Raw genomic sequence first — 1,027,500 nt, forward strand, 5'->3', positions numbered from 1 at the left:
CATTTTCAGCTAAACACGATTATTTTGTTTATTAACAAACTGCTGGATAACGAATGTTTTCTTATCGGAGAAAACCAAATTCGGCAGTTTCGGCTTTAGCGGCCTAGCGTAGCAATTCTTTAGCTCTTAAGTTCTTGCACTTTTTGGAATTTCAATTACCCCGAGCTCATTTTTTCAATATTTTCCGAATGGAATATTGCGATATGTTCAGCTTACGAGCCCTTTTTCGGCCTCTGCGACGCGGGTTTCGATCAATTCGCTTCTTTACTTCTCGATCTCGAACCATTTCTGCTGATGTTGCTTTTTTCTTCTACGCTACCAGTATCAGGGTAACGAGCGTTGGTACGAGACACAAAAGATTTATTCACATTTAAATGCTGGAGTGCTCTAACGATAGCCACTTGTGGCCTTCCAGCCAAATATAAAGAAATCTCACTATCACGCTTGAATCACGAATATTTTTATTTTTTTTTTTTTTTTTGTTTGGAAAATTCTCACCAAAATGTTTTTGTACGCTTGTAGACAATATAATGAGCTGGCACTGGAAATATTTTAACAGCTGTCCGACGAGTGGCTTAGAAATGACAGCAGTCTGAAGTTGGTTGCAGGTTTTTCATCCCACCCTGTAGTCGGCCCTGCCCGACTTTTGACCTTTCCTTACTGGTTTTTTTACAATGTTGCCGAAGAATTTCGTAGTTTTTCCATGGAAAATTCACAGGCAAAGGCGAATCTTTATTTGTTAAGGTATATTTATACTGTGGTCATTAAATAGCCTGACGAATTGATATCAAGAAAAATAAGAAATAATTTTGAATGAAATGATGCCCTGTAAAGAGTAGCATTTGGAAGTAGGGGACCGAGTTGAATGTGATTGCATAGAATCACATTCTGAGTCGATTTATGCATATCCGTCCGTCTGTCCGTCTGTCCATGTATTTTTGTAAACAAAGTATAGTTCGCATTTATTGCTCTATCCAGATGAAATTTTGCACAAATCATTTGTTTGGTCCAAGGACAAACCCCATTGAAATTGGAGATAATCGGTCAAAATTTAGATATAGCTCCCATATATATCTTCGTCCGATTTGCTTTTTATTGTGCACCAAACGTGTAATATCAGCCCGAATAGTATGGAATTTTGCACATACAACCAAATTAGGCCTCAAAATAAGTATGCCAAAATTGATCGAAATCGGTTCAGATATAGCTATAGCTCCCATATATATTGTTCATCCGATTTGTTATTTGTGTCCTCCGCAGCCGTAATATGCACTCTGTAACATTAATATTTGGGGAAATATATCAAATATAGCTCAGAAATATATTTGCTAAATTTTATCATGATCGGTTCAGATTTGAATATAGCTTCCATACATAACTTCGTCCGATTTACCTTTTATTGTAAACCAAATGGGATAAAATTTGGCACTTACGACCGAATTGGCCAAATTTGGTAAAGATCGGTTCAGATATAGCTATAGCTCCCATATATACTGTTTATCTGATTTGTTATATTTGTTATCCACAACCGTAATATGCACTCCGTAACAACGATATTCAGGGAAATATATCAAATACACCTCAGAAATATCTTTGCCAAATTTTATCGAGATCGGTTCCGATTTGGATATAGCTCCCATATATATCTTTATCCGATTTCAAATTAATTGTGCACCAAATGGGCAATACAAGTCCGAATTTAAAAGATACAAATGCTTCCGCATATTTAGTCCTTTGAACTCTAAATTATAATTATAATCATAGCGTGAATGATGGAATTCTCCCATAAAAACTTTTAATTGTTATGCGGAGCTCTACTAAATTAGCAAAGTGGTGTAGGGTATCATAAAGTCGGCCCCGCCCGACTTCAACACTTTCTTTATTGGTTTTAAATTAAATCCTTGTACCTTAAACAATATATCTCAACACTTGGCAGATACTTGACCGAATACAGCAGCAAGAGGAGAAGGAAATAATTCCTGATATTGATATTTCCTAACTCCTCAAAGCAGGAAGAATACAAAATTATGCTATCGTATTTATATATTTAATAATCATATAGATTTCCAATTCATAAGCCAAAACATTCGACCTCCCCGAAAACATGAACCAAGAAACGTTCTATTAAAAATTCGTAAATAAATATTGATCCTTTAAAGCAGATGTTAAATAAACATTGCAAAAAAAATATCTACATGTAATAAAATCAAATTATTATTTTTGTTTTGTTGCTACTCCAACAGCATTACATTTGTCAAGTAATTTCGAATTTTTAAATACACACATACTCGCACGAACATATGTGTGTATATGAGACGACTTTATGGCTGCATTGGTACGACGACACACACCCACCAAGTGTTGTGCGTTTGTATGTTTTCAACAGCGCAAAGCAACACTTAAAACTTTTGTGAAATTCTTCTTTTTTTTACAACCAACACTTTAATTACAATTTCATTGTTTTGTTGAAGCCATTAATGCTGCTCATACCAACCATCCAACCAACCAACCAAACAACCATCCAACATATTGTAACGAACATCTTCCCAGATCATACTACGATAAATGTTGGATTGTTTCCCCTCATCAAACACCATGTAAGTTGCATGATGCTGTGGTATATGCGCATGTCCTTGAATGACTTGTTCCATTGTAACATGTGCGGTCACCACACCCGCAATACTAATCTCTTCTAAATGAGGGCAGAAATTTAAATCTCTTCTACAAAAACACGACGAGGTGAGTTTGTTTCGTGTATGAAACCCTCGTTTATTTATGGGATTCCATTGCAGATTTACACTGTGAAGAAAAAAAGATTTGCAGGTCAAATTAGATTCTTATAAGCAATCAAATATTTATATTGGAAATTTATGTGAAGTAGATCACACCAACTATGAATCTTTTTATACCCTCAGCCTCATGACTACGCTCTGTAGCCTCTGATAGGGCTAAAATATATGCCTTATCGAAATAACGGTTTTAGACCCTAGGTCTATTCGGGTCATATCCGTTTCAGGGCATTTGAAGTCAATCTAGGGATGTCCACCCGTCTGTCTGTCTGACTGGCGCGCACGATAACACTCGAAGAGAGTATTCGAGTATGTCCAAAGTTGGCATATTGTAATATTATTATCAAACTTTTCAGGGAAAAACAAGTAAAAAAGCTGTAAGTTCGGCCGGGCCCAACTTTGAATACCCTCCATCATTTGGAACAAATTTTGTAATTTTAAAAAAAAATTAAATCCGTTTAAAAAATGTTAAAAATACTGAATGAAGTCATATGTTAGGGTCTATATACATTGGCAAATTTTGCCACAAGCTATTACAATATTCAAATGCGAAACTTGAAAAAAAAAATTCTGTTTATAATGTAGCTAAAATCATCAAAATACCGAATATAGGGAGGTACCATGAGAGTTATAAAACGTGGACCTGCATAGACAATCTTCTGTCATAAGATATAGTATCCGTTTCGAACTTCAAATACCAAATTTGAAACAATTCCGGTGAATAATGTCGCTAAAATCATCAAAATACCGAATATGGGGAGGTACCGTTATATGGGGGCTATACGAAGACGTGGACCTGCACGGACAATTTCCTGTCATAAGCTGTGGTATCCATTACGAACTTCAAATACCTAATTTGAAACAATTCCGGTGAATAATGTCGCTAGAAGTATTAAAATACCGAATATCGGGAGGTACCGTTATATGGGGGCTATACGAAGACGTGGAGCTGCACAGACACTTTTCTGTCTTTGGCTGTAGTATCTATTACGAATTTGAAACAATTCCGGTGAATAATGTCGCTAAAATCATCAAAATAGAGAATATGGGGGCTATACCAAAACTTGGACCTACATGGCCCATTTTCAGTACCAAAAGTCCAGATGTAATATATATTTGAGTAAAATTTAACAACCTACTTCATTTCGTTTGGAAGCTTGAGTGATTTCCACAGACGGATAAATGGACAGACGGACGGACATCGCTAAATCGACATAGAATTGTATGCTGATCAAAAATATATATATACTTTTTTGTGGGCTCTAAAATGTTTATTTTGAGATTTTACAAACGGACTGACAAACTTTATATGCATCCCATACTACGGTGAAGGGTATAAAAATACCTCATAGCTAAATACCAATATTTTTGTCATTAATAGGTCAAGTGCGAAAATGGACAATATCGGCTCACTCCATCAAGTACTCCCCCCACAAAAGGGTCAAATTTTGAACATAAAAGTCCGATTGTCTTCCAATTTCACACATTTCTATAGTTTTATTAACTCAAGACATGGTGTGAACCTGGTATATATCGACCCATTACTTGTGGTACCTCCACCACAAACGGTCAACATTTTGAATAGCCATGAAGCTCTTAAAACGCAAAATAAGCATCCGATTCCATTCAAACTCGGCACATCTCAATATTTCTATTAGCACAAGATCTGATGTGATCCTTCTGATACCTCCCCCACAAACGGTTAAAATTTTGAATAACTAACACGACCAAACAATGCGAAGTGAACTTCCCATTCTCTTAAAATTTCACACATACAAATATTTCTACTAAAACAATATCTGGTGTGAAGATGGAATATATAGGACCAATCCTTCTGGTACGTCCTCCACGGCGGGTAAACATTTGGAGTAATGCAAACTCTTATAAAATGCGAGATAAGCTTCTGAATTATTCAAAACTTTACACATTCCAATATTTCTACTAGCACACGATCTGGTGTGAAAATAGAATATGTCGGCTAACTCTCTCTCGTACCTTCCTCACAAAGGGTCACAATTTTGCAAACTTATGTATCTCATATCCTGCGAAACATGTCAACGATTCTTTTCAAACTTGGTTTATCTAAATATTTCAATTAACCAGAGATCAAGTGTGTCAGAGCAGCATTGATCCCATGTCAAGAGGACATTGACCACATGACTCGAGATCATTGACCTCATGTCAAGAGGTCATTGATCCCATGATACGAAGTCATTGATTCCATGACACGAGGTCATTGACCTCATGTCAGGAGTTCATTGATCCCATACGAAGGAGTCATTGACCCTATGTGAAGAGGTCATTGAGGTCATGTCAACTGTCAAAAGTCATTGACCCTATGTCAAAAGGTCATTGACCCTATGTCAAAAGGTCATTGACCCCATGTCAAGAGGTCATTGACCACATAACAAGAGGTCATTGATCCCATGTCAAAGGGTCATTGATTCTATGTCAAAACGTCATTGACACCATGTCAAAGGGTCATTGACTTCATGTCAAAAGGTCATTGACCACATGACAAGAGGTCATTGACCACATAACAAGAGGTCATTGATCCCATGTCAAGGGGTCATTGACCGCATATCATTGATATGACTTCTTGTCATGTCCTCAATGACTACGACCAAAAGATGCCTTATAAAAATAACGTTAAGACTTTAGGTCACTTTGGACCAATTCCGATTCAGGACATTTGTAGTCGATCTAGCGATGTCCGTCCACCCGTCTGTCATTCCGTCCGTCTATCCATCTGTTTGGCTGGCTGGTGAGCACAATAGATCTCGAGTGTCTGATTTGCTCCAAATTTGATACATCGTAATATTATTATCAAACTTATATCGAGGTCGGAGATGGACAATATAGGCGTACTCTTTCTTGCACAATACCTTTACTACCTTTACTAACCCAAGGTCTGGCGTGAAGATGGAATACATCGGTCCACTCAACATTTTGAATATCTATGAAGCTCATAAGACGCGAAGTTAACATCCAAGCCCATACAGACTTGGCACAGCTCAGTACATCTATCTAGATAAAGATAGGGTCAAAGTTTTGAATAACTAAAACGATTATAAAATAAAAAAATAAACCTATCAAATCTCAATATTTTTATCCTCACAAGATCTGTTATAGATATGGTAGAAATCGCATAATTTCTTCTGGTATCTCCCCCATACAGACTTGGCACAGCTCAGTACTTCTATCAACACAAGATCTGTTATAAAGATTCGAAATAAGCATCCGGTTCTCTTAAAATTTTACACTGCCATTATTTTTACTATCAAAAGATCTGCTGAGAAAACGGGATGTATCGGCGCACTATTTCCGGTTTCTGCCAACTCATTCTGTACTTCAACCACAAATGTAAAAATTATGGCGTTTGACTTTTTTGCAGTTTTTTTATCTCATCTATCCTGTATTTACAGAATACATGCAGAGGTAAATCCAAAATGTATTGCTACCATGTATTGCTGTTTTTGTCACTGGTTATGTGGACTCTGTTATTATCGGCCCACCTACATCCCTTCTCTTCTTAGATTAAAAATTGTTCATCTATACATACCTTCTTAGTTCAGATCCACATCCCTGCTCAAAAGAAAATAATCGATTGTCCAGAGGTATGATATTTTTCTTCTGTATTTTTTGTTATATTTTTATTATTTATTAATATAATAAATGTTGAAGTATAAATCATTACTTAATTAAGTAAAAGCTTTAGCACATTTTCAAAAGTTGTCAATTGGTTTTGTCTCCGTTTTTTATTCAAAGTTATTCGTATCAATTTTTTTATTTGGACTATAATAACAACAATAGGTCATACGATTTTATTACTTTGGTAACCTAAGCTAGTTTTTTTTTGTTTAATGGTTCGGCATTTGGTTAGAGTGTTAAAGTGTCGAAACGAAAATTTGGTAACAATTACAAAAATGTGAGTGGGGAAAAATAATACTTTTTGGAGAAAAAATAGGAGGAAATAAATATTAAAATATAAATATATATCCTCCATACTATGGTGGAGGGTATAAAAAGGTCCGAAAAGGTCCTCCAGCGAAAACAGCACACCATACAGTGATTTTGAGCTGGTGTAATGGCTCTTTGCATGGCTCTTTACAGGCAGATTTTCAGTGCCCCAGAAGCGTAAATTTAGCTTATTTACGTACCGGCTAAGATGGAAATGGGCCTCATCACTCATCATAATGTTTGATGAAAAATCATCTTTATCGAGGTAGTGATTAAGGATGGCTTGAGCGTATGTTAGATGCGATTGACGGTCACAGCTAACAGCTGATGGACCATCTGGACTTTCTACACAAACCTCTTTAAATCTTGTACCAAAATTAGCTGTAATTACTGTCGACGGATACCCATTTGCGTGGCATGTCGTCTGATCGATGTCGACGGCGCTTAAATGACATCCTCGGCTACAGCAGCAATATTATCTGCAGAACGGATACTCCGGGATCTGTCACGCCTGGCAGAATCTTTTGTATTTTTTTTTTTTTTTTGAGCGGCTAAACGTCGCAGTGTTTTTCACCAGTAGGCCAGGAAATCTGCAACGAAATTCACGTTGTGCCAAAGTCACCGATCGATTATTGGTCAAATAAATAGTCACCAATATTCCGAGTTCTGAAGCAGTGCAGCGTAACTTTGTTTATTAAGGTATATTTCGCATGAGTTTACGATCTTTATATCATTTTCTGTTAGGAGAATTACTTATGCGCCACCTTGTAGTTCTAAGAACTCAAGAACCAAAAAAATTGTCTACAATCTTTTTGGGATGTGAATCTTTTTAAACAGAAGCATCACTGTAACTGAACATACCCCACATTAACACTGTTCCTTTGTTGGGTCAGTCTCTTTCAAGCGAGCGGCTAAACGTCGTAGTGTTTCACCAGTAGACGTTGGACGGCCTGCTACGAAACTAATGTGCCAAATTGACTGACCGATTATTGGTCAAATAAAAAGACATCAATATTCCGCGTACTGGAGCAGTGTAGTGTAACTTAGCCTATTAACGTATATTTCGCATGTGTTTAGGAGATTCATATCATTTTCTGATAGGAGGATTACTTTTGCGCCACCTTGTAATTAAATTTTATATAGCTCCAAGAACTCAAGAACCAACAAAAATTTTGTCTTATTGGGATGTTAATCTTTTTAACATAGTGAAAAACGCTACAGAAGCATCACTGTAACTGAACATACCCCACATAAACACTGTTCCTTGTTATTCTCTACCACTTGTAAGTCTCTTTCTCTTGTCATGCATATCGTTGATAAACCGGTATTTGTGAGCAACACCATGAATAGAGCAAGAATAGCAACAATCACACAGCAGAGAGAGAGAGAGAGAGAGTTGTTAGATATATAAGAAATTGAATTTGAGAGTACACAAAGCATCAGTGCAAGAAAAAAGGTAATGTTTGCATAGAAGAACTTAATTGTAAATTTATGCAACAAAAGAGAAATGTTCATTGGAACATTAATAAATACATTTTAAAGTTAAAAGAGAAAAAAATCTTTCTTTTCGAATAACATATTTGTGAAACGCAAGTAAAATAAAGATAATTGGATTATTACTCGGGGAGAAGGTGCGAATAATTACTGGAAGCAGATTTATATGTGGCGATAATATTTCTCGTAGAGCAAGTATTAATAAAGAAAAATATCAATGACCCAAAACATTAGTGAAATGCAGTGTTGGTTGGTGCATCACTGATGAGAAGTTTTAGTTGTTTATTAACAACAGAGAAAGAAGTCTGCAGTAGCCAAAGACGGCAAGATGAAATTGTTGCGAAGGAAGTTCTTTGATGGCAGAGGAGTTGACCAGGGATTGTGCATCCGTGGTGGTCAATCTTAGTAAAGTTGGGAAATGGCCCCAACACATAGAAAAGACATTAATCCTTGGACCAGAGAATTAAACTTTGATGAATGCTTACAAAAATCTGAGTGTACAAAATACTTTGTACATACTTTTGAGTGCGGGTGAGGCTCTGGGAAAATCTAATAACTAAAAATACATATTTGAATATGATCAGTCTCCCAGCTGCGATAAAACATCACATGTGTAGAATTCAGTGATCTTGTGCGCTGTCGCATACGATAATGTGTAAGATAATAAAGGTCATAACCCACACGCACAGATATCGCCTGCAATGTTCTCCATTCAATATTAGAATAGATAAGAATAATTGTGTGGCTGCAATTAGGTTAAGTTAGAATAGTTTTTGTAGGACTTAAAATTATTTCAAAAGAATTTTTCAAAAAATTCCGGACTAAGGAATCCAAATCGCGTAAATTGTATCATAGAGGGATTAAACTTGATTTGTATGGAGTTGGGCTTTCCCCAATACAGGGTGAGACGAAAATACAGCAACCAACTTCAGACTGCTGTCATTTCTACATTTCCATTCGTCCGACAGCTGTTAAAATTATTCCAGTGACAGCTCATTATATTGTTTACAAGCTTAAAAGTCATTTTGGTGGGAATTTTCCAGAAAAAAATTATTCGTGATGGAATTCAAGAGTGAAAGTATGATTTCGTTATATTTGGCTGGAAAATCACAAGTGGCCATCGTTAGAGCACTCCAGCATTTAAATGTGAATGAATATTTTGTGTCTCGTACCACGCGCGTTACCGTGATACTGGTAGCATAGCCCGACGTCAAGGAAGTGGACGGAAGAAAACACCAACATCAGCAAAAATGGTTCGAAAAGTAAAGAAGCGGCTGGATCGAAACCTGCGTCGCAGTGGCCGAAAAATGGCTCGTGAGCTAGACATATCGCAATATTCAATTCGGCAAGTATTAAAAAATGAGCTCGGGGTAAAGCCATTGAAATTCCAAAAAGTGCAAGAACTTACACCGCAACAGAAAGAAAATAGACTCAAAAGAGCTAAAGATTTGCTTCGCTTGGCCGAATGTGGTGAACTGCCGAATTTGGTTTTCTCCGTCTCCGATGAGAAAACATTCGTTGTCCACCAGTTTGTAAACAAATAAAATGATCGTGTTTACTTGCCAAAGAGGTCAGCTGAAAATGTGCATCTTCGGTTGGCCACCATAACTCAAACGCCGGCCATGATGATGGTGTGGGCCGCCATAACAGCCGATGATCGCTCTGCGCTCGCATTAATCGGCCGTGTCATCAGAATAAATGAAATAAATCGCGAAAATATTCTGGAGGGTGTATTAAAGCCTTGGGCACGCAAATGTTTTGGCCGCAGACCTTGGACATTCCAACAGGACTCAGCACAATCGCACTCAGCACGCGCCACACAAGAATGGTTACAAAATTAGGTTCCTCGCTTCATTTCCAGCGCACAATGGCAACCAAAATCTACGGATACCAATCCGTTGGACTATTGTGTCTGGAGTATTTTGGAAAGCAAGGTTGGCGCTAAAAAAATATCAAAATGTCGATCACCTCAAGCAAGCGCTTCGCCGGGAATGGACCAAAATACCGCAGAGCAACATTCGGGCAGCTTGTGACGGTTTTATTGGCCGTTTGAAGGACATAATTCGTGCCAAAGTTGACCAATTCGAACAAATCTAAACTTATTCTAAAATTTGATGCAATTTCCGAAATTTTTTGCTTTCATTGAATAAAATTTCAAAAAAAAATTAATAATTATGGCATTTGACTTTGTTGCAGTTTTCTTTTATCTCACCCTGTGAAATAAAAAAATATAAACATAAAGCAAATGTTGAACATAAATCAAAGCAAATATAAAAAAATATCCAAAAAATCCTTCTATTAAGGCCTCGAAAAAATCAACACTTTAAACACTCCAATTTTCAAAATAATGCTATTAATTAGTTATTATTTGTTTAAAAAATAAAGCAGTACGTTTCTCATATGCTGAGTACATCATTATATTATTATAATTATTATTTTTTTTTTTTTTTGTTTGGTTTTCTTGTATGTTGTTTTGTTGTAATTGCATAAATATTTTTTGATCGATTTCAACTAATCTTTAAGAGGTACTGAGGTGATGATGATGGTGTCACGTTTATTAAAAATGTTGAAATTTTAACTATTTCATATTAAATGCAATTTTGTTTTGTTAATTACTCCATTTTTCGGTTTCTCTTTGGTTTTAATTTAAAAAAATAAATAAACATAAAAACTTAGGTTTGTAATTGTTCTAAAAAAGGTACATATTGTTGTTGTTGTTTATTATTATTTTATATTTTTATCGTATAAATACTAGACTTCTTGATGTGGGGTGGAAAATCATTGTGGCTCATTATGATATGAACATGCCAAAGGCTTTGGGAAGGAACAAGTTTTAAATGGATTTATGAGATTTGGAAATTAATATTTTGAATTTTTCACCAACCAAATTGATGTTTAACAGTAAGGCATTTTCAAAAATGTTTAACGGTGAGACTATACGGCTCTAAGGAGCAGAACACTGCGAAGAAAAAAACAAGTAAAGACGCCAACATGGTGAGGGTACAAAAAAGACAAGGGATCGTAAGTTCAAAAATGTATGCTGACCACAAATACTACCTAAAAACGAAGAAATATTGATATTGAAGTAGTGCGGGATGAGAATCAGGAGCTAGATCAGAAATGGCGCCCAATTACACTTTTTATAGAAATATCAATATTTTTTAAGCCATAACTCTCCCCAAGCATTAGAGAATGCTATTCACATAATACCAGCAAACATGGACACAAAACGAATTCCATTCAGCACATCTTCATTTTTTTTTTTTTTTTTTTAATTCAAAAATTGCAATTCTTCAATTTTTTTTTTCAAACAATAAACTTTTTTAAAATCTCTGTCATGTTTTCGAATTTTAAGAACAACACGGCACTATTGGCCACAAAGCTAGCACAGTTCATCACAACTTTTCTTTTTTTCGAAATTTGCAATCCCAACAGACACCACATGTTTTATTTGCGGTCGATAACGAATCGGCTTCGAAAACAGGCCACCGACTTCTATCGGCTTCTAAAACGGGCCACCGTGACAGTTCTTAGTTTAGATTGTAATAGTCGTTTTTATACTCTCCACCATAGTATGAAGGGTATATTAAGTTTGTCATTCCGTTTGTAACTCCTCGAAATATACATTTTAGTCCCCTATGTCGATTCTATGTCGATTTAGCGATGTCCGTCCGTCTGTGGAAATCACTCAAACTTCCGAAAGAAATGAAGTAAGTTCATAAAAATTTACTCAAATGTATACTATGTCTGCAGGACTTTTGGTATTGAAAATGGACCATGTAGGTCCACGTCTTCGTATAGCCCCCATATAAAGGTACCTCCCGATATTCGGTATTTTGATGATTTTAGCGACATTATTTTACCCGAATTGTTTCAAATTTGGTATTTGAAGTTCGTAATGGATACTACAATCTGTGACATAAAATTGTCCATGCAGGTTCACGTCTTCGCATAGCCCACATATAACGGTACTCCTCGATATTCTGCATTGTGATGACTTTAGCAACAGTGTTCACCGGAATTGTTTCAAATTTCGTAATAATAGTTCGTAATAGGTACAGAAATTGTCTATGCAGGGCCAGGTCTTCGTATAGCCCCCAAATATCGGTACCTCCCGATATTCGATATTGTGATAATTTAAGCGACATTATTCAACGAAATTGTTTCAAATATTGTGTTTGAAGTTCTTAATGGGTACTAAAGCCTGCATATGGTGGAGGGTATTTAAAGTTCGCCCCGGCCGAACTTGCTTGGGCGCCACTTGTAAGTTGGCTTCAGAAACAAGAAGTGGAAAAGACGTACAGTATAATAGAAAGTACCCCAGGTTGGGGATGATATATCCAGAAAATACAAGCGGTTAACCCAGGTTGCCCATTTCGACAGACCATTTATTACGACCAGTAAATAAATAATCGTTTCTCTCCTAGGCAGCACTTTGGAAACTTTCAAAAGTTTTATATTTTTCAATACAAAAACAAATAAAAAACCTTTAGGCCGAACTTTAATACTCTCCATCATTGGGCAAAGAAAACATTTTCACATAAAAATATCTGAATTCAAACTACAAATACCAGTATGAGCTTTTAGATAATGCCGTTAAACTTTTCAAAAAAAACTATAAAGTGGGTGGGAACCTCTATAGACAATTATATGCTTCAAGGATTGTCATCTACCAAATCTTCTTAAATACCAAATTTGAAACAATTTCGTGGGTGACTAGGATTATCAAAATACCGAATATCGGTGGGCATCGTTATGTGTGTGCCATACGAAAACGTAGAGCTATAGTTACTTTATTCTGCCACCGAAGCTAGAACACATTACGAACTACAAATACTAATTTTTAGACAAATCCAAATTTGGCGAAAAATATCAAAACACCGAATATTGGGAGGTCTCATTATATAAGGGCTATACCAAAACGTATACTAAGTTCCGCCACCGGAGCTAGAACCCATTACGAACTGGAAATACCAATTTTTCGGGAATATCGGGAGGTAGCGTTATATGGGGGCTATACCAAAACGTATACCTAGATATATATATACTAAGTTCCGCCACCGGAGCTAGAACCCATTACGAACTGCAAATACCAATTTTTAGACAAGTTCGTGGAAAATTGTGGCGAAAATCATCAATGCACCGAATATCGGGGGGTATCGTTATATGTGGCTATACAAAAACGTGGACCTATACTTACAATGTTTCACCACCGAAGCTAGAATCTATTATGACCTACTAATGCCGATTTTTAATCAAATCTGTGGAAATATGTGGCGAAAATCATCAAAATACTGAATATCGGGAGGTACCTTTATATGGCAACTATACCAAAACGTGGAGCGATATATCTCATTTTCAATACCAACCATGCTAGACACAATCAAACTTGGTTTGCCAAATTTTAAAGCTTTACGTCAAATAATGTATCGTGATTTCAACAGACGAACATCGTTAAATCGATTTCGGGATGTTATAAAGAAATGACAAATTTAATATACCCTCCTTATCACGTGGGGGGTATAAACATTTGTAATTTGTCAAATATCAAATTTTTATATAAAAACTCTATTAAATGTTTATCATACCGGCCGACAATGATTTCCGTATGATTGTTTTTTTTTTCTCTCTTTATTTAGATTACACAATTAAATCTAAAAAAATTTAAGCTAAATCCATTTTATGTTTTTTTTTTTTTTTTTTGGTTTCTTAATTTTCATTTCATTTTAATATAATTTACAAAATGTTTGTCTTTGGTTTTTTTAATTTTAATTAAATGTTTTAGTTGTTTTTGTTTTCTATAAATATTCTTGTTTTGTTTTTTAAAGTTTTACGTTTAAGGTCCTTTGAGATTTCAGTTAGCTACACTATAAATTATTCAAAATAATGTTTAAACGATCTTTTTTTTTTGGTAAATTACAAAATGTACAATGCTTACATGTCATACACAAGTATTTTGGTTTGATTAAGAACTTCAACAAAAAAATATTGATTAGTTAACAAAAAACAATGGATTTCTTTTAAGGTTTTGCTTTGGTTTATCTTAGGTTTCTAATGCATTAATAAAGCTATGTTAGAGTAACGACCGGAACATAGGGCTATAATGAATAGGAAAATATTTATAAAAATACTAGAAGCACTGCCGCATAATTCAATATTGCTTTCCTGTAATGGGGGGAGGGAGGTAAATTTCGTTATTAATAGAATGTAAAAAATGATATTATTTTTTATTTAATATTTATTTTACACAAAAGGGATTTCCATGGATCAGAGTTTGCTCACGCCATCAAATACACACACATTTATTTTTAATTTAAGATTTATATAGGACTTACCTCTTTCAAGGGAAAAGAAATGTTAAAAATTGTTATAAATGCTCATGATTATAGATTATTATAAAATACATTGCTTAAGCTAATACAATTAGTTATAATTATTAAAAAATAAAGCATTTTAAATTAGCAGATATACATATATACAGCAATGAGGCTATTGTGAGTGGTCTGGTATGAAAATGTGTGTGAAATACATAATACATGGATACTTGGTGAGATGGCATCAGTAGCAATCAAAGAGAGAGAATGAACAAAACCACATATGTGTGTACAAAAGAGTTTTAGTAATGATACTCATACCTTCTCATTACTAATACTCTTTTGCACACAGTTGTTGCAGTTGTGAAATTTAGATAATTTCATTGAGCACTCAGTCTAGTTCAGCTCTTTTGTCTGAATTAGTTCATGCATAGACAAATAAGGTATAGACTAAAAAGTTGTCTCATCTGTAATCTTCGAAAAGAGAGCTTCAATAGATGTCGTTTATGCTGTGAGAGAGCATAGGTCTATTCACTCAATTCTCTCAAAATATAATATATTGGATATTTTATGATTTATTATTATTTATCAATTGAGAACGAAACAGTGACTTTGTTTAGATTGACATTTCCCACCTATGTGGTAAAATATAAAAATATATAACTTAAATAGCAGAAAAATTTGATGCTATTTCCGACATTTTTTGCTTTCATTCAATTAAATTAAAAAAAAAATGTAGAAATTATGGCTTTGGTTTTTATCTTACCCTGTATATCATCTTCACAACAGATCCTGCTTCAAAAAAAATATTTGGATGCTTGCCTCGTTACAATTTGCATCTGACCTAAGACTGATATAAATATCACAACGAGCCAAATCTGGACTATATCGACTACTTCCTATACTTTATGTGAGATATGTGTAAATAGTTGGAAAATGTGGAAATATACATGAGGTAAGAGATATTAATTTGAAGAAAATCGAATTTATATTCAATTTTATACGAAATCATAAATTTCGATATATTACATATTCATATCAGATTACGGGTTAAGAGAAATATTTAGAAGTTATAAAGAATCGCCGACCTAAATACAACTATTGGAAATTGTGACCTTTTGTGCGTGAGGTACCAGAAGGGTTTGGCAGATATACAGGTTGAGACGAAAAAACTGATACCAATTTCAGCCGGATGTCATTTCTAAGCCACTCGTCCGACAGCTGTTAAAATTATTCCAGTGACAGCTAATTATATTGTTTACAAGCGTACTAAAGCATTTTGGTGAGAATTTTCCAGAAAAAAAATTATTTGTAATGGAATTCAAGCATGATAGTGTGATTTCTTTACGTTTCGCTGGAAAACCACTAGTGGCTTTCGTTAGAGCACTCCAGCATTAAAATGTGAATAAATCCTTTGTGTCTCGTACCATCGCTCGTTGCCGTGATACTGGTAGCGTAGCCCCCCGACGTCAAGGAAGTGGACGGAAGAAAACAGCAACAGCAGAATGGTTTAAAAAGTAAAGCAGCGACTTGATCGAAACCCTCGTCGCAGTGGCCGAAAATGGCTCGTGAGCTGAACAAATCGCAATATTCCATTCGGCAATTATTGAAAATTTAAGCTAGGGGTAAAGCCATTGAAATTCCAAAAAGTGCAAGAACTTACACCGCAACCGAAAGAAAATAGACCCAAAAGAGTTAAAAAGTTGCTTCGCTTGGCCGAAAGTGGTGAACTGCCGAATGTGGTCTTCTCCGATGGGAAAACATTCGTTGTCCAGCAGCAGTTTGTAAACAAACAAAATGATCGTGTTTACTTGCCAAAGAGGTCAGCTGAAAATCTGCACCTACGGGTGGCCAGCAGAACTCAAGCACCGGTCGTGGTGATGGTGTGGGCCGCCATAACAGCCGATGGTCGCTCTCCGCTCATATTAAACGACCGTGGTATCAGAATAAATGTCGAATATTATCGGGAAAATATTCTGGAGGGTGTATGAAAAACTTGGGCACCCAAAACATTTTGACCGCATACCTTGGAATTTCCAACAGGACTCAGCACCATCGCACTCAGCAAGCGCCACACAAGAATGGTTACAAAATTATGTTCCTCACTTCATTTCCAGCGCACAATTCGTGGCCAATTCGAACATATCTATACATATTCTTAAATTTGATGCTATTTCCGACATTTTGTCGGATGTTAATTTCGTGTTTTATGAGCTTCATAGAGGTACCAGAAGGAGTGGACCGATATATTCTATCTTCACAGCAGACCTTGGGTTAATAAAAATATTGTGATATGCGTAATTTGATGAGAACCGGATGTTTTATTCGGATTTCATGTTCGTTTTTTGTTATTCAAAACTTTGGCCCTTTGTGGGGGAGGTACCAAAAGGAGTGTTCCGATCTCTACCATATTTATTAGAGATCTGGTGTTGATGGAAGCATTGAAATTATGCCAAGTCTGAATGGAATTGGATGTTAATTTCACGTCTTATGAGCTTCATGGAAAAAAATTTGACCCTTTGTGGGGGAGGTACCAGAAGGAGTGGACCGATATATTCCATATTCACAGCAGACATTTGGTTAATAAAAATCTTGTGATTTGTGATTCGAATTTTATGATCGTTCTGGTTATTCATAACTTTGACCCTTTGTGGGAGAGGTACCAGAAGAAATTATCCGATCTGTACCATTCTTACAACAGATTTTGTGTTGCTGGAAATATTGAGATGCGCCGCGTCTGAATGGAATCGGATGTTAATTTCGTGTTTTATGAGATTCACAAATTTTCAAAAGGTGGGGGAAGTACTAGAAGCAGTGGATCGATATATCCTACCTTTACACCAGACCTTGGGATAGTAAAAATATTGTTATGTGTGTAAATTGAAGACAATCGGACACTTACATCAATGTTGGAGTGGACCGATATTGTCCATTTTCTCACCTGACCTAGCACTCATGGAAATATTAGAATTTGCGAAGTTGGAGCAAAATCGGATTATCCTTTATCTTTCGGTGCAGTAAAATATTTTTTTAAAATTTTTTGTTTTGTGGGGTAGGTACCGGAGGTAGAGGACCGATATTGCCCATCTCCGAACTCAATCTAAGTTTAATAAAAATATTACGATATATCAAGCTTGGACCAAATCGGTTACTCCCTTCGAGAGTTATTGTGCGCACCAGCCAGCCAGCCAGACAGACGGACGGACATCGCAAGATCGACTCCAAATGTCCTGAAACGGATTTGGTCCAAAGAGATGTAGGGCCAAAAATAGTTATTTCGGTGAGGCACGTTTTGGTCATACCAAAAATGATATATACCCTATCTAGCCATATGACTGAGCGAATAACTAGCCATATAGGTGAGTGTATAAAAATGATATATCATTCAAAATTCTGGTCATATTGCTAAAGGCTTTTACTCTTCATATATAAAACGAATGTTTATTAAAAAATATGAATATAAATTACTGAAAATATTTAAATATATTACAAAATTGGTGCTGAGAATGTAAGGTGATCTACAAAGCGTTATAGAGTGATGTAATGCAAATGAACGATATAGGGATATGTAAAATGTTTGTTTTATATACACATATATTAAATATTATTTTCAAAAATATTACCAGCTCTATGAAAGCATTAACACAGATATATATTAATACACAATTAATATACATATATATATATACAGCATGTTTTTGTGTTATATCTGAAGTCAGAAAAACAGCATACCTTTCTTTATATACATAAGTATATATATTGGATGTATGGACATTAAATATTCATTATCTGACTTCAAGATATAACTGCGCGTATTGTTAAATACATGAGCTGAAAACTTGACAGATCATACTTATGAAAAAAACCCGTTTAACTTACGAAACGTTACGACGACGACGATGTTGTTGTTAGTTCTTCGTTTCGAGTAGACGTTAAAAGTTAAGTTAAGATGTGTAAAGTAAGAGATACGTGTATGCATGCATTTATGTTGTAGTATATAGTCAAGGCCCACACAGAATACACATTTAAAAGCGGACATTAAGCTATATTTATATTAGTTATCTTCACCTAATTCAATAATTGTTTTATTTTTATTTATTTCTACTTCCTCCATCTTCCCTGGAAGGTCTCTTCTCTATGTAAGATCTCCTAAAGGTATTATATACTTTAAGGTCTTTATTGCAAAGAAGTTCAACTGAATGTCTTCTAAGCACAGAAAAACTCCCGAGAAGGAGGCCTTCTACTATGGAAGACCTCAGGAAATTTTCTAGACATATCTATGGAAGATCTAAGGAAGGTCTTTTGTGTAATGAGGACCTCGCCAAGGTATTACTTGTATAAAGAAAGACCAGTTCATTTTCAGTGTAGAAATGACCGCCCTATTGGTCTTTTATTTATAAAATATCTCCTGAAGATTCTATATTTAAACAATCTCCAAAATGTCTTTCATGTTTAGTAGACTAGAAGGTCAGAAGTGTATCGAAGTTATCCTGAGATTTTTCTGAGAGAAAACACCCTTTGAAGGTCTTAGGACTTCTTTAAGGCTTTTCGTGTATAGAATACCATGTCTTCTATGTCTAAGGTAGGTTTTGAAGCTCTTCTATGTAAATATGATAACTTAAAGGGACCTGATAATCTTTCATGCATAAAGAAAATACTGAAGGCCATCCCTGCACTACCAACCACTTTTAAGGATGATTTCTTTATTTTGTAATAAGGTTCAAATCGCTATACAAAAACTAAAAGTTCGATATTTAAATATAAAATTTGGGGTATCCTACCGTTAAGTTTTGGATCCTATGATATACATTTTAATATTTCATTCCTAGTAATTGAATGGAGATTTAACCTTATCAAAAAAAATACAAAATCATTTAGCAAAAGTTAATAATCTGTCAGGAATCATCCAAAAACACTGTGCGACAAAATTCAAATTTTTTTCGATAATTAAAAGGGAAAATTCAGCAGATTATGAAAGTTCTATAAATAGAGGGACCAAGTTCCTCGCTCTTTCACATTTTTTTTTTAATTTTTCCCAAAATATATTTTTCCAAAGAAAACCCGAAAATATTTCCTTTTTTAATTGATCAAAACCTCGGACTTTTTTCGGGTTTGAGTCCAGAAAGTAACATTAAATCTCGTTATATGCAGAAGGTGTCAAAGGAAGAAATATTCTATCTCAGAATAAACTATATACCCAGATGCAATAGGTTTAAAAACGAAATACATTCAAAATTTCTGTAGCAAAAGTGCAAATTATGTCTTTACTTTGTTTACTGTTAAATTAACACTTTTCCAATCCAAGTCAAGTCGGATTCCAAGGAATCTTAATCCGAAAGTTTCCGAAAAATGTGGAATAGGGGGAATTTCCCCCTCTGCTTAGGTTACATTGCGAGAACAACTTTGAAAACGCCGATATAGGTGTTTTTTTATTTTTAGCTCTACTTTCATAATTTGCTGAATTTTAGCTGTAATTATTTTTTCTGTTGCACAGTGTAATCGATCATATGTTAGGGTTACTGACTAAAGTTTCAATTAGACGTGCCATAAACATAACCATGATTACTTGTGACATACCATAACGACATAGCCATAACTCTTGCCGTAGATATAAATCAATTGTTTTCTTTTTGCCGTTTCCATAAGAAAACCAGTAAAGAAAGTCTTAAAGTCGGGCGGGGCCGACTTTATGATACCCTACACCACTTTGCTAATTTAGTAGAGCTCCACATAACAATTGAAAGTTTGTATGGGAGAGTTCAATCATACACGCTATGATTATAATTATAATTTAAAGTTCAAAGGACTAAATATGCCGAAGCATTTGTATCTTTCGGACTTTTGTATTGCCCATTTGGTGCACAATTAATTTGAAATCCGATAAAGATATATATTGGAGCTATATCCAAATCGGAACCGATCTCGATAAAATTTGTCAAAGATATTTCTGAGCTGTATTTGATATATTTCCCTGAATATCGTTGTTACGGAGTTCATATTACGGTTGTGGGTAACAAATATAACAAATCGGATGAATAATATATATGGAAGCTATAGCTATATCTGAACCGATCTTCACCAAATTTGACATACTAGCTTCTAGACTCAATTCGGCCGTAAGTGTCAAATTCCATCCCATTTGGACAAATATTAGACATTTGTTGCACAACAAAAGGAAATCGGATGAAATTATATATGGGAGCTATATCCAAATCTGAGCTGTATTTGATATATTTCCCCAAATATTGTTGTTGCAGAGTGCATATTACGGCGGCGGTGGACAAAAATAAGAAGTCGGATGAACAATATATATGGGAGCTATACAATTCGGGCTGATATTACACGTTTGGTGCACAATAAAAGGTAAATCGGACGAAGATATATATGGGAGCTATATCTAAATTTTGACCGATTATCTCCAATTTCAATAGAGTTCGTCCTTGGGCCAAACAAATTATCTGGATCGGGAAATATATGCGACCTGTACATGGACAGACGGACGGATGGACATGCATAAATCGACTCAGAATGTGATTCTATGCAGATCATCAAAAGGAACTATGGGTCTATCTCGTTTCCTTTTGCCTGTTACAAACAAATGCACAAAGACATAATACCCTGACCACCTTGTGGTGTAGGGTATAAACAGTAAAGAAAATTTAAAAGTCGGGCGACGCCGACTTTAGTAGAGCTTCATATAATTAAAAAAAAATAGCCAATGTTCGATTATTTTAAAATATTTTGACTTCTGTTATGAATTTTCAAATTCTCGAATTTCGTATCTGACCTAAATAAATATGACATAAAATCGCTGAGTTGTTTTGCAATTTATGACATATAAAAGTATTCCAAAATTTTGTCACTTTGTAGGTGAGGTACCAGAAGGGGTTCGCAGATATATATCATCTTTACAACAGATCTTGTGTTAGCAAAAATGTTTGTCTGTGTAAAATTTGAAGAGAGTTGGATGCATATTTCGCTTTCTTTGACCGTTATGTTTTTTAAAGTTTTGAACCCTATGTGGGGCAGGTAGCAAAAGAAATGGTCCGATCTCAAAATGTTGACCATTTGTGGGGGAGTTTCTTGTTGGAGTGGAGCAATATTGTCCATTTTCATATCTGACCTAGCACTGAGGGAAATATTAGGATATGCAAAATTAGAGCAAAATTAGATTATTGCTTCCCTTCTGTGAAAAAAACATATTTTTGAAAATTTCGAACTTTTGTGGGGGAGGTACCAAAAGGAGTGGACCGATATTGTCCATCTTAACACCAGACCCTGGGATAATATAAATATTGGGATGTGTGAAATTTGAAGACAATCAGACTCTTACATAACATTTTTGGAGAGTGGTAATTATTCAAAATTTTGGCTATTTGTGGGGGAGGTACTTAATGGAGTAGACCGATATTGTCCACTTTTAACACCTGACCTAGCACTGACGCAAATATTAGGATAGGCAAAGTTAGAGCAAAATCGGATTATGCTTTCTCTTTTTGTGCAAAAAAAATATATTTTTTAAAAATTTCGACCTTTTGTGTGGGATGTACCAGAAGGAGTGGACCGATATTGTCCACCTTAACACCAGACCCTGGGTTAATATAAATATTGGGATGTGTGAAATTTGAAGACAATCAGACTCTTACATAACTTTTTATGAGAGTTGTAATTATTCAAAATTTTGACCATTTGTGGGGGAGGTACTTAATGGAGTAGACCGATATCGTCCATTTTCACACTTGACCTAGCACTGATGCAAATATTAGGATTTGCAAAGTTAGAGCAAAATCGGATTATTCTTTCTCTTTTTGTGCAAAAAAAATATATTTTTTTAAAATTTCGACCTTTTGTGTGGGAGGTACCAGAAGGAGTGGACCGATATTGTCCACCTTAACACCAGACCCTGGGTTAATATAAATATTGGGATGTGTGAAATTTGAAGACAATCAGACTCTTACATAACTTTTTATGAGAGTTGTAATTATTCAAAATGTTGACCATTTGTGGGGGAGGTACTTAATGGAGTAGACCGATATTGTCCATTTTCACACTTGACCTAGCACTGATGCAATTATTAGGATTTGCAAAGTTGGAGCAAAATCGGATTATCCTTTCTCTTTCTGTGCAAAAAAAATATTTCTTGAACATTTAGACCCCTTGTGGGGGAGGCACCAAAGTGGACCGATATTGTCCATCTCCGAACTCGATCTAAGTTTGACAAAAATATTACGATGTACCCAGTTTGGACCAAATCTTCGAGAGTTATCGTGCGCACCAGTCAGCCAGACAGACGGACGGACATCGCTAGATCGACTCCAAATGTTCTGAAACTGATTTGGTTTAAAGAGACCTAGGGTCTAAAACCGGTATTTCGACTAGGCACATTTTGACCGTATCAAATTGTATGTTTTGACCGTATCAAATTGTATATATACCCTCTGTAGCCATATGGCTGAGGGTATACATTTATATGGGAGCTATGGCTATATCTGAACCGATTTTCGCCAAATTTGCCATACTATGTTTCTATGCTTAATTTGGTTGTAAGTACCAAATTCCATCACATTTGAGTTAATATTAAACGTTTGGTGCTTCAGAGGACAAAAATATCAAATCGGATGAACAATATGTATGGAAGCTATAGCTATATCTGAACCGATTTTCACCAAATTTGACGTACTTATTTCTAGGCACAATTTGGTCGTAAGTGCAAAATTCCATACTATTCGGGCTGATATTACACGTTTGGTGCACAATAAAAGGCAAATCGGACGAAGATATATATGGGAGCTATATCTAAATTTTGACCGATTATCTCCAATTTCAATAGAGTTCGTCCTTGGGTTAAACATATGACTTGTGCCATATTTCATCTGGATCGGTCAATAAATGCGACCTGTACTTAATGTACATTTATTTAAATATATAACAGATGTATATAGTTATGGCACTGCTAATCGAAAATATTAAAATAAAAATATTATTGGCTAGTTTATGGCTATGTCACGTCTAATTGAACCTTAACGCCTTGCATTTCTTATTAACACTAATTAGAATAAATAATTAAAATTAAAAAAAAAATATATTTTTAGATAAAAGTCAATTTTATAAAAATTAGAGCCTAATTTAATAAAACAGGAAAAATCGCCTGATGCCGTTACATAGAGGACAACCAAAACGTGAAACCATGCCGATGTATGCCCAATTCAAAAGATATGTTTATTTAAAAAAAAAAAAAAAATTAAATGCAATAATTTAAATAAAATTAATATTTTTTTTACTTAAAGTCTTCTTTAGTTATTGAATGAGGCAAACCTAGTGCATTTACTCTGTTAATTTGTTAATTAATTGTTTATTACATTTTACAATGTGAAATGTAGTCTCCCTACGAAGTTTATTCTAAATTGTAAAACAGCTGGTTAATAATTTCAAACATAAAATACCAATCATACATAATTACAAAAATTACATAAACAAATATTGAAAGCATTTAAAAATAAATTCCCACATTTATTTTTACTCTCATCATTCTTGTTTTTTTTTTTTTCATTTCCATGGAAAAATCCCTTAATTTTTTTTTAAATAATTATTTTTCTTTGCTTTTATAGATTTCATTCGCATGCATTCTTTTCGTTTGACTATCGAGACAATCGACGTTCTACTTACATTTATATGCTTGTTTATGCAACTTGTCGGACGCACCCTCGAGAATTCATGATCCTTTTTAAAACATGCCAATGTTTGATTCTCATCCAACGGATAGTTAATATCCATCGGATTAACGGTGAGCACGTGCGCAGCATCGCGCGGACATATCTGATCGATGACCAGCAATATCAGATTGCTGGCCGGTATGGGCAGAACGACAAATGGTCTCTCGCAGCCGTGCGCCGTCATGTTGTAGGCAACATTGCCGGTCGCATTGAACAACGTGTAGAGGTCACGTTGCATGTCACACTGTTTCAGTCTGGTCCTCTGTAGCGTGACCAGACGTACCCATTCATTGTTTTTAACATTAACCATATAATCTGTCATATTTTCATCCACATAATGTTCGAAGAAGTCGGCGGCGACCCTACTAATTTCTAATAAGAATAGCACTAGTGTGGATAATAACCATCTAAAGGCTCTGAATACATGGACTAGAGGCTATAAAAATGGATAAATAAATTTAATGAAAAAACAAAGAAAAACAGATAACAGGGGAATCCCGCAAACGGGTGATGATAATGACAAAGAAAAAGAAAAAAAAAAATAAAACACACACACACAAGTACGGGTACATGTGAGAGGGAAATGATAAGTGTTGTTGTTGTTGTTATTGTTGTAAATTGTTAAATAAAATTAGAAAATAATGTGTTATATTGTGTTGACACTTGATCGGAGCATAAAATATTTTAATCGAAGTTCTCAGGTTTGAAGGTATCAGACACTTTGCTGACAGATATCTAGCATCATCCTATGATATCTATACATAATACAGGGTGAGATGAAACTGCAACCAATATCAGAATGCTGTCATTTCTAAGCCACTCGTCCGACAGCTGTTAAAATTCTTCTAGTGGCAGCTCATTATATTGTTTACAAGCGTACAAAAGTATTTTCGTGAGAATTTTCTAGAAAAAAAGTTATTCGTAATGGAATTCAAGCATGCTAGTGTGATTTCTTTATATTTGGCTGGAAAACCACAAGTGGCTATCGCTAGAGCACTCCAGCATTTAAATTCGAATAAATCTTTTGTGTCTCGTACCATCGTTACAGTGATACTGATAGCTTAGCCCAATGGCTAGGAAGTGGACGGAAGAAAACAGCAACATCAGCAGAAATGGTTCGAAAAGTAAAGAGCGACTTGATCGAAACCCGCGTCGCAGTGGCCGAAAATGGCTCGTGAGCTAGACATATCGCAATATTCAATTCGGCAAATATTAAAAAATGAGATCGGGGTAATGCCATTGAAATTCCATAAAGTGCAAGGACTTACACCGCTGCAGAAAGAAAATAGACTCAAAAGAGCTAAAGAGTTGCCTCGCTTGGCCGAAAGTGGTAAACTGTCGAATTTGGTTTTCTCCGTCTCCGAAGAGAAAATATTCCAGCAACATGACCAGCAGTTTGTAAATAAACAAAATGATCGTATTTACCTGCCAAAGAGGTCAGCTGAAAATGTGCACCTTCGGTTGGCCACCAGAACTCAAGCGCCGGCCATGGTGATGGTGTAGGCCGAGCGCTCTGCGTTTGTATTAATCGACCGTGGCATCAGAATAAATGCCGAAAATATTCTGGAGAGTGTATTATAGCCTTGGGTACGCAAATATTTTGGCCGCACACCTTAGACATGCCAACAAGACTCAGCAGCATCACATTCAACACGCGCCACCTAAGGATGGTTACAAAATGAGGTTCCTTGCTTCATTTCCAGCGCATAATGGCCACCAAAATCTCCGGATAACAATCCGTTGGATTATTGTGTCTGGAGTATTTTGGAAAGCAAGGTTGGCACTACAAAATACCAAAGAGTCGATCATCTCAAGCAAGCGATTCGCCGGGAATGGACCAAAATACCGCAGAGCAACATTCGGTCAGCGTGTGATGGTTTCATTGGCCGTTTGAAGGCCATAATTCGTGCCAAAAGTGACCAATTCGAACAAATTTAAACTTATTCTAAAATTTAATGTTATTTCCGACATATTTGGCTTTCATTCAAAAAAAAATTTTTAAAAAAATGTAAAAATTATGGCGTTTGACTTTGTTGTAGTTTTTTATGTCACCCTGTAGTGTTGAAAAATTTGGTATGAATTAACAACATTTCGACCATTTATAGGAAAAGTACCGGAAGGAAGAAGCCGATGATATCCGTTTTGGAATCAGATCAAAAAGCCGATACACGTGTCTTTTTATTTTGTGCTCTACTTTCATAATCTCTTGGCTTTTTTCTGCAATTATTGAAGAACAAAATCGAATTTCTAAGAGAGAGAGAGAGAAAGAGAGCGAGCCTCTCTCCTTCTATCTCTCTCTGCCCGTCTACGACTCTCTCCCCGTCTATATTTCTCCCCCTCTATCTTATCTCCCTCTCTCTTTCCCTCTCGCCTTTCTTCTCTCTCTTTCTCTCTCTCATTCCCTCTTTTTTTCCCTCTCTCTCTGATGTCATAGAGTCATTGACCCCATGCCAGGGGTCATTGACCAGATTTCAATTAACTTTTGACATGTAGTTGATAAAGTATTAACCAGGGGCAATGGCCTGTTTTAAAATGGGTGAGAATTGATCTTCTTATGACCACGTAAAATAATTCACTAATCAAATGGTGGTTGATGGGGCTATTTCACGTTGGCCAGTTTTGTGTTTTCCTCATCGTACACCAAGTTATACCAAAATGTCTAACCCTGCAACATTTAATCTGGCGTAAATCGAGACCAAAATTTAATTTTATGTCTCGTACAGTCATTATTTTATAGGTGGCTGACGTCATTTTTTTTTTCTAACATTGGGGGGTCAATAGGTCAATGGCCGCTTGACATGAATGAAACATGTCAAGGAACCATTGATCCCATGTCAATAAGTCATTGACCCCATTTCAAGAGGTCATTGACCTATTAACCCCATGTCAAGGGGTCAATGAGAGGGAGAGGGAAAATACACGTACATACAAATTCAACAACGGTATGACAAAAATTAGAAGAATACTCAGCAAGAGTAGAATCTGCTCATTTTGGAGAGAATTTCAGTTTTTTTTTTTTCTCTTCCCAAAATAGAGTTCGACTCTTCGATTCTAAGCGAGTTTTTCGGGGTTTTTTCGACTTTTGGCAGGGAAGTAATCGACATTCAGCTGACTGGTCTGATAGGTCAAGTTTTTTATTGAAAGGCAAACCTTAAAGAGTATAAATTAACAAATCTAAAATCCTATCCGATTATAGTGAACTTTAGGTTCAGAAGGATAATTAATAAAAGGTTATTAGATCGGTAGGATCAAAAAGGCAATTTTTTTTATTAAAAACAAATATTCAAATCCTTTTTTAATTTTAAAAGCCGACATTTCCTCCGGATCACGTATCTGGTCAAAATTAAGCGACTGCTTAAACTTGACCAACATAATATCGCGTTTGTGCTATTGAAGGTTAAAGCGCTAAATCGAATGGACTAACTTTGTATGTACGAATCTAGTCCATATTAACGCGCTAAAATACTAAATAGATTCCTTCCTCTAATCTAAACAAGTCATTTAAAATATCTCCAATCAAGTGTTAACAATTTTTAATGAAAAGAAAAAGAAAAACATCAAAAACAAATCAAAACTCAAATCCGACATTGACATATTTACCGCTAACATATTCGGCGATGAATTCATATCGCCATCCGGTACAAAACAAATGGCCTGATAATCATAGACCGTAACTTTTTTATAAACATTCTCTTCGACCAAACGATGCATGATGGCACCGTTTATTTCGCCAAAGAAACGACCGGTTTCGTGGCGATTCAAAGATACGATAATAAAGCCATTATTATCTAAGACATAGCAGGCCTTGTCGTCGGCGGCACAGGCCTAGAAAAAATGAACAGAATTTTAATTAAACGATTTGAAGAGAGAATTTGGCGGTTACTTACATTTCCCGTAATGTTGCGGAAAAGTTTATGCAAAGCACTGTACTGAAACTGGAAGCCAACAACGGCAGCGGGCGCTGACTTGCCACCTTCGGTGTGAAAGATCGCATGACTCGCCGTAACAATCGGGTCCACTGTCGTCTCGCCCGCATCAAAAGGCACCGAATAGACGAAACTCTCCTCACGCACAAAATGTTGATCGACGGCTCGTTTATACCAGATCTCATCGATGGCCTTGTTGTTGGTTTCACTGAAGGTTTCCCTAAAGGGATTTTGAAAAGAAAATTAATTAAATCAATAATATTTTGTAAATGGGAAATAAAAACCTCATAAATTAAAAAAAAATATGTCAAATTAAAAAAAATACAAAAGCTTTCTTCCAGAAGCTGCAAGAGTCTACTACACCTTTTTCAATGGAATTCGAATTATTTTATATTTAATTCGTAAAATTTCATTTGCAATTCGAGTATTGCGCTTCTTATTCGAATTATTTCAGTTGTATGTAATTCGAGAATTGCAATTCGATTTATCCGTTTGTATTTTGAATTATTCCATTTGTAATTCAAATCATTCCAATTGTAAAGCGAAGCAAATTAAAGTTATTCGAATTACCATTGAAATAGATCGAATGTCAAATAGGATAATTTGAATATAGTAATAATAATAATTCGGCCGGGCCGAAATTTGAATATCCTCCACCATTTGGAACGAATTTGGAAATTTAAAGAAATAAATAAAATCCGTTAAAAATTCTATTGGATTCTTAAAAATAGCGAATATAGCCGTTATATTAGGGTCTATACGACGTGGACCTACATAGGCATTGTTTGCCATAAGCCGTTACCATATTCAAATTCGAAACTTGAAATAAAAGGTGAATAATGTAGATAAAATCATCAAAATACCCTATATGGGGAGGTACCATTATATCGGAACTATACGAAGACCTGGACCTGCATAGACAATTTTCTGTCACAGACTCGAGCATCCATTACGAACTTCAAATACGACATCTCAAACAATTTCGGTGAGTATTGTACCTAAAATCGTCAAAATACCGAATATAGAAAGGTACAGTTATATGGGGGCTATACGAAGCCGTGGACCTGCACAGACAATTTTCTGTCACAGGCTGTAGTATCTATTACGAACTTCAAATGCGAAATTTGAAACACTTCCGGTAAATAATGTCGCTAAAATCAATAAAATACCGAATATCGGGGGGTACCTTTATATGGAGGCTATACAAAGACGTAAATCTGCACAGATAATTTTCTGGCATAGGCTGTAGTATCCATTACGAACTTCAAGTATAAAATTTGAAATAATTCCGGTGAATAATGCCGCTAAAATCATCAAAATACCGAATATCGGGAGGTACCGTTGTGTGGGGGGCTTTACGAAGACGTGGACCTGCATACACAATTTTCTGCCTTAGGCTGTAGTATCTATTACAAACTTCAAATATTAAATTTGAAACAATTCCGGTGAATAATGTCGCTAAAATCATAAAAATACCGAATACCGGGAGGTACCGTTAAATGGGGTTTATATGAAGACCTGGACCTGCATACACAATTTTCTGTGTTAGGCTGTAGTATCCATTACGAACTTCAAATACCAAATTTAGTTCCGGTAAATAATGTCTCTAAAATCATCAAAATACCGAATATCGGGAGGTACCGTTGTGTGGGGGGCTGTACGAAGACGTGGACCTGCATACACAATTTTCTGCCTTAGGCTGTAGTATCTATTACAAACTTCAAATATTAAATTTGAAACAATTCCGGTGAATAATGTCGCTAAAATCATCAAAATACTGAATATCGGGAGGTACAGTTATATGGGGGCCATATGAAAACGTGGACCTACATGCCCATGACCCAATTCCAAAAGTCCTGCAGCCATAATAGACATTTGAGTAAAATTTTATTAACCTACTTCATTTCGTTCGGAAGCTAGAGTGATTTCCATTGATTTTATGCTGATCAAGAATATATATACTTTGTGGGGCCTAAAATGTATATTTCGAGATGTTACACAACGGAATGACAAACTTAATATACCCCCCATACTAAGGTGGAGGGTATAAAAAGCCGTCTTCCAGAACCTGCAAGAGTCTTCTACACCTTTTCCAATTGAAATTCGAATAATTTTTTTTTTTTAATTCGTTACATTTCATTTGTAGTTCGAGTATTCCCTTTGTAATTCGAATTATTTCATTTGTAATTCGAGAATTTAATTCGAATTTTTTCATTTATATTTTAAATTAATATTATTGTAATTCAAATTATTCCAATTGTAAAGCGAATTATACCAATTATAATTAGATTGATTCCAATTGTAATTCGAATTACAATTGGACTAATTCGAATTACATCTAGAATAATTCGAATTACAACTGAAATAATTCGAATGTCAAATAGCATAATTCGAATTACAATTGGAATTCTCAAATGCGAATGCGAATTACAAATAAAAAGGCTCGAATTACTTCTGGTATAATTCGAATTACAATTGGAACTATTCGAATTTCAACTGATATAATTCGAATTACAATTGGAATTTTCGAATTATAATTGGAATTTCCGAATTACAATTGAAATAATTCCAATGATAAATAGAACAACGCGAATTACCATTGGAATTCTCGAATTACAACTGAAATAGTTCTCAAATTACATTTAAAATATTTCGAATTACATATGAAAAGGGTACTACACCATTTTGGATTTTATGGAAAATCGGTTATCGTGGTTTATTTTTTTACAGTTTTGAAATAGAGCAAAATAAAATATTTTCCATTCAAATTTTTTTTCAGAACAAGATTTCAATTTAATGTTTCCAACTTACCCAGCTCCCACTTCTTCAGCCATATTCGAATGAAATTCTTGCCATCTCGTTAGGCCACTGTGGGTGGCCAAAAATGCCACATTGATGCCAAAACGTTGTTTAAACTCATTTCTATTAAAATTGAGATAATAAAAAAATACATATTAATTTTTTTCCAAATTAAATAAATTTTAATTAGTTTTTTCTTTGAAAAAAATATTATTTTTAAACATTTTTGTTACCTTGGCAACAAACCCATCAAAACAGAAATGGGATTTGATGCACTTGATCTATGCAATTCCGAAAAAAAAAAAACAAATGAATATTGGACAACACAAATGTTGTTGGTGTTGTGTGTTTTTCAAAAGAGTTACGGAAATAGTTTTTACACAGATTGTCATTATGATTTTAAAATTATAACAAAAAAATCCAGCAAGAGAGACAAAAGACAAAATAAATGCAGAAAAGTAAAAACAAATGCAGGTGCGAAAGGGATATTCATGTTTTAGGTTATTTTGTGGTTTTTTTTATTGTTATAATGTTTATAAAATATGTTATTATATGTTTAATATACATATTTTTGTGCATAAAAAAATATTTAAATTATCATAAAATAAACATAAGTAATAATATAAAAAAAAATTAGCCGAAAGGCCGGTCTTAAGATTTACAAGTTTTGTTGGGTTTTCAAAACATCTTAAATCTGAGGAGAACTTAATGAGGACGATATCACAGATTATAATCGAAAATGATCTTCCATACAACATTTTAACAAAATATGTCAGAATCTCATGGCCACTATTATGGCAAGCAAGAAAAAAAGCTGTAAGTTCGGCCGGTCCGAACTTTGAATAACTTCCACCGTTATGGAACGAATTTGGCAAATCTCAAAAACAATAATATCCGTTAAAAAAATCTGTTAAAATCTTAAAAATACCGAATGTAGCTGTTACGAAGACGTGAACTTGCACAGACAATTTTCTGTCTTAGTCTGTAGTACCCTTTATGAACTTCAAATACCTATACCAAAACGTTGACCCACATGGCCCATTTTCAATACCAAAAGTCCTGCAGACATAATATACATTTGAGTAAAATTTTATTAATCTACTTCAATTCGTTCGGAAACTAGAGTGATTTCCACAGACGGACGGACTAAATCGATATAGAAATTTATGCTGATCAAGAATATATATACTTTGTGGGGTCTAAAATGTATATTTCGAGGTTTTACAAACGGAATGACAAACTTAATATACCCTCCATACTATGGTGGAGGGTATAAAAACATCGGAAGTCTACTTTTGCGCCACCTTGTACATGCATATCTACTTGACAGACAATCCGATATTTTTTATACCCTTCGATTTTGCTTCAACTTTGCAAATCCTAATATGTGCGACAGTTCTAGGCCAGGTGCAAAAATGGATAATATCAGTCCACTCCATGAAGTACCTGTCCCACAAAGGCCACAAATTTTTAATAATTATAATTCTTATAAAATGTGATGTACGAGCCCGATTGTCTTCAAATATCACATATCACAATATTTTTATAAACCCAAGGTCTTGTTTTAAGATGGAATATATCGGTCCATTCCTTTTGGTACCTCACCCACAAAGGGTCAAAATTTTGAATATCTATGAAGCTCCTAAAATGCGAAATTAACATTGCATTTCATTCGGACTTGGCAAATCTCAATATCTACATCAACACAAGATTTGTAATAAAGATGGTAGAGATCGGCCTATTCCTTCTGGTACCTCCCTCACAAGGGTTAAAGTCTCAAATAACCAAAACGATTATAGAATGGGATATGTTGGTCTACTCCTTCTGCTACCTTCCCCACAAAGGATCAAAATTTTGAATATCTATGAAGCTACTAAAATGCGAAATTAACATTGGATTTCATTCGAACTTGGCAAATCTCAATATTTCTATCAGCACAAGATCTGTTATAAAGATGGTAGAAATCGGTCTATTCCTTCTGGTACCTCCCCCACAATGGTCAATGTTTTGAATAACCCAAAGGATTATAGAATCCGAAATAAACACCCGGTTCTTATTTTATATTTCACACATCCTAGTATTTCTATTAAAACAAGATCTGCTGTAAAGATGGGATATGTTGGTGTACTCCTTCTGGTACATCCCCCCCCCAAAGGGTCAAAATTTTGAATATCCCCTAAGCTCCTAAAATGCGAAATTAACATTCGATTTCATTCAGACTTGGCACATCTCAATATTTCTTTTAGCACAAAATCTGTTATAAAGATGGTAGAGATCGGTCTATTCCTTTTGGTACCTCCTCCACAATGGTCAATGTTTTGAATAACCCAAAGGATTATAGTATCCGAAATAAACACCCAGTTCTTATTTCATATTTCACACATCCCAGTATTTCTACTAAAACAAGATCTGCTGTAAAGATGGGATATGTTAGTCTACTCCTTCTGGTACATCCCCCACAAAGGGTTAAAATTTTGAATATCCATGAAGCTCCTAAAATGCGAAATTAACATTCGATTTCATTCAGACTTGGCAAATCACAATATTTTTATCAACACAAGATCTGTTATTCCCTCCCCCACAAAGGATCAAAATTTCGAATAATCAAAACGATCATAAAAACGGTTCTCTTATCCGGTCTCTTTATATTTCACATATCCCATTATCTCTACTAACAAAACATCTTCTGTGAAGATGCGATATATCGGTCCACTCCCTCTAGTACCTCCCCCACAAAGGGTCAAAATTTTGAATATCCATGAAGCTAATAAAACGCGAAATTCCGAAATCGTTTTGGTACAATTCAATATTTCCATCAACACAAGTTCTGTTATAAAGTTGGAGTTATGGCTACGGCAACGTCGTATGTCACGTCTAATAGAACCTTTAGCACCAAGCTACTATAGAAACATCCAAACAAACAATAAAAAAATCCACCCACCTAACAACAGTTATTTGATTTAAACGTCAAATTTTCCTAAAATTATTTTTGTTTTGTGTTATCAAACAATTCTGAAAGAGATTTGAAAAAGTTTTTTTCATCACAATCATACCAAATTGCTAAGTATCAACCATCGTCAATTCCCCGCACCACCAATAGCCAATGGGTTCTCGACAATTGTACAATTGCGATTTTGAGGTATTCGGTAAGGTGCAGGGCGTATTCTTTCGTAAATACACCCAAAAGAAGGCCAAAGAATTGGGTATCCATGGCTGGATTATGAACACGCCGGAGGGAACGGTCAAAGGACAAATGGAAGGAACCCAAACGGAGCTAAACGAAATGAAAACATGGCTAACGCACAAGGGCAGTCCCAAGTCACAAATTGACAAGGCATTTTTCGGTGATATGAGACCCATGGAAATGTATTCACACAAATCGTTTGCAATAAATAAATAAAAGAGATGTGAAAAAATATTTATGCACATATTTTGGATTTCTGTGGAATTTGATGTCGATGGAGGTAAATCTGGAGTTATTATTACATGGGCGATTGTGAAACATTCAAAAAAAAATCGAAATTTAGGAGTTGCCGTTGTGAGGCGTCTGCATTAAAGGGTTGGCCGATGTTGAACGTTTATTTTTGCAATATTGCCGTTGAAATCATCAAATTACGAAAAGTCTGAAAGGTTAGATTCCTAACAGATTCTAAATTTAGTTTCGAATTGCTTAGCCTTAGTTTTGAAAAATAAAGGAAATTAAGAGGTTATTTCGTCTGGGTTAGCTTTTTCAATATTATGGACCTCTATTGAAAATTTTCTGCAGTAAGGTATATATATCACTTGAGAATCTGAATCAGCATTTGAAATCGGTTATATACTCAAAATTAATAATTTATTTGCCAAAAGCGTTGTGAACCTGAAATATCAAATATCAGCTTATGCCTCTGGATATTGTTACTTTATAACAGATTTTGTGGTGATGAAAATATTGAGATATACCAAGTTTGAATGAAATCGGATGTTAATTTTGTGTTTTATGAACTTCATGATGATTCAAAATGTTGATCCTTTGTGGGGGACATACCAGAAGGAGTGAACCGATATATTCCATTTTCACACCAGACCTTGGATTAATAAAAATATTGTGATGTGTGAAATTGGAAAAGAACCGGATGTTTTTTTTTTCGGATTTTATAAACGTTTTGGTTATTTAAAATTTTGCCCCGTGGTGGAGGAGGTACCAGAAGGAATGATGCGATCTCTACCGTTATATAAAAGATCCTGTGTTGATAGAAATATTCAGATGTGCCAAGTCTAAATGGAATCGGATGTTAATTTCGCGTTTTATGAGCTTTACGATTATTCAAAGTTTTGACCCTTTGTGGGGGACGTACCAGATGGAGTGGACCGATATTGTCCATTTTCCCACCTCATCTTCAAATGACGCAAATATTAGGTTTTGCAAAGTTTGAGCAAAATCGGATTATCCTTTCTCTTTCTGTGCAAAAAATATTTCTTTGAAAGTTTCGATATTTTGTGAGGTAGGTACCCGAAGAAGTGGACCAATATATTCCATATTAACACCAGACCTTGGGTTGATAACCGATATTGTCCATTTTCAATCCTGACCTAGCACTGATGCAAATATTAGGATTTCCAAAGTTGGAGGAAAATCGAATTATCCTTTCTCTTCCTGTGCAGTAAATTATTTTCTTTGAAAATGTTAACATTTTGTGAGGGAGGTACCAGAAGGAGTAGACCGATTTTGCCCATCTCCGAACTCTATCTAAATTTGACGATAATATTACGTTGTACCAAGTTTGGACCAAATCGTTTATTCACTTCGAGAGTTACCGTGCGCACCAGCCAACCACACAGACAGACGGACATCGCTAGATCGACTCCAAATCTCTTGAAATGGATTTGTTCCAAAGAGACCTAGGTTCTAAAACCGTTATTTCGATGAGGCACGTTTTGGCCGTATCAAATGATATATACCCTCCCTACCCATATGGCTACGGGTATAAAAAACTCATAAATGTTGCCTTTAAAAATACTTTTTTTGCTTTCGAAAAATTCAGCACTTTTTTCGAATTCGCTTCAAATTTTCTTAAAACTTCAGTATCCTACCTCAGCTGTAGAAGTAGCTTTTGATAGTACTCGTTTTATGACCAAAACCGCAAAAGAGTTTCGCGTTCCTATGCCAGATGTGAATGCTTTTATGTAGCCTTAACCATATATAATGGGACGAAAATATTTTGGGATATAATGTAAGCGAAAAATGTCGGAAGTAGCATTAAATTTTAGAATAAGTTTAGATTTGTTCGAATTGGTCACCTTTGGCACGAATTATGATCTTCAAACGGCTAATGAAACCGTCACACGCTACCTGAATGTTGCTCTGCGGTATTTTGGCCCATTCCCGGCGAAGCGCTTGCTTGAGGTTATCGACACTTTGGTATTTTTTAGTGCCAACCTTCTGTTCCAAAATTCTCCAGACACAATAGTCCAACGGATTGGTATCCGGAGATTTGGTGGCCATTGTGCGCTTGAAATGAAGAGAGCAACCTCGTTTTGTAACCATTCTTGGGTGGTGCGTGCTGAGTGCGATGGTGCTGAGACCTGTTGGAATGTCCAAGGTCTGCGGCCAAAGTACACCATCCCAAGGCTTTAATACACCCTCCAGAATATTTTCGCAATAATATTCGGCATTTATTCTGATGCCTCGGTCGATTAATACGAGCGGAGAGCAACCATTGGCTGTTATGACGGCCCACACCATCACCATAGCTGGCGCTTGAGTTCTGGTGGCCAACCGAAGATGCACATTTTCAGCTGACCTCTTTGGCAAGTAAACACGATCATTTTGTTTGACTACAAACAGCTGGACATCGATTGTTTTGTCATCGGAGACGGAGAAAACCAAATTCGGTAGATCACCACTTTCGACCAAGCAAAGCAACTCTTTAGCTCTTTTGAGTCTATTTTCTTTCTATTGCGGTGTAAGTTCTTACACTTTTTGGAATTTCAAAATTTGCTGAATGGAATATTGCGATATGTTTAGCTCACGAGCTATTTTTCGGCCACTGCGACGCGGGTTTCGATCAAATCGCTTCTTTACTTTGCGAACCATTTCTGCTGATGTTGTTGTTTTCCTCCGTCCACTTCCTTGACATTGGGCTACGCTACCAGTATCACGGTAATGATGGTACGAGATACCAAAGATTTATTCACATTGAAATGCTGGAGTGCTCTAGCGATAGCCACTTGTGGTTTTTCAGCCAAATATAAAGAAATCACACTATCACGGCTGAATTCCTTTACGAATAACTTTTTTCTGGAAAATTCTCACTAAAATGCTTTTGTGCGCTTGTAAACAATATAATCAGCTCTCACTGGAATAATTTTAACAGCTGTCGGAAAAGTGGCTTAGAAATGACAGCAGTCTGAAGTTGGTTGCAGTTTATTCACCTCACCCTGGCCGTTTGAAGGCCATAAATCGTGTCAAAGGTGACCAACTCAAACAAATCCAAACTTATTCTAAAATTTTATGCTATTTCCGACATTTTTTGCTTTCATTCAATATGATTTTGAAAAAAAAAATTATGGCGTTTGGCTTTGTTGCAGTTTTTTTATATTACCCTTTATTTTATGCATTTCGATGAGTTTAACTACATTTCAAGCCATAATAAATGTTATTTTATATCTTGATATGCTATTTTCTGTAAAAAAACTACCTCCAAACAGGAGGTCTGCATCAATATTGTAAATTTTCGAGTACTCCTCTAAGGCAGTTTATTTTTTCCACTTTGAATATTTGTGTAGCTCAACTGAAATTCATATTACATGTTGGAATATTGGGATGGAATTTAAAGAAAATCGGTCGATTTTTTCATATTTTTATGATTATTCCAAAATTTGACTCATTTGTGGGGGTGGTACCAAACGGAGTGGGCTTTATATGAAATTGGAATTTTACGATATTTTAATTTTTTTTTTTGCTAGGCCACCCCTGAAATAGATTCGAAAGATATTTCTGACAACGTAGATGTCTGTGGCGATAAGGGTATAATAATTATTTCGAAGGTCGTAGGCAAAGTTTCGAAATGTATGCGCTTTAATTTTTTATTTCGAGGACCGTAGGCAATGTTTCGAACTGTATGCGCTTTAATATGGCATTTCCTGCTCGTTAGTTGAAAATCTCAGTGAAAAAGTATTTCATACTGGTGCATGTTTTAGCACCAGTCACTTTATGGTCATTTTTAAAAAAGGCCTTTCCCGAATTCAAATTTACTTCAATTTATAAAAGTGCTTCCCCCCAAAAAATTTAAAAATGCTTTAATGCTAATTTATTTATATTCAAAATTTGTTCTCCCCAAAGCCGCTCTCTCATACCACTAACCAACTGTTGGTAATTTACGAGTCTGCAATCCATTAACTTACCCCTTGTCATCCTTTGAATTAAAGCTGGTATTTTTCGAAAACCATTCCGTAACTCGGGCATCAAACACCAACGACTGCATCAGCTGCCGATCACCTAAAAAAATGCAATTATCAAAATTTTTCGATTATTTACACGAATTTCCGATTATTTACAGGATATAAATAAATTAAAAAATACATTCAATTATCAAAGAAAAAAGTTCAAATGGAAGTGCCGATAAGTGTGAGAAATAAGAAATGCATTCGTATGCCAGTGTCGGCGATCGGTGATCGATCTATTTTGGCATGCAAGAGTGTAACACGTTCTTTGGTAGTTGGGTGGGGGCGAGGTTTATATATTTGTCGGAAAGTTGGGTGGAATTTAAAAAAAAAAACAATTAATTGTGCAATTCCTCAGCTAACAGTGCATTTGTTGTTATTTGTTATTGATTGCTATTATTATTATTATTTTGGTTATTCTAAGCTGTTTGGTGAGTATTTTTATATTTGCGTTTATTGATTACGTGATGAAATACATACAATTACAATTATCAAAAAAAAAAAAAAAAAAAAAAAAAAAACAACTAAAGCAATTAAGAAAATAGGTAATTTCTCACCCAACACCAGGGTAAAAAAAAATCGCTTCAAAATATTTCGAAAAAAAATTCCAAAAAACGATGTAGTAACCCAACAAAAAATTGGAGGCCGTTTGAGGCGTATAACTTATTACAAGAAAATTTAAACAACATATCTTTGTGGATTAACAGTTGTTTGTAAAAAATGAGTTATAAAAAATATGAACTCAAATTTTCCCATTGCCACCGAATGATTAACGGGCATCCGTCTGCGATGCTTCTTTTTCGTTTTTATTTTTTGAAGTTACCGACTTAGAACCCCTAAAGTCAAATGTTAGGAGCTTCTAAATATTATTAATAAGAAAAACAAAAAAATCCTACGTTGGGCGCCATTTACAAAAATTTTACTAATTTTAATTAAATTGCATATTTAGGTAAAAATTGGAGAAACTCAGTGAAATTTGGGAAATTCTGCGATTTTTCGCAACAACATCATATCCATGATATCAAAAATATAGCTTTAACTTGGGCGCCAAAAGTAAAATTTAAGGAATTTCTGTTAAAAAAAATAAATAAATAAGTGGCACAACTTCACCTCAAATGGAGGCATCATTCTTCTGGAACGTACTAAAGAAAAAATACAACTAAAGAAAAAATACAATTTGAGGAAAAATTCGTTAAAATAAGCCAAATTTTCGAATAAATATCATTAATAAGAAAAACAACCTACGTTGGGTGCCATTTACGAAAAATATACAAAATAAATTAAATCGCATATTTTGTTTAAAATTAGAGAAACTAAATGAAATTTTGGGAAATTGTGCGATTTTTCGCAACTAATTCCAATTTTAAAAAATTTGCCTATGTGAATAAAATTTGAGAAAAAATGCGATATTTTGATCAAAGTTTTTAAAACAGCCCATATCTTTGAATAAATATCATTAATAAAAAAAAACAAAAAAACCATATGTTGGGCGCCATTTACAAAACACGTACCAGCATTAATTAAATCGCATATTTAGTTCAAAACAAAATGAAATTTGGGAAATTCTGCGATTTTTCGCAAATACAGGGTGGGAAAAATAAATGCAACAAAGTCAAATGCCGTCATTTTTACATTTTTTTTTATTTTATTGAATGAAAGCAAAAAATCAAGTTTAGATTTGCAGTATGAATTTGGTTCCAGTTTTTCAGGAATATCCCAATGTTCCATTCGGCAAATATTAAAAAATGATCTCGGGGAAAAGCCATTGACATTCCAAAAAGTGCAAGAACTTACACCGCCACAGAAAGAAAACAGACTAAGAATAGCTAAAGAGTTGCTTCGTGTGGCCGAAAGTGGTGAACTGCCGAATTTGGTTTTCTCCGAACCACGTGTTATCTTTTATCATTCAAATTAATAAATCAACCAAATCAAATTAATAATCATTCAAATTAATAATAATTTTGAAAATGCTAGAAATGTATTAAAGCTACAAGAAAACGTAGATTTATTTCGACAAAATTTCATCCAAGCGATTCTTCTTATTTTTTAGAACTTAGAACCCTTAAAGTTTAATTTTAGGCACTTCTGTTGAAAAAAAAATAAAATGCTTCAAATCTCTGGGGGTATCAGACTGAAGAAAAACGACAACTTCCTATTTCAATACCTTTGGATGCGAAAATGTGAAAACCCCCATTATGTGAATAAAAGCTGAGAAAAATATGAGATATTTAAATCGAACTTGTTAAAATAACCCATATCTTTGAATAAATATCATTTATAAGAAAATTCCACGTTGGGCGCCATTTACAAAAAATGTTGTAAAATAATTAAATTTATGAAAAACCCCATTATGTGGCAAAGGTAAATTTATTTACAACGGTTCCCAGTATCCATTTATGTTATTTTTTTAAAATTGGAAAATATTTGGGGTAGGGGAGATTTTTCAAAAAAGAAAAAAAATGCTTCAAAAAATAAATGGTTTTGCAATTTTTTCGATACCATAAAGGGAAGATCGGTTACCGAAGATCTGTTAAAAAAATAAACATAAAATGCTTCAAACCTCTGGGGGTATCAATCTGAAGAAAAACGACAACTTCCTATTTCAATACCTTTGGATGCGAAAATGTGCAAACCCCCATTATGTGAATTAAAGCTGAGAACAAAATTAGATATTTAAATCGAACTTGTTAAAATAACCCATTTCTTCGAATAAATATCATTAATAAGAAAAATAGAAAAAAAAAACTCCTTCGTTGGGCGCCATTTACAAAAAATGTACTAAAATAATTAAATTTATCAGAGACCCCATTATGTGGCAATGGTAAATTTATTAACAACAGTTCCCAGTATCCATTTATGTTTTTTTTTTAATTGAAAAATATTTAGGGTAGGGGAGATTATTCAAAATAGAAAAAAATGCTTCGAAAAAAATTGCTCTATTCCAAAAATCTGCAAGAATCTACAGGTTTTGGATTTTTTCGATATCATAAAGGGAAGATCGATTACCGAAGATCTGTTGAAAAAAAAAACATAAAATGATTCTAACCTCTGGAGGTATCAGACTGTAGAAAAACGACAACTTCCTATTCCAATACCTTTGGATGCGAAAATGTGAAAAACTCCATTATGTGAGTAAAACTTGAAAAAACATGACATATTTAAATCGAACTTGTTAAATAACCCATATCTTCGAATAAATATCGTTAATAAGAAAAACAAAAAAAAACCCACGTTGGGCGCCATTTACAAAAAATGTACTAAAGTAATTAAATTTATGAAAAACCCCATTATTTGGCTGAGTTAAATTTATTTACAACGGTTCCCAGTATTCATTTATTTTATTTTATAAAATTGAAAAATATTTAGGGTAGGGGAGATTATTCAAAAAAAAGAAAAAAAATGGCTTCGGAAAATAATTGCTCTGTTCCAAAATCTGCAAGAATCTACTGGTTTTACAATTTTTTTTTTTTTTTTGATATCATAAACGGAAAATTGGTTATGGTGGCATAGATTTTTACATTCTTGCAGTTCTGGAACAGACCAGATGTTAGTAACATTGATGTAACTATATTGTGCTTTTTAATAAATAAAATTATAAATGATAAAATAAAAAAAAATAAATAAAATTATTTCATATTGATATATGTCTATTGTATGTATAATACATATGTATGCATGTATTTAATTGCATGTGAATAATTTTGCTATTTTTTTTTAAAAAAAATTGTTCTTACAGTGCAGTTAACACGAAATCGAATTTGAAAAAAAATGTTTTGAACAAATATATGTAAATAAATATGAAAATGATTTCATTTCCAATTATTTTTGTTTGAGAACTAAGACACAATGACATTATTACTCACAATAGTAATTTTCGAATGATGGAATGCGTCCAGCAGATGTGTTAGCTGTGGATTTGCAGGTCATTTAATTTCATGAATGATAACGTAACGATTTGAGATATATATAAAAAAAACAAACTAATTGGAGAACACATTAAGACGATAACAGTAGGATGTGCGTGAACTTGTTGTTTTTTGTTGTAATTTAAATTTTTTTTAAGAAACAAAAAACCAACAAGCCTCACCCTTTTGAAGACACAGTATATATGATTGTTTGTAAGTGTAGGCAAATATGTTTGTATGTGGTGTTAAGAGATTTAAATATTTACACTATGCAATATTTTGGTAGCAGGTTGTTGTTGGCTAATATCGAAAAATTGCGGAACAGTTTAGCGGATTTTAATTACCAATTTAAATGCAGATACCTCAAACAAAGCCTCATAAGGGGGAAATCTCCGGCTAAACTCTAGTTTAGTAAAACTGTCGAATTTTTGGCATTTTTTAATATTTTTCCTGAGATAGGTTTTTGTAACCCGATTCCGGGAAAGTATTTGTTTCTTGACGAACGGAACCGGATGCTCGGATATTTGCCCTGGAAACCTGGGATTCTCTAAGTCGGATCTACTAAACCGATATGGACAATATAGGTATCAAGCTAATGAAAATACATATCCAACAAGTGGACACAGGATAAGGTTGGGGAGACGTATCAATATTATAGATTTTGTAGACCCTGATCCCCCAATAGACCATAAGGGCACCATTTTGAGAACCACAAAATATATGCAAAATTATAATTGAAAACATAACCTTTCCAAAATGCTACAATATGTACCAATGGCCGGCCACCTAAAACAATATCAAATTTTGAAGAAAAAACTTGGTTCGCCTAGACTGTGTTCAACATATCCAGAGGAGAAAATCTCAAGCCCCAAAAGAAGGCCTGCTTACTAAAATAGTATTAAATTTAGATAGACTACGGTTTGCGTAGCCGATGGTGGATATCTCAAGCCCCCAGCCGAGGACCGAGTACCTAAAAGAAGTAATAAATTTAGGAAAATTTTGGTTCGATGTACTGACCAAAATCAGGTTGTCTCGAAAAGATCTCACGTTGTAGGATTTAAGAAAAGCTGCAGTGTAAACTTCCATTTGGCCTACAATTTAAGGGCTCCCATTTTGAGCCCTTTCTCGACTTTTTGGGGGTTCTATCTCGCCGAGCTGAGCCGTCCGTCTGTCCATGTTAATTTGTAATGTAAAATGGAGGTGGGGTTGTGGTTAGAATAGAACTCTATTGTTTTTGGAGATGATTGCACAATATTTAAACCGCGAATATTTTTGATCCCAGTCAACCCACAAAAAGGTCTCTCCTGACCATATAAGTGATGCTGAAGAAATCGGATATATAGCAAAATAGGTACAATAAATATGTAAAAGAATAGATATTATTTATTCTGCTTATAAGTCAAGAACCGCTGGGCCGATTTTCACAATTCCCATCAATTTGGAATGGAAAATTCGCGGAAAGATATAGCAATAAAAAAGTGAACATCTTTTGTTCCATTTTTTTTTTCATTTTTTTCATATTTTTTATCGCTTTCAATTTTTTCAATTTGACTTACAATTTTGAATTGTAAATTTTTACACCCCTTTTGAGGGTATTATATGCATGTCGCAATTATCGTCCGATCCTAACGAAATTTTATATGTCGGTAGGGTTAGGGTCAGAATTAAAGCCTATTGTTCTTAAGATGTACATTCAAGGGTTCTAATGGACTAAAAATTAAACATTTTCTAATTTTGTAGTCGCGTTATAGACCACAATTGAAAACTAATCGACACGGAATTTAGCATCAGAAGAGAGTTAAGGACAGGGGCATGGCTTTTACTCAAGCTAAAATTGGCATTAAAATTTATTTCGATCGAAATTTTTTCGATATCAAATGAGAGAATTTGGCCCTACAGACATGACGGAATTGAAAATCTCACATCCGTCCGATTTCCGCATAAATGGAACCAACAAAATGTTGCATAGTGTAATATAGTAATATGTGTGTTTATGTACATTTGAATGTATGTATGAGTTTCTTAATGATGTCATATTGTTGTTAAATAACTATTAATGTTTAATTATAATAACTATTAATGTTTAATTTACAGTTTATGTTGATATTCTAATAAAATTTTAAAAGAATCTTATCTTTGGTTTTGTAAACCAAATTAACTATTTCTTTCTTAAAGACTAGACCCGTTTCTTCTTTTTCCGATTTTTTTCGGGAAGTTGACATTTATATCCTGATTAAGAGAAAATATTTATCGTAGGGTACAAAGCCGGGTACCCGTATATTTGGCCTAAAAGTCCGACTACAAAACCTTTCGTAAATGGGCCATATCGGTCCACGTTTTCGTATATCCCCCCATATAACGGTACCTCCCAATATTCGATATTTTAATGATTTTAGCGATATTATTTACCGGAACTATTTCAAATTTAGTATTTGAAGTTTGTAATGAATACTACAGCCTATGACAGAAAATAGTCTGTGCAGGTCCACATCTTCGTATAGCCCCCATATAACGGTACCTCCCGATATTCGGTACTTTGTTGATTTTAGCGACATTATTAACCGGAATTGTTTCAGATTAGGTATTTGATTTTCCTAATGGATACTACAGCCTAAGGCAAAAAATTGTCCGTGCAGGTCCACGTGTTCGCATAACCTTCATATAACGGTACCTCCTGATATTCGGTACTTAGTTAATTTTAGCGACATTATTTACCGGAATTGTTTCAAATTTGGTATTTGAAGTTCGTAATAGATATTACAACCTATGAGAGAAAGTTGTCAGTGCAGGTCCACGTATTCGTATAGCCCTCATACAACGGTACCTCCCGATATTCGGTATTTTGATGATTGTAGCGTCATTATTCACCGGAGTAGTTTCAAATTACGTATTTAGAGTTCGTAATGGGAACTACAGGTTGTGACAGAAAATTGTCTATGCAGGTCCAGGTCTTCGCATAGGCCCCATATATCAGTACCCCCCTATATTCGGTATTTTGACGAGTTTAGGTTCATTACTCACAGAAATTGTTTGAGATTTCGTATTTGAAGTTCGTAATGGATGCTACAGACTGTGACAGAAAATTGTTGATGCAGGTCCAGGTCTTCGTATAGCTCCGATATAACGATACCTCCCGATATTCGGTATTTTGATGATATTAGCTACATTATTACCGATTTTTTTTAAGTTTCGCATTTGAATATTGTAATGGCTTATGACAAAAGTTACCTGTGCAGGTCCATGTCGTCTTATAAACCCTAATATAACAGCTACATTCGGTATTTTTATTTTAAAATTCTAACAGAATATTTTATCTGATTTTTTTTTTTTTTTTTTTTTTTTTTTTGAATATTTTCAACTTCATTCCAAATGGTAGAGGGTAATCAAAGTTCGGCCCGGCCGAACTTACTGAATTTTAACTTGTTTCACATTACAACACTATGTTTTGGAAGTATTATATTCAAGTCGCAATTATCGTCGGATATTCCATAAATTTTGTATATCTACCAACTCGACATAGAACAACAAATGGCATTACTTCAAACAATCGACTAAAATGTGTTTGGACATAAGGAGGTTTTCCAATATATATATAATAGTGTTGTATGTTATCACATGGTCGGCTCCGCACGACTATAGCCTCTGCTTAATGGTTTTTAAATAAAATTTTTGGATATTTTTATTTACAACTTAGCTGATTGCTTGCAGGTTTTAATAGGGATGCTGCTTGTTTACTTTACAATTTTCTGAGAAAGGAGTCTCTAAGAATGAAGTTGCCGAACAACTCTCGCAGGAAAAGTAACCAGCACAGTCTTATTAATCACTTCTCGTAGGCTGAAAAGTTTATTTTAAAGGCTTGGCATCTTATTTGGACGTTTTTAGTAGCTTTACATTCCCGCACTTTCTAATCAAAATAGCTCTCTCAATGTATTCTCTTCTATTTCTCTCTCCCTCCCTATCTGTTACGTATTTTCCCATCAAACAAGTACCCGAACACAGCAAATAATATAATTTAATCTATAATTATATAAAAAAAAATTAATACTTACAAAACATGGCTGCTGTATGCTCTGGAGGCAGTGAACTACGCGTTGATGGCCATTTCCATCCTGGCTGTGACATTTTACCCAAAAACCATAAAAGTTCTTCTTCGGGTGAGTCGAATGTCATGTTGCTGTGTTTGCAATAAAGCCTAAAAAAAAACACCAAATTACAATATGTCAAAATCATATCGGGCAGAATTGTTATGCCTACCATTTGGGATGGATTTTCCAACGTTTGCCATTGAAAAAGCTCAGCGTGTTACTGCCTTTAATGTTCATACGATGTATTTCGTCTTCGGTGCGTATTTGAAGACGATTGACACCGTACAGCTCGGGATAGGTTATCACCAAAGTGAAGGGTGTATTTTTAATAGCTGTCCAATAATATTGGCGCTTAACCCGAGCCACCCTTTTCTGGAGAGAGAGAGAGAATACATTGTTAATAATGTATTAAAAAACTATTACATTATATATTTACCATTTCATCGAAATGATTTTTGACCAACATCCATTTGCTACCGGTCGATTGATTTATAATCGAATCGCGTATCTGAAATTATAAATAATTTATAATAATATATATTAGTACTAAAAATAATAATAATAATAATAATAATTATAATAATAATAAAAATAATAATAATAATTAATAATAATATTAATTGAATATTTAACGGATAGTTTTCTGCTTACCGTCAGTAGCACTGGATTAAAATCTCTTGGCGGTCGATCATCATCCAATAGTTCAACTTCTATCATATCCACACTATTATAGGCCGGCTTCAGTATATACCCTTGAAACTAAATCCGAAAGAATGTTATTGTTGTTGCCATGACAATTCTACGTTTCTATATCAAATACTTACAATTGGACGAAAATCTGGATGGAACAATATGTAGCCATTGTTGGTGACAATGAAGGCATAACCGTTTACACCAAGCTTGATTTGAAGAAAAGTGAAGAACAATTATTTGGTTAAAGTTATCAGTTGTGTTTTAAGCTAAGCCTATTTTTATCTCAACTATTACAAAATTTTCAACATGTCTCGTATGATAATGCATCGAGTAACATCGAAAAACACTCAGTGTAAACACAGTAAAGTGTTAAATTTTCATAAAGCACATCGGCATCATGCATTCATTGAAACTTGGCAGCATTGTTAAAATAATGAGACCACTCCACCAATAGACACAAACACGATAGACGCATCGACACAGCTGCTGGGACAATAAACTGTCAAATCAATTTTGGAATTGAAAATGTTAAATGAAAAAATATTTAAATTTGTAAAAATTTAAAAAAACGCATATTATAATAACCTCCGAATGACGTCGTATAAGAAAACATATAAAAATCTCCTTATATTTGAAAAAAAAACATTTAAATTTTTTTGACATATCAATGTTTCCAAACGCTGATGCATGGTAGAAGAATACAGGTAGTCGCATCGACACAGCTGCTAGGACAATGAACTGTCAAACCGATTTTAGAATTGAAAATGTTGAATAAAAATTATTAAAATTTGTAAAAAAAAATCTTGGAAAATTCAATTATAACAACTTTTGATTTGCGTCGTATAAAAAACATTGAAAATCCATTTATTTTTCATAAAACATTTTAAAAATTTTGACATATCAATGTTCCCAAGCGGTGATGCATCTACCTATATTCTTCTACCATGCGCTGATGCATCTACCTGTATTCTTTTACCATGGACACAAGGTAGATCTACTAGGTAGTCGCATCATCCCAGCTGACGGCACCTTTAAATGTCAAAACAAGTTGTTGTAATTTTGAATTCGCCCTAAATAAATGCAACACAAAAACTAAGTTTGTTTATGTCTTTTTCACAAAAAGTATTTTTTCTTGATATGTCAAAATTTAAGAGCAAATTTAGAGTGAATTACTAGTAAAAAATTAAAAAGTGTTCTATTTGCAATAAGAAATACCGTGAGTCACGAGATCTATGACTCAGTTGGTCTTATCCAAACTTCTACTAGCCCCAGCCCTCTGAGGTATGTGAAAACTCTTTGTATGGTTCGGGGAATTTGCATCGGCTCTGCTACCAAGAGAGCTTTTACTGGTGGCGATATTGGTGATATGTTCTTTCTTTAAAACCATTTGATCGGCAACACTTGTTTTAGTTGTGCCATGTGCTGGAGTCGGTGTAACCTCCGGTTTCCAACATTGGCTGGAATATTAGTGGTATTTGTCGATTACAGTTTTGGGGTTGTATAAACATTTCGGGTCTAACTATCAACTTGGGGCTGTTACAATGGTCCTCGAGAGTCGTATTATTACTTGGCTTTATTTCCACACACAACATAAAATGTAAACAAAAGCCCGGTTTCTGATTGGTTGAAACAAATTTGCCGCAAACTTTAAATGTCATGGCGATTGTATGTTTTTCGCCTTAGATGCCAATTTTGACATGTGAGGGTACCACAAAAGTTGTAGCAATTCGCCGTTGCGATTACCTGTTAAATCTACCTTGAATAGACATATAAAGGCCATAGAAAAATGAACATGTCGAACCATTTTACACGTTATATAATATCGATAAGCTCAGGAGATCAGTAATGCGATTCTCTAACTCATTTCTTTGAGTTTCCGACAAAAATCGTTAACTTTGAAACCCAAAATTTTAATATAAAAAATAAGTTAAGGTTGAAAACACTGGTATCTATCGGTAGGTCTTAGCGACTACTTTGTTTTTGTCGCTAACTTACCGATAAATTTCGTTATTTACCGAAATTATAAGCATTTTAACTTTCCACTACAGTAGTGCGATTCTCTAACTCATTTTTTGAGTTACCGAAAAAAATCGTTAACTTTCAAATGCAAAATTTTGATATACAAAAGAAAAAATAGTTGAGTGCATTGGTATCTATCGGTAGACCCATTGTAGAAGAATATAGGTAAATCAACGCTTGGGAACATTGATATATCAAAAATATGTCGGTTTTTATATGTTATTTATACGACGCAAATCGGAGGTTGTAATGATATGTATTTTTCAACAATTTTTACAAATTTCAATAATTTTTCATTTACGATTTTCAATATCAAAATCGGTTTGACAGTTCATTGTACCAGCAGCTGTGTCGATGCGACCTGTATTCTTCTACCATGGGTAGGCCTTAGCGACTAATTTAATCTCGTCGCTAACTTACCGACAAATATCGTTAGTTACCGAAATTATAATGTAACGCCGAAAGTCGGCTCCACATCCCGATGCTGTGCATCGACATAATTAATTATTATTATTAAGATTTTATTATTGTTGGCGAGAATTACTGCCACAACAGTTATCAGCAGGCAAAATTGTCAACAACTTGTTTACGTCTATGATCCAAATGTCTCGCTTAGTAAAAACAAGTACTAACAACATGCATGCGTAAGGCATTCTCCAGCGATGTGAAGGAGTAAACAACTTGTTTATGCAAGTGATCGCGAGAAAAACAAGTATCAACAACAGGCGTAGGTGTAGCCCTTTGAAGCACCGTTAAGGTGTAAACAACTTGTTTATACGAAGGAACCGCGAGTAAAAGGGTAGCAACAACATACGTCGATAGGGCACCTTTAAGCACACGAAGATGTAAACAACTTGTTTACACCAAGAAGGTAACAGCGACCTATAGCAACAACAAAGCGAAGGTATGTGAAAGCACACCGATCCCTATAAAAGTAGTGGCTCGCTGTGAGTGGGGATCAATCAAGTCAAAACCGGTAACACGAGTGCGGGAGTTTCCCTAAGCCACTCCGAGAAAGGGTTACAATTCCTAGAAGCCCCAGGATGCTCCGCAGAAGAGTGAGTTGAAAAAACCCACTCTTGAAAGGACGAACGACACTAGAGAAAGCTATTCCCGCAAGTTGGACAGCCACGGGAAATCGCCATGGTCCCAGAACCTAACATAGGAGCCCACTAACATAGGAACATAGAAATTGAGCCAGCGAATTTTCCAAGCCGCTGGAAGCCAGAACCCCGAGATGCAGTCTCCCATCAGGACCATTCCAGGACACGTCGCCGGACGATTGTCGAGTTTGTCATATAAGTAAACCAGCCTAAATTTACGAATAAAATAAGTGGAATAAAGCGAGGTATCTCTCCCAAGACAATATATGAAAACATTCTCCTTACTCAAGTCGCTGAAATAAACAAATTTCTGTGACGCATCTTGGCCACCGTGACCTTATCCCAGCACCGGCGGAAATCGTGTCGTTACAATAAGAATTTTAATTTTACCGATTTTTGTCGGTAACTCGAAAAAATGAGTTAAAGTGAGTCAAGCCAGCTTGTTGGTTTGACAGAAATGAGATACCTATATACAGGCGGATCAAAGATGGAAAAAGGCACGGGAGCCGGTGTCTTCGGTGAGCAACTAGGAATGGCCTACTCCTTCAAATTGAGTTGAAAGTGCAGTGTTTTCTGGCAGAGATACATGCGATCGTGAAAACGGCGATATTGATTAAAACTATGGAGAGAAAGATAGCTGAACCGTTGAGTATTTATGTGGATATTTAAAAAGGGTTTGTAGACGTCGATTAGTAAAGTAAAGCTGTGTAATAAGTATAAATAAGTTGTGTCTGAACTGTGTAACCCTAGCATTATTTAGTACAAATTGCATCGGAGAATAAAACGGAATTTTCACGAGTTTAGGTTAAACCCGAATTCCGTAACATGTGTGGTTTTATGCCATATTTATGTTAGAGCTTTTTGGTTTGGTTAACCTATTTTAAGAAGATTTTTTGAAGTATATGTAATGGATATGACAATTTTAATCCAAATCCAGTGGGTTAACCTCGTACTGTAAGATTGGTTATTCTTCTTATATCGAACAAAATTATTTGATTATGTTAATGTTTTTAAATATTCTGTAAAATATATATTTCTTGACTTACCATAAATGGTGATAGCAATCTTTTGATATCCCTAATTGGCACGTCGGTACCGGCGACTCCCAGTAAATTGGCAACTTTGGTCTAGATGTAAATACAAGACATTAATTTTAATAATATTCAAAATAAAAATTGATGTGGCTAAAGTTATTTTGAGATATTCTAAAACCAATTGGAATTAATAAATATTTTGTAAAATAAAATTGTACGAAAGCAACAACTATAGACAAATTAGAATCAGAAATACATAAAATTTAAATATTTTATAAACCTAAAACGATATATGTTGGATAAAAGCTCTAAAAAAATAAAGTAAGCCATCTATGGAATACAAAATATAGGCATAAAAGTACGTTTACACACAATATTTTATGCGGATGAAGCCCTGATAATTCACCAATCACAATAAAAATACGTTTACATACACAATCTCTAGCAGGATGAACCCTGATAATTGACCAATCACAATAAATTTGACCATAGAAAACATACAAGGTGGCGCAAAAGTAAACTTCCGATGTTTGTGGCTGTAATTTAAAATAAAAACGTTGATTCTTCTCTTTTGGTCCTTTAGGGGTTTTTTCATCAAGTCGGGAACGTGATATCCTGTAAATGGCCGCCGCCACAGTTTATTGTCATTTGAGCCCTTTTTATGGTATATTCCCTCACTTTGGTCCAAACTTCCGGCGATAGGTCTTAAAATTCTTAACGGATATTGTATTTAAGAGCTGAAAGAATATAAAGCTTGTTGACATTAGACCGCGACTTCAAAAAGCCCCACAAAAAGAAGTCTGGAGCGGTCAAACCAGGCGATTTTGCTGGCCAGTGCAAATCTCCAAAACGGGAGATTAGGCGCCCGGGAAATGCATCTTTCAGCATATTGATTGTGGCGCGTCTAGTGTGTGCCATTGCACCGTCCTGTTGGGACCATATGTTTTCCAATCCCAAATCATAAAGTTCCGACAAAAATAAGTCGTTGATTATGGTAAGTATTGGATTTGGAGAACCCTATTTCTTTTACAACACACAACATACATTTCTAACCAACAGCGATTAGTTCGCACACACAAGTACCAATATGTAAATATTAGCATTAAGTTTTTCTTTGTTAGCGTCTAAGTTGTAATTTGATCACTCAGAATAAAGAACTTGAACTGAACACAACTGTCTTTCAATTGGAACATCGGCAGCAGCACGCATAAACTATTCAACATTGATCATTGCTTTGAAGCGCTCACCATTCACAGTAACATTTTGGCCCGCGACGTCTTCGAAGGAAAAAAGTCCGATGACTGCTCCAGGGAAAACAGCAAACCATACATTGACTTTGAGCGGGTGTAATGGCTCTTCAGAGCCCCGAAGCGTAAATTTTGCTTATTTACGTACCCCCTAAGACGAAAATGGACCTCATCACTTATGATTATTTTGGATGAAAAATCTTCTTCTTCTAGGTGGTGATTTAGGATGGCTTGAGCGTATATTAGACGCGATTGGCGGTCAGCACCTAACAGCTGATGCGTCATTTGGACTTTGTGGGGAAACATCTTCAAATCTTCCACCAAATTTCGCTATAAAGATCACCGAATGATACCAATTTGCGTGGCACGTGGCCTGGTCGATGTTGACGCCGCTTCCATGACATTCTCGGCTACAGCAGCAATATTCTCTGCAAAACGGATACTCAGGGGTCTGCCACGCCTGGCAGCATCTCTTGTTGTGCCAATCTCTTCGAGGCCAGCTGTTATACATCGCAGTGTTTCACCAGTAAGATGGCCAGAAAATCTGAGACGAAATTCACATTGTGCCGAAGTCACCGACCGATTATTGGTCAAATACAGGGTGAGATGAAAAAACTGCAACCCATTTCAGGCTGCTCTCATTTCTAAGCCACTTGTCCGCGAGCTGTTAAAATTATTCCAGTGATAGCTCAATATGTTGTTTACAAGCGTCCAAAAGCATTTTGGTGAGAATTTTCCAGAAAAAAGTTATTCGTTATTCGGCAAATATTGAAAAATGAGCTCGGGGTAAAGCCATTGAAATTCGAAAAAGTGCAAGAACTTACACCGCAAAAGAAAGAAAATAGACTCAAAAGAGCTAAAGAGTTGCTGCGCTTGGCCGAAAGTGGTGAACTGCCGAATTTGGTTTTATCCGATGAGAAAACATTCGTTGTCCAGCAGTTGGTAAACAAACAAAATTATCGTGTTTACTTGCCAAAGAGGTCAGCTGAAAATGTGAACCTTCGGTTGGCCACCAGAACTCAAGCGCCGGCCATGGTGATGGTGTGGGCCGCCATAACAGCCGATGGTCGCTCTCCGCTCGTATTAATCGACCATGACATCGGAATAAATGCCGAATATTATCGCGAAAATATTCAGGAGGGTGTAGTAAAGCCTTTGGCCGCAGACTTTGGACATTCCAACAGGACTCAGCACCATCGATCTCAGCACGCGTCACCCAAGAATGGTTACAAAATGAGGTTCCTCGCTTCATTGTCAGCGCAAAATGGCCACGAAAATCTCCGGATACCAATCCGTTGGACTATTGCGTCTGGATTATTTTAAAAAACATGGTTGGCACTTAAAATACCAAAGTGTTGATCACCTCAAGCAAGCGCTTCGCCGGGAATCGGCCAAAATACCGCAGAACAACATTCGGGCACGGTTTCATTGACCGTTTGAAGGCTATAATTCGTGCCAAAGATGACCAATTCGAACCAATCTAAAATTTGATGCTATTTCCGACATTTTTACGCTTTCATTCAATAAAATTTAAAAATTATGGCGTTTGACTTTGTTGCAGTTTTTATACCCTCCACCAAAGTATGGAGAGTATATTGTTTGTCATCTAAAATGTATATTTCAAGGTGTTACAAACGGATTGACAAACGTAATATACAAACTTAGACCCCACAAAGTATATTAATTCGTGATCAGCATAAAATTCTATGGCGATTTAGCAATGTCCGTTCGTCTATCACTCTGTCCGTCTGTGGAAATCACGCTAGCTTCCGAACGAAATGAAGTAAGTTGATAAAAAATTACTCAAATGTGTATTATGTCTGCAGGAAAATTGTCCACGTAGGTCCACATATTCGTATAGCCCCCATATAACTGTACCCCCCGATATTCGGTATTTTGATGATTTAAGCGATATTATTTACCGGAATTGTTTTAAATTTGGTATTTGAAGTTCGTAATGAATACTACAGCCTATGTTAGAAAATTGTCTGTGCAGGTCCACGTCTTCGTATAGCCCCTATATAACGGTACCACCCGATATTCGGTATTTTGATGATTTTAGCGTCATTATTCGTCAGAATTGTTTCAAATTACGTTTTTAGAGTTCGTAATGGGAACTACAGTCTCTGACGGAAAATTATCTATGCAGGTTCAGGTCTTCGTATAGGCCCCATATATCAGTACCTCCCTATGTTCGGTATTTTGACGAGTTTAGGTACAATACCCACCAAAATTATTTGAGCTGTCGTATTTGAAATTCGTAATGGATGCTTCAGCCTATGACAGAATATTGTCTATGCTGATCCAGTATTTTCTGATAGCAGGATTACTTTTGTGCCACCTTGTACATTCGAATGATAGTGATTGGTAAATTATCAGCTCTAACCCGGGTGGAGACATTGTATGTAAACGTACTAGAAATTTGGCTATAGTAAGCATATGTATGTAAACACACCATAAGTAGATTTTTAAACCTGGTAATTTGCATAGTACAATAAGAAGGTAGAACAGCTTCGTAAAACTACAGAAATACATCCCTGAGGCTATGTCCGCTTCCTGCCAGAATTATTTAAAATTATATGTATAAGTAAAGCGAAGAATGAATGAAGTGCCTGGATTTTCGTTCAAAAAGATTATCCAGGGTCAAATCTTTCAATTCATGGCAAATCTGTTTAATATCTTCAAACGTTTCTTCCAATCATTGATTTTGAAAATGTTTTGTTTTTATTTTTCAAAACAATAAATACATACACAAAATTGGCAGAAGTCGTGCACACCCAGAAAAAAATTGTAATCAGCTGGTAGCTCTACCATACCTTTTTATTGTACCATGGTAATTGGTCGTCAATTTAAAAACACCTAAACATGTAAAACTACATAAAAAAAATTTTATTTTAATTATTTAACACAACTCTAAATACTCCAATTGCAAATATGTAATCAAAAGTATTTTCTTTTATTTCTAGCTAAGTCAATATCGTCTTATGGTGTCCAGGACTTTACGTTTGTTCTCTTACCAGGTTTAAATGCATTTGGAAAACTATAATGATTAGTAGTAACATAAAAAATAGCAACTAAAATATTATTTATTTTTTCAAAATTTCCAAAAAAGCTTTGTATGTGTATTGTTGTATACTGTGGACTATATATGTATATTGATACTATATAATTTATAACTAATAAAATGTAAACACAATTATTCAATGAACATGAGATACATCGGATTGTAATTTCTTTTAATTATTTCTGTAGGTTATTTGAACATAATGTATGGTTAGGTTTTTTTAATAATTTAGATCTAATTTTATTTTGAAAAATTATTTCAATACTATGATTACATTTAAAACATTTATGTAATGAGGAAAAACAACACTTATAACATTTTTTTTTAATAATAGCATATAAGGCGACTTATTTCACAAGCAAGCTTTTGTTGAAATTTTGCATTGCTTTGGCATAGCTGAATTCCATCATCATCATCCACATTTTTCGATTTATTTTTGAAGACATATGTATGTATGTATTTATGTATTGGATATATGTATGTATGGGATTCTTACAGTATTACAGTTGGGCCACACAACTTCTTCGGGTTTACGCTTTAATCCATAATCCGGACTAACTTCAATACACTGTGGTAATTAAACGTTGGGAAAGGTTTCGGATTTTATAAAAACGACTTATTTTCGAGAGAAACACAAGAGGCAATTTAAGCAAATAAATTAAGATCAAATTTTACTGGGCCACACCAAAAAATTTTTCAGTCCTCTTTAAAAATCCATTGTTATGGTTCTAGTAGTCCTTACAAAAATATTATATAACAAGTTAAAAAGTATGAGTCGTTTTGTCCGCCGATGCTCTGCTATCGATGTATTTAAAGTAGCAGTGAAGTAACTGACTGACTGACTGACTGACTTAGAATCAACGCCCCGACGAAACGGCTGAAGCTAGAATATTAAAGTTTTGTACGAGAGCCAGTTTTGATGAGTAGGCGTGTAAAAAGGCTGGTTTTTTGGAAATTCATACTAAAAGGGTACGAATTGTACTAAAAATTGAATACTTTTTATTGGTAAAGCGGAGTGAGCTGGAATTCTGAATTCTTAAAAAGAGAACCACTAATGGAGTGCAGAATAGATACACCAAAGAATTTTTGGAAATTCGTGGTTGGTAAATGCGTCCTGTTCGGTATTGGGTTAAGAAATAGAATTGGAATCCTCAAAGTTGATATTGAGGTCTCGGTTTGTCTGATTGGAGATATGGACTAAATAGCACTAAATTTGCTATTAAATGAAGGAAAAGAGTTGAAGTTCTGAAATTGATATTGAAGTCACTATTTGTGTCTGTGGTTGAGAGAAGGAGCTGGTTTTGGATATGCGTACTATAATTGTACCAAATGATACAAAATTTGATAAAGAGCAAAATTAAAGAGCGGAAATATGAAATCCTAAAATTGGATATTAAGATCACTCCTGGTATCTGAGGTTGATATATGGAAGTTATTGTGAAAATTAGTACTATAATTGTTCAAAAAGTACTATATCTGGTTTTGGGTGAAGGAATAGAGCTAAAATCCGGAATTTTGATATATATTGTTTGAGATTTGGCGGTTATTTGAAACTGTGTACTATAGTTATTCAAAAAGTACTGAAAGGTACTTAATTTGGTGTTGGGTGAAGGGCTTAGCCATATGGCTTAGGTTATAAAAAAAATCTACTATTACAGCTCTAGAAAATTTTTTATTTTTAAAAATTCAAAGATTTTAGCTCTGAGAACCCTTGAAAAAATCTACTTTAAAAATCCATGATTATAGCTTTAAAAGACGTCACCAAATTATTCTTTTTCCACAATTCTAGCACTGATAGTACCAGGGTAAATATTTTTTTTTAAATCCATGATTATGGCTCTGATAATCCTTGAAAAAAAAAACATTTTTAAGAATCTACGATTTTAGCTCTGAGATTCCTTAAAGACACATTCTTTAAAAATCCACGATTATTGCTGTGATAGTCCTTAAAAAGATATTCTTTAGAATTCCACAATTGTAGCTCTGAAAAAATCTTGTTTAGAAATCCACGATTATAGCTCTTTTAGACCTTACAAAAACATTCTTCGGAATTCCACGATTTTAGCTCTGAAAGTCCTTGAAGAAATAATCTTTAAAAACCCACGATTAAAAATCTGATAGTCGTTGAAAAAATCTTCTTTAAAAATCCGCGATAATTGCTCTGATGTTCCTTGATATAATATTCTTTAAAAATTTGCAATGATAGCTCTGATAGACTTTGAAAATTTCTTCTTTAAAAAGCCATGATTTTAGTTCTGATAGATCTTGAAAAAATATTCTTCGAAAAGCCATGATTTTAGCTCTGATCTTCTTTGAAAAAATATTCATTACAAATCCACGATTACAGCTCTGATAGTCCTTTTAAAAATATTCTTTAAAAATCCGCGATTAAAACTCTAATGATCCTATAAAAATTGATGATTATAGATCTGATAGCTCTTGAAGAAATCTTTTTAAAAAATCCACGATTACAGCTCCGGCAATCCTTACAAAAATATTTTTTTTAAAAATTTACGATTATAGCTCTGAGAGTGCTTGGAAAAGTTTTTTTTTTTAATCCACGATTATAACTCTGAAAGTCCTTATAAATGTAATCCTTATATTTCACAGCTATCTTTGGATATGGTCCTTGAAAAATATTTCGTAAAAATCCAAGCTTGTAGCTGGATTTATATTTATTTAAAATCTACGAATATAGCTACGATAGTCCTTAAAAATCTTCTTTAAAATCCAAGCTTTCGACACAGATAGTCCTTGATATTAAATATTCTTCAAATATACACTTTTATGATCTGATATTCTTTGAAAAACTATGCACAATTATGGGTCCGAAAGCCTGGCAAATATCCTTTAAAATATACCAATATAGCCCTGATAGTCCTTAAAAATCGTATTTAAAAATCTTTGCTTTTAGCTCTGATGATGTTAAAAATAATGTTGAAATCCACGATTACAGGTCTGATAGTCATAGAGAATATCTTCTTTAATATCAGCGAATAAAGTTCTCATGGTCCTTGAGCAAGTATTCTCTAAAAAATCACGAATATAAGTCAAATAATTTTTGAGAAATGCCTTTTAAAAATTTGCGATTATGATTTTTGAAAATTTTGTGTATTTCGAATGTATTACTCACACTAGAGGACAAAATTGTTACAACTTTTAGTATATAGATAAATATTGACTTGGGACAAATAAAATCGAAATTGGTTAGTAATTTTCTTCAATTCTACATTTTTAAATGATATGCCATTCACTCTTAAATGGTTTGGGTATTTGGGGAAATTATTCAATTCTTAAAACTAGCTAATCGACAAAAAAATACAAATACACAGATATATATCCTGCAACAATATATAATGACTCTATATTTTTGGACTAAATACACTCTAATTAATACAATATGATATTTTCTAAATATTTTATTTCAAATGTGTAAAATCGACCAGCTAGGGTTTTCCAAAATGTCTAAAAAAATGGAATATTCATTTATGATTCGTTACTCTAGGCTCTGTTTTGGATTTCGTTTATATTCCAAAATGTACGATATACGTTTATGTTTTACGAGTTTCTCTTCGGATTATTTTACTGGAACAATTCTAGAACAACTGGTTTACGCTAAATATATTGTTTATTTTTTACGAATTTCTATTTAAAAAAAAAAGTTGATCGATTATAGCTGACAAACTTTTGGTATTTGTTTGAGATTTTTTTTTTTTTGATCTATGGAATACCTCTCGAGTTTGTAATTCCCAAAGGGCTTCGTTTATTAAAACCAGTTCGGTGATATTCTGTTCGAAATATTGTTGTTGTAGTTTTTAGTTTTTTTAATATTAGTATTGAAAAAGAAAATTGAAGTTAATAATGCTTATATTAAATAGTGTATTTTCATGGTGTTAGTGTTTAGTATTTGAAAAATAAATTAAAAAAAACAATTATTGAAATATTAATTTCTGTTACTTTGTCAGTAGTGGCTGTTTGAGTGTCGGTGCATTAGTATTGGTTTTTTTTTTGGCGTGTCTTAAGGCTTAAATATTTCGGAATTATAAACATGTTTTAATTCCAAAAAAAAAGAAAATTAAAAATATTTTTCTTATTTTTTCATGGCAACAAAGCGTGTTTTGTTACAAAAAAGATCAATACTTACAGCATTCTCGCGACGATCATAGACAGGCATTGAAACGGTGGTCATAAACTTATAAATATCGGAGTCGGTTGGTTGGTCCCAGGCCTAAAGGGAATAAAATTATATTGTTCATTTACATATAAAAAAATTCGAATTGGATTTAATTGATTCAATTTGAAATATTTGACTCAATTTGAAATGTACAGGTTGAGATAAAAAAACTGCAACAAAGTCAAACATCATAATTTTTATATTTTTTTTTATACCCTCTACCATACCTCTGCTATATAGTATGAAGGGTATATTAAGTTCGTCATTCCGTTTGTAACTCATCGAAAAAATAATTTTAAACCCAAAAGCGTAAAATTCTAAGACGATTTATAGATAGCGATAGCCACTTGTGGTTTTCCAGCCACTATCACGCTTCAATTCCATCGAATAACTAATAACTTTTTTCTGGAAAATGCTCACCAAAATGCTTTTGTACGCTTGCAAACAATACAATGAGCTGTCACTGGAATAATTTTAACAGCTGTCGGACGAGTGGCTTAGAAATGACAGCCGGCTGAAGTGGGTTGCAGTTTTTTCACCCTCTCCCTGTATATTTTTTTCAACTTACCTTTCTCATTCTGCGATATTCACGACGTCGCACCTCATCCGGATCCAGCATGCGAAAGCTAACACGTCGGTATTCCAGAATATTTTCTTTTTGATCGTTATTTTGTTCATTTTGCCACAGATAATCGGACATTTCTGTGTCCTACAATTGCAATGAAATCCCCAAAAAAGAAAAAAATATTAATAAAATTGAAATGAATTAGAAGGGTGTTGTTTTCAGTTTTTATACCAAAACAGTATTTTTCTGAAAAAGAGAAAATATTGTCGAATGAAATCCAGAGTCATAAGGATTTTTTATTTCAATACTAGATTTAAATATTAAAACATCGCAGAACATATTCTTTAAATGGCAGGGATAAAATAATAATCGTGCTTGTTTCTTAAGTCTTTTGTTTTCAATGAGAAAAAGTATTCCTTTGAAAAACTACATTTTCTGTCGAAATTCCCTTAAATGGACCATAATGTGTTGAAAAATATTCTTTAAAAATTGTCAACATTTCATTCTTAAAAAATCCATGTCTAGAGCTCTGATGGTGTTGATAAAAGTATTCGTAAAACAAATTTCATATATGAGGGACTTAAACACCAAATCGGATGAAACATATATATATGAGATATAGCTATATCTGAACTGATTTTCACCACACTTGGTGTACTTGCTTCTAGGCTGAATTCGGTCGGATTCGCCAAAATTCAGGTCATTTGGACTTATATTTGGTGCACAATTAACCCGAAATCAGATAAATATATATATATGGGAGCTATATCCAAATTTGAACCGATATTGATAAAATTTGGCTGAGGTATTTCTGGGATATATCAGACATTTGGTACCAAATATCAATATTGAGGAGTGCATATTACGCATTTGAGGACTTAAAACCCCTAATCGGATGAAACATATATATGGGAGCTATAGCTATATATGAACCGATTTTCCCCAAATTCGATTTTCTTGCTTCTAGACTGAATTCGGTCGGATGTGCCAAAATACAAGTCATTAGGATTCATATTGGCCATTTGGTGCACAATTAACCGAAATCGGTTTAAAATATATATGACAGCTTTATCTGAATCTGATCCGATTATCACCAATTTCAATAGGGGTCGTCCTTGGGCCAAACCAATATTGTTCGTTAAAAAATTGAAAAAAAATATTCGTTAAAAAAATTGAAAACAATTTTCGTTAAAAATTTAAAAATTTTATTCTTAAAAAACCCTCGCCTATAGCTCTGATGGTGTTGAAAAAAAATATTCTTTGAAAAAATTGAAAAAAATATTCATTAAAAAATTGAAAAAAATGTTCGTTAAAAAATTGAAAAAAAATATTCGTTAAAAATTTCATTCTTAAAAAATCCACGCCTACAGCTCTGATGGTATTGTTAAAAATATTCGTTAACAAATTTCAAAATTTTATTCTTTAAAAATCCAGGCCTATAGCTCTGATGGTATTGTTAAAAATATTCGTTAACAAATTTCAAAATTTTATTCTTAAAAAATCCACGCCTATAGCTCTGATGGTGTTGAAAAAAATATTCGTTAAAAAATTGAATAAAATTTCGTTAAAAATTTCATTCTTAAACAATCCACGCCTATTGCTCTGATGGTTTTGTTAAAAATATTTGTTAAAAAATGTCAAAATTTCATTCTTTAAAAAATCTACGCCTATAGCTCTGATGGTATTGTTAAAAATATTCGTTAAAAATTTTCAAAATTTCATTCTTTAAAAAATCTGCGCCTATAGCTCTGATGGTATTGTTAAAAAGTAATCTTTAAAAATCCACGCCTACAGCTCTGATGCAGTTGTTAAAAATATTCTTATAAATCCACACCTACTTCTCCTTCCTTTTACCCCTTCAAATATATTTTCAAATCCAATCCTGAATCCTGCCATTCTACAGATTTTCTCTATATTTTATTTTAAGAGGAACAATATATCTCAATTTTTAAGCCAGGTTAAAAATTACACACTTGTTACTCACAACGCTCACGTTCACACATTTGAATTTCCCCTCCCCCCACCCTCCCTTTTTCACTTACCTCCACATCAGCATACACCTGTGTCCATATTACCGGATGATCGTGTCGACCCAAAACCAACGGTCGCGCCATTACCGGTATATAATTCAAGACCATTTCACGAACTTCCGCCGTATCGGCCAGATGCACGTAGTAGCCCTGATTGGCGCACGCCATCCACTTGATGTCCTTGACGTCGGCCACTTCTTTGCCAATTAAATAGGTGAAGACCCTCACCGGTTTGTAGGGTAGACTTTGCCAATTGTAAAGTTCAAAAATTTCTTCATAGCTAAACGGTGCCCCATCACTAACAATCATGATTGCCTGATTGCATTGAGCCCCGTGATTTTCGGTCCTAAATTGTTCCAAAACCTCAAAGGCTTTTGTCAATGCAGCGGTGAAGTTGGCGATCGACACGGTTTTAACTGTCTCAATTCCCTCTTTGAGCTCTCGAATGTTGCCAAGATTTGCCTTATACATCGTCGGTGTATGCACACGAATACGTATACGCACATAGATATGTGTTTCATTGTTTGAGGGTGTACATATGTATGCATGTGTATGTGTATATCGTTTGTACAGATATATATGTATGCGATGATACATATATAGGTATGGAAATATATCATTGTGGTGCCAATGTATTTGTTGAGTGTGTGTTGGTTTGTTGGTTTGTATAAGGCCATAACACAGTACAATTGCAAATTAAATAAAGAAGTGATTTTGTTGTTGTTGTTGTTGGTATTGTTGAGATGCAGGAAGTTGTTTTTTGGTAATATGGCGTTGGAGCATAAGAAAAGTTCCAAATCAAAAATTAAAAATAAAAAACGTTGTAAAAAAATGAAGTGAGATTAAATAGGCGGCATACATCATGGTTGGGCATTAAACAATAAATTGATAAATATATAATAGATAAACAAATAAATAGTTTAGTAATAATAACAATAACAAACACAAACATAATAATAGTAAATAACACAATCCATCGTCATAGTTGAAATTCAAATACATCCAATTGTGACATCATTTGTTTACATTTCGTTACAACCTTGTTTCTGTTTTATAACTCCTCAGTTTGGATGCTTTTCGTTGTTGTAGAGTTTGTCTATCTTGATGAGATCCTTTGGCGAGATGGAGCTTGAATCATCCTAGCTTCAGCATTTTTTATTCAGACTGCTGCTTTTGCTGGTATATATCTCAATAATCCTGTCGAAAAACAACACAGCAACGAATATCTATGGTTTGCCGACAGAGATTTATCAGGGCGGAAGCAATATGCTGCGAAAGCACATGTATTAAATTGCCACTTGTCGTGTCTGGTATTCTAGAGTGGTTGTTTTTTTTTTTTTTTTTTTTTTTTTTTTTTTTTTTATTAAAAAAATGGCAACATACACATACTTAAATATTGCCGTTGGGCCATTTGGCACGTATTATTGCCCGACAGTTACCAAGTTTCTTTCAATCCATCCAACAAATATACAAAAATAAGCCGTTAAGGTGCTGTTTACTCGAGCGAACCTACTGGGTGCATTGCTGTTTTTAATTTTTTCTAGAAACTGTTTTTTTCCTAATTTTTAAAGCTTTCAAAACATAATTATGTTTCACTTTAGCTGTAAAATATATACAAATTATAAAATACGGTGCAGATATATACACATACATTTATATCATATGGGTGGTGCAAGTGCGTGCTAGCCAAATATACATACATACATTGTATTTATGTAAGGAGCTAAAGGTACGTTTACATACAAGCCTAGCTAACATTTTTGTTATTTAATGTTGGGCAGTCTCCATGATAGAAGAATACAGGTAGATGCAACAACGTTTGGAAACATTGATATGTCAAACAATTTTAAATGTCTTTTCAAATATAAGTAGATTCTTATATGTTATCTTATACGGCGCCATTCGGGGGCGTTTTCCAACAATTTTTACTAATTTAAATAATTTTTTATTCAACATTTTCAATTCCAAAATTAGTTTGACAGTTCATTGTCCCAGCAGCTGTGTCGATGCGTCTACCTATATTCTTCTACCATGACAGTCTCTCTTTCTTTCCCATACTCTTGCTCAAATGGAAAATTCCTTTTTTCCCTTCAGTGCAGTTGCTAATGTGACTGGCATAATGTAAACATTGTATAAGATCACATAATGGTTATCGAGTGATTCAATTACTATCGATAAGAAGTTATATATTGATTGTATTCCCGCACTTGTTTTTTTATGGTAAACGATAAACTAAATTTTGTATAGGTACAAAAAAGCTCTCTCTTCTGCTATCAACGGGAAAATTCAATGTCGCTCATGCCGCCCATAGGGAACTAAAAACATTAGTATTATAAATAATATTGATATTATAAATAAGTAACTGGTATTCCCAGCATTTTTCACAGTAACATCTACATTTCAGTTAAAAAGTAAACAAAACAAGTTAAAACATATCAGTCGACAGATGTATGTACAGGGTTGCCCATATTCGACGGACCTTTGGGCCCATTCCAATCGACGAGGCTTGTCCGCAGGCAACATTCTTTGCGTCAATTGAATTTTGTACGGGAACAAATGCAAATCAATGCGAATAATCCGTTGTAAAGTGGACCGAGCTAAGAACGGCGTTTTTGGGATGTTCTTGGGGACCTCTCAACACTGGCTCGTACGACAGCGATATTCTCGGCCGATCGCCTTGGTCGACTTTTATATGGCCTCTTCGGATTAGAAAGAGCCTTACCAGTCGAAAATTTTTCGTATAAACGCTTAATGGTGTTCTTAGAAGGCACACTTCTCACATTTTTTAATGTTTTAAAAGCACGTTGAGTTTTCACAATTGACTTCTTCTGTTGAATGTAAATTTCAACTATTTCAGAGCGCGTGTATTGGTTCATGGTAAAAATCTGCTTGGACTGACGCTTCAAACGCGGTATGTCATTAAGCGATGTGACATCCCTGTCAAAAGTTATGGCGTTGCCAGTTGGGCCCGTCGAATATGGGCAACCCTGTATACCCTTAGCCAATGATCGACTATTTAAATATATTTTGACATCAGTTATGACTATATTGATCCTCTATAGAGTCGGTTTCGAAGAAATGGCCCATTATTGTTCATTTCGTATCGGACCTAAATAAATATGATATATAAATTTTGCGACGTGTCTGGTTTGGACTATAGTACCTCTATCTATACCTCCTTCAATTTATATGAGATAAGTGAAAATTTTTAGAAAATGTTAAAATGTGCGTGAGGTTCCACATATAGTCGACCATCATCATACTTCATCTAATACAGATACAAATGTTGTATGTGTGAAATTTAAAAAGAGTTGGATGCTTATTTCGCTTTCTTTGAGCGTTTTGTTTCTCAAAACCTTGAACCCTATGTAGGGGGAGGTACCCGAAGAAATATTTCCATCTCTACCATCTTTAGATCTTGTGTTGAGTAAATATTAAATATTAATATGTGCCAAGTCTGAATGGAATTGGATGTTAATTTCGAGTTTTATTAGCTTCATGGGTACTCAAGATTTTGACCCTTTGTGGGGTAGGTATGAGAAAGAGTGAACCGATATATTCCATCTTCACACCAGACCTTGGGTTAATAAAAATATTTTGATGTGTGTAATTTGAAGATAATCGGACGCTTTTATCACATTTTGTAAGAGTTATAATTATTCAAAATTTTCAACATGTTTTCCAAATTTGTAAAAAATTGCATTGTTATTTTTTTACTTAACTTAACGGAAAGAAACGCCTGTTAAGAAAGGCCATTAACAAATGGGTGTTGTAATTTGCGGATTCTGTCAGGGTTCTATTATCCAATATTCTTTTTTTTTATGGTTTCATATGGAAAGGAAAGAATATACGTGTTATGTCGTCATTGTATAATAGGTGGTTCATACTAGCAGCTTCAAGGATTTAAACTGTCATTATTTACAAGGAACAATAAAGATCCTGAAACAGATTTTAAAAATGTCTCAAATCTTCAATTGACCTACATGTTTTACCAGATTTATGGTACGTGAAAGGGTTTTAGGAGAAAATTGTTCGAATGGTAAAACTAATAAATTCTTCACGTTCTGGTTCTGAGAACTGCTTTAAGGTACGACATCAAATTGACATAACATTTTTAATTTAGAGTGCAAATAAGCGCATTTAGTTTTTATAAACCGTGGTACAATAAGTATTAGAATAACATTTCTATAAGGTTTTAACCAAGAGCTCTGAACGTTAGCAATCTTTTGACATCATCTCATAATAGATATACAACAACAAACGAGTAAATATCCTGAGAACTGTCAAAAATCTACACCTTTTAGACGGATTTCTGACAGTTTTGTCATTTAATACATTTCATGAAATTAGTTGTGTATGGAAGCCGATTAATATTACATACATGGCCTATAGAGTAAGTGGGCCTAAGTTCGGCATGTCCCAGTAGTCGACAGTTTTGAAATTTAAACTTAAATAATAAATAAATAAATTATCAAATAATGAAATAATTTATTATAAGAGAATAACAGTACTTGTTTGTAAAGAAACAAGTAAAATAGCATCAGTCGGTTTTGCCGACAGATGTATACCCCCAGATGTATGTTTCGCAAGTTATGACAGTTATAAGTTGGCAGATGTTTATTATCTTCACAACAGATCTTGTGTTACAAATAATGTCGGTATGTGGGAAATTTGAGGAGATGGATGGATGTATTTGGATGCTATTTTCGAATTCCTTGAGCGCTTTGTTTTTTAAAATCTTGAACCCTATGTGAGGAGGTACCAGAAAAAATGGTCCGATCTCTACCATTTTTATAACAGATCTTGTATTGATGAAAATATTGAGAAGCTCCAAGTCTGAATGAGCTTCATGAATACTCAAAATTTTGCCATTTTGTGGGGGAGGTACCAAAAGGAGTGGACCGATATATCCCATCTTCACACCAGATCTTGAGTTATTAGAAATAATGGGACGTGTGTAATATGAAGAGAACCGGATGTTTATTTCGGATTCTTTGCTCGTTTTCATTATTCAAAACTTAGGTCCATTGTGAGGGAGGTACCAGAACGAATGGTCTGATCTCTACCATGTTTATAAAAGATCTTGCGTTTATGAAAATATTGAGATGTGCCAAGTCTGAATGGAATCGGATGATAATTTAGTGTTTTAAGAGCTTGATGGACATTCAAAATTTCGACCTTTTGTGGGAAGGTACTTGATTGAGTGGACCGATATTATCCATTTTTGTACCTGACCTAGAACTGACGTAAATATCAGGATTTGCAAAGTTGGAACCAAATCGGATTATCGATTCTCTTTCTGTGCAGAAAAAATATATTTTTTGAAAATCTCGATCATTTGTGTGGGAGGTATCAGAAGGAGTGGACCGATGTATTCCATTTTAACACCAGATCTTGGGTTAATATAAATATTGGGATTTGTGAAATTTGAAGACAATCGGACTCTTACATCACATTTTATGAGAGTTGTTATTATTTAAAATTTTTACCCTTTGTGAGGGAGGTACCAGAAGGAGTGGACCGATATTGTCCATTTTCACACTTGACCTAGTACTTACGCAAATATTAAGATTCGCAAAGTTTGAGCAAAATCGGATTATCGTTTCTCTTTCTGCGCAAAAAATATTTTTTTTTTTTTGAAAATTTCGACCTTTTGAGAGGAAGTTGCCAGAAGGTGTGGACCGATATATTCCATCTTAACACCAGACCTCGGGTTAATATAAATATTGGCATGTGTGAAATTTGAAGACAATCGGACTCTTATATCACATTTTATAAGAGTTGTAATTATTCAAAATTTTGACCTTTTGTGGGGAAGGTACTTGAGGGAGTGGACCGATATTGTCCATTTTCACACTTGACCTAGCACTGACGCAAATATTAAGATTCGCAACGTTAGAGCAAAATCGGGTTATCGTTTCTCTTTCTGTGCAAAAAATATATTTTTTTTGAAAATTTCAACCTTTTGTGGGGGAGGTGCCAGAAGGAGTGGACCGATATTACCCATCTCCGAACTCGATCTAAGTTTGACAAAAATATTACAGTGTACCAAGTTTGGACCAAATCGGATACTCCCTTCGAGAGTTATCGTGCCCACCAGCAAGACAGACAGACGGACGGACCTCGCTAGATCGACTCCAAATGTTCTGAAACGGATTTGGTCCAAAGAGACATAGAGTCAAAAAACCGTTATTTCGACTAGGCACGTTTTGACCGTATATGATATATACTTTCTGCAGCCATATGGCTGAGGGTATAATTAATACGTTTATTTTCAAAAGTAGTATTTTTGGCCGAGCTTATATAGGCCTTGATTACATATGTACATAATGTCAAAAGATTTATTGTACCACGATTTTAAAATAAGTTCGGCAAACTAAAGATGTGTGTATTGGCATTGTGGTTTCTTTTTTGTTTTTTTATATATAAAATACAATAAATATAGCAATACTTTACTTCGCTTCGCATTACATTTCAACTACAACGATGATTTTTCTTTTTTTTAGAATAGGATAGAGATGGGTTAGTTACTTAGATTGGATCTGAATACCAATGGGAATCTTATTTACTTAGTATGTTAAGTTTTTTGGTTTTTTTTTCGTACTAAACGCGTGTGTGTACAAATTAAAAAAATAAAACAAACAAAAAATCATTGAAAATACAAAAATAAAATCAAAATCATAAATAAGTAAATACTAATATATAAGGATTGAAATAAGAAAGAAAATTGATATATACTTGAACGAGTGTATCCTCGAAACATCCAACAACAGGCTTGACTTTATCGCTAAAGGTGAAGATGTTCACAAAGTCATTTGTACCTAATGTATCAAGTATTGTATATACAACATGCTTTGCGATATCTAGCCTCTGCCCCATCATAGAGCCTGAACTGTCCAACAGGATGATGACATCCTTTGGACTGGTCGCCGCTTCCATATACCATGGTCTTAAACGGCAATCGTACAAATCGACCGGTTCCATTTTCCATTTCGATGCCGGGAATTGACGCATAAAGCCGGTCGAACTACCAAAAAATTGCCACGACAGCGTCGGATCGTTTTTGTAATTATCACGAAATATTTGATCCAAATTTTCAGACCATTCAATGGCTTTTATGGTGTCCGATGCTATAATATTTATATATAAAAAATATGGATGATAAGAAAATAAACAAAAAAAAAGAGATGGCCAATTAATTTTTGAGAATTTTCCTTTTTTAAATTCAGTTTCGTTTCATTTGATTTGCTTTTTTAGTTTTTTTGATTGATGGATGTCTTTGATAATACATACAATAATAACAACAACAAAAAATATATTTCAATTCCAAATTAATACATTTTTTTAATTTTACAAATTTACAGAAAAATCAAAATAAATTTTTTAAATCTTAAAAATGTCCATAGAAGTGGTGTGCGTTAATGTAAAGACAATTGTCCATTAGAAGTATATGCGTCCTCTTGTTGAAATTCAAGCTGATACATTTTTTTGGCCCATAATCAACGGAATCTAAATTACTTGTTTTATAAAAATTCCAAAAGATTTACAAATTCGATAACCCAGCTCTTCAGTAAATGAGAGCGAATGAAGATAATAATTCCAAAACCAGTCTCATCTTTTGGGAAATAAGAGAGAGTTTCTACTCTTGCGAAAATTAAACTCAGTAAGGAAAAGTCAAAAGACGGGAGGGGCCGACTATATGATACCCTATACCACTGTGCATATTTAGTAGAGTTCCCGTAACAAAATAACTAATTTGAAGTAGATCATACCACCTATCAACATTTGGCTTAAGAGCAGTTATAGTTTGGTTTCGGAAGGAACAAATGTATGGGAGACCATCTAATATTAGGGGGTCATCCAATTCTTAATCGATTTCAACTAGAGTTTCACAAAATGGAAACGTGCGTCCCAAAATTCACTCCATTTGGGCTGATATTAGCCATTACTTGCACAATAAACCTAAAATCGGATTAAGGTTATATGTGGGAGCTATCCTAGCAAAGGTATTTCCGAGCTCTATAAGATAGCTGGTACCAAATACCATTGTTGTCGAATGCATATTACGAATGGGACTTAAACACCAAATGGGATGAAACATATATATCTCCCATATATCTCTATAGCTATATCTGTACCTAGACTGAATTCGGTCGGATGTACCAAAATTCAGGAATTTTGGACTAATATTGGCCATTTGGTGCACAATTAACCCGAAGATATATTTTGAAGATATATATGGGAGCTATATTCAAATCTGAACCGATCTTGACAAAATTTGGCAGAGGTATTTGTGGGCTGTATCGAATGCATATTACGAATGTGAGGGACTTAAACATATATATGGAAGCTATAGCTATATCTGAACCGATTTTCACCAAATTTGACGTACTCGCTTCTAGACTGAAATCGGTCGGACTTTTGGACTGATATTCTCCATTTCTCAATAAAATTTTGCAAAGGTATTTCCGTGATCTATAAGATAGCTGGTACCGAATATCATTGTTGCCGAATGCATATTACGAATGTGAGTGACTTAAACACCAAATCGGATGAGACCTATATATGGAAGCTATGGCTATATCATCGAATTTGATGAACTTGCTTCTGGACTGAATTCGGTCGGAAATACCAAAATTTAGCCCTTTATGGAGGAGGTTCGGAAGCAGTTGGCCGATATTGACCAATTCGTATCTGACCTAAGACTGATACAGGGTTGTACAGGGAGATGTCACATCGCTTGATGACATACCACGTTTGAAGCGTCAGTCCAAGCAGATTTTTACCATGAACCAATACACTCCACGCGAGCGCTCTGAAATAGTTGAAATTTACATTCAACAGAAGAAGTCAATTGTGAAAACTCAACGTGTTTTTAAAACATTAAAAAATGTGAGAAGTGCGCCTTCTAAGAACACCATTAAGCGTTTATACGAAAAATTTTCGACTGGTAAGGCTCTTTCTAATCCGAAGAGGCCATATAAAAGTCGACCAAGGCGATCGGCCGAGAATATCGCTGCCGTACGAGCCAGTGTTGAGAGGTCCCCAAGAACATCCCAAAAACGCCGTTCTCAGCAGTTGGGCATGACTCGGTCCACTTTACAACGGATTGTTCGCATTGATTTGCATTTGTTCCCGTACAAAATTCAATTGACGCAAAGAATGTTGCCTGCGGACAAGCCTCGTCGATTGGAATGGGCCCAAAGGGCAACCCTGTACTTGCTTCTGGACTAAATTCGGTCGGATGTACCAAAATTTAGGACTTCTGGACTGATATTGGCCATTTGGTCTATAATTAACCCGAATTCGGTTAAAGATATATATAGGAGCTATATTCAAATCTGAACCGATTTCGATAAAATTTAGCAAAAGTATTTCTGGGCTGAATTTGATCCCAAATATCGTTGTTACAGAGTGCATATTACGGCTGCGGAGGACAAAAACAACAAATCGGATGAACAGTCTATATGGGAGCAATAGCTGTATCTGAACCAATTTCGATCAAATTTGGCATACTTATTTTGAGGCCTTATTTGGTCGTATGTTCAAAATTCCATAATATTTGGGCTGCTTTTATACGTTTGGTGCACAATAAAAGTCAAATCGGAAGAAGATATACACATATGGGGTCTATATCTAAATTTTGATCGATTATCTCCAATTTCGATAGGGTTCGTATTTTATTTACAAAAATACATGGACCGACGGACGGAATTTGATTCTATGCAGATCATCAAAAGGAACTATTGGTCTATTTTTTTCCTTTTCCTACCTAGTGTGGAAGAGAGATTTCTGTTAAACGGGGATTTTTTTAATACTGTCCACATTAAATAGAATAAGATATTGTGGTGAAAAGTCATTCGAGTCATTAGAAGTAAATAATATAGAATTTTCCGATCCCACATGTAGTATATTTACGAGATATAATCTAGACTTCAAACCGATAAGAATGTGTAGGCATCTTTCTTGCCACATATAATATAACTATGTCTGTTTATGACCTCTCCATAAGTTTTATGGTGGTGTGGTGCATTGGCATGTGTACTTTAGCTCTGTCTCTCTCTCTCTTTATTTTACACATTATACCAAGATAGGTTAAGAGTTTATGAAGTATATGGAGTAGAATGGTGAGAACTCGGTTTTAAAAAAAGAACGATTTTATGACTGCTAAAACCAGTCAGCAAAAACTAAAATGAAAGAAATAGCCTTAATATGGACTTGCGAATAATTCTCAAGCGGAATGAGTATAAAAAATATATAGATAAAATAAATATAACAATCATTTCAAAATACAAGGACGCATATTCTGCGCTGAATGACGCTCACCCTATGGACCTTTGACTTTACATGTCTGCATTGATGTTTGTCTTATTTTAGTTTTGAATAAAATGCACAGTGTCGAAAAGAAGCGTTTTCTTAAAAGCCATTCAATATGAATTTCCATTAAAATAATTTCCACAATCGTAACCATGATATTGCATATGTATGCGCAAGTGTGTGTGTGTGGGTGTGTCAAATGTGAACGATATTAGGTACATTCCGGTCATAGGTTACGTTTGCGGAATAATTTCCAATGGAAATTCTCTTTTATCGGATATGAATCAGTTGTAGTTAATTAATAGGTGCTTTTCGAAAAAAAATCAAAAAAAAATGTAACTGCCAAAAGCGGTGCATATTTTGAAAAGAAAATAGGAAATAAAAAACAAATTTTGTGTATGTATGTTAGTATGTAACTTTTTGTTTTTTTTTTTTTTCAATATATAAGTACACTAGTTTATATTAAGTTGAAGACTAATGTCTACTACAATGGAGAACTAACTAATATATAGCATACAAAAATTATTGCTTGAAAGAGAAGACATTTAGTTATCTCTGGGATTTGGGAATTTCAGGGGAGGTATTTTATCATAATTTAAGTCTTAAGAAAAAAAATAAAAAAATTCGTCTAGTCCTGAAAAATTATTTTTTTTAATTCGCTATATCTGCTGTAATGTACCTTACATAATATTCCTCCCTTAGATATATAAAAACATTCATAGAAATGCACGATTACTTGGAAATCCTAGAATACTTGAAAATCCCTGCACAAAAATTACTTAAAAGTCCTGTCCAAGTCATAAGCCAGTAAGGAAAGGTCAAAAGTCGGGCGAGACCGACTATATGATACCCTACACCACTATGCTTATTTAGTTAGAGCTCTCAACAACTCTAAACCAAATAATATTGCTATATAGAGTATATATATTGCTATAAATATATATATATATATATATATATATATATATATATATATATATATATATATATATATATCTGAAAAATTCAGGTCATTTTGGATTGATATTAGCCATATGGTGCACAAAAAACCTGAAATCGGATAAAGATATATATGGGAGCTATAACCAAATCTGAACCGATCTTGACAAAATTTGAAACACTTATTTCTGAGCTATATCTGATTTCTTGTACCGAAGATTATTGTTGTGCAGTGCATATTGCGAATGTGAGGGACTTAAAACCCCAAATCGGATGAATATATATATGGGAGCTATATCTATATCTGAACCGATTTTCTCCAAATTTGATGTACTTGCTTCTACAATGAATTCGATCGGATGTAGCAAAATTCAGGTCATTTGGACTGATATTTGGCATTTAGTGTACAATTAACCCGAAATCGGTTGAGCATATATATGGGAGCTATATTCAAATGTGAACCGATCTTGATAAAATTTCACAGATGCATTTCTGGGCTGTATCTGATATCTGGTACCAAATACCTTTTTTTGGGTGCATATTGCAAATGTGAGGGACTTAAAACCCCAAATCGGATGAAACATATATATGGGAGCTATAGCTATATCTGAACCTATTTTCACCAAATTCGAAGTATATGCTTTTAGGCTGAATTCGGCAAGAAGTGCCAAAATTCAGTCCATTTTGGCTGATATTAGCCATTTGGTGCACAAAAAACCTGAAATCGTATAAAGATTTATATGGGAGCTATAACTAAATCTGAACCGATCTTGATATAATTTGAAACGCTTATTTCTGAGTTGTATCCGATATTTTGTACGGAAGATTATTGTTGTGGGTTGATATTGCGAATGTGGCGGATTTAAAACCCCAAATCGGATGAAACATACATATGTGGGAGCTATAGCTATATCTGAACCGATTTTCTCCAAGTTTGATATACTTGCTTCTAGACAGAATTCGGATGGATGTGCCAAAATTCAGATCATTTGGACTGATATTGGCCATTTAATGTACAATGGCTTTCTCTTCGTAAGTTGTAATTTTTCAAAATTTTGACCCTGTGTGCGAGAGGTACCTGATGGAGTGGACCTATGTTAAAAATTATTGCACCTGACCTAGTATTGACGAAAATATTAGGATTCGCAAAGACGGAGCAAATTCGGATTATCCTTTCTCTTTCTGTGCAATAAATTGTTTTCTTTGAAAATTTCGACATTTTGTGTGGGAGGTACCAGAAGGAGTGGACCGATAGTGCCCATCTCCGAACTCGATCTTAGTTTGACAATAATATTACGATGTACCAACTTCGGATCAAATCGGATACTTATCGTGCGCACCAGCCAGCCAGACAGACAGACGGATGGACGGGCAGACATCACTAGATCAACTCCAAATGTTGAAACGGATTTTGTCCAAAGAGACGTAGGGTATAAAACCGTTATTTCGACTAGACACATTTAGGCCGTATCATATTATATATATCCTCTGTAGTCATATGGCTGAGGGTATAAAAAAGCGACCGCGTGCTCAAAATTGAAGCATAAAAATGGAAGGATATCAATGTTCGCCCCATAACTATATGGCATTTGTATAAAATGCAAAGTAGGCGTTGAGAAATTAAAAAATCCCCGATTTAAAGTTTGAAAGATATTCATAAAAAATCTCGATCAAAGTCTTTCAAATTATCTTCCTAAGTGGCCCAGAATTTAAAATTGGGAAGTCTTTAAAAATAATTTGAAAACGTACGTATCTTAAGACTTGAAAACTAAGGCTTCAATGTTCGTAAAACAACTACCTGTAAGTCCACGATTAAAAATCTTGGAAGAGCTTAAAAACATTATTTAAAGCTGTAAGGCTCAAGGCTTATTAGATTCTTAAATAATCCCTAAAGTCTCTACAATTTAATGCATGAAAGTCCTCAAAAGTATTTTTGAAAAATTCATCATTGCAAGCCCTTGAAAAATATATGAAAATTGTCGACTATTAAAGGATTGGAAGTCCTCGAAGTCAAAGTCTAGATGTTTGGATCTCCCCCAAAATCTTTAAGAAGTCCATACCTAAGAAGTTGGATGTAATTGAAAAATATTCTATAGAGGTCATAGATTAAAGGCTTAAGAGTCTTAAAAAAGGTCCACAACTAAAGGATGAAAAATGACTCAAAAATATTCGTAAAACTCCTTTGTTAGAGTTTTGGAAGTCTATATAAAATATATATTTATTTAAAGAATATATTTCAAAATTAAATAATTTCGGAATTCATTAAAAAATATCCAGATAATTTTCACGATAAATGACTTGCATGTCCTTGAACAAATATTCTTAAAAATTCGGTAGGAAAAACTTTGAAAGTCCATGAAAAATAGTCTTAAAAATTCAAAAGAGTCAATAATAAAATTCTACAATGTAATTGAAGGAATATTATTATGAAGGGCAAGTTTAAAAGCTTCAAAGTCCCTATAAACAATTAAAAAAAACATTCCATACAAAACAAAAAACTTATTAAAAACGTTCCTAAGAATCTACGATTATGGGCCTAATTTTTTACAAAAATTAATTTTTTTTTTCTCTTTTCCCCAAAAACTAGTGTACTTTTGTTTTTCAAAATAGTTTTCATCTAATTTTTAACGTGTTAGTAGTAACTCTCGGTGACGACAATCGAAACACAAAAAAAACGAAAAATAAAACAACAAATAACTCGAACCTCTATCGTAAACATTCGTCGGCACATGCACTGAGCTGACACTCATATTAACGGGTGTATTAAAGAATTCCTCTTTCGGTGTTAGAACAATCGTTTTAGGTGTTATGAAAATTTTTGGCCCGCCCGCATCTTCCAGATCGCGGGGCGGTTCCGTGGGTACCGGTTCGTGTGGCTCAATCATTTCTTTCGAATTATAATATGAAAAATATTTGTTGGGTTTTTCCATTTGATATGTTAAGGCAGTATTTTCGGCGGTATCCATAATGCGCTGAATGAATTCAAGAAAAGTTTCAAAACATTATTAATTTTGGCGATTATTAATTATGAGCATAAATAATAAAATATATTCTTAATGGTATTGAATGCCATTGTTGCCATCAATGCCATCAGTTCTCGAAAACATTCCGACTTACGCGAACGGCACTTATTTTTAATTCCATCATTGTTTTCACTTCACTGGCCATGTTTTCAACAATTTTCGATCCAGATCTGGAAACAACTTGGGCCTGTTTGAAACTCTGTAAAGAGAAAAATAAAACAATAATTAGAATAAAATGGATTTTTAAACCCTCCACCATACATAATATGGAGGATATATTAAGTTCGTCATTCCGTTTGTAACTCATCGAAATAATAATATTAGACCCAACAAAGTATATATATTCTTGATCAGCGCAAAATTCTAAGACGATTTAGCCCTGTAAAGATAGGAAGGTAAAATTTTGCACCAATCTGTCTTCTGTCTGCAGGCAGATCAAGTTGCATCAAAATTTGTATTTGAAGTTCGTAATGGGTACTACAACTTATGACGGAATATTGTCTGTGCACGTCCACGTCTTAGTATAGCCCCTCCATACAACGGTACCTCCCTTGATTCGATATTTTGATGATATTAGCGACATTATTCACTGGAATTGTTTCGAGTTTCGTATTTGAAGTTCGTAATGGATACAACAGCCTGAGACAGAAAATTGTCTGTGCCGGTCCACGTCTTCGTATAGCCCCATATAACGGTACCTCCCGATATTCGGTATTTTGATGATTTTAGATACATTGTTACCGATTTTTTTCGCTTTTGAATATTGTAATAGCTTATGACAAATGTTACCTATGCAGGTCCATGTCGTCGTATAGACCCTAATATAACAGCTACATTCGGTATTTTTAAGATTTTTACAGAATTTTTAACGGATTTTATTGTTTTTGAGAATTGCCAAATTCATTCCAAAAGTTCGGCCCGGCCGAACTTACAGCTTTTTTATTTGTGTTTTTTTTTTTAATTTTATTGAATGAAAGTAAAAAATGTCGGAAATGGCATCAAATTTTAGAATAAGTTTAGATTTGTTCGAATTGGTCACCTTTGGCATGAATTATCGCCTTCAAACGGCCAATGAAACCATCACACGCTGTCCGAATGTTGCTCTACGGTATTTTGGCCCATTCCCGGCAAAGCGCTTGCTTGAGGTGATCGACACAACGAATTTTTTTTTTTTTGGTGCCAACCTTGCTTTCTAAAATACTCCAGACACAATAGTCCAACGTATTGGTATCCGGAGATTTTGGTGGCCATTGTACGCTGGAAATGAAACGAGGAACATCATTGTGTAATTATTCTTGGGTGGCGCGTGCTGAGTGCGATGGTGCTGAGTCCTGTTGGAATGCCCGAGGTCTGCGGCAAAAATGTTTGCGTGCCCAACGCTTTAATACACCCTTCAGAATATTTTCGCTATAATATTCGGCATTTATTCTGATACCACGGACGATTGTTACGAGCCGAGAGCGACCATCGGCTGTTATGGCGACTCACATCATCACCATGAACGGAGCTTGAATTCTGGTGGCCAACCGAAGGTTCACATTTTCAGCTGACCTCTTTGGCAAGTAAACACGATAATTTTATTTGTTTATAAACTGCAGGACAACGAATCTTTTCTCATCGGAGAAAACCAAATTCGGCAGATCACCACTTTCGCAAAGCGAAAGCTCTTTTGATTCTATTTTCTTTCTGTTGCGGTGTAAGTTCTTGCACTTTTTGGAATTTCAATGGTTTTACCCCTAACTCATTTTTCAATATTTGGCGAATGGAATATTACGATATTTTCACCTCACGAGCCATTTTTCGGAAACTGCGACGCGGGTTTCGACCAAGTCGCTTCTTTACTTTTCGATTTCGAAATATTGGGATGTTCTAAATTTGAAAATAATCGGATGCTTATTTCGAATTTTATGACCATCATAGTTATACAAAATTTTGACCCATTGTGGAGGAGGTACCAGAAGAAGTGGTCTGATATAATTCATCTTCACATCAGATTATGTTTTGATAGAAATATTATGATGTGTGAAATTTGAAGAGAATCGGATGCATATTTCGCAAATTATAAGAGACATAATTATTAAAAATTTTGACCCTTTGTGGGGGAGGTACCAGAAGGAATGGACCGATATATTTCATTTTCACACCACATATTTTGTTAGTAGAAATATTGTGATGTGCGAAAATTAAAGAGAATCGGAGGCTTATTGCTCATTTTATAAGAGTTATAATTATTCCAAATTGTCACCCTTTGTGTGGAAGGTACATGTTGGTGTGGACCGATATTGCCCATTTTCGCACCTAACGTAGAACTGATATCGATATTGGGTTTTGCAAAGTTTGTACAAAGTTGGATGTTGCCCACCTCCGAGCTCGATCTAGATCGACTCCAAATATCCTTAAACGGATTTGGTCCAAAGAGACCTTGGGTCTAAAACCGTTATTTTGACGAGGCACCTTTTGTCCGTATCAAATGATATATCCTCTGTGTACAAAATACTTTGTACATACTTTTGAGTGCGGTTGAGGCGCTGGGAAAATCTAGCAATAAACAATAAATAGTCTAAAATTATCTTGTACGCTGACGCATACGATAATGTGTGAGATAATAAAGGCTATGACCCACACGCACAGATATCAATGCGCTCAGCAGATGCACAAGACCACTTGAATGAAATGACAAGCAGCCCTGCAATGTTCTCCATTCAGTATTAGAATAGATAAGAATGATTGTGTGGCTGCGATTAGGTTAAGATAGATTAGTTTCAGAAGTACTTAAGGAATATACTTTTAAATAAAAATCAGAATTGAATCTACAGCCAAACCAGTCGGTTGGGTTTCTTTTCTCATTCACTCTGTATCCATATATCAATATACCCTAAAAATATCTGAAATTTGGAAGAACCGTTATCTTTACAAAATTGTGCATTGAGTCATTCTAAAATTGTGGTCGAAACTTTAAAAGTACTGAAAATTAGAAGGTACAGTAATATGAGGCCAAAATCAAATAGTGAAGTAATCTTATAAATTTTTAGCAAGGAGAGATTATATCTACTTAGAACCCTAAATGTCGAATTACACATGGTTTGGTTAAAAATTGTGATAAAAACATTCACAATACCAAAAGTCAGGAAATAACGCTATATGAGAACCATACCGAAACGTGAACCGATATATCCCATTTTTAATACCAAACATGCTAGGGGTCTGTGTAAAATTTCAAAGCTATAAAATGCTACCCTGAATTAACCTTCGTTTTAAACATCTCACCCCACTGTGCGTCGCACATAGTTATATTTATATAAAAAAAAAAAAAAAAAACAATATCGGGGGCACCTTATATGGGGGCTATACGATATCGTCGACCTGTATAGGGTGAGATGAAAAAACTGCAACCAACTTCAGACTGCTGGCATTTCTAAGCCACTCGTTCGACAGCTGTTATAATTATTCCAGTGATAGCTTATTATATTGTTTACGAGTGAACAAAAGCATTTTGGTGAGAATTTTCCAGAAAAAAATCATTCGTGATGGAATTCAAACGTGATTTCTTTATATTTCGCTGGAAAAACACAGGTGGCTATCGTTAGAGCACACCAGCATTTAAATGTGAATAAATCTTTTGTGGCTCGTACCCCCAAAAAAAAAACGCAAAAAAAAACAGCAACCTCAGCAGAAATGGTTCGAAGAGTAAAGAAGCGACTTGATCGAAACCCGCGTCGCAGTGGCCCAAAAATGGCTCGTCAGCTGAACATATCACAATATTCCATTCGGCAAATATTTAAAAATGAGCTGATTGAAATTCCAAAAAGTGCAAGAACTTACACCGCAACTAAAAGAAAATAAACTCAAAAGAGCTAAAGAGTTGCTTCGCTTGGCCGAAAGTGGTGAACTGTCGAATTTGGTTTTCTCCGATGAAAAAACATTCGTCGTCCAGCAGTTTGTAAACAAACAAAGTGATCGTGTTTACTTGCCAAAGAGGTCAGCTGAAAATGTGCACCTTCGGTTGGCCACCAGAACTCAAGCGCCGCCCATGGTGATGGTGTGGTGTGGGTCGCCATAACAGCCGATGTTCGCTCTCCGTTCGTATTAATCGACCGTGGCATCAGAATAAATGCCGAATATTATCGCGAAATTATTCTGGAGGGTGTATTACAGCCTTGGCCACGCAAACCTTTGGGCCGCAGACCAACAGCATCATCGCACTCAGCACGCGCCACCCAAGAATGGTTACAAAATGAGGTTCCTCGCTTCATTTCCAGCGCACAATGGCCACCAAAATCTCCGGATATCAATCCGTTGGCCTATTGTGTATGGAGTATTTTAGAAAACAAGGTTGGCACTAAAAAATACCAAATTATCGATCACCTCAAGCAAGAGCTTCGCCGGGAATGGACCAAAATACCACAGAGCAAAATTCGGGCAGCCATAATTCGTGCCAAAGGTGACCAATACAAACAAATCTAAACTTATTCTAAAATTTGATTCTATTTCCGATCTTTTTTTTTTTTTTGCATTCATACGATAAAATTAAAAAAAAAAAACAGTAAAGAAAGTCTTAAAGTCGGGCGGGCCCGACTTTATGATACCCTACACCACTTTACTAATTTAGTAGAGCTCCGCATAAAAAGTTTTTATGGGAGAATTCAATCATACACGCTGTGATTATAATTATAATTTAAATTTCAAAGGACTAAATATGCCGAAGCATTTGTATCTTTTAAATTCGGACTGGTATTGCCCATTTGGTGCACAATTAATTTGAAATCGGATAAAAATAATTGTGGGAGCTATATCCAAATCGGAACCGATCTCGATAAAATTTGGCAAAGATATTTCTGAACTGTATTTGATATATTTCCCTGAATATCGTTGTTACAGAGTGCATACTACGGCTGTGGGTAACAAATATAACAAATCGTATGAACAGTATATATGGGAGCTATAGCTATATCTGAAACGATCTTCACCAAATTTGACATACTAACTTCTAGACTCAATTCGGTCGTAAGTGCCAAATTTCATCCAATTTGTGCAAATATTACACATTTGGTGCGCAATAAAAGGTAAATCGGACGAAGTTATATATGGGAGCTATATCCAAATCTGAACCGATCTCGATAAAATTTAGGAAATGTGTTTCTGAGCTGTATTTGATATATTTCCCCAAATACTGTTGTTACAGAGTGCATATTACGGCTGCGGAGGACAAAAATAACAAATCGGATGAAAAATATATATGGGAGCTATAGCCATATCTGAACCGATTTCGATCAAATTTGGCATACTTATTTTCAGGTCCAATCTGATCGTACTTGCAAAATTCCATACTATTCGGACTGATATTACACGTTTGGTGCACAATAAAAGACAAATCGGGAGCTATATCTAAATGTTGACCGATTATCTCCAATTTCAATAAGTTTCGTCCTTGAGCCAAACAAATGATTTGTGCAAAATTTCATCTGGATAGGGCAATAAATGCGAACTGTACTTTGTTTACAAAAATACATGGACAGACGGACGGACGGATGGACAGACGGATATGCATAAATCGACTCAGAATGTGATTCTATGCAGATTATCAAAAGGAACTATGTGTCTATCTCGTTTCCTTTTGCCTGTTACAAACAAATGCACAAAGACATAATACCCTGACCACCTTGTGGTGTTGGGTGTAATAAAAGTTATGGCGTTTGACTTTGTTGCAGTTTTTATACCGTCCACCATAGTATGGAATGTATATTAAATTTGTAATTCCGTTTGCAACGCCTCGAAATATACATTTTAGACCCCATAAGGACATCTATTCGTGATCAGAATAAAATTCTATGTCGATTTATCTCTGTCAGTCCGTCTGTCCGGCTATCCGTCTCTCCGTCTGTCGAAGTCACTCTAGCTTCCGAACGAAATGAAGTAGATTGAAAAAATTCTACTCAAATTTATATTATGTCTATAGGAATTTTGGTATTGAAAATTGGCCATATAGGTCTATTTTTGGTATAGCCCCCATAAAGCGGTACATCCCGATATTCGATATTTTGATGATTTTAGCGACATTTTTCACCGGAATTGTTTCAAATTTGGTACTTGAAGTTCGTAATGGACTACAGCCTATGACAGAAAATTGTCTGTGCAGGTCCACGTCTTCGTATAGCCTCCATATAACGGTACCTCCCGATATTCGGTATTTTGATGATTTTAGCGACATTTTTCACCGGAATTGTTTCAAATTACGTATTTAGAGATCGTATTGGGACTACAGTCTGTGACAGAAAATTGTCTATGTAGATCCACGTCTTCGTATAGGACCCATATATCAGTACCTCCCGATATTCGGTATTTTAACGATATTAGGTGCAATACCCACCGAAATTGTTTGAGATGTCGTATTTGAAGTTCGTAATGGATGCTACAGCCTGTCTAAGCAGGTCCAAGTCTTCGCACAGCTCCGATATAACTGTACCTCCCTATATGCGGTATTTTGATGATTTTAGCGACATTATTAACCGTAATTGTTTCAAATTTGGCATTTGAAGTTCGTAATGGATACTACACCCTAAGACAGAAAATTGTTTGTGCAGGTCCACGACTTCGAATAGCCCCCATATAACGGTACCTCCCTATATACGATATTTTAATGATTTTAGCTACATTATTCACCGTTTATTTCAAGGCTTATGACAAGCAATGCCTATATTCGGTATTTCTAAAATTTTAACATAATTTTTTAAGGAGTTTATTTTTTGAAATTTTCCAACTTCATTCCAAATGGTGGGGAGTATTCAAAGTTCGGCCCGGCCGAACTTACTGCTTTTTAGCTTGCTGATTTTTTCAAACTTCACACATTTCTTTCACATTTTTGCCCATATAAGATGTGGTGTCAAAATGGAATATACGGTTAACAGCCAACTACTTTTTAAATATTTTTGTTTTATTTTTTTCTATTTCTGACATTGCACATTCAAATGCATGCAAGCCATATGATTGTGGCACACATACACATATGTGCTTCACTATGTATAAACATATGCAAAAACACTTTTAACGGGCAATAATCCGCATTTTCTCTAACATTCCGTTTATTTTTAAATGCACATTTAGCCTAGATTTCATTTCTATTTTCCATATTCACAGACGCGCTTGCATTGACATTCATTTTATTTCTGGCAAAAAAAAAAATCAATAAATTTATGTTCCAAGTGGTCGAATGAACAACCGACTGGCTGACTGACTGGCTGTCTCAGAAGCAATACCGCATTGTGTTCCCCCTGCATTCCCATACACATACACATGACACACTTTTCTGTGTGGATTAGACGAGTGTGTGTGTGTTTGTGTGAGTGTTTGCCCACATACAGTTCCTGGTCTACTTACCTCTTGGACCTCTTTGCGGCGTGTAATGAAATCACCCAAATGGAATAATTCCATGCCCAATTTATCGGCCCACGAATGAGCTCTGGAAATAGAATGGGAAATAAATTTCGATTAAATATTTGGAAAGTAATTGAGACCGTAATTCCGTAATCCTTACACATTATAATTGATTTTTTCAGCAGACGCCACTAGGTTGACACCATTTTTGGGCCAGAGCACAAACATAGAAAAGCAAAGAATTTTCCACAGAAATGTGAAATGGAATTTTCTTAGCAACATTTTGCTAAGAATATTTATTTTTTCTTTTTTTCTAAATAGAAGAGATTCTTTTATTAAATAACACTGCACAAATTTATTCGAGAAGATGACATGGATTCAATTTAGAAAACAAAATTCGACGATACCGATTTTCCGTTTTTCTTTTGCAATTTTGGTTTTTCCAACTTTCATTCGAGTATTTTCATTGTGAATTTTCAATATTCGGCCCGATTAGTTTTCCAACAAATCTAATTCACTGTGTATTTTATCAAAATATTGAACATATTTTTCCTCCGTTTGCTGGAATTTTCTTTTTCCCGTTTCTGTTTCGAGTTAAAATTTTCTTTCTGCTGCCACTGAAAATGGACTTTTCTTGTATCTATACTGGAGTTTTTTGACAATTCAGTCAAAATTACAACGCAACGATGAGTTCATCGTTTGTCTTACATGCATCCAACAGAGACCTCCAGTGCGACATGGAGAACTCAATTGCTGAACTCTTCTGGCGGTGCTGTGCGCAGAAGCCATCCTTAGCCAACGCATGCCAGATGGAATTGTTTATGTTTACATTTGTCCAGGCGACACATGTAGCGGCATTTGATGTTGGCCAACAGGTGGTTGTTTTGCTTCGTTTGATGGTGGTGCGGGTGGGCTATGGCATAAATATAAACACAAGTTGGCGTCTGCTCAGTTGCATTGTTTATGTCTGATTTCATTGACGAAATTCTGCCGCTATATTCGTTGTTGTTGTTCTTGGCGTTTTGTAATGCTCGAGCATGAATGGCGGCGCTCGCGACCGTTGACTTCGTGCAATATTCAACAGTTTGCTCTCCGGTTAATGGCACAAAGCATGTTGCTGTTGTTGTATTTGTATTTGTTGCCGTCGTTGTTTATGCTGAACTTGAAAATGTGACATTCATACATTGCCGCTAGAAGATTTCCTGCCAAAAAGTAGGTCACCGGCATTGTATTGTACAATTGTAAATGTATGTGGGTACATACGTATGTAGGTTTAGATTTTTATGCGAGTGTGTTTGTGCAATTGCTAGTGGTCATGTGCAACGTAAAAGTAATTCCGCATTTTTTTATACACACAGTTGACAAAGTATGAAGTACGATTTTCTTTTTACCGTTAGTTATGTGGGCCTATAAGGAAAGGTCGAACATGCTGGGATTAAAATGACGTCTTATGTCTTTTTATTACAGTTCTAAATAAAATTACATTTTAAGTCGATTTATGGATGTCCGTCGGTCTTTTGTACTTAAACATGGTACAATAGGTGCGTCTGGTTACCCTAAAGTTTGTAACAATTGTTACAAATTTTTACTGGAAGTCGTCTGTTAACCCAAAAGTTTTGCAAAAGAGAGCGGTTGGAGAGAGAAATTTTGACAGTTCTTTCAGTGAGAGTTTGCAAATTCTTGCTGGACAAATTTCTTCTTGCAATCACTTGCAACTCTTCTTCTTCTCATTCATCGACATTCAATCAGATGTTTTCTATTGTTTGTTTATTTATTTTTGTGCTTTCAATTTGAAAATATTTTTTTGGAATTAGCAAGACTAATAGTTTTTGGAGAAAAACTTTACAAAATGTGAAAAACGTAAATGTTAATATGTAGTATGAAAATAAAAGACTATTTCCAACATTTTTATTTAAAAAACTTGTAAAATTAGTATTGTCTCTTTTGCTGTAATTCTCCTTATGGGGGACAAATTGGTTTGTTTTGACAAATCAGCTGATTAGTTGCAAGCTTCTGCAGGAATACCGTCTGTTTACTTTTCGCATTTTCCTTGCAAAAGAGAATAAAACTATCTTTTCTCTCAGAAAGAAGTTGCTGGACAATTCCTGCTGGAAAAGTAACCAGACACACCTAATGTTATCAAGGTAATCTAATTTCAAATAATAATATGCAGCTCTACATTTTTCCCTTTATGATATCAAACCAGTAAAAAGGCTGTAAGTTCGGCCGGGCCGAACTTTGAATACCCTCCACCATTTGGAACGAATTTGGCAATTCTCAAAAAGAATAAAATCCGTTAAAAATTCTGTTAAAATCTTAAAAATACCGAATGTACGAACGACATGGACCTGCATAGGTAACTTTTGTCATAAGCCAATACAATATCCAAATGCGAAACTCGGAAAAAAATCTGTGAATAATTTCGCTATAATCAAAAATACCATTATATGGGGGCTATACGAAGACGTGAACCTGCACAGACAATTTTCTGTCATAGGCTGTAGTATCCACTCCGAACATCAAATACAAAATTTGAAACTATTCCGGTGAAAAATGTCGATAAAATCATCGAAATACCGAATAACGGGAGGTACCGTTATATGGGGGCTATACCAAAACGTGGAGCTTCATGGCTCATTGTCAATACCAAAAGTCTCGCAGACATAACATTCATTTGAGCAAAATTTTATCAATCTACTTCAATTCGTTCGGAAGCTAGAGCGATTTCCACAGACGTATAGACGGACGGACATCGACATAGAATTTTATGCTGATCAAGAATATATATGGTGGAGGGTATAAAAACTGCAAAAAAGTCAAACGCCATAATGAATTATGCCGAATTATGGCCTTCAAACGGCCAATGAAACCATCACACGCTGCCCGAATGTTGATCTGCATTATTTTGGCCCATTCCCGGCGAAGCGCTTGCTTGAGGTGATCGACACTTTGGTTTTTTTTTTAGTGCCAACCTTGCTTTCCAAAATACTCCAGACACAATAGTCCAACGGATTGGTATCCGGAGATTTTGGTGGCCATTGTGCGCTGGAAATGAAGCGAGGAACCTCATTTTGCAACCATTCTTGGGTGGCGCGTGCTGAGTCCTGTTGCAATGTCCAAGGCCTGCGGCCAAAATACGAGGCTTTAATACAACCTCCAGAATATTTTCGCGATAATATTCGGCATTTATTCTGATGCCAAGGTCGAATAATACAAGCGGAGAGTGACCATCGATTGTTATGGCGACCCACACCATCACCATGTCTGGCGCTTGTTGGCACTAAAAAATACCAAAGTGTCGATCACCTCAAGCAAACACTTCGCCGGGAATGGGCCAAAATACCGCTGAGCAACATTCGGGCAGCATGTGACGGTTTCATTCACCATTTGAAGGCCATAATTCGTGCCAAAGGTGACCAATTCGAACAAATCTAAACTTATTCTTAAATTTAATGCTATTTCTGACATTTTTCATTCAATAAAATTTAAAACAAAATGTAAAGATTATGGCGTTTGACTTTGTTGCAGTTTTTTATCCTACCCTGTATAGATGAAATCTGTCTTCTGGCCGACTTTCTAGCAGTGTTAAACAGAATCAACAAGTTAAACGTTAATTAGTTCTGAAATTGAAACTACCCACCCTGGACAATTTCTTGTTTTATTTTACAGATCTTTGAGATTAAATTGTTAGGTTTTAAATCGGTAACAGTATTTGCAAGGCCATTTGCTAATCCACATTATGTCCTCCAACATTATTCGTTACACTCAAAAGGCCAGTTAACGATCCAACTAAAATTTTCTCCGATATACTCAATAAACAATGAATAACAAATGTCAATGGCTGTAACACAATAATAACAACTTAAGTTTATATTTATTTAACACGAAATGCTTACAAACTTACCGTTAATAATAGCAACAACAAAAACACAAGTCTTTGTGCAATAACAATAAAAATTGAAAATCCTGTCAATATGCCCAACAGCGTAACAAGTGTCAACACTTCAACAAGGCGCACAGCGACCGGCATTCTTTCTCTAACTTTCATTTAATTTTATGTAAGACAAAAAAAAAACGTTGAATTTCGTATTTGTAAAATTTTGGTAAGGAAATTTTATTTACAATGCAAAAATTTAGACATTTCCAATGTACACTGAACAAATTTACAAAAATATATATATATACATCAATATAATTTAAAAAAAAAATACATTATAAAAACATAATTTTAGGTACTTATTAATGGCATAAAAGAATAGGAAGCATATGTCTTTTTGGCTCCAACTCATTTGTGCAGTTCGGATAGTAGTTTGAAATTAAATCCATTCATTCAAAGAATTTTAAAATCACTTCTAACGTCTTCGCCATGGCCGTTACCTAGAAAAAAAAAATTACACATAATTTAAATATGTATTTAATAATAAGAAAAAATATCCCAACAAACACTTTGAATCCCACCGATGTAATTCAATCTCTCGTGCAAGTGCCCTTGGTATGCATTTTTTTTCATTAATTGTTTTTATACCCTCAGCCATATGGCTACAGAAGGTATATATCACTTGATACGCCCAAAACGTGCGTCATCGAAATAACGGTTTTAGACCCTAGGTCTCTTTGGACCAAATCCATTTTAGGATATTTGGAGTCGATCTAGCCATGCCCATCCGTCCGTCTGTCTGGCTGGCTGGTGCGCACGATAACTCTCGAAGAGAGTGTCCAATTTGAACCAAACTTGGTACATCGTAATATTATTGTCAAACTTAGATCGAGTTCGGAGATGGGCAATATCGGTCCATTCCTTCTGCTACCTCCTCCACAGGATAATAATCCAATTTTACTCCTACTTTGAATTTCCTAATATCTGTGTCAGTGCTACGTCAGGTGCGAAAATAGGCAATAATCAGTCCACTCAATCAACTATTTCCTCCACAAATGGTCAAAATTTTCAATAATTACAACTCTTATAAAATGTGATGTTAGAGTCCGATTGTCTTCAAATTTCACACATCCCATTTGTTTTATTAACCCAAGGTCTACGCCTTCTGGTACCACACCCACAAAAGGTCGAAATTTTCAAAAAAAAAAAAAAATTGCACAGAAAGAGAAAGGATAATCCGATTTTGCTCCCACGTTGCAAATCCTAATATTTTCGTCAGTGCTACGTCAGGTGCGAAAATGGACAATATCGATCCACTCCATAAAGCAGCTCCCCCACAAAGGGTAAATAATTACAACTCTTATAAAATAATTGTATTAATAATAATTTATTAACCCAAGGTCTGGGACAAAAATGGAATACATCGGTCCACTTCTTTTGGTACCTCTCCCACAAAAGGTCGAAATGTTGAATATCCATTAAGCTCATAAAGCGCGATATTACCATCCAATTCCATTTAGACTTGGCACATCTGAATATTTCCATCAACACAAGATGTGTTATAATGATGGTAGAGATCGGAATACTTCTTCTGGTACCTCCCCCACAAAGGGTGAAAGTTTGAATAAACAAAACGAACATAAAATCCTAAAGAAGCATCCAGTTCTCTTCTCAAATTAGACATATCACAATATTTTTATTAGCCCAAGGTCTGGTGGGAAGATAATATATATATGGTCTACTCCTTCTGGTACCTCCCCACAACGGGTCAAAATTTTTAATATCCATGAAGATCATAAAACGCGAAACGCGATTCCATTCAGTCTTGGTATATTGCAATATTTCCATCAACATCTATTATAAAGATGATATAGATCATACGATTTCTTCTGGTACCTCCACCACATGGGGTTCAATATTTTTAAAATTTTACACATACAAACATTTTTGTTAACAAAAGATCCTTCTGGTGCCTCACCCAAAATTTAGCACAGTTGTCAATACTTTTATCTTTACAACCTGTTATTTCTAAATATTGCTTTCAACCAGAAACCTAATATAAATACGGAATTTATGAATTCACATAAAATGTGATATAAAGATTCGATTTACTTGTATTCTTTCACTCTGATATATTTATCTGTATTATATGAAGTATGAAAATGGAATGCTTCGGTCGACTATACTTGGTACCTCACGCACATTTTTACTTTTATAAAAATTATCACATATTCTCATATAAAGTAAAGGAAGTTACCAAATAAAGTTCAAACCTGCCACGTCGAAATATTTATATCATATATGTTTAAGTCTGATACGAAATGTACAATATTGACCCATTACTTCAGATCCTGCATAGAAGGTCAACAATATAATCGTATAATCGAACATTGCAATATTTCCATCTATACATCTGTCGGGTAAACCTAGAGATACTTTTTAACTTGTTTTTGATCGCCTTGGCTATGTTACCGAATGTTTTCGAGAAGTTGGCAAGGTTTTCTCTCATTTTCTTTTCATTTCATTACATGCTGTTTTGGCCTAAGTAAGGACTGGGCCCAATGGGTCTTTCAGAAGAAACTCAACCGAATAATATTTCCATGTTTTTTCATCTCTATCTAAAAGTGTAAATTTTGAACTTCAATAAATTAGAACAAAAGGCTTACAAATGTATCCGCAGCGTAGGCACACGAATGCTTTATTAGATCTATCAGTTCATCTAAATCATAGTATTGCAGCACTCGAAATACAACCTGTAACATAAGACAAACATAAATAAACATTCGAAAATAAGGCGACAGCAATGTTACACTTACAATAGCTGTGGTAATTAGGAATAGTGGCCATATAATACTAATAACAAATCTTGTCGTCCATACTATTGTGTACCAGAGAATTATAAACATGGCAATATAAGCGATAAATTTGCTTAGGTCCGACGGAATTGCAACATTCTTGTTAAGCCACTCAAAAAGTACCGTGTGAAGAGGTAGGTCCTTAATAGGAAGACAAATACAAACATAATGGCTTCCATAAGAATTAAATGCTAAACGAGCTTACCGTCCAATCTTCGGTGGTTATTTTTTGAATTTTTGACATTTTACTGGGGGAATTTTTGTGTAGGGCTGCAAATGAATGTTAAATATTATTGAATGAGATGTTCACTATATTTCAAGACATCGGATTATACTGGATAATCGGCTAAGTAATTTATTTAACCAGGGTATTCCCAAAAAAATTTAGAACACAATAAAGCCCAAAGAGCAGTGTCGTCCCAGAATGAGCTAGTTCAAGGCAAATATTCACTAAAAAGGAACAATGGGAAACAGTAACAAGTAATTTTGTTGCTTTAGAGAATTGCTTAATATCACGTTTATACGATTAAAAGTAAACTCACTTGTATTTCTAAAAATACTCCTTGATGGAAATAAATGCCGCTCTGCTAATGTTTATCTATGTATTGTAAACAGGTACCAAAAATAAATGATGACAAAATGAAAAGAAATCGAGGAGAATCGGTCCAAATTTTAGATTTAGCTCCCATATATATCTTCGTCCGATTTCAATTTTATTGTGCACCATATGTATAACATTTTTCTAAATAGGAAGCAAGTACTTCAAATTTAGTGTAAATCGGTTCAGATATAGCTATAGCCCCCATATACAGGGTGAGATGAAAAAACTGCAACCAACTCCAGACTGCTGTCATATCTAAGCCACTCTAGAGCACTCCAACATTTAAATTTGAATAAATCTTTTGTGTCTCGTACCATCGCTCGTTACAGTGATACTGGTAGTAACATCAGCAAAAATGGAAAAAGTAAAGAAGCGACTTGATCGAAACCCGCGTCGCAGTGTCCGAAAAATAGCTCGTGAGCTGAACATATCGCCATATTGCATTCGTCAAATATTAAAAAATGAGCTCGGGGTAAAGGCATTGAAATTCCAAAAAGTGCAAGAACTTCCACCGCAACAGAAAGAAAATAAAAGGAAAGGAGCTAAAGAGTTGCTTTGCTTGGCCGAAAGTGGTGAACTGCCGAATTTGAGTTTCTCCAATGAGGAAACATTCGTTGTCGTGTTTATTTGCCAAAGAGGTCAGCTGAAAATGTGCACCTTCGTTTGGCCACCAGAACTTTAGCACCGGCCTGGTGATGGTGTGGGACGCCATAACAGCCGATGGTGGCTCTCCGCTCGTATTAATCGACCGTAGCATCAGCATAAATTACGAATACTATCACGAAAATATTCTGGAGGGTGTATTAAAGCCTCGGGCACACAAACATTTTGGCCACAGACCTTGGACATTTCAGCAGGACTCAGCACCATCGCAATCTGCACGCTTCATTTCCAGCGCACCATGGCCACCAAAATCTCCGGATTCCAATACTTTGGACTATTGTATCTAGAGTATTTTGGAAAGCAAAGTTGGCACTAAAAAATACCAAAGCGTCGATCACCTCGAGCAAGCGCTTCGCCGGGAATGGGCCAAAGTACCGCAGAGCAACATTCGGGCAGCATGTGACAGTTTCATTGGCCGTTGAAGCCCTATATTTCGTGCCAAAGCACAGTGGTCGAAGTCGTATTGGAACAGCGGTCAAAGATACTTTCAGTGCAGATATCAATATGAATCTTTGGTTATGGTACCATGATGGGATAAAAATAAAAAATGTGACAAAATTTGGAACGGTCCGCCTTCAGGTAAAATGAAGCCATGATTATTATGTTTTCTAAAAAGCTTAAACCCTTAAAAGTTCATGTGTACAGATAATTCGAACAAATCTAAACTTATTCTAAAATTTGATGCTATTTCCGACATTTTTGCTTTCATTCAATAGAATTAAAAATTCTTTTAATTTATATTCCTAACTTTTGAAGCAAACTAATCTGTTCATCTTTATAAATTCCTAAATTTTTTCAAGGTAATTCAATCAGTAACAATCTCCGTTAAAATATTACAGAAACGCCCTCCGATTCTTGACACTAGCTACAACATTTTCAATAAAACACAGCTTCATTTATGATTATAATAATGGCAAATGCCTTTATTTTCACACTCATAGATTGAATTGGATTTCACGTTTGTTATATTTTATAGAAATATCTGTTTGTTCATTTAAGTATTTTTTTTTTGTTTTTAATTATAGACACACATACATATTTAAAGATTTTATTTTAATATATATAAATTTCTCTTTAATGAGAAATCGTCTAAAACATATTAACGTCGATCGATAAACATAATGCTTTCGGGAGGTTTTGATGTCTTGTAACCACATCATATAAATTATATAATATAATTATGTAACTCGTCGAAATAGTTTGTGGGAAAGTTGAAGATATGGTTGCAAGAATCCAATTGTCGAAATGTTTTACATACAATGTAGATATTTCAAACTAATATTCATGTACATATGAATGCATTATGAATGTGTGTTTCTGTTATTGACGAATACAGGATGTATGTATGTATGCATTTTCTTCATATATATATATATATATATATATTACATAAATACATAAGCATTATGTTAAGTATTTATGAACTACAAAACTGAACATAAGAATAAAACGTTAAGTGGTTTCCACAAATAGATAGATACATGATGATTGTTTAGTTACAGTTATATTCAATTCAAATGAAAATTGTATTATCCGTCTGATAATCATAGTTTTAATCATTTCATAGATCTTTCATTTTATGTATGTGTATACTGCCAATTTGTTTTAACATTTTGGTTTTGGATTTTTAAGAATAGTTTTTTTTCCATTTTATTAATTTGGTTAAATTGAAACATAAACAAGTTTTTTTTATAATTTACATACCACCTATTGGGAATCTATTACATAACAATCATATAAAGGAAAACTCAATAGATATTTCTTTCTTGGTGTAGGATCGATTTGATTGTTTCTGGTATAGAACAAATGTCACTTAAAAACTAAAAAAAATGTATATATATATATATATATATATATATATATATATATATATATATATATATATATATATATATATATATATATATATATATATATATATATATATATGTATTAAAATAATCTTAAGAATTCAAATTACATCGTCTGAAAGGAAAAAGAACGAATAGAGATGTAGTCAAGTATTCTTTTCTTCTTTAAACAAAACTCCGATTTCTTTGTCCAATTGTGGTAGTTGCTATAACTATTTTCATCCAGACGACATATTATACGGCAGCCAAATTAGGAAACAAAAACAATCTGAAAGAAAAAAATTGACGTTAATTATTAAATGATAAATCGTTTATCCGAAACAATGAAAATAATTTAGTGGTATATTACTGAGCTAAAACCCTTTTGCAAGAACTACAAAACACAACACTGAGGATGTGTCCACCTTTCAGATTAAAAATGGCTGTTCCAGAACCTGCAAGTTTTTCATTTTTTTTCGATATCATGAAGGGAAAATCGAAAATGTGCACCTTCAGTTGGCCACCAGAACGCAAGCGCCGGCCATAGTGATGGTGTGGGCCGCTATAACCGCCGATGGTCGCTCTCCGCTCGTATGAATAGGCATCAGAATATTATCTCGAAAATATTCTGGGGGTATTAAAGCATTGGGCACGCAAACATTTTGGTCTCAGACCTTGGACATTCCAACAGGACTCAGCACCATCGCATTCAGCAAGCGCCGCCCAAAATGAGGTTAATCGGTTCATTTCCAGCGCACAATGGGCACCAAAATCTGCTGATGCCAATCCGTTGGACTATTGTGTCTGGAGTATTTTGGAAAGCAAGGTTGGCACTTAAAAATACCAAAGTGTCGATCACCTCAAGCAAGTGCTTAGCCGGAAATGGGACAAAATACCGCAGAATAACATTCGGGCAGCGTGTGATGGTTTCATTGGCCGTTTGAAGGCCATAATTAGTGGCAAAGGTGACCAATTCGAACAAATCTAAACTTATTCTAAAATTTTATGCTATTTCCTAAATTTGATTTCATTCAATAAAATTAAAAAAATGTATAAATTATGTCGTTTGACTTTGTTGCAGTATTTTTATCTCACACTGTATAAGACCTTCCCGACTTCCATAAATAGTCGCACTCTTCTTCTATAAGAAGGCCTTTTCGTCGCCTATGAGAATGAGAAGGCTATTACGTAATCTATGAAAAGACCTTCTCCTCTTTTAAGAGAAAACCTTCTCCTCTTCTAGACGAAGACCTTCTAGTCTTCTATGAGAAGAACTTCCGGACTTCCATGAAATGTCCGACTCGTCTTCTATAAGAATACCTTTTCGGTGCGTATGGACAGACTTTCTCGTCGTCTATGAAAATACCTTCTCGTAGCTTATTAGAATAGCTGATCGTCAGGAGCTAGAACCCATTATGACCTACAAATACCAATTTTTAAACAAATCCGTGGAAAAAAATGACCAATATCATCAAAATACCGAATATCGGGAGGTACGTTTACATGGGGGTTATACCAAAACTTATACCTATATATCTTATTCTCATTTCCAACCATCCTAGACACAATACAAATAGTTCTGTCAAATTTTGAAGCTCTACGTCCAATAATGTGGGCTGTATCGTGATTTCAACAGACAGACGGACATCGTTAAATCGACACAGAATTTTATGCTGATCAGAATACATATGGGGTCTACGACGAATATTTAGGTATAAAAATCAAAAGCAACGATTGGGTTAAACGCGGCACATTACCTATAAATCTGACCTTATTATTTAAAAACCAGTAAAGAAAGTCTTAAAGTCGGGCGGGGCCGACTTTATGATACCCTACACCACTTTGCTAATTTAGTAGAGCTCCACATAACAATTAAAAGTTTTTATGGAATAATTCAATCATACACGCTATGATTATAATTATAATTTAAAGTTCATATATAGCTATATCTAAATTTTGACCGAATATCTCCAATTTCAATAGGGTTCGTCCTTGGGCCAAACAAATGATCTGTGCAGAATTTCATCTGGATCGGGCAATAAATGCGACCTGTACTTTGTTTACAAAAATACATGGACAGACGGACGGACGGACATGCATAAATCGACTCAGAATGTGATTCTATGCAGATCATCAAAAGGAACTATGGGTCTATCTCTTTTCCTTTTGCCTGTTACAAACAAATGCACAAAGACATAATACCCTGACCCCCTTTTGGTGTAGGGTATAAAAAATTCTTTGGCCTGTGGTTAGCTGTGCAACGCCAGTGTGGTTTGCGAATTCTAGTACTGCGAAATACGAGTTATTAGCTATTTACAATAAAATTACAACCACCCAGCACAACCAAAAATAGCCTCGGATATGTAACAATATTTTTGCACTTTGTTGATACTTACAATTACGACAATTTGCGAGTATAATTTATCGGCATCTTTAATTCCATTCATTCTGTATAATTCTACTCCAATGTCTACTCCAAACCAGCTAATTTTTACCCGCAAATCATATATCCTTCTTTTCTTAACAAATTACTCTTTATTTGTTTATTGACAGACTTTCAATGCTGGCCAACAGCTCATCGGCCGTCTGAGAAACCACCTGCTCCTGATCGTCGCGGGTGCTCAGATCTTGCAGACGTTTCTCCAGATTTGAGAGATCTTCTAATTCACGTTGCTGCTTTGCCATATATCTTAAGATGAGTGCCGTCAACATACACATATCTTCGAGAATTTTACTGGTTTCCGGTGTGGGATTCTCATAGCGTGTACGCAGCAATCGTAGTTTTGCCTCGGCCAATTCTAAGGGAGTCTTGCCACTGCGGTCGTACATATGCACGCTGGCGCCACCCTGCAGTAGCACACGTACGACTACGTTGAAGTTATTTGAACTTGCAGATATTACAGCCAAATGGAGCGGTGTGTTGCCCAGCGAATCGACCACATTGGGATTTGCTCCAAATTTCAACAATTGTTGGACTATTTGTATGTAACCACGGCAGGCGGCCAAATGCAACGGACTACGTTTGTATTCGTCCGCAGCATTGGGCAGGGCGCCTGCCTCCAGGACCTTTGTCAGCAGTTCTATGTTGTTGGTACAGGCAGCGTAACGTAATTTCCGTCCGGCGGACTCAGCGAAGATATTATTATAACTGAATCGCAATTTGCTCTTGATACAAGTGCGGGGACGCATTTTGAAATTGTGACTGCTGGAGGGCAGGGTGCTGGGATGGATGATGCTGGACATAAAGTCCGAAGACTGCGATGAAGATGAGTTCAACGGCAGTGGTGGCAAGGTAGGAAACGCAAAATGCTCTTCCGAATTTAGATGGAATGCATTAGGATTGATTGTGGGCCACTCATGTGTATTTGGCGACGATGTTGGTGTGGGCGGCATTATTGGCGGTGGCGGTGTTATCATAATACTCGCACTAGCTGTAACTCCATCGTTGCTATCATTACTTGTGTCAACACCTGAGTCAGCCATGCCGTTGCCGTGGTCGGCCTCGTCAATAGATTGTGCTGGATTGCGGTATTGCTTAATTTTGAGGTTTTTTTATTGTGTCCTGCGGCTAGGCAATTTATTGTTTATTTCTCGTGCGGATAAAGAAAAAATATCAAAAAACTTTGCAGCCCTCGATAAAAGAAAATTGGATTTGTTTTGTGTATTTTGTGTTTTCTTCTCTTTTTCGCTTCCTTGTTTTTTCTATTTATTCATTTTGTTTTTTTCATCATTCGCACTCGAACAATCGATAAATCGACTAAATGTGGACAAAATCGATTATTTATACCGTACACCCGTACGCAGTGATTAAAGCAACGTTTACATCGTTAGCATTTGGATTAAAAACATTAGTGGTATTCACGAATAAATCTCTTTTATTGCTCTGTTCCAATCATGATAGAAGAATATAAGTAGACTCATCGACACAGCTGTTGGAAAAATGAACTGTCAAACCAATTTTGGAATTGAAAATGTTGAATGAAAAATTATTTAAATTGGTAAAAATTGTTGAAAAACTCGTATTATAATAACATACGAATGATTTCGTAAAAGAAAACATATAAAAATCCACTTATATTTGAAAATACATTTAAAATTTTTTGACATATCAATGTTCCCAAGCCTTAATGCATCTACCTGTATTCTTCTACCATTCTTCTATAAGAAAGGAAAAATCGTTCATGGTAGTAAAGTAGTACCGAACTCGCCTCTCAATAAGTTCCGTTATGCGTGATGTGCGGCAGGTGGTACCGCCGTTGACACCGCATGACAAGTGCAGCTCTTGTATGAGGGCTTCTCTAAAAACAAAAATTCGGCTTATTAACTGACCCATTGAGCAAAAAATGAGCAGAACTGGTATTTTGATAATAAAATTTGGCAAAGGTATTTCTGAGATGTATTTGATATATTTCCCTAAATATCGTTCTTACGGAGTGCATAATACGGCTGTAGGGAACCAATATAACAAATCGGATGTTCGATATATATTGAAGCTGTAGCTATATCTGAAGCCATCTTCATCCAATTTGACATACTAATCCATGGTAGAAGAATATACGTAGACGCATCGTCACAGCTGCTAGGGCAGTGAACTGTCAAACCAAATTTGGAATTGAAAATGTTGAATGAAAAATTATTTAAATTTGTAAAAATTGTTGAAAAACGAGTATTATAATATCCTCCGAATGACGACGTATAAGAAAACATATAAAAATCTACTTATATTTGAAAATAAATTTAAAATTTTTTGACATATCAATGCTCTCAAGCGTTGATGCATCTACCTGTATTTTTCTACCATGTACTAATCACTCAACTTAATTTGGTCGTAAGTGCCAAATTCCATGCCATTTGTGCACAATAAAGGGCAAATCGGACGAAGTTGTATGTTGGAGCTATATCCAAATCTGAGCAGATCTCGATAAAATTTTGAAAACTTATTTTGGGAGCTGTATTTGATGTATATTTTTTTCCCCAAATATCGTTGTTAAAGAGTGTATATTACGGCTGTGAAATCGATGAACATTATATATGGGAGCTATAGCTACATTTGAACCGATTTCGATCAAATTTGGCATACTTATTTCCAGGGCAAATTTGGTTGTATGTGCAAAAATTCCATTTATTTGGGCTGATTTTACATGTTTGGTGCACGATGAAAGGCAAATCGGATGAAGATATGTGTGGGAGCTTTGTCCAAATTTTGACCGATTATCTCCATTTTCAATAGGGCTCGTCCTTGAGCCAAACAAATGATGACGGATAAAATTATTCTATTCTAAAATCCTCAAAAAATTCTAAATATCCTCAAAAGAAACTATGGGTCTATCTCGCTTCCTTTTCCATGTTACAAACAAATGCTCAAAGACATAATACCCTTACCACCATGGGTCAATAAGAAAGATTGCTCAACGTCCAAGAATCTAGAAAAATGCAGCTCTGTGCTGGAGTCTATAGTGTCAAATAGACTTTTAAATATGCAACAGTTGGTTTTGTTTATTTTTCATTTTTTAACAGAATTCTTATATTGGGGAAAACACTCGAAACAAGAATGGAATTTTGGGGATAATCTACATGATTTAATCTAAAATAGTAGGACAATACAGTCGAAAATATGATTTTATTTTGCAACCGAATTTGAAATTATTGTATTTTTTATTCAAAACAAAACATACACAAAATGTGTATATGTTTTGACAGAATAAAGGCTCCAAAAAAAAAATTGTATATAGGGGGTAACTTTGTTCTATTTTCTGTAATTGTGCCATGCTTACCACTATGTTGTGTAGGGTATAAATATTACCATGTAAGAATATAAGCATTGCCATATCGAAATATTGTTTCGGGGCAACCATTCACAATGATTGCCTCTAGCACCGAAAAAACATTCACAGTAAATGCCACCAACCTCGACATAAAGGAAATTAAAATCCTGCCAAATCGTTTGAATGACATCATAGTATGTGCTACGTTCCGGTAGATGGCGTGTACAATGTGTTTAAGCTGCTTGTATAGATGCTGAGAAGAGAATTGAAGTCGCCATTTAATTCAAGCATTTTCCAAATTCCAACACTTATTACCTGTTTTTTTTAGCAAATTATAAAAAAATGGCCATATTTTAAATCTCCGAGACTTTTTTCAATATGAGGAAAAGTTTGGTTTGAGAACATGTAAATAACAAGACTTTTAGTTATTCCACTCAGGAACTTCACGGTCCATTCCGATTGTTATAAGAATATTTTATAAAATAATCTAGAAGCTACAAAGACTGAAAAAGATATTGATGCTGTAGTTATAAAAAAGACGGTGAATATTGTAGTAGCGTTGTTTTAAGCATAAAAAGTATTGTATTTTAGCAAAATGAAAGGTAATTACTGGTTTATGTTGGATAATGGCGAGTATGTGACGGTGACATAAAGACCGCCCAGTATATTCCCAAGAACTATAGTCCCAAAATTAATTTCCTTTTAACCAGTCCTTGGGCATTATTATACTTTTTATATAGCCATATTCTCGATATTCAAACTAACTGAAAGGAGTATGATTCTTCGGATTTTTCGTCGCCAGGTTGCATTTTAGCATGACGTTAAGAACTACTAGATTTCTACGCTTCTGTGACGAGAATTGATTCTGCTCGGCAGGCACTTGGGGATTTTGTCCTGTTCACTTTGTATTTTTTTTTTCATGGCCACTATTTAATTTCAATTGTCTGAATCTGATTTTAGAGTTTTAAAAATAAAATTATAAAGTGTTTACTCATAGAGAGTCTTTATTGCGTCTATTTGTTTTTAACAATACATTTTTCTTCAATTTTAACATGGTTTCATTTTTTTCGGTATCTGTATATGTATTTAGACACTAATTTATACGAGTTTTTTTTTTTGTTGTGGTAGGGATGTGTTACTGCACTCGATTTTCTAATACATTTTATGCGTTTGGAAAATGGGGGATATTTATATGTGGGGATATTATTTCCATTCTGTTCTGTCATGTCTAAGTGTGAAGACATTCATGTTGTTTGATACTAGAGTATATATCAGTTTATTGTAATAATACATTAAAAAAAATATTGTAAATAATCTAAAAAAACTTGTTGCTAAAATTAGTTTGTCTATATTTTAATTGGTTGTTTCATGATGTTTTTTTGTTTTCTGTGAATATGTCGAAAAAAGGCAATATATGTTTTGTATTTTTTTTATTGTTATATATTTATATGTATGTAAAAAAATAAAGGGTTTTATTTTTAAGTTTTATTAAACACACAGCTGTAATTTATGTTTTTTATGCAAGAAATTTCTTGTTTTGTTTTGTTTTCTTCAATAAACACATAATAAATATTTATTGTATTTATAAATATACATCCTATATAAATCACAAAGTACTTGGATTTTCGAAATTATAAAAAAAAAACAAGTGAGAAATAGTAAAAAAAAAAACAAAAATTCTTTGGAGATTTGAAAACTAAATATGTTTGTTTTTCGCTTGTTGTGGAAACATATCGAAGGCAAATCAATAGAAAAATGAGTTTTACGTGAAATGGAATTCTGTTGGTGATGGCAAGTAATGGAAATTGTTAGGATTTGTTAAAATTTCCATGATAATGTCATCATTGTGTGTAAATATAACTTATAACTTTTTTGCAATACGAAAAATATAAGTCATATATATATATGTGTATGAAAATATTTGAAATTAGATATACGGACCCATTTTGGCAGGTAAATTGCCTAAAAGAAATGTTGTAAGTTTCCTTCATGTAATCCATTTGGATTTTCTATATGCAATATACCGCCACATCTTTTTGTTGTTGTCTTCAATATATAAATAAATGATTTATTTTCATTTTTGTGTTTGTATATAATTATGTAATAACAATGAGTATGTGTTGGGTTGTGTATCTACTACGTCAAAATAAATAAAATATTTATCATCATCACAGGATCGAAAAAATAAATCATGTAATTTTGTTTTGTTTGTTTGTGTTTGTTATTTAAATTGTTGTTAATGGTGCTATTGTTGCAGTTGAGGCAATTAAGTTGTTAGTTGCCTGCTGCAATATGTTGTCTCCACCAGATTCAATTTCATCATTGTCATCTATTTCTGCGGCCGTGAATGAATATTGGGTTGCTGCACTGCAACTAAATGTTTGTCATTGTCGTGGTTGTATTGTTGGTCCTTGCTCTCGGTAGGTCTTCAATTTTGTTTCGATTGCCTGTAAATAAATTAATGCAGCAAATGTAATTTGTATTGTATAACAATATGTATTATACGTAGCTAGTCATACATAGAAATTTGTTTTCAGATCTTAACCTTCTAGAATATATTTTTATGTAGTAAATTAAAATATTCCTTATATGTAACAAAGCTAAATAATTTTAACTCAATATTATGGTGTGCATCGGGGTAATGATTTAAAGGAAATCAAATGTGAATTTTCAGCTGGGCAAATCCTTCAGGCTAAATGTTAACTTTGAGCTTGTTTAATTGGGCATAACCTCCCATTACCTTAATGATTGATTTGATTGAATTATGAATAAGTCGTGAAACATCCGATATTTTCTTCAACATTTCAACTGATTCCTCGAATGCCAAACACTCGTTCAAGAACATTCCTTTTGGGTTGTTAGAAAACAAAATATCCAGTATCCCGGCACATGTTTTCAACTACCATATCAAAAAAGGGTGATTTTTGAGCTATTTTTTTTTGAAACACTAGTTAAAACAGCTCACGTATTTTTCATTGTTGTTGTTGTAGCAGTGTTTGCTTTTGCTAATCTGGTTTAAACTTCAGGCTACTTTAATGGGCTGTAGTCAGATATCTTCTGGAGTGAGTTTGGTAGGTTTGGCTGTGCAATTAAAGAGGTGCAGCGTATTGTGCGGGTCAGTATCACACGCCGGGCAGACGTCAAGCACATCTTCGTCAATTCGTGCCCAATACGAATTGAGACGACTTCACTATCCTGAATGTAATTGCGTCAAAAAAACCCTGGTTTGTCTAGGCAGCTGGCGTTGTTCAGCTGCAATGGATTGGGGGTGGACTCCGAGGACGGGATTCATCTTATAACTGCTAATAGCATCCGCGATTGCGTCGGTATGAATGCCACTCAGGCCTGCCTGATAGGCTCTTTGATCCAGAGGTTCTTTTTATAGCGTTGGACCTCTCTCTCCAGATCGTGTAAGTCCTTCCTGTCACGCCTGGGTGGTGGAGTTGTATTCACCATATGATGGTTGGGATGACTCTCTCGGTAACACCCAAGCAGGTACTGCAACGAAAGCATATTATTGTGCTGACGTAAGGGAAGGACTTTAACCTCATGTAGATGGTCTACATGAGAAGGCACCCTTTCGCAGTTCTCAGGGCAGCATTCTGGCAGGTGTGGATGTGCTTACACTAGTATTCGCAGACCACTCTGGAGCCGCATAGCTGACCACAGACCGACCTATCGCTTTATAAGAGGTCAACAAGGTTTCCTTGTCCGCACTCCAAGTGTTGCCGGCTAGCGCCTTGAGGATCTTGTTCCTAATTTTCATATTGTCGCAGATAGTTGAGGCTTGCGCGGATGACATGAACATGCTGTCGAAAATGATACTTAGAAATTTGAGGTAATTTGTGGTCGGAATTAACTCTGAAAAAAGAGTGTGGCCGTTGATTTAGTGGCGGATATTTTCATATTTCTCGCATAGAAATAAGCGGCAAGCTCCGCGAGATAGGTATTGAACCTTACACATACGTCATGTCATCAACATCGTGACCCGACGCTAATCATACGCATATGTTATGATGATAGGTGAGGAATGCCGGAAAGGTGGAGATTAAACAGTTTCGGGATTATGACCACACCTTGGGGAACTCCCTGTTTCATTCTACGCTGTTTAGACTTCTTGTTCCAGAGTTGATAATCCAACGTTTAAAACATTACCGGAGGGTAGTTCTCTCTACATCCTCATACATTGTGGCGTGGTTGACTGTATCAAATGCCTTTGCCTACGTCAAGGGCTACCGACACTGTTCTATGACACGCCTTATTCTGGATTGATCCTCGACTAAAATGTGTGAATATAGCCTTTAGTACCATTGTGGTGCTATGTTGTGAACGGAATCCGTGTTGATGTTCTCCAACTGAATAGCTTAATCTGATGCTGGGGAGGAGTAAAATCTCTAAATTCTTCGCTACTGTCGACATAAGCAGGCGACTTATTCAGTTGTTTCAACATTGCCATCGAGATTCCATCTGGGCCCAACGCTTTAGATGACTTAGAGTTTCGAATGTCATTTGCAGCATCAACCATCGTAAACTGTGGTGGTGCCTCCTCGGCGGGAAGAGATGTGATACGACGCAGTACTCTATGCTTCTCCCGATCGAACGCGGAATGCTCGAAGTGCTCAAATTATCGGTTAAAATATCTAGCGCACCTCTTTGGATAAATTACCTTACGTCGTTTAACGTGACTGAGATCCTATCATAATTTTTCCCATAGCTTACGAATATCGGTTCGAATTTTGAAACACTTTAGATGGTCTAGCCCCTTTTTCATCTTGTATATTAACCGGTTGACTTCCACTATCAATTCACTGAATCTGGAATTAATAGGTTTGGAACGATGGAGATCATCAAGTTCGTTGGCTAGTTCCGCTACCTCTGTTGGGAAATTTCGGGCACTATGGAGACCATTATCGGGAGATGGTCCGACCCAAGACGAAATTACGGGTTGCCAAGTCACGTTGAGTTGAGTCTGGCGAACTGTGACACTTTACTCTCAGTGACGAAGATAATTTTCGGCTCAATGAATACGCTAATAATGATATTTTGAGCTTAATATCAGCCAGAAGCAATTTTTGGGCTGCGTAAAGTAACTGTGAATAGTGAACGCTACCGTGAGATGATATCCAAATTTTTTTGCCCAAAATGCTAGGGCCGACGTGCGGTTTCAAGAATGCGATATTGAGAGACGAGTTCGGTGAACATTATATTTCACGAACGGGACCGGTCAATTAACCACCTAGATCGTGCAATTAACCACCTCTAGACCATTTTTTGTTGGGTTATGTTAAAGCTCATGTCTATATAGGCTTGCAAGTCGAATCTCAAATCCTGATTCCTATCAAAGACGAATGAAATGATATCAATTCGACTCAAGCCGGTGTCTATATATACAAACGAATCCTTCCAGGCCACCTACCAATGTATAACAATTTATTTGCTAGCTGTGATAATTATTGGCCAAATGGCTTTTTAATTGTGACGTATAATAAAATATATGAAATGAATTTCATACAAGACAAGGGTCCGAAAATGTCACCAAAGAAAGGATTCATCCAGAATATTTTTTCATATCTTGGAATTGCATATCTCATCTCGTATATTCTGAGAGGAGAATATATTACCCACATAAATTATAGCACAAAGTGGGCATTTTTTGGGAAAAAGAATTTCCTATTTTTGACGCAGGGGTGTAAACGTTTCTCAATTGATTTATGTCAGAAACAATAGCAAACACAAAACACTAAACACAATAACAAAAGGAAGAAAAATATACAAAAAATAAATACATAAATTTATTAAAATAGCACAAGTTATACATATTATTTTATGTAATTTGAAGCAAAATTAATTAAACTTAAAAAGTAAAATTAAAAAATAAACTAAACACAAACGTCTACATCTACCTAAGACTATATCCTCGGTTTGTTTACACAACATGTGTTACAACATGTATTAGCATCAGTCCTTTTGTATGTAATTGAAACATTTTACAATTATCGTGGATCGCTTTGAATATCGTTAATCGATGATGATGACGATTTCAAAGTTGTGGTGAAAAAATTATTATTGGCACTCATGCGTTCGGCGAAACGTTTAAAAATATTTGTGCCAAAATTCAAACTTGTATTACTGCGACTGGCCGAACGTCTCAGTAGGACGTTATTGTTGTCCGTCGTAGAATCTTCTGTCGCATTTTGCACAGTCGTATTATAATTTATGTTATCGATGGATGACTTCCGGCTAATATTATGGTCAGACAGTGTTACGTTTGTTGCCACATCACTGGACATTCGTTCACATACACAACGAAATCTCTCACATTGATGACACAAAAGTGCTTTATCCAACTGAAATATAGTTTATAATGTATTTTTTATTGACATAAACAACTTTAATTAACAACTTTAATATCTTTTAACTAGGGTTTGTCATGGGTTAATAGTTAGTCCTCGATGAGAATGCATTTAAATGTGGTTTGAGAAAAAAAAAAAGAGAAAATGGTTATTGTGTAGCTTATTCTCTAATTAAATATGCGATTTTCGATTGCAAAATGCATATGATTTTCATTTGATTTTAAAAATGATGTATTTGAGACTTATTTCATGATCATCGCAGAAGTGAATTTGTTTTTGGATTAAAAAGTAAAATAGTGTATACCCCCAGCCTTGAGTTATGATTACTCAAATTGTTGACTCTTAATGGGGGAGGTTCCGAAGCAGTTGGACCAATCCATATCTGACGTAAGACTGATATAATTATTAAAACGTGCCAGATTTGGACTATATCGATTACTTCATATGCTTTATATGAGATATGCGCAAATTTTTGGAAAATGTGGAAACATGAGTGAGGTAACAGATACAGGGTGAGATGAAAAAAATGCAACCAACTTCAGACTGTTGTCATTTCTAAGCCACTCGTCCAAAAGCATTTTGGTGAGAATTTTCAAAAAAAAAGAAGTTATTCGTGATGGAATTCAAGCGAGATAGCGTGATTTCTTTATATTTGGCTTGAAAACCGCAAGTGGCTATCGTTAGAGCACTCCAGCATTTAAATGTCAATAAATCTTTTGTGTCTCGTACCATTGCTCGTTATCGTGATGCTGGTAGCATAGCCCGACGTCAAAGAAGTGGACGGAAGAAAACAGCAACATCAGCTGAAATAGTTCGAAAAGTAAAGGAGCACCTTGATCGAAACCCGCGTCGCAATGGCCGAAAAATGGCTCGTGAGCTGAACATATCGCAATATTCTATTAGGCAAATATTTAAAAATGAGCTCGGGGTAAAGCCATTAAAATTCCAAAAAGTGCAAAAACGTACACCGCAATAGAAAGAAAATAGATTCAAAGAGCTAAAAAGTTGTTTCGCTTGGCCGAAAGTGGTGAACTGCCGAATTTGGTTTTTTCCGATGAGAAAACATTCGTTGTCCAGCAGTTTGCAAACAAAATGATCGTGTTTACTTGCCAAAGAGGTGAGCAGAAAATGTGCACCTTCGGTTGACCACCAGAACTCAAGCGCCGGCCAATGGTCGCACTCCGCTCGTATTAATCGACCGTAGTATCAGAATAGATGCCGAATATTATCATCTTGGACATTCCAGCACTACTTAGCACCAGCACGCGCCACCCAAGAATGGTTACAAAATTAGGTTCTTCGTTTCATTTCCAGCGCACAATGGCCACCAAAATCTCCCGATACCAATCCTTTGGACTATTGTGTCTGGAGTATTTTGGAAAGCAAGGTTGGCACTGAAAAATACCAAAGTTTCAATCACCACAAGCAAGCGCTTCGCCGGGAATGGGCCTAAATACCGCAGAGCAACATTCGGACAGGTTTTAATGGCCGTTTAAAGGCCATAATTGGAACAAATCTTAACTTACTCTAAAAGTTGATGTTATTTTCGACATTTTTTGATTTCATTCAATAAAATTTAAAAAAATGTAAAAATTATAGAGTTTGACTTTGTTGCAGTTTTTTTATCTCACACTGTATATATTAACTTTGTCATTCCGTTTGTATAATCCCTAAGTATTCACCGTAGCCCCATAAATTGTATATATTTATAATCAGCATAAAATTCTAATTCGATTTAGCGATGGCCGTTTGTCTCTTGAAATCACGATACAGTCCACATTATTTGACGTAGAGCGTCAAAATTTACCAGAACAATTTGTATTGTGTCTAGGATGGTTGGAATTGAAAATGAGATATATCGGTGCACGTTTCACTATAGTTCCCAAATAAGGGTAACTCTCGATATTGGGTATTTTGATGATTTTTGCAACATTTTTCCACGGATTGGTCTAAAAATTGGTATATGTTGGTAATAATGGGAACAAGCTCCGGTGGCGAAACATTGTATGTATAGGTCCATGTTTTAGCATAGCCCCCATATAACGGTATAGCCCCCGATCCTCGGTAATACTTGTCAATTTATAGTCAATTTATAGAACTATAAGATTTGTATAAAATATTTCATTTGACACACCTTTCAATATACAAACATTTCCCTTGTATTTAATTGAAATGGCAAAATTTCAATTTTTTTACAAAAAATTACATCTTCAATAGATTTTTTTTTTTTTTTTTAAATTGGATAAAACACTTTTGGGTTAGCACAATAATTTTACATACACAAGACATGCAAAATCAATTAAAAAAATAAATTAAATTAAATATCTATGGAAAACACACACCAATACGCAAACACAAGTAGAAACTAAATTAACTAAAAAGATAGACAGAACACGGTATTTTCATCTACTTACATTGATTTTTCTGAGCATATCGGCGACAATATTTAATGCAGTTGTACGTGAAGAAGCGGTCATTGCTGCATTGCCATTAAGTAAATTATCCGGATCGACAAATGGTTTTCCTAAACAAAAGAATATAAAACAAAAAACACACATAATTACCAATTAAGAAATTTTCAGGGCAAACGGGTAAAAACGAACGAATACAAAATTAAGCTAGAAGCTATTGAGTTAGATTAATATTGATTTTGGGTGAATAAATATGATAAGCAAAAAGTAGGAATAAGAAGTTTTACAAAAATCAAATCAAAGGACACACACACAACAACAACACATTACAATTTTATATGGGATTACTCTAATAATATAATCTATGATAACAGATGAAACTCTTTTGCTTTTGAAATTGATGTATTTTGCTTTTAAAAATTTATTAGCTGAAGATGAGACTTGAGTATTTTTACAATTTAAAACTATACAAAAATAAATAAAACATAATATTTCATAAACTTAAAACGAAACATAAATAGCTCTTGTTAAACAAATAAAAAAGATGAATTCCTCTTCAAAATGATTCGAGTTTAAATTATTGGCAATTAAAGAATACGGAAATGATGCTTAACATTACCAATTGCCAAACTCTATTCTAAATGGAAACATATTATAAAACAATATTATTGTCTATGTACTAAAAAATAATAAGTGAAGCATAACTAAAAATAAAGTAACTGATAAATGTACACAAGAACAAAAAATGAAAAATAAACAAAATTATGTGACAAATCTTTTTAACATTTAAATGACTTTGTTTTCTATTGATGGACGCAGATGTAAAACAAAATGATTTTAGAACCATGAAGCATTAAAGCTTATAAATTTATGGAAGCGTAAATTAATGTTATAAATAAAATGTGCTTGATTTTATGATGTATGACAGCAATGTTTCAAGTGTGTAAAAAAAGAAATACATACAAAAAAACCAAATGATTGCCATGAATAAATAAATGTACATATAATAATAAACAGCATATAAATTAAAAAAAAACTTATGTTTATGGAACCAATGTATATCTTATTATTTTAAAGCCAAAATAATTGCGTAACTATTTTCTAATGTGGATATAATACAATGTTTTCAGTGGTGTTGTTGTGCAGGTCCCTAATGACTTTTGTGTTGTTCATAAATACATAATACATAAAAAAAAAATGTAGCACGAATTCAATCAATCACGATTTCTATATTTTTTTGTTAATTTTAATACGCCTTGTGTTTTCTTTAACGAACGACAAATCTTACTTTTTAATGAACGCTGCTGTAACTGATAATCATTTATGTTTGCTGTCTGTGGATTTGTGTTATTGGTATTGTTTAGTATAACATTATTGGCTGATGTAGCTGTGGCCGTCTCAGCATGTGACATTATATCACCATTAATACCGTTCGGTGTATTCAGTTCCGAACCCGGACTGAGGCCATTCTGTTGTGTGCCATTGGGTGTGGTATAACGGGTTTTCACATTAAGTTCCTGTTTCAGATCTAAAATACAAATCAAATCAAACAATGTTTTATTTGCTTTTGAGTCAAACTTTTTGTCGTATACCTACCTCTTGTTTCATCCATTAGACGTTGTAGTTTTTCCTGTAAAACTTCTTTCTCATCTACCTCCATTTCGAGTAGGGCATTCTTTTCATAAGCTTTGTCCAGCATTCGTTCAAAATCAACAATGCTTTCATTCAGAATGCGATGTGCTCTTTCTAGGTCGTCGTTTTTCTGTTCCAATTGTCGCAGGTAATCTTTCATTGAGTCTCGTTCTAGCTTTACATTTTCCAATTGTTTTTCAACATTGGCAAATTCTATGTTATGTGATTCGAGTTTGCGCTATTAAATAAATCAAAAGGAAATGTTAGTACCGTAATTCGAAAGTTAATCCTAAATCCAAAGCAGAACTTTTAAAACATGTTTTTTTTTTTAGATAATTTTGAGTCCTAATATATTTCCTTGGTATGATTAGTACGATCCCAAATAGATTTTTTTTGCGCTTACAATTGAAGTTTATCGTGGATATGTTTCCCGCAAATGAATAATTGACAAGTTTGACAGATCTTTATTCTTTTTCCAGAAATAATTCCAATTGTTATGGTATTGAGAATCAAAAGGAAATATACAGGGCGTGCCCAAAAAGTGCAAGAACTTACGGAAAGAAAATAGATTCAAAAGGGCTAAAGAGTTGCTTCGCTTTGCCGAAAGTGGTTGTTGTTGTTGTAGCAGTAGTACATGTGTGTGTTTGTGTTCTGCTAATCTGGTTCCAGCTCCAGGTTTAGAAATTCGGCTACTTTAACGGGCTGTAGCCAGAGATCCTCTGGAGTGAGTTGGGTAGGTTTGGCTGAGCAATTAAAAAGGTGTAGCGTATTGTGCGGGCCTGTATCACACGCCGGGCAGGCGTCACGCACATCTTCATCAATTCGTGCCCAATACGAATTGAGGCGACTACACCATCCTGAACGTAATTGCGCCAAAACTACCCTGGTTTGTCTGGGCAGCTGACGTTCTTCGGCTGCAATGGATGGGGGGTGGACTCCGAGGACGGCATTCACTTTATAACTGCTAATAGCATCCGCGACTGCATCGGTGTGAATGCCACTCAGACCTGCCTGATAGGCTTCTTGATCTAGAGGCTCTCTCTTGTAGCGCTGGACCTCCCTCTCTAGATCATGTATGTCCTTCCTGACACGCCTGGGTGGGGGAGAGTTATCCACCATATGATGGTTGGGATGGCTCTCACGGTAACACCCAAGCAGGTACTGCAACGAAAGCATATGATTATGCTGACGTAAGGGAAGGACTTTCGCCTCCTCATGTAGATGGTCCACTGGTGTCATGAGGAGGCACCCTGTCGCAGTTCTCAGGGCAGCGTTCTGGCAGGTCTGGATATTCTTCCACTGCGTAGCACTAGTATTCGCAGACCACACTGGAGCCGCATAGTTGACCACAGACCGACCTATCGCGTTATAAGAGGTCAACAAGATTTCTTTGTCCGCACCCCAAGAGCTGCCGGCTAGCGCCTTGAGGACCTTGTTCCTACTTTTCATCTTGTCGCAGATAGCTGTGGCTTGCGCGGACGACTTGAACATGCTGTCGAACGTTACCCCAAGAATCTTGGGGTAGTTCGTGGTCGGTATTAAATTCCCCTCGACCTGAACATTCAGCTGTGTTCTCATCTCCGCAGACCATGTGGTAAAGAGTGTGGCCGTTGATTTCGTGGCGGATATTTTCATATTCCTCGCGTGGAAGTATGCGGCAAGCTCCGCGAGATAGGGGTTCAACCTTTCGCATATGTCATCGACCACTGGACCCGACGCCATGATCGTACAATCATCCGCATACGTTACGATCTCAATGCCGTCTGGAGGGCGAGGAATTCCGGAAAGGTAGAGGTTAAACAGTTCCGGAGATATCACCCCACCTTGGGGAACTCCCTGTTTCACTCTACGGGCTTTGGACTTCTTGTTCCGGAATTCCACGTACGACTGGCGTCCACACATATAGTTGATTATCCAACGTTTCAAACTTGGCCGGAGGGTAGTTCTCTGTACGTCCTCAAACAGTGTGGCATGATTGACCGTATCAAATGCCTTTGATAGGTCAAGGGCTACCAACACTGTTCTGTCACACGGCCTGTTCTGGTTTAGTCCTCTACTAATATGTGTGGAAATGGCGTGTAATGCTGTTGTGGTACTATGTTGTGGACGGAATCCATGCTGGTGGTTGGCAACTGCATAGCTTCCTCTAATGCTGGGGAGGAGTAAAGCCTCAAGAGTCTTTGCTACTGGCGACAAAAGCGAAATCGGCCTGTACGATTCGCCTTTACTGGCATCCTTGCCTGGCTTCAGTAGCGGGACCACCCGGCCCATTTTCCAGGTTTCAGGGACTATGTGGGTGGCTAGCGACAAATTGAGAACTTTTGTTAAGTACTCGACTCCCGGCGTATCCAGCTGCTTCAACATTACCATTGAGATTCCGTCCGGGCCCAACGCTTTGGATGACTTAGCGTTACGGATGACATTTGCAACATCACCCATCGTAAACTGTGGTGGTTCCTCCTCGGCGGGAAGAGATCTGATACGACGTAGTACTCTTCGCTTCGCCCTATCACTCTCGGGGTGCTCGACAAATTGTCGGTTAAAATATTCCGCGCACCTCTTCGGATCAGTCACCGTTACGTCGTTAAAAGTGACTGAGGTCCTATCATCCTTTTTTCCAGGGTTCGAGAGCGACTTAACCGTTACCCACAGCTTACTCATATCGGTTCCAATGTTGCAGCACTTCAGATGGTCTAGCCACTTTTTCCTCTTATGCTCCTGTACCAACCGGTTGACTTCCACTGTCAAATCACTGATTCTAGGATCAGTAGGGTTGGTACGACGGAGATCATCACGCTCGTTTGCTAATCCCGCTGCCTCTGCTGGGAAGTTTGGTCTTATCTCGGGTATTCGACCAGCAGGTATATAGCGAGCGGCTGCAGCTCTGATGATGTTTCGGAAAATCCTTTCTGCTACCCGAACATCAGAAGGGTTGGGCAGTTCTCTGAAGCGGCGGTTGGTGAATTCTCTGAACTCTGGCCAGTGAGCTTTCCCATGGTTAAGGAAAGTGCGGCGTTCAGAGGTTATAAAATCGGGCGACCTGCTTATGGAGACGATTATCGGGAGATGGTCTGAGCCAAGAGAAATGACGGGTTGCCAAGTCACGTCATTTATCAGACCGGGTGACACTATGGTTAAATCTGGCGAACTGTGACACTCTCCTCTTATTCGGGTGGGGCATCCTCGTTAACCGTGCAGAATGTGGAGCAGTCAATCTGCTCTGCCAGCGCTGATCCCCTCTGGTCATTACCTAGGACGGAATGCCACAACTCATGGTGGGCATTAAAATCCCCTAGTACCAGGCGGTTATTGCCTACCAATAATGGGCTAATATCAGGCAAATAACGTGGTTCACAGCTATTAATCGGCGGGATATACACATTAAGCACCTCTACCTCGGCAGTTCCACACTTGACTGCTACCCCCATACATTCCATGTATGGGTCACTAGAGACTAGCTCAAGCGAGATAGGTCTGTACTGAACAGAATGGTGTAACAGGAACGCTAATCCCCCACCTCCACTTCTGGTGCGATCCTTCCTTAGTACGTTGTAACCATAACAACGTTGTAGGCTGCAATTTTCATTCAGCTTGGTTTCCTGCACCGCTGCGATCTTAATATTCCTCCGACTCATAAATTCCACTATCTCATCTATTTTGCCTCGAAGTCCGTTGCAATTGAATTGCAAGAATGATGCACAATCCGGAGTTGGAACAGCAACATGTGGCGTTAGGTGCTGCGGTGTTGGTTGCTGTTCTGGAGACTGCGGTGGAGTGCCATACTCCGACGACGTCTCTGACGAGGACGACGAAAAAGAGGACTCGCTGGGGACTACGTTACTGCAGCAAGTCGCAACATAGTCCCTTTCGCTGTAGTCTCGCAAACGCCTTAATCCGGAACAGTTCTTGAAGTGCACCCACTCTCTGCATCCATTACATCGCACCGAGACAGATCTGTGGTGGATGACGTTCTGACAAACCGAGCAGAACCAAGGTCCGGGGTTTTCCTCAATCCCGGCACGGACCAATAAAATCCGGAGCAAGCATTCCGGGATATGCTGCTCCCAATGCAGAAAAATAAACAAACACAAACATGTACATACTGGGTTGGCAGCCGCTGGCCGAAACTGGAATCTTGTTGTTTCGGGTCAATCCGGTATCGTAGAACCCGCTGCCGTGGGATTGTTGCCGAAAGTGGTGGTTTTCTCCGATGAGAAAACATTCGTTGTCCAGCAGTTTGTAAACAAACTAAATGATCGTGTTTACTTGCCAAAGAGGTCAGCTGAAAATGTGAACCTTCGTTTGGCCACCAGAACTTAAGCGCCGGCCATAGTGATGGTGTGGGTCGCCATAACAGGCGATGTTGCTCTCCGCTCTATTAATCGACCGTGGCATTAGAATAAATGCCGAATATTATTGCGAAAATATTCTGGAGGGTGTATTAAAGTCTTGAGCACGCAAACATTTTTGGCCGCAGACCTTGGACATTCCAACAGGACTCAGCACCATCGCACTCAACACGCGCCACCCAAGAATGGTTACCAAATGAGGTTCCTCGCTTCATTTCTTGCGCATAATGGCCACCAAAATCTCCCGATACCAATGCGTTGGACTATTGTGTCTGGAGTACTTTGGAAAACAAGGTAGGCACTAAAAAATACCAAAGTTTCGATCACCTCAAGCAAGCGCTTCGCCGGGAACGGGCCAAAATACCGCAGAGCAACATTCGAGCAGTGTGTGACGGTTTCATATGCCATAATTGGTGCCAAAGATGACCAATTCGAACGAATCAAAACTTATTCTAAAATTTTATGCTATTTCCGACATTTTTGCTTTCATTCAATAAAATTTAAAAAAAAATGTAAAACTTATGGCTTTGGTTTTTGTTGCAGCTTTTCTATCTCACCCTGTAAGTATGACACTTCAAAATTAACTTTACAAACAAAAAACAAAAGCAAGATATTTTTATTTACCTAATTTTAAATCGTTTGTCCTATAAGAAAATCCTAAAAGAGGCGACTTGGAGCATACAAGTATAAACACATAAGAAGCATATCTTGGAAGCTTTTCCAGTTAAAAAATGATGGACAAGTCAGACTGGTCTTTACTTGTTTACCAAAACTAATTTAATGCCGCCTTGTCAGGTCATAACATTTTCGTCTTATTTCACCCATTAACTTTTAATAATGCATATTTTATGGCACCTAAAAATGTCCTATACTTACTTTAAGTGATTCATTTTCTTTTTCCAATGAGGTTAATTTAAACCTGAGATCTTTTATTGTTGCTGTTTTTTGATCAATTGTAGCATCCATTTCGGCTTCCATTTCCCGAGATTGTTCTACATATTCGTCATACTCTTGCTTAACATCTGTCCACCTGCAAATTCAAGTCAGATTAGTCAAGAACCAAAGAAATGAACTTTCAAATATTAAAATAATACTTACTCTTTGTGGTAAAGTTTAGCTCGTTCCTTCCAGTAACGACACTCATCTTCAACACTATTGAAAAGGGGAGGGGACTCCATCATTGTTGCACTGTTGCAGGTATATCTCTGTATTTATTTTTTTTATTTATGTAGAGTTGGTATCAATCGGTGGTGGTTGTGCTTGTGTGGTCGGTCGTTCGATCGTTCGAAGGATACAGTAAACTCTTACAAAAGAGTTCAGTGAGCAAAAGTTTCGTTTAAAAAATTTTTGTTTTTTATTATCCACGATAGTTTCTAGTATTAGAGGGAGTTGGGGTCGGTTCTATCTTTAATAGTCAATTTTTTAAGATTCGCAGAATTTTACCGGAAAAATTGCTTAAAGATACCTTAGTTTTTGTAATGTTTATAGTTTTTCTGTGTCTTTTCCTTTTCCCTGTATACTTTCTTTAATAGTTGTTACTAACGTAGTCGTCGTTCGTTTCGCTCTTGCGTCTTTTCTGTTTTCTATGAGAAAAAAAAAAACAAAAACAAAAGAAATCTTAAATTATCACTTTTATTGTTGCTGCCCGTTGTTGTCGGAGAGAAGTTGTCATTTATCTGTCGCACTTTGTTTTGTGTGAAAAATCAATTCAAACGTTTTGTTGTTGGGAAGAAAATTGGAAAATCCCACACAACCACATTTTCTCTTTTTCTTTCAAAGCAGGGAATTAAGTGATCCCTTTTTATTGGATCTTTAATTCTATACGCGTTTCTAATCTCTTTATCTGTTGCTCTTCTTCAACAAATTTAGTTGTTCACTATAAGATTAATGCTCGTTTATTTCCTATTGTTTGTCCATAGACAAAACGTCAATAGAAAAAAACTTGTCTACAGACAGAAATCAGCAGCTAGCTTCTTCTTCCTCAAGGCAAAATGAAATCATCGTTTGGTTAAAATATTTCGGATGAATTTGATACAATAAACCACTTGTCGCGTAATTTGTTCCACACCTTCGGTTATTTCTATTGCACAACTTACTTTTTCTAATAGCTTTTACGTTTCTTTTTATAAATTGTAAAAATCTGTTAAATAAAAAATTAGAACGAAACTATTATTGTGTTTGGTATGGAGAAAACGCAGTTGTATAATTGTGTAGTACATTTTAATAATGCTTGCAGAGATGTAAAAATTGAGTTCCACGTATGGTATTGATCAGAGGCAAACCACAATGACGGCGTGTAATGCTAAGTTCACATGGCACGTGATTTGCTCTCTATTCCTTGTTCGATATTAATTAATAGCATGTTTCCATTGGAAACCGAACAACGTCGTTCGCTCCATGGTACAATGAAGAGAAGGTAGGTCAACTTTGAAAAAATTGCAAGTATAGAGGTCTACCTGTTTGGCTTGTAATGTCAGAATTAGTATCAAAACAATAAAAAATCAAACAACTTGTTGCATTTATTTTGAATAAATAATTGAAAACCGCGATAACTGAATGAAAGGTCAACACTTCTTTTCAAAATCATGTACTATATATCTCTAAAGGATTATTTCGCTACAAAAACTCTAGATTTTGTCGATGCATACGTTGAAAAAAACATTTTGAAAACACCCGAATTTGAAGTTTTCTGAACAATTTTTTTGTTTTTGAAAAGAAAACACATACATAAACAAATAAAGATGACATATTAAGCCAAGAAAATAAAAAAAAATTAAAATCATATGGTATCATAGCCCTACCTTGATATCATTGTACCATGGTTCGCTCTCAGAATTAGGTACACGAATTAACCCGTTGTTCAAATCAAATCATTCTCAGAACAACGAAAAAATATGTCCCATGAAATTAAAAATAGAAAAATACAAAAATATGTTCAAAATGTCAACATTTACACAAAAAGTTGAAAACATGAATGAAAATTGTAATTTTTTTTATTTTTATTTATTTATTCAATTTCCATTCCATAATACCAAAATATTCCTGAGAAAACTTAAAACTAATAACATTATCCATAACAAAATCTCATATATATTAATGATATAATAATAATAATTAATGATATAATAAATCTTTGGAAGAAAAACAATTATTTCTTCTATTCGTATTATAGAGAATTTCACTTATTTTCGTATAAATTTCCATTAAAATCAACAATGTTTTTGAAAAAGGGAATTTTTTACTATGAATTACGAATCGTGCCGTATGAATGGGTCAATTCGTGTACCTAATTCTGAGAGCGAACAGCATGATTGAAAGTGAGAATGAGAACATAGCATAATAGTATTTTTCCAAGCATGACGTTTTTCAACAATTTTTACAGATTTAAATAATTTTTTCATTCAACATTGTCAATTCCAAACTTGGTTTGACAGTTCATTGTTCCAGCAGCTGTGTCGATGCGTCTATCTATATTCTTCTACCATAGTTTCCAAGGCTTTCAAAAACGTTGTTCGCTACCACAATTACGTATACCACGTAACATGGTAGAAGAGCCATTGATTACATTTTGTATTTGAATAAAGAACTTAAAATTGTATTTGTTCATTATAAATCATGCGAAAATGCAGCAATGTATAAACACTTTTTTCGAAAATTCCCAATCTGGTAACATTTCCTGCAGGAATTGTTCTACAAGTTTTTCATAAGAGACTGAGGTAGTTTTATGCTCTATTGCAAGAATACTGTGAAAAAGTATATAGAATGTTACGACAAAAATAAGTAGATTTTTACATTTTTTCTTATACGACACAAATCGTGGGTGTTATGATATACATTTTTCTTTAAAAAAAATTAAATAATTTTTCATTCAACATTTTCAATTCCATAACTAGTTTGAAAGTTCTTTGTCCCAACAGCTTAACATTCTGGTTCTGGTTAACATTCTATATTGTAGACGTGCGATCAATTGGCTGGAAAACATGATCGACAGTGTATACACTACTTTTGAATATTTGACAGTACTACTACGTACTAATATAAGTACTACATATGAAGACTACTACTACTATCTGCAACTGTTCAACAATGAAAAATGACATTCTGTGCAAATCGTCCTTCATTCGGAGAATCAATTTGTAGAATTTGCAGTGCTGAATTTGTGCAGAAAAAAAAAATTAAATTGCAATAATTATAACGAAACGGGAAAACGTTATATTATATACGATCAAGGTAAACAAAAATTTTCTGAAGTTGGTGGAAACAATAAAATCTAAAAACCAATTTCGGTAAAGTGCTCCTTTTGGCCGAAAATGCAAATCCTCCTCTCTTGACAAAGCCCATCCGCAAACGCCGTTCAATTTGTTGTTGTTGAAAGTAAATGGACGCCTTTGTTCAACGGCCGCAGTCGGCCTTTATTTAATTCGCCAAAATATTCCAAAATCAATTTGGCATTTCCCTAAACTTAATGTGTTTGTATAGCCTTCCATTCAATAGTTTTTTTTTGCATCATTTTCCTACATCTAAATATGTAGTAGAGTCTAGTTAAATAATAACAGCACTTGTGAATCGCCCATAGTTTTAATTTTCTGCCGCCGTCATTTTTACGCAGCTGCGGTCTTTGGAGGCAATAGTCAGCGATAAATGAAAAATAGAGAAACAGATTTATTGAAGAAGTAATGCATATTATTCATATTAATTGAGTTGAGTTTGAAGTGGGTATGCAACGAATCGAAGTTCAAACTTGTAATATTGTGAAAATATGCAAATCGAACATGAAAAATTGTGAATAAAGTTGCTGAATAAAAAAACTCCCATAGAAAGAGGAAACAAAGGAACTGCAATTTTATTTGTGAAGTGCAAGTGAATTATATGAGATGATGGACACCATCATCTAAGTTTTGCTGTTTTCAATTTGTCACATTCTCTTTCTTATAGGCATTCTTCTCCAATCAAACAAAAACACAATTAAAATACATAATATTAGATAAAACGCAAAAAAAAACAATAGAAAGAACAAAGTGGAATAAACCCAAACTGTGACGTGTATACAATAACAACAAAGCCAAAGAAGAACAAATAAACCAAAAAAGGAAGAAAAACTACAAAATTACAAAAGAAATTTTGATTGGTTTTTATATTATTCCTTGCAAGCAAAGAAGAGCAGAACAGCAAAATGGGTGATTCCGAAAGACAAAGTCTATTGAAGAACGAGGAAAACACTTCGATGTACACCTCTGCAGCGGGTGCCGGTCCCCAAACCCAGGCTAGCGGCGATGCGGGTGTAGCACCTTCCCAGCAACAACCGCAGCAGACAGATGGTAAGTAGAGGTTCAATAACCGTATATGGTTGTTGGTGTAAAAATTACAGTTTATTACCTATTTTTCCTGTTTTTTTTTCTTATTTTTTTCAATCATTGAATGTGGTTGAAACCACAAAAGTGCATCGATTGTAGTAGTTATATTCATTCATCTGTCAACCAAGACACATTTTTTCATTCAATCTCGTCAAGTTACACCCAGCTGACTAGATAAAATTACTGCTATCACCGCTTACTTGCCATTGCTTTTAACTATTCTCTCTGCATAGGATTTGTTATTCATTTTATTTTGAAAACTGTTATTTTATCAGTTTAATTTTTAGGAAACTGTTATTTTATCAGTTTAAATTTTTGAAAATTGTCATTTTATCAGTTAAAATTTGTTTACATTTGCCTAATCTTTGTTGGACAAGTTGTTTCCATGCGATAACAGCATTAAAAGACAAACAATATGTGTTCCATGTTCTGTAGTAAAATATTGCAAATGAGCTTGTAGGTGATTTCAAACAATAGTAGTACACTTAAAAAATCATCTATCTTGTCAAGGACTGATTTTAACACCTTCTATTGCAGGGGAGTTGTTTTTTCTATTATTATAATTTTAATGCAAGTAATGTGAATGTTTGTGTACCTCCAATATGTACCCAGTACAATGTTACAAATTGATTTCGAACCTCATTCTTTCGCAAGCAAGGGCGTTGTACTGTTTGGGTGTAGTGCATCTTCACTATACCCTTATTTTTATAATATGAAATTATATGTGTCGTAAAATTCAAGATTCGATTTGTGATAAATCGCCAAAAAATGTCATTATCTCACAATTTAATCATATAAGTTATGGCTTAAGTTGAGATTAGGAGATGTACTCGGATTGGCCTGGAATTTTTTATCATAGGTAGTTTTTTTTTTACCCTGATTCGTTGGGAGATACCCGGTAATTCTACACCAAAGTTCAGATACATGATCCGGATAGGGGCAATATAATTTTATAAAAATATTATTATATAAATTATAAAAAAAAATCCGAATATCCAGTTCTATTGTTATAGAAGAAAATTATTTTTTTACTGGAAGCCACCAGAATTCGAATATCTGGCCATTTTGCGGTAATAAGTTATATAGGGTGAGATGAAAAAACTGAAACCAACTTCAGACTGCTGTCATTTCTTAGCCACTCGTCCGACAGCTATTAAAATTATTCCACTGATTATATTGTTTACAAGCGTACAAGAGCATTTTGGTGAAATTTTCCAGAAAAAAAGTTATTCGTGATGGAATTCAAGCTTGATAGTGTGATTTCTTTATATTTGGCTGGAAAACCACAAGTGGCTGTCGTTAGAGCACTCCAGCATTTAAATGTGAATAAATCTTTTGTGTCTCGTACCATCGCTCGTTACCATGATACTGGTAGCGTAGCCCGACGTCAAGGAAGTGGACGGAAGAAAACGCGCCACCCATGAATGGCTACAAAATGAGGTTCCTCGCTTCATTTCCAGCGCACAATGGCCACCACAATCTCCGGATACCAATCCGTTGGACTATTGTGTCTGGAGTACTTTGGAAAACAAGGTTGGCACAGAAAACTACTTAAGTGTCGACCACTCCAAGCAAGCGCTTCGCCGGGTATGGGCCGAAATAACGCAGACCAACATTCGGGAAGCGTGTGATGGTTTCATTGGCCGTTTGAAGGCCATTATTCTTGCCAAAGGTGAACAATTCGAACAAATCTAAACTTATTCTAAAATTAGTGCTATTTCCGAAATTTTTTGCTTTCATTCAATAACATTTTTAAAAAAATGTAAAAATTATGGCGTTTGACTTTGTTGCAGTTTTTTTTATCTCACCCTGTAGATACCAAATTATAGTCCACACTTGCCTCTGTAAATTAATGCATAAAATGTTGTTAGCTCTTGTAGTTCTTAAAGTATTGCTTATAGAAATCATGATATTCATATTAAAATTGCTCCCAATTTTGATTCTTCAAATTGATTCTAATAGGCTTCCATCACAAATCTGATAAATAAAGTACATTGCACCGTTTTTGGAATTCAATCCCATTTTCTTGCCCAAAAACTTCTGTGATTTTACACTTCCTCTTCTTCGTGGTTAAAAACTGTCACTCCAAAACATTTCATGTATATCCCTTATAAAATGGTATTCCCCAAACTACATGTTTTTAATATCGTACTTGCATATACCGACCTTCCGAACCGGCTTTGCATTTTCATTGCTGATTTTTAGGTTGCCAAAAAGGTTTATTTAAATTTATTAATTGATTAGCAAATTAAACCAATCATATTTGAATACCTACACGCACTTACGCATATTAATTGCTATTGCATTTAACCGTTCGAGAAACAACTCTTATTTTTCTTTACCTACATAAAACACTCTGCATTCTGCCGCATATCACAACAATAACATTGTAACAATTGTTGTTTTTGTGAGTGATACAACACCAACATGCACACATTTATGTGTATAAATAACACAGTGCTTGCACTTATGACTCATTCATTGAGTTATCACGTTTCGAAGCTGTTATGGGCCAAACAACAGACACTCGAATTCATTTTTTTCTTTTTTGTTTATAATCATGTGTGTACCAATATACTCACACTGGGCCCTATCAGTCAGGCCAAATAATCAACTCTTTAATAAAACCCTTTGTTCGTTGAATATTATTTGGAGTAAAAATGATGACAAGGAGCACGTATAATATAAAATGGGACTCTCCATATATAAATATATCGAAATATCTAAATAGTTTGATTTATATATAAGTTGCATAGCATAAAACAATAGATCTCTGCTCAAGATTTTATTTAACTGTTCAAGTGACGTTTATTCCTCTACCAGTTTCTTGCAAGTCATTCAATCAAGCCTTGCTGTCTATGCTATTTATTTGTTGTTATAAATTCCATAATGAAAACCGTTATTCAACTTAGCACAAGATTTACACATACAACATAGCCGGTTATTTCATTAATAAAATATTTATGCCATTTAGAATATTTGTAAGAATATAATGCAAATATTTGTTATTTATATGAAGGCATCAATTGTTTTATGTAAACAATTTTTTTCCAGATATGCTGCTAAATTATGAAAAGTAAAAAAATAAAAGAAAATCAGTAAAAAAATCTTAAAGTCGGGCGGGGCCGACTTTGTGATACCCTACACCACTTTGCTAATTTAGTAGAGCTCCGCATAACAATTAAAAGTTTTTATGGGAGAATTCAATCACACAAGTTATGATTATAATTATAATTTAAAGATCAAAGGACTAAATATGCCGAAGCATATATATCTTTTAAATTCGGACATGTGTTGCCCATTTGGTGCACAAATAATTTAAAATCGGATAAAAATATTTATGGGAGCAATATCCAAATCTGAACCGATCTCGATATAATTTGGCAAAGATATTTCTTAGCCGTATTTGATTTATTTCCTTGAATATCGTTGTTACGGAGTGCATATTACGGTTGTGGGTAACAAATTTAACAAATCGGATGAACAATATATATGGAAGCTATAGCTATATCTGAACCAATCTTCACCAAATTTGACACACTAGTTTCTAGACTTAATTCGGTTGTAAGTGCCAAATTCCATCCCATTTAGACAAATATTAGACGTTTGGTGCACAATAAAAGGTAAATCGGACGAAGTTATATATGGGAGCTATATCCAAATCTGAACCGATCTCGATAAAATTTCACAAAGATATTTCTGAGCTGTATTTGATATATTTCCCCAAATATTGTTGTTGGAGAGTGCATATTACGGCTGCGGTGGAAAAAAATAACAAATCGGATGAACAATATATATGGAAGCTATAGCTATATCTGAACCGATTTCGATCAAATTTAGCATACTTATTTTGGCCTAATTTGGGTGTATATGCAAAATTCCATACTATTCCGGCTGATATTACACATTTGGTGCACAATAAAAGGTAAATCGGACGAAGATATATATGGGAGCTATATCTAAATTTTGACCGATTATAAAAATGTCAGTCCGTCTGTCCACATATTCTTGTGAACAAAATGCAGGTCGCATTTATTATCCGATTGAGATGTAATTTTCCAAATTGCCGTAATTGAAATTGGCTAGAATCGCTTAAAATTTTGATATAGCTCCCCGATTTCGAGTTAATTGTGCACCAAATAGCCTATATAAGTCCAAATGATCTGGATTTTGGCACACCCAACCGAATTCAGTCCAGAAGCAAGCACAGGGTGAGATAAAGATCTGAAACAACGTTAAACGCTTTAATTTTTATTTTTTTTTTAATTTTATTGAATAAAAGCAAAAAATGTCGGAAAAAGCATCAACTTTTAGAATAAGTTTAGATTTGCTCGAATTGGTCACCTTTGGCACGAATTATGGCCTTCAAATGGCCAATGAAACCGTCACACGCTGCCCGAATGATGCTCTGCGGTATTTTGGCCCATTCCCGGCGATGCGCTTGCTTGGTATTTTTTAGTGTCAACCTTGCTTTCCAAAATACTCCAGACACAATAGTCCAGCGGATAGGTATCCGGAGATTTTGGTGGTCATCGTGCGCTGGAAATGAAGCGAGGAACCTCATTTTGTAGCCATTCTTGGATGGCGCGTGCTGAGTGCGATGGTGCAGTCCTGTTGGAATGTCCAAGGTCTGCGGCCAAAATGTTTGCGTGCCCAAGTCTTTAATACGCCTTCCAGAATATTTTCGTAATAATATTCGGCATTTATTCTGATAACATGGTCGATTAATACGAGCGTAGAGCGACCATTGGCTGTTATGACGGTCCACACCATCGCCATGGCCGGCGCTTGAGTTCTGTTGGCCAACCGAAGGTGCACATTTTCATCTGACCACTTTGGCAAGTAAACACGATCATTTTGTTTGTTTACAACGACGGTTTTCTCATCGGAGAAAACCAAATTCGACAGTTCACCACTATCGGCCAAGCGAATTAACTCTTTAGCTCTTTTGAGTCTATTTTCTGACTGTTGTGGTGTAAGTTCTTGGATTTTTTGGAATACAATGGCCTTACCCCGCGGACGAGTGGGTAATGGCTTAACAGTTGTCGGACGAGTGGCTTAGAAATGACAGCAGTCTGAAGTTGGTTGCAGTTTTTTTATCTCAACCTGTAGATAACATTTTGTGGAAATCGGTTCAGGTATAGCTATAGCTCCTATATATATGTTTCAATCGATTTGGTGTTTATGTCCCTAACATTCGTAATATGCATTCGACAACATTGATATTTGGTACCAGATATTTTATAGAGCCTTTGCCAAATTTTATCGAGATCGAATAAGATGTCGATATAGCTCCCACCTACTTCCACGTGAGGAATATGAAAATATGCGCCACCTATGCAGAGATGAGAGCAGAGCTGAATGTGCCGGTCGAGGGGCACATATATCCGACCACAAGATCTTAGGGGTCACATTCGACAGCATGTTCACATCATCCGCTAGGCCACAGCTGTCTGCGACAAAATAAATTGGAGAAACCAGGATACATTGTTGGCCTCTTATAACGCAATATGTCCGTGGTCAGCTATGCGGCCTCAGTGTGGTCTACTAATATAAGTGCTACGCAGTGGAAAAATATCCAGACCTGCCAGAATTCTGTCCTGAGAACTGCGACAGGGTGCCTCCTCTTGCCACCAGTGTGCCATCTGCATGAAGTGGGGATGGTCCTTCTCGTACCTCAGCATAACCATATGCTTTTGTTGCAGTACATGCTTGGGTGTTATCGTCGGAGTCACTCAAACAAGATAAGCAACCGATTCTCTTCAAATCTCACATATCCCAATATTTTTACAAACATAAGATCTGTTTCGAAGATGTTAGATATTGGTCCACTAATTCTGTTACCTCCACCACAAAGGTTCACTGTTTTCTCTAAGAATATGCGAAATAAGTCAGCGATTCGTTTCAAACTTGGTTTTTCAAAATATTTCTCTCAACAGGGTCTCTGATGTAAATATGAAATTTTTCGGTCCACTGCTTCTGTTACCTCCACCACAAAGGTTCACTGTTTTCTCTTAGAACATGCGAAATAAGTCTGTGATTCGTTTCAAACTTGGCTTATCAAAATATTTCTCTCAACAGGGTCTCCGATGTAAATATGAAATTTTTCGGTCCACTGCTTCTGTTACCTCCTCCTCAAGGGGTCAAAATTTAGATTAAGCTTCTTAAATATGGGATATGTTGGTTGACTCTTGATTAAAAATTGACTAATAAAATTAAAAATGAATCCAAATAACGCAAGCCGTTTTCTAGAAATGATCATAAGTGAAGAAAATATAATTCAAATCTCATGTAAAATAAGTTTTCAGCTTTGTTTTTCAGTATAAGGTCATTTACCAGCTTCCTATATTACATATTCGAAAATAATAACATAATTGTTTTTCTAGGAGTTCCACAGTCGAATGTGCCTTTCATTGGCCCCGATGAAGTGCCACCACCATACCAACAGGGTACCGCTGGTGGTGTACCTATGGTCACCTGTCGTGTTTGCCAAAGTATGATTGATATAACATCAAAACGTGATCAACATGTTGTCAAGTGTCTTCAGTGTAACGAAGCTACAGTAAGAGAAAAAGTACTTTTCAATCCAAACCAAAAGATTAATAATTATTTATATTTTACAGCCAATACGTAATGCACCACCTGGTAAAAAATATGTACGTTGCCCATGTAATTGTTTGCTTATTTGCAAGAGTTCATCTCAACGCATTGCATGTCCACGTCCCAATTGTAAGCGCATAATCAATTTGGCACCCAGTCCAGTAACACCACCCGTACCCACAATGCCGGGTATGTGTCGTGTAACTTGTGGACATTGCTCTGATACATTTTTGGTAAGTTGCTCTACATGCCAGTTAGTAGTTGAAATGGTTCTCATTCGATATTTTTGTATTGTTATTTCCAGTTTAACACATTTCACAATTCGTTGGCCCGCTGTCCACACTGCAGAAAAGTGTCATCGGTGGGCTCACGTTTCGCCTTTGGTCGTGGCATTATTTTCATTATTATAGGTTTAATTGTTTTGATTACTGCTATTGGTATTACCGTTGGTACCCACAGATATGCTCAAGTAAGTATAAAGAAGTATATTTAATAGAATTGCATGCAAAAGTTCAGATAGTTGATACAAAAACTAAAAAAAGGGCAGTTACCAAAGAATATTTAAAAAATTATATTTTTATACCCTACACCACATATTATGTATTTGTGCACTTGTTTGTAACATGGAGAAGGAAGCAAGATAGTCTTATAGTTACTTCTGAGGATCTTGAAAGAATCACTTTCTGGGTCGTTTAATGCATGTCAGTCCGTCCGTTCGTCTGTCCATGTATTCTTGTGAACAAAATGCAAATTATCCGATTGAGCTGAAATTTTCCAAAAAAATATTTGTTTGGCCAAAGGACGAACCCTATTGAAACCGGTGATAATCGGATTAGATTTAGAAAAAATCTTCCATATATCTTGAACCGATGTCGGGTTAATTGTGCACCAAATGATCAATATAAGTCGAGATGTCCTGAATTTTGGTACATCCCACCGAATTCAGTCTAGAAGCAAGTACATCAAATTTGGAAAAAAAAATCAGTTCATCAGATACTGCTCGGATGTACCTCTGTCAAATTTTATCAAGATCGGTTCAGATTAGGATATAGCTCCCATATATATCTTTATACAATATCAGGTTTATTGTGCACCAAATGGCTAATATCAGCTCGAATGGAGTGAATTTCGGGACGTACGTTTCCATTTTGTGGAACTCGGCTCCGATATATATTTTTTAATATAATTCTTCTCGAAGTGATATCACACAAACTCTATAGCAATGTTATTTGGTATAAAAGATTAAAATGTCCCCGTCAAATTTAGTGAAAATCGATTCAGAAATGGATTTGCCTCCCATACCCATAGACTGCTGTCATTTCTAAGCAACTCGTCCGGCAGCTGTTAAAATTATTCCAGTGACAGCTCATTATATTGTTTACAAGCGTTCAAAAGCATTTTGGTGAGAATTTTCCAGAAAAGAAGTTATTCGTAATGGAATTCAAGCGTGATAGTGTGATTTCTTTATATTTGGCTGGAAACCCACAAGTGGCTGTCGTTAGAGCACTCCAGCATTTAAATGTGAATAAATCTTTTGTGCCCGGTACCATCGCTCGTTACCGCGATACTGTTAGCCTAGCTCGTCGTCAAGAAAGTGGACGGAAGAAAACAGCAACGTCAGCAGAAATGGTCGAAAAGTAAAGAAGCGACATGATTGAAACCCGCGTCGCAGTGGCCGAAAAATGTCTCTTAAGCTGAGCATATCGCAATATTCCATTCAGCAAATATTGAAAAATGAGCTCGGGGTGGTATATCAATTGAAATTCCAAAAAGTGCAAGAACTTACACCGCAACAGAAAGAAAATAGACTAAAAAGAGCTAAAGAGTTGATTCGCTTGGTCGAAAGTGGTGAACTGCCGAATTTGGTTTTCTCCAATGAGAAAACATTCGTTGTCCAGCAATTTGTAAACGAACAAAATGATCGTGTTTACTTGCCAAAGAAATCAGCTGAAAATGTGCACCTTCGGTTGGCCACCAGAACTGAAGCGCCGACCATAGTGATGGTGTGGGCCGCCATAACAGCCGATGGTCGACCATCATATCATCAGAATATATGCCGAATATTATCACGAAAATATTCTGGAGGGCGTATTAAAGCCTTGGGTACGCAAACATTTTGACCGCAGACCTTGGACATTCCAACAGGACTAGCACGCCCAACCCGAGAATAGTTTAAAAATTGAGGTTCCTCGCTTCATTTCCAGCGCACAATGGCCCTTAAAATCTCCGGATACCAATCCGTTTGACTATTGTGTTTGGATTATTTTGGAAAGCAAGGTTGGTACTAAAAAATACCAAAGTTTCGATCACCTCGAGCAAGCGCTTCGCCGGGATTGGGTCAACATACCGCAGAGCAACATTCGAGCAGCGTGTGACGGTTTCATTGGCCGCTTGAAGGCCACAATTCGTGCCACAGTTGACCAATTCGTACAAATCTAAACATATTCGAAATTTTGATGCTATTTCCGACATTTTCTTGCTTCCATTCAATAAAATTAAAAAAAAAATGTAAAAATTATGGCATTTGACTTTTTGCGGATTTTTTTCTCATCCTGTATATTATTTGCCTCTGAAACGAGACTGTAACTTCTCTAAAGCCAAATGTTGATAGGTGGTATGATCTACTTCAAAATAAATGCTCTTGTTACGGAGCTCTACTAAATATGCATAGTGGTGTAGGGTATCACATAGTCGGCCCCGCCCGACTTTTGACTTTTCCTTAGTGGTTTTCGAATAAATGTTTATATTTTACTTTAACATTTTTCCATAATTACAGGATCATGCGGGCATTTATGTAGCATATATTGGAATATTTTTAATTGGCGCCTTCTTATGCGGCCGCTCGCTTTATTACTTCCGCTTGAAAGTAAGCCATGTCGATGGACCTATGTAAGAACGTATTCAACCAGCTTTTTGTAGCAGCATTCCTTTTGATATTATATTGAAAAGTAAAAAAAAAAAAAACAACCAAAACACATAAAATTTACATGTTTTCTACACTTAAAATATGAGAAAAAACAGCAACAACATCAGCAACCACAAATGCAATTGTGTAATTACAAAAGAACAAACAAAATGTTATGTAAAACAGAAGAAGAATATACAGTACGGAATACATACAAAGAAAGATCCGCGCATAAACATCATACACCCCATATTCTTATATACATTAAAAATTTAATTTAATTGAAGCAAATAAACAAAAAAAAGTATTTAATATACTCTGTTATAAAAATAGAAGTCGAAGCAACTAATTAATGAGTAGCAACAGCTGCAGCATTATTGAATACAACATCTAGATGATGCTGGTGATAGTAGCATAAATAAATAAAATGGTATGACACAATAAAAGCAGTGATCATCTATCATTCTCGATTAAAACAAAAATGCCATATGTGTGTATTATGTACGTTATCTTGCAAAACAAAAAAAAAAAGTGAGGAATCTCTAACTCTATCCCTTCCTTTCTTCCTTAAAACAAAACATCAGCCACTCTTTAACACACATAAATACACAGACAATTAAAAAAATTAGTATATTTCCAATTTTCAATAAAAAAATCTAAATTGAAATTACCCTGGTTATTTTCTATTTTACATTGTAATGGAACAATATTCAAATACCAATTCATAAAAGTGACCATGTTCATTTCGGCCTATTTAATTCAAGTATACACTTTCTATATTCTTTCAGCTTTTAAGCGACTAGCAATTACATTAAAGTTTCGCGTATAGTTTCAATCTTGCTTGCAATACTTGTTCAAAACATCTTCATTTAGACATGTTTTTCCTCCCTAATTCCGTTTGGCTTTTATTTATTTAAGTTCTTCTTCCCCAAAAAACAAACCTCAATTTTGGCGTCCAATCGTTTATTTAAAAGTTTTTTTGTTTGTTACATTTAAAAATAAAATCAAAATTTATAGAAATAAATACAATCATCTCCCTCCCCCCGTTCTCTCGTAAAGGTTTATTTTAGCATTTTATATATACACCTAAAAAATACATTTATCAATATTTATAAATACATTATTATATCTTTGTACTTTCTTTTTATATGCGCATATATTAAAACGTTATATTTTTCTTTGGCTCTCAACAGTTGAAGAAGGAAGCATCAAACATGTAATTTATCTCAATTTACGATTTTATTTTTCTTTTCTTTCTTTTTTTTTTTTTTGCTATAAACAAAACAAACAGAAAAATAATTTCGATAACAACATTTAATATTAAACGAAAATTATAATTATATATAAATTGATTCTTATAATTACGATACCATTTATTGTAAATAAAACGTAAAATAAATAAGTTTAAACCCTCTATTAATGTTTGTGTATTGTTATTTTTTTTTTCGACGCCTACGCGGAATGGAAGGTTATGACTTGTGGTTTATTGTACATAATAGGTGTGTCTGGTTACTTTTCCTGCAGGAAATGTCCAGCAACTACTTTCTGAGAGAGTAAGGTAGCTTTATTCTCTTTTACAAGGAAAATGTGAAAAGTAAACAGACTGTATTCCTGCAACTAATCGGCTGATTTGTCAAAACAAACCAATTTACAAGAAAGAAAGCACCACCAATTGTAAAAGTTTTATGAATAAAAAGGAAATTAGCAATATAATAAAAATGTGAGCAATAAAAGAAAGATTGATTTGATGTGTTCCCCGGAATCCTTTAAACGTGTTGCTAATGACGCTTGTCTAAAAATGTTATTAAACTCTCTGTGAATAAACTGTCAAAATTGTTCTCTCAAATCGCTCTCGTTTGCAAATCTTTGGTATTAACAGACGAGATTCATTTACAATTTGCAACAATTGTTACCAATTTTAGTCAAATTTTATTGAGGTCGGTTTCAGATTTTTGACATTTCTTTGCTGGATTTATTTTGCCAAACGCAAAATGGCAGAATTCTGACACATACTATACCTTTACATTATACTTGTCTCCAATTCTCATTATGCGAGTTTATAGGAGAGAAAGGTAAAGGGCCCCGTACACGATCAAAATAAATAACATCAAAACGTGTACATAAATCTTTCAGCACACATGGTTCATGCAACCATTAAAAAAAAAGAGAATGAAAACAATAAGAGAAATAAAAGCATCTGGATAAAAAAGTGGTACAACAATGAAAATGAATTCACGTATGAAAATTTATTAGTTGAATTAAGTGTCATTGACAAACGTTTTTAAATAGTTCCACTTACGAGAAATTACTAAGCCTTGTTGAGCCTTTAACTAAAAAAGAGATACCAACATACGTGAAGTTATTCCCTCAAGTCTTTGATTATCAACTAAACTGCGATATACTGTCACAGGATGTCATTTTATATTGAGATATAAAATTTTCAAGTGCTTTATCCGCCCGTTCTGTTTTAAACTTTTGCTGTGTTTCAGTAACTGCAAGAATCCAATAGTTCTGCAATTTTTTCCATATCATAAAGGGAAACTCGGTTATCGTAGTAAAATTTTTAACATACTTGCAGTTGTGGAACATGCAAGCTATTATTACATATTTAAAGGAATATATAAGGTAAGATTTGTTTGTATATTATTTATTTACATCTTTATTTATTTATGATTACAAACTATCTTCTTCCTCGTAACTTTTGATTGGAGGAGTTGAAGAACGGCTTTCGTCCGAAAAGGCAATTGTATTGGTTAACCCAGTATTAAAATTTAGAAGACCCAACTCGCCATGGAAAATAACGTCGTTTATTAATTTTTCGGCAAAAATTCGCTGAATGTGGTCAATTTTCGAAAGCTTCTCTGCCCATACACTCGCAATGCTATGATTGGAAACTTCTGCTTTTTTCAAACGTTTTGTTGCAAGGATAACTAGCTCGTTGGTGGCAGAAGTCTTCTTTTTCTTTGGTACAGATCCTTTGCCAGGCTAAATTAGAAATACAAAAAATGATTAGAGACAATGAAGTAAATATTTTATAATTACCGATCCCAGAGACTCAAGAATAATGGTGAAATGTGGAATTTTTACCATTTTCTAGGCGCCGTGTACTGTAAACATTTCGCCATAACAAAGCCATAAAGATCTGATTCATTTTATTATAACTATAAAAAGTTCTTCAGCGTTTGCTGCTGTAAATGCCAACTATAGTTGGCATAATGGTAGAATTTCTGATGGAGATGCCTTTCTTCTTACTTCTATTATAAAGATTTTTTTTGAAAATCGAGATGCAAGTCCTGAATTAGCTCTTTGTGCCTTCCATACGTCATTGTTGGGGACGATGCATTCCAACTAACTGACAACTTCATAAAACCATTTGCTCAGATTGCGGAAGAGCAGAAAATATGTAATTACTGCCTGAGCTGGACACGTCGAGTTGTCGAAAATGCTAAAAGAGTTGCTTCGCTTGGCCGAAAGTGGCGAACTGCCAAATTTGGTTTTCTTCGATGAGAAAACATTCGTTGCCCACCAGTTTGTAAACAAACAAAATGATCGTGTTTACTTGCCAAAGAGGTGAGCTAAAAATGCGCACCTTCGGTTGGCCACCAGAACTCAAGCGCCGGCTATGGTGATGGTGTGGGCCGCCATAACAGCCAATGGTCGCTCTCCGCTCGTATTAATCGACCGTGGCATTATAATAAATACCGAATATGATCACGAAAATATTCTGGAGGGTGTATTAAAGCCTTGGGCACGCAAACATTTTGGCCGCAGACCTTCGAAATTTCAACAGGACTCAGCACCATCGCACTCAGCACGCGCCACCCAAGAATGAGGATCCTCGCTTCATTTCCAGCGCACAATGGCCACCAAAATCTCCGGATACCAATCCGTTTAGAAAGCAGGGTTGGCGCTAAAAATACCAAAGTGCCGATCACCTCAAGCATGCACTTCACCGGGAATGGGCCAAAATACCGCAGAACATCATTCTGGCAGCGAGTGGCGGTTTCATTGGCCGTTTGAAGGACATAATTCGTGCCAAAGGTGACCAAGTCAAACAAATCTAAACTTATGCTAAAAATATTCGAAATTTTTTGCTCTCATTCAATACAATTTAAAAAAATGTAAAAATTAAGGCGTTTGACTTTGTTGCAGTTTTTATCTCACCCTGTATGTAATAACATTTCTCATAATAATACGTGTACTTACTCGAAATGATCGGGGTTTACTAAATTTCCTTGGGGTTTCAATTTCATCAATTTCATCTAAAAATCTCAATGCATCGAAGTAGTAGAGAGAAGTTTTAAATGCTCCACCTGTTCCACTTTTCTCCAAATCCTTTTTTCGCTTTAATTCGCGTCTATAATTAGTACGCAACGTATTTATTTTTCTTGTCAAGTCTTTCTTCTCGGCATTTGGGTATTGTTCACGGTATTTCGACATCAAAACTTCATATTGATTTTCTTTAATAGCCCGCTTGCTATATTCTTCAGATTTAACATCCCAAAGTGCTGGCAACGACCGGTAAACTTCCAATAACTCAATAATATGTTTTTTCTCCGTATCCGACATCTCTATACACCCAAGCGTCACAAATGAGAAAGAATATGCATGATCTCTCAACCGCACACACGTCAAAGTAAGTTGAACGTCAAGCACGAGAAAAATAAAAACAAATGGTGATTTTGCTTCAAGCATCGTAGGTGTGACGCATACAAATTTTTCACTAACACCACAAAATGCATGTCATGCATTTTGACAGACTTAGGCAATCCATAAAAAATACGTTCCAAGATAGTGGTAATACGCAATAAGACAACAAAATTATCATCAAAAACAATTTAAAATAATTGTTATAGTCTAAACATTAATTATTTTTTAATTTTTGAGAAAAATTTCGAAGGTTGACACACTCCCAGTTGGACAAAATACACAGGTTTTAAGAAGAATAGAGTATAGTCTCTTTGCATAGTCCTTCAACCGTTCAAATTGTAAATCGTATTCAATTCCAATTTTACATGTTTTCGTAAATATTAGAAATAAAATATTGTAATTCTTGTCATTATTTTCAACATCGTCTCTAAATTGTTCGTCCAATTAAAATTATGGCAGATGACGATGATAAACCTAAGAAACATACATTGGAATCCCTATTTCATCTGTATGCCAACAATATTGTTGTAACCATGGACCTGGACAATGAAGATTACGATTGCATTTTGTTGTCACAAATTGATTATTGGTTGGAACAGGCAAAATTATTGCGAACAACATTTACTGTAACAGAAACGGGTTTGGTATACATGGAATTTAGGTGAATTGTTTTAATAAAATCGTATTGGGAGTATTATTAAAATTATTAATTTTTTTAGAAAATGGCGTTTAGATTATGAAGAGTTTTTAGATTTTCTAGAAAAAATCTGTGAGGGGAAAAATGTCACTGTCGAAGAAGTTAAGACATTTCTCTTGGAGGCTGGAGTGCCTGGTACGGGTTCCAGTGACGTTGTGGTCGTGAAATAAATTGACGATTACAAACAAAATACCAAAACAGATTAAAAGAAAATTAAAACAATTTTGGATGGATTTTAACTTTAACATGCGATATTTAGACATTTTCATCGAATTTTTTTGTAAACAAGTTAAAATCGACAATATTTCGATGTCGAATGCGGGAATTTAGCCAATGATCTAAAACTGACATTCCCCATTACCCAAAATTAATAAAATAAATTAGGTAATTTCCTAAGTCCAAATGATGCAATAGTTTTTTTTAGAAATTTTAAATAAAAATTGCACAAAATTTCTTTAAGTGTGGAAATATTTAAATTTATTGAAATCCAAATGGTTGATAATACAAATGTTCAATCTCTAGTAATCATCAGAACGGAAAATTATAGACATTTTATTTGGATTTTCATTGATAGAGAATTTAGAATGAGCCTCCGCGAAGACGAAGTACAAGATGTAGGGTCGATTCCTTTTGAATATTGTAATCGGACAAGGTGCGGCCATCTTCTAATTGTTTGCCAGCGAAAATCAAACGCTGTTGGTCTGGGGGAATACCTTCCTTATCCTGGATTTTGGCCTTGACATTTTCTATGGTATCTGATGGCTCAACTTCCAAGGTAATAGTTTTACCTGTCAAAGTCTTGACGAAAATTTGCATTCCACCACGGAGACGCAGGACCAAATGCAAAGTTGACTCCTTCTGAATGTTGTAATCAGATAAGGTACGACCATCTTCTAGCTGTTTGCCAGCGAAAATCAAACGCTGCTGGTCTGGGGGAATTCCTTCCTTATCTTGGATTTTGGCCTTAACATTTTCAATGGTATCTGAAGGCTCCACTTCCAAAGTGATCGTCTTTCCTGTCAATGTCTTAACGAATATTTGCATTCCACCACGAAGACGTAGGACCAAATGCAAAGTTGACTCCTTCTGAATGTTGTAATCAGATAAGGTACGACCATCTTCTAGCTGTTTGCCAGCGAAAATCAAACGCTGCTGGTCTGGGGGAATTCCTTCCTTATCTTGGATTTTGGCCTTAACATTTTCAATGGTATCTGAAGGCTCCACTTCCAAAGTGATGGTTTTTCCTGTCAAAGTCTTAACGAAAATTTGCATTCCACCACGAAGACGTAGGACCAAATGCAAAGTTGACTCCTTCTGAATGTTGTAATCAGATAAGGTACGACCATCTTCTAGCTGTTTGCCAGCGAAAATCAAACGCTGCTGGTCTGGGGGAATTCCTTCCTTATCTTGGATTTTGGCCTTAACATTTTCAATGGTATCTGAAGGCTCCACTTCCAAAGTGATCGTCTTTCCTGTCAATGTCTTAACGAATATTTGCATTCCACCACGAAGACGTAGGACCAAATGCAAAGTTGACTCCTTCTGAATGTTGTAATCAGATAAGGTACGACCATCTTCTAGCTGTTTGCCAGCGAAAATCAAACGCTGCTGGTCTGGGGGAATTCCTTCCTTATCCTGGATTTTGGCCTTGACATTTTCAATTGTATCCGAAGGCTCCACTTCCAAAGTGATGGTCTTTCCAGTCAAAGTCTTGACGAAAATTTGCATTCCTCCACGAAGACGTAGGACCAAATGCAAAGTTGACTCCTTTTGGATATTATAATCCGACAACGTACGACCATCTTCTAGCTGTTTGCCAGCGAAAATCAAACGCTGCTGGTCAGGGGGAATACCTTCCTTATCTTGGATCTTGGCCTTAACATTTTCTATGGTATCTGAGGGCTCCACTTCCAAAGTGATGGTCTTTCCAGTCAAAGTCTTGACGAAAATTTGCATTCCTCCACGGAGACGTAGAACCAAATGCAAAGTTGACTCCTTTTGAATATTGTAATCGGATAAGGTGCGGCCATCTTCTAATTGTTTGCCAGCGAAAATCAAACGCTGCTGGTCTGGGGGAATACCTTCCTTATCTTGGATTTTGGCCTTGACATTTTCAATGGTATCTGAAGGCTCTACTTCCAAGGTAATAGTTTTACCTGTCAAAGTCTTAACGAAAATTTGCATTCCACCACGAAGACGTAGGACCAAATGCAGAGTTGATTCCTTCTGAATATTGTAATCGGATAAGGTGCGGCCATCTTCTAATTGTTTTCCAGCGAAAATCAAACGCTGCTGGTCTGGGGGAATACCTTCCTTATCTTGGATTTTGGCCTTGACATTTTCTATGGTATCTGATGGCTCCACTTCCAAAGTGATGGTCTTTCCAGTCAATGTTTTAACGAAAATTTGCATTCCACCACGAAGACGTAGAACCAAATGCAAAGTTGACTCCTTTTGAATATTGTAATCGGATAAGGTACGACCATCTTCTAGCTGTTTGCCAGCGAAAATCAAACGCTGCTGGTCTGGGGGAATTCCTTCTTTATCCTGGATTTTGGCCTTGACATTTTCTATGGTATCTGATGGCTCCACTTCCAAAGTGATGGTCTTTCCAGTCAAAGTCTTGACGAAAATTTGCATTCCACCACGAAGACGGAGAACCAAATGCAAAGTTGACTCCTTTTGAATATTGTAATCAGATAAGGTGCGGCCATCTTCTAATTGTTTGCCAGCGAAAATCAAACGCTGCTGGTCTGGGGGAATACCTTCCTTATCTTGGATTTTTGCCTTGACATTTTCTATGGTATCTGATGGCTCTACTTCCAAGGTAATAGTTTTACCTGTCAAAGTCTTGACGAAAATTTGCATTCCACCACGGAGACGCAGGACCAAATGCAAAGTTGACTCCTTTTGAATGTTGTAATCAGATAAGGTACGACCATCTTCCAATTGTTTTCCGGCGAAAATTAAACGCTGTTGGTCTGGAGGAATGCCTTCCTTGTCCTGAATTTTAGCTTTTACATTTTCAATTGTATCCGAAGGTTCCACCTCCAATGTAATTGTCTTGCCGGTCAAGGTCTTCACGAAGATCTGCATTTTCTAGCTGCATAAATCAGATATAAATCGGAATTAGTTTGATTTTTTAAAAATCAATTTTAATAAAATTAAAAAAGAATAGCTTACTCACAGATATTTCAATATTAATAATTTCAGTTGTAAAGAACGTCTTGTAATAACGCCAACTTGTGAAATTGTGTATACTGGTGAAAAAATGCTGACTCATTGTATAAATGTTCACCGAGCCGTTGTAAAATTGATAACGGCGACACTTTTTGTTGAGATGTAATCATGGAAAGTCACTTTACAGTAGGCAAGTTTACTTGCGGCAAGTCCCAGTGTGTTCTCAGAGGGGAAATGGTGAATTTAAACTAATGAAGATTAACCTTTGGGTTTATTTACACCCTAAAGAGATAATATAAATGCCGCTAAGTTGATGTTTGTTTAATGTATACATACATACACAACTCAAACATGATGTAACAAAAAACCTCATATAAACACCATAAGTGTTGAAAAATAACTGTTTATTCGCCTTGGTGACATTCTGCTAGAAAAACATTATCCCAATGCGAAATATAAAAGTACCTTCCGCAATATATTTATGTTACAATATTTATGTCTGTCTTTTGGTTATTTTAACACTCAACAAAGATATTTGGTAGTGAAGTGCAAGTGCAAGAATGTACAAGTTTTAACTACGATAACCGATGTTTCCTTTATGATATCTCAAAATCTCAAAAGTAGTACATTCTTGCAGTTCTGGTACATACCAAATATATTTGTTGAATGTTAAAAGAGTGGTCAAGAGAACAAAGTTAGCTTGTGAGACAAAATCTAAAAGCCAACTGCTAAGGGTTTTTTCAGACGGGATGTTCTTTTACATATGTGCTGTCAATTTTGTGTAAGGTTTGAAGCATGGTAGAAGAATACAGGTAGTCGTATCGACACAGCTGCTGGGACAATGAACTGTAAAACCGATTTTGGAATTAAAAATGTTGAATGAAAAATTATTGAAATTAGTAAAAATTGTTGAAAATAGCATATCATAACAACCTCCGGTTTGCGTCGTGTAATAAAATATATAAAAATCTACTTGTTTTTGACAAAACATTTTAAAAATTTTGACGCGTCAATGTTCATTAGCATTGATGACTGCATTTTTCTACCATGGTTTGAAGATAAAATTGCAATACCCAAGGATTTGATTCCATTATCTAATGTCGGAAAGAAATGTGCACTTGGGAATGAGATAATTAAAAATATGGCAACTCGAATTATGGATCTCAGTTCTTGTAGCAAAGAAAGAAGAAGCTTACCATTTGTTTTGTTTTGGTGGTGACGCCGACATAAAATCGTCTCGCTTCGTTGTCTGGATATGTTGTGTACATTGATGGTTTTCCTGGATTAGTTCGGAATCACAGGACACACAATGGAACCAGAACTTGATCTCAAAGTTAAGGAGCAACCGGCGAGACCATTTAAATTATAAGTATTTCCTACTGCAGTCTGAAGAAAAGTTAATTTTCAATGAGATTTCTTTTCGTTTCAGCACGGCTCACCAAATTGTTAGTTTAACCGGAATTAGTTTCGAAAGAAAAAGTATAATTGTAAGTGATCAAAGTAAAGAGATTTGCCTTATACGTTATTTGCACATATTAATACTTCCAGGGAGCTGTGGAATTAACAATTGTTCCCACAAAGGAAAATTTAAGAATCATACGTTTGAATGCCAAACAGTGCCGTGTGTACCGGGTGTTGCTGAACGATGTCTGTGAAGCAGATTTTGTTTATTTCGATCCATTTTTGGATATATGCCAGGGAGATGCCAAAACGTATGTTCATATAAGTAACATGCAGAATAGGAGCATAATATTTATACATTTCTTTTCAACAGCCGTTCATTGGAGACTTTTTCCAAGTTCCATTTAACAGCGGCACAGAAAACAGATCCCGATGCAAATTGTGGAGAATTGCTGATCCAGGTGCCACCCGAAGGCTACCATATGATACAAGAGGGACGTGGGCTACGAATTGGCATTGAATTCTCTTTGGAGAATCCTCAGGGCGGCATACATTTTGTCATACCGCCCACGAATGACGACGATCCCCAACCCAACAGTGCCCATATGTACACACATTCCTATGAGAACTCGTCACGTTTGTGGTTTCCATGCGTTGATAGTTTTGCAGATCCGTGTACATGGAAATTGGAGTTTACTGTGGACAAGCATTTAACTGCTGTTTCTTGTGGCGAACTAATGGAAGTGGTGATGACGCCCGACTTGCGTAGGAAAACTTTTCACTATTCCCTAAATGTGCCAGTGTGTGCTCCAAATATTGCATTAGCCGTGGGACCCTTTGAAATCTATGTCGATCCACATATGCATGAAGTAACACACTTTTGTTTGCCACAGCTGTTGCCGTTGCTCAAGAACACTGTGCGCTACTTGCACGAAGCTTTTGAGTTTTTCGAAGAGACCTTATCTACCCGCTATCCGTTCTCATGCTACAAACAGGTATTTGTAGATCACGCAGATGCAGATATAAGTGCCTATGCCACAATGAGCATAGCTTCGGTACATCTTTTGCATAGCATAGCTATAATTGATCAAACTTATGTTTCGCGAACTCTCATGTCTAGAGCTGTGGCGGAACAGTTTTTTGGATGTTTTATAACGTCACATCATTGGTCAGATACTTGGCTGGCCAAGGGCATTGCGGAGTACTTATGTGGCCTCTATTCACGCAAATGTTTTGGCAACAATGAGTACCGCGAATGGATACAAAAAGAGCTGGACAGGGTGGTGAAGTATGAGGAGCAGTATGGCGGTATTATTTTGGATTGTAGCCAGCCTCCTGCACCGCTGCCTGTGAGTAGCACTAATCCGGCGGCTTCCTCAGCCAAACATCAGGAAATTATTCACTATTTCCCCATAAAAAGTTTACACACGGTTTCTCCAAAATATGTGGACGCCATGAGGAGGAAAGCCCATTTGGTTATACGAATGGTGGAGAATCGTATAGGCCAAGAATTGCTAATACAGGTTGAAAATAGGAAAAAAGTTGGCCAATAATTTGCATATTTTAATTGTTTTGCTTTTTAAGGTATTCAACAAACAACTGGCCTTGGCAACAAATGCGGCTGGGACAAAAATCGGTTCGGGACTTTGGCATCATTTGCTCATATCCACAAATATTTTTATAAAAGCTATTTTCACGGTTACCGGCAAAGATATGTCGGTATTTATGGATCAATGGGTACGCACTGGTGGCCATGCGAAATTCTCGCTTACATCCGTTTTCAATCGCAAACGTAATACAATTGAGCTGGAAATTCGTCAAGATTTTGTTAATCAACGGGGTGTACGAAAATATAATGGGCCACTTTTGGTTCAACTACAAGAGTTGGATGGTACTTTCAAGCATATGCTCCAAATCGAAAATGTTGTGGTCAAGGCGGACATAACATGTCACTCGAAGAGCCGGCGAAACAAGAAAAAGAAAATTCCATTATGTACGGGAGAGGAAGTCGATATGGATCTATCGCCCATGGAGTAAGTTTTTTATACCCTGCACCATAGTATGGAGGGTATATTAAGTTTGTCATTCCGTTTATTATTCCTCGAAATATACATTTTAGATCCCACAAAGTATATATATATATATATATATATATATATATATATATATATATATATATATATATATATATATATATATATATATATATATATATATATATATATATATATTCTTGATCCGTCCGTCCGTCTGACCGTCTGTGGAAATCACTCTAGCTTCCGAACGATATGAAGTAGATTAAAAAAATTTTACTCAAATGTGTATAATGTCTGCAGGACTTTTGGTATTGAAAATGGGTGATGTAGGTCCAGGTTTTGGTATAGCCCCAGGATTTGGTATAGCCCCCATATAATGGTACCTCCCTTTTTTCGGCATTTTGGTGATTTAAGCGACATTTTTCACCGGAAATGTTTGAAATTTGGTATTTGAAGTTCGTAATGGATACTACAGCCTAAGACAGAAAATTGTCTGTGCAAGTCCACGTCTTCGTATAGCCCCCATATAACGGTACCCCCGATATTCGGTATTTTGATGAGTTTAGTGACATTATTCACCGGAATTGTTTCAAATTTGGAGTTTGAAGCTCCTAATGGATACTTAAGACTATGCATGTCCACGTCTTCGTATAGACCCTAATATAACGGCTACATTCGGTATTTTTATGATTTTAACAGAATTTTTAACGGATTTTATTATTTTTATTTGAAAATTGCCAAAATCGTTCCGAATGGTGAAGGGTATTCAAAGATCGGCCCGGCAGCTTATTTACTTGTTTTTAGTTAAATCACTAGAGGTCGAGAAATCCTTTACTTGAAATTGTCTTGCAAATGTTTCCTGGACATAATTCTTTTCCAAGCTAACAATAATTCCTAATTCGGTCCGAATCTCTGTTGAAAATTTTGAAAACAATATAGTTTTGTATAATTATTTTTAATTTCTACTTTTTACTAATGATAGTGACTCACCTGTACTGTGGATACGATTAGATCCGGAGATGATTTTGATAAGAGATTTAAATATCGAGCAACCCGATTTCCAGTGGCAATTTCAACTGAGGCATGAACGTGATGTCACCGCTCAATTTGAGGCTATCAAAGCCTTGGAGAAATATCCCACGAATGCAACCCGATCAGCTTTGACTGATGCCATTGAAAATGAGCAGTTTTTCTATAAAGTTCGTTGCGAGGCAGCAAATTGTTTAACAAAGGTAGGTGGCGTACGATACAATCATATTTTCAATGGCGTTATTTAATACTTTCCTATTTAGGTGGCCAATCAAATGGTTACTCAGTGGAGTGGTCCACCTGCTATGTTGAATATATTCCGGAAATTCTTTGGTTCATTTAGTGCACCGCACATTATAAAACAAAATAATTTCTCGAATTTTCAATTGTATTTTTTGCAAAAAGTTATACCCGTCGCAATGGCTGGTAGGTTTTCCGTTTGTTTTACGTAAAAGTTGAATAATCAATTGCTTGATTCTTTCAGGTCTTCGCACATCTCATGGTATCTGTCCACCGGAAGTCTTGCGTTTTCTATTCGATCTATTCAAATACAATGACAATACACGTAATCATTACAGTGATGTCTACTATAGGTCTGCTTTGGTAAATGCTTTAGGTCATTCAATTACACCAGTTGTATCAGTGGTTTTGAGAGGCACACCCATCACTTCGGATAGTCTTTCAGCAGATGCAAAGTAAGTAGCTGACGTAGATTGTTTATTTTTAATTCATATTGATAATTTAATGACCACTCCAAAAGGCTTGTTCTGGAAGAGGTTACACGTCTATTGAATTTGGAAAAACATTTACCTTCATACAAGTACATGGTATCGGTGTCGTGTTTAAAAGTCATAAGAAAGCTCCAGAAATGTGGCCATTTGCCCTCATTACCCAATATTTATCGCTGCTATGCCGCTTATGGCCAGTATCTGGATCTAAGAGTTGCTGCCATGGAATGTTTGGTAGATTTTGTTAAAGTCGATGGTCGTTGGGAAGATTTGGATCATTTAATAACTCTGCTGGAGACAGATCCGGATCCGGCAGCTCGCCATGCATTGGCTCAGCTATTAATTGATAATCCTCCCTTTACCAGAGAGTCAAAGAGCCGTTTGGACCGTCCCGAGTTGGTGGAGAGGCTTTGGAGCAATATGAAGTAATGCTAAAACTACCGGAATTATTCAGCATACCTTAACATTTCTTTTGCTCTCATTTTAGTAACAAGTTGGCATTTGATACAAAGCTACGCTGTGACATGGTCGATCTTTATTATGCCTTATATGGTACGAGACGCCCACTTTGCTTACAATCGGCCGAAATGAATAGTATGTATAAGGATTTCATACGCGAAGGAACATCAAAGAAAACTTCCAGTGCGGCATCATCCTCCATACCCAAAGTCCTGCCGGAAGTTAAAACAGAGATACGACGTGATGAACCGGATATATTAGAAAGCAAGTCCAATGTTATGACAGCTATAAAACGTACAGCAAGCGAAGCATTTGAAGATACCGATGTTGGAAGTATCAAAATGGAAACTCACGAAGAAATCGCCGTTGTTAATGAAATAATAAAAGATGAAATTTACGAAGATGGCGTTAAAAAATTGGAAGTTTCCCATGTTGAAAGTGAAACATATGTTTCGGAGACGAAAAAACTTAAAAGCGAAGCATTCGATGAAGATGATAATTCAGTTACAATTATTGATATATCTGAGACTACAATTACACGAATGGACAGTAGTTTTGATTCCTCTAGGGCAGACGGAGACCTGAGACAGAAAATGGATGCCTCTTCAAAGGTTTGTGGATGTCAAGGGGTTTTAGATGAAATTTATTATTTTTTATTTCAATTTTGCAGAAGAAAAAGAAAAAGGACAAAAAGAAGCACAAACACAAGCATAAGCATAAGCACAATCGTGAAAAGGACAAAGATCGTGAACGCCGTGAAAAGCGAGATCCCAATATTTCACGTCTACAGACTAAGGAGGCGGCCACTCCAGAAACCTTAAGTTCGGCTGACAGCAGCAACAGCAATAGCAATCCCCCATTTAATTTTCATACATAGCATCGGCTTTTGAATCACTCCATTAAGTTTGAATCATTTCTGATGAAGAGATAGATAAATAATTGCAAATTTAGAGATAAGGATTTTATATACATATTGAGGTTAACTGTAAGTTATACACCGTATCAATGATAATTGAAATCAGACTTATAGTCTGTCCATGTACAAAATCAAATCAAATAAATAGACATTTCAGATTTATTTTTTCCAATATGAAGGAATTTTCAATTTAAAGAGGTTATATGTTAACCTATACATTGTGACATGAAAAAACTGCAACCAACTTCAGACTGCTGTCATTTCTAAGCAACTCGTCTGAAAGCTGTTAAAATTATTCCAGTGACAGCTCATTATATTGTTTACAAGCGTACAAAAGCATTTTGGTGAGAATTTTCCAGAAAAAAAGTTATTCGTGATGGAATTCAAGCGTGATAGTGTGATTTATTTATATTTTTCTGGAAAACCAGAAGTGGCTATCGTTAGAGCACTCCACCATTAAAATGTGAATAAATCTTTTGTGTCTCTCTCTGGTAGCGTAGCCAAATTCCAAAAAGTGCAAGAACTTACACCGCAACAGAAAGAAAATAGACTCAGAAGAGCTAAAGAGTTGCTTCGCTAGGCCGAAAGTGTTGAACTGCCGAAATTGGTTTTCTCCGATGAGGATACATTCGTTGTCCAGCTGTTTGTAAACAAACAAAATGATCGTGTTTACTTGACAAAGAGGTCAGCTGAAAATGTGCACCTTCGGTTGGCCACCAGAACTCAAGCGCCGGCATGGTGATGGTATGGGCCGCAATAACAGTCGATGGTCACTCTCCGCTCGTATTACTCGACCGTGGCATCAGAATAAATGCCGAATATATTATCGCGAAAATATTCTGGAGCGTGTATTAAAGCCTTAGGCACGCAAACATTTTGGTCGCAGACCTTGGACATTCCAACAGCACTCAGCACGCGCCACCCAAGAATGGTTACAAAATGAGGTTCTTCACTTCATTTCCAGCGCACAATGGCCACCAAAATCCCCGGATACCATTCCGTTGGACTATTGTGTCTGGAATATTTGGGAAATCAAGATTGGCACTAAAAAATACCAAAGTGTCGATCACCTCAACCAAGCGGTTCGCCGGGAATGGACCAAAATAGCACTGACCAACATTTGGGCAGCGTGTGACGGATTGAATTCGTTTGAAGGCCATAATTCGTGCCAAAGGTGACCAATTCGAACAAATCTAAACTTATTCTAAAAGTTGATGGTATTTCCGAAATTTTTTGCTTTCATGCAAAAAAAAAAATGTAAAAATTATGGCGTTTGACTTTGTTGCAGTTTTTTATCTCACCCAGTATTTGTTTGGCATTTGTAATAGAATTGTTTCAACAGAGAAGCGATTATTATGGTCCAATACCATGGTGGAAGAATATAGGTAGACACATCGACACAGCTGCTGGGACAATGAACTGTTAAACCAATTTCGGAATTGAAAATGTTGAATGAAAAATCATTTAAATTTGTAAAAATTAACCTCCGAATGACGTCGTATAAGAAAACATATAAACATCTACTTATATTTTTTGACAGATCAATGTTCCCAAGTGAAGATGCATCTACCTGTATTCTTCTACTATGTCCATTTCCAACAATAATACTTCTATTAAATAAAAGTCCAAACTACAATTTAGTGTTATAAAATAATAATTAATTTTTTTTCGCTATGTACTTGTATTTTGTACAAAAAATAATAACATTATTGGAGCTTCCGTAAACAAAATATAAAATAACTATAATTTAATGAAAAAGGAAAAGAACAAACACAAAATACAATTCTTAACTACGTTGGTTGTTTAATACTTTAGGAATTAAATAAGTTTTAAAGAATATAGAATATGTTTTTTTTTATTTAAATACAATTCAACATTATGTCGTTTTTTTGTTGTTCTACTTTTAACTAGTTGGTTTTCTCCGCTACTGTATCGTCTTCTACAGGGTGTTTTTCTGTGTCCTCCTTGGCTCCCAAGACTTTAGTGTTGCTCTCATCTCGAGGACGTCGTTTTGAGTTTTCAGGAATTGCTCTTAGATAGGTTACACTTCCACCACCAATAGCCGATACTGTTTCTCCTTGTGGTTCTGATGGAGATGATATAATTTTGACAGATGGCTCTGATGGCCGGGCCAATAATGATCGTGGATGGGCCCGTTGTGCACTTATATACTGGGGATGGGGAACTTGATGTTGTTGTAGCTGGGCGAAACGCATTAGTTGTTCATAGTTGACAGGGAGGGCTGGGGGTTGTGGAGGAGGTTGATTACGATATTCGGGATGATCCTTAACATATTGTTCATAGGGTACCGGAACTGGAACGGGTACTGCGGTTACAGGATAGCCTGCATCGACCAAGGCCTGGAATTCGGCTTGTGTCAATGGCTTACCGCCGGGTGGGGGCAAATGTAATTGTTTTAAATCTTCTATCGTTTTTTGTTTAACTGGGCGAGAGGGTGTGGCAATACCTGTTCCTTGGGAGACATAAATGCTAGACTGAGATGGTGATGAGGCGGGAAGGGGCAATTGCCGCAAATCAGATGGAGTTTGATGTGAATACTTGGTTGTAACAGCTGGGGTGGGAGGCGCTGTGGGTGGTGAGGCTATGTTTCGATGAGGATCTGGTGGACTGGGATAGAAATGTGTGGGTTCGGCCGGTGCTGTTGATGGAGTAGGCCTCTCGGGCTCATACAGTATTGGCTGAGCATACTTGCTTGGAGCAGGATAATTTACTTCGTTTTGGTGAGTTTTCACTGGAGTGGGTGTCGTAGAAAATTTGGTACCGTATTTGTGGCGAACCGCCTTGGGCCGGGGTGAGGGCAAAGCCTCTTGATAATAAAATTGCGACGCTTGTACAGGTGGTTGGGCAGATGGCGGATAAACCACCGGTCCCAGCTTTTTGGCATCAATAACATGTTGCGGTATTGGATAATTACCAACAGGTTGGGGGTAGTTACCAAGTCGAAATAGCGAGGGAATAAATGGTTGACTGTTGGCATCGGTTAGGCTGTTGGGTGCAGACGTGCTGGGTACATAGGCTTTCGGCCGTGGTGCATGTGTTTGTGCAGTTGGTGCCGGTGCTGGAGGTGGGGGCGCAGCCGTATGTCGGTGCTGGGGATGATTAATGAGCACGGATGGCTCGTTCGAGTTGTCCACTATCTGAACCGGGGACACATGGGCTTTGTTCGAGGCAAAAAGATTTTCGATCTCCTTTTCCAGTGAAGATTTTGCCAGCGGATGATTGGCCAGTGTTTTGTAATTAATTTGGGGTCGATAGTAGGCAATTTGAGGGGGTAGAGATGGCGGTGCAGGAGGTTGTGGTGATGCAGCAGCCTCCTGTTCGAGCAATAGTTGCTGATGTCGTTGTTCCTGTAAAGGATTTTGGGGAAGTGGCAGATATTTTGGGCCACCTCGTGATCGTGGTATTTGATATTGTACGTATTCGGGGGGTAGTTGTTGCTCATCCTCAGACGCTTCCACACGTTGACGATAATGACCAAGGCCTTGGGATTGTTGAGGGGCTTTTTGTTGAGCATGGGCTTGAGCTTGTGACTGAGCTTGGGCTTGTGCCTGTGCATGTTGTTGTTGCTGCTGGCGTCTAACTTGATCTTCATGATATGCCCGCGCTTGAAGTTCTTCTTCTAAAAGTTTTAAAAATTGCTCTTCGGGTATAATTTGATATGGTTGATTGGCCGCCCCATTATTCCCTTGTTGTTGTTGCTGTTGTTGCAATGCAACGTTGTAGGGAATTTGTGGTCTATAGACTTGTCCTCGTGGATGCAAATGAGCTGGTACCGGTTGCTCCACTGCCACCGAGTAACGTTGTTCGGCTTCTTCTACCTGGCTATTTGCAGCCGATTCGGATTGATGATTACGCGCCGATGATTTTTTATTGTGGGCAGCTCGAGATTTACCATGGTTTTGTGACTTATGCTGCTGCTGTTGTTGTTGTTGCTGTCGATTTAAGTCTTGAAGATAGGCATAATGTTGGATCTGTAAATATGGAAAGGGAATTTTAAATGTCAGTAGGGGTTATAGTAAATAATCAACTAGTAAATATTCCAGTGAAAATAATATTCACTGCGACAATTGTCAGTTTTTAGGCGCGAGAGGTTGTTGATAAGAGAGAAGTCTCAATTTTCCTTACCACTCTCACCCACAAAATGACGATTGAGACAATTATAATTGCCTAGTGTTTACACATCAGAAGTAAGGTAAATAAAGAGTTTTCGTCATTCCTCATCCCACGTCATTTCATGAATAGCCCTGCATAGTTTGTACAGTTTTTTTTTACGAAGAAATGTTTGATAAATCAAATTTCTTGGTATAAGGAACTAAATTGTTGCAGCCATGCGGTATTGTGGAAGCAATGTAGAAAGATTATTTTTTTAGTTCTTAAAATAATAAACGTTTATATAACGGTATATTAAATTAACTGTCGGTGTAGCCATATTTACTTAAAATTTGACAACAAATTACGTCAAGTTCGTTTCCCGAGTCTTTCGTTCTATTTCCTTTTTGAAAAATTTAAAAAAAGAAATTATTACGAAGAAATTCTCACAGAAATATTGTTTTACAAATAACTTATAATTAACTCATTTCCCACTAGATAATCTAATTGTTGCTTCTATTACATTCAACGCAATTTGTCGAAATCCGTGCAATTTTATGACAAGACAACAGCAAAACATTGCAAGCAAAAAAAAAATAAATCTTATACATTTTTAAAGACAACATTAGTTCAATTAACCAAGTAAGGCTAATAAGCCCAGTGTAATTTGTATAAACCTTGACCGGATTATGAATGAAAATGAAATTTTCTTAGTGAGACGACAAATAAGACACAAACTTTATAAATTATGCAATTAATTGTGGGCTGCAAAGAATAAAATAAACAAAATAATTAGTAAATAAAAAAAGACAAACACAAACAGTTAAATGATGATTTGTGTGATTTGCTTAAAATAATCCATGCGATAATTTAATTATGGTATTTACACACAAACACACATTCGTACCCCTTTAACCTGTGGCCCTTTGCTGGTCTTTGTTTTAACAAAGACTTGCAATTATAAAGGAAAACTCGCGTGGGAAGAAAGTCAATGTTGCTTAATTTTTTGGTATTTCCAATGTGTGTGTGTGTGTGGTTTTCCATTGTTTGCAGTTGCCCTCAAGCAATTTTGAGGCCCTTTTGTCTTTATGCTATTCTCAAAAGGTGTGTTGAATTTAGTGTGTGAATCTGTTCGTTTAGTTAAAAAACAAGTTGTTTAGCATCTTAAACTTGGGTTATACCCTACACTTCTATTGTAAATATGTTAATTTACAATAGAGATGTTTTAAAAGGTCAGTCTAGGGTTGTATGGGTCTGGTTACTCTATTTTCACAGTCTGTAAAATTGGGACAATTATAAAAGGTCTGCCTGGTTACTTTTCTTGCGGGAATTGTCGAGAGAAAAGTAATTTTTTTTTGTTCTATTTTAAAAATGGAATCCCTGAAAAAAACTTGCATGCAATCAAAAGTATTGTCAAAACATAATATTTTCCCCACCATAAAAAGAAAGTAATGGTCTGTTCCAGAACTGCAAGAATCTTAAGTTTTTTATTGCGATAACCGATTTTGCCTTTATGATATCGAAGAAAATTGTAAAAGTAGTAGATTCTTGCAGGTTCTGGAACAGACCAAAAGCAATCGATGTTTTTTTGTATTTTTTACAAAAAAAAAAAAAAAAAAAAAAAATAGAAAATGAATAAAAACAAAGAATTTTAGATTTTGCGACTTTGTTTTCCAAAAAAAAAAAAATAAAAATGCTTTCAAATTGCTTGCACAAAAACCAATTATTGGATACTAAAAAAAGGAAGTAAGATGAAGAATACGATTTGCAGGAAGCTATTTATCAGGCAAGAATTTGCAAACTCTCAGCAAAGAACTGTTAAAATGTCTATAACGAATCGCTCTCCTCCGGAGAACTGTTAGGTTTACAGATGACTTCCAGTACCACTTTTTATACCCTCCACCATACGTAGTGGGGAGGGTATTTTAAGTTTGTCATTCCATTTGTAACTCATCGAAATAATAATTTTAGGCCTAACAAAGTATACACAGGGTGAGATAAACAATACAACAAAGTCAAAGGCCATAATGTTTACTTTTTTTTAATTATATTGAATGAAAGTAAACAACGTCGGAAATAGCAACAAATTTTAGAATACGTTTAGATTTGTTCGAATTAGTCACCTTTGGCACGAATTATGCCCTTCGCACGGCCAATGAAACCGTCACACGCTGATCGAATGTTACTTTGCGGTATTTTGGCCCATTCCCGGCGAAGCGCTTGCTTGAGGTGATCGACAGTTTGGTATTTTTAGTTCTAACCTTACTTTCCAAAATACTCCAGACACAATAGTCCAACAGATTGGTATCCGGAGATTTTGGTGGCCATTGTGCGCTGGAAATGAGGCGAGGAACCTCATTTTATAACCATTCTTGGATGGCGCGTGTAGAGTGCGATTGTGCTGAGTCCTGTTGGAATGTCCAAGGCCTGTGGCCAAAATGTTTGCTTGCCCAAGGCTTTAAACACCACCACCACACCAAGGCTTAAACACCATCGCGAATATTTTTGCGATAAAATTCGGCATTAATTCTGATGCCACGGTCGATTAATAGGAGCTGAGAGCGACCATCGGCTGTTATGGCGGCCCACACCATCACAAAGGCCGGCTCTTGAGTTCTGGTGGCCAACCGAAGGTGCACATTTTCAACTGACCACTTTGGCAAGTAAACACGATCATTTTGTTTGTTTACAAATTGCTGGACAACTAATGTTTTCTCCTCGGAGAAATCCAAATTCGGCAGTTTACCACTTTCGGCCAAGCGAAGCATCTCTTTAGCTCTTTTGAGTCTATTTTCTTTCTTTTGCGGTGTAAGTTCTTGCACTTTTTTGAATTTCAATGGCTTTACCCCGAGCTCATTTTTCAATATTTGCCGAATCGAATATTGCGATATGTTCAGATCACGAGCCATTTTTCGGCCGCTGCGACGCGGGTTTCGATCAAGACGTTTCTTTACTTTTCGATTTCGAACCATTCCTGCTGATGTTGCTGTTTTCTTCCGTCCACTTCCTTGACGTCGGGCTACACTACCAGTATCACGGTATCGAGCGATAGTACGAGACACAAAAGATTTATTCAAATTTAAATGCTGAAGTGCTCTAACGATAGCTACTTGTGGTTTTCCAGCCAAATATAAAAAAATCTTTTTTTCTGGAAAATTCTCACCAAAATGCTTTTGTACGCCTGTAAACAATATCATGAGCTGTCACTGGAATAATTTTAACAGCTGTCGAACGAGTAGCTTAGAAATAAGTGATCAAATGCTAAGGATATATATCAGTCGAATTCAAATTGAACTTTCACACTAGTTTTTTATTTAGGTTAGATTGAAACACCGTCAATTCCTTTCGTCATATTCCATTTGCCACTACTGTACTGGGATCATTATTCTTTATCAACAACAAACAACTTCTTCGATTCATAATTCTTTACTATTGCTCTCTGGGATACTTACTGCTATATTTCCGCTCTCTCTCTCTCTCTCTCTCTCTCTCTCTCTCTTGCTATTATTTTAACGTATTCTCCAACTCCCCATTTACTCCCATATTATTATAATAACTCATTTAATAATATTCTAATTTTCATTTGCTTCCTTTTTCTAATTTTTTCTTTTATAAAATAATGTATTTTGTTTAAAGAGCTAACTCTTAAATAGATCTCAAGCAGAGAGCTGTTAAAAATATGTATGGGTTAAATAAAAAGTCTTTAACCCAAATATGAATTTTGAATCAATTTTAAAATAAAATTTAATGTGTTTAATTGAAAAATCATAAAACATAACTCTTTGTGTATACGTAATTTAAGTAATTTTTACTTGAAAAGTTATCGTACAAATGTATTTCTTCTTTTTTGTTGTTACAGAAAATCATTAAAAAAATACCAAAACATTTAAGCGTTTAACATGTGATTAACATTTGATTTCAATGCAACTAGTTTGAGAATGGTGGTCCGTAGCTCAAAGATGCCACACAATTCTCATGAACTGTTTAGTTGGTAGTTAAATTTCAAACACTTCAAATCACACACACATTCTCACACTGAAAAGGCGTTAAAGGGTGCAGTTGCAAACGATGATGAGTTTCAGCTGACTTTGGCAACACAATTAACCGTCTTTATCTACAGAAAGGTGTTTTTCTCTGTGTGTGTACGTGTTTGTTTACATGTGGGTCTTGAGAGTGCCGTTTAATGGGGTCTTTACTTGGGTTTCACATAAATTGTTGCAACTGTTCGTCGTCGTCTTTTATGTTCGCTGGGACGATTATTTATTGTTGTTAGTTGATTGTTCCGTTTTATAATTTGTGGTTTTTGTGGTGGTTGTAAGTATTCACTTTGATGTCAGCAGAAGTCATGTCTGTCAGACAGGTAGCAATTGCAAGTATTCACAACACATGGGTTACACAAAAAAAAAGTAAAAACAATTATTTTTGTGTATGTGTGCGCATAAATACTTTTATGACAGATATACACAGTGGGCGAAAATAATTTTCTGTAATGTAGAAATTTAGATATATACAGATATATACCCTCAGCCAATGTTCGATTATTTACATATATTTTGACTTGTGGTATGATTATTCAAATTGTTGACCCTCTATGGAAATGGATTTTATTTTTTTTTATTAATTTATTAGCGAAATGGATATTCCGGATGTTTTTTTTTCGGATTTTATGATCGCTTCGGTTATTCAAAACTCTAAACCTTTGTGGGGTAGGTACCAGAAGGAATGGTCCGATCTCAACCATTTTTATAATAGATCTTGTGTTGATGGAAATATTGAGATGTACCAAGTCTGAATTGAATGGGATATAAATTTCGCGTTATATGAGCTTCATGGATATTCAAAATTTGACCCTTTGTAGGAAAGGCACCAAAAGGAGTTGACTGATCTCTACCATCTTCACAGCAGATGTAGTGTCAGTAAAAATAATTGGATGTATGAAATGCGATGAAAACCGGATGCTTATTTCGGATCTTATAATCGTTTTGGTTATTCAAAACTTTGACCCTTATGTTGATGGAAATATTGAGATATGCCAAATTTGAATCGAAACGGATGTTAATTTCGTGTTTTATGAGCTTAATGGATGTTCAAAATTTTGACCCTTTGTGGGAGGTGGAGGTACCAGAAGGAGTGGACCGGTATCCTTCATTTTCACACCAGACCTTGGGTTAATAAAATATTGTGATGTTTGTAATTTGAAGATAATTGGACACTTAAGGTGGCAGTACATAAAACGATTATTTGGCTGGCTTCTTCGGAAATGAACAAAAGAACCTAGGGCCAAAATCGAACTATGTCAACCTAAAACTCCTTTGTTCCTCTACGAAGAAGCCTGCCGATGACTTAAGCCCGCCAAATAAGCGCTTTATGTATTCCCTCCTTTGCAATATATTTTATAGGAGTTATAATTATTCAAAATTGTGACCCTTGTGGGAATGATACTTGATGGAGTGGATCAATATTGTTCATATTCCCACCTGACCTAACACTGAGCAAAATCAGATTATCCTTTCTCTTTGTGTGCAGTAAAATATATATTTTTTTGAAAATTCGACCATTGTGGGGAAGGTGCCAGAAGGAGTGGAGCGATGTTGCCTATATTCGAACTCGATCTAAGTTTGGTAATAATATTACGATGTATCAAATTAGTACTAAATCGGATACAACCTTCGAGAGACAGGCAGACGGACAACGCTACATCGACTCCAAATGTCCTGAAACTGATTTGGTCCAAAGAGACCTACGGTCTAAAACTGTTATTTCCATGAGACACGTTATGGTCGTATCTGTAGCCATATGGCCGAGGTTATAAAAATCTTATCTGCAATTCTCATTTCTTTCCAGTAACATTTACGAAAATGATAAAAATAGTAGATTCTAGAACGTTCTGGAACGTTCATTTAGGCAATGTTATATCGAACACATCAAAAATATTTTAATAACATAAATTATTTAATTAATTAAGTTCTTTATTTAAATTTGATACATGTCAAAAAAAAAAACTTTTTTCCCTTAAAATCTTTCCCTTGGGCGCCACTGTGACCAAAGTTTTTCTTCACTATTTTTCTTTTATCAAGATTACAAGGTAGATTGTGGTTTATTGCACACACACATGTGTTTACAAAAACTTACACGGATTCGAAAAAAATGGAATCAAGAGCATATTTGTTTATTTGCAATGGTAAGTAGGGTGTGAAAACAATTTTCAGCAATTTAAAATAAGTTTAAATTAGAAATAAATGCTACGGAAATTTGTGGGAGTTAAGTAGTAAATTTGTTTTGTCACATCTTAAGTGAAATTGCAAAACAAATGAATTGTGTGTGTGTGTGTTTTTAATGGAGTAAATAAAATTAAGCTAAGCGTGATTGCATTTAGACTTTTTCCTAAATTGCTATGAAGTCTTTGCTTTTGTTATATAATATATTCTGATGTATTAAAAATTGAATTATAAAGTGGTAGAAATGTTTAAAAATAAGGGATACGTTAGCCTATATAGTATTCTATGGAGGGTATATTGAAATACTCATGGTAGACCCTACAAAGTATATATAATCTGGATCAGCGTAAAATTCCACGACGATTTAGCGATCTCTGTCTGTCTGCCTGTATGTGTGTATGTCTGCATCTCCGTCTGTTAACACCGCTATCTTTCGAACAAATTTTGCATACATGTGTATTTTCCCAGTATGCAGGTTAAATTTATAAATGGGCCATGTCGGTCCACGTTTTCGTATAGCCCCCATATAACTGTGTCTCCCGATTTTCGGTATATTCATGTACTCATACTATACGTCTTTGTATAGCCTCTATATAATGGTACCCCCGGATATTCGGTATTTTTATGATCTTAGCGACATTATCTACCGGAATTGTTTCAAATTTCATATTTGAAGTTCGTAATGGGTACTACAGCCTATGACAAAAAATTTCGTATGCTGGCCTACGTCCTCATATAGTCCCCATATAAAGGTTTTCATTAAAGTGGTATTTTCCGAATTTTTATACCCTCAGCCATATGGCTAGGGAGGGTATATGATCATTTGATACGGTCTTTTTGGACCAAATCCGTTTTAGGGCATTTGGAGTCAATCTGGCGATGTCCGTCAATCTGTCTGTCTGGCTGGTGCGCACGATAACTCTCAAAGGGAGTATCCGATTTGGTCCAAACTTGGTACATCCTAATATTTTTGTCAAACATAAATCGAGTTCATGGATGGACAATATCGGTCTACTCCTTGTCTTACCCGCCCCACAAAAGTTCGAAATTTTCAAAAAATATATTTTCTACACAAAAAGATACTCGATAATCCGATTTTGCTCCAACTTTGTAAATTTTAATATTTGCATCAGTCCTACATCGGGTGCGAAAATGGGCAATATCGGTCAACTTCATCAAATACCTCCCCCTCGAAATTTTGAATAAGTACAACTCTTATAAAATGTGATGTAAGAGTCCGATTGTCTTCAAATTTCACATATACCAATATTTTAATCAACCCAAGGTCTGGTGTTAAGATGGCATGTATCGGTCCGCTCCTTCTGGTACCTCCCACACAAAGGGTCGAAATTTTCAAAAAATATTTCTTGTACAGAAAGAGAAATCAGATTATCATCCGTAATATTTTGAAATCGTAATATTTGTATCAGTGCTAGGTCAGGTGCGAAAATGGACAATATCGATCCACTCCATCAAGTACTTCTCACATAAAGGGTCAACATTTTGAATAATTACAACTTTTATAAAATGTGATGTAAGAGTCCGATTGCCTTTAAATTTCACACATCCCAATAATTTTATTTACCCAAGGTCTGTTGCCAATATGGAATACATAGGTCCACTCCTTCTGGTACCTCCCTCACAAAAAGTCGAAATTTTCAAAAAATATTTTTTTGCACACAAAGAGAAACGATAATCCGATTTTGCTTCAACTTTTCAAATCGTAATATTTGTGTTAGTGCTAGGTCAGGTGCCAAAATGGACAATATAGGTCCACTCCATCAAGTACCTCCCCTACACAGGATCAAGATTTTGAAAAATTACAACTCTTATAAAATGTGATGTAAGTGTCCGATTGTCTACAAATTTCACACCTCCCAATAATTTTATTAACCCAAGGTCTGTTGCCAATATAGAATACATCGGTCCGCTCCTTGTGGTACCTCAACCACAAAAAGTCTAAATTTTCAAAAAAAAATGTTTTTTTTTCCACAGAAAGAGAAACGATAACCCGATTTTGCTCAAACTTTGCAAATTCGGGTCACATCTAGGTCAAGTGCAAAAATGGATAATATCGGTCCACCACATCCGGTGCCTCCCCCACAAAGGTTAACAAATTTGAATTATTATAACTCTCATGAAATGCGATGTGATACCAATAATTTTATCTGCATAGGCGAAGTAAAAAAAAAGAAATACTTCGGTCCGCTATATGTGGTACCTCATATAAAGTATAGGAAGTGGCCGATACAGTCCAAATCTGGCACGTTGTAATTTTTATACCAGTCTTAGGTCAGATACGAGAAGGCCAACTGCTTCGGAATCTCACCCATAAAGGGTCAACTGTTTAAATAATCATAACTCAAGGCTGGGGGTTTACATCTGTCGGCAAAACCGACTGATACTATTTTACTTTTTTTTTTTGAAAAATTTCAAGTTCCTTCCAAATAGTGGAGAGTAGTAGAAGCTCGTTCCGGTCGAACTTTGACAAACATTAATTAAGTTTTTAATTGAGTCAAAATTACAATTTTTGCTGTGAAAAAAATATATTTTAAGGTCTAGTACAATGTTGATTGCTTTTATCTGAAAAATGATTAAAATAATTAAATTTTTGCCTGAAATTTGTAAACATTTCTGTACCGGCCACACTGCAGTTGGCTTTCAATCAGCTGATGTTACTGGACACATTTTACTAAGCAAATGTTTGCAAACTCTCAGTAAATAAACTATCGAAATTTCTCTTTTTACTTGCTCTCATTTATTAGAGTTTTGAGTTATCAGACAACATTTTGTATAAAATATCACAAAATATTAGATTATCAGACCTACCCATTTGTAAATTTATTTTTATACTGATTTTTGTATAGAAAAAATAACAATCCTCAAAAACACAATTTTCTATGGACAAACAAGTTACATTCGAAACAAAAAACAAAAAAAAAAAAAACAAGCAATGACCAAGAAGAAGCCTTCAGCTATTCAAATGTTACCAAATTCTTCTACATAGAATCGTGCATGAGAAACAAGTCACGACTGAGACCTCATGAACAAATTACCTACAACATTTCATCTATTGTCTGATTCCTTTCTCTGGTACTACCTTGGGATGTTATAACATAACAACAAAAAAAAAACAAAACAACAACAGTAACAGTAACAATAACCATCATAACATAATGAAGCCAGACATAATGGATAGCGGAATTGGATATTTGTTCAATATATATGTATATATATTTTTTTGGCAACTGGAGTTGCACCTAACGAACTATGAACCCAACTGCCGTGCAGTTTACAAATGGGAGGTTTGTAGTCATTGTAGCTAATATGTCAAATGTTAAACGGCGAAAACAATGAAGTTAATTCAATGAAGTTAATTCAGTTTTGTGAAGTACAAATATGAACACAGAACAAAGGGGGTTCACTTTATCGGCAGCAAAATATAACAATGTACATAATTATAAATGATAAAAAGTTACAGAATACATACAAGCTACTATAAGCTACAAACATTTTATACTGATGTTAAGCTTTGATTCTGATAGGTAAAGTAGTTTAGATATAAAACCCCTCTTACACAAAACTGTCAATTCCATTGCGTATACGTCAAATGAAATCAACTGGATTCAAGATTTGACGTATACGTAATGACATTGATAGTTTAAATACATAGGATTTATTATGTCTGCTACGGAAGTCTAAAACTCCGCACAGACGAATTTGAATTTGTGTGAAATTTTAAGAGACTTGAATACTTATTTCGCTTTCTTTGAGCGTTTTATTTTTTTGTTTTTTTTTTTTTTTTAATCTTGAACCCTATGTGGGGGAGGTACCAGAGGAAATGGTCCGATCTTTACCATCTTTATAACAGATTTTGTGTTGATGGAAGTATTGAGATGTGTCATGTCTAATCGAAAGTTAATTCAGCGTTTTATAAGCTTCATGGATATTTAAAACTTTGACCCTTTGTGGGGGAGGTACCAGAAGAAATTGTCCGATCTCCAATATCTTTATAACGGATCTTGTGTTGATAGAAATATTGAGATGTGCGTATGTTAATTTCGTGTTTTATAAACTTTATGGTTATTCAAAATGTTGACCCTTTGTGGGGGAGGTACCAAAAGGAGTGGACCGATATATTCCATTTCCACACCTCAGATTAATAAAAATATTGTTATGTGTGTAATTTGAAGACAATCGGACTCTTACATTACATTTTATGAGAATTATAATTATTCAAAATTTCGACCTTTTGTGGGTGAGGTACTTGATGGAGTGGTTCAATATTGTCCATTTCCACACCTGACCTAACACTGATGCAAATATTAGGATTTGCAAAGTTGGAGCAAAATCGGGGTAAAGCCATTTAAATTTCAAAAAGAGCAAGAGCTTACACCGCAACAGAAAGAAAATAGACTCAAAAGAGCTAAAGAGTTGCTTCGCTTGACCGAAAGTGGTGAACTGCCGAATTTGTTTTTCTCCGATAAGAAAACATTCGCTGTCCAGCAGTTTGTAAACAAACAAAATGATCGTGTTTACTTGCCAAAGTGGTCAGCTGAAAATGTGCACCTTCGGTTGGCCACCAGGACTTAAGCGCCGGCCATGGTGATGGTGTGCGCCGCCATAACAGCAGGTGTTCCTCTCCGCTCGTATTAATCGACCGTGGCATCAAAATAAATACCGAATTTTATCGCGAAAATATTCTGGAGGGTGTATTAAAGCCTTGGGCACGCAAACATGGGCATGCAGACCTTGAACATTCCAACAGGACTCAGCACCAATGCACTCAGCGCGCGCTACCCAAGAATGGTTACAAAATGAGGTTACTCGCTTCATTTCCAGCGCACAATGGCCAACAAAATCTCCGGATACCAATCCGATGGACTATTGTGTCTGAAGTATTTTGAAAAAGCAAGGTAGGCACTAAAAAATACCAAAGTGTCGATCGCCTCAGGCAAGCGCTTCGCCGGGAATGGACCAAAATACTGCAGAGTAACATTCGGGTAGCGTGTGATGGTTTCATCGGCCGTTTGAAGGCCATAATTCCAAAGGTGACCAATTCGAACAAATCTAAACTTATAAAATTTGAAGTCATTTCCGACATTTTTTGTTTTCATTCAATTAAAATTAAAAAAAACAAATGTAAACATTATGACGTTTGACTTTGTTGCAGTTTTTTATTTCAACCTCTAGCCACATGACTAGGGTATAAACAGATGCATTCTTGTTGTTGACAAGATTTTCTCGAACATTTTTCTGTGACTGCAATTTTTGACAGTTTACTGTTTTGCTACCTCTACCACTAAAAAAGTACAAAATACGCCTATGTACACCATTAGGTGCATTAAAATCTACTGCACACTATGAAGAGCATTAATTTATCTCTTATTACCCTATACAAAATAAAAAAATCCTCCACAGATCTATGGGATTGTTTTATCCGTTATTATTTACAAAAATCTACAAGAATACTGATTTGTTTAGCATCTCGTATAAAATTTTGACATGTTTACTTTATAAGCATGATGCTGCTTATTCAGATATCAAATAGCATTTTCCATCAATTTTGGTATAAAAACCTACTGTTTATGTTTTTTTATACCACAATTAACTCATTAACCTTTCGATATTTTAACTTAAATGTCCATAGGCAGGTTTGCCTGTTTTTCTATGATCGCTCAATCGATTAAACGATCAAGAGTGGTTTTAACAATTCATAGCACGACTTGGATAGCCAGCCCAACTATCCCACAAAATGTGGTCTTCTGCTTTGTTTCGTTTTGTTTTTGTGATTCTCTACTCACCTCTTGACTTTGTTCCAGTAGCTGTGAACTATGTGGCCGTATGGTTACCGGGTAATTTCTCAATTGATGTCGTGGCTGATGCTGTTGATGCTGCTGCTGCTCCTGTTGTTGCTCCTCGTCGCTCTGCAGCTGTTGTTGTTGTTGTTGCTGGTGCTGTGACTGTGGTCGTATTAAAAATTGTCTACCATCTGTACCATAAATGGTCTCTTGTGGATCTTCTGGATCATCGGAATTTGTACTGGAGCGACTGTTGCTGCTACTGCCACCACTACCACCGCTGCTTGTAATGCCATCCGTTCGGTGATTTGCATAGCCATCTTTAGTGTCTTTTGTTTGTCTCTTATCTTTGGTAGATTCATTTGTTGCCGATTCTTTGGCAACAGTTGCTGGTGCAGCAACGTCTGCTGTTGTGTCATCGGTAATTTGTTTTGTTGTCGTTATTTTACTGGCTTTATTTGTCGTTTCTATGGCGTAGACATTTAACATGCCTGCAGTGAGAGAGAGAAAGAGGGAGAGAGAAACGTATAATAAAAATGCTAAATTGGGAGATTTGTTCATTGTTTAAAACCAAAATAAATTATTTTGGGGATTATTGCTCGAAATCCTCTATTTAATTGGATGATAGCCTATTTGGACACTTGTAATAATCATGTAATTTAAGTTGTTTTTGTAATTATATTTTGAGTTATATTTACACATTTGTTAGCCTATGCAAATGTACAAATATTTTTCCACACGGCAAGTTATACACCACTGCAAATGTATTTATGTGCGATGAAATGTGTGTTGGATAGTCCTATATAAAATACTATCTTTTTAATACCCTCCACCATACATAGTATGGAGGGTATAGTAAGTTCTCCATTAAGTACCATTTAGTACTTTTCGTACACATATAGTACATATTTGAAACACCACCTCCATATTTCAATTTCAGATATGACAAAGACGTCAAATTTAAGGACTCCAGCAATATACTTTGACCCAATACCAAATTTTTTAAAATTCAGTAATTTTCGTACAATTATAGTACACATTTCCAATCCTCCGCCTTAACTCAATTCCCCATACCAACAGAGGCCTCAGTATCAAATTTGGAGATTCCAGCTCTGTCCTTTTACCTATTACCCAATTTAATACTTTTCGAACAATCATTGTTGCAGTCCCAAATCCATCCCCTTCTCTCAAAATGATATACCTTATCAAATTTCAGAGTTCCTGCCTTTTTCTAAGACTCAATCCTTAATTTATTATTATACTTTTCGTACGTACAATTATAGTACATATTTCCGAAACAACCTCCATATGTCCGGGCTACATATGAACAGCGATCGTAGCATTAAATTCCTGATTTCAAAAACTATCTGTCCGTCCAATACCAAATTGTACCAAATATAGTATATTTAGTATTTTTGGTGCACATGTAGGACACATTTCCAAAGCCACATCCTAACACAAACCTTCTACCAACAGGGACCCCAATACAAAATTTCAAAATCATAGCTTCATCATTTCACCCTAAACCAAATTTACATACCATTTAGTACAGTTCGCACACTTTGTACACCTTTTTAAAACCTTCTTCATATATCAAGCTTACTTTCCAACTTGATTCTTGCACGAAATTTCAAAATTTTTAGCTCTGTCCGTTCACATAATTCGAAATGTTACCAATTTAGAACTTTCCGCAACATTAAAGTTAGAATTTCTATCCTGCACTCTATCTGTGAATCTCATTCCACATTTTAGAATTCTAGCTCATTTCGATCAGTCGGTTAGCTATTTCACTATTCTTTTATAAATTAGAATATTTCGCGTTGCTATCAGGTGGTTTAAAGTTATTTTTAGACCAGATTTTTTTAAAAAAGGGGAAAAATCCATTGGTGACTCGCTTAGGGGTTACAAACCCAGAATTCCTGCGAATCCCTTCTGGTTCCTCACCCCTAAAGGCTCACAATTTCCAATACATTTATCTGTCATAACTTGCGAAACAAGTCAGTGATTCTTTACAACTTGCTTTATCTAAATATTTCTATTAACCAGAAACCTGAGATGAATATGGAATCGCATAAAATTGAATATAAATATTCGATTTTCTTGCAATTTTGTCCATACCAATATTTTTATCTGTATTATATGCAGTATGAAAATGAAATACTACGATCGACTACATCTGGCACCTCACGCACATTTTAACCGTTTTCTAAAAATTATCATCTATCTCAAATAAAGTAAAAGAAGTAGTCGATATAGTCCAATCCTGGCACGTCGCAATATTTATATCATATTTATTTAGGTCCGATACGAAATGGACAATATTGGCCCATTCGGAGTCTACTCCGTAGAGGTTCAACAATTTGAATAATCATAATAGAAGTTAAAATATATTTAAATAATAGAACATTGGCTGGGGGTATGCATCTGTCGTCAAAACCGACTGATACATTTTAACTTGTTTTCATTAAATTTAAAAAACTTAATATTTTGAGTTCCTATTTAGCAAAAACTTAAAAAAATTGATCAACAATGAAAATTTTCGCGTTTTTTTTGGCAAAATAATAATGGTTTTAGACCCTAATTCACTTTGGTCCAAATTCGTTTCAGGACATTTGAAGTCGATCTAGGAATGTCCGTCCGTTCGTCTGTCTGGCTGTCTGGTGCGCACGATAACTTTTGAATAGAGCATCCGATTTGGTTCAAACTTGGTACATTGTAATATTATTGTCAAAATTAGATCTAGTTCGGACATGGGTAACATCGGTCCAATCCTTCTGGTACCTCCCACACAAAATGTGAAACAGTAAATAATTCGCCGTATAGAAAAAGAAAAGATCATCCGATTTCGTGCAAACATTGCAAATCATAATATTTTTATCAGGTCCAGGTATAGTGCGGATATGAACAATGTCGGTAGACTCCTTCTGGTACCTTCCCCACGACATATGGAATAATTATAACTGTTATAAAATGTGAAATAACTGTTCGATTCTCTTCTCTTAATATTTATACAAACACAAGATCTGGTATGAAGATGGAATATATATCGGTTCACTCTTTCTGCTACCTCCCCCACAACGAGTCATGAAACGAGAAATGAGCATCCGATTGTGCCGAGTTTGAGAGGAATCTTGTTTCTGTTTTTATAAAAAGATTTTACACCCATCCTTTTTAACATTTAATATACCCTCCATTTTATGGTGAAGGGTATAATAACACAAATCCCATACAAGTCGAAAGCAGTGTCCAAATTCTCTTTTTATACCCTCCACCATACATTGTATGGAGGGTATATTAAGTTCGTCATTCCGTTTGTAACTCAACGAAATAATCATTTTAGACCCAACAAAGTATATATATTCTTGATCAGCGTAAAATTCTAAGACGATTTAGCCATGTCCGTCCGTCTGCCCGTCTGTTCGTCTGTTGTAATCACGCTACAGTCTAAACAAATTAAGATATGAAGCTAAAATTTTGCACAGATCCCTCTTTTGTCTGCAGGCAGGTCAAGTTCGAAGATGGGCTATATCGGTCCACAATATCGTATAGCCCCCATATAACGGTACCCTCCGATATTCGGTATTTTGATGATTTTAGCCACATTTTTCAATGGAATTGTCTGATAATCCACACAAGGAGTTCCTTGTGGGTACTTTATCCCTTGAAATAGAATTGTCTATATAGGTCCACGATATCGTATAGCCCCCATATAACGGTACCCCCTGATATTTGGTATATTGATGCTTTCAGCCACATTTTTCAACGGAATTGTCTGAAATTCCACACGAGGAGTTCATTGTGAGTACTTTATCCCTTGGAAGAGAATTATCTATATAGGTCTACGATATCGTTAGACCCCCATATAACGGTACCCCCGATATTCGGTATTTTGATAATTTTAGCAATATTTTCCTATGGTATTGTCTGAAAATCCACACAAGGAGTTGTTTGTGAGCACTTTAACCCCGGAAAGGTAATTGTCTATATAGGTCCACAATATCGTATATCCCCCCATATATCGGCACCTTCCGATATTAGATATTTTAAAGATTTTAACAGAATTTTTAATGGATTTTATTTTTTGAAAATTTTCTAATTCGTTTCAATGGGGGAGGGTATTCAAAGTTCGGCCCGGCCGAACTTACTGATTTTTTACTTGTTTCCTCTTCTTTAATCGTAAAAATGTTGTACAATTTAACGGGCACAAATCATATGTTTGATGCCTCCCTTAAAATTTGAGAACAATGGTACATAATTATTATTTTTAGTCCAGTAAGATTTGTAATAGAATACTCCGAATGGCCGTTTTTAATTCAAGACTCTACTTATGTAAACGGCCAGAGGCTGATACCTTACAAATTGTTAACATAACATTTTTAAAATTTTTTGTCATTGTCTAAATTTCGATTCGTAGGTTAAATCTGAGTGGGTTTTATGCTTTAGAATAATATAAGTCTTGGGTAATTATTGTTGATAAAATGCATAGCCGTCATAGTTTTCCGTTGCTATAATCATTCACATCATCTCACATTAAATCGCCCAAAATCATCAATTTTCCTACACTTTCAAAACGTTTCACACATTTATTGTAACATAATTAAGAGGAAAATCTCTTTTAAATTAACACTCCATTCATTAAATGTTAACGCCATAGAATTACATCAAAATTTCATTCAGGTATTAAATAAAAGTTGCATTTACAAAGCGATTACAAATACTCAAGACATCCAAAAAGGGGCTTTGTTTTTTTTTCGAATTTATGGTCCACTGAATTCACTTACCACACACAAAACAAATTAAAATTAATATTTTCATTTTGTTAATGTTATTGTCGCCAAAAAAATAGTTTTTTTTTTTCAAAATTTTGCTGCCTTGCAATTGTCGGAAGACTAGTTTTGCGACACTTTGCGACTGGTGTTGCGTCAAGTGTTTTTCCGCTTTTCTTTCTTCAGTGGAATATTTTGATTTTTGAAATTTCACATAACATTTTCGTTTTCGATTTTGTTTCTAATCCCGTTTGAGTTTTCGTTCGCTTCACTTTTTTATTTTTCTATAAAACCATACTTTTAATCCTGGCAAAGTATGTTTTATATCGTATTTGAGTTTGTTCGTTTTTTTTTTTTTTTTTCGATGTTTGAATTTAACGGATTCACAACGAGATTATCCACCAGATGCGGAGATGCAGAGAGAGAGACACAAGTTGCTGGTACCACATTCGAATATCGACTTGTTTCAATTGTTTCACGACACTGGCATTTATAAGTTGTTGTGAACCTTTGGTGAAGAAAAAAATTCAAGAAAGACAAAAAAACCAACCGACACGAACATTTTCCACAACAATCATCTACAAAAATGCTTCGCTCAAAATAAAACACATCTTGGCACAAAACAGTGCCACCAAATCGTCGCATACTACAGCCACTGCCGTGTATAAGATGATGATTATGCTGAGACCTTTTTGTCTTATATTGTGTTTCGTTGAATGTTAGCAACCGAACGACCAACCGACCGACCATTGAGCCAACCAAATCGTTGGTGAGAAGAGCTGCAGCCATGGCTGCTGTAACTTCATCGCCAACTGCTTACTAATCCCAAATACTTGCACACTGATCCGATCTTGAACCATATTTGTAACAGATCTTGTGTTTATGGAAATATTGAAATGTGCCAAATCTGAATGGTATCGGAATGTTAAGTTCGTATTTTATGATCTTAATGAATATTCAAAATGTTGACCCTTCGTAGGGGAGGTTCCAGAAGGAGTGGACTGTTATATTTGATCTTCACACCAGACCTTCGGTTAATAAAAATATTGTGATGTGTGTAATTTGAAGATAATCGGACACTTACATCAGATTTTATAAGAGTTACAATTATTCAAAATGTTGACCCTTTATGGGGGAGGTACTTGATGGAGTGGACGGATATTGTAAACTTTCGCAATATAAGGGTTCGCAACGTTGGAGCAAAATTGTAGTATCCTTCCTCTTTCTGTGCAGTAAATTATTTTCTTTCAAAGTTTTGACATTTTGTGTGGGAGGTACCAGAAGTGGACCGATATTGCTCATATCCATAGTCGATCTAAGTTTAACAACAATATTACGATGTACCAAGTTTAGATCAAATCGGATACTCCTTTCGAGAGTTATCGTGCGAACCAGCCAGACAGACTGACTGACTGATGTTCTGAAACGGATTTGTTCCAAAGAGACCCAGGGTCTAAAACCGTTATTTCAATGAGGCACGTTTTGGCCGTATCAAATGATATATATCCTCTCTCTAACTATACGGCTGAGGGTATAAAAAGTAAACAAGTAAAAAAGCAGTAAGTTCGGCCGGGCCGAACTTTGAATACCCTCCACCATTTGGAACGAATCAGAATATTTTCAAAAAAATAAAATCCAATAAAAATTATTTTAAAATCTTTAAAATATCTAATATAGGAAGGTGCCGATATATGGGGGGATATACGATATTGTGGATCTATAAAGACAAATCTATGTCTGCGTTTAAAGTACTCACAAGGAACTCCATGTATGGATTTTCAGATAATTCCATTGGAAAAAGTGGCCAAAATCATCAAAATACCGAATATAGGGGAGTACCGTTATATGGGGGATATACGATATTGTGGAGCTATATAGACAATTCCGTTTCAGGGGTAAAGTGCTCACAAAGAACTCCGTGTGTGGATTTTCAGACAATACGATTGGAAAATGTGGGTCAAATCATAAAATACCGAATATCGGGAGGTACCGTTATATGGGGGATATACGATATCGTAGACCTGTATAGACAATTCTCTCTCAGGGGGTGAAGTACTCACAAGGAACTACTTGTGTTGAATTTAAGCCAATTCCATTGAAAAGCGTGGCTGACATCATCAAAATACCGAATATCGGGGGTTACAGTTATATGGGGGATATACGATATCGTGGACCTATATAGACAATTCTTTTTGAGGAGGTAAAATGCCCACAAGGGACTCCTTTTGTGGAATTTCAGACAATTCCATTGAAAAATGTGGATACAATAATCAAAATACCGAATATCGGGAGGTACCGTTATATGGGGGCTATACGATATTGTGGACCTATATAAATAATTCTCTGCCGAGGTATAAAGTACCCACAAGGAACTCTTTGTGTGGATTTTCAGACAATTCCGTTAAAAAATGTGGGTAAAATCATCAAAATACCGAATATCGGGGGGTACCGTTACATGGGGGCTATACGATATCGTGGACCTGTATGGACAATTCTCTGCCGAGGTATTAAGTACCCACAAGGAACTCCCTGTGTGGATTTTCAAACAATTCCGTTGAAAAATGTGGGTAAAATCATCAAAATACCGAATATCGGGAGGTACCGTTATATGGGGGATGTACGATATCGTGGACCTGTATAGACAATTCTCTCTCAGGGGGTAAATTACTCGCAAGGAACCACTTGTGTGGATTTTAAGACAATTCCATTAAAAAATCACCAAAATACCGAATATCGGGGGTACCGTTATATGGGGGCTATACAATATCGTGGACCGATATAGCCCATCTTCGAAGTTGCCCTGCCTGCAGACAAAAGAGAGATCTGTGCAAAATTTTAGCTTCCTATCTTAATTCGTTTAGACTGTAGCGTGATTACAACAGACGGACAGACGGACGGACAGGGCTAAATCGTCTTAGAATTTTACACTGATCAAGAATATATATACTTTGTTGGGTCTAAAATGATTATTTCGATGAGTTACAAACGGAATGACGAACTTATTATACTCTCCATACCTTTTTTGGTGGAGGGTATAAAAATGAGTGATTGAATGACTGATTCATAAACCCCCGGGCGAAACAGCTAAAGTTAGAATCTTGAAATTTTGCATGTAAGTCAATGTAGGTGAGAAAGGTTGATTTTTGAAAATTCGGACTAGAAGCACTAAATTAAATAAATTTCGTTTCGTACGGTATTTGGTGAAGTAATTTGATATATGAAAGAAAATGTATAACAACTGTCTCTGCTAGTGGGTAGGTTTAGGATAGAGTCAGCAAGCGTACCAAAAATACTAAATGTCACTGAATTTGGTGTTGCTTGAACGGATCCTGCTTAAAATCTGAAATTTCTGTAGGGCTGAGATTTGGATTTGGTTTTGGAAATACGTCCTAAAAAGTACTAAATTTGATATTTGGGTAAGGGATTGGGTTGGAGAACTAAAATTTGGCATTAGGATCATATTTTGTACGGTTTGATTGATACAAGGCGGATAATTCGGAAATATGTACTAAAAATTACTTTAGAGCTGGAAATTTGAAATTTGGAGTGAGAGTCTTCGATGTTGTGAGGGATAGACAAACTAAAGGGTTTTTCGAAATTCTAACAAAATGTGTACCAAAAGTATTAAAATGCACTAAAATTGGTACAATTTGGAATTACGTGAATGGATAGCGGTACTTTGTTGAAATTTGGTTTCCGAATCAACTTTTGGAAATGGACTTGATATAAGGAGGTGGTGTTTGGAAATGTGTAATAAGTGTACTAACTGTACTAAATTTGGTGCAATTCCGTTTTGGATGAACAGATAAGCTGGTAATTTGAAATTTTGGTATTGGGGTCCCTGTCGGCGTTTGGTTTATGATAAAGAGGTGGTTTTGAAAATGTGTGCTGCAAGTGCACGAAAAGTACCAAATAGCACTACATGTTGTACAATTAGGTACTGGTTGAACATGTAGCGTTTGATATCTTAAATTTTGTAAAAGGGTAGCTGCTCATGTGTAGTACTACATGGTACTATATTTGGTATGGAGAGAATAGGGATAGAGATACGATTCTGAAATTTGATATTTAGATTGCTGATGGTATCTTTGTTTGAGATTTGGCGGTGTTTTGGGAATGCTTCCTATATTTGTACGAAAAGTACTTAACGGTACTAAATATGGTATTGGGTGAAGGGGTAGAGAAGAAATATTGAAACTTCATATTGTGGCCTCTGTTGGGGGTGGTTTTGGAAATGTGTGCTATAATTGTACGAAAAGTATCGCATGGTACGAAATGTTGGTATTGGGTGAAAAATAGAGCTGAAATCCTGCAATTTGATAAAGATGCCACTGTTAGTGTCTGTGGTTATGATATGGAGGAGGTTTTGAAAATGTGTACTATAATTGTACGAAAAGTACTAAATGGGGGTATTGGTTGAAGTGATAGAGCTGGGATCCTCAAATATGATATTAAGGCTTCTGTTGGTATCTAAAATTAAGATATGATTGATTGAAAATTAAAGCTGGAATCCCAAATATTGATAGGATAAAGCTGGAATCCCAAATATTGTTAGTGGAATCTCCGTAGGTATCTAGGATTGAGATATGGTGGTGCTTTGAAAATTTGTCCTGTATTGTACATACCAAAAGTACTAAGTGGTACTAAATTTGGTATTGGGTGAAGGGATAAGATAGAATTCCTCAAATTTGATATTAAGGTCTCTGTTGGTATGTGAAATTGAGATGTGGTAGAAGTTTTGGAAGTATGTATTAAAATTGTACAATAAGTACTGAATAGTACTAAATTTGGTATTGAGTGAAGGGATACAGCTGGAATCTCGAAATTTGATATTGAAGTATCAGTTGGTATCTGAAATTGAGATAGTTTTGGAAGTCTGTAACATAATTGCACGAAAAGTACCAAACGGTACTAAATTTGGTATTGGGCGAAGGGTTAGTGCTGGAGTCCTCAAATTTGATATTGACATCTTTGTTGATATCTAGAATTGAAATATGGAGGTGGTGTTTTAAATATGTACTATATGTTTAAGAAAAGTACTATGTACCATATGTTTACGAAATAGTACTAAATTTAGTATTGGGTTAAGGGGTAGGCTGGAATCCTTAAATGTGATATAAAGGTCACTGTTGACATCTGGAACTGAAATTTGGAGGTGGGTTGGGAAATGGGTACTATAGTTGTTTAAAAAGTTGTCAATTGTACTAAATTTGCCGTTGAATGAAGGGTTAGAGATTTAGTTTTGAAATTTGATATTGAGGTCACTGTTGGTTTCTAGGATTTAGATATGACGTTGATATAGTTTTAAACAGAAAAACTGGATTTGCGACCATTGTGCAATGGTTTCCCTTTTTCCCTTATATCCTTATATCGTAAAGTTCAAAACGGAAGATTTTGAAGACTCTTTTGAATAGAAGGCAAACATTTTCCTCTTATTTTTTTCTGAAAAAGGAAAACTTTGAATCTATATCTATAAAAGAGGAAAATGTTTGTACGTTTGACTGTTTGTTTTCTGCTAAACAAATTCTCCTGATAATTTCCATATATACTACAGCATTGCCTAAAAATAACATAGGATATATAAATTTTTAAAATTCCACTTGGAGCATCAGAATCAGATCTAACTCCAGAAATTTTTGATTTTGAATTGATCTGTTGATCGGTTATAGATACAGACTCCAAATTTAGAATGTGCAGTGGAAATCGATACAAAAATAAATTTGCCAAATTATATTGAAATCGGTTCAGATTCCTTACGTATTTTCGGCCGATTTCTTGTATTTGAAGCACCAATTTGGAATGCATTACGGAATTTGGTACAAAAGTAAATTTGCCAAATTATATTGAAATCAGTTGAGGTTTGGTTATAGCTTCCCTATACATTTTCCGCCGATTTCGTATATTAGATGCACCAAACACGCGATGTATGTTCGATTTCAATGAAATATGGAATGTGTGACGATATTTGATCAGAAAATAGATTAGTCAAATTATATTGATATCGTTTCAGATTTGGATATAGTTCCTATATATTTTTTTCGGTCGATTTGGTTTGGAATTAATCAAAAATCTTAAAGAGGACATTTTGCTGACGAATTAGGGGCACTTTCGAGTATTCCACAAATATCTAGAAATAAGGAATGAGTAATGTTATCTTGAATTTTGAATCGTGCCGTATGAATGGATTTCATTCACAATATTTAACTCTTTCATCCCATTGTGCATTGGTGGGGAGTAGAAGTGTAGTTTTTTTCGCTCCACAACTAGACAATGCGGGAAAATTCGACGCAGATGTTGTTTAAGCCATGTGATGATAGTGTCTCATTTTCCGCTTATGCGATTTTTCTGTTTTGGTTCAAGCCAACACACAACACATCAGATAGACGCAAGCGTAGACGGAACTGTGCCGGTGTTGGCGGTGACGTCGTCGCCGCTTATGATTTAACTTGGTGTTTAACATTTTCAGTCGGCTAATCAACGGCAGCTATGATTTTAACACATTAACTCTGCCATGAATGAAAAAAGTTCCCAAATTACTAAAGAGAAATGGGAGAATTCATAGCAGGAACTTCTTCTTCTCATTCTTATATTGTTTATTTTTTATTAATTAAGTTTTGGGAGAAGATTTGAAATTAAGTTATCTATTTTGCTTAAAAATATATAAATTTGGAGAACTATCTGCAAATTTCAAAAGTGTAACTTCTCCTATTATAATGTCGCCTTATGGGTTTAATTTATTTGCACTTCTTAGTGTATTGAATATCATTCCTCTTCATGTTCTATGTTTCCAAAAAAATGGAATCCACCAACATTTCCCAACAAATTGCACAGGCAAAGGTCCGATGAAGTACAATTGTTAAATTTTGAAAACAAATTTTATTCCCAGTTCAGACAATAGTCAACTCTTTTGTTAAAGCTGTGTTGCCATGAAAAAGAGAAAGGCCATCAAAAACAATCTTGTCCAACTCAAGGAGGGCTAATATTTGGCTGCATTCAGTTTGTGACCGGATGATGGTTGGCTGTTATAATGTCTTAAGGTTACTGCTCCCCCAGAGATTTTTTTTATTTTTGTGACTTTGTCGACTGGGTTCGTGTTTCTTTTTTTTTTATTTTGGGGAACGCCTTGTTTGTGGGAAATAATGACATTAATAACTGCAAATGATAATTAAACAAAGTAAATTGTGGATTAATTTCTTGGTACGTTTTAAACAGTAGACCAAATAATAATTTTATAACCTTCATCATGGAATGGCATGAGTTGTCCAATCCTTGAAATAATCACAGCAAACCGTTTAGAGATCTATGATTGTTTCACAGCAATAGATAATTGAAAACGGGTTTTCCATCGATGTGGGATGATAACCTCCAGGGAAAGAAAACATTTTTACAATCAGTTCTGCAAATTATTTGTCAAATTGGGGTGGTTCCGTTCCGGGGTCTCACACTAACTTTGAAACATGGTTCGATATTTGAACCGGCTGGAACCGTGGTTTTAGTTCGTGTTATGTGTAAATACAGTGTGAAATGAAAAAACTGCAACCAACTTCAAACTGCTGTCATTTCCAAGCCACTCCTCCGACAGCGGCTAAAATTATTCCAGTGACAGCTCATTATATTGTTTACAAGCGTACAAAAGCGTTTTGGTGAAATTTTTCCAGAAAAAAGTTATTCGTGATTTCATTATATCTAGCATTTAGAGCACTCCAGCATTTAAATGTAAATAAATCTTTTGTGTCTCGTACCATCGCTCATTACCGTGACACTCGTATCGTAGCCCGACGTCAAGGAAGTGGACGGAAGAAAACAGAAATATCAGCAGAAATATTTCGAAAAGTAAAGAAGCGACTTGATCGAAACCCGCGCCACAGTGGCCGACCCGCGCCGCAGTGCCTCGTGAGCTGAACATATCGCAATATTCCGTTCGCCATTGAAATTACAAAAAGTGGAAGAACTTACACCGCAACAGAAAGAAAATAGACTCAAAAAGGCTAAAGGTTGCTTCGCTTAGCCGAAAGTGGTGAACTGTCGAATTTGGTTTTCTCCGTCTCCGATGAGAAAATATTCGTTGTCCAGCAATTTGCAAACAAACAAAATTATCGTGTTTACTTGCCAAAGAGGTCAGCTGAAAATGTGCACCTTCGATTGGCCACCAGAACTCAAGCGCCGGTCATGGTAATGGTGTATGCCGCCATAACAGCCGATGGTCGCTCTCCGCTCGTAATCGACCGTGGCATCAGAATAAATGCCGAATATTGTCACGAAAATATTTTCGAGGGTGTATTAAAGCCTTGGGCACGCAAACATTTTGGCCGCAGACCTTGGACATTCCAACAGGACTCAGCACGCGCCACCCAAGAATGGTTACAAAATGAGGTTCCTCGCTTTATTTCCACAACACAATGGATTCCGGATACGAATCCGTTGGAGTATTGTGTCTGGAGTTGTTTTGGAAAGCAATGTTGCCACTAAAAACTACCAAAGTGTCGATCACCTCAAGCAAGCGCTTCGCCGGGAATGGGCCAAAATACCGCAGAGTAAAATTCGGGCAGCGTGAGACGGTTTCATTGGCCGTTTAAAGACCATAATTCGTACCAAAGGTGACCAATTCGAACAAATCTAAACTTATCTTAAAATTCGATGCTATTTCCGACATTTTTGGCTTTCATTCAATAAAATTAAAAAAAAAAAAATGTAAAAATCTTGGCCTTTGACTTTGTTGCAGTTTTTTATCTCACTCGTATTTCTTAGGTTTTACCTACAAAAATCGATTATTCCACATTTACTTGTATAATTGGCGTACAAGTCGTATTATATTAGCCAATGAAACCTCCTATTAAAATTGCTGGGAATTAGTTAAAATGTAAATTATGTAATTTGGATATAAATTTGAAACATACATACACTCCAATTTATGTAAATTTATGAAATTAACGTAGCCCAAAGTGGAAAATGCCTGGCAAAAATTGATTTAGGTGTGATTTAAGAGGTTATTTTTAAAATAAAGACCTACATATGTATGCCTGTGCTGCACTTAGTCAGTCATATGCAACTAATTCATTCTTTGTTTTAGAAACCGATGTAATAACAGCAACAAAATCAATTCAACTGATATCCGGAATACATTTTTTTCTTTTTATCCAAAATCTCTTTATAATCGGACAATGTAAATCACTTGGGGTTTATCTCGTTCTATTTTTGTCGTGATTTTTTTCTTTCGTTCGTTGTGTTTGCATTTCAACCATTTGCAGTATTAATTGTTTGGGATTTTTACGAGATTTTCTAAATGTATTTTTTGCTATTAAATGTTGGTACATTTGCGGATATGTCAATTTAATGTTTAAATGACTTGGCTGCAACTGAAGTTAAAAAAAAAAAGAAAATCCAAAATTAGTTCAGCGAGTTTTTTTTTGTGTGGCGTTTAGAGTCATAGCTCCTTTTTGTGAATGAAAAGTGTCGGGTTGCTGTCTTAAGTCTTTTGTTTCTGTGAAATGCACGATTGTCAGCCAGCCAGTCAGCCAGCTTAACGAAGTTATGAAAATGTTTTGTTGTTGTCGTCGTTGGGTTTTTTTTGCATTACAATCGTTATTGATGATTTAATGTGTTGTTGTTGGTGTTTTTATTGGCAATACCGGCTGCCAATATACTTCGACCAAAAGACCCAGTGACATTATAATTTATATTTTATGTTTTTTTTTTATTTTTGTATTTTTCGAATAGATTTTTTTTATATTTTCATGAACCTGAATAGCGATGACATTTTCATTTATCCATCCAGTCAACTGAAATCGTCTCGTGGGCATGCAATAAATTGTAGATCATCTGGTGTTAAAGTCGCATAAATTATTAAATGTTTATGTTTTGCATTGAACTGCTGTAATTGTGGTAGTTGAAATTCATTAACAACATTATAATTTGAATTAATTTTACATCATAAACATTTGGACAATAAAACATACACATATACAGGGAGAGATAGAAAAACTGCAACAAAATCAAACGCCATAATTTTTACATTTTTTTTAAATTTTATTGAATGAAAGCAAAAATGTGGGAAATAACATCAAATTTTAAAATAAGTTTAGATTTGTCCGAATTGCTCACCTTTGGCACGAATTATGGCCTTCAAACGGCCAATGAAACCGTCCTTCAACTAATACCAAAATTTGTACTACTTAGTATTTTTCGTACAATTATAGTACACATTTCCAAACCATCTCCATATCTCAATTCCAGATACCAACAGAGACCTCGATATCAAATTTGAGGATTCCTTCACCCAATACCAAATTTAGTACCATTTAGTACACATACGTAGAAATTTTCAAAGCTACAACTCTACACTCCCACAGTAACCCCAATTCTAAATTTCAGCATTCCAGACCTATCGGTTCACCCAAATCCTAATTGTTTCAAATTTAGTACCCTTTAGTATCCTCTATACCCTTATACTACACTCCCGCAGTAATTCCAAAACAAAAGTTCAACTTTTTGCGTCCGCCTAAATACAAATTGTACCAAATTTAGTATCACATAGTACAGATAAGTAAGAATTTTCAAAACTTCATGCATAACCAATCTTACACTCCAACAGTCATATTAATTTCAAATTTCAAGATTTTATCTCTATCGGTTCACCTAAATCCAAGTTGTACCAAAATTCAGTACATTTCAATGCATATAAGTACAAATTCTTACATATCCCAATCCTATACTCCGATAGTAATCTTATTTCCAATTTCCAGGTACCAGCTCTATTGATTCACCAAAATCCAAATTGTACTAACTTTAGTACCATTTAGTACCGTTCCTACACATAAGTACAAATTTTGCAAACTACCCTCTTACCCCAGTACCATTTTGTACACTTAAGTACAAATTTTCATAACTTTATACATCAGAAATACCATAGAAATCTTATTTCCAAACTTCAGGATTCCAACTCGACCGGTTCTCCCAAAATATATATTGTACTAAATTTAGTACCATTTGGTGCACATAAGTTCAGATTTTCAAAACTACCTAATTACCGCAGTCCTATCTTATTCCAAACTTCCAAACTTTAGGATTCCAACCCGATCGGTTCTCTCAAAATATAAATTGTACCAAATTTAGTACCATTTGGTGCAAATAAGTACAACTTTTCAAAATTGCCTAAATACTCCAGTCCTACAATGCAATAGCAATCTTCTTTCCAAGTTTCAGAATTCCGACTATATCGGTTAACCCAAAATTTAAATTGTACCAAGTTTGGTACAATCCGTTGGACTATTGTGTCTGGAATATTTTGGAAAGCAAGGTTGGCAGTAAAGAATACTAAAATGTCGATCACCTCAAGCAAGCGCTTCGCCGGGAATGGACCAAAATATCACAGAACAACATTCGGGCAGCTTGTGAGGGTTTCATTGGCCGTTTGAAGGCCATAATTCCTGCCAAAGGTGACCATCGAACAAATCTAAACTTATTCTAAAATTTGATGATATTTCCGATAGTTTTTACTTTCATTCAAAAAAAATTTAAAAAAAATTTAAAAATTATGGCGTTTGAATTTGTTGCAGTTTTTTATCTCACTCGGTATACCTAAAATTTAAGGATTCCAAGAAATCTTAATCTGAAAATTCAAAAAATTTGGTAGAATGGAGAACCTTGGTTCCTCTCTATTTATGTTACAATGCAATGTAAACTTTCAAAACGCCGTTACACGTGTCTTCCATTATTGGCTACTACACTACTTTCATAATCTTCTGGATTTCCCTCTCAGTTTTTCTGGTGCATATAATAGGCCTAAACAGTATCTGCGCAAAACGTTTTAATTAGATAATATTTTTCAAAAACAATTTTCAAGATTAGGCACATAATAATATTTGAAATCGGCAATTAAACTACATGATTGTTATGGCATATTTACCCATATATTTGTTAATTAATAACTCAATTTTAATAATTTCCGAAGAAAAAAAAAAACGTTTTCATGATCAACGGCAATGTTGCCTCATAGATTTTATTGCCGCATTAATTGAGACTAAAACTATAATTATGCCGATTTTTTTGGAATTTGGCAACTGAAGTATAAATATTTTAATTATACTCTTAATTAACAGTAATGCATGTATGTATGTACGTGTGTAGCCACCAACATTACCATGAGACAACGTTTTCGATGAGAAGCAAGTTTCACCAACGAAAAGCCAAACAGCAAAAAAGAAAAAAACGATACAATTAAACTAGCGCTCGATAGTGAGATCTGAACTAGATCGTTATGTGAAAACGATAAACAGCGGAAACCTTTAAATTAAGCATTTTTTCCAAATAAATTTGGACACATACAGGTTGAATGCATGCCCATGTGTATGTATCTTAGATATTGAATTGCTAAGAAAAGATCTCAGTTCATAGAAGATCTATGGCAAACACTCGATCAGTTCATGTCCAGATAAATGTTAAGGTTAGAGCTTTTTTGGTTTATCCTCGCAAGATTTTTTTGTTGTTGCGTTTTAATATGCCAAAAAGATTTACAAACATGGCTTACATTCTGCTTTGTACGAAGAAGAGGTGTAAGAGGAAAAATCCACCTTCAAGCGGATTGAAATATTTGAAGGCTTCTTTTTTTCTGCAATGGCAGCTCGTATTAAATTTGGTTCATATGAAAGTCATAAAATTTTTAACAAATGCCAATAAATTAACGCTTATGCTTTTATGATCTAGGGGGGTCTTTTTGGAACTTCGAAGGAATATTTTTTGCAATATAGATTCTGGGTAGATAAAAAAATAACAAAAACTTAAAGTCTCTTTTTTAGCACCTTTTCCGAAATCGCTGCCAATTTTTCTTCAAATTAACCCAAATCAGGAGTACCTTTATATGAGGGCTACACAAAAAGGTGGACCTATATTGATAAATTTGTACAAGGAATATTTCTACTTACTAAGAATTAAAAACGCCGACATGGCCATAATTTGGAATTGGTAATCATCTAGATACCATCAGTAATCTAAATATCAAATTTCACAATTTTATCTCTATCCCTTCTACCAATACCAAATATAGTACCATTCAGTACTTTTCAAAAAATTATAGTACACATTTCTAAAACCACATATCTCAATTCCAGATACCAACAGTGGCATCTTTATAAAATTACATGATTTCGGCTCTATTCCTTTATCCAATTCCTAATTTAGTACTTTTTAGTACTTTTAGTACTTTTCGTACAACTTTAGTACACATTTCCAAAACCACCTCATATCCTAATTCCAGATGCCAACAGAGACCTTAATATCAAATTTGAGGAATCCTGCCATATCTATATCTATAAAAGAGGAAAATGTTCGTATGTTTGTTTGTAATTTATGGACTTGAAAACCGCTGAATAGATTTTCCTGAAAATTTCCATATATACTGCAACATCGCCTGAAAGTAACATAGGCTATATACATTTTTGAATTTCCACTTGGAACTGGAGATATAGCATCAGAATCGGAGGTACCTCCCAAAAATTTAGATTTTATATGCACATATCTATTGATTGGTTGAAGATACAGTCTCCAAATTTGGAATACGTAACGGAATTTGGAACAAAAATAAATTTGCCAAATTATATTGTAATCGGTTCAGATTTGGATATAGCTCCCATATATATTTTCGACCGATTTCGTTCATTTGATGCCTCAAACACAATATGAATGTTCGATTCCAATGAAATTTGGAATGTGTGACGGGATTTAATCCGAAAATAAATTTGTCAAATTATATTGAAATCGGTTCAGATTTGGATATAGCTCCCATATATATTTTCGGCCGATTTCAAGCATTTGATGCACCAAACACGCTATGTATCCCCAATTTCAATGAAATTTGAAACGTGTGATAGATTTTATCTAAAAAATTGATTTCCCAAATTATATTGAAATCGGTTCAGATTTGGATATAGCTCCCATATACATTTTCGGCCGATTTCATGTATTTTGTGGACCAAACACGACATGTATTTCCAATTGTAATGAAATTTAAAATAAGTAACGGAATTGGGAGCCAAAATGAATTTGTCAAATTAAATTGAAATCGGTTCAGATTTGGGTATAGCTCCCATATATATTTTCGACCGATTTCATGTATTTGATGTACCAAACACGCTATGTATCTCTAATTTCAATGAAATTTGGAATTTGTAGCGAAAATTAAAACAAATATACATTTGTCAAATTATATTAAAATCGGTTCAGATTTGGATATAGCTCTCATACATATTTTCGACCGATTTCATGTATTTTATGCACCTTACACGATATGTATGTTCGATTCCAAAGAAATTTGGAATATGTAACGGAATTTTGATTAGAAAATAAATTAGTCAAATTATATTAAAATCGGTTCAGATTTGGATATAGCTCCCATATATAGTTTCCGCCGATTTCACATATTTGATGCACAAAACACGATACGTATTTCCGATTCCAACGAAATTCGGCATGAGTGGCTAAATTTGGTACAAAAATAAATTTGACAAATTATATTCAAATACGCTCAGATGTGATTATAGCTCCCAAATATATACTCAGCCGATTTCACATATTTGATGCACCCAAAGCGAGAGAGACAAAATCTGGCACCAGCAAAAATTACCAAATTATATTGAAATCAGTTGAGGTTTGGATATAGCTAACATATATATTTCGGCCGATTTCATACATATTATGCACCAAACACGATATATATGACCGATTCCAATGAAATTCAGAATGTGTGGCGGAATTTGGTTACAATAATAAATGTGACAAATTAATTGGAAATTAGTTAAGATTTGGATACAGCTCCCATGTATATATTCTCGGCCGATTTCACATATTTGACGCACCAATTTCAATGAAATACGGAGTTTGGTGTAAAAGTAATTTTTTTATAATTATATTTAAATCGGATCAGATTGGGATATGATTTTAATAAGAACCATTGCCCCACAACGCCTTAGGCTAACACTAAAAAACAACACAACAATTTATTTGAAATACGCTTATTACGGCGAAGTATGTTGCTATCTCGAATTCACTAATTGCAATAGAAATGCCACTCTACTTAAAAAAATTGCAGTTTCCCGCACGCTTGGTATTTGCTATGAAATAAATAAATCCAAAGGACAAACCCTTCGTGTATGCATGTCATGTTACTACTTTTGTAATGGTTTTGTTTAAAGGTTGGCATTAAAGTAGCGCAATATTTTTTTTTTTAATTTTTAAATTTGTTTTTCTTTATCCAACATATATTCGTTAATAAAATTTTGAATGCATATAAAATCAAAAGGGGTAGCGAAGCGCACCGGGTTCAGCTAGTACCTTCATAAAATATTAAAATTAGTACCAATCTGTATTTTTCATACAATTATAATAAACATTTCAAAAACACTTAACCCCAGACACCAACAGAGACCTCAATATCAAATTTGAGAAATTTCACCCAGTACCATTTAGTACTTTTCGTACAAATATGGAACACATTTCCAAATCAACGTGAATGAGAAGAGAAAACCAACCGAACGGTTTGGCTGTTGATTCAATTCTGATTTTATTTAAGAAATATGTTCCTTACGTACTACTGAAACTAATCTAACTTAACCTAGTCGCAGCCACACAATTGTTCTTATCTATTCTAATATTGAATGGAGAACATTGCAGGGCTGCTTGTAATTTCATTCAAGTGGTCTTGTGCATCTACTGAGCGCATCGATATCTGTGCCTGTGGGTCATAACCTTTATTATCTCACACATTATCGTATGCGTCAGCGCACAAGATCACTGAATTCTTCATATGTGATATTTTATGGCGGCTGGGAAATATTTAATTTTAGAACATTTATTTTTTATTGCTACATTTTCCCAGCGCCTCAATCGCACTCAAAAGTATGTACAAAGTATTTTGTACACAACGCCAAATCTCAAATGTAAATATCAAATTTCATATTTTTTTCTTCATCCCCTCACCCAATACCAAATTGTATAGTACTATTCATTACTTTTTTAACAATTATGGTAAACATTTCCAAAAACCACCGCCATATCTCAATTTCTGATACCAACAGTGACATCTTTATCAAATTTCATAATTTCTGCTCTATTCTTCTCCCAATACCAAATATAGTACCATACAGTACGAATCGTACAATTAAAGTACTCATTTCCGGAAACACCTCCATATGTCCAGGATACACATGAACTGCGTTCCTTATACCAAATTTCGGATTTCAAGCACTATCTGTTAACTCCATGCCAAATTGTACCAAATATAATACTATTTAGTACTTTTCGTTCACTTGTAGTACACCTTTCGATAACCATCTTTATATCTTAATTCCAGATACCAAGAGAGAACTCAATCTCAGATTTGACGATGCTAACCCGACGGCTTCACCAAATACCACATTTATAACCATTTAGTACTTTTTGTACATATATAAGATGCATTTACAAATCTCAAACACATATACAATTATAGCACACATTTCTAAAACAACCGCCATATCTCAATACCAGATACCCATAGAGACCTTAATATCAAATTTGAGGATTCCAGCCATATACCTTCAACCCATACCAAATTAAGTACCATTTAGTATTTATCATACAAAAATAGAACACATTTCCAAACTATAGTGGTCCGAAACAACCAGGCTACACATGAACAGCGACCCTTATAACAACTTTCAGACTTCAAGCACTATTTAGTACCATTTAGTAATTTTCGTACACTTGTAGTACACACTTCCAAAACCATCTCTTTATCACAAATCTACCACCAATAGGGACCCGAATACAAATTTCCAGCTTCTCCGTTCAGCCTGTTTCCAACCTTGAATCTCATTCCAATTTTCAAGTTTCTACCCTTTTCCGTTTACATAATACCAAATGGTACGATTTTAGAAGGTCTGTACTATTTTAGAACTTTTCGTAGCCTTAAAGTTAGAATTTATCCATCTTTGGTACATTTATCCAGCACTCCATCAGTGACCCTCCTTCCAAATTTTAGAATTTTAGCTCATTCAAATACAAAGCATTCTTTATACCCTCAGTCATATGGCTAGAGAGAGTATATATCATTTGATACGGTCAAAACGTGCCAAGTCGAAATAACGGTTTTAGACCCTAGGTCTCTTTGGACCAAATCCGTTTCAGGACATGAGGGGTCGATCTAATGATGTCTGCCCGCCCGTCCGTCTGTCTATCTGGCTGATGCGCACGATAACTCTCGAAGAGAGTATCCGATTTAATCCAAACTTGGTACATCGTAATATTTTTGTCAAACTTAGATCGAGTTCGGAGATGGGCAATATCGGTCCACTCCTTCTGGTACTTCCCCCACAAAATCTCGAAATTATCAAAAATATATATTCTCTGCACAGTAAGAGAAACTATAAACCGATTTTGCTCCAACTTTGCAAATTTTAATATTTGCACCAGTGCTACGTTAGGTGGGAAAATGGACAATATCGGTCCACTCCATCAAGTACCTCCCACACAAATGGTCAACATTTCGAATAATTATAACTCTTATAAAATGTGATGTAAGTGTCCGATTGTCTTCAAATTACTCACACCACAATATTTTATTAACCAAAGATCTGGTGTGAAGATGAAATATATCGTTCCACTCCTTCGCGTACCTCTCCCACAAAAGGTCAAAATTTTGAATTTTGGAAAATTGGATATAAATGTTCGATTTCCTTTAAATTTTGCATATTCCAATATTTATACCCTACAACACTATGTGTTGGGAATATTATAAGTTTGATTGGGCCAAAAATTATGTAACACCACGAAATAGTGGTTTCCCACATAGGAAAGTATATATATATATATATATCTTCTTCCCGGCGAAATCTCAAATAGACGAAAAGGTCAATTCTGACCGTTACGTTGATGCCGATAGTAAATATATCTGATATATAATATATCGGGAAATATATACAATGTATGTATACAATAGAAGGGGATGTTAGCTAGAATGCATATATCTTAAGAATGGCTGGACCGATTTTGACAAATTTTGTCAATTCAGAATGTCCTCTTGTCATAAGAGAATAAAATCTAAAAAAATCGCATAAAAATGTACCAATATTGGTGTTATTATAGATTTTGTAGTATTTTGTGACATATTTTTATTTTTTCATATTTTTTATCGCATGCGATTTTTTCAATTTGACTTATAATATTGAACAACACTGGTTGGCTTTATTATATACAGATTGCTATTATCGTCCGATCTTCAATTTTCACAAGGGTAGAGTTAGGCTCAAAAAAGCAATTGTTTTCAAATATGACCGCAATATATTTTGGGGTTAAAATGGACCAACCACTAAAAATGTTCCTGATTTTGCAGCCGTTATAAGGTCGCAAATAGAAACAAAAGGGCATGAAATCTCGCATTTAGTTAAAGTTTAGGACAGTGGCTAGAATGGACCACTACTTTTGTGTGCAAAAAATGCCAATATTACTTTCAAGCGATATCCGAAATACACAAAAGGCGAACTTCTGGCTTTTTATACCCTACACCACAAGGTGGTCAGGGTTTTATGTCTTTGTGCATTTGTTTGTAACAGGCAGAAGGAAACGAGATAGACCCATAGTTCCTTTTGATGATCTGCATAGAATCACATTCTGAGTCGATTTATGCATGTCCGTCTGTCCATGTATTTTTGTAAACAAAGTACAGGTCGCATTTATTGCCCGATCCAGATGAAATTTTGCAAAGAATTTTTGTTTGACCCAAGGACGAACCCTATTGAAATTGGAGATAATCGGTCAAAATTTAGATATAGCTCCCATATATATCTTCGTCCGATTTGCCTTTTATTGTGCACCAAACGTGTAATATAAGCCCGAATTGTATGGAATTTTGCACATACACCTAAATTAGGCCTGAAAATATGTATGCCAATCGAAATCGGTTCAGATATAGATATAGCTCCCATATATATTGTTCATCCGATTTGTTGTATTTGTTACCTACAGCCGTAATATGCACTCCGTAACAACGATATTCAGGGAAATATATCAAATACAGCTCAGAAATATCTTTGCCAAATTTTATCGAGATCGGTTCAGATTTGGATATAGTTCCCATATATATCTTTATCTGATTTCAAATTAATTTTGCACCAAATGGGCAATACAAGTCCGAATTTAAAATATGCAAATGCTTCGGCACATTTAGTCCTTTGAATTTTAAATTATAATTATAATCATAGCGTGTATGATTGAATTCTCCCATAAAAAAAACTTTTAATTATTAAGTCGAGCTCATCTAAATTAGCAAAGTGGTGTAGGGTATCATAAAATCGGCCCCGCCCGACTTTATGACTTTCTTTACTGGTTTATGATGATTTCGTTGATGAATATAACCAAATATCGTAGTCAAGCAAATAATATATATGGGTTTAAATTTGTAGATGCAGAACGTCTTCTTGCTTTTGGAGATGATCGCAAAGTATTAAGGGGCTCAAATGAACCAAAAACAGAAAAAAGTTCCTGATCACATAATTGAAGCCAATCGACATGCCTGAGAAGAGAGTTAAGGATAGGTAAGAATTCTTGCTTTATGGATGACCATTGGATTATATTTAACTCTAAAATGGACCACAACAACTAACAGCACGACGGAGTGCGCAAATGTCTCTGGTCAAAATGCTAAGGGCAATATCTGGGCAGTGCTCCATGACAAAATTTCAAAAGCGAAATCTTCATAAATGGACTTGGACATAAGGGTGCTTCTAACATATTGTAGTGTTGTAGGGTATCACATGGTCGGCCCCGCACGACTATAGCCTTTGCTTACTTGTTTTATATGTATTAGATGAGTATTGAAAGTCCGCTATATCTAGTACCTCATGCATGTCCAAATCTGGAATGTTATAATACTTATATAAATCTTAGGTCAGATAAAAATTAGTCAATATTGGCCAACTGCTTCGAACCTCTCCCACAAAGGGTCAACAGTTTAAATAAACATAACTTAAGGCTGGATGTATACACTTTTTTAATTCTACAAAATATTCTTTTAATGTTCCTCCGATTTTCGATAAATTAAAACAATTTAATTTAAATTTTAAAGTTTTCATTGTTCCAATTTCTATAATCTGGTGGAGGTTATAATAAATTTAATAAAAGTCAGAAACACCGTAATATATACCAACAATATTGAAAAGCCTTTGCAACTCATCACATTATCCATTGTCGAAACCCCATAATAGGTTAATAAACATTTATAGTTTCTTTGTTGGAAAAAAAATAAACATTTGCTTCCAAAAGATTTACGAGTTGTCATATGACATCGGAATTAGATGAAGACAACGTCAATGTATTAACATTTTCAATGGAATATTGGCCACTGGGGTTAACTGAAATCAATAACACTAGTCCGTGTGTGTGTGTGTGTGTCTCTGTGTCTCCAAAATTGGTTTGTAATACTGATCCAAAAAAACCGGATAATTGCCTTTTCAAAAAAATAGACAAAAAAACACAATGCCCACAACATGAACTGAATGCGAACAATGAAATAAATAAATGAAGATCACTTGCACACATCGCCAGCAGCATTGTGCTGCATGCAACAGCCAACCAACAGAAGCAGCATCACAACGGCATCACAGCGTCAAGAAACTGCCAAACAACTGCAGGGAAATAATTTTATGCAGGTACATATCTAACTATACAATGGGTACTCAAATGGGGTATGTGGTAAGGAATTTTAAAGACAACCCTTGTTGAAATGAAAAATTATTTTGGAAAAAGTGAGAAATCGTTCATATATTTCAATATCCTGGTACCACTACGGACCTTTAAGAAGATATTCTATAACAATAGGTAATAGATGACAACACAATAAACTCTCTAAATTGTATATATTCTTGATTAGAGTGAAATTCTAAAACGATTTAGCCCTGTCCGACAGTATTTCTGTCCGACTTTTGTAATCACGCTAGAGTCAAAACGAATTAAGATAGGATGCTAAAATTTTGCACAGGTCAGTGTTTTGCCTGCAGTCAGTTGGGCTATATCAATCGACTATATCATATACTAGTAGTTCCCATATAATGGTACCCCCCGATTTTCGGTATTTTGATGATTTTAGTCACATTTTTTCTTCTGAGTATTTTACCCTCTGGAAGAGAATTGACTATATAGGTCCACGACATCGTATAGCCCCCATATAACGGTACCCCCGATGTTCGCTATTTGGATGATTTTAGCGACATTTTTACCGGAATTGTTTTAAATTTCGTATTTAAAGTTCGTAATGGGTAATGCAGCCTATGACCAAAAATTGTCGACGGAATTTTTTGGAAATTTTTCAAATTCCTTCAAAATGGGGGAGGGTATTAAAAGTTCGGCACAGTCTAACTTAGCTGCTTTTTTCTTGGTTTTATTTATTTATTATACCCTCCACCATTCTATAGAGGTATATTGAATTTTTCATTTCATTTGTAACTCCTCGAAATACTCTATTAGACCTTAGAAAGCATATATATATTCTGGATCAGCGTAAAATTCTCTCTCCGTTGTAATCAAGATATCTTTGGAACGAATTGAGATAGAGGGCTAAAATTTTGCTCACGTTTGTATTTTTTTCAGTAGACAGGTTAATTATTTGTATTTGTCAATGGGCCATGTCGGTCCACGTCTTCGTATAGTCCATATATAACGATACCTCCCGATATTCTGTATTTCAATGACTTTAGCGACATTATTACCAGGAATTGTTTAAAATTTCTTATTTGAAGGTCTTAATGCTTCCACAGCCTATGGCAAAAAAATGCGTATGCAGGTCCAAGTCTTCGAATGGCCACCGTTTTTTTTTTCGATATTTTAATGATATTAGCGACATTATTCACCGGAATTGCTTCAAAATTCGTATTTGATATTCGGTATCGGTACAACAGGCTGTGTCAGAAAATTATTTATGCATGTCAAATTTCGTATTTTTTAAGTTCGGAATCGGCTGTGGCATTGAAGCGGCATTTGCGACGGATTTTTTTTTTTGAACTTTTTGAAGTTCCTACCAAATGGTGGGGGGTATTAAAAGTTAGGCCCGGCCGAACGTTGCTGATTTTTTACTTGTTTTTATCAGCCATACAGAGGGATTGGACCAAAACGTGCCTCATCGAAATAACGGTTTTAGACCCCAGGTCTCCTTGAACCAAATCCGTTTCAGGGCATTTGGAATCGATCCGTCCGTTTGTCTGTCTCGTGCGAACGATAACTCTTGAACAAAATATCCGATTTGATCCCAACTTGGTATATCGTAATATCATTGTCAAACTTAGATCGATTTCGAAGATCAAAAAAAAATTCAAAATTTTCAAAGAAAATAATTTACCAAGAATAATTTAACAAGAAGGCATAATTCGATTTTCTGCAAACTTTGCAAGTAATTTTTTTTTCAGGTGCGAAAATGAACTATATCGGCCAACTCCTTCAAAAAATTTTGAATAACTATAACCCTCATAAAGTGTGAAATAAAATTCCGATTTTCTTCAAATTACACACATCACAATATTTTCATTCTGATGTGAAGATGGACTATATCGACCTACTCCTTCTGGTACCTCCCCCACAAAGGGTCAAAATTTTGAATGTCCGTGAAGCTCATAAAACGCGAAATTAACATCCCATTCCATTTAGACTTGGTATATCTGAAATCTTCTAACAATTCCAAATCTGTTTTAAAGATGGTAGAGATCGGACCATTCCTTCAGGTACCTCCCCCATAAATGGTCAACATTGTGAATATCCGTGAAGCTCATAAAACATGAACTAAACATTCGATTCCATTTAGACTTGACAAATCTCAATATTTCTATCAACACAAGATCTCTTATAAAGATGGTAGTGATCGGTCCATTGGACCCTCACATAGGGTTCAAGATTTTGAACAACAAAAGGCTCACAAAAAGAGAAATAAGCATCCAACTCTCGTGAAATTTCACATGATGTGAAGATGATATATATCTGCGAACCCCATCGGGTACCTCACCCACAAAGGGTCATAATTTCCAATACTTTTATCTCTCATAACAAGCGAAATAAGTCGACGATTTTTCTAAAAATGATAACGTATCTTATATAAAGTGAAGGAAGTAACTAATATTATATCATATTTATTTAGGTCCGACACCTAAAGGCCTATTCCTTCGGAACCTACTCCATAGTGGATCAACAATTTGAATAATCATAACAGAAGTCAAAATATATTTGAGCAACCAAACATTGACTGAGGGTATACATCTGTCGGCAAAACCGACTGATACTTTTTAACTTGTTTTTTTTTTTATTTTTTTAACCTTCCACCATAGTATGGAGGGTATATAAAGTTTGTGATTCCGTTTGTAACACCTTGAAATATACATTTTAGACCCCACAATGTATATATTCTTGATCAGCATAAAATTCTATGTCGATTTATCAATGTCCGTCCGTCTATCCGTCTCTGGAAATCACTCTAGCTTCCAAACGAAATAAAGTAGGTTGATAAAATTTTACTCAAATGTGTACTATGTCCGCAGGATTTTTGGTATTGAAAATGGGCCATGTAGGTCCACGTCTTCGTATAGTCCTCATATAACGGTACCTCCCGATATTCGGTATTTTGATGATTTTAGCGACATTATTTAACGGAATTATTTCAAATTTTGTATTTGAAGTTCGTAATGGATGCTACATCCTAAGACAGAAAATGAGCCATGTTGGTCCACGTCTTCGTGTAGCCCCATATAACGGTACCCCGGGTATTCGGTATTTTGATGATTTTAGCCACATTATTTACCGGAATTGTTTTAAATTTGGTGTTTAAAGTTCGTAATGAATACTACAGCCTAAGGCAGAAAATTGTCTATTTAGATCCACGTCTTCGTATAGCCCCCATATAACGGTACCTCCCGATATTCGGTATTTTGATGATTTAAGAGCGATACTATTACCGGAATTGTTTCAACTTTGGTATTTGAAGTTCGTAATGGATGCTACATTCTAAGACAGAAAATGAGTCATGTAGGTCTATGTCTTCGTATAGCCCCCATATAACGGTAGCTCCCAATATTGGGTATTTTGATGGTTTAAGAGATATTATTCACCGGAACTATTTCAAATTTAGAATTTGAAGTTTGTAATGAATACTACAGCCTATGACAGAAAATTTTTGGGTAGATCCACGTTTTCGTATAGCCCCCATATAACGGTACCCCCCAATATTACTTCAAATTTTGTATTTGAAATTCGTAATAGATACTACAGCCTATGACAGAAAATTGTCTGTGCAGGTCCATGTTTTATAACCCCCATGGTACTTCCCTCTATTCGGTAATTTGAAGATTTTAGCTACATTATAAACAGATTTTTTTCAAGTTTCGCATTTGAATATTGTAATAGCTTGTGACAAAAGTTGCCTATGCAGGTCAACGTCGTCGTATAGACCCTAATATACGGCTACATTTGGTATTTTTAAGATTTAAACAGAATTTTTAACGGATTTTATTTTTGTTTTTTCAATTGTTAAATTTGAACCAAATGGTGGAGGGTACTCAAAGTTCGGCCCGGCCGAACTAACAGCTTTTTTACTTGTTTCAAGTGCTGTCAATCCTGCTGTACGGCGTGTAGGACGCTCAAAAGGAAAAGCAGCCGGTATCGGGTTATGGAATTGTCCTCCATTCGACATTATTAATTAATTAAACAAATAACATCACCCACTGTATGTTTATTTATTTACCTACAAAACAGTTTTTTTGTTATTGCTGTTGTTGCCAAAGTTATTCAAAAGATTCAAATGATGAGATACTTTGTCTATAGCCATGTGGACTGATGTACTATGGCCTGCATTGGAGCTGCTCCATGCCAGGCCATTGTGTTTGTGTAATGTTCGAAATTCCCTCAACTCAATATTCATGATGATGATGGTAAGTTTCTGTTGTTGTTGTTGTTGTTGCTATTGCCATCGAATGGAATGCAAGTATTGCACAATTTTGTTACACTCATTGTTGCACCGGCAATGTGATGCTGCCACCACTGTTGCTGGATGCTGCAGCTACTGTTGATGATGGCGATGACAACAAACCATTGACAATAATAATTTCTTTGATAGAGCCCAACAAACAACTGGGATCTGGAGGCACTATTGATGGGAATGAATGCAGCTAAAGATGATGATGACACGATTACATCATGTGGCGTGTTGGCCAATTGTGAGTAAGTGCGTCTGTTGTAAATTGGCGGGATGCAGAGACAGCAAGCCATCTGTCAGCGGTATCCTCAGAAATAAATTTGTTATAAATCAGTTAGAAAAGAGGATGAACAGTATTGTCAAAGAAATAGGGTTTGGATAATAAATACTACATTATTAGTTGGCATGCTCCCACTTATATTTTGCAACCAATGATGAGCTGCTTTTGCAAGGACCTTTTTTGCAAGGAAACTCATAATTTTAAAATCCGAGGAGTTTATTTTACAAATGTTAATAAATACAAAAATCCCAAATGTCGCAAAAATCCCGCTATTAATTAGCACCTATTACTGAGATTTCAGTGTTTAAAAAACAGAATAAAATCATGAAATCAATTTCCAGAATATCCGCACAGATGTGAACTGTGCGAAATTCGTGCAACAGTGTTTGTGTGTGGTTAATGTCGGGTGCATGTCTTTCCTCATTTACACAATATTATTCATAAATTTATATACCCAAGTCAATTTTTATAAGCTTAGCAGAACTTCTTTTATTTATCCGATACAATAGCTATTGCATGTCAAAGTGACCATGATTTCAAAGTTTCACAGTTTTCTTTGATTTCAAGCAATCGTTTTGGTCATTCATTCATTCATCCGTCCACAATGGTGGTGCCATGATATTGTGCCCCAATAACAGTATGAGGTATGAGTTTCAATTCATGGCACATTAAACACGACTCCATTGATCTGTCGAAATTACTACCTGTTTTCTGAGTGCTGTCGGTATCTGCAGCCAATAAAGCATGAAATACATACAGATATATTTACACGCATGCGGTTGGCTACAATTTAAGCTCCCTAATGAAAACTGACTGAATGACATATGGTTATCTCATTCAAAGTTCGGGGTGCTGTAAACGTCTGAGTCTATTTCTTCTTGGTGAAAACTGTCGGTGGTGTTAACAGATGTTAAAAGATTAATGTATGGAATATACGTATGTAGGTCTTCTCAGAAAGAATCAGAAGGTCTTCGCAGTGAAGGCCAGAAGGTCTTCTCATAGAAGACGGGAAGGTCTTCTCAGGTAAGGCTAAAAGGTCTTCTCAGAGAAGGCTGGAGTGTCTTCTCATGGAGGACAAGAAGGTCTTCTCATGGAAGAAGGTCCCTTCATAGAAGACCCGAAGGTCTTCTCATAGAAGACGATAAGGTTTTCTCATAGAAGACGAGAAGGTCTTCTCCTAAACGGCCAGAAGGTCTTCCCACAAAAAACCAAAAGGTCTTCTCATAGAAGAGCAAAAAGTCTTCTCATAGAAAACCAAAAATTCTCCTCATTGAAGTCCAAAAAGTCTTCTCAGAGAAGGACAAGAGGTCTTCCCAGAGAAGGTCAGAAAGTCTTCTTAAAGAAAGCCAGAAGAACTTCTAATAGGATGCCAGAAGGACTTGCCGCAGAAGATCTTCTCAGACTTGTCAAAGAAGATCTCATAGAAGACCCGAATGTCTTCTCATAGAAGACGCGAAGGTCTTCTAATAGAAGACGAGAAGGCCTTCTCAGAGAAGGCCAGAAGGTCTTCTCAAAGTAGGACAGAAGGCCTTCTCAGAGAAGGAAAGGTGGTCTTTTCAGAGAAGGCCAGAAGATCTTCTCAGAGAAGGAAAGGTAGTCTTTTCAGAGAAGGCCAGAAGGTCTTCTCTAAGTAGGACACAAGGCCTTCTCATAGAAGACCAGAAGGCCTTCTCAGAGAAGGAAAGATGGTCTTTTCAGAGAAGGCCAGAAGATCTTCTCAGAGAAGGCCAGAAGATCTTCTCAGAGAAGGCCAGAAGGTCTTCTCAGAGAAGGCCAGAAGGTCTTCTCAGAGAAGGCCAGAAGGTCTTCTCACAGAAGGCCAGAAGGTCTTCGCACAGAAGACCAGAAGGTCTTCGCACAGAAGACCAGAAGGTCTTCGCACAGAAGACCAGAAGGTCTTCGCACAGAAGACCAGAAGGTCTTCGCACAGAAGACCAGAAGGTCTTCTCACAGAAGACCAGAAGGTCTTCGCACAGAAGACCAGAAGGTCTTCTCAGAGAAGGCCAGAAGGTCTTCGCACAGAAGACCAGAAGGTCTTCTCACAGAAGACCAGAAGGTCTTCGCACAGAAGACCAGAAGGTCTTCTCAGAGAAGGCCAGAATGTCTTCTCTTAGAAGACCAGAAGGTCTTCTCACAGAAGGCCAGAAGATCTTCTCAGAGAAGGCCAGAATGTCTTCTCTTAGAAGACCAGAAGGTCTTCTCACAGAAGGCCAGAAGATCTTCTCAGAGAAGGCCAGAATGTCTTCTTTTAGAAGACCAGAAGGTCTTCTCACAGAAGGCCAGAAGATCTTCTCAGAGAAGGCCAGAATGTCTTCTTTTAGAAGTCCAGAAGTTTTTTTCTTATTAGGCCAGAAGGTTTTCTCTTAGGAGGCCAAAATATCTTCTCAGAGAAGGCCAGAAGATCTTCTCTTAGGAGATCAGAAGGTTTTCTCTTAGAGGCTAGAAGGTCTTCTAAGAGAAAGACAGAATGTCTTCTCAGAGAACGACAGAATGTCTTCTCACAGTCAAAAGTCAAATGGACTTCTCATAGAATTTTGCTTTATCTTTTTCCTAGGATCTCTCTAATCTCTCTCTTAAAATAATGACCTTACATAATAGAAATTATGTAAGTTAGCCGCTTATAGGGTCAAGCAAGTTTTCCCAAAACAAGCAAACAAACAATCATGGAAAAGAGTTGCACAAAACAGTGTCAAACGTTGTCATTAGATGGGTGTATTGACCTCATATTTTATGCGGCGCCCAACAATTTATGTGAATTTCTCTCCAGCATTTGAGGATTGACAGCGCAGAAATATAATGGCATGCATGATTCTCAGTTAATTATTTATTACAAGAGAATTACAATGGATATAATTATATGCAATTTTTCATTTTTAGCCGAAGAGAAGAAGAAAAACAAAGCATAGCAGCAGTAATTAGTAGTAATTCATGGCCAAATTTGGAATGAAAAGATTTTTCATTTTTTTTTTTTGGGAGATTCTCATTACCTTCAAGTCATCAGCAGATGAACCATAGGCACAAGTTTTGAGAATATTACTAAATTGGTTTTCATAAAATCTTCCAATCTTGCCTTAAAAATAGAAAACATCCACCTGCTTCACATAATAAATAAATGCGATATAGCTCTTTGCGATTATCTTTGTTGTTTTCTTAAAAAAGACATCATAAAATTCCATCGACTTTATTAATGACTTATATGGGTGTTTGACAATTGCAGCTTAATTTATTGGCTCAATGCACTTCATTTCAACCGTTAATTGATGTTATTTGCTCGCAGCATTTTCGAATTTTCTATGACTCACAGCATGACTCAAATTGTATGTGCTAATCCGAACGTTTGCAGATTGTGAGAAAATTATTTCATTTATTAATAGGTATTTGAAAGCAATACCGTCAAAATCCAATTGGATTGCAGGACACAGGAAAACATGTATACAGGGTGAGATGAAAAAACTGCAACCAACTTCAGACTGCTTTCAACTCACAGCCATTCGTCGGACTGCTGTTAAAATTATTCCAGTGAGAGCTCATTATATTGTTTACCAACGTACAAAAGCATTTTGGTGAGAATTTTTCAGGAAAAAAGTTATTCGTGATGGAACCCAAGCGTGATAGTGTGATATCTTTATATTTGGCTGGAAAACCACAAGTGGCTATTGTTAGACCACTCCTGCATTTAAATGTGAATAAATCTTTTGTGTCTCGTACTCGTTACCGTGATACTGGTAGCGTAGCCCGTCGTCAAGGAACTGGACGGAAGAAAACTGTAACATCATCAGAAATGGTTCGAAAAGAAAAAAGAAGCGACTTGATCGAATCACGCGTCGCAGTGACCGAAAATGGCTCGTGAGCTGAAGATATCGCAATATTCCATTTGGCAAATATTGAAAAATGAAGTCGGGGTAATGCCATTGAAATTCCAGAAAGTGCAAGAACTTACCCCACAACAGAAAGAAAATAGACTTAAAAGAGCTAAAGAGCTGGCTTCGCTTGGCCGAAAGTGGTGAACAGCCGAATTTGGTTTTCTCCGATGAGAAAACATTCGTTGTCCAGCATTTTGTGGAAAAACAAAATGATCGTGTTTACTTGCCAAAGAGATCAGCTGAAAATGTGCACTTTCGGGTGGCCACCAGAACTAAAGCGCCGGCCATGATGATGGTGTGGGCCGGCATAACAGCCGATGGTCGTCGCTCTCCGCTCGTATTAATCGACTGTGGCATCAGAATAAATACCGAATATTATCGCGAAAATATTGGGGAGTGTGCATTAAAGCCTTGGGCTTGCAAACATTTTGGCCGCAGACCTTGGACATGCCAACAGGACTCAGCAGGTGCCACCCAAGAATGGTTACAAAATGAGGTTCCTCGCTTCATTTCCAGCGAACAATGGCCACCAAAATCTCTCGGATACTAATCCGTTGGACTATTCTGTCTGGAGTATTTTGGAAAGCAAAGTTGGCACTAAAAAATTCCAAAGTGTCGATCACATCCAGCAAGCGCTTCGCTGGGAATGGGCCAAAATACCGCAGAGCAACATTCTCTCGGCATTCAGAATAAATGCCGAATATTATCGCGAAAATAATCTGGAGGGTGTATTAAAGCCTTGGGCACTCAAACATTTTGGCCGTAGACCTTGGACATTCCAACAGGACTCAGCACCATCGCATCCAGCACGCGCCACCCAAGAATGGTTGCATAATGAGGTTCCTCGCTTCATTACCAGCGAACAATGACCACCAAAATCTCCGGATATCAATCCGTTGGACTATTGTGTCTGGAGTATTTTGGAAAGGAAGATTGGCACTAAAAAATACCAAAGTGTCGATCACCTCAAGCAAGCCCTTCACCGGGAATCGGCCAAAATACCGCAGAGCAACATTAGACATTCAGAATAAATGCCGAATATTATAGCGAAAATATTCTGGAGGCACTCAGTACGCGCCACCCTAGAATGTTTACAAAATGAGGTTCCTCGCTTCATTACCAGCGAACAATGGCCACCAAAATCTCCCGGATATCAATCCGTTGGACTATTGTGTCTGGAGTATTTTGGAAAGGAAGGTTGTCACTAAAAAATACCAAAGTGTCGATCTCCTCAAGCAAGCGCTTCGCCGTGAATCGGCCAAAATACCGTAGAGCAACATTCGGACAGCGTGTGACGGTTTCATTGGCCGTTTGAAGGCCTTAATTCGTACCAAAGGTGACCAATTCGAACAAATCTAAACTTATTCTAAAATGTGTTGCTATTTCTGACATTTTTTGCTTTCATTCAAAAAAAAAAAAAAATTTAAAAAAATGTAAAAATTATGGCGTTTGACTTTGATGTAGTTTTTTTTATTTCACCCTGTACATATCCTTTGTTATGTCTAAAATTATTATTTCGATGAGTTACAAACGGAATGACGAACTTAATATACTATCCACAATATGTATAGTGGAGGGTATAAAAGGGCCTGACACGAACTTCTAAAACAAACCTGAAATTTTAGGGTGTTCTTTTAGTTGACGAAGCTTTAAATATTCCGCTCTATTCTACCTCTCATTTACTGGACTTTTGGGCTATCGAACAACATTTTGTACAAGTTACTACTATTTATTGGGTTCTCAGGCATACAAATTGCCTAGCTGTTCTTCTCAAAGACCCAATAGCTTCTGAGCCATATTATTACGATATCTATGAATACTAGTATTCGGCGAAATCGTCTTAAAAATACACATTGTCATATCCTGAATCTTTGAAGGATTAACTGTTTATTTTTGTTATTTTGACAATTCGCTTCATTTTTTTCTTGGGCAACATTAATTTGTCATATTAACAATATTCATCTGTGATTGCAACCAGTATTATTAATTTTTTTTTCCTGTTTATTGTTTATCCGGAGCCCATCACGTTCACTGGCACCGCTATAAAAAAATATTATCGTAAATTATGCGGCTTATGACATTCATTGTCGATGGCTGGATGGTTTTATGATGGAAATGTGGATGGATATGAACGGGGGTTCTCCAGTGGCAAAAGAAACATAATGCCACAGCATGGTAAGGGGAGGGGTGCCCACCGCCCGTCTATCCATGTCTGTGGATCAACTTGACATTGCAAAACGTGCAAAGCTGAAACATCCATCGCTTCCACGCTTAAATCTACATAATCAACGCTCTCAAATGTGATGGCCTGCTTAAAATTGCTACTGGAAGTAAAAGTCATGACACGATGCACCAACACCATCATCCTCGCCACCGAGGTGGAAATGCTATATTTGACTGGATTTGGTTTTTTTGTGTGCTTGTGTGTGTGTGTGTGTTTTTGTTTTGTTTTCCTTGTAAAGCTGGAAGTGGATGATATGTTTGGTGTGCCAGCCAGCACATACGACGATGGTCATGGCATTGCAAAGATTATGCAATAATTAAACAAAACAGAGACTGCCATTTCAATGACAATGCATTTCTTGGAGAAGACAAAAACAAAAAAAAAACTGAAAAGAAATGGAAGAAAAGAAAAAGAAGGCAACAGGTCCAGTGTTGTTGGTTTTTTTGTAGTTTAAATATAACAATGCAAATGTTGTTATGTAATTCCTAAATCTATGCCAGACGAAATGGACAATTTGATTGGCTAGACCAGTTATAGAAAATGTCAGTACGACCTAAGCTAACCTTCAATATTACTACGGAACAGAAACAATGAATATGAGCCAGGTGGAAAGGCATCCCACCAACATACATGTTCGACTCGTATGCAATGCCATGCCATAAAGTGAAAGTTCAAGTGTCGGAAGTTTCCTTTTATTTTTAACAGTTCAAAGGGAAGTTTAAATCAAAAATTGTTTCGGTAATTGTTTCCCAAAAGTAAATTGGCAAGGTGCTATTTCATAAACAAGTGAAAAGGGCCATTGTTTTCAGAGCCAGGCAAGTGATACGCTATAGCATTGTAAATATAATTATACCCCCAGTCATATGGCTAAAGAGGGTATATATCATTTGATATGGCCAAAATGTGACTCATGGAAATAACAATTTTCGACCTTCGGTTTCTTTGGACCAAATCCGGTTTGAGGACATTTGTAGCCGAACTAAGGGTAACTGTCACTCGAATAGAGTATTCGATTTGATCCAAACTTGGTACATCGTAATAATATTGTCAAACTTATATCGAGTTCAGAGATGGAAAATATAGGTCCACTCCTTCTGGTACCTTCCCCACAAAATGTCAAAATGTTCAAAGTAAATAATTTTCCTTATAGAACAAGAAAGGATCATCCAATGGGTAAGGTGAGCAAAGGAGCAATATCGAGCACCTCCCCCACAAAGGGTCAAAATTACTCTTATAAAATGCGAAGTGAGCATCCGATTCCTTTCAAACTCGGCACATGCCAATATTTCTATCAACACATGATCTGGTGTTTCAATCAACACATGATCTGGTGTTAAGATGAAATGAAATACGAAATGATACTAACACAAGATCTGGTGTGAAGATGGAATATATCGGCTCACTCCTTCTGGTACTTTCCCCACAAAGGGGCCAACATTTTGAATACGCTCATAAAATCCCAACATAAAATCCGAAATAAGTTTCCGATTTCTTTCAAACTCGACAGATCCTAATATTTCTGCTAACACAAAATCTGGTGTGAAGATGAGCTATATCGGTTCACTCCTTCTGGTACCTCCCCAACAAAGGAGGTTAAAATTTTGAGTAACAAAACTTGTATAAAATGCGAAATAAGTTTCCGATTCCTTTCAAGCTCGGTACATCCTAATGCTTCTATCAACACATGATCTGGTGTGACTATGAACTATATGGACTAACTCATTCTGGTACCTCCCCTACAAAGGTGTCAAAATTTTGAATAAAATGCGAAATAAGTCTTCGAATCCTAATATATCGGTTGAATCCTTCTAGAACCTCCCCTACAAAGGCTCAAAATTTGGAATATTTGAAACTCTCTTAAAATCCGAACCAATCAGCCGATTCCTTTCAAACTCGGCACATCATAATACTCTTATCAACACATGATCTGGTGTGAAGATGTGATATATCGGATCACTGAAAATTTTTAATATCTATGAAGATCATAAAACGCGAAATGAACATCCGATTCCATTCAGACTTGGTATATCGCAACATTTCCATCAACACAAGACCTATTATATAGATGGTAGAGATCGGATTATCCTTTCTCTTTTTGTGCAAAAAATATTATTTAAAAATTTCGACCTTTTGTGGGGGATGTACCAGAAGGAGCAGACCGATTAACACAAGACCTTGGGTTGACAAAAATATTGGGATGTGTGAAATTTGAATACAAACGGACTCAGACATCACATCTAATAAGAGTTGTAATTATTCAAAGGTTTGACCGTTTGTGGGGTGTACTTGATGGATTGGACCGATATTGTCCAGTTTCTCACCCGACCTCGTATTGATGCAAATATTAGGATATGCAAAGTTGGAGCAAAATCGAGTTATCCTTTCTCTTTCTGTGCAGTAAATTATGTTCTTTGACATTTTGTAGGGCAGGTACAAAGAGGGAATGGATCGATATTACCTATCTCCGAACTCAATCTAAGTTTGACAATAATATTACGATGTACCAAGTTTGGATAAAATCGGATACTTCCTTCGAGAGTAATCGTGCACACTAGCCAGCCAGACGGACGGACGGACGGACATCGCTAGATCGACTCCAAATGTCCTGAAACGGATTTGGTCCAAAGAGACCTAGGGTCTAAAACCGTTATTTCGATGAGGCACGTTTTGGTCGTATCAAATGATATATACCCTCTGTAGCCATATGGCTGAGGGTATAAAAAGAAGCTAAGTTCGGCAGGGCTGAACTTTTTTAATACCCTCAACCAATTGGAAGGAACTTGAAAAATGTCAACAAATCCCGAAAAATTCCATTTAAATGATGAACTTTATAGCGGGCTATACGAAGATGCGGACCTGCATAAGTATTTTTTTTTTGTCGTAGGCTGTAGTAACCATTAATATGTTGAAATACAAAATTTGAATAATTCTGGCGAATAATGTCGCTAAAATCATCAAAATACCGAATATCTGGAGGACCGTTATATGCGTGCTTTATGAAGATTGTAGGCATAGGCTGTAGTACCCTTTACAATCTACTAATACGAAATTTTAAACAATTCGGGCGAATGATCTCGTAAAAATCATCAAAATACCGAATATCTAAAGCTACTGCTATATGGGGGCTATACGAAAACGTGGACCGACATGGCCCATTTACGAACTTAACTGCCAACTGGCAAATACACATGTGTGCAAAATGTTAGCCTTCTACCTCAATTCGTTCGAAAGATAGCGTGATTATAACAGACAGACGGACAGACAGACCGACGGACATCGCTAAATCGTCATCGAATTTTACGCTGATCCGGAATATTTATACACCCAGAGAAAAAATGACAACATCCGTGTATGAAATGACCACATCCGTGTATGATAGTGTATCAACCACGTTTGGTGTCAAAATGAGCACGCTGTTGTCATTTTGACACCGAGATTTTGGCAACGATTTCAACAACAGATGTGCATGAAATGAGCACATACGTGGTCATTTCGAGCACGCCCCGTTGTCAGATTGTCAACGCTTCGTTGTCAGATCGTCAACGCTTCGTTGTCAGATTGTCAACGCTCCGTTGTCGGATTGTCAACGCCCGTTGTCAGATTGAAATCAATGGTGGTCATTTTTTGATATCCGTTCCTTTTCCATTTTATACCCTTAGTAGAAGAAACGACATTTTTTGAAAAGTATTTTATTGAACGAAACCAATTACATAAATTCAATATAAATACATATTTGATTTAACAAAACAATTCGAATTACATATATTCAATGTATAGAAACAAATTAAATTAACTTAAATCTGAAATAAACTTTTCCATTATTCATAGGATATAAGTGAAATGGGTAAGTAATAAAATCTAAAATTGGTATTAAAAAAATTGTATCCTCATTCAGAGAACCAACTTCATACGATTGTAAATGGTAATCAAAGTTTTTAACTTTTACTTGGTTACATAAAATGTAAACATTTTCATTTTCAATTATTAAATGTTTAATTTTGAAAAGTTCAATTGCGGCATTATTTGTTGCTAAATAATAGTTTTTTTTATACCTAGTTCCCTTAAAAAAAATGTCATCAGACACTTTGCAATTTTGGTAATTTAAAACTGGCTTACTTTTTTTGTAACAATATTCCTCTTTTGCCAAATCTTCGATGGTATGCGTATTAATGATAACATTTGGTTCTAAGTTATCTTCGTGTTTTAATAAAAAATTGGAAAATTTCAATCCAGACTTAATAGATAATGAACGACAGGGATTTACTCTTGATGTAGTATTTCCTAAATAGGCTTTTGCTTCCTTGTGTTTAGCTTCGAATCTCATGCTCCAGAGATATTTAAGGGGACCACATTTTCGGATAGCTGTGGGATAGTGGACAAGAAAGTGGTGTTTCGGTTTTAACGAACCGTATAATGTTATATAAAGTGAATGGTGATCTCTAATTAATTCTTCCAATTTTATTAAATCGTCTTCTATATAACTTGGTCTTAAAAGTAAATCGATTATTTGTAATAATATTATAAAAACTTTCCAGTGATCGTTGGAGAAAGGAATTAAATCGCCTACCATTAAAGGTAAAAAATTAGTAAAACACATAGTTTCACTAGCTGTCATTTTTAAGTTATAGTTTTTCAATCTACATAAATCTAGTGGTCCAGATTTATTTCCCACTTCAATTTCTCCAAATTGGAATAAAGATTTTCTGCTGTTAATACAATCTAACGTAACAATATTTTCTTGAATCAGCCCGAGAATTACATTAGACATATCGTAGACACATATGCCCTCGAAAATGTCATGCATAATATCAAAACAAAAATTTTCAGTGACGTTAAAATTTGGTAAAGATTCGAAGATACACTTGTTTTTAATACCTGTTTCTTGAAAATTATTTTCCAATACATTTGAGTTGTAATTCTCTTGGTTTCTTAAACTATCTAAATGCTGAATTGCGTCGAATTGCATTTGGGACTTTTTTCTTCTACATACCCGGCAAAATCTTTTAGAGTTAAATGATTGCACGTAGCCTAAAATACTATTAACTGCTAAATTATCTCCAATAATTACACCTAAAATAAAATGCACCTTCTGAACACTTTGTTGAACACAAATTTCAACCCCTTCTTCTAGAATTTTTAACTCTTCTACAAGATTGTGAAATGAAACTTCATTTCCACGTTCTTTTAAATCCTTTGATGGTATAAACGCAGCAGTTAATATATAATCAAGTTTTGACAACAAGTGCTGTGGCATTGAAGGAAAGCTAATATAACAACCACATATGGAAAATGTATGGGTTCCAAGAGGATTATTAATTTGAAAATCATCCATGTAAAGGACATAGGGAATAACTAAATTGTACTGATATTTTAATAATTTAGTTTTATATAACTCACCGTTTGAAAAATTTTGTAAAACAGGTGAATTTAGGAATTTTTTGGAGTTTTCTAATGTCAAATCTAAGAGATTTGGAATTTTAAAAAGGGCACTTATCATGAATTTCAGTGGCATTATATAAATATTGGATAACTTTGGACCTAAACTGGGATTTCCGCTGATAACAATTTCCGAGACTTGATTGCTAATTACATAAACCTTTGGATCATCATAAAAGTTTAGTTCTTTTAAAATTTTTAAAAGTCTATATTCCGTTCTAGTTTCTTCGAAAGGATTTTTACAAAAGTTTAGTAAGTACCTTAAGTCTTCATAATTTGGATGATCAGTTATATATTTTTCAATTGTACATGAAATGGATGAAAGCAGAATTGAAACAGAATGTTGTATTTCTATAACATGATTTCTAGGCATATAGCTTTGACCATGTAATTGTAAAGACAGATATAAGGTTTTCTTTTTCAAAACATTTAAATCCTTTTCTATTGTATTGTTGTTAATAACAGTTTCACTGTTTGTATAATCATTTTCTTTTGATGATGACATTTCAACTGGCACATTAATGGCTTTAACCATTGGTGGAGCTTTTGTGTGATTCTTGTGAAGTTTTTCTAAATGAATTCTGAATGACGTAAATTTTGTAAATGTTTGCTTACAGTTGTCCTGAACGCATTGTACTTTTAAAAATTTAGTGGACATTAAATGGTCTGTTTTCAAATGAGCTATTAAAAGATTTGCCTTATCAAAATGCTTACGGCAACGAAAGCAAATATACATTTTGAATTGTACTTTAATTATTGTTGCAGAAATTAATAAGTGAAGTCAAATTAACTGATTTTATATCATATACAGTATTAATTTCATAAAAATATTTTTGGATAAAAATCCATGGAATTTGGCAGGCATTTGGATATTTTAAAGAAAGTGCATGAAAAATTTTAAAACATGTATCTAAACATTCGAGGAACGATTGAAATTTTAACAAATTGTGGTTAAAAAAAACATAAAAACCTTTTATATTGAAATCGGACAAACCCTCCACAATTATAAATGGCTGTATAGTTAATCCAGCATTGTAATACTTTTCAGTGACTGTATCAATTTGCCTTTTATAATCGTTAATTGTCGGTAGTCGCAGTACGAAACTTTCCTGCGAATCAGCTATTGTTACTTTTTTTCGTAATTTACCGTTTCCACATTTAAACCTAGCAGGTGATGGTAAAACTGAATTCAACAGTATTGCGTATATATAATCTTGAGCATCTGCAACCGAAATATAAAATAAATATTACTTTTAATGTTTATGATAAATCAGGAATTAAAATTTACCTATGCTGCTTGCCGTCAAAACATTTGCGAAGAGTTGTTTGCAATGTTCGTTATGAATATTTTTCCCATAATAATTGTAAATTTTTTTCTTAAATTGGTCCCATTTAGAAAGTAGAAGATTGCCTTTCTGTGGATACATAATATCGAAATCAATGTTGACCTAAAACGAAACATTAGTATCCATATACAAATAAATAGCTCATGGCTACTTACCAATTCTGAAGCTCTTGCATCGGACAACTTCGTCCATTCAAGGAGAAATGTATGGCTACTTAAATTTTTATATCTCTTTGCCGTATGTTAAAAGATCTTTTCCATTTTTCGCAGATCGATCCCCAATCATTACATTCTCTTAGTAAGGAAGCTTTCAATGAATTTTCAACTGATTCATCAATTTCGGGAACATCTTTGTTACAAAAATTAGGAGATGTGTGAGTTGCTGCTTTGCTTGTGCTAGGCTCGGAAATCAAAAGCTTTATTCTTTTGGACTTCTTGTTTCTATACTTGGCATAAAGTTTTCCGCTTGCGTTGTTCTTTCCTTTTCTTGAAATGTAATAATAATCCTAAAAATAAAGACATATTATAAGTTAAGAAACTACATAATCAGATACGTTGTTTATATTGTTAATCTTACCCTCATTTCGTTTTCAAGAGGAAAAACGGAACAAATTTCATCCAATATGCGCATATAGTCTTGAGTGTAAAGAGTAACATTGTTGGTTAAAATATCTTCAATAATTATATTAATTATATCATCTCTTTGCTCGTCACTTAATTTCTTATTAACGCTACTACATTCAAGCGCTAGTTTCCCCTTCGAGGTATGTGTTAACAATTCCGTTAGATCCTATATTAAATAAAAAAACTACATTAACTATGCTTACACAAATATTACTCTTACCTTACCTCTGACAAAATTCCTTTGGCTTTTGAGCAGTTCGAACCTGTAGTGTCGGGAGTACCAGGAGTACTTGCAGGTGTCTCGTTGCGTTTCCACCATTCACCTATTTTAGATGGAACTGACATAGTTTCGTCATCAATCCCGAGCTATTGTTATGACAATATTAATACTGAGTTCAACTCTGTAAAACAAATAATACGTACCTTTCGTTTTTTCCAAGCAAAGAGCTTTTCTCTGAATTCAACACGCAGTCCCAATGGTGGCACTGCTTCCTTTAAATCTTCTTTTTTCAAGTACTGCAAGCTGCGAAATGTTACATGTGATGCTAAAAGAACAAAAAAGAAAATTCTTTGTTAATTACACTGATTAACTGAAAAATTCATTTTTATTTACTTACCTTTTAATTGTTCAAAAAGCGACTCCATATTTATTCCTTTTAAGAACTCCCTTAACATATAATCGTCCTCATTGTTTTCCGCATCTTGACTGCTGCAATGGTTTGTATCGCGAACCACAACAATATTGCCATCGATTTCTAACAACTCACCAATGATATTTTGAGGATCTTGCGAATTATTATTCATTTTCAATAAATTTTTTGCACAATGCGTCCTTTCTCTTTCAATAACACGGAAAAAATGGTAAATATGCAGCCGATTGCACACGAGTAAAAAAAATGACAACGGTGGTGCATGATTCATACACGGTAGTTGCTAAAATGGCAACGATCGTGTACGATTCATGCACGTCGGTGTACAAAGTAACAACGGTGGTGCATCATTATGCAGGTGGTGGTGCATAATTCATACACGACCGGTGTCATATTGACAACGACCGTGTGTGAATCATGCACCACCGTTGTCATTTTTTACTCGTGTGTAATCGGCTGCAATTACCAATATTACAAATGGACAAATTAAGCACGGCTGTTGTTGGTACCGAAAGTTGACCACGTCTCGGTGTCAATTTGAGCACGTTCGTGCACAATTCACCAACAGCCGTTGTTGAAAAATATAACAACGGGTCGTTGCGAAAATGACAACATACGTGCTTGATTTCGCAACGGGATTTTTCCCTCAGTGTACTTGTAGGGTCTATCATGAATATTTCGAGGAGTTACAATCGAAATGTCAAAGTTAATATATCCTCCATAGAAACAAGCATCCGATACTCTTAGAATTTCACAAATCTAAATATTTTTAGGTATATCTAAATATTTCTCTCAACTAGATATTTTATGTGAATATTGTATCTATCAGTCCACTATTTCTCATACCTCTCTCAAAAAAGGTTAAAATTTTGGATTTAAGTTTATTGGCATAAAATGTGGAATACTTTGGTGCACCTCACGCAGACTTTATTGTTTTCTGCGACGATATTGTTTTTTTAAGAAAAAAAATACGTAACTTAATAAAAACCCCCCTAAGTTTGTACATTGCTGCCTTACTATAATTCCCATAAAAAAAAAACAAAATATTTTACATAATTGAATTCAATTTTTTCTTTTCAATGAAAAAAAAACAACAACAAAACCTCTAACAGATGGATGCCTCTGTAACCGCATCAAATAGACGTTTATGTTTTTTTTCGCTTAGAAAAGATTTATTTCGGTATTGTTCTGGTCGTCTCCTCCAGCTGGATTAGAAAACTTAACAATCCGGTTTGGTTTATCTATTTTGTTGTACCAGCACTCTGAAAACATTGATATTTTTTCTAAAAAGTGCATCATTATTATTTTCCGATAGAGTGTTTGATGCGATTTTGAGCAAAAACAAAAAAAATGCAATAGAACATCAATTGTTGTTACTCGTTAATATTTAAAGATATCGAGAGATAGATGAATGGTTAGATGGATGGATGGTTGCATCGATGGATGACTGGAGCAAATTCGTTGACAATTGTCCATTTTTGAAACTTGTTTATGTCACTCGTTTCGCTGCTGATGATGATGGTGGTAATGCCTTCCTTGTTCCATATACATACGTTTGTTTTATGAGTTTTTTTTTTTTTTGTTGTCGCGGTTAATTGGTCTTTGGCCAAATGTCAAGGTGTTTTGCATTTGTATGCGATGTTAGAAATTAAATTCTTCTGCTCTGCAATAAAATGCCAAACAAACCGGGCTCTAAGGAGACCACAATTCGAATGAACAACTAATGAACTGGAAATGCATAAATTTATATTTAAGTATTGAATATGGGGTTATTGGAGAGGAAATTTCAAGAATTGTGATTTGTTTTTTGGCTCCTGTCATAGATAGTATCGTGGAAATTCCATGAAAGTGTTTAATATATTCATTTTAATTTTTTATTTGAAAAAGAAGAAAGAAAAACCAGTAAAGAAAGTCTTAAAAACGACTTTATGATACCCTACACCACTTTGCATATTTAGAAGAGCTTCACATAACAAATAAAAGTTTTAATGGGAAATTTGTGAGAATTAAATCATACCAACCATGATTAAAGTAATAATTAAAAGTCCAAAGGAACTAATATATGGGAGGAATATCCTCTTCTGAATCGATTTCTACTAAATTTGTCGAGGCATTAGCGCCTTTCCAATTCGGGCTTGTATTATCCATTTGGTGCACAATTAACTTGAAATCGGATCGATATGTATGAGAGCTATATGTAAATCTGAACCGATCTCGATAAAATTTGGCAAAGCTGTATTTGATATATTACCCCGAATATCATTGTTACGGAGTCCATATTACGGCTATGCAGGGCAAATTCAACAAATCGGATGAAAAATATGTATAGGAGCTATAGCTATATCTAATCCGATATCCACCAAATTTAACATACTGGTTTCTAGACTCAATTTGGTCGTAAGTACCAAATTCCTTTCCATTTGGGCTAATATTACACGTTTGGTGCACAATAAAAGGCAAATCGGACGAAGATTTATGTGGGAGCTATATCCAAATATTAACCGATCTCGATAAAATTTAGCAAGGGTATTTCTGAGTTATATTTGATATATTTCCCCAAATGTCGTTGTTACAGAGTGCATATTACGGCTTGCGGAGGACAAAAATAACAAATCGGTTGAACAATATATATGGGAGCTATAGCTATATCTGAACCAATTTCGATCAAATTTGGCATACTTATATTCAGGCCTAATTTGGTCGTACGTGCAAAGTTCCATACTATTTGGGCTAATATTACAAGTTTGGTGCACAATATAAGGCAAATTGGACGAAAATATATATGGGAGCTATACCTAAATTTTGACCGATTATCTCCAATTTCAATAGGGTTCGTCCTTGGGTCTAACAAATTATTTGTACAAAATTTCATCTGAATCGGACAATAAATGTGGCCTGTACTTTGTTTACAAAAATACATGGATAGACGGACGATCCGACATGCATAAATCAACTCAGAATTTGATTCTATGGAGATCATTAAAAGGAACTATGGGTCTATATCGCTTCCTTTTGCCTGTTACACACAAATGCACAAAGACATAATACCCTGACCACCTTATGGTGTAGGGTATAAAAGTACAATCGGAAAGATAGTCACCATCAGAAATATAATAGAACATTGTTTTCAGGAAAACTTTCTACCCATGATTTGTGTATGTAATTGAAATATGCAAAACATTTTTATAGTCGATACATATTGACGATTTTTTAGAGAAAAAAAGAGCCTTTATTTTGGGAAACGATAATGGGTGCTGCAATTATATATACGAAGAGCAAATGCCCACTACTTTGTATTCGGAAAAAGAAATTCAAATTAAATGGATTTGTGTGTGATTCTTTGCCTCTTGTAGACTGTATTAAATAAAAGACCACTATTTCTTGTTTTCAAGTTATAAATTGAACAACTTTTTTCGAAAATAGTTATATTTTTTGGAAAATAGGTTCAAAATTATACGCAGATCTCTTTTCCTATACTACTTACCAAAATTTAGTACAACTTAGTACGTTTCGTACAATATGCCAATTCCTGATACCCACAATGACCTCGCTACCAAATTTAAGAATTCCATTCCTATCTCTTCACCCAATACCGAATTAAGTACCACTTAGTACTTTTCGAATAATTATGGTACACATTTCACAAACCACCTCAATATCTTAACCACAGACACCAACAGTGACATCTATATAAAATTATAGTACCATTTAGTACTTTTCGTACAATTACAGTACACATTTTCAGAATCACCGCGGTATCTCAATTCCAGATACCAACAGAGACCTCAATATCAAATTAGAGGATTCCAGACCTATCCCTTTATCGAGTACCAAATTTAGTACCATTTAGTAGTTTTCTTACAGATATAAGACACATTTACAAACCACTGTCAAATCTCAAACATAGATACCATCAGTAATCTAAATGTTATTATTCCTTCATCCAATACCAAATTTCGTACCATTCAGTACTTTTCGAACAATTACAGTACGAATTTACAAAACCACCTCTATATCTTAATCACAGACACGGACAGTGGCATCTATTTCAAATTTCAATTCTATTCCGTTACCTAGTACCAAATTTAGTACTTTTCGTACGATTATAGTACACATTTCCAAATCCACCTCCATATCTCACTTCCAGATAGCCACAAAGACCTCAACATTAAATTAGAGAATTTGAGCCCTATCCATTCACCCAACATCAAATTTTGTACTCTTCTTACAAATATAGGACACATTTCAAAACCAGCGCCAAATCTCAAACACAGCTATCATCAGTAATCTGAATATCAAACTCATCTTATTCCTTCACATAATACTAAATATAGTACTGTTCAGTACTTTTCGTACGCTTATAGTAAACATCTCAAAACCATCTCCATATCTCAATCCCAGATACCAACAGAAACATCAATATCAAATTTAAAGATTCCAGCCCATTCCATCACCCAGTACCAAATTTAGTACTATTTGGTACTTTTCGTACAAATATAGGACACATTTCAAAACCACCGCCAGATCTTAAACACTGCTATCATCAGTGATCTAAATATCAAATTTCGTCTTATTCCTTCACCCAATACTAAATGTGGTACCATTCAGTACTTTTCGTACGCTTATAGAACTTATCTCAAAACCATCTCCATATCTTAATCCCAGATACCAACAGAAACATCAATATCAAATTTGAGGATTCCAGCGCTATTCCATTACCCAGTACCAACTTTAGTACTATTTGGTACTTCTCGCACAAATATAAGACGCATTTCCAAAACAGCGGCAAATCTCAAACACAGATACCATCAGTGAACTAAATAAAAATTTATCTCTATTTCTTCACCCAATACCGAAGTTAATACCAATTAGTACTTTCGCAAAATTATAGTACAAATTTCCAATATTATCACCTACTACCAACAGGACACCAATAAAAAAATTTCAAAATTCTAGCCTCATCCGTTTACCTTAAACTAAACTGTTCCAAATTTAGTACCATTTAGTACAGTTTGCACACATAGTACACATTTTTAAACCCGTCTTCATATATCAAACCTACTTTCCAACCATGATTCTCATACCAAATTTAAAGTATTTAGCTCTATCGGTTCACGTAATACCAAATGCTATCATTTTAGAAGTTTAGTACAATTTTAGAACTTTTCGTAAACTTTAAGTTCGAATTTCCAAAAACCCTTTTGTACATCTAACCAACACTCCATCAGTGACTCGCATAGCAAATTTTAGAATTCAAACTCATTCCGTTTCACTACTCTTTGGTATATATAGATTTTTCAGAAAGAAGTGATGACCCACTTTACCTGCTAAAAAAATACCCTAAATCGTCTCAGCTCGCCGAAAATTGATGATCGTGTACTAAATAAGCTGAAAGTATTTTTCGGTCCATCATGGCGTATGATTGTTATCATAATGTATACGACACACAACCCCGACAATATGTGGTCATTTTAATATCTTTTATATATGTAGTATAGGAGGGCAATGGTTCCCAAAGATATAGAAAAGTTGTGACTCATCTATGGATAATACCAGTTTGCAATAATGGAAAAAGTTTACATTTATAATTTATTTAATTTAACCATTAAAAAAGGGTACAAACGATTCATTTCTATGGGAAGAATACATTTGTTTTCTATTTTTGACATTATAGATTCAGTCGCATTTTATTTCGGTATTTAGGTTTCATATTGACCATAACCGAAAATTCGGCCTCACATAAGTATAAAGTGGTAAAGGGGGGAAGGACTTTGGTACTTCATCAAATGGCCAAGGATATTTCCCAACAACCGAGTGCCAGAATTTCGTTAATTGTTTGCGATGGAAAGTATTTTTTCAGTCATATATCTTCCGGGAATTCAAGGAGCCGCCATATAACGGTACTCCCCGATATTCGGTATATTGATGATTTTAACCACATTTTTCAATGGAATTGTCTGAAATTTCACACAAGGAGTTCCTTGTGAGTACTTTACCCCCTGGAAAAGAATTGTCTATATAGGTCCACGATATCGTATATCCCCTATATAACGGTACCTCCCGATATTCGGTATTTTGATGATTTTAACCACATTTTTCAACGGAATTGTCTGAAATTTCACACAAGTAGTTCCTTGTGAGTACTTTATCCCTTGGAAGATAATTATCTATATAGGTCCACGATATAATAAAGCCCCCATATAACGGTACCACCCGATATTCGGTATTTGGATGATTTTAGCCACATTTTTTAATGGAATTTTCTGAAATTCCACATAAGGAGTTCCTAATGTGAACTTTACCCCCTGAATAAGAATTGTCTATTTAGGTCCATGATATCGTATAACCCCTATATATTTTGATGGTTTTAGCCACATTTTTTAACGGAACTGTCTGAAATTCTACACAAGGAGTTCTTTGTGAGTAATTTACACCCGACATAGATTTGTCTATATAGGTCCACAATATCGTATCGGCACCTTCCGATATTAGATATTTGACAGATTTTATCAGGATTTTTAATGGATTTTATGGATTTGAAAATTTCCTAATTCGTTCCAAATGGTGGAGGGTATTCAAAGTTCGGCCCGGCCGAAATTACTGCTTTCTTACTTGTTTGTAATAGGCTGGCATGAGTGTCTCGAGGAATTACAATCGGAATGACAAAGTTGTCATACTCTCCATATTTGTTCGTAATCTAGTGTAGTAGCTCAATACCATTGACAATTTTTATTTCAATGTATGTATGTACTTACATGTGTTCAGATAAAAGCATCTTCGATACAAACGTTCGGTTGCTTTATTGGCGACACAAGATTTAATTAGTTGTATGAAATCCATGTAAGATTGAAAAGAGATTCAACAGAAGATTCACTTCAAAAACATTATCTAATTGAGATAGAGACATATGCATTGACAGCAACATGACGTTGGAATGTCGAACATGTTTGATCGTTACCTGATGTTCGAGAACTAAAGTTAAGTATAATGTATGAATGACGAGGTATTGAAACTGAGATTTTTATAAATTATCTATTACTGTCCAAATGTCATGGTTCAGAAATTTAGTTTAATATTGATATAATTTGGACCTAAAAAGTATTAACTGACTGTAGTAATGTTCGAAAGTGGGTTTAAGTAACATTATGAAAAAGCATGGACGCTTGCCTTTCGACCCAACTTGTGGGGCTTGTTAAGTATGTTGATAAAAAAGTGAATGCAAATTAGCCAAATAGAGATCTTTTCACAACGCCAAATGGTTCGTTTCCAAAAAATCAAGAGTCAGATAGACAGACAGACAGACGGACGGACCGACACACCTAGATCGACTCCAATTATCCTGAAGGGGTTCGACTCCAAAGAGACTTAGGTCCAAACCCCGTGTTTCGATGAGGAACGTTTTGGCCGTACAAATGATATACACCCTCTTTAGCCATATGGTCGAGGGTACAATGATCCAGTCTCTTTAACAAATCAGAGGGTTATTTGCCTCACCTTAAATTTTGACTGGTGATCCATGATAATGAGGGAAGGACACGGTAATGAAAATTTTTTAAACTTTAGTTGCATATTTTTATTCCCTGCACCTTAAAAAGGAGGGAATATTAACTTTGTCATTCCGTTTGTAACATTCATAAATATTTGTCGTAGGCCATATAAAATATACATATATATTTATGATCAGCATAAAATTGAAAATTGAATTGTCTGTTGAAATCAAGATACAGCCCACATTATTTGACGTAGAACTTCAAAATTTGGCAGAACGATTTGTATTATGTCTAGGATGGTTGGTATTGAAAATGAGATATATCGGTGCACGTTTGGTATAGCCGCCATATAACGGTACCTCCTGATATTCGGTATTTTCATGATTTTAGCGACAGTATTTACCGCAATTATTTCAAATTTCATATTTAAAGTTCGTAACGGGTATTACAGCCTGTGACAACAATTTTTTTATGCAGGTCCACGTCTTCGTATAGCCCCCATATAACGGTATCTCCCGATACCGATATTTCAAATTTCATATTTAAAGTTCGTAACGGGTATTACAGCCTGTGACAAAAATTTTTTTATGCAGGTCCACGTCTTCGTATAGCCCCCATATAACGGTATCTCCCGATATTCGGTATTTGATGATTTCAGCAACATTATTCACCGAAATCGTTTCAAATTTCTTACTAAGAGATCTTAATGGTTGCTACAACCTCTGGCAAAACATTTCGTATGCAGGTCCACGTCTTCGTATAGCCCCCATATAACGGTACCTCCCGATATTCGGTATTTGATGATTTTAGCGCTACTTTTGACTGGAATTATTTAAATGTTCGTATTTAAAGTTTGTAATATGTACTACAGCCCATGGTAAAAATTTGCGATACAGGTCCACGTCTTCGTATAGGCCCCATATGACGATACCTCCCGATACTCGGTATTTTTGTGATTTGTGCAACATTATTCACCGGAATTGTAACAAATTTCGTATTTAAAGTTCGTAAGGGGTACTACAGCCTATGACAAAAAATTCGTATGTAGGTTCACGTATTTTTATAACCCCCATATAACGATACCTCCCCATATTCGATATTTTGATGATTTTAGCGACATTACTCACTGGAATTGTTTCAAAATTGGTATTTGAAGTTCGTAATGAGTACTGAAACCCATGACAAAAGATTTCGTGAGCAGGTCCACGTCTTCGTATAGTCTCCATATAACAGCTTTCATTTAAGTGGAAGTTTCCGGAAGTTTTCTGACAATTTTCAAGTTGCTTCCAAATGATGGAGGGCATTAAAAGTTTGGCCCGGTCGAACTTAGCTGCTTTTTTACTTGCTGTTATTTGTATCTAAAGCATTACCATTTGCTCGACGTGGGAAATGGGGAAAATTCTATCCCCTCAACGTTATCTGCCGTCTGACTGATTGGACGTTGATATTCTATCTTGGATGAGTTTCAAAAAGAATCCTCCCCAAATTTCAAAATTCCGAATGTAACTGTCACAACTGGTCGTCAACTGTTTCTGCCTCGTCACATACTGTTTTTCTCAAATTTCTGTACAACATAAAAATTACCCGAATGGCATCACGCAAATCATCATCATTCCATACATTTCCATGGGACTTTTTTTCACACAGCTGTTTTACAAGCAAAACAAATTTACATAAAATAAATTCACATAAAAACTGTTTGCGATCAAAGAAAAACCAAAACAAGAAAAAAACAAAATTGTTAACTTCTTGTGGAGTATTTCATCGCCATTGATTCACACATTAGCCAGCGGTGTGATACATTTTAACAAATGAATGCACGGGCGGATGAAGACAATAACTGTCAAATCCAATAAAACAAATGGCCACTGGGACAACGAGGGGGGAATCCAACACAAATATATGTAAATGAATGGGAGCAACGAAATTATGTCATTATATAATATGTAATAAAAAAATATTAGAAGGGGGAAATGCAAACAATATCATTTTTAAGTATTTTGAAATGTGGCCTATTTCTCTAAAAAGTAAAAGTAAATGTTTATAAAATTCGTGGGCAGTGTCATAATAAATTTTATTATAATATTACATAACTCTTAGAAAAATTGGAAAACAAAGCTAGAAATTTGTGAATAAATTCACGATTATGGTCGCAGGTTGCACGAAATTTCCAATTAAGGTTTATCCAAACTTTTGGTTTCCGGAAAACTTTCCTGTGTCTGAATTCAGAAACAGTTGCAATCAAACATTAAAATAAAACCTCCATAGACAATTTTATACTTCAAGGATTGCAATCTACCAAATCTTCTTAAATACCAAATTTGAAACAATTTCGTGAGTAAATATGACTAGGATTATCAAAAAACCGAATAACGGTGGGTATCGCTATATGAAAGCTATAGGAAAACGTGGACCTAAATATTCAATGTTCTACCAGTAAAACTAAAACCCATAATGACCTACATATACCAATTTTAAGACAAATCCGTAGAAAATGTGGCAAAAATCATCAAAATACCGAATATCACCACCGGAGCTAGAACCCATTACGAACTACAAATACCAGTTTTTAGACAAATCCATGAAAAAATGTGGCGAAAATCATCAAAATACCGAATATCGGAAGGTACCGTTATATGGGGGCTATACCAAAACGTGGAACGACATTCATCATTTTCAATACCAACCATCCAAAACACAATACAAATTGTTCTATCAAATTTTGAAGCTCTGCGTCAAATAATGTGAGCTGTATTGTGATTTCAACAGAGAGACAGAGAGGCGGACATCATTAAATAGACATAGAATTTTATCTTGATCATGAATATAAATACTTTATGGGGTCTACGACGAATATTTAGGGATGTTACAAACGAAATGACAAAATTAATATGCCCTCCTTTTCAAGGTGGAGGGTATACAAACAATTAAAATTTCGACGGTGTTCCAAATACCGATTTTTCCTTTTTGCTACCGAAACAAGTAAAAAAGCTGTAAGTTCCGCTCGGACGAACTTTGAATACCCTCCAACATTTCGAACGAAATTGGCAATAAAATCCGTTACAAAATCTGTTAAAATCTTAAAAATAACGAATGTGGCCGTTATATTATAGTCTATACGAGGACGTGGACATAGGCAACTTCTGTCATAAGCCATTACAATATTCAAATGCGAAACTAGAAAAAAAGTTCGGTGAAAAATGTAGCTAATATCATCAAAATACCGAATATCGGGAGGTACTGTTACATGGGGGATATACAAAGACCTGACCTGCGCAGACAATTTTCTGCCTTAGGCTGTAGTATCCATGACGAACTCCAAATACCAAATTTGAAACATTTCCGGTGAATAATGTCGCTTTAATCACCAAGATATCGAAAATAGGGTGGTACAATTGTATGGGGGCTATACGAAAGCGTGGACCTGCACAGACATTTTTCTGTCATACGCTGTAGTATCCATTAGGAACTTCAAATATCCTCTCAATCGGGTTCTAAGTTCTAAATCCAGTCTCAAAAAGGACAAAACCTGTACGGGTTTGTCCACAACTGGAGTTAGTTGTGTATGTTTAACTGGGCAGCGAAATAGGTGCAGCGTTTCATATGGGCCTGTGCCACAAGCTGGGCAGATGTTCTGCACATCGTTGTCAATCCGGGCCAATAGGAATTGAGGCGGCAGCACCATCCGGATCTTAACTGAGCCAAAACTACTCGGGTTTTTCGGGGCAGCTCTCGCTCTTCAGCGACGATGGGAGGGGAAGATCTTCTAGTACAGTATTCACTCGATATCCTTCTATGACTTCTGAGACAGCATTTAAGTGAATACTATTCATTCCCGCTTGATAGTCCTGTTGATATAGAGGCTCCCTCTCTTACAGGTTGAGATGAAAAAACTGCATCTTACAGGTTGAGATGAAAAAACTGCATCCAACCTCAAACTGCTATCATTTCTAAGCCACTCGTCCGACAGCTGTTAAAATTGTACCAGTGACGGCTCATCATATTGTTTACAAGCGTACAAAAGAATTTTGGTGAGAATTTTCCAGAAAAAAGTTATTCCTGATGGAATTCAAGCGTGATAGTGTGATTTCTTTATATTTGGCTGAAAAACCACAAGTGGCTATCGTTAGAGCACTCCAGTATTTAAATGTGAATAAATCTTTTGTGTCTCGTACCATCGCTCGTTACCGTGATACTGGTAGCGTAGCCCGACGTCAAGGAAGTGGACGGAAGAAAACAGCAGAAATGGTTCGAAAAGTAAAGAAGTGACTTGATCGAAACCCGAGTCGCAGTGGCCTCGTGAGCTGAACATCTCGTAATATTCCATTCGGCAAATATTGAAAAATGAGCTCGGGGTAAAGTCATTACAATTCCAAAAAGTGCAAGAGCTTACACCGCAAGAGAAAGAAAATAGACTCAAAAGAGCTAAAGAGTTGCTTCGCTTGGCCGAATGTGTTGAACTGCCGAATGTAGTTTTCTCCGATGAGAAAACATTCGTTGCCCAGCAGTTTGTGAACAAACTAATTGATCGTATTTACTTGCAAAAGAGGTCAGCTGAAAATGTGAAACTTCGGTTGGCCACCAGAACTCAAGCGCCAGCCATGGTGATGGTATGGTCGTTCTCCGCTCGTATTAATCGACCGTGGCATTAGAATAAATGCCGAATTTTATCGCGAAATGGGACTCAGCACCATCGCACTCAGCAAGCACCACCCAAGAATGTTTACAAAATGAGGTTCCTCGCTTAATTTCCAGCGCAAGCAATGTTTCTTGGAAAATTCTTCCAAGGTTGTCTTTTCAGTCGTAGCATATTGTTCGCATAACTCACAATAGTATGCGGATACTTCTTTTACAAATTCCTTTCCAACCGGTGTACGTTCCTTGTCTTCGCTTTCTTCTTCTGAATCTTCGTTGGCTTCATTCAATAGTGCTTCAACATCTGCATCCATTTCATCGTCAATTTCTCCAACCCAATGGCCACCAAAATCTCCGGATACCCCGTTGAAAGCAAGGTTGGCACTAAAAAATACCAAAGTGTCGATCACCTCAAGCAAGCGCTTCGCCAGGAATGGGCAAAAATACCGCAGAGCATCATTCGGGCAGCGTGTGACGGTTTCATTGGCCGTTTGAAGGCCATAATTCGTGCCAAAGGTGACCAATACGAACAAATCTAAATTTATTCTAAAATTTGATGCTATTTTCGACATTTTTTGCTTTTATTCAATAAAATTAAAAAAAATGTAAAAATTATGCCGTCTGACTTTGTTGCAGTTTTTTTACCTCACTCTGTAGATAGATAGATACATTCATGGTACAATGAAGAGAAGGTAGGTCAACTTTGAAAAAATTGCAAGTATAGAGGTCTACCTGTTTGGCTTGTAATGTCAGAATTACTATCAAAACTATAAAAAAGCAAACAACTTGTTGCATTGATTTTGAATAAATAATTTAAAACCGCGAAAACTGAATGAATGGTCAAAGTTTCTTTTCAATATCATGTTCTATATATCTCTTATGGTTTATTTCGCGACAAAAACTGTAGATTTTGTCGATGCTTTCGTTGCAATAAGCATTTGGAAAACACCCGAATTTGAATATTTTCTGAACAATTTTTTAATATTGAAAAGAAGACACACACATAAGCAAATGAAGTTGACATATTAAGCCAGAAAAATAAAAAAATTTAAATCATATGGTAGTTCTGCCCTACCTTGAATTCATTGTACCATGGTTGTACTTGTAGCTGACAACAGACAAAAATGAAAAGTGTTGTATTTTATTTAAGATATCCCTTCTAGATAGAAGATCTTAAATAGGTATATGGATGGAATACCTAAAAAGGAGTTCTACATATATAGAAGGTTTTCATTTGGCCTTTTGTCCATCAAAAGGTCTTCTGTAGAGAGAAGGCAAAAATATTTTTTTTATAAATTACCTATCTTATACGATATCATATTTTACATTACCTCATAAGTATGCCAATGTTTAGTTGTCTCTCCCCATGATCATTTGGCAAAATGTTCATTCCTTTTTCAAAGTAACTCCTGATACATCACCCACTGGTCACCTAGCGGCATTGATGTATATTCCTTTCTAATTGCCATTTTATTAAAGCTACCGTCATTTTAATCAGATTACTTGTTTCCGTTCGCTTATTTAAATTTACTGAAAGGAATAAATGTCAATTAAATCTGTACATATATCCACCCTTTCAAATCCTAACAAAATTAAGTCAACCTTTTTATGGACTTTGTAGTTACTTGCTGAGTCATACATGTGCACATGTTTAGTAGTTGACTGCTATATGCAATATCCTCATTACACATATTCCTTTTTCGATTTATTTTCTGGCTCGGTCAACACTTGGTGCTTTTTAAAAAAATCCCCATGTTAACCTAATTAACTGGCCCTCTTCCGCTTGTGTAATAATAAAAAGGAGAAAAAGTATTACAATTTGTGTAAATGCCATAAAAACTGCAGTTGATGCCATTAAGGAGGACTGTGGAAGAAACAAAGCAAAATATTTACACAACTACATTAAATGCAATGGCCAACCTTCCAGAGAGAAAAGTGAATGTTAGAGGTTCAACACCATCGCCACCAAATAGCCATGTGTAGAATGTATGTGTTTTGTTGTTTTAAGGCAATTATTATTAAATCCAAATATGAAATTGGTTTGAACTTTTTAGTGGTGGAGTTTATTATTAAATAAGACTGCAAAGAATAATAACGGAAGTAAACTGCAGTGGAGTGAATTGGCGACCACGTTTGCCACTATGCATGAAAAGCCAAACTCTTATTTGGAAGCCATAAAGTGGTAGATTTAATGACCCACACCAAACCAAAATAATGTAACAGCAAACTCCACTTAGGTCTGTTTCAAATAAAGAAATCCTTTCTTATATTAGAGCAGGAAAACACCATAATTTGTTTATTGTTTAAAATGTATATACTCATTATTCTTTTATTTGTTTCTCCGTTTCTTTAGAGATTAAATCTGTTATGTATGTTGGTATGGTGATAGAGTAAACTAGAACTAGAATAATTGAAAAATAAAATAAAATTTAAATAGGTAAGAATATACCTAGAAATTAAAAACATTTTTTCCGAAAAAAAAAGAATCAACAAAAAATTAAGAAACATACGATGATAGTGAATGGATTATATAGTTAAAAACTAGGGATTCCATACGTTTCGCTTCTAACATTTAAGGACTCCGACGACGAATACTCAAAGAGTAATTTCTAATTAAATCTCATTTTTTCACTCATATTGTCCATGGTCTCCATTTACTCTTTGGTTTCCTCCTCAATAGCAGCCTCTTTGGCAGCGGCCGTCTTTGCAGCGTTAGCAGCTGCTTTTGTTGTTCGTTGTGGTTTGCCTTTAGCGGGAGTTGATGTTGAAACCTTTTCGGTGGTGGATGAAACATCGGTATTTTCTTCCTTGACGTTTGTCTTCTTTGTCGATTCTTCTTTTTCTTCAGATTCCTCTTCTTTCTTTCCATTTACTTCCTTGTTTTTGTGTTTTTCACTAAAAAAAGAAACAAACCAATTATAAATTATTTAAAAATTGTCGAAAAAAGTGTTTCGTAACAATAACCGTTTTAGATAACTTAGTCATTTATATTTATAAATTTGTATATGTTGATGCATAATTCGATATGTGTTTAGTTACATTTTCTTGTTCTGCTGATTAAACCATACCTTTCTATATCAATATTTAGCACAGAATCATTTTCCTCGTCTTCGTCACGTTCCTCGGGTTCAACGTGTCTCAGCAAATCACCCAAATCTTTGTCTACATCTTCCCAAAGCTTTTCATCGGCTTGAGCTTCATCGTCGACTTCCTGTTCTTCATCATTTTCTTGAGCGTCAGCCTTCTCGGCATCTTCATTTCCCTCAGTTGCTTCTTCATTGTCCTCTTTGTGTTCTTCTTCTTCTGCATCTCCTTCGTCCTTATTTTCACTTTCTGAATTATTCTTTTCCTTTGCCTCTTTACGTTTCTGTGCATTCTTTTCTTCCTCCTTGTGACGCAAGTATGCCTTTAGGTGGGATCTTTGCAAGCAATGTTTCTTGGAAAATTCTTCCAAGGTTGTCTTTTCAGTCGTAGCATATTGTTCGCATAACTCACAATAGTATGCCGATACTTCTTTTACAAATTCCTTTCCAACCGGTGTACGTTCTTTGTCTTCGCTTTCTTCTTCCGAATCTTCGTTGGCTTCATTCAATAGTGCTTCAACATCTGCATCCATTTCATCGTCAATTTCACCAACCGAATCAACAGTCATAAATTTATTCAAATCGATTTCCCGCATTTCTTCATCTCCACTGTTGTCTGAATCGGAATCTTGTTTGCGGGCCTTATTCTGTAAAGGAAAAATATATATTTACATTACATTTTTTCTACGCCAAATTTTTCGAAGACTTACTTTTATGTGTTCCAATGAACAGCGATGGGTTTCATACAATATGGGGCTCTTGAATGCTAAATGGCAAGTTGAACAGTATGGCATTAGGAACTTTTTCATAATTTTATGATGTTCCGAGAGCTGATGCTTGGCCTTAGGCTGTCTATAGTGGAGACGGCAAAGATGACAGAATTTTGACTCATAAGTCTCCTTAGATTTTTCTTCAATTTCCTTTTGTGCAGCACGTTGTCGTGCTCTCAAACGCAAGAGGTGAGCCCTTTGGCGAACAGCGATTTGACGCAAAGCTGATTTATGGACTCGCGAAGACAAATGATACAGATAATCCTAAAAAAAAAAAAAATTAATTAGTTTCATTTCATTTCAGTTGTTGCTTAAAATGCTTACCGTAAATGTAACACATTTCATGTGGCAATGAATGCAAGTCAGTTTAATGAAACGGGATGTTCCACCACCCCTACGTGAAGGACTTTCGCCACGGCGCGAAGAACGAGCCTTACGTTCTTTATCATCGTCGTCATTTCGAGATGACTTCTTGGACTTTCTATCCTTGTCATCCTTGGATTTGTCATCCTTCTTAGAAGATGATGAGCTGGACTTCTTGGTGGTCGTCGATGATTTTTCCTTCTTTGCAGAACTCTCCTTAGTTTTCTTACCTTCTTTCTTGTCCCCCTTCTCACCATCAGCATCTTTTGATGTCTTTTCCGCACCCTCTGCTGGTTCATCTTCTTCATTCTTTTCTGCTGATTCATCTTCACCCTCTACATGCTCCTTGTCATCGGCATTCGATTTTTTGTCTTCGTCGTCTTCGATTTCTTCCTCATCTTCGTCGTTATCACCCTCACCTTTAGATCTGTTTGCGTTGTTGTCTCCATCGACATCATCTTCTTCCTCATCCTCTTCGTCGTCTTCTTCGGCATTTGACTTTTCCGACTTTGAACGCTTTGACTTGCCACGCTTTGATTCTTTCTTATCATCGCTGCCCTCTTTATTATCCTCATCATTGTTCTCATCCTCGTCATCGCTGCCCTTTTGCTTGGATTTTTCCTTGTCTTCATCTTCATCACTGGATCCAGATGCTGACTTTTTACCACTCCTCGACGAACGACGTGGACTCTTCGATGATCGTCGTTCAAAACGACGTCGCCGCAGTGAGCTAAAATTGGTTTGGTTTGATTTGTGTATGTTTTAGACGATGGCGAAATGTAATCAACATATGGGAGGAAAAATACGTTTAGTTCAATTGTTTCAGGTTAGAGATGAAAAGAAATAGAATGTCAAGAAATCATAAAAATTATGTTCGAGATCAATTGCTGTCATCACAAAACGGAACGGCCGTCATTGGGGCGAGCCACTCATTCAATTGAACAAAGCAAATTTGTTCAGAATTCAATTTTGAGAATTTTCTTTCACTTCTTTTGCACTGGGCAGGGGAACTTCATCAAACATATACCTAATATCTCTCGAAGAATCGGTTCTCAGGGGAATTAGGCGTTTGTTCGCTAAAAGACCCTCTCAATATCTATTAAATTATCGATCGGCGGCAATTGTCTCAAAGTTTTCTCCCCAGTTTCTTATGATTTGATTGTGGTTTGTGTCAGTAATTGAGCTTTAAATCGTTAAGTTTCTTTGTTTTGTATGTTCAAGTATTTACCTCGTTAGGCGTGCAATTTTCAAAAGTCGTGCACGATCTTTCTGTTGAGCGTACATGAGTTTACGTCTCATTATTCTCAGATCGTTGGATTCACGGCGTACAATACGGCCAGAACCGCCGCCGCGGCCTGTTCGGACTCCGACACGATTACTAGAGCCACGTATGCGTGAGGTGAAACTGCTGCGTACCGGTGGTCTTTTACTGGGTGGTCCCATATCTGAGCGATGTCTGGACTTGGAATCATCACGATCGCTGTGTCTTGAGGAATTTCCACCTCTGTAGCCCGACGATGAACTATTCGATGTTACCACTGGTGGTGGCGGTGGTGGAGGCGTACGATTGCCCCTTCCAGTTGATGATGAAGTGCGTCTATAATCCTATATTGACGATGATGAGAACAGATTTGTAGAGGAGAATTTATATCTATTGCAATGTTTGTTTGTATAGTTTTGTAAGTTATTTGTCTTTCAACTTTTGCAGGAATTGACTAGAGTGCTGCATTTTCAACCAAACAACAACAGTATTCAGTACAATTTTCTACGCGATTCTGATTCTGATTTTTTGTGGGTTTGTTTTTGTCTTTACAAACACATTACAAGACATGAGGATGTTTCTGTTTTATAAATTGATTGGGATTTTGCTTGTTGGGAGAGAAGAGATTGTTTTATAAAGCAGCCTTGTTTGTTTATGTTTTTACATCTGCAGTAGAGAGTGAATATGAGTGAAGAATGGTGTTCAGTTTAATCTTTCGAATATATTGAATCTTATTAAAACACCATGTAGAAGAATTTTCATTTTAACATTTTAAGCTGTTTGCATATTCCTTGCCAAAGCCCAAGGTGTCAAGTCTGTCTACACATAAAAATATACAATGGTTGAGATAAGGTAAGGTTATGAGGAGGTTCATTCAATCACAAATGTTTTCTTCATCTATATATATACTCTATATACGGGTAGGTAGGATTGCCTCTCTTGTTCAATAAGCCGCATTCGTTTTTATAATACGCATATTGCTTGATCGTATGTTTTTCATTTTCTGAGCTGATCCTTTATGGAATGCCTGACTGATTTGAGTTTTCTCTAGACAATGCTCTTTATAAGTCTTTCCTTACCAAGCCACACTACTGCAGTTTAAGATAGAATTAGGTAATTCATAGAGCATTTTCGCAGACACTTTCCTATAGACTTGAGTAGTAGTCATTGATATCATGTACATTAGTAGTAGGCTAGTACTATTATATCCACATGCAGTAGAGTAGAGTTGTGAGTTTCTCAGAATATTTCTTTTGCATTGACTGTTTTCGATTTGAAACTCAACGGCATTTGACTTCCTAAATATAACTCTATGGGTTTTCGTTACAACAAAAACATGTAAAATAGTTAAATAGTTATATGGAAATGTAGTTAAATATTGACATGTATACAAACAAATATATATTTATATATGTAAAAGTACCAATACATATAGCTGTTAAGCTATATGCCTATGGTTAAATGATTTTAATAATTATATCTTCAAAGGAATAAGCCAGAACAAATATGTGTGATAATTGTCGATGTTTTACTTACGTCTTGGCGGGATCTTTTGTGATCTGAGGAACGATCGCGTGATGAGTCCTAGAAGAGGAGAATAAAAACAGGATTTAATTAAACCATCCAAATATTTAATTCTTTTTCTAAATCACACGAAAGACTGAAGTCTAGTTTATGTGATCAATCCGTAGCAATGTCGAATTCTTAACACATCTGATTTTTGAGATTTGATAACATAAATTTATGTACTTCCATATTTACAGATCAGGATTTTGAGTAGTTACGCACGATGGAGGGTAGTCAGAAATAAAAATAATATCTGTATAAATTTGAATGTACTTCTGTTTTCAGCGGACTAGCTCCGTTTTTTGTAAATTTAATATAATCTAATTTAATATCTCATCTTTGTACAAATCTTCATAGCCCTATACAATTTGTACTGATTGTCCATCCCACATGAATTCCGGACAACAAATATAGATCATGAAACCAAGTTGTTACAAAATTTTAATTACTCACCCTATAACTGCGTTTGTGTCCGGAATCGTGACGACTGGAACCGGAATTATTGAAACGATCTCTACGTGAATCATAGCGACCGTCACTATTGCTGTTGGAATTGTAACGACCAGAACGATCTGAAGTACGGCCACCGGACGATTGCATGCGGCTGTTACTATAATTTGATGAACGATACGATGAGCCACGATTATTGGAACCGCCACGGCTTCCACCGTAGCCCCTATTAAAACCACGAGCCATATCTGTTTAAATAGTAAAAATTAGTTCGATTTCATTTATTTTTTCAAAAATATGTTAATTTTTAAAACGCTTAAAATGCAACCTCCAATTATCACATTGTGTATGTATCTAAGATAGCAGACCGGCGTCTATTGGGGTGCCGGAGAAAAAATGAATTTCTTTTGCATGGCTCCCAGAGCCAATACACACGTAATATGTCCAACTTTTGGAAAGCTCATTTATTACCTCTTATTCGGGATAATTCCTTGTTTATGTTTTCTTTTATATTCTTGTGATATTAAATCCACTATCTTCAACTTCTTTTTGAAAATATACAACTTTTTTACACTTGGAAAACACGCGAAGAAAATTTTCACAAGCTTCTTTCAGATTATAATTTAATTTGATGTTCGTTGGCAACTCGCACGTATGGTTATGGAAGAAGGCGAACGTTGCCAATTCAATGGAGTTGCCAAACACATTATTAGGGTTTAACTGATTATAAACCAAGACGTAAAAGGGTTTAGAGTAACACTGCCTTTACACGGTGACATTTTTTAACCATGCCATTTTTCTTTGTTGGTAAAAGGTGTAGAGGGACAAGGATAGAAGAAAAAATGGCACGATAAGCCACCGCACAGGGTTACATGCCATTTTCTTTGCACTTCTCTTTTTGCTTCTTCTGAATTTTTTATGATTTTGACCTTTCATATCGTTTCTTTATTGTAATTTTAGATGCGTTTCTTTTATTGCGATGTGATGTTTTTAGTGATTGAATTGTATAGTGAATTATATGAAAATTAATTGGAAGTATTAAAATGTAAAAAAAGAAAGTTAAAATAAAAGTTAATAATGCTATATTTAACACCTCAATAACTTTTTCCATCATTTCTTCTTTAGATTCACACATTTAATTTTAAATCACTTCTTTATAAATATCTGTTACAAACAATTAGCTCTATACGAAATACTGAATAAAATAAAATATCAGAAAAAATGCCAAGCACTATTATCGTAAAATGCCACCGTGTAAAGGCTCGAAGATTTACGCAGAAATTTTAAAAGAGAATTGATAAAAATGCCAGCTAAAAATTGCACCGTGTAAAGGCAGTGTAAAACAGAGTCAATATTTGGGCCGTTGCTACATAGTTTTTCGTCGTCGAATATATTGGAAGTTCATGCCGGAAAACACATCAACGCCCAGCGTTGCTGTAATTTTTTCTCTGTTGTTGTTGTATTTAGCTTACTCACAACACAAAACAAATATCAAACTTTGGCCTGTTAAAAGCCTTTTTATGCCAAAACGCGTTTGAAGCGTAAGTCCAAGCAGATTTTTACCATGAACCAATACACGCCACGCGAGCGCTCTGAAATAGTTGAAATTTACATTCAACAGAAGAAGTCAATTGTGAAAACTCAACGAACAAAATTATTATGTCCAATGAAGCCCGTTTCACATTGAATGGGAAAATAAGCAAAATTGCCGTTTTTACGCCACTGAAAATCCTCAGGAGATTCAAGAAGTGCCTCTTCATGACGAAAAAGTCACAGTTTGGTGCGGCGTTAGTGCGAAAACGGCAATTGGGCCGTTTTTCTTCCAAAATGAAAGTGGCCATGCTGTTACCATCAATCAGGAGCGTTATCGCGACATGATGACCAATTTTGTGATGCCAATTATTCGTCGAAAGCGTATGAGGCAGTTCTGGTTTCAACAAGACGGCGCTCCACCGCACACAAGTCGCATAACAATCGATGGGTCCGTCGAATATGGGCAACCCTGTACTTCTTCAACTTCAAATGCGAAGTTAGACACAATTCCGGTAAAAATGTCGCTAAAACCATTAAAATCAAATCAAAATACCGAATATAGTAGGCACCGTTATATGGGGGCTATACTAAGACTTGAACCTGCATAAACAATTTTCTGTCACAGGCTGTAGTACCCATTAGGAACTCCATATGCGAAATTTGAAACAATTCCGGTGAATAATGTCGCTAAAATCATAAAAATACGGAATATTTGGAAGTACCGTTATATGGGGGCTATATGATATCGTGGGCCGATACAGCTTATCTTCGAACTTCAACATTTTGAAAACACCGAATTTTAATATTTTCTGAACAATTTTTTTGTTATTGACAAGAAAACACATACATAGACAAATAAAATTGACAAACTAAGCCAAGAAAATAAAAAAATTAAAATCATATGTTATCATAGCCCTATCTTGATTTTATTGTACCATGCTTCCTCATATGACCCTTCATATAACATATAAACATGATAAGAGGCATATGTGTAAACTAGACCACAGAGGCAGATAAGTGCCCGTCACTGTTAAAGGTACCCCCCTTACGGCATTGCCAGGTTAAAATAATATTTATGTTTTTATTTGCCTTCACCTGACGTTTGCCAAAAGAAAAAAAATATTGTAGATTGATTAGTAAGAAGGAAAATAGTGGAAATACATTGAATTCGATTGCAAAAAATCGTGTAATTTGTTAATTCTCAGCACAAAAAATTAAAAAACAACATTTGAACGTTTATAAAATAATCTTCGAAATCGAAGTTTTCCCTCGGCATTTGTGTTTTTGCAACAATTTTCACGGAACAAAGAGAAAACAAGTTGGGCCAAACTAATACGAGTAGACTGGCTGTCAAAAAATAAGAAGAAAAAAAAAAAAACAGCAAACGAAAAGAATTGTAATAACAAATAAGAAATAGAGAATAAATAAAATATAGCCCATTTTTTCTTTTGTAGAAATTCAAGGCAACAAAATACTAGCTACGAAATTCATTTGATATTGTGCCAATACAAATTATCCAATTGGAAATAAAAAGGAATTGTCCTTTATTTTCTTTACGGTGGAGTGGTAATAAGATACCCTCCCAATTAAGTGTATCCAATAGACTGATATTCTTCGTTCGGAGTCATTGAGATAGTTTTATTGCATCTTTCGTCTCCGGCAAAAAAAAAAAATAAAAGAAAGAAAGGCGAAAGTGTTGCGTGAGTGTGTGCGTTCTATTGCATTTTACTCTTTTGGTGTATCTACTACGTTTCATCCATCACATCCACCACAAGGCTTACACTACGAGACGAACGAACATGGCCAATACTCTGGAGGAACAACAAAGTCTACGAGAATGTGAAAACTACATACAATCTCATGGCATACAACGCGTGCTCAAGGATTGCATTGTGCAGCTGTGTGTCAGCCGCCCCGAAAATCCAATACAATTTTTAAGACAGTATTTTCAGAAATTAGAAAAGGTAAGCGAACCCTGTGTGTTTCTTGTTTGTGTCCTTGTTTTGTATATTCTCAAAAGAAAGTAAATGAAAGAAGGGTTTAGATGTGGATGACTTGATTGATGCTGATCAGAAATACATTTTGAGTAGGATATAAGATTCAGTCCAGGCTTACTGATGTAAGATATATTTAATAAGCTTAAGAATAAGTTTCAAAATATTTTTTTCATGATCAATATTTAGATTTTAATATTTGAAGTAATTGGTACACATTGTGGAAATTCTTGGGAGGATCTTAAAAACTACTAAAATCGGACGAAACACGTATATTTTGTTCTATCCGATTTGTACATCGGTAACATACCCGAGAAATATTGAAAACTTCACCCTTTAAGAGCAAATGTTGTAGCGTAGGCGGATTGATTAGCAAACTTCCAAACGAATCCCTACCACCCTCCAGAAATTCGCATTTGAAAAAAGACATTTTTCACTTGGTACGATACGGCACTGTAACGAAAGCATATGGTTATGCTGACATACGGGCACCTGTAGACCATGTCATGAAGAGGCACGCCGTCCTAGTTCTCAGGGCGGCATTCTATCAGGTCTGAATACTTTTCCATTCCACAAATCGACTTATTGCTTTTTGGGCTTCTTGTTTTAGAATTCCACGTACGACTGACGTTCACGCGTTGGCGTTGATTATCTACCGTTTTAAACTTGGCCGGAGGGTAGTTTTCCCTACATCCTCATCCTCAAACAGTGTGACGTGTTTGCAGGACTGTTCTATGGCACAGCTTGTTGTGGTTTAATCCTCGACTGATATGTGTGGACGATTTGCTATGTTGTGGACGGAATTCGGGTGGATGGTTGCCGAATGGATAGCTTCATCTGATGCTGGGGAGGAGTAAAGCTTCAATAGCCTTTGCTACTATAGACAAATGCAAAATTGGCCTTTGCTGGTATCTTTACTTGGCTTCATTGGCCGGATACCCCACGGCCCCTTTTCCAGATTTCAGAAACGATTTAGATGGCTAGCGCCAGGTTAAGAACTTTTGTGAGCTACTCAACCCCCGGCGTATCCAGTTGTTTCAACGTTACCATTGAGATTCCGTCTAAGCCCCATGTTTTGGACGACTTAGCGTTTCGGGTGACATTTGCAACATAACCCATCGTAGACTGTGGCAGTATCTCCTTGGCGAAAAGAGATCTGATACGATGTAGTACTCTTTGTTTCGCCCTATCGATCTAGCGGTACTCGACAAATTGTTGGTTAAAATATACAGCGCACCTCTTTAGATCAGTCACCGCTAAGTGACTGAGGTCCTATCATCATTTTCTCAGAGTTCGAGAGCGATTTAGCCGTTACCCACAGCTTGCTCACATCGGTTCAAATATTGCAACACTTCAGATGGTCTAGCCAATTTATCGTCTTATGCTCCTCTACTCACCGGCTAACGTCCACTGTCCATTCACTGTTTGTGGGATCAGTAGTGTTGGAAAAAAGCAGATCATCACGCTCATTTGCTGGTCCTGCTGGGAACTTTGGTCTTATTTCGGGTATTCCATCAGCAGCTTTGTTGATGTCCCGGAAAATCTTTTCTGCTACCCGAACATCAGGTTGGGCAGTTCTTTGAAGCGAAGGTTACTGAAGTCTCTAAATTCTGGCCAGTGAGCTTTCGCATGTTTAAGTAAATTGCGGTATCCAGAGGTTATGAAATCCGGCGATCTGCTTATATAGACGGTTATCGGGAGATGGTCTGACCCAAAAGAAATAACGTCATTTATCAGACCAGGTGGCATCATGGTTAAGTCTGGTGAACTATTACACTCTCCTAGCGAACTATGACACTTTCGGATGGGGTACCCTCGTTTACCGTACAGAATGTGGAGAAGTCATTCTGTTCCGACAGTGCTAATCCCCTCTGGTCATTATTAAGGATTGTTCACCCATTATAGGGGAGTTACCAGATGAAGTAGGCTGATCTTGCCCCTAGTCGCACTTGATCTAAGCCTTATACAAATACTATAATGAACAAAGTTTAAACCAAATCGATTCGCTCTTCGATTTTTGAGGGAAGAAGTTGTCGAATTGCTCATATTTGTGTCCGGTTTCAGTTTAGTAGGAATATTACGACGCTAAAAATTAACAGTTGTAAATGACGTCTTAAATAAAATGTATTGTTATCTTTTGCATTGTTTTTGGTTTAGCAATTGTAACTATGCGATATAAATATTGACGCTTCTCAATCCCATTTTTTTGTTCCTCCGTTTGCACGTGACACTGGACATTGCAAAATATTCAACTAAAAGTTTCGATCATTGATTAGAAGGGATAATCTTTTATCACTAAATTCTTTTATTACCTCTTTCAATTAAAGCCTACAATTATAGCTGTTGCATTGGAATTTGGAGAGTTTATTTGTTTTACATTCTTTGCTTCACAGACGAAGAGACCGCCAGAGACATTATTCATCCATTAAGGTATGCATCGACGAGCAGACGAATTACATTGAATGTCACCAAATATTTACAAACAGCTTAACAAGTAGGCAGAATAACACAATAAAGGGCTGTACGAAAGCATAACAAAAAAGTAAAAACAAAAAAGTGAAACACCTTGTCCACATGTACAGGACAATACGCAAGCACTTAGTTGTGAAATAATGGGATGACCATGTCTGATGTAAATTGGAAATGTGTAAAAAAGATGCAGCTTGTCTATACAAAAAAATCTGTGGGGAAATTAGGAAGATTTATTCTAGGAAAGTTTCGAAATTTTTCGAAAAATTATGAATTTTTGATAGATTCAATTTATTCAATAATTACGGAAAAAATCCTGTAGATTTTTAAAGTAGAGCTAAAATTGAAGGCACGTGTATTGGCGTTTTGAAAATTCCAATCGGAAAGTAACCTAAAAAGAGTTAAACAATTTCCTTCAATTTTCTTTTTTAAAATACAAATTAGGATTTCTTGGAATTTGCGCATTTTAGATACGAGGCGAGTCATCGAATTGGTTTTTTTTTTTTTTTCAAAATATAATTTAAAATTAGCAAGCAAAAATATTCAACAAAGCTATTTGACATATGTATATACAGGGTGAGACGAAAAAACTGCAACAAAGTCAAACGCCATAATTTTTATTTTCTATTGAATGAAAGCAAAAACTGTCGGAAATAGCATCAAATTTTAGAATTTGTCACCTTTAGCACGAATTATGGCCTTCAAATGGCCAATGAAACCGTCACGCGCTGCCCGAATGTTGCTGTGCGGTATTTTGGCCCAATCCCGGCGAAACGCTTGCTTAAGGTGATCGACACTTTGGTATTTCTTAGTGCTAATCTTGCTTTCGAAAATACCTTTGACACAATGGTCAAACGGATTGGTATCCGGTGGCCATACGGGGTTTAAATTCCAGAGATTCGTAATGTGCACTTCACAACAGTTACATTTAGTGTCAGATATCAGATACAACTCAGAAATATCTCTGCCAAATTTTATCGATATCGGTTCAGATTTTAATATAGCTCCCATTATATCTTTATCCGATTTGACGTTTATTGCGCACTAAATGTTTAATATCAGGCTGAATAAAATGAATATCGGCACATATGACCCAATTCAGCAAAGAAGAAAATCTATCAAATTTGATGAAAATCGGTTGGGATACAGCTATAGCTCCCATATATACAAGGTGAGATGAAAAAACTGCAACCAACATCAGACTGCTGTCATTTCTAAGCCACTCGTCCTGTTAAAATTATTCCAGTGACAGCTCATTATATTATTTACAAGCGTACAAAAGCATTTTGGTGAGAATTCCAGAAAAAAAGTTATTCGTAATGGAGTTTAAGCTTGATAGTGTGATTTCTTTTTATTTGGCTGGAAAGCCACAGGTGGCTATCGTTAGAGCACTCCAGCATTTAAATGTGAATAAATCTTTTGTGTATCGTACCATCGCTCGTTACCGTGATACCGGTAGCGTAACCCGACGTCAAGGAAGAAATCAGCAACATCAGCAGGAATTGTTCGAAAAGTAAATAAGCGACTCGATCGAAATCCACGTCGAAATGGCTCGTGGGCTGCACATAACGCAATATTCCATTCGGCAAATATTGAAAACTGAGCTCGGGGTAAAGCCATTGAATTCCAAAAGGTGCAAGAACTTATACCGCAACTGGAAGAAAATAGACTCCAAAGAGCTAAAGAGTTGCTTCCCTTGGTCGAAAGTGGTAAACTGCCGAATTTGGTTTTCTCTGATGAGAAAAAATTCGTTGTCCGTTGTCTTGCCAAAGAGGTCAGTTGAAAATGTGCACCTTCGGTAGGACACCAGAACTCAAGCGCCGATCATGGTGATGGTGTGGGCCACCATAACAGCCGATGGTCGTTCTCCGCTCGTATTAATCGACCGTGGCATCAGAATAAATGCCGATTATTATGACGAAAATATTCTGGAGGGTGTATTACAGCCTTGGGCACGCAAACATTTTAACCGCAGATCTTGGACATTCCAACCACCAAAATCTTCGGATACCAATCCGTTGGACTATTGTGCCTGGAGTATTTTGGAAAGCAAGATTGGCCCTAAAAAATACCAAAGTGTCGATCATCTCAAGCAAGCGCTTCGCCGGGAATGGGCCAAAATACCGAAGACCACCATTCGGGCAGCGTGTGACGGTTTCATTGGCCGTTTGATGGCCATAATTCGTGCCAAAGGAGGTCACCTTACTCAAATATATATTATGTCTGCAGGACTTTTGGTATTGAAAATGGACCATGTAGGTTCACGTTCTGGTATAGCCCCCACATAATAATACCTCCCTATTTTCGGTATTTTGGCGATTTAAGTGATATTATTCACCGGAATTGTTTTAAATTTGGTATTTGAAGTTCGTAATGAATACTACAGGCTATGACAGAAAATTGTGTCTGCACGTCCACGTCTTCGTATAGCCCTCATATAACGGTACCTCCCGATATTCGGTACTTTGATGATTTTAAAGACATTATTCAACGGAATTGTTTCAAAATTGATATTTGAAGTTGGTAATGGATATTACAGCCTATGAGAGAAAATTGTCCGTACAGACCCACGCCTTCGTATAGCCTCCATATAACGGCACCTCCCGATATTCAGTATTTTAATGATTTTAGCGACATTATTCAACGGAATTGTTTCAAATTTTGTATTTAAAGTTCGTAATGGATACTGCAGCCCATGACAGAAAATTGTTTGTGCGGGTCCATGCTTTGGTATAGCCCCCATTTAATAGTACCTTCCCATATTCGATATTTTGATGATTTTAACTACATTATTCACCGGATTTTTTTCAAGTTTCGCATTTGAATATTTTAATGGCTTATGACAAAAGTTGCCTATGCAAATCCACGTCGTCGTATAGACTAAATTCGGTATTATTAAGATTTTAACAGAATTTTTAATGGATTTATTTTTTTTGAAAATTGCCAAATTCGTTCCAAATGGTGGAGGGCATTCCAAGTTCGGCCCTGCCACACAGATACAGTTTTTTTTACTTCTTTTTTTGGTTTCACCTATTCCAAATATTTTGTTTCATACAAGTGTGTTTGGCATTAATGAAATTCACTCAAAATTTATTCGAATGGAAATTGTTTGAATGGCCGGCCACCTTAATGTATGCAACGATTTTGTAAATAAAATCATATTTATGCATGTGCTAGCTGCTTGTATGTATTCATATAGATAGATGGATGTGTGTATATGTGGGTGTGTTTGTGCTTTCGTAGTATTTCAACCCTTTTAATTTTGTCGTCCGAAGAGGAGTTATTGTAAAGACAACACATCGGTGTTGTGGCCATATTCATCCGTGTTCCTGTTCGGTTTAAAGTGAATATAAACACAGTGGCACACACACACACATATGCACACCCACATACACACCGACATGGTCGTCGATATGCATACACTCATTCTGCTCATTCACATAGACTTTTGCCTATGAACACGATGATAATGTCGTTATTGTTGCCGATGTTAATGATGATGGTGATGATGCTGCCTGTCTGCCTTCCTGCCGCCTGGTGCTATGGACTCAGCAGCCTGTTGAATGTATGCAAGCAGGCAAGCTGTTTCGGACATGCAAATTCATCTGGAGTTTCAGTTTTCTTTTCATCGTAACCGTGAGCGGAAGTCTATACTTTGTTTCGATCTATCCAAAACTTGACAAACGAAAAGAATTTTGATTTATTGTTGATTGATTCGTTAGTTCTCGGTGTTGGACGGTGTGTTAAACCCCAGTGTCGTGACCCATTAAGTGGTGGCCTCTTTTCATGTGTTTTCCCTATTTGCGGTGAACCGCAGTGTTTTCCTTTTTTTTTTTGGTTGCACCACCTGACTAGAAAAAATATTTGGCAAAATTTCGGCCGTCAATTATGGGCAACAACATAACTGTGGGCAGTATTCAGGATGCGGTGATGGAACGTTTTCGTGCCATCTCCGTGACCCATGACAATGGAGCAATGCGTTTTCGTTCGTTTTCGGATGGCGGTCAATTGGATCCAAGGGTGGGCCATTTGCATACACATTTCGAGGAGCATCGTTACAGTTTGGATAACATGACACGTGTCCGATATATGCGTACGTCGTGTGCAACAATACCGGAAGAGGATATTGTAAGTTGGTTTGGTTGTTTGCATTTTTTTGGCGGGATTTGAATGTTGTTTTACATTGAGGGGAGTAGGAATATTAAACATGTGTTATACATGAAATGAGGGCAATGGCGACTTGGTAATATCCTAAAACATTAAATGTGGATTTTGCCAAGCCATAAAATTTAGTATGCCCTTGAAGATAAATAAAGAAGTAAAATAATATCAGTCGGTTTTGCCGACAGATGTATACCCCAGCCCTAAATTATGATTATTCAAATTGTTGACCCAATTCTTATCCGACCTAAGACTGATATAAATATTATAACGTGCCAGATTTGGACAATATCGAATACTTTCTATACTTTATATGACATAGCAAGTTGTAAGGAATCGCTGACTTGATTCGCAAGTTATGACAGATAAAAGTATTGAAAATTGTAATTCTTTGTGGATTAGGTATCAAAAAGGGTTCGCAGATATACAGGATGAGATGAAAAAACTACAACCATCATCCGGCAGCTGTTAAAATTATTCCAGTGACAGCGTGAGCTGAACATATCGCAATATTCCATTCGGAAATTATTGAAAAATAAAATTCCAAAAAGTGCAAGAACTTACACCGCAACTGAAAGAAAATAGACTCAAAAAACTAAAGAGTTGTGTCGCTTGGCCGAAAGTGGTGAACTGTCGAATTTGGTTTTCTCCGATGAGAAAACATTCGTTGTCCAGCAGTTTGTAAACAAACAAAATTATCATGTATACTTGCCAAAGAGGTCAGCTGAAAATGTGCACCTTCGGTTCGGTTGGCCACCAGAACTCTTGCGCTGACCATGATGATGGTGTGGGCCGCCATAACATCCGATGTTCACTCTACGTTTGTATTAATCGACCGTGGCATCAGAATAAATGACGAATATTATCGCAAAAATAATCTGGAAGGTGTATTAAAGCCTTGGGCATGCAAACATTCCAACAGGACTCAGCACATCGCACTTAGCACACGCCACCCAAGAATGGCTACAAAATGAGGTTTCTGGCTTCATTTCCAGCGCACAATGGCCACCAAAATCTCCGGATACCAATCCGTTGGACTATTGTGTCTAGAGTATTTTAGAAAGCACGGTTGGCACTAAAAAATACCAAAGTGTCGATCACTTCAAGCAAGCGCTTCGCCGGGAATCTAAATCTAAACTTATACTAAAATTTGATGCAAATTAAAAAAAAAAAAAATTAAAAATTATGATTTTTTACTTTGTTGCAGTTTTTTATTTCACCCTGTATATCATCTTAACAACAGATCCTGCATTAGCAAAAATATTTGGTTGTGTGGAATTTTAAGAAAGTTGGAAGCTTTTTTCGCTTTTCTTTGAGCGTTTTGTTTTTCAAAATTTTGAACCCTATGTGGGGGTGGGAACAGAAGATATGGTCCGATATTTACCATCTTTAAAACAGATCTTGTGTTGATGAAAAATATTAAAATGTACCAAGTCTGAATGGAATTGGATGTTAATTTCCCGTTTTATGAGCTTTATGGATATTCAAAATTTTGTCCCTTTGTGGGAGAGGTACCAGAAAGGGGTAGACCGATATATTCCATCTTCACACCAGACCTTGGGTTAATAAAAATATTGTTATGTGTTTAATTTGAAGAAAACTGATGCTTATTTCGGTTTGTAGGATCGTTTTTGTTATTTAAAACTTTGACCTTTTGTGGGGGGTGGGGTGGGTGGGTGTTCCAGAAGGTATGGTCCGATCTCTACCACATTTATAACAGATCTTGTGTTTATAGAAATATTGAGATGTGTCATGTCTAAATGGAATCGGATGCCAATTTCGTGTTTTATGAGCTATATGAATATTCAAAACGTTGCCCCTTTGTGGGGGAGGTACCAGAAGGAATGGACCGATATATTCCATCTTCACAGAAGATCTTGTTTTAGTATAAATAATTGGATGTGTGTAATTTGAAGAGAACTGGATGCTTATTTCGGATTTTATAAGAAATATAATTTTCCAAAATTTTTAGCCGTTTTGGGGATGTTTCAGAATGAGAGGTCCGACATATTTTATCTTCACGCCAGACCTTGTGTTGATAGAAATATTTTTTTGATGTACCAATTTTGACAATAATCGGATGCTTATTTCGAATTTTATGAACGTTTTGCTATTCAAAATAATTACCCCTTCGTGGGGAAGTACCAGAAAGAGTTGGTGATGTATTCCATCTTTACACCCGATCTTGTGTTGGTAAAAATATTATGATGTGCGAACTTTTAACAGAATCGGACGCTTATTTCGCATTTTAAGTGAGATATAATTTTTCAAAATTGTGACCCGTTGTGGGGTAGGTTCCAGAAGGAGTGGTCCGACATATATTATCTTCACACCAGACCTTGTGTTGATAGAAATATTGGGATGTGCCAATTTTAACAATAATCGGATGCTCATTTCGCATTTTATGAGCGTTTTGCTATTCAAAATGTTTACCCCTTTGTGGGGGAGGTACCAGAAGGAGTGTGTAGATATGTATCATCTCCACATGGAATGTGTGAAATTTCACGAGAATCGGATGTTTGTTTCGTATTAAATGAGAGTTTATGAGTATTTCGCATCTGACATAGCACATTGACACAAATATTGAGAAGTACAAAGTTTGCACAAAAGTTAGACGATCCATAGGGTCTATACCCGTTATTTCGATGAGGCATGTTTTGACCGTATGAAATGATATACGCCCTCTGTAGCCATATGACTGAGGGTATAATAAAAATTAGAAAATATCTAATCTGAAGAAGAGTATACTTATACCTTCTCAAACATGAAAAGGAGGATATATTAGATCACTCCGTTTATAACACCGCCTGTCTGTCTCTTGATATCAAGATACAGCTCACAATGGTTGACATAGAGATTTGAAGTTCGACAAAATAGTTTGGGTTGTGTCTTGCATAATTAGTATTGGAAATGGGATCTATCGGACCACGTTTCGTATAGCCCTCATATAACGGTGCCTCCCGACTTTCGGTATTTTGAGTATTTAGGCCACATTTTCAAATGGAATTGTTTCAAACTTAATATTTAGAGTCAAATTTAATTGAAATCGGTTCAGATTAAGTTAAATCTCTCATAAATTAGTCCCATCCGACTTGAAATTTAAACCGTTCTAAATCTGTAATACTCATTCAATAGTAGTTGACCATAGTTGGTATGATTTCATAGAAATTCCCAATATAAAAGTATATATATTTTTTTATAGAGAACAATGCGAAATATACACAGTGGTCTAGGGCATTACAAAGTCGGTTCTGCCCCAATTTTGTAATTTTTCTCTACGTATTCCACTTGATATACACTGGTGGCCAAAACTAAAGGAACTTAAATCGCAAAGACAATAAATGTCCTGTAACTTTTACAAAAATAAACAAATCGTAATTATTTTTCCAGTTTTAAATGAGGGGTTAATTCACTTTTAAGAAACTAAAAATAAAAATACAAAAATAATTTTGAACGAAAAATAATATGTGGAAAACTAAAATGACCCAATTTTTGCTTGGTCAAAACTAAAGCAACTTTTGATTTTTTATTTTAAAATAAATTAATTTTGGCTAGTAGTCGATAGCATAACCATTATTTTTGATAGCAGCTGCACACCTACGAGGCATTGAATCTATAACGCGCTCAAGTTGATCCTTGAGTGTGCTTTCCCAGGCACCCCGAATTCTTTAGAAAATGTTGTGCTTATTTATTTCCGAATCTCTCTTGATCTTCCTATCTACGATACTCCAAAGGTTTTCTAAGGAGTTTAGGTCAGGTGATTGTGCCGGCCATAACAAAACATGAATTTTTGACTCCCGCAACCAATATTTGACAAGTTTTGATACAAGTTTGGGATCATTGTCATGCTGAAACACCCAAATCAGCCGAATATTTTACTCAGCGTAAGGGAACAACGCGATGTTCAACACATCTTTGTAAACAAACCGATCCACAACTTCCTTTATTAATTTTTTTCATTTCCTTTCCTTCATTTTTTGGTCTTCTCACCGTAAAAATTTTCACGTCTGAGCCTTTAATATTAAACATAGACTCATCCCAGAAATAATGTTTTTTCCATTGAGCTTGATTCCACTTAATATTATCGTTTCCGAAAGCCTTTTTGATTTTTTCAGATATAAATGGTTTTTTGATGTCTTACGGGCATGCAGACCAGCTGCCACTACTCGTCTACGCACTGATCTCGAGCTTATATCCAATGATTGCTCTCTCACCAATCCAGTTGAACTCTTAAATAGTTGTTTTTAATTTCTCTCACAATTTGTAGATCAGTACGGGCTGAAGTTTTTCACGGCCTTCATCCGTTATAGACTGTTACTACTGATCCAGTTTCAAAAAACCGACTTAGTATACAGAAATAATTATGAAATCACATAAATATTTATGAAATCATTTTCTGTGATATGTTGTTTTGATAGTCACTGATAATTTGCTGTTTTATTCAGGTCCAGTATTTGCTTTTAGCCATTTTTACAATTTTTTTGGGCAGTACTTAAAAAACGAAAAGTAAAACTCATACTGTTGTGAAAAACATCTCAAAAATGATTTATGACAAGCGAAATTGTCGAATTAAGCAAAAAGCGATAAATATCACAATAAAAACAACTGAAATTACAGCGGTTATATGAATGTACAACAGAGTTGCTTTTGTTTTGTCCAAGCCAAAATCGGGTTAATTGACTTTACCAAAAATTATTTTTTATATAAAAATGAATTTCGGTTTTATGTTTTAGGTTTTTAAAAAGTGAATAAAGTACCTAATTTAAAACAAGAAAAACTTTCTCATTTTCTTAATTTTTGAAAAAGTTACAGGGCATTCATTCTCCTTGTAATTGCAGTTGCTTTAGTTTTGGCCACCAGTGTATGTCTGGCCTTACATATTAATTAATGTCATCCCTAATAATTTCGATGATCATGCGTGCGTATGGACAATATTTCCAACTATTCACATTACTTATACGACATGCACACACGCACACATCTTTGCCAATGACGACTGCCCCCTTTAAAAAAAACCTACCCCAAGGAAAAATGTATCCTTACAATAATGCTATTATTGGAATCTTCATTTTGCGGTATTCAGTTCTGTTCTTTTTTTCAATCCATCCGTCAACCGCACATCATCAACATGGCCGGTCTACATCATCGTCATGGCCTGGCATAATCATCGAAGTAAAGGCAGAAGGAGAGAAAAAATGATAATCCCTAATAAAGTTATTGATAATTCGTTGCTTTTATGTGTCAACTCTGACACATCAGTCACGCACACTCACACACACACGCACACATGGAGAACACATGTCAATGTATTTATGTGGTAATTACTTCATTTTTTGTGTTGTCAGGATTGCCGCAAGGACATCAACCCCAGTGCGGAGGTGGAGGTGGCGGGGGGTGAAAACATTTATAACAATTTTTGTGTCGTTGCCTTTTTGATGATGTGTTGTAGTTGTTGTTGTTGTTTTTGGTTTCGACTGGACACTGACTTTTATATTGGTCTTCACTCTTTTTGCAATTGATAATTAAGTTGTTTGTTTTTTTTTTTCTCTAAGAAAATCATCAAAAGATTGAATTGTCCTAGAATTTAAGTTTTCCTTATCTTTCGGGGAAAAATGGGAAATTTTAAACAAAAATAAAGAAAACAAGTTAAAAAAGTATCAGTCGGTTTTGATGACAGATGTATACCCTCAGCCAATGTTCGATAACTTAAATATATTTTGTCTTCTGTTGTGATTATTCAAACTGCTGATCCTCTATGGAGTACTTTCCGAAGTAATGGACTAATATTTTCCATTTCGTATCGGACCTATATTGGTTACTTGGACTATATTGGTTACTTCCTTTACTTTGTATGAGATAAGTGATAATTTGTAGAAAATTTTGAAATGTGCCGAGGTACCAGATATAGTGGGCCGAAGTATTCAATTTTCACACTTCATCTAATACAGACAAAAATACTGGTTTGGGCAAAATTCAAGAAAATAGAACATTTATATCCAGTTTTATGCGGAATCATAAATTCCATATTCATCTCAGGTTTCTGGTTGGGAGAAATATTTAGATATAAAGAGTGATTTGTTAAGAGCTTGATAACTTTTTTTTTTTAAAGAAACGCATAAAATTTGCAAAATCTCATCGGTTCTTTATTTGAAACGTTAGATTGGTCCATGACATTTACTTTTTGAAGATAATTTCATTTAACTGTTGACCGCGGCTGCGTCTTAGGTGGTCAATCCGGAAAGTCCAATTTTGGGCAACTTTTTCGAGCATTTCGGCCGGAATAGCCCGAATTTCTTCGGAAATGTTGTCTTCCAAAGCTGGAATAGTTGCTGGCTTATTTTTTTAGACTTTAGACTTGACGTAGCCCCCCAAAAATAGTCTAAAGGCGTCAAATCGCATGATCTTGGTGGCCAACTTACCGGTCCATTTCTTGAGATGAATTGTTCTCCAAAGTTTTCCCTCAAAATGGCCATAGAATAGCGAGCTGTGTGGCATGTAGCGCCATCTTGTTGAAACCACATGTCAACCAAGTTCAGTTCTTCCATTTTTGGCAACAAAAAGTTTGTTAGCATCGAACGATAAGGATCGCCATTCACCGTAACGTTGCGTCCAACAGCATCTTTGAAAAAATACGGTCCAATGATTCCACCAGCGTACAAACCACACCAAACAGTGCATTTTTCGGGATGCATGGGCAGTTCTTGAACGGCTTCTGGTTGCTCTTCACTCCAAATGCGGCAATTTTGCTTATTTACGTACCTATTCAACCAGAAATGAGCCTCATCGCTGAACAAAATTTGTCGATAAAAAAGCGGATTTTCTGCCAACTTTTCTAGGGCCCATTCACTGAAAATTCGACGTTGTGGCAGATCGCAGTCTATTCATGATGAAATGTCAAAGCATACTGAGCATCTTTCTCTTTGACACCATGTCTGAAATCCCACGTGATCTGTCAAATACTAATGCATGAAAATCCTAATCTCAAAAAAATCACCCTTTATAAGGTGTAAAGAATCGCTGACTTGTTTCGCAAGTTATGACAAATGAAAGTGTTGAAAATTGTCACCCTTTTTGGGTGAGTTGCCAGAATGGGTTCGCAGACATATATCATCTTCACAAAAGATTTTGTGTTAGCAAAAATGTTTGGATGTGGGAGATTTAAAGAGAGTTGGGCGCTTATTTCGCTCTCTTTGAGCGTTTTGTTTTTCGAAATTTTGAATCCTATGTGGGGGAGGTACCAGAAGAAATGGTCCGAACAGATCTTGTGTTGATAGAAACATTGAGATGTATCAATTCTGAATGGAATCGGATGTAACCCTTTGTGGGGGAGGTACCAGGAGGAGTGGACCGATTTATACTATCTTCACAGCAGATCTTGTGTTAGTAGAAATAATGGAATGTTTGAAATATGAAGAGAACCGGATGCTTTTGCGGATTTTATAATAATTTTTGGTTATTCAAAACTTTAAGCCCTTATGGGGGACGTACCAGAAGAAATGGTCAGAATTCTACCATTTTTATAACAGATTTTGTGTTGATGGAAATATAGAGTTGTGCCAAGTCTGAATGACACCGGGTGTTAATTTCGCATTTTATGAACTACATGGATGAACTTCAAAATTTCGACCCTTTGTGGGGGAGGTACTAGAAGGAACGGACCGATTTATCCCATCTTCACAACAGATCTTGTTTTAGTAGAAATAATGGGAAGTGTGAAATATGAAGAGAGCCGTATGCTTTTTGCAGATTTTATAATAGTTGTTGGTTACTCAAAACTTTGAGCCTTTGTGGGGGAGGTACCAGAAGGAATGGTCCAATCTCTGCCATCTTTATAACAGTTCTTGTGTTGATAGAAATATTGAGATGTGCCAAGTTTGAATGGAATCGGATGTTAATTTCGAATTTTATAATAATTTTGGTTATTCAAAACTTTGACCCTTTTGTGGGGGAGGTACCAGATGGAATAGTCCGATCTCTACCATCTTTATAACAGATATTGTTTTGATAGAAACATTGAGATGTGTTAAGTCTGAATGGAATCGGATGTTAATTTCGCGTTTTATGAGCTTCATGGATATTCAAAATTTCGACCCTTTGTGGGGGAGGTACCAGATGGAGCTGACCTATATGTCCTTGTGTTAGTGGAAATAAATGGATGTGTTAAATCTGAAGCGAACCGGATGCTTATTTCGGTTATTATAATAGTTTTGTTTATTCAAAATTTTGACCCTCGGAATGGTTCGATCTCCACCATCTTTATAATATCGCGTTTTATGAGCTTCTTGAATTTTCAAATTTTTTAGCCTTTGTGGGGGAGGTACCAGAAGGAGTTGACCCATGTATTCGATCTTCACACCAGACCTTGGATAATAAAAATATTGTGATGTGTGTGATTTGAAGGCAATCGGACTCTTACACCACATTTTAAACGAGTTATAATTATTCAAAATTTCGAACCTTTGTGGGGGAGGTACTTGATGGAGTGAAGCAAATATTTGCAAAGCTGCAGCAAAATCGGATTATATTTTCTCTCTCTGTGCAGTAAAATATTTTCTTTAAAAATGTGGACATTTTGTGGAGGAGGTACCAGAAGAAGTGGACCGATATTGTCCATCTACGAACTAGATCTAAGTTTGATAATAATATTATGATGTACCATGTTTGGACTAAATTCGGAAACTCCCAGACGGACGGACGGACCTCTAGATCGACTCCAAATGTTCTGAAGCGAATTTTTGTCCAAGAGACCTAGGGTCTAAAACCGTTATTTCGATGAGGCACATTTTGGCTGTATCAAATGATATATACCCTCCCTAGCCATAGGTCAGAGAAAATAATATAATAATAATAACAAATATAAATATTTAACAACCACCACAGTAGTCCGGCATGTACTCCTGTTCACGAATTCCACCATTCCATCTGCCACTTTTCGTTTTGGGTGTTCTACATACATACAAACATTTTATTAATTATAATATTTAATAAAAATCTAATTAGCCACATAAGTGCTGTGTACAATTTTAATTTATCAATGCTAAGCTCTGAACTTATTAATTACCGGCAGATAATTGATTTAACCTTGCCTTCCATCCATCACTCCATCAATTTTGGATACTCAAATAATAATTATTTTATGCTGCATTTCCTGGCGGAATATATTTTGCTCGGCAAGTGTGTGGATGAACAGGAAATTTTGTTGCAACTAATAATTAAGTGCCGCATAAAGTTACAAAATATATTGGATTAGAAAAAAATCAGTGGCAAGGAAGTGAGATATGGCAACCACTTGGGTTTCCTTTAAATTTAATTTCCGTTCTCTTGAATGTTCTTTTGATTTTTCTTTTCTTTGAAGTATCACATTTACGTAGATAATAAATTATCTCGTTAATTAAATAAAGGATTACCTGAGTGAAAAATTTTGAATAGCAACAAAATATAAAAAAAAATATATATAAAATATTGAATGAATATAAAATGCCAATTGAGGATATAAGGACTTATACATAGATATCCTGAAAATTTTGGGAGCCGAAAAAATTATTAGAAGTTTCACACACAAATAAACACTTCCATATCCAGTAGGTTGACAAGTAATTGGTTATTTCTTAAACATTTATGAAATAACTTATTTAACTAATCACCCTGGAGCAGAGCGTGCATGCCCGATTACAAATCCGATTGTTGAGACTTCGATACTTAGCGACGACAAACAAACATAAAATAGGAACAATAGAGTTCAGTTGATGTAGGTGTATAGCTACATATTTTCGGTGTATAATGTAAGAGATGAGTAGCCTGACTTTTTAGGTAGTGGCGACCGTGAAAATGTTGTTAGGAACCCCGATATTTGACAACGTGTAATTTAACCATTTTAATTACATTTCAAATGAAAAATTTTACATTATGATCAACCGAAGGGAGAGGTATAAAAAGAAGCTAAGGATAACTTTTTATACCCTCCGCTAATTTGAAGGAATTTGAAAATAATCCGTCGAAAAATACCGCTCAAATGAAAACCATTATATAAGGGGCTATACGTTGTTCTGCGTACGTAATTTTTTGTCATAGGCTGTAGTATCGTTTCCGAATTTTAAATATGAAATTTGAAACATGAATATTCATTATGAATTTTCAATATAAGTTATCAAAAAGGGGAGGATTCTGTATTTCCATTATATACAGGGTGAGATAAAAAAAAACTGCAACCAACTTCAGACTTCTGTCATTTCTAAGCCACTCGTCCGAAAGAGGTGAACTGCCGAATTTGGTTTTCTCCGATAAGAAAACATTCGTTGTCCAACAGTTTGTAAACAAACAAATTTATCGTGCTTACTTGCCAAAGGGGTCAGCTTAAAAATGTGCACCTTCGGTTCGGTTGACCACGAGAACTCAAGCGCCGGTCATGGAGATTGTATAGGCCGCCATAACAGCCGATGGTCGCTCTCCGTTCGTATTAATCAACCGTGGCATCAGAATAAATGCCGAATATTATCGCGAAAATATTCTGGAGGTGTATTAAAGCCTTGGGCACGCAAACATTTTAGCAGCAGACCTTGGACATTCCAACAGGACTCAGAACCATTGCACTCAGCATGCGCCACCCAAGAATGGTTACAAAATGAGGTTCCTCGCAGCACACAATGGCCACCAAAATCTCCGGAAATTGACTTTGTTGCAGATTTTTGATTTCACCCTGTAGTTCAAATCTGGCACGTTGCAATATTTATATCAGTCTTAGGTCAGATTCAAATTGGTCAATATTGGTGTACAAAATACTTTGTACATCCTTTTGTGTGCGTTTGAGGTGCTGGGAAAATCTAACAATTAAAAATAAATATTTCAACATTATCAGTTTCCCAGCAGTCATAAAATATCACATGTGTACAATTCAGTGATCTTGTGCGCTGTCGCATATGGTAATGTGTAAATAATAAAGTCCATGACACACACACAAATATCGATGCGCCAGTAGGTAGCTAAGATCACTTGAATGAAGGGAGAAGCAGCCATGTTATTTTCCCGTTTTAAATCTAAAAATAGATAAGAACAATTGTGTGGCTGCGAGTAGGTCAAGTTAGATTAGTTTTTGTAGCAGTTAAGAACAAAATTTTTTTCAAAATAAAATCAGATTTAAATCAGCAACCCAAACGAGCGGTTGTGTTTTATTTCGCAGGAGTGAGATTTGGAACTGATCTCAACACAGAGTGGTTGGTTTCCCTTCTCACTTGTACAATTGGCTAACTGCTTCGGAACCTCCTCCATAAAGGGTCAACAGTTTAAATTATCATAATTCAAGGCTGGGGTATATATCTGTCGGCAAACCAGATTGATATTATTTTACTTGTATTAAATTCTTCGTATTGACATCAGTGTAATATTGCCTAAAAAGGCAAGGAATACAAGCTGCAATGTAAACAATCAAAACACTGATATACGTGTTTTTGTTTTTTAACTTTACTTTCATAATCTACACTGTGTTTTTCCTTTACTTATTTAAGCTATAAAATTATTTCACTTTTTATGACTCTCCGCAAAAATATGTAACGGTATTTAATTGGGTGTTTATTTGTCAACGAATTCACTTTCAGCAACTTTTAAGCATTAAAAAATCTTGGTCAGAACCTCTTTTATTCAGACAATATATTTTAAAAATAATCACAAATTATCTGAATGCCAAGCATACCTTATTTAATATACATTGAATTGTATAAGCTAATTTCCCGCCGTTTATTTACATTCATTCTGCAAATTTTCACCACTGGGTTATTGAAAGCTCTCCATGTAATCCAAAGAAAATAGCCAAAAGAATTACAAAAATAGGGTTGCCAACTATTTTTTATAAAATGCATTTTATTTATTTCAATAACTAATTCGTTTTTTTCTCCCTTTCTTTTAGGTAAGTCTTTGTCCTTGTTATAAATTATGTTTTGTGTGAAGCGGTAAGTTGGATATGATTTCTAAATCACAACATGCCGTACAAAATATAATCAACTGGTTAAGCTGGACAACGCCATAACATGGATTCAATAATAATGAAATTGGGCTCATATTGGGCATAAAACTAGGGTGAGGTAAAAAAAAAACTACAACAAAGTCAAAAGCCAAATTCTTTCATATTTTTTTAGATTTTATTGAAAGAAAGCAAAAATATCAAATTTTAGAATAAGTTTAGATTTGTTGGAATTGGTCACCTTTGGTACGAATTATGGCCTTCAAACGGCCAATGAAACCGTCACACTCTGCCCGAATGTTGCTCTGCGCTATTTTGCCCCATACCCGGCGAAGCGCTTGCTTGAGATGATCGACATTTTGGTATTTTTTAGTGCCAAACTTGTTTCCAAAAATACTCTAGACACAATAGTCCAACGGATTGGTATCTGGAGATTTTGGTAGCCATTGTGCGCTGGAAATGAAGCGAGGAACCTCATTTTGTAACCGTTCTTGGGTGGCTCGTGCTGAGTGCGATTGTGCTGAGTCTTGTTGGATTGTCCAAGGTCTGGGCCAAAATGTTTGCATGCCCAAGGCTTTAATACACCCTCCAGGATATTTTCGCGATAATATTCAACATTTATTCTGATGACCATCGGCTGTTATGGTGACCCATACCATCACCATGGCCGGCGTTTGAGTTGTGGTGACCAACCGAAGGTGCACATTTTCAGCTGACCTCTTTGGCAAGTAAACACGATCATTTTGTTTGTTTGCAAATTGCTGGACAACGAATGTTTTCTCATTGGAGAAAACCAAATTCGGCAGTTGACCACTTTCGGCAAAGCGAAGCCACTTTTTAGCTCTTTTGAGTCTATTTTCTTTTAGTTACGGTGTAACTTCTTGCACTTTTTGGAATTACAATGGCTTTATCCCGAGTTTATTTTTTCAATATTTGCCGAATGGACTATCGCGATGTCTTCAGCTCACGATCGAGTCGCTTCTTTACTTTTCGAACCATATCTGCTGATGTTGCTGTTTTCTTCCGTCCACTTCCTTGACGTCGGGCTACGCTACCAGTATCACTAACGATAGTAGCGATGGTACGAGACACAAAAGATTTATTCACATTTACATGCTGGAATGCTCTAACGATAGCCACTCGTAGTTTTCCAGCCAAATATAAAGAAATCACACTATCACGTTTGAATTCCATCGCGAATAACTTTTTTTCTGGAAAATTCTCAACAAAAAGGCTATTGTACGCTTGTAAACAATATAATGAGCTATCACTGGTATAATTTTAACAGCTGTCGGACGAGTGGTTTAGAAATGACAACAGTCTGAAGTTGGTTGCAGTTTTTTCATATCAACCTCTATATTCCAACAAGGCCGAAACGTCCCTCATCGAAGTAAGAGTTGTAGAGCGTAGGTATCTTTGCACGAAATCCATTTTAGGGCATTTGGAGTGGATCTATAGGTGTCCCAAATCTGGTGTAAAAAAAAGAATATATCGGTCCACTCCTCCTGATACTTCCACACAAGCATCCGATTCTTATCAATTTTAAACACATATCAAGTTCAGTACACCAGTTCATAAACGTATGAGTGATTTCATGTAGGTCATATCACTCATTCGCAGTGTTTTCATACAAACGACCGGAGTCCACGGAAGTGGCCTTGTAAAATACAACATGAGCATCATATTTTATACCCTCCACCTTGAAAAGAAGGTTGTATTAACTTTGTCATTCCGTTTGCAACATCCCTAAATATTCGTAATAGACCCCATCAAGTATATATATATTCATAATAAGCATAAAATTCTAAGTCGATTTAACGATGTCCGTATGTCTGTTCGTCTGCCTGTCTGTTGAAATCACGATACAGCCAACATTATTTGACGTAGAGCGACAAAATTTAGCAGAACAATTTGTATTGTGTGTAGAATGGTTGTTATTGAAAATGAGATATATCGGTCCACGTATTGGTATAGTCCCCATATAACGGTACCTCCCGATATTTGGTATTTCGACGATTTTTGCCAGATTTTTTCACGGATTTGTCTGAAAATTGGTATTTGTAGCTCATAATGAGTCATACTTCGTGTGGCGAAATATTGTATGTATGGGTCCACGCTTTGGTATAGCTCCCATATAACGGTACCTCTCGATATTCGGTATTTTGTTAGTTTTTGTCACAATTTTTTAAAGGATTTGTCTGAAAATTGGTATTTGTAGGTCATAATGGGCCCTAGTTCGTGTGGCGGAACATTGCATGTATTGGTCCACGTTTTGGTATAGCCCCCATATAAAGGTACCTCCCGATTTTTGGTATTTTGATGATTTTGGCACATTTTCCCACAGATTTGTCTAAAAAATGGTATTTGTAGGTCATATTGGGTTCTAGCTTCGGTGGCGAAACATTGAAAGTATAGGTCCACGTTTTGGTATAGCCCCCATATAACGGCACCTCCCGATATTAGGTATTTTGATGGTTTTGTCACATTTTTTCACGGATTTGTCTAAATATTGGTATTTGTAGGTCGTAATGGGCTCTAGTTCGTGTGGCGCAACATTGCATATATAGGACCACGCTTTGGTATAGCCCCCATATAACGGTACGTCTCGATTTTCGGTATTTTGATAATGGGTTCCAATGTTTCCTTTACCCTAAGGTGGAGGGTATTAAAAGTTCGGCACGGCCGAATTTATTTTTTTTTACTTGTTTCAACTAAGCTCATCCCAATATTTCTACCAACATAAAATCTAATGTGAATATGGGATTTATTGACCCATTCCTTTTATACATTCCTACAAGGTCAAAATTTTGAATTATTATAAGTTTGCGAGAAAAGTAATCGGTTTCCTTGAAAACTAGTGTATCTCAATATTTCTATCAACCACAGATCCAGTCTAAATATGGTATATTTCGGTTCAGTCTTTGTGGTACTTCCCCCCACAAAAGTTCAAAATTTCCCCAAAAAATATAAACAAGAAGCTGTTGCGATTTGTATGGAAGGCAAAAAGCTAAGGTTTTCAAATCGGCCCACCCTAATATACGCAGATCTCATAGAATGTGGAGCAAGTATAATGGGTTATTCAGTATTTATTTTTTAATATTTGGCAACCCTAAGAAAAGCTTTTGGTCGTACAACACTACATATGTTGTTCTGTACACTTTCTCCATTCGCTTTTGTTCCATATTCTATAAATATTTTCATACTTTTTCTGTTATTCTCTCACATACTTTTAAGCGCGCGCTTTCTCTCTCTCGCACTCACTCTCTTTTTCTCTTCCATTTCTATCTCTGCTGGTAATCACAGGCTTATAGTGATTTTTTTGCTTTGCAGAATTGTATAGTATAAACAAATTGTGTGTTAGTGTCTGTGTGATGGTATGCCATGGTTGTGTGTGTGTGTGCTACAAATGATGGTGAAGGTCATTGTGTCGTCACAAATATTGTGTTTTTATTTTTCTTTTCTAAATTTGTTTCTTATTTGGTTGGTGGCATTGTCAGTTAGCAGCCATCACAACAAACACACGCACACCAACAAGAGCTGTGATATTTTTTGCCTTTCTTTGGCAAAAGCCAGTGAACAAAAAAACGGTGGAGGTGTTTTTCCAGTTCAAAGCATTTGTTACAAAGTGTCTGTGAATGTTTTGGTGGTAAAATCGCGTAGCCTTAACTTTGTAGGGAGGGTTGGCCATTTGTGTCTTTTTTTCTGCTTTGCTTTTCGCCTGGCGGCAGCAGTGGCAATGACGAAAAGTGTCGCCTACCCTACCTAATTCTTGTTGACTTGAGAGGGTTTGGAAGTGGGGTTGGTAGGTGTTCTCAGGCTGTCGACGGCAGCATTTTGGCATCATTTGGCTGCCACCACTAGTCTGAGTGATACTGGTAACTAAGTCAACACCATCATCGACGGTTTAGTTGCCAATCAAAGTCCGACGAAACAAGACTTGGGTTTTTGTGTTTTGTGCTTGCTGCTACTGCTATTGAAGTCATCAACATTGTTGGGTTCCAGCCGTGCGGTTGCCAGTGTTGTTGGTCTCGGAAACTACTTTGCGCAACATACCTCAGTACATAGATTGCATTCGTCGTGAATTTATTTGCCCGGCTGGCTGTCGGTTCCGCACAAAACAGAAAGAATAAAATATCATTAGTCCGTCCTTTGCAAATTGTGTGTGTGCGCGTTCGTGAGTGCGTGTGTGTGTTTTTCAAATGCAAGTGAGTGTTCTCTCCACTGACCCACTGTGCTTGTTGCCAGCCAATGTACCCAGCATAAATGCATAACAAAAATATGCAACAGAAACGAGAGTGAAACTTGAAATCGGTTACCAATATTCGTGCAGTACCGCCGATTGCCAATAATCATTTTCAGTTTTGTTTTCCATTTTATTTTCTCGCTTTACAATGGTGTAAAATATAACAACAAAAACAATGTGTTCTTGGAAAAAAATCTATTGTGTTTGAATTCTTTTACTGCCATTGTTTTATGCTCTCTCTCTCTCTAGTAGCTCATTGTTTCAACACTACTCAAGTGCAATATTTTAATTTGTTGTCATTCATTGATTAATTGTTTACATTTATTGCAAGAATAATAAACAACAAATAAGAATGTGAAATAATAAGTTTGGTATTTGTACACAAATATATATATATATGTATGTAAATACCCTTAATTGTAGAGAAAAAAAATAGAAAATATGCACATTATTATTCTTTCCGAAAGAAAGAGTAGAATATTATAACTCAGAAAATCAAGCCGTTTTAATTATAATAAAAAAAAAAAAAGAAAAATAAAAAAAAAATTAAAAAATCTGTAAGTTCGGCCAAGCCGAACTTTGAATGCCCTCCATCATTTGGAACGAATTTAGCAATTTTCAAACAAATAGATTCCGTTAAAAATTCAGTGAAAATCTTAAAAATACCGAAAAAAATCGATGAATAATGTTGCTAAAATCATCAAAAAAATCAAATATCGGGAGGTACCGTTATATGGGGGCAATACGAAGACGTGGATCTGCACAGACAATTTTCTGTCATAGGCTGTAGAATCCACTACGAACTTCAAATACCAAATTTGAAACAATTCAGGAGAATACTGTCGCTAAAATCATTAAAATAGCGAATATCGGGAGGTACCGTTATATGGGGGCTACACGAAGGCGTGGACGTGCACAGACAATTTTCTGGCATAGGCTGTAGTATCCATTACGAACTTCAAATACCAAATTTGAAACAATTCCGGTGAATAATGTCGCTAAAATTAATAAAATAGTGAATATCGGGAGGTACCGTTATATGGGGGCTATACGAAGGCGTGGACCAGCACATAAAATTTTCTGTCTTAGACTGTAGTATCTATTAAGAATATCAAATACCTAATTTGAAACAATTCCGGTGAATAATGTCGCTAAAATCATCAAAATACCGAATACCGAATAGGTACCGTTATATGGGGGCTATTCGAAGACCTAAACTTACATGGTCCATTTTCAATAGCAAAATTCCGGCAGACATAATATATATTTGAGTAAAATTTTATCAACCTACTTCATTTCGTTACAAAGTAGAAACTAGAGTGATTTCCACAGACGGACACATGGGCGCACATCCGTAAATCGACATAGAATTTTATGCGGATGAAGAATATTTATACTTTGTGGGGTCTAAAATGTGTATTTCGAGGTGTTACAAACGGAAAGACAAACTTAATATACCCTCCATATTATGGTGGAGGGTATAAAAAATAACCCAAATAGCGTAACCCATATTACCATCTATATTTGTTGTAATTTTTGGCCAAGACCTTTAAACTACCGAAAATCGGAATTTTTGGGGGCTATATTAAATTGTGGACCTGAATCGAACATTTTTTGCAAGGAGAGAACTTACCTACCGAAAACCCCAACTGTCAAGTTTCAGTTAATTTGGTAGAAAACTGTGGCAGAAGTCTCAAAATAATGACAATCGGGAGGAACAGTTATGTGGGGGCTATTCCGAAACGTAGACTCATATTGCCTATTTTCAATACCAATCAGCCGGCATATAATATAAACCTTTGTGTCGAATAGCGTGAACTTTATCGTGATTTAAACAAACGGACAGACGGGCATCGCTATATCGACTTTTATCTATATTTTTTGGGGTCTTCGGCGAATGTTTCGAGGTGTTGCAAAGGAATGACAAATTTAATTACCGAATATCCGAGTTTTCGTTACATACAGGGTGAAATAAAAAAACTGCTACAAAGTCAAACGCCATAATTTTTACATTTTTTTACATTTTATTGAATGAAAGCAAAAATGTCGGAAATAGCATCAAATTTTAGAATAAGTTTAGATTGGTTCGAATTGGTCACCTTTGGCACAAATTATGGCCTTCAAATGGCCAATAAAACCGTCACACGCTGCCCGAATGTTGCTCTGCGGTATTTCGTCCCATTCCTGGCGAAGCGCTTGCTTGAGGTAATCGACACTTTGGTATTTTTTAGTGCCAACCTTACTTTCCAAAATACTCCAGACACAATTGTCCATGCAATTGGTATCCGGAGATTTTGGTAACTATTGTGTATTGGAAATGAAGCGAGGAACCTCATTTTGTAACCACTCTTGGGTGGCGTGAGCTGATAACGTGCGATGGTGCTGAGTCTTGTTGGAATGTCCAAGGTCTGCGGCCAAAATGTTTGCGTGCCCAAGGCTTTAATACACCCTCCAGAATATTTTCACGATAATATTCGGCATTTATTCCGATCACGGGCTGGCGGCCCACACCATGGCCGGCGCTTGAGTTCTGGTGGTCAACCAAAGGTGCACATTTTCAGCTCACTTCTTTGGCAAGTAAACGCGATCATTTTGTTTGTTTACAAACTGCCGGGCAACGAATGTTTTCTCATCGGAGAAACCCAAATTCGGCAATTCACCACTTTCGGCCAAGCAACTCTTTGTCTCTTTTGAGTCTATTTTCTTTCTGTTGCGGTATAAGTTCTTGCACTTTTTGGAATTTCAATGGCTTTATCCCGAGCTCATTTTTCAATATTTGACGAATGGAATATTGCAATATGTTCAGCTCACGAGCCATTTTTCGGCCACTGCAACGCGGGTTTCGATCAAGTCGCTTCTTTACTTTTCGAACCATTTCCGATGATGTTGCTGTTTTCTAATAATTTTAACAGCTGTCGGACAAGTGGCTTAGAAATGAGAGCAGTCTGAAGTTAGTTGCAGTTTTTTCATCTCACCCGGTATACCCTTCCTGTCCATATGGCTGGGGGTATAAGAAATATTTGTTGGACCCTTTTGTCCGCTGCTGGATTCGCAAGGAACATACAAGTCATCGTTTTTTTATGTTTTTGTTAGTTTGACAACGACGAGTCTCGGACTCCTCCTAAACTTGTTTTCTTTTTAGTTTTCAGTCTGGCGCCCAACGTTACTCATTACTTGATGATGAGAACACTTTGTATTTTTTTAGAACTATCCCATTATATTCAAACTGCGTGTAATGTAGAAGGTTAACTGTTTTCATTACTTGTGAATGTCCTACAACTACCACCCGTCTCCTACAACTACCAAATGTTTGCTGGGCTCTGGCCAAATTTCAGGTTTAAAACTCAATTCTCTTATCAAATACCTATAGTACAATATAAAGTAAATTTTAATAATTTTTACAGCAAAAATGCCAAATTCCGAAATTTCTGAAAATATTTATATCTTTTCAAAAATTTCAGACTGCAACAAACTCCTTTTTGCTTTGGAAAAGGTCACTTATTCTCCAAGAATTGATTAATTAAAAATTCGTTTCATTACACTACTTTTTCCCCGTTTTTATCTATTTGTTGCGAAGGACTTCACTTTCAATTTCGAAAGTCTCAATAGTTTCGAAATTATCTTCCACTTAGACATTAGAAACAATGAACATTTCCCTTTCATTGTTATGGCACTTGGATTTAACTCCTCATCCGATGCTCGTTAGGCCAACAATAATCATAATCCCTAATTCGTGTGATAACAACAAAGATAGGGACGAGCATAAGTCCTTGCCAACATCATCTAGGCTATAAGTTCTGAAAAACAAGCTGTACAACTTTTACAACTTGTTTGCAGCACACAAACACACTCTCATACTGACAGACACACACACACATACAGAAAAGAGTTGTTATGATAAAGCATCCATCTAGCTATCCCTCCTTTTCGGGACGGGGCCGCCCAAAGTAAGCCGTTCATCATGGCTAGTCCTATGGCGACAGCTAAAGTGTCTGGGCTGGCAATTGAGTTAATTAATTACATGGCCATTGGACCAGAATAACCAAACAACTTATCTCCTTTGTGACACACTTGCAGAGAGAGAGAGAGAGAGAGAGAGCAGTGTGGTAGTGGTGGTGGCGATGGTACAATGCCTGCCTCAAACAGTTAAATAAAAATCATATTTTCACTTTCACACTTTCAAAAAACGAAAATGAAAGGAAGAGCAGCAGCCGCAATGCCCGTGTGATGATGCTTTAGTCCTTCTGGCCATATTCCCTTTTTTATTTATAGCCACCGATGAGGAGTAATCACAACAGGGATATTTTTAGTTCTTCGGGTGTTGATGGGGCAATTCAATTGAGTGTAGGGCCCAAAATAGATGGAGTAAACATAGGTGTGGATGGAATTTGATAAAGAGGTCTCATATTTCCATTGAAGCCTTGGAGCAATAAAATTGCAGATAAGCAATGATGTCTCTGTAGAATGCCCATTCACACAAATTTTAAGGACGATTGTGTTAAAAAAAATTGAAACAGCTTTATGTTAAATGTGTGGCTCAACCCAAAGGGGAAATACAGATTAGCAGGGAAATATTGATACAGTCAAGATAGGATTTCAGACCTAGGAGTTTTTCTAATTTTCTGAAACACAAGCTAAAAAGTATCAGTCGGATTTGCCGAAAGATATATACCTTCAGCCAATGTTCGATTATTTAAATGTATTTTGCTTTCTGTTATGATTATTCAAATTATTGACCCTCTATGGAGTATGTTCCAAAGAAATGGGCCACTATTGTCCATTTCGTATCGGGCCTGAATAAATATGATAAAAAATATTGAAAATAGTGACCCTTTGTGGGGTGAGGTACCAGATATATATCATCTTTACAACATATCTTGTGTTAGCAAAAACGGCCAAAATGTGCCTCATTGAAATTACGGTTTAGATCCTAGGTCTCTTTTGACCAAATCCGTTTTAGGACATTTGGAGTCGATCTAGCGATGTCCGTCCGTCCCTCCGTCTGTCTGTCTGGTGCACACGATAACTCTCGAGGGGGGTATCCGATTTGATCCAAAGTTGGTACATCGTAATATTATTATCAAACTAAGATCGAGTTCGGATATGGGCAATATCGGCCTGCTCCTTGAGGTACCTCCCTGACAAATTGTTAACATTCTATAAGAAAATAATTTACTGCACGGAAAGAGAAAGGATAATGCGATTTTGCTTCAACTTTGTGAATCCTAATATTTGCATTAGTGCTGGGTCAGGTGCGGACAATATCGGTCCACTCCATCAAGTACCTCCCCCACAAAGGGGCAAAATTTTTAATAATTATAATTCTTTTAAAGTGTGATGTAAGAGTCCGATTGTCTTCAAATTACACACATCACAATATCTTTATTAAATCAAGGTCTGGTGGGATATATCGGTCCAATCCTTCTGGTACCTCCCCCCATAAAGGGTCAACATTTTGAATATCCATGAAGCTCATAAATCGCGAAATTCACATCCGTTTCCATTCAGACTTGGTACACCTCAACATTTCCATCAACACAAAATCTGTTATAAAGATGATAGAACCGAATAACCGAAACGATAATTAAATCCGAAATAAGCATCCGGTTCTTTCAATATTTCACACATCCCATTATTTCTACTAATACAAGATATACTGCGAAAAAAGGATATATCAGTGCACTCCTTCTGGTACCTCAACCGCAATGGGTCAAAATATCTAATGAATATCTATGAAGTTCATAAAACGCGAAATAAGCATCCAAGCCAACTCTCTTCAAATTTCACGCATCCAAACATTTTTGCTAACGCAAAATCTGCTGTGAAGATGATAGATATCTACCAACCACTTCTGGTACCTCAACCACAAAGGGTCACAATTTCTAATACTTATATATGTCATAACATGGGAAATAAGCCGGTGATTCAATACAACTCGCTATATCCAAATATTTCTCTCAACCAGAGACCTGAGGCGAATATGAAATTTATTATTTCGTTTAAAATTTTCAACATTTTCTAAAAATTATCATATATCTCATATAAAGTGAAAAAAGTAACCAATATAGTCCAAATCTGGAACGTCGCAATATTTATATCAAATTTATGTAGGTCAGATACGAAATGTACAATATTGGTCCATTCCTCATTGGGAACCTCCCCCAGACCGAGAGTTAATTTGATTGAAAAATTATATCCTGGACATTTGCCGCCAATATTGTCAAAGAGACTATATACCTAAAATTCATGGATTTCAAGGAATCTTGATTCGAATCTTTTAAAATATGTAAACAATGGGAAAAACTTCAACGCCTTATTTTGGTTTGTTTAAGTTGGCCTTCAACTTCCCGAGTCCGGTCAATCAGGGATGCTGATTGACACAACGGACATTTCCTCGGCAACTTCCCTCGGCGGAGACCGTAGAGCGCAGATGCCACTGGGCGTTGGTTGTTGTTGGTTAGCTCAATTTGATACATACGAGACTCTGCTCTCATTGGAAACAATTGTAGATGTAGTAGTAGAAATCGACAAAGATCTTCGGCGATCGCCGCGATCCTCTGTGATTGCATGAATCTCAGCGTTCACTTGTCGATGAGTAGTTGAAAAGTACACACTAAGGTCTCTGCGCCATCCCGTCGCACAGAGTTATAGTTCCGACAATTATTGGTTTTATTAAGAAACCTAACAACTCATCACACAATCCTACCTTTCGGTATACTTATTATTTTATAAACCTAATATTCGGCAGGGAATACGTCAATACGTCATCTGCATTATGCTGTAAAACATTTCACATGTCACTCCTAAAAGTATGCAATAGACATTTGGTATTAACTTATCAATTTCAAAATAAATAACTTGGCATTTGTACAAAGATGTCATTATTTTTTCTCCTCAAATTAATTACCGAGTTAAGCTTTAAAGAGCAGATAATTAATATTATAATTGAAACTTAATTACTTTTTAATTGAGATTAATTATTATTTTGAGAATATAATTGTATTTATGTATTGCATATATGAATGTATGTATGTGCTCACAAGTGAAGGACATTCGTGATGTCCATAAATATTCAATATTCTCCACCTTGTTTACAAGTTGTTTGTCTTAGTTGTTGGACAAATAAAAATAACTCGGTTGTAATATCCGTTTCGAACACAGGTTGTTGGTGTTGTTTTTGTTGTTCATAAGTTTTATTGAACTTTGATTAAAAAATAATTTCCTGTCATAAATTATAAATAAAATTATAAATAAAAAAAAAATAAAATAAAAAAAAAATAAAAATAAAAAAAAATAAAAAAAATAAAAAAAATAAAAAATAAAAATAAAAAAAAAATAAAAAAAATAAATAAAATAAATAAATAAAATAAATAAATAAATAAAAAAAATAAATAAAAAAATAAAAAAATATAAATAAAAAATAAAAAAAAAATTAAAAAAAATAAAAAAAATAAAAATAAAAAAAATAATAAAATTATAAATAAAAATAAAATTCCTGTCATAAACTTTGATTAAAAAATAATTTCCTTAATTACTTTTTAATTGAGATTAATTAATTTCTTTGAGAAAATAATTGTGTTTATGTATTGCATATGTGAATGTATGTATGTGCTCACAAGTGAAGGACATTCTCGATGTCCATAAATATTCAATATTCTCCACCTTGTTTACAAGTTGTTTGTCTTAGTTGTTGGACAAATAAAAATAACTCGGTTGGTAATATCCGTTTCGAACATAAGTTGTTGTTGTTTTTGTTGTTTATTACTTTTATTGAACTTTGATTAAAAAATAATTTCCTGTCATATTTGCTTTTTTTTTGTTGTAGTCGCTCTAAGCTCTAAGGAACATGCAAACTTTATCGTCTCTCAGAGGTAATATCCTTTGCAAATGCAGCGGAAAACGATACAAAAACAAAGTCGATAAAGAAATCGAAAAAAGGTTAAAGTTTGAGGGATTCGATTAACTTGTAGGGGACTTAATACCTACATTTATCCCCTACACCACGTAGCGGTAAGAGTATTATGTCTTTGTGCATTTATTTGTAAGAGAGAGTGAGAGGGAAGCGAGATAGACCCATTGTTACTTTCGAGGATCTTCATAGAATCACCAATCAAGTCCGACCGTCGGGCCGTCTTCCCTTTTATTCTTGTGAACAAAATCCAGGTAGCATTTATTATCCGATTGAGATGACATTTTCCAAACAATATTTGTCTGGCCCACGGACGGACCATATTGAAATTGGTGATAATCGATTTGAGGTTGATTGTGCACCAAATGGCCAATATAAGTCCAAATGACCTGAATTTTGACACATCCAACCGAATTCAGTCTTGAAGCAAGAACATCAAATTTAGTGAAAATTGATTCGGATATAGCTATAGCTCCCATATATATGTTTCATCCGATTGGGTGTTTAAATCCCTCACATGCGTAATAAGCACTTCACAACATTTATATTTGATATCAGATATCACATGCAGCCCAGAGATACCTCTGCCAAATTGTATCAAGATCGGTTCAGATTTGGATATAGCTGCTATACATTTTCAAACGATTTCGGTTTAATTATGCACCAAATCTTCAGCAAGTACATTAAATTTTGTGAAATTCGGTTCAGATATAGCTTTTATATATAGGTTTCATTCGATTTGCTGTTTAAGTCTCCCACATTCGGAATATGCACCCCACAAGAATGCTGTTTGGTATCAGATACAGCTCGGAAATACCTCTGCTAAATTTTATCAAGGTCGGTTCAGATTTGAATGTAGCTTCTATATATATCTTCAACCGATTTCGGGTTAATAGAGCACCAAATGGCCAATATCAATCCAAAAGTCCTGAATTTTGTTACATCCGACCGTATTCAGTCTAGAAGTAAGTATATCGAATTCGGAGTAAGTATATCGGTTCAGATATAGCTATAGCTCCCATATATAGGTTGCATCCGATTTTGGTGTTTAAATCTCCCACATTCGTAATATGCACCCCACAAAAATGATATTTGGTATCAGATATCAGATGCAGCCCAGAAATACCTCTGCCTTGGATCAAGATCGGTTCAGATTTATAGCTCCCATACATATCTTCAACCGATTTCGGTCCATATGACCACAATTTTGGCACATCCAACTGAATGCAGCCGAGAAGCAAGTACATCAAATTTGATGAAAATCGCTTCAAATATAGCTATAGCACCCATATATAACGATATGGTGTTTAATGTCCATTCGACAACAATGATATTTGGTACCAGATATCTTACAGAGCTCGGAAATAGCTCTGCCAAATTATATAGAGATCGGCTAAGATTTGAATACAGCTCCTGAATATCCTAAATCCGATTTCAGGTTTATTGTTCAAATAATGGCTTATATCAGCCCACATAGAATGAATTTCGGGACGTTCCTTCCTTCTCATGCACTCTATTGCAATGCCATTTGGTATAAAATATTAAAATGTCTTCGTAAAATTTAGTGAAAATCGATTCCGAATTGGATATGCCTCCCATATATTAGTTCCCTCTGAAACCAAACTATAACTGCTCTAAAGGCAAATGTTTATTGGTGTTATGATCTGCTTCAAATAAATTCTTCTAGGGTCGGCCCCGCCTGTCCTTACTGTTTTTTTTGCTTTAATGAAGAAAATGTTATTTAAAATAAAAAAAAATGAAGGCAATGGGGAGTATTGAGTTAAGCTGTAAATTGGGCAATTAATGTGATATCCTTTTTTTTAAGTATTACATACATTAAAATATTCAATACATAGCAGAGGTTTAAAAAATGTGTTAAAATGCTAATGAAATTATCTGTCACTAAACGTCAACCATTGTGTCATTGGCAAAGTCCGAAATTGCCTGACAACCAGCCAGTCCGCACCCCTGTTCAAAATTAGATTTAAAAATGACAACTTTACACGAAGCTTAAACTCGTTAATAATATGCCTGTTCATTGTTGATTACATACATATCTTCTGCAGGATAAAAGTGTTTTTGGTATATACTGAGTGCTCGCTCACCTGCCTGTGAGTGGGTGGGTGTATGTGTGTGTGCTTTTTTAATTATTATAGCCCAACTAAAAGGATTTTGTTTTTTCATTCGCTTGCTGTTCTGCCGAAATGAATATGAAAATGTTCGCATAAAAGCTGGCCGCTTTTCACTGAGTTAATGCGATTTACTAGCATTGATTTAATTTAAATGGAGTGTCAAGTACAGAGAACCATGAGAACCATGCCATGCCATGTCCTTGGATGCGAATGACAAGGCTTTTACAAAATTGGCATTGTGAACGTGACTAATTGAGTTCACTGGATGTTTTTGTTATTGTACAACACTGATAGATATAAGACCAAGGTATTATGCATTCAAACAATAGTGTAATTGGTGAAATTCCGAAATTTAGTACTAATTAGTACTTTTCCTACAATTATAGTACACATTTCCAAAACCACCTCCATAACTCAATTCCAAATACCAACTGAGATCTCAATATCCAATTGGACGATTCCAGCCCAATTCCAAATATAGTACCACTTTGTACTTTTCGTACAGTTAAAGTACACATTTCCAAAATCACGTCCATATCTTAACCACAGACTTCAACAGGGACATCAATATCAAATTGGAAAATTCGATCCCTATTCCTTCACCTAATACTTTAGTACTATTTAGTACTTTTTGAACAGTTGTAGTACATTCCAGCCTTATCCCTTTACACAATACCCAAAATAGTACCAGTTTGTACTTTTCGAACAACTATAGTACACATTTTCAAGATCACCTTCATATCTTGATCACAGACACCAACAGTGAAATCTACATCACATTTCATAATTTCAGCTCTATTCCCTCGCCAAATACCAAATTTAGTACTTCTTAGTATTTTTCGTACAATTATAGTACACATTTCCGAAACCATATCCATATCTTAATTCAAGATACCAACAGAGACCTTAATATCAATTTAAAAAAAAAATGCAGACCTATCCCTTCGCCCAACACAAAATTTAGTACTACTTAGTACTTTTTGAACAATTATAGTACACCTTTTCAAAATCACCTCTATATCTTAACCACAGACATCTACAGTGACCTCTATATAAAATTTGAGGAATCCAGCCTTATCCCCTCGCCCAAAACCAAACTATTTAGTACATATCGTACAAATATCGGACGCATTTTAAAACCATCGCCAAATCTCTAAGGCAGATGCCATCGATAATTTAAAAATTATATTTCAGAATTTCAGCTCTATCCTTACACTCAATGCAAAATATTATACCATTCAGTACTTTTCGTACAATTATAGTACACATTTTCGAAACCACCTACATATGTCAAGGCTACACATGAACAGCCATCATTATTCAGATTACAAGCGCTATCTGTTCACCCAATACCAAATATAGTACTATTTAGTACTTTTCGTTCATTTGTAGTACATATTTCCAAAATTACCTCTTTATCACAAACCTAGCACCAATAGGGACCCCAATACAAAATTTTAACATTCCCACTTCATTTGTTCACCCAAAAACAAACCGTTCGAAATTAAGTACCATTTAGCACAGTTCGCACACTCAGTACAATTTTCCAAAACTACCTTCATATATCAAACTTATTTTCCAACCTTGATTCTCATATCGAATTTCAAGTTTTTAGCTCTATCTCTTCACATAACACCAATTGGTAAGATTTTAGAGGTTTAGTTCCATTTTTCGAACTTTTCGTTATCTTAAAATTCGAATTTCCAAAAATCCATTGGTACATATGTCCTGCACTTCATCAGTGATTCTCATCCCAAATAACAGAATTTTAGCTCATTCCGTTTGTTCAATACAGAGTTTTCAATTTTTAGTACATGTCATATCCTTTTAATACAAATTTCCAAAAACCCAGCCTACGCTCCAAGACTACAAAAAATTCCAAGATTCTAGTTTCAGCCTTTGCTATAACTTTGAAAATCCCCATTTTTCTATCAGTGCTACTTCGGGCGCGAATTTGGACAAAATCGGGTCACTCCATCAAGTACTTCCCCCCAAAGGGTCAAAATTTTGAATAATTATAGCTCTTATAAAATGTGATGTAAGAGTCCGATTGTCTTCAAATTACACACATCCCAATAATTTTATTAACCCAAGATCTGGTGTTAAGATGGAATATATCGGACCACTCCTTCTGGTACCTCCCCCAAAAAAGGTCAAAATTTTGAATTTCCATGAAGCTCATAAAACGCGCAATTAACATCCAATTCCAATCAGACTTGGCCCATCTCAATATTTCAATATGTTATAAAGATGGTAGAGATCGGAACATTCCTTCTGGTACCTTACCCAAAGACATGTATAAAGATGGGACAAGACAGAGTCAAAATATGGCAACCCTGTGAAAAATACCTCTGTTGTTATGATATCGTAACAACATAGTTGCCAATGTTAAGCAATTTAAACCGCCAAGGCAGTATGCAATTATTTGGGAAAGCATATGGAATAGAATTTTGAAACCAATATTTTGGATTATCCAAACTTTTATATTTCATTCTTTCCTATAATTGTGTTTTTTTATATTAACATTCCTCTGTCAGAATCAAGTGGAAGTGGATATTTATATATATATATATATATATATATATATATATATATATATATATATATATATGTATATATATATATATATATTTATATATATATATATATATATATATATATATATATATATATATATATATATATATATATATATATATATTTTTTTTTTTTTTTTTTTTTTTTTGAAAATTTCGACCTTTTATGGGGAGGTACCAGAGAGAGAGTGGACCGCTAATATCTAGGGTTAATAAAATTATTGGGCTATGCGAAATTTAAAGATGATAGGACTCTTACGTCGCATTTTTTAAAAGTTGTAATTATTCAACATTTTGACCCTTTGTGGGGGAGGTACCTGATGGAGTGAACCGATATTGTCAATTTTCGCACCTGACATAGCTGATGAAAATATTACGATTCGCAAAGTTGGATCAAAATCGGATTATCCCTTCTCTTTCTGTGCAAAAAAATATTTTTTGAAAATTTCGAGAAGGAGTGAACCGATAAGACAATCGGACTCTTACGTCACATTTCATAATAGTTATAACTATTCAAAATTTTTACCATTTGTGGTGGGGGGGGGGGGGGGGGGGGGGTATACCTGTTGGAGTGGACCGATATTGTCCATCTCCGAACTCGATCTACGTTTGAAAATAATATTATGATGTACCAACTTTGGATGAAATCGGATGCTCCCTTCGAGTGTTATCGTGCGCACCAGCCAGCCAGACAGACAGACGGACGGACATCGCTAGATCGACACCAAATGTCCTGAAACTGATTTGGCCCAAGGAGACGTAGTGTCTAAAACCGTTATTTCGACCCTCTGTAGCCATGTGGCTGAGGGTATAAAAATATTTTCTTTTCCAACAATAGGTGGTGCGTATAGTGATCACAGCCCAGTGCAAATTGTTGTGATTAGTATTAATGTGTTAATAGTACGAAATCAATCCATTGTTATTGTTAATATTTTGTTTATTTGTGGCATCTTTTATTGAAATTTTTTCTCCTATTTTTCTTGTTTCTCTCTCCCTCTCCAACAGAAGCTAACCACCAACCAAAGTGGCAATAAATTAAGTCGTTAAATATAATGAATGGAATACTTTTTATTTCTTAATTTCATATAAAATTTAAGAAAACAACAAAGCTATGAAATATGCTACGCAATTTATAATCAAAAGTGAGAAATTTTTGCGATATAGACATGCCTAAATAAACAAATAATTACGGCGAAATTTATATTTGCAAGCGGATAATGATGATGATGATGGTGTGGTATATAAAGTTTGCATAGAAAAATAACACTCGATGCTTTATGATTATTTTTTTTGAGGGAAAAATTCGGTTATAAATAGCAAACATTTTGTGATAAATCCATCAATAAAAATCTATGGCATGGAAAAATTCGCTTTTGCATATTTTCAAAATTACCTGATTAATTAATCGAGTGTTAATCGAATTGAGATTGTCATTCCTATGATGTCCCATTTCGTTGTGATGTGAGAGCCTAGCACACACACACATACATTCATAGGCATGGGCAACAAAGAGGCAGTTTGTATTAATAGTCCTCCATCATCAATTTAGTTTTCTCCATTCACCATTGGAGGTTTATTTGTTTTCATAAACATATAGGTATTTGGTTATATTCTATAGCCGTACTACAGTGATTCAAAGACAAAAGCAGAATTCATTTGGAATGATTGGTGAACCAAGTCCTACCCAACATACCAAAAATACAATACAGCTTGAGAACAATTTTATAAAAATATAATTTTTCAACAATGCTTGAGAAACACTTATGTTCCACAAACTTTTCTCAAATCTGTCCTTTGTTGACAAATTAGTTTTAATTTTTTGTGAATTTTTAATTACTTAATTATTATTATTTAATTTCAAATTATTTTCTTTGGTAAAAAGTAAAATCACGCGAATTTAGGATGAGGTAATTTAAGGTATGGATGAATAATAAATACGGAAATCTTTCACATAAATTATTCCAATCCCATTTCAGATTGGAAGCATCAAAAAAGTTCCAGGAATTCAATAGATGTGTAGTCTTAGTGGAAGAGATGCAGAAGCTCAAATAAGGGAGAAGAAAGCGTCAGGGTATCAAGGCCACATGAGGCAGTGACTACTGGGATGTCCATCAAGAAAAAATGTGAAAAATGATTAAAAATTTAAAAAAAAAAAAAATATTTTATACCATTACAAAAATAAGCTTAATATAATATTATTTTCGTAATCTTATTCTACAATTTCAAGTATAAGCTTATAAATAAGGGTTCCGTTTCGATTATTCTATACTTGTTACACAAACATTTTTCAATGTTTTCTCAAGATTTTCTCAAGCTTAAGGCTTGTGTTCATAAGCTTATTGTAATATTATTCTCAAGCCATTTTGGTATGTTGGGTAGCCACCTAGTCAGTCATCATGTTGATTTTAATATAACTGTCTCTCCCATTCTCAACTCGAATCTATTGCTCTCAATTGCTCCCTCTCAAATGGAAATTAGGCGTTAAACAAGGTAAAGAGTATCAGTGGGTTTTGTCGACACATGCATACCCTCAGCCTATGACAGTTTATAGAATAAGTTTTGAAAGATGTAATTTTTTTTTTACCCGCTGTGGAGGATGTATAGGAAGGAGTGATCTTGTGTTGATCGAAATTTTGACCCTTTTGTGCGGGAGATAGCAGAATGAGTGGACCGATATACAGGGTGAGATAAAAAAACTGCAAAATATTTCAGACTTCTGTCATTTCTAAGCCACTCGTCCGACAGCTGTTAAAATTATTCCAGTGACACCTCATTATATTGTTTACAAGCGTACAAAAGCATTTTGCTGAGAATTTTCCAGAAAAAATATTATTTGTGATGGAAGTGAAGCGTGATAGTGTGATTTCTTTATATTTGGCTGGAAAACCACAAGTGGCTATCGTTAGAGAACTCCAGCATTTAAATGTGAATAAATCTTTTGTGTCCCGTACCATCGCTCGTTGGAAGTGGACGAAAGAAAACAGCAACATCACCAGAAACAGTTCGAAAAGTAAAGAAGCCGAAAATGGCTCGTGAGCTGAACATATCGCAATATTCCATTCGGCAAATATTGAAAAATGTGCTCGGGGTAAAGCCATTGAAACTCCAAGAAGTGCAAGAACTTACACCGCAACCAAAAGAAAATAGACAAAAGACCTACGAAGAGTTGTTTCGCTAGGCCGAACGTGGTGAACTGCCGAATTTGGTTTTCTCCGATGAGAAAATATTCCTTGTCCAGCATTTTGTAAACAAACAAAATGGCCATGTTTACTTGCCGAAGAGGTCAGCTGAAAATATGTACCTTCGGTTGGCCACCAGAACTCAAGCGCCGGCCATGGTGATGGTGTGGGCCCTGATAACAGCCGATGGTCGCTCTCCGCTCGTATTAATCGACCGTGATATCAGAATAAATCTTGAATATTATCGCGAAAATATTCTGGAGGGTGTATTAAAGCATGAGGCACGCAAACATTTTGGCCGCAGACCTTGAACATTCGAACAGGACTCAGCACCAATACACTTAGCACGTGCCACCCAAGAATGGTTACAAAATAAGGTTCCTCGCTTCATTTCCAGCGCACAATGGCCACCAAAATGTCCGTATACCAATCCGTTGGACTATTGTGTCTGGAGTATTTTGGAAGGCAAGGTTGGCACTAAAAAATACCAAAGTGTCGTTAACTTCAAGCAGGCGCTTCGCCGCAAATGGACCAAAATACCGCAGAGCAACATTCGGGCAGCTTGTGACGGTTTCATTGGCCATTTGAAGGCCATAATTCGTGCCAAAGGTGACCAATTCGAACAAATCTAAACATATTCTAAAATGTTAGGCTATTTCCGACATTTTTTGATTTTATTCAATTAAATTTAAAAAAAATGTAAAAATTATGGTCTTTGACTTTGTTGTAGTTTTTTATCTCACCCTGTACATATCATCTCCTTGTGTTAACAAAAATCTTTGTGTGTATGAAATTTGAAGAGAATTGGATGTTGGGTGGAAGGTACAAGAAGATGAATGGCCCGATCTCTACCATCTTTATCACAGATCTTGTTTTGATGTAAATATTGAGATGTATTAAGTATGAATGGAATCGGGTGTTCATTTCGCGTTTTATAAGCTTCATGGAGATTCAAAATGTTGACCCTTTGTTGGGGAGGTACCAGAAGCAGTGGAACTATGTATCCCATCTTCACAGCATACCTTGTATTAGTAGAAATAATGGGATGTGTGAAATATGAAGAGTACCGGATGCTCATTTCGCATTTAATAATCTTTTCGATTATTTGAAATGTTGCCCCCTTTATTGGGGAGGTACCAGAAAAAATGGTCCGATCTCTACCATCTTTGTAACAGATTTTGTGTTGGTAAAATTATTTAAATTTGCTAATTCTGAATGAAATCGGGTTTTACTTTCGCGTCTTATCAGCTTCATGGATATGGGAAATGTTCACCCTTTTGTGGGGGAGGCACCACAAGTCCCATCTTCACACCAGACCTCTGGTTAATAAAAATATTGTGATGTTTGCATTTTGAAGACAATCGGACTCTTACATCAAATTTTATAAGAGTTATAATTATTCAATATTTTGACCCTTTTGGGGGGGAAGTACTTGATGGAGTGGACCGATATTGTCCATTTTCGCACATGACATAGCACTGATGGAAATATTAGGATTTGCAACGTTGGAGCAAAATCGGATCATCCTTTCTTTTTCTGTGAAAATTTCGACCTTTTGTGGGAATACCAGAAGGAGTGGACCGATATTGCCCACCTCCGAACCAAGTTTGCACCAAATCGAATAGTCCCTTCGAGAGCTTTCGTGTGCACCAGTCAGCCAGACGAACATACATCGCTAGATCGACTCAAAATGTCCTGAAACGGATTTGGTCCAAAGAGACCTAACGTCTAAAGTCGTTATTTCGATGAGACACCTTTTGGCCGTGTCAAGTTATGTATATCCTCTCTAGCCATATGATAGAGGGTATAATAAAGGGTTGTTATTATCAGATACCGCATTATTTTTTTTTTGTTTCCGATTTGACACCTATGTGAAAAATCTTGAAAGTTCAACTTGTTTTTGTTTTTTTTTTGGCATTTTACAACACTGTGTTTTTGTATTTGCACCTACTCTCACATCTCTCTGCCCACAAGGCATATTATAAGCACGCTGTTGTTGTTATTATTATTTGTGTGTGTGTGTGTGTCTGTGATTGTGGTTACTTTGCTACTTTGTGCTATATGAAATTATTGTTGTATTTATTGTATTATTCTATTGTTATGATTATTGCTTGCCTTCAATATTTCAATGTTTTTATTGCTGGAATGACCAATGGATGGATGATGGTGGGCCGGTTAGTTGGTTGGTTGGCTGGCTGTCTAGCTAGCTACTGTTGGTGTGCCAGAGGCACAACGTATGGAATTAATGATGCTTACGTTGTGAACGACTAATACTTGGGATGAATATGCTGCTGTTGTTGTTTTTGTTGTTGCTGTCGTTCGTTCACTCCTACACCCCTTTCGAACAAAGTCGCTCGTCGTCGTCGTCGTAGTCGTAACCTCACAAATGAACATTATTTGTTTTGAGTGAATTGAGTGTGGATGACGACGACAGCGACAACAACAACAACAACCACCACAACCACCTCAACAACAACGGACGACGCTATTTTCTTCCAAGTAAACGCTTTTATTTTATGTGATTTTCTTTGGCCGTCGTTGAGCATTACTGCCGCTGCTGCTACTCATCACCGTTTATTTTGTCTTGTCCGCCGTTGTGAGAGTATCTAAAGAGATTTTTTTCAAATATATATAAATATTTTTTTACTACAATATTGTTTTTTAGAAAGAAAAAAGAAAGCAGAAATATTAAAATATTTTATTTTCTCCGTTCTTTTTTCGGGTTTTCGCGTTATTCTGCGAGTGTTCAATATTTTGATTTTTTTTTGCCCTCCCTTCACAAATGAAAATCTAGTGCTGTGTGGCGGTGTGGTGTTCTTTTTTATAACGCTCTGAGCACATGTGTTTTTAAAAGAAAATTAAAATTCAAAGAATTTGAAAAAATATATATAGAAAATTCAAAATAATATTGAGAAGAAATATACCTAAAAAAATATCCTCCTTGTGTTTTTATTGTGAATACCAGTTGTAATCAAACTTTTTTTTTTGGAAAATCATCCTCCCACCTATCCTGCATTAAATATACCAAAACCAAATTACGAAAAAAATGTCCAATTCGCTGTCCCTGAAATTGGTAAGTTCAAAATACTTGAAAATCAGAAAAAAAAAAAAAATAAAATAAAAAATATAAAACCCCAATGGTGTGAAAATGAAATGTTTACAAACAAAAATGTTGTTGAATTTGTTAATAACGAAATCTTAACAAATAAAAAATCAAAATTTTGGAAAGAAGCTGTAAAGCAAGATTAAAAAAAAAAAAAATCAAAAGGTTCTTAAATTTCTAAAATATGTCTTATTTTGAGCATATAACATATTCTAGAGCAATAATAAACTATATTGAAATACAAGTATTGAATAGTTATTTTTCCTAATAATTTTTATACCCTCAGCCATATGGCTACGGAGGGTATATATCATTTGATACGGTCAAAACGTGCCTAGTCGAAATAACGGTTTTGAATCCTAGGTCTCTTTGGACCAAATCCGTTTCAGAACATTTGCATTCGATCTAGCGATGTCCGTCCTGTATGTCTGTCTCGAAGGGAGTATTCGATTTGGTCCAAACTTGGTACAACGTAATATTTTTGTCAAACTTAGATCAAGTTCGGAGATGGGCAATATCGGTTCAAATAATATATTTTTTGCACAGAAAGGATAATCCGATTTTGCTCCAACTTTGCAAATCCTAATATTTGCGTTAGTGCTAAGTCTGGTGCGAAAATGGACAATGTCGGTCTACTCCTTCTGGTACCTCCCCCACAAATGATCGAAATTTTCAAAAAAAACATATTTTTTGCACAGAAAGAGAAACGATAATCCGATTTGGTGCGAAAATGGACAATATCGGTCCACTCCATCTGGTACCTACCCCGCAAACGCAAAAAATTTTTAATATCCATGAAGCTCATAAAAAGCGAAATCAACGTCCGATTCCATTCCAGACATGGTACATCACAATATTTCCATCAACACAAGATCTGTTATAAAGATGGTGAGATCGGACCATTTCATTTGCTACCTGCTCCACATAGGGTTCAGGATTTTGAAAGACAAAACGCTCAAAGAAGGCGAAATAAGCATCCAACTCTCTTCAAATTTCACATATACAAACATTTTTGCTAACACAGGACCTGTTGTGAAGATGCTATATATCTGCGAACCCCTTCTGGTACCTCGTCCTCAAAGGGCACAATTTTCAATACTTTTATCTTTCATAAATTACGAAACAACTATGGAATTTAAGATTTTCCATAAATTTTTCCCATAAACTGCTACAAGTTAAGAACTTTAAGGCCGACAAAGAAAACATAAAAAATAACAAGTAAGCAAAGGTCGTGCGGGGCCGACCATGTTATACCCTACAACACTACACTATGTGGAAAACCCCGTTGTGTCAAAATCGAATTTGGAAGATTTCGCTTTTGAAATAATGACATAGAGCCCTGCCGAAATGTTACCCTATGCTTTTTGACCGGAGGCATTTCCAAAATATTTACGCACTCCGCCATTTTGTTAGGTACTCGAAACAATTTCACATGAAAGTTGTGGTCCATTTTACAGCTAAATATAATCAAATGGTCATCGACAAATGCTAGACCTCTTCCCTGTCCTTAACTCTCTTCTTCTACAAAATTCCGTATCGATTGGTTTTTAATTGTCACCTGCAGAGCGAATGCAAAATCAGGAAAATTTAATTTTTTTGTTCATCCATTTGAACCCCTAAGTACATCTTCATAAATAATAGGCAATAATTTTGACCCCCATGCTAAATTTCGTGACGATCGTACAATAATTGCCACCTGCATATATATTACCATCAACACAAAGTATTGGCGGGGTGTAGAAAACCTTTAGAATATAAACAATTCAAAATTGTAAGTCAAATTGAAAAAATTGCTTGCGATACAAAAAATATGACAAAAATTAAAAAAAAAATAAACAACAAATATTCACTTTTTTATTGGTATATTTTTACGAGGGGCAGGGATTAAAAATATTCGCGGTTTAGTGTAAATATTCGCATTTTTTACATAAAAGTATACATTATTTTACCCGCTAAATATTGTCCTATGACCGCACAAATTGATATGCTTCTTCCAGCCCTAAATTCTAACTTCATGCAAAATTCCACGTCGATTGGTTTATAATTTTGGCCTGTAGAGTAACGCCAAATCAGGGAATTTTTCTGTTTTTGATCCATTTCAAGCCATTGATATTTTGCGATATTCTCCAAAAACAATAGGTTTCAATTCTGATTCCCACTCCCACATCCTTCTTCAATTTCGTCAAGTTCGGGCCAAAATTGTGACGGATGCACATACATAGCTAGATGGACTCAGCTCGGCGAGATAGGAAGATACAGAGTGAGATGAAAAAACTGCAATCAACTTCAGACTGTTGTAATTTCTAAGCCACTAGTCCGACTGCTGTTAAAATTTTTCCAGTGACAGCTCATTATATTGTTTACAAGCGTACGAAAGCATTTTGTTGAGAAATTTCCAGAAAAAAAGTTATTCGTGATAGAATTCAAACGTGATAGTGTGATTTTTTATATTTGGCTGGAAAACCACAATTGGCTATCGTTAGAGCACGCCAGCATTTAAATGTGAATAAATCGTCTGTGTCTCTACCATCGCTCCTTACCGTGATATGGGTAGCGTAGCCCAATGTCAAGGAAGTGGACGGAAGAAAACAGCAACGTCTGCAGAAATGGTTCGAAATCGAAAAGTAAAGAAGCTACTTGATCGAAGCCCGCGTGGCAGTGGCCGAAAAATGGCTCGTGAGCTGAACATATCGCAATATTCCATTCGGCAAATATTGAAAAATGAGCCACTGAAATTCCAAAAAGTGCAAGAACCGCAACATAAAGAAAATAGAGCTATAGAGTTACTTCTCTTGGCCAAAAGTGGTGAACTGCCGAATTTGGTTTTCCTCGAAGAGAAAACATTCGTTGTCCAGCAGTTTGTAAACAAACATAATGATCGTGTTTGCTTGCCAAAGAGATCAACTGAAAATGTGCACCTTCCGTTGGCCACCAGAACTCAAGCGCCGGCCATGGTGATTGTGTGGGCTGCTCTCCGCTCTTATTAATCGACTGTGGCATCAGAATAAATGCCGAATATTATCGTGAAAATATTCTGGAGGGTGTATTAAGGCTTTGGGCACGCAAACATTTTGGCTGCAGATGTTGGACATTTCAACAGAACTCAGCACCATCGCACTCAGCACGCGCGTCTCAAGAATGGTTACAAAATGAGGTTCATCGCTCCATTTCCGCTCACAATGAGCACCAAAATCTCCGGATACAAATCCGTTGGACTATTGTGTCTGGAGTATTTTGGAAAGCAGGGTTGACACTAAAAAATACCAAAGTATCGATCACCTCAAGCAAGCGCTTCGCCGGGAATGGGCCAAAATACCGCGGAGCAACATTCGGGCAGAGTGTGACGGTTTAATTGGCCGTTTGAAGGCCATAATTCGTGCCAAAGGTGACCAATTCGAACAAATCTAAACTTATTTTAAAAGTTGATGCTATTTCCGACATTTTTTGCTTTCATTCAATGAAATTAAAAAAATGTACATATTAAGGCATTTGACTTAGTTGAAGTTTATTTTTATCTCACCCTGTATGCTTTCCAAATTTGTGCTGGGAAAGCTTTGTCGGAGATCTTTTTCGTTATTTATCGTACTCATTAAAAATTCCTCACTTTGTACGTATTAATAATATGAGGCGTTTTTGATCCGCCTCTGAAAGTGTTAAATTGCTTTATATTCACACACACACACACACACATATATATGTATACATTTATTTTAATTAAAAATTAACATCTTAACATGTTAATTAAAAATTAACATCTATTCACTTGATTGTTAATTACAAATGTCTCATTTTTTTTTTTTTGTGAAACACTTTCATTAAGACAAACAGACAGACACCTTTATTGTTTTTATCAGATTCCAGACATATTTTTAATACCAGACTTGTTACATTTTCAGGAGACATTTTTCTTAACACAATATTCTTTGATTTTTGCGATATGGTAATACATTTAGTATTGTTCGGAAATTAATTCCGAATTAATCTTAAATTCCAATTCAATTATGGGTGCAGTAGTCATCGATAGCTATTTAATGTTCTGAAGTTCTATGGGGTCTCCGAATATACTCATTATGGTGGATATGGAAAAAGTAGCCGCGTTTTAAAATGTTTTGATTCCTATCAAAGGGAATAGTGAAACCCTATTATTATTGTACATTCTGCATAAATTGAGAAGAATTTATGTTCATATGCAAATTAATTTGTGCATATGCAATTTTTTCCATTTTGCATATTTTCAATTATTATACCCTCAGCCATTTGGTTAGCTATACCCTCAGACATATCGCTAGAGAGGGTATATATCATTTGATACGGCCAAAACGTGCCTCATCGAAATAACGGCTTTAGACCCTAGGTCTCTTTGGACCAAATCCGTTTCAGGACATTTGTTCGTCCGTCCGTCTGTCTGGCTGGTTGGTGCGAACGTTAATAAAATGGAGTATCCGATTTGATACAAAACTTGGTACATTGTAATATTATTGTCAAACATAGATCGACTTTAGAGATGGGCAATATCGGTTCATTCCTTCTGGTACCTCCCATACAAAATGCCAAAATTTTCAAAGATAATCATTTGCTGCACAGAAAGAGAAAGGATAATCGGATTTTGCTCCATATATTTTCATCAGTGCTAGGTCTGGTGCGAAAATTTATAAAATGTGATGTAAGTGTCCAATTGTCTTCAAATTACACATATCACAATAATTTTATTAGTTCAAGGTCTGGTGTAAAGATGGAGTATATAGGTCCATTTCTTTTGGTAAATGCTCCACAAAGGATCAATGTTGGGAGTAGCCATGAAGCTCATAAAACTAGAAATTAACATCCGGTTGCATTCAGACTTGGCACATCTCAGTATTTTGATCAAAACAATATCTTTTATAAAGATGGTAGTGATCGGACCATTCCTTATGGTACCTCCCCTGCAAAGGGTCAAAGTTTTGAATAACTAAAACGATAATAAAACCCGAAATAAGCATCCGGCTCTCTTAAAATTACACACATCATAATAATTTTATTAACCCAATGGCTGGTGTAAAGATGGGATATATCGGTCCTCTCCTTCTAGTATCTACCCCATAAAAGGTCGAAATTTTCAAAGAAAATATTTTACTGCACAAAAAGCGAAACGATGATCCGATTGTGCTCCAACTTTGCAAATCTTAATATTTGAATTAGTGCTATGTCAGATTAGAAAATGGACTATATCGGTCCACTTCATCAAGTACCTCCCCCACAGAGGGCCAACATTTTCAATATCCATGAAGCGCATAAATTCCATTCAGACTTGGCACATCTTAATATGTCTATCAACACAAGATTTGTTATAAATATGGTAAAGATCGAACCAATCCTTAAGGTACATCCCCCACAAAGGGTCAAAGTTATGAAAAACCAAAACGATCGTAAAATCCGAAATAAACATCCGGTCCTCTTAATATTGCAAACATCCCATTATATCTACCAACAGAAGATCAACTGTGAAGATGGCAGAGATCGGTCCACTCCTTATGGTACCGCCCCCACAAAGTGTCAAAATTTTGAATATTCGTGAGGCTCATACAGGGTGAGATAAAAAAATGGCAACCAAGTCAAACGGCATAATATTTATATTTTTTTAAATTTTATTGAATGAAAGCAAAAAGAGTCGGAAATAGCATCAAATTTTAGAATAAGTTTAGATTTTTTTCGAATTGGTCACCTTTGGTACGAATTGTGGCCTTCAAAGGCCAATGAAAGCGTCACACGATGCCCGAATGTTGCTCTGCGGTATTTTGGCCCATTCCCGGCGAAGCGCTTGCTTGAGGTGATCGAAACTTCGATATTTAGGAAAGCAAGGTTTCCAAAATACCCCAGACACAATAGGCCAACGGATTGGTATCCGGAGGAACCTCCTTTTGTAACAATTCTTGGGTGGCGCGTGCTGAGTGCAATGGTGCTGAGTCCTGTTGGAATGTCCAAGGTCTGCGACCAAACTGTTTGCATGTCCAAGGATTTTAATACATACCTCCAGAATATTTTCGCGATAATTGGCATTTATTCTGATGCCACGGTCGATTAAAACGAGCGGAGAACGGCCATCGGCTGTTATGGCGGCCCCCCAACATCACCATGGCCGGCGCTTGAGTTGTGGTGACCAACCGAAGGTTCACATTTTCAGCTGACCTCTTTGGGAAGTAAATGCGGTCATGTTGTTTGTTTACATCTGTCAACCCCTTTTATCGACCTCATCCAGAAAGGGTCAGAATTTCCAACACTTATATCTTTCATAGCTTGCGAAACAAGTCGGCGATTCTTTACAACTTGCTATATCTAAATATTTCTCTTGACAAGAAATCTGATATGAAAATGTAATTTATCGGAATTCATGATTTCGCAAAGAATTGGATATAAATGTTCGATTTCTTTCAATATATACTAATATTTGTATCTGTATTAGATGAAGTATGAATATATAATACTTCGATCCGCTATATCTGTTACCTCACGCATATTTCCACATTTTCCAAAAATTTGCACATATCTCATATAAAGTATAGGAAGTAGTAGATATGGTCCAAATCTGGCAAGTTGTGATATTTTTAGCAGTCTTATGTCAGATACGAATTGGTCAATATTGGCCAACTGCTTCGGAACCTCTCCCATAAAGAGTCAACAGATTAAATAAATATAACTCGAGGCTGCGGGGTATACATCTGTCGGCAAAACCGACTCTATTTCTGCAAAAGGTTTAGATACCTGTTATAATTTTGCATATCTTCTAAAAAAGTCAATAACATTAACCCAATTTTTAATTTCCGATTGTTAACAAAAAAACAAGTATTTCTGCCAAACATGCAATTCATGTTCGATTGCAAACAAATTCAATACTTTACATACATACACACACACACACAATTTACATTTATGACAAGGTCGACATTTGAGATCATAAGTCAAGATTTATTTGGAGGTGGCATTTCATGCCAGACACTTGACGATAACTAAACGGCGCTAAAACAAAGATATAAGTGTTCGGTTTTATTTTTCAAACAAACGAGGTAGATATGATAATTTTGGTTAAGCAGGAGTATATTTAATTTTTTTCTAACTAAAATGCGTTTCAAATATTCATAAACTGCATATTTGCCTTTAGTTGCTCTCATTTAAATTAAACAAATGTTAAATGTTTGTCTCTTAGTTTATATGTATGTTGAACGTTCTGCTACGAAAAATATTCCGTAAAAAATAATTGAAGTGCTTTATAACCACATTTATTTGCCATTTTGAAAAAAAAAAAAAAAAAAAAAACAAAAAAACAAATTCGTATCGTGCTAAAGTTGTCATGCTCATAAATGAATTGAATTGATTTGTATTTGTATTTGCCTTATTTCCTCACATTTTGTTTGTGTATATCAACCCTCCCTCGTCCATCAAATGGAATAGATAAGTGTTGAGGCTGTAAATGGTAAAGTTTTGACTGTAGGCATTTCGATTTAGATGTCTCACATTAATGCAACAACACGAACATTAAAAAAAAAAAAACAAAAAAAAAATTGTATGGATTGAGGCACAGTGGAGCAAAACATGGAAAAGTGGTCAGGGAACTATGGATTTTAATGTTAGTGGATTTGAGGTCTTGGGTATAGGTATGCCAAAAAAGCAATCATATATAGTTTCGGTAAAATCAAGCTTAGAGCGCTGATTAATCAAATCGTTTCGACGCTTTCAAAACCTGCCACTTTCGGTCATATGTATTTTCAGTGAAGGAACCAGCAGGTCAACATTTGTTAGCATGAAACGTTAAATAAAATCAGTAAGGAAAAGTCAAAAGTCGGGCGGAACCGGCTATACTATTCCCTACACCAATATGATACCTTACTTCCGTAACAAAAGAATTTATTTGAAGTAGATCATATCACCTATCAGCATTTGGCTTTAGAGCAGTTATAGTTTGGTTTCAGAGGGAACTAATACAGAACGCCATAACATAAACGTCAAACGCCATAATTTGTACTTTTTTTTTTAAATTTTATTGAATGAAAGCAAAAAATGTCGGAAATATTATCAAATTTTTGAATAAGTTTAGATTTCCTCGAATTGGTCAAATTTGGCACGAATTATGGCCTTCAAACAGCCAATGAAACCTTCACACGCTGCCCAAATGTTGCTCTGCGGTATTTTGGCCCATTCCCGGCGAAGCGCTTGCTTGAGGTGATCGACACTTTGGTATTATACCCTTCATCATAGTATGAAGGGTTTATTAAGTTTGTCATTCCGTTTGCAAAACCTCGAAATATACATTTTAGGCCCCACAAGGTCTTGATCAGTATAAAATTCTATATCGATTTAGCGATGTCCGTCCGTCTGTCCGCCTGTGAAAATCACTCTAGCTTACGAACGAAATGAAGTAGATTGATAAAATTCTACTCAAATGTATACTATGTCTGCAGGACTTTTGATATTGAAAATGGGCCATGTAGGTCCACGTTTTGGTATAGTCCCCATATAAGAGTACCTTCCCATAGTCGGTATTTTGATGATTTTAGCGACACTATTTACCGGAATTGCTTCAAATTTTGTACTTGAAGTTCGTAATGGATACTACAGCCTATGCAAGAAAATTGTCTGTGCAGGTCCACTTCATCGTATAGCCATCGGAATTGTTTTAAATTTGGTATTTGAAGTTCGTAATGGATATGGCAGCCTAAGGCAGAAAATTGCCTGTGCATGTCCACATTTTGGTATATCCCACATATAATAGTACCTCCCTATATTGATGATTTTAGCTACATTATTCGCCGTTTATTTCAAGTTTCCGATTTGAATATGGTAATGGCTTATGAGAAATAATGCTTATGTATGTCCACTCGTATAAACCCCCATATAGAGGCTATATTCTGTATTTTTTAAATTTTACCAGAATTTTTTAAGGATTTTATTTTTTTGAAAATTTCCAAATTTGTTCCAAACGGTGGAGAGTATTCAAAGTTCGGCCCGGCCGAACTTATCACTTTTTAACTTGTTTCCCTTTTTTTAAATTTATAGAATGAAAGCAAAAAATGTCGGAAATAGCATCAAATTTTAAGATAGGTTTAGATTTTTTCGAATTGGTGACCTATTGCACAATGAAACCGTCACACGCTGCCAGAATGTTGCTATGCGGGATTTTGGCCCATTCCCGGCGAAGCGCTTGCTTGAGGCGATCGACGCATTAGTATTTTTTAGGGCCAAACTTGCTTTCCAAAATACTCCAGACACAATAGCCCTACGGATTGATATCCGAAAATTTTGGTGGCCATTGTGCGCTAGAAATGAAGCGAGGAATCTCATTTTATAATCATTCTTGGGTGGCTCGTGCTGAGTGTGGTCGATTGATACGAGCGGAGAGGGACCATCGGCTGGTATGCCGGCCCACACCATCACCATGGCCGGCGCTTGAGTCCTGGTGGCCAACCGAAGATCACATTTTGAGCTGGCCTCATTGGCAAGTAAACACGATAATTTTGTTTGTTTTCAAACTACTGGACAACCAATGTTATCTCATCGGAGAAAATCAAATTCGGCAGTTCACCACTTTCAGCCAAGCGAAGCTACTCTTTAGCTCTTTTGAGTCTATTTTCTTTGCTGTTGCGGTGTAAGTTCTTGCACTTTTTGGAATTTCAATGGCTTTACCCCGATCTCATTTTTCAATATTTGCTGAATGAAATATTGCGATATGTTCAGCTCACGAGCCATTTTTCGGCCACTGCGACGCGGGTTGCGATCAAGTCGCTTCTTTACTTTTCGAACGATTTCTGCTGATATTGCTGTTTTCTTCCGTCCACTTCCTTGACATCGGGTAGCTACGCTACCAGTTTTACGGTAACGGGCGATGGTACGAGACACAAAAGATTTATTCACATTTAAATGCTGGAGTGCTCTAACGATAGCCACTTGTGGTTTTCCAGCCAAATATAAAGAAATCACGCTATCACGCTTGAATTCCATCCCGAATAAGTTTTTTTTTTCTGGAAAATTCTCACCAAAATGCTTTTGTACGCTTGTAAACAATATAATGAGCTGTCACTGGAATAATTTTAACAGCTGTCGGACGAGTGGCTTAGAAATGACAGCAGTCTGATGTTGGTTGCAGTTTTTCATCTCACCCGGTAAAACCTTGAAATTCTGAACATTTTGTACGATTTATGAAAACTTGATTAAAAATGTTGTCTAACTGAACTAATTATGCATTTTGAGTACTAAAAAGGCCTAAAAGGACTGTTGTAACGAATCTAAAATTTTTGGAAGTAAGAAAGTAGCGGGTCCTTGCTTGTCTCCAATAAACTTGCAATTAATAACAAATCTTAAAAAAAGTATCTCCCCTAACGTAAAAACTACTGTAACATCGATTTCGATTTTTTTTACAAATCTTAACATTGAGATGGCACATGATGAATCACATACATTCATGCCATATGTATTTCTGTCTGACCTCCGCAAATATTAAGTGACTGTTGTTGCGACTACTTGTTTCAACTTTATTGCTATTGTTGTATGATGGATGGATGGATGGATGGATGGATGGATGGATGTGTGTGAGCAGCTGTATGGATGGATGAATGAATGAATGAAATTGATTTGAACTGTATCATCGATCGATTTCAAATGCATTTGTTTTTTTTTTCTGCTTCGCCATCCATCCTCACAACGGAATGTGATATCGAATTGAATTGATTTGGAAGAATAACAACAACAACAACACAAGTTCTCACATACAAACAATGGTGGATAAATACACCATGAACACACACACACACATACAATACATACATATGTATGTAGGTACCCAGTAAACAATTTTTGCCGAATTCGGTCCGATTTCTGTCAGAATCTCTGAAAAAATGTCCGATTCTGATTCCGAATTCCTTCCGATTTCGGTACGAAAGTTGTATGGACGTGGTCACCGAATTCGGAAAGATTTTCTGAAAAAAATCTGAAAAAATATTAGATTTTCTGGACGAATTCGGTCCGAATTCGGTGAAAATTCTTGAAAAAATAGGAGAAAAAATTAGATTTTCGGAAAAGATTCGGAGGACAACTCCGAATTTCTGAAAGAAATCGGGCAGAATTCGTCTGGAAATTCGGCGGAATATTCAGATTTTCTGAAAGAAATCGGTCAGAATTCGAAAGAAAATTCGGAATAAAATTCAGATTTTCTGAAAAAAAAACGCTCAGAATTCGGGAGAATGTTCCGATTTTCTGAAAGAAATCGTTCAGAATCCGGAAGAAATATCGAAAAAATCGTCACACCACTTAAAAATGAAAAAAAAAACACATATTTATTTAAAAAACAAACAATTTATTTCGGGTTTCGTAAAAATGTAGTTTAAATATTACATCTATAATACATTTACATTATAAATATTATTTTTATTAGGAACATAACATACAGTAGAACGTTTCTGTTTCAACTGCTAAACAAGAACTAAAAATAAAAAGCAGTGCACACAGAAAACCGGTATGTAGTTGTTTTTGCAATTTTTTTCCATCATATTTTTTTGGGAACGAAAGAGAAAGAGGCTGATTCACAACAACAACAAAACGCACATTTTTACAACGGAAAATCTAACAGTTCACAATAACAATAACAAATAGCATTTTTGCTTTGCGCTTTGTTGTTGTTGAGATCTTGAAATGAATGATCACAACAACAACTACTATGGGAGAGAATGTGTCAAACCACCACCATCCGTTTACATGTGGGAGAGAATATGCCAGAGCAATAGACAATCTACTCTCTCCGTTTGTACATTTTTCGAGTTTTTTTCGCTTAAAAACACAGGAAAATGTGCAGAAATTCTAAAAAAAACGTTTAGAAAATCGGACCAATTTCTATCAGAAATTTCTGAAAAAAACGTCAGAAATTTCGGAAAAAAATCTAAAATCAGAGCAGTCGGAAAAAATTGTTTACTGGGTATATCTATGCGAATAAAAAGAAAACATATTGCGTCAAACATTGCAATGTTATTCTCTGATATCAGTTTTATCTATAATTTGTTTTTTTTTTGTTATTAATGTAGAAGCCACATACATACATACATATGCATGTATGTGTATGTAGGTAAATAGTTATAGGTATGTTGGAATTCAAATGTCTATTAATGTTGCTCTGGTTCTTTAACCATGTCAACGTCGTTTTAATTATGTAGGTACATATATTTATGCACACATCTCTCTATGCCAATATGACAAGCAAACGGCCAATATGTTGGACGTATTTAAAAATATTTAATAGTGGAAGAGGTTAATCGATGTGTGTATTTGGGAAAAGATAGATTTTTCTTATACTAAAATCGCCAATTAATATCATAGCCTAATTTGAATTTTCTACCGACACACCTAGCAAAATTTTGGGAGTTATTTGAGCCAAATAACATACCTTATGATATTTCCCGAAGGACAATAAAAAATTACAATAATGAATCCATTACCAGTAAACTACCCAGTTTGATAAGGCTGTTTTTTAGGGGAAATTTGTACTTAAAATGTACAAAAAGTACTAAAAATTTAATACTTTGTATTGGACAAGCGGAATGAGCTAGAGATTAGGTTGAGAGTCACTGATGGAGTGCAAAATGGATGCACCTAAGATTTTTTTTTTTTTTGGAAATTCGTACTAAAAGTGTTCGAAGAATAAAGTACTAAAAATTGAATACTTTGTATTGGATAAACCGACTGACCTAGAATCTTGAAATTTGGAAAGAAAGTCAATAATAGAGTGCTGGATAGATGTAGCAAAGTGTTTTTGGAAATACCAACTTTAAGATTATAAAAAGTTCTCAAGTGGTACTAAACTTCTAAAATGGTACCATTTGGTATTATGAGAACGGATAGAGCTAAAAACTAGGAATCTCGGTATGAGAATCAAGGTTAGGAAGTAAGTTTGATGATATGAAGGTGGTTTTGGAACAGTGAACTAAATGTTTAGGGTGAACAGATGAAGCTGGAATTTAGAATATTTTTTATTCGATTTCATGTTGGTGGTAGATTTTTTGGATATGTGTACTAGAGGTGTACACAGAAGTACTAAATAGTAATATATTTTGTATAAATTGGTGTTCGGTAAACAGATAGTGCTTAGCATCAGGGTTGCTGTTCCTGTGTTGCCTGGACATACGGAGGTGGTTTCGAAAATGTGTGCTATAATTGTACAATAAGTACTGAATGATACTATATATGGGTAAAGGGATAGAATGAGATTTGACAGTGGTTTGGGAAGGCTTCCTATACCGGGTTAAATGAAAAAACTACAATCAACTTCAGACTGCTGTCATTTCTAGGTCACTCGTCCGATGTCTGTTAAAATTATTCCAGTGACAGGTCATTATATTGTTTACAAGCGTACAAAAGCATTTTGGTGATAATTTTGCAGAAAACAAAAGGTAATTCGTGATGGAATTCAAACGTGATAGTGTGATTTATTTATATTTGGCTGGAAAACCAGAAGTGGCTATTGTTAAAGCACTCCACCATTAAAATGTGAATAAATCTTTTGTGTCTCGTACTATTGCTCGTTACCGTGATTCTGGTAGCGTAGCCTGACGTCAAAGAAGTGGTCGGCAGAAAATAGCAACATGAGCAGAAACGGTTCGAAAAATAAAGAAGCGTCTTGATCGAAACCCACGTCGAAGTGGCCAAAAATGTCTTGTGAGATGAACATATCGCAATATTCCATTCGGCAAATATTGGAAATGAGCTCGGGGTAAAAAATAGACTCAAAAGATCTAAAGAGTTGCTTTGCTTGGCCGAAAGTGGTGAACTGCCGAATTTGGTTTTCTCCGATGAGAAAACATTCGTTGTCCAGCTAGTTTTGTAAACAAACAAAATGATCGAGTTTACTTGCCAAAGAGGTCAGCTGAAAATGTGCACCTTCGGATGGCCACCAGAACTCAAGCGCCAGCCATGGTGATGGTATGGGCCGCCATAATAGCCGATGGTCGCTCTCCGCTCGTATTAATCGACCGTGGCAGAATAAATACCGAATATTATCGCGAAAATATTCTGGAGGGTGTATTAAAGCCCATGGGCACGCAAACATTTTGGTCGCAGACCTTGGAAGCAGACCTTGGAAGCAGACCTTGGAAGCAGACCTTGGACGCAGACCTTGGGCATTCCAACAGGACTCAGCACCATCGCACTCAGCACCCGACACCCAAGAATGGTTACAAAATGAAGTTCATCGCTTCATTTGCATTGCACAATGGCCACCAAAATCTCCGAATATCAATCTGTTGGACTATTGTGTCTGGAGTATTTTCAAAAGGAAGGTTGGCACTAAAAAATACCAAAGTGTCGATCACCTCAAGCAAGCGATTCGCCGGCAAAGGGCCAAAATACCGCAGAGCAACATTCGGGCAGCGTGTGACGGTTTCATTGGCCGTTTAGGCAATAATTCGTGCCAAAGATGAAAAATTCGAACAAATCTAAACTTATTCTAAAATTTGATACTATTTCCGACATTTTTTGCTTTCATTCAATAAAATTAAAACAAGTGTAAAAATCACGGCGTTTGACTTTGTTGCAGTTTTTTATCTCACCCTGTATTTGAACGAAAAGTACTACATGGTACTTAATTTGGTATTGGGCAAAGGGATAGGGTTGAAATTGGATGTAGATCTCACTGTTGTTGTCTGTGGTTGAAAAAATCAGCGGATTGGGAAATGTGTACTTTAATTGTACGAAAAGTGCTAAGTGGTACTAAATTTGGCTTTGGGTGAAGAAATAGAGCTGGAATCTCGAAATTTGATATTGAGGTATCTGTTGGTATTTGAAATTGAGATATGGAGGTGATTTTGGAAATGTGTACTAAGTGTACCAACTGTACCAAATGGTACCAAATTTGGGACAGTTTGCTTTAGATAAAAGGATAAAGCTAAAATTTTGAAATTTCATATTGGTGTCCCTTGTTAGTGGTTGGTCTGTGATAAAAAGATGGATTTGGATATATGTACTACAAGTGCAAGAAAAGTACTAAATAGTACTGTATTTGGTACAAATTGTTTTTAGGTAAAGGGATAAGATTGAAATTTTTAAATTTGAAATCTAGATTGCTGATTTCATCTGTGTTAAAGATTTGGCGAAAAGTACTAAATGGTACTTAATTTGGTGTTGGGTGAATGGATAGGGATGGGCTCAAATTTGATATAGAGGTCTCTCTGTTGATATCTTAAATTGCGATATGGAGAAGTTTTTGGAAATGTGTACTTTAAATGTGCGAAAAGTACTATGTGATACTAAATTCGGTATTGGGTGAAGGAATATAGCTGAAATCCTGATATGGTGTCTGTAGTTAAGATATGGGGGTTGTTGCGGAAGTGTGTACTATAAATGTTCGAATAGTACAAAGTGGTACTAAATTGGGTGAAGGAATTGAACTGAAATCCTGAAATTTTATATGGATGTCATTGTCGATGTCTGTAGTTGAGGGAAGGATGCGGTTTTGAAAATGTGTACTGTAATTGTACTAAATTGTACTGAATTTGGTATTGGGTGAAGGATAAGTTCTGAAATTCTAAAATTCGATTTAGATGTCACTGTTGGTGTCTGTGGTTAAGATGTGGAGATGCTTTTAGAGATATGTACTACAGTCATACAAAAAGTACTAAATGGTACTAATTTTGGATCACTTTTGGTGTTAACGATGAAGAGATGTAGATTCCCTTGATTATGCGTACTAAATGTTACTAAATTTGGTATTGAAAAAGAGCTGAAATTTGATGGTTTTACTAATATCCTCCTCGGTCAACTCGAAAATAAATGATTTTTAAGTCTTGTCGGTGCAAGAAGTAAACCGTTTCCTATTATTTTTCTTTCCAAAGAGGAAAAAACTTGAATTATTTATAAAACCTTGAATGTCTGAAAATTTAGTACGATATGTGAAGTTTTGATTGAAAATGTTTGTCAAACTGAACAAATTGTGCATTTTGAGAACTAACAAGTAAAAAAGCTGTAAGTTTGGCAGGGGCGATCTTTGAATACCCTCCACCATATGGAACAATTTTGGCAATTTTCAAAAAAATAAAATCCGTTTAAAATTCTGTTACAATCTTAAAAATATCGAATGTAGCCATTATATTAAGGTCTATACGAAGACGTGGAGCTGCATAGGCAACTTTTGAAATTTGAAACAATTCTGGTAAATAATATCATTAAAATCATCAAAGTACCGAATATCGGGAGATGCCGTTATATTGGGGGCTATACGAAGACGTGGACCTGCACAGACAATTTTCTGTCATAGGCTGTAGTACCCATTACGAACTTCAAATACCAAATTTGAAACAATTCCGGAGAATAATGTCGCTTAAATCACCAAAGTACCGAATTTCGGGAGATGCCATTTTATGGGGGCTATACGAAGACGTGGACCTGCACAGACAATTTTCTGTCTTAGGCTGTAGTATACATTACGAACTTCAAATACCAAATTTGAAACAATTCCGGAGAAAAATGTCGCTAAAATCATCAAAATACAGAATATCGGGTGGTACCGTTATATGGGGACTATAACAAAACGCAAACTGCAGACATAATACACATTTGAGTAAAATTTTATCAACCTACTTCATTTCGTTCAGAAGCTAGAGCGATTTCCACAGACGGAGGGACATCGCTAAATCGACATAGAATTTTACGCTGATCAAGAATATATATACTTTGTGGGATCTAAAATGTATATTTCGAGGTGTTACAAACGGAATGACAAACTTAATATACCCTCCAAACTATGGTGGGGGGTATAGAAAGGCTTAATACAAACCGTTGGAAGAAATCTAAATTTGCAAGATGGACTTTTCGCTAATGAAGTCGCAGGCACTTGCTAGTATTACTATGTACTGAATAAATGTGGCACAGAGTATAGATGATCGAGTACACACCCCTTTTTCCCATATCGCCTAAGAATACACACTTGGCTATCTGACCTCCGTGTTTTATTTTGACATAACAAACCCCACGCTACAACGGATGATTTAATCATTCTGTTAATATTTTATCAGCAATTTATTAGTTTCGGTTACTACTACTTGTTCGCATTCATCGTTTATATTCATTTCCTTTAGAAAATCTATTTAGTTTTCTCACCTAACTGACACATCTCTCACTCTCTTTCTCACTCTCTCTCACTCTCACATGACATCAATAAACTGTAATTATCACAAAATAAATAAAAAATTTGCCCTACCCTGTGGTAACCCTAGACACCGTCACAACATTGGCTAAGTACCTCAGTTCCTATCTTTATTTGTTTTCACTCGCATGAACACTCGCGTGTGTCTGTGTGTGTGTGTGTGTGTATGTTTGTTTGACGAATAATTGTACAAACAACATTAATAATACTTAGTTTACCAGTAGTGTGTTACTGATTACATCGCACACAGACACACACACACACACACATGGATGTTCATTTCAATTTATCTTTCCGTTCATTAGCTGTTGCACTACTACTTACATACCCAGTGGTGAAAAATCACATATAACACTGTGCAACAGAAAAAAAAAGAAAATTAAGTAGATTTTAGCAGAAAAGCTAAAAATAGAAGACATTTGAATTGGCGTTTTAGAAGTTTGCATCGCAAAGTTACCAAACAAGAGTGCGCAAGGGACGAACCCCCTTCCGCACTTTTGGAAACTTTTGGATTATGATTCCTCGGAATCCTTGCATTTTAGGTACATAGTGTCTTCGGCAAAATTGCAAATAAAAATGAGCGGAATACTTTGCTTGAAAATGTTAACTCTCAAGCGAGTCCATAAAGGGGTCGTTTTAGTCCTTTTTTATACCCTCAGCCAGAGGGTATACAAATATCATTTGATACGGTCAAAACGTTGAAATAACGGGTTTAGACACTAGGTGTCTTTGGGCTAAATCCTAAATAAATGTCCGTCCGTCTGTCGGCTGGTGCGCACGATAACACTCGAAGGGTGTATCCGATTTGGTCCAAACTTGATACATAATAATATTAATTAATTAATATTTTTATCAAACATAGATTGAGTTCAGAGATGGGCAATATCGGTCCACTCCTTCTGGTACCTCCCCCACAAAAGGTTGAAATTTTCAAAAAATAGATTTTCTGCACAGAAAGAGAACGGATAATCCGATTTTGCTCCAACTTTGCAAATCAAATGGACAATGTTGGTCCATTCCCTGACGTACCTCCCCCACAAAGGGTCAGAATTTCGAATAATTATAACTCTTATAAAATGTGATGTAAGTTTCCATGAAACGATAATCCGATTATGCTCCAACTTTGCAAATACAAATATTTGCATCAGTGCTCGGTCAGGTGCCAAAATTGACAATATCGGTCCACTCTTTTAAGTACCTCCCCCACAAAGGGTAAACATTTTTAATGATTACAACTCTTATAAAATGTGATTGTCTTAAAATTTCATACATCCCAATAATTTTATTAACCCAAGGTCTGGTGTTAAGATGGAGTATATCGGTCCACTCTTTCTGGTACCTTCCCCACAAAAGGTCTGGTACCTTCCCACAAAATTTTGAATATTTATTAAGGTCATACGACGCGAAATTAACAACCGATTCTATTCAGACTTGGCGCATCTCAATATTTCTATTAACACAGGATCTGCTATAAAGATGGTAGAGATCGGACCATTTCTTCTGGTACCTCCCCCACAAAGTGAAAGAGATTACAACATCCGACTAACACAAGATCTGCTGTGAAGATGGGAGACATCGGTTCACTCCTTTTGGTACCTCCTCAACAAAGGGTTCAAAATTTTTAATATAGCCATGAGGCTCATAAAACGAAAATTACAGGGTGAGATAAAAGAAAACTGCAACAAAGTCAAACCCCATAATTTTTAACTCTTTTTTAGTTTTATTGAATGAAAGCAAAAAATGTCGGAAATAGCATCAAATTTTAGAATTAGTTTAGATTTGTTCGAATTGGTCATCTTTGGCATGAATTATTGCCTTCAAACGGCCAATAAAACAGTCACACGCTGCCCGAATTTTGCTCTGCGGTATATTGGCCCATTCCCGGCGAAGCGCTTGCTTGAGGTGATCGACACTATGGTATTTTTAAGTGCCCACCTTGCTTTCCAAAATACTTCAGACACTTGCTAAAATACTCCAGTCCAACGGATTGGCATTTAGTGGACATTGTGCGCTGGAAATGAAGCAAGGAACCTCACTTTGTGAACATTCTTGGGTGGCGCGTGCTGAGTGCGATGGTGCTGAGTCCTGTTGGAATGTTCAAGGTCTGCGGACGAAATGTTTGTGTGCCCATGGCTTTAATACACCCTCGAGAATATTTTCGTGATAATATTCGGCATTTATTCTGCCACGGTCGATTAATATGAGCGAAGAGCTACCATCGGCCACACCATCACCATGGCCGGCGCTTGAGTTCTGGTGGCCAACCGAAGGTGTATATTTTCAGCTGACCTCTTTGGTAAGTAAACACGATCATTTCGTTTGTTTACAAACTGCTGGACAACGATAACCAAATTCGGCAGTTCTCCACTTTCGGCCAAGCAACTCAACGAAGCAACTCTTTAGCTCTTTTGAGTCTATTTTTTTCTGTTGCAAGTTGTTGCACTTTTTGGAATTTCAATGGTTTTACTCCGCCGACCTCATTTTTCAATATTTGCCGAATGGAATATTGCGATATGTTCAGCTCACGAGCCATTTTTCGGCCACTGCGAAGCGGTTTTCGATCAAGTCGGTTCGTTACTTTTCGAACCATTTCTGCTGATGCTGCTGTTTTCTCTCGTCCACATCCTTGACGTCGGACTACGCTACCAGTATCACAGTAACGAGCGATGTTACGAGACACAAAACAGATTTATTCATATTTAAATGCTGGAGTGCTCTAACGATAGCCACTTTTGGTTTTCCCGCCAAATATAAAGAAATCACACTATCACGCTTGAATTCCATCACGAATACCTTTTTTTCTGGAAAATTCTCACCAAAATGCTTTTGTACGACGCTTGTAAACAATATAATGAGCTGGCGCTGGAATAATTTTAACAGCTGTCGGGCGAGTGGCTTAGAAATGACAGCAGTCTGAAGTTGGTTACAGTTTTTTCATTTCACCCTGTACTATTGGGAAATTATCAAGTGGTTTCAATATTATCTGCAAATCGCAGCAAAGTTTTCACCACTGGTACACTTTAAAAATTCGACAACAATAGTTATTCTTGCAAACATCCCCTCACACACACATACACACAAACATACATGCGTAACTGACTACAGATTATGGCAATAGCAGTTTGTTTGTTGGTAGGTTGGTTTGATAGTTTGTCGGAGTATGAAGTATGCCTGACCCACCGTACGAAGTGAACACATTAGTGGTAATTAAAAGTTGCAACTATCAACAACAACGTATTGAGTACAACGCGTTCTTTACTTTACGTTCCATAATTTAAGCATTGCATCGTTGCCAAAGTTACGAACGTAACGACGTTTTTCAGTCACAACAGCCCAACAGCCAGCCAGCCAGCTAGGCTGCTACGTCAACAGCGATGACGACGGAAGTGTTTTATAAATTAATCTATTGTCAGCGAAGTAAAACTAATTTTCATTTTTCCAAACCTCTTTGGAAATTCTTATTCTTGAAGACATTTTATTTTCACACACAGAAATGAGAACAAAAGTGCATTAATAGACAATGGCAAAGAGAGAATGTGTTGCTGTGGGCATGTGTGTGTGTGTGGAATAGTGGAGGACGACAGGAGAGGAGATTAGACTGCAGCAGCTACTGTAATTTAGTAATTTCTACAATTTTTTATTAGTTTTTAAATGTGTTCTTCGTCCACAAATGGCATTTTTATTGTGTGCTGTAAATTTAAGACAATGTAAATTTAATGACAAAAATGTTGCAAAAAAATTGTTAGGGAGAGGGAGAGAGATAAGTGACAGAGGGAGGGAGAGAAGATTTGATGCAAAAAATCCGTAAATGTTCGTAAAAGGTTCTTAAAAAAACATTCAGATCAAGGATATGTGCTTTAAAAAAATTAAATTTATTGCGGCAAAACAAAAAAGTCAAAACGAGTAAAGAAAGTCTTAAAATCGGGCAGGGCCGACTTTATGATACCCTACACCACTTTGCTAATTTAGTAGAGCTGCGCATAACAATTAAAAGTTTTTATGGGAGAATTCAATCATACACGCTATGATTATAATTATAATTTAAAGTTCAAAGGACTAAATATGCCGAAGCATTTGTATCTTTTAAATTCGGACTTGTATTGCCCATTTGGTGCACAATTAATTTGAAATCGGATAAAAATATATATGCGAGCTATATCCAAATCGTAACCGATCTCGATAAAATTTGGCAAATGTATTTTTGAACTGTATTTGATATATTTCCCTGAATATCGTTGTTACTGAGTGCATATTACGGCTGTGGGTAACAAGTATGACAAATCAGATGAACAATATATATAGGAGCTATAACTATATCTGAACCGATCTTCACCAAATTTGACATACTAGCTTCTAGACTCAATTCGGTCGTATGTGCCAAATTTCATCCAATTTGGGCAAATATTAGAAGTTTGGTGCACAATCAAAGGTAAATCGGACGAAGTTATATATGGGAGGTATATCCAAATCTGAACCGATCTCGATAAAATTTAGCAAATGTATTTCTGAGCTGTATTTGATATATTTCCCCAAATATTGTTGTTACAGAGTGCATATTACGGCTGCGGAGGACAAAAATAACAAATCGGATGAACAATATATATGGGAGTTATAGCTATATCTGAACCGATTTCGATCAAATTTGGCATACTTATTTTGAGCTCCAATCTGATCGTACTTGCAAAATTCCATACTATTCGGACTAATATTACACGTTTGGTGCACAATAAAATACAAATCGGACGAAGATATATATGGGAGCTATATCTACATTTTGACCGATTATCTCCAATTTCAATAGGGTTCGTCCTTGGGCCAAACAAATGATTTGTGCAAAATTTCATCTGGATAGGGCAATAAATCCGAACTGTACTTTGTTTACAAAAATACATGGACAGACGGACGGACGGACGGACATGCATAAATCGATCCAGAAAATGATTCTATGCAGGTCATCAAAAGGAATTATGTGTCTATCTCGTTTCCTTTTGTCTGTTACAAACAAATGCACAAAGACATAATACTTTGACCACTTTGTGGTGTAGGGTATAAAAAAGAATCAGTCGGTTTTGCCGACAGATGTATAACATTAGTCAATGTTCGATTATTTAAATATATTTTGAATTCTGTTGTGATTATTCAAATTGTTGACCCTCTATGGAATAGGTTCCAAAGAAACGGACCAATATGAGATATGTGATAATTTTTTAGTTGACCCAAGTATTCCATTTTCATACTTCATCTAATACGGATAAAAATATTGGTATGGGAAAAATTACAAGAAAATCGAACATTTATATCCAATTTTATGCGGAATCATAAATTCCGATAAATTCATCTCAGGTTTCTGATTGAGAGAAATATTTTAATATAGCAAGTTGTATAGAATCGCTGACTTGTTTCGCATGTTATGACAGATATAAGTATTGGGAATTGTGACCCTTTCTGGGGAAGGTACCAGAAGCGGTTCGCAGATATATATCACTTTCAGAACTGACCTTGTGTTAGCAAAAATGTTTGTATGTGTGTGAAATTTGAAGAGAGTTGGATGCTTATATCGCTTTCTTTGAGCATTTTGTTTTTCAAAATCTTGAACCCTATGTGGGGCGGTACCAGAAGAAATGACCATCTCTACCATCTTTATAACATATCTTGTTTTGATAGAAACATTGATCTTGTGTTAGTAGAAATAATGGGATGCGTGAAATATGAAGACAATCTGATGCTTATTTCGGATTTTATTGTCGTTTTGCCTATTGGAGAAGGTACTTGATGTAGTGGACCGATAATGTCCATGTTCGCACCTGATCCAGCACTGATGCAAATACAGATGAGATAAAAAAAAAAACTGCAACAAAGTCAAACGCCATAATTTTTACATTTTTTTATTGATTGAAAGCAAAAAATGTCGGAAATATCATCAAATTTTTAAAATAAGTTTAGATTTTTTCGAATTGGTCATCTTTCGCACGAATTATGGCCTTGAAACCGTCACACGCTGCCCGAATGTTGCTCTGCGGTATTTTGACCCATTCCCGGCGAAGCGCTTGCTTGAGGTGATCCACACTTGGGTATTTTTTAGTGACAACCTAGTTTTCCACAAATGCTCCAGACACAATAGTCCAACGGATTGTTATCGGGAGATTTTGGTGGCCATTGTGAGCTGGAAATGAAGCGAGGAATCTCATTTTATAATCATTCTTGGGTGCTGAGTGCGGCGATGGTGCTGAGTCTTGTCGGAATGTCCAAAGTCTGGGGCCAAAATGTTTGCGTTCCTAAGGCTTTGATACACCCTCCAGAATAGTTTCGCGATAATATTCGGCATTTATTCTGATGCCACGGTCGATTGATACGAGCGGAGAGCGACCATTGACTGTTATGGCAGCCCACACCATCACCATGGCCGGCGCTTTAGTTCTGATGGCCAACCGAAGGTGTACATTTTCAGCTGACCTCTTTGGCAAGTAAACACGATCATTTTGTTTGTTTACATACTGCTGGACAACGAATGATTTCTCTGATCGGAGAAAACCAAATTCGACAGTTCACCACTTTCGACCAAGCGAAGTAACTCTTTAGCTCTTTTGAGTCTATTTTCTTTCTGTTGCGGGGTAAGTTCTTGCATTTGTTAGAAATTCAATGGCTCTTCTCCGAGCTCATTTTTTAATATTTGCCCAATGGAATATTGCGATATGTTCAGCTCACGAGCCATTTTTTGGTCACTCCGACGCGGGTTTCGATCAAGTCGCTTCTTTACTTTTCGAACCATTCCCGCTCAAGTTTCTGTTTTCTTCCGTCCACTTACTTGACATCGGGCTACGCTACTAGTATCACGGTAACGAGCGATGGTACGAGACACAAATAAATACATTTACATTTAAATGCTGGAGTGCTCTAACCATAGCCACTTTTGGTTTTCCAGCCAAATATAAAGACATCATACTATCACGCTTGAATTCCATCACGAATAGATTTTTTTCTGGAAAATTCTCACCAAAATGCTTTTGTACGACGCTTGTAAACAATATAATAAACTGTCGCTGGAATAATTTTAACAGATGTCGGACGAGTGGCTTAGAAATGGCAACAGTCTGAAGTTGGTTGCAGTTTTTACATCTCACCCTGTATCTAGGTGTAATAGTTGTTTAAAAAATTACGTTCGATAATTATGTATTGCTAGTTCAAATGAAGTACTGACGTTTTTTCTGCTATTTTAAGAAGTCTCCATTCTAAGTCAACATCTTCTTTAATACCTAATTTTTTGGGGAGAGTGCCAAGGGAGGAAATATTCTACATCAAATTTCATTGTGAGTTTCTGAACGAAAGAAACTTGTATGCCTAATATATATCCTTAAAAAAAATCATCAATTTTGGTTTATAAAAAAAAAAAAACTTTTTTATTTGCGACAAATCAAGCACTCATGTGTTTTTTTTTTGGCAATTTAATGTTGTATCCATTCGAAGTCAAAATCTCCCTTAACCCTCCATTTTTTTGAAAAAGTGTCAAAGGAGGAAACAATCTTCATCAAATTTCATTGTGGGTCACTGAACAAAAGAAACTTGTATGCTTAATTTTTATCCCTAAAAAAATATCATCAATTTTGATGTATAAAAAAACCTTTTATAATTTTCGACAAATTTAGCACCTTTTCTAATTCTCTCTAAATTTTCTTATAATTTAACTGTTAAGTAGACAATCTGGGTTGTGGAAAATCACAAATGGTTTTGATAATACTCCTTTTGAAGATCAAAACCGCAAAAAAGTTTCAAGTTCTTAGGTGAAACTCAATTTAGGCTACTTTGTAATATAAGTATTCAACCGTTTTTCCATTTTTAGCTCAACTTTCATAATCATTCATTCAAATTTAACATTATTTTATTTTCAAAATTCAACTCTATGGACAATTTCAATAAATTCAACATACTCTATTAATATTTACAAATATTATTTAAGAGTTTAACGCTTTATCGCCATATAAGATCTTAATATAAAAATTATACTGTGGTCGGTGGTCAATTAATATCGATGCTCTTGTTGCTATTATTGTTTTCATTCTATTTGTGGGCTTTTTTGAATTTTTCTTTCCAATCGTAAATATTTAGCACAATTTATTTTTAATAATTCATATGCGAATTTCTTCTTTACGATGTTTTTCGTAGTTGTTTTTTTTTTCTTTCTCAAAAAATTTCCTTACAAACAAACAGATATACCAGCGTACATTTATTTGTTTGGTTGTTCACAGCCTTAGATAGATATATTTTGTATACATTTATAGAGAGCTATATAGACATTGAGGTGGAACGGAACATTTTTTCCACTTGCTTTGGGGATTTTAATAAACATAGATATACAGGGTGAGATGAAAAAACTGCAAACAGCTTCAGATTGCTGTCATTTCTAAGCCACTCGTCCGACAGCTGTTAAAATTATTCCAGTGACAGCTCATTATATTGTTTACAAGCGTACTAAAGCATTTTGGTGAGCATATTCCATAAAAATAATTATTCGTGATGGAATTCAAGCGTGATAGTGTGATTTCTTTATATTTGGCTGGAAAACCACAAGTGGCTATCGTTAGAGCACTCCAGCATTTAAATGTGAACAAATCCATTGTGTTTCGTACCATCGCTCGTTACCGTAATACTCTGGTAGCGTAGCCCGACGTCAAGGAAGTGGACGGAAGAAAACAGCAACATCAGCAAAAATGGTTCGATAAGTAAAGAAGCAGCGACCGCGTAGCAGTGGCCAAAAAATGGCCCGTGAGCTGAACATATCGCAATATTACATTCGGCAAATGTTGAAAAATGAGCTCGGGGTAAAGCCATTGAAATTCTAAAAAGTGCAAGAACTTACACCGCAACGGAAAGAAAAGAGACTCAAAAGAGCTAAAAAGTTGCTTCGCTTGGCCGAAAGTGGTGAACTGCCGAATTTGGTTTTCTCCGATGAAAAAACATTCATTGTCCAGTAGTTTGTAAACAAACAAAATGATCGTGTTTACCTGCCAAAGAGGTGAGCTGAAAATGTGATCCTTGGGTTGGCCACCAGAACTCAAGCGCCGGCCATGGTGATGGTATAGGCCTTCATAACAGCCCATGGTCGCTCTCCGCTCGTATTAAACGACCATGACATCAGAATAAATGCCGAATATTATCGCGAAAATATTCTGGAGGGTGTATTAAAGCCTTGGGCATGCAAACATTTTGACCGCAGACCTTAGACATTTCAACAGGACTCAGCACCATCGCCGCACTCAGCACGCACGACCCAAGAATGGTTACAAAATGAGGTTCCTCGCTTCATTTCCAGCGCACAATGACCACCAAAATCTCCGCATACCAATCCGTTGGACTATTGTGTCTGGAGAATTTTTGGAAAGCAAAGTTGGCACAAAAAAAAAAAAAAAAATACCAAAGTGTCGATCACCTCATGCAAGCGCTTCGCCGGGAATGGGCCAAAATACCGCAGAGCAACATTCGGGCAGCGTGTGACTGTGTGGTTTCATTGGCCGTTTGAAGGCCATAATTCGTGCCAAAGGTGACGAATTCAAACCAATCCAAACTTATTCTAAAATTTGATGCTATTTCCGACATTTTTTGCTTTCATTCAATAAAATTTAAAAAAAATACAATGTAAATATTATGTCGTTTGACTTTGTTGCCGTTTTTTTATCTCATCCTTTATGTCATATAATGTGGAGAAAGTGGTCGAAATAGTCCAAACTTGGTACGTAGCAATATTTATATCATGCTTATTTAGATCCGAAACGAAATGCACAATATTAGCCTATCCTTCGTAACCTACTCTATAGAGGGTCAAAAGTTCGAATAATCTTAACCGAAGTCAAATTATATTTAAATAATCGAACATTGGGTATACATCTGTTGGAAAACCCGACTGATTCTTTTTAACTTGTTTTTGTTACAATTTACTTTGAAAAGTTGTTTTTTTGCTAGTTGGGCGCCACCCCAAAATGTTTTCGAAGTATATTACCAGGTACGTCACTGCTAAGAATGTACCTTTTGACAACGTCCCTTTTTATTTATTTTATTTTTTTTTTTACTCTTTACTTTCTTGGGTTCCCCCCTAATACACAAATATATAGGTTTTTATTTAATTTTGTAAAAAAATCGCCTATATTTTTCTCGATGCCTAATAAATATAAAAATGTTCAAATTGTTATTTTTCTATTTGTGTGGCTGTTGCTGTTGCTGCTGCCGCTGCGACTCCTGCTCGTTCTTCTTCGTGTTAACAATTTTCATAGATATATTTTATTTTTTTGTGTGTGACATTGGTTTTGTCATTGGTCGCTGTGTGTTAAACAAGATTTTTTTTCTTAGATTCGATAAAGTGGCCGGTCAGTTGTTTGTCGGTGACGCGTTCGCAAAACATAACGCACGACGCATAGATAATTAGGTGGAAAATTTAACATAATCCGTAAAATATTAAAGATTAAAAAGGGAAAACAATATATTTAAACTGCAAAAATCGAAGGTGAAGAAAGTCAGTCGCCAGTTGGTAAAAATAAGCAACAAAAAAAAAATAATATTTAGAAAAGTGAAAAAAATTCAAAAAATATTACTTGCAAAGAAAAATTACAAAATTTTGTGTAAAATTTTCACAAAAATTATAAAATAAAAGTAATATATATTTCCATTGGATATCACTAATTTTGGAATAGCGATCGACAGCAATGTCAGAGGTTTGTATTTCTATAATTTTTACGAAAATAAAATTTAAAATAAATTTTAAAAATATATATGAGTATTTATGTATGGGAGTATAAATCATCATGCTTATGTGGCGCGATTAAAAATTTATTGATTCTATATCGAGGAACAGCTGTGAATACATATCGACCCAATTTGACTTTGCTTAGATCTATAAAAATATTTTAATGAGTATAAGAGACCGGTATTTTTATACCCACAGCCATATAGCCACAGAGGGTATATATCATTTGATATAGCCAAAACGTACCTAGTTTAAATAATGGTCTTGGACCCCAGGTCTATTTGGATCAAATCCGTTCCGGGACATTTGGAGTCGATCTGGAGATGATCGTCCGTCTATCTGGCTGGTGCGAACGATACCTCTCGAAGGGAGTATCCGATTTGGCCCAAACTTAGTACATCGTATTATTATTATCAAACATAGATCGAGTTCGGGGATGGGCTGTATCGGTAAACTTCTGGTACCTCCCCTACAAAAAATCGAAATTTTCAAAAAATATATTTTCTGCACAGAAAGAGAAACGATAATCCAATGTTACTTCAACTTTGCAAATCCTAATATTTATCTCAGTTCTAGGTCAGGTGCGAAAGCGGACATTATTGGTCCACTCTATCGAGTACCTCCCCCACAAGGGGTCAAAGTTTTGAATAATTATAACTCTTATAAAAAGTGATGTGTGAGTCCGATTGTCATCAAATTTCACACATTTCAATATTTTTATTAACCACAAAAGGTCGAAATTTAAAAAAAAAAAAAGCACAGAAAGGGCAGGAATTATCCGATTTTGCTCGATCTTTTCAAATCCTAATATTTGCATCAGTTCTCGGTCAGGTGTAAAAATGGATAATATCGCTCCCCTCCATCAAGTGCCTCCCCACAAAGAGTCAAAATTTTGAATTATTATAACTCTTATAAAATGTGAAGTAAGAATCCGATTGTCTTAAAATTTCGCACATCCCAATATTTTTATAATCTCAAGATCTGGTGTTAAGATGGGATATATAGGTCCACTCCTTCTGGTATCTCCCCCACAAACGCTCAAAATTTTGAATATTCATAAAAAGCGAAATCAACATCCGATTCCATTCCAGATTTTCAAAAACAAAACGCTCAAAGAAAGCGAAATAAGCATCCAACTCTCTTCAAATTTCACATACACACAAACATTTTAGCTAATGCACCATCTGTTGAGCAAATGATATATATCTGTGAACCCCTTCTGTGGTACCTCACCCACAAAGGGCCACAATTTTCAATGCTGTCATAACTTGCGAAACAAGTCAGCGATTTTTTACAACGTGCTATATCTAAATCTCTGAATATGAAATTTGTCGGAATTTATGATTTCGCATAAAATTGGATATAACTGCTTGATTTTCTTGTAACTTTGCCCGTACCAGTATTTTTATCGGTATTGGATGAAGTGAACCTCACGCATATTTCAACAGTTTCTATAAATTATCACATACCTCATGTAAAGGGAAGAAACTTGTCCAAACCTGGCACGTCGCAATATTTATATCAAATTTATTTAGGTCCGACATGAAATGGACAATACTGGCCCATTCCTTCGGAACCTACTCCAAAGAGGGTCAATCGTTAGAATAATCTTAACAGAAGTTGAAATATATTTAATTAATCGAACATTGTCTGAGGGTATGCATCTGTCGGCAAAATCGGCTGATACTTCTTAACTTGTTTTTTTCCAAAGAAAGCTATATATGCTCACTGTTTTAAGTTTAAATTCCCTACCCCTACCCTCATCAAAGAGAATTGAAAAAATATTTTGTAATGCTAAAGGTAGTTTATTGACATTATTTTGTAATGAGTTATTCGCTTCACGTAGTTAAGATATATTTTTGTGTGACAGTTACAAGCCGTTAAATCAAAATTAATCTCCCCAATGTTCATGACAGTGACACTATATATGGCGTGACAAACGCCCATTCATAAGATCGCATGTTAAACCCCGTTATAGGGAAATACAAAAACAGAGGTGTAGTCAAATTTAATTATAGAAGAAATGTTATATTGTCTAATTACACTGTGCGAAAAAAATTCAAAAAATTTTAATAATTGCAGGAAAAACTCAAGCAGATTATGAAAGTAGAGCTAAAAATGTAAGGCACGTGTATCTGCGTTTCGAAAGAATACATCACAAATTAACCTGAATAGTCCCCCTCTCTTTCACACTTTTGGAAATTTTCTGATTAAGCTTACTTAGAAACCTTACATACTAGGTATATAGTGTCTTCTGCAGTCTTTATATACAAAAAAGTTAAAAAGTATCAGTCGGTTTTGCCGACAGGTGTATAACCCCAGCCAATGTTCCATTATTTAAATATAATTTGACTTCTCTTATGATTATTCAAATTGTTGACCCTTTATGGAATAGGTTCCGAAGGAATAAGCGAATATTGCCCATTTCGTACCGCACCTAAATATATAGGGTGAGATAAAAAAAAAACTGCAACAAAATCAAACGCCATAATGTCGGAAATAGCTTCAAATTTTAGAATAAGAACAGTGTTGGCTTGTTTGTTCGGGATATCATAGTATTTTTTTGTTGCAAAATGGTCAGGCTTAACCCCTTTATTGTTGTTTTTATAAAAACAACGTTTGCTTATTAGTGGAGAACGATGGTAATGTTTACCAGGGGGTAAGGCCATTTTGAGCATTTTGCAACAACTTAATATTAAAATAAGTTTAGATTTTTTCGAATTGGTCACCTTTGGAATGAATTATGGCCTTCAAACGACCAATGAAAACGTCTCGCGACGCCCGTATGTTGCTCTGCGGCATTTTGGCCCCTTCCCGGTGAAGCGCTTGCTTGAGGTGATCGACCATTTTGTATTTTTTAATGCCAACCTTGCTTTCCAAAATACTCCAGAGACACAATAGTCCAACGGATTGGTGTCCGGAGATTTTGGTGGCCATTGTGCGCTAGAAACTAAGCGAGGAACCATATGCTGGACAATGAATTTTTTCTCATTGGACAAAACTAAATTCGGAAATTCATTACTTTCGGCCAAACGAAGCAACTCTTTAGCTCTTTTGAGTCTATTTTCTTTCTCAGCTCATTTTTCAATATTTGCCGAATGGAATATTGCGATATGTTCAGCTCACGAGCCATTTTTCGGCCACTGTGACGCGGGTTTCGATCAAGTCGCTTCTTTACTTTTCGCAGCATTTCTGCTGATGTTGCTGTTTTCTTCAGTCCCCTTCCTTGGCGTCGGGCTACGCTACCAGTATCACGGTAACGAGTACGAGACACAAAAAAATGTATACACATTTAAATGTTTGAGTGTTCTAACGATAGCTACTTGTGGTTTTCCAGCCAAATATAAAGAAATCACACTATCTCGCTTGAATTCCATCACGAATAAAATTGCTTTTCTGGAAAATTCTCACCAAAATGCTTTTGTTCGCTTGTAAACAATATAATGAGCTGTCGAACGAGTGGCTTTGAAATGACAGCAGTCTGAAGTTGATTGCAGTTTTTTTCATCTCAACCTGTATGATTATGGAATTAGATATTTACATTACCGATGGTATATGTATTTGAGATTTGGTTTGGTCCTACATTTGTACAAAAAGTACTAAGTGGTACTAAATTTGGTACTGAGTGAAGGGATAAGGCTGGAATTCCCGAATTTGATATTAAGGCCTGCGATATTATCTGGAATTGTGATATAAACATGTTTTTCGAAATGTGTACTATAATTGTACGAAAAGTACTAAGTGGTACTAAATTTGGAATTGAGTGTATGTGTAGAGCTGGAATTCCAAAATAAAATAGGGTGGTCTCTGTTCGTATCTGGTATTGAGTTCTGGAGATGGTTTCGTAATTGCGTACCGTAATTGTTCAAACACTACTAAATAGTACTACATTAGGAATTGGGGAAAGGGATAAGGATAAAATTTGATATTAAAATTACTGATGGTACCTGTGTTAGAGATTTGGCAGTGGTTTGGAAATGCGTCCTGTATTTGTACGAAAAGTACTAAATGGTACTAAATTTGGTATTGAGTGAAGGGATAGGGCTGGAATCCCCGAAATTGATATTTAGATCTCTGATGTTACCTGGAATTGAGATATATACATGTTTTTATGTATGGGGGAAGGTATGAAAAATAAAATTTTAAAGTAAACTTTTCGCCAAAGAAGTAGCGTGGATTTACCATTCATATATAAAGCTATGAGAATCCATAATTTAGTTAAAATTTCAGGAAATTGAAAAAAAAAAAACGATCGATTGAAATTATCGGTATACAAATTTAAACCACCAACATGATTCAATTTCTCTTATCTTCATTTTAATTTATGTTCATCGATAAATTACATGCAAAAAAAGGAAACATAAAAAACCAAAACATTTATCAATTCCCCGAACTATTAATCAATTTTGTGAAAAAGGCCACAAAGTGATGATAGGATGAGAGCAATGGCAGACCCTAAAGCGCAACGACACACTCACTCTCACCAAAACACAGAAAAAAACTGCAGCCACTCTAATCTGGCTGTGGCAAATATTTTAACAATTTTCCACTAGACTGGGTGTTGTTGACACAAAAAACCCCCTTCCCCCACAGCCTCAAATAGCCTCAATTTCAGTAAATATTTATAACGTAATTCATACTACGTCATAGATGACAAACAAGAATTTTTTTGCCCACAACACAAATGCTTGTAAATATGTACATGTGTACATGAATAAACAAGTATGTGTGGAATGAGAGTAGAAGCGAAAAATATAACTAAAATAAAAGAGAAAGAGAAATGTGAAAAGCCTAAAAAATCTACGGCACTGCCATTTTCAAAATGACCTTAAAAATATGAAAAGCTCATAAACACAGACATACATACATACATACTCACTTACCTACTCTTATGGCACACTGTTTGTTTTATACTATAATGTCTGTGTGTTTAATATTAGCAAAATATTTTACACATTATTGCTCTTCAGAGTTTTACGTCACTTGAAAAGGCAGAACAAGAAAAAAAAAATACAACAACCACCCCTAATTCATATAGAAATAATAAGCATAAAAACGGTTTTATTTTCAACTTGACAAACATTACTCACACAGATATATTGACATGTACAGGGTGAGATGAAAAAACTGCAACCAAATTCAGACTGCTGTCATTTCTAAGCCACTCGTCCGACAGATGTTAAAATTATTCCCTTGACAATTCATTATATTGTTTACAAGCGTCGTACAAAAGCATTTTGATGAGAATTTTCCAGAAAAAAAGTTATTCGTGATGGAATTCAAGCGTGATGGTGTGATTTCTTTATATTTGGTTGATAAACCACAAGTGGCTATCGTTAGAGCAGTCCAACATTTAAATGTGAATAAATCTTTTGTGTCTCGTACCATCGCTGGTAGCGTAGCCCGACGTCAAGAAGGTGGACAGAAGAAAACAACAACATCAGCAGAAATGGCTCGAAAAAAGTTAAGAAGCGACTTGATCGAAACCCGCGTCGCAGTGGCCGAAAAATGGCTTGTGAGCCAAACATATCGCAATATTCCATTCGGCAAATATTGAAAAATGAGCTCGGGGTAAAGCCATTGAAATTCCAAAAAGTGCAAGAACTTACACCGCAACAGAAAGAAAATAGACCCAAAATAGCCAAAGAGTTGCTACGCATGGCCGAAAGTGGTGAACTGCCAAATTTGGTTTTCTCCGATGATAAAACATTCTTTGTCCAGCAGTTTGTAAACAAACAAATTGATCGTGTTTACTTGCCAAAGAGGTCAGATGAAAATGCGAACCTTCGGGTGACCACCAGAACTCAAGCGCCGGCCATGGTGATGGTGTAGGCCGCCATAACAGCCGATGGTCGCTGTAAAAGGGCGAGAAAAGAATACGACCGAATGGTTTGGCTGTAGATTCAATTCTAGTTTTATTTCAAAAATATTTCCCTTACATACTACTGAAACTAATCTAACTTAACCTAGTCGCAGCCACACAATTGTTCTTCTCTATTCTAATATTGAATTTAGAACATTGCAGGGCTGCTTATCATTTCATTGTAGTGGTCTTGTGCATCTACTGAGCGCATCGACATCTGTGCGTGTGGGTCATAACCTTTATTATCTGACACATTATCGTATGCGTCAGCGCACAAGATCACCGAATTGTTCACATGTGGTATTTTATGGCGGCTAGGAAATATGTAATTTTTGAATATTGATTGTTTATTGCTAGTTTTTCCCAGCGCCTCAACCGCACTCAAAAGTATGTACAAAATATTTTGTACAGTCGCTCTCCGCTCGTATTAATCGACCGTGGCATCAGAATAAATGTCGAATATTATCGCGAAAATATTCTGAAGGGTGTATTAAAGCCTTGAATAATTACAAAATGAGGTTCCTCCCTTCATTTCCAGCGCACAATGGCCACCAAATCTCCGGATATCAATCCGATGGACTATTGTGTTTGGAGTATTTTGGAAAGCAAGGTTGTCGATCACCTCAAGCAAGCGCTTCGCTGGGAATGGGCCAAAATAACGCGGAGCAGCATTCGGGCAGCGTGTGATGGTTTCATTGGCCGTTTGAAGGCCATAATTCGTGCCAAAGGTGACCAATTCGAACAAATCTAAATTTATTCTAAAATTTGAAGCTATTTCCGACATTTTTTTGCCTTCATTCAATAAAATTAGAAAAAGAGTTAAAAATTATGGCATTTGACTTTGTTGCTGTTTTTTATCTCACCCTGTATATACATCCGTCACAGTACAGGTTTAAGAACAACTCCCATTGACAAAATTTCATTGAAATTTAAGGTTTAAACCCCACATGAAACTAAATTGGCAAAGTTCTTTCAATCAATGATTAAAAACATTTGAATATCGTAAAAAGTGCTAAATGTGTCGAAAATAAAAGAAGGTCTTTTGGAAACCAAAATTGGTGACAGTTTTTTACGATACATATTAACAATACGCATTTCTTTTGCTCAGAGACTAACAATGAGATTTAGTCTAGAACATTTCTTCCATTAAGACTTTCCTCAAAAAATGTAAGATTAAGGCAGATTTTGATTTAAAATGGGAACGTGTTGAATTGACAGTAAAATGCGTAGACATAATTTCCACATGCAAAAATATAAATTTCGAATGCAATTTTCTTAAAAAGTCTTAGACCTAGATACCTGGTTTATTCTGAAATTTATTTCGTTATTTTGTTTAGAATATTTGTTATTTTGACACTTTTTGGGAAAAATGAATTTTTATGCTACTTTCAGGCATGTACTCGATAAAAGTCCCAGAAAAATTGACCCAAAAAAAAAAAAAAAACTTTTTTTGTCAACATTAATCTACTTTTTATACCCTCAGACAAATGGCTACAGAGGATATATATCATTTGATAGGCCAAAACGTGCCTTATCGAAATAACGGTTTAGACTCTAAGTCTCTTTGGACCAAATCCGTTTCAGAACATTTGGAGTGGTTCTAGTAATGTACGTCCATCCGCCTGCTAGTCTGGCTGGCTGGTGCGCACGATAACTCTCGTGCCTGGGAGTATTCGATTTGATACAAAAATTGGTACATCGTAATATTATTGTCAAACTTAGATCGAGTTTAGAGATGGGCAATATCGATTCACTTCTTCTGATACCTCCCCCACAAAAGGTCGACATTTTCAAAGAAAATATAAAGCTGCACGGAAAGAGAAAGGATGATCCGATTTTGCTCCAACTTTGCAAATCCTAATATTTGTATCAGTGCTAGGTCAGGAGTGAAAATGAACAATATAGGTTTACTCCTTCTGGAACCTTCCCCACAAAGTGTCAAAATTTTGAATAATTATAACTCTTATAAAATGTGATGTAAGGGTCCAATTGTCTTCAAATTCCACACATCACAATTTTTTTATAAACCCAGGGTCTGGTGTGAAGATGAAACATATCGGTTTACTCCATCTGGAACTTCCCCCACAAAGGGTCAAAATTTTTAATATTCAAGAAGCTTATAAAACAAGAAAATTAACATCCGACATTAACATTATAAAAAACGGTGGAGATCAGACCATTCCTTTTGTTACATCCCCTACAATGATTCAAAATTTTGAATATCCGTGAGGGTTATAAAACGCGAAATAAATATCAGGCTCTTTTTATGTTTCACAAATACCTTCATTTCTACTAACACAAGATCTGTTGTGAAGATGGGACATATCGGTCCACTCCTTCTGGTACCTCCCCCAGGTTCAAAATTTTGAATACCCATGAAGCTCATAAACGCGTACTTAACATTCGATTCCATTCAGACTTGCCAGCTCTCAATATTTCTATCAACACAAGATCTGTTATAAAGATGGTAGAGATCGGATCATTCCTTCTGGTACCTTCCCCACAAAGAGCCAAAGTTTTTAATAATCAAAAACGATTATAAAATCCGAAATAAGTATCCGGTTCTCTTCATATTTCACACATCCCATTATTTCTACTAACACAAGACCTACGATGAAAATGGCAGAGATCGGTCCACTCCCTCTGGTAGCCCTCTGGTGAATAGTCATGAAGCTGATAAAACGCGAAAACAGCAGTCAAAATAACTGTAAATAATCGAACATTTGCTGTGGGCAATACCGCCCGATACTCTTTTACCTGTTTTATATGCATTTGAGTTATCTCAATGTTTTTTCGGTGGTATAACAAATCTATTTCTTCTTACTCAGCCATTGCGTAGCCACAGCTTGCTTCCATGTTTTTCCATTAAGTGTAAACGATACTTCCATCCAATTAATTAATGAATTTGATATGCCGACCGGCAACAATATTTCCATTCAATTACCAAAACAATGTCCCTGAATAGGCAAAGAGGCATTGATTGAATGACGAACGGATGAGGGGGACGATTCAATAAACGAGGCGACCTATAAACATTTTTCTCTCTGTGTGTGTGTATCTCAAATACAAATTCAAGTGATTAAGAGATCTGCTGCTGTAATATGTATATATTTTATGGATAAAAATATTGTGGGTTCGGTGATATGGACAATTAAATGAAATATTTGTTTATTAATTTTGTTGTTGTTGTTGTTGGTTAACCACGTGCTTGGCGTAAATTAATTGCAATGTGAAACGATTTCATTACAATTGTCAGAGAGTGGGACATACATACATTTTGGGCGTTGGATGTACAGGGTGAGATAAAAAAACCTTAAACCTCAAAGGCCATAATTTTTACATTTTTTTCTTTAAATTTTATTGAATAAAAGCAAAAAATGTCGGAAATAGCATCAAATTTTAGAAGTTGTTCGAATTGATCACCTTTGGCACGAATTATGGCCTTCAAACGGCCAATGAAACCGTCACACGCTGCCCGAATGTTGCTCTGCGGTATTTTGGCCCATTCCCGGCGAAGAGCTTACTTGAGGTGATCGACACTTTGGTATTTTTTAGTGGCAACCTTGCTTTCCAAAATAATCCAGACACAATAGTCCAACGGATTGGTATCCGGAGATTTTGGTGGCCATTGTGTGCTGGAAACATAACGAGGGACCTAATTTTGTAACCATTCTTGGGTGGCGCGTGCTGAGTGCGGCGATGGTGCAGAGTCCTGTTGGGATGTCCAACGTCTGCGGCCAAAATGTTTGCGTGGCCAAGGCTTTATACACCCTCCAGAATATTTTCGCGATAATATTCGGCATTTATTCTGATGCAACGATCGAGTAATACGAGCGGAGAGCTACCATCGGCTGTTATGGCGGCCCACACCATCACCACGGCCGGCGCTTAAGTTCTGGTGGCCAACCGAAGGTGTACATTTTGAGCTGGCCTCTTTGGCAAGTAAACACGATAATTTTGTTTGTTTGCAAATTGCTGGACAACCAATGTTATCTCATCGGAGAAAATCAAATTCGACAGTTCACCACTTTCGGCCAAGCGAAGCTACTCTTTAGTTCTTTTGAGTCTATTTTCTTCCCATTGCGGTGTAAGTTGTTGCACTTTTTGGAATTTCAATGGCTTTACCCCGAGCTCATTTTTCAATATTTGCCGAACGGAATATTGCAATATGTTCAGCTTATGAGCCATTTTTCGGCCACTGCGACGCGGGTTTCTATCAAGTCGTTTCTTTACTTTTCGAACCATTTCTGCTGATGTTGCTGTTTTCTTCCGTCCACTTCCTTAGCATCGGGCTACTGGTAGCGTAGCCCACGGTAACGAGCGATGATACGAAACAAAAAAGATTTATTCAGATTTGAATGATGGAGTGCTCTAACAATGGCCACTTGTGGTTTTCCAGCCAAATATAGAGAAATCGCCCTATCACGCTTAAATTCCATTGCGAATAACTTTTTTTTCTGGAAAATTCTCACCAAAATGCTTTAGTACGCTTGTTAACAATATAATGAGCTGTTGCTGGAATAATTCTAACAGCTGTCGGACGAGTGGCTTAGAAATGACAGCATTCTGAAGTTGGTTTTTCATCTCATCCTGTATATTTTGGACCCTACAACTCTGTCTGTCCGTCTGTGGAAATCACTCTAGCTTCTGAACGAATTAAACTAGTCTGATATATTTTTACTCAAATATTTATTTGGTCTGTAGGACTATTGAAAATAAGCTGTATAGGTCCACTTATAGCCCCCATGTAACAGTACCACCCTGTATTTGATATTTTGATGATTTTAGCAACATTATGCACCGGAATTGTTTCAAATTTCGTATTTGCACTACGTACTATAGCCTGTGGCTGAAAATTGCGTATGCAGGTCCATATCTTCATATAGCCCTCATATTACGGTACCTCCCTGTATTCGGTATTCTGATTATTTTACCGACATTATTCATCGGAATTCTCTCAAATTTCGTATTGTATGTTCCTAATAGGTACTACAACCTGTGACTGAAAATTGAATATGCAGCTCAGCGTTGTCGTATGGTCCTCATATTACGGAACCTCCCTATATTCGGTATTTTGATAATTTTAGCGACAACATTCACCTGAATTGTTTGAAATTTTGTGTTTAAAGTTCGTAATGCGTACTACAGCCTATGACACAAAATTAAATATGCAGGCCCACGACTTCGCATAGCGCCCACACAACGGTACCTCCCTAAATTCAGTATTTTTTTATGATTTTAGAGACATTATTCACCCGAATTGTTTCAAATGTCGTATTGAAAGATCGTAATGGGTACTACAGCTTATGACAAAAAATCGCATATGTAGGTTCACATTTTCGTATAGCCCCCATACAACGGTACCTCCCAAAATTCAGTATTTTCATGATTTTAGAGACATTATTCACCGGAACTGTTTCAAATGTCGTATTAAAAAATCGTAAGGGGTACATTATTCACCGGAACTGTTGCAAATGTCGTATTAAAAAATCGTAATGGGTAGCTTATGACAAAAAATTGCCTATGCAGGTCCACGTTTTGGTATAGACCCCATATAATAGTACCTCCATATATTCGGTATTTTGATGATTTTAGCATTCACCCGAATTGTTTCAAATTTCGTGTTTGAAGTTCGTAATGGGTATTACAGTATATGACGTCAAAAAATTCATATGCAGGTCCACATCATCGTATAGCCCTATATAAAGGCTTTCGTTTAATTAATTTACGATTTTTTTAGAAATTTTTCAAGTTCCTTCGAAATTTAGCTTTTTTTTAATTTTCATCTTTAAGTACTTTCCTCCTAAAATAAGTTTTATTTTAGGTCATATTAGAACACAGACTTTGAGTGACACATGACCGACCCCTGCCTACCATAACCTACTCTTCATTCTAAAAAACCCGCACAAAAGAAGCAATCAATCAAAATCATGCTCTAAATCGTCGAGCATTTAATAGACCTTTTAAACACCCACACCACACCAAGCCATACTACAACACCTGTTGATTACTTTTTTTATTTCTCTTTTTCAATGGAATTTAGAAAAAAATCACCTTAAAAATCATACGTTTGTCATCATGGTATTTTATAAAAGACACACACATATCAAAAGTTCTACAAACACTTCAACATCATTGAGGCAACCAACAAGAACAACATCAACAACAAAAACCTATCAACAAGCCATCAATCTAACCAAACCAACATCCATTTTTAGACGTTGTGAGCGAGATAAACACTTGAACTGCCATCAATTTTTTTAACCACGTTCTCGGCAGAGGGTGCAAAACAATTTCATGGTAATCTCGAAAGCAAAAAGTGACGACGATCATATCATTTTTCAAGATTGGAGCAAAAACAATACCCCCACAGTCCTCGGCAACTCGATGACACGCCGAATATGACAAACAGCCAGCCAGACGACAACCTGCCATCCAAACAGCCACTTAGCCAGTCTTTGATTCCATTCAGTTAAATTCGAAAGCATTCTTTTAAAATTATTCTCACATGACGGACGACCAACCTTCGTCATCAATGTGTACTAAACGCTTAGTTGTTGATAAACTCATAATCTAGCCCATATACGCATTTTAAACACGAGGTGTTTATGTTTGTTAGAACTTCTAAATTACACTGTGCAATAAAAAAAATAATTACAAAAAAAAAACAAGTAGATTACGGAAAGTAGAGGTATAAATGGAAGGCACTTATATCGGCGTTTTGAAAACTTACATCGCAAAGTAACCTAAATAGAAGGGGTATTTTTCACACTTTTGAAAATTTTCGAATTAAGATTTCTCGAAATCCGTGCATTTTAGATATACAGGGTGAGATAAAAGAAAAACTGCAACAAAGTCAAACGCCATAATTTTTACATTTTTTTTTTAATTTTATCGAATAAAAGCAAATAGGAATAGCATTAAATTTAAAAATAAATTTAGATTTGTTCGAATTGGTCACCTTTAGCACGAATTATGACCTTCAAACGGCCAATGAAATTGTCACACTTTACCCGAATGTTGCTCTGCGTTATTTTGGCCCATTCCCGACGAAGCGCTTGCTTCATGTGATCGACACTTTGGTATTATACCCTTCACAATAGTATGGAGGGTATATTAGGTTTGTCATTCTATGTCGATTTAGCGCCGTCCGTCCGTCCCTTTGTCCGTCTATCCGTCTGTGAAAATCACTCTAGCTTACGAACGAAATGAAGTAGATTGATAAAATTATACTCAAATGTATACTATGTCTGCAGGACTTTTGGTATTGGAAAAGGGCCATGTAGGTCCACGTTTTGGTATAGCCCCCATATAACAGTACCTCTCGACTTTCGGTATTTTGATGATTTTAGCGACATTTTTCACCGCAATTGCTTAAAATTTGTTATTTGAAGTTCGAAATGGATGCTACAGCCTAAGACAGAAAATTGTGTGTGCAGGTTAAAGTATAACAGTGCCTCCCAACATTTTCACCGGAATTGTTTCAAATTTTTGTATTTGAAGTTCGTAATGGATAATGCAGCCTAAGGCAGAAAATTGCCTTTGCATGTTCACATTTTGGTATATCCCCCATGTAATAGTACCTCCCTATTATTTAAACTTAGTGCCAACCTTGCTTTCAAAAATACTCCAGACACAATAGTCCAACGGATTGGTATTCGGAGATTTTGGTGGCCATTGTGCGCTGGAGATGAAGCGAGGAACCTCATTTTGTAACCATTCTTGGGTGGTGCGTGCTGGGTGCGGCGATGGTGCTGAGTCCTGTTAGAATGTCCAAGGCCTGCGACGAAAATGATTGCATGCCGAAGGCTTTAAAACGCCCTCCAGGATATTTTCGCGATAATATTCGTCATTTATTCTCATGCCACGGTCGATTAATACAAACGGAGAGCGACCATCGGCTGTTATGGCGGCCCATACCGTCACCATGGCCGACGTTTGAGTCCTAGTGGCCAACCGAAGGTGCAGCTGACCTCTTTGGCAAGTAAACACGATCATTTTGTTTGTTTACAAACTGCTGGACAACGAATGTTTTCTCATCGGAGAAAACCAAATTCGGCAGTTCACCACTTTCGGCCAAGCGCATCAACTCTTTAGCTTTTTTGAGTAAATTTTTTTTTCTCTTGTGATGTAAGTTCTTGCACTTTTTGGAATTTCAATGGCTTTACCCCGAGCTCATTTTTCAATATTTGCGAAATGGAATATTGCGATATGTTAAGCTCACGAGTCATTTTTCGGCCACTGCGACGCGGTTTTCTATCAAGTCCTTTCTTTACTTTTCGAACCATTTCTGCTGATTTTGCTGTCTTCCGTCCAATTCTTTGACTTCGGACTACGCTACCAGTATCGCTGTAACGAGCGATGGTACGAGACTCAAAAGATTTATTCATATTTAAATGCTGGAGTGGTCTAACGATAGCCACTTGTTTTTTCCAGCCAAATGTAAAGAAATCACACCATCACGCTTGAATTCCATCACGAATAACATTTTTTCTGGAAAATTCTCACCAAAATGCTTTTGTACGCTTGTAGACAATATAATGAGCTGTCACTGGAATAATTTTAACAACTGTCGGACGAGTGGCTTAGAGATGACAGCAGTCTGAAGTTGGTTGCTGTTTTTTCTCTTCACCCTGTAGAGACATTTGGAGTCGATCTAACGATGTTCGTCCGTCCGTCTGGCTGGTTGTTGCGATTTTGCTCCAAGTTTGCAAAACCCAATATTTGGATCAGTGCTAGGTCATGTGAGAAAATGGTCAATATCGGTCAACTCCATCGAGTACCTCTCCCATAAAGGGTTAACATTTTGAATAATCATAACTATAAAATGTGATGTAAGAATCCGATTGTCTTCAAATTACATACTACAATATTTTTATTAACCCAACGTCCTGTGTGAAAATGTCGGTCCACTCCTTCTGTTACCTCCCCCACAAAGGGTCAAAATTTTAAATATCCATGAAATTCATAAAATGCGAAATTAACATCCAATTCCATTGAGACTTGGTACATCTGAACAGTATTATCAACACATGATCTGTTATAAAGATGGTAGAGATCGGTCGATTCCTTCTCCCACAAAACGGTCAAAGATAGCGAAATAAACATCCTGTTCTCTTAATTTTTCATACATGCCATGATTTCTACTGACAAAAGATCAGCTGTGAAGATGGAATGTATCGGTAATCTCCTTCTGATAAATAAAAGATGATAGATATCTGCCAACCCCTTCTGGTACCTCACCCACAAAGGGTCACAATTTCCCATACTTATATCTGTCATAATTTGTCTGTATTATATGAAATATGAAAATGGAATATTTCGGTCCACTATATCTGTTACCTCACGCATATTTCCACATTTTCCAAAAAATTGCATATATCTCATATAAAGTATAAGAAGGAGTCGATATAGTCCAAATTTGGCTCGTTGTAATATTTATATCAGTTCGAGGTCAGATACAAATTGGTCAATATTGGCCAATTGCTACAACAGAACCCAACCCATAAAGGGTCTCTACAATTTGAATAATCATAAGTCAATGTTGGGGGTATATATCTGTCGGCAAAACCGACTGATACTATTTTAACTTATTAAGAACATGTTTCCATCTCTCATTTGTGTAAAATGGTTTTGTAAATATACATTTTGTCAAAGGTGTAATTTTGAATAAATTCATATGTTTCTTAATTTTACCCTATGTGTTCTAGTAAAAATATCACCCCTCATTTTAATTTACATTGCATTTTGCACTTTAAAACTTACAAACACCCAACATAAATGGGCTTGAGAATGTAAAAGTAAGTTAATCCGCGATTATGTATTCCATAGCATAATCGAATATGTTGCACACCAAATACTCTGTCTGAACGGTAGCAAGGTTCATTGCTTGTCAAAGGTGAGAAAGAGACGTATTGACATATTGCACTGCTAACGGCTAGTTTACATATCTCTGTGTGTATTTAGTGACATTCAAACACTTCCAGCCTGTTCCACGATCTCGAAAGAAAATTTGTGCGAACGAAGGCTACTCACTCACTTTCGCATAAGAATGCGTTCCACTAACTTTCGTTCTTTCTTTCGCATAGCCTTACGTGATTCAGTGTTGCAAAATATTTTTTGGCAAAATTAATCGCGAAATAAGGCAAAAAAAAGCGCCAAATGTCTAATATAAACGCGACTGATTTTGACATTTGTGTTCGCATGCGTACGAAAGAAAAAAGATAGTGGAACGCAAAATTACACTGAAACGCTTACGTTTTCGTTCGCTTTGATTTTCGTGCAAATTTTCGTTCTGATGGATTTTAGTGGAACGGAAATCAGCTGTTTGTCGTGTAAAAGTTGTGCGAACGTGTTCTTTCGACATCGTGGAACAGGCTGTTCATTTTTCATTCATTTAATTTTTTTCTTATTTTCTGGCCAACTCGAATAGCGGGATATAATAAAGTAACAACAACAAAAACAACGAAACCAAATCAAAATTGTTTTGCAAATGTAACAGCCTGTTCCACGATCTCGAAAGAAAATTTGTGCGAACGAAGGCTACTCACTCACTTTCGTATAAGAATGCGTTCCACTAACTTTCGTTCTTTCTTTCGCATAGCCTTACGTGGTTCAGTGTTGCTAAATATTTTTTTGGAAAAATTAATCGCGAAATAAGGCAAAAAAAGCGCCAAATGTCTAATTTAAACGCGAAAAAGCAGCAGTGGCTCTGTCTCAACTGACATTTCAGTTGTAAACAAACAAATTGTAAATAAACAAACAAAATAAAAACTCTATTGATTGTGTTCAAACTATTTGTGCTCTTAGAAAATAAAAAAAGAATATTTCCGTAGCCCTATTTTTTATGGATGATGTGGAGGAGGTTCAAAATGTGCCACGGAGGCATTTAAGAGATGCTTCGAATTTATTTGAAGTACCTAACAACCAGTAAGTATGATTGTATTTTTACATTTTTGAAATAATAAAAAATAATAATAATAATTTTTTCAAGGTTTGTGGCCAATTTTCGTGTGTCGAAGGAAGTTTTCGGGCTCTTTTGGATATGATGGAAGAGAAGTGGGTGCCCGGTTGCAGAACTATCCAAATCCGCCCCGATTTAAAACTTCTTCTGCTGCTTCCAAAAATTGGCACTCCTCTGGTGAACATAGGATTCTCCTCCATATACTAGTGCCCGCAGCTGTGTAGTTGATGATTTTTTCGTGCTGGAATTGAGAAAATAAAAAAATATATATTTGTTGTTCACATATTAAATTGCATTTATTATTTTTACTTACATTTTTGTTTCCATTTTCAATCAAGCAATGTTAATGTTAAAACAATTTTCCTTAATTGTTATTATTCGATAGCAAACACACAAGTGACTGATTTTGACATTTGTGTTCGCATGCGTACGGAAGAAAAAAGATAGTGGAACGCAAAATTACACTGAAATGCTTACGTTTTCGTTCGCTTTGATTTTCGTGCAAATTTTCGTTCTGATGGATTTTAGTGGAACGGAAATCAGCTGTTTGTCGTGTAAAAGTTATGCGAACGTGTTCTTTCGATATCGTGGAACTGGCTGTAAAATACTCTATTTTTTGCAACAACAAAAATTGACAATTGAAAAAAAGAAAACTTGTTTCTTTGGTGGTCTCTTCTGTCTCTGTGCATGATAAATGAGTGGCGTCCAATGTGGCGGCGGCGACAACCGGTGGGTTGCGTCACAAACCTTGACGTAGCATTTGATTTGATTAACATGTCTTTTGAATTTCTATCAATCGAAATAAGGAAAAAGGTCATGAATTGTAAATTTCGAATTGTTTTGAGTCAGGAGGAAAAAAAACCTTAATGATATTCATTGACAAATTCTTTCAAAAAGATTTCTTTTCTTTTTTTGTTTTGTTTGATTTAGCGAAAGAAAATAAATAAATGTATGCATATGCCGTGTATAAAAATAAACCTCTGGAATAATTTTACAAAAATTTAATGAAAATTCAACTAGTGGGTCGATGAATTACTGGCAGTTAGAAAAACAGGGAATATTGAATCAAGTGAAGAATTTGATTTTTGGATTATTTATAGAGAACGGATGGTTGTACGAGACTGGAGTTTTAATTCACGTGTGACATTAATTTGCTCTGTTCCAGAACCTGAAAGAATGTACTATTTTTTTTCCAATATCATAAAAGGAAAATCGGTTATCGTAGTTAAAACTTTTTAATTCTTGCAGTTCTGAACAGAGCAATTGTACCAATATTAATATAACCTTAGCCACATGGCTGGAGAGGGTATACATTATTTAATACGGCCGAAACGTGCCTCATTTAACTTACAAGTTTTAGACCCTGGATGGTGCTCACGACAACTCTCGAAAGGAGCATCCGATTTGGTCCAAACTTGGTACATCGTAATATTATTATGAAACTTAGATCGAGTTCGAAGATGGGCAATATTGGTCCACTCCTTCTGGTACCTCCCACACAAAAGGTCGAAATTATCAAAAAAAAAAAAAAATAAATAAATAATAATAATATTTTACAGCACAGAAAGAGAAAGGATAGTCCAATTACGCTACAACTTCTCAAATCCTAATATTTCTATCAGTGCAATGCTGGGTACGAAAATCAACAATTGCCTGAGGGTCGGCAAAACCAACTGATATTTCCTAACTTGTTATACCCTCAGCCATATGGCTACTATATATCATTTGATACGGTCAAAACGTGCCTAGTCGAAATAATGGTTTTAGACCCTAGGTCTCTTTGGACCAAATCCATTTCAGAATATTTGGAGCCGATCTAGCGATGTCCGTCCGTCTGTCTGTCTGGCTGGTGCGCACGATGACTCTCGAAGGGAGTATCCGATTTGGTCCAAACTTGGTACGTCGTAATATTTTTGTCAAAGTTATATCGAATTCGAAGATGGGCAATATCGGTCCACTCCTTCTGGTACCTTCCCCACAAAATGTTGAAATTTTCTAAAAATTTATTTTCTGCACAGAAAGAGAAAGGAGAAATCGATTTTGCTGCAACTTTGCAATTCCTAATGTTTGCGTCACTGCTAGGTCAGGTGCAAAAATGGACAATATCGGTCCACTCCATCAAGTACCTCCCCCACAAGGGGCCAAAATTTTGAATAATTACAACTCCTAGAAAATGTGATGTATGAGTCCGATTGTCTTGAAATTTCACACATCCCAATATTAGTACTAACCCAAGGTCTGGTGTTAAAATGGAATATATGGGTCCACTCCTACTGGTACCTCCCCCACAAAATGTCGAAATTTTCAAAAAAAAATATTTTTTGCACAGAAAGAGAAGCAATAATCCGATCTTGCTTCAACTTTGCAAATCCTAATATTTGTGTCAGTGTGAAAATGGACAATATCGGTCCACTCCATCAAGTGCCAACTTGACAACTCTTATAAAATCTGATGTATTAGACCGATTGTCTTCAAATTTCATACATACCAATATTTTTATTAACCCTAGGTCTGATGTTAAGATAGGATATATCGGCCCACTCCTTCTGGTACCTCCCCCACAAAGGGTCAAAATTTTGAATATCCATTAAGCTCATAAAACGCGAAATTAACATCCGATTCAATTCAGACTTGGCACTTCTGAATATTTCTATCAGTACAGGATCTGTAAAAAAACGGTAGAGATGGGACCATTCCTTCTGGTACCTCCCCTATATAGGATTCAAGCTTTTAAAAAACAAAACGCTCACCGAAAGCGAAATAAGCACCAACTCTCTTCAAATTTTACACACACACAGAAAAATGTTGTTAAGGCAGGATCTATTGTGAAGATGATATCTATCTGCGAACCCCTTCTGGTACCTCACCCACAAAGGGTCACAATTTTCAATGCTTTTATCTGTGATAATTTATTTAGGTCTGATACGAATTGGACAATATTCTGTCCATAGCAATTTAAATACTCATAACTCAAATCTAAATATATTGAAAATAATCGAACATTGGCTGAGGGTCGGCAAAACCGACTGATACTTATCTTTTTTTTAATATAATTGAGGAGCCAAACAACTATTCAAACTTTTGATGTCTCTTCGATTGAGAGAGAACATAACCTCAAAATGTCCCTATTCAGTTTCTATCTTGCACTTTTTTATGGCAGTGCAGAAAACTATGTAGCTTGGCAATTCACATTACAATTGTTAACTAGTCATGGCAATGATGTTGTTGTAAATACCACAATTTTCTGCCAACAAGGATAACGACCATTCTAAGTACGACGCAGTATCCACACAAAGGAAGAGCATTTGAAATATTCACGTAAATGATTTTCCTTCCACATTGCCGTTGCTTTACAGACTGTCAATTAATTTGCCATCTTCTTCATGGCCCCTTATAGATGTGAATGGGCCACAAGGACATACATATGTCTGGGTTGAAAATATTCCATAAATGATTTTACAGCGCACAAAAAGGAATCGTGACAGTGAATATGGTTGGATTGTAGTGTAAAGAAGTATAGACTTCGGAACAGTGGCCGTGGGTGAATATCAAATGGGTTTGGCATTCCAACAATGTTCAATGCAAATTCTGTAACAGAACGTGTTTCTGCAAAATTTTGTTCTGATGATTATCACATTGTGGAGCTTTGTTTACAGTTTCTTTATTTTGACGGCATTCCCACTTGCCCAGAAGATAATTGATAGTTGCGGAAACTGAATTTTTCAGATTTTTCTAAGAAAAACATAAATCTACTAACTAATCTCTGCAACATGTACCTTTGCCGTTTCTCTTGAATGTAAATTTTATTTATTTTCCCCTCACTTTAACATCTCCTAACCCTAGTTTTGTTTTTTCTATTTTTTTTCAGGAACAAGTCAAACTTGATTCCACCAAACAGGTAACCAGCCCTGACGATTGTGAAGATCTCAGTCCAATGCCACAAACAGCCGCCCCACCAGTACGCCGACGTGGCGGTATTTCCGCCGAACCCGTTAGTGAAGAAGACGCCACCAGCTATGTGAAAAAGGTCGTACCCAAAGACTACAAAACAATGGCTGCCCTGTCCAAGGCCATTGCCAAAAATGTGCTCTTCTCACATTTGGACGAAAACGAACGTTCGGATATTTTCGATGCCATGTTTCCCGTTACACATTTAATGGGCGAGAATATCATACAGCAGGGCGATGAGGGTGACAATTTCTATGTGATCGATCAGGGTGAAGTGGAGGTATGTAGTCATTTGTTTGAATATTTGAATACAATTTTTAGTAACATTTTTATTTTTTTTCGCAAAGGTTTTCGTCAATTCGGAAATGGTTACCACAATTGGTGAAGGCGGCAGTTTTGGTGAATTGGCCTTGATCTATGGTACACCAAGAGCAGCTACTGTACGTGCCAAAACTGATGTCAAGCTGTGGGGCATTGATCGTGATTCGTATCGTCGAATTTTGATGGGTTCCACCATACGCAAACGTAAAATGTACGAAGAATTCCTATCGCGTGTTTCGATTTTGGGTAAGTTTGAACTGAAATAAGTAAGAAAGCAAAAAAGCTAACTTTTTGGAAGGAACTTTAAAATTTAAAAAAAAAATCCCTCGAAAAAATACCGCCTAGGTGATAGTTATATATGGCCTGTACGAAGACGTGGATCTACATAAGAAGGTTTTTGTCATAGGCTGCACCGATTCGGAACTTCAAATCTCAAATTTGAAACAATGGGTGCTATACGAAGATGTGGACCTGCTTAAGCAATTCTTTTTTGTCATAGGCTGTAGTACCGATTTCAAACTTCAAATACCAAATTTGAAACGATAACGGTGAGAAATGTCGCTGAAATCATCAAAATACCTAATAAAGCGAGGTATCGTTATATGGGGCCTATACGAAGACGTGGACCTGCATACTCAATTTTTTTTCATCAAAATACCGAATAAAGGGAGGTTTCGTCATATGGGAGCTATACGAAGATGTGGATCTGCATACGCAATTTTTTTTCATAGGCTGTAGTACCCATTGCGAATTGTAAATACGAAATTAGAAACAGTTCCGTCAAATAATGTCGCTAAAATCATTTAAATACCGAATAAAGGAAGGTATCGTTATATGGGGGATACCTGAAAACGTGGACCTGCATAGACAATTTTCTCTCATAGCTTGTAGAATCCATAACGAATTTCAAATACAAAATTTGAAACGATCCCGGTGAGAAATATCGCTAATATCATCAAAGTACCTAATATCGGGAGATATCGTTATATGGCGGCTATACGAACATGTGGACCTGTATACGCAATTTTCTCTCATAGGTTGTAGTACCTATTACGAACTTAAATACGAAATTTTAAAAAAATCCGGTGAGAAATGTCTCTAAATTCATCAAAATACCGAATAAAGCGAGGGACCTATACGAGCATGTGGACCTGTATACGCAGTTTTCTTTCATAGCTTGTAGTACCCATTACGAACTTCAAATACAAAATTTGAAACAGTTCCGTTGAGAAATGTCGCTAAAATAATAAAGAAAAATATCGGGAGGTATCGTTATATGGGGGCTATACGAAAACGTGGACCTGCATTGACAGTTTTCTGTCATAGGTTGAAATACCCATTAACATCTTCCGTTACAACATTTGCACCCATTTCGGACTATAATGTCTTTAAAATCATAAAAAATCTCGAATATTAGAAGGTATCGTTATATGAGGACTATACAAAAACCTGGACCGACATGGCCCATTTACGAACTTAATCTGCCTACCCGCAAAATACACATGTCTGTAAAATTTTATCCTTCTATCTCAATGCGTTTCAAACGTAGCGTTGTTACAGCAGACAGATGGACATACCTAAATCGACTAAGACTTTTACGCTGATCAAGAATATATACTTCGTAGGGTCTGTCATGAATATTTCGAGGAGTTACAAACGGAATGACAAAGTTAATATACCTTCCATAGAATGATGGAGGGTATAAAATATATTAAGTATTAGTAAGGACATAAGAAATAATCCGCCGACCTCTGTCATAAATCGCAGCTTGAATCTCACTTGCTAATAATAAGCGAGGGCAGATCACTAAGCCTATGACTTTTCCGAAACTGCTTCCATATTACACCTTTCGTTAAAATATGGGCAGTAGCATTCCAAAAACACAGTTTTTTCCAAGCAAATATAAAGAGTGTTTCTTTTTCGGAGTTATAGGAAAGTTTTTCAAAAAATCGTAAAATTCTGAAAAGTTTATAAAATTTTTATTTGTTTGCTAGTACGGTCCATATAATTTAATGTTTCAAGATTGCTTCATGCAAATGTTGACCGCGATTACACCTCAAATGGTCATTCCGCTTAGTTCAATTTTGTAATATTCTTTCCATCATTTCGTCCGTGATCTTACGAATAAATAATTCAATTTATCTTCCAATGCATCAATTGAATCAGGGTCATCTGCAAAGATATAAGCTTTAACATAGCCCCACAAAAAAAAAAAAAAATTGTCTAAGATATTTAAATCGCCCATTTTAGGCGGCCATTTAACTAGTCCTGAACGTCAAATAAAATGTTCAACGAACTCACCTCTCAATAAGTCCATTGTTACGCGTGCTGTGTGGCATGCGGCACCGTCTTGTCGTGCAGTCAAGCTCTTGCATTTTGGGTTCAAAGAAGTTGGATATCATCTCACGGTGACGCTTACTATCCACAGTTACGATTAACAGAATATTTGAAAATTCACGGTGCCACCAGCCCAGAAACCGTGACTTTGCCGGATGAATTTGTGACTTTTGCAATGCTTCACCAAAATTGACAATTCGGCTCAGTTACGTCTCCTTTAAGACAAAAATAAGCTTCATCGCTGAACAATGGAAATACTTAACAAATCACTCGTTTTCATAATGGAATCTGATTCAACGTTTATTGAACTTTCTGAATTCAACCGAATGAGTTTTCTAATTGTCAAGATGTTCAGAGGTTATATAATCGGGCGGTGTACTGGTGGGTAGGTTAGTTTGAGATTATTTAATCTGATCTTGACTGATCCCTCATTTACCTCACAAATCGAAGGAATTTACTCTTCCAACGCTGATTTGTTTGTATGAAGTTCCGACGACGTAGTACAAAGTAAGGTGTAGAAATTGATGTTGCGGTGGAGTTTAAACCGAAGACCCATTGTGGAATTACAATATTGAACACAATCCATTCGGTTGCATTCACGAAACCCGGAATCGATTTTCTTGAAACGTACCAACCCATGTGTTTTGCAAATTTTGAAAATGGATTTAGTTTATGCGCCATGTTTTACAACTTTTCTCTAAAGGGGGCGGACAATTTATGTTCTTTAATTACTTGTTTCTACCAAAAATCCTTATTAAAATGTTGATTTTATTTTTCTTTTTCACAACAGAGAGTTTGGATAAATGGGAACGTTTGACGGTGGCCGATGCCTTGGAAACGGTTACATTCGATGATGGTGAAACGATTGTTAAACAGGGTGAAGCTGGTGATGATTTTTATATTATTGTGGAAGGCTGTGCTGTTGTATTACAAATACGTGCTGAGGTAAATTTTAATCACTTTAAATTGTTTTTTTATTGAATTGAAATAATAATCTGTAACATCACGCAGCAAGGAGACGAACCCGCTGAAGTTGGACGTTTGGGTCCAAGTGACTATTTTGGCGAAATTGCTTTGTTATTGGATAGACCACGTGCTGCTACCGTTGTTGCTAGAGGACCCTTGAAATGTGTTAAATTAGATAGAGCGAGGTGAGTTTGATTATTAGCAAATAATAATGGTTATTATTGTTGTTTTAATTATTTTAATTACACTATGTAACACGAAAAATAATTAGAGGAAAAATCCCGCAAATTTAAAGCTAAAATTGAAAGACACGTGCATAGCCGTTTTGAAAGTTTATTTCGCAAATTTAATTCAAATTTCAAAGCCCTATCCTAAGTGTTGCTAAATATATCTCACAGTATAGGGATTATAAAGGGTCACAACTGTATAAAGCCTTTAAAATTTTTTGGCCTAAGAACCTGAAACTTCTTTGGGGTTTTGATCTAAAAAAGAGGACTATCAAGTCCATTTGCCATTTTCCACAATCCTGACAGGCTGGTGAAATTATAGGAAATTGAAAAAATGCTAATATTTTAAAAATAAACAATATTGATTTTTTATACCCCCAGCCATATGGCTAGAGAGGGTAGGGTAGGGTATATGTAATTTGATACGGCCAAAACGTGGTCTCTTTGGACGAAATCCGTTTCAGGGCATTTGGAACCGATCTAGTCTAAACTTTGGTCTAAACTTGATACATTGTAATATTATTACCAAACTTAGATTGAGTTCGGAGGAATACTTAGAGATATTATGAAACACGAAATAACCATCAAATTCCTTCTGGTACCTACACCACAAAGGGTCAACATTTGGAAAAATTATAACTGTTATAAAATGTGAAATATGGGTTCGATGGTCTTCATATTTCGCACATCCTAATATTTTCACTAACACAACATCTGGTATAATGAACAAATATAGCGGACCACTACTTCTGGTAAATCCCCCAATCCGCGAAATAAGCATCCGATTTTTTTTTAAACTCGGCACATCGCAATATTTCTATCAACGCAAGATCTGATGTGGAGATGAGATATATCGGACTAATTCTGGTACGTCTCCTACAACTGGTCAACATTGTGAATAATAACTCTTATAACGTGTGAAATAAGCACCCGATTCTCTTTGGATTTCACACAACCCAATATTTTTACTAACGCAAGATCTGGTGTGAAGATGGCAGGTATCGGCCCACCCCTCCCGGTACCTTCCACACAAAAGGGTGACAATATTTAATATAAACAGGGAAAGATAAAAAAACTGCAACAAAGTCAAACGCCATAATTCTTACATTTTTTTATTTTATTGAATGAAAGCAAACTATGTCAGAAATAGCATCAAATGTTAGAATAAGTTTAGATTTGTTCGAATCGGTCACCTTTAGTACGAATTATGGCCTTCAAACGGCCAATGAAACCGTCGCATGCCGCCGGAATGTTGCTCTGCGGTATTTTGGCCCACTCCCGGCGAAGCGCTTGGTGATCGACACTTTGGTATTTTTTAGTGCCAACCTTGCTTTCCAAAATACTCCAGACACAATAGTCCAACGGATTAGTATCTGGAGATTTTGGTGGCCATTGTGCCCTGGAAATGAAGCGAGGAACCTCATTTTGTAACCATTCTTGTGTGGCTCGTGCTGAGTGTGATGGTGCTGAGCCCTGTTGCAATGTCCAAGGTCTGTTTGCGTGCCCAAGGCTTTAATACACCCTCCAGAATATTTTCGCCATAATATTCGCCATTTATTCTGATGCCACGGTCGATTAATACGAGCGTAGAGCGACCATCGTCTGTTATGGCCCACGGTGGCCCACACCATCACCATGACCTGCGCTTGAGTTCTGGTGGCCAACCGAAGATGCACATTTTCAGCTGACCCCTTTTGACAACTAAACACGATAATTTTGTTTGTTTACAAACTGCTGGACAACGAATGTTTCTCATCGGAGAAAACCAAATTTGGCAGTCCACCACTTTCGGCGAAGCGAAGCAACCCTTTAGCCCTTTTGAGTCTATTTTCTTTCTATTGCGGTGTAAGTTCTTGCTCTTTTTGGAATTTCAATGTCTTTACCCCGAGCTCATTTTTCAATATTTGCCGAATGGAATATTGCGATATGTTAAGCTCACGAGCCATTTTTCGGCCACTGCGACGCGGGTTTCGATTAAGTCGCTTCTTTACTTTTCGAGCCATTTCTGCTGATGTTACTGTTTTCTTCCGTCCACTTCCTTGACGTCGGGCTACGCTACCAGTATCACGATAACGAGCGATGGTACGAGACACAAAAGATTTATTCACATTTAAATGCTGGAATGCTCTAACGATAGTCACTTTTGGTTTTCCAGCCAAATATAAAGAAATCAGACTATCACGCTTGAATTCCATCACGAATATCTTTTTTCTGGAAACTTATCACCAAAATGCTTTTGTACGCTTGTAAACAATATAATGAGCTGTCAATGGAATAATTTTTTCAGCTGACGGACGAGTGGCTTAGAAATGACAGCAGTCTGAATTTGGTTGCAGTTTTTTTAATCTCATTTTTCATACCCTCTCTAGCCATATGGCTAAGGGTATAAAAATACTGTGTAATGTACATCATGAATAAAATATATATTTCTCAATATTATATAAATTTATATGCTGATCCTAATCTTATTTATATACTAACCATTTATTTTTTTCTCCTTAATTGCAGATTTGAACGTGTATTGGGACCCTGTGCAGATATTTTGAAACGCAACATTACCCAATACAACAGCTTCGTTTCATTGTCCGTTTAAATTTTTTGCAAAATACGGAAATTACACAACAAACAAAAATTAAATAATATTTTGGATATGTGTGAAAACAACAACAACAAACAAAAACATAATTTATTAAAACAAAAACAACAAAATATATATTAAAAAAAACAAATCAAACATCTTTTTAAATGTTTAAAACAAAAAATAAATAAAATACTGAAATATTTATAAAAGAAATAAAACAAACAAACAAAAAGAGAACAACACACTTTGTAAAATACACTACTAATCAACGTAAAACAAAAACCAACATCAACATCAAAAGGGGAAGGTATAATACATGGAGAAACCAAAAAAAAGAAGGAAGAATATTGAAACCAAAATTGCAGCCAAGAATAAATGTTTTGAAGAAAAAACAACAATGTATTTATGTAATGCAAGCTACTTCAAACTCATGCAGCTCATTTACAAAACAAACCAACAACCCACACCACCTCAGTTGAAAAGTTATAGATTTTGCATATAGGACCCCCCCAATGAGAAAAGAAACATAATCCTCTACCATGTCGATGCGCTCTCATTTGATGTTTTACTTGTTAAGCTATTTTTCATTTCAATGTAAAATTAAAATCCTTAAAAAAAAAAACATTCAAATTGCTAATGTTTTTAAGAAGAGAATACTGTGGTTCAAAAGTTTGCGACAACTAATATCTATCGAGCATGATATGCCACCTCATAATTAACAAAAAAAAAACAGAAGTATATTTGAAGAACACAATGTAATACAAAGGAACTGAACAATCTTAATTCTATTAAGATAAAAAACTCTTTATACCCAAAAATAAAACCTACATTACTTTCCGAAATAAAACATATAAGAAATGTAGTTGACATTTTGGCAAATTTTAAACATTTAAAACATGACAAAAAACCAACAAAACCAAATCGCAGAAAAACGAACTGGTTGATTTAAAAAATGTTACAGATGTCAAAGGCTGTAGACTTTTAAGAGCAAATTACAAAGTTGACAAGACACAGATTCCTGAAATGGAATGAAACATTTAGAAAGTTAAAACCTACTTATTTTTAAAATATCTCACAGCTCTTGTTATCTTCTTAAGGTTCTGTTAAATCAGTACTCTTCAAAATCGGCATTTCATAATGAAATATTTTAGCCTGAAAGAATTTTAATAGCCTGTTCACAGAACTTTTTTAAGGCAGACAAGCAGTTGCCACCCAGACAATCAAGTTTTTATTTCAGTTCATTTATTTTTTTCGTCTGGGAGTAAAAGCTGCTGTCAAAAATTTCTTTATGTTTCCAAAAAGAAAATTTGTTAATTTTTTTTTAATGATTGCATCCATAATCCTCGCGGACATAAACCCCATTGCAATTATGGGGATTTTGCCCGGTTTTGCGCCTAATTTTGCGTGGGGTTAGAATTTAGAACAGCGAAAAAGCGCACCTGTTGAGATTGACACAGCACAGCGGATGAAATGGACCATACCTTTTGTGTGAAATATCAATTTTCAAACACAATATTTTACTTTGTTTAAATTTTGTAAATGAACGATTGATATTTTTTGATTGTCGTCTTTGGCAATACTTTTTTTGTGTTGGAATTAGTTGACCCAAAATTTGCCTATAGAAAAAAGCTATTTTTGTTTTCTTACGTACGAAAACAAAAAATTCTATTTGTCTGTAATTTGCCTTGCAATTGGAAGAAAAATAATTTTGGTGAACAGGCTGTAAATATTCAATTTGTTTGTTGCATATATGAAACTAAAGTATAGTACTCTGTTTTAAAATGTGCTAAATTGTAATTACATTTCACATCAATAAATAAATAGATGATATTGAAAAAAAAGTTCTGGAGAAATGTATGGTTTTAAAAATGTATTTATATTTTTCTTCTTTTTTTTAAGAAATCATAAAACAGAAACCCTTAAACAAAAATCCTTATAAATGTATTTGCTGGATTTCCAAAACAATATGATATCTGTTTTATGAAAAAAAAAGAAATTAATTGAAATTTAAAATAGCAATTGAAAATAATGGTATTTTCAAACAAACAAGAATATTTATCATTAAAACCTAAAAAAAACTGTATTTTTTGAAATGTTTCCATTTCTGTAAAACTTTTCATTATTTTCTTTTATATTTTGTTAGCAGCCGTATAATTTTGTTTTGGTTTTATTTTATTATTTTATACACATTTTTGTTTTAAATCATCATTATTATTATTATTATATTAGCATCTATTAGTTTACTATTATAATATATTAAAAAAAAAAAAACAAACAAATTAATAAATAAATCAATGAAAATAGTCAGCATTGGTCTGACAATTTCTATAGAAATGAAAAGCGATCGGGAAATTAAAGTACATTCATAGCACTAAAAGGAAAACAGTGTCAGATAAAAACAAATGAGGAGCTCTACAAAGAAATTTTGAACATTTTTAAATATATCGAAGCCCAAATAGCCCGTAGTCAAATCAAATCAATGAAAAGAGTCAACATTGGTCTGATAATTTCTATAGAAATTAAAAGCTAAACAGTGTCAGATAAAAACAGATGAACAGATGCTCCATAGATATAGCATTCAATTTATTTGCAAAAGATAAGAGATCTACATATAAAAAAGTACGTTATTTTTTCAGAACCTGCAAGAATCTCCTTTTTTTTCCAATTTTTTGTCAAATAAAAAGCGATAAACAACTCAATTTAAAAAAAAAATGAAATGTATCACAGCCCAATTAACCTTTTGTTTCACACTTTCCGTACTCCAGTCAGTATTAATTTAGCAGACAAAAATAGTTGCTTGTCTATTTTTGGAGCCTCGCGTACATGGTGCACCCTTTATTAGACATATATTAGACAAATACAAATATAAGGCAAAAAAAAAATCATGCGATTCAGACATCTGATGACCCAGATAGAATTTTTTAAACAATGTTTTTTTTTTCTTTTTTTTTTGGAAAATTCTCCAAAGGTTGTTTATTTTTTGTAGCCTTTTATTGTATTCGTGCATCCGTCTGTCCATGTATTCTTGTGAACAAAATGCAGGTCGCACTTATTATCCGATTGAGATGCAAATTTCCAAACAAGGACGAACCCTATTCAAATCGGTGATAATCGGAGCAGATTTAGGTATAGCTCCCATATATCTTCAGCCGATTTCGTGTTAATTGTGCACCACTATAAGTCCAAATGACCTGAATTTTGGTACATCCCATCGAATTCAATCTAGATGCAAGTTCATTAAATTTGGAGAAAATCTGTTCAATTATAGCTATAGGTCCCATATATATGTTTTATCCGATTTGGGGTTTAAAGTCCCTCACAAGCGTAATACGCACTCCACAATAATGATATTTGATACCGGACATCGGATACTGCTCGAAAATACCTCTGTCAAATTTTATCGAGATTTTCTTAATATAATCCTGATGATAATTTGGTGGGTGGATATGTCCGCATTTACATTTGGCAAATTTACACGCGGCAAGTCTCTATTTGTAGGGAGTGAGAGAGAGAGAGAGAGAGAGAGAGGGGAATGGAAATGAAACAAATTGCTAATGTCACGTCCAGAAGAGAGCGCTAAAAATTGCCGCAAGTAAACTGACCTAATCTAAATCAGGACTGGCAATACAATGGACTGGAATGAGCAAAACTCATTACATAAATACAAAAAAATAATTATCTGACACTGAAGTCTGTGATTTTCTAAAACAAAAAACATTTAATTAAAGATTTTTTAAATTGTTTTGCCATTTTTTTAATACTTTGAAGAAGGGAAATAGAAAACATAATGGGGTTTCCCTGTTCTATATATTTCAAACTTGATTCTATATGAGGTCGGTCGGTATGCCCATCTGACAACTAAATTTGCTGTCAAAAAATATATTTAAATCATAAATATCATAAATCATAAATATATTCATAAATAAATTCAAAGAGACTAAAAGTACGTTTATATATATGAGGGTTAAACCACTGGATTTTGATTTAAATAGTCATATCCATTACTTTTACTTCAAATAAATCCTCTCAAAGTAGGTTAACCCTACAAAAAATTCTAACGTTAACATGGCATAAAATCGCTAATCTTTGAATATCAAATCACAATAATGTCTTAGTTGCCGCATGGGCTCACAGGCCTATTTTACAGGGGGCTTGATTTCAATTAAAAAAACGGATTTCCTTATACATTTGTTATAACTATTCACAATACTAAATTTGATTTGAATATATTTTGAATTACTTGAATTATTACAAAACTACAGACCCTTTTCCTTTGGCAACATTGAACCATACAAATGTTAATAGAAATTAATTTTGTTAAATAGTGCTGGCGCCTCTACAAATAAAAAAAAACTAACAAACAATAATAATAACAACAACAAAAACAATATAAAAATCAACTACTCTTGTGTCGTGGAAACAAGAACACAAGAAATTCACGAACATACATACACACCACTGTCAACTCACAATACTGTATGTAAATTTATGAGTATGTTTTTTTTTTTTTTGTTCTCTACTACCCGCCGGCGGGTTCCCCTCTTTCACATGCAACATTTTATTGGAATGAAAATTTGAAAAACAAAAAGAAAAGCAAAAATCTATAGCAATTAAAATGTAAAAGAAAAGTAAACCACCCTAGACTTGTGAAAATCAAATTCAATTTTAGTTTAATTCAATGTAAATTGAGTTTCATCTTCTACGTTATTTTTTGTTCGAAATTCCAATTCACCCCTCCGGAGAAATAACATTACAATACTACAATTTATACATTTAACAAGTAAGTTTATTTTAAAATCCAAGTCCAAGACCCCTGCTCCCATCAGTCTGATTGAACTCTTTTTAACTATAACCTACCTACTTATTAATAATAAACAAACAAACAAAAAAAAAAACAAATATTTTTATTTAAAAACTTTAAATTAAATCTGTGTTTTATTTCTTAAGGTCATGCAGGGAAATATATAAAAAGTTGTTTTATAACCCAAAAGCCACTAAATGAGAGCTAGTAAAGAGAGTAATTTTTACAGTTGACTTATTGAGAGTTTGCAAAATCTTACTGGAAAAACTTACTCACTAAGAATTATCCAGTAAGATCAGTTGATTGAAAACATGGTGTTATGTGGTCGATGTAAGTGTTTGCAAAATTTTAATAAATACAGGGTGAGGTAAAAATAGTCAAACGCCATAATTTTTACATTTTTATACCCTCCACCATAGTATGGAAGGTATATTAAGTTTGTCATTCCATTTGTAACACCTCGAAATATACATTTTAGACCCCACAAAGTTTATATATCCTTGATCATCATAAAATTCTATGTCCATTTAGCGATGTCCGTCCGTCTGTCTGTCTGTGGAAATCACCCTAGCTTCCGAACAAAATGAAGTAGGTTAATAAAATTTAACCCAAATGTGTATTATGCCTGCAGGACTTTTAGTATTGAAAATGGGTGATATAAGCCCACGTTTTGGTATAGCCCCCATATAAGCGACATTATTCACCTAAAATGTTTCAAATTTGGTATTTGAAGTTCGTAATCGATACTACAGCCTGTGACAGAAATTTGTCTGCGCAGGTCTACGTCTTCGTTTAGCCCCCATATAACGGCACTTCACGATATTCGATATTTTGATGATTTTAGCGACATTATTCACCGGAATTCTTTCAAATTTGGTATTTGAAGTTCGTAATGGGTACTACAGCCTATGGCAGAAAATTGTCCGCGCAGGTCCACGTATTCGTATAGCCCCACATACTGTTATCTTCCAATATTCTGTATTTTGATGATTTTAGCGACATTATTCACGGGAATTGTTTCAAATTTGATATTTGAAGTTCATATTGAATAGTACAGCTTAAGACAGAAAATTATCTGTGCAGGTCCACGTCTTCGTATAGCCCCAATATAATGGTACCTCCCTATATTTGGAATTTTGATGATTTTAGCTACATTATTCACCGAATTTTTTACTCGCATTTCAATATTGTAATGGTTTATGACAAAAGTTGCCTATGCAGGTCCACATCGTCGTATATACCCTAATATAACGGCTACATTCATTCGGTATTTTTAAGATTTTAACAGAATTTTTAACGAATTTTATTTTTTTTATTTATTCAAAGATCGGCCCGGCCGAACTTACAGTTTTTTACTTGTTTTTATTTTTTAAATGTTGTTGAACGAAAGCAAAAAATGTCGAAAATAGCATCAAATTTTAGAATAAGTTCGAATTTGTTCGAATTGATCACCTTTGGCACGAATTTGGCTTCAAACGGCAAATGAAACCGTCACACCCTGCCCGAATGTTGCTCTGCGGTATGTTGACCCATTCCGGGCGAAGCGCTTGCTTGAGGTGATCGACACGTTGACATTTTTTAGTGCCAACCTAGCTTTCCAAAATACTCCAGACACAATAGTCCAACGGATTGGTATCCGCAGATTTTGGTGGCCATTGTGCGCTGGAAATGAAGCGAGGAACCTCATTTTGTATCCATTCTTGGGTGCGCGTACTGAGTGCGATGGTGCTGAGTCCTATTGGAATGTCCAAGGTCTGCGGCCAAAATACACCCTCCAGAATATTTTCACGATAATATTGGGCATTTATTCTGATGCCACGGTCGATTAATACTAGCGGAGAGCGACCATCGGCTGTTATGGCGGCCCACACCATCACCATGGCCTGCGCTTGAGTTCTTGTGGCCAAACGAAGGTGCACATTTTCAGCTGGCCTCATTGGCAAGTAAACACGATAATTATGTTTGTTTACAAACTACTGGACAACGAATGTTTTCTCATTGGAGAAAACCAAATTCGACAGTTCACCACTTTCGGCCAAGCGAAGCAATTCTTTAGCTCTTTTCAGTCTATTTTCTTTCAGTTGCGGTGTAAGTTCTTGCCACTGCGACGCGGGTTTCGATCGAATCGCTTCTTTACTCTTCGGACCATTTCTGCTGATGTTACTGTTTTCGTCCGACCACTTCCTTGACGTCGGGATACGGCAACGAGCGATGGTACGAGACACAAAAGATTTATTTACAGTTAAATGATGGAGTGCTCTAACGATAGCAACTTGTGGTTTTCCAGCCAAATATAAAGAAATCACACTATCACGCTTGAATTCCATCATGAATAACTTTCTGGAAAATTCCCACCCAAAATGCTTTCGTACGCTTGTAAACAATATAATGAGGTGTCACTGGACGAGTGCCTTTGAAATGACAGCCGTCTGAAGTTGGTTGCAGTTTTTTCATTTCATCCTGACGAAGTAGCGGGCACTTGCTAGTACCTTATATAACGAAGGACATTAAGTCTGTTTGTCTTAATTTGAGAGAACCAGCTAAATTTGGTTAAAATAAAGGAATACATTGGTTAGACTCTGCCATAACTGGAAAAAGCAGGGGCTTGTCTTACAAAAATTTTGCTTATGCTGCAGATTTTCATAATGCTATCTATCTATCATCAATTAACTCAATAAGAACTGTATGCTGCTAGAATCAAGTCTCACGTTATAAAAGTTTTCTTGTACGTCAATTTTTTGGCAAATAATCTTATGTTTGATTTCCGTATTTTTTCTAATTCTCAAACCAATAGACTTATATGCAAACATTGTGGGAACTAATAAAGTGGGGAGGGAGAGTTGTAATGGTATCTTTGTTGTTTTCAAAATGCCCCAACTCGTGCTAATATCAAAAGGTGTTAAAGTTTCGCAAATTATCACATTCAAATTAATTAAATAAATGTCTGGCATTAGAATGGTATGTTGGTTGGCGCACAAAAATACCACTTTTTGTTGGCGATTCACGATATTTTATCTATGCCTAATCCAGAATAGAGAATATATTTTCAATTAGCTAACTGACGCAACCAAGTTGTCATACGATGTGCGATAAAAATAAGCAGTGAACCCAAACAAATTGTTTGCAATAAAATTAACCCACTCGTGACTCATGAATTTTTGGGAAACGGAAAACTGAGCTGAAAACGGTATTTTTTATTGCAGCCGAAGATTGGAAATAAATGAGTCACAGTGGGGAAATTTCGAACAACTAATAACTAACTAAAAAATATAAGGAAAAAAGTTAAGTTCAGCCAGTTCGAAATTTGTATATCCTCCATCATTCTCTACTTGATTTATAAAAATTTAGTTGTTCTAAAAATATCTTTAACATGGGAAATATTTTCTGAATTAAGATTCTGCATGTGGTATGAACCCAAATTGTAAGCCATTGAATAAACTTGGGGTACATAAAATTTTGTGAAAATCGGTTCGGATATAGCTATAGCTCCCATATATATGTTTCATCCGATTTGGGGTTTTAAGTCCCTAGCATGCGTAATATGCACTCCACAACAAAGATATTTGGTACCAGATATCTTATATAGCTCAAAAATACATTTACGAGATCGGCTCAGATTCGGATATAGCTCCCAAATACATCCTTAATCCGATTTCAGGTTTATTGTGCAAATAATGACTAATATCAACCCAAATGAAGTGAATTTCGGGACGTACGTTTCCATTTGGAACTCGGCTCCCATAGATATATATTTTTATACCCTCCACCTTGGAAAGGAGGGTATATTAACTTTGTCATTCCGTTTGTTACATCCTTAAATATTCGTCTTAGACCCCATAAAGTATATATATTCATAATCAGCATAAAATTCTAAGTCGATTTAACGATGTCCGTCTGTTGAAATCACGATACAGCCCACATTATCTGACGTAGAGCGCCAAAATTTAGCAGAGCTATTTGCATTGTGTCTAGGATGGTTGGTATTGAAAATGAGATATATAGGTCCACGTTCTGGTATAGTCCCCATATAACGGTACCTCCCGATATTCGGTATTTTGATGATTTCTGCCACATTTTTCACGGATTTGTCTGGAAATTGGTATTTGTAGATCATAACGGGTCCCTGAGCGTGTGGCAAAACATTGCATGTATAGGTCCTCGTTGTGGTATAGCCCCCATATAAAGGTACCTCCCGATATTCGGTATTTTAGTTTTTTTGCCATATTTATTCACGGATTTGTCTAAAAATTGGTATTTGTGGGTCATAATGGTTTCCAGCTCCGGTGGCGAAACATTGCATGTATGGGTCCATGATTTGTTATAGCCCCCATATAACGGTACCTCCCGATATTCGGTATTTTGATAGTTTTTGCCACATTTTTTCACTGATTTGTCTAAAAATTGGTATTTGTGGGTCATAATGGGTCCTAGTTCGTGTGGCGGAACATTGTAATTATAGCTCCACGTTTTGATGTAGCCCCCATATAACGGTACCTCCCGATATTCGGCATTTTAATGGTTTTTGCCACATTTCTTCTAATGTTTCTTTTACCCTAAGGTGGAGGGTATTAAAAGTTTGGCCCGGCCGAACTTAATGTTTTTTTACTTGTTTTAATATAATCCTCTTTGAAGTGACATCATGCACTTTATGGCAATGTTATTTGGTATAAAAGATAAAAATGTCTTCGTCATGCCTGCCATATATTAGTTCCCCCTGAAACCAAACTATAACTGCTCTAAAGCCAACCGTTGATAGTTGGTATGATCTACTTCAAATAAATTCTTTTGATACGGGAGCTCTACTAAATATGCATGGTGATGTAGGGTATCATATAGTCGGCCCCTTCCGAATTGGTTTACTTTTTTGAAAGTAACCAGTGACAGCAAATTACATTGTTAACAAGCGTACAAAAGCATTTTGGTGAAAATTTTCCAGAAAAAATCGTGATGGAATTCAAGCGTGATAGTGTGATTTCTTTATATTTGGTTGGAAAACCACAAATGGCTATCGTTAGAGCACTCCAACATTTAAATATGAATAAATATTTTGCGTCTCATACCACGCTCGTTACCGTGCTACTGGTAGCATAGCCCGACGTCAAGCAAGTGGACGGAAGAAAACAGTAACATCAGCAGAAATGGTTCGAAAAGTAAGGAAGCGACTTGATCGAAACCCGCGACGCAGTGGCCGAAAAATGACGTGTGAGCTAAACATATCACAATATTCCATTCGGCAAATATTGAAAAATCAGCTCGGGATAAAGCCATTGAAATTCGAAAAAGTGCAAGAACTTACACCGCAACAGAAAGAAAATAGACTCAAAAGAGCTAAAGAGTTGCTTCGCTTGGCCGAAAGTGGTGAACTGCCGAATTTGGTTTTCTCCGATGAGAACAAATTCGTTGTCCAGATGTTTGTAAATAAACAAATGATCGTATTTTCTTGCCAAAGAGGTCAGCTGAAAACGTGCACCTTCGGTTGGCCACCAGAACTCAAGCACCGGCCATGGTAATGTTTTGGGCCGCCATAACAGCCGATGGTCGCACTCCGCTCGTATTAATCGGCCGTGGCATCAGAATAAATATTATCGCGAAAATATTCTGGAGGGTTTATTAAACCCTTGGGCACGCTAACATATTGGCCGTAGACCTTGGGCATTTTAACAGGATTCAGCACCACCGCACTCAACACGCGCCACCCAAGAATGGTTACAAAATGAGGTTCAGCGCTTCATTTCCAGCGCACAATGGCCACCAAAATCTCCGGATACCAATCCGTTGGACTATTGTGTCTCTGTAGTATTTTGGAATGGAAGGTATACACTAAAAAATACCAAAGTGTCCATTACCTCAAGCAAGCGCTTCGCCGGAAATGGCCCAAAATACCGCAGAGCAACATTTGGGCAGCGTGTGACGGTTTCATTGACCGTTTGAAGGCCATAATTCGTGCCAAAGGTGACCAATTCGAACAAATCTAAACTTATTCTAAAATTTGATGCTATTTCCGACATTTTTTGCTTTCCTTCAATAAAATTTAAAGAAAAATGTAAAAAAATATGGCTTTTGACTTTGTTGCAGTTTTTTATCTAACCCTGTATGTTCCTTTCTCCAAAAAGGTAAAATTTTTAAACGATTTCAAATGGAAAAGACGTAAGACTCCGTACTTCAATGTGATGAAGGTTATTCTGGATTTGAGAGAATTATATTTATTGTAAAACAAATTACATAAAGATATACCCCTAAAGCCCCCATCCCTTATATTGCATATAGGTATATCTACACATATACGTACAATGGCAAAAATACCATAGATACTAGACTGGTATCTCTGTATGTTTATTATTATTATTGTTGCTTTCGGCTTTTATCATTTATTCTGTTGTAGATTGCAACAAAACAAGATGGACCTGGAAGTGCATGACTGTCACATATATTGTCCAACAGATATATACGACGCGCTACAAGCGAACAAGTGTATATGTAGGTAGGCAGATATGTTAAAAATGTTCATTTATTAATTCATTCAATAATCGTAAATTAAAACAACAACATCACAAACAATTGAATGAAAATATTGAAAAAAAAAATATTTCAAAATATTTACAAACCCACACACGAACAAACACAAATAAAATTTCATTTACCTCTGGAGATAAAAAGCGAACGAGATAACACGAGTGCATTCAATAAAAAAACATGAGTACAATGAGAATTCCTTGCAGAATTCTGACGCCAAAAGAAAAATGTTTGTCATTGTTGATATGAAAGAAACCACACCAAATAAGAAGAAACAAGTAAAAAAGCAGCTTAGTTCGGTCAGATCCAACATTTTATACACTCCACCATTTGAAAGGAACTTGAAAAATTTTTTAAAAATAAATCAAAAAATAAAAAAACTTTAAGTTCGGCCGGGCCGAACTTTGAATACCCTCCACCAATAGAAACAAATTTGACAATTTTCAAAAAAAAACAAAAAACAAAAATCTGTTAAAATCTTAAAAATAACAAATGTTGACGTCATATTAGGGTCTAACCGACGACGTGGACCTCCCTAGGTAACATTTGTCATAAGCCATTAAAACATTCAAATGCGAAACTTGAATAATGTAACTAAAATCATCAATATAGGAAGGTACTATTATATAGGGGCTATAAGAAGACCTGGACCTACACAGCCAATCCCCTGTCATATACTGTAGTATCAATTCAGAAAGTTTGACCTGCACAGACAATTTTCTGTCATAGGCTGTAGTATTCATTACGAACCTCAAATACCAAATTTGATACAATTCCGGTGAATAATGTCGCTAAAATCATCAAAATTTCGAATATCGCGAGGTGCCGTTATATGGGGGCCATACGAAGACATGAACCTGCACAGACAATTTTCCGTCTTAGGCTGTAGTAACCATTACGAACATCAAATACCAAATTTGAAAGAATTCCGGTGAATAATGGGGCTAAAATCATCGGGAGGTACCGTTATACGGGGGCTATACGAAGACGTGGACCTGCACAGACAATTTTATGTTAACTTGAAATACCAAATTTGAACGAACTTCAATTATCAAATTTGAAGTAATTCCGGTGAATAATGTCGCTAAAATCATCAAAATACCGAATGTCGGGAGGTACCGTTATATGGGGGCTATACGAAGGTGTGGACCTGCACAGAAAATTTTCTGTCGTAGGCAGTAGTATCCATTACGAACTTCAAATATCAAATTTTGAAACAATTTCGGTGAATAATGTCGCTAAAATCATCAAATTATCGAATATCGGGAGGTACCGTTATATGGGGGCTATACGAAGACGTGGACCTGCACAGACAATTTTATGTCAACTTCAAATACCAAATTTGAACGAACTTCAAATACCAAAGTTGAAACAATTCCGGTGAATAATGTCGCTAAAATCATCAAAATACCGAATGTCGGGAGGTACCGTTATATGGGGGCTATACGAAGGTGTGGACCTGCACAGAAAATTTTCTGTCGTAGGCAGTAGTATCCATTACGAACTTCAAATATCAAATTTTGAAACAATTTCGGTGAATAATGTCGCTAAAATCATCAAATTATCGAATATCGGTAAGTACCGTTTTATGGGGGCTATAACAAAACGTGGACCTACATGACCCATTTTCAATGCCAAAATTGCAGCAGATATAATATACATATATATTTTATCAACCTACTTTATTTCGTTCGGAAGCTAGAGTGATTTTCACAGACGGACTGACATCGATAAATTGACATAGAATTTTATGTTGATCAAGAATATATACACTTTGTGGGATCTAAAATATATATTTCGAGGTGTTACAAACTCCATTTTGGTGGAGGCATGGTACAATGAAGACAAGGTACGCTAACTTTGAAAAAATTGCAAGTATAGAGATCTACCTGTTTGGTTTGTAATGTCAAAATTACTATCAAAACAATGAAAAAACCAAAAAAAATTATTACATTGATTTTGAATAAATAATTGAAAACCGCGAAATCTGAATAAAACGTCAAAATTTCAAAATTATGTTCTATATATCTCTAAAGGGTTTTTTCGATACAAAAACTATGGATTTTGTAGAAAAATACGTTACAAAAATCATTTGAAAACACCGAATTTGAATATTATCTGAACAATTTTCTATTTTGAAAAGAATACACATACATAAACAAATAAAGTTGACATATTAAGCCAAGAAAATAAAAATAATTATTGTACCATGGGTGGAGGCTATAAAAATATGCAATAGCCGCATTAAAAAACATTTTTCTTTGGCTGTACCCTAGACGCCACTGATAACAAACCAAGAGAACTCCAAAGAGAGAGAGAGAGCGTGGAACAAAACGCATTTCATTCGAGCGAGCTAGATAAACGACAAACGTCAGCAACAAAAACAGCAAAGCAAAGCAGCACCGGTGCCTTACTTTTATTTTCAGTTGTATCCCCAAAGTTACTGTCTGCTAGTCGAGTCGAGTGGTACAAAAAACGCTATTCTTAATTAAAATTAATCGGAGCTGAACGACAAAGCAAAACACAAACGAAACAACAAAAATTTAGTTCAACTTTCGATCAAAGTGAATAAAATTATAAAATTCTTGCTTGCATACCCATTTTGACAAATAGTTAAATTTAAATACATATTGGAAACGAAGTGAAAACCCAGCCAAAATAAAAAGAAGAAATTCTGAATTAACAGTCAAAAACAGAGGAGAGAATTGCTACAAATTGCTGTGAAAATGTTTTTGGTTTATATTCCAACGATATTGGCCTACACCTTCATATCACTGTTGGTGGTGATACTGGGCTTTATTGTGATCTATGTCAGTCATAAAATCTACGTGACCATATATGATAATTTGCCGGTGGCCCAGTTGTCTTCAGCGTCGTCATCAACATCGAAAATATCGCAGGGCATCAAAAAGATGGCCAAATCTAGTTCATTAGTCACTGGACCAATTGCAAGAAAATCCAAAACAGGTTAATTCATGTAGTCTAGGCGAAGGCAATTATTGTAAATTGTATTTCTAAAGGGATCAAATTACAGGGATCTTTTAGCGTTTTGCTTAAGAAGTTATTAAGTCACGAAAAAGACATCATCAAACATAAATGTATAACTATATTGTTTATAGCTTTAAGAATTATTGTTACATTGGAACCCTGCTATTTGGCCTATGCTGTGTACAAACTACGAAATGCAACAGCAGCAGCAGCATCACATACCTCAGTTGGAGCAATGACATCGGGTCATAGTTGTTTTGGTTTTACGCAGGAGGTGGGGCCCATTCAAGATTTGTGTTCATCAAATAACTACCAAGGCAAATTTGTGGTCCAGTATTATGATAATTTATCTGCCATACCTACAAGACGTCGGCTGCACCTACATTGTAGCAATGCCTGTGATATGGAGGCGTACTAATGACAGACAGACAGACAGTGTTCTGCTTCGAAGTAAAACTATGCCAAACAAAAATAGAAGCCTAACATAGCTACGCCTAAAAAAAAAACAAAATTTGTAAATATCAAAAATACTAGTTTACACATGTTTAGATTTAAGTAGCTCTTGTGTTCAGACACCAATATCAGAAGAGAGAGGCGAGGAAGGCACATCTAAAAAAACCAAATTTATATAAAAATAGTACCTATGCAAATTCTATATTTAGTAAATGTTAATGGCCACACTTTCAAAAGTAATTAAACGACCCAACAACGTCAATGAACTCATAGATTATTTCATCCACAAACAACCAGTAAATGTGTTTGTTGAAAATTTGAATTGCACTGAAAATATTTACTTTTTACGTATTTTGGCATCTGACGTTTTACACACAAAGACTGAATATCATTGTATTTAAAATTAAAATTGACAATTAAAATAAAAATGTATAGAAACGATGTATTAGGTGTGTCTGATTACCTTTCCTGCAAGAATTGTCCAGCAAAGAAGTTGCTAAGAGAGTAAAGTAGTTTTATTCTCTTTGGCAAGAAAACTGTCAAACCAATTTTGGAATTGAAAATGTTGAATGAAAAATTATTTAAATTTGTAAAAATTGTCTGTCTTTAGCAGAACTTTTGTGTTAACAGATTTCAGTAAAAATTGGCAACAATTGTTACAAATTTCCGATGAATAATGTCGCTAAAATCATTTAAATATCGGATATCGGGAGGTGCCGTCATATGGGGGCTATACGAAAACGTGGACCTACATGACCAATTTTCTATACCAAAAATCCTGTAGACATAATATACATTTGCGTTAAATTTTATAAACCTACTTCATTTCGTTCGGAAGCTAGAGTGATTTCCACAGACGGACGGACATCGCTACATGTCTTTAGCAGAACTTTTGTGTTAACAGATTTCGGAAAAAATTGGCAACAATTGTTACAAATTTTAGGATAATCAGACACACCTATTAGTAGTTCCGCCTTACGGCATAAATTTTATTACCAAAAAAAGATGGTTCCAAAGCGATACATTTTTGTTGTTGTAAAAATACATTATTTTTATTATTTTCCTGATTTGAGATAAACAAAGAAACGAAGACACATCGCCATTCACACAATGGAATTTTTTCTATTATTGAATTAATTTGCACCTTTGTCATCATATCTGCCGGAATTCTGCTCTAGATAAAAAAATCATATTATAAAGTTATGTAGCAAAACAAATACACTTTTTTAATAAATACCCTCAATCTCTCGTTCTCTTCTGTACATATTTTGGGCTGAACACAACGCGATAAATTGTTTGTTTTAAATTCGAGATTTTTCTCAAAGAATAAACGTTGTAATTTAATATTATATTTATATTCGCATGTTTGTATGTATCTTTTATTATTAATTGTTGTCATTATATCAACCGAACAGAAAAAAGACGCTGTTGTTTTGTTTTAAAAATAACAATAATAAAATTTTATTAAAAATATTGTTGTATACTAAATTTAACGAATACCTTTCATTATTGTTTTTTTTTTTCTCTTTTGGAAGAGAATGAATCCGTTGTTATAGAGGGCAAGGTTTAATTAAATAAACATGCAAATTTGTTTTATTAAGCTGCAGATTTGTGTATGCAAACACACTCACACATATATATGTTATTTGAAATATTCATGATGTTTTGGAGGTGGTATTGAAATCGCATTAATATTATTAAGTACCATATCAAATTACAGAAAGTGGCTGAGATATTTTAAAGATTTCATCCAACATCGAAGATTGTAATGTGGGTATACAGGGTGAGATAAAAAAAAACTGCAACGAAGTCAAATGCCATAATTTTTACTTGTTTTTAATTTTATTGAATGAAAGCAAAAAATGTCGGAAATAGCATCAAATTTCTTGGGTGGCGCGTGCTGAGTGCGATGGTGCTGAGTCCCGTTGGAATGTCCAAGGTCTACAGCCAAAATGTTTGCGTGCCCAAAGCAACATTTTTCACAAGTATAACTTAAGCTTTTTCTTCTCCTCTTTTCAAAATCAAAATCATTAGAAAGTGCTGCAATTATCGGGGCACACTATAAAATTGCACCATGGAAAATCCGAAGAATCGTACATAACATGTACATAGATATGTATGTATGTATATGCGCAGGTTATATAATCAATGCCAAAGAAATTTTATTCAAAATGAATACGTAATTGAAAACATATAATATTATATATTCATGCAGTCCACATACAATTCCTACAGAATTTTGCATTAAATATCCATTTGAATGCAGCTAAATATAGAACTTATATCTGCAGGAATATGGATGGATAAAAAACAAAACAAAGAAATACTGTACGCTTTCCAACTTTTAATTATCGGATATAAATGCTCACAAGCGTACATACATACATACATGTATGTAAATAATAATTTAAGAACAAATAAAAAAAGCCGGACCGGGACGAAGTTTTTATACCCTCCACTATTTGGTATGAACTTACTGCTTAAATGAATATTACTATATGAGGGCTATATGACGCGGCCCTGCATAAGCAATTTTCAGTCAGAGGCTGTAGTTGCTGTAACGAACTTCAAATAGAAAATTTGAAACAATTCCGTTGAATAATGTCAATAATATCATCAAAATACAGAATATAGGGATATAACGTTATATGGAGGCTATACGAAGATGTGGGCCTGCATAGACAATTTTTTGCAGTAGGCTGTAGTACCCATTTCGAACTTCAAATACGAAATTTAAAACAATTCCGTTGAATAATGTCGCTAATATTATCAAATTACCGAATGATGTGGGCTTGCATAAATAATTTTCGGTCAAAGGTTGTAGTACCGATTTTGAATTTCAAATATGAAATTTGAAACAATTCCAATCTATAATATCTCTGAAATCATCAAAATACCGAATATGTGTGCAAAAGATAGCGTGATTTTAGCGATATTATTCACCGGAATTGTTTCAAATTTGGTATTTGAAGTTCTTAACGGATGCTACAGCCTATGACAGAAAATTGTCTGTAAAAGTCCACGTCTTCATATAACGATACCTCCCTAGTTTCGGTATTTTGGTGATTTAAGCGACATTATTCATTGGAAATGTTTCAAATTTAGTATTTGAGGTTCGTAATGGATACCACAGCCTATTACAGAAAATTGTCTGCGCAGGTCCAAGTTTTGGTATAGCCCCTATGGTACCTCCTTATATTCGGTATTTTTGATGATTTTAGCGACATTTATTTTAATGCCTTATGACAGAAATTGCCTATACAGGTCCACGTCGTCGTAAAGTCCCTAATATTACGGCTATATTCCATATTTTTAAGACTTTAACAAAATTTACAGTTTATTTTTACTTATTTATTTATTTATTATTTTTTTTTTTTTTTTTGGATGAACTTCAGTTTTTTCAAGCAAAGCCTGAAGTCGACCTAGTAAAAATTATTTCAAAATATTAATTAAAAAGTCTTACCCAACATCCAGTAACAATTTACACAAATGATCGCAAATAACCAAACGTGCTGATAATTGTTGCTTTTTCATGTAATAGTTATAACTTCATTACTAAGGTACACACGTGGGGGATAAAAATTACATCAATTAAATTTACGTACAAATATTTTGGTTTTCATTAAAAATCAAAAAAAAAAGTCATTTGCTTATTCCAACCGGTTTTTGTGGCGCAAGAAAAAATATTGCGAAAAAAAACAAAAATTAATGGTTTATTCATTAATGATTTTATCGAACTGCATCTACCAGTTTACAAAATGGTCTTGAATTTTAAAATTTAAAACAACAATTTTTTTTTAATTTTAAATGAAAATCATAATATAATGGGTCTGTCTGCTTACGTTTCATGTAGGAATTGTCCAGCAGCTTCATTCTGAGTAAGTTAGTTTTATACTCTTTTGCGAGAATACAGGCGAAATTGTATGTTGGCCATACTATGATGTCATGGGCCGATATAGCCCTCAGGTATCTGGTTGAGAAAAATATTTAGATATAGCAAGTTGTAAAGAATCGCTGACTTGTTTCGCAAGTTATGACAGATAAAAGTATTGAAAATTGTGAAACTTTGTGGGTGAGGTACCAGAAGGGGTTGGCCGGTATATTTCATCATAACACCAGACCTTTGGTTAATGAAAATATTGGGATGTGTGAAATTTGAAGACAATCTTATATCACACTTTATAAGAGTTATAATTATTCAAAATGTTGACCCCTATTGTAGGGGAGGTACTTGACCTGACTGACGCACTGACGCAAATATTAGGATTATCGTTTCTCTTTCTGTGCACGAAATAAATATTTGTTTTGTCCAAAATTTCAAACTTTTGTGGGGGAGGTACCAGAATGAGTGGACCGATGTATTTCATCTTAACACCAGACCTTGGGTTAATGAAAAAATTGTAATGTGTGAAATTTGAAGACAATCGGATTCTTATATCACACTTTATAAGAGTTTTATTCAAATTTTTGTCCAAATTCAATTTTTTTTGTATTCAAAAATTTGTCCCTTTGTGGGGGGGTACTTGATGGAGTGGACCGATATTGTCCATTTTCGCACCTGACTTAGGACTGACGCAAATATTAGGATTTGCAATGTTACTGTGCAGAAAATTATTTTTCTATGAAAATATTGACATTTTGTGGGGGAGGTACCAAAAGGAATGGTCCGATTTCTACCGTTTTTTAAAACAGAACCTGTGTTGATGGAAATATTCAGATATTCCAAGTCTGAATGGAATCGGATGTTAATTTTGCGTTTAATTAGCTTAATGGATATTCAAAATTTCGACCTATATTTCGACTAAGCACGTTTTGACCGTATCAAATAATATATACCCTCTCTAGTCATATGGCTGAGCGTATAATAAAGACCGTTACTAATCGAAAACAAATTCCTTCATTTTACGAACCAAACCCTTTACAAAAGCCTAATTCACCGCAAATAGTTTTCATTTTTTATTTGGTGGCAAACCTAATTCGTTGGAAACCATGTCTATTGCCACAATGAAAATATTATCTATCCTATTCCTCATACTCCCAATTAACTAGCTAACTATGTTCCATTGATATTATCTCCGTTGGTGTAGATCTTATCGATGTTAAATCAAATTTCACAAACATTTTATAATCTGTAGAACAGATATGACGAGTAATCAATCAATCAAAAGTAAAATCTTTTAGCACTTTACTATGATTATTTTGCAAAACTATAGATTAGTACCACAAATTCCAATACATTCGCATTTGTTTGCTGTGGACTGCATGAATATCAAAAGCAATATGTATTTAAAGTGTTAGGTATTATTTTTTTTTTTTTTTAATTACATCAAATAAAATTTGTAACTTTTTTACCGCATGGTAACTGCATGTTGTTTATTTACTTCACTAATTTATTTACTTCGCTGTCACAAAAATATGATGGTAAAATTAAACCATTGCAAGAGTTAATAACAAATCGCTTGATTAATATTTCTTATCACCTTAAAGTGCATAACGAATGGCGTGATATTGACTTGGGTAAGTATGGTGGTCCCCCAGGTTTGTGTGTGGTTAAAGCCATATGATTAGGCCAACCATTTCCGATAAAAAGAATTTTTTGTTGATTGTGAAAAGGTGGTATGATTTTAATTGAATCTCTTTGATAAAATCAATATATTAATAATAAAAAAAACAATTGTTTTATTTTTGGCAAGGCGAGAATTTGATTATGAAAAAAAGTTAAGAACGCCATGCATACCAATTGAACCACTTAATTCAGTTATCAAATATATTCGGTAGAAAAATTACGTTTTAGCCAAAAAATAAAATGGGAAAACAGAAATGAAGACGGACAAACATTTTCTTGCACACGTTGCTTACCATCACTTAACAAAATATACATAAACAATACAGGGTGAGATGAAAAAACTGCAACCAACTGCTGTCATTTCTAAGCCTCTCGTCCGATAGCTGTTCAAATTTTTCCAGTAACAGCACATTATATTGTTTACAAGCGTAAAAAAGCATTTTGGTTAGAATTTTCCAGAAAAAAGTTATTGATGATGGAATTCAAGCGTGATAGTGTGATTTCTTTATATTTGGCTGGAAAACCACAAGTGGCTATCGTTAGAACACTCCAGCATTTAAATGTGAATAAATCTTTTGTGTCACGTACCATCGCTCGTTGCCTTGATACTGATAGCGTAGCCCGACGTCAAGGACGTGGACGGAAGAAAACAGCAACATCAGCAGACCAAAAATCAGATTGACCAAAAAATGGCTCGTGACCTGAACATATCGCAATATTCCATTCGGCAAATATTGAAAAATGAGCTCGGGGAAAACACATTGAAATCCCAAACCCATTGAAATTCCGAAACAGAAAGAAAATACACTCAAAAGAGCTTGGCCGAAAGTGGTGAGCTGCCGAATTTGGTTTTTTCCGATGAGATTAGAAAACATTCCTTGCCCAGCAGTTTGTAAACAAACAAAATGATCGTGTTTATTTGCCGAAGGGGTCAGCTGAAAATGTGCACCTTCGGTTGGCCACCAGAACTCAAGCGCCGGTCATGGTGATTGTGTGAGCCGCCATAAAATCCGATAGTCATTCTAAAAGTTGATGCAATTTCAGACATATTTTTCTTTCATTCGATAAAATAAAAAAAAATGTAAAAATTATGCCTTTTGACTTTGTTGCAGTTTTTTTATCTCACCCTGTGATGTCGCCTTAATGCATTATTTTACGTTCATCAAGAATATACGTATACCACACATATATGGTTTGTTTTAATCCCCTCCATTTATGCAGCATTACAATAGAGAATCTTAGTATTTCTGCGTTTATGTTTATTTATTTTCTTTTTTCTTTTAAAAACAATTATTCATAATAATGTTCAGTAGGCAAAGTAGTTGTTTAGTTGTGATTAATTTTGCCACAGTGGTTCGGTGCTGTTTATTGATTTTACTATAGCGATGAAATTTGTATTTTCGAATGTTCTTATCCTTAAACAATGAGGAAGAAACTCATTCGAGCATTTTGTTGAAGATGACAAATGAACTGCACAGTACGCTTTTGATGTGAGAGCATATCAAAGCTATTGAATAGTTTGAAATATTTTTCTATGTGATATCATCAATCAATTGGATCACTGCCAAAAAAAAGTAAATTTATTAATGTATTCAACAAATTAAACAAACATAACGCATACCCAGCAAAGGACTTTGCATTTTGAGACGCCAAATCGTCATCTGCATTTCCAACAGCTTTTTTTATGTACTGTAAATACAAAAATGGCATTTAATAGAAATATTTTTCACGGAGTAAAATCAGTGCTTACAATCGGATTCAATATGATGTCCTCCTCCATTTTATTAATTTGTTTAACCAGTCCCATTACATGTTCCATGTCTTCTTGAATATTAAGAAACATTTTATTTGAGTTATATTTTTCAGGATCATCTTTAAAGACAACCATGCCATCCCTTTGATTGATGGTAGCATAAATTTCACCAGATTTTATCTAAATGCACAGAAACTCATAAGAATGCAAACAATATATGTGTATTTAAAATTATGTATACCATGTTGAAAATATACTTTTCAGCAACAGCTGCTGATGGCAATTGGACACGACTAGCAACATCAGTCAGGGATAATGTCAAAAATGTCTTTGTAAGTCTCTGTATGTTTTTCTTATACAACGAAGTGGCAACCTGTTAGATAAAAATGTATCAATCAAATTGAGTGTAAGCAAAAAACTCGCATGACCTTACCTGTTTGGCTAGGCCCATATTGTTATCACGTACAAATGTTTCGCTATATTTGCTGATGCAGTTTCTTACTTCTTCACTGGATGTGGTGGCATATGCTACAGCTAAATTATGATACACCTGAGCAATTGGTTTCATAAAGCGTGAAATAACTTGAGATGCATATTTTGGTATAGGTTGAATCTGTAATTTATTTAAAATATATAAATGTCGCATTACATTCTGATTATAATTACGTACCTTTCCGTGCAATATCAATGATACCAATATGAATTTTTTGTATGCCTCCAACATAATGTAGGACATAGCCATGGCAGGTGTTGATATACAGACTTCGAAGAAATACAATGCCCTCTCATAATTTTTCATAGCAGTGTAAATCATGCCACCATAGTAGTAGTAAAGTAAGAAGTATTTGGCGTCATTGTTGGTCGTATCCTATATTAATACAAAAATACAAAATACAAAATTTGTTTGTTTGGTATGTGAATATTAGTTTAATATAATGAATTATTGTTTTACTTTTACCGTTTGGTTTTGTCCTCTGGTTTCAGCACCTGTTGATATAGTTGTTATATCAACATCTAAGTATTTCAAAGCTACACGAAAACACTTCGATTTAAGACTTAGTTGACAAAGGTCAGCATGTATGGGGGTAAGTTGAGTATCGGATGTGCGAATTTTATCAATGGCAGCGGACAGTGTTGTAAGACCTAGAATGCAGCGAGGCTGACCTACCATTACATTTGTGAACTGATGACAGAGTTCGTAATCTAAAATATAAGAAGAATAGTAAGAAATTAAAAATTGACATAGGTACTCACAGAAAATTTTTCATATTTCTGAAACAAATGCAGGTGTGGATCAGGTCAATGCAAATTGCCAAACTGCCACAATTCTTGAGATGTAAGTTTCCTATCTTTTTATACCCTCCACCATAGTATGGAGGGTATATTAAGTTTGTCATTCCGTTTGTAACACCTCGAAATATATTTTTTAGACCTCACAAAGTATATATATTCTCGATCAGCATAAAATTCTATGTCGTTCGTCCATCCGTCTGTGGAAATCACTCTAGCTTCCGAACGAAATAAAGTAGGTTGATACAATTTTACTCAAATGTATATTATGTCTGCAGGACTTTAGGTATTGAAAATGGTTCATGTAGGTCAACGTTTTGGTATAGCCCCCATATAATCCTACCTCCCTATTTTCGGTATTTTAGTGATTGTAGCAACATTATTCACCGGAAACGTTTCAAATTTGGTATTTGAAGTTCGTAATGGATACAACAGCATATAATAGAAAATTGTCCGCGGAGGTCCACGGTTTCGTATAACCTCCATATAACGGCACCTCTCGATATCCGGTATACTGATGATTGTAGCGACATTATTCACCGAAATTGTTTCAAATTTGGTATTTGAAGTTCGTCATGGATATTCCACGGGTCCACATCATCGTATATCCCTCACATAACGGTATCTCCTGATATTCTGTATTATGATTTTAGCGGCATACTCATTCACCGATTTTTTTTCAAGTTTCGCATTTGAATATTGTAATGGCTAATGGTAAAACTTGCCTATGCAGGTCCACGTCGTTGTATAGACCGTAATAAAACGGCTACTTTCGGTATTTTTAAGATTAACACAATTTTTAACGAAAACAACTTAATTTGGAAGAGCCAAAAAATGTAGTTTCAAAGCCATTTGTTTGCACAAATTTGTTGGGAACACTCTAGGGGTGGTGTCTATCTCGATCTAAAGCCTGTCACTTGGAAATGCAAGACTTATGATTAATTTATTTCTACTATATGATGATAGTAATATGTCTGGCACAGCCCAACCTTTCACATCAGCATCTTGAATCATTTACGTCTTAGTGAAAATCACAAAATTTTATATACTCACATGCATGTGCCGCCAAACGCACTTGATAGGTATTGCATTGTTGTATAAAGTCTTTGACAGATTTCAGCAAAACTTGAATATCGGCATTTGAGCTCTGTAATGAAACAAATAACCATACATTTTTCTTAAAATTTTAAATATTTAGAACGCACCTGCAAACTATTAAATTTCGCCAACAACACATACAGAACACCCAATGAATGCTGTTGCACATCCAACGTCTCCAGGACATTGTCGAGAATATTCCAGTTTTTAGATAAAATTTCAGTGGAATCTAGCAGTTGAGTTGCCAAGTCTTCAAAGGCACCTATTAGAACAGAACGACAGTAAATTGGAACTTCCTTTATCACATACACCAAAAATGGTGGTGCAGAGATTAGCATAACTTACCTGACGAACTCAGACTCCTCACACTATTAACGAAGTTTTCCAAAGCGCTTGCCATTTCTTGTAGTTCTCAATATTCTTTTCAATTCGATTTGAACTTGATTCGACGAAAAAATCACCCAAATATTAAGTAGTATGTTTTAACCATTAACCATACTTTTCCTTGTGGCTTGTGGATGTTTAAAATAATTTGCAAATTTTAAAGGAAGGTGAGAGGGAGGCAATTTGCACAGAATGCAATGTATGCCGACTCTGCAATGAGACTGATATTGCAGCTTTAGGGAGCCTGGTGTTATTAAAATTATTCTACACAAATCTCACAATTAGTCCTGCTTAATAATGTACAATCATTTAATTAAATTACTTAATAATTTATATTAAATATTTGTTTTCGATCTATAACAAAAGACAAAAGGCGAAAACAGAGCAGACAAGGCAGAGTTGGTTTTATCCGATTTACGCCGTCTAAAATTGACAGATATAACAACTCTTACGACGGCGTTAAATTTGTGCTGTTCAATCGCCCATCTTTGGAATTTAAACACACCATGGTACAAGGAATAGTACATTTAGACTGTAGATTAACCACTGGGTTTAACAGATTCGGCGGGTCAACCCATGGCATAATTACAGAAGGAAAAACAAAGCTACACCCCAAATACAATTCTTTTCTTTTGGTGCCCTTATTCTGTCAACACATATACACATTTAGTGTATGTATTGTTTTAAATAAAATATACAATAATTTGAAATTATTTCAAATTCGGTTGGAAAATAAATGCATATTTTCGACGTTTTTGGGCAACGCATTGTACAATTTTGGGATAAAACTGTATTTTCCTTCTATTATATATTCAATCTTGTGAAATAACTCCAAAATTCCATTCTTATTTCGGGTGATTTTCCCCAATATAAGAATTTTGTAAAAAAAACCAAACCAAACTGTTGCATATTTAAGTCTATTTGACACTATAGGACTCCAGCACAGAGTTGCATTTTTGTAGTTTCTTTAAAGTTGAGTAACCTTTCTTATTGAATCATGATAATAACCTTTCCTTAAGAATTTGAAATAAAAACCAACTAAGCGTTGAGTACATTTACATTTTATATAAAAATTTCATTTTTCATTTATGGACATTCAAGAATTTTTAATTCCATAAATAATTTTCAGTTTCATGATTGTCGTTCTCGGCATAATTTGTTCTTTGGCATTATTCTTTGTGGACTCCTTTGAAGCTTAATTAGTCAATGGATTTTCCATGCTTTGTAAGTATTATTCACACAGTTCATTTCTGATGCATCGTCCGGTGATCTTCAAGACACACTTGCAATTCTTTCTTAAATGTAAAAAGCCATCGGCGTCCGGGATAAGCCACATCATGAACATCAGAAGGATTAACAATTTAAGCAATGTATGATTGATGTTTTTTTCGTGCCTCTGAGGACGGAAATATCTAAATTGTAAAGAGAAAAAATAAAATATACATAAATTTAATTAAACAACTTAAACACAATGAATAAATTGAAATAAATTTATAATATCGGAGTATCCCAAGACATATTGACTAGGTAGTAGCTGTTAACATATTTTATAAAAAAAAACTTTTTTTCTGCATAATTTTATTAAAAATATTTTTAGGTCATACGTCGTATATTCTCGGCTTTAACTCATGGTTTCAAAGACTTTTTTGGTATTGGAAGAAAAAATATTTTCAGCAATACCCATGGTAAAATTAGGAAAGTAAAGTCAACTTAAATAAATATTCCCATCCTTGCATTTTCTGTAATTGAGATTGTCAAATTTCACTGCATCGAAAGCAGGTTCCCATCTCTGATTTGTGTATGAATCATGGTAGAAGAATGTAAGTAGACGCATCGACACACCTGCTGGGACAATGAACTGTCAAACCGATTTTGAAATTGAAAATGTTGAATAAAAACTTATTAAAATTTGTAACAATTGTTGAAAAATTCATATAAGAAAAGATATAAAAATCTACTCAATTTGGACAAAACATTTTAAAATTTTTGACACATCAATGTTCTCAGGCGTTGATGCATCTACCTATATTCTTCTACCATGATGCCTAGCCATGACTTCAAGCTTCTTATGTACTTACACTTAAGTCATCAGTTGTACATACCTGACAAACACAGTTTTCAGATACTTCGTCATACCTCCACACACGGCCTTTACCAACTCTCTAGTTATACCGGCTATCCCTGGAGACATCATGCCAATATTGTTGTCAATACTCTCTGTCAAATTCGAGTTGTCCGGAGTAGAGGAGTCACTAAATATTCCATCATGGAATGAAAAAAGAACCGTTTCCTCTTCGCGGAAAAAAGCATCTTTCTGAGATGCTTGGATCTCCGCTTCAACTCCACGTAAATGTTCATTATTGCAATGATATTTATGTTCGCGTTTTTCTAATTTTGCATTTGCCATGATATATCCTTTCTTCAAATTTATTATTATTATTTTTTTGATAGGTGATAATTTTAAAATTATGTTATAAGCACTTTACTTTTTAATTGAATGTATTTGGTAAGCGAACTGTAGGCAGACTAACCCAATTCAAAGCTCAGATATTATTTTATAATCAGCTTTTTATACCCTCCACCTTGGAAAGAAGGGTATATTAACTTTGTCATTCCGTTTGTAACATCCTTAAATATTCGTCGTAGACCCCATAAAGTATATATTCATAATCAGCATAAAATTCTAAGTCGATTTAATGATGTCCGTCTGTCTGACTGTCTGTTGAAATCACGATATAGCCCACATTATTTGAAGTAGAGCGCCAAAATTTAGCAGAGCAATTTGTATTGTGTCTAGGATGGTTGGTATTGTGATATCGGTCCACGTTTTGGTAAAGACCCCATATAAAGGTAACTCCCGATATTCGGTATTTTGATGATTTTTGCCACAATTTTTTACGGATTTTTCTGAAAATTTGTATTTGTAGGTTATAATGGGTTCTAGCTCCTTTGGCGAAACATTACATGTGTTGATCCACGATTTGGTATAGCCCCCATATAATGGTACCTCCCGATATTCGACATTTTAATGATTTTTGCCACATTTCTTTTAATGTTTCCTTTACCCTAAGGTGGAGGGTATTAAAAGTTTGGCCCGGCCGAACAATAAGTTTTTTTACTTGTTTATTTTTCTATCAATTTCATAAGATTTAATTGTGAGTACGAGTATGGCTACTTAAATATGACGTACCCCATAACACAAAAAAATGTTTTTATACCCTCCACCATACATAGTATGGAGGGTATATTAAGTTCGTCATTCCGTGTGTAATTCATCGAAATAATAATTTTAGACTCAACAAAGTATATATATTCTTGATCAGCGTAAAATTCTAAGACGATTTAGCGCTATGCGTCTGTTTTAATCACGCTAGATTCAAAAACGAATTAAAATAGGAACCTACAATTTTGCACAGATCAGTCTTTTGTCTGCATCCAGGTCAAGTTTGAAGATGGGCTATATCGGTGCACGTATCGTGCCTCACCCCCTATATTCGGTATTTTGATGATTTTAGCCACATTTTTCAAGGGAAGCTTTTACACAAGGAGTTATTTGTGAGTACTCTACCCCCTGGAAGAGAATTGTCTACATAGGTTAACGTGTTAGTATAGCACCTATATAAGGGTACCCCTAGATATACGGTATTTTAATGATTTTAGCGACAATATTCACCGGAATTGTTTAAAATTTCGTATTTGAAGTTCGGAATCGGTACTACATCCTATGACAGGACCATGACTTCGAATAGGCCCCATATTACAATTTTTAGTTTAGCGTTATTTTTCGACGATTTTTTTTTTTCAATTATTTTAATCCCTTCAAGATGGTGTAGAGTATAAAGCGTTCGGCTTACCTATTTGTTTATTTTTAAGAACGACGGCGCTCAACTGAATGTTATGTTCACTTCGGCAAAAATTTGCATTTTTTTACACAGCACAATTACTATCAATGGGATTATAGCTGAACAAATACTCTAATCGCTTATCATTGAATTTGTTCGGAACAACAGATGTCATCTATACCGTATTAGGGGTATGAGTGAAATATTTAAGTTGCGCCATTCTAAAATGTTAAAAGTGTCATGAACCCTAGGATAATTATCATCTGCAACAAAATAAAGACGCACTGAAGCAAAATACGACCATTTCAAATTCAAGTCTCTCATTACTTAGAAGACTAATATTTAAGCTTTAGTAGAACATAATCTACCTTGATTGAAGGTATAAAAAAGTGCAAGAACTTACACCGCAACAGAAAGAAAATAGACTCAAAAGAGCTAAAGAGTTGCTTCGCTTGGCCGAATAGGGGGAACTGCCGAATTTGGTTTTCTCCGATGAGAAAACATTCGCTGTCCAGCAGTTTGTAAACAAGCAAGATGATCGTGTTTACTTGCCAAAGAGATCAGCTGAAAATGTACACCTTCGGTTGGCCACCAGAACTCAAGCGCCGGCCATGGTGATGGTGTGGACCGCTATAACAGCCAATGGTCGCTCTCCGCTCGTATTAATCGACCCTGGCATTAGAATAAATACCGAATATTATCGCGAAAATATTCTGGAGAGTGTAATAAAACCTTTGGGCACGCAAACATTTTGGCCGCAGACCTTGGACATTCCAACAGGACTCAGCACGCGCCACTCATGAATGGTTACAAAAAGAGATTCCTCGCGTCATTTCTAGCGCACAAAGGCCATCAAAATCTCCGGATACCAATCCGTTGGACTATTGTGTCTGGAGTATTTTGGAAAGCAAGGTTGGCACTAAAAAATACCAAAGTGTCGATCGCCTCTAGCAAGCGCTTCGCCGGGAATGGGCCAAAATACCGCAGAGCAACATTCGGGCAGCGTGTTTCATTGGCCGTTTGGAGACCATAATTCGTGCCAAAGGTGACCAATTCGAACAAATCTAAACTTATTTTAAAATTTGATGCTATTTCCGACATTTTTTGCTCTCATACAATAAATTTTAAAAAATGTAAAAAATGTGGCTTTTTACTTTGTTGCAGTTTTTTTATCTTACCCTGTATATGTATGTATTGTTTTCAATTAAAAAAATAATTTCAAATTATTTTAAATTTAGATCCAACTAATTACTTTAGCCCTGCAAGAGTATTGTCTACATACAACCATTTTTTTTAAATATCATGGTACAATTATTTTAAAGTAGTCTCCATGGTAGAATAAAATTGTAAAAATCTTTGAAAAATTCATTTTATAACAACCTCTGATTGGCTCGTATAAAAAACATTTAAAAATCCAGTTATCTTTCATAAAAAAATTTTAAAAATTTTGACATATCAATGTTCCCAAGCGTCGATGCATCTACCTATATTCTTCTACCATGGTAGTCTCTTACTAAGGTAGTCTCATTTCTGTAATTCAGCTTGTCAAATATATCTGCAATGGGAGTTCCTGAAAATTATTAATATACGATTGCGCAGGGTTACATTCTTAATTCTACTATGATATCAAAAATCAGAAGAGCAGAATAACCAAACGAATAAAGGAGCGACAAATGAACGAAATATAAATTATTAATTGAATTTAAATGTAAAACTGCTTAATTTTTACTACGGAGGTTAAAAAAGCAAAACTTACAAAACTATAAAAGAAACACAAAATTGTCAGACTTTTTCAAAAAATATTTTAGTTTGTCTTTGAACACAATTTTTTATTTCGGGCAGGACTTCCATTAAATTATGTTTAAATCTACGAAATTCGGAAAATAGAAACTTTAAATAAAAATAGCTTATACTTCATACAAGGGCATTGGAATTTAAAAAAATCCTTAATTAAAAAAATAAAATTATTAATACATGGCAGAATTAAGAAGGTAAATTCATTTCAATTAAGTATTTCCATCTTTGCATTTTCTGTTATATACCTTGTCAAAATTTAGTCGATATAAATGAGGTTCCCATCTCTCATTTCTGTGTATACAATGGATTTATAAATATAAATTTTGACAACGAGATGTTGTCAAATGAATAATATTAAAAAGAAATTGTTAAGATAAGATTGCATGACTTAACCTTTTTAATTTCACCATTGATTAATATTTTAATTCGAAAATAAAAAACGATTCGTTGTAAGCATTGCTTTAATTCTTTAAAAGTATCCGTTGTTTGTTCTAAATCATTGCATGGTTACTTGATGTCATTAATAAGTGTGGCAACTCTATTAAGTATGCATCAGCTGTTTGTTTATATTGGATTGTTTACTTCTCCGTGTCGTCGCTATTAACAAGTGTTTAATTATGGAATAACAACAAGTTTATGGGTTATCTTCTGTGCATGTAATTTCACTATAACTTACTGGAGGGGTATGTGTGGTGAATTTTAACTAATATTACTGGAAATTTACAAGTTATCAAATCTAGACAATGTTTAAAGGGGAATATCAAAGGGTGACATGTGTATTTGTATTTTATGGCATACAGGGTGTTTCAGTTATATTTCAATCTTGAACTATTTGTATATGTGTATGTTTTGTACAGTACTTTTTAATTTGGTTTATAACGAACTTTAATGTTTATTTTAGTAAACGATGGCCGACGATACAGAACTTATGGAAGATTTGGATGCATTAATTGAATACTGCCCCGAATCACCAGATATAAAAGGGCAAACTTGTAATGATTGTGACCAGAATACACAAGAACCTGAACCACCACCTCGTATTATATTTGTTTGCTCGCTGTGTCTCCGTCAGTATGATTTAAAAGAAGATTTAAGAGGCCACATGATCGAATATCATAAATGCGTACCCATAGACCGAGTAACTAAAGCTGACACTACATTGAAATTGGAGAACAATGAAGACTGTAAGGAAGAAAAACCAGCCATGACAATGGCCGAAGCGAATTTAGAAACCCGGATATGTCCTGAAATCAAGCCATTGCCGTTTAAAGATTTTCGCTTGATTTTGCGGCAAAGAATGAATCTCAAATGTACAGCCGCAGCGACTTGCGTTTACAAATTTGTTGATGAAGAACGACGGGAAAATCATGTTAAATGTCATGTTCAGGGAAAGTGTACATTTAAATGTTATATTTGCGCCATGTCCATAAACAACTGGAGACGATGTACTGCACACCTTTGGAAATCCCATCAAATTGATGTGGACCTGCTCCAGTGTCCCGTGTGCGAATTTAAGTCATATGCTTCTGGTAGCTTATTACTTAATTTCTAAGGCAATTTCTTTGACAATTGATGCGTTTGAATTCCTTTTTCAGCCTTAGTTTGGCGTCACATGAGAGTCCATAAAAAATGGCGTCCCAGAGTCATGCGATCCTTGAAAGCTGTTAAGCGTAAACGTTTGCAACAAGCACAAATTGCCGCTACTAATGCTGTGGAAACGGAGAAACCTAAACCCGTTGTGCGACAAAATAAATACTATTCAGAGAAAACATGTGAAATATGTGAACGTAAATTTGTAAATGGAAAAACCTTGTCAAAGCATATCAAAACCGTTCACAATAAAATAAAACCCTTTATATGCAATGTATGCGGCAAGAAAATGTCACGGAAGGCAAGCTTAATAGTAAGTTCTAGTTTTTAAGTTTTAGTCTTTGATAAACATAGTTTTAACTGCCCTACGGATATGTTTTTAATGTTTGCAGATACATATGCGCCAACATACGGGTGAAAAACCTTTGCATTGCAAAACATGCAAATTTTCAACACGCGACCCCAGTGTCTTGCACAAACATCAAATGCGTCACAATAGGGAATCGGCCAAGTTGAAATGTTCCCTGTGTGACTTTTCGTGCATACAATCCAATGCTTTCAAGCACCATATGCGTTTAAATCATGCCGAGAATTACAAGAAAATTGCTTGCGATCTATGCAGTTATGTTACGGTTAATGAAGAAAAACTAAAAATCCACAAAGAAGATCATCGCAAAGGCTTGATACGCATGAATGAGGATTCCCAAGGTGCCAGAAAACCACATAAAAACAATGAGGTAAGAGAAAAGCGAAAAGACGCTTTGCCCCAACTCATCACGGAACCCATCAAAAATAAACTTAACGACAATACAGCTTGAGAATAATATTATAAAAATAATTTGTCATAACAAATTTTTATCTATGCTTGAAAAACACTTGTGGTTTGCAATTTGTCTACAAATTTCCGCCCTTTGTCTACTAATATCTTTTGATTTTTTGTAAAAATTGTTCTCTTTTGATAAAAAGCTACTTTAATTTAGGGCACATTTCCGGACCGAATAATTAAGGTAATGACAAATTTTTTAGGGAATTAATTTTTCATTCGTACTTCAGACCGGAAAGGAAAAATATTTGTACGAATTCAACGGAAGTGTAATTAATATAAATAAATAAAAGAAAGCGATTACGTACCAGAGTCACAGTAGGCAGTTGACAAGACCAATGAACATGTATACAGGATGAGATGAAAAAACTGCAACCTACTTCAGACTGCTATCATTTCTAAGCCACTCGTCCGACAGCTGTTAAAATTATTCCAGTGACAGCTCATTATATTGTTTTCAAGCGTACAAAAGCATTTTGGAGAGAATTTTCCAGAAAAATGTTATTCGTGGTGGAATTCAAGCGTGATATTTGATATTGATATGATTTCTTTATATTTGGCTGGAAAAACACAAGGGGCTATTGTTAGAGCACTCCAGCATTTAAATGTGAATAAAAATTTTGTGTCTCGTACCATCGCTCGTTACGGTGATACTGGTAGCGTAGCCCCACGTCAAGGAATTGGACGGAAGAAAACAGCAACATCAGCAGAAATGGTTCGAAAAGTAAAGTAACGACTTGATCGAAACCCGCGTCGCAGTGGCCGAAAAATGGCTCGTGAGCTGAACATATCGCAATTTTCCATTCGGAAAATATTGAAAAATGAGCTCGGGGTAAAGCCACGCGAAAAGAAAATAGACTCAAAAGAGCTAAAGAGTTGATTCGCTTGGCCGATAGTGGTGAACTGCCGAATTTTGTTTTCTCCGATGAGCAGTTTGTAAACAAACGAAATGATCGTGTTTACTTGCCAAAGAGGTCAGCTGAAAATGTGCACCTTCGGTTGGCCACCACAACTCAAGCAATGGTGATGGTGTGGACCGCCATAACAGCCGATGTTTGCTCTCCGCTCGTATTAATCGACCGTGGCATCAGAATAAATGCCGAATATTATCGCGACGTCAAGGACTCAGCACCATCGCATTCAGCACGCTCCACGCAAGAATGTTTACAAAATGAGGTTTCTCGCTTCATTTCCAGCGCACAATGGCCACCAAAATCTCCGGATACCAATCCGTTGGACTATTGTGTCTGGAGTATTTTGGAAAGCAAGGTTGGTACTAAAATATACCAAAGTGTCGATCATCTCAAGCAAGCGATTCGCCAGGAATGGGCCAAAATACCGCAGAGCAACCTTCGGGCAGCGGGAGACGATTTCAGTGAACGAATCGAACAAATCCAAACATATTCTAAAATTTGATGCTATTTCCGACATTTTGTGCTTTCATTCAATAAAATTAAAAAAAAAAAAAAAATGTAGAAATTATGGCGTTTGACTTTGTTGCAGTTTTTCCTCTCACCCTGTATATACCCTCTCGAGCCATATGCCTGAGGGTATAATAAACTTTTTATTCTATTGCAATAGAAACCTAATATTTAAACGCAGACATTTTTCAATATTTTCTGCAGCTTAAGGCTAGTGTGCTTAAGTTAATTAAATTAGTATTATTCTCCAGCCATTTTGGTTTGTTGAACTGTTTAATTTAATTTTTTAAACAGATTTTCATATTTAATTATTTTTGTTTTAATTTATTTACAGGCTTCTGCCGATTGTTTTTTGCCGTTGGAAAGCATCGATTCATTGCCGCATGAACCAGCCGTTGATACGGGCGGTGTTACCATACCAGCTCCCTCCGAAGATTCTCAGTTTCCCACCTATTTTCATTCGAATTAAAATTAAAAATGCAAATTGTTAATGTTTTCTATTTTTTTCGTTTGTTTATTAATGTTTTATTCAATTTTTATGATATGATTTGCAACACAATTTTTTATTAGTCATTATTTTGTTGTTGTTTTTGTTGGTTTTTTTTGTATCTGTTTTGTATTATTTTATATTTTTAATTTCATAAATTTTCTTTATCCTCGAGGGTAGTTTTTATTGGATTATTTTGTTTTTTTGTAGGTTTTAACATTTTGTTGTTTTCCTTTTCTTTTCATATGAGAGTTATATAATTGTAAGACAATTTTCTTCAAATGTAATTAATACACACTTTTCGTTTACAGTTTAAAAAGGGATAACTTTTTTTTGTTTTTGTATTTTTGTCATGTTTTTTTATGAAAATTTTTAATTTCTTTTTTGTTTAATATTTTTTTTACTTAGTTTTGTAATTTCATATAAAAACGACGCTAAATGTTAACGTACGTCAAAATAAGTTATTCTATAATTTTATTTTTTGCCTTTTTAATTTGTTTCCTTTTAGTTTCATCGTTTTTTTTATGAACAATTTTAATGTTTTGATTTGTTTAGTTTTAGTTCGAATTTAAAATGAAATGATGAATGTTGTATTATGTATGTCTAAACGAACAATTAGTTTTCGGTTTCCTAGAAATTTAAATTCATTTGATTCTTCAATTTTTAATTAATTTTGTAAAAATCCAATTGATGTAGTTTCTTGTTTTGTAAGGTTGTTTTTTTATTCATTATTTTTTTGTTTGTTTAAATTGGCCAAACATCAAAATAAATTTTTCATTAATTAGTATAACACTATGTAACGATTTATATAAAATATAATAGTTTAAAGTTTTTAGTGGCCAAAATTCTAAAAAAAAATTGTCCAAATGAATCGTCCGTTTTTGGTTATCGCAGTGAGGGAGAAAAGAGAAAATATAAAGATCGCAATTGCAAAATTAATGTTTTCCTAATAAGGAATCACCTCAGGACAGTACAGGGAAAAATGAAGAACACAGCTGGAATAATAATTGCCTCCCTAGTGGGGAAACTTCTCATGGAAGTACTATTTCTTAAAGGATGGTGTCCGATGAGATCGAACTGATTATCGATTAAAATCCATTACAGCAAGTTTAAAAGTATCAGTCTGTTTTTCCGACAGATTTATATCCTCAGCTAACATTCAATTATTTAAATTTAATGGAGTAGGTTCCGAAAGAATTGGCTCATTTCGTATCGGTCCTAAAAAAATATAACAGAAAGAGTGGTACAATCGGACTCCTACATCCCATTTTTTAAGAGTTATAATTATTCAATTTTTTTAGTGGGATGTGTGGAATATGAAGAGAATCGTATGTTAGTTTCGGACTTTATGATCGTTTTTGTTATTCAAAACTTTGACCCTTTATGTGGCAGGTACCCGAAGGAATGCTCTCCACCATCTTTATAACATATCTTGTGTTGAAGGAAATATTGAGATATTGGAAATCTGAGTGGAATCGGAAGTTAACATCCCGTTGTATGAGCTTCATAGTTCTTCAAAATTTTGGACCTATTGTAGGGGAGGTACCTGTGGGGTGATACATCCCATCTTCACATCGGAGTATTTTTTTTTATAGAAATATTAGGATGTGTAAAATTTGAAGAGAATCGGATGATAACTTCGTATCGTTTTGGTTATTTAAAAATTTGACCCTTTGTGGGGGAGGTACCCGAAGGAATGGTCCGATCTCTACCATATTTATAACAGATTTTGTGTTGAAATAAATATTTAGATGCATCAAGTCTGAATGGAATTGGATGTTAATTTCGCGTTTTATGAGGGGGAGGTACCAAAAGAAGTGGTCCGATCTTGTGTTAGTAGAAATAATGGAATGCGTGAAATATAATGAGGACCTGATGCTTACAAAATGAGGTCCCTCGCTTCATTTCCAGCGCACAATGGCCACAAAAATCTCCAGATACCAATCCGTTGGACTATTGTGTCACTGGAGTATTTTGGAAAGCAAGGCTGGCACTAAAGAAATACCAAAGTGTCGAACACCTCAAGCCGAGAATGGCCCAAAATACCGCAGAGCAACATACGGGCAGCATGTGACGGTTTCATTGGTCGTTTGAAGGCCATAATTCGTGCCAAAGGTGACCGATTCGAAGAAATCTAAACATATTCCAAAATTTGATGCTATATCCCAAATTTTTTGCTTTAATTCAATAAAATTCAAAAAAAGAAAAAAAGTAAAAATTATGGCGTTTGACTTTGTTGCAGTTTTTTTTTGTTATCTCATCCTTATTAAGATTTGCAAAGTTGGAGAAAAATCGGATTATCCTAGAAAATATTTTTTTGAAAATGTCGACCTTTTCTGGGGGAGCTACCATCTCCGAACTCGATCTAAATTTTTGATAAAATTATTACGATGTATCGAGTTTGGATTAAATTGTATACTCCCTTCGACAGACAGACGGACGAACATCGCTAAATCGACTCCAAATGTCCTGAAACGGATTTGATATATAGCCTCTCTACCCATATGGCTGAGGGTACAATTATATAACCAAGGCTTTGTTACATAGTGTTGTTGTATAGCCAAACGTAGATGATTTTTAATTTTTCTATTACCTTCGCATTGTTGTTGTTGTTGACGATTTTTAATTAACTTATTAGTAAATATGCATATATATGTATTTTTATATATATAGTATATTTATCTTGTATAATAAGAATTAAATAATTTAATCTATTGCTTATATTGAGCGTTTATAGTTTAATTAGAATACATAAAATACAGTTACCATTCACATTTCAGTTAAATTTAGCAATTCAAAAATAAATTTCGCCTTAGTTCTCTTCTTTTCCTTGTTTTTCTTTTTTGCTTAGTTTATGTTTTTTTCTTTTGTTTTTTTGCTAAAATTATAACAAAAAATATTTGTAGTTCTCTGTTTTCTTATTGTCAGTGTATTTGATTTGGAAATATAGAGATGATATACACATTTATATTAATTTTGTATGTTTTGCTTAGTTTTGATTTCTAAAAATAAGAAATTATTAAAATTTAACTAAAATTTATTTTGATTTTGAAACCGAAAAAGCATTAAAATTGACTAAAATTTAATAATGTTTTTTTAAGAGTTAAAAAAATTTGAAATTATATTTTTTTTGGTAGTATTATGAGGGCAGTGTTTTAATGATTTCTGTTTCACTAACATGTTTTGTTGCTTTTTGTTTTTGTTTTGGTTTTCTTTTTTCATTTCTTTTAAAACGCAATATTTTTTTTTTCAAAAAAAGAATATAGGGTGGGCTTTTTCTTTGTAAAACTTATTTGTTATTTAATATTTGATTAACATTAAAAATTATAACATTTAAATTTAGTTTTCTTTTCCACTTAAAATTTAACAAATGCATTGATAATGTTTTCCTTGTTCTAAATTAAAAACTATTTTCAATTTTGGATTTTATTTTTCTTTGTTTAAAACAAATATTTTCTAGATTTTTAGGTGTAACAAGAGATTTTGATTAAAGTTGCATAAATGAAACTCAGAAAAATATTTAAATAATTTAAATTTGATTTAACAGTTTTTATTTCCACAATAATTTAATCCAATTGAAATTTGCTAGATTTGAAAGGTTTGGATGTTATAGAACTTACATAGTCCTTGCAGTAACAGAAATGTAAGTATGGGTTAAAATCTTCTTTTTTCTAGGTCTTACCAGCAGATATTTATTTCGCCGTCTGGTGACAATTTTTCAAGGAAAAATTCAAATCTTTTAATGATATTTCAGATACAAAACTTTTTTATATAACACTGTGCAACACAAAAAATAATTACGGGAAAAAACCCAGCAGATCATGAAAGTACATCCTTTGGCCAATATCTGACCTAAAACGTATCTGACTTAAGACGGACATAAATATTACAACTTGCCTGGTTTGGACTATACCGAATACTGCAAATTTTGGGAAAATATGGAAATATGCGTGAGGTAACCGATTTAGCGAACAGAAGTATTCAATTTTCACACTTCGTCTAATACAGATAAAAATATTGGTATGGGCAAAATTTTAAGGAAATCGAACATTTATATTCAATTTCGTTCGAAATCAGAACAACATACCAGACATTGGATTTAAAAAAATATTGTGATGTGAGTAATTTGAAGAGAAGTGAATGTTTATTTCGGTTTTTATGATCGTTTTAGTTATTCAAAACTTTGACCCATAATATTATGGAGGGTATATTATGTTTATCGTTCGGTTTGTAACACCTCGAAATATAATTTTTTATATATATTCTTGACCAGCATAAAATTCTATGTCTTTTGCGCGATGTCCGTCCGTCTGTGCGTCTGCCCGTCTATCCGTCTGTGGAAATCACTCTAGCTTCCGAACGAATAGAGGTAGGTTGATAAAATTTTATTCAAATCTATATTATGTCCGCATGACTTTTGGTATTGAAAATGGGCCATGTAGGTCCACGTTTTCGTATAGCCCCCATATAAAGGAACCTCCCTTTTTTCGGTATTTTGGCGATTTAAGCGATATTATTCATCGGTAATGTTTCAAATTTGCTATTTGAAGTTCGTAATAGATACTACAGCCTATGGCAGAAAATTGTCTGTGCAAGTCCACGCCTTCGTATAACCTCCATATAACGGCACCTCCCGATATTTAGTGTTTTGATGATTTTAGTGGCATTATTCGCCGGAAATGTTTCAAATTTGGTATTTGAAGTTCGTAATGGATATTACAGCCTAAGACAGAAAATTGTCTGTGCAGGTTCACGTCTTCGTATAGCTCCCATATAACGGAACCTCCCGATATTCGGAATTTTTATGATTTTAGCGACATTATTCACCGGAATTGTTTCAAATTTGGTATTTGAAGTCTGTAATGGATATTACAGTCTAAGACAAAAAATTCTCTGTGCAGGTCCACGTTTTCGTATAGTCCCCATGTAACGGCACCTCCCGATATTCGGTATTTTGATGATTTTAGCGAAGTTATTTACCGGAATGGTTTGAAATTTGGTATTTAAATTTCGTAATGAATACTACAGCCTATGACAGAAAATTGTCTGTGCAGGTCCACGCCTTCGTATAGTCCCCATGTAACGGCTCCTCCCGATATTCGGTATTTTGATGATTTTAGCTGCATTATTCAGCGAATTTTTTTTCAAGTTTCGCATTTGAATAATATAATGGCTTATGACAAATAACAGGTCCATGTCGTCGTATAGACCCTAACGTAACAGCAACATTTGGTATTTTTAAAATTTCAACAGAATTTTTAATGGATTTTAAGGTTTTGAAAATAGCCAAATTCGCTACAAATGGTGGAGGGTATTCAAAGTTCGGCCCGGCCGAATTTACAGTTTTTTTATTTGTTTAGCTCTACTTTTTAGTAATCTGCTGGATTATTTCGGATCCGTAGTTATTTTTTATGTTGTTGAAGTAAAATAGCAGAACTGAATTGAAAGCTGTAAACTCACAATCAACCTTTCTTTAAATTTCAATTGGATATCTATTTCTTTTTTTTTTAACCAAATAAATTTAACATTTAACTATCCATCCAACCATGTATTGAGCCTTGTTCAACTGATTTTCCAAAGGAAGAAAAATTCAATTTAAAATTTGTTTTGAAACATCTCTAATTAAAATAATTAGTTATACATAATTGTTTATAAAACTATGATTTAATGATTTAATTACTTATAGATCCACCACAATGTTTGCCCCGCACACCGCATCACATCAATGTATTCCATTCTATTTTTTAATCTACTTTTTTTTTGTTTTTATAATTCTTATAACTAGGCATCTTGATTTTTTTTCTTTTCTCTTCAAAATGTTGTGCGTCGCATAATAAATGCTCTGGAAAAAGGATAATCTAGAAAATAAATCGTTGAAAAAAAAAAAAAAAAACCAAATGAGACTAGTAGTAAATTTATATATTTAAGTATTTAGTTTTAAATTGAAGATACATTTTACAGATACTCCTATAGCTAGACTTGACGATTGTACGAATTTGCAAATATAACACGGTGCAAGATAAAAAGTACTGGGAAAATCCAGCTGAAAATTGAACCCACGTGTATTAGTGTTTTGAAAGTTTACATGGCTAACTAACCTAAATATTCGGGCCATTTTTCCCTCTCCTCCTTATTTTTTGAAATACTCACACTAAGACCTATCGGAGTCCATTGATTTTAGGTACTGATATTTAGGTATTCGGCAATGTTGCAGATAACAATACAAGGATAATTTTGGTGGAAAATTTTAAACCGCAATCGAGTCAACAAAGGGGTCTTTTAGGTTCTTTTTTAAAATTATGCTTTAAAACTCCCTTTTAACGCAATCGTAGCAAATATTCAACAAAATTATTTGCCATAAAATTCTACTATGGGTCCCAATATACATCAAGTCCAAGTTCAAGTTTTACCTAAACACCAGGAATTCAAAAAAATATTAAAACCGAATTTTAGAGTTAAAGCAATACTTTTTGTGAGTGGGCCGATATCTATCATCTTCACATTAGATCTTGTGTTGATGAAAATATTGGGGTGTGCCGAGTTTGAAATGAATTGGTTGTTCATTTCGCGTTTTATGAGCTTCATGGTTATTAAATATTTTGACCCCTTGTGTGGTAGGTACCAGAAGGAGTGGTCCGATATATTCTTCGGTATATAGGAATATCGAAGGCAATCAGACTCTATTTTTTGGCGAGATACTCGATGGAGTGGGCCTATATTGCCCTGATAAAAATATTGGGATTTGCAAAGATTGCAAAAAATCGAATAATCCTTTCTCTTTCTGCGCAATAAATTATTTTTTTCTTAACAAATTGGCCAAACAATTTGAATCGTTTCTAGGATGGTTGGGCATTGAAAATGAGATACATCGGTCCACGTTTTGGAATAGCCGCAATATAACGAAACCTTTCGATATTCGGTATTTCGATGATTTTTGCCAAATTTTTCCACAGATTTGTCTAAAAATTTGTATTTGTAGGCCATAATGGGTTTTAGCTCCATTTCATGTATAGGTCCACGATTTTGTATAGTCCCCATATAACGGTACCTCCCGATATTCGGTATATTGATGATTTTTGCCACATTTTTTCACGGATTTGTCTAAAAATTGGTATTTGTATTTCGAAATGTGTTCTAACTCCGGTTGCGAAACATTGTATGTATAGGTCCACGATTTTTTATAGCCTCCACATAACGGTACCTCCCGATATTCGGTAATTTGACCTCCGAATTAATCTTTAGTGTCTCGTACCATCGCTCGTTATTGTGATATTGGTAGCGTAGCACGACGTCAAGGAAGTGGACGGAAGAAAACGACAGCATCAGCAGAAATGGTTCGAAAAGTAAAGAAGCGACTTGATCGAAACCCGTATTGCAGTAGCCCAAAAATTGCTGGTGAGCTGAACATGCAGATTCAGCAAATATTGAAAACTGAGCTCGGGGTAAAGCCATTGAAATTCCAAAAAGTGCAAGAACTTACGCCGATACAAAAAGAAAATAGACTCAAAAATGCTAAAGAGTTGCTTCGCTGGGCCGAAAGTGGTGAACTCCCGAATGTGGTTTTTCCGATAAGAAAACGTTCGTTGTCCAGCAGTTTGTAAACAAACAAAATTATCGTGTTTACTTGCCAAAGAGGTCAGCTGAAAATGTGCAGCTTCGGTTGGCCATCAGAACTCAAGCGTCGGCCATGGTGAAGGTGTGGGCCGCCATAACAGCCGATGGTCGCTCTCCGCTTGTATTAACCAACCAACCAATAAATGTCGAATATTATAGCGAAAATATTCTGGAGGGCCATGGACATTCCAACAGGACTCACAACCATCGCACTCAGCACGCGCCACCCAAGAATGATTAAAAAATGAGGTTCCACCAAAATCTTCAATCCGTTGGACTATTGTGTCTGGAGTATTTTGGAAAGCAAGGTTGGCACTAAAAAAATCAAGCAAGCCCTTCGCCGGGAATGGGCCAAAATACCTCAGAGCAACATTCGGGTGTGACGGTTTCATTGGCAGTTTGAAGGCCATTATTCGTGCCAAAGGTGACCAATTCGAACAAATCTAAACTTATTCTAAAATTTGATGCTATTTCCGACATTTTTTGCTTTCATTCTGTGGAAATCACTCTAGATTCGGAACGAACTGAAGTACGTTGACAAAACTTTACTTAAATGTGTATTATGTCTGAAGGACTTTAGGTATTGAAAATGGGTGATGTAGGTCCACGTTTTGGTATAGCCCCCATATAACGGTACCTCCCGATATTCGGTATTTTGTTGATTTTAGCGACCTCATTCACTGGAATTGTTTCAGATTTTGTTATTTGAAGTTCGTAATGTATACTACAGCCTAAGGCAGAAAATTGTCTGCGCAGATCCACCTATTCGTATAGCCACCATATAATTGTACCTCCCTATATTCGATATTTCAATGAGTTTAGCGACATTTTTCACCGGAATTGTTTCAAATTTGGTATTTGAAGTTGGTAATAGATACTGCAGTCTAAGACAGAAAATTGTTGTAATGGATACCGCAGCCTAAGGCAGAAAATTGTCTGTGCAGATCCACGTCTTTGTATAGCCCCCAAATAATCGTACCTCCCGATATTCGGTATTTTGATGATGTTAGCGACATTATTCACCGGAATTGTTTCAAATTTGGTATTTGAATTTCGTAATTAATACTACAGCCTTTGACAGAAAATTGTTTGTGCAGATCCACGTCTTCGTATAGCCCCCATATAATGGTACCTCCCGATATTCGAGATTTTAATGATTTTAGCGACATTTTTCACCGTAATTGTTTCAAATTTGATATTTGGAGTTCGTAATGGATACTACAGCCTAAGGCAGAAAATTGTATGTGATAGTACCATATAATAGTACCTCCCTATATTGATGATTTTAGGTACATTATTCACCGATTTTTTTTTCAAATTTCGCATATGAATATTGTAATGTCTTAGGACAATAGTTGCCTATGTAGGTCTACGTCGTCGTTTAGACACTAATATGACGGCCACATTTGGCATTTTAAGAGATTTTTTTAAGATTTTAACAGAATTTTAACGGATTTTATTTGTTTGAAAATTTCCAAATTCTTTTCAAATGGTGGAGGATATACAGCTTTTTTACATGTGAAATATTGTCAAATGAGTAATTTTGAAAAAAAAATTGAAAACATATGATTGCATGATTATACCATCTTAATTCTACCATGGGTATAGTTCTTATCTTAAATTGTGCCATGCTCGCGTAAGTTTGCGTAATATTTGCAAATTCGTACATATGCATGTATGTAACTAGATTAAATACATCAGTCCATTTCATTTCTGATTTTGTTCGATTTTGAGACAAATCTTATTTATTTTTTGCAGCCAATAGCATTTGTTGCTATTGGAGTTTTCTCTCTGTATTTGAGTTTTTCATTACCTTAGGTTCCGTTAATTCAAGGATTGTTTTTTTTGGTTATAGTTTTTCTTCTTCTTTTCTTGTTCTCTGGTAATACTAATTAAAAACCTTTAGAAGGAGTAATTTAATGTTTTTGTTTTACTTCTTAACTATTCACAAAATTAATATGTATGAAATTTGTTGACCGTAGAAAATATGTGTGTGTGTGTGAGTTTTAACAAAGTGTATCTTCGGCAGAAGATCTATTGGTTATTGAATATTTTCAACGTTGTCAACATATGTCAGTTGTTTTACTTATTTTGTTTTTATTTTTTTTTTGGAAAACTTAAATTTAGTTCCTAAAAATTTGCCTTAAAAACAAGTGTTCGAGAATAGAGTACATGCTTCGAAATTAGAGTTGGTTTTCTTTTTTTCATTCCGTGTGACTTCATCGTCATCATCACTCACATTAACATATCAATTACTTATTGTTGTTTCGGATTTTTTTTTAATTTAGTTTTACAATTTAGTTTAAATGTAAGTATATAGTCATAGTTGTTGTTGGTTGTTTGCTTGATTCCGATTTATAACAGTCTACTGAAAATAGGGACACAATTCTGTGCGATATTTGTGATTAAAGCGGCCATAGAATGTGGTCAGACTGTAGTGACCCGATCTATTTCCACATATCGCACAGAATTGTCGCTTTGTCAGCAAATCACCTCCTTTTCATCCAGAACAGCCGTATCCATGGAACTGAGCGATTTGAGTCGTGTCTGCAATACCGAAGATCCTCGGAATTTTCTTTTGATTTTTCTGCAAAGGAAGAAAAAAAGCGGATGAGTGTTTTGTATTATTCTATTTTTATATATGTATATGAAGTTCGTCATTCCGTTTGTAAGACCTCGAAATATACATTTTAGACCCCGCAACGTATATATATTCTTGATCAGCATAAAGTTCTATGTCGATTTAGCGATGTCCGTCCCTATGTCCGTCTGTGGAAATCACTCAAGCTTCCGAACGAAATGAAGTAGGTTGATAAAATTTTACTCAAATGTATATTGTGTATGCAGGACTTTTGGTATTGAAAATGGGGCATGTAGGTCCACGTCTACGTATAGCCCCCATATAGCAGCACCTCCCGGCATTCGGTATTTTGATGATTTTAGCGACATTATTCACCAGAATTATTTCAAATTGGATACTTGAAGTTCGTAATAGGTACTTCAAACTTAGACAGAATATTGTCTGTGCAGGTCCATATCTTCGTATAGCCCCCATATAATGCTACCTCCCGATAATACGGTATTTTGATGATTTTAGCGACATTATTCACCGGAATTATTTCAAATTTGTTATTTGAAGTTCGTAACGGTTACTACAGCCTATGACAGAAAATTGTCTATGCAGGTCCACGCCTTCGTATAGCCCTCATATAGCAGTACCTCCCGATATTCGGTTTTTGGATGATGTTAGCCACATTATTAGCCAGAATTGTTTCAAATTTGGTATTTGAAGTTCGTAATGGATACTGCAGTCTAAGACAGAAAATTGTCTGTGCAGGACCACGTCTTAGTATAGTCCCCATATAATGGTACCTCCCTATATTCGGCATTTTGGTGATTTTAGCGACATTATTCACTGGAATTGTTTCAAACTTGGTATTTGAAATTCGTACTGGATACTACAGCATACGACAGAAAATTGTCTGTGCAGGTCTACGTCATCGTATAGCCTCCATATAAAGGTACCTCCCTATATTCGGTATTTCGGCGATTTAAGCCGTATTTTTCACCGGAATTGTTTCAAATTTGGCATTTGAATTTCGTAATAGATTCTACAGCCTATCACAGAAAATTGTCCGCGCAGGTCCACGCCTTCGTATAGCTCCCATATAATGGTACCTCTCGATATTCGGTATTTTGATTATTTTAGCGACATTAGCGACACCGGAATTTTTTAAAATTTGGTATTTGAAGTTCGAAATGAATACTACAGCCTTAGACGGAAAATTGTGTGTGCAGGACCTCGTCTTTGTATAGTCCCCATATAATGGTACCTCCCTATATTCGGTTTTTTGGTGATTTGAGCGACATTATTCACCGGAATTGTTTCAAATTTGATATTTGAAGTTCCTAATGGTTACTACAGCCTGTGACAGGAGACTGTCTGTGCATTCTGTATTTTGATGATTTTAGTGGCCTTATTCACCGATTTTTTCAAGTTTCGCATTTTGTATTGTAATGGCTTATGGCAAAAGTTGCCTATGAAGGTCCACGTTGTCGTATAGACCCTAATATGACGGATACATACTGTATTTTTAATATTTTAGCAGATTTTTTTATTATTTTTTTTTTTAATTGCCAAATTCGTTCCAAATGGTGGAGGGTATCTAGTCGCTTGTACTTGAAAGAATTTGAACCGGTTATTGGAAATGACGTTGATGAGAGTCGATTTCCGAAAACTTAGATCAAATTATCGAATAAATGTAACATTGAATTTCGTTTTCTGTAGATCAAAATCGGTCTGTAGATTCAAATCCTAAATAAGGTTTCGGCTTTGTTTGAATACTGCCAACAGATGTACAAAATGTAATTAAAAAGTGTAAATACGTAACTTATTTTCCCTCCCCAATCGAAAATCGGCATCTTCATCTTTTTTTACCATCCAATTTGTTTTAGAGGCTAAAAACAGATTTCGTAAATTTTTATTTGTTCACTTACTTGTAGGCAAACGCTGCGAATGCACAACAGAAGAGCACAATAATCAGACACAATGTGGCCAATATTTCTGTGGGTAGCTTCATAATGGCCGAACACTGAAGGAATGTTTCGTCGTCACCCGAAGGACAATGTTGGATGCCATCACACCAGACACTGGCATTCACACAGGCATTCAGTTCACTGCACTTGTATTGGCATTCTTCTGCTCGTAAAAAACGAAGAAACAGAACACAAAGAAGGCATTAAAAATTTGCAACTAGGAAGCCCCCTCCCCCGCACACACTTACCTGCAATGCTTAACGTTGGTCCAGGTATCAATTCCATCCAATTAAATGAAAAATCACCATTCTCTGGTCTTAGGAACTCTACACTGATGGCTTTCGAACGATTTGCAATGGCAAAATTGGGACGTTCATTCCAGCCTGCACTGAATATTTCCACAAATTCGTAGGCCTTGGAGTCGGGTGACAGGGGGCAGGCGGTAATGGCCAAACCTGAAAACCAGAAAAGCATAGAGAACATCATGTAAATGAAATTATTGCTGTGATTGGTGATAGTCTGTGAATAAATAGGTTTAGGCGAGAGCTTGTTGTTGAGGTCCTTTTTCTGGAGCTCTTTTTATACCCTACACCACAAGGTGGTCAGGGTATTATGTCTTTGTGCATTTGTTTGTAACAGGCAGAAGGAAACGAGATAGACCCATAGTTCCTTTTGATGATCTGCATAGAATCACATTCTGAGTCGATTTATGCATGTCCGTCCGTCTGTCTGTCCATGTATTTTTGTAAACAAAGTACAGGTCGCATTTATTGCCCGATCCAGATGAAATTTTGCAACGATGTTTTGTTTGGCCCAAGGACGAACCCTATTGATATTGGAGATAATCGGTCAAAATTTAGATATAGCTCCCATATATATCTTCGTCAGATTTGCTTTTTATTGTGCACCAAACGTGTAATATCAGCCCGAATTGTATGGAATTTTCCATATATAGCCAAATTAGGCCTGAAAATATGTATGCCAAATTTGATCGAAATCGGTTCAGATATAGCTATAGCTCCCATATATATTGTTCATCCGATTTGTTGTATTTGTTACCCACAGCCGTAATATGCACTCCGTAACAACGATATTCAGGGAAATATATCAAATACAGCTCAGAAATATCTTTGCCAAATTTTATCAAGATCGGTTCCGATTTGGATATAACTGCCATATATATCTTTATCCGATTTAAAATCAATTGTGCACAAAATGGGCAATACAATTCCGAATTTAAAATATACAAATGCTTCGGCATATTTAGTCCTTGAACTTTATATTATAATTATAATTGTTATGTGGAGCTCTACTAAATTAGCAAAGTGATGTAGTGTATCATAAAGTCGGCCCCGCCTGACTTTAAGACTTTCTTTACTGGTTTGTGTGTGTATATGTGTTGTAGTACAAGCATATTTTCTCAAATTAACTCCTGTAAGAGGATAAATGCCAAACTACTTGTAGTTGATTCCATAAAAAGAAAGGCTTGATTAGAAATTATAGAGTCTATTGGAAGACTGAAAAAAAATATACAGAACCATTTTAATTGTAAAGCCTTGACAAAAGGCAATACAACTGATTTGCAGATGGAGATTCTAAATTCAAATTAATTATGGTGCAATATGTTTGTTCTCCTTGTTTAACAAATGGAGAATATTAAAGTCACATTGCAAACACTGAGAAATTACGAAATGAGAAAAGTTTTAATGGTGAAATTGTGTGTGTTAAGGCCGAATTGGAATGAAACCATTTTTATTCCCTCGGTCATATGGCTAGAGAGGGTAAATATCATTTGATAAGGCCAAAACGTGCCGCATCGAAATAACGACTTTATACCCTAGGTCTCTTTGGAGCAAATCCGTTTCAGTAAATTTTGGAGTAGATCTAGCTATGTCGTCCGTCCGTTTGGTTAGCTGCCTGGCTGGTGCGCACGATGACTCTCGAAAGGAGTTTTTGATTTGGCCCAAACTTGGAGCATCGTAGTATTATTATCAAACTTAGATCGAGTTCGAAAATGGGCAATATCGATCCACTCCTTTTGGTACCTCCCGCACAAAAGTTAGGAAATTTAAAAAAAAAAAAAACAAAAACAAATAAGAAAGCTGTAAGTTCAGCAGGGCCGAACTCTAAATACCCTACACCATTTGAAACGAATTTAGCCAATTAAAAAAAATGGTTAAAAAGTCTGTTAAAATCTAAAAAAATACCGAACGTAGACATTATATTAGGGTCTATACGACTACGTGGACCTGCATCATCAAAATCATCAAAATACCGAATATACGAAGGTACTATTATATGGGGGTTATACCAAAACATGGACCTGCACAGACAACTTTTTGTCTTGGGCTGAGGTTTCCATTTCGAACTTCAAATACCAATTTTGAAACAATTCCGGTTAATAATGTCGCTAAAATCATTAAAATACCGAATATCGAGAGGTACTATTATATGGGGGCTATTCCAAAACGTGAACCTGCACAGACAATTTTCTGTCACAGGCTTTAGTATCCATTGCGAACATCAAGTACCAAATTTTAAAAAATTCCGGTTAATAATGTCGCTAAAATCATCAAAATACCGATTCTCGGGAGGTACCGCTTTATGGGGGCTATACGAAGACATGGACCTGCATATGTAAATTTTTGCCACAGGTTGTATTACCCATTACGAACTTTAAATACCGAATTTGAAACAAGACCGGTAAAGAATGTCGCAAAAATCCTTAAAATACCGAATATCGGGAGGTACTATTATATGGGGCCTATACTAAGACGTGGACCTGCACAAACAATTTTCTGTCTTGGGCTGAGGTTTCCATTTCGAACCTCAAATACCAAATTTGAAATAATTCTGGTAAATAAATTCGCTAAAATCACCAAAATACCGAATATCCGGAGCTACCGTTATATGGGGTTACACGAAGATGTGAACCCGCACAGACAATTTTCTGTCTTAGGTTTGTAGTATTCATTAAGATCTTTCAATACGAAATTTGAAACACTTCCGGTTAATAATGTCGCTAAAATCACAAAAATACCGAATATCGGGAAGTACCGTTATATGAGGGCTATACCATAACATGGACCTGCACAGACAATTTTCTGTCACAGGCTGTAGTATCCATTGCGAACATCAAATACCAAATTTTAAACAATTCCGATTAATAGTGTCGCTAAAATCATTAAAATACCGAATATCGGGAGGTACCTTTATATGGGGGGACTATACGAAAACGTGGTCCATCGATATGGTCCATTTACTTGTGAACTATGCATGTATGCAAAATATTAGCTTTCTATCTCAATTCGTTCGAAAGATAGCGTAATTACAACAGACAGTCGGACGGACAGACAGACAGGCATACGGACATCGCTTGGAATTTCACGCTGATCCAGAATATATATACTCTGTAGGGTCTGTTATGAATATTTCGAGGAGTTACAGACGCAATGACAAAGCTAATATACCCTCCATTGAATGGTGTAGGGCATAAAAATCACAAAATCTCAACGGACAAAAACAAATACTTCTTCAAATTTAATCCACATACCTTCTGACGTTGTCAGGACAACTCTTGAATTCGTCTCACATCGATACGAACTTGTGACCAACAGACTTGTGTTCGCTGCTCTCTTCGGATTATATTTGCGCAAAAATATCGCCTTCAGTCGCACATAAAGAAATTTATTACCATTCGATGGTTCAATAAGCCATGGCCGGGTGCGACACTCCATCTGTGAAGAACATAAAACAAGCGGAAAACACCAATAAATTAATGGCATAAATAAAAAAAATCAATGTTAATACATTTTGAGGGAACTTTCAATACAGATTTGTGGTTGATCGCAATACAGGCGATTAAGGCCACTTTCGACACTGGTACCAACAGGCCATTGTTAAAAAAAACAGACGTGTGTGCACACACGTTTATCATACTCACATCACCGAATGTCATATCAATTGTGCCGCTGGGACCGAATTTGCGACGACCATCCTTGCAATTGGTGGGTCCTTTTACAAACTCAAACATACCCTCGAAATTTAAAGCATCCGGATCATCGAGAGTGGACATGTTGTAGGCTGTGAAATGGACTTCCACATCACGGCTGGTCGATGTATATTCCACCGGCAGATGCGAGGAATTGGATGAGTTACAAAGGCAACCGCGAGGTAATAAAATTGTGTCATGATATGGCCTCTCGAATATCTGCAAGCGGCAAAACAAAAAGAACAACAACCATTACATGGGTAATAATCACTTGAAAGCGCTGGGTAAATGTTTTCGGACGATGGGGGGTGCGGATAATATGGCGATGGATCCACGTGACCACCTATCAATCAATTTTGTTATTAAATAACAAAAGCATCCAACCGGTCACACTGTTGCGGCTATTTTGCATAGCAATTCATGCGTGCATGAATGAGTGCAGCCATCATTACAATCTACTACCCCGCCCCCCATCCACCCGCCATCCATTTACACCACCATGTATGCATGCATGGAAAGTATGTTTGAATGGGTGACAACTCCATCTGTCAGTTTCGCGTTGCGCTTCTTTTTTGTTTGCCTCGCACTCACCTCCACTTTAACACTGGTATCACCATAACAGAATGACCTATTTATGTCTTCATCCACACGTGACATACACTGACGATTCATTGTGGTCACTTTGCGTAATTTAATGCGAACCCTCTCACCGCGCATCCCCTCAAATTTGTAAATGCACTTGAGATTGCGTGTGCCGCCACGTCCAAACAGAAATATATTACGTACACTGCGAAAAATGGCCGGATCCTTGCGGTCCATTAAGCTGCTGACAAATTTACGATTGCAATCCAGCTCACCACCGCCCATCGGCAGGCCATCCTGATGGAGATCTATGAATTCGTATTTTAGTTTAAATTCCAGGGGTCTAGATGGAAATCGAGAGAGAGGGAGAGAGAGAGAGTTTGTGATGAAATAGGATTAAAATAAATTGTGAAGAGATTTTGTTATACCCTCCACCATTAATAATATGGAGGGTATATTAAGTTCGTCATTCCATTTGTAACTCAACAAAGTATATATATTTTTGATCAGTGTAAAATTCTAAGACGATTTAGTCCTGTCCGTTCGTCCGGCTGTTGTAATCACGCTAGAGTCAAAACGAATAAAGATAGGAAGCTAAAACTTTGTCTGTCTTTTGTCTGCAGGCAGGTGAAGTTCGAAGATGGGCTGTATCAGTCCACGATATCGTATAGACTCCATATAACAGTCTCCGCCATATTCGGTATTTTGATAATTTTAACCACATTTTCATATTTTACACAAAGAGTTCTCTGTCAGTACTTTAGCCTCTGAAGGAGAATTATCTACATAGGTCCACGATACAATACTCCCATACAATGGAGCCCCCCTATTGGGTATTTTGATGACTTCAACCACATTTTTAAATGGAATTGGCTTAAAATCCACACAAGAGGTTACTTCTGAGTACTTAACCCCCTGAAAAAGAATTGTCTATATAGGTCCACCATATCGTATATATCCTATATAGCGATACACCCCTTATTCGGTATATTGATGATTTTAGTCACATTTTTCAATGGCATTGTCTGAAATTCTACACGTGAAGTTCTCTGTGAGTAATTTCCCCCTGAAAGAGAATTTTCTATAGTCCACGATATCGTATAGCCCCCATTAATGGGGGTATTAGGTATTTTGATGATTTTAGTCACATTTATGAATGGCATTGACTGATACTCTACACAAGGAGTTCCCTCTGAGTACTTTATCCCCTGGAAGAAAATTGTGAATATAGGTCTACGTTTTAGTATAGCACCCATATTACGATACCCCGAGATAATAGGTCCAGGATTTTTGCAACATTATTCATCGGAATTGCGTCAAATGTCATATTTGAGGTACGTAATGGGTACTACAACCTGTGACGGAAAACTGTCTACGCAGGTTCACAATATCGTACAGCCCCCCGCCCACCACAACGGTACATCCCAATATTCGGAATTTTGATGATTTTAGCAACATTATTCACCGGAAATGTTTCAAATTTTCAATTTTGAGTTCGTAATGGGAACTACAGTCTATGACAGAAAATTGTCTAACTGGTCTTCGTATATGCCCCATAAATCAGTACCTTCCCATATTCGGTATTTTGATGATTTTAGCGACATTATTCACCGGAGTTGTTTTAAATTTAGAGTTCGTAATGGCAGTCTATGACATAAAATTCTCTTTGTAGTTCCAGATTTCCGTATGGGCCCCATATATCAGTACCTCCCTATATTCGGCATTTTGATAATTTTAGCTACAACATTCACCGGATTTTTTTTTTAGTTTCGTGTTTGAATATTTTAATGGCTTATGACAAAAATTGTCTGTGCAGGTCCAAGTCTTTGTATAGATACCCTCTCTAGTCATATGGCTGTGGGTATAAAAATTACAAGGTCGAGTTCGTCAGGAAAGGGTTGCCATATTCAATTTGGCGAATGAGTCTACCCCAATTGTTAGCCATGCTAATGACCATGGCTTTGATTGGCCTAGTTCCCTAGTTCTTTTCAGTGAATAGCTTAATTGAAGTAGGTCATTATTGAAGTACGTAATAATAGTTTAATTAATTAGCTGTGTCTTTTACTTCATTTTTTTAACCATGTTGCTTTATTTTGTTTCGACTTACCTTAGAACAGTCGCTTCGGTGTTCTTCAATTCCAGGGTAATTGAATCACCACTGGAAACATAACTCTCTGAGACAGTACAGGGGCGAGCATAGGTTTCATTGATGTTGGCACGATCACACGTCCGGGGTACGGTGCCACGACAATAACGGGCAATAACATTTGTGGTATTGTGGGAGTATTGCTGCAGCGAGGGATGGACCAAATTGGTTTCGGTTATGCTAAAAATAAAAAGGCTTTCAAAAACAAAAATTTTAGACTAAATTCAAGCGAACTTACCAATTTAAATCTTTGCACACCGGTGGTTCTCTCATCGAACCATCCCAAATACGCAACATGCCGCTACAATCCTCCTGCGTCTGTAGAACGCCAATGGCACCAACCGACGTCTCATCGATTTGTCCAAATTCCGGATCCAAATTGAATTTCAACATTGAAATCCATACCTTGAAACGTGATGGTGGAGCATGGGCGCCCTGGGCATTGGTACGTCTGGAGAGGCTTAAATGATCGAATGTCTTGAAAATACCAACACCCTGTAGATGATACAGGCAAGTGGTGTTGGGCGCCAGCGAATGTTTGGGATTTTCTAGAACGCCTCTGCCGGCACCTCTTATCCAGAATTCACAGGGTTTTTTGTTTTTCGAATAGGTGGGTGACTGCACATCGACAAAAATAACTTCAACCTATGGAAACAGACACACACACACATACATTTGCATACATATATAACAAGTCACGCACTCATGTGCCCTGTTGCTGTCAACATACCTCCAATTGAAAGCCATAAAGTGGCAAGACTTGTGATGAACTCCCCGTAAATGTGCCATAGGGTGAAGTGGTAAACTCCACTAATAACTCTGGTCCACTGGAGACAGCTGCCGGCACGGCTTGGCCACCACCGCAGAATTTCAGCATAATTGGATCACGCGTAGTATAGCCATCATATATGGTCACGTAGTCCTGGAATCATTAAAATACACATAAACATCAGCATGAAGTGTTTGTTGTGTGTCATTTTCAGCTCAGAGTGTCGTTGTGTCACTCCCCCGAAACACGACATGTGCGGGGAACTGGGGCCAGTACAAGAAGAAGAAGAAGTAGAGTAGAGTGAAAAAATAGAATAAAGAACAAACACCAACAGAAACAATAACAACCATAAACTCCTACAAAAGGTGACACATTTAAGGACGTGTTGGGTTAGAACGAAAGAAAGAAAGATGGACCAGCAGCACAAGTAGTGGATGGAGGGTCACATACTCACACACATACACCTACACACACACACATACACCACAGTATGCAAAGTGAATACGTGTCCTGGTGACATGACGTTCTTGCAAGGATAGGTAAAGAAAATAAATGGAATGGAAGATAACGTAACACAGAGGAAGCGAGAGGGGTGAGAGAGAGAGCGAGAGAAGGTGGGGGATTTTGTGCTGACAAAAAAATGTGACAATCATTTAACATTATTACGATGGTTTACTAGGGTGGCTGAAACATCCACAAACGGATTTGCATTCCGAATTCATGGTGATGTTAAACAAATTTGTGGAGGTTTTTCCTTATCACTCTCTGTGTCATTTTGAAGTAATGCTCGAAAATTGCTTGGTTTCATTTTGCATTTTTGTGTGGAGGGAGGGAGAGTTACGAGGTTTGGATAATGTAAACAAATAAGGTTGTGAGGTCAAAAAAAGAAGAAGAAGTACTAAGTAAAGAGAAAATAACTAATAGATATTCTTAAAAATAACTACAAATTAATCGTTGATATTGTGCCATTATTAGTGTAAAACAAATAAAAAGAGCTAAGATAAAACTGTACCGAGTATGTGGTGCCTTACACCAGTAATGGAGGATGCTAAGAAAAGTACCCAAATCCAGCTCTGACTTCGAGGTGCATTAGGATAAGAAATTTGCGGTGTAATTTGCCAGCGATTAAGCACTAAGAGAAACGGAATATTCTTAAGGACTCTACAAGAATACCAAAAGATTTAAATGTTGTGATCAACACACACACACACACAAATACGGATATCATAGGGCTCAGAAGCTCACTTGAATGAAGGAACCAATCTAATAATATGTAAGAACAATTGCGTGGCTGCGATTGGGTTAAGTTTGATTAGTTTTAGTAGCACTTAAGAAATATATTTTTAAATAAAAAACAAGTAAACAAACATTAAGTTCGGCCGGGCCAACCTTTTAATATCCTCCACCTTAGGGTAAAGGAAACATTAGAAGAAATGTGGCAAAAACCATTAAAATGCTGAATATCGGGAGGTACCGTTATATGGGGGCTATACCAAATTGTTGACCTACACGTGCAAGGTTCGGCCAAAGGAGCCAGAACCCATTATGACCTACAAATACCAATTTTCAGACAAATATGTGAACAAATGTGGCAAAAATCATCAAATTACCGAATATCGGGAGGTACCGTTATATGGTGCTTTACCAAAACGTAGACCTATAATTACAATGAATCGCCACACGAACTGGGACCCATTATGATCTACAACTACCAAATTTTCAGTGAAATTCGTGAAAAAATGTGTCAAAAATCATCAAAATACCGAATATTGGGAGGTACCGTTATATGGGGACTATACCAAAACGTGGACCTATTCATTCAATGTTTCGCCACACAAACTAGGACCCATTATGACTCACAAACAAATTTTAGAGAAATCAGTGAAAAAATGTGGCAAAAACCATCAAAATACCGAATATCGGGAGGTACCGTTATATGGGGGCTATACCAAATCATGGACTCATACATGCAATGTTTCGCCACCGGAGCTGAAACCCATTATGACCAACAAATACCAATTTTTAGACAAATCCGTTGAAAAAAATGTGGCAAAAATAATCAAAATATCGAATATCGGGAGGTACCATTATATGGGGGCTATACCAAAACGTGGACCTATACATGCAATGTTTTGCCACACGTACAGGGACCCGTTATGACCTACAAATACCAATTTTCAGACAAATTCGTGAAAAAATGTGGCAAAAATAATCAAAATACCGAATATCGGGAGGTACCGTTATATGGGGACTATACCAGAACGTGGACCGATAATTGCTCTGCTAAATTTTGGCGCTCTACGTCAAATAATGTGCTCTGTATCGTGATTTCAACAGACAGACGGACATACAGACATCGTTAGAATTTTTATATTTATGAATAAAGAATTTTATGCTGATTATGAATATATATGTACTTTATGGGGTCTACGACGAATATTTAAGGATGTTACAAACGGAATGACAAAGTTAATATACCCTCCTTTCCAAGGTGGAGGGTATAACTAGAATTGAATTGATAATCGAAGATCAAGGTTGGATTCTCTTCTCATTTTAATATTCGATCAGTCGAGTCTTAACTTTGTTAAACTTAAAAGAAAAGTAGCTTTCCCCCGCTAGTGCTAAGAGGTTCACTACAAGCAAAAGCAGCTGTGCTTAAAAAAATCAGCTAAGTTCGGCCGAAATTTTTTTACGAAATTTAAAACGATTCCGGTGAATAATGTTACTGAAATCATCAAAATACCGAATATCGGGAGTTACTGTTATATGGGAGCTATACGAAGATGGTGACCAGCATGCACAAATTTTTGTCATAGGCTGTAGTACCCATTACGAACTTTAAATATAAACGTTGAAATAATTCCGGTAAATACTTCTATCTCAATTCGTTCGAAAGATTGCCTGATTATAACAGAGAGAGGATATATTTTGAAATTTCTTTGGTTCCGGTTCTTGAAGGGTATTAACAGACAGAAACCACTATCGAAGCACCAATTGTCGTGAGAACTGAAGACAACAATCCGGAGCTTAAGATAAAGCTATTGAAAAACATTCCCTACGTGGATGATAACGGTATGTAACGATGGACCACAAATTCGGTATTATGGATAAAGAAGCCGGCATATACCGGGTGAGATAAAAAGCTGTAACAAAGTCAAACGCCAAAATTTTTACTTTTTTTTTAATTTTATTGAACGAAAACAAAACATTGTCGGAAATAGCGAATTGGTCACCTTTGGCACGAATTATGGCCTTCAAACGGCCAATGAAACCGTCACCGTATCAAATTATATACAGGGTGAGATGGAAAAACTGCAACCAACTTCAGACTACTGTCATTTCTAAGCCACTCGTCCAACAGCTGTTAAAATCATTCCAGTGGCAGCTCATTATATTGTTTACAAGCGTACAAAAGCTTTTTGGTGAGAATTTTCCAGAAAAAAAAGTTATTCGTGATGGAATTCAAGCGTGATAGTGTGATTTCTTTATATTTGGCAGGAAAACCACAAGTGGCTATCGTTAGAGCACTCCAGCATTTAAATGTAAATAAATCTTTTGTGTCTCGTACCATCGCTCGTTACCGTAATACTCTGGTAGCGTAGCCCGACGTCAAGGAAGTGGTCGGAAGAAAACAGCAACATCAGCAGAAATGGTTCGAAATCGAAAAGTAAAGAAGCGACTTGATCGAAACCCTCGTCGCAGTGGCCGAAAAATGGCTCGTGAGCTGAACATATCGCAATATTCCATTCGGAAAATATTGAAAAATGAGCTCGGGGTAAAGCCATTGCAATTCTAAAAAGTGCAAGAACTTACACCGCAACAGAAAGAAAATAGACCCAAAGAATTATAAAGTTGTTTCGCTCGGCCGAAATTGGTGAACTGCTGAATTTGGTTTTTTTCGACATTCGTTATCCAGCAGTTTGTAAACAAACGAAATTATCGTGTTTACTTGCCGAAGAGGTCAGCTGAAAATGTGCATGCTTGTTTGGCACAAGGACGAAACCTATTGAAATTGGAGATAATCGGTCAAAATTTAGATATAGCTACCATATATATCTTTGTCCGATTTGCCTTTTATTGTGATCCAAACGTGTAATATCAGCCCGAATTGTATGGAATTTTGCATATACACCCAAATTAGGCCTGAAAATATGTATGCCAAACTTATATATATATATATATATATATATATATATATATATATATATATATATATATATATATATATATATATATGTATATATTTATATTTATATATGTATATATATATAGTATATATGTATATATATATATACCTAGTTTGGACAAAATCGTATACTCCCTTCGAGAGCTATCGTGCGCACCAGCTAGCAGGCAGACAGACAGACGGACGAACATCACTAGATCGACTCCAAATATCTTGAAACGGATTTGGTCCAAAGAGACCTAGGCCGTATCAAATGATATATACCCTCGATAGCCACATTACTTAGGACATAAAAGCAGTCTAAAGGCGTTAAACCCCATGGCGACCTAATATTTTCTTGGGTCATTTTTATACCCTCCACCTTGGAAAGGAGGGTATATTAACTTTGTCATTCCGTTTGCAACTTACTTAAATATTCGTCCTAGACCCCATAAAGTATATATATTCATAATCAGCATAACATTCTAAGTCGATTTAACGATGTCCGTCTGTCTGTCTGTCTGTTGAAATCACGATACAGCCCACTTTATTTGACGTAGAGCGCCAAAATTTAGCAGAGCAATTTGTATTGTGTCTATGGTGGTTGGTATTGAAAATATTTGTAGGTCATAATGGGTCCTAGTTCGTGTGCCGAAACATTGTATGGGTAGGTACACGTTTTGGTATAGTCCCCATATAACGGTACCTCCCGATATTCGGTATTTTTTCACGGATTTGTCTAAAAATTGATATTTGTAGGTCATAAAGGGTTTAGCTCTTTTGGCAAAACATTGCATGTTTAGTTCCACGATTTGGTATAGCCCACATATAACGGTACCTCCCGATATTCGGTATTTTGATGATTTTTCACATTTTCCCGTGAATATGTTTAAAAATTGGTATATGTGGGTCATAATGGGCTCATATTTCTTTTACCCTACGGTGGGGGTATTAAAAGTTTGGCCCGGGCGAACTTAATGTTTTTTTTACTTGTTCCTAGATGATTTTAAAAGCTTCCTCGAGGAGACATGAGTTGCAAAATGATTTTTTTTTTCAATATCCAAATCCTCAATTTAATATAAATCTCATTTCATTTTTATGCCTGCTTACCATATTCCAAGTTTTATTTGGCCATTTTGAGAGGAACAGCTGACATTGTGACATTAATCATTAGTTGAGCAGGATTAAGGATGGTTTCCAAACCACAAACTGATTAATTTATGGCTTAGTAGCGAATATACACACACAGAGCAACAGAATAGAACAGGAGGAGAGAAATATGACTTCGTATGGAAATTAAACTGAAGTGGTCGAAGGCAAGTAAAACAAGAAGAAAAACTTTACTCAAATAAATGCTTCCAAAAACAATTTATGGGAATTTTTTAAGAATATTATGCCAGAGCGTCTACTCTCTCTCTCTCTCCCTGATACTCTAATATATAATCTGAAGAAATTACTCAAAATTTAAACTTTGAACTTCAGAGATGTTTTTTGTTTAAAAGATTGTGCTTGGGCACTTCAGACATTTCCTGTCTTCTGTGTACATACATACATACATAGCAAAATCCTCGTCCTTTATATATACCAACATATATTCAAATGAAGAAATAACTGTAATTTATCACACAAAAATCCCACAAGACGTAATGTACAAATTAATTGTGTGTCATTACAATAATGCATAGCCATTCATTCGTCTATCCATCCATCCAACCGTCCATCCATTCATTCATCCATCTAAGCCCAAACACACACACACACACATTATCCATTGAATGTCATTGTCCATGGCAATGACACCAGATCCCCGCTGTGTCAAAATACCAACATAAATTCCCATTGAAAACCCAAAAATCAATTTTATCAACGAAAAATAATCAATTTTTACAAACAAAACTCTTGTTGGGATGGCGCTCGCAAGGGATCTGATGAAAGGATGGATAGATGGATGGATGGGTGAATGGATTTATCACAACAAAATGTCAAGAAACTATTTGAAATAGGATAAGAATAAATCGAATTTAATTCTAATGCCACTCTCCGGAACAAGTTATGTTATGTCTTTGTGCATTTATTCGTAACATGGAGACGGAAGCGAGATAGACCCATAGTTACTTTTGAGGATCTTCACAGATCCACTTTCTGTGTCGATTTATGCATGTCAGTCTGTCTGTCCGTCCCTCTATCCATGAATTTTTGTGAAAAAATGCAGGACGCAGGACATCCCAACGAATTTAGTCTTGAAGATATAGCTATAGCTTTCCGATATAGGTATAGCTCCCGTATATATGTTTCATCGAATATCATTCCTCTAGAGTGCATATTTGGTACCGGACATCAGATACTGCTCGAAAATACCTCTGTCAAATTTGATCGAGATCGGTTCAGATTTGGATATAGGTCTCATATATATCTTCTACCGATTTCGGGTTAATTGTGCACCAAATGGCCAATATCAGTCCAAAAGTACTGAATTTTGGTACATTCGACCGAATTCAGTCTAGAAGCAAATACATGCATTCGGAGTCCCTCGAATTTGTAATATACATTCGACAACAATGATATTTTGTACCAGATATCTTATAGAGCTTAGAAATACATTTGCTAAATTTAATCGAAATCGGCTAAGATTTGGATATAGCTCCCATATATATCCTTAATCCGATTTCAGGTTTATTGTACAAATAATAACTAATATCAACCCGAATGGAGAAAATTTCGGGACGTACGTTTCCATTTGGTGGAACTAGGCTTCTTGTAGAATTAGGGTGAGATGAAAAAAACTGAAACAAAGTCAAACGCCATAATTTTTACATTTTTATACCCTGCACCACAAGGTGGTCAGGGTATTATGTATTTCTGCATTTGTTTGTAACAGGCAAAAGGAAACAAAATAGACCCATAGTTCCTTTTGATGATCTGCATAGAATCACATTCTGAGTCGATTTATGCATGTCCGTCCGACCGTCTGTCCGTCCGTCCGTCTGTCATTGTATTTTTGTAAACAAAGTACATATCGCATTTATTGTCCTATCCAGATGAAATTTGGCACAAATTATTTGTTTGGCCCAAGGACGAACCCTATTGAAATTGGAGATAATCGGTCAAAATTTGGATATAGTTCCCATATATATATTCGTCCGATCTGCCTTTTATTATGCACCAAAAGTGTAATATCTGCCCGAATTGTATGGAATTTTGCACATACAACCAAATTAAGCCTGAAAATAAGTATGCCAAATTTGATCGAAATCGGTTCAGATATAACTATAGCTCCCATATATATTTTTCATCCGATTTGCTATTTTTGTCGTTCGCAGCCGTAATATGCACTCTGTAACCACAATATTTGGGGAACTATATCAAATACAGCTCGGAAATACATTTGCTAAATTTTATCGAGATCGGTTCAGATTTGGATATAGCTCCCATACATAACTTCGTCCGATTTACCTTTGATTGTGCGCCAAACATTGATGATGATTGCGACCGAATTGAGTCTAGAAGCTAGTATGTCAAATTTGGTGAAGATCGGTTCAGATATAGCTATAGCTCCCATATATACTGTTCATCCGATTTGTCATATTTGTTACCCACAGCCGTAAAATGCACTCCGTAACAACGATATTCAGGGAAATATATCAAATACAGCTCAGAAATATCTTTGCCAAATTCTATCGAGATCGGTTTCGATTTGGATATAGCTCCCATATATAGTTTTATCCGATTTCAAATTAATTGTGCACCAATTGGGTAAAACAAGTCCGAATTTAATAGATACAAATGCTACGGCGTATTTAGTCCTTTGAACTTTAAATTATAATTATAATCATAGCGTGTATGATTGAATTCTCCTATAAAAACTTTTAATTGTTATGCGGAGCTCTAATAAATCAGCAAAGTGGTGTAGGGTATCATATAGTCGGCCCCGCCTGATTTTAAGACTTTCTTAACTGTTTTTTTTTTTTTAATTTTATTGAATGAAAGCAAAAAATGTCGGAAATAGCATCAAATTTTAGAATAAGTTCACACTTGTTCGAATTGGTAACCTTTGGCACGAATTATGGCCTTCAAACGGATAATGAAACCGCCACACACTGCCCGAATGTTTCTCTGCGGTATTTTGGCCCATTCCCGGCGAAGCGCTTGCTTGAGGTGATCGACACTTTGGTATTTTTTAATGTCAACCTTTCTTTCCAAAATACTCCAGACACAATAGTCCAACGGATTGGTATCCGGAGATTTTGGTGGCCATTGTGCACTGGAAATGAAGCAAGGAATCTTATTTTGTAACCATTCTTGGGTGGCGCGTGCTGAGTGCGATAGTGTTGAGTCCTGTTGAAATGGCCAAGGTCTGCGGTCAAAATGTTTGCCTGCCCGAGACTTTAATACATCCTCCAGAATATTTTCGCTGTAATATTCGGCATTTATTCTGACGCCACGGTCGATTAATACGAGCGGAGAGCGTCCATCGACTGTTATGGCGGCCCACACCATCACCATGCCCGGCGCTTCAGCTCTGGTGGCCAACCGAAGGTGCACATTTTCAGCTGACCTCTTTGGCAAGTAAACACGATCATTTTGTTTGTTTATAAAACTGCTGGACAGCGGATGTTTTCTCACCGGAGAAAACCAAATTCGGCAGTTCACCACTTTTGGCCAAGTGGTGGGTTCTATCAAATCGCTTCCGTACTTTTCGAACCATTTCTTGACGTCGGGTTACGGTACCAGTATCTCGATAGCGAGCGATGGTACGAGACACAAAATATTTATTCTCATATGTATATTATGTCTGCAGGACTTTTGGTATTGAAAATACGCCATGTAGGTCCACGTTTTGGTATAGCCCCCATATAATGGTACCTCCCTATTTTCGGTATTTTGGTGATTTTAGCGACTTTATTCACCGGAAGTGTTTCAAATTTGGTATTTGGAGTTCGTAATGTGTATTACAGCTCATAGCAAAAATTTGCAGGTCCACGTCTTCGTATAGCACCCATATAACGACACCTCCCAATATTCGGTATTTTAATGATTGTAGCGACATTATTCACCGGAATTGTTTCAAATTTGGTAGTTGAAGTTCGTAATGGATACTACAGCCGAAGACAGAAAATTTCTGTGCAGGTCCACGTTTTCGTATAGCCCCCAAATAACGACATCTCCCGATATTTGGTATTTTGACGATTTTTTTTTTCAAGTTTCGCATTTGAATATTTTAATGGCTTATGACAGAACTTGCCTATGCAGGTCCACGTCCGTCGTATAGACCCTAAAATAACGGCTACATTCGGTATTTTTAAGATTTTAACGGAATTTTTAACTGATTTTATTTTTTTTATTTTTTTTTGAAAATTTGCCAAATTAGTTCCTAATGGTGGAGGATATTCAAATTTCGTCTCGGCCGAACTTACAGCTTTTTTACTTGTTTCGATTATGTATGTGTTATTAATAATTCTTTTCTTCTTGGTGTTTTGGAAGCTGGAACCGATTAATGGCATTTCAATTGATTGCACGGGGGAAAATTGCTTTGAGATACGAGCTCGTATTTCAAGGTACCACTGTATTTTAAAAGTTTACTACCATTTTAGAAGTTTTCGTTAACCTTAAAGTTTGAATTTCTAAAAGCCCTTTGGTACATCTAACTTCATCAGTGACTCTCATTCCGAATTTCAGAGTTCAAACTCGTGCAAAATGTAAAGATTCTAGTTTCAGCCGTTTCGTCGTGGCGTTGAATCTCGTAAGTATGTTATTAAACTACTCTCTCATATACAAAGATACATTTCGACAATTCTCTACCATTTCTCAATGTTTCTCTTGCAATTCACATATATCTCAAATTGTCCTGAAGTGATGTACGAATAAATTTCCAAATTTTGAATAGTTTATATTAAATAATTTCCTCAGTGTCTCCTTGCCTCATGATGTTATGTGGTGGTCCCCTAACCACCTCATAAATGATATCCATTTGCCAAGATACCCGAGTATGCATCGGAAATGCATTACGGTAATCTTTCATTGACAAATGTTGTCGGTTTCAGATGAAAGCAACGAATACCAGCATCGGCATTGTAGTTTCCTTTTCAGTGACCACTTGAGCGGCAATGGGTGGCAATTTCTCATTTTGCCTCTAAGAACGTTCGATAAATGATGAATGGAGCATGGCTGGTTGGCAGACAGGTTGGCTAGTTCTTCGTATTGCTGACAATTCAAAAGAATCTGCAAGTGTTATTATTCACACGTGCCACACCATCACTGATGACTTGCAACGCCCACAAGAATATTGCTAAACGTTGCATGATACCGATGATACATTTAACACGGACCTGGTTGTCTTGCCCTAGACATTGTTGATTTGGATGGCTATTAGTGGCAGTGCAACACGGTGTTATGGTAATGGATATGGTACTTTTTGGAATCTCCATACCCTGTATGGCAAAGGTTCGAGAAGCATACAGGACCTAGGAGTAGCTTGGTAAAATTCACCCGAAATCGAGAAGTTTCTACAAGTATTTTTCAACGGTATAGGAGAAGGCCGTTGTGTAAGTCCTACTCGGCATCTGTTTCCAGAAAAGGCCTGTCTCGTCACGGTTAAAGACTTGCTGGGGATGTACCCTTTGGCTTCTATCAGTCCCTTTAATTCCTTTATGAGTTTGTGACCTGGCATCGCCTTTTCTTCTGCCATTGTGTAAGTCCTACTCGCCATCTTTTTCCAGAAAAGTCCTGTTTCGTCGAAGTCACAGACTAGCTGGGGGCTGTATCCATTGGCTTCTATCAGTTCGGAAAATGTTTTGATGTAAGCCTCAGTTGCATTCACATTCGAACTTGCTGCCTAACCATACCTGACGACACAGTGAATGCCGGTCCTTTTCTTAAAGTTGTCAAATCAGCCCGGGCTGGCTTTAAACGATTCTTCCGATTCCTCGTTTGTGGAACTGTGCGCTAGTTGCTTCAGCAAATCACAATAAATCACTCCTGTCTTCACGCATATGATGCGTTGTGTTAAGGTTTCTGCTTGAAGCTGCTTCTCTTTCACCCACCCCATTAGTGGGTCTTCCAACTTTTCATGGAGAGAGGTCCGGAGCATAAAAACTATTGTAACGACCTTAGCTGGCCTTAGAATATACATACTTTGTTAAGTCTAGAATTATTATTTCGATGAGCTACGAGCGGAATGACGAACTTAATATACTCTCCATACTATGTATGGTGGAGGGTATAAACAAAGGAGACACGTTTTCGGCGTCTTCCATAAATATTTGGTAGAACTTCAATTCAATAAGTTTTCCCTCTTTCATTTCTTTTTATACGCTCAGCCATATGGCTAGAGAGGGTGCCTTATCGAAATAATGTTTTTTTTGGACTCTAGGCCCCTTTTGTCCTTTTCAGGACATTTGGAATCAATCTAACAATTTCTGTCTGTCCGTCCGTCCGTTTGTCTGCCTGGCTGCACTAGCACTATGACTCTCGAAGGTAGTATCGAATTGGATTCAAACTTGGAACATCATAAGATTATTGTCAAACTTAGATTGAGTTCGGAGATGGACATTATCGGCCCAGTCCTTATGGTACCTCCCCCACAAAAGGTCGAAATTTTCAAAGAAAATATTTCACTGCACCGAAAGACAAAGGACAATCCGAATTTGCTCCAACTTCGCAAATCCTAATATTTGCACTAGGTATGTGGTCATGGACAATATCGGTTCACTCCATCAAGTACCTCCCCCACAAAGGGTCGACACTTTGAATAATTATAACTCTTATGAAATTTGATGTAAGTGTCCGATTGGCTTCAGATTACACACATTACAATATTTTTATTTACCCAAGGTCTGGTGTGAAGATGGAATATATCGGTCCACTTTTTCTGATACCTATCCCACCAAGGGTCAAAATTTTGAATAATCACAAAACTCATAAAACACGAAGTTAACATTCGATTCCATTCAGACTTGGCATATCTCAATACTTCCGTCGACACAAGATCTGTTAAAAAGATGGTAGAGATCGGACCATTACTTCTGGTACCTCCCCCACAAAAGGTCAAAATTTTGAATAACCAAAGCGATCATAAAATCCGAAATAAGCATCTGGTTCTGTTCACACTTACACACTCCAGGTCTGGTCTGAAGATGAATATATCTGTCCACTCCTTTTGGTACCTCCCCCACTAAAGGTCAATATTTTCAATACCCATGAAGCTCAAAAAAACACGAAATAAACATCCGATTCTTTTCAGACTTGGCACATCTCAATATTTCCACCAACACAAGATCTGTTATAAAGATGGTAGAGATCGGACCATTTCTTCTGTTAACTCCCCCACAAAGGGTCAAAATTTTGAATAACCAAAACGATCATAAAATTCGAAATAAGCATCCGGTACTCTTCATATTACACACGTCCCATTATTTCCACTAACTTAAGGTCTGGTATGAAGATGGAATATATCAGTCCACTCCTTCTGGTACTTCCCCACAAGGAGTTAAAATTTTGAACACCCATGAAGAAGCGAAATTAACATCCATCCGATTCATTTCAGACTTGGCACTTCTCAATATTTTCATTATCACAAGATCTGTTATAAAGATGCTGGAGATCAGACCATTTCTTCTGGCACCGCCCCTTGTAACTGGTAACTGATCTGATCTGATACTATTTAACTTGTTGCCTTTAATTTTCTTCAATTTCAAAACACTGTGTGCCTTATCCGCTTTCTTTGCCCGGTCTCTCTTTCTCGCTTTTTCGGTCAAGTGCGAGTATTTAAGAACACACACGAAACACCGTTCGCCTATTATGACACTCCGATAAATGTGCGGCAAATGAATGTGTCTGAGTAGCAGACAAAATCCCTTTGAACAGATTTTTCTCTCATCCGGTCTGTGATTGGTGGGCTGTATATGTGTGTGCGTTAAACGGCAATGCCGGCGTCTGGTCGAGTGATGTATCTCCGACAAATAATGGCAACGGCAAAGAAGGATTCACTAACAATCCTTCCTATTTAGTTGTCGTTCTTCATGTTGTTCGAAGATAATTGCGTTGCATTTGCAGGCATTTTTCGGGGTACATTTAAGCGTATCCTTTTTTTCGCATTGGAATAAGCACTTTTCGGAGGATGTTCCGATTTCCAAAAAAAGCTTCTATTTAACAAAGCCGCCTTGGCATAAGAAAATACGCTATGGTGGGGACCTTTTATGTGTGTAAATGGTTGAGGGAAAGGTAGGAGAAGTGAGGAAAATCCTTTTTTAATGTCCTTGTTGTTACAACTAATGGTTGCAGGACCTTGTGATTTTTTTGCTACGGTTTTTGTAACAGGTTTTTGCTAATGGCCCTCCCAAAAAAAGAGGCAAACGATAAACTACAAATGGTCAAATAAATGCTTTGCAAAAAATCCTAGATAACGAATTGTCGACTCCCAGGAATGCCAAGGTTTATTTGTTCTCGGTTGGAACAATAATTGCAAATGATGAGGATACAAAAAAAAAAACGTTTCCTCCTAATGGAATTTTAACAATGTTGGTCAAAGAGTTTATTTTGTTTATCCTTTGATTTGTATACCCATTGGTGGTTAGGACTGGACAAAGGTTGCAAATAAATGTCAATTTTTGAGATATTTTGCTCAGTTTTTTGAAGAGAACCAAATAACAGCATAACAACCAGTTCACACATTATGTTAGAGTCATATGTTAAACGGCATTCTTACGTTTATATGCAGCATTTTTAAAGCATACTTTTAGGAGAAGATTTTATCCTATTCATGGAAAAATTAACATACTATTGTAATAAATAGAATAAGCGGGGGCTACCTTGAGTAGACGATATAGAATTTTGTTAAACTGGGAACTGTCTAAATAGAGTCCACTGCAATTAAGATAAAAACATGTTGGTGAGCACATATTCAAGGTCGTAGGAATAGAATATGATGAGAACAAGATTTGGGATACGAGGAATCGCTCACTACACAGTTACATACGACTGACAATTATGAAAGAACAAAGAGGGATTTCCCAAAAAAGTCGTTTCAAACTAGCCAGGGGCAACATTAAGAAAAGGACCGGCATTCATTCTGTCGTCAGGCATGGTGAGAAAGCAAGTTCGGATTTGAATGCCGCTGAGGCTTACATCAAAACATTTTCCGAAATGATAGAAGCCAAAGGATACATCCCCCAGCAAGTCTTTAACTGTGACGAAACAGGACTTTTCTGGAAACGGATGCCGAGTAGGACTTACACAACGGCAGAGGAGAAGGCGATGCCAGGTCACAAACCCATGAAGGAACTGATAGAAGCCAAGGGACACATCCCCCAGCAAGTCTGTGACTGCGACGAGACGGGGCTTTTCTGGAAACAGATGCGGATTAGGACTTACACAACGGCAGAGGAGAAGGCGATACCAGGTCACAAATCCGTGAAGGAATTGAAGGAACTGATAGAAGCCAAAGTCTGTGTCATCGATGAGACAGGGCTTTTCTGGAAACAGATTCCGAATAGGACTTACACAACAGCAGAGGTCTTGTGGGGGAGGTACCAGAAGGAATGGTCCGATCTCTGCCATATTCACAACATATCTTCTGTTAGTAGAAATAATGGGATGTGTGAAATATGAAGAGAACCGGGTGCTTATTTCGAATTTAATAATCGTTTTGGGTATTCGAAGGTTTGACCCTTTGTGGGGGAGGTACCAGAAGGAGTGGTCCGATCTTTATGATAGATCTTGTATTGATGAAAATATTGAGATGTACCAAGGCTGTATGGAATCGAATGTTAACTTCGCGTTTTATGAGCTTCATGGTTATTCAAAATGTTGACCCTTTTTGGGGGAGGTACCAAAAGTAGTGGACCGATATATCCCAACTTTACACCTGAACTTGGGTTAATAAAAATATTGGGATGTGTGAATTTTAAAGACAGTCGGACTCTTACATCACATTTTATAAGAGTTGTAATTATTCAAAATGTTGGCCCTTTGTGGGGGAGATACTTGATGGAGTGGACCGATATTATCCATTTATGCACTTGACCTAGAACTGACGCAAATATTAGGATTTGCAAAGTTTGATCCAAATCGGATTATCGTTTCTCTTTCTGCGCAGAAAATATATATTTTAAAAATTCCGACCCTTTGTGGGGGAGGTACCTGAAGGAGTGGACCGATATATTCTATCTTAACACCAGACCTTGGGTTAATGAAAATATTGGGATGTGTGAAATTTGAAGACAATCGAACTCTTACATTACATTTTATAAGAGTTGTAATTATTCAAAATTTTGACCCTTTGTGGGGTCCTGACCTAGCACTGACGCGAATATTAGCAAAATCGGATTATCGTTTCTTTTTCGGTGCAGAAAATATCTTTTTTGAAAATTTCAACTTTTGGTGGGGGAGGTACCAGAAGGAGCTCGATCTAAGTTTGACAAGAATATTGCGATGTACCAAGTTTGTGCCAAATCGGATACTCCCTTCAAGAGTTATCGTGCGCACCAGCCAGACAGACAGACGGGCGGACATCGCTAGATCGACCCCAAATGTCCTGAAACGATTTTGTTTCAAAGAGACCTAGGGCCTAAAAAATATATATATACCCTCTCTAGCCATATGGCTGAGGGTATTAATACAGATAGAGAAAACTGGATGGTAAAAAAATTGGTCTATTGGAAAACCAATTTCTTAATTTTTCAATTTTCTCTATAAGTTTTTTTTTCCAATTTTATTTTGGTAAAAATATGTATTTTATTAATTCCACTTCGGTTTGGTATGGACCCCCTAAGAATAAATTGACTTCACAAAATTAATCTTTAACAAATACACACACACACCTATGTATATAAAGACACTCACACACATTTAAAAAAAACCAACACATACATTTGATCATAGATATATATTTTTTTTTAAATTTGTGATTTTTTTTGTGAACGAAGAAAATTTGATGAAAATCTAAGTTAAGTGCTCTCATCTAAATTCTAAGTTAAGAAGTTTTGTGTGCCAATGTGTGTGTTTGTGTGACCTGTGTGTGGGTGAGCTATGTTTGTGTGTGTGTGCTGGCTGGTTGTAGTTGTGGTCTTACACAAATGTGAACAATTAATCAATCAATCAATGGATTCTTTAATAATTACCGTAGATTTTCCTTTGTAATTCGATGATATTTCCTATGGAAACCAGAAACACACAACAACAATACAATGAGCGAATTGCAATAATACAATAATACAGACACATACATGGACATACGTACATGGACATACGTATGTGTATCGATTACACCTAAGGATGAGCTGTGAGAAGGCAACAAAGTTAGGTGCGTGGGTGTGGTTGTGTATGTGTGTTTACATGGTTTGTGTGGGGAGGAAGATGTACTATCCTCAATAACCTATTGAAATTTTAGGAAATATGGAAGACATTTGAAATGAAATTCCGTTCTATTGATGGAGAGAGTGGTATGTCGTGTTGTGTGTTTGGCTTTTAATTTGTACGTTGTCAGAGTTCAGGAAATGAATTCTATTCTAATTAAATTTATAATTCACTTCTATGGTTTAATTATTGAGACTTTTTTTGAGATAGTTCAAGCTCTAATTGTATCAAGTTATATATTTCTAGATATACTGGCAAATAATTTAATATTAAAAAAACTAGCAAGCGCATGCTTTCGCTTCGTCATCAAAAAGTCCACCTTAAAATTTTGTATTCGTTCCAAAAGTTCATGTTAGTCTTTTTGGTACCCAAAATTCATATTCTGTTTAGTTTGACAAATGTTTTTAATCAAAACTTTATATATTGTACTAAATCTTCAGATTTTTAAGGCTTTATATAATATTCAAGTTTTTGCTTTTTCGGGAAGAATAATAGGAAAATGTTTATCTTTTACACCCAAAAGTCTTCAAAATTTTTCATTTTGAGGTTTATCGCGAAATCATTAGATAAATGGATCTGCAACCGATTTTTGTGTCCAAAATTATTTCAACATCTCCATATGTAAATCCCAGAAATCGACAGTGACCTCAATATCGAATTTCTCTATCCCTTCAGCCAATACCAAATTTAGTAACCTTTAGTTCGCATATCCAACCGTGATCCAAATTTAGTACCACTTAGTACTTCTGGAACAATAATAGTACACATTTCGACAACCACCTCCATATCCTAACCCCAGACACCAAAAGTGATACCTACGTCAAATTTCAGGATTTCAGCTCTATAATTTCCCACATAACCAAATTTAGTACAATTATAGTATGCATGTTCAAAACCAACTCCTTCTCTCAACCGCAGACACCAACTAGGACATTCAGATCAAATTTAGGGATTCCAGTTGAATCCCTTCACCCAATACCCAATTTAATACCACTTAGTACCTTTTAAACAATTATAGTACACATTTCCGAAATCACCTCCATATCTCGATCCCAGATCAAATTTTGAAATCACCCGATATCTTATTTTGTTCCGCTTAGCAACATTCGTATAATTTTAGTACTCATATGCAAAACGGTTCCATATCTAAATTCCAGATACCAAGAGTCCTTAATATCAAATTTCAGAACTTCAGGTCTATTCCTTTACCCATTACTAAATTTCGTATCATTTGGCACCGTTTCCAAATCACCAGTAGATCTCAATACCAAATACCAATAGAGACCTCAGTATCACACTTCAGAATTCCAGATCTATTCCTTTACCCGATACAATATTTTAGTACCATTTAGTACTTTTCGTTCAGTTATAATACACATTTCCAAAACCACCTTGTAACGACAGGATTTCTCCCCTTGGGCTGGAATAGCTCGTCGGGGTCCAGGGGTTCGTACAGATAATTTATTTTTGAGACAGGAAGAGAAAGACAGTGGTTTACGTTTTGATATTATGTTTTTATTTAAAAAGGTGGTTCTTCCACTCGAGACCTGGATAAGTACTCGAGAACGGGACAAGGATACAGGATCAGGGTGTTCAGGATTCGGGATGGATTCCGTGCGAGAGACCTGGATAAGTACTCAAGCAGGCTACTGGATATTCAAGGATACGCTATAGGGATCTAGACTAAGGTTGCCAGAGACCATAAAAAGTACTCAGGCACTACAAGGATCTAGGATACGTTTGCAAGAGACCTTAATAAGTACTCAGGCACTACAAGGATCTAGGATACGTTTGCAAGAGACCTTAATAAGTACTCAAGTACTACAGGATGTTCAAGGATACGGTTGCGAGAGACCTTAATAAGTACTCAGGCACTACAAGGATCTAGGATACGTTTGCAAGAGACCTTAATAAGTACTCAAGCACTACAGGATGTTCAAGGATACGGTTGCGAGAGACCTTAATAAGAACTCAGGCACTACAAGGATCTAGGATACGTTTGCAAGAGACCTTAATAAGTACTCAAGCACTACAGGATGTTCAAGGATACGGTTGCGAGAGACCTTAATAAGTACTCAGGCACTACAAGGATCTAGGATACGTTTGCAAGAGACCTTAATAAGTACTCAAGCACTACAGGATGTTCAAGGATACGTTTGCGAGAGACCTTAATAAGTACTCAGGCACTACAAGGATCTAGGATACGTTTGCAAGAGACCTTAATAAGTACTCAAGTACTACAGGATGTTCAAGGATACGTTTGCAAGAGACCTTAATAAGTACTCAAGCACTACAAGGATCTAGGATACGTTTGCAAGAGACCTTAATAAGTACTCAAGCACTACAGGATATTCAAGGATATGATTGCAAGAGACCTTAATAAGTACTCAAGCATTACAAGGATCTAGGATACGATTGCAAGAGACCTTAATAAGTACTCAAGCACTACAGGATATTCAAGGATATGATTGCAAGAGACCTTCATAAGTACTCAAGCACTACAAGGATCTAGGATACGTTTGCAAGAGACCTTAATAAGCACTCAAGCACTACAGGATATTCAAGGATATGATTGCAAGAGACCTTAATAAGCACTCAAACACTACAAGGATATTCAAGGATACGGTAAATGATACTCAGGAAGGATGTCACTTACCGAAGCTGGTGTTGTCACGTTCACGGTCTGGCACTGACTGTCCGATTCTGCCATTGCCCGCCCTTTTATACCCGGCTCCACCACGTGTTCGCAATGGAGTAACGGGAACTTGTTTACGAAAAATTTGGTTATCACAACATCACATGTGCTCATCACCGCCAATGGTAGTGATGAGTGATGCTGTGTGTTGTTGCGATAACGGTTTACCTCTCTTTAGTGTGGTTGCTCGTAAGAATTTTGCTAGGCAATTGGAATTTAAGATAGCGTTTTGTGTGGGCAAAAATGACGAAGGATTTTCGCCGTCACAACCTTCATATCTCAATTCCAGATCCGAACAGAGACACCAATATCAAATGAGAGTATTCAAGCCCTATCTCTTTAACCAATACTAAATTTAGTACCATTCAGTACTTTTCGTACAAATATGGGATGCGTTTCCAAATCCAACTACAAATTTCAAACACAAATTTAATCTTAAAATCAAATTTTAGAATTGTATCCATTCAGTACTTTTTGTACAATTATAGTACACATTTTTCCAAAATCACCTCCATACTCCCTGGCTACACATAACCTGCGAACCTAATACCAAAATTCAGATTTCAAGCACTATTTGTTCACCCAATACCAAACTGTACCGAATGTAGTAGAATTTAGTACTTTTCGTACAATTAAAGTACACATTTATAAAAACCACATCCATATCTAGATCCCAACATAGCCTTCAATATCAAATTTGAGTAGCCCTACCCCTTCACAAAATACAACATTTTTGTACCTTTTACAACTTTTTGTACAAATATCGTACACATTTCCAAATCCACAGCCATGTTCTAATTCCAGATCTCAACAGGGACTTCGATATCAAATGTGAGTATTCTAGTCCTATACCCTTCACCCAATATTTTCCAAACCAACTCCAAATCTCATACACAGATACTATCAGTAACCTAAGTATCGAATTTCTGAATTGTATTTCTATCCCTTCATCCAATACCAAATATAGTACCCTTCAGTACATTTTGTACAATTATAGCACACATATTTTCCAAAATCACCTCCATATTCCCTGGCTACACATAACCTGCGACCCTAATACCAAAATTCAAATTTCAAGCACTATTTGTTCACCCAATACCAAACTGTACCGAATGTAGTACAATTTAGTACTTTTCGTACAATTAAAGTACACATTTATAAAAACCACATCCGTATCTAGATCCCAACATAGCCTTCAATATCAAATTTGAGTATTCCAGCCCTACCCCTTCACAAAATACAAACTCTTTGTACCATTTAGTACCTTTTGTACAAATATAGTACACATTTTCAAATCTACAGTCATATTCTAATTCCAGATCTCAACAGGGACTTCGATATCAAATGCGAGTATTCTAGTCCTATACCCTTCACTCAATTACAAATTTAGTACCATTTAGTATTTTTCGTAAAAATATATTTTCCAAACCACCTCCAAATCTCATACACAGATACTATCAGTAACCTAAGTATCAAATTTCAGAATTGTATTTCTATCCCTTCATCCAATACCAAATATAGTACTCTTCAGACCTTTTTGTACAATTATAGTACACATATCCGAAACTACCTCCATATGTCCAGGCTACACATGCATAGCGACCCCAATCGTACACTTACAGTAAACATTTCCAAAATCGCGTCTTTAACACAAGCTTGCCATGGACAGGGATCTAAATAAGAAACATTTATATCTCAGCTTCATCCGTTCACCCTAAATCAAACTTTTCCAATTTTAGTACCATTTGGTACAGTTCGCACACTTAGTACACATTTCCAAACCACCACTTTTATATATCAAATTTTCTTTCCAACCTTGATTCTCATACCAAATTTCACGGTTTTAGCTCTATCCGTTCACATAATACCAAATGGTACCATTTTCGAAGTTTAGTACCATTTTGGAACTTTTCGTTACCCTAAAGTTCGAATTGCGAAAAAACTCTATAGTTCATCTATACTGCACTCCATCAGTGACTTTTTTTTCCGAAAAATTACATATTTAGCACAATTTAGTACTTCTCGTACACCTTTAGTATGAACCCGGCCTTATCATACGTCTACACAACAAGACTGGCCCTAGTGCAGAATTTCAAGCCGTTTCAACTGAGAGTTTACTCTCATTTAGCCAGTCACTTAGTTCACTATTCTTTTGGTTAATGGTTAGTTTTTGGACATTTTTGGTACGGTTTATGAGGAATATTTATTTTGCGGCATAGACTGTGTTCCTCATGAAACAATTTTCAAAGATTGATCAATAGATGACATTGATGTACCTTTTTAGTACTTAGTTTTATCTTTTTACCATCTTGAAGAATTTCCTATCGCTCAATAACAAATCCTTACCATAGGTACTTTTTTTACCGGAAAGTACGACTTTTTCGAAATGCCTCCAAACTTTTTCCTTGGGCGAAATTTTCTTTCATTTCGTACCTAGTAGTACTTTTTTAGTACTTTTCGTACTAAATATATATAAATCTCCCCTGAATCTACCATTTCCTACTATCTGTACCATTAAAGTACGACTTATCAAAGATCTTCCTAATTTTACTCCTCGACATAGACGATTCAGAGTTCTATCACAAATCGATATTAACCCCTCCGCGAAAATGGGAACCCTCATGGCGAACCTGTTCACTTCCCTCTTAGAAAGAATAAATTGTGCCGTGATCAGCTCTTAATACAAAACTCGCTCCAAACTCTCTCTTTCTCTCTCTTACACATACGCTGGCGCTATGCAGTAGTAAAAATATAATTTGTACACGTTATAAATAAAATACGAATTTAAGGATATAGAGTCACCACATATACCCTGAGGGTGACCACTCTGCACACCATCTCAATTATATATAAGCTTTCATATATTATATACTTAAGCAACAATAATTGTTTAGTAAGGCCAATTGCATTTCCTTATTTGCTCTCGTCTGCCATAAAATATGGAAATTCATCTACAATTGTTTAAAGAGGTATATTCTTCCACTGCTGGTATTTGCTTTTCATTTGCTTCATATATAATTCAGTTGCTTTTGGATACAGCTACTTAGTAGTTATAGCCCAGTGGAATTGTCTAGGTCAACAACCAATGGATGGCCAGCTGGGAGGGTAAGTAGGTGGGTGGATGGGCGGTCGGCTGGTTGCTTGGCCATTTGGCAAAGAAATGATAAAAGGAAGTGTTTGCCACGCTGTTAAGATTCAAAAGAACTCTGCCCTGATAATGGCCAGAGTAAAAACTCAGCAGACCAACGATAAACAAGTGGTTAATTAAAATTATGCGGCGTTGGCAGGAGATGGGGTTAGTGCCAACAGCTTTAAAGTGGAGTGAAGTGGTTAGGATTGTAATGTTGTGTGGGGGGGATTTATGGCATTGAGGTAGGAAAGGACAATGCCTTCAGAGTGGTTACTGGCATTAATAACAAAATATTTTTCTTTTTGCGGATTGAAGTTGGTGTAAGGAATATACATTAACTACCAGAGGGATAGATTCTATCGTAATGATTTTTATATTTCCTCGATCTCGAGGAAACCCCAAATTCTTCCTCGAATTTCCATAAGTTATAAGAATAAGTCATTTTTTCCTAAGTTAACTAAGTATATCAATAATATCAATTTATTTAGATTTAAATTTTATAATTTATTGAGGAATGTGAAGAATACCGACGACTTCTGAGAAAAGAAACCAACAGTTCCATTCGGATGTATTTAGATCCATGTGGCTAGAAGTACTACTGTATGAGAGGAGACATCAACCAATTCGTTCGGGTTTAGTTTAAAAACTAATTATACCCTTAACCACATGGCAACATAGGGTAATAAAACGTGCCTCATAGAAAAAACGGTTTTAGACCATAGGTCTTTTTGGACCAATTGCGATCTAGAGGTGGCCGCTGATCTGTTTTCCCACCATAACTCTCGAAGGGAGTTTCCGATTTGGGCCAAACTTGGTACATCGTAATATTATTGTCAAACTTAAATCAAGTTCGGAGACGGGCAATATCGGTCCACTCCTTCTGGTACCTCACTCACAAAAGATCGAAATTTTCAAAAAAAAGTATTTTCTTGCCCAAAAAAAGAAAGAATTATCCGATTTGTTTCAACTTTGCAAATCCTAATATTTGCATCAGTGCTAGGTCAGGTAAAAAATAGACAATATTGGTCCACTCCATCAAGTACCTCCCACACAAAGGTTCAAAATTTTGAATAATTATAATTCTTATAAAATGTGATGTGAGAGTCTGATCGTATTCAAGTCTCACACATCACAATACTTTTATTAACTCAAGGTCTGGTGTGAAGATGGAATATATCGTTCCACTCCTTCTGTTACCCCACAAAGGGTCAAAATTTTGAATATCCATGAAACTCATAAATCGCCAAATTACCCCCCGATTCTCTCTAGACTTGACACATCTCAATATTTCCATAAACACAAGATTTGTTAAAAATATGGTAGAAATCGGACTTCTACTTCTGGAACATTCCCCATAAATGGGCCAAAATGTTGAATAAACATGAAGCTCATAAAACGCGAAACAAGCATCCGATTATTTTTAAGCTCAGCACATCCCAATATTTCTATTAACACAAAATCTGGTGTAAAGATGGAATATCTCGGACCACTTCTTTTGGGTCAATATTTTGAATAATTATATATCTCACTAACAAGTGTCCGCTACTTCGTCAGCGAAAAGTCGCTCAAACTTTGATTCTTTCCAAGAGTTCGAGAGTTCTCAAAATGCATAAACAATCCTCAACTCTTCATCCACGACTCTAACAGTGACAACAACAAAATTTAGTACCATTAATAATTTTCCAAAAATTATGGTACACAGTTCAAAAGTACCCCCATATCTCAACACCAGATACCAAGACAGACCTCGATGTCATATTCCAGCTCTATACATTCACTAAAAACCAAATAACATATAGTAACCTTTCGGATAATTTTAGATCACATTTCCAAAACCATCTCTGTATGACGATCCCTCTCAGGCATAGACACCAATAATGACATCCATTTCAAATTTCAGAATTTCGGCTTTTTTACTTCGCCCAATACCCAATTTAATACTTTTCGTAAAATTGTAGTATTTATTTCCAAAACCACCATCATATCTCAAACCCAGATACCAACACAGACCTCAATATCAAAATTTCGAGATTCCAGGTCAGAGAACGGATTTCCAGAACTACCTACATTCCTTATTCCTAGAATGCAATAGTAATCCTATTTCTAAATTTTAAAATTCCAGCTTTATTGGTTCACCCAAATCGAAATTGTACCAAATTTAGTACCATTTGGTACTTTTCGTGCACATAAGTACAAATTTCGAAAACTTCCTCTATATCTCAAAGCCTACAACCCGCCAGTAATGTTAATTTTCCAGCTCCATCCCTTCCTCCAAATTCAAACTTACTAAATTTGGTACCCTCAAGTACTTTTTGTATACGTGCATACAAACTTCCATTAAAAACGTCCTTCCAAATCATCCAAAGTATCGACTCTACTCCTCAATCTTGATTCCCATTCCAAATTTCAAGTTGTTTGCTCTAACCGTTCCCCTGATACGGAATGGTACCAAATTTAGTACATTTTTGTACTTTTCGAAAACTTATAGTGCGAATTTTCAAAAACTCTTTGGTACATTTATCATTCACTTTGATTCCTTAAATAGTACCTTTTTATACTTTTCGTACCGTTCTAGAACGAATTTCCTTCGGACCAAGAGTGACTGTCACTCAAAAATTCAGGATTCTAGCTTCAGCCAATTTCAGTCAATTTGTTTTCTTTTTATACCCTACACCACATAGTGGTAAGGGTATTATGTCTTTGTGCATTTCTTTGCAACATGGATAAGGAAGCGAGATAGACTCATAGTTACTTCTGAGGATCTTCATAGAATCACTTTTTGAGTCGATTTATATATGTAAGCCCGTCTCTCCGTCTGTCCCTGTATTCTTGTGAACAAAAAGCAGGTCGCATTTATTATCCGATTGAGATGAAATTTTCCAAACAATATTTGTTTGGCCCATGAACGAACCTTATGAAAATTGGTGATAATGGGATCGGATTTAGATATAGCTCCCATAATTATCTTTAACCGATTTCGGGTTAATTGTACAACAAATGGCCAATATCAATCCAATAGTCTTGAATTTTGGTGCATTCCACCGAATTCAGTGTAGAAATAAGTACATCAAATTTAGTGAAAATCGGTTCAGATATAACTATAGCTCCCATATATATGCTTCATCCGATTTGGGGTTTTAAGTCCCTCACATGTGTAATATGCACCCACAAGAATGATATTTGGTACCAGATATTTTATAGAGCTCGGGAATATCTTTGCCAAATTTTATTGAGATCTGCTAAGATTTGGATATAGTTCCCATATACACACTTAATCCGATTTCAGGTTTATTGTGCAAACAATGACTAATATCAGCCCGAATGGAGAAAATTTCGGGACTTACGTTTCTATTTTGTGGAACTCGCCTCCGATATATATTTTGTTAATATAAACCTTCTAGAAGTGATATCATGCACTCTATAGCAATGTTATCTAGTATAAAAGCCTCCGTCAAAAGTATAAAAGCCTCCTATAAATAAGTTCCCTCTGAAACCTAATTATAACTGCTCCAAAGTCAAATGTTGATATGTGGTATGATCTACTTCAAATAAATTCTTTTGTTACGGGAGCTCTACAAAATATACATAGTGGTGTAGGGTATCAAATAGTCGGCCCTGCCCGACTTTTGTTTTTACTATAGATGAAATGCGACATAAGCATCAGATTCTCTACAAATTTCATGTATCTCAAATTTTTTGCTAACGCATGTTCCGATTTAATATTTTTTTCGATTAATATTATAAATTCCCCAGCAACAAATGTAGAACTGGCCTCCGCTACGCTCCCATATTTGTTTCCGTTTATAAGTATCACTTAGAACATATATACCTCTTTATTTTCCTCACAATGTAACACTAAACGAAATTCATTAGGCTTTGAATAATTGATGGCAATTACATGTTCTGGTTAAGGTGTAATAATTACATATTACGACTTATTGAACATTGACCATTACTGATACGTCTTGGTTAACTATAATTGTAGTTGCCCTCCGTTACGAATATGCTTAACACTGCTTCTATGCATGTCGATAATTGTGGTCTATATGACTTCAAATATCAACAAAGTTCCAACGAAAAGCCACAACGAATAATTGAATTCCTAACTGTGGCAGGTGCAGTTGTGTGTGTTATATTCTAATTGAGAATTGATTGCAACACCACAGTATTCAAGGACATGGAAATGTGCTAACAGAGATGACTGGCGAATTGTGGTTATCCATGAAAGTAATTTTAAATAACTTTGATTTCTTCAGAAAATCTTCGGATGTTTAAATTAAAAACTCCCAAAAAGATGTCTGATTTTTGGTCGTTTCTCAAGAATCTCCGAGTAATCTGCACAAAATCGACGACCTTCTTCTAATCTTTTAAGAGAAGGAGACCTTCTTCTGGTCTTTTAGGAGAAGGAGACCTTCTTCTGGTCTTCTATGAGAAGAAGACCTTCTGGGTTTCTATGAAAAGAAGACCTTCTGGGTTTCTATGAAAAGAAGACCTTCTGGTCTTCTATGAGAAGATCTTATTATGGTCTTCTATGAGAAGACCTCATTCTGGTCTTCTATGAGAAGCCCTGAAGGTCTTCTATGAGAAGTCCTGAAGGTCTTCTATGAGAAGTCCTGAAGGTCTTCTATGAGAAGCCCTGAATGTCTTCTATGTGAAGGCCTTCTGGGCTTCTATGAGAAGTAGACATTCTGGTCTTCTGACCTTATTCTGGTCGTCTAAGAGAAGACATTCTTCTGGTCCTCTAGGTGAAGGCCTTATGCTGGATTTCTATAAGAAGACCTTTTTCTGGTCATCTATGAGAAGACATTCTGGTCTTCTATGAGAAAACATTCTGGTCTTCTATGGAAAGACCTTCTTGTCTTCTATGAGAATACCTTCTGGTCTTCTAAGAGAAGACCTTCCAATCTTCTAAGAGAAAACCTTCCAATCTTCTAAGAGAAGACCTTCCGGTCTTTTAAGAGAAGACCTTCTGGTCTTCTATGAGAAGACCTTATTATGGTCTTCTGTGAAAAAACTTCAGATCTTCTATGAGAGGACATTCTGATCTTCTATGAGAAGATCTTCTGGTCTTCTTTGAGAAGACCTTCTGGTCTTCTATGAGAAGACCTTCTGGTCTTCTATGAGAAGACCTTCTGGTCTTCGATGAGAAGACCTTCTGGTCTTCGATGAGAAGTCCTTCTGGTTTTCGATGAGAAGTCCTTCTGGTCTTCGATGAGAAGACCTTCTGGTCTTCTATGATAATAACTTCTGGTCTTCGATGAGAAGACCTTCTGGTCTTCTATGAGAAGACCTTCTGGTCTTCTATGAGAAGACCTTCTGGTCTTCTATGAGAAGACCTTCTGGTCTTCTATGAGAAGACCTTCTGGTCTTCTATGAGAAGACCTTCTGGTCTTCTATGAGCAGACCTTCCGGTCTTCTATGAGCAGATCTTCCGGTCTTCAATGAGAATAAGTCCATCTAGTCTTCTATGAGAAGAAAACCTTCTGGTCTTCTGACCTTATTCTGGTCCTCTAGGGGAAGACCTTCTTCTGGTCCTCTAGGAGAAGGTCTTATTCTGGTCTTCTATGAGAAGGCCTTATTCTGGTATTCTATGAGAAGGCCTTTTTTTGTCTTCTGTGAGAAGACCTTCTGGTCTTCTATGAGAAGACCTCATTCTGGTTTTATATGAGAAGAAGGTCTGGGAAGGCCTACTGGTCTTCTATGACAAACCCTTCATGTCTTTTATGAGAAGACCTTCTCGTCTTCTAGGAGAATATTGGTCCCATATATTTTATATATCATTTTTTTCTGTTCATTGCCAATATTTGCTATATATAACTTGATACAGATGCAAGAACTCTACTACTGCAACCAAATGATGTGTATCACAATAGGCTCAATCTTATGTAATTTTCCTATAGATGTCTGTATATATTACCTCATTGATATATCTCTGTATATTTATGAATATCATGTATCACAGCTATGTTAATATGTTTAATGTTGTGGTTGTTTTTGCATTTAATTACCTGTATTTTGTCACAATCCGACCATGTCTTTAGTCGTGGCTCAAATTTCTTATCCTTCTCATTTGTACTGGGTGAAATTTTGGTTGTACTGCTGGTATCCTGTGTTGAGATCCAAACTAAATTGCCTTTTGGTTGTTTAACTAGGATCAGCGCATGTTTGCCATGGGGTACATCGTGCTGGGGTAGATGGACACATAATTTATGGTGCGTTGGCAGGCGATGTGAAGAAAAATAACATGAAAAAATAAGAAAGAAATCGCATGAGAATAAATTCGAACAATTTTAATGTTAAGTAGGTAGTTTTATTTTTAAGAAATTCAATTTCAAATTTTTAATATTGGAAAATTATTTTTTTACGAAAATTTATTTAATTTTTTTTTTAATTTTTTTCTCGCGAAAAAATATTATTTTAACCAGTTTTTCTTCTTTATTTCCTACGCTGTTAAAGTTTTACAACAATGCTATAATAGCTCTACACTCATCTAGATGTTCTACAAATTTGTTTATGCCCTAAGGTATCAAAGTGTTCTCTTTTTTCTGTGGCATTTGCCTGGTGTTGTTGTAACATTTTGTAGTTTTGCATTAGTTTTGAATTATGTTATTCGATTCAGCCAGACGTTGCCATTTCTCTTGGCTCTTCGTATTTCCACATCCGTTATATTAATTTAATTAAAAACTTGAGGTAGGTTTCTTTTGATAACCATGAAGTTTCTAATTAGTTTTCTCAAAGGTTGTGATACGATTAAAACATAAATGGAAATGTAAATAACAGAAAATAGATTAGGCCTTGGAAAAGTTTAGATAAACTATTTAAAAAGCCATGGCTTTGGGTCTTGTCAGAGACAAAGAAAGTTTGCAATTCATTTGAAAGATTCCGAACTTTGAATACCCTCCAATTCCCAAAGCTATAAAATCAGTTAAAAATTCTGTTAGAATCTTAAAAATATTGAATGTAGCTGTTATATTATGATCCATACGACGACATGGACCTGCATATATAAATTTTGTCATAATTCATTACAATAATCAAATGCGAAACTTAAAAAATCGGTGAATAATGTAGCTGAAATCATCAAAATACCGAATACCTGGAGGTACCATTACGAACACCTAATACCCAATTTGGAACAATTCCGGTAAATAGTGTCAGCAAAATCATCTAAATACGGAATATCGGGAGGTATATGGGGGCTATATGAAGAAGTGGACCCACATGGCCCATTTTCTAAATCGACATAGAATTATATGCTGATCAAGAATATATATATACTTTGCGGGGTCTAAAATGTTTATTTTGAGGTGTTGCAAACGGAATGACAAACTTAACTTACTCTCTACGCTATGGTATAAAAAACTGTAGAAAAAACCTTTCAAAGTGACCTATTATATGGGGGCTATATGTAGTCGTCCTCCTCAATAAGTATTTTTTGTCATAGACTTTAGTACCCATTATAAACTTTTACTACGAATATCAATTTATTGTTTACAAGCGTACAAAGGCATTTTGGTGAGTATTTTCCAGAAAAAAAGTTATTCGTGATGGAATTCAAGCGTGATAGTGTGAGATCTTTATACTTGGCTGGAAAACCACAAGTGGCTATCGTTAGAGCACTCCAGCATTTGCTCGTGAGCTCAACATAACGCAATATTCCATTCGGCAAATATTGAAAAATGAGCTCGGGTTAAAGCCATTAAAATTCCAAAAGTGCAAGAACTTACACCGCAACCGGAAGAAAATAGACTCAAAAGAGCTAAAGTGTTGCTTCGCTTGGCCGAAAGTGGTGAACTGCCGAATTTGGTTTTCTCCGATGAGAAAACATTCATTGTCCAGCAGTTTGTAAACAAACAAAATCTTCGTGTTTACTTGCCAAAGAGGTCAGCTGAAAATATGCACCTTCGGTTGGCCACCAGAACTCAAGCGCCGGCCATGGTGATGGTGTGGGCCGCCATAACAGCCGATGGGCGCTCTCCGCTCGTATTAATCGCCACGGTCGATCAGAATAAATGTCGAATATAATCGCGAAAATATTCTGGCTGTAGGGTGTATTAAAGCCTTGGGCTCGCAAACATTTTGACCGCAGACCTTCGACATTTCAACAGGACTCATCAAGCGCCACTCAAGAATGGTTACAAAATTAGATCCCTCGCTTCATTTCCAGCGCAGAATGGCCACCAAAATCTTCGGATAACAATCCGTTAGAGTATTGTGTCTGGAGTATCTTGAAAAGCAAGGCTGTCACTAAAAAAATACCAAAGTGTCGATCACCTCAAGCAAGCGCTTTGCCGGGAATCGGTCGTTTGAAGGCCATAATTCGTGCCAAAGGTGACCAATTTGAACCAATCTAAACTTATTCTTAAATTTAATGCTATTTCCGAAAATTTTTACTTTCATTCATAAATTAAAAAAAAAAAAACATGTAAAAATTATGGCGTTTGACTTTGTTGCAGTTTTTTCATCTCACCCTGTATGAAGACCCTAGAAACGAACAGTGAACTTAATATTAAATATCAGAATTTTAGCTCTATCCTTTAACCCAATACCAAATTATGTAACATTTAGTACGCATATAAAACATAATATACTTCTCTCCATCCTAGATATCAAAAGTGCTCTTAAATTAGTTCCATATAATACTTTTCCGTAAAATTACACCACCTCTATATTTCAATCCCAGATACCAAAAGAGACATCAATATCAGCTTTATCCCTTCATTCGATACCAAGTTAAGTATCATTTAGTACTTTTCCACAAACTCTTCCAGATCTCAATTCCAGACACCAAAATATACCTCAATATCAAATTTCAGAATTGTATCTCAACTCCTTCAATTAAGAAAAAATTTAGTACTATTTAGTAATCTTGGTACAAATATAGGATGCATTTTAAAGTCAGTAATATAAATCAACTCCAAATATCAAGTTTCAAAATTGTATTTCTATTTATTCTATTTTACCCAATATCAACGTTAGTACCATTTTAGAAACCAACACCATATCTCACTTCCAGATACCAACAGAGATTTCAATGTCAAATTTGAGGATTTCAGCCCTTTCAATTTGTCCAATGCCGAATTTAGTACTGCTTAGTATATTTCGTACAATTATAGTACATATTTACAAAACCGCGTCCAATCTCAATTCCATATACAAGCCGTGACATTTTAATCAAAGTTTGTGGATTCCAGCCCTATCCTTGCACCTAATACCAAACTTAGTATCACTTAGCACTTATCGAGCAAATATCCAAAACCACCTCTATATATCAACTTCAGATTCAAACAGTAACATTTATTTCAAATTTTAAGTTTTCTGCACAATTCCTTCACTAAATATCAAATTTGGTATCACTTAGTACTTTTCGTACAACTATGGGATGTATTTCCAAACCACCGCCAAATTTTAAACACAGATACCACCAGTAATCTAAATATCAAATTTCAGGTTTTCAGCTCTTACCTTTAACCCAATACTAAATATGGTACATTCAGTACTTCTCATACAATTATATTTCCAAAATCATCTCCATATTTCCAGGCTACAAATGAACAGTGAGCCTAATACAAAATTTAAGATTTCAAGCACCATCTGCTCACTCAATACCAAATTGTATTACTTTTTAGTACTTTTCGTACAATTGTTGAACACATTTCCATAATCATTTCTTTATCAAAAACTTACCACCAACAGCGATCCCAATACCAACTTTTCAAATTACCAGCCTTTTCCGTTAACACAAAATGGAATTGTATCAAATTTAGTAGCAATTAGTGCAGTTTTTACCACCTCCCTACATCAACTAAATTTCCAAGAATCGAGTTTCATACCTAAGATCAAAATGATACAAACTTTAGTGCATCTGAGTACTTTTGGTACACGAATTGTTAGAATTTGAAAAAATCCTTTAGTTTGTCTATCCTATTTTTAGGACGTATTTCCAAATTCCCCGCCCTATATTAACCAAACCGCATAAAATGTGATCCTAATGCAAATTTTAGACTTAAACTCAATCCCTTGGCCCAACAGCAAATTTAGTGCGATTTGGTACATTTTTAGTGCGTATTCCCAAAACCACCTCCAAATCTCAACCATACACACACAAACAGTGATCCTAAAGCCAAATTTCAGATTTGAAGCATTATCAGTTCACCAAATATCAAATTGTACCACATCTAGTACTATTTAGTACTATTTGTGCACTTGTAGTACACTTTTCCAACACCACATCTTTAGCACAAACCTATCGCATACAGGGACCCCAATTACAACATTTTAAATTACCAGCTTCTTCCGCTTACCCAAAATGGAATTTTAGCAAAATTAGTACTATTTAGTACTTTTCGTATACTTATAGTACATATTTCCAAAGCGATCGCCACATCTCCGCACAGCCTTCAGTATCAAGTTTGGGGATCCCATTACCCAATATGAAATTTAGTACCATTCAGTACTTTTTATACCCTACACCACAAGGTGGTCAGGGTATTATGTCTTTGTGCATTTGTTTGTAACAGGCAAAAGGAAACGAGATAGACCCATAGTTCCTTTTGATGATCTGCATAGAATCACATTTTGAGTCGATTTATGCATGTCCGTCCGTCCGTCCGTCTGTCCATGTATTTTTGTAAACAAAATACAGGTCGCATTTATTGCCCGATCCAGATGAAATTTTGCAGGGATCATTTGTTTGGCTCAAGGACGAACCCTATTGAAATTGGAGATAATCGGTCAAAAATTAGATATAGCTCCCATATATATCTTCTTCCGATTTGCCTTTTATTGTGCACCAAACGTGTAATATCAGCCCGAATTGTGTGGAATTTTGCATATAAACCCAAATTAGGCCTGAGAAAAAGTATGCCAAATTTGATAGAAATCGGTTCAGATATAGCTATAGCTCCCACATATATTGTTCATCCGATTTGTTATTTTTGTCCTCCGCAGCCGTAATATGCACTCTGCAACAAAAAATATTTGGGGAAATATATCAAATACAGCTCAGAAATACATTTGCCAAATTTTATCGAGATCGGTTCAGATTTGGATATAGCTCCCATATATAACTTCGTCCGATTTACCTTTTATTGTGCACCAAACGTCTGATATTTGGCCAAATTGGATGAAATTTGGCACTTACGACCGAATTGAGTCTAGAAGCTAGTATGTCAAATTTGATGAAGATCGGTTCTGATATAGCTATAGCTCCCATATATACTGTTCATCCGTCATATTTGTTACCCACAGCCGTAATATGCACTCCAACGAGTGCATACCCACGATATTCAGGGAAATATATCAAATACAGCTCAGAAATACATTTGCTAAATTGTATCGAGCTCGGTTCAGATTTGGATATAGCTCCCATATAAAACTTCGACCGATTTACGTTTTATTGTGCACCAAACGTCTAATATTTGTCCAAATGGAATGGAATTTGGCACTTACGACCGAATAGATCGAATAGAAGCCATTATGGTGAAGATCGGTTCAAATATAGCTATAGCTCCCATATATACTGTTCATCCGATTTGTTATATTTGCTACCCACAGCCGTAATATGCACTCCGTAACAACGATATTCAGGGAAATATATCAAATACAGCTCAGAAATAACTTTGTCAAATTTTATTGAAATCGGTTCCGATTTGGATATAGCTCTCATATATATCTTTATCTGATTTCAAATTAATTTTGCACCAAATGGGCAATGCAAGTCCGAATTTAAAAGGTCCAAATGCTTCGGCATATTTGGTCCTTTGAACTTTAATCATAGCGTGTATGTTAGAATTCTCCCATAAAAACTTTTAATTGTTATGTGGAGCTCTACTAAATTAGCAAAGTGGTGTAGGGTATCATAAAGTCGGCTCCGCCCGACTTTAGAACTTTCTTTACTGTTTTTTCATTTATATTACATATATGTCCAGGCTACACATGAACCTCGACCTTATTATTAAATTTCAGATTTCAAGCACTAGCTGTTCCCCCAATACCAAATTGTACCAAATATAGTACTAGTGCTTAGTACTTTTCGTGAACTTGTAGTACGCATTTCCGAATCTCAAATACAAAAATTTCAAAATTCCACCTCCATTCGTTGCCCTAAACCAAATTTTTCCAATTTTAGTATACATTTCCATGCCACCAACTTCATATCTCAAACCTTCTTTCCGACGTTGACTCTCATACCTCACTTTCAAGTTTTTAACTCAATCACATAACACCAAATGGTACCACTGTTGGAAGTTCAGTACCATTTAAGAACTTTTCCTTAAAGCAGGAATTTCCAAAAACGCTTTCGTTCATCTATCTTTCCCTCCGTCAGTCACTCTCATGAACAAATTTCAGACTCCTTCGAGTATATATGTAGTTGTTTTTTCTAACATTTAGAAAATAAGGTTCCAACATGTCCTGCGACTTCAACTTGTCCAACGACGTAATTGCAAAACATAACAAATAATTACTCGGCTGTGTTTCCTTCGTTCATTCCAGTTCCTTTCACTTAGCCTGACACGAAGCTTATTACCAATATTTTCTTCATTAGTATTGAACGGAATGCTGCTGCTCTTCCGGTTCCTATTCGCCCGCCATGCAGTGGCATTGTTCAATGAAGTCAATGATGTTTTTTCTTTTGTCATTTCCCCCTTTTGTGCTTGTAGGATTATTGAGTGACATTGTTGTTGTTGTTTTTTTTTTTTTGCTTGTTCCTTTTGTCAATATCTCTTTGTTGCGCTAGTTTCGTTGTCTGTATTTGTGTCGTAGTTTTTATTTTTGTTTTCATCCATTTTTTTCTTTCGTCATCATCAGTAATGCGACACAAATCAAACTTTAAATTAGCTGAAGTTTTACAATCATGTCGTGTGACTGTTGTTCGCTTCCTTTTGGTTGCAGTTGGTCTGTTATACAATTTCAGATTTTGTTGTTGAACGAGAACAGAAAAATAATAACTTCAAATAACATGCCATTCGGGCAAGCTTTGGACGCCTCCTTAACGTTCCATTTCGTTCGTCTCATTATAAAATGTGGTGTAGGAATCACAGGAGGATCAGTTGGATCATGTCCTAAGGACTTTATTGGGGGGTATTTGCGAGGCAACCAAAACATGAAGTTGCAGAATATACAGGGTGAGATAAAAGAAAAAACTGCAACAAAGTCAAACGCCATAATTTTTAATTTTTTTTAATTTTATTGAATGAAAGCAAAAAATTTGGGAAATAGCATCAAATTTTAGAATAAGTTTAGATTTGTTCGAATTGGTCAGCTTTGGCACAAATTATGGCCTTCAAACGGCCAATGAAACCGTCACACGCTGCCCGAATGTTGCTCTGCGGTATTTTGGCCCAGAGCAACATTCGAAGCGATTGCTTGAGGTGATCGAAACTTTGGCATTTTTTAGTGCCAACCTTGCATTCCAAAATACTCCAGACACAATAGTTCGACGGTTTGGTATCCGGAGATTTTGGTGGCCATTGTGCGCTGTGAGAAATGAAGCGAGGAACCTCATTTTGTAGCCATTCTTGGGTGGCGCGTGCTGAGTGTGGCCATGGTGCTGAGTCCTGTTGGAATGTCCAAAGTCTGCGGCCAAAATGTTTGCATGCCCAAGTCTTTAATACACCCTCCAGAATATTTTCCTGATCATATTCGGCATTTATTCTGATGCCACGGTCGATTAATACGAGCGGAGAGCGACCATCGGCTGTTGTGGCGGCCCACTCCATCAGCGCTTGAGTTCTGGTGGCCAACCGGAGATGCAAATTTTCAGCTGGCCTCTTTGACAAGTAAACACGGACATTTTGTTTGTTTAAAAACTGATGGATAACGAATGTTTTCTCATCGGAAATAACCAAATTCAGCAGTTTACCACTTTCGGCCAAGCGAAGCAACTCTTTAGCTCTTTTGAGTCTATTTTCTTTCTGTTGCGGTGTAAGTTCTTGCACTTTTTGGATATTCAATGGCTTTACCCCGAACTCGTTTTTATACCCTACACCACAAGGTGGTCAGGGTATTATGTCTTTGTGCATTTGTTTGTAACAGGCAAATGGAAAAAAGATAGACCCATAGTTCCTTTTGATGATCTGCATAGAATCACATTCTGAGTCGATTTATGCATGTCCGTCCGTCTGTCCATGTATTTTTGTAAACAAAGTACAGTTCGTATTTATTGACCTATCCAGATGAAATTTTGCATAAATCATTTGTTTGGCCCAAGGACGAACCCTATTGAAATTGGAGATAATCGGTCAAAATTTAGATATAGCTCCCATACATATCTTCGTCCGATTTGCCTTTTGTTATGCACAAAACGTGTAATATCAGTCCGAATAGTATGGATACGATCAGATTGGACCTGAAAATAAGTATGCCAATTTTGAATTCTCCCATAAGACTTGTAATTGTTATGCGGAGCTCTACTAAATTAGCAAAGTGGTGTAGGGTATCATAAAGTCGGCCCCGACCGACTTTAAGACTTTCTTTACTGGTTTAATATTTGCCAAATGAAATATTGAAATATAGTTCAGCTCACAAGCCATTTTTCGGCCACCGCGACTGCGACGCCAGTTTCGATCAAGTCACTTCTTTACTTTTCGAACCATTTCTGCTGATGTTGCTTTTTTCTTCCTTCCACTTCCTTGACGTCGGGCTACGCTACCAGTAACGCCACGATAACAAGCGATGGTATGAGACACAAAAGATTTATTCACATTTAAATGCTGGAGTGCTCTAACGACAGCCACTTGTTGTTTTCCCGACAAATATAAAGAAATCACACTATCACGCTTGAAATCCATCAGGAATAACTTTTTTTCTTGAAAATTCTCACCAAAATGCTCTTGCACGCTTGTAAACAATATAATGAGCTGTCACTGGAATAATTTTAACATCTGTCGGACGAGTGGCTAAAGCGTGGCAGCAGTCTGAAGTTGGTTGCAGTTTTTTTCCGCTCACCCTATAGTACTAAGTTTGGAAGACTCTTGCTATTGCTAATACGATGAAATGTAGCTTTTTTTGGATATGCGTACTAAATGCTCCTAAATTTGATATTGGGTGAAGTTATAGATTTGAAATTCTGAAATTTTATATTGAGGTCACTCGTGGATTCTAGCATTTTCATATGAAGACATTGAAATAGTTTTGGGTAGAAAAATTGAGTGTGGGTGCAATGGTGATGTTTGCCCAAAACTCATACAAAGTACGACTTTCACCCTCATTTTTTTTAATATTTTCAAATTTCTGGGATTTAAGTAAGATTTATACTTTTGACGTCTTCTAGGACCCATAGTAGAATTTTATGACAAATACTTTTGTGGAATATTTTCAATTGCTACGATCCCATTTAAAGGGAGTTTTTAGCCATATTTTTTAAAAAAAGGCCAAAAATACCCTTTTGTTTGACGTGCTTATGGGTTAAAATTGTCAACCAAAATGTACCCAATATCTGCATTTTTGCTGAAGACTCTATACACCTAAAATGCCTGGTTTCCGCGGAAACTTAGTTCGAAAATTTCCAAAAGTATGGAGGGGGAGGGGGGGGTGTAACTTTTTCCCTTCTTTTTAAGTTATCTCACGTTGCAAAACTTTCAAAAAGCCGAAACATGTGTCTTCTTTTTGTACCCTCCATCATAGTATGGAGGGTATATTAAGTTTGTCATTCCGTTTGCAAAACCTCGAAATATACATTTTAGACACCACCGTCCGTCAGTCCGTCTATACGTCTGTGGAAATCACTCTAGCTTCCGAACGAATTGAAGTAGATTGTTAAAATTTTGCTCTAATGTATGTTATGTCTGCAGGACTTTTGGTATTGAAAATGGGCCATGTAGGTCCACGTTTTGGTATAGCCCCCATAAAACGATACCTCCCGATATTCGGTATTTTAATGATTTTAAGGACATTTTATCACCAGATTTTTTTCAAATTCTGTATTTGAAGTTCGTAATGGATACTACAGCCTAAGACAAAAAATTGTCTGTGCAGGTCCACGTCTTCGTATAGCAACCATATAAGGGTACGTCCCGATATTCGGTATTTTGATGATTTTAGCGTCATTTTTTACCGGAATTCTTTCAAATTTGATATTTCAAGTTCGTAATGGATACTACAGCCTAAGACAGAAAATTGTCTGTGCAGGTCCACGTCTTCGTAGAGTCCCCATATAACGGTACCTCCCGATATTCGGAATTTTGATGATTTCATGGACATTTTTTCACCAGAATTGTTTCATATTCGGTATTTGAAGTTCGTAATGGATACTACAGCCTATGACAGATCCACGTCTTCGTATAGCCCCCATATAACTGTACCTCCCGATATTCGGCATTTTAATGATTTTATGGACATTTTTTCACCAGAATTCTTTCGAATTTGATATTTGAAGTTCGTAATGGATACTGAAGCCAACGACAGAAAATTTTCTGTGCAGGTCCACGTCTTCGTAGAGTCCCCATATAACGGTTTCTCCCGATATTCGGTATTTTGATGATTTTGGCGATATTATTCACCGGAATTCTTTCAAATTTATTATTTGAAGTTCGTGAATGATACTGCAGGCTACGACAGGTCCACGTCTTCGTATAGCCCCCATATAACGGTACCTCCCGATATTCGGTATTTTGATTTTATCGACATTATGACGGATTTTTTTTTAATTTTCGCATTTGAATATTGTAATGGTTTATGACAAATGTTACCTACGCAGTTTCATGTTGTCGTATAGACCCTAATATATTTTTTAACGGATTTTTTTGTTTTTGAGAATTGCCAAATTCGTTCCAAATGGTGCAGGGTATTCAAAGTTCGGCCCGGCCGAACTTATAGCTTTTTTACTTGTTTAGCTCTACTTTCATAATATGATTTATGTGTCCTGCTATCATTTGTTTGTGTTGTTGCACAGTCTAAGTTTTTGATAAAAAAAATGTCCACAGTTGACTACATACTTTGTTTCATTTCCCCCGAAAATTGTCGACTTCATTTACTCGGAAATTTATTACAATATTCTCAATCACGGTAAGCCAGTCATTCATCAAGCTACTTATTAAATTTAATGTCCTTTCCAAATGTCCTGTCCTGTGTTGTTTCGAGTCTATTGAGCTTTCCCTCCTTCCACAGGACACTATTGAATGGAGTCAGGCAGTCAGTGCATGCGACAACTATGGTGGGGGTACTTTAAAAGCCAAACAAATTGAAATTTGTCCCGAGTACCTAATTTTGTTGTTCTCCTTTGTTTGCCAAGTCTTACTTCCAAAGAAACTGGGGGAAAAAAGTAATAAACTTTACAGTTAATGTTTACCTTTGAAAAACTTGGAAAAAAGATGGACTACTTTTTTTTTGGAGTAGAAACACAAATTCATAACAAAATTGAAGATAATATTGAAGAGAACCCCAAAGTAAAGTTAAAAACAAAAGAGGAAATAAAAAACTCAGTTAAGGATTTTGTTTAATGAAGTTATTCTTTCATAGAAACAAAACTGAGAAGTGGTTGGGGGGAATGTCCTTTGTAGTTCTTCTTTTGTTGTGGTGAGCTGGGTCAAGCTATGAATACAGATGGTACCTGGCGTAGAAACGAAAAAAACAGAAATTTGCCACAAAAAACACTTTCTTGAGTAACTTTGCCAAACCGAAGAAGATGAATAACTTGCCGGCCCCTATGCTTGTTGGGTTTTGCATTTCTTCTTGGTGACCACATTTAAAAACCCATTGTTACCCCGTAAAGCACTCGTCCCCCACTCCCTCCCTTCACTCAATCAGATTAAGAATATTTTGTTTCTCTTTTGTCCGGTAATCAGTTTCAGATGTCACAAATACCATAATGATGGTTAAGTCCTTTCTGCAGTTAAATGAATAAAAAAGAGGTGAATAGCGGAGAGAGAGAATGGAAAAACTGGATTTTTTCACGAGAGGATTACGGGAGTTTGAAGAACTCCTAATTCGGGTTTGCGGGAAATTAATTTACCTTTGCAGATTCTGTGGAAATAAATAAAAAATGGGTGTGCAAAGATAAATTAAATATAAGTTTTATAAAATTCGAAAAATTTGGTTTCGTAGCTTCGCCGAGAATTAAAGTTGCCCGCCTTAGCGTAGATGGAAAATGTTTATAGATGTCTAAACATGTTTGATGTTAGTTTTCAATCTGTTAACATCTACTTTTATTACAAAGTCCTGAAAAGGCATGAATTTTAAATATGTAAATATGTCCAGGAAGTCAGCCATATAAGTAAGGGTATATGAAGGTTGTCATTCCGTTAGCATCGATAATGGACCCTACATGTCCTCGTTTGAGGTACTGTAGATATAAAGGATGAATTTGGTATTGGTGTTAAAAGTGTACAAAAATCCTATACAGACGGATTTTTTTATAAAGAGTGATTTCTTAAAAGCTAGGGTAAATTAAAAAAAAAAACAAGTAAAAAAAAACAAATTTGGCAATTTAAAAAAAAAAAAAAAATAAATAAATTAAATCCGTTAAAAATTCTGTTCAAATCTTAAAAATACCGAATGTAGCCGTTATATTAGGGTCTATACAATGACGTGGACCTGCATAGGTGACTTTTGTAATAAGCCATTAGAATATTCAAATGCAAAACATTAAAAAAATTCGGTGAGTAATGCAGCTAAAATCATCAAAATACCGAAGGACCTGCACAGACAATTTTCTGTCTTGGGCTGTAGTATCTATTCCGAAAATCAAATATCAAATTTGAAAGAATTTCGGTAAATAATGTCGCTAAAATCAAAAAAAAAAACCGAATATCGGGAGGTACTGTTATATGGAGGCTATACGAAGGCGTGGACCTGCACAGACAATTTTTTGTTATAAGCTGTAGTATCTATTTCGAAATTCAAAGACCAAATTTGAAACAATTCCGGTGAATAATGTCGCTAAAATCATCAAAATATTGAATCTCGGTGTGTACCTTTATATGGGGGTTATACAAGACGATCCACAAACAATCTTCTGTCATAGGCTGTAGTATTCATTACGAACTTTAAATACCAAATTTGAAACATTTCGTGTGAATAATGTGGCTAAAATCACCAAAATACCGAATATCGGGAGGAACCGTTATATGGGGGCTATACCAAAGCGTGGACCTACATGACCCATTTTCGATACATAATACACATTTGAGTAAAATTTTATATACCTACTTCATTTCGTTTGAAAGCTAGAGTGATATACACATATGGACGGACTTCGCTAAATCGGCATAGAATTTTATGCTGATCAAGAAAATATATACTTGTGGGGTCTAAAATGTATATTTCGAGGTGTTACAAAGGGAATGACAAACTTAATATACTCTCCATACTATGGTGGAGGGTACAAAAACAAGATTAAAATTCTGGAAATTTCAGAATCCAAGCTTATCCATTCACTCAGCTGCAAATTAAGTATAATTTTCTGCCTTTCGAACAATTATAGTGCGCATTTCCATATCCACATCCTTCTCATAAAACTATACACCAACAATGGCCTCCATATCAAATTTCATAATTCCGGCTCTATCCTTAGACCTAATCACAAATTTATTACAACATTCTCGCACACTTATACTACGCTTGTCCAAAACCACTTCCTTATCTCAACCACAGACAGCAGGACTGACATCCATATCTAATTTAATGATTTTGTACTATTTAGTACTTTTCGAACAGTTATGACACACATTCCCAAAACTACCTACATATCTCAAGCCCAGATACCAACAGAGAGAGGATTCCAGCTCTCTTCCTTTTGCCCAGTACCAAATTTAGTTCAATTTAGAACTTTTTGTGCAATAAAGGTTCACATGCCCAAAACCAACCACTGACACTAACAGTCACATCCATATCAAATTTCATGATTTCAACTCTATTCCTTCACTCAATACCAAAGTTAGTATTATTTAGTATTTTTTGTACGATTATGGTACACATTTCCAAAACCAGCAACTCAATTTAACATTTCGGGATTCCAGTACTATTCTTTCACTTAATGCTATATATAGTACCATTTAGTACTTTTGTACAACTATGGGTCGCATTTCAAATTCACCATCCAAATCTCAAACACAGGTGCCGTCAGTAATCTAAATATCAAATTTCAGTATTTCAGTTCTATTCCTTCACCCAATACCAAATATAGTACCATTCAATACTGTTCGTACAATTATAGTACACATTTCGGAAACCATATTCTTATGCCCAGGCTACAGATATCAGATTTTAAGCACTATTTGTTCACCACCTACCTACACCTAAATTTCAAATTACCACCTTCTTTCGTTCTAAATTTACGAAATTTAATACCATTTAGTACAGTTTTTACACTTAGTAACATATTTGAAATCATCACCTTACATCACCTCTCAATCCAATTTACAATAACTTCATCAAAGACATTCACGTCAAATTTCAGATTTTCCGTTCCACCCCAAATAAAAAGGTTAATATTATTTAGTACTTTTCATACTTTTTAGTACGTATTTACGAATCCCGGTCCATGGTCAACCAAACCGCACAAAATGTGATCCACATGCCAACTATTAGACTTCCAACTCAATCCCTTACCCAAATACCAAATTTAGTGCCATTTAATACTTTTTAGTACGTATTAACAAAACCATTTCCAAATCTCAACCCTGTACATTAACAGTGATGCTAATATCAAATTTCAGATTTCACAGATAGTACGTTCACCCAAAACCAAATTGTACCAAATCTAGTACTATTTAGTACTTTTCATGCACTTGTCGTACATATTTCCAAAACCGTCTTTTACCACAAATCTAGTACTAACTGGGACCCCAATACGAACATTTCAAATTACCAGCCATTTCCGTTCACCCCAAACGGAATTGTACCGAACTTAGTACTATTTCGTATTTTTGTACAATTATACTACATATTTTCGAAACCAGGCCCACATTTCAATTTCAGATATAAATCGAGACCTCAATATCGAATTTTGGGGTTTTGCTGTCCTGTCACATCACCCATTATCATATTTAGTACCATTCAGTACTTTTTGTACAATTATTGTATACATGTGTCCAGGCCACACATGAACAGCGACCCTAGTACCAAATTTCACATTTCAAGCAATATATGTTCACCCAATTCATACTATTTCAGTGACCTTAATGGCAAATTTCAGATTTTGAAACACTATCTGTTCCACCAATACCAAATTGTACCAAGTATAGTACTATTTAGGATTTTTAGTGCGTTTGTAGTACATACTTCCTAAACCACCTTTTTATCACAAACCAATCACCAACATTGACTCAAATACAAATTTTTAAAATTCCAGCTCCATCCGTTCAGGTTGAACCAAACTGTTCTAAATTTAGTACCATTCAGTACAGTTCAAGCACTAAGTACAAATTTCCAACCAACTACCTTCATATTTCAATCTTACTCTCCTGCCTTGATTCTTATACCAAATTGCAAGTTTGTAGCTCTGTATCAGTTCACATAGTACCAAATGGTACCATTTTAGAAGTTAAGTACCATGCTTGAACTTTTCGTTATTTTAAAATTCGAATTTTTAAATACCCATTTAGTATGTCTATCCTGTTCTCCATCAGTGACTCCCATTCCAAATTTCAGAATTCTAGCTCATTCCGTTTGCCCAATGGAAAAGTATTCAGTATTTGGTACATTTTAGTACTTTTCGTATCCTTACGAAAATAGGTATTTACAAAAAAAAAAAAATGAAATAATAATAAAAAAATCAAGTCGCCTGCAAGAAGCCTCTAAGGTTTTCTTATGGCTTTCATTCCACAATCCTTTGGAAAAAAAGGATCCCCCCACAACTATCATTTCAAAGAGACAAAATTACAAGGGTACCCCTCTCACAAATGCTTGGAAAATAAACAATACGAGTGTGGACTAGCCTAAAAAAACCAAAATAGCCCAGCGATCAACCAACCGACCGACCGACCAACCCACCCGTCCACTTGAAACCATAAAATCTAAATGAATTTATTTTGTAAATGAAAGAAAACAAACTCCTGGCCTGGACTTTGCCACCACCTTTTCAAAGGCAATCCTCTTAGCCAACATAAGTAGCGTTTGTTGAGATTTAAAAGGGTTTCTTTACAAATGGATGCCATTATCCCCACAAGGAGGAAGAAATGGCTAAACAGGAACACAAATACAATGCCAGCTTTAAGCCAACGGGAGTTGGTTAAGAATAGTTTACATAGGTCAGAACAAAGTGCAAAGCCAGGGGAAAATGCCTGAAAAGTAGGTATTTGTATGTATGTATGTAACTAGGTATGGGTGTGTGCATGTGTGTGTGAGCGGCATTTGTTTATATTGAAAAACCACAAGGGTATGTTAAATACCAACCGAAAAACTTGTCCTGCCACCACATAATATAAAAACGCCAACACCAACGTCATCAACCAACCAACCACGCAGCCACCCACCTGCCAATGAACAATGCCTGCAAAGCTGAAAGAATGCCATGACTGGGTGTGGAAAGTATGTAACCTGGCCTACCTACCAGGTTCCAGGAAACGCAAACAAGGAAACATTTTAAACTCTAAACCACAAATGGCAAAATATTTGCAAAACTATGCATGTTATTTATGTTGGCCTTTCTGCGAACTGGCTCACATTGCAAGCGGATATCTTGCCAACGTCATCATCATTCGGAGAACAGCAGCCGGCAGCAGCAGCTGCGGCTGTTGCTTTGGCTGATGGGAATGAACTCGGCAAGAGGACACCTGGGATGTAGTTGTTTTTGTTTTATTTTTAAAGAGGCTAAATTTAATGTTGAGTATTTTGAATTTGATTTTTTGAAAATTAAAAATATATATTTTTTACAATCCACTGTCCCGAAATGGATGTTGAAATTTTGGATACGATTTCCAATAATTTGAAAAAAAACAAGATTTGTAGAAAATTTCATCTCAACGAGGACAATAAATGTGACCGGATTTTCATAAACCGTTTCAAAATGCTAGAATCTGGAAATTTTTCAGGAGTCTCATCCTTGGTGATTGGCCTGCGATAAGGCTGGGTATTCGTAAATTTGTACTAAATGTTCATACCCCTTTAGTACGAATTTACGAATACGAAAAATATTAAAATGTACTAAAAATTTAGTACTATGTATTGGGAATAGGGAATTAGTTAGAATTCTGAAATTTGAAATTAAAGTCGCTGGTGGAGACTAGGAAAGATGCACTAAACTGTTTTTGGAAATTCGAACTTCAAGGTAACGACAAGTTCTAAAATGGGGCCAAATCTCAAAAATAGTACCATACCATACCATAGTATTATGTTAACGCAAAGAGCTAAAAACTTGAAATTTGGTAAGAGAATCAAGTTTAGAAAGTAAGTTTGATATACAGGGTAAGATAAAAAAACTGCAACAAAGTCAAACGTCATACTTTTTAATTTTTTTTAAATTAATTAAATGAAAGCTAAAAAATGTCGGAAATAGCATCAAATTATAGAATAAGTTTAGATTTGTTCGAATTGGTCACCTTTGACGAATTATGGCCTTCAAACGGCCAATGAAACCGTCACACGCTGCCCGAATATTACTCTGCGGTATTTTGGCCCATTCCCGGCGAAACGCTTGCTTGAGGTGATCGAAACTTTGGTATTTTTTAGTGACAACCTTGCATTCCAAAATACTCCAGGTACAATAGTTCAAAGGATTGGTATCTGGAGATTTTGGTGGCCATTGTGCGCTGGAAATGAAGCGAGGAACCTCATTTTGTAACCATTTTTGGTTGGCGAGTGCTGAGTCCTGTTGGAATGTTCAAGGTCTGCGGTCAAAATGTTTGCGTGCCAAAGGCTTTAATACACCCTCCAGAATATTTTTGCTGTAATATTCGGCATTTATTCTGATGCCGCGGTCGATTAATACGAGCGGAGAGCGACCATCGGCTGTTATGGCGGCCCACACCATCACCATGGCCGGCGCGTGAGTTCTGGTGGCCAACCGATGATGCACATTTTCAGCTGACCTCTTTGGCAAGTAAACACGATAATTTTCTTTGTTTACAAACTGCTGGACAAAGAATGTTTTCTCATCGGAGAAAACCAAATTCGGCAGTTCGCCACTTTCGGCCAAGCAAAGCTACTCTTTAGCTCTTTTGAATCAATTTTTTTCCAGTTGCGGTGTATGTTCTTGCACTTTTTGAAATTTCAATGCCTTTACCTCGAGTTCATTTTTCAATATTTGCCGAATTGAATATTGCGATATGTTAAGCTCACGAGCCATTTTTCGGGAACCGCGGGTTTCGATCAAGCCGGTTCTTTAATTCTCGAACCATTTCTGCTGATGTTGCTGTTCTCTACCGACCACTTGGTTGACGTCGGGCTATGCTATCAGTATCACGGTAACGAGCGATGTTACGAGACACAAACGATTTATTCACATTTAAATGCTGGAGTGCTCTAACGATAGCCACTTGTGGTTTTCTAGGCAAATATAAAGAAATCGCACTATCACGCTTCTCACCAAAATGCTTTTGTACGCTTGTAAACAATATAATGAGCTGCCACTGGAATAATTTTAACTGCTGTTGGACGAGTGACTTAGAAATGACAGCGGTCTGAAGATGGTTGCAGATTTTTATCTCACCCTGTATACTAAATGTTACTAAATTTGGTATTGGGTACAGGAATTAAATCGAAGTTTAGACATTTGATATTAATGTCACTTGGTTGGTTTCCAGGGTCTACATATGGAGACTTTGAAATACTTTTGAACAGGAAAAATGGTTGTGGGTCCATTGTGCAATTGTTTTTGTTTTTAATATCCTCCTCGGTAAACTTCAAACGAAAAATTTTGAATATTTTTTGGTGTACAAGATAAACATTATCCAATTATTCTTTCCGAAAAGGTAAAAGTGTTCCGATACATCCTATCACCACACCAGATCTTGCGTTGGTAGAAATCTTACGATGTGCCGAATTTAAAAACAATCGGATGCTAGTTTCGCGTTTTATGAACTTCAGGGTTATTCAACAATTTGGCCTGTTGTGAGGGCATTACCAAAGGTAGTGGTCCGTTCTATTGGTTTTTTATACCAAAATATTGAGATGCACGACTTTTTAAGACAATTGGACTCAAATTTCACGTTATATAACAGATATAATTATTCGAAATGTTGACTCTTTGTGGGGGACGTACTTGATAGAGTGGGCCAATATTGTCTATTTTCAGACGTGATTTAGCGCTTATAAAAATATTCGGATTTGAAAAATTTGCACAAAATTGAATGATCCGGTCTTGTACTGTAAAGTGAATTATTTTCCTTGAAAATCTTGACATTTTGTGGGGAAGGTACCAGAAGGAGGGGACCGATATAGCCCAACTCCGAACTCGCTCTAAGTTTCACAATAATACTACAATGTACCAAGTTTGGAAGAAAATCGGTTTCTCCTTTCGGGAGTTATCGTGTGCACTAGCCAGATAGACGGACCCACGGATGGACACCCCTAGATCGAAATATCCTGAAACAGATTTGGTGCAAATAGACCTAGGATCTAAAATCGATATTCCGATGAGTCACATTTTGGCCGTACCAAACGATATATATCCTCTCTTGCCAAATGGCTGAGGGTATAATAAATAGCTTTACTTTTTCCCATAGTTCCCCCCATTTTCTTTTTATACCCTACACCACAAGGTGGTCAGGGTATTATGTCTTTGTACATTTGTTTGTAACAGGGAGAAGGAAACGAGATAGAACCATAGTTTCTTTTGATGATCGGCATAGAAACACATTCTAAGTCGATTTATGCATGTCCGTCCGTCCATCCGTCCGTCTGTCTGTCCGTTCGTCTGTTCATGTATTTTTGTAAACAAAATACAGGTCGCATTTACTGCCCGATCCAGATGAAATTTTGCACAAATCATTTGTTTGGCCTAAGGACGAACCCTATTGAAATTGGAAATAATCGTCAAAAATTTGGATATAGCTCCCATATATAACTTCGTCCGATTTGCCTTTTATTGTGCACCAAACGTGTAATATCAGCCCGAATAGTATGGAATTTTGCATATTCAACCAATTTAGGCCTGAAAATAAGTATGCCAAATTTGATCGAAATCGGTTCAAATATAGCTATAGCTCTCATATATATTGTTCATCCGATTTGTGATATTTTGTCCTTCGCAGCTGTAAATACAATATTGCACTCTGTAACAACAATATTTGGGGAAATATATCAAATATAGCTCAGAAATACATTTCCTAAATTTTATCGAGATTGGTTCAGATTTGGATATAGCTCCATATATAACTTCGTCCGATTTACCTTTGATTGTGCAATGAACGTCTAATTTTTGCCAAATTTGATGAAATTTGCCACATATGACCGAATTGAGTCTAGAAGCTAGTATGTCAAATTTGGTGAAGATCGGTTCAGATATAGCTATAGCTTCCATATATACTGTTCATCCGATTTGTTATATTTGTTACCCACAGCCGTAATATGCGCTCCGTAACAACGATATTCAGGGAAATATATCAAAAACAATATATTAGCCAAATTTTATCGAGATCGGTTCCGATTTGGATATAGCTCCCATATATATTTTTATCCGATTTCAAATCAATTGTGCACCAAATGGGCAATACAAGTCCGAATTTAAAAGATAAAAATGCTTCGGCATTTTTAGTCCTTTGAACTTTAAATTATAATTATAATCATAGCGTGCATGATTGAATTCTCCCATAAAAACTGTTAATTGTTATGCGCAACTCTACTAAATTAGCAAAGTGGTGTAGGGTATCATAAAGTCGGCCCCGCCCGCCTGCCCGACTTTCTTTACTGGTTTTTTAATAAAATCCTTCTCGAAGTGATATCATGCACTCAATAACAATGTTATCTATATCTATAAAAGAGGAAAATGTTTGTATGTTTGTTTGTTTGTTTGTAATTTATGGACTCGAAAACCGCTGAATAGATTTTCCTGAAAATTTCCATATATACTGCAACATCACCTGAAAGTAACATAGGCTAAATACATTTTTGAATTTTCACTTGGAACTGGAGATATAGCATCAGAATCGGAGGTACCTCCCAAAAATTTAGATTTTATATGCACATATCTATTGATTGGTTGAAGATACAGTCTCCAAATTTGGAATACGTAACGGAATTTGGAACAAAAATAAGTTTGCCAAATTATATTGTAATCGGTTCAGATTTGGATATAGCTCCCATATATATTTTCGACCGATTTCGTTCATTTGATGCCTCAAACACAATATGAATGTTCTATTCCAATGAAATTTGGAATGTGTGACGGGATTTGATCCGAAAATAAATTTGTCAAATTATATTGAAATCAGTTCAGATTTGGATATAGCTCCCATATATATTTTCGGCCGATTTCAAACATTTGATGCAGCAAACACGCTCTGTATCCCCAATTTCAATGAAATTTGAAACGTGTGATAGATTTTATCCAAAAAATTGATTTCCCAAATTATATTGAAATCGGTTCAGATTTGGATATAGCTCCCATATACATTTTCGGCCGATTTCATGTGTTTGGTGGACCAAACACGATATGTATTTCCAATTGTAATGAAATTTAAAATAAGTAACGGAATAGGGAGCCAAAATGATTTTGTCAAATTAAACTGAAATCGGTTCAGATTTGGATATAGCTCCCATATATATTTTCGGCAGATTTCAAGCATTTGATGCAGCAAACACGCTCTGTATCCCCAATTTCAATGAAATTTGAAACGTGTGATAGATTTTATCTAAAAAATTGATTTCCCAAATTATATTGAAATCGGTTCAGATTTGGATATAGCTCCCATATATATATTCGACCGATTTCATGTATTTGATACACCAAACACGCTATGTATCTCTAATTTTAATGAAATTTTGAATGTGTAGCGGAAATTAAAACAAATATACATTTGTCAAATTATATTAAAATCGGTTCTGATTTGGATATACCTCTATTATATATTTTCGACCGATTTCATGTATTTTATGCACCATACACGATCGATTCCAAAGAAATTTGGAATATGTAACGGGATTTTGATTAGAAAATAAATTAGTCAAATTATATTAAAATCGGTTCAGATTTGGATATAGCTCCCATATATATTTTCCGCCGATTTCACATATTTGATGCACAAAACACGATACGTATTTCCGATTCCAATGAAATTCGGCATGAGTGGCTAAATTTGGTACAAAAATAAATTTGACAAATTATATTCAAATACGCTCAGATGTGATTATAGCTCCCATATATATACTCAGCCGATTTCACATATTTGATGCACCCAAAGCGAGAGAGACAAAATCTGGCACCAGAAAAAACTGCCAAATTATATTGAAATCAGTTGAGATGTGGATATAGCTAACATATATATTTCGGCCGATTTCATACATGTTATGCACCAAACATGATATATATGACCGATACCAATCAAATTCAGAATGTGTGGCGAAATTTGGTTACAATAATAAATGTGGCAAATTAATTGGAAATTAGTTAAGATTTGGATATAGCTCCCATATATATATTATCGGCCGATTTCACATATTTGACGCACCAATTTCAATTTCAAAGTAATTTTTTTAAAATTATATTTAAATCGGATCAGATTGGGATATGATTTTAATAAGAACCATTGACCCACAACGCCTTAGGCTAACACTAAAAAACAACACAACGATTAATATGAAATACGCTTATTACGGCGAAGTATGTTGCTATCTCGAATTCACTAATTGCAATAGAAATGCCACTCAACTTCAAAAGATTGCAGTTTACTGCACGCTTGGTATTTGCTATGAAATAAATAAATCCGAAGGACAAACCCTTCGCGTATGCATGTCATGTTACTGCTTTTCTAATGGTTTTGGTTATTTACGCATTAAAGTAGTGCAATAATTTTTGTTTTTTTTTTAACCATCATATTCGTAAATAAAATTTTGAATGCATATAAAATCAAAAGGGGTAGCGAAGCGCACCGGGTTCAGCTAGTTTGCTATAAAATATTAAAATGTCCCCCTCACATTTAGTGAAAATCGATTCAGAATTGGATATGCCTTCCAAATATTAGTTCCCTCTGAAACCAAACTATAACTGCTCTAAAGCCAAATGTTGATAGGTGGTATGATCTGCTTCAAATAAATTATTTTGTTATGGGAGCTATACTAAATATCCAAAGTGGTGTAGGGTATCATAAATTCGGCCCGCCCGTCTTTAAGACCTTCTTTATTGGTTTTTAAATAGAATATATATTTTTTCAGATAAAAATCACACATTTCACTTACCTGTCGTACTGCAAAATAACACGTTAAATTTCGTGGATAAATGCCGGGATAGTTGGGCGATTGCAGGCGACAAGCCTTTTTGTCGCAATCGCTGAAGATGCGCGAACAGTAAGTGCCGGGTATTAAATCACCTTCAAGTGGCGCATGGAAATGAAAGCAACAAAGAGAACCAGAATAGCAACCAATTGTTGGGTAAATATTAATATTCGTTTGCTTTTGCATGAATAAATTTCAGATTTTGTGTTGTCGTTTATTTTTTTGTTTTTGCGGCAGTCTCAGAAGAGGGGGGAAAGCTACCTCTTTTCCCCCTCCCCGCCACTCAACAATATTTACGTATTTATATGGCTTACCTAAATAATATTTGGGTTCGGTGTAATTCTGCTCGTCTCTCACCATTTGATTACTCAGCGAATTCATAAATGTTTTATTATTTGCATAAGCGCTGAACAAACTGAAATCCTGACCATAACGATCCGAATGGGCGCCACTTGAATTGGTAAAGTCCTCGACACTGTTCTGCTGTTGTTGTTGCAGGAAGCTGCTGCGATTGTGCCATTGCTGGAGGTCTGGAGCGGCCGACAGACAAACAGACAAAAAAAATGAGAGAAGTTGAAGAAAAAAGATGTTAAAGGAAAATAGATAAAAAAAAACGAATAACTGGCTAACCAAATGTTTGGGAAAGTAGGTGGCAACAAAGAGGAACACATTCAATACAATTGAATTGGTCGGGTTCAATAACCGTTATATGTGTTTAGAAAATTAAACTAAATAGCGTCTGAGGAGCGTTTTGAATTTTTAAGAATAATTTGTATCACAATTTTTTATGGCAATATGATGCTAAGCTGTATGACTTGGAAGATAATGCACAGAATTATTTAAAGAAATTTGGGAATTTGTTAAAGGGAAAACGGTCCAATATTCCGAAAACTACCACTTAAATGAAAATCGTTTTATAGGGACTATACGAAAACGTGGACCTCCAAATGAAAATTTTTGACATAGGCTGTAATACCCATTACGAACTTCAAATACGAAATTTGAAATAATTTCGGTAAACAATGTCGCAAAAATCATGAAAATGCCGAGTATCGGGAGATACAGTCATATGGGTGCTATACGAAAACGTGGACCTCCAAACGAATTTTTTTGACATAGGTTGTAGTGCTCATTAACATCTTCCAATACACAAATAATTCCGGTAAATAATGTAGCTAAAATCATGAAAATACCGAATATAGGGAGCTACGGTTATATGGGGGCTATACAAAGCCGTGGACCTGCATACAAAAAATATTGTCATAGGCTCTAGTACCCACTACGAACTTAAAATACGAAATTTGAAACGATTCCGGTAAATAATGTGGCTAAAATCTTTGAAATACCGAATATTGAGAGATACCGTTATAAGGGGGCTATACGAAAACGTGGACCGACATGGCCCATTTACGATCTTAACCATGAGAGCAAAAATGTGGAATTAGCATCAAATTTTAGAATAAATTTAGATTTGTTCGAATTGGTCACCTTTGGCACGAATTATGCCATTCAAACGGCCAATGAAACCGCCACAAGCTGCCCGAATATTTCTCTGCTATATTTTGGCCGATTCCCGGCGAAGCGCTTAAGCAAGTGACCGACACTTTGGTATTTTTTAGTGCCAACCTTGCTATTCGAAACATTCCATACACAATAGTCCAACGGATTGGTATCCGGAGATTTTGGTGGCCATTGTGCGCTGCTAATGAAGCGAGGAACCTCATTTTGTAAACATTCTTGGGTGGCGCGTGCTGAGTCCTGTTGGAATGTGCAAGGTCTGCGGACCCAAGGTTTTAGTACACCCTCCAGAATATTTTCCCGATAATATTTGGCATTTAGTCTGATGCCACGGTTGATTAATACGAGCGGAGAGCAACCATCGGCTCTCCGCTCTGTTATGGCGGCCCACACCATCACTATGGCCGGTGCTTGAGTTCTGGTGGCCAACCGAAGGTGCATATTTTTAGCTGATCTCTTTGGCAGATAAACTGCTGGACAGCGAATGTTTTATCTGAAGTTGTCTGAAGTTGGTTGCAGTTTTTGTCATCTCGCCCTGTATTTCGTATTGGGTAAAGGGGATAGGGCTGGAATCTACAAATTTGATATTGAGGTCTCTGATGGGGAAGAGGTATTTCAGTTTTTGGTCTCTAGTTAGCAGTTGACTCCCAAGAAAGTCGCGTTGTATAGTCCCAGTGGCAGCAATATTAGTTCGTCGGTAAACACCGATAAGCCCACACTCTTAAGACGGGAAGCAATGGAGTTAGTAGGAGGACAGAGCGGCATCTCCATTGATAAAATAGAAATGCCGCTAAGCTCTCCCGATTGCAAGAGCGCCAAATCCAAGGAGATGAGGAATAAAAACTGTAGTCGATAAGTCGCTGGGGTCCATCAAAGCTTACATATAAGAAGCTGTAGTTTATTAAGACTATCCCGAAGTTCGAGAGAACATAGCCTAACGCATTACCAAGAAACTCCCTATATGCAGGATTTTCACATGCAGATTCACCACTTCTCTGCATGCAAAATCCAGTCGAGGCCTCAAAAAAGGGCGACGACTGGACTTATGGTATCAAAGGAGACTAGACTAAAGAACCCTTCACAAAAGGCCTCTGATGTACTGAAGCCGGTTTCCGGTGAGGATTTTCGGGCTGAACTGCAAGAAATATACAGGTTTTTCCTCCACAACTGGAGACAAGATAAGGACCTGTATAGTTGCGAAAATTCTTCTTTCTAGTTTCAGTAAAGAAGACATCACAACCGTAAAGCTGGATAGAGGTAGTAGTAGTAGTGGTACACCACTACTAATATCCTCATTATACATGCTCTACGAAGACCCGACCCCACAACTGAAAGTTGTTCTGGACCTGTCAAAGGAAATGGGTAGTTCATGCGACATCATCCTTGGATTTGGTGCAATTGAAAGATATGTGAAAAGTGCCTCTTTTCAGGCTACAAGATGATATTCCTTTAGGTAGCAAAATGCGGTGACAGGTAAAGATCTTATAGGGACCCATGAAGGACAAACTGGGGTACATTCAAATCCCTTAATAATTGAGGTCTGAAATCATCCAATGATGCGGAACAAACAGCGAATGTTGTCACGTGTGTCTTCCTCTCGAGCTATGACAGATCTTGTCCAATAATATAACCTGGAAGGAAATCCCAGCCAGCATGGTCGACTAAGGAACCAGTCCGTTCTTCGGTACATAACAAAGAGGTCTTGTAACAGGATAAGCAGAACTAAGCTTAACACTAATTGGCAGACTTTAATAAGTACAAACGTGAGTTAAAGAAGGGAAAACGTAGATCTTGGATCAGCCATGAAACTATAGAGGGGGTATTTCGTAAAATGTTGTCTGAGGAATCCAAGTCCATCAGTAATGGACTAACTCTGGTCTAGTTTTGGTGTATTTTGAGACCAACAGTAGTATTTTGTGACGAAAAATTGTGTAGAATATTTCGATCCGATACAATCGCTTTTAACGGAGTTTTCGAAAGTTTTTAAAGAAAACTATCTAAAAGCGCTCTTAATGACTCGATATAGGGATATTTTATCTCAATAACATTGCCAAAGACACTGCATTCGCGCAAAATGCAAGGATTTCAAGGAATCCTTATTTTTTCGAAATAGTTAAAAGTGGGCAAAAATTTTCTGCCCTATTTGGGTTACCAAAATTTTTTTTTACCTAAAATTTTTGATTTTACTTTCATACTCCATAGTATTGCTAACTTTGGCATTCCGTTTGTAACTCCTCGAAATACTCATGCCAGACCCTACAAAGTATATATATTCCTGATCAGCGTAAAATTCTAAGTCGATTAAGCGATGTCCGTCTGTCTGTCCGTCTGTCTGGTGTAATCACGCTATCTTTCGAATGAATTGAGATAGATGGCTAAAATTTTGCACACATGTTAATTTTTCCAGTAAGGGCCATGTAGGTCCACGTTTTCATATAGCCCTCATATAACTGTACCTCCCGATATTCGGTATTTTTTTATGATTTTAGCGACATTATTCACCGGAATTGTTTCAAATTTAATATTTGATGTTCGAAATGGATTCTACACCCTAAGACAGAAAATTGTTTGTGCAGGTCCACGTCTTCTTATAGCCCCCATATAATGGTATGATTATTTTAGCGTCATTATTCACCAGAATTATTTCAAATTACGTATTTGGAGTTCGTTATGAGAACTACAGTCTGTGACAGAAAATTGACTAGTCCAGGTCCAGGTCTTCGTATAGGCCCCATATATCAGTACCTCCCTACATTCCGTATTTTGACGATTTTAGGTACAATACCCATCGAAATTGTTTGAGATGGGGTATTTGAAGTTCGTAATGGATGCTACAGCCTGTGACAGAAAATTGTCTATGCAGGTGCACAGCTCCGATATATGCAGGTGCACAGCTCCTATATACGATATTTTGATGAATTTAGCTACATTATTCACCGTTTATTTCAAGTTTCGAATTTGAATATGGTAATGGCTTATGAAAACGATGCATATGTAGGTCCACGTCGTATTGACCCCAATATGATGGCTATATTTGGTATTTTTAAAATTTTAACAGAATTTTTAAAAAAAAATATTTTTTGAAAATTTCCAAATTCGTTCCAAATGGTGGAGGGTATCCAAAGATCGGCCCGGCCGAACTTACTGTTTTTTAACTTGTTATACCCTCCACCATACATAGTATGGAGGGTATATTAAGTTCGTCATTCTGTTTGTAACTCATCGAAATAATAATTTGTAGACCCAACAAAGTATATATATTCTTGATCAGCGTAAAATTCTAAGACGATTTAGTCCTCTCCATCTGTCCGTATGTTGTAATCACGCTACAGTCTAAACGAATTAAGATAAGAAGCTAAATTTTTGCACAGATATATAGTCCACGATATCGAATATCCCCCATATAATGGTACTCCCCGATATTCGGTATTTTGATGATTTTACCCACATTTTTCTAATGAAATTGTCTGAGGAGTTCCTTGTGGGTACTTCATACCTCGGCAGAGAATTATCTATATAGGTCCACGATATCATATAGCCGGAATGGTCCGAAACTGTACACAAGGAGTTCTTTGTGAGCACTTTACCCACCGACAGAGAATTTTGTACATAGGTTAACGATATCGTATATCACCCATATAACGGTATCCCGTTTTGATGATTTTACCCACATTTTTCAACGGAATTAATTGAAAATCCACACAAGGAGTTCCTTGTGAGTATTTAAACACCCAGGCATTGATTTGTCTTAAAAGATCCACAATATCATATATCCCCCCATATATCGGGGGGATAGATATTTTAAAGATATATTAGATATTTTTAAGATAAATTAGATATTCCAAATGGTGGAGGGTATTCAAAGTTCGGCCCGGCCGAACTTACTGCTTTTTTACTTATTTATTATTATTATCGGATTACTGTCACGTTGTTTTCTTTTTTTTTTTGTTGTGCGAAAAAAAGGTCTCTTCTGGTGATCTTCTGTAGATAGCAAGCTTTCTATTTGCCTTATGTAGAAAAAATGGCTATTTATCGATATATAAATGCAGTACCTTCATCATTTTAGATTTTTATACCATCAGGATAAAGAAAAAACTCCCAACGGTGACCAATGTTAATTCAAATTGTTCCATCTTCCTTTTGCCATTGCTTGTCTATATATTTTTGCCAAACAACTTTTTGTCCCACCATCTCCCCCCTTACCATTTGGTTTTACCAACTTATTTTAGTACGTGCATTATGACTACAAGTTTGAACTGAACTAAAACAAAGCAACTTCAATATTCAGCAAGCTATATGATCTGAGAGTTGCCTTTGTTTTGTTCGTTTTTCGCTCTTGGCACATACCTTCAACTTTTATTCCACCATAACGTGTAACGGAACTGTCACGGGATAGCATTTTGTAACGTATACGAAAGTCGAAATTATAACCACTTTGATCACGTGCTAATCTGAAAATTGTTCGAAAAACGAGAAAAAAATTAAAAACGAAACGAAAAAGTTATGAGACAACATTACACAGAGAAAAAAATTTTCATTAAAAGTTCAGCTGTTGAAAACAAAAGCAATGGAGAAAAAAAAAAACAAAACAAAAATAACATCACAAGGTGATGTTTTGTATAAAGTTGTTGGGGGTGGTCTAAAGGGATGAGAGAGTATGTGTATTCTACGGGGATGTTATGTGTTGGAGAGTTACAGTTAAAATGGGAGTTTATTAGGATTCAGCCGAACTGAAAACCAGCAAATAATTTGTTAGACCTTTAACAAATCTTCTACAGATAGCGGATCTTTAACGGGTCTTCTGTAGATAGAAGACATTCTTAGAGTCTTCTATGGATAGTTCTTCCTTCAGTTCTTATACAGATAGACCGCCTTTTACAGGTCTTAGACAAAGAAAGGGAATTTTCTCTTCTTTTGAAGATAGATTCTGCAGATGGAAGACAATTTAGAGGTCTTCCACAGATGGAAGACCTTTTACAGGTCTTCAATGGAAAAAACTTCATTCAGGTCTTAAACAGATAGAAGACCTTCTACGGAGCAAAAGCTTATTAAAGGTGTTCTGCAGACAGAAGATCTCTTACAGGTCTTCTGCAGACAGAAGACCTCTAACAGGTCTTCTACAGAGAGAAGAGCTGTTAAAGGTCCTCTACAGAGGGAAACGCTCTTAAATGTCTTCTACAGAGAGAAGACCTCTTAAAGGTTTTCTACAGAGAAAAGACCTCTTACGGGTCTTCTATAGATAGAAGCTCTCTTATAGGTCTTCTATAGATATATAGAAAACCTCTTGCATTTATTCTACAGAGAGAAGGCCTCTTGCAGGTATTCTATAGTTAGAAGACCTGTTAATGATCTTCTATAGAGAGAAGACCTTTTACAGATCTTCTATAGAGAGAAGACCTCTTACAGATAGAAGACCTCTTAAAGGTCTTTTACAGAGAGAAGACCTCTTACAGGTCTTCTGTAGAGAGAAGACCTCTTCACTTCAAAATTCTTCTACATTTGTTTGCTGGGTTTCACGTGCAACTTTTCCCTTTTCACAATTTGAAAACAATAACAGGAACAAAAAAAAAAAAAAAAAAACGAACATTTTTTCAACTCCCTCCAAAATAGCTTTTGTCCATGGAGAATGTTAATAACAACAACAGCTGAACAAAAAAAAAAAAAAAAAACAAAGGAACAAAAAAATCCAAAAATAGTTAATACTCACTTATTTAGTTTGATTGTGAAAATCAACGAACGAGATTCACTATAGAATAGAACTGGTCCCCACGAGGTGCCGCACCACATGCCACCGATGGGTGTGCGGGCAGATTCGGCTATTTGCATATAGCCATCCGGGCAGCCATCCTGGGTGTATGAAGTGAAGCGTCCAATTGTAAAGCTATCCAAAGTAACCTGGCAAAGCAAAAGGAGAGGAAGAGAAAAAAATTGAATGTCAGTTTTGTAGGAAAATAGAAAAAAAGAAAGGAAAGAATGGAAAACTGCTGGTATGGTATGTCGGCAATAGATAACAAAAATTAAACGAAAAATCATCAATGAAAAACTAAATATTATTTTTGTGTCGGTTTTTTTATGGCAACCCCTCTCCACCCCTCAGTAACATACATTCTACTGTGAATTGCTTGCAGGCAATTTAGATGGCAAGGTTTCCCATGGTAGGAAAAAAAAACAGAGATGGAAGCACAAAAATCAACCGAGATTTTGACTAGGCAAAAGTTTCCAATAAAACTGCTGACGAACTGGAAAGAGAACGACAAAAACACAAACACGTTTGAAATGTTCAATGTGCCGTCAACAAATAAAGAAGGGGGTAGGGGGCGCACCAGTAACTGCAAAACATACTCCATTGTTGGTCAGCGGATATCCTGTCCACACGTTTCCTGGTTACAAAATAGCTTTATGTCATTCTCATCCCACTTGTTTTTAAACACACACACACCCAGCCACATCAGATATTTTGGGAAACTGTGTCGCTTGAGATCCTGTTAGCCGAATTAGTTTTCATTTGTCCAAGTGTATGTGTGTATGTGTGGCCTTTGGTTGCAAGCAAATTCCGAATACTTTGTTACCAGCCAAAGTGAAATGGTGCTTAGCTTCCGAATTATATTTGGTCAGTTGGGATTAGACTAAAGAACTCCAAATGCCAGTCATTATTAGATTAGATTAGCTGAGAAAGCTGTCAGCAATGTGCAGTTAGTTGTGGCAAATGCATGTGAGTGTGTGTGTGTAGGTAGGGTTGTGAGTGACCAACAATTGGTTTGGGGGGGGGACATGTTTGAACATAAACTTGGCATTTGGATATTTTATTCCGAAAGGGGGGATTGCTTATTAAATGGGATTTCATCGGTGTCGAAAAAACCTTTATCCGTTTTATAAAAGAATCCAAATGAAATGGCATCAAAGCAATGTGTGATATTAGTTCGATTTATTTTTTGTGAACAATTTTATTGAAGTCGATGTGTGAGTTGGGAAAAAATAGCTCTGAGAAAAAAGTTTTACTAAAAAGTACAAACAGTGTCAAATGGCTTACTCATAGCCATACAATATCAAGGACCATCCAAAAGTAGATTTTTAAAAAAATATTTTTTCAAGGACCAATAAACGTGGATTTTTAATGAATATATTTTCAAGGTCCAATACACTTGAATATTTATAGAGTATTTTTTAAGGACCACTGCAAAAATAAACGTGGATTTTTAAAGAATATTTTCAAGGACCACCCCACCACCACCGATTTTTTTAAGAATATTTGTCAAGGATATTTGTCGAGGACCACCGCTGCAATAAACGTGGATTTTTAAAAGAATATTTGTCAAGGACCACCGCTGCAATAAACGTGAATTTTTCAAGAATATTTTTCAAGGACCACCGCTGCAATAAACGTGAATTTTTAAAGAATATTTTTCAAAGACCACCGCACCAATGAAAGTGGATTTTTTAAATAATATTTTTTCAGGCACCATCCCAACAATGCAGGTGAGATAAAAAACCTTCAACCAGCATTTATATGTGAATAAATCTTTTGTGTCTCGTACCATCGCTCGTTACCGATTACGTGATACTGGTAGCGTAGCCCGACGTCAATGAAATGGAGGGAAGAAAACAGCAACATCAGCAGAAATGGTTCGAAAAGTAAAGAAGCGACTTGATCGAAACCCGAGTCGCAGTTGAGCTGAACATATCACAATATTCCATTCGGCAAATATTGAAAAACGAGCTCCGGGTTAAGTCATTGAAATTCCAAAAAGTGCAAGAACTTACACCGCAACAGAAAGAAAATAGATTTAAAAGAGCTAAGGAGTTGCTTCCCTTGCCGAAAGTGGTGAACTGCCGATTTTGGGTTTTCTCCGATGAAAAAACATTCGTTGTCCAGCAGTTTGTAAACAAACTTGCCAAAGAGGTCAGCTGAAAATGTGCACCTTCGGTTGGCCAACAGAAATCAAGCGCCGGCCATGGTGATGGAGTGGGCCGCCATAACAGCCGATGGACGCCCTCCGCTCGTATTAATCGTTCGTGGCATCAAAATAAATTCCGAATATTATCGCGAAAATATTCTGGAGGGTGTATTAAAGCCTTGGGAACAACAGGACTCAGCACCATCTCACTCAGCACGCGCCACCCAAGAATGGTTACAAAATAAGGTTCCTCGCTTCATTTCCAGCGCACAATGGCCATCTCCGGATATCAATCCATTGGCCTATTGTTTCTGGAGTAATTTGGGAAGCAGGGTTGGCACTAAAGAATACCAAAGTGACCTCAAGCAAGCGCTTTGCCGGGAATGGGCCAAACTACTACAGAGCAACATTCGGGCAGCGTGTGATGTTTCATTGGCCGTTTGAAGGTCATAATTCGTGCCAAAGGTGACCAATTCGAACAAATCTAAACTTATTCTAAAATTTGGTGCTATATCTGACATTTTTTGCTTTCATTCAATGAAATTTAATACACCCTCCAGAATTTTCGGCATTTATTCTGATGTCACGGTCGATTTATACGAGCGTGGAGCGACCATCGGCTGGTCGGCGCTTGAGTTCTGGTGGCCAACCGAAGGAGCACATTTTCAGCTGTCCTCTTTGGCAAGTAAACACGATAATTTTGTTTGTTTACAAACAGCTGGACAACGAATGTTTTGTCATTGGAGACCAAATTCGACAGTTCACCACTTTCGGCCAAGCGAAGCAACTCTTTAGCTCTATTGCGTCTATTTTCTTTCCGTTGCAAAGTAAGTTCTTGCACTTTTTGGAATTTCAATGACTTTACCCCGAGCTCATTTTTCAATATTTGCCGAATGGAATATTGCGATATGTTCAGCTCACGAGTCATTTTTCGGTCACTGCGAAGCGGGTTTCCATCAAGTCGCTACTTTACTTTTCGAACCATTTCTGTTGATGTTGCTGTTTTCTTCCGTCCACTTCCTTGACGTCGGGCTACGCTGCCAGTATCACGGTAACCAGCGATGGTACGAGACACAAAAGATTTATTCACATTTAAATGCTGGAGTGCTCTAACGATAGCCACTTGTGGTTTTCCAGCCAAATATAAAGAAATAACACTATCACGCTTGAATTCCATCACGAATAGTTTGTAATGACTTCTAGCTCGTTTGGAGAAACATTGAATTTATGGGTTCATGTTCTGGTATAGCCCTCATATAACGGTATTCGTTTGGCGAAACATTGAATTTATGGGTTCATGTTCTGGTATAGCCCTTATATAACGGTATACGGTACCTAATATTCGATACATTGATGGTTTTTGCAACATTTTGCCACGGATTTGTCTAAAAATTGCTGTTTGTGGTTTATAATAAGTTCTAGCTCGGTGGCGGAACATTGAATATTTAGTTCCACGTTTTCCTATAGCGCACATATAACGATACCCACCGATATTTGGTCACATTTACGCACATAATTGTTTAAAAGTTTAGAAGATTTGATAGATGACACTCCTTGAAGTAGAAAATTGCCTATAGAGGTTCCCATTTTGGTAATGCCCCATATAACGGCCTTATTCACTTTATGGTTTTTTGATAAGTTTAACTGCATTATCCAAACGTTCTTACTGGAGTATGAAGTTTGTAGTGAAACATACTTGAAATCAGGTACTTTTATATACAAATGTTTCTTTTATCCTATGGGGGAGGATATTAAAAGTTCGGCCCAGCAGAACTTTATGTTTGTTTTTTTAATGTTTTCTTTAAAGTATATTTTTTTCAAGGCCCAAGAGTCATTTAAACATGGATTTTAAAGAATATTTTTTCAAGGACCATCGCAACAATAAACCTGGATTTTTAAATTATTTTACATTTATCCCTTTTCCACTTGGTAACATTTATCCCATTTAGTACGCATAAGCAATCTACATCTCACCATCCTAGACACCAACAGTGATCCAAAATTGGTATCATTTAGTACTTTTCGTCAAATATTTTACACTTTTCCGAAACCACCTCCATACCTTAATTTCAGATATCAAGAGAAACCTCTATATTACATTTGTGAATCCCAACTCTGAATAACCAATTTTGTAACATGTAGTACTTTTGGCATAACTTTGGGAAAATCGTTCCATAACTCAATCCTAGAGAAATTTTCATGGTTTCAGAACTACTCCAATTTTCAAACAGTTATAATGCACATTTCCAAAAACACCACCATATTTCAACACCAGATACGAACAGAGACCTCAATATCAAATTTCGGGATATCAGCTCTATACATTCACTCAGTACCAAATTTTAGTAACATTTAGTACTTTTCGTATAATTGTAATACTCATTTGCAAAACCGTTCCATATCTCAATACTAGACACCAACAATTGTCACGGTATAAAATGTCATGATTTCAGCTCTATACCTTCACCCAATGTAGTACTACTTAGTACTTTTCGTACAATTACAGTAAATATTTCCAAACCACCGCCATATCTCTAACTCTCACCCAATACAAAATTTAGTACCATTTAGTACTTTTTGTACAAATAAAGGACGCATTTCCAAATCGCCGCCAAATCTCAAATTTCAAACACAGACACTATCAGTATTCTAATTATTAAATTTGGGGATTTCAGCTCTGTGCATTCACCCACTACCCAATTTAGTATCATTTAGTACTTTTCGAGCAATTATAGTACACATTTCGGAAACCACCTCCATATGTCCATTCTACACATGAACAGCGAACATTATACCAAATTTCAGATTTCAAGCACCAAATTGCACCAAATATAGTACTATTTAGAACTTTTCGTACAATTATGTTATACATTTCCAGAACAACCTTTATATAGCAAATCCAGGTAACAACAGACATCCCAATATTAAATTTGAGTATTCCAGCCCTATTTCTTCACCTAAATTTAGTACCATTTAGGAATTTTCGTACACCATCTCCATATGTCCAGGTTACACATGAACAGCGTTCGTAGTAAAAGATTTCAAGCACTATTTGTTCATCCAAAACAAAATTGTACCTAATTTAGTAATATTTAGTAGTAATTAGTTTCGTGCACTTGTAATACACATTTCATAAACCACCTCTTTTTCACAAAACTAAGTCAGTCCCGCTCATGAGTATATTTCACTCGCGAGTAGAAACATGCAAAACTGAGCTCACTTTTTTACAAACTAATTTGGGTGGCAACTACTTTCAAAACTACCAACTATCTTTCAAAATATCAACCACAAAATAAAAGATTTTGAGGATTTTCTCTCAAAATCACAAAATCAGTGTGCTCTCCAGTTGATGATAGAGGCTCTAAAAATGGCTTGAGTGCCTGTAAATTATAGTCCCAATTAAAAAGCCCTATTTCATTTCGTCACTCCAATTTCGTGCCAACAATATCCCGAATATTGATTATTACCTAGCGTGTCCCTTGTTGGCCTAATGACGCTGCACTTCATTTTCGAATTAAGTTTTGTGACCTGTCATATCCAACAATTCACTCTCGTCAGACCAAAATAAATAATGACATTATGTCGTGCTGGGATAACATTTGATCACGTTACTCTTCAACCGCGCCGGTACCCCACCTGCCACCCATTCTACCCTTATTGTTTTTGTTGTTGTACTTTTGAAAACAACATTAAAAGACGTCATTAATTTTTATCAGCTGTGTGGTTAAGGCGGTAATTTACTCCGACACTTTTATCCACTCCTTGAAATCATGAGCTCTATTATGTCGTTGCCGTGCTGGCATTGTTTTTGCCAAGATTTTACCATGGCTGGTGCACAGCCACTGCCAACAACAACAATACTTTAGCATTACCATCGTCTTCGCTGGAATACAAGAATGGATAGAAAATTGAGTTAAAACAGCGATACAGCCAACAATCCAGGGTAAGTTTAAGTTGAGAACAAAGCGAGGAGGACAACCCGGACCCACTTGGCCGCAGTTGTTGTCTTTGCTGTTATTACAATTCAATTTCTTCGTTATTCCTGGAACACTATATATGTTGGTGTGAAAGATGTTTTTTCTGTCATTTTCTTTCCCCACCTTCTTGTTACCTTTTCCCACTCCTCCTCCTCCTATGGCAACTATAAAAGAAGGTGAATATAAATTCTGAGATTTATACATACATATTTAATATGACAACTACAACACCCTCTCGAATGGCGGTAATAGCATTGAAAAGTGTTATCGATTTACAATCAGCAAACGTCCACACCACACCACAAATGACATTCAGTTCTTTTTTTTTCTGTTTTTATTTTCACTTTTTATGTCACTTTCCAGGCAAATTCAACTCAACACGAACATTGTGGCGGTTGTCTGAAGTTATTCAATTTTAATGTCTATTTGCTTAGCAATCACAAGTTTAACAAAGAATTATTGCTATTTAATTCTGGGTAAAGTTGTTGTTTTCCCTTGGCGGCAGTGGCAGAGACTTAAAGTTAAGATCGGAATTAATGAAGAAATAAATGAATTATAAGTAAAAAAGTAGTAATTTCGGTCGGGCCGAACTTTGAATCCCTCCACCATTTGGAACGAAATATAAAAAAAAAACAAAATCCATTAAAAATTTTTTTCTGAATCTTTAAAATACCTAATTTCGGAAGGTGCCGATATTGTGGACCACAAAAAATGCACAAAAAACTCCTTATGTAAAATTTCAAACAATGCCGTCGGCAAATGTGGCTAAAATCATCAAAATACCGAATATCGGGGGGTACCGTTATATGGGGGCTATACGATATCGTGGACCGATAGAGCCCTAGCCTCTGTCCATTTTAATGTTCGACTAATTCCTTAAATATGGCATTGCTTCCACATAAAAAAAAAAACAGTAAAGAAAGCCTTAAAGTCGGGCGGGCCGACACCACTATATTAAATTAAAAGTTTTTATGGGAGAATTGAATCATACACGCTAATTTAAAGTTCAAAGGACTAAATATGCCGAGGCATTTGTATCTTTTAAATTTGGACTTGTATTGCCCATTTGGTGCATAATTAATTTGAAATCGGATAAAAATATATATGGGAGCTATATCCAAATCGGAACCGATCTCCATACAATTTCGCAAAAATATTTCTGAGCTGTATTTGATATATTTCCCTGGATATCGTTGTTACGAAGTGCATATTACGGCTGTGGGTAACAAATACAACAAATCGGATGAACAATATATATGGGAGCTATAGCTATATCTGAACCGATCTTGACCAAATTTGGCATACTACCTTCTAGACTACCTTCGGTCGCATGTGCCAAATTCCATCCCATTAGACGTTTGGTGCACAATATAAGGTAAATCGGACGAAGTTATATATGGGAGCTATATCCAAATCTGAACCGATCTCGACAAAATTTGGCACATGTATTTCTGGCCTGTATTTGATATATTTCCCCAAATATTGTTGTTACAGAGTGCATATTACGGCTGCAGAGGACAAAAATAACAAATCGGATGAACAATATATATGGAAGCTATAGCTATATCTTAACCGATTTCGATCAAATTTGGCGTACTTGTTTTCAGGCCTAATTTGGTTGTATGTGCAAAATTTCATACTATTCGGGCTGATATTACACGTTTGGTACACAATAAAAGGCAAATCGGACGAAGATATATATGGGAGCTATATCTAAATTTTGACCGATTATCTCCAATTTCAATAAGGTTCGTCCTTGGGCCAAACAAATGATTTGTGCAAAATTTCATCTGGGTCGGGCAATAATTGCGAACTGTTCTTTGTTTACAAAAATACATGGACAGACGGACGGACGGACATGCATAAATCGACTCAGAATGTGATTATATGCAGATCATCAAAGGGAGCTATGGGTCTATCTCGTTTCCTTTTGCCTGTTACAAATGCACAAAGACATAATACCCTGACCACCTTGTGGTGTAGGGTATAAAAACAGGGGATATCTCTTTGAAAGGGCTGCACCAAAGATTAAACATATATTGATAAAGTGGACCAATATGACACATTTTTTGTATCAATAATTCTGTATGTAATCCAAAGATCTCTCTCTCATATTTCATAGCTCTATCCTAAATATTGCTAAATACAGAGTGAGATGGAAAAACTTCAACCAATTTCAGACTGCTGTCATTTCAAGGCCACTCGTCCGACAGCTGTTAAAATTATTCCAGGGACAGCTCATTATATTGTTTACAAGCGTACAAAAGCATTTTGATGAGAATTTTCTAGAAAAAAAGTTATTCGTAATGGAATTCAAGCGTGATAGTGTGGTTTTTTTTATTTGGGTTTCCAGCCAAATATAAAAATCACACTAAGTGGCTATCGTTAGAGCACTCCAGCATTTAAATTTGAATAAATCTTTTTTGTCTCGTACCATCGTTCGTATCCGTGATACTGGTAGCGAAGTGAACGGGATTAAACAGCTACATCAGCAGAAATGGTTCGACAAGTAAAGAAGTGACTTGATCGAAACCCGCTTCGCAGTGGCCGACAACAAATGGCTTGTGAGCTGAACATATCGCAATATTCCATTCGGCAAAAATTGAAAAAAGAGCTCGGGGTAAAGCCATTAAAAAAAAGCTAAGGAGTCGCTTCACTTGGCCAAAAGTGGTGAACTACCGAATTTGGGTTTCTCCGATGAGAAAACATTCGTTGTCCAACTGTTTGTAAACAAACAAAATGATCGCCAAAGAAGTCAGCTGAAAGTGTACACCTTCGGTTGGTCACCAGAACTCAAGTGCCGCTATGGTGATGGTGGGGGCCGCCATAACAGCCGAAGGTTGCTCTCTGCTCATATTCATCGACCGTGGCATCAGAATAAATGCCGAATATTATCTCGAAAATATTCTAGAGGGTATATTAAAGCCTTGAGCACGCAAACATTTTGGCCACAGACCTTGGACATTCCAACAAGACTCAGTACCATCGCACTCAGCACCATCGCATTCAGCACGCGCCACCCAAGAACGGTTACAAAATGAAGTTCCTCGCTTCATTTCCAGCGCACAATGGCCACCAAAATCTCCGGATAGCAATCCGTTGGACTATTGCGTCTCTGGAGTATTTTGGAAAGCAAGGTTGGCACTAAAAAACACGAAAGTGTCGATCACCTCAAGCAAGCGCTTTGATCGCGAATGGACCAAAATACCGCAGAGCTACATTCAGGCAGCATGTGACGGTTTCATTGGCCGTTTGAAGGTCATAATTCGTGCCAAAGGTGACCAATTCGAACAAATGTAAACTTATTCTAAAATTTGATGCTATTTCCGACATTTCTTGTTGTTATTCAATGAAATTAAAAAAATGTAAAAATTATGGCGTTTGAATTTGTTGTAGTTTTTTATCTCACCCTGTATACATACAATTCATGGATTCCGAGGAGTTTTAGACCCTAGGTCTCTTTGGACCAAATCCGTTTCAGAATATTTGGATTCGATCTAGCGATGTCAGTTCATTCGTCTGTCTGGCTGGCTGGTGCGCACGATAACTCTCGAAGGGAGTATCCGATTTGGTCCAAACTTGGTACATCGTAATATTTTTGTCAAACTTAGATCGAGTTCAGAGATGGGAAATATTGATCCACTCCTGCTGGTACCTCCCCTCACAAAAGGTAGAAATTTTCAAAAAACCTATTTTTTTGCACAATAAGAGAAAGGATAATCCGATTTTGCTTCAACTTTGCAAATCCTAATAGTTTCATCAGTGCTAGGTTTGGTGCGAAAATGGACAATATCGGTCCACTCCATCTGGTACCATCCCTACAAAGGATCAAATTTTTGAATAATTACAACTCTCATAAAATGTGATGTAAGAGTCCGATTGTCTTCAAATTATTTAGATTTACCCAAGGTCTGGTGATAAGACGGGCAAGATCGGTCCACTCCTTCTGGTTCCTCCTCCACAAAAGCTCGTAATTTTCAAAATAAAACATATTTTTTTTTGTACAAAAAGAAGAAGGATAATTCGATTTTGCTCCAAATCATAATATTTGCGTCAGTGCAATGTCAGGTGTGAAAATGGACAATATCGGTCTACTCCATCAAGTACCTACCCCACAGAGGGTCAACATTTTGAATAATTATAACTCTTAAAAAATATGATGTAAAAGTGCGATTGTCTTCAAATTTCACACATCCTACCCAAGATCTGGAAGTAAGACGGAATATATCGGTACCTCCCCCACAAACGCTCAACATTTTGAATATCCATAAAATTCTTAAACCCGAAATCAACATCCAATTCCATTCCAGTCATGGCACATCTAAATATTTCCATTAACACAAGATCTGTTATAAAGATGGTAGAGATCGGATCATTTAAACATTTTGATAAACATAACGCTCCAAGATAGCGAAATAAGCATCCAACTCTTTTCAAAATTTCACACACACAAACATTTCTACTAACACAAGATCTGTTGTGAAGATGCTATATATCTGCGAACTCCTTCTAGTACGTCACCCACAAAGGGACAAAATTTTCAAAATTTTTATCTGTCATAAATTGCAAAACAACTCAGTGAATCTTTACAACTTGCTATATCTAAATATATGTCTCTCATTCAGAATCCTGAGATGAATATGGAATTTATGATCTCCCATAAATTGGATATAATGTTCGATCTTCTTTTATATTTATAATAATATGTATATCATATTTATTAAGGTCCGATACGAAATGGACAATAATGACCCATTCTTTCACAACCCACTCCAAAGAGGGTCAAGAGGTCTGAGGGTATACATCTGTCGGTAAAATACTTTTTACTTGTTAAAATCATTTTCTGTCCTCCGACTAACAGAAACCGATTGCTAGGAATATCTTTATTTTTTTTTTTTTGGCTGGCTCTTACTGACTTTGGTGGCTGGTAATACATACGAATGTGGGCTCACTGTACAATAGGAGTTTCGCTTTTTCACTGTCTCAACCAAAATCTAGAGTAGTAATGCCTAACCTCCGAACACCTGGGACCTGGGGAGTGGTCGATTACCTATCTCCTAACTTGGTCTATGATTGAAAAAAATATCACGATGTGCCAAGTTTGAACGTAATCGGATACTCTCCTTATAGAGTTATCGTGCGCACTTGCCAGACAGAGAGACGGACGGACGGACACCTGGAAACAGGATTTGGTCCAACAAGAACTAGGGTCTGGAACCGTTCTTTCGATGAAGCAGGTTTTGGCTGTATCGAATGGCGATGAAAATACATCATTTTGCATTCATTTAACAACTAATAACTGATTTAACCTCAATTAAAAAAATATGTTATCTAACTACCCCTTGTTCTTCAACCTTAAATGGCTCACAATTAAATGTTTGCTTTAAAACAAATTAATTTTAATGGGTGCTTAAAAGAGTTCGCTTTTTTCTATTATTTTATAACACACACACACGCACACATATTCCCCTTCTCCTCATTATTTACCTGTACAACATCACCATGTTGGCCACCAGCTGCTGTGAACGTCAGCTGGCAAATGTACGGCAGACGATCCTGTTTGGGTCGATGCAATTCCAGGGAATAAGTTTGCCCAGTATCACCGTAGTAGGTCCGATTGCAACCTAAAAATAAATCGAATAGAAGAGGAGAAATTAATTCAATTTGTTTTTATTGTTCGAACACACACTCGCACACAATTATTCTAATCCAATTGAAATTTAGCTTTTGTAGAATTTAATAAAAAAGGAGAAGTAAATAAAAAAAAATTATTCAAGTGTAACAAACAGACAAACAATGAATGAACGAGTGGCTGAATGAGCGACTGAATAGCCAGTAATTCACTTAAAACTAATTAAAATTATTCCATTGTTTGTTGCCTTTAATATTCATTAGTGTTTAGTAAACAGACGACGATGCCGTCAGACGATTAAATGGCACTTGAAAAAAAAATATATATTTAAATTCGGATTCGGCTGCAAATTATTTATACCGGAAACCACAATTCGATGTGGACTCTTTTTTGGTATATATTTTTGAATACATTTTAAGCAGATTTGTAAATAGTTCGGTGTTCTAATTAGTTTCGGTTTTTTTTTTAAATTATTTTTACGATTTAGTTCAGCTGTAAAGTGGCCAAGGAAGGGTAATTTATCGTTTTTCATGTAAACAAGTAAAAAATCTGTAAATTCGGCCTGGCCGAACTTTGAATACCCTACATCATTTGGAACAAATATGGCAATTTTCAAAAAGAAAAAAATAAATAAATAAATAAATAAAATAAAAATAAATAAATAAATAAATGAATAAAATAAAATCCATTTAGCTAAAATCACAAAAATTCCGAACAAAAGGAGATACCGTTATACAGAAAATTTTCTGTCATAGGCTGCAGTATCCATTACGAACATCGAAGACCAAATTTGAAACAATTTCGGTGAATAACGTAGCTAATATCATCAAAATACCGAATATCAGGCACCACCGTTATATGGGGACTATACGAAGACGTATGCCTGTACAGACAATTTTCTGTCTTAGGCTGTAGTATTCAATACGAACTTAATATACTAAATTTGAAAGAGTTCTGGTAAACAATGTCGCTAAAATCATCAAAATACCAAATATTGGGAGATACCGTTATATGGAGGCTATACGAGGACGTGGACCGGCACAGAAAATTTTCTTTCATAGGCTGTAGTTTTCAATACGAACTTCAAATACCAAATTTGAAACAATTCCGTTGAATAATGCAGCTAAAATTACCAAAATACCGAATTTCGGGAGGTACCGTTATATGAGGGCTATACGAAGGCGTTGACATGCACAGAAAATTTTCTTTCATAGGATGTAGTTTTCAATACGAACTTAAAATACCAAATTTGAAACAATTCCGGTGAATAATGTCGCTAAAATCATCAAAATACCGAATATCGGGAGGTACCGTTATATAGGGGCTATACGAAGACGTGGACCAGCACAGAAAATTTTCTTTTATAGGCTGCGGTATCTATTACGAACTTCAAATACCAAATTTCAAACAATTTCGGTGAATAATGTAGCGTAAATCATCAAAATACCGAATATCGGGGGTACGGGTATATGGGGGTTATACGAACACGTGGACCAGCATAGAAAATTTTCTGTCTTAGGCTGTAGTATTCAATACGAATTTCAAATACCAAATTTGAAACAATTCCAGTGAATAATGTCCCTAGAATCACTTAAATACCGAATATCGGCAAAACGAAAACGTGAACCTGCACAAACAATTTTCTGTCATAGGCTGCAGTATCCATTACGAACTTCAAATACCAAGTTTGAAAAAATTCAGGTCAATAATGTAGCGTAAATCATCAAAATACCGAATATCGGGAGGTACCGTTATATGAGGGCTATACGAAGGCGTTGACCTGCACAGACAATATTATGTCTTAGGCTTTAGTATCCATTTCGAACTTCAAATACTAAATTTAAAACAATTCTGGTGAATAATATAGCTTAAATCACCTAAATACCGAAAATAGGGAGGTACTGCTATATGGGGGCTATATCAAAACGTGGACCCGCACACACAATTTTTTGTCATACGCTGCAGTATCCATTACGAACTTCAAATACCCAAGCTGAAACAATTTCGGTGAATAATGTCGCTAGAATCGCCAAAATACCGAATATAGGGAGGTACCATTATAAGGGGGCTATACCAAATCGTGCACCTACATGGGCCATATTCAAAACCTAAAGCCCTGCAGACATAATATACATTTGAGTAAAATGCTATCAACCTACTTCATTGTGTTCGGAAGCTAGAGTGATTTCCACAGGCGGCCAGACGGACGGACATCGCTAAATTGTTATAGAATTTTATGCTGATCAAGGATATATATACTTTGTGGGGTCTAAAATGTGTGTTTCTAGGAATGACAAACTTAATATACCCTCTATAGTATGGTGGAGGGCATAAGAATGAACCATAGTACAAGAGAATATTTAAATATGGAGTTTTTAAAATAAAATTTATTAAAAATTTCTGCTCTGACCCAGGGTATTTATGGTACAAAAACCGCATTTAAACATTTTAAAATCCTTGAAAAATGTCAAACTCTCACATTTTAGGGGTTTTGTCCACATAAGCAATACGATGGACCGGAGACAATTTTGCGTACTGTGACGACGTGTTTTCACTTTGAAGCTGGGGTAGGTTCAGCGGGGGCCAGAGTCGTCACAAAAATTTATTTGTTAGGACATAAAGAGAGAGAGAGCGAAGCAAAAATATTTTCTTAAAACGTTATAAATTTATTTCCTTAAATAACACTAAACACTACACTAAACACAATAAAATCACGTTCAGAACTTTTTACGAAGAACACTAAATCACAAAGTTCAGTCGAAATGTTAATAAACGGGTAGCAGTGGTGGCAGCTTGGCACAGCGGCGGCCCGATGAATAGGCGAGCGACGAATAGAGTGGCGGCAGCTTGGCACAGCGGCGGCCCGATGAATAGGCGAGCGACGAATAGGGTGGCGGCGGCTTTGGCACAGCGGCGGCCCGATGAATACGTCAGCGGCGAGTAGTAGTGGCGGCAGCTTGGCACAGCGGCGGCCCGATGAATAGGCGAGCGACGAATAGGGTGGCGGCGGCTGTGGCACAGCGGCGGCCCGATGAATACGTCAGCGGCGAGTAGTAGTGGCGGCAGCTTGGCACAGCGGCGGCCCGATGAATAGGCGAGCGACGAATAGGGTGGCGGCGGCTTTGGCACAGTGGCGGCCCGATGAATACGTCAGCGGCGAGTAGTAGTGGCGGCAGCTTGGCACAGCGGCGGCCCGATGAATAGGCGAGCGACGAATAGGGTGGCGGCGGCTTTGGCACAGCGGCGGCCCGATGAATAGGCGAGCGGCGAATAGGGTGGCGGCGGCTTTGGCACAGCGGCGGCCCGATGAATACGTCAGCGGCGAGTAGTAGTGGCGGCAGCTTGGCACAGCGGCGGCCCGATGAATAGGCGAGCGACGAATAGGGTGGCGGCGGCTTTGGCACAGCGGCGGCCCGATGAATAGGCGAGCGGCGAATAGGGTGGCGGCGGCTTTGGCACAGCGGCGGCCCGATGAATACGTCAGCGGCGAGTAGTAGTGGCGGCAGCTTGGCACAGCGGCGGCCCGATGAATACGCGCACGACGAATCGGGTGGCGGCAGCTTTGGCACAGCAGCAGCCCGATGAGTACGTCAGTCGCCGTCAACGCAGCCCGAAGAATAGGGAGTATTGCTACAACCCTCACTTGACCCTGCGTTCAGTCGCCGTCAACGCAGCCCGAAGAATAGGGAGTATTGCTACAACCCTCACTTGACCCTGCGTTCAGTCGCCGTCAACGCAGCCCGAAGAATAGGGAGTATTGCTACAACCCTCACTTGACCCTGCGTTCAGTCGCCGTCAACGCAGCCCGAAGAATAGGGAGTATTGCTACAACCCTCACTTGACCCTGCGTTCAGTCGCCGTCAACGCAGCCCGAAGAATAGGGAGTATTGCTACAACCCTCACTTGACCCTGCGTTCAGTCGCCGTCAACGCAGCCCGAAGAATAGGGAGTATTGCTACAACCCTCACTTGACCCTGCGTTCAGTCGCCGTCAACGCAGCCCGAAGAATAGGGAGTATTGCTACAACCCTCACTTGACCCTGCGTTCAGTCGCCGTCAACGCAGCCCGAAGAATAGGGAGTATTGCTACAACCCTCACTTGACCCTGCGTTCAGTCCAGTCCAGTCACCACAAATAGTCAAGGCTTATTGTTTGGCTTACTAAGACTCAATTCAACCGAGGTTGCGCGCCTTTTCTTCCTCCCAATCACACTTGACTTACCAGCCATCAACAGAAGACTGATCTCGATTGGGTGAAATGCGTCTCCTTTTATACCTTTTTGGCTGGACAACGATTGTTGTTTTCTCATGACAGCAGCTGATCCCAATCTGACAGTTTTGCGTAGTTCCGCCATTTGCCACCAGGGGTTCCAATGTTGTATTTTAAGTATACTTCTTTCTACTAGGGGACAATAATAATGTACCCCAAAAACGAAAGCATGACTTTTGGGCGTTACATGGCATCTCTTCCTCCCTCTGATTTTTGATTCCTTGATTTGCTTTCTCTATTGCTATTGGGTTTCAATAGCCAGGAAGCCCTAGGGTGTTATGTAACCTTTTATTTCTCCGACATGGGCACTTTGGTTCGACTATATCTCGGTCGAATAGGAAGGTATGTTAGAGACCAATTGCAGAAGTTCGGAGAGATACCTTCACTACCCCGTCTGCTGATATTATTATGCGGTACTGCTTGCCATCTTGTTTAACAATTCGCTTCAGTTTGTGTCCCTTTTTCCAATTGTTTTTAAACTTCTCGATACGGATTTGTAGGTTTTCGGGATAATTTGGCAGTTCGAGAAATGTGTTATCGTTCACGGGATTGTCTGTCGAGGACGATGGCGTTGACTCAGTTGGGATTTCAGTGACTGGCAATTTGATTGTACTTGGTGTACTATTATTCTCCTTACTGGGTATAAACACTTCATCGATGGAAGGTTGACTGCTACACAATGTTGGCTGATGAGGTGTCATCGTTTGGCTTGTGGATGATGATGAAGACGACGAGGCTGATGAGGATGAGGATGACGATAAAGACGACGAGGCTGATGAGGATGAGGATGACGATCGGGAAGATATCGATGGTCTTTGAAGTATGGGCTTATATTAGGACACTGATTAGTTTGGGTATTGTCAATTTAATGTCTAAAAATAAAATAAGAAATTATAATGAAATGGCATCACATAAACGTAAGTGGAACTACAATCAACATTCTACTTCTATGTCTACAATTTAATTTTGTTCTTCATAAAAAGGCTTAATTTCACTTAAGTGCGCGACACGGGTGATGTTGTCTTTTCCTTGGACTACAACGATTACTGGAGATTGGAATTTTTGTACGACAAACGGCCCTCCGTATTTGGGCGCTAGTTTGGCGGCGAAATTTTCGACGGCCTTCGACTGAGGATGTAGACGAACTAGAACTTGCTCCCCAATCTTTGGTTTCCAAACTCGTCGTCTAAGGTTGTACTGTCTCCGCTGGTTTTGAGATGCTTTTGCCAAGTTTCGACGCACTATCTTAAATATTTCTTTCAACTCCTGGGCACGGTCTTCTGGTAAGACTATTCTAGCACCAGTTCCTGTTGTGAGCTGATCATATAATGCCTGGGGCAGTCGCGGTTCTCTTCCTTGTGTCAGGTATGCCGGCGAATATCCAGTGGATTCTGATGCACTAGTGTTTATGGCTAACATTATTTCGGGCAGCATATCGTCCCATGTATTATGTTGTTTCGAAACTTGTGCTATCATTGTTTTCACTGTCCGATTTGTCCTTTCAGTAGGGTTCTCTTGCGGGGTGTAAGGAGCCGTAAGTTGATGCTTTATACCCATTTCTGCTAGGAATTTTTCGAATTGGTTGCTAGTGAATTGGGTTCCGTTATCGGTTATCAATATTTTTGGAACCCCATATCTAGAAATAATTCTTTCTCTGCATGCCTTTATTAATCCCTCTGTCGTAGCCTTCCGCAATGGAACCAACTCCGTCCATTTTGAGAATCTATCCATAATAACGAGTAGCATTGAGTTACCGTGCTTAGATCGCGGTAGGGGTCCTACGAAGTCCGCACAAATAGTGGCCCATGGTTCCTCCGGGATTCTTATCAACATTTCCCCTGCTGGTTTCTGTTGGCTGACTTTATATTTTTGGCAACATTCGCACTGCTGGACATAACGTTTGATGTCCTGGAACATACCAGGCCAAAAATATCGGTTCGCCACCTTGTTGCTAGTCTTTCGCACTCCCAAATGACCTCCGGTGACACTGTCATGATTTTCTCTAAGGACCTGAATCCTTGATCCGGTGGGCACACACAGCTTCCATGGTGTGCAATCTTCATCGTTTATTTGCTTGGGAAAATGTCGATAAACATTTCCCTCAATGATTGTATAGTCTGGATACTTCTTCGGATTCTTGGTTATGGTTTCCTTCAACTTTTCTAGCCATGGGCACGGACTGGTGTCATATTTTACTGTGGCTAGGTCTAACGTTTCCAAAGGTGTTCTCGAAAGCGCATCCGCCACAACGTTCTGTTTTCCTCTACGGTATCTGATCAAAAAATTATATTGCTGTAGCTCGAGAGCCCAACGTGCGAGTCGACCTGTAGGGCTTTCAATAGAATTTAACCATTTTAGGGCCAAATGATCGGTAATAACTATAAACTGGTAACCCTCTAAATAGGGTCTCATGTGTCTGATGCCCCACAGTATGGCTAGACATTCCTTTTCAGTCGCTGAGTAGTTCTTTTCAGCCTGTTTTAAATGTCTGCTGGCGTAGGCTATGACACGTTCCACGTTATCTAACTCCTGTGTTAGAACTGCTCCAAGGCCATAGTTGCTGGCATCAGTTTGCAATATGAACGTCTTTGTGAAATCCGGACAAGCCAGAACGGGGGCTTCAGTTAACTTTGCTTTTAGGTCGGAGAATGCTTCTTGTTGTTCGGGACCCCATTTCCAATGTTTTCCCTTTTTAAGAAGACTAGTCAATGGTTGTGAAATTGTTGCAAACTGTGGGACAAATCTTCGGTACCAAGATGCTACTCCAAGAAATCTTCGTACCTCCTTTACCGATGTTGGAGGTTTCATTTCCACTATTGCGGCAACTTTATCTGGATCCGTCTTTATTCCCTCGCTACTCACAACATGGCCTAAATACTTCGTTTCTTTTCTGAAAAATTCGCATTTCTCAATGTTTATTCTCAGGTTAGCTGCTCGCAATCTTCTGAACACTTCTCTCAAGTTCCGCAAGTGTTCCTCAAACGTTTTTCCAATGACGATGATATCGTCAAGGTATGCAAAAGCGTGGGGGTCCATTTCAGGCCCAATCACACTATCTAATGCCCGTTGGAAGGTTGCCGGTGCTGAATGCAAACCGAAAGGCATCACTTTCCACTGATATAGACCTTTACCAGCTACCGCAAAGGCCGTGTATTTTCTGCTCTCCTTCGCCATAGGTATTTGCCAATATCCGTCTTTAAGGTCCAGGCTACTCACGTATTTGGCATCCCGTAGTCGATTCAGTATTGTGTCGATGCGGGGTAAAGGGTAGGCATCTGGAACAGAACGTTTATTCAATTGGCGAAAATCCATACAAGTTCTCCAATTCCCATTTTTCTTTCTGACTAATGTGATGGGGAAACAGTATGGGCTTGTAGACGGCTCTATACATCCTCGTTCTTCGAGCTTTCTCACTTCGGCATTAATCACGGCTTGCATTGCAGGATTTCGCGGAGCATATCTTAATTTAATGGGTCGATCGTCGGTCATTACAATCTTATGTTCAGCTATTGACGATAGGCCATTTAATTGTTGGAACTTAGGGAGTTCCTGTGCCAGAAAATTTTCAACGATCTCACATTGCGTTTTACTCAATTCATCGTTTAAGAATTTAGGTCTGGGGGATACATTATTCGTAGCTGTCATTGTATCTATTACCTCTTTTGATGGGGTTTCCTCTCCTATAGCCACGGTACAATGCTCCGTTGATGTGGTTGGCTTACTTAATTTGACACTTATACCGGCGCAGTGAATGGTCGTGTGGAACTGTTTTAGAAATTCCAATCCCAATATGATGTTTTCCTTGAATTGCGGCATGATGAGAAATGTAACATCTGAGCTTTGGTTCCCAAATGTAACAGGTAACACTGTTGATCTTGTGATGTTCACCGGGGTGCCGTCTGCGAGGATAACATTTGCCTCATGCCGTGAATAAGTAAACCTTTTCTTGATTTTTTTCGCAAATTCTCTTTTTATAAAACAGCTAGTGGCACCCGTGTCGACAGTTGCTTTAATAGCTTTCCCCTCTATTAAGACAGTTGCAGTAAGGCGATATTCTTCACATTGCAATGAGGTAATATTCTGGTTACTCTTCTTTGCCGGGGGTTCATCCTGCTGCGTTTCTGGATTGGATGAGCTTTCGTTTAGCACTTGGTCACCTTGATTGGTGCAATACAGGTTATTTCTAGAGTTGTCCGCACGTCGATTATAGTTTTGTTGATTTCGAGGCTGTTCTGACCGAGAATTATTTGGTATGCTTTCGAGTTCGTCTGCCAAGGAGATCAATTCCGAAAGTGTGGTAAAGTCTTTACGGCGAATGTACCATTGATAATCCGAATGCGCGTTTCTAAAAATTCGTTCCAATTTTTGTTCTTCGGTCATATTGGTGTGTTGCATAAGATGCTGTATAGAGAGTACATATTCCTTAAACGGCTCCTTATTACGCTGTATCCTTCTCCTAATTTCATCCTCCAATTTCTCAAAGTATCTCGGTGGCAAAAAGAATTTCAGAAAATCACTCTTAAATTCGTTCCAGGTAGTCCAGTGTCGGTTGTTGTTCCTTAGCCAGATTAAAGCTTTACCTCGTAACAACTCTGGCATTACTTTACTTATTTGATTCAATTCCACGATGTACATTTCAGCCATTTCTTCTACACGTTCTACGAATCCAATAGGGTCCATTCCATTTTCAAAAGTAACATTCCATTTTCGGATTTGGTCGAGAATTACGAGTAACGACGAATTATTGGATGGCTTGGGCGGAGAATCTTTTTGAAATCCATATTCGGGGTTTGTTGGCGACATCTTCTGTACTTTTTGATCGTTTGTTACCCCTGTGCTTGACTCTCCAGGTGGCCTTTCCGCGGAAATGTGGGGAAGGGCGTACTCTGTTTTTATTGGGGATAATACTATTGCTTCTGCTCCACACGGTGTTACGGTTATAAGGGGTTGTTTTGTGACGGCTCGCAATGTCGGCGATTTGGTCGGACTGGTACTTTCATGTTTGTTCTGCAACTCTATAAGCCGTCTGTATACATCGGCTTCATGGTCGTTGTGGAGAAATTTAGCCCATCTTTTTCGGAGATCGTCCACTTTTCCAACTGGATCAAGATTGAATTCAGTAAGATATGTTACCAAGTCTTCGTGCTTTAGCATATAGGCCCAGGAGACCTTCAACATTGTCTTTTCGTTTGACATTTTTTTTTTTTTTTTTTTTTTTATTATTTTTACTTGTTTCAGTTTTTTTTTTTTTTTAACTGTTTTTTTTTTCACTGGGTTTTCATCTGTGCTTGTCTAATTATTGTTCACTCATTTATTTATTCTTTCTCTCTTTTATAGTCCCTGCTCGGGCGCCATTGTGACGACGTGTTTTCACTTTGAAGCTGGGGTAGGTTCAGCGGGGGCCAGAGTCGTCACAAAAATTTATTTGTTAGGACATAAAGAGAGAGAGAGCGAAGCAAAAATATTTTCTTAAAACGTTATAAATTTATTTCCTTAAATAACACTAAACACTACACTAAACACAATAAAATCACGTTCAGAACTTTTTACGAAGAACACTAAATCACAAAGTTCAGTCGAAATGTTAATAAACGGGTAGCAGTGGTGGCAGCTTGGCACAGCGGCGGCCCGATGAATAGGCGAGCGACGAATAGAGTGGCGGCAGCTTGGCACAGCGGCGGCCCGATGAATAGGCGAGCGACGAATAGGGTGGCGGCGGCTTTGGCACAGCGGCGGCCCGATGAATACGTCAGCGGCGAGTAGTAGTGGCGGCAGCTTGGCACAGCGGCGGCCCGATGAATAGGCGAGCGACGAATAGGGTGGCGGCGGCTGTGGCACAGCGGCGGCCCGATGAATACGTCAGCGGCGAGTAGTAGTGGCGGCAGCTTGGCACAGCGGCGGCCCGATGAATAGGCGAGCGACGAATAGGGTGGCGGCGGCTTTGGCACAGTGGCGGCCCGATGAATACGTCAGCGGCGAGTAGTAGTGGCGGCAGCTTGGCACAGCGGCGGCCCGATGAATAGGCGAGCGACGAATAGGGTGGCGGCGGCTTTGGCACAGCGGCGGCCCGATGAATAGGCGAGCGGCGAATAGGGTGGCGGCGGCTTTGGCACAGCGGCGGCCCGATGAATACGTCAGCGGCGAGTAGTAGTGGCGGCAGCTTGGCACAGCGGCGGCCCGATGAATAGGCGAGCGACGAATAGGGTGGCGGCGGCTTTGGCACAGCGGCGGCCCGATGAATAGGCGAGCGGCGAATAGGGTGGCGGCGGCTTTGGCACAGCGGCGGCCCGATGAATACGTCAGCGGCGAGTAGTAGTGGCGGCAGCTTGGCACAGCGGCGGCCCGATGAATACGCGCACGACGAATCGGGTGGCGGCAGCTTTGGCACAGCAGCAGCCCGATGAGTACGTCAGTCGCCGTCAACGCAGCCCGAAGAATAGGGAGTATTGCTACAACCCTCACTTGACCCTGCGTTCAGTCGCCGTCAACGCAGCCCGAAGAATAGGGAGTATTGCTACAACCCTCACTTGACCCTGCGTTCAGTCGCCGTCAACGCAGCCCGAAGAATAGGGAGTATTGCTACAACCCTCACTTGACCCTGCGTTCAGTCGCCGTCAACGCAGCCCGAAGAATAGGGAGTATTGCTACAACCCTCACTTGACCCTGCGTTCAGTCGCCGTCAACGCAGCCCGAAGAATAGGGAGTATTGCTACAACCCTCACTTGACCCTGCGTTCAGTCGCCGTCAACGCAGCCCGAAGAATAGGGAGTATTGCTACAACCCTCACTTGACCCTGCGTTCAGTCGCCGTCAACGCAGCCCGAAGAATAGGGAGTATTGCTACAACCCTCACTTGACCCTGCGTTCAGTCGCCGTCAACGCAGCCCGAAGAATAGGGAGTATTGCTACAACCCTCACTTGACCCTGCGTTCAGTCCAGTCCAGTCACCACAAATAGTCAAGGCTTATTGTTTGGCTTACTAAGACTCAATTCAACCGAGGTTGCGCGCCTTTTCTTCCTCCCAATCACACTTGACTTACCAGCCATCAACAGAAGACTGATCTCGATTGGGTGAAATGCGTCTCCTTTTATACCTTTTTGGCTGGACAACGATTGTTGTTTTCTCATGACAGCAGCTGATCCCAATCTGACAGTTTTGCGTAGTTCCGCCATTTGCCACCAGGGGTTCCAATGTTGTATTTTAAGTATACTTCTTTCTACTAGGGGACAATAATAATGTACCCCAAAAACGAAAGCATGACTTTTGGGCGTTACAGTACTCTGTGCCTTCATATCGCAGATAATGAAACATTGGTGCGTATGATTATTGTGATATTGAGAGGTAATAAAGCATACGCACCCCCTGACCCACATTGCTAAACACAATTATAGGTGTGTGTGGATACTTTTCCTGCAGGAATTGTCCAGCAACATCTTTCTGACAGAGTAAGGTAGTTTTATTCTCTTTTGCTAGGATAATGAGAAAAGTAAACAGACGGTATTCCTGCAGAAACTTGCAACTAATCAGCTGATTTGTCAAAACAAACCAATTTGTCCCCAATTAAAAGAATTAAAAGAAATGAAGAATCACAAATTTTACAAGTGTTATAAATAAAAAGAAATTAGCAATAACATAAAAATATGAGCAATAAAAGAAAAATGGATTGGATGTGTTCCCTGGAATCCTTTAAACGTGTTGCTAATGGCGTTTGTCTAAAACTATTGGAAATAGTCTTTTATTTTACTATTACATATTAATATTTACGATTTTCATAGTTTGTAAAGTTGATCTCCAAAAACAATTAGTCTTGCTCATTCAAAAAAAAAAAAAAAAAAATAATAATAATAATAATTTTCAGATTGAAAGCACATAAAAAAAAATAAATAAACAATAAAAACATCCGATTCCACGTCGATGGATGAGAAGACGAAGAAGAGTTGCAAGTGATTGCAAGAAGAAATTTGTCCAGCAAGAATTTGCAAACTCTCACTAAAAGAACTGTCAAAATTTCTCTCTCTGAGCGCTCTCTTTCGCCGAACTTTCGGGTTAAAAGACGACTTCCAGTAACAATTGTTACAAATTTTAGGGTAACCAGACACACCTTATATTAACCCGGGGGTCGGCAACCCATACATATGCAATGTCTTTCGCACTTACATAATGACGATTTTGAGAGTAACTGTCGTTCTCTCCATGATCGTCGTGTGTAAAATCATTGCATCATCAACAGCTCAACAGAGACTGAAGTGGTGGTTGTGGTTTTGTACTCCCTTTGCTTTCTCACGAACAGCTCGCCGCCTGGTTCCGTATTAGACAAAAATGTAAGCAAAGGTACGGACGGACGGGCCGACCATGCGATAGTCTACAGCACGATTTTTATGGTAAAGTACGAGTGCAGATCTGAAACCCAATAAACAGGGTATTGGGATACATAATTGGACTACCTAAAATATGACAATCTTCAGGTTTGGTTCTTAGGGAGTTACAAATAACGTAATTAATTCCCTTTTTAAGGTCAATGTTGTCATAATACATTACTCCCTTCGACCATGACCAGAGACACAAGCCAATGCCAAATTCCGTGGAAATTCCCTATATTTACGCCCTCTGTCGGGCTTGGGGGAATTCGAAACAACATTTGGAAATTTAGATTTATGTATACAGAGTGAGATAAAAAAACCGCAATTGGTGACCTTTGTCGAGAATATTGGCCTTCAAACGGCCAATGAAACCGTCACACGCTGCCCGAATGTTGCTCTACGATATTTTGGCCCATTCCCGTCGAAGCGCTTGCTTGAGGTGATCGACACTTTGGCATTTTTTAGATGCCAACCTTTCTTTCCAAAATACTCCAGACACAATAGCCCAACGGATTGGTATCCGAAGATTTTGGTGGCTATTGTGCGCTGGAAATGAAGCGAGGAACCTTATTTCGTAGCTATTCTTGGGTGGGGCGTCCAAGGTCTGCGGCCAAAATGTTTGCGTGCCCAAGGCTTTAATACACCCTCTAGAATATTTTCGCGATAATATTCGGCATTTATTCTGATGCCACAGTGGATTAATACGAGCGGAGAGCGACCATCTGTCTGGCTGTTATGGCGGCCTACACCATCACCATGGCCGGCGCTTTTCAATATTTGCCGAATGGAATATTGCGATATGTTCAGCTCATGAGACATTTATCGGCCACAGCGACGCGGGTTTCGATTGAGTCGCTTCTTTACTTGTCGATTCATTTCTGCTGATGTTGCTGTTTTCTTCCGTCCACTTCGCTATCACGGTAACGAGCGATGGTACGAAATGGTACAAAAGATTTATTCACATTGAAATGCTGGAGTGCTCTAACGATAGCCATTTGTCGTTTTCCAGCCAAAAATAAGGAAATCACACTATCACGATTGAATTCCATGACGAATAACTTCTTTTCTGGAAAATTCTCACCAAAATGCTTTTGTACGATGCTTGTAAACAACATAATGAGCTGTCACTGGAATAATTTTTACAGCTGTCGTACGAGTGGCTTAGAAATGACAGCAGTCTGAAGTTGGTTGCAGTTCTTTCATCTCACCCTGAATATCTGCGAACCCCTTTTGGTACCTCATCAATAAAGGGTCACGATTTTCAATAGTAACTTAGGAAACAAGTCTGCGATTCTTTACAATTTGCTTTAACTAAATATTTCTCTAACCAGAATCTGTGATAAATAAGGAATTTATGATTTCGCATAAAATTGGATACAAATGTTCGATTTTCTTGTAATTTTGCCCATACCAATACTTTTGTCTGTATTAGTTGGTGTTTGAAAATTGAATACTTCGGTCCATTATATCGATTAAATATTATCACATATCTCATATAAAGTAAAGGAAGCTGTCGATATTGTCCAAATCTGGCAAGTTGCAATATTGATGTCACATTTATTTATGTCCGATACGAAATGGACAATTTTGGACCATTCCATGGGAACCTAGTCATTAGAGGGTCAAGAATTTGAATAATCGTAAGAGAAGTCAAAATATATTTAAATAATCGAACATTGGCTGAGAGTATATATCTGTCGGCAAAACCGACTGATACTTTTTAACTTGTTATATATTTGTATACCCTACAACACTATGTGTTGGGGGTATTATAAGTTTGATTGGGCCAAAAATTATGTAACACCACGAAGTATTGGTTTCCCACATAGGAAAGTATATATGGATCTTCCTATCTCGCCGAGCTGAGTCGATCTAGCTATGTATGTCCGTCCGTCCGTCTGTCCGTCTGTCCATGTTAATTTGTAATCACTCTACAGGTCGCAATTATGGCCCGATCTTCACGAAATTTAGAATGGAGGTGGGGCTAGGGTCAGAATAGAACCGTTTTTCCTTTGGAGATGATCGCATAATACTTAGGGGTTGAAATGGACCAAAAACTGAAAAAATTCCTGATTTGGCAGTTGCTCTACAGGTCGCAATTATAGACCAATCAAAGCGGAAGTTAGCATGAGGCTAGAGCTTAGGGCTGGGCAGAAGCCTTCCGATTTTGATGGTCCTCGGGTAATATTTAGTGGGTGAAATAGGCCACAACATTTGTGTTAAATAAAAATCAAATTTTCCATTAAACCGCGAATATTTTTATCCCGGCGAAATCACAAATAGACGAACAGGTCAATTCTGACCGTTACGTAGATGTCGATAGTAAATATATCGGTTATATATAGCGAAATATATACAATGTGATATACAAAGGAAGGGGATGCTAGTTAGAATGCTTATATCTCAAGAATGGTTGGATCGATTTTGACAAATTTTGTCAATTCAGAATGCCTTCTTGACAAAAAAAGTATAAAATCTAAAAAAATCACAAGTGGAGGGTTGGGCTCAAAATGGCTAGGCCTATTGTTTTCAAAGATGTCCGCAATATATTAGGTAGTTGAAATGGACCAACTACTAAAAATTTTCCTGATTTTTTAGCCGTTATAGAGGTCACAAATAGAAACCAAAGGTAACGAAATCTCGCATGAAGTTAAAATTTAGGACAGCGGGTAGAATGGACCACTACTTTTGTGTGAAAAAAAAATACCAGCATTACTTACAGGCGATATCCGAAATACACAAAAGGCGAACTTCTGGCTTTTTTATGCTGATTTCGTAGACCAATATAGCCAAATATCGTAGACAAGCAAATCATATAGATGAGTCTAAATTTGGAGATACAGGCGGGCTTCTTGCTTTTGGAGATGATTGCAAAATATTTAGGGGTTCAAACTAACCAAAAACAGAAATCCGATTGAAGCCAATCGACACGCCTGCGAAGAGAGTTAAGGACAGGGAAGAATTCTAGCATTTTGGATAACCATTGGATTATATTTAGCTGTAAAATGGACCACAACAACTAACAGCCCGACGGAGTGCATAAATATTGGGCAAATGTCCCTAGTCAAAATCCTGATTTCAAAAGCGAAATCTTCCAATATGGATTTGGAAATAAGGGGGCTTCTAACATATTGTAGTGTTGTAGGGTATAACATAGTCGGCCCCGCACGACTATAACATTTTCTTACTTGTTTATATATGGAAAGGGTAATATGTGAACAAATTTCTCAAAAACTAGAAGTATATGTTAATCGGAACACCTTGTATAATTTATATCCCATTGGCTTCATCATTAACATATACTTCCTTTTATTTGACAATACATTCTCTTCTCCGCTTATTTAAATACAAAAAAATGCACATTAGCACATCCGTCCATTTGTTTAATTTTGGGGTTTCTCACACTAAACACTTACTGTAACCGTATTTTGAGCTCTCTCATCTCCATTGACTATAGCAATGTAATTCCGTAGTTCATCCACAACCGAAAAGTACATGACATAATTATTTCCAAATGAAATGCTTTCGAATGAGTAATAATAGTTCATTCATTTTAATATCCTTTAACACTTCATGACATCCTGGGCGTATTAAATGTTTCCTTTCCATTTATTGGTTGTCAGTTGGGTGAGAGTGCGATGCAAGGAGGCAAACAATTGCCCTGCCAGCAAGTTTTAATGTCATTTTCCCCAAAAGGTTCGTTGTTTGGTCGGTTTGGATGGAATACTCCAATGTGTGTTTGCCTTAAAATTTCAATCTTCAATAGAGACAGACAGATAGATCCTTTTGGGGAGCAGAGACTGGCGATGTACAATTGTCACAATAAACAGTTACAACAATAGAATTATGAAATGAATATAAATGTTGCCAGAGTCTGACTGGCTCTGGCCAGAAATCTAACTAAAGTTGTTAACGACAACACAACACAACTACCAGCATATTGACAATTATGTTTATGTGTGTGTGTGTTCTTAAATGTAAGTATTTTTCTGTGAAACATACAATGACAAGGCACAACAACAGCAACATTCAAATCCATGACAATATGACAACAAAAACATCATCATCAACGACAAAAGCGACGAGGACGTCGAGAATGACAACGACAACGACGACAATATTGCAACATGATGTTAAATAAAAATTCATTCTCAAAGTTGCATCTTCAAGTTGTACACCACAATATGTAGGTCTGATGTTGTTGTTGTTATTCTTGGTGTATTCGTGTCTGTGTCAAAGAGAGGGAGCGAGAGAGACGAAGAGTGTTACATTTGTAAAGTTTGCCAGCTGTAGTTGCAAACAGAGAACATTTGGGCTAACGATATTACAATGCCAAATGTAATCCAATGTTACAAACTATGTTTGTATGTATGTGTGTATTTTTGTTGGTATGTGCTTGTGCATGCATTGCTCTATTTCATTTTTATTTCTTTACAAATGTAAGACTGACTGTTCGCTTGTTTCTATTTATTTAGAAGTTCTTGGTCTCAATGTGTTTGAAAAACAGTGGGTTTGTACTACGAAGGTGATTTTAAAAAGGTATATTTAAAAAAATTCACTCTATTTTTTATTTGTCCAGATCACTTCGGGAAAAATAACTCTACACGGTGAGATGGAAAAACTGCAACCAACTTCAGGCTGCTGTAAGTTCTAAACCATTCGTCCCACAGCTGATAAAATTATTTCAGTGACAACTCATTATATTTTTTACAAGCGTACAAAAGCATTTTGTTGAGATTTTTAAAGAAAAAAAGTTATTCGTGGTGGAAAACCACAAGAGGCTATCGTTAGAGCACTCCAGCATTTAAATGTGAATAAATCGTTTGTTTGTGTCTCGTACCATCGCTCGTTACCTGGTTACCTGATACCGGTAGAGTAGCCCGACGTCAAGGAAGCGGACGGAAGAAAACAGCAACATCAGCGTAAATGGTTCGAAAAGTAAAGAAGCGACTTGATCGAATCACGCGTTGCAGTGACCGAAAATGGCTCGTGAGCTGAACATATCGCAATATTCCATTGGGCAAATATTGAAAAATTGAGCTCGGGGTAAAGCCATTGAAATTCCAACAAGTAAAAAAGCAGTGAGCATTCGGAACGAATTAGGAAATTAAAAAAAAAAAAAATAAAACTTATAAAAATTTCGTAAAATCTTAAAAATACCGAATATCGGGGGTACCGTTATATTGGGCTACACGATATCGTGGGCCTATATAGACAATTATGTTGCAGGGGGTAAAATACCCACAAGGAACTCCTTGTGTAGAATTTCCGACAATTTCCTTAAAAAAATGTGGCTCTAATCATCAAAATACCGAATATCGGGGGTACCATTTTTTTGGGGCTATACGATATCGTGGACCCATAAAGACTATTCTCTTTTAGGGGGTAAAGTGCTCACAAAAAACTCGTTGTGTAGATTTTCAGACAATTTCCTTACAAAATGTGGCTACAATCATCAAAATACCGAATATCGTGGAGTACCGTTATATGGGTGCTATACGATATCGTGAACCTATATAGCCCATCTTCGAACTTGACCTGCCTGCAGACAAAAGACAGACTTGTGCAAAATTTTAGCTTCCTATCTTAATTTGTTTTGACTGTAGCGTGATTACAACAGACGGAAAGACAGACAGGGCTAATTCGTCTTAGAATTTTACGCTGATCAAGAATATATATACTTTGGTGGGACTTAAATTATTATTTCGATTAGTTTCAAACAGAATGACGAACTTAATATACTAATATAGACTCAAAAGAGCTAAAGAGTTTCTTCGCTTGGCCGAAATTGGAGTACTGCCGAATTTGGTTTTAGCCAAAGAGAAAACATTCGTTGTCCAGCAGTTTGTAAACAAACAAAAATGATCATGTTTACCTGCGGTCAGCTTAAAATGTGCACCTTCGGTTGGCCACCAGAACTCAAGCACCGGCCATAACGATGGTGTGGGCCGCCATAATAGTCGATGGTCGCTCTCCGCTCGTATTAATCGACTGTGGCATCAAAATAAATGCCGAATATTATCACGGATCTTGGACATTCCAACAGGACTCAGCTACATCGCACTAAGCACGCTCCACCCAAGAATGGTTACAAAATGAGGTTCCTCGCTTCATATCCAGCGCACAATGGCCTCCAAAATCTCCTGATACAAATACGTTAGACTATTGTGTCTGGAGTATTTTGGAAAGCAAGGTTGCCACTAAAAAATACCAAATTGTCGATTTCCTCAAGCAAGCGCTTCGCTGGGGATGGGCCAACCTACCGCAGAACAACATTCCGGCAGCGTGTGAGGGTTTCAATGGCCGTTTGAAGGCCATAATTCGGGCCAAAGATGACCAATTCCAACAAACCTAAACTTATTCTAAAATTTGATACTATTTCCTACATTGTTTGCTTTCATTCAATAAAATTTAAAAACAAAAAAAGTGTAAAAATTATGGCGTTTGACTTTGTTGCAGTTTTTTTATCTCACCCCTTTATACCCTCTTTAGGTCCATATGTCTGAGGGTATAAAAATTAATTTTTTTGTCATGTGTCCTCATTCCAAAATCCACTTCCTTTTCTCAAAACCATATACCAACTGTGGCCTACGTATTAAATTTCAGAATTCCAGCTCTATTCTATGACCCGATTCAAAATTTATATTCAAAAGCACCACCTACTCTCCATCGTATGCAATAGTATAATTCCATCTCCATTCCAACACCCAACGGCACATTTTTTACTTTTCGTAAGTACGAATTTCAAAAACCAAATCCTTCTCTCAACTGCGAACACCAAGAGTGCCATCCATATTAAATTTGAGGATTCCAACTCTATCTCTTCACCCAGTACCCAATTTAGTATCACTTAGTACTTTTCAAACAATGACAGTACACATTTCAAAAACCAGTAAAGAAAGTCTTAAAGTCGGACGGGGCCGACTTTATGATACCCTACACCACTTTTAAAACTATTTAGTTATTTTCGTACAATTATAGTACACATTTCCACAGCCACCTCAATATGTCCAGACCACACATGAACAGCGATCCTTATACAAAATTTCAGATTTCAAGCACTATCTGTTCACCCAATACCAAATTGTACCAAATATAGTACTATTTAGTACTTTGTGTGCACTTGTAGTTCACATTTCCAAAACCGCATCTATGTCTCAATTCCAGATACCAACAGAGACTCCAATAGCAAATTTGAGGATTCCAGCTCTATCCCTTCACCTAATACTAAATTTAGTACCATTTAGTACTTTTCGTACAAATATAGCACGCATTTCCAAATCACGGTCAAATCTCAAACACAGATATTGTCAGTAATCTAGATATTAAGTTTCGGAATTTTATCTTTATCCCTTCAACCAAGACCAAATGAAGTACCTTTTAATATTTTTGTAGTACCTTTTCACATTTCCGAGGCCACCTCCATAGGTTCAGGCCACACATGAACAGCGACCCTAATACCAAATTTCAGTATATGTTCACCCAATACCCAATTGTAGCAAATGTAGTACTATTTATCCATTTTCCTATCACCAACAGGAATCCTAACCAAACCAATCTGTTCCAAATTTAGTATCATTTAGTACAGTTCGCACACTTAGCTCAAATTTCCAAAAATACGTCATTGCATCAACGCCATTTCCGAGAATTGACCCCGCTACCAAATTTCAAGTATTTAGCTCTATCCGTTCACATCATACCGTTCACCTCATTTAAGAAGTTTAGTACCTCTGTAGAACATTTCGAAGCTTTAAGGTTCGAGTTTCCTTTGGTACATCTATTCTGCACTCTATCAGTGACTTTTATTCAAAATGTCAGGATTCCAGCACATTCCGTTTGTCCAATGTAAGGTATTAAATTTTTAGTACATTTTAGTACTTTTCGTACAAATTTCCAAAAATTCAGTACCAAGAATAACCTAGCTTCAGCCGTTTCAAGACCTTTTGTGGGGAAGGTACGAGAAGCAGTAGGCCCCTATTTTCCATATCCGAACTCGACTGAAGTTTGATAATAATATTACGATGTACCAAGTATGGGTACCAAATATGGGCCAAATCGGATACTCCATTCGAGAGTTATTGTTTCAACCAGCCAGCCAGAAAGACAGACGATCATCCTTATATCGAGTCCAAATGTCCTGCAACGAATTTGGTCTAAAGGGACCTAGAGTCTAAAACCGTTATTTCGATGAGGCACATTTTGACCGTATCAAATATATATATGCCCTCTGTAGCCATATGGCTGAGGGTTCACTTCCTATGCTTCAAAGATTTGCAATTTAGGTATAGCTCTCAATATAATGATGCTGATTTTGAGGATAATCGATTTGGCTATAAGTCTTATTTTTTCCCAAAATTTTCCGAAAAATCGAACATTACCTCAAACTACTGTTCCACATGTTCGACATGTGTGCAACTGCCATTGTTTGCCATGGCAGACAGCTTCCTTAGGCTTCAACAAAATATCTTGTTTTTGTTTGATGTTGCATTTGAAAATGCTTGTACTTGATGTTGTTGTAGTAGTACTTGGTGTTGTTGTTGTTGTCGCTGTTGCCTTGTCACATAATTTGTTAAATTACTTTTAAGTTTTATATGAATAGCTAGTGAAGTTTTGCTTTTATCTAAATTCGTACATCCCCACAACGGAGATGGCAACTGAAATTGCTGTCGTTCTCTAGAGTCTCCTGAGAGTGGAGAGAGAGAGAGATTTCTATGGCTTGTGTGAGCATACAGAGAATGAATGCTGTTAGTTTGAAGCCAGGAAATGAATTCCGTCTTTGTTGGGTTTGTTTAGGCAGCCGCCCCCAAACCGGTCCTATCCCCTGGCGGGCTGTTCACCAGCAGCACTCTTGCCGCTATCAATTCTTTGTGTTCGACACACACATCCACATTTAGATGATGGTCACATTTAGAAATGTTACAAACAAAGTTGTCTCTCTCTCTCTCTCAGACTCTCCATCCATCCTTCCGACCCAATTCCAAAGCGGCGGGTCCTTTGTTCTCTCCCCAGCCGGCCGAATGAAATGTTTCTTAATTGAATTGTATTAAATGTACACTTTGTAACACTTTGTGGCCAAGACTTGTGGTTATTTGATGTGTTTGTCTTCTAAATGTCCAAAACGTTTTTATATTTGACAATTAAAGTAAATAGATTGTACATAGAGAGAGAGAGGGGGACGGGGGGACAAGTTTCATGTGGGACTCATATGAAATGTGGACATGTCAATGTTGTTTGAGAGTAATGTTTGAATGCAGGGGAAATGTAAAAACTTTCATCCGGGAAAAAAAATTGAAGGAAGTTGGAAAGACATATTGAAATGTCAAAATTAAATTCATTCCCTGTTGTCCCTCTTCGGATATTTTAGGGAGATGCTGAGGAAAATTGGGACGAGATGTTCTAAAAGAGTAAAAAATGAGTGACTGACATAATCACCAACGACCAGGCGAAACGGCTGAAGTTAGAATCTTGAAATCTTGCATGTGGGTCAATGTTGGTGGTTAGGGGTGAGATGAGGATGGTTTTTTGGAAACTCGGACTAAGGCACAATCATAGTTCGTATTTTCAAACGGAGAGTTAGAATTCTGTAACTTGTAAGCAAAGCCGCTGATTGTGTAGGGTCCCAAAGGGTTTTTTTTTAATTCCACCTATAGGAGTACTAAAAGTGCTAAAAAGTACTAAATTTCGTACCTATTCGTATTTTGTGGACAGATGTATCTACTATTTTGACATTTGGTATAAAAATTATATTTGGGAATTTTTGCTGATAAGTAGGTGTTTTTTGAAATGTGTACTGTAAAGTGTAACAACTGTACTTAATGGTACACAATTCGGTACAATTGGGTTTTGGTTGAACGGATAGATCTGGAAATTTAAAGTGTTGGTATTGGTGTCTCTGCTGGTGGATACGGTTAAGATAAAGAGTTAGGTTTGGAAATGCGTTCAGCAAGCGAATGAAAAGTTCTAAATGGGACTAAATTTGGTACAATTTCGATTTGGGTGAACCGATAGAGCTAGAACCCTGAGATGCGTAAGTAAGATTGTTATTAAATTATAGAATTGGGGTATGAAGAAAGTTTTGCAAATCCGTACTTATGTGTACTTAATGATACTAAATTTGGTACAATTTAAATTTTGGGAGAACCGGTAAAGCTGGAATCCTGAAATTTAGAAACAATATTACCAATGTATTGTAGGATTGGGATATGGATATGGTTTCCAAATTTGAACATAGGTACTCGAAGGTTCTGAATGGCATTCAATTAGGTATTGTGTGAAAGGATACAGCTTGGAATTTAGTATTAGAATCATTGCTAGTGTGTAGAGTTGAGATTTGGAAGGTGTTTTTCAAAATACGTACTAAAAAGTACTAAGTGGTACTAAATTTGGAATATGGCTAAGGGATTTAGTTGGAACTCGTAATACGAACTCAAAAGTACGAAAAGTACTAATTATTATTTACATACTTTGGTGTTTTGCGGTAAGGAATAGAGCTGAAAATCTGAAATTTGGAGTGAGAGTCTATGATGTTGTGTAGAATATAGAAACTAAAGGATTTTTCGAAATTCTTACAATAAGTGTACCAAAAGTACTAAACTGCTCTAAATTTGGTACCATTTGGGATTATATGTACGGATAGTGGTAAAATATTGAAATTTGGTATAATAATCAATTATTGGAAATGTGGTTGATGTAAGAAGGTGGTTTTGGAAAATTGTACTAAGTATGCGAACTGTACTAAATGGTACTAAATTTGGTACAATTCTGTTTTGGGTGAACGCAAGATGCTGCTAATTTGAAATGTTAGTATTGGCTATGGTTTTGAAAATGTATACTATAATTGTTCGTATTGTACTAAATAGTACTATATTTGGTACAATTTCGAATTGGGTGAACAGATAGTGCTTGAAAGCTGAGTTTTGAAATGAGTGTCGAAATTCATGTGCAGCCTGGATATATGAAGGTGGTTTCGGACATGTATAATATAATTTGGCGAAAAGTACTGAATGGTACTATATTTGGTATTGGGTGAAGTAATAGAGAAAAAGTTCTGAAATTTGATATTTAGATTACTGATAGCATCTGTATTTTTTTTGAGATTTTGCGGTGGTTATGGTATATTTCCTCCAATTGTACAAAATGTACTAAATGGTACAGAAGTTGGTATTGGGTGCAGGAATTGAGCTAGAATCCTCAAATTTGTTATTGAGGCCTCTGTTGGTGTCTGGAATTGAGATTGGGCGTGGTTTTGGAAATGTGTACTATAAATGTACGAAAAATACTTAACGATGGCAGATTTGGCTGTGTTTTGGAAATGCGGAAATGGAAAAAGTACTAAATGGTACTAAAATTGGTATTGGGTGAAGGGATAGGTTTGGAATACCCAAATTTGGTATTGGGTCTCTGCTGGTAGAGATATGGAGGTGGTGTTGGAAATATGTACTATATATGCACGAAAAGTACTAAGTTGTATTAAATTTGGTATTGCGTGAAGGAATAGAGCTGGAATCCTCAAATTTAATATTGAGGTCTCTGTGGTACCTGGAATTGAGATTGAACGTAGTTTTGGAAATGTGTACTATAATTGTTCGAGTAAAGAGATAGAGTTGGAATCCCAAAATTTGATATTGAGATCTCTGTTGGTATCTGTGATTGAGATGAAAAACCTGCAACCAACTTTAGACTGCTGCCATTTCTAAGCCACTCGTCCGACAGCTGGTAAAATTATTCTAGTGACAGCTCTTTATATTGTTTATAAGCGTACAGAAGCATTTTGGTGGGAATTTTCTAGAAAAAAAGTTATTCGTGATGGAATTGAAGCGTGATTGTGTAATTTCTTTATATTTGGCTGGAAAACCACAAGTGGCTATCGTTAGAGCACTCCATCATTTAAATGTGAATAAATATTTTGTGCCTCGTACCATCGCTCGTTACCGTGATACTGGTAGCGTAGCCCGACGTCAAGGAAGTGGATGGAAGAAAACAGCAACATCAGCAGAAATGGTTCGAAAAGTAAAGAAGCGACTTGATGGAAATCCGCGTGGCAGTGACCAAAAATGGTTCGTGCGCTGAACATATCGCAATATTCCATTCGGCAAATATTGAAAAATGAGCTAGGGGTAAAGCCATTGAAATTCCAAAAAGTGCACCGCAACAGAAAGAAAATAGACTCAAAAGAGCTAAAGAGTTGCTTCGCTTGGCCGAAAGTGGTGAACTGCCGAAATTGGTTTTCTCCGTCTTCAATGAGAAAACATTCGTTGTTTACCAGTTTGTAAACAAACTAAATTATCGTGTTTATTTGCCAAAGAGGTCATCTGAAAATGTGCACCTTCGGTTGACCACCAGGACCCAAGCGGAGGCCATGGGGATGGTGTGGACCGCCATAACAGCCGATGGTCGCTTTCCGCTCGTATAAATCGACGGTGGCATCAGAATAAACTCAGCACGCGCCACCCAAGTATGGTTACAAAATGAGGTTTCTCGCCCCATTTCCAGCGCAAAATGGCCACCAATATTTTCGGATACCGTCCCCGGATACAGTTGGGCTATTGTATCTGGATTATTTTGGAAAGCAAGGTTGTCACTAAAAAATACCAAAGTGTCGATCACCTCTAGCAAGCGCTTGGCCGGGAATGGAGCAAAACACCCCAGAGCAACATTCGGTCAGCGTGTGACGGTTTCATTGGCCGTTTGAATGCCATAATTCGTGCCAAAGCTGACCAATTCGAACAAATCCAAACTTATTCTAAAATTTTATGAGCAATTCGAACAAATCTAAACTTATTCTAAAATTTGAAGCTATTTTCGATATTTTTTTGCTTTCATTCAATAAAATTAAAAAAAGATGTAAAAATTATGCCGTTTGACTTTGTTGCAGTTTTTTATCTTACCCTGTAATTTTAAGATGGACTTTTCGCAGACGAAGCAGCGGATACCAGTTAGTCTATTTATAGTTTTTATTGATTGAGTTTTATGTGACTGATTGCCTCACGAAATCCCTAATGAAACGGCTAGGGCTCTAATCTTGAAAAAAGAAAGACTGAACAAAAAAGTCTACAATTTTCCCAAAAACTTCACTGATCGCATGTCGGTCAGTTGTGTTTTGATACGAAACATAAGATATGTGTTTTTTTGGTAAAAAGATGAGTTTTTAGGACTGTAAATCATTTCAGAGATGGATTTTTGAAATTTCAGATTTCAAAGAATTTTATTTTGAAAGGTTTACATTTTGTGGAAAAGAGGTTAGGGAAACGTACCGTTTTACTTATATTTGTGACGCAAATATTCAAAACGGCGCTCCATGTATATTCTATTTTTTTTGCTCTATTTTCATATCTTATTGAATTTAATCACAATTATCGAAAAAACGTAAATTTGGTCGCTCAGTGTAATTAATGAGTACGCTGATGGTAACATAATATTGATTTTGAAAATACGTGACACATGTCGCTTTTACCTGTATGACAAAAACAATACTTGAACCTGTGACATGATGTGAACATCAGACCGGATTATAACTAGAAATGTAAAATGCTCCTGTTCAATTATCCACTACAGGAAATACACAAAATAAGCCACGTTAAAATTAAAAAAAAACAAACAACATGACAAAGAATATTTAAATTCAATTATGCCAGCAACATGTCCAGTGGATCAGCCAACAAAGGAACAATGGCAACAACAAAAAAAATATTACAACAAATAACAAATAAAATTCCTGTTCGCAGTTTTTACAAAATATTGTTTTTGTTACTACTTAAAATCCATTAATTAAATGTCAGCAGCAAAATCTAGTTATGTTGCTCTAAACTAATTTTAAAAAAATATATTTTTCGTTCAGGATGTTTTAGGGGAAAAATTAATTTATACTTCAATAGCCATGCTCATGAGAAAGGGTTAGCATTTTTAAGTTGTTTGGTTTTGTCACAGCATTTTAATTTCAATCCAATTCATGTTGCTTTAGGTCCTATATCAATGGAGTACTAATTAAATATTATTTGTATCCTAAAGGTACTGTCTCATAAGGGCTTAATATTATTGCATACTTAAGATATTGAATCGACGCCATGGCCACAAGTCATATCAATTATACGATTACCTTAATACCTTCAATCGAAAATAAATCAATACTGCCTTACATTTTCCTCATGATTGCACACACATACATACAAATTTAATGAATTGTAATATTTTAAGGAGAATCAGAACTTCATGGTGTGGATGAATTGATTGTAATTTTCTAAGAGGACTTCTTCGAAATTGTCACTGGGGAAATTTTCTTAAAAATAATATCTCTGGAAGACAATAAAAAATGCATCTGACGTCCTTTAAAAAATTCGAGATAAAATCTCTGATAGTCCTTGAAAAAATGTCATTTCAATCCACGATTATTACTATGCGAAACTCCTCGGAAATTATTTTTAAAGAACTCACAATTGCTGTTCTAAAAATCCTTTTTAAAAATAAACCTTTGAAAATATTTTTTTTTTTCTAAATCAACATTTAAAGATCTGATAACCCTTGAAAATTTGTCTTAAGAAATTCATGGATGTAACTCTAAGGGTACTTGAAATATATATTTAAAAATCTAACTGCTGGAAAAAAACATTCTTCGGAAGAATTATGACCATTGCTCTGGAAATCCTTAGCAAATACTATTAACAATACATTATTCCTGGGGAGGATTCTTTACTGATAGTACCTCAAATCCAAAAATCCTTTGGAAACATTCTTTAACATCCAGGAGAATATCTTTAGTTCCATTGGACATATTCTTTAAAAATCCACGTCAATAGCTCGAGTTTGTAATTTAGTATTCATTTTCAGAGTTTATTGATCTGAAAATATTTAAAAAGCCCTCACAACATATACCTAAAAAAACCCAACAATCATAGCTCTCACACCCTTCATGGATATAGCTCTAACAGTCCTATATGCCCAGGAACTCGGACAATCTATCGCTATAGTCCTTAGAAAACAACTCTGGGAGTTCTTGGAGAGATTTTTTTTAACAAATCATAGTTTTTGCTCTGAAGCCCTAACTTTAGATACCAATAGAGATCTCAATATCAAATTTTAAGGATTCCAGCCCTATTACTACACTCAATACCAAATTTGGTACCATTTAGTATTTTTCGTACAATTACAGTACACATTATAAAAACTGCCATATCTCAATCCCATCTCGTACCATCGCTCGTTACCGTGATACAGGTAGCGTACCCCTGCGTCAAGAAAGTGGACGAACGAAAACAGCAACATCAGAAGCCATTGAAATTCCAAAAAGTGCAAGAACTTACACCGCAATGGAAAGAAAATAGACTCTAAAGAGTTGCTTCGCTAGGCCGAAAGTGGTTTTCTGCGATGAAAAAGCAGTCGTTGTCCAGCAGTTTGCAAACAAACAAAATGATCGTGTTTACTTGCTAAAGAGGTCAGCTGAAAAAGTGCAACTTCGGTTGGCCACCAGAACTCAAGCACCGTCCATGGTGATGGTGTGGGTCGCCATTACAGCTGATGGCCGCTCTCCGCTCGTATTAATCGACCGTGGCATCAGAATAAATGCTGAATATTATCGCGAAAATATTCTGGAGGGTGTATTAAAGCAGACATTTTGGCCGCAGACCTTGGACATTCCACACAAGAATGGTTACAAAATGAGGTTCCTCGCTAATTTCCAGCACACAATGGCCACCAAAATCTCCGAATACATTGTGCATTAACAGCGACCCGAATACAAAATTTCAGATTTAAAGCACTATCTGTTCACCCAATACCAAATTGTACCAAACAGTTGTACTATTTAGTACTTTCTGGGCACTTCTAGTCCACATTTTCAAAACCTACTCTTTATCACAAACGTACTACCGACAGGGATCCTAATACAAAATTCCACAATTTTAGCTTTATCCGTTCACCCTAAACCAAACTGCTCCAAACTTAGAACAATTTAGTATAGTTCGCGCAATTTGTACACATTTCCAAAACTGCCTTCAAATATAAAACCTTGATGCCAACCTTGAGTCTTATACCAAATTCCAAGTTTTTGGCTCTATCCGTTCATATAATTCCAAAGTGTTACAATTTTAGAAGTTTGGTACCATTTCGGAACTTTTCGTAAACCTTTGCTACATCTATCCTGCACTCCTTCAATTACTCTCATTCCATGTTTCAGCATTCTAGCTCATTCCGTTTGTCCAATACAAAGCATTACATTTTAGTACGTTTTAGTACTTTTAGTACGAATTACACACCTTCGCAGCAAGACTGACCCTTTTGCAAAATTTCAAAATTTTAGCTTCAGCTGTTTCATCTGGGCGTTGATTCTCAATCAGTCAGTTATTTCATTAATCTTTTGTTATACCCTCGACCATAGTATGGAGGGTATATTAAGTTTGTCATTACGTTTGTAACACCTAACATTTTAGACCCCACAAAGTATATATATTCTTGATCATAATGAAATTTTATATCGATGTCGGTCCGTCTATCAGTCTGTCCGTCTGCAGCTCTGTGGAAATCACTCTAGCTTCTGAACGAAATGAAGTAGGTTGATAAAATTTTACTGAAATACATATTATGTCTGCAGGACTTTTGGCATTGAAAATGGGCCATGTAGGTCCGCGTTTTGGTATAACCCCCATATAACGGTACCTCCCAATATTCGGTATTTTCATGATTTTAGCGCCATATATTCACCGGAATTGTTTCAAATTTGGTATTTAAAGTTCGTAATAGATTAGGTTAGGTTAGGTTGAAGGATGTGTGGTTGCGTAAAAACAACCACTCCACTCGGAGACCTAGTGGCCCATTGTGATCATCCTAATTAAGAAAAAAGAAATGAATGTGAAAAAAGTTAGGAGGTTAGAGTAGAATAGATAGGAAATAAAAGATTTAGTGGGTTTGCATCCACGGTGTAGTCAGCGTGTCGTCCTTAGCCATTTTAGTCTTCTGGCTAACTGAAGAATAACTACTGGCTCGGTTTCGGAGAGGCATGGCAAATCCGGCAGAATTTGCTTATCTAGAAGCCTATGTCTTACTCCGATCAGGGTAGGACAGTGACAGAGTAAGTGTTCCACCGTTTCTGTTTCTTCCTCATCTTGGCAAAGCCTGCAGTATTCAGTGTCGTCAGCCCCCATTTTGAAGTCATGGCCTTTATGTTGCAATGACCTGTAATTAGACCCACCACAAGCTTCAGGTCCAACTTCGTCATGTATGTGTGTGACCGTGATCTCTTTTCTGAGTTCACTGGCCAAATCTTTTTGGAGATGTTACATCCCCTTCCAGATAGCCAGTTTTGTTGAAATCTCCCAAGATAGTTATTATGAAATACTTTAAAGAAGTGGCATAAAGGTGGCTTCACTGAGGTCTCAATTTCTAGATCTACTGACTCAGATCCGCGTCTGGCCAATTCATCGGCAGATTCATTGCCAGAAATGTTGCAGTGTCCAGGAACCCAACAGAGCTTGACAAACGACTTTACCTTTTCCAGGGCAATCTTGCACTCCAGAACAGCCATAGATTTGATTATAAAAGAATTTAGAGCTTTTAGGGCCGCTTGACTATCGACATATATAGTCACCGGTCCATCCCGTTAATTGATTCTGTTTTCCAACAGCTCTATGGCCATTCTGACAGCAAAAATCTCTGCCTGAGAGTTCGTTCGTAATAGATACTACAGCATATGACAGAAAATTGTCTGCGCAGGTCCACGTTTTCGTATAGCCTCCAATGGTACCTCCCTATTTTCGGCATTTTGGTGATTTAAGCGACATTATTCACCGAAATTGTTTCACATTTAATATTTGAAGTTCGTCATGAATATTATAGCCTATGACAGAAAATTGTCTGAGCAGGTCCACATCATCGGATAGCCCTCACATAACGGTATCTCCTGATATTCGGTATTATGATTTTAGCGACATATTCATTCACCGAATTTTTTTTCAAGTTTCGCATTTGAATATTGAAATGACAGAAAATTGTCTGTGCAGGTCCACGTATCCGTATAGCGGTACCTCCAGATATTCGGTATTTTTTTATGATATTAGCTACATTATTCACGGGAATTGTTTCAAATTTGGCATTGGAATTTCGAAGTTACAGCCTAAGATAGAAAATTGTCTGTACAGGTCCATGTCTTCGTATAGCCCCCATAATAACGTTACCTTCCAATATTCGGTAGTTTGATGATTCTAGCGGCATTATTCACTGGAATTGTTTCGAATTGGTATTTTAAGTTTGTAATGGATTCTGCAGCTTATGACAGAGAATTGTCTGTGCAGGTCCACGTTTTGGTGTAGCCCCCATATGAAAGTACCTCCCTATATTTGGTATTCACCGATTTTTTTCAAGTTTCGCAATTGTATATTGTAATGGCTTATGACAAAGGTTGCCTATGCAAGTCCACGTCATCGCATAGACCCTAATATAATGGCTACATTCGGTATTTTTAAGATTTTTACAGAATTTTTTAACGGATTTTGAAAATTGCCAAATTCGTTCCATATGGTCGAGGGTATTAAAAGTTCGAACTTACAGCTATTTTTGCTTGTTTATATTGATGACAAGCTCATGTGGCCTCTTCCAAAAGTTTTCAAGGTCCTTAGGGAACTATTTTAATATCGCTTACTTTAAAACAAAAACAAATATAACATCAGTTTCGACTCAATATTACTTACGTGAACAAAATCGCGGCTCATCACTGCCATCGCCGCAGTCGTTGGCATTGTTGCAATACTTGCTGAGAGGAACACATCGACCATTCGAACAGCTAAATTCGGAGAGGGTACACTGGGGGATGGTGGAGGCAAGCATTGGCAAAGACTTGGCCGATTGCTGGGAATCGTGGGCCAGTGAGGAACCGGATGTTAAAGACGATGACGATGAAGAGGAGCCGCCAGATAAAACTGCAGCCATTATGGGTTCTTCTGCCGTGGTTGAGGAGGAGGTATTGCTAATATTGCTCACAGAAGATGACATCACTGGAATGGTTGATGCTGTGGATGAAGACGATGATGTTGATGATGTGGCATTAGAGGAAATTGTGGTTGAAGCTGCGGCTGATGCTGCTATGGCAGATGTTAATAAACATATTAAAGCGAGAACAATTGCTGTTGGCAGTTGATGACTTTTGTGGGATGCCCTTCTGGAGTTGCGGGGCGTTGCCATGGCCTCTCCCCTGGCAAATGTTGTTAGATTGATGGCAGCATCCAAGTGAGTTAATATCGTGTCAATAATCGTTGTAATTGTTGCAGTTGTTGCTGTTGTTGTTGGCATTAATGTTGCTGTTTTATTTGTTGGTCCATTGGTTTGCCCACATTGTTGCCAGATTTGCTCGTTGGCTGTGTGTTTGTTGGGGCCTTTGTCACAGCAAGCGATGTGTTGCTGCCGTTGTTGTTGCTGTTGCATGTTTGTTAAGTGGCGCCATTTTATGGCCACTTCCCATTCTCCATTAAGCGTTTTCGTGGCTCTACATTGTCTTGATGCAAAGTTCGGTTGCAGCTGTTCTCTCCGTTGCTCCAACGCATCCTGTGGCACTGAACTTTGAACGGCACATGTGTTCGAATGCTCGATGTCGTCGCTCGTATATTTGTCAATGTGCTGGCGTACGTGTCGTCGTTTTTGTTGTTGTTGCTGTTGTTTGTCGTTGGCATTACCCGCTCGACTATTCGTTTCAGACAACATCGTGGTATTATTGCATGCCCTGGCAGAGCATCTAAAATTGCTGCTATTGTTGACGTGCTGGCCTGGCTGAAGATTGTGGCTTAAAGCTTTGATTGTTGTTACTGGAATGGAGTTGTTGTTGTTGTTTTCATGGTGCAATGATGATGATGATGACGTTGTTGTTGATGTCAGTGTCAATTTCCCCCGTATAGTATCCGGTTGGAGGTGGTGGAATTGTTCCTCATAGTACTGCTGCTGCTGCTGTTGTTGTGTTTCTGGTAGTTGTGGCAATGTTGGTGGTGGCGTTAGTGGCAGTTGCATGTTTTTTCGATTTTTATACTTCTGACGCCATTTTATCGTCATTTTCATCCGTGCTACAAAGAAAGAAATTCAGAAAACACAACTCGTAAGAAACTAAACTAACAAACAAATGTGATTTAGTAACAATAGCAAAGTCTTGTTTTTCGCCCGCCAACAACTGGGGGAAAAAAAGAAAAGAGAAAAGAAAAAAGGAGAAGTGCAACAAAACAACATCTCTGCTTTGTTGTTTTTCCAAATTCCTGCTTCTGTGTTTTACGTTCATTAGTGTGCAGGTGTGTGTGTGTGTATGTGTGCTAGTGTTTTGCACACAAAGGAAAGTTTGTATGGCTGTTGTCGTATTGCAAAGAATTGGAGTGCAAAATATTTATTACTTTTGTTAACATAAACAATGGGTATGAGTGTGTGTGTGCGTGCGTGTGTTTTAGTGTCAACATTGCTAAGCGCTCTAGCAGAAAAATAATCGAGCATTTTTTCAATGTGGCATTTTTGCACGAATACGAATTTGAACAACATTTTTGAAAATTAATGAAAATTGCACGGGAACGACCACAACAGTTGACACTTGCTTAAGCATAAATAAATGGAAAGGATTCAATTACATTTTTATTCCCTCAGCCATATGGCTAGAGAGGGTATATACAGGGAGAGGTGAAAAAACTGCAACCAACTTCAGACTGCTGTCATTTCTCGTCCGACAGCTGTTAAAATTATTCCAGTGACATCTCATTATATTATTTAAAAGCGTACAAAAGCATTTTGGTGAGAATTTTCCAGAAAAAAAGTTATCCGTGAAGGAATTCAAGCGTGATAGTGTGATTTGATTTTGATGATTGGCTGGAAAACCACAAGTGGCTATCGTTAGAGCACTCCAGCGTTTAAATGTGAATAAATCTTTTGTGCCTTGTACCATCGCTCGTTACCGTGATACTGGCAGCGTAGCCCGACGTCGAGAAAGTGGACGGAAGAAAACAGCAACATCAGCAGAAATTTTTCGAAAAGTAAAGAAGCGACATGATCGAAGTATTTTGCAAAGCAAGGTTGGCACTAAAAAATACGAGAGTGTCGATCACCTTAAGCAAGCGCTTCGCCGGGAATGAGCCAAAATACCGCAGAGCAACATTCGGGCAGCGTCTGACGGTTTCATTGGTCGTTTGAAGGCCATAATTCATGCCAAAGGTGACCAATTCGAACAAATATAAACGTATTCTAAAATTTGATGCTATTTCCGACATTTTGTGCTTTCAATCAATAAAATTAAAAAAAAAAAAAAATAGAAATTATGGCCTTTTTCTTTGTTGCAGTTTTTTATCTCACCCTATGTCATTTGATACGGCTAAAATGACCCTAGGTCTCTTTGGAACAAATCCATTTCAGGGCAGTTGGAGTCGATCTAAGGGTGTCCGTCCATACGCCCGTCTATCTGTTTACCTGGCTGGTTTTTCGCACGATACTTGGTATATCATAAAATTGTTGTCAAACTTAGATCGAGTTAGGAGAAAATCTTTTGGTACCTCCCCCACAAAAGGTCGAAGATAAAAATAAATACTGCACAGATAGTGAATGGAAATTCTCGTGTGAAAATGGCATGCATCGGTCCACTCCTTCTGGTACCTGCCCCAAAAAGGGTCAACATAAACGTGAAATTAATATCCGATTCCATTCAGACTTGGCACATCTCAATATTTCTATCAACACAAGATCTGTTATAAAGAGATTGGACAACACCTTCCGGTACCTCCCCCACAATGGTTCAGAATTTTTAATAATTGTAACTTTAATAAAATCCAAAAGAAACATCCGATTCTCTAAAGATTTCACACATACCAATATTTCTATTAACACAATATCTGGTATGAAGATGAGATATATCGATCCTCTCTTTCTGGTACCTCCCCCACAGAGGGATACATTTTTTAATAACAAAATTCTCTAAAAACTCGAAATAAGCGTACGATTTCTTTTCAAATTTCACACATCCCGATATTTTTATTAACACAAGTCCTCATTTTTTTATCAGTGCTAGGTCAGTTAGGAAAATAGACAATATCGGTTTACTCCATTAAGTACCTCCCCCACGAAGGGTCATCATATTGTAAAATTATAACTCCAATAAAATCCCATTGTCTTCAAATTACACGCATCACAACATTTTTGTAAACTCATTTTCTGGTGAGAAAATGGAATACATCGGTCCACTCCTTCCGGCACCTCCCCTAAAAAGGGTTAATATTTTGAATATCCATGAAGCTCATAAAAAAATTTTAACATTCGATTCCATTCAGACTTGGCACATCTCAATATTTCTATCAACACAAGATCTGTTATAAAGATGGTAGAGATCGGACCGTTCCTTCTTATACCTCCCTCAAAAGTTTTGAATAACCAAAACAATTATAAAATCCGAAATAAGCATCCGGTTCTCTTCATATTTCACACATTCCATTATTTCCACTAACTCAAGATCTGTTCTGAAGATGGAATATATCGGTTCATTCTTTCTGGTACCTTTCCCACAAAGGGTCAAGATTTTTTAAGGAATACCTGGCAGAAACCATTGATTTTTTGAAAATATTCACTGCATATTTTTTTTAGTATAAATATACGTATATGATTGATCCTAGGTTTCATTCGATGTGATTGAAAAGGTTTATTTGATGTGAAAAATTAAATATTTCATTTGCTATGTCATAATTTTTGGTTTTTAGGGATTTCTTTAAATGTGGATTTTCTCCGCTTTTTTCAAAACATTTAGAAATATTACCATTAATATTGAAGCCAGTAACTGCGATATTGAAAAATATAAAAATTGATCTTTCGGTGCATTTCCCTTTGCGAAAATGTCAATATTGTTAAATTTATCACCCGGCTGCTGGCTGACGAAAACAAACACATAACTCACCGCCATGCCACTTGGTTGGCAGGCGAACAAACAAACGAATGAAAATAAAACAAATATTTTTTGAGCAAGTGGCTCCACTCCCCCAACTACCCCCCTCCCCACCATAATTCTGTTTACCTCCTTAGCAATAAAGCTTCCCCCCAACCTTTGCAGATGAGAAATTGATTAATGTCTTGTGTCAGCGGGCGCGCAAATCGCAAGGCATGCAAGTGGAAAACGGAAAAGGAAGACATAAAAATGAAAAAGAAATTTATTGATGAAATAGCTGAAGAAAAACCTCACACTTAGTCTGTCAGGAAATGAAAATATTGTCACTCACAAGAAAAGCAAAAAAGCAACAATGACACACACCCACCCACATGAAAACACTTCATTTTTCAATGCTAACCACAATTTAAGGAAAAATACTGGGGACCTGCCTGGCAGCATGGCATGGGAATGGAATTTCATTTTATTATTTTGTCTCGAAACCCGGCATTAGTTGGAGGTTTTCGTCCTTAATCCTTGGGGCAATTTATAAAGCAAACACATATACACACATGAACACACACTGTTACTTCGAATAGTTACAATATCACTCCTCTATCACTACCATATCTTATTTTTTCCCATGATGCACTCACACACACACACTCATACTCTCTTCTCTCTCTCTCTCTCTCTCTCTCTCTCCTTCTCCTGGGCTGTGATTGATATCCATGATTTTTTCTCTTTACTTTATTGTGTTTCATTTTTCGACTTGGCGTCTTTGCCAAACGCTTGTTATATTCTTCCCCAGTTGCTGTTGGTGACAACATCTGGATTTTGTTATTGATGGAGTTGTTGCTGCATCAGGTTGCAAGGTTTCAAGTTTTTCTCTCCTTCAAAAGAACTCCTGACGTTTTATAGAAAAAAAAAAAAAAAAAAACGAGAAAAAAGGGGAAAATAAACTCCAGCATCGTTTGATGGTGGCATCGCCTCTAATGATATCAGACATTAATATCTGCCGCATGGAATATGCCAAAGCAAAGCAATAGAAACAAATTAGGGAGCCCAGCTCTTCACGGTGAAATAGAAAATCTCGTTGTAATAAATTGCAAACGTTTTCCGACTCGACATAGAGGGAGAGAGAGAAAAACTAACATCAGCGAATAACAATAAAAGAAACATTCGATTGAAAGGAAACTAATAGAGACAAAAAAGAAAAATGCTGGAAAAACAATTTTCCATTACTAATAAGAATGGGTAAATTGATGAAGATAGGCAATTAATTTGTTTTGTGGATATTGAATATAAAAAAATAATACTTATTTAAAATTAACAAATTAAAAAGCAGTAAGTTCGGCTGGGCCGAACTTTGAATACCCTCCACCATTTGGAATGAATTTGAAAATTTTCAAAATATGAAATCCGTTAAAAATTCTCCGTTAAATTCTCTTAAAATTTTAAAAATACCGAATATAGCCGTTATATTGGGGTCTATACGACGTGGACCTACATAGGCATTGTTTGTTATAAGCCATTACCATATTCAAATGCGAAACTTGAAATAAACGGTGAATAACATAGCTAAAATTATTAATCATACCGTATATAGGGAGGTACCGTTATATCGGAGCTATACGAAGACCTGAACCTGCATAGACAATTTTGTGTCATAGGCTGTAGCATCCATTACGAAATTCAAATATGATATCTCAAACAATTTCTGTGAGTATTGTACCTAAAATCGTCAAAATACCGAATATAGGGAGGTACTGATATATGTGGCTTATACAAAGACCTGAACCTGCATAGACAATATTGCGTCACAGACTGTAGTTCCCATTACGAACTCAAAATACGTAATTTGAAACTACTCCGGTCAATAATGACGCTAAAATCATCAAAATATCGAATATTGGGAGGTACCGTTATAGGGTAGCTATACGAAGACGCGGACCTGCACAGACAATATTCTGTATCCATTACGAACTTCAAATACCAAATTTGAAACAATTCCGGTTAATAATGTCACTTACATCAGCAAAATACCGAATATCGGGAGGTACCGTTATATGGGGGCTGTATGAAAACGTAAACCTAATAAACGTGTGTGCAAAATTTCAGCCTTCGGAAGTCGGAAGGGGCCGACTATATGATACCCTACACCACTATGCGTATTTAGTAGAGCATCCGTAACAAAAGAATTTATTTGAAGTAAATCTAGTTTGGTTGCACTAAATTTGACGGAGCCATTTTAAGATATCTGGCACAAAATTTCATTGTTGTCAATTGCATATTACGAATGTGGGGGACTTAAACATCAAACAGGATGAAACATATATATGAAAGCTATAGCTACATCTGAACCGATTTTCACCAAATTTGATGTGTTGCTTCTAGACTGAATTTTGAGGGATGTACAAAAATGCAGGTAATTTGGATTCATATTGGCCATTTGGTGCACAATTCACTCGAAATCGGTAGAAGATGGGAGCTATATCCAAATCTGAACCGATCTTGATAAAAATTGGCGAATGTATTTCTGGACTGTATCCTATATTAAAATCTTATTCGTTTATAATAAATGCGACCGGCATTTTGTTCACAAAAATACATGGACGAATGGACGGACGGACTGGCATAAATCGACTCAGAAAGTGATTATATGAGGGTCCTCAAAAGTACCTCGCTTTCTTCTCTATGTTACAAGCAAATGCACAAAGACCCTTACGACTATGTGGTATAGAGTTTAAAAACGGCGTAAAGTTCGGTCGAACTTTTTTTGGAGCAAGTTATCGCACAGTTGTCGCAATATAAAATAGCACAGTTTCAGCTCTATACCTTAAGTCAATACAAAATTTAGATCAATTTAGTACTTTTCGCACAATTATAGTACGGATTTCCAAGCTCACCTCCAATTTCAACCACAGATACCAACAGTTAGCGATATATCAAATTTCAGAATTTCACATCTATCTCTTCTACAATTATAGTACAGAATTCAAAGCCCCCTTCATATCTTAGGAACATGCATCAATAGTGGCATATATCAAATTTCAAGACTTCAGCTATATTCCGTCCCTCAATACTAAAATTAGTACTTTTATGATTTAAGTGTTTGTTTTCTCTTTCGAGACGAGCTTAATGATCTGAAATTTGCAGTGAAAAGGAAAGCCAGATAGACACTATCACACACTCACCACTATGCGACGCGTTTCGCCGTTGGTTAAGCGGCTCATCAGGCATATTTGATGTGGATGATGGCTTACAAGGGCCGTTCTCTGGAAAGTAGTATATATTTCGAACTTATTGCAAATTAGCATATGCGAATTATACACTAGAAACTCTCCAGGTTCGACTCAAGTTCTATTGGCAGATCTTTTTCACAGCAACGTTTTGTTTTTGTAGTGATGGATTTTTTGTCCACAACAACTACATTGCTTCCAATGCATACACTTGTTTTAGTGCTGCTTTAGGAAGACGGGTTAATGGCTCTGAACGTAGAGACGGCAACTTCTAGTTGGCTGCACACAGAGGTCCGCGGTTCAAATCCCACAGCCAGGCTCGGCTGAATTTTTGAGTTTTGCCTTGTTAAGGCGAAGATCATATGTTTTTATGATTTAAGTGTTTGTTTTCTCTTTCGAGACGAGCTTAATGATCTGAAATTTGCAGTGAAAAGGAAAGCCAGATAGACACTATCACACACTCACCACTATGCGACGCGTTTCGCCGTTGGTTAAGCGGCTCATCAGGCATATTTGATGTGGATGATGGCTTACAAGGGCCTTTTAGTTTTTTTCGTACACTTATAGTAAATATTTCCGAAACCAACTTCGTATCTCAATTCCAAACTCCAGCATTGACCTCAATATCAAATTTGAAGATTCCCGTCCTGTTTCTTCAGACAATACCAAATTTAGTGCCATTTTGTACTTTTCGTACATATATAGGACCATATACAGAACCACCGCAAAATATCAATCTGATATATGAACAAAAAATATAAAATATCAAAATAGCAAATTTCTGAAATATATCTCTATCCCATCAACAAAGACCAAATTTAGTACCATTTAATACTTTTCGTACAATTATACTACACATTTTCAAAACCACCTCCATATCTTAATCATAGAAAACAACAGTCAAATTTTCTGATTTCAGCTCTATTCCTTGACCTTAACATTTAGGAACATTTAGTACTTTTCGTACAATTAAAGTGTACATTTCCAAAACCACCTCCAAATGTTTACCTCAGATATCAACAGCTACCTAGATATCACCCATTTAGTACTTTTTGTACCTTTCGCCAAATCTCAAACAAAAATACCATCAGTAATGTTTATCTCTATCTCTTTATCCAATACCAAATGCAGTAGCATTAAGAATTTTTCGTACAATTAAAGTACACATTTAAGAAACATCTCTACATTTTAATTTCAGATGCCAATATTGACGTCTATATCAAATTTCAGGATTTCAGCTCTATTCCTTCAGCCAATACCAAATTTAGTACTTTTCGTAAAATTCTAGTAAACATTTCCAAAACTATCTTCATATCTGGATTTCAGATACCAACAGAGACCTCAATATCTCATTTGAGGATTCCAGATCTTACCCTTCACTAAATACCAAATTTAGTACCACATTAACATATTTTTAAAACCACCTCCATATCTTCACCACAGAAACAAACAGTGACATCTATATTAAATTGCAGTTCTACCGTTCTATTCTTTCAGCCCATACTAAATTTAGTACCATTTAGTATTTTTCGTACAATTATAAAACACATTTCCGAGACCACTTACATATGTTCAGGCAACACATGAACAGTGGCCTTAAAACTAATTTTCAGATTTCAAGTACTATTTGTCCACCCAATACCAAATTGTATCAAATATTGTACTATTTAGTACTTTTCGAGCACTTGCAGCACCCATTTCCAAAGCCACCATTGTATTACAAACCTTCAACGGAGACCTCAATACAAAATTTCAAAATTCCAGCTGCACCCGTTCACTCTATATCAAGCTGTTCCAAATTTAGTACCATTAAGTACACTTCGCACACTTAGTACATATTTCCCAAATCGCCTATCAAACTTACTTTGCAACCTTGATTGTCATACCGAATTTCAAGTTTTTAGTCTTATACCAAACGGTGCCATTTTAGAAATTTAGTACCATTTGAGAAGTTTTCGTAACTAAAAATGGCAAAACCCCCTTGGTACATTTATCACGCACTTCATCAGTGACTCTCATTTCAAGTTGCAGACTTCCAGCTCATTCCGTTTGTCCAATTTTTGTACTCCTCGTACTCTTTTAGTACGAATTTCCAAAAACCAGCCTTTTCACATGCCTAAACAGCAGGACTGACACTCGTACAAAAATTTCCAGATTCTAGATTCCATCTTTAGCCGTTTCTTCTTGACACTCAGTCGGTTAGTTATTTTAATACTATTTTATATTAACTAAAATTATAGATTTAATTAATTTAATTCTTAAAACTTAACTTTGTTTGAATTATTCCCCTCCCTCTCGAATGCTTATCAATAAACGATCTATTCATTGCTATCTCATTTGAATTTTTAATTGACAATTTAATTTTTTGTCCAACAAAAACAGGACAAAACTCAAAACAACATCTGGTCCAAATATCTGTTATTTCGACGTGTCATTTCATGTTTTCCAGGCAAACACTCCCCTCACATTCGCAAAAAAATCATCTGGTTTTTATGGAATATGTCATTGTCGATGATTTATTACATGTAACAGTGGATGACCAGACCCGACCTCCCACCCGCCACCGAACATCAAAGAGGGCATCAACTGACATAGAATTCGCCAACAATTGGCATAAAAACAAAACAGAACAACAGATATTGGCTGGCATAATACAACAAGTTTCATCGAACACAGAACAGATATCAGCGACAATATGCGGTAGCAAACAAAAACCAACAACAACAACATCAGCAACATCGGCAAAAAAAGAAAACGCTGCATGCAAACGATTCGCTAATCAAATGCAGGCGCTGGAACCCCGTTAACCAGACAATGCGGAAAAGCGAACGGAACTAAAGGCTCTGCAATTGCTAACCAATCGAAGAGAGCTTTATGACCTCTCTCCCCCTCCTCTCAATCTTCCCTCCCACTATTCATTTATTCAAACATTGTGCAACAACTAACGACACATAGACGATGACAACAACAAGACCACTAACCGCCGACAATACAATACTGGAAATAAAATTGAATCTTGTTTAAGCTACACAAAAAGTGAATGAACGACAGAACAAAATAAACACAAACACATAGACACACACACACACAAAAATCAACAATTTGTTGTGGTTATTGGTGTTGTTGCTTTTATTGTTTGTGCGAATATTGTCCATGTTGTTGTGACAACAGAGTAGCAATAGCAGCAGCAGCACCACATTTATCATTGTTGTCGATAGTAACCAACCAACCAACCCACATCCAGGCGTCCATTCATCCATCCATCCATCCGTCCATGTTTCGTCGTCGTCGTCGGTTTCATCTATTGTTATTTAATCGCCAGTATTTATGTGCAACAACAAGTACATATACTCTCGCTCCAGCCACAACCATTGGCATATTACATAGGGGTTATTTACATTTGATATCACTTCTTCGTTCGGCACTCACCTAAACCTAAAAGTAGCCATCCGATTGCCCTGTGTGCCAGCCAAACACAAACCTCCCCCCAATAGAGATTAACCCAAACAACCTAATTCCATGCGGGGCTTTTATCAGATTTATACAATACAGCCGACCACAGCGAAGGCACAGTGTAAAAGTTGGCACTTGGCGGGGATATGGTTACAACAAAACGTAACTAGGTATTTTGGGGGTAGAAAATATTTATAGGAAGTAAAAGCGTCTTACTATAGGGTGATTTTTTAGCTATTGTCTTTTTGGCAACTCTAGTTTAAACAGCTCCCATGTTTCACGCTTCCTGTTTGCTTTCACTGTCAAAACATCTTCAGTTTGGTCTAATCATGAATCGCCTTACAAACGAACAACACATGGTACCTTGGGGGGTGGGTCTACTCAATATACAGGGAGAGATAAAAAAACTGCAACAAAGTCAAACGCCATAATTTGTAAATTTTTCTCTGCTCTGCGGTATTTTGACCCATTCTCGGCGAAGCGCCTGCTTGAGGTGATCGACACTTTGGTATTTTTTAGTGCCAATCTTGCTTTCTAAAATACTTCAGACACAATACTCCAACGGGTTGGTATACCGAGATTTGGTGGTCATTGTGCGCTAGAAATGAATCGAGGAACCCCATTTTATAACCATTCTTGGGTCGGCTTTAATACACACTCCAAAATATATTTTCGATAATGTTCGGCATTTATTCTGATGCCGAGGTCGAATTATACGAGCGCAGAGCGACCATCGGCTGTTATGGCTGCCCACACCATCACCATGCCGGCGCTTGAGTTCTGGTGGCCAACCGAAGGTGAACATTTTCAGCTGACCTCTTTGGAAAGTAATCACGATTATTTTGTTTGTTTACAAACTGCTGGACAACGAATGTTTTCTCATCGGAGACAGAGAAAACCAAATTCGGCAGTTCACCACTTTCGGCCAAGCGAGACAACGCTTTAGCTCTTTTGAGTTTATTTTCTTTCTGTTGCGGTTACCCCGATATGATTTTTCAATATGGAATATTACGATATGTTCAGCTCACGATCGGCCATTGCGATGCGGGTTTCGATCAAGTCGCTTCTTTACTTTTCGAACCATTTCTGCTGATGTTGCTGTGTTCTTCCGTCCACTTCCTTAAAGTTGGTCTACGCTACCAGTAGACGAGACAAAAGATTTATTCACATTTAAATGCTGGAGTGCTCTAATGATAGCCACTTGTGGTTTTCCAACCAAATATAAAGAAATCACACTATCACGCTTGAATTCCATCACGATTGCCTTTTTTCTGGAAAATTCTCAACAAAATTTCAAACCTACACACTAACGTGATCTAAATGCCAAATTTAAGATTTAAATCGCCCCCCATTCACGTAATACCAAATTTAGTACCATTCAGTACCTTTTGTGCACATACGTACAACTTTCCAAAACTACCTACATATTCAATCCTACACGCCGGCAGTAATATTATTTCGAATTTTCAGGATATCAGCTCTATTGCAATATTTGCAGATTACTTACTTCAAAATTTCAGAATTCCAGTTCTATGCTTTCATCCAAATCGAAATTGTACCAAATTTAGTACCATTTAGTAGTATTCCTGCACATAAGTACAAATTTCGAAAAATACATCCATATTCCAATCCTATACTCCGCCAGTAATGTTAATTTCAAATTACAGGATTCCAGCTCCATCCGTTCCTCCAAATTCAAATTGTACTGAAATTAGTACTGTTTAGTAGTTTGCGTAAACATGAGTACACACTTCAAAAATTACCTCCATACATCGACACTACTCTTCAACATTGGTTCCCAATCCAAATTTCAAGTGTTTAGCTTCAAAATGCAGTACATTTTAGTACTTTTCGTATACTTATAGTGTGAATTTCCAAAAACCCTTTGGTACATCTATCATACACTCCATCAGTAACCCTTCCCAAATTGAAGAGTTCCAGCTCTACTGCTACTTCCTCAAATACAAACGGTACCATATTTAGTACATTTAAATACTTTTCGTGGGGTTCTGGTACAATTTTCCAAAACCCCATTCGATCTCCACGCCAGATCTAATGTTAGTAAAAATAGTGTGATGTATGAAATTTGAAGACAATCGGACTCTTATATCACGTTTTATATAAGTTTAAATTATTCAAAATTCTGATCCTTTGTGGCGGAGGAGTGGACCGATATTGTGCATTTTCGCACCTGACCTAGCACTAATGCAAATATTGGAATTAGCAAAGCTGGAGCAAAATCGAGTTATCCCTTTTCATATCCTGTGCAGTAATTTGTTTTTTTTTTTTTGAAAATTTCGAACTTTTTTGGAGGACGTACCAGAAGTAGTTGAACAATACTGCCCATCTCCAAACGTGATATAAGTTTCATAATAACATAATGATTTACCAAGTTTGGACCAAATCGAATACTCCCTTCGAGAGTTATATTGCGCACCAGCCAACGGATTTATTTCAAAGAGATCTAGGGTCAAAAACCATTATTTCGATGAGGCACATCTTGGTCACATCAAATGATATATACCCTCTCTAGACATATGGCTGAGGGTATGAAAACATGAAATTCGGTATGAGAATTAAGGTGTGATATTGAAGAGGTTTTTGAAAATGCGCACAAAGTGTGCGAACTGTACTAAATGATACTAAATTTGAAACAGTTAGTTTTAGGGTGAAAACTGTAATTTTGTATTGTGGTGCCTGTGGGTGGTGATAAAGAGGTAGTTTTGTTAATGTGTACTACAAGTGCACGAAAAGTACTATATAGTACTGTATTTGGTACAATTTGGTATTGGGTCAGCAGATAGTGGTTGAAATCTGAAATTTGGTATTGGGGACGCTGTTCATTTGCAGGCAAGACGTATGAAGGTGTTTTCAGAAATGTGCATTATAATTGTATGAAAAGTACTGAATGGTATTAAATTTGGTATCTAGATAACTGTTGATATCGGATGTTAAGATTTGGAGGTGTGCTTGGAAATGTGTCATATATTTGTACGGAAAGTATTAAATGGTACTAAATATTTGATATCCAGGCGCCTGTTGGTATTTGCAATTGAGATATGGAGGTTGTTTCGGAATGTGTACGAAAATTACTAAAGGGTACAACATTTGGTATTGGGTGAAGGAATAGTGCTGATATCCTGAAATTTGACATAAAGGCGGTATGGTAAATGGTTACTATAATTGTTCATAAGGTACAAAATAGTACTAAGCTTGGTACAATTTGGTTTTGGGCGAGCAAATAGTGCTTGAAGTCTGAATTTTGGTATGAGAATCACTCTTCATGCGTAGCCAGAACATATGGAAGTGATTGGAAATGTGTGCTATTATAATACGAAGAGTACTGAATGGTACTAAATTTAGTATTAGGTGATGATATAGAGCTGGAATCCCGATATTTGATATTATCTGGTATCTGGAGTTGAGATTTGGAGGTGGTTTCGGAAATGTGCACTATAAATGTCTAAAAAGTACTAAGTAGTACCAAATTCGTTATTAGGTAAAGAAATGGATTTGAAATAGTTAAATCTGTTATTAAGATACCTCTTGGTATCTGATTTCAATTTGATAAATTTCGTATTGGGTGAAAGAGTAGGGCTGATGCGAAGCGAAGTGGGATATCGAAGTGGTCCGAAAAGTACTAAATTGAACTAAATTTGTAATTGGGTGCAGCTGAGAACCGAACCGTGATATTTTATGTTGTGATAACTCCTTTTGTCTGGGATTGAGATATTGAACCCTTAGGTTAATGAATACAAAATTATATGAAAAGTTGTTACTCAATTTGCCGTTGAGTGAATGTATACAGCTTTATATTTGGAAATTTGATAATGAGGTCTCTATTGGTGTCTTGTATTGAGATCTGGTTGTGGCTGGGAAATGTGTGCGAAAATTATATGAAAAATACTAAATGGTACTAAATTTGGAATTGGGTACGGTGATAGAGCTGCAGTCTGGAACTGAGATCTGTTTGTGGTTTTGTAAATGTGTATTATAATTGTTCGATAAGTATTAAATCCGAGGTTGCGATCTGAGCAGATTGTTTTGAAAATGCGTACTGTAACTGTAAAAAAGAACTAAATGTTCTGAATATTATTTCTAAGTCTTAAGCTATATTTTCAACCGATTTTGGCATAAGTTGAATTTTCCTCACAGTGTAGTGTATAAAAAGTTCGCACTCAACGCATTTACCTGTATTTGTATGACCTCCACCATAGTATGGAGGGTACATTAAGTTTGTCATTCCGTTTGTAACATCTCGAAATAGACATTTTAGATCCCACAACGTATAATATGTTCTTAATCAGCGTAAAATTCTATATCTTCGTATAGCTCCCATATAACGGTACCTCGCCATATTCGGTATTTTTATGATTTTAGCGACGTTATTTACCGGAATTGTTTCAAATTTGGTATTTGAAGTTCGTAATGAATACTACAGCCTAAGAGCGAAAATGGGTCATGTGGGTCCATGCCTTCGTATAGCCCCCATATAGCGGTACTCCCGATATCCGTTATTTTAATGATTTTAGCGACACTATTTACCGAAATTGTTTAAAATTTCACATTTGAAGTTCGTAATGGATACTAAATCGTATGACAGAAAATTGTCTGTGCAGGTCCACGTCTTCGTATAGCCCGCATATAACGGTACCCCCCGATATTCGGTATTTTGATGATTTTAGCGACATTATTCATCGGAATCGTTTCAAATTTGGTATTTGAAGTTGGTAATGGATACTACAGCCTATGACAGCAAATTCTCTGTGCAGGTCGACGTTTTATAACTCCCATGATACCTCCCTATATTTGGTATTTTGATGATTTTAGCTACATTATAAACAGATTTTTTTTCTTGAAGTTTCGTATTTGAATATTGTAATAGCTTATGAAAAATGTTGCATATGCAGGTCCACGTCCTCGTGTAGACCCTATAAACGGCTACATTCAGTATTTTCAAGATTTTAACAGAATTTTTAACGGATTTTTTTTTTTTTTTTTTTGAAAATTACCAAATTTGTTTCAAATGGGGGAGGGTATTCAAAGTTCGGACCGGCCGAACCTACAGCTTTTTTACTTGTTAACTGTCAAATATTTCACTCTTCATTTGTAGCACTCCACAATAATGCCATAAGTTGCGATGAATTTAATTACACTCTTCAGGTTCGCTATCATCTGTAACCTTTGTCTGGCCTATCTTATTTCCATCTCAGATTTACTCCCATTTAATAGACATTAAATTTATGTGGCATTTTAAATATATTTCCCTCCTATTTTTACCACTGTTCCTATTTTGTTATGAGTGTGGCACAATCAACCCTCCGTTATAACAGCTAACTCGCGACGGTGCAACAGACAGTTATGTTGGCAAGTTTTTAATTGATTTTGATTCGTGCTGACATCAAAATCTAATTCGTTTACCACGCGCGTCTGACATTCTAATAAATTTAATTTCTCCACCGGTTGATGGATTAAAAAAAAAAAATGAAAATATCAGTGAACAAATAATGAATGCTGTTATGTTTTTATTTTTTAGATATTCACAGCTGTTTTAACGATAATTTAATTAGATTAATAAAAATTGAAATTTTTACAGATACTGTTAATTAAAATATCAATTACATTTTCACTTGTTAATGTATATTTTTTTTATTGAAACAAGTGGGGAAAGGGATACGGTTTCGATGATGATATCCCACAGAAAGGTCGGAATACAAACCATTATCAACAATGTTAGAATGAATCCGTAAGTTTACCAACATATTTAGTGATTATTTAAAATTTGAACCAAAAGGAGTGGGCGATATTGTTAATTTTCACACCTAATCTGAGTCAGATAAAAATATTATGCTGTGCGAAGTTCCATATAAATAGGATATTATTATACCCTCTACCTTGGAAAGGAGGGTATATTAACTTTGTCATTCCGTTTGTAACATCCTTAAATATTCGTCTTAGACCCCATAAAGTATATATATTCATAATCAGCATAAAATTCTAAGTCGATTTAACGATGTCCGTCTGTCTGTCTGTTGAAATCACGATACAGCCCACATTATTTGACGTAGAGCGCCAAACTTTAGCAGAGCTATTTGCATTGTGTCTAGGATGGTTGGTATTGAATATCGGTCCACGTTGTGGTATAGCCCCCATATAAAGGTACCTCCCGATATTCGGTATTTTAGTTTTTTTTTGCCACATTTTTTCACGGATTTGTCTAAAAATTGGTATTTGTGGGTCATAATGGTTTCCACCTCCCGTGGCGAAACATTGCATGTATGGGTCCATGATTTGGTATAGTCCCATATAACGGTACCTCCCGATATTCGGTAATTTGATGATTTTTGCCACATTTTTTCACGGATTTGTCTGAAAATTGGTATTTGTTGGTCATATTGGGTCCTAGTTTGTGTAGCGAAACATTGTAATTATAGGTCCACGTTTTGGTGTAATCCCCACATAACGGTACCTTCCGATATTCGGCATTTTAATGGTTTTTGCCACATTTCTTCTAATGTTTCTTTTAGCCTAAGGTGGAGGGTATTAAAAGTTTGGCCCTGCCGAACTTAATGATTTTTTAATTGTTTTTTGAAAATATTGTCCGTTTTTGGGTAAAGAGAGACCGTTGTTTCTGAGGGGAGCCAAAATCAGAGACCAATAGGTTATTAAAAATTCCACAAAGTTCTAACAGGAAGTTCTAATTTCAAAGCTTTGTGAAAATCATACACGATTTCTGATTTTGGAAAAAAATTGTTTTTCGGGGTTGATGACAAACATAGGTACCTACGACTTTCACTGCGAAATATTGACTCAATTTTGATAAACTCATTTCAGGGTTTTTCCAAAGACTATATCGATTTTTTAAATTTTTTTCGAAGGAGAAGATCGATTTTTAAAATGTTTACTGATAATTTCAATTTGTATAGCAGTAATGTTAAGGGTAATAAATATAAGTAAGACTATGTTAAATCTACACTTGGGTACGCATTCTTCTCGGAACAGAAATCTCAATGGAGGTGTTACCTAAAGTAAGAGACGCTAATTACTCTGTGCAACAAAATTCTTTTTTTTTTCAATAATTACAAAGAATGAAAGTAAAGCTAAAACCAATAAAGAAAGTCTTATAGTCGGGCGGGGCCGACTTTATGATACCCTACACCACTTTGCTAATTTAGTAGAGCTCCACATAACAATTAAAAGTTTTTATGGGAGAATTCAATCATACAAGCTATGATTATAATTAAAAATAAAGTTCAAAGGACTAAATATGCGGAAGCATTTGTTTCTTTTAAATTCGGACTTGTGTTGCCCATTTGGTGCACAATTAATTTGAAATCGGATAATGATATATATGGGAGCTATATCCAAATCGGAACCGATCTCGATAAAATTTGGCAAAGATATTTCTGAGCTGTATTTGATATATTTCCCTGAATATCGTTGCTACGGAGTGCATATTACGGTTGTGGGTAACAAATCGGATGAACAATATATATGGAAGATATAGCTATATCTGAACCGATCTTCACCAAATTTGACATACTAGCTTCTAGACTCAATTTGGTCGTGTGTGCCAAATTCCATCCCATTTGGGCACATAGTAGACGTTTGGTGCACAATAAAAGGTAAGTCGGACGAAGTTATATATGCGAGCTATATCCAAATCTGAACCGATCTCGATAAAATTTAGCAAATGTATTTCTGAGCTGCATTTGATATCTGTCCCAAAATACTGTTTTTACAGAGTGCATATTACGGCTGCGGAGGACAAAAATAACAAATCGTGTGATCAATATATATGGGGGCTATAGCTATATCTGAACCGATTTCTACAAATTCGGCATACTTATTTTCAGGCCTAATTTGGTTGTATCTGCAAAATTCCATACAATTCGGGTTGATATTACACGTTTGGTGCACAATAAAAAGCAAATCGGACGAGGTTATATATGGGAGCTATATCTAAATTTTGACCGATTATCTCCAATTTTAATAGGATTCATCCTTGGGCCAAACAAATGATCTGTGCAAAATTTTATCTGGATCGGGCAATAAATGCGACCTGTACTTTGTATACAAAAATACATGGACAGCCGGACAGACGGACGGACGGGCGGACATGCATAAATCAGAATGTGATTCTATGTAGATCATCAAAAGGAACTATGGATCTATCTCGTTTCCTTTTGCCTTTTGACATAATACCCTGACCACCTTGTGTTGTAGGGTATAAATAGAAGACACGGGTATTGGCGTTTGCAAAATTTACTTCGCATAATAACCGAACTAAAGAGATCTATTTCCTTATACTTTCTAAAATTTTCGGATTAACATTTTTTGAAATCCTTACATTTGGGGTAAAAAGTGTCTTAGACAATGTTACTGACAACTATATGAGGATTATGTTGGTCGAAAATCTTTAAGCGAGTCTCCAAAGGGGTAATTTTGTCTCTATTTTTGTACCCTACACCACATAGTGGTAAGGGTATTGTCATTTGTTTGTAACATGGAGAAGGAAATCGGCACAGATATAGCTTTAGCTCCCTTATATAGGTTTCATCCGCTTTGGTGTTTAAGTCCCCAACATTCGTAATATGTACCTCACAAGAATGTTGTTTGGTAACAGATATCACAGATATAGCCCAGAAATACCTCTGCCAAATTGTATCAAGATCGGTTCAGATTTGGATGTAGCTCCCATATATATCTTCAACCGATTTCAGGTTAATTGTGCACCAAGTAGCCAATATCAGTTCACAAGATCTGCAAGTACATCGAATATGGAGAAAATCGGTTCAGATATAGCTAAAGCTCCCATATATAGGCTTCATCCAAATTGGGGTTTAAGTCCCTCACATTCGTAATATGCATTTGACAACAATGAAATTTGGTACCGGATATCTTATAGAGCTCGGAAATATATTTGTTAAATTTTATCTAGATCGACTTAGATTTGAATATAGCTTCCATATATATCCCTTATTAAAGATTTTTAATGTCTCCGTCTATTTTAGTGAAAATCTATTCAGAATATGATATGCCTCCCATATGTTCGTTCCCTCTGAACCAAATTATAAGTGCTCCAAAAGCCAAAGGTTGATAGGAGGTATGATTTACTTCAAATAATCTAAAGCTCTAATAAATGTGCATAGTGGAGTAGAGTATTATATAGTGATAGTGATTTTTCCTTACTAATTTCAAAATATGGTTGAATTATCCCTTGGAAAAATTCTAATAAATATTTTTTTATAAATTCTACCATAAATTTCTGAATAAATCAATAGCAATTCATAAATATTCATACACACATCATAGACTTAAAGCCATACTTCATGTGAGTTTCTCCTATAAAATGTCATTTTAGTAGGATCTAAGGAGTCCACGAGGACAAGCAGAAGTGGTTCTGGGAAACTAAAGAAAGACGCTAAAACCGTTCAATAGAAAAGTTCTGGAACTTCTTTTGAGGGCGGGTGATCCAAAAGGAATTATAAATCTCCTTCTAGCCAAAGGTGGAGATTCTCACTACCTAGCAGCAGCTAGGGTTGTTCGAACGAACTAGTTCCTTACCTTGTTCCAGGGCCTCCTGCCGTTTGCATAAATAAAAACTCTACGTATGAGTGATATGTGAAATTTATGAAATCACTCATACGTTTAAGAAGTGTTGTACTGCATTATGAACTAGATGGACACAGCTGTAGCAGTAGGACACCTACTTGAGAGGGCGTCAAATTAAAGTCTTAAAATATGTCGAAGAAACTGCTTCAAGAAACAAATAGACTGCCCCAAAAAACTATTTAGTACTTTTCGAACAATCATAGCAAAATTCAGGATTGCAGCTATATCCCTTCACCCAATACCAAATTTAGTAACATTTACATATCTTTTTCGTACAGTTAAAGCACGTACTTTCATAACAATTCCCAAATATCTACCACAAATGCCAACAGCGACCTTAATGTCAAATACAAATTTTTATCATTTACAACATTTACGGTACGCATATCCAAAACCAGCTACTTCTCTCAACCATCAGCACCAAAAGTGACATTCATATCAAATTTCAGGATTTCAACTCTATTCCTTCACCCAATACCAAATTTAGTACTTTTCGTACAATTCTTGTGCATATTTCCAAAACAACCTATATATTTCAATCTCAGATGAGAACAGAGAACTCAATATCAAATTTCGGAATTCTAGTTCGATTCCTTCACTCAATACCAAATTTTAATACCATTTAGTTCTATTCGTACAATTATGGTACACATTTCCGAAACCAAATCCATGTGTCCAGGCTCTACATGGACAGTAACTTTAATACCAAATTTCCGATTTGAAGCAATATCTGTTCACCCAATTCAAAATTTTACCGAATATAGTACTATTTGGTACACATAAGTACGCATTTCCAAAATTTCCTACATACCACAATCCAAATTTCCGAAACTACTGTCATACCTCAAACATACAATGCCATGGAAATTTTATTTCAAATTTTCAGAATTCCAGCTTTTTCGGTTCATCATAAGTGCAATTTGTACCAATTTTAGTACCATTTAATATTACACACAGTAATCCCAAGTCCAAATTTCAGGATTCCACACCTATCGGTTCGCTGAAAATAAAAATTGTAACAAATTAAGTACCCATAGGTAAGAATCTCCCAAAATTTACTACATATCCAAGTCAGCATTCCAATCCCATATGTTTCTTCAAATTGTCCAAAATTAGTACGGTTTAGTACTTTACGTATACATGAGTACACACTTCCAAAACTACGTCCTTACATCTACTCTACTCATCATCCTCGATTCTCATTCCAAATTTCTAGTTTTTAGCTGTGATCACAAAACGTAACACATTATACGTAGTAGTACATTTTAGTACTTTTCGTACACTTATAGTGCGATTTTCCAAAAACCCTATGGTACATCCGTCATACACACCATCAGTCACATTCATTCTAAATTTAAGGGTTCTAGCCCTGCTTCTTCTTCAAATACAAAGGGACCATATTTAGTACCTTTTGAATAATTTTCATGCAGTTCTCAGAAGAACAGCAGTGACCTTCACCTAACATTTCAAGATTCCAGCTTCGGCACGCTATGGCATGCAATTGCTCAATTGCAATTTTACTTAAAAGTTTAAATTCATTGCAAATCCTCCTCAGCACATTATATGTTAATGAAATTTTTATAAATTCGAATCGACATTTAATTAATTAATTAATTTAAAAATAATTAATAAAAATGTATCATTACTATTTCTACATAAATTATCTTATCACAAATTTTCTTCTTTATTTAAAATTGTATTTCTTGTAAAATGTTTTAATTTGCTTTCTGCCCCCGCACACTTGACAGTTATCAATTAGGGAAATGTCAGAAACGTATTCGCACTGCGACAGATGCATTCGAATATTACAAAATTCGTTTAGACAATGTCAAGTGTAATTAAGAAAGGTCTCTTGGGAGAATGACTGATTAACTATGAACTATCATCCGCTGGGAAAAAGAAGAAAACTACAAAACCCCCAACTTAGCTTGGTCTGTCTTATGCCTGCCTACATGTGTATATGTATTTATGTGTGATGCCATTAACCTCCACATTTGCAATGTTATACAACTACATTTGCATTGTTGCGTTTAGAGAGAGAGCGAGGCCATTGAAGAAGGTCAGATGTTAAAGTTTATTTTCAACTGCCTTCGGTAATCTGATGATGGATAGCGGAAGGATGTTATGAATTATTTTGCACACGGCCGAGGCAGGGACAGGTTCATCAGTGTCGGACGACAGCAAATGGAAACTATGAAGCCATGAGAGTTGAAGTATCCGCTGTCTGGGGGTCTATGTGTGTTGACGAAACTTGAAGGTATTTAAAAAGAGATTCAAACGTGTATATTTACTTACAGGTGTAGACAGTCATATGAGGAAATGTAGACATACACAAATATATATATAAATTTAGCCAGATATATGGTTGTGTCTTTCCTTTCATGTATTAGAATTTTTTTATGTATAATCCCCATGTAAAGGTTAGTCCAAGTTCAAGTATTTCTTAATGTTTTGGTCATGTTATCCATTTAATCTCACCAAATTTGGCAATTTTGAGTTCTAGGCTATTTTCAAAAAAAAAAAAAAAAAAAAAAAAATAATATGTTAATTGAAGAAATATATTAAGACACTTGATTGCTTCAGAGCTAAAAATTTCCACCAAGGATATACTTGTGTTTTTATTTGCAATAATATAATACCGAAGATTTTGATAGTCCTTGAAAAAATATTTTTAAATGTGTTACAAATCCACGATTTTGGTTCTGAGAGTCCTTGGAAAAATATTCATTGCAAATTTATGATTATGGCCCTTGGAAAATATTATTAAGAAATCCACGATTTCGGCCCTGATAGTCCTTGAAAAAATAGTCTTTAAAAATCCATCATAGTTCTTGAAAAAATATTTTTTAGAAAAAATATTCTTTAGAAATCCACGAATATGTCCCTGATAGTCCTTGAAGAAATATTCTTTAGAAATCCACGAATATGGCACTGATAGTCCTTGAAAAAATATTCTTTAGAAATCCACGAGTATGGCCCTCTTAGTCCTTGAAAAAATATTCTTTAGAAATCCACGTGTATGGCCCTGATAGTCTTTGAAAAAACATTATTAAGAAATCCACGATTTTGGCCCTGATAGTCTTTGAAAAAACATTATTAAGAAATCCACGATTTTGGCCCTGTTAGTCCTTGAAAAAATATTTTTTAGAAATCCACGAGTATGGTCCTGATAGTCCTTCTTGAAAAAATATTCTTTAGAAATCCACGAGTATGGCCCTAATAGTCCTTGAAAAAATATTTTTTAGAAATCCACGGGTATGGTCCTGATAGTCCTTGAAAAAATATTCTTTAGAAATCCACGACTATGGCCCTGATAGTTCTTGAAAAAATATTCTTTAGAAATCCACGAGTATGGCCCTGATAGTCCTTGAAAAAATATTCTTTAGAAATCCACGAGTATGACCCTGATAGTCCTCGAAAAAAATATTCTTTAGAAATCCACGAGTATGGTCCTGATAGTCCTTCTTGAAAAAATATTCTCAAGAAATTCAGGATTATCAAGAAATCCAGGATTATAGTCCTTGAAAAAATATTCTTTAGAAATCCACGAGTATGGCCCTGATAGTCCTTGAAAAAATATTCTTTAGAAATCCACGAGTATGGCCCTGATAGTCCTTGAAAAAATATTCTTTAGAAATCCACGAGTATGACCCTGATAGTCCTCGAAAAAAATATTCTTTAGAAATCCACGAGCATGGCCCTGATAGTCCTTGAAAAAATATTCTTTAGAAATCCACGAGTATGGCCCTGATAGTCCTTAAAAAAATATTCTTTAGAAATCCACGAGTATGGCCCTGATAGTCCTTGAAAAAATATTCTTTAGAAATCCACGAGTATGGCCCTGATAGTCCTTGAAAAAATATTCTTTAGAAATCCACGAGTATGGCCCTGATAGTCCTTGAAAATATATTCTCAAAAAATCCAGGATTATTGCTTTAATAGTCCTTGGAAAAATGGACCACATCGGTTTACTCCTTCTCATATCTGCCCGCGAAAAGATCAAAATTTCCATAGAAAATAATTTACCACATAGAAAGAGAAAGGATCATCCAATTTTGAACAAAACTTTGCAAATTCCAATACTTGCATTAGTGCTAGGTCAAGTGCGAAAATGGATGATCGGCCCACTGAATCAAGTATCACCCCCACAAAGGGCAAGATGTTTTCGTATAAAATATGAAATAAGAGTCCGATTATCTTTAAATTTGGCACATCTCAATACTTCCGTCAATTATCGGTACACATCTTCAGATACCTCCCCCATAACGGGTCAACATTTTGAATAGCCAAGAAGCTCCTAAATCTCAAAGTTAACATTCGATTCCACGCAGACTTGGTACATCTCAATATTTTCATCAACACAAGTTCTGTTGTAAATATCGTAGAGATCGGACCATTCCTTCTGGTACCTCCCCCACAAACGCTTAACGTTTAAAATGACCAAAAATTTTGCTAACAAAAGATCTGTTATGAAGATGATACGTATCTGCTAATCCCTTCCCACAAAGGATCTTGTACCTTTGTGGGGGAGGTACCAGAAGAAGTGGACTGAAATATCCCATCTTCACACCAGATCTTGTGTTAGTAGAAAAAAATGTGTGTACTTTTAAGACATTCGGACTCTTACATCACATTTTTCATAATTGTGACCCTTTGTAGGGGAGGGTTTTGATGGAGTAGACCGATATTGTCCCTTTTCGCACCTAACCCAGCACTGGCACAAATATTAGGATTCTCAAAGTTGGAGCTAAATCGAATCATCCTTTCTCTTTCTGTGCAATAAAATTTGTTTTTTTTTTTTTTTTTTTGAAAATTTCGTCCTTTTGTGGATGAAGGAGTGGACCGATATTGACTATCCCCGAACTCCATCTAAGTGTCATAATAATATTACTATGTACCAAGTTTGGACCAAATCGGATACTTTCTTCAAAAATTATCGTGTGCGCCAGCCAGCAGACAGACAGACGAACGGACATCGCTAGAACGACTTCAAATGTCCTGAAACGGATTTATTACAAAGAGACCTATTTTTTAAAACCTTTATTTCAATTAGAAATTTGACGATCATATCAAATTCTATATATACCTCTCTAGCCACCTCTCATGGCTGAGGTTATTAATATGAACAAGTAAAAAAGCTGTAAGTTCGGCCGGGTCGAATTTAAATACGCTCAACCATTTGGAACGAATGCGGAAATTATCAAAAAAAGATCCCTTAAAAATTCTGTTAAAATCTTAAAAATACCGAATGTAGCCGTTATATTAGGGTCTGTATGACGACGTGGACCTGTAACTCAACTCAGCAAAATTCCGACCATAGGGAGGTACCGTTATATGGGAGTTATACGAAGACGTGATCCTGCACAGACAATTTTTTCTCGTAGGCTGTAGTATCCACTACGAACGTCAAACATCAAATTCGCAACAATTTCGGTGAATAATGTTACTAAAATCATCAAAATACCGAATATCTGGAGGTGTCGTCATAGGGGGACATACGAAGACGTGAACCTGCGCAAAAAATTTTCTGTCACAGGCTATAGTATCCATTACGAACTTCAAATACCAAGGTTGAAACAATTCCATTGATAGCTTATTATTTTGCTTACAAAACCACTTTAGTGAGAATTTTCCAGAAAAAAAAATTATTCGTGATGTGATTTCTTTATATTTGGCTGGAAAACCACAACTGGCCATCGTTAGAGCTCTCTAGCATTTAAATATGAATAAATCTTTGGTGTCTCGTACCATCGCTAGTTGCCGTGATACTGGTAACGTGCCCAACGTCAAGGAAGTGGACGGGAGAAAACATCAACATCAGCAGAAGTGGTTGAGTTCGAGAAAAGAAGCGACTTGATCGAAACCCGCGTCGCAGTGGTCGAAAAATGGCTTGTGAGCTGAACATATCGCAATATTCCATTCGGCAAATACTGGAAAATGAGCTCGGAGAAAAGCCGTAGAAATTCCAAAAATGCAAGAACTTACACCGCAACAGAAAGAAAATAGACTCAAAAGAGCTAAAGAATTGCTTCGCCGAAAGTGTTGGACTTCCGAAGTTGGTTTTCTGCGATGAGAAGACAGGAGTTTGTAAAGAAAAAAAATGATCGTATTTATTTTTCAAAGAAGTCAGCTGAAAATGTGCACCTTCGGTTGACCACCAGAACTGAAGCGCCGGCCATGGTGATGGTGTGGGCAGCCAAAACAGTCGATGGTCGCTCTCCGCTCTTATTAATCGACCGTGGCATCAGAATAAATACCGAATATTATCGCGAAAATATTCTGGAAATATTCACGCAAACATTTTGGTCGCAGACCTTGGACATTCCATCGCACTCAGCACGCGCAACCCAAGAATGGTTATAAAAAGAGGTTCCTCGCTTCATTTCCAGCGCACAATGGCCACCAAAATCTCCGTATACCAATCCGTTGGACTATTGTGTCTGGAGTATTTTGGAAAGCAAAATTGGCACTAAAAAGTACCAAAGTGTCGATCACCTCAAGCAAACACTTTCCCGGGAATGGGCTAAAATACCACGTGTGACGGTTTGATTGGCCGTTTTAAGGCCATAATTCTTATTCAAAAATGTGATGCTTTTTCCGACATTTTTGCTTTCATTTAATAAAATTAAAAAAAATGTAAAAATTATGGCGTTTGACTTTGTTGCAGTTTTTTTATCTCACCCTGTATATATACTTTGAGGGTCTAAAATTTATATTTCGAGGTGTTACAAACGGAATGGCAGACTTAATATACCCTCCAACTATGATGGAGGGTATAAAAATTGATAGATTTGACTTAGATTTGAATATAGCTTCCATATATATCCCTTATTAAAGATTTTTAATGTCTCCGTCTATTTTAGTGAAAATCTATTCAGAATATGATATGCCTCCCATATGTTCGTTCCCTCTGAACCAAATTATAAGTGCTCCAAAAGCCAAAGGTTGATAGGAGGTATGATTTACTTCAAATAATCTAAAGCTCTAATAAATGTGCATAGTGGAGTAGAGTATTATATAGTGATAGTGATTTTTCCTTACTAATTTCAAAATATGGTTGAATTATCCCTTGGAAAAATTCTAATAAATATTTTTTTATAAATTCTACCATAAATTTCTGAATAAATCAATAGCAATTCATAAATATTCATACACACATCATAGACTTAAAGCCATACTTCATGTGAGTTTCTCCTATAAAATGTCATTTTAGTAGGATCTAAGGAGTCCACGAGGACAAGCAGAAGTGGTTCTGGGAAACTAAAGAAAGACGCTAAAACCGTTCAATAGAAAAGTTCTGGAACTTCTTTTGAGGGCGGGTGATCCAAAAGGAATTATAAATCTCCTTCTAGCCAAAGGTGGAGATTCTCACTACCTAGCAGCAGCTAGGGTTGTTCGAACGAACTAGTTCCTTACCTTGTTCCAGGGCCTCCTGCCGTTTGCATAAATAAAAACTCTACGTATGAGTGATATGTGAAATTTATGAAATCACTCATACGTTTAAGAAGTGTTGTACTGCATTATGAACTAGATGGACACAGCTGTAGCAGTAGGACACCTACTTGAGAGGGCGTCAAATTAAAGTCTTAAAATATGTCGAAGAAACTGCTTCAAGAAACAAATAGACTGCCCCAAAAAACTATTTAGTACTTTTCGAACAATCATAGCAAAATTCAGGATTGCAGCTATATCCCTTCACCCAATACCAAATTTAGTAACATTTACATATCTTTTTCGTACAGTTAAAGCACGTACTTTCATAACAATTCCCAAATATCTACCACAAATGCCAACAGCGACCTTAATGTCAAATACAAATTTTTTATCATTTACAACATTTACGGTACGCATATCCAAAACCAGCTACTTCTCTCAACCATCAGCACCAAAAGTGACATTCATATCAAATTTCAGGATTTCAACTCTATTCCTTCACCCAATACCAAATTTAGTACTTTTCGTACAATTCTTGTGCATATTTCCAAAACAACCTATATATTTCAATCTCAGATGAGAACAGAGAACTCAATATCAAATTTCGGAATTCTAGTTCGATTCCTTCACTCAATACCAAATTTTAATACCATTTAGTTCTATTCGTACAATTATGGTACACATTTCCGAAACCAAATCCATGTGTCCAGGCTCTACATGGACAGTAACTTTAATACCAAATTTCCGATTTGAAGCAATATCTGTTCACCCAATTCAAAATTTTACCGAATATAGTACTATTTGGTACACATAAGTACGCATTTCCAAAATTTCCTACATACCACAATCCAAATTTCCGAAACTACTGTCATACCTCAAACATACAATGCCATGGAAATTTTATTTCAAATTTTCAGAATTCCAGCTTTTTCGGTTCATCATAAGTGCAATTTGTACCAATTTTAGTACCATTTAATATTACACACAGTAATCCCAAGTCCAAATTTCAGGATTCCACACCTATCGGTTCGCTGAAAATAAAAATTGTAACAAATTAAGTACCATCCTGTACACATAGGTAAGAATCTCCCAAAATTTACTACATATCCAAGTCAGCATTCCAATCCCATATGTTTCTTCAAATTGTCCAAAATTAGTACGGTTTAGTACTTTACGTATACATGAGTACACACTTCCAAAACTACGTCCTTACATCTACTCTACTCATCATCCTCGATTCTCATTCCAAATTTCTAGTTTTTAGCTGTGATCACAAAACGTAACACATTATACGTAGTAGTACATTTTAGTACTTTTCGTACACTTATAGTGCGATTTTCCAAAAACCCTATGGTACATCCGTCATACACACCATCAGTCACATTCATTCTAAATTTAAGGGTTCTAGCCCTGCTTCTTCTTCAAATACAAAGGGACCATATTTAGTACCTTTTGAATAATTTTCATGCAGTTCTCAGAAGAACAGCAGTGACCTTCACCTAACATTTCAAGATTCCAGCTTCGGCACGCTATGGCATGCAATTGCTCAATTGCAATTTTACTTAAAAGTTTAAATTCATTGCAAATCCTCCTCAGCACATTATATGTTAATGAAATTTTTATAAATTCGAATCGACATTTAATTAATTAATTAATTTAAAAATAATTAATAAAAATGTATCATTACTATTTCTACATAAATTATCTTATCACAAATTTTCTTCTTTATTTAAAATTGTATTTCTTGTAAAATGTTTTAATTTGCTTTCTGCCCCCGCACACTTGACAGTTATCAATTAGGGAAATGTCAGAAACGTATTCGCACTGCGACAGATGCATTCGAATATTACAAAATTCGTTTAGACAATGTCAAGTGTAATTAAGAAAGGTCTCTTGGGAGAATGACTGATTAACTATGAACTATCATCCGCTGGGAAAAAGAAGAAAACTACAAAACCCCCAACTTAGCTTGGTCTGTCTTATGCCTGCCTACATGTGTATATGTATTTATGTGTGATGCCATTAACCTCCACATTTGCAATGTTATACAACTACATTTGCATTGTTGCGTTTAGAGAGAGAGCGAGGCCATTGAAGAAGGTCAGATGTTAAAGTTTATTTTCAACTGCCTTCGGTAATCTGATGATGGATAGCGGAAGGATGTTATGAATTATTTTGCACACGGCCGAGGCAGGGACAGGTTCATCAGTGTCGGACGACAGCAAATGGAAACTATGAAGCCATGAGAGTTGAAGTATCCGCTGTCTGGGGGTCTATGTGTGTTGACGAAACTTGAAGGTATTTAAAAAGAGATTCAAACGTGTATATTTACTTACAGGTGTAGACAGTCATATGAGGAAATGTAGACATACACAAATATATATATAAATTTAGCCAGATATATGGTTGTGTCTTTCCTTTCATGTATTAGAATTTTTTTATGTATAATCCCCATGTAAAGGTTAGTCCAAGTTCAAGTATTTCTTAATGTTTTGGTCATGTTATCCATTTAATCTCACCAAATTTGGCAATTTTGAGTTCTAGGCTATTTTCAAAAAAAAAAAAAAAAAAAAAAAATAATATGTTAATTGAAGAAATATATTAAGACACTTGATTGCTTCAGAGCTAAAAATTTCCACCAAGGATATACTTGTGTTTTTATTTGCAATAATATAATACCGAAGATTTTGATAGTCCTTGAAAAAATATTTTTAAATGTGTTACAAATCCACGATTTTGGTTCTGAGAGTCCTTGGAAAAATATTCATTGCAAATTTATGATTATGGCCCTTGGAAAATATTATTAAGAAATCCACGATTTCGGCCCTGATAGTCCTTGAAAAAATAGTCTTTAAAAATCCATCATAGTTCTTGAAAAAATATTTTTTAGAAAAAATATTCTTTAGAAATCCACGAATATGTCCCTGATAGTCCTTGAAGAAATATTCTTTAGAAATCCACGAATATGGCACTGATAGTCCTTGAAAAAATATTCTTTAGAAATCCACGAGTATGGCCCTCTTAGTCCTTGAAAAAATATTCTTTAGAAATCCACGTGTATGGCCCTGATAGTCTTTGAAAAAACATTATTAAGAAATCCACGATTTTGGCCCTGATAGTCTTTGAAGAAATATTCTTTAGAAATCCACGATTTTGGCCCTGTTAGTCCTTGAAAAAATATTTTTTAGAAATCCACGAGTATGGTCCTGATAGTCCTTCTTGAAAAAATATTCTTTAGAAATCCACGAGTATGGCCCTAATAGTCCTTGAAAAAATATTTTTTAGAAATCCACGGGTATGGTCCTGATAGTCCTTGAAAAAATATTCTTTAGAAATCCACGACTATGGCCCTGATAGTTCTTGAAAAAATATTCTTTAGAAATCCACGAGTATGGCCCTGATAGTCCTTGAAAAAATATTCTTTAGAAATCCACGAGTATGACCCTGATAGTCCTCGAAAAAAATATTCTTTAGAAATCCACGAGTATGGTCCTGATAGTCCTTCTTGAAAAAATATTCTCAAGAAATTCAGGATTATCAAGAAATCCAGGATTATAGTCCTTGAAAAAATATTCTTTAGAAATCCACGAGTATGGCCCTGATAGTCCTTGAAAAAATATTCTTTAGAAATCCACGAGTATGGCCCTGATAGTCCTTGAAAAAATATTCTTTAGAAATCCACGAGTATGGCCCTGATAGTCCTTGAAAAAATATTCTTTAGAAATCCACGAGTATGGCCCTGATAGTCCTTGAAAAAATATTCTTTAGAAATCCACGAGTATGACCCTGATAGTCCTCGAAAAAAATATTCTTTAGAAATCCACGAGCATGGCCCTGATAGTCCTTGAAAAAATATTCTTTAGAAATCCACGAGTATGGCCCTGATAGTCCTTAAAAAAATATTCTTAGAAATCCACGAGTATGGCCCTGATAGTCCTTGAAAAAATATTCTTTAGAAATCCACGAGTATGGCCCTGATAGTCCTTGAAAAAATATTCTTTAGAAATCCACGAGTATGGCCCTGATAGTCCTTGAAAATATATTCTCAAAAAATCCAGGATTATTGCTTTAATAGTCCTTGGAAAAATGGACCACATCGGTTTACTCCTTCTCATATCTTCCCGCGAAAAGATCAAAATTTCCATAGAAAATAATTTACCACATAGAAAGAGAAAGGATCATCCAATTTTGAACAAAACTTTGCAAATTCCAATACTTGCATTAGTGCTAGGTCAAGTGCGAAAATGGATGATCGGCCCACTGAATCAAGTATCACCCCCACAAAGGGCAAGATGTTTTCGTATAAAATATGAAATAAGAGTCCGATTATCTTTAAATTTGGCACATCTCAATACTTCCGTCAATTATCGGTACACATCTTCAGATACCTCCCCCATAACGGGTCAACATTTTGAATAGCCAAGAAGCTCCTAAATCTCAAAGTTAACATTCGATTCCACGCAGACTTGGTACATCTCAATATTTTCATCAACACAAGTTCTGTTGTAAATATCGTAGAGATCGGACCATTCCTTCTGGTACCTCCCCCACAAACGCTTAACGTTTAAAATGACCAAAAATTTTGCTAACAAAAGATCTGTTATGAAGATGATACGTATCTGCTAATCCCTTCCCACAAAGGATCTTGTACCTTTGTGGGGGAGGTACCAGAAGAAGTGGACTGAAATATCCCATCTTCACACCAGATCTTGTGTTAGTAGAAAAAAATGTGTGTACTTTTAAGACATTCGGACTCTTACATCACATTTTTCATAATTGTGACCCTTTGTAGGGGAGGGTTTTGATGGAGTAGACCGATATTGTCCCTTTTCGCACCTAACCCAGCACTGGCACAAATATTAGGATTCTCAAAGTTGGAGCTAAATCGAATCATCCTTTCTCTTTCTGTGCAATAAAATTTGTTTTTTTTTTTTTTTTTTGAAAATTTCGTCCTTTTGTGGATGAAGGAGTGGACCGATATTGACTATCCCCGAACTCCATCTAAGTGTCATAATAATATTACTATGTACCAAGTTTGGACCAAATCGGATACTTTCTTCAAAAATTATCGTGTGCGCCAGCCAGCAGACAGACAGACGAACGGACATCGCTAGAACGACTTCAAATGTCCTGAAACGGATTTATTACAAAGAGACCTATTTTTTAAAACCTTTATTTCAATTAGAAATTTGACGATCATATCAAATTCTATATATACCTCTCTAGCCACCTCTCATGGCTGAGGTTATTAATATGAACAAGTAAAAAAGCTGTAAGTTCGGCCGGGTCGAATTTAAATACGCTCAACCATTTGGAACGAATGCGGAAATTATCAAAAAAAGATCCCTTAAAAATTCTGTTAAAATCTTAAAAATACCGAATGTAGCCGTTATATTAGGGTCTGTATGACGACGTGGACCTGTAACTCAACTCAGCAAAATTCCGACCATAGGGAGGTACCGTTATATGGGAGTTATACGAAGACGTGATCCTGCACAGACAATTTTTTCTCGTAGGCTGTAGTATCCACTACGAACGTCAAACATCAAATTCGCAACAATTTCGGTGAATAATGTTACTAAAATCATCAAAATACCGAATATCTGGAGGTGTCGTCATAGGGGGACATACGAAGACGTGAACCTGCGCAAAAAATTTTCTGTCACAGGCTATAGTATCCATTACGAACTTCAAATACCAAGGTTGAAACAATTCCATTGATAGCTTATTATTTTGCTTACAAAACCACTTTAGTGAGAATTTTCCAGAAAAAAAAATTATTCGTGATGTGATTTCTTTATATTTGGCTGGAAAACCACAACTGGCCATCGTTAGAGCTCTCTAGCATTTAAATATGAATAAATCTTTGGTGTCTCGTACCATCGCTAGTTGCCGTGATACTGGTAACGTGCCCAACGTCAAGGAAGTGGACGGGAGAAAACATCAACATCAGCAGAAGTGGTTGAGTTCGAGAAAAGAAGCGACTTGATCGAAACCCGCGTCGCAGTGGTCGAAAAATGGCTTGTGAGCTGAACATATCGCAATATTCCATTCGGCAAATACTGGAAAATGAGCTCGGAGAAAAGCCGTAGAAATTCCAAAAATGCAAGAACTTACACCGCAACAGAAAGAAAATAGACTCAAAAGAGCTAAAGAATTGCTTCGCCGAAAGTGTTGGACTTCCGAAGTTGGTTTTCTGCGATGAGAAGACAGGAGTTTGTAAAGAAAAAAAATGATCGTATTTATTTTTCAAAGAAGTCAGCTGAAAATGTGCACCTTCGGTTGACCACCAGAACTGAAGCGCCGGCCATGGTGATGGTGTGGGCAGCCAAAACAGTCGATGGTCGCTCTCCGCTCTTATTAATCGACCGTGGCATCAGAATAAATACCGAATATTATCGCGAAAATATTCTGGAAATATTCACGCAAACATTTTGGTCGCAGACCTTGGACATTCCATCGCACTCAGCACGCGCAACCCAAGAATGGTTATAAAAAGAGGTTCCTCGCTTCATTTCCAGCGCACAATGGCCACCAAAATCTCCGTATACCAATCCGTTGGACTATTGTGTCTGGAGTATTTTGGAAAGCAAAATTGGCACTAAAAAGTACCAAAGTGTCGATCACCTCAAGCAAACACTTTCCCGGGAATGGGCTAAAATACCACGTGTGACGGTTTGATTGGCCGTTTTAAGGCCATAATTCTTATTCAAAAATGTGATGCTTTTTCCGACATTTTTGCTTTCATTCAATAAAATTAAAAAAAATGTAAAAATTATGGCGTTTGACTTTGTTGCAGTTTTTTTATCTCACCCTGTATATATACTTTGAGGGTCTAAAATTTATATTTCGAGGTGTTACAAACGGAATGGCAGACTTAATATACCCTCCAACTATGATGGAGGGTATAAAAATTGGGTGTTATCGTTATATGAAGCCTTTGAAAAAATCTGGCTCGATACATTCGCTTTTCAATCCCATAAATATTGCCGACATATAATTTCATAATAATTTTAGTCATATGTGGCGATACCTTCAAAAGGAACAGCGATTTCCACAGACGGTCATGTGTAAATTGTATTTGAAATTAATTGAATATTTGAATTTGAATTGAATGCAACCGCAATATTTTTCACATATTAAATTTCTGATGAATTTATTATGTTTTTAATATTTTGAAATTCCATATTTCCATAAAATCCACTCAGTTTGAAAATTTTGAGATTTTATTTAAAATGAAATTGTATCTTATGTTAACTAAAATATTATTCTCAACGAGAATTCTTTTATTCGCCATGTCTCTGTGTACATAATAAACAAACATCCATACATACATACATATGTGTATTTAATTCATCATCAGTGTGTGTGGGTGTATGTGGATGTGTAAGTAAACACTCAAAAGGCAAAAGAACGAAGTACCGAACTTAGTGCTGCACGCCTACATATGTTCTTCATGAAGTGACTTCCCTTTCCGTTCACTGTTTGACAATTTAGACGACTTAGGATATGGGCACAGAGGTTGGAGATGAGGATAAAGAGGGAGAAAATATTTTATAAAAAATACCGGGGGGAGTCGAAGTTAGAGCGAGAAATGAAAACTAAAGTCAAGTTGTCTTCCGGGTCGTCGTTTTGTGTAACGTCTGGCAATGGATCTTCTTTTCCATTTTCAGCCATGATTTTTCACTGTCCTTAGCTGGTTTTTTTTTATTTTTTTCTGCTACCTTCCGGTCTGATTCGTTTATGATACTTCTATCTTCATAAGTTTAAAGTTGTTGGCAGTTTTGTTGTTGCTGCCGTTGTTGCTCAACTGTCATAGCCACATCGCCACGTTGTTGACACATCAGGACGAGATTTTTAGCTGGAATTCTGCTGTTTATGAAAGTCTTTGGTGTATCCATGTCATACAAGTATTCGTTCGGTACTTTTGATGTGATGAGAATTTCCGTCGCTTTTATTTGGCCAGAATACAAACAAGTCGGCGAGTTGGGCTAAAAGCATACAAAGTTACGTTCACAGCCTTCGATGTCTTGAAAGCTCAGTGTGAGTGTGTTTGTTTGTGGCGGTGAAGTAATAAACAAATGGTAACTTATTTTGAAAGTTTGCTGGGAAAAATAAAAGATTTCTAGTTTTAAGTTTTGAAGTTTTTTCTTTTGTTTGGGAAATCCTGGAAAATAATAATTCAATTTTTCGAAACTCATCCGAAAGTTGAAGGAATAGAAACAAAAGGTGAAATCGTTGAAAGTCATTTTGAAACATGCACTACAAGTTAAAAGTATATTTGATACATATATATTTTTTTCTGAGATCCGTTGACCTCTGCGTGTTTGGACATTCGTACTGAAACGTTGTATAAAGTACTAAATATTGCACCAATGGCTCCACATCCATATTTTTTCTTCCGAAATTGAGTGGATAAGAGAATTATAGTCTTTTTTTCGGTCGTAACTCCCATTATGGAATTGGGATTATGTCCAAAAAAAAAAAAAATCGGTTATAATCTCCATATGGTAGCCTACATAATCCCCATTATTATGGATGTTGTGGACATAAACCCGATTATGCGTTACATATTTTTAACCTTAGTACGGCAGAGTAATTTTTTCTTAGAGGAAAATACCGAAATTTCCCCAACTGTTTCGCGATCCATAGGTTTTTCTAAATTTTATAAGGTATTTTTATACCCTCCACCATACTATGGAGGGTATATTAACTTTGTCATTCCGTTTGTAACTCCTCGAAATACTCATGTCAGACCCAACAAAGTATATAAATTCTTGATTAGCGTAAAATTCTAAGTCGACTTAGCCATGTCCGTCCGTCTGTCTGTCCGTCTGTCTGTCCTTCTGTCCGTCTGTCTGTTGTAATCACGCTATCTTTCGAACGAATTGAGATAGAAGGCTAATATTTTGCACATGTGTGTATTTTGGCAGTAGGCAGTTCGTAAATTGCCTATGTCGCTCCACGTTTTCGTATAGCCTCTATATAACGGTATTTCCCCATAATCGGTATTTTGATGATTTTAGCGATATTATTTACACGAATCTTTCCAAAATTCGTATTCGAACTTTGTAATGGGTACTACAGCTTATGACAAAAAATTTCGTATGCAGGTCCACGTCTTCGTATAGCCCCCATATAACGGCACCTACCAAGATTCGTTATTTTGATGATTTTAGAGACATTATAGACCGAAATTGTTTTGAATTTCGTATTTGAAGTCGGTAATGCATACTACAGCCTATGGGAAAAAATTATCTATGCAGGTCCACGTCGTCGTATATCCCCCATATAACGGTACATCCTCATATTCCTTATTTAGATGATTTTTCAATTTCTGTATTAGAAGTTTGTAGTGGATACTACAGCCACGTTTTCGTATAGCTCCCATATAACGGTAACTTCCGATATTCGGTATTTTGATGATTTTAGTGGATACTGCAGCCACCGGAATTGTTTTAAATTTCGTATTTGAAAATCTTATTGGGTACCACAGCCTATGACAAACAATTACATAGGCAGGTGTACGTCTTCGTATAGCCTTCGTATTAAGGTCATCATTTAAATGGAATTTTTCGGAATTTGTTGAAAATGTTCAAGTTCCTTCCAATTGGTGTAGGGCCGGACGAAATTAGCTGTTTGTTTTTAATTTTTTTTATACGTTACACCACGAGATAGACCCATAGTTACTTTTGAGGATCTTCATAGAATCACTTTCTGAGTCGATTTATAAATGTCAGTCCGTCGTTCGCCCATGTATACTTGGGAACAAAATGCAGGTCACATTTATTATCCGACTGAGAAGAAATTTTCCTAACAATATTTGCTTGGCCCAGGGACGAACCCTATTGAAATCGGCCAAAATCAGTTCAAATTTAGATATAGCTCACATATATATAGCTTCAACCGATTTCTGGTTAAGTGTGCACAAAATAACCTAGAAACAAGTACATCAAATTTCGAGAAAATCTGTTCAGATATAGCTATAGCTCCCATATATATGTTTCATCCGATTTGGTGTTTTAAGTCCCTCAAATGCGTAATATATATTCCGCAACAATGATGTTTGGTAGAAGATATCAGATACAGCCCAGCAATCCCTCTGCCAAATTTGATTAAGGTCGGTTCAGATTTGTATATAGCTCCATATATATCTTCAACCAATTTCGGGTTTATTGTACACCGAATAGCCAATATCAGTCCAAATCACCTGAATTTTTGCAAATACTACCGAATTCAGTCTAGAAGCAAGTACTTTAAATTTGGTAAAAATCGATTTAGATATAGCTGTAGCAACCATATAAATATTTTGTCCGATTTCAGGTTTATTGTGCCATTATTTAGGTAATGCACTCAGTCCAAATGGAGTGCATTTCGGAACGTATGTATCCATTTTGTGGAAGTCGGCTCCGATGTATATTTTTTTATTATATTATATTCTTTCTCGAAGTCATATCAAGCACTATATAGCAATGTTATTTGGCATAAAAGATTAAAATGTTTCCTGGAATATACCATAAAAAACAATAAGATATTCTCGATCTTCTAGAAGAGACTAAAGTCTTCTTATGGAAGACCACAAGGCCACTAAAGTACCAAGTGGTACTAAATTTGGTGCAAGTAGCTAGGTATAAGAGTAGCAAATTAACTGACTGATGGAATTTTGAAATTTTTTATTGGGGACCCAGTGCGGGTGGTAGGTTTGTGATAAAGAGGTGGTTTTGGAAATGTGTACCACAAGTGCACGAAAAGTAGTAAATAGTACTATATTCGGTACAATTTGGTGTTGGTTGAAAAGATACTGCTTGAAATCTGAATTGTGTTATTAGGGTCGCTGTTCGTGTGTAGCCTGGACATATGGAGGTGATTTCGAAAATGTATACTATATTTGTATGAAAAGTACGAAATGGTACTAATTTTGGTATTGGGTGAAGGAACGAAGCTGAAATACTTAAATTTGATATTAGGATTACTGAGTTTGAGATTTAGTGGTGGTTTGGAATTGCGACCTGAGTATTTGTACAAAAAGTACTAAATGGTACTAAATTTCGTAAAGGGATAGATGTGAAACCGTGAAATTTTATATTGCGATAGGTGTTAGTGTCTAGAATTGAGATATGGAATAATTTTGCAAATTAGTACTAAAACTATACGAAAAGTACTAAATGTTTATTAAATTTGGTATTTAGGGAATGTATGGAGCTGGAATCCCCACAGTCGATATTTAGGTCTCTTTTGGTATCTGCTGTATAAATCTGGTTGTGGTTTTGCAAATGCATACTATAATTGTTGGAAAAGTAGTAAATGGTACTAAAGTTGGTTTTGGGAGAAGGAATAGAACTGAAATTCTGAAATTTAATATCTTCTCAATGCTTCTTTCCTCACCTATGCCGAAGGGAAAGTTTTTTTTGTTTATTTATCCAACAACTTGCAAAGTTATTAGCAAACTTTGACAGTTAAGTTATTCCACGCCCATTTAATTGGAAAAGGCACATACATGTAATATTTAAAAACCATCCCTTTTTCCAATCAACATTTCAATAAAACTTGAAGTTTGTTTTTCCCTTTTTTCCAAAGGGTTGGATATGAAAAGGAGAAAAAAGAAAACAATAACACTAATGTCAAAACATTTAATTTCAATATTGAAAATTAATGTTGTTGTTTGTTTTGTTTTGTTTTTGTTGCGAACTTTTCATCACTGAGTCAGGCATAGAAAGGCTGTGATGATAAATAAGCTAGGCATACTTTCACATACACATACATACATACAGATTTTTCATTATAATTTGGAATTTATGCCATGCCAATGAGCAAAATTTCAAGTATGCTGTTATTAATGTTTTTCCCAAATAAAAATAATGTTTTTTTTTTTGTTTTGAAATTCCACATAAAATGTTTTTCGTTGGCTACATATTTCAGTAATTTATTAAATTTTCAATAGCTTCGTAAACATTGAAATCCTTGACATTTTTTAGGAAATTAACTGAACAGTTATAAAAGGGGAATTTTTAAAAAAGACTGAAAAAAGGACGAAGGGAGGAGACTTTTGTGTCCTTCAACAAAAAAATTACAGTCAATACCTTTTTAAAAATTACAGTTATTTATTCAAAGTAACAATATATCTATCTCGTCACTTTTATACCCTTAGTCATACGCCTACAGAGGTATATATCATGCAATACGGCCTCATCGAAACAACGGCTTTGGACTCATGGCCTCTTTGGACCAAACCTTTTCAGGATATTTGGAGCTGACCTAGGGGTATATGTCTGTCTGCCTGGCTTGTACGCACGATAGCTCTCGAACGGAGTGTTCGATTTGGTCAAAACTTGTAAAAAATCGTAACATTTTTATCAAATTTTGAACGAATTCGAATAAGGACAATCTAACCAATCTAACCACTCATTCTGGAACCTCCCAACAATAGGTCAACTTTTCGAAATAATTTCTAATTTACTTCATCCAATTTTATGCAAACTCTGAAAATCCTAATATTTTTAGACAAAATAATTTACTGTATAGAATAAGAAAGGATACTTTGAACAATTTTACAAATCCCAATATTTTTATCAGTGCTAGGTCTGGTGCGAAAATGGACAATATCGGCCCACTTCATCAAGTAATAATTGTAATTTTTTTTTAGAACGGACCTCTCCATTTGGTACCTCCCCCACAACTGGTCAACATTTTGAATAGCCATGAAGCTCGTAAAGCTCGAAATTAATATCCAATGCCTGTAAAACCTTATCAATATTTCTATCAATGCAATATCTGATGTAAGGATGGTGGTACCTCCCCCACAAAGGGTCAATAATTATAAATCTTATAAAATATGAAGTAAGAGTCCGATTATCTTCAAATTTCATATATCCTAATATTTTAGTCACACAAGAACTGAGGTGAAAATCGAATGTATCGGTCCACTCCTTGTGGTACTTTCCCCACAACAGGTCAAATTTTTGAATAAAAACTCATAATACGCGAAATGAGCATATGATTCGTTTCATACTCTTTACACCTCATTATTTCTATCAAAACAAGATCTGTTGCGAAGATGACAGATATCGGTCCACTCCTTCTGGCCCCTCCCCCTCAGTGGATTAAAATTTGGCATGTTTATGTCTTTCATAAAATGCGAAATGATCATCCGATTATGTTGAAATTTCAACATTTTTGATAACACCAAGTCGGGTGTGAAGATGCAATATATCGATCTGCACTTTCTGGTACCTCTCCCACAAGGGGTCAACATTTGGAAAAACAATAAGTCTTATTAAATGTGAAATAAGAGTCCGACTATCTTTAAATTTGACTCTCTCCAATATTTTCATTAACACAAGTTCTGCTGTGAAGATGGGATATATCGGTCTACTCATTCTGGTACCTCCCCCACAAGTGGTCAATATTTGGAATAGCCATGAAGCTCATAAACACGAAATAAACATCCAATTTCCTTCAAATTTCACACATCCCAATTTTTTTTTATCAGCACATGATCAGGTGTGAAGATAAGTTATATAAATCTCTCCTTCTGGTGCCTCCCCCACAACGGTTCAAAGTTTTCAATAATCTCTCATAATTTGCGAAATAAGCACTCGATTCTATTCAAATTTCACACATCACAATATTTCTAGTAATAAAAAATCTGGTGTGAAGATGGATGGAATGGTCGGACCACTCCTTCTGATACCTCCCACACAAGGGGTCAAAGTTTGGAATAATTATAAGTCTTGTAAAAAGAGAAATAAGAGTCCGATTGTCGTCTAATTTTTTATAATATGAAGATTGGATGTATCGGTCCAGTCCTTCTGGTACCTCCCCCACAAAGGGTTTAAATAACCGAAACGTTCATAAAATGCGAAATCCGAACCTTGGAAAACCAGCACATCACAATATTTCTATTAAACACAAGATCTGCTGTGAAGATGGATTATGTCGGACCACTCCTTCTGGTCCCCACAACAGGTCAAAATTTTGAATAATTTTATATCTCTTAACATGCGAAGCAAGTCAGCGATATCTAATATAAATATTTCTCCTAACCAGGGGTCGGATATGAATATGGAATTTATTACACGAGTCCTTGTGGTACCTCTCTTACAAGTGGTCAACGTTTTGAATAATTATAATCGTTAGAATATTCGAAAGTAAAATCAGGGATTTTCATCAAACTTCGTGTATCTGAATATTTCTGTTAACCAAAGATTCACTAGATATTTCGGTTCATTTCTCTGGTTAAAATCTTAACTAATAACTGTTTCTATAGGATTGTAAATAAGTGTTCGATTTTCTTCAGATTTGACACAGTATTAAATGAAGTGGAATACTTCGGTCCACTGTTCGAACATTGGAACATTTTTCAAAAATTATCACATAGTAGTTGGGAGTTGTCGATATAGGCCAAATCTGGCACCTAATATTCATATCTTAGGTCAGATACGAAGTGGACAATATTGGCTGACCAATTCGAAACCTCCGCCAAAAAGGGTCAAAAGTTTGAAAAATCATAACACAAGTCAAAATATTTTTAAATTAGCGGACATTGGCTGAGGGTATACATGTGCCGACAAGACCGACTAATACTTTTAAATTGTTTTCTTTATAATCACTTCCTTTTCTGTTATCTTTACAACACACACAGCTATCAGACTCACCTTGACTGTCGAAAGATTCACTCCCTATTACTAATTTTAATTTACATAAGTAAATATTATCCGACTTACACTCCCTTTGGCTCAGGTAACCATTTAAGGCATACGCGAATACAAACATCTTTAAATATTCCGACAAATTAGCTCTTTGTGTAACGAGAAATTCTATTAGAGCTAAAACTAAATAAATAATTAATTAACGCAAAAGAGTATTGTATAATTATATTAGTTTCATAATCACTGAGCAGTAGCGAGGAGCAACATTACTCCCTAAGTAATTAGCTAGGGTCTAACGACAGAAGGGGTGCCTTCATCATGGAACAGGTCCTTTGAAACTCTTCGTGTTTTTTTTTCTCTTCTTGAACTCAAAAGTCACATTCATAAGTTGACGGTGTATCAGTCAGCCATGTAGCCAACCAACCAACTCCAACCAGTTGTAAACAATCAACCATACATTAACTTGTCTGCTCCTGAATTCTTCTTCGGTTGGCTAAAGTTACAAGAAGTTTGAACGTTTTTTTTTTCTAAAACAACTCCAACGAAGCCAAAGGGAAACTTACATTTGGCTGCTCTCTATGAGCGTAACAGCAACTCCTAGTCAACGGTGAAACGGCATTGCTGCTGCCACCCCAACCATCAACGTAGACAAAACATTTGCCATGTCTCACTCTCGCTCTCTCCCTCCCCCGTCCGACTAATTGTGGGTTAATGTGAAATGCTGTTAACATTATAATTTATTAATGATATTATCCGCATTAACTCGTACAATGTACATACATACGTACCAACAACAATTGTGTACACCTTTAGGTACTGACATTAAATTTATGTAAATATAATAAGCTTAACACGGGAAATGTTCCCATCATTACCCAAACCACATTGCTGCTGCCACCCCATATATACATTTCTACGTGCTTACTTGTTTGGTTGGGCGTTTTCAAATTCTAAATATTTATTCGGAGAATTTACAGCCAGGGATAAAGTGGAAATTTTCGTTAATTTATGAAAATGTTGGTGTTTTTGGTATGTCATCCCCAAGATGAAAGGCTAAAGCCTTTCAAAAACAAGTTAAAAAGTATCAGTCGGTTTTGCCAACAGAGGTATACCCTCAGCCAATATTCGATTCTTTAAATATATTTTGAATTCTGTTATGGTTACTCAAGTGTTTGACCCTCTATGAAAATTGGAAATTCCGAAAAAATTGGCCAATATTGTCCACATCGTGTCGGACCTAAATAAATATGATAGAAATATTGCGACGTGCCAGGTTTGGACTATATCGACTACTTCCTTCACTTTATATGAAAAAGGTGATAATTTTTAAAAAATTTTGAAAGGTGTGTGAGGTTCCAAATATAGTCCACCGGAGTATTACATTTTTATACCCTCCACCATACTGTGGAGGGTATATTCATTTTGTCATTCCGTTTGTAACTTATCGAAATAATGATCTTAGACCCAACAAAGTATATATATTCTTGATCAGCGTAAAATTCTAAGACGATTTAGCCATGTCCGTCTGTCCGACTATCTGACTGTTGTAATCACGATATCTTTCGAACGAATTGAGATAGAAGGCTAAAATTTTGCACACAAGTTTATTTTGCCAATAGGCAGGTTAAGTTCGTAAATGGGCCATGTAGGTCCACCTTTTCATATAGCCCCCATATAACGGTACCTCCCGATATTCGGTGTTTTGATGATTTTAGCGACATTATTCACCAGAATTGTTTCAAATTTGGCATTTGAAGTTCGAAATGGATTCTACAGCCTGAGGCAGAAAATTGTTTGTGCAAGTCCACGTCTTCGTATAGCCCCCATATAACGGTACCTCCCTATATTCGGTATTTTGATGATTTTAGCGACATTATTCACCGGAATTGTTTCAAACTTGGTGTTTGAAGTTCGAAATGGATACTACAGTCTGTGACAGAAAATTCCCTATGCAGGTCCAGGTCTTCGTATAGGCCCTATATAACGGCTATATTCGGTATTTTCTAGGATGGTTGGTATTGAAAATGAGATATATCGGTTTAAGTTTTGGCATAGTCCCCACATAACGGTACCTCCCGATATTCGGTATTTTGATGATTTATGCCACATTTTTTCACGTATTTGTCTAAAAAGTGGTATTTGTAGGTCATGACGGGTCCCAGTTCGTGTGGCGAAAGATTGTATGTATAGGTCCACGTTTTGGTATAGTCCCCATATAAAGGTATCTCCCGATATTCGGTATTTTGATTGTTTTTGCCACATTTTTTCACGGACTTGTCTGAAAATTGGCATTTGTAGGTCATAATGGGTTCTAGCTCCTTTGGCGAAATATTGCATGTAAAGGTCCACGATTTGGTATAGTCCCCATATAACGGTACCTCCCGATATTCGGCATTTTAATGGTTTTTGCCACATTTTTCACGGATTTGTCTAGAAATTGGTATTTGTTGGTCTTAATGGGTTCTAGCTCTTTTGACGAAACACTGTATGTATAGGTCGACGTTTTTGAATAGCCCCATATAGCCGTCTTTCCCGATATTCGGAATTTTGATGATTTTTGGCACATTTTCCCATGAATATGTCTAAAAATTGGTATATGTGGGTCATAATGGGCTCTAATGTTGCCTTTACTCTAAGGTGGAGGGTATTGAAAGTTTGGCCCGGCCGAACTTAATGTTTTTTTACTTGTTATACTTCATCTAATACAGATAAAAATTTTGGTTTGAGCTAAATTACAATAAAATCGAACTCTTATATCCAATTTTATGCGAAATAATAAATTCCATATTCATCTCAGTTTTCTGGTTGAGAGAGATGTTTTAGCAATCTGTAAAGAATCGTTGATTTATTTCGCAAGTTTTGACAGATAAAAGTATTGAAAATTATGATCCTTTGTGGGTAGGCACCAGAATGGGGTTTGCAGATGTATATCCTCCTCACAACAGATCTTGAGTTAGGAAAAATGTTTGTATCTGTATAAGTTGAAGAGAATTGGAGGCTTATTTCGCTTTCTCTGAGCGCTTTAGTTTTCAAAATCTTGAACTCTATGTGGGGGAGGTACCAAAAGAAATGATCCGAATTCTACCATCTTTATAACAGATCTTGTGTTGATGGAAATATTGAGATATACCAAGTCTGAATTGAATGGATATTCATGGATATTCAACATTTTGAGCCGGTGTGGGACGTACCAGAAAAATGGATCTGATGTTAGTAGAATTAATGGGAAGTGTGAAATATGAAGAGAACCGGAAGCTTACTTCGGATATCATGGTCGTTTTGGTTATTCAAAACTTTGACCCTTTGTTTTGGAGGTACTAGAAGGAATGATCCGATCTCTACCATCTTTATAGCAGATCTTGTGTTGATAGAAATATTGAGATGTGAATGGTATCGGATGTTAATTTCCCTTTTTATTGGTTGTTCCAAATTTCATTTATATTTAAAATGTTGACCCTTTGTGGGGGTCAAAATATCAGAAACGAAGTGGTCCGACCTCTACCATCTTTATAACAGATCTTGTGCTGATGGAAATATTGAGATGTATCAAATCAGAATGAAATCAGATGTTAATTTCCTGTTTTTTGAGCTTCATGGATATTCAAAATTTTGAACCTTTGTGGGAGAGGTACAAGAAGGAGTAGGCCGATATATCTTATCTTCACACCAGATCATGGGTTAATAAAAATATTGTGATGTGTGTTATTTGAAGGCAACCGGATTCTTGCATCACATTTTATAAGAGTCATAATTATTCAAAATTTTGACCCTTTGTGGAAGAGGTACTAGAAGGAGTGGACCGATATATTCCACCTTCACAGCAGATTTTGTGTTGATGGAAATACTGAGATGTACCAAATCTGAATGGAATCGGATGTTAATTTCACGTTTTATGAGCTTCATGGATGTTCATGGAAACCTTGTAGACACCTTACAATGCGATAGGTCGGTCTGTGGCAAACAACGCAGTGACTGTGTGGTCCGCCAACCTTAGTGTTATGCAGTAGAAAAATATTCAGTGCTGCCAGAACGCTGCTCTCGGAATAGCAAAAGGGTGAGGCAAAAGGATGGTCGACATTGAAATGAGGAACATAAGTTCCTACCAGTTCGATAACATAATAAAAAGCTCTCAGTGCTATAACTGCTTGGGTGGATAGGCAACCTCCTCCCAAGCACGTAAGTAAAGACCTGCATGATCTAGAGATAGGTACAGAGGTATAAGAGAGAGATTCTAGATCAATAGGTCTATCAGCAGGTATTCTCTCGAACGAGGTCACTGAACTCATGAAGGAATATAGAGAGAATATCGAACTCTGAGACTGTTCCCCTGCTTAGCACAGCTGAAAATCGAGAGCTGTTCTGACAAAACAGACAAGGTTTCGGTACAATTAAGATGCGGATATGGCACATTTTCACGCTCGTATTAATCGACCGTGGCATCAGAATAAATACCAAATATTATCGCGAAAATATTCTGGAGAATGTATTAAAGCCTTGTGCACGCAAACATTTTGGCCGCAGACCTTGGACATTCCAACAGGACTCAGCAGCATCGCACTCAGCACGCGCCACCCAAGAATGGTTACAAAATGAGGTTCCTCGCTTCATTTCCAGCGCACAATGGCCACCAAAATCTCCGGATACCAATCCGTTTGACTATTGTGTCTGGAAAAAAAAAATACCAAGGTGTCGGTCACCTCAAGCAAGCGCTTCGCCGGGAAATTGGCCAAAATACCGCAGAGCAACATTCAGGCATCGGGTGACGGTTTGAAGGCCATAATTGGCCGTTTGAAGGCCATAATTCGTGCCAAAAGTGACCAATTCGAACAAATCTAAACTTATTCTAAAATTTGATGCAATTTCCGACATTTTTGCTTTCATTCAATAAAATTTAGAAATAAACAAGTGAAAAAGCTGTAAGTTCGGCCGGGCCGAACTTTAAATACATTCCACCATTTAATACAAATTTGTCAATTTCCAAAAAAAAAAAAATAATAATAAAATACGTTAAAAATTCTGTTAAAATATTAAAAATACCGAATGCCTATACGACGACGTGGACCTGCATAGGCAACTTTTGTCATAAGTTATCACAATATTTAAATGCGAAACTTGAAGAAAAATCTGTTTATAATGTATGTTAAAAACGGTAAAAGGGCTGAATTCAATGTTACAAATGTAACTAAAAGCATCAAAATACCGAATATAGGGGGTACCTTTATATGGGTGCTATACGAAGACGTGGACTTGCACAGACAATTTTCTGGCATGGGCTGAAGTATCCATTACGAACTTCAAATGCCAAATTTCAAGCAATTCCGTTAAATAATGTGGCTAAAATCATCAAAATATGATAACTTGGACCTACATGGTCCATTTACAAACTTAAAATATACACGTCTGCAGAAATTTAGCCTTCTATCTCAATTTGTTCGAAAGATAGCGTGATTACAACAGACAGACAGAGACAGACAGACGGACATGGCTAAATCGTCTTAGAATTTTACGCTGATCAAGAATATATATACTTTGTTGGGTCTGACATGAGTATTTCGAGGAGTTACAAACTGAATGACAAAATTAATATACCCTCCATAGTATGGTGGAGGGTATAAAAATATTAAAAATTATGGCGTTTGGCTTTGTTGTAGTTTTTTAAATCACCCTGCATGTATGTATTTATTCTTTTTCACTTGGTTTTTTTGTCAAAATCAATTTTATGAAAGAATTTTAATATTAACCTTTGTGGTACACTACGTTACACATAACCAGTTACATTGTGAATATTATTGATATTGCCCCGTCCTGGTGGTTGGTTGATGGATGGTTTGCCTTTGGTCTGGGTGAATACGACAAAAAAACCAAAATGTAATAACACCAACAGTTGGTGCGCACAAAGTGCACTGCCAACGAGAATAAATCCAATTTTCACCGTTATTTTGTTGAGATTGAAAAATTCATAGGATTAATTGAAATTCTGTTTAACTACCGTCGAACGATATTGTTGTATGGATATGAATATTACAATATTTTTATACCCTACACCACATAGTGGTAAGGGTATTATGTCTTTGTGCATTTGTTTGTAACATGGAGAAGGAAACGAGATAGACCCATAGTTACTTTTGAGAACCTTCATAGAATCACTTTCTGAGTCGATTTATGCATGTCAGTCCGTCTGTCCGTCCGTCCGTCTGTCCATGTATTCTTGTGAACAAAATGCAGGTCGCATTTATTATCCGATTGAGATGAAATTTTCCAAACAATATTTTTTTGGCCCAAGGACGAACCCTATTGAAATTGGTGAGAATCGGATCAAATTTAGATATAGCTCCCATATATATCTTCATCCGATTTCGGGTTAAATGTGCACCAAATATCCACTATCAGTCCAAATTACCTGAATTTTGGTACACCCAACCGAGTTCGGCCTAGAAGCAAGTATATCAAATTTGGAGAAAATCGGTTCAGATATAGCTATAGCTCCCATATATATCTTTCATCCGATTTGATCTTTAAGTCCCTCACATTCCTACTATGCACTCCACAACCGTGATATTTGGTACCAGGTATTAGATGGAGCACAGAAATAGCTGTTTGAAATTTTATCGAAATCGGTTCAGATTTGGATATAGCTCCCATATATATCTTCATCCGATTTCGGGTTAATTGACCACCAAATGGCCAATATCAGCCCAAATGGCCCGAATTTTGGCACTTGTGACCGAGATTAGCCTTAAAGCTAATACAACAAATTTGGAGAAAATCGGTTCAGAAACAGCTATAGCTCCCATATATATCTTCATCCGATTTCGGGTTAAATGTGCACCAAATGTCCACTATCAGTCCAAATTACCTGAATTTTGGCACACCCAACCGAGTTCGGCCTAGAAGCAAGTGTATCAAATTTGGAGAAAATCGGTTCAGATATAGCTATAGCTCCCATATATATCTTTCATCCGATTTGGTGTTTAAGCCTCTCACATTCGTAATATGCACTCCACAAGAATGATATTTGGTACCAGATATAAGATACAGCCCAGAAATAGCTGTTTGTAATTTTATCGAAATCGGTTCAGATTTGGATATAGCTCCCATATATATCTTCATCCGATTTCGGGTTAATTGTGCACCAAATGGCCGATATAAGTCCAAATGTACTGAATTTTAGTACATCGGACCAAATTCAGCCTAGAAGCATGTATATCAAATTTAGTGAAAATCGGTTCAGATATAGATATATCAACCATATATATGTTTCATCCGATTTAGAGTTTTAGTCCCATACATTCGTAATATTCACTCCACAACCGTGATATTTGGTACCAGGTATTAAATGGAGCACAGGAATAGCTGTTTTAAATTTTATTGGTTCAGATTTGGATATAGCTCTCATATATATCTTCATCCGATTTCAGGTTAAATGTGCACTAAATGGTCAATATCAGACCATATCACCAGTCTAGAAGCTAATACGTAAAATTTGGAGAAACCCGGTTCAGAGATAGCTATAGTTCGTAAAATGCACGATAGAATTAGATAGATTTTGATTTTGTACCAAATATCTCATAGAGCTCTGAAATGCCCTGTATAAACCTTTTTACGAGAGCTCTACTAAATATGCATAGTGGTGTAGGGTATCATATAGTCGGCCCCGCCCGACTTTTGAGCTTTCCTTACTGGTTTAATATTATTTTTTCTTTGTTGTTGTGGTATTTATCGCCGATTAAAAACGGCATTCATACAAAGCGTTCAAGCGGAGGTTAGCAGGAGCAAATAATTCAGAAATATATTATAAGTTACATATAAATTTTGAAACTTTTGAACATAAGTGTGAAAACCAAGAACCCTTACTACAGATCTTTGGGTTACATATAGAAACATTTCTACAAAATATAGGTAATGCCGATCCACATTTTGGTATTTCCTCCACATACGGGTATACCCCGATTCAAATTATTTTTTACATTTTAGATATATATTTGTGCTCTCCACCTTTAAAGGGGGGGGGGGGGGGTATATTAACTTTGTCATTCAGTTTGTAACATCCCTAAATGTTCGTCGTAGACCCCATAACGATGTCGTCTATCCGTCTGTCTGTTGAAATCACGATATAGCCCACATTATTTGACGTAGAGCTTCAAAATAACGCCAAACAATCTGTATTGTGTCTAGGATGGTTGGTATTGAACATGAGGTATATCGGTCCCAATATTCGGTACTTTCATGATTTTTGCCACATTTTCCCACGGATTTTTCAACAAATTGGTGTTTGTAGATCATAATGGATTCTAGCTTTAGCCGGTGGCGAAACATTGCATATATAGGTTCACGTTTTTATATGCTCCATCATAGTATGGAGGGTATATTAAGTTGGTCATTCCGTTTGTAACACCTCGAAATATATATTTTACACCCCACAGAGCATATATATTGTTGATCAGTCCGTCTGTGAAAATCACTCTAGCTTCCGGACGAATTGAAGTAGTTTGATAAAATTTTACTCAAATGTATAAAATGTCTGCAGGTATTGGGTATTGAAAATGGGCCATGTAGGTCCACGTTTCGGTATAGCCCCAATATAACGGTACCTCCCGATATTCGTTATTTTGATGATTTTTGTGACAATATTCATCGGAATTGTTTCAAATTTGGTATTTGAAGTTCGAAATGGATACACCAGCCTATAACAGAAAATTGTCTGTGCAGGTCCACGTCTTCGTATCGGATATTCGGTTCTTTGTTGATTTAAGCGACATTATTCACCGGAATTGTTTAAATTTGGTATTTGAATTTCGTAATGGATACTACAGCCTAAGACAGAAAATTGTCTGTGTAGGGCCACGTCTTCATATAGCCCCCATATAACGGTACCTTTAGATATTCTGTATTTTGATGATTTTTGCTACATTATTCACCGATTTTTTTCTAAGTTTCGCATTTGAATATTGTAATGGCTTATGACAAAAGTTATCTATGCAGCTTCTTGTTGTCGTGTAGACCCGAATATAACAGCCACAATTGGTATTTTTAAGATTTTAATAGAATTTTTAACGGTTTTTATTGTTTTTAAGAATTGCCAAATTCGTTCCCAATGGAGGAGGGTATTCAAAGTTTGGCTCGGCCAAACTTACAACTTTTTTACTTGTTTATAGCTCCCGTACACCGGTACCAACCGATATTCGGTATCTTGTTGATTTCCGCAACATTTTTCCACGAATTTGTCTAAAAATTGGTAATTGTAGTTCATATAGCGCACATATATCGGTACCCACCGATATTCGGTATTTTAATAATCCTAGTCACATTTACCCACGAAATTGTTTCAAATGTGGTACTTAAGAAGATTTGATAGATGACAAGCCTTGATGCATAAAATTGCCTATATAGGTTTCCATTTTGGTATGGCCCCGATAAAACGGCTTCACCCACTTTAGGGTTTTTTTTTTTTAATTTGACAACATTATCCAAACGGTCTTACTGGTATTTGTTGTTTAAAGTGGACCACGTTTGAATTCAAATAATTTTATATAAAAAAAAATTTCTTTACCCAATGGTGGTATTTAATGTTCGACCAGGTCGAACTTAATGTTTTTTTACTTGTTCATACTAATTTGAACAAATTTTAATCAGTTGAATTCTCTGTAAGAATAAACCATCCTTGCAAAAATTTATCAATATAGGTCCATGGTTTGGTACAACCTTCATATGAAGGTATCCCCTTTGAGCTTTCTAAGTTTTCTTTGCAACATTTTTCAAATGATTTTTCCCATATTTTAGGGGTTTGACCATATTTTTCAAACAACTTTGGGGTAGAGAACCATTTTACAAAAAAAAAAAAAAACTTGCAAAGTACCTGTATATTATGGTGTAGTCCCCATATAACGGTACCTCTCGGGCCCACTTCACCAAATAACGTAGTCTGGGGGTTGACGAAGCTACCATTGTATAGGGTCTATACGAAACAATTTATCTGTGCAGGAAACTTTCTGTCATAGGGGATATTACCTATTACGAACTTAAAATTCTAAATTTAATATAATAATGGCGTTAAAAATGTGGCTAAAGGCGTGAAAATACCGAATATCTGGAGGTAAAGTTCTATAGGGGCTAAGTTTCTGTCGTAGGCGATAGTAAATATCAGGAACTTCACATACCAAATTTGAATCAATTCCGGTGAAAAGTGTGGCACGTATCATATATATGGGGACTATACCAAAACTTTGTCCCATATAGACATTTCCATGCAAGGATGATGCCCATGTACTGGGAACACAAACTGTTAATCTACAGCGGTCTTGGGTTAAAATTGTAATTAAAACTAGTAAAAAAGCAGTAAGTTCAGACGTACCGAACTTTTAATGCCCTCCACCATTTGGAACAAATTTGGCAATTCTCAAAAACAATAAAATCCTTTAAAAATTCTGTTAAAATCTTACAAATGCCGAATGTAGCTATTATATTAGGGTCTATACGACGGCATGAACCTGCGTAGGTAACATTTGTCATAACCCATTGCAATATTCAAATGCGAAACTTAAAAATAAAATCAATGAACAATGTAGCTAAAGTCATCAAAATGCCGAATATCGGGATGTATCGTTATATGGGGACTATACGAAGACGTGGACTTGCACAGACAATTTTCTGTCTTAGGCTGTAGTATCCATTACGAAATTCAAATACCAAATTCGAAACAAATCCGGTAAATAATGTCGCTAAAATCATCACGATACCGAATATCGGGAGTTACCGTTATAAGCGGGCTATGCGAAGACGTGGACCGGCACAGACAATCTCCTGTCATAGGCTGTAGAGTCCATTACGAACATCAATTACCAAACTTGAAACAATTCCGGTAAATAATGTCGCTAAAATCATCAAAATACCGAATATCGGGAGGTACCGTTATATGAGTGCTATACCAAAACGTGGACCTACATGGACCATTTTCAATACCAAAAGTGTCTACAAAATACATAGACTGATGGCGATGCTTAAATGGTCTCAAAACATGCCTGTGCAGATCCTTTGGCATGTTACAAACCAAGGTTTGAAAGTTTTTATTATAAAATAAATTTAAAATCTTTAAATTTAATTGTTATTCAGCACCTCTTCTGTAGATATTTATTCATGCCCATGTTAACTACAACAATATATCACATTATACCATGTGCATGTATATTTCTTGAATGCTCAATTTAACGAATATTGCATGATGAACATTACAATGAGTGTGTGTGTGAGAGTACGAAAATTGTTCTTAAAAAATAGAAATTAAAAAAATTCCATGCTGTTTAGAATTTATTTTTCACAGAAAAAAATATCACTGCAAATTTAATCTCGTTTTAAGGAAGAATTCTTGGAAGAAATTTCTTTGTTACATGCAAATTATGTATCCCTATGCATTCCAGGGTATCGAGAACATGCAACGGGCTTATTCGGGTTCTTGGTATATTGAATTCTTTAAAGTAGGTAAATATTATTCACAATAATTTCGTTTATGATGGTAAATAATGTTAATTGGATTTTATTACGTTTGTTAGAATAGAAGAGGGTTTTATCCATAAGTAAATTATAAAATTGATTAAAATTTAAGTAACAACAAGTAAAAAAGCTGTAATTTCGACCGGTCTGATGTTTGAATTCCCCCCAACATTTGGAACGAATTTGGAAATTTTCAAAAACAAAACAAAAAAAAAAAAAAAAAAAAATCCGTTAAAAATAGTTAAAATCTTAAAAATACTAAATATTGGAAGTCTCCGTTATATATGGGCCAATACGAAGACGTGGATTTATAGGCAACTTTTACACAGGACATTATAATATTCAAATACGGAAATTTAAAAAAAGTACGTTGAATAATGTAGCTAAAATCATCAAAATACCGAATATAGGGAGGTCCCGTTATATGGGGCTATACGTAGAATTGTACCTGCATAAACAATTTCATTATCTGTTACAGGCTGAAGTACCTATAAGGAACTTAAAATTTAAAAGTGATGCAATTCCGGTGAATAATATCGCAAAAATCATAAAAAACCGAACATAAGGAGGTACAGATATATGGAGGCTATTCGAAGACCTGGCACTGTATAGACAATTTTCTGTCATAGATTGCAGTATCTATTAGGAACTTCAAATATGAAATTAGAAACAATTTCGGTAAATAATGCAGCTAAAATCATAAAAATATCAAATATCGGGAGGTACCGTTATATGGGGGCGATACGAAGACATGGACCTACATGAACAATTTTCTGTCATAGGCTGTAATATCCATTACGAACTTTAAATAATAAATTTGAAACATTTCCGGTGAATAATATCGCTTAAATTACCAAAATACCGAAAATAGGGAGGTATCATTATATGGGAGCAGTACAAAACGTGGACCTGAATTTCGCAGACGGACAGATGGACGAACAAAGCTAAATTGAAATAGAATTTTATGCTGATCAAGAATATAAATACTTTGTGGGGTCTAAAATGTATATTTCGAGGAGTTACAAACGGAAACTTAATATACAAACTTAATATACCCTCCATACTACGGTGGATGGTACAAAAAAGGTCGAAGCAATAAAAAAACTTATATAATTTGGAACCAACCTTTTAAATTATTTCCTACTTAATTTGCAGTCGAGGTGGGTGCATTTTGGTACTGCGAAATTTTTTAGGACATTTGGTGTCGATCGAGCTATATCTGTCCGTCTATCTGGCCGGTGCGCACGATATCTCCCGAGGGGAGTATCCGATTTTGTCCAAACTTGGTTCATCGTAATTTTATTATCAAGCTTAGAGCGAGATCGGAAATGGGCAATATCGGCGATTTTGATTTTTTTTTTGAAAGGATAATCTAATTTTGTCCAACTTTGCAAATCCTAGTGTTTGCATCAGTGCAAGGTTAGGTGTGAAGATGTACAAAATCGGTCTTCTCCATCAAGTGCCTCTTCCACAAAGGGTCATCATTTTGAATCATCATAACTCTTATAAAATGTGATGTAAGAGTCTGATTGTCTTAAAATTACACACATCAATATATTTTTATTATTTCAAGGTCTGGTTTGATGATGGAATATTTCTGTCCACTCCTTCTGATATCTTCCCCACAAAGGTTTAAAATTTTGAATATCCATTTAGCTCAAAAAACTGGAAATTAACATTCGATTCCATTCAAACTTGGCACATCTTAATATTTCCATCAACAGAAGATCTCTTAAAACCATGATAGAGTTTGGACCATTTCTTCTGGTAACTCCCCCACTTAGGGTCAAAGAATAACCAAAACAATCATAAAATACGAAATAAGCATCCGGTTCTCTTCATATTTCACACATCCTATTGTTATACCCTACACCACAGTGGTAAGGGTATTATGTCTTTGTGCATTTGTTTGTAACATGGAGAAGGAAACGAGATAGACCCATAGTTACTTTTGAGAACCTTCATAGAATCACTTTCTGAGTCGATTTATGCATGTCAGTCCGTCTGTCCGTCCGTCCGTCCGTCCGTCCGTCTGTCCATGTATTCCTGTGAACAAAATGCAGGTCGCATTTATTATCCGATTGAGATGAAATTTTTCAAACAATATTTTTTTGGCCCAAGGACGAACCCTATTGAAATTGGTGAGAATCGGATCAAATTTAGATATAGCTCCCATATATATCTTCATCCGATTTCGGGTTAAATGTGCACCAAATGGCCAATATCAGCCCAAATGGCCCGAATTTTGGCACATGTGACCGAGATTAGCTTTAAAGCAAATACAACAAATTTGGAGAAAATCGGTTCAGAAACAGCTATAGCTCCCATATATATATATTCATCCGATTTCGGGTTAAATGTGCACCAAATGTCCACTATCAGTCCAAATTACCTGAATTTTGGCACACCCAACCGAGTTCGGCCTAGAAGCAAGTATATCAAATTTGGAGCAAATCGGTTCAGATATAGCTATAGCTCCCATATATATCTTTCATCCGATTTGGTGTTTAAGCCTCTCACATTCGTAATATGCACTCCACAAGAATGATATTTGGTACCAGATATAAGATACAGCCCAGAAATAGCTGTTTTAAATTTTATCGAAATCGGTTCAGATTTGGATATAGCTCCCATATATATCTTCATCCGATTTCGGGTTAATTGACCACCAAATGGCCAATATCAGCCCAAATGGCCCGAATTTTGGCACATGTGACCGAGATTAGCTTTAAAGCAAATACAACAAATTTGGAGAAAATCGGTTCAGAAACAGCTATAGCTCCCATATATATATTCATCCGATTTCGGGTTAAATGTGCACCAAATATCCACTATCAGTCCAAATTACTTGAATTTTGGCACACCCAACCGAGTTCGGCCTAGAAGCAAGTATATCAAATTTGGAGAAAATCGGTTCAGATATAGCTATAGCTCCCATATATATCTTTTATCCGATTTGATCTTTAAGTCCCTAACATTCCTACTATGCACTCCACAACCGTGATATTTGGTACCAGGTATTAGATGGAGCACAGAAATAGCTGTTTTAAATTTTATCGAAATCGGTTCAGATTTGGATATAGCTCCCATATATCTTCATCCGATTTCGGGTTAATTGTGCACCAAATGGCCGATATAAGTCCAAATGGACTGAATTTTAGTACATCGGACCAAATTCAGCCTAGAAGCAAGTATATCAAATTTAGTGAAAATCGGTTCAGATATAGATATAGCAACCATATATATGTTTCATCCGATTTAGAGTTTTAGTCCCATACATTCGTAATATTCACTCCACAACCGTGATATTTGGTACTAGGTATTAGATGGAGCACAGGAATAGCTGTTTTAAATTTTATCGAAATCGGTTCAGATTTGGATATAGCTCTCATATATATCTTCATCCGATTTCGGGTTAAATGTGCACTAAATGGTCAATATCAGCCCAAATCACCAGTCTAGAAGATAATACGTAAAATTTGGAGAAACCCGGTTCAGAGATAGCTATAGTTCGTAAAATGCACGATAGAATTAGATAGATTTTGATTTTGTACCAAATATCTCATAGAGCTCTGAAATGCCCTGCATAAACCTTTTTACGAGAGCTCTACTAAATATGCATAGTGGTGTAGGGTATCATATAGTCGGCCCCGCCCGACTTTTGAGCTTTCCTTACTGGTTTTAACTAACAAACGATCTGCCCTGAATATGAAATGTATCGGTCTACTCCTTCTGGTACCTTCCTCACAGAGGGTCAACATTTTGAATACCAATGAAGCTCACAAACCACGAAATTATCATCCGATTCCATTCAGACTTCGCACATCTTATCATCCGTTCTGTTACCTCTCTCACAAAGGCTCAAAATTTTGAGTATCCATGAAGCTCATAAAACGCGAAATTATCATCCGATTTCATTCAGACTTCATATATCTCAATATATCCATCAACAAAAGATCTGTTATAAAGATGGTAGGGATCGGATAATTTTTCTCGTATCTCCCCCACAGAGTGATTATTCACAAATTTCACACATACCATTTTTTTAGTAACACAAGATCTGCTGTGAAAATGGGATATATCGGTGCACGCCTTCTGGTACTTCTCCCACAAAGGGTTCAAAATTTAGAAAAATAAAAGGTGTAATAAGCCTGCAGCTCTCTTCAAATTTCACACATCCAAACATTTTTGCTAATGTGGGATCTGTTGTGAAGATGATAGATATGTGGTACCTCACCCACATAGGATCACAATTTCCAATACTTATATCAGCCATAACTTGTGAAACATGTCGGCGATTCTATACAACTGGCTATATCTGAATATTTCTCCTAACCAGAAGTCTGATATGAATATGTAATTTATCGGAATTTATGATTTCGCATAAAAGTTGATATAAATGTTCGATTTCCTTTAAACTCCTCCATAGTTTGGAGGGTATATTAAGTTTGTCATTCCGTTGTAACACCTCGAAATATACATTTTAGACCCTAAAGGTATGTATATTTTTGATCAGCATAAAATTCTATATCGATTTAGCGATGTCCGTCCGTCTGTCCGTCTGTGGAAATCACTCTAGCTTCCGAACAAATTGAAGTAGATTCATAGATTTTGCTCAAATGTATATTATGTCTGTAAGACTTTTGGTATAGAAAATGGACCATGTAGGTCTGCGATTTGGTATAGCCCCCCTATATCGGTACCTCCAGATATTCGGTATTTTGATGATTTTAGCGACGTTATTCACCGGAATTGTCTCAAATTTGATATTTGAAATTCCAAAGGGATAGTACAGCCTAAGACAGAAAATTGTCTGTGTAGGTTCACGTCTTCGTATAGCCCCCATATAACGGTACCTCCCGATATTCGGTATTTTGATGATTTTAGCCGACATTATTCACCGATTTTTTAGTTTCGTATTTGAATATTGATGATTATGATAAAATTTACCTATACAGGTCCATGTCGTCGTATAGACCCTAATATAACAGCTACATTCGGTATTTTTAAGATTTTAACAATTTAACAATATTTTTTACAGATTTTATTGTTTTTGATAAGTGCCAAATTCGTTCCAAATGGTGGAGGGTATTCAAAGTTCGGCCCGTCCGAACTTACAGCTTTTTTAATTGTTTTTATCTGTATTAGATGAAGTGGAATATTTCGCTCCGCTGTACCTCACGCATATTTCCACATATTCCAAAAATTTGCATAGGTAGAGATATGTCACGTACTTTATATCAGATTTAGGTCAGATACGAAGTTGAAAATGTTGGTCAACTGTTTCGCAACCTCCTCTATAAAGGGCCAACAGTTAGAGTTATCATAACTCAGGGCTGGAGGTGTACATCTGTTGGCAAAACCGACTGATACTATTTAACTTGTTTCTCGTCCGAATTGAATATAATTTAGGTTCCTTCTCGGTTGAATCTACCGTCAATTATACCTACAATTTGCAACATACTAATTGTTTCTTAAAATGTATGCCTCATTTCCCTCTCTTGGAAATATTGACGTTTTTTTCCCTCTCCTTAAAAAAGTTTTGTTATACCTTCAAAGAGAAAGGTAACGATAGTGTCGCCCAAACACTTAGGAGAACTTAATAGCTCCATAATGTTAAGTTAATGAACACACATTTAGAAAAATTGTTGTGAATACTTAAATACTTTTCCCGCCATGAATATTTTGGCAAGGACTCATGGCCAGATGCTCAAAGAGCAGACAAAATAAAGAAAGGGCCACCTTGGCTAAAACAGCCGGCCAAAGAAGTTTACTTGGGAAATAGGCACAATGTTCCTTACTCTGACTCTTAGACATAGGCCACACATACCCAACCTTACGTCTCTCGCGCCTCCATGACATGTACTTGAAAATCGTTTTGAAACCAAGGAAAAAAAGAAAACAAACGAGCTCCTGCGAAAGTGAGAAAAATATAGCCACCTAACCAACTTATGATTGCCATAGTGACCGTGGGCACAAGTTCACGGCTAACCGGACATTAAACGAGGCAGCAACATTGATTGCAAAAGCAAAGCAGAACAAGAAAAAAAAAACATAAAACGGATGGAAACGGAAACACGGGGCAATTGGAGTCCATTATATATTTATGTACTTTATCTTAAGTACGCGCTCCGCCTTTCTTCCTTTTCCATTTCGCAGGACTTGCATAGATACTAGGTATCGCCGTATCTCATGCTCGTTGTCATTGCAAGGACTTAACTGTTATAGATGGCAATTAATTATTTTTTAAAGGTTCATTATGTTTCTGGTTTGTTAGACATTTTTCTATTGGCGAAACGGAGACGAGAAGTTGGTCGTTCAACAAAATAATTACAATCTCAATATGAGAATTGCAGAATAGCGAGATGATGAAAATAAAGTTTATTATGAACTTTTAATATCCTCAACCATTAGGAAGGAACTTGAAAAAAAAATCCTTCCATATTTGTAGTGAAATATCTGAATGACTGACCAAAATTCAAAGCCCAGAAGAAAAGGCTGCAGCTAGAATCATAAAATTTGCACGAGGGTCAGTCTTGGTGCGTATCTGTGCGATGGGGCTGGGTTTTTGGGAAACGAAAAACGGCCGGGCCGAACTTTGAATACCCTCCACCATTTGGAGCGAATTTGGCAATTCTCAAAAACAATAAAATCCGTTAAAAATTCTGTTAAAATCTTAAAAATACCGATTGTAGCTGTAGCTCTATACGACGACATGGACCTGCATAGGTAATTTTTGTCATTAGCCATTACAATATTCAGATGGGAAACTTAAAAAAATTGGTGAATAATGTAGCTAAAATGATTATAATACCGAATATCGGGGGTACCGTTATATGGGGACTATAGGAATAAGTGGACCTGCACAGACAATTTTCTGTCTTAGGCTGTAGTATCCATTACGAACTTCAAATACCAAATTTGAAACAATTCCGGTAAATAATGTCGCTAAAATCATCAAAATACCGAATGTCGGGAGGTACCGCTATATGGGGGCTATAGGAAGACGTGGACCTGCACAGACAATCTCCTGTCATAGACTGTAGTATCTATTTCGAACTTCAAATACCAAATTTTAAACAATTCCGGTGATTAATGTCGCTAAAATCATCAAAATACCGAGTATCGGGATGTACCGTTATATAGGGGCTATACCAAAACATGGATTTACATGGCCCATTTTCAATACCAAAAGTCCTGCGGACATAATATATGTTTAAGTAATATTTTATCAATCTACTTTAATTCGTTCGGAAGCTGGAGTTATTTCCACAGGCGGACGGACATCGCTAAATCGACATAGAATTTTATGCTGATCAAGAGTACATATACTTGGTGGGGTCTAAAATGCATATTTCGAGGTGTTACAAACGAAATGACAAAGGGTATATTACCCTCCATACTATGGTGGAGGCCATAAAAATGTACTAAAAATTTAATATTTCGTATTGGACATTGGGGAATGAGCTAGAATTCTGAAAGTTGGAATAAGAGTCACTGATGAAGTGCAGAATAGATGTAACAAAGGGTTTTTGAAAATTCGAATTTTAAAGTTACGAAAACCTCCAAACTAAAACGGTACAAATGAGATAATTTGAATGGATAGAGCTATAAACTTAAAATTTGGTATGAGAATCAGGGTTGGAAAGTAAGTTTCACATATGAAGGTGATGTGTGGGAAATGTGTACTCAGTGTGCGATCTGTACCAAGTGGTACTAAATTTCGGAACAGTTTGATTTAGGGTAAAGGGATGAAGCTGGAATTTGAAAATTTTGTATTGCTGTGCCTCTTGGTGGAAGGTTTGTGATAAAGCGGTGGTTTTGAAAATGTGTACAAAAAGTGGACGAATAATGCTAAATAGTACTATATTTTATACAATTCGGTATATGGTTAACAGATAGTGCTTCAAATCTGAAATGTGTTCTTAAGGTCGCTGTTCATGCGAAATGTAAACAAATGCGCCCTATATTTGTACGAAAAGTACTAATTGGTACTAAATTTGGTAATGGGGGAAGGGAAAGGACTGAAATACTCAAATATGTTATTGAAGTTGGTTTTAGAAATGTGTACTAAAATTGTACGAAAAGTACTAAATAGTACTATATGCGGTAATATTCGGTATTGGGTGAACAAATAGTGCTTTAATTCTGAATTTTGGTTTTAGGGGCGCTGTTTATGTGTAGCCTTGACATATGCAGGTTGTGTCGGAAATGTGTACTAAACTATACGAATAGTACTGAATAGTATTGGGTGTCCTACATTTGTAAGAAAAGTACTAAATGATACTAAATTTAGTATTGGGTGAAGGAACAGAGCTGGAATCCCTAAATTTGATATTGAGATCTCTGGATATCAGGGATTAAGTTTTGTAGGTGGTTTTGAAAATGTGTACTATAATTGTACAAAAAGTACCAAATAGTACTAAATTTGCTCTTGGTTAAAGGTAGAGAAATACAATTGTAAAATTTGATATTTACATTACTGATGGTATCTGTGTTTGAGATTTAGCAGTGGTTCGAAAACGCGTTCTATATTTGTACGAAAGGTACTAAATTTTGTATTGGTACTAAATTTTGAGATAGGGCTGGAATCGTTAAATTTGATATGTTGGTACATGGAATTGAGATGTGGAGATGGTTTTGGAAATGCGAACTATGATTGTACGAAAAGTACTAAATTTGGTATTAGATTAAGAGATAGCGCTTAAATTCTGAAGTTTTCGAAAATGTGTACTTAAATTGTTTGAAAAGTACTAAGTGGTACCAAATTTAAATGTAACATGGTTGTCACTGTTGGAATCTGCAGTTGGGAGAAGGGGGTGTTTTTGGAAATGTGTACAAAATGTGTTTTACTAATACCCTCCTCGGTAAGTTTCAAAATTAGAAATTTTTAGATACTTTTTGTCGTAAGACGTAAACATTTTCCCATTATTCCTTTCGAAAAAGGAACAACTTGATTAATATATGAAATCTTGAATGTCTGAACAAAATTGTTTCCCAAACTGAACAAATTTTTGCGTTTTTGGTGTAGCTATCACTTGCTGGTTAAAATATATTTTGACTTATGTAATGATTATTTATAATTCTGACCCTCTATGGAAGAGGAACTGAAAGAGAAATGTCTTGGGTGAAATATATTGGAAATAAAGAGACCCTCTACAGGGTGAGATAAAAAACTGCAACAAAGTCAAATGCCATAATTTATATATATATATATATATATATATATATATATATATATATATATATATATATATATACATATATATATATATATATATATATATATATATACATATATATATATATACATATATATATATATATATATATATATATATATATATATATATATATATATATATATATATTTTTTTTTTTTTTTTTTTAATTTTATTGAATGAAAGCAAAAAATGTCGGAAATAACATCAAATTTTAGTTAAATTAAGATTTGTTCGAATAGGTCACCTTTGGCACGAATTATGGCCTTCAAACGGCCAATGAAACCGTCTCACGCTGCCCGAATGTTGCTCTGTGATATTTTGGCCCATTAGTATTTCCAAAATACTCCGGATACAATCGTCCAACGGATTGAGATTTTGGTGATCAACCGAAGGTGCACATTTTCAGCTAACCTCTTTGGCAAGTAAACACGATCATTTTGCAACTCTTTAGCTCTTTTGAGTCTATTTTCTTTATGTTGCGGTGTAAGTTCTTGCACTTTTTGGAATTTCAATCGATTTACCCCGAGCTCATTTTTCAATATTTGCCGCATGGAATATTGCGATATGTTCAGCTCACGAGCCATTTTTCGGCCATTGCAACGCGGGGTTTGATCAAGTCGCTTTTTTACTTTTCGAACCACTTCTGCTGATGTTAGTGTTTTCTTCCGTCCACTTCCTTGACGTCGGTCTACGCTATCAGTATCACGGTAACGTACGATGGTACGAGACACAAAATATTTATTCACATTTAAATGCTGGAGTGCTCTAACCATAGCCACTTGTGGTTTTTCAGCCAAATATAAGGAAATCACACTATCACACTTGAATTCCATCACGAATAACTTTTTTTCTGGAAAATTTTCACCAAACTGTTTTTGGACGCATGTAAACAATATAATCACCTATCACTGAAATAATTTTAAAAGCTGTCGGACAAGTGGCTTAGAAATGACAGCAGTCTAAACTTGGTTGCAGTTTTTTCACCTCACCCTGTATAACCATGTGGCCGTAGGTATAAGTGAAACTCCAATTTGGACAATTTTTTGGCAAACGGTCACGGTTCCTCTTTTCTAAATATTAGAATCTTTAAAAATGAACATATCAAGACTGTGGAGATCAAAAAATATTGGAGATCTGTTCTATTTGCCTACATTTGGAATATTTGAAACAGTACTAATAACAACACTAGTCTCAAATTCCGCGAGCGTAAGATTGTCGTTCCTTAGTCCACATTCAACCTCATATTTTTTTCTTTCTGAGTGTTTGATGTTTTCTTTACCCGAAGCATGCCTTTTCCTGTTGCTCCTTGTGATGGGGGGAAATTTGAAAATTTTATAATTTTTTTTGTTATGTAATTTGTTTTATTTTAGCAAAATTTCTTTATTGCCTTTCTACATTACTGCAAACGCGTAAATAAACTGTTGACGTAGGTTTGAAAATATTTGCTTTTCAATTTAATTACTTTTTTCTGCGTGTCTGAGCATATGAGGTCTCCTCGAAGGTAAACCATTCCTTGTATGGGCAAAAAGAAATTAATTTTTTAAAACAATTTACTCTGTCCTCAGTTGTGTTTTTTTTTTTTTGGGTGCCACCTAGCCTCAGTTCCCTGTAAATGTTTGACATGACCAAATTTTTGTTTTACATGTGGGCATTTGTAAATAACACAAATGTTTGGATTAGAACATTAGGAGGGGGTCGAAAAAAGTTTCAAGGAAAATATCAATATTTTTTTACTTTATAGGGTGTTCAAAAAATAATATCCATGTGGTTAAACCACTAAATAGTATAAACATAGACCGAACCATCTTCGTTGAACAACTTTGTAATATTTTAAGTTTTTTATTTTTTTTTTTAAATTCGTGCCAAGAAAATTCTGTTTCAGTTTCACATTGCGACCCCTTCTAATATAAAATGTTCCCATTCTCTATTCCTGTGTTTTTTTTTTGTTACCCTACCAAAATGAAGAAAAAGGACATGCTAAGCACAAAACTAAAACAGAAAATGTAAACAAATGACTGGGCGGACGACGTTGGTAGACCAAGGCACTGAAGATGGCCGTGCGGACACGAAACAAAAAGTGCCAAATAAACAAAAAATTAAAATGATAAAATTAGCACGTACTCTACTTTGTCCGGACACATGGGAGCAAAAAAAGCTGAAAAAAAAACGCCCAAGTGGACAGAAAACAAATGTGTTTAAGTGTGGTTACTTTGTTGAGTAACCGTCACGTCTCGCCTCATTCCTCGAACGTAGGGAGCAGACATTTTGCTTCCACACTCAACAGTTGAAATGAATATCATTTTCAAAGTTGTGTGGAAAAAAGAGTTTGTGTAAGTTGGGATTTTTTTCTCAACTATATTTCGTGAAACAACAACAAAAAGTTTTGCCAACAACAAAAAAAGTTTATTCTGCTGATGAGTTTGTATATTTTTTCTTAAGTGTAATTAGAAGATGAATTAGGCAGTGATTAATGTGTTGTCGATCGTTTGTTATCCCACTTCTATTAAGAGAAGTAAATGTAAAGTGAAAATTAATTTTTAAGCCCTCAGACATATGGCTATAAAGGGTATATATAATTTGATACGGCCAAAACGTGCCTTTTAGACCCGTTTCGGGACATTTGGAGCCAATCGAGCGATGTCCGTCCGTCCGGCTGTCTGTCCGTCTGTCTGCTGGCTGATACGCACGATAACTCTACAAGGGAAAATTCGATTTGGCCCAAACTTGGTACACCGTAATATTATTATCAAATTAAGATCGAGTTCGGAGATGGACAATATCGACGCACTCTTTCTGTTAAACCCCCTTCCCACAAGTCAAAATGTTGAAAAAAAAATTACTGCACAGAAAGAGAAAGGATAATTCGATGTTGCTCCAACTTTGAAAATCCTAATATTTCAATCAGTGATAGGTTAGTATCTAAGTACTTAAGTACCTCCCCATCAAGGGTCGAAATTTTGAATAATTATAACACTTATAGAATGTGATGTAAGAGTTTAAGCCATGGCCTGGTATGAAGATATAATACATCGGTCCACTCTTTCTGGTACCTCCCCCACTAAGGGTCAAAATTTTTAATATCCATGAAAGAAATTAGTACGCATACCATTCAGACTTGGTACTCAATATTTTCATCAATACAAGATCTGTTATAAAGATTGTAGATACCTGACCATTCCTTTTGTTTTGGTTAAAGTTTTGAATAACTAAAACCATCATAAAATATGAAATAAACATCCAGTTCTCTTCACATTTTACACATCCAATTATTTGTAACGAAAACACAAAATCTGATGTAAATATGGGATATATCGGCCTACTCCTTCCCTACAAAGAGTTACAATTTTGAATATCTATGAAGCTCATGTAACGCGAAATTAACATTCGATTCCATTCAGACATTGTACATCTCAATATTTCCATCAACACAAGATCTGCTATAAAGATAATAGAGATCGGACCATTTCTTCTGGTACCTCCCCTACCTACTTAGGGTTCAAGATTTTGAAAAAAAAAAAATACGCTCAAAGAAATTTTAGAATAAATTTAGATTTGTTCGAATTTGTCACCTTTGGCACGAATTATGGACTTCAAACGGCCAATGAAACCGTCACATGCTGCCCGAATATTTCTCTGCGGTATTTTGGCCTATTCCCAGTGAAACGCTTGCTTGAGGTGATCGACACTTTGGTATTTTTTGGTGCCAACCTTGCTTTCCAAAATACTCTAGACACAACAGTCCAACGGATTGGTATCCGAAGGGTGGCCATTATGCGTTGGAAATTAAGCAAATTTGGCAGTTCACTACTTTCGGCCAAGCGAAGCAACTCTTTAGTCCTTTTAAGTCTATTTTCTTACTGTTGCGGTGTAAGTTCTTGCACTTTTTGGAATTTCAATGGCTTTACCCCGAGCTCATTTTTTAATATTTGCCGAATGGAATATTGCGATCTGTTCAGTTCACGAGCTATTTTTCGGCCACTGTGACGCGGGTTTCGATCAAATCGCTTCTTTACTTTTCGAACCATTTCTGCTGATGTTTGCGTTGCTCTTTTTTCCCGTCCACTTCCTTGACGTCGGGCTACACTACCAGTATGATGGTAACGAGCGATGGTACGAGACACAATAGAGTTATTCACATTTAAATGCTGGAGTACTCTAACGATAGCCACCTGTGATTTTCCAGTCAAATATAAAGAAATCACACCATCACGCTTGAATTCCATCACGAATACCTTTTTTTCTGGAAAATTCTCACCAAAATGCTTTTGTATACTTGTAAAGAATATAATGAGCTTTCACGGGAATAATTTTAACAGCTGTCGTACGAGTGGCTTAGAAATGACAGCAGTCTGAAGTTGGTTGCAGTTTTTTCATCTCACCCTGTAGATTTAAAAAATTACCCTACGCAAAGGGTGGAATTTTTTATAATTAGAAGTCATATGTGAAGTAAGAGTTGCATTGCCTTCAAAGTTCGTACACATCAATATTTTCATGTACACACGATGAAGGTGGAATATATCGTACCTGTCCGTCTGGTGCCTCCCCAACAAGGAGCAAATTTAGAATAATTATATCTCTTATAAAATACGAAATAAATAATCGATTCCCTTCAAGGTTCATAACTTTCAAGATGTATTGGGGAACTTTTCTTTTTTAAGACACGTGTGTTTAATATTTTTTTTCTTATAATGCAAAAGCATTTCTTCTCTAACCAATCTTCCCACTTGAACTTCCAACAATCGCCATATTCCAGCATGATTATTTCGCCTTTAACAGAAGCAGAAAGAGATGAGAAAAACGATAGTGTCTGATGTAAATTAAGCTTATGCAAATGTTATTTCCGAACAAACAAAGAAATTTGTCCGAAGATAAGGAATTAATTATTTTCCAAGCAACAAAAAATAGCTGCTTCACTTCAAATGCCAGTCAGAGCTGGGGACAAATGTTAAAACCCTTTTCCATTCACTTTAAGTTTAATATGAATAAAACAAACATCAAATTAATTAAAACATAAAAAACAACAACAACCAGAACTAGAACCAGAATTAAATGTGGAATTTTTTATCTATGATTTAATTTTTTCATGCTGAGCATAATTTTGCCATTTAATATTCATAGTTTATGTTGGGTGAGAGAGAGAGAGTATTCAAATGAAATTCCATGGAATAATCACAGTGCAGTTTTTGTTTTAATGTTAGAAGAGTGGAAGAGAGAGAGAGAGAGGGGTAGAATGAAATGCCTGTGTGTGTTTTTCCGTTTGATATTGCATTTAATATTCATATTTGACTAAAAGAAATATTAAGTTGTCTTCCATGAATTCCGCTCACCTGTATTAAGAGTTCACGGCAATAAATCTGAAATGGAAAATAAATTAAAAATTGAATTAATTAAAAAATCTGGTTACTTAGGCTAAGATAATGGGAATTTTAAAATAATCTCTAGTTGCTATTAGGGAAGAGTAATTTAGCCCAATTTCAATAAAATTGCTTTTATAGTGTAACGATTCTAGACATGTAGTGATTAGAGAAATAATTGGAATACCTTTTGCAGGCATTTGTAGATTGAAGATTTTCGACATGTTTTTGATCGGCTTTCCTAAAGATGACAGATTTTCTATATTGCATATAATTTATAGTAAAACAAGTTAAAAATATCAGTCGGTCTTGCAAGCAGATGTATAGCCTCAGCCAATGTCTTTTTATTAAAATAATTATTTTGACTTGCGTTAGGAATTTTCAAATTGTTGACCCCTTCCGCAGGAGTGAATCTAAGTTTGATACAAATATGACAACGTGCCTAATTTGGAATATATTGAATAGTACTTTTATTGTATATACCTTAACATTTTTGATTCGTTGCATCATATCAGTTTAGTACTCAAAATGTCAAATTTGTTCATTACTACTTGGATACAATTTCCAAACAAAACTTCAAAACAATGGTTCCACAACCAATTTTTCTGGTCAAAACTATTTCAACGTAATTTTATAGCAAAAATTGACCACGATCATATCTAAATATTAGAAACCAAGAATGACCTCAATATCAAATTTTAGGATTCGAGCTCAAGCCATTCACTCAACCCTAAATAGACACCCATATCAAATTTCAGGATTTTAGCTCTATTTTTTAGCCCATTACTAAATTAAATCCACTGAGTACTTTTCGTTCAATTATAATAGTATGTATTTCCAAAATCACCACCATATCTCAAACCCAAATACTAACTATGCGGGTTCCAGCCCTTATCCCTTAACCCAATACCAAATTTAGTACCATTTAATACTTTTCAAATAATAATAGTACGCATTCCCAAATCCACCCCCTTCTATCTATCCCAACACCCAGCGGCACATTTTACATTCGCATTTCCACAAACACCTCCTTCTTTCAACTATAGACACCAACAGTGGCATTAAGATCAAATTTCGGGATTTTATCTCTATTTCTTTACCCAATACCAAACTTAGTACTATTTGATATTTTTCGTACAATTATAGTACACATAAACAGAGAGACCTCAATATCAAATTTCTCGATTCCAGCTCCATACCTTGGCTCAATACACCATTTAGTATTTTTCGAACAATAATAGTACCAATTTCCAAAACCGCCTCCAAATCTCAATTCCAAATACCAACAGACACCCCAGTATTAAATTTGAGCCCTATGACTTTATCCAATACCAAATTAAGTACCATTTAGTACTTTTCGAACACTTATAGCACACATTTCCAAAACCACCTCCACATCGCAATTCCAGATACAAATAGAGACCTAAATATCAAATTTCGGGATTTCTACCCTGTCCCTTCACCCAATAACATATTTAGTACAATTTAGTACTTTCCGTACATTTCATAAATAATCATATCTCAACATCAGATAACAACAGAGGCCTCTGTATCAAATTTTGTACTTTTCGTGCAAATATAGAACGTATTTCCGAAGCACCGCCAAATCTCAAACACATTGTAAACAAATTTTAGTACGCATTACCGAAACCATATATCTCAATATCAAATTTTGAGGATTCCAGTTCTATGCGGCTGCGGAGGACAAAAATTACCATTCAGATGAACAATATATATGGGAGCTATAGCTTTATCTGAACCGATTTCGATCAAATTTGGCATACTTATTTTCAGGCCTAATTTGGTTGTATGTGCAAAATTCCACACTATTCGGGCTGATATTACACGTTTGGTGCACAATAAAAGGCAAATCGGACGAAGATATATATGGGAACTATATCTAAATTTTTACCGATTATCTCCAATTTCAATAGGGTTCGTCCTTGGGCCAAACAAACGATTTGTGCAAAATTTCATCTGGATAGGACAATAAATGTAAACTGTACTTTGTTTACAAAAATACATGGACAGACGGACAGACAGACGGACGGACGGACGGACATGCATAAATCGACTCAGAATGTGATTCTATGCAGATAATCAAAAGGAACTATGGGTCTATCTCGTTTCCTTTTGCCTGTTACAAACAAATGCACAAAGACATAATACCCTGACCACCTTGTGGTGTAGGGTATAAAAATATGCTTTTAGTACGAATTTCCAAACACCAGATCTATTTTTAGCATTTTATGAGCGTTTTACTTTTTTCCCCTTTGTGGGGAGGTACAAGAAGGAGTGGTCCCAAATATTTCATCTTCACACCAGAACTTGTGTTGGTAAAAAATTTTGGATAAAAAAAATAAGAGAATTGGTTGCTTATTTTGCATTTCATGAGCGTTTTGATTACCCAAATTTTTGACCCATTGTGGGGGAGGTACAAGAAAAAGTGGTCCGATATTGTCGATTCTTGCACCTGGTCTTGCACTGACACAAATATTACGATTTGCAAAGATGGAAAAAATGGATGATTCGTTCTCTTTTTGCAAGGTAATTGTTTTCTGTTGTTGTTCTAAAATAGATAGGCTTAATCCCGTTTATTTATTAACAGAGAAAGATGGTAATATTTAACAGGGGGCAAGGCAGAGAATACCTAGGTTTCGAAAGGCCCACCAATACTCATCAGTTCCCTAGCTTTTTGTCTGGGATATTCTCCCCAGGAGTTTTCTTAATGACTTCTATGACCGTAAGCTCCTTAAAATATGTGTGTGCGAGGTACCAGAAGAGGTGGGCCGTTATTGGTCATTTCTGTACTTGATCTAAGTTTGATAATATTAATATTACAATGTACTAAATCCCTTCTAGCGTTATCTTGAGCTCCATCCAGATAGAACGGCAGACGGACGGTTAACCCTGTATCGGCTCCAAATGGCCTGAAACGGATTTTGTCCAAAGAGACCCGTTGTGGCCTTAACAAATAATATGCACACCCTTCTACCAATGTCTGATGGTATATTGAAATACCATGTTGGTAGGAGGTTTGTGATAAAGAGGTGGTTTCGGAAATGTGTACCACAAAGTCACGAAGAGTAGTAAATAGTACTATATTTGGTACAATTTCGTATTAGGTGAACATATAGTGCATGAAATCAGAAATTTGGTATTAGGTTCGCTGTTCATGTTTAGCCTGAACACATGAAGATGGTTTCAGAAATGTCCACTACAAATGTGCGAAAAGTTCTAAATGGTACCTAAGTAGTAGTAGTTGGTTGGTATTGGCTTAAGGGATAGAGGTAAAATTTCAGAAATTTTATATTTAGATTACTGATGGCATCTGTGTTTGAGATGTGGCGGTGGTTTCAAAAATGTTTAAATTGGTTTAAATGGTACCATCTTTGGTTTTGTGTGAAGGGATACAGATAAAATTCTGAAATTTAATATCTAGATTACTGATGTGTATCGGTGTTTGAGATTTGGTCGTGGTTTGAAAATGCGTGCTATATTTTTTTACGAAAAGTACTAAATTTAAGGACCCCTCCATTCCTGTACTTCTTTTATTCACTTCATTTAGAAAATCTGTATAACAGATTAAGCGGCACGAACATGAGAACATTTTCTTACAAAAAAATTACAATTCAAGTTTATTTATATTAAGTGCGAAGAGACGTGATGAGATTTTTAAGGAAAAGTTTATTTCTAAAATACGACCACAATGAAAAGAAATCCATGGCACACCTACCTAGCAATCTACCAAGCCGTCACATCACTCGCCGGGATATGGCCATCAAGCATCGACATGTACTTGTAATCTTTCTCGCATCGAGATACCCGAAACCCTATGTAATTATAACTGCTATGTATGTAGGAGGTGGGAAAACCCGACTGAAATGGAAGAAATGGATAATGTGTGTAGGTGTCTGCCGTCGAGTAAAAATGGTAGTCCCACGCATCTATTCAACAACTTCCTTTTTGCTTGAGTTTATTTTTACACCCACACAGATTCAAAATAAAACACAAAGAGAGAGGTGTATATGTGTGTGTGTATCTTTATAAATATACATTTATACACTTACATACATTAAAAGTAGATTTTCCATAAATTTTTACAACTATTTGTGGGTTGTTTAATGGGCTTCGTGTTGCCCCTGTAAGTTCTGAGATAAGGTGTAGGCAGATCTGGGCTCGCAAAAATGAACACCTTAAGAGTAATGCTATGTCGCTGATCCCTGGAATCGCTTTAAAAATGAATTATTTGTAATTGAAATTTTCGAAATGTGTTGAGCTGCTCTACGTGGAAGTGGCGGTGAACATGTGAGCCATTGCAGTCAACCGCAAAAACCGCTTGCACCTGTTCGTATCAAGAAAAGCACTTAAGTTGCCATCGTTTGGTTTGATAAGAGTATCTTCGACGAAGATTTGCTATTCATACGTGCGCCTGTTTGAAATTGCTTCAAAGGACATATTATGGGATATGTTTAAAAGTCCATGGAATTGATTTATTTATTTTGGGGAAAATAAAATGAAGGAGGGTGTGCAAGTATGTTGTCCCATATGTGAATGACTGATTATAGAATCAGTGATAAAATAATGCGTTTGTACCTATCATTTGTATAACTCACTTCATTCAAGCATATGCAGGACAAATTCAATTCAATCATTTCTTATTGTGAACATTATCAAAACCATCTCCATACCTTGACACCAATAGTAAAATCTATATCGAACTTCATATTTACATATTTAGTACCATTTAGTACAATTCAAGAACGCAACAAACAATGAGCAGTATCAAAACAATGTCAGTATGTTAAATTCTGATATAAAGGCCTTAATATCAAATTTCGGGAATCCTGCTCTATACCTTCACTCAATACCCAATTTAGTATAAGGTATTCATATGTCAATGCTACACCTGTACAGCGTCCCTAATACAACCTACCAGCAACAGGTACCCGAAACTTCAAAATGACAGCTTCATCCGTTCCTCCTTAACCAAACTTTTCCAAATGTAGTACCATTTAGTGCAGTTAGAGAACTTAGTACACATTTCCAAAACCACCTTCATATATCAAACTTATTTTCCAACCTATTTTCCAAGGTAGAACTTTTCGTAACCTTTAAGTACGAATTTCCATCCTGCTCCACAAAAGTGACTGTCATTCCAAATTTCAGAATTTTAGCTCATTCCGTTTGTCCAATACAAAGTATTCAATTTTTAGTACATTTAAGTACTTTTCGTATCCTTTTCGTACGAATTTTCAATAACCCAGCCTTATCGCACGCCTACGCACCAAGACTGAACTTCGCGCAAATTTTAAAGATTGTAACCTCAGTCGTTTCAGGACATTAGAAGTCAATCGAGCGATGTCCGTCCGTCCGTCTGGCTGGTGTGCACGATAACTCTCGAAGGCAGTATTCGATTTGGTCCAAACTTGGCACATAGTCAATATCGGTCCACTCAATCAATTATCAGTTATAAATATGATGGAGATCGGACCATTCCTTCTGGTACCTCCAACACAATGGGTCAAAGTTTTGAATAACCAAAAAGATTATAAAATCTGAAATAAGCATCGGGTTCTTTTGATATTTCACACATCCCATTATTTCAACTAACACAAGATCTGAGTGAAGATGGAAGCTCATAAAACGTGAAGTTGACATTCGATTCCGTTCAGACTTAGCACATCTCAATACATCCGTCAACACAATATCTCTTATAAAGATGGTAGAGATCGATCAATTCCTTCGGGTACCTCTCTCACATAGGGTGCAAGGTTTTGAAAAGGAAAACGAAATAAGAAACCAATTCTTTTCAAATTACACATACACACAAACATTTTTGCTAACACCAGATCTATTTGTGAAAATGATATATATCTAGGAACCCCTTCTGGTACCTCACACTCCAAGGGTCACAATTTTCAATACTTATATCTGTCATAATTTGCGAAACAAGTCAGCTATTCTTTACAACTTGCTATATCTAAATATTTCCCTACGCCAGAAATCTGATATGAATATGTAATTAATCGGAATTAATAATTTCATTTAAAACTGCATATAAATGTTCGATTTTCTTTAAATTTTTTGGACGTACCAATATTTTTATCTGTATTAGAAGAAGTGGAATATTTCGGTCCGCTATATCTGGCAACTTATGCATATTTCAAAATTTTCCACAAATTTGCACATATCTCATATAAAGTATAGGAAGTAGACGATATGGTCCAGATATGCCACGTTGTAATATTTATATCAGACTTAGGTCAGATACGAATTGGACCATATTGGTCAACTGCTTCGGAACCTCCCCCATAAAGTATCAACAACTAGAATAATCATAACTCAAGGCATGTGTCGGCAAAACTGACTGATACTATTTGACTTGTTTAAATATTTTTATACCCTCCACCATTCTATGGAGGGTATATAAACTTTGTCATTCCGTCTGTAATTCCTCGAAATATTTAAAATAGACCCTATAAAGTATATTTATTCTGGATCAGCTTAAAATTCAAAGAAGAACTATTGATGTCCGTATGTCTGTCCGTCTGTCCCTCTGTAAGTTGTAATCACGCTATCTTTCCAGAGATTTGAGGTAGAAGGCTAAAATTTTAAATAAATGCATAGTTTACCATTAGCAGGTTAAGTTCCGATATTCGATATTTTCATGATCTCAGCGACATTATTTACAGGAATTATTTCAAATTTCTATTCACCGGAATTGTTTCAAATTTGTTTTTTGAAGTACGTAATGGGTACTGCAGCCTATTACAAAAAATTTCGTAAGCAGACCCACGTCTTCGTGTAGTCTCCATATAGTAGTTGTCATTTTCAAAAAATTCGGCCCGGCTGAACTTAGCGGTTTTTTATACCCTCCACCATAGTATGGAGGGTATATTAAGTTTGTCATTCCGTTTGTAACACCTCGAAATATACTTTTTAGACCCCACAAAGTGTATATATTCTTGATCAGCATAAAATTCTATGTCGATTTAGTCTGTTCGTCTGTGGAGATCACTCTAGGAGATGAAGTAAGTTGATAAAAATTTGCTCAAATATGTATTATGTCTGCAGGATTTTGGTATTGAAAATGGGCCCCCATATAACGGTACCTCCCGATATGCGGTATTTTGATGATTTAAGTGACATTATTTACCGGAATTGTTTCAAATTTGGTATTTGAATAATATAAGTAACGAATACTACAGCCTATGACAGAAAATTGTCTGTGCAGGTCCACGTTTTATAACCCCCATGGTACCTGCCTATATTCGGTATTTTGATGATTTTAGCCACATTGTAAACAGATTTTTTTTCAAGTTTCGTATTTGAATATTGCAATAGCTTGTGACAAAAGTTGCCTATGCATGTCCACGTCGTCGTATAGACCGAATATATGGCTACATTCGGTATTTTTAAGATTTTAACAGAATTTTTAACGGATTTTATTTTATTTTTTTTTTTTTTTTGAAAATTGCCAAATTTGTACTAAATGGTGGAGGGTATTCAAAGTTCGGCCCGGCCGAACTTACAGCTTTTTTACTTGTTTAGTTGTTGGATATGTCCCGTATATATGAAAAATATTATTTAAGATTGTCGTGGATTTTTGGATTTTCAAAAATTTTCCAAAATTGTGGTTTAAAAAAATATTTTTCGTTGCCTCTTTCTTAGATATTTTCAGAGATCAGTTTGTTTAAAAATTATTTCCGAAGACTACCCAGAACTGTAAATTTTCAAAAAAAAAAAAAAAAAAAAAAAATTGTTTAAATGCTTTCCAGTTCCGAGGATTTTTCTTTGATTAAGTATGTGATGTGTGTAATCGCAAAACTTTGGTATTAGCTATCCCAAACCCTTAAATATCCGAAATTGTACAGATTCACCCACGTAATTTTTTTTATTTTATTTATTTATTTATTTTTTTTTTTTTTGAAGTGTCCTGTAGTTTATAAAAGTGATAAATTTAATTTGCATTTACCAAGTTTACACATGTCAAATTTAAGAATAAAAGTAAACAATTTTCTTAATTTGCTGACATTTAGACATTTTATTACATTTTGATTGCGATACATACAAACACTTGACATTTCCTTGGTAGATTTGCAAACAATATTTGAAATTAAATTAGAGACATTTAATTTACTTAACTTAATTGAATAGGAAATTTATGACTTATTTATGATTAAATTAGTCCAATATACTCATATACATATGTATATATATGTACGCATATAAATACAAGGAGGACATTGAGTAAACAGCCCTCCACCAAAACAACAAATATGGAAATGAGAAGAAACAACCAAACCCCATTTGTGAATTTCATTTAACAAACAATAATACAATAAATTAAATGTACTTAGGGGCGGATATGGCTGTCTGAAGTATAAAAGCCCCTAAAAGAAATGTTGCAAAAGTTAAAAACAACAACAACTGCGACATTCAAGACCAAGGCCTTCTATTGGTTTGTCTTTGTTGCCTTGGGAGTTTTTTTTTCGGATTTCCTAAAACCTACAGATTTTTATGGTTTCTTATTAGGTTTCTTCACTTTTTTTTTGTAACTTCTTCCTTTCATTCATCCATTCTAATAGCCTTCCCCAAACAATTTCTCTTCCATTTGAGCCAAAGCTGAGTTATTCGTCCATGCCGCCATAAATACAAATTTGTGAAATGGCCAAAATGAAAATGAATGTTTTTTTTGACAAATGAAATTAAATTACTTTCCAAACTTAAGTTATTTTCAAAAAGAGAGAGAGAGAGAACTAAAATGCCTGGATGAATGCAAATACAAACAGCAGAAGGCCCACCAGATGACAAACATTTGCAGAAACAACAAATTTTGATGTTTTTTTCTGTTTTTCGATTCCATTTTGTTTACTTAAAATTCAATTAAAAATAAATTGATTAGGAGAATAAATTAAAATTGGAAGAGATCCATTTAAATGTCGTAAGGATTTTTGATGTTCGTGTGTTTGCATTATTGTCATTAAATTTATAATACGAATTGGTTTTTTCAAATGTTATTTTTAGATAAAAAATGAAAAAAAAAATAGACAAGAAGGTACCGAAATATGGAAACGATTTTCTAAACGGAAAAATTAGTAGTTAAGGTGGAGATAGTAAATCTTGTTCAATATCTCAATTGCTCTGTAAAACATAAACAATTAATACAAAAAATGCAATAAATTATGTAAGAGGCGTATATCGGAGGTTTGGAAGTTTACATCGCAAAGTAACGTAGGGTTACATTTTAGGGTTAAGGCCGAAGAATAAAAATATTCCTCATTAAATGTTACTATAAGTAAACCAGTAAAGAAAGTCTTAATGTCGGGCGGGGCCGACACCACTTTGCTAATTAAGTAGAGCTCCACATAACAATTAAAAGTTTTTATGGCAGAATTCAATTATACACGCTATGATTATAATTATAATTTAAAGTTCAAAGGACTAAATATGCCGAAGCATTTGTATCTTTTAAATTCGGACTTGTATTGCCCATTTGGTGCACAATTAATTTTAAATCGGATAAAGATATATATGGGAGCTATCTCCAAATCTGAACCGATCTCGATAAAATTTGGCAAAGATATTTCTGAGCATATTACGGTTGTGGGTAACAAATATAACAAATCGGATGAATAATATATATGGAAGCTATAGCTATATCTGAACCGATCTTCACCAAATTTGACATACTAGCTTCTAGACTCAATTCGGTCGTAAGTGCCAAATTCCATCCCATTTGGACAAATATTAGACGTTTGGTGCACAATGAAAGGTAAATCGGACGAAGTTATATATGGGAGCTATATCCAAATCTGAACCGATCTCGATAAAATTTAGCAAATGTATTTCTGAGCTGTATTTGATATATTTCCCCAAATATTGTTGTTGCATAGTGCCTATTACGGCGGCGGTGGACAAAAATAACAAATCGGATGAACAATATATATGGGAGCTATAGCTATATCTGAACCGATTTCGATCAAATTTGGCATACATATTTTCAGGCCTAATTTGGGTGTATATGCAAAATTCCATACAATTCGGGCTGATATTCCACGTTTGGTGCACAATAAAAGGTAAATCGGACGAAGATATATTTGGGAGCTATATCTAAATTTTGACCGATTATCTCCAATTTCAATAGGGTTCGTCCTTGGGCCAAACAAAAGATCTTTGCAAAATTTCATCTGGATCGGGCAATAAATGCGACATGTACTTTGTTTACAAAAATACATGGACAGACGGACAGACGGACAGACGGACGGACGGACATGCATAAATCGACTCAGAATGTGATTCTATGCATATCATCAAAAGGAACTATGAGTCTATCTCGTTTCCTTTTGCCTGTCACAAACAAATGCACAAAGACATAATACCCTGACCACCTTGTGGTGTAGGGTATAAAAATAAAATCTCTATTTTTTTATACATATATGAAGATAATATTTTTACAATGATGCAAAAAACAGTAAGGAAAAGTCGGACAGTGCCGATTATATTATACCCGTAACAAAAGAATTTATTTAAAGTAGATCATACCACCTATCAACATTTGGCTTTAGAACAGTTAAAGTTTGCTATAGAGTGCATGATATTACTTGGAGAAGGATTATATTAAAAAATATATATCGGAGCCGAGTTGCACAAAATGGAAACGTACGTCCCGAAATCAACTCCATTTAGGCTGATATTAGCCATTATTTGCACAATAAACTTGAAATTGGATTAAGGATATACAGGGTGAGATAAGAAAAACTGCAACAAAGTCTAACGCCATTATTTTAACATTTTTTTAAATTTTATTGTTTAAACGAAAAAATGTCAGAAATAGCATCAAATTTTAGAATAAGTTTAGATTTGTTCGAATTGGTCACCTTTGGCACGAATTATGGTCTTCAAACGGCCAATGAATCCATCACACGCTGCCCAAATGTTACTCTGCGGTATTTTGACCCATTCCCGGCGAAGCACTTGCTTGAGGTGATCGACACTTTGGTATTTTTTTTAGTGCCAACCTTTCTTTCCAAATTACTCCAGACACAATAGTTCGACGGATTGGTAGCCGGAGATTTTGGTGGCCATTGTGCGCTGTAAATGAAGCGAGGAACCTCATTTTGTAACCATTCTTTCGTGGCGCGTGCTGAATGCGATGGTGCTGGGGCCTGTTGGAATGTCCAAGGTCTGCGGCCAAAATGTTTGCCTTGGGCAAGGCTTTCTTATACCCTCCAGAATATTTTCGCGATAATATTCGTCATTTATTTTAATACCACGGTCGATTAGCGGAGAGCTACTGTCGGCTGTTATGGCGACCCTCACCATCACCATGGCCGGCGCTTAAGTTCTGGTGGCCAACAGAAAGTGAACATTTTTAGCTGACCTCTTTGGCAAGTAATCACGATAATTTTGTTTGTTTGCAAACTGCTGGACAACGAATGTTTTCTCATCGGAGACGGAGAAAACCAAATTCGGCAGTTCACCACTTTCGGCGAAGCGAAGCAACTCTTTAGCACTTTTGTGTCTATTTTCTTTCTGTTGCGGTGTAAGTCCTTGCACGTTTCAATTTCAATGGCTTTACCATGAGTTCATTTTTCAATATTTGCCGAATGGAATATTGCGATATGTTCAGCTCACGAGCCATTTTTCGACGACTGCGACGCGGTTTTCGATCAAGTCGCTTCTTTATTTTTCGAACCATTTCTGCTGATGGTGCTTTTTTCTTTCGTCCATTTCCTTGACGTCGGACTACGCTACCAGTATCACGGTAATGATCGATGGTACGAGACACAAAAGATTTATTGACATTTCAATGCTGGAGTGCTCTAACGATAGCCACCTGTGGTTTTCCAGCCAAATATAAAGAAATCACACTATCACGCTTGAATTCCATCACGAATAACTTTTGTTTCTGGAAAATTCTCACCAAAATGATTTTGTACGCTTGTTAACAATATAATGAGCTGTCACTGGAATAAATGTAAAAGCTGTCGGACGAGGGTGTTAGAAATGAAAGCAATCGGAAGTTGGTTGCAATTTTTTCATCTCACCCTGTAGTATCCATTACGAACTTGAAGATATTCCGGTGAATAATGTCGCTAAAATCATCAAAATACCGAATATCGATGGGTACCGTTATATGGGGGCTATACGAAGACGTGGACCTGCACAGACAATTTTCTGTCTTAGGCTGTAATATCCATTACGAACTTCAAATACCAATTTTCAAACAATTCTATTGAATAATGTCGCTAAAATCATAAATATACCGAATATCGGGATGAACCATTATGTGAGGGCTATACCAAAACGTGAACCTACGCAACCCATTTTCAGTACAAAAAGTCCTGCAGATATAATACACATTTGAGTAAAATTGTATCAGCCTATTTCCTTTCGTTCGGAAGCTAGAGTAATTTCCACAGACGGGCGAACAGACAGACCGAGGGACGGTAATCGTTAAATCGACAAAGAATATTTTGCTGATCAAAAATGTATATACTTTGTGGGGTCTAAAATGTATATTTCGAAAGGACAAAGGACAAACTTAATATATACCCTCCATACTATGGTGGAGGGTATAATAATTGTCGAAGATTTCGAAGATAGAAAAGCTTTACCTATCGGAAAAAATTGTGAAAATATGTTTTTAAGTTTAAAATTTATAGCCTTTTGGTGAGAACAAATCCCTTTCGAAATCTCACCACCAATAAATCTTGATTCTACCCAAAATTGCTTTACTATATTCCACAGTCAATATTTGATATGTGGCCTGCAATTTTTATGCCCTCCACCAAAGTATTAAGGGAATATGATGATTGACATTCCGTTTTTAAATGTTAGACCTTAAAGTATATAAATTCTTGATCAGCATAAAATTCTATGTCGGTTTAAGGATGATCGGACGGTCCGTTGGTCTGTCTGTCTGTCTGTCCATCTCTTCGTCCGATTGTCCGTTCGTCTGTGGAAAACACTCTAGCCTTCAAACGAATGAAAGTAGGTTGATAAAATTTTACTCCTATATCTTACTTTTGGTATTGAAAATGCAGGACTTTTGGTATTGAAAATGGGCTATAAAGGTCCACGTTTCGGTGTAGGCCCCCCATATAAGTGTACCTCCAGATATTCAGTACTTTGATGATTTATGTCACACATTTTACCAGAAATGTCTCAAATTTAGAATTTGAAGTTCAAAATAGGTACTATATCCCATGACATACAGGTCCGCGTCTTTGTATCGCAGATCTGCGGAAGTTTTGGTATTTAAAATAGGCTATATAGGTCCACGTTTAATTATAGCTCCCATAAAGCTGTACCTCCCAATATTAGGTATATTAATGATTTTAGTGACATTGTTCACCGGAATTGTTTCAAATTTCGTAGTTGATATTCGTAATGAGAACTACAGCCCGTGACAGAAAATTGCCTATGCAAGTCCACGTATACGTATAGCCCCATACAACGGTGATTCCCTATATTCGGTAGTTTTAAGATTTTAACAAAGTTTTTAACGGATTCAATTTTTTATTTATTTTTTTTTCTTTTAATTTCCAATTTACTTCCAAATGGCTATTCAAAGTTCGACCCTGCCGAACTTACTGTTTCCTAACTTGTTAATTTTTAAAACTTTTACAGATCTATGATCTACTATATATAATAATCTATGAATAAAATTGAAAGACTGGTCGACCTTGTCAGTATAATTAGGGGTAAGAGTTCCATTAAAATTAAAAAAAAAAAAAAAAAAAAAACAGTAAAGAAAGTCTTAATGTCGGGCGGGCTGACTTTATGATACCCTGCACCACTTTACTAATTAAGTAGAGCTCCACATAACAATTAAAAGTTTTTATGGGAGAATTCAATCATACACACTATGATTATAATTATAACTTAAAGTTCGAAGGACTAAATATGAAATCGGATAAAGATATGTATGGGAGCTATATCCAAATCTGAAGCGATCTCGATAAAATTTGGCAAAGATATTTCTGAGCTGTATTTGATATATTTCCCTGAATATCGTTGTTACGGAGTGCATATTACGGTTGTGGGTAACAAATATAACAAATCGGATGAATAATATATATGGACGCTATAGCTATATCTGTACCGATCTTCACCAAATTTGACATACTAGCTTCTAGACTCAATTCGGTCGTGCGTGCCAAATTCCATCCCATTTGGACAAATATTAGACGTTAGGTGCACAAAAAAAGGTAAATCGGACGAAGTTATATATGGGAGCTATATCCAAATCTGAACCGATCTCGATAAAATTTAGCAACTGCATTTCTGAGCTGTATTTGATATATTTCCCCAAATATTGTTGTTGCATAGTGCATATTACGGCGGCGGTGGACAAAAATAACAAATCGGATGAACAATATATATGGGAGCTATAGCTATATCTGAACCGATTTCGATCAAATTTGACATACATATTTTCAGGCCTAATTTGGGTGTATATGCAAAATTCCACACAATTCGGGCTGATATTACACGTTTGGTGCACAATAAAAGGCAAATCAGACGAAGATATATATGGGAGCTATATCTAAATTTTGACCGATTATCTCCAATTTCAATAGGGTTCGTCCTTGGGCCAAACAAAAGATCTTTGCAAAATTTCATCTGGATCGGGAAATAAATGCGACCTGTACTTTGTTTACAGAAATACATAGACAGACGGACGGACAGACGGACGGACAGACGGACAGACGGACAGACGGACATGCATAAATCGACTCAGAATGCGATTCTATGCAGATCATCAAAAGGAACTATGGGTCTATCTCGTTTCCTTCTGCCTGTTGCAAACAAATGCACAATGACATAATACCCTGACCACCTTGTGGTGTAGGGTATAAAAACGTTGGATACAAGATAACCGCGATTATACAAGATAAAATTTATTATACTTTTCGATCCAAACTTATATATGTTGCAGACTCCACCAACAGTCTTTCCAAAATATAAGATGCCCCATTTTAGCTGGTATTAAAAGTAATCTGATATATTCGGAAGCTGACAATAATGTGAGGTTAATTTTATGGAAATTAATTCATTCCACTTTAGTGTCAGGCAGTTATGTCTGAGACTGTTATCGCAGAGGACAAAACATGAAATGTGATTCCAAGTAATTGTGCTAATAAGTACACTTACATACATATGTACTCATATATACTCATATCCTCATTTCAATTCCATCTTATGTGTCTGCTCGCTACTGATAATGAGATGTGGTTGGACAATGCCAATGTTAGACGTTTCAATGTAATCTGGCAAATGACAGTCATGCAAGTTTGACGACATCCTCAACGTCAACGACATTCTCATCATCTCCTGCTCCAAAGAAACCGCATCGTCATCACAATGTAGTTCTCTGGTCCGTTCATGCCATAATATTAAATGTCAAATCTTTTGACCAGTTCTCTTGTAATGGGATGTCTTTTCTTTATTTTTTTGGTTATCTGTTGACTCTAGTCCATTTACTTTTTTTGAGGAGTAATTGTGTCTCCTTAGCAACTAGTGATGGTTAGAGGATAACATTTTTATACTTTTTCCGGTGGTTTTATCAAAATGTCATTGACATTTTAATTTTGTAGTGCAGGAATTGAAATCAAACCATTTGGAAAATATTTAACACATTTTATGTAAACTTATGTGTATAGTAGCAAGTGCTCGCTACTAAGTCAGCGAAATATCCACTTTAATACGATTAGTTCCGACAGTTCGATATCACGATACAGCCCACATTTTTTGACGTAGAGCGCCAATTTGACGTACAGAGCAATTTGTATTGTGTCTAGGATGGTTGGTATTGAAAATGAGATATATCGGTGCACGTTCTGGTATAGTCCCCATATAACGGTACCTTCCGATATTCGGTATTTTGATGATTTATGTGACATTTTTTCACGGATTTGTCTGAAAATTGGTATTTGTAGGTCACAACGGGTCCGTGTACGTGTGGCAAAACATTGCATGTATAGGTCCACGTTTTGGTATAGCCTCCATATAATGATACCTCCCGATATTCGATATTTTGATTATTTTTGCCACATTTTTTTTTAACGGATTTGTCTAAAAATTGGTATTTGTTGGTCATAATGGATTCCAGCTCCGGTGGCGAAATATTGCATGTATGGGTCCATGATTTGGTATAGCCCCCATATAACGGAACTTCCCGATATTCGGCATTTTAATGGTTTTTGCCACATTTCTTTTAATGTTTCCTTTACCCTAAGGTGGAGGGTATTAAAAGTTTGGCCCGGCCGAACTTAATGTTTTTTACTGGTTACCCTTCAACATGGAGTGTATATTAAGTTTGTTATTCAGTTTGTAACACCTCGAAATATACATTTTAGACCTCACAAAGTGTATATATTCTGGATCAGCATAAAATTCTCAGTTGATTTAGCGATGCCCATCCGTCATTGTGTCCGTTTGTGGAAATCACTCTAGCTTTCGAATGAAATGAAGTAGTAGTGCTAGGTTTGCGAGACTTTTGGTATTGAAAATAAGTTACATAGGTCCACGTTTTGCTATAACCACATGTAGCTGTACCGACAGATTTAAGTGTTTTTATTTGGGTGTTTTAGTCACAATTTTAACCCGAATTCGCTGTAAATTAGCATTATGTGTTCCCATAATGTAGGGAGCATCTCTGCAAAGAACTCTCGATATAAGTCTAAGTTTTGATATAGTTCTCTTATAATTGTACCTCCAGATATTCGGTATTTTAATGATTTTTGTCACACTTTTCACCCGAAATGTTTCAAATGTGGAATTTGAAGCTCCTAATGTGTACTACATCCTATGACAGAAAATTGTTCATACAGATCCAGGCCTTCGTATAGGCCCCAATATAACGGAAACCCCCTATTTTCGGTATTTTTCTAATTTTAGTGACATTATTTATAGGATTTTTTTCAAAAGGATATACCGTCTGTGATAGAAAACTTCCAATGCAAGTCCTTGTCTTCGTATAGCCCCCATATAACGGTACCTTCTAAAAATCGGTATTTTAATGATTTTAACGACATTATTCACAGGAATTGTTTAAAGTTTTCTTATTTAAATATCGTAATGGCCTATTACATAAATTATATAGGTCCATGTCTTCCCCATTTAACGGTAACTCCCTACAGGGCGAGATAAAAACTGCAACAAAGTCAAACGCCATAATTGTTACATTTTTTAAAATTTTATTGAATGAAAGCAAAAATGTCGGAAATAGCATTAATTTTGGAATAATTTTAGATTTGCTCGAATTGGTCACCTTTGGCCCCAATTATGGCCTTCAAACGGCCAATGAAATCGTCACACGCTGTCCGAATGTTGATCTGCGGTATTTTGGCCCATTCGCGGAGATGCGATTGCTTGAGATGATCGACACTTTGGTTTTTTAGTGGCAACCTTGTTTTCCAAAATACTCCAGACACAATAGCCCAACGGTTTCGTATCCGGAGATTTTGGTGGCCATTATGCGCTGTAAATGAAGCGAGGAACCACATTTTGTAACCATTCGTGGGTGGCGCTTGCTGAGTGCGATGGTGCTGGGTCCTGTTGCAATGTCTAAAGTCTGCGGCCAAAATGTGTGTGTGCCCAAGCCTTTAATACACCCTCCAGAATATTTTCACGATAATATTCGGCATTAATTCTGATGTCAGGGTCGATTAGAACGAGCGGAGAGCGACCATCGGCAGTTTAACGTCTCCATAAGTAAACCGTAGAAACCCACATTGGACTCAGAACAAAATTTCAAGATTTCAGCTCTTCAATAACACCCATTACCAAAATTAGTACCATAACATAGTAGCTTTCGACCAATTATAGTACAAAGTAGCAATGCATATCTTAATCCCAGATACCAACAGAGATTTTAATATCATGTGTCGGGATTCCAGCTTTATCCCTTCACCCAGTATGCAATTTGGTATTATTTTGTACTTTTCGAACAATAATAGTACATATTTCAAAAAACTACCTCCATATCTCACTTCCAGAAACCATTGAGACACCAATATCAAATTTGAGGATTTCAGCCTTAATCATTCAAATTTAGGTGCATTTAGTGCTTTTCGTACAAGTATCTACACTTTTGGTGCATTTGTAGTACACATTTGCAAAACAACCTCTATATCACAAACCCATCACCAACAGAGTCCCCAATACAAAATTTCGGTTTCATCCGTTCACACTAAACCGAATTGTTCCAAATTTAGTACCATTTAGTACAGTTCGCTCATCTAGTACCCAATTCTAAACCAGGTATCAACAATTACAGGTACCAACAGAGACCTCATATTAAATGTAAGAATTCCAAATACCAATTTTAGTACCATTTAGTACTTTTTGTACAAATATACGACGCATTGCCAAACCACCACCAAATCTCAAACACAAATTCCATCTATATTCTAAATATCAAATTTTAGAATTTTATCCTATCCGTTTACCCAATACCAAATATAGTGCCATTCAATACCTTGCATACAATTATAGCCCACATTTCCGAAACCACCTCTATATGTCCAGTCTACACATGAACAGCGACCTTGATACAAAATTTCAGATTTTAAACACTATTTGTTCACTCAATACCAAATTGTACCAAATACTGTACCATTTAGTACTTTTTGTGCTCTTATGGTACCCATTTCCAAAACGACCACAATGTCTTTAGTTTTTTTCGTACAAGCATAATATTCACTACTAAAACCACCTCTATATGTCCAGGCCACACACAAAGAGCGACTTTGATACCAAGTTTAAGATTTCAAGCACAATCTGTTCACCCAATGCAAATATAGTACTATTTAGTACGTAACATGTACTTGTAGTACCGATTTTCAAAACCACCTCTTAACACAAACCTATCACCATCACGGATTCCAATTAAAAATTTCAAAATTTCAGCTTCATCCGTTCTTTTTAAAGCATACTATTCCAAATGTAGTACCATTTTTGTACTATTTACACAATTGCTGCACAATTCCAAAACTACCTTCAATATCCAACTTACCTCGATTCTTCATACAATGGTAGCTTTTTTGGAAGTTTAGTACAATTTTCGAACTTTTTATAATCGTAAAGTTCGAGTTTCCAAAAAACCCTTTGGTATTGGTATTGGCTATTCTTCTCTCCATTCGTCAGTCTCTTTCCAAATTGCATACAAAACGCTAAATATTTAGTACTATTAGAACTTTTCGTAACATTTCAGTTGTACGCACCAAGACTGACCATCGTAAAAAATAAGATATAATCTAGAATTAATTATTTAAATTTAATAATATTCTTAGAAACCCAAAATACAACAGTGTGCGGGTCTTAAAATAATTCCTAAAAAATGTCCTAAAAATGATGGGATATCCTCTACCTTGCCAGTAATATAAAAATTTTATCCTTAAAAATTTCAGAAGATACAATTTTCTATTATTTTTATACCCTCCACCATAGTATGGAGGGTATATTAAGTTTGTCATTCCGTTTGTAATACCTCGAAATATTCTTTTTAGACGACACAAGGTATATATACTCTTGATCAGCATAAAATTCTATGTCGATTTAGCGATGTCCGTCCGTCTGTGGAGATCACTCTAGGAGATGAAGTAAATTGATAAAAATTTACTCAAATATGTATTATGTCTGCAGGACTTTTGGTATTGAAAATGGGCCCCCATATAACGGTACCTCCTGATATGCGGTACTTTGATGATTTTAGCGACATTATTTACCGGAATTGTTTCAAATTTGGTATTTGAAGTTCGTAATGGATACTACAGCCTGTGACAGAAAATTGTTCGTGCAGGTTAAAGTCTTCGTATATACCCCACATAATGGTACCTCCCGATATTCGTTATTTTCATGATTTCAGCAACATTATTCACCGGAATCGTTCCAAATTTCGTACTGGAAGATCCTGATGGGTACTACAACCTATGACAAAAAAATTTTGTACCCAGTCCAGATCTGCGTATAGCTCTCATATAATAGTACCTCCCGATATTCGGTATTTTCATGATTTTAGCGACATTATTTATCGGAATTATTTCGAATTTCGTATTTGAAGTTTGTAATGGGTACTACAGCCTATGACAAAAATTTTTATATGCTGGTCCACGTCTTCGTATCGTCTCCATATAACGGTACCTCTCGATATTCGCTATTTTGATGATTTTAGCAACATTATTCACTGGAATCGTTTCAAATTTCGTATTGAAAGATTTTAAATGGGAACGACAACTTATGGCAAAAAAAAAAATTCATATGCGATCCACGTCTTCGTATATGACGCTACCTCCTGATATTCCGTATTTTCATGATTTTGGCGATTTTAGCCCCAAAATGACGGTACCTTCCGATACTCCGTATTTTCATGAATTTTGCGACATTATTCACCGTAATTGTAACAAATTTCGTATTTGAAGTTCGTAATGGGCACTACAGCCTATGACAAAAAAATTTCGTATGCACGTCCACCTTCGTATAGTCCCCATACAACGGTTTTCATTTAAATGGTAGTTTTCGGAAATTTTTTTAAAATTTTTTAAATTCCTTCGAAATGGTGGAGGTTATTAAAAGTTCAGCCCGACCGAACTTTGCGGATTTTTTAATTGTTAAAATTTTAACAGAATTTTTAATGGATTTTATTTATTTATTATTATTATTATTATTATTTTTTTTTAGAATTGCCAAATTCGTTCCAAATGGTGGAGGGTATTCAAAGTTCGGCCCGGCTAAACTTACAGCTTTTTTACTTGTTTATCTTACTAAGTAGTGAGTAAAAGTTCTGAAATTAAAGTCAAAATAAACAATTGTTATTTAATTTCTATGACATGCCCATGTTAAAATAAACCGATATGATAATAAACCCCTTATTTTGTTAGCAGATAGTTTTGAAAACGAAATATTTGACACATACAAAATAATTTGTTCAAAGTGTTCTCTCAAGCTTTGAACAAGGACCTGGTAGTGGCATCACATAAAAATGCCATCCAACTCAAATGTTTTGAAATCAAAACAAGTTAAATTAAATTGGTTTGGTCCTAATTTTTGTGTCCAGTGCCAATAGGACAAAATGGACACACTTATACACATAGAAACAGGTGGGTGTATTTTCCCTTCTGCTAGGGTCATCATTGTTGTATATATGTGTTTGTATGGCATTACACACGATTGCATTAAAGTCCAAACTTTGTAAGGACCATTATGTCTGAGTGTATTCCGTAGCTATATTTACAGAAATGTTTAGATGTATATGGCTCTTTTTTCTCTGTGAAGTTCAGGCATGTGTTGAAGTGGTACTTGATTATAATTTGTGGTCAGGTCATCAGAAAATTGTAAAATGAGCATTATTTTGGTGATGTAAAGATGATGATGATATGTTTGGTTTGACAAATGTGAATTCTTCACACCGCAGTTGTCATAAAGTGGATACGGACACTTTTATTTAAATTTTTTTATTTTTTGATAGGCTTATATTTGATTTTAAATGAATCGGAGAGTTGTGGTGAATCCTAGGCAATTGAATTGTTTTTCTCATACTAAATTGGTATTTTTATACCCTCCACGAAATTATGAAGGGTATATTAAGTTTGTCATTCCGTTTGTAACACCTCGAAATACTCATGTCAGACCCAACAAAGAATATATATTCTTGATCAGCATAAAATTCTATGCCGATTAAGCAGTGTCCGTCTGTCTGTCTATTGTAATTCCGCTATCTTTCGAACGAATAGAGGTAGAAGGCTAAAATTTTGCATATATGTTTATTTTGCCAGTATGCAGGTTAAGTTCGTAAATGGGCCATGTTGGTTCACGTTTTCATATAGCCCACAAATAACGGTAGCCCCTCCTCTATATATGCGGTATTTTGACGATTTTAGCGACATTATTCACCGGAATCTTTTGGTATTTGAAGTTCGAAATGGATACAACAGCCCAAGACAGAAAATTGTCTGTGCATGTCCACGTCTTCGTATAGCCCCCATATAATGCTACATCCCGTTATTCGGCATTTTAATAATTTTAACGACATTATTTACCGGAATTGTTTCAAATTTTATATTTAAAGTTCGTAATGGATACTACAGCCTATGACAGAAAATTGTCTGTACAGGTCCCCGTCTTCGTATTACCCCCATATAATGCTTCCTCCCGATATTCGGTATTTTAATGATTTTACTACATTATTCACCGGAATTGTTTCAAATTTGCTGTTTGAAGTTTGAAACGGATACTACAGCCTAAGAATAAAAATTGTCTGTGCAGGTTGACGTCTTCGTATAGCCCCCATATAAGATGAGAAAGACCTCATACTAAATTGGTATTTTTATACCCTACACCACACAGTGGTAGGGGTATTATGGCTTTGTGCATTTGTTTGTAACAGGGAGAAGGAAGCGAGATAGACCCATAGTTACTTTCGAGGATCTTCATAGAATCACTTTCTGAGTCAATTTATGCAGTCCAACCGTCCGTCCTTCCATGTATTCTTGTAAAAAAAATGCAGGTGGCATTTATTATCCAATTGAGATGAAATTTTGCAAACAATTTTTTTTTGGCCAAAGGACGAACCCTAATAAAACTGGTGATAATCGGATCAGATTTTGGTATAGATCCTATATATCTTCAAGCGATTTCGGGTTAATTGTGCAGAAAATGGCTAATATGAGTCCAAATGACCTGTATTTTGGTACATCCCACCGAATTCAGTCTAGAAGTAAGTACATCAAACTTGGAGAAAATCGGTTCAGATTTAACTAGAGCTCTCATACATATTTTTTATCCGATTTGGTGTTTAAGTCCCTCGCATTCGAAATATGTACTTCACAAGAATGATATTAGATACCGGACATCAGATACTGCTCGAAAATACCTCAGTCAAATTTTATCGAGATCGGTACAGATTAGGTTATAGCTCCGATATATATCTTTATCTGATATCAACTTTATTGGGCACCAAATGGCTAATATCAGCCCAAATGGACTGAATTTTAGCAATTACGACTGAATTCATCCTATAAATCAACACTTCAAATTTGTGAAAATGGGTTCAGATATAGCTATAGCTCCCATATATTAGTTTCACCTGATTTGGCGTTTAAGCCCCTCAAATTTGTAATATGCATTCGACAATAATGATATTTGGTATTAGAAACCTTATAGAGCTCGAAAGTACTTCTGTCATATTTTATGAAGATCGGCTCAGATTTGGATATAGGTTCCATATATATCTTCAATCGATTTCGGCTTAATTATACACCCAATGGCCAATATCTGTCAAAAAGTCCAGATTTTTGATACATCCGACCGAATTCAGTCTAGAAGTTAGTACATCAAATTTGGAGGAAGTTGGTTCAGTTATAGCTAAAGCTCCTATATATATATGTTCCATCCAATTTCACATTACTCTATATGCATTCGTCTGTCCGTCTGTGGAAATCACTCTAGCTTCCGAACGAAATGAAGTAGATTGATAACATTTTACTAAAATGTATATTATGTCTGCGGGACTTTTGGTATTGAAAATGGGTCATGCAGGTCCACGTATTCGTGTAGCCCCCATATAACGGTACCTCCCGATATTCGGTATTTTGATGATTTTAGCGACAATATTTACCGGAATTGTTTCAAATTTGGTATTTGAAGTTCGTAATGAATATTACAGCCTAAGAATGAAAATTGTCTGTGCAGGTCCACGTCTTCGTATAGCCCCCCCTCTCGATATTGGGAATTTTGATGATTTTAGCGACATTATTCACCGAAGTAGTTTCAAATTACGTATTTAGAGTTCGTAATGGGAACTACAGTCTGTGACAGAAATTGTCTATTCGGTGTTTTTAAGATTTTAAAAGAATTTTTAACAGATTTTATTTTTTAAAATTTCCAAAATCGTTCCAAATGGTGGAGGGTATTGAAAGTTCGGCCCGGCCGAACTTACTGCTTTTTAACTTGTTTCTATTGAAATCAGGGCAATGATTTGGTGTTTTATGTTGTATGAATACAAGTGAAAATAATGTCATGTGTATTTTTTTTTGTTTATTTCAACAAAATATTTTTAAAGGGAAATGCACAAAATCTTTCCGATACTCATTTTGTCACAAGGTAAACGTGTATTGTGGCAAAGAGGTGGGCAAAAATTCCCTCCCATGGTATTTATTACCACAAACTCAAAAGGGTAAAACAGTCACTTTGTTGTTAAAGAATTTGTAGGTTATTTTTTGCAGCGTTTTTTTTTTGTTACGTTGTTGTTATTCATGTCGTTCTTGGTGTAGACTGAAAATATTTTTCCATATAACAACTACCTTAACAATGGAGAATTTTTATTGTTTAAATAGTTCAGAGAAAGATAAGTTTTGTAACAGGAAATTCTTTGTGGGTTTTCATGAAATAAACTTCAAAAAATGATATAATGCAGGTGACATGATGTGATGGCATGTGTAGAAAATGGTAATAGGTTTTAGAAAGAAAAACTAAATACCTAATGAGTAGTTATGTTTGAAAAATGTATACAACTTAAAAATTTTTGTGGAAAATGGAATCTAGAGTGATTATAAAAAATCAAATTTCTTTTGTTTTTTTAATTGTGTTATTTTCTTAGGAATCATTTATTGTTAGCGGCTAGAGAAGAACATAAACATATCAATGTCACTGTGTGTGTGAACTGCTGCCGCGTCACAGTTCCCACCCAAAAAAAAAAAAAAAAAAACAAAAAACAAAAAAAAAAAAAAACCATAAAAAAGCAAAGTTCGGCCGGTTCGAACTTTTAATTTCCTCTTTTTGAAACAAATTGAAAAATTTCAAAAAAAAAAATCCGAAAACTACCACTTAAATGAAAATCGTTGTATGGGGACTATACGACCTGGACCTGCATACGAAATTTTTAGTCAAAGGCTGTAGTGCCCATCACGTACTTCAAATACGAAATTTGTTACAATTACGGTGAATAATGTCGCAAAAATAATGAAAATACAGAGTATCGGGAGGTATCATCGTATGGAGGCTATACGAAGACGTGGACCTGCACACGATTTTTTGCCATAAGTTGTAGTACCCATTAGGATTTTTCAATACGAAATTTGAGACGATTCCGGTGAATAATGTTGCTGAAATCATAAAAATATCGACTATCGGGAGGTACCGTTTTATGGGGGCTATACGAAGACTTGGACATGAATACAAAAATGTTTTAAATGGGCTGTAGTACCCATAACGAACTTCAAATACCAAATTTGAATCAATTCCGGTGAATAATGTCGCTAAAATTGTCAACATATCGCATATCGGGAGGTATCATTATATTAGGGCTATACGAAGATACATACAAATTTTTTTGTCATAGGCTCTAGTATCCACTACGAACTTCAAATACCAAATTTGAAACAATTCCGGAAAATTATGTCGCTAAAATCATCAAAATACCGAATATCGGGGGTACTGTTATATGGGGGTTATAGGAAGACGTGGACCTGCATAGACAATCTCTTGTCATAGGCTGTAGTGTCCATTACGAACTTCAAATACCAAAATGAAATAGTTCCGGTAAATAATGTCGCTAAAATCATCAAAATACCGAATATCGGGACGTACTGTTATATGGGGGCTATACGAAGACGTGGACCGTCACAGACAATTTGCAGTCCTAGACTGTAGTATCCATTACGAACATTAGATACTAAATTTCGAACAATTCCGGTAAGTAATGTCGCTAAAATCATCAAAATACCGCATATCGGGAGGTACAGTTATATGGGAAGATGTGGACCTACATGGAAAAATACCGAATATCAGGAGATACATTTATATGGGGCTATACGAAGACGTGGACCTACATGGCCCATTTTCTGTTTTACGAACTTCCCCCATACTATGGTGGAGGGTATAAAAAGTCCAAGCGCCGGCCATGGTGATGGTGGTGTCGTCATAACAGCCGATGGTCGTTCTCCGCTCGTATTATTCGACCGTGGCATCAGAATAAATGCCGAATATTATCGCGAAAATATTCTGGAGGGTGTATAAAGCCTTGGGCACGTCAACATTTTGGCCGCAGACCTTGGACATTCCAACAGGACTCAGCACCATCGCATTCATCACGCGCTAGCGAAGAATGGTTACAAAATGAGGTTCCTAGCTTCATTTCCAGCGCACAATGGCCACTAAAATCTCCGGATACCAATCCGTTTGACTATTGTGTCTGGAGTATTTTGGAAAGCAAGGTTGGCACTAAAAAATACCAAAGTGTCGATCACCTCAAGCAAGTGCTTCGCCGAGAATGGGTCTAAATACCGCAGAGCATTATTCGGGCAGCGTGTGACGGTTTCATTGGCCGTTTGAAGGCCAAAAGCCGTACCAAAGGTGACCATTTAGAACAAATTTTAAACTTATTCTAAAATTTCTGACATAAAAAAAATTAAAAATTATGGCGTTTGACTGTGTTGCAGTTTTTTTATCTCACCCTGTAATGACCGTCTTGGAAATCTCTTTCAGTACCTTTTTGACATTCCAAACTTCCCGTTTCTTCAATCGAAAAAGTAGATTTATTTTACAACATTTATTAGCCAAAAATTGCATCTAAAAAATCTGCCAGCAGTGATTTGATGTAAAATAGATTGAACAAAATGGAAGGTCATAAATATCCATTTTAGTTTTAAGCATTCACACACAAACACACAGAACGTTGATGGAACGAAACATCTTAATATCCCGCTGCATGCCGCAGAAGAAAAGTCTACAACAATAATGACAAAAACAACAAACCATAATGTTATTTCATTAGGTTTATTGAACCATTATCGTCATGCCTCATTGCCAAAGTCATGTCAATAGCAGTAGTCGGCGGTGGCTGCCGAGCTGGCAGGCTGGCTGCCTAGTTGGCTGTGGTGGTGGTGTCGATGGCATAGCTGCTATTTTTATTGGCACCGTTGCCGTTGCCATAGCCAACGATGCTGTTGGCGTTTCCCATTACGTGCCGTAACCCGTATGTTTCTCATAAAAATGTAATTTTCAGCGGAAGGCCGAACTAATATTAGCCTCAACATTGCCCTCATTCCCTTTGCCTTCTGCCGCCTGCCACTGTTCGCCGGCAAACTATTACCGATGTCTGCTGCGATAGAAAGAACATCTCTCAAAAAAAATTCCCATTCCCCAAAGTAGTAAAGAGTTTCACTTCCGCCTTTAAGAACATTCAACATGATTTCAGGGAAGCAGAATGCGATATGGTAAGAAGATGTATCTGTGTGTGTTGGAGTGTGCCAGTGGTGTGGAGGTGGGGGTGGCAGCAAAGGGAATGTTTTTAACACCCATGACAATAGTTAAGTTTTCTTTAATTTGCAAAGAGTGTTCTGCTGTTTTTCACATGCATCTTTATCGCTCTCCACCACGAGTGGTGTATTGAGATTGAGGGTGTATGTATGTGTGAGTGTGCCTGTGTGTGCACATCTGGGAGTTAGTGTTGATCTCCTTGCTGTTTTAGTTTCTTAGACATAGAAGAAGTATGTGTCTGTATACCCGCGTGTGTTTCTTTATTGTTTCCTGTAGGTGTGATGGTGTGTTTCCTCTCGTCGATAAAATCAGATGTATGTATGTATGCATGTCTGTACTTTAATGAAAATTGCTAGCTAAAGTTACAAAAGATAAAAAAAAACGGCGAGCATACAATGAAATCGTTAAAGAAATCTTAGAACAATGTTTGCCGGAAGAGAATTTAGTTTGTTTACACTTCGAGATTGGACACAGTGGCTAAGAAGCTGAAGTGTGCGACGGTGAGACGGTGAGAGGATGCTTGAATTTGAATTGGATTGGTAGGTAATGCCAAGTGGGATTAATAGAATATAGCCTTGGAAAGAAAAATTTGAACCACAAGCTTGTATCGAAAGAGACGTAAACCATGATAAGCAACAAATATCTTCAATTCAGGGAAGCAATCAGAGAAGATGAAGACTCGATAGAAGGCCGTTTTGAGATATGCAAATATTGAATTACTAGGAAGTGCCTGTTACGTCGTGTGCGAAAATCTTAGATTTTTTTAAATTTTATTGAATGAAAGCAAAAATGTCGAAAATAGCATCAATTTTTAGAATAAGTTAGGATTTGTTCGAATTGGCCACCTTTGGCACGAATTATGGCCTTCAAACGGCCAATGAAACCCTCACACGCTGCCCGGATTGTGCTCTGCGGTATTTTGACCCATTCCCGGCGAAGCGCTTGCTCGAGGTGATCGACACTTTGGTATTTTTTAATGCCAACCTTGCTTTCCAAAATACTCCAGACACAATAGTCCAACGGATTGGTATCCGGAGATTTTGGTGACTATTGTGCGCTGGAAATGAAGCGAGTGCGATGGTTCTGAGTTCTTTTGAAATGTCCAAGGTCTGGGGCCAAAATGTTGGGTTTTAATATAACCTTCAGAATATTTTCGCGATAATATTCGGCATTTATTCTGATGCCACGGTCGATTTATACGAGCGGAGAGCGACCATCGGCTGTTATGGCGGCCCACACCATCACCATGGCCGGCGCTTGAGTTCTGGTGGGCAACCGAAGCTGACCTCTTTGGCAAATAAACATGATCATTTTGTTTGCCTACAAACTGCTGGACAACGAATGTTTTCTCATTGAAGAAAACCAAATTCGGCAGTTCAACACTTTCGCCCAAGCGAAGCAACTCTTTAGCTGTTTTGAGTCTATTTTCTTTCTGTTGCAGTGTAAGTTTTTGCACTTTTTGCAATTTCAATGGATTTACCCCGATCTCATTTTTAAATATTTCCCGAATGGAATATTGCGACATATTCAGCTCACGAGCCATGCTTCTGCCACTGCGACGTGGGTCTCGATCAAGTCGTTTCTTTACTTTTCGAACCATTTCTGCTGATGTTGATATTTTCTTCCGTCCACTTCCTTGACACCGGGCTACGCTACCAGTATCACGGTAACGAGCGATGGTACGAGACACAAAAGATTTATTCACATTTAAATGCTGGAGTGCTCTAACGATAGTCACTTGTGGTTTCCCAGCCAAATATAAAGAAAACACACTATCACGCTTGAGTTCCATCACGAACTTTTTTTCGGAACATTCTCACCAAAATGCTTTTGTACGCTTGTAAACAATAAGATGAGCTGTCACTGGAATAATTTTAACAACTGTCGGACGAGTGGCTTAGAAATGACAGCAGTCTGAATTTGGTTGCTGTTTTTTTATCTCACCCAGTATATAGATTCAAGTTTTTCCTTTTTCGAAAAGAATAATAAGAAACTGTTTAATTTTACACCAAAAAGTGTTCAAAATCTTGATTGTGAAGTTTGCAGAGTAGAACCATAGCACAGTGGACCCACATCGCTTTTTTGTACAGAATGTGTCCATTTGTAGACCCTACAAACCAAAAATTACCTCAATATCAGAATTCAGAACTTCAGCTCTTCAGCTCTTTCCCTTCATCTATTACCTAATTGAGTACCATTAAGCACAGTTATAGTTGGAGTTCCTTCTCTCAACTATATTTCCATATCTTAATTCCAGATACCAACATAGACCTCAATATCAGATTTCAGGATTCCAGCTCCATATAGTCGCTCAATAACAAATTTTCTAACATTTAATAGTTGTTTTAAATATTTATTTGCAAAGCCGTTGTTTTTTCAATCCTAGACACCAAAAGTAATGGGAATAAAGCTTATCACGGTTCTTGCTCATTCCCTTCACCTAATACCAAATTTAGTACCACTTAGTACTTTTTGTACAAATATAGGAAATATTTTCAAGCCACTTCCAAATCTCAATCCCAGACACCGACAGTTATCTAAATACCATACATTCAGAATTATACATCTATCCCTTCAACCAAGAAAAAATTAATACCATTTTGTACTTTTCGTACAGTTATAGTACACATTTCTAAAACCACCTTCAATCTCCACCCTAGATACCAACAGTGGACTAAATATCAAATTTCGGGACTCCATCTCAATTTTCGTATTCCAGCTATATCCCTTCAACCAATACTATATAAAGTTCCATTAAGTACTTTTCGTACAATTATAGTATACATTTCCGAAACCACCTCCATACGTCCAGCCCACTCATAACCAGCGATCGTAATATCAAATTTCACATTTCAAGTATTATTTGTTCATCCAATTCCAAACCATACCAAATATAATACTTATCGAACATTTATAGTACGTATTTCCAAAACCAACTCCATATCTCAATTGTAGATACTGACAGAGACCCCAATATCAAATTTTAAAATTTCAGTTCTATTCCTTCCCACAATACACAATTCGTACAACTGTAGTACACATTTCGACAAAACACCACCATATCTAAACCTTAGACACCAACATAAACATACATACAATTATAGTACATATTTCCGAAATCACCTTCATGTGTCCGGGCTACATATGAAATTTTAGGATTTAAGCTCTATTATTATACTCAATACCAAATAAAGTAAATTTTAGTACTATTCCTACAATTATAGTACAGATTTTCAAAACTACCTGCAAATCTTAATTCCAGATACCAAAAGATACCTTAATGTCAAATTTGAGGACTCCAGCCCTATACCTTCGTCCAATACCAAATTTAGTATCATTTAGTACAATTACAGTAAATATTTCCAAATCCACATTTCGAAACCACCTCCATATGACCAGTCTACACATGAAAAGCCACCCTAGTACCAAAATTCAGATTTCAGGTACTATCTGTTCACCCAATACCAAATTGTACCAAATACGGTACTATTTAGTACTGTTGGACCATTTTAAAAACGATCTCAATATCATAATAACAGACAGAAACGATGACATCTGTGTCAAATTTCAGGATTTCAGATTTATTCCTTTACCCAATACCAAAGTTTGTACTACTTAGTACTTTTCGTACAAATACAGGCCATATATCCAAATCACCTCCAAATTTCAATCCCAGATATTAATAGAGACGTCAATATGGAATTTCGGGATTTCACTCCTATTGCTTCGCCCAATACCATATATAGGACAATTCGGTATTTTTCGTACAAATATGGGAAGATTTTCAAAACCACCCCAAATCTCAAACACAGATACCATTAGTGCTCTTACTGTCAAATTTCAGAATTTTATCTGCATCCTTTCACTTAATGCCAAATATAGTACCATTCAGTACATTTCGTACAGTTATGGTACACATTTCGGAAACATTCTCCATATGTCCACTGTGCACATGAACATCGACCCTAATACCAAATTTCAAGCACTATTTGTTCATCTAATAACAAATTACTAAAAATAGTACTATTTAGTACCTTCCGTGCATTTGTGGTACACAATTGCAAAACTTCCTCTTTATCACAAACCTAACAACCCAAATACAAAATTTCAAAATTCCTTCTTCATCCGTTCACCGCAAACCACTTCCAAATGCAGCACTATTTGTTACAATTCCCACAAGTAGTACACATATCCAAAACCACCTTCATATATCAAACTAAATTCCAAACCTTTATTTCCATAACCAGATGTCAGGTTTTTAACTTTATCCGTTTACATAATAAGAAATGGTACCATTTTAGATTTTTAGTGCAATTTTAGAACTTTTCGTAACTTCAAAGTTCGAATTTGAAAAAAAACTCTTTGGCATATCGATCCTGCACTCCATCAGGGACTCTCATTCCAAATTCTAGAAAGCTAGCCCAATACGTTTGTCCAATACAAAATATTCCGTTCCGTTCATATAATATCTAATTGTAAAATTTTAGAACTTTTCGCAGCTTTAAAGTACGAATTTCCAAAAACCCTTTGGTAGATCGATCCTCCACTCCATCAGTGACTCGCACTCCAAATTCTAGAAATCTAGCCCAATCCGTGTGTCCAATACAAAATCAATTGTTATAAAATTTTTGTACTTTTCGTACCATTTTAGTACAAATGTCCAATCCTCAGCCTCACGACTACCACAATTAGAATATTGAAATACTTAGTGCTCCCATTGTCAGTATCAAATTTACTACCTTGATTGTACCAAAGACCGTTTAGCTACTCCATCTCCCTTATTATAGTCTAAACCCTAGATTATTCACATCCAACCCAGTGTCTTTCCCTTCCCCTTCTCCCTCTCTAATTAGTCCGTTATCTGGGAATGCCGAAAAAGGGTTCGATTAGTTTTTGATTGTTTAGTTACATCAACCAGAGAGTTGTGAAGAAACTCATTTCCTTTAACTACTTTTGTTTTGTACCTCTCTCCCTATCCTCAGATGTAACTCCACTTCTTTTCATTGCCAGGAATTTATTTCTGAGACCGATGGACTATTGCTCGTCATTTGCTTTGTTTTTTTTTTCTTGGAGGAAATGTTGTATTTCCCAAGGACCAACAGAGTCGTTTGTAGTTTTCCTGTGTGCCAAAAGTAAAGCAAAAGAAAAATGGACGGCAGATGTTGGTTCGCTCTTCCACTAAATGTGTAAGTGATACTTCTTTGAAGTGTTGCCAAATATATATACTTAAGGCCATAAAATTTTATTAAAAGCTTTTCAACGTGTTCGGCAAGATAATTACAAATTTCGGCAAACACCTCAAGTGAAATTTAACCCTGAGAGGTTTTGATGGAAATGTTGGCTATAAGTGAAAGCAAGTATTGCGTTACAGATGTTTCGAAAAAAAATTTAATTGATTTGTGGGTTAATTTTGTTTGGAATTTGCAAATGAGGTAGAAATTAATACTTGTTGTTCATAATTACCATAATGTATTGAAATATAAAACAGATGGAAAGATGTTTCAAAAAATGTTAACTGCGGATAAACATTAGTGGTCCACATGTGAGTATACTTGTTAATAACTTCGTCTGTTATAAATCATACGCTCCCAGTGCCACACAAAATGTAAGTCCCCGCAATAATCATCGTTAAAAATATGCCAATTGGTTCAACCTAAAACGCAATTTGTATGTAATAAGATATCAGATATAAGGTATCACGATTTTTATACCTTCCACCATACTATGGAGGGTATGTTAACTTAGTCATTCCGCTGTCCGATGTCCGACTGTCTGTCTTTCTGTCTGTTGTAATCACGCTATCTTTCAAATGAATTGAGATAGATGGCTAAAATTTTGTACACATGTTTAATTTTCCAGTAGGCAGGTTAAGTTCGTGAATGGGCCACGTAGATCCACGTTTTCATATAGTCCCCATATAACGGTACCTCCCGAAATTCGGTATTTTGATGATTTTAGCGACATTATTCACCGGAATTGTTTGAATGGATACTAAAGCCTGAGACAGAAAATTGTCTGTGCAATTCCATGTCTTCGTATAGCCCCCATATAACGGTACCTCCCTATATTCAGTGTTTTGATGATTTTAGCGACATTATTCACTGGAATTGTTTCAAATTTGGTGTTTGAAGTTCGAAATGAATACTACAGCCTAAGGTAGAAAATTGTCTATGCAGGTCCACGTCTTCGTATAGTCCCCATATAACGGTACCTATCAATATTCAGTATTTTGATGATTTTAGCGTCATTATTCACCGTAGTAGTTCCAAATTACGTATTTAGAGTTCTTAATGGGAACTACAGTCCGTGACAAAAAATTCCTATGCAGGTCCAGGTCTTCGTATAGCCCCCATATAACTGTACCCCCTATATATTCGGTATTTTGATGATTTTAGCGACATTGTTCACTGTTTCAAAATAAGGTATTTAGAGTCCGTGATAGGAACTACAGTCTGTGTCAGAAAATTGCCTATGCTGGTCCAGGTCTTCGTATAGTCCTCATATATCAGTACATCCCTATATTCGGTATTTTGACGATTTTAGGTACAATACCCACCGAAATTGTTTGAGATGTGGTATTTGCAGTTCGTAATGGATGCTACAGCCTGTGACAGAAAATTGTCTATGCTGGTCTAGGTCTTCGCACAGCTCCGATATAATGGTACCTCCCTATATACGATATTTTGATGATTTTAGCTACATTATTCACCGTTTATTTCAAGTTTCAAGTTTGAATATGGTAATGGCTTATGACAAACAATGCCTATGCCCACGTCGTACACACCTCAATATAACGGCTATATTTGGTATTTTTAAAATTTTAACGATTTTATTTTCTGAAAATTTCCAAATTCGTTCCAAATGGTGGAGGGTATTCTAAGTTTGGCCCGGCCGAACTTACAACTTTTTAATTTGTTTAATGAACATTTTGCATAAATGTTGCGTTATTAATGTAGGTCCAATTTCCCCTTTTAAAGCTGAGTCGTCATCGGCCTTTAAAAAAAACCAAAGAAAATAGGTATTAAAACGTACGATCTAACCAGCCAATTCTAGTTTTTCAAACGCGAAATAACTTATGTTGCCATCTTGTTGAAACCACATGCCCTCCACGTCCATTTATTCAATTCTAGGAAAGAAAAAACTGGTGGGCATTATACGATACCGAATTCCGGTTTCACGATTGCACCCCTACCCTAGACGGAAAGAACTTCCTGCAGAAGGAGCAGCCAACTGAAGAAGAGACTGACATTTATTTGTTATACCCTCAGCCATAAGGCTGCAGAGAGTATATATAATTTGGTATGAACAACATGTACCTCATTTGGACAATGGATGCTTTTGGACATAATATTATTATCAAAAACAAATAGAGTTCTGCGATCCACTCTTTCTGGTAGCTCCCCCACAACTAGTCTAAATTTTCACAGAAACAGAATTTACCTCATGGAAACGGAAAGTATCAACCGACTTGTACCAAACTTTGTAAATCGTAATCTTTATGTCTGTGCTAGATCTGATATAGTAACTTTCCAATAAAAGGTTAACATTTTGAATAATCTTATGGAAACAGTTCGATTTTCTTCAGAGTTCGCACATATCAAATTTATTTCTGGTATGGATGGAATAGAAGAGGTCAAGACGCTTATAAAATTTGTAAAAACCATTCAATTTTTCTCAAATTTAGTAAGTCGCAATATTTCTACCCACACAACATCGAGTGAGAACGACCACTGCTACTGGTACCATTTCTATAAAACCTCAAAATTTTGTATAATTATTACCCTTGTAACCAAGAAAGCGATTGTCTTGAAACTTCGTATATCTCTTAATGTTAACCACTCATAGATATAACATTAATATGCGCCCCATGGTTTTAATTTAAACAGTATATGTCGACAAATTTTACTATACCCACCACCATACTATGGAGGGTATATTAATTTTGTCACTCTGTGTGTAACTCATCGAAATAATGATCTTAGACCCAACAACATTCTTGATCAGCGTAAAATTCTAAGGCCATTTAGCCATGTCCGTCTGTCCGTCTGTCCGTCTGTCCGTCTGTCTGTTGTAATCACGCTATCTTTCGAACGAATTGAGATAGAAGGTTATAATTTTGCACACATGTTTATTTTTCCAGTAGGCAGGTTAAGTTCGTAAATGGGCCATGTAGGTCCACGTTTTCATATAGCCTCCATATAACAGTACCTCCCAATATTCGGTATTTTGATGATTTTAGCGACATTATTCACCGGAATTGTTTCAAATTTGGTATTTGAAGTTCGAAATTGATACTACCGCCTAAGACAGAAAATTGTCTGTGCAGGTCCACGTCTTCGTATAGCCCCCATATAATGGTACCTCCTGATATTAGGTATTTTGCTGATTTTAGCGACATTATTCGTCGGAATTGTTTCAAATTTCGTATTTGAAATTCGTAATGGATACTACTGCCTATGACAGAAATGTGTCTGTTCAGGTCCACGGCTTCGTATAGCCCCATATAACGGCACCTCCCAATATTCGGTATTTTGATGATTTTAGCGTCATTATTTACCCGAATTGTTTCAAATTACGTATATAGAGTTCGTGATAGGAACTACAATCTGTGTAAGAAAATTGTCTATGCAGGTAGGTCTTCGTATAGGTCCCATATATCAGTACTTCCCTATATTCGGTATTTTTCGATTTTAGATACAATACCCACCGAAATTGTTGGAGATATTGTATTTGAAGTTCGTAATTGATGATATAGCCTGTGACAGAAAATTGTCTATGCAGGCCAGATCTTCGCACAGCTCCGATATAACGGTAGCCCCCTATATACGATATTTTAATGATTTTAGCTACATTATTCAAGGCAATGGCTTATGGCAATGGCTTATGACAAACAATGCCTATGCAGGTCCCCGTCGTATAGAAAATTGGAATTTCCAACTTCGTTTCAAATGGTGGAGGGTATTCGAACTTACTGCTTTTTAACTTGTTTTTCTAGTGCCTTCCAAATTATAACAATTTATAAAAAAACAAGTAAAAAAGTATCGGTCGGTTTTGCCGACAGATGTATACCCTCAGCCAATGTTCGATTATTGTAAAATAAATATATATATATATACATATATATAGAGTCCGTGGGGAATCATGAGACACATATATTTAGATATAACAAGTTGTATCGCAATTTATGACAGATAAAAGTATTGAAAATTGTGACCCCTTGTAACATCTTCACAACGATATTGTGTTAGCAGAAGAGAAGTGGATGCTTATTTCGCCTTCTTTAAGAGTTTTCTTTTCCAAAACCTTGAACCCTCTGTGTGGCAAATAGCAAAAGAAATGGTCCGATCTCTATTATCTTTATAACAGATCTTGTGTTGATGAAAGTATTGAGATGTACCAAGTCTGGAAAGGAATCGGATGTTGAATTCGTTTTTTATGAGATTCATGGATATTCAAAATGTTGAGCTTTTGTGGGGAGGTCCATCTGGTACCGAGGACCGATATATCTCATCTTCACAACAGACCTTGGGTTACCAAAAATCGATACCCATATGACTTAGGTTATGAGAAGCAAACACGTAATTTTCACGTATAGTAAAAATATATCGAATATGATTTTCTTGAAAACAATTCAACCTAGTTTATTTCAGATTTGTAGTGAAATTTCGTGTAAAATATGGCTTCTTTTGACAGCTTCTGAATAAAACGAAATTTTTGTTGTGTCAACTCCGAAAAAAGGCCAAGGAAGAATTGATAAAAAAAATTAAAAAATATTTTCGATTTTTTGGCAACATTGATTTATATATATTTACTTGATATATGTATAATCGAAATAGAGATTTGAAGACATGTATTTTGTTAACTGTAGTATTATTTTATGAAAATAAATTTTAAGCATATTTTGATTTTCTACGTTCCTCTGTGTTATTCATTTTTTGAAAAAAGGACCAAAACACATCTTTAGTGACCCTCTTAAAGATTATTTTTTACTTTTGCTATCGTATTGCTATCGGTCACTGGTTTAAATAGCTCACGACGTTATTTGTTTTGTTTCACTGTAAAACATCTTCAGTTTGGTCCATAATTTAACCTTACAAACGGTCAAAAGCGTAAAAATCATAGGATTTTAGTATCACAACGTGTGTTAATCGCCAGTTTCTTTGTGTTCAGCAAGAAACTAATTATACCCTCAGCCATATGGCTACAGAGGGTATATATCATTTGATACGGCCAAAATGTGCCTAGTCGAAATAACGGTTTTAGACCCTAGGTCTCTTTGGACCAAATCCGTTTCAGAACATTTGGAGTCGATCTAGCGATGTCCGTCCGTCCGTCCGTCCGTCCGTCTGTCTGTCTGTCTGTCTGTCTGGCTGGCTGGTGCGCACGATAACTCTCGAAGGGAGTATCCAATTTGGTCCAAACTGGGTACATCGTAATATTTTTATCAAACTTAGATCGAGTTCGGAGATGGGCAATATCGGTCCACTCCTTCTGGTACCTCCCCCACAAAAGTTCGAAATTTTCAAAAAATTTAATTTTTGCACAGAAAGAGAAATTATAGTCCGATTTTGCTCCAACTTTGCAAATCTTAGTATTTGCGTCAGTGTGAGGTCGGGTGTGAAAATGGAAAATATCGGCCCACTCTATCAAGTACCTCCCCCACAAATGGTAAAAATTTTGAATAATTACAACTCTCATAAAATGTGATGTAAGTGTCCGATTGTCTTAAAATTTTACACATCCCAATATTTATATTAACCCAAGGTCTGGTGTTAAGATGGAATATATCGGTCCACTCCTTCTGGTACCTCCCCCACAAAAGGTCGAAATTTTCAAAAAAAAAATATTTTTTTTTGCACAGAAAGAGAAAGAATAATTCGATTATTCTGCTACTTTGTAAATCCTAATATTTGCATCATTGCTAGGTCTGGTGCGAAAATGGAGAATATCGGTCCACTCCTTCTGGTACCTCCCCCACAAAGGGTCAAAACTTTAAATAATCACAACTCTCATAAAATGTGATGTAAGAGTCTGATTGTTTTGAAATTTCACACATCCCAATATTTATATTAACCCAAGATCTGATGTTAAGATGGAATATATCGGTCCACTCCTTCTGGTACCTCCCCCACAAAAGGTCGAAATTTGCAAAAAATATATTTTTTGCACAAAAAGAGAAAGGATAATCCGATTTTGCTCTCACTTTGCAAATCCTAATATTTGCATCAGTTCTACGTTAGGTGTAAACATGGACAATATCGGTTCACTCCTTCAAGTACCTCCCCCACAAATGGTCAAATTTTGAATAATTACAACTCTCATAAAATGTGATGTATGAGTCCAATTGTCTTCGAATGGCGCACATCCCAATATTTATATTAACCCAAGCTCTGGTGTTAAGATGAAGTATATCGGTCCACATCTTTTGGTACCTCCCCCACAAATGGTCGAAAATTTGAGATTTATATTTTCTGCACAGAAAGGAAGCAATAATCTAATTTTGAAAAACATAACGCTCAAAGAAAGCGAAATTAGGATTCAACTCTTTTCAAATTATTTTTGCTAACACCAGATCTGTTTTGAAGATGATCCTATATATCTGCGAACACCTTCTGGTACCTCACCCACAAAGAGACACATTATTCAATATTTTTATCTGTCATAAATTGCGAAACAACTCAGTGATTCTTTACAATTGCTATATCCGTCTGCTATAATAATATTTATATCATATTTATGTAGGTCCGATACGAAATTGACAATATTGACCCATTCTTTAAAAACCCACTCCATAGAGGGTGAAGAGGGCTGAGGGTATACATCTGTCGGCAAAGCCGACCGATACTTTTTTACTTGTTTTTGGCTCAATGAGTACGAAAATAGTCAGCATTGGTTGATTTTCGAGTGAAGATCACCCAGCAGCATTGCAAAAGCTACCAATGAAAAAATTCGCAGTTTGGTGTGGTTTATGGGCTGGTGGCAACATTGGGACATATCGTTTAGATATGCTGCGAATCGTAACGTAATATTGAATAGTGAGCACTACCATAAGATGCAACTTTCGCATAAATGCAAGAGAGTGATATGGGTGTTATGTGATTTCAAGAAGACGGTGTCACATGCCTTGCACCATGCTTAACAATGTATTGTCCTATTGGTCGCCTAGATTGTACGATTTAACGCCTATAGACTATTATATTTAAAGTTCATGTCTATGAAACAATTTGAGGCACAGTTGCGGTCGACATTTGCATGAAATAATCTTAAAATATTCAATTTTATACATCACATATCAATTCGAATAAAAATTTTATAAATTTTTCCGAATTTTAATTTTTTTGTTTAAATTTCTATTGCTCTTAAATAATCTTTTTTTTTTTTAAATAGCGACAACCTGACGTTCTATTTACTTATTTTCCTATTCACAATAAAACCTTTAAATCCATGACAGTGACATTTGCCCATCACCTCGTCCCCTAACACCAGAAACTAACTCCCCTCTGTTAAGCGTTAAATATTTCTGCATCATAAATCACCCGACATTATGATGTCGACCGCAAATTTTAGTAGCATCGCTAACAACGTTTGCGGTTTACCTTAAGTAGAGTATTTATTTCCTGGCTATTTTGAATTAAATAAACCACAATTTCAGAATGAAAACAGCAACACCATACTAATCCAACAGATCGGATTGTCATTTGGTGTCTTCTTTTATTTTCCACATCACGTCCCAATTGCGAAAAATAAATCAAAGGTCTGTAAATAACTCGGTTGATATTAAACAAATGCTCAAAAACCGGTAATCTGTTTTGTGCTGCAAAACCACAAATGCCACATAAGTGAGCGCAAATTTGAAGCGCATCAAAGCGGGCTAACGTAACTTAGATAAATTAAACCGCAATGTAGATTTTTTTTTTGATAATTCAAACTACCATTTATGATACAGAAGTGCTTTGGAGTACAGGAGTGCGTATGAGTGGTGCTGTTATGTTTTTTTTTTTCAATAACAATCATACGCCCAAGTGGAACAATAGAACAGATGTTCAACTGTAGAAAGAAACTGTATTTTTAGACATTTATAAATACACTGTGCAAAATAAAAAATAATTACAGGGAAAAATTCTGCAGATTATTCAGGTAGAACTAAAATCAGAAGATCCGTGTATCGGGGTTTAAAGAGTTTACTTAAATAGATTTTAGATTTCTTGAAATCCATTGGCACACAAAGTCAAACGCCATAATTTTTACATTTTTTGTTGTAGATTTTATTGAATAAAAGCAAAAATGTCGGAAATAGCATCAAAATTTAGAATAAGTTTAAATTTGTTCAAATTGGTCACCTTTGACAAGAATTATGGCCTTCAAACGGCCAATGAAACAGTCACACGCTGCCCGAATATTGCTCTGCGGTATTTTGGCCCATTTCCCGCAGAAGCGCTTGCTTGAGGTGATCGACACTTTGGCATTTTTTAGTGCCAACCTTGCTTTCCAAAATACTCCAGACTCAATAGTCTAACGAATTGGTATCCGTTGATTTTGGTGGCCATTGGGCGCTGGTAGAGATGCGAGGAACCTCATTTTGTAACCATTCTTGGGTGCGGCGTGCTGAGTGCGATGGTGCTGAGTCGTGTTGCAATGTCCAAGGTCTGCGGCCAAAATATTTGCATGCCCAAAGCTTTAATGCACCCTCCAGAATATTTTCGCAATAATATTCAGTATTTATTCTGATGTCACTGTCGATTAATACGAGCGAAGAGCGACCATCGGCAGTTATGGCGGCTCACACCATTACCATGGCCTGCGCTTGAGTTCTGGTGGCCAACCGAAGTTGCACATTTTCTGCTGACCTCTTTGGGAAGTAAACACGATCGTTTTTTTTCTTTACAAATTGCTGGACAACGAATGTTTTCTCATCGGAGACGAAGAAAACCAAATTCGGCAGTTCACCACTTTCGGCCAAGCGAAGCAACTCTTTAGCTCTTTTCAGTCTATTTTCTTTCTATTGCGGTGCAAGTTTCTGCACTCTTGGGAATTTCAATGGCTTTACCCCCAGCTCATTTTTCAACATTTGCCGAATGGAATATTGTGATATATTCAGCTCACGATTCATTTTTAGGCCACTGCGAGGCGGGTTTCGATCAAGTCGCTTCTTTACCTTTCGAACCATTTCTTTGCTGTTTTTTCCGTCCACTTCCATGACGTCGGGCTACGCTACCAGTATCGCGGTAACGAGCGATGGTACGAACACAAAATATTTATTCACTTAATAAATGCCGGAGTGCTCTAACCATAACAGCTTATGGGTTTCAAGCCAAAAATAAAGAAAACACACTATCACGCTTGAATTCCGTCAGGAATTTCTTTCTTTTTTCTGGAAAATTCTCACCAAAATGCTTTTGTACGCTTGTGGACAATGTAATGAGGTGTTACTGGAAAAATTTTAAGAGCTGTCGGACAAGTGGCTTAGAAATGACAGCAGTCTGAAAATTAGTTGCAGTTTTTTCATCTCATCCTGTATATTCATAATCAGCATACAATTCTGAGTCGATTTAACGATGTCCGTCCGTCTGTCCGTTGAAATCACAATACAGCCAACATTATTTGACGTAGAGCTTAACAATTTGCAGAACAATTTGTAATTGGTCCAGGATGGTTGGTATTGAAAATGAGATATATCGTTTAACGTTTTGGAATAGCCCCCACATAAGGGTACTTCCTGATATTCCGTATTTTGATGATTGTGGCTAAAATCATTTTTCACGGATTTGTCTAAAAATTGGCATTTGAAGGTTATAATGATTTTTAGCTCGGGTGGCGAGACATTGTATGTATAGGTCCACATTTTCGTATAGCCTCCATATAACGGTACCTGCCGATATTCGCTATTTTGTAGATTTTTGCCACATTTTTTCAGGGATTTGTCTAAAAATTGGTATTCGCAGTTTGAGTTGTGTTCTAGCTCCGGTGGCGAAACATGGTATAATATATGTGCACGTTCGCTATTGGTTTGGTGCTAGTTTCTGTGACGGAACATAGTATATATGGGTCGATATTTAAGAAGATTTAGCAGATGACTATGGAGGTCCTCCTTTTTAGTATGGCCCCTATGTGAAGGCCTCACCCACTTTACGGTTTTTTGAAAAGTTTAACAGCATTATCCAAACGATCTTACTGTGATACGTTTATATAAAAATGTTTTCTTTACCCAATGATGGAAGGTATTAAAATTTCGGTCCGGCCGAATTAAATGTTTATACCCTACACCACAAGCTGGTCAGGGTATTATGTCTTTGTGCATTTGTTTGTAACAGGCAAAAGGAAACGAGATCTGCATAGAATCACATTCTGAGTCGATTTATGCATGTTCGTCTGTCCGTCTTTCCATGTATTTTTGTAAACAAAGTACAGTTCGCATTTATTGCCCTATCCAGATGAAATTTGGCACAAATCATTTGTTTGGCTCAAGGGCGAACCCTATTGAATTTGGAGATAATCGGTCAAAATTTAGATATAGCTCCCATATGTATCTTCGACCGATTTGCCTTTTATTGTGCACCAAACGTTTAATATCATGGTATGGAATTTTGTGCATACAACCAGATTAGGCCTGAAAATAAGTATGCCAAATTTTATCGAAATCAGTTCAGATATAGCTATAGCTCCCATATATGTGCTTCATCCGATTTGTAATTTTTGACCTCCGCAGCCGTAATATGCACTATGTAACAACAATATTTGGGTAAATATATCAAAAACATCTCAGAAATACCTTTGATAAATTTTATCGAGATCGGTTCAGATTTGGATATAGCTCTCATATATAACATTGTCCGATTTACATTTTTTTGTGCACCAAACGTTTAATATTTGTCCAAATTGTATGAAATTTGGCTCTTACGACCGAATTGAGTCTAGAAGCTAGTATGTCAAATTTGGTGAAGATCGGTTCAGATATAGCTATAGCTCCCATATATACTCTTCATCCGATTTGTTATATGTTGGTATTTGTTACCCACAGCTGTAATATGCACTCCGTAACGGCGATTTTCAGGGAAATATATGAAATACAGCTCAGAAATATCTTTGCCAAATTTCATCGACATCGGTTCCGATTTGGATATAGCTCCCATATATATCTTTATCCGATTTTAATTTATTTGTGCACCAAATGGGTTACACAAGTACGAATTTAAAAGATACAAATGCTTCGATATATTCAGTCCTTTGAACTTTAAATTATAATTATAATCATAGCGTGTATGGTTGAAATCTCCCATAAAAACGTTTAATTGTTATGTGGAGTTCTACTAAATTAGCAAAGTGGTGTAGGGTATCATAAGGTCGGCCCCGCTTTGGGACTTTCTTTAATGGTTTTTACTTGGTTTTATTTTTTCGTGAGACTCTAATTGGATAAAAATTTCAATGTAGTTCGACCTTTTTGTAGAGCGCCTGTATAAATATACCCATTTGCAGTTACTTATTGCTACGGTCGCAGCCATTTTTTGACCAATCCATAAAACTAAATTTGTCGCACAATGATATGAAGAACTCCAGTATATGTATAGGAAAGAGTATTGTGTGTCCATTAAGCAGATATTTCCATGTTCTAATACTTAACACCTTTTAGTTCCATAACAGAAATCGCAGACATAAACTTGAATTATTTTCCTAAAAATAATATGCTTACATCCTTTGTGCAATCTACTGCAAATATGTATCTTCAAATATCGGCCATACCTGTAAATATACAAACAAAGATAAAATTTTATTAAAATTCCAATATTGTTGAGTAAAATTTTATGCATCTTAGTTTTTTTTTTAATACATTTTTATCCTTAAAGCCACAACAAGAGATTTTTTTCATCTTCAGCAAAATATGTTGCTTTGACTTGGATTTCTTTGGTTTTGGCTGGAATAGAATTTCGTCATTTGAGTCAGAGTAAATAAACGGAGATTACAAGGACACTTTCATCCCTTTAGAGAGCTTCTAAGCAACATCCAGACGAGAGAATGGCAAGAAACTAAGTACTTTTTTTCCCTATTAACTTGAATGTTTTTTTTTTCAGTTGAATACTTCAGTTGTTTTTCGAATAACTTCAACGCATTGCTGAGTGGGACAGAGAGTAGGAGCAACAATGATGGTGGTGGTGGTGGCAGTAGGAACTTCTACAATGTCGCTCAAACACTTGTTTGGTGTTGTTTTTTTTATATTCTCTCCAACAAGTACTAGGGAAAACCATTCTGCATTTCCCTCCTTTCTCCCCTGTCCTAAACCCTCCCACAATCCAGAATAAACACTTTAGATTGTATGACAAATATTCAAAGAACTTCTTTTATCTTTGTTCGCCAATCTTTTTTTTTACCAAGTCTTCGTTGACGAAGTAGAAGAAGAAGACATTCGAGGGAAATAAACATTTAAGAGAAATGATAAAAAAAACGCAAAATGGAAGTGAAACAACAAAACTTACCAAAGCAATATACAAATTTAAAAGTGCATAAAAACGAATCAGGAAGTTTATGATGTAAAGTGGCTTCTGTTGGCAACTTTCTGCCTGCTGTGTGACTAAATAACAACAACAACAGGAGCAGCAGCATTTTAGCAGCTATGAACAAAATCAAGAGAAAGGAAAAAACGCATTCCTATTCATTGGATTCCCAAGCCGGTTTACGCTGAAATCATAATGACGATCTCAAAGTGACACAGTGGGCTGATGTTAAGAGATTAAAACATTTTAATAGATTTCAGCCAAACTATTTTGTGATCATTTTAACAGTTTAGGACGCTATTGAAAGAGTAATTTTCTTGCCTATATCAATATATCACTGTACGACAAAAATTCAATTTTTCTCCATAATTATGGAGAAAATCTAGCAGATTATGAAAAAAGAGGTAAACAATTAAAAAAGTAGCTAAATTTGGCAGGCAAAACTTTTAATGCACTCCACCGTTTGTAAGGAATTTCAAAATTTTCAAAAAAGTGCGGAAAAGTCCGCTTATATAAAAATACCGTAATATGGAGGCTATACGAATACGGGCCCGCTTATGTAATTTTTTACCCTCCACCAATATATGGTGGGTATATTAAGTTTGTCATTCCGTTTGTAACACATCGAAATATACATTTTAGATCCACAAAGTATATATATATATATATATATATATATATATATATATATATATATATATATATATATGTATATATATATATATATATATATATATATATATATATATATATATATATATATATATATTCTTGATCAGCATAAAATTCTATGTCGATTTAGCGACGTCCGTCCGTCTGTCCGTCCATGGAAATCACTCTAGCTTCCGAACGAAATGAAGTAGGTTGATAAATTTTTACTCAAATGTGTATCATGTATGCAGAAATTTTGGTATTGAAAATGGACGTTTTGCTATAGCCCCCATATAACGGCCCCTCCATTTTTTTCGGTATTTTGGTTATTCAAGCGACACTATTCACCGGAAATGTTTTAAATTTGGTATTTGAAGTTTGAAATGAATACTACAGCCTATACGTCTACGTATAGCCCCCATATAACGGTACCTCCCGATATTCGTATGTTGATGATTTTAGCGACATTATTCACCGCAATTGTTTCAAACTTGGTAGTTGAAGTTAGTAACGGATGCTACAGTCTATGACAGAAAATTGTCTGTGCAGATTCACGTCTTCGTATAGCCCCAATATAACGGTACCTCCCTATATGCGGAATTTTGATAATTTTAACTACATTTTTCACAGAATTTTTTTTATTCAAGTTTCACATTTGCATATTGTAATGGTTTATGGTAAAAGTTGCCTATACAGGTCTACGTCGTCGTATAGACCCTAATATAACGGCTACATTCGGTATTTTTAAGATTTGAACATGATTTTTAAGAGATTTTATTTATTTGAAAATTGCAAATGGTGAAGGGTATTCAAAGATCGACTCGTCCAAACTTACTGCTTTTTTACTTGTTTGTCATAGGCTGTAGTACTCATTAAGATCTTCAAATATGAAATTTGAAACAATTCCGGTGAATAATATCGCCAAAATCATCAAAATACGGAATGTAATTGTGGAGGGTATCGAAAAGAAAACACATGTTTCGGCATTTTGAAAGTTTACTTCAAAAAGTAACCCCCTCTTCCAGACTTTTGAACATTTTCGAACTAATATTCCTCGAAATCTCTGAATTTTCGGTGTATAGAGTCTTCGGAAATATTGCAGAAAAAAATTGAGGAATATTTTTGTTGAAAACGTATTTGGTTGAAAAAAGTACTTCAAATTGTAGTTATACTTATAAGGATGTAATTTAAAGATCTCTAATAAATTTCAAAGCTCTATCCTAAATATTGAGAAATATATCTCAAACTATAAGAGTCACCTTGTATATGATTAAAACTATGTAAGAGTCTTGGCCGAAGAACCCAGAACAACTTTGTGGTTTTGATCTATAAGCGACCAGATTGGCTTTTGTACAGGGAAGTTATAAAAAAGTACAAACATATTAAATTCAGCCGAATATCGACAGCAGTCCGAAGTTGGTTGCAGGGTTTTCATCTCACGCTGTAGGTTTTAGGCTCATTTAAAAAATTATTAAAATTTTCAACCAAAATATTCTTCAAATTATGGATTTTGTGTCGTATAGAGTTATCTAGACAAAAGTAATATTGCCAAGCTAAAACGAGTGAGCTGAATGAACCGAATAATCCATTGAAAGTGTAAAATACCGCTGAGTGTGTAGATGCAGTGCTGTAACACAGTGTCGGCCCGAGCGACTATAGCCCTGGAAATAAATCAAAATATTACTATACCACTGTGCAACAAAACTTTTTGTAATCGTAAAATGATGTTGCATTTATATCCTTACATCTCGGATGATTGTTTGAATAGTGATTTTTTTCATTCATGTATTTCAATTTGTGATGGATGTTCAAAATTTTGTGCAAGAGTAACAAAATGGGTGAATATATAAAACTATTTCATATATGTACAAAACCGAAAACTAAGGATTTACCAATAAATAGCTATATATTGCCGGCAATTTTCCGAAACATTTTATTCTGCTCACAAATAGATTTCACCGAGTTTCTTAGTGATGAGTGCTCATGCAGATTTAATTTGTCATTTCTCGAAAAGCAACATAGATGAATTTTGGTTTAAGGATTTCAACATGTATATCTGTCAATTTTGCGAATTTGTCCCTTTTTCTTTTCAATCTTAGATCGAGTTCGTAGATGGGCAATATCTTATACCTCCCCCACAAAAGGTCAAAGTTTTCATAGAGAATAATTTACCTCAAAAAACTAGAAAGAATCATTTAATTTTGTTAACATTTTGCACCTTCTGATATTTGTATAAATGCTAGGGCGGGTCCATTAATGCACAATATCGGTCCACTCCATCGAGTACCTCCACTACAAAGGGTAAACATTTTGAATAATCATAAAAATTGTAAAATGTGAAATAAGAGTTTGATTCTCCTAAAATTTCGCACATCCCAATATTTCTATCAACACAAGATCTGGTGTAAAGATGGAATATACCGGACTACTCGTTCTGGTTCCCCCTCCACAACGAACCAAATTTTTGAGTAATTATAATTATTCAATTTTTATAATAAGATAAAATTATTAATCTTTTATAAAATGCGAAATAAGCGTCAGATATTCTACAAATTTCACGTATTCCAATATTTTTACTAACGCAAGTTCTTTTTTTGGAAATGATAGATATCGGCTTACCCCTTCTGGTACCTCTCACACAAAGGTTCACAACTAACAATACTTATACCTCTTATATTTTGTGAAAAAAAAGTCAGCGATTATTTTCATACTTGGTATAACTTAATATTTTTCTCAATGAAAAATCTGATGTAAATTTATCGACTCACTCCTTCTCGTACCTCTCATGCAAAAGTTTAAAACTATCCAAAAAATTATTGCCAAAAAAATGATTTTAATCAAATTTTGCAAATCTAAATATTTTTATCAGCATTAGATGAAGTGGAATGCTATGGTCCTATATGTCTTGATCCTCAAGCATATTTCAACATTTTCCAAAAAATTATCATTTATCTTACCTAAAGAGAAGGAAGTAGTCGTTATATTCCAAATCGGGCGCGCAATGGTATATATTAGAGTTAGTTCAGATGAGAAGCGGATAATGTAGGTTCACTCCTTCGATATCTCCTTCATAAATGGTCAAAATTTTCAACTATCATAATGTAAGCCAAATGAGTAAAAAAGCAGCTATGTTCGGCCGGGTTGTACTTTTAATACCCTCCACCATTTTAAAGGATCTTTAAATATTTCAGAAAAAAAGTCCGTCGAAATATACCACTCAAATGAAAACCCTTATATGGGGTCTATACGAAGACGTGGACCTGCATAAGAATTTTTTGTCATAGGCTGTAGTTGCGATTCCGAATTTCCAATACAAAATATTGAAACAATTCCTTTGAATAATGTCACAAATGTTATTAAATTTGAAACAATCCCGGTGAATAATGTAGCTACTATCATTAAAATACCGAATAAATGTACGTACCGTTATATGTGGACTATACGAAGACAATTCTCCTCCAAGGTGTAAAGTACTCAGGAGGACCTTTTAGTGTGGATTTTCAGACAATTTAATTAAAAAATTGGGCTAAAATCATCAACATATCGAATATAGGAGTTACCGTTATTTCGTTATTACAACAGATGGACGGACGGACAGGGCTAGATCGTTTTAGAATTTTACGCTGATCAAGAACACTTAATATACTTTCACTTTAATACACTGTCATAGGCTGCGGGTACACAGCTGTCGGCTGTTAGAAACCTTAGCAGCACAAATTATCTCAAAATATTAATTTACAATTTTACCTTCCCGATTTTTGGGCTTTTTTAGGATGTTAGTCACCATTTTCAACGGAATTAGTTTTTATGCCATGCATATCAAGGTTCTCAGTAGATCGCATGAAAGGTTCTATAATATAGAATCACCATTTGGTATAGCACCCAGATTAATGATTCTCAGAGAACATACAATTTTCCTGCAGAAACCCTTCCATTTGGTATAATCCCAGTTTAACAGTTGCTCTTCCTTTTCGACATTTTAAGAGTTTAACAAAAAAAAAGTGGGGAGAGGTTAAAAGTCGTGGGTCGAATGTATGATACCCTACACCAAAACAAAAAAAGTTTATATTGTAAATTTATATGAAGTAGATAATGCCAACTATGAACCTTATTTAAATGCATAGTCACAATTTGGGAACCATATTCAACTCTGAATCGATTTTGCACCTCTAGTACCAAATAACATTGCTCTATAGTGCATGAAATTACTTCGATAAGGGTTATATTAAAAGAATATTATTGAAGCAATAGATATTTCGGACCGAGTTTCACCAAAGGAAAAAGTCGGTTTAATATGAAAAATCTATACAATTTGGGCTCATATTACATATATGTTGTTCAATAATCATAAAATCGGATGAAGTTGTATATTGAAGGTATATAAAAATCTGAACCGATCTCGATAAAATTTGGCAGAGGTATTTTCGAACTGTATCTGGTGTTCGGTATCAAATATCATTGTTGTGGAGTGCATATTACGCATTTGAGTGACCTAAAACCCCAAATCGGATGAAACATGTATATGGGGGCTATTGCTATATCTGAACTGATTTTCAACAAATTTGATGTCCTTGCTTCTAGACTGAATTCGGTAAGATGTGTCAAAATGCAGGTCATTTGGACTGATATTGGCCATTTGGTGCACAAAACAACCTGAAATGGGATAATGGGAGCAATATACAAATCTGAACCGATTTTCTCCAAAATTTGATGTACTTGCTTCTAGACTGCATTCAGTCGGATGTGTCAAAATTCAGGTCATTTGGACTGATATTGGCCATTTGGAGCACAATTAACCCGAAATCGGTTAAAGAAGTTTTTATGGGAAAATTCAATCATACACACTATGATTATAATTATAATTTAAAGGACTAAATATGCCGAAGCATTTGTATCTTTAAAATTCGGACTTGTATTGCCCATTTGGTGCAAAATTAATTTCAAATCAGATAAAGATATATATTGGAGCTATATCCAAATCTGAACCGATCTCGATAAAATTTGGCAAAGATATTTCTGAGCTGAATTTGATATATTTCCCTGAATATCGTTGTTACGGAGTGCATATTACGGCTGTGGGTAGCAAATACTACAAATCGGATGAACAATATATATGGGAGCTATAATTATATCTGAACCGATCTTCATCAAATTTGACAGCTTCTAGACTCAATTCGGTCGTAAGTGCCAAATTTCCATTTGGGCAAATATTAGGCGTTTGGTGCACAATAAAAGGTAAATCGGACGAAGTTATATATTGGAGATATATCCAAATCTGAACCGATCTCGATAAAATTTAGCAAATTTATTTCTGAGCTGCATTTGATATATTTGCCCAAATTTTGTTGTTACAGAGTGCATATTACGGCTGCGGAGGACAAAAATAACAAATCGGATGAACAATATATATGGGAGCTATAGCTATATCTGAACCGATTTCGATAAAATTTCGCATACTTATTTTTAGACCTAAGTTGGTTGTATGTGCAAAATTCCATACTATTCCGGCTGATATTACACGTTTGGTGCACAATAAAAGGCAAATCGGACGAACATGTTTGGAAAATTTCATCTCAATCGGATAATAAATGCGACCTGCATTTTGACGGACTGACATGCACAAATCGACTCAGAAAGTGATTCTATGAAAATCGTCAAAAGTAACTATGGGTCTATCTTGCTTCCTTCTCCATGTCAAAAACAAATGCACGAAGACATAATACCTGTACCACTATTTTGTGTAGGGTATAACAATCCAACCGAGTTGACTGAAATTTAACATTTCTGTGTCTTCTGTGGTCCCTTTTGAACTTTGACCCTTTTTGACTTTTTTCTAACCAATTTTTGTTGCATAGTGAGTAGGCAACTTCTTGACTGAGATAGGCGAACATGAAGACTTATTATTATACTACGAACGGAATTATAAAACTCAAAATATTTCGCCAGATTTTTTTTTAAATAATGTCTACATATGTGTAGGGTTTTTCTTATTGTTTGATGTTCAACAAAACTTATTAGCTGTCATTCTCTGGTCTCTAGCAAGATTATGTATCCCCTTTTTGAAAGAGTTTATTAACTCCCTTCTAAAATTTTTATATTTCCAACAACACCCCATTAAATATATTGCACATAAATTTAATCCAACCATTGCTCCTCAAATTTCTGCATCAGGGAGATAAACAATCTCCCTCTCCTTCTATCGCTAATGACATGTAACCAGTGAAAGCGACAAAACTGAAATACTCTGGCATAATATTAACACTAATTAAAATTCTGCAGAAAAATAACAAAACATTTTTAAGGGCATCACGTATGAGCATGTGTGTGTGTGTGTGTGTTTCTAACATCAAACGGTGAAGGACACTTGGTTTATATTTGCACTCCTCTTGGCTAAATGGAAGAGCCAACAGAACAACAGCAACAAAAAATAAGCTAAAACCAAGTTTTTATTTTCTTTCCTGCAAGCTCATTACATATAACATACATGTACATATATGTGTACTCGTATATGTTCTAAATACATATATTTATCTATTGGGGTCTTTGGTTAGTCGCGTACGTCTGCTGCTCCCCATTTGGTGTGTGTTATGCAAATTTCTTCACATTAACATTGCTGCTTTCCACATTTACAGAACTCTCCATAGTAAATTATGCGTACTTCGTATATGAAATTTATGAGCACTCAATGATTTTGAAATGCTTCCAAGCTGTAGCACCACCACCGCTACCACCATCGCCATAGAAAACCCCAAGGAAGAGAGAAATAAAATCCCCATCATCCAAGGGGAAAGGGAGCAGGGAAAGTAGTGGCATAAATCCAAGAGTAATAGCCGTGCTAAATATGAATTGTGGGAAATGGAGGGTGGTTTGTAATAACCGTAAACAGTAAATTATGAAAACAAGACCGAACGACAAGTTTATTCATGTTGGCAAGCGTTTGGCGAATGAAACTAACATCGATGAACTTTGATTTTTGCGACTTGGAGAAGTTCTATTTAAGGTTGGTTTAAAGAGAAGACATAACATGGCTATTTTCTAGGATTGAGTTGAGATTGAGGGAAGAAACAAAATGAAATGCTTATTAAAGTATCCAACGTTATTTAAATGGTGTATTGACCTGACATGGGGTATTGATGGGGTTTTCAGTAGTAGGATTAACAATTCATTTGATTATAATTATTAAAATGTCAGACCCTTTGCTGGGAGTTACTTGATAAAGTGGACCGATAGTAAATTTCAGGAAGAAATGGACCGATATTGCTTATCTCCGAACTTGATCTAATTGTGACAATACTGTGCAACGCAACCAATATTATGGCGAAACATACATACACTGCATACACTCAGCCAATATTCGGTTACTTAAATATATTGCTACTTGAGTTATGATTCATTGCAGATGTTCGGAATGAGTGGACCTATATTGTCCATTTCGTATATGATATATATATTAAAACGTGTTAGATTTGTGAGATATTTGAAAGTTTTCGAAAAGTTTGAAATGTGCCTGAGGTACCAAACACACAGGGTGAGATAAAAAACTGCAACAAAGCCAACCGCCATAATTTTTACCTTTTTTTTAATTTTTTTGAATAAAAACAAAAAATTTCGGAAATAGCATCACATTTAAGAATAAGTTTAGATTTGTTCGAATTGGTCACCTTTGGCACTAATAATGGCCTTCAAACGTCCAATGAAAACGAAACACACTGCCCGAATGTTGCTCTGCGGTATTTTGGCCCATTCCCGGCGAAGCCCTTGCTTGAGGTGATCGACACTTTGGTATTTTTTAGTGCCAACCTTGCCTTCCAAAATACTCCAGACACAATAGTCCAACGGATTGGTATCCGGAGATTTTGGTGGCAAATGAGAAACCGCATTTTGTAACCATTCTTGGGTGGCGCGTGCTGAGTGCGATGGTGCTCAGTTCTGTTGGAAAGTGCAAGGTCTGCATGCCAAAGAATATTTCCGCGATAATATTCGGCATTTATTCTGATGCCACGGTCGATTAATGCGAGCGGAGAGCGAACATCGGCTGTTATGGCGGCCCACACCATCAGCATGACCGGCGCTTGAGTTCTGAAGTTGGTTGCAGTTTTTTCATATTATCCTGTATAAGTATTGGGGATTGTGACCCTTTGTGGGTGAGGTACCAAAAGGGGTTGACAGATATATATCATCTTCACTTATGGTCTTGTGTTAGCAAACATGTTTGCGTGTATGAAATTTGAAGAGAGTTTTGAACCAGAAGAAGTCGTCCGATCTCAACCATCTTTATAACAGATCTTTCGTTGATAGAAATATGGAGATGTGCCAAGTCATAATGGACCCTTTGTTGCGGAGGTACTTGATGGAGTTGTCCAATATTGTCCATTTCTTGCACCTGATCTAGCACTGATGCAAATGTTAGGATTTGCAAAGTTGAAGCAAAATCGGATAATCCTTTCACTTTCTCTGCAGTAAATTATTTTCTATAAAAATTTGACATTTTGCTTTGGATGTACCAGAGTGGACCGATATTGTCCATTTCCGAACTTGATCTAAGTTTGATAATAATATTATGATGTACCAAGTTTGGGTCAAATCGGATACTACCTTCGAGAATTATCATGTGCACCAGCCAGCCAGACAAATGTACGGATATACTTGGATCTACTCCAAATGTTCTGAAGCGGATTTGATTCAAAGAGACCTAAGGTCTAAAACCGTTATTTCCATGAGGCACGTTTTGACTGTATTGTATGATATGTACAGGGTTGTCCATATTCGACGGACCCATGTTTGGGGCTTGTCTTTATGGCTTGTCCGCAGGCAACATTCTTTGCGTCAATTGAATTTTGTACGGGAACAAATGCAAATCAATGCGAATAATCCGTTGTAAAGTGGACAGAGCCATGCCCAACTGTTGAGAACGGCGTTTTTGGGATGTTCTTGGGGACGTCTTAACACTGGCTCGTACGGCAGCTATATTCTCGGCCGATCGCCTTGGTCGACTTTTATTTGGCCTCTTCGGATTAGAAAGAGCTTTACCAGTTGAGAATTTTTCGTATAAACGCTTAACGGTATTCCTAGAAGGCGCACTTCTCACATTTTTTAATGTTGTAAAAGCACGTTGAGTTTTAATGTAAAGCGAAGCGATGTGACATCTCTGTCAAAAGTTATGGCGTTGCCAGATGGGTCCGTCGAATATGGGCAACCCTGTACTCTCTATAGCAATATGGCTATAGAGATGTGTACAGCATCAACAAAATTGGATACCCTAATAGCTTTCTATAAAATATATTTTTTCTTTGGAAATGTTGGTCATTTGTGGGTGAGGTACACGAATGAGTGTGACCGTGTGTGTATCAAACTTGCACAAAAAATTTCAAGTGATATATATCCTCTAATTATGGCCATTGGGGTATAAAGATATATATCCTAATTTACATACTTAAATACCTCAAGTCTTAGTGCAACAGGCTTTTGATAGTTTTTCGTTAGCTGAAGACTAACCGATAAATCATTGGACGGATAGCACGTAAACTGATTCTAGTTTATGTTCTACGAATGGTAGTACTTTTAACCAGAACCAGAACCAGATGGTTTCATCACAGCCATGTTGCTCATACCTTTCCTGATGGAAACTTTAAAGCGATGTTGCTATAAATTGCATATTATATTATCGAGTTACACACCCTCGAAGTACTACAGACCGATAAGAAAATCTTCCTTTTCATTTAAAATGTTAAAATGTTGGTAGATTTTGGCTTGCGTATTTCCTACACCGATCTCCATCCGAGTTGAAAAATATCAGTTCCTTGAAATAACTCTTTGTTGCTTTCAACAAACCTAATCTGGATTCTGAATTTTGATAAACCATTTCGAAACACATGCAGAGAAATGTGAGGAAACTGCGACACGTATCGAAGTCGTCAAATTCTTCCATACAGAGGGTGACATCCTCAAAACCGGATATTAATAATGTCGTTCTGAAATTATGCTCAAACACTGATATCACTCCTTGGATGTTTGGTATTGAAAATGGGGCATATCGGTTCATATTTAGGTATGATCCTCTATATAGCGGTATTTCCTGATTTTTGGTATTCTGAAGGCTTTGATCACAATTTCATATCAAATCATGTGAAATTTTACATTTTTGGTTTTAAACAGATAAAATATCTGATTTACTATTTGGTATAATGCTACATCCTAAATTTCGGTATTTTTATGGTTTCGGCAATAATTTCAAACCAAATCATAACTGATTTAAATCAAAACTTTATTAATAAATTTATATAAAGAAGGAAATCTTTTAAAAAACATCTTCATAATTTTCCGCTAAAACACTAACATTATCATTGATTGCCTTTTTTATTCAATATTAATGAATTAATAGAAACAAAAAAAAATAAATACAAAACAAAACAGAAAACTACTACCAAAATTAAAAATACATTCACCTCAAAACTAGTTGTTGTTAATAATATCTATTTTCAATATTTCTTAAATAGAGAGATTATGATTATGAAAGTTAACATTCATCACTAAAATAAAATGTTCGTACCTTCTCGAGCTGATGTTTTTAATCAATATACATTTCAAATATGGCGGAAAAACTCTAAAAAAACTGGTAACAACCTGTAGTCGATAATTCCCTATTAAAATTACCACCTTTGATAAGAATAAACTTGAATGCATCTTAAAAAATAATAAAAATGTTTTTGATAAAGAATTTAATATAAAAATCTTTTAAAAGTTAAATAAAAGTTACTGAGCTGCAATTTGTGGAAGCCTTTTTCAAATTTCACAATATCTCAAATTTTTTTTTATTTCTTCCTATTTTGAATTTTGAGAAGTAAAAGTTCCTTTTCTCTTTCGTAAAGAAATTATACAAAAAAATAGTTTTACTTCATTAACTTTCCCATCAAACCAAACACAAGAGAATGAAAACAATTGCATTTTGTTATTCTTCTTTTTCGATTACTTTCTTTTCGAATTTTTTGTGTAGTTTTTTCTTTTCTTTGTTTCTTTTTGGTATTGTTTTACGAACATTGAAATTATTATCCGTAACATTTGTTCTAGTTTTCTTTCTTTATCTACTTCAGATTTATTGTTATTTTTTTGTTTTGTTTTGTTTTTATTCCCTGGGTATTGTTGTGTGTCTGGAATAACAGCGACTGTTGGCTGTAATTAAAAGTTTTTAACCGAATGCTTTGTTTCACGAGCGAAGCAAATGATTTGAATAAGTGAAAACATTTGGATTTTGTTACAATTATGAAGGGTGTAATGAAATTTGTTTATCCTCTTGTAACGCTTTGAAATGTCTTAAAATATTCTTTTGAAGTTCATACGTGTATATATAAATTTTTGCATATATGGGGGTTGAGAATCCAGTGCGACAAAATTATTAAAATTATTATTTTTTTATAATTGCAGGGAAGACTCAGCATTTTATGAAAGTTGCGCTAAAAATAGAAAACACGTACATTGCTGTTTTGAAAGTCAGTTACATAGAAGAGGCAAATTCATCTCACTACCAACATTTTTGAAATTCTCAGATTAAAATTCCTTGATATCCTTATATTTTAGGTTTATAGTCTTCGACAACCATTTTAACCCACAAACGAGTCACCAAAGTGTAAAGTAAAAATATTCTACAAAATTAGTTGCATAAATTTGCACCCGAAAAAAAAACACTAAAATACAAATCTTCAGCCATATCAATAGGAAAATATGACCAAAGCCCTCGCAATCTGTCTACATATCTTCTATCTAAATACATATTATAGTAGTGAAGTAATTGACTGACTCAGAATCAACGCCCAGATAAAATAACTGAATCTGGAACCTTACACAAGGGTCAGTATTGGAGCATAGACGTGTGATAAGGCTGGGTTTTTAGAAATTCGCACAAAAAGGGTACGAAAAGTAATACTAAGGAACGAGAGAGAGAGAGTGTGGAGTGCAGGTATCGCAGCAAAATAAATTTATCAGGGTGAGATGAATAAACTGCAACTAACTTCAGACTGGTGTCATTTCTAAGCCACTCGTTCGACAGCTGTTAAAATTATTCCAGTGACAGCTCATTCTATTGTTTACAAGCCTACAAAAGCATTTTGGTGAGAATTTTCCAGGGAAAAAGTTATTCGTGGTGGAATTCAAGCGTGATTTCTTTATATTTGGATGGAAAACCACAAGTGGCTATCGTTAGAGCATTGCAGCATTTAAATGTGAATAATTCGTTTGTGTCTCGTACCATCGCTCTTTACCGTGATACTGGTCGCGTATCCCGACGTCAAGGAAGTGGACGGAAGAAAACAGCAACATCAACAGAAATGGTTCGAAAAATAAAGAAGCGACTTGATCGAAACCCGCGTCGCAGTGGCCGAAAAATGGCTCGTGAGCATTGGCAAAAATTGCAAAATTGGCACTAAAAAGTACCAAAGTGTCAATCACTTCAAAAAAAAATTAAGAATTATGGCGTTTGATTTTCTCGCAGTTTTTTCATCTCACCCTGTATTAACCATTTGATGCACAATAACCGAGAAATCGGATGAAGATATATAGTGAAGCTATATCCAAATCTCGGTCTAGATAAAATTCGTTTTTCTGAGCTGTATGAGATGTCGGGTACCAAACATGATTATTTTGGAGATTATATAGCGAATGAAGGGTAATAAAACGCCAAATCGATTGAAGCTATAGCTATATCTAAATCGATTTCAACTAAATTTGAAATGTTTGCTTCTTGACTGAATTCGGTCAAATGTGCCGAAAGACATTATATTTACACATAGAACCCAATTAAATTGAAATCGGGCGAAGATATATGCTATATTTAAATTTGGACCGGATCGTCCTTGTTTTCCTTATTTTTTTTATCTCAATCGGACAATTAATGGGACCTCTGCTTTGTTTATAAAAATGCATTGACAGACAGACGGACGAAAATTCATATTTTCGTGATCATTTAATGCAGTTATTACGTTATGCATTGTCTGGAAAAATGTGTGATTTAGGACCGTGTATGGTGAAGGTACCACAAAAATTGAACCGATATATCCGATTTTCATACTATATCGGACATTGGAAGCACCTTTCAAATGTCTGAAGTTTATGGAAATTTGGACACTGATTGTACAATTGGGTACATAGTATAATTCAAAAGTTCTGCTTTTTGTAAGACAGGTACGATAGGAGTAGGACGTAGGATCCAATGATTTTCTATTGTATTTTGTGAGGTATAATGGGACCCTGAAAGCTTTTAAGTACTTAATTGTACCTATTTAGGTAAGGATTCCCTGTAACACCAAATTGTTTTTTTTTCACATTTTCTGCTGTTCAAAGTAGTCCCAAATAATTAAGGGAGTTATATTCTTTGGATTTTTGTCTATCAAGCCTATTCATTTTTTTGCATCTTTTTTCTCACAAACTTAAACCTACTAGCACAGCAAAATATTTCACCATCAATTTAAAAGCCAAGAAAATCCCTTTAATTTGCAAATAAAAATTGCTTCGATTCGAACTCACACACCACCAACCCTCTTCCCCGCACGCCACAGATGACATGTAATTATAATAAAATTGGAAATAGGGCGCATTACATTACACAAAGCTACATTCATGCATTCAGTCATTCATTCTTTCATTCGCTCATTCATTCATTCGTTTGCTTTTTTGCTATCAGTGATGGCAAAACCGCAGTACAATGATCGCATTCACACCACTACACAAACACAAACACAGGCACTGTAAACAATAACTCCCTCGAACACACATACACTCACACACGCATAGGCTAAAGTGAGAATTTGTGAATGGAAATGCTAGAGGACGTAAAACAATGCCAAAGAGGGATGTGAACCTTGGTCGGATGGAGTGAGAATGCAATGAAAGCTGTCATTACTAACAACGATGTTCCCGTTCGTTCGTTCCCGTTCAAAGACTTGTTTTTGTTACTTTTTCCAATGCTTTGCATTAGAAAAGTGAAGAATAAAACAACAACAACAGCAGCAGAAGCAGTAAAAGAATGCAGCAAATGCTGCAGCATGCAATAATGTGACATTCATTTCATTTTTGAAATACCTAAGGCGTGACAAAAACGTAAATGTGGCACAGTTGTTTATACCCTACACCACATAGTGGTAAGGGTATTATGTCTTTGTGCATTTGTTTGTAACATGGAGAAGGAAACGAGATAGACCCATAGTTACTTTTGAGAACCTTCATAGAATCACTTTCTGAGTCGATTTATGCATGTAAGTCCGTCTGTCCGTCCGTCCGTCCGTCTGTCCATGTATTCTTGTGAACAAAATGCAGGTCGCATTTATTATCCGATTGAGATGAAATTTTCCAAACAATATTTTTTTGGCCCAATGACGAACCCTATTGAAATTGGTGAGAATCGGATCAAATTTAGATATAGCTCCCATATATATCTTAATCCGATTTCGGGTTAAATGTGCACCAAATATCCACTATCAGTCCAAATTACCTGAATTTTGGCACAACCAACCGAGTTCGGCCTAGAAGCAAGTATATCAAATTTGGAGAAAATCGGTTCAGATATAGCTATAGCTCCCATATATATCTTTCATCCGATTTGATCTTTAAGTCCCTCACATTCCTACTATGCACTCCACAACCGTGATATTTGGTACCAGGTATTAGATGGAGCACAGAAATAGCTGTTTTAAATTTTATCGAAATCGGTTCAGATTTGGATATAGCTCCCATATATATCTTCATCCGATTTCGGGTTAATTGACCACCAAATGGCCAATATCAGCCCAAATGGCCCGAATTTTGGCACATGTGACCGAGATTAGCCTTAAAGCAAATACAACAAATTTGGAGAAAATCGGTTCAGAAACAGCTATAGCTCCCATATATATCTTCATCCGATTTCGGGTTAAATGTGCACCAAATGTCCACTATCAGTCCAAATTACCTGAATTTTGGCACAACCAACCGAGTTCGGCCTAGAAGCAAGTATATCAAATTTGGAGAAAATCGGTTCAGATATAGCTATAGCTCCCATATATATCTTTCATCCGATTTGGTGTTTAAGCCTCTCACATTCGTAATATGCACTCCACAAGAATGATATTTGGTACCAGATATAAGATACAGCCCAGAAATAGCTGTTTGTAATTTTATCGAAATCGGTTCAGATTTGGATATAGCTCCCATATATATCTTCATCCGATTTCGGGTTAATTGTGCACCAAATGGCCAATATAAGTCCAAATGGACTGAATTTTAGTACATCGGACCAAATTCAGCCTAGAAGCAAGTATATAAAATTTAGTGAAAATCGGTTCAGATATAGATATAGCAACCATATATATGTTTCATCCGATTTAGAGTTTTAGTCCCATACATTCGTAATATTCACTCTACAACCGTGATATTTGGTACCAGGTATTAGATGGAGCACAGGAATAGCTGTTTTAAATTTTATCGAAATCGGGTCAGATTTGGATATAGATTTCATATATATCTTAATCCGATTTCGGGTTAAATGTGCACTAAATGGTCAATATCAGCCCAAATCTAGAAGCTAATACGTAAAATTTGGAGAAACCCGGTTCAGAGATAGCTATAGTTCGTAAAATGCACGATAGAATTAGATAGATTTTGATTTTGTACCAAATATCTCATAGAGCTCTGAAATGCCCTGTATAAACCTTTTTACGAGAGCTCTACTAAATATGCATAGTGGTGTAGGGTATCATATAGTCGGCCCCGCCCGACTTTTGAGCTTTCCTTACTGGTTTTCAAACGCATTTTTCCAGAATATTACAGGACAACATTTTTCCTACAAGAATAATGTTAGGATTGTGACTCTATGTGTAATTTACTATTGATGGAAAAGCAAAACAAATGCACATATTAGACCTTCCAAGGATCCTGTTGGCTACGGACTTACAGAAGATACAAGGTTTTTCAAACCCGATTCGTAATCCTCCAAATTTTATGATGTTTTATGTTTTTTCCCAATTAAATTAAAGAAGAAGGAAGAATATTTTTTCCCTTGATACTTTTCCCAAAAATTTAGTATTAGAGCAGATTCTGACTTTGAATGGAATCGTGTTAAATTAGCATTTAAAACTTAATACATTATTTTTATTCGTTAAATGCAAGTTCCGAATGTAATTTCCTTAAAAACTATTAAACCTAAATATGTAATTTATTCTGAGACTTTTAGTGAAATTTTGTGTAGAATACTTCTTGTGACACCTTCCCCCTAATACGAATTTTAATGTTACTTTCAAAAAAGTAAAAAAAAATGATCAACAAAATTAGGAAATATTTTTACGTTTTTGACGACACTGCTGTAATTTTTTTCTAATTGTATATTTCATTTCTGTGGCGACTTAAAGTAAAATTTAATTGAGAATAAATTTGTTTTTCACGTCATCCTTCTAAAATTATGCTTCGTTGGAGAATTTCGCTTCAACTCACATGAAGTGCGAAGATAACCTTAAAATGTGTATTCCTGCCATTCAGGTAAGATTTAGACTTTTACAAATGTTTATGACAAATTAAAAAGTATCAGTCGGATTTGCTGACAGATGTATACCTTCAGACAATGTTCGACAATTTTGGCTTCTGCTATGATTATTTAAATTATTTACCCTCCATGGAGTAGGTTCCGATGGAATCGGCCAATATTGCCCATTTCGTATCGGACCTAAATAAGTATGATATAAATATTGCGGCGTGCCAAGTTTGAACTATATTGGTTACTTCCTTGAGAGATGTGTGATCCTTTTTAGAAAATATTGAAATGCGCGTGAGGTTCCAGATATAGTCGATCGAAGTGTTAGATTTTCATACTCATGTAATATAGATAAAAATATTGGTATGAGCAAAATTACAAAAAAATCGAACATTTATACCCAATTTTATGCGAAATCATAAATTGCATATTAATTTCAGGTCTCTGGTCGAGAGAAATATTTAGATATAGCAAGTTGTAAAGAATCGCTTACTTTCGCAAGTTATGACAGATAAAAGTGTTAAAAATTGTGACCCTTTATGGGTGAGGTACCAGAAGGGGTTAGCAGATATAAATCATATTCACAACAGATCTTGTGTTAGCAAAAATGTTTGTGTGTGTGAAATTTGAAGAGAGTTGGATCCTTATTTCGCCTTCTTTGATCGGTTGGTTTTTTAAAATCTTTAACTCTGTGTGGGAATGGTCCGATTTCTACCATCTTTATAACAAATCTTGTATTGATAGAAATATTCAGATGTATCAAGTCTGAATGGAATTGGATGTTAGTTTCGCGTTTTATGAGCTTCATGGCTATTTCAAATTTGGACCCTTTGTTGGGGAGGTACTAGGAAGAGTGGGCCGAAATATTCCATCTTCACAACAGATCTTGTGTTAGCAGAAATAATGGTATGTGTGAAATATGAAGAGAACTGGATGCATATTTCGGATTTTATGATTGTTTTGGTTATTCAAAACTTTGACCCTTTGTGGGGGAGAGTCCAGAAGGAATGGTCCGATCTCTACCATCTTTATAACAGAATTTTGTTGATAGAAATTTTGAGATGTGCCAAGTTTGAATGAATGTTAATTTCGCATTTTATGAGCTTCATCGATATTCAAAATCAAATATCTGTCCTTTGTCGGAGAAGTAGAAGAAGGAGTGAAGCTATATGTCTCATCTTCACACCAGATCTTGGGATAATAAAAATATTGTGATATATGTAATATGAAGACAATCTGGCTCTTACAACAAATTTTGTAAGAGTTATAGTTCTTCAAAATTTTTACCTTTTGTGAGAGAGGTATTTGATGGAGTGGACCGATATTGTCAATTTTCGCACTTGACCTAGCCCTGCAAATGCAAATATTAGGATGTACCAAGTAAAAAAAAATCGGATTAACCTTTCTCTTTTTGTACAATAAAACATTTTTTTGACTAATTTTTTCGATAATATTTCTATGAACTAAGCTTGGACCAAATCGGATACTCCCTTGTAGAATTATCGTGTGCACTAGACAGACAGATGGACGGTCGGACGGACATCGGATTCAAAGAGACCTATTTCGATGGGACACGTTTTGGCCGTATCATATAAGCCATGTGGCTGAGGGTATACGAAATAATTCTCGTATTGTTATCAGTATTATTGCCAAAGACGGAATAGACAGAATAAAATGCTAGGATTCCAAAAAGGTTGTGCTAAGGTATACCACATTTCTACATTTTTAAATTATTTCCCCGATTTGTTGACTTAAAACAATATAAGCTTCCGAATTCGTGAATTTTTTTAAAAAAAAAATATGTTTCATAGACTCTCCGTATTTGTGGATTTCTTTAAGTATTTTTCATATGGCTCCAGGAATGTTGGACTCTTAAAAAATTAATTTTTTACAGACTTCCCTTCGTGTTTAGTTTAGAAAATATTTTTCAAGGACATCTCTGCTATCTTTATTTCTTAGATTTTTTTTAATATTTCCTTGAAAAAATTGAATAAACAAAATATGGAGCATTTATAGCTTCAGCCTAATGTCTAGAGAGGTCATGTATCACTTGATACTGCCAAAATGCGCCTCGTCGAAATTTCATAAAAAATTGACCAAAAATGTAGACCAAATTACACAATTTTTCGTCAGATGGATATGTGCATATTAGGAACTTAACACACCGGATTTCAGTCAAATCCATTGACGGACAACGTTAAATCGTCGATCAAGTATATATACTTGGATCTAAAATCATTATTTCGGTGATTTACAAACGAAATGACAAACTTAATATGCCCTCCATACTGTGTATGTGAAGGGGATGAAAATATATAAATGATAAATTAATATTTAAAGTTCTTGCGGATTACCCCAATTGCTGCTTCTAGTATCCTATGTAGAAATCCCATTTTGTACACTGTTGCGAGTGTAAGTACTAAGCAAACAGAGAAATTCAGAGCTCTATTCCTACTCGACGTCTCAATACGTCTCAATTTAAGAACCCTTTTAGTACAAATGTTCTGCAAACAAGTTTAGTACATAATTCTATCATAGACTAATAAAGATACAAATATTTTGAATTCCAGCTATTTCTGCTTATTTCAGAAGTTGGAACAGTAATATTTTATTTTTTATACATTCTATTCCAAGGATTTCTTTGTATTTAGAACTATTTTGATCCCTTTTAGTAGGATTTTTAAAATCCAGGTTTTTTCAGACTAACGTTGCAAACAAGGAAAAAAAATTCAACAGTTTTCCGCCCTAGTATTCTGAAAGTATTACATTTTGACTCATTCACTATAATTTATATATGAACGAACCACTGTCGAAGAGTGGTAATCATGCTGTAATGTTCATTTTTACACTTCCTTTTGATATGTAGATGATGTTGTTCTGTTGTTTTCACAGTTAAAAGAGAATTACAAAAGGAAGAAAAAAAACACAAAAAATACGGAAGAACATAAAAGACAAACAACGCAAGAAAACATCATCAAGGATTAGAAACTCGTAAGACTTCCAACGTATAATTCCAACTCTAAATCAACGTGATTTTCCATTAACCAAAGAGAAACGGCAGCAGCAACAACAACGACAAAAAGGAGAATAATAAAAAACGAAGACATGCAAACAAACAAGGCTATGGCGAGCGTTGTTGAATGCTGTATGGAAAACAGCATTCAGATCAAGGGAAAAGTAACATAAATTACAGGCGACTCATAAAAACCGAAGACCGAAACTATTTTGTGCCGCCACAAGACGAATAATGTGTTTTACGTTTGGCTTTTTGAGGTGGCCTTCCTTTCCAAAGCTTGGCTGGTCGTTTACTGAGATCTAGCCATTTCTTTACATACATTTCAGGATTGTTGTCGTTCGACCGTTGATGTTGCTGCCATATTCCTGTAAACATTGTGCGCCAAGGCATTTACCTAGTGGTCGCCATTGTAACAATGAATCAAAAGAATTTCAGGAAAACCAAAAACAAAAAAGAAAAACGAAAAGAAACCTCTGCCGCCACAGGCAAATGCATACATTTCGAACAGTTGCCGTATAGTTGTGGTGGAGCAAGCAGTTGATTCTGCGGTTTTGTTGACGCTGATAATGGGGATATTGCCAGCGGGCTTTAAAATGTTTTACGGAACAAATGATTCGTATTTGTAAAAAATACATTACTTGGGACATACATTCATATTCATTCGAAAACAAAATAACATCTCGCACCTGTGAAACAATGGAATTGGAGAAGAAAAAGAAGGAGAAAACGAGAAACAGGTCAAGCAGAATAATCCATATTTAATTCAATTTTAAGACTTTTTTCTTAAGGATCTCATGATAGATATATGGAATTTACAAAAAATACGAAAGTACTAAATAGTGCTAAGTTTGGTATTGGGCAAAGGAATAGAGCTGAAATTTGATATGGATGTAACTTTTAGTGTCTATGGTTGAGTGAAGAGGCTGGTTTTGGATTAGAGTACTATAATTGTAATTAATTTGTGTAATTGGGGACATTGAAGAGCTGAACTCCTGAAATCTGATATTAATGTCATTGTTGGTATCTACGGTTAAGATTTGGAGGTGAGTTTGGAAATGAGTACTATAGTTGTTCGAAAAGTACCAAATGGAACTCAATTTTAAATCGGAAGAAGTGGTAGGGCTGGAGTCCCGAAATATGATATTAAGGTCTCTGCTGATGTCTGGTATTGAAATATAGAGGTGGTGTTATAAATGTGTACTATACAGGGTGAGATGAAAAAACTGCAACAAACTTCAGACAGCTGTCATTTCCAAGCCACTAGTCCGACAGCTGTTAAAATTATTCCAGTGACAGCTCATTATATTGTTTACAAGCGTGCAAAAGCATTTTGGTGAGAATTTTCCAGAAAATAAAGTTTTTCGTGATGGAATACAAGCGTGATAGTGTGATTTCTTTATATGTGTCCGAAAAATGGTTCGTGAGCTGAACATGTCGCAATATTCCATTCGGCAAATATTGAAAAATGAGCTCGGGGTAAAGACATTGAAATTCCAAAAAAGTGTAAGAACTTACTCCGCAACAGAAAGAAAACCGTATCAAAAGAGCTAAAGAGTTGGCTCTTTCGCTTGGCCGAATTTGGTTTTTTTTCTATGAGAAAACATTCATTGTCTAGCAGTTTGCAATCAAACAAAATGATCGTGTTTACTTGCCAAAGAGGTCAGCTGAAAATGTGCACCTTAGGTTGGCCACCAGAACTCAAGCGCCGGCCATGGTGATGGTGTGGGCCGCCATAACAGCCGAAGGTCGCTCTCCGCTCGTATTAATCGACCGTAGCATCAGAATAAATGCCGAATATAATTGCGAAAATATTCTGGAAGATGTATTAAAGCCTTGGGCATGCAAACATTTCGGCCGCAGACCTTGGACATTCCAACAGGACTCAGCACCATCGCACTCAGCATGCGCCACCCAAGAATGGTTACAAAATGAGGTTCTCTTCTTCACTTGCAGCGCACAATGGCTATCAAAATCTCCGGATACCAATTCATTGGACTATTGTGTCTGGGGTATTTTGGAAAGCAAGTTTGGCACTAAAAAATACCAAAGTGTCGATCACATCAAGCAAGCGCTTCGCCGAGAATGGGCCAAAATACCCCTGAGCAACATTCGGGCAGCGTGTGACGGTTTCATTGGCCGTTGTTTGCTTTGTTTTTTATACCCTACACCACAAGGTGGTCAGGGTATTATGTCTTTCCGCATTTGTTTGTAACAGGCAAAAGAAAACGAGATAGACCCATAGTTCCTTTTGATGATCTGCATAGAATTCTGAGTCGATTTATTCATGTCCGTCCGTCCGTCTGTCCATGTATTTTTGTAAACAAAGTACAGTTCGCATTTATTGTCCTATCCAGATGAAATTTGGCACAAATCATTTGTTTGGCACAAGAACGAACCCTATTGAAATTGGAGATAATCGGTCAAAATTTAGATATAGCTCCCATATATATCTTCGTCCGATTTCCCTTTCATTGTGCACCAAACGTGTAATATCAGTCCGAATGGTATGGAATTTTGCACATACAATCAAATTAGGCCTGAAAATACGTATGCCAAATTTTATCGAAATCGGTTCAGATATAGCTATAGCTCCCATATATATTGTTCATCCGATTTGTTATTTTTGTCCTCCGCAGCCGTAAAATGCACTCTGTAACAACAATATGTTGGGAAATATATCAAACACAACTCAGAAATACATCTGCTAAATTTTATCGAGATCGGTTCAGATTTGGATATAGCTCCCTTACTTCTCCCTTACGTCTAATATTTGTCCAATAGGTATGGCACTTACGACCGAATTGAGTCTAGAAGCTAGTATGTCAAATTTGGTGAAGATCGGTTCAGATATAGCTATAGCTCCCATATATACTCTTCATCCGATTTGTTATATTTGTTACCAACAGCTGTAATATGGACTCTGTAACGACGATATTTAGGGAAATATATCAAATACAGCTCAGAAATATATTTTTCCAAATTTTATCGAGATCGGTTCAGATTTGGATATAGCTCCCATATATATCTTTATTCGATTTCAAGTTAATTGTGCACCAAATGGGTTATACAAGTCCGAATTTAAAAGATACAAATGCTTCGGCATATTTAGTTCTTTGAACTTTAAATTATAATCAAAGCGTGTATGAAATTTTAATTGTTATGCGGGGCTCTACTAAATTAGCGTAGTGGTGTAAGACATCATAAAGTCGACCCCGCCCGACTTTAAGACTTTCTTTATTGGTTTTTATCTAAATAATGTTAAAATGATCAAAACCATTGGTAGAGTATGCCTATAAGAAAAACCGAAACACGCCAAACCCTTGACTTCACAGATGCACACATTTTGGAGAAAAATCCGAAAAACTAGAAATTGTTTTATCTAACTCCGAATAACTGTTTAGGAGAAATGGGATTCATTGGGATTTTGAACTCCCTGCCAAAACTCAACTCTGTGAGAATATTTATAATTTCACTCCTTTTTATACCCTCAGCCATATGGCTACAGAGGGTATATATCATTTGACACGGCCAAAACGTACCTCCAAATCCGTTTAAGGACATTTGGAGTAGATCTAGGGATGTTCGTCAGTCCGTCTGTCTGGCTGGCTGATGCGCACGACAACTCTCGAAGGGTGATACTACTAGCTATGACACAAAATTATCTGTGTAGGCCCACGACTTCGTATAGTCCCCATATAACGGTACCTCGCGCTATTCGGTATTTTGATGATTTTAGCGACATTACTCACCGGAATTATTTGAAATTTGGTATTTGAAGTTCGTAAAGACTACTAGAGCCTATGACAGAAAATTTCCCGTGCAGGTCCACGTCTTCGTACAGTCCTGATATAACGGTACCTCTCTATATTCGGTATGTTTATGAGTTTAGCTACAAAATTAACCGGAATTGTGTGAAATTTGGTATTTGAAGTTCGTAATGGATGCTACAGCCTATGACAGAAAATTTCCCGTGCAGTTCCACGTCTTCGTATAGCCCCCATATAACGGTACCTTCCGATATTCGATATGTTAATGATTTTAACGACTTTATGCACCGATATTTTTTTTTCAAGTTTCGTTCATATGACACCTACATTCCGTATTTTTAAGATTTTAACAGAATTTTTAACGGATTTTATTTTTTTGAAAATTTCTAAAATACTTTAAAAATATTTTTGTCAAACACAATGTTTCAATCAGTAAGGTCGTTCCGTACAATACTAATTTCTGAGAACGGAAACGATTTTTTAGAAAACATGTTTGTCGTAGTCGGTGATTGTGGTCACAAGGTGTTCCTCGGATCAAATACAAACTAAATTTGTGATATCCTAACATTTGTGGCAACTGACAAGCAGAATAAATACATTTGCCCCGCATCGCCACTTAAGATATGTATTACTCTATGCTACCTTTTTTTATCATCCAAGTTCACTACACAGTTAAAAGTTTCACCGTTTGCATCAGATAACCGGCAAACTTTCTGAAACTTTCTCTCCATTTCTCTACAAATGAAGCCATTTTGTCTCGCTGCACTTGATTAAATCCCGAAGAATGCAATTCCATACAAAGCAACATTTAAATGGACAGAAGTAGTTTAACTTCATCTTAATGGGGGCCCATGTGAATGTTGAAAATTAGTTTAGCCGATGTAAATGTAGTTTATAACCTACAAAGGTGCGTATGGGGGGTGAGGGTTCAAGGAACCCCAAAAATTTACCATAACAGGTAGCAACTACAGTGCTAGACATAAATCCAAAATTAAACAATGGTTTTAGAATTTATGCAAAAAAAAAAAAAAAAACGAGAGAAAAAGGTAGGCACTCATTCGAAGTCAACAGCTGCTGCTTTTGCTGGTTGTTGGTGGTGCGGCTGCGACAACGACCGACAGACTATGAAGAGGAACCCGGATGTTTCCATTGTTTCATTTGAAAATAATGTGGAACATGTGTGGCATGTCTTTGGCTATGTCCTTGCATACGGAGAGTACTTTTACACTATAAACTGCAACAACAATAACACAACATTTGGGCTAGAACAAAACACATTGGACACAAACAACAATGAGCTGCAACGACATCATACATGCCTACATTTGTATGCTATACCATTTCCTGTTCCACTCGACAAGTCTGCCAGGCTGAAAGGAAGGAGACATACCAGCAGCCAGGACAACAATTGTTTTGCATGGGTGTGTGTGAGCGTGTGTGTGTGCGAGTACAAAATGTAGATCGGAAGTGAGCCAGGAGTAGTAAAGTTACCAGCACAACCAACATTATTTGCGGTTATCGTTCCAAAAGAAAAAAAAAGAACACACAAAAAATAGTTATGTAAAAATACGAAATACACATTTTTAAATTAAACTGATAAAATTGAAATTGGTTGGGTATGCAAAGAAAAAAAAACTGGAAACAACAATGCTAAAGGCTTTTAATTTCAACAATAAATCTGGATAAAAATGAATACCGAAATGAATCCATTGTTTGCGAAATGAGCCATCTATAAATGTTGTTTTAATTATATGGGAAATTTCGAGAGATTTGTTGTAATGAGAAAATGAAATTTACTAATACACCGGAAAGTATATGGAAATCTCGTTATATGCAATTAGATACTGAAACGGAGGCAAAGGTGTGCTGGCGTAAGTTGAGATTTTTTAAAATTGTAATAATTGGAACGATAAGGATAGAACCCTGCAGCTATCGGAAAACATATATTGGTTTACATTGCGAATTTGTAAATTTGTAAATCAGCTATTACAGCTTTATAATATATGGAATGTATATCTTAATGCGAATCAACAAATTTAACGGATTACTGATTAAAAATTGGGCTATCAAAACCCTACATATAAAAAGGGGACACCGCCAAATTTCTTTTTAGAGTTGGAGATTTTCCACTATTTTTTGGAACTTTTTTTATTAATAAGTTTTAGAACTTAGTACTGTGTTCTGAACATTCATGACAGTAGATCTATTTGTGAACTCAGAGATGTTGTTTTCAAGGACGAGATCGTGTTCTTTGTTAATTTTTATTATTTTTGGAACAAAATCGTTGAATTTTTCCAAGGAGTAAATTGTGGATATTAATTTTTTTTAAAGGACGAAATCATGGATTTTTAAAATATTTTTTAAAGTACTAAATCGTGTATTTTTAAAAAATACTTTCCTTAAACGCGATGCTTAATTAACAATAACATTTTTGGAAAAATCTTGGGATTTTTATACCCTCCACCTTGAATAGACCCCATAAGGTATACACAGGGTGAGATAAAAAAAATAGCTGCAACAAAGTTAAACGCCATAATTTTTACATTTTTTAAAATTTTACTGAATGAAAGAAAAAAATGTCGGAAATAGCATCAAATTTTAGAATAAATTTAGATTTCTTTAGGTCACCTTTGGCACGAATTATGGCCTTCAAACAGCCAATGAAACCGTCACATGCTGCCCGAAAGTTGCTCTGCGGTATTTTGGCTCATTCCCGGTGAAGCGCTTGCTTGAGGTGATCGACACTTTGGTATTTTTTAGTGCCAACCTTGCTTTCCAAAATACTCCAGACACAAAAGTCCGACGGATTGGTATCCGGAGATTTTGGTGGCCATTGTGCGCTGGAAATGAAGCGACGAATCTCATTTTGTAACCATTCTGTAGGAATGTCCAAGGTCTACGGCCAAAATGTTTGCGTGCCCAAGGCTTTAATACACCCTCCAGAATATTTTCGCGATAATATACGAAATTAATTATGATGCCACGGTCGATTAATACATGCGATTAAAACGAGCGATCATCGGCTGTTATGGCGGCCCACACCATCACCATGGCCGGTGCTTGAGTTCTGGTGCCCAACTGAAAGTGCACATTTCCAGGTGAAATCTCTGGCAAGTTAACACGATCATTTTGTTTGTTTACAAACAGCTGGACAACGAATGTTTTCTCATCGGAGAAAACCAAATTAGGCAGTTCACCACTTTCGGCCAAGCGAAGCACTTCTTCAGCTCTTTTGAGTCTATTTTCTTTCTGTTGCGGTGTAAGTTCTACACTTTTTGGAATTTCAATGGATTTGCCCCGATTTGTTCAGCTCACGAGCCATTTTTCGGCCACTGCGACGGGTGGTTTCGATCAAGTCGTTTCTTTACTTTTCGAAACATTTTTGCTGATGTTGCCGTTTTAACTTCCTTGACTTCGGGCTACGCTACCAGTAGCACGTAATCGGTAACGAGCGATGGTACGAGATACAAAAGATTTATTCACATTTAAATTCTGGAGTGCTCTAACGATTCCAGCCAAATATAGAGAAATCACACTATCACGAGAGAATTCCATCACGAATAACTTTTTTTCTGGAAAATTCTCATTAAATTGCTCTTGTACGAAATCAAGGATTTTTAAAATATTTTTTATTTAATGTTTTATTTTATTAAATCGTTTATTTTCAAGAAATATTTTCGTTAAACACGATGCTTTATTATTAAGGACCTTTATTATTAAGGACCTCCTTTGCTTTCGCAAGGACTAAATCTTAAAAGGACTAATAAATAAAAAAAATTGTATTTTTAACATTTTTTCAAGAGTTAAACTTTGGATATTTTGAAAAAAAAAACAAGTGAAAAAGCCGCTAAGTTCGGCCGGGCCTCAACCATTTGGAAGAAACATGAAAAAAAAACATAAAAAAACTTGCGGAAACTACAACTAAATTAGAAACTAGTATATGGAGACTGTACGAAGACGTGGACCTGCTTACGAAATTTTTTGTCATAGGCTCTAGTACCCATTACGAACTTTAAATACGAAATTTGTTACAATTCGAACAAATCATAAAAATACCGAGTATTGGAAGGTACCGTCATATGGGGGCTATTCGAAGACATGGACCTGCATACCAAATTTTTTTCTATAGGTCGTCGTAACCATTAGGATCTCCCAATACGAAATTTGATTCCAGTGAATAATGTCGCTAAATTCATCAAAATACCTAATATCGGGAGGTGCCGTTATATGGGGGCTATATGAAGGCGTGGACCTGCACGGACAATTTTCTGTCATCGGCTGTAGTATCCATTACGAACTTCAAATAGCAAATTTGAAACAATTCTGGTGAATAATGTTGCTAAAGTCACCAAAATACCGATGGTACCTCCCTAGTACCATTATATGGGGGCTATACAAAGACGTGAATTTTGAATTTAGTGGACTGAATAATGTTTTTTTCAAACCCTATTTTTCGTAGAAAAATATAGTGGATTTTTTAATTTTTTTCGAGGAGTAAATTGCGGATGTTTAAAAAATAAGGAAGAAATTATGATTGTTTTTTAAATATTTTTTGAGAAAGGCAATGATACCTCCTTTTGACAAAAATCTAGGATCTTTAAGAAAATTGGATTGTAGTAGTGAAGTTTTTAAAAACATTTCTTAAAACTAAAATAGTGGATTTAAAAAAAGTCTCTGTGGTTATTTTAAATTGTGAATTTAAAAGTGTTTTAAGGACGAAATCGTCCTGATACCTCTTTAGGCAGAACATACATATATAGTTTTACATTTTTCTGTAGCCCTCTATGTTTGTATTTTCTCGATTTTCGCTGTTGTTATGATTTTAGCCACATTTTTAGTGGAATCAGTTGAAATTCGGTATGTAGAGTTGCATTGGATTCTGTATTCTGTGGCAGAAGACTGCTGGAATAGGCTCATTATTTATTTAATCACTGATAAGGCGGTACCATGGAAAACTTGGTATTTATCAACAGATTTTTTAATTTTGAAGTTTAAAGTTCGCATCTCCACAGATTTTACGGCATTTAAATGATTTTTTATAAACCGATTTCACTGAAAAAAATGAAAGTGATCCCAATATTCAATCGATTTTTTCAATTTTTTTTAAAGGGGTTTTAATTCCACATTGGCGAATTTAATATTTTTGTAAAGACGCGACGCTTCTTACTGATACTTCCCCCACAACGGGTCAAAATTTTGAATAACCATAAAGCCCATAAAACGCGAAATGAGCATTCGATTACTTTCAAACTTGGTACATCGTAATACTTCAATCATAGATATCCACCAACCTCCATAAAGAGATCAAAATTTTTAAGAACCAAAATGCTCATAAAATGCGAAATAAGCATCAGATTTCACACATTCCTATATTCCTTCGAACACAAAATTTGGTACCTTCCCTACAAAGGGGTAACAATATTCAACATGAAAAAAGTAGACAATATGGTCCAAATCGGGCGCGTTGTAATATTTATAACAGTCTTAAGTCAGAAACAAAATGGGTAATAATGACCCAATCCTTCCAAAACCACCCCCCAGTTTGAATAATAATAACGCAAGACAAAATATTTTTTAGTAAAGGAATATTAAGGATATACATCTGTCGGTAAAACCGGATATCTGTCGGTAAAACGTCAATGGACGTTTATTTTATGAATTTGTATTATGTTTTTATAGGTTGGCGCCCAAATGTTTCCTGGGTAGGATTCTCAACTTTCGTTTGTGACTTGAGTTCTCAGCAAAATCTTGGGAGCAGTTTGAGACAAATAACTCGTTAAAGTGGAATTTGAACAAATTACCTTCCTCAGTAGCAACAGATTAAAAACAGTGAAAATAATAAAAATTTTCTGATTTTTAGTTATTTTATTCGACCTTTATTTTAAATTATTTCAAATTTAAGTTTACTAAAATTGAGCTCGAGGTCTTAAAACCTTAAATTTTAAATAAAATAATAAAAATTCTTTAAAACATATTAAAAAAACATCGACAATATTTTTTTTTTTTTTTTTTTTGGATTACCTCTACAAAGCAAGCATCTTTAAAAATTGCCATAGAATTTGTGACTCACCTGAAATGAAAGAAAAATGTATGATAAGTTTTAAATGATACGCAATTGCTAAAAATACACATATAATACATAATAATGAGATTTTTTAGATTTCAACACAAATACAAATCGTTAAATAACAATTAATGTTCGTAATAGTGGTTGAGTTCATAGTTTGTCAACGAAATTTTAATACCCTCCTCCATTGGGTAAAGAAAACATTTTTATATAGAAGTATCTCAATTCAAACGTGTTCCACTTTAAACTACAAATACCAGTAAGACAGTTTGGATTATGCAGTTTATTTTTATAGAAACCTTTCAAAAAAAAAGTGGAAGAGTCTGTTATTTAGGGACCATACCAATATTGTACCCATTAAGACAACTTTATTATACAAGGATTGTTATCTATTGCAAGTGACAAGGGTTATCGAAATACCAAATATCAGTGGGTATGATCATATGGCGGCTATAGGAAACATGGACTATATATTCAATGTTCTGCCACTGGAGCGAAAACCCATTAAGAACTACAAACACCAATTTTTAGAAGAATCTGAGGATAATGTGACAAAAATCATCAACACAGCGAATATCGGGAGGTATCCCTATATGGGAGATGTACGAAAACTTGGGCCTATACATACAATGTTCTGCGACCGGAGCTAGAACATATTATGACCTGCAAAAACAAATTTATAGACAAATCCATGGAAAATTGTGGCAAAAATCATGAAAATACCCAATATCGGGAGGTACCGTTATATGGGGGCTATACAGAAATATTAACCTATACATACAATGTTCCGTCACTGGAACTAGAACCCATTATTACCTACATATACCATTTTTTTGACAAATCCGTGGAAAATGTGGCAAAAATCATCAAAATTCCGAATATAGGGAGGTATCGTCATATGGGGACTATACCAAAACCGGGGCCGATATATCTCATTTTAAATATTAACCATCCTAGATATAATGCAAATTGTTCTGCTAAATTTTGACGCTCTACGTCAAATAATGTGGCTGTATCGTGATTTTAACAGACAGACGGACATCGTTAAATCGACTTAGAATTTTATACCGACTAGGAATATATATACTTGATGACGAATATTTAGGGATGGAATGACATAGTTTATATACTCTCCTTTCCATAAAATTTGTGGATTTTTAAAAATTTTTCAAGAAGTAAATTTTAATTTAAAAAAAAAAAAATAGGACCATGATTTGGGGTACCCTACAGCATAATGTGGTCAGAGTATTATGTCTTTGTGCATTCGTTTGTAAAATAGAGTAGGAAGCGGGTTAGAGCCATAGTTCCTTTTGATGATCTGTAGCGAATGACATTCTGGGCCGACCGTCCTCCGTAAAACAAAGTTCAGGCCGTATTTATTACTCGATTGAGATGATATTTTCCACAAATCGTTCGTTTGGTCCAAGGAGGTACCCTATTGTAATTGCAGACAATCGTTTAAAATTTATATATAGCTTCCAAATATATCGTCGTCCTATCTGCCTTTTATTGTGCACCATAACTGAAATATTAGGCCAAATAGGATGGAATTTGACACATAAAACCAAATTGAGCCTAGGAATGAGTGGGTCAAATTTCATGGAAATCGGTTGAGATATAGCTATAGCTCCCATATACTCGTATATTCTTCTTCCGATTTGTTAAATTTCTCCTCCAGAGCCGTAATATGAAATCCGTAACAATGATACTCGGAGAAATATATATCAAATATATCTCAGAAATATTTTTGCCAAATTTTATCGAGATCGGTTCAGATTTGGATGTAGCTCCCACAAATATTTTTACTCGACCATAGTATTTTGTTGTGGCAAAATGGTTATTGTCATAGATGTTTTTTTTTAAAAAAATTCTGGGGAGAATATCCCAGACAAAAAACAAGGGAACTGATGAGGATTGGTGGCTTTTTTCCGAAACCTAGGTATTCCCTGCCTTACCCCCAGGTAAATATTACCATCGTTCTCCACTAATAAACAAACGTTGTTTTTATAAAAACATCAATAAAGGAAATAAACCTGACCATTGTGCAAAAAAAAAAAAAAAAAAAAAAACTACTATGGTATCCCGAACAAACAAGCCAACACTGTTCTGTATACCAAATAGTTAATATAAACCCAAAGGGAATGGATTTTGGCGAAAATCGGTTAATATATAGCTGTAGGCCCCATAAATGTGCCTCATCCGATTTTGTATTTTACTCCCTCAAACCAGTAAAATACTATCCACAACAACGATATTTAGTGCCAACTATCAGATACAGCATAGAAATACCTCTGCTAAATTTTATAGAAATCGGTTCAGATTTTGATATAGCTTCCTTACATATCATCAGTCAAAAACGATCATATTTGGTGTATTTTAAAACTCATAAATTCGCCATTAAAGCGTTTATTTGTTATATGTAGCTTTGCTTTATATGCTGAGTGATGTAGGGTATCATAAAGTCGGCCCAGCTCGACTTTGGCCTTTCTTTTCTAGTTATACATTTTCTTTTTTAATTTTGCCATGTCCAAGTGTATATCCCATAGCTTTTCAAATATATATTTCAAATTAGTAAAGCAAACCAAAAGCACCTATTGTCATTGGGACCTCCTTTCTGTTCATTTGCAGGACATTTATATCGGAAATCCACAACATACATTCTCTTCCTTTCCCTTTCCATTTAATATTTTGGCCATTTGGCCATCCCGACAAATTCACATTCCCCAACAAATCCTCCACAAAATGACCTTTTTATGCTAAACACAAATATCCAAGTAACCCCTAATCAATATTGAAGGGAAGAGAAGGAGAAAAAGAAAAAAAAAAAAAAAACAACAACAAACAACTACACATTAAAATACAAAAATTTGAATTGGAATTTATGAATTTATACGAATCGATATAGGCATGTTACGTAAATGTTATTATTCTATTCCGATAAATTTGTTCATTTACATTTACAGCTATCATATGTAGATAGATAGGAATTTCCATTTACATACAAACATATAGATATGTGTTTGCATAAACACATTTGCATTTATGAGTAACGGGGCCATACTATATTACCCAGATTGTTGACGCAAATTTCAATACGCACTAACTGTAAGTAGAATATCCCTAGTAGTTGGTAGTCAATATTTACATTTTTGTGCCATTTTGAAGCGGGTATGAGGAGAAATGTAGATATAGGCTTTTATGTTTGTAATGTTGTTTAAATTTTTATTCCGAATAGGTTTTTTGCATTTCGACATACGACAGAATAATAATTTTATCACTCAATTTCCAATATATTTATCTAAACATATAAATTCATATAGAATCCAGGAAATTTATCATCCTTTGATTCCGAAGTAAATATATTTTCAAAATAACATTGGGCGACAAAAGTCAACTTTTTGAATAATTATTGGAAAAAATCAGAAAATTGTGAAATTAAAACCAGTAAAGAAAGCCGAAAAAATGAACATGTCATATATTATATCATATTCAACTAAATTTGACTAAGGCATTTTTGTCTGAACCGATATTCATCAAAATCCATCGTATTTGAGCTGATATTACACTATTTAGACACAATATACGTGATATCGGATGAAGACATATATGGGAGCTATATCCAAATCTGAACCCATTTTCATACAATTTAGCAGAGGTATTTCTATGCTGTATCTGATAGTTGGCACCATATATCGTTCTTGTGAAGAGTATTTCACGGGTATGAGGGAGTAAAATACATAATCAGATGAAATATATATGGGACCCAGAGGTATATCTTAATCGAATTTCTGCAACCAACTTCAGACTGCTGTGATTTCTAAGCCACTCGTCCGATAGATGTTTAAATTATGCCAGTGACAGCTCATTATATTCTTTACAAGCCTACAAAAGCATTTTGGTGAGAGTTTTCCAGAAAAAAAGTTATTCGTGATTGGATTCAAGCGTGATAATGTGATTTCTTAAGATTTGTCTGGAAAACCACAAGTGGCTATCGTCGGAGCACTCCAGCATTTAAAAGAGAATAAACCATTTGTGTCTCGTTCCATCGACATGTATGGGAGCTATATTTAAATATGAGCCGATATCGATAAAATTTGGCAAAGGTATTTCTGAGCTGTATTAGACACATATTTCTGCGAATACATGGTTGCCCATATTCGACGGACCTTTGGGTCCATTCCAATCGACGAGGCTTGCCCGCAGGCAACATTCTTTGCGTCAATTGAATTTTGGACGGGAACAAATGCAAATCAATGCGAATAATCCGTTGTAAAGTGGACCGAGCCATGCCCAACTGCTGATCGTTGTCTCATCGAAGAAAACCAAATTCACCACTTTCGGCCAAGCGTAGCAACTCTTTAGCTCTTTTGATTTTTTTTTCATTCTGTTGCGGTGTGAGTTCTTGCACTTTTTCGAATTTCAATGGCTTTACCCCGAGCTCATTTTTCAATATTTGCCGAATGGAATATTGCGATATGTTCAGCTCACGAGTCATTTTTCGGCCACTTCGATGCGGATTTCGATCAAGTCGCTGCTTTACTTTTCGAACCATTTCTGCCGATGTTGCTGTTTTCTGTCGCCCACTTCCTTGACGTCGGGCTACGCTACAAGTATCACGGAAACGAGCGATGGTACGATCCACAAAAAATTTATTCACATTTAAATGCTGGAGTGCTCTAACGATAGCCACTTGTGGTTTTCCAGCCAAATATAACGAAATCACACTATGACGCTTGAATTCCATCTCGAATAACTTTTTTTCTGGAAAATTCTAACCAAAATGCTTTTGTACGCTTGTAAACAATATAATGGGCTGTAACTGGAATAATTTAAACACCTGTCGGACGAGTGGCTTAGAAATGACAGTAGTCTGAAGTTGGTTGCAGTTTCTTCATCTCACCCTGTAGAGTCAAATTGTAGGATACTACAAACTGTTAATTTCTTGAATGGGTGACACCAAAAACTCGTTCGAAACTCGATAACTATGCAATTTCACTTATACGGGGATAACTGTAAAAGTGTTGCACTAAAATTAAATAAAATTTATGGATATAATTTCTGTACTTCAAAGAGCAGAGACAAAGTATTCAACAGCAACTTCGTTGCCTATTTAATTCGTCCGTACAAACAAGACAATCCTTCCTCACAAACACAAATATTTTATTTGTATTCATGGACATAATTCCAGTGATGTTTCTTTTTTTGCTTTCATTCAATTAAATTAAAACAAACATTTAACACAGAGTACACACAAACAGACATTTATACTATTTAAAGAGCAAAGAATACAACAAACAATACGTGTGAACACAATTGTTGTTTGTTTTGATAAATCGATTTAAAATAAAATGGTTATGGTTGGTTGCAACCACAATGCAGAACATACAACATGTTTTGTGGATGGATAGATATATGTATGAAGATACATAATGCATTGTTATTGCAAAAAAAAAAGAAAAGAAAACATCAAAGGCCAAAGGCAAAGAGCTTTAGATAATTTACCTAAAAATTAGAGTTATTTTATTTGCAAAAATATAAAAGGTTATGAAGTTCTATAAACCTTGCAGAATATTAAAATGTATAAGCAAAGGGTAAATATAAGATATTGGAATTTAATTCATTATTATTATTATTATTATTATTATTATTATTATTATTATTATTATTATTATTATTATTATTATTATTATTATTATTATTATTATTATTTTATTATTATTATTATTATTATTATTATTATTATTATTATTATTATTATTATTATTATTATTATTATTATTATTATTATTATTATTATTATTATTATTATTATTATTATTATTATTATTATTATTATTATTATTATTATTATTATTATTATTATTATTATTATTATTATTATTATTATTTTTATTATTATTATTATTATTATTATTATTATTATTATTATTATTATTATTATTATTATTATTATTATTATTATTATTATTATTATTATTATTATTATTATTATTAGAACAGTGTTTGGCTTGCTTGTTTGGGATAACATAGTATTTTGTTGTTGCAAAATCGTCAGGCAAAATCCCATTATTGTTGTTTTTATAAAAACAACGTTTGTTTATGAGTGGAGAACGATGGTAATGTTTACCAGGGGGTAAGGCAGGGAATACCTAGGTTTCGGAAAGAGCCACCAATCCTCATCAGTTCCCTTGTTTCTTGTCTGGGATATTCTCCCCAGAAGTTATTTTAAAAAATAACTTCTATGACAAAAAACATTTTTTACCCAAGTGACGAGATCGTAAGCTCAATAGAAGAGGAACAAAAGAATTACATAAAACTAAAATTATTTTGGAAAATCTTCTAAATCTTACAACCTCACTTATAAACATTTACATCTTTCTCCACTTGTTATGCTTTCGTTCAATCTGAACGAAGTAACATAACCATGTAAGTTCGTTTTGTGTGTTACAACAAAAACCCCTTCGTCGACCGTGCCTGTGTCTATTAATAGAACAGTGTTTGGCTTGTTGTAACACACAAAACGAACTTACATAATAATAATAGTAATAATAATAATAATAATAATAATAATAATAATAATAATAATAATAATAATAATAATAATAATAATAATAATAATAATAATAATAATAATAATAATAATAATAATAATAATAATAATAATAATAATAATAATAATAATAATAATAATAATAATAATAATAATAATAATAATAATAATAATAATAATAATAATAATAATAATAATAATAATAATAATAATAATAATAATAATAATAATAATAATAATAATAATAATAATAATAATAATAATAATAATAATAATAATAATAATAATAATAATAATAATAATAATAATAATAATAATAATAATAATAATAATAATAATAATAATAATAATAATAATAATAATAATAATAATAATAATAATAATAATAATAATAATAATAATAATAATAATAATAATAATAATAATAATAATAATAATAATAATAATAATAATAATAATAATAATAATAATAATAATAATAATAATAATAATAATAATAATAATAATAATAATAATAATAATATAATAATAATAATAATAATAATAATAACGCGCCCGACAGCTATTAAAATTATTCCAGTGATAGCTCATTATATTTTTTACAAGCGTACAAAAGCATTATGATTAGAATTTCGCAGCAAAAAGTTTTTCGTGATGGAATTCAAGCGTGATGGAACTCAATTTGGCTGGAAAACCACAAGTGGCTATCGTTAAAGCACTCCAGCATTTAAATGTAAATAAATCTTTTGTGTCTCGTACCATCGTCGTCGACGTCAAGGAAATCGACGGAAGAAAACAGCAACATCAGCAGAAATGGTTCGAAAAGTGAAGAAGCGACTTTATCGGAACCCGCGTCGCAGTGGCAGAAAAATGGCTCTTGAGCTGAACATATCGCAATATTCCATTCGGCAAATATTGAAAAATGAGCTCGGGGTAAAGCCATTGATAGTCCAAAAAGTGGAAGAACTTACACTGCAACAGAAAGGTAATGGACTCAAAAGCGCTAAAGAGCTGCTTCGCTCGGCCGAAAGTGGTGAACTGGCGAATTTGGTTTTCTCCGATGAGAAAACATTCGTTGTCCAGCTGTTTGTAAACAAACAAAATGATCGTGTTAACTTGCCAAGAGGTCAGCTGAAAATTCGTATCTTCGGCTGGCCACCAGAACTCAAGCGCCGGCCATGGTGATGGTGTGGGCCGCCATAACAGCCGATGGTCGCTCTCCACTCGTATTAATATTAAACGATCGTGGCAGCAGAATAAAACCCGAATATTATCGCGAAAATATTCTGGAGGGTGTATTAAAGCCTTGAGCAGGCAAACATTTTGGTCGCAGACCTTGGACATTCCAACAGGACTCAGCACCATCGCACTCATCACCCACCCCCAGAATGGTTACAAAATGAGGTTCCTCGCCTCATTTTCAGCGCACAATTGCCACCAAAATCTCCGGATACCAATCCGTTGGACTAATGTGTCTGGAGTTGTTTGGAAAGCAAGGTTGGCACTAAAAAATACCAAAGTGTCGATCACCTCAAGCAAGCGCTTCGTGGTGAAATAACTGACTGAGAGGATCAATGCCCAGGCTGGAGCTACAATCTTGAAGGCTGGGCCGTGAGATAGCGCTGGATTTTGGAAATTTTTATTAAAATCGTACCAAAAATATTAAAATGAACTAAAAATTAAATATTTTATATTGGACAAAATGAATGAGAGTCACTGATAAGGTGCAGAATAGATGTACCCATGGGTTTTTGGAAATTCTAACTTTAAGTATACAAAAAATTCTAAAATGGTACTAAACTTCTAAAGAGGTACCATTTGGCATTATGCGAACTTATAGAACTAAGAACTTTAAATTTGGCATGAGAATTAAATTTGGAAAGTAAGTTTAATGCATGAAGGTGAAATTTTGAAATTTTGTAGTGGAGTCCCTGTTGGTGGTAGGTTTCTGATAAAGATGTGGTGTTGAAAATGTGTACCATAATTGTACGAAAAGTATTGAATGGTAGAACTTAGTATTGGGTGACAAATAGTGCTTTAAATCTGAAACTTGGTATTAGGGTCACTGTTCATGTGTAGCCTGGACATATGAATGATGTTTCAGAAAAGTGTGCTATAATTGTACGAAAAGTACTAAATGATATTCAATTTGGTATAGGGTAAAGGAATAGATTTGAAATCCTAAAATTTGATATTTTCATCACTCATGGTATTGGGTTTGAAATTTGGTAGTGGTTTGGAAAGGCATCATGTATTTGTACAAATAGTACTAAGTGGCACTAAATTGGGTATTGGTTGAAGGAATAGGGCTGGAATCCTGCCATTGTTGATGTGTGTGTTTGAGAGAAGGAGCTAGTTTTGGATATGTGACCTATAATTGATCACTATATTACCAAAATTGGTATCGGGTGAGGGGATAGGACAGGGATTCCCAAATTTAATATTGAGTTCTCTATTGGTATCTGGGATTTATCGAGGTGATTTTGGAAATATGTAACACAATTGTACGATAAGTACTAAAACTGGTATTGGGAAAAGAGATAGAACTGAACTTCTCAGTTCTAATCTTAGATATGAAGGATATATTGGGAATGTGTACCGAAATTATATGAAAAGTACTAAATGTTACTATATATGGTATTATCTGAAATCCTTAAATTTGATATTGAGGTCTTTTTTTATGTCACTGTTGGTGTCGGGGATTGAGATATGGAGAAGGATTTGGAAATGTGTTCTGTAATTGTACGAAAAGTGCTAGAGATGAAATCCAGAAATGTGATATGGATGTCACTGTTAATGTTTATGGTTGGGAGAAGCTGCTTTTAAATATACATACTATGATTCTTCGAAAAATACTAAATGGTACCAAATTTGTCGTGGAGTTAATGAATAAAGGTTGAATCCTAAAATTTGATATTGAGGACACTTTTAATTTCTAGAACTTTTTCTTTTTATAAAAAGACGTTGAAGTAGTTTTGGTCAGAAAAATTTCAAGTGGAATTACATATTTTGCAAAGTTTTAACTAATATGATCTTTGGTAAACTTCAGAGCGAAAGATTTTGAAGATTTTTTGTGCAAAGAGCGATCATTTTTCGATTCTCTTTTTCGATAGAGAAAAAACTTGAATGTGGTGCACCTGAAAACCTATTACCAAGTATTAAATGTTGCCTAATAAATAATGAACAAATTGTCCATTTTGAATACTAAAATGAACTGTTGAAACGAGTATAAAATGTTAAGATGGACTTTTCGCTGACGAAGTAGCGGGGCTGGTATTTAATATAGAACATTGGAAATTAATAGAGAACTTTCGATAACTTCAAGAACCATTGATTTAAAAAATTGGTCATTTCTGACCATTTTTTACATAAGGTCCAAATAATTTTACGATTTCGTCGCTTTTTTCATTTTTTTTTACAAAATTTTGAAACTTTGAGTTATTATTATGTAGAAATCCTACATGCAAAAAATAATCAATATAGGTCCATATTATATAAAGATACCCCCTGATTTGAATTATTTCGTAGGTTCTGAAAATATTTTCTCACAGTGTTTGAAATGTTTTGCCTATGTTGGTATTATAAACGCATCGGCCGGCCAGTGGCAATTAATTTCTTCAATAGTTAATTAGTTGTGGTAGTAATTGCCTGCATTCGCAAGCCATGCGACGACCATTCCTGCAATTTCTTTCAGACCTTGTCACATTCACGGTCGGAGCAGTCAAACAACGTCGGCAACATGAATTTAGAAGACTCACGCAACGCCAACAAATTGCATCGTCCATCGAATCGCTTACGAAAAATTGTTCGAATAACCCGAATTTGTAGCTACATTTGCGGTGCAGATGTCTTTGATCCGAATTATTGTGTAAATATCCGAACCTATTTTGTACTGGCCGTCATCAATTTTAGTATCTTGCTCTTGAGCTATACCATGTACAGTGGATGGGTCGAGGAGGGAGACTGGGCAATTGTTTTGCAAGTTCTAACCATTGGCGGGGGAACTCTTTTGCAGGTTGGTTATAGCTCGAGGAATATTATAAATAAAATTATATAATTAAATATTATCCATGTCTTTTGCAGGGTTACTGCAAACTAATTAACAGCATCCGGCAAAAGGACAAATTTCGTTTTCTACTGACCGAAGTGTATTCGATATTCGAGGAATACGAATTGAAATCCTGCGACTATGCTCGGCATTTGAAAAAAGGTTGTCATCTGCTGTCGTATTTTATGAAACTTTGTGCTGTCATAAATGTAATGATGATTTGTGGCCTAATTTTGGTGGCAGCTGCAATTAATGTGATTTTCCAGAAACGCGATCTCATAGTCTATGGCGATGTAATCGGCATTGATCCTTCGACAACTAGTGGTTTCTATGTGACATTCATGGTTCAAGCCTGTTTTCTGTTGGTTGGTGGTTTTGGTCTGTACGCTGGGGATATGGCTTTCTTTACGCCCATATCTCAAGTTCCAACTTTAAAAGAAATTTTACGTTGCAAATTTAAGGACATCAATGAGGCCATGGAAGGAGATGAATTGCAAGATTCCCGTCATGTCTCAGAGCTGTTGAAAGATGCAGTGCAGTTTCATCAGAAATATTTAAGGTAGGCGTGTCTCAAAATTCAGTTGAAATTTAGATACATCTCCCATATATGTCATCAACCGATTTCGGGTTATTTGTGCACCAAATGACCAATATTAGTCCAAATGACCTGAATTTTGCACTTGCTACCGAATTTAGATTAGAAGCATGTACGTCAAAATCGCTATAAAGCTATAGCTCCCATATATGTGTTTCATCCGATTTGGGATTTTAACTCTCTCAAATGCGTAGTATGTACTCCACAAGAATTATATTTGGTTGCCGATAACTTATGGAGCTCAAAAATACCTAAGTCAAATTTTATCGAGATCGGATCAGATAAGGATATAGCTCCCATATATACCCTTATCAGATTTCAGTTCTTTTGTGCACCAAGTGCCTAGTATCAGCCCAAATGGACGGAATTTTGGCACTTCCACCTGAGTTCATCCAGAACTAAAGTACTTGTTTGGTGAAAATCGGCTCAGATATAGCTATAGCTTCCATATATATCATTATCCGATTTCAGGTTTTTCTGTGCACCAAATGGTTAATATCGTCCAAATGGACTGAATTTTGGCACTTGCGGCGGAATTCGTCCCAGAAGCAAGTAGATCAAATGTTAGTGAACATTGGTTCAGACATAGCTATAGCTTCATTATATATGTTTCATCCGATTTCGTGTTGAAGTCCCTCACATGCGTTATTTGCACACCACAACAAGGATTACTGATACCGGACATCAGACACTGCTCGAAAATACATCCAAATTGCCAATATTAGTCCAAATGACCTGAATTTTGACACATCCTACCGAATTCAGTCTAGAAAGATGTACGTCAAAATCGTTTCAGATATGGCCATAGCTCCGATGTATATGTTTCATCCGATTTGGGGTAATATGTACTCACATATACCTCTGTCAAATTTTATCGAGATAGGGTCCGATATCAAGTTTATTGAGAACCAAATGGCTAATATCAGCCCAAATGGACTGAATTTTGGCAATTCCGACTGAATTCATCCTTGAAACATATATATCAAATTTGGTAAAAATCGGTTCAGATACAGCTATAGCTCCTATATAGCTTCATCCGATTTCAGGGGTTTTATACGCCAAATGACAAATATCAGCTCAAATATACTGAATTTTGGAACTTCCAACCTTAATTCCGAGAGGGATCGGTTCTGATTTCTATATATTAAGCTTCGATCTACATCTTCATCCGATTTTATGATTATTCCTCACCATCGATGAGGGTCCACAGAAGGGGTTCGCAGAAATATTTGGATGTGTAAAATTTGGAGAGAGTTGGATGTTTATTATTATTTTTTTTGACGTTTTGTTTTTCAAAATCTTGAACCCAATGTAGGGTAGGTAGCAAAAGAAATGGTCCGATCATATATTGTGTTGATGGAAATATTGAGATGTACCAAGTCTAGAATGGAATCGAATGTTAATTGTATTTTAATGTACTTCACGGATATTCAAAATTTTGATCCTTTATGAAGGAGGTACCAGAAGGACTGGACCGATATATCCCATCTGCACGACTGATTTTGTGGTAGTAGAAATAATGATTTATGTGAAATATAAAGAGAAACTGATGCTTATTTCGGATTTTATAAACGTTTTGGTTATTCAAAACATTGACCCTTTGTGTGGGAGGTACCAGAAGGAATGGTCAGATCCTGTGTTGACTTATAGTAGAATTTGACGAAAAATATTTGTGTCCTTGAAGTCATCTCTCTGAAATGATGCCTTGTGGGAGATTTTTGCATAAATTCACAATAAGTACTGTTTTAACCCTAAAATAAGTTTATAACATTCCTGGTATTTTAAGTTTAAGACTTTTCACGTCTTCTAGAATCCATAACAGAATTCTGTGGCCAATAATTTTGTAGAATATTTTGACCTGCTAAAGGGAGTTTTTCTCCATATATTAAAAAAGAGGACCAAAAAGACCACTTTCCTTGACTTGCTTGTGGGTTATAATTTTCGGTCAAAATAATCCCTTGACAACAAACAATGGATTCCAAGGAATTTTGATCCCAAAATTTTAAAAAATTCTTTAAAGAGAATTGGCCTTCTAATATTTCTATTTTTTGGTTTAAATTCATTATCTGTTGGATTTTCTACATAATTAATTTGTGTGTTGTACAATTATACTTCGTCTCATGTGTTGAATTATTCACCGAACTATTCTCAAAATTTCTTCTTTGTAGGTTTCTCAATACCACTCAGGATACATATTATTGGGTCATTTTGACTCAGATAAGCACCTATTCGGTGGGTATAGTATGCTCGATGTTTTGCATTTTCTTGGGAACTTGGCCCGGCGGTTACATTTATTTGCTATACTGTTTTGTTATGATGTTCGTGTATTGTGGCGTAGGAACAATGGTTGATATTGCAGTAAGTATACGTATTATTATATAAAAAATCTGTTGGAAAATCTGATAACTTCAACTTTTTTTAGTTGAATGTTTTTAAAATTGAAAAATATTTATTTTAGTTACATAATAGTATTTCTGTTTAAAAGTCTTATATTCATAACATTTTTCACATTTGGGCGCCAGTTTTGGGTAACAAGCAAATTTAGAGAAGGGTCTGTCTTTTTATGTTTATATGTTATTTTTATACCCTACACCACATAGTGGTAAGGGTATTATGTCTTTGTGCATTTGTTTGTAACAGGCAAAAGGAAACGAGATAGACCCATAATTACTTTTGAGGATCTCCATAGAATCACATTCTGAGTTGATTTCTGCATGTCAGTCCGTCTGTCCATGTATTCTTGTGAACAAAATGCAGGTCGCAGGTTATTATCCGATTGAGATTAACATTTCCAAACAACAATTGTATGGCCCATATTGTGCACTATTGAAATTGGAGTTAATCGGTACAAATTAGATATAGCTCCCATGTATATCTTCGTCCGATTTGGTTTTTATTGTGCACCAAACATGTAATATCTGCCCGAATAGTATTAAATTTCGCACATACAACCAAATTAGGCCTGGAAATAAGTGTGCCAAATTTGATCGCAATCGGTTCAGATATAGCTATAGCTCCCATATATATAGTTCATCCGATTTGTAGTATTTGTTACCCACAGCCGTAATATGCACTCCGTAACAACGATATTCAGGGAAATATATCAAATACAGCTCAGAAATATCTTTGCCAAATTTTATCGAGATCGGTTCAGATTTGGATATAGATCCCATATATATCTTTATTTGATTTCAAATTAATTTTGTACCAAATGGACAATACAAATCCGAATTTAAAAGACATAAATGCTTCGGCATATTTAGTCCTTTGAACTTTAAATTATATTTATAATAGCGTGAAAGATTAATTTCTCCCATAAAATCGTTTAATTGTTATGTGGAGCTCTACTAATTTAGCAAAGTGGTGTAGGGTATCATAAAGTCGGCCCCGCCCGACTTTAGGACTTTCTTTACTGGTTTGAAAATCGACTGGTGTTTCGGGTTTGTGGCAATTTTGTTAGTTTTTGTGAAAAAAGTTTATTCAGTATAGGCCGATAACGTAACGCATACTCCTTGCTCATTTTCGAAGAAACAAGACCTAAATTTGCGTCTGGACCAAAATCCGCATCAAACAATGGATCTTTTATCTTTTGATGCGTACGGGATTTCTGTGCCCAAAATGTCACAATTTCCCTGAGCTGAAAGCGCTTCTATGGAGCTGAAGGCGCTTTTGTGGAGCTGAAGGTGCTTCTATGGAGTTGAAGGCGCTTCTCTTTTTTTCAAAATCAGCGGAACGATAAAACTAATTATTTTTCAAATCGGACATGAGCTAAGTGTTATCATTCACGAAATAAACACTAAACGATCCAAACGGATCCTTTAGGTCTTCACCACCGAAATTTCTATAATTACCGTCTGATGATGTCTGTTCTTCAAAGGAGAAGGATTCAAGTACATTTTATTTTTTTCAAATTATTTTTTTTTTTTATTTTAAATATTTTTTTTTTCATTTAAAAGCCCTTTAAAAGATATATAACCAAAGTATTTCTTTTTTTCGATCCGCCTGTATCTTAATTTCATTCTAGAACGAAGGTTTCATTGATGCCTGTTATAATGATATACTTTGGTACAAACTCACCGCATCGGATCGAAAATCCCTACTAAACATGTTGATTTTGTGTCAAAATACTGATGGCATAACCATCGGATCGGTGTTACCCCTATCCATGAATACCGGATTAAGAGTTACCAAAACTATATACTCGATTGCAATGATGTTAATTAATTTCTTTATGGACTAAAATATAATCTTTATACAACATAAACGTTAAACACATCAATATTGCGTTTTCTAAATCGGATTTTGCTTTGGAGAAAAAGGCCTAAATTACTAGATAGCAGGAGCCTGAAATACTTAGACAAGGCATGTCGAACTTAAATTATAATATAAAATTTAAGATTATCACTTAATATATATTTATTTGAACTATGCATATAATTTATTTAGTTTCATTTAAAAAATAGATGAATTAGTTTTATTTATCAATAAAATATATATTCTTATTAACAACAAAAAAGTAAATAGAGGAAAACTATTTTAAATACAATTTAAACTTCTAGATTTATAATATTTTGAAACTTTTTTTCAACTTTTGATTTTTCGATTTTGTATTTTTTTCAAACTAACGTCGAATAAAATCGTTTGTTTATTCTCTTTCGAGACAAGCTTATTTTTTTAAATTTTATTGAATTAAAGCAAAAAAGTCGGAAATAGTATCACATTTTAGAATAAGTTTAGATCTGTTTGAATTGGTCACCTTTGGCACGAATTATGGCCTTCAAACGACACAAGCTGCCCGAATGTTGCTCTGTGGCATTTCGGCCCATTCCCGCTTGAGGTGATCGAGTCCTTGGTATTTTAAGTGTCAACCTTGCCTTCCACAATACTCCAGATACTATAGTCCAACGGGTTGGTATCCGGAGATTTTAGTGACCACTGTGCGCTGGAAATGAAGCGAGGAACCTCATTTTGTAACCGTTCTTGAATGGCGGGAGCTGAGAATTATCCAGAAAACAATTTTTTCGTGATGGAATTCAAGCGTGATTTCTTCATATTTGGCTGGAAAACCACAAGTAGTTATCGTTAGAGCACTTCAGCAAAATCTTTAAATCATTTGTGTCTGTACCATCGTTCGTTACAGTGATACTGGTAGCGTAGCCCGACGTCAAGGAAGTGGACAGAAAAAAACAGCAACATCAGCAGAAATTGTTCGAAAAAGAAAGAAGTGACTTGATCGAAACCTGCGTCGCAGTGGCCGAAAACTGGCTCGTGAGCTGAACATATCGCAATATTCCATTCGGCAAATATTGAAAAAGAAAATAGACTCAAAGGAGCTACAGAGTTACTTCGCTTGGCGGAAAGTGATGAACTGGCGAATTTGATTTTACCGATGAGAAACATTCGTTGTCCAACAGTTTGTAAACAAACAAAATTATCGTTGATCGTGTTTATTTGCCAAAGAGGTCAGCCGAAAATGGGCACCTTCGGTTGGCCACTAGAACTCAAGCGCCGCCATGGTGATGATGTGGGCCGCCATAACAGCCGATGGTCGCTCTCCGCTCGTATTAATCGACCGTGGCATCAGAATTAATGCCGAATATTACTGCGAAAATATTCTGGAGGGTATTATAAAGTCTTGGGTACGCAAGGCAGGACTCAACAGGACTCAGCACGCGCCACCCAAGAACGGTTACAAAATGAGGTTCCTCGCTTTATTTCCAGCGCACAATGGCCACCAAAATCTCCGGATACCAATCCGTTGGACTATTGTGTCTGGAGTATTTTGGAAAGCAAGGTTGGCACTAAAAAATACCAAAGTGTCGATCACCTCAAGCAAGCGCTTCGGTGGGAATGGGCCAAAATACCGCAGAGCAACATTCGGGCAGTGTGTGACGGTTTCATTGGCCGTTTGAAGGCCATAATTCGTGCCAAAGATAACTAATTCAAACAAATCTAGACATATTCTAACATTTGATGCTATTTCCGACATTTTTTTTTTTTTTTTTTTTTTTTTTTTTTTTTTTTGGACGGTGAGTGAGTGGTCATCCAACCTACATGGGATCCACCTTATTGTTTCATTCAGTTTGCCTACCAAAATCGTGGAATATCTTTGGAATATTTGCAAACAGAAAACCACGCATAAGGAAAATGACAATAATTAAAGAAAATACATATAATTGCGTTATAATTAAATGCCAATTTAAGTGGAATTTATTTTTAATTGATGACACCGATGGCATTTATTTATAATCACCAAGTCATTTTTTTTTGACATAACAACAATCGCCGTAAATCGTTTCATGTCAGCTGTAAATGTCGGAAAATATCATGTGACATTTGCAATGTAAAGTAAATCTAGTATAGTATATGTAAATGTGATCAAAAGAACAACTAGTACGGAAAGTACGATAGAACGTACCAAGAGCTAAAATAGTTTTTTACACCAATGATTCTTGAGGTAATCTAGAGCTCTCTATTAATTTCTAAAATCTATATTAAATGTTGCGAAATCTGTTTTAAAATATTGGGTTTATCTATAAACCACGTACTATCAAATCCCCCTGGAATTTTTAACAATCAATCCTGGCTAATTCAAAAAAGTAAAAAAAACAAACAAATAAAAAAAACCGCTAAGATTGGCGTGATTACAACAAACAGACGGACGGACATACAGACATCGCTAGATCGTCTTAGAATTTAACGCTGATCCAGAGTATATGTACTTTGTAGAGACTATTATGAATATTTCGAGGAGTTAGAAACGGAATGACAAGGGATATAATAATAAAAAAATCAAAACAATTTTTTTTTTTGATTTAGAAAACCGTTTCTTGATCTCTTTTCTGTGGTGACTTATATGGGGTTATTGTAAATTTTAATCAAGCTCCAATGAAGTTTGGGAAAAATTCCGGATTTGGACTAAATTGAAATCGAGCAAGTAAAAAAGCAGTAAGTTCGGTCTGGCCTAAATAAAAAATTCTATCGGAAGGAAGGACCTATATAGATAATTCTCTTTCAATGGATAAAGTACTCACAAGAAACTCCTTGTGCGGATTTTTAGGGCATTTCATTGAAAAATGTGGCTAAAACCGTGAAAATACCGAATATCGGAAAGCAATTTTCTTTCAGTACAAAGAATTCCCTGTGTAGAATTCCGTTAAAAATGTGGCTAAAATCATCAAAATACCGAATATCGGGGATACAGTTATATGGGGGCTATATGATATCGTGGACCTATATAGATAATTGTCTTTTAACGTATTAACGTATAATTGTCCTTTTAACGGACGTTTAAGGGTTGGGTCTAAAATGATTATTTCGATGAGTTACAAACGGAATGATGAACTTAATATACCCTCCATACTATGTATGGTGGAGGGTATAAAAATATCGCCTTGAAGTGTCCTAGAAGGAATTCTGTCCAAACCATTATTTCGATGAGGCAAATTTTGGCCATATCAAATGATATGCGGGGTATATATCGTTTGATATGGACGGGATTTTTCTCCACCATTATGCTTATGCATTTGTCGGGTCCCCAGTAATTTGAGACTGTATTGTATAATGCTCCTACCTTTTATGTCATTACGAATTTTAATTTTGTATCAGAGTCAACATTTTAGAACTTTTAACAAACTTCGGTTTCAAAGCAAAAATCGTCATGGTCAAATTTCTTTTTGGTCTTTTTCGGATGTCGGTTTACAGATATCAAATAAAATTTCACAACACATCATATTACGACCCAACATGTCTTTCAAAATTAACGAAGATATTCCATTTATTACATATTCAAGGAATGAAAACATTTTATATTTGTATGTATTGAATATATGTGAATATATTTGCTTTCCATTTATCATTTTGAAACTTTGAACAATGAAATATAAAAAAAAACACCGAAAAAGGGTTCATTGTAACAAAATTGTTTGCTACATCCCCCGGATGTTTTCGCACAAGATTGGCAACAAAAAACAAAACGAAAAAAAAATGAAGAAGGCGATGAAGGAATAAAAACTTTAGCATAGCAAAACCATAAATCTTAAGAGCTTTGGCAAAAATTGTTGTTTACACAACGAAACACTCATGCCTGGGTCCACATGAAAAAATATTGATACACAAAACCATTTATATTTAAATGTTGGCATCTCGTTTTGGATATCACCTGAAAGGTTGTTGACATGTTATTGTTTGGGTAATAAAGTGGGTAGATAAAATGACAATTATTTTAGACAGCATTATTTTCGAGTGGTCTGTATATTTTTTTCCGAGAAAAAGTAAATAATGTTTTAGTATCTAAAAGAATTTTTTCTGAGAGAATTTTTTTATATTCATAAAATCATATTCTGTTGTTGCAAAATGGTCAGGCTTTATCCCTTTGTTGTTGTTTTTATAAAAACAACGTTTGTTTATTAGTATATGAAATCATTTTGGCTCCCAACGTGAAATTAGTATAAAAATTATTCCATAAATACCAATCAACAAGAGTGTGGCGCCCAACGTAAGTGAATCTGTAGGAATGTTTTTGCACCACCACAAGTAAGTGTTTTGTTTATTTTTCCGAGGTAGTATAAAACTTTTAATTATATAATCGATATTTTTTTCAAAAAATGCATAAAAACATATCTACAATCATTTTGGCCCCCAACGTGAAGTATGTGCAAAATTATTCCATAATTAATAATCACATACCATTTGGTGCCCGATGTAAAAATTTCTCGGAATAATACAACCACTCAATTGCGGGGTAAGTAAACAACGTATGAGTAATTAAAAGAATTGACAGATTTTTTTTCAAATATACATAAAAAATGTATAAAATCATTTTGGCGCCCAACGTGCAGTAAGAGCAAAAATTATTCCATAAAAATCGATCAAACACAGGTGGCACCCAACGTAAGACAATTCTTGTTTTCACAAATGTATAAAAACTTATATAAAATCATTTAGGCGTTCACGAAGAAGTTAGCAAAAAGATTATTCCATATATACTAATTCCATATACTAAGAAAAACAGTCGATTTATGCATGTCAGTCCGTTTGTCCATGTATTTTTGTGAACAAAATTCAGGTCGCATTCATTATCGTATTGAGATTAAATTTTCCAAACAATAATTTTTTGGCCTGAGGACGTGCCGTATTGATATTGGCGAGAATCGGTTCAAATTTAGATATAGCATCCAATTTAGATATAGCATCTACAACCAATTACGTGTTAATTTTGCACCAAATGACCAATATCAGCCCAAATGGAGTGAATTGTGGGACTTCAGACCAAAATCGGTTCAGATATGTTTCAACCGAATTGAGGTTTTAAGTCCCTCATATGCGAAATATGGACTCCACAACAATGATCCTTGGTACCAGATTAATTATGGAGCTCAAAAATACCTCTGTCAAATTATTTCCAGATCGGTCCAGATTTTTAAACGTCTCCGATATACACCTTCATCCGATTTTACGGTTATTTTATATCAATACAAATTGAATTTTTTCATAATCAACTGATTTTTTCCATTTGGTGAAACTTGGTCCGGTATATTTATTGCCGCAATAAATATATTTTTTTAAACTCTCCACCATAGTATGGAGGGTATATTAAGTTTGTCATTCCGTTTGTAACACCTCGAAATATACATTTTAGTCCCCACAAAGTATATATACTCGTTAATCAGGATTAAAGTCTAAGCCGATTTAGCCATGTCCGTCTGTCTGTGAAAATTACTCTAGCTTCCGAACGAAATAAAGTAGATTAATAAAATTTGACTTGAATGTATATGATATCTGCAGGACTTTTGGTATTAAAAATGGGCTATATAGGTTCACGTTTTTGTATAGTCCCCTTATAACGGTATCTCCCGTTATTCGATATTCTGATGACTTTAGCGACATTATTCACCGGAATTGTTTCAAATTTGGTATTTGAAGTTCGTAATGGATACTACAGCCTATGACAGAAAATTGTTTGTGCAAGTCTACGTCTTCGTGTAGCCCACATATAACGGTACCTCCCAATATTCAGTATTTTGATGATTTTAGCGTCATTATTCACCAGAATTGTACCAAATTACGTATTTAGAGTTTGTTATGGGAACTACAGTCTGTGACAGAAAATTGTCGGCGCAGGTTCAGGTCTTCGTATAGGCCCCATATACCAGTACCTCCCTATATTCGGTATTTTGACGAGTTAAGGAACAATACCCACCGAAATTGTTGAGATGTCGTATTTGAAGTTCGTAATGGATGCTACAGCCTATGACAGAATATTGCCTATGCTGGTACAGGTCTTCGCACAGCTCCGATATAACAGTACCTCCCTATACACGATATTTTTATGATTTTAACGACATTATTCACCGTTTATTTCAAGTTTCGAATTTGAATATGGTAATGACTTATGACAAGCAATACCTATGTAGGTCCACGTCGTATAGACCTCAATATAACGGCAATATTTTTTTTTAAATGTTAACAGAATTTTTAAGGATTTCATTCTTTAGAAATTTCTAAATTCGTTCCAAATGGCGGAGGATATTCAAAGTTCGAACCTACTGATTTTTAACTTGTTTTTTTCTTTTAAATTATTATTGAATGAAAGCAAATACTTTCGGAAATAGCATCAAATTTTAGAATATGTTTAAATTTGTTCGAATTGGTCACCTTTGGCACGAATTATGGCCTTCAAACGGCCAATGAAATCGTCACACGCTGCCCGAATGTTGCTCTGCGGTATTTGGCCCATTCCCGGCGAAGTGCTTGCTTGAGGTGATCGGAAGCTTTGCTTTCCAAAATACTCCAGACACAACAGTCCAGCGGATTGGTATCCAGAGATTTTGATGGCCATTGTGCGCTGGAAATGAAGCGAAAAACCTCATTTTGTAACCATTTTTGGGTAGCGCGTGTTGAGTGCGAGGGTGCTGAGTCCTGTTGGACTGTCCAAGATTTGCGGTAAAAATGTTTGCATGTCCAAGGCTGTAATACACCCCCCAGAATATTTTAGCGATAATATTCGGCATTTATTCTTATGCCACGGTCGATTAATACGAGCGGAGGACGACCATCGGCTGTTATGGCGGCCCACACGATCCCCATGGCCCGCGCTTGCGTTCTGGTAGCCAACCGAAGGTGCACATTTCGAGCTGATCTCTTTGGCAAATATACACGATAATTTTGTTTGTTTAAAAACTGCTGGACATGGAGTATTTTCTCATCGGAGACGGAGGAAACCAAATCCGGCAGTTTTCCACTTTCGGGCAAAGTCCTTGAACTTTTTGGAATTTCAATGGCATTACCCCGAGCTCATTTTTAAATATTTGCACAATGGAATATTGCGATATGTTCAGCTCACGAGCCATTTTTGGGCCACTGCAACGCGGGTTTCGGTCAAGTCGCTTCTTTAATTTTCGAACCATTTCTTCTGAAGATGCTGTTTTCTTCCGTCCACTTCCTTGACGTCGAGCTACGCTACCAGTATCACGGTAACGAGCAATGGAACGAGACACAAAAGATTTATTCATATTTTAATGTAGGAGTGTCCCAACGATAGCCACTTGTGGTTTTCCCGCCAAATATATAGAAGTAACACTATCACGCTTGAATTCCATCACGAATAACTTTTTTTCTGGAAAATTCTCACCAAAATGCTTTTGAACGCTTGTAAACAATATAATGAGCTGTCACTGGAATAATTCTAACAGCTGTCGGACGAGTGGTTTAGAAATGACAGCAGTCTGAAGTGGGTTGCAGTTTTTTCATCTCACCCTCTGAATATTTCTTAAATTAATCACAGTCGTTCTGGCGCCCAACGTGAAGCTGATATGAGAGCCAGGACTTCAATTTTGCAACCAATGAGGATAAACATTGTGACTGGTATCAAAACTATTGTGGCGGCAAACTTCATTGCTCCTATGGCCATAAGACCTCGAGAAGGCTTCTAAAATTATCAATTATATGGGCATTCAAAATTTTGGTATTTTTCAAAAATATAAAGGCCAATCCATTTGGTATTAAGAAAATTGGGTTCTAAGTGAATTAAAGAGGAGAGGTAATAAAAAAAACGTATTTGGCTCAAAATCGATGGAGTTCTGTTGTGCATCTAAACAAAAACCTTAAACGATTTATATTGACTATTTTTTTCACTTCAAATTTATTTCAGAATCAAATATTGTATTCCCTTATCTTTACATATTCATACATCATAATAATATAACGCTTTACAATCTAAAATCGTATAATAAATCAGCTTAAATTCCCCTTAAATAATTGCAAATGTTTATCACCATTGACAACCTTTTAAATATTCACAATTTTTGGAAACACATTTCACCTGCGACAAATTGTCATTTTCCAAACAACCCAAAAACATTGCTGTAGTCACTTCATCGCATCGTGTGAACCTTTATAAATTATTTCGTGTTAATTGTTGTCCCGCAATCGAATCAATTCATTAAAAATTCAATTTTATATGGGGGGAACCTCTAAACGATAGTTGAACTAAATCTCTTGCCTTAGACCTAACCTGGCCGGGATTGATGGAGCCTGTGTGTGTGGGTGTCGTTTTTGTCTGTCCATCAATGATAAAATGTTTTTCATTTGGGAATAATAAAATAATGGCAAGCCCATCCACAAAAACACATACAGACACACACACACACACATACAGGCTCTCTCACACAATTTATCAACCACATAAGCGGATAAATTCGATTCAATGCCAGTGGCGGCAATGGTGATGATGTCCGAATGCAATTACCGAAATTGAATTTGCAGCTATCAAATTTAATTGATTGTTTGATTGTCTATCAGCCAGAAACTACTTGCCGAGAATGATGATGGGTGAATGTGTTTCTCTGGTTGCAACAATTCGAACGAACCGGGAATTTCGAACATAATAAATTAAGGGTTTAAGGTAAATGAAAATGTCTGGGTATTTTAAATATGTGAAAATGAATTTGGTAGAATTTTGATATGTTGAAGAAAATAGTTTTGGTTTATTATTTAGAAGTGATATGACGAGACTAAGAGGTAGAATTTTATTAACGTAAAATTGGAATGCAAGAAAATTATTCATTTTTGAAAATCTTGAAATATTGTAGAGGAAACTGTATAACATATTTTTGAAACCGATCAAAGTTAAATAAAATATTTGGAAGTACATATTTCAAAAAAAAAAAAAATAAATAAATAAAAAATAAATGAATAATTTAATTAAATAAATAAATAAATAATATAAATATATATAAATAATTAAAAAAAAAATATAATAAATAATTTAAAAAAATAAATGAATAAAAAAATTCAAGCAAAATGTATGTCCATAGCAAAATGTGTGTCCCTGGGTTCACCCTTAGGAAATGCCTTGTCTTCATAGTTGTGCATCTTATGATTTGGGTCTGCCTACAATACCCAATATAGACACATGTATGTTTATTATATCCACCGCCATATGCTTAGAGCCACTTTTAGACCCAGGTCTCTTTGGACCTAATCCGTTTCAGGACATTTGGAGTCGATCTAGCGATGTCCGTCCGCCTGGCTGGTGCGCACGACAACTCTCGAAGGGAGCAACCGATTTCATCCAAACTTGGTACATCGTAATATTAATGTCAAATCAGTCCATTCCTTCTGGTTCCTCCCCCACAAAAGATCGAAATTTTCAAATTTTCTATACAAAAAGAGAAACGATAGTCCGATTTTGCTCCAACTTTGTAATGCCTTCGATGAGGCACGTCTTGGGCGTATCAAATGATATATACCCTCCGTAGCCGTATGGTCAGTTCTAGTTCAGCTGTGAAAATGGACAATATCGGTCCACTCCATCAAGTATGGTCAAAATTTTGAATAATAACAACTCTTATAAAATGTGACATAAGAGTCCGATTATCTTCAAATTTCACACATCGCAATGATTTTATTAACCCAAGTGGACAGAAGAAAACAGCAACATCAACAGAAATGGTTCGAAAAGTAAAGAAGCGACTTGAACGAAAACCGCGTCGCAGTGGCCGAAAAACGGCTCGTGAGCTGAACATATCGCAATATTCCATTCGGAACATATTGAAAAATGAGCTCGGGGTAAAGCCATTGAAATTCCAAACAGTGCAAGAACTTAAACCGCAACAGAAAGAAAATAGACTCAAAAGAGCTAAAGAGTTGCTTCGCTTGGCCGAAAGGGCTGAACTGCCGAATTTGGTTTTCTCCGATGAGAAAACATTCGTTGTCCAGCAGTTTGTAAACAAACAAAATGATCGTGTTTACTTGCCAGAGAGGTCAGCTGAAAATGTGCACCTTCGGTTGGCCACCAGAACTTAAGCGCCGGCCATGGTGATGGTGTGGGCCGCCACAACAGCTGATGGTCGGTCTCCGCTCGTATTAATCCACCATGGCATCAGAATAAATGCCGAATATTATCGCGAAAATAAAACGCCCTGTATTAAAGCCTTGGGCACACAAACATTTTGACCGCAGACCTTGGACATTCCAACAAGACTCAGCATCATCGCACTCAGCACGCGCCACCCAAGAATGGTTACAAAATGAGGTTCCTCGATTTATTCATATTCAGGGCACAAGGGCCACCAAAATCTCCGGATACCAATCCGTTGGACTATTGTGTCAGTAGTATTTTGCAAGGTTGGCGCTAAAAAATACAAAAGTGTCGATCACCTCAAGCAAGCGCTTCGCGTGTGACGGTTTCATTGGCCGTTTGAGGGCCATAATTTGTGCCAAACGTGACCTATTCGAACAAATCTAAACCTATTCTAAAATTTGATGCTATTTCCAACATTTTTTGCTTTCATTCAATAAATTTAAAAAAAAAATGTAAAAATTATGTTTTTTGACTTTATTGCAGTTACTTTTTATGTGACCCTGTACAATAACTAATACTTAGCCACCAACGAGCAAGTTTTATGACATCCTATACAAATTAATATTTTTTTGTGCACACAGTTCAAGGTATTTTAATTTAAAAATATATGACAGTAATAACTGATTGAAAGTTCTTTGACCAGTCTAGTGCACGACAAAAAAAAAAAAAAAAAAAAAAAAAACACGCGTTTTTATAGTAGCCAACGTTGGGACGTTGGCAAACACAGATATCAATTTTCGTGCATATTTTATTGGCTACAAATATATTTATTTGCCAACTCAAATAAAATACAAATTTCTCTGATATTGAAATTATGCCGTACATTCATTCAACGTGAACACGATTTTAATTAAAATTTTATAAAACAATTTTTTCTAATTTATGCTCTCTACCACCCAAAATAAGCAATCGATTTACTTTGAATCACAAATAAATGTAATATTGAATTCCATTTACAATTCTAAAATCAATTATTGCAAATGTTTGTACAAAGGATACATATATTAGTAATATTACGTGCCAAGCAATAATTTTTAACAATTGACCTACACCCTATCTAATGAGTTGGAATTTTCATGGATATCATTTTTGTTTTTGGGTAAGTAATTGGAAATTAATTGAAAGCAATCTTCTGGAAAAGAAATTTCGAAAAATTAATTTTCTAATAAAAATGTAATCGAAATCGGTGATGATTTACTTAAATTCGAAAAATGCAAGTTGGGAAGTTTTTACAAAATGTATATTGTATGGCCGATAGATGTATACCCTCAGCATACGTTTGATAATAAAATATATTTTGACTTGATTATTCAAAATGCTTAGCTTACCCTTTATTGGGATGGTACCGAGGAGTGGGCCAATATATTCTATTTTGCATATGACCTAAGACTAATGCAATTATTGCGACATACCAGATTTGGACTTCCGCCCCTTTGTTTGAGATAGTTATACAACTTTTTAGAAAATGTTGAACCTTTGTGGAGGAGAAGGGAGAAAGAGTAGATGTATTAAACATATAATACTGATGCTGGTAAAAATAAGTTTCCAGTTTTGTAGTTATCACCATTTCTTGTATTTTGTTGGGGAGGTACTAGACGGAGTGGGCTGATAATTACCATCGTCCCGCTAGAATTTGTGTAAGTGGAAACATGTGAATGTGGGATGTTTAAAATGAATCAGCTGCTTATTTCGTAGAAATATTGGAGTGTGCGAAATCGGACTCTTATTTTATAGTTTTCGCACCCAACCTAGCACAAATACAAATATTGGGATTTGCAAAATTTAAAAAAAAATGGATGATCTTTTCTTGTTCTATGCAGTTCTATTATTAAATGTTAATAAATAAAATCAGAGTACTTTTGCAAAAACGGGCTGTATCAAAACGTAGATCTATATTAATAATTTTTGCTAGTAACTTAAAAACAGTAAAGAAAGGTCAAATGTCGGACCGTCCTGTCATTCCGTTTGTAACACCTCGAAATATACATGTTAGACCCCACAAAGTATATATATTCTTGATCAGCATAAAATTCTATGTCGATTTAGTGATGTCCGTCCGTCTATTCGTCTGTCCGTCTGTGGAAATCACTCTAACTTCCGAACGAAATGAAGTAGGTAGAACATTTTGCTCAAATGTTCATTATGTCTGCAGGACTTTTAGTATTAAAAACGGGTCACGTAGGTCCACGTTTTGGTATGGCCCCCATACAGTAGTACCTCCCTATTGTCGGTTTTTTTGTGATTTAAGCGACATTATTCATCGGAAATGTTTCACATTTGGTACATGAGGTTCATAATGGATACTACAGACTATGACAGAAAATTGTCTGTGCAGGTCCACGCCTTCGTATAGCCCCCATACCCTATATTGGATATTTTGATGATTTAAATTATTCACCGATTTTTTTTGAAGTTTCGCATTTGAATATTGAAATGGCTTATGCCAAAAGATGCCTATGCAGGTCCACATCGTCGTATAGACCCAAGAGTATTTTTACGGGTGTGAGGAATATATATATATATATATATATATATATATATATATATATATATATATATATATATATATATATATATATATATGTATACATTATATTGTTTACAAGCGTACAAATACATTTTGGTGAACATTTTTGAGAAAAATTTATTCTTGGTGGAATTCAAGCGTGATAGTGTGATTTCCTTATATTTGGCTGGAAAACCACAAGTGGCTGTAATTAGAGCACTCCAGCATTTAAATGAGAATAAATCTTTTGTGTCTCGTATCATCGCTAGTTACCGTGATACCGGTAGCGTAGCCCGATGTCAAGGAAGTGAACGGAAGAAAACAGCAAGAAAAGTAAAGAAGCGACTTGATCGAAACCCGCGTTGCAGTGACCGAAAAATGGCTCGTGACCTGAACATATCGCAACATTCCATTCGCAAATATTAAAAAATGAGCTAGGGGTTAAGCCATTGAAATTCCAAAAATTGCAGGTACTTACACCGCAACAGAAAGAAAATAGACTGGTTTTCGCCGATGAGCAAACATTCGTTGTCCAGCAGTTTGTAAACAAACAAAATGCTCGTGTTTGCTTGCCAAGGAGGTCAGCTGAAAATATGCACCTTCGGTTGGCCACTAGAACTCAAGCGCCGGCCATGGTGATGGTGTGGGCCGCCATAACAGCCGATGGTCGCTCTCAGCTCGTATTAATTGATCGTGGCATCGGAATAAATGCCGAATATTATCGCGAAAATATTCTGGAAAGTGTATTAAAGCTTGGACACGCAAATATTTTGGCCGCAGACCTTGGACATTCCAACAGGACTCAGCACCGTTGCTCTCAGCACGCGCCACCCAAGAATGGTTACAAAATGAGGTTCCTCACTTTTTTTTCCAGCGCAAAATGACCACCAAAATCTTCGGATACCAATCCATTGGACTACTGTGTCTGGAGTATTTTGGAAAGCAAGATTGGCACTGAAGAATCACAAAGTGTCGATCACCTCTAGCAAGCGCTCCAACATTCGGGCAGCGTGTGACGGTTTCATTGACCGTTTGAAGGCCATAATTCGTGCCAAAGGTGACCAATTCGAAAAAACCTTAACTTATTCTGATTTTCTAAAATTTGATGCTATTTCCAACATTTTTTGCTTTAATTCAATAAAATTAAAAAAAGTAAAAATTATGGCGTTTGGCTTTGTTGCAGTTTTTGTTATCTCACCCTGTGTGTCTGAGAGTAAAAAAAAATATTTAAGTTAAAAATGACGTACAGAGCTAATGAAATCCCGCTTATGAACCCAATGTTGATCTGAACGTAAGTAAATTAAGTTCTGCCAGTTTTGACATGCGAAATCGATGCAGAACTTGTCTTAGCTATCTAAAAGTCTTTGTGAGAGAGAGTGGTATTTTTTATATTTCTTAAAAAATTTTGAAGAACACGGGAAAATTCAATATTGTATTGAGGGCTTGGTCTAGTCTGTGCTGCCTTGATTCGAACTTCATTCTACCTAATCTTACAGGTGAATAGACGAGGAAAATCTTAATTCTTGCCCTAATAGACTACCGAACAACATTAAAATGTTCCATATAATATTTAATCAAATCATTTGTTATTTTTTTACTCTCTGTCTTAGACGATTATATAATTACAAAATTTCAATAAATATTTTGTAATTATCACGACAGAAATTAATTATTAAATTCCTAATTACAATATGCCTTAATCACCTACAAATTTTAATTAAAAAATAACAACAATTATAAATGAAATTAAAATTGTAGAAATAATGAATGACAAAAATCTTTATGGCTTAAGAATTTCTCAAGAAGGAGGGCGGGCGGGTCGACGTGGTAGGCAGGCAGTCAGGCCCATCATTTAAGAACCACTAGCCTTGTAGCTGGCATTAAACTAATCGCATTAAATCTATTCATTGCATTTAAGTTAAGCACCAATTTTATCCTGTGGCTGTTGCCGGAGTTTCGGTTGGATTATCCTTTGCCTAATGGTCATGCTGTGCAATTCTTTTGTTGTTTTTATTGCTGACATTTTTTTGCATTAGCTGGCGTTCCGGGAAGAGTTTCTTTCTTCACTGCAATGCACTGCTGCTGCTGCTGTTGCTACGGACTGGCAACGACAGCTGGTTTAAATCGATTATGCATATTTTGTAGCTCACTTCCTCCTCTTGTGTGTGTTTGGTTTTTTTCTCATTCTCTCTGGGTCCTCTAAATGGTACCATGCCTTTCAGTACGGTTTTGGTGTTGGCGTGGCATCCAGGAGTGTGGCATTGTTGTGAGTTGTTGCTTTTCTTTCCATCGTTTGTTAGTTCGTGCCTGAGTGAAAGAACGTTTTGTGCTTTTCAAAAAAAACTTTTTTTTGGAAATTTATAACATTGGCCATTTCGTGCAGTTGTTGTCCTTGAAGCTGAAGTGCTGCAATTGTTTTGTTCGACACTAGATTTTTTTCTTTGGAAAAACTTCAACGAAACGAAATCCGCATTGCAAAGAAAGTGAATTCGTTAAAAGCCAGCCACTAAGAAGAAATGTTCCGGGATTATGAGAAAAAATAGCTAATTTACTTGAGGAAATGCTCGTAAGATGCGGATTCAAGGCATGTGAAAGTGTGCGTGTATGTGTGTTTCTGCATTGCCACTTAGTTTTGCTTCCTCTTACTAACAATGGAATGAAGAAAATTGAAATCCTGTTGAAATTATCACCATGGAGAAAGAAACACTTGCCGTTTTTAATTATGCATTTGGAATGTAGCTGGAATTGTTGGGGTTTTAATTTTGTGAAAATTAATGAAGGATTTTTTATGTTTGGTGTTGATTTTTTCGAATTCCTACTCTGCAATATGGTATGTGTACAATGTATAAACGTTAATAGATGCTCGCGTAATTATTTAGGTGGATGCAATTGTCAGAGGCTTTTCAAATTTATAAAAAGTTATTAAAATCCTAGACTACATTTTCATGGTATAAGAAGCCCTATAATACCAAATTTAAAATTGGAATTAGAATTTGAGGGGAGATTTAATTACCTAAAAATAGTTCAACCTTACGACAGAAGATTGTCAATTATCAATTAAAAGTTTTTACTTTTTAACCTATTAATTTCGGCAGGGCTAAACTTTTGAAAGTATGTTTAAAAGATCTGGCATTTTTAAAATAATTTATTTTTCACAAGAAAAGAGGAAACCAGTGAGAAAACGTCCAAAATCAGGCTGGGCCGACTATATAATACCCTACACCACCATGCATATTTAGTAGAGCACCCGTAATTTAATTTACTTTAAGTAGATCATAGCACCTATCAACATTTGCCTTTAGAGCAGTTATAGTTTGGTTTCAGAGGAAACGCATATCCAATTCTCAATCGATTTTTACTAAATTTGACGGAGACATTTTAATCTTTCATACCAAATAACACTGCTATAGAGTGCATGATATCACTTCGAGAAGGATTATATTAAAAAACCAGTAAAGAAAGTCCTAAAGTCGGGCGGGGCCGATTTTATGATACACTACACCACTTTGCTAATTTAGTTGAGCTCCACATAACGATTAACAGTTTTTATGGGAGAATTCAATCATACAGGCTTTGATTATAATTATAATTTATAATTCAAAGGACTAAATATGCCGAAGCATTTGTTTCATTTAAATTCGCACTTGTATTGCCCATTTGGTGCGAAATAAATTTGAAATCGGATAAAAATATATATGGGAACTATATCCAAATCTTAACCGATCTCGATAAAATTTGGCAAAGATATTTCTGAGCTGTATTTGCTATATTTCCCTGAATATCGTTGTTACGGGGTGCATATTACGGCTGTGGGTAACAAATACAATAAATCGGATGAACAATATATATGGGAGCTATAACTATATCTGAACCGATCTTCACCAAATTTGGCATACTACCTTCTAGACTAAATTCGGTCGTATGTGCCAAATTCTATCCCATTTGGACAAATAGTAGACGTTTGGTGCACAATAAATGGTAAATCGGACGAAGTTATATATGGGAGCTATATCCAAATCTGAACCGATCTCGATAAAATTTAGCAAAGGTATTTCTGAGCTGCATTTGATATATTTCCCCAAATATTATTGTTACAGAGTGCATATTACGGCTGCGGAGGACAAAAATAACATATCGGATGAACAATATATATGGGAGCTATAGCTATATCTGAACCGATTTCGATGAAATTTGGCATACTTGTTTTAAGGCCTAATTTGGTTGCATGTGCAAAATTCCATACTATTCGGGCTGATATTACACGTTTGGTGCACAATAAAAGGCAAATCGGACGAAGATATATATGGGAGCTATATCTAAATTTTTACCGATTATCTCCAATTTCAATAGGGTTCGTCCTTGGGCCAAACAAATGTTGTTTGCAAAATTTCATCTCAATCGGATAATAAATGCGACCTGCATTTTGTTCACAAGAATACATGGACAGACGGACGGACGAACGGACAGACGGACTGACATGAATAAATCAACTCAGAAAGTGATTCTATGCAGATCATCAAAAGGAACTATGGGTCTATCTCGTTCCTTTTGCCTGTTACAAACAAATGCACAAAGACATAATACCCTGACCACCTTGTGGTGTAGGGTATAAAAATATTTATATCGGAGCCAAGTTCCGCAAAATGGAAACGTGCGTCCCAAAATTCGCTCCATTTCGGCTGATATTAGCCACAATTTGCATAATAAACCTGAAATTGGATTAAAGATATTTAGGGGCTATATCCAAATCTTAGCCGATCTCGATAAATGTTGGCAAAGGTATTTCCGAGCTCTATAAGATATCTGGTACCAAATATCATTGTTTTCGAATGGATATTACGTTTGTGAGGGACTTAAACACCAAATTGGATGAAACATATATATGGGAGTTATAGCTATCACTGAACCGATTTGCACCAAATTTGATGTACATGCTTCTGGATTGATTTCGGTTGAATGTGTCAAAATTCAGGACTCTTGGGTTGATATTGTCCATTTGGTGCACAATTAACCCGAAATCGGTTATATATGGTAGCTATATCCAAATCTGAACCGATCTTAATAAAATTTGGCAGAGCAGTATCTAATGTCATGTACCAAATATCATTGTTGTCGAATGCATATTACGAATGTGAGGGACACCAAATCGAATGAAATATATTTATGGGAGCTATAGCTATATCTGAAACTATTTACCAAATTTGAAGTACTTGCTTCTAGATTGAATTCGGTTGGGTGTGCCAAAATTCAGGTTATTTGGACTTATATTGGTCATTTGGTAAATGACCAGATATAGATATATATGGGAGCTATATCCAAATCTCAACTGATCTTGAGGTATTGCTGGGCTGTGTCTGATATCATTCTTGTGGAGCGCATATTACGCATGTGAGGGACTTAAAACCACATATGGGATGAAATATATGTATGGGAACTATAGCTATATCTGAACCGATTTTCTCCAAAATTGATGTACTTGATTCTAGATTGAATTCGGTCGGATGTGCCAAAATAATTTGGATTGACATTGGTAAATTTATGCACAATTAACCCGAAATCGGTTATAGAGATATATGGAAGCTATATCTAAATTTCAACGGATTCTCACCAATTTCAATAGGGTTAGTCCTTGAGCCAAAAAAATATTGTTTGGAAGATTTCATCTCAATCGAATAACAAATGCGACCTGCATTTTGTTTGCAAAAAATATGGGCAGTCGGACGGACTGACATGCATAAGTCGTATCGGAGAGTGATTCTATGAACATCCTCAAAAGTAACTATGGGTCTATCTCGATTCTTTCTTCATGTTACAAACAAATGCACAAAGATATAAAACCCTTACAACTGTGTGGTGTAAGGTATAAAAACCTATTATATTCAACATCGATTTAGATATAGGAATAGCTCCCACATATATGTTTCCATCGATTTTATATGTAAGTCACCTAAATCCGTATTATATACTTCATAACAAGGATTTCCGGTTCAGGATATTAGGTACATCTTAAAGATACCTTTACCAAGTTTTGTCGAGATCGGTTCAGATTTGGATATATCTCCCATAAATATTAACCTCTAATTTGAAATATATATAATATAAAGAACGCAATATTAGTCCAAAATAAAGCTGTTTAATCCGATTTTATTTTTTAGTATTCTGAAAATCATAACATGCTCTACATGGCAACGATATTTGATTGGAGAGGTCACATACAACATAAATAAATTTACTTCAGTAAAATTTTGTGGAAATGGATTGAGATATAGCTTTTATAGGTTATTTCAAACCTACTTCAAATCTAAACCGCTCTAATATCTTAATTCGCAATTAATACCTAAATTGAAAATATAAACGTTTAATTGCTACACATGACTCTACTAAATATTGTAGGTATTGTATTTTATTTATTATTTTTTTTATTTATTGTATAAATTGTATTTTTATTATTATTATTTTTTTTAATATTTTTTTATTTTTTCTTTATTTTTATTTTTTTTTATTTTATTATTATTTTTTTGTATAAATTGTATTTTTATTTATTGTATAAATATTGTAGGTATTGTATTGTACATTGTAGGTATTGTAAATATTGTAGGTGTAGGGTATAATAAAGATTATATAAAATCAAGATTACTTTAAATTACTTTAAATCTAGATTACATTACTTTGTTTTTTTTTTTTTTTTTTTTTTTTTTGAATCAAACAAACCAGACGGAACGTGTAACAGCTTTACATCGTTAACATAAAATTATTGCTATCAGTCGCCCAACATGGCCTTGGGAAGTTGAATGCCCCCAATTGTTTGCAACTCAAACAATAAATACAGTCCGTACTTATTGTTGTTTAACAATTTTTTTTTCATTGTCCAATGCTGAAGTTCAGTTTTTTGTTTGTCATTAATTTTGCTACAAATTTCCATCTACGCTGGCTGGCAATTGTTCCATTTCAATGGTCGGCAATTAGGTATTAGCAGCATTCAGTTAGCAATTTTGTTGAATTTGAAGTTAAATTAAAACTTTCTGTTAAAAAAAAAAAAAAACAATAAATCATTTAATAAGATCCAAATGTTCAAAAAAAAAGTTATATTCTAGAATTCGAAGAACAGTAGATTGATTTGCTAAATGCCTCATAAAAACTCTCGATTTAGGGATGTCCGTCCGACAGTCTGTCCGTTGTAATCACGTTATCTTTCGAATGAATTGAGGTAAAAGCTAAAATTTTACGTGCCTCCCAATTTCGGTATTTTTAAGATTTTAACGAATTTTTTTACCGGAATGGTTCCAAATTGGTACTACAGCCTACGGCGAAAAATTGCGTATACAGGCCCACGTGTTTGTAACGGTTTTCATTTAAGCTGTATTTTTCGGATTTTTTAATTAATCTTCCTTATAGCTGCTTTTTGTACCCTATACCACATTATGTCTTTGTGCATTTTTTTGTAACATGACGAAGGAAGCGAGATAGACCCATAAGTACCTTTGAGGATCTTCATAGAACAACTTTCTGAGTCGATTAATGCATGTCAGTCCGTCTCCTGGCCATGCATTTTCTGTGAACAAAATACATTTTTTGTGAACAAAAAATTGAGACGAAATTTTCCAAACAATATTTGTTTGGCCCAAGGACGAACCCTATTGAAATTGGTTATTTTCAACCGATTTCGGGTTAATTGTGCACAAAAATTTCAATATCATTCAATGACCTGAATTTTGGCGCATCTGACCGAATTCAGTCTAGAAGCAAGTGCGCCAAATTTGGAGAAAATCGGTTCATATATAGCTTTAGCTCCCATACTATTGTTTCATCGGATTTAGGGTTTTAAGTCCCTCATATGCTTAATATGCACTCCACAACAAAGATCTGTGGTACCAGATCTCAAATACAGCCCAGAAATACTATACTATAATTTTATAGAGATCGGATCAGATTAGAATATAGCTCCCAAATATACATTTGGGCTGATATAAGTGATTTGGTGCATAATAAACCTGATATTGGAACCAAACGCCTAATATCAGCCAAAACGGACTGAATTTCGGTAGTTTCGTATGAATTGTCCTAGAAAAAAGTACATCAAGTTGATCAGGATCGGAGCAGATAAAGCTATAGCTCCCATATACAGGGTGATATGAAGAAACTGCAACCAGCTTCAGACTGCTGTCATTTCCAAGCCACTCGTCCGGCAGCTGTTAAAATTATTCCAGTGACAGTTCATTATATTGTTTAGAAGCGTACAAAAGTATTTTGGTTAGAATTTTCCGGAAAAAAGTTATTCGTGATGGAATTCAAGCGCGATGGTGTGATTTCTTTATATTTGGCTGGAAAACTACAAGTGGCTATCGCAGCATTTAACTGTGAAAAAATCTTTTGTGTCTCGCACCATCGCTCGTTACCGATTACATGATAATGGTAGCGTAGCCCGAAGTCAAGGAAGTGAACGCAGGAAAACAGCAACATCCGCAGAAATGGTTCGAAAAGTAAAGAAGCGACTTGATCGAAACCAGTGTCGCAGTGGCCGAAAAATGGCTCTCTAACAGAACATATCGCAATATTCCATTCGGCAAATGTTGAAAAATGAGCTCAGGGTAAACCCATTGAAATTCCAAAAAGTGCAAGAACTTGCACCGCAACAGAAAGAAAATAGGCTTAAAAGAGCTAAAGAGTTTCTTCGCTTGGCCGAAAGTTGTTGACTACCGAATTTGATTTTCTCCGATGAGAAAACATTCGTTGCCCAGCAGTTTGTAAACAAACAAAATGATCGCGTTTACTTGCCAAAGAGCTCAGCTAAAAATGTGCACCTTCGGTTGGCCACCAGAACTCAAGCGACGGTCATGGTGATGGTGTGGGCCGTCATAGCAGCCGATGGTCGCTCTCCTCTCGTATTAATCCAACGAGGCATTGGAATAAATGCCGAATATTATCCCGAAAATATTCTGGAGGGTGTATTATAGCCTTGGGCACGCAAACATTTTGGCCGCAGACCTTTGACATTCCAACAGGACATCGCACTCAGCACGCGTCACCCAAGAATGTTTACAAAATGAGGTTCCTCGCTTCATTTCCAGCGCACAAATGCCACCAAAATCCCCGAATACCAATTCGTGGGACTCTTGTGTCTGGAGTATTTTGGAAAGGAAGGTTGGCACTAAAAAATACCAAAGTGTCGATCACCTCAAGCAAGCGCTTCGCCGGGAATGGGCTAAAATACCACAGAGCAACATTCGGACAGCGTGTGACTGTGTGGTTTTATTGGCCGTTTGAAGGCCATAATTCGTGTCAAAGGTGACTAATTTGAACAAATCTAAACTTATTCTAAAATTTGATGTTATTTCTGACATTTTTTGCTTAGATTCAATAAAATTTAGAAAAAAAATGTAAAAATTATGGCTTTTGACTTTTTTGCAGTTTTTTATCTCACTCTGTACGACATCGTGGACCTAGGGGATTAAGTACTGACAAGGAACTGGTATGGATTTTCGGACAATACCATTGAAAAAGATGGCGAATGTCATCAAAATACCGAATGTCGGGGGACCCGTTATATGGGGGAATTACAAAAACGTCGACCGATATAGCCCATCTTCGAACATGATCTACCTGAAGACGAAAGACAGATATGTATAAAATTTTAGCTTCCCATCTTAATTTGTTTTGACTCTAGCGTGATTACATCAGACGGACAGGGCTAAATCGGGCTTTGTAAAGGTCTAAAATTATTATTTCGATGAATTATGAACGGAATGACGAACTTAATATACCTTCTATACTATATATGGTGGAGGATATAAAGAAATGGTTGTATCCTATAATTCTCAAGAGAAGGATAGTAAATTTCACACCATAAGACAGGATTCTTAGTCCGTAACAAAAAACATTACATTGCTATAATAAATTCCTTTATTAAAGACCATTCTCAATATTTTTTCAATATTTAAATTTAATCATTTAAAATATTTTAATTGAACGAGAATTTATGAGGAATTCATTTTTACTTATCTACAGTTATTCTAAGATTTATTTATTTTTAAACATGATACAAATAAAACATGTTCTTTGCTTGCATCACACCTAGACGACACATCCGACATACATGCCGAGCTGACCATATGGTCTTGCAGAGATAACAAAATGTTGCAATGAAGAAAATCCCAAGAAAACTCATTTTCAATGTCAATGTAAACAATTTCGACAAGGTTTGCAAACAGCTGTTGAAGTTGGTAAAGAAAAACTTTAAGCGTCCTCTCTTGGCAAGTTGTTGGGTAAACAGTAAAAATTCTTGTTTAATTCAGAACTATACTTCTACTACCTTTAACATGCTATCGCCACATCCGTTAGATACAGAGGCTTTTGCACACAACCAGACACGTGTACATGGTATATATTGGCCCAAAAGCCATACAACAACAAATACTGTTGTTGTTATTCTCCATGGGCCATTCTCTCCCCACCTCTCTTCCGAAATGTCCCTGGCTTGGGTATGAACAAGGATACGGACTTAAACAAACAATACAATTCAATGTAATGTGTCAATGCTCTGTGAAGTATGGGCCTAAGTGCACGTACATGCACACGCCGCAACATATACACACACACACAAAGATACATTCGTTTATAGTAGCTTATGTACGCAGTTTCTATTTTAGTGCACACACATACATACATATGTACATACAAATGAGTGTATATAGTTTTTTTTGAGGGGCCCCAAGTCTGATGATTCTTTACCATTCATTGTGTTAACGCATACTTTTCCATGAGCATTTTTTTATATTCGGATTTTAAAGCGTGTTTCGGTTCTGTTCTTTGCCATGCACGATGTTTGCTTCTTTGCCGGTCTAGTTTGCACAGGCAGGAGGACGGGGAACGAGGATTTTTTTCAATTTACATCTTTTTTTGCAATCGGCTCCTGAAACGTTAGAAAGGCCTACATGTGCCTACATGTGAGTGTGAGTGTGTGTGTTTGGAGTTTGTGAGTGTATTTTATGGTTCTGTTATTGATACCGCCGCCGAAAACAATGTTTTCGTTATCTGTTACAACTATAAGAGACACGCCTATGTCGAGGCTTAAATTTACACATTTCCTTTTTGCATAAATTTATGTTTAACGTAAAAAATATCCTTCTTGTTTTTTGGAATCGCATAAAAGAGGTGAGGGTGGTATGGGAATTGAGGTTTATTTATAACTTAGGAAGTGGAATTTTGGCGAAATTGGTAAATTAGATCTCTACATATACATCCATGTTTTGAGAGGGGCCAATTAGATCACAAATAAATTTCCATACTTTGATAAGCAGACGTTAAGCCGGAAAAATGTTCTGCTTAAGAAGGAACGTACAACAAAAAAAAAAAAAAAAAAAAAAAAAAAATTATAATTAGAGGAAAAATGCAATAGATTCTGAAAGTAGAGCTAAGAAATTAAAAAGTATCAACCGGTTTTGCCGACAGATGTATACCCTGAGCCAATGTTCGATTATTTAAATATATTATGACTTCTATTACGATTATTCAAATTGTTGACCCTCTATGGAGAAGGTTCCAAAGGAATGGACCAATATTGTCCATTTCGTTTCGCACCTAAATAACTAAGATATAAATATTGCGATGTGCCAGAAATATGTGATACTTTTTAAAAAATAATAATAGTCGACCGAAGTATTCAATTTTCATACTCCATCTAATTCAGATTAAAATATTGGAATGGGCAAAATTACAAGAAAATCGAAAGGTTTATTTATATCCAATTTTATGCGAAATCATACATTCCATAGATATCTCAGGTTTCTGCTTCAGGGAAATATTTAGATATAGGAAGTTGTAAAAAATCTCCGACTTATTTCGCAATTTCTGACAGATAAAAGTATAGGAAATTGTGAGCCTTTGTGCCTAAGGCTAAGGGGTTGGCAATTATATATCATCTTCACAACAGATCTTGTGTTAGCAAACATTTTTGCATGTGTGAAATTTGAAGAGAGTTCAATGCTTATTTCGCTTCTTTTGAGCGTTTTGTTTTTTTCAAAATCTCGAACACTACGTGAGATCTTTTGATGATAGAAATATTGCAAATGTGCCAAGTATCGTGAATGGTATCGGATGTTAATTTCGTGTTTTATTATTCAAAATTTTGACCCTTTGTGGGGAAATTACCTGAAGGAGTGGACCAATATACCCCATCTTCGTAGCAGGTCTTATTAGAAATGATGGGATGTGTGAAATATAAAGAGAACCATATTTCGTTTTGGTTATTCAAAAATTTCTCCCTTTGTGGGGAAGATACCCGAAGGTATGGTCCGATCTCTACTATCTTTATAACAGATATTGCGCTGATAGAAATACTGCGACGTGCCAAGTCTGTATTGTATCGGATATTAATTTCGTGTTTTATGAACTTTATGGATATTCAAAATTTTGACCCTTTGTGGGGCAGTTACCAGATGAAATGGTCCGATCTCTACTATCTTTATAACAGATCTTGTGTTAATAGAAGTATTGGTATTTCGTATTTCGACCCCTTGTGGGGGACTTACAAGAAGGAGTGAACCGATATATGCTATCTTCACAGCAGATCTTGTTTTAGTAGAAATAATGTTTGAAATACGAAGAGAACAAGAGATTATTTTGGATTTTATAATCGTTTTCGTTGCGTTGATAGCAATGTGAGGATGTGCCAGGTCTGAATGGTATCGGATATTAATTTCGCTTTTTATGAGCTTCATGGTACCAGATCCAATCTTCACTCCAGACCTGGAGTTAGTAGAAATAATGGGACATGTGTAATATTAAGATAATCTGATGCTTATTTCGGATTTTATGATTGTTTTTGTTATTCTGAACGTTAACCCTTTGTGGAGGATGTACAAGAAGGAATGGTCCGATCTCGACCACCTTTATAACAGAAATTGCGTTATTGGAAATATTATGGAATCAGATGTTATTTTCGTATTTTATGAGCTCCATAAAAGGGCCAATTGAATGCCCTTTTGTGGGGGAGGTACCAGAAGGAGTGGACCGATAAATTCTATCTTCACACCAGGCCATGTATTAAGAAAAATGTTTGTGATATGCGTACTTTGAAGACAATCATCACATTTTATAAGAGTTATAATTATTCCAAATTTGGAGAGTGTATGGGTGAGGTACTTGATGGAGTGGACCGATATTGTCCATTTTTTTGCAACTGACCTAGCAGTGATGCAAATTTTAGGATTTGCAAATTTGGAGCAAAATCGGATTAAACTCTCTCTCTTTCTTTGTAGTAAATTATTTTCCTTTGAAAATGTCGACCTTTTGTGGGGGAGGTACCAGAAGGAGTGGACGGATATTGCCCATCTCCGAATTCGATCTAAGTTTGACAATAATATTACGATATACCAAGTTTGCGTCAAATCGGATACTCCCTTCGAGTGTTATCGTGGGCATCAGCCAAACAGATGGACGGACGGACGTCGCTAGACGGATTTGGTCCAAAGAGACCTAAGGTCTAAAACCCTTATTTCGATGAGGCACATTTTGGCAGCATCAAATGATGTACATATACCCTCTGTAGCCATATGTCTAAGGGTATAAAAATAGAAGACCTGTGCATCGATAGAGAAAGTTCTCAACTCATCAATACTTGTTTATGCCTTCCGCCATACATAGTATGGTGGCATATTAACCTGGTCATTCTGTTTGTCCCTTTGTACGTCTGTTGTAATAACGCTAGCGTGATAACGAATTAAGATAGGAAACTAAAATTTTGCACACATCAGCCTATTGTCTGCAAGCTGGTCGCGGTCGCAGACCTCTATATAACGATACCCCCCGATATTCGGAATTTTGATGTGTTTAGCCACATTTTCAATGGATTGGTCTTAAAATCCACAAAAGAAGTTCCCTGCGAGTACATTACCCCTGGGAGAGAGTTGTCTATATAGGTACTAGATATACCCTATATAAAGCGCTACCTCCGGATATTGGGTATTAACCACATTTTTCAATGGAATTGTCTCAAAATCCACACAAGGAGTTCCTGGTGAGTACTTTATCTATATAGGTTCAAAGTTCGTAATGGGTACTTCAACCTATGGGGGAAATTGTCTATGCAGATTCACTTCTTCGTATAGCCTCCATGTAATGATACCTCCCTTTATTCGGTATTTTGATGACATTAGTGACACTATTCACCGGAATTGTTTCAAAGTTCGTATTCCTGCCCGGAAATTAGCTGCTTTTTTACTTGTTATACCCTTAGTAATATGGGTCACATTTGATATGGCCAAAGCGTGCCTCATCGTAATAACGATTTAAAATGCAAGGTCTCATTGGACCAAATCCGTTTCAGGACATTTGGAGGCGAAAATTCCCGAAGGGAATATCATATTTGGGCCAAACTTGGTACACCGTAATATTATTATCAAACTTAGTTCGAATTCGAAGATGGGCTATATCGGTCCACTCATTCTGTGTCAGGTGCAAAAATGGACAATATTTTTGTAACTCCTCCACAAAGGGTCGAAGTATTTAATAATTATAATCTCATAAAACGATTCCTTTTAAACTGGGCATATTCTAATACTTCTATCATTACAAGATATGCTGTGAAGATGGAATTTATAGGATCACTCCTGCTGGTACATCCCCCATAACGGATCAGAATTTGTAATAACTATACTTCTACTAAAATGCGAAATAAGCATCTGATCCTTTAAAATTTTGACATATCCGGCACAATATTTCCTAATATTTTTATTAATAGAAGATCTGCTGTGAAGATCTCCACTCCTTCTGGTACCTCTCCCGCAAAGGAGTCAACAGTTTGAATAACAATCGAGGCTCATCCCGATATTTTTATTAACACAAGATCAAATGTAGAGAAAAATCATTCCGATGCCTCCGTCACAAAGGTTAAAATTAGTTTTTGAAATATTTATTATTATTTGATTTTTTTTTTTTAATATTTGAATATTTAGGGCATACGAAAAATTTCATTAAATAAATTCCCAACCTTTTTGTGTCACCTCTTTATTTTTTGTTGTCTGGCTTCAACGACTCTGTTTTCCAAAATAAAAATGATACCAACGTACAATATATACACATATACTTAAATACGTATACTGTGGCACGGAATAACATATTTCAATATTTTAATAGCCTAACTAAGCTCACATTTAATCTGTAACTCTATAAATGGTTATTTTACGGTTTCTTTATTACGATATAGTTGTTGACAAATATATTTATTTTGAGGTTTCTTGAAACACAGACAATTTTGTATTCATATTATAAAATGTAAATATGAACAAAACCAGCTAAGAATTTTTTTTTGAAATACTTACGCCAAAAATTATTAAGAATTAACGTACCTGAAAGAAAATAAGAAAATTTTTAATTACAGTAAATATTTAAAATTATTATAAAGCTTTAAATAAGAAGTAAAAAAACTAAATCAAATCGTGCTGTCCCATTACGTTATTTTAGATGTATGATATTTATTACTATCTTTATTCTTATGTCCAGCTCTAGCTGTGCCAATATAGTTCATAGTTAAGTACACCAGTTCCCAAAGGTATGAATTATTTCATATATTTCATATCACTCATACGCACACCAGTACATATAATTCATTTGACACGGCAAAAATGTGCCAATTCGGAGTAGCGATTTTAGAGTCTACCTCTTTATGTCTAGATTATACTATTAACTCTTTTAGAGTTAGTACCAACAAATCATCAAAATACTAAGTATCTGGAAGTATAGTTATATAGGGGTCTTTAGTGAAGCTTCAACTTTTATGTACAGTACTCTATTTCCAATTTATAGCAAATTCGGCTTAAAATTGTGACTAAGACACCCAAAACGCCTTTAACAAAACGTGGATCTATATAACCCATATTCAATACCAAAATCTTGCAGACCTAAAACACATCTGAGTAAAATTTTATGAAAAAATCTGCACGATGTACCCACATCCAATCTTTTTGTGCAGATTTATTTCAACGTCTCCATATGTAAACAATAGAAACCAACAGAGGCCTCAATATCAAATGTCGAGATTCCAGCTCCATCCTTTCCCAATTTTTAATCACTTTACTTTTTATACAATTATACATGGTGGGATAAAACAACTGTAACAAAGTCAAACGCCATAATTTTCACATTTTTTTTTAATTTATTGAATGAAAGCAAAAAATGTCGGAAATAGCATTAAATTTTAGAATAAGTTTAGATATATTCGAATTGGTCACCTTTGGCACGATTTATGGCTCTTCGATGTTTTGGCCTTTCCCGTCGAAGCGCTTGCTTGAGGTGATCGACACTTTGGTATTTTTTAGTGCCAATAGTCCAACGCATTGGTATCCGGAGATTTTGGTGGCCATTCTTAAGTGGCAGTGCGATGGTGCTGAGTCCTGTTGGAATGTCCAAAGTCTGCGGCCAAATTGTTTGCATGCTCAAGGCTTTAATACACCCTCCAGAGTATTTTAGCCAAAATATTCGGTCGATCTGACGCCTTGGTCGATTATTACGAACGGAGAGCGACCATCGGCTGTTATGGCGGCACCACACCATCACCATGGCCGGCTCTTGAGTTCTGGCGGCCCCCCGAAGGTGTACATTTTCAGCTGACCTCTTTAGCAAGTAAACATGATCATTTTGTTTGTTTACAAACTGCTGGACCACGAATGTTTTCTCATCGAAGAAAACCAAATTCGGCAGTTCACCAATTTCGGCCAAGCGAAGCAACTCCTTAGCTCTTCTGAGTCTATTTTCTTTTTTGCTTCTGTTGCGGTGTAAGTTCTTGCACTTTTTGGAACTTCAATGGCTTTACCCCGAGTTTTTTTTTTCAATATTTGCCGAATGTAGTATTACGATATGTTCAGCTCACGAGCCATTTTTCTGCCACTGCTACGCGTGTTTCGACCAAGTCACTTCTTTTCATTCCATCACGAAAAATTTTTCTCTGGAAAATTATCACCAAAATGCTTTTGTTCGCTTGTAAACAATATAATGAGCTGTCACTGGAATAATCTTAACAGCTGTCGGACGAGTTGCTTAGAAATGACAGCAGTCTGAAAATGGTTGCAGTTTTTTCATCTTACCCTGTATATTTTTCATCCGATTTGGTGTTGAAGTCCCTCACATGCGTAATGTGAGAATGATATTTGGTACCAGATATCAGATACAGCTCGGAGATAACTGTTTACAATATCAGACCAAATGGACTGAATTTTGGCAATTCCGACTGAATTCGGCTACAGTCAAAACGAATTAAGATAGAAAGCTAAAATTTTGCACAGATCTCTCTTTTGTCTGCAGGCAGGTCAAATTCGAAGATGGGCTATATCGGTCCACGATATCGTATATCCCCCATATAACAGTACCCCCCAATATTCGGTATTTTGATGATTTTATCAAGATTTTTCAATGGATTTGTCTGAAATTCCACACAAAGAGTTCCTTGTGACTATTTACCCCGGAAGGAGAATTGTCTACATAGGTCCACGATATCGTATATCCCCCATATAACAGTACCCCCCAATATTCGGTATTTTGATGATTTTGGCCATATTTTTCAATGGAATTGTCTGAAAATCCACACAAGGAGTTCCTTGTGAGTACTTTATCCCTTGGATGAGAATTATCTATATAGGTTGACGATATCGTATAGCCCCCATATAACGGTACTTCCCGATATTCGGTATTTTGATGATTTTAGCAACATTTTTTAACGGAATTGTCTCAAACTCTACATAAGGAGTTCTTTGTAAACACTTTACCACTTAAAAGAGAATTGTCTATTCAGGCCCACGATATCGTTTAGCCTCTATATAACGGTAGCCCCCATATTCGGTATTTTGATAGTTTTAGCCAAATTTTTCAATGGAATTGTCTGAAATTCTACACGAGGAGTTCTTTGTGAGTACTTTACCCATATATCGGCACCTTCCGATATTAGATATTTTAAAGATTTTAACAGAATATTTAATGGATTGTATTTTCTTAAAAATTTTCTAATTCGTTCCAAATGGTGAAGGGTATCAAAAGTCCGGCCCGGCCGAACTTACAGCTTTTTTACTTGTTTTACTTTAATTTATGCACAGCAAACCTTTATTTCCAAAGTAAGCAAAATTCATATCAAATGACTATTTTGAATTTTAAATCAATTACTTTGTCATTCAGTCACGTAGCATTCACTCGCCTCCTGTGAAATGTCTTTGCCATGGCTGAGAGATACTTTTACAGAGCAAGGGAATTGAATTAGTACCGAAAATGTGATTTAGTACCGAATTAAAAAAAAAGTAGTACAACTATTAATATATAAAATCAAATGAGAATATGAACTTATGTACACAAATTAAAAATTTTAATCGACTCTATACAAATGTCGTTGAAATCATTTGAATGCCGCTATATGGAGGATCTACGAAGTCTACCAATTATAGAGTATTTATACAATTTTTATTTTATTTTACCATAAAATACGACGAAATCGATTTTCTCAGAAATGTTAAGAAATTAACAAAATTTTCTAAAATTTTAAATTTCCTACAATATATTAAAACTTTCTTTTCATAACATTTTCCATTTCATTTTCCTTGTGCTGTGTTTGTATTGACATTTCACCATGTCCTAGAACAGTCAAAGGATATAGAAACGTCAACATAAATTTCCATTTCCAATATGATAACGATTATAGATTTTGCATGAGTTGCGGATATGCATAAACACATGCTGACGGTGTGACGTTGATGGCAAGCAACAACAAAAAAAGGATTTTTTATAAAACAAGAAAAACAACAACTACAATACAACAGTCAGTCAGACAGATATACAGTTAGTCGTATTGAATAAATCAGACATCAGTGAATATGCATAAATACATACAATTGAATGTGAGAATATGTATGTATGTTGCGAACACACACACAAACACACACCAATATGGATTTTCCGTGTCGATGTGAGTAAGCAATAAACATCCTATCGCATTGTGTAAAAATAAAATCAACAATAAATTCATATTCATAATTTCCTCTTCCCCGAGGACAGATTGTATGTGGGTGCGAGTGGGTGATTTGAAAAGAAAATTTAATTCTTTCACATGTGTGATGAAAAGAAGACATACACATATTCACACACACACACACACATATATATATATATATATATATATACATATGCGTTGGAATATATATGCCATGTTGTGACGTAAGATTTCATTTTGAATCTGATGAGGAAATGTCTAGGTAATTGTTAACTTTATGAGTCGTGCCATTGTGCTACCTTTCTATATACCCCGCTTCAGCATGACTTCTTATCTCCTGAGTAAATTGAAATAAGGATGCTAATTGATAGCATTTTGTAGGGATTATATTTTTGTTATATTTGTTGCTGCCATTAAATTGTGGGATATTGGTTAAAAGCTAGAATCAATGTTTGTTTAGGCTTTTTAACAATATCGGGAAATGTTTTAGGTGTCTGTGCAAGAAGAATCTAACATTGAAACCATACTGAAGTAGTCCTACAATTAGAATGTGAGACAAAATTCAAAGAATATGAAAGAAGAGCATAAAATGGCAGACATGTGTATGGGCTTTTTAAAAGTCAACATCGAAAAGTAACCTAAATAGAGATGTCAAATTCGCCAAATTTCGGATTAATATTATTCGCAAACTTTTCACTTTAGAAAAGACGCTCAGACGAAATGGCATGAAGGTAGAATTTTGGGTGAGGTCTGAACGTGTCAGATAAGGCTGGGTTTTTGAAAATTCGTACTAGAACGATACGAAAAGTAGATTCATCAACGCCCTGACGAAACGGCATGAATGTAGAATTTTCGGTAAGGCTCACTCTTGGTCTGAACGTGTCAGATAAGGCTGGGTTTTTGAAAATGCGTACTAGAACGGTACGAAAAGTAGTAAATATGTTACCCTTTGTATAGAGCTAGAACTCTTAAATTTGCATTAAGGTCACTAATGTATGTAGCAAAGGAATTTTGGTATTTGTTTTTCGGAAATTTGCATTATAAGTGTACAAAGAGTATTAGTACTTTAGTACCATGTGAGCTGTTAGAGCTAAAAATTTGGAGTGGGAATCCAGATTGAGGAGAAAGTTTGATGTAAGGAGTTAGTTTTGAAAGTGTGTGCTCATGTATACGAGAAGTATTAAACGGAACAAAATTTGGTACAATTTCAATTTAATGTAACGGATTGGGATATGGAGGTAGTATTTAAAATTCGTACTTATGAAATGGTAGTAAATTGGGTACAATTAAATGGTACTAAATTGGGTACAATTTTGGACCGATAAAGCTGGAATGCTGAAATTTGGAAATAAGATTACTATTGCATTGTGTACACTAAGGTATTTATTGTACTACATGGTACTAACTTTGTTACAATTTGAATTTTGAGAGGAACGGTAATGTTGGAATCCTGAAATATGGAAATGAGATTTCTATTGTATTGTATGGTGTAGGTAGTTATGGAAATGTGTACTTATGTCTACTGAATGGTACTAAATTTGGTACACTTTTAATTTGGGTGAACGAATAGAGATGGTATCCTGAATTGTGGAAATAAAATTAGTATCGGTGCGTAAGATTAGGATATGAAGATAATTTTGGAGATTTGTACTTTTTTGAAAAAAAAAAAAATTTACTAAATTTGGTACAATTTGAATTTGAGTGAACCAAAAGGGGTTGAAATTTAAACTAAAGTTTCTATGGTATTGTATGATTGACAGGTATGAAGGTAGATATGAAAATTTGGAGTGTAGAATTAGGGTATGTAGGAAGTTACCAAATTTCAGAATTAAAGCTCTATCCCAAAGTACAACGGCACATTTAACGGCATTTTGCACTTTTCGTGCGTACATAGTACCCATTTCCAAAACCACCTCCATCAAAATGATGGTTTTTACTTGCCAAAGAGGTCAGCTGAAAATGGGCACCTTCGGTTGCCCACCAGAACTCAAGCGCCGACCATGGTGATAGTGTGGGCCGCCATAACTATCGATATTCGCTCTCTGCTCGTATTAATCGACCGTGGCATCAGAATAAATGCCGAATATTATCCCAAAAATATTCTGGAGGGTGTATTAAAGCCTTGGGCTTGCAAACATTTTGGCCGCAGACCTTGAACATTCCAACAGGATTCAGTACCATCGCACTCAGCACGCGCCACCCATGAATGGTTACAAAATGAGGTTCCTCACTTCTTCCTTCTTCCTCACCCAAATCTCCGGATGCCAATCCATTGGACTGTTGTGTCTGGATTATTTTGGAAAGCAAGGTTGGCACTAAAAAATACCAAAGTTTCGATCTCCTTAAGGAAGCGCTGCGCCGGAAATGGGCAAAAATATCGCAGAGCAACCTTCGGGCAACGTGTGATGGTTTCATTGGCCGTTTAAAGGCCATTATTCGTGCCAAAGTTGACCAATTCGAACAAATCTAAACTTTTTCTAAAATTTGATGCTATTTCCCACATTTTTTGCTTTTATTCAATACAATTAAAAAAAAAATGTAAAAATTAAGGCGTTTGACTTTGGTTGCAGTTTTTTTTATCTCACCCTGTATATGGGAGCTATGGCTATATCAGAACCGATTTTCACCAAATTAAAATACTTGTTTCTAGGCTGCACATTTGGTGCACAAAAATCCTTGAAATCGGATAATAATATATATTTATGACAGCAATAGCTATAACTGAACCGATTCTCACCAAATTTGAAGTACTTGCTTCCAGGTTGAATTCGGTCGTATGAGTTGAAATCCATCCCATTTAAACGAATACTGGACCGATTATCACCAAATTCAATTTCGTCCTTAAGTCAGACAAGTGATTTTTGGAAATGCACAAAGAAGTAATACCCTGTCCCTCAATGGGTATAATGATTCGCCATACTAAGCTAAACCACTGTCTAAAATTGATCTACAAAACTTGGTTTATATTCGATACCGGGCATTTCGTTCGACTCACAAAAACCATTCGGTATCGAACACATTTCATCCGAAACGAAATGTTAATTTTAACTTGATTCAATTGAAAATTTCTATCAACATTTTCAATAATTATGGAGTCGTGTACACAAATTCATTTCGATCGAAATTTAGTTGATATCCAATGCTAGAATTTAGCCCCAGTCTTACATAAGAATGGAATGAACTGATTACTTAAACAAAATCTTGCTCATGTCCTCATTACCCATTCTCCAACTGTCTATTATTTGTAAATGAATTCAGCCAATTTCTGAGCCAAAAGAAGATCCGCTTTCATAACGAAGGGGCAAACGAAAAAAAAAATCCCCCAAAAGGGAAACAATCAAAACTCGATGATGCACAAAGGAAATATGATGATTATGTGGCCCACAGAAATACTGCATTTTTGCAATTTTCTCCACGCCACACATTTGACCTTTTTGGAATGGTGGTTGGTCATAATCAACCACCACCATCACCACCACAACGTTATGCATTTCTCAGTCTATGATTCGATTTGAAATCCAATTTCTGCAATTCACTTTCAATGGTGACGAACGCCTTGTCTGCTACTGTCTGTTTCGCAATTTCAGCTTCATTTCCGGCCGGCACCATTTTCCACCAGGCTCAGCAAAACATCTATGACTGGACAGAGCGTCGTCGTTAAAGGAGAACGGAATAAATTTCGATTTTCAAGACCTGATTTTTTTCAGTTTTTTTTTTTGTTTTTTTGCCCCCTTTTCCTATGAAAGTAAAATTAAAATGTCAGCAGTTCAACGGCGAACAGACAAAGTGGCGTTTGGATCTGGCGTCATTTCAGTTTCCTTTGCAGGGATTGTGTTTTTTATTCTCACTCGTTGGCTTTAATCTCTGTGTATTTCTTTTGAATGGTCTTGACCCCATAAAGTGGTATGTGTGTAAATGTGAGTTTTTTGTATGTGTGTGTGAGTACATAATTCGGCGTATTTGGGTCACAATGTCATTCGTTTTTTTTTTCTCAGTTGACCGCAGTTGCAAGTGTGCAATGCTGAACTTTGCTGTCAATTTACTAGCAATTTGGAAAACCTTTTTTTTTAAAATGGGTGAACTTGTAAATGGTTGTTTTCTTGAAAACCGCAAACCCCATAAATTCAAAGATGGCATCTTTTTTTCAAGAGATTAGGCGGAACTTCAACCTGAAAATGACTCTGAGAAAAGTAATCCTATTCCAATTCAAAAACCTAATTAAATCTACATCAATAAAAGAGTAAAGTAAAGACGAAACGGCTGAGGCTAGAATCTTGAAATTTTGGATGAGAGTCCCTCTTGGTCCAAAGGGGTCAGATAAGGCTGGGTTTTTTGGAATTGCTACTAGAACGGTAAGAAAGCATTAAAAGTTACAATATTTGGAATGAGGATCACTGATGGAGTGTACGATAAATGTTCCAAAGCGTTTTTGGAAATTCGCACTGTAAGTGTACGAAAAGTACGAAAAAGTACTACATTTGGTACAGTTTCCTATCTTGAGATGGTTAGAGCTCAAAACTTGAAAATTGGAATAGTAATCAAGATTGAAAAGTAGAGTCGATATACCAAAAGTACAAAATTGTACTATACAGGGTGGGATAAAAAAACTGCAAGAAAGTCAAACGCCATAATTTAATTTTTTTTTTAATTTTATTAAATGAAAGAAGAAATGTCGGAAATAGCATAAAATTTTGGAATAATATTAGATTTGTTCGAATTGGTCACCTTTGGCACGAATTATGGCCTTTAAACGGCCAATGAAACCGTCACATTCTGCCCGAATGTTGCTCTGCGGTATTTTGGTCCATTCCCGGCCAAGCGCATGATTGAGGTAATCGACACTTTAGTATTTTTAGTGTCAACCTTGCTTTCCAAAATACTCAATAGTTCAACGGATTGGTATCCGAAGATTTCGGTGGCCATTGTGCGCTGGAAATGAAGCGAGGAACCTTATTTTGTAACCATTCTTGAGTGGTGCGTGCTGAGAGCAATGTTGCTGAGTCCTGTTGAAATGTCTAAGGTCTGCGACTAAAATGTTTGCGTGCCAAAGGCTTTAATACACCCTCCAGAATATTTTCGCGATAATATTCGGCATTTATTCTGATGCCATGGTCGATTAATAGGAGCGGAGAGCGACCATCGGCTCTTATGACCCGCGATGGCCCACACCACCACCATGGCCGGCGCTTGACTTCTGGTTGCCAACCGAAGGTGTACATTTTCAGCTGACCTCTTTAGCAAGTAAACACTATCATTTTGTTTGTTTTCTCTTCGAAGAAAACCAAATTCAACAGATCACCACTTTCGGCCAAGCGAAGCAAATCTTTAGCTCTTTTGAGTCTATTCTCTTTCTGTAGCGGTGTAAGTTCTTGCACTTTTCGGAATTTCAATGGCTTTGCCCTCGAGCTCATTTTTCAGTATTTGCCGAATCGAATATTGCGATATGTTCAGCTCACGAGCCACTTTTCGGCCACTGCGACGCGTGCTCCGATCAAGTCGCTTCTTTACTTTTCGAACCATGTATGCTGATGTTGCTGTTTTCTTCCGTCCACTTCCTTGACGTCGGGAATATTAATATTAACAGCCATCGGACGAGTGGCTTAGAAATGACAGCAGTCTGAATTTGGTTGCAGTTTTTTCTTCTCACCCTGGAAGTAATATAATTTGCACTTGCAGGAACTGTACTGAACCGATACCGATACAGGAATACTGAAATTTGTAAATGTCATTACTATTACATTGTAGAATTGGGGTCTGTAGTAATTTTTGGACAATTATTAGTTATGTGTACTAAATGGTACTTAATTAATATTTTTTTGGCGAACCGATGGGGCTGGAATCCTGAAATTTGGATTTTGACATCACTGTGGGAGTGTAGGACTAATGTATATAGGAAGCTTTGGAAAATCGTAATTATGTGTATTAAATGGTACTGAATTTGTTACAAATTGAACTGGAGTTCTGAAATTTGGAAACTAGCCCTAGGTGGTACTAAATTGGGTATAGGGTAAAGGGATATAATTGGAATCTCGAAATTTCATATTGAGACCTCTGTTGGGATCTGGAATTGGAACAAGGAGGTGTTTTGGAAATGTGTACTATAATTGTACGAAACGTACTGAATTGTACATTGTTAGGTATTGGGTGACGGGATTGCACTGAAATCTTCAAATTTGATATTGAAGTCTGTGTAGGTATCTGGAATAGAGATATGGAGGTGGTTTTGTAAATGTGTACTATAAATGTACCCAAAGTACTAAATAGTACTAAGTTTGGTATCTGGTGAAATAATAGAGCTGAAATCCTGAATTTTGATATGAATGTCACTGTTGGTGGCGGTGCTTAAGATATGTAGGAGGATTTAAAAATGCGTACGAAAAGTACAAAGTGGTACTAAATTGGGTAAAGGGATAGAGCTGGAATCTTGAAATTTCATATTGAGCTCTCTGTTGGTATCTGGAATTGAGATAGGGAGGTGGTTTTGGAAATGTGTACTATAATTGTACAACAAGTACTAAATAGTACCAAATTTGGTATTGGATAGAAGGTATAGAATTGAATTTCGAAATTTTGGTATTGGTATTTCGGTTTTTGGTAGGTTTGTGAGTTAAAGATGGTTTTGGAAATTCTTACTAAAGTGTCCTATATTGGTATTGGGTGAACAAATAGAGCTTGAAATCTGAAATTTGTTATCAGAGTCGCTGTTCATGTGGAGCCTGGACATATGAAGGTGGTTTCGGAAATTTGTACTGTATTTGTACGAAAAGCACTGAATAGTATTATATTTGGTATTGGGTGACGGGATTCAGCTGGATTCCTCAAATTTGAAATTGAGGTCTGCGTTGGTATCTGTAATTGAGATATGGAGATTGTTTTGGAAATTTTGTACAAAAAGTACTAAATGGTACTAAATATTAGGTTAAGGAATGGAGTCGAAATACAGAAATTTGGAAAATATGTAACTGCTGGTATCTAGGATTGAGATATGGAACGGTTTTGCAACAGAGTACTAAATTATACGAAAGGTACTAAATGTTATTGAATTTGGTATTGGGTGAAGGGAAAGAGCGTGAATCCTTTGATATTAATGCTTCTGATGGTATCGGGAAGTGACATATTGAGGTGGTTTTGGAAATTTGTACTATAAAAAAGCTTAAATCCTGAAATTTGATTGAATGCCACTTTTGTTGTCAGTGATTGAGAGAAGCAGCTAGTTTTTTAATATGTGTACTATAATTGGACAAAATGGCACTAAATTTGGTAACAGGGGAAATTAAAGAGCTCTAATTCTGAATTTTGATATTAAGATCACTGTTGGTATCTGTGGTAGATACATGGGGATTGTTATGAAAATGCTTACTTTAATTGTACGAAAAGAACTAAATGCTAACAAATTTGGAATTGGGTGAAGACTTAGAGCTGAAATCCTAAAACTTGATGTGGAAGCCACTATTAGTAATAATTTTGAGAGACGGAGGTGGATCTGGCAGTGCACACTATGATTGTTCGAAAAGTACTTAATGGTATTAGCTTCGCCCTTGCGTGAGTAGATGAAGCTTGAATCCTGAAATTTTATATATAGGTCACTGTTGGTTTCTAGGATTTACATATGGAGACATTAAAATATTTTTGGGCAGGGAAATTATATGTGGGTCAATTACGCAATGGTTTTACTACTCTCTTCCTCGGTAAACTTCAAAATTTAAGATTTTGCAAACTCTTTGCTATAAATTGTAAACACGTTTCTTTTATTCTTACCGAAAAAAGGAAAAACTTGAACAATATATAAAGCCTTGGAAGTCTTAAAATTTAGTAGGATGTTTGAAGTTTTGATTAACATTTTTTGTCAATCTAAATCAAATCGTGCATTCTGAGCACTAAAAAGGCCTAATTCGAAAAAAATGTTAAGGTTAACTTTTCACAGATGAAGTAGCAGGCACTTGCTAGTAATGTTATTAAATTTTTAAAATGTGATTGGTGCCCTGGATGAAAGGCGCCCAACGTGGAATATTAGATTTTTAAATCGGGTGTAGGTTCCATATTTTTTAAGTCCCCCATAAAGCTGTTATCGATATACCGACCAAAACTTTCTATATCGTTGAGGTATATGTTTTTGGATAACGAAGAATTTTCGGGGATCAGATATACCAAAAAATCTCCAAGCTACATAATGCCTGTTTATCATAGTTTCAACTATTTTATATCAAATTGTTTCACTTCTTTTTTCTTTCCTTGCCGAAAATTTGTTCTAATATTTCTTTTTATCTTTTTGCCACACTTGACTTAAATTCCCATTTCTAAAACTTTCTAAAATTGCACTAAAATAATCTCTCAATTTCAACATCTTTATACATGCCCAAAATATATGATATTAAATGCCCCGAAAGAAAATGTTGTCCTCCTTTTTTTTGTTCGCTCGGTTTCTAAAATTATTATTTCTGCTTGATTCCAATTTAGTTCTCTTTTTTGTGTGTCACATATGGCATTTTCCTTTTCTGCTTCGGAGAAATATCCGCCACACATATATTAAACCAACAAAACAACAACAAGAAGAAAAAATTCTATTTCAGGGTTCGTTATATTTTCGTAGAAGTTAAATAAGCAAAGGATTGTTCTTTCCTGATATCTGGGTGAGGAGTCCTTTGGCTTTCTCGTTTGCCAACGTCACGGCATTATTTAGCATTTGCCTCGGCTGTTACACTTTCACAATGAGTGTCATGTGTATGTGAGAATGTTAGTATGTGTGTATGTTTTATAATGTGGTTGTTGCTATTGCTGGTATTTACATTATTGTTGTTCTTGCTGCTTTTGTTGTTGTTGTCTACCATATTTTGAAACTCAAAAAGGCTTCAGGCTAAACTTGTCACTTCCTTGTGCTTTCGCTTGGCTCCGCCGAGCTCTTTGTTGTCTTCTCCACCTTCCGTTTTTTTTTTCCAGTTTTTACACTTCACACTTGAACACTAAAGTCACCCATTGCTCCAACAAGCTGAGCCATTGTAAGGCTGGTGGTAAATTTAGCACAGTTGGACAAAGTTAAAAATATAAGAAATATAATAACCTTTCAAAGAGGACAATGAGCGAAAATGTTGTTCTAATTTTATGGATAAAATAATTATGGACATCTAGAAATCGAAGTAGAATTAATGCTAGTAGGTCAATAGGTCAAAATCCCAATTGGGACTCTCTACAGGGTGAGAAGAAAAAACTGCAACCAGCTTCAGACTGCTGTCGTTTCTAAGCTACTCATCCGACAGGTTTTAAAGTTATTCCAGTGACAGCTCATTATATTGTTTACAAGCGTATAAGAGCATATTGGTGAGAATTTTCCAGAAAAAAAAAGTTATTCGTGATGGAATTCAAGCGTGATAGTGTGATTTCTTTATATTTTGCTGGAAAACCACAAGTGGCTATCGTTAGAGCACTCCAGCATTTAAATGCATTGTGTCCCATCGCTCGTTAACGTGATACTGGAGGCGTAGCTCGACGTCAAGGGAATGGACGGAAGATAACAGCAACAACAGCAGAAATGGTTCGAAAAGTAAAGAAGCGACTTGATCGAAATCCGAGTCGCAGTGACCGAAAAATGGCTCGTGAGCTGAACATATTGCAATATTCCAAGTCGCAAATATTGCAAAATGAGTTTGGGGTAACCCCCTCAACAGAAAGAAAATAGACTATAAAGAGCTAAAGAGTTGCTTCGCCTGGCTGAAAGTGGTGAACTGCCGAATTTGGTTTTCCCCGATGATAAAACATTCGTTGTCCAGCAGTTCGTAAACAAACAAAATGATCATGTCAACTGAAAATGTGCACCTTCGGTTGGGCACCAGATCTTAAGCGCCGGCCATGGTGATTTTGTGGGCCGCCATAACAGCCGATGGTCGCTCTCCGCTCGTATTAATCGAACGTGTCATTTGAATAAATGCTGAATATTATCGCGAAAATATTCTGGAGGGTGTATTAAAGCCTTGGGCACGCAAACATTTTGGCCGCTGACCTTGGACATTCCAACAGGACTCAGCACCATCGCACTCAGCTCGCGCCACCGAAGAATGGTTACAAAATGGTGTTCCTCGCTTCATTTCCAGCGCAAAATGGCCAACAACACTCCGGATACCAATCCGTTGAACTATTGTGTCTGGAGTATTTTGGAAAGCAAGGTTCGCACTAAAAGATACCAAAGTGTCGATCACCTCAAGCAAGCGCTTCGCCGGGAATGGGCCAAAATACCGCATACCGTGAGATGGATTCATTGGCCGTTTGAAGGCCATAATTCGTGCCAAAAGTGAACAATTCGAAAAAATCTAAATATATTCTAATGTTTGATGCTATTTCCGACATTTTTGCTTTCATTCAATGAAATTTAAAGAAAAAAATGTAAAAATTATGGAGTTTAATTTTGTTGCTGCTTTTTTTTATCTCACCCTGTATATATGAGCTATATTAATATTTTGACAGAATATATCGGCCGACACCTTCTGGTACCTCCCCCACAATGGGTTAAAACTTGGAATATTCATGAAGCTCATAAAACGTGAAATTAACATCCGATTCCATTCAGACTTTGGTACATCTCTATATTTCCATCAGCACAAGATGTGTTATAAAGATGGTAGAAATCGTACCATTCCTTCTTGTATCTCCCCCACAAAGGGTCAAGGTTTATAATTACAAAAACGATTACAAAATCCGAAATAAGCATTCGGTTCTCTTTAAACTACACACATCACAATATTTTTCTTAACTCAATGTCTGGTGTGAAGGGGTGATATATCGGTCCACTCCTTCTGGTACCTCTCACACAAAGGTCAAAATTTTAAGTGTCCATGAAGCTCATAAAACAGGAAATTAATATCCGATTCTATTAAGACTTGGTACATCTCAATATTTCCATAAACATAAGATCTGTATAAAGATGGTAGAGATCGAACCATTTATTTTGCTACCTGGCCCACATAGGGTTCAAGATTTTGAAAAACAAAACGCTCAAAGTAAGCGAAATAAGCATCCAACTCTCTTCAGATTTGACGCATGCAAACATTTTTGCTAACATAAGGTCTGTTTTGAAGATGCTATTATCTACGAACCCCTTTTGGTACCTCACACACAAAGGATCTCAACTTTCAATAATTTTATATGTCATAAATTGCGAAACAATTCAGCGATTCTTTACAATTTGAAGAGAGTTGGATACTTATTTCACTTTCTTTGAGCGTAATGTTTTTCAAAATTTTGAACCCTATTTGGGGCAGGTAGCAACAGAAATGGTCCGATCACTACAATCTTTATAACAGATCTTGTGTTTATGGAAATATTGATTTGTACCATGTCTGGAATGGAATCGGATGTTGATTTCGCTTTTTATGAACTTCATGGATATTCAGAACTTTGAGAGTTTGAGGTACCAGATGGAGTGGATAGATATATTCCGTCTTACTACCAGATCTTGGTTTCAAAAAAATAGTAGGATGTGTGAAATTTGAAGACAATAGGACTCTTACATCACATTTTATAAGAGTTATAATTATTAAAAATGTTGACCCTTTGTGGGAGAGGCACTTGATGGAGTGGACCAATATTATCCCTTTTGGCACGAGACCTAGAACTGACGCAAATATTAGAAGTTGCAAAATTAAATCAAAATTAGAATATTATTAGAATATCAGAAAATATTTTTTTTTACAAATTTTGACCATTTGTGGGGGAGGTATCAGAAGGAGTGAACCAATTTTGCCTATCTTTTGAAAATTTTTACCAGAATGAGTGGACCGATATTGTCCATCTTAACAGCAGACCTTGAGTTAATATAAAAATTGGGATGTGTGAAATTTGAAGACAGTTGGACTCTGACATCACATTTTATGAAAGTTGTAATTATTCAAAATTTTCACCATTTGTGCGGGAGGAACTTGATGGAGTGGACCGATATTGGACCACTGGACCATTTTCACACCTGACCTAGCACTGACGCAAATATTAGGATATTCAAAGTAAGAGAAAAATCGGATTATCCTTTCTCTTTTTATGCAAAAATTATTTTTTTGAGAATTTCGACCTTTTGTGGGGGAGGAACCAAAAGGAGTAGACCGATATTGTCCATCTTAACACCAGACCTTGGGTTAATATAAATATTGGGATGTGTGAAATTTGAAGACAATCGGACTCTTGCATCACATATTACGAGAGTTGGAAATTTTCAAAATGTTGACCATTTTTGGGGGAGATACTTGATGGAGTGGACCGATATTGTCCATTTTCATACCTGACCTAGCACTGATGCAAATATTAGGATATTCAAAGTTGGAACAAAATCGGGTTATCCTTTCTCTTTCTGTGCAAAAAATATATTTTTTTGAAGTACCTCTTGTGGGGAAGTACCAGAATAAATGGACCAATATTGTCCATTTTAACACCAGACCTTGGATTAATATAAATATTGGGATGTGTGAAATTTGAAGACAATCGGACTTTTACATCACATTTTATGAGAGTTGTAATTATTCAAAATTTTGACCATTTGTGGGGGAGGTTGGAGTGGACCGATATTGTCCATTTTCATACCTGACCTAGCACTAAATCAAAATCGCATTATCATTTTTCTTTCTGTGCAAAAAAATATATTTTTTGAAAATTTCGACCTTTTGTGTGGGAGGTACCAGAAGAAATGGACCGATTTTGCCCTTTTTAACACCAGACCTTGGGTTAATATAAATATTAGGCTGTGTGAAATTTAAAGACAATCGGACTCTTGCATCACATATTACGAGAGCTGGAAATTTTCAAAATTTTGACCATTTTTGGGGGAAGATACTTGATGGAGTGGACCGATATTGTCCATTTTCATACCTGACCTAGCACTGACGCAAATATTAGGATATGCAAAGTTGGAGCAAAATCGGCTTATCCTTTCTCTTTCTGTGCAAAAAATATTTTTTGAAAATTTCGACCTTTTGTGGGGGAGGTACCAGAAGGTGTGGACCGATATTGCCCATCTCCGAACTCGATCTAAGTTGGATGAAAATATTACGATTTACCCAGTTTGGACCAAATCGGATACTCCCTTCGAGAGTTATTGTGCGCACCAGCCAGCCAGACAGACGGACGGACATCGCTAGATCGACTCCAAATGTTCTGAAAATAATTTGGTCCAAAGGGACCTAAGGGTTTAAAACCGTTATTTCGACCTATCATATTGCCATATGGTTGAGGGTATAATTATCGGATATCTCATGTAAAGTAAAGGAAGTAACAAATATAGTCCAAACGGAGCACCCCGCAATATTTATTTCATATTTATTTAGTTCCGAAACGAAATGGATAATATTCAGCCATTTTTTCAAAACCCACTCCATAAAGGGTCAAGAAGACCAAATGTTTTTAAATAATCGAACATTGGCTGAGGGTATACATCTGACGGCAAAACTGACCAATACTTTTTTACTTTTTTTTTCGCAAAATTTGGATATATTTGAAACGTTTAGGTACATTGACCCACATTGTCACAAATTGAACACAAGGTTCGAATTTCGTCAACTTATTTCTAGACCGAATTCAGTCGAATAAAAAAAACTAGATTATAAGGACTGATTTGAAATCGAACGAAAGTATATATGTATCCAAATTTGAAGCGATTATACCCAATCTCAATAGGGGTACGTATTTCACCTGCACAAAAATGGAGGCTATGGAATATAACAGAATATCTTATAACTGGGACATTTGATTGAATCGCTTCATATACATTTAATTTTGAAATAGTCCTAAAATTATTGAGGCAAATTAAAGGCTTTCAAATTAAATTTAAACATTGTAGGTCCAAGTGTTTTTTGAACCTCCATACTTGTAATTTTATCGTATTGCATATTCTACAGAAATTTTCATATTTCCATAGAAGTTCGAAAAAATGTCCTTATAAAAATTTCCCACGAAATTTACTTAATATTTTCGAAATTCTAAATAAAAACGAACAAACATTGTACAAATTTCTCTCGAAAAAATGTCATTCTGAAATTTGATACAACGTCACCGTGCGCTTCTCATTATTGTTAGCATCAGCAATTTTTTACATGCATATATATATGTAAATATGTATGTACATGTGTATGTTTTTCCCGGGTGTTTGTTTGCCGGTATTATAAGCAACAGCTTTCTTTCGTTCCATCATCGTCATCCTCATCATCATCAGCATTTGTATTTGTGGCATCAGATTTATTTTTGTTGTTTCACTCCATTTTCTTTTTTTATTTTACTCTGCCATCATTTTCCATTCTCTTATTATAACTTTTGGTGTCTTTTTTAACCATTTTCTAAATGACTCGTATCTTAGGCTATACATCTGTCTGGGTATGTGTGTGGCGGTGTGGTTGTATGGATGTGGCGGTGTCTGTGTGCGCGCATGTAATGTAAGTCAACACATTTGGCCCACATTTGAGGGCATTTTTTTTTAAACGTATTCTCTTCTCCTTTTCTTCTTCTGTCGCTATTTTAATCGACCTAAAATATATAAACAAGCAGCGGCAGAATCGTCGTCAGCGTTGTCGCTATTTTTGCAGCTTTGGCAACCTGATGATGAATTGGATTGCAATGAATGGCGAAAGAGCAGAGAGCGAGCGAGCGGCACAAATAGCAGAAAGGCAGCAGTAGCCCGGCACAGAGATACAATGTAACAACTTACTTGAAAGGAAACGGGAATGGGGTGAAATAAGGGGGGGGGGGGGGGCAAATACCAATGACTGTGGCAAACAACAACAACCACAACAGTATCGCCAACACGAAAGACATGCAACACAACGGCAACAACAACAAAAACTGGGCTATTGTTTGTTAAAGGGGTTTAAGAGATTAAAATGCACTAATGAAAAAATAGCAAGTGCCAGCAATGGAATGAGGAACGACATGGAATGACTGGCTGGCTGGCTGCTTAGTTGGCTGGCTGACTGAGTGACTCCGTTTGTTGGCTGCACTACCATTGCCCACTCACATTCCAACTGCCGTTTGTATCCACTTGAACGAAAGTTATTTATTTTCCTTTCATCTTCCAATAGTTCGCCCTCCTCCTGCCCCATTAGTTGAACAGTGGTTGCCAAAATTTATGGGTTTGTAGGTCCTGTTATATATTATTGAATTTCGAAGCAACAGAATTTGGTATTTAGGGGAAAACACTCCGATATTCGGGAATAATTAGAATGTTCACACTCTTTAGGGGAACTATCGCAAGGTATAGGGTCGATAATGTAATGTTTTTAAAATTATATTCTTGGTCGGGAAGCCAAAGAAAGTAATTAGTTTACCACTAGGGTAGTTCTCCAAATAATATTATGTTAATAATATTATATTAATTTGTACAATGCTTGTTTCCAATCACTGTAAAATTCCCCTGAATAGTAGCATTGTCCTCCTTCACTCTTTCTATAACTGAAAAGTTATTCAATATTGAGTATCGCCATTCTTTGTTGGGTTGTTTGTTCCAATTTATTTGTTTCTCTTCTCGATTAGTTTGCCTTCAGTTTCCACACTGAGCAGGACCTCCACCATCCACCCGGCCGTGATCAACATTGTTTGCTTTACTTTTCTTAAATTAACTTTCCACTTGGCAGCTGTGCAGCCTGAGACCTACGGTGTTCCCATTCGTTTGTTTCGTAATACAACAATAAAAATAAAAAGAATGTAACAAAGGATTTATTGACAGTGGTCTCCTTTTTTTAAACATCTATGGTGAGGGGTCAGTATCTCTGCTATTCAAAGAAGAGATTAAAATAACATTTTCTATCGGGTCGTTGAATTTGACCTACATTTTGTAGTTTTGCAAATGCAGACAATTTTGCTTTACAATAAAAATTGATTTGGGGATAATGATGGTGAAGCTAATCACCGAACATGCGGTATGAATGAAGGCCACTCTACAATAATGGCCTCTATGGTCAGATGACCAGATATTTGACAGCAGGGATCTCTAGGTACTCGGTAATAAATGCAGATGCTCGACAGTAGATACCTCTGAGGCCAGCAGTACAACAGTAGTGCCCTTTGAGGCCAGCTTCTTGACAGAAGAGACCGCTGTTGTCAGCTTCTTGGCGGTAGAGGCCTCTGCGGTCAGATTCTATACAGTAGAGGCCTCTGAGGGCAGATACTCGACAGCAGTGGTCTTTGGAGGTAGTTTCTTGACAATGGAGGCCTCTGTGGTCAGCTAATTAACAGCAGAGGCCTCTGAGGTTAGTTACTCGACATTAGTGGACTTTATACCAGCTACCTGACAGTTGACGCCTCTGAGGCCAGTCACTCGACAGAATTGGCCTTAGAGACCAGTTACCTTTGTGGTCAGTTACTCGACAGTAGAGGCTTCTGTGGTCATCTACTCCTCAGCAAGGTCCTCTGAGGCCAGATACTCAACAGTAGAGGCCTTTGAGGCCAGAACCCGACAAAACACAACTCCGAGACAGCTTTCGACAGCAGAGGCCTATGAGGCCAGCCACTGAAATGTGAGGCTTCTGACTTTGAAACCAGCTACTCGAGCTACTTGATTCTGTGGTCAGGTACTCCACAGAGAGGCCATTGACAGAAGAGGCCTCTGAGGCCAGCTACTGGACAGTAGTGGTCTTAGAGGACAGCCTCTGTGAGCAGCTACACGACGGTAGAGACTTCTGAGGTCGTTAATTGGCAGTAGAGGCCTCTGAGATCACCTAATCGATACTAGAGGCCTTTGGGGACAACTTCTTAACAGTGGTCAGCTGCTCCACAGTAGATGCCTCAGTGGTCAGCTGCTTCACAGTAGAGACCTCTGAGGTCAGCTACTCCACATTACTGTACTCTATGCCAGCCAGCCGACAGTAGACGCCTCCGAGGTCAGCAACCCGATAGTAGAGCACTTTGCGGTCAGCTACTCGAGAGTAGAGGACTCGGAGACCAGCAACTCGATGGTAGTGTTCTTTGAGGCCAGCTCCTTGACTCTAGATGCCTCTGTGGTCAGGTACTCCACAGTAGAGGACACTGAAGCCAGTTAGTCTGAGGTCATCTACCCGACATTAGGGGACTCTATACCAGCTTCTCGACAATTGACGGCTGTGTGGTCAGCTATGTAACTGTAAAGGTCTCTGAGGTCGTTTACTCGGTAGGTGAGGCGTTAGAGATCACCTAGTCCACACTAGAGGCCTTTGGCGACAACTTATTGGCAGTAGAGGTCTCTGAGGCCAGCCACTTGACAGTAGTGGGCTCAGAGTCCAGCTACTCGACAGTAGTGGTCTTTGAGGACAGCCTCTTTGGGCAGCTACTCGACAATAGGGACCTCTCAGGTCGTTTACTCGGCAGTAGAGGCCTCTGAAATCACATTATCGACACTAGAGTCCTTTGGGGACATTTTCTTGACAGTAGAGATCTCTGAGGCCAGATACTCGACAGTAGAGGCCTCTGTGGCCAGCTGCTCCACAGTAGAGGTCTCTGTGGTCAGCTGCTCCACAGTAAAAACCTCTGACGTCAGTTTATTCACATTATTGTACTTTATGCCAGCCAGTCGACAGTATACGCCTCCGAGGCCAGCAACCCGACTAGTGGCCTCTGAGGACAGCCTTTTGACAGTAGAGGACTCTGCGGTCCGCTACTCGATAGTAGAGCACTCGAAGACCAGCAACTCGACAGTAGTGTTCTTTGAGGCCAGCTTCTTGACTGTAGATGCCTCTGTGGTCAGGTCAGCCAATTAGTCTGAGGTCAGCTACCCGACATTAGTGGACTCTATACCAGCTACTCGACAATTAACGGCTCTGTGGTCAGCTATGTGATAGCAAAGGCCTCTGTGGGCAGTTATTCGACAGTAATTGCCTTTGAGGACAGCTTCTTGATATTAGAGGCCACTAAGGCCAGCTACCCGACAAGAGTAGAATCTGAGGCCAGCTTCTTGACAGGTGAGGTCCGTAAAGGCCAATTACTCTACATTAATGGCATTTTAAGTTAACTACTCGGTAGTTGAGGCCTCTGATGTCAGGTAAGGCATCCTAAGGCCACTACAAAACAGTAGAGGCTTTTGAAGCCAGCTATTTGACAGTTGGGGACTCTAAGGTCAAGAACTCTACGATAATGTCATTTGAGGTGAAATATTCGACTGTATTGACATCGAAGCTCCTTAGAGGCTTCTCTCTAAGTAAGATATATTAGCCTTAAAAAAAACTGTGGAAAAGTCAAAAGCCAGTGCACAATTTTGTTTAAATTATTCCCCATATTCGTATTTCACTATCAGTGCCTTTGGGTTCGATCCGTACAAACAAATAATTAAACCTGAGTTTGTGCCCCATGGTGAACAAAGCAAGTTGTGCCCATGTACAGTATATTGAATTTTTTTTGTTCTGCCAATACATGACATTTATTGAGTTTTGAAAAAAAAGAAATAAATACCTAACACAGCTAAGGACCATTTATCGAAAGTACAATAATAATAGACCTAAATTAAATTTCATTTGAAATTTGATTTTAAAAACAATTCAAGTTGTTTGGGTGTTCTCAGGGAATCAATGATACGAGTTTCAATAAACGTTGGTCATACCTCTTCGGCATTGTTGGATTGATATAACTCAATTGGGATCATTGGATGTGCTTAAAAGGAACTTGATTTGAAAATAAATTGGAATTTATGGGGGATTCAATCAAGTGTACGTCAAATATGTGTTGTGTCGTTGCTTAGGATAAAGAGAAGCAACAACTACAGCTGTGATTGAATAAAAATATAATACCAGAATGAATGAATGGAAAATGTTGTTGACAACATGTGTGCATCATGTGGATAAATGTCAATTGTGTATATCAAAAGTGAAGTGAGATTTTTTTTAGCCCTCTTCGAGGCAATGGGGGGGGGGGGGGATTGGGACACATTTTTCTGTGTCCTTTGAATATGAATATTCTTGTGAGTCTTCAATGTTTGAATGTATTATTTTGTTACCTAGGCTGAAATCAATGTATATTTAATAATTCGCACAGGTGGTGAATTCAGGCTTTCTTAGGGAAAAGTAGCTGTTTCGAGAAATCCATTCGAATTGAGTAAATCAATCAAATGCCGTTAATAATTTTCAAGCTTATGATGAATTGAAATATATTTTTCTTTTATTAAATTTTAATGGATTTCTCGCAAGACAAAACTTGTAACAAGAAAAGTCTTAGATTTGAATTGTCATTATGTTGTACAAAGTACAAAAATCTAGGCTCTATTATTGGAATTTGTGACAAACACTCAGCCACTCCCTTTCGAATCTGTTCCTATTTTGATGTGAAAGAAAATTGATGGCTTTCAAAGACTTGGTGTGAAAATTGTTTTTGCGATTGAGAGAAAATACTTAGTTAGTATTTTAAAAACCCTAATCACTTTATGTACATTAGTAGATTCAAAGGTTAGCTGCCGTACATAACTGACTTTTAAGGCCAGCTACTCGACAATAGATACCTCTGAGGCCAGCCCCTCGAGAGTAGATGCTTCTGAGTTCACCCACTCCACAGTCGAGGTCTCTGTGACCATCAACTCGACAGTAGTGGCCTCTGAGGCCAGCTACTCGGCAGCAGACACCTCAGAGATCAGCCACTCATCAGTAGAAGCCTCTGTGACCTTTGAGGTCATCTACTCGATAGTTGTTGCTTCTGAGACAGCTACTTGACAGTTATGTCCTCTAGCACTAGATATTGGACTACAGTGGCCTTTGATGGCAACTACACAACGTAAATGGTCTCTGAGGTCAGCAACTCGGCAGTTGAACTACTGAACAGTAGTGGCCTCAGAGGCCATCTACTCGTCATTAGTGGCCTCAGAGGTCATCTACTCGTCAGTAGTGACCTCAGAGGTCATCTACTCGTCAGTAGTGGCCTCAGAGGTCATCTATCTACTCGTCAGTAGGGGCCTCAGAGGTCATCTACTCGTCAGTAGTGGCCTCAGAGGCCATATACTTGCCAGTAGTGGCCTCAGAGGTCATCTACTCGTCAGTAGTGGCAACGGCCTCTGAGGCCGTTTAGTGGCATTTGATACTATCAACTCGCAGTAGTGGCCTATGAAGCCAGTTACTGGACAGTAGACGCCTCTGGGGCCAGCTCCTCGAAATTAGAGGCCTCTAAGGACAGCTTCTCGACAGTGGTGGCATTTGAGGCCATCTACTCGAAGTGGTAGCCTATGAGGCTATCTACTCGGTAGAAGTGGTCTCTGGGGCCATTTACTCGACAGTTTTTTTTGACAATAGTGGTCTCTGAGGCCAGCTACTCGACAGTATTGACCTGTGAGGACAGTTATTGGACGATTGAGCTACTCGACAGTAGTCCTCTAGGGGCAGCTATTCGATCGCAGTGGCGTTTAATGTCAACTACTTAACAGAAGTGAAATATGAGGCCAGCTTCTCGGCAATAGTGGCCTCTGAGACCAGCTACTCGACAGTATTGCCCTATTTAGTTTATTTAGTGCTCGGGGGTGGTGACCTCTGAGGCCAAATACTCGACAGTAGACAACTTTAAAGTCAGTAACTTGAAAGAAGTGGCCGTTGAGGCCAGCTTCATAAGAGTAGAAGCCTCTGTGGACAGCTACTCCATAGTAGAGACATCTGGGGCCAGCTAGCCGGCTGTGGTAGCTTGTGGTGAAGGCAGCTACTATACAGTAATGACCTCTGCTACCTAGTCGACAGTTGTGCCCCTAATAACAGTTTTTTCCAGCCATTTAGCAGGAGGTACATCTGAAGCCCGCTACTCGATAGTAATGGGATATGAGACCAGTCGAGCAAGTCGACAATAGTGGCCCCTAAGGCCATTCACTCGACAGTAGTTGCTTCTGAAACCAACTGCTCGACAGTAGTGGTCTCTGTGGCCAACAACTCTGTGTCCTCTACTATGATATCCTATTCCTCTATGAATTTTTAGCAGTTTTACCCATAGGATTTTTACCCATATAGATTTTTCCCACAACTACAGGAAATATTTTAAAATATCTATATTTAGCCAGCCTCTATATTTCGTTCGGTTTTTCATTTATAAATTTTTTTCATAGCAAAAAAAAAAAAACACTTCTCTGAAAATCTCCATAGGTTTTGTATTTTTTGTTATTTGTCGTCTCTTTTTTTTTTTTGGTATACATTTCCCAAGTGGAACCTTAAACTTTTACAAGATGTTCATGTCTTCTTTTTAGTTCAATGAAATTAAGAACTTATAAGCCTTGAAAATAGCAGCAAAATAGCATTTGAATGTGGCACACCAAGAAGATGTGAAAAGTTTTTGCTCGATACTTAAATGTAATATTTTTGTGAAGACATTGAGTGGCAGCAAAAGGCTCTTTTCTTCGTCATTGCGGTTGTGAATAGAGAGTAGTTTAATGTAGTTTTGTTGCCATGAAAAGAGTGTGCTTGTAGGTGCATCAGAATTGCCAATATATATTTATTTTACAAAAAATAAATGCTAAGAGTTGTTCTATGATAACTAATAAGAGACTATGGTGGGCCGAAGCGACAGGGTGGTACTCTACTCCATCTAATTTTAATTTGAGTTAATAACTGACAACAAAGGCCTAGTTTACGGTATAGTAAGATGAGGTCACCCTTTTATTATACAGTGTGAGATAAAAATAATAGCTGCAACTAAGTCAAACGCCATAATTTTTACATTTTTTTTTAAATTTTATTGAACGAAAGCGAAAAACGTCGGAAATAGCATCAAATTTTAGAATAAGTTTAGATTTGTTCGAATTGGTCACCATTGGCACGAATTATGGCCTTCAAACGGCCAATGAAACCGTCACACGCTGCCCGAATGTTGCTCTGCGGTATTTTGGTCCATTCTCGGCGAAGCGCTTGCTTGAGGTGATCGACACTTTGGTATTTTTTAGTGCCAACCTTGCTTTCCAAAATACTCCAGACACAATAGTCCAACGGTTTGGCATCCGGAGATTTTGATGGCCATTGTGCGCTGGAAATGAGCGAGGGACTTCATTTTGTAACCATTCTTGGGAGGCGGGTGCTGAGTCCTGTTGGAATGTCCAAGGTCTGCGGTCAAAATGTTTAGGTGCCCGAGGCTTTCACGCACCCTCCAGGATATTTACGCGATACAATTCGGTATTTATTTTGACGCCACGGTCGATTAATACGAGCGGAGAGCGACCATCGGCTGTTATGGCGGCCCACATCATCACAATGGCCGGCGGTTGGCCAACCGAAGGTGCACACTAATGGCCAACCGAAGGTGCACATTGTCAGCTGGCCTTTTTGGCAAGTAAATACGATTATTTTGTTTGTTTACAAACTGCTGGGCAACGAATGTTTTCTCATCGGAGAAAAACAAATTCTGCAGTTCACCACTTTCGGCCAAGCGAAGTAACTCTTTAGCTCTTTTGAGTCTATTTTCTCTCTGTTGCGGTGTAAGTTCTTGTACTTGTTGGAATTTCAATGGCTTTACCTCGAGCTCATCTTGCAATATTTGCCGAATGGAATATTGCGATATGTTCAGCTCACGAGCCATTTTTTGGCCACTGCGACGCGAGTTCCGATCAAGTCACTTCTTTACTTTTCGCACCATTTCTGCTGATGTTGATGTTTTCTTCCGTCCACTTCCTTCACGTCGGGCTACGCTACCAGTATCACGGTAACGACCGATGGTACGAGACACAAAATATTTATTCACATTTAAATGCTGGAGTGTTCTAATGTTAGCCTCTTGTGGTTTTCCAGCCAATGAAATCACACTATCACGCTTGAATTCCATCACGAATAACATCTTTTCCTGGAAAATTCTCACCAAAATGCTTTTGTACGCATGTAAACAATATAATGAGCTGTCACTGGAATAATTTTAACAGCTGTCGGACGAGTGGCTTAGAAATGATAGAAGTCTGAAGTTGGTTGCAGTTTTTTCATTTCACCCTGTATTATTGGTGAAATTAAATTTTTGGAAACTATAATATTTGTATTTAGTGCAGTTGAATTAAGGTGAACAAAAATGCTCAATATATGTTTTCAGGATAAAATGCATTCAATGTAGCGTGAAAACTTATGCCTACTACTTCGACCCTTCCCACATACAATGTAATGTTATGAAAACCTGAAATATTTCAATATTGCTTCAACAACTTCATATTTCGCTCGTATTGTGGAGCTCTTTGTGAAAAGAAATAAGAAAGTTCTCTTTTTTAAATATTTAAAGTACTTTTATAAGGAATGCCCTTACGAACTCAATACTTCAGGCGAATATGCAATAAAAAGGATTTTGTTTTCATTGAATGAGAGTTCATAGTTGCCAGAAAAAAAATTTGTTTTGCTTGATATCCTTTCGGTATTGGTTTAATTTGTAAATATATGTATGTAACGATTCAATGGAAATCGTTCAATGCTATCGAAGAAAGAACAGAAGTGAAACGATTTACTTACACAAAGGACATACTAAAACCATCATGAATTCCTTTCAAAAAGAATTTTCACAGGCACTTACCTAGAAGAGAAAAAGAAGAGAGAAGAAAATAAATTTATGTATTTTTGTATATATTTAAACACTTATGTAATAAAAGTTATAAAATATTTTAGAATTTGTGGGTAAGTAGGAAAATAGTAAGCTGTAATAAAAAGGTTACTGTTGGAAAGAATCGACACCATTAAACCATACTTTGAAGAAGTAAATTACATTACAATTTATTCACAAATATATAAATAAAGAACCACAATTAACCTTAAGTCTATAACATTATAAAAATTCATATTGAAAAAAAATGGTAGAGGAAAATAGAGATTACAAAGGAAAATACTACCAATCAGAAATTTTTGGATATACAGGGTGAGATGAAAAAAGTGCAACCAACTACAGACTGCTGTAATTTCCAAGCCACTCGTCCGACAGCTGTTAAACTCTTTCCAGTGACAGCTCATTATATTGTTTACAAGCGTACAAAAAATTTTGGTGAGAATTTTCCAGAAAAAAAGTTATTCGTGATGGAATTCGAGAGTGATAGTGTGATTTCTTTATAGCACTCCAACATTTAAATGTGAACAAATCTCTTGTGTCTCGTACCATTACTCGTTACCGTGATACTGTAGCGTAGCCAAACGTAAAGGAAGTGGACGGAAGAAAACAACAATAGCAACGTCAGCAGAAATGGTTCGAAAAATAAAGAAGCGACTTGATCGACACCCGCGTCGCATTGGCCGAAAAATGGCTCGTGAGCTGAACATACTCAAAAGAGCTAAAGAGTTGCTTCGCTTGGCTGAAAGTGGTGAACTGCCGAAAGTGTTGAACTCCGATGGGAAAGCATTCGTTGTCCAGCAGTTTGTAAACAAACAAAATGGCCGTGTTCACTTGCCAAAGAGGTCAGCTGAAAATGTGCATCTTCGGTTGGCCACCAGAACTCAAGCTCCGGCCATGGTGATGGTGTGGACCGCAATAACAGCCGATGGTCGCTCACCGCTCGTATTAATCGACCGTGGCATCAGAATAAATGCCGAATATTATCGCGAAAATATTATGGAGAATGTATAAAAGCCTTGGGAACGCAAACATTTTGGCCACAGACCTTGGACATTCCACCAAGACTCAGCACACGCCACCCAAGAATGGTTACAAAATGAAGTTCTTCGCTTCATTTCCAGAGCATACTGGGCACCAAAATCACCAGATACCAATCCGTTGGACTATTGTGTCTGGAGTATTTTGGAAAGCAAGGTTGGTACTAAAAAATACCAAAGTGTCGATCACCTCAAGCAAGCGCTTCGCCGGGAATGGGCCAAAATACCGCAGAGTAACATTCGGGCAGCGTATGACGGTTTTGTTGGCCGTTTGAAGGCCATAATTCGTACCAAAGGTGAGCAATTCGAACAAATGTAATCTTATTCTAAAATTTGATGCTATTTCCGACATTAAATATAAAAATTATGCAGTTTGATTTCAGATTTAGGTTAGATGCAAAATAGATAATATTGGCTATCTCATTCGGAACCTTCTCCATGAAGAAGCAACAGTTTGAGCAACGGTAACTAAAGGCTGAGGGTATTCATCTATCTATAATTTCGATGTCCAATAGCCGGTCCGGATTGCGGATAATTTCAAATGGACTGTATAGTACTCGGTTCATGGTGAGATCAAAAACTCAAGAGAGTTTCAGGTTCTAAGGCCTATACAGGGTTGCCCATATTCGACGGACCCATGACTTTTTGGGCCCATTCCAATCGACGGGGCTTGTCCGCAGGCAACATTCTTTGCGTCAATTGAATTTTGTACGGGAACAAATGCAAATCAATGCGAATAATCCGTTGTAAAGTGGACCGAGCCATGCCCAACTGCTGAGAACGGCGTTTTTGGGATGTTCTTGGGGACCTCTCAACACTGGCTCTCGGCCGATCGCCATGGTCGACTTTTATATGGCCTCTTCGGATTAGAAAGAGCCTTACCAGTCGAAAATTTTTCGTATAAACGCTTAATGGTGTTCTTAGAAGGCGCATTTCTCACATTTTTTAATTTCTTAAAAGCACGTTGAGTTTTCACAATTGACTGTTGAATGAAATTTCAACTATTTCAGAGCGCTCGCGTGGCGTGTATTGGTTCATGGTAAAAATCTGCTTGGGCTGACGCTTCAAACGCGGCATGTCATTAAGCGATGTGACATCTCTGTCAAAAGTTATGGCGTTCCGAGATGGGTCGTCGAATATGGACAACCCTGTATATTGGAAAAAGAAAAAAAAATATTTTCAGATGTATTTCGCAATATTGACAAGTGAAAAAGCTGTAAGATCGGCCGAGCCGAGCTTTGAATATCCTCCACCATTGCAACGAATTTGGCAATTTTCAAAAAATCAGTTATGAATTCTGTTCAAATCTTTAAAATACCGAATTTAGCCGTTATATTATCGTCCATACGACGACGTGGATCTGCATCATCAAAATCATCAAAATACCGAATGTAGGGAGATACTATTATATGGGGGCTATACCTGCACAGACAATTTTCTGTCATAGGTTGTAGTATCCTTTACGAACTTCAAATACCAAATTTGAAGCAATTCCGGTGAATAATGTCGCTAAAATCATCAAAATACCAAATATCGGGAGGTACCATCATATGGGGGGTAAACGAAGACGTGGAGCTACACAGGCACTTTTCTGTCATAGGCTGTAGTATTTATTACGAATTTCAAATACGAAATTTAAAACAATTCCGTTGAATAATATCGCTAAAATCATAAAAGTACCGAATATCGGGAGGTACCGTTATATGAGGGTTATACCAAAATGTGGACTTACATGGCCCATTTTCAATACCAAAATTTCTGCAGACATAATATATATTTGAGTAAAATGTTATCAACTTACTTCAATTCGATCGAAAGCTACAGTGATTTCCACAGATGGACAGACGGACAACGCTAAATCGGCATAGAATTTTATGCTGATCAAGAACATATTTGTGGGGTCTAAAATGTATATTTTGAGGTGTTACAAACGGAATGACAAACTTAATAACCCTACATACTATGGTGGAGGGTATAAAATTGAGGCTTCCAATTTTACTAGGCTCTGGATTACCTTAAGAACCATTGGCCTACAGAATGGGTCATTATATCGTCTCAATATAGTCCACAAGGGTAAACCCCGGTTTTGTCATATTTCCCATTTAATATCATTTAATTTGGAATGCTAAGTTCTTATTATATAGAATTGATATTAGTAAAAAATTATCGGTATGGGTCCAGATTTTGGTACATTCCTTGTATAAAGATTCTCCCTAATTTTGCTGATTGAGAGGTTGGCCGTATTTTCCAACTGATTTGGCTGAAATTTTTTATTTTGGTTGCTTCCAAGGTAGAAAACTTTGCGTTAAATAGTTTTAAGATGGAAGCCAATATCGATCAACAGCTGCTAAAATACAAAATTTAGCGATTCTAACCCCAGGCATATTTTATGGATATTGAAGGGACATTTACCATTTTATGAATTTTTCGTAGAGGTTTTCAAAAAAAAAAAAAAAAATTTTGAGAAAAAAATCGGTATGTTCTTTCAAAAGCCACAATTCTTCAAAACACATAGAATATTTCGGAATAAACTGAACCTTAAAACAGGACGTAAATTGTACCGAGTTCATTTTCCAAAAGCTGGCGAATTTTCTTTTATGTATTGGTGTTAATCTGTCTTTTTTCAAGGAAAACATGTCATTAAGTGCCGATATTCGGTACCTATAAATCATGTCATTAAGTTCCAAAAACATTCAACTATTTTTCAAGGTACTGCAAATGCTAACGACTGACTCTTCACAGCATGCTGCTGTTAGTGTAATTGCAAATTCAATACTTGGAAATGGGGGGGTTGGGAGAAGAAATGTAATCAAATAATATTAACAGAAAATCAACAATTTATTATTCCTTCGAAATGGATTCAATCAAATCCTCCATCATAATACCAGGAAGCGTCGTATCAATATCTCATTTCACACATACCCACGCACACACCCACACATACGAATACGTGGCGAAGTGTGCGATAGTATCACGTTCGACATGAATGTTAATAAAAATCCTTATTAAGGACATGTTTTTTTTATGTTAGGATTCAAGACATCATTGGCGGAGGTATTATCGTAGATTGAATGCCGACATCCATGAGACAGATGTTTAAATATACATATACCTACTTTTTGAGACTATGTCATGTGGGTGTCGGATGTTTTGTTATTAACAACATAGGGAATCGCAAGTTTTATTATTACTTTTGGATTATGAACAAATTTTACGATTTGGAATATAAAAGGGAATTATTTACACGGTTTTTTTTTCGTAGGTAAAATTAATTGAATGTATGGCAAAAATTTTAAAGTTTATTCAAGACCTTTGATAAAAATAAATTTTCTTAACAATAAATTCAATATAGTACGAAATTAGAGCTACAAATACAAAGTGAGATAAAAACAAGTAAGCAAAGGCTATAGACGTGCGGGGCCGACCATGTGATACCCTACAACACAACAACGAAGTCCCCTTATGTCCAAATCCATTTTTCGAAGATTTCGTTTTTGAAATAATGGCAAAAATAATGCCCCTGTTCTTTACTCTCTTCTGATGCGAAATTCCGTGTCGATTAGTTTTTCATTGTGGTCTATAGAGCGAACACAAAATTGGAAAATTTTTACTTTTTTAGTCCGTTTGAACCACTACCTCTTAAAAACAATAAGCTTTAATTCTGACCCTAAACCTACCGCCAAAATTTCGTGAGGATCAGACGATAATTGCGACATGCATATAATACCCTCAAAACGTATTGTTGCGGAGTGTAAAAATTTAGAAATTTTTCAATTCAAAATTGTTTGCGATAAAAAATAAGAAAAAATTAAAAAAAATTGAACAAAATATATATACTCATTTAATTGTATATTTTTCCGCGATTTTCTTAGATTTTATCCCTTTCTGACCAGAGACCATTCCAAATTGATGGAAATTGTGAAAATCGGTCCATCTGTTCTATACTTATAAGCAGAATAAATAAGATATATTTCTTTTACATGTATATTGTACCTATTTTGCTCTATATCCGATTTCGTGGCTACCAGCATCACTTTAATGATCAGGAGTGACCTTATAATGTATTTTAAATTTAGCTAGGGTTAAAAATATTCGCGGTTTAGTGGATTTTTTTTTTTATTTTAATTACATAAAAGTTAGGATATACTTTGCCCGCTAAATATTGTCCGATGGCCGCCCAAACTAGTGAGTTTCAGACCAGTCCTAAATTCTAACTCCATGTCAATTTCTGCGTCGATTGGTTCATAATTGTGGCCTATAGAGCAACTGCAAAATCAGGAAAATGTTCCATTTCAACCCCTAAATATTTTGCAATCATCTCGACAAATAATAGGGTTCTATTCTGACCCTAACCCCACCTCCATATTCAATTTCGTGATGATCGGGACATAATTGCGACCTGTATCTTGATTACAAATTAACATGGACGGACGGACGGACATACATAGCTAAATTGATTCAGCTCGGGGAGATAGGAAGATCCATATATACTTTCCTATGTGGGAAACCAATATTTCGAGGTGTTACATAATTTTTGGCCCAATCAAACTTTTAATACCCTTACAGATAGTGTTGTAGGGTATAAAACAACTGCAACAAAGTCAAACCCCATAATTTTTACTTTTTTTAAATTTTATTGAATGTAAACAGATTATGGCGGAAATAGCATCAAATTTTAGAATAAGTTTAGATTTGTTCGAATTAGTCAACTTTGGCACGAATCATGGCCTTCAAACTGCCAATAAAACCGCCACACTCTGTCCGAATGTTGCTCTGCGGTATTTTGGCTCATTCCCGGCGAAGCGCTTGCTTGAGGTGTTCGACACTTGTCCACGATACCACACAAGAAGTTTTTTCTGAGTACTTTACCCTCTGGAAAAAAATTGTTTATATGGGTCCAGGATGTCGTATAGCCCCCAACAACTGTACCCCACGATATTCGATATTTTGATAATTGTAGCAAAATTTTCCAATGGAATTGCCTGAAAATCCGCAGAAAGATTTTCTTCTGAGTACTTTTCCTCCTGGAATATTATTGTCTACCAAGGTCCACGATATCGTATATTCCCCATATAATGGTACATAATGGTTGATGATTTTTGCTACATTTTTCAATGGAATTGTCTTAAAATCCATACTGGAAGTTCTTTTCAATCACTTTACTTCCTGGAAGAGAAATGTCTAGATAGGTCCACGATATCGTATAGCCCACATACAACGGTACCCCCTGATATACAATATTTTGACAATTTTAGGGACATTTTCACCAGAGTTGTTTCAGATTTCGCATTTAGAGTTCGTAATGAGAACTACAGTCCATGACAGAAAATTGTCTGTGGAGGTCCAGGCCTTCGTATAGGCCTCATATATCAGTACCTTTTTTATTCGGTATTTTGGCGATTTTAACTACATTATTCACGGATTTTTTTTTTCAAGTTTCATATTTGAATGTTATAATGGCTTATGAAAAAAGTGGCTTATGGAGGTCCACGTATTCGTATAGATCTCAATATAACGGCTATATTCGTTATTTTTAAGATTTTAATTTTTAGTGGATGTTTTTTTTTTTTTTTTTTTTTTTTTTGAAAATTTTCAAATTTGTTACAATTGGTGGAGGTTATTCAAAGTTCGGCACGGCTTTTTAACTTTTTTTTTTTTTGGTTCCCAAAAATTGAATTTTGGCGCACTATTACCTATTACAAGATTCCAAATCCATTGGTACCCTTTAAAATATCCATATTGTGGCTCAATACATTCCGCAACGAACAAACTTTCCTCTATTACAAATACCATTTAAGTTTTTATAGTCCCTCTTTTAGTAGTTGTCCCCCACCCCCTTCCACATGGCGTTTTGAATGTTCCGCAAGACGAAAACTTTCACTGTTGATATTTTGACGGTTAATGGTGCGCGATAGACACTAGTGGCCTTGCGAAAACAAAAGTTAAGTGTAACGACTGACTAACACTAATGACTTTCTAATGTCCTTCGTCGTCCCATCGAGTAGTAGTGTAAGGCGACGAGAAGCTGTCAGGAGAACGCAAATGGATTTCCCAGCAAAACGTATAAATCAGTGAGATTCAAGGTTCATGCGATGGGACCACCATAGATATGTGCAACATCATCTTCAACTACTGAGGATGGGGAGAAGGATGGGATGGATGGCTGTATCGAGGATGCTTCTTTTAAAAGTTTGAGATCAAATTGCTGTTTCTCATTTCCATCAAAGTTCCTTCTGCGTAAGAGTGCTATTGTTGTTGTTGTTCTTGTTGTCTGTATTTATTTTTTTTTTGGTAATTGTTTGTTCGAGATAGCTGCCATTTAGTTAAGTGTAATTGTCTTAAAAGCTTTGTAATCATTAAACGATGCCAAAGATGTTTTATTACAGCTTCTGAATGGAAAACTTTTCCGAGCAATTAACTGACTGAAGTCTTTGCCTTATTTCAATTTTCAAATTGTATTATACAGGCATTTGTTATTGTTGTTGTTGTTATTGTCGCAGTATTACGCATGCCATTCACACAGAATATGAGTGTTTCGGCGGAACTGTTGTCATAGCATCTTCTCACCCAAAACAGAGGATGATGTTTAAATGTAATTTAATTCGACAGCAATTTCCGTTTCGATTTATATTTGTTCGTACTTTGAGATCGACGATGTGTGGTGTTGCATAGCAACAAAATCTGTTAAATATTTATATATACGTTCTATCTAGGTGGGTGTAAAAAAAAATATAAAATTCTTAGAAGTAATGTGCGCTGACAGGGAAAATCCATCAATTCATTACAGCGTGGGATTAACTAAATGTTAAAGTCCTCGAAACTAGAGATTGGTCGGCGAACGCATAAGTTGATTCAACGAACGAAAAAATTTGGTGTTAAGCTCGCTTTTAAACTAATCTGTGAATCCTCTTAAGTTTCCAATTGAGCAGTAGCAAAGTCTTTTGAGACAAAAAAAATATATATTTAAAAATTTCCAATTTGATTCAGAGATTTGAGCGTCCAATAAACAATCCATTCGAAGAAGCACGAAATGTAAAACTAAAATAGGGCAGTCATGAAGTGTATTTTAATCCACATAAAATTTTGTAATTTTGTATAGAAAATTGTACCGTTATATGGGACGTGGACCTGCACAGACAATTTTATGTCATAGGCTATAGTATTCATTACGAACTTCAAATACCAAAATTGAAACAGTTTCGGTAAATAATGTCGCTAAAATCATCAAAACACCGAATATCGGGGGTACCGTTATAAGGGGCTATACGAAGACGTGGCCTGCACAGACAATTTTCTCTCATAGGCTGCAGTATCCATTACGAATTTCAAATACCAAATTTGAAAAATTTCCGATGATTCTTGTCGCTTAAATCAAAGTTCCGAATATCGGGAGGTACCATTATATGGGGACTATACCCAAGCGTGGACCTACATGGCCCATTTTCAATACCAAAAGTCCTGCAGACCAAAAGAATTTGAGCAAAATGTTATCAACCTACTTCTTTTCGTTTGGAAGCTTCAGTGATTTCTATAGAGAGACGGACATCGCTAAATCAACATAGAATTTTATGCTGATCAAAAATATATCTAAAATATATGTTTCGAGGTATTACAAACAGAATGGCAAACTTAACCTCCATACTATGGTGCAGGGTATAATAAATAATGTATTATATTCGGCGAATTTATTACTTTTTGTTGGTTTGGGCTTGTAGTTCCTTCCTATACTTAATGTATGTGGTATGTGTGAAATTCGAAGACAGTCGGACTCTTATTTCACATTTTAAACGACATATTATTAATAAAAATTTTGAAACTTTGGGGGGAGGGGTCGTACTTTAAGGAATGAATCGATATTGTCCATTTTATCCCCTGAACAAGCCTTGACAAATATATTAGAATTTGCAAAGTCTGCTCCAAATTCAATAATCCTGTTTCTTTTTATGAGGTAAATTATTTTCCTTGACAATATTGATATTTTGGGGGGGGGGGGGGGGGGAGGTACAAGGAACTAGTGAATCGATATTGTGCATCTCCGAACTCGATCTAAGATTGACAAATATAACAGCTGTTAGAATTATTCCAGTGACAGCTCATTATATTTTTTACAAGGATACAAAAGCATTTTGATGAGAATTTTCCAGAAAAAAAGTTATTAGTGATGGAATTCAAGCGTGATAGTGTGATTTCTTTATATTTGACTGGAAAACCACAAGTGGCTATCGTTAAAGCACTCCAGCATTTAAATGTGAATAAATCTTTTGTGTCTCGTACCATCGCTCGTTACCGATTACTTGATAATGGTAGCGTAGCCCGACGTCAAGGAAGTGCACGGAAAAAAACAGCAACATCAGCAGGAATGGTTCGAAAAATAAAGAAGCGATGTGATCGAAACCCGCGTCGCAGTGGCCGAAAAATGGCTCGTGAGTTGAACATATCGCAATATTCCATTCACAAATATTGAAAAATGAGCTCGGTGGGGTAAAGCCATTGAAATTCCGAAAAGTGCAAGAACTTACACCTCAACAGAAAGAAAGTAGAATCGAAAGAGCTAAAGAGTCGCTTCGCTTGGTCGAAAGTGGTGAACTGCCGAATTTGGTTTTTTCTGTCTCCGATGAGAAAACATTCGTTGTCCAGCAGTTTGTAAACAAACAAAATGATCGTGTTTACTTGCTAAAGAGGTCAGCTGAAAATGTGCACCTTCGGTTGGCCAGCAGAACTCAAGCGCCGGCCATGGTGATGGTGTGGACCGTCACCGATGGTCACTCTCTGCTCGTATTAAACGGCCATAGCATCAGATTAAATGCCGAATATTTTCGAGAAAATATACTGGAGAGTGTATTAAAGCCTTGGGCACGCAAACATTTTGGCCGCAGACCTTGGACATTCCAACAGGACTCAGCATAATCGCACTCAGCTCGCGCCACCCAGTAATGTTTAAAAAATGAGATTCCTCGCTTCATTTCCAGCGCACAATGGACACCAAAATCTCCGAAAACCAATCCGCTGGACTATTGTGTCTGGAGTATTTTTGAAAGCAAGGTTGGCTCTAAAAACCACCAAAGTGTCGATCACCTCAACTGCGCTTCGACAGGGAATGGGCCAAAATACCGCAGAACAACATTCGGACAGCGGTAACGAGTACGCCGTTTTCACTAGAGTTTGAAGCGAAAAAATCTTTACTTTTTTAGGGAAAAAGCTATCAGTTGTAGAGACGGTTGGATTGTTTTTCTGGTATATAAAAAAAAAAACAAGTTAAAAAGTATCAGCCGCTTTTGCCAATGTTCAATTATTAAAATTTATTTTTGGCTCTTATTATTATTAGTTTATTTTTGACCCTCCATGGAATAGGTTCCAAGAGAATGTGCCAGTATTGCTCATTTCGTGTCGAACCTAATTAAGTGTGATATAAATATTGCGACGAGCCAAGTTTGCACTATGGGTAAAATTGCATGAGAATTTATATTCAATTTTATGCGGAAGCATAAATTCCAGATTCATCTCAAGGTTTCTGGTTGCGAGAAATGTTTAGATATAGCAAGTTATATGGCAAGAATAGCTGATTTGTTTCGTAAGTTATGGCGGATTGTGACCTTTTGTGGGTGAGGTACCAGGAGGGGTTCGCAGATATATTTCATCCCCACAACAAACCTTGTGTTAGAAAAAATGTTTATATGTGAGATATGCAGAGAGTGGACAGCGGTTGCGCTTTTCAAAATATTGAAATGGAGGAACCAGAAGAAATAGTCCGATTTCTTCAATCTTTATAAGATATCTTGTGTTGATGGGAATATTGAGATATACCAAGTCTGAATGGAATCGGAAGGTACTTTCGTATTTTCTGAGTTTCATGGATTTTCAAAATTTTGAACCTTTGCTGGGAGACACCAGAAGGAGTGGACCGATATTGTCAATATCCGAACTCGATCTAAGTTTGACAAGAGTTATCGTGCGCAGCAGCCCGCCATATAGACGGACGGACACCTCTAGAATGACTCCAAATGGCCTGAAACGGATTTGGTCCAAAGAGACCTGGGGTCTCAGACCGTTATTTTGATGAGGCAAATGGCTGTATCAAATGCTATATACCCTCTCAAATGACATATACTCATATGGCTGAGGGTATAAAAACATATGAAATAAGATCTTGGTTATTTATTTGAGGAAGAGTACAACATAACATGGATTACCCGAGTTGTGTGGTTCTAAAAAGTTTACTCAATGCAATAACTAAAACTAAAATGGAATTATATGCATTGTGTAACCTTAAAAATAAAGATATTTTACATCATTCTGTTTGCGGCAATTTTGTACATATATCAAATACGTTTTAATTATTTTGCTATTCATAAAGAATCAACAACAATTTCGTTTAGATTTCATACGCTAAATTTATCCCATAAAATTGAATTTGCGACACGGATTTATATTTAAATTCTTCTGTATGGCAAACACAATGACAATAGCTGTTTAAAATGTTATATGAAATCTTGATATGTGTGTCATATTTGTATTGTTTTAACAAGACTTTTATAAGAATCTTTGAAAGTTGCCTACAAAGAAAATATACACCCTCAAAATCTTATAGCTCGCTAAGTTCACAGTCAAGTTGCGCTCGTGAGTTTTCTTTCATATTTCTTATTATATTATAATACTCTGTCATCATTTTACTTTCTTAGAATTCATTTGTCTTTGTATGCCGTTTTGTATTATAGCGCTAATGTTGGAAGCTAAACTGAATGTTCGGCTCTTTGTTCTTCTTCATTTCTATTAAATTGTTGCTTTGTTAAGAATTCCCTGACTTTTGTGTATTTGTTTTTTACTTTTGTTTAAGTGAAACTTGTTGTGTAATTAGATGTAGATGTGTATTTAAAGAAATTCGTCATTGGGGCGTATAATGAATGGAATGGATCAAGATTTCAATAGAATGTTAGGTATACGACAGGGAGGAAAGCAGAAATTAAAAGTTAAGTGATGTTTAAATTATATTTATTTATTTATTTTATTTGCATATTATTATTGATTTATTTATTTATATGTACTGTTTATATTATTTACAAAAGTCATTTAATATTGTTTAAAAATCCACATTCTTTATAGTATGTTAATTAAAAAGAGATATTAAATAAAAAAACACGGCTTTTTCACATCGAAAGTTCTTCAACTAAAGCAGAGTCAAAAGTTATTGTCAGGGAATCCCAAAAATTGTTCATTCCAAACACCCAATTTTTGGTCGTGAAATCATATCTCATTTGAAAAAAAAAAAATATATTTTTTTCACAAGTAAGTATTTCTAAAATCCATTTTTATACCCTACAACACTATATGTTGGGGGTATTATAAGTTTGATTGGGCCAAAAATTATGTAACACCACGAAATATTCGTTTCCCACATAGGAAAGTATTTATGGATCTTCCTATCTCGCCGAGCTGAGTCAATCTAGCTATTTATGTCTGTCCGTCCGTCTGTCCATGTTAATTTGTAATCACTCTACAGGTCGCAATTATGGCCCGATCTTCATGAAATTTAGAATGGAGGTAGGGCTAGGGTCAGAATAGAACCCAATTTCTTTTGGAGATGATCGCATAATATTTAGGTGTTGAAATGGACCGAAAACTGAAAAATTTAAAGATTTTGCAGTTGCTCTACAGGTCGCAATTATAGACCAATCAAAGCGGAAGTTAGCATGAGGCTAGAGCTTAGGGCTGGGCAGAAGCCTTCCAATTTTGATGGTAATCGGGTAATATTTGGGTGAAATAGGCCACAACATTTGTGATATATAATTTAACTATTACACCGCGAATATTTTTAATCACGCCGAAATCACAAATAGACGAACAGGTCAATTCTGACCATTACGTAGATGTCCATAGTAAATATATCGGTTATATATAACGAAAAATATACAATGTGTATATACAAAGGAAGGGGATGTTAGTTAGAATGCTTATATCTCAAGAATGGCTGGACCGATTTTGACAAATTTTGTCAATTCAGAATCCCCTCTTGACATAAAAGTATAAAATCTAAAAAAATCGCATAAAAATATGCCAACAAAGATGTTAATATAGATTTTGTAGTATTTTGTGACATTTTTATATTTTTTCATATTTTTTATCGCATGCGATTTTTTCAATTTGACTTATAATATTGAAGTATACATTTTGTTATATTATTCCACCTTACAACACAGGTTGGGGATATTATATAAGTATTGCAAATATCGTCCGATCCTCACGAAAATTTTCACAAGGGTAGGGTTGGGCTCAGACCTAGCCCTATTGTTTTCGAAGATGTCCGCAATATATTAGGGGTTGCAATAGACCAACAACTAAAAATTTTCCTAATTTTGAATTTCAAAAGTGAAATCTTCCAATATGGATTTGGACATAAGGGGGCTTCTAACATATTGTAGTGTTGTAGGGTATAACATAGTCGGCCCCGCACGAATATAGCCGTTTCGTACTTGTTGTGTTTTAAAAAGTTAAATGGAATGAGTCGGTATTGCCAACAGCCAATGTTCGTTTTTTTTTTTAATAATTTGCAATTTGCGTTACGATTGTTCAAATTGGTGGCCTTTCGTATGAGCGGTTCCGAAGGAGGGGGCCAATATTTACCATTTCGTATCTGACCTAAGTCAGACATAAATACTAAAAATTGACAGATATGGACCATATCGACTCGGTTATGCATATTCCAATATTTTTATCAGTACATAAAGAGAATCGAAAAAATGCGTTAATTAAAATGTTAACCTTATGTGCGGTAAGAACAGAGGGATTGCCGATATATTTCATATTCACATCAGATATGTGGTTGAGAAAAATATGAGAAATATAAATATTAACAATTAAAAAAGCAGTAAGTTCGGCCTGGCCGAACTTTAAATACCCTCAACCATTTGGGAGAAATTAGGAAATTTTCAAAAAAAAAAAAAAAAAATAAATAAATAAATAAAATAAAGTAAAATCCATTAAAAATTTTGTTAAATTATTATTATTATTCAAAATGTTGACCCTTTGTGGGGGAGGTTCCAGAATCTTCACACCAGGACTTTTGTTAGCAGAAGTTTTGGAATTTGTGAGTCTTAAAAGAGATTGGATGCTTACATCGCATTTATAAGAATTTTGGTTAGAAAAAAATTTCAATATTTATGGGGGAGGTTCAAACAGGAGTGGCGATACATGCCATCTTTATACCAGGTCTTGTGTTAGGGAAATAGTGGGATGTGTGAAATTTAAAGGGAATCGGATATTAATATCGAGTTTCACGAGCTTCATGGCCATTTAAAATTTTGATCCGTCGTGGAAGGAAGATACCAAAAGGTGTGGACCGATATGGTCCATCTTCATACCAGATCTTGTGCTAGTAAAATATTGGTATTTGTGAAATTTGAAGACAATCGGATTGTTATTTCAAATTTTATAAGAGTTGTAATTATTCCAAATTTTAACCCTTCGTGGGGGACGGACATGATGGAGTGGGTAGGTATTGTCCATTTTTGCAACGTACCTAACACTGATTCAAATATTTGAATTGGCTAATTTTGAACAAAATCGAATGATCGTTTCTATTTCTATGAGGTAAATTATTTTCTTTCAAGTTATTGAAATTTTGTTTGGGAGATACTAGAAGGAGTGGACCGACGTTCGCATCTCCGAACTAGATCTTAGTTTGATAATAATATTAGAATGTACCAAGTTTTGACCACATTGAATACTCCCTTCAAGAGTTGTCGTGCGATTCAGCCAGACAGATAGACGGACGGACGGACATGCCTAGATGGACTCCAAATGTGCTGATTTGGCCTAAAGAGTCCTAGGCTCTAAAACTGTATTTCGATGAGGCACGTTTTGGTCGTATCAAATGATATATACCGTCTGTAGCCATATGGCTGAGGGTATAAAATTATTTTCCAAAGCAGTACTTTTAAAATGTACTTTTTTACAATATCTAAAGCATATGCCGCCATTGCAGCTGAAGAGTTTGGACTTCTTAGATAAATGACAGTGATTCTTATACCACATTTGCCAAATTTGGTACCATTTTTGGTATAATTGTATTTCGCATTTACAAAACCACCTAGTTATTTCAACCCAACCCACCAGAGGCTACCTTCTTTTTTTATCCCTAATTTCTAAATTTAATACTTAGCTACAAAAAATCAGTTCACATCATTCCTAATTGTACCAAACTTTTAGTACACTTATATATCAAATAACCAAAAAAAAAAACATCTCTCCAACCCCCCATCAAGGACCCTCATTTGAAATTTCAGAATTCCAGCTCGGCAATTGATTTAAATGTATGCTCCTTTTAGTACTTTTATCACACTTGTAGTTAGAATTTCCAAAAACTAGCCCTAAACACCAAAATTGACTCATGTACACAGTTCCAAGATTCTAAGTTCAGCTGTGAACCGATGTTGCCCATGAACACAGTCGGCCTAGTTTGTACGATTTATAATAATTCAAAATTTGAATTTTTATAGGAGACTTCAAAAAGTTAATCAATTGTTCACCTGACCTAAGGCTTATATTAAGTTGTGTAAATTTTGATTAAAAGTATGACTACATGGATCCCAAAAGTCCCAAAATGCATTCTGTGCAAAGAGACTAGAGTTGAAAACTGTTTTTCCGATGAGGACTGAAGACTGAGGACACTAGGTATAAATATTAGTGGATGCAGGAATGGCTATTTTAACCTGTTTGAAATTTAACCAATGATAATATGTATAAAATGCCGAGAAGTAAAACTTTTGATTATTCCTTACGTGTTTCAACTTCTTTTTCAGTATTTTAAATTTACCTGAAAAGGTCATCGGAATTCTCATCAAAATACCTGTGTTATTTTTGCAGCGCAGAATATTCTTTCATTACGTAATTTAAACCCCATATTCCCAGAAATTCCACTCTCATTGTGGATACTCCTCCAGTCAAAATAACATTTTGTTTTCTTCTTCACTCAAATTATTGTCAATAATATGAAAATGTAATTTTAACTTGTCATCTCAATACTCCACTGAAGTGTTCATTGATATTAAATATTTTTTTTCCTACAGCAAACGATCCCTGCAGACTTATACGTAAACGTAAAAAATATGCCAATCAACATTGGCTCTTGCCAAACGGAAATTATCTTCCGTGCAAACATTTCATTCAATTCGCATCTCCTGGCAATTGGTTGCCAGCCAACAGCCTACATCATCGGTGTTACACAAACTATTGCGCTGGATATAAATGTGGTGGATTGAAATGGAACGGCAGAGCAATGATGCAAATGGAATTTACGTCTTCGTAGACGTTAAGCCACACACACAGCCACCTACCCACACTCAGACTCACTCACAGAAATGCTGGCAATTCCAACAACTTTTCAATTCATTAACTTTTGATTTAAATGAAATTATGCAAATTTCATTTTTAATGATATTACATTATTGCAGCCCTGCTGGAGGGTGATGGAGGAAAAAAAACGGAGCTGCAACAAATCAATGTAGCCATTATTTATTTGATATCTTTTTATATTTACGAAATTAATGTAAGAATGGAAATGCAATGCATCACATGCAGGGTATACAGTCCTTTGGATACGATTTAAATATTATACACCAATGATTAATGCACATTAATAAAAGATATAAAAATTATTCTCTGGTTTCATTCTCCATCGGACTGTGTGAAAAGAAATGCGTAAAGATTTTGGGACATAAGGAAAGTTGGAAAATAATAACGTAAATGAATGAGAGATAAACTAGTGAGTATAAATAGTATGAAAAATATACGACACACCGTGAAAGGATGATTAAATAAATAGGTATTTCGTCCTCATTATTTTCATTTAGTTAATATTTTAATTAAAAAAAATTTAAGTGAGGTAGATTTAAAACGAATAATAATTAATAGCGTAAAGTTTGTTTAAACCCATCATTTAGTACCGTTATTTTATGTGTAAATGGGAAATGAAAATGGGACATACACTGTGGGATAAAATGCACATGAGCAATACCGCAATATGAAAATTAAAATTTATTTTTCTTTAAAAAATTATTGATATTTAATTAAAAAAAAAACGAATCCTCATTTTTAAATCTAAATCTAGACTGCTGTCATTTCTAAGCCACTCGTCCGACAGCGGTTAAAACTATTCCAGGGACAGCTCATTATATTGTTTACAAGCGTACAAAATAATATTGGTGAGAATTTTCCAGAAAAAAAAGTTATTCGTGATGGTATTGAAGCGTGATAGTGTGATTTTTCCTTACATTTGGCAAGAAAGTGGCTATCGCTAGAGCAATCCAGCATTTAAATGCCCGTTACCGTGATACTGGTAGCGTAGCCCGAAGTCAAGAAAGTGGACGGCAGAAAACACCAAAATCAGCGGAAATGGTTCGAAAAGTAAAGAAGCGACTTGATCGAAACCCGCGTCCCAGTGGCCGAAAAATGGCTCGTGAGCTGAACATATCGCAATATTTCATTCGGCAAATATTAAAAAATAAGCTCGGGGTAAAGCCATTGAAATTCTAAAAAGTGCAAGAACTTACACCGCAACAGAAAGAAAATAGAATAGATATATGTATTTCTGTCTGCCAGTAGAAATCAATAAACATTACAATTTTTTTTCTCTAAGATATATGAAATGAATATGGGTACCTCTCGATTGTTGGAATTCTCTCCCGAAATTTCGAACTAAATCAGCTGTAATTCGCTAATTCGGCCTCTGACTACATATTTTAACATCCAGAAAAATATATTCAACAGGTTAACTTTTTGGTATACCCCCTAATCCTAATTGCAAAATTTGTGGAAATATATGCAGTTATTTCTAATTTGAAAGAAATGTTATTAAAAACAACTAAAAAAGCAGTAAGTTCGACCAGTCTGATCTTTGAATACCCTCCACCAATTAGAACGATTTTAGCAATTTTCAAAAAAAAAAAAAAAAAAAAAAAAAACAAAAAATAAATAAATAAATAAAATAAATAAATAAAATAAAATAGAATAGAATCCGTTAAAAATTCTGTTAAAATCATAAAAATACCAAATGTAGCCATTATATTAGAGTCTATATGATGACGTGGAACTGCATGCGAAAAAATGCGAAACTTGAATGAAAAAATTCGGTGAATAATGTAGCTAAAATCAACAAAGTACCAAATATCGGAAGGAACCGTTATATGGGGGCTATATGAAAACGTGGACTTGCACCGACAATTTTCTGCCATAGGCTGTAGCATCCGTTACGAACTTCAAATACAAAATGTGAAATAATTCCGGTAAATAATGTCGCTAAAATCATTAAAATACCGAATATCGGGTGATAGCGTTATATGGGGGCTATTTTAAGACGTGGACTTGCTCAGACAATTTTCTGTCTTAGCCTGTAGTATCCATTATGTACTTCAAATACCAAATTTGAAACAATTCCGGTGAATGATGTCGTTAAAATCATCAAAGTACCGAATATCGGAAGGTACCGTTATATGGGGACTATATGAAAACGTGGACTTGCACAGACAATTTTCTGCCATAGGCTGTAGCGACCGTTACGAACATTAAATACAAAATTTGAGATAATTATGGTGAATAATGTCGCTAAAATCATGAAAATACCGAATATCGGGGCGTTACATTATATGGGGGCTATACTAAGACGTGGACTTGCACAGACAATTTTCTGTCATAAGCTGTAGTATTCGTTACGAACTTCATATACAAAATTTGGAACAATTCCGATGATCAATGTTGCTTAAATCACCAAAATACCGAAAAAGGGAGGAAGCATTATATGGGGCTATACCAAAACGTGGACCTACATCACCCATTTTCAATACCAAAAGATCTGCAGTCATAATACATATTTGAGTAAAATTGTATCAACATAGTACATTTCGTTCGGAAGCTAGAGTGATTTTCACAGACGCACAGACGGAAGGGCATCTCTAAATCGACATAGAATTTTATGCTGATCAAGAATATATACTTTGTGGAGTCTAAAATGTATACTTCGAGGTGTTACATACAGCGGAGGGTATAAAATGAGTGTTGAAAACTACGTTTTATACGAGCCCAATGTTATATAGGGTTGGCCCATGATAATACCTCTTGATTTACCCGATTACAGAAAATATATGTCGTAAATTCATGCAAATGAACCCCCCCTACTAATATCCATTGTTCGACAAAACTATGTGGCTATGTATGCGAATATTAAAACCACTCCTTGTTGTTATTGTAGAATGTTAACGTTTACCTTCTCCCATATTTGCGTTAACTTATAATTCTCATTGGAGTTATGGTATTTGTTGTTGTTGTTTACTTATTTATTTACTTAACAGTTTTATGCTCACACATACGGAATGAATTTAAAAATTGTTGTGCGAAAGCTTGTGAATATTTAATTTCAAAGGAAGGCATTGGTAGCTGCATAATGTAGGTCTGTTTTTTACTCTGACTCACAAACACACACGCACACACAACGACAATTAAATAAACAAAAACAGCAACACCAGCAGCAGCAGCAGTCAACAGCAGTAAAACAACAAGGACAAAGAACAGCATCTGTCGCCAGCACCTGTGATTTTTATTTTTATTTATGTTATAACAATAAAGTGTTGTAATTAAATATACGTTTGTTTTAATTATTCGAAACTTTTTCACATTTCACAGTTCCATTGTTGTCGGTATAATTAAATGACACTTTAAACATAAACAACAACAATGGCAGCAGAATAACATTTAAAGGTTACACAACGTAACGAAATTCAATGGCTCAAATGTATGATTTTTTTCAAGGCTGCTAACACCTCGATTTGGTGAAGGAGAATTTTAACTTCTAAGGAAATTTTGGAATATGGAATAATTTTGCACAAAGTAAAGGCAATAGAAAAACTAAGGCCGTAGCCTATATCAAGCCCTATTTAGTAAAGGTGTTGTAATCCTACATAGAATTTTATTAAGAAGGTGGGAATTTATAGGGGTGGTAGCGGAAGGTATAGGAGGATATTTATGATTTTGAATCTGATTAAAGTTTGATAGCAATATTGCCATGCTTGAAGTTTTAATTACAACTTATGATGGGGAGATAACAGAAAGAATATATCTTCCCGCATATAATAATATTGATATCAATTGTGAGATGTGCAAATTTCACATTACATTAGACCCTTGGTCGAGGGGGATACAGGAGCACATTTTCTCACCAGAAAATATTGGCAATTTTCGTAATTGACCTATGCTTGCGGTATGCCATTCCCCTTTCAAAGCAAACACATTTCAAAGTTTATTTTCGAATGAAACAGACTGCAAATGGCATTTACAAACATATCTTTTCTAAATATATACAAGATAAGAGTGATGACTGACTGACTGATTCATCAACGCCCCAGAGGCAAAAGAGCTGAAGAATCCCGAAATTCTGCATTGTGCCGTGTTTGTGTGTAGGGGTGAGCTTTTTCTTTTGAAATTCGAACTATATGTGTACTAAAAAAATTAAAACCACTGCAATGGTCAAATTGGATTGAACTAGATTTGTAAACTTTTGAAAGAAAATCCCTGTACACAAGGTGGTCAGGGTATTATGTCTTTGTGCATTTGTTTGTAACAGGCAAAAGGAAACGAGATAGACCCATAGTTCCTTTTGATGATCTGCATAGAATCACTTTCTGAGTTGATTTATGCATGTCAGTCCGTCTGTCCGTCCGTCTGTCCGTCCGTCCGTCTGTCCATGTATTTTTGTAAACAAAATGCAGGTCGCATTTATTATCCAATTGAGATGAAATTTTGCAAACAACATTTGTTTGGCCCAAGGACGAACCCTATTGAAATTGGAGATAATCGGTCAAAATTTAGATATAGCTTCCATATATATCTTCGTCCGATTTGCCTTTTTTGTGCACCAAACGTGTAACATCAGCCTGAATTGTATGGAATTTTGCTCATACAACTAAATTAGGCCTGAAAATAAGTATGCCAAATTTGATCAAAATCGGTTCAGATATAGCTATAGCTCCCATATATATTGTTTATCCGATTTGTTATTTTTGTCATCCGCAGCCGTAATATACGCTCTGTAACAACAATATTTGGGAAAATATATCAGATGCAGCACAGAAATACTTTTGCTAAATTTTATCCAGATTGGTTCAGATTTGAATATAGCTCCCATATATACCTTCGTCCGATTTACCTTTTTTTTGTGCACCAAACGTCTAATATTTGCCCAAATGGGAGGGAATTTGACACATACGACCGAATTGAGTCTAGAAGGTAGTATGCCAAATTTGGTGAAGATCGGTTCAGCTATAGCTATAGCTCCCATATATATTGTTCATCCGATTTGTTATATTTGTTGCCCACAGCCGTAATACGCACTCCATAACAACGATATTCAGGGAAATATATCAAATACAGCTCAGAAATATCTTTGCCAAATTTTATCGAGATCGGTTCCGATTTGGATATAGCTCCCATATATATCTTTATCTGATTTCAAATTAATTGTGCACCATATGGGCAATACAAGTCCGAATTAAAAAGACACAAATGCTTCGGCATATTTTGTCCTTTGAACTTTAAATTATAATTACAATCATGGCGTGTATGATTGAATTCTCCCATTAAAACGTTTAATTGTTATGCGGAGCTCTACTAAATTAGCAAAGTGGTCGTTGTGTAATTTTACTGGTTGTTGTGTAATTTTAATTCATTGTGTTAGATTTTATCCTTTTTTGCCAACAGGGCATTCTGAATTGGTGAAAATTGTAAAAATCAGTTCGACCGTTCTTGAGTTATAAACGTACTAACTAGCATCTATTTTTTAATATATTTTGTACATATGTTGCTATATGTCCGATTTCTTGGCTGTCAGCATCAAAGTAACGGCCAAATGTGACCGTTTCGTGTATTTGTGACTTCGTCGAAATTATAAATATTCGTAATTTAATGGACAAATTGGCAATTTTTAACTCTTTTGTGTTGTCTATATAGACGGACGTAAATAGTGCGATCCATATAAAATATCGGAGGACCACTATTTCGAGTTGCTGGAATCTTTTTGGCCCAATCAAACTTAAAATACCCCCAAATACATAGTGTTGTAGAGGATAACAAGTAAAAAAGTATCGGTCTATTTAACCGACAGAAGTATACCCTCAGCCAATGTTCGATTATTTAAAAATATTAGGACTTATGTTATAATTATTCAAACTCTTGAACCCTATGTGGGGCAAGTAGCATAAGAAATGGTCCGATCTCTACCATCTTTATAACAGATCTTGTGTTGATGGAAATATTGAGATGCACCAAGTCTGGAATAGAGTCGGATGTTGATTCCACATTTTATTTTTGCATCTAAACTAGAACTGACACAAATATTAGGAGTTGCAAAGTTAGAGCAAAATTGGATTGTGGTTTCCCTTTCTGTGCAGAAAATATTTTGTTTTCTTTTTGAAAATTGTGAGATTTTATGGGTGAGGACTAGAAGGAGTGGACCGATATGCTCCATCTTAATACCAGACTTTGGGTTAATATAATAATGTGTGAAATTTGAAGAAAATCGGACTCTTACATCACATTTTATAAAAGTTGTAATTATTCAAAATGTTGACCATTTGTGGGGGAAGTACTGGATGGAGTGGACCGATATTGTCCATTTTCTCACCTGACCTAACACTGATGAAAATATTAGGATTTGCAAAGTTGGAGCAAAATCGGATTATTTTTTCTTTCTGTGCAGAAAATATATATATTTTTGAAAATTTCGTCCAAGTGTGGGGGAGGTACCAGAAAGAGTGGACCGGCATATTCCATCTTAACACCAGACCTTGGGTTAATAAAAATATTGGGATGTGTGAAATTTGAAGACAACCGGACTCTTACATCACATCTTATAAGAGTTGTAATTATTCAACATTTTGACCGTTTGTGGGGGAGGTACCAGAAGGAGTGGATCGATATTGTCCATTTTCGCACCAGACCTGGCACTGACGCAAATAGTAGAATTTGCAAAGTTTGAGCAAATTCGGGTTATCGTTTCTCTTTCTGTGCAAAAAAAAAATACATTTTTTGAAAAATTCGACCATGGAGATGTGCCAGAAGGTGTGGACCGATACATTGCATCTTAACACCAGACCTTGGACTCTTACATCACATTTTATGAGAGTTGTAATTATTCAAAATTTCGTGAGGGAGGTACCAGAAGGAGTGGACTGATGTTGCCCATCTCCGAACTCGATCTAATTTTGACAAAAATTTTACGATGTACCAAGTTTAGACCAAATCGGATACTCCCTTCGAGAGTTATCATGCGCACCAGCCAGACAGGCAGACGGACGGACATCGCTAGATCGACTCCAAATGTTCTGAATCGGATATGGTCCAAAGAGACCCAAGGCACGTTTTGACCGTATCAAATGATATATACCCTCCGTAGCCATATGGCTTAGGATATAAAAACATAGCTGTACATTAATTTTAAATTCTGTGATCATTTAACTTCCGGAAAATTAGAATTAAAAGCTTACCTTTTTTAGAACTGCAGACAGACAATCTGGTGTCCTTTTCGATTTACTGCTTTAAAATTCAATTGTTTCACTTGATTAGACGCCAACAATGCTCATAATTTGTTTCGTATTTTTTAATTATGCAAACATTACTTTTTTAATCACTTTTGTATATTTTCGCACATTAATACACAATTATGTTTACTCTTTTTTTGTGGAGGATTTTTTGTTTTGTTATTATTTCTTTTTTTATGTTGCTTTCGTTTTTTTTTTTTCTTTCTTTCTCTCTAATTACAAGTATTTAATAAATTGTTGCTCGTTAGCATGGCAGATGTGTTGAAATGTTGTTGTCGTCGTCCACGGGGCGGGTTGGCGGTAGGCAGTATTTTGGTGTTTGTTGTTGTTGTTGTTTTATTAATTGTTTTTAATTAACGTTGTAACGCATTCAGAGTGTTGCTCTTTTCGTTTCGTTTCTTTCATTAGTTGTTACATGACCAAGGTAATTTATTTTGTTTGTTGCAAAAAACGCGAGAGAGAAACGGACGAACAATAACATTCAGCCGACGATAATTATTAAACGAATAAATTGTTAACTTGTTTATGTATATTTGTATGTGTGTGTGCGTTGTGCTTTATTCGCCGATTTATTTATGACTTTTGTTTATTTTAGCCAGTTTAATGGGAATTAACTGTCTTTTAATTTACAAAGGACACACAAATAATTTATTTAATAATTGAACCATATGACCGAAATTCTGCACGTTTTCATTTTTCGGTCATTTTAACAATCTGAATCTGAAATAAAAATAAAATGTAATTAATAGATTGCAATAATTAATATGAACATTTAATTGTTTTTAATTATGTAATAAAATCATAAATAAAGAAAAATTCATTTGGTAATAATTATCGGCTACAATGGTAAGTAGCGGCTATTAATTTTCAAATCCTTTTTTGTTGGTAGCATATTAAACCGTTAAACATTGGACAATGTAAATACATATTTAAAACTTTAATCCGATTATTGTTAACCTATAGCTCATTTGACATAACCCACGCAAGGAGGGCAAAATTAAATATAATGGATTAAATGCAATTTAAATTTATTTATTTTATTTAATTTTGTCTATACCAAAGACTTGGTGAAATGGGTAAATCTGCGTTACAAAAAGACTATAATTTCAACACAATATAAAACAAGTAAGCAAAGGCTATAGTCGTGCGGGGCCGACCATATGATACCCTACAACACTACAATATGTTAGAAGCCCCTTTATGTCCAAATACATGTTGGAAGGTTTCGCTTTTTAAAATTATGTCACGGAGCACTGCCCAGATATAAGCCTTTGCAGTTTGACCAGATACATTTACCCAATATTTACGCACACCGTCGTGCTGTTAGTTGTTGTGGTCCATTCTACAGCTAAATATAATAGTATGGTCATCCAAAATGCTAAAATTCTTCCCTGTCCTTAACTCTCTCAGGCGTGTCGATTGGCATTAATCGAGATTTCGTGTCCTTTGTGAGCTTTATGACGTCTGCAAAATCAGGAATATTTTTAGTTCTTGGTCCATTTTAACCCCTAAATACACTACTGACATCTTTGAAAAAATCGCATCCGATAAAAAATATGAAAAAATAAAAAAATGTCACAAAATACAACAAAATCTATATTAACATCATTATTGGCATCTTTTTATGCGATTTTTTAGATTTTATTCTTTTATGCCAAGAGGGCATTCTGAATTGACAAAAGTTGTCACAATCGGTCCAGCCATTCTTGAGATATAAGCATTCTAGCTAACATCCCCTCCTTTTGTGTATACACATTGTATATATTTCGCTATATATATCCGATATTTTTACTATCGGCATCTACGTAACGGTCAGAATTGACCTGTTCGCCTATTTGTGATTTCGCCGTGAATAAAAACATTCGCGGTTTAATAGAAAATTTGGCTTTTTTAACATAAATGTTATGGTCTATTTCACCCACTAAATATTATCCGATGACAACCAAAATTTGAAGGCTTCTACCCAGCCAGAAGCTCTAGCCCCGATCCGCTTCAATTGGTCCATAATTGCGTCCTGTACAGCAACTGCAAAATCAGGATTTTTTCAGTTTTTGGTCCATTTCAACCCCTAAATATTATGCGATCATCTCAAAAACAAATAGGGTTCTATCCTGGCTCTAGCCCGACTTCCATTTCAAATTTCGTGAAGATCAGATCATAATTGCGACCTGTAGAGTGAATACATACATGGTGTGATTAAGTGATTAATAGGAAGATCCATATATACTTTCCTATGTGGGAAATCAATATTTCGAGGTGTTACATAATTTTTGGCCCTATCAAACTTATAATACCCCCAACACATAGTATAATCTGACCAATAGACAGTGGTCCCACTTGTATGAGAAGGAGTGACCAAAATGTTTTTGACTATTTAGATTAAACAGATGAATGGTGGAGGTACATTTGGAAAGAATTTGAAAATTTAAAAAAAAAACAGAAGAAATTTGCAAATTTTCAAACAAAACAAGCAAAAAATCTGTAAGTTCGGATGGACCGATCTTTGAATATCCTCCTTGTATAAAAATTTTGGCAATTTTCAAAAAAATAAAATCCGTTAAAAAGTCTGTTAAAATTTTAAAAATACCGATTGTAGGCATTACATAAGGGTCTATACGACGACGTGGACCAGCACAGACAATTTTCCGTCTTAGGCTGTAGTATCCATTACGAACTTCAAATACCAATTTTGAAACAATTCCGGAGAATAATGTCGCTTAAGTCACCAAAATGCCGAAAAAAGGGAGGTACCATTATATGCGGGCTATACCAATACGAAAACCATTTTCAATACGAAAAGTCCAGTAGACATAATAGACATTTGAGTAAAATTTTATGAACCTACTTCATTTTGTTCGGAGGCTAGAGTGATTTCCACAGACGGACGGACTTTGCTAAATCGACATAGGATTTTATTTATACTTTGTGGGGTCTAACACACGTATATATATATATATATATATATATATATATATATATATATATATATAAACTTAATACTCCATACTATGGTGGAGGTGATAAAGACGTTAAAATATGCTACTAAATTCATACAAAAATATCGAAGGTAGTCAGTTACAGTAATATTGCGGCCTATGAAGATGTAGACCTGCATAGGCAACTTTCTCTCACAGACGGTAGTAAGGATTAGGAACTTCAAATACGACATTTGAAACAATTCTACCGAATAATGTCGCTTAAATCCCCAAAATACCGAATAAAAGTATATGAGGGCTATACCAAAACCTTGACTCGCATATGCAATTTTCTGTCATAGGCTGTAGCACCCACTAGGAACTACAAGATTTTTTTACTAAATTAAAATGAAATTTTAAAATTTATAATATATTTTGGACCTTGATGAATTCTGAGATCTAAAGTGCATTTTTAGGCAATTCACTTTGCAGAATATTCTGACTTGCTACGATATCGTTAAAATTCACACATTTGGGCAGGGTGTGACGGTTTCATTGGCCGTTTGAAGGTCATAATTCGTGCCAAAGGTGACCAATTCGAACAAATTTAAACTTATTCTAAAATTTGATGCAATTTCCGACATTTTTTGCTTTCATTCAATAAAATTTAAAAAAAAAGTGAAAATTATAACGTTTGACTCTATGCAAATCCTAATATTTGCATCGGTTCTAGATCAGGTGCGAAAATAGACAATATCGGTTTACTCCATCAAGTACCTACTCCACAAAGGGTCAAAATTTTGAATTATTATAACTCTTATAAAATGTGATGTAAGAGTTCTATTGTCTTCAAGTTACACACAGCTGAATATTTCTATCAACACAAGATCCGTTATAAAGATGATATAAATGTTCGATATTTTTTAAATTTGGTACATACTAATTTTTTAACTGTATTAGTTGAAGTGAAATATTTCGGTCCTCTATATATGGTATCTCACCAACATTTCTAAATTTTCCAAAAATTTACATATATAATAAAGTATAGAAGGTAGTCGATATTGTCCAAATATGGCACGTTGTTAAATTTATAGCAGACTTAGGTCAGATACAAAATAGACAATATTGGCCAACTACTTAGAAACCTCTTCCACAAAGGGTCAACATTTAGAATAATCATAACTCATGGCTGGGGGTATGCATCTGTCGGCAAAACCGATTGATACATTTTAACTTCTTTTCATACATTTCAATTTGTTTGTCAACTACAAATTATTCTCCGAATTCTGTCATTCTCACACCGCAATGTTGATGACACGCTTATTTCACAGTCTCTGTGAATCAAAGAAGTATTGCAAAATAACTACCGCAACTGTTGTGTTGTGTGACACGTTATTTAATATTCATCAATAATTGCTGTGGTCGACAAAGAAATGTCAATGCAATCGAAAATGTTATTATAGCGCAATTCGGCAATGTTTATTGTACAGTTATTATGAAAAAATATATACATATACTTTGTGAAATATAATAATTAAACTGCCGCATTCGAGTGCAACCCAACACGTACATACATACACAGACACATCAATGTATGTAATGGTATGTGCATTCGTTCCGTTTTAATACTGGGTTAAGGTTACTAAACGTACAAACGGGTGGAGAAGGCAAAATGTGAATTAAAAAAATGTCAAATGTAACAAATGAAATAAAGTAGAGAATACGAAAGTAAAAACGAAACAAACAAAGAGACAGACAAACCCTGTCAACGATATGCACACAGTAGCCAGTTAATAACCCCCTTGGCCACCAATACATCAACATCATCATTTTACCTGTCAGGTAGGTGTCAAAGGAAGCAAAGGTAACAAAAAATGAGTGAAAAAACACACACCACCGACGATGATAGCAAAAAGTCGACACAAGGTAATGTCAAGCAAATAATAAATACCAACAACAACTACAAATACATTCGGAGCCACAGAGTTCAGCTGCAAATCCCCTAACCGCCAACCAATGTTGTTCTGTGGCATAAATTATGAAGGCAGTAAATGAACTTTTGATGACCTCAAATGGCAAGTTTTTACAAAAACAAAAAAAAATCGAAAGAGTGAAAAAAAAACAAGTAAAACAGGCGTTAAGTTCGGCCGGGCCGAACTTTGTATACCCTCCACCACAATTAGTGTTTGAAGTAAAACTAAATATTTGTTTTCTTTTCTTTCAAACGGATGTAAACATTTTTTTTGAAACACCTTTCCTTTCTCATAACTTTCACAGAAAAAATTGTACACATAAGAAAATTGTACACATTAGAAATAAACACGTTTTAGAAACATGTTTGAAACGCCAAATCTGAAAAGAACCCTCATCTGTACATCAAATTCTTATTCTAACACAAAACATAAAAAATGGTTATTTTGTTTTTTATCTGTATGTTTTTTATTACCTAAAATTCATTGTCTAAATACAATCTAATTATTGCTATCTTAATTAACGTTATCTTATTTTACATTTTATTCTTAATATGGATTTCAATATAATTAAATATATAGAAGTCATACATGAATCGAATTCGTCATTCATTGCATTAATATTATGTTTATGATCAAACATAAATCTATATATTAATACAGATTACAGAGTAAACAATAAAATATTTTACAAAACTCTATAAAAACTAAATCTATTAAAAAATGTGTTTACATTCTATATTATAAGTATAACATTCTAATTATATATTACTATTCCATCATGGTGGCTGTGAACTGTGGCGTAAGTGCTACAATTAATATTTAAATTTTCTTTACTAAATACCCAATCGATGTGCGTACCGTGATTCGTTGTTGGTATATTTCTCTCCAACTTTGATAATAAGCCCATTGAACGAAGAGCAGTTTCAATTGTACTAGTTCGACTACTTCTACAGATATTGAAATCCCCGACAATTACAATATTTGAATTATCGCCGAAACGTTCTCTAATATCACATATAGCTTCAAGTAAAATACGTTTGAAGTTGCATTCGGGATATGAAGAATTCCTGTAAAGTACTATAAGATACAAATCTCTGAATTGGATGAGGGAATACTGAAATGATTTTCTGCCTCTGCTTAGATCTTTTTGACAAATAATATTTGCCTCAGAAAACTTTTCGTTCTTAATATAAATTGCGATACCCCTCTTATCTCTTACTCTTCCTTCAGTATGATTGCAATCTATTCGTGACAATATTGAGAAATTGTCAAAGAAAAGTTCTTCTTCCGGGTATGTCCACGTTTCCACAAAACACAATAGGTCACAATGCATTAGAGTGACATCACTAGAAATATCAGAATGATGAGCACTCAGACTTTGTATGTTTTGATAAAATATTGTGAAAGCGTTATTCGATGTGTTAAACTTACTATGCTGCAAGTGTATGGCTTTATGCAATCTAAGCCGTTCCAATTCTATTTTGACAACATCAGAGCTGCAGAAAGGTTTTGGTGGAGTAAATGTTCCAATAATGTATAGCCCACTTGCTTTAGTGGCTCTACTACAAGCGACATAGAGAGAAGCCCTACTCATACCTTTCCGAACATGAACAGCAACTTTTTCATAGGTTGCGCCTTGACTTTTGTGTATGGTTATACCTTCTGCAACTACCAATGGAAACTGTAAGCGTTCTATAGTTATTTGTTCATTCCGTTTGTACTGGAACGTTCGGCGGCACTTTTCAATGGGAGTCCACAGTAATTCTGTGGGATGTGGTTTTTTTCTTCTCGCCATTCTTCCAACACTTTCATCAGAAAATAAGATCCAAAGCGTTATTGGTTTTGTTGAGTTTCTACCAAAATCAATATGCTTCAGTATGCCAGTGGCTCCATTGACTAGGCCATCGTTGGTATCAATATTGATCGTCATCATATATTTTGCACTCAATTTTAATTTTAGTTCACTACAAAGTCCTTGCGTTTCTGAGGTCTTTAAATTGAGAACCGAACTTAAAATTTGATTCCGTTGACCGATAGCTAATGAATCTGACTTCAAAATATCGGATGCCTTGGAAACAAATTGTTCAGATGTGATTTGTTCCAATCTAAGGGAATTATAATTATCGGTTTCTTCGTTTGACAGGAATAAATGAATTGCTTCATTTGGTATCTCCGATGTTGGTATGACCCTTGACTTTATGAGCGAAACATCTTCTTCAGTCATTTCTCCAGTTGACATTCGGTTCAGTGCAAACGCGAAATCTTGGTCCTCCCTTTGTCGCATTATCTCTGTTAGCTCATTAAAGGAAAACAGATCCCACAAGCCACCCCCTGCGAGGATGTGGTATGGATTAGCAGTATTGGTACTAAATATCCATTTATCCCCAACTGGAGGCAGTTGTTTTAGATCTCCGAACAAAACTATAGAGATTCCTCCAAAGGCTTCAGTGGTTTTAAAAATCTGCCTCAGGCGTGCGTCAAGGAAACCTAACATTCTACATCCAACCATGGAGACCTCGTCTATTATGATCAATTTCAGATCTGTAAATTTAACCAAGAGCTTATTAACAAGATCACTGCTTAGTGGACGTAGCTCTCCTCGGAACTGGTTTACTGGAAGGGAAAAAAGTGAATGTAATGTCGCACCTCCAATTCCAAAAGCAGCTTTTCCGGTAGGAGCACTTAATAATACTTTTGGCAAATCCGGATTAGCGCCAGGTATAGAATTATATCTAAAAGTAACTGCCTGATAAATAGTTTTTATAAGGCGACTTTTTCCTACGCCAGCTCCTCCCGCAACATACTCATAAAATCGAACTTTCTGAACTATATTTTGTAAAAGATGTTGAAAATAAGACCGCTGTTTATTGTTCAGCGTTCTGATTAAATGCTGAAGTTCTTCGAAATTTACTAATGGTGGGAGTCTTACTAAGTGTACATTGGCTTCTGATTCCAGGTCATCTTCATGGTGGTTGTCAATGTCGAAGACATTTATATTTTCCTCTAATTCTGGAACAACCAAGGCTCTAAACTCCTCGTCTAAAAGTTGGTCACTTGTAATGTTATCGTTACTCGCATGGTCTTCACCACCATCACTGTCTTCACGAATACTTTGCAATATATCATGTAATTCACCATCCTTGAACATTTCAAACTGCTGTCGGTTCCTTTCAATTACATCCATGTAGATAGAGCAGGTATCTTCGTTGTTTCTTCCTATAATGTCTTCGTCTTCGTTACGCCATGGAAAGTATAACATAACCAATGTGCGAAAATAGTCGTCCCTGTTTAAGTCGGCCCTAAATGAGGGAAAACGAATTATAGCCGGACTTCTTCTTTTATATACGTAACCCGAATTATTTTTTAAGCGAAACAAAGCCCCGACATCATCAGGATGTTCCTCGTCATCTTCAAGAATATCTTCATCCTCCTCATCATGTTGACGATTCCTTTTGCGCAATGTCTTAGAGTATGTATAATGTGCAGCGAAATAAGCCAAACATACATCGCCTAGATTATCCGGTCTTTGAATATAATGCTCAAGTAAATTCGATACATAAATATCGGTTGAATCAGGAGAAAGATTTTGAAGCTCTTGCCTCGGTTTTAGTATGCGAACACGTTTTTCTGGCAAGAGAGTATTGACATAAACATCACTGCTGCTACACTGAGACAAATGCATTCCCAAGATATTGTAAGCTGCTTCTTGGGCTGAGACTTCGGATGCTGATATGAATTTATTACCTATATGCTGCAACTTTTGTTTTACAGAATAATTTCCTTCACGTATCTCGTTCATTGTTTCTTGCAACAAACGTGAAACACCCCGATTCGACTTGTTTATATAGTTAACTATATATGACACGCATGCATAAGCATCCAGAACAAATTGAATATCCATGTTTGCTTTGTGCATTTTTAAAATCCGCGAATTAAAAGCATTTATTGATCTGTCTTTGAAGGATCTTTTAAGAAAAATTTTAGGTTTTCTTAGAGAAGATCTGATCGCCGCAAGATATTCATCTTTGTCCATATTAATCCGTGGGTCTGCCAAAAACTGATCAAAATTATTTAATCGTTCACATTCTATATCTGTTAACTTTGCGTTAAGTAAATTATAAATTTTGTCATAGTTGCACTTATGAGCTGATAATTGTTGCTCATCTACATCATCCGAAAACGGCAAAAGAAGTTCCGTATTAGACATTGGCGGATATGGTATATGAAATCTACAGAATTTTTGACCTCTTATTTCACGTTGGCATGCTCTTCCGTGGTTGTGTTGCTGGTAGTGGACTATGTCTTGGATTTCGCTATTAGACGAATCTGTAGAAACAAATTTATCTACAAAATCCGTAACACGTTGGAAGCTATTTCGATCTGATATATCAAACAAAGGGGCATTGTTTAGCCAATATATGCCGTGGACATGAGGAGACCCTCGCTGTTGAAATTCTATTCTCCAGTAGAATTTGATTACATTAAACTCGTCGAATATTCCACCATTAACCGTGAAACTTTTGAAGAGGTGTCTTATTCTGTGGTCAAAATACCTGGAACATGTAATTGGATCTGACCTAATTAGTTCGTACCGTTTTTGGGTGCTAAATGACATTGCCTCTTCTTCGGTAATATTCCTTCCTTCTGCAATTTTTACCAATATAACGATCAATTCTGGCCATTGTGATTCAGCAGCAGAAAGAGTTATAAAGAACGTTGGAATGCCAAATTGCCTGATCATAGCCAAGACCTTCTTTTTCTCTGCCTCCCAATGTGCTGGAGAAGACCGCACGCCTTTCAAAATGTGATACCCTTCGTCGTGCTGCACTATATTTTGTATGAACCGGTCATTAAGAGCATCCGTTGCAGTATAATTGCGAGTACCAATTTTCTTCCTCAAACAAGTAGAAATACTGTTCTTGATTTTAGAAAACTCTAATTTTTTATACGAGTATAAGACTTTGTCTACCCGCGCACATCTTCTATCATAACGCCGGGCTTCAGATTTTATCAATTTTGCTATTGTCGCTGTAGATTTTCTTTTAATACCACAGTATATAGTGGGAAATGATAGCTCTTCAGAGTCCTCATCTAATAGCAAATCCATGGGTCTATGGCCTTCACCAGGAGCTATTTCAATATTTTGAATTTGAACATTTTCGACTGGAATATAATCTAAGAGGGTTTCTTGGGGGTTATGTTCTTCAATGTGATCTTCATCTAAGTTAAAATCAATGACGCTCGATAATAGACTTCGATCTTCGGAATTTGCTATAAACGGCACTTGATCAGCAGGACCCATATTGGCCAACCATTCAGATGAAATACAAATTTCATGTTTCCTGTACAATTCGGTTTCAATAAGGTATCTTGCTGCTTCGAAAATTTTGCCGGGCCGAATCGTTTCAGACATAAAATAGTGTGTGTAAGATATTCTTCGCTTCAAATGAACCTGGATAACTTCAGTTTGATCGGCCGTTCTTGGAAGGATGTTGACGGTGGAATCGAGTGAAATGGGGACATTTACTACTGCACCCCTTACAGCACACTGTCGATTATAACCCAATGAAACTATTCTCATAAAGGGAATTCGTGGCGCAACAAACCTTTCTTCCAGCGACGTCAAGCCCTGAAGTTCACTCGGAATAGCTGGAAAATGTAGACCTTCTGAGAGACACATAGAAGGAACCTTCCCCGCATTGATTATTTTGTGGCATGTGTTGCAGAATTTATATATATCGTTATCAGATGGAAACTGGTCTGAAAGGAAAAAAACTGTACTTAAATTTGGGTATTTTTGTAGAACAAATGTTTTGCGGAGAGTCTTAATTTGAGTAACAAACCAAAGACCTCCACAACAAATACAAACTTCTGTGGGTCCGCTCTTGATAATATTGCAAAAATTGGAAATTATCCTAGCTCTGCACCTCAAAGTATCTTGAATTTGTTGTTGTGACCTCGAATCCGGCGACAAATTTCTTCTCCTTGCTGAACTTCTCAGAGCTTGTCTCATGTTTATATTTTCTCTGTTTGTAGGATTCATACGATGAATAAGGACGCGGCAACTTCTCATCCTGTTTTCTGCTTCTTGCATTTGCATAGCAACTTGTCTGGTGACACGACGAGCTGAAGTGTTCCGCTCTTGTTCCATAATACGGAAAACTGGATTTCTTCGACGTACTCGGTGCATTGCTGTGTCTCTCTCTCTTTCGACTTGGCGGTATTCTTCATTTTGTCGCCGAATAGATCTTGCCAAAGAGTCCCTTTCTCGTTCCTCTCCACGATACGCCGGATCCATTCTTCGAATAGAATGGACCAAAGTGTCCCTCTGTTGTTCCTCCTCCCGGTAAGTTGGATCCATTCTCCTAATAGAGTGGGCCAAAGTGTCCCTCTGTTGTTCCTCCTCCCGGTAACTTGGATCCATTCTCCGAATAGAGTGGGACAAAGTGTCCCTCTGTTGTTCCTCCTCCCTGTAAGTTGGATCCATTCTCCTAATAGAGTGGGCCAAAGTGTCCCTCTGTTGTTCCTCCTCCCGGTATGTTGGATCCATTCTCCGAACAGATCGAGCCACAGTATCCCTCTCTTGTTCTCCTTCCCGAAATGTCGCATTCATCCGATGGATAGAGTGTGCAAGTGTATTCCTCTCTTGCTCTTCTTCGCGATACGTCGGATCCCTTCTTCGCATTGAGTGGGCTACCGTGTCCCTTTGTTGTTCCTCCTCCCTGTACGTCGGATCCATCCTTCGAACTGAATGGGCCAATGTGTCCCTCTGTTGTTCTTCTTCCCTATACGTTGGATCCATTCTTCGATTAGCGTGAGCCAAAGCATCGCGCGCCTGTTCAGTTGCTCGATAACTGGAATTCATTCGGAGAATAGAGTGTGCCAAAATATCCCGTTCTTGTTCCGCAGATCTATAGTTTACTGCTTGGCGCCGAGTTGAATGTGCTGCTCTATCCCTTTCTCGCTCATTTTCTCTATATTCAGGATCCTGTCTCCTTGTTGCTAACTGTTGAGAGTTTCTGAGCCGATCGTCATTTAAATTCCGTTCACGGTAACTGTGAAGATGTTGCCTCATAATTCGTTGACGTTGTAGTGCCGATTGTTTACGTAGTTTAGGCATAATTATTGATTGTCGAATTGGAACAGTTTTAAATCTGTATAGAAAACTTTTCAGTTATTTTCGTTGGTATTAGGTTATGTTTTGTTTAACGATTCGTTGTGAACTGATTTGTTAAAGTTGAGTTGGTTTATTATATACACAAATACTTACTGCCCAGGTAAGATGTTTTGTAAAAATCTGCGTAGAGTACCAGGTATATGAACCAAGTTGACGAGTGGGAGGGTTTTATTACCGCCAGGTATATTACATTAGTTTTATTATTATGGTTAACCTTTGTTTACTGGTAATTTAAGAGAGTTTTGATTATATAACCCACAGGTACATTTAATTATTATGTTATTGTTACCAAAATGCACTCTGTACTACCTGTAGAAACAGTACAAAAACAGGATCAAGCAAACAGAGGCAATAAAAATCACAACCATACTACCTGTGGCGATAAACTAAAATCTATTACCCTAAATTTGTGGCACAAACAATAACAACTTTTATAAACCATCATATAGGCGCTATACATACTCAAATAAAGTTGTTGCTACCGTAGACCTATAAATACAATGTCATACCCCATTGCAAACCCCAAATACTAAACGGAATATTATATAATGCTTAGCCACTGGATTAAGAACTTGTTACAAATTTCAAATAACAAATTTGGGCCAATTCCGTTTAAAATTGCGACTTACATTATCAAAATACCAAAAATCGGGAGGTACCGTTATATGGAGTCTAAAGTAAACGGGGACCTATACAGCGAATGTTTTGTCACCCGCTACAAACTTTTAATATCAATATCTTCATATCATCGGAACGATTCCGTGGAAATATGTGGCAACAAATCATCAAAATACTGGATACCAGGAGGTACCGTTATATGGGGGCTATATGAAAACGTTGACCTATACATATAATGTTACCCCCACTGGAGCTAGAATCCATTATGACTTACAAAGGCCAATTTTTAGACAAATCCGTGGAAAAATGTGGCAAAAATAATCAAAATACCGAATATCGGGAGGTACCGTTATATGGGGGCTTTATGAAAACGTTGACATATACATATAATGTTACCCCACTGGAGCCAGAATCCATTATGACTTACAAAGACCAATTTTTAGACAAATCCGTGGAAAAAGGTGGTAAAAATCACCAAAATACCGAATAACGGGAGGTACCGTTATATGGGGGCTGTATGAAAACGTTGACCTATACATATAATGTTTCCCCAATAGAGCTAGAAGTCATTATGACTTACAAAGGCCAATTTTTAGACAAATCCGTGGAAAAATGTGTCAATAATCATCAAATTATCGAATATCGGGAGGTACCGTTATATGGGGCTACATGAAAACGTGGACCTATACATAAAATGTTACCCCACTGGAGCCAGCATCCATTATGACTTACAAAGGTCAATTTTTAGACAAATCCGTGGAAAAATGTGGTAAAAATCACCAAAATACCGAATAACGGGAGGTACCGTTATATGGGGGCTACATGAAAACGTGGACCCATACATATAATGTTACCCCACTGGAGCTAGAATCCATTACGACTTACAAAGGTCAATTTTTAGACAAATCCGTGGAAAAATGTGGCAAAAATAATCAAAATACCGAATATCGGGAGGTACCGTTATATGGGGGCTATACCAAAACGTGGACCGATATATCCCATTTCCAATACCAACCATCCTAGGGACAATACACACACTTGTGCCAAATTTCAAAGGTCTACGTCAAATAATGTGGGCTCTATCGTGATTTCAACAGACAGACAGACAGACAGACGGACAGACAGACAGACAGACAGACAGACAGACGGACATCGCTAAATCGTCTTAGAATTTTATGCTGATTATGAATATATATACTTTATGAGGTCTACGACGAATATTTAGAGGTGTTACAAACGGAATGACAAAGTTAATATACCCTCCTACCCATGGTGGAGGGTATAATAAGCCTAAGGAAAACCTTGAACTGTTTGTGGCAACTGTCAACATATTTTGCTAGTCATAGATAGCAGAGCCCATCATTCTCACGAGGAAATGGTAAACTTTGTTGAGGGCACGAGCGTTCTGATGGATATTCCTATTTTTTTTAAGATTAAATTAATTTTTTTTAAGATTAAACTACAGGGTTGCCCATATTCGACGGACCCATCTGGCAACGCCATAACTTTTGACAGAGATGTCACATCGCTTAATCGCATACCGCGTATTAGTTTTTCAGTTAAAAATGTTTAATTACGAAAGAATATGTAAGGATAGAAATGAAGGACAAATAAATATATACATACATAAATAAAGAAATATGTAAGTAATACTTTAATAAAAAAACAAGTAAAAAAGCTGTAATTTCGGCCGGGCCGAACTTTGAATACCCTCTACCATTTGGAGCAAATTTGGTAATTTTCAAAAAAAAAATAAATAAATAAAAAAAATCTGTTAAAATCTTAAAAATTCTGAATGTAGCCGTATATAAGGGGCTATACGAGGACGTGGACCTGCATCGGCAACTTTTGTCATTAGCTATTACAATATTCAAAAGCGAAACTTAAAAAAAATCTGTTCATATTATAGCTAAAATCATCAAAATACCGAATATAGGGAAGTACCATGGGAATTATAAAACCTGGACCTGCGCAGACAATTTTCTGTCATACGCTGTCCATTAAGAACTTCAAATACCAAATTTCAAAGAATTCCGGTGAATAATGTCGCTAAAATCAACAAAGAACCGAATTTCGGGAGGTACAGTTATATGGGGGCTATACGAAGACGTGGACCTACATGGTCCATTTTCTGTCTCAGGCTGTAGTATCAATTACGAACTTGAAACAATTCCGGTGAGTATTGTCGCTAAAATCATCAAAATACCGAATATCGGGAGGTACCGTTATATGGGGGCTACACGAAAACGTGGACCTACCTGCATGGCCCATTTTCAATACCAAAAGTCTTGCAGACATAACATACATTTGAGCAAAATTTTGTCAATCTACTTCAATTCATTCGGATAAATCGACATAGAATTTTATGCTGATCAAAAATATATATACTTCATAGGATCTAAAATGTATATTTCGAGGTGTTACAAACGGAATGACAAACTTAATATACCCTCCATACTATGGTGGAGGGTATAACTAGTAAGGAAAAGTCAAAAGTCGGCCGGGGCCGACTAAATGATACCCTACACCACTATGCATCTTTAGTATAGCTCCAGTTACCAGCGAATTTATTTGCTTTAGAGCAGTTATTGTTTTGTTTCAGAGGGAACTAATATATGGGTGGCATATTCAATTTGACGTTGGAGAATTTTCGAGAAGGATTAAATTAAAATCAATATGTATCGGAGCCGAGTTATACAAAACGGAAACGTTTTGGGCAGATATTAGCCATTATTTGTACGATAAACTTGAAATCGGATTAATCTAAACCGATCTCGATTAAATTTGGTAGAGGTATTTTCGAGCTGTATCTGATATCCGGTATCAAATATCGTTGTCGTGGAGTGCATATTACGTATGTGATGGACTTTAATACCCCATCGGATGAAACATATATATAGGAGCTATAGGTATATATGAACCGATTTTCACCAAAATTTGAAGTTCTTGCTTCTAGACAGAATTCCGTCGGATGTGACAAAATTCAGTCAATTTGGGCTAATTTTAGCCATTTGGTGCACAATAAACATAAAATCGGATAGAGATATATATGGTAGCTATATCCCAATCTGATCCGATCTCGATAAAATTTGATATATATATATATATTTTTGAACTTCATAAGTTATGTGGTACCAAATATCATTCTTGTGGAGTGCATATTACGTGTGTGAGGGAATTAAAACCCCAAATAGGATTGAACATTTATATGGTAGCTATATCTGAACCGATTTTCTTTAAATCTAATGTTTTTGCTTCTAGACTGAATTCGGTCGTATGTACACATGAAGATAGTCAAAAGTAACTATGGATCTATCTCGCTTCCTTCTCCATTTTACAAACAAATGCACAAAGACAAAATACCCTTATCATAATATAGGGCCATACCAAAGCATGAAACTTTAAAGACAAAAACATTGAAAAAATGGGGCTGAATCATCAAAAAACCGAATATCGGTGGTGGCAGTTATATGGAGAATGTGCATCAAATACCAAATTTTAAGCAAATCCTACCTAAAATCCTGAATCGTAAAAATACAAAATATTTGGAGATACCGTCATATGAGCGCAATAGGAAAACTTGGACCTTTATATAAAATGTTCTGCAGTCGTAGGACGAACCCTTTACAAACTCTAAAATAAAGGATAAAAAGTATAAATCATTTTTGTCAACAGATGTATACCCTCAACCCATTTATTTCAATATTATGTGCCAATATTGTACATTGCGTATCTGACCCAAAGCTGATATAAGTAAATAATGTGCCAGATTTGGACCATATCGACTACTTCCTTCCCTTTATATGAGATGAGTGATAATTGTTTTGAAAATGTTGAAATATGCGTGAGTTATCAGATATAGTTGAACGAAGTGTTCCACTTCGTCTAAACTAAAAAAAATTGGCATGATCATCTAACATTTATTTAGAGATATCAGAAAGAGTGAACTGATATATTTCATCTTCACAACAGGTCTTGTGTTAGTAGAAATATTGGGATGTGTCTAGTTTGACAATACTCGGATGCCCATTTCGTGTTTAATGAGTTTCACAGTTTTTGGAAATGCTGACCCCTTTGTGAGGGAGGTACCAGAAGAATTAGACCGATATATCCATTTTCGTATCTGATTATGTATAGATAGAAATATTAGAATGTGTGAAATTTGAAAACAATTGGTTGCTTATTTCGCATATTATAAGAGATATAATTATTCAAAATTTTGACTCCCTTGTGGGAGAGGTACCAGAAGAAGTGCACCGGTGTACCCCATCTACACACCATATCTTGTGTTAAAAGATATATTGAAATGTTTAAAATTGGATGAGAATCGGATGCTTATTTCGCAATTTATCAGAGTTATAACTATTATTCAAAATTTTGACTCCCTTCTGGGAGAGGTACCAGAAGAAGTGCACCGGTATACCCCATCTACACACCATATCTTGTGTTAAAAGATATATTGAGATGTTTAAAATTGGATGAGAATCGGATGCTTATTTCGCAATTTATCAGAGTTATAACTATTAAAAATGTTGAACCTTTTTGGGGGGTAGGTACTTGATGGAGTGAGCCGATATAATACATTTTCTCACGAGATAGACAAACAATTCCTCTTTATGATCTCCATAGAATCATATTCTGAGTCGATTTAAACATGGACATCTGTCTATCCATAAAATTTTCCACATATCGTTTTTGTTTTTGAAATTTGTGGGAATTGGTCTAAATTTAGACCAATTCTTCGTCCGATATCAATTATATTGTGTGCCATATGAGTAATATTCAGTCTAGAATCAAGTTTGTCAAATTTGATGAAAAGCTGTTCAGATGTTGCTATAGCTCCCATATATAAGTTTCATACGATTTGGAATTTTAATCCTTCACAATGGTTTCATACACTCCACAACTATAATATTTGGTACCAGATATCAGGTACAAGTCGGCAAAGAGTGGACTGGCATATCCCATATTTATATTAGATCTAAGATACACGAAGTTTGAAGCTGATTGCTGATTTATTATTATTATTATTATTATTATTATTATTATTATTATTATTATTATTATTATTATTATTATTATTATTATTATTATTATTATTATTATTATTATTATTATTGTTATTATTATTATTATTATTGTTATTATTGTTATTATTATTATTATTATTATTATTATTATTATTATTATTATTATTATTATTATTATTATTATTATTATTATTATTATTATTATTATTATTATTACTATTATTATTATTATTATTATTATTATTATTATTATTATTATTATTATTATTATTATTATTATTATTATTATTATTATTATTATTATTATTATTATTATTATTATTTTATTATTATTATTATTATTATTATTATTATTATTCTTATTATTATTATTATTATTATTATTATTATTATTATTATTATATTATTATTATTATTATATTATTATTATTATTATTATTATTATTATTATTATTATTATTATTATTTTATTATTATTATTATTATTATTATTATTATTATTATTATTATTATTATTATTATTATTATTATTATTATTATATTATTATTATTATTATTATTATTATTATTATTATTATTATTATTATTATTATTATTATTATTATTATTATTATTATTATTATTATTATTATTATTATATTATTATTATTATTATTATTATTTTTATTATTTTATTATTATTATTATTTTATTATTATTTTTATTATTATTATTAATATTATTATTATTATTATTATTATTATTATTATTATTATTATTATTTTATTATTATTATTAATATTATTATTAATATTATTATTATTATTATTATTATTATTATTATTATTATTATTATTATTATTATTATTATTATTATTATTATTATTATTATTATTATTATCCAAAATTTCGTCCCCTTGGGCAGATTTATCATATTCACATCAGATCTTGTGCTGGAAAAAATATTGGGATGTGCAAAATTTCAGAGTAATTATATATCCTCATTTTAAAATTAAAGTGGGTTATAGGAATTCAAACATTTTACCTGCTGTGGACGAGGTACCAGAAGAAGTGGTCCGAACTGTACCATCTTCATTTGTTTGTAGAAATAATGGGATGCGCCGAGTTTCGAAAAAACGCAATGTTCATTTTGCATTTTAAAAGGTTATAGGCATTCAAAATTTTCACCCTTTGTTGGGGAGAGATCAGAAGGAGTAGTCCAATCTATACCATCCAAAAACCAGACCCTAGAGCTGGTAGAATTATTGAGATGTGCCAAATTTAAAGACAATCAGGCCATTATTTCATATTTTATCAGAGCTGTGATTATTCAAAATTGTAATCCTTTGTGAGAGAGGTACCAGAAGTAGTAGGCGGATATTGCCCATTTTCACACCTGACCTAGTAATGGTACCGTTCCCACATAGTGTCAACATTTTTAAAAATCATAATTTTCATAAAACTTGAAATTATTCCCCAGCTATTTTCAAACTTCTCACATCGTCATATATGCACTAACATTTGATCTAGTGCAAAAGTAGGAAATCTAGTCTCTATCCCAAAAAGTTATTCATAAATAAATGATAAAAACTGTGAGAATACCGACTTTATACATATACTTCTTTGTAGCAAATTTTAAAAAATTCGCAAACTTAACTCTCAAAAATCGAAAAATGTAGCGAATTTTTCCACAATTGTACTTTTTATACCCTTCTACTTTGAATTTCCAAGAATCGCGCCTTATCAACCTCTGATCGTTGATAAATTACTCATCATTTTACAATTTTCAATAGAAAAGATTTCATATGAATTTGTTTTTTTTAAAATACCTGAAAATTTCAAAAAAAAAAACTTAAAAAATCTTGAAATTGAATCTCAATTGTGGCGCCCAAGTTGTACCCACAGTCAGAAGAATGTATCATATTCGCCCCTACTTTAAAGTTTAAAAAAAAATCTCTGCAAAAATGTTGGTATTTTTATCATGACGTTAACTATGACGACAACAAACTGCATTTTTCCAATTTCGCAGAACGAAAGAGAACGAAATAACCATGACAGAGGGAGAGAAAATGCATTGCATTGAAAAGGTGAAATAAAAAAAAAAAGTTCATTTTGTTTTCTCAAGGTCAGATATTTGCATGCCTGTCTCTGAGAGAATGTGTGTGTGTATATATGTGTGTGTGTGATGTTCTGTGGAATTTCAAAAACACACACACACACACCCACGAAGTAATAACAGTTTGAATATCATGAATCATGTGCAGGTGGCATGTATGCATGTACATCACATGTATGTATGTATTGGTGTGCCTTAATGTATCTGCCACGCTCAGATATGAAGGGTATAATTAAGCTTATTATGTCACATCATAATGCGATGCTGATGATTTGTTATTGTCTTTAGATAACATTAGGCTTGTCTGTCCTCTGTTGAGATGAGAGGCGGAGAATGTTTAATGGCGAGCATTTATGAATTTCTACTTATCAACGTCAACGTGGTTGTTGCTGGTGTTGCTGCTGCCATGGAGTGCGTGTTATTTTATGACGTAGCAGCGGCAAGGTTAAATGGAATTCGCTTCACATTTTCATATTTTCTATGTTCCATTGGCATTCCGGACAGGAGGAGATACCAACCAACTCACTCACTCACAGTATACACACAAACACACTTTGTTGTTATAATAACCCAAACGTCCTTAGCCTTATTTTCCTTTCGCACACAAACGAACGAACGAACGCACGCACACCAACAGACGGCGGCACAAACCCACACTCACACCAACGTATTTCCATACAGTACACAGTTAGACACATTCTCATTCACAATTGTACCACTGGGGGATTTTGTTTTTGCTCTTTAAACGGCAAGCACATTATGCAACCAAATTGCTTGCTTTAATATCCTGCACAGCCTTATTTTTGGGGCCAACAACAACTTTAGGCAGCAAATTTGGACTTACATTTACTTTTTTTTGGTTGTTCCTTGTTTAGACTTTGACATTTCCATTTGATTTTCATAGAGGTTTTTGTTTTCACTTTCAGCTTTGAGGAAATTCTGCCACTTTTCCATTCAGGGATTTTTCTTTTCTTTTGTGGTTTTTCCAGCTTTTCACTTTCACTTTTATTGATTTTCAAGCCACTTGTTTTCCTTTTTTTGTGCTTCTTTGCTCTTTGGCCTTTCGTTTGCAGGGAATTTCACTTTTTTCGCAGAAAGATATGGCAAAACAGAATTGGCAAAATTTTATTTATTTCTGTTATTTTGAAAATATCTGATTTAAATTTCAAAGCAAGTATTTTTTTGAAAATATTTATTTTTCCTTTTTGTGATTCTCACAACAATAATCTCTTCACTGTTTTATTTTTGTTTTTTCTTCTACACTTTCATTTTTTCTCTCCAATTAATTCCACTTAAAACGTAAACGCGCTCATGCCAGACACCGTTCTGTTGACACGTTAACCATCGAAACTCAACTGATTCTGTAATGTGTGTTAAGTGCCTTCCGGAACATCTGAAAAATCTTTCGATTCATGTTACAGTGGTTTTTCATCTCGGCCAGCTATTGCAAAAAAAAAAAGAAACTGTGTGGAAAATACTGGGAAATTTTGCAGCGAAATTAAACTTGCGCTTTACACCGGCAATTGAGAGACAGAGAATGACAATGACAACTACGTGTAATAATTGAGAGCCAACCTCTCTCTCGCTCTGTAGTTGTCATTGCCCACATTTAACCATTCACTAGTTTTGTTTACAGATTTTCGCACAATATTTTCCATTGTTTATCATTTAACGTCTTGTAGTTTTTTTTTTTGGCAGGCCTGTTGTTTGTTGGCGGAGGGGAGGCTTCCATAAATTCTAAACAAAGTTTGCAACCCTTACTGTCATTGGTTGCACAGTGTAGCGTTGGCGTAAGAAATTTCGGGAAAAAATAAAATAAACGAAGAATAATCTATATCAAGGGAAATAATACTAGATTCCGAAAGGAATGAAGTTTGATGGTAAAACTCAGATGTATTGAAGGTACAAATAATTTTTGGGATTGACAATTTACATTTGCTCCAAGTATATTAATTCAGACATCTTGGTATTGATAATATACAAAAACAAGTAAAAAAGCTGTAAGTTCAAAAAAATAAACTCCGTTAAAAATTCTGTTAAAATCTTAAAAATACCGAATGTACCCGTATATTAGGGTCTATACGACGACGTGAACATGCAAAGGCAACTTTTGTCATAAGCTATTACAATATTCAAATGCGAAACTTGAAAAAAATTTGTTTATAATGTAGCTGAAATCAGCAAAATACCGAAGATAGGGAGGTACCATGGAGGTTATAAAACGTGGACCTACACAGACAATTTTCTGTCATAGGCCGTAGTATCCATTAAGACTTTCAAATACAAAATTTGAAATAGTTCCGGTGAATAATGTCGCTAAAATAATCAAAATATCGAATATCGGGAGGTACCGTCATATGGGGGCTATACGAAGACGTGGACCTGCACAGACAATTTTCTGTCATAGGCAATAGTATTCATTACAAACTTCAAATACAAAATTGGAAATAATTCCGGTAAATAATGTCGCTAAAATCATCAAAATACTGAATATCTGGAGGTACCGTCTATACCAAAACGTGGATCTACATAGACCATTTCCAATACCAAAAGTCCTGCAGACATAATACACATTTGAGTAAAATTTTAGATCCACGTTTTGGTATAGACCCCATATTCGGTATAACAAGTTGTTAAGAATCGCTGACTTGTTTAGAAAGTTATGACTGATAAAATTATTGAGAATTGTGGCCCTTTGTGGGTGAGGTACCAGAAGGGGTTCGCAGATATATATCATCTTCACAACAGATCTTGTTTTAGCAAAAATGTTTTGGATGTTTAAATTTAAAGATAATTGGATACTTATTTCGCTTTCTTTGAACGTTGAATGTGGGGCAGGTAGCAAAAGAAATGGCCCGATCTCTACCGTCTTTATAACAGAACTTGCGTTGATGGAAATATTGAGATGTACCAAGTCTTGAATGGAATCGGATCTTAATTTCGCTTTTTATGAACTTCGTGGTTATTCAACATTTTGAGCCTTTGTGGGGGAGGTACCAGAGGGAGTGGACATATATATCCCATCTTTACAACAGATCTTTTGTTAGTGGAAATAATAGGATGTATGAAATATAAAGATAACCTGATATTTATTTCGAATTTTATAAACGTTTTGGTCATTCAAAACTTTGACCATTTGTGGGGGAGGTACCAGAAGGAATGGACCGATCTCTACCGTTTTTATTACAGATCTTGTGTTGATAGAAATATTCAGTTGTGCCAGGTCTAAATGGAATCGGATGTTTATTTCGCGTATTATGAGCTCCATGGATATTAAAAATTTCGACCTGTTGTTGGGGACGTACTTGATGGAGTTGACCGATATTATCCACTTTTGCACCTGACAGGGAACTGACGCAAATATTTGGATTTGCAAATTTAGAGCTAAATCGGATTATCCTTTCTCTTTCTGTTCAAAAAAATTTATTTGAAAATTTCGTTGTAATTATTCAAAATGTTGACCTTGTGTGGGGGAGGTACTTGATGGAGTGGATTGATAGTGTCCATTTTCGCACCTGACATAGCTCTGACGCAAATATTAGGATTTGCAGAGTTGGAGCAAAATCGGATTATCCTGTCTTTTTCTGTGCAAAAAAAAAAAATACTTCTTTGAAAATTGTGACCTTCTGTGTGAGAGGTACCAGAAAGAGTGGACCGATATTGCCCATCTTCGAACTCGATATAAGTTTGATAATAATATTACGATGTACCAAGTTTGGATCAAATCTGATACTCCCTTCGATAGTTATCGTGCGCACCAGCCAGGCAGGCAAACAGACGGACGCACTTCGGTAGATCGACTTCAAATGTCCTGAAACGGATTTGGTCCAAAGAGACCTAGGGTCGATGAGGCACGTTTTGGCCGTATTAAATGATATACACCCTCTGTAGCCATATGGCTGAGGGTATAAAAATGGGTTTTTATAGAATATATTTCAAGGACTAGTAGACAATCCGAAGTGGATTTTTTAAGAATACTTATTTAAGGATCGACCCTTAATTTTTAAGGACCAAAGCCAAAATCATGGATTTTTTTAGAATATTTTTTGAGCGAATATCAACTTCACAAACATGGATTCATTTGGAATATTTTCCTCAGTGGCTACCAGAGCCGTAAACGTGGAATTTTTCAAGAGTATTCTACTGAATGACTACCGGAGCCGTAAACATATTTTTCTTTTAAGAATATTTACCTGAATGACTACCGGAGCCGTAAATTTGAATTTTTTTAAGAATATTTTCCTGAACGATTACCTGAGCCTTAAACTTGGATTTTTTAAAGAATATTTTTCTCAACGAAAACCGGTCCACCAAAATTGGAATTCTTAAAGAATATATTTTTTCAAGGATCAAGAGAGTCAGTGAGTGATTGAGAAAAACGTATTTTTTGGGAATATTTTTTTAATGAACCCAAGCAAAAAATTAATATTTTGAGAATATTTTTCAAGAAATATATGAGCGTAGAATGTGGTTTTATTGAAGCTATTTTTAAGGGCTATCTGGAAGTTTACAAATGTTTATTGAGACCCATCCGAGACAGAGAGGTTCCCATTTCTTATTCTGCTTTTTTTAAATGGCGCGAAAATTAAAAATAAGGAATCCTGTATCGTTCTGATTTTCACGTATCTTCATTTGATTATATTTCATTAAAAAAGTCAATTTCATCAAAAATATCACTTTTAATATAAAAATTATCAACAACCTTATACCAAAGTTCGTTGTTCATATTGACCCCAAAATATGTCTAATAATCCACGATTTTAACTCTGGTAGACCAAGGCCAAACAGTCTGCACATTTCTAGTCTGTTTCACTTTCAACCCACGACACTGTGCCACATGTCCAACTAAAGTAATTTATTACAGCAATGTACGCCAATTGTCTGTTCTGTCCTTTATTTTTGCAATTAGCATTTCCTTATCACAGTTTCGAAGTTGATGGCATTCAAATAATCATTACTTGTGCCTGAGTTTAATGGCAGTTCATAGTTTCAGATATTATCCCAGCTGCTGCTCATCCTAATAAGGCGGTGGGTAATAAAAGTTTGCGACCTTCTCAAAAAGTACTTTAAGAAAAAGTTTTGTGGTGCCTCACACATTTAATTCGTATTCAGCAAGAAAATATTAGTGTTATAAAAAGACAAAAAGAAACACTTTCAAACAAACATTAAAATAACTTTAATCCGCAGGAATATTTATTGAATTGTTGGTGGGGAGCATGTTTTGTTACTTTTGAGGGGTTGAGTTGCTAAAGCTTCTTTTGTGTCCAATGTTTATACTGGGTGTTGTTTCAGTTTTCAAGGCACTTGTTGATATATTCTTTATGAGTAAAGAATAAGAATCTACACAAAGAAGAACAAATAAATGGAAAAACTATTTCAAATAGAAATTATATGAACAATATATGTTGTTTGTAATGTAGTTTAAAGTTATACGAATGTACATGCATATCAATATGTACAATTGTGTCAATCAATGTTTTCCAAAAAAAAAAAAAAAAAATATGGTAAAATCACCAAGAACTGTAATATTTCGAATTGGTGGGGAGAAGTAGCCCTCAATATCCAAATTTATCGTTACAAGTGGTAAACGAGTGCTCTTTAATATATTGTAAATTATTGGTAGGCAAAACTATTTTTAAGAAATTAAATGTATATTAATATATTTTTGGAAATTCGAATACGAAAATTATTTAAATGTATTCAATATTGTACCCCATTCGTATTTGAGGAAATAGTAGAGCAAGAACTATTAAATTTGGAATTAGGGTTACTGAAATAGGTACGACGAATATTCCAGTGGATTTCTGGAAATTCGTACTATAAGTGTACGAAAAGTACTAAAATGAACTACATTTGGTACCTTTTCGTATCGGGTGAACGGTTTGGGCTAAAAACTTGAAATTTGGAATGGGAATCTAGGTTGAGGAGTAGAGTCGATGTAAGGAGGTAGTTTACTCATGTATATGAAAAGTACTAAACGGTACTAAATTTAGAACAATTTGAATTTCGGGGAACGGATGGAGATGAAATCCTGAAATTTGAAATTAACATTATCGACGGAGTGTAGGATTGGGATATGGAGGAAGTTTCCGAAATTGGTACTTATGTGCACGAAAAATACTAAATGGTATTAAGTTTGGTACAATTTAGATTTAGGTGAACAAATAGAGCTGGAATTCTGGAATTTAAAAATAAAATTACTATTGCTTTGTAGAAGTGAGGAATATATCTATATTGAATATTTTCTAACTAAATTTTCAGACTCTCAAGGTTTTATATAGCAGTATAATGGACCCCACATCCAATTTTTATACCCTCAGCCATATGGCTACAGAGGGTATATATCATTTGATACGGTCAAAACGTGCCTAGTCGAAATAACAGTTTTAGACCCTAGGTCTCTTTGGACCAAATCCGTTTCAGAACATTTGGAGTCGATCTAGCGATGTCCGTCCGTCTGTCTGTCTGGCTGGTGCGCACGATAACTCTCGAAGGGAGTATCCGATTTGGTCAAAATTGGTTACATCGTAATATTTTTGCCAAACTTAGATCGAGTTCGGAGATGGGCAATATCGGTCCACTCCTTCTGGTACCTCCCCCACAAAAGGTCGAAATTTTCAAAAATATATATATTTTGCACAGAATGAGAAAGGATAACCCGAATTTGCTCCAACTTTGCAAATCTTAATATTTGCGTCAGTGCTAGGTCAGGTTGGAAAATGGACAATATCGGTCCACTCCATCAAGTACCTCCCCCACAAATGGTCAAAATTTTGAATAATTACAACTCTCATAAAATGTGATGTAAGAGTCCGATTGTCTTCAAATTTCACACATCCCAATATTTATATAAACCCAAGGTCTGGTGTTAAGATGGAATATATCGGTCCACTCCTTCTGGTACCTGCCCCACAAAAGGCCGAAATGTTCAAAAATATATTTTTTGCACAAAAAGTGAATGGATAATCCGATTCTGCTCCAACTTTGCATATCTTAAAATTTGCGTCAGTACTAGGTCAGGTGTGAAAATGGACAATATCGGTCTACTCCATCAAGTACCTCTCCCACAAATGGTCAAAATTTTGAATAATTACTATCTCATTAAATATGATGTAAAAGTCCGATTGTCTTCAAATTTCACACATCCCAATATTTGTATTAACCCATGGTCTGGTGTGAAGGGTGAATACATCGGTCCACTCCTTCTGGTGCCTCCCCCACAAAATATTGAAATTTTGAGTACCCATGAAGCTCATAAAAGGCCAAATTAACATCCGATTCCATTTACACTTGGCACATCTGTCGCAATATTTCTATCATATTTTTGGGTCCGATAGGAAATGGGCAATATTGGCCCATTCCTTCAGGACCTGCTCCATAGAGGGTTAAACGTTTGAATAATCTTAACACTAGTCAAAATATATTTAAATAATCGAACATATGCTAAGGGTATATATCTGGCGGCAATACCGACTGATACTTTTAACTTGTTCTGCCCAAAAATACTTCAACGTCTCCATTTTTAAGCCCTAGAAACAAGTAGTGATTTCAAAATCAAGTTTCAGAGTTTAAGCTCTATTTCTTCACCCAGTACCAAATTTATTACCAATTAGTACTTTTCGTACAATTTCCAAAACCACCCTCGTAACTCAATCCCAGATATCAACAGAGACCTCAATATCAAATTTCAGTGGTCCATATTTCTTTTTATCCATTATCCAATTTGGTAGCATTTAGTACTTTTCGACCAATTATAGTACACATTTCTAAACCCACCTCCAAATCTCAACCCCTGATACCAACAATTACCTGAATATCAGATTTCATAATTGTACCCTATTCTTCAACCAATACCAAATTTGTACCATTTAGTAACTTTCGTACAATTATAGTACAAAACTATCTCCATATACCAACAGAGAACTCAAATGTAGGACACATTCCCAAAACACCATCGAATACCAATCACCGGTAATCTAAATATCAAATTTCAGAATTTAATCTCCAAATATATTAACATTCTGTGCTTTTCGCACAATTAATACACACATTTCCTAAACCACCTTCATATGACCAGACTACACATGAACTACGATCCTAATTCCAATTTTCAGATTTCAATTATTACCAGTTCACCCAGTACCAAATATAGAACTATTTAGTACGGTATTATTATTGGCAGGTTAAGTTCATAAATGGGCCATACCTCCCGACATTCGGTAATTTGATTATTTTAGCGACACTATTCACCGGAATTACCAAGTTTCGTGTTTGAAGTTCGTAATGTGTACTACAGCCTATAACGAAAAATTATTTATAGCCCACATATAGCGGTTTTCATTTGAACGGAATTTTCCAACTGTTTATTTTTGAAATTCTTCAATTTCCTTCCGAATGGTGGAGGGTATCAAAAGTTCTGGCCGGCTTATGAAGGTCCACGTCCTTTTATAGCCCAATATCACGATTTTAAATTAAACGGTATTTTTCAACTGTTTTTTTTTTTGGAAATTCTTCAATTTCCTTCCGAATGGTGGAGGGTATTAAAAGTTCGGGCCGGCCGGTATTTACTGATTTTTGTACTTGTTTCGTTTTTTATTGGTGCAACATTTAGAAGAATACTTCATATTTTTATATATTTTTAAATTGCCTGCCTCGATTTCCAAAGAAATTGGCCATGATTTAGAGTTGTTTACGGTCATCATTGAATAAAATTCTCCAAAGTTGTAATCCATTATGAGCCGATTTATGCATGCCCGTCCGTTAGTCCGTTCATTTTCGTAAACAAAGTACAGATTTGGTTAGAATCGGTTCAGTTATAGCTAGAACTCCCATATATTAACCATCCGATTTGTTATACGTATACCCTACACCACATAGTGGTAAGGGTATTATGTCTCTGTGCATTTGTTTGTAACATGGAGAAGGAAGGGAGATAGACCCATAGTTATTTTTTAGGATCTTCATAGAATCACTTTTTGAGTCGATTTATTCATGTCAGCCCGTCTGTCCATATATTTTTGAACAAAATGCAGGTCGCATACATTATCCGATTGAGAGGAAATTTTACAGAAATTGGTGAGAAGCGGTTCAAATTTAAATATAGCTCTCATACACATCTTGAACCGATATCGGCCAATACCACCAAATGCTCAATATCAGTCCAAATGACCTGAATTTTGTCACCGAATTCAGTCTAGAAGCAAGTACTTCATGTTTGGAGAAAATCGGTTCAGATACAGCTATAGCTCTCATATATATGTTTTATCCGATCTGGGGTTTCAAGTCTCTCACATCCGATTTGGGGTTTCAAGTCCCTCACCAGGCACCATAGTCTGCTCGAAAATACGTATGCCAAATTTTATCGAGATCGGCTATAGCTCCCATATATATATGTTAACATCCGATTTGGGAATTAAAGTCCCTCACAAGCGTAATATGCACTCCACAGGAATGGTATATGGTACTAGATAACAAATGGATATCGAAATAGCTCCCATATATATCTTTATCCTTCACCAGGTGGATGGACTGAATTTTGGGCAATTCCGATTGAAACAAGTACTTCAAATCGGTTCAGTTATAGCTATAGCTCCCATATACATGTTTTATCCGATTTTGTGTTAAAGTCCCTCACATGCGAAATATATACTTTACAGAAATGATATTTGATACCGGGCATCAGATACAGCTCGAAAATAACTCTGCCAAATTTTATAGATATCGACTCAGATTTTTATATACCTCGATATACATCTTCATCCGAATTTGCGGTTATTGTCCACCATATATGTAATATCTACCCATATTGGATAGTGTGGTGTAGGGTATCATATAGTCGGTCCCGCCCGACTTTAGACCTTTCCTTATTGGTTTTTATTTGTTATATGAAGCTAAATATGCAAAGGCGTGTAGGGTATCATAAATTCGGCCCCGCCCGACTTTTAGACTTTCCTTTCTGGTTATCTTTGTTTATTAGCTTATTTGAACCTAGACTTATAATTAATACTTTGTCTTAATATCCCATATTGAAACCCAAATATTCAAAACTTTTATTATACCCTACAACACTATGTGTTGGGGGTATTATAAGTTTGATTGGGCCAGAATTTATGTAACACCTCGAAATATTGGTTTCCCATATAGGAAAGTATATATGGATCTTCCTAGCGCGCCGAGCTGAGTCGATCTAGCTATGTCTGTCCGTCCGTCCGTCCGTCTGTCCATGTTAATTTGTAATCACGCTACAGGTCGCAATTATGGCCCGATCCTTACGAAATTTTGCACGAAGGTGGGGTTAGGGTCAGAATAGAAGCCTATTTCTTTTGGAGATGATCGCCAAATGTTTAGGGGTTGAAATGGACCAAAAACTGCAAAATTGTCAGCAGGTCGTAATTATCGCCAGATCCTCAGGCACATTTGAATGGGGGTTACCGGACATTGCAAAAGCCAAGCAATTTTGGATGGCCATCCAAAAATATTCAATGTGTGAAATAGTTTGTCAACTTTTGTCGACAAAATACGAAAATGTCCATTACGGTGACTTCTTGGAGAATTCACAAATACAGGAAAGACGCACTTCTGACTATTTCGTTAACGCTGATTTAGTTTGAAGAATATAGTCAAATGGCTGTATCTCATATAGATGCGTTTCAGTCAAAAACCAATAATAAATGTTAATCTTTTGCCACTTCTGAAAGATTATAGGTCTTTGGGAAATATTGGTTCCAGATCTAGGAAGACCATTTACGTGCAACATCTACCAATAAATTGGAAATGAGCTAATTAGTTTAAGTTGCTATTATTCGAAAATTAGAGAACGAAACCTGATGGTTTTCTTTTATTATTTGTCACAATATCTTGTGGAATTCTTTCGAGTATATCGCCTATATAAACTGTATCGTTTATTATAGTGTTGTAGGGTATTCAACGGTCGGCCCCGCTCGACTGTAGCCTTTGCTTACTTGTTATTAAATAGTTAACAAATATATATAGGCAATTAATAAAACCGACTTATTTCTTTCATTCCAGCTGGCTCGTTAACTTTTGACATGTTTGTTTGCAACCATCATAACCGCCCCCCAGCAGGTCATCTATGGAACAAGAACAGCACACTTTTCTGTTTACCATCGATGTTCGACGTAGTAGTAATTCTGAACGTGAACATGAAACGTAAACATAAACAAATCATGGCTCTGCCACAAACAGAGAACTCGTCGCGATTCTGCGCAATGCAGCCACCATTGAGATTCAAATATCCCAATATTTTTACTCACCATTGTTGGAGTGGATGTGCAAATCCCATGTGGGTTCAAACACAAACACACGCATACACACACACATTCTTTATTCCAGACAACTGTTAACGCCAACGCAATGTTGTTCGCTTTACATGAGCGAACCCATCCATGGAAATAAGCCCAACAAAAATGTTCTATGCTCGTGTTTGGAGCCTAATTCGTGGCGTAATTTTGGCAACTTAATGCCATGCAAAGGCAACATTTTCTTATACGCTTCGGCCATTCGGGGGAGCGTCTCGCTCCCTTTGCCAGTCTTTTTTTTTTGGATTATGACAGCTGTTGTATTTAGTATTTATCTTTGCAACCCTTCATCGGTTTGACACCATTGTGGTGTTTGAACATGTGATGCTCGGCGATTATCTCGGTGTTTTTGTAGGTCTCTGTGTCAGTTGGAGCCAATGATGAAGAAGATATTGTTGTTGTTGGTTGGCTTGACTTGGTCAGCTAAACTCTGTACGTCACAATTGGAAACTCAACTCAGTTCGTTGTTCCCATCATCGTCGTACGGCAGATGAACTAATTCATGTCCTTGTTGATATGTTCTTGGTGTGTGTATGATTGGGTTGGCCTGTAGATGTGTGTTTACAGACTTCAGACCAACACAAATATAAGCAGACATTACTGCAAATGTACACCCAAATATATATACACACACACGTACACAAATATTCTGGGAAAATCAACCACACCACTATCCGTTATGACCTTGAAACAGGCTGATGCTATTTGGGTAACAACAACAGCAACTGCCTTTCTTCAGTGCCATAGAAAACAGGCCTAACAATATTATCGCAGCAGAACGTGTTGTGCTCTATGTCTTTTTTTGGGATAAGCCAATATTTTGCCGTTGCTTCGGAGTGGAGCTGTTGTGGTGGCAGTCTGAAAGAGTCCATTGCCATTGGACGTTAAATATTAAATTCCAGACGATAGATTGTACGGCAAATGTGTCTATGGGATATTTTAAAATGTACAACAATTAGATTTTCTTGATGGGGCCACTTGCTGTGCGATTAGGTGTGAAAGATGGTATCTAGTCAACTCGTTTTGGATAAAAACGAAATGCATATCGCAAACATTGAAGATGAAATGAAAAGTTTAATTCAATTAATTCGGAGTTCCTTTACATGTAGTCTAAACACATGCGGACAATGTGTTGTGTATTTTGGAGGAGACTGAGACTTACCTACATATGATAATAACACTGTGCGACAGCTATACAACTATATATATAAACGAGTAGACAAATAAATGACTGACAGAGAATCAACGCCCAGAAGAACCAGCTGAAGCTAGAAGTTTGAAATTTTGTCAGTCTTGGTGCGTAGGCGTGTAAAAGGGCTGGATTTTTTAAAATACGTAATAAAAGGGTACTAATAGTACTAAAAATCGAATACTCTGTATTAGACCATTAGATTGAGTTAGAGGAAAATTTAAAATGGAAGTCGCTGATGGAGTGCAGGATATATGTACCAAAAGGTTTTTGGAAATTCGATGTTTAAGGCTACAAAAATCTCAAAAATTGTACTAAACTTTTAAAGTGTTACCAAATTCCTCAAATGGTACCATTTTGTAGTATGTGAACGGTTAGATCTAAAAACTAGAAATTTGGTGTGAGAATCAAGGTTGAAAAATAAATTTGATATATGAAGGTGTTTTTGGAAGTGTGCACTAAGGGTGCGAACTGTACTAAATAGTACAATATTGAGAAGAGTTTGGTTTAAGGTGAACGGATGAAGCTGAAATTTGGAAATTTTATTTATACATAAATACATATAGTGCTTGAAATCCGAAATTTGGTAATAAGTTCATGGGTTGCCTGGACATATGGAGGTAGGTTTGAAAATGTGTACTATAATTGTACGAAAAGTGAAGAATGGTACCATATTCGGTAAGGGTAGAGATAAATTTCTAAAATTTAGAGATTTGGTAGTGGTTTGGAAATGCGTCCTATATTTGTACGCAAAGTACTGAAAGGTACTAAATTTGGTATTTTACTCGTGAATAGTATTGAAATCCTGAAATTTGATATAGATATCACTGTAGGTGTCTATGGTTAAGATATGAAGGGGGATTTTGGAAATACGTTCTATATTTGTACGAAAAATACTAAATGGTACTGAATTTGGTATTAAGATAGGGCTGGGATTCTTAAAAATGGATAGGACTGGAATTCTCAAATTTGATGTGGATGTTTTTCTTAGTATCTGAATTTGAAATAATGGGGGGACTTAGAAATGTGTACTGCACGTAAAGTACTAAATAGTACTAAATTTGGTATGCGGTAAATGTCGAAAATTTGTCAAGTTTGGAAATACGTACTAAAACGTATGAAAAATATTCAATAGTTTTAGCTGTGGAATTTGGGAAGAATAGGGCTGGAATCCTTAAATTTGATATTGAGGTTTCTGTTGGTATCTAGATTTGTACGAAAAGTATTAAAAGTTACAAAATTCGGTATTGGGTGAAGGGATAGGGATAGATGGGGAACTCTGAAAATTTTAAATTAACATTACTGGGCCTCAATTCTTGTTTTGTGAAAATGTGAAATGAAAATTTTTATAAAGGAAAGAAATGTCAAATGAAAAATTTTATAAAGGACATATTTTTCATTTCATATTTTCATAGAACAAGAATCCAGCCCCTGGTGAATTGTGGGATAGGGATATGGAGGAAGTTTTCGAAATGTATGCTTATATGCACGAAAAAGTACTAAATTGTACTAAATTTTATTTAATTTCGATTTGGATGAACATATATAGCTGAAATATGGAAATAAGATTATTATGACTGATATATGTAGGAAATTCGTACTTATGTGTACTAAATGGTGCTAAATTTTGTACAATTTTCTTTTGGGTGAACTAATATAGGAGTAATTCGGACATAAGGATTGGGATATGGAAGCAGTTTTGGAAATTTGTACTTATGTGTACTACATGGTACTTAGTTTGGTACAACTTAGATTTGCATAAACCAAATAAATATGATTACTATTGGACAGGGATTTGGAGGTAGTTATCGAAATTTGTACTTATGTGCACTAAAAGTACTAAATTATACAAAGTTTGGTATAATTAGATTTGAGTGCACCGATAGGGCTGTAATGTTGAAATTTGTAAAGAAGATTACTAGCATTGTAGGGCTGAGGTGTGTAGGGAGATTTGGAAATTCGTACTTATGTGTACTAAATGGTACTTCATTTGGTACAATTTAAACTTTGAGAAAACCTGTATAATTGGAATATTGAAATTTGGAAATAAGGTTTCTATTGGATAGTATGATGTCATGGAAATTTGTACTTATGTGTACTAAATTTGGTACAATTTAGTTGAACCAATGGAGCTGGTATACTAAATTTTTGGAAATAATATTGCCGTAAGAGTGTAGAATTGGGTTAAATAGGAAGTTTTGGAAACTCGTACATATATGTACTACATGGTACTAAGTCTGGTACAATTTGCATTTGGGTGAATCGAAATCCTGAAATTTGGAATTGGGATTACTCTGGGAGTGTAGGATTGGGGTACGTGGGAAACTTTAAAATATACTATTTATGTGTACTAAATTGTACTAAATTTGGTACAAATTAAAATTGTGGTAAAGCGATAGAGTTGGAATCCAGAAATTGGGAAATAAAATTTCTATTGGGTTGTCTGATGGAGGTTGTTACGGAAATTCGTTTGGAACCCATAGAGATGAAAAATAATATTTGTAGCAGATTGCATGATTGAGGTATGGCGGTAGTTTTGGAAATTTAGAGTTTAGGATGGGAGTATGTAGGAAGTTTTGGAAATTCATTCTTAAGTCTACTAAATTTGGTCTAATGTGGACTTGGCTGAACCGATAACGCAGGAATTCCGAAAATGGGAAAAAGGAGTTCTGTTGGATTGATGATGTAGGTTGTTATTGAAAATTGACCATTTAGTACACATAAGCACAAGTTGGATCTGGGTGAATCGATAGAGCTGGAATTGAGAAATTTATTAATAAGGTTTCTATGGAATTGTATGATTAAGGTATGGAGATAGTTTTGAATATTTGAAGTGTAGGATAAACGTATGTAAGAAATTTTGGAAATTCGTACTTATGATATTTGATACTGGGGTATCTATAATTAAGATATGGAGGTGGTTTGGTAAATGTGTACTATACTTCTTTGAAAATTACTAAGTGGTACTAAATTGGGTATTGCGAGAAGGCATAGAGCTTAAAACCCGAAACTTGAATTTGACTCGCTAAAAGGTTTCAAATTTCTATCAACCATCAACGTATGGAAAGTTGAACGGGTTTCAAGGAACCTTAATCCGAAAATTTTAAACAGTGGAAGAAGAAGGGGGTTGGGGGGGGGGGGGGTGGGTGTGTTGCCTCCTTTATTTGCGATGTAAACACTTAAATTTGTAGCTCTACTTTCACATTTTGTTGATATTTCCTGCAAATAATTTTTGTGTTGCACAGTGTAATTATAGAAAAAATATTTATTTTTTTACTCACTGTATTTAGATGAAGTGACATACAAAATAGTCATTCCGATCAACCTAGGTCCTTTTGACTTATTTTATGTTAAACAAGTTACAAAGAATCAATTGGCTTATCCGGCAGAATTGTACCCTCAGCCAATGTTCGATTATTTAAACATATTTTGACTCCTGTTATGATCATTCAAATAGAGTAGGTTCCGAAGGAATGGGTCAAAATTTTCCATTTCCTATCGGACCTAAATAAATATTATGTAAATATTGCGAACATTTTGACCCTTTGTGGGGGAGTGGAACGATATTGTAAATTTTCGCCGACCGATATTGTCTCCCTTCGAGAGTTATCGTGCGCACCAGCCAGGCAGACCGAAGGACGGACGGACGAGCGAACATCGAATCGACTCCAAATGTTCTGAAACGGATTTGGTCCAAAGAGACTTAGGGTCGAAACCCGTTATTTCGACTACGCACGTTTTGACCGTATCATATGGCTAAGGATATAAAAAATCATGATATGGGTTTATGTTTTAGTAATTTCCTATTATTTCGAAAATAAAATCATAAAATGATATTTTTAATATGTTTAAAAATAATCTGAAATCTGCTACGTCATTTAAAGAAATTATCCATGTTTCCATCACACTTTGCTGCTTTTCGATGGCTTCCTAATAATATTCATTAAGGTACCCAATTGTTTATGATACCATCAAAAATAATGTTCATATCTTCTAACATCGGTCTAATCGATGATCCGATAACACCTAACGAATGGCAAATCATTTCCAATCAAATACCTCTACTTTTTTATACAACAATCCTTTTTCTTTAAACTTTTTCATAAATTCTTAGAAATAAATCAATTTCAATATATTTATTGAAATATACATTCGAGTATTGGAAGTGTAACCTTTTTGACCATGAGGGTAACATCTGGCCAGAGCATAAAACAAATCACTCATGGGTATTGTAGATATTGCCCTTTCTTTCATTCGTTGCTTTTACACAAAGTCCTTTTGCGTACAAGAGCAACCAAGCCAAAAAAATAAAGAAAGAAATATAATTTATCTCTAAATAACAAAAGTTTATCCAAGTGAAAATATTACAAAGGAAGTCGGTGTAGCCTTGAACGGACAAACAAAAGGGGAGAACCTTCAAATGTTTGGCCCGAATGCAAGCAACCAAGTGACAATAGTGTAACAACCTTGGACCACCTACAATTCATATGACCTTTGGTGCACAACATTTGCTTACGCCATGCCTTTGCATTGTGTCCAGTTGGGCAACCCCGACCACGATGCTAGGGAAACAAACATTTTTCAAACATTATATATTTTCAAATACCACCTCCCATTTGAACGCAAACAGAAAGACAAATAAATCCTTTTAGTTTTGATATTGATTTTCATTTATATGTCCGTATTTTATGGGGCCATTCAAAACATACACACACACAATAGAGGTCAGAGGCGGAGAAAGGTGGCCTGTGTGGAATTATGAAAAATTGTAACTCGTAAAGTGTGTGAACTACACACAATGGGGATTTTATATTGTTTAAGCAAATAAAAATTGTTTGAAATACCTTATATCTGAATGTTCGATAGTATGTATGGCTACGTACGCCTTCGTTTGCATTAAAGAAATTGTGGACAGTAGTGAAAAAACGGAATGCCAGACAGATCAAGAATCAACGCCCAGACGAAACGGCTGAAGCTAGATTTTTGAAATATTCCACGAATAACAAACTTAATGCATAGGCGTGCGATAAGTCTGGGTTCGGGTTGGAAAGTCCTTTCTGAAAGGATATTAAAATGTACTAAAATTTTAATACTTTATATTTGAAAACGGAATGAGCTAGAATTCTGACATTTGGAACAAGTGTCAATAATGGAGTGCAGGATGGATGCACCAGACGATTTTTGGACATTCGAACTTAAAGGTTACGAAAAGTTCTAAAATATTACAAAGCTTCTAAAATTGTACCATTTGGTAATATTACTAAACTTAAATATGAAGGCGATTTTAAAAATGTATACTAAATGTGCGAACTGTACTAAATGGTACTAAATTTGAAACAGTTTGGTTTGGGGTGAACGGATGAAGCTGAAATGTTTAAATATAGTACTTTTGTGTACTAAATGTATAGGAAAGGTACTAAATAGGCTATATTTGAATGCTATATTATATTTATACGAAAAGTACTATATGGTTCTAAATTTGGTATTGCGTGAAGCGATTGGGCTGGATTCCTTAAATTTGATATTGAGGCTCTGCTTGTATCTGTAAATATATCAATTTAGGTGATTGTAGGTGAAAGTATTAAGTGAAAGTACTAAATAGTACTAAACTCGGTATTGAGTTAAGGAATAGAGAAAAAAGTCTGAAAATTGATATTTAAATTACTGATGGTGTCAGTGTTTGAAATTTGACGGTGGTTTGGAAATGCGTCCTATATATGTACGAAAAGTACTAAAAGGTACTAAATTTGGTTTTGGATGAAGCGATAGGGCTGGAATCCCCAAATTTTATATTGAGGTATTTGGAATCGAGATGTGGAGGAAGTTTTGGAAATCTGTACTATTACTGTACGAAAAGTACAAAATTATAAAAAATTGATTCTGTAGTTGGGATTTGACGGTGGCTTGGAAAAGCGTCTTAAATTAGTACGAAAAATACTAAATGGTACTTAACTTGGTATTGGGTGAAGTGATAGGGCTGGAATCCCCTCCCTCTTGGTATTTGGAATTGAGGTATGGAGGTGTTTTTGGAAATGTGTTCTATAATTGTACGAGAAGTACTAAATTTGGTATTGGGAATAGAGATAAAATTCTGTTAACTGATATTTCGATTACTGATGCCATCTATGTTTGGGATCAAAAAGTGATTTGGAGATGCGTCCCATATTTGTGCGAAAAGTACTAAATGGTACTAAATTTGGTATTAGGTAAGTATCCATCCCGCAATTTGATATTTGGGTATCTGTTGGTATCTAAGGTTGTGATATGGAAGAGGTTTTTAAAATGTGTACTATAAATGTGTACTATATAAATATTACTAAATTTAGAGATTAGAGATTAAATTTGATATGGATATCACTATTGGTGTCTGTGGTTAAGATATGGAGGTGGTTTTGAAAAAGTATAATATGGTTGTTTGGAAAGTACTCAGTGGTACTAAATATGATTTTGAGTCAAGCGATGTGGCTGGCATCCTTAAATTTGATATAAGGGCTCTGTTCGTATTTTCAATTGAGGTAATTTTAGGAATGTTTACCTTAACTGTATGGAAGGTACTAAATAGGAGTTGAAATCCTGATATTTGATATGTATATCAGTTTTAATGTCTGTGTTTAAGATATGGATGTTGTTTTAATAATACGTACTATAATTGTTCGAAAAGTACTAAGTAGTATTAATTTGTTACACGGTGAGGAGATAGAGCCGAAATTTGATATTGGAGTCTGAGATATAGAGGGGATTTTGGAAATGTGCTAAATCGTAAAAAAAATGATATTGGGTAAAAACATATTGCTAAATTCATGAAATTTGATATTGGGGTCTCTGTTGGTATCTTAGATTGATATATGCAGGTGGTTTTGGAAATGTGTACTACAATTGTACGAAATGTAGTAAATTTGGTATTGTTCGAAGGGATAGCGCTCAAACCGTTACTATTTGGCAAATTCATACTAAAATTATTCGAAAAGCACTAACTGTTACTACAATTTTGGTACTGAGTGAATTTATAGAATTACGAAGTTTGATATTGAGGTCTCTGTTGGTACCTGGAAGTGGATTTGCAAATGCTTACTATGACAGTTCGAAAAGTACTAAATGGTACTAATTTTGGATCACTGTTGATGTCAAAGATGGGGAGATGTAGAATGTTTTAGATTTGCGTACTAAATGTTCCTAACTTTTATATTGAATGAAAGGATATAGCGGAAATTCAGAATTTTGATATTGATATCTCTATTGGTCTCTAGGGTCTACATATGGAGATGTTGAAATGGTTTTGGACAGAAAAATTTGGATGTGGGTCCATTGTGCAATGGTTCTGTGTGACGGGACTGCCATCAATACAGTATCGTTGAGACGAAAAATACCTTATTTTGACCCCGTACAAAGTCCAATTGTTTCAGGAGTTGAAGCCAACTGACCATTCAGAAGATGTCGATTTGCCCAAAAAAATTATATTTTCAAATCATTAAAGTTCATATTGGTCCTAGTGGATATGTTAACAAAGTAATTTGTAGCTTTCACTCAAGACGTGTCACTTTGGTGCAGATTTTTGCAATGAGACATAAGTAGACAAATTTCTTCGAAAATGGGCAATGGTAGCCGTTACAGTGAATGGCGACCATTACCGGGTCATTTTGAACGAATTGAATTATTCACAAAAATTGAAATGGAGATATTGTGAACATTTAGTCACAACACGACGGCGCCTAATGACGGCTTTTGAAGATAAGTACTTTTCGAACAATTACAGTACGCATATTCACGAAAAAATTAACGAAATACAGCTGCATTGATAATGTGCTTAAAATTCGGACCGATCGTGTAGGCTACTGCACTGCCACCCATGGCAAATCAGTCCTTCGGGGTACTTAATATACTCAATAAGTCTTACATTTGCCAAAGGAATTTTCCATGCAACTTAAATTAAGTGTTTGATCAACTAAATTACGCAATTTTATCGATTTTATTTATATTTGTAACCCTATATTTCAAAATTGCCCATTAGTGGAAAGATAAACATCAACACTTTTTCATTTCCCAATCATATTAAATTAGCCGCTGAAATCCATTTAAAAGTTTTTCTCTTTTTCTCAAACCACTTGCAACAGTTTACTCTGCACTTTGTCAAAAGTTTACAGACTTTTGACTTTTTGTCACTCTAAAGTAGCAAAGAAAAAAGTTTTAATCTCCCTCATATAGATCTGCATGTGTAATATAAATGTGTGTATGTGTGTAAGACTTATTAATGTCAGACTGTCAAAATAAAAGAGAGCTTGTGATTCAGGATATAATATAATGTGACTTAAAAGGAAGTCGGGAATTTAAGATGACATTGTCTGAAAGTTTTAGAAAAAACTCAGTTATGACAGGTAATGTAGAATTTTTGTTAAACGATGTAATTACTCGTTGAATTGGAAAAGACATTACCTGTCGTATTTATGATGTTGTGTTTCACGACAGTGAATACGAGTGGATGCAAAACACTGTTAGGCTTTAATTCGGATGACAGAATTGGAGCTAATTTTTTACATTGGCATTAACGCAACTTCCTGTTTCTGGCTGGGATGCAAAGTTCTGTTCTCCAAGCTCCCATAACAAATATTCTTTGAAGATCCCATATAACATATTTTTTAGTGATTAAAATAATTTGACTTGCTACGATCCCACTTAAAGGGAGTTTTTAACCATATTTTGAAGATGGAACATTCACATCTAAACCCTGGATATATTCTAGAAGCCAACAGTGACCTAAATATCCAACTTCAAGATTCAAGCTATATCCATTCACTCAAATTTAGTACCATTAAGCTCATTTCGAACAATCATTCCCACATCCACCTCCTTCTCTTACAACTATATACCAACAAAAATATTTAGAATTCTTGCTCTTGCATCCAATATCAAATTTAGTAGCATTTAGTAATTTTCGAACAATTATAGTATGTATTTTCAAAAAAAAAAAATCTATATATCAAATTTCAGAATTTCAGGTCTATTCCTTCTCCCAATATCCAATTTATTACTTTTTAGTACTTTTCGTACAATTGTTGTACACATTTCCACACCCAAACCCACATCCATATCTCAAGATCATCCTCAATATCTAAATTCAGGATTCAAAAATTATCTCGTACCTTTCGTACAAATATAAGACGCATATCCAAACCAATGTCAATTTTCGGCATTTTATCTCCATCCCTTCACACATTGCCAAATTAAGTACTCTATAGTACTTTTCGTACAATTATAGTACACATTTCTAAAATCACCACCAAATCTCAAACACAGATACCTTTAGAAATTGAAATAACAATTTTTGACTTGTATCTCTATCCCTTCACCCTATAACAAATTCAGTACCACTTTGTACTTTTCGTACAAATATAGGACACATTTCCAAAACCAACTCCATATCTGAACCACAGACACCAACAATGACATCTATAAAATTTCAGGATTTCAGCTCTACTCCTGAACCAAATACCAAAACTTAGTACTTCCCGTACGATTATAGTAAAAATTTCCAAAACCACCTCCATACCCAATTTCAGATACCAACAGAATCCTCAATATCAATTTGGAGGATAGCATCAAATTTTAGAATAAGTTTAGATTTGTTTGAGTTGGTCACCTTTGGCAAGAATTAGGGCCTTCAAATGGCCAATGAAACCGTCACACGCTGCCCGAATGTTGCTCTGCGGTATTTTCTCCCATTCCCGGCGAAGCGCTTGCTGATGATCGATACTTTGGTATTTTTTAGTGCCCACCTTGCTTTCTTAAATACTCCAGACACAATAGTCCAACGGATTGGTAACCGGAGATTTCATTGGATTGTGCACTGGAAATGAAACGAGGAACCTCATTTTGTAACCATTCTTGGGTGGCGGGTGCTGAGTCCTGTTGGAATGTCCAAGGTGGACCAAAATGTTCGCGTGCCCAAAGTTTTAATACACCCTCCAGAATATTTTTGCAATAATATTCGGGCATTTATTCTGATGCCACGGTCGATTAATACGAGCGGAGAGCGACCATCGGTTGTTATGACGGCCCACACTATCACCATGGCCGGCGCTTTAATTTTGGTGGCCAACCGAAAGTGCACATTTTCAGCTGACCTCTTTGGCAAGTAAACACGATCATTTTGGACAACGAATGTTTTCTCATAGGAGAAAACTAAATTCGGCAGTTCACCATTTTCGGCGAAGCGAAGCAACTCTTTAGCTCTTGTGAGTCTATTTTCCTTCTGTTGCGGTGTAAGTTCTAGCACTTTTTGGAATTTCAATGGCTTTGCCCCGAGCTCATTTTTCAATAGTTCCTGAATGGAATATTGCGATATGTTCATCTCACTAGCTATTTTTCGGCCACTGGGACCTGGATTTTGGATCAAGTCGCTTCTTTTTTTCAAGTAGCTTCTTTTTTTTCGAACCATTTCTGCTGATGTTGCTGTTTTCTTCCGTCCACTTCCTTGACGTCTGGCTACGATCATGATTTTAACCTGTAAACCTGCTAATATCAATTTGTATTAAAAATTTTCAACATTCGCTGAACACTGCAATAACCAACATTAAATACTTCATAGTCCTTTCATAAATATTTTCCGATTGAGTGAATTTCGAATAATAGTATAAACATTAATAATGCTCACGATAATTTGCCATCGCGTAGGAGAAGAACAACTCCAGTTCGAATTCCAATATTGTTTATTCACAAATCGAATTATTTGTAATTTACCAGTTGAATATTTTTAATTAAATATTTATTAAATACACTTGAGTTAATTCGCATCAGACGTTATTGAATGTCGATTATTCTGCTGTTGTTGTTTTTATTGTTGCTGTAAATGGGAAATTAATTTATATTCATGAGCTGAACGGCACACAGGAAACTACTCAAACGAATGCAAATCAATTACAGCTTCAATTAAATGTGTTCAAAGTGTGCGTATGTATGTACGTATGTATGTATCTGTGAAGAAAGTATGTGCCATTAGTTCACCCTTTTGGCGATAAGCTGCACACGGGTAAATTTATATAATTTTATCATTGCATGAAAGTAAGGAGTTTTAAACTTTAAAATTGGCATTTTTGGAATTACATATTTTGATAAAATGTATATAACGCGAAGTAGGTTCCGTAACACTGTACGACGAAACCAAATGTTTCGGTAATTACAGAAAAAATCCAACAGAATATGAAAATAGAGCTAAAACAAGTTAAATAGCATTAGTTTGTTTTGCCGGCAGGTGTATACTCTCAGCCAATTTTCAATTTATGATTATTCTGTTGACCCTTTATGGGGGAGGTTCCGAAGCAGTTTCCCAATATTATCCAATACGTATCTGACCTAATTCGGATATAAATATAACAACATGTCATGAGATATGTGAAAATTTTGGAAAATGTGGAAATATACGTGAGGTACCATATATAGTGGACCGTGTTCAAAATTTAAAGGAAATCGAACATTTATATCCAATTTTACACGAAATTATAAATTCTGATTAAAATATAATATATTCATATCAGATTTATGGCTCAGGAAAATATTTAGATATAGCAAGTTGAATAATACGCCGAATTGTTTCGAGCGTTTTGTTTTTCAATATTTCGAATCCTTTGTGGGGGAAGTATCAAAAAGTAAACGCCAATACATCCCATTTTCACAGCAGATTTTGTGTTAGTAAAAATAATGGCATGTGTGAAATTTGAAGAGAACCTGAAGCTTATTTTGGATTTTATGATCGTTTTGGTTATTTACAATTTTGACCCTTTACCAGAAGAAATGGTCTGAATGGCGTTTAATTGCGTTTAATGAGTTTTATGGATATAAAAAAATTGTGGGGGAGATACCAGAAGGAGTGGGCCGATCCCATTTTCACAGCAGATCATTTGTTAGTAGAGATAATGAGATGTGTGAAATATGAAGAGAAGGGGATGTATATTTCGGATTTTATGATCGTTTTAGTTATTCGAAACTTTGACCCTTCGTGGCGGAGGAACCAGTAGAAAAGGTCCGATCTCGACCATTTTTACAAAAGATCTTTGGTTGGTAGGAATATTGAAATGTGCCAAGTCTGAATGGAATCGGATGTTAATTTTGCGTCTTATGAGCTTAGTAGATATTCTAAATTTTGAACCTTTATGGGGGAGATAGCAAAAGGAGTGTACGGATATATCCCATCTTCATACCAGACCTTGGTTTAATACTAATATAGTGATGTGTGTAATTTGAAGACAATAGGACACTCGCATCACATTTTATAAAAGTTACAATTATTCAAAATTTTGATCTTTTTGGGGGAGGTACTTGATAGAGTGGACCTATATTGGCTATTTTCGCACCTTACCTAGCACTGATGCCAATATTATGATTTTTAAAGTAGGAGAAAAATTGGATTACCATCTCTCTATCTGAGCAGTAAAATAGTTTTGTTTTTTTTTTTTTTTTGAAAATTTCAATCTTTTGCGGTGGAGGTACCAAGGAGTAGACCGATATTTCCCATCTCGAAACTCGATCCAAAAGTAATGATAATATCGCGGTGTATCGAATTTGGACGTATTCGGACACTTCCTTCGAGAATTATCGTGCGCATCAACCAGACAGACAGACGGATGGATATCGCTAGATCGACTCAAAATATCCTGAAACGGATTTGGTCCAAAGAGACCTAGGGACTAAGACCTTTATTTCGGGGTAGCACATTTTGACGTTTCAAATGATATATACCCCTCTAGCTGAGGGTATATGTATTAAAATATTGGCCTACCTTTGTATATGGTCAAGGCTACGTAATATGCTTAAAAAAAATCAACAGAGAACCCGATATAAGAACCGAATAGTGTCAAATCCATCTCCAATTTTCAAAAACCAGAATGACATTTTGACACTGACATTATACAAAAAAAGTGAATTTTAAAAAAGTGCCAAAATTCTCAAGAAAGAAATGTAGAAAAGCTGTCGAATCGAACTTTGAATACCCTCCACCATTTGGAACGAATTTGGAAATTTTCAATTTTAAATATACCTAATATATCCGTTATATTGGGGTCTACACGACGTGGATCTACATAGACATTGTTTGTCAAAAGCCATTACCATATTCAAGTTCGAAACTTGAAATAAACGGTGAATAATGTAGCTAAAATCATCAAAATATCGTATATAGGGAGGTACCGTTATAGACAATTTTCTGTCACAGGCTGTAGCATACATTACGAACTTCAAATACGACATCTCAAACAATTTCAATGGGTATTGTACCTAAACTCGCCAAAGTACCGAATATAGGGAGGTACTGATATATGGGGCCTATACGAAGACCTGGACCTGCATAGACAATTTTCTGTCACAGACTGTAGTTCCCATTACGAACTCTAAGTACGTAATTTGAAACAATTCCGGTGAATAATGTCGCTAAAATCATCAAAATACCGAATATAGGGAGGTACCATTATATGAGGGCTATACGAAGACGTGGACCTGCACAGATAATTTTCTGTCTGTAGTACCCATTTCGAACTTCAAATACTAAATTTGAAACAATGCAGTTTGAAATAAATCAAAACCGTTAAAGATTCTGTTAAAATTTTAAAAATACCGAATATGGGGAGTTACCGTTGTATTGGGGTCTATACGAAGATGTGAACAATTTTAAGAAGACGTGAGCAGAAGGAAGCTTTAAATAAATCCGGTGAATAATGTCGCAAAAACATCACAATACCGAATACATAGAGGTACCGTCCATACTATGGTTGAGGGGTATAAAAATTATGTATTTTTTTTTATTTTTATACCCTATACCACTATGCTAATTTTGATTGGGATAAAAATTTTGTAACACCTCGAAATATTGGTTTCCCACATAGGAAAGTACATATGGATCTTCCTATCTCGCCGAGCTTAGTCGATCTAGCTATGTATGTCCGTTTGTCACGTTACTGGTCGCAATTTTGGACCGATTTTCACGAAATTGAAAATGGAGGTGGGGTTATGGTCAGAATAAAAGCCTAATGCTTTGAATATGATCGCATAATATTTAGGGGTTGAAATGGACCAAAAACATAAAAATTTCATGAATTTAACCTTCCTTTATGTATGGTCATGGGGTAATATTTAGTGGGTGAAATAGACCATAAATAACATTTGTATTAAATAAAACTCAATATTTTTATTAAACCGCGAATATTTTTAATCCCAGCGAAATCGCAAATAGATGAAAAGGACAATTCTGACCGTAACGTAGATGGCGAGAGTAAGTATATAAATATATACAACGTGTGTATATACGAAGGAAGGGGATGTTAGCCAGAATGCTTATATCTCAAGAATGGCTGGACCTATTTTGACAAATTTTGTTGGTTCAGAATGCCCTCTTGGCATAAAAGAATAAAACATATAATAACATATTGTAGTGTTGTAGGGTTTCACATGGTCGGCCCGCACGACTATAGCCTTTGCTTACTTGTTTACCTATTAATTTAACACGTTTCCCTTTATACTTAATTTTTTTGGGAAGGTGTCAAAGTAAAAATTATTCTAGATCAAATTTCATTGCGGGTCTCTGAAAAAAAGATACATTTCTATTTCAATCTGGAAAAGACCCCTAAGATTAAAAAAATGTAAATTTGCAGTCAATTCGTGTGAAAGATATAGACATGACACTTAAAATGCCTAAAATCTGCTCTTACAGCAATAAAAAGCTTATATGATAATTTGAACAAGTATGAAGAAATATGGTAGTAAAGCTCCCTTGTATAATTTAAACAAGTAAAAAAATTGTGGGTTCGGCTGGGCCGAACTTTGAATACCCTCCACCATTTGGAACGAATTTGGCACTTTTCAAAAAAAAAAAAAACCGTTAAAAATTCTGTTAAAGTGTTAAAAATACCGAATGTAGCCGTTATATTATTACGAAGACGGGGACATGCATAGGCAACTTTTGCCATAAGTCATTACAATATTCAATTGTGAAACTTGAAAAAAAAATTGTGAATATTGTAGCTAATGTCATCAAAATAACGAATATAGCGAGGTACCATTATATGGGGACTATACCAAAACGTGGACCTGTACAGAAAATTTTGTATCAGAGGCTGTATTATTCATTACGAACTTCAAATACTTAAATTGAAACAATTCCGGCGAATAATGTCGCTAAAATCATCAAATCGGATAGACGGTAAAGGGTAAAAAACAAGTAAAAAAGCTGTAAGTTCGGCCGGGCTGAACTTTGAATACCCTCCACCATTTGGTACAAATTTGGCAATTTTCAAAAAAAAAAAAAATTAAATCCGTTAAAATTCTGTTAAAATCTTAAAAATGCCGAATGTAGCCGTATATTAGGGTCCATACGACGACGTGGACCTGCATAAGCAACTTTTGTCACATACTATTACAATATTCAAATGCAAAACTTAAAAAAAATATGTTTATAATGTATCTAAAATCATCAAAATACCGAATATAGGGAGGTACCATGGGGGTTATAAAACCTGGACCTGCACAGACAATTGTGTGGCATTGGCTGTAGTATCCAATACGAACTTCAAATACAAAATGTGAAATAATTCCGGAAAATAATGTCGCTAAAATCATCAAAATACCGCATATCGAAGGTACCGTTATATGGGGGCTATACAAAACGTGGACCTACATGGCCTATTTTCAATAAAAAAAAGTCCTGCAGACAGTAAATTTTATCAACCTACTTCATTTCGTTTGGAAGATAGAGTGATTTCCACAGACGGACGGACATCGCTAAATCGACATAGAATTTTATGCTGATCAAGAATATATATACATTGTGGGGTCTAAAATGTATATTTCGAGGTGTTACAAACGGAATGACAAACTTAATATACACTCCATACTATGGTGGAGGGTATAAAAATATTCCGTTTATATAAGAATTGGGCTATAATCGAAATTAGAAAGAGTGACGGTTTACAAATCACCCAGATCTAAAATCCATTAATTTTTTTTATTCCACATACGAAAAATTTACAGAGCTTTTGGATATGGATTTTCCTTTATCGTTTTCCTGCCGATGATATTCTTTCAATGATTTTCGCACTCCATCCTCACTAACTGAAAACGTTGTTGTTGTTTTTGGCTTTTTTGATTTTAATTTTGAAATTTTCAATTGTTGTGATGTTCTCTGGAAGTCGGATAATGAGATTAGTGACTTTACGGGATCAAATGACCTCAGGCGCCGCATTGTTTTGAAACGATTATTTGTAGCGACGGTTATCAAAGGATCCAAATCGAATGAGTCTTGGAAACGATATTTGTTATAGCTGGTATATCGATGCACATAGTGTCCGGCATCGTGCAACTCTTGTGTGATTGTGTGCGCTGTTGTTTCATCGTAGGACAACAATGAGGATGTCACGGGGACAGCTAAGGGAAGACAAAAAGGAATTACAATTTGGAATACTGGAACTTTGGAACTTTACCAATTAATTTATATGTCTTAACCTGAATTTTATCCATTTTCTCCAAAAGTGTTGGCTCCGTATGACCTATTGCACATTTGCACTTTTTCTCATTAGGGAATTTTAAATTAAGTTTTGGTTTTAATTTGCGATCGCTATAAGGGCTACATGAAATACAAATATTCTCCTTCTTTACATCAATCGCCTGCGCTGGCGCTGAGCAATTGTTTGGCAACTGCCTCAACATGGCAATATGTTGATCCACCGCTGCAAAACGTTTTTCCAAATCTTTTTTCATTGTCGGCAAAATCATACGATCCAATTTGCAATTCAACATTTCTTGCACCTCCTGCATTGCCTCGCGTGTTGAGTGCCATTGTTGCTGGACTTCATGGCGTTTCGATTCAATGTCACCGATCAATGCCTCAACCAACTTCAATTTAGGCTCTGCCCTATCCGCAACATCATTGATTTTTCTCAATTTGTCTCTCATCACTTCCAGCCTCGAGTCGATATTGGAAATACGCTGCAACACCGGTCGTGTCATACGCCTGCGTATTTCAACATTGAATGTTGGATGTTGAGCCATGGTACAAAACTCTTTGTTATAGTCACTGTACAGCGTACACAAATCCTCTGTCGGGGAGGCATAGAAATCCCAACACCTTGAACTGTACTCATTTGTCGCACAACGTTTTCGTATTTCCGAAAAATGCTGCTCCAATTTGTCTTGCATAGATTTGGTTTGCATCTCCAGTTGCTCCAACAAATCATAATATTTTTGATAAATTTCGACATTTTGTATTCGCAGTTTAAATGGGTTTTTATTATCGTTTGAGTTTTCCAGAATCGTCCTACAACAAGGTCCATCGAATCCTGTTATCCGAACTGTTTCATTTTCACAATTTAATTTCTTCAAGAGAATCATGAATAGGTTTTGCAAGATGTGCAAATGTTCGGAGGTTATTGAGTTGCCTCCCAAGGCTGCCCTAGACAGTTCGCTTAGCGAAAATTGTAGACTTTCTTGTGATGTCATCGAAAATTTCTCTCAATAATAATTAATTTTTAAAACTAAAAAAATAATTTATAAATAGTCATGGAATAATTATCAAGGCAATCATGTGCATATTTTTTATTTCAAAATCATACCCTTGACAAGTTAAAAAGTATCTGTCGGTTTTGCCGACCCTCGGCCAATGTTAGATTATTTAAATATATTTTGACTTCGAAATGATTACTCAAATTGATGACCCTTTATGGAGTAGGTTCCAAAGGAATGTGCCAATACAATCCATATCGCATCGGCCCAAAATAAATATGATATAAATATTGCGACGTGCCACGTTTGGTACCAGATATAGTCGACCTAAGTAGTCCCCGTACGGGGCCGACATTGTGATACCCTACAACACTACATTATGTTAAAAGCCCCCTTATGTCCAAATATTTTTTGGAAGATTTCGCTTTTGAAATTATGTCATAGATTACTGTCCAGCTATTACCCTTAGCTTTTTGACCAGGGACACTTGCCAATATTTACACAATCCGCCGTGCTATTAGTTACAGCTAAATATAATCCAATGGTCATGCAAAACGCTAGACTCCTTTCCTGATCTTAACTCTCTTCTCTTTCAATTGTGTGATCAGGAAAATGTTTCTGTTGTTGGTTCATTCCCTATCCCTTCTGAGCTCCATCCTACCCTTGTGAAAATTTTCGTGAAGATCGTACGGTAATAGCAATCTGTGTATAATAACCACAATATGTGTTGTAAGGTTAAAAACTGTTACAACATATACAATTCAATATTATAAGTTAAATTAAAACAAGTAAGCAAAGGCTATAGTCGTGCGGGGCCGACTATGTGATACCCTACAACACTACAATGTGTGAGAAGCAGCCTCATGTCCAAATCAATCATTTGGACGATTTCGCTTTTGAAATTATGTCACGGAGCACTGCCCGATATTAACCTTAGTATTATGACCAGGGACATTTTCCCAATATTTATGCACTCCGTAGTGCTGTAAGTTTTTGTGGTCCATTTTACGGCTAAATATATTCCAATGGTCATCCAAAATGCCAGAATTCTTCCCTGTACTTAACTATCTTCTCAGGCGTGTCGATTGGTTTCAATTTTGTGATCAGGATTTTTTTTCTGTTTTTGGTCCAAAACCAGAGAGGCCCCTCTGTGTCTCCAAATGTAGACTCATCTATTTGATTTGCTTGTCTACGATATTTGGCTATATTCGTCAACGGAATCAGCATAAAAAGCCAGAAGTTCGCCTATTGTGTATTTCGGATATCGCCTTGTAAGTAATGTTAGTATTTTTTTACTCAAAAGTCCATTCTGGTCCATTCTACCCATTGTCCTAAACTCTAAGTTCATGCAAGATTTCGTGTCCTTTGGTTTCTATTTGTGACCTTTATAACGGATGCAAAATCAGGAACATTTTGAGTTGCTGGTCCATTTCAAACCCTAAATATATGGCGGACATCTTTGAAAACAATAGTCTTAGCCCTTCTGAGCCTAACCCTACCTTTGTCAAAAAATTCGTGAGGATCGAACGATAATTGCAATCTGTATATAAATAATAACCCCAACCTGTGTGGCAAAGTGCAAAAATATTACAAAATATACACTTCAATATTATAAGTCAAATTGAAAAAATCGCATGCGATAAAAAATATGAAAAAATAAAAATATGTCACAAAATACTACAAAATCTATATTAACATAGTTATTGGTATCTTTTTATGCGATTTTTTTAGATTTTATACTTTTATGCCAAGAGGGCATTCTGAATTGACAAAATTTCTCAAAATCGCTCCAGCCATTCTGGAGGTATAAGCATTCCAGCTAACATCCCCTTCCTTTGTATATACACATTGTATATATTTCGCTATATATATCCGATATATTTATTATCGGCATCTAGGTAATGGTCAGAATTGACCCGTTCGTCTATTTGTGATTTCGTCGGGATTAAAAATATTCGCGGTTTAATGGAAAATTCGACTTTTATTTAACACAAATGCTATGGTCTGTTTCAACCACTAAATATTACCCGATGACCAAAATTGGTAGGCTTCTGCCAAGCCCAAAGCTCTAGCTCCATGCTGACTTTCGCTTCGATTGGTATATAATTGTGAGCTGTAGAGCAACTGTAAAATTAGGAAAACTTTCAGTTTTTGGTCCATTTCAACCCCTAAATATTATGCGATCATCTCCAAAAGAAATAGGGTTCTATTCTGGCCTTAACCCCACCTACATTCTAAATTTCGTGAAGATCGGGCCATAATTGCGACCTGTATAGTGACTACAAATTAACATGGACAGACGGACGGACGGACATACATACATAGCTAGATCGACTCAGCTCGGCGAGATATGTGGGAAACCAATATTTCGAGGTGTTACATAATTTTTGGCCCAATGAAACGTATAATACCCCCAACACAAAGTGTTGTAGGGTAGGTATGGGCAATATTACAAGAATATCGAACATTTACAGGGTGAGATAAAAAAACTGCAACAAAGTCAAACGCTATCATTTTTAAATTTATTAAATAAAAGCAAACAATGTCGGAAATAGTATCAAATTTTAGAATAAGTTTAGATTTGTTCGAATTGGTCACCTCTGGCACGAATTATAACCTTCAAACTGCCAATGAAACCACACACACTCTGCCCGAATATTGCTCTGCGGTATTTTGACCCATTCCCGGAGAAGCGCTTGCTTGAGGCGATCAACAATTTGGTATTTTTTAGTGCCAAACTTGCTTTCCAAAATACTCCAGACACAATAGTCCAACGGATTGGTATCCGGAGATTTTGGTGACGATTCTGCGCTGGAAATGTAGCGAGGAACCTCATTTTGTAACTATTCTTGGGTGGCACGTGCCGAGTGCGATGGTGCTGAGTCCTGTTGGAATGTTCAAGGTGTGCGACTAAAATGTTTGCGTGCCCAAGGCTTTAATACACCCTCCAGAATATTTTCGCCATAATATTCGTCATTTATTCTGATGCCACGGTCGATTAATACGAGCAGAGAGCGATCATCGGCTATTATGGCTGCCCACACCATCACCATGACCGGCGCTTGAGTTCTGGTGGCCCACCTAAGGTGCACATTTTCAGCTAACATCTTTGACAAGTAAACACGATCATTTTGTTTGTTTACAAACTGCTGGAAAACGAATGTTTTCCAAATTCAGCAGTTCACCACTTTCGGCCAAGCGAAGCAACTCTTTAGCTCTTTTAAGTCTATTTTCTTTCTATTGCTGTGTAAGTTCTTGCACTTTTTGGAATTTCAATGGCTTTACCCCGAGCTCATTTTTCAATGTTTGCCGAATAAAATATTTCCATATGGTCAGCTCACGAGACATTTTTCGGCCACTGAGACGCGGGTTTTGATCAAGTCGCTTCTTTACTTTTCGATTTTGAACCATTTCTGCTGATGTTGCTGTTTTCTTCCGTACACTTCCTTGATGTCGGACTACGCTACCAGTATCACGGTTACGAGCGATGGTACGGGACACAAACGATTCACATTTAAATACTGGAGTGCTTTAACGATAGCCACTTGTGGTTTTTCAGCCAATTATAACAAAATCACACTATGACGCTTGAATTCCATCACGAATAATTTTTTTCTGGAAAATTCTCACCAAAATGATTTTGTACGACGCTTGTAAATGAGCTGTAACTGGAATAAATTTAAGAGCTGTCGGACGGGTGGCCTATAAATGACAGTAGTCTGAAGTTGATGGCAGTGTTTTCATCTCACCATGGAAGGAGGGATTCTTTGTTACCAAGGGACTGGTATGGTTCGAATAATATAAAGAGCTGTCACTGGAATAATTTTAACAGCTCTCGGACGACTGGCTTAGAAATGACAGTAGTCTGAAGTTGGTGGCAGTTTTTTTATCTCACCCTGTATTTAAGTACAATTTCATTACATTTGGGAGCTAGAAAAAAAAACAAGTGATTGACAGACATAACATTTTATGCTGATCACGAATATGTCTTTTGGGGTCTGAATCCGGTTTGTAGAAAATTGACCTGCATATAATTATTTATTTTTTAATTCAATATAGCCTTAACAATGCAAACGGAAATACAATTATGTAAGACTGATTAAAATGTTGTTTGCGACGAATTTCGATTTAATTGTTTTCTGAAGATTAATTATGTGAATCAAAAAAAAAAAGCGAAAACGAAAACGAAAACTATTTGTTGTAAACAAGTTTTTATTGTTTCGCGCAATCTTGTACTCGTTTCTCTAATGCTTCGTTACGACATTAAGAGCGCTTTAAAGCAATGCATTAACGTTTCTAGGTCAATATCCATTGAAGTCCACACAGAAGAGCGACCAAACCGCTTGTTTCCATCACCAGCTGCCAACATCGTGCTGTGCAGCAAACTAGGTTATCCTCTCGGTTGTTGTACTTCTCGATACAAATGCTCCTTGGAGATGCACAAGGTGGGTTGACTTTGTTGTTTTTCATTTTCTCTCTGGGCGTTTTTTCTTTCTTTCTTTCTTTCGTTCCATTGTCTCTAAATTCTTAGACAGCGAAAGTTATATTCCGTTTCCTTCATCTTTAAATTTATCCTCTTGCGAGAAATGTAAGCCATATTACAATTGCCGAACAATGGCAAAGGAGTGTAAGATGGGAAAAAAATCTCGGCCATGATGATGAGCACGATGATCATGATATACTTGCTGTCACGGAGAATTTTACCAGCTCGAATGAAAAACAACTGCATAACTCAAAGGCTGAAAAGGGAAAATATCCTTTCTTTTTTCATTCTTTTTTTGTGTTTAGCTCGAGTGAGTGACTTCTATTCCGATTGCAAAATGTCAAGGACGTGTAACCTAAATTTGTTTTTTTTTTTTTTTTTTTTTTTTGTACAGTTTTTGACTCTTTTGGAACAGAGTTAAGGGCAAAAATATTTTATGATGTCCTTTGTTGTGCACCAAAGCAGAAAATGTTCCATTTGAAATTGTCCGAGTTTTTTTTTTCGCAATTTGCCACTAAACTGCAATATAGTTTACATTTATTATTTCAAATATATATTTCAATATGGCTGGCAATTTGTGATTGTCATTTACAAAATGAGTAAATTGTTACTTGGAAGGAGAGATGCTTTATTACCAAGGGGTGGTATGCTTCCAATGAATAAATATCAAATAATTCCAAAAGCAAATTCCTAAAATTACCTCCATTATTGGCAAATTAGCCTCCGAAACAAGGCAACGCACAATTTTCATGCATGACCTGAGGCAATTACACACAATATTAATTAAAATCGCCATCCTATATTCCTATAATGAATTAAGAGGATTACTAAAAGGTGGTGTTTACAATAGATAAGCGATTATAGAATCGGGACAATCAAGTTTGCACACATTTTCCAAATTCTTTGTGATAGAGGGTCCTTTTGTCGTAATTTCCGAGAAATGGTTTATTGCATATTCAATTTAATCATCCATTATGTTTTCCAATTCAATGGATTTCTATTTATAGGATTAATATACACTCGATTAACAAAACCTCGAAATTCGCAGTAACCCTACTCTTATTCCCAGATGATATAAAATAAAAATTTGTTAATTATATTCACAGCTTTATGGCTATTAAAGGTACCTATCATTTATGACTTGAATGTGCCACAAAGAAATAACGGTAACCTAGGGTCCAAGGTGTATATGGACGAGTTCATTTCAAAACTAAATTTGTTACATCCTAACATTTTTTTTTAAAAATCAGATCGAGATGGAAGAGGTTCAATTTGAGTCCACTATCTTCTACCACTCTCTTCAAAATACAAATTAAAACCAGTAAGGAATAGTCAAAAGTCGGGCGGGGCCGACTATATGATACTCTACATCACTATGCATATTAGAGTAGAGCTCCCGTAAAAAGGGAATTTATTTGAAGTAGATCACACTACCTATCAATATTTGGCTTAAGAGCAGTTATAATTTGGTTTCAGAGGAAACTAATATATTGGAGGCATATACGATTCCGAATCGATTTTTACCATGTTTATAGGAGACATTTTAATCTTTTATACCAAATAACATTGCTATAGAGTGTATAATATCACTTCGGGAAGGATTATATTGAAACAAGTAAAAAAGTTGTAATTTCGCCCGGGGCGAACTTTGAATACCCTCCACCATTTAGTACAATTTTCAAAAAAAAAAATAAAATCCGTTTAAAATTCTGTTAAAATCTTAAAAATACCGAATGTAGGCGATATATTAGGGTCTATCCAACGACGTGGATCTGCAGAGGCAATTTTTGTCACAAGCTATTACAATATTCAAATGCGAAACTTGAAAAAAATCTCTTTATAATGTAGCTAAAATCATCAAAATCCCGAATATGCATTATACGGGGGCTATACGAAGACGTGGACCTGCACAGACAATTTTCCGTCTTAGGCTGTAGTATCCATTACGAACTTCAAATACCAAATTTGAAACGATTCCGGTTAATAATGTCGCTTAAATCATCAAAATACCAAATATCATTTACGAACTTAACTTGTCTACTGAAAAAATAAACATGTGTGCAAAATTGTAGCCTTCTATCTCAATTAGTTCGAAAGATAGCATAATTACAAAAGGCAGACGGACATCGCTAAATCGACTTAGAATTTTATGCTGTTCAAGAATATATATACTTTCTTGGGCCTGACATGAGTATTTCGATGCGTTACAAATGGAATGACAAAGTTAATATACCCTCCATAGTATGGTGGAGGGTATAAAACTGTAACAAAGTCAAACCATAATTTTTACATTCTTTTAATTTTTTGTTATAAAAAAAAAATGTCGGAAATAGCATAAAATTTTAGAATAAGTTTAGATTTGTTCGAATTGGTCACCTTTGACACGAATTATGGCCTTCAAACGGCTAATGAAACCGTCACACGCTGCCCGAATGTTGCTCTGCAGTATTTTGACTCATTCGCTGTGAAGCGCTTGCTTACTCGACACTTTAGTATTTCTTTGTGCCAACCTTGCTTTCCAAAATACTCGAGACACAATAGTCCAACGGATTGGTATCCGGAGATTTTGGTGGCCATTGTGCGCTGGAAATGATGCGAGGAACCTCATTTTGTAACCATTCTTGGGTGGCGCGTGCTAAGAGCGATGGTGCTGAGTCCTGTTGAAATGTCCAAGGTCTGCGGCCAAAATATTTGCGAGCCCAAGGCTTTAATACACCCTGCAGAATATTTTCGTGATAATATTCGATATTTATTCTGATTATGATATTAATCGACTGTGACGATTAATACGAGCGGAGAGCAAAAATCGACTGTTATGATGGCCCACACCATCACCATGACCGGCGCTTGAGTTCTGGTGGCCAACCGAAGGTGCACTGACCTGCAGATGACCTCTTTGGCAAGTAGACACGATAAGTTTTGTTTGTTTAGAAACTGCTAGACAGACAGAGAAAACCAAATTCGGCAGTTCACCACTTTCGGCCAAGCGAAGCAATTCTTTAGATCTTTTGAGTCTATTTTCTTGATGTTGCCGTGTAAGTTCTTACACTTTTTGGAATTTCAATGGCATTACCCCGAGGTCATTTTTCAATATTTGCCGAATTGAATATTGCGATATGTTCAGCTCACGAGCCATTTTTCGGGGTTTCGAAAATTCTCAGCAAAATGCTTTTGTACGCCTGTAAAAAATATAATGAGCTGTCATTGGAATAATTTTAACAGCTGTCGGACGAGTGGCTTAGAAATGACAGCAGACGGAATTTGGTTGCTTTTTTTCCATCTCACACTGTAATTTGAAAGGGATTAATAGTGCCGTAAAGCAATTACGGTTAAAGACCCCAGGTATATATGGACGAAACGAAATTTCAGATTTATTTTAGTAAATTTACAAAGAGTTCGAAAGGGTCAATTTAAGTAGATTCTTTTCTACCACTCCCTTCAAAGGCAAACATTAGAAAGAAGTAAAACAATATCGGGAGGTACCGTTATATGGGGGCTATACCAAAACGTGGACCTATACATACAATGTTTCGCCTGTGAAACTAGAACCCATTGTGACCGAAAAATGCCAATTTTTAGACAGATTCGTGGGAAAATGTGGCAAAAATCATCAAAATACCGAATATCGGTGGGTAAAGTTACATGGGTGCTATATGAAAACCTATACCTAGACCTATGCAGAAAATGTTCCCCCATCGGAGCTAGAGCCCATTATGACCAATAACTACCAATTTTTAGACAAATCCGTGAAAAAGTATGACAAAAAATATAAAATAATGTGGGCTGTATCGTGATTTCAACAGACATGAATATAAATACATTATGGGGTCAACGACGACTATTTAGGAATGGTACAAACGGAATGACAAAGTTAATATACCCTCCTTTCCAAGGTGGAGGGTATAAAAATTTGTTAAAATGTATCAGTCAGTTTTGCCGGCAGATATATACCCTCAGCCAATCTTTGATTATTTAAATATATTTTGACTTGTGTTATGATTATTCAAACTGTTGACCATCTATGAAATAGGTTCCGAAGGAATGAGCCAATATCGTACATTTCGTATCGGATCTAAAAAATATGACATCACTTTATGATCACTTTATATAAGATATGTGATAATTTTTAGAAAATGTTAAAATAAGGGCGTGGTACCAGATGTAGTCGACCGAACTATTCCATTTTTACACTTCATCTAATACAGATAAAAATATTGGTATGGGCAAAATCACAAAAAAATCAGACATTTATATCCAATGTTATGCGAAATCATAAATTCCATATTAATGTCAGGCTTCTGATTGAAAAAAAAAAACAAGTAAAAAAACATTAAGTTCGGCCGGGCCAAACTTTTAATACCCTCCACCTTAGGGTAAAGGAAACATTAGAAGAAATGTGGCAAAAACCATTAAAATGCCGAATATCGGGAGGTACCGTTATATGGGGGCTCTACCAAATCGTGGACCTACACATGCAAGGTTCCGCCAACGGAGCTAGAACCCATTATGACCTACAAATACCAATTTTCAGACAAATACGTGAAAAAAATGTGGCAAAAATCATCAAATTACCGAATATCGGGAGGTACCGTTATATGGGGGCTATACCAAAACGTGAACCTATAATTAGAATGACTCGCCACACGAACTGGGACCCATTATGATCTACAACTACCAAATTTTCAGTGAAATTCGTGAAAAAATCAGTCAAAAATCATCAAAATACGGAATATTGGGAGCTACCGTTATATGGGGACTATACCAAAACGTGGACCGATATATCTCATTTTCAATACCAACCATCCTAGACACAATACCAATTGCTAAATTTTGGCGCTCTACGTCAAATAATGTGGGCTGTATCGTGATTTCAACAGACAGACGGACAGACAGACAGACGGACAGACAGACGGACAGACAGACAGACGGACATCGTTAAATCGACTTAGAATTTTATGCTGATTATGAATATATATACTTTATGGGGTCTACGACGAATATTTAAGGATGTTACAAACGGAATGACAAAGTTAATATACCCTCCTTTCCAAGGTGGAGGGTATAAAAATATTTAGACATAGCAAGTTGTAAAGAATCGCCGAATGATTTCGCAAGTTATGCCAGATAAATTGAAATTGTTTCCCTTTGTGGGTGCGGTACCAGAGGGGGAGGTATCAAATGGAATGGTCCGATCTCCACCATCTTCATAACAGATCTTGTGTTAATGGAAATACTGAAATTTGCCAAATCTGAATGGAATGTTAATTTCGCGTGTTATGAGCTTCATGGTTATTCAAAAATCTTGACCTTTGTGAGGGAGGTACAAGAAGGATAGAAGGATCTCTACCATCTAGTGTTGATAGAAATATTGAGATGATGTGATTCTGAATGGAATCGGATGTTAATTTCGGATGTTAATATGACATCATGAATATTCAAAATTTTTACTCTTTGTGGGGGAGGTTCTAGAGGGAGTGGACCGATACATTCCATCTTCACACCAGACCTTGGGTTAAAAAAATCATTGTGATGTGTGTGACTTGAAGACAATCAGTTTTTCATATTTCATATTTTATAAGAGTTATAATTATTCAAAATGTAGACACTTTGTGGGGAGGTACTTGATGGAGTGGACCATTGTTGTCTGTTTTCGCACCTGGCCTAGCACTGATTAGAATTTGCAAAGTTGGAGCAAAATCGGATTATGCTTCCTCATTCTGTGCAATAAATTATTTTCTTTGAAAATGTTGACACTTTGTTTGGGAGGTACCAGAAAAAGTGGACCGATATTACCCATCTCCAAACTCGATCTAAGTTTGACAATATTATTACGATGTACCAACTTTGGATCAAATCGGATACTCCCTTCGAGAGTTACCGTGCGCACCAGCCAGACAGATAGACGGAAGGACGGACATCGGTAGATCGACTCCAAATATCCTGAAACGGATTTGGTCCAAAGAGACCTAGGGTCTAAAACCGTTATTTCGACACGGCACTCTAGCCATATGGCTGAGGGTATAAAAATCAGTTATCTTTCATTTCTAGGAGCCTTGCTTTTACTCCTTTTTTTGGTTCAATTAGCCCAATCAAAAATTACTAAGTGATATCGCATCACATATTTGATTATAGCTGTTGATTACAAAAAAAAAAAAAAAAAAAAATATTGTGCCGTGTGATTTTTCGTTCTTTCAGCGATATAGTAAATTAATAATAAAATTTCTCATACACAAATCCGCGTTCATAGCAGAACACAAGTTCATTACCCCGTGCGCACATTGCAGACATGTAATGAGGAAGAAGGACTTTGAACTCTTTTTATTTAATCATTGTTATCCCTATTCTATTGTTATTCTAAACGCTTCGATGCATCTTAACGCATGTCTGGCAATTTGTTCGACCTCGTCGACCAGATGTTTGAACAGACAACTCATGTCAGTCGGTGGTACATGTGAATATAATGCTAATTACTATTATGTGGATAAATGACGACAATTGTCGCAGTTGATATGCCGTATGGAAATGTACATAACATTCGGAGTAGGAGATTATTTGTTCTTTTAAATAATTTGCATAATAAATCGGCACAGTGATTCTTTAAACTAAAGTAAGATTTAATGGCTGTTTTGTGACGGCAAAAATCCTACGTCATTTTGTGCCAGACCTTGAACTGCTCAACACCAAACCGGTAAGTACTTATTTAGAAATTTATCCTGGACATCCTTCCCTAAAGTACTTATACAGGTCTCTAGTCCTTGAATCTCGGTGGTATTCTTTGCATATCCTTGAACATCCTGTAGTGCTTGAGTACTTGTTGAGGTCTCTCGCAACCGTATCCTAGAATATCCTGTAGTGCTTGAGTACTTATTAAAGTCTCTTGCAACCGTATTTTTGATCCTTGTAGTGCTAGAATACTTATTAAGGTATCTTGCAACCGTATCCCAGATCCTTGTAGTGCTTGAGTACTTATTAAGGTCTCTCGCAACCGTATCCTGAATATCCTACAGTGCTTGAGTATTTTTTTAAGGTCTTCTGCAACCGTATCCTTGATCCTTGTAGTGCTTGAGTACTTATTAAGGTCTCTTGCAACCGTATCCTTGACCCTTGTAGTGCTTGTGTACTTATTAAGGTCTCTCGCAATCGTATTCTTGAATATCCCGTAGTGCTTGAATACCTATTAAGGTCTCTTGCAACCATATCCCAGTTCCTTGTAGCGCTTGAGTACTTATTAAGGTCTCTCGTAACTGTATCCTTGAATATCCTGTAGTGCTTGAGTACTTATTAAGGTCTCTTGCAACCGTATCCTTGATCTTTGTAGTGCTTAAGTACTTATTATGGTCTCTCGCAACCGTATCCTTGAATATCCTGTAGTTCCTGAGTACTTGCAGCCGCATTCTAGATCCTTGTAGCGTCAGATCTCTTGCAGCCGTATCCTTGAATATCCTGTAGCCTGCTTGAGTACTTATCCAGGTCTCTCGCACTGAATCCATCCTGAATCCTAAACACCCTGATCCTGTATCCTTGTCCCGTTCCTTGAGTACTTATCCAGGTCTCCAGTGGAAGAACCACCAATCCCGGACCGAAGACGAGTAGGATAGTTGTTATAATATATAGTTTAAGTTCCACTATAAATAAAAAACGTAATATCTAAAGGTAAACCACTGTCTTTCTCTTTCTGTCTCAATAAAAAACCAGTAAAGAAAGTCTTAAAGTCGGTCGGGGCCGACTTTATGATACCCTACACCACTTTGCTACTGCGCATAACAATTAAAAGTTTTTATGGGAGAATTCAATCATACACGCTATGATTATAATTATAATGTAAAGTTCAAAGGGCTAAATATGCCGAAGCATTTGTGTCTTTTAAATTCGGACTTGTATTATCCATTTGGTGCACAATTAATTTGAAATCGGATAAAGATATATAGCTAGGAGCTATATCCAAATCGGAACCGATCTCGATAAAATTTAGCAAAGATATTTCTGAGCTATATTTGATATATTTCCTTGGATATCGTTGTTACAGAGTGCATATTACGGCTTTGGGTAACAAATATGACAGATCGGATGAACAGTATATATAGGAGCTGAACCGATCTGAACCGATCTTCACCAAATTTGACATACTAGCTTCTAGACTCAATTCGGTCGTAAGTGCCAAATTTTATCCAATTTGGGAAAATATTAGAAGTTTGGTGTACAATAAAAGGTAAATCGGACGAAGTTATATATGGGACCTATATTCAAATCTGAACCGATCTCGATAAAATTTAGCAAATGTATTTCTGAGCTGTATTTGATATATTTCCCCAAATATTGTTGTTACAGAGTGCATATTACGGCTGCGGAGGACAAAAATAACAAATCGGATGAAAAATATATATGGGAGCTATAGCTATATCTGAACCGATTTCGATCAAATTTGGCATACTTATTTTCAGGTCCAATCTGATTGTACGTGCAAAATTCCATACTATTCGGACTAATATTACACATTTGGTGCACAATAAAAGGCAAATCGGACGAAGATATATATAGGAGCTATATCTAAATTTTGACCGATTATCTCCAATTTCAATAGGGTTCGTCCTTGGGCCAAACAAATGATTTGTGCAAAATTTCACCTGGATAGGGCAATAAATGCGACCTGTACTTTGTTTACAAAAATACATGGACAGACGGACGGACGGACAAGCATAAATCGACTCAGAATGTGATTCTATGCAGATCATCAAAAGGAACTATGGGTCTATCCCGTTTCCTTTTGCCTGTTACAAACAAATGCACAAAGACATAATACCCTGACCACCTTGTGGTGTAGGGTATAAAAATATCTGTACGAACCCTTGGACCCCGACGAGCTATCGCTCCAGCTTACTGAATCTGCAGAAACCAATTCATTATAGGCTATAAATTAATTATTTCGAATACATTAGAAAAATTCTGGGAACACATGTCTCAAGTCTGGATCTAATTATGGAAAATATTTTATTATCGTGATAGGTGTTTACTTTCATATATTCATATGTACGAATCACAAAAATTGTTCAATTTTTGAATAAAAATTCTCCTTAATCTGAAAATGAAAAGAGTGATCTTAATTTCCTTTTTTCCATTTCCTTTCGTATTTCCATATGGTTTGAGGATATATTTTCAATTTCTCTAACAACACACTTGCACACTGATGGTAGTGCAACCCCAAAATCCCCTCGACTGACCGACAAAATGACTATGTCGACGCCAACTTTACTGAAGTGGAATGGAATGGATAATGATTAAGATAATAGCAACAACTTTCTCCACAGATGTACGTATGTATGTGTGTACCACCTCCAATCATACAGCCAGCCAGCCAGCCCAGCAACCTACCAAAAAACAAAAAAAAAAAAAAAAAACACGACTGGCATAACACGGCTACGGCTAAACGAACAATCACAGAAATTACAAAAAAGTCACGTGGTTTACTTTCAATTCAACATTCATTCCAATTTGTGTTGAGCAAAAAGTTAGCTGACCGACTTTCCGGGCACAATGAAAACATCGAAAAACAATCTTTTTACGGTTGGATTTTGAACATTACCAGCGCCGTAAAAAGGCTCAACGGTGACTGGGTATATGAATCTGTGTCAGAAGAGTACCAAGGAAGAAGGAGAAGAAATGGAGGAGGACGAGGAATGAAAATGAGAAACTCATTTGAAGTTGACTGAGGTAAGTTGCCACATAAAGTGGTACATTTACAGATTGATGCAAATTGTATACACAAGAATAGAAAATATATATATGTGTGTGTATGTACATGGGTGTATGTGTGCATCATTATTTGTGGAATCACTTTCGGCAGAGATACACCCATAAGTCTGAATTGAAGAATGTCTGTTTCGTGTGTCCCTAAATAGAATAGATTTGAATTTTAAAACAAACCTAAGACAAGGATTGACTTTTTCATTAAAACATGTTATTTGTTAAAATTTATATCGCAATAATTAAACTGTAATTAACTAGTAATTGGCCGTATGCTCTAGTATCTTAAATACTCTCTACCCAAGGGAAGTTAAATTTTGGAAACCAACTCGACTGGTAAATTTAGGATTACCATTATTTGAGCTATATCGAAAATGTATAAAAATACTGAATTCCGGTAAAAAAAAATTAAACCTAAATAACGAAATACCATTTCGTCCAATTCATCTCAGCATATTAGTAATTATTTTCCTGTCCAAAATTATTTCAACGTCTTTACACAATAAAAATTGGCCACGACCATCCTGACGATTTTAAGAAATCCTGATCCGGAATATTCTAAAAATGTGGAGGAGGTGTATATTTGCCTCGCCCCATATTGCGAAGTAAACATTTGAATAGCCAATTCAAGTATCTTCTATTTTTGACAACTGAGGTTTTCCTGCAAGAATTAATTTTGCCACACAATGTAATTTGGAGAATAATAAGTTTTAAGATTTATTTTTTTTACGTCAATTCCACTTCTATTGAGTCTACTATTTGGTATAAATGTCATATGCAGGGTGAGATGAAAAAAACTGCAACCAAGTTCAGACTGCTGTCATTTCTAAACCAATCGTCCGACAGCTGTTAAAATTATTCCAGTGACAGCTCATTATATTGTTTACAAGTGTACAAAAGCATTTTGGTGAGAATTTTCCAGAAAAAAGGTTATTTCCGATGGAATTCAAGCGTGATATCTTTATATTTGGTTGGAAAACAACAAGTGGCTATCGTTAGAGCACTCTAGTATTTAAATGTGAATAAATCTTTTGTGTCTTGTAGCATCGCTCGTTACCGTGATGCTTATAGCGTAGCGCCGACGTCAAGGAAGTGGACGGAATGAAACAGCAACATCAGCAGAAATGGTTCGAAAAGTAAAGAAGCGACTTGATCCAAACCCGCGTGCAGTCGCATTGGCGAAAAATGGCTCGTGAGCTGAACATATCGCTATATTTCATTCCTCAAATATTGAAAAATGAGTTCGGGGTAAAGCCATTGAAATTCCAAAAAGTGCAACAACTTACACCGCAACAGAAAGAAAATAGACTCCAAAGAACTAAAGAGTTGCTTCGCTTGGCCGAAAGTGATAAACTGCTAAATTTGGTTTTCCTCGATGACAAAACATTCTTTGTCCAGCAGTTTGTAAACCAACAAAATGTTCGTGTATTCATGCCAAAGAGGTCAGCTGAAAATATGCACCTTCGGTTGGCCACCAGAACTCAAAGGCCGGCCATGGTGACGGGGTGGGCCACCATAACAGCAGACGTTGGCTCTCCGCTCGTATTGGTCGACCGTGGCATTAGAATAAATGCCGAATATTATCGCGAAAGTATTCTGCAGGGTGTATTAAAGCCTTGGGCACTCAAACATTTTGGCCGCAGACCTTGGACATTCCAACAGGACTCACCACCATCGCACTCAGCACGCACCACCAAAGAATGGTTACAAAATGAGGTTTCTCGCTTCATTTTCAGCGCAAAATCATGGCCTCCAAAATCTCCGGATACCAATCCGTTGGACTACTATGTCTGGAGTATTTTGGAAAGCAAGGTTGGTACTAAAAAATACCAAAGTGTCGATCACCTCAGGCAAGCGCTTCGACGGGAATGGGTCAAAATACCGCAGAGAAACATTTGGGCGCGTGTGACGGTTTCATTGGCCGTTTGAAGACCATAATTCGTGCCAAGGGTGACCATTTCGAACAAACCTAAACTTTTTCTAAAATTTGACGCTATTTCCGACATTGTTTGCTTTCATTCAATAAAATTGAAAAAAAATATGTAAAAATCATGGCGTTTGACTTTGTTGCAGTTTTTATCTCACCCTGTACTTGGAAATTTTCAGGTAAATCTGTTCAGCGTTTTTCGAGTCCATTAATTACAAACAAGCAAACATACCAACATTTTCTTCTTTTATAGATATAGAGATAGCAAGTATCTGCTACACCTCATCGAAAAGTTGACCTTAAAATTGTAGATTAGTTTCACCAGTTCATTTTAATAATAAAAATGCATATCTTGTTCTTTATTTCTTGGACAATATTTTCAAACAAAACTTCAACATCGTACTAACGTTTCAGCTGCACCAGTTCCTATTCAAGATTTCCTTTATCGAAATGAATAACCGAATCATTATTACTTTTTGCACCAACAAATCTTTAAAATATTTTGTTTGACATTTATTGAAGTGCATTCTAGTTAAATCCTTGTACAATGGTTCCACATCCAATTTTCTGGCTAATATTATTTCTACGTGTTTTCGTAATAAAAATTGGCCACCACCATATCTAAATTCAGGAAACCTGCAGTGACCTTAATATAAAATTTCAGGATTCAAGCTCTATCCATTCCCTCAACGGTAATTTAGTACTATTTTGTATTTTTGAAACAATCATAGTACACATTCCCAAATCCACCTCTTTCTCACAAAACTATATAGCACCAGTGGCCTTCATATCAACTTTCAGAATTCCGCCATAATTCCAGACATTACCATACTTTTTCTACAAATTTTTAGGATTTCATCTCCATTCCAGCACTCAATATCACTTTTTGTGGTATTTAGCACTTTTCGTACGTTTATAATGCAAATTTCCAAAACCACCTCTTTTTTCAGCTACAGACATCAACAGGGACGACCTCCATAACAAATTTCAGGATTTCAGCTCTTTTCATTTCCGAAACCACGTCCATATGTCCAGGCTATACATGAACTGCGGCCTTAATACTGAATTTCAGATTTCAATCACTATCTGATTACCTAACACCAAATTTTAGCAAATACATACAACCGTGTACATGTAGTAGCCATTTCCAAACCAAATCTTTCTCACAAACCTACCACCAAACTGAAAATCAATTTAAAATTTCAAAATTCCAGCTATATCCTTTCACCCTAAACCAAAGAGTTCCAAATTTAGAACCACTTAGTACAGCTCGCGCACTTAGTACAAAACCGCCGTCATATATCAAACTTACTTTCTAACTTTGATTTTCATAACAAAATTCAAGTTTGTAGCTATATCAGTTCAGATAATACCAAATAGTACGAGTTTAGCCCCCGATTCATTATTTAAGTTTGAATTTTCAACAACCCTTTGGTACATCTCTCCTGCACAAATGCTAGCTTATTCCTTTTGATCAATACATAGAATTCAATTTTCAGAACATTTTAGTACGATTTTAGCTTCAAACTTAAATTATATATTACATATACCCTCAGTCATATGGCCAGAGGGGGTTAGTATCAGTTGATACAGCCAAAACGTACCTCATCGAAATAACGGTTTTAGACCCTAGGTCTCCTTGGACCAAATCCGTTTCAGGAAATTTGGATTCGATCTAGCAATCTCCGTCCGTCCGTCTGTATGGCTGATGCCCACGATAACTCTGGAAGGAAGTATCCGATTTGGTACAAACTTAGTACAACCCAATATTATTGTCAAACTTACATCGAGTTCAGAGTACCTCCCCCACAAAATGTCAACATCTTCAAGAAAATAATTTGCTGCAGAGAAAGAGAAAGGATGCAGATCCTAATGTTTGCACGAGTGCTAGATCATGTGGAAAATGGAAAACGGCAATATCGGTTCGCTCAATCAATTACCTCCCACACAAAGGGTCAAAATTTCGAATAATTATAACTCTTATGAAATGTGATGTAGGTGCCCGATTGTCTTAAAATTATACATCAAAATATTTACATTAACCCAAGGTCCGGTGTGAAGATGGAATAAATCGGTCCACTTCTTCTGGTACCTTCCCCACAAAGGATCAAATTTTTGAATATCCATGGAGCTCATAAAACGCCATTCAGATTGCGCACATATCAATGTTTCTATCAACACAAAATCTGTTATAAAGATGGTAGAGATCGGACCATAACTTCTGGTACCTCCCAGATAAAGGGTAAAGGGTTTGAATAACCTAAACGTTTATAAAATCCGAAATAAGCATCCTGTTCTCTTCATATTTCACACATCCCTTTATATCCATCCCTACTAACAAAAGATCTGCTGGGAAGATGAAATGTATCGGTTCACTCCTTCTGGTACATACCCCACAAAGGTTCAAAATTTTGCACAATTCTATGATGGTAGAGATCGAACCATTGGTATCTCCCAAACAAAGGGTCAAAGATTTGACTAACCGAAAGGATTATAAAATCCCAAATATGCATCTGGTTCTCTTCTAATTTTTGCTAACACAATTTTTGCTAACACAAAATCTGTTGTGAAGATGATATATATATCCGCGAACTCCTTTTGGAACCTCACCCACAAAGGATCACAATTTTTATCCATAACTCACGAAACAAGTCGGCGATTCCTTACAATTTGCTTTATCTAAATATTTCACTCAACCATAAATTTGATATGAATATGAAATTTATCATTTCGCATAAAATTGGATAACAATTTTCGATTTTTGTGTAATTTTGCACATACCAATATTTTAGATATTAGATTATTAGATGAAGTGCGAAAATTGAATATTTCGGTCCACTATATCTTGTATCTCACACATACTTCAACATTTTCTAAAAATTATCACGTATCTCATGTAAAGTGAAGGAAGTAACCAACATAGTCCAAACCTGGCATCTGGTACATTGGCTTAGGGTATTCATCTTTCGGAAAAGCCGACTGATACTTTTTAACTTTTTTTTTACATTTTCCATTTTTTTCCAAATGGCTCGGTATGATACAAGAATATTTGGTGGCCTTTCCATCCCTAGGACCTATATAAACTTTGTCAGCTTCTAGTAAGAAATGACATAAAAAATATGTTGTAAAGAAAATTCCGCTGTGCAATATTAAATAAATTGGTTTTACTCCACTGCCTAAAGCAGAGGGGCAAGATAGAAAGCGATATTCCAATATGTGTGCTTTTATGCCCCAAAGATGATGAATAAAAAAAAAACGTAAGTTGGTTTATATCCTACATTGTGATCCAATTTCGTCTGCACCATTAGCACACTGCTCAATTTTCAAATATGTGCAGTTTTGTAAAAACGAATTCCCCACACAAATGAGGTGTTCCACATGTTTTGTAAATGGAATTTGCGAAACATGGATACCTATGCAATTGCTCTACCATATGATCTGTGTGTAGACCAGTGTGTATGTGTCGGTGAAAGGAAACCCACTGCCTTGTTGTGCCGTCACAATCACACATGCACACACACACACACATCCTCATCACCTATAATATGGGCCAACTGTGTTGTGAGATGTGAACAATTATTATTCGCAGTGATAATAATATCGTGTGTGATAGATGAGCGCGCAAAAAAAAAAGAAAACGCAAAGAAAATGAGAACGAAAAATGGCGAGGAAACCAACCGTTAACATTTTTGATGATGTGTTTTTATATGTGCGGCTGGCTATGAGATTTTAATGAAAAATTTTCAATGAAAAGAAAAGTATTGATAATCATAGCTTTCACCATGAAACATTTTATGATGGAAATGGAATTCTTTTTTTTTTCCATTTGTTAGCCAAGAGGAGCACTTTCGTTTGTAATGACACAAATGAAAGCAATGTATTTTTTTCGACAATTGACCAATATCCGTGCCAGATACTAAGTGGGAAATTGAAAATTTAAATCTGAATTTGTTTTTAAAATCTGTGTAGCATAGATTAATAAATATACCCTCAGTCATATGGCTACGGCCAAAAAGTGACTCATCGAAATAACAGTTTTAGACCCTAGGTCTCTTTGAACTAAATTCATTTCAGGACATTTGGAGTCGATATAGGGATATCCGCCGATTACTCTCGAATGGGGTGTCCGATTTGGTTCAAACTTGCTACATCGCATACATATTATTATCAAACTTAGATCGAGTTCGGAGATGGGTAACATCGTTCACTCCCCACTAGAAATCAAATTTTTCAAAAAAAAAAAAAAATAATAATAATAATTTAACTCATAGAAAAAGAAAGAATCTTTCGATTTTGTGCAAATTTTGCAAATCACATTTATCAGTCCCAGATAAGGTGCGAAAATGGACAATATACATCCACTCCATCAAATACCTCACCCCACAAAGGGAAAAATTTTGAATAATTGGGATAGAAGGGTCCCTTCGATTGTCTTTAAATTTCACAAATCCCAATTTTTTTTATAAACCTAAGACCTGGTGTGAGACGAATCGGTCCACTCCTTCTGGTACCTCCCCCACAATGGGTCAACATTTTGAATAACCATGAAGCTCTTAAAAATCAAAGTGGTCGTCCGACCCGGCACTTCTGAATACTTCTAGCAACGCAAGATCTGTTGTGAAGGTGGTAGATATCGGTCCAATGTTCTGGTACCTCCACCACAAAGGGGGAATAACCAAAACTATCATAAAAAGCGACTTGAGCATCCGATTCTCTTAAAATTTCACACATTCAAATATTTCTACTAAGCCAAGATCTGTTGTGAAGATGATATATATAGGAACCCTCCATCTGGCAACTCCTCTGCAAACGGCCAAAATGTGGAACAGTTATATTTCCAAACAAGTAAAAAACTGTAAGTTCGGCCGGGCCGAACTTTGAATACCCTCTACTAATTTAACAATTTTCAAAAAATAAAATCCCTTAAAAATTCTGTTAATATCTTGAAAATACCTAATGTAGCTGTATATTAGAGTCTATACGACGACGTGGACCTGCATAGGCAACTTTTGTCACAAGCTATTACAATATTCAAATGCGAAATTTGAAAGAAAAAAATATGTTTATAATGTAGCTAAAATCATCAAAATTCCGAATATAGGGAGGTACCATGGTGGTTATAAAACGTGGATCTGCACAGACAATTTTCTGTCATAGGCTGCAATATCTATTACGAACTTTAAATGCGAAATTTGAAATAATTCCTGTAAATGATGTCGCTACAATCATGAAAATACCGAATATCGGGGAGTACCGTTATATGGGGGCTATACGAAGGCTTGGACCTGCACAGACAATTTTATGTCATAGGCTGTAGCATTCACTACGAACTTCAAAAACAAAATTTGAAACACTTCCGGTAAATAATGTCGCTAAAATCATCAAAATACCGAATATTAGGAAGTACCATTATATGGGGGCTATACGAAAACGTGGACCTGCACAGACAATTTTCTGTCAAAGACTATAGCACTCATTACGAACTTCAAATACAAGATTTGAAATAGTTCCGGTAAATAATGTCGCTAAAATCATCAAAATACCGAATATCGGGACCGTTATATGGGGGCTATACGAAGACGTGGTCCTACATGGCCAATTTTCAATACCAAAAGTCCTACAGAAATAGTACACATTTGAGTAAAATTTTATCAACCTACTTCATTTCGTTCGGAAGCTAGAGTGATTTTCACAGACGGATAGACGGACAGACGGAATCGAAATAGAATTTTATGCTGAACAAGAATAAATGTACTTTGTGTGGTCTAAAATAGGTATTTCGAGGTGTTACAAACGGAATGACAAACTTAATATACCCTCCATACTATGGTGGAGGGTATAAAAAAGCGAAATAAAAGACCGGTTTCCTCCAAATTTCAAGCATTTCAATATTTCTATTAACACAAAATCTGGTGTGGAGATGGGATGTAACGGTCGATTCCTCCCCCACAATGGGTCAACATTTTAAATAACCCTGAAACGTGTAATGAGCATCCGATTCTATTCAAACTCGTCACACCGCAAATTTTTTATTAACACAGCATCTGTGGTGAATATGTTAGAAATCGGTCGGCCTTTTCTAGTACCTTCCTCACAAATGGTAAAGACTTTGAATAACCAAAACAATCAAAAATACGAAATAAGCATCTTAAATAAGCAGATTCATTTTAAGCTTCACATATTCCCACAGACACAAGATTTAATGTGAAGATGCAATATATCGGCTCACTCCTTCTAGCACCTTCCCCCATAAAGGGTCAACATTTTGAACAAGCCATACTTTTCAAACTTGGTTTATGTAAATATTTCTCTCAACCGGTGATCTCATGTGGATATGGAATTTATCGGTCCACTCCTTCTCCCTCAGATTGCTCCCCACAAGAACCTTTTCTCCATGAATTAGCTTCCTAATTTATTTAGTTGCTTATTCTTCCCTTTATTTTCCCACAACTAGTTAGTATCGCTAGATACGACATAAAACTCTTATCGTAAACACTTGTCAATGAGATCTGTAATCATCACAAAGCAAACTTCCTCCACCAGATACCATCTGGAATTTTGATAATCGAACTTTCAATTTGAGGGGATTTTTATCATTCAATCACAAAAATTTGAAATTAATGAACTCTTAAAACGGCTGTCCCGAACTTCATTAAAATCAGCCATAAATATTTTTAATGATGACGTGAAGAAGGCAGAGCGACATAAATTCCTTTAAATGAAATGAAACACTACCAACACTAACTTAGAACCACACACACGCACGCATTGCACAGGTATTGTCATAATAAAATGGGTGCTCAAGTATAAACAAAAAAACAACAACAATAGGGAAATGTTTTGTTTCACAAATAAATGAAATTCTTCTTCTCTAGATTTGTCATTAATCAAATCCGTTTTCAAAGGGTATCAATAATACAGTGTTGCCACACCAATGGACAATTTTATACCTGGCGGAATTTTTAAACGGATTCCTGCTATTATTTTGTGCGACAATTTTCCAATCATGGTCTTGGGTTGGGAAATTCCAAATGGAGGTTAGGGTATTGATTTAGCAGATCCCAAAGGGTTTTGAGTTCAGAGGCCAAATTTTTTTAGCCCAACATATATAGCCTTGAAAGGCCTCTAAATTCGCAAAATTTAAGATACAGCCATTAAATTTGATACAGGTTTATGGGTTGTACAAAATATAAGTCATACCAGTCCACGTATTATTATAGCCCCCGAACTTGAGAATTTTTACATTTTACTTATATTTTTATATCATACACCACTTTGTACATTTGTTTGTAACTTAGAGAAGGACGCGAGATGGATCCATTGTTCCTTTTGATGATTTGTATAGAATCCCATTCTGAGTCGATTTATACATACCCGTCCGTCCGTTTGTCCATATTTTTTTTTTTTTGTTTGTTAATGGCATTTTACACAAATTATTTTTTCAGCTAAGGGCGAACCCTATTGAAAATTGAGATAATCACTTCATATTTAGATATAGATCCAATATAAACAGAGTGAGATGAAAAACTACAACCAACTTCAGACTGCTGTCATTTCTAAGCTGTTAAAATCATTCCAGTGAAAGCTCATTATATTGTTTACAAGCGTACAAAAGCATTTTAGTGAGAATTTTCCAGAAAACAAATTATTTGTGATGGAATTCAAGCGTGATAGTGTGATTTCTTTATATTTGGCTGGAAAGCCACGTGTGTTTATCGTTAGAGCAAGTGTTTATCGTTCCTTTGTTTGGCCGAAAGTCGTGAACTACCGAATTTGTTTTCTCCGATGAGAAAACAATCGTTGTCCAGCAGTTTGTAAAAAAATTAAATGCTCGTGTTTACTTGCCAAAGAGGTCAGCTTAAAATGTGGACCTTCGGTTGGCCACCAGATCTCAAGAGCCGGCCATGGTGATGGCGTGGGCCGACATAACAGCTGATGGTGGCTCTCCGCTCGTATGAATCGACCGTGGCAGAATAAATTCCGAATATTATCGGGAAAATATTTTGGAGGGTGCATTAAAGCCTTGGGCACACAAACATTTTGCTCACAAACCTTGGATATTCCAACAGGACTCAGCACGCGAGTTACCTACAGCCACCAATAAACAACATTATTATTAAGTTCATTATTTTCAACCACAACCTCATTTATTAATAACATCATTATTATTAACACCATTATTATTAACATCATTATTATTAACATCATTATTATTAATATCATTATTATTAACATCATTATTAGTTACAACATTGTCATAAGCACCAAAGAGCTAACACCAATATTGTTGACATTATTTCGTCAGCAATAATTCTCCACTTCAACATCACAATAACAACACTAGTAATAAAACTATGACGGAAATAACCCAAAAAGAAATGTTTACTTTTACTGTACCCAATACAAATTTTTAGCTTAAGTATTTTTCTTGATAGCTCTAGATTTTATGTTTCTTTGTTCTTTGTTAACTCTAAGAAAAATCAATAATTGTAAAATCACTTAAATATAAGAATTTTTTGAATAAAGCATCAGTTGTATTTGGCATCTAAAACAGAATAATTCTTGTTTTCTTATTTTTCGGCGGTACGGAAGTTAACTCGCGCCACCCAAGAATTTTTAAAAAATGATCATTTCCAGCACACAATGGCCACAAAAATCTCCGGATACCAATCCGTTGGACTATTGTGTCTGGAGCATTTTGTAAAGCAAGGTTGGCACTAAAAACATTTCGCCGAGAATAGATTAAAATACCGCAGATCAATATTCGGGCAGCGTGTGACGATTTCATTGGCCGTTTGAAGGCCATAATTCGTGCCAAAGGTGACCAATTCGTACAAATCTAAACTTATTCTAAAATATGATGCTATTTCCGACGTTTTTTGCTTTCATTCAATAAAATTAAAAAAAGTAAAATTATTGCTTTTGGATTTTTGCAGTTTTTTATCTCACCCCATATATGACGGAATCTTTTATTTGTATACCTTACACCACAAGGTGGTCAGGGTATGATGTCTTTGTGCATTTGTTTGTAACAGACAAAAGGAAACGAGATAGACCCCATAGTTCCTTTTGATGATCTGCATAGAATCACATTCTGAGTCGATTTATGCATGTCCGTCCGTCCGTCTATCCGTCTGTCCATGTATTTTTGTAAACAAAGTACAGTTCGCATTTATTGCCCAATCCAGATGAAATTTTGCACAAATCATTTGTTTGGCTCAAGGACGAACCCTATTGAAATTGGAGATAATCGGTAAAAATTTAGATATAGCTCCCATATATATCTTCGTCCGATTTGCCTTTTATTGTGCACCAAACGTGTAATATCAGTCCGAATAGTATGGAATTTTGCATGTACGGACCTGAAAATAAGTATGCCAAATTTGATCAAAATCGGTTCAGATATAACTCTAGCTCCCATATATATTGTTCATCCGATTTGTTAATTTTGTCCTCCGCAGCCGTAATATGCACTCTGTAACAACAATATTTGGGGAAATATATCAAATATAGCTCAGAAATAAATTTGCTAAATTTAATCGAGATCGGTTCAGATTTGGATATAGCTCCCATATATAACTTCGTCCGATTTACCTTTGACTGTGCACCAAACGTCTAATATTTGCCCAAATGGGACGAAATTTGGCACTTACGACCGAATTGAGTCTAGAAGCTTGTATGTCAAATTTGGTGTAGATCGGTTCAGATATAGCTATAGCTTCCATATATATTGTTCATCCGATTAGTTATATTTGTTACCCACAGCCGTAATATGCACTCCTTAACAATGATATTCAGGAAAATATAACAAACGCAGCTCAGAAATATCTTTGCCAAATTTTAGCGTGTATGATTGAATTCTCCCATTAAAACTTTTAATTGTTATGTGGAGCTCAACCAAAGTGGTGTATCATAAAGTCGGCCCGCCCGACTTTAAGACTTTCTTTACTGCTTTTGTTATGTTAAAATTCATTTCGTTTTGGTAATTTTTCTATGTGTATCGGAAACCTTCTATGTTGGGGATTATTGAAAGGATTCCAATAAATTTCATGTGAAAATCCATAGACATATGTATCGCATAGTCCATATACCTACATAAGCATATGTATGTATATTGTGCTATTTGGAGAAGCGTTTGTAGCAGAAAATCCCCAAAGTATCCATTCAACCATCCATCCATTCAGCCATCCATCCCATGACGGCTATGTTGATTAGCATCGCACCTGGTGCCGGGGATTACTGCGACAATGCGTGTGTTGTGTTCACGGACTCATGTTTGTTCGTTTGTTAATTTTAAGGCTGTATGGAAATCCCCTGTGGGAGCCGCTGCCAATATTGGTGGCGCTGTTTTCGTTGTTGTTGTTGTTGCCTTTAGGGTTGGTATTTAATGGAGAGATTCTTTGCTGTTTACTTTGCTTTACGTTTGTTTGTTTGTGTGGAGGTTGTTTTTTGTTCTCAAACATTAATTTCGACGATTATGGCGTTGTTTTCTTTTACTTCTGCCTACTTCTCCGTTTTGGGTTTTTTTTGTTGGTGTTGGGTTCGTTGCGGCAGCATTAAATACATCTAATTGACTGGACCTAAATCTGACATCAATCAATTCGGCTGTGTTTTGTTGTTATTGTTGTGTGTGTGTCTCTCTCCCTCGACTGAGGTAAAATAGAGTTCAAGTGGCACTTTTACTTCTTTACTTTTGTTGTTGGCTGTATTTACGTTTTCCCTAATGGGACCCGACGAACAGAACACTTAATGTTCTGTTTGATGATGTTTAATGTAAATTTAATAGACTTCCAATCAACAAACAATGAAGCTAATAAAATATTTCTTTGGAAATATTCACCTGATTGTTGATAAAACCCCCAACTAAATAATAAACAATCATTAACTGGTGTGGTCGTCCATTCGGGCGCATGGTATTCGAATTGAAATATTTTTATGTTAAGGGGTCTATAATGAACAATGCCTAAGTTTTGGAACGTAAAAGTATATAATGTGTTAAAATATGTGTATATCTATATATACAATAAATTTTGATGATATGTGGCAGATCATCAAGGCCCAGACTAATCGGATTTTACATTATTGTAATTTAGTGCAAAGCTGCGGAAAAAATACTTTTAAAAAAAAAATGCTAACTCTAAATTTCTTTTGCTACTTCAAGTCTGCCGGTTCTTCTGTCTAATGAAATACAGAGAGGAGCCGCATTATTTTGATATTTAAAAAAAACACTTTTGAATGTAGAGGATTTGATAAGTATTTTTATAAAAAAACAAGTAAAAAAGAAGTAAGTTCGGCCGAGCCGAACTTTGAATCCCCCCCCCCCCCCACCATTTGGAACGAATTAGAAAATTTTCAAAAAATAATAGCCATTAAAAATTCTTTTAAAATCTTCAAAATATCTAATATAGGAAGGTGCCGATATATAGGGGGGATATACGATATAGTGGACCTATAAAGACAAATCTATGTCTGCGTGTAAAGTACTCACAAGGAACTCCTTGTGCGGATTTTCAGATAATTCCATTGGAAAAAGTGGCTAAAATAATCAAAATACCGAATATAGGGGAGTACCGTTATTTGGGGGATATACGATATTGTGGACCTATATAGACATTTATTTTTGAGGGGGTAAAATGCCCACAAGGGACTCCTTTTGTGGAATTTCAGACAATTCCATTGAAAAATGTGGATAAAATTATCAAAATACCAAATATCGGGGGTACCGTTATATGGGGGATATACGATATTGTGGAACCTATATAGATAATTCTCTGCCGAGGTATAAAGTACCCACAAGGAACTCCTTGTGTGGATTTTCAGACAATTCCGTTAAAAAAGGTGGGTAAAATCATCAAAATACCGAATATCGGGGGGTACCGTTATATGGGGGATATACGATATCGTGGACCGGTATAGACAATTCTCTCTCAGGGGGTAAAGTACTCGCAAGGAACTACTTGTGTGGATTTTAAGACAATTCCATTGCAAAATGTGTCTAGCATCATGAAAATACCGAATATCGGTGGGTACAGTTATATGGGGGATATACGATATCGTGGACCGACATAGCCCATCTTCGAACTTGACCTGCCTGCAGACAAAAGAGAGATCTGGGCAAAATTTTAGCTTCCTATCTTAATTCGTTTTGACTGTAGTGTGATTACAACAGACGGACAGACGGACGAACAGGGCGAAATCGTCTTAGAATTTTACGCTGATCAAGAATATATATACTTTGTTGGGGCTAAAATGATTATTTCGATGAGTTACAAACGGAATGACGAACTTAATATACCCTCCATACTTTTTTGGTGGAGGGTATAAAAAACAAATTAGAAAGTTTCAATAGGGAATCCTCTGCATTTGACCATTTATTTGTGTCAACCATCGTAACGTTTTTATACCCTCCACCATACTATGTAGGGTATATTAACTTTGTCATTCCGTTTGTAACTCCTCGAAATACTCATGTCAGACCCAACAAAGTATATATATTCTTGATTAGCGTAAAATTCTAAGTAGATTTAGCGATGTCCGTCTGTCTGTCTGTTGTAATCACGCTATCTTTCGAATGAATTGAGATAGATGCTAGAATTTTGCACACATGCTTATTTTTCCAGTAGGCAGGTTAAGTTCGTAAATGGGCCATGTAGGTCCACGTTTTCATATAGCCCCCATATAACGGTACCTCCCGATATTCGCTATTTTGATGATTTTAGCGTCATTATTCACCGGAATTGTTTCAAATTTGGTATTTGAAGTTCGTAATGAATACTACAGCCTATGACAGAAAATTGTCTGTGCAAGTCCACAAACGTCTTCGTATAGCCCCCATATAATGGTACTTCCCAATATTGGGTATTTTGATGATATTAGTGTTAATTTTCACCGGAAATGTTTCAAATTACATATTACGAGTTCGTAATGGATACTATAGTCTGTGACAGAAAATTGTCTATGCTGGTCCAGGTCTTCGCACCGATCCGATATAACGGTACCTCCCTATATACGATATTTTGATGATTTTAGCTACATTATTCACCGTTTATTTCAAGTTTCGAATTTGAATATGGTAATGGCTTCTGACAAACAAAGTCTATGTAGGTTCACGGTATTTTTAAAAATTTAAAGAATTTTTTAATGTTTTTATTTTTTAAAATTTTTCAAATTCGTTCCAAATAGGGGAAGGTATTCAACGTTTGGCCCGGCCGAACTTACTGCTTTTTTACTTGTTTTTCGCATTACCTTTGCAGTTCCATGTCGTCGTATAGACCCTAATATAACAGCTATATTCGGTATTTCTAAGGTTTTAACAGAATTTTTAACGGATTTTATTGTTTTTGAGAATTGCCAATTTCGTTTCAAATGGTGGAGGTTATTCCAAGTTCGGCACGGCCGAGCTAACAGCTTTTTTACTTGTTTTATTTCACACTGTACATTTGAATTATACATTGAATAGTTTCTAAAGGATTTACATGGAAAATAGAATTAAAAATAAGAAATTGGGATTATAATTGAAATTTCAAAGGAAATTCTCGAAATGTTTCGAATTGTAAGTGGAATTTTCGAATTACAAATTAAGTTTTACGAATTACAGCTAGGTGTTGTCGTAATAAAATAACAGTCCTATAATATTTAGAAGAGTATTGAAAACATGTCATCAATATTCAAAATGAACTGGTTCGAATTTCTCGAAAAAGTATAAAACAAATTTTCTTCAATTACTTTTACAAACTTTAAATTAATTTATTTCTTTTATTTTTTCAATTTCTATACATATTACATTAATTATCGCTATATCAATTCCATTCATACATATTAAAATTAACAACTTATAGATTATATTAAAAATTAATATTTATATAATAAATTAACGGGAAGCACAATTTATTACAATTTGATTTTTTTCGTTTTTCTTTGCGGCATTAATAAACTAAATCACAGATTTTTTTTAACAAAAAGTTACCTTCTTCAACAAATAACATACAAAAAAAGTTTCAATTCAATTCACACCTGCTCTAAATAGTACACAATTTTTTTTTTCTTATTCTAAAGATCCAATCATCTGTGGGGACAATAACTGAAGTAGGGAAACAGTTTACAGTGCAGCGAATAGAAACGACGCGGATCGGTTTTGGTATCGAAACCATCGACTTTCACGACATTCCATTGATTTTTCATTAGGGCATAGCTAAAGGATACTTGATCCTGATAGGTATCGGGTCGTATAAATTCCATGGGTTCCAAATGTGAATGGAAATTGTCCACCACTGTAAGGGGCACCTTGAGTAAATGTTCTGTGTAAGGGAAGAAGAAGAAGGAAGACAACAAATTAAAATCTCTACAATAACAAATACAAACACACACACACACACACTTACCGATAATAAAACCCATGGTAACATCATCAGGAAATCGTATTTTATCTCCAATACTTATGAACTTGCCACCACCTGCTATGGGCAACATTTTCAATGTTAAGGCTCGACTCAAACAGAAACCAGCACCACCTGTTGCAAACCAAAATGTAATCTTTTTATTCAACGTCGTGTTTTTCTGTAAGGATACACAAGATGGAAGGAAACAACAAGTTATTATTAAAAAAAAACTGAAACTTGAGAGCAAAAGAGAATGAAATTATGGGGGGAAGAAGAAGGGGATGAAGGAAAAGAAGCAGACAAACAAGAAATGTAATTTGTACAAGGATTTATTTGCCTTGTTTTTTGCAGTATCTTCCCTTTTGATTAGCTCATCTCAGTTTAACAGCAGTTTTATTAAAAAAAAATTTTTGAAATGTTTAAATGACAATTATAATTTATTCTTGCCACAGTTCTGCAGTAATGTGATACAATATTTGGAAGTATAAAAATATGGAAGTAGAAACTTCTGTTGGAAATGTGGCAAATATTATAACATTCAAGTGGTCAGAAATTTTTAGTGCAGTTACCCAGGAAAAAATCGTCATACCACGTAATAGGTTTAGTAATATTTTTTTTCTTACTAACCTAGAAAATTGGCCACTAAAATTAAGAAAAATGTAGAAAACTTCATCTTTCGAAGGCATTGTTTTAGATTTTTGACAAAGGACAATTTAAAAAAAAAATTTTTTGGAAGGACTATATCACATCTTGGAATTTTAAAAAAAGTTTGAAAGACTTATTTTAAACGTGAACAGTATTGAATTTTTTTTTTATACGGACTATCTCACGGATCGGATTTTTTTCATACCCTCCACAATACATAGTAAGTATTAGGTTCGTCATTCCGTTTATAACTCATTGAAATAATCATTTTCGACCCAACAAAGTATATATATTCTTTATCTGCGTGAAATTCTAGCCCTGTCCCCACATTTGCCCGTTAGTTGTAGCGACGCTAGAGTCAACAAGGACCACGATAGGAAGCTAAAATTTTTCACAGTTCAGTCTTTTTCTGCAGGCAGGTCACGTATAGATATCCACGATATCGTATAGCCCCCTTTTAACGGTACCTCTCGATATTCGGTATTTTGATGATTGTAGCCATATTTCTAAATAAATTTTTCTAAAAATCCACATAAAGAGTTCCTTATGAGGAAGAACCCCTGGAAGGGAATTATATATATAGGGCCATGATATCGTAAAGTCCCCAATTTAAATTTAAAATAAAAATGTCATTCCAAGGCCTGTATATACCGTCTGAACTTTCAAGGAATAGTTTGTGAAGTCTATTTGAAGGTATAATTTTTAAAAATAATTTTCCATAGTCTACTTTTTATAACTTCCACCATTCTATGGAGGGTCATTTGTCATTCCGTTTGTAAGTCCTCGAAATATTTATAGTAGATCCTACAAAGTATTTATATTCTAGATCAGCGTAAAATTCCAAGACTATCTAGCGATGTCCATCTGTCTCTCCGTCTGTTGTTATCACGCTATCTTTCGAACGAATTGAGATAGAAGGCTAAAATTTTGCATACATACATAGTTTACCAGTAGGCAGGTTGAGTTCGTAAATGGGCCATGTCAGTTCACGTTTTCGCATAGCCCCAAAATAACGGAACCTCCCGATATTCGTAATTTTCATGATTTCAGCAACATTATTTTACGGGAATTATTTTGAATTTCGTATTTGAAGTTCGTAGTAGGTACTACAGCCTATGCCAAACATTTTTGTATGCAGATTCACGTCTTCGTAAAGCCCCCTTATAAAGGTACGTCCCTATTTTCGGTATTTTCATGATTTATTTTTTTTATTTTATTATTTATTTTAGTGACATTATTTTATTTGGCATTTGAAGTTCGTAATGGATAATACAGCAAATGACAGAAAATTGTCTGTGCAGGTCCATGTCTTTGTATAGCCCCCCTATATCGGTACCTCCCTGTATTCGGTATGAGCTACATTTTTCACCAGTTCTTTTTTCAAGTTTCGTATTTGAATATTCCAATGACTCATAACAAAAGTTGCGGATTTTTTTTGAAAATTGTCAAATTTTTTCCAAATGGTGGAGAGTATTCAAAGCTCGGCCCGGTCGAAATTGCAGCTTTTTTATTTGTCTTTATTTAAATGTTGTTTTTTATTAATTTACCAAAGCCTTTCGTATGTTGTAATCTTTTTATAATTTTCTTAGGTGCTGGAAATTAATATTCCTAGGCCTATATCAGGACAAAATAAAAAAATTCAAGGCCTGGTACCTTGTTTCTTATTCTTTTTTTATACCACCTCAGTCAAAAGCTAGAGAGGGTATATATCATCTGATACGGCCAAAACGTGTCTCATTGAAATAACGATTTGAGACCCTAGGTCTCCACGACATTTGGAGTCGATCAAACGATACCCGTCCGTCCGTCTGGCTGGCTGGTGAATACTATAAATCCCGAAGGGAGTATCAGATTTGGTACAAGCTTGTTACATCGTATTATTATTATCAAACTTAGATCGAAGGTACCTTTTGGTAACTCGATATTTTCAAAAAATATATTTTTACTGCTTCCTGCAAAGCCAATATTTGCATCAATGCTATGTCAGATGTTAAAATGGAAAATATAGTTCCACTCCACCTCGTACCTCTAAAAATGTTTGTCAAAATTTTGAATAATTACAACTCTTCTAAAATGTGATGGAAAAGTCCGATTGTCTTCAAATAACACACATATATCGGTTCACTCCTTCTGGTACCTCCCCTACAAAGTGTCAAAATTTTTAATGGATAAGGTCATAAAATGCGAAATTAACATCCAATTCCTATCAGACGTGGCACATCTCAAAACTAGATGTTCGTACCTTTTTTGCACCATTCTAGTTCGACTTTCCCAAATACCGGTCTTATCAAACCCTACTTTCAGGAATAAGTAGTAGTCGTCAATATTTTTAAGATTTTAGCCTAAGTCGTTTTCATCACTTGCAAAAAGGAGTGAGTGCGCACCTCTTTCCAAAAGATCACTTCAATCGATCCCATCGCTGCTTTTCCTACATACATATTAACATATTAATTTTATTGTATTTCATTTAACCCATCAAGGTAACTTGTAACGTGATATCTTTACTTCCTTTAATTGACCACAAAATTGCCAAATAAACGGCAACTTCTTAAATTACCAGGACCATGGGTAAAGCAATGTCTCTGTGTCCAGTACATTATGACCACATCGGCAAAATAAATTAAGCATAAAATACGTTTACATTTAGTTGAAGCGTAAATCATAAATTTACCCCGCACAACAGCTTATTGATTTAGGGTATTTCGAACAATTAAAATTGTATGAGAGGATACGAGATGAGAGGAGGAAGGTGGCGTTGCAAATAATGCGAATAAAATTTGTCATTTATTATACTCACACTATCCAGATGTATCTCCAAGGGCGATGAAATACTTGGCTTGCCCAAATACCAATCAACAGTGGGACTGTATTCATCCAGCAGTTTGACCAAACGGGGAATATTTACATAGTTGTCATCGTCAAAGTGACAGAACCATCTGAAAGAGAGGGGGAGAAAGCGAGAAAAAATTTTATTTAAGATAAAAAAAACTTGTAATGATATTGTATATGTACCAAGTAAAAAAAAAACTGTAAGTTAGGCCAGGCCGAACTTTGAATAACCTCCACCATTTTGAATGAATTTGTCAATTCTCAAAATCAATAGAATCCGTTAAAAATTCTGCTAAAATCTTAGAAATACCGAAAGTAGCTGTTATATTAGGGTCAATACGACGACATGGACCTGCATAGGTAACTTTTGTCATAAGCCATTACAATATTCAAATGCGAAACTTAGAAAAAAATCGGTGAATAATGTAGCTAAAGTCTTCAAAATAACGAATATCGGGAGGTACCTTTATATGGGGGCTATACGAAGACGTGGACCTGCATAGACAATTTTCTGTCTTAGGCTGTAGTATCCATTACGAACTTCAAATACCAAATTTGAAACAATTTCGGTGAATAATGTCGCTAAAATTATCAAAATACCGAATATCGGGAGGTACCGTTCTATAGGAGCTATACAAAAACGTGGACCTACATGACCCATTTTCAATAGCAAAAGTCCTGCAGGCATAATATACATTTGAGTAAAATTTTATCAATCTACTTCAATTCGTTCGGAAGCTAGAGTGATTTTCACAGACGGATAGACGGACGGACATCGCTAAATCGACATAGAATTTTTTGCTGATCAAGAATATATATTCTTTGTGGGGTCTAAAATGAATATTTCGATGTGTTACAAACGGAATGACAAACTTAATATACCCTCCATACTATGGTATAAAATATATATATGTATAAAAATACACCCACACATATTTAAGATAATTTAATATAGAGCTTAAATGCAGCCTCAATTTTTGGGATTCTTTTCACATACCTAGTACACATACATTTACATCTATATATATATAAATTCCAAAGTGAATTTTGTATTTATTTAAGGTCCCCTTGTATGTGGTTAAGTAAGTTGGTGTTTGTCCTGTTTTATGCCTGATTTAGTCTCCCTGTGCCTTGTTATGTTTTTTTTTTTGTTGCTGTTGCTTTGTTAAACTGTCAAATCCTTTCAATTTCTTCCTTTTTTATGGATATTCGATATTATTTTTTCTCTACTCAAGCGGATTCTGGGTATCTTTTTTCTTTTGGCAAAATGGCATCTTCAAGTTTCGGTTATGTTTTAAGAAAAAGCTTAACATTTTATGTTTTCTTAAGAGCATCCTTAATTTGGTTGGGCGAAATATGAGATTTTTTTAGTCTTCAAAAAAGAACAAAAAAAAGGTTACTGTCCTTATGTTCGACTATTGAATGGATGAATGTATCTGTGTTCATTGGTAAGGAAAAAATATTATATTGCAAATTGAAATGTTTGCCAGGGATTTATAGATGAGCACAAAAATTTTGCCAAGGCAAAAATATATGTGTGTATGTATGTAATGAAATGGAGGAAAAATAATTTGGTCCATAATGTATGCATATCCCTTTCAATGAAATGGTGATATTTCATAAAAAAATGTAAAAAAGGCATTTACATTTTTGCACTTTAAAAATGAAGACCTAATGTTTAATAACACTGAGCGACATAATTCAATTTTTTTAATATTTAATTTTTCAAAGTAAAATTAAAAATAGAAATCGCATGTATCGGCGTTTAAACATTTTTCAACTCAATTGGATGGGGTTCATTTTTTTATTTAATTATTTTTTATTTTCGGATTAATCTTCCTAGTATTCTAAGGTATACGGTGTCTTCGAAAATATTATTGATAGCAGAAGGAGGATTTTCTTCGATCCTCTAACGATCGTCACCAAAGGGACCTTTTTGATTAATATTTCAAAATATATTTAAAACTTCCCCTTAAACGGGATCTTAGCAAAATTATTCGACATAAAAATCAACTATAGTCACCGAGCATAGATCACATCCACTTCGAATTTTTTAAGGAGAATGAATTTAAAATAAAATTTGAGCATATTCGGAAAAAATTCTAAATTTGTAGGAAGTTTAAAAAAAAAAATTATTTTAAACGTCAATTTAATTAATTTTTTTTTTGTAGTATACAGGGTACGATGTAAAAGCTGCAACCAACTTCAGACTGCTGTAATTTTTAAGCCACTCGTCCGACAGCTGTTAAAATTATTCCAGTGACAGCACATTATATGTTTACAAGCATACAAAAGCACTTTGGTCAGAATTTTCCAGAATGAAAGTTATTCGTATTGGAATTCAAGCGTGATAGTATGATTTCTTTACATTTGGCCGGAAAACCGCTATCGTTAGAACACTCCAGCATCTAAATGTGAATGAATCTTTATTTCTCGTACAATCGCTCGTTACCGTGATATGGGTAGCGTAGCCCGATGTCAAGGAAGTGGAAGGAAGAAAACATAAACAGAACTGGTTCGAAATAGAAATGTGATCGAAACCCGCGTCGCAGTGGCCGAAAAATGGCTCGTGAGATGAACAAATATTGAAAAATGAGCTCGGGGTGAAGCCCTTGAAATTCCAAAAAGTGCAAGAACTTAAACCGCAACAGAAAGAAAATAGTCTCAAAAGAGCTAAAGAGTTGGATCGCTTAGCCGAAAGTGGTGAAATGCCGAATTGGGGTTTCTCCGATGAGAAAACGTTCGTTGTCCACCAATTTTTAAACAAACAAAAGAGGCAAGAGGTTACTTGCCAAAGAGGTCAGCTGAAAATGTGCACCTTCGGTTGGTCACCACAACTCAAGCGCCGGTCATGGTGATGGTGTGGACCGCCATAACAGCCGATAATCGCTCTTCGCTCGTTATTATCGACCTTGGAATGGAATAAATGCGGAATATTATCGCGAAAATATTCTGGAGGGTGTACTGAAGCCTTGGGTACGCAAACATTTTGGCAGCAGACTTTGGACATTCCAACAGGACTCAGCATCTTTGCACTCATCTCGCGCCACCCAAAAATGGTTACAAAATGAGGTTCCTCTCTTCATTTCCATCGCAAAATGACCACCAAATCTCCGGATACCAATCCGTTGGACTATTGTGTCAAGAGTATTTTGAAAAGCAAGATTGACACTAAAAAATACCAAAGTGTAGATCACCTTAAGCAAGCGCTTCGCCGGGAATGGGCCAAAATACCGCAGAGCAACATTCGGGCAGCGTGTGACGGTTTCATTGGCCGTTTGAAGGCCATAATTCGTGCCAAAGATGACGACTTCAAACAAATCTAAACTTATTCTAAAATTTGTTGCAATTTCCAAAATGTTTTGCTTTCATGCGATAAAATTATAAAAAAATGTAAAAATTATGGAGTTTTACTTTAATGCAGTTTTTTTATATCACCCTGTATATGGCAGCTATATCCAAATCTGAACAAATCTGAATTTTGGCAATATTAGAGTGAGAGACTTAAACACCAAATCGGATTGAACATATATATATATAGGAGCTATAGCTATTTCCGAACCGATTTTCACAAAATATGAAGTACTTGTACGTGGGCTGAATTCGGTGGTATGTGCAAAATCCACTTTATTTGGGCTGATATAAGCCATTTGGTGCACACTAAACCTAACATCGGATAAATATATATATATATATATATATATATATATATATATATATATATATATATATATATATATATATATATATATATATATATATATATATATATATATAGCAATTATTTCCAAATCTGAACCGATTTTGATGGAGTTCAATAGAAGTCTTTCCAAGCTGTATTTGATATCATTTCCGAATAACGTTGCTATGGAGTTCATATTATGGCTGTTGGGGACTGGTGTAACAAATTTGGATGAACATTCTAAATAAGAGCTATAAGAAAAATAACATCTATATAAAAGCTATATCCAAATCTGATCCGATAATATCAAATTAAGCTGTAAGAAAGTTTTTTAAGAAAAACCATCTAGAATAAATAAAATACAAAAGAAAGTCACTCTGCCATTCTCAAAAGGTAGTCAACATTAAACGTCAAGGAAACGTCAAACGTCACGCTACCCATATCCTGTAACATACCAAGTATTGTTGGATCCATATGCCTCGTTGTAGTTCAGACATTATTGGATCCATATGCCTTGTTGTAGTTTAGACATTGTGAACTACAACGAGGCATATGGATCCAACAATAATTGGTATGTTACAGGATTCCTGTCTTGATGTTTCCAACCATGATCCACCATTGCACCGGGGTCACAATACGCCCCTTTGTAATTACCCATAGTTCTTACCCAAAGTTCTAGATCTATTTCACACGTACCAATTTAAAGATCAGCTATATGGGCTTCACTTCCCTCTGAATTAGAGTTTTGAGGACCATCTTATAACTCTGCTGCTCTATGGGTCACAGCGACCGTTTGAGAATGTAACTTCACATCGAGTCGAAGCCTACTCGCGATTTAAGTATAACCACCGTGTTGTACCCAAAATAGGGGAATCTAGAGGCTCATGACATTCGCGGCACCAAAAGAATTTCCCGTCGGACTTCGTAGTCGAAACGGCTAACAGTTTTTGTTCCATACAACACGGGACTTGTCACCCAAAATACGAAAGGCACGAAGACAACGAGTGCAAAACAAAGTATCACACCGATGGAGCAGCCTAATCACTACGTTTAAATGGACGTAGCTTTCTTAGTGTGAGACATATTCACCTCTTCCGGTCTGACGCCAGCGAACGGCAAGCTATTTAGTTTAAAAGATCCCCCGATAAAGATCGTGAAGATCTGCGTTCAGATTAACTGGGCTTCTCAAACACTTCCAATACCGAAAAAGACCTCTGATCAGATCTTGTAGTCGAGTTATTTCCAGTTTCAGTCCAATATGACCTGCGACTGGTATAGGGGGTAAAAAAGTGGTAAAGTTGTCTTGGCGTATAACCTCACACCAATCATTTATAAATATTATAAATCTATCTGATATAATACCCTTCAAGCCATTGCAGTTTAGCAAAACGTGCCACTTCAATATTATTTTCCAAAAAAAATAAAATTTGAATAAACCCCCAAATGAGAAACAACATTTCGCCACACATGCCCGCAAAATGTAATGCCATGTGTGTTCGATCATTTAGCATTTTGTTTGTTTCAAACTGCGACAACTTAAACTTTAAATGTTCAACACCAAATGCAAACATGTTTTTTTGTTTTGTTTTATTTTTCATAGAATTTCCAATGAAATTTTATAATTTGTTTTTTTATATTCGTTTCTCTAAAATTATGTTTTTGGCATATAACCCAAATGTTTGTTATGTTCACGTATGTAACAAACTACAACAACAGAAACAGGGACAACTTTTGTGTACAACACTTGTTTTAGATGGGCGACAATGTTGGCCGAAAAAGAAGAAGAACAAGAAAAAAAAAAAGAAACAACCCAAAAAGTATAAAACAACTTCCATTAAAATGTATATGTTTTAGACGAGGTTGTAAACGTAAGTGTCATTAAAAACAAACGACGAGAATAGGAGAAAATATGGCAAAATAAAATGTATTTTTAGGTCTTAAAGAAGCACATATAAGTCACACATGGATGGGTATGAGCATACACACACACACACCAAATTCTACTCAAACTAATCCGGTTACCCTTAAGAAAATAAAGTTTACGAAGGTCAGTAGGTAGCCGTCCCAGTTGTCATTGAAATTTTGAGTGTGTACCAGAAAGGGTGTTGTTGCGAGGAGTGAAAGAAAATATTTAAAAGGAAATGAAAAACTGATGTAAATCGTTTGCATGGCAGATAAAGGGTGATATTTTGGCTATTATCATTTTAGCAACACCGGTCAATTGTCCGCTGGGTTTCGTACTATAAGGTTACAAAAGTGTCAAAATGTACTTTAAATTGAAAACTTTGTATTGGACAAACACAATGAGTTAGAATTCTGAAATTAGGAGTGAGATTCACTGATGGAGTGCAGGATAGATGTACCAAAGGGTTTTTCAAAATTCGAACTCTAGGGTTAGAACAAATTCTAAAATGGTACTAAACGTCCAAAATGGTACCATTTGATATTTGATGTGGGCAGATAGCGCTAAAAACTTGAAATTTGGTATGAGTATCAAAGTTCGAAAGTAAGTTTGATATATGAAAGGGGTTTTGGAAATGTGTACTAAGTGTACGAATTGTACTAAATAAAAAAATATACTAAATTTGGAACAGTTTGATTTAGGGTGATTATTGCCGGAAGCTGGAATTTTTTAAACTTTGTGCTTCTTATTGGTGGTGAGTTTGTGATAAGTATGTGGTTTAGGAAATGTGTACTACAAGTGAACAAAATGTACTAAACAGTACTATATTAGGTACAAATTGGTATACGGTGAACATACAGTGCTTGAAATCTCAAATTTTGTGTTATGGTGGCTATTTTATAAATGTGTACCATAATTGTACGAAAAGTACTTAATGGTACTAAATCTGGTATTGGGTGAAGGGATAGAAATAAAATTCTGAAATTTTATATTTGGATAACTGTCGGTAGCTAGAACCCTCAAATTTGATATTAAGGTTTCTGTTGGAATCTGGAATTAAGATATCTATATGGTTATGGAAATGTGTTCCATAATGGTGCGAAAAGTACTAAATGGTACAAAATTTGGAATTGGGTGAAGGGATAGGGCTGGTATCATCGAATTTGATTTGAGGTCGTTATTAGTATTTGGAATAGCGATATGGAGGTTGTTATGGAAATTTGTTCTATAATTGTACGAAAAGTACTAAATGGTCTAAATTTGTTATTGGGTAAAGAAGGAGAGATGAAGTCCTCAACTTTGATATTGAGGTCTCAGTTCGTATCTGTAATTGTGATATGGAAGTGATTTCAGAAATATGTACTTTAATTGTACAAAAAGTACAAAATGGTACTGAATTTGGTATTGGGTGAAGATATATAAATAAAATTCTAAAATTTTATATTTTGATTACTGTTGGTATCTGTGTTTGAAATTTGACAGTGGTTTGGAAATGCATCCTCTATTTGTACGAAAAGTACTAAATTGTACTAAATTTGGTACTGGGTGAAGGGATAGGGCTGGAATCAAATTTGATATTCAGGTATATGCTGGTATCTGGATTTAAGATATGGAGTTGGTTATGCACATGTGTACTATAATTGTACGAAAAGTACTAAATGGTACTAAATTTGGTGTTGGGTGAAGTGATAGAGATAAAATTCTGAAATTTGATATTTTGATTACTAATGGTGTCTGCGTTTGAAATTTAGCGTTGTTATTAAAATGCCTCGCATATTTGTACGAAAAGTACTTTGGTATTGGGTTGAACGGATAGGGCTGGAATCCTCAAATTTGACATTAAGGCTTCTTTTGGCATCTGGAATTGAGATATGAAGATTGTTATGGAAATGTGTACTATAATGGCACGAAAAGTACTAAATGGTACTAAATTTTGCATTGAATGTAGAGATGGGGTTGGAATCCTCTAATTTGATATTGTATATCTGTTGGTATTAGAAATAGAGATATTGTGTCGAATTCGGAATTGTGTGAAGAGATAGGGCTGGATTTCTCAAATGTGCCTAAAGTCGGTAAAATATCGAATTTCGGAAGGTATATAAGAAGGTGTGGATCTGTGTTGGATTTTTTTCTCATAGAAGAGACACCCTTTACGAAGATACTCCAAATTTTGAGTATGAACTTCGAATGTCAAAATTACAAGAATTTCCCTAGAAAGTGTAACACAAATCATCAGAACGTCGAATATCAGGAGGTAGAGTTATATGGGATCTTTACCAAAATGTGAACCTATAAGGACAGTTCTCTGCAAGGGTGTTTCTTACATGCTGGCATCAAAACCGGAAATATTACATCAAATTTGGTTTTCGGTTGTGATTGAAACCAAATGGCCGGTTTTGTTGCCAGAATGTAAGAAATATCCTTGTAGAGAACTATCCTTAAACGTTCAAATTTTGGTAAAGCTGGTATAGTTACATGGTGGCTTCACCAAAAACTTGGACCTTTATGGCTGATTTTCAATATCAAAAATCCTGCGCACCTCAAATACATTTTCATTTCTTTAGGAGGCTGGATTGGCGCTAAATCTACATAGAATTGTATGCTGATCAAAACCGGTTTGCTTTTACACACACATACACAAATCGGCAAACAAACTATTTTTCCGCACTTGATTTCACTCTAAGAGAAAGCTCTTACTCCATTTCGAGTAAATCTGCTCCCACTCTAAATTTTCAAACAGGAGCAATTTTCACTCCCGAGCCATTTTCACTCCCGAGTGAAAACGAGCCAATATGTGCTCTGCATGTTATAATCTCCATACTATAGTAGAGGATGTACAAAATATAAAATGTTAAACAAAATTTGATTCAAATCCTATCATTCCAAAAATCTCATCAAAGTTCCCAAATTGTTTTCACATGAAACCCCAGGGTCCCCCCAAAAATATTATCGCACATAATTAAATTGTACTTACTTTTTGCCACTTTCCAGGAAAACATCCAGCTCGGCAGACATTTTGCAACACAGAGCTTTGCGGAAATGACCCTGAGAACATTTGGTGTTTATTAAATGACCATCTGCAAAGAAACGAAAAAAAAAAAAACAAATAAATTAAATTAAATTTACTTAAGACCTACAGACAATGAGCAAATTTGTAAAATATATTCCACCAAAAAAAAAAAAATAATTATAGAGACATTTAAATGTTCATTAAAATTCACAAACATTTATTTCTTTCACTAATTGTAAGCGTCGCAAACAAAAAAAACGATAATTGTTACGTTGTGAGTGATTACTTTGATCATTTTTATGTGGCTGTTTGTCTGTCTGACCTTCCGCATTTTTTCTTCACTCCAACCATCCAATTCTTTTTTTCTTCTCAGCTAGAGTTTGAGAAGAAGTGTTTCTTTTGCTCCCTAATGAGACAAAAATTATTGAAATATTTCACATTTTTTATCGCTTTATCAACTTTAAAAAGCGTTGTTAGCCACAAAAGACACGAAAAAAAAACTTAAGCAGAGGGCACTCAGCACTCATGGGCTGAGGGAGATAGAGAGAGAGAGAGAAAGACACTTGGTAAATCCCCAAATGTATCCATCCATTTGCCGCCACACAATACTAATAATAATAAGGGCTACCTAAACATAACAAAAACCAACAACAACAATAAATTGCTTTTATGATGATGGTATTACCGACAGACCAGCCGATCGACCATACGACAATGTTGTGAACAAATGGTGGGATGGCTGGACAAACCCATTCATTGGTGGCAATGAAAGGTAAGCTGAAGAAGAAAAAAGGTTCTTTGCTTTTAACGGTTTTGGAATTTGGTCCTAATCAAAATTCCAGTAGTCATGTTATGTGTTCGATGATGCTTCTAAAGAATGCGACAAATGGATATTTTTTGTGTGAGCGATTTTTTTCATCTTCTTCTTTTTTGTTGCTCTGGCAACTTAGGAGTATTGAGTGCGTGTATTCCATGGCCAGGTATTACCTTGCTATGTGTGCGTGTGGTTCTTCGATTATAGATTGTTTATGGCCTATCTCTGCGCTATCTCTCAGATCAAATAATTTCGAAAAAATAAGTTACTGTCCAGCCTGTGACATTCATCACAAGATAAATGACAGTCTTCCCAATTGGGGAATACATGAAATTATTGCCATTGAAGTAACCATATCTTCAGAATATTGGAAATATTTTAACGACAGCCAAATGAAATTAAAATATGGAACTTAATTTGTTATGAGCTTTGATGGCTAATAATGGGGGGAGGGGGCGAAGGCAAAAAAGTGAGAATTTTTTCCATTTATTTCTCAAAAAAAAAGTCAATACCGTGCCATAATTTGATACATGGAGGTAGTATCAAAAAGTGGGACCTACCGATTTTAAATATCCTAAAAATGTAGGTGATGACTAATAATGGAAGGTGAAGGCAAACAAGGGGGGACTTTGCCATGTATGGAAAAATTACTAATACTGCGGCATTATTTGATAGATGGAGGCAGTATCAAATAGTGGGACCTACCGATATTAAATATCCTAAGGATTTAGGTGATTATTATAACTGAATTCCTACCTTAATTCGCCCTGCAGGAAAAAAATTGTCAATGTCGATTTTTAATAGGTCGCGAGAAATTGCATTAATTCTGACATATTACATCGGAACACCATTATGATTTTACTACTTCGCACGTTGGGCGCCACCAGTTTCAAGGTAAAACTTATAGCACAAGGTGAGATAAAAAAACTGCAACAAAGTCAAACGCCATAATTGTTACATTTTTTATACCCTCCCCCTTGGAGGAGGGTATATTAACTTTGTCATTCCGTTTGTAACATCCCTAAATATTCGCCGTAGAACCCATAAAGAATATATATTCATCATAAAATTCTAAGTCGATTTAACGATGTCCGTCTGTCTGTTGAAATCACGATACACCCCACATTAAAATTTAGCAGAACAATTTGTACTGTGTCTAAGATGGTTGATATTGAAAATGAGATATATCGGTCCACGTTTTGGTATAGTCCCCGTATAACGGTACCTCCAGATATTCGGTATTTTGATGATGTTTGCCACATATCTTCGCGGATTTGTCTAAAAGTTGGTATTTGTATGTCCTAATGGGTTCTAGCTCCGTTGGCGAAATATTGAATGTATAGGTCAACGTTTTTGTATAGCCCGGTACCTCCCGATATTCGGTATTTTGATGTTTTTTGCCACATTTTTTCACGGATTTGTCTGAAGATTGGTATTTGTAGATCATAATGTTTTCTAGTTCATGTGACGAAACATTGTATGTATGGGCCCAGGCTTTGGTATAGCCCAAATATAACGGTACTCCCCGATATTCGACATTTTGATGATTTTTGCTACATTTTTTCACGGACCTATCTAAAAATTGGTATTTGTGTGTCCTAATGGGTTCTAGCTCCGTTGGCGAAACAATGTATGTATAGGTCAACGTATAGCCCCATATAGTGGTACCTCCCGATATTCGAAATTTAATAATTCTTGCCACGTTTCCCACGAATATATCTAAAAATTGGTATGTGTGGGTCATAATGGGTTCTAATGGTTCCTTTACCTTAAAGTGGAGGGTATTAAAAGTCCCGAACTTAATACTTTTTTATTTTTTATTTATTTATTATTATTTTTTTTAATGAATTTTATTAAAGCAAAAAATGTCGGAAATATCATCAAATTTTAGAATAAGCTTCGATTTGTTCGAATTGGTCACCTTTGGCACGAATTATGGCCTTCAAATAGCCAATGAAACCGTCACACGCTGCCCGAATGTTGCTCTGAGGCTTTTTGGCCCATTCCCAGCGAAGCGCTTGCTTGAGGTGACGAAACTTTAGTATTTTTTAGTGCCAACTTTGCTTTCCAAAATAATCCAGACACAATAGTCCAACGGAATGGTATCCGGAGATTTTGGCGGCCATTGTGCGCTGGAAATGAAGCGAGGAACCTCATTTTGTAATCATTCTTGGTTGGCGCGTGCGGAGTGCGATGGTGCTGAGTCCTGTTGGAATGTCCAATGTCTGCGGCCGAAATGTTTGCGTGCCCAAGGCTTTAATACACCCCCCAGAATATTTTCGCGATAATATTTGGCATTTATTCTGATGCCACGGTAGAATAATACGAGCGAAGAGCGACCAACGGCTGTTATGGCGGGCCACAAAATCACCATGGCCTGCGCTTGAGTTCTGGTGGTCACCCGAATTTGCACATTTTCGGCTGACCTCTTTGGCACGTAAACACGATCATTTTGTTTGTTTACAAACTGCTGGACAACGAATATTTCCTCATCGGAGAAAACCAAATTAGGCAGTTCACCACTCGCGGCCAAGCGAAGCAACACTTTAGCTCTTTTGAGTCTATTTTCTTTCGTTTGCGGTGTAAGTTCTTACACTTTTTGGAATTTCAATGGCTTTACCTCGAGCTCAGCTTTCAATATTTGCCAAATAGAATATTGCGATATGTTCAGCTCACGAGCCATTTTTCGGCCACTGCGACGGGGGTTTAGATCAAGTCGCTTCGTTACTTTTCGAACCATTTCTGCTGATGTTGCTGTTTTCTTCCGTCCACTTCCTTGATGTTGGGCTACGCTACTAGTATCACGGTAACGAGCCATGGTACGAGACAAAAAAGATTTATTCACATTTAAATGCTGGAATGCTCTAACGATAGCCACTTATGGTTTTCCAGCCAAATATGGAGAAATCACACTATCATGCTTGAACTCCATCACGGATAACATTTTTGCTGGAAAATTCTCACCAAAATGATTTTGTACACTTGTAGACAATACAATGAGCTGTCACTGGAATAATTTTAACAGTTGTCGGACTAGTGGCTTAGAAATGACAGCGGTCTGAAGTTGGTTGCAGTTTATTCATTTCAGACTGTATATTTGGTGCCCAAACATGTAGAAGTCCACTAAATTTTAAAACCCCTGGACTTTCAATGTCTGCTTCCTTACGCTTGGATCGGTAAACTTGGACCGTCTTGGCAGTCTGAAGCTGGTATCAGTTTTTTCATCTCACCCTGTATATATGGTGTGGTTTCGACAAATTATGCGAGGGTGTTATGAAAGAAATAGTTTTTTATATTCCCTATTTTGTATTGCAATCAACTACGTAAATCTTTCTCTACCAAATAAAGGGATTTCTAATCGATTTATTTTGGCAATTGTAACTCTCTGCCTATGTTACCCTTTACTTGGTGATGTGAAAAGTAATTTCTTTTGCTTTGTATTTTGAAGGAATAACCAATGTTTTTTGACCTCTTGATAATGCAGGAGATAGTTTGGTGACATTACCTCTTTTGTGTTATTCGGCTCATACAACATCGATGTTTCTGCTGAGTAGATTCGAAGTATCTTATCTTTCACCTTACCGGCAAAAACTCCAAATTTCTATATTCGCGTGTTCCCGGTTTCTGCTGGATTTTAGCCATAATCCCCTCAAATTTGTTTTTTTACAAATGCCATTCATTGTTTCCATAATTAATTAATTTTACGCACTTCCAGTAATCCTTTCCTCAAACAGGGGTTTTTATTTCCTACATATTCAAAATTAATTGGATTTTAAAAAAATGTCCATTAAACGAAAAAAACCGCATTTAATTGCCAACAAATTGAACGATTTAAAACAATAGCCCGACAACATTGTAATCGCCATCATAATCAAATGAATTACGCCGGAGGCTCATCATTGGCAGGTATTCAAGTTTATTGTGCATAGCAATAATAATACAACAACAACAATTAGTTCACAAATTTCTAATTAAAAAACTAATTTAAATTTTTTACTTTCAACGCAAGCGGCAGCCCATTTCTCATTGATCGCGAAAAGAAAGGAACGAAAAAAATAAAAAAAAACGGCGATACAAAACTAAAAACGCCAAACTCAAAACTCATTTTGCAATTCAATTAAAAATGCGGGCGAAACGTTATTCAGCAGATATTGTTTTTTTTTTTCTGGGTTCCTACATCTCTCCTGACAGCCAACAGAGGAATGTCGACAAAAAATAACCGAAACAACAGAATACAATTTAGTATTTTGCCCCGTCCTTAGCCCACGTTGCTGCAGATGCGTGCCTTTCGATGAGCTGACGTTGAAGAGAATCGTGTTTTTTTAATAACTTTTTTCACCTCTGTTCAGCGATTATTAATGGATATGGGTGAGGAGATAACCTTAAGCTAGATGATGGTGCTGATGCTGATGACGACGACGATGATGAAAAAATTAAAAACTAAATGAAGTGAAAACATTATAGAGAGTGAATCTTAGCCAAACAAAAACAGCAGCTATCCTTGCATAAATATTTTACAAAAAAGAAAAAAAAAATGGCAACAAAAAAAACTGTATTGATTGGATGGCATTGGATGGTTGTTGTGCTGTGCAAAAGCCGTCTACATTATTGTCTGGGAATATTTGAAATTATTGAAATGGGATTCTACAACAGTAGCTTCATTGGGGATTAAGTGGTAGTAGGAGTAGGGGTAAATGAATTTATTTCATTTGATTTCAAGTTTTTTGTTCATTTAGGTTTACAAAAATGAATTGATATTTTTTTATAAAATGTTAACCCTATGACACCCGAGCACCCAATAAACATTTGCATATGTTGTTGCTAATCCGAATTTAGTCAAAATTTCCCAGCATATGTAGTCTGACCAGTATATAATCGTGAGAAGTTTCAGCGATACAAAACTGACGATCTAAGAGTTCAGAAGTTGACATTGGAAACCCATAGCTTAGCCTAGGTCTGGACTAAGCAATCTAAAGGGTTTGAAACTTTAGTCGATTAGTGTCTAATCCAGAGCAGTTTTTGCGGATCAAGTTTACCGATCCAAGCGTAAGGAAGTAGACATTGAAAGACCAGGGGTTTTAAAATTTAGTCGTCTTCTACATGTTTGGGCGCCACATATACGGGGCGAAATGAAAAAAAAAATGCAACCAACTTCTGACTGCTATAATTTCCAAACCACTCGTCCGACAGCTGTTAAAATTAATCCAGTGACAGTTCATTATATTGTTTACAAGCGTACAAAAGCATTTTGGTGAGAATTTTCCAGAAAAAAGTTATTCGTGATGGAATTCAAGCGGGATAGTGTGATTTCCTTATATTTGGCTGGAAAACCAAAAGTGGCGATGACGATAGAGCACTTCAGCATTCAAATGTGCATAAATCTTTTGTGTCCCGTAGCATCCCTCGTTACCGTGATACTGGTAGCGTAGACCAACATCAAAGAAGTGGACGGAAGAAAACAGCAACATCAGCAGAAATGGATCGAAAAGTAAAGAAGCGACTTAATAGAAACCCGCGTCGCAGTGGCCAAAAAATGGCTCGTGAACTGAATATGTCGCAATATTCCTTTCGGCAAATATTGAAAAATGAGCTCGGAATTCCGCTTACACCGGCTTCGCTTAGCCGAAAGTGGTGAACTGCCGAATTTGTTTTTTTTTTTCGATGAGAAAACATTCGTTGTCCAGCAGTTTGTAAACAAACAAAATGATCGTGTTTACTTGCCAAAGAGGTCAGCTGAGAATATGCACCTTCTGTTGGCCACCAGAACTAAAGCTCCGGCCATGGTGTGGGCCGCCATAACAACCGATGGTCACTCTCCGCTCGTATTTATCCAATAAATGGCGAATATTATAGCGAAAATATTCTAGAGGGTGTATTAAAGCCTTGGGCACGCATACATTTTGCCCGCAGACCTTGGACATTCCAGCAGGACTCAACACCATCGCACTCAGCATGCGCCACTCAAGAATGGTTACAAGCAAGCGCTTCGCCGGGAATGGTCCAAAATACCGCAGAGTAACATTCGGGCAGCGTGTGACGGTTTCATTGGCCGTTTGAAGGCCATAATTCGTTCCAAAGGTGACCAATTCGATCAAATCTAAAGTTATTCTAAAATTTGATGCTATTTTCGGCATTTTTTGCTTTCATTCAGAAATTAAAAAAAAAAAGTAAAAAATATGGCGTTTGATTTTGTTGCTGCTTTTTTATTTCACCCTGTATGTATTTGTATCTAATAACAGTTCAATATAAGTCCCAGTGGTTGTTATTGTTTCAATGTTCTCAAATTCCATATTGATCGTATAAAAATTTAACCACTTTACTTGTATATTGAAATCACCCCTTCGATACTCCTTAAAAAAACTGCTGACCTTTATTGAAAATTTACCGTTTTCTTAATTTTGGTTTTTTTTAATTTTTAATATTTATTGTGGCATCATCGCCCTCAATCAACAGCAACGCCACAATAGGCTAACGCCTGTACTACCACATTTCCCAGCCCAGCATTGAGTTCTTTAAAATCATCAGCCTTATCGTTCGTCGTTGTATCCATCAAGTGGTTGGTTGGCTGGTTGGGCTCAGTTGGGTATTAGCACATAGCGCAACAGTGGCCACAATAAGGCGGTCAAGTAGGCGGAGCGGTTTGATGTGAGACTAAATTGGAATTTTTTTTCGTTCGTTCGTTCATCCCACTAAACAGAGGATGTAAACGCTGTTGTCGAGTAAATTTATATATATGTGGACTGCTGGCGAACGCGGAGTCCCCATAAAAAACGGAGTTGAAAATAAGGCTACAACATAAAAAATTACCAACTTTTAGAAAGCAATTAGCGTCTTTTGATGATTTTTTCAAGCAAAAGTAAGTCGAGGGCAACCGACGAAGAATGAAATGAAAATCGAAAACAAAAATAATAACACAAAACATTTACGAAAAAATAATAAAAAAAAAACTCATCAGTTATTTCTTTTTGGCCTCATATAACAGAGGAACATTATCAAAGCCAATCCTTTTTTGAGATGGATTGAGAGAGAGCGAAAAAAAAATATTTTTTTTTTTTGAAGAGTCATATAAATGGCTTGCATGAAGGTGGGGGTGAAGTAATGCAAAACAAAAACACGAACACTCACACATAACCTCTGCATCAAGAACAATCAACGGCAGCCAGCCGACAACATCGAGCTGCCAAAACGTTTTTTGATCTTTAAGTTTTGTTTGCTTCTTTGCCGTTTTGTTTTTGTTTGGGCCACACTCACTAAACACTTAAGCTCAGACGCACGCAATATTTTTTTCTTGGAGATTTTTTCTTTATTTTTGCTTTATGATTTGTTGATGGTTTTTTTTTTTTTTTTTTTTTTTGGTGAAGTTTTCAATTTGTCTTCTTCGTTTTGGCTGTTTGCATAAAATTCACACATACTACCTACAAACATTTCAAATGAATACCAATTTAAAAACTTGACGTTTTCTTGTGTGTCGGGATTTCTGTGTGCGTATTCCATCATCATTCCTGAAAATATGATTTCGTTTGCATTCAGAAGTTGTGTATTCAACAGGATATTGAAAATTTATTAAGATTTATGCATGATTTTTTAAAAGCCATTAAACAGTGCCCTTCATATGTTAACAACTTGGAAGTGAATGGCAATGGAAAATATTTACACAAAGGTATACAAGTTTTGCAGGTATATCCTTTGAAACGTTTGACATTTCAAAACAAAATTTATAATTGATAGAGTTAACGGAGGGAGTAAATAGAAATGTTGTTCGGGTATTCACAAGTCGATTTTCTTAGCCAAAACCGATTTTTGTCATCACAGATTTCACAGATTTAAATTTTATTAACCATGGAGGGTATATTAATTCTATCGTATCGTTTGTAACTCCTCGAAATACTCATGTTAAACCCAACAAATACTTATGTTAGACCCAAAATCATTATAGCGATTTCTGTATGTCTGTTACAATAAAGCCTTCTTTCGAACAAATTGAGATAGAAAGGGTAAAATTTTGCACACATGTGGATTTTGTCAGTTGGCAAGTTAGGTTTGAAAATATGCTATGTCGGCCCACGTTTTCGTACAGAGCCCATTGAACTCAATCTCACAATATTCGGTATTTTGACAATTTATATCACATTTTCTAACTTTATTGTTTAAAATTCGGTATAAATATTTATATAACTCCTGAGATGGGGCTTTGTCTATATACAGGGTGAGATGAAAAAACTGCAACCAAATTCAGACTAGCGTCATTTCTAAGCCAGAGATGAAAAAACTGCAACCAATTTCAAACTGCAGTCATTTTTAAGCCACTTGTCCGACAGCTGTTAAAATTATTCCAGTGACAGCTCATTATATTGTTTACAACTCTACAAAAGCATATTAGTGAGAATTTTCCAGAAACAAAGTTATTCGTAATGGAATTCAAGCGTGATCTTTATATTTTGCTGGTAAACCATAAGTGGCAATCGTCAGGGCACTCCAGCATATAAATGTGAATGAATCTTTTGTGTCTTGTACCATCGCTCGTTACGGTGATACTGGTAGCGTAGCCCGGCGTCAAGGATGTGGACGGAAGAAAACAGCAACATCCACAGAAATGGGTAGAAAAGTAAAGAATCTCTTCTTTGATCGCAACCCGCGTTGCAGTGGCCGAAAAATGGCTCATGAGCTAAACATATCGCAATATTCAATTCGGCAAATATTGAAAAATGAGCTCGGGGTAAAGCCATTGAAATTCCAAAAAGTGCAAGAGCTTACACCGCAACAGAAAGAAAATAGACTCAGAAGAGCTAAAGAGTTTCTTTGGTTAGTCGAAAGTGGTGAACTGCCGAATTTGGTTTTTTCTGATGAGAAAACGTTCGCTGTCCAGCAGTTGTAAACAAACAAAATTATGGTTTTTACTTGCCAAAGAGGTCAGCTAAAAATGTGCACCTTCGGTTGGCCACCAGAACTCAAGCGACGGCCCTGGTGATGGTATGGGCCGCCATAACATCCAATTATCGCTCTCCGCTCGTATTAACCGACCGTGGCATCAGAGCCTTGGGCACGCAAACATTTTGGCCGCAGACCTTGGACATTCCAACAGAACTCAGCACGCGCCACCCGAGAATGGTTACAAAATGAGGTTCCTCGCTTCATTTCCAGCGCAAAATGGCCACAAAAATCTCCGGATACCAATCCGTAAGACTATTGTGCACTAAAAAATGCCGAAGTGTCGATCACCTCAAGCAAGCGTTTCGCCGGGAATGGGCCAAAATGCCCCAGAGCAACATTAAAGCAGAGTGTGACGGTTTCATTGGTCGTTTGAAGGCCATAATTCGTGCCAAAGGTGACCGATTCGAACAAATCTAAACTTATTCTAAAATTTGATGCTATTTCCGACATTTTTTGCTTTCATTCAATAAAAAGTAAAAATTATGGCGTTTGACATTGTTTCAGTTTTTTTTTATCTCACCCTGTATATACTTTGTTGGGTCTAAAATTATTATTTCGATCAGTTACAAAGGGAATGGCTAACTTAATATATCCTCCCCTACTATAAGTGGTGAAAGGTATAAAAACCGAAGCAAGCATACAATTCTCGTTATTGGCGGCATTGTCTAAATATATTCCCATAGAGTTTAAATTTAAGTTTTCATAAACCATTTTTAAGATTTAAGGGCGGAATTTACTTACTTGTCTTTTCCTGATAGTACGGATCATCGGTGTCTGTAAAGAACCACGTCTGAAATGGAAAACAAAAAAAAACACCGAAGTTAATATCACATATCAAGTAATTTCAATATTTTTTTATGGATATTACAATGGACTAAGATTCAATTAACATTAAAGCTGACATCATTTGCTTTCTTGCAAAGCATTGCAGAAAAAGCTGCTGCAGCTACTAAACTCAATCGATTAAACTCCAGAGCAAAATAGCAAAACAAAACGACAATTTTTTATTGCCCGCCAGCAATCACAGCAGGCAAAGAATGAACAATCCAACTAATCTATACCCGCTCGACCACTTCAATTACATTATATATCCATATACATATGTATATTGAGATATATACATATATATTTAGAGTTGTAAAAATCATATTCTGTGCGCCATATAAACTGGGTCATTTTAATTGCAAACATTAAGTGCAAGACTGACAAACGGAACGGAAAAACGTTAATTAATCATAAACGAGTTTAATGGCTTTATTTCTTGATGTCGTTGTTGTTGCTGTTGTCATTGTATCGACGTGTTGGTTTTGAGCGACAAAAAAAAACGCTGAATGTTCAATTTTAAGATTGAGAACAAAAAAAAAAAGACCAGCATTGCATAGATAGATAGTTCACCATGACTAGATGGATAGGAATCTGAATGTATAACACAATGAAATATAAAGGTGTGTATATGGTGCACAAACACACTCACATACACAGAGAGAGGTGCAGGCAACTGGTGAAACTGGATAGTGAAACAACTTTTTCTATTTGCAATTTTTCAATTTTTGCATTATTGCCATTGCTACCATTTATTATACCCTACAACACTATGTGTTGGGGTATTATAAGTTTGATTGGGCCAAAAATTATGTAACACCTCGAAATATTGGTTTCCCACATAGGAAAGTATATATGGATCATCCTAGCTCGCCGAGCTGAGTCGATCTAGCTATGTATGTCCGTCCGTCCGTCCGTCCGTCTGTCCGTCTGTCCATGTTAATTTGTAATCACTCTACAGGTCGCAATTATGGCCCGATCTTCACGAAATTTGGAATGGAGGTCGGGGTTGGGCCAGAATAGAACCCTATTTCTTTTTGAGATGATCGCCAAATGTTTAGGGGTTGAAATGGACCAAATACTGAAAAAATGTCGGATTTTGCAGTAGCTATACTGGTCGCAATTATGGACCAATCGACGCGGAATTTCGCATGTATCTAGAGTTTAGGACGGGGAAGAAGCCTACCAATTTGGGTGGTCATCGGATAATATTTAGCGGGTAAAATAGGCCATATATTTTGGGTTGAAAAAATTCAACATTTTTCATTAAACTGCGAATATTTTAAATCCCGGCGAAATCACAAAGCCACGACAAGGTTACTTCTGACCTTTACATTGATGTTAACATCCAACAAATCGGATATATAGCAAAATATGTTCGATATATATGTCTATCAAAGAAGATATGATTGAAAGATCCCATATATGTCGAGAACGGCTGAACTGATTTCGACAGTTCTCATTAATTCAGAATGGCCTCTTGGCAGGAAAGAAAAAACGTCTAAAAAAATCGCATAAAAATATCTCTCTAAAGATGAAAATATTGATTTTGTAAAATTTTCTCATATTTTTTCAATTTTGTCATATTTTTGGCATATTTTCATTTTGAATTAAACATTTGGTAATATTTCTACAGCTAACAAAACTAAGTAGTTAGGATATCAGGATATCATATACAGATCGCATTTATGGCCCGATCTTACGAAATTTTGCATGGGGATAAGATACGGGTCAGAATAGAAGCCTACTCTTTTTGGAGATGATCGCCATATATTTAGGGGTTGAAATGGACCAAAAAACTGCAAAATTGTCGGCAGGTCGTAATTATCGCCCGATCATCACGCACATTTGAAAGGGGGGCATTGCAAAAGCCAAGCAATTTTGGATGGCCATCCAAAAATATTCAATGTGTGAAATAGTTTGCCAACTTTTGTAGACAAAATACGAAAATGTCCATTCCAGAGACTTTTTCGGGAATTCACAAATACAGGAAAGACGCACTTCTGGCTATTTCGTTAAGGCTGATTTCGTTGAAGAATATAGTCAAATGTGTGTATCTCATATAGATGCGTTTCAGTAAAAAAGCAATAAGAAATGTTAATCTTTTGCCATTTCTGAGAGATTATAGGTCTTTGGGAAATATTGGTTCCAGATCTAGGAAGACCATTTACGTGCAACATCTTCCAATAAAAACTGGAAATGAGCAAATTAGTTTAAGTTGCTATTATTCGGAAATTAGAGAACGAAACCTGATGGTTTTCTTTTATAATTTGTCACAATATCTTGTTGAATTCTTTCGAGTATCTCGCCTATATAAACTGCATCGTTTATTATAGTGTTGTAGGGTATTCAACGGTCGGCACCGCTCGACTGTAGCCTTTGCTTACTTGTTATAAGATATTGTTTTGTTTTCATATTATTTTTCAAGGCGTGTTGCTAAGTTGTTACTTCAATTTTGTCTTTAATGTTGTCAGAATAAGTTTTTTTTTTTTTTTTTTGAAGTGCAAGTCATAATATCATTTAAATAATGGAAAACCAGGGCTGCGGAGACGGGGCTATGGCAAATAGGTGGCGTGTCATGATCCCCACGAATATAATCCCCATTACAATTATATTATATTATTTATTTATTTAATCTTATTTTGTCATAACCTCCGTATTGGAATGGGGATTATGTCTAAAAAAATCGGTTATAATCTCCAGGAACTCAAGGATATAAACCCCCTAATCATGGGGATTACGCCTAAAACGATTGCGGACATAAACCCGATTATGGGATCTGTATTTTTTACTTGATTACGACAAAGTGAATTTCTCTTGGGGGAATACCTTTTTACCCGGTTTTTCGATCCGAAAGTACGGATACAAAAACCGGCTTTTAACCGGTTCCACAAAACTGATGTACAAAATGGGCATCATTTGAAAGAATATGGAAATACCTAAAAACAGCGTAAAATTCTCAGACGATTTATCTGTAGATAGTCCGTCCGTCTGTTGTAATCACGCTAGAGTTGTAACGAACTAAGATAGGAAGCTAAAATTTTGCATATATCAGCCTTTTATCTGCAAGTTCGAGGATGGACAATATCGGTCTACGATATAATATAGCCCCCATATTCTGTATTCTGAAGATTGTAGCCAAATTTTTAAATTGACTTCTCTGAAAATCCACATAAGAAGTTCCTTTTAAGTACTTGACCCCCTGGAAAAGTATTACCTATATAAGTATCGGCACCACCGAATATTCGAAATTTTGATGATTTTAGCTGCATTATTCAACGAAATGAATCTAAATTTCGTGCTTAGAGTTCCCAATGGGTATGCAAAAAAATGCGTATGCAGGGACACGTCTTCGTATTGACCCCATATAACGGTACCATCCAATTTTCGGTATTTTGATGATTTTAGCGACATTATTCACCGGAATTTCATATTTAGGAATTGTAATGCGTACTACAGTTTATGAAAAAAATTGGGTATGCAGGCCTATGTTTTCGAATGGCCCCATATAACGATACCTCCCAATATTCGGAATTTTGATGATTTTAGGGACATTATTCACCGGAATTGTTTCAAATTTCGTATTTAGAGTTCCTATTGGGCCCGTGACATAAAATTATCTATGAAGGTCCAGGTCTTCATATAGCCCATATATAACGGTAACTCCCTATATTAGGTATTTCGATGATTTTGGCTACACTATTCACTGGATTTTTTTTTCAAGTTTCGTATTTGAATATTGTAGTGGCCTACGACAAAAGTTGTATGTGCAAGCTCACGTCTTCGTATATAACGGAGACTTCCTATATTGGTATTTTTAAAACCTTAAAAGGATTTTTAACAGATTTTATTTTTTTTAAATTTCCAATTCCAAATGGTGGAGGGCATTCAAAGCATATCCAAATTAATCTACATCTCTCCATCCTAGAGAACAGTTATAGGTCGCATTTGAAAAACCACCACCAGATCTCAACATCAGATACCTCAATATCTTGGGCATTCCAGCTCTATTCCTTAACCCAATACAAAAGTTTGTATCACTTAGGACTTTACAACTATAGTACACATTTCCAAGACCACCACTAGACCTAAAAGTCTGATACTAAAAAATCCTCAATATAAAAATTTTCGAATTCTAACTCTATCTCTTCACCGAATACCCAATATATTACCACCAAGGATTTTTCGAACATATAAAATAAATGTATAAATGTGTACTAATATTTCGGAATTCCAGCTATGTGGATTCTCATAAATGCAAATCGTACAAAAAGTAAGTACGACTTCACAAGGCTTCCGACATACCCCAATACTATGCCCAAATGTCCAAAACTACTTTCGTACCTCAATCATAAAATCATAAAGAAATCTCGTTAAGCAATTTCAGGACTCCAACTCTATCGGTTCTCCCAAAATATAAATTATACGAAATTTAGTACCATTTACTACACATAAGTACGAATTTCCAAAACTACCTACTTTTCTCAGTCATAGAATGCAATAGTAACGTTCTTTCTAAATTTCAAAATTCCAACTCTTTTTGTACACATAAGTGCAAACATCCAAAACTTCCTCCATATCCCAATCCTACACTCCGCCAGTAATGTTAATATCAAGTTTTCTCCAACTTCAAATTGTACTAAATTTAGTACCGTTAGTACTTTTCGTATACATGATATACATGACTTCCATAACTACCTCCTTGCATTGACTCTACTCCTCAACCGTGATGGCCATTCCAAAAATCAAGTTTTTAGCTTTAACCGTTCACATGCTACGAGATGGTGCCAAATGTAGTACATTTCAGTACTTTTAGTACACTTTTAGTGAGAATTTCAAGTAAACCTTTGGTACAACTATTATACACTTCGTCAGTGATTCTTATTCCAAATTTAAGAGTTATAGCTCTACTGCTTCCTCAAGTACAAGGGGTACCATATTCAGTACCTGTTAATACTTTTCATACTGTTCTATTGCGAAATTCCAAAAACCCAGCCTTATCTGACCTCTTCGAACCAAGAATAACCCTCACCCAAAATTTCAAAATTCAGTCATAATAATAATTGCAATGGGGAGTATGCCCGGACAACTAGCAAATACTGGAGATTTGCAGGCTCTCCTTTCGCGAAGAGCAACTCCATGATATCACATTGCAAAAAACAACCTTTCAAAATAAAAAAGTGGCTCCAGGGACAGAAGAAAGCCTCTGCGAATGTCCCCTATTCCATTCTATGTTAAAGAGGGAAAAATAGGACCATTGTTGAAATGCAGTTATTATTCGTTATTCTACAGATGTTTTGCTACGACTTCTCCATTTCTGTGAATACAGACTCGATTTTCGGCCTATGATGTTGAATTTCTTATTTAATGTCCTTGTTCTGCTAAGACCCATTCATAAGCTGCCTGGTGGTGTAAAGTGTAATAACTTGTCACCTTTTTTCGATAACGTAGAACATTTCCTCATCAGCATTCCTGCCATGTTAAAAAATGAGCTCTAAACTCAATTTACCAACTTTACATAAAATCATTGAAAAACTGCAATTTTCTCTCGAGTATATCAATGGGATTCAACAAACCAAAGAAGTTAGTAAAAGAAAAAAAATACCAATATCAGAACTTTCTACAATATTCTTTGTCTTCTTCTTCTTCTTTTGTTTAGTTCTGTTTTCAAGAAACAGTCACCACCAACCATTCAAAATTGTATTTTGTTTTGTCCTGTTTGGCTTTGTTACTGCCATACAAAAATGGTCACATTTGTTGTCGCCGTCATTGTCATGCATGACTGGAACGTGCTCAGAAAATAGTTTCGGTTGTTTTCGTTTTATTTTTTCTAATTTTCTGTTTTTTTTTTTTCTTTCATTTTGCAAGCCTGTAGACAGGCGATTTGTAGTGTTCCCTTTTTTCGGTATTTGGTTTTGGAGGAACCCTACAGTGGGGACATTACATTTTTTAAAAATATCGGAAAGGATGGCAAAATGAAGAGTGATTTTTCTCCTTTATCTTTTTGGCAACAAGCACATTTCGGGTTTTGTTTCACTGTCAAAGGTCTTCTGTTTGGTGTATAATTTAAGAATGGGTCGTCTTACAAACGAACAACGCATGCAAAACAGAGAATTTTATTATCAAAATGCTTGCTCTTTTAATGAAGTTCATCGAGCGCTTCTTCCTTTTTAATAGCCTCCACCATATATAGTTTGGAGGTAATGTCAAATTCGTCTTTCCGTTTGTAAATAATCGAAATAATAATTTACATATAATCTTGATCAGCGTAAAATTCTAAAACACTTTAGCCCATTCCGTCCGTCTGTTATAATCCCGCTAGAGTCAAAATAAATTAAGATAGGAAACTAAAATTTTACATAGATCAGTTTTTTCGTGTGCAGGCAGGTCAAGTTCGAATATGGGCAACATCGGTCCACGATATCGTACAGGCTGAGATGAAAAAATTGCAACCAACTTCAGACTGCTGTCATTTCGATGCCACTCGTCTGACAGCTGTTAATTATTCCAGTGACAGCTCATTTTATTATTTACAAGCGTACAAAAGCATTTTGGTGAGAATTTTCCAGAAAAAAAGTTGTTCGTGATGGAATTCAAGCGTGATAGTGCGACTCCTTTATATTTGGCTGGAAAACCACAAGTGGCTATCGTTAGAGCACTCCAGCATTGAAATGTGAAAAAAAAAATTTTGTCACGTACCATCGCTAGTTACCATGACACTGGTAGCGTAACCCGACGTCAAGGAAGTGGATGAAAGAACACAACAACATCAGCAGAAATGGTTCGAAAAGTAAAGAGGAGACTTGATCGAAACCCGCGACGCAGTGTCCGAAAAATGGCTTGTGAGCTGAACATATCGCAATATTCCATTCGGTAAATATTGGAAAATGACGTCGGGGTAAAGCCATTGAAAATCCAGAAAGTTTAAGAAGTTACACCGCATCAGAAAGAAAATAGAGCTGAAGAGTTGCTTCGCTTGGCCGAAAGTGGTGAACTGCCGAATTTGGGTTTCTCCGTCTCCGATGAGAAACATTCGTTGTTCAGCAGTTGTAAACAAACAAAATGATCGTGTTTACTTGCCAAAGAGGTCAGCTGAAAATGTGCACCTTCGGTTGGCCACCAGAACTCAAGCGCCGAACATGGTGGTGGGTCGCTCGTATTATTCGACCGTGGCATTAGAATAAATGCCGGATATAATAGCGAAAATATTCTGGAGGGTGTATTAAAGCCTTGGGCACACAAACATTTTGTCCGCAAACCTTGGACATTCCAACAGGACTCAGCAGCATCACACTCAGCACGGGCCACCCAAGAAAGGTTACAAAATGATGCTCCTCGCTTCATTTCCAGCGCATAATGGCCACTAAAATCTGCGGATACCTATCCGTTGGACTATTGTGTCGGGAGTGTTTTCAAAAGCAAGGCACTAAAACATACCAAAGTGCCGATCACCTCAAACGAGCTCTTCGTCAGGAAATGGACCAAAATACCGCAGAACAACATTCAGGCGGCTAGTGACGGTTACATTGACCGTTTGAAGGCCATAATTCGTGCGATAGGTGACCAATTCTAACAAATCTAAACTTATTCTAAAATTTGATGATATTTCCGACATTTTGTGCTTTCATTCAATAAAACTGTATATTTCACCCGATTTGGTGTTTAATTTCCTCACATTCGTCATATGCACCCCACAAGAATGATATGTGGTACGATATATCAGATACCTGTGTCAAATTTTATAAAGATCGGTTCAGATTTTGATATAGCTTCAATGTATATTCTCAACCGATTTGGGGTTAATTGTGCACCAAATGGCCAATATCGGTCCAAAAAAACTGAATTTTGGCACATCCGACAGAATTTAGACTAGAAGCAAGTACATTAATTTCGTGTATATATTTTTGATCTGATTTTGGTATTTAAGTCCCTCACATTCGTAATTTTCATTCGACAACAATGTTATTTGGTACCAGTTATCAGATATAGCCCAGAAATGCCTTTGCCACATTTGCCAATATAAGTCCGAATGGCCTGAATTTTGGCATATTCGACCGAATTCAGACTAGAAGCAAGTAAGTCAAATTTGGAGGAAATCGGTTCAGATATAGCTGTAGCTCCCATATATATGTTCCATCCGATTTGGTGTATAAGTCTATTATATCCTTAATATACACACATTAGACAACAATTATATTTAGTACCAGATATATTATAAAGCTCTGAAATACCTTTGTCTAATTTTATCGACATCGGCTAAGATTTGGATATATCTCCCATATATCCTTAATCCGATTTCAGTTTTATTGTGCAAATAATGGCTAATATCAGCCCAAATGGAGTGAATTTCGGCTCCGATTTATATTTTTTTAATATAATCCTCCTCCAAGTGATATCATGCACTCTATAACGAACTATAACTGCTCTAAAGCCAAATGCTGATAGATGGTATGGGCTACTTGAAAAAAATTCTTTTGTTGCGGAAGCTCTACTAAATATGCATAGAGGTGAAGGGTATTATATATTCGGCCCCGCCCGACTTTTGACTTTTCCCTACTTTTTTTTTTTTCCTTTTTTGAATATTGAAACTTAACTAATATTCGAAATTTTACAAAACTCATGTACTTAAATGTACTTTTCTGTTTCCTTTCTAGAAATGTATGCACGTCGTTTGCTGTTTTTTTTTTTTTCATATTTCGGTTTTGTTTGAAAGGCAGAAATAAAAATAAACGAAGAGAAACACAGAAAAACAATCGTCTTCTTCTGAAGAACTCATAAATCCTGAACGTGCCTTTGCATACTTTGATTACGTTTTGTTTGTCATGGTCTTTGCGCATTTAGATGGCTGGCTGAATGGCTGGCTAGATGGCCAGGCAGACAGACATGCAGACCACCACTCACAGTTATGTCAGCCAAACCAGAATCGTCTGGATAACTGGCAATGCCATTTGGGTCTTACGCCATGTTTTCGTTTTGTTTTCCATTTGAAAACATTTCATTTTTGTTTTCATTTGACATTTGTGGACCTGGGGACATGAGTGAAATTTTCCCTAATCCAGTAATTTGATTTTTTTTCGGTAGGAAAAACAAATCGAGTGCAACCAAACACTAACACACACACACCCTCCTGAAGGGGGAACACAAAAGTATTTTCATTTTTTTTTTTTTTGGACTAGGTGTCCGGTATGTGACCAAGCATACAGATTTGAAATAACAAAAACAGTTAAAATGACAAATATTTCTAAACTATGCAGGAAGAAATAATAAAAAAACGGAATGGCATCAAACAACAAAAAACATATGCATTTTTCATTCCATTAAACGTTTTACCATCATCTGATTTTGGTGGATGCTGTCTGTCAGCAGCCAAACATCAGCTCACATTTATTACTACCTGTGTGTATGTGTTTGGGACCACAACCACCTTGGTGGTCATAAAATGAAGTTAAAAGGTTTAAACTTGTCCACGGACATGGAGCTGGATAACAACATGTCGCCCAAGCGATGTTCAAATCATAAATGGCTAGGAGAGTTACAGCATTTTTTTTTTCCAACATTTATGATTTTATAATGTGGGAGACCACTTAAGGTAATTAAGAGTGCCATAACGTAATATTATTTTTAAATATGTCATTAACACTCCAACAAAGTTGGATCAGCATTCACAGTTGTTTAAAGGTTTGTATGTACAACAGGTAGATTTGTATGTGTGTGTAGTGTACGGGTGGCAGTTAAATGAGTAGCTTCATTATGATTTGTTTATGCATCCCCATGTTCCACCTTCAAAATTGTTGCTACTGCTGCTGCTGTTGTTGTATGCGATACCGACTATATGCCTTATGGGCGTAACGTATTTGTGGAAAAAGGCACGAATTTTATTATTTGTTAATTTGTTGTAGCTGCAGGGCTTAAAAGGGGCACACGGAAACCTATGAAACTCAATACGGTAGTTAAAAAGTTTTTTGAATTAATTGTAAAATTTTTGAATTGACAAATTATTAAAGAAAGTCTATAAAAGTATTTTTTTTGGGGCGGAATGGAAAATTAATTTGAATTTACACTATTCAAGCCAAATAAAGATCTTGTAAGTAAGAAAGACCACACAGATATATCCGCCTTTGAAATACATGTGAAAAAATAAGTTAAAAAGCAATAAGTTCGGCCGGGCCGAACTTTGAATACCCTCCACCATTTGGAACGAATTTGGAAATTTTCAAAAAATAAAATCCTTAACAAATTCTGTTTAAATTTTAAAAATACCGAATATAGCCGTTTTATTGCGGTCTATACGACATAGACCTAGCCATTGTTTGTCATAAGCCATTACCATATTCAAATTCGAAAACTTGAAATAAACGGTGAATAATGTAGCTAAAATCATCAAAATATCGTATATAGGGAGGCACCGTTATATCGGAGCTGTGTGAAGACCTGGACCAGCATAGACAATTTTCTGTCATAGGCTGTAGCATCCATTACGAAGTTCAAATACCAAATTTGTAACAATTCAGGTTAATAATGTAACTAAAATAATCAAAATACCGAATATAGGCAGATATCGTTATATGGGGGGGGGGGGGGGGGGGGGGGTCTACACAAAGACGTGGACCTGCACAGTAACTTTTCTGTCTTAGGCCGTAGTATCCCTTTCGAACTTCAAATACCAAATTTGAAACAATTCCGGTGAACATTACCAATAAAATAATCAAAATACCGAATATTGCGAGGTACCGTTATATGGGGGCTATACGACGACGTGAACCTGCACAGTAAATTTTCTGTCTTAGGCTGTACTAGCCCTTTGGAATTTCAAATATCAAATTTGAGACAATTCCGGTGAATAATGTCGCTAAAATCTTCAAAATACCGAATATCGGGAGGTACCATTATATGCGGGCTATATAAAAACGTGAACCTGCACAGACAGTTTTCTGTTTATACTTCAAGGATTGTCATCAATTAAATCTTCTTAAATACCAAATTTGAAACAATGTCGTGGGTAAATGTGACTAGGATAATCAAAATACCGAATATGTGTGGGTATCGTTACATGTGCGCTATAGGCAAAACGTGGACCTAAATATTCAATGTTCTGCCACCGGGCTAGAACCCATTATGAACTGCAAATACCAATTTTTATCAAAATATCGAATATCGGGAGTTACCGATGTATGGGGTCTATACCGAAAAGTGGACCTATACCTTCCATATTTCGCCACACGAGCTACAATCCATTATGACCTACAAATAGCAATTTTTAGACAAATCCTTGGAAAAATGTGGCAAAAATCATCAAAACTCCGAATATCGGAATGACAAAGTTAATGTACCCTCCTTTCCAAGGTGGAGGGTAAAAAAAAAACAAAAAGGTTTACATTTCCGAACTAAGGGACAAAAATAGTGTTGTCTGGACATAGAAGCCATTTTAAGGGATTGCAAATTTAGGAGACCTTCTAAAAATCTGCCATTGATACCCAAAAAAATTTTTTTGGTGTTTGAAGGCACTTTTAGAAGGTCTCCTGTATACCGGGTCTTCAACAGACCGAAAATCTTCAAGTCATATTCTGTAGACCGAAGACTTTTAAACAGACTTTTGTAAGCCGATCATTTTTTACCGACTTCTAATATAGACATTTAAACCGTTTTATACAAATAGACTAGGTATTGTATGGTATTTTTATCTAGATCTCTAATTGTGTTTTTTTATAAGAATGAGTTTGGAAGGGTCAAAAGGATTTTTACGAAAAAATCATTTTTGTAAGGAAAAGACAAAAGTCGGGCGGGGCCGACTATATGATACCCTACACCACTATGTTCATTTAGTAGAGCTCTCGTAACAAAATAATTTATTTGAGCTAAATATATCGCATTATTCCATTAGGCACATATTGAAATATGAGCTCGAGATAAGCTATTGAAATTCCAAAAAGTGCAAGAACGTTTCATTTCCAGCGCACAATTTCCACCAAAATCTCCGGATACCAATCCGTTGGACTATTGTGTCTGGAGTTGGTTGGCACTAAAAAATACCAAAGTGTCGATCACCTCAAGCAAGCGCTTCGCCGGGAATGGACCAAAATACCGCAGAACAACATTCGGGCAGTGTGTGAAGGTTTTATAGGCCGTTTGAAGGCCATAATTCATGCCAAAGGTGACCAATTCGAACAAATCTAAACTTATTCTAAAATTTAATGCTATTTCCGACATTTTTTTGCTTTCATTCAATAAAACTTAAAAATTATGGCGTTTTACTTTGTTTCAGTTTTTTTATCTCACCCCCTGCAGATTTATATATTTTTTTTTTTTAATTTTGGTAACTTATAGTTAAATTTAACGTAGAATATTTATGTCTTTGGCGTCATCTCCCTAAATGTTGTTTTATGGAACTTTTTAATAGATTTTTTGAACGTCGTTGAAGAAGAGGACCAAAAAGACACATTCAGTTCATGGAGTGTTTATATGTCATATTTCCGAAAGCACTATATACCTAAAATCCATGAAAATCTTAATTTTAATATTTTCCAAAACTCTACTTCCATAATCTACTCGGTTTCTATTCTAACTATTTTTTTTTCTGCTGCAGAGTGTAATAAATAACTAATTTATTTAAATTCTTCTGCTAAAGAAATCTATAAATTCCCACATCAATATATTTTTAATTAAATGGAAACATTCTCAAATACCGTTCACACGCTATAAAAACAAAAAATTGTACCCTAAAGTGTTATACTTTAAAGTGATTCATTCCCACACTTGGGCAAAAAGCAAGAGATTCAAAGATATAACCATAAATCTTCAATTAAATATTTCCCCTCAATTCTCTAGCGATACATTAATTTGGATGTGTGTATAAATGTATGTACAACTAGGTATCTTCAAGATGATATGTTTAATAACATATATCTTGTCACAACTATTTTCAAGGGATTTTGAAAATTTTTAAATATTGTTCCCACCACATCTATCCCCCAGTAGAATTTCATTAATATTGTCATCCATTCATGAAATAGCGCTAGTTTTACTTAATTTAATTTTTCATTCTCTGTTTTTTTTTTCTTCTTTCCTACACATGGTAATGTTATGATGTGAGATTACGTGAAGTTGGTGGTAGCCGGCCGTGGTGGTGTCGCATTGGGTGTCATACACACACACACACCCAAACTGCTTCTTAGTACTTCATGGAGTACATAGTCCTTCACTTAGTTCTAGTTTTATGCCCTAACGAGTGCTGACATACTTAGTTCTTAAAGACACTCTTCAAGGTATGCTCAAAAGACTCCCTACACCGTTATGAGGTTGCGTGAATGTGTGTGTGTGTGAGTGCGGTGTGAAATATTCGGAGGGGGAGTTTTTCCAGCAATTCTTTTTTCCATAATCTTTTAGTTTTCATTTCTTTATTACAGCATACCAAGGAGGAGTTTATTTGATGCAGTGATTTCATGATGACGACAACAACGGCAACGAAAATAAAATTTATGATTCCCACTTTCCCTTTTGAAAATGGGTTAAGTGCGGGTATGTATGTGAATTGTTTTTCCTTTCTTTGTGAAATTTTTATTTTCTGAGAATTGAAATTTTATGCACAAAATTAATTACAAATATTTAAAAAAGGATTCCAATCATAGCTTATTAAGTATATTTTAAACCTAAAAATTGGTATTTGTCGGAAATCGTAAAAAACATTTAATTTTGGACAAAAATACGTTTTAAAATTTTCTCTGAGTATCTGCCAAGAAAAAAATCGGAAGCTAAAAGAACTAAATAACCTATTTTAAAATAATGTAAACAAACAATCTACTGCCTGAAAATAATGGGCTATATTTGGATCAACGTTCCGAAAAAAATACGAAAATAATTGAGTATCGTTACCGTGATACTGGTAGCGTAGCCCGACGTCAAGGAAGTGGACGGAAAAAAACAGCAACATCAGCAGAAATGGTTCGAAAAGCAATTAGGCGACTTGATCGAAGCCCGCGTCGCAGTGGCCGAAAAATACTTGCTAAAGAGGTCAGCTGAAAATGTGCACCTTCGGTTGGCCACCAGAACTCAAGCGCCGGCAATGGTGACGCCGTTACAGCCGATGGTCGATCTCCGCTTGTATTAATCGACCGTGGCATCAGAATAAATGCCGAATATTATCGCAAAAATATTCTGGAGGGTGTATTAATGTCTTACGCATGCAAACATTTTGGCCGCAGACCTTAGACATTCCAACAGGACTCGGCACCATCGCACTCAGCATGCGCCACCCAAGTATGGTTACAAAATGAGGTTCCTCCCTTCATTTCCAGCGCACAATGGCCACCAAAATCTCCGGATACCAATCCGTTGGACTATTATGTCTGGAGTATTTTGGAAAGCAAGGTTGGCTCTTAAAAATACCAAAGTGTCGATCACCTCAAGCAAGCGCTCCGCTGGAAATGGGCCAAAATATCGCAGAGCAACTAAACTAAATCGTCAAAAAAGCGAAAATCGTGAGGAACCGCTATATATGGGGGCTATACCAATTAGTGGACCAGAATCGAACATTCTTTGCAAGGAGAAAACAGACCTACCCAGAACCCCAAATATAAAATTTCAGCTGATTTGGTGGCAAAAACCTTCAACGTATCGAAAATCGAGAGGTATTATTATATTGGGGCTTTACCAACTTGTGGACCTGTAGCGAATATTTTTTACAGGGAGAGATCAGACCTACCAAGAACCCTAAAGGTAGGGTCTCAGCTTATTTTGTTGGAATTTGTGTCGAAACCCTTCAAAATACTGAAAATCAGGAGTTACAGTTATATAGGGGCCGATACCTACGTGGAAACATGGATCAATATAGCTCTAGATTAAGTAATGTGGACTCCATTGAGATTTCAACTGAGATACAGGCGTACATCGCTAAATTCTTTTCTTCTTTTATATATACCTTTTGGGGTCTCTCACGAATATTTCCAGGTGTTCCAAACGGAATAACAATTTTTATGATGGTTTCAAAACGTAACTTCAACATCTTCCTCCTCCACTTACCTGATCCTTGGCCAATTGGAACCATGTTTTGACAATCATGGCCAAACGACTGTCGTGATAGCTTTTTGTGGTCTTCACACTAATGAAGATATCATCCAATTCGGTGGTGGGTGGCTTTGGTGTACCCGTCACCGAACGCTGTGACAGGTCATGCAACAAATGTTTATTTCGCATGTAGTGGACCGATGCTGTCGGCCTTTCCACCGGCAATTCAATATCGGAAAAATTAAAACTATGAAAATCTTTGCGTATTATCACCGTTGTTGGCTGCATAACTGAGGAGTGGACGGGGTTCGATAGCACCTCCATTGCAGCCCGCATTGACTGTGACTCTGACTGTGTATGTTGTGGCTTGGAGGTTGGATTTGCAGTTGGCGCCGCCACCGCGGGTGTATTTGTACTTGAGCTTTCATATTGTAATAGTTTCATATGATGTGTTTGAACTTCGCTGATTTTTTGATTGTGATATTTTTGTGCTGCGGGATTCTGAGAAATCTGCAATAAAAAAGAGAAACAGTGGATAAGACATTGATTTAATATTAAGCGATTAAAATCTTGAATATCTCTCTCTTTCTTTGCATGGCCCGATGACAAAAGTTTTAACGAACTCTCACACAAACACCAGCAGCGCTGTAATGCGTTTAAACAGCATTAAATGGTGACAAACACCATTTAACCATACAAAGCGCTCACATTGAAGCTCAACAATGGGGGGTCATGTGGTGTGTATGTATGTACGCTTAAATCGTTTTGTATCGCTCGGATTAGGAGGTGAAGAGTATTATGGTTTTGTATTGCAATTTATAGACACTCGAAGTGAAATGTGTATGTAGGTTAAATCCATTAGATTGATTATTTTGAAAGGAAAAATACAAAGAGCGAGAGAGAGAATTTGGAGTTAAGCTGTACAGAATCTGAGGAAATTATATTTACACTCTGCGTCGAAATGATCAATATAAAAATTGCGGTTATAAACGATTTAAAAACCACGTAAATCCCAAGGAAGTAGTATATATCTAAACTCTCTCAGAATTAATTTGTATACCCTCCACCATAGTATGGAGGGTATATTAAATTTGTCATTCCGTTTTTAACACCTAGAAACATACATTTTAGACGCCCCAAAATTTGTATATACCTGATCAGCATAAAATTCTATGTCGATTTAACGATGTATGTCCGTCCGTGGAAATCAAACTAGCTTCCGAACGAAATGAAGTAGGTTGATAAAATTTAACTCTAATGTACATTATTATTATCTGCAGGACTTTTGGTATTGAAAATGAGTCATATAGTTCCTCGACTTCGTATAGTCCTCATATAACGGTACCTCCCGATATTCGGTATTTTTACAATTTTAGCGACATTATTTACCAGAATTTTTTGAAATTTTGTATTTGAAGTTCGCAATGGATACTACAGCCTATTACAGAAAATTGTCCGTGCAGGTCCACGCCTTCGTATAGCCCCCATATAACGGCACTTCCCGATATTCAGTATTTTGATGATTTCAGCGACATTATTCATTTAAAGTTCGTAACAGATACTACAGTTTACGCCAGAAAATTGTCTATGCAGGTCCACGTCTTCGTATAGCGGCCATAAACGATACCTCCCGACATTCGATATTTTGATGATATTAGCAACTTTATTCACCGGAATTGTTTCAAATTTAGTATTTGAAGTTCGTGATGGATACTACAGCCTATGACATAAAATTATCTGTGCAGGTTCACGTCTTCGTATAGCCCCCCTATAACGGTACCTCCCAATATTCGGTATTTTGATGATTTTAGCGGCATTATTCACCGGAATTATTTAGAATTTGGTATTTGAAGGTCCTTATAGGTACTACAGCTTAAGACAGAAAATTGTCTGTGCAGGTCCACAGGTCTTCGTATAGCCCCCATATAATGATACTTCCCGATATTCGGTATTTTGATGATTTTAGCGACATTATTCATAGGAATTGCTTAAAATTTGGTATTTGAAGTTCGTAATTGATACTACAGCCTAAGACAGAAAATTGTCTATGCAGGTCTACGTCTTTGTATAGCCCCCATATCCCGATATTCGGTATTTTTATGATATTAGCGACTTTATTCATCGGAATTGTTTCAAATTTAGTATTTGAAGTTCGTGATGGATACTACAGCCTTTAACAGAAAATTGTCCGTGCAGATCCACGCCTTCGTATAGCGCCAATATAACGATACCTCCCGATATTCGGTATTTTGATAACTTTAGAGACGTTATTCACCGGAATTGTTTCAAATTTGATATTTGAAGTTCGTAATGGATACTACAGGCTATGCCAGATAATTGTCTGTGCAGGTCCACGTTTTCGTACAGTCCCTATATAGCGGTACCTCCGGATATTCGGTATTTTAATGATTTGAATATTGTAATGGCTTATGACTATGCAGGTCCATGTCGGTATTCGGTATTTTTAAGATTTTAACGGATTTTTTTTAATATTCCAAATTGTGGGGGGTATTGAAAGTTCGGCCCGGGCGAATTTACAGCTTTTTTACTTGTCCAACTAAAATGTGACATTCATGAAAAATCCCTAATTTTTTCTTCGAGTGTATTGTAAATTTCTGCTTTTTAAAACCCTCGCATCACATACTGTCGTTTTCGTATCTTTCAAGTTTTGTTTTTTTTTTCTCTTTTTTTTTGGAACTGTGTGTAAAACACATGCCGGCAGCATGTCATCATCACAACAATGTTTTTTTTTTTTGCGGGTGTTTGGATTGACAACGACAACACGACACCATACAACTTAACTGCGCCATGTTTTATTGCAACGTTCCCTCTAACCCCTGCCCCTGCTAAAATGAAAATGAAATAAGTTGTTACATTTTTCCCCTTTTTGAAAACAAGTAGTCGGTTCGTGTAAATTTCTTGTCTGCCATATATGTGTATGTGTGTATGTAGATTGTAGTGCTGTTTTAACAAAACAAAAGCTTAATTTCAATTTGGTTTTCATTTAATGGTTGCTACAGTGAACCTAGTTGAGACGTTTTTTAATTATCACATTTGACAGATGTGGCAAACGGAAGGCGAATATTGGGGAACATTGGGTGGACCGATGTAGGTGCTAGAATTCGAATTTTGAAAAAATGTCCCTTAAAAATTGAATAGGTAAAATATCAATATTGTCTGACCAAATTCTATTCTAGGAGTAGTTACCATTCAGAAGATCAATATATGTTGTGCTCTTCGATTTCGATCTCAGAGAAACACTGACTTTTTTATACCCTACACCACAAAGTGATAAGGGTATTATGTCTTTGCGCATTTGTTTGTAACATGGAGAAGGAAGCGAGATAGACCCATACTTACTTTTGATGATCTTCATAGAATCACTTTACGAGTCGTTTTATGAATTTCAGTCCGTCTGACCATCCGATTGAGTTGAATTGAGATGAAATTTTAAAAACAATATTCATTTGGCCCAAGTACGAACCCTATTGAAATTGCTGAGAATAAGTCCAAAATTTAGATATAGCTCCCACATATATCTTCAACCGATTTTCGCCAATGTCCCAAAATGGCCAATATCAGTGCAAATGACCTGCATTTTGGCACATCCGACCGAATTCAGTCCAGAAGCAAGTACATCAAACTTGGAGAAAATCGGTTCAGATATAGCTATAGCTCCCACTTGTTACATCCGATTTGGTGTTCAAGTTCCTCACATTCGTAATATGCATTCGACAACAATGATATTTGGATGATTCAGATGACTTATGAAACTGAAAAATACCTCTTTCAAATTTTATCCAGATCGGATCAGATTAGGATATAGCTCCCATACATATCTTTGTACAAAATCTTCTTTTTCAGTGCAACAAATGGATATGATATCATCCTAAATGGACTGAATTTTGGCAATGCCGACTAAATTCGTCCTAGAAATAAGTACTTCAAATTTGCGTGATATTCACTGCACATCAATGGTATTTTACACCGGACAACAGATACTGCTCGAAAATAACCGCGAGAGCGGTTCAGATTTTTATATAGCTTCGGTATACAGTGTGAGTTAAAAAAAAAAACTGCAACAAAGTCAAATGCCAAAGATGCAATCAGAAGCAAAAGATGTCGGAAATAGCATCAGATTTTAGAATAATTTTAGATTTATTCGAATTGGTTACCTTTGGCACGGTTTATATGGCCTTCAAACGGCCAATTAAACCGTCATACGCTGCTCGAATGTGGCTCTGCGGCATTTTGTATCTCATTCCCGGCGAAGCGCTTGCTTGAGGTGATCGACACTTTGGTATTTCTTAGTGCCAACCTTGCTTTCCAAAATACTCCAGATGCAATAGTCCAACGGATTGGTATCCTGAGAATTTGGTGGCCATTGTGCGCTGGAAATGAAGCGACGAACCTCATTTTGTAACCATTCTTGGGTGGCGCGTGCTGTGCGATGGTGCTGAGTCCTGTTGGAATGTCCAAGGTTTGCGGCCAAAATGTTTGCGTGCCAATGGCTTTAATACATCCTCCAGAATATTTTCGCGATAATATTCGGCATTGATTCTGATGCCACGGTCGATTAATACGAGCAGAGAGCGATCATCGACTGTTATGGCGGCCCACAGCATCACCATGGCCGGCGCTTGAGTTCTGGTGGCCAACTGAAGATGCACATTTTCAGCTGACCTCTTCGGCAAGTAAACACGATCATTTTGTTTGTTTCTCGTCGGAGATAACCAAATTCGGCAGTTCACCACTTTCGGTCAAGCGAAGCAACTCTTTAGCTCTTTTGAGTCAATTTTCTTTCCGTTGCAGTGTAAGTTTTTGCACTTTTTGGAATTTCAATGGCTGTACCCCGAGCTCATTTTCCAAAAATTTCCCGAATGGAATAGTGCGATATGTTAAGCTCACAAGCCATTTTTCGGCCACTGCGACGCGGGTTTCGATCAAGTCGCTTCTTTACTTTTCGAACCATTTCTACTGATGTTGATGTTTTCTTCCGTCCACTTCTTTGACGTCAGGCTACGCTACCAGTATCACGTTAACGGGCGATGGTACGAGACACAAAACATTTATTCACATTTAAATGTTGGAGTGCTCTTACGATAGCCACTTGTGGTTTTCCAGCCAAATATAAAGAAATCACACTAACACGCTTGAATTCCATCACGAATAACTTTTTTTCTGGAAAATTCCCAACAAGATGCTTTTGTACGCTTGTAAAGAATATAATGAGCTGTCAGGGGAATAATTTTAACAGCTGACGGACGAGTGGCTTAGAAATTACAGCAGTCTGAAGTTGGTTGCAGTTTTTTCATATCACCCTGTATATGTAATATCAGACCGGATTGATGATTTTTCATATTCTACCGATTTTTTCCCCTTTGGTGAAACCAGGTCCGTTATATCTATTGCTCTAATAAATATTTTCAATAAAATCCTTATCATTCACTTTAAAAATTGTGTGTCCCGGTTGTCTTAGGTCTTAGCAGCGTATATGGTACACACATGCCAGAAATAGACTTTCCGAAAATTTGGAAGTTCGGTTGTTTATATCGATGAAATTGCCAAAATCGATCGACCCTATTTCAAATATATATGTGTTTGTATTCCTACTTAATTAGGAAAAAATGGGGACCCCCCTCAATCTAATTATCTTTGATTTGCTATGGCATTATCACCACTGTAAGTTCCGCTGTGGTCCATACTCAAGCCTGTTTTATAACGATTCAATTATATTTGATTGTTTGGTGGTGGTGCTGCTGCTGCCGCTGCCGCTTCTGCTGATGTTATTGTTGTTATATCTACTTTGTCAACATCGCATTGTCTGTCCACCCCTACCCTACGACACCTTCAACAACAACAAAAGAGTATCATTATTTTTATGAAGAATATGTTTCAACGTTTCTTCCTTTTATTCGGGCTGTTGTTGTTGGTATTCTTGTTGATGATGATGACATTGTCATTGTTGTCGCTCTTACTTCTTTCTTTATTTGTTCGTTTCTTTTGTTTTGTAGGTCTCCACTTCCCTGGAAGTTTGTGCTAGTTGGAATGAAATAACAACAGCAACAACAACAACAAAAATGACAGCAGAACGTAAAATGTTGTATCGTCTCCTCTGTGTGTGGAAATGACTGTGGTGTTTGTCCCATTCCATGGCCCATACCCGTATATTAAACGGAAAATAAGAGCACAGGTCACGCGAGTTACCTACAGCCACCAATAAACAACATTATTATTAAGTTCATTATTTTCAACCACAACCTCATTTATTAATAACATCATTATTATTAACACCATTATTATTAACATCATTATTATTAACATCATTATTATTAATATCATTATTATTAACATCATTATTAATTACAACATTGTCATAAGCACCAAAGAGCTAACACCAATATTGTTGACATTATTTCGTCAGCAATAATTCTCCACTTCAACATCACAATAACAACACTAGTAATAAAACTACGACGGAAATAACCCAAAAAGAAATGTTTACTTTTACTGTACCCAATACAAATTTTTAGCTTAAGTATTTTTCTTGATAGCTCTAGATTTTATGTTTCTTTGTTCTTTGTTAACTCTAAGAAAAATCAATAATTGTAAAATCACTTAAATATAAGAATTTTTTGAATAAAGCATTAGTTGTATTTGGCATCTAAAACAGAATAATTCTTGTTTTCTGATTTTTCGGCGGTACGGAAGTTAACTGGCGCAGTCGTACGGCCATTGTTGGTGCGGTCTTTCTCAAGTGAAAAAAAATATAATTAAATAAATGTATCCTTAAAACACAAAAAAAAAAAACCAAAAAAAAAAACAGTGACAAGTTAATTGTGGAAAAAACAGTGAACTATCCTTTAAAGGACATAAAAATTTTTTTTTAAGAAAAATTTGGTGAAGAAAAAAATATATTAAATTAATTAGGCTTGACGGTATATCAAGTAATCCTTAAGGAGAAAAATCGTGCGCCAACAATCGGAAAAAAAAAAGAACCTACGTCCGTACAACCGAGAAAATCAAGTGCCAATGCAATATAGTATTTTGTTGAATGAATATCAACAATTTACTATAAGAAGAGAAGGAATATCTCTTAAATAAAAATATATATTTAAAATCAAAAATAATATTTTGTTGACGGAATATCAACAAATATAACCATCCAGAGAGAATTAATATCTTTTTGGTTGGAATAAATATTTAATAAAAATTGTTGAAGGAATATCAACAAATTATATCTTAAATAAAAAATATATATAAATTCATAAATAATATTTTGTTGAAGGAATATCAACAAATATTACCATCCAGAGAGAATGAATATCTTTTTGGTTGGAATAAATATTTAATGAAAATCGTTGAAGGAATATCAACAAATAATACGGTCATAGTGGATCAGATCAGATAAAACAAGAAAAAAAAACCAACTAACAAAAACAAATAACAATACAGTGAAGATCAAAAAAAAAAAAAAAAAGGAAAATCAACTAAAAATAACAATTAAAAAGTTAATAACATATAACAATAACAACAACCGTAACAAAAACGACAAAAAAAAAAAACTAAAAAAAAAAAAAAAAAAAAAAAAAAAAAAAAAAAAAAAAAACAAGTAAAAAAACATTAAGTTCGGCCGGGCCAAACTTTTAATACCCTCCACCCTAGGGTAAAAGAACATTAGAAAAAATGTGGCAAAAAACATTAAAATGCGAATATCGGGAGGTACCGTTATATAGGGGCTACACCAACACGTGCACCTATAATTACAATGTTTCGCCACACGACCTAGGACCCATTATGACCCACAAATACCAACTTTTACACAAATCAGTGAAAAAATATGGCATAAATCATCAAAATACCGAATATCGGGAGGTACCGTTATATGGGGACTATACCAGAACGTGGACCTATACATGCAATGTTTTGCTACACGCTCAGGGACCCGTTGTGACCTACAAATACCAATTTTCAGACAAATCCGTGAAAAAATGTGGCATAAATCATCAAAATACCGAATATCGGTAGGTACCGTCATATGGGGGCTATACCAAAACGTGGACCTATACATACAATGTTTTGCCACACGCTCAGGGACCCGTCGTGACCTACAAATACCAATTTTCAGACAAATCCGTGAAAAAATGTGGCATAAATCATCAAAATACCGAATATCGGTAGGTACCGTTACATGGGGGCTATACCAAAACGTGGACCTATACATGCAATGTTTTGCCACACGCTCAGGGACCCGTCATGACCTACAAATACCAATTTTCAGATAAATCCGTGAAAAAATGTGGCATAAATCATCAAAATACCGAATATCGGGAGGTACCGTTATATGGGGACTATACCAGAACGTGGACCGATATATCTCATTTTCAATACCAACCATCCTAGGGACAATACACACACTTGTGCCAAATTTCAAAGGTCTACGTCAAATAATGTGTGCTCTATCGTGATTTCAACAGACAGACAGACAGACAGACGGACAGACAGACGGACAGACAGACAGACAGACGGACATCGCTAAATCGTCTTAGAATTTTATGCTGATTATGAATATATATACTTTATGGGGTCTACGACGAATATTTAGAGGTGTTACAAACGGAATGACAAAGTTAATATACCCTCCTACCCATGGTGGAGGGTATAAAAAAAAAAAAAAAAAAACAAGCAACAATTAAAACAACAAACAACAACTACAAGTGAAGAACAAGAAATAGTCCTGAAGCAGTCCATATCTACAAGCAACTTATACAGGTCACATCGGAGGAAAGAAGCAGATAAAAAACCTTGGAAATCTACAATGAAATTATTTATAATGATAATACTAGGGTAATTATTTTAAGAAAATTATAATATTTATCACTATTATATTACTTTATAAAATATAAAACAGAAATAAGCAAAGAAATATTTCAATTATAAAGAAAAAGGCTAATCAAAATATCTCAAATCAATAAAAAGGGTAATTATATTAAATGCGAAGACTAAGACCAAGACCATATTCTATTCGATACTTAACTGCAATACCGGAACAACAAGAAATGACTACCGTTAATGACATTAGTGCCCCTCAGGCGCTACAATCTCAACAACCGTCACAATCCTCTCAAGCATACGAAACATTAAAAATTCCAGATGCCGTAAAAGATTTACCAACATTTAATGGAAATCCAAGGCAACTAAATGATTTTTTAGAAAACGTTGAAGAGATTTTAAGAATATTAGCGAATATCGATGGTTCTAACCAAGCAACAGTAGTGCTTAGAGCCATCAGAAACAAAATAGTGGGAGAAGCTAATGAAGTACTTAATTCATCCGGTACTCCGTTAGTTTGGGAGGTAATTAAAGCGAATCTAATACTTAAATATTCGGATAAAAGGAGTGAAACCTCCCTTGTGCGTGAACTCCACAATTTACGACAAACTAATCAGACTGTGCAAGAATTTTATGGTTCAGTTATAGAGCTACAGGCAGCAATAAATAATAATATATCAATTCATGAAACTAACAAACATGTCATAAACTCGAGGCGCGAATTTAACGCTAAAATGTGCTTAGATGCATTCTTAATAGGCCTCCGAGAACCCCTTGGCTCAATGATTAGGTCTATGAGACCCGATTCATTAGATGAAGCATTAACATTCTGCATTCAGGAACAAAATATACAATATTCAAGAAGACTAACTTACAACCAACCATTCTACCAACCAAGGTATAGACAGAATACACGGAATTATGCCCCTGCTCGTAATTACCAATCAAATATGAATAACACACATAGATTTACACACGGACTAATTCACCATTACGCACAAAACAATATAAATAGATTCCAAAACACGGTTAATACTCAGGGAAGAAATCAATATAATCCAATAACTAATGCATTTTCACAAAAGGGACCTCAAGCACCTAATGGAAATACCTTTTCTCACAATGGGTCCGGACAGAGCAAATTCAGCAACTTCAGGCAGCAACAGCTTACGACCAAACCCTTACCACCACCAGAACCAATGGATGTTAGTTCTGGTTATAGTCATTTAAGAAAACCTATGACTACACAAACGAGACAGACATCGTACCTAAACAACGTCAATGTGTCTCAAGCTTACCATAATGATCTAGACGGATATTACCACGGACAAACACATGACAATGACTTCGAACAAAACTACACTTATCATCAAAATGATGATAATGACATGAACGATCTAAAAGACCAACAAAATAATGGTATTAGAACGGAATACGAAAATGTAATAGTTGATAATGAAAATTTTCATATGAATGCCTACCCACACCAACGGGATACTTAGATATTAACAAACATGGACACACATTACCCTATATTAACATATCCTCCCCATTTGGTAGACCCCTGAAATTTTTAATAGATACTGGAGCATCGTCATCATTCATAAACCCAGAATTTGTAAATGACGAAGAGTGTATGACTTGCAAACCAATTACAATCACAACAATTTTAACTAAACACTCACTGGACAAAAAAATTAAACTACCCTTATTTACGGAATTCAAACAAAAAGGAGATACAGAATTTTTTGTCTTCAAATTTCACAACTATTTCGATGGACTAATAGGATTGGACATATTAGATTTTCTCAAAGCTAAAATAGACCTAGGTAACAAAACTCTAGTAACAAGTCAAGCCATCATACCTATTCATCTCAAACCCAATTTCACTTCTGAGAAATTCATTATTCCAAGCTCTTCCAGAGTTGTTATTAATGTACCGGTAGACACACAAAATGGTAGCTTTTTTCTCCCAAGGACTTTTTTGGGTTCTGACCTCTTTATTTCAGAGGGACTGTATCATTCTAAAAAGTGGTACAGCCTTGTGGAAATAGTTAATACTTCTGGACATGATAAAATTGCATACATTGAACAACCAATAAAGACGACACCATACAACGACCAGAATTACATCGAAGTTAATAACTTCAGTTTAGAACACAACTGTATGAATGATAATCATGACATTTTAGATTCGATAAGGACCGGTCATCTTAATAAAGAGGAAAAACAAGCTTTGCTGAAGGTTTGCAAATGCTTTGAAGATGTGTTTTTCAAGGAGGGAGAACAATTGACATTCTCGAATCAAATCAAACACCAAAAAAGGACAACTGACGACAAACCCATTTTTACAAAATCATACAGGTACCCTTACATACACAAAGAGGAAATACGCAAACAAATCGATAAAATGTTGCAACAAGGTGTAATTAGAAGAAGTTTTTCACCATGGAGTGCTCCTATATGGATCGTACCAAAAAAATTAGACTCGAGCAATATACAAAAATGGAGACTTGTTATAGATTATCGCAAATTAAACGAGAAAACTGTTTCTGATAAATATCCCATACCCAACATAACTGACATATTAGATAAATTGGGGAGAAGTCTCTACTTCACAACTTTAGATTTAGCTAGCGGTTTTCACCAGATCGAAATGCACCCAAAAGATATTGGTAAAACAGCATTTTCTGTCGATAGAGGTCACTATGAATTCGTAAGGATGCCTTTTGGATTAAAAAATGCTCCATCCACTTTCCAAAGGGTAATGGACAATGTATTAAGTGACTTGATCGGGACAGTCTGCCTTGTATATTTAGATGACATAGTTATATATTCAACTTCCTTAGAGGAGCACATACAACACTTGAAAAAAGTACTCGGTAAATTACGTACAGCCAATCTTAAGATACAACTGGACAAATCAGAATTCCTAAAGAAAGAATGTTCTTTTCTCGGACATGTTATTTCCACTGATGGTATTAAACCCAACCCTGATAAAATTCATGCCATAAAAGCTTTCCCCGTACCAAAAACACAAAAACAAATAAAATCATTTTTAGGACTACTCGGTTATTACAGGAAATTTATTCAAGATTTCTCGAAATTAACGAAACCCCTCACAGAATGTCTTAAGAAAGGGAGAAAAATAATATTAAACGAGAGATATTTGAACACATTTGCTACTTGCAAAAATCTTTTAATGAACGACCCACTGCTCCAATATCCTGACTTTTCAAAACCATTTAATTTAACCACCGACGCTAGCGACTTTGCTTTAGGAGCAATACTTTCCCAAGGACCAATAGGTAGTGACAAGCCTATATGTTACGCAAGTCGTACATTATCGAATAGCGAAATAAATTACTCGACGATAGAAAAAGAATTACTTGCTATCGTATGGGCGACAAAATATTTCAGGCCATACCTTTTTGGAAGGAAATTTAAAATAATTACCGACCATAGGCCCCTTACATGGATCATGAGTCTAAAAGAACCAAATTCAAAATTAATCCGCTGGAGATTAAAACTAGAAGAATATGACTATGAAATTATCTACAAAAAAGGAAAATTAAATACTAACGCAGACGCACTAAGTCGTATTAAATTAGACAATCTATCTGTAAATGAACATGTCGATATAAACACTAATTCAGTTGATAACATCTCAAACCATGGTACACAAGGAACAACAATCCATTCCTCCGACGAAAATGTTGACGATGGAATACCGATATCAGAAAGACCAATTAACGAATTTAATATTCAAATTATATTTCAAACTCAAATCGGTGGCTCACCAATAACCTTAGAAACAATATTTAAAAATAAAATACGCAAGACTATACGTAGAGAAAAGTACGACGAACAAACATTGACTAACATTTTCCAAAATTATATAGCACCAAATAAAGTCTCTGCGCTTATGGCAGATGACGATACATTTAAATTAATTCAAAGCACCTACTCAAAATACTTTGCAAACAGCAAACTATTTAAGTTAGTACGATGCATGGACATTCTACAAGACATAAGAACCATTGATGAGCAAGACAAAATAATTAATGAATACCATATGAACCATAACCATAGAGGTATTCAAGAGACATATGCACACTTAAAACGAGAGTACTACTTCCCTTTCATGAAAAACAAAATACAAAATTGTATTAATCATTGTCATACATGCCAAACTTTAAAATATGACAGGAAACCACCAAAACCCAAATTTCAAAAACCTGAAATTCCCGAAAAACCACTGGATATTATCCACACAGATATCTATTGTATAAACAAGCGTAATATACTTACCATCATAGACAAATTTTCTAAATTTGCAGCCGCTTACTCTTTAGACTCTAGGAATAGCCTATCAATTCTGAAAAGTTTCAAACATTTCATAAGCCTACACGGCATACCCAAGAAAATTGTTTGTGATCAGGGCGCTGAATTTAATGCATCCATTATAAAAGATTTTTGTAAAATGCATCAGATAACCTTACATTATACATCATTTCATCAAAGTACAGGAAACTCTCCCGTAGAAAGATTACATTCAACCATTACCGAGACCTACAGAATAGTTTACGAAAAGTATAAGTCATCAGAAATACCACTAAATCACGACGAAATACTATCAGAAGTCATTTTTACCTATAACAACGCAATCCATAGTGCTACAAAATTAACCCCATTTGAACTCTTCTATGGTAGGACTTATAACTTCGAAAAGACATTAAGCTATAACTCTGAACATGACTACTTAAATAGACTACAAGAATTTCAAAATGACTTACACAAAATTATTAAAGATAAATTATCCATGGACACTGACAAACGTATAAAAAAACTAAACGCAAATAGGGAAGAACCAGAAGATTTAACTGAAAACCAGACAATATACAGAAGGGAATCAGGGAGGAACAAAATGACCCCTCGCTTCTCAAAAAGGGTAGTCAAGGAAAACAAGAAAGTGACGCTGATAACGTCAAATAACCAAAAACTACATAAAGCCAAAATTAAAAGAAAACGTCTTACATAAACTGACTTCTATTTGTCTTTTAGGTTCGTACCTGTACAATCCGACGTCACAATAACAAACATAACGCAGACTCAGGGACTTATACCACTACAACTAGGCGATGCTAAATTAATCACAGACTTTCAACATCTAATCCATGTTATTAACCTTAAAACATATAACGACAATATTAACACTATAAAGCAAACTTTGGATCGAATAGAGGAGACAAGATTTACAGCATCACAACTTAGAACTACGAAACTGAAACTGAATAATCTCTCAGCCAAATTGGATATATTAACCCCAAATTATAGGAAAAAACGGGGACTTGTAAATGCCTTAGGATCAGCAATCAAATTCATAACGGGAAATATGGACTACAAAGATGCAGAAGAACTAAATAAAAACATTGACAATTTAACTAGAGGAAATACCCAAATAAAAACAACGCTTAAAAACCAACTGATGTTAAATAACAAAATGATAACAAGATTCGAAAACATTACCAATCACATAAATGAAGAACAAAACCTAATAGAACGTTCTATAATGATGATTCAAAACCAGACAAGAAATGCCATAAACCCCTCGGTTAATGCAATAATCCAAATGCAAAATTTACTTCAAATCAGTTTTAACATAGATATACTTACCGACCATCTTAATGATATCGCAGAATCAGTAGTATTAGCAAGGCTTAACACCGTCCCAAAATTAATATTAACTACTGACGAACTGAATGAAATACACAACATACTTAACAATGCAACGGACATTATATCACCAGAACATATATATGAATTACTACAACTGACAGCATATTATAACGACACAAACATAATATTTGACATACAAATTCCTATAATTTCTAATGAACTATTTAAATTATTACACATAATCAAAACCCCCATAAATAACACCTTAGAAATAATAACCGGTGAATACGCTTTAATAAACAATGATAACCTTTATCTTTTCGACAACCGATGCAAACAAATAGAACAAAAATTTTACTGCAACTATGAAACTCAATACGAAAGAAATAGAGATTGCCTAAAATCAATTTTGCTTAGAGAAGAAACGGTGGCATGTCACCTTAGAGACATAGGATTAACTACGGACATAATATATCCAGAACCAAATTACCTAGTGCTTATAAACCCTCCAATAGGAAACATAACCACAGTATGTAACAACGTAACTAAGAGTCTACCAATCAAGTCTTCCTCTGTTATTAATTTTAATGAATGCAAAATCTTATTTAATAATGTCTGGTATACAGATAAACCGAATATTCACCAAGAAAACATTAGCACAATAACCTTCCAAACTAGCTTCTCAAACAATATTACAACACTCTCCATAAGAGACGAACTAACATTACCCAAATTAGATCAATACAGATTCCAAAATAAAGCAAATATCGAATTTCTTCAAACAGACTCTGACAATTACAAAACAATTTCTTATTCCGCATTTGGTATAATTAGTTCTATAATCATAATATTATCAATAATATTAGTAATAAGAAAGCCTATAAAATTAATCTACTCCATAACCCACAACAACAATGAAGTTCTGGCTACAAATGATCCGAAGCCCCTTTGGCCCTCACTTCATTCTGGAGAGGGAGGAGTTACCTACAGCCACCAATAAACAACATTATTATTAAGTTCATTATTTTCAACCACAACCTCATTTATTAATAACATCATTATTATTAACACCATTATTATTAACATCATTATTATTAACATCATTATTATTAATATCATTATTATTAACATCATTATTAATTACAACATTGTCATAAGCACCAAAGAGCTAACACCAATATTGTTGACATTATTTCGTCAGCAATAATTCTCCACTTCAACATCACAATAACAACACTAGTAATAAAACTACGACGGAAATAACCCAAAAAGAAATGTTTACTTTTACTGTACCCAATACAAATTTTTAGCTTAAGTATTTTTCTTGATAGCTCTAGATTTTATGTTTCTTTGTTAACTCTAAGAAAAATCAATAATTGTAAAATCACTTAAATATAAGAATTTTTTGAATAAAGCATTAGTTGTATTTGGCATCTAAAACAGAATAATTCTTGTTTTCTGATTTTTCGGCGGTACGGAAGTTAACTCGCGTGATATTGCAGTCGGTTAGTTTTCGTAGCCTTCTGCTGCTGCTTCCACAACAAGTATTTCTTACATTGTCAAGATTGTTAAAGAACGAAAGAAAAAGACATTTTTATAAAAACATAAAAAATTCGGCCATAAAGACTTGATATCAAAATTGTACACAAAGCCAACACACCAAAGACCACACCACACCACGCCACCATGCTGATAAAGCAGAGGAAAAAGAAAAGCGATGAAACTATTTAATTAGGCTAACTAGCAGTCATAAAAAACAAGAACAAGAACAACATCAACAATAAAACAGGCTATGCTGGAAAATAACAAGCATTCGAAAAAATGATGCAGGAAATCAAAGTTGCCCAAAAAAAAAAAAAAACCCTGGATAATTTTCTTCCTTTTTGGATGACTCGGCTTTATTACTTCGAGGGCTTGTGTGTGCCACCATGCCACCTTACAAAGTATGTCAAACATAATAATGATATTCATTAGCCAGGATGTGAAAATTTTTGTTAGTTACATATTTTTTTCTATGTTATTTCGTGTTTTCCACCGGCATGGGGGGATATCCTTTGGAAGGGAGGAAATGAAAGTTCTTTTTTTAATTAGCATCCCTTCGAGTTATTTTTTCACTTGGATATTTGCCATAGATTTTAGTTTCCTGAATCTTTGGTATAGAAAATAAACTAAATTTAAAAGCCTCCCAACTATTTTGCCTGCAAGTAGACATTTAATATCAAATAATTTGTTGGAGTTCATGAAATGAATCCTTAGGGGTGGAGTGGAGATTCTTAGGGGCTGAAGATATTGCTTGCATATGGAATAAAAAAACAGTTTTCTTCTTTCACTTTTTTCTGTGGAATCCGTTGATTTTAGGCAATGTTGTAGATAAAAAGTCGACGATTATTTTAACCCTCACGCGAGTCACCAAAAGGGTATTTTTGTTCCTTTTTGAAAAAACTCCCTCTAAACGGAATCATAGGAAATCAAAATATTCTACAAAATCAAATTTTACTATAGGTTCCCAAAAACGTCAAAAGTTTCCTTAATCTCAGGTATTTGCATATATTAAAAACACATTTTAGGGTTAAAATCCGACTTTAATGAGTTTATGCAAAAGCTCCTACACAGCATCATTTTGGAAAGATGACGTCAAAGACAAAAATATTCTTTATCAAATTTTACAGAAAGTCACTTGAGAAAAGAAATCCTGATTTCCACTGCATATAAAAAAACCATCCAGTTTCCTGACACATGTATAGCCTCCGCCAATGTCGGTTTATCAAATCAAATTTTTGACCCTCTATTGGGAAGGGTGTGTCTTTTACATGAAATATGTGCAAATGTTTGTAAAATGTTGAAATATGCGTGAGGTTCCGGATATAGTGTCAAACAATCATTTCCAATTTTATGTGAATATTTGTTAATCAAAATTTTGACCTTTTGTATGAAAGGACCATAAGTTGGCCAATACATTTTATATATTATAAGTGTGAGTTTTTTCGACCTATTTTCCAATATATTTAATAATATGAGTTTTTTTGAGCTTTAGGCCAGTTTTTTATTTTATTTCATTTTTGATCTCCGATATTTCGCAATTGTATAAATTGCATCTTCAGGGGATCTACAAGATAATATAATATTCTTAATATTACTATCACAGCATTGATTAAAAATAGAAACAAACACAATCTTATTACACAAAAATCGCTTACTTGTAAACAATAATCGTCAAGTTAACTTAATAACTACGATAGAATGCACTATCATCGTCGGCTGTTAATATTGCACTGATTTTGTTTACATATTGCACGATCTCTTCTTTTGTGTCAAATGCCTATAGCAATAAGCTGCGTTATCTGTGTCGCTCTTAAAATTTATTCTCTCTGTTGTGTGTAGATTGTTGATGTGTAACATTTCTAATGTGAGTCTTCTGTGGTAATGGTTTTCCGTTTGCAGTATTTTTACTTGTTCAAGGTTTGGCTGATGGTTGCTTGATATACAGTGTTCCGCAAGCGCTGTTTTTTGTGTGTAATTTTGGTTTCTCATTTTTAAATCAGACTTATGGGCTGATAGTCTAGTTTTCAATTTATTTTTTGTGGTACCAACATAATATTTCCCACATTTTTCGTTAGGGTTGCCATCGCATTGTATTTGGTATATCACATTGTGTTTATCAGGATTTTGTATTTTGTCTTTTGTATGGCTAAATAGCTTTTTGAGAGTGTTGTTGTTTTTCTGGGCTATTATATATTTGTTCTTGTCATATAAATTTGAGTTCTGGAATCGTTCTGATAAATTTGGTACGTAAATCATAGATTTATATATCTTTTCATCTTTTTGGGTTTCTCTAGTAGTATTCCGTCGTCCTATTAATCTATTTATTATTCTTATTGGAAAATTGTTGTTTGTTAGAATATCTCGGATTTTGTGTTTGTTCTTGTTATGGAATTTCTCGTCACTAATGCTCATTACTCTATGTACTAAATTTTTTGCAGTGTTTATAATCATTTGCTTGGGATGTTTCGAAAAGAAATTTATAATTCTTCCCGATGCCGTGGGTTTCTGATACCAGTCTAATTCTAATTTGTCCTTATTTCTATATATTATTGTGTCTAGATATGGTAAACATCCATTCATTTCATCCTCCATGGTGAATTTGATATTGTTGCTGAAACTGTTAAGTATATTCAATGTATCATTGATTGCATCTTCCCCAGTTATCACAAAAAGATCGTCCACGTATTTCGTTAATATTTTGGGTTTTGTTGTCAGTTTTTCCATGCAGGTGTCTAAGAGTTTCTCCATGACTATATCCGCCACAACTGGAGAAGCTGGTGAACCCATTGGCAGTCCTTTCTTTTGTTTATATATCTTGTCGTCGTATTTGAAATATCGGTTGTCTTTAATGCAAAATTTTAGAATACTTAAAAATAGGCCCTTTGTCATATTTGTGTATTCTTTTAGTTCTTCCCACCTTTCGTCGATTATTTGAATACCAAGATCTATCGGTATGCTTGGGAAGAGTGATACTACGTCAAACGAAACCATCCTGTCATTTTCTTTAATCGTCATATTTTTAACTTTGTTTTTGAACGCCATTGAGTCTTGAACGTTATATTTGGAGAATTTGGTAAGATTTTTTAAAATTTTAACCACATATTTGCACAGTTCTTCCGACGGAGAATTGATTGAAGAACAGATCGGGCGTAACGGGAAATCTACCTTGTGGATTTTTGGTAGTCCATACAATCTTGGAGCTGTAGCCACGTCACTTCTGAGTTTTTTCCTTTCCATTGTCGTAATAATGTTGTTTTTGTATAGCTCCTCCACCAGTTCATTATTCTTTTTTATCAAACCTGTTGTTGGATCTTTGTTCACCCGTTGATATGTCATCATATCTGAAATAATACTGTTCATCCTCTGTTTGTAGTCATTAATGTCCATTGCAACCGTAACATTTCCTTTGTCAGCATTTAAAATTAATATATTTTTATTTTGTTTCAAAAAAGTTTTGGTGCGGCCCACTGTGCTGTTGATAAATTTATCTCGTTCACTCTCTTTCATCTTATTCATATGTGTGTCTATCATTGTTGTGAACTTTGTCCTCATCATTTCTTGTTGTTCTTTGTCATTCCATGTTTGTATTACGTCTTCGCCGTCTGCTATTAGTTTAAATAGTGGGAATTGTGATTTTGTTGTTGGAAGTCCAAATTTCTCTCCAAGCGAAAGAAGCCATTTCACGTCATCGGGGAATTGAGTGTTTGTTTTGTTTACAAACCATTTATCATTCTGTTTTATGCCAAGTTGTATCATTTGTTGTTGTTTAAGTTTTTCGAATTTTCTTTTCTGTGTGTTTTTTATTTCGTTCTCCATGTTCGATATTATTTTGCTTTCGTTTTGAGTAACTATGTTTATCTCTTGTTGTGTTAGATTTTCTCCCAAAGTTTTTTCTATATTTTGTTGATCCCTTTGATTGTTCTTTATTTCGTAATGTTTCTGTTTAATTAGTAGATTGAGAATCTTGTTTTGAAAAGTATCAATGTATCCCTTTAATGTATTTTTAATGTGGTATATTTGAGGTGTCTTAAAAATATTGTGAATATTTTTTAAGGCATTTTTAATAAAGTTAGGAATGATGCCGTTGTTACGACATCGAATTAGAAAAGTTAAAGAGCATTTTGTTTTGGCAATCTTCACTTTTGTGTTTTTGTGTTTGTTAATGCTGTGTTTGATGTTGTTTTTATACTTGATGTTTCTGTAGATCATGTTGTTGGTATTCGGCGTGCTCTCCGTGTTATATATTATAAGTGTGAGTTTTTTCGACCTATTTTCCAATATATTTAATAATATGAGTTTTTTTGAGCTTTAGGCCAGTTTTTTATTTTATTTCATTTTTGATCTCCGATATTTCGCAATTGTATAAATTGCATCTTCAGGGGATCTACAAGATAATATAATATTCTTAATATTACTATCACAGCATTGATTAAAAATAGAAACAAACACAATCTTATTACACAAAAATCGCTTACTTGTAAACAATAATCGTCAAGTTAACTTAATAACTACGATAGAATGCACTATCATCGTCGGCTGTTAATATTGCACTGATTTTGTTTACATATTGCACGATCTCTTCTTTTGTGTCAAATGCCTATAGCAATAAGCTGCGTTATCTGTGTCGCTCTTAAAATTTATTCTCTCTGTTGTGTGTAGATTGTTGATGTGTAACATTTCTAATGTGAGTCTTCTGTGGTAATGGTTTTCCGTTTGCAGTATTTTTACTTGTTCAAGGTTTGGCTGATGGTTGCTTGATATACAGTGTTCCGCAAGCGCTGTTTTTTGTGTGTAATTTTGGTTTCTCATTTTTAAATCAGACTTATGGGCTGATAGTCTAGTTTTCAATTTATTTTTTGTGGTACCAACATAATATTTCCCACATTTTTCGTTAGGGTTGCCATCGCATTGTATTTGGTATATCACATTGTGTTTATCAGGATTTTGTATTTTGTCTTTTGTATGGCTAAATAGCTTTTTGAGAGTGTTGTTGTTTTTCTGGGCTATTATATATTTGTTCTTGTCATATAAATTTGAGTTCTGGAATCGTTCTGATAAATTTGGTACGTAAATCATAGATTTATATATCTTTTCATCTTTTTGGGTTTCTCTAGTAGTATTCCGTCGTCCTATTAATCTATTTATTATTCTTATTGGAAAATTGTTGTTTGTTAGAATATCTCGGATTTTGTGTTTGTTCTTGTTATGGAATTTCTCGTCACTAATGCTCATTACTCTATGTACTAAATTTTTTGCAGTGTTTATAATCATTTGCTTGGGATGTTTCGAAAAGAAATTTATAATTCTTCCCGATGCCGTGGGTTTCTGATACCAGTCTAATTCTAATTTGTCCTTATTTCTATATATTATTGTGTCTAGATATGGTAAACATCCATTCATTTCATCCTCCATGGTGAATTTGATATTGTTGCTGAAACTGTTAAGTATATTCAATGTATCATTGATTGCATCTTCCCCAGTTATCACAAAAAGATCGTCCACGTATTTCGTTAATATTTTGGGTTTTGTTGTCAGTTTTTCCATGCAGGTGTCTAAGAGTTTCTCCATGACTATATCCGCCACAACTGGAGAAGCTGGTGAACCCATTGGCAGTCCTTTCTTTTGTTTATATATCTTGTCGTCGTATTTGAAATATCGGTTGTCTTTAATGCAAAATTTTAGAATACTTAAAAATAGGCCCTTTGTCATATTTGTGTATTCTTTTAGTTCTTCCCACCTTTCGTCGATTATTTGAATACCAAGATCTATCGGTATGCTTGGGAAGAGTGATACTACGTCAAACGAAACCATCCTGTCATTTTCTTTAATCGTCATATTTTTAACTTTGTTTTTGAACGCCATTGAGTCTTGAACGTTATATTTGGAGAATTTGGTAAGATTTTTTAAAATTTTAACCACATATTTGCACAGTTCTTCCGACGGAGAATTGATTGAAGAACAGATCGGGCGTAACGGGAAATCTACCTTGTGGATTTTTGGTAGTCCATACAATCTTGGAGCTGTAGCCACGTCACTTCTGAGTTTTTTCCTTTCCATTGTCGTAATAATGTTGTTTTTGTATAGCTCCTCCACCAGTTCATTATTCTTTTTTATCAAACCTGTTGTTGGATCTTTGTTCACCCGTTGATATGTCATCATATCTGAAATAATACTGTTCATCCTCTGTTTGTAGTCATTAATGTCCATTGCAACCGTAACATTTCCTTTGTCAGCATTTAAAATTAATATATTTTTATTTTGTTTCAAAAAAGTTTTGGTGCGGCCCACTGTGCTGTTGATAAATTTATCTCGTTCACTCTCTTTCATCTTATTCATATGTGTGTCTATCATTGTTGTGAACTTTGTCCTCATCATTTCTTGTTGTTCTTTGTCATTCCATGTTTGTATTACGTCTTCGCCGTCTGCTATTAGTTTAAATAGTGGGAATTGTGATTTTGTTGTTGGAAGTCCAAATTTCTCTCCAAGCGAAAGAAGCCATTTCACGTCATCGGGGAATTGAGTGTTTGTTTTGTTTACAAACCATTTATCATTCTGTTTTATGCCAAGTTGTATCATTTGTTGTTGTTTAAGTTTTTCGAATTTTCTTTTCTGTGTGTTTTTTATTTCGTTCTCCATGTTCGATATTATTTTGCTTTCGTTTTGAGTAACTATGTTTATCTCTTGTTGTGTTAGATTATTGTTTACAAGTAAGCGATTTTTGTGTAATAAGATTGTGTTTGTTTCTATTTTTAATCAATGCTGTGATAGTAATATTAAGAATATTATATTATCTTGTAGATCCCCTGAAGATGCAATTTATACAATTGCGAAATATCGGAGATCAAAAATGAAATAAAATAAAAAACTGGCCTAAAGCTCAAAAAAACTCATATTATTAAATATATTGGAAAATAGGTCGAAAAAACTCACACTTATAATATATAACACGGAGAGCACGCCGAATACCAACAACATGATCTACAGAAACATCAAGTATAAAAACAACATCAAACACAGCATTAACAAACACAAAAACACAAAAGTGAAGATTGCCAAAACAAAATGCTCTTTAACTTTTCTAATTCGATGTCGTAACAACGGCATCATTCCTAACTTTATTAAAAATGCCTTAAAAAATATTCACAATATTTTTAAGACACCTCAAATATACCACATTAAAAATACATTAAAGGGATACATTGATACTTTTCAAAACAAGATTCTCAATCTACTAATTAAACAGAAACATTACGAAATAAAGAACAATCAAAGGGATCAACAAAATATAGAAAAAACTTTGGGAGAAAATCTAACACAACAAGAGATAAACATAGTTACTCAAAACGAAAGCAAAATAATATCGAACATGGAGAACGAAATAAAAAACACACAGAAAAGAAAATTCGAAAAACTTAAACAACAACAAATGATACAACTTGGCATAAAACAGAATGATAAATGGTTTGTAAACAAAACAAACACTCAATTCCCCGATGACGTGAAATGGCTTCTTTCGCTTGGAGAGAAATTTGGACTTCCAACAACAAAATCACAATTCCCACTATTTAAACTAATAGCAGACGGCGAAGACGTAATACAAACATGGAATGACAAAGAACAACAAGAAATGATGAGGACAAAGTTCACAACAATGATAGACACACATATGAATAAGATGAAAGAGAGTGAACGAGATAAATTTATCAACAGCACAGTGGGCCGCACCAAAACTTTTTTGAAACAAAATAAAAATATATTAATTTTAAATGCTGACAAAGGAAATGTTACGGTTGCAATGGACATTAATGACTACAAACAGAGGATGAACAGTATTATTTCAGATATGATGACATATCAACGGGTGAACAAAGATCCAACAACAGGTTTGATAAAAAAGAATAATGAACTGGTGGAGGAGCTATACAAAAACAACATTATTACGACAATGGAAAGGAAAAAACTCAGAAGTGACGTGGCTACAGCTCCAAGATTGTATGGACTACCAAAAATCCACAAGGTAGATTTCCCGTTACGCCCGATCTGTTCTTCAATCAATTCTCCGTCGGAAGAACTGTGCAAATATGTGGTTAAAATTTTAAAAAATCTTACCAAATTCTCCAAATATAACGTTCAAGACTCAATGGCGTTCAAAAACAAAGTTAAAAATATGACGATTAAAGAAAATGACAGGATGGTTTCGTTTTGACGTAGTATCACTCTTCCCAAGCATACCGATAGATCTTGGTATTCAAATAATCGACGAAAGGTGGGAAGAACTAAAAGAATACACAAATATGACAAAGGGCCTATTTTTAAGTATTCTAAAATTTTGCATTAAAGACAACCGATATTTCAAATACGACGACAAGATATATAAACAAAAGAAAGGACTGCCAATGGGTTCACCAGCTTCTCCAGTTGTGGCGGATATAGTCATGGAGAAACTCTTAGACACCTGCATGGAAAAACTGACAACAAAACCCAAAATATTAACGAAATACGTGGACGATCTTTTTGTGATAACTGGGGAAGATGCAATCAATGATACATTGAATATACTTAACAGTTTCAGCAACAATATCAAATTCACCATGGAGGATGAAATGAATGGATGTTTACCATATCTAGACACAATAATATATAGAAATAAGGACAAATTAGAATTAGACTGGTATCAGAAACCCACGGCATCGGGAAGAATTATAAATTTCTTTTCGAAACATCCCAAGCAAATGATTATAAACACTGCAAAAAATTTAGTACATAGAGTAATGAGCATTAGTGACGAGAAATTCCATAACAAGAACAAACACAAAATCCGAGATATTCTAACAAACAACAATTTTCCAATAAGAATAATAAATAGATTAATAGGACGACGGAATACTACTAGAGAAACCCAAAAAGATGAAAAGATATATAAATCTATGATTTACGTACCAAATTTATCAGAACGATTCCAGAACTCAAATTTATATGACAAGAACAAATATATAATAGCCCAGAAAAACAACAACACTCTCAAAAAGCTATTTAGCCATACAAAAGACAAAATACAAAATCCTGATAAACACAATGTGATATACCAAATACAATGCGATGGCAACCCTAACGAAAAATGTGGGAAATATTATGTTGGTACCACAAAAAATAAATTGAAAACTAGACTATCAGCCCATAAGTCTGATTTAAAAATGAGAAACCAAAATTACACACAAAAAACAGCGCTTGCGGAACACTGTATATCAAGCAACCATCAGCCAAACCTTGAACAAGTAAAAATACTGCAAACGGAAAACCATTACCACAGAAGACTCACATTAGAAATGTTACACATCAACAATCTACACACAACAGAGAGAATAAATTTTAAGAGCGACACAGATAACGCAGCTTATTGCTATAGGCATTTGACACAAAAGAAGAGATCGTGCAATATGTAAACAAAATCAGTGCAATATTAACAGCCGACGATGATAGTGCATTCTATCGTAGTTATTAAGTTAACTTGACGATTATTGTTTACAAGTAAGCGATTTTTGTGTAATAAGATTGTGTTTGTTTCTATTTTTAATCAATGCTGTGATAGTAATATTAAGAATATTATATTATCTTGTAGATCCCCTGAAGATGCAATTTATACAATTGCGAAATATCGGAGATCAAAAATGAAATAAAATAAAAAACTGGCCTAAAGCTCAAAAAAACTCATATTATTAAATATATTGGAAAATAGGTCGAAAAAACTCACACTTATAATATATAACACGGAGAGCACGCCGAATACCAACAACATGATCTACAGAAACATCAAGTATAAAAACAACATCAAACACAGCATTAACAAACACAAAAACACAAAAGTGAAGATTGCCAAAACAAAATGCTCTTTAACTTTTCTAATTCGATGTCGTAACAACGGCATCATTCCTAACTTTATTAAAAATGCCTTAAAAAATATTCACAATATTTTTAAGACACCTCAAATATACCACATTAAAAATACATTAAAGGGATACATTGATACTTTTCAAAACAAGATTCTCAATCTACTAATTAAACAGAAACATTACGAAATAAAGAACAATCAAAGGGATCAACAAAATATAGAAAAAACTTTGGGAGAAAATCTAACACAACAAGAGATAAACATAGTTACTCAAAACGAAAGCAAAATAATATCGAACATGGAGAACGAAATAAAAAACACACAGAAAAGAAAATTCGAAAAACTTAAACAACAACAAATGATACAACTTGGCATAAAACAGAATGATAAATGGTTTGTAAACAAAACAAACACTCAATTCCCCGATGACGTGAAATGGCTTCTTTCGCTTGGAGAGAAATTTGGACTTCCAACAACAAAATCACAATTCCCACTATTTAAACTAATAGCAGACGGCGAAGACGTAATACAAACATGGAATGACAAAGAACAACAAGAAATGATGAGGACAAAGTTCACAACAATGATAGACACACATATGAATAAGATGAAAGAGAGTGAACGAGATAAATTTATCAACAGCACAGTGGGCCGCACCAAAACTTTTTTGAAACAAAATAAAAATATATTAATTTTAAATGCTGACAAAGGAAATGTTACGGTTGCAATGGACATTAATGACTACAAACAGAGGATGAACAGTATTATTTCAGATATGATGACATATCAACGGGTGAACAAAGATCCAACAACAGGTTTGATAAAAAAGAATAATGAACTGGTGGAGGAGCTATACAAAAACAACATTATTACGACAATGGAAAGGAAAAAACTCAGAAGTGACGTGGCTACAGCTCCAAGATTGTATGGACTACCAAAAATCCACAAGGTAGATTTCCCGTTACGCCCGATCTGTTCTTCAATCAATTCTCCGTCGGAAGAACTGTGCAAATATGTGGTTAAAATTTTAAAAAATCTTACCAAATTCTCCAAATATAACGTTCAAGACTCAATGGCGTTCAAAAACAAAGTTAAAAATATGACGATTAAAGAAAATGACAGGATGGTTTCGTTTGACGTAGTATCACTCTTCCCAAGCATACCGATAGATCTTGGTATTCAAATAATCGACGAAAGGTGGGAAGAACTAAAAGAATACACAAATATGACAAAGGGCCTATTTTTAAGTATTCTAAAATTTTGCATTAAAGACAACCGATATTTCAAATACGACGACAAGATATATAAACAAAAGAAAGGACTGCCAATGGGTTCACCAGCTTCTCCAGTTGTGGCGGATATAGTCATGGAGAAACTCTTAGACACCTGCATGGAAAAACTGACAACAAAACCCAAAATATTAACGAAATACGTGGACGATCTTTTTGTGATAACTGGGGAAGATGCAATCAATGATACATTGAATATACTTAACAGTTTCAGCAACAATATCAAATTCACCATGGAGGATGAAATGAATGGATGTTTACCATATCTAGACACAATAATATATAGAAATAAGGACAAATTAGAATTAGACTGGTATCAGAAACCCACGGCATCGGGAAGAATTATAAATTTCTTTTCGAAACATCCCAAGCAAATGATTATAAACACTGCAAAAAATTTAGTACATAGAGTAATGAGCATTAGTGACGAGAAATTCCATAACAAGAACAAACACAAAATCCGAGATATTCTAACAAACAACAATTTTCCAATAAGAATAATAAATAGATTAATAGGACGACGGAATACTACTAGAGAAACCCAAAAAGATGAAAAGATATATAAATCTATGATTTACGTACCAAATTTATCAGAACGATTCCAGAACTCAAATTTATATGACAAGAACAAATATATAATAGCCCAGAAAAACAACAACACTCTCAAAAAGCTATTTAGCCATACAAAAGACAAAATACAAAATCCTGATAAACACAATGTGATATACCAAATACAATGCGATGGCAACCCTAACGAAAAATGTGGGAAATATTATGTTGGTACCACAAAAAATAAATTGAAAACTAGACTATCAGCCCATAAGTCTGATTTAAAAATGAGAAACCAAAATTACACACAAAAAACAGCGCTTGCGGAACACTGTATATCAAGCAACCATCAGCCAAACCTTGAACAAGTAAAAATACTGCAAACGGAAAACCATTACCACAGAAGACTCACATTAGAAATGTTACACATCAACAATCTACACACAACAGAGAGAATAAATTTTAAGAGCGACACAGATAACGCAGCTTATTGCTATAGGCATTTGACACAAAAGAAGAGATCGTGCAATATGTAAACAAAATCAGTGCAATATTAACAGCCGACGATGATAGTGCATTCTATCGTAGTTATTAAGTTAACTTGACGATTATTGTTTACAAGTAAGCGATTTTTGTGTAATAAGATTGTGTTTGTTTCTATTTTTAATCAATGCTGTGATAGTAATATTAAGAATATTATATTATCTTGTAGATCCCCTGAAGATGCAATTTATACAATTGCGAAATATCGGAGATCAAAAATGAAATAAAATAAAAAACTGGCCTAAAGCTCAAAAAAACTCATATTATTAAATACATTTTATATTCACATCAGATCTCTGCTTGAGAATAATATGAGAAATATAAATATTAAAAATTTGTAAAGGTGGTAGCAGAGGGGTTGGGCTGATTTGTATCATCCATTAGTAAAAATATTGGGATATGCGAAATTTGAATAGAATCGGAGACTTATTTTTGACCCCTTTTTTGGGAAGATATCATCTTTACAACGGTTTTTGTATTGTTAGAAATATTAAGATGTATGAAATTTGGTGCCAATGACAAGAAAGAATCGGATCTTTATTTCACATTTTATGAGCGATTCGGTTATTCAGAATGTTAACACTTTGGGGGGAAGGTACCAGAAGGAGTGGTACCCATCTTTACACCAGATCATATGTTAATAGAAATATCGAGATACAGGGTGAGATAAAAAAATAGCAACAAAGTCAAACGCCATAATTTTTAAAAATGTTATTGAATGAAAGCAAAAAATGTCGTAAATAGCATCAACATTTGGAATAAGTTAAGATTTGTTCGAATTGGTCACCTTTGGCACGAATTATGACCTTCAAATGAAATGGCCAATGAAACCGTCACACGCTGCCCAAATGTTGCTCGGCGGTAGTTTGGGACATTCCTGGCGAAGCGCTTGCTTGAGGTGCTCGAAACTTTGGTATTTTTTAGTGCCAACCTTGATTTCCGAAATAGAGAGACAGACACAATAGTCCAACGGATTGGTATTCGGAGATTTTGGTTGCCATTGTGCGCTGGAAATTAACGAGGAACCTCATTTTGTGACCATTCTTGGGTGGCGCGTGAGTGCGATGGTGCTGAGTCCTGTTGGAATGTCCAAGGTCTACGGTCAAAATGTTTGTGTGTCATCCAGAATATTTCCGCGATAATATTCGGCAATTATTCTGATCCACGATCGATTCATACGAGCGGAGAGTGACCATCGGCTGTTGTGGCGACCCACACCATCACCATGGCCGGCAGTATCAAGGTAACGAGTGATGATACGAGACACAAAATATTCATTCGCATTTAAATGCTGGAGTGCTCTAACAATAGCCACTTGTGGTTTTCCAGCCAAATAAAAAGAAATCACACTATCACGCTTGGTTTCCATCGGGAATAACTTTTTTTTCTGGAAAATTCTCACCAAAGTGCTTTTGTACGCTTGTAAACAATATAATGAGTTGTCACTGGAACCATTTTAACAGCTGTCGGACGAGTGGCTTAGAAATTGCAGCATTCTGAAGTTGGTTGCAGTTTTTTCATCTCACCCTGTATATAGCCTTTTAAAGACAAACAATCACCTAAAGGTCTTCTAAAAATAGAAGACGTGCCAAAAATTGTCATAGATTGAAGATCTTTTTTATAGCTACCATAAATTTCAGCTTATCTGGTTACTAAAGATAATACCTTCTGGAGACCTTCAATGGATATACAAATTTCTATAAAGGCTCTGAAGTTATTCCAAAGGTCTTGAGTTACATGTTTCTTAATTTTTTTATTAGTTTGAATATCCCCTTTAAGATGGAAGCACGTTTTCTTGTCGCTTCCGTTGTAACGCTTGATCATATTTATCGGCGGAGTTTCTTTTACTTACAGTCAATCTGCGAAAAAACTTTCTATCTTATGCTATTGAAAGTTTTATATATCGGTGCGTGTTTGGCTATATTCTCCATTTGCGAAGCTATCTTATTTGACATAAGACTCAGTTCGTAGTACTTAGCGTTTTAGACGTTTCGAGTCGAAGAGCCGGTAACTGGATTTTTGAAAAGTGGTTTAGATAAAAATTTTTTCGTACTTTTTTTATTCAGATCCGCTATTTGTTTAGTACTGGGACTTTGAATATTTTATTTTTAATTATTTGAATTGATTTCGATGTATATTTTTGTGTACATCCTTGGCTAAGCCCCAAATAGTCCACCCTTCAGTATTCCTCATACATATATATAGATCTTATATTCGACACTTCCAAGATTTCAACTTCATTTCCCGACCGCATTGGCTTTAAATTTGGATTTTGAGCTTCAATTAAATGGCCTTAGGTTGTTTTTTTTTTTTTTCAATATCGGCCGATGTTATGTTATTTTTTAGTCAAATTACATGAATGGGTAAGAACTATTCGAAAAACAAAACTGTTCAATAAAGGTGTACTCTTGGGTGTGGTCTCCATAAAATGGTGCCTTACGATTTTCAGCATGTTGAAGGTTTAAAATATGTATTTTCCTACCAAACTTATTGTATATATTTTATAATATCTCAAAAATCTCCCTCATTTGCGCCAGTCTCCATTTTGAGGTATCCTTCTGATATTCGGTACTTTTCAGGTTTTAGATCCATATTCTAATCGCATTGACTGTAGTTTTTCATTATCGGTTCCCACTGAATAGTAATTTTCCCTTCGAGAAAAATCAAAATAGGTCTGTCCGGAATTTTGGGTTCGATTTTTTTTTGGTACGTTTCGTACCATTCTAGTTCGAATTTTAAAAAATCCCGCCTTGGGATATTTCCTCGCACTGAAAGTAACCCTCATGCAAAGTTTCACGATTTGTTGGTCCTTTCTTCACACTCTTCGCATGGGCGTTGGTATCACTTTACTCTTTAATTATTTTATATAAATTTTTCTTTTCCATCTCTGTTGCATATCAAAATGCAAGGATCTCTCCCGCTTTCATTTTACTACTCTCCATGTTTGGGCATTGCATTTCTTTCCCCAACATTGAGATTGATGACCTCCATCAGTGAGATCGTATAAAAATGCACCTGTTCGCTTATTTTTTTAACGGTCTGTCTGTCCGACTCCCTGTTTGCCTTCTACCAATAACGAATGATTATCAGTTCAATACAAATACAAATGAAAAAGCAGAGTAAACAATACATTAAAAAGAACAACAGCAACAAAACCCACAACAGACTCTCGAAATATAACAACACTACATTAATTTTTCCCCATTTTTCTTAGTACTATGTATGTGTGTGTATGTGAATGAGTATTTTCTTATATGTATGTATTTGTTGTTGTTGCTGTTTTGTTTTCAAGCCGGGTAATAAACCAAACAAAAACCTCTGTTAAAAGACCATAAACATTACTTACACAATTCGTACGGTTTTTTTTGTTGAGCCGAAACCCAAAAGACGGAGAACCTGAAAAGATAAACAAATAACCCATATCCCCCTCACATGCTCCTTCTCCCTCTACCACTCTCTCACTTCATATCTGTAGCTGTTTGAACACTCCCGTTGCAACCACAGACTTTGTTCAATATCATAGTTAGCGCTCTGTTGTTGTTCTTCAGCTCAATGTTGATGGCGTTTTCTGCTATTTATCGCTTTGCCACTGACGACTCGACTCCTTCATAAATAGCAAGTTGTTGTTGTTTGTTGTTGCACTGCAAAGTTATTGTGGGAGCGAGTATGAAGCTAAATGCAACGACGAAATTCGATATACCAGTCAATGCATTTAATATTCAATAAAATTTTCATTAAAGATATTTCGTTATTTGAACTGATTTTTTAGTATTGTTTCTGCTGTTGTTGTTGGTTGTGTCTTAATAAAACAACAAAATGTTTAAAGAAAAAAAAAAACCTCAGAACCACTGGCTGTAAAACAAAGAGACCGATTGAACGAATCAAATCAAAGCAAATGTCTAGAACAAAGGTGTTGATTTCATTGACAATTATTATATTTATGTTCGAATTTGTGGGACTGTTGTTGTTGTTGGTGACGGTGATTTGTGTGAATTGAATGAATTCAAATTAAACGCTTAAAATTAAATGAATGGAGCAACTGTTTTCTGACAATAGCAAGAATTAAAAATTTCTATCCCACACATAGAAGGAGTGAAGAATACGACATTTATTACCACCATTGATGGTATCCAAATTATATTAGCCACTAATTATTTGATTGATTTATGTTTATTGTCATCCGATGTACGTGAAAAGTATTAAAACAGTTAATAATAGTAGATTCTATTTCATTTTAAATATCTCAAAACAAAACCAGTAAGGAAAGCTCAAAAGTCGGGCGGGCGGGGACTATATGATACCCTACACCACTATGCATATTTAGAAGGACTCTCGTAAAAGAAAGGTTTATATTGCAATTTCTGAGCTCTCTGACATATCTGGTACAAAATATCATTATGGTAGAGTGCATATTCCGAAAGTTGGAGATTTAAAAACCAAATCGGATGAAACATATATATGGGAGCAAATTTAAAATTCTTCCTTCTATGCTAAACTCGGTTGAATTTCGTGCACAATAAACCTGAAATCGAATAATGATATATATGGAGGCTTTATCCAAATCTGTGCCGATCTTCATAAAATTGAAAACAGCTATTTCTTGGCTGCATCTGATATCTGTTACCAAATATTATTCTTGTATCGTGCGCCAAATTTGAAGTACTTATTTCTATACTGAATTCGGTCTGAAGTGCCAAAATTCACACCATTTAGATTGATATTAGACATTTGGTGCACAAGAAACCTAAAATCGGATGAATATATGGGAGCTATAGCTATATCTCAACCGATTTTCACCAAATTTGAAGCACATGCTTGTAGGCTGAAGACGGACAGACGGACGGACGGACATGCATAAATCGCCTCAAAATGTGATCCTAAGCTGATCATCATAAGGAACTAAGGGTCTATCTCGTTTTCTTCTCCATGTTACAAACAAATGCACAAAGGCATAATACCCTTACCACTATGTGGTGTAGGGTATAAAAATCAGTCGGTTTTGCGACAGATGCATACTCCCAGCCTTGAGTTATGATTATTCAGACTGTTGACCCTTCAAGGGAGAAGTTCCGATGCAGTTGGCCAATATTTTCCAATTCAGACCTAAGTCTGAATAAATATTAAATTAAATTTAATATTTTAAATTAAATATAATTAATTAAATTTAATTAAAGAAATCGAATATTTATATCCAATTTTATGCGAAATTATAGATTTCGAAACATTACGCATTCATATCAGGTTTCTGGTTAAGGGAAATATTTAGATACAGCAAGTTGTACAGAATCACCGACTTGTTTTGCAAGTTATGACACCTAGAAGTATTTGAAATTGTGTCCGTTGTGGATAAGTTAGCAGAAAGGGTTGGTAGATATCTATCATCTTCACAACAGATCTTGCGTTAGCAAAAATATTTGGATGTGTAAAATTTTAAGACAGATGAATTCTTATGTCGTGTTCAATGAGGATTTTGTTTCACAAAATTTAGAACCGTTTGTGGGTGATGTACCAGAAGGGGTGTGCCGATATATTCCATCTTCAATGCAGATCTTATGTTAGTAAAATAATAGCAAATGACCCCTTGTGGGGGAGGTAGCAATAGGAATGGTCTAATTTACATATACAGGGTGAGATAAAAAAACTGCAACAAAGTCAAACGCCATAATTTTTACACTTTTTTTAAATTTTATTGAATGAAAGCAAAAAATGTCGGAAATAGGATCAAATTTTAGAATAAGTTTAGATTTGTTCGAATTGGTCACCTTTGGCACGTATTGTGGCCTTCAAACGGCCAATGAAACCGTCACACGCAGCCTGAATGTTGCTCTGCGATAGGTGCACATTCTCAGCTGACCTCTTTGGCAAGTAAATACGATAATTTTGTTTGTTTACAAACTGCTGGACAACGAATGCTTTCTCATCGGAGACGGAGAAAACCAAATTCGGCAATTCACCACTTTCGGCCAAGCGAAGCATATCTTTAGCTCTTTTGAGTCTACTTTCTTTCCGTTGCGGTGTAAGTTCTTGCACTTTTTGGAATTTCAATGGTTTTACACCAAGCTCATTTTTCAATATTTGCCAAATAGAATATACGAAATGTCACTGGAATAATTTTAACAGCTGTCGGACGAGTGGCTAAGAAATGACAGCAGTTTGAAGTTCGTTGCAGTTTTTTCATCCCACCCTGTATAATGGGGCTATTTGTACAGAGACGCTAACCCATGGAGAACCCCAAATACAAAATTCCAACAATTTAATTGGAAATTGTGGTCAAAACTTGCAAAGTATCTAAATTAAGTTAGATTTGAGACTGACGTCACTCAAAGACGAATCCTATTGATATTCTGTACAAATATAGATTTATTTCTAAAATATATCTTCGATAATTTTATATTCATTGTGCACCAAATGAATAATATCAGCCCAAATAAGATGGATTTTGGTACATTAGATCGAATTCGGCCTAGAAGCAAATCTATCAATATTGGCGAAAATCGGTGCATATACAGCTAGCTATAGCTTCCATTTGTTTATTTTATCCAATTTGATATTTAACTCTCCAAAAGCTAAAATATGATCTCCTTAACAATGATATTAGTTTCAGGATACCAATTTCACCCTAGGAATAATGTTATTAAATTTTGTCGAGATCGGTCTTTTATGTCCATGTTTGGACCAAATTGTATCAGATTAGCTTCCATCTATATATTTCATCCGATTGTATATTGAAGCCATTTTAAGATTGTAAAATGAAACGATATTTAGCAGGAGAAGTTACATGCAGCGGAAACTTGCAACTGTGAAATTAAGGAGAAATTGATTCAGAATAAAATATATCTCACATAGGTTAAGGGTATCATATAGTCGGCCAGGCCCTGTTTTTAAACTTTTCTTAATCGTTTGTGTGAAGTGCGAAACTTTATGGTAAAAGCAAAAAAAAAAAAAAAAACTTGGATGAAAACTTTAAAATACCCAAAATTTGTATGGTAGTCATATGTGAGGTCATACCGAGCAGGGGAAAAACATATTTTCTTTTCAATACAAGAACTTGCACGCATAATATTAATAGAAAACAATTAAAAAATCTATAAGTTCTGCCGGGCCGAACTTTGAATACCCTTCACCATTTGGAACAAATTTAAAAATTTTTAAAAAAATAAAATCCGTTAAAATTTCTGTTAAAATTTTTAAAATACCGAATGTAGCCGTATATTAGTATCTATACGACGACGTGGACCTGCATAGGCAACTTTTGTCACAAGCTATTACAATACTCAAATGTGAAACTTGAAAAAAATCTGTTTATAATGTAGCTAAAATCATCAAAAATACCGAATATAGCGAGGTACCATGGGGGTTATAAAACGTGGACCTGTACAGACAATTTTCTGTCATAGGCTGTGTAACCATTACGAACTTCAAATGCGAAATTTGAAAAAATAAAATTTGTAAAATCATTAAAATACCGAATATCGGGGGTTCCTTTATGTGAGGGCTGTATATTTCGAGGTGTTACAAACGGAATGACGAACTCAATATACCCTCCATTTCAAAAAAAAAAAATATTGAAGAGTTACATTTGGAATGAATTATTTAATTTACCCTCCAGATATGATGATTGGCATTGATAAGTCAAATACATTGTAGTAATAATTTCCAAAAAACCCATTAAAAATTACTTGCTAACACTGGCTCTTAATATTGCCTGATTTGCATAAAAGGTTTAAAAAAAACTCCAGAAGGACAGATTAGCAAACCTAGTTAAACCGAATTAACAATTATGTCGATACGCATAGCATACTATAGCTGTCGGTCTATTTCTAAATGCATTTGAATTCCATTTTTTATAGAATTTTCACAAAGGTTTTTTTCTTTCTTTAATTCGTTGTTTAAAAACCGAACATTTCCAATTATTACTCGATTGTTTAGGCTATGAAAACATCTCAATTTCCCTAAACAATTTTTCTGGTAAAAAATTATAATATAAAATCCCATAATGTCTGCAATTTATCTAAAAAATTTGTTTATAGAAAGAAAATGAATAAATTTCCCTCCAACAAAAAAAAAAAAAAACAGTGAAACAATAACATTAAAAATTCACAATTGCCTGGATAATGAAAGATGAAAGAAGAAAACATATTTGTCAAACACCGAAGGCTTTTAAGATTTTCAACAGAAAGCACACCTCCTCCCAACCCAACCAACCAATGTTATCACCCGATAGTTACGATCACCGTCAGTGGCATTTGAATAACCGTTTATTTCATTTCAATAAGTAGCTTTTTACTGGAATATCTTGGAGACGAAGAAAGCCAAAAATTCCTGTTGGTTATTAACTTAGTTTATTCAAATTAGCTTTCCCATATTAGTCAAAAATGAATTTCTTAAATGAATAAAATTAAAAACCAAAGAAGTGGCTGCAGTCTCACGCGTCTTACGAACAGATGCATCGTTTGAGGAGATTTTTGTTTTGAAATCACCCATGTCAGACTTGTTTGTTAGTTAGGCTTTCACATTGTTCGAGCCGCTTTGTTTTGTTTATCATTTATTTGTGTGTTTGTTTTAAGGTTGTCGTTTTTTAACAAATGTCTTGTTGGTATTAGAAGATGAATTGTTGGCATTAACATACAAAAGCCAATTATAGGCCTTTTCTAAACTGTATTGAGGGTTTTCTGATAGCGGAGGTATTCCATGTAGAACCTATAATGGTGTTGTAGAGTTGGAAAAACTTCTACAGGTTTTCGATGAAAAGTGAACCTAGGCTAACAAATATATATATGTGCATGTATAGGAATATATGTGAAGAAACTTTGGATGAGTTTAAATTTGAATCGGATGGAACAAATGTATGGTAGCTAGGATATAGCAACTATATATTTGTTATTTCTTGATGAGTCGATTTCCACTAAATTTGAAGGAGGTACTCTTTTCTATTGTATGTGATCTATCGCAGCCTATATCACTGCTATAGAGTTTACATTATGACTTGGAAAAAGTTTGAATATAGAATTGGAATGAATAATACATATGAGAGCTGTATCTATATCTGAATCGATTACCTCCAAATTTGCTAGTTATAACCCGATCATATAATCCAAAATCAAAACTAGTTCAACAAACGGAACTTGAAATACCCTCCACCCATTGGGAACAATTTTGAAAAATAAAAAAAAGAAAATAAATAAATAAATGAAATAAAAAATAGAATCCATTAAAAATGCTGTTAAAATCTTAAAAATATCGAATAAAGAGAGGTATGGTTATATGGGGGCTATACAAAAACGTGGACCTGCACAAACTATTTTTTTTTGTCATAGGCTGTAGTATGCATTACGAACTTCAAATACCAAAATTGAAACAATTCCGGTGAATCAAAATATCGAATATAGGGAGGTAACGTTATAAGGGGGCTATACGAAGACCTAGGCCTGCATAGGGGATTTTCTGTCACAGACTTTACTACCCATTACAAACTATCATTACGAAATTTGATACAGATCCGGTGAATAATGAACCTAAAATCGTATAAATATCGAATATGGGGTGGTACCGATATATGGGATCTACAACTAAATGTGGACCTATGTAACCCATTTTCAATACCAAAAGTCCTGCAGACGAAACACACAATTGAGTACAATTTTATCAGCCTACTTAAATTCGTTCGGAAGGTAAGTGATTTCCACCGACATAGAATTTCATGCTGATCAAGCATATGATATGTTATACCCTCCATACTATGGTGCAGGGTATAAAAAAACCCACAAAGTTTCAGGTGCAGGGTATAAAAAAAAACCACAAAAAACCCTATAGGAATTTGCAATATCCCAATTGAGAGAAAAATATTCCGTGTGCTTTATATAATCTACATACAGAAATACCTGGAGGAAGGCGCTACATAAGTACAATTTGCAAACCTGAACCAATATTAGCATCGAAGGGAAGGTAGCCCTTACATACTTAAAATACGAAATTTCAAACATTTTTTTGCAAATTTGGGCGAAAATCGTAACAAAACGAGAGCTTCTGTCATGTAGAGGCTATAGGAAAAAGTGGACTTAAGAAATAATTCCGTTTAAAAAAATGTGAATTAAATCATCAAAATACCGAAAAAGGGGGGTGGGTTATATAATATGGGGATTATATGAAAACCTGAACCCATACGGACAATTATCTCCCAGAGAAAGTGGTAGTGGTTATATGGGGTCTACCACACAATTTGGACCTCTATGGACAGTTCAATGCAAGAATGTTTTCTGGCAATCAGAACAGCATGCCTTACAGAAAATTTGGTTAGTTGGTAACAAATAATGGACCAATGTGGCCCCCTTCTAAACATAATATACATTTCAGAAAAATATCAGAAGAAACCAGTAAGGAAACGTCAAAAGTCGGGCGGGACCGACTTTATGATACCCTACACCATTATGCATATTTAGTAGAGCTCCCGTAACAAAAGGATTAATTTCAATTAGATCATACCACCTATCAACATTTGGCTTTAGATCAGTTATAGTTTGCTATAGATCGCATGATATCACTTGGAGAGGATATCTGGTACGAAATATGATTGTCGTTGAATTAATTTTACGAATGTGAGGGACTTAAACCCAAAATTGGATGGAACATGTATGTGGGAGCTATAACTATATCTGAACATATTTTCACTTGCTGCGGTGGGATGTACCAAAATACAGGTAATTTGGACTTATATTAGCCATTTGATATACAATTAACCCGTTGAAGATACGTGGGAGCTATATCTAAATCTGATCCGATTAGCACCAATTTCAATAGGGTTCGTTCTTGGGACAAAAAAAAATATTTTTTTTGCAAATTTTCATCTCAATCGGATAATAAATGCCACCTGCATTCACAAGAATACATGGACGGACAGACGGACTGGCATGAATAAATCGACTCAGAAAATGATTCTATTAAGATTCTCAAAAGTAACTATGAGTCTATCTCACTTCCTTCTCCATGTTACAAACAAATGCACAAAGACATAATACCCTAACCACTATGTGGTGTAGGGTGTAAATATAGAAAAATATCAACCTACTTCATACCTTCGGACGCTAGATAAATTTTCTCAGCCGGGCGGACATGGCTAAATCGACATAGAATTTGATGCTGACATACATCTTGTGGGAACTAAAATAATTATTTCGATGAGTTACAAAGGGAATGACAAACTCAATATACCCTTCATAATTCGGTGGAGGTCACTGTAGATTTATTAATTTTTTATGAATTTTTAACTGAAAATTCTTCAATATGATGTTTCGAGATTTCAATAAGAAAACCCTCAAGTTTCGGCCAGCAGATGGTCTTCAATTTCCAAATGGGAATATCAATTTCTTTAGATCAAGCCTACTTCCCAAACTTAGTTTTTTTTTATACCAAACGTCAAGATTTAAGTCTAATCCGTTCATATAATACCAAATGGTACGCAGTCTATTGCCTTTTTGGTACCTTAAGTACCCTTATACTTCAAAATTTGATCCTCATTCCAAATTTAATTTTTTAATTATTTTTTTGGTACGTTTTAGTACACTAATAGTACGAATATCCAAACTACAGCTTTATTTAACACCGACATTGACCCACATGCAAAACTTCAAGATTCTAGCTACAGTCGTTCCGCGTGGACTTTGAATCAGTCACTCGCAGTCACAGTCAAGTACATCTTGCAAATTGAACGCAGTTTTCACCAAAATACTCAGACCGTTTATACATAAAAACGCTGGTATTGGCGTCATCTGTCATAGAAAGCTTGCAGAAATAAAATCGGTTCATGCTTTCCAGAGAACATCAATTACTAACAAAATGCAACTCATTATGCTCTACAAAACTTTGTGTTGAGGGTATTATGACTTTGATTGGACCAAAATGTTTGTAGCATCTTTAAATCTCGGCTCTCTACCCACGATCCTCCTATAATTTGCCTTATATAGATTTAATAATCAATACTTACATCAATATTAGGATATCCATATGAACTTTGGTAGAACACCAAAGTGGTGTAAATGATGATAACGCCTAAAGTCATTGCTTGTAATTGTCGTTTGTAACGTTGCGGCAATGACAGTAAAATAGAGCTCATACTTTAATGAACATCATTGGTGGAGAACTTGTTCAGCGTTCTGGTGTTTGGAGGTAATTCTTTTTTTATTTTTTACACAATGATCGCTTGTAATCCGCCGATCTAGAACAGAAGCACACACACGAACACTGAACGGAAATTTAATTAATTCTGAATTTGAAGCTTTGTGTTTTATTCTCGCTTTTTGTTCTCACAGCTCTGTTGAATTAAATTTTAGCACAATTTTTCTCGCTTTGCATTGTTTGGATTTTTTTTTCTTTTGGAGGGGGATAATTATTTTTCCAATGAACTTGATTTCAATTGACGGGGTTTACAAAAAATAGTTGGTTTTGTTTATAAACATACTTTTTTGCACTGTTTTTATTTTTTTAATTTATTTGTTGTTTATTGATTTTTTATTCACAAAACGAAGCTTCCATAGCTTTGGAGTTTGTAATTTAATTCCCACTTTTGTTTACAAAACAATGCCGCAAACTGCGTTTTTTTTATTCTCAAACGCAGAATGAATATTAAATAAACGTGAACATAAAAAAAAACAAGAAACGAACGCGCCACCAGTTGTATGCCCATGAAAAGTCCAATTGCGACTGATCAATGTTTTCAACTCAGAGATACTTTACGGTTCGGCTCACGGCCAACATAAGACACACAACAGACGGCAACAGATACAATTGGAAGTCGTTGGATATATCTGTTGCATGGCAATGATAAAACAGTGCTCAACAAGTGGTTGAAAGGCACAATCTGCTCTCTTCAATTTCCACTGAGGCATAAACCGGGCTCATGGACACAAACACACTCTCTCCATAGATAATGTGGCTGCTTGAAAATATGGCACAAGTCATTCTCGGCTCTCAGTTGTGCCAAGGCTTGTGTGTATTTTGGCATTGGAGCAAGTGAGGGTTAGTTCTCTCTCTCCTCTCTTCCATTTGATCACCAAACAACTGCAAATTTCCAATTGGTTCACTTCCAGTGGGATTTTTGTTTACATTCCTTTTGGATATAAACATGAGTATCTTTCAGATACTTTTGCTTTTCGTAGAGAGAAATAAAGTGAGAGAGAGAGAGAGAGCTCTTTATTCTCACTTTCTGCTTTGAATCTGTCTCAACTGGTTGATTTGATTTTTTGCACAAGGCAAAAAAAAAAAAAACGAATCAAACATTTTTTTTTTTTTTTTTGAATCATGTGTTGCATTCAAAATCACTTCAATGCCTTTGGCCGAATTTTTTCGTTGCTTTGTTTCGGAGCTTTTTTATACCCTCCACCATGGGTAGGAGGGTATATTAACTTTGTCATTCCGTTTGTAACACCTCTAAATATTCGTCGTAGACCTCATAAAGTATATATATTCATAATCAGCATAAAATTCTAAGACGATTTAGCGATGTCCGTCTGTCTGTCTGTCTGTCTGTCTGTCTGTCCGTCTGTCTGTCTGTCTGTCTGTTGAAATCACGATAGAGCCCACATTATTTGACGTAGACCTTTGAAATTTGGCACAAGTGTGTGTATTGTCCCTAGGATGGTTGGTATTGGAAATGGGATATATCGGTCCACGTTTTGGTATAGCCCCCATATAACGGTACCTCCCGATATTCGGTATTTTGATTATTTTTGCCACATTTTTCCACGGATTTGTCTAAAAATTGACCTTTGTAAGTCGTAATGGATTCTAGCTCCAGTGGGGTAACATTATATGTATGGGTCCACGTTTTCATGTAGCCCCCATATAACGGTACCTCCCGTTATTCGGTATTTTGGTGATTTTTACCACATTTTTCCACGGATTTGTCTAAAAATTGACCTTTGTAAGTCATAATGGATGCTGGCTCCAGTGGGGTAACATTTTATGTATAGGTCCACGTTTTCATGTAGCCCCATATAACGGTACCTCCCGATATTCGATAATTTGATGATTATTGACACATTTTTCCACGGATTTGTCTAAAAATTGGCCTTTGTAAGTCATAATGACTTCTAGCTCTATTGGGGAAACATTATATGTATAGGTCAACGTTTTCATACAGCCCCCATATAACGGTACCTCCCGTTATTCGGTATTTTGGTGATTTTTACCACCTTTTTCCACGGATTTGTCTAAAAATTGGTCTTTGTAAGTCATAATGGATTCTGGCTCCAGTGGGGTAACATTATATGTATATGTCAACGTTTTCATAAAGCCCCCATATAACGGTACCTCCCGATATTCGGTATTTTGATTATTTTTGCCACATTTTTCCACGGATTTGTCTAAAAATTGGCCTTTGTAAGTCATAATGGATTCTAGCTCCAGTGGGGGTAACATTATATGTATAGGTCAACGTTTTCATATAGCCCCCATATAACGGTACCTCCTGGTATCCAGTATTTTGATGATTTGTTGCCACATATTTCCACGGAATCGTTCCGATGATATGAAGATATTGATATTAAAAGTTTGTAGCGGGTGACAAAACATTCGCTGTATAGGTCCCCGTTTACTTTAGACTCCATATAACGGTACCTCCCGATTTTTGGTATTTTGATAATGTAAGTCGCAATTTTAAACGGAATTGGCCCAAATTTGTTATTTGAAATTTGTAACAAGTTCTTAATCCAGTGGCTAAGCATTATATAATATTCCGTTTAGTATTTGGGGTTTGCAATGGGGTATGACATTGTATTTATAGGTCTACGGTAGCAACAACTTTATTTGAGTATGTATAGCGCCTATATGATGGTTTATAAAAGTTGTTATTGTTTGTGCCACAAATTTAGGGTAATAGATTTTAGTTTATCGCCACAGGTAGTATGGTTGTGATTTTTATTGCCTCTGTTTGCTTGATCCTGTTTTTGTACTGTTTCTACAGGTAGTACAGAGTGCATTTTGGTAACAATAACATAATAATTAAATGTACCTGTGGGTTATATAATCAAAACTCTCTTAAATTACCAGTAAACAAAGGTTAACCATAATAATAAAACTAATGTAATATACCTGGCGGTAATAAAACCCTCCCACTCGTCAACTTGGTTCATATACCTGGTACTCTACGCAGATTTTTACAAAACATCTTACCTGGGCAGTAAGTATTTGTGTATATAATAAACCAACTCAACTTTAACAAATCAGTTCACAACGAATCGTTAAACAAAACATAACCTAATACCAACGAAAATAACTGAAAAGTTTTCTATACAGATTTAAAACTGTTCCAATTCGACAATCAATAATTATGCCTAAACTACGTAAACAATCGGCACTACAACGTCAACGAATTATGAGGCAACATCTTCACAGTTACCGTGAACGGAATTTAAATGACGATCGGCTCAGAAACTCTCAACAGTTAGCAACAAGGAGACAGGATCCTGAATATAGAGAAAATGAGCGAGAAAGGGATAGAGCAGCACATTCAACTCGGCGCCAAGCAGTAAACTATAGATCTGCGGAACAAGAACGGGATATTTTGGCACACTCTATTCTCCGAATGAATTCCAGTTATCGAGCAACTGAACAGGCGCGCGATGCTTTGGCTCACGCTAATCGAAGAATGGATCCAACGTATAGGGAAGAAGAACAACAGAGGGACACATTGGCCCATTCAGTTCGAAGGATGGATCCGACGTACAGGGAGGAGGAACAACAAAGGGACACGGTAGCCCACTCAATGCGAAGAAGGGATCCGACGTATCGCGAAGAAGAGCAAGAGAGGAATACACTTGCACACTCTATCCATCGGATGAATGCGACATTTCGGGAAGGAGAACAAGAGAGGGATACTGTGGCTCGATCTGTTCGGAGAATGGATCCAACATACCGGGAGGAGGAACAACAGAGGGACACTTTGGCCCACTCTATTAGGAGAATGGATCCAACTTACAGGGAGGAGGAACAACAGAGGGACACTTTGTCCCACTCTATTCGGAGAATGGATCCAAGTTACCGGGAGGAGGAACAACAGAGGGACACTTTGGCCCACTCTATTAGGAGAATGGATCCAACTTACCGGGAGGAGGAACAACAGAGGGACACTTTGGTCCATTCTATTCGAAGAATGGATCCGGCGTATCGTGGAGAGGAACGAGAAAGGGACTCTTTGGCAAGATCTATTCGGCGACAAAATGAAGAATACCGCCAAGTCGAAAGAGAGAGAGACACAGCAATGCACCGAGTACGTCGAAGAAATCCAGTTTTCCGTATTATGGAACAAGAGCGGAACACTTCAGCTCGTCGTGTCACCAGACAAGTTGCTATGCAAATGCAAGAAGCAGAAAACAGGATGAGAAGTTGCCGCGTCCTTATTCATCGTATGAATCCTACAAACAGAGAAAATATAAACATGAGACAAGCTCTGAGAAGTTCAGCAAGGAGAAGAAATTTGTCGCCGGATTCGAGGTCACAACAACAAATTCAAGATACTTTGAGGTGCAGAGCTAGGATAATTTCCAATTTTTGCAATATTATCAAGAGCGGACCCACAGAAGTTTGTATTTGTTGTGGAGGTCTTTGGTTTGTTACTCAAATTAAGACTCTCCGCAAAACATTTGTTCTACAAAAATACCCAAATTTAAGTACAGTTTTTTTCCTTTCAGACCAGTTTCCATCTGATAACGATATATATAAATTCTGCAACACATGCCACAAAATAATCAATGCGGGGAAGGTTCCTTCTATGTGTCTCTCAGAAGGTCTACATTTTCCAGCTATTCCGAGTGAACTTCAGGGCTTGACGTCGCTGGAAGAAAGGTTTGTTGCGCCACGAATTCCCTTTATGAGAATAGTTTCATTGGGTTATAATCGACAGTGTGCTGTAAGGGGTGCAGTAGTAAATGTCCCCATTTCACTCGATTCCACCGTCAACATCCTTCCAAGAACGGCCGATCAAACTGAAGTTATCCAGGTTCATTTGAAGCGAAGAATATCTTACACACACTATTTTATGTCTGAAACGATTCGGCCCGGCAAAATTTTCGAAGCAGCAAGATACCTTATTGAAACCGAATTGTACAGGAAACATGAAATTTGTATTTCATCTGAATGGTTGGCCAATATGGGTCCTGCTGATCAAGTGCCGTTTATAGCAAATTCCGAAGATCGAAGTCTATTATCGAGCGTCATTGATTTTAACTTAGATGAAGATCACATTGAAGAACATAACCCCCAAGAAACCCTCTTAGATTATATTCCAGTCGAAAATGTTCAAATTCAAAATATTGAAATAGCTCCTGGTGAAGGCCATAGACCCATGGATTTGCTATTAGATGAGGACTCTGAAGAGCTATCATTTCCCACTATATACTGTGGTATTAAAAGAAAATCTACAGCGACAATAGCAAAATTGATAAAATCTGAAGCCCGGCGTTATGATAGAAGATGTGCGCGGGTAGACAAAGTCTTATACTCGTATAAAAAATTAGAGTTTTCTAAAATCAAGAACAGTATTTCTACTTGTTTGAGGAAGAAAATTGGTACTCGCAATTATACTGCAACGGATGCTCTTAATGACCGGTTCATACAAAATATAGTGCAGCACGACGAAGGGTATCACATTTTGAAAGGCGTGCGGTCTTCTCCAGCACATTGGGAGGCAGAGAAAAAGAAGGTCTTGGCTATGATCAGGCAATTTGGCATTCCAACGTTCTTTATAACTCTTTCTGCTGCTGAATCACAATGGCCAGAATTGATCGTTATATTGGTAAAAATTGCAGAAGGAAGGAATATTACCGAAGAAGAGGCAATGTCATTTAGCACCCAAAAACGGTACGAACTAATTAGGTCAGATCCAATTACATGTTCCAGGTATTTTGACCACAGAATAAGACACCTCTTCAAAAGTTTCACGGTTAATGGTGGAATATTCGACGAGTTTAATGTAATCAAATTCTACTGGAGAATAGAATTTCAACAGCGAGGGTCTCCTCATGTCCACGGCATATATTGGCTAAACAATGCCCCTTTGTTTGATATATCAGATCGAAATAGCTTCCAACGTGTTACGGATTTTGTAGATAAATTTGTTTCTACAGATTCGTCTAATAGCGAAATCCAAGACATAGTCCACTACCAGCAACACAACCACGGAAGAGCATGCCAACGTGAAATAAGAGGTCAAAAATTCTGTAGATTTCATATACCATATCCGCCAATGTCTAATACGGAACTTCTTTTGCCGTTTTCGGATGATGTAGATGAGCAACAATTATCAGCTCATAAGTGCAACTATGACAAAATTTATAATTTACTTAACGCAAAGTTAACAGATATAGAATGTGAACGATTAAATAATTTTGATCAGTTTTTGGCAGACCCACGGATTAATATGGACAAAGATGAATATCTTGCGGCGATCAGATCTTCTCTAAGAAAACCTAAAATTTTTCTTAAAAGATCCTTCAAAGACAGATCAATAAATGCTTTTAATTCGCGGATTTTAAAAATGCACAAAGCAAACATGGATATTCAATTTGTTCTGGATGCTTATGCATGCGTGTCATATATAGTTAACTATATAAACAAGTCGAATCGGGGTGTTTCACGTTTGTTGCAAGAAACAATGAACGAGATACGTGAAGGAAATTATTCTGTAAAACAAAAGTTGCAGCATATAGGTAATAAATTCATATCAGCATCCGAAGTCTCAGCCCAAGAAGCAGCTTACAATATCTTGGGAATGCATTTGTCTCAGTGTAGCAGCAGTGATGTTTATGTCAATACTCTCTTGCCAGAAAAACGTGTTCGCATACTAAAACCGAGGCAAGAGCTTCAAAATCTTTCTCCTGATTCAACCGATATTTATGTATCGAATTTACTTGAGCATTATATTCAAAGACCGGATAATCTAGGCGATGTATGTTTGGCTTATTTCGCTGCACATTATACATACTCTAAGACATTGCGCAAAAGGAATCGTCAACATGATGAGGAGGATGAAGATATTCTTGAAGATGACGAGGAACATCCTGATGATGTCGGGGCTTTGTTTCGCTTAAAAAATAATTCGGGTTACGTATATAAAAGAAGAAGTCCGGCTATAATTCGTTTTCCCTCATTTAGGGCCGACTTAAACAGGGACGACTATTTTCGCACATTGGTTATGTTATACTTTCCATGGCGTAACGAAGACGAAGACATTATAGGAAGAAACAACGAAGATACCTGCTCTATCTACATGGATGTAATTGAAAGGAACCGACAGCAGTTTGAAATGTTCAAGGATGGTGAATTACATGATATATTGCAAAGTATTCGTGAAGACAGTGATGGTGGTGAAGACCATGCGAGTAACGATAACATTACAAGTGACCAACTTTTAGACGAGGAGTTTAGAGCCTTGGTTGTTCCAGAATTAGAGGAAAATATAAATGTCTTCGACATTGACAACCACCATGAAGATGACCTGGAATCAGAAGCCAATGTACACTTAGTAAGACTCCCACCATTAGTAAATTTCGAAGAACTTCAGCATTTAATCAGAACGCTGAACAATAAACAGCGGTCTTATTTTCAACATCTTTTACAAAATATAGTTCAGAAAGTTCGATTTTATGAGTATGTTGCGGGAGGAGCTGGCGTAGGAAAAAGTCGCCTTATAAAAACTATTTATCAGGCAGTTACTTTTAGATATAATTCTATACCTGGCGCTAATCCGGATTTGCCAAAAGTATTATTAAGTGCTCCTACCGGAAAAGCTGCTTTTGGAATTGGAGGTGCGACATTACATTCACTTTTTTCCCTTCCAGTAAACCAGTTCCGAGGAGAGCTACGTCCACTAAGCAGTGATCTTGTTAATAAGCTCTTGGTTAAATTTACAGATCTGAAATTGATCATAATAGACGAGGTCTCCATGGTTGGATGTAGAATGTTAGGTTTCCTTGACGCACGCCTGAGGCAGATTTTTAAAACCACTGAAGCCTTTGGAGGAATCTCTATAGTTTTGTTCGGAGATCTAAAACAACTGCCTCCAGTTGGGGATAAATGGATATTTAGTACCAATACTGCTAATCCATACCACATCCTCGCAGGGGGTGGCTTGTGGGATCTGTTTTCCTTTAATGAGCTAACAGAGATAATGCGACAAAGGGAGGACCAAGATTTCGCGTTTGCACTGAACCGAATGTCAACTGGAGAAATGACTGAAGAAGATGTTTCGCTCATAAAGTCAAGGGTCATACCAACATCGGAGATACCAAATGAAGCAATTCATTTATTCCTGTCAAACGAAGAAACCGATAATTATAATTCCCTTAGATTGGAACAAATCACATCTGAACAATTTGTTTCCAAGGCATCCGATATTTTGAAGTCAGATTCATTAGCTATCGGTCAACGGAATCAAATTTTAAGTTCGGTTCTCAATTTAAAGACCTCAGAAACGCAAGGACTTTGTAGTGAACTAAAATTAAAATTGAGTGCAAAATATATGATGACGATCAATATTGATACCAACGATGGCCTAGTCAATGGAGCCACTGGCATACTGAAGCATATTGATTTTGGTAGAAACTCAACAAAACCAATAACGCTTTGGATCTTATTTTCTGATGAAAGTGTTGGAAGAATGGCGAGAAGAAAAAAACCACATCCCACAGAATTACTGTGGACTCCCATTGAAAAGTGCCGCCGAACGTTCCAGTACAAACGGAATGAACAAATAACTATAGAACGCTTACAGTTTCCATTGGTAGTTGCAGAAGGTATAACCATACACAAAAGTCAAGGCGCAACCTATGAAAAAGTTGCTGTTCATGTTCGGAAAGGTATGAGTAGGGCTTCTCTCTATGTCGCTTGTAGTAGAGCCACTAAAGCAAGTGGGCTATACATTATTGGAACATTTACTCCACCAAAACCTTTCTGCAGCTCTGATGTTGTCAAAATAGAATTGGAACGGCTTAGATTGCATAAAGCCATACACTTGCAGCATAGTAAGTTTAACACATCGAATAACGCTTTCACAATATTTTATCAAAACATACAAAGTCTGAGTGCTCATCATTCTGATATTTCTAGTGATGTCACTCTAATGCATTGTGACCTATTGTGTTTTGTGGAAACGTGGACATACCCGGAAGAAGAACTTTTCTTTGACAATTTCTCAATATTGTCACGAATAGATTGCAATCATACTGAAGGAAGAGTAAGAGATAAGAGGGGTATCGCAATTTATATTAAGAACGAAAAGTTTTCTGAGGCAAATATTATTTGTCAAAAAGATCTAAGCAGAGGCAGAAAATCATTTCAGTATTCCCTCATCCAATTCAGAGATTTGTATCTTATAGTACTTTACAGGAATTCTTCATATCCCGAATGCAACTTCAAACGTATTTTACTTGAAGCTATATGTGATATTAGAGAACGTTTCGGCGATAATTCAAATATTGTAATTGTCGGGGATTTCAATATCTGTAGAAGTAGTCGAACTAGTACAATTGAAACTGCTCTTCGTTCAATGGGCTTATTATCAAAGTTGGAGAGAAATATACCAACAACGAATCACGGTACGCACATCGATTGGGTATTTAGTAAAGAAAATTTAAATATTAATTGTAGCACTTACGCCACAGTTCACAGCCACCATGATGGAATAGTAATATATAATTAGAATGTTATACTTATAATATAGAATGTAAACACATTTTTTAATAGATTTAGTTTTTATAGAGTTTTGTAAAATATTTTATTGTTTACTCTGTAATCTGTATTAATATATAGATTTATGTTTGATCATAAACATAATATTAATGCAATGAATGACGAATTCGATTCATGTATGACTTCTATATATTTAATTATATTGAAATCCATATTAAGAATAAAATGTAAAATAAGATAACGTTAATTAAGATAGCAATAATTAGATTGTATTTAGACAATGAATTTTAGGTAATAAAAAACATACAGATAAAAAACAAAATAACCATTTTTTATGTTTTGTGTTAGAATAAGAATTTGATGTACAGATGAGGGTTCTTTTCAGATTTGGCGTTTCAAACATGTTTCTAAAACGTGTTTATTTCTAATGTGTACAATTTTCTTATGTGTACAATTTTTTCTGTGAAAGTTATGAGAAAGGAAAGGTGTTTCAAAAAAAATGTTTACATCCGTTTGAAAGAAAAGAAAACAAATATTTAGTTTTACTTCAAACACTAATTGTGGTGGAGGGTATACAAAGTTCGGCCCGGCCGAACTTAACGCCTGTTTTACTTGTTTTTTGAATGGCGGTATGCCAAATGAGATTTATTGGTTTTTTGTAAGCTATGTACGTGCGGATTGCCGATAAAAATTTTGATATTCAACATAATTCTTTCAGAACATTCATCAAAAGTGTGCTGCCCATGACTCAAGATTGCAGGAAATTATGGAAATAAGTTGCGAGTCAGAGTTGTAGACAGGAAATAAGGGAAGAACGATATTTGAAAAAAAAAAAAATGAAAGGATTCTTGGACGGTAGACAACAATTTGGGCAGGATTTTAGAGGCCTTGAACATATTTATATCAGAGATGTATTAGTGAATTTTATAATTACATGAAGAGTATAGGGTAAGTGTGCCTAAGCTATCTTTGTGCACAATTTCGCTAAGAAAAGATGAATTATTCTAATAAAAATTAAATTTTTGTCTGTGAAGGCCCTCGGCAATCCATTTTCTTAAGAAAAGTACAATAAAGACGTCGAATCAGTTTAACCAAACAAAAATATTATATATTAATAAATTAATTTATTATTATTATTAATTATTCTTACAAAAAATTTGGTATGCCGACTGTTGGAAAATGCCATACCGACAATTGGCAAGTGGTGCCGACTACTGGAAAAAAGCATTGTTTTAATAAAACAACAAATTTATGAAATTTAATAAAAAGTTATTAAAACTTTATTTATTATTGCAAAAACTATACAAAATTTCGAATCTGAATAAATTATCTTTGTACTAATTGAAATGTTCCACTCAGAATGGTGAGCGATTAAAAACGCGAAAATCCTAAAAGTGCCGACTACTGGTACACTTACCCTATTTGGTAAAGCACCATCCTATGGGACTTATTTGACAAAATTTTTGATTTTGCAACGGGTAACTCCCACTTACCGGTATATTAAGGCATTTACTGTTTTTCATACCAAATACCCAACCATGGAAACTATATGAAAAGCGTATCCACTTGAACAACACAAAATTCTACAGCCGTTTAACCTTACCCGCTCTGTGAAAAATCACTCTAGCTTTTGAACGAAATGAAATAGGTGGATGATATTTTATTCAAAGATCATTATAATATCATTATCGTTTTCATAATCTTATAGGGTCGACGTTAGTGTAACTCCATACAATCGGCATTTTAACGATTTTAGTCAGTTCCGATATAGTACGTAACAAAAAAAAAAAAAAAACATTGGTAGGACAACCCCACACCCTACCGGACCGAGTTATACCAAATGGTAAAATTCGAAAAAATCTATTAAATTTGGGCTTATATTACATATATGGTGAGCAATTACCGTAAAATCGGAGGAAGATAAATATCGAAACTACATAAAAATCTGAACCAATCTCGAAAAAGTTTGGCAGGGGTATTTTCGAGCAGCATCTGATGAAATATTTCCAAACCAAATCGGACGAAACATATATAAGGGAGTTATAGCTACATTTGCACCCATTTTCATCAAATTTAAAATACTTGCATTGGGACTGATTTCGGTCAGATGTGCCGAAATTCAGGTCATTTGAACTTATATTGATCATGTAGTGCACAAAAAATCTGAAATCGGATAATAATATATATGGGAGCTATATCCAAATCTGAACCGATTTTCGCAATATTTTAAACACTTATTTTTGAGCTTTATCTGATATCTGGTACCACAGATTATTGTTAAGAAGTGCATATTACACATGTGAGGGGCTTTAACACCAAATCGGATGAAACATATATATTGGAGCTTTAGCTATATCTGAACCGATTTTGACCAAATTGATGTACTTACTTCTACACTGAATTTGGTTGGATGTGCCAAAATTCAGGCCATTTAGACAGATATTGACTATTTGGTGCACAATTAAACCGAAATCAGTTGAGGACATATATGGGAGCTATATCCAAATCTGAACCGATCTAGACAACATTTGATACATTTATTTCGAAGCTGTATCTGATATTTGGTACCTAGGATTATTGTTGTGAAACGCATTATACGCTTTTGAGGAATTCATAATCCCAAATCGGATAAAACTTATATATGGGATCTAAAGCTATATCTGAACCGAGTTACACCAAATCTTAAGTACTGGTTTATACTATGAATTCAGCCATGAATGCCAAAATTCAGTCCATTTGGGCTGATATTAGCCATTTGGTGCACAATAAACCTGATACCGATCTCGATAAAATTTGACAGAGGTGTTTACGAGCAGTATCTGATACTCAGCTGTGAGGGAATTAAAACCCCCAATCGGATGAAATGTATGTATGGGAGCTATAGCTATATCTGAACCGATTTTCTACAATTTGATTTACTTGCTCCTAGACTAAATTCGGTGGGATGTACCAAAATACAGGTCATTTGGACTTATATTAGTCGTTTGGTGCACAATTAACCCGAAATCTTTTGTAGGTATATGGGAGCTATATCTTAATCTGATCCGATTATCATCAATTTGGTTCGTTCTTGGACCAAACAAATATTGTTTGCAAAATTTCATCTCAATCGGAGAATAAATGCGACCTTCATTTTGTTCACAAGAATACATGGACGAACGGACGGGCTAAAATGCATAAATCGACTCAGAAAGTGATTCTATGAAGTTTTGAGGATCCTAACTATGGGTCTTTATTATGCACAAAGACATAATACCCTTACCACAATGTAGTGTAGGGTATAAAAACACCGAAATCATGTGCCTAGTATAATATGGCGCCCAACATTACAATCTGAATCTAAACCGTGTATTTCTGAGACAATATATTTTTCATATCAGGATATGTGTCAAATTGTATCCACTTTCAAATTGTATCCACTACCAAAGAACCCAAAATATATTGAAATCTATGTATGGAGCTCAGGTCAAACGTGGGCCAGTATTGAAAAATTGTCGAAATGTGATGCCTTTTAACACCATTTATGTGCGAAAATTGTGAGCGAAATATTCAAAACGCCAGAAACAATAAACAAACAACTTAACACCGAGAAGAACTCTTGAGTAGTATGGAATGGTATTGATATGGAGGTATTTTCTAAATATAGTTTTTACCTATGTACAACCTAAGAGAAATGTTGTCTATCGGGCAGTTGCAACTGATTCCGTTGAAAAAAATGACTATAAAATGCGAACGGATTATACCAAGATTTTGAGTTATGTGGACATTTCTTTGCAAGGATTGTATTTAGGCTCTGTACACAAAAAATTGCGTTTTGAAGGAAAAACTGACAAAATTTTTTTCAATTTCAGCCTACTTTCCTACTTTCAGGAAGTTATCTTACGAAATAAAGTGAATATTTTTTTTGGTAAAATTCTATTTTAAAAGAGATAATGATTTAAAGGTTGAAATAAAGGCTTATGCAAATTTTAAATCATTTTGTCCTTTACATTTGGGGCAATCCTCTTTTAGGATCTATAGTAGATCGGAAAACTTAGAAAAAAGAAATTTGGTCTTATCAACAATTAAATTAATAAATATCTATGCATGTATAGGTTCGCGGGAAACATTTCTTATGAAAAATATATATTTTGAATCTGGTCGGGTTCGATAAATATCTCTCTTCTTTTTAATTGGAATAACTAAGATTGGATTATCTCAGCAAATTTTTCTAAGAATGGTGCCAAAATGATTATAACTAGTGGGTTATACGAAAATCATTCAATTTTAGAGCAGTTATTAGACCATATGTGTTTAAAGCAGCCAATTTTTATCAAAACGCCACTTGACAACTTCCAACCTTCTTAGGACCAAACAAGCGATTATCACCACTTTATCAGATTTCCATAAAATTCACAATTTGAATATGACAAGAATATACGAAATCATGCCTGTGTGTGTACCTACCTATCAAAGGTTTGAATTCAAGTACTCAAACAAAGTCATATGAGGATTTAGGGATAGCGAACAGAAAAAAGCAGCCCATAAACAACCAACGTCCTCTTCAAATAGCAGCCGGCCAACACTGCCAATCTCGGCAAACACACCAACACACCGTTCCAAAAGAAGTAAACGGATTTACATGCCAACAACCAAACAAACAAACACTACAACATTGGCGAACACAAATATTTGAATCCACTTTAGACTCGTCGCTTGGAAGGATATGTATGTACTTTGTGCGCCTACAGACAAAACGTCATGCAATGCCGAACACAGTGGTTTGAAGGGTTTGCAGGAAGGGTTTTTTTATTGGAGGGTTTCGGATATATAATTATGTTACAAACGTTGTGAGAAACCAGCACTTAAAGTCGTTCAGCAATTCCGCTATGTTAACCAACATTTATTTTGTTTTCCTTTTTATACCCTACACAAGATAGTGACAAGGGTATTATGTCTTTGTTCATTTGTTTGTAACATGGAGAAGGAAGCGAGATAGATACATAGATACTTTTGAGGATCTTCGTAGAATCACTTTCTGAGTCGATTTAGGCATGTTAGTCCGTCTGTCCTACCGTCAGTCTGTCCATATATTCTTGTGAACAAAATGCAGGTCGCATTTATTATCCGGTTGAAATGAAATTTTCCAAACAATATTTGTTTGGCCCAAGGACCAACCCTATTGAAATTGGTGATAATCGGATTAGATTCAGATTCGATTTCGCATATATCTTCAACAGATTTCGGGTAAAATGTGCACCAAATGGCCAATATAAGTCCAAATGACCTGAATTTTTGTACAAAATTGGAGAAAATCGGTTCAGATATAGCTATAGCTGCATATATATGTTTTATCCGATTTTGGGGTTTAAAGTCCCTCACAAGCGTAATATGCATTCCACAACAAAAAACCAGATATCAGACACAGCTCTGAAATAAGTGAATCAAATTTTCTCAAGGTTCGTTCTTTTCCAATATATGTCCCTCACAATCTAAATATACATTCGACAACAATGATATACCAGATATTTTATAACGCTCAGAAGTACCTTTGCCAAATTTTATCGCGATCGGCTAAGATTTGGATATTGGTCCCATATAAATCCTTAGTCCGGTTTCAGATTTATTGTGCAAATAATGGATAATATCAGCCCAAATGGACTGATTTTCGGAATATATGTTTCCATTTTGTGGAATTTGGTTCGTATATATATATATATATATTATTATACCCTCCACCATAGTATGGAGGGTATATTAAGTTTGTCATTCCGTTTGTAACACCTCGAGTTATACATTTAAGACCCCACAAAGTATATATGTTCTTGATCAGCATAAAATTCTATGTCGATTTAGCGATGTCCGAACTAGCTTCCGAACGAAATGAAGTAGGTTATTAAAATTTTATTCAAATGTATATTATGTCTGGGGTCGCTCCCATATAACGGTACACCCGATATTCGGTATTTTTATGATTTTAGCGACAATATTCACCGAAATTGTTTCAAATTTACATCTACAGCCTAAGAGAAAAAATTGTCTGTGCAGGTCCACATCTTCGTATATCCCCGGTAACGTTATCGCCCTATATTCGGTATTTTGATGATTTAATTAGTTACATTATTCACCGAGTTTTTTTCAAGTTTCTCATTTTAATATTCTAATGGCATATGCCTATGCAGGTCCAAGACGTCGTATAGACCCTAATATTACGGCTCCATTCAGTTATTTGGTATAAAAGAATAAAATGTCTCCGTCAACTTTGGATTTAGAATTGAATATGCCCCCATATGTTGGCTCCCTCTGAAACTAAACTATAACTGCTCCAAAGCCAAATTTTGATAGGTGTTATGATCTACTACAAATAAATTCTTTTGTTATCGGAGCTCGACTTTATATGCATTCTTGTGTAGGGTGTACCGGCCATCTTTTCCTTACTATTTTTTTTTTTTTTTTGATTTGTAAACAGGGTTTTCTTTGCAAAAATCGTAGATTTTTTTAAGAATACTTTTAATAAATCTTGTTGTGCAAAATTTATGGATTTGTGTGAAGGGCATTCTGACTAACAATTTTTATTTGGATTTTTTTAAAATAGTTTTTTTTTTAAATCTTACATATTTTGAAAATATGTTGACAGGCTTCCCGAGCCAAAAGATGTTCTTACCGAAAATCGAAATTTTCTAAGAACATATTTTTCCCCCACTATTTCACGATTCCCTCAAAATCATACGAAATATATCCCCTCGTAATCACAGTGCACTATGTTTGTACTTTGATATATTTACCGGCACACGAACAAGACAACGTTTTGTGTAGGTCGACAAATGCGTAGATGACAAACATAGGATTTTTTTCCTCTGTCTTATTGTTTTTGTTGGCGTTATGCTTTGTGTTGTTTTCTCCTCTTCATGCGAGGAAGGTAAAATAAAAACACTAAAGGTAGATGACATTTGCCGCACATGGATGTAATGGAACATGTTAGCATTACAAGTCAGTTGTACCCTAGGCTAACCTACCTTTATCATTTTTATGTGTAAAGATATAGTAGATACACGTTGCAACATGTAAAACCAATTTGAAAAACTTTTGATAAGAAGAAAATTCAATTTAAAAAGGAATTAAAATTTACTTTCATTTCGAACAAAATACACAATATTAATAGAAGACGTTTATATCATACACAAAAGTGTGGCCAAGCTTTCCAAACTTCATCAGAAAGAAATGTAATTCATGACCAAATATGTGAAGCTTGCCCAAGACAATTGGAGAGCATAATAATAATTATAACTATAATAATAATAATAATAATAATAATAATAATAATAATAATAATAATAATAATAATAATAATAATAATAATAATAATAATAATAATAATAATAATAATAATAATAATAATAATAATAATAATAATAATCAAAAATGTAGGATTGTTATAAAAAGTATTCTCCTAATTTCCAAATTATTCTGTCAGGTGGTTCTTGAACAAATATTTTTTTCCTGAAGCCCCTATACAACGTATGTTTTTTTGTTTTAGTAAAATTTAATTAAAATCGATTCGTAAGAACGATTTTAGTCACATTTGGAAAAATTCTTGAATTCGAAATTAGGAAAAATTTCGTAAAAACCGATGATTTTAACGGAATTTTACTAAAACAAGTAAAAAAAGTATATTGTCCACAGATGTATGCCATCACCTATGGTACAGTTTATGAGGTACCAGATATAGAGGACCAAAGTTGTTTCCCAAGTTATAAGAGATATAAATATTGAAAATAGTGACCGTTTGTGGAAGAAGTACCTGAAGAGGTAGACCAATATACATCACACCAGATCTTGCTTTAGTGCTTTTAGCTTTAAGTGAAATTTGAAGAGAAACAGATGCATATATATCACACATTATGAGAGATATAATTATTCAAAATTTTGACTCGTTTTGAGAGAGGTACCAGAAGGCGTGGTCCGATCAGGTGTCCCATCTTCATACCTGATCTTGTATTGATGGAAATATGGGATGTGCCAAGTTTGCAAATAATCGAATTCATTCAAAATTATTCAAAATATTGAACCGTTGTGGGGGAGGTATCAGAGGTAGCGGATCGAGCTTATATTTGGATGTGTGAAATTTTGGGACAATCGGATGCTTATTTCGCATTTATAAGAGTTATAATTATTCAAAATTTTGACTGGTTGAGGGAAAGGTATCAGAAGGAGTAGGTCGGACTCCTTTTTAACATTTTATAAGAGTTATAATTATTACAAATTATTACAAACCTTTGTGGGGGAGGTACTTGATGGAGCGAGCCGATATTGTTCATTTTGGAACCAGTCCTAGATCTGACAAAAACATTAGGATGTGCGAAGATTGCACACAATATAGAGATCCGTTTTTGTTCTCAAAAGTGAATTATTTTATGTTAAAATTTTGACCTTATGTGTAGGAGGTACCAGATCGGATACTCCCTTCGATAGTTATTGTGCGAACCAGCTAGCCTGACAGATGGACGGACGAACGAGCATCCCTAGATCGGCTTCAAATGTCATGAAACGGATTTGGTCCAAAAAGACCTAGAGTTAGACTCTTCGTTATTTCGAGAGGCACCTTTTGGTCGTATCAAATTATATATTCCCTCTGTAGCCATATGGCTATATCGAGGGTATAAAAAAGCCCAGAATAATTCTTACGAAAATTTTTCTTTAAAAATCTACGATTTATTCCGGAGAACCCTATGAAAGTATTTTTTTATACCCTCCACCATACGTAGTATGGAGAGTATATTAAGTTCGTCATTCCGTTGGTAACTCACCGAAATAAACATTTCAGACCCAACAAATTATATATATTCTTGATCAGCGTAAAATTCTAACACGGTTTAGCCCTATATGTCCGTTTGTTCGTCTGTTGTAATCACGCTACAGTCAAAACGAATAAGGATAGAAAGCTAAAATTTTGCACAGATCTCTCTTTTGTCTGCAGGCAGGTCAAGTTCGAAGATGGGCTATATCTGTCTACGATATCGTATACCTCCCATATAACGGTACCCCCCATATCCGGTATTTTGATGATTTTAGCCACATTTTTCAATGGAATTGTATAAAAATCCACACTAGGAGTTCACTGTGAGTACTTTATCCGTTGAAAGAGAATTATCTATATAGGTCCACGATATCGTATAGCCCCCATATAACGTTACCCCCCGATATTCCGTATTTTGATGATTTTCGCCACATTTTTCAATGGAATTGTCTGAAATTCTACACAAGGGGTTCTTTGTGAGCACTTTACTTCCTAAAAGGGAATTGTCTATATAGGTCCACGATATCGTATATCCCCCATATAACGGTACTCCCAATATTCGGTATTTCGATTATTTTAGCCACATTTTCAATGGAATTGTATTAAAATTCACACAAGGGGTTCTTTATGAGCACTTTACTTCCTAAAGGGGAATTGTCTATATAGGTTCACACTATCATATATCCCCCATATAACGGTACGACCGTTAACAGAATTTTCAATGGATATTTTTTAAATTTACTAATTCGTTCCAAATGGTGGAGGGTATTCAAAGTTCGGCCCGGCGAACTTAGTGCTTTTTTACTTGTTAATAATTCACATTTGGCCAAGAAACCCCTATATCGACTCCAAATGTCATGAAACAAATTTGGTCCTGGAGTCAAAAACGGTTTTTTCGATGAGACTCGTTTTGGCCGCATTTAATGATGTGTTCCATATGAAAGGTTTTACATCCTACAACCCCAGAATGATTTTTAAGAGCAAATTTAGGAAGTATGTACAGAAGCACTTTTTTCATACCCCTTATAAAATGTTGACTTAATATTTTAAAAGTGACTTCGCACTACTTAATGTTTTGTGACATATCCACCCAATTGTAGAAGAGTCTGATAAATTAATATTCCCTAGTTACAATGACCTCATTGATGGCATATAATGTTTTTCATTCTATTTTTAGGTGTATTTATTATTTTATACCAAACACACAGAAAAATCTGTTACTTTATATCTTTGAAAATCTATTTCAAATAATTCACTCCAATTCAAGGAGATAATGAGAATTGACTTAAAACACTTGTAGGTCATGTACGAGCGGGCACATAGTTCTAGAATGTTTTGGACCAACGCGAACAAGCCAAGGCTAATGGAGAGGCTAGCCAGCTAGCTAGTTGCTTTCCGTGTTTTTAGACCGAACAAAGCTAAAGAGAATTAAAAACAAAGAATTGTGTTTTGAATTTTAAACAAGGGTTTCTTTTTTTAAATAAAACAAAGCCTTAGTTCAAGCTGAACAAAGGCACGAGAATGCAGGCAGGGCAAGAAAACAAACGACGATGGTAAGACAAACGACTAGCGATCGGTGTTTGAAGGAAGGAAAACGGTTGCCTTGCGGTTAGGCGTGTCTACTCCATGCGACGCGAGCCTTTACTTAATGACAACAAACAAAAGTCGTACTTACCATGTACAGAAATGGGCAATGACTAACCGACGAGAAAACAATCACAGTGGGATGTAATGGAGATACTGAAAAAAATTAAAAAAAATGTAACATCCACTTCGACCCTGACGCAAGTAGAAATTTGGTCTAAAATATATGGTTAACAATCGTATGTGCGTCTTTTTATAACCTCCAACATGATGTGGAGGGTATATTAAGTTTGTCATTCCGTACGTAACACCTCGAAATATACACTTTAGACCCCACAAAGTATATATATTCTTGATCAGCGTAAAATTATAAGTTAATTTAGCGAAATGAAGTAGGTTGATAAATTTTTGCTCAAATGTATATTATGTCCGCACGACTTTTGTTATTGAAAATGGACCATGTAGATCCACGTTTTGGTATAGCCCCATTATTCTCGGCATTTTGGTGATTAAAGCGACATTATTCAACGGAATTGTTTCAAATTTTGGTGTTTGAAGTTCGAAATGGATACTGAAGCCTAAGACAGAAAATTGCCTGTGCGGGTCTTCACGTCTTCGTATGTTTTGTTATACCCTCCACCATAGTATGGAGGGTATATTAAGTTTGTCATTCCAATTGTAACACCTCGAATATACATTTTAGACCCCACAAAGTACATATATTCTTGATCAGCATAAAATTCAATATTGATTTATCAATGTCCGTCCGTATGTCCGTCTGTGAAAATCACTATAGCTTTCGAACGAAATGAAGTAGGTTGATAAAATTTTACTCAAATGTGTATTATGTCTGCAGGACTTTCGGTATTGAAAATGGGCCATGTAGATCCACGCCTTCGTATAGCCCCCATATAATGGTACCTCCGATATTCGGTACTCGATACTCGGTATTTGTGAGGATTTTAGCGGCATTATCCACTGGAATTGTTTCAAATTTGGTATTTAAAGTTTGTAATGGATGCTACAGCCCATGACCGAAAATTGTTCGTGCAGGTCCACGTCTTCGTATAGCCCTCATATAATGGCACCTCCCGATATTCGGTATTTTGATGATTTTAGCGACATTATTCACCGGAATTGTTTAAAATTTGGTATTTGACGTTAAAAATGGATACTACAGCCTACAACCGAAAATTGTCTGGGCAGGTCCACGTCTTCGTATAGCCCCCATGTAACGGTACCCCCAATACTCGGTTTTTTGATGATTTTAGCGTTATTATTCACCGGAGTAGGTTTAAATTAAGTATTAAGAGTTCGTAATGGGAACTACAATCTGTGACAGAAAATTTTCTACGAAAGTCCAGGTCTTCGTATAGGCCCCATATATCAGAGCCTCCCTATATTCGGTATTTTGACGATTTTAGGTACAATAATCACCGACATTTTTTGAGATGTCGTATTTGATATTCGTAATGGATGCTACAGCCTCTGAGAAAAAATTTTCAATGCAGGTCCAGGTCTTCGTACAGCTCCGATACAACGGTACCACCCTATAGACGCAATTTCGATGACTTTACCTACATTAATCACCGTTTGTTTCAAGTTTCGAATTTGAATATGGTAATGGCTTATGACAAAGGTTGCCTATGCAGGTCCATGTCGTCGTATAGACTCTAAAATAACGGCTATATTTTGTATTTTTAAGATTTTAACAGAATTTTTAACGGATATTATTTTTTTTGACAATTTCCAAATTCGTCCCAAATGGTGGAGGGTATTCAAAGTTCGGCCCGTCCTAACATACAGCTTTTTAACTTGTTATAATTAAAAAAATTGTAAAAACAAATATTTTTTATTCTCCCAGTGTGTCCCAATAGCGTTGTTAAAATAATTGAAGCATTACACTGCATGGGCAACATATTTTAGCCTGGCTCGAATGATCCCCGGTAGCTATGAATAAACTTGGCTACAACTCGGCTAATGCCTGTAACTTACCATACTCAAAAACATCATGGACAAATAAAGGGGTGGGGGAATAATAAAGGGGTAAATAAGTTAAGGAAATTTTAAATTGTAAGTTCATTTGCTAGGAGTATTGAACAATATATAGTAACATAGAAAAAGGAGGGTAGTTCGGAAATTGTAGAAATTATGAGCACTTCGTTATGCCGTTAATCCATCAGAAGACACGGGGTTGGATGCTCATTTCGCGTTTAATGAGCATCATGATTTTTCAAAATATTGACCCTCTGTGGGGAGGTACTTGGTAGAGTGGACCGATATATTCAATCTTTACAGAGCAGATCTTGTGTTGATATAGATATTGGGATGTGCGAAATTTATTTATTTATTTTATTTGGTAGAGTAGACCGATATTGTTCTTTTCGCACCTGACCTAGCGCTGACAAAAATGTTGGGATTTTTAAAGTGTGCACAAAATCGAATGATCTTCTCTCTTTCCAAAAATTTTAATTATTTTCTATTAACATTTTGACCTTTTGTGGGGGAGGTACCAGAAGGCGTGCACTGATGTTTCCCATCTCAGAACTCGATCTAAGTTTGGCACTAATATTACTATGTACCAAGTTTTTGGACCAGATCGGATTTTCTTTCCAGAGTTATCGGGTATCCTTGGATCGAATCCAAATGTCCAAAGAGACTTAGGGTCTAAAACGGTTATTTCGATGAGGCAAGTTTTGATCATATATCAGCCATATGGCTGAGGGTTTAAAAAAGCGACTAAACATAGAATTGGGGTTAGTCAACGCCGGACCACGAAAGCAGTAAAATCTACCGCGATGAGTGAACTATCTAGAATATAATCCTTGGGCATCCTGGGATATCCTTGCATAACCTGGAGACTTCCCTGAAGGATCCTGTGTGAGGTCTTACACATCCTCTGTGAGTCCTTTTATTAGCCTTGTGGTCTACTTGAGTACTTATTAAGGTCTCTTGCAGCCGTATTCTTATTAAGACCTCTGGCAACCGTATCCTTGAATATCCTTGTAGTCGACCTGAGTACTTATTAAGGTTTTTCGCAGCAATAACCTTGAATTCCCCGGATACCCATAGCCCAACAGCAAATAGCTCTGAAGATCCTCCCCAGAATCCTTGGAAACCCATAGAGTACTTTTCCAGGTCTCAATCATATGAAAATCAGTAATTCCAATTCCGAGGCTACGAGTACTTACCCAAGTCTCGTATCTAGACGAATCTCAGTGAGCCCTTCTGGAAACCTGTAGACCGCGAACCCTCAGTCTAGGTGGACTTCCATAGAAACTTAGTAAATTATGTTTTGCAAATATTCCGTCTAATCAACAAATCACACTGGTCTTTTTCTTTCGATACAGCCACAATAATATATGGGACCAGATATCAAATAAATCTTAGATGTGCCTCGGTCAAATTTTGTCTTGATCGCTGTATATTTGAGTGTAGCTCCCATAAATATTTTCATTCGATTTCACGTTAATTGTGTACCAAAAATGTTATATCATCCCAAATCAGACCGAATTTAGAGTAGAAGAGGGGGGTGTAATATTGTACAAAATAGAATACAACAACGGTATGACAAAAATAAAAATATCGGCTCGACTTTGAACGAATTTTGCTTCCACTCAAAAATGAAAAAAATATGCTCACTCATATTCGAGCCCCATCGAAAAATAGAGTTTGCTCGATTTTTTTTTCTGATTTATTTTTTTAAAATCCACGATTTAAAAAAAAAATAAAAAATTAAATTTTCTTCAAAGATTTTTCAAAATTTTCATTTATTTAAAAAAATCCAGAAATATCTCGAAAAATATTTAAGAGAAAATCAAATATTTTTGCTTTTTGAGTTCAAGCCACAATTCTTGAGCCAAATTTTAGCACCGGTATATATTTACCAAATAGGATCTTAAACCCTTATTTTGAATTTTTATTTTTTTTTTATTTTGAAGTTTTTGTTGGAAAAAAATTATAAGACTATTAATGTCATTAAAAAAAAGGTCTACATTTTTAATTCCCAATAGTAATCCAAATCAATTGATCTACACCTCGTAACAAAAACTCATATTTCAACACTAAATAAAGGTGGGGTATTCACATACAACATTCTATTGCAGCTGTTTGGCATCGGGTCAGGCATAGAGGGACATCAGGGATACTTGAAGTCCAAAAATAAAAACCACAATAGACTGAATCACCTCTGAGTAGACAAACGGACACAGACACACATACAAACACATGGGCGCTTTCAAACCAAACCCCTTTGGACACTGAACATTTGTTGCACTGCAATGCATTTGCAATCAACGACGGCTGTGCAACAACAACATCTATCCAGCAGTCCATTTATGCAACGAACCAAGAAAGAGAATGCATTCAAGCCACCGGACAAACAAAGTCAACTCAGGGTACCTCCCTTTTCGACGGCGATCCCCCTACATTTTCTAATCCTCAACATTGCCTAGTCCAAACATTAAATTAAGAGTACTGCTCCGTTTTCGCTGGCTAGCTGGATATTTTTGCATTCAAGTTTCAGCCTTGCTGCCCCTTGATGACGCTTGGTCTGAGCGGAACTGGAAAAAGCCCCCCCAGGAAGGTGAATTATTTTAATCCATATAATAATGGATAATAAAGCAAACTGGTAGACAGTCGGACACAGCTGGCAATGTTGAAACGGTTGAACCAAATGCAATTGCGCATTTGGACATTTGTTACAAATGAAAGAAATGCAAAGCAGCAACAACAACAATAAATTTATATGTGTATATCTGTTCGGACTGGAACGGCAAAGACGATAGCTAACAACAACGACGACGACAACAATAGCAACCACATCAATAATAATAACTCCTATGGATTTGTATTGGGCGTTTAGCATAAATATGTTTTGTGTTCGTCATGGTACACTCATGCAAAAATGTTGGAAATAAATTTAATACACTCAATTTCTTGGTTTCGAACTAAAAAAATGTAGATCAAATAGGATACGCAAGGTTTAGTAGCAAATGTTAATACAATGAATATTGTAGGAGTGTGCTAACTTCCAAAAATTTGTATTGAACTTTTTTCATAGGTGTACGCAGCTGATTTCCTATCTATTTATTGTATATACAAGCAAAAATACAAACGCTCTCTGTGTCCAGAAACAAAAATATAATTTTATGTAAAATAATATCATAGCAGCTGCCCTTTGGTTTAATGAATGCTTAGATTTCATTTCTGTGTTCATGGTCAAAAATATTTTAAAACAGATAAAAAAGCAATAAGTTCCTGAACATGAATAACTTCTAAAAGTTGGAAGAAATTTGCCAAATGTCAAAAAAATGCAATGTCCTTACGTCTGTCTGCCTGGCTGGTGCGCACAATAACTCTCGAAGGGAGTTTCCGATTTGGCCCAAACTTTATAAACCGTTAAAAACTTAGATTAGATAGGCTCCTTATGGTACCTTCCCCAAAAAAGGTCAACATTTTCACAGAAAAAGAAAATATCATCCGATTTTGTTCAAACTTTGCATCTGTGCTAGATCAGGTGCGAAAATGGACAACATATACAAACTCCTTCTAGTACCTCCCTCACAAAGGGTAAAAATTTTGAATAATATCAACGCTTATAAAACGCGAGATTAGAGTCCATTTGTCTTAAAATTTCACACATCCCAATATTTCTAACAACTCTTGGTCTCGTATGAAGATGGGATAGGTCAGACAACACTTTCTTGCACCAAAAAAAAAAAAAAATTTTGACCGGAATTATTTAAAATTTGGTATTTAAAGTTCGGAATCGGTACTACAGCCTATGGCAAAAAATTACTTAGATAGCTCCACGCCTTCGTATAGCCTCAATATAACGGTTTTAATTTAAGTTTATTTTTTTTATACCCTCCACCATACTATGGAGGGTATATTAATTTTGTCATTCTGTTTGTAACTCCTCAAAATATATGTTTGATCAGCAAAGACGATTTAGCCATGACCGTCCGTCTGTCTGTCTGTCTGTGTGTCCGTCTGTCTGTTGTAATCACGCTATCTTTGGAACAAATTGAGATAGAAGGCTAAAATGTTGCACACATGTATATTTTGCCAGTAGGTAGGTTAAGATCGTAAATGGGCCATGTAGGACCAAGTTATCATATAGCCCCCATATAACGGTACCTCCCGATATTCGGTATTTTGATGATTTTAGCGACATTATTTGCCGGAATTGTTTCAAATTTGGCATTTGAAGTTCGTAATGGATACTACAGCCTACGACAGAAAATTATCTGTGCAGGTCCACGTCTTCGTGTAGCCCCCAAATAACGGTACCCCCACCCCCCAATATTTGGTATCTTGATGATTTTAGCGACATTTTTTACCGGAATCGTTTCAAATTTGGTATTTGAAGTTTGTAATGGATACTACATACTAAGTCAAAAAATGAGCCATGTAGGTCCACGTCTTCATATACCCCGATATAACGAAACCACCCGATATTCGGTATTTTGATGATTTTAGCGACATTATTTAACGGAATCGTTCCAAATTTCGCATGTGAAGTTCGTAATGGATACTTCAGCCCATGCCAGAAAATTGTCTGTGCAGGTCCACGCCTTCGTATAGCCCCCATATAACGGTACCCCCTATATTCGGAATTTTGATGATTTTAGCTACATTATAAACAGATTTTTCTTCAAGTTTCGCATTTAAATTTTGTAATAAGTTATGACAAAAGTTGCCTATGTAGGTCTACGTCGTCGTATAGGCATTCGGCATTTTTAAGATTTTAACAGAATTTTAAACGGATTTTATTTACTTATTTTTTTTTTTTTTTTGGAAATAGCCAAATTTGTACCAAATGGTGGAGGGTATTAAAAGTTCGGCCCGGCCGAACTTACAGCTTTTTTACTTGTTTTTAAATGAAAAAGATTCTTCAGAATAGTGGAGGGTATAAAAAGTACATCCCGGCCGAACTTAGATACCTCCATATAGTGGCAAGGGCATTATGCCTTAGTACATTTGTTTGTAACGTTGACCCATAGTTACTTTTGAGAATCTTCATAGAATCACTTTCTAAATTGATTTAAGCATGTAAGTCCGTCTGTCCGTCCTTCCGTCTGTCCATGTATTTTGTGAAAAAAATGCAGGTCGCATTGATAATCTAATTGAGATAAAATTTTGCAAACAATATCTGTTTGGCTTAAGGACGAACCGTATTGAAATTGGTGATAATCGGATCAGATTTAGATAAATCTCCTATACATATTTTCAAGCGATTTCGGGTTAATTGTGCACCAGTTGGCTAATATCACTCCAAATGACCTGAATTCTGGCACATCCGACCGAATTCAGTTCAGAAGCAAGCTCATAGAATTTGGTGAAAATCGGTACAGATATAGCTTTAGCTCCCATATATATGTTTCATCTGATTTGGCGTTAAGGTGTCTCACACTCGTAATATGCACTCCACAAGAATGATATTTAGGATCAGATTTGGATATAGCTTCCATATATATTTTTATCCGATATCAGTTTTATTGTGCACCAAATGGCTAATATTAGCCCAAATGGACTGATTTGTGGCAATTCCGACTGAATTCATCCTAGAAATAGGAATATTGTTTTAGATATACCTATAGCTCCCATATATATGTTTTATCCGAATTGGTGTAATATGCACGCTACAGTCCTGATATCAGATACAGCTTTGAAATAAGTTTTCAAATTTTGTCAAGATTGTTTCAGATTTAGATATAGCTCCCATATATCTCTACGCGACCATAAAACCCGATGATCGATCTCCGCTTGTATTAATCGACCGTGGCATCAAAATAAATGCCGAATATTATCGCGAAAATATTCTAGAGGGTGCATTAAAGCCTTGGGCACACAAACATTTTTGTTACAAAATGAGGTTCCACGCTTCATTTCCAGCGCACAATGGCCACCAAAATCTCCGGATAACAATCCGTTGGACTATTGTGTCTGGGGTATTTTGAAAAGCAAGGTTGGCACTAAGAAATACCAAAGTGTCGATCAGCTCAAGCAAGCGCTTCGCCGAGCATGGGCCAAAATACCGCAGAGCAACATTCGGGCAGCATGTGACGGTTTCATTGGGCGTTAGAAGGCCATAATTTGTGCCAAAGGTGACCAATTCGAACAAATCTAAACTTATTCTAAAATAAGATGCCATTTTTGTTTTCATTCTATAAAATTAAAAAAAAGTAAAAACTATGGCGTTTGATTTTGTTGCAGTTTTTTTTATCTCACCCTGTATTTATCCGATATCAGTTTTATTGTTGCACCAAATGGCTAATATTAGCCCAAATTGACTGATTTTTTGGCAATTCCGACTGAATTCATCCTAGAAATAGGAAAATCGTTTCAGATATAGCTATATCTCACATATATAATTTTCATCCGATTTGGTGTTATATGCACTCTACAAAAATGATCTTTGGTACCAGGTATCATGTAGAGCTCAGAAAGTGTTTCAAATCTTTTCTAGATTGTTTCAGATTTAGATATAGCTCCCATATATATATGTACTCGATTTGACATTTATTGTACACCAAATGGTTAATTTCAATCCAAATGGAGTGGACTCAACCTAGAAGCAAATTTTTCAAAGTTGGTGAAAATCGGCTAAAATATAGATATAGCCGATTTATATATGTTCCATCCGGCTTGGCGTATTGGACCACATTCACATTTATAATATACACCTCACGAAAATGTATGGCAATGTGATTTGGTACAAGGGGTATAAATGGCTTCGTCAAAGAGGGTTTTAAGAGGAAGAGGAGAAAATATCAAAAGACTGAAAGAGGGCCCTTTCAACATTAAGAAATATGTACTCGGACTTTGGTAATTCACTCAACAGTTTCGTGTTGTCGATAACGGGGCTGCCAAAATCAAAATTATTAAAAGTCAATATTTCCATTTCCCATCTTTTCCAAATATCATATCCCAGTTCTTGGGAATCGACATCAAAATATCTTTTTTTATCACTTTTGTGGAAATTAATTTAAATAGTTGAAAGATTTGATTCAGGATACAATATTATGCCGACCCTATTTCTCTCTCTCTCTCTCTCCTTAATTTTATGCCGGTTTCGAATAAACAACAAAAATTGATATTAGGCATTCAACCAAAACTGTTGAGTCCTCTTTCCTAATTTGATGCTTTTTCTCGATTTCTAGCTTTGTTCGTATGTACTCATATGTGTGTACATACATATGTACACAATAACCGATACAATATTTTCCCAATTCAAATCCAATTTTTTGTATGTACCACTATTTGATTTGGTTCACGGGGTTTTAGATGGCTGGTTTTGGCTTATGATAATTTATCATCCCAAAGAGATTTGACCAGCATTAATAATACTTGGCACACTCAGCCACATTAAGGTGGTGGAGGTGGTGGTTGGGGAGCAGTAGAAGGAGTGGGCCTACAAACCGACAATTCATATGAGGGTGACTTGTCTGGATGGCGGCAGCAGCATTCGTTCAGTTTGTTTGCTTAAATTTTTGGGTATAACAGCAGCAAAAATGGTTAGCCCACAATTTCTAATATTTGTTGGTTGGCCGGTCGGTTGGTCGGTCCGTATCCGTTGGTGTTTGCAAAAGGCTGTTAGCTGTAAGAGTAATCGCATGCTCTGCTCTTATGTGTTTGTATGTTTGGCCAGTTCCAACATATGACCAGAGACCTATTGTGGACACATTGTGCCTGTGCTAAGTCATAGTTAGTTGTTGTTATTGTTGCCACCGTCTGGTTGTGTGATTGATATTTCCAACACATTAACCTGACAGTAAGCGGCTTCAGATTAATGTTGGTCTCTGCTTACAGTTCGTTTTTGTTGTCGTTGTTGTTTTTTTTCCTTTAGTTGTTGTTTGAGTTTGTAATCCGGTCTATGGCTGCTCCAATAAGGCCAGATTATAATTTTTCAACTTTTCGTAATAAATTATTTGTCTTCCTCATCCAAAAAGGATTCAATGTTTTTCTTTTTTTTAATAAAGTTAAGATGAGCGGAAAAATATAAATAAAAATTGTATCATCTCAAAATGCAAAACTAGTACTCTTTACAATAAAGTACAAACTATATTGATAATAATTCTTGGCGGGTTAATTAAATTCGGGATAGAATATGACGGCTTTTCTCAGAGATATGATTAAATAACATCCCTTTATGATGGTCATTATTAAAATAATGAGAAAGACCCATAGTTACCTTTGAGGATCTTCATAGAACAACTTTCTGAGACGATTTATGGATGTGAGTCCGTCTCTTCGTCCGTCCGTCCTTCTGGCCATGCATTTTTTTTTAACAAAATAATTTTTTGTGAACAAAAAATTGAGACGAAAATTTCCAAAACAATATTTGTTTTGCCCAAGGACGAACCCCATTGAGTTTGGTTAGAATCGGTTTAAATTTAGATATAGCTCTCATTTAAAATTTCAACCGATTTCGGGTTATTTTTGGGTTGATTTTTGGCACATCCGACCGAATGCAGTCTAGAAGCAAGTACGTCAAATTTGGTGAAAATTGGTTCAGATATAGCTTTTGCTCCCATATATATGTTTCATTCGATATGGGGTTTTAAGTCCCTCACATGCGAAATATGTCTCCTCGAGAATGATATTCTGTACCAGATATCAGATACCGCTTAAAAATAAGTATTTAAAACGTTGTCAAGATCCGTTCAGATTTGGAAATGGCTTCCATATATATCTTTATCCGATTTCAGGTTTATTGTGCACCAAATGGTTAATATCAGCCCAAATGTAGTGGATTATGCCATTTCCGACCGAATTCAGCTCAGAAGAATGTACTTGAGGTTCCGACTGAATTCATTTTGGAAAAATGTACTTCAAATTTAGAGAAAATCGATTTAAAAAATAAAAAATATAAAAAATAGTGTCAAGATCGGTTTAGATTTGGTTATAGCTCCCATGTATATCTTTATCTAATATCAGCCCAAATGGACTGAATTTTGAAACTCCGACTTAATTTATTATAAAATCAAGTGTTACAAATTTTGGTTAAAATCGCTTCAGATAAAGGTATAGCTCCCATATATACAGGGTAAGATGAAAAAACTGCAGCTAGCTTCAGACTGCTGTCATTTCTAAGCCACTCGTCCGATAGCTGGTTAAATTATTACAGTGACATTATATTATTTACAAAAGGATTTTGGTGAGAATTTTCCAGAAAAAAAAAAAAATTATTCGTCATGGAATTCAAGCGTGATAAATCGTACTTTATTACGATTTGAAATTTGAGGTGGTTTTGGAAATATGTACTATAACTTTTCGAAAAGTACTAAGTGGTACTAAATTGGGTATTGAATGAAAAGGATAGATCGGAAATCGTGAAATTTTATATGAATGTTACTTTTAATGTCTGTGTTTGAGAGAAGGAGCTGGTTTCGGATATTCGTACTATAATTGTACTATGATGGTACTAAATTTGGTAACGGTGGAAATTTGATGCTGAATTTTGATATAAAGGTCACTGTTGGTATGTGAGGTTAAGTAATGGAGTTGGTATTGGATATGTGTACTGTAATTATTGAAAAAATACTAAGTGGTACTAACTTGGGTATTGAGTGATGGGATAGAGCTGTAATCCAGAAATTGGATATTGAGGTCTCTGTGGGAAACTGGGATTATGATATGGGTTTGGTTCTGCAAATGTGTACTATAAGTGTATGAAAAGTGTTAAATGTTACTAAATTGGAATTGTGTGAATGGATAAAGATGGAATTCTAGGGTGGAGAGAAGGAGGTGGTTTTGGATATGCGTATTATGATTGTATGAATAGTATGGTAAAAAGTTTGGGATTGGTCTTAGGATAGAAATAGAATTCTGAAATTTGATATGGAGGCTACTGTTGGTATAAAGTTTTGAGAGAAGTAGGTTTGAGAATACGTTCAATAATTCGTCGAATAGTACTAAATGACACTAACTTAGCCGTTGAGTGAATGAATGGAGCTTGCATCCTAAAATTTGTTATTAGGGTTATTGTTGGTTTTTATACCCTCCACCAAAAAAATTATGGAAGGTATATTAAGTTCGTCATTCCGTTTGGAACTCATCGAAATAATCATTTTAGACCCAACAAAGTATATATATTCTTGATCAGCGTAAAATTCTAAGACGATTGCACAGATCTCTCTTTTGTCTGCAGTCAGGTCAAGTTCGAAGATGGGCTATATCGGTCCACGATATCGTATATCCCCCATATAACGGTACCCCCCGATATTCGGTATTTTGATGATTTTAGCCACATTTTCAATGGAATTGTCTGAAAATCCACACAAGGAGTACCTTGTGGGTACTTTATACCTCGGCAGAGAATTATCTATATAGGTCACGATATCGTACAGCCCCCACATAACGGTACCCCCGATATTTGGTATTTTGATGATTTTATCCACATTTTTCAATGGAATTGTCTGAAATTCCACAAAAGGAGTCCCTTATGGGGATTTTACCCCCTCAAAAAAAATTGTCTATATAGGTCCACGATATCATATATCCCCCTTATAACGGTACCCCCCTATATTCGGTATTTTGATGATTTTAGTCACTTTTTCCAATGGAATTATCTGAAAATCCACACAAGGAGTTCCTTGTGAGTACTTTACACGCAGACATAAATTTGTCTTTATAGGTCCACAATATCGTATATCCCCCATATATCGGCACCTTCCTATATTAGATATTTTAAAGATTTTAAAAGAATTTTTATTGGATTTTATTTTTTTGAAAATTTTCTAATTCGTTCCAAATGGTGGAGGGAATTCAAAGTTCGGCCCGGCCGAACTTACTGCTTTTTTACTTGTTAGAATTTAGATATGGTGTTAGTCAATTTTTATACACTCAGCCATATGGCTCCAAACGGTATATATCATTTGATATGGCAAAAATGTGCCTCATCGGAATAATGGTCTTTTTGAACCAAATCCGTTTCAGAACATTTAGAGTCGATCTAGAGGTGTCCGTCGTTCCGTTTTTCTGTCTGGCTGGCTGGTACGCTCGATTACTCGTGAGCGGAATATTCGATTTGATGAAACCTGGTACATGGTAGTATTTTTGTTTGTATTAAATCGAATTCGGAAAGGGGTTATATCGGTACATTTCCACTGGTACCTCCCCCACAAAAGGTAAAAAAATTGAGTTTTCGGCGTTTTTAGCTATTATTTGTGATCAATTTCATAAGCATGAATTATTGAATACTTTAAATGGCCATAACTTCTTAAAAAAAATTTTACAGAAAAAAGTTGCTTTGCCAAAACTTGCAATGTGAAATCATAGGCGAAAATGTGGATAAGGCTTTCAATCAAGTTCTACACTTTTCCGAGAGCCTCATCCACCCTGGGAAGTATTCTGCTCAACTAGTTTATCTCTTTAAAACACGTATACAAATTACTGTCATTGTTCAACTACAAAGTGTGAAAATAATTATTTACACCGAAAATAGAGGTTTTAATTGGCCGCAATTGATAGATTCCGTGTGTGCGTATTGTTGTTGTTATTTTTTCTTCAATTTCTACACAATAAATTGGTCTTACAAATGGGATCACATATTCGAAATCGTGACTCAAATAATAAAAGTGCGTTAATTAATTACTAGACACAAATGGTGTTACCAAAATATACTCCCCTTCGAAGCGACATGAGTTCCCAGACCAGACCCCCAAGCCAACCGTTGAAATTGAAAACACACAATGAAACACACAAATCATCAAAATTAACAAATGTTTGGAAATCAATCACTCAACAACAAAGAACATTCAATAATACTCGAGACATGTTGTTCCTACCCTTTCTACCTACCTACCAACGGCCAATAGGCCGACAACACGCTCTGATCTACCTGTCGGTGTTATCGTGGCAGAAGCAACACGGTGTGATGAGTAGACAAACCGACCGAAAAATTTTGTGCTGACATTCAATGAAACACCACCTCCTACTTGTTATTAGAATTAAATAGTGAGGAATGGAGAGCGAAAGAGAGAGGAGTAGGGAGAAACACAAAATCCTCCCCATCATCTGTTGTATCTTCTAAGTGGATATGTATGTTCGCTGTGTGGTGGTTCTTTCAAAGAGAAATCCACAGCTTCAAACGTAGGTAACACATCAATTTTCATTCATCATTTCCTCGTTTAATAAGGAAGTACTAACACCGATACACACATGCACACGTGCAACACAAACACACCCACACACACACCTAAGGAGACACAATCAAACTTCGTCCATAAACATTTCCTCATGTATAGCTATTTGTGTAGTATCCACGTGTGAACGTGTTGTTTCGATATATTTGTGGCTTTTGGTAATACCAATTGCCACGAACATGTGTGTCGTGCTGCATATTTGACTATTTGATGGAATTTATATATTTAGATGATTAGAAAAGAAGAAGGTAAAGCGATTGCCATATTGGGGCGACCATATAAGACCCTACACCAACAGAATTAACCAGTATATAGGAAGATAGTTCAAATTCATGGGACAGTTCTACTAAGTCCCTAACAACATATACTCTGATATGGGAAAGTCAATCGTCAAGAGGTTATATACAGGTTGAGATAAAGAAAACTGCAACCTACACCACAAGGTGGTCAGGGTATTATGTCTTTGTGCATTTGCTTGTAACAGGCAAAAGGAAATGAGATAGACCCATAGTTCCTTTTGGTGATCTGCATAGAATCACATTCTGAGTCGATTTATACATGTCCGTCGGTCGTCCGTCCGTCTGTCCATGTATTTCTGTAAACAAAGTAAAGTTCGCATTTATGGCCCTATCCAGATAAAATTTTGCACAAATCATGTTTTTGGCCCAAGGACGAACCCTATTGAAATTGGGGATAATCGGTCAAAATTTAGATATAGCTCCCATATATATCTTCGTCCGATTTGCATTTTATTGAGCACCAAACGTGTAATATCAGTCCGAATAGTATGGAATTTTGCACGTACGATCAGACTGGACCTGAAAATAAGTATGCCAAATTTGATCGAAATCGGTTCAGATATAGCTATAGCTCCCATATATATTTTTCATCCGATTTGTTATTTTTGTCCTCCGCAGCCGTAACAGCATATTTGGGAAATATATCAAATACAGCTTAGAAATACATTTGATAAATTTTATCGAGATCGGTTCAGATTTGGATATAGCTCCCATATATATTGTTCATCCGATTTGTTATATTTGTTACCCACAGCCGTAATATGCACTCCGTAACAACGATATTCGGGGAAATATATCAAATACAGCTAAGAAATATCTTTCCCAAATTTTATCGAGATCGGTTCCGATTTGGATATAGCTCCCATATATATTTTTATCCGATTTCAAATGAATTGTGCACCCAATGGACAATACAAGTCCGAATTTAAAAGATACAAATGCTTCGACATATTTAGTCCGTTGAATTTTAAATTATAATTATAATCATAGGATGTATGATTGAATTCTCCCATAAAAACTTCTAGTTGTTATATGGAGCTCAACTAAATTAGAAAAGTGGTGTAGGGTATCATAAAATCGGCCCCGTCCGACTTTTAGACTTTCTTTACTGTTTTTAATTCTATTGAATTAAAGCAAAAAATGTCGGAAATAGCATCAAATTTAGAATAAGTTTAGATTTGTTCGAATCGAAACTTTGGCACGAATTATGGCCTTCAAACGGCCAATGAAACCGTCACACGCTGCCGAATGTTGCTCTGCGGTATTTTGGTCCAATCCCGGCGAAGCACTTGCTTGAGGCGATCGACACTTTGGTATTTTTTAGTGCCAACCTTGCTTTCCAAAATACTCCAGACACAATAGTCCAATGGATTGGTATCCGGAGATTTCCGTGGACATTGTGCGCTGGAAATGAAGCGAGGAATGCTGAGTGCGATGGTGCTGAGTCCTGTTGGAATGTCCAAGGTCTGCGGCCAAAATGTTTGCGTGCCCAAGGCTTTAATACATCCTCCAGAATGGTTTTGCGATAATATTCAGCATTTATTCTGATGCTACGGTCGATTAATACGAGCGTAGAGCGACCATCGGCTGTTATGGCGGCCCACACCATCACCATGGCCGGCGGTTGAGTTCTGATACCCAACCTAAGGTTCAGCTGACCTCTTTGGCAAGTAAACACGATCATTTTATTTGCTTACAAACTGCTGGACAACGAATGTTTTCTCATCGGAGACGGAGAAAACCGAATTCGGCAGTTCACCACTTTCGGCCAATTGAAGCATCTCTTCAGCTCTTTTGAGTCTATTTTCTTTCTGTTGCGGTGTAAGTTCTTGCACTTTTTGGATTTTCAATGGCTTTACTAACTCATTTTTCAATATTTACCGAATGGAATATTGCGATATATTGAGCTCACGAGCCGTTTTTCGGCGGGTTTCGATCAAGTCGCTTCTTTACTTTTCGAACCATTTCTGCTGATGTTGCTGTCCGTCCACTTCCTTGACGTCGGGCTACGCTACCAGTATCACGTTAACGAGCGATGTTACGGAACACAAAAGATTTATTCACATTTAAATGCTGGAGTGCTCTAACAACTGCCACTTGTGGTTTTCAAGCTAAATAAAAAGAAATCACTCTATCACGTTTGAATTCCATCACGAATAACTTTTTTTCTGGAAAATTCTAACCACAATTCTTTTGTGCACTTGTAAATAATATAATGAGCTGTCACTGGTATCATTTTAACAGCTGTCTGAAGAGTGGCTTAGAAATGACAGCAGTCTGAAGTTGTTTGCAGTTTTTTCATCTCACCCTGTATATTTTTGATCAGCGTAAAATTCTAAGTTGATTTAGCAATGTTCGTCTGTCTGTGGCAATCTGGCTAGCTATGGAACGAATGGATTTAGGTACCATTCTCATGACATGTATAGCCCTTATATAACGATACTTCCCGATATTCGGTATTTTGATGAATTTAGCGGCACTACTAACCAGAATTGTTTCAAATTTGGCATTCGATGTTCGGAATCGGTGCTACAGCCTATGACAAAATTTTTTTTTTTTTTTTTGAAGGAACATGTCTTCGTATAGACCCCCACATATGGAGTTTTATTTGAGAAGTGTTTTTCTAGGTTTTTTTTTTTTTTTGAAAATTTTCAAGTTCTTTCAAAATGGTGAAGGATATTAAAAGTTCGGTCAGTACGAATTTAGCTGTTTTTTAATTGTTAGATTTCATTTCAAAATCTTCCGGAGTTTCCGTGAAATTGTATTAATTTTATAATAGAAACCCGGCCCCAGAGTTCAAATTTAGAAAAAACAAGTAAAAAAGCTGTCGGGCCGAACTTTTAATACCCTCCACCATCTGGTACAAATTTGGCCATTTCCAAACGAAAAAAAAATAAAATCCGTTTAAAATTCTGTTAAAATCTTAAAAATACCGAATGCCTATACGACGACGTAGACCTGCATAGGCAACTTTTGTCATAAGTTATTACAATATTTAAATGCGAAACTTGAAGAAAAATCTGTTTATAATGTAGCTAAAATCATCAAAATACCGAATATAGGGGGTACCGTTATGTGGGGGCTATACGAAGGCGTGGACCTGCACAGACAATTTTCTGGCATGGGCTGAACTATCCATAACGAACTTCACATGCGAAATTTGAAACAAATCCGGTAAATAATGTCGCTAAAATCATCAAAATACCGAATATCAGGGGGTACGGTATATGGCGGCTATACGAAGACGTGGACCTACATGGCCCATTTTCTGTTTTATGCTACAGTATCTATTACGAACTGCAAATACCAAATTTGGAGCGATTCCGTTAAATAATGTCGCTAAAATCATCAAAATACCGAATATCGGGGGGTACCGGGACGATATGAAGACGTGGACCTACATGGCTCATTTTTTGACTTAGGATTTACGAACTTCAATTACCAAATTTGAAACGATTCCGGTAAAAATGTCGCTGAAATCATCAAAATACCAAATATTGGGGGATACCGTTATATGGGGGCTACACGAAGACGTGGACCTGCACAGATAATTTTCTGTCTTAGGCTGTAGTATCCATTACGAACTTCAAATGCCAAATTTGAAACAATTCCGGCGAATAACGTGGCTAAAATCATCAAAATACCAAATATCGGAGGGTACCGTTATATGGGGGCTATATGATAACTTGGACCTACATGGCCCATTTACGAACTTAACCTGCCTACTGGCAAAATATACATGTGTGCAAAATTTTAGCCTTCCATCTCAATTTGTTTGAAAGATAGCGTGATTAAAACAGACAGACGGACAGACACATAGACAGTCAGACGGACATGGCTACATCGTCTTAGAATTTTACGCTGATCAAGAATATATATACTTTGTTGGGTCTGACATGAGTATTTCGAGGAGTTACAAACGGAATGACAAAATTAATATACCCTCCATAGTATAATGGAGGGTATAACAAATCATCGATGTCGACATTTTGGTCATGTTAATATATTTAATAAGTTTTGACCAATTTCAAAGTCTAATTTATTAGATCTCCTTATCCTCATCCTCAAACTATAGAAACGATTAAACCAGCGCCCATTTAATTTTTTATGAATCTATATTGCCCACAAATTACAACAGATCGTACAATTTATACCCCAACAAGGATTGATCTTTCAGCCATGATCTTTAATATTCGAAAACATTTTAACAAGTCTATGGATCATTTAAAGCGCATTTTATCAAAACTTAGACCTACAACACTGTACTCTACTCTACTCTAACTCAACACGTGTACCCATCTTGGAATGGGACAAATACGTAACTTCAAATACAAGTACATATTAAAACGAAAATTATTATCTTTAATTGTTGGGGAGTTATTTAATGGAGCTTAACCTTCCAAAGAGATGTGGTAAACGTGTTCCATTTCAATCATAAATGCCAGTTTTTTTATTTCTTCATTCTATTTTTTGTTATTTTTTAATAAAAAATTGTTGTTGTTGCATTGTTTCTTTGCGTCTATTTGGGTGTTATTAATTATCCGGCATTGTTGTTCAGGATTAACAGCAAATTAAAAAATATGATGTGTAATTTTTCATTGAAATCTCTGTGAATAGACCTCAAACAAAACCTACAAGGAAATGAGGGGCGTAGGAAAAAATAACATACCAAAAAATAAGAACGAAGAAGAAAAAAAAAACAGTAGTGTCATTACAAATGGGCAGGCGTTTGTTTTGAAAACAAAACATTTAATTTCGGCTTAAACGTTTACAAAATACGGCAATTTGTTAGGGCAGATTAAACGTGTCTAAGATGTGTATTTTTTGTTTTTTTTTTTTTCTTTTTTGTAAAGCAAACCATGTAAACGATTTTTCATGTGGGATACAAATAGAACAAATGTGTGAGTAGAATATTGGTGAGGGAAATTTGTTTCAAATTTTATTGGTCCCAAAACGGAACAAAATTCATGATGGATGGATGAATTTAATATTTTTATATACATAAAATGTAAACAAGTAAAAAAGCTGTAAGTTCGATCAGGCCAAACTTTGAATACCCTTCACCATTTGGAACGAATTGGCAATTTTCAAAAAATAAAATCCGTTAATAATTCTGTTAAAATCTTAAAAATACCAAGTGTTGCTGTTATATTAGGATCTATACGACGACATGGACCTGCATAGGTAACTATTGTCATAAGCCATTACAATATTCAAATGCTAAAAATCATCAAAATAAAATCATCAAAATATTTAATGTCGGGAGGTACTGTTATATAGGCGCTATACGAAGATGTGGACCTGCAAATACAATTTTTTATCTTAGGCTGTAGTATCCATTTCGAACTTCGAATACCAAATTTGAAACAATTCCGGTGAATAATGTCGGTAAAATAATCAAAATATCGAAAATAGAGAGGTACCATTATATGGGGGCAATACGAAGACGTGGACCTATATGACCCATTTTCAATACCAACAGTCCTGTAGACATTATATACATTTGAGTAAAACTTTATCAACCACTTCATTTCGTTCGGAAGCTAGAATGAATTCCACAGACGGATAGACATCGCAAAATCGACATAGAATTTTATGTTGATCAAGAATTTACAGGGTAAGATAAAAAGCTGCAGCAAAGTCAAACGCCATAATTTTTGTTTTAATTTTATAGAATGAAAGCCAAAAAAGTCGGAAATAGCATCAAATTTTGGAATAAGTTTAGATTTGTTCGAATTGGTCACGAATTGGTATGAATTATGGCGTTCAAACGGCCAATGACCCCGTCACACGCTGTCCAAAATGTGGCTCTGCGGTATTTTGGCCCATTCCCGGCGAAGCGCTTGCCTGAGGTTATCGACACTTTGGTATTTTGTAGTGTCAACCTTGCTTTCCAAAATACTCCAGACGCAATAGTCCAACGGATTGGTATCTGGAGATTTTGCGCTGAAAATGAATCGAAGAACCTCATTTTGTAACTAATACGAGCGGAGAGCAACCATCAACTTTTATGGCGGCCCACACCATCACCATGGCCGACGCTTGAGTTTTGGTGGCCAACCGAAGGTGCACATTTTCAGCTGACCTCTTTGGCAAGTAAACTCGATCATTTTATTTGTTTACAAACTGCTGGACAACGAATGTTTTCTCATCAGAGAAAACCAAATTTGACAGTTCACCACTTTCGGCCAAGCTAAGCAACTCGTTAGCTCTTTTGAGTCTATTTTCTTTCCGTTGCGGTACAAGTTCTTGCACTTTTTGGAATTTCAATGGCTTTACATCGAGCTCATTTTTCAATATTTGCCGAATGGAATATTGCGATATGTTCAGCTCACGAGCCATTTTCCGGCCACTGCGAAGCGGGTTTCGATCAATTCTCTTCTTTACTTTTCGAACCATTTTTGCTGATGTTGCCGTTTTCTTCCGTCCACTTTCTTGACGTCGGGCTACGCTACCAGTATCACGGTAACGATCAATGGAACGAGACAAATATGATCTTTTCACATTTAAATGCTGGAGTGCTCTAACGATAGCCACTTGTGGATTTCCAGCCAAATATAAAGAAATCACACTATCACGCTTGAATTCCATACGAATAAGTTTTTTCTGGTAAATTCTCACTAAAATGCTTTTATACGCTCGTATACAATATAATGAGCTGTCACTGGAATAATTTTAACAGCAGTCGGAGGAGTGGCTTGGAAATGACAGCAGTCTGAAGTTGGTTGCAGTTTTTTATCTCACACTGTAATTTTTAAAAATTTGACCCTTTTAGGAAAGGTACCAAAAGGAATGGTCCGATCTCTACCATCTTTATAGCAGATCTTGTGTTGACGGAAGTATTAAAATATGCTTAGTTTGAAAGTAATCGTATTCTTATATCCCGTTTTATAAGCTTTATTATTCAAAATGTTGTCCCCTTTGTTCAGGAGATACCTATCTTCACACCAGATCTTGTGTTACTAAAAAAATGTTGAGATATATGAAACTTGAGGAGAATCGGATGCTTATCTCGCATTTCATGAGAGTTATAATTATTTCAAATTTTTTACACTCTATGGGGAGGTGCCAAAAGATGTGAACCGATATATCCCACCAAATCTTGCTTTAGTCAACATATAGGAATTTATGAAATTTGAATTATAAAAGTTGTAATAATACAAAATTTTGACCCTTTTGTGGGTTAAGTACTTGATGGAGTGAGCCAATATATTCCATTTTCGTGCCTGACCTAATACTGACAAAAATATTGGGATGTGCAAAGTTTGCACAAAATAGGGAAATCCGTTCTTGTTCTATAAGTTAAATTATTTTCTGTGGAAATTTTGATCTTTTCTGTGGTAGGCACAAGTTCGGATATTCCAGCCAGGCAGACAGACGAACGAACGGATATCTTTAGATCGGTCCTCAAGTTTCCTGAAACGGATTTGGTCCAAAGATACATAGGGACTAAAACCGTTATTTCAATGAAGCACGTTATGGCCGTATCAAGTGATATATTACCTCTATAGCCATATGACTTAGGGTATAAATAGTGCTATTCAACTTAAACTATGCATATGTTTTATTCCAGCATTTTATAATATCTATATAAGCCTATCAATTTATATATCATCAAAAAATCCCATTAATACACCCATGCCAATTGTAATATGCGCACGTCACTCATTTAGACAGAAATAAATTAACTGATTTTAAGTGGTTTCTGTTTCATTCGCCTTTCTTTCCATTGAACCAGAAATCAAGGCTCCATCAGAAATAACTTCGACAACAACAACAACAACACAAACACCAATGACAAAAAGACAACATAAATTAACGTTTAGCACAATTAACAGGAATTTCTCATATAAATAACAACATTCAGCCGAAGCAATGCATTGACAACGCCGCCCCGCAATACCCAAACAATCCTCCGACTAACAAAAGTACGTTGGCGACCCCAAACCGAACCGACATCCAGCATTAAAAACATTGATCTCCTCTTAACAATCTGTCAATCAAACGGCAACAGTCATTCTCACTCAGTTGGCCAGTCGGCTGTTACGAATGTTGCAAATGAATCGGCTGACTGACGCGATGGATGGTTGTGGACTGATGGCTGGCTGGCTGAATTGAAACATAGATGGATGGATGTGGTGGCATAGGAGCAAACAAGAAATAATAACAACAATCCAATACACCAGAGAACACCAATAACACCATGCATGCATACGAATACACATACACACATGCATACACATACACATCACCCAATGTGTAGTGGTGAAATGTAATTGACAGTTGTTGCACAAACATTGTTTGTCTCTTTGTTTATTTGTTTGTTTCGTTTGCCAATTTCATCTATTCTCCATTCTGGCCATACCAGCACCACAATCTGACCATCCACTATCGGCCTGTTTTCTGCTTCTTCTCCAGCTAGCTATCTGGATTGTTTTGTAGTCTCATTGTGGTGTTCATATTTTGAGTACATTATTGGAAAACATTATTTCCTGCATGACTCAATGTCTGACTTACTGACTGACTACTAGCTGTTCGACTGTCAGGAATCAACAGCAGCATATCTTTCTAAACTTTAATCTTCTTGTTTAGATCACCTTGTTGATCATGGCCACAGAAATACAAAGAACCGACTAAGTCATTCATACAATCATCCTGTGGATGACTTGATGTTCTTTTATCGTCTGTCTGTGTATATTGCAGAGTATGGCATGAAAAACTGGAATTCTGCTTTACGACGAATGGCAATGGATTCAAAATGACATATCAATGATTTTTCATAGGAACTTGTAAAATATGATCTGCGATTATGCACAGGAACAGGAAATTAATACTATGTTGGGAAATAATTTAAGCTGATGGGTAAGCCTGAGGTGTTAAATATGGCCTTAAAATTATTTATGTATGAGAAACGGAATTGTGTTATATATATGTGAGCTATAGCCAATACTCAACTGATTTCAATATAATTTGGCAATTTTTTTGGGTATCAAATTTCGTTTCTCAGTCCGTATTTCAATGGAATCGGACATACATATCGCGTTGGGTGCATCAAATATGTAAAATAGCCCGAAAATATATATGGGAGCTACATCCAAATTTGAACCGATTTGAATATAATTTGACAAATTTAATTCTATACCCTCCACCACTCAATGGAGGGTATATTAACTTTGTCATTCCGTTCGTAACTCCTCGAAATATTTATAATAGACCCTACAAAGTATGTATATTCTGGATCAGCGTAAAATTCTTAGACGATCTGGCGATGTCCGCCTGTCTGTCTGTTGTAATACGCTATCTTTCGAACAGATAGGGGGCTAAAATTTTACATACATGCATAGTTTACCAGTAGGCAGGTTAAGTTCGTACATAGGTCATGTCGGTCCACATTTTTGTATAGCCTCCATATAACGATACTTCCCTATAATCGGTATTTTGATGATATAAATGAATTTATTCACCGGAATGGTTTCAAATTTAGTAATTGAAATTCGGAATCGGTCTTTAACAAAAAATTACTTCCAAATGGTGGAAGGAACTTGAAAAATGTTAAAAACATATCGTCAAAAAATACCGTTGAAACGACGACGAGGATCTGCATACACAATCTTTTGTCAAAGGCTGTAGTAGCCATTAGGAGCTTCAAATACGAAATCTAGAACAATTTCGCTAAATAATGTCGCTAATATTAGATATTGTGAGAGATACTGTGATATATGGGGTATACGAACACGTGAACCTGCATACGCATTTTTAAGGTTAGAGACTAGTATTTCGGATGGCTATCGAATAATACCTAGCGGATAAAATGGCAACAATTCCTGTGTGACATGCTATCTTTCCAACGAATTGAGATAGAAGGCTAAAATTTTGCACACGTGTTTATTTTTCCACTAGGTAAGTTTGGTTAAGTTCGTAAATGGGCCATGTAGGTCCACGTCTTCGTATAGCCTCCATATAACGGTACCTCCCGATATTCGGTATTTTGATGATTTCAGCGACATTATTCACCGGAATTGTTTCAAATTGGGTATTTGAAGTTCGTAATGGGAACTACAGTCTGTGACAGAAAATTGTCTATGCAGGTCCAGGTCTTCGTATAGCCCCCATATATCTGTACCTCCCTATATTCGGTATTTTGACAAAACCCACCGAAATTGTTTGAGATGTCGTATTTGAAGTTCGTAATGGACACTACAGCCTGTGACAGAAAATTGTCTATGGTGGTCCAGGTCTTCGCACAGCTCCGATACAGCGGTAATTTCCTATATACTATATTTTGATGATTTTAGCTACCGTTTATTTCAAGTTTCGAATTTGAATATGGAAATTGCTTATGATAAACAATGCCTATGTAGGTCTACGTCGTATAGACCCCAATTTAACGGCTATATTCGGTATTTTTAAAATCTAAACAGAATTTTTTAAGGATTTTATTCTTTGAAAATTTTCAAATTCATTCCAAATGGTGGAGGGTATTCAAAGTTCGGCCCGGCCGAACTTACTGCTTTTTAACTTGTTTTTTTTTTTTCTAACCATGCTCACACCATACAATAGTATTTTCTTGTATACGGATTTGGACGATTTAAGCCAATTTTTTAAGAGTATTGTTTCAAATCTAGATTTTTTAGTTCGCAATGCGTACTATTTCCTATTACAGAAAATTTCGTATACAGATCCCTGTGACTTCGTATAGCCACCATATAATGGTACCTTCCAAAAATCGGTATTTTAATGATTCTAGAGACATTATTTACTGAATTTTTTTTTTAAATTTCATGTTTGAATTGCGGAATCAGTAAGCCTATGGCAAAAAGAAAAATAAAAAACACTTATTATATTTTTCGACGCATATTTTTTGGAATTGTTAATGTTCCTTCCACATGGTGGACGGTATTAAAAGTTCGGCCCGGTCGAACTCAGTTGTTTAATTACTTGTTTAGTTTAATTTCAGAAACATTTTTTCAAATGAATTTTTTAAATTTTACAATTTTTTTTCAAAATGTTGGAGGGAAGAGTTCGGCCGGCCGTATATAGCTTCCTTTTTAATTGTATATAGGTTAATTTTTCTAGTACTTAAAACTAGTTGTTCTTCCATATGACCTTATGCTGCAAATTTAATATGAATCTATAGGATATATAATTATACTATACTCCGATATGATTAAGTTATATGAAAAGTTTGATCTGCAAAAAAGATTTCGAAGTACAACGAAATGTTTCTCTCCCCCTTTTAGAACACAACGCATAGTCATGATCGCTTTCTGTTCATTAAGAAGTGGAATAAAATTATGTATCGATATTATCATATGGTCGTTTAAAGAATTCCTTAATGCTTAATAATAAAAGAAGATTAAATAACTATCCGCAACCTCATTATTTCCAACATACTCCATTTTTATGCTCAACAACCTAATTAAGCCTCTTCAAGTGGCAATTAAATTTACACTTTGACCAAAACAGCAATTGGTATTCATTGTCCATTTCGAAATTAGTTTAAACGTGATCAGCTTTAATTGAAATTGTATTATTGCCACTTTTCGTTGTGTACATATCTGAACACGGCATTTCGTAGACAACCAAATTTATTCTTAGAAAACAATTTCGAAATTTAAGAAGTCCTAAGATTTCATCACTTGTGATAAAGCAATCCATCATCTTTCAGATGAAAACTCATCGCTCTCTTTCTCTCGGTATTTGGCTAGAAATCTGTGCCTGTGTCTCTGTGTGTGTGTGTAAGTCAGCCGGTGATGATTGACGAACAGAGCGCAATCTGAACATTTAAACACGTTTTAGAAATTGTTTTACATTTATTCGTGTCACGTTGATAACGATCTTCAAAAGGGTACACCGATTAAAAGCAATCCATCCAAAAAATAAAATGTGGAATAACAACAATGCTCCATGCCGTATATACAATCGCTGTCAAACGGGCGGGTAAGAGAAGAGTAATATCATTTAAAAGATATTTAGTACAAGAGAGAGTAACTTCTTTTGATGGAGAAAGAATCACAGTGGATGTGAAAGATTTGGATTTTTCTCTAAATTTTGGTGGGATTGAAGATATGGGAATAATTATAAATAACATTTGCAAATTATAAATAACTATTTAAGTTTGAAACTATCCAATAAAATATATAAGTTAAGTGCAAATTGAAAAATTTTGCATTTAAAACCAGGGTTGGCATTTTTGTGGCATTTTGCTGTTGCAAAATAGTAAGGTTTTATCAAATAATCATTGTTTTTATACCCTCCACCATAGTATGGAGGGTATGTTAAGTTTGTCATTCCGTTAGACCCCAGCATAAAATTCTATGTCGATTTAGCGATGTGCGTCCATCCATCAACCATCTGGCTTCCGAACGAATTGATGTGTATTTGTCTTGCAGGACTTTTGGTATTGAAAATGGGCTAAATAGGTCTACGTTTTGGCATAGCCCCTACAAAACGGTACCTCGCTATATTCGGTGTTTTGATGATTTTAGCGGCATTGTTCATCAAAATTATTTCAAATTTCGTACTTGAACCTCGTAATGGTTAGTACAGCCTGTGACAGAAAACTGCGTATGCAGGTTCACATTTTCGTATAGCCCCTATATAATGGTACCTCCCTATATTCGGCATTTCTATGATTTTAGTGATACTTTTCACCGAAATTGTTACAAAATTTGGTATTTGAAGTTCGTAATGGTTAGTACAGCCTGTGACAGGAAACTGTGTATTAAGGTCCACATTCTATTATAGCCTCTATAACGGTACCTCCCTTTATATGATATATGTGATAGTTTATTGAAATGTTAAAATGTTCGTGATGCACCAGATATAGTCGATGGAAGTATTAAATTTTTATACCTTACACCATATAGTGGTAAGGGTATTATGTCTTTGTACATTTGTTTGTAAAATGGATAAGGAAGCGAGATAGACCCATAGTTACTTTTGAGGATATTCATTTCTGAGTCGTCTGTCCGTCCTTGTATTCTTGTGAACAAAATGCAGGTCGCATTTATTATTCAAATGAGATGAAATTTTGCAAATAATATTTGGTTGGCCCAAGGACGAACCCAATTGAAATTGGTGATAATCAGATCAGATTTAGAAATAGCTTACATATATCCTCAACCGATTTCGGGTTAATTGTTCACCAAATGGCTAATATAAAGTTAACCAAATTTAGATAAATTCGGTTCAGATATGGCTATAGCTCCCATAAATGTGCTTCATCCGATTTGCGGTCTTAAGCCCACCCAGAATAATGATATTTGGTACCGGATATCAGATACTGCTCGAAATATCTCTGTCAAATTGTATCGAGATCGCTGCAGATTAGAATATAGCTCCCATATATATCTTCAACCGATTTCGGATTAATTGTGCATCAAATGGCCAATATCAGTACAAAGGTCCTGAATTTTATCCGACCAAATTCAGAGTAGTTCATTAAATTAGGACATAGACGGTTCAGACATAGCTATAGCTCCTATATATATATTTTTTATCTGATTTGGTGTTTAAGTCCCTCAAATTCGTAATATTCATTCGACAACAATGATATTTGGTACCAGTTATCAGATACTGCCCAGAAATACTTCTGCCTAATTTTATCAAGATCGGATCAGATTTGGACATAGGTCACATATATATGTCTTTAGCCGATTTCGGGTTAATTGTGCACCAAATGGCCAATATTGGCCCAAAAGTCCTGAATTTTGGTACATGTACCATGTCTGATTGTAATCGGATATTAATTTGGCTTTTTATGAACTTCATGAGTATTGGATATATGTACCTCTTTGTGGTGGAGGTACCCGAAGGAGTGGACCGATATATCCCAATTTCACAGCAAATTTTGTGTTAAAAGAAATAATAATTGTGTTAGGTGAAATATGAAGAGGATCGGATGCTCATTTCAGATTTTATAATCGTTTCGGTTATTCAAAATTTTGACCCTTGTGGGTAAGGTACCAGAAGGAGTACACCAATCTTTACCGTCTTTATAACAGATCTTGTGTTAATGGAAGTATGAACATGTGCCAAGAGAATTGGATGTTTATTTCGGGTTTTATGAGCTTCATGGATATTCAAAATGTTACCAGAATAACCAGAAGGAGTGGACCGATCATTACCATCTTTATTACAGATCTTGTGTTTATAGAAGTATTAAAATGAATCATATATGAATGAAATCTGATCTTAATTTCGCATTTTATGAGCTTCATGTATATTCAAAATGTTGACCCTTTGTGGTGGAGGTACCAGAAAGAGTTGATCGATATATCACATCTTCACAGCATATCTTGTGTTAGAAGAAATAATGGGATGTTTGAAATATGAAAAGAATCGGATACTTATTTCGTGTTTTATACCCGTTATGGTTATTCAACATTTTGGACCTTTTGTGGAGGAGGTAACGAAAGGAGTGGACCGATTTCTACCATCTTTATAACAGAGGTTGTGTTGATGGAAGTATGGAGATGTGCAGGGGAATTGGATGTTAATTTTAGGTTTTATGAGCTTCATGGATATTCAAAATTTTACCCCTTTTTGGGAGAGGTACCAGTAGACAAATATATCCCATATTCACAGCAGATCTTTTGTTAGTGGAAATAGATTTTATTATTTGGGATTTTTTAATAATTTTGGTTATTCAAAATGTTGACCTTTGTGAGTGAGATCTTGCGTTGATGAGGTGTGGTAAGTCTGAATGGAATGTCGGATGTAATCCCGATTTTTATGAGCTTGAAGGATATTCAATATTTTACCCTCTCTCATTTCACATGTTTTAAGAGGTATAATTTTCAAAATGTTGACCCTTTGTGGGGGAAGTACTTGATGGATTCGACCGATATTGTATATTTTCGTACCTGACGTAGAACTGTTGAAAATATTAGGATTTTCCTTTTGTGGGGGAGGTACATTTCCGAACTCGATCTAAGATTGACAATGATATTACGATGTACCAAGTTTGGGTTAAATCGGATACTCCCTTCGAGAGTTATCGTTCTCACCAGCCAGACGGCTCCAAATATCCTGAAATGGATTTGATACAGAGAGATCTGGTGCCTGAAACCGTTATTTGAATTAGGTGTATAAAAAATATATGAATTAAAATATTAAAATTTGGCTACCCAAGTCTTAATATGTTCACTATCGATGTAACATAACTAATTACAACCTGGTTTGCCAGAAACCCAAAAATTGGCTTAAGACCCTTCAGTAGTTTGCCGTTTTTGAAAAAAACTTCTTTTACTCCGATCCACTCATGTTTAGTTAAAATTCCTACGAATCTTTAATCTCCTGGCATTTCGATTATTTTCCCATCGTTAACTGAATTCCAGTCTACAACAGTCACACGTCTTCAATTTCATTGCATTCTTATCCATATTTTCTTTCATTTAACCCACTGTACCAAATGGAGGCATCAGTAAAATTCTTAAATCAAAACAAATTTGTTTATAATGCCATCAGCAAAATAAATAAAACAATTTAAACACTTGTGCGCCAACGAACAACAAAGGTAATGCACGCACACGCAACTAGCAACAACAGCAAGAAGAACAAAGTAAATAAAACAATTAAAAGGTCCGAACAGGCCATACAGAAAAAAAGGTAAAAAGGAACGATTGCTGGCTCACTCTCTGCTACACTTGGCCATTCTTCCGATTAAACGCAATTGATAACAAGTTCATTTTGAGTTTTATTATTTACCAACAATGAAATGAAGAAGAAAACAAATGAAGAACAAAGAATCTGATTGGCCTCAAGTACCTGCATACATCAGCGGTGGGCCGGTGTGCACAATGGGTTATATATTCCGAAGACATATAATCTATACTGAATGAATGACCGACAATCAACACACAGACGAAATGCCTGATGTGTAAGCGTGTGGTAAGGCTGGGGTTTTGAAAATTCGTACTTAAAGGGTACCAAAAGTACTAAAATGTACTAAAAATATCATACTTTGTATTGGACAAACGGAGTGACCCAGAATTTGGAAATTGGAATGAGAGTCACTGATGAAGTGCTGTGTAGATGTATCAAAGGATTTTTAGAAATTCGAATTTTAAGGTTACGAAACGTTCTAAAATGGTACTAAACGTCTAAAATAGTACCATTTGGTATTGTGTGAACGGATAGAGTTAAAAATTAAAAAAAAGAAAAACTGGTATGATCAATGTTGGGAAGAAAGTTTGATATATGAAGATGGTTTTGGAAATGTGAACGAGTGTGGGAACTATGCTAAATCGTACTAAATTTTGAACCGTGTGGTTTAGGGTGAACGGATAAGGCTGGCATTTTGAACATTTTGTACTGGGGTCCCTTTTGGTGGTAGGTTTGTGCTACAGAGATAGTTTTCGAAATGTGTGCTACAAGTGCAGATCACTGTTCATGTGTAGCCTGGGCATATAAAGGTGATTTCGGAAATATGTACTATAATTGTCCATAAACTACTGAATGGTACTATATTTGGTATTGTGTGAAGGGATGGAGAAAAAATTCTGAAATTTTATATCAGATTATTGATGGTATTTGTGTTTGAAATTTGGCGGCGGCTTGAAAATGCGTATTATATTTGTACGAAGAGTACTAAATGGTTCTAAATTTGGTATTGGTAGGGCTGTAGTACTCAAATTTGGTACTACAAGAATTATTGGTTTAAAAAATGTGTTGAACACGGACCAAGTTGAGGTATATCCACTATAATTTTATAGCTCGATAATTGTTACTATTTAGTTTCCCTTCAATTTCCCCAAATCTCTGAATTTATATCCTACACCACATAGTATTAAGGGTATTATTGGCCTGTTCCAGAACCAGCAAGAATATACTAGACCCATAGTAAGACCCATAGTTAATTTGAGGACCTTCATAGAATCACTTTCTAAGTCTATTTATTCATGTCACTCCGTCCGTCCGTCTGTACATGTATCCTTGTGAACAAAATGCAGGTCACATTTATTATCCGATTGAGATGAAATTATCCTAACAATATTTGTTTGGCGCAAGGACGAATCCTTTTGTAATTGGTGAGAATCGGTTCAAATTTAGGTATAGCTCCCATATATATCTTCAACCGATTTGGGTTAATTGTGCACTAAATGACCAATATCAGTCCAAATGACCAGAATTTTGGCACATCCAACCGAATTTAGTCTAGAAACAAGTATTTCAAATTGAAAATCTGTTCAGATATAGTTATAGTTCCCATATATATATTTCATCCGATTTGGTGTTTAAATCCCTCACATTCGTAATATACACTCCACAAGAATGATATTTGGTACCAGATATCAGATACAGCCCTGAAATACATCTACCAAATGTCATCAAGATCGGTTCAGATTTGAATATAGATCCATATATATCCCTTATTCATTTCCAGGTCTATTGTCCAAATAATAGCTAATATCAACCCAAGTGAAGTAAATTTTGGAATGTACGTTTGCATTTGGTGGAATTCGGCTCCGATTTATATTTATACCCTACACCACAAGGTGGTCAGGGTATTATGTCTTTGTGCATTTGTTTGTAACAGGCAAAAGGAAACGAGAAAGACCCATAGTTCCTTTTGATGATCTTCATAGAATCACATTCTGAGTCGATTTATACATGTCCGTCCGTCCGTCTGTCCATGTCTTTTTGTAAACAAAGTAAAGTTCGCATTTATTGCCCTATCCAGACGAAATTTTGCACAAAGTATTTGTTTGGCCCATGGACGAACCCTATTGAAATTGGAGATAATCGGTCAAAATTTAGATATAGTTCCCATATATATCTTCGTCCGACTTGCTTTTTATTGTGCACCAAACGTGGAATATCAGTCCGAATAGTATGGAATTTTGCACATACAACCAAATTAAGCCTGAAAATAAGTATGCCAAATTTGATCGAAATTGGTTCAGATATAGCTATAGCTCCCATATATATTGTTCATCCGATTTGTTATTTTTGTCCTCCGCAGCCGTAATATGCACTCTGTAGCTACAATATTTGGAGAAATATATGAAATTCAGCTCAGGAATACATTTGCTAAATTTTATCGAGATCGGCTCAGATTTGGATATAGCTCCCATATATAACTTCGTCCGATTTACATTTTATTTATCACCAAACATCTAATATTTGTCCAAATGGGATGAAATTTGGCACTTACGACCGAATTGAGTCTAGAAGGTAGTATGTCAAATTTGGTGAAGATCGGTTCAGATATAGTTATAGCTCCCATATATACTGTTCATCCGATTTGTCATATTTGTTACCCACAGCCGTAATACGCACTCCGTAACAACGATATTCAGGGAAATATATCAAATACAGCTCAGAAATATCTTTACCAAATTTTATATTTTTATCCGATTTCAAATGAATTGTGCACCAAATGGGCAATACAAGTCCGAATTTAAAAGATACAAATGCTTCGGCATATTTTGTCCTTTGAACTTTAAATTATAATCATAGCGTGTATGATTGAATTCTCCCATAAAAACTGTTAATTGTTATGCGCAGCTCTTCTAAATTAGCATAGTGGTGTAGGGTATAATAAAATCGGTCCCGCCCGACTTTAAGACTTTCTTTACTGTTTTTTTAATATAAACCTTCTCGAAGTGATATCATACACTCTATAGCAATGTTATTTGGTATAAAAGATAAAAATCCCTCCGTAAAATTTAGTAGAAATCGATTCAGAATTATATGTGTCTCCTATATATTAGTTCTCTCTGTAACCAAATTATAACTGCTCTAAAGCCAAATGTTGATAGGTGGTATGATCTACTTGAAATAAATTATTTTGTTACGGGAGCTCTACTAAATATGCACAGTGGTGTAGGGTATCATATAGTTGGCCCCGCCCAACTTCTGACTTTTTCTTCCAAAATGGATTTGGGCAAAAAAGGGATTCTAACATATTGTAGTGTTGTAGGGTATCACATTGTCGGCCCCGCACGACTACAACTTTCGCTTAATTGTTTTGTTATTGGTTTGAAGAAAAGCTGCTAGAAAATTGTCAATATTTCTCCATTTTTTAGTACACTTCTCCTCTTGTATAATGATACTCCATGATTTCACATTTTAACATATTTATTTTCATAACTTTCCCCCCATTGTGCAACGACAGCTTTTTCGCATTCCATATAGCAGTTATCAGAAGATTACACGTCTTTTTTGGAGAAATTCCGAACAATGTCTACACAACACTTAACGCATGCTCTGTGTTTACAATCAAATTTTTTCGTTTATTTCCAAATCCGTTACCTGTATTCCCAAAATTATCGGCGATCTTTTTATATGGCCCCGAATGCGTTGTAATTCCTCCTCGAGTCAGTGATGACGGCGACTTGACAAGAAAACAAAGCAAACCAAAAAAATCACAATGACGACAACCTTAATAATTCATTAAAACTATCAGCAACACATCAGCAAATAAAAGAGCGCTGGGGCCTGATGATGTGCGACAGATAAACAACGAAAAAATATAAATATATATTTTGACGAATTTGTAATACTTCGCAGCAACTTAAATAAAGTATAAAAAGATAAATATAATTTAGAGCAACCAGTTTCTGTATAAACACAAACTTGTGTAAATACTATTTCAATAGGTTTGGTGGCAAATATAGGCGGTGACATCACGTAACCCTTATATAAAATATGTTTACGTTATTAATTTTTCAACATTCTAACTCTAAAAAGGAATGTGTTTATGTTATAACAAGTGAAGCGATCTTAAATTAGGGCGGGACAAAATGTTATGCCATATACAGGGTGAGCTAAAAAAACTGCAACCAACTTCAGACTGCTGTCATTTCTAAGCCACTCGTCCGACAGCTGTTAAAATTATTCCAGTGACAGCTCATTATATTGTTTACAAGCGTACAAAATTATGTTGGTGAGCATTTTCCAGAAAAAAAGTTATTCGTTATGGAATTCAAGCGTGATTGTGTGATTTCTTTATATTTGGCTGGAAAACCACAAGTGCCTATCGTTAGAGCACTCCAGCATTTAAATGTGAATAAATCTTTTGTGTCTCGTACCAACGCTCGTTGCCGTGATACTGGTAGCGTAGCCCGACGTCAAGGAAGTGGACGAAAAAAAAAAACAGCAACAACAGTATGGTTCAAAAAGTAGAGAAGCGACTTGATTAAAACCCGCAATATTCCATTTGGCAAATATTAAGATATGAGCTCGGGAAATTCCAAAAAGTGCAAGAACTTACAACGTGACAGAAAGAAAAAAGACTCAAACGAGCTAAAGAGTTGCTTCGCTTGGCCAAAGGTGGTGAACTGCCGAATTTGGTTTCCTTGTCTCCGATGAGAAAACATTCGTTGTCCAGCCGTTTGTAAACAAACAAAATGATCGTGTTTATTTGCCAAAGAGGTCAGCTAAAAATTGGCACCTTCGGTTGGCCACCAGAACTCATGCGTCGGCCATGGCGATAGTGTGGGCAGCCATAACAACCGATAGTCGCTCTCCACTCGTATTAATCAACCGTGGCATCAGAATAAATGCCGAATATTATCGCGAAAATATTCTGGCGGTTGTATTAAAGCTTTGGGCACGCAAACATTTTGGCCGCAGACCTTGGACATTCCAACAGGACGTGCCACCCAAGAATGGTTACAAATTGATGTTCCTCGCTTCATTCCCAGCGCACAATCGCCACCAAAATCTCCGGATACCAATCCGTGGGACTATTGTATCTTTAGTATTTTGGAAAGCAAGGTTGGCACTAAAAAATACCAAAGTGTCGATTACTTCAAGCAAGCGCTTCACCGGGAATGAGGCAAAATACCGCAGAGCAACATTCGGGCAGCGTGTGACGGTTTCATTGACCGTTTGAAGGCTATAATTCCTGCCAAAGGTGACCAATTCGAACATATCTAAACTTATTCTGAAATTTGATGCTATTTCCGACATTTTTTGCTTTCGTTCAATAAAAATTAAAAAAAAAGTAATAAAGCAGTAAGTTCGGCCGGGCCGAACTTTGAATACCCTCCACCATTTGGAACGAATTAAAAAAATTAAAAAAAAAAAAAAAATAAAATCCATTAAAAATTCTTTTAAAATCTTTAACATATCTAATAAAGGAAGGTCCCGATATATGGGGGGATATACGATATTGTGGACCTATAAAGACAAATCTATGTCTGCGTGTAAAGTACTTACAAGGAACTCCTTGTGTGGATTTTCAGATAATTCCATTGGTAAAAGTGGCTAAAATCATCGAAATACCTAATATAGGGGAGTACCGTTATATGGGGGATATACTATATTGTGGACCTATATAGACAATTCCGTTTCAGGGGTAAAGTGCTCACAAAGAACTCCGTGTGTGGATTTTCAGACAATACGATTGGAAAATGTGGCTCAAATCATCAAAATACCGAATATCACGGAGTACCGTTATATGGGAGCTATACGTTATCGTTAACCTATATAGAGAAATCTCTGTTGGGGGATAAAGTGCTCACAAAGAACCTTTTGTGTACAAAGAACCCCTTGTGACCATTCCGTTGAAAAATATGGCTAAAAACATCAAAATACCAAATATCGGAGGTACCGTAATATGGGGGCTATACGATATCGTGGACCTATATAGATAATTCTCTGCCGAGGTATAAAGTACCCACAAGGAACTCCTTGTGTGGATTTTCAGACAATTCCATTGAAAAATGTGGGTAAAATCATGAAAATTCCGAATATCGTGGGGTACCGTTATATGAGGGATATACGATATCGTGGACCTGTGTAGACAATTCTGAGGGGGGTAAAATGCCCACAAGGGACTCCTTTTGTGGAATTTCAGACAATTCCATTGAAAAATGTGGCTCACATCATCAAAATACCGAATATCGGGGGTACCGTTATATGGGGGCTATACGATATCGTGGACCGATATAGCCCAGCTTCGAACTTGACCTGCCTGCAGACAAAAGAGAGATCTGTGCAAAATTTTAGCTTCCTATCTTAATTGGTTTAGACTGTAGCGTGATTACAACAGAATATATATACTTTTTTGGGTCTAAAATGATTATTTCGATGAGTTACAAACGGTATGACGAACTTAATATACCCTCCATACTTTTTTGGTGGAGGGTATAAAAATGTAAAAATTATGGCGTTTGATTTTGTTGCAGTTTTTTTTTATCTCACCCTGTATATGCCAAATTCTTCTGCAGAGAAAGAAAATATTCACCAAACAAGTAAAAAAGTAGCTAAGTTCGGCCAGGCCGAACTTTTAATACCCTCCACCATTTGGAAGGAACTTAAAAAAATTAAAAAAAAAATCCGAAATTTACTACTTAAATTAAAACCGTTGCCATAGTTTGTAATATGCATTATGATCTTCCGAAACGAAATTTAAAACGATTCCGGTAAATAATGTTGCTAAAATCATCAAAATACCGAATATCGGAAGGTACCGTTATATGGAGGCTACACGAAGACGTGGACCAGCATAGACAATTTTCCGTCTTAGGCTGTAGTATCCATTACGAGCTTCAAGTACCAAATTTAAAACAATTCCGGTGAATAATGTCGCTAAAATCATCAAAATACCGAATATCAGGAGGTAATGTTATGTGGGGGCTATACGAAGACGTTGACCTGCATACAAAGTCATAGACTGTACTACATATTCTTTAAATATACAATTTTAAATAATTCCTGTAAATAATGTCGCTAAAATCATGAAAATACCGAACATCGGGAAAACCGACATTTACTAACTTAATCTGCCTTAACCTCCAAAAAAATTTAATTTTGAATATATTTTCCATATAAAATAGTTCTCTTACTACAATATTCCTTCATATCTCTCCTAAATATTCCCTTGGTCTTAAGCACTATTTAGGAAAACAAATCGACTGGGGGAATTCTTGCCACCCCAGCAACACTTGTATAGATCATCAAATCTTCATTACATTAATGTATTGTTTCCGCACATCTCCTCTCCCCCATAAGTTCTCTTAGGGCATTAATATGCCTTTCCCATAATTCGCCAAGATACGTCGTATTTTAAGGCATTTATAAAGAGATTTTATGCCGAAGAAGGAAGAAAATCTTTGTCATTAACTATGGGCTCTACTATCAATGGATAAATGAATGAATGAAGAGTGAATGAAAAGCTGGAATGAACTGTTGCGGAACCACAAAATTCTAAGTCCCAAGCAAAAAAAAAAATTTGCGTGGAGGGTACTTAGGAGAGGCATATTTTTGCATCGTGGAAGCCTCTAACCACCTTAAAATTGAGCCCAGTTTTAGTTTTTTTTGGGCGTTGTGTGTATATTCATGAAAAAGGCACTTGCTGAGGGTAACCTTCAAATGACGACAATGGTTAGCCATGCCTGTAAAACAGACACTTGATGCGGGTAACCTTTAATTGTGGTCAGGGTTAGCCATGCCATTAATTTAGTAAAGGAAATGCTGACCATTTAATGGGAGGATGCAGGGGGATACTTTAAAAAACCCAGCACTTTATTCACGCGTTGCGATGTAGAAGCCATCAACCTCTGTCGGCAGAACAATTTACGTTCCTAAAGAAATGAAGAATTGATCTACCAAAAGTTTGTGGGGCTTCCTTCACACAGCAACATGCGGCAAAACCTGAAACGAAAAGAAAAATATATATATTAGTAAAAATAAAGATAATATTTGTTTGGACGTGATAGAAGAATGCCGCAGCAGCTCGGTTATGAAAATGCCTTTTGTTCTTTGTTTACATTCTTATATTCGTCATTTGACAGCAGGCTATCGCGTTGCCAACGAAATGTTTTGATAGCAATGTATTATCAGCACAATGGCGGAATATGCATTCTTGGGGGAGACCAAATAATTGAAGGCTTTCTGAATAAAGAGAAAAACCTATGCATAAGGGTACCGCCCAGTGAAAGGGACAAATACTAGGGATAAAACAAGGATAACAATAAGGGATAGATCAATATGTCGGTTAATGGAAAGCTGCCATTTTTATACCCTCCACCATGGGTAGGAGGGTATATTAACTTTGTCATTCCGTTTGTAACACCTCTAAATATTCGTCGTAGACCTCATAAAGTATATATATTCATAATCAGCATAAAATTCTAAGACGATTTAGCGATGTCCGTCTGTCTGTCTGTCTGTCTGTCTGTCTGTCCGTCTGTCTGTCTGTCTGTCTGTTGAAATCACGATAGAGCCCACATTATTTGACGTAGACCTTTGAAATTTGGCACAAGTGTGTGTATTGTCCCTAGGATGGTTGGTATTGGAAATGGGATATATCGGTCCACGTTTTGGTATAGCCCCCATATAACGGTACCTCCCGATATTCGGTATTTTGATTATTTTTGCCACATTTTTCCACGGATTTGTCTAAAAATTGACCTTTGTAAGTCGTAATGGATTCTAGCTCCAGTGGGGTAACATTATATGTATGGGTCCACGTTTTCATGTAGCCCCCATATAACGGTACCTCCCGTTATTCGGTATTTTGGTGATTTTTACCACATTTTTCCACGGATTTGTCTAAAAATTGACCTTTGTAAGTCATAATGGATGCTGGCTCCAGTGGGGTAACATTTTATGTATAGGTCCACGTTTTCATGTAGCCCCATATAACGGTACCTCCCGATATTCGATAATTTGATGATTATTGACACATTTTTCCACGGATTTGTCTAAAAATTGGCCTTTGTAAGTCATAATGACTTCTAGCTCTATTGGGGAAACATTATATGTATAGGTCAACGTTTTCATACAGCCCCCATATAACGGTACCTCCCGTTATTCGGTATTTTGGTGATTTTTACCACCTTTTTCCACGGATTTGTCTAAAAATTGGTCTTTGTAAGTCATAATGGATTCTGGCTCCAGTGGGGTAACATTATATGTATATGTCAACGTTTTCATAAAGCCCCCATATAACGGTACCTCCCGATATTCGGTATTTTGATTATTTTTGCCACATTTTTCCACGGATTTGTCTAAAAATTGGCCTTTGTAAGTCATAATGGATTCTAGCTCCAGTGGGGGTAACATTATATGTATAGGTCAACGTTTTCATATAGCCCCCATATAACGGTACCTCCTGGTATCCAGTATTTTGATGATTTGTTGCCACATATTTCCACGGAATCGTTCCGATGATATGAAGATATTGATATTAAAAGTTTGTAGCGGGTGACAAAACATTCGCTGTATAGGTCCCCGTTTACTTTAGACTCCATATAACGGTACCTCCCGATTTTTGGTATTTTGATAATGTAAGTCGCAATTTTAAACGGAATTGGCCCAAATTTGTTATTTGAAATTTGTAACAAGTTCTTAATCCAGTGGCTAAGCATTATATAATATTCCGTTTAGTATTTGGGGTTTGCAATGGGGTATGACATTGTATTTATAGGTCTACGGTAGCAACAACTTTATTTGAGTATGTATAGCGCCTATATGATGGTTTATAAAAGTTGTTATTGTTTGTGCCACAAATTTAGGGTAATAGATTTTAGTTTATCGCCACAGGTAGTATGGTTGTGATTTTTATTGCCTCTGTTTGCTTGATCCTGTTTTTGTACTGTTTCTACAGGTAGTACAGAGTGCATTTTGGTAACAATAACATAATAATTAAATGTACCTGTGGGTTATATAATCAAAACTCTCTTAAATTACCAGTAAACAAAGGTTAACCATAATAATAAAACTAATGTAATATACCTGGCGGTAATAAAACCCTCCCACTCGTCAACTTGGTTCATATACCTGGTACTCTACGCAGATTTTTACAAAACATCTTACCTGGGCAGTAAGTATTTGTGTATATAATAAACCAACTCAACTTTAACAAATCAGTTCACAACGAATCGTTAAACAAAACATAACCTAATACCAACGAAAATAACTGAAAAGTTTTCTATACAGATTTAAAACTGTTCCAATTCGACAATCAATAATTATGCCTAAACTACGTAAACAATCGGCACTACAACGTCAACGAATTATGAGGCAACATCTTCACAGTTACCGTGAACGGAATTTAAATGACGATCGGCTCAGAAACTCTCAACAGTTAGCAACAAGGAGACAGGATCCTGAATATAGAGAAAATGAGCGAGAAAGGGATAGAGCAGCACATTCAACTCGGCGCCAAGCAGTAAACTATAGATCTGCGGAACAAGAACGGGATATTTTGGCACACTCTATTCTCCGAATGAATTCCAGTTATCGAGCAACTGAACAGGCGCGCGATGCTTTGGCTCACGCTAATCGAAGAATGGATCCAACGTATAGGGAAGAAGAACAACAGAGGGACACATTGGCCCATTCAGTTCGAAGGATGGATCCGACGTACAGGGAGGAGGAACAACAAAGGGACACGGTAGCCCACTCAATGCGAAGAAGGGATCCGACGTATCGCGAAGAAGAGCAAGAGAGGAATACACTTGCACACTCTATCCATCGGATGAATGCGACATTTCGGGAAGGAGAACAAGAGAGGGATACTGTGGCTCGATCTGTTCGGAGAATGGATCCAACATACCGGGAGGAGGAACAACAGAGGGACACTTTGGCCCACTCTATTAGGAGAATGGATCCAACTTACAGGGAGGAGGAACAACAGAGGGACACTTTGTCCCACTCTATTCGGAGAATGGATCCAAGTTACCGGGAGGAGGAACAACAGAGGGACACTTTGGCCCACTCTATTAGGAGAATGGATCCAACTTACCGGGAGGAGGAACAACAGAGGGACACTTTGGTCCATTCTATTCGAAGAATGGATCCGGCGTATCGTGGAGAGGAACGAGAAAGGGACTCTTTGGCAAGATCTATTCGGCGACAAAATGAAGAATACCGCCAAGTCGAAAGAGAGAGAGACACAGCAATGCACCGAGTACGTCGAAGAAATCCAGTTTTCCGTATTATGGAACAAGAGCGGAACACTTCAGCTCGTCGTGTCACCAGACAAGTTGCTATGCAAATGCAAGAAGCAGAAAACAGGATGAGAAGTTGCCGCGTCCTTATTCATCGTATGAATCCTACAAACAGAGAAAATATAAACATGAGACAAGCTCTGAGAAGTTCAGCAAGGAGAAGAAATTTGTCGCCGGATTCGAGGTCACAACAACAAATTCAAGATACTTTGAGGTGCAGAGCTAGGATAATTTCCAATTTTTGCAATATTATCAAGAGCGGACCCACAGAAGTTTGTATTTGTTGTGGAGGTCTTTGGTTTGTTACTCAAATTAAGACTCTCCGCAAAACATTTGTTCTACAAAAATACCCAAATTTAAGTACAGTTTTTTTCCTTTCAGACCAGTTTCCATCTGATAACGATATATATAAATTCTGCAACACATGCCACAAAATAATCAATGCGGGGAAGGTTCCTTCTATGTGTCTCTCAGAAGGTCTACATTTTCCAGCTATTCCGAGTGAACTTCAGGGCTTGACGTCGCTGGAAGAAAGGTTTGTTGCGCCACGAATTCCCTTTATGAGAATAGTTTCATTGGGTTATAATCGACAGTGTGCTGTAAGGGGTGCAGTAGTAAATGTCCCCATTTCACTCGATTCCACCGTCAACATCCTTCCAAGAACGGCCGATCAAACTGAAGTTATCCAGGTTCATTTGAAGCGAAGAATATCTTACACACACTATTTTATGTCTGAAACGATTCGGCCCGGCAAAATTTTCGAAGCAGCAAGATACCTTATTGAAACCGAATTGTACAGGAAACATGAAATTTGTATTTCATCTGAATGGTTGGCCAATATGGGTCCTGCTGATCAAGTGCCGTTTATAGCAAATTCCGAAGATCGAAGTCTATTATCGAGCGTCATTGATTTTAACTTAGATGAAGATCACATTGAAGAACATAACCCCCAAGAAACCCTCTTAGATTATATTCCAGTCGAAAATGTTCAAATTCAAAATATTGAAATAGCTCCTGGTGAAGGCCATAGACCCATGGATTTGCTATTAGATGAGGACTCTGAAGAGCTATCATTTCCCACTATATACTGTGGTATTAAAAGAAAATCTACAGCGACAATAGCAAAATTGATAAAATCTGAAGCCCGGCGTTATGATAGAAGATGTGCGCGGGTAGACAAAGTCTTATACTCGTATAAAAAATTAGAGTTTTCTAAAATCAAGAACAGTATTTCTACTTGTTTGAGGAAGAAAATTGGTACTCGCAATTATACTGCAACGGATGCTCTTAATGACCGGTTCATACAAAATATAGTGCAGCACGACGAAGGGTATCACATTTTGAAAGGCGTGCGGTCTTCTCCAGCACATTGGGAGGCAGAGAAAAAGAAGGTCTTGGCTATGATCAGGCAATTTGGCATTCCAACGTTCTTTATAACTCTTTCTGCTGCTGAATCACAATGGCCAGAATTGATCGTTATATTGGTAAAAATTGCAGAAGGAAGGAATATTACCGAAGAAGAGGCAATGTCATTTAGCACCCAAAAACGGTACGAACTAATTAGGTCAGATCCAATTACATGTTCCAGGTATTTTGACCACAGAATAAGACACCTCTTCAAAAGTTTCACGGTTAATGGTGGAATATTCGACGAGTTTAATGTAATCAAATTCTACTGGAGAATAGAATTTCAACAGCGAGGGTCTCCTCATGTCCACGGCATATATTGGCTAAACAATGCCCCTTTGTTTGATATATCAGATCGAAATAGCTTCCAACGTGTTACGGATTTTGTAGATAAATTTGTTTCTACAGATTCGTCTAATAGCGAAATCCAAGACATAGTCCACTACCAGCAACACAACCACGGAAGAGCATGCCAACGTGAAATAAGAGGTCAAAAATTCTGTAGATTTCATATACCATATCCGCCAATGTCTAATACGGAACTTCTTTTGCCGTTTTCGGATGATGTAGATGAGCAACAATTATCAGCTCATAAGTGCAACTATGACAAAATTTATAATTTACTTAACGCAAAGTTAACAGATATAGAATGTGAACGATTAAATAATTTTGATCAGTTTTTGGCAGACCCACGGATTAATATGGACAAAGATGAATATCTTGCGGCGATCAGATCTTCTCTAAGAAAACCTAAAATTTTTCTTAAAAGATCCTTCAAAGACAGATCAATAAATGCTTTTAATTCGCGGATTTTAAAAATGCACAAAGCAAACATGGATATTCAATTTGTTCTGGATGCTTATGCATGCGTGTCATATATAGTTAACTATATAAACAAGTCGAATCGGGGTGTTTCACGTTTGTTGCAAGAAACAATGAACGAGATACGTGAAGGAAATTATTCTGTAAAACAAAAGTTGCAGCATATAGGTAATAAATTCATATCAGCATCCGAAGTCTCAGCCCAAGAAGCAGCTTACAATATCTTGGGAATGCATTTGTCTCAGTGTAGCAGCAGTGATGTTTATGTCAATACTCTCTTGCCAGAAAAACGTGTTCGCATACTAAAACCGAGGCAAGAGCTTCAAAATCTTTCTCCTGATTCAACCGATATTTATGTATCGAATTTACTTGAGCATTATATTCAAAGACCGGATAATCTAGGCGATGTATGTTTGGCTTATTTCGCTGCACATTATACATACTCTAAGACATTGCGCAAAAGGAATCGTCAACATGATGAGGAGGATGAAGATATTCTTGAAGATGACGAGGAACATCCTGATGATGTCGGGGCTTTGTTTCGCTTAAAAAATAATTCGGGTTACGTATATAAAAGAAGAAGTCCGGCTATAATTCGTTTTCCCTCATTTAGGGCCGACTTAAACAGGGACGACTATTTTCGCACATTGGTTATGTTATACTTTCCATGGCGTAACGAAGACGAAGACATTATAGGAAGAAACAACGAAGATACCTGCTCTATCTACATGGATGTAATTGAAAGGAACCGACAGCAGTTTGAAATGTTCAAGGATGGTGAATTACATGATATATTGCAAAGTATTCGTGAAGACAGTGATGGTGGTGAAGACCATGCGAGTAACGATAACATTACAAGTGACCAACTTTTAGACGAGGAGTTTAGAGCCTTGGTTGTTCCAGAATTAGAGGAAAATATAAATGTCTTCGACATTGACAACCACCATGAAGATGACCTGGAATCAGAAGCCAATGTACACTTAGTAAGACTCCCACCATTAGTAAATTTCGAAGAACTTCAGCATTTAATCAGAACGCTGAACAATAAACAGCGGTCTTATTTTCAACATCTTTTACAAAATATAGTTCAGAAAGTTCGATTTTATGAGTATGTTGCGGGAGGAGCTGGCGTAGGAAAAAGTCGCCTTATAAAAACTATTTATCAGGCAGTTACTTTTAGATATAATTCTATACCTGGCGCTAATCCGGATTTGCCAAAAGTATTATTAAGTGCTCCTACCGGAAAAGCTGCTTTTGGAATTGGAGGTGCGACATTACATTCACTTTTTTCCCTTCCAGTAAACCAGTTCCGAGGAGAGCTACGTCCACTAAGCAGTGATCTTGTTAATAAGCTCTTGGTTAAATTTACAGATCTGAAATTGATCATAATAGACGAGGTCTCCATGGTTGGATGTAGAATGTTAGGTTTCCTTGACGCACGCCTGAGGCAGATTTTTAAAACCACTGAAGCCTTTGGAGGAATCTCTATAGTTTTGTTCGGAGATCTAAAACAACTGCCTCCAGTTGGGGATAAATGGATATTTAGTACCAATACTGCTAATCCATACCACATCCTCGCAGGGGGTGGCTTGTGGGATCTGTTTTCCTTTAATGAGCTAACAGAGATAATGCGACAAAGGGAGGACCAAGATTTCGCGTTTGCACTGAACCGAATGTCAACTGGAGAAATGACTGAAGAAGATGTTTCGCTCATAAAGTCAAGGGTCATACCAACATCGGAGATACCAAATGAAGCAATTCATTTATTCCTGTCAAACGAAGAAACCGATAATTATAATTCCCTTAGATTGGAACAAATCACATCTGAACAATTTGTTTCCAAGGCATCCGATATTTTGAAGTCAGATTCATTAGCTATCGGTCAACGGAATCAAATTTTAAGTTCGGTTCTCAATTTAAAGACCTCAGAAACGCAAGGACTTTGTAGTGAACTAAAATTAAAATTGAGTGCAAAATATATGATGACGATCAATATTGATACCAACGATGGCCTAGTCAATGGAGCCACTGGCATACTGAAGCATATTGATTTTGGTAGAAACTCAACAAAACCAATAACGCTTTGGATCTTATTTTCTGATGAAAGTGTTGGAAGAATGGCGAGAAGAAAAAAACCACATCCCACAGAATTACTGTGGACTCCCATTGAAAAGTGCCGCCGAACGTTCCAGTACAAACGGAATGAACAAATAACTATAGAACGCTTACAGTTTCCATTGGTAGTTGCAGAAGGTATAACCATACACAAAAGTCAAGGCGCAACCTATGAAAAAGTTGCTGTTCATGTTCGGAAAGGTATGAGTAGGGCTTCTCTCTATGTCGCTTGTAGTAGAGCCACTAAAGCAAGTGGGCTATACATTATTGGAACATTTACTCCACCAAAACCTTTCTGCAGCTCTGATGTTGTCAAAATAGAATTGGAACGGCTTAGATTGCATAAAGCCATACACTTGCAGCATAGTAAGTTTAACACATCGAATAACGCTTTCACAATATTTTATCAAAACATACAAAGTCTGAGTGCTCATCATTCTGATATTTCTAGTGATGTCACTCTAATGCATTGTGACCTATTGTGTTTTGTGGAAACGTGGACATACCCGGAAGAAGAACTTTTCTTTGACAATTTCTCAATATTGTCACGAATAGATTGCAATCATACTGAAGGAAGAGTAAGAGATAAGAGGGGTATCGCAATTTATATTAAGAACGAAAAGTTTTCTGAGGCAAATATTATTTGTCAAAAAGATCTAAGCAGAGGCAGAAAATCATTTCAGTATTCCCTCATCCAATTCAGAGATTTGTATCTTATAGTACTTTACAGGAATTCTTCATATCCCGAATGCAACTTCAAACGTATTTTACTTGAAGCTATATGTGATATTAGAGAACGTTTCGGCGATAATTCAAATATTGTAATTGTCGGGGATTTCAATATCTGTAGAAGTAGTCGAACTAGTACAATTGAAACTGCTCTTCGTTCAATGGGCTTATTATCAAAGTTGGAGAGAAATATACCAACAACGAATCACGGTACGCACATCGATTGGGTATTTAGTAAAGAAAATTTAAATATTAATTGTAGCACTTACGCCACAGTTCACAGCCACCATGATGGAATAGTAATATATAATTAGAATGTTATACTTATAATATAGAATGTAAACACATTTTTTAATAGATTTAGTTTTTATAGAGTTTTGTAAAATATTTTATTGTTTACTCTGTAATCTGTATTAATATATAGATTTATGTTTGATCATAAACATAATATTAATGCAATGAATGACGAATTCGATTCATGTATGACTTCTATATATTTAATTATATTGAAATCCATATTAAGAATAAAATGTAAAATAAGATAACGTTAATTAAGATAGCAATAATTAGATTGTATTTAGACAATGAATTTTAGGTAATAAAAACATACAGATAAAAAACAAAATAACCATTTTTTATGTTTTGTGTTAGAATAAGAATTTGATGTACAGATGAGGGTTCTTTTCAGATTTGGCGTTTCAAACATGTTTCTAAAACGTGTTTATTTCTAATGTGTACAATTTTCTTATGTGTACAATTTTTTCTGTGAAAGTTATGAGAAAGGAAAGGTGTTTCAAAAAAAATGTTTACATCCGTTTGAAAGAAAAGAAAACAAATATTTAGTTTTACTTCAAACACTAATTGTGGTGGAGGGTATACAAAGTTCGGCCCGGCCGAACTTAACGCCTGTTTTACTTGTTTCTCTCTAAGCTTATAAATATGTGTTAAAACCAGAGAACGGGGATTTTAAGTATTGGTGCTGAGTGAGAAACTTTAACTTCTCTGTGGGAATAAAGTACAAAGTTTTTGCAAAAATTATAAAGTGAATTTAAATATAATAAAAGCGATATCTGCCGAATATTGATTTGATTAAAGTAAAGGTAAAATAAGAAAATAGTGTCTTACGAACGAAGAAGTTGATTTTTTTTACCGTGTAAAATAGGTGACTATCGCAGGGTGTTGTTATAAATAAAGTGGTCAAAGTCCAATTTTATCCTCAGACGCATTATTGAACCAGCAATCAAGAAAGGTAATGTGCAGATTTTGGCGTTTAATAAGTATAGAGTAATGGTAAGACATGGTTTGTTTCCTTTAGGCCACCAGAAACCTTGTTTGTTGGACGGAAGTGTCGTAGAGGAAATATAGCCACTAAAATAGATTACCCAAGTAGAAAGCCGAAAAAAAGGTAGGACATTAGTATTGCCAATTACCTTAGGGAGCAAAGCCCACTGCCATCTAGTGGAAACACCCGAGCTGACAAAAACTTTGCAAAAGCTCAGTACCAGAACTTTACCAGAGAATATATAACTTTGTGCCCGAGCGAATTCACGTATAACAGTTATAATTCGCCGAAGTACCTCTGCCACAGTCAGTCCCGTATAAAAAGACTGGCATTTGGTTATGTGACGACCGATTGAGATCAAAAATAATCATAACCAGTTAAAATCGTCAAAGAAAATAATTTTCATAAAGTATATTTAGTTTCTAAGTGTATAACGTATTGTATGATTTATTTATATTTTGCTTTGCATGTTTTATTTTATTTTTTTTTATCCAAATTGACTATTTTTATTTGAGTGTAAATGATAACGTTTCCTTTTTCCTGTTTGGAAATACCTACAATTCCCTCGTCTAGTTTACGTCGTATTTGTTTCACATTAGGAACCACAATTGTGCATCTGGTGATATAGTTGATCCTAAGCCATAGGTTGTCTATAATAGAGCTCTATTAGGAAATCTAGGTTATTGGAGTTTATTGAGCATAGTCCACTGATAAGGACGTAGTTTTGCAAAATATTGTGGGTTCTAATAGACCAGTTGGTCAATCGTTCTGTTTATCAAGATTTCTTTTATTTGGTTCAAAGAACCTTTCGAAATTCCTCTGGTCATAGAGAAGATACTATAAAAAAGAAGAACATCAAACTATATTTTATTAATTTTTTTTGTTCTATATTTTATTGTGTTTCAGTTTTTTTATTAATTTTCAACAGTAATAATTAAGGAAAAAGGATACCTAATCATATAATAAAATCAACATTTTTCAATAAATATAATGTGAATCTGTAGACAATTAGAAATATGAGAGTTTAACTGAAAAGGAAAGGAGGAAAAGGATGATGAGGTGAGTGGTGGTACTTCCAGCGGTAATAGGGGTCATCAAGGCAAGATCGGTAGGATGACTATGGTCGGGTGGGCGGCTAAGTTTGACTCTGAACCCGGAGTCCGGAGTTTTGATGGGAGAAGTTAAAGTAAATTATCGATAGGAATAGACCAAATCGATTGTGTACGTTCCTGGGCTAGAGATGTCGGGATGGAACCTGCCCCAAGAGAGTCGGCAGAGTTAGTCGGCGATATAGAGGCATCGTTCTGGCTCCGCTTAAAAGGACACGTAACAATATGGCGCCCAATCCAAAGAAACCCTTGCGGTGTATTAATATAGGAAGTGTACGTCATCAACACACTTAGCAATAGCCAACTAAATAAAAAGAGAAATAGACCAACATTAGTTTCTTGGAATCTGAATAGACAAATCAGTGAATGTAGTAGCCATTCTGGACAATGGGCCAGAAAGTGATGTACTATAACAACTGATAATGGATAATTCAGAGGAATAGAGGCAATGACAAGTACAAACTGGGATAAAAGGTGACATACCTTGTAGATTATTAACAAGAGTATCCGCACTGACCATCCTGGGTAAAACAATAGTTATAGAATCAGCAGTATGTTTGGTAGTGATCCAGTTTATATGTCTGGGTATCCGCTCTGGAGGAGTCTAGAGGACCGTTGTACCTAAAAATATATAAACTGATATCTGATGAAGTATGGAATCAGTGCATATACCAAACGTTTTGCATTGTCAATTTATTTTGTATTTTTTGTAGTAGTTGAATGTACCATCACAACCATAGCGACGGATATAGCCAAAAGACCGCGTACCCCACACCTCATCATAATAAGCCTCCTAATAAAAAAATTTATACATATAAAAGAGATTAAAATATTATAAAAAAAAAAAAAAAAAAAAAAAAAAATTTACTCTCATTTTTTTAAAATTGTTTTTGCTTTTGAAATTTGATTCTAGAAAGTGATTTAAGAAATTGTTTTTTTTTAGAGATACTTCGTCGTTTTTATATACTTGTTAGAAAAAAATCTTTGTGGTAAAAAAATATAGAGACCAAGGGTAATGAGTAGGGAGACTCGCTCCAAATCTAAAAGTAGAAAAAGAGATAGGCCAATTTTATTTGACTTGAATAGGACCATAAACATCTTGGAAGAAAAACGGCAAAAAACCCAAAATCTAGAAAAAATGGCAGAAGAAAACCAGCGCGGCGAGGGACAAATTATGGATTTTTCTCAAACCATTAATTCGAGAGCCCCGATGTCGAATCCTTTAGGTCCTTCATATCTTCAGGGGGCTGGAGAGGGGTCTGAGACCCAGAGAACAGTTCATAATCCTGAACAGATTAAGGTCTTAGAAACATCCATTAAAAGGGTTCAGTCCGAGATGGGTGATATAAGAAAGACACTTGGGGACTTGACATCCGCAATGGACCAACTTTTGAGAAAACAGGGTGGAAATGTCAGCAACACACCTCAACGTGAGTCCAATGGAATGCTAAACCATGGGGGAATCACAGCGCTCCCGTCTACGGACACTCGTCCAGAAAGGCAACCAGATAAGACAAGACCTAAAGAGGTGTCCATAGCACCAACATCGTCTAGTTCAAATAATGGCGGAACAAATGGTTCGCACACTAGGCCGGTAACCATGGGGACTGGAAAAGACTTTAGTATAGTTCGACTTAATAAATTGGGTCTTACGTTTGATGGAGGTTCCAACAGTTTGGGAGTTGAAGAGTTCGTTTACCGATTGGAATATTATCAGAAGCAATATAACATACCATGGTCGGAAGTCATAAGAGACTTTCCTCTTATATTGTCCGGTAGAGCTGAGTCTTGGTATTGGCTATTACAAAAGACGCATGGAATCCATAGCTGGGACCATCTTAAATATAGTATTTTGAGCCAATACCAATCGTCTAAGTCAAATTTTGAAATCCTCACAGAACTTGCCCAAAGGAAACAGCAAATCAACGAATCGGTAGACAATTTTTTTCATGCAATGGGTCAAGTTCGAGCCAAATTGGTGCAACCTATCTCGGAATTTGACATGATGAAAATTCTGAAGAAAAACGTTAAAGACAGTATAGGAAGAATTGTATATCCGATTCAAGTGTCATCAGTTGAACAGCTAAGAGTGGAGTGTAATGAGGCCGAGAGGAACTTTTTAAGGCGGGAAAACCGACCTACATTACCAATGGCTCGGCAGCTAAAACACGTTAATGAGATCTCCGAAGATGTGGATGTTAGGTTTTCGGATGAACAAGAGGAGGGTGAATTGAAAGAATTGGCTGCTATGCAGTACAACAGGCAAGTAAAACCCCAACTAACCTGTTGGAATTGCAGGAAATTAGGACATTCTTTCCGCGATTGTGAGGAAGCGACTAGGGCATTATTCTGTTATAAGTGCGGCAACCCTGGAACTACAACCCCCAGATGTAGAATGTGCCAGCAGGGAAATGGGAACAAGGGCGGGGATCAGGAAGGGAGACCCCGTCCGAATTAGACATCCCTGTGGTAAAACGTTTCAGCCTAGAAAAAGTAAAAAGTAGCAGTAATATTATTCCGGGTATGAGACACTATTTATCGGTGAATGAGCGAAAAGAAAATTATGTCAAAGTGAGACAAAAGATATTTGGATGTCCAGAGACACAAAAGTCAGATAAAAAAATTCCGAAAGTACGGGAAAAATTTATTTCGAAACGAAAAAATTATCAAATTATTAGTGAAGCAATTAGCAGGGCTAGAACCCAACATGACCCCAGACCTTTTGCGGAAATCTATATAGAAGGTCATAAATTAAAGGGCCTGCTGGACACCGGTGCTTCAGTAAGCTTACTGGGAAAGGGCTGTAGGGAGCTAATAGAAAGTTTAGACTGCGACTTAAAACCGATCTTCTCTAATATAAAAACCGCCACAGGAAGTCAACACAGATTGATTGGAAAAACTACCCTGGATATAAGTTATAATAACGTTAAAAAAGAAATGGAATTTTACTTGTGTCCCGACCTAGAGCAGGAATTGTATTTAGGGGTAGATTTTTGGAGATTGTATAATTTAGCCCCCCAAGTAATACCAGTGGAGGAGATGAAAATAGAACAGTTCCAAAAAGATATTATCGACGGAGATATGTATAAATTAAACCCTCACGAATTGTCCAAAGAACAACAAGAACAGTTGGACAAGGTAATCAGGGGTTTCGATACCTTTGAGGAAAGAGGGCTTGGTAAGACTAGCCTGGAGAAGCATTCGATAAAGCTCGTCGAGGGTGCTGAACCGGTCAAAGACAGGTATTATCCGATCTCCCCGGCGGTACAGGCCATTGTCTATCAGGAAGTAGACAATATGCTACGTCTAAATGTGATAGAGGAAAGCAATAGTCCATGGAGTAATAGGACCACAGTCGTGAGGAAACCCGGAAAGAACAGGTTCTGCTTGGATGCCCGTAAATTGAATAAACTAACAGTAAAGGATGCATACCCGCTCCAAAACATAGACGGCATTCTGAGTAGAATCGATGAAACCCATTATATAAGCAGTGTCGATTTGAAATACGCCTTCTGGCAAATCGAACTAGATGACACGAGTAAAACCTACACAGCGTTTACAGTCCCAGGTCGCCCTTTATACCAATTTAGGGTAATGCCTTTCGGGCTTTGCAATGCGGCTCAACGCTTGTGTAGGCTTATGGATAAAGTTATACCATCACATCTAAAAGAAAATGTGTTCATTTATCTAGATGATCTGCTTATAATATCAGGGGAGTTTGAAGATCATTTGAAATTACTAAGAGAGGTTGCAGAATGTCTCAAGAGGGCGAATCTGACGATTGGGTTAAACAAGTCCCAGTTCTGTTTCAGGGAACTTAGATACCTGGGTTTCATTGTAGGAGATGGAAAATTGAAAACCGACCCCGACAAAGTAAAGGCGAAAAAAAACATTAAGGTTCCGAAAAGTGCCAGAGAAGTAAGAAGTTTCTTGGGGACCGCTGGTTGGTATAGACGTTTCATTAGAAACTTTGCCACAATTTCAGCTCCCCTCACAGATACTTTGAAAAAGGGTAAGAAATTTGAGATGAATGATGCTGCGGTGCAGGCTTTTGAAAACCTTAAAAAAGCCTTAACATCCGCCCCGGTCCTTCGACATGCTAATTTTGCGAGGCATTTCTACATTCAATGCGATGCGTCCGAATATGGCATAGGGGCGGTGTTATATCAAATAAATGATAGGAATGAAGAACATCCAATAGCTTTTTATTCCCAAAAGTTAAATGCCTGTCAACGCAATTATAGCGTGACAGAGAAGGAGTGTCTGGCGGCAGTTATGGCGATTAAAAAGTTCCGACCATATGTCGAGCTAATGCCATTTACCGTAATAACTGACCATGCCTCACTAAAATGGCTGATGGGCTTGAAAGACTTGACAGGAAGGTTAGCTAGGTGGTCGTTACAATTACAAGCCTTCGATTTTAACATAGAACATCGAAAAGGAACTGAGAACCTGGTTGCCGATATGCTCTCCAGAGCACCAACGCTCGATGTTAATGAGATTACTCCTGGGGAAATGTTAAACTTTGAGACTACGGAGTTCGAAAGTGAAGAGTACAGGGAATTAATCAAAAATATAGATGAAAATAAAAACAAGTTACCCGATCTGAAAATAGAAAATGGGTACGTGTATAAGAAAGTATTTCCGGGTCAAGATGAGAATGAGGAGGTCCGATGGAAGCTATGGATTCCCTCAGGCCTTACTCATGAAATAATCAAAAATGCTCATGACATAACTACGGCGGCACATGGGGGTATGGTAAAAACTTTAGAACGAGTTCGAAGATTTTACTATTGGCCCCGAATGACCGTGCAAGTGAAGCAATATGTAAGAAATTGCCAATTATGCAAAGAATCCAAACCTAGTAACCAACACATGATGCCGAGTATGGGAAAGGAGGTGATCACTGACAGACCTTTTCAAAAACTATATGTGGACTTCCTCGGGAAGTATCCTAGGTCGAAAAGAGGGAATGCTTATATATTTATCGTTGTGGATCACTTCACCAAATTTATATTTCTTAAAGCCATGCAAGAGGCCACTGCAAGAAATGTAGCAAAATTCCTCGTCGAGGAAATTTTTCACAAATTCGGCGTACCCGAGGTCATCCACAGCGATAATGGGGCGCAGTTTGCATCCCAGACCTTTAAGGACCTAATCGAAGGCTATCAAATCAGCCACATGAGAACAGCAGTGTATTCACCCCAATCCAACGCTTCCGAACGTGTCAACCAATCGGTAATAAATGCCATTAGGACTTACCTTGATAAGGATCATAGGGATTGGGACATGTATTTGACAGAAATAGAGTGTGCCCTCAGAAATTCGATACATTCCTCAACAGGTGTAACTCCCTATTTCGCACTTTTTGGTTTTCATATGTTTTCCAGTGGGAAAGACTACAAGTTAGCCCGAAAATTGATGTCACTGACTGATCATGAACTAAAGGCAATGAATAGACCGGGAAAACTCGAAATTTTAAGGGAAACAATTAAGGAAAATTTACACAATGCATTTGAGAAGAGTTCGGAAAGATACAACAAAAGAGCCCGAGTGATAAAGTTTCGACCAGGACAGGAAGTGTACCGAAGAAACAATGTATTGTCGGATTTTTCAAAAAACATAAATGCAAAATTCTGTAAAAAGTTCATAAAATGTCGGATCGTCAAGCCCGTAGGTCAAAACATGTACGAATTGGAGGATTTGCAAGGGAAAAGTATTGGAGTTTATCACGTAAAGGACATAAAATATTAATGCAATATGGACAATTCTGTGATATGATAAGTGCAATATTAGAAGTAAGAATAGGCTTAATATATGTTGTACTTGTCCATATCCATAAATATGTATCTATATGCAGTATTATTTTATATCTGTGATACATTACCGATGAAGTTCCTGGGTGTAACATGTATATTTTTTGTCCCTGTATAATAGGTTATCCCCCTGTGTGTGGATAAATTTGTATACCTTAATCTAGCTAAGTGATGATCTCAACGACTTACCTGGGACCAAAACTTCGTCCTATCTTACAGATGTTGCACAAAAATCCCAACAGAAGTCCTGAAATGAATTCCACAAAGTAAAATTCTAATAGTGAGAGATTTAAACATGTATACTTCCCTAATGACTAGTAAAGCTGTAGAGCCCGGCTAGAAACTCAGGGCGTGAGAGTTCCCCACGTTGGAATTACGGATCTACATCATAACAGAACAACACACATACATCCACATTGTCGTCCAACTGTGTGGGCCCATATGGTGTATATATCCATGGCTTAATAAAGGCTATGCATGCGAACAAATGCTTAGCATTTCATAGCAGATAGATATAAAGTAGTTGGATCTGGATTTTTATACTTAAATGATATGAAATGGGGGGAAGGATTGCCATTTGTCGTTTATTATTTCTTCCAAAAAAGATATTGCATGATAACGACCTCATTAACCCACTGGGATAATCGATGAGCAATAGTGTCCCTTAATATCGGGGGGATAACATTTACTTCGAAATGTAATGTCATATCCAATGAAAATGAATAGATGGGGGGGCACTCCATCCCCCAACTCACATTAACATGAGTGGTTTTCATAGGAAAACTGTTTCATATGGCTAGAGACCGTTGACAATTTAGTTCTCACGCATAGAAGCAAAGTTGGAAAATCTTGTCTGTGTGTTTTTCTTTCTATTTTGCGGTAAGACACATAACAGAGAGAAAGAGAAAAACAAGAGTTGTTGCCTTGCTTTATTTCTTGCATCAAATTAATTGTGTGAAAAATTGTCACCACAACACCAGCATCTCTCCGAAACACCAGTCAACCCGATAACAATGAGATTGTGACAGCTGCTGCTGTCGATGTTGTTGTTATTGTTTTTCTCTGTGGCAGTGGCAACAATTGTGTGCTGTTGTGGTCTTAGTTTAATAAAACAAAACATAAAATGGGAAAACTTCTAACCTTTTGAAGTTTGATGACGACTTAACTTGCCATAATTAACATCCTCTGGAACTGGCCATAACGAGGAAGTGTGGTGAAACTATTCATCCGTTTAATCTCTGCCAGCAGTACTTCGACACGCAGGGAAAATGTTTATTAAAATAAAAATCACATGAGCTGGGTATGAGTTAGCGATAGATTATTTCCAGGGAAATTGTGTTTCTCACGTATATTACTTTACTGGGTTTTAGGTGGTCACTGAAAATAGCAAAAGAAATATGGAGTAAAAATTATTTAATTATATAATTATTTTTTTATAGAAAATGTTGACAATTTATAGGAAGGATGTGGGTCACAAAATTTTTGAAAATTAAATCCCTTATTATTATACCGTTAGCCATAAGGCTAGAGGGGGTATATAACATGTGATACGGCCAAAACGTGCCTCTACGAATCAACGGTTTTAGACCCTAGGTCTCTTTGGACCAAATCCGTTTCAGGACATTTGGAGTTGATATAGCGATGTCCGTCCGTCGGGACGTACGTCTGTCTATCTATCTGGCTGGTGTGCACGATAACTCTTGAAGGGAGTATCCGATTTAGTCTACACTAGCTACATTGTAATACTATTATCAAACATAGATGGACTTCGGAGATGGGCAATATGAGTCTGCTCTTTTTGGTACCTACCTCACAAAATGTTGAAATTTTCAAAGAAAATATAGAAAGGATCAAAATTCCGAATAATTATAATTCTTCTAAAAAGTGATGTAAGAGCGTGATTGTCCACGAATTTCACACATACCAATATTTTATTAACCCAAGGTCTGGCGATGAAACGGGATATATCGGTCCACTCCTTCTGGTACCTCAACCACAAAAGGTCGACATTTTTATAATCTATATATATAAATGTAAGTTGTGTTAGTTACTACGCTTATAACTTAAGAACCGCTGGACTGATTTTAACGATTCATACAAATTCGGAATTGTCTCCTCTCCGAAAAGGATAATATCCAAAAAAATCGCGTAAAAATGTGATATATTAACATTTTCATTTTGACTTTTCAAATGTACAATAGTAATGTTTTATTTTGCATGATTTTTTTCCATTTTGACTTACTTTTTTCTAATGTACATTTGTAGTGTTTTTTTACATTTTATTTTTGAATTCGAATATTTATACCAATTTATTTAATTGACTTGATTTCTTGAGAACTGAAATTGATGGCGGGTTACATGGAAGTGTAGTAGCGAATTATGTGGTGGCGAAACGGAATAGATGATATCGAAATAATTTAACGCGGTCACAACAAAGTTAAAAGATAATTACTTTTTCTAAATCGCTGAAAAATCATGAAAAAGAGATCTCATTGCAAAAATCAAAAAAACATTTTCAATGGAATCGAATTTTAAAGTAATAGTACATTCTATTGACAAACTTTGTAAGGAAGGATCTTAAAACATTTGCTGTAAAAAATCAGCGAAAAAGTTGAAGACTTTTTCAATTTGTTATTCTTTTTTTTTGTCATTTTTTTTTTTTTCAATTTGTATTATCATATTGAATTCAGTGGATTTTTTGTGAACAAAATAAAGAATAATTTTTCACTAAAAAAATTAAATAAGTGCGAAATAGGATGTTAACTGACATCTACCTTTCAACTCCAGGGCCTACATCGTGGGTTAGCTGAAAGATGCGAACACATTTAAACAAACAAAAATGACCGAAAAAGCTTAATGGGGCTCATTTCAAAGCGTGGCAATGATCCGTCCAATGAGAGCTCAAAATGCAAAATTCTTTGGGAGAATAATAAGTAATATACCAATATTGAAATAAAAGGTGCAAAATAGTAGAGTTAATTGGACTTTTAGTTAGAAATGGTTTTATATCCTTCCAGAAATTCTTCCCAAACATTCAAAATACCTAAAATCACTTTTGCAGGTCTTTATATCGATCATAACTCATGGATAAGGGAACAACCCGATTTCATATTTATATAACCATCTATGATTTAAGTTATTTTTGGGGTCTTGGCCGGTCACTTTTTTCATTTTTTGGTCCTTATTTGACATTTTTGTTTCTAAGGGGGTAGATAACCTCTTCGCATAAAATTTGAAATTTTCAGAGTAGGGCCCATATTGGTATTGACCACATTCATCAATTGATTTGGCTAAAAAATTTTATTTATGCCACCCTGGGGTAGGGAACCATCATACAGATAATTGTCACATAGGAATTTATTTAAGTAAAGTCCCCACATTGGAGTATCCCCAAGTCCACTTTCACATCTAATGTGTGATCAGAAAAGAAAATTTTGTATTCTATTGAATTTTTAACCCCCAAGAGAATATTGGTTGGGAACGTAGATTTGGGATGTGCATCCATATGAAATAAATTGTGGAAACATGAAGAAATTACAAATATAAGAAAGTAGCACGGGACCGAATATTTGTTTAATCATCATTGAATTATCCTATGATGAAAATATGGACTTTAAGGGGTCTCCAACTTACAATTTAAATGGCAAATAAAATTAATTCCCATCTTATCATTCTGCCCTCAATTATGAGGTGGATAAAACTATTTTTACTTATTTAAATCACGTGAAATGCTATGACATGCTATATTGTTCTGCTATATTTTTGATTTGGCCTCTATTTGTCATCTTGGATTATAAGGGGTAGAAGAAAGTTTTCAATGTAGGTCGATGTTTCGGAGTAGTGCCCATATAAAGAAGGTACCTCCTAATTTAACCACATTTCAAAGAATTTGGCTAATAATGCGTATTAGGGGGGTGAAAATCGTACACTGAAATTTCAACATATCTACAAATTTTAGAATTTTTATCCATGTTATAATACCCTCTCAAGTCCACCTTTTGGCGGACAAACAGACTGACATGGTTAGGGGGACTTATGAGGACTCTAATGCACAATCTAAGTTGCTAATGGGTTTAAAAAAGTAATTAACTTTGGCTATTCTTAAATCATTCAGCCATCAATTATGTAGTATACAAAATACAGCAAATTCCAAATTACTGCTCATTTGACTGGAAGATTTTGCTACGATTTTTACCATATTAAAAATTAATTTGATCCCTTATACGGCGATAAGATTGATATATAATTTTTAATAGATTTGTATAGCACATCCACACAGTTGAAGCCCACGGTTTAAATATTGAAGCCCACTGGTTAAAAATGGGTACAGGTATTTTAAAACACTTTAAATCGACCTGTACGTGAACACTTATATCAGTCATATCTGTGAATAATTATGCTTGGGAATATATGCATAATAGACAAAAACTACGGGCCGGCAACGCGGACCGGGCCAGCTAGTAATTTTATAAATATATTTTCTGCACAGAAAGAGAAATGATATGTCGCTTTTGCTCTATCATTGCAAGTATTAATAGTTGCGTTAGTGCTAGGACAGATGCCAAAATGGGCAATATCGGTCCACTCCATCAAATACCTCCCCCACAGAGGGTCAACATTTTGAATAATTACAACTGTTATAAAATGTGATGTAAGGATCCGATTATCTTAAAATTTCATACATCCCAATATTTTTATAAACCCAAGATCTGGTGTAAATATGGAAAATATCGCTCCACTCCTTCTGGTACCTCCTTCACATAGGGTCAAAAACGCAAAATTAACATCCGATTTCATTCTGACTATTATAAAGATGGTCGATATCGGCGCATTTCTTCTGGTACCTCCCCAACAAAGGGTCAAAATTTGGAATAACGGAAACGATTATAAAATCTGAAATGAGCTTTATTTCACACATCCCATTATTTTTACCAACGCAAGATTTGCTGTAAACATGGGATATATAGGCACACTCCTTCTGGTTCCTCCCCCACAAAGGGTCAAAATTTTGAATGTCCATGAAGCTGATAAAACGCGATATTTCGATTCTGTTCAGACTTGGTACATCTCCATATTTCCATCAACACAAGATCTATTGTAAAGATGGTAGAGACCGGACTATTCCTTTTGCTACCTCCCCCATAAAGGGTCGACGTTTTGAATAACCAAAACTATTATTATATCCCAAATAAAAATCTGAATCTCTTTATATTTTACACATTCCTTTATTTCTATTAACCCAAGATCTGCTGTGAAGATGGCATATATCGGTATGTTCCTTCTAGTACCTCCCCAAAAAAGGGACAAAATATTAAATATCCACGAAGTTCAAAAAACGCAAAATTAACATCCGATTCCATCAACACAAGATCTGTTATAAATATGGTAGAGATCAAACCATTCCTTCTGGGACCTCGCCCACATTGGGTTCAAGATTTTGTAAAACAAAATGCTCAAAGAGAGCGAAATAATTTAACACATACAAACATTTTTGCTAACACAAGATCTGTTGTAAAGATGATATATATTAGCGAACACCTTCTGATATCTCACCCACAAAGGATCATATTTTTCAATTCTTTTATCTGTCATAACTTGTTTACAACTTGCTATATCTAAATATTTCTCTCAACCAAAAACCTAAATTAAATATGGAATTTATTGGAATTTATGATTTCGCATAATGTTGAATATAAATGTTCGATATTCTTGTAATTTGGCCCATATCAATATATTTATCTGTTTTAAATAAGGTATGAGAATGGAAAACCTCGGTCGACTATATCTGGTAACTTAGGCACATTTTAACATTTTCTAAAAATTATCAAGTATTTCATAAAAAGTGAAGGGAGTAACCAATATAGATCAAATCTGGAATTTCACAATATTTATATCATATCTATTTACGTCCGATTCGAAATGGACAATATTGGCCCATTCCCTGGAAACCTACTCCGCAGAGTGCCGACAATTTGCATAATCACAACAAAAGTTAAAATATATTTTTAAGTAATTGATCATTGGCTGAGGGTATACATCTGTCGGTAAAACCGATGGATATCCGATGCAGGTCAAGAAAAAACTGTTCAAAAAAAGGAAATAAGTTCGCTAAAATTTTCGAAAAAAATTCTTCGTGTTTTTGTCTGCAATATAGCCGAATGCACTAAACGAGTATATATAAATCCAACATTATCAAGGAATCTTAATCCGAAAATTTAAAAATTAAAATTTCAGACCAATATTTGAAAATGACATATACTCTCGTTTCAACACTGGATAGCGGAAACAGTTTCCCTCATTCTTCGGAAGATTTTCGTATTTGTTTTTTTTTTTTAATTTTCCCAGACATATTTTTCCATCACCACAACGCTATTAGCTATTATGTAATTCCCATTGAAACTATAGAAGCGTGAAAATAATTTCTTCATTTGTGGCATTTTGTATTTAAAAATCATTTTCACACCACAAATGCGGTATTTAATTTCATTTGGTTATGTTGTGACAGAACTACCAGAGATAATGCGTAAGGGGAAATACAAACATATAAACATACACAAATATTTGTATAAATTGTATATTAGACGAGACAATTTAGGAATTAAGAAATTCTATGTTATGCGCTAAGACTCCAAAAGGGGTTAGAGGTCTCGAAGCACCAGATGCTATGCATCTATTTTATATAGCACTTTCCCATTACTTCGTTCGCGAAAAGTCCACCTTATAATAGTAAAATATTTACTTTTTACACCAAAAAAATCTTCAAAATCATTAATTTTGAGGTTTACCGAAGAGGATACTTGTAAAACAATTGCACAATGGGCCCACATCCAATTTTTCCGTCCTAGACTATTTCAACGTCTCCACATGATAACCTCGAAAAAAACTGTGAAATCCATTTCATATATCTTTCCATCCTAGGCAGAAACAGTGATCCAAAATTAGTTTTTTTCGTACAATTATAGTACAGATATCCACAACCACCTAAAATTAATTTAATTCCTAAAACAAAAAAAAAAGAACAAAATGAAATTCGAAATTTAGTAACATTTGGAACTTCTCGTACAAGTATAGGTGCCATTTATCAACAACATCCAAATCTCAAATACAGGCATTACAGATGGAATCTGTGTTTGTCATTTCAAATTTCAGAATTTTATCTCTATCCCTTTTATCCAATACCGAATATAGTGCAATTCAGCACTTTTCGTACAATTATTTTATATAAAGGGTGAGATGAAAAAACTGCAGCCAACTTAAGACTGCTGTCATTTCTAAGCCACTCGTCCGCCAACTGTTAAAATTATTCCAGTGACAGCTTATTATATTGTTTACAAGCGTACAAAAGCATTTTGGTTAGAGTTTTCCAGAAAAAAATTCGTGATGGAATTCAAGCGTGATAGTGTGATTTCTTTATATTTGACTGGAAAACTACAAGTGGCTATGGTTAGAGCACTCCAGTATTTAAATGTGAATAAATCTTTTGTGTCTCGGTTAATGTGATACTGGTAGCGTAGCCCGACGTCAAGGAAGTGGACGGAAGAAAACAGCAACATTAGAAGAAATAGTTCGAAAATTAAAGAAACGACTTGATCGAAACCCGCGTCGCGATCGCAGTGGCCGAAAAATGGCTTGTGAGCTGAATATATCCCAATATTCCACTCAGAAAATATTTAAAAATGAGCTCGGGTAAAGCCATTGTAACTCCAAGAAGTGCAAGAACTTACACCACTACAGAAAGAAAAGAGACTAAAAATAGGTAAAGAGTTACTTCGCTTAGCCGAAAGTGGTGAACTGCCGAATTTGGTTTTTTCCGATGAGAAAACATTCGTTGTCAAGTTTGTAAACAAACAAAATTATCGTGTTTACTTGCCAAAGAGGTAAGCTGAAAATGTGCACCAGAACTCAAGCGCCGGCGATGGTGATGATGTGGGCCGCCATAACAGCCTTTGGTCGCTCTCCGCTGGTATTAATCGATCGTGGCATCAAAATAAATGCCGAATATTATCGCGAAAATATTCTGGAGTGTGTATTAAAGCCTTGGGCACGCAAACATTAAAGCCTTGGACATTCCAACAGGACTCAGCGCGCGCCACCCAAAAATGGTTACAAAATGAGATTCCTCGCTTTATTTCCAGCGCACAATGGACACCAAAATCTCCGAATACCAATCTGCTGAACTATTATGTCTGGAGTACTTTGGAAAGCAAGGTTGGCACTAAAAAATACCAAAAAGGCGATCATCTCAAGCAAGCGCTTCGTCGAGAATGGGCCAAAATACCGCAGAGCTACTTGGACAGCGTGTGACGGCTTCATTGGCCGTTTGAAGGCCATAAGTCGAGCCAAAGGTGACCAAGTCGAACAAATCTAAACTTATTCTAAAATTTGATGCTATTTCCGACATTTTTTTGCTTTCATTAAAAAAAGTAAAAAAAAAAAATCTATCGCACCCTGTAGTATACCACAAAGCTCTATTGGTATTATCTGAACGCATAGAGCTAAAATGTAGACATTTGTTAATTGGAGAACTGGGATTATATATTGATATGTGTTTTGAAACGTGAACACGAAAATGTATGAAAAACACTAAATGGTACTAAATCTGTAATTTGGTATTAGGGTCCCTTTTGTGAGTTGAGGTTGATATATATTCTGGTGAATAAATTTATGATTGTAAATAATTTGCCCCTTATGGGGGTGGTTCCTTCAGATTTGGACCGATGTGAACCATTTTTATACTAGGCCTAGCCTTGGCAAGGATGTTAGTATACGTTGGGAGGATTCCGTTTTATTTTTCCTAAAAACAACACGAAAATTTCTCATCCCGATGGAACTTCACCTGCTCGTAGACACCGCAACTCCCCATCTCTCTGCCTTAAATAGTTATTTACCTCTCTATTTGCATCGCTCTCTTTTCCATGTTATGCGGGATAAATCTATGAATATATTGTTCGCTGAATATGTTATTCAGTGCTATGGGACAAAGCTTTTGACATCAAACATACGCGAAGTCTAACTGTTGCTGAATCACCACCACCACCACCCTTATTTGCATATGCAACATGTGGCATATGTTGCACCACACTGCGTTCACTCAATCGTATGTAAATCGTATGCATGTGTCAGTGACTTTCCAGGCTGAACATCTGTTTGTCCTCGCAAATGCATGCGCCTTTAGAATATGTTTAAACGTTTGTGGAAAATGTCTGATTAAATAAAGCAACATGTGTGGAAATCCCTTTGCATCAAATGTAAATTTAATTTGCGTTCAATATTCAATTTGTTAATACCCGTATGCAGTCCGATGTGGCGAAGAATGCCAATTTAATGTGGAAATATTTGCAAAGGAGCCGCTTTAATTAAAGAAAGAGAAGAAGAGTGAGAAGAACGTCTTTAATAAAATTTAATGTTTGTAAAATTTAAAATCTTAATGGAAAATGCTTAATGCTAAATTTCAGGAAGATAGAATAATAGGTTGAAAATTTTGAAATCACAGTCTATAATGTGCTATGGCAGCGTGAAAATTATGGATGTTTTAGGAAGCCTAGTAACTTTGAAATTGCTGGGATCTCGGCTTAAAAAGAATACTATGGCCCGGTAAAAGAGAGAAGTGTTTCGCTTCCCAATTCTTGGAAAAAGAGACCCAAAATCGTAGCACCACTAGCTTTGTAGGTGGGTGATGAGAATGGGTTTTTGAAAAATCTTACTAAAAGGGTACGAAAAGTACTAAAATGTACTAAAAATTGTATACTTTGGACCAATTCAGAATGAGGGTCACTTATGGAGTGATGGATATATTTACAAAAGGGTTTTTTGAAATTCGAACTTTAAGTTTAGTAAAGGTTAGAATTAGAATCACTGTTAGTGGGTGTAGGATTAAGATTTGGAGGTGGTTTAGGAAATACGCACTAAAGAGTACTAAATGGTAATAAATTTAGTATTTGGGTAAAGAATTTAGTTGGAAGTCCAAAATCTGGCAATACAATATCCTTTTGTGCGGTTTGTTTGATACATGGCGGGGGATATGAAAATGCGTTCTAAAAAGTATTAAAGTAAAGTATTTACTTTGGAATTTGGGCGAAGGAAAATAGCTGGAAATTTGAAATTTGGAGTGAGAGTCTTTGACGTTGTATAGGATAGACAAACGGAATGGTTTTTCGAAATTCTAACAATACGTGTACAAAAAGTAATAAAATGTACTAAATCTGGCACCTTGTGGAATTATGGATATGGTTAGTGGTCAAATCTTAAAATTTTGTATGAGAATCATTTATTTTAAATGGGGATGATGTAGGAAGGTGGTTTTGAAAATATATACTAAGTTTAAGAACTGTACTAAATGGTGCTAAATTTGGCGAAATTTAGTTTTGGGTAAACGGAACAGCTGGTAATTGAAAATGTTGACATTGGGTTCACTGTTGGTAGTAGGTTTGTTGTAAAGAAATATTCCGTGGAAAAGTGTAGTACACGTGCACGAAAAGTACTAAATAGTTCTATAATTGCCACAATTTTGAATTGAGTGCTTGCAATTTGAAATTTTGTATTAAGGTTGCTGTACATGTGTAACCTGGACATATCTAGGTGGTTTCGGAAATATGTACTACAATTGTGCGAAAACTACTATATTTATTCGAAAAGTACTAAATGGTACTAAATTTGTTCTAGTGTAAAAATATAGAGTTGGAATCCTCAAATTTGATATGAATATCACTGCTGGTATCCGTGATTGAGAGAATGGGCTGGTTTTGAATATGCGTAATATATAGGGCGAGAAAAAAACTGTAACAAAATCAAACGCCATAATTTTTATTTAAATTTTATTGAATGAAAGCCAAAAATATCGGAAATATCATCAAATTTAAGAATAAGTTTAGATTTATTCGAATTTGTCACCCATGAAACCATTACACGCTGCCCGAATGTTGCTTTGCGGTATTTTGGCCCATTTCCGGCGAAGCGCTTTCTTGAGGCGATCGACACTTTGGTATTTTTTAGTGCCAACCTTGCTTTCCAAAATATTCCAGACACAATAGTCCAACGGATTTGTATCCGGAGATTTTGGTGACCATTGAGCGCTGGAAATAAAGCGAGGAACCTCATTTTGTAACCATTCTTAGGTGGTGCGTGCTGAGTGAGTAGTGCCAACCTTGCTTTCCAAAATATTCCAGACACAATAGTCCAACAGATTTGTATCCGGAGATTTTGGTGACCATTGAGCGCTGGAAATAAAGCGAGGAACCTCATTTTGTAACCATTCTTAGGTGGTGCGTGCTGAGTGCGATGGTGCTGAGTGCTGTTGGAATATCCAAGGTCTGCGAGCTGAAAACCTGAAATTTCATATGAATCTCACTGTTGGTTTCTGTGGTTGAGAGAAGTAGCTGGTTTTACGTTTGCGTACAATAATTGTACTAAATGGAATTAAAGTTGGTAATGGAGATATTACAGAGCTGGAATCCCGAAATGTGATACAAACCCTTGCTTGTTTTGTAAATGAGTACTATAAGTGTACGAATAGTACTAAATGGTAGTATATTTAATACAATTTTGTATTGGATGAACAGATAGTGCTTGCAGTTTTAAGTTTTGTATTAGGGTCGATGTTCATGTGTAACCCGGACATATGGAGGTGACTTACGAAATATGTACTACAAGAGCACGAAAAGTACTAAATGGTACTAAATTGATATAGGTATCTGTGACTGCGACTTGGAGATGATTTTGGAAATTTGTACTGTAATTATTCGAAAAGTATTAAGTGATACCAAATTGGGTATTGAGTGAATGTATAGATTTGGAATCCCGAAATTTGATACTGAGGTCAGTGTTAAAGGTGGTTTTGGAAATGCGTACTATAATTGAAATAAATTTGAAAATCCTGAAATTTCATAATAAGGTCCTTGTTGTTTTTTAAGGTACGTAAAAGACTGAATGGTACTAAATTTAGTAAAGGATATATTTTAAGTGCACGGAAAGTATTAAATGGTACTATATATACAATTTGATATTGGGTGAACATAGAGAGCTTGTAGTTTGAAATTTTGTATAACGGTCACTGTTCATGTGTAGGACATATGGATTTGGTTTCAGAAATGTATACCATAATTGTACGAAAACCGCTATATTTGGTATTGGCTGAAGGGATAGGGCTGGGATACTCAAATTTTATATTGAAGCTTCGTTTGTATCTGGAATTATGGTATGGAAGTGGTTTTGGAATTTTTTTCTATAATTGTTCGAAAAGTACGAAATTGTATTAATTTTGGACCATTGTTGTTGTCTAGAATGGAGATATAGAATGTTTTTGATATGCGTACTAATTTTAGTATCGGGTGAAGGGCTAAGATGAAATCCCGAAACTTGATCTCCATTGGTATCTGGGATTGAGACATGGAGATGGTTTTGGAAATTTTTAATTTATAATTGTTCAAAAAGTACTAAATATGACTATGCTTTACATATGGAGACGTTGAAATGGTTTTGAGAAAAAGTTGACTTTGGGTCCATTGTGCCAATATCATCTTCGGTAAAATTCCAAAGGAAAGATTTTGGTGTAAAAGGTAACCATTTTTCTATTATTCTTTCCGAAAAACCAAAAATTTTGAAAATTTATAAAATTTTGAAAGTTTGAAAATTTAGTACTATGTATGCCCTTTTGATTAAAACATTTTGTCGTACTGAACAAATTGATCATTTTGAGTACTATGAAAGTCTAACATAAACTGTGGCAACGAATCGTTGCAACGGTTCGTTGCAACCTAAAATCTTTTCGTTTTTTTTCGCTGACGAAGTAGCGGACACTCGCTAGTTGGCTATAGAGGTCTATGTTTCCATATGGCCCCCATATAACGGTACGTCCCCATGGTCGATATTTTTATGATCTTATGATCAGTTTTCTCCAGAGTTTTTTTTTTTTCAAATTTAGAATTTGGAGTTGGTAATGTTTAATATTCTTCCACTGGTTGGAGAAAGTCTATCATCGTTAAATTGAAATATAATTTTAATGTCCCATTTTCCTAAATTCCAAACGAAAATGTTTAATTATCTTTAATGAAACATTGCATTTCAAAAACAAAATCCATTTCATTCGACATTAACAACTTTCTTTCACTGCTCTTATTTATTGATCCTCATTATTTCGTACATGGAGGGCTTTCTCTACTCTTTTTCCAGATTGACATACCGTTCATTTGAATTAATCTCTACTTGAAATGTGTCATTTGACACTTTTCGGATGCAAGACGAAACGTCGAAACAACCTCAAGTCGCACTTCGAAAAAAAAAGAAACCACAACGAAACAGACCCAAAATTCCCTTCACATCAAAGCGGTCGAATCTTTGAACATCGAGATGTCAATTGTCAAAATGACATTTTTATTAAAGATTAACGTGACTTCGTTTGGAGGGTTTATTGCCAAAAAAAATCCCAACAGACCAATTGTCAGTTATAAGTCTTATTAACTCCTTTCTGTGGTTTTTGGGGTAATTAAAAGCGTTTTTCGGCATTAAGGTTATGGTGTTGTGGCTTGGTGTTATTTTCTGGCATCCAGTCAATATTATCAAGACAGCTGAGATGTTGAAGGAAAAGGTGTCATTCATTATGAAAGCAGGAAAAAAATGAAATGTCTGATGAGATTTTTTCGAATGAAACTTGCCAATCATTAAAAAAGGATTTCATCTTTTAACATTTCGAATACAATTGTTGTGATTTTTTATACCCTCCACCAATGTATGGAGGGTATATTAATTTTTTCATTCCGTTTGTAACTCCTCGAAATACTCATGTCAGACCCAACAAAGTATATATATTCTTGATCAGCATAAAATTCGAAGTCGATTTAGCGATGTCCGTCTGTCTGTCTGTCTGTCTGGCTGTCTGTTGTAATCACGCTATCTTTCGAACGAATTGAGATAGAAGGCTAAAATTTTGCACAGATGTTTATTTTTCCAGTAGGCTGGTTAAGTTCGTAAATGGCCCATGTAGGTCTACGTTTTCGTATAGCCCCCATATAACGGTACCTCCCGATATTCGGAATTTTTACGATTTTAACGATATTATTCACCGGAATTATTTCAAATTTGGTATTGGAAGTTCGTAATGGATACTTCAGCCTGTGACAGAAAATTGTCTGTGCAGGTTCACGTCTTGATATAGCCCCCATATAACGGTACCTCCCTATATTCGGTATTTTGATGATATTAGCAACATTATTCACCGGAATTGTTTCAAATTTGGTATTTTAAGTTCGTAATGCATATTACAGCCTATGACAGAAATTTGTCTGTGCAGGTCCACATCTTCGTATAGCCCCCATATAACTGTACCTCCCGATATTCGGTATTTTGATGATTTTAGCGACATTATTCACCGAAATTGTTTTAAATTTTGGTATTTGATGTTCGTAGTGGATACTACAACCTATGACAGGAAATTGTCAGTGCAGGTCCACATCTTCGTATAGCCCCCATATAAAGGTACTTTCCGATATTCGGTATTTTGATGATTTCAGATACATTATTCAGCGATTTTTTCTTGTTTTTTAAGTTCCGCATTTGAATATTGTAATGGCTTATGACAAAAGTTACCTATTCAGGTCCCTGTCGTCGTATAGACCCTAATGTAACAGCTACATTCGGTATTTTTAAGATTTTAACAGATTTTTTAATGAATTTTATTGTTTTTGAGAATTGCCAAATTTGTACCAAATGGTGGAGGGTATTCGAAGTTCGGCCCTGCCAAATTTACAGCTTTTTTTCTTGTTTTTTTATTTTTGGTGGTTTGTTGGTCATTTGGTTGTTGCTCTTGCCGTTTTTTGTTTTCGTCTTCTTATTTTACGTTTATCTTGTTCCCAGATGGACCTCATTAACGCTTAAAAACATGTTGACTAAACTACTGCTGATTTTCATAGCTTGATATGCTAAAGACATTGACTTGACCATAGGCAATGAGATAAAAACCACACTGGCACACACATGTCCCTTGATGGCAGCAGCAACCAGATCCACATGACACCAAGAATGAAGTTTACTATCGTCTTTCTTTACTTGGATTTGCAACATGACAAAGGCACCAACCGCAATTAAAATAAAGCAAGTAGGACAACAGGCTGGTCGAAATCTCCTTCCCCCATTTTACATATCTAAATCTAAGAAGAAAATGTGGCATTAGATAGTTCGTCCTCCATTGAAATTTTCATTTTTACAATATTCAAATCTCGACTAGAAGAATATCCATTTGACCTGCTAATATCGTTTCCATTTTTTAATTAACTTTTTATGAACCTCCTGGGATTTGGAAACAACCACACATGTACTTAATAATTCATTTAGCTTTTAATCATCACATTGTTGTTGCTGTTGTTATTTAATCACAATGTTCATTACTTCCGTGCAATTAACTCAATATGCAGATTATCGGTTTATACCTTTGCTTTTCTCCTTGATTCAAGAGCACAACCGTGCACATAACGTTGCTGTCAACGAAGAACACGACAATGTTCATGTCCAGCATCATCATGACGCCCGGCCAACCGTCTGTTGTTTGCTATCTAAGGATATGTTGGTATGTGTCCAAAGGAATGTTTCAAAATCGTTAACTCAAACATCAACAGTGTTTCAATCTACGTTTTAGGGTTTTCGTCAACATCAACCTTATCATGGAACAGTAGAAGAAAACGTGAGCAATCAAACACATAATCAACCAGTAAGAAAAGATCAACCAGGGCCGATTATATGACACCCTTCACCACTAAGCGTATTTAGTACAGCTCCCGTAACAAAAAACTGTATATTGGGGACTTATGTGAAGTAGATCATACCAACTATAATCCAAATAATATTGATATATGACTTCGACAAGGATTATATTAAACAAGTAAAAAAGCAGTAAGTTTGGCTGGGCCGAACTTTGAATACCCTCCACCATTTGGAACGAATTTGGAAATTTTCAAACAAATAAAATCCATTAAAAAATTAATTAAAATTTTAAAAATACCGAATATCGGAAGGTGCCGATGTATTGGGGGGATATTGTGGACTTATATACACAAATATATGGGGGTAAAGAACTCACAAAGAACTCCTTGTGTAGAACTTCAGACAATTCTATTGAAAAATGCGACTATAAGTCATCAAAATTCCAAATATAGGGGGTACCGTTATATGGGGGCTATACGATATTGTGGACCTATATAGACAATTCTCTTTCGGGAGTTAAAATACCCACAAGCAACTTCTTATGTGGAGTTTCAATTAATTCCATTGAAAAATGTGGCTAAAATCATCAAAATCTCAAATATCGGGGCGGTACCGTTATTGGGGAAAATACGATATTGTGACCTATAGAGATAATTCTCTTCTAAGGGATAAAGTTCTCACAAGGAACTCCTTGTGGGATTTTTTAGACCATTCCATTGAAAACTGTGGCTAAAATCACCAAAATACCGAATATCAGGGGGGTACAGTTATATGGGGGATATACGATATCGTGGACCTATATAGACAATTCTCTTTCAGGGAATAAAATACCCTAAACGAACTCCTTGTGTGGAATTTAGCAATTCCGTTGAAAAATGTGGCTAAAATCATCAAAATACCGAATATTGGGCGGTAGCATTATATGGGGGCTATATGCTATCGTGGACCGATATAGTTCAAACTTGACCTGCCTGCATGCAAAAGACTGATCTGTGCAAAATTTTAGCTTCCCATCTTTACTCGTTTTGATTCTAGCGGAATAAATATCCGATTTCTTGGCTATCAGCATCACTTTAATGGTCAGAAGTGACCTTTTAATGTATTTGTGATTTGGCTGGGATTAAAAATATTTTCGGTTTAGTAGAAATTTCCTTACATCAAAGATATGGTGTATTTTACCCGCTAAATATTGTCCGATGGCCGCCCAAATCGGTCATAATTGTGACTAGTAGCTTGATTACAAATTAACATGGGCAGACGTACAGGTGTTACAAAATTTTTGATCCAATCAAACTTAAAATACCCCCAACACATAGTGTTGTAGGGTATAAATATATATCGGAGCCGAGTTCCACAAAATGGAAACGTACGTCACAAAACTCATCCCATTTTGGCTGATATTAGCCATTATTTGCACAATAAACCTGAAATCGGATTGAGGATATATATGGGAGCTATATCCAAATCTCAGTCGTTCTCGATAAAATTTGGCGAACAAGTAACCCGAGTAAAGTTTGGCAGTGGTATTTCCGAGTTCTATAAGACATCTGGTACCAATTATCATTGTTGTCGAATGTATATTACGAATATTAGGGACTTAAAAACCAAATCGATTGAAACATATACATGAGAGCCAAAGCTATATCTGAACCGATATTCACCAAATTTGGTGATCTTGCTTCTAGACTGAATTCGGTCGGATGTGCCAAAACACAGGTCATTTGGACTGATATTGGACATTTGGTGCACAATTAACCCGAAATCGGTTGAAGATATATTGGAGATATACATAAATCTTATCTGATTATCACCAATGGGGTTCGTCCTTGGACCAAAAAAATTTGTTTGGAAAATTTCATCTCAACAGGATAATAAATGTAACCTGCATTTTTTCACAAAAATACATAGACGGACGGGCAGATGGACTGGCATGCATAAATCGACTCAGAAAGTGATTCTATGAAGATCCTCAAAAGTAACTATGGGTCTACCTCGCTTAGTTTTACCTGTTACAAACAAATGCATAATACCCTTACCACTAAGCGGTATAGGTTATGAAAACTCTGGTTATAGGGTAAAGTAAATAAAAACAAATAAAAAAAGCTGTATGTTCGGCCGGGCCGAACTTTGAACACCATTTGAAACGAATTTGGCAATTTTCAAAAAAATAAAAGCAGTTAAAAGTCCTGTAGCAGTTAAGAATACTGAATATAGCCGTTATATTAGGGTCTATACTACGACGTGGACTTGCATAGGCAACTCTTTTCATAAGCCATTAAAATATTCAAATGCGAAACTTGAAAAAAATCGGTGAATAATGTAGCTAAAATTATCAAACTACCGAACATAGGGAGGTGCATTTATATGGGGGTTATACAATGACGTGGACCTGCACAGACAATTTTCTGTCATAGGCTGTAGTACACATTGCGAAGTTCAAATACCTAAATTGAAATAATTCCGGTGAATAATAAAATCAAATATCGGGTGGTACCGTTACATGGGGGTTGCAGGAAGACGTGGGCCTGCACAGAAAATTTTCTGGTATATTCTGTAGTATCCATTACGAACTTCAAATGCGAAATTTGAAACATTTCCTGTAAATAATGTGGCTAAAATCATTAAAATACCGAATATCGGGGTGTACCGTTATATGGGGGCTATACGAAGACGTGGACCTACATAGACAATTTTCGTTACGAACTTAAAATGCGAAATTTAAAACTTTTTGGGTGAATAATGTCGTTTAAATCACCAAAATACCGAAAAAGGTGGTACAATTATATGGGGGCCACACGAAGACGTGGACCTGCACAGAAAACATTCTGTTATGGGCTGTAGTATCAATTACGAACTTCAAATATTAAATTTGAAATATTTTGGGTGAATAATGCCGCTTAAGGGCTAACGAGGGCTATATGAAGACGTGGACCTGCACAGACAATTTTCTGTCATAGGCTGTAGCAGCCATTACGAACATCAAATACCAAATTTTAAATAATTCCGTTGAAAAATGTCGCTAAAATCATTAAAATACCGAATATCGGGAGGTACCGTTATATGGGGGCTATACGAAGACGACTACCTACATCTCCAATTTACAATACAAACGTCCTGCAGACATAATACACTTTTGAATAGAATTTTATCGATCTACTTCATTTCGTTCGGAAGCTAGAGGGATTTTCACAGACGGAGAGACGGACGGACATCTCTTAATATAGACATAGAATTTTATGCTGATCAAGAATATATATGCTTTGTGGGGTCTAAAATGTATATTTCGAGGTGTTACAAATGGAATGACAGACTTAATATACCCTCCATACTATGGTGGAGGGTATAAAAAGTTGTGATTTGACCTTCATTTTCTTGTTTCCTTCTCACCCACTGTGCAATTTTTCCCATTCCTCAACAAAGAGGGTGTAGCAGTCCCCCCAGTATGTCCACAGCTTCTAGCCTTAGATGTCTATAACTGATGCTTAGAACTATGTTGATGGTAACGCTGCTCTTCCATTTCGTTGGCTCACCAAACATGACATACGCGTTCACATCTTTATGTAAATGGGTTTGGAAGCTTTTACGATAAGTTTTAACATTTTGACCACTAAAGAGTGATTCCAACAGCATTTTCTTGTTTATTTTAATTGATGCTTACAAACTTCATCAGGCCATATCGGCAAAAAAGCAACAACAACTGCAACATGAAATTGTTATCACCTTCGTCGTTGACTTTGTCCCACAGAGTGGAGTCTATGCATCGAGAAATAAACGCAAAAAAAGGTAATGGAAGGAAATGACAAGGAACCCAGTAAGCTTTTTTGAAAGGCAATGGGTGAGTGTGCCATAAAGGCTCTACCTCATTCTTAAAAATATGATGGAGAATTTTAACCAAAAACTTTGCTGGGTTGCACATGCACACAAGTTATTGTTGTTATTTAAATTGATGTTCACAATCAGTTAATGAAACATTTTCCAACTAAAAATCAACTGCAAAAAATTAAATTAAAGCTCAACTTGATTTGAAGTTTATATTCCGGCCGGTTGTCCTTCAAACATACATTTACACTCTAAACTCCTCCCTAGTCGCATTGCATTTACCTGACACACACATGACTTGTCGGGGGGCACACCAAGCCCAAGCAGCAAAAACCTATTCGCCTCTTGTCATTGTCATCAATATCACATCTCAGCCAACAGCCAGCCGCCAGTCACCCATACCAATTTGAGTTTATGACGAACGATTTCGGTCAGGCAGGTCTTTTCGTTTTGTTGTTAAGTTGCGTTGAGTTTTTGGTCCTTAAAATTGAATTAATTAACATAAATTAAGTCAGTTTGTTTGGGCAATCTTGAAGTTTTTCATCTTTTCATGTTTGCATCGTTTCGGGCTAGCTTTTTGGTGTTTTTATTTTGAAAACGAAAAAAAGCAAAATAATTTCAAAGCAGTTTGCTTAATAGCCTGTAAACATGATCTTTCACAGACTCAAGGGTACTAAATGATGTCCTCTGCCAATTTTTTTTTTTGGGTATTTTTAAATTAAAGTGATTTTATATTTTTTTGAAGAGAACGTATCACGAATTTGTTAAAATTTTGCATCTCGTTATACTTGAAAATCACTAGGTGATTAGTTTTGATAAAATGTAAATCGATTTTGAATATATTTTTGAGCTAAATTGCTTAGGTACAGGGTGAGATGAAAAAATTTCAAGCAACTTCAGACTGCTGTCATTTCTAAGCCACTCGTCCGATAGCTGTCAAAATTATTCCAGTGACAACAGAACTTTAGTGAGAATTTTCCAGAAAAAAATTATTCGTGATGGAATCTAGGCGTGATATTATGATTTCTTTATATTTGGCTGGAAAACAACAGGTGGCTATTGTTAGAGCACTCCAACATTTAAATGTGAATAAATCTTTTGTGTCTCGTACCATCGCTGGTTACCGTGATACAGGCAGCGTAACCCGACGTCAAGGACGGAAGAAAACGACAACATCAGCAGATATGGTTCGACAAGAAAACAAGTTAAAAAGCTGTAAGTTCCGCCGGAACGAACTTTTAATACCCTCCACCATTTGGTACAAATTTGGCAATTTTCAAAAAAAAAAAAATCCGTTAAAAATTCTGTTAAAATCTTAAAAATACCGAATGCCTATACGACGACGTGGACCTGCATAGGCAACCTTTGTCATAAGTTATTACAATATTTGAAGGTGAAACTTGAAGAAAAATCTGTTTACAATGTAGCTGAAATCATCAAAATACCGAATATCGGGGGGCACGTTATGTGGGGGCTATACGAAGACGTGGACCTACATGGCCCATTTTCTGTTTTGTGCTGCAGTATCTATTACGAACTTCAAATACCAAATTTGGAACGCTAAAATCATCAAAATACCGAATATCGGGGGGTACCGTTATATGGGGGCTATATGAAGACGTGGACCTACATGGCTCATTTTTTGACTGAGGATGTAGCATTCATTACAAATTTGAAACAATTCCGGTAAATACTGTCGCTAAAATCACCAAAATACCGAATATCAGGGGTACCGTTATATGGGTGCTATACAAAGACGTGAATCTGCACAGATAACTGTCTGTCTTAAGCTGTAGTATCCATTTCGAACTTCAAATGCCAAATTTGAAACAATTCCGGTGAATAATGTCGCTAAAATGATCAAAATACCGAATATCGGAAGGTACCGTTATATGGGGGCTATATGATAACGTGGACCTACATGGTTCATTTACTTAACCTGCTTACAGGCAAAATATACATGTGTGCAAAATTTTAGCCTTCTATCTCGATTTGTTCGAAAGATAGCGTGATTACAACAGACAGACAGACGGAAATGGCAAAATCGTCTTAGAATTTTACACTGATCAGGAATATATATACGTTGTTGGGTCTGACATGAGTATTTCGAGGAGTTACAAACGGAATGACAAAATTAATATACCCTCCATAGTATGGTGGAGGGTATAAAAAAAGCGACTTAATCGAAACCAGCAGCCGCCGAAAAATGGCTTGCGAGCATATCGAACATATCGCAATATTCCATTCGCAAATATTAAAAACTGAGCTCGGGGCTCATCGTGTCTGGAGTATTTTGGAAAGCAAGGTTGGCACAAAAAAAATGCCAAAGTGTCGATAACCTCAAGCAAGCGCTTCGCCGGGAATGGGCCAAAATACCACAGAGCAACATTCGGAAAACGTGTGACGGTTTCGCTGGCCGTTTGAAGGCCATAATTCGTGACAAAGGTGGCCAATTGGAACAAATCTAAATTTATTTTAAAATATTTCCGATATTTTTTGCTTTAATTGAATAAAATTTAAGAAAAATTTTAAAGTTATGGCGTTTGACTTTGTTGCAGTGTTTTTTATCTCACCCTGAATAGTTGTATTTTTGGTTGATGAAAAGGGCTTCCTACTGCAGGGGGCTTGCCTAAAGGGTACATGGTAATTTTGAAGTCATTTACTATCCTTCGGCTAACAGGAGATATCTGGGGTTATCTATTTTGTGTTTTATTTTTTTTTTTTTTTTGCTTTCTACTATCACCTTGTTTGGCCGGTCCGACAAAACCAAAATCCTGACAAGTAACTTAGAGGCAGTCGTAGACAGTAGTATAGCTCGACTAACTAAGCTCTAAGTACCGATAATAGTTCACTATCATCTACTCCTCGTACACGACCCGAACACCTGTGAGCCGAATTATTATCGTCATCATAACATATATATAATTTTTATCTGAATTGGCGATCATTCTTCAGAGTTCCCGATTATCTTCAAATTGTCTACAACCCGAACATCGCAATACCCAGACACCATTCACCAGATTTCCCGATTACTTTAAATCCCCGATTACTCACAAATCTTCAACATTAAAAATCCCGATCAGCCATTCGTCAACATTCGACGACTACCCATCAACTACCAATCATCCCGATCACTTATACTTCGTCCACCACCCGAATGTCAACATCGTGACCATGTTTGACTTCAAACTTAAGGTGAGAATACATAAAACGCTTTTCGCCTAGCTTAAGTCATCGGCTGGCTTCTTCGGAAAAGAACAAAGAAGCGTAGGGCCAAAATCGAACATGTCAACCTAAAATTCCTTTGCTTTTTAAAAAAAGCGTTTTATGTATTCTCACCTTTATATTGAATTCCATGGAGTCACCAATAAATCCAAGCTCTCCCATTTAACCACGAGTAGATTATAATTTCGTATTTAAATCAATAAAACACCCGATTTTTACCCCCAGGAAAGGGATAATTCTACTCTTCACATTTCATAAGGTTTAGAAAGTCCTTATGGAGACCCTGGCAGCGACTAAGCTTACACCAGACGACGAGAAAACCACTTTACAATCTTTATAATGCAATGCCATAACTATGAGAGTACCAGAGAGTTCCAAAATACTTACCTTTATCACTGTGGTAACATGTTATGTTTCAAAATACGCCAGGTCCAAATTCTCGAGGCAAATCGATAAATAATTGAAATTCTACATTTGACATTTCAATTCAGAAATATTTATTTCTTTATGACATTAACCTGAATGAATAATTTTATTAAAATTAAATTAAAAATCAAGCACAACCGATATGGAATTCAAATTAAAAGACTTAACCAAAATAGCTTTGGGTTCTCCGGATCTAACAAATGTGAACATAGCCGTCCTACAGAGTCTCATTGAAATTCTGCTCAAAAAACTTAATTGTCAAACAGAAACGGTGATAGTTAGCTCCTTTGAAGGCCAAAAATTGCAAAAACTTCTGGATCAAAGCAAGCTCTCTCCACTGGGCATCAATGATGAAAACGTAGAAGTGATAAGCGATAAATTACAACACCTACTAAAATTGGAACATGAAATTCAAGCAATCGATAGCAAATTGTCCTGCCACCTAGAGGAAACAAGCCGTGCCAACAATCAAGCTGAAACAACTTTGGACTGGGCAAATTGGAAAACATATGCCACAGAAGATCTCTGCACGATATGTAATCCGGACAATGATATTGCCTGTAAACTGCTCAAGAATACAGATTTCCTCAAAAAGCTATTGCGTCGCATTTCAGCACCCATGGTGGATCGCATTTTTCAATTGGAAAATAAAATCCTTGTTCTGGAAAAAGAATTCAATTCGTTTATCAAAAGGGCCGAGGAACATTATTTGAAAATCCAATTATTGGAGACATGTCTCAACGAAATCGAAACACTGCGCAAGAAGATCAATGAGAATGAAACACAATTCATATGCACCATGGAAGAGGTCCAGGACATGTTGGATGCCAAATTGGATAAAATTCATGTGCCGGCCCTTAAGAAATATATTAAAGATAATTTCCTGCGAATTTCTCGCGATTTAAATGATCTCCAGACAAAAGAAGAATGTCCTCGAGCTGCCGGCATTATCATGCAAGGTCTTCAGTGTATGTCGTGTGGTAGTTCAAATATATGCAGAGAGGTTGGAACCCTGCCGGTGGCCATGTTGCCGGATTCCAGTGTAAAATTGGATACATCTATAATGAAACATTGTTTGAGTCACCAACCGTCCGGCAATGAACCCGTAAAGAAAAAAATCGAAGCCAATGCAAACATTATGGAAATGGAAACTATAGCGAAACCATCTCAATCGAATACTAGAGCCAAATGCGGAAAAGATAAGGGGGAATTTGAGGTATTAGAAGGTTTCGATGGCAATCTATACCGTAAAGGATAAATTATAATATTAAATAACCTTATGTGAGTTTTTTAAAGGACAAGTTCGGAAATTAAATGGAAACCATAACAGTAACTTAAAAAATAATTATAATCGGGGCTAACCTTATATTGGGTCCAAAAATTGACAGATATGACTCATTTTTGAAAGTTTTATATTGCGAATCTTGTGAAACATAGCTCAAAACATTATGATCCCTTTGGTCTGTATCGAAGAAGAGAAGCCCCGCCAGCTCCGTATATAAAGAAGCCAAATTGTCAGGACGACGCTATGTGTCAACCAGTCGAAAATGCACGCGATTTTCAAAATAATAATAATAATAATAAAATTAAGTAAAAATAAGTAAAAAAGGAGCTAAGTTCGGCCTGGCAGAACTTTTAATATCTTCCATCAATAGGAAGAAACTTGAAATTTTTCAAAAAAAAAAGTCCAAAAACTGCCACTTGATTGAAAACCGTTATTTGGGGGCTGTACGAAGACGTGGACCTTAATATGAAATTTTTTGTCGTAGGTTGTAGTACCCATTAGGATCTTCCAATACGTACGGATGTACCACCATATGGGGGGTATGCGAAGACGTGGACCTGTATACAATAATTTTTGTTGTAGGTTGTAGTACCCATTACGAACTTCAAATACGAAATTTAAAATAATTCGGGTAAATAATGTTGCTAAAATCATGAAAATAGTGGATATCGGGAGGTAAAGGTGTATGGTGCCTATATGAAAACGTAGACCGACGTGTCCCATTTAACTTGCCTTCTTGTAAACTATGCATATATGCAAAATTTTAGCGTTTTTCTCAATTCATTTGAAAGATAGCATGATTACAACAGACATACGTACGACATACGGCGTATAGACAGACAGACAGACATACAGACGGACATTGCTAGATCGTCTTAGAATTTTACGCTAATCCAGAATATGTATACTTTGTAGGGTCTATTATGAATATTTCGAGGAGTTACAAACGGTATGACAAAGCAAATATATTCTCCATAAAATAGTGGAGGGTGTAAAAATTCGGCACTGTCAACATGACAGCTGCGGGATTTTGTGAAGTATATATTTTTAGAAACAATATATTACATCTTTGGCGTGACTTAGGTTCTGAGGGTTTTGGCCATATTTTTGACTGAAATGTTGTATTTTGTTTCCTTCAGGAAAAAAAAAAGAAAATCCTAATTTCAAGTTAACAAACTATATATATATATCATTCGATACGACAATAACGTGCCTCACGATGTAACGGTATTGGTATATTTGGAGCAAATCCGTTTCAGGACATTCGAAGTCGATCTAGGGTAGTCCGTCTGGTTGTTTGATGCACACGATAATTCTCGAAGAGAATATCCGATTTGGTTCAAACTTATGACATCGTACTATTATTGTCAAACTTAGATCGAGTCCAGAGATGCCCCACTCCTTTTGGTATCTCCCCCACAAAAGGTCAAAATTTGTACAGAAAATTATTTGCCATATATAAAAAGAAATGATCAACCAATTATATGCAAATTTTGCAAATCTTAATATTTTTGGCACACTCCCTCAAGTACCTCCCCCTTAAAGGGTCAACATTTGGAATAATTATAACACTAATAGAATGTAAAATAAGAGTCAGATTGTCTTCGAATTTCACACATGCCATTATTTTTATTTCCTCAAGATCAGGTGTAAAGTTGGGGTATATCAGTCCAGTCCTTTTGGTACCTCCCCCACAATTGGTCAAATTTTTCAATAAATATATTTCTTAAAAATGTCCCATTAAAATAAGGATACGGTTAATTCTTCTCATTCTCATCAAATTTTACACATTTCTATATTTCTACCAATACAAGATATGTGGTGCATATGATAGATATCAGACCACTCCTTCTAGTATCACCTACCCAAAAGGGTCAGAATTTTTAATAACAAAGCGCTCATAAAATGTGAAGTAAATCCACGATTCTCGCCCCCTCCTGGTACATTCTTCACAATTTTTAATATTTTTATACTCTACACCATACATAGTATGGAGGGTATATAAAGTTCGTCATTCCGTTTGTAACACATCGAAATAATCATTTTAGACCCAACAAAGTATATATATTCTTGATCAGCGTAAAAAAGACGATTTAGCGAAGTCCATCTGTGTGTCTGTCTGTTGTAATCACGCTATCTTTCGAACGAATTTGAGATAGAAGGCTAATATTTTGCCCGCATGTTTATTTTGCCAGTAGGCAGATTGAGTTCGTAGATCGCGCATGTAGGTGCACGTTTTCATATAGCCCCCATATAATGGTACCTCCCGATATTCGATATTTTGATGATTTCAGCGACATTATTAACCGGAATTGTTTCAAATTTGGTATTTGAAGATCGAAATGGATACTATAGTTTATGACAGAAAATTGTCTGTGCAGGTCCATGTCTTCGTATAGCCTCCATATAACGGTACCTCCCTATATTCGGTATTTTGATGATTTTAGCGGCATTATTCACCGGAATTGTTTCAAATTACGTATTTAGAGTTCGTAATGGGGACTACAGTCTGTGACACAAAATTTTTTATGCAGGTCCAGGTCTTCATACCGGCCCCATCTAGCAGTACCTCCCTACATTCGGTATTTTGACGATTTTAGGTACAATACTCACCGAAATGGTTTGTGATGTCGCATTTGAAGTTCGCAATGGATGCTACAGCCTCTTACAGAAAATTATTTATGCAGGTCCAGGTCTTTGTATAGCTCCTATATAACGGTACCTCCCTATATATCGTATTTTGAAGATGCCACATTATACCCGTTTAAAATATGGTAATGGCTTATAACAAACAGTGCCTATGCAGGTCCATGTCATCGTATAGACCCTAATGTAACAGCTACATTCGGTATTTTTAAGATTCTAACAGAATTTTTAACGGATTTTATTTTTTGAAAATATCCAAATTCGTTCCAAATGATGGACTTTATTCAAAGTTCGGCTCGGCCGAACTTACTGCTTTTTAACTTGTTTTGCCTATAAGTATGTTCTCGATAGAAAATCTTCACTCAACGAATTATTATAAAATTTCACGTTTCGACTTAGACCCTGTATAAAAGTACCTCATTACCCCATATACCCAATTTAATGGAAGCGAATTTGTCACTTAGTGACAAATGAATGTTATGAATGGAATTAAACCACTGTAGTTTCAACTTAAATGTCTGCAATTTCTTACTTTGAAATCGCAAAAGGCTTCTGATCAGAATAGATACAAGACTTAAATACCTTTACTGCGGGAATGACACTCGAAGATCGCTTTGACATCGGTCAATTCAGCCTCGTCCAATCTAACAATCCAATCTACTTTTCACTCTGTCGAATACTTTTGGATTCTGAAGACCTCAAGTAGGGCTATGTTAAGTCCCCTGCCACATCTCTTTATTTAGAATTGCTCGTGTCCTTAATACATTTTATGGGAAATCCTGCAAAGGAATAGGATACATGCATTACAGGAATTCGTTTCCAAATATTTGGACCCAATAAGACATGTTGGGAATTGCCAATTTTCCAATCATTATATGTAAGACCTCTATAATTTTGTCCTGTGCTAATTGAATTTCAAAATTCCAAGAAGAAAGTTCAACATATATTTTTCCACACAGATCTGCATGAATACAAAGAAGAAATCGGAGGTTCAATAAGAAATAACATCAATTTCAAAATTGACTATCATACTCGTATTTCAATAAAGTTTTACGATTTCAAAAAAAAAAAACGTTGCAAAAGCATTTTGCTGAAATGCAAAACTTTCATCATTCTGGACTTTCAATATTTAATGGCATCATAAATAACAATCACATTGGCACTAAGGCTGTGAGGCTGTGTGTGCGGATCGCTCCCAAAGTCGCTTTAATGCATTTCAATAATGATGAGTTTTAATCATTTCTTGACGCAAGGTTACCGGACAGCATTCGGTAGAAATTGAAGACACTGCCGGCCGTCACTAAAGCATCATTTATGAGTGACTAATAAAGCAAACCTCCTTAAAAAGAAGATTTTATCAAAAAAATCACTCCTCATTTAAATGATTGTTTTTGGAGTCTTCGAAATGTTGTTATTTTTTTTTTTTTTTTTATTTTGCAAAGACTCTTAAAAAGCTTTTAAAAGTAAGGAACAAAATCTAAACCAGAATTGGTTTTGCATTTCAAGCTTTGATTTCTTTTTGTTTTTTTTTTTTTGGAGTATGTCTGTGTGCATGTCCTTGTGCGCGTTTTTTTGTGTTTCTTTCTTCAATTTTTGTACTTTTTTTCCTTAATCCAGCAATTTATTGGTATTGTATGAATTTTAAATTTGAAGCCCCGAAAAAAGCCACAACAACAAAATCTACTTATGCGGGTCCATTTAGCCGTTGAAATAAACTGGACCTTGCAAATACATTGAATGTCTATATATGCGTGTGCGCCTGAATTTATTCATGATTTAATTCCCAAAATTCTGTGAATTATTTCGAAATAAAATATCTATTACTTTTTGGCATTTTTTATTTCTCAAATTTCATTTTTCATTTGAAGTCCAAACATTTATTTGCATAAATCGCTAATAGACTTTGTGATCCATGTTTATGCTTAAATTGAGGGCAGACATTGATGTTAGCCGGATCAGTTTTGAGAATAAAGAGGATTCTTAATATAAAAGGGAAAAAATGTTCAAAACTTGTTTATAAGTTTTTTTTTTTTTTTTTTTTTTTTTTTTTTGTTAAACGACAACCTGAAATGCAAGTTGGCATATAATATGTCTATAAAATACTCAAAATATCGAATATCTCGAGGTATGGCATTATGAAAATATATGGATATGAATATGGATCAATATATTAATGCTACAACATTAAATGTTCATTGAGATATGCAAATAGTAAATGTATGTTCCAGGATCTTTTTCGAGTGACGTAACATTTCGTTTGCATAAATCCAATGTGGAGTTATTTTTAAGAAACTTGATATTTTACAAAAAAAAAAAAAAAAATGTAAAGAAAGTCTTAAAGTCGGACGGGGCCGAATTTATGATACCCTACACCACTTTGCTAATTTAGTAGAGCTCCACATAACAATTAAAAGTTTTTATGGGAGAATTCAATAATACAAGCTATGATTATAATTATAATTTAAAGTTCAAAGGACTAAATACGCCGAAGCGTTTGTATCTTTAAAATTCAATTTAAATTTTAAATAAAAATATAAAAATATAAAATATAAATCGGACGAAGTTATATATGGGAGCTATATTCAAATCTGAACCGATCTCGAAAAACTTTAGCAAATGTATTTCTGAGCTGTATTTGATATATTTCCCCAAATATTGTTGTTACGGCTGCGGAGGACAAAAATAACAAATCAAATGAACTTAAAGTTCAAAGGACTAAATACGCCGTAAATTTTAAATAAAAATATATATGGGAGCTATATCCAAATCGGAACCGATCTCGATAAAATTTGGCAAAGATATTTCTGAGCTGTATTTTATATATTTCCCTGAATATCGTTGTTACGGAGTGCATATTACGGGTGTGGGTAACAAATATGACAAATTGGATGAACAGTATATATGGGAGCTATAGCTATATCTTAACAGATCTTCACCAAATTTGACATACTACCTTCTCGACTCAAGTGCCAAATTTCATCCAATTTGGGAAAATATTAGACGTTTGGTGCACAATCAAAGGTAAATCGGACGAAGTTATATATGGGAGCTATATTCAAATCTGAACCGATCTCGAAAAACTTTAGCAAATGTATTTCTGAGCTGTATTTGATATATTTCCCCAAATATTGTTGTTACGGCTGCGGAGGACAAAAATAACAAATCAAATGAACAATATATATGGGAGCTATAGCTATATCTGAAACGATTTCGATCAAATTTGGCATACTTATTTTCAGGTCCAATCTGATCGTACGTGAAAAATTCCATACTATTCGGACTGATATTACACGTTTGGTGCACAATAAAAAGCAAATCGGACGAAGATATGTGGGAGCTATATCTAAATATATGGGAGCTATATCTAAATTTTGACCGATTATCTTTAATTTCAATAGGGTTCGTCCTTGGGCCGAACAAATGATTTGTGCAAAATTTCATCTGGATAGGCCATTAAATGCGAACTGTACTTTGTTTACAGAAACACATGGGCAGACGGACGGACGGACATGCATAAATCGACTCAGAATGTGATTCTATGCAGATCATCAAAAGTAACTGTGGGTCTATCTCGTTTCCTTTTGCCTGTTACAAACAAATGCACATAGACATAATACCCTGACCACCTTGTGGTGTAGGGTATAATTATATGTATATGTGTACTTGTATGTAGCATTTTTCAATTCTTAGTCCAAATCTCTCTTAATACTCAAATTTTTGGGAAGAAATATTCTATATGAAATTTCGTTGAGAGTCTATGAACCAAATAAATCTGTGTGCCAAATAGGTACCATACAAAACATCATACATTTTAGTTTATACAAACCTTTTTATATCCTCCAGCAAGGTAAGAGGGTGTATTGAATTTGTGATTCCGTTTGTAACACCTTTAAATATTCCTTATAGACGATGATTTTTGCCACATTTTTTGACTGATTTGCCTGAAAATTGGTATTTATAGGTCATAATGGGCCCTAGTTCGTATGGCGAAACATAGTCCGGCACCTCCCGATATTCTGTATTTTTATGGTTTTGTCACATTTTTTCATGGATTTGTCTAACAATTGGTATTTGTTGGCCATAATGGGTTCTAGCTCCCGTGGCAAAACATTGTATGTATAGGTCCATGTTTTGGTATAGTTCCCATATAACGGTACCTCTCGATCTTCGGTATTTTGATGATTTTTGCCACATTTCCCCACGAATATGTCTAACAAGTTAAGAAGCAGTAAGTTCGGCTGGGCTTTAAATACCCTCCACCATTTGGAACGAATTTGGAAATAAAAAACCGTTAAAAATCCTGTTAAAATTTTAACAAGTTAAAAAGCAGTAAGTTTGAATATCATCCACCATTTGGAACAAATTTGGAAATTAAAAAAAATAAAATCCTTAAAAAATTCTGTTAGAATTTTAAAAATACCGAATACAGCCCTTATATTGGGGTCTACACAACGTGGCCCTATTTTTATTCAAATTCGAAACTTGAAATAAACGGTAAAGCTAAAATCATCAAAATATCGTATATAGGGAGGTACCGCTATATCGGAGCTCTGCGAAGACCTGCACCAGCATAAACAAATTTTTATCACAGGCTGTAGCATCCATTCCGATGTTCAAATACAACATCTCAAACAATTTCGGTGGGTTTTGTACCTAAAACCATCAAAATACCGAATATGGGCCTATGCGAAGACCTAAACCTGCATTTACAATTTTCTGTCTTGGGCTGTAGTATCCATTTCGAACTTCAAATACCAATTTTGAAACAATTCCGGTGAATAATGTCGCCGTTATATGGGGGCTTTATGAAAACATGAACCTACATAGCCCATTTACGAACTTAACCTGCCTACTGGCAAAAGAAACATGTGTGCAATATTTTAGCTTTCTATCTCAATCCGTTCGAAAAATAGCGTGATTACAACAGGCAGAAGGTTAATATACCCTCCATAGTATGGTGGAGGGTATAAAAATTGCTATTTTTGAGTCATAATGGGTTCTAATGTTTCCTTTGCCCAAAGGTTTAGGTATTAAAAGTTCGGATCGGCCGAACATAATGCTTCTTTACTTGGTTCTTTGTAAATTTTATAGAATGAAAGCGTAAAATATCGGAAATAGCATCAAATTTTAGAATAAGTTTAGATTTGTTCGAATTGTCAACTTTGGCACGAATTCAGCCTTCAAACGACCAACGAAACCATCACGCCCGAATATTGCTCTGCGGTATTTTGGTCCATTCCCGGCGAAGCGCTTGCTTGAGGTGATCGACACTTTGGTATTTTTAAGTGCTAACATTGCTTTCCAAAATACTCCAGACACAATAGTCCAACGGATTGGTATCCGTAGATTTTGGTGGCCATTGTGCGCTGGAAATAAAGCGAGGAACCCCATTTTGTAACCATTCTTGGGTGGCGCGTGCTGAGTGCGATGGTGCAGAGTCCTGTTGTAATGTTCAAGGTATGCAGCCAAAATGTTTGCGTGCCCAAGGCTTTAATACACCCTCCAGAATATTTTCGCGATAATATTCGGCATTTATTCTGATGCGACGGTCGATTAATACGAGCGGAGGGCGACCATCGGCTGTTATGGCGGCCCACGCCATCACCATGGCCGGCGCTTGAGTTCTGGTGACCAACCGAAGCTGACCTCTTTGGCAAGTAAACACGATCATTTTATTTGTTTACAAACTGCTGGACAACGAATGTTTTCCCATCGGAGAAAACCAAATTCAGCAGTTCACCACTTTCGGTCAAGCGAAGCAAATTTTTTTAAACTTTTAAATTCTTTTAAAAATTTCTCGATTCTTGTTCATTTTGTCCTCTCTTCAAATTTCTCAAATACCAGAATTTTTTTTAAATATTCTTGAAAATTCCACGATTTATGGTCAGAAGTTTCTCGATATGTTCTTGACACTTCCTCCTCTCGATTTTTAGTCAGGAGGCCTTTTAATATATTCTATAAATTCCACGATTTTTAGTCAGGAATTCTTTTAAAATATTCCCATGAAAGTTCCAATTTTTACGTGGAGTTCCTACAAAATATTCAAACAAGAAAAGTCCAGGATTTTTGGTCAGGAGTTCCTTCAAGATATTGTTAAAAAAAAATTGTCAAGTTGTGCTCAGGAGGTTCTTCGAAATATTCGAAAATAAGAAAAAAAAAGCTGTAAGTTCGGCCGTGCCGAATATAACGGAACCTCCTGAAGGCGTGGACCTTCACAGACAATTTCCTGTCATATGCTGTAGCATCTATTACGAACTTCGAATACCAAATATGAAACAATCCCGGCGAATAATGTCGCTGAAATCATCAAAATACCGAATATTGGGAGGTACCGTTATATGGGGGCTATACCACATTGTGGCCCATTTTTAATACCAAAAGTCCTGCAGACATAATATATGTTTGAGTAAAATTGTATCAACCTACTCCATTTCGTTCGGAAGCTAGAATGATTTTCACAGAGGGACCGGCGGACGGATATCGCTAAATCGAAATAGAATTCATGCTGATTAAGAATATATATACTTTGTGGGGTCTAAAATGTATATTTCGAGGTGTTACAAACGGAGTGACAAACTTAATATACCCTCCATATTATGGGGGAGGGTATAAAAATGCACTTTATTTGGTCGGAAGGTCCTTTACACATTCTTTAACAGTTTTCCATAAAATTTTAAGATTTTTCCAAATATTTTTAAAATTCCACAGTTTCCATTTAAAATATTCTTAAAGATTCCCCAATTTTTGAACCCAAAGAATTTTTATTGTGTAGTGTACTTTAGTTCATTTCCAACGGAGCCTTCCAAAAATATTTACAAATTTAGAAAAAATATTTACATTGCATTTTAATGGCAGATGTTGTGCAGTAGCGAAATATATTGTCGTCCTATCCTGATCTTAATCCCTTTTTACTTCTTTGATCTCGAAAAAATAATGATTACCATTGAGTTACATGCCTTAATCCCACCACCTACATCAAGGCTTATGGCCAAACACATTTAAGCACAATAGTCGTTCACTCAACACTCATTTAATGAAAGTTTATTAAAATATCTTAAGACTCAATTATGCCATTGTGTGAAAATGTAACAAAAGAGACACAACTAAAAAACGATATTGAAAAATCATTAATAAATTGTGGGTTATACCTGCATAGAAATAATCATGTGGGGGTTTGACTGTCAGTCGTTTACCAATGAAACTATTTCATCTCATAACCATCATATGAGTTCGACAAAATCCGATGATAGCCACACACAACAACAAAGAAAAAATCCTGCTTAATTAAGAAGATTAATTAACTCTTAAAGAAAGGCTAAGGGGTCCCCAACAAACCCAAAACACTTAAAAAACAAATAAAAAACAATCAAAAGGTGCGGTCATGTTTTCACATTCAGTCGTATGTGTCCGGCCATTGTGTGATCCGAATGACAGTGTTGCCTTTCTGATGAACTATCAGCCAAATGGAGTTGGAGTTAATGATTAATTTTTTGTTGAACCAAATCTAACAAGAAATATGTCGCGCACAGTGGGACATTGTTTTGTAGTTTTTTTTTTTTTTAATATTTTGTATTTTTGGTTTTCTCTGTTTTTAATGGAGATCTTCAAATTTATGATTGCCTATAAATCGAACAACCGCTAGACAATGAACCATCACGTTAACCAATGATTGATGACGCAGGTAACCTCTTTGAAGAAGAGGGGGTGAGGGGAAGGAGGAACGCAAAAACCGTTTAATGTTAAATGATGTTCATCAAATTAGTGCGAACAAGAAATGTTCGTTTAATTAAAATATGAACGAAGAAATCTGTGTGTCATTTATTTGGTTTTTATGGAGGGGAGAGCCGGTGGACGCCTAAGTGATAAATGGTTGAAGCTGTTAAACAAATTGAAAACATTCATGTGAATAATACGTTTGTTATACCCTCAGTCATATGGTTAGAGAGCGTATATATCATTTGAAATGGCCAGAATGTGCCTCATCGAAATAACGGCTTCAGACCCTAGGTCTCTGTGGACAAAATCTCTTTCAGGACTTTTAGCAATGTCCGTCCGTCTGTCTGGCTGATGCGCACGATAACGAAGGGAGTATACGATTTGGTCCAAACTTGGTACATCGTAAAATTATTATCAGAATTAGATCAAGTTTGGTGATGGGCAATATCGGTCCACTCCTACTGGTACCTCCCCCACCCAAAATGTCTACATTTTCAAAGAAAATAATTTACTGGACACAAAGAGAAAGGATAATCCGATTTTGCTCCAACTTTGCATATCCTAATATTTACAACAGTATTAGGTCAGGTGCGAAAATGGAAAATATCGGTCTACTCCATCAAAGGGTCAAAATTTTGAACAATTATCTATACAAAAGGAAAATGTTCGTATATTTTTAATTTATGGATTTGAAAACCGCTGCACAGATTTCCTGAAAATTTCCAAGTATACTACAATATTGTCTGAAAGTAACATAGGTTATATACATTTTTAGAAATTCATCTTGAATCTGTTGATATAGCATCAGACTCGGAGGTTCCTTCCAAACATTTAGATTTTATATGCACATATCTATTGATCGATAACAGATACCGTGTCCAAATTTGGAATGCGTAATGGAATTTGGACCAGAATTAAATTTGACACAGATTTGGTTCAGATTTGGATATAGCTCCCATATATATTTTCGACCGATTTCGTTTATTTAATGCCCCAAACACGCTACGAATGTTCGCTTCAAATGAAATTTGGAATGTGTGACGGGATTTTATCAGAAAATAAATATGTCAAATTATATTAAAATAAGCTCAGATTTTGATATAGCCCCAAATATACAGGGTAAGATAAACATCTGCAAAAAAGTCAAACGGCATAATTTTTACGATTTATTTTTTTAAATTTTATTGAATGGAAGCAAAAAATGTCGGATATATCATCAAGTTTTAGAATAAGTTTAGATTTGTCCGAATTGGTCATCTTCGGCACAAATTATGGCCTTCAAACGGCCAATGAAACCGTCACACGCTGCCCGAATGTTGCTCTGCGGCATTTTGGCTCATTTCTGGCGAAGCGCTTGCTTGAGGTGATCGCCACTTTGGTATTTTTTAGTGCCAACCTTGCTTTCCAAAATACTCCAGACACAATAGTCCAACAGAATGGTATCCGGAGATTTTGGTGGCCATTGTGCGCTGGAAATGAAGCGAGGAACCTCATTTCGTAACCAGTCTTGGGAGGCGCGTGCTGAGTGCGATGATACTGAGTCCTGTTGAAATGTCCAAGGTCTGCGGGAAAATGTTTGGGTGCCCAAGGCTTTAATACACCCTCCAGAATGTTTTCGCAATAAAATTCGGCATTTATTCATTTTTTCGATTAATACGAGCGGAGAGCGACCATCGGCTGTTATGGCAGCTCACACCATCACCATGGCCGGCGATTGAGTTCTGGTGACCAACCGAAGGTGCACATTTTCAACTGACCTTTGGCAAGTAAACACGATCATTTTGTTGGCTTACAAACTGCTGGACAATGAATGTTTTCTCATCGGAGAAAACAAAATTCGGCAGTTTACCACTTTCGGCCAAGCGGAGCGATTCTTTAGCCCTTTTGAGTCTATTTTCTTTCTATTGCATTGTACGTTCTTGCACTTTTTGGAATTTCAATGGCCTTACCCCAAGCTCATTTTTCAATATTTGCCTAATGGAATATTGCGATATGTTCAGATCACGAGCCATTTTTCGGCCACTGCGAAGCGGGTTTCGATCCAGTTGCTTGTTTACTTCTCAAACCATTTCTGCTGATGTTGCTGGTTTCTACCGTCCACTTCCTTGACGTCACGCTACCAGTATCACTGTAACGAGCGATGGTACGAGACACAAACGATTTATTCACATTTAAATGCTGGAGTGCTCTAACGGTAGCCACTTGTGGTTTTCCAGCCAAATATAATGAAATCACACTATTACACTTGAATTCCATCACGAATAACTTCTTTGCTGGAAAATTCTCACCAAAATTGTTTTGTACGCTTGTAAACAATATAATGAGCTGTCACTGGAATAATTTTAACAGCAGTGGGTTGCAGTTTTTTCATCTTACCCTGTATTTTTGGCCGATTTTACATATTTGAGGCACCAAACGAGATACGTATGTCCGATTCCAATAAAATTAGGCAGAGAGACGAAATTTGATACCACAAAAAATTTGCCAAATTTTATTAAAATCGGTTAAGGTTTGGGTATAGCTCCCATATATACATTACGGCCGATTTCCTATATGTTATACACAAATAAAGATATGTATATCCGATTCCAATGAAATTCAGAATGTGTGGCAAAATTCGGTTACAATAATAAAATTGGCAAATTAATTAGAAATCCGTTAAGATTTAGACATAATATTCCCAGCCGATTTCACATATTTGGTGCACAAAACACAGTATGTACCTTCGATTTCAATGAAATATTGGAGGTTTGACGGAATTTGGTGTAAAAGTAAATTTTGTCAATTTATATTGAAATCGGTTTAGATTGGGATATGATTTTATTAAGAAGCATTTACCCGCAACGCCTTTGTAACAGTATTATGTTAAGAGTAACAAGTAAACCAGGCGGGGCCTACACCACTTTGCTAATTTAGTAGAGATCCGCATAACAATTAAAAGTTCATACACGCTATGATTATAATTTAAAGTTTAAAGGACTGAATATACCGAAGCATTTGTATCTTTTAAATTCGGACTTGTATTGCTAATTTGGTGCACAATTAATTTGAAATCGGATAAAAATATATATGGGAGCTATATCCAAATCGGAACCGATCTCGATAAAATTTGGCAAAGATATTTCTTAGCCGTATTTGATATATTTCCCTGAAAATCGTCGTCACGGAGTGCATATTACAGCTGTGGGTAACAAATATAACAAATCGGATGAAGAGTATATGTGGGAGCTATAGCTATATCTGAACCGATCTTCACCAAATTTGGCATACTAGCTTCTAGACTCAATTAGGTTGTAAGTGCCAAATTCCATCCCATTTGGACAAATATTAGAGGTTTGGTGCACAATAAAAAGTAAATCGGACGAAGTTATGTATGGGAGCTATATCCAAATCTGAACCGATCTCGATAAAATTTAGCAAATGTATTTCTGATTTGTATTTGATATATTTCCCAAAATATTGTTGTTACAAAGTGCATATTACGGATGCGGAGGACAAAAATAAAAAATTGAATGAACAATATATATGGGAGCTATAGCTTTATCTGAACTGATTTCGATCAAAATTGGCATACTTATTTTCAGGCCAATCTGGTTGTATGTGCAAAATTCCATATTATTCGGGCTGATATTACACATTTGGTGCACAGTAAAAGGCAAATCGGACGAAGATATATATGGGAGCTATATCTACATTTTGACCGATTATCTCCATTTTCAATAAGGTTCGTCCAAACAAATGATTTGTGCAAAATTTCATCTGGATAGGACAATAAATGCGAACTGTACTTTGTTTACAAAAATACATGGGCAGACGGACGCACGGACGGACGGACATGCATAAATCGACTCAGAATCATCGAAGGGAGCTATGGGTCTATCTCGTTTCCTTTTGCCTGTTAAAAACAAATGCACAAAGACATAATACCCTGACCACCTTGTGGTACAGGGTATAAAAAGCAACTTAGTTCAGGCCGAACTTTAAAAAAAAAAAATCTGAAAACTAACACGAACTTCAAATACGAGATTTGAAACAGTTTCAGTGGAAAATGTGGCTAAAATCATTGAAATGTCGTATATCGGGAAGAACCGTTATATGAGGGATATACGAAAAGGTAAACCTGTATACGAAATTGTTTGTCATAGGCTGTAGTAACCATTGCGAACTTTAAATATGAAATTTGTTACAATTTCGGTGAATAATGTGGCAAAAATCATCAGAAAATACCGAGTATCGGTAGGTATGGGGCTATACGAAGACGTGGACCTGCATACGAAATTTTATGTCATAGGTTGTAGTACCCACTAAGACCTTCCAATATGAAATTTGAAACGATTCCGGTGAATAATGTTGCTGAAATCATCAAAATACCGACTATTGGAAGGTACCGTTATATGGGGGCTATATAAAGACGTGGGCCTGCATACGACAATTTTTGTCATAGGTCGTAGTAAAATTTTCCAATACGAAGTTTGAAACGATTCCGGTAAATAATGTTGCTGAAATCACATATACCGATTATCGGGAGGTAGCGTTATACGAAAACGTGGACCGACATAGCCCATTTACGAACTTAACCTGCCTACTGGTAAACTAAATTCCTACTGATAAACTAAAAATTCTCGCATTATAGCTTAGTTTGAAGAAATTGAAATCAAATTATATTTTATAAAATTGTGTATTTTTTTCTTAGCACTCATGTAATTTTAATTAGTCTCCTTTTCTTCTATTACAAACTATATTTTCAATTCTTTATACCCATATTAGGAAACAAGTTCTATGCTATTCCATAATCACATGATGGAGGTATCATCTATTACAAACGCACCTCCGATTATGCACCCAACAACTAATTGTTGGCAGTGCAATTGTCGGCATGCTTATATCTTTTTCTCAACGCTTAATTAAGCTACTGAAACAGAAAACCAAGAATATCGGCAACAACAACCACCTCGCATAGCCAAAGCAGAGCAGAATGCCAAGTCATCGTTGCACTCTGACCAAAGACAACAAGCCGAAAAAATAAACCTTAATTGGATGGAAATCGTTGAAATATTTAAAATAACTCTAGCTTTGCCAAGCTGGGCACTCAAGTCAGTTTCAATCTCTAAACCAATAAGACAAGGACTCACTCCATGCAAACCAAAGATTTACGCAGATGGTTTGCAATGTTTACTTTGGACTCGAAAATTTGTCTGCTTGTCTGTCCGTCCGCCGTTTGGTTGTTGGTTAGGCAAACTAAGATCAATGTTCACAAACCCATTTTTGTTTTTCTCAAAGAGCCATACACACGTACGTACGCACAACGGCAGTGCTGGTCATCCGTATCAGGGCGACAGGGAGCAACAGCAGTGGACACACATTTTTGAGAATCCAACACGTGTTGACCAAGAGAACCTTCGATTTTTGCGTTAATCAAAATTCCAATCATCATACCTTGAAATCATCGATTGGTGTTATGTCGACAATCAGTTTTTTTCTCCCTCTCTCTCTCGGTCTTTGTCAAATGGACTTTGGTTGTGGTCGGCCGGTGGTGACCGGTGATGCGGTTAGCCGCACTGACTGCTCTGCATCTTGTCCATTTGGTGGTGTCCTGTTCGACATGTTAAACAATGTCACAAAAATTCTCTACAAGAGATTAACGAACCGCTAACATGCCTCGACAACTCGAGGATTAAATAGAAGTCAAATATTTGAGAGGCTAAAAAGTTAATAATTTGGAAAATTCTTATGAATCGCATGGGCAGTTACAGTTGAAGGATAGATGAAATATGTATGTGGGATAGTGTTTCATGATTTAATGTTTAATCTAATATTTTATATATATTTATATGGTAGAATAATATATAAAATCAATGAAGTGTAATTAAAAAATCATTAAAAAAATAAGAAATGCATCATACCTAAAAAGAAAAACAATAAAAAAGGATATAGGTAGGTCCCAATACAATAAATTGAAATGTTCATGGACAAAAATCGAGGAATAAGAAATACTAAAAATATATTTGCCAGGTTTCGACTATAATGGTTATTTCCTTCATTTTATATGAAGATTTTACAAAAATCTTTGGCTTGTTTGGCAAGTTATGACAGATAATAGTATTGAAAATGGAGACTCTTTGTGGGTGAGGCACCAGAAGGGGTTCACAGATATATATCCTCTTCACAACCGATTTTGTGTTGGCAAAAATGGATGTTTACATCGCTTTCTTTAAGCGTTTTGTTTTTCAAAATTTTGAGCCAAATTTGGGGACGTACCAGAAGAAATCGTCCGATTTCTACCATCTTTATAATAGATAGTATTTTAATGGAAATATTGAGATGTACCAAGTTTGTATGGAATCGGGTGTTAATTTATCATTTTTTGAGGGAGGTACCAGAAGGATGGAACGATATATTCAATCTTCACAGCTGATCTTGTGTTTGTAGAAATAATGGTATGTGTGAAGTATTAAGGGAGCCGGATGCTTATTTCGGATTTTATAATCGTTTTTGTTATTCAAATTTTGGACTCTTTGTCCAAACCGACCGATCTCAACCATCTTTAAGGCAGGTCTTGTATTAATATAAATATTGAGATATACCAAATCTGAATGGAATCGGATGCTAATTGCGCGCTTCATGAATATTCAAAATTTTGGCCCTATGTGGGGTAGGTTCCAAAAGGATATATTCCATCATCACACCAGACCTTGGGTTAATAAAAATATTATTATCTGTCTTATTTGTGGACAATCGAACTATATCACATTTTATAAGAGTTATAATTATTTAAATTGTTGACCCTTTGTGGGGGAGGTACTTGATGGTGTGGACCGATATTGTCCATTTTCTCAACTGACCTATTAGGATTTGCAAAGTTGAAGCAAAATCGGATTATCTTTTCTCTTTCGGTGCAGTAAAATATTTTTTTTTTTTTTTTTTTTTTTTTGAAAATTTCGACCTTTTGCGGGGGAGTTACCAGAAGGGGTGGGCCGATATTGTCCATTTCCGAACTCGATCTAAGATTGATAATAATATTACGAATACGAATACCAAATTTAAAATAATTCCGGTGAATAATGTCGCTTAAATCATCAAAATACCGAATATCGGGAGGTACCTTTATATGGGGGCTTTACCAAAACGTGGACCTTCATGACCCATTTTCAATATCAAAAGTCCTGCAGACATAATATACATTTGAGTAAAATTTTATCAATCTACTTCAATTCGTTCGGAAGCTAGAGTGATTTGCACAGACGGATAGACGGACGGACATCGCTAAATCGACATAGAATTTTATACTGATCAAGAATATATATACTTTGTGGGGTCTAAAATGTGTATTTCGAGGTGTTACAAACGGAATGACAAACTTAATATACCCACCATACTATAACAAGTAAAAAGCTTAAAGTTCGGCCGGGCCGAACTTTGAATACCCTCCACCATTTGGAACGAATTTGGCAATTTTCCAAAAAAATAAAATCCATTAAAAATTTTATTAAAGTCTTAAAAATACCGAATGTTATATTAGGGTCGAAAAATCATCAAAATAACGAATATGGGGATGGGATGTACCGTTATATGGGGCCTGTACGAAGAAGTGGACCTATATGACCCATTTTCAATATCAAAAGTCCTGCAGACATAATATAAACTTGAGTAAAATTTTATCAACCTACTTCATTTCGTTCCGAAGCTAGAATGATTTCCACAGACGGACGGACATCGCTAAATTTAAAAGAGTATATGGAGATTACTCGGAAGCTTTTCTGGAGAAACGGTAGAAAATCTCTACAAAAAATCGGATATCAAAGCCCTCGAAAAAAATTGTTAGCTGGGGTATGAAAAACAAATGCACAAAAAGAAATAATAACCTGTACTAAAATGTGGTGTCGGGTATAAATAGTTACCGGTAAAGGGTTCCGAAAGTGGGATAAAGAAGGTCCTTTCTCTTAACACAATAATCCCAAAAATAATTACTTAGATATCCAGAACCCTCTAAATTGAACTAAAATATTTCTAGCATGTTGTCATAACAAAGAAATATGTTTGCTCTTAATGAATCATTACGACTTCCATTAGACATTCCCCCCTGCCCCCATTAATTTATGATCTAGCTGCACATTCTATCGTCATCTGGTCGCTCGCTAAGAAATATCTACGCTCTTAAGTTATTGTAAGTTATTGGCACACGCAAATATGCAATTTGCTTCTACCTATTTCAACGCGAAGAGAGGCAGAGAGAGAGGAGAGAGGGAAACAGAGACATTAGTTGCATGTCATAAAAATTGAAACGCATAAAATATATTTTATATCGTTCATTAATTGATAATTCCCATCAAAAAGTAGTTCAACCATTGGCACCATTTTCCTTCCTGAAGTGACTTTGGCAGGCTGCTGCAGCCACTTCAAATGATGATGACGACTGGGATGACGATGATGAAGATTGTAAAGCTCATGATGAGTAGGATACCGATGCCAATGGAAATTAATGCAAATATTTATGCATCACAAATACTATCAGAAGAAGAAGAAGAAGAAGAAGAGTAATATAGACTACCGAAGAACCACAGACTTGGTGCACCAATCTGGTGGTGCGGCTGGCGTCCGCAGTATTCGCTCGTTAGATGAAAGCGTGAATGAACGTACGAACGAGCGAACCAACAAATGATTGCAGTAGGTTAGCTTCAATTACAAAAATGAGAGAAAAAAAACAACAGCAGACCGACCAATGCATGGAAAACGTTTTAAGTGGAAATCTCAAAACGTTTCTGTTTTCCGTTTCGTTTTTCTTTTTTAATTTTTGCATCTGTGTTCTGCTTCTGAAATGGCGACAACTGCTGCGCCAGCGTCAACCACAATCACACAAGTATTGAATTTAATAAAAATACAATTTTTATGATTTCATGGTGGAAAAAAATGAACGCACAACGCGCAAATGACAGATAAGTTAGTTATGGTGCAGTCACAAAGTGGTTTTACAATTTGTGGGTTTGGAAGACAAATCGCTGCGTTGTCACAGTTCGATTGGTTTTCCAATTTTCACAGGCGAGTGATTTATCGATTTAAAGCGGAAGTGTTTAAATTTATGGTTAATTAGTGTTAAGGTTTGGTAAATTGGTTTTTATTCGATACGACCAAAAAATAAAACAGAGATCTTAGGTCTCTTCTCTTCAGGGACCTGAGGACACTTTTTTCTATAGAAAAAAATTCCTCAGGTCCCTGAGGACACTTTTTTCTATAGAAAAAAATTCCTCAGGTCCCTGAGGACACTTTTTTCTATAGAAAAAAATTCCTCAGGTCCCTGAGGACACTTTTTTCTATAGAAAAAAATTCCCCAGGTCCCTGAGGACACTTTTTTCTATAGAAAAAAATTCCCCAGGTCCCTGAGGACACTTTTTTCTATAGAAAAAAATTCCTCAGGTCCCTGAGGACACTTTTTTCTATAGAAAAAAATTCCTCAGGTCCCTGAGGAATTCCTCAGGTTTTAGATAATTTTAATTCTCAAAAAATTACCAATAATTACATTTTCGGATTAGGATTCTCCGGAATCCAATCATTTTATGTGTGTAGTTTCTGCGATAGTAATACAAGGATTATTTTGGTAAGAAATTTTAAGGAGCCCACAAAGGGATCGTTTTGTTCTTATAGCCTCAGCCATATGGCTAGAGAGGGTATATATCATTTAATACGGGCACAACGTGCCTCATTGAAATAAAGGTTTTAGACCCTAGGTCTCTTTGGATTAAATCCGCATCAGGACATTTGGAGTCGATCTATCGATGTCCGTCCGTCTGTCTGGCTGGTGCGCACGATAACGCTCGAAAGCAGTATTATTATCAATCTAGATCGATTTCGAAGATGCGCAATATCGGCCCACTCCTTCTGGTCTCCCCCACATAAGGTCGAAATTTCAAAAACAAAAAAAAATATTTTACTGAGAAAGGATAGTCCGATTTTGCATCAACTTTGCAAATTTCAATATTTACATCAGTGCTAGGTCTGATGAGAATATGAACAATATCGGTGCACTCCATCAAGTACCTCCCCTACAAAGTGTTAAATATCCAAGAAGCTCATAAAACGTTAAATTAACATCCGATTCCATTCAGATTTGGCACATCTCAATATTTCTATCAAAACAAGATCCGTTATAAAGATGAAAGAGGTCGGACCATTCCTTCTGGTAGCTCCCCCACCAAGGTTCAAAGTTTTGAATAACCAAAAAGATTATAAAATCTGAACTAAGCATCTGGTTCTCTTCATATTTCACACATCCCATTACTTCTACTAACACAAAATCACTTGTCAAAATGGGATATATTTGTCCACTCCTTCTGGTACATCCACCCCACAAAAGGTCAAAATTTTGAATGTCCATGAAACTCATAAAGCGCGAGATCTGTTATAAAAATGGTGGAGATCGGACGATTTCCTCTGGTACATTCCCAGACGGGGTTCAAGATTAAAAAAAACAAAAAAAAACAAGTAAAAATGCAGGTAAATTTAGCCGGGCCGTATTTTTTATACCATTCACCATTTGGAAGAAACTTGAAAAATTTAAAAAAAAAAAAATCCGTCGGAAAATACCTCTCAAGTGAAGGTATATGGGGGCTATAAGAAGACGTGGTCCTGCGTAAATAATTTGTGTCATAGGCTGTAATAACTATTCCGAACTTTATATACAAAATTTTAAATAATTCCGGTGAATAACATAGCAAAAATCATCAAAGTACCAAATATCGTGGGCTACCGTTATGTGGGGGTTATACGATATCGTTGACATATATAGACAATTCTTTTCTAGGGAATAAAGTACTCACAAGGAACTTCTTCTTTTCAGACAATTCCATGGGAAAAATGGCTAAAATCTTCAAAATACCGAATATCAGGGGGTACCGTTATGTGGGGGATATACGATGTCGTGGACCGATATAGCCCATCTTCGAACTGGATCTGCCTACAAACAAAAGACAAAATTTTAGCTTCCTATCTTAATTCGTTTTGACTGCAGGGGGATTACACTAGAAGCCACAGACGGACGACAGGGCTAAATCGTCTTAGCATTTTACGCTGATCATGAATATATATACTATTTTGGTTAATTATAAACGGAATAACGAACTTAATGTATGGTGCAGGGTATAAAAACAAAACCCTAAAAAAAGGCGAAATAAGCATCCAGATCTCTTCAAATTTCACACATACAAAAATTTTGCTAACACAAGATCTGTTGTGAAGATGATATATATCTGCCAACACCTTCTGGTACCTCATCCACAAAGGGTCACAATTTCAATACTTTTTCTGTCATAACTTGTGAAACAAGTCGGCGATATTTTACAACTTGCTATATCTAAATATTTCTCTCAAGCAGAAACCTGAGTTAAATATGGATGATTTCGCATAAAATTGGATATATGCTAGATGTTCGATTTTCTTGTAGCTTTGCCCATACTAATATTTTTTCTGTATTAGATGAAGTATGAAAATGGAATACTTCGATCGACTATATTTAGTACCACATGCACCTGTTAACATTGTCTAAAAATTATCACATATCTCATATAAATATAGTCCATACCTGGCACGTCGCAATTTTTATATCATAGTAGTTTAGGTCCGATACGGAATGCACAATATTGGGCCATTCCTTAGGAACCTACTCCATATAGTGTCGAGAATTTGAGTCATCATAACAGATCTCATAATATATGTAAACAATCGAACATTGGCTGAGGGTGTACATTTGTCGACAATACCAACTGATACTTTTTATCTAGTTATTATACATTATATATGACCTTAAGGTAAGTTTTAGACGTCTTTTAGGTTTTTAGAATGTTTTTGAAGCGACGATCCATGGTCATTTCTCCGTAATCACCAAAAAGTGGTACTTCAAAATTGGTATTAGTTGACTACAGCTGGTCTTAAGAAGACAGAATATGTTATTTATTTGAATATTTTGCATATTACAAACAAAAGAAGAAAATTTATATAAATTTGTTCTAAAAAAATATTTTAATACCCTACCGACTTGAAATACCCTTCCTACAAGGCTTACACATCGCTCAATCACATATTCACTCAATCAAAATGGATGTCATAAATTCTGTGAATTCATATCCCATAATTTGTGCTCCAAATAACTGCGCCAACAAAAAATTATATACTGCAGTGCTCGTAAATATGGAATTTAATGTCCAAGAAATTGAAAATTAAAACAGCATTTGGTGGCTTAATTAAGTGCCACCACCAATTCTGCAATATGGGGTAATAAACTTCTGGAAAATATTGCGACCAAATGAACGAACACAGACACAGACCCAAAGTGTTCGAAGCGCATTAATTTGATATGCATAAAAAACTAATCTCTAAACGGAAATTAGTTTTTGTTCCTTTAGAATTGAACAATTTGTTGTTGGAAGTGGTTGTTGTTTTCTTCAAATGAGGTCCATAAATCTCATATTTCAAAAGCACAGACATAATTCAAAAAAAAAAAAAAAAAATAATCATGAAATACAAATTTTATTTCAAACATTGACAACAAACTGCTTAATACGATTTTTGGTGTTGGCAATGTGTATTAATCTTGATGCTGGTGTACTCCCCAAGGAAGAAGTGATTTGAAACGGTAGGGTGTTATTTGGAAGATGTACTATGGGGTGATTAAATATGTTGGCAAGTTGTGGAAACGATACAATTCTTGTAATCTTCGCAGTAATGGTATTTAATTAACTTGCAAACGCAAATATAGCTCTTCTTTTGAATAAAATCTCTTTGAAACTGAACCCTTACTGTGGCGAAATAAGTCAGAGGAACGGAAGAAGTAAAAATTATAACTAAGAAATTTTCTTTGGATTGAATGTACAAAAAATTGCAACAAAGTCAAATGTCATAATTTTTACATTTTTTTTTTAATATTATTGAATGAAAGCAAACAAGTTAAAAAGCCGTAAGTTCGACCGGCCCAAACTTTGAATATACTCCACTATTTGAATGAATTTGGAAATTTTCAAAAAATAAAATCCGTTAAAAATTCTGTAAAAATCTTAAAAATACCGAATATAGCATTATATTGGGGTCTACACGACGTGGACCTACAAAGGCATTGTTGTTATGAGTCATTACCATCTTCAAATTCGAAATATGAATAACCGGTGAATAATATAGCTAAACTCATCAAAATACCGTGTATGTGGAGGTACCGTTACATCGGAGCTATACGATGACCTGGACCTGCACAGACAAATTTCTGTCACAGGCTGTAGCATCCATTACGAACTTCAAATACGACATCTCAAACAATTTCTGTGAGTATTGTACCTACAATCATCAAAATACCGAATATCGAGAGGTACCGTTATATGGGGCTATATCAAAACATGGGCCTGCACAGACAATTTTCTGCCATATGCTGTAGTATCCATTACGATCTTCAAATACCAAATTTGAAACAATTCCGGTGAGTAATGTCGCTAAAATCGAATAAGAATAGAATAAGTTTAGATTTGTTCGAATTGGCCACCTTTGGCACGAATTATAGTGTTTCAACGGCCAATGAAACCGTCACACGCTGACCGAATGTTGCTCTGCGGTATTTTGGCCCATTGCCGGCGAAGCGCATGCTTGGTATTTGTTAGTACCAACATTGCTTTCCAAAATAGTCCAACGGATTGGTATCCGGAGATTTTGGAGTCTATAAAATGTCTCCCATAATAAAATGGAATGAATCCATCTTTTGTTCACAAATGTATACATATTTGATTTTAAATAGTTGTGTTTTTTTATTAAAAACCAATCACGCCAAATATGCATCTGTCTCTCTCTCCCTCTTGGCCAACCAATGGTATTATCAAGTGTGAATCGTCATGTTGTGTGGAACCTAATGCTTATGTAGATTAAAACAAAATAAAGACAAACGAAAAAAAAAACAGCAAACGCACTCACCAAAAAATCCCAAAAAGAGGGATCCTTAAAACTTCTTTGAACTCAACCGCAAAGTGAACAAAGAAAAATAACTCCCGAAAAAATGAGAAAATAAATGGACACACAGATACCAAAGGCAACAAGCAGGCAGGCAGGCATCAGGCAGCACTGAATTGAAACTAAACCAAATTAAATATGAAATTTTATACTTAATCGGATTTGTCTCCTAAATGAGGCGTATGAAGAAATATTAAGCTTTGTTTTACGAAATAAGGAAAAGCAAAGAAACGCACCAGAACATACAAGCGTAATCCCCTTAGATTTTAATGCAAATGTAGTATGTCTCTTTGAGCTCATCACTCTTGTAGAGAATCTGTAGGAATTAGTTCTGGTTCAATAATTTTTGAAAATTCAAAAATTTGCCAGACAATTTTTTAAAAAAAAAAACCCTAATTCAGAAAGTCCACGAAAAATATCTCTAAACTTCCCTTACTCATGAAAAGTAATAAATATATTTTCAAAAAAATCCATGATTCGAAGCAACAAAGTCCTTACAAAATATTTAAAAAATTGGTCCAAGTCATTGAAATAAAAACTGTAAAATTTCTAATATTTACATTTCAAGACCAGAAAGTCCTTGATTTTTTTTTTTTTTTTTTGTGGCCACGAAGTTCTAAGCTTTTCACGGCCAGAAATTCTTTGCAAAATATATTTAAAAAACCAGTAAGGAAAGATCAAAAGTCGGGCGGGGCGGACTATATGATATCCTACAGCGCTATGTGTATTTAGTAAAGCTCCCGTAACGAAAATGTTTATATTGTGAATTTAGGTGAAGAAGATCATACCAACTTATGAACTTTGATAAACATTCAATTATCATGGCTTTAGAGTAGTCACAATTTGGGAACTATATCCTATTCTGGATCGATTTTCAACAAATTTTACGAAGGCTTTTGTATCTCTAGTACCAAAAAAGATTGCTGAATATAGTATGATATGACTTCGATAAGCATTATATTAAAAAATATATATTTCGCCAATAGATATACCGGATCGAGTTGCACCAAATGGTGAAATTCGGTTGAATATGAAAAAATCTATTAAATTTATGCTGATATTACATAAATGGTGGGCAATAACCGTGAAATCCTATGAAGATATACTGTATCGAAGCAACATAAAAATCTGAACCGATCTTGAATTTGGCAGATGTATTTTTGAGCAGTGCTTGATGCCCAGCATCAAAAGTCATTTTTGTGGAGTACATATTAAGCATGTGAGGGACTTTAACACCACATCAGATGAAAAACATATGTATGGGAGTTATAGCTATATCTCAACCGACTTTCACCAAAATTTAAAGCACTTGCTCTTAGACTAAACTACGTCTGGTACCACATAAAAGCCCGAATCGAATGAAATATATATATGGGAGCTATAGCTATATCTGAACCAAATTTGATGAACATGCTTCTAGACTGAATTCGGTCCGAAGGTGCACATTTTTTGTTGGCAAACTGCTGGACAACGAATGTTTTCTCATCGGAGAAAATCAAATACAGCAATTCACCACTTTTGGGCCAATCGAAGCAACTCTTTAGCTATTTTGAGTCTCCTTTCTTTCTGTTGCGGTGTAAGTTATTGCACTTTTTTGAATATCAATAGCTTTACCGTGAGGTCATTTTTCAATATTTGCCGAATAGAATGTTGCGATATGTTCAGCTTACGAGCCGTGTTTCGGCCACTGCGAGTCGGTTTTCGATCAAGTCGCTTCTTTACTTTTCGAACCATTTCTGTTGATGTTGCTGTTTTCTTCCGTCCACTTCCTTGACGTCGGGCTACGCTACCAGTATCACCGTAACGAGCGATGGTACGAGACACAAAAGATTTATTCACATTTAAATGCTGGAGGGGTCTAACGATAGCCACTTGTGGTTTTCCAGCCAAATATAAAGAAATCACACTATCACACTTTAATTCCATGACGAATAACTTTTTTTCTGGAAAATTCTCACCAAAATGGAATAATTTTAACAGTTGTCGGACGAGTGGCTTAGAAATGATAGCCGAATGAATTTGGTTGCAGTTTTTTCATTTCACCCTGTATGGTGACAAACAAACTACTTCATCTACAAATGATAAAAATAATTGGATGTGCAAAATTTGAAAAAGAAAGAGATTTAACCAATTTTTTGGGAATAATTGTTAATCACCCTTAACTTCGTGGGGAAAAAGCCATAATTGGGTCGTGTAGCGTGAATACAAATGAACGGAAGACCCTGCATAGGCAACTTTTGTCATAACCATTACAACATTTTGTCATAACCATATACGAAACTTAAAAAAAATAGTAAAGAAAGTCCTAAAGTCGAGCGGGGCCGACTTTATGATACCCTACACTACTTAGCTAATTTTGTAGAGCTCCACATAACAATTAAAAGATTTTATGGGAGAATTTAATCATACACGCTAGGATTATAATTGTAATTTAAAGTTCAAAGGACTAAATATGCCGAAGCATTTGTATCTTTTAAATTCGGACTTGTATTGCCCATTTGGTGCAAAATTAATTTGAAATCGGATAAAAATATATATATATGGGAGCTATATCCAAATCGGAACCGATTTCGATCAAATTTGGCATCCTTATTTTCAGGCCTAATCTGGTTGTATGTGCAAAATTCCATGCTATTCGGGCTGATATTACACGTTTGGTGCTCAAATCGGCAAATCGGACGAAGATATATACGGAAGCTATATCTAATTTTTTACCGACAATCTCAAATTTCAATAGGGTTCGTCCTTGGGCCAAACAAATATTGTTTGGAAAATTTCATCTCAATTGGATAATAAACGCGACCTGTATTTTGTTCACAAGAATAAATGGACAGACGGACTGACATGCATAAATCAATTCCGAAACTGATTGTATAGAGATCCTCAAAAGTAACTATGGGTCTATCTCGCTTCCTTCTCCATGTTACAAACAAATGTACAAAGACATAATACCCTTGCCACTATGTGGTGTAGGGTATAAATACCGAATATATGGAGGTAATGATATATGGGGTCTATGCGAAGGCCTGGATCTGCTTAGACAATTTTCTGTCATAGACTGTATCTCCCATTACAAACTCTAAGTACGAAATTTGAAACAACTCCTGTGAAAAATTTCGCTAAAATAATTAAAATACCGAATTTTTGAATGTATCGTTATATAGTATCCATTACGAATTCTAGGTACAAAATTTAAAACAACTCCGGTGAAAATGTTCCGAAAATCATCAAAATATTGTATATCGGGGGGTACTGTTGTTTGTGGGCTATACGATACCGTATACCTATATACACATGTCTCTTCCAGGGAGTAAAGTACTTGAAAATATCTTCTTGTAGCTAAAATCATGAAAATACCGAATATCGGGGGGATACGGTTATATGGGGGCTATGCGATATCACGGATCGAAATAGCCCACCTTCGAACTTGACCTGACTGCATACAAAAGACTGAACCGTGCAAAATTTTAGCTTCCTATCTTTATTCGTTTTGACTCTAGCGTGATTACGACAAACGGACGGACGGACGGACGGATGGGACTAAATCCTCTAGAATTTTCGCTGATCAAAAATAACTACTTTGTTGGGTCTAAAATAATTATTTCGATGAGTTTCAAAAGGAATGACGAACTTAATATGCCCTCCATACTATGTGTGGTGAAGGGTATAAAGAGGACCAAACAACTCCAACTCGCATGAGAGTTACAGATCAAAATAATCCTCGTATAGTGTAACGTAACGGTATTATTGGTATTCTTTATACATTTTCTATTTTTGGTACCAAAGAGACTGAGTATGGATAATAATTACTATAGCAAGTACCATGAAATATTACCGAAGACAAAAACTTGGTCTCCATATTCCCAAAAATGGGGAAAAATGAAAATCTCTCTTATTTTATACCCTACAACACTGTGTGTTGGGGGTATTATAAGTTTGATCGGACCAGAATTTTTGTAACACCTCGAAATATTGGTTTCCCATATAGGAAAGTATATATGGATCTTCCTAGCTCGCCGAGCTGAGTCGATCTAGCTATGTATGTCCCATACATTGTATGTCCCATACATATGTATGTCCCATACATTGAATGGGGGTTACCGCACATTGCAAAAGCCAAGCAGTTTCGGACGGCCATCCAAAAATATTCAATGTTTGAAATAGTTTGCCAACTTTTGTAGACAACATACGAAAATGTCCATTCCAGCGACTTTTTGGAGAATTCACAAATACAGGAAAGACGCACCTCTGGCTATTTCGTTAACGCCGATTTCGTTGAAGAATATAGTCAAATGTCTGTATCTCATATAGATGCGTTTCAGTCAAAAACCAATAATAAATGTTAATCTTTTGCCACTTCTGAGAGATTATAGGTCTTTGGGAAATATTGGTTCTAGATCTAGGAAGACCATTTACGTGCAACATCTACCAATAAATTGGAAATGAGCAAATTAGTTTAAGTTCCTATTATTCTAAAATTAGAGAACGAAACCTGATGGTTTTGTTTTATTATTTGTCACAATATCTTGTGGAATTATTTCGAGTATCTCGCCTATAAAATCTGTATGTAGTGCTGTATGTAGTGTTGTAGGGTATTCAACGGCCGGCCCCGCCGTAGCCTTTGCTTACTTGTTTTTTTTTTTTTTTGTTATTGCTGAAAGACTAAGGATTTTGCATACTATAAACTTCACCACCTTCTTATCCATTTTTAAAGATTCCAAATCGATTTTTAAAAAATCCTTTTAACTTGGTTTATGGATTTCGCATTTCCCACATGTAACGTTAGCTTCAGATTTAATGCGTTTGAAATGTTTTTTTTTTATATTTGAATGACATTACATATAAAAAATCCTGCATGCCGATCTTAGTCCAATTTTGACCAATACGATGATTTAAAACAAAAGACATTTTCACATACTTTCTTATAAATTTGCTTTATTTTCTTCTTCCCTCAATTAAAATATCTGAATATTTATTTGAACTGTTGCATCATGTTAGAGAAGAAGAAAAAGGGAATAAAAATGATTTTAATTTGTTTGTAAATTTTTCAATTACATCTCAACAAGACGCTCGACGAAAGGTCATTATTTTCCCCCAATTAACAATGTGTGTATGTGTATGTGTCTGGACAAATAAAACAGAGTTCAAGTCGAGCAACCAACCAACCGACCACATGACTGTAGGACTTCTTCAATACTTGCATTCATGAGTTGGTATTAATTGCTCTTAATTTGTCTTCCTTGCAAATGCAGAGCCCCTTCTTCTCCTCTTCTTCAACATGACTGTGGACATTCCAGTTAAAACTTCCTTCAGAAGTTCTTCTCCAACAAACAAGGGACAACTGACGCCAAATCATTTGAATTTCTGTCCGGCCAGTGGTTCGGAGACAGAATACAGTTGTGTGCAGTTCGAATGTCTAAGTGGTCATAATAAAATGCATATTTACATGAATTAATTGCTGCATTTGCAGTGCCAGCCAGAGCAATATAAATTAAGGCGATTACCAAGACAAATATGCATAGGAGCGACATTCGTATTGAGACTAAGTAAAAGTAAAGCAATCTCATTTACACTGCTTGGTTTTGAATTTAGTTCTTTTTGCCAAATGATGTGCTGGGTTGCCAGATGTGAAAAAAATGTTTGAATAAAATTTAATGTTTATATATCCCGCCATGTGCAACAACAGGTGTCATCGGTGACACCGTCATTTTGACGGCTTGAATTATTTGAATTAATTAATAATTAAAACCTCTCATTAAACGGGATCAATAGCATGCCCAATATTTTTTACATATTTTACAAATATATTAAATATAAAATTCTGTTATAGATCCGATCAGAAGACATTGAAAGTCTAAATTTTATCCAAGACACACTTGAGTTGTAAAGTCGTACTTTATGTGAGTTTATAAAAAATTCTCCTTCAAACCGTAATTTCGGAAGGATGACCTCGAAGGCAAAAATATTCTTCATCAAATTTTATTATGAGGCACCAAATCTATATTTACACTGCAGATCAAAAAAAATATTTGTATCAATGTTTCCGAAAAGACCGAAAATATTTACTCATTATACCTACAGCCATAAGGCAAAAATATGTTTCATTGAAATACCGTTTTTAGACCCTATGTCTCTTTGGGTCAAATCCGTTTCAGGACATTTGGAGTCGATCTAGCGATGTCCGTTCGTCTGTCTGTCTGTCAGGTTGGTGTGCACGATAAATTTCGGAGGGAGTATCCGAATTAATTCAAACTTGGTACATGGTAATATTGTTATCAAACTTAGATCGTATACGGCGATAGGCAATATCGGTCCACACCTACTGGTACCTCCCCCACAAATGTCCAAAATTTTCATTTCCAAGTTTGCAAATCCTAATATTTGCATCAGTGCTTGGTCAGGTGGGAAAATGAACAATATTGGTCCACTCTATCACGTACCTCCCCCACAAAGGATCAACATTTTGAAAAATTAAAACTCTTATAAAATTTGACGTAAAAGACCGCATGTCTTCAAAATACAAAAATCACAATATTTTTATTAACCCATGGTGGTGGGAATATGGAATATATCGGTCCACTTCCTCTGGTACCTCCCCCACAAAATGTTGAAATTTTCAAAAAAATATATTTTCTGCCCAGAAATGGAAGCGATAATCCGATTTTGCTCCAACTTTGCAAGTCCTAATATTTGCGTCAGTTCTAGGTCAGGTGCACTATATGAAGTGCCTCCCCCATAAGGGGTCAACATTTTGAATAAGTATAACTCTTATAAAATGTGATGTAAGAATCCGACTGTCACACATCACAATATTTGTATTAACCCATGGTCTTGTGGGAAGATGGAATATATAGCCTCATTGCTTCTGGTAACTCCCCCACAAAGGGTCAAAATTTTGAATATCCATGAAGGTCATATAACCCAAAATTAGCATCAGATTCCATTCAGACATGGTGCTTCCCAATATTTTAATCAACACAAAATCTAATGGAACAGATCGGAACATTTCTTCTAGTACCTTCCCGAATAGATTTCAAGATTTTTGAAAAACAAATCCCTTAAAGAAAGCGATATAAAAATCCAAATCTCCTCAGATTTTACACATCCAAATATTTTTGCCACCGCAAGATCTGTTGTGAAGACAATATACAGGGTAAGATAAAAAAAACTGCAACAAAGTCAAACGACATAATTTTTTACATTTTTATACCCTACAACACTAGAAAAGACTAGACAAAATGCATTCTGAGCAAATGGTTTGTGTCTATACTATCTAGATAGCAGTTCATGACAGGGCCATGTTAATCTAAAAAAACACATTATAGAAAAAAATGACAAACAAAAGTTTGAAAAAATCCCAAAAATGGGTTTCAAAATTCTATTCCATAGACTTTTCAAATTAATTGCATATTGCCTAAGCGGTTTAAATCGCATTACATTGCTAACTATGTTGTTACGATATCATAACAACAGAGGTATTTTCACAGGGTTGCCATATCTTGACTCTGTCTTGTTCCATCTTTATACTTCTATGTCTTGGAACACTATGTGTTGGGGGTATTAAAAGTTTGATTGGGCCAAAAATTATGTAACACCACGAAATATTGGTTTCCCACAGAAGAAAGTATATATGAATCTTCCTATCTCGCCGAGCTGAGTCGATCTAGCTATGTATGTCCGTCCGTCTGTCCATGTTAATTTGTAATCACTCTACAGGTCGCAATTATGGCCTGGTCTTCACGAAATTTAGAATGGAGGTGGGGCTAGGGTCAGAATAGAACCCTATTTCTTTTGGAGATGATCGCATAAAATTTAGAAAAATTTCATGATTTTGCAGTTGCTCTACAGATCGCAATTATAGACCAATCCAAGCGGAAGTTGGCATGGGGCTAGAGCTTAGGGCTGGGCAGAAGCCTTCCAATTTCGATGGTCATCGGGTATTGCAAATATCGTCCGATCCTCACGAAAATTTTCACAAGGGTAGGGTTGGGCTCAGAAGGGCTAGACCTATTGTTTTCAAAGATGTCCGCAAATATGTTAGGGGTTGAAATGGATCAACAACTAAAAATGTTCCTGATTTTGCAGCTGTTTTAAAGGTCACAAATAGAAACCAAAGGACACGAAATCTCGCATAAAGTTAGAGTTTAGGACAGCGGGTACAATAGACCACTAATTTTGCGTGAAAAAAATACCGAAATACACAAAAGGCGAACTTCTGGCTTTTTTATGCTGATTTCGTTGACGAATGTAGGCAAATATCTTAGACAAACAAATCATCCTTTCTAAATTAGGAGATGCAGAAAGGCTTCTTGCTTTTGGAGATGATTGCAAAATATTTAGAGGTTTAAATTATCCAAAAACAGAAATGTTTTTCCGATCACACAATTGAACCCAATCGACACGCCTGTGAAGAGAGTTAAGGACAGGGAAGAATTCTAGCATTTTGGATGACCATTGGTTTATATTTAGCTTATTGGGCAAATGTCCCTAGACAAAATTCTAATTTCAAAAGCGAAATCTTCCAATATGGGTTTGGACATAAGGGGCTTCTAACATATTGCAGTGTTGTAAGGTATAACATAGTCGGCCCGCACGACTATAGCCTTTGCTTACTTGTTTTTTTAATTTTATTGAATGAAAACAAAAAATGTCGGAAATAGCATCAAATTTTAGAATAAGTTTAGATGTGTTCGAATTGGTCACCTATGGCACAAATTATGGCCTTCAAACGGCCAATGAAACCGTCATACGATGCCTTAGTGTTGCTCTGTGGTATTTTGGCCCATTCCCGGCGAAGCGCTTGTTTGAGATGATCGACACTTTGGGATTTTTTAGTGCCAACCTTTCTTTCTAAAATACTCCAGACACAATAGCCCAACGGATTGGCATCCGGAAATTTTGGTGGCCATTGTGCGCTGGAAATGAAGCGATGAACCTCATTTTGTAACAATTCTTAAGTAGTGTGTGCTAATTGCGATGGTGCTGAGTCCTGTTGGAATATCTAAGGTCTGCGGCCAAAATGTTTGCGTGCTCAAGGCATTACATCCTCCAGAATATTTTCGCAATAATATTCAGCATTTATTCTGATGCCACGGTCGATTAATACGAGCGGAGAGCGACCATCGGCTGTTATGGCGGCGGTGGACAACCGAAGGTGCACATTTTCAGCTGACCTCTTTCGCAAGCAACCAAGACAAATTTGTTTGTGCTGGACAACGAATGGTTTCTTATAGGAGAAAACCAAATTCGGCAGTTTACCACTTTCGGCCAAGCGAATCAACTCTTTACCTCTTTTGAGTCTATTTTTTCCGTTGCGGTGTAAGTTTTTGACTTTTTGGAATTTCAATGGCTTTACCCCGAGTTAATTTTTCAATATTTGCCGAGTGGAATATTGCGATATGTTCAGCTCACGAGCCATTTTGCGACCACTGCGACGCGGATTTCGATCAAGTCGATTCTTTCGACAATTTCTGAAAATGTTGCTGTTTTCTTCCGTCCACTTCCACTTGACGTCGGGCTACGCTACTAGTATCACGGTAACGAGCGATGGTACGAGACACAAAAGATTTATTCACATTTAAATGCTGGAGTGCTCTAACGATAGTCACTTATGGTTTTCCAGCCAAATATAAAGAAATCACACTATCACGCTTGAATTCCATCACGAACAACTTTTTTTTCTGCAAAATTCTCACAAAAATGCTTTTGCACGCTTGTAAACAATACAATGGACTGTCATTGGAATAATTTTAACAGCTGTCGGATGAGTGGGTTGGAAGTGACAGCAGTCTCAAAGTTGGTTGCAGTTTTTCTATCATACCCTGTATAATGATAAACCCCAGCTTCAAGTTATTTTTTTTTTTTTTAAGTTTTAGTCATATTTTCTAATCAATTTGGTCCAGTTTTGGAATTTTGAGTTCTTCTTTTGTAGAAACGCTACAATCAGAAAAATAACAAAATACGTTCATGTTTTGGTACAGCCCTTATACAAATTAACCCCCAGAAGAATCATTTGAGGGTTAAAATTTTTGACCAAACTTATCCATGTATTGTTATCTCCAATATTGCCCAAGACTCTATGTACTTGAAATTAAGAGGTTCCAAGGAATCTTAATTCGAAATTTTAAAAAAATGTGAGATGCTAAACTTGTTATAACTAGATTACTTTTCGATGTAAACTTCCTGAACACCGATACGAAAGTCTTCTATTTTCAGCTTCACTTTCACATTCTGCTGAATTTTAGTGGAATTATATATTTTTTTTTTTCATAATTAACTCAATAATTACATTTATTGTTACATTTACACACTTTCTCGTGAATCTACTGTAAAGCAAACATTGAATTATCTTAGGAAATATGGCATCACCATTTCGCTTTTTACTCTCTGATACAACCACGACATTTCCTTAACATTCAACCTTTTAAATCGGTAGTATCAATACATATGTATTTATTCGTATTCTGGTAGTCCATGCAAGCGCCCCTATGCCACGATGTCACTTACAATTAATGGTGGTGATAAACACACAAAAAGCTTCCCCTTTCTTTTCGTCATTTACATAGAAGACGCTCAACAGTCTCTGTGTTGTTTTAAAGGCTTGATTAATTAGCTTTAGCACTTTTTTATACGATGACATTCTTTTTAGTCTTTCCAGGCCGTAGGTGCTCCTTTTCTTTGTCACATCCATAAAAAAAAACTATATTTTCGAAAAGAAGTCGAAGAAGAATGCAACGATATTGTTCGAGTTGCAAATGAGAGACAATGGGAAGGAAGGCAAGCCAAATTTTAGCCGTCATAGTCTAGAATAAAAACAGAAGAAACTTAAAACTTTAAACAAATTTAAATTAGTGTTAATGGCTGTAATTAAAAAAATGCTAATGTCCTGCATTGAACGCAGAAAGCAGTCTAGACATTCTTTTAATACCATCTACAATGAGACACAACGAAGAATATATTTTTTAAAAAGAAGTTTACTGGGAACTCGAAATCTTGAGACTATATCGAGCATGATTTAGGGTATAGCCACAAACCACTAGCTCCTAATCCTTACAGATTTAGCAATGAAATGACAAAAGATCGCAATTCAAAAAAATTTGAAAATTAACCATTATGTAGGAAATCCGGGCTACGGTCTCTTTCGGTCTACATTCTTTTTTTGGAGTGTATAGGGTAAGTGTGCCTAAGTTCGGCATGTCCCAGTAGTCGGCACTTTTTATTTTTAAGCCCAAATAAATGAAACTATTATAACTAAATGTATTTTGTTTACTTCAAATATATTGTCAGCTATCTTTGTGCACAATTTCGCTAAGAAAAGATGAATTATTCAAATAAAAATTAAATTTTTATCTGTGAAGGCCCTCAACAATTCATATTCTTAAGAAAAGTACAATAAAGACGTCGAATCAGTTTAACTAAACAAAAATATTATAATTTAATGAATTAATTTACTATTATTATTAATTATTCTTACAAAAAAAAAAATTGGTATGCCGACTGTTGGAACATGCCATACCGACAATTAGCAAGTGGTGCCTACTGGCAAAAAAGCATTGTTTTGATAAAACTACAAATTTATGAAATTTAATAAAAAGTACTAAAACTTTATTTTTTTATTGCAAAAACTATACAAAATTTCGAATCTGAATAAATATTCAGTCCTGCAAGAACACCCTAAAAGGATGTCGACCATCTACATGAAGAGGTGAAGGTTCTATATATAAAATAATGAACACAGTACTAGGATACCATACCCCTCCCATGGCAGCTGAATAGGTCCGACAAACCCGAGTAGTTTTGGCTCAGTTAAGATCCGGATGGTGCAGCCGAATTAATTCGTTTCGGGCCCGGATTGACAGCAATGTGCAGAACATCTATCGAAAATTTAGACCTATTTTACTGCCCAGCCAAACCTAATCAGCTAACACCAGTGTCGTTGTGAACCCAACACATACAGGTTCCGTCCTTCTTAAGGATGAACTTAGAAGCTGAACCCAATTGAGAAGCAGTAAGAGTTTCTGTAGGAGCTTCTACAACCACAACTACCAAGTAGTACATTGGTGAGATGAAAAAACTGCAAACAACTTCAGACTGCTGTCATTTCAAAGAAATGTCGAATATTATCGCGAAAATATTCTTGAGGGGTTATTAAAGCATTGGGCACGGACAAATTTTGGTCGCAGACCTTGGACATTCCAACAGGACCATCACACTTAGCACGCGCTACCCATTAAATGAGGTTCCTCGCTTCATTTCCAGCGCACAATGGCCACCAAAATCTCCGGATACCAATCCACTATTGTGTCTGGAGTATTTTGGAAGGCAAGGTTGGCACTAAAAAATACCAAAGTGTCGTTCACCTCAAGCAAGCACTTCGTCGGGAGTGGGCCAAAATACCGCAGAGCAATATTCGGGCAGCGTGTGACGGTTTCATTGGCCATTTGAAGGTCATAATTCGTGTCAAAGGTAACCAATTCGAAAAAATCTACACTAATTCTAAAAATCTAGAATCACGAAGGGTCGATGTTATTTAATCAAGAGCTTTGAAATTTGGCACAAAGGTTTAACGGTACCTCCCGATATTTGGTATTTTGATGATTTTAGCGACATTATTCACCGGACATTATTCTATGCAGGTCCAAATCTTCGTATAGGCCCCATAAATCAGTACCTCCTTATATTCGGTATTTTGACGATTTTAGGTACAATACCCACCGAAATTGTTTGAGATGTAGTATTTGAAGTTCGTAATGGATGCTACAGCTTGTGACAGAAAATTGTCTGTGCAGGTCCAGGTCTTAGTATAGGCCCCATACATCAGTGCTTCCTTATATTCGGTATTTTGACGAGTTTAGCGTCATAATATACCGGAATTGTTTCAAATTACGTTTTTAGAGTTCGTTATGGGAACTACAGTCTGTGACAGAAATTTTTCTATGCAGGTCCACGTCTTCGAATAGCCCCCATATAACGGTACCTTCCAATATTCGGTATTTTGATGATTTTAGCGTGATTATTTACCGGAATTGTTTCAAATTACGTATTTAGAGTTCGTTATGGGAATTACAGTCTGTGACAGATCCACGTCTTCGTATAACCCCCATAAAACTGCACCTATATTCGTTATTTTGATGATTTTAGCGACATTATTCACCGGATTTTATTCATTGATATTTGAAGTTCCAAAGGGATACTACAGCCTAAGACAGAAAATTGACTGCGCGGGTGCACGTCTTCGTATAGCCCCCATATAACGGTGCCTCCCTATATTCAGTATTTTGATGATTTTAGCTACATTATTCACCGGAATTGTTTCAAATCTGGTATTTGATGTTCGGAATGGATACTATTGCCAAATACTGAAAGTTGTTTATGCAGGTCCAGGTCTTCGTATAGCTCCGATTTAACGGTACCTCCCTATGTACGGTATTTTGATGATTTTAGCAACATCATTCACCATTTATTCCAAGTTTCGAATTTGAATATGGTAATGGCTTATGACAAACAATGCCTATGTAGGTCCACGTCGTATTTGGTATTTTTAAAATTTTAACAGAATTGTTTAAGGATTTTATTTTTTGGATTTGGATTTGGAGGGTATTCAAATTTCGGCCCGGTCGAACTTACTTCTTATTAACTCGTTTCTCTTTGCAAAAAAAATTCGATTCCGGGCTACTAATGAGTATAGCGCCCATATAGCGGTACCTCCCGATATTTCGGAATATTTATTGTAAAACCTTCAATATTCCTTTTCAGAGAGAAGTTCTTCTCTTTTCGAATATTTTTTTATCTGCCAATTGGAGCTGAAACCTTAGAAATATCGAAAATTTGTCCGTTTTCAATGCCAATCATCCTAGAGAAAATAGTAAATGCTGTGGAAAATTTCACTGCTGTACATAAAATAATGCGGAATATATCCTGATTTTAAAATACAAACGGACAACTTTAAATCGACTTATTGTTTTATACTAATCAAAAATATCTCAGATGTATTTGCAAAGAGAATGCCAAATGGTATTTTTTCACTCTTTTGCCCTCCAAATCGATTAACCTAACAACAATCTCATTATAGAGCCAATCTAGTAAGTTTTTTTTAATTTGAATTTAGAAATAAATCCCATATTAATTAAAAGGACATTTAACAATTAACCCCCATTTCACCCAAATATCCTTCAAAAAATATTGAACTAAATATTCCGTATATTGCCCAAAACTCACAACAGCTGCACAAATCGTAGCCCATTGTAAAGTCTTACTAATGGTCCTGTCCTGATTGCATTTTTTGTCGAAGATTAAAATGGATTTAACGTCCGTCATAACAACAACAACAACAACTGAATAACATCAGCAATCAAGCCGAAAATCCTACAAGCTCACTAAAGTGCAGCTATGATGGACGTTTGGACAAGCAGATAGACAGACGGACAGACAGACAATACGAAGCGTCAGCCTGGCAGACATCTACACATTTACCTGGCTGTTCATTTGAGTGATTACTGATATAAATCTAGAGCTGCTTAATGTCAAATGAGTGCATTTGAGACATCAATCTAAAACAAGCGTCTACACAAAATGGTACATGCTGCGATGGATTGGGGTGCGGAACGGGGGGAGAAGGGATTAAAAACTCCAATAACGAAAAAAATAAGGAAAATCATCATAAAAATCCATAAAAGCAAAAGAAATGGCAGTGTGGAGAGCAAACCTGGTTGGCCTGGCTTTGTTGCTCTGGTTTGCTGGGGTTTGAAGAATAAGACTTATATGCGCATATGCAACAGCTTCTGATAGCATGCTCATGATGATGACGATGATCGTTGTGTCCGTTCGAATACATACAACTGTCAGTTAGGAGTACTTTGCATCTGTATCTAAAAGTCCTCCGCACATACAGTTTTGGAGGGGTGGGATATTGAATGCTGGGCGGAATGATTGTGGCTCCAATGCTTGGCTATGGTAATCAAGTGTAAAACCAGTTCACTATTTCAACCGGTGGTATATGGGGTCTATACCACTGCGCTTTAATTTAAAAAAAGCAAAAAAATACAACAAGAACAACGACAGGAAGACATAAAAACCATACATTTATTACATTTATGCATACCCACACACACAAGCACACACATACATTCTAGTAATGATTTGCAATATCCAGCCATAAACATATTTCGAATCTTAAAAACTTATTTAATGGAAACAACAAAGAACAAACTCCATTCAAACTAAATCATCTAAACGTCCGTTTGAGTTAAAATTTGCAGCTGCCAGCTGTAATCATGGCAAAAACGGATCGGAACGGCTGACTCTGTGGTAGAGGTAACAGCCAAAAGCAACAACAAAAAATAGATTAGAATAATTCGCCTTCTGGGCGGTTCGGCAAATAACTGCAACAATTTCCAAGACCAACTAGTCCTAGTCCCCGGCAAACAAATGTGCCTAAGAGTTCAATGGGAGCACGATTAACCGGTAGAAGACACTGACTGTAAGCACGCGCTTAGCTTGCCATGGTCATCACGACATGTTGCACCCCTTTTTCGCGTTCAATGGAAATCATAATAAAACGGTTTTGTGCAACACTGGTATGTCCAATATGCAGCTTAAAGGCTGATGTGGAATCTCAACTTTGGGAGAGAAATTTATTCATTTTGGGATCTACCAGAAAGAAATCCTAATAAAGAAACACTTTTTCTAAAAATAATAATAATAACAAGTAAAAAAGCTGTAAGCTCGGCCTGGCCGAACTTTGAATACCCTGCAAAATTTGGAACAAAGTTGGCAAGTTCCAAAAAAATCCGTTAAAAATTCTGTTAAAATCTTAAAAATACCAAATAATAATAACAAGTAAAAAAGCTGTCAGCTCGGCCTGACCGAATTTTGAATACCCTCCACCATTTGGAACAAAGTTGGCAATTTTCAAAAAAAAAAAAAATCCGTTAAAAATGCTGTTAAAATCTTAAAAATACCGAATGTAGCTGTTATATTAAGGTCTATACAACGACGTGGACCTGCATCATCAAAATCATCAAAATATCGAATATAAAGAGGTACTATTATATGGGGGTAAAATAATCAAAATACCAAATATCTGGAGGTACCGTTACGGGGGCTATACGATGACGTAGACCTGCACAGAAATCGTCTGTCATAGGATGTAGTATCCATCACGAACTTCATATACCAAATTTGAAACGATTCCGGTGAACAATGTCGCTAAAATCATCAAAATACCGAATATAGGGAGGTACAGTTATATGGGGGATGAAACTAAACGTGGACCTATGTTGCCCATTTTCCATCACCAAAAGTCATGCAGATCAAACACACATTTGTGTAAAATTTGATTACCCTTCTTCATTTCGTTGGGAAGCTAGTGTGATTTCCACAGGCGGACCGACGGAAAGATAGACAGTCGGTCGGACATCGCCAAAAAGATGTAGAATTTTATGCTGATCAAGAGTATATATAATTTTTGGGGTCGTAAATGTATATTTCGAGGTGTTACAAACGGAAAGACAAACTTAATATATCCACCATACTTTGGTGGAGGGTATAAAAACTGCAACAAATTCTATGAAAGAAAAAAATGTCGGAAATAACATCAAATTTTAGAATAAGTTTAGATTTGTTCGAACGGCCAATGAAACCATCACACGTTGCCCGAATGTCTCTGCAGTATTTTGGCCCATTCCCGCCGAAGTGCTTGCTTGAGGCGATCGACACTTTGGTAGTTTTTAGTGCCAACCTTGCCTTCCAAAACACTCCAGACACAATAGTCCAACGGATTGGTATCCGTAGATTTTGGTGGCCATTGTTCGTTGGAAATGAAGTGAAGAACCTCATTTTGTAACCACCCTTGGGAGCGGCAGGCTGAGTGCGATGGTGCTGAGTCCTATTCGAATGTCCAAGATCTGCGGCCAAAATGTTTGCGTGTCCAAGGCTTTTGTACACCCTCCAGAATATTTTCGCGATTTTATATTCGGCATTTATTCTAATGCCACGGTCAATTAAAACGAGCGGAGAGCGACCATCGGCTGTTATGGCGACTCACACCATCACCATGGCCGGAACTGGAATTCTGGTGGCCAACCGAAGGTGTACATTTTCAGTTGACCTCTTTGGCAAGTAAACACGATCATTTTTATACCCCTATATAATGGTACCCCCGATATTCGGTATTTTGATGATTTCAGCCACATTTTTCAATGGAATTGTCTGACATTCCACACAAGTGGGTACTTTATCGTATATCCCCTATATAACGGTACCTCTTTATCCCGAACTCATTTTCCAATATTTGCTGAATGGAATATTCCGATATGTTCAGCTCACGAGCCATTTTTCGGCCACTGCACAGCGGGTTTGATCAAGTCGCTACTTTACTTTTCGAACCATTTCTGCTGATGTTTCTGTTTTCTTCCGTCCATTTCCTTGACATTGGGCTACGCTACTAGTATCACGGCAACGAGCGATGGTACCAGATACAAAAGATTTATTCACATTTAAATGCTGGAGTGCTCTAACGATAGCCACTTGTGGTTTTCCAGCCAAACATAAAGAAATCACACTATCACGCTAGAATTCCATCACGAATAACTTTTTTTCTGGAAACTTTTCACTAAAATGCTTTTACACGCTTGTAAACAATATAATGAGCTGTCACTGGAGTAATTTAAACAGCTGTCGGACGAGTGGCTTTGAAAGGACAGCAGTCTGAAATTGGTTGCAGTTTTTTCATCTTACCCGGTATATGTTTCATCCGATTTAGGTCTCTCACATTCGTAATATGCATTCGACACCAATAACATTTGGTACCAGATATCTTATAAAGCTTGGAAATATACTTTTTCCAAATTTTATCGAGATCGGCTAAGATTTGGATATAGACTCCATATATATTCTTAATCCGATTTCATGTTCATTGTGTCATTAGTTGGCTAATATCGGTCCAAATGGAGTGCATTTCGGGACATATGTTTCCATTTTGTGGAACTCGGTTCCGATACATATTTATTTTTATATAATCATTCTCGAAGTGATATCAGGCACTCTATAGCAATTTTATTTGGTATAAAAGATTAAAATGTCTTCGACAAATTTAGTGAAACTCGATTTCGAATTGGATATGCCTCCCATATATTTGTTCTCTCTGCAACCAAATTATAACTGATTTAAGGCCAATGGATGATACGAGTTATGATGTACTTCAAATAAATTCTTTTGTTATGAGAGCTCTACTAAATATGCATTGTGGTGTGGAGTATCATATAGTCGGCGCCGCCCGACTTTTGACTTTTCCTTACTCGTTTGTACTTATTTCATTGGCTATTGTTGGTAGTTTATAGTAAGTACTTACTAAGTAGGCGGTTTTGGGAGTAGTTATTCAGCTAACATTTTTTTTTTTTTTTTTTTTTTTTTTTGTAATTTTTGTCGAATACGGAAAATAACTCTTCACATGTTTCCGATTCTGATGCCGAATTCGGAAACGGACTCGAAAGAAAATTGTGTGAAATTGTCCAATATTCAGAGGTTTTTTTCCAAAAAAAAAAGAAACATTGGCGTTTCTTAACGGATTCGATAAAAATTCGCAAAAGGTAAAAAGGAGATTCAGAACATTTTTGTATGTTTTGATACGAAATTCGCAACATTTTCACAATATATTTCCTTTACCTCTTATAGTAATTATTTTTGTTTTTGTACATGAACACGAGCATACGCATAATTGGTTTTATTTTTGGCACTTTTCTATATCCACCTACTTTTCAATTCAACGATATTTTCGCTTAAGTACCAATGGTTGAACTACAAACCACCCAGCCCATACACATTGCAAACACACACACACACACACATCTATGCCATCAAACATGACATTACATCGTTCTTATTCTGACGCACCACTTTTAGTGCTGCAAACGTTTGAGGCCACAAAAACAAAAGCCTCCAGGAGCTGGACCATTTTTCAAAAATCGAAAAGATGTAAAACAACAGTAACAGACCAAAAGTAACAAAACCAACCAAATGACCCTTTTCAATTCAATGGGCAACAGCTTGTGAATATTCGAAGCGTATTAGAGGCTTGCACAAATGATCGAAAGCAAGTTTGCATTACTGCCACAACAACAGCAGCAGCTACAACAACAACGGATAACTACTTTTGTATTCCCTCTGTGAGGCTGGCGGCATTATGTGATTTTGTGTTTTACAAGTTTGCTACATGTTCTTCCATAGCTACTGGCATATCTCTATATGTTCTCTAGTCGATCAATGGCGTATGGGGTTGCGGATTTTTTAAGGTATTACCTATAAAAAAATATTGGGGCCAAAAATATAGATAATATATAAATTTTCAATTGTTAGTATTTAAAATTTACTTTTATTTGGAGATGGAAAAAATCACAAAGAATAGTTTATAGCTACGCCCTTGAATTTAGTCATACAGGGTTAAGTAAAAATTATCAGTAAAATTTCAAGAAAAATTCGGTTTTTTTTTAATATTGAAATTAATTTTCGTAACAGATTTTTAAATATTTCTATTAAAAAATATGGTTACTTATGTCTTGAAAAAATGTGGGGTCTCTCATTTTACCTACCCCTGTAGACCATGGAGTTGGACTTGGTTGTAATATTCCTGTGTGTGTGAGTATTTATGTACAGATGTTCGAAATTTCATATCTGTTGGCGAATGTGCATTTTGAAAATTATACTGATTGGATGCCTGGCTAGATTTGGTGCTTGCTGTTCTTGTCCCTCTTCTCGTGCGTGGTGTTCTTGATGCTGATTTATGCATTCGGCTGCATCATCTGTGACACATGAATTATGACGACTAAACCAGGAGTTTCGTTGCATTCGTCGAAAACATTGTTATGATTGAAATTTGAACAGCACACCTATAAATCAGGGGATTATTCTTAATGATGTGGAAATAAAAACAAGTAAGCAAAGGCTACAGTCGGACAGGGCCGATCATGTGATTCCCTACAACATTATAATTTTCGTCAATATTTTCTCAATATATGGGATACATAATTGGGCTAATAAAAAATCATACAAAATATCAAAATTCGTTCTCCACTTGGATTTTCAAAGCAGATGTTGTGATTATTGCGTACTCCTTTCAAATAATCCACATAGATACGGAACCAATATTTTCCAAAACTTTCCTACCTACATTCCTAAAAAGTTACAGGACATTTGGAGTTGGTCTAGCGGTGTCCGTACATCCTTATGTTCTGCTGGTGCGCACGATAAGATAAAAAAAAAAAACAAGTAAAAAAGCAGTAAGTTCGGCAGGGCCGAACTTTGAATACCCTCCACCATTTGGAACGAAATAGAAATTAAAAAAAATAAATAATATCCAATGACAATTCTGTCAAAATCTTTAAAATGTCTAATATCGGAAGGTGCCGATATATGGGGGGATATACGATATTGTGAACTTATATAGACAAATCTATGTCTAGGGGTAAAGTGCCCACAAAGAACTCCTCGTGTGGATTTTCATACAATTCCATTGAAAAATGTGGCTAAAATCATCAAAATACCGGATATCGGGGGTACCGTTATATGGGGGCTATACGATATCGTTGACCGATATAGCCCATCTTCGAACTTGACCTGCCTGCAGACAAAATAGAGATTTGGGCAAAATTTTAGCTTTCTATCTTAATTCGTTTAGCCTGTAGCGTGATTACAACAGACGGACGGGCAGGGCTAAGTCGTCTTAGAATTTTACGCTGATCAAGAATATATATACTTTGTTGGGTCTAAAATGATTATTTCGATGAGTTACAAACGGAATGACGAACTTAATATACCCTCCATACTATGTATGGTATAAGGGTATAAAAACTATTTTTTTGAAAATTTCCAAATTTTGTCCCAAATGGTGGATGTTAGCTGTTGAAAAATTACCCATTAGTTTTTTTTAGACCCATGTCTCATCAAACAAATTTAGAATATTTCAATCAAACTTAGGACGATTGAAGTCGACACTTTTGCGTGTCGTAATATTTATATAACTCTTAGTTTAGGTGCGAATATTTACAATATCGTAGAAGACCCGAAGGTCTTCACGTAGAAGGGCCAATAGGTCTTCTCATAGAAGGACCAGAAGGTCTTCTCGTAGAAGGACAAGAAGGTCTTCTTATGGAAGGACCAGAAGGTCTTCTCATAGAAGGACCAGAAGGTCTTCTCACAGGAGGACCAGAAGGTCTTCTCATAGAAGGATCAGAAGGTCTTATCATAGAAGGACCGGGAGCTCTTCTCATAGAAGGCTGGGAGCTCCTCTTCTCATTAAGGACTTGGAGCTCCTTATCTCATAAAAGACTGGGAGCTCCTCTTCTCATAAAAGACCGGGAGCTCTTCTCATAGAAGACCGGGAACTCTTCCCACAGAAGACCAGGGGTTAAAATTTGAAATGGTCAGAAAGGGTTAAAATTTGGAGTGGTCATCACTTATATTTCCCGGTATCCTTCTATCTTTATCAATTCAAATATTTCTATCACCACTAGATCTAGGGTTTCTGTCTTTTTCACTTTTTTTGAAATCGTCCTATATGTAAAAAATTTATTTTATTGAGAAAAATCTCGGTTCCAACTTTTCGGTATAGTTTCCATATAACAACATGTCCCTATTTGTCGGTATTGTCAAATATTTCGTTGTGGTCATATAAAATACTTGCACAATATCTATTACGTATAGTTATATCCCTAACATAAAATTATGTCAAAGCTCTAATTTCAATGTGCAACAAAATTAACTTTTCCGATATGTACTGGAAACCCCTATTAACATTTCAGGTATAACTCTATAAACTTCATACAACTGCAACGACTGATTTTAGGGTTTTCAACGGCCTGGCCGGTTTTTCCAAAGATGTAACTGCAATTTGTAATTATACCCTACACCACAAGGTGGTCAGGGTATTATGTCTTTGTGCATTTGTTTGTAACAGGCAGAAGGAAACGAGATAGACCCATAGTTCCTTTTGATGATCTGCATAGAATCACATTCTGAGTCGATTTATGCATGTCCGTCTGTCCGTCCGTCCGTCTGTCCATGTATTTTTGTAAACAAAGTACAGGTCGCGTTTATTGCCCGATCCAGATGAAATTTTGCACAGATCCTTTGTTTGGCCCAAGGACGAACCCTATTGAAATTGGAAATAATCGGTCAAAATTTAGATATAGCTCCCATATATAACTTCGTCCGATTTGCGTTTTATTGTGCACCAAACGTGTAATATTAGCCCGAATTGTATGGAATTTTGCATATACACCCAAATTAGGTCTGAAAATATGTATGCCAAATTTGATTGAAATCGGATCAGATATAGCTATAGCTCCCATATATATTGTTCATCCGATTTGTTATTTTTGTCCACCGCCGCCGTAATATGCACTCTGCAACAACAATATTTGGGGAAATATATCAAATGCAGCTCAGAAATACATTTGCTAAATTTTATCGGGATCGGTTCAGATTTGGATATAGCTCCCATATATAACTTCGTCCGATTTACCTTTTATTGTGCACCAAACGTCTAACATTTGTCCAAATGGGATGGAATTTGGCACTTACGACCGAATCGGGTCTAGAAGGTAGTATGTACAATTTGGTGAAGATCGGTTCAGATGTAGCTATAGCTCCCATATATATTGTTCATCCGATTTGTCATATTTGTTACCCACAGCCGTAGTATGCACTCCGTAACAACGATATTCAGGGAAATATATCAAATACAGCTCAGAAATATCTTTGCCAAATTTTATCGAGATCGGTTCAGATTTGGATATAGCTTCCATATATATCTTTATCCGATTTCAAATTAATTGTGCACCGAATGGGCAATACAATTCCGAATTTAAAAGATACAAATGCTTCGGCATATTTAGTCCTTTGAACTTTAAATTATAATTATAATCCTAAGGTGTATGTTTGAATTCTCCCATAAAAACTTTTATTTGTTATGTGGAGCTCTACTAAATTAGCAAAGTGGTGTAGGGTATAATACAGTCGGCCCCGCCCGACTTTAAGGCTTTCTTTACTGGTTTTGAAATTGACATGGACAATACAATATTTTTCTATGCAGACCCCAGTTTTAAAATAGCAATCCCAAAATTTTGGTAGTTAGAGGGTCCTAGGAACATTTTTAAACCACATGGATTATAACTTAGTAATTTAAGGCGTACTCGTTTGAAAACTATCGGCTAAAATGTATCACTTCAATATTATCAAAAATACAAACTTTCCACAAAATTTTAACAATGCTTTTCATTTTAAATAATTCATTTTTTTGCAAAACCATTTGAGAACATGCAACACTTCAAGTGCTTGGCCATCAAAAATGATTTCGAAACCATTTCATCTGTGCAATGCACTTTCGAGGGTACTCTGGCAATTTAACAGCGCAACCTTTTAACTTATTTCGGATGTGATAACACATTAAAAAAAACATGGCGCCAACTTTTACTATTTACACCAACAGTTCAAAATCACGTCAATGGAAGATCATTGACCTTTTCAGCAAATGGTTTCAACTTTTCAAGGGTTTTCCTCTCCCCATTCGACCGTTGAGGTTGAGTTATGGCCACCGCTATTAAAAGCAAAACTAACGCTTTCGCTTAAGTTGTGCTCTAAACTCTAAATGTGATTGAGAGCGGGGTAGGTGAACTTATCCCCCTCCCCAAACTGTAAATGATGGTGTTTAGTTGTATACAAATGGCGTTTAGATGTGTGTATATGTGTGTGGAGGTATATAAAGCCTAATCTTGCACAGTAGTTGGAAGTGTTCAAGAGTTTTTCTTTTAATTACTCATATGTGATACATATCAAAATATCTTGAGGAGTAATAAATTTCGATTTGAATATTCAAAACATTACGTAAACTGCAACAGCCATTATATAGTCTGGAAAATTGATAAAAATAAGTCAACTTCTATTAAAACCAGCTGGTGAATGAAGTATGAAAATTTCAGTTATGAAAGGTAAGGCCGAAAATTAAAAATCATGGCAATGCTACAAAATGTGTGTGATAATTGAGTCCGAATTTTGATAGAAAAGAAATGCTGTCAGTTCCGTATGTAAACAAGTTAAATTGCAGCATCTGAGGCACAGAAAACCCGCACACATAAATAGAAAAGCCGATACACCCAAAACAAGTCACTGTTTGGTGGGGATTTTGGTCCAGAGGCATATTGAACCATTTTTCTGAAATGCACACCGATGCCGATATTGTATTTAAAAATTGGACTCAACGCATAGGCTACTGCATGGCCAGCCGAAGCAGTCATTTCAAGAGTATCTTACCATCATTAACCGGAATGATTGCACTTTAAAACAAGTAAACAAGTATCGGTCGGTTTTTCCGAGGGATGTATACCCTCAGCCCTCTTGACCCTTTATGGAGTGGGTTTTGAAAGAATAGGTCAATATTGTCCATTTCGTATCGGACCTAAATAAATACGATATAAATATTATTATAAATATATAAGAAAATCGAACATTTATATCCAATTTATGGGAAATCATAAATTCAATAATCTTCTCAGGATACTGGTTGAGAGACATACATTTAGGTATATATACATTTAGGATATATAAGAATCGCTGAGTTGTTTCACAATTTATGACAGATAAAAATATTGAAAACTAGCTGGCCCGGTCCGCGTTGCCGGCCCGTAATTTTAGTCTTTAATGCTTATTATATCCCCCACCTTGGAAAGGAGGGTATATTAACTTTTTCATTCCGTTTGTAACATCCCTAAATGTTCGTCATAGACTCCGTCTGTATGTCTGTTTATTTAAATTACGATACAGCCCACATTATTTGACGTAGAGCTTCAAAATTTAGCAGAACAATTTGTACTGTGTATAGGATGGTTGGTATTGAAAATGGTCCACGTTTTGGTATAGTCCCCATATAACGGTACCTCCCGAAATTCGTTATTTTGACGATTTTTGTCACATTTCTCCTCGGATTTGTCCGCGTTGCCGGCCCGTAGTTTTAGTCTTTAATGCAAATTTAGCATAGCATAATATTTCACAAATCTAGCTCATAAAGGTGAACAAATTTTAATATAAATATTGATTCGACTAATCAAAATAATTTCTGAATAGTGAAAGTTAATTACGCTTTTACACCCATTACCATAGCACCTCAAATTGCGCATTAGAGTCCCCAAAAAGTCTATGTTCTTGTTCATAGTAAAATTCAATGACGATTAAACAATACCCGCGTTGTTGTCCGCCAATCGGTAAACATCACTATAGATCGGCGGGCCTGGGGACTATATGGGGACTGTACCAAAATATTTACGTATGTTGATATTTTTCTGTAAGACGGTTCTCTACTCACAAAGTAGCCTAAATACAGCAAATAATGGCCAAATCAGTTGAAAAACGTGGCCAAGACCACGGTCACAGCTGAAATCAGGGATACATTTATATAAGGGTTATAACAAAACGTGGCCCAACCAATATTCTCTTGGGGGTTACAAATTCAATAAAAAACAAAATTTTCTTTTCTGACCACCAATTAGATGTGAAAGTGGACTTGGAGATACTCCAATGTAGGGACTTTACTTAAATAAATTCCTGTGTGGCAATTATCTGTATGATGGTTCCCTACCCCAGGGTAGCATAAATACAATTTTTAGCCAAATCAATTAATGAATATGGTCAAAACCAAAATGGGCCCTACTCTGAAAATTTCAAACTTTATGCGAAGAGGTTTTCTACCTCCTTAGAAACAAATATGCCAAATAATGTCCAAAATATTAAAAAAGTGACCAAGACACCAAAAAAACTTAAATCATACGATGGTTATATAAATATGAAATCGGATTGTACCCTTATCCGTGAGTTATGATCGATATCATGACCTGCAAAAGCGATTAAAGGTATCTCGAATGTTTGGGAAGAATTTCTGGAAGGATAGAAATTCTTTTCTTACTAAGAGTCCCATTCGCTCTACTATTTTCCACCCTTTATATTTGGTATTTTCTGATTGTACATTGGACGGATTATTGAGACAGGAAAGAAGTAGTTCCACGCTTTGAAATGAGCCCCATTAGGGTTTTTCGGTAATTTTCGTTTGTTCAAATGTGTTCGCATCTTCCAGCTGAACCACGATGTCGGCCCTGGAGTTGAAAGGTAGATGTCAGTTAACATCGTATTTCCCACTTATTTAATTTTTTGGCGAAAATTTGTATATAGTGAAAAATTATTCTTTATTTTGTTCACAAAAAATTTACTGAATTCAATTAGATAATACAAATTGAAAAAAAAAAATTGACAAAAGAAGAATAACACATTGAAAAAATCTTCAACTTGTTCGCTGATTTTTTACAGAAAATGTTTAAAGATCCTTATATAGTTTGTCAATAGAATGTACTTCTATTTTAAAATTCGATTCCATTAAATTATTTCGACATCATCTATTCCGTTTCGCCACCACATAATTCGGTACTACACTTCCATGTAACTCGACATCAATTTCATTTCTCAAGAAATCAAGTCAATTAAATAAATTGGTATTAATATTTGAATTCAAAAAAAAAATAAAAAAGTAAAAAAAACACTACAAATGTACATTAGAAAAAAGTAAGTCAAAATGGAAAAACATTATGCAAAATAAAACATTACTATTGTACATTTCAAAAGTCAAAATGAAAATGTTAATATAACACATTTTTACGCGATTTTTTTGGATATTATCCTTTTCGGAGAGGAGACAATTCCGAATTTGTATGAATCGTTAAAATTAGTCCAGCGGTTCTTAAGTTATAAGCGTAGTAACTAACACAACTTTCTTTTATATATATAGATGTTGTCCCTTTGTGGGTGAGGTACCAGAAGGGGTTAGCAGATATTTAGCATCTTCACAACAAATCTTGTGTTAGCAAAAATGTTGCTTATTTCGCTTTATTTGAGCGTTATGTTTTTCAGAATCTTGAACCCTATGTGGAACAGGTAGCAAAAGAAATGGTCCGATCTCTACCATCTTTATAACAGATCTTGTGTTGATGGAAATATTTAGATGTACCATGTCTGGAATGGAATCGGATGTTGATTTCGCTTTTTATAAACTTCATAGATATTCAAAATTTTGAGCGTTTGTGGGGGAGGTACCAGAAGAAGTGGACCGATATATTCCGTCTTAACACCAGACCTTGGGTTCTAAAAATAGTAGGATGTGCGAAATTTGAAGACAATCGGACTCTTACATCATATTTTTTTTAGATTTATTATAAATCCAAATTATTGACCCTTTGTGGGGTTAGGCACTTGATGGAATGGACCAATAGTATTCATTTTTGCACCTGAGCTAGAACTGACCCAAATATTAGGATTTGCA

The 1,027,500-nt window shown here is 35.8% G+C and overlaps 29 protein-coding genes and 4 long non-coding RNA genes across 54 annotated transcripts; 13 read left to right on the forward strand and 20 right to left on the reverse strand.

Annotated features, from left to right (window-relative positions):
* Positions 1–13,822: 13,822 nt before the first annotated feature.
* Positions 13,823–85,373, reverse strand: LOC101895300 (voltage-dependent calcium channel subunit alpha-2/delta-3). Of its 2 annotated transcripts, XM_011292715.3 has the most exons (23): positions 84,150–85,373; positions 83,993–84,074; positions 76,713–76,817; positions 76,300–76,567; positions 69,078–69,469; positions 62,352–62,801; positions 60,313–60,453; positions 59,715–59,798; positions 59,302–59,358; positions 51,272–51,352; positions 47,235–47,309; positions 47,062–47,169; positions 46,847–46,918; positions 46,580–46,782; positions 46,375–46,517; positions 42,284–42,328; positions 38,382–38,475; positions 31,229–31,276; positions 31,008–31,118; positions 28,158–28,416; positions 27,871–28,095; positions 24,224–24,706; positions 13,823–14,408 (listed from the first exon to the last, which is right to left on the reverse strand). In XM_011292715.3, the coding sequence occupies exons 1-23, from the start codon at positions 84,269–84,271 to the stop codon at positions 14,295–14,297; spliced, it is 3,762 nt and encodes a 1,253-aa protein (XP_011291017.2). In that variant the 5' UTR covers positions 84,272–85,373; the 3' UTR covers positions 13,823–14,294. The 2 variants fall into 2 exon arrangements, with proteins under 2 accessions (XP_011291017.2, XP_019891059.2); XM_020035500.2 differs by lacking the exons at positions 31,229–31,276; positions 42,284–42,328; positions 59,302–59,358 and having other exon boundaries at positions 84,150–85,367.
* A 2,226-nt stretch (positions 85,374–87,599) lies between these two features.
* Positions 87,600–88,037, reverse strand: LOC101895469 (uncharacterized). Its single transcript, XM_005179859.3, has 2 exons — positions 87,894–88,037; positions 87,600–87,830 (listed from the first exon to the last, which is right to left on the reverse strand). Exons 1-2 carry the CDS (start codon positions 88,035–88,037, stop codon positions 87,717–87,719), a joined length of 258 nt encoding a protein of 85 aa, XP_005179916.2. The 3' UTR covers positions 87,600–87,716.
* A 34-nt stretch (positions 88,038–88,071) lies between these two features.
* Positions 88,072–91,192, reverse strand: LOC101892780 (uncharacterized). Of its 2 annotated transcripts, XM_011292716.3 has the most exons (5): positions 91,057–91,192; positions 90,927–90,991; positions 90,683–90,862; positions 90,533–90,619; positions 88,072–88,366 (listed from the first exon to the last, which is right to left on the reverse strand). In XM_011292716.3, the coding sequence occupies exons 2-5, from the start codon at positions 90,963–90,965 to the stop codon at positions 88,316–88,318; spliced, it is 357 nt and encodes a 118-aa protein (XP_011291018.1). In that variant the 5' UTR covers positions 90,966–90,991; positions 91,057–91,192; the 3' UTR covers positions 88,072–88,315. The 2 variants fall into 2 exon arrangements, with proteins under 2 accessions (XP_011291018.1, XP_005179898.1); XM_005179841.4 differs by having other exon boundaries at positions 90,927–91,173.
* Positions 91,193–93,901: 2,709 nt separating this feature from the next.
* On the reverse strand, positions 93,902–97,530 carry LOC101892954 (ankyrin repeat domain-containing protein 54). The gene is made up of 2 exons (XM_059125975.1): positions 96,211–97,530; positions 93,902–94,103 (listed from the first exon to the last, which is right to left on the reverse strand). The coding sequence occupies exon 1, from the start codon at positions 97,295–97,297 to the stop codon at positions 96,350–96,352; it is 948 nt and encodes a 315-aa protein (XP_058981958.1). The 5' UTR covers positions 97,298–97,530; the 3' UTR covers positions 93,902–94,103; positions 96,211–96,349.
* A 4,427-nt stretch (positions 97,531–101,957) lies between these two features.
* Positions 101,958–116,572, reverse strand: LOC101893131 (nuclear distribution protein nudE homolog). Its single transcript, XM_005179843.4, has 7 exons — positions 116,421–116,572; positions 115,423–115,907; positions 115,201–115,354; positions 109,940–110,213; positions 109,632–109,871; positions 108,347–108,456; positions 101,958–105,926 (listed from the first exon to the last, which is right to left on the reverse strand). Exons 2-7 carry the CDS (start codon positions 115,503–115,505, stop codon positions 105,573–105,575), a joined length of 1,215 nt encoding a protein of 404 aa, XP_005179900.1. The 5' UTR covers positions 115,506–115,907; positions 116,421–116,572; the 3' UTR covers positions 101,958–105,572.
* A 1,824-nt stretch (positions 116,573–118,396) lies between these two features.
* LOC101893850 (type 1 phosphatidylinositol 4,5-bisphosphate 4-phosphatase) lies at positions 118,397–130,599 on the forward strand. Its single transcript, XM_020035492.2, has 6 exons — positions 118,397–118,554; positions 119,260–119,642; positions 126,065–126,240; positions 126,302–126,511; positions 126,583–126,747; positions 129,055–130,599. Exons 2-6 carry the CDS (start codon positions 119,498–119,500, stop codon positions 129,169–129,171), a joined length of 813 nt encoding a protein of 270 aa, XP_019891051.1. The 5' UTR covers positions 118,397–118,554; positions 119,260–119,497; the 3' UTR covers positions 129,172–130,599.
* A 1,215-nt stretch (positions 130,600–131,814) lies between these two features.
* LOC101895651 (uncharacterized) lies at positions 131,815–134,103 on the reverse strand. Its single transcript, XM_005179860.4, has 2 exons — positions 133,390–134,103; positions 131,815–132,168 (listed from the first exon to the last, which is right to left on the reverse strand). Exons 1-2 carry the CDS (start codon positions 133,876–133,878, stop codon positions 131,857–131,859), a joined length of 801 nt encoding a protein of 266 aa, XP_005179917.2. The 5' UTR covers positions 133,879–134,103; the 3' UTR covers positions 131,815–131,856.
* A 79-nt stretch (positions 134,104–134,182) lies between these two features.
* LOC101893686 (uncharacterized) lies at positions 134,183–134,936 on the forward strand. The gene is made up of 2 exons (XM_005179847.4): positions 134,183–134,494; positions 134,553–134,936. The coding sequence occupies exons 1-2, from the start codon at positions 134,286–134,288 to the stop codon at positions 134,698–134,700; spliced, it is 357 nt and encodes a 118-aa protein (XP_005179904.1). The 5' UTR covers positions 134,183–134,285; the 3' UTR covers positions 134,701–134,936.
* Positions 134,937–134,980: 44 nt separating this feature from the next.
* LOC101893413 (polyubiquitin-C) lies at positions 134,981–137,871 on the reverse strand. 2 transcript variants are annotated; one of them, XM_059125986.1, is made up of 2 exons: positions 137,718–137,871; positions 134,981–137,633 (listed from the first exon to the last, which is right to left on the reverse strand). In XM_059125986.1, the coding sequence occupies exon 2, from the start codon at positions 137,624–137,626 to the stop codon at positions 135,110–135,112; it is 2,517 nt and encodes an 838-aa protein (XP_058981969.1). In that variant the 5' UTR covers positions 137,627–137,633; positions 137,718–137,871; the 3' UTR covers positions 134,981–135,109. The 2 variants fall into 2 exon arrangements, with proteins under 2 accessions (XP_058981969.1, XP_058981970.1); XM_059125987.1 differs by having other exon boundaries at positions 137,714–137,790.
* Positions 137,872–138,916: 1,045 nt separating this feature from the next.
* Positions 138,917–144,451, forward strand: LOC101895826 (transcription initiation factor TFIID subunit 2). Its single transcript, XM_005179861.4, has 11 exons — positions 138,917–139,075; positions 139,143–139,197; positions 139,259–139,422; positions 139,485–140,634; positions 140,696–141,144; positions 142,130–142,379; positions 142,440–142,602; positions 142,661–142,871; positions 142,937–143,329; positions 143,392–143,974; positions 144,034–144,451. The coding sequence occupies exons 1-11, from the start codon at positions 139,020–139,022 to the stop codon at positions 144,238–144,240; spliced, it is 3,681 nt and encodes a 1,226-aa protein (XP_005179918.1). The 5' UTR covers positions 138,917–139,019; the 3' UTR covers positions 144,241–144,451.
* Positions 144,452–145,527: 1,076 nt separating this feature from the next.
* LOC101896002 (ataxin-2 homolog) lies at positions 145,528–165,610 on the reverse strand. Its single transcript, XM_011292719.3, has 3 exons — positions 165,190–165,610; positions 160,412–160,899; positions 145,528–148,271 (listed from the first exon to the last, which is right to left on the reverse strand). The coding sequence occupies exons 1-3, from the start codon at positions 165,221–165,223 to the stop codon at positions 146,187–146,189; spliced, it is 2,607 nt and encodes an 868-aa protein (XP_011291021.2). The 5' UTR covers positions 165,224–165,610; the 3' UTR covers positions 145,528–146,186.
* A 36,815-nt stretch (positions 165,611–202,425) lies between these two features.
* LOC131803974 (uncharacterized) lies at positions 202,426–205,209 on the reverse strand. Its single transcript, XM_059125992.1, has 5 exons — positions 204,537–205,209; positions 204,343–204,464; positions 204,145–204,285; positions 203,873–204,085; positions 202,426–203,801 (listed from the first exon to the last, which is right to left on the reverse strand). Exons 1-5 carry the CDS (start codon positions 204,838–204,840, stop codon positions 203,511–203,513), a joined length of 1,071 nt encoding a protein of 356 aa, XP_058981975.1. The 5' UTR covers positions 204,841–205,209; the 3' UTR covers positions 202,426–203,510.
* Positions 205,210–218,985: 13,776 nt separating this feature from the next.
* LOC101894145 (glutamic acid-rich protein) lies at positions 218,986–224,817 on the reverse strand. The gene is made up of 8 exons (XM_005179850.4): positions 224,659–224,817; positions 224,191–224,435; positions 223,708–223,755; positions 222,139–222,515; positions 220,872–221,640; positions 220,488–220,811; positions 219,763–220,424; positions 218,986–219,589 (listed from the first exon to the last, which is right to left on the reverse strand). The coding sequence occupies exons 2-8, from the start codon at positions 224,431–224,433 to the stop codon at positions 219,349–219,351; spliced, it is 2,664 nt and encodes an 887-aa protein (XP_005179907.2). The 5' UTR covers positions 224,434–224,435; positions 224,659–224,817; the 3' UTR covers positions 218,986–219,348.
* A 2,007-nt stretch (positions 224,818–226,824) lies between these two features.
* Positions 226,825–326,866, forward strand: LOC101894317 (cAMP-dependent protein kinase type I regulatory subunit). 4 transcript variants are annotated; one of them, XM_020035493.2, is made up of 7 exons: positions 226,825–227,116; positions 227,175–227,684; positions 318,015–318,374; positions 318,442–318,661; positions 321,543–321,697; positions 321,764–321,903; positions 324,454–326,866. In XM_020035493.2, the coding sequence occupies exons 2-7, from the start codon at positions 227,520–227,522 to the stop codon at positions 324,536–324,538; spliced, it is 1,125 nt and encodes a 374-aa protein (XP_019891052.1). In that variant the 5' UTR covers positions 226,825–227,116; positions 227,175–227,519; the 3' UTR covers positions 324,539–326,866. The 4 variants fall into 4 exon arrangements, with proteins under 4 accessions (XP_019891052.1, XP_058981886.1, XP_019891053.1 ...); XM_059125903.1 differs by lacking the exons at positions 226,825–227,116; positions 227,175–227,684 and adding an exon at positions 250,478–250,502; XM_020035494.2 differs by lacking the exons at positions 226,825–227,116; positions 227,175–227,684 and adding an exon at positions 269,073–269,409.
* On the forward strand, positions 313,800–314,334 carry LOC131803935 (uncharacterized). The gene is made up of 3 exons (XR_009342836.1): positions 313,800–313,932; positions 313,993–314,112; positions 314,177–314,334. It is a non-coding gene; the product is annotated as an uncharacterized LOC131803935 (long non-coding RNA).
* Positions 314,071–314,703, reverse strand: LOC131803936 (uncharacterized). Its single transcript, XR_009342837.1, has 2 exons — positions 314,460–314,703; positions 314,071–314,387 (listed from the first exon to the last, which is right to left on the reverse strand). It is a non-coding gene; the product is annotated as an uncharacterized LOC131803936 (long non-coding RNA).
* Positions 326,867–338,518: 11,652 nt separating the features above from the next.
* Positions 338,519–339,339, forward strand: LOC101894697 (uncharacterized; the record flags this gene model as incomplete). Its single annotated transcript, XM_059125914.1, has 2 exons — positions 338,519–338,807; positions 338,960–339,339. Coding segments are annotated over 2 exons (576 nt in total), but the record flags the coding sequence as incomplete, so codon positions are not given.
* Positions 339,340–346,091: 6,752 nt separating this feature from the next.
* LOC101894855 (COP9 signalosome complex subunit 3) lies at positions 346,092–349,791 on the reverse strand. Of its 3 annotated transcripts, XM_059125900.1 has the most exons (11): positions 349,652–349,790; positions 349,334–349,593; positions 349,096–349,250; positions 348,944–349,037; positions 347,553–347,803; positions 347,271–347,468; positions 347,034–347,213; positions 346,842–346,973; positions 346,598–346,780; positions 346,469–346,536; positions 346,092–346,408 (listed from the first exon to the last, which is right to left on the reverse strand). In XM_059125900.1, exons 2-11 carry the CDS (start codon positions 349,386–349,388, stop codon positions 346,393–346,395), a joined length of 1,332 nt encoding a protein of 443 aa, XP_058981883.1. In that variant the 5' UTR covers positions 349,389–349,593; positions 349,652–349,790; the 3' UTR covers positions 346,092–346,392. The 3 variants fall into 3 exon arrangements, with proteins under 3 accessions (XP_058981883.1, XP_058981882.1, XP_058981884.1); XM_059125899.1 differs by having other exon boundaries at positions 349,334–349,791; XM_059125901.1 differs by having other exon boundaries at positions 347,559–347,803; positions 349,334–349,790.
* Positions 349,792–350,461: 670 nt separating this feature from the next.
* Positions 350,462–351,812, reverse strand: LOC109611976 (uncharacterized). Its single transcript, XM_020035491.2, has 2 exons — positions 351,475–351,812; positions 350,462–350,784 (listed from the first exon to the last, which is right to left on the reverse strand). The coding sequence occupies exons 1-2, from the start codon at positions 351,777–351,779 to the stop codon at positions 350,604–350,606; spliced, it is 486 nt and encodes a 161-aa protein (XP_019891050.1). The 5' UTR covers positions 351,780–351,812; the 3' UTR covers positions 350,462–350,603.
* A 3,725-nt stretch (positions 351,813–355,537) lies between these two features.
* LOC101896161 (oocyte zinc finger protein XlCOF28) lies at positions 355,538–359,504 on the forward strand. 2 transcript variants are annotated; one of them, XM_020035503.2, is made up of 5 exons: positions 355,538–355,694; positions 355,913–356,540; positions 356,607–356,914; positions 356,994–357,338; positions 359,180–359,504. In XM_020035503.2, exons 2-5 carry the CDS (start codon positions 355,919–355,921, stop codon positions 359,312–359,314), a joined length of 1,410 nt encoding a protein of 469 aa, XP_019891062.2. In that variant the 5' UTR covers positions 355,538–355,694; positions 355,913–355,918; the 3' UTR covers positions 359,315–359,504. The 2 variants fall into 2 exon arrangements, with proteins under 2 accessions (XP_019891062.2, XP_011291023.2); XM_011292721.3 differs by lacking the exon at positions 355,538–355,694 and adding an exon at positions 355,712–355,853.
* A 136-nt stretch (positions 359,505–359,640) lies between these two features.
* LOC101896332 (uncharacterized) lies at positions 359,641–739,556 on the reverse strand. Of its 2 annotated transcripts, XR_009342835.1 has the most exons (20): positions 739,060–739,556; positions 718,354–719,127; positions 549,548–549,574; positions 480,946–482,304; positions 449,499–449,635; positions 437,847–438,034; positions 436,487–436,590; positions 430,936–431,151; positions 430,586–430,716; positions 407,320–407,496; positions 378,932–379,123; positions 378,440–378,846; positions 378,163–378,381; positions 376,065–376,398; positions 375,426–375,692; positions 375,036–375,219; positions 371,731–371,937; positions 371,444–371,645; positions 368,760–369,533; positions 359,641–365,190 (listed from the first exon to the last, which is right to left on the reverse strand). XR_009342835.1 is itself a non-coding variant. In XM_059125896.1 (19 exons), the coding sequence occupies exons 4-19, from the start codon at positions 482,297–482,299 to the stop codon at positions 369,428–369,430; spliced, it is 4,425 nt and encodes a 1,474-aa protein (XP_058981879.1). In that variant the 5' UTR covers positions 482,300–482,304; positions 549,548–549,574; positions 718,354–719,127; positions 739,060–739,556; the 3' UTR covers positions 359,641–369,427. The 2 variants fall into 2 exon arrangements, 1 of the variants encoding a protein (XP_058981879.1); XM_059125896.1 differs by having other exon boundaries at positions 359,641–369,533.
* On the reverse strand, positions 452,808–459,867 carry LOC131803934 (uncharacterized). Its single transcript, XM_059125897.1, has 2 exons — positions 457,569–459,867; positions 452,808–454,783 (listed from the first exon to the last, which is right to left on the reverse strand). Exons 1-2 carry the CDS (start codon positions 459,105–459,107, stop codon positions 454,772–454,774), a joined length of 1,551 nt encoding a protein of 516 aa, XP_058981880.1. The 5' UTR covers positions 459,108–459,867; the 3' UTR covers positions 452,808–454,771.
* On the forward strand, positions 634,528–711,100 carry LOC101895033 (odorant receptor 67d-like). 2 transcript variants are annotated; one of them, XM_059125902.1, is made up of 4 exons: positions 634,528–634,885; positions 634,954–635,477; positions 637,682–637,871; positions 710,893–711,100. In XM_059125902.1, the coding sequence occupies exons 1-4, from the start codon at positions 634,610–634,612 to the stop codon at positions 711,082–711,084; spliced, it is 1,182 nt and encodes a 393-aa protein (XP_058981885.1). In that variant the 5' UTR covers positions 634,528–634,609; the 3' UTR covers positions 711,085–711,100. The 2 variants fall into 2 exon arrangements, with proteins under 2 accessions (XP_058981885.1, XP_011292769.3); XM_011294467.3 differs by lacking the exon at positions 710,893–711,100 and adding an exon at positions 639,538–640,182 and having other exon boundaries at positions 634,540–634,885.
* Positions 729,211–730,415, reverse strand: LOC131803940 (trichohyalin-like). Its single transcript, XM_059125915.1, has 2 exons — positions 729,402–730,415; positions 729,211–729,321 (listed from the first exon to the last, which is right to left on the reverse strand). The coding sequence occupies exons 1-2, from the start codon at positions 730,413–730,415 to the stop codon at positions 729,211–729,213; spliced, it is 1,125 nt and encodes a 374-aa protein (XP_058981898.1).
* A 27,110-nt stretch (positions 739,557–766,666) lies between the features above and the next one.
* Positions 766,667–768,239, reverse strand: LOC101890197 (uncharacterized). 2 transcript variants are annotated; one of them, XM_020036877.2, is made up of 2 exons: positions 767,180–768,235; positions 766,667–767,123 (listed from the first exon to the last, which is right to left on the reverse strand). In XM_020036877.2, exons 1-2 carry the CDS (start codon positions 768,192–768,194, stop codon positions 766,705–766,707), a joined length of 1,434 nt encoding a protein of 477 aa, XP_019892436.2. In that variant the 5' UTR covers positions 768,195–768,235; the 3' UTR covers positions 766,667–766,704. The 2 variants fall into 2 exon arrangements, with proteins under 2 accessions (XP_019892436.2, XP_019892437.2); XM_020036878.2 differs by having other exon boundaries at positions 767,014–767,123; positions 767,202–768,239.
* Positions 768,240–798,120: 29,881 nt separating this feature from the next.
* LOC101890371 (fringe glycosyltransferase) lies at positions 798,121–877,386 on the reverse strand. The gene is made up of 7 exons (XM_059126069.1): positions 876,666–877,386; positions 836,378–836,872; positions 821,282–821,330; positions 810,760–810,862; positions 802,169–802,307; positions 798,730–798,904; positions 798,121–798,645 (listed from the first exon to the last, which is right to left on the reverse strand). The coding sequence occupies exons 1-7, from the start codon at positions 876,792–876,794 to the stop codon at positions 798,410–798,412; spliced, it is 1,326 nt and encodes a 441-aa protein (XP_058982052.1). The 5' UTR covers positions 876,795–877,386; the 3' UTR covers positions 798,121–798,409.
* On the reverse strand, positions 853,888–859,105 carry LOC131803987 (uncharacterized). 5 transcript variants are annotated; one of them, XM_059126059.1, is made up of 3 exons: positions 856,891–859,105; positions 854,071–856,799; positions 853,888–853,979 (listed from the first exon to the last, which is right to left on the reverse strand). In XM_059126059.1, exon 2 carries the CDS (start codon positions 856,622–856,624, stop codon positions 854,156–854,158), a length of 2,469 nt encoding a protein of 822 aa, XP_058982042.1. In that variant the 5' UTR covers positions 856,625–856,799; positions 856,891–859,105; the 3' UTR covers positions 853,888–853,979; positions 854,071–854,155. The 5 variants fall into 3 exon arrangements, with proteins under 5 accessions (XP_058982042.1, XP_058982045.1, XP_058982043.1 ...); XM_059126061.1 differs by having other exon boundaries at positions 854,071–856,819; XM_059126060.1 differs by having other exon boundaries at positions 853,888–853,999.
* Positions 859,143–864,946, forward strand: LOC131803988 (uncharacterized). 5 transcript variants are annotated; one of them, XM_059126066.1, is made up of 3 exons: positions 859,143–861,943; positions 862,015–864,763; positions 864,835–864,946. In XM_059126066.1, the coding sequence occupies exon 2, from the start codon at positions 862,210–862,212 to the stop codon at positions 864,676–864,678; it is 2,469 nt and encodes an 822-aa protein (XP_058982049.1). In that variant the 5' UTR covers positions 859,143–861,943; positions 862,015–862,209; the 3' UTR covers positions 864,679–864,763; positions 864,835–864,946. The 5 variants fall into 5 exon arrangements, with proteins under 5 accessions (XP_058982049.1, XP_058982047.1, XP_058982051.1 ...); XM_059126064.1 differs by having other exon boundaries at positions 862,035–864,763; XM_059126068.1 differs by having other exon boundaries at positions 859,144–861,943.
* A 2,621-nt stretch (positions 877,387–880,007) lies between the features above and the next one.
* LOC131803941 (trichohyalin-like) lies at positions 880,008–881,212 on the forward strand. The gene is made up of 2 exons (XM_059125916.1): positions 880,008–881,021; positions 881,102–881,212. Exons 1-2 carry the CDS (start codon positions 880,008–880,010, stop codon positions 881,210–881,212), a joined length of 1,125 nt encoding a protein of 374 aa, XP_058981899.1.
* A 55,896-nt stretch (positions 881,213–937,108) lies between these two features.
* On the forward strand, positions 937,109–938,313 carry LOC131803942 (trichohyalin-like). Its single transcript, XM_059125917.1, has 2 exons — positions 937,109–938,122; positions 938,203–938,313. Exons 1-2 carry the CDS (start codon positions 937,109–937,111, stop codon positions 938,311–938,313), a joined length of 1,125 nt encoding a protein of 374 aa, XP_058981900.1.
* Positions 938,314–944,122: 5,809 nt separating this feature from the next.
* LOC131803962 (uncharacterized) lies at positions 944,123–945,400 on the forward strand. Its single transcript, XR_009342845.1, has 3 exons — positions 944,123–944,260; positions 944,323–944,409; positions 944,476–945,400. It is a non-coding gene; the product is annotated as an uncharacterized LOC131803962 (long non-coding RNA).
* A 16-nt stretch (positions 945,401–945,416) lies between these two features.
* On the reverse strand, positions 945,417–951,755 carry LOC131803961 (uncharacterized). Of its 2 annotated transcripts, none has more exons than XR_009342843.1 (3): positions 951,557–951,755; positions 946,035–946,187; positions 945,417–945,855 (listed from the first exon to the last, which is right to left on the reverse strand). It is a non-coding gene; the product is annotated as an uncharacterized LOC131803961 (long non-coding RNA). The 2 variants fall into 2 exon arrangements; XR_009342844.1 differs by having other exon boundaries at positions 946,035–946,344.
* A 22,776-nt stretch (positions 951,756–974,531) lies between these two features.
* Positions 974,532–976,060, forward strand: LOC105262212 (uncharacterized). The gene has a single exon (XM_011296656.3). The coding sequence runs from the start codon at positions 974,670–974,672 to the stop codon at positions 975,783–975,785; it is 1,116 nt and encodes a 371-aa protein (XP_011294958.1). The 5' UTR covers positions 974,532–974,669; the 3' UTR covers positions 975,786–976,060.
* Positions 976,061–1,027,500: the final 51,440 nt, after the last annotated feature.

This window comes from Musca domestica, unplaced genomic scaffold, assembly GCF_030504385.1.
Source record: "Musca domestica strain aabys unplaced genomic scaffold, Musca_domestica.polishedcontigs.V.1.1 36, whole genome shotgun sequence".
Taxonomy (NCBI): domain Eukaryota; kingdom Metazoa; phylum Arthropoda; class Insecta; order Diptera; family Muscidae; genus Musca; species Musca domestica.

What these genes read in the sequence shown, in the direction of transcription:
- LOC101895300 (XM_011292715.3), bottom strand. Translation starts at nt 84,271, where the DNA reads ATGTTGCTAAGAAAATTCCATTTCACATTTCTGTGGAAAATTCTTTGC. An exon ending in GCATACAGCAGCCATGTTTT is followed by an intron (nt 42,329 to 46,374) that starts GTAAGTATTAAT and finishes GCAAATCCACAG; the next exon opens with CTAACACATCTGCTGGACGC. An exon ending in GCTGAAGAAGTGGGAGCTGG is followed by an intron (nt 28,417 to 31,007) that starts GTAAGTTGGAAA and finishes AAATCCCTTTAG; the next exon opens with GGAAACCTTCAGTGAAACCA.
- LOC101895469 (XM_005179859.3), bottom strand. Translation starts at nt 88,037, where the DNA reads ATGAAAGTTAGAGAAAGAATGCCGGTCGCTGTGCGCCTTGTTGAAGTG. An exon ending in TGTTGTTGCTATTATTAACG is followed by an intron (nt 87,831 to 87,893) that starts GTAAGTTTGTAA and finishes ATTGTGTTACAG; the next exon opens with CCATTGACATTTGTTATTCA.
- LOC101892780 (XM_011292716.3), bottom strand. Translation starts at nt 90,965, where the DNA reads ATGTCAAAAATTCAAAAAATAACCACCGAAGATTGGACG. An exon ending in TCCTAATTACCACAGCTATT is followed by an intron (nt 90,620 to 90,682) that starts GTAAGTGTAACA and finishes CTTATGTTACAG; the next exon opens with GTTGTATTTCGAGTGCTGCA. An exon ending in CCTACGCTGCGGATACATTT is followed by an intron (nt 88,367 to 90,532) that starts GTAAGCCTTTTG and finishes TTTTTTTTCTAG; the next exon opens with GTAACGGCCATGGCGAAGAC.
- LOC101892954 (XM_059125975.1), bottom strand. Translation starts at nt 97,297, where the DNA reads ATGGCTGACTCAGGTGTTGACACAAGTAATGATAGCAACGATGGAGTT.
- LOC101893131 (XM_005179843.4), bottom strand. Translation starts at nt 115,505, where the DNA reads ATGATGGAGTCCCCTCCCCTTTTCAATAGTGTTGAAGATGAGTGTCGT. An exon ending in TCTAATGGATGAAACAAGAG is followed by an intron (nt 109,872 to 109,939) that starts GTAGGTATACGA and finishes TTTGTATTTTAG; the next exon opens with ATCTGAAACAGGAACTTAAT. An exon ending in ACAGCAGCGTTCATTAAAAA is followed by an intron (nt 108,457 to 109,631) that starts GTAAGATTTGTC and finishes TCTTTTGTTTAG; the next exon opens with GAAAACCATTTGTCGATCCG.
- LOC101893850 (XM_020035492.2), top strand. Translation starts at nt 119,498, where the DNA reads ATGGGTGATTCCGAAAGACAAAGTCTATTGAAGAACGAGGAAAACACT. An exon ending in ACAACCGCAGCAGACAGATG is followed by an intron (nt 119,643 to 126,064) that starts GTAAGTAGAGGT and finishes TTGTTTTTCTAG; the next exon opens with GAGTTCCACAGTCGAATGTG. An exon ending in GTACCCACAGATATGCTCAA is followed by an intron (nt 126,748 to 129,054) that starts GTAAGTATAAAG and finishes CCATAATTACAG; the next exon opens with GATCATGCGGGCATTTATGT.
- LOC101895651 (XM_005179860.4), bottom strand. Translation starts at nt 133,878, where the DNA reads ATGCTTGAAGCAAAATCACCATTTGTTTTTATTTTTCTCGTGCTTGAC. An exon ending in GTAAACCCCGATCATTTCGA is followed by an intron (nt 132,169 to 133,389) that starts GTAAGTACACGT and finishes TTTCTAATTTAG; the next exon opens with CCTGGCAAAGGATCTGTACC.
- LOC101893686 (XM_005179847.4), top strand. Translation starts at nt 134,286, where the DNA reads ATGGCAGATGACGATGATAAACCTAAGAAACATACATTGGAATCCCTA. An exon ending in TTGGTATACATGGAATTTAG is followed by an intron (nt 134,495 to 134,552) that starts GTGAATTGTTTT and finishes TAATTTTTTTAG; the next exon opens with AAAATGGCGTTTAGATTATG.
- LOC101893413 (XM_059125986.1), bottom strand. Translation starts at nt 137,626, where the DNA reads ATGCAGATCTTCGTGAAGACCTTGACCGGCAAGACAATTACATTGGAG.
- LOC101895826 (XM_005179861.4), top strand. Translation starts at nt 139,020, where the DNA reads ATGGAACCAGAACTTGATCTCAAAGTTAAGGAGCAACCGGCGAGACCA. An exon ending in TATACCCGTCGCAATGGCTG is followed by an intron (nt 142,603 to 142,660) that starts GTAGGTTTTCCG and finishes TGATTCTTTCAG; the next exon opens with GTCTTCGCACATCTCATGGT. An exon ending in AGGCTTTGGAGCAATATGAA is followed by an intron (nt 143,330 to 143,391) that starts GTAATGCTAAAA and finishes CTCTCATTTTAG; the next exon opens with TAACAAGTTGGCATTTGATA.
- LOC101896002 (XM_011292719.3), bottom strand. Translation starts at nt 165,223, where the DNA reads ATGAAAATATTAATTTTAATTTGTTTTGTGTGTG. An exon ending in TTTAATTTGTTTTGTGTGTG is followed by an intron (nt 160,900 to 165,189) that starts GTAAGTGAATTC and finishes CTCTCACTGCAG; the next exon opens with GCATGTTAAATGTCTACGCC. An exon ending in TACTGGAACAAAGTCAAGAG is followed by an intron (nt 148,272 to 160,411) that starts GTGAGTAGAGAA and finishes CCATATTTACAG; the next exon opens with ATCCAACATTATGCCTATCT.
- LOC131803974 (XM_059125992.1), bottom strand. Translation starts at nt 204,840, where the DNA reads ATGAATCATGCACCACCGTTGTCATTTTTTTTACTCGTGTGCAATCGG. An exon ending in TTGCTTGGAAAAAACGAAAG is followed by an intron (nt 204,286 to 204,342) that starts GTACGTATTATT and finishes TCATAACAATAG; the next exon opens with CTCGGGATTGATGACGAAAC. An exon ending in CCAAAGGAATTTTGTCAGAG is followed by an intron (nt 204,086 to 204,144) that starts GTAAGGTAAGAG and finishes TATTTAATATAG; the next exon opens with GATCTAACGGAATTGTTAAC.
- LOC101894145 (XM_005179850.4), bottom strand. Translation starts at nt 224,433, where the DNA reads ATGGCTCGTGGTTTTAATAGGGGCTACGGTGGAAGCCGTGGCGGTTCC. An exon ending in AAAATTGCACGCCTAACGAG is followed by an intron (nt 221,641 to 222,138) that starts GTAAATACTTGA and finishes AACCAATTTTAG; the next exon opens with CTCACTGCGGCGACGTCGTT. An exon ending in GTTCATTGGAACACATAAAA is followed by an intron (nt 220,425 to 220,487) that starts GTAAGTCTTCGA and finishes TTTCCTTTACAG; the next exon opens with AATAAGGCCCGCAAACAAGA.
- LOC101894317 (XM_020035493.2), top strand. Translation starts at nt 227,520, where the DNA reads ATGGCCAATACTCTGGAGGAACAACAAAGTCTACGAGAATGTGAAAAC. An exon ending in TATTACAAATACGTGCTGAG is followed by an intron (nt 321,698 to 321,763) that starts GTAAATTTTAAT and finishes AACATCACGCAG; the next exon opens with CAAGGAGACGAACCCGCTGA. An exon ending in GTTAAATTAGATAGAGCGAG is followed by an intron (nt 321,904 to 324,453) that starts GTGAGTTTGATT and finishes CCTTAATTGCAG; the next exon opens with ATTTGAACGTGTATTGGGAC.
- LOC101894855 (XM_059125899.1), bottom strand. Translation starts at nt 349,388, where the DNA reads ATGGCAAGCGCTTTGGAAAACTTCGTTAATAGTGTGAGGAGTCTGAGT. An exon ending in ATATGGGCCTAGCCAAACAG is followed by an intron (nt 346,974 to 347,033) that starts GTAAGGTCATGC and finishes TTTATCTAACAG; the next exon opens with GTTGCCACTTCGTTGTATAA. An exon ending in ACATCATATTGAATCCGATT is followed by an intron (nt 346,537 to 346,597) that starts GTAAGCACTGAT and finishes TTGTATTTACAG; the next exon opens with TACATAAAAAAAGCTGTTGG.
- LOC109611976 (XM_020035491.2), bottom strand. Translation starts at nt 351,779, where the DNA reads ATGGCAAATGCAAAATTAGAAAAACGCGAACATAAATATCATTGCAAT. An exon ending in CTGAAAACTGTGTTTGTCAG is followed by an intron (nt 350,785 to 351,474) that starts GTATGTACAACT and finishes TTTACAATTTAG; the next exon opens with ATATTTCCGTCCTCAGAGGC.
- LOC101896161 (XM_020035503.2), top strand. Translation starts at nt 355,919, where the DNA reads ATGGCCGACGATACAGAACTTATGGAAGATTTGGATGCATTAATTGAA. An exon ending in ATTTAAGTCATATGCTTCTG is followed by an intron (nt 356,541 to 356,606) that starts GTAGCTTATTAC and finishes TTCCTTTTTCAG; the next exon opens with CCTTAGTTTGGCGTCACATG. An exon ending in AACCACATAAAAACAATGAG is followed by an intron (nt 357,339 to 359,179) that starts GTAAGAGAAAAG and finishes ATTTATTTACAG; the next exon opens with GCTTCTGCCGATTGTTTTTT.
- LOC131803934 (XM_059125897.1), bottom strand. Translation starts at nt 459,107, where the DNA reads ATGTCAAACGAAAAGACAATGTTGAAGGTCTCCTGGGCCTATATGCTA.
- LOC101896332 (XM_059125896.1), bottom strand. Translation starts at nt 482,299, where the DNA reads ATGAAAATGACGATAAAATGGCGTCAGAAGTATAAAAATCGAAAAAAC. An exon ending in GTTATTTTGCAGTACGACAG is followed by an intron (nt 407,497 to 430,585) that starts GTAAGTGAAATG and finishes CATCTACCCCAG; the next exon opens with CACGATGTACCCCATGGCAA. An exon ending in TTTATGGCTTTCAATTGGAG is followed by an intron (nt 378,847 to 378,931) that starts GTATGTTGACAG and finishes CTGTTTCCATAG; the next exon opens with GTTGAAGTTATTTTTGTCGA.
- LOC101895033 (XM_011294467.3), top strand. Translation starts at nt 634,610, where the DNA reads ATGAATTTAGAAGACTCACGCAACGCCAACAAATTGCATCGTCCATCG. An exon ending in GCGGGGGAACTCTTTTGCAG is followed by an intron (nt 634,886 to 634,953) that starts GTTGGTTATAGC and finishes TGTCTTTTGCAG; the next exon opens with GGTTACTGCAAACTAATTAA. An exon ending in TTTCATCAGAAATATTTAAG is followed by an intron (nt 635,478 to 637,681) that starts GTAGGCGTGTCT and finishes TCTTCTTTGTAG; the next exon opens with GTTTCTCAATACCACTCAGG.
- LOC131803940 (XM_059125915.1), bottom strand. Translation starts at nt 730,415, where the DNA reads ATGCCTAAACTACGTAAACAATCGGCACTACAACGTCAACGAATTATG. An exon ending in CTCGTCGTGTCACCAGACAA is followed by an intron (nt 729,322 to 729,401) that starts GTTGCTATGCAA and finishes TCCTACAAACAG; the next exon opens with AGAAAATATAAACATGAGAC.
- LOC101890197 (XM_020036877.2), bottom strand. Translation starts at nt 768,194, where the DNA reads ATGACATCACAAGAAAGTCTACAATTTTCGCTAAGCGAACTGTCTAGG. An exon ending in TAAGACATATAAATTAATTG is followed by an intron (nt 767,124 to 767,179) that starts GTAAAGTTCCAA and finishes GTCTTCCCTTAG; the next exon opens with CTGTCCCCGTGACATCCTCA.
- LOC131803987 (XM_059126059.1), bottom strand. Translation starts at nt 856,624, where the DNA reads ATGATCTACAGAAACATCAAGTATAAAAACAACATCAAACACAGCATT.
- LOC131803988 (XM_059126066.1), top strand. Translation starts at nt 862,210, where the DNA reads ATGATCTACAGAAACATCAAGTATAAAAACAACATCAAACACAGCATT.
- LOC101890371 (XM_059126069.1), bottom strand. Translation starts at nt 876,794, where the DNA reads ATGAGCTCTATTTTACTGTCATTGCCGCAACGTTACAAACGACAATTA. An exon ending in ATGGATATCCTAATATTGAT is followed by an intron (nt 836,873 to 876,665) that starts GTAAGTATTGAT and finishes TTTTTATTGCAG; the next exon opens with ATTTCTCAGAATCCCGCAGC. An exon ending in TACCATGGGTTTTATTATCG is followed by an intron (nt 798,646 to 798,729) that starts GTAAGTGTGTGT and finishes TCCCTTACACAG; the next exon opens with AACATTTACTCAAGGTGCCC.
- LOC131803941 (XM_059125916.1), top strand. Translation starts at nt 880,008, where the DNA reads ATGCCTAAACTACGTAAACAATCGGCACTACAACGTCAACGAATTATG. An exon ending in CTCGTCGTGTCACCAGACAA is followed by an intron (nt 881,022 to 881,101) that starts GTTGCTATGCAA and finishes TCCTACAAACAG; the next exon opens with AGAAAATATAAACATGAGAC.
- LOC131803942 (XM_059125917.1), top strand. Translation starts at nt 937,109, where the DNA reads ATGCCTAAACTACGTAAACAATCGGCACTACAACGTCAACGAATTATG. An exon ending in CTCGTCGTGTCACCAGACAA is followed by an intron (nt 938,123 to 938,202) that starts GTTGCTATGCAA and finishes TCCTACAAACAG; the next exon opens with AGAAAATATAAACATGAGAC.
- LOC105262212 (XM_011296656.3), top strand. Translation starts at nt 974,670, where the DNA reads ATGGAATTCAAATTAAAAGACTTAACCAAAATAGCTTTGGGTTCTCCG.